This window comes from Anomalospiza imberbis, chromosome 2 (genome assembly GCF_031753505.1).
Source record: "Anomalospiza imberbis isolate Cuckoo-Finch-1a 21T00152 chromosome 2, ASM3175350v1, whole genome shotgun sequence".
Classification (NCBI taxonomy): Eukaryota; Metazoa; Chordata; class Aves; order Passeriformes; family Viduidae; genus Anomalospiza; species Anomalospiza imberbis.
In genome coordinates, this window is record NC_089682.1 from 36,185,842 (window position 1) to 37,339,228 (window position 1,153,387).

At 37.1% G+C, this 1,153,387-nt stretch overlaps 1 protein-coding gene, 5 long non-coding RNA genes and 1 pseudogene across 9 annotated transcripts; 1 reads left to right on the plus strand and 6 right to left on the minus strand.

Annotated features, from left to right (window-relative positions):
- Positions 1-4,686: 4,686 nt before the first annotated feature.
- Positions 4,687-10,041, minus strand: LOC137468695 (uncharacterized). Its single transcript, XR_010996115.1, has 3 exons — positions 9,604-10,041; positions 8,496-8,663; positions 4,687-5,228 (listed from the first exon to the last, which is right to left on the minus strand). It is a non-coding gene; the product is annotated as an uncharacterized lncRNA (long non-coding RNA).
- A 57,668-nt stretch (positions 10,042-67,709) lies between these two features.
- LOC137466127 (uncharacterized) lies at positions 67,710-70,488 on the minus strand. Its single transcript, XR_010995010.1, has 3 exons — positions 70,299-70,488; positions 70,108-70,203; positions 67,710-67,866 (listed from the first exon to the last, which is right to left on the minus strand). It is a non-coding gene; the product is annotated as an uncharacterized lncRNA (long non-coding RNA).
- Positions 70,489-177,667: 107,179 nt separating this feature from the next.
- Positions 177,668-215,617, minus strand: LOC137466153 (uncharacterized). Its single transcript, XR_010995032.1, has 2 exons — positions 215,438-215,617; positions 177,668-177,798 (listed from the first exon to the last, which is right to left on the minus strand). It is a non-coding gene; the product is annotated as an uncharacterized lncRNA (long non-coding RNA).
- A 16,174-nt stretch (positions 215,618-231,791) lies between these two features.
- Positions 231,792-803,518, minus strand: CADM2 (cell adhesion molecule 2). Of its 4 annotated transcripts, XM_068180586.1 has the most exons (11): positions 802,911-803,485; positions 427,275-427,301; positions 393,901-394,050; positions 342,668-342,820; positions 340,010-340,147; positions 334,521-334,691; positions 315,748-315,838; positions 293,685-293,863; positions 275,924-276,043; positions 234,826-234,951; positions 231,792-233,275 (listed from the first exon to the last, which is right to left on the minus strand). In XM_068180586.1, the coding sequence occupies exons 1-11, from the start codon at positions 802,969-802,971 to the stop codon at positions 233,157-233,159; spliced, it is 1,335 nt and encodes a 444-aa protein (XP_068036687.1). In that variant the 5' UTR covers positions 802,972-803,485; the 3' UTR covers positions 231,792-233,156. The 4 variants fall into 4 exon arrangements, with proteins under 4 accessions (XP_068036687.1, XP_068036689.1, XP_068036686.1 ...); XM_068180588.1 differs by lacking the exon at positions 275,924-276,043 and having other exon boundaries at positions 802,911-803,518; XM_068180585.1 differs by lacking the exon at positions 427,275-427,301.
- LOC137468698 (uncharacterized) lies at positions 236,161-243,079 on the plus strand. Its single transcript, XR_010996116.1, has 2 exons — positions 236,161-236,219; positions 242,855-243,079. It is a non-coding gene; the product is annotated as an uncharacterized lncRNA (long non-coding RNA).
- Positions 803,519-1,060,384: 256,866 nt separating the features above from the next.
- On the minus strand, positions 1,060,385-1,061,532 carry LOC137465991 (pre-mRNA-splicing factor 38A pseudogene; annotated as a pseudogene).
- A 22,923-nt stretch (positions 1,061,533-1,084,455) lies between these two features.
- Positions 1,084,456-1,089,393, minus strand: LOC137466161 (uncharacterized). The gene is made up of 3 exons (XR_010995033.1): positions 1,089,192-1,089,393; positions 1,087,245-1,087,466; positions 1,084,456-1,085,490 (listed from the first exon to the last, which is right to left on the minus strand). It is a non-coding gene; the product is annotated as an uncharacterized lncRNA (long non-coding RNA).
- Between the last annotated feature and the right edge of the window lie 63,994 nt (positions 1,089,394-1,153,387).

Here is a 1,153,387-nt window from a genome sequence, read left to right on the forward strand (position 1 = left end):
GAAGAATGCCTGAAATGCTTGCCTGCCTTAACTCTCTTTTTGGGAAAATGTATTTCTGAGAAGACCACATTTCAGAAACTGAGATACAGAGACTTCAATTTTTGGAGGTGAAGGGAAAAAATGTCAACAGAAAGCTTTTCTATTCCAAGGGCATGATTCATCAGGTGTCTTACAGTACACTCAAATTTAAGCATGTAATTGGGAGCTCTGGATTTTTCTCCATGACCACAGAACCTTCACAGGGCTCTGTAGGAACTATTAAGCTCACACTTAATAAATTTGTTTCCCAAGTTCATAAATGTAAATTCTTCTTCCTTTTTTTTTTTTTTTTTTTTTCCATTTTTATCAGACACAATCCAAACAAGTCCCTGGATACGCTGATAGCCTATTGATAAGCTAAATCCAAAAGCCTGCCCAAAGCAGAGCCAGAAGGGCTTAGCCTTGCAGCAGGTGCTTTGCAGAGCTGCAGCCACCTGGTAGCAACATTTCAAAAGGTTGCTCACAATTCCCAGCACTGAGCATGTCAGAGTGCAGCTCTGCTTCATCCATAACAGCCCGCCAGGGTGGGGAAATCAATAACACACACCCAAACGAGTGGAGAGTGAGCTCCAGTCCACAAGGAGGGATTTAGAAGTGGTTCACATTTTAATTCTCTTCCTCCTGCTCCTTATCCACCACCTCCCCAGAAGAACTGCAGTGGCAGTTTATTTTTTAAATGGATTTTTTTTGATTTACTTTTGTCTTTCCACATAACCTGCACTATATTTGCATACAGATATATCTTTTCACAGATAAGAAACACCTGCTTGTCTTTCTGTGACATCTTATACTTTTCTATAGGCCAGGGCTCTGCTTTTCATTTAGAAGAGATGACATTTTTAAGATTCAAAACTGCTTTCTCTTTCATTGTATATGATGTTCAGTTCACTAAATAACTAAATTTAGTAATAAAGAATAATTTAAGTTGGAAAAATCCTCTGAGATCATTGAGTCTCATCTTTGACCAGTTATCAGCTGGACCACAGCACCACCTGCCCCTCCTTCTGCACTGACCTGGGTGTCTGCAGAGCTGCTCCTCTCGCAATTTTCTCATCCTGCTCTTCTCTGGCCACAATTACATCTGTGCAATAACTTTTTTCTTCTTCTTAAATCTGTTCTCACAGAGGCATTCCCACCATTCCTGCTGGGCTCAGCCTTGGCCAGCAGCCCGACCATCTTGGGAGCCACCAGGGACTGGATCTGCTGGACATGGAGGAAGGTTTTGGCAGCTTCTCACAAAAGCCACCCCTGCAGCTCCCCTGCTCCCAAAACCTGCCCCTGCAAAGCCTTCTTGTTCCTCTTGCTCCTGCTGCTGAAATGCTTCTGCAGTCTTTTAATGAAATAAACCTGGCAGAACTAATTGAGCCTTTCAGTTCAGCTACAGGATATGTCCCTCTCACATTACTGAGCTTTACTGGCAATTTCATTCCCTCTCTCTCCCCTTTCCCCTTCTTTCCATCCCAGCCCTGAGCTCTGGTCTGAAAACTGACAGATATCTGTGTTGGAGGCTTGCACAAACGGGACGGGAAAAGTTCCTCGAGCTTTATTGCAGCATCAGCCTCATTCCATGGTTGGGACAATTGGAAGATGGCAGCAGCTCACGTCCTGCCAAAGATTTCTTTGTTACAGAGCATTTTAAACGCTTTCTAGCCAATGGCACATTGCTAAAGCTTACAGACAGTTGTTCTGGCCAAGCACTAAAAGAGCACGTACACCTGCTTCACACAATGCTGTCTTGTCTTCTTTCTATTAACAACACACAATACTTCATTATTAAGCTTAACACCTTCTACGATCTTGCTAAGTATATTTTCTGCAGTCTTAAGGTCTGTCTGAGCCAAGCCTAAAACTCAAGCTATTGTTTCCTGTCCTTGCTTGCTGTACCAGTGTGACTTTCCTGCCTTCAGACGCTGCAGCTCTAAGTTCTCTGCTCTTTCTGCATCTGAGGCCTGCTTTCACAGCTTTCTGAAAGTCTTCTTACCTTTACTATGTTTCCCACAATTCCCCCTCTCGGTACAACTACAGAGAAACTCTATTAACTTTGTCATTTATTAACTACTTTGTGTTACAGAGCTCTACTATAGTACTTTTTTTTTTTTTTTTTTTATTTAGCAAAACAACGTTACAAGTTTTCTACACAAAGGCCCATCGGCAAAATTTAAAGCCTCTTACTGCTCAATGTAGTTCTTTTTGCTTGTTTAAGGCACTTTTCTTGCTTGCTTTAAGCATTGCTATTTTACACTCCAGCAATTTTAATGCTATAAAAGATTTGGTCTATTCAAAGGATGTAAGTCAAATTTGGTAGTAGTTACTTATCGATGCTACAATGCCCGAAGGCTAATTAATTATTTTATTATACTGTTTCATACTAAAACTATATTACACTAGCAAGAAATATATCACTACTAACTAACTAGAAAACCCATGACTCTCTCCTGAGAGTCCCGACACACACGTGGATCCAATTGGTCGATAAATCCAAACACCATCAGCAGACTCCAAGCAAGCAATCACCTTGGGTAAACAGTCTCCATACCACATTCCACGTGGGCACAAACACAGGAATGAGACAAGAATTGTTTTGATTCTCTTTTCTCTGCTTGTCTCACAGCTTCTCTCAGGAGAAATCCTGAGAAAGCTAAGTCTCTCTCTGTTCAGAGGGCACGTGAATTACCACAGTTACTATTTATTGTTCTGAAAAGTCTCGTCTGTTCTAAGGTCTTAATTCAAACCCTTCATTTATGTCTATACTTGCACCTACTTTTTTTGTAAGATTTTGAGAACTCCACGTATATGGAGACATTTCTGCACACCTGGAGATGTGCTGAGCCCTTGGGGGCAGGAATGAAGCAGCACTGAGCCTTGCAGAGCTGGGGCAGCTGTGACCTACAGGGCTGTTGGCTCATGGGTTTCAAATCAGAGCTGCTGCTGAATCCAAATCACTGCCTAGCTGCAAGCTGAGTTATTGCACACAAACTCTGCATGAGCAGTGGGATCCTGCAGAGGAATAATAAAAATGCTAATAAAAGTACTGCTGCCAAGAGCCAGGGCAGCTAGGTACCAACAGCTCCTTTTGAGCTTTACAGCCTGAGAGCATGGAGCTTGGTGTGAGGCACAAAACACAGCTGAAAGGTAAAGGACACCAGCTTAGGGCTTGAACACACGTTTGTGGGCTGGAACCGATTCACTGCTGGAGAACACGGGGTGTGCAGCACTGCTCAGACCTGCTGTCAGTCTGAAAACATCTCATTGCTCTCATCAAGTGTGTGCTACTAAATTAATAGTATTCAGTTCCCAGGAACAGTCCAGAGAAAGGATTGAAAATCCAGTTTGGACACTAACTGCAGATTTTTTAACATCTTTGTTTATCAGATTGCTCTGACCTGGACCACAAATTCCAGGAACCACTCCTGAGGTTGTGCACTTTTTCTCCAGCCATGTTGTCCTCAGAAAGGAAAACTGAGAGAAATCCTTTTCATGGCAATTGTATAGAAAGGACTTTTTTTGTTATCAGTTTTCTTAGTGTGACATTGTTAACTTTGCAGATAGTTTTGAAGTTTAAAATGGTTGGGCATTTGAATTTATTTATTTATTTTGGGGAATCAATATCTCATCTACTTCAAATACTGTTAGACTCATACTTGTCAAAAAAGTTTCCACTCCAAATCTATTTTTTCTCAGCATGCATGCAAAGAATTTCTACTTTCAGCTATTGATGATTCAGAGTAATATTTTTACTGCTACTAAACCTGAAATATGCGTGGTTTTAAGTGTTGTCTCAAATATTGTATCAGTATCCTGATTCTCAATATCTCAGTGTAGATTTGTGAAGGGAAAAAGACTCAGAGTGTTGCAAATTCCAGTTTTCAGAATGGAAATAATTGTCATCTTTCTTTTCATTAGGCACAGTTTGGGAAACAGAAATAGATGAGCTATGAAAGAATTTCCCTAATCTATTTTTTTTTTTTTTATTTTTTTTTGTCAGGAAATTCTGATCCTGTAAGTGAAGCATTGCAGGAGAATTCCCATTCCTGTGCCAGTTCCTGCTAGCATTAAAACCAGATGGTCATCAAGATCTTGGTCACCCCTTTTCTGATTTTAGCAAACCTAACTTTAGCTTCAAATGCTTTGTTAAAAGTTACTTTGCTAAAGCTCAGGAATCCCCTGGCATTGCTGTGCTGGGCTTTGCAGGTATCCAAGCACACAAAAAGCCTCACTGAGAAAAATATTGCCCACCAAAAATGCCATGGGGGCAGCTGATGCAGGGTTTGATTGTTCTGCAGTGCTGCTTTCTTTATCAACATCATCTTGACCCAAACCCACGATTCCAACAGCTCACCTGGAGGAAGGGGCTGCTCTTGAAAGCCTGACTGATCCCTTATTTGGGGGTCACAGAAGGTCAAACGCCTCCTCCCTTTCACTCTCAGTGACTGGGGGGACTCTAGTTCTGTACAGGATGGAGAGTTCTTGGAGAAGTTTGATACCTAAAGCAGGCAAAAGCCACACTTAACCAGCACAAAGGAATATCAAAAAAAAAAAAAGCATTAATATTATTCTTCCTGTGAAAGTCAGAAATATTTTTCTTATTAGTCAGTAAAAGGTATCTCCTAGTGAATATATTTATGTTTTATGGTACATTTTGTATGCCAGTGGTTACCAGAGTGAAATTTTGCCATTTAACTAGCTTTTACAACAATATAGTGACCATTTTCATTTAGCAAAGGTACATGTAAAGCAAGACAGGCCTATAAAGCCTGAAAATGAGTCAGAAGTTACTAATGCTTATTTTATTTTGTACAAAATCTTTAGCCAATGTTTCTTTCTTTCATTTCAATATACTCCATAAGGTCATCATTCAAATACCCAAAAAAAAAAGAAATTGGGATATTTTTGTTTGTTCCTAGTAAAGACCCCTTGCTCTCTTTCAAAATTATACTAGAACTGCAGTTCAGGCAGGCTCAGGCCCTCAGCTTTCTCAATTATTAATATAAATAGTTTGAAAATCTTTAAAAATGTGTGCCACAAGGAAAAGGAGAATTAGAAACTTTTGAGTTGAGCTGTACACAGTCATCCTGGTCCCAGGTGGTCCCAAGGTCTTGAGCATGTGAATTTACTTACTTGATTTACTTGTGTGGGCAAAGCTGCTCACAAAGAAAGAGCATTTGCACTTCTGGAGCCACAGTTCTTCCCTGCAGAGAGAAATAGAAAAAGGTTGGTAACTTTAGCTATGGCTGTACAAAGTGCCAAAAGCAAAAATGTGTTATTTGCACTCTGATCAATGATAATAAATCATAACAAGAAAATCAATTGTTTCTTTGAATCAGGATTACGAGCAGCTAGAATTACTTGCAAAAGTGCCATGAGTAGGCAAGAAATACCAACAGCGTAAGCAGATGAACAAATTAACATGAACTGCTGTAACATCCTTCCCCTTTTCTGATGGGCAGAAAATAAAAGTGCAGGAACAACACAGCAACTAGTTTTTCTGTGTCAAGTCTCTCCAATGTTTAAATTAGGCTCATCAATTAAATTAGACATGTTATTCTATACTAGTTACTGTTAAAATCGAATACTGTTTACTGCTGGTATCAATATATTATTCAATTCCATTTGCAGCTCCACCAGTGGTCATTAGTTTGCCTTTGGCATAGCCTGCAGGGATTTTACACAAAAGCTATTTAAAACATGTACCTTTGCCCATAAAGTCCAGCCATGAAACCAGTGATTTGAAAGCCTAACACGACTGAATTGCTTTTAAGAATAGTGTCCTGAAAAATTACAAGCTGTCAAGGTCAAATTACAAAGTTGCAATAAATGAATATGAGACTCGACTAGACATTGCTTAGTGGAGGGAGAACACTTGCACATCCAACTCCCATCAATATGCAGTGCTCTGGCATTCACTGCAGCTTTCTCCAGGTTCCCACTGTGATCTCCAGGAGAATCTGAAGGCATTTATTGTATCAGTGCAAGGTGATCATGGGAAAAACCCCATGGCAAATGTCTGGCTGCTTTCGCCCTCCATATTTTGGTAATTTTCAGAATGGCTAAAAAAGTTAAATTGTTATAATCAGGATTTTAAAATAAAATAATATATAAAATAAAAAATAAAAAAGAAAATAAATAGTTTTCTTACTTGGCTGTATTTACTTTTTCTCACTTTCCCTTTCCTTGTTCTCTTCTTTTTCCCCTTTTTCTCTTTTCCCCCTTTTCCTCCTCTTGCCCTGCATTTCCCTATATTCTTTTACCCTTTCCCTTTTGTCTTTTTTATCTTTTCCCTTTCTTTTATTTATTTTTTTTTTAAATTTTGACTACATTCCCTTTTTCTTAATTTACTTTTCCATAGCAAAGGACAAATCAAATTTTGAGGGGCGAGGTTGTGGGATCTTTGTCTCTTGTAGCAATGATCATGAAGGAGGAAAAGTTTCCTGCAAGGACTCACACTGTAATTTGATGAAGGTTGTTGAGGTATTGGCAAAGACAATCTTTATCTTTGGCATTCATTATTTAGTGAAGTTAAACATGTTTTAATAATGTTAAGCAAAAGGTTAGAGGTTAGAAAAAGTTTCTGAGGTTACAAAATGTGGGCCAGGCACACAAAAGGCAAGGGAGTCCATCTAGGCAAACCCACACTTAACCATACACAGTTTCTTAGTCCAGATAAAAGACATAGTTAAAGAAGCAGCATTTTATTTCATTTTATACTTTAGTTTAGCTTCCTGCTTTGCTGAGGTTCTTGTAACAACTTCACCAACATTGTTTCTAGACTGCAAGTCCCTGCACATCTATTGGTATGATTTTTTTTCTCTCATAATTTCCTCAGAGGAAAAGAACTCCTCAGTATTTATTCAAGTATATATATATTTTTTTTTTTTTGAAAGATCTGGGGTCCCTTCTGCATTTATTTTAAAATGAATGTGGTTTTGTGTATTTATGTGAGAGAAGGCAAGGACAGAGAAAATTGTGGGTTGCAGAAGTAGCACTAGATGGTGCTGTGAAGAAAAGTATCCAAGCTAAGTCTCAGCGCAGCCTAACAGGGGTGCTGAAATTTGGATAGCCACCTTTGTTAGCTGAACAAAGCAGGGATACATCGCTGGTTAGGATTGCACTCGATTATTCCCCTTAGGACTGGAAAGTGGTGGGAGCAATCATCTGATCAGCACATGGAAGAGGTCGGGTCCTCCAGACAAACACCAGAAAGTGGAGATATCTTGTGTGACCTTTAGCTCAGTCTCAGGTAGCTGCTGAGACCATCTCAGATGAGAACCAAGGGTAGTACAGGATTTTAAAATCGATGGGGCATCAGCGTAGGGAGGGGAGCAAAGCTCCTACAGGTCTGTAGCAAGCCAAAAGATGCAGAGCACCATTCTGAACTAATGAAGGCATCAGTGATTTGTTATAGAAGCTAGGAAAGTGGTGCCTACAATTGTTGCCAGCAGAGAGCTTCACACCAGGAGGGAATTACTCCCCTAGCCATTATTTTTCCTCCTTCCTGACTGACATGATCGCCTGCTCATGTGATCATGATCCAGCCTCTGGGCTTTGTCTCCTTTTGAGATTTTCCCTTTGTTCCATCTATCAGCAGAGGGAAAGGTCTGAAATTGCAGGTGCAGTTGGTGCTCCTGCCTGGGCTGCCATGGCTCTGTGGGCAGTGGTGCTGAGTGCCCTCCCTGCCCACTGGAGCCACGTGCTGCCTCTTGCAGCTTCAAGCCAAAAGCCTTGAAAGTGGCCCAGTGCTGACGGTGAGATGTCTATACTCACCACTCTCAAATCTGCAAGTACTTAATTCCTGAATTTACCCAATTTAATTTTCACCCAGGACAAATGATGCACGAGCTTGAGACGAGGCTCAACCCCTCTGTCACCGTGTTAGACATTTCCAGTGCCACTTGTCTCTTCCTCATCACCATCCCTTCATTCAGAACAAACCCCTTCTACTCTTCCTCTCCCTAACTGCCAGTCTCAATCCATAAAAAGGGATTCATAACATTTTATTTTATGTTGGTGTTATTCCTAATCTTCAAAAGACATAATTTATTTTGCCATCTTTATGGTGCTCCCACTTATTCTTAAATCACTTCAAAACACAGCAGATATACAGAAGGGAACTTGAATGTCTGCTAAGTGGGATTTTTAAGTTAAAATTATAGTATTTTAATACTTCACATGCAATGATCTCTTTGTAAAGTTTTCATAATGTCAGAGAAGTTCATAGAGTAAATTAGTCTGACTTCACTCAGAGTGTTAACATTTATAAATCTACAGCGCTGCCTTTCTGAATATATTTATTGCTGCAGAGAGGAAGGGGGAACAAAGGGCTCTAACACTTATTTCTGCCATCATTTCTCATCTCCAGCACAGTTTGAATTTTGTATACATAGCAGTTTCTTGCTCCAGAGATGTCAGAAATTACCTGGAGACTGTTTACAGGACATTAGAATAGAATATGGACAAACCTGCAAAAGAGTAGACACTGCGTGCATTAAATATTAATGGCCCACGTAAGTCACAAATCCAGATTTGCTTGCAGATTTGTTGTGTGCTGTATTTTGCAGTGTGAGCAGACAACTAAAACTAGAGTCTGTCTTTTCTGAGCGCATTTCTCTCCCACATATTATTTTAGCCTTGACAATAACAAAAGCAGGGAAATAAACAATGCAGTGTTAGTGATCAAAAGCATAAAATCACACAAGGAAAAAGTCTAATTGTAAAAGATCACCAAAGTAACCACAGTAATTTCTGGTTCTGGAAGGACTGAGGCCTTGAGATGTTAAATTCCCAGAACCTGGGAGGAGTATTGAGTTCTTAGCTTACCACACCTATGAAGCACCAAGACACCCAACAACATACCCTTTTTTTCCCTCAGCAAAAAGGCAATGAATTTTTTTTCGTTTTTCAGCAGTATGGCTCACTCTAGGATAATGCTGTTTGAAAAGCTCCACCAGACTGAGTTGTACAACCTCAGGAGAACTTAATGTTTTTTATAAAAAATGTTGATGTGACCCCTAGGAGTTTAACCCCACCACCCCAAGCAAAAGAAGAGACCTCACAATTTCTCAGTCATTGTTTCTTGGCATGGAGTTCATAATTTTTTTTAGTATTTTGGGATGGTAGTACCCTGGAGACTACACCTGAGACGTCTTGTTGTCCCAGTTATTTCCTATGTGATTGAACAAACCACACCAGAGCCGTTTGAAGAATCACAGATGCCTTAATCCTGGGTGAGAGAGGATGGAGTGGAGATGTGCCACACCCACGGTATCTAATTTTGGGCACCATTAAGTATATCTATAGTTGAACAATGAATAAACAATTGCTGTGATATAGTCTGTGAATCTGGAATTATCTGGGATCATTGCAGCCGTGGGGCTTGATCTTTTCTGTAGCACAGACCAAAAATCTCCTCATGAGTCTCTTCTGGAGCCCAGAATATGTGAAATATAACATTCCTTCTGGAAGATAGCTGGCCTTGACTTAAATGCTTCCCATATTTGCAGTAAAAAGGACAAATCTTGTAGTGCAATTATTACTAAATGCTATTAATAATATTAGAAATCTAATGACAGGAGTGAGACCAGGACTTTTGGGTTCCTTTGTTTTACAGCAAGCTTGCCTGCAGATGTCACTCCAGACAGCTCTGTCTGATCTGTTTTTTTAAAGATTTCCAGTGCTGAAGGTTCCATAGCCTCCATAGGAATGTGGCACTTAGGACACAGTTGGGCCCTGGGTACAAACACACCTTCCATTTCTTTTTTTAAAATGTTAGAAGTCAGTTTCACCTGGGAATGAACTGGGGGAAGTTTCAGATTGTAACTTTTTCTACAGGTGTTCTCCATTTCTACATTTTACAGCCTTGACAGAAACACCTAGTTCTCTCCAAATTGTCCAGTTTGCTGTAATTGAGGATTTCTTAGGAAGTGCATTCAGTGGCTGAGGACTTTTGTAGGAATCAGAACTCCTTAGTCATCTACCATGCAGACTTTGCTGTTTCCTCAAAGCCAGAGAAAGTGATCTCAAGATCTATATTCTTTTGTAAAAAACTATGGAATAGAATTGGTGCAATCACTTACCCACACATCAGCTAAACTTTTGCTGCTACCAATAGCTGTAAAACAAGCTGTTATTTGCTTTCTTCTGACCTTCTACAGTTCTGAGCTCTCAGTTTCAAGTCTTCAGTCAAAAGAGGCCACTGAGAAAGCAAATGAACAAAGTGTGGGAACTTGTGAAAATCATGTTTCAGAAAGTCACTCTGCATATATCTGGGGAGCTGGGAATTTAATTTTCAAGCACAGCTCCCTGCACAATCTGGCATTGTCAGGGAGCAAAAGAGATATTAGGGGTCATCTCACACAACTGCTACATTCCTTTAAACACAGAAGTATCCACAAATCAACAAAACCCTGGCATTTACAAGCATCCTACCACCTTCTGTAGTGCTGTCCTCATTAGCAGAGAAGGCAGAAGTGAATTTGCTAATCCTCAAAAAATTGTGAAGTCATGACTTTGTAACTAAAATTTACAAGATGAGGAAATCAGTGGATACACTTCTGAAACTGCAGCACAGGTTTGTTCCTTCCTCTTTTAAATTAGCTTTTTTATTTTGAGGTAATTTTTGACAAGTAATTTAGTAGAGCATTGTGGTACTTTATTCATCACTGAATTATGATCCCATGAACAGTACTACATTTGTTATTATTATGATTATTATTATTATTATTTTCCTTTATCTTCATGACCACACAATGCAGCTTCTGGAAAATAAGTGAATGCTGGCACTGCACCAATAGCAAAATAAATACAGAGAAGTGTGACTAATATTTAAACATATTCACCTCTTTTCCATGCAACACTTTAGTACCATTTGCTTTACTACTTTATGTGGCAATTTTATTTCCACCCAATGATAATTTAGAATTACTTTCTACTTGAATTTTGAAACTCATCCTGAATTATGCAACTTGAATCTGAGATCACCCCTATTCTCACTTTACAGCTTTACTGACTCTCCTTAAAATATCAACATATTTACATATTTCCAAGGAAGGAGTATGAAATATTTACTTGTAACCTCACTTGGAACCTTTTGGAAAGGAAAGAAAGTTTAAAAAAAAAAAAAAAAAAAAAAAAAGTGGATATTATAAAAAATGTTACCAGGAATATTGCTGTGGCTGTGTGGCTGAACAGCTATACAGAGGAGACTGAAACCACAAAAATGTAAAATTTAATATCAGAATTGCAATTTAGTTTTGAAAAAGTGTTTTTCAGTCTCCAGATATCAGGAAATAGTTACCAAGCAACACCATAGATATTGGTAATGCAGGCAGATCTATTCAAATAAAAAATTATTCAAAACATTGTCATTATCAGCAGAGCTATGTTATTGCTAGATTCATAACCCTTGGTATCTGGACCCTTTCATATTCCATTTCTTGAGCAAAAATCTGTTTTTTCTGAAGAAGGTGCCCCTAAAGTTGCCTCTGTCAGATGAAGCATGCCACCATCTGCTGTAGTTGCCCCTGTGTTTTGCTGGGCTGAATGCAGCAAAAGCTGCCAAGCACTGAAGGGCAAGTAGATGGTGAATACATGCACAGTGTGTGTGAGGAGCAGCAAGGGAAAAAGAACACTTGCAGCTTTTGAAATGGGATTTCAGCAAGAACCTTGATATTGAATTCAAATTGTTCAGCTATTCCTCAGGAAAACAGCAAAGAAATGCTTTGGATCCAGAATGAGCTCCCTGTTACCTAGAATCAGCCTACATTTTTTAAGACGTAGACAGCCCAGCTGCTAAATTGTGTCTTGCAAGCTGGCTGCAAGTTACAGAGCCAGGGGTTGCCATTCTCTTGCCTTGTGGCTTTGGGGGCATGCACCACAGATATTGCTGCAGATTGGGTCAAAATGGTGAGAAAGATCATTGTCCTTGGCTGCAAGAATTTCTAGAGCACCTTGAAGCAGGCAGCTGAGTTAATGGTCATCTCCAAAGGCCAGGAAGCAGCCTTATCCCTGTTCAACCCAGAGATGTGAGCAACTGGAACCCCACTGGCCAGAGTGGTGGACTGACATTCAATTCTGTAAGGAGCAGGAGTGTTTAGGTGACACACAGACATCACAGGCAGTCAGTGACTATTGTACCAGCACTGCCCAGGTGTGCAAAGTGAGTCTGGCCCAAGGAAAGGCCTTGGGAGGCCCTTTCAGAAAGGAGATTTGAGTGTATGTTTTTCAGTACCCCTAAAGTGGTAGAAAAGGAGACTTTACCTTTCCTTGAGAAGGTGCACAATTATCTTCAAGTTGATGCCCTCATCAATTTCTTCTCCTGGATGAAACAGACTGAATCTCTTGCTTAACCACTTGGACCGAGCATGGAAATGGTCCTGAGAGCTGTGATAAATGGAAGAAAAAAAAGTGTCAAGAATTCAGGGGAGAGCTGTAAAGAAATGGCAGCTGCTTGGAAGGTCTGATTTACAGCAATAATACCCAAACACTTCAACCTGTGCTCTAAAGACACCTGGAGCACTCTCTGCACCTCAAAGGAGGCTTTTCTGTGCAGTGCTTTTTTCTGCATGAAATTGCACAAGGAGAACATTTACTTGTGCAGTTTGGGACATGCCATTTCCAGCTGGCATCTGGCTCTGCAAAACAAGAAATATCTAGCACAAGATAGAAAGACTTGAGTTTGGGCTAAATCAGCAAGTTGGAACTGTCAGCTTCTGCAAATTGTTTTAGGGCTGACACTCATGAAAGGCTGGGGGAGACGAGAGGGGTGTCTGGTCTGCTGTTAGCAGTCTCCTGATCCAACAAACCAGGACTGCAGGACCTGCCTCGGTAGTGCAAAAAGCAGAAAATGGCAAAAGCCAACAGGGCAGGGATATTTGTTTTCTAGCTCCTTTCTCCTGTGAGGACAAAGGAAGCTGGGGAAGCCAGCAACCTCTTAGTTCCACTTTTAAACTTAGGCTGGAGGAGATGCATCCTTTTTAACATCTTCTCAAATGATAGTGACATCTTTCTTTCTTGGTGTAAACTCTTGTAAGGACCACAGCTTAGATTCTCAAGGATTGCCTGCTGTGGGCAATTAAAAGGTTCTGATAAACATAAAGTTAATCTTTTATCACAGAAATTTCTCTTCATAGGCAGTGGTAAGATTATCCCTCTCACAGGATGATAAACATTCTAAGCTGATGATTCCAATTTTTAAAGGCAAACCCTGTGAGAGAAAGCCACGGTGCTGATCTTATCTTGTAAAGATGTACATGCTGTATGTTTCTGAACTTCTATCTATGCCTATCTTCTTATAATGTAGAGAGAAAATTATTTGTTACAGTGTTTGTACCCAATTTAATTTAGGATGAGAAATCAGTGAGTAGGAGGAGAGGGTGGAAGGAAGGGGCCAGGACCTGCTCCATTTACAGCTCTTAAAAATAGCATGTGAAGCCAGAAACACATATAAAACTGAACTAGCCATACCTACACACAATGCATTTCCAAACAGAGGATATCTACAGTGCTTCCCAATTATGTTCAGTTCACTGCAACAGGTGACCCCAATTTCTTTGAAAAATCTTTATAACAGTCCTTTTTCAGAAAACCTGCATGGGGTGCTGAGAATAAAAGTCAAGGCCATAAGAGTTTCACTTACCTGGGCTTCCTTAGATTACAGTGTGCGTATTACACGACCAGGGAGAAAGCTGGAGGAGGATGAAGATGTTTCTCTTGCACGTGGGCATTTCAAGCCAGTGGCAAGATGAGTTGCAGATCATCAAAATGAAAAGATGAGACACCTGTTGTGCTCACCCCTGCAGGACCTGTGCCCTGCCTCTGCTTCCTTCTCTGACTGCTCCCATGGGCCCTGTGGCTCAGCAGCCAGGTGGGGATGATGCTGCTGGGCCCCCCAGCAGTGGTGTTGTTGTTGGATCTGTAAGGGTTGGATCCCAGGTGGATCTGTGATGGCAAGGGGGGCCCTTGTAGGGATGTCTGGGATATCTGTACTTAGCTAAGCTCTTTTCTTGTTCAGCATCCTTGTTAAAGGAATGGAATCACTTTGGTTTTGTGGCTGTTAATGAAGGAGTACAATGGAGAGCAGGTCTGGCTTTATTTAATACATTTAAAAATATTTATTTTAATATTTATTTCAGGGGCACTGGCATGGCCACGAAGGGCACAAAATGAAACTCGTTGATGGCACCATGAGGAGGCACCAGTGTAATGAGCATCAGGCTGTCACAGAAGGGAGAACTGCACGACCTCAGGGGAAAAAGTAATAGAAGTGAAATTAAATTTTATAGTGCAGAGGGTAAATGGGCTTGGGCTCAGGGACTATTATCACTTTTTTGCTCTATAGTGGGAGATCATTAGCTAGGGATGACTGATGCTGAGAAGGATCTGGGGGTATTGGCCATGGGACAACTGAGAGCCACCAGTGCTGTGAAAAAGCAATGACAATCCAAAAATGCCTCTGACAGGTTACTTTCAGTAAGGAGGAGGGAGAGCTCATGCCATTTTAAAGGGTACTGCTTAGACCTCATCTGCAATACTGTCTCCAGTTTTAATCAGCCATAGCTAAGAAAGATGAATTCAAATATGAGCAGTTTGCAAAGAAAAGTTAGAATGTGTCTGAAAATGGAGGGAAAAAAGTGCTTTAAAATCATAATACTGGAGGAAAATGCCAATCTATGATGTCGCTTAGTTTGTTACCTCAGGTTTGTTTTTTTTTGTATTCCTTTAACACTGGACATTTAAACACTAGATAAACAAAATATAATTTGCTTTACAATGGAGAATAACTCCTCTATCCATTTGCAATAACAAAAGTGTGTAGCTTTGTGCTAAAATGGCCAATTTAAATTGGATTCCAAAGCTATAGTTTGGTCATCAACTTGCAGTTTCTAGTAACATGGGCCTGAAAATCTAAAATAATTTCCAGTGGTGCATAAATGACTTTATGACATTTGGAAGTGTATACAGGAATGGCTCCCAAGTCAGGAGAAGTTAATGACAATAAAATTAAAAAAAAAAAAAAAAAAAGAGCAGAATTTATGTATTTTCATTGCAGCCTTAATTCATTGTTATGCCTACTACAAAATATACTATTATTATGCAACCATGATTGCATTTCATCATCTGTGTTATGCCACCACACACTTCGTGGCGACTTTATCCCCTTTTCACTGCTTTCCATGCAGGTTCCATCTGCATGGCACAGCAGGCTCCAGGAAGCTGGAACAGCACATCTTGGCCATTAACTGAAAACAAGCAGGAGCCAGAACACCACAGCTGCCCCCTCCCTCACCCTCTGCCCTGGGTCTCTCTGAAGGTCTGGGGCCAAGTGCTGGTGTTGGGAGGGGTCTTAGCAGTGCCCAAGTCACTTCCCAGCTGTGCTGTGCTTAGTGCAGGACCTGGGCATTTCACGGCTGTTCCTTTTATCCTCAGCTCCTGCAGAGCCAGCCTGAGCTCTTATCAGTGGGTGATGCTCAGGTTTTCAGCTCTGCTAGATCCAGGGGCCTGGAGGCAGTTGAACTGTTCCTGCTGCCTACTTCCTATTTCCTAGAATTTCCATCCATTTTCCATAGACTGGTTGAGGAGGAAAAGTCTCTGAGGATGGTGTCACTATTTTCCTCTTCATGGGAAGTGTGAATTTCACTTTTGGCACACAGAGCCACATTCTGAAAGCAGATGCTCTCCCTTATTTTTGGGACTGGGCCATCTGTTTAGGATAAGAAAGGTAATGGATGATAAACCCATCTGTGATCTCTTGGTTTCCTCAAATCTTCATCCCCCCCCCTTTTCTCCTCACCAGCCTTGGAGGTGAGTGATGGTTCCTGTGGGACACATCACAGTCACCTGCTCCTTTCACTTATGGACTAAATACTGTTGTTTAAAGGAAATCTGGGTGATTTTGATGTAAAGCTTAAATAAATGAAAGGTCTGAATGTTTGATTAAATAAACAATACATGAGCAAACATTTTCTTATAGGAAGCTCAGGTCAGGGAGCAGGCTGTAGCCCATGAGCCAAGCCTGCGTCCAGCTTTCCTCTGTCCTTTTCCAAAGGAACACTCACAGCCTCTCCCTTCTCACAACTTGATGAACACCAAACTAAAATTTGGGTATTTCACTTGTGTGACAGGTAAGACCATGGCTATTCTTAAGAAGCAACAATATGCTTCAAAGCATGAAGCAGAGAGTTCCTTCCCTGTGTAATCACCTGTTCAGATGCCTAACCCAAAATTACTGGGGTGTCAGCACATCTGCATTTAGACCAGCTAGAAGCTGATATTCTGTCCTGTAAGAGAGGCTTGGAATAGTCAGAAAACCTTCCCATATCTTCTTACAGGATGCAAACCCTGTCTCAGTCAAAATGTTGGGCTCCAGTGGCCAAATGTGACAACCCTGCTGTTTGTTTAAGACAGAAACAAAGTTTCAAGGCTTTAGCTAGGGGATACATGGCAATATTTGCATTGAGCACCACTGTGCAAAGTCTAGAAAGCACCTGCTGCAACATTTTGTAAAATATATTTTGAGACTGAAAGGAAAAATTATGTAGTGATGCTAATCAGCTAAACCCATCAATATCTGTTTTCTAAGCATGGACCAGGGAACAGTATCTTGGATACAGCACAAACTGACAGACAATATTATTGTCAAGCAGAGAAACTATCAGGTCACACTTTAATTCTTCTCAGCTGTCCAGGGAGTTTATTTAATCTCCAGTGCAAAGGGAGGATTCACAGACATATCTAGCCAAGGCAGAATAGGTGTTGTAAAGGCATATTTAATGGCATGTTGTTAAGATTTTATCATGCCCACATGCAAGCTCGGAAATGTGGAAGGTTCAACTATTCTTTTGTCATAGCAAAGAAGATACCCTTTTTAGCATAGATTGTAATCTGCAATACATAATCTTTACTGCAGATAGTATCCTGAAGATTACTGGTTTTATCTATTTCTTGGTCAGTTTGAACTCTATCTTTTATAGTCTGTGAAAATACCTGCACTTTTGTACATGTCATCCTAGAGTGCTTATAAAATGCAGGTCTGCTTTCTTTTTTATTTTTTTTCCTCATTTCTTCAGGGATGTTTCTGTACTATAAAATGAGTTTAAAGTGGTTCTAGTCTAAAGTATCCCCATATAACCAGGCTCAGATAACCTCACAGATGGAGCCCTCAGGAAAATATGCAGATGCCAAAGTCTCAGACTGCAGGGAATGCCAGAACCTGGCAGTGGCATTTGACAGCAGGAGAGATGAAAGCTGTGTAAGATGTGACCAGGTGAATGATCTGTCCAGCCTGGTGGCAGAGCTCAGAGATGGGGGAGAAAGGTTAAGCCAAGGAGATGGACCAGTGGAACCATGCTCTGACCTCCCCCACACAGGAGCAGAGACCAGAAAGAAGCAGCCCATGAGCCTCAGTCATGGAGCTGAGGATATCTGTGATATCTGCAGGCTAACACTGAACAGCTACAACAAAAAGTTTACTTTTGAGTAGTTTGAGCTCTGTAAATTCAATCATGCACACAAGAAGGGACAGAAATTTAAAGTGTGGCCTTTTGGATGTTTCTCTGACTTGGGCTTTTCATTCCACCCCTGTGCAAGCTACATCAGGTGTAGCAAACCCCACAATTCTAAAGGTGCGATGTTAGCACTTTTTATTTAAAAAATTTCAAAGGACAAACATTGCTGGGTATTTGTTTGCTGAGCTTGTCTAGGTTTGCATGTTTGCTTAAGCCTTTAATAAAGTATTAAAGGTAAGGTGGGCAAGCTGCTGTCACAGCTCCTCAAGTCACATTTGTTACACCACTTCTTAAATCAGCAGCTCAGTTACCACTGTTACTCATACTTAGCCTTGGGGGTGACTATCCAAAATTTCAACTCCTAAACCTAGACATATTAAAGAAACAAGTTAGCCCATCTCATACTCAGTTGCTTAATTAGAACAGATTCTTCTTGGCTAAAACTAAAGAAAGAAACCCGAACCCATATTTGCAATAATTTTTCTATATCAAGTCATCATGTAAGGCATAAATTGTTTTACTTACATCTCTAAAAATTCACAAATCTCAAGAATTATCATGCTAACAAAAAATAAATTAAAAATTCAGTACCTGCAGACAGCACCTTTGTGGGGAAACTAAGCCCAAAAATGGCATGTGTATTTGAGGAGAACTCCCAGACCATAATCATGAGCAGCATTAAAGCTGGGTGAGACAGCATTGTCTCTGCTGCTGCATTTATTAAGATATCTGATGTGAAGAGGAAAAATAAGGCCACAGATGACAGTGCTATTGTTCTGGCTTCTTTCTCAAATCCTTGTGCCTGGGGAAGAAGAAAGCACAGAAAACACTGTTGACAGTTCCATTGCATAATACTGAAAATGCTGTCCCTAGCTTTTCTGTAATCACTTTTGCCTTTAAACATGTGATTTAGCTACAAATTATCACCCTGACCACAAGCACTTCCTCCATAATCTCACTGAAAAGCAAATTAACCTTTTCTCTCTAGAATGAACTCTCCTATTAAAATGAAAATCAATTCAATCCTTTTTGCTTTGGTTACCCCAGCCTGTTTGCACTTCCCAAGCTGAATAGTGACTGCCCAGTTAGTCGCTTAAGCAGAATTCATTTTAAGAGCCAATTAAAAAACCCAACCCAATAATACAGTAAGTGATCTTCTGGAAAGCTTTTCATTACTGTGTGGTTTATAATTGAAAAACAGGATGTCTAATTATTGCCCTGATTCTTCCTTCCTGACCTTGGAGCAGCTCCACAGGTGGTGAACACCAGTGCAGTTTAGCACAGCAAGCAAAACTTATTAGCAGCCCGTGGCACCCACACACTTTTCAGCTGGCTGCAGATCCAACACATTCCTGGGCATATCTCTGAGGTCATTTGTCCATTGGATGACTTGATCGGGATCAAACTTTCCTTTTCATGTTGTAAATATTATTTAGCACCTGTTCTGAAGTGGTGTGCATAAAATCTTACTCATAGAAACATGTGGGCTTTTTATTACCCAAGGAAAAAAAATCATTCAAAGAACAGGAGTCCATCAAGATCAAAGAAACAAAGCCTTCACACAGAGAAGACAGAGCTGCAACAGAATCCAAGTGCTGGATAGCTGTGGACACACAGGGCAATGGGAAAGGATACACAGGGTTTTCCTTTGTTCTCATTATCCTCCAGTCACAGCAGATGCTAAGGAGTATTTTCTCCTCTGCTTGCCAGTCTATCATCTCTCTCACCAAAACCCAAATAAGATCAGTAGAAAGATATTTATGCTTTCTGCGCTCTCTCTATTTTTTCCTAGACTCAGTGACACAGCTTTGGTTTTCCTCTCCCCACCACCATCAATGTATTCCTCTTTTTCAGGGAAGAATGTCTGCATTCTGCAAGATGCAGCCATATCCAGTTTCACTCAAGAATGGGCTCTGAAAAGTAAATGTGTTCAGACTTCTGATTGCAGCAAAATAATTAAATCTGCAGTAAAACACTGACTCGTGGTACCTTAGCAAAATGTCAGATTTCATGGTGGCACAGCCTCACTTCTGTCCCCAGGCTCTCAGAAGTGTTGTTTTAAACTCTTTGATGACTCAAAGGAGATTAAAAGCATATGTTTTTAGGACACTTTCAGAAACATATAAAAGGCAAAAAGAAAAAAAGCTGAGATTCTGTGGCAAGGCTGAAGGTTCCTGCAGTGAGAAATGCTGACGAGAGCTCTGTCACAATTCCTGCCTACGTGCAAGCTTAGGGACATGATCCAAACCCACATCCAAGCCTCCTGGAGCAAACCCACTGATTAGCATCCTAATTCTGGCCCTGCCCAAACACCACTGGCAACATTCTCACATCTCTGTAGGTATATAAAGAATTGCTGCATTTCTCAAAGGCTCGAAGAAAAGCTCGTGTCAGCTGGGGCCTAGAAACAAAACCTCCCCCCAAATGAGGACTGATCCATTGGTTTTTGTAGGGCATGTAGAGGATACAGAGGCAACAGGTGGTTTTCTTTTAAAAGATGGCCAAAGGAGGAGGTGGGCCCCCTTTTCACACAGCAGCCTCGTTGTGTGGGCAGTCACCCAACAGACAAGAAAACGGGAGCTGCTCCCAGGACTGTAGCAGTGTTTTCTATGCTTTGGAATAAGCCAACACTGGATAAACAACCTTGGAAATGAGGGACCTTCTCTTTCTTTTCTGGCCCACTGCACCCTGGGTTAATTTAAGAGAAATTCAGCACATTTTCTTCCTGTCTGTGACCCAGCAAATATTTAACTATTTCTCACAAAGGGAAGCATGAGGTCTCTTGCATTTGTCTGGGAATAATTGCCACACTGCAAACCCAACAAAATCTTGAAGACTGCAAAAGAGAAAAAGGAAAAAAAAAAAGGAATTGTGAGACCTCTCCTGGTTCCCGGGGGATAATTGAAGACACCACTACTCACGTGGGCTCACGCTGACTGCCATCACAGGTTCTTGCTGCCAAGGACATGGAACACCTGTAAGAATTGTAAATCATGCATGTAGGTCTGGATCCATTTACATGGTGGTTGGAAAAGTAGAGGGAATCTGGGTACAGAATGGAAAAGTTAACAAAGAGGCAGGGGAGGGGCAAAGTAGGGTTGAATTTTCCTGCCATTACACATCCACATGCTGCAGAATTTTGGGCACAAATGGTACTAAAAATCCTTATTTTAGTTGTCTCCTGGAAAAAAAAAAAAAAAAAAAAAAATCAGCCCATCAATGCATTGCTCAGAAATTAATCTTTACCTTTCTGCCAATGTGTACATTTGAGAAGGGAACACAAAATATTTTCCAGAAGTATAATGTTAGTATCTGTAAATGTATTGCTGACCTCTTTATCTTCTTGTTCTACCGCTTGTCATGTGCCCCGGGCCAGTGTTGCTCTAACAGCTCTATTGAGTAGTACAAGCTGAGCTGGAGCTCTGAGGTATTTTTTTGTCTGTTCACTTGTTAAACACATGCTCTGCTTTTTCTAATGGTGTTAAACTGAACTCCCTGGATTAAGCAGTTAATACAGGTCAAAATTAGTCCTTCAGGGATAGGCCAGCCTTGGCTTGTTACTTCTCTCACCTGCAGAGATAGGCTGTGGTGTTTCTCTCCTCATGTAATTTTATGGTGTTGCTGGGTACTTCCCAGTAATTTCAAATACTGGTGGCTTTGCTAAAATCATCTGTCAATAAAGCTCCTTTTAAATAAGCTACTGCTTCATTTCTAACTTTTTTTTTATATGCTGATTCAGACCTACTTTGTTAAGGAATGCCTACATATTGTCTTTGCCCTCATGAATAGAAAGACTTCCTCAAAGCTTTCAAAGTACTTAGCTGCCCTGCACAGTGTGGTGAAGAGGGTGAAATAGAATATATTATGAAATGTCATAGCCAACTCAAACCAGATGAGCAATTAAGTGAATGAATAATAATTTTGCAGCACTCTTTCTTCAGAAACGTTTAATTTTGACATCAATAGGCGTCATACATATCTCAGTGTGAAATAACAACTTCATAGCTTCGGTCTGTCCTGATGATAGCAGTGCTTAGAAAACAAAATAGAGGCAGCTATGACACTGTTAATGGAATGATTAAAGCTGCAGATGAAAATGCGCAGGAGAAGAAATGTTCCATTAGCTAATTTGCTTTGTACTTTTATAGTGTCTCCTGTGGGAGAATGTGGAATTCTAGGCTTGGCTGCACAAGTCCAGAATGAGTGCTAGCTCCACTCTAGTTGTGCTGGTCTTCCTAGGCTGCCTCTGTAGTCAGAGAAGAGGCAGAAGCCTCGTGTTGCCACTCAGAACTGCCCTGTTTCATTAGGCAGAGTTTTGTGAATTAATCCTACTCGTTCTAGGTTAAAGTTATTACAGCTCATGCTCACTGTTTCAATTCCTGATAGCTGAAATCGAAAAGCCTTGTTTTGCACTTACACCATCTCTTGCATTGAGCTTCCTTGTTTTCTTTTGAAATAAAGAGAAAGGGGACTTTGTCCAAGTTTAAAAGCAGTTTAGCTTTATAGCCCTCAGTACAGGATCCATCATTAAAATTAAGCCTGTACTTAATTGGTTTCCTGAATACAGATGGATTTAAGCACATGCTTAAATGCCTTGCTCACTTGAGGTCCTAATGGACCATGCAAATTTAAAAGTTCACTTCTCATTGAGATAAATGGAGTGGATAATCATAGATTTATCAGAACAGAAGCTGCTGCTCACTGTATATGTTGGCAGCATCTTGCAGTATTGTCCTCTCCCTCTGCCTGGGATATCTAGAACTTGTTGAAGCAGAAAAGTAGCAACAGAATAAGGACTGGTTTTCTTCACTCAGAGCAGATCACCAATACAGTATTTGATGGTAAGATATCTGTGCATGTGCCACAGAGAAAAGAAATGTTTTCCAATATGAAATCTCATAATTAAAAAAAATACTGGAAATTAAGTGGAAGCAAAATCCCCAAGAAAACAGAAGGGATACTTAGACTGAAAATTCCACCAGCTACCTCATGGCTTTGCACTGTCTTTCCTAGTAATTTTTTTTTCCATCTGCATAAGGGTTGTTGAAATGGCTAGCACTGAACACTCTGCCCAGCACTCCATTAACTGTCCAGCAAGCTGTTCCCTGAGAAGCAGCCCAGCAAAGACCAGATAGATGCAGATTTGTGTCTGGGTTTTTCTTTTATTTGATGGGATTTTCCTTTGTTTTATAAGGATTAAACCCATGTTTCCTCAGTAAGAAATCAGTCGTTTCTGGGGTGAGTTGCCCAGAAATAGAAATAGACAAAGTATGGGAAATAGTCCAAAAACTTACTGGAAGCAAGAGGAAACAGATCAAAACAATGTATTCATATAGATACCATGATTTCAAATGCCATTCTTTAGGAAATAAGAGCATGAATTTTCATTAAATCTAATTGTGGTGGACATGTGGTGCATAATCCAGTGATGGACTCTGGGCATTTGCTGCTTTTTAAATTAAAGTGCACAGAATAGTCTCACCAGTTGTTGCCTGTGCTTATACAAGCTCAGCCCCTATCAGCTTTTTTTATTTCGTTGTACGTTACAACTTCTAGGTTTGTTTTGAGCCACGTTGGATCACAGAATTAAAAATGCTGAAAGCTAAAATAGCAAGAAACACTGTCTAGAAAGGTGACAACCGGGAAGTTTAGCACCTTGTCCCTTATGATGCGTTTCACCAAGCTATGCATGCTACATTATATAACTATTTTGTTATCGCTGTCATTTTACTGAAGATCACAAAACAAAGTAAGGTATTTATGAGAACTGTAGAATTACTTGGGGGGTGAAATTAATGTTTTACAATAAAAGCATAAAGAAGATAAACCTGCTTCATGTCTTTAAGAAAAGTGAAAAGATATTATGTAAGAACATGCTGTCATTATATTGATCTGTAATACTGCATTGCTGTGGCCATAAACTTTGCACTGAGTCTGCAGAGTGTCAAAACTTTCTCTGTCTGAACTTTCCTTGACCTGCCTGCAGCCTTTTTTCAGTTGGTTTGGTTGTGACAGCAATTTCTCCAACTCTTTAGGACTTTATGACTGATTTGCTTTACAAAAGTTCATCTTTCTGTGGCGCCACCATGGTTTCAAGAGTTCTGGTAAATGTGGGCCAGGCAGGATAAGAGAGACACAGAGTTCAGTTTGGAGGAGCAGAGACTTGGGATGATGAAATATGGAACACAGACTTGACACCAAAGGCCCCACAGCTAAAGAAATGCAGACCTGGAGCTGGGCTACTCTGATTTTTAGGATAAGTAAGCAAACAAAGAAATAATATCCAGCACATATAAATCCACCTTTAAAAAAGGCTGTGACTCAGAGGTGCAGATCAGTGAAATGAAGCCTGGCTGTAAAAGCATGTTAGCAGACACATAAAAGTGACCCCAAAAGAATCCAACACAGAGAAAGAGGAAAACTTCAAAGTGAACTTTGTATTGCTCCTGGTAAAGGACTTTGGGTGCTGACAAGTCACTGAGAACACAGCCACCATGAGAAAGAAACCCCCAACCCAAGGAGTAAGAGGAACACCAGAAGGGTGACCAGAACATCATGAAAAGAGGTAGAAACTAAGTGCATGTGTATAAATTTAACTGCATTATTATTTTTATTACTGAAAATTTTCTGTACAGATTTATTCTTTCTCTTTCCATAACAATTATATGTGGAATAATAAGGGTTCTTGGATGAGACTCTTAGGATTTCAATTGCACTAATGATAAATTTTGACTTTGTGTATAAGGTATGTTTCCTCTTTGCCTGTAAACAAGATTTTAACTACTTAGGGAAGAAACTTTGAAATCATACAACTCTTTTACACTACCAGAAAGCAGTCTATGGAGATCCAGTGGTCAGAACTTCATAAAATGAAATAATTTTTGTCTGCTGCCAGCAATAATACATACACACTAAAACAAAAAGCAAACTGTGCAAAACAGGAAAATGGTCTTAATAGGGAAATGTTAAACAGAAATGTTAAACAGGAATGTGCACACTGTAGAAGTTTGTTTTGGCTTTGTCCTTTTGCCAATGGCAAGCTTTAGGCAATAGGGAAATAATACTGTAGTTCATGAAAATAGTCTGCCCTCCCTTGTACAGTTGCTGGGGTGTTGTTGCACTGGCTGCCTGCTCTGCCAGGATCCCTGTTTGTGCTCCCACAAGCTCTTCAGAAGAAGCATTGCTTGCTCAGGCTCGTGGAGGGATATCGGCTCCACACTTCTCAACACTCAAGCTCAGGAAAAAAAATAAAATGCTCTGTGCAGTCCTCACTGAAAGACCTTGGCTTTTCAGGGGCTTGGAAAGATGTACATTGAATAAATTTTACTGCCAAAATGGATCTTATTATTTGGAGTGGTTTAGGCTACATTTGTACAACACAGCACGTAACTGTTCTTTGGAGAGCTGTGGCGAGGTTTTATAAGAACATGGAATGGAAGCAAAGAGGTCGCATTAATTTGTGCTTTCATAATGTTAGGACTGTAAGGAAATATATTTTAAATAAGAATTGACATAGGAGACCTTCATGATAACAGCTTATATTGAAGGAAATAATTCTTACACAAAATATTTCTCGAGGCTCATAAAAGATAGCAATAACAAACACCATTATGCAGTATCTGGGAAATTCTATTTACTTAAAATGCTTTCTGCTTTTATTATTATTCAGGCTTGTTCCTTCAGTGGAAGTTCTGATTGAAGCTTGAGCAATGTGTATGATCTCATTACACCAGGGCTGCATTAGAAAATCTGATAGTGATAGCTCCAACAATGGCACCTCTCAGTTATTATCTTTCACTTGGCTACAGCAAGAGCCGTGCAAATTTCCTGCCATCAAATTCTGGCAGGTGGCTGGAAAACAATATAATATTCCACATGTACCCTGTTGCACTCGAGGGGAAAAAAATGCCTGTTCAATATCCTGAGTGTGGCTGGTTTGGAGGACAGGCTGCCCCACAGGCAGTGTTGGGTCACAGGCGGGTTTCTGCATTGCTGGGGAGGCTACAAAAGGCCACCATGTAATATGGATACACATCAACAGGAATCTTTTCACTGTACACCTTCAAGTAAGTCACAGACAGCTTTTAGGGCTGTCATTCATTGATTTCTAGCAACTGATTCCTTGTCTCCTCATTGTCAGTTTTCTACTGCATGCACATGTCCAAGGCCAGCTGGATTTTTGTCTTTGCAAGAGGCTAGGTAGTGTCATGTGCTACATATCTACATATAAGCACATCTCTGCTTGCAGATTTTAGAGAGAGGAAGGGGGGAAGAATTTCCTCTCCTTGTCCCTGTGCAGCCCTCCTAAAGTAATTCAACATTACTCTTCACCTGTCTTGTACTTTTGTGGGGCTTGTCAGTACTGACAGCTACAACTGGTGGTATGGGGTTACCTGCTTACAGGACCTGCATCAGTAGGGCCTTGAAATAAAAAGCAAACCTTTCCCACTAGTCTGAAGTTAATAGTTTTGTAGCCTTTTAAATTAGGATTAATTACATCACACAGAGTAAAGCAAGATAGCAGGCTAAGCAGGAAAAATTCAGAGCCAAAAATGTGAGAAATAAAACTTATTAAAATCTGGACAACAACTATCCCTCCTGAGAAGGATGGGTCCTTTTCTCCAGGCTTTCTTTCAAATTTTTAGCAACTTTCAGTGTTTCTGTGTTTGAGATAAAGTGTCCCCTGCCCTGACTTCTCTTTGGAGTCCTCAAGGCCAATATTTGCCACTTCTGAGGCTTCCTGTACTTCCTGCCCTCCTCTGCAGTAGCTTCTTGCTCCCTTCAGAAATTCTCCAGTACCTACTTCTTCAGACTTTTCCCTGCTTTCCTCTTCTCCCACCACTTGTCCTGCCCTTCCCTCCAGAGGAATTGGGAGTCTGGCTTGTTTGGATGCTCTAATGGAAGGTGTAGTTCCCCTTCCTCTCTTATTTCTAGGGTGTTTCTCTCCAAACCACAGCACAGGCACCAGCGTTTTTCTCTGCTCTCCCTCTTCACAGCATTCTTGTAATGGTATCACATGAAACAAACTCCATGAGCCATTGTGTAAGTGCCTGCTGAGGAACTAAAGCCACGTTAACCAGCCTGGCCTGCTGTAAAATCTGTTTGTGGCAAGGGCAGCACAAATCCCTGCCTGAAATGGGCACATTGTATGCTCCCCTTCTCCTTTCTTACCTTTTTCTGGTTCCATAATGTGGGGTTTTTCTGGCTCATTTGTTGATAAATCTTGGTGGAAGCCTCACGCTGGCCATTTTGGAGACATTTGCTGACAATCTGGTAGACAGGCTTGCTGAAATAGAAAATTTCCATATTGAGGATGTTAACTTTTTTCTTTTTTTTTTTTTCCCTGAAGGACTAGAAGTACCAGAACAAAGTTGCTAAAGAAAAGCTATTGCTTTCCCTTTGTTTATAACTGCACATCTTGATGAAATTCTGTGACTAGTTAGCTGCCAAAAACATTTAACATTATGAATTAATAAACCCATGAATTTTGTATAAGATGTTTTCTGGATTGCCTTTCTTGCTGCTGATTGCCATCTTTCTTAGCAGAATAAAGCCTCCTGCTTGGGGTTGTTGCTGACACCTCAAAGTAGCTCATTTATCCAGGCAGTAAAACAGACTTAATGAACCATGAGATACACATGATTTTTCAGAAATGACCATAATGACAATGGTTGGTGGATAATAACAGGCTATTTACCTGTGCCTGAGTTGCTTCAAATTTATTTTCTTCGGACAATTTCCTAACCCTGGCTACAGCGACAATATGATAGAGCTGTAGGTGTACAAGCAATTTGTTAATCAAAATTAATGCTGCATTATTGAGCTGCTGCATTAAGCAGATAGGTCTTCTGAAGAAAGCATGATCAGCTAACCAAGCAAATCTGTGGGTCTGGCCAGTTTAAGAGATGAAGGATTTCTCTCATAAACTGCCTACAACCTTTCTGGTGGTTGTGAACACTTATAATCAGCATATCCTTAGGATTATTGATTCTCCCCTGTAAAGTGTAAAGCATCAACAGAAACTGTTGATGTCCAGGTCATTGGACTGATGTGTTTACCAAAGGGAATAAGAAACCCCTTTACATTCTTATGTGAGCTAATCAGATTTACGTATAATCGGGTCGAGGATGATGGATTAGATGGGTGGATGATTACTGGAGATGGAATCAGCACTTTAATGCATGACAAATGCTTCCTATCCAGAGTTACTGAACTCTAGGAGGGAAGAGAAATCAGAAGTTTTCTCTCACCTTTATCAAAATTTGATTTGCCACATAACACAGCAGCAGTTACGGGGTTAAAATGCACACATGTGTAAAGAATATATATATATATATATATATATATATATATATATATATATATATATATATAAGTATCAGGAGAAAACAGTAGGAAACAAAATCAATTCAGCAGAGGCAGTTAGACATCCTGGGTAGGTTTTATGTGAGATGTAGACATTGAATTCAAAAACACAATTCACAAAACCCTTTCTTAACCTCACTGGCATCCAAAAGGATAAAGATACTTGGATGTTCACTAGCAAGTTCCCTGGTGTTCCTATCCTGCTTCTGATCCTGCTCAGAAGTAACAAAAAGCAATCTCCCTCCTGATATTCCCTTCTGGATGAGGATTCCCCTTGCTTTGAAGACTGTTTTGTAGTTTCATTTAACTGCCACAAGTTCAAGACATGGAACTTGCTGGGCTGGAGGATTGTGCTCCATTTTCTGTCCCTTCTCTTTGTCACCAAAATCAAATTCCTTTGTAACAAAATAGGAAGAAATTGTCTATCTATAGATGGCAGATGTAGGTACCTACATTGTTGAGACTACTTGGGTGCTGAGATAATTTAATCATCACAGACCTTGGAGGGCTCCAGTGTGACTGGCTTTCATTGGGCAGGTAGGATTTAACCTTGGGGATCACTTAAGTGCTTTGCTAATTCCTTTCTTAGATCTAATTATGGACCTGAGTTTGGATTTACTTTATGTTAATATTTTTATGTAGCATAAACACAAACATAATATCGCTTTCTCAGACAAGCTAGCATTTCACAATAAACTCCAGCATCTACATGACAGAAGATTAATTTTAAGCATTTTTAGGAGACAACTTTGGCACTTACATAAAGAAGAAAAGAGAAAAGAGTTTTCTTTGGCAGAGAAAAGCGTTGCAGTGATAATTTCCAAGGAGCTGAGTAATCTTGATACTTTTTTCACGTGCATCCCACACCTTCAAGAGGATACATTCAGCCTCTTCTGTGAGTGGAGAGTTTTGAGATGTGCAACATTTCCTGTGTAACAACATATCGGTTTCAGGTTGTGATGAGAAAAAAATTGCTTTCAAATATCATGAGTTCAAAAGTGCAGCTGAAATTTGAAAGTATTAGTTTCACATTCTACTTAAGAAAAACTGTGAAAAGAGAAGCAGAGAGGAGACTGGGGATAAAATTCCAATAAAAATAAGATATCTATATCTAGGCAGTTGGTATTATATATATCTATATAATATTGTGTGCATGACCAATATGGTAACAGAGTATTAAAGCTGCATGGTTAGGCAGTCAAAAGTTTGGAAACAGCCTAGTTAAGGTTGCTTGCTGTGTTGCTCTTCTCCCTCACCTTGTGAACACATTATGACTTTTTTTTTTTTTAACTCCAATACTTCTCCGCGTAGTCTTTTTCAGATAGAATAAATATTTCTTTTATATAACCCCAGGAAACTTGAAATGTTGTTTATTCCTCTCAGCATTTGCGAATTTTCATTATCATAGTGGTGCAGAGAGTAACACAGATGCTCAGGCTGTTTTTTAGCCTTTTGTACCATTCAGATGGCACAGAAGGGCCATAAAGCAGACACCACCGACCCACCTCCCCACCCTCCTCCCGTATTTCCTTCTGTTGTGTCTGATATAGATGCTTTTCTTCTGCCTCCCTCCTTCTGCCACTTTTGCATTAAGTAAAATGAAACACAGCAGCACAGTTTTTCAAATGAGGGGGAAAAGGCTGGCAAGAGCCTTCCTCCATCATCACTCCTGTGTATTAAAAGAGGTACAAGGCAGCATCTCCTGCAAGCCCTCATGTGATTTGTCCTCGTCTATCTCTTGGGCTGGGTGGACACCTGGGGGAATCTAGGTCTAACTTGTGTTTCATAGAAGTCATGACCATGTTTTAACTCTCCCATCCTCCCCCAACAGACACATGGTGTCCTCTGTTGGGAGTACTGCTGAGCTCTCAGAGAGCAGTTTTTTCCCACCTGGCTTCTGAGGCGTCCCCAGCTCATTGCTGTCAGTCAATAGAAAAGCTCCCCAACTTCTGTGCAGCTTGGAATCAGCTCACCTACAAATTCATCTCCCTGATAAACACACAAGCTTCAGCTGCTACTCTCTGGATATTTTTCTTGGCACAGAATTGGATCCCTGAATTTGATTCCTCTCATTTTCACACTGGTGGCTTTTATGTCTGCTAACCTCTCAATCCTGAACCAGAGCACAGCACTGTAAATCTTGTACCCACAGGAAAGGGGTACAAAGAAGACAAGCCTATTGTCTCCTAAAAAAACCCCTGATATCAATGGTCTTACAACTGAGTTGTGCTGATGAAAACCTGGACTATGAATTTCAATGACCATCTTATTCTGAGGGTCCAAATATTTGCCAGAGCATCTGACAGAGATAAGAAAATATTTGTGATAAATGTAGAAATAGCCAGTGCATTCATGTTCTCCATGGTCAGACAGGCCAGATGGCAAGATCACAGCTGCCTGTATATCCCTTCCCTTTCCAGGTAGGAGTGAGCAAACACCCAGTGTTGGATGTGGTTAAAAACTTTACCACTTCCAAATGATTACCAACACCCACCTGGTAGAGATCACTCCTGAAACTGAAGAACATGAATGTTCCTTCATTCATTTTTGGATAAAATCTGCAAGGTCACTGTACATCACCCTCATCACCAGTTTAAGCTAAGGTGGAAATATCTGAGAAGAGGAGAACCCAACTGGTACCAGGGCTTCTGTCTGTGGGTAATGACCAGGGAAGAGAAGGGAAAAATGGGGAGAGGGGCACAGGCTTGCAAAGCAAAGGCATTTGTATGCCTTTATGGTATCTGCTGAAGGCTTCTTATTCCTATATTTATTTACTCAAAGCTGAGGCTTCAGCATTGCCCTGACTCTTACATGCTCTCTGTAATGAGTGTGCAGGGATTCAAACCCATTTTACTGCATGGATGACTAAGAGACTAAAGCAAAAGGGGCAAAATATAAATTGTCAGCATAAGGTGGAAGCAACACATAAAAAAAAAATTGTACTGTATCTTTTCAGCTTCTATTTCATTTTGGAAGTTAGCATAAAATTCTTACCTGAAGTGATGTTTTTAAAGCTTAAGGAATACGGTGTGGTTCTGTTATGTGACTCCATGATCTTTTATAAACCTCTGCTTAGTTTAATAGATTTCTATTCTGAAGTTACGACAGGACAAAAAGAAAATATAATGTGTTGAAAACTCAGAGCAAGATCAGCAAGATAGACAAAAGAAAGAAAAATGTTTAACTGGGGAAGTCAGCAACTCTTCAGCAATTTTATTATAAATAACTTAATTATATTGTATAATCCCCATGATTGCCAGAGACCTTATTGATTACTCACAATGATACTGCATTAGGCTGCTCCTAATGAGATGTTTATTTTAATAACTATTTTCTATGTGGATGTACTAGTTTGCAGAAGCACTAGGTTAAGGATACTTCAGTTAAGTGACTCCAGAATGAATTTAACATAATAAGGAGGACAGATGGGCTTTCAACTCCACAGCAATAGTAAAGAAAAGCACAGATCACTGCAGCACAGATCCTTTCACAGTTATTTTTGCAAATAAAATCTACTATTTCTAAGTCTATTTCTGCTTAGGCTGGTTAGATCATATAACCAGCCATGTAAGAAGTTAGAATCTTAATCAATAAAGGCTCAACACTTGTTGAGCTTGTGTTAAGCAGCAGCTTAGCCTGGGAAGAACAATTGTCCATGTTTCTTTGAAATATACTGTAATATATGGAATTGCACTGGGAACAAGGTAATGGGTACCTTCAGCAACAGTTTCAGATCCTGGCCTATAATTAGTGATGAAAATAATGGGGTTTGAGTTTTACTAGAACTTCTATGAGAAATTAGATTCATTTTACCTGCTCTTGTTTCTAATCCCCATTTTGCAGGCAAATCTGGGTTCTCTTGGCTGCTTCCCTAACACCTCTTTGGTGAGCACATTTCAATATGTGAGCTATTACCCTGTGTAGAAAGCTCTCCTGGGAATCCAGCTGCAAGTCCATTTCTGTGCTCAAAGTCATTATCACTCTGGCATGATCCAAAGGCATTCACAATATCTGCAAACAATCAGGGAACAACTAAAGATGCAGTCTCAGCAACTGGAATTTAAAAATCCATTTCAAACGCAGAGGTACTGTAATCTGTACAAAATTATTAGATTTCACACAACTACTGAGCTATTTTGACAATTTAGTCCTCAAAAATCTGTACCAATAACTATATTGCAAAATACAGAGGCATTGGCACAGCATGATGCGAGTCTCTGGATCTCAAGTTAATCTTCAACAATAAAATGACCTAGAAAGAATTTATTTTTGTTTCTTATGTGGCTGAGGGGTTTGAGCTACACTCTGCAGCCAGGAGAGGCCTGGAGAAGATTTCATTTGATACTTCTTTTTGTCATTTCTGTTAAACCTCCACTTACCCTCATTAATCTTACAGCAGACTCTGCCCAGCACCTTCCCGTGTAAGCACGACTTCCCTGTTGGGAAGGCTGAGCAGATGCTTGGTAAAACTTCCAAGATTTGGGCCAGCACATCATATGTTATGGATGAAAATGTCTCTGGGCAGGTTTCAGAGGTGTAGCTGCAGCCACAAGCTCCCACTGAGGGCTTGCCAAAACCTTTTGGAGAGAGTGTCCAGTCTCCTGTAATCCCTGCTGGATCTGCACCGGGGCTTGGGGAAACTCCAGACTTTCCCTGCCCAGCACTTCAAGCTCCAACAGCAGCATGGTGCTCCATGGACCCTCTTCTTTCTGTTTGATGCACTGGTGTACCCAAAGAGAAGCTCTGAAAGGATTGTCCCAAGAATCTCACTATTAATCAGTCTTAACCATCACAACTCCCTCTTAGAAAATACAACTCCATCCCTACTCTGGATAGACCTGTTTATTATCCAAAAGTAATATTAGTTCCCAGAAGCAAAATTAAACAAATTAATTGAAAAATATACAATTAAAATAGGACTGAAGAAAGGCCTTTTGGAGAAAAAATGTGATGTGCATTCCTGCATGTGTATGGCTTTGGTTATATAGAGAAAGAAATTAGAGGAGATGCTGCTTTTATAAACTCTCTTGTCTGACAAACAAAGTATCTGCCACATTTATGCCTCTACTTTTCATGGGAAAGGGGTTATAAAGATTCTCTTCAGATTGTTACAATCTGTTATGATTTCACATAAAAAAATGATACCTAACATATAATGGAAGTGTTTTAGTGGATCTTGGTCACTTTGAACCCACTTATCCATAATGCTTTGCAAACACAAGCTGCAGTAGAGGGAAATGTTATCATCTTTTCTCCAGAAAAGATAAAGGAGCGTTACACCAAAGTTTGCGACAGTTCATCTTCTTACACAAAGACAAAGGAATTAAACCATAAAAGGACCATTTCAGGTTCATGATATCTGTTTTAATAACCATGATCAAGGCTGCAGTTTCAGTCAGGTTTTTACTTTGAATCTTGAACTTTAAGAGGTTCCCTGGAGACTCCATTTTAACATGCATTGCAGAATATAAAACATAGAGATGTATATACAAAATGCTTAGTTTTAATAATTTTAACTAAAACTAATTGTCTGTGTCTAAAAATTTCCCTTCCTTTTGTATTAGATAAAAGCATTAACTTTATTTGCTATATAATTCCTTCTAATCTCATCTGGGTTTTACTTTCTAAGATTAAGAATCCTATGGGGAGACTGGAAATCTCTGTTTTAATCCATATGCAGATTTGTCTTTCACCATACCCAAATCTCTCTCTCATTTGCCAGAAGACATTGTAGCGACAATTTTAAGGCAAAAGCACTACATAAAATATAAGGCTGGTTTTCAGACAAGTTTAAAGGCTAAGACATCACTTGTATTATTTATTAAAAAATAGTAAAAAAAAATGGCTGAGCCCAAATAAAATTAACAAAAGCAGAAGCACCTGAACAAAAGAAAATTCATTACTATTTTACTTATTTCCACATTTAATTTGGTGCCTAACCCTTTTATCATGTTTCTACACAAATTTAAACTGGTTAGATATCTCTCTCATACCTGCCTTCATTTTTTGCAGCTGTAGATCCCTTAACAGTGAAATGAGGACCACAACACTTCTCTGCTTCACCAACCAGTCCAATTAACTACTAAGGGACAGAAAAAGACTTTCTAACTTTATGCCCAGTATAATGTGCAAGCATTTCTTCTGTGAAATTCTTCTTCACCTGAATAAGGTGAATAAGGTTCCTGGAATGTTTTCATCAACACTTCTATTCTTTCCTCTTTCTTTTATGGTCTCCACAGCCAGCATTTTAACAAACACTTGAACACAGAAAATTCATCCTCCATGGCCAGAAATATGTAAAAAAAAAAGATGAATTAAAGCTCAACTTGCCTCCCATCCTGCTTTCTACACCCCAGCAAGTATGTGACACAGATGAGTGTGTACAAGCAAAACAGCAAAATGAAATGGCCCTTGAAAAGTAGGAAAAGAAGCTGCTTGTTGTTCACACAGTATCAGAAAGCTAAAAGCAAATTTGCCCTTGAAGAAAAGAATGGAAAGGAGAAAGATACTGAAAGATATTCAAGCAGCTGAGTTCAAGTTTTAAGTTTCAACTTTGTCTGAAACAGAGTTTGACTCTCAGTGCTGCTGACACTGCATAAAGCGAACCCACCAGTGAGGTTTAGATGAAACCCGTGTAAACAGCAGCAGATTTCATGCTGTTCTAATACAGACCCCTGTGAAAGCACAACTGTTCAGAAAAATATGTAATATACTTCGAGTATGAGGACCTACAAACCTCAAGAGGCATCACTGCAATGGTTCTGGCCGAATGACTTCTAATTTGACACTGAAGAGGCAACCTACCAAGTAATAACTGTGAAAACTGCACAGGGACAATAATTCAGCTACCATAGATGTGTTTTTAGCACAAGAAGTTCCTGCTATATATTAGTGCTAACCTCAACACAAAGCTTACCTTGCCATCAGATTACTCCTCTGTGTTTTAATGTGTCATCCAAACAAAAAAAAAAAAAAACAACCCAAAAATCATAGAACCTGCTGCAGAGCACACACAGTCATGTTTACTTGTCATGTTGCTTATATTGGTAGAGAAAACAGAGGTATTTGCAGTGGAAGAAATAACATGAAAAATAGAATAATTATCCACCCGAGACAACTGGCAAAGTACCCAGGATTTCACTGGACAGGGCTGGTAGTCTCACCTTAGCCAGGAATCATTACTGAAGCCCTCTTCCATTACAACCACAAACCTTTCTTCCCATATAGCATTTCTACACTCAAAGAACTTCCTGGGCAGTACCTGGTCAGCACAACACCTGCAAGGATTAGTGTCCATTAGGATAAGTGCAAGGGTTGTGTCCATTTCCCAGAGGCACAATGGAGTTCAGCAGTACCAATCCAGGCCTGAGCAGGAATTAAAAATCAGGAGTTCTGGCCCGGCAGTAGTTGCCTGTAGTCCCCCTGAATCTAAAAGTAAACATTAAGGAGGAGAATAGTTATTTATTGATGCTGTTCTGCACTACTGTTCATAAGATGCATGCTTAATTCCCAACCCTGTGCTCTGCAGAGACCACGAGCACTTAAACCAGAATGTCTCATCACTTCAGTAATGACACCTCCAGGGATCTCCAGTGTAGGGCAGATGGACTACAAAATCTGAGAAAGCGACTGATGCTGTCTTTCGTGGTGTGAACGCTGACTCCCAAAAATAGGAGCACAAGAAGCTGCTGCAACGTGGCATTATTAAATTCTGAATACGTGTTTTTGAAAGACTATGTGAGATTCATTAATGACCTAAACCACTCTGGTTTTGAGAAATCCTTTTTTTTAAAAAAGTGAGACACGGGTGTGACAAAAATTAAGACGCATAAAATAAAATAAAGTTGTATGCTTTGCCTAGAGGACCAAAAGCACAGAACCACACCACAGAGACACCGCAAAACCCACAGACACTTCTATACATAAGCAGTTTGCTAACCCAGCCATCAGGACTAATGGGCGCTGTCCCTTTTTTGGCACGGTGCTCCGAAATGTGGGTCAGCCGAGCATTGCCGGCGCCCGCCGCTCCGAGGAGCCACAAGGCAGCAAAAGCGCTGCCGGAATGGGGAGAATCCAGCTCGCAGCCACGGCCATTTCGCCCCTAACACCATCTCCGGCAGCGCTACGAAACTTCGGAAAAGCTTAGCAAAGCCTTTTTGGAAGAGCGTGTTTATCTCGCTAGGGAAAAGTCTGAGCTGTCCTGAATGCAGGTAGGAAATCCTTACAGCGTTTGAAAGCCCGCTGGAAGCACCGGGAAGCTGTGTGAGAGCTGCGAGCATCCTTCAGCGAGGCAGCGAAGCCCATGGCCGGTAGCCGGCCGGCCGCAGCCCCAGCATCAGCCCTGGATGCAGGAAGCCCCGTGGAGGTGCTTTGTGCTCCTGCCTCTCACAGCTGGGGCTGAGGAGGCCACAAGGGCCAGCTGAGCAAGCGAACATTTCAAACGGGCTGCGGGGAGGGGGGAGCAGGGAGCAGCTCTGCCAGCTCATGCCCGGCACGGCTGTCGGGCCACCTGCTGCTCGGGGGCACTGGAGCAGATCAAAAATAAAAACGTGTACCTGTGCATTCACCACCTGTGGCCCTAAACCGAGGGCTGGAGGCAGCATTGTCGGCCCTCTCCTCAAAGAAATGATAGGATGGGACCGATCCCTCCAGTGACTCGTGTACCAAAATCCATGTGGTGGCCGTGGATCTCTTGGAAACAGCCCTTTGTCTGAGGAAGTTTTGTGCAGCTTCTATCAAAGACTTTGAAGATTTTCCCAGAACTCTGAGATTTGAAGCTGTGTGGAGGCTCTGCCACAGCCCTGCTCCTCTCAGACGTGTCAGGTCTGTGCTGCCAGGGGCCAGGCGGGCGCTGAGGTGCTCAGGGTTTCTGTGGTTGTGCCATGCAGCTCTGCTCACTGAGGCTGAGGCTTCCAGGCCGTGTTTGCTGGATCTGCTGAGAATGAGCTCAGTGTGTGATCCATCCCTGGAACATTATCTTTTCTGTTTGTGCACAAGGGTTTGGCACATAACTACACGCTTCTGCCTGGGAAATCCCTTGCAGATATAGATGTGTGGAAAACAGAGAAAGCAAGCAGGATAGCAGATGTAGCAGGGAAAACAAAGCTTTGAAGGCAATTTGCCCCAGAAGGATGACTCAAGCGCGATGATTTCCTCATGTTTTCACAGATACTGTGCATAAAGACACAAACTTGGGCATTGGAGTGCAAGCCCCTCTCCCACAGACACCTGCATGTCTTCAACAACACGTAATTTCTATTCTATTCTATTCTAAGTAAAGGCAATGCCTTGCTTTAGAGACAGAATTGCAAATAAAATCTCTTCTAAAATCAGCCAGCACTTGCAGACAGCTTCAGCCCCCTGCAATCAATAGTTTATGGATAAGTTGATGCATAAATTCTGAAGAAAATGAAACAAAATGTACCGTATCAGTTTACATAATCCAAGAGCCAATATCCTTCATTTTCTGAGCCACCAAAATGAAGATCTAAAATAAGGAGATTTGGAGACTGGAGTTTAATCCCTGCATATTTTGCATACTTTCTTTTTTTCCCCAAATGTCTCAAAACATTTTTAAGGGGGGAAGAAACAACTTAAAAGTGTCAGAGTGTTTTAGATACAGGCTGAGAAAATGATGTAAGTTGGGAAAAATGCCGCATAAACACCTTTCTTTCTGTGTCATGTTAGCTGCCTGACATATTAGATAAGTCAGAGAAAGGCAAAAGCTTTCAGGATCCATCATCTGAATCTGCCTCGGGAATTCAGTTTTCAACATTATTTAGGTTCCTGTAGCACACAGGAAGAACAGGAGGGGAATCCTCCTGGGATTGTGGACAACAAGAGCCAAGCCCACCCTGGAAAATCCTGGTCTCACGGTACCCTGCTCTCCTTGCCTCTGTGGCAGTGTGGCTACTGCTTGTACCTGTGTAACCGTAAAACATTTTGATGAGGAGAGCTCTTCAGAAGCCCTTGTTTAAGCACCATGATTCCCACAGGCAGGTGATGGGTTCCATGAATCCTATCAGCTGCAGGCACTCGTTATTCATCTGAACATGCACACAGGCACTCTTTTGTGTAGGGCTGGATGCATAAAAAATTGATGGCTGGGTTGAAAACTATTGTATTTAAGATGAAAATACTCCTTGTTCATGTTTGTCATCTACTGTTTGAAATAAATTTCTCTCAAGGGTCAGTTTCCTCCCATGGAATGATTTCAGTTACTCTGATAATGATTTATCAGATGTGTGTATGCAACAGAGATCACTGGCAGCTACATGGAAAATAATTTAAAAACAGGTATTTCCTATTAATTGTAACAAATATCATGGCAACTGTCAGATGAATAGTTGTTTAAAAAGTACGAGACACAACAATTTCATTATTTTCAAGGAAACAAAAACCACAACAAAACAAACCAGATGAGAACTCCCAGAAAAAAAGAAGAAACATGTTGTCTTTTATGTAGACACTCATTCCTTTGTTGAAATATTTACATATATACCTTTACACTTGCAGATTTTCACATTTACTTTTTGCAATCCTGCACAGCTTTGCCAATTGCCATGCTTTTACAAGACAAAATGAAAAGTGTATAAGATAAGGATTAAGCAAACACTAGAAAATCCCTTGGCTTGAACACTGATACAACTGATTATTGTTTTAATCTAGTGCTTCTTGGGCAGTATTTACTTACTATTTAATATTTTTTATTTAATATTTAATATTTGGTTTCATTTAACCAGGTAAGGCCTCAAGAGAATGGACGCTGACTAGTCTCTTTCTAACCCTGGGCATCAACCAGGTTATCCTAAAGCCCCTACATTTTTTGCAATGTGCTGTTAGAAATCACTCCCTGTTGAGTGCACACTAAAGAGATGGATGTCACTATCTGGGGACCTTGTGGCAAGGGCAGAGGACCAGCCAGGAAAGCAAAGTCAGAGTCTGCATGGAAGGCCCACTTTTCAACTCCGTGGAATGAAGGTCTGAGGAAGAAGGAAGTGTTTCAGTGTAAAAGGAAATATCAACACCAACAAGGAAAAGTCAAAACAGAGCCCTCCAAAGAAATCAATGTAGCACCAATTATTCAAGAACAGAATCTGCTGCTGGGTGCTGGTCAGGGAGATAATACAGGTACAGTCTTTCCTGTTTTCATCTCCGCTGACAGCTTGGCCCCTCTTAAGTTATTTCTGTACTATTCTGTCTCCTTACTTCAATCTTCATTCTTGAATTTTCATCACAGTGTCTCCCTAGAGTCTTTTCCTCATCCTGAGCTACTAATCTGTGGGATGATAAACCCAGGATACACAGCTTTTTGTGCAGTAAGCTACATTTTGGGTTTTTTTGTTCTTGCTCTGTCTGTTCTGCCATTCTTACTGATCTCTGAAACACACAGGGCAGAGGACAGTAAAGAAGCACAGAGAGAGAGAAGTGTAAGTGAAGTTACTGCCCAATGCAGAAGAAGGCTCAAGTTACAACATCTTCAGATGGAAAATCTATCAGAAGTGAGGTTTTAGAAGATGAAATGTCTTCCCTGCTGACAGCACCGTAAGGAATAGCTGCAGGGCAGAATTTTAAAAACAGAGGTTGTCTTGACCTCTCTCCAGCCTTGTATGGTGCTCAGCATGATAGATCAGGGGAAAAAAAAATATTATAGTGGGTCAGACACAAAAACACATCATATTGCAACAACACCCCTGATTTTTCCTTGGCTCTGGATGACAAGAACTAGGATACTGCATTTAATATGACTACAACAAAGGTTTGGAAAGAGAGAGTTCAGAAAAGAGCAGCAAAATAATTAAGGGACTAAAGGGATTTACCTATGAGGAAGATTAAAAGAACTAAATAAATATGTCTAGTTTGGCTTAGTGATAACTAAGGAGAGGCATTCCAACCATCTACAAATATTTGACTGACACAGACACTAGGGAAGGAAAGGAATTACTTAGCAGGAAACAAGCAGGTATATCAGGAATTAATGGGATGAAATTGAGAAATAGAGAATTGAGGAATCTAAGGCAAATCCTCCTGACAATGAGTTCTAATAGTCTGCAGAAAACATATCAGCATATATGCAAGAGGGAACAGTCTTGCACTGGTAAGGAGGGGGACTTAAGTGACTTGCTGGGCCTTTCCAATCTCAAATATTTATGATTCTATAATTAAGCATTATAAAATTTAATGACATATGCCATTTTTTTTCAGCAAGTTCTGACTGTTGCCTTGGGTCATAAGTGTGCAATTATTTCCTAACTAAAGGTCTTACATTTTGACTCATGAATCCTTAAATCCTTATAAAATTAACTAGGTTGGTCTCCTTTTTTTTTTTTTTAACTTAAATTGAATTTATATTAATGCATTTTCTCTTATTTCTAACTAGCAGCTATCTCCCCCTGCTCACAACTCATAATTCCCTCTTTATGCAAGGTGAGCCTGCACACTTAAAGCTTCGTGGCTCCGTGCCTGAACCTGCTCAGCCTCAGGTTGAATTCCTGCTGTGTTCAAGGCAGCTGCTGTTCCCAAGCCCAGATGAGCACAGGGGCTCTTCTTCCTCTGAGGATGAACTGCGTGCAACAAAGGGGAAAAAATGTTACATGGTATATTCAGCTGAGAGCTGTTTAGAGAGCTTTGAAAGCAGATCACTGCCACATGAAAAGCTTCATGTCGCCGCTCACCCCGGTGTCACAGCACCACTCAGCAAATGAAAACAGGTGTTCGTGTGCTACTGCCCAAGCTCCTGGCCAGAATCACAGCTGGTGGGTAGCAAGTTTCCTATCTTTCTCTTTGGCAAACTCCTTGGTTTTGATGTATATGCTTGCTTGTGTGTCCAACACGTCCCTTGTGCGTCAAAACATCGCCTGAAACGGGTACAAACCTAGGGAGCGATCAGAAGGTTGTGGTCCCATGTGAGCAGTGATTTTGGGGGTCCAAGTGGTTTGTTCTGCCCTGTCTCAGACAGCATGTGCTGCCTAAGGTTGTTGCACAGCTTTTGTTGATATTTTACCATTGACTGTGTTACATGTGCAGTCCCTCAAGAGAGTTCATACAGACTACTTCTTTGTGAATTATTATTTAAATATATCTTTTGTCCAGGTAAGAGTGCAGCTCACCTCCCATTGTGAAGGGCAATCTGTGATGCCTGTTGCTTTCGTGATGCGTTCTTTTGGTTTCCCCCTGTAGTGCAGCTGCAGACTGGGCACCCTGCGTCATCAATATCCGACACTGACACTCCCTTCATTCTTGGCTACTTGCTTAAAGCTCCTTCCTATTATGTGTGCTGGACTCCAGCCTCAGCCGAGGCAGTAAGTGACAGCAGAGTTTCATCTGGCATCAGGATGTGGTGACAGCAGTGCCTGCAAACACTCTGGTGTAGCATGGGCAGTGTGGGCTTCCTCCTGACGCAGGAGATGGATCTTCCCCCAGCCCCGGCAGACACAGAATGCCCTCTTTGCTACCTGATCCTGAGCCCAGAGATCCTGTCTGCCAGCACGTGTGAGAGCTGCTCCTCTGAGGAGATCAGAGGATGTGAGAGCCTGGCTATTTCATCCCAGAGTGAGCAAATCCTCAGTGAAAGATGCTGGGCACTGGCATTACAATATTCTGAGCACTAATTACCAGGACTCTAGTTCCCAAATCTTTTCACTTTCAAGATAACACTGCAGCAATCAGGCTGAAATGGGATAATTAAACAAAGCACTGTCTCCTCTCCCCTCCTCCCCCAGTCACTCTGCAGCCCTGTCTGTCATTTCCCAGCACGGAAGGGCTGAGATGCGGGCGCCTGATAGGAAAGCTCAGTTGCTGCGTTCATTTTACAGGAGGTGTGGCTTTAGAACAGCTTCCTCGCTAGGAAAGAGCCACAAGGAGCCCTGGCTGCTCCTGTGGATGGTTCATCACTGAGCTGAGTCCAGCCAGAAGTAGGTGAAAAAGATGTAGGCAAAGAAAGGAAAGAAGGAATGAGAATATTTGCTCCTTTTCCCAAAGCAAGAACAGGCAAAATCTTGCTCTCTCTTTGAAACCCACAGATTGTGAATCCAGTTTTTGCAGCTGTGATTAATGTCTTGAAGCATCCAAATACTTGGGGTATAAGAAGAGGATTACTGCCTGTCAGAACTTGTCTATCTTTTGAATATTCTGCCCAAAGCAGCAAAAAAATAAGTAATAACTTGGTACTGACAGCTCTTCATTAAGGTACAGCAGCTTCAGCCATTGCCTTAGTCCACAGTTCTTCTCTCTGTCTCCACAGCTTACTAAAACAACTTTAAATGTTTCTGTTTTTCTCTTAAACAAATGAGAGGAATTGTTCTTTCACATCTGACCAAATAAAAGTATCCTTCTCCAGATTTGGACTTTTCAGGAACATACATTATACATACATTATATACAGCGTGTATATATATATATATATATATATATATATATATATATATATATATATATATACATATCCCATGTGGGACAGTCTTTTAGAGTATGTGATACAGTGAATGCCAGTTTAACCCATGTATTGCTGGGTAAGTGAAAAAAAATCTTCTGTTTTTAGATGAAAAATCCAAAGCCAAGACTTGTGGCTTCTGAATACACATTCTTCAGCGCTTTGTATGGAATTCTAGTTTGTGTGCATTTTTGCATTCAATAGCTAGGGTTTTTTTTTTACTTCCCTCATAGTTTTCACTATTACAAAATGCTTTCCAGTAGACAGTCTACATTTTCACCCTTATTTTAGGCCATTTTTGCTTCTTGCACATGTCCAGCCCCTGGGAAAACAGAACTCCCAAGTCACATATTTTTGCATCATTCTGCTTATCACTCACAGACAATAAAGAGGAAAAAACCACTCACCATCTTCCTTGTATTTTCTCCAGGCTGTTTGCTAAATGTTTTCATCAGTCAGATTTTTCTGAACTTCCCTGTGGTGGCTATTGTTGCTTGTCTCTTCAGTTTGTTGATTATTTCCATAGCTCTCAGCATAGATGCTGTTCAGAAAAAACAAACAAAAAACCCCAACCCAATCCCCAAATATAAAACAAAGAGCATTTTTTTTCTCAGAATTCTGAACTGTAGGTCAGGCACTCTGCATAGTTACTTTACAGAGGTAGAGGTAGCTCATATATTTGCTTTCATTCAGAGTTTCTGTTGAACAGGAAACAAGAGACACACTTCTGAGGATGCACAAGAGGAAATAGCACCTCTACTTATGCACAGAAAACAAATTACTTTTGGGTAGAATAGGAATATTACAGTCAAGAACTGATGTGGCTTTCATGTCATCTTAAAGAATGATGTGAAATCTTTCCTTGCTGCACTTTTTCTTTAATGAAGATGAGATATAACTGCACCTCTGAGGCACTCAGATTCAGGACATTCGCACATTCTGTGACTCCTAGCAGACTCCTGGCTCACTTCTCTGAAGGTAATTTCACTATGACAGCTGTGAGATAGCATCTATAGATTGTTCTGCAAAATGTAACTTTCCATTAGGAGCCAGGGGGACTATTCTCTAGCAATCAGAACTCTCTGATAAACATTTATTTTTGTCTTTTTCACCTGGACAAGACTCTGCTACGGTGCTTGGAACACCTGCCAGATGAGATCTAGTTGCATTTCTTGTAGCTACTGGAAATCCACACAGTGGCAGTGGCTAGCAGTGGTATCAGTAGTCAGACAAGTACTACCATTCCCTAGTGTCCTGTTTATATGTCCCATTTCAGAGGGAAGGTCTTGTCTTCTGACTGCTCAGGCCTGGCTGGGAAGGGGCTGGCCAAGGACAAGGGGATACCTTTGTTTGGCATTTTGTATGACTTCCTTGTTTATCTCCAGGCTTACCATGACAGCAATATTTTTTATATGTAATTTTTGCGGCGTTTCAGACTCCATAATTTCTATTCTTCCCCTGTCGTTGCCTTTTTGCAGAGCAGCTAATTTTCATTCCAAGGATGCTGTACAGAGCAGCCCACTAGTTAACACAAGAGGCAGCCATCTGACAAAGCACTGGGAAAGGACTTGGGCTTTCTGTTCTAATAATCACAAGTGCCAGTAACAGGACAGGACGAGAGGCTCAAACAAAAATAAATTAATTAGCAAGGACATTATTTATGCACTGGGAATTCCTAGTGTATGTGGTGTCTGCTCTAATAACATGTGGACAAATCACCTCCCTATGCTGTAACACCTTAGGGAGAGGGCCAGCAGAGGAAGACAAATGTAAGATCCAATCTAAAGGGAAAAGGATAAGAAGCAGCTGGAAAATCTGTGGGGAAATGCCTTGCATATGCATAAAGAGCAGAGAGATCCATATGGACACCTGCCCCTCACCACAGCTCCTCTTGCTCCTGGCTAGACTTGTTCCAGAGTGATCTGCACTTAATACCAACAGGACTGTGGGCCATGGGGATGTAAGCATTCCAAACTTGCTTTTCCCAGTGTGGTGAAACAGAGGTGAGCACAGACCTTTTAGGAGAAAAGAAAAAAGGAAATAAATTAAAAAAAAAAAAAGGAAACTTTTCACAACATTTTTTAAAAAACAGATTGAACCATATAATTTGTCTTACATTGCAATTACTTCTCTGTTTGAGATGTTCACTATTTTCTGCCATTGTAATTTCACATACTGGATAATTAGTACCCTCTGCACAGAAACAACAGGAATGGCTGGGCAGCAGGAGAACTCTTTCTGGATGCTGCTAAAATAAAATATTGTCTCATTTCTTCTCAGCGCATAACTCAAATCCAGGTGTGCAGAGGAGTAAAACTGAAAGGCCAGAATATTAAGTTAAAAACGAAAGAAAGATATTTGTTGAACAGTCCAGCAGAGCAAAGAAAAGCCATACTGTATAAAATTGATATGAACGTGAACATTGGTTCAAGAACTGATATGAACGTGAGCATGAAATTGGTGTTTTGAAACAATCCCCTGCAGATGACCCTTAGAATACAGCCATTGACTCCATATGGAGGTAAAAGTCTGTCTCTTTTTCTTTCTAAGGGATCAGACACAGAAATTGAAATAACAAATCTGTGTAGAGTATTGCCTGAAATACCAATTTTTAAACACAGTCTAATGACTCAGTGAAAGAATATCACACCTGTATCCAAATTCCATTTCAGTTCTATGGAAGCAGAGTATGATGTGCTCGGAAACAAATATTCAAGTTTCCCTTCTAAAATAAATCAATTGATTGAGAATTATATCACAGGATTTTGAAACTCTGAAGTGAATACGTTGATATTAAGGTAGTGGTGACTTTTTTAAAGCATTTGTTAGCCTATCCTTTGTATCAGGCTTTAAATGATCTTGCAAAACTCTGGACTAAAAGCTGTTACACATATTCTTTGAAATCATTGTAAGTTTCAGTTTTAAATAAGATAAGGAATTTAGATTTATATGGTGTGCCATTGCTTCCCTGTGTTACAGAATTTGTCTAGCTGTATCCAGTGTGAACATGGGGAATATGGCCAACAGAAGGTGAAAATGCTTGAACAGGACACGAGCTTATTATGACGACAGAAAAATGGATGCCAAGATATTCCTAGGGGGAAAAAAAAAGTTTCCATAACTTTTGAGTGATAAAATTTGCATTTACAGATCTGAATGGATGCCTCAGTTCTCTGACAAAGGTGCCTTTCACTGAGGTTGTAATCATGTTACTCAATATTTTAAACTGAGGCAAACGGCTTTCCTCATGGAGTGTCCTGTCTGCTAAAACAAATGGCAAGGAGAATCATAACCAGGCTATTCCTAACAACATTATTGTTAGGTAAAAAACTACTTTTACAGTCAGTTTTCCAACAGTAATATACAAATCCAGGCACAGGGAGGCAACAGCCTAGAGTAGTAATTACAGCTGATCTCAGCCAAATTTGAGAAATAGTTTCTTGCACAAAGCCAAGTGGAAATAAAAATTCCTCAAATCATACCAGCCAGAAAAGGGTATCATTCAGTCTCCTATGTGGTAGAATACAAGTAGTAATATTTAAATGCAATGTTATTATCCTATTTCTAGGAACAGAATAATTTCTAGAGTTCATTATAACATGACAAATTTCACTATATTGAAAATTGTTTTGAATTTAAACTGCATACTAATTCTCAGTACAAAGATAAAACCTAAAGGGGAAAAATAAATCTTACAGAATCCTCCTAGAATTAATATTGGATTCTCCAACTTCAAATTACAATAATACCATCATCAAGAGGGTCCTCAATTAACCTCATCTGACATTCCAAGCAGAATATTTTAAGAGTCGTGAAGCATGCAAATAGAAACTTCAATTAAAGACAGACTTCATACATTGGACAGCCTGTGAGAATAATGTGAAACATTATGTAACCAACTGGTGCTTTGGTAACACCCACAGATGATGGAGAGGAGACTGAAAAAATTGAGGATCAGCATCCTAAATCCTCTCTCAGGTAGAAAGATTAAGAACTTGTTTACGCAGGGGAGCAGGGACTCCCTTCATATTCATTCCATTTTGGTTTCTGCACGTTCGGATGACCTGCATTCACACAGCACAAAGCTCAGCATGCATTAACTGCTGAGAGAAAATATATTCTGTGCTTCTTTTGGAACCGTGGTAGATTCAGAGTGCATTAAATGAAAGCATGCTAATATTCCTTGGGTGCAGCTGGGCACCGGCAGCTCCTGCCTGTGTCTCCCCACCAGGAGCTGCTCCCTCTGGAATGCTGGAAAGCGGCCAGGACGAGCCCTTGGCTGGGGGAAACACAACCCAGGGGTCACCTTGGTGATGCCCCCTGTTAATATGACTGCTTTGGCACAAGGGCATCACCTGCCTGCAGTGGGACAGCCACCCCAGAGTACAAAAGGTGAAGGTTCAGGCTGCTAGGTGAGGGAACATGGCTCCAAGGCTCTTTCTTCAGGTGGCTGATTTGCTGAAGGGTCAGTGCAAGGTTTTTCTGCTCTTCTGCACTCAAGTGAGAGCCCAGCATGAATCTTTTTACACCACTGGTTTAAAACCTGTCATCACTTTGCATAGGCAGCTTGTTAGTATCAAGAAACTGAGCTGGGCTTGTGGCTATTTTTTTCCTTTACTTTTCTTACTTTCAACTTTCCTTATGCTTCTATTAGTTGTAGCAAATATTAGATATTTTGACACACCTCCAGGACCTGCTTTTCAATGTATCTGCTGGAGACTTGTAGCTGTTTGAAGCTTTAACCTTTCCTCAGTGACTGTGGCAGAGAAAACACTACTTAGACTTGCTGGTTGTTGTGTGCATTTAAAATTTCCTACTCCCACTCTGACTACCAAATGGGTGTTTGTATAGATTTGCACAAGCTCTATTTTATTTCATGCATGATGATAACCCTTTCCCCTAAATGTTCAAAAGGGTAAGTATTTTCCCTGTTCAAACCCAGAAATACTGGTTAAAAAAGACTGTGAGAATGTAGTACTCACTTCATCTCAGCTATCAATCCCTCAACTGGTCTGTTCCCCCCTTCTGCCATCTGACATATCCACTTGTTTGTCTTCTCCCAGCAGGAAATCTCTTACCAGAGGAGTTTTAAAACGTGACTGCTGGCTCCTGCTTTTTCATGCAATTAAAAAAAAAAAAAAAAAAAAAAAAAAAAAGATAAACACTGTCTCCCTACCCCCCAAAAACTATTAATAGAAGTGTACTTACTGTGCACAGTTCAAACTAAGAATAGTGTTAAATACTATATCCTAATTAGCAGAGTACAGTAATGGTCTCATTTTAATCAATGAGTTTTGAAGTTCCAGCTTTCATGGGATGCAATGAAATACATTTCAGAATGCAGCACCATAGAGCTCTATGGCATATTTCATAGGCATTTTTCTTCCCCAATTACAAAGGGCAGAATTGCTGTAGCTGAAACATATTTTTGAGGCTTTTTCCCAGGATAAAACTTAGCAGTGCAGCTGCGAATCAGCTCTGCATAAGAAATGCACAGACTTAGGGAGCAGTGAGGCAGGAGGCTCTGGGCATCATTAACCCCTGGTGTTCTGACAGTTATTTCAAAGCACAGTTGCTGCCTCTGTGTCCTTTGTGCCTGTCCTTGAGAGGTGTGACACGAACTGTGTTGGACAGAAAATCCAAGGTGAGAAGGAGAAGAGTTCATGGCAACAGGAGGCGTAAAGGCTGCACCTTTTTTTTTTCTTTTGTTTGTGAATTGATCATTTTGAAATGTAGCACCATTATAGCCCCCTCTTACCTTCAGTGATCCTTTCTTACCTTCACTGGTTTCCTTTGGAAAGGAGGCTCATACCAGGAGATTTTCTTCCCACCTTCATGCCTGTCTTTCCTCCTTCTCTTTCCACAGTCTTCAAACTGCTACTATGCAAGTAGCCTTGCAGGCAAATTTGACAAAGAACACGAGGTTTCAAAAATGCAGAAACTTTGGAAAAATGCAGAGCTGGTGGAAGACTGAAACATGCTGAAGGACAGGGTGGCTCAACCCGTCCTTCAGCACAGATCAGGGTGGCTCAGCCCACAGACTTTGTGCACAGATCTCTGGGAAACCCATCCTCATTTCTACCTATGGATATGGAACAACATGGTAGTTACAACCTGTGTAATTTTGCACAGTTTCTTGAAGCAGTTATATCTTCTAAATAGTTATGTCCTCCTAATTGTGTTTTGCAAAAATAAATATTTTGTTTAGTCATCTGAGAGATGTTTTTTATGAGGCTCATAATAGTAGCTACATAAAAGAAAAAGTACATTTCTCATACTTTGAATTTTTTTCATGGTCCAATAGGCTAATATTAAAACAAAATGGGATAACAGTGGGAACATATCCACATCATACACAATGAAAGCAGTATTCCCCCACTTTAAAAAGTCTTTTTTTCAATACCCCTGCACATTCACAAAACAGCCTGTGAACTCCTTACGAAATAATGTACTAAAGTTTGATCAAATGCACAAGAAAATGCTACACACAAAAAGAAAATAAAAAAAAAAAAAGGAGGGGAAATCATATAGCTCTGAATTTTTTATCATCTTCCATATAGACCACAAGAGTCTTCTCTGATTAAGTGATTAAGCGTCCAGGGAAAATGTGATTTTGAGGAAGGAGTTTCTCTTCATTTCTCTGCTTTCTTAACTGTTCACTGGATACTTTTTATTCAAAATAGCTTGCAAAGCCACCAAATCGTCAAACAGGCAGATCTAGGAATGGATATGTGCGAATTTTGCCCCAGAATTGCAGTTGCAGAGAGGAGGCTTCACAGCACACCAAAGAAAGAACAAAAAATCACAATGCTTACCGCCTACACACAAAAAAATAGATCAAAGTGGGTGGGGAGGTGGAAGCAAGTGCACCGAGACAGATATAGAGAAGCACTGAATATGCAACTGCTAAAGGGGTCACACTCTTGTGCAAACCAAGCAGGTCATGTAGGCAGGCCTGAGAGAAGCTATTTCTGCTGATATTCAAAGCCAGCTGTCCCCTTTTGAGCATTATTCCCTTGCTCTTCCTTATACCCATTTGCACAGTGACTCTTCTCCCTTATTTTGTACTTGTAACTGTTTATTGTTTGATATCATCTGCTACTCACTAGAAATAGTAATAATAAATTGAATGCATAGATTAAAAAAACCTCCAGACTCTAAAATTTGCCAATTTAAATTAGATTAAGAAGAAGTGTTCAAGATAAAGCAAATTAGATGAAAGCTAAGATGAAATCTCTGCCCAAGAGATTGCCTCTACACACCAGAGAAACAAGAGCCAACTCTCTTCCCCAAATGAGGAATCAGCTCTTATGCAGTGGCCAATATCACAGAACTTTTATTTTTTCTGTCTAGTTCTTAGGAAGATCCCCACTGCATCCCAACAGGCACAGATGTAATCAGACAAGTTTTAATCTTTTCTTGTCACCAGTCCCCTCAGAAATCACCAGCATTGCATTTCTTTGATTTATTTTCCCACTGCTCTGCAACATCAAGGTGAGGGGCTGTCCAGCCCCATACTCTGTTCTAAGGGCCAGCTCCCTTCTGCATCAGAGGGACCCATGAGCATTTAGTAGGAAACATTAAACATCTTGCAGAATCAACCAAGATTTTCCATTTCACCATTCTTGAACAGAACAGAATTATTGTTCCTTCCTGAGTAGGAATATGATGGTTCTTCATAAGCAGACTAAAAAATAAAAATAAAATAAAATGCAAAAATAGCTGTTTTGCTGTGATGCTGCATTGCAGATTCACATCTAATTTCTGCCAATGTTATCCACTCAATCTTTTTCAACACTCCTGTTTTCCAAATTTTTCCTCCCACTGAATCTGTATGTTTGAGTAATGTTCACCCAGATGTCTGAGACTGGGGGGAAAAAAGGCACTTTTGGTCTCATTTTGTTAAGTGTTAGGAATCACTTTGATGATCCATAACTAATTTTACTGTACTTTCCACAAGGCAGATGTATGGCAATAGCTCCCTAAAGCAAGCTGCATTCAATCGTTACAAACTCCAGAGTTCCCCTTTCTATTTCCCTCCTTTTTGTGTTTATTTTTTTCATTAGTAATTAACCTTCACAGTTTATCATGTTCTCTTTCAATGGCTTATTGAACACATTTGACACAGGAGTTATATTTTTGATCCAAACACATTTTATCCTCTCTTTTTGGTTTCATCCCTTTGAAGAATGTCAGATTAGGATGCAGTTTGAGGAACACAGTTCTGCATTTTGGCTATTTTGTCTCTATCATTTAACACATTAACTTTCCCTATTTCTAATTTACCTGGAAAAATTTTGCATTCAAAGGATGGAGAGTCTTTAAACATTAAGAACTATTAACATGAAAGACTGTAAATAATTCCCACTTAAAAAGGTGTACTCTGTTATCTCTAACTCAGCATCCATAATTTGCAATAGCTTCACAGCTAATCTTTATTTCAGCCCTCTCTCTTGGAAAGGTAGAAATCACCTCTGAATTGTCCCTCTTATTTCTGATAAGCTCAGCTATCACAACAACAGAGAGATGACTGATGCTATTGAATCTGACAAGAGGGGGAGTTTATGCAACAATCTAAAAAGAAACTACCCCTTTGTGGCTGCACAGAAAACGCAACTATTTAGATTCACAGAGCAGCTGAGGCTGGAAGGCATCGCTGGAAATTGTCAAGTCCAACCCCCTGCTCAAAGCAGTGTCACCTACAGACGCATTGCTTGGGGTCATGCCCAGTTGGGGTTTGAATATTTCCAATGACAGAGACTGAACAGCCTCTCTGGACAGCCTGTGACAGTGTTCAAGCACTCTCACAGAGGGGAAAAAACCCCAGAAGTGATTTTCTTTTTCTTTTGTTTAAAAAGAATGTTTTATATTTCAATTTGTGCCCATTTACTACTTTTGAAAAGTCACATCTCATTACACTCACAAAACAGATTTCTTGCCAAGGTATATTCTGCAGGAAAAATAAATCAGCTACAAAAAGTACATCTGGTTTTCCTCAGAAGGTGACAAAGTGCACTTGTCACACCAACCTAGATATTTGTACTACTGGACATATCAAAATCCTTATGAAACAAAAATATAAGCGTCTTATTCACTTTAATATATATGACAAATACACCGGCCATACACAGAAATAAAGGAATTATTTGCCAGTGAAGGTTGGAATAAAAGCCATAGAATAATTTATATCATAGTGGATATTAAGAGAGAAATTATAGTATTGTTTCTTGTGCCTTCTTCTAAAACTTTAGGAGAATTTACTTGGTTTTTTCCTACTCTTAGATTCCTTTTTAGTGAGAGGTGCAGATGTATATGTGCATAGTTGTATGCACACTAGGTCTCTGGAAAAAAACATAGGTGAAACTTAGAAGAATTTTCTGACTGATTCTCAAAATTAAACATGGGAGGACCCAGGATGAGTCTTTGGTACAGCATTTGAACAGGAGCATTGTGTCAACTACCAAAAGATGATCACACTCAAATAATGGCAAAACTAAAACTTGGAGAACTTCCATGTTTTCACATCCACTGTTTCTGATCTCTTTCTCAGAAAGTCCTTAGGGCCTAGCTGACCATTTACTTGGTATTCAAGGGGCTTTTCTTCCTTTAACTTGTATTCAGAGGGGTTCTCCTTCCTGTAATGAAGATGAAATACAAAATACTGACCATCTGTCTAATGAAGCAAATTGTACCTGAATTTTTATCAATGGTCATTCTGTTTAACTTCAGCAGGTGGATTGCATTGGGCAGATCTTTTGCAATAAAGGCCCAGAGAACCTGCTTGGTCTGAAGGTAGAGTTGGTTTTAATGTTTAAGGTGCACAAGTTAACAACTCACTGGCCTCCCTGGGATTGAATACTGGTGATATTTGCTTCCATTGTCTCCAAACCTTTCCTTACCATGAGTTGTAAAGCTGTGTCCCACCTGGGGAGCACTGCAGCCTTTCCAGCCTTTGGGGCTGACTACTCCAAGCCCCTCATTTGGGTAATCCAACAGCCCCATCCTCTACACACAGTGATGCTTTGTAGGAAAGGAGCCAAGAAGTACTGGGTTTCCCACCTGGATGACCAGGCAGGAGCTGGATTTGAAATATGCTTACATGTACACCTTCCCCTCAGCCCAGACACAGCAGCTAGCTGGAAATGAGTAATTGGTGTAATGGGTAATTTAATTTTGGCAACTAAAGTTGGTGCTCTGACAGGGACCAAAGTACCACCTTCACTTTGGAGGTCAGTCAGGTGCAGGGTGAAATTGGTGCTCCAAAAAGGAGAGGCAAGCCCACAAAAATGCAAGAGGCTGGCTAATAGATGCTACCTTTTGCCAGAAAGACACTTGAATTTTACCCTCCTGATGTAAAATGTGGTTCTTCATGGTATTTCAGAGACTATGGTCCTCAGTGGTGCTCTGGAGACCTTTTGGACAAAAGAAACCTTGGGAGGACATGTAAAAACAGGAACTGTTAATAATTTTTGCTGGTTTTCTTATTTTTTTTCCTGTGGAGTATATTTTGTTTTGATTTTTTGTCTGTTTTTTCAGTGGATTTGACAGTGGGCGGAAAATGGTGACTGAGACATTGTCACAATGTTGAAACTCCTCTGTCTGGAAGGGTGTAACATGTGCTGTGGGAGAAGGAGATGGCATGAGGGAGGGAAGAGGAGAGAATGAGGTGCCGTTTCTTGGATTAGAGCTTTTATAAGCTTCCAGAAGAGAGGAAATTCAGATGTTTAGCTGGCAGCAGTTGGTGATGAGGGAAGAGCCCTGGCTCAGTTCCTTGCTGGGCTCAGGGAGCAGTTTCCCTCCATCTGTTAGGAGCTTCTGATTAGATGAGGTAGGTTAAATCTTTTTTCCCTCCGCTCTCCCTTCCCAATGGTTGTGAAATCATTTATTTGTGTTGCTGGGAGCAAAGAGAAGTGAAATGAAACCACAAAGCCAGTGCAGGGCTTTTTAAACTCTTTGCAGGTTGCAGAGGCTGGAAAGAGATGATTAGAGTGATTGAACATTGATGGGAATGATAAGACTGGTGAAAGGGCACAGAAGGGAGCAAGGAATTATGTGTTTGCTTAATGGGATAGCCATCTAAAGTTTCTCTGTCAGGCTGCCTTGTTTGCAATCTGTTTAATATTTGCTCTTATCTTCTGAAAATGGTGGCTTACTGTACATTTTCTGAAACTGTTTTCAGAAAGGGCAGTTTTATATCTCCAAATGTGTGTGAATTGGTGCAGAGAAAGAGGAGTTACTACACACATTCCATGGGCCAGTGCGGCTTGTCTCAAGGCCATGCTGAAGTAAAATCAACTGCATCATGTTACAGTGATGTTTTCCACCTACAGGCACTTCTGAGATGACTGCCATAGTGATTAAACTGAGATTGTACAGGATTGGAAATAGAGGCCAGTACAAGCTCTTCGGGCAGCAATGCTCTGACATCAAGTTCTGGCAGGTTTTAGAGCAATAAAGCAGACACACGCTTACAAAAAAAGAAAAAAAAAACCCAAATAAAACAAAAAAAGACACTGGCAAAAGCCCACCAGAAAATCCCAAATATATACAGGCACACAGACCAAATCAAAAAGACAAAAAAAAAAAAAAAAAAAAAAAAAAAAAAGAAAGAAATATTATTTCTGAAGGAAAGGGGGAAACTTTCTTCATTCCGCATCTAGCCTCTTCCCTCTTTTCACCTTCTGTGACAATTCTTGGACCCTTACCTCTCCTGCTATGATATTGATCCATCTCCTGTTAGGACATTAAATCCCATAAAACACAATACAACAGGCTGCTCTATTTGTGAGGCAGCCCCTTGTTAATTCTCCAACCATTGTCTGGCCTGGCACAAAACAGTAAAAGAAAAGACAGCCACAAGCATCCCACAGCCCAGGGCAGCATCCTTTCACCAGGGGTTGCCTCACTGCCTCCCTCTGCTTTGCGAGACCAGCAGTTCGCATTGCTGACTCTGCCTGCTACATCCAGGTGTCATCTCAGGGACAGAAGTGACAGCAGCCTCTTTTCTGTGAGAGGCAAAATGAATTTTGTGATGTGGATTCTACATCAGTAAAACAGCTTTCCTGCTGGGGGCTGACCAGAAATTAGGCTGAGATTATGAAAGACCCAGTTAAAGTTGGTTGCTTTTTTCAATTAAAATTTGTTATTAATTTATTACAGTCACAAGTTTTCTTAAATGGAAATAAAAATGCACTTTTTTTTTTTTTTGGTCTCAATCGGTGGAAAGAGAAAATCCAAACATTTATTTCTTACTATCACAGGATCAAAGAAAGTTTTGGGTTAGAGGGGCCCTTAGAGAGCATTCAGTTCTTAACCCACCCTGCCCACTTTCCACTAGACCAGGTTGCTCAAAGCTCCATCCAACCTGGCCTTGGACACTTCCAGGGATGGAGCAGCCACAACTTCTTTGGTCAATCTGTTCCAGTGCCTCATCACCCTCACAGTAAAAAAATTCTTTAAAATATCTTATCTAAATCTACCTATTTCAATTTAAACCTGCTACCTCTTTTCCTTTCAGCAGACCTCCTGATAAACCATCCTTCCCCATCTTTCCTGTAGGCCCCTGTCAAGTAGTGGAAGGCCACCACAAGGCCTCATAAGATTTCTAAAGTTAAATACTCCTCTATCCACAAGACTGGAAAACCAAGATGGCCAAGAAAGCTCCCATGAAGCATTTTTCTAACATGCTCATTTATAACCCAAACTAGCTGATTTACATCTCAATTTACATATATCCCACAGTGCTTCATTCCATTGATTAGACAGCAGTGCATTTACATTTCCATCACTTCCACATAACAGCACTGGTAGGTCACAGTGACCTTACACATATCTTGTCAAAGCCTTTTGTGTCAAAACAGCACAACCTCAGAAATGCACTATCAAAACATCCCCATCATCCAATGTCAAAACAGCTTCATCACAGAGCCTAAGCACATTCACATCCAACGAATTAACATATCAAGACTTTATGGCTTTAATATCCAAGTAAAAAACAAAAATTAATGTCTTCCCTGTGAAAAGAAAATTGTTCTTACTCCCATTTCCCACTGGTAATTAACAAAGTTCCTGTCTACTGGGGTGTGTCTGGGGTGACTTATTTTTTTTTCCTGACAGTGTCACTAAAATGACTGACATTTTCATTTAGTCAAACTTGCAAAAAGTGGCTGGCAGAGGTTTCTGGGAACTTGGCCTCAGCGACTTTCAAGGCAGTAACATTCCTGCCTAGGTACAAGACTATTCAACTAAGTGAACATCACAACAGAAACATCTTGCAAACAAAGCTAATACACAGTTCTGGACCATCTCCTGTTGCATTTAAATCCTCTCACTGTTCAATTTTCAGGCCAGACCTATCTTAGTGCTTGGTTTCACTGCAAATGACTAAATAAATTGGGAAGGGAGAAGCACACACTACATTTTTTTTTTATTTATTTAAAGGAAACAGATAAACCCTGAAAATTAAATCTGTTTAAAAATCACAGTCTCAGTGCTTCCCTTGCCCTCCTGCCCATCTGCATACAAAGCAGAAAAAGTATGCATAACCACAAAGTTTCACACCAGTGCAGCTGAATCCATGTGAATCCCATAATTTGAATTTTAAAGCTTCTTAGTCTCTGCTTTGTTTATAAGGGACGTTTTTAGGAACTTATCCCATCACTGGACAGCATGCTTAAGTGTAAACATAAGTAGCATTCAAATATATGGGCAGTCAGGACAGCAATGTTTGGCCTATTCTTGAATTAGGACATGCATAGACAGTCCACTGAAAATGCAATATTACACTCAGCTAATCTGGTGTGTCAGCACTGCAAATATTCGTGTTTGGGCAGCACTCACAATTTCAGGCAATGACTTTCTTAATCGGTAAAACATTCAAATACAGAATAAATAAATATAAATCAGCTGGCTACATCCTTTCCATTATTTTTTCTTCAGGACATTATCTAACAACCAAAGCAATTAAATTTACAAGAAAGAGGAAGGTCAGAGGCACTCAACTCTTGACTGACCTTGTAGTGGAGACACCACGTCACAGCCATTAGCACTGGGGTAGGATCTGTTGCATTTTGCTCTGTTTCCACGAGTCATCTTTGTGGCAGCACAGGCTGAGACCATGAATTTAGATTGATTATTTCAAGGCAGAACAAATCAAAAGCAGCAGTTGCAAATTTGTAGAAACAGACCTGACTGGTGCATTACTGCAGTCCCCAAGAAAAGCAACTGGGGGCATGACCACATACCTTCATCTTGTATAAACACCTTTTATTTAATTTTTTGGATTTGGTTAGTTCCAAAAGTCATTATTTTGAAATATGTGATATATATTATTTTTCATTATAGACGTACAGCAGTTCTCATGTAAGCTCTCTCCTTAAAAGTAATGTATATAGGAGATATTCCCTCTATTTTAAATAAGAAGACTTCAGAATTCATGAACTTCGTGAGTGTGACAGATGTGATGAGACAGAAAAAACAATTCACTCTGCTATAATTGTGGCCTTTAGTTTATACTTAACTATGCTTTGATGGATTGCCACATTAATTAATACTTTACTTTCATTTTCTAAAGAGTAAAATAGCGAGTTGTAGTCTGAGGACTAATCTCAGGATTTCTATGACCAGTATCACAGCAGTAAAACCTCTTAATGTTAACGCTTCTTATTTTCATCCGCTTGTCCAAGTCTTCACTGAAAACAAGATGTGCAAAACCAATTTAAAGTCAAGGGGGGAAGTTTTTCAGATCTCTCTGGCAGAAGCTTCTGCTGCCTGAGAATTGGAAAGGGAACAGGAGCTCTCTTCATAGGTTGACATGACCTGAGAGAGTCAGATGAAGTGACACACACGTGTGTAAAAATTTGTGTTGGGGAAGAAGAGCACTGTGGGGTGCCACAATTACAGAAGGGAATAGAAAAAAAAAAGAAGTGAAGTGGTTGGGTGAGGAGTTAGAAGAGAGACATATGTATGAAGGAATAAAAGGACCTCATGAAATATAAAGCAGGGCAAATTTGTTCCTGTAGAGCTTTGATTCCACTGGATTTTTGCTATCCAAAGAGGGATGGCGAGAGACCTAAGCAAGCTTGGCAGGAGGCATGAGAGGAGGCCACAGGGCTGCATTCCCAGGCCTTCCAAAGAAGGAGGCTGCAATGGCTGCTAATGGTGAAATGGTGAAAAGCTGCTGATATCATGGGGGATCCCAGAGAAATACTGAGAGAAAACTGGACAAAACCTCCATTATTAATAGATCTGACTGAGAAAGAATATCAGGGACGGCAGAGGAAGAAACATATTTAAAATGTACCTGATCACCTAAATTCTCTGCAAATATAGACCAGGATCACCAGTACCCCTCTGTGGCTGAATCACTTGGACCCAGTGTTTCAGCACTGTGGGAGTCTGTCATAGCTCTGAGGCTGCTGCAGAAACATCAGCTACTCACTGTTATGTGCCAGAGTGCAGAATGAGTCATTGACATAATAAATCCTCTTGGCAGCAAGGAACCTGGTAAATTGAAGAGATATTTTCAGCATTCTTGCAATTCGTGGCACAAATTACTTCTACCAGAATTCATTCCAAGCAGCTGAAGGGCTCTATACACAGGGCACCTGCATGTTGCCCGGGGTGAACAACAATGCTGCCACTAAACACTTTGGGATTCACTCTCTAATCAGAGGGCAGCTGCCTCTGTGACATAATCACCATGACCAGAAAGTGGGAAGTGACTCTCAGAATAAATGAACTTTCAAGATCCAGTTTAGATATGTTGGTGCAAGCTACAATGGCTCCTGGATTTGATCATTAAACTGGAAACATAACTGAGAAACTTGGTGTCACCTCTCTGACCATGCCACAGGAATTATTCCAGTGGAGTACAAAGTTGAGCAGAATTCCAGATGGCTGGCCTTATGGTAGTGAAACAGAGTCCTCTTGTTTAAAGGTGTGCAATGAGCTGTTTGCTCTGGTCACCACTTGGAAGCAGCAGTGACATGATGACATTTCCACATGGCAGTCCCAAGCATGGGGAGCTGTGCTTGTGCGTGCCACTCTTGGAGAGCAAACCACAGGACCACACTTCACAGAGTCAGAAAGTTCCAAAATACTGGCAATGGTAGTGGGGGACAGAGGTAAACTTTTTGGACTGTGGTAAAAAATAGGGAAAAAAACACAAAAACTGAAATCCTGACCATATTCCACCATTATAGCTGTTGCAGGCAATTTCTCCTCTGGTTTGATATTTTAGCTCAGCCTGCTTAAGTCTTCAGAGGCTGCACTGACAAGCAAAAAGTCTAATTACCATGTTTAGTTTGCTCCTTCTAGCATGCTCTGCAGGCTCTGTCATCATTTCACTGTGACAAGAAGTTGGGTGGTTTTTTCCTTGTAGCAAGTTCTTCACTATTCTTGCTAAAGAAATACTGCACCAGAGATTCCTTTGATGGTTTGGTTATGTTTAACTTGCCATTAATGCTATGTTTTCCTTTGAAACTTCTTCCTCTGTGTTTACTTTCATACATCTGGTGGAGAAATGGATTTGCTTTTTTTTATTTGTTTATTGTCACACATAAGAGAAGCATAGATAAATCAAATGCTTTGCCCCTTGGGCTTTACTAGTCTTGTCTTTATGCTGTATCAAAAATTTTAATAAAAAAAGTTAAGTAATAAAAAAGATGAATCCTCATTTTTGGTAATTTCTTCCTTCTTTATTTCTTTTTCCAACTTGAAGTTTTAATAATTTTGATTTACAGAATCATAATGAGGAATCATAGTGAAGCAAAATCGCTTGAGCCACGGTAAAGACGGATACAACTTGTAAGGAAAGTAGGAGACCCAGTTGTATCTAACATGTCCTCATTTTGAATCTGATTTCAGTTATTTCAGTTATTTCTTCAAAAGATATAGCTTTTAAACATGGATGCTTGCAGTGGCAGTAGACAAAAATCATCATAAGACAGATATCTTACTACCAAAAAAAGGAGTAAAAGGACACCTAATTGTATATTATTGCAGATTGCACATCAGTGGAGCTCAGAACTGCATTATGCAAAGTATTGTTAATGAAGAAAGGTATAAAGAAGGGAAGGAAGCAAAACAATCCTAAACTTGTAAAGATATGAAGTGAGGTGGGAAATGAGAAGCACTGAAATAACTTTGCATTTTCTGCTGTGAAATCAAAAGACCAAAAGCCTAATCACATTGTCAGTCAGTAACCAGTCTAGTGCAACAGGGAAGAAAGGCAGAGATGAGAATGGAAGCATTAACAGTAGCACAATATCTTCTAATTTTTTGGATCCTTTCAATTCATCCAACTGCCACCTCACTCTGCTCCTTCTAGTGTCTCTCTCTTTTGGGGAGTGTTTCTTTGGGTTTGTATGCATTTATGTCATCCCAAGCATTTTTGGCTGAAAGGTGATATGGCTTTTCTACCCCTCTGTTTTCTTCTCCATCCACTGCCTGTATTCCTGTCTGCACAGCTCCAAAGCAAATCCCTTCCCACTTTCATGCAGCACTGTGGCAATGGCTGAATGTGACTGAACATTAACAGCAGCAATAATGACACTAGTGCTGACTTTTGGGATAACAGCAATAAACTTTGCAGAGCTCCTACAGATAAAACCAGCCTCTTTTCTGTGATATTAAAACCAGAGTTGATCACCTAGTTCCTCTTTGTTTTTGTGTTCAGAGATTAAGAACTGATACAAGGATATTAAACCCTATAGTGGATATTATGGGAACAATGGCTTCTTATCACTTCAGCCATGTCTTTGACCGAAACACTTACAATTTGCCTCATTGTAGAGCTTATTATAAACATCACATAGAGCTTATTATAAACATCACATCTAGAAAAAAGACTCAGCTAGCCAACCAAAAAAAGGAAGTTTTGTATGAAAATGTCTTGCACTAAATACATAAACAATCCTAATGCAACAAGAAGCTTCTAAGGAAAGTCACAGCACAGAGTAATCAGCACCCATGGCCAAAAAGTTCTTACAAAATTGCACTCAGATACTTGTAATGAGTTTTCACTGATTTATGTATCCTCCTTTTTTCTTCTCAATAGCAGGTAGGGGAAGTAATTTTGGGGTTTTGTTTGTTTGTTTGTTTGTTTTTAAACTACTAGAGATGTCTGCAGAGAAGAGAACTCCCAAGTCCTCTCTGCACTGTTTGACACAGTTATTTATGGATTTGCTGTTTTGGATGTTTGTGCTGGGAGCGCTTGGTTGGCCATCCAGTTGTCACCAGCACTGCAGTAGGAATAAAGCGTCAAATTCTCAGAAAGATTCATGTGTGTGTGTGTGTGTATTTTTAAATGTCTGAAATCTTATTTTTAAGCTTTCAGCTTCAAAGATCCACTTACCATTCAATGGTTGCATTCACATAAGAACAGTTTTAAGCAGAACGGCTCATTCCTTATTTTGATGTAGCATCAGTCCTGCTGTTTCATCTAAACCTTATCCCCTGTCATGTAGTAGAGCTGACAGGATGACAAAAATAAAGGCTTTAGTGCTAACAAACTTGGTTTGTTCTCCCTCTTGACTTCCCAAGTGCCACTGCTATTTATTTAAAAGGAGAAGAGACCAAGAACATATAGGATATTTAAAAATAACAAGCCACAAAGAAAAATAAAACATACAAATAAACCAACCAAACAAAACTCCAGCAAAAGTGCTATTCACAGCACTGCTAAAGAGCAGGGATTCATTTGGGCTGATCCTGTGCTGCTTGCAAACACCTTTACCCCATGAGCTATGAGGCTTGGCCTCAAAGGACAGCAAGAGATAATGTGCAGTGATGGTGATGGAAGGAATCAATCCCTATTTCACATCAACACTGGAGACTGAGGGGTACCTTTGGGAGCATTTCCTTTATTCTGTCCTAGGTTAGTTCAGGCTGTGCAGGCAGGCAGTTCAAAAGCAGACAGTTTTAACAGAAGGAAAACATCAAATCATTTGTAATGTTACCTGTGATCTTAGGCACAGCTTCCAAATTGGAAGGTTGATGGCAAGAGCTGATGGATATAAGAAACTGCCCTTAAAGGGGAATGGAGACCTGGCCTTTTGTGTCTGGGTGGTGCAGCTATTTCTCAGGCCCCGCTTTTCTGTACTTTACAGTCTTTGAAAAGAGAATACTCTGAAATTAATAGAAGTTTTGCCATTAACTTCAGTGGGACCAAGACTTCATAAATATTTTTGTTTCTTCTGTTGACTAAATTGCTATTACTGCTTTCAACACATCATCTTAAGATTGATGCCTGCACCTCATAAGATTAAATTGGCCTCTGCATTGTAGAGAATACAATTTCTCCTTGCTAGCCACTCTGCTCTCTCACATTGATGATCAGAGGAGCAAGTCCTACTGTAGCAAGTTATTTTGCCCAGAATAACTTGGCAGGATCTTATGAGAGAGGGGATGTGTTTTACTGGGGGAAGTGTTGTAACAAAAAAGTGATCCGATTTTTGAATTGCATAAGCTCTTCTGCTCAGATGAGAGCAGGGACTTCTCATCTCCTTAGACAAAGATCACAAGTATTTACAAAATCACAGCATACAGGACTACACTCAGGATGGAGATGGTCCTATTAAAACGTCCTATAATCAAATCACTGCAGATCTGTTGGAAGAATAAAGGGGGTAAAGTAGGGTTAAGATTGTGGAATAGCCTTGTAGTCAGATAAATCTTAGGCTTAAATCTGTGAGCTGAATTTGGAGATCATCCTAAAGAGTGGCAGAAGATAAGGCAGATTAACCCTTAAATTATTGCTTGCTGTGAGGAGCAGTCTGTAGACCAAAGACTTCAAGTCACTGGAGAAGTTTCTTTTACAAACAGCCAGAGACTGAGACAGAGGTGAGCTGGTACTAGCCCTAGTTAGCTCCAATTCCCCAAGAAAATTGCTCAGTCCTAAGGAGTGAGAGGTACTTGGCAGCAGCAATCAATATGATGCAGTGGTTCTTTGATTGCCAGACAAAAGTTCAACGACTAAACTTTAATGCAGAATCTCAGAGCAAATGTTTTAGAAATTCCAATTGTGTTAGAGAGGATTAACTAGAAACATTGCCTTAAATTTTAAAAGCACAGGTATATAGTGGTAGGCTTGAATGTAGCTAAGACAATGTTATTAAAGCTGCACTTATAGGCCACTCCTTTATTTGAAAATACTTTTGTGGTGGGATAATGTCTTAAGACACAGAATTTAATTACTAAGCCACAATAGAAATGTTCTATTTGATTTTCTCTCCTATTACTCATATTATATATAGAACACAAATTGATCGGGCATTAGTATCAATGCCTGGAAAGGCTCAGATTCCCAATGCAGTCAGATTTCTTTAGCAGACAAGTTATTACTTTACCTATACTAAGCACAAATATTGTATTTGTACCTCTGTGTCTACCAAATGAAGTCCTGTCTTTTGCTCCTTGTACTTACTGGGGTCTCAATTATTTTATTGTACATTCTTAACTTTTAATAAATCAAAGAGAATTGTCTACACCACTAAACCCAGAAAAAAAGTGATCAACTTGGCTGTTTCACCACCCACGCTGCACATTTCAACTCCGTTCACTTCACATTTGTTTCCATGGAACTCTCCCATAAGGAGAATCAAAAATTTCAAGGAAGTAATAAAGTAATGATTTATCAATAGTAAAAATTAAAATTTCCATCTGTGGCACTGTGCATGTCATGAAGTATTATAATGCCCCATAGTGTAATCTGATTATATTTTAAAGTAATTATACTTAAAATTTTTCATCTTTTTTACCATCCTAATGTGCTGCTGCTATCTATTCTCCTCATAGCATGGAATATATAATGTCAGAAATTACTTCAGATTTAACTGATATTGATGCCAGCATCAATATCAAACATGACTTCCTGCAAATCCAGGCTGAAATTCATAGCTGGATCTGTGCAAATGTTTCTGCTGAAAGTTGAGAGGAACTCCTTACAAAATAGTTATCCAAGAGCAGATTTTAGCCCTGGCATCAGTAGTGAAAACAGTGCTGTTTTCACTACCTAGATTCTAATTAAAAGTCCTGCCCTTAGTTTCAGCCAATCTTCAGCACAGCCATTCTCATTTTCGGATATTGTCATCATCCTTTCACTTAACATGAAACTTTCCAAACTGCTTGTGTCTCCTTTGGACTAATTTTTGATGTGGATTTGCATCTTTGGGATAAGGAAGAGGGGATTTTCAGACAAATTGTTTTAGCTATTTTGAGGGGCCGGATAAGGCTTTCCCATCATTGGGTTGAAAAGCTCTAACTTTTATTTGCTCTGCAGAAACTTGGCAAAGTGACAGCAGTAGCAGATGGTACAGAGTGGGACAAGAGAGACAGTCACCTTCATGTAATGGACACGTCAATGTTATTCCATTACAACAATTCACAACCACATAAGTTTTAACTTCTGAAAAATCTCATTTTCATATGCTAGATGAGCAGTTTTTAAGGGGAGACAAGGCAAAGAAGGCAGCGATAGAGACAGAAAGCACAAAAGACCTTCAGAGGAGACAGCAGTCGTTGGGTAACAGCGGAAGACAGTGACAGAGGCTGACAGCTTGATGTCAGCACAGCAAAGGAACACATAAACATTCTGAGGATCATCTAACAGAATTAAAAGAATGAGAAAACCAGGGAGGTTAACCATGAGAGGTTCTGCTGGGTGAACTGTCTGATGGAGGAAGGTGTGGATGAGATCACGTTTTACGGCCACATCCGTTTTGTGATGACTGACTGCACTAAGTGGTGTGGAAGTTCTCAGCATGGGAAAAAGAAATGCTCCTGAAACACCTTATCTATCTAACCCACATTTTCTTGTCTGAGTGGGAGGGAGATGTCCTCTGGAGTGTTTCAGTGCTTGATGACTCTCCTCAGCATGCTTGATGAAGCCACATGCCCACTATACCTCTCCTCGAAGCATGAACCCATTTTTACTCCAGACAGAGGGACTGTTCAAATACCTCATTTTTGGGCTGTGAACTTCTGTCCAGAGAGCTCCATCAGGAGCCCACACATCTTAAAAGGGTTCAACACTCTCAGGCAAGAGGTCTGACCTCTTAGGTCAAAAACATTGGAAAGGCTCCAGAAACGTTTTCCCAGCTTCTACAAACAATGTAAGCTCTTTGTCCTGTGTTAACAAAAGTGACAATGTAGAGACTAACCTTGGCAGCTTGATAACATGCTGTACAGCACTACAGGACCAACGTTTGCCTGGGAGAACCGAGCAGCTCCCACCAACATCTGATCAGTTCCTCCCCTTGGTGTTTGGAGCACTGGAAACCTCTGACAGACACAGGCAGCAGTGCAGGGCTTTTTCTACTTCATTTCCCTCTTACCTTATAAGACATCCTAGGATGTTCTCACATGCACAGGTACCTGTCTCCCCCTCAGAAATCTTGCTGAAGACACAGATGTAGCACCATGAGATCCAAATGGCAGAGATGCCTAAAGTCAGGCCCAAGGTTCTCCTGGAGCTCCTGTTCTTGAAGTCAAAATTGATCATCTGCTGGCAAGAGCACTTGGCGTGCATTCATTTTTGTGCTATCAGGAAGTACACAATAACATTTGGTTATTATTTAGTTTTCTATTAGCTGTTGATGTGAGGGATTTTGATTACAAAAACTACTATCACCGTGCTGAAACTAGATATCTGACTAAATCAAATAAAATGTTCTTTCTGTTGTCTCCTGAAATGCAGGTTTTCCATTGCTAATTTTTGCCATTTATTTTCTCTGCTATTTTAATTTCCCCAAAAGCCAGTTTCTTGTAAATGTAGTTCTTTGAGGTTATTAAAGTGGGACTCACCATTTGCAAATATTACCATTAGAAGCCTTACAATAATATTTTTCATTATGGCTATCACCCAGACTCAAGAGTGTGAAATGGCTCCAAAACAGTCTCATTTACTTCCAAAAGAAGTATAAAGTATGTTTTAAAATAATTGTCTGTGATTCTGTTTGCAGAATATAACAATAAAACCATGAAAAGAAGACACAGACTCACAAAGCAGTCTACATTAAACTAAAACAGTTTTTAAGATCAACACAGTAAATTTCTTTCTGACTTTGAGTCCCAAACATGTCTCAGTGTTATAACTTTGATAACTCCTATCCATAGTTTGACTGTCATTCTTTGATAAAATGTTAGTGTTGTACTGTCATTACACCTCTGTGGCAAGGAATCACACATTGAAAGAGAGAGAAAAATGACATTATCGGGAGCCACTATCTCAGAATCGGTTTCAAATTTGTATACAAAGCCATTATGACACCCTGCTCTGGCTGGTGCAGTAATGTTTTACAGCACAATTCCATCTGCAGATGTTGCCAAAGGACAATATCCTTCTACACTGACTAATGCATTTCCCTGTAAACAACTCGCTGATTTTTGTGGGACCTGATGCTGCCTCAGATGCCATTCAGCATGAATAAAGGTGTCAGAATATGGCCTGGAGTTATTATCTGTATAACCTAAACCTCAGTAAAGCAATGAGATACCCAGATTAATGGCTAATGCCTGGGATGATATTCCTATCTTAACCCTTGCTGTCTGACCAAAGTGAATAATAACATGCTTATGGTATATCATCAGCCTCTGAAATACAGTTGCAACAGTATGAAATTTCAGAATAAATATCTGCATTTGTTCTTTTTTATTCCCCTTGTGGATTTAAGTCAGTTCCCTAAAATATTGTTTAATATGATTTTAGAGATTTAATAGCATCTATTGACCAAGAGAGGACAAAAGTCAGTTCTCTCCTGAGCTTTTTCTCTGTAGGATAAATTTGTTTGAGAGTGCTTTTTCTTTTTAGTTTTATGTTAAGAAACTTCCCAATTATCTTTGAAGCCATCAAACAGCTTTTCCTAGTTAATGGAAGATCTTTAACGATACCTAACAACAACATATTCTATATACTATTTTGGGATGATTTGAATACAAAAAGCATTACAAGAAGCTGGATTCTATTTGTATTCATTCTTGTATAATTTTACATGCCAGCTGAATTACTAATAACAGCAAAGTCTAGCTCACATATACACACCATGAAAAAAATTAATAATAACTGATCATTATGTTATTTTATAATTTTAAATGGTATAGGGACATAAAATAAGCATGTATTTAATGATTCAATAAAGTACTCCAGAATATTTCTGAATATTCTAATAGAAAAGAGAATTAACTTTCATTCCTTTGGCACTTTGAGGTCTTTCACCATTGTCTCTATGGCTATTTTTTCATGCTTGCATAATTATTTAATACAGCACAATCAAGTCTGGCAGAAATTATGGCCATGTCCATAGTTCAGCAATCTGTGTTTCTGATTGCATTTACAGTGAATGTGTGCAAATAAAAGGCCAGAGCAATCTAGTGCCAAATTCTGTGTTCATAAATTCAGCTTAGGGCCAAAATTCTCTCCTAAGTGAACAAAGACAATGAAACTTCCAACTAACAGGGAGATTCACAACACCCCAAACAGCACAAGTGCTCCCAAAAGAAATGTGCATTTGAAATGTTGACCTTGGGCTATAGTCTGTATAATCTATACTGGAAATGCATTCCTGCATGTAGAATTCACACAAAGTGAATTTTGGAAGAGGATGACTGGGTTTTAGGACAATAGGATAACAATCTTACTTACTATTGCTACCCTACAATTATGCCAAGATAGAATTACCTGAGAAGAGAAGTACAATTCTTGATATTCCTTGGTCACGAGTAGTTTAAGCTCGTAGCTTTGCCATTCCTGTGTGATGTTCTATGCAGAGAGATGCTTACTAATCTGAGGAAAAGAAACACTTCATTGCCACCATACTACAAAAATATCCAAGATTCAGAGGGCCAAACAGACAATAAAGGGGAAATGAAGACAACCGTGATCCTAATTATTAATGAGGATGATTATCTTGTAGGAAAGCAATATAAGGTGATATTTAAGAAAGAAAGTCTTTCATTTCCTAGATAGGAGATGGGTTAAGTTGTTAAAAAATTAGAGACTGATATAATTTCCTCTGGTTATGGTTTTGAAGTGCCTATCACTCCTGTAATTACAAAGGCAGTACTCTGAATTTGCCCAGCAGAACAAACTTCTCACAGCATAGAAAATGGTCCTAGGGCATGAAATTGTTGCCATTAGCTCAGGCATGATGGCTGTGCTGCTGGGTATTCACAGAACTCAAACAGCTTAGAAGATAAAAGTTTGGGTGCCAAGGGGGTCTCCAGACTGAAATGGACATTTGGGGATTTATGGCTCAGCTTGCAAGTGTTCTTCTCAATACACCACTTGAGGCTGTCCAGCAAGGTACATGGCCAAAGCCAAAAGTACATAAAAAATTGTGAAGAACTTGAGAGAGATAGGAAAAATGACTCACCTTTGAAGAAATGCACATGTTGACAACTTTTCTTCTGCTACAAGTTTATCACAGGAATGCAGCTCATGCAGATGTACTGGGATGTTTCCTTTACACTGGCTTAAAACCTGGGAGAGCTGCACTCAGGGACTGAGGGGTTCTTCTTTAAATATGACAAAATATGCTGCAATCGAGTAAGCAAAGTGATATATCTAGGAAAGAAACCTGTTGGAAGTAGAATTGCAAACCTTACAGATAAATAAATATACTCCATAATTACAAAACATAAGCAAAGAATGAAGAAATTTTAGGCTCTTTTCTTTGAAGAAAAAGAGCCTAAAATTTGCTGAATGTTTTTGATGCTGACAACAAACACTTAAAATTGCTCTTCATTTGAACACTACAGTAGGAAAAAATGCTCTTACACTGCAGATTTTAGCTACATCTGATAAGATCTGTAAAGCCTGAGGTGTATTGACAACTCAATACCCTTAATTTGGTGGGAAAATAACTCAAGACAGTCTTCATTGACTTTTGCTCTAACACATTAATCACAGAAAGGAATATTTAGGGTACCTGGGATCAATTTTTATGACTACTCCAAGTAGCTGGGATTACTGATTTGTTAGGGAATATTTCAAGTTTTTGGCTCCTTTTTGTTATGGATTTTGAGTTGTTATTTGGTTGTTTGTTTTTTCTTTAATTGACTGTTTGACAAGACAGACTATTTCTTGCAACTGAGATACAGAATGAGCTTTTGACATGCAGAACTCTGAGGTCTTGTTTTAAAGTAATTATTTAGCTTTTCCTTGAATGACACTCTGAGAGGGATTATGGAAGAAAATCATTATAAGGTTGCACATCAGTCAGGATACTTTCTGCCCCTTCTCTTTGATTTAGACATACACTGCCAAACAAATCAAAGATTACACTTGGGAGCTGCATGCTGCTGTGATGGATCTCTGGAGAGGAAGAGAGAAAAATGAAGTTTAAAAAAAATGTGAAAGGAAACGTGAGGAATGAAAAAAAAGTTTCAGCAAGTTTTGGCTCTGCTGTCAGCCAAATGAACGAGAAGGGACAACTTGATCTATTGCAAGATCATAGCCAAGGATAAAGTTGTCCCTGACAGAAACAAACACACACACAGACATTCATTTTGATTCACTCAGTTTTATGGGTTTCATTGTTCTTTGATAGACAAGAGCTTTTCCCCTGTTCTGTTGACATGCCAATGCACCAGTATAGCCTCTTGAAGACATAATGCACACATTCCATGACACCAAATTATATCCTGATATTGGTAAAGCTGAGAAATGAGAAGCAAAAAGGATGTTTTTCATTAATTTCAGAGCTATTAAAGAATATAATCTCTTAATGCCTCAAAAGACTTGACTATTGAACTTTAACTATAAGTACCACTAATTAGAGGTCTGCAATGCCTGATATGTCTTCAGAGAAAAAAAATCACAAACCAGCTCATTAAAACTGTGATGTTGGCTCACTGCAAACAGCTGTCAGGATGGGTAATTTGGGAGTGCATGTGGAATGAGAGAAGAAGAGTAGCTGTAAATGCAATCAAAAGCAGGGGATGCATCAAAGCAAGCCCAGTGATTTACAAGAGGGTGAGTTTGTGAAACTTCCATAGGTGGAAATACAGAAAGTAGGCAAGACTCCTCGTATCAGGAGTCGCCTCTGATAATCCCATGACATTTTCCCCTTGGTACAGTTTTCTACAGTGACAGGACAAGCATTACTCCAAGTTGTGCTGTCACAATTAGCTGACATAATTTCATTAAAACTGTTTTTACTTGTGAATGTACACAGCCTATCTTGCACAAGCCTCACCACTAAATGTTTTATACTGGAATGAAGGGGCTGAGGGACAAATACAATGTCATTTACAGTCATTACAGCAGAGTGTAGACTGAAAGCAAGGTTTTCTTCAAAGTATCTAAAGAACCTTTCCAAGATCAAAAAAACTTTCATTAAATTGCATTCCAAAACCAATGCAAAAAAAACTAAATGTCGCTAAAAAAAAATCTCTAAAAGTTTACTTTGCCCAAGCAGAGTTTGATGTTACAGCATGTTCAGATTTATGGTGGAAGCATCTCAATTTAATTTTTAACAGGCTGCCTTATGTAAATATCTAAGTGAGAGAACTCATTAAAAATTGTAGCAGAGAAAACTGTGGAATTAATGTATGAACTTTTATTCATGACTATCTGGCCCTAGAAAATTATTTGACATTGCATATGGATGTCAAATACTTGCAGACTGAACTCTGCTGGCTACAACTCTTACTCCCAGCTTGCAGCAATGACAGGCTTACACTTGAACTTAACTACTTCATTACATTTATTCTTACATCTTATATCCCTGAAAAGTGATACATTCTCAAAAGTATGCCTCTATTATAAAACTTTACCTGTAAGTGTTCTCCTTACCATGGAGATTTCACTCTTTTAGATGAGATCTGTAGGACCCATGCACATGAATCTGCAGGATTTTGTCCCAACAAAAGCTAGGAAATAGGAAAGGATAAAATCATTGGTGCTTATGAGATATTCTACATTTTCTGAGCTCCTGTTTCTCTTGCTCTCTCAGGAAGCCTCCCACCAGCTGCAGTCTCTGAGGAGTAGCTAGAACTCCTGATGTCATAAATCCTCTGAGATGATGCATGAAGTGAATTCTGTCTTGAAACTGCTTGATGGCCACTTAAATTTAACCAGAATTTACTTTCTTGAACACTGAAAGTATATTTCTCCTTTTAAAATGAAAGTGAAAACTAATTTTAAAAGTTTCCTTTAAAAAAATATCAACTTGCAACTGCTTCCCACTCCTCCCTTTTTTTCTACCTTAAAAAATGAAGATTTCAAGAAGAATTTATGAACTTAGATAATGTGCATTCTAGTCTGAAGAAAACATCAGCCCTCCTTTTCCTTAGATCTAGTCTGCATTCCTTGTCTCCTTAGAGGCATTGCATTGCACAGATTTACTTTCTTTCGAATTTACAGTGACTTTTACAAAACTCAAATCAGGCTGGTAGGAGCCTTCTAGGAACTTGACTGGGATTTTAAAATGAGTTTGTGTTATTAAATGGCTGGTGTTTTGTTTTCATTTTTTGAAAGTAGATGGGAAAATACAATCTTACTATTTCTCCTGCATCTAGCAACATAAAGCTTTCAGATATATGTGCACTTAACATTCTATTTCTTCCAACTAATGTCAGCAATGTGCAGGTCTGAAAAAAATTATTTTACATATTTATATATGTGTAGTCCCGTCTCTTAAAATAAATTTTAGTGTGATTTATGAGTCTTTTCATTTTTAATCTAGTTTGCATGGAACAAAAAAGAACATTAGCCATTGATAAACAGAGATTCAATCACATAAACATTTTCTCGAAAAAAGCAGACAATTTGGAGCATTTTATTTACCCAATAACCCTATATGGCTTCATCCTCAAAAGAAAACACTTTTCTAAAGCTATCTGCATTGATTTTAATTAGATCAGATCAGCATAAACCAGTTCATTTTCAATAGATACTGACATTCCAATATTCCACATCATATTGATTCAAATTTGGTTTTTGAGAGTTATAAAGAGAAAAGAAAATGCAACAGAGGCTTGCAATACAGCCTGCTCTATGGAACCAGGTAAATCACAGTTTGCAAAATCATTTTCCTCTCTAATAGAGTCAAAAAATGGTTATTATTCTTTAGGGTTGCTGCACTTTAATTTATTCTTCAATTCCCAACCGCCTAAGCAGTTTTTTCAGACGTTGCACAGTCCATCATGTGTTGCATCTATTTTCTGTTTGAGAGAAATTGTCTTGATTTCCATAACAAAATAATACTTTGTGCTATTGTGATAACAATACTGCAACAATCTGAGATAGCCACTAACATTTCCATCTCTGCCTTTGTGCCCGATAAACTGAGATTACACCAGCACCATCCCAATCCAGCAAACTTGGATTTGGCTGAAGCACTGGTCAAGCAGCATTTTACACATTAGCAATGATAGTCATAAGGTTGTAATGCTTCTGTACAAAAGGATCTCTTTCCTTTTTGCACCAATAATATTTTAGATCAGAAAGATGTGACAACTGATCTTGTAGAACGTGGCTACTACTCACCAGCCTAGAATAGCCTGGGGAAGTTGTTCAGGCAGAATCTCCAGGTGTTTTTCCCACTACTGCAAAGACCCTGTACCATTAGCTGGCAGCAAAGTATTTTTCTGAGTTTGGTGTTGCCTCAAAGCTTTGAGTTTTTGCTGGGAGCTGTAATTCCTAAAGTGGCCATCTCTATCTCCCTAGTCAGCCCTCTCCTTTGTACTCTGCCAACCAGATTTTTTCCCTCTTCCACTTATTTCTGATAAAACCTCCAGCCTCCAGAACTCCAGTACCTTCTTAGGAACATCAAGTCATTTGGCAGGCTAATTGCTTTTCTGCTCGAAGAAGTTATCAAGTGAGTACACTATTTTCTATAGTAATTACAGAGTGACCCCGGGGCAGACTGTGTACAACAACAAACCTCAGTAAGAAGGCAGATCTTTGCTATTATAAGTGGATAAAACTCCTCTAGTGTCAATGGGGTTGTATCTATTTCTATGGGCAGATAATTTGGCTTGCAATAGTTTGCTGCTGGTGGATACTTCCCTCATCTTTTTAGGAACTATTTCTATATGAACTCCACCTATAATTGCAGGAAAGCAATTACACCTTTTTTACCTCCAAGGTTGTGATGACCAATACTGTCTTAGAAACCAGAGTAGCGAATTTAATTCAAATCATTCTCTCCTTTTCCAATACATGGACCAGGCTGCTCACTTTCATTTTAGAATATTTCAGAGTGCTGTTCGATAAAATCCCCAGATGACAAAGCATTTAGCTTTCCTTCCCCAGTCAATAACAAATGTATGCTTCCTTCATTGTCTCTATTAAAAAGCTCAGGTGCAATTACATCATGGAAAATGTGGTTCTCTTTTCCACATATTCAGTTAAAGATGAAACTTCTCTATGTCCATTGCTATAAGGACAAGGACTACAAGGAATGGATCAGTCTGCTACTTGTTCAGACTTAACTGCTTGCACCAGTGTGAGACTGTTGCTGGTCATGAATACAGAAGGAACAAAAAAATAAAGGAAGAGGCTAGAGGGAAATATTTTAAACAATTAGCCACGAGCTCACAGCAGGACATGCATCTGAAGACAAAGCAGGAAACAAGGTCTCAGTTGTTTCACTGCTATTACCTGCTATGTATCATGCCTTGTTTAAAGATGCTTGTTTAATCATCTTGTTCTTAGCTTCACTGTTTTTTTTTTTTTTTCCTTGCAGTTATTCTGCCTACAGAAAAAACACTGATGGGCTTTATGAAGGCTGCCATTAACTCTGTCAGCCCTGAGAGACAACAGCAACTGTAAACAGTAACTTAAATTCAGAGTTGTTAAGCTGATTATGGCAAGGGATTTAATTCATAAACTCATCCTCACAGCAAGGGATGAAGGCCACAGGGACAAAGGAGATTGCTGGTGGTCGGATGCCTGAGTGAGATACCTTGGAATCAACACTGTGGGAAGTCAAACATACAGTTAACCCTGGACTGGTCCTATTTTTGAAATTCTTAGGAAAAAAACATCACCTGGCAAGATAAATGATGACAGAGTTGGATCTCAAAACCTCAAAGTCATAATAATCAAATTAACCTTGTTGTAACAAATAATCAAATTAGCTTACATATATCTGTCTAGTTTATCTCCAGCAAACTGGGGAGTGTTTGAAAATCCCATGAGTATAAACAGAGGAAGATCTGCTGTGTGAGCTCCTAGGCCAATGAACAATCAAATCAACTCCCTAAAGAAATAATAGCCAAGGTTCTTAAAGGGAATCTGTATTGACTGAGAGATCTGATGTGGCAATATTATCATATCTTTTTGGCAAGCATTTTTACAAATATATAACACTGCCAAGACAGGTCCCTGTGTTCATCATCATAACTGTGACACGTTCACATTTTGATGCTTTTTTTCCCCCCTAGGTAATAACGGTACAAAATAATTGCAAGGAAGAACCATGACCTTATGTGAGGGTTAAACCAAGAGGTAAAAGAATCTTGGCTATTTGTATTAAAAGAAATATTAAACCTGCACTTGTACATGTTCAAATCCATGTTCTTCCAAATTCTAGATTCCACAGTATAACTCTCACTGTTGAATTAAAGGAAAAAATTTCCCATATGTCAAAAAAGGGAAATATTACTCCTGGGTGATTGTCCATATATCTCAATATTGAAAAAAATTGCAGTTGTTTCTAATTATCAAGAGTAATGATTCTAACCATTGCTTCTAAATGCATGTGTTGTAGTCAGCTGTCTGCATTTCTGTTTCTCTAAAAACAGGCCAAAAATAATCCTGTCAGATTCTTTTGTTTATGTTCAAACAAGGTTTCTTTTCTGTTCCACAAGTCAGGTGATGCTTTGTTAGTTTTATCTGCAGCATATGTGATCCCATACTTCAAGTATACTATGTCTGTTTCTGTTTTGTTTTTAATTGGGATTTTTAAGTGACAATGCATTTTAATGCTGTGCTTGGGTTTTTAAAGGTTCTCATGTCATTTTATCTACTCTAATGTGGTTTTGCTCAAAGAAAGCCAGCATTTATTTGGAAAGAAATGAGTCAGTCTCAGCTACCTGGAAAACAAGTAAATCTGCCATCACTCTGACCAGACTCTATTTGTTTTCTTGTTTTCACTTCAAGTTCCATCAGAATTTCTAGATAAGTTTACAGTAAAAACACAGCCATGGTCATCAGGACTGACACTGTTTTAACAAGCACAAGAGAAGACCAACAGCAAACCTGAAACTTGAGAAAAAGAAAAAAAGGTGAGGAGAGAGACCTGGCAGGTTACCCAGAGAGTCAAATCCATACAGGAGGAAAATTCAGACTGGTAGCTCTCGAGCTCTCATTGGCAATGCCTGGTTCACTTCCCTTGGGAAGATAAATACATTTACCTCAGCATTCCAGCTTCTTGTAGTCAGGAGGTTAAAATCTGGGGAATGATTTGGTTGTTCACACCAAAGATTACAGCAGAAAATGAAGCCAAAAACGTGCTTACCAGAAATCCTGATGAGGCATCTTCAGAAGCATATTTCCATCAATTTTACACCTCCTTGACAATGATGTTTATAACATCTTGATCAAGTCCATCTAGCCAGCATGCACATGCATTCATTGTTCATTATCCTGAGATCACCTCCTAATCTCCAGGTCCTTAACTGTTCTGTCTATCCTGCAATGATAAGATGTTCTGAAAGAAATACAGCAGAGTACTTACCAATTTAATTTGGATTTGCTAAGTGAATTTATTCATAAATAATAACCATTTTGTCTAAGGTATAAATATATGGCTAATAAAACCTATGCTGAAGTGAGGAAAGATTTCCAACTTGACAATAATCTTGCAAGTTTTTAAGCATCCTCTGTAGCAGTATCCTCAGAAATTTTACAGCATGGAGCATGTGTCTGTAAGCAGTACCTGAATTCCTAACCAAAGGTTTTTTCCTTCCCCAGGATACTGAAGTTTCACTTCAGAACAGCAGTAAGTCCTTTAATCTTAATAAACAAAATAATAATAAAAAAGAATGGTCTAAATGGTTTCCTGCTATTTACATTAACCTTTGAAAAGGTCTTCTGTTTTCTATATTACTCAATACAATTTTTACCCTTTATCTGAAAAATTCAGATTGATACTAAAAGCTGCATGTTTTCAAAACAGCACAGCTCCTCATAAATTATCCTTTTCCAACCATACAGTTGTTTTAAGGGAAATGAAATTGCAGGAACCTTGCCATTTACACAACCCCCCCCCCAAAAAAACATAAAAAAAAAAGAATGTGAGATGGTGTGGTTACCAATATGTATATATCATGCCATTATAAATTATTCTTGTCTCACCATCTACATTTAGATACAAAAGTTCCTAACAAAAATGCATTTGGACAATAGCTGCTTTTAGACTCTGGGTTTAAAATGTGTCTGAGAGAAGACATTCCAACAGATGGATGTAAAATTCAATTCAGTGTAGTCTACCATTTTGGAACCTGGGAATAAAATACTTTTGAAAATTTTATCCATAATTTTTTGTTTCCATACCAGCCCTTATGCTGGGTCCATACTTTTTTGATAAGTCTTCTTTCATACATTTCTTTCTTGTCATATAAATTCTTTCCTTTTATTATATTTTCCTGTTTTGTGTGGTCAGATTCAGTTTTAGGTAGAGGCTTTAGAAAATGCTCCTTTGAATAACAAAAACAAAAGAATGTGGCCTTAGTCACTTCATATATTTATACATATATACACATATATATGTATATACATATATACACACATATATATGTATATACATATATTTATACATAAGTTTGTAAAAGGATGCTCCAGTACAAGCACATGAATTAATTAACATTGCCTCATTATTGAGTAGCCTAACTGCTTCTGAGATAGTGGACTCCTGACTTGTCAAACCTTGTAAAGAATTTAATCTGTATTCTAGTGCTTTCCCTACATGTCTAGAAGCAATTTCAACTTTTCCCTCTAATATCAAGAAGGAAACTCGAGCCAGGAAGTGAAGAGTGTTCAGAGTAAAAAGCATTACATTCAACACCACTTAAAAAACATTACACATGCAGTGAAAATGAAGCTTGGAGAGAGAATGCATGCTTTGAGCAATTATAGGTGAGAGATTTTTTTTTCAGATTGCACTTTATTTGTGATGTCTCATTAAACTGACAGTTTCTTAGAGAGGGGAGAGTAATTTGAATTAATATACTGTGCATTACATATATATTGCCATATGGATACTGCAATTCTTTAATGAAATAGAATTAAAAACATGTTATTTGTGGGCAGAACCAAAAGTGTATTTCCAGGGAGATGAATATGTAGCAAATCCCTGTAAATTCATGAGGCACCAGTGTAGGTGTCTTCAAGAAAGAAAACACATGTTACCAGTAATAGGAAATATTTTGGCCCACTAGAAATTAATTAAATATTTTCATAGACTTCCAAGTGTCTAATGTGCAAGCTCAAGCATCCAAGTGAGATTTCAGTAATTAACTTGTTTGTTTTAAGAATGAAAGTAGCTTCTGTGGCCAGCACTAAACTGAAGTATTTAGACCTATCTTCCAAAAATGTGATAACTTAATTAATTCCTTCTTGATTTCTTTGTCTGCATATACAAACTTCAGAAAAAGTGTCATACATCATGCTACTATCTTATCTAATGTATGTTTATGCCATCATTTCTTAATTTTTTATTCATTCTAAGCCTTTCCCTTCTGTAATAAATTTTTGTGCAATGTAATAAATTCCTGAGGAAAAAAAGGTTCATTGTTACTTTAATTACAATGTTATATGATTTCAGAGGGCGTGTGTCTCTCAGGGTTCAAATTACACAGTTTTTAATTAGAAAAAGCCAATAGTAGTGTATATTATAGGCTAGAGGAAGAAGTTTATATTTTAAACAGGATGGATTCACTGAATCTGTTGGAATACTAGGATAGAATATGCTTTTTTTACTTATCAATCTGTTTTAAAGTAACTTCGACCTTCAGAAATAAAAGTTTAGGAAAAGGTCCAGAGGCTCACAAAGTGATGAAGGTGCTTTGAAAAAACTGTGTTTAAGTTGTCTTTTAGTCTCAAAAATTCAAGGCTTAAGCTGAGATGAATTAACACTTATAAAGAAGATCAGCAATGTTATCCTTACTTCCCTGCACACTCCTAACATGGAAATATTGTTAATGTCTCTGGAGAAGTCTACTATCTTTTTTAGGGGAGAAAAGTTAATTGGTGTTTTTTCCTTTGTCAATCACACTAGTTTTGCCAATGTTCTTTTTTACAAGAGAGATTCCTCAGCAGAACATTGTGAGTCATTGCTGAGCAGGCCCTGCACAGCCAGAAACTCTATGGGAGGTTTTGGAGATCTTTCCCTTCTTAAAAAACATTATTTTCCCCATCTAGCCACAAGTAAACAAAATATTTCCACTGTTCTCACTTTGCCTCCTCTGCTCTTTTCTCTTCCGTTCTTACATCTCATTTTTCAGTGCTGTGACTCCATTTTCTGTACTTCCCTCTCTGCTCACTTCCTTTATTACTCCCTCTTCCCGTTTATTCCAAACCAAGGCAGGTGCTATGTAACCCCCCCGGAGGTTACATTTCTCACTCTCCCTGAGTACTTTCATAGATATTTCTATCAATTCCTTATTTCTGGGCTAGATTTCTCCCATGTCAACTGTCCCATTGAGTTTAGTGCAGCCACACACCCAAGCAAAGTCAAAACTGTTTTGAAGCATTTGCTGGATGAGAACCTGCAACCAGGCAGAGAATTTTTGTGGAAATTCTCAGCATGTGTTCCAGTCACTGCTTAAATATCTGGAGAACCCATCACAAAATAGGGTTTGCTGGGCTGAAGTGATGCACAGACCTGTCCCAGGCCCTCTCTTCTTACTAAGGAAAATGGCAGGAATTGTTGAACTCTGAACTGTTTTTCATCATACTGGAGTGAAAGCAATAATGACTCAAACATTCTTGGCCAAAATTTGTGAAGATTAATTCAGGACATCAAACACTCATTTATTAAAATGATAAAAAGTATCAAAAATTACAGAAATATCTGGTATTTCTATTTCTGTGCACTTCTGACACATAGCATTATAGCAGAAAAGGGAAAAGGAAAAGGATATGTTTTGCCCTTGAGAGCAATAATATGATTACAAGAAGACAGTTTCAGATCTATTAAATATTTCAAACCATACATTTTAATGTGTGTTTCATTAACTTTGGGGTGGCAATGAAAAGGAGGCTCCTTCATGTTTTTTTTTCATACTGTTCCACTTCATTATTAAGCAATGATGCCAAGCTGCTCACCAGGATTGCTGCTAGCAGGCTTGAACAGCTTCTGCCAAGTGTGATTAATGCAGATCAAACAGAGTTTATTCAGTGGAAGAGATTGGCAGATAACATTTGTCATCTCTTAAGAAAGTTGGGATTTCCAGACTGACGTCAGGCTGGTGATAAACTTAGAGGCTGAAGGATGTTTGACCAACTAGTTTTGCATATCCTTTAGAAGAAAGTTGAATTCCACTTTGATTAGATTTGAAACCTGAAGAGAACCTCATTTACATGCAAAGCCTCTTCCACTGGTTAACTTTGTTGTTAAAAGGACGAGGCAGATCGAGAGGCTTATCAGTGACTGTACTTCTTTTCATAAGTATGAAGACTGTGTGTCACTCACTAATACAGAGTAGCCTGGTACTGGCCACATCAGCATCCTCAGGCTGCGTGTAGGGTGGGGGGATAATGCAGCCTGGATTTAATTACTGGGTGTGCTTTGTTAGCTGGAGCAAGCAGTTCCTTCCATTTTTTTGTTCTTTCAGTATGCTTAACAGTTTAAACTTTTCAGAGGCCCAAGTTCAGAGGAAGTCTGAAATACAAAAAAGTATTTTGCTGTCTTAGGCGAATATCTTTCTAAATAATGAGAAGATTTTAATGAGAAAACCGAAAGTTATTTAGTCTTTACCTTTCTCAAAAGCCATTATCCTTAGGTTGTTTTCCTGGCTGCTGAGCAACACAAAAGCTGTATTGAGAAACTCATTCAGTTTCTAAGATCTATTTCTTGGCCTTGAACCTCTAACACAGACCTCTGCACAAAGATCTTCTTAGAATAACAGTTTTCCTCTTCCTCCACCTTCCTCAACCAAACACAGCCCTAATGGCAGTCAGGGTAATAAAAAGTCTCCAGCACAAGAAAGCAAGTTCCTAACTGTAGTCAGCTAATCTCTGAGACACCCTGTGTTGTCTCAGGTGTTTGGAGGCAGCAGAAAGCTCATTAGCACCAGATAAATCACGTCCCCAGGCTCAGCCAGCTCATCAAGGGGAGGTTATTTCCCATATCAAACTGTCTTGGGCACAAAGACCTTTGCTTCCCTCCCATTTTGCCTTACACTGCCATAACCTCTTCTGCCTGAGCAAGAATTCCTCTGCAATGAAAAAAGTCCCTTTTTGATACCAGTGTGACCTACCTAAGGCCTGTGTTGTCACCACCAATTTCCACAGATGACTTCTTTGAAAAGTGTTGTAGTTCCCAAGGCTCCAAATTAGAAAATTTACTTGGTTTACCTTCTTACAGAAAGAATACTTAATAAAATAAGAATAATTGTTTATAACAAGTAGTTTTTTCTCTATGCAAGAAAAGTAAGCAGAGAGACTATTTTTAAAACCTCACTCTATAGCTACTTTTAGCAATTGCAGGTAGTATTTTTTGGCATGGTGGTTTCCTCAATATGGCTGAAGCTATGGCTCAGATTTTGCATTCCTTAACAAAAACCTTTCAAGGGTGCCCTTTTTTTTTTTGTTTGTTTATTTTCTGAAGCATTCTGATCACCTTTGTACTTAGAAAAATCTGCTACTGCTAACTCACTTTCATATCGATAACACAAGTTTGGAAATATATTCTTTCAGAAACCCTGTGCTAGACATAATTACTTCATCTGGATCTTCACCCTCAGCACTGTCTTTGGCAAAGATTCATGGATTATATGAGACCAAACAGCAATTTTAAAAGAAAATAGCAACAAAACCCAACAGCCCAACACATATAATCTGACGCTGCAGCTTATGCCATGGCTCATCTGGCAGATGTTCTGAAGCGAGTGCCTCTGACTCTCAGAGTTCTGGTTTCTGTTCTGTTTGCAAACGATCATTTCTGCTTTCAGTGGTGGTTCCGTGCCAGATCCCTGAGGGCAGTGGCAATATGTTCCACTTAATTTCAGCTTTCACTAGACCAATATATTTTTAAAGTAATAGTAATTCAGAGTTATGACCAGAGTAATAAGGCTGTGCCCAATCTATCCTTGGGGTTGTTTGCAGACGGCTTAGTCTTGTGCTTACTGCTGGAGAACACTGGCTCTAAGGCCTCCTTAGCATCTTCCTCCATGCCAAGCTGGAGGATTTTCAAGTCTTGTCCTTTGCCTGCCCTGCACAGCAGCAGCTCCAGGTTGCTGGCTCAGGCAGCACCAAAGTTACTCACGCTGCTGTGCAAAGTTCATCGCTCTGCTTTACTTCGGATAAGCTCCAGAGGCAGGAGGTGTGACAGTGGGCTGCCTCAGGAGCTCAGAATACAGCAATGCCAGCCCCCTCCCAGCAAGAAACATCTACTTCTGCCTCACTTTGTGAGGTCCTTTCACATCTTCCAAATTAAATTTGTTTCTCTTTAGCTCTCTACAACGTCACTCTGAGAGTAGCTGCACCTCCTCTCTCCTCTGGCAAGTGCCCAAAGCTCCATAGTCCCCCTGTATTGCTGTCAGCTGCAGTAAAGCAGCTCAAGGATCTTCTGTTTACATCTCAAGATACAACTGGAACCAATCCAGTTGAAGGCTTTCCAGCACTACAGGCAAAGTCACTTTTGTCACCTGAAGGGTAAGGGACACAAGCCACATGAAGCGGCTCCTGCTCTTGGTAAGGGCAACTCATAAGGCTTGGGCAGGAGGGGATGTTTGTGCCCCTGTTATCTCCAGGGGTTAGGGCACGACTGCCCTCCAGTCACCATCCCCACCTGCCCACCACACCTCTGCTGGGGCTGCTGGAGCAACACCCTCCTCAAAGGAGGGACCTGAGACCATGGACAAGTATTTGCCCCTTCCCTACTCACACCCACCCGAGGAAAAAGTCTGGTTCCTGTGACAAAGAACAAGCACCTCGCTCCCATCACTAAACCTGCCCTCAGCCAGGAATGCCTGCAGCCCCTCCTAATGATACACTTGCACTGAAAGGCAATTTGAACATTCATAATCTCCTATATCAGGTTCTCATGCCATTAATGCCACCGGTGCTGTGACCTTTTAGCAAGATATCAGGTACTAGCAGCAGGCTCAGAATTGCAAACTTTAATTAAAAACTGTATTTTAAAATAAAACTTGGTTTAGATGCACTGATGAGTGATTTTCACTATGTGAAATTTCAGAGTGCTTTCCTGAGGAAAAAGAAAAAAATCATTGCAAGCTTCCTATTAATTTCTGGCTAGCTGGGTTTCAAGGACAATTTTATTAAAAATGAGCAGAGCCTTCTGTAATAAAACCTTTGCAGTTGTTATGACCACCTGTGCTACCTCCCACCTTGATCCACCACATGACATAGCACAGCTAATTTTCCCACATCCTCGCAAGGAAATGGAGCTGTTACAATTTCAGACGATGGGGCTCACATACACATATTTTAGACTTCATTATTTTTCTGTATGACACGTCTGAAGCTGGCAGAGGTTGCCTAAACAGCTTTAAGATCTCTTTCTCTATGCAGCATGGTATAAAAGTTCAGATAAAATCATTAAAGTTTCTGAATTGGTGCAAAACAAGAAACAAGAGGAAAATAAAACTGGGTTCCTCATTGAAGTGCAGAGCACTGACGGTACAGGAAAGGTCTCAGAGGAGATGATCTTAATGGATTACTGTTAATAAACATTACACTTTATTAAACAGTTTATAAAACAAACAACAGGGTGGCACTCATCTCATCTGAAACAAACAGGGAAATTATGGCTCTTGAGGCTTACTCACCACAGATATATGGCTTCCTGCTCTCTCCTCAGCCCTAGGTCTAAGTTTTATGAAAACACTAATTGTTCCCCACTCTCACTCTTAACCACCAGTGACTCAGTGAAAAAGAAAAACAAAACAAAAAGAACCCAACAAAAAACCACACACACCAGCCTGATTGGGTCCCCAAAGACCAGCTTTTTTTGGCTGTGCCCATCTCCTTTTAATTTCAGGGGGCAAAACCTCCTAATCTTAGCCTCAAAGGAAGGGCAGGAGAATTAATTTTGGGGAGAGTTGGCAAGCTGAAAAATGGAAAGCAGGGGAGGAGATTATAATTAATGCATATGGGTAGTTTACATGCTGTCTCCTCTCCATGGTGAGAATGTAGCAAGCTGTCTAATTGGAGCCTGGTTTTTGGCTCCACTTAAATTCCTCAGAAAGCATTGCACTCCACAGGCTGCATAGTTAGATTTTGTAGGTTTTGGCCACAGAAGAAGCCTAATAAAAAATACTGGGATGAAGAGGGCAAGCTATTTCAGGCATAACATTCTGGAGCAATGCAAAGGGGTCACAACTGGTGAGAATCTGCATGAAATTGCATTAGGCACAGATGAAGTGTCCGATCATCTTTCTGCCCAAATTCATAAATATATTAGCACACACAACCATCAGAGTCATATCATGTTTTTATATCCAGCAACCATCCTCTTCACTGGTCTCTGACAATTCTGATAAATTGCTACTGCCCTTCAAAAAAACTTTTGATTTCCATTTCAAATCCTGCCCCAGGTGTTGCCAGTATATATGCGTTTAAATCAGTGCAGTGACACTCTGGAAAGAGAGTGGATGAAGATCTTTCTTGCATTTGCTCAGAGCCTTTGCAATCCCTATAAGCAAAAGCTTTAGTACCTAAACATTCTCATTTTCAGTTTTTAAGCTTTTTTGTTTTAAAAAAAGTCCTTAAAAATTTAATTCCCATTATGCAAAAATTAACATTAAACAGCAACGATGCTTGCTAGTTTAGCCAAATAAAGTGGATAGCTATCCAGTAAATTATGCAGCAAATCGCAAGCTGTGTGAGTCAGATCTTAAAGGTGCAAGTCTGGAAGCCCCAAAAGTTTCATAGCTGACATCCAGGAGAGTGAATTTATCGAGAGAGGACAATACAGACACCTGGCAGGGAAATGGAAACACTAGTCTTGAGTGGGGCATCAGCCCCAGCCTCATCAGTCTATGCTGAGATGCTCCTGTGGCCTGTAACTAGTGAATAAGAAGAATTTAAGTAAAATATAGACTAAATGAAAGTTTCATATTTTAGTAAAATGCAGTTAGAGATCCATTTCAACTCCAAATGGATGCTTTAGCTAAGGGATGTGAGATATCACTTTTGAGTGAAGTTAGAAAGTGCAATTACTAATGAGGTTTAAGGAAAGACAATTTAAAATAAAATGGTATACACAGAAGGGCAAAGCTACAGCTTCTAACACTTACCTGGAAGCCTGTGTGCTCAGAAACTGTTTACTGAAGTCACAACAATTATTAACTGCATCCCATTCCTCCTAAAACACAAAATTCAACTATAAATTATTTGGAAAGGCCAGACTCCCTACATTAATTTAGCGAGGCTTTCATCCCTCTGCACAGTTGTGTATTTTTAATACTGCTCAAAAGATATCAAGTACCTTCTTTCCAACCTATTCACCAGCTCTAAATGGGATTTGACATTACGAGGTCAGCTTTGCTTTGCCTCTTAGATGACTTACAAATTTGCAGAGACATAGGTTCACTGTTCTCACATGGATCAATGTTCAACAGACCACTGGTTTTGATGGCAAACATTTAACTTTCAGCCATTAAGTAGAAGAGGAAATTCAGGTTGTAACAAATTACCTGGCATCTAAACAATGTTAAAGTTGTCCATTAGGAGTGCCTGTAGACAGTGCAACAGCACATTAGTTTTAAATTGCAAAGTTCAGTCAATGGAGTGATGGAGTTCAGATCTGAACCCTTTTACTGAGTTAGTTAAAGGCCTGAACGGTGAAATGTATTTAAAGTGAACAAGAATGGAAATAGTTTTCGATGATCAGAAGAAGATTGCAATCCCCCCTCACAAGAGTAAAAAAAAAAAAAACAAAACAAAAAAAAACCTGAAAAACACTGTAAAACATAATGGTAGTTAAGGCGACTTTTCTATAAAATTGCCATATGAAACTGATTTCATTGTGTTTTAAACTGTGTGGATGTCCTGAACAAAAGACATTTTTTAGCATTATATTACATTTTGTTTTTCCTACCTGCTACAGCTCTTTCCTCCTACGTAGTCATGTCACCTAAATGTCTGTTCACATCAGCTTCCCAGTTAGGATTGTTTTCCACCTTGAATAGGACTGGAAACCTAAATAAGGCAGAGGAATAAAAAGAAGGAATATAGGAAAGAGAAAGACAGACAGTGGCACTGTTTGGGACAGTGGTGTAGAAATGAGATATTTTAACCCTTTGTAGTTTAAAAATATTTCATTGGAAACTATTTTGGACTATGTGTTAAGCTCTATTTACGAGTTGCTTTTTACCACATCATGGATGAGGAAGCACAAAAAATATTTTGTTCATGAAATGTTCATGTGAAAAAAGTTAAAGATGCTGGTGAGTGCAAGCTCTCATTGCAGATGGGATGTGTTAGTGAACTATCTGGAAAAGCAGCCACAGGCATGATGCAGGGAACTCTCAAAGTTCTCAATTAGACAATTTATGGGTTTTTGGTTGGCTCTTGGTGTTTGCCTCTTCAGCCTGACTCCCTGCTTTGAATTTCTCTCCTTTCTATACTTTCTTGGTCCTCAACAGAAATGTTTTGAGTTTATCTCCACTTTTAACCTGAATTGCAGTTCCTTGAATAATCACATTCTTCTGCTGTACCAGGGATCCTAAGAGGAAGCAGACCTGATTGAAGATGAATCTGAGGGGTTTAAAAACATAAATGAAAATGTGAAAATGGAACTCATATAGCCTGCAGAGACAGTGACAGTAAATGATGCTTTTCTGTTTCTCAATGTATATGTTGAGAGCGTGTGCCCTGAAAAAATGATGGTAAAACATAGGAAGGCTTTCCTTGGAGGAAACCTCAGAGACACAAAGGAAAAGAGAGACTGGTGGAGAAAGCCATAAATAAATGTAAGGAAAGAAGAAATGAAGGAATGAATCTCAGGGAACTGGAAGGAGAGGGGCAGTAGGAAGGGGAAACAGATTAAAGAAATCTGTGCAATTATTTATTTTATACAACTTATTTGGTCAGCCCATCAAAACTCTCTTTAAATGATTCCACTTTGCTCACAGTGATAGCTGCAAATGAACCAAAATACCTAGGCAATTTTTGGCCTAATAGGGCTGATAAGAGTTTTTTTTTTTGTAATAACCACCAGACATGTTAGTTGTAAATGTATGAGACAACGTCTATGTGTTTTCAATACTTAGGAAAATTGCACAATTTAAAAGATATTTCATTCACCCATGAGTGTATGGATAAATAAATTTCAGGGAGAAAATTCTGTCAGCTTGGAAGACCAGGGGAACTCTGCCTACGTGACCACTGCTGCTTGCTGAGACTTACTTTTCAAGAGTACAGGCAGACATTGTTATTTGGAACTCAGTGGAGAAATTTATTCATCTTCACAAGTCTAAAAGCCAAAGGAAATGAGTACCACTATACAATCTCTCAATTTACAGACCTCATGATCAATTACTCCAATTGTGGCAATCAATGCATTAATACTGAAGACATCTCATCGCTTTAGAAATCCAGTATAAATGTTTATCTTCTTGGCAATCAACTGAAAGAAACTGCATAAGAAAAAGGAAATTCTTAGAAAAAGAGAAGCCAAATGAGCAAACACCAAGCCTGTGATGAAACCCAAAACATTAAAATTGAGCACTCTATAACACCTTTCAAAATGAGTCAAAATAAATCCAAAAATGTCCAAAAAGTGCAGCTATTAGTCACTGTGCTTGCCTGATATATTATCTTGGAGCATGAAAAATTTCACAAAGGATGGTCATAAAAATGTATACCTACAGGTAGAGATCTGGCTCCTCACTGTTTGTGTGGGAATTATTGTGACTGGCGGTTCTGCTCTTTTCTTGTAACTACTGAGGCAGTCAGTGCTGTTGAATTAGAGCTCTTATTTTTATGAAAAAAAAAAAAAAAAGTTGGATTTTTTTCAGGACTGAGAACACAATTTCAAATTTAATGTCTGTTAGTGCTGACCTCCAACTAACAAATTAGAAGAAAAAGAAAATATACATCCTGATATCACAAAACTTCATTGCTATACATGAAGTCATTATTATTTGTACTTATTTTCTGACATTAAAAGATGATTAAGACATTCTTATTAAGATTATCCTGTGCAATTAAAACAAAACCCATCTAACCTGAATGAGGCACTTCAAAGATTTTAGAATTATTAGTACAATAATGCCTAGAGTAAAACATAATCATATTATGGTCCAAATCAATTATCTGTTTTTGTTTTCTATATATCAAGTAATTTAAATAAAGGCATAAAATTTATTTCCTCTCTTGAAGCATGAAGCCAGAGAACCTTCATAGGAATTTATGCTACTCTAAGCAGAAAACAATATGTCATCTAAACGGAGAACTGCCTATATCTTTTTAGACTTGCTTCTACATCAATATCTCTCTGTTTATTCATCCTGTGGCAATGAAAACCAAGGTCAGTTTAGCACTATGATAAAAAAAATCTTGAACATGTATACATTTTTATTATATTTTATCTTGTAATTCTACTATACTTTGTGTGACTTTTGTTTATTCCCCAATGGACTTAGTATTTTCTACAGCTGTTTTTTAATGGGTAGCATGAAAACTACACAGCCTTTGAGGTGAATAGCCAGCATTCACAAAGGGCATAAAACACTTCTTTTTTGTATTACCAGATCTGTTTTCCTTTCCATACTGCCTAAGCCTTCTTATGATTGAGCTGTTGAGCACTGAGGTCTTTTGCTCCGGTGGCTGCAGGGGAAGAAGAAAGCTTAAAAGATTCTGGACCATATTAGGATGTTCAGCAGAGAACAGATGAACTTGGCCAGACCTGTAGGACAACTTTCACAACTGTCAAAGTCAGGTCTTCAGTAACCTAATTTTCAGTGTCTTCTTGTTAACAACTTTATGTTATACTTCTGCTTTAACATACTAGATAATGACACCATTTTCTCAAGAAATAGTCCAGCAAAGAAAGGGAAAACACTCACTGCTTTCAGGACTTTTTTCTCCATGTCTCCCTGCTCCACAAATGGAATTTTAGCATCAGCTCTGTGCAGAAGGTGGAAGCACTGAAGTTCTGGACTATATTTTCACAGCTGATATCAGTGATGAAGAAGAATGATGGCAACAGATGTGTCAGGGTGCTATTTTTCCATCATACCTCACAAAGGTTGCATAAATTAGAGTTGCTTGACAGTGTGTTGTGTTGGGACTGGGTAGCTGACAGCCTGGGCACTGGATCAGCTTTCACCTCCAGTTGTAAAATTTTAAGTTCAGTCTGCTGGAAAATGCTGCCCTAGCACTTGTGAAATCACAGTTGATACAGGATTAAAAAAACTTCAGCAATAGCAACAAAACAAACACATCTAGTGTACAATAAAAAATGAGGGGAACAAAAGGCATCATTAGTCAAAATTAATTAACAGCCAACAGGTGGGTTAAAGAAATAGCATTTTTTCAATAATACCTCAAGAAAATCTTATTTTTTCAAAGGCAGGAATGTCTCAGCTGGACACCCATCCCATTGCAAAAGTGTCACCAACTAGGCTCAAAAGAAATAAGTGTTAAACTTGCCTCTAGTGACCATGGTATTTGTGTTTTAAAAAGAAAAGTTGTCTCGTATAAGAAATACATTTTCTTCCTTCTCTTAAACTTTACTTCCCCAGTGGAAGCATTATCATAACCCACTCTGACAAAATTTTCTACAGATATTTCAGCAAAATATCAAACACCAGGATATTTGGGTGAAAAGTGACAAAGCATCAGTTTGCAAAAGCCAAGGCATCAGCAACTTACTGAATAACAGCGGCAAAACTCAAATCTTTCCATGACCCCCGTAAAAATGCTTGTATTGAATTTCTTTGTGAGATTTCTTATTTGAGCCAGTTGTTAATAGATTTCATGTGAGTTGGAGTGGGTTTTGTACAGTGCTAACTTTTACACATAACATGAGGCCATATATCAACTGCTGTGACAATCCAGTGGGAAACACAACTTTTGAGAAACTTTCTCTATAATACACGCATTTCCCACAAATTTAGAGTCAATCAGCTAAAATAAAGGAATGTAATTTAGTGCAGAGGTCTTTAGAAGTCAAAACTAACATTATTACAAAAGAACTCAAGCACATATGTAGCATAAACACCACCAAACACTAAGGAAGGATGAAGAACGTGCACAGCCAATGTCTATTCATCATGCATCATCCTGAGAGAACAGGTGATACTTCCAGAAAAGCCTGCCAGGCTGTCACCTGTGTTTATAACACTTTTGGTTTCCTCACATATGCACTTTAGCATGGTGCATTATAGTTCTGCTGCTCAGCTTTAGAGACATTCATCTAGCACACAGTGGTGCTGTCTCATCTGAGTTGAAGCCATATGGTGCTTCCTTTCAGATAATACGTTGGGCTGTCAGGAAGACAAGCGTATGTAGAGTGGCGATGCACCTCCGTTCCGTGAAGTCTCTTAAAACCTACTTGGATATCAATTTAAACCCACCGGGTTAAAACAGCTGTGAGAAATTACAACTGTAATCGATTGTCTTGGCTAACGTGCTGCTGTCATGAAATCCCATTGCTCCTTTCCAGTGGAGTAATGCTTTCCAAAGAGAAGCAGAAGGGTGTAATGAATGACGTGACAAAACTATCAATGTTAAAAAACCGAAGCCGGCAAATAATGGGTTTCGGATTCCTCAAGTAGAAATGCAGTAAGTTAAACCTGGATAATGCCAATATACTGGGAGAATTCGTACAAAAGGAACATTTGACACAGATACCTAATATTTAAACAAGCGTGCATTTTTGTCCTTCTGAAAAATGTCTGTGTTCAGAGATACAGAATAGTTGTATTTGTACCCAATATTAATCCAATCAAAAATGTCAGGAGAAAGCATAGTCTCATCTCATTCTTTAAACCAGGACCTATACCTCGGTGTGAAGTCAGCTGCAGTTTTAAATTCAATCCATAAAATAATGCATCTCCAAGCCTGAAATTTTTTCAACTTCTGAATAGGTGTTTGAATAAATAACTCCTTTAACTGATTAGGTAGCTTGTCTAAGAAACACAAATGCAGGCATTTTTATGTCAACTACTATTCATGTTTGTATACTGATATATTTGCAGGACTTGAGATGCAATAGTGTTAAAAAAAATTTCTAGAAAACACTTAGATGAAATGTCCCGTTTTGACCTGTAACAAAATAAATATTTTTTCCATAATCTCTCTCAGGTTACTGATAAAACTAGGCTGGGTATCATATCTTTCCTTTTCCCTGAAGGAGACACCTAAGGAATGTGAAATTACACAGGAAAATGGTCTCAGTAACCCCTTAGATTGTCAAACCTTTGGCTGCACAAGACTAGCAGCTCTTTGTAAAGCATCTGTCTTAGCAACACTCCTGCAGCCCAAAGGCTCAGACCACAAACTTTTTAAGGGAAAAGTGATAAAGGTTCATTAATGTTGATAAGCCGCATTTTGGTCCAGAAGGAAGTCACAGAACTCATTAGCAGGTAGAATTATAAAGATAATGGATGAGGACTCCTGCAGCTTGGTGAAATGTAAGTCTGAAGTATTTAAGTTCTTTTTGCTTTATTACAGGTTTTATGGTAGTTTGCAGTCATGGTCTGCAGTTTTCCTTTCAATGCTGTTTCTCTGCAGAGAAAGTAAAGAGAGGCACAGAGTGACAGAGGATATATTTTAGCTCTCTAAGTTTAAAGGAGGAGTGACCATTCTGTCTCTCACACACCACAAGAGATGCTATACGTGCTCAGCTGTGACAGAGCTCATGTCTCAAGGACAGAATTAGACACCAGTGTGGCACTCCCAGAAAACAAACCTGTAAAACAATAGAATTCAAGTAGAGAAATGAAACTAAAAATTACCCATTTGCAGTCAGGAAGACACTCAGCAATGAAGAGTTCTGCATGTAGTCACAGCAGCAGAAATCCTTAACAGCTGCCTGCAGGCCTGGCACTACAGAGTGCAAGGTTCACCTCATCTGTGACTGATGATGCTGCAGAAAATTATAAAAGGCAAAAAGCCCTTGGAGAATGCAGCCAGGGTCTCACCTTCCTAAGTATATGAAATAAGTCCAAAAGTTACTTCAAATTTTGTTAGAAGTGGCTATATTGTAATCATGAACAGAAAGACCAAAACATCACCAAATTAAAAAAAAAAAAAAGGATGATGTCACAGCAAGGAGTAAAATTAATACAGTATGTGAAAATCATGTCTTATTTACATTGTTTTTCAGCCTGTTTGGTTTGTAAGAATACACTCACAAATAGGTTTAATACAGGGAAGCATTTCATAGAACCCACAAAAAAATATTCCACAGCATCTTGGCAAATGTGTTATGTGATCATCCCTTGCACCAGAAATAACAACAACCACACCATGAAACATTAATTTGAGGTTCATTCCTTCTGTACACACAGACACACACACAGATTTTCTCTTTGTATAGATACTTTTATGCACACATGTGTGTGAATGTAGAAATATAATGCATAGGATACATACACACAAAGAAATACCTGTATGTATAATGTATAAGAAAATAACACGCAATATATTATGAAGATGACATGAATGATGTACATTGCAGTGACCAAGAAGAAGCAGATAACAATTGATGGGACTGTACTTTCACATAATGGTGAAAAGGATTTAATGAAGTGCCAAATGATATATCAACTCAAATTACTTTTCAAGCAACTGTATATAAATAATTTTCCCTCACAAGTGATGAGATTTGTAAATCTATTGTTACCATAGAGCTGAGTGGCTTTGCTTGCTGCACAAATGGAAACTTTACTGCAATTGAACTGGCTTTGCTCGCTTTCTTCTACCAGAACTGCCCAGAGTTTTTTCAAAGAGTTGAAAAAATATCCCAGAAGTATGACAGGTGTTGGAAACGGTAGGCTTGATTTGGCAGCGGATGTTCAAATGGGGCACCTACTTTCACTGTTGTGCTGTCATGCTAGAACATGCAAGGAAGAAAATCTGGGCTGCCAGTGAAAGTATTTCAGATATTATTCACATAAAAACCCCGAGTCAAAGACTTGACACCATTTGTCCATGATAAAAATTCAGCTCTTCACTGCCTCAGCCAGGTTGGTGTTCCTTAAGTCACCAAAGCTCTCATAACTGGTTCAATGAGGAAGTATGAGGCAATATTTTATTAAAGTGCTCATTGGCTGCAACAAAGTAAAGCCTTTCAGAGATTTGGAATGTTTCAGGCTAGTGTTTATATGAGATATGTGAGAACTTGTTCATTAGCACTGCAATTAATTCAAAGACAAGGACTGCCTAATCATTTCTTACAAATTCATCTCAGCAGAGTTACACAGTTATTGCAGCTTGGATATCATCACAAACCCAAAAATCCTGTACTCCATTGATTGCTCTATACTGTAAAATCTTAGGTGAAGAAGCCCTGAATAGTTCTTACTTTCTTACTCTTCTATCTAATTTTTCTTCCATAGCTTTATCATGTCTTTGGAAGATTCATTGCTTTTCTTTCCTTCACTGGATTTTTGGAGTAAATTGTGTTCACATCTTTGTCTTTTTTGACACTATTAAAGAAAAGAAAAACCTAAAATTAGTACATCTTTCCTTCCCTAAAGGGAGGCATGGCTGGACATTGTAAAACAAAAAAAGAGGGAAGATAATTGGAGCATTTTGGAAGGAATTCCAGAACTGTGTCATGGGTTACCGCTCATACATAGAAGTTAGACTGTAGATTCTGACTTGAAACCAGACTGCTGAAAGGTGAAATTGTCCAAACTGCTCTCCAGGCTCAGAGTGATTTTGAATATATTTTACAGAATGTCTTACAATAGCATTTTGGTTCAGGCCAGCAATTAAATCTTGGCAGTCACTAGTCACCGTGCCTTGGTCTGCATACCAAAGCAGAATCAGTGAGCACATTTCTGCATTCTGGATCAAAATAACTAAAGCATTGTGAGCTCTCCCCTTACATGCTTCAGCCACGGTGTTCAGTCCGTAGGATCAGTCTGGAGCCAGACCAAAGGCAAACACAAGAATGCTGAGAGTTGTGTCTGCTCGATCTTCAGCTACGTCTGCTTTTCCACACTGAGCTTCTACATTGTGTAACTTATCCTGATAAGATACACACTACTTTGGGGAGGACTGTAATTTTCTGCTGTGCCTAAATGTATCTGCAGAGAAATAGGACCAGCTCCCAGCTGTAACTTGAATACAATCCAGACTATGACTACAAATCAGTGGGACAGCGCTGACTAGAATGGCTCAGAAGCATCAAGGAAAAAGATTAAATGATAGACTTAATTCCAAAATATTGTTTGATTCTGAAATAATCAGGAGATTAAATAAGGACATCACAATGAAATAAATGGAGTTAAAGTTGACTATGCCATCTGTGAAGCTGGCTCACAGACTCATATTGCTGGTCAATGTTGGAAATAAAACTGCAGTGCACTAATTACCTGCTTCTTAGGATCCCCATAAATACACTGAATTTAGCTACAATATGTTTAAGCACTTATTCCATAGATAATATCAAGAAAAACTATTTTCAGTCAGCTCTGGCCCATTATGGGTGCAAAATAGTTGTCAGCCCTGACAACCACAGAACATTTAAAATTTACGCGAAGCGCATGTGTTTTAACCATACACAAAAATTCTGAATTTAACCTTTTTCAGATTATTAGTATTTTCCATAATCTTTTCAGAAGATATAATAAAACTATTTAGTCAATAAGTCAGTGGTCATGATTTTTTTCCCTGTGTACACTTAATTTGCAAACTTGGCAATTCTAACTCATATTTTAATAATTTAAATTATAAAGCATGGCAGATTAGGTTTTGTTGAAAAGTTCCAAGATTGATAACGGCAGAGTTAAAAACAAATCCTGCCACTTATTTTATTGCAAACAATATGGAGAGTACAGACAAATCATACTATAGTTCTCATTAAATTTGCAATGCCTCTAAAAAATAATTAGTGTTACTATAGAATTCAAGGAATTCCAGACTGTTGAAGTAACAGTGATTGTTTGCATCAAAAATTAAGAGCTTTGTGGCTAACCCTGTGTAACGGAAGGTCTCACATTATCTTGTGGATCCAGCCAGTTCCTTCCTCCCTTCCTAATATGTTTCAATCCAGAATGCTCACAGCCCCCTCCATATTTGGTCTCCAAACCTTTATAGCGCTTGTGATGTTTCAAATACATCGTTTCCATTCCATGGGGCCAAGGTTGCTCTGCCAGACTGAAGGGCCAGGGTAAACACATTTCCAATTTCAAAGCTGTTTGTTTTGGTAATTCGAGATAGAGAGGTTCTGAAATTGGTATACACTCATTTTTGTGTTTACCAGAGGCTGTTTCAGTTCAGAATTACTCCCACAGTCCTCAACTTGCCAGAGCCCACATGTGTAGCATAATGCCTAACAAAGAACCAAAATGAGAGACTCCAAATATTTACTAAAAAAAAAAAAAACAAACCCTGAAAAAATAGCACTTCATACCACTTCATCCCACTTAAGAAATAGCTCTTGCTGTATTATCATTTAATGGGAATGAGGGGTAAAGTGTTATCTCAAAGGTAATTTCAGCAAGAAAATTGAGAGGAAAAGCAGATTTTGAGCTATACAGAATGGTGATGGCTTTGACTATATTTTACATGAGGAGAGCCCTCCAACTGAAGGACGTTTGAGAGTCACAGCGCTTTCATTTTGCTGTGGTAAACAGAGCCAGAATCAAGAAGGTACCTTGGGTTAGATATTTTGGTTACAAATTTGCAGGGCCTTGTCACAAGTTCTCTGAGGTTATTAATGTCATTATTAACTTATCTGTGTAAGAGTGGTGCCTTGAAGACTCCGATGAGATCGAATCAGCCGTAGGCGTTTTACGAGTGCTCTCGTATTCTCTGTCACATAAATACCAATGAAATAGCATGAATGATCAAAAAGGAAGAAAGTGACAAAGAATTGGAGGAGTAGTTGCTGTGAGTCCAAGAGCAACTCTTTTCTGCAGAATAGACTCGGGCAGATTGTACTCCTTTGCCCCCCAAGTGCTGTCAGGACAGAACCTACACCCATGGCAAGGAGTGGCACACTTTGGGCAACTGATAAAGGCTTCCTTCTCGCCAGGCTCTAGGACACCAGCAAGATCTGCAGCTTGAAATGGGCTTCTATCCAAAAAACCTTGGATTTGAATATCTTCTAGGTCAACCATCTACTTCTGGGACAGCAGCCACAAAGAATGAACCCAGATCCCTCTTAGTCCAATGAGCAACCATCCAGAGCACATTTTTCCCCCCAATAAATACATAATCCACAGAAATTATTATCATAGCTCAATAACTTCACATTATAAAGGAGTGAATTAACTCCCCTTCCAACATTTTACATTATCATAAGCTCATGCAAGCAGCTGTATTTTAGAGCTAGCAATATGAAATCTTCAGTGGGACCACTATCTTTATAAAAGTTATAAACAATAGAAGGAAGTTTCATTCTCCAGGTAATTCATGTATGACTTACAGTTTTTATCATCTCTTGGTAATTTTTTCCCTCATCAGAATAAGTTTCACTGGGTATATAATGTGTCATATTTTAAATAACAAATTTTGATGCATGATATCCAACACCATATTCATTATTCTTAGTAAGGCTAGGGAATCTAAAACAATAGAAATTCTTATTTACATCTGACTTGAACACAACCTTTTTTAGACGTGAAAAGACCCATCTGGTATGTGAAAGCACATATAGGATTACTCATATTTGCATGATGTACACAACTACATGCAATAATTGTGTAAAAGTATTCAGCTTTTCTGAGGGTACCCAGTTCAGCCAATACATACATTTGCCATCAGCTGTGATCAACACATAATAAAAAAATTTAAAGATGTTGCCTTCCAGAATCCTAAAACATTGTCTGAAATATTTTATCTAGCTTAGATAATAATCCAGCCAGTTTTGTCTGCAATACTTATCTCCATTACTGGAATAACTGAGTTCCTCATTGTCTTTTAGAGTGGACATCCATTAAGAAAAGTAATTTTTGCTTGCTGTTCAAAGGCTGTGAAGCTCAGAACAGAGCTGTACAAGACATTTTGTTAGCTGCTCTCTAAGTCCTCTTCTACCAAAAGATGAATGGTCAAACATTACTTGCAAAAGCATCTGAGAGGTATAAAAGTTCTGTATAAAGGAGGAAAAAGTGAGCTCACTTCCTTTTGGATGAAAGGCAAATGATCAACTCAGCCACGTTTAAGACCATAAATTCCAACCTTAGGCTGAATTTCCCAAACTTTAGATTCTTTGCTATGAACTGCAATCCCTTGCCCAGGGTGAGGAGTACATGCAGGATGTTGGAAGAAATTGGTGTAAATATGTGGGTTTCAACAACCTCAGTTTGCTGAAGGAGTCACCTAAGCCTCCCAAAACACACACTTATGGTTTTCCAAGACATGCAGGTGCAGTATAATGAGCTTCAGAGAGGTATCTTTCTGGGATTAAGACTCTTTCCCTCATATTGGAATTACAGGTGTCCAGATCTGCTGTTTGTCACAAGGTTGCGGCTGTAGTAATGGCTGCCCTGTATTAAATGATTGCATTTCTCTGCCAAAGTCCACCACATAGGCTGTCAGAGCCTTACACATATTTAATTCCTTGCATATGCAAAGTGAGGTTTTTGGCATGCCCAGAATATTTTTCCTTTTGAGTCAAACTACTCAAGTTTTTTTTTTTTGTTTTGGTTTTTTTTTTGTTTTTTTTTTTTTTTTTTTTTTTCTCCCCAGAGAAATTATCTTTCCATCCAGCGGAACCTGAGGATTTTGAGCATCTGAGCAATAAGTCCAGATGCCCCAAAGTGCCAGACAAATGCCACTGTAGATTCAGGATCAACTCAGAGCAAATGTGCTCCGAGTTCAGCATGTCTTAGACAAGCTGGATACCACACAGATTAAATCTGACACATTCTGGGATTGCTGGGCTCAGCAGATGCACAGCCTGGTAGGTCTGCAGACATTTTCAAGTTTATAAACAGAAACAGGGGGAATGCCATTTAAGATTGTTTGAACCTGTATTCTCTATCTTCAAGGAAGGTGTTCTAGCAGTGAGTGACAGGTATTCAGGAGTGATCAGAGGAGCTCACTTTCAGTGCTAGAAATAGTTCAGTTTGTATTGAATAAATAACTGGTAACTGGGTCTGAAAAAGGGAGGGAGGGAGGAAGCCTGAGAGTATGTTACTTTTTAGCCTGATAGTAAGAGAAAATAAAAAAGCAATAGTATGTCTGCTGTGATCTGCCATCTTTTGTGTAAGAAGGCTTCATGCAGATTTGCTTTGACACACAGTGGATTTGGCCACTAAGGCAAGAGAGTGAAAAAACATTTCTTTGTTGGTTGCAATGCAGCTGATCAGAGCTAAATCCTCATCAGGATTAGGCTCTGTGAGGCAAACTTTTAATAATCTAGGCCTTCAAAGAGCTATTCAATGCTTTCTGAAGGGCTCTCCATGCACCTTGCTCTTACAAAAACAAATATGAATACAGAGATGCACAAATCCTGCTGACTCTATCCACTCACCTGAAAGAACAGAACATTTCTACAGCTGGGACAGAGCACTGAGCTCAAGTGACTTGAATGCCAAAAAAGCCATTAAACAAGAGAACTGAACCATGGATCATCTCTACCTTTGTAGATGGAGAAATAAACTCCAGGAACAAACAAGAACAATTCAGATTATATAGAAAAAATATTTGTAAAATCACATGATTTACATAAAGTGACAGCTATCTTAAAATGTCCTATTCCCTGCAGATATACTTTGAGCAGTTAAAGAAAAAAAATAAATTGGAATGAGGTGCTTATGATGATCTTGATCTCTGATCCATGAGAGTATTTATTTTATCATAGACTTCAGTATTGTATTGAATGAAGATATTTTCCTAGAACAGGATATTGATTTCCCAGGGACATTTTGAAGCTGGCCAAACTTTCCAACTCTCTTTGGTTTTATGCACCTTTTTGATATTTTCAGTTGTATTCTATATTGGGCAAAAAATGCTGTTTTAAGAAATATTAGGGGTAGCAATGTGGAAAAAAAAAAAAAAAAAAAAAGGAAAGTCAAAGAGAATAACCTCTGGCCAGCTATCTTTCCAATTTTCCACAGTCATGTGACAGCTGAAATCCGTGTAGCTGCCCACTATACTCTGCATATTTAGCAAAAGCAGACCCACCCCAAGCCCTAAATCCAAGGGAAGAAATATAACAGGGGTAAAGAGCATTTTTATTCCCTTTCATCTGTCTCATTTCTTCTCTAGTGAGCTCACAATAAATTTCTTCCACAATAAAAAAAAAATAAAATTGAGGAGTAAGTTCTATACCGTATGTCATTGTCTTGATGAGACATCTCTGTAATTAGAATAAGTGAGTAGATTTTAGCAAGGGGATTTAAAACATCATGCCTTATTCTTTTGGCTTTGAGCTATTAGCTGAGATCTCTGAGTTTTATTCCATACCCCACTTAAGACTTCCCTGTGAAACTTATTTCAGATATGAATCACTAAAAGCTGGATTTCGAATCTGACTCTTCCCTCAGCCTCTTTTACAGATGGGAAAGCTCAAGGCTTCTCAGTTACAAATTCAGCTTTGTCCTTCCAAAGATCCTTCAGGCAAATTCAATTCAGCAGCGGAAGCGACAGGCTGGATTTGGAGTCACCTGCTGACAGGTGTGTGTGTGTTGTGGGGAAGGGCAGTGTTTGAAGGGCCAGGAAGGGCAAAAGGAGCTAGAAAATGATATCTGTGTGGTAACAGGAACGCAATAAAATTTGAGTCTCTCCATGTGGCAGAAAGGACTACAAGTGAGGGAGAGAGAGTTGTAGTGTTATTGGATAAAGGAGAGGGATTTGCAGGTGAGGTGGAAAGGGAGAGTTGGGGGTCTGTGTGGAGAAGAGTGAATACAGTAGGAAAGGGACAGATGGTTGTTAGTAGAAGAACCAGATAATTGAGGAGGGAAAAAAGATCAGCTTGGGAATTTCACCTTCAGCTTCTGTTGTTCTTACTCAAAACCCAAACAACTCTCTCACACTACCTTGCTTACTGCTCCTGTTGCCTCTGGGCCAGTCAGGAAGTGCAGAGCAGAGGCTTCAGGGTAGTAAAGCACAAGCTGCCCTCAAACCTTGTAGAAGCTGGTGCCACCAGAGCCTGAGACTGTAGGAGCACATCCTCCAGGACAGTCAGAACAGCCTTTTCCTGCTCCAGCTTGCCTCCCCAAACTGGTGCCTGATTCCTGTGCCTTTGCTGCCTCTGCTCCCAGGTGTAAGCTCCAGCATCCACAAATAGACCCTCTGCAATCAGTGAGACTACTCATGTGAGTAATGGCTCACAGCTGGATGCAAACAGAGTCATGAGCTCCCTACATTTTTAGTTTTTGAATGTTAGTATTTTTCTTGTGTTTTTTTTTTCCCTGAGAAATTGGATAAGAAAATTGCTTTTCCTAAAATCTTCTACATTTAGGATCACAGTGATCAGCACAGCTAGACAAGTAAAAAGGAATCTCAAGTGAAGTTATTTCAAAGCTCCTGCAACTCATAGTTTTTTGTTGTTGTTGTTCTATAAAGCTCTTTTGCTGATATGGTTTTTAAAAGCAGTGAACAACTCTCCTGTGATTTCAAAGCATCCTGAGTTCCAGTAAATCCAGTTGTGGTGGTCAGAGCCTATTAGTTCAGATAACTTTTGCGAGATCATGCTGAATTTACTTTTTACCAGGTATCCATCCCATTCCTGGTAGGATGTGGTTTTGAGTATGTACCAATAGTCTCTAGTGATAGTGTTATCACTTGAAGTCACTGGGAAAAATGGTTAATATTTCCTTAGGTTCTTCTATTTTAATAAATCTGAAGTAAAAAAAAGGACAAAAATCTCAGGAGAAAAGGAGGAGATTTTTTGGTGGGGAGTTGATTTTTAGATGGTGTGACTACTGTAGGACACACTTTGAAAACCTGTTCAGTGTCCAACCATTACACCTGTAAAAAAATATCAATTTGAGAGAATTCCAACAGTGTGCTACTGGCTACTGTATTGATGCCTTAAAACCTTTCAGATTCTCTTGAGACCTTTACTGTAAACAGGCAAACTATCTTCTAAAAATCCTTGTACTTCCTAGCAAATGTCACAACACTCCTTTGCTCAGAAGGATGGTGCAAGGGACTTCCTCATTCATCCTTAAATAAAGCAAATATTTAAAGTAATTCTATCCAATCTGAAATATATCTGGCAATATACTTAAAAATCTTATTCTTTACTGAATTCCTACTTAAATTCTTTATATAGACGTATTGCTTTGTGATTTACCTCTCTGTAATTATCTCTCCATCTTCCTCCCCCTGTGGCTCTCTATGCCTCTGGGTTGTACAGCTGACCATTCATCACTATTCCTACTGCTAAGCCTGCTCTTCATTATGCAATGGCTACAAGTCCTCGTCCCACTTTCCCTGCTCCTCTCCCTGCCTCCAGGACAAGTTCATCTTCCTTTCTTGATGTAGCTATAGCAAGGTCACAGCCTGTTTCCCATGCTCTCCCTCTCACCTGTACACTTTATAAACTCTGACTTCACATCTCTGTAAAGCTCTTCCTCTGTCCAGACTTCACCTCTTCTTTCCTTCTAGTCTTCTACTACACTTGAAGTTCAGTGAAGGACAAAGAAAGCCACAAAGGCTGCATGGGACAGTCCCACACTGATTTTCAACCCTATTTTTGCTGGCATCTCCTATTTCAGTGACTCCCTAATTCTGTCCAAAATCTGTTTGTGTCATGAGAAATTTTATTAGTAACATTTTTATCCCGGAAGCCCACATGAACAATTGTATTTGAAATTTGGTTTACGCCAATAAATCCATAAAATCCGAAAAACATCTCTTGAAAGATTTCTGAGCAAATGGACTTTCTGGCAAAATATTTATAGAATGATTACTTTTAGATTGATCAGGCAGAAAGATGACCATTTGAAAGTCTTGTGTCTGTCTGAAGAGGGAACATGTTCGAGGAGAGGATGTCCATCCAGCTGGAGGTAGCAGTGTACTATAAATCCACATTTATAGCAGCCTTGTCACATTAAAAATAGGTAAGGGTAGGCACATTGGCAGGGTAACAGCTGCCTTCTTTCAGAATTTGCCTGTATTTATACATTATTATACATATTAGGATGTATTTTTGATGAAGTGATAAAAAAGTACAAAGTTCTGCTCACTGCCTCAGCTGAAATAAATTCACCATTCCAATGCTTGGAGAACTTCAAAAAACACCCTAAATGTATTAGCACACACATGCAAAGATCAGTTGTACTTGTAAACTTCAGTCATTTTCTCTAGACTGTTGGGTTTTTTCTTCATTTTTGTTCAGGCACAGCAAATAGATGTGTCAGCTTTTTGTTGGTTCAGTAACAGAAAACTCTCTCAAATCCGATTATCCCTATTCATATATGGTCTTCAGTTATTTAAAAATAAGTAGTTTGGAGATTTAGTTTTGCTTCAGAAGGTAAAGTAATCTTATTGTTCCCTAATAAGTATAGCATGAGTCGCTTCACTGCAATATCCCTCCACATTCCAGCCTTTATTGTCTCCAAATTAAGGAAACTGTTAGATGCATCTTACTGTGAGGAAATGAATATTTCTGATCCCTGCTGCTAAATAACACGGCAGAAAATCCCTCTGAATGTACACCAGACCAGTTTGCTAATATGAAAACTGTCCCTTGAATGCATTATTCAATAATTTTTAATTTCAGCAATTATTTATAATTTGTTAAACCTGTAGACTAATATCACAGACAAAAAGTGAATGTTACTTCTTTATCAAGAGGGGTCCCCATGAGCTTTCAGCCTTTCTTAGTTCTTGACAGAAACTTGATTGTGATAATGAAGCATTAGAGCCACAGGTCTGTTAAAAGCCCTGCTTTTGTTTTTGAAAGGAGTTGTAACAATTGCCTCCCATTTGAATCAATTTTACACAATCCTCAACAATTTTTTACTCCGTGATCATTTATTACACGTTATTACCTGAGCGCTCGGTGACTCCCAGCACTGCGGAGGACTCGCCCTGCTGAGAGCAGCACACAAACTGATGGGCAAACAGCCTCTGCCCCTAGACATTCTCAGTTAAGGCTCTGGAGCGTGTGTGGTGAGGAGAGAGGTGCTCCACCACTCCACACAGCAGCCAAGGGACATCAGGGCCATGGGAGTGGCGCAGCCCTGACAGGGCCAGGTGCTCTGGCACTGACCCAGAGGAGCACAGAGGCAGGAAGGCTTACACTGGGCACCAAAGGAGCCCCTTTACACCTCCCACTAATAATTAGAGAAGGCAGGCGAGCCTAGCAAGGGTAATTCACTGCACTGGGAGCAGGATCTCCACCCCACACCAGCATGAAGTCAGACTCCGGTGCACAAAGACTTTCACTTGTTTCAGTGGTGCAGGAGGGAAGCCTAGATCTTTATGCAAATCCTTCTCCTCATTTCAAAGAACCCTATTTTTTGACAGGTTTTAAAGAAGAGACATGTTTTTCTTACATTAATGCAGTTTCCACCTCAGCAAAGCAATGTACTTTAGGAAATATCTTATTAAAAACAGGTTCTGTCTTTAAATATCTAAGAAACCCTGCCTAGCAAAGCTGTGCTGTATACAGTTTCTTGTTTCCTTAGCTTATTCTGCATTATCTAACCGACCAAATATTTCAGAAAGATTCTTTTTATGTAAAACCTGACAACAAAAATTAACGCATAAATAGTAGAAAAGTAACTTTGACTAGTGTCTGCATTACCTCCAACACATGAAATTTAACCAGCAGAGCTTGAATTAAATGAAAAACATACATATTAAAAATTAAAAATAGCAAGTACAAAAAATTGAATTGAATCAGGATTCTCCTATCACTTGGGAAAATATATGGAAAATGTTTTATTGCACAGGAGAGCCCAGACAATATTGACCAAGCCCCTCTTGACTTTCTCTAAAACATTTTTTTGCATTAAAAACAACCAGTAAGAGCAGTGATTTATTTCTAAATTCCATGTGTGTGCAGAGAGACACAAAGGTCCTAAAACTGCTGACTAAGATAAATTGCAGGTTGGAATGTATTTAACAAATGATAATGAAAAATGCAGAAAAATATACAGAGGAACAGGAGATAGCAGTGGAATGGAGTACATGACCTGCCTGAGAAGTTACTACACACAGCCAAAGAGCAGATTCAACTGCAGATAAATTCTCCCAGCTATCAATACCTTCAGAATTAAACTGCTATTAAGAGAACACAGTGAATCCTCCAGCTGCTTAGCAAAGATGAGGGGGAAACTGGCATTACAGTAGGAGAATCAAACCCTTTTTTGAGGCAAGGTTAGGAGAAAAAAATGTGCTGAAAATAAATTAATGAGTTAGAGAGAAGCAGTAGAAAAAGAGAAGAAGTAGAAAAATATTAAACAAGTGAGTATTGATAGCCACACATCCTGCCAGCATGGCTGTCTGCTGCACTGTGCCTCGTTCCATACTTTGGAGCATCTGGTGTTGGCTGGGATTTGAGGCTGGACACGGGAGGCAACGGACCAACAGTCTAATAGGGCAGGTAAATTCCTGCCATCCTCTTTTGTACACAGGTGCAGTCAGCCCTGGGTTTGCTTGGTTTGTTTGCTTTTTAAAGCTCCTCTCCCTGTTTCTCTCTGCACATGATGGCTGCAGGAGCATCTCATCAAGCTGTCCCTGCAAAGCTCTGGCAGAGCAGGTCCTACCCTGGGCCAGGGCTCAGCAGCAGCTACAGAGACGTGAGAGCAGCTCATGGAGCAGAGCAGGTGAGAGCAAACAGAACCTGCCACCTCCCTGCACTCACCTGCCTTCAGGATTTTCACTTTCCCTGCTTCCAGGCACTCCAGACATGAATGAGATGCACCAAAAAATTCCTCTGTCCACTTAAGAAAGAGCTAATATCAGAAAAGTCCAATCCAATATCAGAAAATTGACATAGAGAATTAAGAGGGGATATTAGAAGGGGAACCTGTCTTTGGTGGATAGGAAATAAATTTAATATAATCTTCATGCTTATAAATTAATAATCTCCTACTGAGACTCCTTCACAGGCTTAACGTTGTATTGTTTGTATGACACTACCACAGTGTGGTGCACAAACACTGGAGATGGAAATAACTCCACAGGGAATTGAAGGAATTGTTCTGGAGTGCAGACCTCGATTCACCACCACAGAATCCATGGTAAAGTAGGACTAACACTATTTAAAAAAAAGATTAAAAAAAGAAACAGGAATATAATTTTATCTCCATGTGGGAACTGGCTTTACCATCTGGGCTGAAAAGAAAGGGAAGACACAACTAGCTCCATGATGAGCAGATCCTTCTGGAGACAGGTTTCAATATCCCTCTGTTACCAGCATCCTCCTAATTCTGCATATGACCTGAACCCCTATTCCCTGTGTCAACAGGGCCTTATTATTTTCCTTCTCTGCAAAGTCAGCCTCAGCACTTCTTCTAAGCCCTGGATTTACTTTGAGAATCAACTATTGACCTGGTGCTGTGAATTTTGCTCCACAGAAGCAACGACTCCAGTTTTTCTCCTGGATGAGTTTTCACAAAATAGGACTCTCATCTTTGAGATCCTCTAATCCATCTAAGTCTTGGCTGAACTGGTTAGCAGTTTCAGAAATAAGTGGAAGCAACACTGAGACAGAAGAGGATCATATATTCTTGCTTGCCTGGAAAATCAGCACTAAATTATGTGACTCTAAGCAAAACATATATTCTGAAATGGAAATATTTAGCCAAATATAACTGTATTGATGTCTTCATTCATTCTTCTATTTTTTCTAACTTTAACAATAAATATATAATCTCTTTTCCCACCCTGGGAAGGTCTGATTTTTTGAAGAAAATCAGATGAGGAAAGGCTTTCCGATCGAGGAAAAAATAACCAAACCAAAACCAATACTCTACACCTAGCTGGATATTGCCACTGACTCATAGGAAACTGTTCCATTAATCCTCCTCTTTTCTCTTTTTTTTTTTTTTTTAATTGTACTAAAAGAACTAATATTTTTAGCTAATTAAAGCCTCCATTTAGATGTGTCTATCATCAGATGGGAACATTCACTCCCACCTCACGATTTATATTTGCCAGGCTCTTCACCCACCCACCCAGCAGACTGCCAGCCCTACAGGCTGCCACAAATACACAGATCACAATTTCTGCCTTGTTCTGTTCTGCAGTGACCCACTACACCCTTGAAACACAGCAACCACAGAAACTCTGCTGATACCCATCCCAAACTAACTCTAATCCTGTGACAGGTGAGCACACAGAAATATTAAATGCCAAGTTTTAGATATGTCTTCTGGTGCACAGCTGTATTTAGAAGAGCACTCAATCATTTCAATCATGTTGATCTTTCTGCACTAAATGACTTGTGGTATACACCCCTCATGTTACCCTGCTTAAGCTGGCTTAACATCAGCAGTTTTATCTTGGTAGCCAGAAGGGCATCCAGTGGTCACATTAAGCTTTGCTTTTTGGGGACAGCACTAACAGGGATTTTTCCAAACTCTTGGCTGCGCACAGTGGTGATGCTGTAGCCCACCAGCAGCCTCCAAAGGGTCTCCTCAGGGTGCCTGGCAAATACAGCAGACACAAGCTGATGTGTGATGGGGAAAGAGAAAAATTTGCAAGGATGCAATGGACTTGGTGATCTCAAAGGTCTTTTCCAACTTAGCTCTGTGATTCTGTCTGCTTTCAGCCCACAGGTTCTTCCAGGGCTTCCACTTGATGAGTCCTTTTGCAAGGGAGAGGATGGGGTGGGGGTGGTGTGTGAAAATGTTGTGTTTCAAACCATGTCTCTGCTTTGGAAGAAGCAGAGACCAGGTTGCTCATTGTTACACAAGACAACTATGAGAGCTCTGCCTTGTCAGATGTAACAGACAGAAAAACAGCTGGCCTGCTAGAGGTGGGATACCTGAAAGTAACAGGATGAAGAAAAACAGCTCTAAAATTCCAGAAAATTCTGAGCTGCACGAGGTCTGATGAGATTGCTTCTGATATTTTCGTGTTTTTCATTTGAACTGCACAGCCAAGAAGTTTTCCCTGCTACCTGTGTCTTGTTTATAGATGAGTCATCTTTGTGCTGCCACTGCTCTCAGCTCCTTCCTTCCCCATCTGTGGCATTTCTTCCATCCATGTTAATTTTTGCTATTATAATGCAATAGCAATAATGTAATATTGCTATTATAATGCAATATTACTATGTCTGAGTGGTCCCAGCAGCTGATCAAATAACAGATTATGAAAAATAATCTATAACCAAAAGAAGATGCTAAAAACTACCTTGGTTTTACTTTTCCCTCCTCATTTCTCCATGCCTGTTTACCTAACACATACACCAAGGCTTCCAGTGCTTTTTGTAAAAGACCAGATCCTGGCTGCCTTTGGCAACATGCTAAAGAAACACTCATTATTTATTGGATATGACATAGCCTCTCCGACATCCCTGACTCATTCTTTGATCTCTCCTGACAATTTATTTTAAAGAATTTTGCTATCTTAAAGGATTATAACTGGTACATGGTTTTCTTTCAAAAGGATTAAAAAAAAAAGGGGAAAAAAAAAAGAGAGGAAAAAAAGCCTGAAACATCATTTATGTTTTTTTCTACTTTTAAAAAGTTCAGCTAAGTTCACATTCACCAGTTAAGAACTATTTTCATTTGTTTCCTTTCCCTTCAGAAGAAAACCACCACTGCCTCATGACACCATTATTACAGCATTTGTGTGTGAATTTCTCCTTTCATTTCTTTGATCATGAGGTAGCAAAGACCCTTGGTGTGTCACCTTGGGGTGCACTGCATGCACTCTAAGCAAGGCCAGTACTTCCATTTTTCTGTACAAAGTCAGAAGGAAATAGCTTCCTGAAGTGTAGTGCAGTCTGAGATAGCACCCATATCCTAATGAGATTTTTTTTTTCCTATGACTACATAAACAGGAATGCTGTTAATTTTATTCAGTTATGTAAGCACCTGTCTCAAGTGGGGACATTTCACTGAATCTCTGTGCTGGCTGGTCAAAAGTGGTGTATAACACCACCTTTACACCCTTAGAAACATAAAACATTTTCAGAAGATGCAACTGACAATCTTTGCTTCTTGCCCAAGCTCTCCACATTTCCGAAGTTGCAATATCAAGGGAAATTTTAGTCTTTGCTTCTCTCATTTTGGGCCCAAAAAGAGATATCTGAGTAATACCACAAAGATTCGAAGATTTGGGAACACGCACAGATCAAATTTAATATATTTTTAGCTTTCTGAAAGGATATTTTTATGTATCTTGAGTCAGACTGATATTAGCCAAGTTAATGTTTCTGATTGCTATGTGCAGTGTACTGAATCATCTCTGCAAGCTGAGGTGACTATTAGCAGCAGAGGTCAAAAGTACATTAAAATTAGAAAATTTGCTTGCTGATTTTCAACATCCAGATGCAAGGGCATTTATGAAAATTTACCAAGAGTCTGTTCAAATCAGAGAGGCCCTAGAAGATCTTAACAGTGTATTTGGTAGTGAATTGCCACTTTTTTACAGTGTGATGGCCAGAATATTGCCATTAATTGCCATATAAACAAATGATATCAAGAGTTTGGGAGAGAAGAGTGCTGTTTGAGCACCTAAACCTGCTAATACGTTTCTTAATACATCTAGATATCTCATTGAAGGCAAGCATTAGAGGAGGAAGTGGTGCAGGCACTCCACAACAAACAGGAAAAAAGCAATATATTCTGGAGATAGTCATTCATGACCTCACTGAGGACAACACAGTTCTTGTACAGCATGATTTAGGGATAGAGGGAAGGTCACAGTTTTCCTGATTTTTCACTGCCATCCATTTGAAACAGAGAAGGATGATGGACATGTACGTCTGTCATAGTAGGGGTAGTACACCCCAAAATGTGGTGAGATAATGGCTTTAGCTGATTTTAGCCCACAATAATCTGCAGTGCTTCTATCCAACACTTAAGAATTCAACATTGTTTTTTGTCCCTCACCATTCTTCCCTCTCAGGCCAGCAAAAGCCTTTTTCCTAAGCAGCCTGTGGGCAGTAGAGGTCCTCTGGCTCTTGGTGAGCCTGCCAGAAACTAGGGGAGTTATTACCTGCCAGCCCAGCTGGGTAGAGAAAACACAAATGTTTACATTTCTGTGGAAAGGAAGTATTTTCTTCTAAAGTATCTTCTGAGAAATTATTTGAAGAGAAAGAGTTTCATGGAATGTACTCCAGGAGCCTGTCATGTCAGAGCAATCCCACAGGAAGGCCAAGTGTGCAGAGAAAAAGAAAACTTCTCAAGGGAGCTCGGGTTATGGTGGGGACAGAAGAGAGGATGTCACCAAATCACTCCAGACGTGCAGACTGGAGCTGACATATTGCTCTGGGGGCTGAAAAGAGCCTGAGGAAGGCACGAGGGCCCCACTTCTACTCAGTTATGGAGGCCCATAGGAGCCAAGGGAAGGATGCAGGTAGATATCTGATCAGGATGAAGAAAAGAAAACGTTTCTTCCCAGAAACCTCAGGAAGGGCTTTTGTGCTGCTCCTGGAAAATGATGATTTTTAACATGAAGCATAAAAATGACATCTCTGTACACAGGAACACAGCTATCTCACAAAGAAAGATGAGTTGTCCTTGGCACATAACACCAGAAGGCAACAAAGCAGAAGGCACGTATCAAGTACACTGATATTACAACTGCTCCTTTACCCCTGTGAAAGTACAGTGCAGGTGGGAGACTGGAAAAATTGAATTTTGAAACTGGCAAAATTGTATTTCTACATGGGACCACACCTTTCTGCATTTTTACATTTTCTGTCTTTGACTGGTTTATGAGAATTATTCTTAAAAGCTGGGATGTCAGACTGAATTGTTACTGCTGTTTGTGAAGCTTGTCTTGATACAGCCTGTTTTATTTTAGTTACCTAGATCTGTCTTTGTTGCCATGACCTTCATTTTCTGATGTTGTGGCTTTATGACAGCTGAAATTCTATCACTGATATTAAGATGTGGTGCATAACTAATGGCTCTAATATTCTCCTCCTTTATTGCTAGGCCTTTAAGCGAAAAAGTTATTTTCAAAATCTATCGCAATACCTTTGTTCATGAAGTGAATATAATCTTTTGAAAAGTGCTTCCAATCTTTTTTTTTGCTTGGAAAAATACTCAAATGTTTTATCTCTACCTTAACTTCTTCCTTTATTGGCCTTTTTTCTGGCTTCCCTATCTCTGATCCTGCTAAATTTCAGAGCGCTGCATGTGCCTAAGAGATCCATTGCATATATCCATTTCCCTGGTCTCTGGTGAAGTTACCTTTTTGCGGTTCATTGCTGTTTTTATAACTATGTCCAAAAGAAAGCATGCTCCTCCTTTTGCAAGTGCAAATAAATGTAGAGTTATATGTAACGTATGGAAACTCCTTATTAATTTCTTTACTTATATTTATACATATATATATATATATATTTGCTAGGCCTGCCAAGCAAATATATAAAAATAAAGTGAAAAATACATAAAAAGAAAGTGAAAAAATTAAAGTGAAAGAGACCTTTCCCTTTAACTTGCTGCTACACCTCATGTCTCTCATGGCCCTTGACTACTGTCTCTGCAATGCCATTGACCTGAATATTCCTGTTTTCATTTCTGCCTTGTGGAAACATCTGCTCAGCCCCTTAAGCCATGCAGGGATTCTGGTTTCATTCAGGTGTCAGAAAGGCAGTAGGATTAAATCACTTCAATGGGTGCATGCAAGCACTGACAACTTTTAGTAAAATAGAATAGGGAATAGGAATTAGCGCTTGGATCATAATGCTTTCTGTGCAGGCAACCACAGACCTCACTACCAAAGGAAAAGTATTTGATATCAGGCACCAACTGTGCATTCAAAATAGAAAAGGCAGCAGGCCTTCTCTTGATGAGTTTAAGTGTTCAGGGACACATTCTGTCTCCTTTTGTGCTCACTCTGATTAGTCTCTCACTCCCTTTATATTCCTGCTGTAACTGGGAGGGCAGAATGTGAGTTATACAGTAGTGACATGGATGGCAGAATGCAGTCTACAATAAGCCACAAAAAGTACAATACCCCAAAAGAAAACAAAATTACTAGTATGGCATGAAGAACACTGACACTGCGTAATTAAATGGCAGGATACTGGTAAAAAAAAGCCAATATTAGTTTACTATATTTATCCTTTATTTGCATTCCATTATTTTGCTTCACCTCCCTGACACATTTTATTTCTTAGGATTTTTGGTTGAAAGTGTAGATAAATAATCTCGAATTTATCACTAGAGACACTATTATCACAATAATAGAGACTTGAATACCCTTTTCTTGTCTTCATTGGGTAGCATAGACTGTTTCCAGAGCTCATCTTTTCCACTGTGTCCAGTGCTTATTCATTACTAAATCTTTTGTTTTAAGTACACAGAGCTGCACTGGCCAACTCCTGCACTGTGCAACTTAATGTGCTTTAGGTCTTATGCAGAAAGAATTCTCCAGACTTAAGTTGAAAAGACGCTTTCCTGAGTCTTCCCCAAATCTGTTAAGACATCATTATATCAAAATGGATTAATGTGACAAGAATGTGAATATTCAGGTCAGGGGGCGAGTTCAAATAATTTTTAAAGCTCACTCCAATTTAAAATTGTGTGAAAGTAGGTTACTCTTACAGTGACTAAAGCTAGGAAATACTGCTGTCTTTTTAAGCATCACAGGGGATGGATGCCAGCATGGCATCCCAAGGAATGGTAAATTCTTAATGTGAGGAATTGGATAATACATCACCTCCAAAGGTTGGGGGGAGCGATATGAAAGATTGAAAAGCCTTAAAGGACACAGCTGAAAGCTGGCTGCTGCATATCCTTGAGATGTTCATGCAAGGACTCTGTGATGTACAATGCCCAAAGAAGAGGCAACTGTGGGGTCTGTGGAGACAAGGTACCTCTGTCAGTGCTAATAAGATGAGAGATTATCTCACCACTATGTTTGGGTCAGAAAAACACTGAAGTTTCTCTGAAGACACGTGGCTAAAAAGATAATGAAAGAGCTGAAGAGCTACCACCATTCACACAGCCTTTTCTCAGTGTGAGAAGATTAATGATAGACTGCTATCACTCTGGAAGCTATGCTAAGGCACATGGAAAATAAGGAAGGGATTGGTAATTGCCAACATGGTTTCGCTAAGGGCCTAAATCATACCTGCCAAATTTAGTGGCCTAAAACAGCATTGGTGGATAAATGAAGAACAAGAGGTGTCATTTACCTGGAGTTGTGCAAAGCATTTGACAGTGTCCTACATGACATGTTTGTCTATAAACTGTAGAGGCTTGGATTTGATGAATAGACCATCCAGTGGAGAAGGAATTGGCTGAATGGTTGCACCCAAAATTGTGGTCAAAAGCTCAGCATCTCTGGAGGGAAGAACTCATTGTGGCCTTCCAGTGCCTTAAGGAAGCCTACAGGAAATATGGGGAGGGACTTTTTCCACCAGCATGCAGGTTTAGATTAGCTGTTTGAAAGAAATTCTTTACTGTCAGGGGGGTGAAGCACTGCAACAGGTTGCCCAAAAAAGCTGTGGATGCCCCATCCCTGGAAGTGCTCAAGGACAGGTTGGGTGGGGCTCTGAGCAACCTGGTCTAGTAGAAGGTGCCCCTGCCCATGGCAGGAGGGTTTGGAAATAGATGTTTATGGTCCCTTCCACCCAAATCATTCTACAATTTTATAGTTTTGTGACAAATGGCAGCTTAATCTCAAGAAAGTGACAAGTTCTCTTTACTGTTTCCCCTTTTCCTTTCTCTTACTTGCTTAGAATTCAGCCATTATTTTAGGAGATTGTAGAACTTTCTTGATCTCAGCAAGAACACAATCTTTATGCAGTGCCCAGGCACTTTAAAGTAACACTTTTTTAAAAAATCTAAGAACAACCCTCCCAAAACCTACATGGCTATAGGGCTGAATTAAAATTTATTCAGGACTGACGTTTCTGTTTGGGTCAGACCCGATCACCATAAAAATAATGTGCTGAAGGCTCCATGTGTTTTAGGTGTTTTATCCTTACTTGGCTTAAGAGTGATTTTTTTGTTTCTCTGAGCCATGGAAACAACAGCATGGGACAAAACAGTGGCACGTTGCCAAACTGATACTTGGATGATCAATAGTTGAATAGTAAAAAAGAGTGCCTTCCCCTTACAAAAGCAAGATGGTAATGAAGAAATCTCACAAGAGAAAGAGCTCCTTGCTGCGGCCACAGTCCAAATTCTCCTACTCACCAACCTGGCCAAAGTCCATAATGGATATAGATATCCCCTGTTTCCTCTTCCATCTCTCCTCCCAATCTTTGTATTTAACCTCTCTTCTCTCCAGTCAACCAAAGAGTCAGAAACGTTTTGTTTCATCAATCAGACACTGTTTTACTTTTTGAGTTTTTTGGGTTTTGTTTATCCCTTGTATTTTTCTATTTTGCTTTAACAGTGTAACCTGAGGTTTTATTTTCACCTCCTTACTTTGGTGTTTGCTCTAATACAAGGCAAGACACAGATCATGATTTTTGAGTGGGATATAAACTAAAGATGACATTTGCCTGGCCCTCTATTCTGCCCACTGGGACTGGCCTTTCTCTCAGGGGACGTGTACAAAGCAGAGCAAAGGTGCAATCGTAGTAAGTGTCAACATACCCTTGTGCAGTGACTACTTTTTTCAATAGGAAGTAAAAGTTGCCAGAGATTGGTCTAGTCCCTCCTAAGTGTCTTCAAGCTCCTAAAACTTCAAAAGCAGCACATAATTCCTTGTCTTTTAAAACAGGGAGATGTTCAAAGCAAGTCTCCACATAAAACTTTCATGTTTGTAATACAGCAATATTCCTTCCTCAGAGGAGTTTCTTCTTCCTCTATAAATAATCTACCCCTTATTTTTCTAGTTTTCCAGATTAATTTAATCTAATGGGTTGTTTCTTGTCACATTTTCCTTTCTGTCACATTCCAAATTGCCAATACTCATATTCTACACATCAGCAGAACTTATCTGGAACTTTTATACACCTGGGAAAGATGGAGATTAACCATCCCACCTTCTTACTTGATTGCCAGTGGCATTATGCTACCTTTTGCCTGATAAACCAAACAATTCCTAATCCTCATTTACACAGTCAATAAACTCCTGAACACTTTGCCTTCTCAGAGTCCTCCTTATATTTCTGCATCTTCCAATAAATTGTGCTTACTCTGCTATGGCTGTAGCCCACTACAGACTGGGAGTTTTAGCCCATAAACAGGGAGAAGAGATCCCTTTTTTCTTCATTCCAGAAATTTGTGTAGTTCTAAAAAATATTATGTGCTCCCTCTGTCTTCCTTTTTTTATTTTGGCTATGCAATTTCAATCTGGTCTCCGATCTCAGACGACAATTTCTAGGAATCTAATCATTCTTGGAACTTCCTGTTAAAATGTCTCCATCTGATCCAGATCTTTCTTTAAGCAAGTGCCCCAAATTCAGTATTACCCTTTAGCCTTGAGGCCCAGGGATCTTTATCAAAGTTGAGCAGAATGGAAACAGTCCCTCAATTGCCCTGCTGCCTCCCAGTATGGCATTTGGATTCACCACAGCAGTGTGACATTTTTAACTCATGACTCAGACGTATTTGCTGGTGGTTCAGCACAACCCCTGACCCTTTTCTGTGTAACAGCTTCCCAGCCAGCTGCTCCTCATACTTTATTTATGCAGTTGACTCAGCTTGCCTACGTGAAAGATCGTGCACTTCCCCCTCTTCCATTTCAGCTCACACTCCCCAGGTTGCAAAGATCATTTTGAATTCTGCTCTGGCTGCCCAGTGCGTGCAGCTTCCTCCCTCCCAGCTTGTCCACACCTTGAGGGTGGAGATCATTAATGAACAACCAGAAGCACAGGGCAGCTCCAACACCACTCTTTTGATAGGAAAGCTGATAGTTGCCTTCTGTGTAGAAGTTTCAAACAATTTTACATGCACACACATGCTGTCACAGATCTCTGCAGACTCTGCTTTCTTCACTTTTGAGGATAACAGGAAAGACAGGGTCAGAAGACTTCCCAAAGTCAAGACACAAGGGATTCAGTGCTTCTTCCCTGACATGCTGTAGAAGCAAAGTAGATTGGTTGGAACTATTGTTTCTCCTCAAAAATTCCATTCTTTAAAAGCAACTTTGGTCTAACATATTTAAAAAAAATCTTTTCATTGTCTCCTTCAGTTCCTAAAATAGGGATCTTGGTATCCTTCATGATAACTACCATCTCTGACAACACCACACTGATCTCATTCCTACAAGTGGATTCAGATCTTGGATACTCTATGTGTATTCACTAAGAGAAAGATTATTTGCAACATCACCTCAAATTATTTAGGGAAACAATATATACAAGTCTCCAAAATTACAATTCTGACCTGTCAGTAGCACTAGGAAATGGTGGGAAAAATCTTGCTTCCATAGTCCTTGATTAATAATATTTTTTAATAAAAATGCCCTCGATTTCAGCTGTACAAATCATCTCCATTTTTTAGTAGGTCCCAAATCCATTATTATTATCCTTGTTGAAAAAAAAGAGTTTTTTATAAAGTCTATCTTTAAGAAAAGAAAAAAAAAATTGCCACTTTTACTCTATCCTGCCTAGTCTCAGCACACATATAACTTAATTCAGCATGGATCCACAGTACATTCCAGACCCATCAAGACAACTTTGCTCATAATGTGATTTTCAGTGTTTGTGAGAATAGGTTATTGGTTAAACAGATGGGGGAAGAAGGGAGAGAGGAGAGCTTTTGAAGTTATGAGATCATAGAAAATTTATTCTGATGGTCGAATCAAGGGACTTGAAAACTGGTGATAAAAAAAAGGATTTTGCAATTTCTCATGTCTAGTTAAATTTGTATCTACTCAGGGCATTGCCCTTATACTGCAGCTGAAAAACCTGTAAGACATCCAAGGTTATACACCAGCAGGGCACCTTCCCTGGCTTCTAATAAATTTAAATTAAGGGAGCCCTGAGTTATTGAGACAAAAGCTGAAATAGTCTTCTGCCTGACAGGCTCAGGAAAAGCAAATGATCCCACCTGAAAGGATGTATTTTGCTGAATGGGCACTCTCTGCTAAAATACACTTAAAGTGATGTCAAGATAAATATCCTTATTTGTGTTTGCAATTATAATTTATGCTGAATATATAGCACCAGATAGAACAGAAGAAAAATGACCTTTATAACATGAGGTATTCAGAAACAGCAGCACCAGAGGATAACTAAAAGGTTCCCATCAGGTAGCAAACAGCTCCAAAGAAAGACATTTCTTGGATTTTGACTCAGCCAGGTGGCAATAAGGATTTACTGGGGCTATCCCAGGTCCTTGCATCTAAAAGCCTTTGCAGGGGTCAGCCCCAGCTCAGTGTCCTGGCAAAGGCCAAGTTCCCAGAGCAAGGGACATGGGACAAAGGACATGGGCATCACACCCTCACCCCAGGATGCTTCTGCTTCAGCTCTCCCCCTGTCTGGCTGCCCAAAACATACAGTTCTCTGACCCTGTAAGATGTCCTTTCTGCCTCAAAAGCTGCAGGGACTGATAAATTGCCTTCCCTCTCATTCCACGGATTTCTCTTCCTCCCCTGGCACACAGAACATAATTTCTATCATTCTGCATCTGCAGGAATTCTCATTAAAACTTCTGGAGCATTGTCCTTGTGATTATCCTGTTTTTCTAAAATTGAGGGCACACTTAGGGGAAAACAAAACTGTTCATGACTTTCTCAGAGCAATTCAATACATATGCAAATAAACAGATAAAACTCCCTCAGTTTCTTAGAGAATTTCCACAGCCCAAATGGGTATAATTCTGCTTGCTTGCCCCCAAGTAGAAGAAAAATGCCCCCCTTTCTTCACAAGTTCAGTCTTCTGTTGTCAGGAATGTTACCTGGAAACCGGGATACTGAAAAAGGAGTTGCAGTTTCAAAACCCATGGTCTGTGCCAGTACATTTGCGTGTCAAATGGAACAAGAAAGGGGCTTTAGAAGAGCTATGGAAGTTTAGTATTCAAATGCTGCTCTAGGTATTTGAATAACTAAATGAGGAGATACATTATCTCCCTATTATCACTTCAACAATTTTGATGCCAGCTATTTCACCCCGCTTCAAAACCCAGACTTGCAAATTTGTTTGACCTGACAAACCACCTATCCCAATGAACAGCATCATGGACATGACTTGCAGGTTGGGCAGGTATCCTAACCCAAACCTACAGATAAAACTCCTGCTTCTATCCAAGGGGGTCATACTTCTCTCAAGCTACTGGGTTGGAGTGTTTTTTAGACAGAGAATCCTCTCTTGCAACCACAGCTTCACTAGGCCACACTAACAGTAAAATAACAATAATAATGATAAAATTCAGCAAAGCATAAAAACTTGTAGAACAGTAATAGTGATGCTTCTGCCATTTTTATGGGGCACTAATCTGGTTGCCTCATATAGAAGCAGATTATTGGCTCGTAAAACAGCACAACAGATCTGTGGTGTAATGACTTTAGTAGGTACAGCAGCAGCTTTACTACAGCTCCCCTCTTGACAAGCTGTATGATGTAGATGAGAAGTATAAATAAAAAATCAATCTAAATTTTATTTGATTGTGATTTCCTCCTTACCAGGACAGAAAGAGATTGAAGGAGAGTATGAAGTAGCAGAGATAAATACAAAAGCCTGACCTATAATAAAAGCTAACGCTCTCAGCTGCCTAACTGTAAAAAATATTTCAGCAGATACATGGAACACTAAAAGTATTTACACAATTCATACAAATTAGCAGCTTTAAAAGCAAGTCATCAGCTATACAATAGGAAAAAGTAAAGAAAAAGGCAGAATTAAGTAAATTGAGGTATCGCTCCAGAAGCTGTCATTTGAGTTACATCAGCTCGTTCCATTTGTATGGAAGAATATCAAAACCATACCTTTGAAATGACAAAATCACGCATTTTAAGGCAGCTTAGAAAAAAAATTTTGCTTGATTGTATATTTTTTCTTTGTTGTTTACAAAGGAGTAATTATACATATTTCATTTTACATATTCATACAAAATGGATACTAACAGAATACGACTCAGAGAGCAGCTGATAAGACGGATAAACAAGATAGAGTGGCTGTATGTATCCAATGCTCAAAAGGTCTACTGAGCATCTTTTTGCATCAGCTACCAATATAATATCATAGTATTGTCTCTATTTCTTTGTGTCATTTTGAATTTAAAGATGAGACAAGGACCTGTTTTTGTTTTAGTTGTTGTTATTTAGTGTGTAGCAGCATGAAATTCAGGTCTGCAATCATAGTACCTAGTTTCTAAACACCACTGCACTTCTAAATAAAACCTGAATCTCTCTGATCATCCATGATAGGGCTGTGAAAATTGAAGCTACGCCCATAATTAAAAAAAAAAATTCTTATAGTTCTGTTTCAGAGCAGTTTGGAGGGATTGTAACAGAAAAGTTGTTACTGTGCCATACTTCAATAACAGTGCAATTTTTGACAGAGCCTTATGATGCACAATCTGAAGGTATTTGGATATAGTTGCAAATTCAGCCCTACCTGGTTCCATTTAAATACTGCTTGAAGTTTTGGACTCTCCTGCTGCTTCCCTCAAGCATGTCCCAAGGCTGTGTGGCAGGCCCTCATATAAGATGTAATCAAGAAGACCTCTCCACTGCTAAATTACTGTTGGTGTTCCAGAATTAAGACCTTCAGGCACCAGGAGAACAAACAACAGTACCTGCTCCGAGGAGTCTGTAAACTAAAACCTAAGTTGTGCAACTGCCCAATGTATTTCTTGTTCACAAGCCTGCTCTCTGAAAATGGTCTCTCAAACCTCTGAAAGTGCTGCAAACTTACTCTCCCACATATTCACTTCCACCTCATCAGCCCAGAAACTCCATGACTCGACTGTTATCTTGTCTTCTTTCACATACACAAGTAAAAAATATTCACCATTTTCTCCTCATACTGCCTGATTCTGTCTTTAGCCACAGGTTTTTTTAAATAGCAGCATGAAATGTATCTAATAAATTAATTGAAACAGCAATCCAACAAGCGCCTTAGATTACAGATGTTTGCAAGCCTTGCCTCCAAGACTGTGACTCAAAAACAGACACAGGAACACAGGAAGGAACTTTTCAGACATTTTGAGGGTTTTATACAGATCAGAGTAATGTCAAAAGCAATGTCTCTGGTGACACTGGGGTAATAAAATACTTCTGGTTGAAAGTGGGCTTGGTAACAGCTGTACATGCAGAAGACCTGGTGGAACATTATAAAATGTACCACGAATGTAAAGGCCAACCATGTAGGATGTTAAAATGCACACATCCACCAGAATCAGAAAAGTCAATAAAGGGATCTGTTAGCAAATAGAAATCCAGTTAAATATATGTCATAAACAAATAAAAGAATACCTAAAGATATTTGAGTTTCAGCTGCTGGATCATCTCTGCCCCTCAACCCTACCTTTCAGTGTCCTTCTCTTTTACATAATCAGAAGTCAGGCTGTGTGGCCTGGGCAGCACAATGTTATTGCTCTGGTTTGCATCAACCAAGGAGCTGTCTAGCAGCAGGATAAACTGCCACAAAAGCAAAGTTATCTTACTTCTATGTAAATTCCATCTTTGACCTGCATGCAGCTGATGGTGCATATTTTATTGTGTTCACTGGGTTTTCATTAGACCCCCTGTCATTTGCTGAGAGGTTTTTTAACTTCATTTAAAACTCCTTGTGCCTCAGAAATGTCAATAAATGTCATTGTTATCATCAGTTTTGTCCTGGGTTGACTTTTCTGAGTTTTCTGTCTCTGGATTTGATTAAAATTGGGAAATAAATAGCGAATAACATATTGATTGCAGGCTGGGAAAGGTTGCAGATAATAAATTATCTGTGAGCATGATATCAAGGTTTTTTCCACCAGAATCTTCAGACTAACAAAATTCATTCTGATGGAATAGTGGGGTTTATAGCTATTCTTTAGTGCAAAGTAGTTTTTCAAGTCTTTGCTTGGTCATCTATAGACCATAAATCAAGCTAAGATCAATGGCAGTTACCTCATACTGTTAGTTTAGCAGACCTTAAAAAGGAAGCTATTAGAGATTATTAAACCTGAAATCACAATGCCTTGCTTACAGGGGAAACAAGAAAAAACAAACAAGGAAAAAAAAAACCGAAATAAACCCCAACAGACATTGCCTGTGAACATTAATCTAAACCATAATTCACTGTATTAGCAGTAATTTCATTATATTGCTTTATCCAGACTTACAGAAGAGTAATTATTTGGAGCTATATGTTCTAAACTGACATTTTTACAATCTCCAATACTGCATCACTAGCCAAGAGAATGAAAACTTAACTCACCAGCATATGCTTCTGCACTTTTCATCATACCAATGAACCCTCAAGAATGTTCCTGCTTTCAAATCTTTCCATGACTGGGAAAATCTGAGCATAACAATGGCAATGATTTAGAGACAGCAAAATGAGACAAAACCAGATAAGACATCAATCAGGCCCTTCAGTCTTTGCTGTTTACCTCTCAAAGAGCACCTGATCTAATGCCCATTTAGTCTAGAGGAGCTCATTTACAATTTCAATTGTAATTACAGTCAGAGCCTTTGCCTCTGACTGCTGTCACAAGAGGAGACTGCTGGTATTACAGCAACCTGAATTAATAATCAGAAAACATATTAATGTGTCTGGTGGGCTGAAGAATCACCGTTATATTTTATTCCCTTGAAATACCAATAGTGCTGCTGTTTATTAAGGACAGCTCAGGTAAGCAACTGTTCTACCACACACCAGGAAAGAATGCCAGAATGTTCAGAATTCCAGAAAACCTATAAGGAGCACCACCAGGAGCAGAGCTCTTGGTGGAAATTGGACCTCAACAACAAACCCTGTCCCCACCTTTGGCCTGTCAGAATCACAATCACTGCTCTGTGGCTCAGGTGGACTTACAGACTGGATGCCAATGAATGCCACTAAAGCTAATTCCCAGTAGCACAGAAAAAAATGTATTACACTTTTCCAGAACCATCTGAGACACCCAATTTCCATCATCCCTTAATCCCTGACAATCTTTAATCTTCTCATTCTCACTCCATCAAAGGTAAGGAATCCACATGTTGCCTCAGATGGGATCACTTGCTAAGCAGGTTAAAACTGGTGTTGTGATTACTGTAGCATCAAATTCAAAAGACCCTGAGTTATTCCAGCAGTTCTCTAGATTGAACAGACCTGGCTCCCTGTATGGCAAGTGCAGAGTAGCAGCAATACATAAGCAACCAACTTATTAGAGGGCACCACCTCAGGCATGTTAGTCCTTAGATAACAGAATACAGGAATACAGACTGGTTATAATAATCATTCAGTGTAAGAGACAAAAATGAACACTGCTCAGTAATACTTATGTACATAGAAAAGTATATATACAATAATTGCTAATCCACAGACCTACCCCTAGGTTCAGATCAGGTTTTCCAGGTATGTCCACAGTCAGGAAAGCTGCCACTCTAAAGTGACACTGTCAGTCAAACAATGTATTAACAGATGATTAGTATGAATACAACATAAACCATTCTAGTAGTATTGAAAAGCCAGACTTTAGTACCTCTGGAGCATTTAGGACAAAACAAACAAAAAAAATCAAGTGGTACAATATGAGAAGATTAAACTTAATATTACCTTCTGGACATTTTTAAAGAATAAACTTGTTTTCTACCACATTCATGAGCAGTTGGAGGACAGTTACCATTTATTACAAGGAAGGACTCTTGTAAAGAAGGAATGAGCCAGAAGAACAGTCTCAACAATAACAGAGATAGAAATGAACTGTCTAGAGACAAGATGCCTCGTGTAAGGTATTGAGCTACACACAGTTTGTTCTGTGTCTTATTCATTTGTAATATCAGGGGTCATGGTGCATTTACTGAGGGCCCAGATGATTGTATTTCTCAAGCTATTGCTTTCTTACTAATGTGAAAACAGAAATATGAAGCATGCAGGAAAAATAGCCCAGGTTTGAAGGTGAGCAAAATGGCAAACAGAGCAGAGTGTCATCCCTGTGCTTCCATTTCAAGCTGAACCCTGGCATTAGCCTGTGACCCTTGCTTTCCAACCACATTCCCTCTATACTCAGGACCCCTCTTCCACTAGTGGACTCCTAATGGTGTTGCTGTTACAGAAGAAACAGGCTCTTACATCATTTACAGTCCTATGGGGACAGAGCCTATGAAAGTAAATGAAAAATAAACATTACTGAAGTTATTCTGCTTCTTGCCCCAAATTATTCAGACAGTGCCAACAACCCAAGCAACAGACAACTACTCATTATCAGTTGCAATAAACATGAAAAGGTAGACTCTGCAGAGTTATTTTGCATAGAAACATATCTAATATTTCATCTTTCAATATTTTTAGTTAAGCTAGAGATGGATTTTCAAGAATTTCTGAGAGACTTCAGCAACACAAATTCCACTGAAATGAATGTGATTTTTTCTCCTAGCTGCTTTCCACTCTCCTCATTAAGTCTAAGATATCATTTTCACAGTTTCTGTACCTAGATTATAAATGTCTGCAGCATTTCCCAATGTACAATTAGACTTGGTAGCTTCCTACACTGCCCAAATATTAATACAATCTAGAAACTTGGGAGGATTAAGTCCAGCTGCAGCAGCTTCATGCCCTGCACAATAAGCTGCCCTCAAGCATTTGTCCATGGGGGAGGAATTGGTCAATGCCGATGAGAATGAAACCTCTCTGGTACAGGCAATACACCTAGCTTATAAAAATACAGAACATAGTCGCTGGAACCTCATTTCCATGAAGTTCACCCATACCTTGAACTGCTGAAAATTAGTGTAGGACATCTAATTGAAAAGATAAGCAAAGAAAAATCTTGGAATAAAGACTTTTTTACATGAGTTTTATTAATCTTTTTCCACTGCAGCTTCTTTTCATCGTCGTGTTTCAGGCAATGACAAACCCTTTCACCTCAGAAACAATCAATGGGATGTTTGAAGTGGTATGGGGGGGCAGAGGGATGTACATATACAATTTTTTTTCTGATTTCCCTAGTCACCCACTTAGCAGTGATTCCATGACACCCCATCTACACACTGGGCAGCAACTGTTTTTAAGCTGCAGCACTGCATCCCTTCAAAGCTGGAACAGAATGCTCCCTACAGTCAGGATTCTGTGCTAATGCCTGCTGCTGACACCGAGGCAATGCCCAATCAACTGCCTGAGCAAAGTGTTGACAGACCCCAGAGATGCTTCTCTGCCCCTGCCGTGATGAGAGGGCAAAAGGAGAAGGAACAGAGTCCATTAACAACTTGAGGGGGATGTCAAGGGATTAAATATTGTTCTGAGTTTAGTATGAGATGTGGAATGACTCACAGCTCCTGCTGATCCACTGGGAAGGGAGGAGCAGGCTGCAGAGACAGATAGTGAGGAAGAGGCTGCAAAGGGAAGGTGAGCAAAGGATGCTGCAGAGAAAGAGCAGAAATTTAGCCCAAACTTTGAGGTACAACCTCTGCTGAGAAGAAATATATAGCTGTGTTGTCTCACATACTCTCTCCTAAGGCCTTTGAAAGGTGCAATTCACACTCTTGCTGTTGTCCCTGAGCCCAGCATCAGAGAAGGGACTGATCAGGGATACCATTTTCTCTTGGATTTCCCTTTGCCTGCTGTCAGTGGAAATACCCAGAGCGTGGAAAGGCAGCACCTGCACTGTAAGCAAAAGCAGAATCTATCTGCAGAAAGACATAATTTAGTTCCTTGTGACCAGCTGAAGCTTGATGCTCATCTCAAAAAAGGGATCTGGAAATCTCCTCAACAGGACGTTCTCAGGTGCAGGTGTGACAGTGAGCACAACAACTCTCCTTGCACATTTTATTACAGTTAAATATCTGATTCATAGCCCTTCACTGCCTCCTAGACCCCTGCATCTTTTCATTGTTCATTTCACTAAAACACCTTCTTTATTTAGACAAGTCACAGTTCAGAAAACCCTTATGCAATTCTGAGCATTGTAAAGTTTGCTGAAATGAATCCAGTGCGTTATGCGAGCAGAGAAAAACACATCATTCCTGTGCTGTTCTAGTGAATGTCATGGAGAGTGTAACAAAAGAAATGTTTAATTATACTGCCACTAAGGCTTACTGAGACCCCCACCATCCTCCTTATCCCAGTACAATAGCAATAATCAAGCTAATCAGGAAGCTGGTGTTTATAAATCAATTAATACATCAATTAATGCACTGCTTAATATGCTGCCTAGAGCAGCTATTACTGGCAGTACATGTGTGTTAATTGCTTCCTTCCTCCTCCACTGGCTCAGTGGGAATCTGTTGGCAAAAGGCACCTCTTGTGTTCATTTTTTCTGATATTGAGATAGATGCTGGACCCCATATTTGTGGGTTGTGGCATGCAATAACCTGGGTGCCTCTCTGTTCCACTGCCTCAAGAAAAAAACCTTCCTCACTGTCATCCTACCAGAGGCAGAGGCTGAAACACACTGCTTTGCAACAGAAGATGTGTAATCAAGGACACTGCATTCCACTGCATCACCCCCAGCCCCTTCTCCCCTTGATCCTGCAGCATCAAGGTCTGCAGAAGGACTGCGTAAATCACAGAACCAGCCTAAAAATTGATCCTGTAGGATGTATGTGACACATCGGCAGGGACCCTACACCTTTCAAAAACTGTTAAATGAGTATTTCGTGGAGTAGCTGTGAATAATTGCAACCTGTTTTGCCTCAGCACAGCAGCACACCACAAATCAGAAATCAGCTTCAGAGGTGTAGTCACAGATGTCACAGAGAATTTGATGTTACAGTGAAGTAAAGGTCCTCATGTCCATCAGGCCCCTGCTTTAGCCTTGCTGCTCTTGACAAGGTTCACTTCCTTTCAAACTCAGTACATGAAACACAGACTTGCCAATAAAGAGCAAGCTTGGTTGCTGCTGAAACTTGACAATATACCTTGGAAAAATCTGTCCCTGGTATTTCCCAGCCTTTTTTCCTCTGGTGCAAAGTACAACAGTAACAAGTAGTTTTAAGCAAAATGGCACCAGGCTTTGCACAATATGTCTTTCACACCACCACACACTTGATTCTTCAGCCTGAGTTAGGGGAACTGTCAGTACCTATTAAGCACAGCCTTGCATTAAAATGACACGTGAGGTGAATTATCCATTCAGATTACAGACGAGGTTTTTGGATTTGGTTGCATCTTGTGCTTCAACCAGACTGTTGGGAAAAAAACCCCAATTTTTAATTTTTGGATTTTGTTTGGAGGGATTTTTTTGTTTGTATTTTTTTGTTTGGATTTTTTGGGGGGGTTTTGAGGGATTATGGTTGGTTTTGGGGAGTGGTTTTGTGGTTTTGTTTGTTTTGGTTTTATCTGTCCATGTTATCAGAGAAAATAAACAGTCTGGTTAAAAATAGATTTCTTGAGTTCAAATCTCCATCTTCCTTTCATTTTTTCCTCTTGTGCTTTCCCTCCCTAAAGTGTGAAAAAACCATCTTAAATTTCATTATTGCTTAAAAAAGGATAAATAAGAGATTTTTCTGTTATGAGAGGTTATTATAGACTAGCAATCAAGTTCTAATTCTACTTAGCTGCATAATTGTTGTAGTTAAATTGTATTACTTTGGGTGTATGACATATCAATTCATTGGCTTTCTGTACAATTAGACTGCAATAAATCAAAGTAATTTGCTGCCATATTATATGCAGACACTTATATGAGATCTCGTTATCCTCAATCTGCCACAAAAGGTTTTATATCTTTATGCATGCAAAAAAAATTATATGGAAATAATTTGTTGAATTTTAAATTCTGAGACACCTGAGGTTTGTGCACTAACCTTAAAAGAGCTTATGTCTTTAGAGATAGCTGTTCAGTAAAACCCAGCAAGTCAGAGACAAACATAAAACAGAGTAGCAATGATATATCAATACTGAATGTTCTCCACAGAAAACCAAAGAAAACACCTCAAAAAAAAAAAAAAGAATCTCCAAGCCAGCAAATGCAAAGCAGATAGGGAAGTTAAAAAAAAAAAATCAGGCCAGAAACTCCTCAGGTGTGGAGAAACTAACTCCAGTCATCATCAGATGAGGTGCTAACTCTGAACATCTTTATTAAATAAGGTAACAAAGAAGATAAAGACACACCACAATGTACTAAAAACAAAAAAAAAAAGGGGAAAGGAGATATTCTGGAGCTGTGAAATGGGTGGTAAATTTGGAATGGATGATGCTTTCAAAGGCGCTCTGTATTGACTGAGCACGGCTTCAAGTGAATGGAAAAGAGCTCTCAGCAGCTGAGGGACCTGAGCTAGTTCAGTGCTCAGTGACTTTGAAAAGTTCTCTGTGTAACATGCAAACCCCAGCAGCTTTCAGACTTGCAACACACTGATTACACAAACTTCCACTATCCACAGGGCTGGGGTTTCAGTACTGGTGCAGTTGGCAGCAACACTCGTGTTTTTAGTGAGATACCTGCCAAAGAATCCTTTTTTGTCTCTGGTTAGCCATGTAAATACAAAACCCTTTGAAAACTCAGCAGCCTATGCAACCTCAGCACTGCAAACAGGGGAAATAGTTCAAAACTGAAGGATCATGCCATTTCTCAGGCTAAAACTAAGGCATATAATCATAGCTTGAGGCATGATAGCTGGCTTCAGATTGCAATATGAGAAAATAGCTATAAAGCCCCAACACTCACTCCCTAATGGGGAGAACTCCCTCTCCAGGATTTTTTTTTCCCCCCGGCCACTAAAACACAAGGTTGTTTTTTAATCTAAAGTAAAACTTTTTCACTGGAATGGTGTGTTTTGTGTCAAGTAGTTTACTTTACAGTTTCCAAGGGATTTGAAAATGGGAAAAAACCCCACACTATTTAGAAATACACAAGACATTTAAACAATATAAAAACATCCCTCTGTAGAAAATAAGTCATAGCTATCCACAGATGCACTGCTTAGATGCAGAGTCTCAGGAATGATACTACCTGCTGTACAGAACTGCTAATTCAGATAAAGTACATGTGAAGAAAAAAAAAATACATAGACACTTGCCTTAGATTTCTTGACCCCCTGACCAAGACTAAAAAGAGTTCACTGCTCTTAAATCTGTGATTCAGCACAGAAACACAATCTTCTGGAGCACAGTAGCATACACAACCAGAAAACTCCTGCTCCTCGGTGAACTCTTCCTTAAATGACTTCATGGAATAGAATTTGCCAAGTCTGGACAGGTCACTGATACTCAAATACACCAAAGATTTATAGGCAGAGATTCTGGCATGATTCACTGTTTGCCTCTGAACTAAGATAGACAAGGCACATTTCTGGACAGGAATGTGAAATAGTGCTAGCAAGGTAGTGCTGAAGGAGAGCACACAGGGGAGAAAAGGAATTTCCATACACAATTTTAGGATGAGAAGCTGGAAAAGGACAGGAAAAAAAATAAGACAAGGAGAAAGAAAACTAGATCCAGCAAATGGTGAAAGAGACAACAATAATCAAGGTTAAGGAAAGAATGAAAAGAAATAAAGAATTGCCACACATAGCATGATTATGGGCACCTCTTAGTACATCTGCCAGGAAGAGAAATGAAGGGAGCAGCAGCCTACATTTTGCCACTCTGGGTTTAAAATTGACACATAATGCAAACAAGGAATTATGAATGCAGACTTTGGTCTTAAAAATACTAGTGAATGCTCATAATTTTATAAATTAAAAAGTAGTAAGAGATAGGGTATGCAGTAAAAAGGCAGACTGATTTCTGTGCTCCACTGAGAAAGCCTCTCAGTGCTGAGGACAAGAGAAGAAATCACCAGACTGAAAATGGATGTGCCAGTTCCATATTTCAGAGTCATGGACCATTACAGTGCCTCCTATGAAGAGAGGCTGAGGTTACACTTTCTTATCAAGAAGAAAAGGTACTACTTTGCTCACTGAACTAATATTTCTGAACAGCTCCAGATCTTGCTTCAAATCTACCACATCCTTCTTACCAAGCAGCTCCAAATCCATCACAAGCTACCTATGAAATGTGAAACCATAAGAGAAGTTTGTTGGTAGAACCCAGAAAACACAAAGGAAGAAAAGAGTGACAAACTGAACTTTCCATTCACAAGAACCAGTCAACATGTTTCTATGAATGACTAATCAGATATGAGTGAAAAAATACTTCTGGTAAAATGGATCAAGATAATCATACAAGGTTATGAGATTGCAATATTGCAAGGAAAAAAAAAAAAAAGCCCACCAAACCAGCAAACAAAATAAAACACAACAACAATAACATGTATTAACACATGTATCCAGAAGGCCCATGGGGAGTTAAAACCACTTTTATTAATACAGATTGTTCAGTATTTAGTGATTTAAGCTTGTAAAGCACTATATAAAAGGTAAGAATAGATGACAGACTGCTCCCCCTAGGACACTACTCCTTTCTCCACCACTGCATAGCTTTGCCTAAACATTGACTATACAGAATGAGGTGTTTTTTTCTCCCACTCTCTCCTCTTGCACAGGTAATTATACAGACATGGTCTTCAAAAGTAACATCACCATGTCCTAATAAATGTCTATTTAGCATGTTTAAATCACTAAACACACACTATTACAATTGCCCCTGGGGAAAATAAATATATTTCTTTTCCAGTCTTTCCTATAACTTTTAATTCTCTAAGTATTTCTTCATGTGGAGAAAGATACAAATGGTAACTCTCTCTGCACTTTTTATTATCTGCTGTTGTAACGAGTGCTGTGAGGATGTAAATTAAAGACTTTGTAATGCCTCCTGTCCCTGACCAGGGTCATTAACCCAGCAGAACACACATTATCTTCTGTGTCTCAGAACTCTATTTTGTGAAGTTTAAGCTAAAACCCTTACAAGATCCTTGAGCAGGGCTGCCTTTGACATCTTAATGCAATCTCTGCTGTTAAGCCTCCCAGCTGATTTCCTATGTAATATGTGCAAGATTTTGTTGCAATTCAAAGCTTGTTTCCTACAATATATAAATGACAGAATATCTCAAGTGCTAAGTCTGCTCCGTGTAAGCCACAAAGTGTTTTTCAAGTAATCATGGAATCTAAAGTGGGTTGCTTTCCATGACTGAGTAATGCATTCCAGAGACAGAAGTGCTTTTGTATATATAACATCATGATTTTCCCTTTGATCTCAGCTATCACATTTAGAAGTATCCTAATCTTGGAGTTTTATAGCTCCTCTTGAAAGTTTATCAAATAAAGCTTTCATGAAACATACACATATTCTTGGGTATACCACATATTCTGATTTCTTCCTTTTGGTAATGGTGAGCCTACTCCTCTCCATGATATTTTTGAGCAAAAGTCACACCTCTTAATTGTGCTTCAGATAGCCGATTTTAAAAACAGCCACTGTCTCCTTACAATGTTGTGAATTTTGGAGTTTATTTAAGGTAATTAGGTAACACAAATCGGAAAAAAGCATCCCCAAAATATTACACATATTGCAATAAACTATGTGCCTCTATAGAAAACCAGATGTTTGCAATAGTTTCAAAATTAAATTGGCTCTAGCAAAAACAGATTAATTGCTTTTAATGAACAAAGCCAATGTCAAAAACATGGTAAATTCAGAGTGGCAGAATCCACACTTCAAACTTTTCTCTCCACTTCTTTTTTTAATGATAATGAGTTGATTGACATCCTCCCCAGAGGGGCAGATTTCTGAACGCTGATAATATCACACGCAGCTGGGCAGATTCTTTCACTAACCATTCGAAATTGCTGGGTATTGTAAGGTATTCCTCTGCTAGTGCTGACAGTAATGAATACCTAGTTTTGCACAGCTTCAACCACATGGGGGAATCACATTTTACTGTCTTCAATTTTCAGCTGGTAATCTCATACACCAGCATATTTAATACCCTTCTGATTTAGAACAGAACACCCACTAATATCTTCTCAAGCACACATTTTCAAATCCTTGCACTTGAGGACTTCACAGGTGGGGGGTAAATTGCAAAGATTTGCCTTCTAAAGGTTTATCAGAAGTGCTGTTACCCCCTACCTGTGTGTCTCTCTGTCTCTGCCATATCACAGACCCAGAATTACAGAATACACAATAAATCTTAATTTTCTGGGCTTCCTCATGGGAACAGATCTTGCATCTGGAATTGAACACACAGCTCCCTGGAAGAAATGAACATCTTTTACTTCCCACCATCACCCTCCGTGTGTCTCCAGAGAAACAAAACAATTAAAGCTCACAATATCTAGGTGCTTAGCCACTCAAGAATTCACTGCTGTTACCAATGAGCTGCCAGTCCAGGGCTGGTGACTTTCAGTGACATAAATATCATTCCATAATGTTCCCAGAACTTTGGGCATTCCTTTGTCACAAAGAACTGTGATGATGGGCTCTAGGATCTAGATGACACTTTCAGCTCCTGTCATATCACCTTCAAAAAAGTCATGGGGTTTTATCCATTCCTTCAGATCTGTTTTGACAGCACTAATGGCTGATTGTTGCTTTAACTATCCACATAACATGTCATAACACTGTTAGAACATCTGTTATTAATTTACATTGCTAAAGAGCCAGCAGGAGCTGCTTTGTTTATTTTCTAGCAGTTCTTGCTGTGTGGATGCTTTGGAGAAATGATGCAAGCACCGTTCACCTGGTGCATATTTAGGCCCTTTTCAGTGACTGAGCTGAGAGTATGTAAAGCATCTAATAGGAGAGGACAGCCCTGCTTCTTTAATTGCAGTCAACACGAGAACCACACTATCTGTGGAAGCAGATGGGTTCTGACAATAATTTTTCAAATCTTGCTGAAATGCCACGCTAGTCAACACGAGTGAGGTTGTGATCATTCAGCTATCAGAACAATCTGACTTGCTCAACTCTCTCTTTTGCAGCACAAAGTCCCGGTCTGATGTTAGCTGTGTTTGAAATAATTTTTATTGTCACTCAAGACATCGTGGCCCTAGAAGTTATGAAAGATACATCAGAAGCATCTGATGTGCTTTTGGCCTTTGATTTCTAGCCAGCTTATAAAAACATTTGCAAATGGTTCCTCTTGGGAATGCAGCACTTGGACTGAATTTTATACAGAAGCATCTAAATGCTTTCTTTCCACAACTGAACAGAAAAGAAAGCACAACCAAGGGTTTGTCTTCTTTGTGATCAGCTTCAGAGTTCAGCCCTAAGATCTGGTACCCTGCTTGTCCAAACTGAGCACAAACCAATTAAATTCTAGGTTTTTGAAGTCAACCAACCAGTTTCCACCAAAACAAAACTGAGTTGTTTCATATATTTTACTCCATGGACAGTTACCTACATTTTATTGTGGATAAGACTGTGCTGCTTTGGTTCTCCTCACTATGTGTAGTCCTCCAACACTATATCACAGTACCCACTGCATCCTAAAATCTGCCCTTCCTGCTGTGTTCCAAAGCATGCAGTGCAGACTTTTGGCTCTCACGCTAGGAAAAAAACAAACAAAGTTCATTTATAGTCTTTAACAATATTTCAAACATTTTGAATTAGGCAAGAAGCCGCTCACATACAAATAACCTTGTTTAAGGTGCAGCTGTGGGACCCAGAGGAGGTCTGGATCAACTTCTAAGCAGTACTGAGACACTTGCCTTCCGGAGCAATTCCACATTTTTCTTTTCAGAGGCATCATTACTGCACTGCTGGCTTTTGAACTCATGTTGCCATAGCAAACACTGTGCATTGTCTCGTTATTATTTATGCTTTGAAGGCTTCTGTAGGCAATTATTTCAAAACAGAGGTATTTGCATTCTTGAGACTGAAACAATGCTGTGGATCTTGGAATTCATATCTCAGCGTGTGTCAGCGAAATCACTACCTGCTTTTGACCACTGCAGGGTTATGCAGCTTGCCTGGGATGCTGTTGTTGGCAAGATACTGGAGGGTCATTTCTAGATGAGAGAGAGATGATGGGGCCTCACAGGCCACTTTTGACAAAGAACAAGGCAGGAGCTTTTGTCACTTCTTAGTGACAGCAGGAAACCTTGGGATACGAAACTTAGTAAAAATGACTAAAACACAAAACAAAGGTACCCAGTTCAGCATGCACACAAGTCAACCCTCCTTAACTCAGCAAGAGTCAATGAATTTAACAAGAGTTTACATATAATCAAGTGCATTATCATCTGCTGAATAAACTGTGAACAGTAAAAAGTTTATCTGAAGCTTGTAAAGCTGCACATATTGTGATGGTAGCAAATAAAAGGGGAAAAAGGGGGCTGTGATTTAGGCTTTCCTAACTGTCTGACTTGTACTGTCTAGAAAATTACCCTATTACCTTGTAGAGAGCCTCAGGATCTGCCAATTCTTTGTAACAGAAGCATGGAGATGTCTAAACATCGAGTATTTTCACCATCAGTGTGTTCATCTCCCTCAAATAGCTCCAATACTATGAATTTTTACAGTTACTCAACATATACTCTATGTACCACAGAACAAGTAAAGTAGTCTCCATATATTAATGAGGGCATAAACTTCACCTGTGTTTTGTTCCTGTAAATTGTGCCATATTGAGCATGAAAAAAACTTGGATCATAACACTTACATGCTATTTTCCAGAGCCAGACAATACCTTAGAGATGGACACAAGGTTGGGAAGCAACATTTTTTTTTCCTAATTCAGTGGTTTTGAAGGTGGTGTGACACTGACATCAGATTTAAATACCACCAGTAAATTCGCCAAGAAGTAAAAATGAAATCCTATCAGCCTGAGTTTACACCATGCACCACAGTAAAATCCTTTAGATGCCCTTCAATATTTTTTGGTTTATTTCCAAATTTTACTGGTGTGATTTTTCTACATAAATTGAAGTACAAACCCTATTTTTCATGACTGGATGTGGTGTAGGAGATATTGTAACGTTAAAGAACATCTTGCATTTTATCTTAAGTTGTTCAGCTGATGTTCCTGGCTATTTCTGGAGGGATATTTGTTACACAGCTTTGCAAGTGACCTATAAACATTTGTGTGTCTATCAGGATGTGACATGGCCAAATAAAATTGCATTGACAGCTATATATAAGCACTTTTTTTTTTTTTTTTTGCCTAAGAATGGATATATAAATGCCTGGGAGAGGTCCTTATTTTCATATTTATTAAAATAATTTAAATTCTTGAAGAATTCTTGTGGGACAAAAAAAAAAAAGCTGCCACTTACAATCACTTATCACATTTCTGCACAACAGAGAGTTAGATTTATTTTGTTATTGTATATAATTTCTTGCTTATATTGTAATTTTAAATAAGGATACCCTTGCAGTAGAAACACAGTTGCTGGGATTTTCAAGTCCTGGAAAGGCTTTGATGGCACTGTGATTACTTGAGTAGCCATAGAAAAATGGACAAATTGAAGACTGGTAGGCAACAGGAATAATCAAAGATGAACTAAATAACTCCTTAGCACTGACAGATTATTTGTTGGCAAAAGAGAAAGCAAGGATATGGGGGGAAAAAATACAATTTTAATAGAAGGTTAGTTGAGTGCACTGCAGCAAGGAATTTGAGTGCAATGCAAAATTGCATATTGTTTCACTTGGCTTCCACATGCTTTCCTGCCATGCTAATGAGGAAAATGTCTTTAAAAGATCAACAAAGAAATATGAGTTTGTACCAGAGAATTAGATTTGGACGCAAGGTCATAAAATTTAGGTCACACAGTCCAGTGCACAGAGCAGTGCTGATAAATTCTGACAGAGGTGGCAATCAGTTAGGATGAAAGGAAAATAAAGAATTAAGGAAAACAACAGTTTTCACACAGCTGTAGTGCACTAAACCATTTCTATACTCAGATGCAATACAAATAGCTTGAAAGAAAAGGCTACCTGTAGTGTGATAGCCATTTAGCCAAATGCTCTGAAAGCTGAAGGGCAATGTTCAAATCATTTCTGTTTTAATAAATAACACTGGTATGAAATGAAACCCAGGACAAAGAAGATAACCAGATGAGACCCATATAGCTTAAAACAAGGAGCTCAGATATAAATCAAGTCACCACGTTGCAGACTGTAGAGTTTTCAGAATTTAGAGTATCATGCCAGAGTCAAACTAAGACTGCCAATTACCAGAAAATACATCTGAATTAAAATCCTGTGTAGAATCAAATACAACCCATGTCCTTCTAATATTTTCCTTCCTTGTATGAGTCTTCCTCTGTCTTCTAGTCTTACAGCCTGGGCCATGCAAACTTAAACACAATGTATAATAGTAATATGATGCAGCATTGCCTAAAGCTGATGAAATTATTTTCTGCAAGTAAGGATTCTGTGAAACAGCAGGGCTTCAACCAAAACAGATATTAAAGCCACATCATTTTCAGAATGAAATAACCACATATTCAAGTAATTCTAGTCTTTTAAGGTAATTCTTGCTAAAAATCCTTAAGAATAATTGTTTCATGTTAACAAAAAAGGTGTCAGTGTGAAACTACTTTTTTTTCCTGTTTTAAGCCACGTAATGTAAGAAACTTTGAGTGTTCACCATTGGCCTGTTGGCAGTGCATAGAAGCAGAGAGGCTGTGCTGAAGGCAGAGGAGCAGCATAATTGTTAAATCCTGAAGTGATGTGATTAGAAAACTCAGCACTTTGATAGGGCTTAGTAAAACAAACAACAAATGCTCTCAGCCAGGAGCTTGCTCATTTTACAGCTGGAATAAAGCATTGCCTCAGTTTTCCTCCTTGCCAAAACAAGTTGAATTGGCAGGTTGTACTAAATGTCTCTTTGAAATGCCTTTTTCCCTAAAAAGATCAATCAATTTTTTTAATAAGCTTGGATGGAATTACTTACTATTTCCAGGATATAATTTGTTTATACAGAATAGTAGCTTATTTCAAAGTCAACACCATTCAGTGTATCCCTATTTTCATCAATATCTAAGTCACTCAAGGGTTGAATAGTTCCTGTAGTCTTTACCAATCCTTCACAATCCTTTGGGAACCCTTTTCAAAAACCTATTACAAATGCTTCACTCAGAGGAAAAACTATGTTGTCTGTTTTTGATTTTATTTCACCCTGACCTTTCCAATTTCCATGTGAGGTTGGTATCTTCCCTGAATGCCCAAGAGTCTCTCATTGTGCCAGTGACTAATAAAGTCAGTTTGTCTTACATGTACCCATAGGCACTCTGCCAGCACCATGAAATTCTCTTCCCCCAGACACCCACATATTCCACATCTCCTCCTCTCACAAAACTATAGCTTGAAACAGCCTGGCTGGTCCTCAGCTTCCAGCATTCCCAGAATGGACAGGTCTTTTTGTAGCAATAATTTGGTGAACATGTCACAGATCAAGCTGACAAAAGAACCCCACAATAAAATAATAATAAAAAAATTATATTACTTTCCCCATGTAAAGACACTCTGAAGTGAGTTAAATATAGGAAATTCCCAGAGCCTGGTAACTGGGAAAGAGAGGCCAAAAGTTTAAAGGTGTGTTGTGACAGGCAGTCAGCACTGGCCATAGATACAGCCAGACTGCTGCCTTATTCTGCCTTGCTTCTTGCTCAGGGGGTAATTTCTGACAGAAGCTGTGACTCACTGCAGAAGGTGCTATTTATCATAACTATGTGTAGGAGACTGAGGGTCCAGTTTGAATAAAATGCCTGATTTGCATCTTTAATGTATGATAGAGTTTATATTTTAAGTTATTAATGAGTATGCTGATCTGAAGAAAAAAATTTGCTAAATATTTAATGTTAAACAAGCTTTGCTTAAACAAACTGGAACACAAGAAATTTCTGAAGTTGCAATCGCAGCATTTTCAAGCCATGAGTTTATCAATATTCAAATACTTATAGGAGATGTTTGGGAATCTAAAGCCACAAAACAGTCTTATATTTTTATAACACCTTTAAATCAAAAGCATGTCAAAGTGTTTACCAAACTGCAGGCAAGGATCATTTCACCTACAATTAAAACACAGACATGGCTGCAATGAGTTTTGGAAGTGGTTTAGCAGCACAGGGGATCACTGCACAACAATACAGGAGAAGAACAAAGCTGCTGCAACTTCAGAGATTCAGCATCAGTAGGGATTTAATCCTCAAGGTTTATGAATTCATATCAGCATGTCTGCAAAGTTAGGTCCCCACACAATTAAAGAAAATAAAATCCATAATAAATTAAGCAGATGGAAAACAACTAATCAAATACACAGAATATTGTGGCTAGCCTATGAGTGTATTTTGAGAAGCAGGATGAGACTGAGCTCAATATTTCTTTATTGAAATACAGCTTTTTCTGCCTGCTGGGAGACAGCATCTTGGTAACAGACATATTCTGTGGTTCTGGTCTTGGTGTAAAGTAAATAATAACCCCCCAAAACAATTATGCTTATCAATCATCAACAGCTCGTCTCTCAACCTTTTCTCCCCGTAAAAAATAATGGTTCTTAAGATCACAAATCCTGATGGAACAATGTCCCTTGCATAACAGTGCAAAAATAGTGCACTGCTCAGTGGCCCTCTGGCTCTGAAGTACTGGAGCACAGTCCTTACGGTCAGCTGGAAAAACAGGGACAGAAAGGGCAAAGCCAGGATGAATATTCACAAACAACTGCTCAGAATGAATTGCTCTTGATTTGGCTCAGTATCTAATTTGGTTTGTCCTTTTGCTGTTTGAGGTATATTTGACCTTCACTGATTGGCACTACGGCTCTGTCTTTAAGGCTAAGTGGATTCCTGTTTAAAACCACAAAAAAAAAAAAAAAAAAAAAAAAAAAAAAAAAAAAAAACCACCAAAAAACCCCAAAAAAACCCAAAAAAACCCCAGCAGTGATGAAGTAAAAGCACACACACTTCTTCAACCCTTGCCTCAAGAAACCCTGAGAGGAATCTAAGCTAAAAGCAGTCCATCATAACACACCCCCAATTCAGCTGTGATTTTGGTCAGCCTATTTTTAACCTCATTTAAAATAGGTTTAAGCAGAGCTATCCCTGCTTCGGACCACTGCAATTGAACAAGTTCCTACATTGCACTCAATGATGCTCAATTTGAGAAATTCTGGAGCAGTCCCCTGGGCACAGAGCACACCCTCAGACGTCTGAGAGAGACCAGTCCTCACCAGGTTGTAATGTCACTGTTTTCTCAATATCTTTGCCTAGAATCCTCAATCTTTCACTCTGGTGCATCCTATGTCCCCTATCACAGGAGAACAAAGTTCATGCTCCTGTCTCAGCCCACCTACCCAAGTGCTGCCTTTGTGGCACTCCTAGGAGAGCTAGATTGGTGAAAAATCAGTCTCTTCAGGCTGAATTTCCCATAGAAGAGCTCAAAACATGACATTTCTGCATAAAAGGCAGCTCTAACATAAACCTGTCCATCTGCACATAGACACTGGCTGGTTCTCAGCTCCAGCCAGAGAAATGCAGGTAACAAGGATGTTCCACAATAAAGTTTTGTGAAATTAACTGTGGTAGAGAATAGGAATTGCTCAGCCACTGTAGCAATGATACAGGAACATATAGAGAGATCTACAGGGTTGTTCTTCCTTCTTAACTGTCCACATTCCTATTCCAACTGGTAATGCTCAGAAAGTATAATCCATGAGAAAAGCAGAGAAAGCGACCACAAAACTGAAAATAGGCAGCCCCTATCCTGCCCTCAGGTTTGTGATTTCATAATGAATTGGCAATTTGGGCAGCCACCTGAAGATGAGTCAGTGCTGTTACTTAAACATGACCTCGTAGGAAGCCAGAGTGAAGCATCCTGATGCAGTTTACAATTCAGACAAGTCAGATAAGAGTGAATCAGCCTTTTACTCTGCCCTGCTGGGAAAGAATAAAACCAAAAAACAACCTACCAAAGAATCAAATGGAAAGTTCCTTTCCAGCTGCACACATGACTTTAGTTTTGGTCTTTATACAAGAAAGAAGGGCCATGTTCAAGTGCATAATTCCATGTGTTGTTTCCAGGTGGCAAAGGCCAGGTCATTCCTTGTGTGGAGATTTTTCAAGTCTGTGTGTGTGTGTGCAGCCACACATGCACAAATGAACATTTCCAGGTGCTGGAGTGGCATTCATTATTAAAACTCTCAAAGGAGTCAAGTAAATTAAAGAGTCCACTTAGCCAGCCACCACTGGAATTTCACTGGAGGGCTTCTTTTTCATGAAATTAAGGCCTCTGATGGTGATAGATATTGGGTAGGCTGTTTGTAAGGTTTTTACAGCTTTTAATTAGCCAGGTTGCTTTATAAGAACTATTTTATATCAGTTGTCTTCAATGATTCTGTAGATTGCATATTAAAATTAAAAAGTAATAAGTAAAGGAATCAGACCTGAAAAGACCAACATAATTCTGATTGTTATCTCAATAGATTTCTGGCTGTAATTTTGAAAATTACTACCTAATGTAACAGGCTGATCACAAACAGGTCCTCCCAGTTGAAAGTGTGTGACTTCATAAAGTGCTTACTGATGTTGGAACTTGATTTTTCAGCAACATTTTTTTCAGCATGTCAGTGATATGGTACAATTAGTTCCTCATCAAAAAGAAATACAACATCTCAGACTTCCAATTTTGCTATCACAAGGGTTTGATTTAACATCCTGAATACCTAAACACTGCCAGGCAGCTGAGAGGGAATGGGATGCATTGAGATCTATCCTTTTTATTAAAAGCATATTATACCTTAAGGGGAGTATGTTTTTCTATAGGGACTGCTCCACAATTTAATTACAGCAGACTATCCTCTCCTTTTATGAGATTCATCGGAGCTCAGGAAGCACACTGTGATTTGTATCAGCACATCCTGCCCTGTCAGACTGGAATGGGTAGTTATGCTCTGTTCAGAAAAATAGTATGGTTGGCAAAATTCTCTGGACAAACTGCAGAAATGACAGTACACTCTTGCCTCCACAAGGGAACATACATCATCCCACTAACAAACTATTACCCACTAGAAACATCTCAGAAACATGTGCTGCCTGAGGGAATACAGCACCTCACTACATATTTTTTTTTCCCCTATACAAGTCAGGCAACAGCTCTAAATTTCCAAAGTGGCGTTTCATTTTTTTTTTTTTGGGTTTTCTGGGGGGATTATATTTTACAGAAACAGAAATGCTGAAGACACCCTCAGGAGAAAAAACCCATGCATTATGTATATTCAATATGTTTCATGTTTTTAAATTTCTTTAAACCCTTTAGTTGCATAAGACAATACTCTCATTTTCACACAGACATGCACAAAGAGGGTCCAAATACTGCTGGATAAACCAACACTTAGGAAATCAAACTACTGCACTCCTCAACTAAGGACAGAAAATAGACAATTTCATCTCAGAAGTACAGTGAAATCTGGATCAAATGTTGTCATTGCAGAAAATGTGCTTCTACTCATCATAGCATGCCCATCTTATGAAAGGGAACTGACTACATACTTATGTAAGTCTCAAGCTCATTAAGTAGAGCAAGGAAAAAGGGACTGGCTGAGAGTAGTAAGAAAGATTTTGTTAGTGACATGCTATTTCAAACACTTGATAACTAAAAAAAAAATGTCATTCTTCTTTTACTGCTGGGCAAAACTTTCACTAAGACAGCAAAAGGTTCCAGAAACATAAACTGAGGGAACTCAGGGAAGACTGACAAGCTTGGAAACTTGGTGGTCTTATGGAATCCTAATATTTCTGTTTCTTTTGGTTGGTTTTGTTTTTATTCCTCCAAGCATAAAAACTCAGTGCCAGCATTATCAGAATGGATGAACATGTCAACTATCTTCTTTTCTCTTTAAAACAAATTTTCAGCCTACACATTTTTGAGAACAAGTTTAAAACACAATTATCATGCAAACTAACAACACAGAAATGAAGAGCAAAGAGAAACAAACCAAACCAACCAACCAAACAAAAACCCTCAAAGTATTATTTTTAAGGTATCACTCACATTTTATGATATCCTCAAGATTTGTTAATGCTTGGGATGTGTAAAATTGCTCATTTATTATCTGCCTTGTCCTGTTGTCAGCTGTTTTTACTGTCAAGTCTTCATCTGGTAGTCATGTGCCAAGGAAGACTCATATGTCCTTGTTCAAGCACATCACAGCTGACAGATGCTGCTGTCTTTCCAGCAATGGTGGGCAAGGAAATGCTCTCCCATCGTTGCTTTCCTCAAATCATGCAGCAGGCTTGCAGGAAGGACTGCCTCTGCATGTCTTCCTTCTCCACACTGAGAACCTCAGACTGCATTTTAAGGAGGAACCCAAAGGAAAAGGGATAAATGTGAGTTCCTCTGAAAGAAGAGAGGATGCTGGAGGTTCCTCTGTGTGTTGGCATGGACAGTAAACAAGTGCAGAACATCCACAGTGGGCTGAGAAAAGACCCTGCCTATCCAGTCCCCTGCTTATCCAGAATGCCTGAAGGGCATGAACAATCCCATTGTCCTTTGGAAATGGGACACGGGGTGGATGGAGGAATTATCAGCTCAGAGGTTGTGACTGCCCTGACTGGGACAACCTATCAGGTTAACATTAGTTTCACATGTTTGCTTCCCTTAAAAGGACATAGTTAATGCCCAAAGGCAATCTGACAAACTTTTAAAGGCATCCTAAAGAAGAAGAGAAATTTCTGCTAAGAAGCTCCCATTATTTCCTTCCATGAAGTAATAGCACCACTTCCCTGTATTTTTCCATGAGGACTATCTGATCTGGAATCAAGTCTCCAAACAATTAAACTGACAGAGGAATAAATAATGGGGAAATTGCACACACAAAGAAAAGGAAACCTTGTATCTGAGCAGCAGTGTTGGCAGCATAGGTGCTGAGCCACAGGCTAGTCTCCGTAAGGTCTGTGACATGGGATTTCTCTGGGCAAAGACCATGAAATGATTTATAATTTAAACTTGCATTATTAAAAAGTGGCTCTAGATATTTGTGTCTGTCAGCTGTTCTCTTGATTTTACAAGGTACTGGCCTAGTTGGAGGCCAAGTTATTAAAAAATAATCTTCTTTGTTGTTGTAGTTATTGAACTGATGCTATCAAAAGGACTCTATGATTTATAGCATGTGTCTCTAGGGAGGCTTTAGTCCATTCTTTTTTTTTTTTTTTTGCTCCTCTTGATATACATTTAAATTTGCCACTCAGTAAGATCCCATTTCTCTCTTTCCCTGTGTGAGTGCAGATTTTTAGGGTACTCTACCATTCACCCTATTCTCAAGCAAAGATGAGCTTAGGCTGTGGTACATCTTTCTTTCCAGTTTGGAATTTTCTAAGATCATTTTCATAATCAGCACTTTGGCCACAACACTTCAACCTGGAAACACTTATATAAAAACTGCATGGCTGGTTGCACAACATTCTGTGCTTTCTGAAGCTCTGGAAGCAATATTTGAATGCTCCTGGAAGTTATTGTGCCCTGTTCCCCTTTGCCACTTCCTGTGGGAAGGTCACACACAGCTGTGCTGGCACTGACTGCTGCAGGGTCTGCAGCTGGAAACAGAATAACAAATCCTATTGGAACTGGAGAAGTTCATCAGTCACAGTGTCTGTTACAGCCCCTTGCGATTTGGGATCCTCATTAAAGCCTTTGCATGGTACCAGCCAACCTGACGGCTTTTTAAATCTTACTCAGGATGTGCATTGCAAGGCTGTTGAGATGTCCAAAGAACCTCAAACACATACTCTGCAAGTCCTCAGCTTAGACACAGCAGGAACTCAACCTTTTGCAACCAAACCTCAGTATGCATTTGAGAGCACAGCAGGACTTTGAAGTCAGATCAGGACCTAAAGCACCTGCAGCTTCAGCTCTTGCAGGCCTCCACTTGGTTCAACACACACCAAGTAGAGAGGCACTAGATACATACTTTAGAAGAAAAAAACCCAAAAAGTATTAACGTTTTCCCAGAGTGTTGCATTTTGAGGAGGAGAGGAGCATGTGCAGAAACTCAGAGAGAGTTGTCTCACACAAACACAGGCAGATAAGAGTTAGGGGCCTCCTGGGCTCCTCTGGGCACAGCAAAGAGGCTGCCCAGAGAACTGGTGATTAACAGCATTTTACTCTGCAAGAGGCAGCCTCTCCTGGTTTCTGATGAGTTCCTGTACCTGGGGAGCTGTTGCCTTTCCTGATGAAAGCTGGCGTGTGCTCCTGAGGTTCTTGTTAAACTGGTAATTATGCCCTCTCCCCTTCTCCCTGACTGGAAGCACAGATATTTGGCAATGGAGTACACCCTGATACAGGTCTACATGGACATGGAATATTCATACTCAGTACAGAGAAGCATTTACTTCCAGGCAGTGGCTCCTCTGATCCAGTTTCTGTCACTTAGAATGAGTCAAATAACTTATACTGACATTTCTCTCCCCTGATGATTAATAGGATCTAGAAAACTAGCACAAATCTAGATACTGTAGAAATCTGCAATTTGATGAAGTGAAACCCTAATCCTCCCAAGCTTCCTACATAAGGCAGTAGAAAAAGTCATGCATCTTAAGAGTTTCTAAGTTAGGCTGATACACTACCAAGCACAGCTAAATATTTCTATGGGAGGAAATAATCCAAGCCAAAGGGGAAAAAAAGGTGAAAATCTTTTTGGAAGGAAAACAGAAAAAAAAAAAGTATTACAGAAAGAAGTATTACAAAAAGAAAATATACTGCAAAACTAACAGATTGCTGTTAGTTCTGAGCCTTAGGAAGTTCCTCAGAAAACATTTCTCAAAGAATTCTCATGCCTTTGCCCCAGCCCCATATCTCTTAAAGTGTTACTGAATTAAAGACAAGCACAAGATATCAGCATGAAAAGAAACCTCAGCAGCTCTTGACAAATCAAAAATTAACCCTGTAAACTCTTGGGTTCAGAATTTCAAGATCAATTATCTTGACTAGAAATAACTGACTCATCCTGAAGATTTGTTTTTAATCTATTTTACGGTACTGGAAATGCAGTGACACTATGTGAAGCAGGGACCAAAACTTTTATCCCTTTTCTATCACGGAATACCTAACAAATAGGCTGCACATGTCATTCTCCTTTTCTCTGTGGTCTAAGAAAGCTTACAGTGTTTTCTGAAAATTGGAACAGCCTCACCATGAAGAGTGTAGTGTGATTTTTTTTTTTCCCCAGAACAGCCTGTAATTGACTCTCCTCAAGGAGATGGGAAATACAGAATTGAGTTTGTTCAGGCTGAAACAGAATTGAAATTCTTCTACAAAGAGGAAAAAGCTCAGAAAGTGTTTCCCCAGCTTTCTTTGCTTGGGTATCACTGGCTGCAGCATGTTATACCATCGCTGGCAGTGCTCTCCCTCAGCTCTGTGTAGATGTGCAAAAGGCAAAGAGGAGACCTTTGTTGCCTCCTTCTCTTTTTCCTACCTCATTTCTTTACACTTCCTGCCAGGATATCCCCTTCTCCCTCCTATTACACCTCAGACTGTGGCCCCAAGCTCACACCACCTCCTGCAGCTCAACTTAATTGCATCCTCCTGAGAGGGATCCCAGGAGCTGGACTTCCATGATCCCCATGGGTCCCTCCCAGCTCAGGATGTTCCACAGTTCTGTGATTGTGAGCAATCATGGGAAAAGCCACACAGTGAGGTGATGCTGCAGGCCACAGCAACAGGCAACCAGAAAACAATAAAAATGCCACACAGATACAGCTGCTCTCAGGGGCAGCCTTCTCTGCATAACACAGAGGAGAGGCTGGACAATATGCCTATGCAACAGGGATATTTCAGGCACAAGGGAAGTTTCTGCATTCAGGCAGGTGTTTCTACAGTCCCCCACCCAGCACAGACAAAAAGAAACTTCTCGATAATGCCTACAACTCTGAAAAGACAGAAAATATTACAGCAAAGGTAGGAGGCTGAGAATGAAAACCCTACAAAAGCCAGGCTTTGGCTTCATCAGTGTGAACCAACCCTCTTATCTGCTCAGTTAAATAAGCCCTGAGAGAGCTTCCATCTGTGGGGGTGGGTAAGGACGTGGAGAGTGGGGGGCTGGTGAGGGTGGGAAGGTGAATGCTGCTGTCCTCCTGCTGTGCTTTCTTCCACCCCATTTAAACCCGAGGGAACGCTTCCATTTCTGTGTGCCCACAGAAGTTACTGCAGGAAGAGAGCCAGACTGCTCCTCAGCAGGAACTGTCTTTAACAAAGGGGCATCTTCTCCTTACAATGCTTTAGCTTCAGGGTTATTTTAATCTGAAGCTTAACAGAATATAGAAGCTGTTTTGGTTAAAAAGCCTCAATGGACTAAAAGCATGACAAAGGACCTGAGAAAGGTTTTTGTCTCTTTACTTCATCTAAAAACTTTTAAGCCTGCTTTTTTTTACTTCAAGATATGTTTTAGATACCAATGTCTGTATCTGAGCTATTAATAGTTGATGGGTTTGGGCTGGGTCCAAAACCTATATTCCTTCTCCTTGCCTAAGGTGAGCAAGAATTCCTCTTCATACTGACTGCTCCACAGCAACAATTTCAACAAGCTGATGTTAAGCTCTAATCAATTTAAATTATTAAAACAGCAATTCAACAAAACCTAACAGAGTCTATTAAATATTCTTAGAAAATTCAGAAGTTGCTCAAAGAGAATGTGGACAAAAGGCTGCTTGCATCATAAAAATGATTTGTTATGCCTAAACACATTGTTTATGTTATCTGACATTGTAGAACTTGCAAAGCAAACCCAAATCTGATCCGAGTTCTTCTTTATGTTAGGGCTTCCCCAGTGACCTCTCTCAAGTAATGGATGTAAATGGGGTAATACCATCTCTCCTTTCCCAAATAATTTTAAAGTTTCATTTATATCTGAATTACAACATTCATTCACTACTGTGTAATTTATTTCCTCACCTTGACATTCATGACAGCAGACAGAAATCACAAGGTCAGCACCCACCCCAAAGCATTATAATTCATTGTTTACAAGGAGCATTCTGATTTCTCTGCCTTCATTCTCTGCCTGAGTATGGCTCAGTGCCAGCTGAACCAGAACAATGCCCAGGACCCAGAGATTACATGGGTAAAGCACGTCCTGCAGCTGTGATGATATTTAGGAAGGGGCTGGATCATGCTGAGAGTCACTTCTGCCACACAGTAAATCAGCAGAATAAATAAGTATCCTTTATCCTAAACTCTGTAAAGCCACTGGTTTCGCAGAGATTAGGGAATGGTTCTTTGGTGGTATGGGGTGGGGAGGGAAATCAGTTCATTTAAAAGGCCTGTCTGCGTCATTTCTGGAAATACTGCTTGCAACAAAGAAGCTGTGCATTATCAGCACAAATCTGCAAAGATGTTTCCTACAATCATTGTATTTTTTTCAAGTTTAAAACTTTCTGATTTTTTCACTAACACCTTCAGCAGTGCACTCACACTCTGAACAGGCAGTTGCTGCTCCTGTGCGTTTGTGAGCAGGCAGGGGTGAGGGTTGCCCCTGAGAACACATCCACTACACCACAGCTAATAAATGAAAGCAGGGGAGCTCTGAATACAGCAGCTACAGCCCACAAAGGGGCTGAAATGTAGCTTATCTGAGTACAGTGCAACCTTTCCAGTGGCTACAGTTGGCTGCTGGCCCTGGTGAGGCAGCAGGCAAGAAGGAAGCTCTCTGCAGAGCAGCTACAGCATCGTTCATCACTACAAGACACACCCACTAGCATCCAGGCTGAAGAAAAGACCATAACTGGAAAAGATTTTTACATTATGACATTTATAAAAAGTGGGACTAAATTCAGAGTTGCCATTCACCATTCATTTGAGGGAAATAAAGATAATCTGATCGAAGCTGAGACATTGTAAGCCTTATGTACTAATGAAATGCCTAGTCTTGAAAAAGTCAGTCTAATTAAACAGAAATTATCACTTATTTTGAAACAAAAATGGTACAAAATAAATAACTGAAAACCCAATTAGACAAATACTTTTGAAATGTATAATACATTAAAAATGCACCCAGAAAGAATCTCAATATTGGATGAATTTGTTAAAAAAAAAAAAAAATATATATATATATATCTCAATATCTATTTTCACTAAGATTTGAGGAATTACTCATATGTCATCTTCATCAGTGAACTGGGCTGAAGGGGCATCTCAGTAGCTACATTCTTGTAGAACACAAACATGGGAATATTTGAATTAATAATAAATAGAAATTCTTTTGGGAAGAGAATTCACCTCACCTTGAAGCTCTCTGTTTCACCCATCTTTGAACACTTTGAAGAAATAACATGGTATACAGGGATACAGGATTCTTGCATTACAATAAGAAATTAAATAGCTGCACTTTTAAAATATTTTAAGCATCCATGCTAATTATTGGACAAGGGCATAAACACTAGAATCTGCAGAGCACAGAAGGATTAATGGGTAACAACGAGATGCAGCAGAGTATTAAAGAGTGAAATGCAGCTCTTGGTTAAACAATATTTATCCATTAGTGTATGTTTAAGTGGGCCAAAAATTCAGAGTAATACCCACATATGTGTATTGCAGGATAAGGCTTAAACATTTGGGGATCACAGCCACGAAAATAATGATTCAGTTGAAGATGAGGTCAGAGATTGCCTGTTCATCAACTGTGAACACAATATTACTGTTAAAAGCTCTAATGAAGTCCTTGGAGACAGGAGAAGATGAGTGGTCCCACCATGGATGAGACAGCTGTTGTAATTCATGCACCCAGATCCAGTGCACAAATCCTGGCAGATACAGGAATGCTAGAGATCTCAGAATGAAGATGTGTGGTTTGTGTGACAACCTTTCAAATTAATTGGCTAATGTATTTCAATAAGATAAATTCTTGAAATTGCTATGAAAACAAGAAAGCAAGGAATGCAGTCCTTCTTATGTTCCTGCTGAGAGGCTGAAGTCTGGGTTCAAGCCACAATGGCTTATAAGAATTCCTATCTCAGGAACCCCTTATTACATAAATTGTTAAAATATTGAAGTCAAAGGATATGTGGGTGGTCAGAACAGCTGATAGAAAGGGGTCTTGACTTCTAGTGCATACCCTGAAGAAAAAAGTTCTGGTGAAGCTGAATAAACCATTTCCTATCAGAATCTTTCCTCTGCTAAATTAATTAACTTTCTGGAAATTTACAATTTTCTACTCACACCTCAAAGATTTGCTACAGAGCTCTGACACGCCTGATATATCTGACAGAGATAAAAGTGTTTTGGAACTATAGGCTATCTTGAACTGCAGTTTAAGATAAAATAAAAGCTTTCCTTATTCTCTGTTCAGCCAGAAAGTACCTGCTGCAGTGTTAGTGCTTCTCCACTGCATTTGTTATTTCACCATGAACAAAAGATTGCTGCCCCAATAACAATAATAATAGTACCAGTAGTGATAATATTTATAGTCCATTAAGTTTCAGTTCTCAGGATGATAGATACTTTTTAATAATTGCAAAGATAAGATTTTACTCCTCGCTATTATCTACAACAACACAACATCGCTTAAAGCTTTTTCCTTACCAATTTGGCTTCTCATATTGGATGCACACAGTGTTTGTTCGTTACAAGAGAGCTGCTCATTAGTGCTGAACTGTTGGCAATGATCACTGGAGCATTTGTGTTTTTACCAAAATAAATAATTAGCAACTCTGTGGAAGATATTGGATGTAGAGGAAAATGGAACAAAGAAGGATCAATATGTTAAATTTTTGAGAAGCGCATAGGCTGATGAATGACCTCAGTGGTACAACACCATTAATTGCCTTATAATACAGTTTACACAGATGGGGACTTATTTATTTGTTCATGAAGAGAAGGAGCTTTTTAGGAGGGAGGAGCCCATCCAAAGTCTTGGGCAAGTCGCCTTTAGCATTAGGCATGCCATTAATCAGACAGTGCTTATTTCTGTCATAAATATGTATGTCCTGTTTTCAGAGATGATAGCAGCAGTTTGAAATACTGTTTTTAAGATTAGCAAAATAAATCTCTTGGATTCATTTTCCAGCCAAATATGTGAGATATGAGCTGAAATCAGTGCTGAGCAAAAGCACTGCTATACCCCAATCTATTTTTTTTTAGCTCTGCATTCGCAGAACCACAAAACAGTTTGGTTTGGAAAGGACAACAAGGATCATCCAGTACCAATACCCCTGCCATGGGCAGGATCACCTGCAACTAGATAAGGTTGCTCAGGGCCCCATCCAACCTGGCCTTGAACATTTCCAGGAATGGAGCAGCCAACAACTTCTCTCTGCAACCTGTGCCAGGGCCTCACCACCTCTTAGCAAAGAATTTCTTCCCAACATCTAATCTAAACCTGCCCTCTGCCAGTTTAAAACCATTACAACAACTATCTGTCTGTATAAAAGGTCCTTCCATTTTATAAGAGCCCAACTTTATAAGATTGAAGATGATTTTCTAGACATGTAGAATGTAAGACATGTAGAAAATGTAGAAAATGTAGTGTATTTTCCTCAGTTCAAGCCTAGACACTCCAGTCTCTTATACTTGTCTTTGCAACTGATAAGGAGCACAGTCTAATAATATTCCAATCACCACAGTGATTCTCATCCACACCTCACTTAGAGGAAGCTTAGAAGATTATTACTCCATGATTGTGTGTGCAATCTCCACATGAAAAGGAATGGCAATATTTTGGGGCTAATCCAACCATGTTCAATGATCGTTTTAGAAGGAGAAAGAGGGCAGCAAGTAAAAAATACGATATACAGAGGCAAAGAGGGCAAATTAAAGCTCTCTTAAGGAAGCAGAGAAAAACAACGAAAATGGAAGGGGAAAGTCTAAGAGCCTACAAAGTAATTTTTCAATCCTTTATTCAATGGAAGCCCAACATTTGGAAGCAAGTGAATACCTTTAGTTTTCTTAAAATAAGATTCTGGTATGTTATGAGGAGCAGTATTCACAGGACCCATGTAGAAGGTACACTAATCCTAGTAAGATTTAAGGCAGGAAAGTTCAAAACAAGACAAGCCACTCTTTTGATCCTGTATGAAAAGGAGCAATTTCTAACTCTAATTTGTCATTGATGATGTAAAAAAAACCGGAGGGAGAGAGAGAATTTAAGGTGAAATATAATTACACAAGGTTTTAATCAACTCATCCTCCAGAAGAGACCAGCAAGGCTTCTTAACTATGATTAGTCTATCAGTCTTTCCTTATCAACAGTCTGTGTGAAGGTGACATGAAAAATTTCTCTTTCCCCCACCCCTTTTCTTCTGCCATATTTCCAAAAATTTGCATTAGCATGAACATGAAATTTGCCCTTTTTTTTGCTGGAGGAGTTGGTAAGCAGCTTCCTCTGAAGCCTATCAAGAGACTGGACAGGAGCCCACTTTTGAGCACTGACCCAGAGCTGCCAGTGAAGCCTCAAAACTTCCTTTTCATTGCTGCAGGTTATCCAAAAAGCATGTGCATCCTGCCAGGCATGGGAGCAGGAGACCCATGCTTTAGCTGTGCCGCCCTTCTCCACCAGAACAGTGCTGCTTGCCAAGCTGCAGTGCCAGCAGAGAGCCCTTTGCAGAGGAGCTGTGGTTTATCCCTGCGAGCTGCCAATTCTCTGAATTCCTCATTATCTACGCATGAAATCCAATGGGTGCCTCATGCCAGCTTAAACCACAAATCAACACAGTACCAGCAACAGGGTAAGTAGGTGTCTTCAAAGTATGCAAACACAGCATTGTAGGCAGGCATCTGTTGGTGCTATTGCACTTCTATTCCTCTTTTGAAGTTACCTCTGTTATTTATAAAGAAAGTTGGAAAATTCAGAGAAAACTCCTTTTCCAAGTAGAAAACTGACAGCCTGCCTGCTGGTGCCCCTGCATAAGTTGCACTATTTGTCTTCCAGACAGAAGCACCTCTCCCTAGTATATTAATTTATCTTATGCTTCATATTCTTCAGGAACTGCTGTAGTGCTCTGTTAACTTGAATAAATGTGGAATGACCTCGTTCTTTAACATAACCTTGCGAGAGGACTTTCCATTGAAATAGGACTTGTTCTTGCTCCTGTACATGAAGTTCCAAGGCACGTTACTCCCCTGGGTCTCTCTCCAAGCTGAATTTCAGCTCTTATCTCTTGAATAGCAGAGGAGTGAGAATTATTCTCTATAAAGTATCTATATTTCTTCTGATTTTACAGTTCAGAGATGTTCCCATAAATTATATGTCTTAAAAATATATATCCACAAGATTAACCTGCAGAAATGTAGTATACACACGTATACATGGCTATCTTTAACCAATCAAATCAAATCAAATCAATGAAATGCTGTATCTTGTTCCCTGTTAGCACTTAACTAGTGTTCACTTCACTGACTGCCTTGAGAATGATTTTGCTTGTCTCTGCTTGTCTTGCTTTCCTCATTTTACCTCATTTGAATTTTCAGGAATCATAGAATCGTTACACTTGTAAAAAACCTTTAAGATCATCAAGTCCAATTATTCAGCTTGCACTGCCAAGTTGCCACTAAACCACGTCCCTAGGTTACATATCCAGTCATTTCTTGAAGACTTTCAGGCTGGTGACTCAACTACCTTGGGCAGCCTGTTCCAATGCCTGACCACCCTTTTGGTGAGGAGTTTTTTTTCCCAATGTCTAATACAAACCTTCTCCAGTGCAACTTGAAGCCATTTCCCCTCATCCTTCCCTGTTACCTGAGAGGAGAGATGACCCCAACCTTATCATAGCCTCCTTTCAGGGAGTTGTAGAGAGTGATAAGATCCTCCCTGAGCCTTCTTTTCTCCAGATTAAAGACCCCAGAACCTTCAGCCTCCCATCAGACTTGTGCTCCAGCTCCGTTCCCTTCTCTGGACTCACTCCAGCCTCTCAATGCCTTTCTCAGAGTGAGGAGCCCAAAACTGAGCACAGGATTTGAGGTGTGGCCTCACCAATGCCAAATACAGAGGGACAATCACTGCTCTGCTCCTGCTGGCCACGCTATTGCTGATCCAGGCCAGGAGGCCATTGGCCTCCTTGGCCACCCGGGCACACCTGGCTCAGTTCAGTCGCTGTCAAGCAGCACCCCCAGGCCTTTTTCCACTGGGCAGCTTTCCAGCCACTCTAACCCAAGCCTGTAACGCGGCATGGGGTTGTTGTTACCCAAGGTATATTCCCAGTTTTCTCTCTTGTGTTTTTGTGGTTTTTTTTTTTTTTACTAGAAAAATTTGCTACTTCTTAGCACTTCTACTGTTTAGGCTTCTAAATAATTATAGTGCAAATGGAAAAACCCAGGAATGATCTTTCCCACAGATACTTGGGAGAGAGAAATTAATAACCTTGTGACCTTAACCAACAAATACCTATGCTTTTTAGGTCTTTTTTCATGCAAATTTCCAAGTTTGATACTAACACTGCTTAGTTTTTCTTCAGAGAAAAGGAAAATATGCCATGATAGGAATTAATTTTGATGTGACTAGGACTAATTAAAGCCTCTATAGTTCCATTTGCAAAACTTGTAGCACTTATGGTATCAACTACACACAAAAATACCCCCACGAAATCAAACCAGAGATAAAAATGAAGCATCATGGCACTCATGTATTCCTCAGCTGGGAGCTGCATTAATGACCTTTAGCCTTCTCCCATGCTGCAGAGGAAACGCAGCAACTATTGTCAATATTCAACATGGGAATCTAACTTACTGCATGCCTAAATTTAAGACATTTATGTCTGTTTTTAAAGGTGACATTTTATTAACAGGGCAGACCTGCTCATCCTCATGCCACAGTCACGATTTTTTCATACTTGGGGGCTCAATAATCAACCTAATCCAAAAATGAGTAATTGATGCCATTGCTCACTCTGAAGAAGTTTAGGCATTCGCTTCTCATTGAGTAATGTCCCTGTTCACAGACTTGTGAAGTATCTTTATTCTGTTTAAGAGAAGAAGTCAAGAAAATGAACAAACTAAGCAAATCTCAGGTTGTAGTTGTGGAAGCATTTGTATCTTGATTGAAAGAAACCCTCTGGATTTCAGATTTATCCATTCAGATTAAGCAAGACTCATTATATTGATTTGAGGGCTAAGAATTCTGAACAACCAGCTCCTCTTTCAAGTGCTTTTCTGAGAGATGGCTGCAGATAACATGGGGTGGGTGCTGTTATCACATCCACTCATCCCTTTTTCCTCATTAGCAGTGCTGCTTTCAGGACTCTTGGCCCAGTTCTCTATCTCTCTTTCCCCAGAGGGGATAGGAAAGTCTTCCTTTCCATTTCATTTTTCTCTTAGTCCATCCCCTACACAAGAGCCTTTCTTAAACCTTTGTTCCCCACAACCTTGGAGTCCAGGGCTCCTTCCCATCCCTCTTCCCTATTCTTTATCCTGGAATCAAAATCAAAAAACAATCCCATTTGCATTCCTGAGAAATGAGAAATAATTTCTGTACTTGACAATGTAATGTGAAATTCCAATTGGAAATAGCCTCCCAAAACAGAGGGAAAGGCTGCCCACACTATGACCACACATCACATACCTCACAAAAAACAATATTATGTGGAGATGCCATAGATGTTCAATAATTTTTCAGTTGTGAAAAGACAGGAATTTAGTCATCACAAAGCTTATCCTCTTTTCATCTTTTTTTTTAAACTTGCAATGAGATAGGTAAGCAACAGAGGAAAAAAAAAATCCTGACTCTACTGAGTTCTTACAGAACCTGCACAATGTTCAGGTTTCCATACATTATCTCCTGTGGGGGATCCCATCTGGAATCCCTCATGTTTACAGCAATCATAGAGGTCTCTGTGGGTCTCCCTCACTGAATAATTTCCATATCCCTTTTCATTTAAAGCTTGTTTATATACTCATTCAAATTAACAAGAAATCACCTGATTAGAATTCTAGATACTTCTCACTAGCTCTACTACAATTGGATTAATTTGAAAAAATACATAAACACCACTTACAGGCTGCTCTATATATATGATGAAAGAATTAACTGCTTGTGCAGATTTTGTCACAGGTTATTCAACAGTCATGGCAACTGCGTTTCAAACATCCCAGCAAACACAAAGTTTTCTGGAACATATATAAACCCTCTTAAAAAAACACATCTAAAAGAGCAGGAAGAAGGCAGTAGGGTTTGAGATAAGACTTCCTTCGAACAGGCTGAGCCCTGCTAATGAAAACACACACACTCACACAAATCAAAGTGACAGACTCAATATAAACATGCAAAAAAAATTAATAATAAATCCTTCCTCCAGCAGAGACATGAAATGAACAAAATGACTGTATGACCAATTAATGATGAGGCAACAAAAAGTACATTCAGTGAAGGTGCAAACATTGCAGAGAAGCCAAATTAATTTTTAACACCACCATTAATCTGGACAACACCCCAGATCACCATGGTCAAGTCCTTTTGACTGTTAGACTTGTCAGAGGGTCCATATGAAATTGAAGTCATTGCAGAAAAATCAAGACACAAATGGACAACATGAACAGTAGGGGCTCACCTGGACTAGATGTTGTCCATCCAGGAGTTTCAAGGGAACCTGAGGATAAAGCAGACAAACAGCAGGTTATAAATTGTTATAAAACTGTGCTAATATGTGAAGATAAAAATAGGGTGCCATTAGAAAATAAAATAAAATTAAGTCAAAGAAAATATGTCAAAGGAATAAGATGGAAGTCTGATGCCTGCACATGGCCAATTAGTAAAAGCCTTAATAAAAGACAGGATGAGAAGAAAATTGAACAAGCATGATCTACCTGGTCAAAGGCAATGTATCTTTTCAAAGAGGCAGTGCCTTAAAGACCTTTTTGGGCTCCAACAAAAATCCTTTTTGTTGGATTTCAGCAGAAATCTAGATAAGGATCATATATAACAAATTCAGCCTTTCAAAAATTTTTTCAACAAAGTCTTTCAAAAAATGTTTTGGGAACTAGATAGACACATGCAAGGGAAGAATTCCTGGCTCGATAATAGGCTTAATGATGGGATAAAGAAGATGTAATATGACTGGGTCTCAAGCAGTGAAAGAAAACCATCAGTGAAATTTCCCTGAGACCCCTGCTGTTCTATATGGCCATAAATATAGCCTCCCAAAGGGGGCCAGTGGTGAGCTGACAAAGTTTGCTGATGATACTGAGTTATTAAAGTAAGGACAAGATTAATGAAAAATTGCAGGAGGATATTATGAGACTGAGCTGAGAAGAGGATGAGCAATAAAATGTCAGATGCTGTTCAATATAGGTAAAAGTACAGTTAGACAGGAGAAAAATAATCTCAACTCCACATTTAAAGTGATGGCTGCTGAGCTGGGCATTGCAGCTTCAGAGTGTGATCTTTCAATTGTGATAGACAGTGCTCTGGAAATGCCTGTTCACTGCTCAATAGTAGTTGAAAAAGACAAATCATAGTTAGAAAGTATTTCAAAGTGGAGAGAGAATGAAATGGAGAACTCCATTATTCCATTGTATAAACCCATGGTATCCCCATATCTTGAATGTTGGCTATTCCTTAACCTCAGAACAAATACAGTACTATGAAATATGTGGAGAAAAAATCAAAGGTGTAGGTCAGCTTTTGTATAGGACACAATTAAGCTAAGAATCTGTGCCATGGAAATTAAGTGACTGAGGGAGGATATGAGAAATTTTCACTATCATTGCTGGTAAGAAATGAGTGCCTAGGAATAAACTGCTGATTTTTTTCTCAACAGAATCAGATCTAGGGACATGAAATTAAGGTAGCAGGAGACTCCTCACACATATTGTAGGATGCAAAATCTGGGTTGAAGAGAAGACAGACCCTAGAAGAGAAATCCACTGACAGCTACTAAGCAGGAGGAGACAGACTTGTCATATAGAGTTTTCTGACTGAAAACAATTGGAGACCTGTAGAAATAGTGAATGGAAACATCCCCCATCTTTACTCTGCTTTTATTCTTCCCAAACCTTTCACTTATAGGCTCCTACAGGGTCAGACTACAAACTTTTGGTCTGATCCACCATGATTGTCTTTATGTGTTCATGGCTTTAGGCTACAAGGCATGGAACCTGAAACATATTAATATTTTCCCCTGTGTATTAAATATATTACAAGTGAGGAATGAAAAGTTATTTGTAACGGCCTACCACCCAATACTGGGGTTTGTCCTATATCTAGTGCTCAGCCAAAAGGAGAACTGATCTCATATATTGGGCTGCTTTATGCTATATAATCTGCTATATTTCTGTCACACATAGGCCAGGAACCTTCATAACACAACTCTCTCCATTTTAACTAGCAGCAGGAGAAATATATGCTTAATTTTTTATTTTTGCATGGAGTAGTCAGAATATTTCCCTTTGATTTTTTAGATAGTATAATGGTTGTTTAGTACACTGCAAGGAAAGAAAATGCTAGAGATTATGGCCTAACTAGTTTTAAGAAACATTTGGACAAATAAAATATTTACGTTGAATAGATTTCACATTGCAGTGCCTGGGATTTGGCAACAAACATTACAAATCATGAGCAATATAGAGAATACAGAATTTAATTAACAAGGCTAAAGATGGAAAAGAAAGCACACTGATATAGGGAATGTGACTCTCAGCTTCAATATTCAGCAATAAAATAACAAGTCATTCCTTCTAAACCAATCTGAAATGAGTGAAAAACAGAAGCAACATAGTTGGAAGGTTATATTTCAAAATGCAATTAGTGTCAGAATATTTCAGAACTACTAAAAGCAAATAAGTCACCAAGTTCAATACAAAAGGAAACACACGTGACAAAGAAGTAATTTAGAGAGGGAAACAACTCATTATTTTTATTATTTAAATCTAATCATCATTAGATTAATTTAGAGGAAATTAAATGAAAGCAAAATACTACATCTTCATATTGCCAAATAATTGGTGTCAAAGAAATTTTCATTTACTGGAAACAATCCCTTCTGTGCAATTAAAGGGAAAAAAAAATCTTATTATGTATGTTAAATAGTAGCTTTCACTGTAAAATATAGCTCTCCAAAGATTAACTATGGTTTAAATGAAGGACTACAGAACAGGATTTCCTATGTTCTATATTAATGAAATTAAAAAAAAAACCCCTCTATGTGCATATATTCAATACGAACACCAAACTTTATTTATTACTGTATTTTAAAGGATCTTCTGGACAAAACTAGTATTTTATTGTGCAAAACACTGAAAGGCACTTTCAGAAAACACATGTTCCAGCACAACTGCCAGGTGGCGGCTCACTTTAAATCAGAATCCAAACATTTGCGTGGTGCTGAGGTCGCCAAGATGTCATTTACATGACTGAGCAAGAGGCTCCACCTCCCCTTGGCGGTGACACACAAAGTGCCTTGTGCATCCTGAGCACGTCGAGAACCCACTGGCAAGGGCCCACATGGAAATTTGCGGTGCTTCAGCCCTGACCAACCTCCTCCACAGAAAATTCACAGGCACTTCAAAGGAAAACTTATCAGTGGTAGGGACTTTTCTCTTAATTGCTACAGGTTGGATACAATAGAAATGGGCAAATGTTCACATTTTTTGATCGGTGCTTGGGTTCAGAGAAACACATTTCTTGTCTAGAAACATGTCTGGGAAACGTGTCCCTGGGACACAGGGAGACCAAGTGACCTCTTTCTTTCCAGTCAGCCATGAAATGTGCCATCCTTCCAGTGTCTTTCAGCTGTTTTGCTGCAGCCAGGATCTACAGACAAATGGCAATGTGTAAGAATGAAAATAATATAAGCTTTGTATTGCTTTGACCCTTCCAAATTCAGGCTAAGCTGGAGGTCTGTGCAGTCAGACCAGTTGCTGTTTTAGCCAAACTAGTTCACCCATATCTAATCAAGATGCTAACCATCAGCTGCATTGATGATATTCAGCACACAGCATTTCTGAGATACCTGTGAAGGCCGACCCAGAACAGAGACTGGGTTAAGAATAAAGCAGGTATTTATTAAAAGGCCTCAGTGGATACCCCTTGGGCAGTACAAAAGCCCAGCCAGGGCTATACCCAAGATAGACCAAAATGGTCACAAGATGGACAACTGGTCCATGACTACCAGTCCCAGGGTCTCACAATTCTATAAGTTCTGGTTCATTTGCATATTGTAGTTAATGGTCCAGTTATAGCTTTAATTTATGAAATCCCATCCTTCTTGTTTTTCTCTCTTCAGTCCACCATTGTTTATGCTCTGAAGGCTGCAACATAGATAATTTATCCTTAATTCCCAACTACAGAAAGAATTGTTTTATCTACCTACTCTGTGAAGAGAGTTTACCATCCCCTAATATAAAGCTCCTAAATACACACTAAAGCAGTACAGACTCTGAAAAATAGAAAAATTAAAACCTGAGGCATCATCTATGCTCTGCAGAAAAAGATCTCACTTTAGACCATGCTCAGCCAAGAGGGTTTTTCCATCAGGAATCCACAGGTGTGAGCTCTTTGGCTCCGGCTGATTGTGTATCCCTTGGAGGACCACTCAGACCTGTGCAGTGCTGAGAATCAGCACGGAGCAGGAGCAAACACACCTAATTAGCCCCTCATGCTTCCTCCCCAAAGCACTGCTCCCTCCTTGAGGCTTGGTCTGCAGTTTTCGTCACAGGGGTAAAGGAGGGACATTTTCCCACACCAAAGGAGTCATTGCACACACCTCTCCTCGGGTCTCTCCCTTCCCGATCCCCCTGGGCAGCTTTCCAGGGTAATTGAGCATTCCTGCTCCAAGGCTCCAGACAAGTTAACTAAAGGAAATGAATGAGAAGCTGGGAAGAAGAGAAGAGTCCAGCACCACAGCATGTTCCAGTGTCCTGAGGATTTGTCATAAGAGCGAGAGCTTGTGCAAAGCACAGTGTGCCTGCCATTTGTTCCAGATACCCTCATTTCTCCACTCTTAATCAGTATTCAGAAGACCACTGCACACAGAGCCACAACAAGGAGAATGTCCTCTCCCCCTCACCCTTGATTTAGGCTGAGCTGAGAAGTCTGGTTTTAATGAACTACCTGGCTACACCTCACAGTGGAAATCCATCATGGATTCCTGGCCCCTTTGGAGAAGGGATCAGGGTTTGCTTTGCCCTTGCATGTGTGCAGTCCTCTGCAGAAAAGCAAAATAAATATTCCTTAAACCAGCTCTAGAAAGATTATTTTAGAGTTGCTGTCAGGAGGTACAGCAGAGTAAAAGGTGACTGTGCCCTCATCACCCTTTCAACTACAAAAACAGTGGAAAAGTTTCATTACAAGGCCTTTGCAGGAAACCATGCCACAGAAATGAAGAACCTGTTTTACATATTTACACTGCTGCAAAATTTGCTAAAAAAGCACATTTCTTAGCACCTATTAAGGAAGTGTGACTATCAAAATAGTAATTGACACAAAGCAAATGGGGACAGTGCCCATGAGCATATCTATGATGTATATTTTGTGATGGGCACATATAATACAGGCAGAATTGCCAAACAACATAAGATTAATTTTTTTCTTAAAGCATTAAAAACCAGAGAAGCTTGTCCAGGAAATTTGCTGATGAAGGAGGATCCCAGAGCTCTCACTGCATGGTGGGATCTTTATGATAGCTTCAGCAAAAAGATACATTACTTCAGTGCAGGGAAGGTGGAAGGAATGAAAAAAACAAGAAACCACAAGGCTACCTTGAGGCTACAGACTCTCTGAAAGCAAAACACTGCTGCATTTTCTTTTCTGCTGCAGAGCCCAGGGTGGCCCTCCAGTTGTGTTTGATTTACCTGAGTTCATTCAGACGTCAAAAGGAGCCACGGCCCTCAAAGAGAGGCCATGTGACACACAGAACTGACAGCTTCCATGGGCTGTCTGAAACACATCTTGGAGCTCAGGCTCCTCCAGCAATTACACTGTGATAAGAAATCGTTTCCTGTAAACTTCAGCCCCAAGTAACTGCTCATGGTCTGTTTGTGGCAGTGTTTGTTTTCCCTGCTGTAATTTTTCAGACACTGTCATACTTTATTTACTCACATTGCTGTGGCTTTTGGAAGATTTAATTTTAATGGATATTTTACTGTTCTAAGGTAATTCTACACCATTATTTAAATTATATATGTGCACACATTTCTTTTATAAATATATTGTCAGATACATGTGTTGTAACGTTGACTCTTCTCAAATTAAGTTTTAGATATTTTTAATGGCAAGGAAACTACTAATATATATTTATGGATAGAAAGGTATAGTGTAACCTCCACCCATCCAAAATAAATCATTATTTGTTCCTTAAAACCACTATTCTCCAAAATTGCTGTTTAATTAATCACTCAGTGCCCATTCTCTGGGAATACATGTATTTCTTTCATGTGATTGAGCAAGCTCTGAGACCTCGGTCAGTTTAGCACAGTACCAGTAGGTGGAGTAATGGTAAAGCAAATATCTGCTTCAGCTATTTATATTTATAAACAGCCATTTTTTTATATCTTTTGCCGAGATTTGCATGAGCTAGTTGTACATATATATATATCTGCCAGAAACATCTATACATAGAAAGATATATTACTTACATGCACATACTTAAAAACATATAGATTAAAAGAAAATACTTAAGCGATGAAGCACTTTGTGCTAAATCTAGCATTCCGTGCAGTTTTCTTCAATTTCTCTGTATTGGGTAATACATTTTGTGAATTGTGCTACAAGGAACTCTGCATTCCCACTCACTCAAAGAGAACTGATCAGCCCCTGAAGGGAGCAAGGACTCGCTGCAAGTTCCACTCTGGTATTGAGGTCAGTTGAGATGTGAAAGACAGCTTTGGTTAATAGTGTCATGTCCTTGCCAACCTGCCGTTGTGCAGCATGCCCAAAGCCTTCAGTACCCTGGATAGGAGCATCATTAGCAAGACCTTTGTCCCGTGTCAGGGTGGGAGGGTGGCTGTCGTGGGTGAATGCCCTTACGTGAAGTAAAAGTTTCTATGGATGCAGCTGCTATTTTTTCCTCCTCTCCGTTGCATAAAATCCTCCCAGCTATTCACCAGGACTTCAGATAAACACTAGCAACTTCCAAGATTTCAGGTAGGCAACAGAGCAGAGCCTTAACAAAGGCTTAAGAGCTCAAAAATCACTGCAGCAGCTTGGTCTCCTAAACCAGTAATTTTCAGCCTCAAATTAAAGCCACTCCCATAGGTGCTATAAAAATATAGAAATTTCAGAAAATGAAACCAATGTGCACTGAAAGAAATAGTCTCATTTGGACTGCAACCTGTAGTTTTTGCTTAGGCAAAATTCCTGCCAGTCAGATGCAGGGTATTTTTTTTCCTTTCTGATAAAACAAGCAGGCACAAGTCCCTCAGTCAGTATAAGAAGAAAACTTCTCAGTTATTATTAATGTCTTTTCTGAGTCACCACATTCAGATAAGAAGTGCAGTATGCTTCTGTACAGCTATCTCAGAATGATGTCTGAACCATAATAAAGAGAATACATTCCCTAATATCAGTATTCATTTTATAAGTAAAATTACTGAAACTGAGCTTTGACTGCACGCAAAAATTAAAAAACTTGGTTGGGTTATCGCTATCATTCTTCAGTTAGGAGATTCACAAAAAAAACCATATGTGCAGGAGTCTAGTTTTGCTCTTAGGAGATTCACAAAAAAAACCATATGTGCAGGAGTCTAGTTTTGCTCTTAGTGATCGTAATAATTTGCAAATACCAACTCAAAAGAAAAAGGACAAGATTGCCCCTGTAAAATTAATATAGGTCTAAAGAACTGTAAATATCAGACTCATTACATGCACTACCGAGTATTGATAAGGTTATTTCCCCTATCACCATTTGTTTTATGGAACTACATGGATTATTAATATTAAAGAATCTCGTTCTCACCACCAAATCCACAAGTTCAAGAAAAAACATTTTGTCACATTAATTTTAAAATACTGAATCCATCTGTGTTACCTTCTCTAGGATTACTCAAGCTCATTATGATTTTACTCTGATTCTGTTTGTAAATTACTTATTATTCATTTGGGGTTTTTTTATCCTTCCTGTATGCAGTATTCAGTAAACTAAGAGTACCTGTATTCTTGCCCCTGCTAATGCAAGCACTGCAGTACAATCATCTACCACCTCTATTTTTCTCAGGGAGAAAAGGGGGATGTTCAGAATTACAGATATTTCAAACTAACCACCCATTTTCTGTCAGACAAAATATAGTCATATCCCTGAAAACAAACATAACCTCAGCTTATACCAAAGAAAGCAAGTGAGCAAAAGATAAGGGTAAAATATACCACAATCATTCAATAAAAAGAGCTGGAATATTAAGGGAGTCATGAATTAGCATGTTCTCAAGAGATCATGCTCGAAATATCTGACATATTTTGACACATATGAAAAGAGTAAATGAGCTTGAAAGTTAAAGTAGAAAGGGAGGTTTTGTAGAGCTGTTGCCTCATTTAGGGCTGTATTCTTCAAGATCCTGTGCCCCTCTGGCAGCTCCTGCAGCCTTGCCAGCGGAAGGAGTCAGCCAGGGCACAGCCTGCACAGGAGGGGAGGTGGCCTCCAGCACTGGCCCCCTTTGGCAGCCAACACAGCAGAAGACAAGCCCCCTCCAACATCCAAGGCAGCACAGGCAGGCGCAAGGCAGCGAGGATGGGGCTAGGGTAGAGGTGGATGTGCTGCACAGGGTTGCTGTGGCCTTTTCTCAAAAGGTAACCCCAGTTCACCCTCTGCACTGCTCCTTGCTTGCTGCTACGTGGGGTCTTCATTCCTTCTTGCTTTGAAGCAGCAAAAGGTATGACTGTCTGGGAAAGAAAACCCCACCTATTTTAGCAGCTGAGTGCACAAAATTCGGTTCACATCTGATAATTTACAAAAAGGGAGTGCAGAGGGAGTAAGCTTGTATCACACACTGACACTCATTCTTCTGCACATCCCATACCCCTGGCAGAAGAGGACCTACTACCTGAATTTCAGGCTTTTTTTTTTCAAAAGAGACAAAAATGTCTTTCTTCTTCTTCACCACGTGTTTCCATCTTAATTGAGACCAAAATTGTTTTCTGCAGAGGCTTTTATTCTCATCTCAGGAGGATTTAGACTGAACAGGAATTCCCCCAGTTTTCAAAATGATCGCCTACTGTTACTCCAAGGTTACAAGTTGAGAGCTCAAAAACCAGAGCTATTTTGAGAAAAATCATACTATCTGCACTAATTTTCTAATAAATCCACGTACTTATCCCTGTTCCATTTTTTTATCCCCCCCCTTTCTTTTTCAGGTAGTGAAAAATTTCTGTGAGAAGGGCATTGACCCTACTGTAGTCTCCCATCTTCTCACAAGGAATCCTGTCCACAGCGAAAAAAAAAAAAAAAATCCTGTAGCATTTATGGCAAGGGCATCCCTTCTCCATTGATGACAGAAAAGATGAATCAAGTCAGTTTCACACTCCTCCTTAATCTGACTACAGAGTTTTCAGATTAGCTTCTACCTTGCCATTCACAGTTCTACACAGCATAAGGTTAGGAGGTCTGACATGAGAGGTTAGGGGATGATTTAGTGCATGTATTTGCCCTTTTGATTTGTTTCTTGATGTCTCCAAGTCCAGAGAGCCCCTTTGCATAAATCTTATCTGCTGCTGCCCAGAAAGGTAAACTCACAATACAGCAATCCCTTCTGCTGGTGCTATTCCATTACGCTGCGTCCCATTTCTGTGCCTGCCGGGGGCTGGATCTCTGTGTCATGGTTTGCAGCATTCCATACATTACTCCCTGGGCTCAGAGCCATGGAGAAAAGAGAGTTTAGAAACCAGAAGGGAAGTGGGTCTTAGTCAGATTTGCTATGAGGCAGAAATCAAGGGCAAGGCTGGAAGCTCTTGGCAGAAAATGAGATGAGAGAAAGTGAAGTGGGGGCAGAGGGGCATGAATAAAAACCAGACCTCTTCTGAGAACTTCAATATACTGCAGGTGAAATCCAATATTTAGCAGAAAGATTTTTCTTTCCTAGAAGAACTGTAAAAAAAACTAACAGAGGCCTGCATGCAAATCTTAGGCTTATAGATTAATTCAGGTTGGAAGTGACCTTGGGAGGTCATCTGCTCCAACCTCCGGCTCAAAGCACAGTCAGAGCTGAACCCATTCCCACTCTGCATTTGTGAACAGGCATGTAATGAATACCATATCCTCAAGCAAGTGTCCTGGTCCAAGGAAAAAATAAATAAAAAAATCACATCCTAAAGCAGCTTGACATCTGCAAGGTAAAGGATGCATCCAGCAGTAGCTAACATAGGTATTTCATTACACTGTCACTTCAAAGCACAGCTTTCACATGTTAGCAGCAGCCTTCTTACAGCTTTGCCTTATCTGCAGTAGCACAAAATCTCAAGTAACATGCAGAAAAATGAGCTACAGCAATGCTTCAGTGGTAGAGGGATCAGAGGAAACCTCAAGAAAGATGTGAGGGAAATGTCCTCAGAGTCCTCCTAAATTTTCTATATAGAATTGCAAAATATGCTATAGCAAGAAACAAGATTCCCCACAGAGTTCATGTAAATGAGAACTCTAAAAATGTGTGCTAGATACCAGAGGATTTGTTCATTATTAAACTTATATTGTGTTTACCTGTGTAGTGAAGATTGAGGAAGACTTAATTGCATGCCATGTCCTTGCCCTCTGACCTTCATGTTAATTACATTTTGCTGTAGTGAGAAATAGATGCACCATTTTCTCTTATTTCCTTAGGACTGAGACAGTTATTAATTCCTAATAAGATAGCTTTTTCCATCTGCAGAAGGCTATATTTTCTTTTCATTGCATGCACAGTACTCCCAGAAGCTTTTCATTTGCATATATTGGAGATCACTTCACCCATTTAACACTTCCAAAGTAAACGTGCTTAGAGCCACCGTGTGCCTGTGATCTGGGGTTTAATCTCTTCCTGGTCTGTAATTATAACACCCACAGAAATCACCAAGATGAGGAGGTGTGTGTATATATATATCCTCACACATATAAGTGTGCATGAGAAGCATGGCTGCCGGGTGTCTTCACTGAGGTTCATATTTTGAAGTGTGAAATGTAAAGACTGATCTTCAACGTGCTTCCCACTCTTCCTGTGGAGCTGGTTTTGCCATGTCGTGTGGCTTAGTTTCCAACAAAGGTGAGGTTCTTTTCTGCATAAGTAAAGATTTCCCTTATTTTTAATAATCTTTAAGAATGTTCTTTTTATTTCAGATGGGATATTAATTGAAATTATATTCTACTCCCATCTTCACCTACTAGCTTAATAGTCATCACATTGCACAAATTATTTTTAATGCCTTGAAAAATTCATTAAGTGAACAAAAGATCCTGACATAAGTCAAAAGATTTTTTTTCCTCAAATGTGAAGTTAATAAAAAAGGACTCTAGAATATTAAGGTCTACTTCTTAAGCCAACTTTCTTCCCATTTTAAAGAAGGGTCTTTCTGCTTATTTCCAGCAAATTTAGACACTAAGCTCTGACCAAAGATGATATTAAATCAGAGGATTTTAACATGTGTGGACCTTACAGCAAAAAAAAGGAGATTTTCAGAATAAGACTTGTTTTCTTTGTTAAGAGACTGGGCACAGAAGGCAGCAGTTAAGCTCCTTCTTAGATTTCAAGCAGGGGAAAAGCTGCCATTTATAAGAGGACTTCAGTCCTCAGAAAAGTCTCTGCCACACAGGCAAATAAAATTGGATGGAGAGGGAAAGAGCAAGCATAGCCTGTATGGTGCCAGTGGAATCATCATGCCCTGCTGAAGCCTGTAGGGGTGCTGAATGGGCTGAAAATCAGTTGTTGTCACCAGCACAGCTCATTTTCTCTGAAGTGTCCAGCATGAAGAACATATCCTTATCATCCTCTAAGTTCAAGACAGCTTTCCAGTGCTGGTGTACTCAGGTGGGGTTACATCCACACGTGCACCCCAATGAACAAGAATTATCATCAGGCTCCCCTATTGATAAAGAAAAAGCAAACCAAAAATAACCTAACAGAACTCCAAACCCAAAAAACTTTCTGCCTTTTTTTTTCCCTATTTCTCTCACCTTACAACTCCAACAAGATTTGTCATTTGAAGGAATTGATCCAGTGAAAGCCTGTGATAACATGGATTTGGGACAAGAGGCAATTTGTGTTTTGTGATAAACACTGAGAGCAAAGCAGCAGGGTAATGGACAGATCCATCTATACTCCCACAAACCTATTTTCTCCAAGTCTTCCCCAGCTCAAAAAGCCATTTTAACATCATTTCCCACTCCCTGGTCAGTGGCAATTCAGCTTGCCTTGCCAGGAGCTGTAGGACAGGACTGGTGAGGGAAGGACACACCCCTGTGCCTGGCATTGTCACACTCCCTGCACTACTCAATGCCAATTAGTTCAAGGCCATTGTGAAGTTACCAACAGGAATTTAGTCCATGTTAACACTTAACTTTTGTTTTGCCATAGCAAAAAGAAAAAGAAAAAAAAAAAGAAAAAAGAAAAAAAAAAAAAGGAATTATCCTTTTTAACAAAAAGCTCTTTCCTTTTACTGTTAAATTTGATTTTGCATACAGTGTAAACATTGAAACCGGTATGTGTTTACTTACAAAGCATTGTTTTTTTCCTACCAATTAGGGATTTTCAAAGATAACTAGATAGTCAGAAATCAATAGAATTCCCCACAGATGGGCATGAGCAACTCATTATGTCATACCTTACATTGCTTTTTCTCAAGTTGCTCTACATTCATCCATTCTATTTGACGTGTGTGTAAAATTATCCTTTCCAGGGAGCAAGGGGGCAACTGCAACAGAAAACTTCTCATCCTTCCCAGGCTTGACTTGGAATCTGGTGGGATTGAGCACATGTCTAAGTGCTGTTTCATGTGAACTGGCACCCTTCATGGCTCTTAAAGTTTCATGAGCATGCATTTGTCTGACTGTGCAGAGCAAAAGTGGTGGGAAGGTTAAATAAACCAAACACATCTGAAACTTCTTTTCCCTTGTTGCACCTCACTGCAACGAAAAAATGCCTCCACTTAGATGCAACAAAGCCTTTCATAAAAAAAAAGGGAAAAAAAAATCACTGGTTGATTCTGATACAGCTGTGAAAATACTTCTACAGCTCACTTTAGTAAAGGGCCCTCCATAGCTGAGGTATTTATCCAGCTTTGTAAACATCCCATCTTAACAGCAGTGGTTGACTAATCAAAACTGTTTGTAGCACAGTAACATCCCAGACATGCACTAGAGCCTAACATATAATGCACTGCAAAATAATTCTACTCATCTCTTTAAAACATATGACATATGTACAGGTCTTTTTAACTCTATTTGACTGCCATATCCATATTGCATATTGTAGAGGAGAATTTAGCAACCTAATGCGGTAGGACCATGAAAATTAATTAAATCTTTGATCTTTCTACTCTGATTTCCAATTACTGTCCAGTGTAATGATCATATTCTCATATATGGCTGAGGTAATTCACAATTTTTTTTCCCACTAAAACAAATTTCTGCATTGCTAATCAAACAAGGTACACTAAAAGCAGTTTGTTTGCTTTAGCCTGAAGTCCATAAGATCTCTGAAAGGTTAGATTCAAAAAAATTCTAGTAATCCACATCATTTCACCAGATCAAATAGGCAAAAGAAAACCACCAAGTTTGATATTTGATACAGCAGAAGAACAAGTAACAAACTTATGACACATTACTACCTTTATCATCTAAGATTTCAACTTTTTTCCTGGCTTAGAGTTGATTTCTTTTTTTAATTCATGGATGGCATCATAAACTTTGCAGTTGTAGTCCTCAACACCAGGTTAAGAATTGCATAATGATGCCAAAACTGTTTCTACTTTTGTCATTTAGCATACATAGTCTTAAATCCAAACAGGGTTGTTAAAGATTAAAAGCAAAATAAATGGTCTTAAAAAGCCAAATAAACTAAATGGTTACAGATTATACACATCTCAGTTCAAAAATCATTAATGGCTCTCAGAGTAAGAGATTAAAAGACAAAAATAACCTAATTAGAAAAGATTTACAGTGGGGAGTTGAATTATTTGTGCTGAGAGCAAGGCAGGATTTGATCTGAAGCACACGACAATGCATTGGCAGTGATGAGGATGACCAGGAATGTTAACTAGCACAGCTCTGCCCTAAACCAATCAGAACTGTGTGAAGAATAGCTGAAAACAGTTCGGACATGACATCTTGCATAGAATGTCTAAGAACTTTGCTCACTTTGCATTGTCTGAACAAAAGGAATGTTTAATTACGAGCTTTCAGAGATTTCTTTCACTATACCTGTAGTATGCAAAGCAGTGAATTTCAACAGCAATTTTCAACAAAAGCATGTATATTTATAAGCAACTCATGCTATATTTGTGAAGGGAATTCTGAATAAAAGGTAGCTATACTACCTTTGTGTTGGATGATTTCTTAGCCATCAGCAGGGAAGCTGCAAAATAATTTTGACTGAACTGAGCACTCAAGGGTAAATTCAGATTTCAGTTACCGGTGTGTAATGCCAGTGATTTGCATTCAATGAGCTGTGGGTAGAATCTGGTCTCAAGGAAATAGCTTGTGTTAGTGCCATAACCTTTGTTTTACAGGGAGTACAGCATTTGGCTCAGAGGAAAAATACACCTCTTGTAAACCAGGTAAGCAAACGGGCACAAACCTGCTCAAGACATCACCAGCATAAATCAGAAATAATCTCATTTCCATTTAAAAAGAAACTAACACTGTATGAAAGAGGAGTCTGCATGGTTGTTCTGATTTTGGTATTAGAGAGGGATTTTGGATTGTACTCCTTGGATGGGTGACTAAGGTCTGCCTTTTTCATTCAAATTCATTTGTAATTTACCCATTAGATGCTGATGGTTGGAATCTAAAGAATTTATTGCTAGATTTCTTTAGCAATTAAATTTTCCTGTAATCAGCTTCACCCATTCATGGCTACAGCAACATTGGTCAATGCTAATATCATCAAGATCTCTGCCTTGGTTAAATATCTCAGAGTGGGGCCAGAACTTTTTGCCTTCCAGCTCTCTTCAAAAAGAAGAAGTTGTGACACTGTCAAATAGAAAACACTCGGGGAGTAGATAATCATATCCTTGAGAATAATGTGTTAAATTAACAAATGCATTTTTGAATTCTTTTTCAGTGCAAAATTGCTTACAGTTCTGGTAATGTTCCTGCTTTCACCATTATCCTATTCTGCATTTTCCTATGTTCAGTGGGTCACTTCCAGCCCAGCTTCTGTCCACTGCATAAGATGATGGTGAGAAAAGCCTGAAGACCAAGGCTGAAGAATTTCAGTGTACTTTTTGCTCCTGCCTGTGGTCAACTTGCTGGTCACAGGACAGCCAAGCTGCATTAAATCTATTATGTATTTTTATTGCTGGTTCTGGCCAGGAGGCACTGCATGAAGATGACACCCACTGCCTTGCCTTAGCCATGCTCCATTAGGAATGAATAACAGAAATACCCCTGTGGGCACACTTCCCCTTGCTAGCACATTGCCTAAAATTCCAACTCAAAATTTAGCTGGTATCACTGTATTTATCACTGTTAACTACAAGTGAAATGCTTATCTAATTATGCTAGCACTTCCTCCTTATTTCCTGTGGTTAAATCACCTGTAAAAAGAAGTTAAAAAATAATTTGCTTATCATTCTCTAGTTTATTTTTAACACTGCTAATCTGTGCAAGCATGTGACTTAACTGCCACAAGGATTTTATGCAGCCCTAAATGCTGCTGTGAATATTTGTCTTCTTTCCCAACTCCTACCTGGATCTACAGGCAAGGCTTCAGGTACTAACATAAGGAATAATTTGGTAACATTTTAAAAACAAAGAGGATTATAAATTATTCAAAGAGGTGTTGTATTCAAACCAGTATGAAAAGAATTAAAATAAATTTACAAACACCATAATTATTTTGTTTTAGAAAAATCTTTGGGCAGCAAACAAATGGATATTCTATATTTATAGAGATGTGCAGCCACACTACAAGGAAAAACAAAACCACAAGAATTTTTGTTTAATTGGTCTCTCTGGACTTGGTACTGCATTAAAAATAAATAAAATAAACCAAAACTAAAAAGTAAACCAGAAACCCAACAAAAAAAAATATTCCCAGCCAATCAAAAAAAAAAACCCCAAAAAAACAAACAAACAAAAAAAAACCCAACAAACCAAAAAAACTCTCAAAAAAAAAAAAACCAACCCAAAAACCCCAAACCAAAAAAAGTTTTAAACAAAACTTCAGTCCTTCTACTACCATGCTAGATAGAAAAACAACAGGGTATTTTCAAGATACATTAAAAAAGACCTCAAACACACTCTCTTTCCATAGCTTTAGTACTTGTATCAATATGATTATGAATGACTGAACTTATGGTAAACAGAAATGAAGTCTGCATCTCAAAAATCACAACCAAAGCACAAAACAAATTTTGCATAAAATTTCAGCCTCAGAGGCTAAGTAAATGCATGTTCTCCTGCTAAGTTTCATTCCTGAGCCAAGGACACATCTTGCTTTCAAACTTAAAGCACAAATAAGAAATGTTTTTAATGAATTCAAATCATAACCATCCAGTCCCTGAGGACTGGGGAAGAATCAATTTTGTCTGGTTTAGTCTATTATAAAGTCATATTATTCCCATATGAAGGAGACACATCATCTGTGAGGACTCCATCTAGTTCATCCTTCCAGAACATGAGCATCTTTCCATTTTCACTAAGTTGCACATTTTCTCACGTATGCCATGTAATACATTTCCATAGGGGAAAAATAATAGAGATCTACCACCAAGAATCCTGTCCTACTGAGATGGTCACCTGTGCTCCACAAACCAGAGATCTTTGTACTTGCAGAGGTACATAATTCAGCAGGTTTTCCTTTTGTGTGCCTACCCAAATCCCACATGCTTCATGAGCAAACAGAGCCTGTGGAAAACACTGTTTCAGCTGACAAGAAGGCTGCAGCTCGCCAGGCTGACTGGTCCCATCAGCACACAGCACTGATCCCTGGGTAACCAAACGCGAGTTTGGCTGCAGAAATTTCCCCACGTGTGAGGAGGCAAAAGCACACACTCGTTTTTCCAGAGTGCCACGAGCTAAATTAAACATTTAGTGCTCAGCTCCTGCCTGGAGAGCCCAGCATGGGGATGGGCAGCTGCTGCCTGTAATGGCACTGAGGGCACACCTCAGCTCACCTCCTTCCTTGCTCTGCTGAGCCCTGGAAAATTGTAGGAACTGGAGCTGGGTAACCTAAAGCTGGCAAGGCACCTGTGCAACCCACTCACTCGGAACTCTGTGGTTTTCATCAAGGCTGTTCTTTCTCCATCCTGGTCATTGTTAGTTAAGTGATAATTAAGCATGAGACAAATCACTTCAAGACCAGAAAAGAAAGCTGTATATCACTTTTATCCAATACAATAAATACAATTAAAAGGAACTATTGCTGTCTCTCTTAGTTTTCCTCCATATATATCAGCTGTCATTCCTTGAGCTTTAAAGTGCTTGAATAATAAACCTGCATGGAATCGAATTACTTCAGTAGCAAGTTGATTAGTTCCCACATCCAATAAAATGTCTGCGGTGTCTCATATATTTGGCATTTAATGTTGTAATTAATAAGACTTGATCATGTGCCTCTTACAGCCACAGGTCAGTGACAACAGTGACATTCCCTTTCTCAGCAGGAAATTGAGCCTCCAAGATATTTTCCTAAGACACTTTCAATTATGATAAATTGTCAGATTTGCTTCAGTCATTTTGAGAACTACCTGAAGTATATCTTTCCAGGTAAAAGCAGTGCAAAGATATAAAGCAGAGTTGGTTGGAGTTTGTGCAAATCACATTTTGGGGAGTATTTCAGCTTTTTAAGGATCATTATAGATTCCCAAGTGAAGGGTGTGCTTTTTCAAGTACGTGTCTTTCCAACTTAATCTAGCATTTCCAATAGAGTGCCAGGTACCAAATTGCTTTAAATCTGTGTAGCTCCATTGATTTCAATGGTACATGTGCAATTTATTCCACAGAGGGATTTGTCCCTTTAATTTAATATGTTTTAAAGGCAATGTTGAAAGTCATTTATACCCCCTTTTTTTTAAATGATGTATGCAAGTGATTATTATTTATTTAACATTATTTTGTTAAATATCAGGATGTTATTTGATCCATTTTTCCAATTATGTTGACAGCATGACCATGAAAATGCTAGTGGACATACAAGGACAGAGATATTTTTATGAGTTATCATCTAAAATATGTGAGATCTAGTCCAGACAGAGGGTTGAGGGAAAAATGGAAAACAAAAAGCAATGCTATGACGCCAGCATTACTACAGCTACTTCTTTGGCACCCACAATAAAGATACACTGTTTTTTTAACTATTTGCAAGGTTAGCAAGCTCACATACATTCCGTTTTAAAATAATGCTCAGCATATCGAAAAATTTAAATACTGACAGCAAAATAAGCCTAGGAATTTCTAATTGCTAGTAAGAATGAAAAGTTGCCTTAAAAAAGGAGAGAAAACATTGCACTTAACACCTCTGATACAATTTGCCAAGGGGATAGAGAGGCAGAGGAAGAGGAGGGGGGAAAAGCATCCTTTATATTGCTTCCCTTTCCTGGATCTTTGTTCAGTTACACTCTCTGATCAAGAAATGTTTCCTCTGAATTGAAGACAAATTGCTGAGAACTCTCTAATTATCAGCCTCGCTGCACATACTTAACATTTACAGTCCCACCTTGCTGTTCATGTTTGCAATGCTGCCAGACTTGACACACAGATACACACACACAGCTTAGACACTCAATGTATTACTAATTTCAAGAAGGAACAGAGTTTGGGTCCTCTTCATTTCTGTCTAGTTTTTCTTTTAGTCTTTGGGGACAGACTTTATCAAGGTTTCTCTTTCCTGACAATGAGAAGAGCTAGAAACTTATTTCAGCTAAAGTTGAAATTTTTATACAGCCATGTGTCTGGGATGTTAAGAGAAAAATATCATGAGACCTGGTGCTACTGCAATAAACAGTAAGAACTTACAAGATGGTATGACACAACATAAAATAGTCATATTTTCCTCAAAAAGAAGAATCCCCCAAGCTCCAAGAAGCATGTTATTAGTCCTCTAAGTTTTGCAGGGTAAAAACCTCAGGATAGTGAGCTCACTGCTTTACTCAAAATCATGGAGTCAATTAAAAAAAAACCCAACAAACAAATAAAATAAACCAAAACCCACATGGAATCAAAGACTTTTAGGTTTATCGCCTGCTGAGTGGGAGTGAAAATGCTGCTCCTTGCTTTAGACCTGCAGTGGATATTCCCTGAGGAAACCCTGTGTTTCTTGCTTTAGCAGACAACTCTGGGTGCTGGAAATGCCAAGCATTGAGAAATCGCAAGGGATTAAATCCTTTCTAGCAGAGACTGAGTTCCTGCCCCTCTGCAGACTTCTGAAGGACCTTCACACCCTTTTCCCCCCAGCAAGGTGTGGTGTGAAGACCTTGGAGGAGTCACCTGCTGGTGGCAGTAACCCCAAGTGGCACAAGCCAGGCTGGACACGTCAGTTCAGGCTCAGAGGCCATAGATTATTGCCCCAGGAACTGTGCCCAGGGGACAGAGCTGCTCTACTCTGGGCACTGGACAGCACACACAGTACTCCCCATCTCTGGAACTTTGGAGTTCACTTGTGCAGAAGCCACTTGTGACAGTGCAGATGTGTGCTCAGGCTCGTGTCTCAGAGAGCACTAACATTTAACTCAGCAGCACCTGTATTACAACCAGGGCTTGAGCACCACTAAAGAGAAAACAAAAACTTAGTTTAGACTGAAGAGTGTCACCACAGTTTCCTCACATGCTAAGTACAAATAAATCATATTTTTTGCTGCTCTAAAATCCTTCTATTTACAACACTACACAGTGAAATTTGTTTTGATGCTGTGCTCTAGCAAACAAATTTATCACTTTTGAGAGTGTTTAAGATGACCTCTTTCCTCCTCCAAATTCCACAATATATTCACCCTTACTTCAGAGAGGTTGTCAAGGCACTTTATAAATGTGAACAGTAATTTATTTTGCAAATTAAAAAAAAGTAAGTAGTTTCGTGAAACACTTTAAAAATAATTATGTTTGTATTACAAATTAGTAAGAAAAATCCAGAAAATTTGTGGGAGACTGAAACTAATTATCTCCTAGGAAACATCCAGTAAAGAACATGGACCAACATTAAACAATTCCAAAGAAATTAAAACAACAAGAATATTTAGAAGGACAATTGTTCAAATAATTAAAAAGGAAATTAGATAAATACCACAGACTGAATACAATACGGAAAGAATAAAGAGATGAAACTTAAATAAGGGAAAAATAATGCAAAACCCATTTGCTATAACAGCAGAAAAAAATTAAGCACCAGTGAAACCCTGATTCTCATAGGTAAACAGCCTGACTGATAAGATCCTGCTTTTCTTAACTGTAGGAATTGCACCCAAAGGTGCAATCAAAGGATTTCCTATCCTCTGGGTTTGTAATGTGCTTCTTTCTAATTTGTAAGATTTTTATTAAATTCATATGATAATTTGAGCTTTTAATACTTTCTCTTTGTAATACACAGAACCTGGGAAACAATTTGTTCATGTAACTAAGAGGGTCTCCATCAACTATCTGTAAACATAATGGCTATCTTTTGTTTAAAATTAAAAAAAAACACCCACAAATTAAATGATTTCTTGAAAACAGGAAAAGCCATTATCTTAAAATTCACAAGGTTTAAAGTAAGTGTGGGAAAGAGCTACTGAAAACGTGAGCAGTCAAAATCATCCCTGGCTGTTCACGAGGACTGTCCTTTCTTACGTAAAAGAAAGGTTCCTGGTATCTCTTGGACAGACATCCCTCTCAGAACAAGCTTTGTCTGCACAAAGTCATTTCAACACCCATTTCACCCACACCAGAGGTACCTTCATCACATCAGTCTTCACCTGCTGCTGTGTCATAAATCCCCTAACTGACCCCTATTCACCTCACTTGTCTGACTCACTGAGTAGCAAGAACTGGGAATTTTATGGTGACAAGCCTATTCAATGGAAATCAAAGTGTCCTGCCTAACCCAGATGGTTTATACGGGAAAATCTTTATTATGTCAATGCTTTATATTTTCTATTTCAGGATGGAAGGAGAAAGGAAGGATTTGGAGACAATTTGATCTGAAACAAAACACTGTTGTATTTTTAAACCAAGACATGACCCTTCATTTTGGATTCATCAATATTCAATTTCCCAGAGCTGCCAGGACACCTCACCAGAGAAATTTGCTCATTCTAGGGCTCACCTTTTCCCTGTCGGTACCTTTATTGAGCTCCAGCTACATTTACACACCACAGCAACCCCTCAAATTAAACTCTTAAAAACACTGTCTGACTAATAAGACTTTAGTGCCTGAGAGAGTTGAGAGTTTGAGACCAAATCTGAACCAAAGTAGACAAGGACCTGAGTTTCAGTTTTCACAAGGCACTGGCCCCACTCAGGCAAGCACAGTGCAACATCCAGCCTAAAACCTTCTGAAAGTTCAGAGGGTTTTTTGTGTTTTCCACTCTAAGAATAATTTTATTTTCCTCTTAATCCAGGAAAAAGCCAAGATGTTGAAACCACAGTTTTCCAGCTTCTTCACATCACTTTGGGTGCCATCCAACTTTTATGGCCCTATGGCCATTTACAATGTCCCTTAACACACCCATCCTTTTCCATCCCTTTTTCCTCCCCAAATGCACTCATTGTCACTTCTCCACATCCCACCAGGAGTTCCTGGGGCTTGAAACAGCCACAGGCAGCAACAACAACAGCACCTTAGCCTGAGTTAGGGCTCTAAGTCAAAACCAGAGGTACAAATCTTGGTCCCAGCCCGCTGGGAGAGAATAGAAAGCTGTTCCCCCCTGCAGATTGGGAGGATGAGTAGAAAGAAGGAGCTAGAGTACAAGGCAAACTCCTAGAGGTAGTCTCTCAGCAGGGAAGCAGATGTGCTTTGGGCCGAACATCAGCTGGGTGCAGCACGAAGAGAAACCGGCACAAAGAAGAGGCAGGAAGGATGAAGTAATGGCTGATCTTTACAAGCCCTATGTAAAATACCATTCATAATGATGATGACAGTCACTTTCTGCAGACAGGCACAATGGGCTTTTTCTTCCATGGCACTCTGACAGTTTAGGCAGGAAGAGAGAGGTGGCTAGTGGAAGCAAATTGTCAGCGATCTGTCACCAAAGAGCAGATTGCATTTCCCCTCCTGAGTTGAGATTAGTCTCTATTGAAACCCAGGGTTCTGTTCATCACTGGCCAGCACCCACAGAGATGAAATTTCTTTATCAGATCTCTCTAAATAACTAGTTGAAGCTGAAATCACTGCGACCTTAGGGAGAAGAGGAATGGTTGTTGCCAGATTCCAAAGAACGAAGCACAACGTAAAATAAAGCTCCATAACAAAAAATCATTAAAGCTATTTTTTGGCATGCAGGCTGCTGTAGCACAAATTCAACCCAATGAAATCACAAGGGGATTAAGGCAAATAAAATTACTGTAAATAAATTACCACTCTTAAAAGTGCTTCAATTATTCTATATTTAGCCACATGTAAAACAACAAATTAATCTGAGAAGAAAAGATTCAGTTACACATGAAATGCTGCTGCAGAGTACCAGGAGTTTCTGAAAGCAAGAGAAATTCTCCTTTGTTTTATTTGACTTTGTTTTGATAATCACTTTGCTGTTTACCCAGGTATAATGTCATCTTCTTTGCAGAATACTAAGATCCATGTGGAAAACAGAAATGTCTCCTAATTATTTCCTTCTAAAAGCAAACAAGAGAATTTCATATCTTGTGTAATTGAATTTGAAAAATGCCAAGAAAGTTTTTTCTCTTTATAGCCAAAGTTAAAACAAATTACTTTGGTGCAGGCTGAAATAGGGGATGGGAGGAGCACAAGTTTCCATTTAATTTCCAGGTGCACACACACTTTGTCTTTAGTTGTCAAAAGGCAGCCTTTCCATGAGAGGCTACAACAAACAGATGAAATAAAAGCAAAGCCTCAGTCACGGGGTGCTCTGCCTTTGTTCTGTATTTGTGCAATGCCCAGAACACTGAAGCTCTGGCTTCGAAGCCAGATATAAATAATCATGGAAGGAAATGAAAGAATCACACGAAAAAAACCAAATACATGGGTAACTTGAAAGAAGGGATAAAACTGTATTTATGCTGTTTAACCCTTACTTATCTAGCTTGTGATGCTGCCTTAGGGAAAGAAGTAATTTCATTACAAGTCAGCAATATTTACAAGAGTCTTCTTTGCAGCGTGTCAAAGGTAGCACTGATGGAACATTAAACTCCTATGTATTTATATAGCAATCACACTCTGGAGCAAAACAGCTCAGTTTTCCCATGGAGCCTGGCCCACTTTCACACAGAGGAATCCACGAGAGCCATGATCAATATATTGAAGTTATCAAAATATTGACAAGGAATCATTTCTGCATGCAGGGACCAGGGGAGCCTTTGATATCTATAGGTATGATCCAGAAACCCGAAATGTCTTCTTGATCTCTAGGACAAGAACAAGAACAAGGTGCCAGCCCCCTGTAGGTTGGGTCCCTGTTGGTGGCTGATGAGCTGCTGCTCACCAAGCCCAGCCCATCAAATGCTGTGCCTCAGTGCCAGGACCCTACAAACCTGGATCAGAACCTTATAGCACAGCATAATAGGGGATATCTTTCTCCCAAAAGTTACAGTTCTTATCCATTTCAACAGAACCACAACAGGCACCAAAGCAAATGTCAACAATTTCCCTGGATTGACAAAGCTTCAACAGCAGGCACAGTGTTCTCTTGGAAGTGATCCACCATCCATGGAAACAAGACAACATTTGAACTTGCCTCTGTGTCTTCTGTGCTGAGGTATTTGAGTGGTGCATAACAACATGTGGTAATTAGATACAGCACTTAAGTACAGATGTGTGCAGCCTGCTCACCACGATATGTGGTGATGAGGGAAGGAAAAAGGTGCTCCAAGTACAGTCACTTCATTCCCATTGCACAGGGAACATCATGAACTGAACCTGTGAGATGGTCAAACATGCAGTAGATTTCATATTTACTAGATTGTCACATCTCAGTTGGAAATAGCAGAAAGAATTAATGGGATACACACAGTTTTCTGCATACATTGTACCACAGTATCTCAAGCACCACTTTCAGATCTTGCTGCTCTTTTGTGGCTTTGCAGGAAAGAGAACATGAAAAGGTAGACAAGATAATGAAAGCTGGTGGCCTTCAGAAGGGTGTGTAGACATTTTCTTGAAAGCATAGCAGGAAAACTTTGCCAGGCAAGTAAGCATACCAATATTGCTCAGAGCAGAGCTACAGAGTAAAAATATATTGGTATTGTGATTTTAAAATGCCATGTTCCTTGACTGAGAAATGCATTCATGACAACATGCAGAAGAGATAGAAAGACACATAGTAATATCTCTGATTTCACTAGATGACTGGAAAACTACAGAAAGCAAAGGTTAAAATGTTACAGTGGCTCTTTTTTTTTTTTCCCTGCAGAGAAACCTGGCAGAGGCACCTTTTGCTGTTGGTACAATTGCTGATCTACAACTGACATGAGGTTCCAATGGAGTTATTCCCAAATCATCCATGTGCAAAGAAAGCATCTGTGTTCTGTTTTCACCAGACCACAGGGCTAGCAAGCGAGACGCCAAAGGAAGGAAATGCTACAGCATCATCACTCTGCATTGAAGACAACAAGGCTATTTCAGAAGATAGCAAGCCTGATATTAGTTCATATTATAATCAAAACAAATCAAGCATGGACAATTTGGATCACCTCACCAGGCTTTAGACACGCAGGAGGAAAATTTGGTGGTAGCCAGTGGTAATATGATTCTGATGTGCTGTGCTGAATGGCTACATTTGTCATTTAGCATTCAGAGTTCCCAGACTCAAATTCTGCAATGTCCTCTGATTGCTGATTGTTTCTGGAGAAGTAGTCAACAACTTAGCTAAATAAATGATAATACAGTGGCTTTTCAATCTACAGTTTGTATTGGATTTCAAGCATTTGAGATGGAAATATCAACCTGCTTGCAGCTGCTGCACTTGTTGAACAGCAGAGATCAACAAAGAATCAACACTGGCACTTGTAATCACACAGAAACAACATAAAAGTAAAGCTGTACATTCAAGTGTTACATTAAAGTCTTGCAGAAATAAAAATAAAAAAGCCTAAAAACCCTGAATCACAAAACAGTGCAACATGAATGGCTACATCAACACAGCCACAAAATCTGTTATATAGGAGAAAAAAAACATGACAAATATAAAATAAATGTCTCTGCATTGATCCCAGATTAAAAAAAAGAGTTTTTTTTTTTTTTTACCTATGGCTAAAGCATAAAGATTATAACTAATCACAATAATATATGCAAGAAAAATAAATAACACCAAGGAGAGAAATGAAGACAGGCACATAATAGATGAAAGAAGAAGTTGATAAATGAAAGAAAGGGTAAATCAAAAATGCTCACAGAGATCTTTTAGCTCAGCAAATTTAATGAACATCTTGGAGTTTTCTAAATTTATCAAAGAAGTGCTGCTGAACATCTGAGTTGGTAAAACTCCTAAGCTGAGCATAAGAAGTATAATATAGGCCTAAAGAGTTTGAAGGAATTAGTGGAGGAAGCCAAGAAAAATTAAACAAAATGCAAATTGATGAGATGGCTGCAGCACAAGGGCCTTAATCCGTATTTCCTGATGCAAGTCTTGAATTCTGAGTGGTGAAGTGTCAGATCGTTTGTCTGGCTCTTTTGAAATTCCCACTGCCAGTCTGTGAGCCTCTGGTCAGGCAGGGAATGGCATTTTTCTTACTGAATCACTGAGCCAAAGACCCATCATCCTGTCAGGGACTGGGAGGGGCTGCTGCTGATGGAAGACATGTGTTTGGATTAAGAAACCCAGCAATTTCCCCTCAAAATAGATACATTGGCCCAAGTACGAGTTCCACTGCGCTCTTCCTACCTTGATTTTCCCTGTGGTTTTAATTGAAAGCTGTATTGCTTACTGTCCATCCTAAAATATTGACTGATTCTGCTGTGCCTTGCTGGACAGCTGCTGTGTTATGGCCCAGAGGTAATTGATGGAGAGATGCCCCCATTCCCCACATTGGCTGTTCCACTGGGGAACAGAATGTCTTGCTTAATGCCTGCAGAGCACTAAGAGATCCTTAAATGAAAGGCATAAGAGCACAAAATACCATCATCATTAGCTATAAGGGCCACTGCAGAGCAATGGAAAAATATTCCTTTTCCCTGCCCATCTGGGGTTTTGCACACTGCCTAAGCAGTGCTCCCATCCCCTGCCAGCTCAGAGAGCAAGAGATCAAATCTGTGCCTCTGGCATAATAGTGCAGAGTGCTAATTACAGAACTACCATAAAGCATCTGCTGCAATGCATAACTGTAATTCCTTGGCATGCACAAATACAGCACCTCTGTGCTCAGAGAACAGTGCTGGAAGCAAATCCTGGAGCCCAGAGGATGAGTGGCCCTCGAGAGAGTGTCCTGGTGCACAGGTGAAGGGATGCAGAGGAGCAGGGAAAGGCACCAACCCCTGCTGCATTTCCAAAAGAGTCACAAGTGCAGGCTCTGCACTCAGAAACTCACAGCAAAGCCCTTGAAGCTCCCACCTATCCCTTCCCAGAGCAAGGTCAGCTACCCAAAAGAGAAGTAGGGCTCTGCTGAAGAATGCACAGAAAATAAACCTTCCTTTCACAGCCCAGGGTCACCCAGAATTGTTTGTGGGACACTGTGGAGCCTCACTCTGCCAGGGGACATCTCAGAGAGGTTTGGTATGAATTCCTCTTCCCCAAGGCACAAACTCTCCAAGAGTTCCCACTGCCAGGCATTCCCTGTTGCCACTACACAGATGTGTCTTTGCAGCAAAAATAATACTGGCATAAGCAAAGTGCACATTAAGAACTAAAATAAATCTACTGTACATATTTGTTTGGAAAGGGATAATCCTCATTCATGCAGTTACTGACTGCAGGGACCAAGAGTACTCATACTTCAAATATGATTCTTTCTTGGTTTTAGGAGTGGAGGGATGTAGATGTCATCCTTTCAATACAGATCTCTGTTTTAAAGGATTTAGAAGATCTGTCTAAAAACTCATCCAATATATCAGGCTTCTAAACTGGAAGATGAACTCCATCAGGATGGAGTCCCCAGGAAAGTAATCAAATGCTCCCTCATTCCCAGTTGCTGTACATGGATTTGAAAAAGTGACACAATGTGCCTGCACTCTGCACCAGGGTCACAGGCAGAAGTTATCTGCTGGAAGCTTTTTGTTAGTATGAAGCTTCTCTAACGCTGCAGCCCTGATGTGACAGAAAATATGTGCTTCAGTGCCTGCAGGAAATACACATCGCAGCCTATTGCACTTCTCTTTTCAAAGAAGAAACACTTACAGCAATCATTGCTATTATTTTTAAATAGTATCACATTTTAAGCATCAACACTAAATAGGAACCAAACCTGGACTCTGCTTTGCAAGAAAGTAAGGGACTAATGAAGCCATTCATTCCACAATACCAATTTACGTGCTGGCATAACTAGCCCTGAAGACAATAAGGCCAACAACAACCACCAAAAAACCAAAGGGAAAAAAAAAAAAAAAAAAAGAGAGGAGTAGCCCCATTACTAAATTCTGTGAAAAATGCAAAAGTTGACCAAGCTGTTCTGCTAGCATCTTTACAGTAAAAACAAATGTAGGCACTTATCTATGCACAATGGCACATGAGGAAATGAATATGAAAACTCTTCAGCCTGAAATGGATAAATGGAGATGAAATACTGCTTTTGATTCAAGGTGAATCAGAGAAATTTGAGACTTTTGTGTGCTGAGTTTCCTGGATTTGTTTTGTCTGCATAGAAACACCTTTAGTAATTCAATATTATAATAAGAAGCTTTCTCACTGCCTAAATTGAGTATCAAACAAGACTGGCACCTAGAGGGTGGTTGGGCACTGGAACAGCTCCTCAGGGCAATGGTCACAGCACCAGGCCTGACAGAGTTCAAGAAGTGTTTGGACACTGGCTTCAGGTACATGGTGTGACCCTTGGGGTATCCTGTGCAGGACCAGGGCTTGAACTCTATGATCCTGATGGGTCCCATCCAACTCAATTTCCTATGATTTTATATGTTCTAATATCTCTGCTGGCTATAACACATTTATCTGAGAAGTGTAACTACAAAAATTCTGCTCATAAAATGTGAGGAGCACACCAGACCTTTATAACTGCATTACACTATCAGTGTATTTAGAAGGGAGAATTGTGGGAAAATTTCAGTAATAGGTTAAAACTGTGAATAAAGTTAAAATTAGCTTTCTCTAGTTGCTACAGAATTGTTTATTATTTTCATTCTTGTCTCAAATTTATTTTCACTTGAGAATCATTACATTTTGCTTCTTTTTGTACAGGGCAAAAAATAGTCTTTAATAGAAGATCCTGATCAATATAGAAATGTGGCTCTACTAAACATTTCTTCCATTCAAATCAAAAGAATAGACACCATCTTCATCAGCAAAAAAAAAAAAAAAAAAAAAAAAAAAAAAGAAAACCCTGTAGCATTAATGAATCAAAGTCAGTAACAAGTATTGGAAGAAAAGAGTAAAATACAAATATGTTTTTCTGCTTTACTCAGAGAGGATTACTGGTGCTTCCTGAACACTTCTCAGTTTATTCTGCTGACACAAAGCAGAATAAACTTCCTTTCCATCTTGTAATATTAGATTTTGGAAAATCCAATTGACCACAGTGCTCCATTGCCTAAATCAGTCAGCAACACAGCATGAAAGAAATCAAGAGAAAAAATGTATTTTAAAAGGTGTTACTTCCATAAAATCCAGAGATAAAGAATTTATTACTTCTGTCTTCATTACTAACCCGATTCAACTGAAGACTGCTTATGATGCTACGTGTGTGTACATGACAAAATCAAGAAATTTAAAAGATCTTGTCTTAAAAAAATATGTGGGAAATGCATCTGGAAATTGTCTTTGGGACTGCATAGATTTAGAGGTGTTACTTACTCTTTTTAAAATTAATCAGTAATATGAAGTTTTTCCAAACAGGCTGGGGGAGAATGGATTGAGAGCAGCCTTGACTGGGATTGATGAGGACCTCACTGTGAGCTGGAAGTGTATGCTCACAGCCCAGAAAGCCAAAACCAGCCTGGGCTGCATCCAAACTAGCGTGGCCAGCACTTGAGGGAGGGGATTCTGCCCTCCTGCTCTTCCATGAGTCCCCATCCGCAGAGCTGCATCCAGCTCTGGGATCCTCACCACAGAAAAGTGGAGCTGCTGTGGTGGACACAAAAGTGATCAGAGGACTGGAGCATCTCTGCTCTGAAAATAGGCTGAGAGAGTTGGGGCTGTTCAGCCTGGAGAAGAGAAGGCTCCATGGAGACCTCACTTCAGCCTTCCAGTGCCTAAAGAGGATTTACAGCAAAGTTGGAGAGGAACTTCTCCCAGGGGCAGGTAGGGATTGGACAAGGGAGGGATGGCCTTAAGCTAAAAGATGGTAGATCATAGTAGGAAAAAAATCCTTTCCCATAAGGGTGGTGAGGCACTGGGACAGTTGGCCCAGAGAAGCTGTGGATGCCCCATCCCTGGAAATATTCCTAGGCCAGGCTGGATGGAGCTTTGAAAACTCTGCTCTAGCAGGAGTTGTTTCTGCCCACAGCAGGAGAGTTGGAAGTAAATAACCTTCAGGGTCCCTTCAAACCATTCTGGGATTCCATGATATGAAAAAAATACTCAGGATAAACAAGAACAGCATTTTTGATGGCTGTGCTAAAATTAAAAAAAAAAAAAAAAAAAAAAAAAGATATAATTGTTTAAAGTATCTCGTAGGATCTCTGCTTGGCAACATGATGTCAAACCCTTAAGGCCACAGACATATTTTGCTTCAGGTCTTTAGTATTCTTCCAGACACAAGGAATTTATCAAAGCCTGCAGAAACTATATAAACAGCTTGACACTGAACCCTGTGAGCTTCTGAGTATTAAGGGAGATCAGTACACTCCTTAAAGTTACTTTTGAGAATTCTTGATTTTCTTTACAGAACATGGAGAAAAATTGAGTGATTTAAATACATGTCTATCCAGCAAGGAAAAAAAACCCAGATAAATAGAGAGTTATTTGGGACTGAAAATTGAAAAATTAACTGTTCTTAGAAACATAGGTTTTGAGAAAGAAAGAAAAAAATAGCAGGGTAAATTTGATAAAGAAGGGTATAATACTCAGAGAACTGGTACATCATGCACTCACAGGGATGGGATAAGCCTCAAGAAATTCTGGACAGCTAAAAATTCTTTAAAGAAATAAAAGCATAAAACAAAATAACCCAGTATAAAGGAGGATTGGAAAATTTAATTAGATTCCTGTTGTGTAAATCAAAAGTTCTTCATTGACTTCATTTTAGAGGAAGCTACACAGGATTACTAAAGATGGTAGTAAGAGTTTTAATACATAGGGGGAACATGAAACAGAGCTTACTAGGCAAAGAATGTAAAAGGTAACAAGAAATCCTCCTAAAATACATTAATGTAAGGTTAAAAGCAATAAAAATATTGCCCTTTTCTTAGTGAGAGAATGCCCACAGAGCTGAAGTACTGCATGCCTTCATGGCAGTCAGTCTTCACTAGAAAAATGATGTACAATTGAAGTAGGCACCAAAAAGCTAGAAAAGGGAATAAACAGCTCAGAGAGACTTATGATTTGTTTTTAGATTTCATAAGTCTGATAAACTTCATTTTGGGGAATTTAAAACAATTGAAAGTTGGAAGAACTTTCCCATTAATGGCTGGTCTTTCAGGATCTCTGGGAAATAGCACAACTCCAGAAATCTAGAAGAGATCAAATATAAAATATATTTCTGAGATGGAAAAGAAAAATGGTAAAAATTATACATCAGTCACTTTAACTTACTACTCAAAAACATATCAGTACAATCAAACAACTTTTAAGATCCAGCAAGGAAACAAGGACAAGAGAAATTGAGAAGAACAATTCTTATCGAATCTATCCAGCATCTTTATCTGGTGATATAACAGATCTTCTGACCTTAAGTTTTCTGTGACAGGAAGACTGGTAAATCATGCACTGACTCTGTGCTGCTTACAGGGAAGTCACAGGAAACACCAAGAAGTTGTTTTAAATTGATATAAAAATATATCTATTTATAAATTTATTATATATATAAAATATATATAAGATCTATTTTATATATATATGGGCTTTTTTGTCTCCCTTGAGAATGGATTTCTACACAAACAGCTACAGTTCAAAGAAATAAAATAAAAAGATTGCATAAGCTCAGCCTGGAGAGCAACCGGCTAAAAGCTGGACAAATACATGGTATTACAGTGGATCACAGAAGGAACATGAATCAACAATGTCGTTCACTAACAAAAAAAAGGTGGACATAGAAGCAGGATTAGAGACAACAGCATAAACTGCACTGCTCTGTCTTCCCCAGCTTTCATCAGTTTTGCTCGAGCAGAGGGCTCAGCTTTGGGTATCACCCAACCATAAAAGTGTGGGCTGCTTGCAGAGATTCCTGAGGATCAGAGGTCTAAGGCACATAACCTACAAGGAAAGGCCAAACAAATCAGAGTTCCTAACCGAAAAATTCTTCAAGTAAATTACAGGCTTTTGCAAAGAAAACAGGAAAAATTTATCCTCCATGTCCACGAAGGAAAAAGCCAGAAACAACAGGTTGAAACTGCAGCCATGGAAATCCACTTTCCATCACCAGATTTTTTTAAGAACAGGCAAGAGGAGCATTTTTCAGGAAACAAGACAAACTTTGTCTTGTCATTTTCTGCACTGTCTTCCCTCAGGGCATTCTGAAATCCCTTTAAAACCTATAATCTATTATTTGAAATCAGTCCCCTGCCCATTCAAAGAATTTACTAAGCCACAATATTTCCTTTTGCTATCCTGAAAAAAACTTGATGGAAATATTTTTTTAAAAGGCTGTATTTTTTTGGTAACTACTCCAATTAGTATAATTGTCAGATATGAGTAAGATCGGATTTGCTGGAGTGATTTGGGTCATGGTCTGTTTATGATGAGGCTTTCCACTTCTACTGTGACATTTACTAGCTGAGAAAAAAAAAACTTCACAAAAATAAAACTAATGAAAAAAAGTAGCATTTTTCAAACATTGACAATATTGGCCTCTGAATGATTTCTGTTTCTTACAAAGACAAAAGGCAAAGTTATCTGTTGCAGGAAATAGCTTATAATCAATTAAATTTCTTTTTTTTTTTCTTATTATTTAGATTATTAAAATCTCCTGTATTCTACCTTGAGGTAATCACCACACAGTCCTGAATATTTCATGCAGTCACAGAGATATTGCCTAAATGGGAGCATATTTTCTCTTTCCTGTCACTTAGGTTAAAGTAATACCAAAGCGTTTGGTTTCAATTTTGTTTGGTTGGTTTCTTAAAGCTATTCATATGCAGAATCCTAATACAGGGCCACCCAGAACATACCACTGTTGGCTATCAGGAGATCTGGAAAAACAAAACTCAATCAAATTCACAAGGAATGTAAAAAAATAACATACACCATTCCAAACAGTCTACTAAATCACTCACCACATTTCCTTGTTTGAAATGCTTCTAAATATTCTAAATTTCCTCCACCCACCCCTGAAGGTTGTCTCATTACGCACTTGGTAAACATCCCAAAAACATATATCCAAAATAATTTTTACCAGAAAGAAAATAACCTAAAGAGTTAGCTTTCTACACAAGGAGGACTAACTCCCATGCAAGAGCAGGTACTGTGTTCATGTTTTTAAAGAATTTGTGAATTTAATGGTTTGGAACTAATTTCTTACATGCAATGTTTTCTTACAATCAGTAACATCAGCATGAAACTCTTCCCAAGTACCTCCTTCCCTAAATGTTATAGAAAGACGACCCTAACCCTAACCCTTCCAGTTTACCTACAAATACACAACATTCCTAAAAAGATATTTTACTAATCTGTGCACAAAATTTACTAGAAACAATATCATTCCAAAAACCTTCAGAAGTACTTGAACAAAACCCCAAAAAATCCCATTTAACTGTAACAATAATTTGTTCAATGGAAATGAAATGTATTCTGTTGATACTGTCAGTGATATGTCAGCCATACAAGATGACTCCACAATGGTGCGATGGAAAATTTTTTACCCTCCCACTACTGAAATACAGGATTTTGGGGAAGAGAACCTGAAAATGGTGCACTCCTAAGAATCTCCACACCTTGTAACTGACTCTTCAGCTAGTCATGCTACCAGAGCAAAAGGACCATCAGGATTCAGAGTCTGTGCCACCTGCCCATCAACTCCCACAGCAATATTGCACTGGGGATGGCTCTACAAAAAAAAAAAAAAACCAAAAAACAACAACAACAACAACAACAACAACAAAAAAAAAACCACCTCAACTCCATTCTTCTGCTATTGCTGTACCTCATTGTATCTTATGGCACAGAATGCAAAGACAAGAAAGATCAGCAAGACTGCAAAAGGTGCTGACAGCTGGACTGGGATGAGATAATGTGAAAATTTGTGAAACCACTGAGTGAGATGTGGTGGAAAAACATTGGAAAATTCTGACAGAAGAATATATTGTCTGACAGGGTGTGCTTGTTGAAACAGTGAGTGACAGGACTGCCAAGGAGAATTAGTGGCTGGGTCACTGACCAAGCCAAGGGAAAGTTTCATGGTGATAAGATTACACATGACTAATGCAGTGATGGGAATGGAATTTGCTCAAGAGGAACAGTGTAAAACTAGCAGGAAATTATGGAAAACAGCAATGGCACACACCTGTTCAAGTTGCAGGCTCAGAAAAACACCAACCAACAATTTACTACTTGTTTATTTAGAAGATGAAGCCAAATAATAACCCAGAGACACAGATTAAAATCAATTTGCAATGAGTGCAAGAAGTCTCAAGAAACTGTAGATGACAAAGAGATGAAGATTAATCTGACTGCTTCAAGAATGTAAAAGTATTAAACAGAAAAGGGAGATCAAGAAATATCAGACTGAAATAGCCTATATCCCTCTGTAGCATAAGCCACTACCAGCTGTGCCAGTGCCAGAACATTTACCGGCCGTGGGGCTCCACTGACTCCTATAACAATTCCATCACCGAGAATCTCCTGTTGGAAGCTTGATGTGAGAAGGAATCAGTGGTCCTGGTTTAGCTGCAAAAATTAGGAATATGAGAAATAGCAAGTACACAAAGAACCTGTGATGCTTTGAGACAGAGGAAATGAGAAAAGCTCTTAGCTGGGGACTGTGCTGGTGCTAAAGGTGGTGTGCTTTGTTAGTCCCCCTGCGATGGGCTGATGGGTGGGAGATAAGCAGGGAAAAAAAAAAGCTGAAACAGCTCAAGAAAAGATGACGAAAAACCAGAATTAAGATGAAATGTGACAGGGGAGATAGCAGAGAAAGGGAAAAAAAAGAGGTGAAAAGATGCAAATAGGAACTGACAACAAAGAGCTGTTTGAGATTGTAAATGAGCTTCTTGGAAAGCCATGTGGCACTCACTGGGCTGGAGCCACTGAATTACAGGATTATACCCCAGAACTCAGCACCACAGAATCCTCTCCAAGCTACCCAAAGCAGCTCTAGATTTATTACCCTCTACAGCTTCCTGCCTTTCTTAGCTTGTCCTTGTAGAAGCATTGAAGTCAATTATGAATGGAAAATTAACCAAGCTCTACCTCATCTTGTCTTTTCATTTCTCATTAAATTAGAGAGAAAATGTAAGCGTTATTTTCTCTCTCACTTCAATTGTTGACAAGTCAGGAGCTAACAGTGAGAAGACTTCATTCAGAGATTTGTGCTCTTGCTTCTGAAGCCAGCAGCCTTCACAGGTGCTACTGAGAACAACTCAAATTGCAGCCCCTTTTCATTCAAGGAGTGCTATGAGCCATGCTCATCAAGCACAAAGGAAAAACTAAAAATGAAAGCCAAGATGGTGCTTTCTGACAGCATTTCTTTACAGAGTTTAGAAGTGTTCTATGCTAAATTCATAGAAGGGCAAACCTTTCTTACAACAGTTCTGAGAACTTCAACATGGTAACTCTGGAAATAGAAAATTGGTAAGGTTGTACATGAAGTTCACTCCACATAATTCAAGAAAAACCTTGGTGAATGCTTCAAGGTGGTGAGAACAGGATTTGGCTTACTCAGCCTTCAGTAGGTTTCTTTATTTTACATTTTTGTTACCGAGTGTGACACAAAAATACTGAAACTGCTCAAATATAGAAGTCAGATGGTTCTAGGTCCAGTTTATTGAACAGAATAGGTACAGAAGAGATGCAATTTGTGGAACACAAAGACCATGCTCATCTTTGCTTCATCTTGTTTCTTTCTGTATTTCATCAGGTCTTTTGTTACAGAAATAAAAGAACTGGACACCACCTGTGCAGTTCTTCTATTTCAGTATATTTTTGAGGCAGGAAAAATAAATGGTATGAGACAGAATACTTCATTCAGCTAGCTACCTCTATTTTCACAGAGGTAGGATCATACATTTAAGCATGTAATTTCAGACCAAGCCTTCTCATATCCATTTATCGTTTTAAGGAGTCCAGGATTTATTCAGTGTCATTACTCTCAGCCTCAGCACTGAGGTTTGCATGATGCCCTTACTCTCCTTCCTCCTTCCCTCAAACAATCACACACTACAGAATGTTTTAAAAGAGGTAAAAAACTCATCCTTCCCAAAGCAAGATTCAACTCTTATAAAAGAGTGCCAGATTTGATTTATTGGTGTGCAGCCTGAGTCAACCACAGGGCAGAGATTTCTGCAGCAGGCTGTATTTTAACAGATACGATGCTTGGCTCTGCTGTTGTCTCTCTTTCACTGTACAGTGCTTGAAGTAGTGCATACAGCTGTGGCAAATTATCCTTTTGTTTTAATGGATTTTCAGTTTAAAACAACCCCACTCAGAATTCAGCAGGAACAGGCGAGATCCATCATCTCTGTCTCACATCAAGGATCTTGCTCTCAAGTGACATTCCTGATCCTCCGCCATCATGACCCAACTCATCACTGTTTCTCCAAAACACCTCTCTTGGCAAAACACTCCCAGGGAATACTTGGTTTTTGGTAGAACTGAGTATGCCTTGCCCAGCATAGGGATGTTACTCTTACATCTATGAGGATGCTGAAAAAAAGTCACCTGGAAGAGACTAAATCCTCCTGATCCTATTGCCCAACAGGGAATTTGCCAAGGTGATGGAGCTGGGAATATCTGGGTGTCATTCTGAGCTGGTCAAGCCCCCTAAGAATGGTTCCTGACCTTGACTAGAAACTAGGTGGTCTTCTTCTCTGTTCTTTTTCTTCCTTCTCTTCCATAAAATCCCTCTTCCTCCTTTTTCTCTCCAGACCTCAGGAAAGCCTGTTCCTGTGAGGAAGCACATGGAGTGACATTCTGCTACCATGAAAGTCAACAGCAAAATTCTCAGTGGTTAATTAGTATTGGCACTTAGTTTAACTTTTTTAGTAGAGTTTAACACTAGTTCTCCAAGGAGAGGGAGAGCAGAGAGCACAAAACTCTACGTTACAGATACTTACACTATCTACATACTGCACAGTTTGACAACGAGAAAGACTTCTATTTTCCTTCATTTTATATTCCATCATTCCCTTAAAATGTATTTAATATTTTGCTGCTTTGGGGGTTGGGCTTGGTTTTTGTTGCCTTTTTTTTTTTTTTCTTTTTTTCAGAGTGCCAAACCTCTTTTAAACACTCATAAAGCTCTTGAAGAGTGAGGTCCTTTATCTTTGCACAGAATTAATATAGCACAGGTTCCTTTCCTGTGCAGCTGGAGGCACCCACTTATAAGTGAAAGAGTGGCTCATTCCCCTCAGCCAGCCAGTTCTCAGCCAAGAATCTAACAAAGGCAAATAATTTTGGTGTTTGTGTGAAGTGTTATTCCCTATGTTGCATCATATATTCATGTTACTGTATAAGACCAATAGAGGACAAACCTGACCCTACGGAAGTAAAAAATAATGTTTTCATTGTTCTTCTCCCCAGGAATTGCACACTGATTATTACAGAAAAATATATTAAGAGCTTAAATATTACACCAGGGAGTCAAGAGGAGGGAAAAAAAAAAAAAAAAAAATCTTTTCTCTGCCCTCACATCCTTTTCTGCTTTGGAGGCATGAATGTCTACTCCTGCTGGCTGGGAAGAGAAAAGGGGTATGGGAAGGAAATAGAAGCTGTGGGATGAATCAAGCAACTCTCTTTCCCACCTCAGCTACTGAAGTGATGCTACACTCAAGAGATGCAAGGGAGCTGCAGAGAGCCCTGCAGGTCCCTGCTCCCCCTCTCCTTTCACCTCTGAGCCCCTCTCACACAGCACCTTGTGAGGGCTGGTGCCTGCAGATCCACACCTCAGGTCATCATCCATGTGGGAACAGGGGCAGCAAATCTGCAATGAGCAAGAGGAAAATCCCAAGGGAAAGAAAAGGTGGAAAAAAAAAAAGATTGGCAGCAGGGGAAGGACACCAAGAGAACACACAGACTTGTGAGATCAGGAGCACAGGATAAACTGAGGCAAGGGGAAAACACAGGTGGGAATAAGGCTTTTGAAGAAAAAAGGGTGAGACTTGGAAGAAGAAAATGAAAAATGCCAACAGATCATGAAAGTGTTTCAGAATGTCAAGGACAGCTCCTTATTCTACCCATTTTTTCTGGTTGTAATAAAATTATTACTGGAGCAAAAAGACAACATTTGGGAGACTGAGTGGGAGCAAACTAAACGTCACAACATATTAAAAAAAAAAAAGAAGGGACAAAATACGCCTTTTTTAAAAGCAGATACTGAAAAATAAACTGGAGGAGTACACCTGTGGTCCAGGACTCTTTTTACCTTCCTTTTCACTAACTATAAGCATTTAGGCTCAAAATTACTCTACTGCTATGAAGTGGTTTGTGTGACAGCAGATGTTATCTGCACACTAAGGTCCAAGAACACAAACACCAGCTCCTCAGCTGCAATCATGCAATGGAGAGGAATTTGCATGGTTGAAGCAGTGACTTGAAAATATTGAAAGTACTATGATGGATATCTTTATACTCCATTTCCTAGAGGCTAAGCAGCAGTGGATAGATGCAGAAGAGAATTTTCTCTTCAAATGAAGAAAAAAAACCCAAAACCAACCCAGAACCCAACAAACAAAACCAGTAGGTGTTGGGGAAGATGAAATAGGAAAACCTTATAAATATGATTGCCTGGCAAAAGATTTGGAAAATACAGACATTGAGATGAGAACTAGATTTGAAATAACAAACCTTGACTACTGAATAACGAGAAAACAATAGTATATCCAGGTTGAAAGCAATCCCCCCTTCTGATTAAACAATGCCCTTTACCTGCAGATAGGTCCAAAGGTCAAATGGAATGCTCTGTTTCACCCCCAATGTATGGTTCATCCCACACCTGTAACCCTCCCCTGAAGTATCAGGTATCTGTGACCCCATTGGCCCAAGTCCTGTTCCAGCCCACCTCGAAGCCCCTGATAAGGTGTGCCCGAGGGACCGGACGCTCTCTTGGATCTTCCCCTGGGACCCTCACCTGGAACCCTCTCTCCCTGGGCCTGCCACGAGTTGCGCCTGGCAACTCCAAGCAGGGCCTTTCCCCCCTTTTAATAAACCACATCTTCTAAGATCTGACTTCAGAGATCTCTCATCCATCCAAACCATCCTGGAGTCCCACGCTCTCTACAAGTAGGAAAAAGATATTCCACCGTGCATTTTCAGCTCTGCTTGTTTTTGGAAAAAGCAGAGTAAATAATTTCTATTCTTGAGAACAGCTTTAGTCAGACTCAATTCTGTCTCAGGTTGTACAGTCACACAAGGGAAATCAACCTCAAGCTACCTGGCTTATCAGCATGTTTTAGAAGAGAAAAGAGTACTTGCTGACTGTCCCCTTTGCATCTCTCCTCCAACTCACTGATGAAAGCAGCTGAGCAAACAAGAGTTGGAAAAGAAGTTTGCAATTTTCTTCACTAAGGTAACAGTAAATTCTTGCCCCCTCCCAACAAGCAGGATGACCAATGACTCAGAGAACTGCCTAGATCACAGGGACTTCTGGACCTTCTTAGTAATACAGTATTTCAGGCTACCCCTAAAATGCTGCAATTTTTTCTCAACATCAAGATCAACTCCATCTCTACTCTCCCAAGCTGAGATGGACAGATATGTTCTTTGATTTCTTGACCCAGGCTATTATTTAGTATAAGGAAACACTATATCCCTCAAGCTGTGAGTCTGAGGTCATTACTGAGATGCCAAAAGGAGTTTAAGAGATTATCAAACATGTATCTTTGCCGTATTTAGAAAGCAGTAAACACTTTTCTTATGCTTATTTGCACAATAAGGGGAAACAAATGTCAAATGTAGAAGCAAGTTTTATCTCTGTTAAAAAAATAATCACTTTTTTCCTCATTTGTTCAATCTGTGAATAAGATTTCTGTCTCAAATTCATGTTATTTTCTCTTGAATAAGTTTTTGATCTGTTGTAATACATAACACACACTGTTATAAGTCACCTCTACAGGTAGATGTCCTTTAAAACAACAAAACAAGAGAAACCAACAATCACCTACAATTAGAAATATTAACTAAACTTAAAGCAATGAGTCTTCACAGCCAGTTAACGTATGCCCTGATGACTTTTTGACAATATTTTCAGTATGAAGTACAATAGCTTGCTAATGCTGAGTGATACTTTTATCTGTCATCTCAATATACATTTTCATATTTAAAAGTATTACATATGTTTGTCCTTGTATTAAAGGCTCCTTATTTGTTTGCAGTGACATGAGAAATGATAATGGCTTCAGAAAAATTGATATTGTTTGTCATGTCACAGGTCCTCTGAGATCTTCCTCTTTTCTGTTACTTTTAATACAAAGGGAGGCCTAACATTGCATTAAGTCAAATCTTAGAGGCTTAGCTTAAACCTTAACATCAAATTAGTTGACATAATTCTTGATATGTCTTTAGATGTGGGCAGAGCGATTCATAATAAGCAACAGGATTGGAGCTTGTATCCAGCTTACAAATGACTTCAAGGTACAGTCCCATGTAGAGCACATTAAAATTTAACCCTCAGGAAAAAAAAAGGCAGGAAGTCTTATTATTCAAAATCAGCTCCAAGATCAAACATGGCAGTTGTCATCTCACCAGGCAAAAAGAGAAAAATTGCTACATTCAGCACACAGAATCTCCCCTTCCTAATCAGTAGAAATAGATGCTTGAGTTTCTATTCACCTTTCCATGCTGGGAAAGAATGCTCCAATTGCATTAACACTGGCAGAAAAGCCTGGCAGTGTCTCACCTGAAAGACCTAAGGCATTTTCTTCTGCAGAGGAATAAGACCCCTTTGCCATTTCCATTCTGCCCCCAAAACAACAAGCTAAACCCAATCAGGCAGCCAGGCTAATGATAGCAAGGGTTTGTCCCTCAACCTCTGGAAACAGAGGTTAGGGTAGAAGCATAAAAACATTCCTGCTTTTTGCACAGCCATGGCACATAATCTTTAAAAACAATCAATAAGTCACAGTTGGCTGGAGTCAATGTAAGACCTCCGTGGCTGGCACTTTGCTCGGAGGTCCCTTCCAAGATAAACCCTTCTATGATTCCATGAAGTCAGAGAGAAAAATAGATGTGCTGAAAGACCAACTACATCACTAACAGTTTATAAAGAAAAAAAAAAAACCAAAGGAAACAGAACAATATTTTTCAAACATCAAAATGAAATTGTATCTCTTTTTGCAGTACAAATATCAATAATCAGATTATCCTGTGAGAGAAAAAAAAAAGAAAAGGCAAACCCATGCAACAACAGCAGGAGGGTTATTTGCATTGTTTTCTGTGAAATTTTTAATGAAATCAGGCACAGAATTCCACAAGTAAAATCCCACTTTCTTTGACCATATTGGAGATAGTCAGACCTTGGTTAAATGCAAGTATGCATGCACTAATCTGAAACATCTCTGCACAATTAGAAAAAACTGTAGAATAAAAGCCAATCTCCAAATGAATTATAGCTAAAGCAATATATATTGCAGGAAAAAAAATAGCATTGTACCTGGAATTAATTGCAGTTGGATGAAAAGCCTAGAAACAGGAGCTCCCTAACACATAATTCCACCAAAAAAATAAACCTGTCAAAATATATTTTTCCATCCTATATATTATGTTACACACTCTAATGAAAAAATACCTAAACCCAACTCCAAATAAAAATTTCTTTGGCAAGGTGGAAAAAAGTCATCTGTAGTTTGAAATTTATTTTTGATTACATAGACATTCTGGAGGTTCACTACTCTTGTAATTATGATTCAGGTTGGTAGCCTCAGTTTGTGGAAAAGAATGTGCAATTAAGTGTATTGTTATGATTCCAAAAGTTACATTTTTGTGTTTAAAAGAGATGAAATCAAGTCCTAGAACTTGGGGGGAATGGGGAAGGAAAAAAAAATGCAAACCAGAAAATCCGGCAAAAAATCTAAAGAAAAGAATCCTCAGAGAAACAAACAATACCCAAAGTTACACTTTTTTTAAATCTAAGGGGTTTTTTATGTTATTACCTGAGAATGAATTACATCGCAGTTGAATTCATTTTAGGTATTTAAGAGATTTTTGTAAAACAGGACTACTAAGGAGAGAACAACAAAACACCAAGAGTGATGAGCACCTCTTTATCAGTCTAATCTGAGATGTTACTTTCATTTGCTCTCCCTTCCTTGTTGAGGGTTGTTGGGAACAGTCCTGGTTTATTCCCAAAATGTCAGTGACCCCAAACAGATTCTTTGATAATCGAGAACAGCAAGAATACACTGACAGTGCAACCCAGTCACCTTCCCTTCTGGGGACGCAGAGGAATGCTGATATAAAAATTCTTTGGTCCCACTTCACCTGAGCAGCACAGAACAACTTACCCCATGCACTGACCTCAAACAAAAACAAAAAGCAAAAACAACAACAAGAAGAGAAGCAAACTAGGAGGGAAGGTACAGAAGGGATGGTGGGGAAAGAAAATTAAGGAATTACTCATTCAGACCCACCAAGTCCAGGAAGGGACTTGAGGAGAAAAAGCTTGTTGAAATTGGGGCTTGATTGGGGTTTTAAGTACAAGACACAACAAGTTTCCTGGCCTAAGCAGTAAAATAGACTCCAGTAATGGGACAGTTCCTTTGCTCAGGTATTACCAGACTGAGCAGCTGTTTTTCTGCAGAAAGGGTCTCCACAGGCTTGCTTTCAGAGCCAGCTGGCAAGGACCCTTCTGCTATCTTTGATCTTTGCTGACTTCTGATGTGACAGTGTTAAATATTCTCACCCATGAGCTGGATAGCAGGGGGACTGGCCAACAGGAAAACTCAGGGTTTACCATAAGGAAATTTCTGCACCTGGAAGAAAATAACTCCAGTCAGCAGCAAAGCCTGGGGACCAACCAGCTGAAAAGTGGCTGACCAGTAGAGGCAACTTACATTATTTACATCATGGCAAGTGCCTCTTCCACCTACAACCAGTTAAAAAGCAGGGCTACTTCACACAGTGGTCTCAACTTTTCATTCAATTTCCCAGGCTAAAAATAAGTTGCAGTAATGTCATAAGTTGTCAGAAAGAAAATGAATATCAGAAAGAAAATCTGTCACAATACAGAATAGAAGCAACTAGAGCCATACATATCCTTGATTTTTTTTTTTTTGTCTCTTTAATTCCAAAGCCTGGTCATCTGAGCTAGTCAGAAAGGGAAAAAAAAAAAAAAAACAGCAACCCAAGAACAAAAACAACAAAAAAAACCCCCAATGATTCATGATGACCAGAGAGATGGTGAACAAAATGTGAATGAAACATTCATCAGATGCCAAGTAGCAGACATACCACGTACTTACTTCAAAACAGGACCTTATCCCACTTTATTCTGTTGAAACCATCACTCTAATAACTTATTATTTCTATTAGACATACCTCTATATTTGCATTTTACTTTTCATCTCAGAATGTTTAATCAACATTGGTATTTAGAGATAAGACCATGCTGACCACTTTGCAGTTCATAAGTTCTACTAGGTTTCAGTAGATACATTATACAAATTTATACACATATCACATTGAATTTTGCATTAGACAGATTGAGCTCATGTTCTGCAAGTTTTCCAAGAAGGAGAACTAACATCAAAGTAAAAAGTGCCCAGCTTCCTGTTCACTTTGTAGTAGGTTTGCATTTTCAAACACAGTGCATAATCATAAGCGAAAAAATGGATGGAGTCAGCCAGAATTACTTTTGTAAAACAGCAATTTATACACAGAATTTCCACTATAAGGAGAGAGGGGAAAAAAGGGAACAGTAAGGGGTGGGGGGGAAGGAGAGGGTCTCCTTATTTTTGAAAAATATAAAAAAAGAAAAAATACAGAAGAATTGTTAAAATGCATCTCTATGAGATTTTAGGGAAACTATGGTTGCATTTATAAAATACATCCTATCAAAAGGAAACAGATTTGGAAGTGCTGGGAAACTACAGACAAAACAAATGGCTCAAATGCAGAGCAGAGGTTCTTGCAATTAAAACTCATTTCAAGTGCTCCCCACTGTAAGTACCTGTGCTTTCCAATTGTTTACAAGCCTAGTTATTTGAAACTTGGACACTCTCTACATCTGAACGAGTTCATCTGCCGGGATGAACCAGCACAGCTCCAACAAAGTAGTAGAGCCAAATGAGTTTAGAGCCACTGGGGACTTTGCCTCATGCTGTGACAATCAGGAAAAAAAAAATGTGTTTTTCCCCAGTTGCCTTCGGAGGCTTGACCATGCCACCCTTAGGAATATATTTTTCCAGAACTGGTTGGTTACCTTTTTGTTCAGGTAGAGGCTGCACCGGGGCCTGGCAAACCCCCAGCCCCAGAGAGGCTTTGGCCAGTGGGGATGGCAGAGGGATCTCTCCCAGCTTCTCTGACAGCAGCCAGCAGGGCAGGGAGCACTGTTTGCCCACAGGCTCTGCAGGTGCCAGTGGAGGAGAGCAGAGAGTCAAGAGCTGACAGCTTCTGTCAGGCATGAGTGGCCATTCCCTTCCTTCCCTCCCTCTCCCTTCTGTGGGCAGGGCTGTCTGGCATTTCATGCCCCACATGCAGCTCCAGGAGGCAGAGGTGGGAAAAGAGGGAAAGAACAAGTTGATTTTGTGTAGCACAGTCGCTCTAATCAGCCAAGCCTGAAGCATGAGAACCTAGCATTCCCTTTTCCAGTTCCCCTCCCATGCAGTTACCTGGGAGCAATCAGCCCCCAGTGAAACCTGCTGCAGATTCAGCTCCCAGGGCTCAAGAGGCAGACATCTGACCATAAGCTGCTCTTGTCTGGAGCATCAGCCACAGAATTCAGAAATTTCCCCTGAGTAAACCCAGCAGGTTTATTCCTTTTATCACAGGGCTTTGCAGCTTCTCAGTCAGGCTCTCATCTTTAACTTAGGTAGAGAAAAACATGTTTTTCCTTTTCTGGCAAAATAGAGACCATCTGAAACTTTTAAATGTAGTCATACACATTTATCACACTAAAGCAGATGCAAGTCTATAGAAACTTTTTGTATGACTCCTAAAACCAGAAGTTATATGCAGGTGAAGACAGGCTTTTGTAGCACAAAGACATCCATCCAGTTGATGGGCAGCACTACTGGCTCTCCTCAGAAGTCCCATCCCTTTCAGCTTACTTCTATTTCCTTTCATACGTGTTGGGCAAAGCCACATTATTTTAAGCTTCAATCACCCGTGTCAATTCTTATTCACACAGCTGAACAGTCATTTTAACAAAAGAAAGCTTTGCAGGCCCAGACACACACTGAATGTTTAGGAATCAGAACCAAGGTGGGCCAACCCCTGCAAGCAGTTGAGGAAGCACTGCAATCTCCTCGCTGTGTGTTCAGAACAGGACTTAATAGAACAGCAGCCAGAAATGCTCCCCAAGCACCACGGCTATGAACAAGCGCTTAAGGCAGAGAAGAACTGATGCCACTGGGCAGGTGATGCTGCGGCAGCTGCACCTGTGCAGCCCTGCTGCGATCACAGGAGGTCAAGTTTCATTAGGCAACCGCTTCTTTGGTCTGTGTACCTCCCAGTCCTCAGAGACCTGCTTCTAAGGCCCAGGTCTACACAGCCCAAGTCATGTTTACTGTATGACATCTTGGCTGCTCTTGCCTCAGGCCTGTTTATCTCTGTTCATTTTCTTGCCCAGGCATTCAGATTCCTTTCTCAGTAATGGGACTTTGGAGAGCTTGCTTTCAAACAGCTAATAAAATTCCAAACAAGGCTTCCTGATTTGTTTCTTTGGTACAGTAGTCCCTGTTCAGCTCCTGCCAAAGATCCCCTCCCAAGGCAGGCAAAAGTTTCTTCCAAACCATCTTCCTCCCACATATTAATTAAGCATTACTCCCAGGCCTTGCAGCAGGCTTGCATTTTGCTGACCACGGGGTAATTGTAGACAGATTTCCAGCCAAGCATCATTGCTGGCTTAGGTGTTTTTTTTCCCCCTCCACTTAGGGAGTTCAAATTCACAGAGGTTGTGCTGTGCCTACTACATTATAATACATGCAGTACACTACAAATATTCTGCTAAAACTTCAGCACCATTAACATATATAATTAGGAAACCCATATTACCATGTTGTAGAATCAGCAAACAGCATGTAATCCAAGGATTTTGGGTTTTGTCTGGTCCTTTTTGCCCGCTAGGTGTTGCAATTAATTATACCAGTGCTTTTTTGTTTTGCAAGTATTATTATAGTTAATGATGATTAGTGTAGATAATTTTGTTAGGTTGCTGTTTTCTAGCTTAGGGGTATCACTTTCATTCTAAAGTGTTGATTGTTTCTTATCTAACTTTGAAAATGAGATTAGATGTTTCTTGTATTGTCAAACTATGCAGATTTATATGGTAATTTAAAATCTGATAAGATATGAGTGGCATAGGATTGTGTAATAAAGCAATCACAGCAGTTGACACTTCAGAAGGAATTGAATTGAGTATTTCTTTAAAAGAGAGACAAAAAAAAAAATACTACTACATGTGGGGGACCAAAGCACTGGGGGATGCATTTAAAGCGACAGAATCATTACTTAACTTACAAGCAGTGCCCTCATTTTCTCTGCATGACTGGACAGGTGCATCCATTATGTGTTATTTCAGGATGAAGAATAAAGGAAATAAATGGCCAAATACCAGGAGCTGCCTAGAATGAGACAGACTCGCTGAAGATTTCCATGATAGGACTAAGATTAAGGCTTCTCCTAATGCAGCTCTCTTTACATTCTTTTGCAGAGACATGGGTGGGAGAATAATAAGGCAGGAGTGACCCCAATCCAGTGGATGCAGTTTCTTCTAGAGGAAATTTAAATTCTCCTTGCAGGTGGGGCAAAAACCCTTTTGCCTTCAATTTTAAAGGCAGCTTCTAAACCAACACTGGAAATTGAATTATGCATAAGAATTCTGCACAGAAATACCCTTTTCAGTATCCATGAAAGTGAAACAAGAAGTCAAACGGATGCTTTTAGGAAAAGATGATTCCTCTGGGGACTGTTACGGAGGCACATGATTTTGCAGGATGGGAGGCTGCCTGCTGATTTTCTTCTTACAAGAAGCCACCCCAGTGTACATTCTTAGGCTTGTGATTCAGGGCTGTTGTGCTGCAGTCGAAATGTGGTAGGACAGAAGAGGCTGAAAGTACACTCCAGAATGTGCCAGGAGAAATGCCTGTTTGAATACAGCTCTTGCACATGGCAAACATTATCTTGGAGCTTCCAAGGGCTATAGGTGCTCTAAACAGGCCAGGGCAGTGCAGTGACACCAGGCCATCTTCCTCTCCCAGTGAAGGACACAGATCCCTCTCCTTCCTAACTCAGAGCATCAGAGGGAGCTGGTGCCAGTAATGAGCCCCCTCACCAGTTTCCCTACGGCACAGCCAAAAGATGTCATTAGGAGGGCAGACTGGTGACTGGAGAAGACACAGTCACATTTCAGGACCACTCCAGAATCCACCTTAGGGAAACTTAAAAGTTGGCATTAAGATGGTGGAGGAAGGGATGGGCTATGCCTTATAAAAGTGATCTCACTTTCAGCACAAAAGAAATGCAGATACTTATGTCAAGCCACTGTGCATTTAAGAGCAGCTGAGTCTCAGTCTGAAAAGCTGAGCTGTGATCTACTTGTTTCAGTTATGCAATCCATATTTTATGACCAAGTTGTGATCAAACACTATTATAGCTATTGTTCTTGCAGATTTTACATCTGAATAGTAGACACCACTGTATCATCAGACAGCTGACACATCCCTTTCCTGGCTGCACAGCATGAGTGGCTATCTGAAGCAAGGAGGATACAAGCCCTGGATCAAAGATGATACTGGAAATCCTTTATTCTGGAATATTATCATTGAGTTAACAAGCCAAGAATGGACACCAAGAGAAAATTCACCTTGGCTTCTAGAAAAAAATTTTATGGCATTTCCCACTCTTTTTCACTCCTAAAGTCTTATGCATGTCTTGAATAATTTGGAAATGACCTGGAAAATATACCTGAACTATGGACTGCACCAAGTGTTCTCTATTTGCTTTAACGCAAACAAAAATTAATATAGTATCAAATGTGTCAAGAGATAAAATAAGAAATAAAATATTGTCTTTTCCTTACCTGAAAGAGCTTAAATGCTGCAGTGCTAGCCTCAGTTTACAGTTTTGAGGTATGAAAGCCTCTCCTTTAACAGCAAGTGCTAACAGAATGTTTTATCAGAGCAAGCACTACCTCTAACAGCTCAGATCTGCCAGCGAGAGACTGGTTTGCAAAAAAAAGTAATTTTTGACTTCTCCTAAACTCTACATCCTCTTGGGCTAGGCTGCTGGCACAACTCTTTCTCTGCTCCCCCAACTAATATCCTTGTCTTTATTCTGCTTTCTTCCTCTGGCCACCTCTTGCTCTGCCCCCCACCATGGTCCATCTGCTACTCACTGCAGTGAAACCAGCCTCCCACCCTCCCTCTGAAATCCACACTGGTGACAACAAGCCCCTTCCCAGAATACAAAATAGAGTGAGCAAAGTAAAAACCATATCCTCAGTCATAGTCCCAAATAAGCCACGAGCATCCAAAAAATAAAAGATTTCTAGCAGAAGCCCCAGAGTAAAGAAGTAAATGCTACTCAGAAAGAGATAAGCCTGAACTCTTAAATCACTTAATGCCTTCCCTAAAGTCAGAGATCTACTGTGGACCAGAGAAGTCAAATCTAGTCTGCTCCAAGGGATGAAGGGGCACTACAGGCAGGACTCAACTTCCTATCCTGCCCTTTCATCTTCAGCAATCCTTGTTTCTCATCTGACACATCTGTACTATAGACTGCAGTGACTTTAATACCAGAGATTCATGGAGGATTTTTCATTGTCAAACCCACAGCAATGAACAATTCTAACCATTTCTGGAAAATCTTTTTCCATCCCCCTCCACGCCCATCAAACTATCATAACAGTATTGGTTAAACAAAGCTGCATAAACCCAGTATAAATCAGCTGGTTGGCTCTAATTCAGGCTTGTAACTCTTTAACATTATTGTGCTTTCATACTGCTCTAACTCAGCCAAGCAGAAAGTAGTATCAGTTAGTAAAAACACTTTATTTGGGAGGTACTCCTGGAACATCTCTGTATAACCAAGTTCAAAAGCAGTTGTATCCCATTTTTTGGCAAACAAACAGCCGGGCAAGATCCTTAGCCTAAACAAGGAGTGTATACTAACACCACACGCTCAAGAATATTCATAATCATGCAAATATCTTTGGCCCATTGACTGAGTCCCTGCAAGTGAACAATTAGTTTCTCCTCTATAAATTTTAATAAGCATAGGGCAAACCATCTATGCTGTAGCTGTTAGCTTTCTCCTCATCTCATTATAACAGAAGAATCCATTTGGCATTTGTCAGCTTTCTCTGTACGTCTTCAGGAGAAAATTGTTCTCGGTATTCAGCAGCTTCCTTTTTTAATACATTGTCATGAACAAAAGCATGCATTCATTGCTGCTCAGATTTCTCTACAGGACTCGAGAAGAGAAAGTTTTGTCAGTTGTCATACTTCAGGATATTTTTCATAAGCAAATCATTCACCATTCATCAGCTTTATGTGGTTCCACTAAAAAAGGAAGTGCTCACTCCACTTTTCAACACACAGATGCAACCTCATTATAGGTCCAAGGATGAGCAACTCTAGATGCATAAACTCATAACCAATTAGCATTACGGGGAGATCTTCTGTACTTTGAAACAAATTTTTGTGCAAGTAGCTAGGGAAAACTTCCCTGTGGTTATTAATTAGAGCAGGTAATTAAGACTAATAATCTTATGGAGCTTTTTCTTTCTAATTCACAGCAATTTAGTTAGGAATAAATAACTCTGATCTTTTGGACAATTCTCCCAGCCTTGAACAAGTTATTCCTTTTCAAAAGGACAGCTAAACATGGAAAGTGCATTCTCTACAACCACTACAAGCCACATGTAGCAGAGGGGAAAAAAGCCCAGTTTGAGAATTTGTATTGAAGACAGCTGAGGTCATTTAAACTGCACCTGCCACAGGTCAGCAGAAGTTCCTTGCTGCCCTCACATGCACACTTCTCTGATCCCAGGCTGGACAAAAATGACAGGTAACAGGGCAAAAAGAGGAATCCCCTAATTTTATTTGGGTATGAAATAATCTGACAGTTAAGTACACTAGACTATCTTTCTATCCTTTAGGTCTGCAACAGCTGCACAGGCACGGGGATCCTGGTGTTTTGGCAATGACTGCCGCAGAGCCCTGCTGCTGGTTTACCAAGAGGCTTACCACTGCTTGGTTTATGTATCTAAAGGAATATTGCAACAACCAAAGGCAAAACTCCATTTGCCATCTTCATTTAGCAAAGCATCTGATTTGTGATTTTTTTTCCGCCCCCAGATAATCCTTGCTCTTCTGTAATGCTTAGCACCTTTCAGAAGAACACTAAGCACTGTCTGTCACAGCCAGCTGTTTCCTTTCTACACCTTCCCAAGACCGCCCTGAATGGGAATTTCATTAGCTGGCTCCAAATGCAATAGGCCAGGTGTGGAGAGCGTGTGACTGCAGACACTCAAAGTGCTTTACTCAGTAATGAAGAGAAACAAAAAATTCCTACAACAATGCAGACTTCTGAATAGAACTTTATTGCTGTTACAGTACAGGCAGGGTAAAGAGACACAGCTGTGGCTGTCATTCCTGAAGAAAGGACCAGGACACAAGTTTGGGCACAGGACCCTGATCATCCAGACTGGTTTGGGTATTTCATTCCTATCTGGTTTGGGTATTTCAACTATACACATCCATCATGCTGCCCAAGTACATCCAGGGATGGAGCTCACTCCATGACAAAGATGGCATTCCACAGGACTTGGATTCTTTTCTCTACAGTTATTTACCAGTGAGAAGGTTCATGACAAAGAAAACCAGTTTTCCAGACTGCTAAAATTGGATGTGATAGGAAATGTTTCAGACTGAGAAAGCCACACAAACTCTTTCATAACAAAGTAGTCCTGGGGACCCAGAGGAACCCCAGGTCCAAGGACCACCTAAGCACAGATTTGGCTAAACTGCTCATGCAGTCTGGACATGAACTAGAGAATACCACACAGCTCTGGGGTGAGGGACCAGACCCTCTTAGAGCTGTAGATGCAGTGTGCATGCTCATACACCAGTGGGGTGGATGATAATTGTTCACTGCAGATGTGCTCAGTGCTTTACAGATACCATTTCTAAGGCTTTACACTCTGAAAAGCATGTAAAGTTTTGAAACAATCCAAATAGGCCCGAGGCAGTCTAATTTTCCTTTCAAGGAGTTATGAATTTATACTTAGGCTCCTTCTTAATAGACCATTTTTGACCCAATGGCCCATGATCTCCTTCAAATCGAGCTACAGCCTATCAGTCAACTTCTGTTTAGTTCACAGATCATCAGTGCAATGGAATTTAACAGCTGTTCAGGAGCTATTATAGTCTTTCATGTCAATCTGATTGTCAAGGGTGTAAAACAAATGTCAAAAATCTTCAAGAAAAATTTTAATTCATATTTACTGACCATACAAAGGTAGCAAGCCTTTATGCCCTAGCCTTTTCTCCAAAGTGTAAAGCCAAAATACCTTATGACCAGGGAATTAGAGCTGCCAGAACAAATTGGTCAACACAGTAAACATCAGATATATTCTTAAGCTGTAGGAGCTTAACAGCACATTTACTCAATAAATCCCTGCTCTTCCTTTCATTACCATAAAATAAAACTAGATAAACTTCAAAAAGAAGTTTGAAAGGGAATATTTTTTATTAAGACTTCACATCGAGCTTACTGTGGGTCTTTTGTGCACTTAAAATGCAATCCTCAAAACATCATGAATATATGAAGGCTCAAGAAGAAAAAAAAAGTTGTTTTATACAGAGGAACAATCTATATAAGGCAGAAAAAAACAGTTTAAGGTCAGATACATGTCTCAAAGCATGAAATATAAACACATACATAAAATAATTACTGGGAAAGAGAAAGCCCTGATGATCCACCTGAACATAAAAAAAAAAACAAACTCAAACTGTAGGCATGAAATTTAGCCTTGAGAAGTCATCTAAAGCATTACTCTTCATTTTCTTTAGTAAAAAAAAAGAGGTGGGGGTAGAGAGACAGAGAGGCATTTGGCCAGTGGCTAAAACATTTAAAGGGTTCCACACCTTTTTGGAAAACACAACCCAAAAAAACCCCCAAAAGTTGGAGTCAAGGGGAAGAAGCTACAAATTACCAGTCTTCTGTAAGTTCAGGAATGAACTCACACGTGTGAGCAAGGGGAAGCCCATCTGTGCTCCTCAGCAGAGGGAGAGGAAGGTGATGAATGATTTGTCTCTTTCAATAATTTCTCACAAGACTTCTATACATCACATAATACACCTCAAAGAGCAAACAGCTGCTGACCACAAGCCACAGTTCTTCCACTTCCACAAAACATTTTCACACAGAGTGACAAGGTTTTTTTCTTTTTCTTTCCCTTTCCCTGTCCCAAAGGATTTTGGAGGTGTGTGAAAACAAATTAAAAAAGGAGAACAGTTACTAAAGCAGCATTCAGGTAAAAGATAAGCATCCATTTTCATTCCCTCAGGCAGAGGATGACAGTACATTCTAAATTAGTCGATAATAGGAAGTGATACCCTCCACCTCCTCAACACCTCTTCCAGTAGATACCTATTAAAGAGCAGCCTTAGTCCAGAGCTGTAAACTAAAGGTTTTATGAAATGGCACTTAGTGGTTTGCATTCAAACCATCACTTTTGCTCCATGTATCACAGAAGAGCTGATCACATTCTCTGACGTTTCCATTTGCTAGCAAAAGGCAGCTGGATGTCCAGCATGACAAGTTTAAGTGGCTATAAAATGCACACCTTGCTCTTTCACACCTTCTTGAAAGAAGGCAACCCATCAAGGAGTTCTAGATTATAAACTCAGACTTGAGGAGAGAATATGTTTAATTCTGAGGTATGTCAATTACGTGTTTGGTTTAGCCCTCATTTTCTTTGTGAGTAAAAAGGAATATTAGCCCTCATTTTCTTTGTGAGTAAAAAGGAATATTAGAAATTAGAATCATTGCTGCAACACAGAATCCCTTGCAGAGAAAGTGAAGTCTACTTAGGTAGCAAGGCAAACTTATTAGGAGGGAATTGCAAATTCAGTCAGCATTCTCCTAGAGGAGAACTTAGTCTCAGAAGAATAAAATAAATTTGAATCAAAAGAAGAGAAACAAAAGGGGAAAAATTACAGATTAAAAAGGTAGGCATTATATTTATACAAATAAATAACCAATACATTGAAATAAAAAATAAACTCTTAAAGCCAATGCTTTTGCTTGTTTTAAGGTCAGAGTAGATTTTCCCTCACATTCAGAGGCAAAACTAGGATGACACATTTAAAGCCATTTAGGACTAGGACAGAACATCAACTCACTTAGAAACCGAATGCCACAAAATATTAACTATAAAAAAAATTCTGTGGGCTTCTATTAAAAGTTTTCAAAGTGTTTGTTCATGTAGTTCAATTGCCACACATGCATGCCACAAAACTGTTGATCTAGATTAATTGTTCTGTTCCTTTTTAAAATGTCAGAAAAAGGGGGGAGTTCTACACACATTTTTTTTCCTTTGCTGTGTCTTTACATTCAATCTAGGCAGCAAGAGAATACTCCTGCCTTAAACCTTTTGACTGCTTCTTCAAGCTTGTTCTTGCATAAAACTTCACCCCTATCTGAAACAACTGTGCTCAGAAATAGAGATCTTCTGAAATGCAGAAATGAATGAAGCAGATTGATCTTTTCAGAGTCAAATCAGGAGGTGAAGTAAATAAGAAATAAACAGCTGAAGACTGATTAAAAGCTCAGCATTTACACACCTGTGCACAGGTGGATTGAAACAGAGCACCAGGCTGCTATTAAATCAGAGTAATCAGCGAGACACATTCACAGAAATCACTGTAAAGAAAGCTGCAATGTTTTTTTTTTTTGCTTTCAACTCTGAAATGTGGGTCTTCAAATTAGCTGAGCTCATGCTTTTTGGCTTGGTAGTATTTTGAGAGAGGAACTTTTGTATCCCTACAGAATTAACAGGATCCTCTCATTGTCTCATGTTTACATCCTATTTTCCCCTAAAGGAGCAACTGCCTGGGTGGAATTGAGGGGTTTTGTGCCAACCATTTGTTCCACACTGGCCACTACAACTTGTCAGGCAGGAAGCAGCCTTGATTAAGTTATTTGTATTCCTAAGAGGCTTCCTACTGCCTGGGCTCACTCTGCAGTCCTCTAACCCTGACCAGGAACAGCTGAACAAGTGACAATAGTCCTTGCTGGTTTAAGCCATTAAGATATAATGCCTGTCTCACCAGCACACATTTAACTGGTGAAGCCAAAGTTTTGCTGCTCTTTTCAATACACCTGTGTACCAGAAAGAGCCAAGCAGGTTTGCAGGGACAGCTCTGGTGCACAATCAGAAATCCTCAACATGATTTTGAATCCAAATCTCCCACAGGTCACACCTGTCTGCTGTTCCCTCTTAACTCGCTCTTGGCTTTCTGAGGTTCCTCCCAGCTGAAAACATTTCATTAGGGTTTTATAGCATGAATTCATACCCAAATGCATAAAACTTGAGCTGGAGGAGACAAAGCATCAAAGAATAGAAGTTACTCTCCGAACAAATGGAGGCATCACATACTACAAAGGCAGAATGAGATAAAGTGTATGCACAGCTGGCTAGGACTGACTGTGGCTTCTAAAGCTGACTCTCCAGAATCCCACCCTTCTCTCACTCTTCAGAGTTCCCTGTCCAACTTAACCAGGTTAAAAATACTTCTAGCTCACCCTGTTTCTCTTTTCTGCATCATTGTGGCTAAAAAGTGCAGCTGAGGAAGGGTCTTTTTAAGTAAAGAGGCAAAGAACTGCTCAGTGTTCCAATACAAAAATATAGTACAAATGTAGTTTTCTCTCTCATTACTCAGTTTAGAGGCTCACCCTGAGAGAATTCAAATTTAATCAGAAAACAAGCAAATGCAGTAATTTGATGAAGTAGATGAGTAAGCACACAGCACTGCTATGCAGTCCTGTGTTTAACTACTTTGAAAATACAAATCTACGATAATTTCCAAAATGCCTTCACTTTTTCCTTACTCCTCCCCTTCTTAAACAGGGAAAATAATAAATATAATTTAAACTCCAAATACATTCGTGGCAATAGCTGATTCTGCAATCCATTAAAGGAAACTCTGAGGCAGAGAGTAGGATTAGCAACTGCTAGCCATTAAAAACATTTTTAAGTTTCCCTGCAATACTTTTCAAAAGAATGTTCAAATATGCCATTAAGCTCATTATTTCTTTAAACATTACAGATATTAGCATCATCATAATATCACCATTCATACAACTTCCTTTTTTATGTCTATTCTTCTTCTAAACTTGCTGTCCTCTTCAAAGCAAAGTTCTTTTACTTAAAAAAACCCCACACTTCTCCCTTGCCAGCAAAGCACTCTCATTTTCTTCCTTCAAATCCCTCCATATAACCTACATTTCACTGAGATTGACAGTAGTGCTCTAAATGCTGTCAGTATCACACCCTATCTTACAACTTTACTCTTATCCTGTGTATCATATTCTTCTAAAATCAGATTCTAAATTGTTTGGGTCTTAAAGTCACCTTTCTACTTTTCTTTATCTTAAATCACCCCAAAGAGCCAAGCTCTTCCCACCCTGACTGGTTAATCTGCAGGAGCTTTGTGGCCGTCAGAAGTAGAGCCAACCTTACCCTGCCCATGAACTAGGAGCCAGCTGAGCACATATGATTGCAGCTCCATGTTTTCCACATCAATGGACTGTATCACCGACATAAAACAGGCTGCATGGCATTTGGAATTTACATGAAGGTCAGCTGGTGCTGCTCATTTCCAGGAATGTCTTGACAGAGCTGTGACTGTTTTAATTGATTTCAATTTTCACAAGTTAAAATGAAAAACAAAAAAAAAATCAGGTGACTTTTAATTATGATTTTTCACATTATTATATCCTTAAAATTATACAAGGAGGTGAAAAGTATAAATGACAATCATGAAATCCCAGCAGCAAATTATCTAGGTGAGGCAAGTGAACTGAGATTGAGGAAAACAAGAAGTTCTCTGATAAATTGAGGGCACACACTAATATTACAGCAGCAGAGTATAGCAAGGACTACACATTCAATAGTCTAAATATAACATGGATGCCATCAGAAAAAAAAATCCACCTTCTTGTTAAAGGTGATAGAAGGTTAATCTTTTTAATAAAGGAGAAAAACCTTTTTTTCATGATAGTTATATGGATTTAATGGAACCTCTCCCTGTCAAAATATTAAACCAAACTCACCCCAGGAGTCCTGACCATCTAAAACATACATCTTTCTTTACTCCTTTTGAAGTAGCAGCATATACCAGTGAGCTTTCTAATTGACTTTTTTAAAATATAGAAAACCTTCATAAACATAAAATGAGCCAATTTAAAACATTGATGATTTTTGTACTGAAGTGCTGATGAGATAAAAAGCACATCTGATTATAGGAAGCACTGGCTTTTAGAAAAGGTACCTCTAAGAAATTATTAAAATAATTTTTGCTCAGTGATTTTCTAAGCCAAAGAGAGAAAAGCCATTTTACACAGGCTTATTTTCTCCATCAGCCAAGGTATCACAAGGGCCTTGCTTAGCTTTTGGAGCTGGGGAACAGGAGCAAGAGCAGCTTTTTGAACACTGCAGTCTTGTCATCATTACAACATGAGACACTCAGGCTCATTGCAAGTGGCAAGAGCAATGTGGCTCCCAAAATATCCTGCTGGGGGAATGGCAGAGGCCTGTGGTGCATGGGTGGAGCTCCTTTTCTTAACCCAGTGCCTCCCACAGGGATGGGAGACCAAAGCCTCCTCCTCAGTGCTGCTGGAAGTTGCTGTCTAACCCAAGCCAGAGAGGTGAGGATTGCAGGACACTGAGGTGGCACAGGTCAAACAGTAATCAAAATCTGGTTTTTAGTTTTCATAAATTGTGACCGACAGGAAAGAACCCATTGTTTGGCATCAAAGGAAAAACACAATCCAAGTACAAATTAAAAAATGCAGGCCATCATTTCTTTCAGTTGAAAGACACAGCAGAGGTGATTAAAAACAGCAATATAATGGGGGCATGCTGTTTGAGAGAGAGAGAGAATAGCTGGAATGCTGTGCAATGCAGTGAGCATGGATGCCTCAAAGCAACTGGGCACTACAGTGTCCCAGCAGCCCATTGCAGGACAAGCAGAGCATGCACAGGCCAGTTTCTGGCTCTGTGTTCAGCTCAGACTCACAGGAGATTTAAAGCCCTGACCCTCATGAACTGCAAGCTCTGAATCCCAAATTTATCTACAGCCACAGTCTGACACAGATTATCAGCCCCGTTGTGGCTGAGTGTGTGCTGGAAAACATCAAGTGTGAGAATACTGGGAGATCTTGGAAGCTGGTCCAAAAACACAACCTGTTACCCTTTTCCTACAGCATCCGACAGCTATAAAGGATGCCTTATAAAGCGTCCAAAGCATGGATTGTCTGAAGCTCAATATGGCTTTGTGATTATCTTGCTTTCTTGTACTCATCAGCTCTTTTTAATCTCGTACTCCAAGCAAAGCTTCACTTCTACAGCACAGAGGCTTCAGCTCCTTGCTGTACTGGGGAGTTATGAAGCTGAAAACACATTTTAATAGGAATATTGTAGCACAGCATAGAGGCAAGGAAAAAAGCTAATAAGACACTACACCTGAGATGAAAAGTTATTGCTTTCTCCTAAAAGAGAAAGTAAGTCAGGAAAGTTACTCTTTAACATTCTCTTTGATCTGTGTATGAATTCTTCATTTAATTTGCTTAAGCTTGAGAAATGTGGACAAGGGAGAGAAGAATTTTTATGAGAACAATGGTTTCACATCAAACCAGCTTCGTTTGAGATTTCTGAAAAGGCATTACCTTATATATTATAAATCTTTATTCTAGACCTTTCCCACAGTTCAACATAAAGTGAAGTAAAAAGAAAAAATTAAATCATTACATTGTACAGGAGATGTATCTCGCTAAAGGTGGAAACCCTTTGAATAAGATAAATTTAGACTTTATTACTGAAAAATTTACACTCAACATTTGCTGTGTATTTTTGAAACAGGCAATGGATGTGAGATTTGGAACAATAATAACATGGACTCCTTGAGAAAAGGACTCCTCCTGAAAAATGCTGTATAATAGATCTGCATAGTCCATAATGCTGCCCAGAGGATTTTCAATGCCACATTGAGACAGCAACTCCACAAACAGCCTGCAGGTCAGAGGATTTGGATGTCTGCCTAGGAAGCCACTGGGGTGACCCCATTTATTGCCTGCACCCTAGCCTGTGCCACACAGCTTTGGGATTGATAAAGGCATTTAAAAGTGACAGGGTCCCTCCAGCTTGTCCAGCTCTCCAATCTCTTACACACCCTGGCAACAGCACATTCCTCACCGTGCCACCACTGGCCCTGGGCACATGTCAGCACCAGAAGGGAGGTTGACTTTCTGCCCTAGAGACTGAAAAGTCACCACAGAGGGTTTGTGCTTTCTCCTGGCCAGTTTCCTTCAACTTGGCTGATTCCTCAGGTGGGAGAAATGAGGTGTGGCGAGGAATGGGCCACCCACAGTGGCGCAGGCCACTGACACCATCCCAACATCGTGCACCAGCTACCCCCAGTGCATTGCAGAAACATTCACTGCCTGCACCTGGGGTGCTCAGCTCTCTTTTACTGCACATCCTTACAGAGGAAATGACCAACCAACCCCATCTCATCAACTGCTTCACCAAATATCCCTTCTATGGCCTAATGCCAGCACAAATGCTGCTATAAACATGAGAGGTATAATTTGATCCTCAAAGCCCCTTGATCCCTTTCCCTCCTTCAGCCTTGCAGATAAAGAGTGCATCATGAGGTGCATTGTGTGCAGTTTTGTCAGAGGAGGCAGTAAAAGCTGGTCCCATGGTCACATTAAATGTCCCTGGGTACCTCTTGTTAGAAAAGAATAAGGACTTTTTTTGTGCTTTCTTCAGCCAGCTCTCCTCCCAGGGTGATGTACTAAGTACCTGCCAGCTGTTTTACATTTGGCAAAGGGAGCTGAATGCTTTTTTTTTTTTTTTTTGCAATGAAGGCCACTTCATACATGTAAGCTATTAATTCAAAGACAAACAGGCACTTCTTTGATGGAGAGATGTGAGTCTGTGAGGCAGAGATTGGTTAATAAATGTGAAAATGAATCCTCTAAGGATAATGTGCCACTGTCAAATAGTAAAACAGCTGAAGCACCATTCTGACATCTCCTCAGGACACATGATATTCTCATAAAACATGGGCAGGGGAGAGACTTTTGATGTCTGGCCCTAGCATTTATATTTTTAGAAGGCTATACAAAAATACTCTGACACCCTGAGGTATCTAATGGTTCAACAGTTCTGTACAGTAGGTTCTGCCTCCTTTCTAAGGCACACAAATCCATAAACCTTCACTGACCTGTAGTGTCAGTATGTTCCTGCCTGCAGCCCTTTTTTCTGCTGTGTTAGAAAGCCTGATGAGACTGCTTATTGAATTTCTTCCTTTCAACATCAAAGATACCAGTCATGCTCTCCAATTATTTAATAGATTCTGCTGCAGTGGAGATATCCAGTCATTGTAAAGAGCAATTATATATAATAACACCCTAGCTGTTCTCAAACATTCTTTTATCAAACACATAGCCCAGTGATTACCAAGATGGGCAATGATGTGATATTGATAATAAAATTTAATAAAATTTAATGTCTTTGGTGTTAGTTTTACCAAACTAGCAATAGCTTTGCTCTGCAGACCCCAGCAGTCAAAATGCAGCAGCAGTGTTTGGACTGCCTTTTGCTTTAACTGTTAAATATTTATTTCATGGTCATGCTCTTTAAGCCTCACAGAAAGGTGCCTCTGAATCAGCTTTTTGCTGCTTGGCAGTGCTGTCTGAGGGAATGACACAGGGAGACAGGAGATGCTGACTTCTAAAGCCAGTTCTGTTGCTGGGCAGCCTGAAGCAAGATGCTTTGTCTCAATCTCCCCGGCTGTAAAATATTCCTACTTAACTGTGCACAGGGGCTGAAGATCAATTTGTTAATGGCTGTGCATTAGCACTGTGCACAGCTCTTTGAACATATAATATGTCCTAAAAATACTAACCCTTTTTGCCCTTATTCACAGATGACTTTCCAGACCAACAGATTAAAGTATTCCTTTGCCAAAACTTCCCCTGAAGTAAAAACCTCAGTGGTAGCTACTTACTGAGCCTCATCTCTTGGTGGCTCTGAGGTGGCAAGTCCTCGACTTGAAGTAAAAACTTTTTCTAACCCTTCCTTTTACAGCTGTGATAAAACCAGAAGCAAAATTAGAGCAGCAAGGTTCACAGCGCTCAGCTGACCTCCAAGCATAAATTGTGAAGAGCAAAATGAGAGCATCCACCTTCTCCAGACTCAGAATGAGTCCAACCAGCTGACAAAGGCTGCAGTGATGAAGATAATCACTGTCTTGAGCAGATGGATGGCAGAGGCAAGTGTAAAGTTCCCTGCCCTAGAAAGCTATTATGTCCCACAGGCAGTTCTCATGCATTAAAAAAAAAAAAAAAAAAAAATCCATATTCTAGCCAGAAAACACGATCCTCTATCTTTCATATCTTATCCTTTCTCACTTGCAGGGCTACGCTAGACACACGTTTCCCTCGGCATGTTCTCTTTTTCTGCCTTACAAATCACCTTCAGGCCAGCTGTGGCCATTTGCCTGTTAGGCAGGACATGAGCACTGCTCCTGCTGGAACAGGGACTGCAGCTACCACAGAGCCTGCCCACAGCAAACCCCGGGGGCCACACAGCATAAGGATGACATGCTTATGCATGAAATAAATTTACATGAGGCACTTCAACTGCCTAAAGCACGTTTCATTCATTCCACCCCCTGGATATGGAAACTGCTGGACATCTCTTTTCAGAATTCACCAGGCTGAAGCCTTAAAGAGATGAGTTGACTGAAAGGCAGCAAATACACACAGGTGCACATTGGCAGAGGGTGAAGGATGAGCACTCTCCTGGGAAGAGAGGATGGGTGCAATTATTCTACCACAGGAGCTCAGATCTTGCACCCAGACCAGAGCCCCACAGTGTCTGTATGCCAAGTTATCCTCTGGCTTCAGGCTGAAGCAGGCCCAATATATCAGGAATCCACAGCATGGGGGGGGGGGGGGGGGGCTGGCTCATCCTATTCTGCCTCTAAAATCAGCAAGAGTATGGGGGCTATTCAAAAACACAGCATGGCTGTGCAATTTTTTTTTTTTTTTTTTTTTTTCCAGAATTGAATGCCATAGGTGTGAGCAGCAGACACCAATCCCTGTTTGGGGACTTTTTGTGGGGTCAGGGACTCCGCAGTGTTCCAGGATAAGCACTCCTCAGCTCCATCACCCCGAGTTTCAGCAAAGTAACCAGCCTAGTTTGCCTCTTACTATCAACTGCTCCAGCTCAGACCTATAATTGGAATTCATACCCTGCAAATGCTACAGCCTGCAGCTAACAGATACAAATTATTCAGCATTAACCAGCATAACCTGAACTGGTTTTCATGTTGCCTGTTTCCCACTCCTCCCCAGTCACAAGCACTCTAAGGGCACAGAGGAGCCATGTGGAACAGCCATAGCAACTGGGAAGGAATTTTTCTTGTGCACATAGCCTCTCTACTTCTTATTCCAATGCCACATCCATTCTTTTTCCACACCAGGCAGCTGTGAGACTTTGTTAATATAGCACCTGAAATCTATTTTCATCTACCATTCAAAACATGACTGTAAATGGTTTATTATTGTCATACTTTTAGATTACTTTAACTTTAGGAGCAGTGCATTTCTGCTCTTCATTTTTCCTGGCAGCACACATTGCTTCTCTTCCCTGTAAGGTGAAAGATCTATAGACTGCTAGTTGTCAGTGCTTGCAAGTAGCCATTTAAAAGCAGATATTTTTTGTCAGCATTTTTATTTGTGAAGCTTCTATGACAGATTTGGAAATTGAAGCCCTTGATTTATCTCCAGGCTGAAAACTAGACAGAGGGAAGGACGCCATGAGCCTTAGGAATGAAATTACAAACATGTCATTACCTCCTTTAATCTGCTCTTGTTTCTGTGAAATTGCTCCTGACAACCCCAAAAAATCCATGTGCTTTTACAATAAAAAAATCCTCATTTCAGGTTATATTCCTCCCATATTATTTCAGGCCTCTCACTGTTAACTTGTGTAAAAACAAAGGCTGGTAAATATGCTTCTTTTTAACTTGCATAGCAGCTAAGCCAACGGACTCAACCAACATACAAAACAGGCATGTCTAAAATCACCATCCCCCTCTCTTTGTATTTTCCTTGAGGTTTTTTTTTTTTTTTGTTGTTTTGTTTGTCTGGTTTTTATTACATATTTATTAAATCTTGTTTGTCCCACAGGAGAAAATGGTTTGATAGTGAGTCAGGGTACACTTGGCATAACATAACATCACATCTGGCACCCTGAAACCATGACTGACAGAGTCTGATCAAGACACATGTGATGGGAGTAGCAGGGGTTATTGCAAAGCAGGAGTGAGAGGCATGGGAGGAACTAGAGTGAGAAAGTGGCAAAAAGCCCAGCTCCCATTTGTCTGCTCAAGCATTTCTATTAGCTCTTGTTTTTCCACTGTACTATAGGCCTACACAGAAATTAAAATAATTAGTTTGTGCTGTTACCCATGTGGCAGCATCCATGGGCGACTGAAAAGCCTCTGCTGTGATGAGAAGGGCCTGAGTGGGGGTGCAAATGGGGTGTACAAAGTAGAGCCCCTTTCCTGATCCAGTCCCCAAGTTGATGCTGGCACTAATGCAACTCCCAAGCAAGCAGTGCCAAGGGGAAAATCACAGCTTGCCTCAGCTGGGTGTGTAAAACTCCCCTCTGGGCTGGCTGGTGTGTTTCCCATGTGAGAAACACTCTGGTCATCCTTCAACTATTCACAACTGAGACAGTCATCTGGTGGCAAGAGAATGATGGCCTCAGCCTTTGTATGTTTTAGTGTGGTGGAGAGCAACTGTCAGGTCTCATTTGGTTTCAGAAATAAGACAGAAAGCAGCAGCAACAGTGCCTTCACACCTTACATAGGTCTCAGTGGGTGAAGAAGTCACCTGCTGTGAAAAAGGTCTCATTTTGCTCCATTAAAAAAAAAAAAAACAAAAAAAAAACAAAAAAAAAAAAAAAAAAAAACCAAGCAAACAAACAAAAAAAAAAAACCCAAAGACAAAAAAACCAAGAGAAGGCCACTCTGCCTGGGGTAATTCCAGCCTGCATCTTCAAGCTCCTGCACCACTACCACAGAGCTGAAACAAAGTTGTGCTGGCAAGGAGGTGAAATGTGTTCTCCCCTGCCTGCCTTAGGTAATGTGACTTTGCAAAAGAATGGCTTAGGTCCCTAGCTGTTAACCTTAAGAGGTATTCTCATCATCATTGACCCAGTAAAGCTGTGACCTTATTCTCCTGAGAGTTAGCAGTGGTGACAAACAAACCCTGAAGCAAACGTGGGCATCTCTGCACCCCTATCACTTCACAGAAGAGCACACCTGCCAGAGCTGAAAACACCAACACCAGGGACCACACACCCCCATTACCCTTCCTGGGAAGTCTGCTTCTGCAAAAAGTTCAAGTAGCAGGTTCCAGTACTGAGCCCAAAAGAATATCTGATTTATGATACACTCAGCTAACTTGTCAAAGGCTCTGAAAAAGGCGAAAGTTCAGAAATATCCCTTTTGTGAGCATCTCATGCCATCCAACTCTCTGCAACTGTTTTAAATGCATCCCTTTTCAGTGGGCTAAGGAGCTACAGCCTAGACACCCAGATCCATGCCCTAGGCATCCACACAGAGCCCGGAGCTCTGGACTCTGCTGTGGCAGAGAGGCACTAAAGGTCAGCTATCAAAACACACAATTTCAATCCTTAAACCCATTTACCAACCCATCTCTTTGTTCTCAAATTCCTCTCTGTGACACAAAATCACCACCCACCCTTTATCACAGGTGTCTTGGGAGAATAAAAGCAGTAATCTCCTAGAAAATATGGATGTTGTAGTGAATAAAGGTTATTGGTACTCACTGCCATGCTGCTGTTGTCTGCCTTCCAAAGATAGAACTGGAAGCAGTGGAGGACGGCATTTGAGCAAGAGAGGGCTGTGGGCAGAGGTAAGAAATAGGCAACCTGATTTCCTCTCTCCTCCCACACCCACTAAATGGCCACATTTAGTGAAATGGCTACAGCTGAGGCCAATGATAGCCAGGTGCCACACATCACCAGGGCAAAACCAAAACTGTGTGTCCTCAGGAGAGAAGAAAATCAGCCCTGTCAGAAAGTGATGAGCAAAACCTGTGTGTAGGGGACAGAGAGTTGGGCCTTACCAGAGAAGAGAAATGGTGTCCCTCTTGTTTGAAAAATAACACTGCTGTTATTAGATCAACCTTCTTTTGGGAATTCAAATCAGTGATGGAATCACCAGAAGAAAATAAAGTCATATTTAATCATCAAGGATTAACAAAAGCCATGTTATCATTAGCCATCTTAATGATGATTCCTATTGTTAGGTGCTCAGGCTACAAATTGCCTTCCCACATAACTTCTGTCATCTCTTTGTCATTAATGTAAAAATTTGCTTCATAACTTGACCGCAATAAAGCATAATTTTGGCTTTACATTACTGTTTACATCTTTCACTTATGGCATAAATACTCTTTAAGCGCAATACAAATAATTTCCCATATTGGTTATGTAATGACATTTTTCTACAAGCACATAATTTTATAATTTATATGGCATTTCACATTATTTGGGGACAGGTTAATTTAAAACACTTTGTTGCATAATCTCCATTTTGGAGGAGATCTTTTGAGATAAACACATCAGACAGTGCTTGGTGCTAAAATTAAATCTTCATCTGCTTAAATGTGTGGGTTATGAGTGCAGCAGAACCATTTACATGTCAGTGAGATGAGAATCAATTCTGCAGAATGAAAAGATTACTTAATCTGAGATATATTTTCTTGTTTTAGAACTTGTGAATGACAGACTACCTTATTACTCTTCCTTTTTTCTTAACTTTAAGAATATCTAATGAAATTAATCACAGCCTGGAGGAGACAGTTTGAAACCTGCTAAGAATTATACATGTCAGAGCAAGCTTTACAACTCACTTGGACTAATTTGCTGCTGGCAAATATATCATTGTCACACACTTCTGTAAACTTTGCATTTGCAATCTTTTGAACTAACCACACAGACTGAAGCACTACTTTTCAAATTTTAAGAGTGTGATAGAAGTGTTGATGCAGGGTTTCTAACTTGGCAATAGCTCAAATAAGGATGTATTGTTATAATCCCATGTTTTCTAATAAGTTGTTTAGTCCATATCAGAGCACAGACAGAGTAGAAAATAATAATTTTATGACTTTTAAATAAAGCACAGAACAATGCTCTAGAGCTAAAGTCAAAAACTGGAGAAATATGTCTGTATAGGAAATTGTACTTTATGCATGAGGTTGTACCTTAGTATCAGATAATATCTTTAAATAATTAATATTACTATTATTAATTAACTCACACAAGAATTTATCTGTCTTGAATGGACAAAGAGGGTTGTATTACACGATACCCAGACTATGCAAACATTTTATAGAAGCAGCAAAAGTCAGAGGGAAGTCTCCAGCAGGTTTTGTCTCTTCAATTCCTGTCACTACTGTCAGTTCCCTGTAAGTTACTGATTTCTGTTTGAAACAAATACCAGGAAAAATATCTATGCTATTAAAACTCCTGCACTAAACCTTAATTGCAACCTCCTATTCTCTTGAGTCGAGTTACTGACACATCTGACTGTCACACAGCCCATCTGTTTCCAAAGTTGTTTTGCTGTGCGCTGCTGAAGACACGGAAGGCGCTGCAGCGGGAGCCGAGCTGTCCTGTGGTGAACACTCTTCTCCCGTGTCAGCATTCAGAGATGCCTGCTCATTTCCAGACTAGGTGCTGCCATTCCAGCTCTGACAGGCATCTGAGTTGGGTTTATTAGCAAATTCAGCGGATGCTGCTGAATTCAGTTTCTTTCTACATCGGTGGCTGTCACAGACATTTGCTCCCCTGAGACCACCTAAGTGCAAATCTAATGGGATTTCTAATACATGTTAAACCAACATATTAGTAAGAAGCAAAGGCTAATTTTTACATTACAATCTTTGAAGGGTTTTAAAAATGTGCCTTAATTATTAACATCACTTCATACATGGAAAACATGGAATGGATATGAGACTTGTTCCAAAGGCAGTACAACCTAGGTAACCTGATATTGATTTTGCTCCTATCAACTAAAGGGATTTGGGGAAGAGAAAACCCCCTAAAGTAACTCCTCCTGACCCAAAAATGTCAGGAGGAGTAACTCCTCCTGACCCAAAAATGTTGACAACATAATAGATTTGTACCAACACAGACAGAGTCAGAGACAAAAGTTGCCTAAGGATTTGATTAAATATATTACGAGATATTAGTATATATATATGTCTCAAATATATTTGAAGATTAGATCAGATGCTGATCTGTACTCTTTAGCCACATTGTTATGGAGTTTTCGTTAACAACAGGCACAGGGACACTGTAAGACAGGCAATCCTTGGCTTCACTAATCACCAAGTACCATATGAAATGTGGGTTTGCAAGACTTGTTTCAACTATCTAATTCATTAGAGTAGGAAGCAGTAAGAAACCCATCTACTTACAGACTGTGTTTATAAACCAAACAAATAAAGCAAAACTTTGAATACTGTTTAAGCTTTTCTTTCTTACCCCTTTTTCTTGGTTTCTTTTAATTTTTTTCCCTTTTGATTATCAGAACTTTGCTAAAAAATGTTACCTGGTACAAATAAATTTAGGAAGGAATAGGCAAGTTCAAGATACTAAGGGATCACCTCAATAATGTTTTGAAAATTATTAGTATTTTTTAATCAATTCATGGGAAAAGGCAAGTCTTCTGGTGAGAAATGATTTGCAAAGTGACTTTTCAGACAGCAGTCTTGCAGAGACACTTCAGCTTTTGGTTTAAAGCCCAGCTCTCCACTGAGGAAATGTTGCTGTAATCCTGTACCAGCCAGATGAAACTGCTGGATCAGCCCCATAAAAAAAATGCAAAAAACAACAAAACAAAATTTTAGCTGGTTCTTGGTGCCAGCTCTGTACCAGAAAAAGGGTTGGTTTTTCACAGCAAGCTGAGCACTAGAGTGAGTGTTTGGCCAGCAAGGAGTAAGGGGATGTGGGTTAGTCACACTCTACCAGGGGCTCTGCTTCTTTAGAAATCAGTCATTTGCATTTCTTGCAGTTTAGCACAGCTACTGAAAGCAGCTGTGCCCAGTGAATTTTATGAGGACATTTAATTCCCATGCCTTTCCCTGCAGGCCCACATTTCACTCACATAACAACTTCCTAGGAATATCTGCTCATGGTTTTCCCATGTCATATTTGACAAATCCTCCTGTAGCCTTTCACCAAAAAAAACCCCATCCTGCATTCCCCTGACTACTAGTAAATATATAGGTCTTCAGAGAAAACAAACAAAAAGTAAATACCGAGTCCCTCCATTATTTTCAGATTTTTTTTCTCTGTCCAGCTGTAATTGCACATTTTCTAACTTGATACATGGGCAATTCACTACCAGTATATGGCTGTGCCAGACACTGATCCTTCCCAATATCCTCCCACTCCAATTTCTGTGCATTAGCTCAGAAACAAGCTGTAGAGTTGTCCCCCGATTCTTGAGAGAGGTCAGTGCATTAACATGCATTTTTACAGAGGCTAGGCAAGGTTTGAGTCAGTACTGTAACACTTCATGCAGTTTTTGTGGACATCTCTGATGCTGCCTAATGAGAACTTTGCCATAAGAAATCATTCAAAGGGAAAAAAAACAAACAATGAGGAAAGAAAAAAAAAAAAAAGGCTGAAACAAGCCTTTCTTCATTCCCTGCCCAAGCATGACACTACATTCAACACTTTGCAAAAACAATAATTGGGTTCTATGCTTAAGTACATCCAAATGAATCAGGAGTAATTTCACAGAGGTCTGGGGGAGTTAGTCTGATTTTAAATTGAACTAGCTTTGGTATAACTCAGCCTTATTCCTATGGTTCTCAGTTTCACCTTGTTTCATACATAGGTGATGTCTGCCAAATCACTGTTGGTCATTAGAAAAACTAAACCCATAAATTAGCTGTCTTGTTAGGGATACAGGGCAGCAAGGGCTTTCCTTTATACTCTTATATAATGATCCCTGCTTCTACAGAGTACTTAATTTCCATTTGCAAGAGAATTTCATGGCTTGTACAATGAACTCTGCAGCTCATGAAACTCTGACAATGGTCTTCACTCCTTTCTTTTGGTTAATTGTAACAAATTTCATTGGCTGGTTACAAAGGAGATTATTTCTGGGAAGGGAATTCCTGCCTGAGGTATATAGGGAGGTGAGAGATTTCCAAGTTTTGTCTCTTGAGCTTATTAATAGTGCATCAAGGTTTAACCTCTTTCAGTATGAATTTAACAGAGGGGTTTTAGAGTTCCTTTTAGCTGTGAAGCAGCGAGAATGCCATTGCCATTGTCAGAGAGTAACTGTCTGTCATTCTTTTTTGCAAGCACCCTAGTAAGTGGGTGGCAGCTGGTGACAAAGGCTGTGACTGCACTTGCCATTTTCTTGTGAGAGCTGGAGCAGAGCTTTGGCCTGAAGCAGTTGCTGCTGACTTTCTTGTGTCTCCAGTAGAGCTTTGAGAGAGGAGTTATGAACATGTAAATATTTATATCAAATATTCCCATTCCAGTTGAAGCTGCTGGTATACTTTTGCCCTGAAAGAGTAGGGAATGCTTTAGACCACATCATCATTTCCCATTAGTTGTGGGGAGAGGGCTTCTGGAGCCTACAGGAACCTCAAGCAATTCCCTTTTACCTTATTGTCTCCTACAGATCTTATGCTCAAGGTGTTGCCTGTAGGCAATCTGCTCTCTCGGGCTCCTGAGTTCAGTGTGAGTTTTTAGCAGTACCCTTTGATCAGCTCCAAGGCTGCCTGTGAGTGACAGTGGAAGTCCTTTCTGTTGGGAATCTGATGTGATGCCTCCTCAGTCCCAGCTCTGGGGACTTTAGGGCATCTCAGCAGTGTCAAAGTGACACTCTCTCAGTCTGCCATCGTCTTCTTCCAGAGGCCTTTTTCTCTCTAGGGCTTTGCTTTGAAATTTCTTTCATTCCCTCTCTGAACCCTTAACAGTTTTTGCAGTTGTATCTGAGTCTTCAGCTATGCCCCTCTCTAATTGTGAATCTCACATTCACAATTTAACTGTGAGACTTTCAGTGCTGGGAGAGGTATTGCAGCATTTCCTCCTGCCAACACCTTTCTTTTTCTCACTTTTGTTGCATTTCTCATTTCTCTCCACCCCACACAGCCTATATAATTCTCTTCTCCCTGTTCCTGTATTTGGCAGCTTTGAGCATTAAAGGGAAATACCATTTTGTCTGGTTCTGCCCCACAAAAGGGCATGATGATCATGATTCATTTTCTGAATAAAAATGCAGATTCAATGCCACAGGGGCATTGAAAAATGCTTTGCTATTTCCCTCCCACTTTGAAGGAAATACAGTGGTGTTGGCAGATAAAAATGTGTGATTTGGAGGTCATATAATGCCCTGATCTGGTGCTTCTGCTGACACACACACTTTGCCAAGCTGCAGCACAGCCAAAACCAGCCACACACCAGATTCCTTCCCATCCTTGGTTCAGCTACCAGCACTTTCAGGAGCTGATGCTGAATCTCCCTCCCACTTCACTAGATACTGCCTAGCTGTACTGAGTGTAGTGGGAAAATCCATAATATTTTCCACTGTTGCCTTTTTCCCAACCTGGAAATGAAACTCAAGACAATTTTAGTAAAGAGGTAATAGAAAAGGGGATCTTTAATGAAGGCCTTCAGGGGCAGTTATGGAAAGATGACCACAAAAGCCCACCCCACCCAGGGGTGAGTACATTTTTATAGGTTTTAGGAAATTAGCATAATTGATAAAAAGCAGCAACTGGGAAGACAAGAGGTGATGCATTTCCCCTCGCCCCAGGTCAAGCCCCTTCTCTGGAGTCCCCCCTTCAGCACTGGCTGTGCTTTGTCCATGAGAATGGATCTCAAAGAGTTGTTCTCAGCCTTGGTTCCCAGGAAGAACCAAGGTTGGATAGGGGCCTTGTACCTCCCAGGGCTTGGGGCTCTGGAATTTGTTTTGTCTTTCTGCCTAGGGAAAGGCCATGAAAAATGACTGAGGGGAAGTCTAGCTACTAATAAGTGACAGAGTTACAAATGTATGTGTGAAGAATTCAGAGAGCATATAAAAGAAAAAAGCCAAAAACCAAACAGCATCACCACCACGTCCTTTTTATATATTATGGCTTCCCTTAGAAAGCCTCAATATGCATCCTGCTGAAAAACTTACAGCCAAACCTGTTGATCAATGAGTAAACTTAGAGTTAGTTTGCCTGTGCCACACAAAGCATCACTAGCAGCCATGCGGGTCAAAAAACAAATAGGAAAAAGGGGAAGCTATGTCCTAAGAGACTATGACTACAAAATCGTGAATTTGGCACAGCAGAGAATGTAGAAATTGTCTACTAGGACAAGAAAAAGGCATAGAAAAATATAAGAAGTGCTGTGCTTGTGCGTATGCACGTTTCTGTGCAGCTGTGCCTGTTGTTTATGAGCTTAACTTGAAAAACAAACCCCCTTAGAGCCCACCACTAGTTCATTCAGAACCAGAAGAAGACCTTGTATTTCATATTTCAGTAATTCAAGCTGTTCAGTCCTATGGGATTAACCCTCTCATGCATCACCTTCAGCTTCCCTGTGCAGACAAGGCTTGGTCAGAGGCACTGCAACCCTGTGCTACCTGCATGAAGAAGGCACCAGCCTCACCCGTATCCAGGTAAATAAAATTTAGGAGTCAGTCTGCTCCCAGGGAATGCCAAAACCAGCCCCATACAGACACAAAGACATGGTTGCACTCCCAACAGGAGGATTGCTACCCTCCTCTCCTAGGCAATAAATTGCCTCTCCTAGGCAATAAATGAATGTGAAGCTGGTGGCAGCAATTCATCTGTGTCACCTCTCAGGTGAGTTAGAACTGTGCAGGATGGCTGGCCATGAGAAATGTCCTCATGCACCCTCAAAGGCATGGAAAACTTGGATGCATCTTCTCCTTAATAAACAAGCTCAGCCTGCTTCCCACAGCCTACATCAGCTTTTCAGAATTCATTCCAAGGTCCCGGACTTTACTTTAAAGGCTGGATTTGAGTAGAGTTAAAAATATTGCTAGAGATCATAAATATTGACCATCATCCAGAAAATTATTCCTCTATCCTGCTGAAGGCTTTACAGGGAGAATTTGCTAAAACTGGAGCGTTGAATCTCATAGGAAGAAGGAACAATCACAAGTTTCATCTTCAAGTACAAAGTGCTTTTAAAAATATAAAGTTCTTGCATAAACATTGGGGAAATATAAAAATGTATAAATAAGTAAAAAACTAAACCACAATGCTTCATTGCACACACATTCCTTCACGGGGTGTGGATGAGGAAATAGGTAAGACAGCTCTTAGTCATGTTGCTTACCTGCTGTTCTGGAGGGTAATCTCATCCCGTGTGAGTGAGTGCAATATAATGATGTACTTTAACTGGATCACATCAAGGTATATGTGCTTTTGTCTCTGAGGTTACCATTAGATGCTCCAGAAAAAAAGAAAATGCACTGGAAAAATTACAGAATTATATAAAATATTTTATTTGTCCTGAGATGGAGCTGGCTAATGCCTTGATACAGGACTAAAAGCCCTTGCAGATGGTATTATTTTCTTTTCTGTTGCTTGCACTTTCTGTCCAACCTTATCTGTCAAGGTTAAAATTTTTATTTTCTTCTCTCTTCTTTTTTTTTTTTTTGTCTTTAGTAAATTCCCACCTGTCTCTAAGTTCAATCAACTCAAAGTCCTTGAAGTGGGAAGCACTGCTTGCTTGCCAGGTGATGGCATCAGCGTTTGAGATGTTTCTTGCTGTTCAGTGGCTTTGCGAATCTCCTGGCTGGATCGGTTTCTTTTTGCACCTCTAGCCACGAATACAGGCTGACTAGAAAAGCCACAGGCTCCCCCTTTGGTCCTACTGCTAGAGAGAGACAAACCTGTCTCCCATGTTCCTGGCATGTGCAGTTTTCCTCCTCTCTCTGCTCCCTCTCCCCTCCACCCAGCTGGCACGGCCCGGCGGATGCCCTCCCCCTCAACACTCCAAGCAGGGATGGTTGCTATCCTCACCAGCTGACATCAGTGCTAATTTCCTGTAAGTTGCCACAGAATAAAGGAGAGGCCTCTTTCTAAAAAATCTTTCCGGCTTGCTTAAAAACACTCTCTTGTCTTCTTTTCTTCCTGTGTGCAGCTTGCAGAATCAATAAGGCCCCAGCTCTTAGCCCTGAGCAGCAGAGAAGCTATTGCTGCAAACTCAGCAGGAGGAAGAGCTAGGGCAAGCAAGGAGCCCAGAGATAATCAAAAGTGCCCTCCCATGGCTCAGGATGTTGCCAAGTGCTTGGATCAGGACCAGAAGGCAACACACTAAGACTCTTTGTCAAGCAAGGAATCATCTTCATTATCCCCACTTAATTATCTCTGAATGTCACTAATTGCACTTACCTTTACCTTACACTTACCAAAGGGGCTGGGCCAAGTGCTCCTCTGTAATATTACTTTTGAAAAACTCTGTATCTCCTTATGCAGGTGCCTGATGACTGTTAAAAGGGAAAGGAGCCCCTCTTACACATCAGTGTTTAATGCCATGACAGGCTGGTACAGAGACTCTGCATTCAGTGAAATTATTCTCAGTATTCAGTGTAATTTCAGGCAGTCTTTACCGTTTAAAAGAAAGCCTGTTTGTTTTTCCTTTTGAAAAGAGACAAACAAACAAAACCACACAAAACTCTAAACTAAGAACCAACCAAACCAAACACAAACCAAATCAAACCAAAAACCCCCAGAAAAAGGGACTCTCATTGTTTATTACAACAAAAAGTGGGAAAGAGGGCTGGTATTTTGTTGGCTGTTAATGAAAAAAAAATCTTTTAGCAGCATTTACAGATTTAGGACTCTTTTTTTAAGGGAACCACGTGAGGGATGTACCAGGTTGGAGTGATTACACACTTACCAGTAGTGTAAGAATCTACTCTCAACCAGGGAAAGGCAGAGAGCAAAATTTACCTCTGGGTAAATTTTTGGCTGGTGACAGAAACCAGGAGAGTACTAAAATTACAGCTTGAATGCGGAAAACTATTAATCCAGGGGTGAGTTGCATCTTTTGCTGGACTGTGTCATTTTTTGAATTGTGTCATTTTGCTTGGGTACACTGTCAACTTCCAGCATGCTTTGCCCTAAAAATCATGGGCATGTGACTGAGGAAAAAGCAAAAATCTGTATTGCTGCCATATTTAAAAGGCTTCTTATTACACTTTAAAAATTGGTGAAGAAGACCTATTTTGGTTTAGTGAAAAGAAGCAATAAAGATAAGAACAAATCCACTGAATCCAACAGGACTCTACATTTGTAAAATGTGTGCTTAGTTCAGGTCATAGGAAAACTGAGATGTGCAAGAGCACTGCAAATCCTCTGCATGGGGGTACCAATCTGGGACTGGTTTCTTTTTCATCAACACAGACACACTCAGAATTTCCTCTTCCCTCTGACATTTGTCCCTCTCCCTTTGAGATTGGTGGCCTTCTTGCCCTTTGCAACATCAGCTGAAACATGGTAAGTGGTGCATGAAAACCTTGCATGAATTCCATAGCTCCTTCGAGAGGGCTAATCCACCATTTAGGTCCCACAGGTTTAAATGCTTTTCATCACTTGACCTCTTCACAAGGATGAATTTCCCCTACAGTGAGGATGGCATCTGACAGTTGTTACTTTGTCAGTCAGAAGAAACTATAAAGCAATACGCAATAAACATCAAATAAAATAATAAAATTTGTAATTCTGCCTCACAGATTATTTCTTTGGATCACTGTTTAAAATATCAGAATTAATATTTCCAGAAGAATACGATTGATTGCAACAATTCTACTGGAAACAGCAAAATCTACTCAGTGAACAGTCTGTGTGTACAGCCACTGGTCTAAATCAACTCCACTGCCAAACTGGCAAGCACCAGGTAATATATAAAATGAATAGACAATTCAGAAATGTCCAACAGATAACTAAAATTGAAATTTTATTTTTTTTTCAATAATATTCATCAGACAATTTTCTGACAAGACTTTTCTGAAAGATGAAGTGCAAATGGGAACCCTGTAAGAATGTTTAGAAGAATTGTACATGACATTTTTAAGCGCCACCAAGTACACATTGAATACTTTGTAAGTATATAGGCATAGCAACATGCAAGTGTCATGTACCCAACATTACAATATGCATTTTGTCTCTTTAAAGTTATTAATGAGGAAATAAAATGAAACTGATGTGTCTCATCATCAGTGCAATATGTTTAATTCCCATGTTTTTTTGTTTTTTTTTTTACAGGTTAGTGGTTGTATTTCTGAACCATTCAAATGTATCCTTCTCAGGGCCACAAATTGTCAGTGTAAGAGCAAAGTACACCAGAGTTCTTAGGAGAATACACTTACACTGACCATGAACAGATGAAGCTGTTATAGTCCTTTCACAAATTATGCCTTATTATTTATTCTAGGAAACTTCCTGGTGAACTGAAGGGGTTTTGTAGTTAAAAAATATCTAGGCTAAAAGTAAAGGATGCACAAGGATTGCTTTATAATTCTTTTGAAAAAGAGCTAAATAGCAACTCAAACATGTGCATTAAGGACTTGAGCCTTGTTCTTTTGAGATCAATAGGCGTACTGTACTCAATTTTGATGGAAGCAGGACATATATGAATCCAGTAATCCATGATTTCCCTCTTTTGGCTCACTGTTTTGGCAGAAGCAGATGACTGTAGGTTATATTTGCATATTTCTATGAAAGCTATATAGGGGTATAAGCAAATCTGCATTCACTGAAAAAGGACAACATGTGCAACTGCATATTTACTAACATTAATCAATATGCATAGAAAGGAGAGAAAGGGGAAATTATAAAGAAATCAACCCAGCAATTAAAGACTATCCTCCTCTTTATAATCAACATAAATAATTGATGATCATGCTTACAATCTTATTTACAAGCTATTACTTTAAACTCCCTCCCTTTACACCTATTATAAAAACCTTTCAATATTTCATTTTAGAACAAGACTGAGAAAATTATTATGTTTAGAAGAAAATAGCATTGGTGATTTTCAGCACTATGCATAAGGGCAGGCTAAGGCTGTCTGCAGTTTGTGATGAAACATGAGACCAGAGCTCACACATGAAACACTGCTGGCTTGACCCTGAACACAGGGAAAGTGCTAAAGTGCTGACCCCAACAGGCTTGGCTTTGCACCTGAAGTCTTAAAAAAGGGAAGAAACAAAACCCCTTGAACTTTTCTTTAATAGTAGCACAGACTGATCCTTTTAGAGGTGATACTTTTCCTTCCTCCTTTCCAATTAGACTGCTGCTTTTAGCCCAGCAGAGAATAAATGACTTAAGACACAGAATATGGAGGGCAGACCTACAGTAAACATAGAAGCCATGAAATTTATTTTTTAAAATTTTTTTCCCGTCTACTGCAAGGCTCTGGAAGCCTCTAGAACTGCAGACTCATTCAAATTGGCTTCACACTTTCTGTCTGGTTGTGAGTACATTAAACATTGCTGAAGAAAATGAACACAGCTTGGCAACAGGATGATTCCTAGATGCTGGAAGAATTCTCTTAAGGGCTGCTGGAAGCGCATGACGCTTGGAGCATCCTGAGGATGTGGAGTGAAACAGAAGTGTGCTGTTCAACCATGTTTGTACCCTTATTTTCTCCTGAGTTAAAAGAAGTGCAGAGTGCTGGGTAAGATTCCTCGATAGCAAGAAGGAACTGTGCTAACTTCTCTTAATGCCAAGGAAACAACTTTCATGTGTTTTAGAGGCCTTAGGTCCACCCTGAAAAACCCTGTAGGAAGTCCTACTCTCAAAAGAGTTTCTACTCTGTTCTGTTGACATCAAAGGCTTCTATATTAATTTAATTTTCTCCTGCTGTTTGCAATAGTCCTTCTGTGCTCCCCATGCATTGAGTATTTTTAATGTAAACATGCCCTGGCAATATTATGTTTAAATAAGTGAGAGACAAGTCAGGATATATCAACAGTATTGATATTGCATATTTAATTCAAAAGCCTGCATGTGCTTTTTAAAGTTTCTCTTCATACGTGAATGTCATACGTGGAAGAATTGTGTTGCAGTTGGATTGTGAATCATTATCTAGAGCTGACTAAATATTGATGTGTTATAGCAGTTTATTTTTAAGCTGTTTGGGATGAATCCCCAGCCAGTGTAAATTGGCCCACATTTAAGGCAACAGAGTGAAGCTGATTTATACCAGCTGAGGCTGTGTCCTTATGCCCTGTTAAAAAGTTAAAACTATACCAAAATTAAAAAGAACAGGGCAAGAATTATGAACCCAGAAAATATTTTTACCTATTTTTAACAGAAAAAAACAATAATACAGTGATTTAATTTCAAGACTAAAGCAAAGATTCCATGGTATTTAAAATGTATACAAATATCTCATAGCTAGTATTTAGACTAAGAGGTAGATGTCATATTCTAGGAATAGTATAGTGTGGAATTATGCTAATGGAAGTTGCTAAATACATTTATTAGCCTGTTACACAGGACACAAAGGAGGGTGATAGCAATGGCAACCACAAGAAGGCTTACAAAAAAAATCTTGTCTTTTGCTACTCTATGTTATCTATCTTTTGGTGCATTTCTTCTGGAAGGGCATGATGGAAAAGTGTCAAGAAGGAAAAAGATTTACAATACAAAACTTCATGTTTACAAAAACATTAGTTTTATCATTTAGGGCATCCTCTGTACTGTAATGGAAGCATTTTTTACATAAAATTTAAGATTACCTGGCGTTACTGAGCAAGCAGTGGAAATTCTAGGTGAGATGATTCAGCAAAATAGGGGTCAGAAGAATGCAGCTCTCTCTCTCTCTCTTTCTCTCTGTTGTTCTTGCTAAAAATACCAGGGCATATGGCAGCATATTTCAGCATCCTAACATACTAGGCTCCCTTGAGGACAGAAAAAAAAGATGAAACTTGTGCTGTTGAGCCAGCAATAAGATTACAGAACAGTGTTGCCAGACATTCAGAGTGCTGGCAGCAAAGCCATTAGAGGAGTCAGTGTCTTACTTTGCTGAAAGGTGTTTCAGTGGTATTTAATGGTTCTCCAAGAAATGGAAAGCAAAGCTGGTGAGAATGAGGAACAGTATTTTTTATAAATTAGTTGTCATTGCAAGTAGAGGAATTACACATATTGCATTAGGATATCCACTGCTTGTAGATGTACCTTCCACTTTTCGCTTGTGACTGTTGGGGGTCACCCCTTGCTTGAAAAAATCAAAATGCATATTATAATTACATGGTTTTCCAATATCCATACACAGCAAGTACAAGATACTTACATGTAAGTACACTGTATTTACCTATATTTTTGCATAGTTTTTAGTGTGTACTTTGTGCCACTTAATAAAAAGCATTACTCATCATTTTTGTTGTTGCTGTTTTTCTTTATTAGACAGCTTGTTCAATTAAAGTTGGAGTAGCTGGGATTTTTGGTATGTTCATCACAGATTACCAGTCCCTAGGAGTGTAGAGATTAGACATTTGGAGGAGTCTGGGTAAGCCATGGGGGAAGCTGCAGTGTGAACATGAAAGTTTTAAATAATCTCCTTAATTAAGAAACGCAATATCAGATTTAATGATGCTAATTTAATAAACTTACCTTTAATTGGAACGGAATTCTAAAGGTAAGAAGTCCGTTTTCCTTTTGGTAACACTTTACAATAAGTGGCACTAAATTACACTAGAACTGCTATGTTACAGGGAATTACATGTAACTACACTGTAACTGTTGAAGGAGCTACTGTACATGTGCGTACATGGTAACTTCAGTGCTGTTACAATCATGAATTACATAATTACAGATGATTCTGTCCTTTCTTTTCATTGAAATAGCTATATATATATATATTTATATATATATTATACTGCAATGAAAACACACAAGATGTTAACTTTCATGTCTCACTTAGAAAAGTTGGTTTTCTTCATGTGTTCCTTTAGAGAGGGAGTCTCAGTGCAAGACGAACCATCCTTAAGTAATGTGGAAACTTTTTGAGATGTTCTAGCTTAAACTCTGAGCCTCAAGTTAAACATCAGGTTCCTTAAACTGTCTCTTGGTTTGTCAGATGACACTAAAAGAGTGGGATGATGCACCCCTTGTCTTCTGATGCACCGCTTTCTTGTTCAAATCATGAGAATGTTCTTGAAGCATTACAAAAAAAAAAAAAAAAACAACAGAAAAGAATAAAGTCTACATCAAAAAAATTAAAAATAATCAGCAATCGACACTGTAAACAGTACACTGGCAGAAACTAGCTACCTGGTCTGGAGAAAACTACTCTGCGAGTGAGTGAGGGAGAGGATGTCACATAGATTTTAGTGAAGGTGGTTCCCATTCAGAGCCTCCATTTTACACACTCGCTAGGTGCCTCACACCATCATAATTTTTTTTTTTTCCAGAATGGGAACTCGAACAAAAGGAATGAAAAACTGGCTTTTAGCCTACTTAATGTCATTAGTGTTGAGCCATGATTCTGCTTACAGAAAAGAGGGATGCCTCTCTACACCCAGTGTAGTAATTTGAACCTGTGAAGACCAGACAGGCCTGCACAGTGCTATCCAGGTAGAACGCTCTGCGTGGGGCTTTTCACACCTGCTGTGCACAGCTGCAAGGGACATCACCAGGTGCAAGACAATGGAAGATAAAATGGGTTAAAAATGAACACTTGTGAGCAGTTTTAACTGAAAGCCAATGGAAAAAAAAAAACCCAAACAAACCTGTCTTAACAGTACAGCTTATATATCTGTTTTTTTGCCAAGTTGAAATGCTGTTTGTATGCCACTGGGGAATATGGTTTGAAATGGTTACCACAAGGCCAATCCTGTTTTTGCAGGCCCTACCTGACCTTGGCTGGGTAATGGTTCAAGTAACAACCCTACTATTCAAGCAAGCTGGAGTTAGGAAGGATGAAGAAAGGCGTAAACACCACTCTGGTGGGGAATTCCACTGGAGCAAATAAGGCCCTCATCCAGGGAAGCACTTCGTTTTTAAGCATATGAACAGTGCCTTATACTCCAAGGGAACTCCTCTGATGCCTGAAGTTGACTATGTGCTAAAATCTTAATTGAACTGGGCCCCAGGTCCTGAAATAAAACTTTGATACTGTACTATAGCTAATGTAACTTACTGCTGTGACAAGAACCCATATTTTTGGTATTAAACTGAATGACTTCCTTTGCCAGCCTTTTACATGTTTATGTTTTGAAAGACATGAATATCTTGTAAACCTATACTAGTTTTCAATGTGTCTAGTAGCACCTACCTGGTTCTCTCAAACTACCATATTATATTAACATATTATTGCATTTTTCCACAGATGGGTATGGAGTGAACTGTAAAAACAAGCATGCAATCACATCAATGCAGACTTATTTCTTTAAAATGTCATACTGTATATGATTTATTATGTTAACACTCAACCACATCATATTATTTATGTCTGTATATTTTGAAAAAAAGTGCTGCTTTGATTGACGTCACCCTTTTTTCTTAGAAATTAACAAGATAAATGCTTCAACAAAAACAATTAAAATACTCTAATATTGTCCTTAAAAGGTTTATATTCTTCTGATAAATAATCTGTCACAGCACCTTTATCTTCCGTTTTACCATACCACATGATGTCGTATTCCAAATTCTCCCTTCCCCACACAAAAATAAAATCCCAGGAGAAAGTCCTTTACAGTAGACCATCATGCTTGTATGCTTCACAAATACATCAACCAGAGAGAAATACTTCTTTTGTCAAAGGTGCAAAACACAGGAGCAAAGCGAGCTCCAACTAGACTTAACTTGCATTCTCCAGTGTAGAATCATTTCCAAGACCTGTTATGGCAACCTTTTCTTTTCATTGGAAGAGGAAATAAGCCAATGGGCTTACAGTGTTTTGTTGTCATATTTAAGAGCATGTGATTTTTCAGCTGTCAATTACACCAAAAAAAAAAAAAATCAGAAATAATCCAAACAGAGACCTTCACTGTGGAGCTAAAAGCATGGCAGGAATTCTCTATCATTCACGGTGACATAAGTTTGTACCTCACAAAATGCATAGACAGGAATTTAATATAAAGAATTAGTCCATTTACTGTATACACAAAACATATATCTTTTGTTTTAACACTTCTATTTTTTCTCTTTTTTTTCTTTTTTTTTTTCTTTTTTTTTTTTTTTTTTTTGGCAAACCAACATAGAGAAGCAGCTCTGGAACTGCCAAATTAAAATTGAGAATTTTAGCAACTCAATAGTATTTTTTAAGGATAGTAATCAAATGTGGTTGTAATTTAAAACCTGAGGCTGTGCACTGGTTGTTAGCTTAAAACTACCTTTCCATATAACATTGTGCTTCCATTGTATAACAAAGAAAAAATTAACAAGAACTAGAAAAGTTTGCTGCTGAACAGTGCTAGGACATACAGACAAAAAAATACTAACACATGTTATCCACTGAGAATATTGATTTTGAGTCATATCTAAAGGGATATAATGGACATTAGAAAATGCTTACTTGTGACTGACTTAGCTACTGCCAAAAAAGTTGAATATGTATCAAATAATGTTTAATTGAATTTATTATATGCACTATATACAGATACTAAAACGCCTTGCAATTGTGCCCCATGAACACATCAAATTTGAGTCGGCAGGTGAGGTCATGTTTAGCAAATAAATTATAAAAACATAAATTACTCAGAAAGTTCTCTAAGCTTTGTGATCCCAAAAGCCAGTAAAAGGGCAGGACAAATTGTTCAAAAGAAGCTCTATTACCTAACTTTGCAGAATCTGTATAGCTATTCAGCATGTTTTCACCACTGAAACATGGCACTGTTGTCAAAGTACCATTTAAATCATAACAAAACAAAGCAAAAAAACCCAAAAAATTCACTGGACTGATCATTTTTTTCCTACCAAATTCAAACATATAGGCAACTATACTAAACAGATTTCAATTTGTGTTTCCCAGGGCGTGTGTTTCAAAAACAAGTTGCTTTTTGAATTATAGATAGACAGGTATAAAAGATTCTTTGTAAACCTCTAATCTTAGACTTAACATTTTCTGTAAGTAAACTAGGACCTTACCTAATAGTACTTGTTATGAATTTTGTTCTATGACATACTAGTAGGGACATGATAAAAGAAAACTGGAAAAGAAAGCTGCATAACACTTAAATATGTAGAAAACTTGGATTAAGATGATGATTAACATTGTTAAGGCTGTATATTCAAGCACTGTATGTTAAGAGAGCAGTGGATATGATTTTTAGGCAATAAGAAATGTCCTGTTTTATGCATGATACTGTAATTATAGAATGATGATGTCAACAGCTGATTGTTGGCATAAACTGGCTACTTATAGCAGGTATGCGAGTTAATAAAGATAGCAGAAGATGGCAGAAATGAATTCTGAGAAATGATAGCCAGTTTTCTCCAGCAGTCAGCCTGATAAGTAAAACTCCAAGATTCTAGCTCTGCATCTAAATGAAATACTCTTTTTTCTCCTCTGCATTGACTTGGCTGCCTTCTGCATTGATAATGGCTGTGTCGGCATCAGGTGCATCTTCAGCTCCTTTTGCTTCATTTGTTAAATATGTTCCTGTAGGAATCAGTACAAGAGAAAAGAAAAGGAGAAAGATTAGGTTTGGATTTTTTTTATCTTTCAAACAATGTACTCCAATTTTTTAATGAATGAAAAATATTTTTACACTGTTTTTACTATGCATCATAAAGGTATGCTCAAGTTTCTAATTTGCTTAAGAAATATTTACACTGATACTTATACTGGTAAAGGAATCTACACAAACTCTAGTATATCCACAACAAATTAAATAAATAATTTAATAAAACTCCACTTTATCTAACTGCAGTAATATGCAATATATTTTTCAACTATAGAATAAGTGATAAAGTCTTGGTTATTTCATGAAATAGTTATCCATCAAAAACAAAGCAATTTTGAAGACTTAGAGATTCATAAAAGTGCTTTTTTCTCTTTAATGGCCACTGATCATTTGTATTTCTGTTTTTTCTTTATCATATATATACTTTATTTTTACTGAATTGTATCATAGTAGGTTCCAAGAATTACAAAATTGAGGCAGTTTTATTAACTGAACCAACTCATTATATATTATCACAGCTATTTTTATGCTCTGGAAAAAATGAAAAGAAGAAATGTGTACAATAGTCAAATTTCCCTTTGTGAAAGCCATTATTTATGCTGACATAAGATGTACAAGAGTTCATTCAGGAAAGTGAAACAAAAGAGACACACTTTCACTGGCTCGTTTAAAAAAAATCTGATTTTCTCTCAAGTAGTAAAATCAAATTGTAAATATGTTTTTTATCAATTTACATTTGCTAGGTATATGTTTATCCTATCTAAAATGAGAGTTACTGAATTAATACCAACACTCATCCCCTCTTTTTATTTTTTTTTTTGTTTTTGTTTGAGGGGTGTGGAAAGGGAATCAGCTGAATTTTAGCAATAGGCCTACAAGCTGTACAGAGGTTAAATCTCAAGGCATGATTTTGGAAATAACTAGGTCAAAATCAAATCATAGAGAAGTCAGAGTCAGTGTTACTCCATTCCTGTTATCTTTAGTGGCAGAGGGGACTGAAAATGAAGGGACCAGAATTATTAAGGTAGAACCACAGAATAAAGTAAAGCTAGCCCCACGAATGAACCCCTTATTCCAGCAGGATCATTGATAAACTGATTTGAAACTCACTACTGGATTCTAATATTATCTTTTAAACATATACTTGAAATATTCTTGTTCACTCAATGCATATATGTTCTGCTGAATTGATATGGTAGTTAAAACTATGAGAACAGGATGAGAACATATAATCAAGTATCAGGAGTTAAGGTCCAAAACCAAGGGGCAGTCTTACTCCTCGGTCTCCCTAAATCACTGACTTATAAGATGACCTTGGGCATGCACTAACTCCATGTCCTTTGCCTTGGCCAGCCCACTGGAAAACTGGTGAAAATTCTCAGGGACTTCACTTGCGACTGGACTGAGAACTATTTTTTGTTCAAATCATTTAGCAGAGGGGGGGAAGGCAAAAGGGAATGGCACTCCCAGGTGAAATCACGCCTTGCTTCCAAGAGTGATTGAACTTCCACTAAATGTGTCCTACCTTTATGTCTTGCCAGGTATCGACCAAGGAGAATTATAGAACATAGTGTTACAAAGACAACTACAGCCACTATTCCTCCTATAAGAGCGTGATCAGGTCCAGTCTGTCCAGCCAAAGCATTTGGATCTAGAGGGAGAGATAAAAAAGCAAAAGTGGTCCCACACAGAGAAAAAAAAATGACAGGAGAATTCACAGTACCAAGTTTTATACTGATCATCCTGAAAATAGGGCATTTCCCTCTTTAATATTCAGCACCGCTATTCCCACTTTTACTCCCAGTATCTTATCAACAGCACAGTGCCGCTTGTATTCCCAGACTGTTAAAACCCTGAGGACATCACAGTTATGAAAAATATTACCCTATTCTTCTTTGGCAGAGGTTATTAAATGAAAAAGGTTTCTAGCTTTGTCCTCATCATTTTACAACTGAAAACCTGGCCATAGCTATTTATAGAAGGAAAAACAAGGAAGTGAGAATTGGAGATCGGATAGCATCAGCAGAATAGTGTCTGCATAATACATAATTTATAGAATTGATTCTCAGTGGGGAACCCTTATATGCTCTCTTCCTCTCATTCCTACCCTCTTGCACCAGAAATAAAAAGGCAGATAAAGTGCAGCCGTGCCAAGTTCCTCTGCACATGGCTGAGTCTGCATGGATTTGGTTAGATAAACATATCAGGCAACCTGAAACTCAGCATTCAGACTCAAGCATTGGTTTGTGAATTTACTACAAATGCTCGATTAACACCCAGTGTGTGTTATCTATTACACCAAGCTGTAATAGATATCACAGAATCACAGAGTCAGCTGGGGTGGAAAAGACCTTTGAGATCATCAGGGCCAACCAATGAAGTAACACCACCTTGTCAAGCAGTCCATGGCACTGAGTGGCACATCCAGGCGCTTCTTAAACTCCTCCAGGGATGGTGACTCCACCACCTCCCTGGCCAGCCCATCCCAATGCCCAATCACTCTTTCTGTGAAGAACTTCTTCCCGATGTCTAACTTAAACTTCCTCTGGCACAGCTTGCACTTTGGTGTTGTTAGACCTCATCCTGTTGTATTCAGCCCATCAATCCAGCCTGTCCAGGTCCCTCTGCAGAACCCTCCTACCCTCCAACAGATCAACACTCCCCCACAACTTGGAGTCATCCTCACATTTGCTAATGGCTGAGTGAATCAGCAGGTTCCATTTTCCAGCTCAGAGCACTGGGAATACAGATTCAAGTGTTCCGTGCTGGTCATTTGCCTGTTCTGTTGCCCGATATGTCACAAATGGTGCAAAGAGACAATCATGGGAAATGACACTACTTTGGGGTGAATAATTCTTCAGAGCTTTTATCAATGAACCAGTAACCTGTGACTGTTGACTCAACAGATAAATGCAGAAGGTAAAATTTTAATCTGAGGATCATGACATGGTTCCTATTATAATGAAAACGCCTCTGCTATGAAGTAATAGTAATTCTCTGAAGATGTTATTAGTATGTACTGTATGCTGCAATCATTCCACTCTCACTGCTTCAAGGGCATTTCCCTTGTAGAAGCTGTTTATATTCTTCAAATAGTTTGCAAACAACTTCTTTGCTTTTCAAAAGGAAAAGGCAGGAAAAATATTTACACATAAAAGAGGGCAAATCTGTGAAGATGACAGAAAGGCCTATGATAATGCTGAAGAGGTGTGATTCTGTAATACCATGATTACTTTCTGCTGTCCAGGCTTGCTATATGGAAGTAAGATGTATGGATAGATCTGGTATGGGAGTCTCATGAGGTGTAACAAGGCTAAGTGCTGGTGCTGCACCTGAGTCAGGGCAAATTGTGCTCTCAGTCCGGGCTGGGGGATGAACAGATCCAGAGCAGTCTGGCTGAGAAGGACTTGGGGGTGCTGGTGGGTGAACTGGCCTTGTGCTCTCGCAGCCCAGAAAGCCAAATGTGTCCTGGGCTGCATCCAAAGCACCATGAGCAGCAGTAAAGGGAGGGAACTGTCTCTGAGCCACTCTTCAGAGACCCTATCTGGAGAACTGCATCCTGTTCTGGGGTTTCCAGCAGAGGAAGGACGTGGACCTGCTGGAGTAAATTCAGAGGAGGCCACCAAGTTGATGTGAGGCATAGAGTACCTCTCCTATAAGAAAAGGCTGAGACCACTGGGATTGTTCAGCCTGGAGAAGACATGGCCTTCGGGTGACCTAGTTATGGCCTTCCAGTACTTGAAGGGAGCCTACAAGAAAGATGGAGAGTCACTATTTACAAGGGTTTGTAATGTTAGGACAAGGGGAAATAGCTTCAAACTAAGAGTAGGTTTAGAGTAGATTTTTGGAAGAAAATTTTCACTGTGGGGACACTGAGGTGCTGGAACAGGTTTCCCAGAGAAAGTGCAGCTGCCCCATCCCTGGAAGTGTTCAAGACCAGGATGGATGGAGCTCTGAGCAACCTGGTCTAATGGAAGGTGTCCCTGCCCATGGAACTAGATGATCTTTAGGGCCCTTCCAACTCAAGCCATTCTATGATTCCAAGATCTACAAATGCACATGTACATAAATATAATGTTCCATAGATGAAAGACAAGAATCCTATTTTCTTTTCCTTTTGCCAACTGTGAAGCATTCTGCAACTACATTTTTAGGCTTACTGGAGCACAGAGTGGTGTGGCTACTGGTACAGGTTCAGTTCTGCTCTTAACAATCACTGGACTCATCAGGCAGGACATTGTCACTTATTGCTGGCTTTCTGAGCTCCCACACCTTTCTCTTCTAGCTACAATGAGGACTTTGGGGAAGCTGGTCATAACACTTCTGTGGATATGATGGGAAATAATAGGTATTTGGTCTCAAAAAAAGCTAGAAACACCTTATCTCCTGCATCCTCTTCCCCCTCCACATCCTCCTGGAATTGTGCTGCTGGCGGTGACACCACAATGAGTACACATCACCAGTCCAGAGGGACATAGGTTCCATTTTGGTCATTAAATTTGACCCCAAATCCTGTGCACCAGCAGACTCACAGGGGAAAGCAAGAGTGCTGAAGCATTGCCTTCCCAAAGCAAGAGCTTGGAGCATTCAGTCTTCCTCTCCCTTGCCTTGCAGGGGCTTTGTTTTCCGGGAAGAGCAAGGAAGAAGTGGCTGCTTGCTTGAGAAGATGGAAGGTGACAGCTTGCTGTAGGAATGTCAGCCTGCTTGAGCCATCTAGAAAATTCCTCCTTTAGCAGTGCCTATGGCAATGTTGAGTAAAGCTCCTCCCTGCAGCAAAAGGGCAGGACCCATTTGGACTCTGAGGACCACCCATGTCCCCAGGCCCTGTGTGTGACCTGCAGGAGATGCTCTTTGGCAGCACTGGGACAGGAGCAGCATGAACGTTTTTTCCCCACATAAAACTGGCTCCTGTTGGTATGCTGCCAGTAACACTGAAGAACAGAAGGAGAACTTTTAAGGGATAATATACTTCCTGATGCAGAGCATAATCTAGAGAAGGGTTAGCACAGCACTTTATCTACAGGCATTTTTGCAAAGCTGATTGAAGTGCACAGCCTTAGCTCAATACCCAGACTTACAACGCATGTCCTCTGTGAGCTGTAATAAACATTACAGATAAAAATCCTCACAATACACTGAGATAAATACATCTCTGTGTTTTTATCCTCTGGTGTTTCTGACTCAGAGTGACTCACTCCTCCTCTGATATACCTGCTGTGAATACAGGAAGTGACCCAAAGCCAGCCTAAACACAAGGTTTCCACCTATTAGTCTGGATGAATGAGATTCTAATACTGCTATAGGCTGAATTTTTTTAACAATAAAATTAATGTAGGTATTTGTTGGAGTGCAAAAGTAGCAGCATTATTTTTTGCTCTAATTTCAACCTCGCTATCAAAGCCAGGTTAAATTTGTTGGTATTGCTAGAGAAGTTTGTCCAGAAAAAAACCCCAAAATTTATATATAACCTATTACTGTTATACTACCAGTGAACAATTCCTTTGTTAAAAAGGAAAAATTCCTTTGTTAAAAATGAAAAAGAAAAAGGGAAAGGAAGGGGAGAAAGCAAAAGATGGAAGCAAAGGAAATAAAGAAAGATTCTTAAAAGTGGCCAATATTTTCTTGGGAAACCAACCTTTTTTCCATCTCAAAATGAAAATCTGCACAACATAAACAATATTCTGAACAGGAAGCATATCTCATGGATAGTCTCATAGAAAAATAATGCTAGCATTAAATATGAACATGCTCTACATTATGCATACAGAGTAATGCACTATACTTCTGCCTTTCATGAAATGACCTAAGCCCCATGAGTGAATTATAGATCTGGGGTTTTCTATCCTGGTATAAATAATTACTGTTTAAAAAATGTGCCCGAGCAGTATCTGAAAGATAGAAATACAGGGATTTGGAAACTATGCTTTTTGTATTTGAGGTATTTATACAGTGAACATGCATAATCATTCAAGTGCTCTGGGCACAAGTCTTAGCAACTGCCAATAAAGTTCCTGAAACCACTGGCTACTCCACAGTTTGCTTTCCAAAAAGCAGATTACTATTCAGATTATTTTTAGATTCACATTTTAAGCTTCATGGACTTCACCAAGTAAATCCTGCCCTGCCATACACACAACTCCAGCAAATGAAATCCTAGGTATGCAACTGTGCAAGAAATACTTTAGCGACTTCCATTAAAAAAAATAGATTATACTGTTACTGTTTTAATACATACTGGTTTTTAGTGCATGAACACAGGCAGCTACAGTAGTCATGGCCTGAAACAGTGGAATTACAATTTTGCAATCAGACTAGATCATCAGAGATCAGTTCTTTTTTCTGCTTATTTTGTCCTTTGATGAAACTAAGAAAATCTTCTAAAAACATAATGACACAAAAACTCTTTTTTTTTTTTTTGTCTTTTATTTGCTTTTTTTTCCCATAAATTTAGAAAGCTTCTTCAAAACACCGATTACCAATGCTGTGAAAATTTACCTATTTTCAGCTTTTGGGGTTTCCCTGTTACTGTTTGTCCACAAACTGTGAATACACTTAAATTAAATAACACACACTTAAACTAAATAACACTCTTAAAATGTCTAAGAGGGGAAAAAAAGCCTCATTTTTTAAGAGATGAAACACATCAGATAAACCTTAGACCTAATAAATAAGTAGATATTCTCTTTTTATGACCTGCTGACCAAGTTTCAGTGTAGAATATTTTAATGTGAATTCACATTTTAGTTAAGCAGAGAAATTTTGGAATAATTTTTCATGCTTTTGCATAAAGTGTATGTTAATTATTCACCTAATTTCAGTTTCTTCATGCATAAGTTTCCTTCTTATTTATGCAGAGCTGACTTGACTGAGCAGGCTGCAGGAAAGGGTCAGATAACCCTTTCCTGAGCAAAGGCAAAACAAGCACATTTGTGCATGCTGAAATGGTGTATTTTGGGGAATATGTGCCCAAGTAGCCCTCTCTTCTGCAGAACTTTATCAATATGCATTTTTGGCCCATATGCTGATGTTTAAAAAAAATCACTCTGATCATGAGATGACCTAGGTTTTGAGGCATCCAAAATAATAATTTGTTTTGACCATTTCTACTATACAAAAAATTGGAAATATCCTAATTTGCTGTGGAGCTTAAATAGCATTCACAAAGTGAAGAGCTATTAAGTATATGTACTATTCATAAATTACTGTTCCTTAAGGCTGGGAAAAGAAAGGGCTGTCCCATTTCTCACAAAAGTATTGAAACCACCAGCCTAGAGTCACTTTTACTGATTTCATGAATAATCAAATTCTGTTGCAAAGTAGAATTGCTCCGATAAAGGATCCCGTGGCATGGCCCTGTGTTACAATTTATATGGCAGAAAAATCTCTTCAAATGAGTCCTGATTCTTTTGTATTCAGGGACTTGTTATAACCCTCAGTACAACTCACCAATATTTCATACTTTTGCAAATGCTATTGTTTTCAGGGCACTGCTCAAATCAGATCAGTAAAGCAATGTGCATTTTAGGGTGGGAAAACCCAACAATTACAAAAATTAAATAAATATCTCTGTCTTATTGGAAAGGCTGTTGAAACAGTGTGGTGAGTGTGAAAATGAATGGTGGGAGACTGTGGAGATTTCTGGAGAAAATCTAGCAAGGACCCTCAAATAATGAGATATCTAAACCTGTACTGCTTTGAAGTGTCCTAACCAGCAGAGACCAAACTGCAACAACTATGGGGGGAGAGTAGTTAGGGGATTTCTGAAGTGTTGCCCTGATTTTTAAAAGTGTTTTCTTTTAAAGTTCTTTTGAAAGTTTTAAAGTTCTCATAAATCTTCTTTAGTCTTCTGATAATGTTTATGTATTTCTACTGGAGTTCTTACACACTGTTCATGTAAATAATGATTGTTTTGCATTCTTTGTGGAAGGAGAGAATTGATGGACTGTTGCTTTGACCAGTGTGGTTGGAGAGGTGGTAATTCCATCCTCCAATCCATGGTCACCTCTGGAATTCTATAAATACCAGATATTCAATTAAAACTTTCTCTTTCTTCTCTTTTGAACTTACCAAGCTTCTGTGTACTCATTTCGTGTTCAATAGCAACACTGAAGTCCATCAGTGAATGTAAATTACATTAGAAATATTCCCCAGTGAATTTTTTCTTCATATCAGCTTAATTTCCCAAGGAGACAAGAGCTTGAGTGATTATTCTCGTTCACTCTGTTCAAATTACTTATGAACTGTGGTTTCATTACAACAAGTTTTAAGAGACAGTAAAGAACTTAAGAGCCTTGTTTTCTTATAACTAACCTGAGAGGACAGGTTGCAGCAAGGGCTCAGAGCTTATTAGATACCAGACAATGTGTAGGAAGGATGCCTTTATAAAAGCCCTAATAGAGACAAAAGCTTCTGTGAAAATCTCTGCCCAAGAATCAATTTTTCATTAGAGGCTTCTCTCCATTGCAAATACTTTGGCGTCCAGTGACACAGATCCTGTTTGAAGTTTTCACATGGCTAGGTGGCATTTATAACCTCTGAGCCCGTGCCTCTCACCTTTTCTCCTTTCTCCAAAGCCCACCCTTCATGCTCCTCTTCCTTCTTGTCTCAGCTCACACTGCAGTATTTTCATAATTCAGTTAAAAAGCCACGAAGCACAATCTCATGGAAACCACAGAAGATTTCTTTGCGCAGCTTATGGCACAAACCTAGGTTCTGAAATGTATTCAGACTAATGTCAATGCCAAGATTTAGCCATATGGTTCATAAAATATTTAATTGTCCCACCAATGCAAGTTCAGGGAAAAAAAAAAACAACAAAACTTTAAAATAAATAAAAACAAGCTAAAAAACCCCAAACCAAAAACCTTGAAACCAAAACCTCAAAACAGAACCTCAAAGATCTGGTTTTACATCAGTAGGAAAAAAGACTAAAGTGGGAATTGTACCACATTATGGATAGAAGGTTAGAATGAAGTGATAGCTGACAAGGTATTTGCCTTAGGAAAAGTAGCAGAAGTGCTGTCTGTGATAAATGCTGGTAAGTTAGAATTTACCCATTTTAGCATCTTAATTTGGGCACCCCAGAGTTCAATTTCTCTTGCATGGCCTGGAAGGCTGAAACAGGTATTTTTAATCTCTTTTAGTAATATACTACTAACCACTAAAGTACATGTACGCCAAACTTGTGAAACTATTGTTAAGAGGGAAAAGAAACTTTCTTCACCTTCATTTAAATTGCAAAGAGTAAGTGCCCAAAGGGGCTGGTTCTGAAATTTGTTGAAAATGCGTTTTGTTATTAACCAATTCCGAACTTAAAATATGTGGCAAGCTTCTTTATCCTTCAGTGCCTGAAGCAAAGAAGAACAAAACAGTGTACTAATATACAGCATATATAAACTGCTATTTTAATAGTAGAACATCATCAACCATAGCAAAGACAGGCAGAAAAAAATACTTCGAAACCTTCAAAAGAATTGATAGCATTTTTTTGCCATTCTACTAAAGTAGCACATTTGGCCCATTTTGCCCCTAAGTAGATTTTTTTTTTTTCATAGTACTGAATTTTATATACATTCCTATTAAGAATAGCCTACATCCCAGAAAGATAAAAATCCCACACTAATATTTCAGCAGCTGAAACCACAGCTCCTTTTGAAGAGTTCCCGTTGTTCTCATGAAGCCAAGACTTCTTCCAGTGGAGAGAAAAATGCAAATGTCTCCTGATATGCATTTATGAGTAGGTAGCCCTTGCCAAAGTGAATAAAAGCATTACCCATACCAATTTATTTTGTAAATGCTTTTTTTTTTAATGCTTAGAAGACAGCTGTGTACCTACAACACTAAGACGAAAAGTTTAACAGTATTTTTCAGGGTCCTTAGAGCCTTGTTCCATATTTTGTGCTTGTGTCATTGACACATTTCTTTTTAAGATTTTTTTTCCTTTCTCTTCTCTTTTTCCTTAATGCTGCTGTAAAAGCGCCAGTTTCCTGAAGGGAACAGTTCCCCTAATTAGAGCACATAAAAGAATTTTTATTTATTGACAACATTATATTTTTGGCTGTCAATAAATTCATTAATTGTTTTAGACTTTGTCTTAGGAAAAAAAGAACTGAAATCTGCAATGTTTTGCCTTCCTCTTATTTTCTGTAGAGGATAATTAAGTCAATTCTGGGTTTGAAGAAATACTTGTCCATCCAGCTATAATTTTTGTAGGTTGTAAGAAAGAGACAACTGGCACAGATGACATGAACATTTCCCTGTTAAGTTGAATGAGTCAACTGTTCTAGCATTTTAATTTTCATTTTTTGTGAAGTTCCAGAATGCTCAATGCCTTCATTACAGTAAAAAAAAAAGGATTGAACTATTGAAACACCCACCTATTAGATACTTACAAAAAAAAAAAAAAAAGAAAAAAGAACAAAGGAGAACCTATCTCTACCTAGAAAAATGAGAATCATGACTTTCTACTTTAGGAGAAAAAAACACACTTCAGAAGTGTCATCTTTCTTTTGATGACTTTCCATCAATTAATATAGGAAGATCCCTGCTCTTGGTTTTCTTTGTCAAAAAAGACCAGAGACCAGATGGAGTTAGTGTGCACACAGCTCCTTTTCCTGTCACCAGAAGTTAGTTATTTATATGAATAATAAACCATTCTCTCATTAATACAGACACTGGAGATGCCAGTTTCTTCTCCCTTTCTTAGAGTATTTTTAATCTGTGGCTTTTGGTCACTTCCCACAGACTTTGATTTGCTGAAGAAAGCATGACCAGGACGTGTGAACGTATCACCTGTGCTCTGTAGAGCTGGCTGAGCGCGGGCATCTGCTGCTGGCTGCCATCACAGGAGCTGGGGCCAGACTCAGATGGTCCCTGGCAGTCTTAGCATTCACATTTCAGGAGAAAGCAACTCATTATCACCATAATACACATTAGGAATTATGGGGAGATTGCTGAGAGAGTGATCATTCAAAGCACTAAAGGGATTGCTCAAAGCTTCCTCTGCTAACTGAAGGAAGCTCCAAAAGCTAAAGCCCACTGGAAAGTGGCATAAATATTTCCACTGTGGCTTTTTTGCCACCTTGTTTTCCATGCTACCTGTTACATGAACTCCCTCACTGATTGCTTCTCAGAGCTAATCAGTATCACTGTAGAACTCAAATAATAAATACCACCACAAGAAAGCAGTGGGAGAATGACACACTTTCAGTCGAGAAATGGCATGAAACAAATGGATGGGGAGGATCAGGGGAGAGGAGGAGAGAGACAGAGGGAGACAAAGCTAGTCCTGTTGGCAGAAGCTGGGGAGGAGAAGTTTTGTCATCAGTAAGGCAGAGCCACACATGTAAATTTAGTTGAAAACAGGTAAGGATGGGTAAAGATCAGAGAGGCAGCAACAGATTCACAGTTGTACAAGGTACACTGTACTGAATATGTTCATGAGAGCTTTAAAACCAAGAAGGGCAGATTTAATTTAATTGAAGAACAGCTTTAATTAAAACTTAGTTCTGTGGTGGAAGAAAACCTATTGTTCAAATGAATTCTTTATGCTTGTCATACTAATTTTTTTCTTACCAAATCAGATTAGACTAATTATAAGCCTATAATGACATCAAAACATCCCAGTAAACCAGCCACTTACAGCCAGAATCTGACACCTTATTCAGGCTGAACAGCAATTTAATCTGTCATGGGACTACTCAGTATGAGTAACTGTAATAGAAGAGCATCTTCGGCAGTTAATAGTATATTTTATCTGTCACTGCATCTCCAGATTAGCCTTGCATACTTGTGGTTAGGGTAGTAACTGATCCAAAAGAGGATGTTGACTGACCCAGCTCATCTCAGAAAGAGAGATGTGAGAGACATTAGCAGAGATAGCCTGTTGTAATGCACAGAGTAACAGGAATGAGGGGTAAATTATTGATAAGGTCAGCACTACTGCTAATATGTGAGGCATCTTCTATAGCTGCTCTAATTAGGGCACAAAATCTTATAAAATTCTTTGTGACAATGGCAACATCCATTGTGAAGTTCCTGCCCAAGAGATAAATCTACCTTCAATTTGTTTGAATTTTTTCCTCGTGGTTTAATTGAATGCTATCCGTTCTTTATATGCCAACCCTGTACTAATGGAAACAACAATATTTTCCCCTTTTAATAATGGCATGCTTGATGGAATTCAATATCTAAACCAAATTCTCCTCTGGGAACATTAAGCCTGTTGTTTTCAGATGCCTTTAAGTTAAATACCATCCAGCTATTAGTAAGAGATTGTTTGTTCTTAAAGCCATCGATTGATAATGGGTTTGCTAAGAGTAATGCTGGTCTTTGTTTTTCTAAAGGCTTTCTGTATTCATAAAAAAATTAAGTTATGCAGTCATTGGTTCATGGGCCTCTTTTTTTTAACTTGGCAACATGCATTAATTTCCAGCAGCATGATCTCCACTGTCAGCACCACTAGCTCTAACACACCCAGATTCTACCGAGGGGGTCACATCCCCACCAATCTGCAGCTGACAGATTCATTTCCTACCTTCTCCTGAGACAGCGACGAGGACCGAGAATCCAGAGGTCCACTGTAATTACTATGTATATTTCAGATTAAATAAATGTGATAAAAGCCTCCATCTGGCTGTTGATCAAATGCACAGAGGCAGGCTGATTTTCAGTGACATATTACAATATGTCTCTTGTAACAGTCCCTAATGCCAGCCTGTAAATTACTCACATTTGGGATTACTTGACTACGGCAGACAGAAATATTACTCACTGTTAAAGTGCTGCCTACTGGGAGCATGGGGGACGTGGTCTAATCTTAAAGCTGTTAAGCAAGGCATTAAGAAATAATGGGGCCATGTTTATTTTACTAAATGCTGATTGTGCTCACACTGTTTGAAGATGGCAGACCCAATTTAATAGCAGCCTGTGCTTGTTCCAGATGCTGGAAAGCTACAGAAAGTCTAACACTGGGGAAATAAGTATCAGGAGTGCTCTAGAGGAGAACTTTAAAAATCAGAAAAATCCTGCAAAATATGTCAATAGTTTCAAATTATATAGTATCGGCAGAAAAGAAAATAAAAAATTCAGTAGTTCAGGGCCTTCCATTTAAGAAAAATCCCAACCAGAAACCTCAAAAATAAAATAACACAAATTTCAATGAAAAAACAGACAATGATGCTGCCATTTCATGATTTACTTTATAGCTTTCCTTCAGTGGTGGCTGCAACATGTAGACAGTCAAATTTAGTACATTACTGAAAGTCTTTTAAAAACTTATGGTAAGAAAGAAAGGTTGGGGAAAAAATATCTGGAGGATGTTAACAGAGCAACTAATTGTGGTTTGAAGGGCTTTTCTTATGATTTACAGCTTCTTGAGCTTTATAGCTCACAGATCAACAACAAAATTATTTCTAAATTGAGAATACAAGGCTTATTAAAAAAAAAAAGCCAAATATAATCTCTTAGTCAAAGGATGGCTATTTCTGGTCTACCCTATTGCATTGTCATTGTTCTTATTGCTCTTATTGGACATTCATTCTGCGCAGAAAGTGTAGCAGGACACTCTATATAAATCAAGGAGAGTTTTGGCCTTTTAAATTCTTGCTCTAAAGCTGAGAAAAACACCCTTACTGTTGTACAGCTCTTAAAAGGACAGCATCTTTGTACTGCAGTGGTTAAAATTTGTTTCCACCTAGACATATGTCTGGAAAAAAGTTCATGGAATCATTATGAACCTAAGAAAAATCTAGAAATATTCTTCTCATCTCCTGTGTGATCATTCCAACAACTTTTCCTTTCTTTCCCTACTCAGTTCTTGTTCTAACTGCATGAGATTTGCTATATAAACCCTTCACCTTAAATTGTCTCATTAGCCTGCATCACTTAGCATCCACTCTTACTTAACTGAAGTGGTTCATTAAATGACATTTCCTTTTAAAAGACCTCTAAAAACTTAGTCCTCCCTTTAGGAAGTCAAGAAGACAAATTGTGAAAGTAGAAAATAATGTTCTAAACAAATCTGGATTAACACACAACTTTTCCAAATGCCACTGCTGAGAAACTTTTCTTCTTTCTTCCCTTCCTTCCTATTAAGTCTGTTGCCTTTACATTATAGCCATGTAAGGGACATGATATTTCTCTCTGAAGTATTCTGAATGCTGAAACTGATTAAAAATAAAGACATCCTTCAAAAACATGATGACACCGTCTTTGATGTAGAAGCTTTTGTTAGTCAGCAAAATTTTGGATATGACTATCTAACCAACATCTCTAACAATATCATTCCTGACATGCAAGTAGTAAGACACTACATTCAGCTGGAAACCAGAAATTGTTTCTGAGAGCTGTGAAGACAACTGTGGATATTTCAAGGTTGTTACAGCCCTTAATTCAGTGAAACATGTAAGCATGTTTTGAGGCTTAAGACATGATTTAGTGCTTTTGTTGATTTGGAATTGGGCTGTGAGATCTCAACTCCAGTTTACAAGACATTGGCTACTAGAGGAGACACAGGCAAGTTAAAGAAACAGCTAGGAATCCTTGAGCTGTGAGAAGCAGTGTTTTCAGCCTTCCTTGCCTTCTGAAAACCTTTAGCAGGCTGCTCCTCCTCCCATGGAGGTGAGATTCATGAACTCAGAGCCCATTGTGACAGCTTCTCTCTGACACCAGCACGTCTGGGTGCGGCACCAGAGGCAGCAGCGAGCATGCAGCGCTGGACAGAGCAAAATCACAGAGTCCCCCTCGCTGGGAGCAGCCTCTCATCAAAGCCCTGCTCCTGTCACCTGGGCCAAGGAGGCAGCACGGGGCCTGTTCCTCCAATATCCATTTTGATACTTAAGGTGGAAAGGGTTTTTTGCACCTCACGGCCGAGCAAAATCCTGAAACCTTGCGCTTGCTGTGCTTGGTCTGCTCACAGCAACCCCTAAGGCCCAGAGGTTGAGGACGTGCTCCTCCAGGACATCATACTGGTGGCACCCTTTAAGAGTAAGGTTTTTCCAGGGAATAAGCATGGAAAATCAGATCTAAATCCTTGCCGTTCAACAATGCCTTGACATGCTCTTTGGCAAAGTGTTCTCTTTTTATCTGAGCCTCAGTTGCTCTGAAATAAAGTGAGGTTCAGGAACAATGTATTACCTTGACTCACAGAGGGAATTATAAAAGAATGTTTTTAGATATCATAGTAGTACTGGTAAGGCAGGAACATCACCTGCCCTTACACAATATTCTATATAATAGTATTTTAAAGCATTTAAAATTAACTTCTGTGGGTTTATTTTTTACTAAGCTTCTTGTTGGAGATATATCTATATCATCTATATCTATATCTATATATCTATATCTATATCTATATCATCTATATCATCTATATTTCTTTGTTGTATAAAAGGAAACTGAGTATCTATTATTATGATTTTGCATAATGAAGAAATTAAAAGCTAAAAGGTTTTGTTTCAGAGAGGTGAGACTGAACAAGACAGCCTTACGCAGTTACACCACTGGAAGTAATTCACACCAAGTAATCAATAAACATAAAAATAAACAGAAATATGGGAATAAGCCAGAAATAGGATGAGTCTACTTCCAGATTATGGAAGCAAATAGAGAAGTATTAGGGATGCTGTTAAACATTGTTAAACAGGTCAACATGAACCCTTGGGTTCATAAACAACCTTGAACTTAATAGGAAAGGATGTTCCATTTTAATAATAGAATAATAGAAGATGTATGTCAGCTGATACAAGAAGGTACCATAGAATTCATATTTAAAACAAGGACCAGTTATACTGTCCTGGCCTCAGTTTTCTTTTTCATCCCAGTAATGTCTACTTTCCCACAAGTGCTAATAATTTATGCATTACAATTAAATTTAGAAAATTATGATTAAAATATCGTTATATTTAGTTACACAAAGTTACCTAAAATCTCAGGGGAGCAATCAAATATTAAATGCTTTATTTGTATTCTAATCAAATGCAACAACACAGTGTGGAACTTTAAAATTACATGAAGCAATCAAACCTGCATCTAATGGTCATGGTTTCAGGGAACAATAAGGTATTCTTACCATTTTTGTCACCACTGAAAAACAAAATCAACCACAGCAGTCACAAAAAAAAGAACCATAAAATGTTAATGTTTTAGAATAATGTGTGTACAGGTAGAGTGACTTCTCTTAATAAGTAACCATTCTGGCATGAAAAGTTAGGTATTTATAGAGACCATTGTGCCTTTCATTGCTACCACATGGTTAAATCTTCATGGATAATGTTCATAAACCACTATTGTTCCAAAACCTTCCTTGACTCTACAGGTATAAGCCATAATACACAATTAATGAGGAGATGCTAGGAGAATTACATGCTGAAGAAGAGAGAGTTGAAGGAGGAAACACTCTTGCTGTCTTCTACTACAGGGGAAAGAGAAGAGATGATGGAGCCAGGCTTTCATTAGAGGTGTGCAAAGAAGAGAGGCAATGGACACAAGCTGGGACACAAGAAGTTCAAACTAGCTATCAAGAAATTCTTATTCACCACAAGGATGGTCAAACACTAGAACAAGTTATCCAGAAATGCTGTGGGTTTTCCATGCATGGACAGATGAAAAAAATTCACCTGAACGAGGTCCTGAGCAATCTGATGCATCATGACCCTGATCTAAGCTGGACTTGGACCAGCTGATCTCCAGATGTCTGTTAAAACTTTTATCATTCTACAGTTCTAGGAAATGGGCCATAAGCACCAAAATGAAGAATACTTGCAAAAAAAAAACCAAACCAAACCAAAACAAACAAACAAAAAAAAACCCCAAAACTTTTGCAGTTTTCCTCATCTTAAAATGAACAGTTAATAATAAACCAGCATCCAGGAGGATGCCAAGATCCTGCAACTGCTTTAGGTCACTCTGTTCTTTCTGTATTGTTTTACATTGCTGCCATCACTGTCATATCCATACTGCAAAAATTCAAAAGGCTCCACAATTACCTTTTTCCTGCATTCTAGTGATGGACACACATGAATCAAGGAGCAGGAGTTCACATATAACCATAGAAATTATATCACAGAAAGCAGGTGTATGTTAGTAGAGGAAGATTCTATGCGATATAAAGGGCCTTATCTTCCTGTCACATTACTTTTTTATCAAAATAATCTGGTTTTAATCTCACAGAGTCTCAGAATTCTAGGAAAAAAAACCCCCAAAAAACCCAAACTGTAAACTCTACAACAGATTATTTCAGAGAATGGTTTACAAAGCATTACACATAATGGGAATGTCAGAGATCAGCAAATTGTTCCAATGGACTTTCCATCAAATTATATTTACAATTACTGAGAGGTTATATTTGCAAAGAAATGAGCTGACATTTCAGCATTCTGTGGCAACTGCAGTATTTTCAGTCAGGATTTCACTTTTATGGCCAGCTTGACAAAACTAGTGTAATTCTGTTTTCCTCACGTATAGGTAGGTTTATTTATAGCGAGGTCAACTCATTTGAAATATCTTGTATCTCTTTACTCAGTAGAGAAATTTTCATGCAAGTAAAACTCTGGATGGTGGTGTCTCCCTGTAATAGTAGGGAGTAAGAACCAGCAACCACCGAAATTGCTTCTCTGCCTGTCAGAGTTGATATTCAATGCACAAAACATTTTGTAGATAAAAATATACTGAATCTTATCTCCATGTAATAACGGTGAGCACGCGTTTTTCAAAGTACACTGCAGACCCCAACCGCAGCGGGGGCTCTGATGGAACTACCACATGGAAGCCCTCATCTAACAATCTGACAACTAAATACATGGTCCAAATCTTCTCCCCAAACCTGAGGAGATAAAAATCCTGCTGCAAAAAATCTGGCCTGAAATTTCTCTCTCCCCTGAGTTTCCTGTTGGAAAAAATTCTGGAGAGCATCAGCCATCTCTCCTTTCCTTCCACTTTCTCATATCCTTTCCTCTCTGGTGACAAAACTTGACTTCAAGGAGAGGAAATTTTCTCAGAACATCTGTTAATGATATTGTGTCCCAACTCTATCTAGGAGTGTGCTTACAAACAGTTTTCTGTATTTTCTGCCTTTCACAGCTCTCTCACCATCCTTTTCCTCTGCTATTTTTCCATGAAAGATGCTCATACAGCTTCAGCAATGCTGTAATTTAAAATTACTTCACCAGTGTCACAAGCATCTCCACAAATCCTGTTATTGCCTTATTATTTTGTTTCTGTCACTTTCTGCTATTGCTTTGGAAGTGAAGAACTTTTCCTGGTCCCACAAAAGTAGGCTCCATGAGACCCCTGACAATTGTTTTTTCTATTCAATGTGAATGCGTACTTGAGATGAGAACCAAATGAACATTTAAGTATCTTTAGTACATCTTCAGGCAATTTGACCAGCAAAATCATGAAGAGTGTTCACAGAAGAGTGGCTTTAGCCATTTAAAGGACAGCAAGACAATTGCATCCCTGAAAATAGATCCTTGGATAACTGATATGCTGAACTGCACATGCCTAGAGGCAACATTCCTTTGTTTTACACCTGTGGACCTGCCTGCTCCAAAAAGTTGTTTCAAATTCACAAAATAGGTGTCTCTAGCCCTAAGTTGCCTGAGGCCCCAAGCAATTTGTTTTACCTTAAGAGTGTTAAATACACACTTGAAAACACTGCATTCAAACCAAAATGTCCTAACCACAGTTATTTCACTCAAGATGCAACATGAAGGGGAACAGAATCATTATGTTTTACTAGGGATGTAGAAGTTAACAAAAATATTAAAATAAATACAATTCCTCCATGCATAAAAGAGGGTGAAACCCATTGAAATACTAAGGGAACCACCAAAATAAAATTCCATGTCAATTGCACTAACATTACATGACCAGCTTCTCACTAAGAGACAGAAATGAAATGAAGTCCCCAGAAATGGACAATGATGTTTTTGGAGAAGTAGGGCTTTGTGACTTTAAAAAAACACCTCTTTTTGAGTGAAACTGTCTTGGAGCATTGGATAAACACAGGAGTTACTGTTGGTGCCTAGAGAGGCTACCTAGAAGAGAGTCTAGACAGAGTTAAAGGAATTAAGTAGGCATTTATTAAAAAGGCCTTCAATGGATACACCTTGGGCAGTACAAGAGCCTGGCCAAGGCTACACTAAAGATGGATGATGGGCCATGAGTTTTCACACTTTTATAAGCTCTGGTCCATTTGCATATTGGAGTTAATTCAGTAAGTTCAAACAGCTTCAGGTTTTAAAGTCCATCCTCCCAGATTGCTCTCCTCAATTTGCTGTTGTTTATTTTTTTTTGTGCCTTTTGGACACCTGCAATGGTGTCCTTGGTTCTTGGGCTGGAATAAGATTGTTTTGTTTAAGTAAACTGTGAAGAGAACTTGCTAACACTTTATATGAAGTTCAGAGTTATACACAAATGCAGTACAGAATCTGAAAATATGAAATCTAAAACTTAAGGCATCACTGTACCCAAAGACCTCTTTGAAATGCCTCATTCAGCACTGACCTCTCCTTCTCTAGCTGGCTACCTAGCATCAGGCACTGAGTATCTCCGTGGCTTTGTCCTCATTTGACTGGTTGCACCTACAGAGGCAAATTCCTCCTGGGAAAATGACTCAGAAGATGGATGCAGTGACACATCCCCTATCTCATCTCCCTTCGGTGCGTGAGCAAGTGCACACTGACCAGCAGTGCTGTGATTTAGTCCTGCCCATGATCAAAATGTTCCAGAACTCTTGACAAGAAATAAACTGCAGCCAGCAGACTGGTTCCTCAACAAACAGCTCACATGTGAATGAAGTGGAACGTGGCACTCTGTATTTGAAGATATCCCATGTGAAGCACATGGCATCATCAATATGTTCCTCTCCTTTCTGTAATGATTAGTTTGATGCCTCACTGTGCATTCAGGAGAATATATTCAGTTAAAAGCCTCCCTCTCTGTCTCCATCCTACATCTCTTCAGAGGTGTGAATTTCTGTCACAGCTGTTGATTTTACATGACATGGTTTTAATAATGTTTAACATGATTTAAACATGATGTTTGAAGCATATGTACATTTAGTTGATAGGGTATATCACTCATTTGCATTCACCACTATTTAGCTTAAAGAATTCCCTTTTAACATCTTATGACAGTAACTTATAGTTAATTGACTAATTTTCTATACTATTAACATCTTAACATTTTTATGAGAATACAGAAGAAAGCAGTGTATGTGAAACCTTGGAAGGTTTTCTTCTAAGCACTGCTTTTTCACAGAATTTATCTTCCACTTATTAATAGGCAATCTGCAGAAGCCAAGATGCATGTTTAAATGTAAAACACATTGTCTAATGTTGCTTAAATTTGGTCTTTGAAACATCTGCTTTTCAAGATGTATTTACCTGTCTGCTGAGAGTCAGACAAATTACAGCAAGACTTTCTTGCCTGAAGAGATGTCTGTCATTTCACAGAACAGACGCAACGAAAAGAAGTTGACTTCCCTTTTTCTGAAATATGCTGGAGAAAAAAAAATCCCAAAAAACCTTGCCCAAACAAAAAAAAACAGTTTAGTTTTCCTTTACATCCACACCAGCCAACCCTTTAAACAAATACTATCATAACTGAGTCCCCCATCAGAGGCTTAGCACTGAACAGTTTAACATTGTGCTTGCTTCATGCTTGCTTTACTTTCAGTATCCAAGGATGCAGTCTTGTCCCACCTGACTCAATATACATTTCAAGCTTTTAAATATTTAAGACATCTTAAAACTACCACTTTGAGCTGTTGGCTGACAGAGATGGTTTTCATCCAATCCAAACTACTTCTGGGACCTTCTTAGTGTGAAGTGCTCAGAGATGTGTTTCTTTGTATGGAGAATACAAACCCCATTCTGCAAAGCACTGAACAGGTATTTTTATCATGCACATCTTGATGTGGTAGCCTGGTATGTACATAAACACAGTGTCACTGAGAAGGCTTCTAGAACCAGATTTGTAATCTTTAAGGGAAGCCTGTCTTGTTAGAACAGAGAACAAACTCTTGAATTGCCTCCAGCCTGGTGGCAAAGAGCCGCACTGTGCGGGTAAGCCCCCAGGTCTAAGCAGTAAAACTTCAGGAAAGATCATATTGATCATTTCAAATAATATATTTTGGTAAAACTCCTTTTTGTGGATAAGTGATTTTTTTTTTAAGAGACAAGCTTTGTAATCACCTACTGCAGAAATCCTTGTTGAAAATGCTGACACATAAGAAAAAAATTAAAAGAAATAATATTTTTTTTGTCCATAGACTAACAAAGAGAAACAAATACTGAGGGAAGTGACAGACAAAAATCTCTCCTCTTAGTTACCAGTTCTCAGAATCTGACTTTAAATTATTCCATCCCTTCATGTGCCAACAGGATGGATAGGGTTACTGGAGGACTAAAAGAACTCCAGAGTATGGTCCTTTAAAGGAGCAACAGTGTGTAGGGGATCCATGACACTACAAAAGTACACGTTCAGTGGGTTGCTTAAAGAGAAAAAAAATGTTGTGAAGCACTCCAATGCTTTGAAATGTCTCATATGTGCCTTCTGAGGAAACACAAAAATGGTGGCTGTGATTGCTTTTTTGTAACTGACAACAGCATTTGATATCAGATCTGGCTTTTTGAGGCAGGACCTGTGTGAAACAAGCAGCTGTGCATCAAAACCAAAATATTCTTCCAAGGAGCTACAAGAAAGACCCAAGACATAAAAGGACTGATAATTATAACAGCACAAACATAATGAGCTCTGAGTGCAATTGATGGTGAGTTGAACTGTTCTTTCAAATTAAAAAAAAAAAAATCAAACCATTTTCAGCATGTTTAGGGAGAGTTATTCTACTGCTAACATTTTGATAGTGTTTTTACACCTATGTTGCACAGGAACTTTTAATTCCAAGAACACCCTGAAAACTGGATGACTAATTTCAATATATTACACCTTGTGAAACATTTTAAACAAATTTGAAAATCAATTATAACAAAAGAAATGTTATACCGGTTGTGGAAATTTTGGAAAAAACAATGTAATGTTTTCTTCCCAGTGTTTTGTGCTTATTAACATTTTTATACAAGAGCATAAACAGAATATTTAAAGACATTTTAAAGAAACAGAAGAGACTGTAAAGACTGTGAAAGGGAGACAAGAATCTGCCCTAAGAATGCAAACCTCTTTCTGTCCATTTTTCTTCATTTTAGTTCACAAACATTATTGAGTCACAGTGATGTAACCATGACTTTTGCTGCTTCCTACAAAACAGAACACGGTAAAATTCAGCAGAAAGACTTACTGTACCTTTGTGGGTGAAACCAACCAGGACCAAGAAAAAGTACTGGGTGTATTTGTTCTCTCTGTTTGGCAGAGGTGGGGAAAGGAAAGGCAGATTTTCAGAGGTTCCTTAGAATAATGAATTAAAATCAGCATGCCCTTCTCTTAGTTATTGCTGTTAGTATTAGTAGCAGGAGTACCAGTTTTATTTAACATATATAGCTCTCTTTGCCATTTGCGAAAATTAGAATTAGTGTTATAAAGTGGCCTTGTGCTTGCTTCCTCCAAATGCTGCCGCTATGCCCAGCATTTAAAATAAACTATGAGAGGTTCTTTAAATAGTGATAGGAAATAAAATATTTATCTTTCCCTGGATTTCACTACTGCCCCTTTCTATCCTTAATGCATTTAAAGAAAGAAGAAAACCAACAAAGAAATAAAATACAAGAACAGGGGCTCTGCTTTGGATTTTCTCTATGTGCCCAAGTATTTAGTATTATCAATGAGGGGGTGCTGAAACATGGAATGACATCCTCTCTGAGAAGAGTGAGAATGGGAACAGCTCCAATGGTCAGCCCCTATTAGGTCAGCAAGAAACTTCAACCAGCAAAAACAGATTTCAAGTCAGAATACCAGTCAATGCTCTAGTCACAGTTGCAAAATTAGCAAAAGCCAGGTGGGCAAACAATGCATATTTCAGGATGCTTTCCCTTTTTTTCTTCTTTTTTTTCCCTCAATTATCTGGTTGCTTTGCTGTTGCTAAATTCCTTTTGTTTTCAAAAAATTTCATTTTCTGTCCACTGAAGCAAAACTGAAGAAAAGAAATGAGAAAATGATGGGGCAACTAGGCAGGTAAAATCCTTGTAAATCCTACTCCAAACTGCTTAATATTCTGAATCCCTACTTCAGGGAGATAGAAAAACCCTGTTGGCATAGTCTGAGTTGCACTGATGTCTGAGTAGGAAGAGTTTACTGTAGATTTGGAAGCTTTGCTTCTGAAAAAAAGTAAAGAAATGCAAGAAATTAAGATTCTTCTGTTATGCTGGGGTTTTCTAAAACACAAGCCTCAGTGATAAAGAGAAATATAAACAAACAGAAATTAGAAGCATTAGAAGTGGTCACAAACCGCTGAAGGTCTCCATTTAATTAGCATTCAAACTGATAGCAAACCATTTAGCTCATTTTGATTCATTATGAAACACTACTGGAGAAACAGAAAAATAACATAATTCCTAATGATTAAGACTGCCATTATGTATATTTGTATAGGCATCAGACTCTTTTCAAGTTGCTGGGATCAAGCCAGGATTCCAATTTTTGCCTGAAGCAGGCAAGAGACTGGTGAAATGAAACAGTAACATCCCTATTGCAAACAAGAGTGTGCCTTTGAGAGTGTGGGCTCAGTGCAATTGCCTGAATACACACACAGGGGCAGAGCCTTCTCTGCATCACCCAGTGGAGGAGAAGTGCTGATAAATGCCTGCTATATATCCTTTCACATACCTCAAGCACCCTGTGTATTAGTACAGCTGTAGCACTGCATTAAGCTGAGGTATCACTTTTGTTCTTCCTTAGTGTCGGGTGATACAATTGGGGCACATTTAATGGATGGGCACAGAATCAGCTCAATACCTTCTTCACCCACCCACCCTAACTCCCCCAAACTATCCAGTCCTGAATATTCCCTTCATATATTCAGTGTAACATGCACAATTTTATACGTGGAATATTTTATACATAGATTTACTGGGTTAGACTCACAGGGCTTGAGCCCTCTAAGCCACTGCACTTTAACAGCCTTCACTGATGTGTAGAAGCTAAGAGCCTGTTCAGGGTATGTAAAACCAAATAACTTGGATGAAAATGTCTCCACAGATCATGAACTTCTACCCATCGACACCTCTCTAGCTGTTTCCTGTCATTTTTCTCTCACTCACAAATGGGTGAGTATTGACAAAAAACAAGAGTAAAATCCACACACTTTTAGATTTTCAGGGCTAAAAGTCAGTGTTTCTGATTCATGACTGGCTGTGCCTTCTCCTGCCTCTGTCCCAGAGGGAGAGGTGTGACTGACTAGGATGTGTGTCCACTTTGCAGCTAGAGTCCCACACCAGGCAATTCAGGAAATGCAAGGTCAGAAATGGCATTTGCTAAGAGGAAAGACCCACAGCAACATCACAGCTGGTCTCCAGCAGAGGTGCCTGCAGAGCAGCATGGCTCTCCTTTCTCTGTCCAAAGAACCACAGCACATCTTCATATGTGCTCCATGACCTTCCTGAACATGAAAAGCTTTTCCCAAAGAAAAACCAAAACCAAAATCAAAAGCCAAGGAAAAGTCACAGTATCAATTGTTTCCTTTAACCCACTATAAAAAAAAATCTTATTTTTAAGGCTCCATTTGTGGATTTTGTAACTTCTGAATATTGACAAATGTAGTGATTTTTGGCAGGAAAAACAATGCATTTGTATAAATTATTCACTTCATGATCATATAAACCTTCCTTCATTGGTACTAGGCTTAAATTTAGATTTGTCTAATAGTTACCAACTTAATCTGATTCTGTAAAAACTGTACCCAATGTTTTACCTGTGTTTGCTGTGGTAAATGAACGATGACTTACACAGCAGCATGTTTACATGGTTTGTATGTCAGGAGGATTTTAGCAGTAAATTATACTGCTAGAAGATTTAGGTTAAAGATGTTGGATTAAGGTAGAAGGTTGTAGCAGTTGTGATTTAATCATGTCGCAATTTTCCGTATTTTTATCTGTGGTTATAAAATCTGAATTTGTATTACCCCTCTCCCTGCTTTATGTTCCTTATTCCTACCATTATTGTAACAGATGCTCTTTGGGTTTCCCCTATCACTTGTGCTAATTGTGGAGCCATTACTGCTATTACAACCTTGAGCCACCCAGACAGTATTTCTTTGCACACACCACCAGTGCAATTGCCAAATAGTTTGATAATCATTTTACCACTCAACTCGCACAGTAGCTGGCCATAGAGAAAAATTATTTTTCCTTTATAGCAATAAGACTCACATTTGATGAACATTCTCATCAGATGGTATCTTTTTTTTTCCCTGATAAAGTGAATTATATTGCAGGATGAGTAAATGCCTTTTTCATATGTAATTTTTATTTGTGTTATTTGGAAGGAGGAAAATTCATAACTGGGTTTTATGAATTTACAATGTCTTTGAAGCTGAGTGACTCGGCAATAAAGAGTCCAAATTAGTAATTAATTTTGTTAAGATGTGTTACATCACTATTATTTATGGCAATAATGGGGGGATTGAACTGCACTCTCAAGCATCTCTGTCTCCTTCACAGCCATTAGACTTTTATTTAGCTTACAAATACAATCTTAAATTTAGGGGAAAAACTTGCAAATTCTGTAATAGCAAAAGAAAACATACTTTATTCAAAAACATCCTTTAGGAAAGCACAAAAGGCTTTTATGACTACATGCATAATCAGTTGCCTGTGTACTTTTATGTTTTCAGGGTTGAGGCCTAATTAAAATATACTATGGTACCTCTGAGAAATTATTCTCTGTGCCAAGAAGTTCCAGCATTTGCTATTTTTCAATCCTAGTCATGTCCTAGTCTTTAAATTTTACACAAGCAAATAAATGTCACTTTGTAAAAATAATATTTCAAAATAATGCAGACTACTTAAACAACCTAGCTTTACTGGTTTATAACAAGACAGCCTCCAATTCAGACTGCAACTTTTCTTTTGTCTTTTCACTAGACAATTAGGAGAGAAATTGTTTTAGAGTTCCAAACAATGTACTGGGAACACATTTTCCAGGTAGTGTTAGAGACAGACTAGGCAGGATGACAAAAATGTTCACACGTTGCATGAAGATGCTTCTCTTGCACCTCTCTCTCACTTTCTTTGTCTCTCCCTGTTAAACCTCACTTTGCTAAAAAAAGGTGGAAGCCTTTTAAAAAAATATCCTAAGCCAATAGAAACTTCTAAAGGGCAAGTTCATAAGAAAAAGGTGCACACAGTGGTGTTTAAAAATGCTGATGATTTGTGTAATGCTCACTGCCTTGGCCTGATTTTTTTAAGACCTGTATCAAAAGATTTTTACCTATGTTTGCTGTGGTATGTGAACTCTGCTATGGATAGCAGTATATTTACACTGTCTGTACACCAAAAATACTTTAACAATTAATAATAGTGTTACAATATTTAAGTAGGCTGGAGAAATGTAGAGGTATATTACAGTTGTGATTTAGTCATGTTGCACTTTTTAGTATTTTTATCTGTGGTCATTAAATTAATATATTTAAATTTTTTTAAAAAACATTGCAATAAAAATAGCCTTATAGTCTAGCTATTTTAGTCAACTTTTGGAAAGGCGAGTTCTGATTTAACAATTTTATTGTTTCAAGCAGTAATTAAAGCTATGATTTCAGGTTGTTATGTTTTTCTTCATTTAAATGATAAAATATAGGACATTTTAATTTTTTTCCTGTTCAGAAAAATCTGAGAAAATAGGAATATCTGTACTAAATGGGAAAACACCACCATCTAGTCAAATTTAACTTACAACCAAATGAAAAATGGAATACTTAAAGTTTCCCTTGCTCACTTACCCATTTTTTGATTCCAGAGTCTAGAAACTTTCTGCATTGGTGACTGTATTCACATCATTCACTTTTTTCATGCCATTTCTAATTTAATTTAACTGCTGCCACCTCTCTTTCCAGCTCTTCTCCAAGGTGAAGAGTGCCAGTGTGTTTAATCTCTCTTAGCACAGACACCATTTTCAAAGATCAACCATCCTTCTCACTTTTTTTTTCCCCTCTCAATGCAATCACATTTTTTTTTGCTGCTGGATGAGCGGAACTCCACGCTGCACTTCCAAGGCAGAAGTGCAGTATTTCCAAAGCATGGAAGGCACACCCTAAGGGGCACTCCTTAAGGTCCACCCACATTTATGAAGTGACAAAGCAATGATTTCTGTTTGGGTTTCTGCCCCTCTCCTTGCTTGAAAATCATTCTTTCTCTCCAGCAAAAGGAAAGAGTGCTGGGGGGTCAGGTGACAGTGACAATGACACCATAGGGCTCTGTCACTTGTTTCCTGGTAGTGAAATAATTAATACCACTTCAGGTGAAAATGAAAGATTTTTGTGCTCTTCACAGTCCTGAAATATCTTGAGCCATTTTACAAGTGGCTTGTGAAAAAATCTCTACTGGGCAGGAGGGATAAGGGAGGATTACCCCTTTTATTATGTGAAGGAAAAATATGCATAATCTCTCATAGATTTTTATATAGACTTTGACACTGAAAATTATGAACCTTTCCTAATTTAATAATAAAAGTGATTTCAAATTTTACTTGAACTGCCAGATGACCATGCCTTTCTGCTAAATACTCTCACTACATAAAAAAAAAATCTGTGGAATAGGAAAGGGGAATGTTCAGCATATGAGTAAATAGTTTTAATTTGTTTTAAATTTCTGTCTTTAAAATATAGCTGTACAACTGCTTTCTAGCAGCAGCAATATTTAGCATTATCTACTATGGTACTGCAGATGTTCAGATATATATTTGGAAAATGAGGAAAAATTTGAAGTGAAATTACTTTTTCTTTCTTTGAAGCAGGTTCTGTGGACACTTCAGACAAATTGAGTCTTATCTTAATATTCACACTATCAAAGTTGTGAAGTGCTACATAAAATGAGCAAATAGAGTAAATGCTTGATAAATACGTAACAATATAAATGCTTTAAGCTTATCATGAAAATTATTTATCTATTACAACACAGACTGGGTGCCAAGAAAAAAGAACAAACTAAAACCCCTAATTTTTGTTCTACTTGTTTCAGTATGCAATAACTAAGTGGAAAAAATAAAAAGCCAACTAATGGAATATTTGGCCATGATTATGCCACATTGCCTTCTAGACAACCTTACAAATAAACTTTCTGAAGCAAAAGCTCAAGGATTGGGTTCACCCCTAATGTCAAACAGGGTCCTGACATCTCACAGACACACATGCATTTGAATTAAAAACCAGATGTAGCTTCCCTGATTTCCATGGGATTGCTGATACATCACAACATGGGTGGGTTTGCAGGATCAGGGCAGTATCTGCAGCCATCTACTGTCCCTTGTCCAGAAGACAAGAAATCAGGTCATGGGAAGGCACCTAGAAAAGTGTTAATGTCAAGAATATTTTGTGTTTTTATGTACTCAAAAATGCATTCAATTAATATGTAATCCTAATGCATGTTGAATGTCATGTAAAGCTGAGAAAAAGTTCTTAAATTTTAGTAAATTTACCATCTGTAAAGTTCAGGCTGAATAACACTCTGCTGGATTGCAGGTCCCATTCTTTGCCATGCTCTTGCCCTGCTATGTATGTAAGGGGTGCTGCCAATGCAGCACAGCTCTGCTGCTGATACATCATTTTCCTTTTGATTGCTGAAAGAAAAGCTGTGGAATGCAGTCAGGATTAGTTCACATTCCTACAACAGTGAGTGGGCATCACGTGTTTTCCTGGGACTTACTACCTTACAGTCTTAAAAACCCACTTTTTTCAGTCTTGTATACTTTTATTTTTAGGTTTTTATCTGTATTTTTCTTTCACTACAATACAGGCAATGCAAAACCAATCATTAATGCTAATGAAATATCAGCAGATAAAAATAAGATCTTAAGATATAACATGTTGATGGAAAGAATAAATTTATCGACATAGGTCAATCAATTGAAAAAATAAATAAGGAACAGGTGCTTTTTTGGCAGAAAAAGTGTACATTCCATTTGGAAAATTCCATTTACTACATTTGCTAATAAATAACTCATCCATGGTAATTTTTGACCTGGAGCTGATGTCTGAAGTTAAGCTTTAGTTGATATTCAGGACTAATGAAGCTGATTCTTGGAACTCTCAACTGACCAAGACTGAGATTATTTGACTGCCATTTTCCTTTTTCCCTTTTCCAGCAGCCATCCTTTTAACATACTTTTAATATTGCAATATGGCTAACATAACTGCCCTTTTCCAACACTGGTCTTTTGAACACAGTACAAAAGACCCTCTTCTAACCCTTACAAAGAGAATTAAAATAGCTTTTTCAAGCATTAAAAAGCCATTTATTGAAGGGATCCAGCAACAGATGGGAAATCTATGACTGTAACTCTTCTAAACGTTTGTGTGCCTTTTAAAAAATTGCATTATTCCATAACTTGAATCCTTTGATTATAATTTATTTGGAAGGGAAGATGACCTAAATTTTCACGTGTGATATTAAATGTAAAGCTTAGATCTTCCCAGGAACCTCTCTCAACTGGAGGTTTGTGAGTTCCAGTGCAACCTTGGGCATCTGCTGTGGCTGCCATGATATAAATGCTAGGGATGAATAGAATATAATGGAACAAAATAGAACAGAACAGAAACGCCACGGTGAAAAGGACCCACAGTGTTCATCCAGCTCAACTTCCTGATTGCTTCAGGCCTGACTCTCAAAAATCTTGGCATTGTCCAAAGCCTCCTAAACACTGACAGGGATGTGACATCTACCACCTCTATCTCCAGGAAGGCTGGTTCAGTGCTTGACCACTCTCCTGGTAAAGAAATGTTTCCTAATGGCCAGTTGGAATCTCTCCTGGTGCAGCTCTGAACCATTCCTGTCACTGGATGCCAAGGAAGAGATCAGTACTTGCCTCTCCACTTTCCCTCCCCAGGATCAGCCTCTTTTTCTCCAGACTAGACAAGCCCAGAGTTCAATTAAACGGATTAATGCCAATTCTCACTCTGAATGAAGAAGGCAATTGAAATATGGCATATCCACAATATTACCCTGAGTACATTCCTTTATAAAATTAGTTAATCCATAGTAAAAGTGAAATAAATAAAAAGTGAATGATAATAAGAAATATGTGATAGAAAAATATGAGGCTGAATTGGGCAACAATAGGGAAATTGAAGAGGTTACAATGCACAGAAGACTTCACTAATTTTCTTTTATCCAGCTTTGTTTTTCCTATTGCCTTCCTCAACCATCAGTTTGGCCAATGACAGACCCATTGAATTTCAGACACTTGTGACTTTAAATACTCTTTAAGAGCTTTTACCCTGGGTTCTTTACTGAAGTTTGTGAAAGCATGAAGTATTAGCAGCATCATTCTGTAGCCAACAAAAGACAGAGAAGGGTTTAAGACATGTCCAATCCTACAAAACCTAAATCAGATGACCCCAAAAAGAATGAAAACTGTTTTATATGATCTCTTTTTAAATTCTAGGTGTTGAGTATGTTTAATTTTGTTTACATTGAGAGACAAAAGTGTAATATAGGATTGTGTTTGAATACTGAACTAAACTCAAATACTGCCATGTATCAACCAACTATAGATTAAAAGAATTCTTCACAAAATGGTTTAATATGGTAGGATTTCGAAACCTGTTCTGTCTAGAAACCAGGACAGTTACTAATAGGTTTAGAAGCCTACAGAAAAAGGCAACACATTGTCAAAAGTAAAAAACAATTTAAAAAAAACCCTCTGAATGTATTTGAGCAGCATTAACTTCCAAAGCCCTTGAATCTGCTCCTTATGTTCTGTCTTCAGAATGCAGCTTAACAGTTCATCACTTTTTTAATAAAACAGACACATTTGAAAATGTGTTTTAGACTGACCCATGTGTTGTTCATATTATGAGCATTATTTTTATTTTATTATATACAAGTGCATGCAGGCACTGCCTATATAAAAAACAAAACACAGCAAAAACCCAGAAGAAAAAGTTGCCTGCCCTTGAACTTTCCTGATGTTCTTAATTTCTCTATAACACTGCAAATATAACAGGAGCAAGATGTTTCAGACTGCATACAAGTAATATATTTTATTATAGGGTTGAAGGCAAGCCCACACTACTCTGAATTTCTGTTGTGTATTAATTATTCCCCTGAATGTTTATTTGGTTGGGTAGAACTACACAGAAATCCTACAGTCCACTCACATTTCTTAACAAACATAAAAAAATCACATTCTGCATGGGAAACGAAGACTGAAATCTCTGAGTGTCATAGTAGTAATTTGAAGTAAATTTTTCAACAGAAATTATTTGGTAAGAATTAATGAGTACTACTCAAGAGCACCAGAAAGTAAAAAGGTGAAAAATTTCATCAGAAAAAACAACTAACAGACTGCCCCACAGTCATGTTATAATACAAGGACCTATGATAAAGACAACAACAACAAAAAATCCCATAGGGATTGGGAATCCATAAAACCACTCACAAATTACTTGGCACAAGGTCTTGTGGTGGAGGAGAGCCAACCTGAATGCAATATAAATCTAATTTCTTCTTAGTGTTACTAATTCCAGAAATACTGGGAACAGATCCTTTTGATATGAACTGGAGGGATAGGGCTCTGGAATTAGGCAACCCTTAAAATCTTAAATGACCCAGGGCTTCTATTGTTTTCAAAACCACACAGTTTACCCCCAAACCCCACAACAACAGTCTGACATATGGATGTCCACACACACAGAGTAGCAACTCAGCATTCACACTAACAAAACTGCATTGTAGGTGATAAATGAGTTCAGGATTGGTGGCAGTACTTGTGCCAAAGAATCTCAAAGTGTGCCCAATATTTGCAATTCAGCCCAGTAACAGAGTGAATTCCTGCACTGGATGAAGAATTGGGTGAAACTCAAAGCTAAACATCAGAAATGTTCCTCTGTACAGAAAACCGCACTAAAAAAAAAAAAAAAAAAAAAAAAAAAAACAAAAAAAAAAAACTTTACATATTCATTTTCTGTGATATTTCCATTGTCTAACAAATTAATATAGTTTTAAAAGCTAGCTTCTGTCAAGTGTGTCCAGGGACCTGGTCCAAAGTCAATGCTAAAGTCCATTACAGCACTTTGAATTCATTAAAGTAAAACTTGTCTCTTCTCTGTTGGGTGCTGAGTGCACTTCATGACCTGATGTGTATACAGTAGAGACTTGTTAGCCACAAGAAAAGAAGCATACAAAAGAAATAAAATGTCTTCCTCAAATTGTCAATCTGGAGGATTTTTCTTTCTTTTCTTTTTTTCCCCTTTTTTTTTGTATATTCCCATAAAGATTTGTATTCTGGCCTTTGTTGTCTGGGATCCTTGTCTCTTACCCTTTATGCCAGAAAAGGAAATTGTACATTAAAGTAAATTGCTACTCCTGATACTTCTTTCCCTTGACTGATGGTTTTCTATTACAGGCTTGCAAGAATTCAGACTGGAAAGAAACCCAAGCATCTTGATTGAAAAGATTTGATACATTCTTTTCAAATTCATGCTATCTAAATCACAGCAGGATGACTTGTAATCAAAGTTTTTCAAAAAGAACATAAATTTGGGGAAAAGGAAAAGGCCATTTAGCCCATTGCAAGTCATCCTGGTTAACACAGTTCTTCCAGAATAGTATGTCCCTTCTTCTTTAATGACCCCAGTGCCTCCAATTCCAAACTTGGCTCAGCAGGCTATTGAAAAATTGTATTTCTTTTTCAGTGAAATGTACTTCCTTGTGTTGGTTCTGAATTTCATTTTTTCAGTCAGTCAGTTCCAGTTCTGCTTCTCTGTTCAGTCTTTTATAGTCAGCCAAACAGTGAGTCAAGTGTTATTGAATAAGGTTTTCCACCCTGTATTTCTCAGAGTAGATGAGTTTGTAATTCTCTCTTTTTCTCAATTTTGCAGCGACAAAAAATGAACTCAGCTGTGATTACGAGACCGTGGACTTCAAACCAGACTTCTCTTCCACTCCTTTCCTTTAAAGGTGTGTTTGAAGCTAATCTTTAAAACACTGGCATTTGATTTTTGTTCACCTGTTTGCCTTTGTTGACTGCTGACACACACTCACCTGCCAGCCCCTCCAAGCACAGTGGCACCCCCTTTTCTCCACAGTGCACTCACTGAATCTGACACAGAAAAGACATCTCAAATGACTAACAGAAAAAAAAAAAAACACCCAGGCATGTGATTCAGCAACTTATTTCAATGCTCTGAAAAATGCTAAAAAAAAATTACCTTAAGAATACCCTTTTTTGTATTCACAGTCTGAATAACTTCACATGCAAAAATTAATAGGTCGGGTTAAATAATCTCCAAAGTCACTCTCTGTAGATTTTGCTTTTTTTTTTTTTTTTTTTTTTTTTCTGGTAATGCTATAGCTTCAAGTTTCACCAAGGTCATCTTTCATCCAAAAAAACTTAATATAATTAGTATCAATTCTGCATTTTGTGAGGCTCACACTGGAAGCTATTAACTGTGTTTCAAGTGGAGTGTCAGAGAAACGAAGGGCAGAGAGAGTAATCTTTTCAGCTTCAAAGGCACAGTTGATGACTTTAGTTCACTGGTTTGTGAGAAAGACGTGCATTTTTTATTAAAGGTATTAGCAATACATTTGAAACTATAAGCATTTTTCTCTCTTTTTTCTTTCCTCATTTCTAGAACTTGGCACCACTTCAGTCTTTTTTTTAACTTCCCACATGGCACTGGAGCAGTTGCTTTAGATGTCCTTGTTAGCTATAACAATATTTAGTTGTATACTTTTTCTTGTAGCAGTGAAGAACTTTATCAATACCCTGACACCACAAAACTTGCCAATATCTGCCTTATCCAGTAATAAATATAAAAAAAATGATATCAGTCTTTGTGGGTAGTGCCTTTAAAATACCCTAAACACCTCTCTAAATAAAACTAAGTTTTGTGCTCCCATATAAATACAGCAACAGGACATTCAACAGCAACCAATTGCTTAATCTTTCTCCCTGCTGTAAGAAATCCAATATATTGCCCTTAAAACTCATCATTAAAGATGTGCTTGACAATGTCCTTAAAACCAACCAAATCACAGTCTTAATAAGATCCTAAAGATCGTAAATTCAGTGCTTTCAAGTGCAATTCAAGAACCAATTTCAAAGCATATTTACAGATTCTTCTTTACAATAGATATTCACTTTTGAGAAGAAAATGTATACGGAATGTGAAGCCTTCAAGAATCAATCTGTGGTTGCTAACCTCAAAGACACACTGAAGTGATAAGCAAGGCTCAAGTTTGCAGTAGTGAGGATAACTAAGTGGTGAAGAGAAACACCAAGGGGAATTGCAGATACTCTGTTTCCTTAGGTCCTAAATTAAGTCTACATATGTTCTGGTGCATGCTCTTTAATAAAATAAAGGTTTCTGTGTCTCATTATAAATCTATGAGACAGGAAACTATACAAGAATTTAGGCTAAGTGACCCAGCAGGTCCCTCTTGACTGAGCAGATCACAGATTTTATCTGTGAATAACACACCAAAACTACATACAGTCACACTGAAAATTCATGAGCTTATCTATATGTAAAGTTTTACTTGGAAGAAAGGAATGTATAGCCTGTTTTTCTCTAGAGGAAATACTTTGGATGTCTGCAGGCCATTGTCAAGCTTATGAGGCAGCACTGACAATACACTAAAAATTGTCTGTCTCTCTTTGGACTGGAAAATCCAGATACATCCACTTCAGAGCTACCTGCAAGTGAGATGGGATAAACTCATTTAACCAAACTGCTTGTAGGAATGTCACCAAAATCTCTTGAAATCAGTAGAATTCTGGCTTTTAAAGCAAGACGTACAAAAATCCACTTTTTAAAAAGTTATTATTTTGAAAATCACATTTTAAGCCTCAAGAGAGCAGGAAGTTAGTATGAATAATATAGTTTTCATACCTTGTTTACAACTGAATGTTGAAAACCACTAACCTGAGGTTAGCACCCAACTAGAGGTCAGATGTAAATGGTCAGTGTGACATCAGTGCACGCTGACTCTGGTGCAGCACTTTACATAGAGCTGGTGACACTGATGACTTCAGTCCTTCTTCCCAGGGACATTTTTGGAAATGCCTGTGCTTCCCTGCTAGCTGCACATGGAGACTGAGCAGAAGGAGAGCTAACAGCTTACAGCCTGTGGCAACTGAGGCGAGGTCTGAGACTCAACTCAGAGCAAAGGATGCTCTTGGCAGGCACTAAAAATGCTTCCAGCAGAAGGGACTCTTAATTTGGAGAACTTCTTGCACTGCCAGTTTACAATAGAGACTGTCAGACTGCATAATTCATATGCAGTAGAAATAAGAAAAAAAAAAAGCCAAAAAAAAAAAAAAAAGCCAAAAAAAAAAAAAACCCCAGTGTGATCAGAGCTTAGGCTGGGAATGTTTGAATTCCTGACGCATTGCTGAAGCCTCTCCAGAGCTCAGCTACATAATGGAATCTTTATCAGACCATCAACCAATTGTGATACTTATCTGCTCAGCCTTGCATTTTGGGTTAAGTGATAATCCATCAAGGCTGGAAATCATTGTGTACTTTTTAAGTTGCCTACTTCATTACTGCAAGCTGACAGCTGGATGGATTTGTTAGCACTAGAAATATTTGTCCCAGACACAAAGAGCAGGTCCTAATATATGATGATATTATATTTTCTTTCATGTATTCAGCATGCCTGTAGCTTAATCTATATCTCATTTATGACATTCATTTACTTGGTAAACTATTCAGATCATGAAATCTATCTTTATTTGTTCCAGAATGCAACAGCCTCATTTCATGAATAATATGACCAAATAATGTGTAATAATGACGACGGTCTTCATCTTATACCATAATAGCTGTTAAGCACAGAAATATGCCATTTTATAAATGGCACAGGTCTCTGCTTTAGTTTGTAAAGGTAAAAATTGCAAAGCACAAGTACTTTTCATGGCAATGGAGGTAACTAGCCTCATGTGGGTCATGTGGACAGAATTTTTTTTGGTGGTTAGACTGCATGAGTGATATACGTGTTGCCTTGAGGATTATTCTTGGATTGAAATTACAACTATAAAACATCTTTTAAAAGTAACTGAGAACTGGAAATTCCACACAGAAGCATTTGGGTTTGATTTTAGTCTGCTCACAACACACATTTTCTGTATTTCTGTTTCCATTTTTCAGCATGTAGTGATAATGCAGTTTTATATTTAGTTGCACACTGCGTGAAAAATTTCCTCCTTCCATAACCACATTCAGCTGCTCTTACTGCCCTGTGGCCTCTGAGACACAGGAAGATATCTCATGTGGATGCACCAATACCCCAAATTCCTAGCCATAAATAAAAAAAAAAAAGTTATTTTCATACTATGATTGCACAACCTGTTGGCTGGAGCTGGCATGGTTTTGGTCTGTGGTCACCATGCATGTGAACACATAATGTTTGCCATTATTCTAATTCTATGGGGACATTGAAATCTGTAGGAATCTAGCCAATAAAGTATGAAACTCCTTGAGAATGTTTGTTTTGGGTTTTTTTTTGGGGGGGGGGGGGGTGTTTGAGGGAGGGGTGTTGAAGGGAGGGGTTTAATTTTTCTATTTTTTTTTTCCCCAGATTATGTTATAAGAAGGTTTTCCTGGCTCTGTATCTATCAGACCTGAAAACCAAAACTCTCTTTGAGTTAGAACAGATGCTACAAGATCCTCTGTTGATCTTAAATCTGTGAGCTTTGAGAATTCACAGCACTAATTGCATCACTAAGCCTGACTAGTGGAATGAAACCCTAATTAAATGGTGCTTCAGAAAAGGAACAAAACTGTGCAACCCCTAAAACGGGCACTGTGGATGACTAAGACTCATGAAAATATTGCTGCAGAACTTAAGAAACTCTCTGTTCACAACAGATTTTTTTGATATAAAAAAAAAAAATCCAACAGTTTGGTCTACCAGCTGGATGCAGATGCTAGGGAAGGTTTTCCAGCCATTACTCAGCTGTAGCTTGTGGATGTTTCACCTGAGTAATAGCTCTGACCACGACAGCCCTGTTCAGAGATTCTGGAAATGAGGCCTGGAAAATAAGTTTGAGATCTCATTATGGTCTAACATAGGTTTATCATGATTTTTTAACACACCACCTATACAGCTGAGGAACAAGTAGATGGAAAAATAATGGTAATGAAAGAAATCAGTATAAAATCAAGAGATGGCAGTTCCTGAAAGATGGATGATGATGACTTGAATGTCTAATGAAAAAAAAAAAAAAAAATCTAAGGCTGTTGTTTGAATCTCAAATTGTTAGTCCTTCTGACAAATCTAGACCTTGGGTAAGCCAGTAGGAGACTAGTGTAAAAGTAGGGAGAAAGAAGAAATAAAACCTAGAAAGTTGTAATTTTCCTACACAGTTTGAACAAACCCAGCCACAAATTAGGTTTTATGTTACTGCTATAGCTACAAAGTAGTATATAAATGAACTGGCTTTTAGCTGGCTGTCATAGGAAAGTGCTTTTAACATTAGACAAGGATCATTTTTATTATCAGAGCTGAATGCAAGTAAGCACGCACAACTATATTTAAAGTGTAAGTCTACCCTTATGTCCTTTGCCCATCACATATTCTATAGCTTTTACTTGCTTTTTTCTCTCTTCGTCAATGTCTCAGCCTGCCAAGTTTTATTAATCAGATTATGAGAAAAAAAAATCATAAGGAAAGAACCGGTGATTTTTAGCATTTTTTGATAGGAAAAAGTATGAGGACTACAAGTACTGTTCAAGTAGCTTCTGCATTTAAGCTGCCTATAATGACACAGTTATTCTATTAGGGTTGGGTTTAGTTTGTTTTATTTTTAATAGAGACTTCAATGTAAAACTAGGGAAAAAAAGAAAATAACCTAATTTTTTAGCTAGGATGGTTGTCAGTTATGCTATTAAATAGAAATATTCACACTTAAAGTCACAATATTTTTCAAAATTATTACATTCTCAAATCCCTCCTTATGCCACTGTAAACTCCTGAGTTTAGCTCCACAGATTTCCTTTAAGAAATCTTTATTTTATACCAGAGTTAAACTCAATAAAAGCAAAGTGGATTAAAATATGGCAGGGATTTCACTGATATATAAATGTGTACATTTTTTGGCTTTGTGGTCACCCTGACAAATAAACTCTTGATCTCCCCAGAGCAGCTGTCTGGGAGCAGCATCACGTCTGTGCCGCACACAACAACTTCTGGAGATGTTTTCAGGCGTTGCTATATAAAGCTTTGAACGTTCTGGTACAGTCATCATCCAAGTGAGTCAGCTGAGCCTGAGTCACTCTGATACGTGCTGTCAAACTGAACGGATCAGTCTTTTGAGATTGGGATTGACAATGTTACATTTCCACCTGTTTGGGTGGTGATGGTGAAGGCGAGATTTCAGTCTTCTGTAATAAGTAAAAAACAAACAAGTTTTATAACCTCTTTTACTTTTTTTTTTCTTGATAGAAAAAAGGATTTAAACAAAACAAAACAAAACGTTCTGTCTGTGTGTGTGTGTGGGTGATTAACATAATGACAGCCCATGGGAAGGTTTTATGTACATTTGTGTGCACAGGCTTTTTCCCCTCTGTGAATACAGAAACACAGAGCTGTTCTGACTTGAGGTGGCTTCTCCTAGATTGTTAATCACACTCCCTCTCCACCTACAGGTCTTGGAAAGATTGGCACAGCACCACCTAAATTAACTTTACACTAATAAAGAATTTCTCTAATGGAAGCTTCCATTGTTTCACTGTTGGGGCAAATCCACAATCCTCTTGTGCCTCATCCCAATCATAAAAGGGAAAAATTGCATGGATCCATGCACAGCTTTCACAAATAACATTACATAAATCTGATAGAAAGACTGATGTAGATACTCATAAATATTCTTTCAGTAGTCCTCCAGATTTGTTTCTTCTCATACATTTTATTCTCATTTTGTCATACATTCCTCATCACAGTTATTAGGCTTTAAGATACCCTTGACAAATATATAAAGGGCAATATTCCTCACTGGCATCAAATTATGTTTAAGTTTTTCTGAGTTAGTAGGTAATGTACCAGTAAAAGAATAATTAATTCCTGAAGGACTGAGTACAAAAACAAGCATATGTTTTATGAGAAAGTGAAAAGTTTGACGAAACAGAAAGTTTATGAATTATCATGCTGTCATCCAACTGGATCAGTAGCCTTTTTCAAGTTGTTTACTAAATGCCAGGCAGATTAGGACAGCAATGAATCACATGGTTCCAGAATTAACTGATGACTTCTGGAGAATTTTCTTTCTCATGAATTAAGGTTTTTGGTAATGAGGAGGTACAATAATCAGAACGCAAAATGCCTTGGATTCACAGATTCCATTGGCTTTTTACACCTCGTATCATATGCCTGCAAAGACATTTCCTGTGACTGGATGTGAAGCAATGCATACTCAAAGTGGACTATGTAAAAGTCATGCAGAACAGAAGAATGTCTTGTAAAACTTACCTGAGGAGATTCTTAAGAATTAAGCACTAATTTCAGAACAAAATTAGTGAAATCTGTCTAGAAGGTTTATTGTGCCAGCTATGGGAAACCCAGTCCAAAGATATTATCAAACAGCATACACTACTACGATCTGTGGGAAACATGTTTCCTTAAGACATGATCCAACAAAGAGGAAGAAAAAATCAAACCAAAAAAGTTTTGATGTTTGAGAATATATGGATAGTTTCTCAGCTTAATGTCCTTATATGTTCTTTCACATCAAAAATCTTATTGTAATATGAAGCAGAAGCGTCAAAGGAAAATATGTTTATGTGGTACTTTTTGCTCAGCTAGCAACAGATAGTACTGAAAAAGCTGATATTCTCTGAAATGGCTCTTATGTCATTTGTACCTCTCTGGGGTGGGTGCTCTGACATTGGAGATGAGGTTCAGTCTTGTATTTCAGGATGGCAGAACTCCACAACAGACACCTAAAGCCTGTGAACATTATTGTTTACAGGTCCAAGACAGATAGGGGATGAGGAGACCCAGGAGATGCACCTTGTCAAAATTCCCTCTGCCATGGGAATAAAGCACTTTGAAAGAAAGTCAGGATGAAGGAAGTCACAGAACTTAAATAGCTGAATATCTTAAGTCACCGTCTCCCATGCATTTACAAAGTGTCTCTGCTAAATGTCTTTGCCACTAATACAGGGAATCATTTTCCCCACTGAACTTGGAAAATACCTCTTCATCAGAGTCCTATTGACTTCCGTTTTGAAAGCAAAACCAAACAAGCTGGTGCCTTCAGCTTCTTTACATAGCATATCTATGTTTCTGTCCTTGCTCTTTGATCTGTCCCCATTTGTGGTAATTTTTCACTGTGACATCCCCTCCTACCCCCCATAAGAAACAGTACTCCAGTTTCCACTGCAGTCTTCCACTGTTGGCTAAAACACCAATTACTTCAGCCTTGTCCTCATTGCTCGTGATTAATTTCCTTATTTTTGTTATTCATCTAGTGTATTTCTACACACTTTTGTTTTAAATTTCTCACAATTTGCTCATTTAATTTTGCATTCGTTTTCATGTTTCTTCCACATTGATATCTTCCATGATTTATGTTTATAGTAACTTTGTTTTTGTGTTTTAGTGAGGTTTGATATCTTAGACTGTTAAAAAAACCAATTTCATTAGTTTATTACAAATGTAGTATTTTCTCTCTCTGCATTGGGATAAACTACCATTTTGCTTTCAATACAAGATTTTGAGGAAACGGACTTCCCACACTCATTTGTCCCTTTGATTATCTCCCCAACAGATTCTATCTACCGCTTCCTTGAGACTGAAGTGGTCTCATCTTTTCAGCCATTTTGCTGTATTCACTTCTTTCTTTCTGGGAAAAGTGAGTGCTCGTGTTTCAGCAATTGATCACTCAATTTCCTTTCTTTTACTTTCTATTAAAGCAGCATCTGTAAGTGTAGCATCAAATTGCACGCATTCTCCCATGGGTTAGAGCTGAAACTTAGAAGAGAATTCCCCCGTTTCAGACCTTTATATTGATGCTAGACACACAAATAGTGAAAATGAACACTCCACAGGAAAGAAAATGAGGCCCTAAACCACACTTAGGAGGTGAGACAATACATTAAAAACATCAGTACAATCATAACAATGACATAGTTATGACCACCTAACAAGCAGAACAATTCATGAAGGGCAGCAAACTTCAGCACAGCACACCAAGAGCATCGTCCTTCCAGGATGTGAGCCCTCAGAAAGTTGGAGGCTTCTGTGCTTTACACAAATCACTCTTTTATAATGACATGGCAATTCCTGTCATTCTGTTCCTTTTCAGGAAATGTTCCTCCTGCAACCTCTTAGACCCATGAACACTGGGCTGTTTTCCATGGTCTAACTTTCTCTTTCTGAAGGAAAAGGACTCCTACAACACTTCCTCTCTTCTTAAAATATCAGCAATTTCACATTAAGAGTAATATTAAAGATTTAAAAATTTAATTTTAGGTCTGATGTCAGTTTATCACATGAAGGCCACATTATTAAAATATCTGTGCCCTGTGGAGGAAGAATTTAGGTGACCTGATACTATCACAGTCTTTATTCTTGCAAGTTAGGCAGGTCACTACAACTGACTACTAACAACACATCCAGAAAGAAAAGATGCCATAGCTCTCTTAACTTTCCTGGCCTAACTGCACCTCATCATGTCAACACTTGCAGTGTGGTAAAAGAATATAATTTCCTCTTTTCTTGTACAACGAAAGCTTTCAAGAGACCACATAGGAACCTTCTGCCATTTCATTTACCACAAGAGATTTGTAGCTACCCAGAAGATGATAATCTGCAAAACCTTCTGCACACATCTTCCCTATTTAACAGTTATCTTATCAGCCACTGAATAAAAGAGTAAAATAACCTCTATATTTTCCTCATAAAGAAATGAAGCATTACTAGAAACATTTGAAAAGCTATAACAGAAAAAACCCCAACAGATGGGGGTCAGGGAGGGGAGAGAGAACTTTTAGCTCATTTACTCTAGCTCTGGTGATATAACAACACCCCTAAATTAGGAACGCCTTAAACTGTAAAAGGCTAACAAGGGTGATGCATCACAGTGCCTCTTTGTCATCAAGCAAAATTTCATCAACAGAAATTCCAGTGCTGACACCTAGCTTGTTTTAAACGGTACCACCCAAAATAACCAGTCTTAAAAAGGTCACGTTTATTTAAAAATAGCTTGCTTGCATTTTACATTAAAGTTAATTTACTAACCTTAAAAAATTAAATGCAAATGTATACAAATAGTTTAAGCATCCTGTCAAAGTTCACATACACACTGCTAGAGCAATGACAACGTTCAAGGTCATACAAAATCTTTCTTTACCCATCTATCACCCTTCGGATTATTCTGTTAAATACATACTGAACTGAATGCTTGCATCCTCTCCTTAGCAATTTCTATCCTTGTTAAAAAAAATAGCAAAATCAAAGCTCTAATTTCCTATTTATCATGTGCTTCCCAGGCCATAACAAAGAAGGATACTGTACCTCTGATGCTGGTGGCTGTTGCCGATGTGGTTGTGCTGGCTGTTAAGGCTACATTGGTTGTGACTGTTGCAGTGGTAAGGGAGGGGATGACAGTAGTGGGAAGCAAAGTGTTGAAAACATCTGGTGAGTGGAAAAAAAAATATAAAATAAAATCATATCATGCAAACAAAGGAGAACCATAATAGTGGTTTAATTTGTAAATACAAGTATGTTGAAAATGACTAAATTAAAACATGATTAACATAAATTATTACAGGTACAACAGGGTACCGTTAAATTCTTGACATTTATCACTCTCAATTTTTATAGTCAATCTTTGAGTACACAGAATTTAAAAATCTGTTAAAATGACCACATTTCCACAGAACGAGAGAGTGACAGTTTAAGTGACAAGAATCCATTTCTTCGCTGAGCCATTTTAAATGTCTCACGTAGTAGAAACCATATACAGATGAAACATGCTGTGTCAGAGTGGGAGATGAAAAAAACAACACCATCATGCTAAAATAAACACACACATGTTAACGAGAAATGGCTGTATGTTAAAACACCTACTTTCAGACAGACTCAATGAAGGGAAAATGGGGAGAAAATTCTACTAACTATAACAGCTGCTTTTTCCGGATTGCTTTTCTTCTTCCCACACATTTGCTTAAGACACAGTTGTCTGCTAAGATCCAGAGCAGAGTATATTTCAAAATCTTTACCCTAATTTGCAGGTACAGTCGTCTTTCAGTCATCCTTAATGCTTACAATTTATTGTTAGTACACATCAGTATTTTTCTAAAACATCTTCAAACTAAAAATCAGAAATGATAATAATATTACTGATAAAAAAGCATGCATGCAAGTCAGAAAAAAAAATCATACAAAAAATGACGATAGCATCCTATAAGACCCTTCAGGTTTTGCTCAAGTAAGTGCAGGAATGCCAGGATTAGGAGCATGACTGCTTCTCTGCAGAGGAACCAACAAAACCTGATGCAGAATGCTCCAGCACAGAGCAGAACTTTACCAGATGTACACATAGAAAATACTTTGATTACACTGCCAAAAGCAATAAAGACCAATAGGACTTTGCTTATAAGGTGAATGCAGGTTTTAAAGAACAAAAAAACCCAAAAGCTCTGAAGCAGAGAAAAGCCCTTCTGAGAAGACATAAGCATCTGACATTTTTCAGATTATTTATATTGTATTTTTGAAAGGGAAGGACTTGTTTCTCAACAGCTGATGGTGAGTAACCCATGCCATACTGATTTCACTGAAAATATTTCTGAAGGATGCTATTCAGTGCAATAAAAGAGCAAAAGTCTGACCCACAATCTGTCTTCCCTTGCTCTGGAAAGAATTGCTATTGGTCCCTGAGTACTATCAATTCAGACTGAAATCAATGGAAGCTGAAGTCGCTCAAAGCTTTTCAGTACTGGGCCCTACAGAACACACTTCAGACACAGAATCCTTGAGTTCAGCATTGCCTAATTACTCTCTTAAGGCTTCAAAGTAGCATGCAAACCTTATTTCCACACTGGATGACAGATTATTTTTGAAATTTAAAGTCTCCTCATTAGTTACTCTATAAGTCACCTACTATTTTCTGTATTCCTCTAGTTTTGATAAAAAAATACCACTATGCTCTCTGGAATCTATACCTGTGTGATGTTCTGCTTCTGAAGCCATAACAATGATCCATCTTTCATCTCTACACTGATTTTTAATCTAATGTACACTGATATTTAATCTAATTCCCAGTATCAAATATTCTCAAGACAGAAAAATTAGAACAGGCTTTTAAAAACCCTCACTGTTGTAGCCGTATTAATCACCAGGAATAATGATAATATTACCTGGAATGTGAGTACCACAATAATGAAATAGAACTGAGTATAACAAGCATTAGAAATAAATTAACATGTTAAAAAGCTACATGTCACATGTGTTGATCTATGCAATTTCTTCTCATAAAGGGAAACTCCTTCCCTGATAAGTATCTGTTAAAAATTAAATCAAAGAGAAAAAAAAACCCACCTACTTCATAAGGAGATCAAAACCTTGCTTATTAGGAAAGCTGTATACATCATTCTTGTACGTAAAACTAATTAGTGTGACTCATGGTTCCATTCATTATCTTTCTTAAATACCAATTACTTAAGACTGCAATGACAAGTTATGGTTTTATGACAGAGCTGTCCAATCTGCAAGCATGCTGTTTACCTATTTTACCAAATAATAGCTTACATGAATCACTGATGAACGTAGAACTTTCTGGTTTCTCTTCAGATTGAAGTATTTCAAACAAGATTTCTCATTTTAAATGAAAGGCTACCTAGGAAGCAGTCTAGCTAACATGAACTAGGACATGTCAGTGTTTTAATACAGATGTGATCTCATCAGATTAAGAGTAATGAAAGCTTGTGCAGATATTAGTTTCCTGATGAAAGTCATAAACTCTGATGCCAAACGTCAAAATGGAAGCCTGGCAGAAGCCTCAAAGAAAATATGTCTTCTCAAAAGGGATGGAAAAGCAAGGAATAGCATTTGGTTTCTTTGCAGAGTGAGGTGAATTTCATCATGCAAATGACTGCAGTGTGTCTGCTTTGCTCACAGCAATATCAGGACTTGCTCCTAAAGACCCCAGCACAAGAGAGAAACCAGGAATCAGCAGCCTGAGGAGCATCACATTGCCCAGGCAATGAAATCTAAGGCTGTTCTGGACTCTAGAAAGGTTTGGTTTGTACCAGCTTACATTCAAGGCTCTGCCCAGTGCATACTCCATTAACAACATGAGAGCCTGCAGCAGGAATGTGCAAAGAAACCAAATAACTCATAGCTCTCCAGACAACACTTTTTTGGAATGCCTGGGTCACATCTCATCCTTAAATCCTACTCTGGACAGCCCAGATCCAAGTATTCTGAAATGATCCCCACCTTGAAAAGACCTGTGTGTACGGTGTCTGCTGAGTCTGACAGAATGACTCCTATCAGTTCTTCCAAGATTTATGGATTCTTATGAAAACTTTGCCTTGAAAAGGTTTTTGCATAAGAGCATACAGAATATGCAGTTCAAGAAATAAACTAAAAGCAATATCTAGTGTTCCTCAGTCTCTCATCATGCATTGCAGGTGTAGGAGGCAAATGGGTTTGGAAGCTCCCAAAAGCACACAGACTACAGATTAAAAAAATGACACTTAACAGCATTAGGCCATAAACATCTGTTTAAGCCATATGGATCACTGTGCTTCATAGAGGGTGTGCTGCTCCATTTCATGCCAGAAAAGAGAATTACAATTTGACCTGTTTCTAGTCCTGCAGGACTTTTGGTCTTTTTTTTTTTTTTTTTTTTTTTTTTTTTTTTTTTTTTTTATGCAAGGCAAACCTATCTTATTTTACTAGCGAGGCACACGTTGTCACCCAGAGCTCCCTGCTGGCAGCTGCTCAGAACATGCTGTCATAGGGACAATGTAGATTTGTCCTGAGCTTTCTGTCAGGGAGGATCTTAACAGAATGGATTTGCAGATTTCTGCCCAAGAAACCTGTGCTGAAACTAAATTCCACTTCCTTGTCTTACAATTTGTGACTCTAGTTGTACACAATGTTCAGCTGAAAATGAATTTTTCTTTATGCCTCTCATGCCACTAAATACCAAGGATCATTATGACCAAGAGACCTTGCAAAGCGCAACTTTTTAATTCAAGCATCCATACCCAAATCACTGCATAGATTGCTATTTCAATAATACTAAGGTATTAATCCTTAGCCTCCTGTGAAGCAGAAAATAGCTATATTTTGCAGATGGGGAACCAAAGAAGATAGAAAAGCCATGCTCAGGAGATCTAGAAGTCAAGCAATAAGTGTCTCCATTAATTTTGAAACCTCACTTCTAAACGGGATATTTGTTGACAGACAGATATTCAGTCAAAAATCCAATAATGTAATTAAGTTGGTATTAACTTCATCATCTTGCTAGCTTTGAAATGCAAACAACTCATGGAGAACTAATTGTTTCTATAAAAGCTGTTGGAAATAGAAAAGGGGTTGACCTTCACACCAAGGGACTCCCATGGCCTCGTTGTCACTTCTGTGCCACAGGTTATACAGGTGAGGCTTGAACTGGCCATTCAGTAAGAGAGATGGGCTCCTGACCTCTCTCTGGTGGCACAGGGAGGTTTGAGCTGAGCAGCGAACGCTCAGCCAAGACCCCACATTTCAGTGAGGACCTGACATAATGTCAGAGCTTGGTGCTGCACAGAGCAGAGGAAAGCTCTGGAAAGGTGTTCCTCGTGGGACTGCTGCCTGCTAACACGCCACAAACAGGAGCCAGGGGAGAGCTGAAGGCTGATTCCCAGTGGACAGTGGAAAAAGGAGGAACAGGCAAACTGGGCTTGGTGTGGAAGCTGCTCTTCAGCAGAAGCACAGATGCAAACTGCTTAGGAGTGGCAGGGCAGTGCTGGGCCAGATCAACTCAAAGCAGTGTTGAGCCCCACCTGCCCAAAATTTCCTGTTTGCTTCTCCTTCTTGCTTGAATTGATGCCGTGTTCTCCTTGCTAAGGCAGAAGACATCCATCCATTTAAGTGCAGGGAGCCTGGATAATTTACTTTCCCTGCCAATTTGGCCCTGAGCATTTTTACTCTCCATTTCCAAAGAAATGAGAAATGGTTCTGTTTGGTTTAGCGGGCTTATCTGAAAGATAGATCTGACCGACTGAAAATATTTGACTTTTTTGGTAAAAACACAACCGATATTTTGACATGACTGAGCACAAATCAGACAACAATAGCTGCAGCTGATAAAAATGTAAAGGCTTTTGTTTCAAGCCTGACAAAAGCTGACAGAAAAATTAAAGGACAGAGTGATAATGATGGATGGTCCTTGCTGTATTTTGACTGAGAATGAAAGAAATTTTAAGTGGTAAACTGAACTGAGTGATGACCTACCTGGGAAACAATCTCACTACCCTGTGAAAAATTTAATCAGTCTGTGATATGTAGCACTAAATAATTTAGCAAGGTTTTAAATTCAAAGGGAGCTGCATTTACCTTGCTCCAAGAAAATGGGATTAAACAAAAGGATCACTCAGCTTGAACATCATGTGCCAATAGCTCCTTAGCACTTAGACTGAATGATCATGAATGCTCATGGACACGAGGTCAAGGGGTTCTTTTTACTAATTGATTCAGATTTATGAAACTCTGAAATGGCAATTATGTGCTTGACATTTTTGCTAGCAAATCAGATGTCATTAAAAATATCCAAACCCTTTTAACAAAAGCTCCATGTAGATCTGTATCTTTAGTTATACCAATAAAATCTTCAAGTGGATAAGTTGCAAGACATACAGCTGGACTAACTGGAAAGAATGAACAGGAATTGGAAAGAACAATATTGTTCTCTTCTTATAGAAAGTTTTGTAGTTTGTTGGTTCATTTGTGGTTTGTTTTTTAGGTGTTTCCCCCATTTCAAAAGCAATAGGTTTCAATAGCAAATAAAGTATTAAAAATTACAGCAAAAAAAGCCTGTTTCCTTCTGTTCTCAAGGAACAGAAAATTTGCAAAAACTTGCAATCTGCACATCCCTGGCCCAAATTCTGCCCTTATAAAGTTAAGAATATAACTCAGAAGAATAAAGCCCATTTCAATATTAGTATTTAGTACTGGCAGTATTTAGTACTGGCAGTATGGTGTCATCCCAAATCACTTAAAGGCCTGATATTACACTGTGGCACCTTTTACAACACATGCTCTGACCAGAATTGCTTATGACAAAATAAAAATGTGGTGAATATGAAAAAACAAGGTGTAGTAGCAAGTTTTTTCTGCCATCTCATTTGACACTGAAATATGAAGAAGTTAGCTGCCCTAAATTGTCTAGAAAGAACTCCTGTAGTGAATATCTCATTTATTTTGTGCACCAGAGCAACAGCAGGACTCACAAAGACCACAGGTGTGTGAAAGGCTGATTTTCCACAAGTAAAGCCAGGTCAGGTTCAGGACAGATGTGAGAGCTGCCAGAAAACAAGCAGCTGTGGATCTCAGGAAGGTGAGAAGGAAGAAGCAGCAGGATGGAAGTACCTCAATGTGGTAGGAAGACATGGCAAGAGAGGACAAGCTTGCAGGGCTGAGAGCAGTGACTGACATTGACTTCTCTCCTCCCTCAAGGTGCATCTGCCCAGGGCCAGGTCAGCTCTCAGCAGAGCTGTGGGTCCTGGGGCCAGGAAGGCAGGAGGAGTATTTAGGTAAAACCTACCTCTGCTAACTTCTGTGGGCACCCTAACAAGCAGAATATGCTGAGCATGCACAATCAGAATCTAGGATTTAGTAGACACTGGGACTGTGTGCTTTAAAATGCTTGTAGGTACTTGCTAAAAATTCTAAGAGTAACAACCAACACTGAAAGGAAAGGTTTTTCTTTTGGTTTTGGTTCTTTTTTTCCCAATGGGTATTAAAACACGACCTTTCTGCACAGGACCAGATGTTGCCACAAACTGGGCTTTGTCACCTGGAGACTGGAGCAGTCTGCTGCACTCACAGTTGGTGGAGCTGCACAGAGGGACCCCAGGAAACCTGAATCAAGCATTTCACAGGAAAGCATCTAACATGGATATTTGAGAGTTGCACTGGTGGCTCATAGCTCTCAAAATGTCAGGTCTGGCCTTTGAAGCCCTCAGTGCTTACTTAAGGGATCGTTTTGCTCCCCACAGCACTCCACTGAATTTGCTATCAGCAAAAGCACTCTGGCTGCAGCTCCCTTGGAACAGAGAGAGAAGTTTGCAATGAAGGCCTGGAGATGCTGGAACACGCTCCCATTTCACTGCCCGTCAGGCTCATTGTTTGTCACCAGCCCAGCCATTTAAAAAGCTCCCTGTCCCTGCTCCCAGTGAAGCAGAAGAATAAAACGTGACATAATGTACTGTCTCACAATACATTTAGCTATTGCTGCTCAGTTTTGGTGGGGAAGATTGGGTTATCTGCAGCATTTGGACTGTAGGAAGCTAATAGGCTGTAATGCCTTATTTCTTAATTTCCAGTTGTGCTAAAACCAGGTGACACACAGTCTTCAAAAAAGGATAAATTTCACAAAATAATAACCAGGTAATTAGATATTGAAAATTATTTTAGTGCAAGAAAAAATGAAATTCTCAAGTAGGAAAATTATTCAATACTGAAGAATCTGTTTTCAAGCACTCTAAGTTTTATTTTATTAATGGTTATTAGAGCAAGATTTACCTCTGAGAACAAATCAAACCAAGTATTCAACAGAAAGATTAAGATTCAATGTTCTGGAGTTATATGAATATAATACATAGAAATTTATTCCAGGAGCACTGCAAGACCTAATTTTTTCCCCAAACTTAGCACAAGTTTTGCTAGCAGTTAAAAAAGTCCCTTCCAATTCAACAGTAGTAATAATATAAAGGCCATTCTTTTAAAGGAGTAAATCTGTGCTATATAAAAGCTCACCTTTCTCATTAAAGTAGCTACAAATATTGCATTGAAGCTTATGCAACTTGCCTGAACTTGGTAATTCAACATTTTAAATAAATAAAAAGGAAAAGTTTTTGAGCATTGTTTAAGACCACAGCCTCAAATGAAGACACCTTACTTATAAAAAGGCATGCATAGACATATATATACACACACACATATATATGTGTGTGTTTTGATTTTGTTCACAGCTCTACATTAACAAATACAGAAACAGTAAAGAATGGACCTCTGCCTTGAAGATGTGCAAGATCATTTTTTGGGCAGTACAGGCCAAAATTTAGGAAAAAGAGACAGCATTATTCCCATTTCACAGCTGGTGAAATGAACATAGGAGAATTAAGTGGAATGTCTTATATTTTATAGACTTCTGAGCCTGACAGGGGAGTTCAGAACAGATCTCCTGAGGCTCATTTTAATACTCTGCTAAAAAACCCCAGAAAATCAAAACCTCAAAAGAAAACAAAACCTCTCAAAACTGCATTTAAAAAATAAGTTGCCCTTATACCTGCTGTGCAAATTTCACTGCATTCAGGACAAAAAATTACCACAAAAGCCACCAAACATCTTGTATGAATAAAGCTAGCACAATTTTCCCCAGAAGCACACTATTCTATCACTATTAATATGGTGTTCTAGGCCCATTGCCACTGCTTAAAAATCACATTTAGGCTGTGATGTTCATTTTTATTCTTTTTAAGTAAGCAGACAAGCCATATTTCCTTGTTTTCCCAAGCCATAAAATAGGAGTATTCAAAATTAAATGAAACAAAGTATTGGCAGCTAGCCCTTGAAAACCTGTAAGGAAAAGCTAATGCACAATACAAATTCAGACATCAAGAAACCTTGAACAAAGATGACAGCTTTCTCAGAATGACACTTGACTCTTTCTGCACACACACACATAATAAAAGAAAATTTCAAAAACCTCAGCCAGAATTGCACTGAGAAGAAAGAATGTAAAGAGAATTTTCCAAAATTTCCTTATTATGGGGACATGTTGAAACTAAATGGAGGTAAACAGATTGCTGATTTCTATTTTATTACAGTTGCTACTTTCATTTCTCCAAGAAATTCAGGCCAAATCACTGAAGTTGCTTAAACAACACCAAACTCATGGCAATAATTTTAAGGTTAGTAAAGAGAGATAACAGGGACTGTAATTTATTTTAAATACGTTTATTTCAAAATAAAATCAAAGGGTCCAACACTAATCTGAAACACTTTTTATCACAGTGGGATTGCTGTATCTTATTGAAAATCACCTTGGGAAAGTTACTGGCACTGTGCAACCTAAAACATAGATTTTTGTCCTTCATTGCACTGTCTCTGCCTAATAGACTTAATTTCTCATTCCTATCACCAAAGTACACTACCTGAGAAAATAAGGCCCTATCTTTCATCTGTCAATCTTTTATGCTCTGTTTTTGGGGGTTTTGGGGATTTTTGTCCTCAAAAGAGTTTTATACATGTAGTATAGAATTCCTACCATGATTCTTTGGCTTTGTATGACACATAATTATGAATGGTGGGGTCCATGCAATATTGTCAAGACTTAATTTTGTTAAAATTACCCAGCTTCCTTTCAGGGTGGCAGATATTTAGTACCTTAACTATTATGCCAACAAGCAGGATAGTTCACCAGTGGAAATCACAGGGTTCTTTTAATAAAGAATGCTTGATCATATCTGATAATATATTTTAAAGAAAATGATACACAAAGCAGTGAAAAGATATTTCAGTTCCTGCTCCAAAATGATGAAACCCATCCAGAACTCTCCTCCATCAGGCACTTCAACATGCCAGCATCCCTCAATCCTCCCTGCTTCCCACCAATCAAGGGCTGGGAAACCTGCAAAAAATGTAAACTACAAAACCACTGGGAGAAAAACAAATCCACTGGTGCAATGACCCACAGTAATATCTGAAGAATAAACACTTTGCCCACTCCTTGAGTTTTTCCCTGCCAAACTTTCATCTGTCCTTCCTCCTCTCCTTTGATTTGTTTGTTTCTACACTTGCCATGAGGATTAATAGGGGCAGTTTCAGGTGGAAGACAAATCTGCCTCAGGCATGAGGTTACCAAGGAAAACAACTTTTTTTTCTTCAAGGGAGTAAACAAGCAGTGTGGATACCAGTGGAGGGAAAGCAAAGGGTCCTGACTGAAAACTCTTGGGGTCTCTGTCACAAATGATACATCAGCTTACACCACACACCTGGACACCTCTTCCCAAGCATCTGCCAGCAAAGTTCCTTCACATGGGGTTAGAACTTTCTCAGTGCTTGTAGGGAACCACAGCCTGGTGAAAGAGGTCAGGGCATTTTGGGACATCCTTGTATGGCAGATTGTCAACTTTATCAGCTTTGGTAGTAATGGTTTTAATGGGTTTTTGCTTTGTTTTTTTTCTCCTTGAACATGAGGATGGTTTTGAGATACATCCTTACTATCCTCCTGGTTATTTTTGCTGTCTGCTCCCCTTTCTGTGGGAATCATAGAGAAAGATTCATGCACAAGCTTTTGTGGAAGCTGCCAAAACACTCTGGAAACTCTGAGACAAAGCAAAGTGATTCATGTTAAGGCATAACAAGTCACAGTTAGATCCAATGCAGAAAGTCTGTGATAGGATTCAGCAATAAAAAGCGTGACTTTAATTAAAAAGCTATGAGAATTTTATTTTATTGCATCAAGAATTCAAGAAGTAAGAGCTAGAAAAAATAGTTTGTGATTGCAGCACAGAGGATTCAATTTTGAAGGAGGGGCTAAAGACATATTAGGTCTCAGCAGATATTTAGATTGAACCTATGCTGTGAAGAGTGATGTTAGAAAGATTTTTGAGTTTGAGGGTTTAGGGATATTTAAAATTCTTGTCAGTTTAAATAATTATATACTGTAAACAAGTGGAGAAATACCTTGCTAGCTCTAAGAAAAATGTTAACTAATGTAAGAAACATTTTATTGAATATTTTTCCTTTCTATAACATAGAAATGCAGCCTAAGATAAACTCCAGAAAACTTCACCAAGCGATTCATAATTAAAAATTAAATAGCAAAAATAAAATAGTAAGTAGTAATAATTATTAATATAAAGTTATGGATGTTAGAAATATTAATGGTTTGAGATAAGCTAGTTACCTGCTTCTATCCGAGCCTCCATGCTTATCTTCATGTGCAATCAAGAGGGCTCAGACACAAAAGTTCTCAAAGCTGTCTAAGAGAGATGCATATTTGCAGAAGCTTTTCCCTACCCCTCTCAGCCTCCAAAGCATTTACATCTATCTCCAAGAGGATTCACAATCCCAGCTGGAGCAAAGCACAGTTCTGATGTATCACCTACTATGACCAGTGGTCATTTCAAGCAATATCACTTAGGTAATGTTCTATTTTCTTTCCTGAATGGAGTGAAACACTGAGGAACATATTCTCAAAAGAAAGGTAGGTTATGGAAGCACCACATGAGAAAGACAGAGACAGAACACCCTTATCTACTTTCCACCACCTCATGGTGCAGGAAAGGCTTCAATTTAGAAAAATCACTGAGTCACTTTGATACTGTCTTTATGGCTTGAGTTTCCTGAGTAATAAATTGTCTAGATGGAAACAGAAGATCATTAGCAACTGTTAGATTATAACTTTATCATCAGTCTCAAATTAAATTATTGAGTTAATATTTTCTTCATGAAGATTGCACATGACGTTCATAGACATAGTAATTTTACAAGCTGGTATCTCAGAATAAAATGGTAAATTGAAGTAAAGTTCAGGAAAGTTGGGGGCATAAGCAATAGCAAAGGGTGAAAAATTAGAGAGCAATCTTTGCTACTACAGCAAATCAGTGATAATAAACTCAACAGTACTGAAGCTCAGTTAAAACAGTCAAAAAAGCAAGAGTGACATATTTGGTATATCCACACAATCTTTTCCTTTTCAGAAATCCCATTAGAATTATCATATCACATATCACATGCACAGAGAAAATAAAATATTTTCAAAAGTTATGTCTTATTAAAGGCATTATCCAAAACCACAAGTTTTAGAACACATACAATATGCATTCAAATAGGAAGGAGCTTCACATATTAGAATATATAGTTAAAGGTTATATTGATATATTGTTATGGTTCCATTGTGAAAGGGCTTGGGGAGAGATTTCCTGCTGATGAAATACTCTGCATTCAAATTCAATGATTACTCCAGATGAAATTAAAAAAAAAAACCAACTTTTATATGTTATATTTAAAAAATCACTTAATTTAAAAAGTTTTCTTTAATAAGAAACAGTATTGTAATGTAAAAATGTAGAAGTGCCAAACATACTCCTCAAAAGTATTAGTGTGGTTTGGGATATTATTTTCTTGACCTTTCCAAAATACTTATAAGCTTATCTGGAAAAGAAATTTGTATCTTATTTTTCTAAAGTCACCATAAATGAAGAAAGATCAGTTCCTACAGCTCAACTGTACACCCCACTATTCGAGTATTTATCAACAAAAAGCAATTTCAAAGTAGCTGCCTTGAGAATGTTCAGGGATAATAGCTGGACAATTCATCCATAAAATTAAGCCAACAACTCCACCACAAGTTTCTTGACAGACTTCTCATACCTGAAAATGTCAACTATTATTATTCTTCTTCTTCAGCCCAATAAAAAAAACTCTATTGTACAATTTTTTAATTCATCTGGCTGCAGGAAATTCATCTGCATGGTGTTTTAAAGTCTGGACCACCTCTTCCAGCCCAACTAAAAGTCTTCTAGAGAAGCCAGCTTTAATGTTGTGGTAATGATTTAATGCCTTAATGTAATTTTATAACATTGATGTAAAATAAGAGTATTTCAACACAATTTGAAGGGCTATGCTTTGAAGAAGATAGCTCTAGGGGAAGGAAGGCTTTTGAGACTGACCAAGCACTCATGAGCTTGCTTTTATTTATTTATTTTCCAACTGAAAGCCCAGGCTCCTTTTTTTTCTGCAAGTTATCTTCTGTACCTTTTAATTTATTTTTACTTCATATAAAATGGGAATAGGAAAAACATTTCACCTTTGTTTTAAGGACTCAATACTGAGACTTCTTTAATTCAAACAAAGATGCAAAAAAGAAAAATCTCAAAACTAATAGGCACACGTAGTCACATACTGTGAATTCCTAATTAAGTCCTAAAATGTCTTCTGAGTCTCATATTCTTGATATGCCTTGATTGCTGTAAGGGCAATGTTGGGGTTATTTGCCAAATCCCCCCACTATTACGGCTATAAATATTATTATTGTTACATCATACCATGGCTCTGCTCAATTCTCTTTTTGCAAAGCCCAAGCTTTGTTCAGATAAAGGCAAAATGTTCCCATAGGCAAAGAAAGCCTGAGGAGTGTGTGTGTAAATGAGACACTTCAGCTGAGAAAACTTTAAAGGAGGAAACTTTTAAAAAAGTCCAGTCACCTCAACTTCTAGGATCTTAACACCAAAACACAGAGCAGCCAAGATTACTGATGAGTGTGCTGCTCCACAAGGATGCTGCTTCCTTTCTTTCCCAAACTTTTTATGTGGTTTTGGTTACATGTTTATAAAGTGTCTGAAAACACTGTGCAAGATTTACCAGAGGTCTGTAGTGAAAATACCTGCAAACTGAAAGATCTATTGCTTATTCATTAAGCTTAGTTTTGAAAGAAAGCAGAATATATCCTCACCTTCTCTGTTTTTTTTCAGTTTTCTGCTCTAATCAGTTTCTGCCTTTACAGAGAGATATGCACAAATGAGTTCAAGAAATAAAGAGAATGCCCTCTGTGAGGACATCAAAACAGAAATTAAATATAATAAAAAAATCTGATTGCAGTCAAATTAACTGACAAAGATAAAATAATCTATAATAGAAAGGGGTAGAAGAGTTTGTTTAATTCCATGTGTTTTGGATTCCACAGAGTTTCCACCAATTTAGAAAAACCCAAACTCATAGAGATGTACAAGTGCATGGTGCTGGAATTATTGTTGGGCACAGAAGGTCAATCTCTATATTTAGAGGTAGGATTTAATAAACTAAGGTGTCTGCTGCAGGTTTGGCATAGTGACGTTCCAGATATGGAGAACAGTCAGTCACAGAGATTTAGGACTAGACCAAAAAGTCTAGTGAAAAAAAAAAAAGGGGAGAAAAAAAAGATCATGAAAGAAGGACAATGGATACATGGGCAAGAATTGCAGGAAATGCAAAGTTTAAGATGACAATTAATGAGAAATAGAGGCCAATGTGGAAATACTTGAGAATGTATTGAAGGGAAGCAGCAAATATAATTTTAAATGCAAACTTCCAGCACAAACAGCAAAAGAGGCCAAATAGCTTGTAAGGTTGGAAAGCGAAGAGATCAAGCACCAGGCTTAAACAAACAAAAGAGAACACTCTTCCCTCAAAGCACATAACTAAATTCAGAATCTTGTTACCACAGGTTACTGTGGAAGCTAAGATGACAAATGTTTTGTAATGGGACTGGACAAGCAGGTGGAATATAAATAATGCTGCAGTTAGGAAAGGTGCAGTGGGACTTCTGATCTTACACATTGTAGGGGATCTAATGAGGTTGTAACTCGGTCTTTCAGTTGCCTTTATTTACAAAAAATCGCTTGCCCAAGAAAAAGAATAACAAAATTGAGAAGCTGAAGACAAAGGAATATGTCATGCCACTTTTTATTCCTCAGAGATCCCAAGTTGCTGGTTCAAATGCTTTCCTAGTTAAAATTTGGGCAATAAGAGCTGCCTTGACCCTCCACAGCTGCTGATTCACATTCATTTCCATACCACTCTCCTAGATAATTGTTGCACAACACATTATAGCTCTGAATATTTCAATTAATTGAATTCCTGGCTGTAGATTGGCATATCAGGATACTTCACCAAAGTGCTCTGTTTCAAATAGGGCTGCAAATTATCAACTGCTGCTGTTTGCACTAAGGAGGTTTCTCAGTGATGTGGACTTCTGTCACTCACTCCAAGGTGGTGCTGAACTGAGTCTTTGGCAGTGACACCAAGAGGTTCTGAACTCCTCCTCCAAACACAGCAGCAGTGTCCTCAGGTTGATTATGATGGAACACCTCCTTCCTCCACTCCAGCTAAATCACTGCAGTTATTACTGGAGCTCTGCAAGCAGAGTCTATGTTTTTGGGTTGAGCAAGACAAGTTTGACAGTTTGCTCTGTTTGCTCATGATTAATGACTAGTATTTGGACAAAGGTAAACAAAAATTCTTAATAAATTGGAAAAGAGTGAAAATTGCCTGGGGCCCATTACCAAAGAAAGGGTGTAATATATCTAGCCAGAATGTGCACTTCTAAAGCACTAAGCTTGCCAATTAGAATACAGAAATGACAACAGCTACAGGCATTAAAGCCTGTGCCTTTGTTACTGTATGAAACAAATGTTTGAGCAAACTACATGTCTTGCCTTTGTGCTTCTGCCTATAAACTCTGACTTTGTACCCACCTTCGCACTTCACAGACTACTTTTTGACATTTATTATTAACAATAAATGTTAAGAAAAAGGAAATTAGCAGTCACATTGATTCAGCAAAGCAGCATGAGCATATTTAATAGCCCAAGCTTTAACCTTATTCAAATAGATTCAATTTCTCTGAAGTCTGGTTTCTTTAATTATACAAAAAAAATCTAAAAATAATTTTTATGTTGTCAGATACTAATTGCATTGGACAGACTTGCATTCATCTGCTTATAGCAATATTTATTTTCCCTGCCATCAGTTGACATCAAAACAGTATTATTTCATCATCACCACTCACAGTGGAAAAATACTACCCTTCTGATGAAGCTCTTACACCATTAACACACAGAAAGAGATAAAAATCTGTTGAAATGAAAAAAAAGGAATAAAATATATGGAAATCACAGTACATATAAGAAAAGGAAAGCTGTTAATCATGTTGCCCTTCCCTGCCTCTGCAGAAGATACCTTCCTCTGATGTCCCATTTCCTCACACAAGCTCGTGTGGGAAATCTGGCATGTACCTTGTCTTAGAAATCTGATATTTAAGGCAAGCAGTCATATGATTAATGAGCTCTAACAAAGGAGTAGGACAAAAAAATTACATCAACACCTTAAGCACAGGGGAAGAGATGAGAAATCAAAGGATGCTTCCATATTTAGGAAGATCAAAAAATACATCCTCTATTAAATAGAAGGATGCATCTCAAAAAATGATAAAAAAGTAGGTTTTCTAGGCCCCAGAGAGAGAGAGGAAAAATATTTTATAATTTTAGGAGGATTATGATTCACTAGAGACATTCATGAATGTAATGAGCTAAAGAAGGGGTAAGGCTGCTTAAATTTATCTATACAAAGGATTATGCTACATTTGATAAAATAATTGTGTCAGTCTCCTTTTTACTTAAAATTAACCTTATAACTCTGAACCCCAGCAAGTTGTTAAGTACTAAACATCATCTCATGCTCTGTCACATAACTGTGATAGTTTCAGAAAGCTGGGATCCTGACATTTACCTTCTCTAGTTCCAGCGCTGGAATTGCAGAAATACAATCAGGAAAACTCGGGTACTCATAACAGAAAAGGTCAGCAATGAGCAAGATAAACCTGATAACATGCCTAATGTGCTGCCAAACATAACAGAATGCCTCCCTGATAATGAATGATTTTACAGGCTGCCAGGAAGTGGATGGAAGATAATCAGATCAACAGGGGACACACCACTGTGAAAGACTGGGAACGGTGAAATATTCTTTGATAGAGTTCTACTGCAGAGTCACCACTGATGAAAAAAGATACCCCATTATGAAAGGCCATATTTTCAGAAATAATGACATAAATAAATTGGGCAGAAAACACAAATGACAGAAGTTTCAACATATGGCACGTGTGGAAGCCGTTACCTCATCAAAGGCAGAGCACTTTGTGCCTGCAGCCAACCACCACCACACCACCGCCTCTGGGATGTAAAAGACATTTTTTATTTTCCTTTTCTTGTAGCAGAAAATGTAAATAGAGGTTAGAGGGTTTAGTTTTTCTGTTTGTCTTTAACACAGAAATACTCACACAGCAGTACAGGTTCTGTGTTCGTCATGCAAAGATCTCCTCCTTATTTGTGTCACTAATCCTACATAAACTAATGGTGAACTTTAAGAAAAATGAAAAGTAGACAAAGTATTTCTTTTGATAAATGATGTTCATCAACAGTGCCAATAAATATCTCATTACTGAAAGTAGCACTTACTAGAAGTTTTATGCCAAATACCTAGAGGCAGGTAAAATTGTAATGAAAAATGTTACTGATACTTTACAACCACCAAGGAAATGTATACTTGCTGTAACTGAGTTGATAGTGAGCAAATAAAATCTACATAATTCTCTTGTCTACTTAAAGACTAAAATTTGCATATTTTTTCATTTTATTTTGTCATAGTTGTAAGAAATTGCACTTAAAAAATAGAAAAAAGTACCATCATGAACTAAAGTGAAGGTTCTGCCTGTATATTCTCTTATATTAAAATTCAAATTATGGAAATTATAACCTTCCAAGAATTACCTGTGATAAGAGAACATCATGTTTTGAGACTCCTAGATCTGAATTGCCAGGCTGTATTAAAGGCAAATGCTAATTTTATATTTTAGTTTCCCCTACAGCTGAGTTATATCAGTCTATTTCATGATCAATGTAGAAGGCAGCTATTTTTTTCACGTGACAAAAAACAATTGTAATTTAATGTGAACTTTCCTATTTTTCCATTTTATTGGAAGTAGCATAATGCATTTAGGACATGACACACTTTTGAGGTCTGACTGTAATGATGGGCCAGGTGATATCAGCTAACTTGTACAAGCTGAATTTTCTCAGTAGCAGGCTGTAACTTGTGTGAAGTATCCAATCCCCTGTCTTTGTTGGCCTATAAAAAGCTAAGCAGAAAACCTCAAGCACACATCTGTCTGTTATTTCTCTTCATATAACCTTTTGTAACCATCTTTATCTGAACAGCTGGGCATGAGGCAAGTATTTATGAAACAGTACCCACACACTGCAAAACATTTTTACAAGTGCATACTTAGCAAAAAGTTCACAGCAGAAGCGAATACATTTTGTTTAAACTGTCAGAAGAGAGGCATGCAAATAAAAGACAGACAACACACTCCCCACAGCTAGATGATAGCATCAATAAAAGTGCAATTACACTTCCAAATTTTCTTACTATTCTTTCCATAATGACCATAAGAACCTGTTTGTATCAACTGGAAATGTTAAGTATGCATAGAATGCACCAAGGAGAGCACACTCACCATGTACTATCAGGACATATTCTGTGCTGTTTCGGCCAATGGGATTTTTTGCTTCACATCGATATGTGCCATTGTCTGTTTTGTTTAGGAAGCTGATGCTTAGAACCCTGCCATTGACAACCATTCTCTCTGGATCTGGTAGTTCTCCACCGTCCTTTGTCCACAGTACTGGTTCTGGCCTGTTGGATCAAAGTGTGGCATTTATTTAGACACATGAAACACGTATATGCAATATGTACATCAGAAACAGCACCATCAGCAGCTTAGAAATAGTCACCTACCACCCCAAGAATATTTCAATTACTGGATTTAATGAACTGTCACTGTTACAACCTTACCATTCTGGATGTGAACTGCTAAAGGAAGTGAAAGAACAAGCAGAGAAATAAGAAAGAAGATAAATAAAAAAGGAAGCAGAATGGTACTGCAACAGGCCAAGATCTTTCCTAAATTAAAAAAATGGTTCTCGTGAGGTTTCAGGGCCCACAGGTGCTTGGCAAGGTAAGTGCAAATAGGATGATGTGGGTTTAAGTGGTCTGTAAATGGATTCTTAAATTACTTAGGCCATTCATATTCACGAGTGAACTTGAATGCACTGAATATTTTTCCTGAACCAGGCATATCAGTCCCAAAGTAGCACATGTTACACACCGCCTAAACTTGTTTCTCTTGCTGCATTGTGGCACAGCCCATCCCTTTTCCCACCTTTTCTTCATCCTTCCCTTAAATAAATAATAACTTGTTTCACATGTTATTACCAGCAATGCAAGATTTAACTTGAAATCCTGGATTTTCTTCCCTTGTGAAACCTTTCCTCTTTTGCCTGATGCACTCACATCTAGCAGGCCAAAGGCAATGGCCTGGCAGTGATGAACCCCTAGGCAAGGTAAGGGCACCACAGAGAAGGGAACTGGCAGTCCTGAAGGTTCACAGACATCTTCCCTCTGGCAAGGCATACATGACTCCTTTCTAGAGACTCTCAAGAAGCTCCACAGTCCATGAGATCTGCCTAGCAGACAGCAGGATGTATTTATTACTGGCACACAGCCTTTACTTGAATGGAACAAGGTATACTTTCAAATTTACATGAGGGAAATCACCAAGAAGACAGGACTGTACCTGGGAATGAAAGGTTGGTTTACTGAATCTTGTCTATGTAATGAGCAGACAGAGCATCTCAGGCCCTTTCACACCAGTCACTTCAGCAGGATATTCACAGCCTGGGGATTCAATGCCACCTTGCTTGTAGCTTTGTGCAGCATAAGCCACATATCAATCTCTATCCAAACATGCCAGCTGTGTGACTCAGTAATAAACTAAAATATAATACACTGTTATAAAATTAGCAATTGCCAGGTTAGTCACTAGTCGCACTGCAGAAACACTTAATTTTACTAACTTGAAGCAGATGTTTAAAGCCTATTAGATATAATAAGTGCTAAGAAAAAGAATTAAACCTAAATAATTAAGGAGAAGCATTTAGCCAAAATGTGGCCTCATAAAAAGAAAAATAGTGCTAATGGCTGTAATGACATGATTTTGAGTTAGGCAACACATGTAAACAGAGAGAATTTTTCTGAAATGAACTTCAATAAAATAAAATATAAAATTCAAATTAGTCTTAAAAGAAAAATACTCATTCTGAAATATAATAAATTTACAAACATTTCACTACTATTTTGGATGACACTCTGTTAAAATGTTGTTGAACTTAGTACTTAGACTGGCTATTCTCCAAAGTTTTGTTTTTTTCTAGAAAATCATATGCTCAGAGAATAAAAGCAATGATTAAGAACTGATGGTGTGACGTGCCTTATTTATGCCTTACCATACATTTGTCTTAATCCTCTTCCTAAGCTCACTTTTATGAACTGGTATCCATGCATGTGGTACACAATATACACACTTTCTGTTTAATGCAAGCAGGGAATCCAGATGTCCATGATGGTGTAAAATCATTGCCCCACAGAGTTCCCAGCATTAAGGTGTGATTTGTTGTGATATGTTAAGGTGGATTTGTTCAATTATCCGGCCAACTCCGCATTGTTTCCCATTTCTCAGTTTACTGTGGATCTGCAATCCCAGGAGTGGGGACTCTGAAACACTTCTGCTACAATGTGCACCATTACCTGCATAAATGGTGTGTTAAAGCAACTTCTATGCAGTGGTAATTTATGGAACTTAGGCTTTAAATTGAAACTAGATGGCATATCCTAGGGGAAAACCTATAGGACAACAAATAAGTATGAAATGGAGCAGTAGATATAAATTATTCAGGGAGCTCTGTCACATTGTAATACAACAACTCTAGTCTTACACAGAACACTTAGCTGTGGTTGCAAAATGATGTGTGGCACAAAAGCCAGGGCTTAGAGAGAGGCAGATCTGCATTCTCTGGGTGTTGGGGAAGCTGCTAATCAAGAGTGAATGTTCAACCATCCAGTGCTGTATTTGTGGCAGCAGCAGAGTAATTCCTGGGCAGCAGGCCCATAGCCAACACATACTGGTGGCCAGGCACAGCTCCCCCCCCAGCTCACCGCTCCCTAAAACAGCAATTCTGGCACAGCAACAGAATTTAATTCTTCCTGCACCGCTGGGAAGCTTTGAGACACTTGGTCTACACAATTCACTGGTTAGGCAGATGTGAGCTAAGAACATGAGACATGCTTGTGCACCCAGGCCATCACGCTGCCATGGTCAGCAGCAGCAGGATGCTGTTTAAGGGAAGCATGGGAGTACCTCATTTTCTGCTGTCCATTCCTCCTCCACTCTGCCAGCAATAGCAATCATCCTGTCAGGGGTGCTGCAGGCCACATCTTTTGTTCTCTTTTGTGTCCACTTATTATTTAGACCTGTGCCTATGAATGTCTCTAATATATTTTGGAATCTGCTTATGATGTCCATCAACTATACCTCCTGTAGCAACTAATTCTGGAAGTTCCCAACCTGCCCTGCAAAATGGTATTTGCTTTAATCTGTTTTTCACTAGTTTCATAGAAGTGGCAATGAATATTGCAGGACATGGTAAGTAACGCCCCTTCCTATTATAACCTTGTTGAAAGTTATGACAGCCTAGTACTTAGCAGGCCTCTCTCTTCCCCTTTTTCTCTGTTTGTTAGAATTTGATACCATCTGAGATTATCAGCAGGAAAAAAATACACAAAAAAGGGCAAAGGAATCTTAACTTTACAGCACATTGGGTATTCTTTCAGAATTGCCTTAGTACCTTCACTGTACAAAGCTGAAACACTCAAACAGCTTTCCTTCTCTGTCACAAAGCACAGACAAGTGTGAACTCCCCACAGTTTATCCTACTGAAACCTGTCCACAGCTGCAGATCCAGACAGAGGTTCTTGCTCTTACCCAACATTTTGAAAGGGATACTTATGTTTGACATGCTAAAACACCTGGAAAATATGTATACTCCTAATATTGAACATTTTTCTCTATTGCATACATCTCTAACATTTCAGAATGTATGTTTTGTTTTTTTTTTAATACTAATGAGTTGCCACAACATTGTCAATTCCTATTCGAACTGGAACAAACAGGGATGTTTGTACAAGCAGTACCTTCCATTTATGCATTCAGTGAAAGCCTTAGAAAAAGGAACTGGTTTTTAGTACAGAAATCTGAGTTTGTTAACTGTCTTCATGTTAGCCTCAAAACTTGACGTAGAATCAACAAAATATGGTATTCTTTTCCAGTTGGAACAAAATGGGATTGAAATGAAGGTATAAAATACTGCTGTGAAGTTCCACAATGATTCATGTTTTATATTGTGATACTTTTCTTACAAGTAACTGAACAAAGAAATGGTAAATACAGAAAAACTATTTTCTGGCCTTGAGAATAGAAAACCTTTTCTTTCAAAACTAGTCAGAGAGAAAGGTAGGGGCAAACTGAAATATGTTATAAAAAAATAAATTAAAAACCACGTTTGATTAGACAAGAAGACCTAGGCACTGCCTTACCTTTCCAACAAGTGTTTACATAACATGAAAGTCAACAATTATATTTGTCTACTTTTTTTTTTTTTTTTGCTGGGGCCTTTGAAATTACACAGGAGTATTTTAAGACAAGATTGGCAATTTTCTGTCCCTTTCTCCACCCTTAACCCAAGGACAGTGATGTTTGAGTGCTTTCTTATAATCCTCTTCTCTAGTGATAGCTTTATATATAATAGCTAACTTACACTTGATTTAAAAATTATACATATATCTATATGTTTTATATCTATACATATATCTCTATGTTTTCTTTTTGAACAAAGTGAATTTAGGCAATGCAATCCATTTCCACTTGAAACGTCTTGACTCTATGCATTTTTGTTGCCCTTTTCTAATTTTTGTGCACAGAAAGGTCATGTACAAAGCATTCTTCATTGAGTCTTTAATAAACAACACTTGGATGACTTACTGACCCATTATAATAGCACAGAATAACCTTTTCCTTTCTGTAAGATCACACTCAAAAAAAACCCAAAAAAACCCTGACCCACCAAAACAATAACAAAAAAACCCCAAAGTCACCTTTTTACACCTTTTACATCTCACTGGGGATATTCTCAAGCAACTGGGTATCTAAGCATCCTATCAAAAATTCATAGCCCATGTGGGTAAAAATAAAGTAGAGGATGAATTTGAGGAACAATAAATGGATGAAAATAAATTCATTATTTTGAGTAGAGCCATCCAACAATACCTTTTAGTTCTCCAAAGAGGGGCACACTTGTATGCACTGAAGTCCATAAAAAACATAATCTAGTGGAAATGATCAAATGAGTAATGGCAAAGGTATCACAAGATTTATCAGAGTGTTTCTTGTTGAAAACCTGGTGCAATGTTAAAAGTCATCTAAGGGAATGATTGCTTCATTAATTTGAAACTTATAGTTCTTTTGTATCAAGAAATTGGATTTTTTAGCTTTGTCAGTTAATCACCCACTTGAAAGTCTAAAGCCTGGGGAAACCTGTTGTTTATATAAAGTCTCAGTCTGAGGAGTCATATTGGGATGAGCTGGTTTGGGAGCATTTCATCTATCAAAAATATCAATATCCACAGTCCCTTTCATAAAAGGCTTGGATAGATGGATTTTATTTTATGAGATAATGCTCTGTGATTTTCTAGTTCTGCAAAACCTGAGTAGCCTTCACAGAGTGTTTTTCTCACCAATAGAATTAGTAAAGAATATCCAAAGTACCTTTCCTTTTTTTCAGAAAGAAGCTTTGAGCATCTGAATTGCCTGTACTTTTCTCTTTTAAGCATTCTCAGCAGACATAATGTAGCCTGAAAATATTTATAATGTCCTATACTAATGCTTTCTAAAAGATCAAGAATTTAATTACCAAAATGTGTTAAAAAATGAGGTGTCCACTAAATATAGATTTCAACTTTTTATATCATAAAAATTTGACAGGAATTTACAGCTATAAAGACAACAGGAACAACAAGAAGTGCTGAAGACAGCTGAAGTGTATGATGTGAAAAAGGTGCTTAAACAATAAACAGAAAGAAGTAAACAAATCTCAAATGGGGCTAATAGTCATCATTTACAGGGAAAAAAGAGAACACTAAAAAATAGTAACAAAGAAAAGGATAGCAGAAGAGGAAAGCAAGCAGGCAAACAAAGAGACCAAATAGTCTTCATTCCTTACCTTTTTTTCCAAGACAGATAAAGCCTTTGCTTTGTTCATCACAGCTTTACTTAGGTGACAGACCTCCCTGCCTGTATCTTGCTTTGGATAAATCAGGCAGCCCTCTCACCCTTGCTGGATTACAGGTGCTAACCATGCTGATATGATACACTAAATTTGCAGCTGAAAGTCCTTATCCCTCAGCAGACTGTGACAGCAACTGATTAAAGTGCATCACGAATCTTTTCAAAGCAAAGATATTTATTCTTCTACCCAAAGATACAAAATATATCATGTTAGAGGGTAAAAGAGTAATTTTTCATATTCATATTTCCTCCTATCTACACTCGAATATTTCCTTGCAATTGGTATTAAGGTTCCTTTCAGGTGTAAAACCTTTGCCTGTGGGAAGTTGACTGTTCTGTTTCTGCATTAATTCTCCTTCTTTTTTGTATTTCCTCTCATCAGGCTGGTAATCCATTTCCTTTTATCCTTTGGTACCCTTAGAGTCTAGGGCACTCTTTGACCTCAGGCTTTCCACCTTTAACACAACTGTGCAATGCTGCTGCTCTCTGTCTGGAGAGATTTTCCCAATTGATCACCAAGCCATTATAACTGTAACTTCTTTGAAACTACTTAACTCTAGATTTTCCCTCTGTGCATATCATGTACCTCTGCCCCCACTTCCCCAAAAAACCTCCATTTCCTTTGTTAGTCATTTTCAAGACAGCAAGGCAATATCAGACTAATATTCTGAAAAGTGCCTAATCCACATATATATGTGTAGGTATGTATGTGAAGCTTCTTACTTAATTCCAGTATTATTCACAATCTTCTCAGAAATGTATAAAAACCCTGCTGTGAATAACATTTTGGGGAATGGCTTTCTCATCGTCATGAAGCAGATCTACAAGAGAACTTATGTGAAATCAGAAGGCAACTTATCAGTGAATTGCACCAGAAATACCCCTTGTATTATACTATTGTAAGCAGCAGGGAGGCTAGAAATGGACAAAAAAGATTGTCTAAAAAGAAGAAAAAAAAAAAAAAAACCAAAAAAAAAAAAAACCCAAAATGTTTGTGAGGGAGATGCCATAGGAAGAAGTTGCCATCCTATAACCTGTCCTTCTGGTATCCCATTTCACACAAATCTTGCCCACATTTGTCATACATTACGCCTGCTGTCAAACTTCTGGTGTCTCACTTCACCCCCCCCTCCATTTCCTTTGCTTTCTCTCAATCTGACCAACTTCCCAAACAACAGATTGGACATTTCTGCTCCTTTATTACTTCTCCAAACATTTCTGTACCAGGCAAGCAATTGTATCCATGCAAGGGAAAATTTGCTGAACTAATTGATTTATGCCTCCCATCACTTATGAATTCAGAAGCAAAAAATGGAGGAAGAAGAGGTTGCCATATTTCCAAATTTTCAAGGCCAGGCTACCACTTAGGAGCAAACAGAACTGAAGAATACTGTTAAACTTATGTATGCCATAAAGAAGATGGGTAATCCTCTTTTAAATACACCATCAGGTCAGGGAATAGGCACTGACTTTTTTCTTTTTTTTTTCTCTACAACAAATCTGAAAAAACCCTGGACATTTCAATGCATTTTTAGTAGTTCCAATGAAAATGTTAAGTATTTTGGAACACTTTCAGTTGCCAGCTAATAACTACACTTTTTTTAACGTGTATTTTAAAGTCTGAGGCTCAAAACATTTTAAGTTCAGAGGAAACACTGTAACCTCTACAGTTTACGAACAGCTTTAATAAGAAATCTGCTTCAAAAACTTGTCTTTAAAAAACAATGGTATGTATGGCTATACTGTTCATTTTATGTCACCAGTTTATAAATAATTTAAAGTCCTTTTAAATTTTAACCAGGAAAAAAGGAAAAGTCCTTCACAGAAGTATAACATGTCTTTCAAAAAGATTCCTGAGGCTAAAAAGGCAGAAGGAGAGGTGCAAGCCAGCACAGCAGCAGGAAAGAGAAAAAAAAAAACAAAACCCAAAAAACCAAAACCAAGCGAACAAAAAAATTGAAACCATATTAAACAATCTTATGCCATAAATCCTCCCTCACTTGCTGGGGAGCAGAGGCCTTGCAGGAGTGATGGCCACTGTGAGCTAACTGGCAATAGCTCAAGGACAAAGCAGTAGGCAACACAGGAAACATCTGCAGGTTGGCCTGCACTCGGCCACAGGTTAGATAAGGTGTTTTCCAATTCCTATAAAGCAGCAAGGATGCTGGTTTTGTATCAGAATTCTTGTACTGAAGGCTGATACAGGCACGCTGCACAATGCTGCCCCTGTTCAGAGGGATGCACAGCGCATTATCTGCCGTGCAGTCCTTCAGCAGCTCTCACAGGCCATGGATAACACACCTAATGACATATCAGTAATTGAAGAAAAGTGACAGCCTTGTTTTCAGGAGACTGTGCAAGAAAGTAAGGGGTGAGAAACATCTAGAAGGTGCATCACTTTTATTTGTGCAGTAGAGGAAGGCAGCAGAAGAAGAACTGTGCAGCTGCCCCCTCATCAGGAGAACGGAAATCCAGCAGAGCCAAGTACCAAACTGATAGCCAGGCAATCTCACACAGGGAAAGAAGTGAGGTCCACTCACAGAAAAACAATGATGCCCTGAAAGCTTCTTTAAAATTCTGGAGCTGAAAGTACTTTGGATCAGCACTGGGGCACATCGATAAAATATGCCCTTCCCTGTTCTGCCTGGGATTGGTGCCATATATTGATGTGCAAATTACAAAGAAAAATCCCTTTCAGTCTCATAAACTAAGACCTACACTCTCAGATAAGAGCAGGGAAGGGAAGAGAGGAGAAACTATATACAGATAAGTGAATATTAAAAAATAATTGTCAAACCTTCCTTAAATATTTTACTGCTGTTCCTAAAGGCTTTTTCTTTCCTGTCAGAGTACAGCTGAAATGATAAATGGCATGTAACAATTTTATTCACATGAAAAAATTGTTGATTAAATATTGAAATCTCAGTGGCCTGGTTTCAGTATAATTCTAGCTCTATATGTTTCTAATTATGTAGTCAGTATTCAAACAGCTAACTCTTTGGGCTTCCTATGCTGCTGTTTATACTATGTTGATTTCTTCTTAACCTTTTAGAGCTATTGAGAAATTAGTAGATTATTCTTTTTCATCAGTTGCAAGTAAAGCATGACTATGAGAACAAAGGATGATGGAAACTGGCATGGATTAAATGGACAATATCTGAAAAAAAATGTATTTCAAAGACATGCAAATGTCAGCAGTATTAAGATAATATGGTGCTCAAGTGGATGCATCAGAATGGTTGCTGAAAATTACTGGGATTAACCAGGAACTATGTTCTTAATGTTAATGAGGTACTGCTGGGGATAAGAATGCTGCAGCAAAGCATAATGATAGGATGTGCACACCTTAGTTACTATGCATGTCATAGAACAGAGGAAAATAACATCTCATCTGGCACATCTTCAGACCTGTTTCTAACACCATGTCTCCTCACAGCAGTTTACAAGCATGCTGCATCCCCAGCCAGCGGAGCAAGCACTGAGGAAAATACTGATTTATCAGAAAGAACAGAGAAAAATAGCAGAAAGAACTTCAGCACCACCGATTTTAAATGCTTTACATTTTCATGTTACAGGATTAAAAAAGGTACATTTTCTTAAGATAGCCAGGTTTACATAGGTTATGCTGAAATGCCACATAGAGATAATGGTTGGGACTGCAAAAAACAAGAAGCAGGCAGTAACTGCTGTCACACCACATTTTCAGGTCCTTTTTCATTATGTCTGTTGTCGTATCCTCAATGCCAGTTGAGGTCTGAAGGCTGTATCATGGAATTAATGAGCAAATATTATTATGAGGGTTTTTTTCCCCTTTGACAAGTCTTGATTTTCAACTGCTCAGATATTTCAGGCTGCCAAACTGATGGATGTTCACATGCCTGATTTGCACTGTTTTGAATTTGCCTTCACTGTGTCCCAACATTCACAAGAAACTTTGTCTCTGTTATTACAATAAGCTGAGAAATCCCATCTAAGAAACGCCAGCTGCGTTTGCTAAGGTCAAATGCTTGCTGGCATGAGAATCAAAGAGGAAAATGAAGAGTAGCTGATTCATTTCTGCTTTTTCCATTAAGTAAACAGTTGAAAATCTCATTCACAGTTATTTGCTTGTCCAAATACTACTTGTTTGAAATCATTTGCTGTTGATGTAAGACACAGTCAAGGAGAAGCCTCATTAAACTAAAATTCCTTCCTGCACTTGAGGTGCAGTGACAACACCCAGAGAGCTGATAAAAGCACAAGTGCTGCATCTTGGATGACAAGCAAGGACTTCAGTACCAACCCTCATTAACCAAGGAATGCACTTCTTGACTTTCAATGCATGTAAGAACATCATGAAGTCTGGGAGATGAAGCAAAATATCTTCCTTTCACCAGATAAGAAACCATTAATAACTAGCCACAGCAATGATATTTCTAAGATCTTCTGTTGAATTGTGTCCTCTCAGCAATTAAATATTTGTTGCAATATACAACAGTTTATAGGAGCACCAAAGGAATGAAAATACACCATAAAGTTTTTGTACCTCAGGTTTTTTTTTTCACCATCATCAAAATACTGATGTTGAAGCACATTGTATTGAATCATAAGGAACAATAAAATGTTTTATGCTTTCAAGATAATATAACAATATTCTAACAATAACACACTGTGAACTTTCAAGTATTTGTATTTCAGAGCTAAGTTCTATACCATGGTTTGTGTCAACTTCGTTTGCATTTAAAAATAACTTCTGAAATGGTAATACAATAAAGGGAAAAAGAGACAAACATTATATACTGTGAGAAGTTTGTTTTCTTTTCCCAAATATGTTATTATCTCCAGACAGAGGGGAGTGCTTTAGTTCACACAAACTTCTCTCACACAGAAAATTATTCATCAGCACCTTCATGGTATTAATTTTAACACTGTAAAGGAGATATCCTCAAGCTCCCCATGGGCTCCAGCTCCATTAGCATCTAGTCCCAGCAAGCCACAACAGCCTATGTTCAGTGCTTAGCAGAGAAGGAGCAGCTGTACTGAGTCAGACAAAAAGTTCAGCTAGCCCAGTCCCTTATCTCCAACATCAGGGATAAGCAGATGTCTAGGGAACAGGCCAACCACAGATCTCAGGCATTTCTGATACCAAGCACAGTTTAAAAATACTTTGTAAACCTTAAGGACTTGCCTTTTCATGAACTTAGGCAGCTTTCCCTTGAATTATTGTGATTTTTCACCATCTGTCATAGCCATCAACAACAAATTCCCAAAGTTTACCAGTCATTTTATGAAAAATTATGTCCTTGCTTGGCAACAAAGCTGGTTCTTATTTAGAGTAAGTTTAACTTACTCTTAAACATTTCTATTCGTAGAGAGAATGAGCTAGCAGTCCTTCACAACTACCTCTGTACCATCTACAATTTTGGAAACATCTGCAATGTTTCCCTTCTATATCAAATAGACCACACAAGGTGCATTTTGGGTGTTCTTTAAGGATTGTTTAAATAATGTTTATAAAACAGACCTTTCTGTCTGCAAAAGGAATTCAAACCCCATGAAACATTTGGAGGTTTGTTTGTTTGTGTTTTTGTGGGTTTGTTTTTTTTTTTTTTATTCAGATGACTGATAATTCTAGTCCTTTCTATAAATTTTAGTATTTAAGAAGATGTCCGTTTTACAAATTCGGGGATCTCTCCTGAAGCTCTGTTGTCCTGACCTAGCCAGGTGGTGCTAAGCATTAAGTTTCCAGTCACAGTTCATAATTCATCAATCTCATCCTTGAATTCCCTTTGAATGATAGGGTAAAACCTTCTGGTCCTGCTGACTTCCTACTGCTCATTTTGCCTGTCTGTTCCACAACCACCTCCACAGCCCATTTAAATCTTGCTGGTGAGCACCTGAGAAAAGAGGGAATCAGTCTTTAATGTACCCAGTTGCCTCTGCCACATAAAACATGGATGTAGCAAATCCATCTGGCTTCCCTGTAAACCTTGATTCTCAGTTGATTGTAAAAATGTATTGACAAACTTTCCATTATTTAATTTTAAAAAATCTTTTATTTTCAAGTTTCTTTTCTAGTTATTCCTACTTTTTTTTTTCTAGGTATTCCTTTAATATTCCTGCTCACTGAATTTTTATATTTAATCTGCCAAGATCTAAGAATCTTCTCTTTCCTTTGGAAAACAACTTCAGCTTTCCAAATTATAGCTCTGCCCTTACTATTACTTTGATTTCTCTTCTGTTTAGCCTCACCAACTACTTCTTCTCAAGGGATTCTGCTAGGTGACATGTATTGACCCTGTGGTTCTAAACTCTTTTTTTATTTGTCTAACATAGTCCTCAGGCTGCCTGGAAAGATTTAATTCTCTTAGTTGCCCCTTATAACTCCTTTTTAACAAGATTCTTCATTATTATGTAGTTCCCCTTTTTGATGTTGATTACCATATAATTACCCAGACTTTATTTTTTTGCCTCTAGGTGCAAACAGCAAATAAATACTTTTTAAAGAATGAGCTGAATGAAAATGGTGCTGAGAGCTCCCTCAGTCTGTGCCACCCTTTGGAAGATTCTAGAAATTGTGTGTACAAGGTAGGAAGGTAGGCTAGGGATATTTGAGAGCAACAGAAAGTAAAAACAAAAAAAAAAAAAAACAAAACCCCCACAAACACACAAACCAACCCAACAAAAAGTCATAGTAAAAAATCAATAGTAAGCAGAAACACTGATCTCTCTCCCACTTACCTCCCTCCTACTGCAGGGTATCACAGTCCCTCCCACCAGCACTTTCTAACCCTTGGTAAATCTTTACAATTCCATCTTAAAAGTGATCAATCCAGTGTTCCTAAGCAGGAATAAACCAACACAGTGGAAGAGGTGATCCATGTGCAGGAGCAGGGGTTGTCCTGCAGCCCCTGAAGGAAAATACTCTGGAGCAGCATTCTCCTGTGCAAGCCTACAAATCTCAGACTCAGTCTTTCCTCAACTCTTAAATAATGTAAGTTTTGGTAACAGTTTACCATGGTGCTTAGAATAGTATGGATGTGGAAATTTTTAACCAGCCAAACTCAGGTCTGAGAAATCTCCAAGACCTTCCCTGCAATGCAAAGACTAGCTCAGCCAAACAATGAATAATTTGTTACACTAATAATAAATTAACACAATCTGTTACTTCTCTTACCTGTTTACTGTCATGCCTGTTAGAACCACAACCCCATTTATCCTGTCATCTCCATTTTTTTTTTCTGAGGTTCTGCTCATCAAAAAGAAGTGTTAAGCTCCTCTAGAAGGATGGTGTTTTAGCCTGCTAGCTTACACCACATACATATTCTCAAGGTACTCTGCTGCTGTAAATGTGGGGTAAAAATGTACATATTCAATGAGCTGGTGCTCCCTGTGACATTGGGTGGTCCACATAACACCTGCTACACAAATTCCTGAATAGTGAAACACAATCAGTATAACCAGCATGACTTACTTACACTGAAAAAGTTATACCAATGTGCCTTTTTGTGTTCTGCTGCTAGTGGTTGATTCAAAAACTCTATAATTTTATGTGTAACTGTAGCTAAACACTTGTCTACAGAATCTAAGTACCTAAAAGGCTGAATGTTGCGTCCTTTCCCAAAACTTCTTTCTCATGTTTCAACTTGCAGTCTAGTACTTACTTAGAATTACCTGCTCTGTATTTCAATTTTATCTATTATTCTATCTCACAGGCCTTTTGTATTTTAGCATGTGTTTTCACCTGAAAGCAAGGAAAAGAATTATTTCAAAAGCCATACACATGCAAAATGGTTTTAATGAGCACTAAAAATGCAGTGTGTAGTTGCTTTTCATACTGTACTTTTCTGCACTTTTATGGGTAAACACTGCAAAAAAGGGATGTTTAAAAAAGACGAAAAGCAATTATTGAATTGAGCCTATTAGGCAATGTGATCATTTTACAGAACACTAAAGGGGAAGTTCTTAAGCACTGCAGGAGGCTTTATTGTAAAGTGTAATTTTCAGACAGCCACTAATGCTCCCACCTGCTCCTTTTTGTGTCACACTTTTTATAACACAAATTTCCCTGCTTTTTGCAAAATACTGGGGAAAAGAAAAATTACAAAAAAGTGTAGAATGTCCCAGCTATGAAAAGAAGATACAAGCTCCCAGAAGGACAGGATGTTTAATACAAAATGAAATTTAATCTATTGAATATACATACTGTATCTCAGCAAAAATGTTACCTGCTTCATAATATGTTATCTACTACATCATGGTATAATTCTACAGTGGATGTGTAATGTCAATGAAATATTGGTGTAGAAAGTCTCAAGCTGAATATTTACACAATCCTTTAAAATAACTGCCTTTACCTGCAAAGACAAACTACCTTTCTGGAAAGTTTCACCAAGCAGATTTTTTTCCTACAATTCATATGATATTTTTCATAAGATTTTAGAACATTTTACTGAAAATGAGCACTCATTAAATATAACATTTAATAGATGTGCACTAAATCAAGGCAGGAGATATCATTAGCATGAACTCCTTCAAAATTACAATAATTAAAAAATTGGTCAACATTTCTCTGTGGTTGACAGTAACCCCAGGAAACAGAGTGATTAACCTCAGCTGACATGGGATATATCACATCAGATAAAATTAGCAAGAGGCTGGGTTTGAGTTAACAATCACATACTCAAAGAGAGTAAGTTCCTTTTGGAGAAATAGAAGCTCACACTCCTCCAAACAGAAAAAAAAGCATACAGACAGCCTAAATGGGATAAAGATACAGAGGTGAAAAAGCAAGGTTAAAAAAAAAAAGAAAAAGTAAGAACATTTCAAGAAGCTATAACAAGGGTGAAGAGACAGGCAGGACAGAGATACCAGCAGTATTTGCAGAAGACAGGCTCTATCTACCTGCTGAACAAGCCAAATTCAAAGAAAGACAACTTGGAATGGACAGAGAGCAAGACAAAAGACAGGGCTAGGAAAGCCTGAGCTATCCTGAGAGCTGCTCCCAGTGACAAGGAACACAGGGCTGAGAACTGTGAGGAGAGTTTCTTACCCTTCTCGAAGTCTATATCCACAGACACAATGCCCTGTTCTATATATGTAGGCATTTATTCAAACATATATTTACAGAACCTTGCCCAAAGCTGTGTGTGAAATGTGTCCCTGGAAACTTCACTGTAAACTCAGAGCGTTTCAGAAGGCATAAATCAGATAAAGATATTTCAGCTAACACTAGTTCTGGGATCAAGGCAGAGAACATCAGGGAGGCTCCTGGTTACACAGCAGTTTTGTTCAAAACCGTCCACATTTCTGCTAAGACAAAGAGCTAAACATAAAGCAGTGAAACTCCAGTACCTAGCACCTAAATTCCCTCCTTCTTTTTTTTTTTTTTTTTCCCACTTGCTTGATTTCCCTTGTAGATGGTCCTTTCCAGAGAAACCAGAGACTTTTACAATTCAGGATTCCTTATGTACCAATGTGTATGAAGCTTAAGGGAGAAATACTTTCATACCACATTCATGGTTTGCAAGAGTAATATTTCATCGTGGGTATGGACAAATCCATCCAATTTTCCAAATCATTAATATTTATTGATACTGCCTGAGCTTCCAGTTTGAGCTGTGGATTCATTCCGCATGGTGATTTATAAACACAGAAACATGGATGCTTTTCCAGATTCATTATGATAATTCATATAGGCAGAATTGATACCAGCATTTGTTTCTAGGCTGCTAGGTACTCACAGCACAAATCCAGATAGCAGTGAATAAAATCCATGTAGAAAATGAGATAATTTCTTACAGAATCTCCATCTCACCAGCCAGAGAAGCCAGGAAGTGCATAATATCAAAGCAGGACAGAAAAAACTGTCCATGGACAAAAGGCTGGCCATTAGACTAGTGACTTAGAGGCTAAACCTGCCATTAGGATGCAGTTTCAAAGCAATATTGGCAAACTGCTCACACCAAAACGTTAATGATTTCACTCTCGAGCACAGGTTTGTAGGCGTGCTAAGAACTCACTGTTACAACTCAAACCAAGGATGAGCTATCTCCTGACTGGGATGCTGTGTCACTCCAAAATACTCTTGGGAAAATAGGGACTGTGATCAATGTTAGATATAAAATATACACCACCTATTTGTCAATTCTGAACTTAGGACTTTTTGCTGCTTCATTTTCCAGCTGTAAATTTGAGGCAAGTGAATAATCTAATCATACAAAGGTGTGGTAAAAATAAACATTTGAATATCTGCTAAGTTCTCAGATACTATGGGAAAAAAAGAAACAAACATATGAACAGTAAGAAGGAACTCTAATTTCCTCCTCTGAGAGTATACATCAAATAAGACATACAGGTCATTCATAGCTACTATTAATAATTACTGTTTCACTGAAGGTGTCAAGAATTCTCTTCAAAGGTTATATCCTGCCACAGTTTTCAGGAAGAAAATCATTATCATGTTTGGTTTTGGTGGTGCTTTTCTCTATAACTTTCATGAGCTCACAAATAATGTTATTCTAATGAAGGGTACTGAAATAATACAAAGAAAATCAGGAAATCCAAATGTGTCCCTCCTAGTACTTCTCAAAATGCTTTCCTTAGGTTCAGATGTCTTTCCACTTGGAATTAGTTTGAACTGAGGCAAGTATTGAGAGGAAGGAAGAGATTTTCTGCTCTTTTCTTTACAATACCTTTCATTCTTCAGCCTGTGACAAAATGATTCATGAGATAAATTTTTCTATAATTTTTCCAACTGCCGAACATGTGAAAACTACAGAAATGGCAGGATCTGTAGATGATAAAGACAGTGCATGTTGTCTGCTCTGACTCTAGCAAGTCTTTGGTGACTGTCTCCAATGACATTCATTGTACCTAGGCTGGGATGTCACTGTCACCTGGATGTTTCTACCACTCCATGGGTGAAAAACTGACTGGACCACTGATGGAGCTGAAGGAACATTCTACCCAGGGAACGGCTAAAAGTAGATTTCTTCCGGAGTCCATCCTGGGTCCTGTTTAACTTTTTAATACCAAAGACCTGGTAGAATGTGCTCATTAAGCTGGCTGCACTGATATTTCTGAGGGGAGGCCACGGTTCAGAGGGGCTTCTGTGGCCTGGAGGAACGGGGCAACAGGTTCCTCATGGGAGGCAGGGAACTTCAGCAAGGATATAGAATCCAACATCTAAGCTGAGAAATTGTGGCTAACAGCAGATTTAACTAGAGCCAGCCCGAGTCCATGCTCTGCTGCTTTCAGGTGACTGAATATGAGTTAACTCCCTTCACTGGCTTTCCTCTGTCTCACCTAGAGCCCTGCCATGTCCTTCTCAAATGAATCAGCCACTCTCTCTCTCTCTGGGTCCCCTGGGTGGTGTGTGTTTCCTGTTATCATTAGCAATTGTTTCCACCAGCCTTTGCAAAATGTTTGTCTCACTCAAGGGAGTCTTCTTTAAACAGATGCTAGAAAAGACAGGACACTGTGTGGAGATACCACACACATCATTTACAATGACTTTATAGCCCAAGCCTGGCTCTTTGGTGTGCACACATTATTAAAAGTGAACACCTTTTCATACATTAAAATGTTTATTTGTCCATACTTTATACAACTCTGTACATATTAGTGTTTGGTTTTGGTTGTGCTTTTCTCTATAACTTTCATGAGCTCACAAATAATGTTATTCTAATGAAGGATAGCTATGTGAGTTTTCTGAAATAAAAATCTTCCCTATTTATCTCAAACAAGGCCAAATATTCACTTTACATTAGTCAACTAACTGTACTATGATTCCCCTGAGCAGCATGGAATGGAAAGACATTTCTCTAAAGCACACAGGAGACAGCTAACTTTTTCTTTGTTTCCTGTGCCCTAATTATTCCAGGATATTTTGACATCCTTTCTCCTGAAATGACACTGACTTTAAAAACTCACATATTTCATGCATGCTTTGATGAGAATAGTGACTTAGAATATTAAATATTGAACCTTTCTTTCACTATGGGTCAGATTTTGAATTTACTTTTGGGGCAGTATTGAGTCACTAGACTATATTGTTAATACTCAGTGTATAGAAGTTACAGCTTGCAATAAGAAAACACTGGCTTTTAAAAAAAATTTTTAAGTATGGATGACTGTAAATGATCATTTTGTTCTTTACTTTCTATATTTTTTTACAGCTACCTCATGTTTATTTTAAAATACTCAAAATACTGTCAGGCAATATGATTTCAGAAAAGCCTAGACATTATATAAAAAGGATGTCTATGATTTCTGAAGTTTAATTACATTTCCTTCTTTGGAAAATAAACAGTCTTGGTAAAACTATATTATGCTAAAAGAAGAAATAAATTAAGATGCAACAACACCTTACATATATATTAGGCAAGCTCATTGATTAAAATATTACAGAATGAATAGGTCCAGGGATCCAGCCAAAAACACTGGAAAAGAAAGCAGTGCTAAGAATTGAAAGGGGAAGAGATTCAATTTGGTTTGAAACTACACAACAGTACCTCCAAAAAAGGAATGCTGTTGAATAGTCATATCAAGTACAGAGTTATGCAGAGAAATACATTTCTACCTGTAATTTGGAGAAAACAAAAAAAGCCCAAAACACAACAACCCTGGACATCAATATTATCAATACTGTCAACAACGTGAAGAAACCAGCGACTGAATTTTGCAAAAAGAAAGACTAAGCAAATATAAATAGACATATTTAAAGTTTTCCAAAATAGAACTCTTAATTTTTTTATGCCAACTGGGAATTTATCAGTTGGACAAAATCCTCACAAATGCTGTATCTCAAGATCCCTTGCAACATTACATATAATAGGATATACTCCTAGAGTGCATCATGTTTATCTGTGGTAAACTGATGAATAGATTTCCTTTTTTCCTTTGCATCAACAGAAAAATTTAGTTGAAAATGTCACAGATTTATCCATAAAATACTCCAAACACTATCCTGCTGCTGCTGTTTCTTAGAGCTGGTGCCTGAAGTGCTACACAACTGGGTCAGAACATCACCAAATCCACGTGGCCTGCCTCTGCAAAACCATCACAGAACAGGCAGGCAGGAAGCCTGGCCTGCGCTTTTTATTGGTATTGTCCCACTTGCACAGGAGCAACACAGTGGTTACCCAAAAGAAGGTCATTTTCAGCTTGTGCCTCAAAGTAACAGAAATTAGCACAGGGCCTGACTGGAGCCAGAGCCACCCTCATCCTCCCAGGGATGAGCAGAGAGGTGAAACAGCACAGTTACAGAATTAATGCAGTCTGTCTTACACCCTCTTATGTTGCCTCACTGAATCACATTTCCATCTTCCTCTCCACCCACTCTCCCACGCCCCCAGCTTCTCCCCCTTAGCCCACTCTCAGCATCCCTGTTCCAACATTGGGACCTCTGTACCAAGACCACAAATGTGGGGTGGCATGAACTCATCCACAGCAACTGGGACCTCCCGAGGCTGGGATAATCCCAGTCATCTCATATGCTGTGACAGCTGATGCTGCTCACATCCAAGGGTCTGAGGACATTTTTTCTCCTGTCCAAAGTCATGGCTAATGACTGGCCAAGAGAAATCTTATATCCTAAATTGTGAAACCTCATCAGGGCCCTAGATCTAACCCTCAGTACAGTTATTCTTTGTAGTTGTTCTCTGTTCCTCTGCTGTATCCCTGGAGGATGCTGTTTCAGCAGGAGATGCAGAGTGCAGTTGACATCTCAGAGGTGTTGGTCCCTCCCATTTCCTGCTACAGGACTGTAAGTTAGGAAGGGCTTTCCCCCAGGACTGTGTTGTACATTGGAAACACAGTATCCAGGGTAATGATGATGCACGTGGTTTGAGGGACAGAATCCCTTCCAGGAAGGTGATTCGCCTTTCACAGTGATAAGCAGTAAGACAAAGTACGTTCCAGTTTTAGCCTCATCCTGCTTTTCCCCTTTGGAAAAGAATTCCTCTGCAGCAGCTATCAGTATCATCAATGTCTCCACAGCCACCACCTGGCTTCACCCTTTCTCAGTTTTCATCTCAAATGCCACTTGGAAGCTTGTGAAAATTGCTCTGGGATGCAAGAGAAATGCACCTGTAAGTAAGTGCTCATTTACTGCTGCCTACAGGAAACAGGAGAGACTGTTGTGACTGTGACATAAAGTATACAGAAATTAACCCATAGTGTGCAAAGGGCTGTGAAGGACCATGGCTGGCCCTGAGCTCTCCATGAAGCCCACAATTCATCACTTACCTTGTGACACTGACATATCTGGGCTCAGTGGACCTCTCCAATTCCTCTCTCTCTCCCAGCCAGCGGTACTCACAATGCAGGCTGGGAGCATGACACTCTTGTTTCTCATGCTAAGCCACTGCAAACTGCTCCCAGGAGGATGCCTATTTATTAATGGCCCTGTGCCATGAAAGACTGACCTAATGAAGCAGTGCAGAACAGCTGAAGTTGGCAGTGCCGGTGGCCTGGACAATTAAGGGTGCATTTATTGGCAAAATATTTGTGCCCCAAAGGCTTTCACATACAGCTTTCCTGTCTTGATAATTCTGTAATGTGAAGATTTTTTTTTTCCCTTCCAAAACCACATGTAAGTTTTGCATTTGAATCCTTTAAGGACAGAACACAGCTTTACTTAGAACAAATAAACAAATCAGTAAACACTTTAATTGGAGGTCTCTTTTAATTACTAAGTTAAAACTAGTGCCTCCTCATGTATAAAGTATGTCCAGAATGTTATGCATACCAAATAGAAAATATTGTGTATGTCAAGGTATCTCACTTTTACTCTTCTGATTCTTTCCCTGATCCTGCTGTGAGAAGCTGAGTGGGGCTAGAATGCCTCAAGTCTATTAGCCAAAAAGAGCACTTAATCTGTTAAGTCATGAGGAAAACACTGAGATAAGGAAAATGCTAAATATCATGCAGCCAATGGTGCACTCAGGGCAATCACTGCTGACCCCTCTCCTAAAATTAAGCACTTGAACATCTTCAGCAGATTTTGAAAATAAGGGGGAAACAGACTCTACCTCTTCATACTCAGGGGAGTGTTCACAGGATATGAGATAAAAGGTAAGTCCTTCTCTTTCAGGAACAGTATAAAAGCAAGAGACAGCTCACAATGGATTTTTGTGTTACTGACAGAAGTATTTTTCTCAGAAACACACACACATCAGAAGTACACAAGTATAGAAAAGACCAATTATATGGAGAATCCAGTCAGACTAATTAGATGGACTTTCAGTGTTTTGGTTTTAAGCAGGGAAGAAGCATGATCTAGGTGCTCACCCAGTCAAGATCTGGATGAAGAAGTTGCTTTGAAATTTGCAGGCACATTATATATATATATATATATATACATATATATATATATATATATATATAGTACCTATGGAGTTTAAATTATGCCAGGCAGAACTCAGAAGAGCTTTTCAAAATAGAAATTTTGGACTTAAATGCCTTACTTGACCTAAATCTGACTTCAGGCACCGACATAAAGCAATTCCATGTAGTCACTAAAGTTACACCAGGGAGAAATTCAGCCATAAATGACACGATTTCTGTCACGTAATTTGCACCTTTTCTAGGTTCAAAATATTATTCCATTGCCATTTTCAAGACCATTCTAAATCTGTGTATCGTCACAACACTATATATTGATCTTTTCAGCAGAAGGTCAATATTTAAGAAACTTGATACATAATAACTTAATATTAAGCAATTGGATTATTTTTATATATATATTGATGAGTAAATATATAACAGCCCCTCTGAGCAGTTAACTGTTTTCAAGTCTATTTAAGTAGTTGATTCTGTGCAAGGGTTAACCTCTGCAGACTTGTCTTTAAAGACATTCATAGCAAAGATGTTAATTCCCAAGGAAAACAATTTACATTCTTCAGGTTACACCTTTCCAAATCCTGGTAGAAACAGGCAGCCAACTTGCACATTTAATTAAACTTCAAATTCCCCTGTATATGGCAGCCAAATTTTAATATATTTTTTTCTGAGGCTGGTTGATGTAGGAAGATTTTCGTGAGATGTTTTCTCCTCTATCATCAATTTAATGATGTAAACAGAGATAGATTAAACCTGCACACCTTTCAGGTTGATATACCTGACGGGGAAAAAAAAATCTCACAGCTGGAATTCTTCCTGAAAACTAAAATAGATGACAAAGTAAAAGAGCAATCTTCTACAAATACTTAATGAAGACAGGCTTCAAGGGGTTTTCTATACCAGAGAGTACTTTACACCCCAGGAGGAGACAAAGCCAGTAGATTTCTGCAGCTGAGGATTGCAGTCACAGCAAAATAAGTAAAATAACAAAAAACATATTACTTGTTAAATCACTTACACTGGTTTTCCTTTGGATTCACAAGTCAAAATTATAGATTGTCCTTCTTCAGGCCATGAATTGGAAGAAATGATTTTAACTAAAGGTGTATCTAGGAAGAAAAAAATAGACAACTTGTTGATATACACAAAAAAGATTTATTATCTAAGAGTACATTCTTCTCTATTTACAACAGACTAAACCACAGATTTAATTTACACTTGGAGACAGTTTCATATGGAACCTTGTGCAATTTCCATTGTCTTCAAGAAGGCAATAAAAATGACCAATGTAACTAAACCAGTAACTTTTTATATCCCTAGGAGACACAGATAGAAAGCATGTGTATACTAAGAAAAACAATTTTTTATTTCTGTATTTGATGTAAATACTCCATATGACTATCCTAAAGTCTGATATCTAATAACAAAATAAAATAAAAAACCCCAAAAACTAGGATGAATGACAAGTACTCCATGCAATTGTTTGCCTATTTTTAGGCTGATAGGATGGAATGCTGCTATTAGACGGATGAATGCAATAGTGTACATTTGAATAAGAACCCTTTTGCTGTTGCAGAATCTTGAAACTCATAATAAGAAAGCTACAACGGGCTTTCAGATAAAATACCTTGTTACAGACATTTTACAGGATATTATTTCTGAAATGCAATAAAGCTGCCCCTAAACTATAATAATCCTAAACAGAATTTGCAAAGGGAATGTTTCAAATATCTGCAAAAAGCACTACAGAATAATCTGCAATCTGTCTAATGTGATTGGATTAGTTTTATAGTTTTAATTGCAAAAAGATACACAATACAGCTACTGTGAATTCATGCCAAATAAAACATTTGAAGTAGACCTTTAACTTTTAAAATATTTGCCACCTGGCTTGCAAGAATATATTTTCATAGTCAACATATGACTGAGAGAGCCACCTTTATAAGGAACAAATAAAAGATGAGAAGGAAAGGAATGTAACATATTTTTTCCTTAGGAAGAAGAGATACAAATTTCATTGTCACAGTGGAAAAAAAATCAGATTGAGTAGAAAAGTTTATATTTTTCCTCATGGTTTTCTTTCTTTATAGCTTCCTAATACAAGCCACTTTATCCTGCAAATCCAGGATAACTAAGTTTTGTCTCATTCAATTTGCAGCTGCTGTTTTCCATAGCAGTGACACCACAGATGTCCTCTCATCAAGCAAATGTGAAAGAGCATGATAAGATGACCCCACAAAATCAACCAAAAAAAATTTAAAAAGATATGCTGTAACAAAATAGCTTCTTATTCTAACTTTTGATTTTTTTTTTATTTTTACACACCACAGAGTAACAGCATGGCACAAGACAAGAAGAGGGAAAGGCTTAGTGCAGGCTGTCTGTAATTCCAAGTATTTTCAGCATCATTCAGCTTTCCAGAACAGCTACTCTAACCTTACACCAGCAGCATATCTGTTCCACAAGTTCATATTTTTAAGGACCCTGCAAACCATTATGCAGGTGACTAATTCTTTGGAGGCCAGGCTGGCATTTGCTTCATTTTTAGCACATGCTTAAGGCACTGACCTCAAGTGCCTTAATAAATCAGGGCATCAAGTACTTCTGTGATTTCAATGGTGCTGCTGAAGATGAAAAAATTACTCTCTTGACTATACATTGAACCAGAGGAGCAAATTAGTATCAGATAGGAAGACATGAAGAATTTAACTGAGGGAGGGAGACAACTAATGCAATGAGATCAAGAGGTTTCCAGAGATATATGGAAAAGAGCAAAACTTTGATGGAAGTAATCCTGACAGCCACAGGTGAAGGAAGAAATTAAATTATTCCTGGCTTAAATATTTTTTAAAATTATCAGCATTTTATACAATACTGTAAGTGATCCAAATAAAATTGAAGAGAGGATTCCAGACAATTAAGCTTTCATTGGCATGGATCAATGCAGTTCTGTTTGCCCCAACTTAAAGTTCCCATTCCTCCTTTAATACACCAGGCAGCTCTCTGTTCTCCATGCACTTCTAAATAGAGCTTACTAATACAGAAAGGTCTTATATTTATGTTTCACTCTCTAAGGCACAACAAAGTGGTGTAGGAAATGCATTCCCCTAGTGCGTTTCCCTGCTAATTGACTTAAAGAGTAACTACTTATTTCTCTAAAGCAGAAAACACAGGGTTTAATTCAATATATAATTTTTAGGGAAGAAAACAATGGAAAATTTTTGCATTTTAGTAATGATTCTTTTTCAAAAACTAGATATTCTATATTAAGTGCTTTATTCTCAGTATTACTGTTTCCATTTTTTCTTTTTAGGCCATGCTTGATTTCTCTCCAGAATTTAAGTGTACACTTAAAAAGAGAAAACTTTTAAAGATAAACCTGCCCTCTATTTTCACAGTCACATCAATAATTTAAATGTGAAGAAATCTTCAGAATAATTGAATTGAAACTAACCTAAATATGTTATTTTTACAAAGATGATAGAACCCTGCTGACTGGTACTTTTCTAGAACACAAAATGCTATTACAAAACACTACCTCCCACTGTGACTGCTCATTTTGGAAGAACTTGAAAAGTATAAATGTACTCTATCAATACTGTGAGTTTTGACCTGTCACACATAAAGGTATTAATCATAACAACTGGAACATCACATGGTCTCCAGCAAACACCAACATTAGAAAACAGCCCTGTGAAAGAAAATCAAGAACTATAATACAGAAAGAGGTTGACTTCTTTTCACATATGTTTATCAGCTTGTTATAAATAATGTAGATATGTAAAAAAAAAAAAAATCTCCTTCTACAACCAGAACAAAGGAATAGAGTCAAGGGTTTTAATGTGGGTCAGATCTTTTCCTCCTCCTCTAAACTCGGTAGGAAAATACCAGTGTGCACCAGCTGAACTTACCTGAACTTTAATAACTTGAATATTTTTTATTATTTAGCCCAGCAATTTCATGACAATAAAATACCATGGGTCAGTATTCAAAACAAAATTCTTCTGAACAAGGGAGTAATGACTGCAGTTTCTTTACAATATCTACAAATATGTCCCTATCCTGAGTTCTAAGAATATTATGGAGGAGATAAGTATTCCAGAAATAATAAGCTTTGTGAAAGTCCAATTCTATAAAAAAACAGTGGTTTATGTGGGTGTAAGCACCACAGCAAGTTTTCTCAGTAAAACACACTGCTTTCAGTACCCAGTGACTTTTTTAGTTACATCCATCTCCAGCAGTGAGAGCTTCTTTGGCTCTCCAGTCTTTAGTTTGAGTAATGAGGTACTTATGAGCTGCAACTGATTGCTACCACCAACCTGAACTGAGGTTCAAACATGTCTTTACATATCTTCTACCCTCCATGAGCACAGAATCTACTCATTTGTTTCTGCACATACCAGCTACAGGTAAGAATTATGGCATGGTGGGGTTTTTTTTGCATAACCTTTCGTGATCAGCAGATCAAAGGCAAAAGTTCCACTGAGTGATTCTACTTCATCCATCTTTCCAGGATTTGGGCTCATCTCATCTCACAAGCCTGGGAAACCCATTCCAAAGCTTTGAGAAGATTTATCTATTTTTGATCAGGCTATGTCATCTTTAGCAACACACAAAATCAGCAAACATATGCAGAAAATTGATACCAGCTTATACCAGTAAAAAATCTGAACTGATACATGAAGAAATTAAACACTTCAACACTTGACTTTTGCTTTACTTTTAGCAGAAACTAATGGCAACATTCATGCCTTATGGAACTACATTACTGACTGATTTAATCTCTTTAAAGCTATTTTCAAAATAAAGGTAGTTCTTATCAGTCACTAGACCTTTGCTCTTAATCAGATTTTCTATGCTTAAAGGTGTGTGTGTTTGCTTTCAGAATGTACTTGTCGTTTTTACACTGCTTGAAGTAAAATAGACTTCAATATATATTTATATTATTTTATCACCAAGACTTTATAAGGTTACATGCAGGATTAAACTCCTTCACATAAATTTACTCATATAAAGTAATCACATGAAAGCTGCTGGAAAAAATCCCGCATGGTAAGTTACATTATACTTCATGTGCAAACCCTTGACAAACACAGTGTAAAAATGGAAAACTGACTTCATAAAAGTTAATAAATTTGCTAAGATTGTGAAACAAGCCAACAACAAAATCAGACAATTAATCTCTACTAGTTTCTTCTGAATGCCAAGGCAGTAAAAGTGGAATTTGGCCTGTTTCTCAAATGTATCTTCAGAAGTTCCCATCAGTTCTTAGCAAAACCTTTCATGGAACTCACAGCTCTGGCTGGATCACTAAATCTAAGTACAACACTTTGCTTCCCAGGACATTAATCAGCAACAGGAGTGTAGGAATAAGCACATGAAAAATCATTTTGTGAGTCAAAGGGGTAGCAATATCATGAAGTTATGACAGGAACATGCTATTTTATTAAATAATCCCTCCTTAATGTAATCATCTTCAGTCAATATAATTACAATCCCAGAAACAGAAAATAAGACCACCTTTCTTCTTGAGCAAATGTTAGGCTGGTTGGAGCACATATATTTCATTTCAAAGTTATTTCTTACTTTTAAGAAATAACAATTGGAAGCAGTAGACTATTCAGGAGCAGGAGTATTCATGATCTCATGGTCATCACAATTCCAAGAGTGCTGAAAATGCACCTATGCAAAGAACTGTGCAGCAGCCTTTCCTCCAGGTAATTTTGATATAAGTATTACTTTAGCTGTTTATAAACTTCTTGCCACTAGATTTCTCTACACATTTTGTTAAAAGCTAAATCTCTGTCTCCATTGGCATTCCAGTAAAAGGAGGATTAACAGAGAAAGTCTGACTGGCTCTCCTCTGCAGAAATTTACATAGAAATATTGTATCAGATGTACAGATCCAAGTCAGAGCTCCTAGTTTGCAAATTTTCTGCTGAATTATAGATTAAAAAAAAAAAAATAGATGCAATAACATACTGTGAAGTTTAAACTTAGCACCCCAAATATCTTCCAATGTGGCTGAATCCTCAGAAAGCAGAACAGAACAAAGACGCCTCCTTCTTTTCCCTTACAAGGATAGAATTGCTAAGCCCAAGGGTCCTGTACTTCAGCAGTCTACATTTTAGAGGCCTGCTCTACCTCCATGACTCAGGAAGCCACTTCTACACTCCCTCACTTACACATAATTTGATTTTTGTTAGAGATTGTAATCAATCCATCAAGATCAGTTATTAGACCCCGCGCAGTGATTTATGAGAAAAAGAGGTTACTTACTCCACTGAGTACTGAAGTATTCACACTATGTTGATCAGATCCAGCAAAATACTTCTTTGGCAATAATTTAGAGATTAGAACATTCAACCTTTGGAGTTCATGGATTAAGGGTTTGGTCTGGTTCAGAGTGCAAGGACCTCCCATGCAATAGCAGAGGTCAGCCAGGAATGCTAAGGTCTCCCTTCCAGTCAGATTTTGAACTAAGATTTCACCTTGAATCTGAAAAGGCTTTTTTTCTTACCTATTTCTTAGTTTGGATAAATCAGGATATTCTGACACACTAAAAAAACCCCAGGTATTAGAAAAATTTTAGCCCAACACACATCATGAGTTAGAATTCCTCAAGCAATTCAGTACTGTGCAAATTGTCTCTATTTATATTCAGTGCCAACATAACCTGCAATATACCCTTCGTCTTTCATTTAGGAGAGTTTTCTAGAACCAGATTAGGATATTCACAAAAAAAAAAAAAAAAAAAAAAAACTCATAAGATTTTAAAAATCCCCACCTGTTTCCTAGGAATGTGTCAATCCTTAGCATGGAATGGTTTTGGTACATCCATTCTTGGGCTTTACATGCAAAAAAATTACTTAATTTTATTTTTTAATACTTTTTGAGCTGGTGGCCTCAGAGTAGCCTTCTTACATTTCAAGGATGTCAGTATTTTTGAATGTTTAAATAATTAATTTTTAAAATAAAATAATTAAATGTAAATAAAATAATTAAATGTAAACACAATGCCATAAGCAGATCTGAGATATTTTAATAGTACCAACACAAACTTAAGAAAACCTTGTCCAAACTGGAAACAAATACACACTTAGCTAGGGCAATTATGCTTCCACACTATTATTTAATATAAATTGCAATGCCCCTTCACATCTTTTTAAACTTGTTTATTGCATGAAGTCTGTGATTACTACTTCCCAAAGTAAAATGGCATCACAGAAGGTATGGGTTCTACCACATTTCAATTAAAATCTCCTGCAGTATTATCCATTTAAGGTCTCACATGCTATACAGTAATTTTGCCATATGTTTGGACCTTCTCTTTGCAGATGTTTAGCATGATTTGCTCATGATCAAAGCAACCCAGTAATTAATATTTAAACCAAAAACGTTCAAGTAATAATCAATTCATAAGGTAGGATTGGTCTCAAACTTTAGTTTTGGGTAGGTTGGTTCACATAATTTTAAGGAAATGGGTAATAGTGTCAAGCAGAAGTCACATTGACTTCCGCTGTTTTCATTGTTTTCATTCCACTGTTTTCATCTTGACTTTCTCTGCTTTTCCTTCACCAAAGAAAGCATTTTTTTCTGTTGTAGAATATTAAAGACCTGGCACAGAAAAAATGTCCCATTTGGTGACAGTAACATATACTGTTCAATATATACAAGGTGCATAGAGAAAGATAAATCTTTTGAATTATTTTAGTTGATGAGTCTTTGGGGTTCAAAAGGAAAAATCCATTGGGCAGGTTCTTTCCTGTATACATGGCACACATCAGTGTGATATATGCTGCCTAAATCTCTTTTTCATAAAACACAAGGGATTCTATACTTCTTTTTTTTTTTTTTTTTTTTTTTTTTCTCAATGCCCTACTTAGTCCTGAAAGTTCTGGTAAAAAGAGGCAAACCTTGTGAAAACTGTAGAAAAAAGGAGGCACGGCTGGTCAAACATTTGCATGAGATGAATAAAAACATAACACCTCTACACAAATACCACTACAATAAACATATTAAACCTCCAAAACAAGGCTCTTCTAACTGATTAATTTCCATGCAGCAAAATTGTCAGGTGTCTGTCTCAAAATCAGGGCAGAAACAATCCTGTCCCTAATTGTGTTATAAATAATTGAAAGCAGCTCATTAACATCATTTGACCCTAGGCCTCCGCTGGAATACTTTGATTCTGATGCATCTTTCCTTTAAAAGTGACTCTCTCTCTGTAGTTTATGTTATGAACATCTCACCAGCTGCAGCAAGAAGCTGAGTTTGTTGTAATGAAACCTGTGATCCTTGCTGGACTTGATGTTTGAGTGCAAATTATGTTAACAGCAAAAGGAAAGTCACGGGAAAGGTCCAGGGAGGGGAAAACACTTTGCTGTCCGTGTTTGTCAGGGGAAGCAAGAGCTCACATCACATCAGGATGTGCTACAAGGGTTACTTACAATCCTCCTGCTAAAAGCATTGATACTGCCTCCTTATTTAATCTTTTAGGATGATGAGTAGATGGCTTTAATTACCTTTTGTCACTAGAAAATTTCTCCTACACTCAATGATTTAAAAAGCCTTAAAAGTACTGCTATAAGAAAAGGCTTTGTATAACAACCTAGCTGAGCACTGGATCCAACAGTGAGGAATATGAAGGATCCATTCAGGAAGTAAGCTGTGCTTGTGTGACAGAGCAGTTCTTCCCACCGTGATCACTGAGCATCCCATGGATGCCAAGTTTTACCTTCCTGGGCCCTAAGCAACACAGGGAACATGTCTTATTTATTACTTGCCAGTTCAGAATACACTCAGCTGAGCTCCAGGCAGCCTAGATAAAAAATACAGACCTTTTCTAAGTTGTAACATCTGTGTCATGGCTGCCAGATCATCTGGCAAGGAAAAGGATAACACCCACCCTCCTCCCATTACCCACTGATTGTTTCCAGAATACTCCAAATTCTGAATTAATAACTTAATCTTGTGCAGCAGCACCTCCTGCCTGGACCTGTAATACTCAGATTTACTCTGCCATTTTTAATAAATATATTTACCTTGTTTTTTTTTTTATTTGAACACAAACCATACCCTCTTTGTACCAGAGTGCAAGTTACTATACCTGGTTCATTACAACACATTTTTCTTCTTACAGTTTTAGCTAAATTATGAGCTACCAACAGCATGTCTTTACTTCATGGTTTTATTTTATGACTGCAAACCTTCTGAATACTGAAAAGCTTTCATAAATTTCTCAGATATTTTAGTGTAGCAGTGAACAACAAGATTTCTGGTGCTATCATTTTAAAAAATGTTATAAAAATCTAACAGTCCGATAATAAAAGATTATTGCTACTTGGTAATAAATGGCTGACGGATGATAAGATTTTAAAAGTTTTTCCTGAGAGACTAATTCATTTATTCTCTATCCATTTTTGTCTGTTTTTTTCAAAATGCATGTTTGTGAAATCTATTTATGTCACAGCCTTCTACATTTTTCATTGCACTTTTTCTCTCTCTTATATCCTTGGAACCTTTCCATCATTTCCAGATGCAAAGATAAAATAAGCAGATACCTCTGAAAATGATGATGTATCTACTTTCTAAATTAACTAGCACTGGAGTAAGCACAGGCAAGTTTCAGGAATTTTTTTTTCCTTCAGAAACCATGAGATTATAAGAATTTTCATACAGGGATAGCAATTATAAAGCTCATTGAAAATTCTATAGTCCTACATAATTTTATTTCTATTTCTAAAAATTGTAAGAAAATAACTTAGGAAAGAAGAGACTTTAAAAGTAAATTCCAAGGACAAACCACTCCAGTATGCAGAAAAATAAGCATCAGATTGGATATCCTAAATGAGACAAGAAAGAGGAGAGAGGAACACTTTAATCAGCTCTGTGCAAGTGCTCACCATTTTTAATAGCTTTTACACTTACCAACTGTGCATCCTACAGCTGTGATTCGGCATTTCCCCCAAATTTGGCTTATTTTGCAAATGGCAAGCAGCATGGCTTCTGTCTGTGCACTGCTGCCTTGAATAAGCACTTAGGTGCAAGTCTGCCTTGGTAATTTCAACAAAGTAACCTGGCAGATACAGTAAGTTTGATGCTCTGCTTCAGAAAAGAATTAATAAGTCATTGCTTAAATGGATAAGAGAAAAAACTCAATATTATGTACCTGAAAAAATATTTAATTCATAATATTTTGTGGGTGAGTCAATCTTGTTCAAGCAATTGTGCCAGGGCAATGGAATTTGATTTCAATAAAAGTATTCAACAACAATGTGAAATTAAGCTTTATGATAATACTTCAATACTTAGGTTTGATAGAAGTGAATACTTGGTACCATATCCACATGGATATTCCAATGTCTTCTTTTTGTACTCCTTTAAAACTGCTTTACAGTTAATCAGGACCAGAAACAGCATATGGTCCCTTTGTTACATGGGATTCTTTGATGAATTCTGTTGTGTCATGCTTAATCTCATCTGGTTTATTTTAAAATGATGTTTGTTGTAGGAAAGAGTAATAACAGTCTGTAACAGGAGAGTGTAAATACACTCTTCTGGATGCAAAACAAGAAAGTGGATGCCAATGTGGGGGAAAAGAAAGATTCATCAGTCAAATATTCCCTCCTGACATTCATATTACATGAGTGCCTGAATTTGAGCACCAACCTGGCAGGAAACCATTTAGGTTACTAATTCTGTGGGCACTGATTATGTGGCACTTTGTTAAAGATATCCATTGGACTTGATTCAGCACCTTCCCTGCTGGTCATGCCAGGCTCCTTCACCACAATTACTAAAACACAATAAAGGAAGTGAAATGTGGTAGTACATAACATGTGGCTTGGGGTTTTGGGAGGGTGAAAGAGAAGCTGGAAGTACAACATCAAAGTTCCACAGTTCCCCCCCTGCTCCATTTCAAATGTTTACAACCTTACCCTGCCTTTGTCAGGTAATGTGTTCTTTGATTATTCTTACCTACTTTGTGCTTGGCCTTAACACAGGCAGAGATAAATGTGAGCACATCAGTAGCCCCTGCTGAATTAAGTGGAAGACAGAGCGGCACTGTCACCCCAGTTCTGAGCGTGTGCCACTCCATGGAGACAGCACCAGCCACACCCCTTTACATGGCTTTGCAGAATGGGTCACTGGTTTCTGAATTAGGCATTAAGTCCCATCCATACATGAATGATATAGTAGAAACAATATTTTCTTTGCAAATCAGTTCTGTTTTCTCCAGTGAATGCAAGCAATGAAGCATAGTTTTACAACTTTCATCTTTAATTATTTTTGTCATGCCACTTTTTCAGAGTAATCAGTCAAATCTGTTCCATTTAGCATCTCCATTGCCATACACTGTGCTCTCTCCAACTTACTTATGTTTTATCTCTCTTTTGCTGTTAAGAGAAGGTAAAAAAAGGGAAAAGACAAAGAAAAGTCTTCTGCCTAAATCACGATATAAAGAAATTCTAAACTTTGAGAAAGCGCATGACCTTTCAGTGTAACTTTATCTTCTGCGTTCTCAGATTCTTTTGTTTAAAGCCTTCATTGTTCTGTTGTGTCTGACTTAAATTATCTTGAATATGGCTTAAGAAGTATTGCACATCCAGAACTGTTGGAGGAGTTAAATGAGAGCTCTGGATGCTCAGCATTTCCAATATCTTTTCAGTCCTTTCTCTGACATTCATATCAGATATTAGGCACTATAAAAGTTTTGTCCATATAAAAATAACTAAGCAGTAGCATCAGGAAATGAAGATTTGATTTGCTTCTTGAAAATATACATCCCACTCTCATGAATGGCAAACTTCTCTTCCTTGGGAGGTTCTGGTAATGATCTTTAAATTTGTTTTTTATCTTTTCCTCCAGACTGTCTCACCTGCTTGCTAGTCTTTCCTACTTTTAATATTATTAAACCCTCCCTCCCAAACTTCCTTTAAAACCTTCTGGAGCCCTCTCTTAGTCACACAACAGGCACATGGAATATCCCGCCCACACCAGATTTCAAAGCTTTTATGCAGAGTAGACAAGCCACCCTGTGGATTTTCTACATAAGATTTTACAGAAAAATAAATTAGATTATATTTCACTTGTAAACCTTATTTGAACATAAACCTCCAGATGGTAAAGGTCAGGATTGTACATTAACCCTTTGAACTGGATATCCCCTTTGAAAGATGAAAGTTTGGCAGTAAATGGACTTACAAGTTTATGAATTATTTTGCATTTAAATAATGGATTTCTTATTTTCATCCGTCATTAACCTAATTGATCTCATTTAAACATGCAAATTGTAGCAGTGAACTTTTCTGTTCACAGATACTATCCTTTAAGTTTCATTTGTTCCAAGCATTCACCAATATGAAAAGTTTAAGAAATCTAACTGTACTAATTAACAAAGTGCCCACATAATTATTGAGCTATATAATTAAGATTTTAATTAATTTTCATTCAATATGAAGACATGTAGAGTACTGAAACTGTAGCTTTTAAATTGCATTCTTATTATTACTGTTTTTATCTACATCTTAGTCTGGTAAGTATAGAAACACCCCTCCTTTAAAGGAGATAGACTGACAGCTGGTCCTCAAAGTATTGTATTGAGATATATTTATTTTCCATATTAACATTCACAGGGTGAATTCAGGAACAAGAAAAAAACAAAACAAAACCCAACCTTTGGGTTGATTTAGTATCACAACATGGGTGAGTCTCGGGTGGGAACCTGAATGTGTAAAAAGGATAAACTTATATAAAAGGGGGTCAACTGGAAGACACTGGAATTGTCTCCTTCTCAAGGTCACAGCAATCCAGCAGAACATCTTCAGTGAAAGAGAAAAGCGGGAACAGAGCTCAGAAGGTTGATCTCTACAGGATGGGAGCATCAGTCAAAGAGATTTTAGCTCCTTTCAGATTCAGGGAGCCATTTCTGAAAACATCCAGCTTTTCCTCATGAGCTTCTACAGGACCTGAGCAGCTCACAGGTTTTCACTGAAAGTGAAGGACATCCCTGCTTGCTTAGGCTTACAGAGATTGTCTGTGATCGGAGGCTTTGTGAAAGACCAAGGTCCTGTCTGCACATCAGACAGGAAATATAGCCCCCTCTTGCTTCTTAAGCTGGAACAAAGGTGGCTTTAATCAGTAAGACCAAGTTTCAAATATTGGCTGCCTTCCACAAGTTCCAGAGGTCTCTGAGGTATCACAGCTCCAAACCACTCAAATAATACCATGATAAAATGGTTGTAGGAAGAGAGTAAATTGTGCTAGTTTGAAATAGAGACTCTATTTTGTCACTCTAGGGAATTATGCCCCTGGAAAATCCAGGTCTTTTCACTGTATCAGAAGTTATAGGAGAATTGTGTGGTTAAACTCATTGATTGAAGTTATCATTACACAGGAATTTTCTCTCTTGGCAACATCAAGATAAGTTTCAATTCTCATAAGAATTGCAACTATTTTCACTCCTGACTCAACACACAGGCTATTTTTATTTGAGCTCACCTAGTATTTTGGGGCCATGTTAAAAAAAAAAAAGTCAAAGAAAAATTGGAAGGCTATGCTATGTCACCTTATTATCCTAGTTAACAAATAATTTTCTGACACTGGGGATGCATCTCTTACCAGATTGTTCATATAAAGATTGTAGCCAAATTTTACTTTTAGCCAGTGTGACTGTTGGGGTGTCACACAGTGTAATGAAAAGATGGTCACAAGCAAACAAGAATGACCAACAACTCTATTGACTGATCAGAAATTAAAGAGATCAGCATCAGTGAAGGAAATTTCTTTTAACTCGCATATTTTCTTCACTTCAGAAAAACTTATTCTCCACCTAGAGAGCAAAAGCTACTTCCAAAAAGAGGGAGATGTGCCCTTGTTCCTAAAGCATAGGTGCTACTTAACACTAAGACAGTTCTGGAAGACATACCACAATTAAAAAAAAAAAAAAAGGTAAATAACTTAAAAGCAGATAAGAGAAGGAGCTATGCCAAAGTGCAAAAGCGAAGATTTTTTTAAGCACAAAATTGGGGGAAGCAAATAAAATAAGTAAAGAGAAAGGAGCACAAGAAGAGGAAATTAGAATCATCTTCAAAAAGACAAATGGTCACACAGCTTAAAGAAAATGAATGTGTGACACATATTTTATTCATTTACAGTACAGAAGGACCATATGTAGGAAGCAGAGAAAAACTTTCCTTTCCTCCCCTATTTTATCATAGCTAAAATGTCCCATTTTGTGTGCTTTTGCTGGGCACACATCTGCTCTTTCTGAGCTACAAAAAGTCAGCAAGTCTGGGTAGAGACAGACACCTTGAAGAGCCACATATTTAACATGTGACATTCATTAGAACTGAACATTAAAACTTAATGAAGAATGCAGGGTTATTTTTCTCTATATACTGTTCTGATGGGCAGCTCTGAGTCTTTTAGACATTCAACACAGACACAGAGTCCAGCACCCAACTATTCACGTCCCTTTTCTTGCCTTTTCTTTAGAATGCCTTATTTCATGTAGTGCTATATGAAGGTGCAGTACATTATATACTACAATTAATATATTTTTATATATTCACACACATTTTTAACTCATACACATTAAGAATGTGTATTTTAGAAACTCTGTTCCAACAAAAACTTGAAAGCAGTCAAGAAGAGAAAGTGCGCTAAACCCTCCTAAGCGAGCATCAGGGAACTTTCTTTGATGAAATTACTCTGCTTGCACCAGCAGAACTTCTGGACCCATGTTGCCACGAGGGGAGGTTCCATTTGTTGTTACATCAGGAGTGAGAGGGGCAGGGTGCTGTCAGACACACGTGCACACACAGACACCCCGTGTTCTACACGGCCGCACCAGCGCGTGGCTGATCCGATCTGCAGCCTGCTGCACTCCCAGTGCTTTCTTTACTTAATGCAAAATCAATACCTTTATTTCCAGGACAACGATTCCAACATCCTCATGGAATGGCTGCCTAATTTTAAAGTCAAGTCCAGATGTTCATCGCAAAACAATCTAATAACAGCCTACAAAAGAAGAAGTGTGCCTATCACACAAACGTGTTGGAATAGCCTGTAGAAGCAAGTTAGCTGATGGCTATAGATTTGTCAGGCTGACAATTCACTGCACATCTGTGTCTGCCAATATGGAATTTACTCAAAATTGCCTCTCTAGACACTTCTTTACATAACACATATTTAGCTTATTAGTGCTGTCATTTGGGAGTGTGGTCAGCTTTTGAGCAAAATCTCACTGAGTCCATTAGCACGGATCACATCACAGCTGCCATTTTAGAAGCGCAATGATTAGGTTTGAAGTTCAAATGATTTGATTTCACTTTAAGGCTTCAAAAGCAGCCTCTGGGGTAGATTTACACAATTAATTTTTACTGAGGTCTGCTGGGTAATTTACTGTAGCCAGAGAATCTTCACTAAGGTAAGGTAATTACCACTGAGTAATTTTATGGCACTCCATTCAGCACAAAGAAACATGTTAGCTGGTTGCTGCTCAGATAAGACCTGGAAGGAAGAGAAGATGCTGCTTTTGGGAATCACAATGTCTGCAACACTGAGGAGGGATGAGAAGAATTCCATCCGACATCCCAGATGTGGACCAGAAGTTGTACATGCCCTCAAATGTCTTTTCAGGAGCGTGCATAAGGACTTAGACAATCTCTTAAACATTGTAATGAGAAGCTTTCAAAATTGAAGCACCATACCCATCATTCTTTAATACAGGAACAAAGAATATATTATTTGTTTAGTCTGAACACAGAAGTAAACAATGAAATTAAATATCCCTTTGAGATTTGTATTTATCACTTACAAGAAGCACTTCCTCATAATCAGTGGCAGCTAGGCTGACAAGCAAACTTCAGAGCAAAGCCAGAGGGGATACAAGTCTATTTTAGGTTTGCTATTGACAGTAAGGGTCACAGGAAAAATAAACTCAGCAAGCAGTGTCATGCTACCACAAACCTCTGCTGGCCAAGCAGAAACTAAATTACAGCCCAACCTTTCAGCACAGCAGAAAGACTTGGGCAATTGGGCTGCCCTGCAGTGCACAGAGCACAACATACAGATGAACAGGATTAAGCACAAGTGAGACATAACATAAATTACAGGCAAATAAATCAAAAAAATGGAGGAGCTAATTATCCTGTAGTCTGGAGTGGGGGGTATGTTATGTTTTCCCCTATTATTTTAGTATTTTGAGTTTGCAAAATTAATCTGTGAAGCCCTGTGAAAACAAGGATTGACCACTCTCTCCTTCAAAATAATAATACAGATAATCTTCACTGCCAGACTAAACTATAAGAAAGAAAAGAAATCAAAGAGCAGCAGAAGGACTTAGACACTATTACTATCACATACACATAAATATGAATAATAGAAAATAAAAATACTTTGAGTGTAAAAGTTTTGTCCTCAGTTTCATTTCATACACTGTAGCGCTACTTATTTGATTTCTCTATCATAATAATAAAACATAAGATTTGTGTATGGGGAAGAAGAGGGAATAAACATATTCTATATCTGATGGCTTTCATTTTGTTGACTTCCTACTAAAGTTGATGATAAAAGCAGCTGTGTGGTCTCATAAGCATTTCTATCTACATCTCTCCATGCACTCTTTACAAATAACTGTTTCATACAGTCCCAGCATCTAAGGCAGATTTGATTTTATTCTATCTTTCACTAGGCATATGCCAAAACCTGTAATTTCATTCCATTATTTTGCTTTCTTTTTTCTCTACCTATCATCCACTGGATGCAAACACAACCCTGTACTTCCTACTGTTCTCTTTTTCTTTCCTTTGCTTTTTGGTTGGTTTGTTTGTTTTGATGGAGCTGCACATTCTGTCCATTGTCAGGGGCCAGTTGCTTGAAACAAAGCAGGCTTCTCAACTTTCAGACACAATTATACAGGGCAGAAATGCTTAGACGAGTTCTTATTGCCCTTTCCTTCTAACTGGTGATGATACACTGATAATTCATGAGGAGAATCTGTATACCACAGATAAAACTTTTCAGATTTTAAAACTCAAGTGCAGTTCTAGTGAGTGATGCTTCATCTTTGTACATTCATTCTCTGCCAAACTGATGCCCGACTGTGCTGTTCTCTTTGACCATTTTAAGAGACTTGCTTATCATTCTCTCACCGTTGTCTGCTAATTGTATAGATCTCCGGGACATTAAGGGCATGTGGCAATGCCACACTAATCTGGTTGTGATTTTGGAGCCTACAGGTTGTCAGATTAACAAATTCTCCTGACTTTGAGGTCCCATAATTCATCAACTTTGCCACCACTATTTCTGCCCTGCTGCAAGGTGGCATTGAGGATATATGTTGGATCAGCTTCCACAGGGCCCTGTGAGCATGATTCTTGTTGATAGAAACAGCATGTCTTTTATATGTTTGATATCTTATGGACTGACAGAAGAAAAAGCAGCTTCTGGTGCCTGCAGTAATAGCCATGGCAATGGTGAGGAACACAAAGAGAATAAAATCAAGGAGCCCAGTTCCAGTGTAATGTACTCCATTAAGAGTATTTGGGATTGCTCCAGTGAATAATTTCACTCCTCTTTTTCCTTTAAGGCTCTCTGATGAACCATCAGTTCGTTGAATCTTCTTCTCCTTTTGTAAAGTTTCCTTTCAAAATTTGACCAGCATTAAGATTTCTGAGTATGCTGACCATGGAAATGTAGGTGGCAAGGACAAGGACAACAAAAGACTGATCTTAGTCTTCTTGTCACCAATAATAGAATACTTCTTTCTCCATAGCTTTAAATGGTACTTCTCTCTGCCCTAAACTTCCGCTTCTTTTGGCACATTTATCACTTCTCTTTCTCTGTATAACAACTCTATACCGGTGCTGGAGAGTATTAAATTGATTGGTGGAAAATTAATGCAGCAAGCAGGAATGATAGAGAACAATTACTTGTGCATTATGGCTTTTGATAAGCTGGCAATCTGAGGGGGCACTAACATAAAGCACACCAGCAACGGAAATGCCCAGTGCGGTCTGACCTTGTAAGAGAACTTCAGTGAGGCCAGAGAAGAGGGAGAAGGGTCTTGTTCAACATTTGGAGAAACAAGCATAGAGGAAGATTCACCTCACTGCTATTTAGAAAGTTAGTGCCTTGCTACAGGGGTGCAAATTGGAAAGAAACAACAAATATTCAGGAAGTTTTATATACAAGAGGCCACAAAAAGGCTTTTTTGCCTTATAAGGCTCAGGCAAACCAGAGCCCTGCCTTTACTTTCAAGCACATTACACTACATTGCAGCCATTTTAAACCCTTTTTAGCTGTCCAATTTCTGCATCTACTGTTCTATTAAATTTGGTTCATCTCCTGTGGTGCCAACATCTTGAGCAAGGCACTGAAGAAAGAGCAAAGAATTAGGAAGTGAAGGCATGGGCAAGTTCAGTGGCTGATGGCTATGCAATTTAGAATTCAAAGAAAGAAAGTTGTTAGGGATTCATGTCTCCAGCACAGATGCATTTGAATATATTAAGAGAGGTGTTTAATAGCCATTTGGTGAAGAAAGGCCCTGATCGCCCTCAGTAAAATGATGGCTAGAATGTTTCAGAAAACATTTTTAGCACATATGCTAATCCACATTCTCTTCATTTTCAGACTTTTTTGCAGATGGCATTTTTAGCAAAGTTGTCAGCTTCTGTGTACAGAGTGCTTTTGCCATTCCTGCATTTTACATGTGCTGCAAGTCTTAGATGCTTATAGAAATATCCCTGTTTAGAAACAAGTTACATATGGCAGCAGTCCTTGACATAGTTCCTTAGGAGCTGGTTACAGTCATTGAACACTTGCCTGCTTCAGGGACAACCTTGTCTGGTTTATAACAGGTTGATTGTACCTGGTCTAAAAAGAGATTCATGAAAGGTCTTTTGCCTTCCCTTAGTCTAACATTTTGCAGGTGCCTGTTGTTGCTAGCTAGGCAATGAGATGCACAGGTGCTCTCCAGAAAAAAACAAACAAACAAACAAACAAACAAACAGCTGGGCCCTTAAAAATGGTGAATACAAGTGAATATGAAAACATCAGCTGATGGTATCTCTCACAGTTTATACGTGCAAAAACCCACTGACTCAAAGGACAACTGACTTCAGAGTATGGCACACAGATACAAAACCATATTCATTCAACTTTGGAACAATGCACTGTGGAAAACATCATGTCCAGAAATGCTGTTGGAAAGAAAAATATAGCCAATATATAAAGATGCAATACAACTGAAGTTTGGATTAGCTAGATTAACAATTTGTGTGGGTCATGCCTAAAAATAAATCTTAAAGAGCTTTTCTTCCTGAGTCTGTGCTATTAACAACACTAGTGAGTTTCTTTAGCAGGATTCAGCATCATCAAGGCAATCTGCTACAAACTTTGCTTATTTATACCCTTGTTTCAAGTTTCTAGAAACTTTCAAGGAAAACTGTGAATCGTGATGCTCTTGATGTTTAATGACACATTTACATCGCTTCAATGATAACCAAAAAAGATAAATGCATTTTATTTCCACGACTTGTCAAAGAAAACCAAGAACTTAGTGCTCCCATAGTGCTCTCAATGGTAAAGCTTTCATTAAACTTTTTTGAGTCAGTCCTGTAAAATTAAAATAAAAAACACACTCAACCAACCAAATACAACCACATGATTTGGCTAAAATAAAGGTGTTATCTCTCTGCACAATACCAGAGAACTTTGCTCCGACAGACACTCTGAAACAAAACAAAACTATAAAAGCAAGCATGTATAATGTGAATTACTTACAGTGTATTTCTAGAACCTGCATTGCTATCTGAGGTGTAGAGTTTAGGGACTCATGATCTACTCTGCAACTTACAACTGCACCATCATCACTGCGATCTGCTAGGAAATCCAGCGTGCTGCTGACTGTGAATGTTTTACGAACTGCATCTTCTTCTTTTATATATTTAACATCTGAAAGAAAAGATAAACAGTTAGTTATCTTTTCAATATTTTTTGGAAAAAAAGTAGTCCAGCATTAGACAGCTAAATTTCCAATCACAGTTTTTGGAAAAAAACACATCTTTCATATATCTGTTGGTCTCTTTAATATAAAAGTAATTAGACTGCAATTATTCCTCAATTTGCTCTCACTATCAGAGTAGGAGATATATATTGAAAGAAAAAAATTTAAAACTGGTTCATTGATACCGCATTCAAACAGAAATTCCATTCTTTATTAGCTCTTGAATGTTTAGGTTCATATTTGATATAAATGTTCTCTGTAGGTCATCTGAAAAAGATTATGATCTTGTCCCATCCTCATTACTTTACGTATTCACAGTGTCACTAAACATTAAATTTCCCAATATTCTTCTTATAGCCTCTCACAGTAATGTAAAACATGGATATTACTGAAGCCATGTGCACATAGTCAGATTAATCCTGGGCTTACTTTATTCATTGATTATTCTGTTGTTTGGTTAGAATTATGCTAATTTACTAATTAAACTAAACCTAGGTATAGTCACCAGTGGTAATAAATGACTGTAAACAGAGCATGGCACAGTATTTACTGGAATATACAAATGAGTGCCAAGAAGACCAGAAATAAGATTACTGCAGAGAACTTCCATTCACTGCTTTACACCATTCTAAACTGACTTGATACTTTTGTGCAGATCCAGTTAAAAATCTGAGGTTTTAGCACAGACTTTGCAGTGGAGGGAGTTTTCAGCTTTGGTAAGGAAATATAATCTCAGTTCAAGGCTAAGATTCACATTCAGAACAGTCTGTTGTAAGAAATACATGCTAGATCAGAAATGAAGATCGAAAAGACTGAGCATTTGAGTTAAAATGTCTGAATGTATTAACTGGAACATGAGATCGTCTTACACACACTTTAGAATTGTTTTACTTGGTTTCCAAGTGCCTGTGATACTTATTGATTTCAGTTTATTTCAGAAAAATGGTAAGCTTGTTATATTGATTTATTGCAGTGAAAGCTTGAAAAGACATCTATAAATACTTAAACATATATATTAAATTACACTGAGATTTCATATGTCCTCTGTGCCCTAAAAAAGTGAGAGGTTTCAGTTTTACAAATTATACTAAATCCCATTAGAGAACAGAATGACCTAAATAAAATTTCCATGAAATATCAATTTTAGAAAGCAAATCTTCAATGGCTTAAGCTACATAGTTTTAGATTAAAAATACCTCTGACATCAGAGAGGTAGTCTTTATCATTGTCTCCAGACAGACAAGGACACCGTGTAGTTATAGAGTTTCCATTTTTCCCTAAAATACAATTATTTCTTGCATATGAGAATTTTTCTGCCTGTTTGCTGCTAAGCTTTAAAAGATTTCAATTTCTGCCATGGACACTATTAATATTTAGGGATTAGTAGGTAAGAGAAATATTGACCAGAGCTAAAACAAAGTTATTATAATCAAAAACAAATGTCTTCACTAATATTTAAAGCAAACACATGTGATTTTGTTCCCAGAGTTAGGTTTCCAAATTTAATAATAAGAACCTATATAGGTAACATTCTGTTTATAAGTAATGTGTACATCCCTTTGCTGACTGACTTCAAGTGGGGGACAGAAGACTCCTGAAAACATCAACAACTTTAATTTTATTGAGATGTTGTGGATTCTTAATCCTTTAGAAAAACAAAAGCAGTTAATTTCCTAAATTGATGTTTACAAGTCTCTCTCTAGGCATCTATTTTGTGAAAGAGTTCAACTCTTAGAATAAACTTCCTCTGCAAAAAGGGCAGTGATGAGATTCTACAAACTGTTGGCATACTCACCAACAGAAATTTTTAGCTTTTCCTCCTTATCAGCTGTATTTTCTTAGGTGTTTCTTCATGGTACATGAAGGTGTGATTTTAGTATGTTTTAATTGAGTGCAAACCCAACTGGATGTAAGAATGGTGGAGATCAGGTACTGGATACACACCATCACTCAGGACATTTTACAGAATTTTTAAATATGTTAGTTGTAGCCTACTGTTTCATTTGTTTTCTTGCTGCTCCTCTTTCTCCTAAATACTCCCTTGAAGAAAAGGTTGAAAAGAAATCCATTACACAAACATTTTGTGTGGGAAGCACTGTAATGGAACAGGCTGAAGGGATACAGCTTTATGGAGGAGGACCTAGGGGTGGTAGGACATGTTGAACATTAGTCAGCTTGCAAGGCTGAAAGCTAAAACCCACTGCCTTGCATCAGTAAAAGCACAGCTAGAGAGTCAGGGGAAGCAGTGCTTCTCTCTTTGGCACATGCATGACTACATTGAGAGTACCAGGCCCAGTTTTGGGCTTTCTGAAGAAAAAATGTACAACGAACCTGTTGAAAAACGCTGCAGTCAGTGGAGCTGTACAACGACATCTTAAGAAAGTTGATATTATCTAACCTGAGGAAGAGAAGACTAAAACCAGATCAAACCGCTTCTTTAAATTACATAAATTATGGCCATAGAGAAAAAAAGCCAGAATGCCCTCAGAGGTGAACAACAAAAGCTGATGGGCAACAAACATAAGTTACACCTAGACAAACTTGGATTATGTCTCATGAAATACCTACAAATAATGAAAACACTCCACAAGAGGGCTTCAGAATGCTGAAAAATCTAGCCCAGACAGAAATGTTTCTATGGAATGTCTGTCCTGTGAGACTTTTCAAACCTGAATTGGAGAAGACCTTTAGCCACTTGATTTAACCTTGAATAGATGTTAGGCCAAAGGAAACCTGGGGATCAGCTTTGGGCCCACTTCCATGACTTTCAGACAGGTGCGCATACACATGAGGCTTTATCAAATAATGCAGGGTTATATCTAATAAGTATAGATGTTTCATAGGGAAAATAATAAATGGAAATGATGGAATGTCCATCATCCATTGATTATTGCAAGCTATTTATAAAAGCATATACCTGTAACACACAGAAATACTCATCTTTTTAAAAGACAATTTTTCTGGTTTTACATAGCAGATACAATTTTTGTTTATATTTAAACTCTAGTTCTGACATGAAATGGCCTTATTATCTAAAAATAAAAAATCATCTTTGTTTTAGAGGTTTCCCAAGACAATGATCAGTGCCTCTCTGAAATCGTTGTGTATATGAAAATTAAAGAAACCTGCTCAAAGTATCTTAACCTGTTGCAACAAAATGAGCTTATTTAATTTTAAAATCCAATCTGCCTAGGAAAAGAGATATAAAAGAAAATCCATTCAAAATATTCCTGAAGCCTAAAAAAATTATTTATATAATTTTGTTGAAAGAGCATGTACAAATTTTGTTGAAAATAGGTATTTTCAAAATCAAAAATTTGCATTTAGCTTCTCGAGTATTTTTGCTCTTAATAATCTTCCAGAAATGTCACCAGAATGCTAAACTGCAGATCCCTTTGTTAAGTTGGTGCATATATGAGTGACAGAACACTAAACTAAAAGGTGTGGCACCCAGTCCTTCACATTCGGTCTCCCTCATTACTAACACTTACTTTATCAAACACTATTCCTTTATGAGATGATGATTTCTCTTTTGAGTCATAGCAATGGAGCTACAATTTTATAGTGGCTTTTTCCCCTTTGGTGCAACTCTGATCTCAGTGCATCATTTATATTCGTTTGCAGCATGTATAATACAGTGGAACACAATTGGATTTACTGGTGCTAGACAGACGAACTTCTAACCTTTAATGTCAGCTGCATTAGCATATCATTTCATATCTATTTTCTCAGATTTATCATTTCACCTTTTACACTGCACAAAGCTAATGTAACTTCTGCTGATGCCACTGCAGGCTGGTTAGGTTATTTTATTTCTAACCTTTGAGAAATGGCAATGTGCTCTTCAGAAGACCTAGAAAACTGAACTGAAATGAATGTGCTCAGTACTTTACTCCTATTTCTGGTTGTCGGGGTTTTTTTCCCCTTTATTGTTCTTTTTCATACTCTTTTTATACACCCTTTTCCCCCATCCTATTTTTTGTTTGTTTGTTTGGTTGGTTGGTTTTTTAAAAATCCCTTTAGGAACTCTTGAGAAAAATAAATTAGTTAGAGTCAAATCAGCAAATTGTTTACTGGCTTCAAGTACTTGTCAGCTGAAGAAAGGCAAAGGTATTACACCAGATTTTAAAACATAATTTTTAAAGTAACATATTTTCAAATATGTGTAGCCTTGCTGTTAGGCCAACTGTATCAGTGTTTTTCTTATAGTATTGACTCTTGGAGTTATTTCCAATTTTAACATGCCTTGAATATGTATATTCATCATGCCATCTTTTCTGGAGGACACAATCTGTGCTGTGCCATGTGTGTTAGCTGTGCTGTTTAATTCTTTTTACTTGCGTTTGATTAGATGCTGCCTTTTGCATCAGGAAGCTCTCTTCACTGACTCATTAACCAATGAGGATTTAAAACTATTCCAGCATTTTTAAGAATATGGAGTAGAAAACTAAGCTCTAAGCAAAGAACATACCAAGTGAAAAAGAAGATGGAAAGGACATAAACAGCTTTTTAAATGCAACTCTTTCCTAGCTCACTGCATCCTTGAAGGCAAATCCTTGTTGTCAGCTTTGGTTTTAATAACTCAATGGCTTTTCAGTTACAGCAGGCTTTGTCCAACTCCCCCCACCCCCTGTGAAGTTTTCCTGATCCTCTTTGAAGTCCACCTTCTCCCTCCTCCTTGCTGCAGACTGCAAGCATCCTTGCCTCAGCTGGAGATTCCGAGTTTCCCAGCTGAGACTCCCTCATTTGCTACATCCTGGCTCTCCCTCACCAGAGCAGTTCCATAGGTCTCCTATAGGAAGTGCATTCTCCTGTCTCCTCCTGGTCACATTCTCCTGTTCTGCCTTACCTGGTCACATTTTTTAGGGGAGTGTAACCTAAAGCTGGGAATTAACTAAATCAGACATACCCCATGCTGGAATGGCACAAGAGAAATGAAAAGGGAAAATATCAGGGATGAGTGGTCTGACTGTGATAATAATCCAGAAAACATTTCTCTATGAAGCCTCACAGTTAAGTTTATTATGCTGCACAGAGTTCTGAGCAATCCAAAACATCAGTTTTTACTATTTGAAAAAAACAATAAAAAGATGGTTATAGGACCACTACAGTAAATTACAATCAATTCTTCATCTGTGTACCGTCCCCTACTCATTTCATGACTTAATAGGAGCAACTTTACAAACACAGATTAAAGAAACCATAATTCTACAGATTGTATAGTTTTGACAGCTGGAGAAAATGAGACCAAAATCCTTTTAAATACCTTTAACTTCTTTGTCGTTCTTGAACCATCTGATATCAGCTGCTGGCTTACTCCCAGATGTCTTGCAAGTGAGCTGCATCCTCTCTCCCTCCATAACTGGTGAGGTAAATCCAGTAATTTGTGGCTTCTCAGGAACACCTAACAAGCAAACAAGCAAAATGTCTGTGATGGTGTCAGCTGCTGCCACGAATGCACGACCAGCTTAAAGTTCACTTCTTCATATGCTCTAAATTCTGGAAACAGGATAATTAATTCCTCATGCCTTGTCAGTTAAACCTTTTTCCTATTGTAAATTATCCATCAATCTGAATTGTAGTTGATTCTAAATAAATAAAGTAAGCAGGAATTACCTAATTTTCCAAGAGAAACATTGCATTTTAATAAATATCTTATCTCTGTATATTCTGCATGCAGGTTTAGTCTGATTTATTACAATATTTAAACTGCTCAGCACAGCAAGCAGGAGACAAAGCACATTAGAAGCACTGCTGTGAAAATTAAGCATTAAACTGGCAACAAAAATATGAACTGACCTAAGCTGAGAACAGATATTTACACCTAAATAATAAGACTTTAATAAAAAAAACAGGGAAGGGTGGGGGTGAGGGGATAAATACAGGAGTCACTTTATCTTTAGAGGAACAAAACCAAAACGCCAAGAGGTATAATCACAGCTCCACCGACTCCAGAGAGTTCTTCAGCTGTATACAAGTTCTTCAGAGCATATCATATGATTTGGACATACCATACACATAAATATCCAATTTGGAAATGGTTGTTTTTCAGTGAACCATGGAAAATTAAAAAAAAAAAAAAAAAAAAAACCCAAGAACGAAAAACAAAACACAAAGAAAATTGGGAAAGTTTTGATCGCTGCGTGCATAAATCCATTTAACTTATGAAGACACTAGAATAACTTATTTTAAAGTAATACTGATGACAGTAATTTAAAAATCTCCAAAAATGTCAGTTATATCTTGCAGCTACAGTGCTTTGGTGCATTCACATTTGTGACAAGATAAAGGGCTTGGTCACAATAATTGATCTAGTGCCCTGTATCTAATAATTCAGTTTTTTCTACATCTCTTTTCCAAAATGACAGATTATGTACAAAAAAGCAAAGCAGCATCACCTCTTGCATAGTATATCCCTTTAAATAAATCTAGTCCTCTCTTTCAGGGCAGAAAATGGTGTCTACTACAATACCTTGATGCTAATTTTCTAATCAAAAGCAGAGCAATCAATAAAGAGATTATTAATCCATAAAAGGACAGTTTATCTGATTAAAAGATGTAATACATTTCACTGGCAAAGATTCCCTTCTCCAGCAGCAAATGTTTTAAGAGTTTAAAATGTTCCTCTGAAATAGGAAATTACAAATACAAAATGAAAAAAGGCAGCAATCCTAAAGTGTGCAGCTTTCCCTCTTGGAAGGTAAGTAAATGATGTTGGGAAAACTTCATGAAACCCTCCCCTAAAACGAAGATAAAGCTTAAAGGACTGTTAAGGATTAAGTTACTTTTGTTAATAAATATTGGCTAGATATTTTGGGGGTTTTCTTGTCTTTGTAACACCTTTCTATGTCTTTCTGCCATTTAAAAGGACAAACTGGTGCACTCCTCAATTGTTTAGATCATGAAATGCCTCTCTACAGAAGGAAGATTAAGCATAGGCAGTTGCTATTCCAGAATTTTTGCTTTGAGTGGGTACTTTTTGTCCTTAATGGCAAACTTGTGAAGATTTTTGTAAAATCATCTCACAGGGACTGAAATGGAGATGCATTTGATATCCTAAGCACAAAACCAATTCCCTGTCTGGATTAATGTGAATATTACTGCAACAGAGAATATCTTACATTAGTTCTATTAAATTCAACTGTCTGTCCATCCACATATAAAAATAAAACAAAAAGAAAGAAAGAGTAATGTTCAGGGACAGAAAAAAGGAAAAAAGAATAAAAATCAATCTCTAAAATCATATAGCCTTTTAGGTTCGCAGGTGTGTTTTAGTGAACTATAGCAATTTTGGCTGATTGGGCTACTGACATTCATAGAATCATATAAAGCTTTGAGCAGAAACTTTATTTCCTGGGCATCTCTTGAAATCTATTGCTTTTCTATGTGTATCTGTAACCTTTGGGGAAAACAGCAGAGCACTTCGAGGATAAAGCATAAAAGAAGCGGCAAACCCAGTGAAAATTTGCACTTTATAGACCAAAAAAAAAAAAAAAAAAAAAAAGCAGAATGAGCCACAAAAATGCACAGCTAAGGAAAAGTGATAAAGCTCTAAAGCCCGTTTTGATTTCATGCTTTCTGATTTTCTCCCCTTTGCCCTATCCAATAGATTGTCAGGAGATGAACACATGCACCTTCCCTGCACTCGTGGTGCTCGGCATCTAGAGGTTATGTCCATTTTATGGAGCACTCGTTCCGTGGTGTTTGTGTGCTCCCTAACTCATTATCCTGCCACGGTGCAAACAGTAAGAGGCATGTTATTTTTCAGCCCAGCAATATGAAACAATAAACATCAGGGGAAACTAGATCAGACGTTTACATTTATCTTCTGCCAAGCCTTAGAAAAGTTCATTCTTATCATAATTTGCCAGAGCCTGAGGAGTTTAACACTTGCTTCTTTCTGCTCAGCTCATTTTGTACTTACCGAGGACGGTGAGGAAAGCCTTGGAAGTTTTGACAGGCATGGTGAACAAAGAGCAGGTGTACTGCCCTTCGTCCGACAGGGACACGTCGCTGACACTGATACTCAGCTCGTGCCACGACGCTCGCACCAGCTCGATTCTGTTGTCCCTCAGAGCTGAAAAACAACAAAAAAATCGACATTACTGTTGGATTCAGCACGTGAACAAAGCGTGGGGTGCTGTACAAGAGGCTTCATGAAGGTTCCTAGACAAACCAGGCCCTAGAACACAAGGGTGTGGACACAGTTGTCTATGCAGAGCAGTTTGTTTTCTCTGCGGAATAAAGTGGAAGAGTTGAGCAAGATTTTGAGGGGTGTATTGAGTGATTTTTAACATATATAAACCTAGAAACTACAGTACTTGAATTACTGGCCTTCCTCTGAAAATCCCAACAATGACTTTGATTTCTTCCCCCTCACAGCTTTGTTCAGTGCCTAAAATAAATCCTTCCCAAAACCAGCTTGTTTTCCATGTATTTAAAGATGTTGAGAATCCTGTATCTAGCCCTGCATAGTTTGCCTACAGATTTTTCCTATGTCCATTATTACTAATATTGAACTGGAATATCAGATTTCTCAAATTTTGTAAATAATTTTTTCTTATTACTAAGAGACTGAAAGTTCCACTTATACATGCATGTATAGTACACTTAGCAATTGAGGTAATTGAGTACAGTGGCTTTCCATTTCTGATTACACATAAAAATATGATCGTTTCTGTTTGCATGGAAGCAATGAGGGAGAAGGCTCATGTAGATTCACTTAAATTCAAAATGTCACTTTAGTTAATGCTTTAAAACTGAAAGTATTTTATAACCTATACTTAGGTTGACCTCCATTTTCTATTGAAAAACTGGCAAAACATTCCCAAACATTCTATTTTTCTGCAGTAAAGTTGCTTCAGGAATCCGCAGGTATCATCCAAGCCATTCCACAGCATAGAAATACTAATATCATAAGTGAGAAAACACTGTAATTCTCCTAAGCAAACAATAAAAAAGCTTCTATAACTCAGGAAGTTTAGCTGTATACCTCTAGATTGAAATGTCCGGCCTGATAGTGTGTGAAACTTCAGTGAGTCTATGTTTACAGCAAACCTCTGAAAGTCAAAAGTAAAATGGGACTAGGATATTTATCAAGACAGTTGAACAAAGATGTTCAAGTCCCTAATGCTGCTCCCTCTCACCTCTTTCCAAAGTCTCCAAAGACTCTTAGATGTGTCTAGTATACATCTTCCAATGACAAAAATAAATAGAGTTTTACTATGGTTCTTTTGCTACTTAACCTAGATGTTTCTGCCCAATTGCCGTCCAAGTCAATCCAGGTAGATTTACACCAAAATAAGAAGAGACAGTGAAGAGTCAGCAAAAGCGTCTCATGAATTTGTCTTCTTCTAAGACTGCCATTTAGGTTTGTTCTCACCAGAAAATTTCAGCTGAATTTGCTGATTATTTCAGGGTAGGCCAGCTAAAGCTCAGCTTCATCTTCTTCAGGTTCTGAGGACTGAAAGGTGGCAACTTAATCATGCCTAACATAAAGGCATGCCTTGAACTTCTTCAAGGCACATCAAAAGGACTGAGGCTGTGTGTAATGGACACACTCCAAACAGAACTGAGATGTTATCTGGCCAGCCACAACAAGAAAAAAAACCCCACAATTATTTAATTTATAATATCAAGTCTAGATAATGATGAAAAGAGAAGTAACCTTAAAGGAAACAAGAAAGTGAACCAGAAGCCACAAAATGCAAAGCTGACAGAACAGCTGAGAAAAACAAGCTCAGGAAAACAAAAAAGCACATAAAGCAAGTATCTACCAACCCCAAACAGCAGCAAAGCTGGTTATTTTGGCTTTGGCAGTCAAAACTCTTCACAACGGTGAAGCTGTTGCTGACCAAGTAGATGGGGACTCAGAATTCCTTTCTCAGATTGTCAATTCTAGTCAGAGGCAAATGAGCACACAAAAGAATTGTAGTTTATTTCATGTTACTGACCTTCCAAAAAAAATTAAAAAATGATTTATGTTTTTCCAAATGGTTTGATCCCCACGACACGTGTTTACATAATTTGGGAACAGCAGAAAAATGGAAAACCAAAACAAAAAAAACAGACCAAACCCAAAAAGCCTCTCAGCACTCCATAATTTGGAAGTGGTGATCTTTTTCTCCCTGTAATCTGAAATTATTTTAAAAATAATGCACTATATCATTTTACATAGTATGTTACTTTGTTATAATTTTCAGTTGTTGCTGCCTTGTGATAAAGATTTAGGTATCTGTTGAAATATTTTCCTACAGATGGGACAAAGTGTAGAATTCCATGCCCTAAGAAGAAAAGTAAAGAATTCCACTACAGCACAACTGGCCTACAGATGATGCCAACAGCACATCGTTTTGATCCTACAACTGAAATACAAACTGTTTCCATCCGCTACATTCCTACTGCTCCCCTCCCTCACCTCCTCCCCTCCACACCTTTTCTAACCTTTGTAAAATATAAAAAACAGCTCAGTCAATTTTGTAGAAAGCTGGTAAAAACAACCACTGGTCAAGAGATGAGATCAGATGTTCCATGTTTCATTACGGAGTGGATTTTTATTGAAAGAACTGCAAGAAAGTTTTCTAATGGAAATATCAACACAGCCTTTACAATAAATGCTGCAAAGAGCATAAACTCCTTTGCAGGAAAGCTGTTTGTCAGAAGCATTTTTGTAAGAGCTGGGTCTAAAAACAATTATCTCTTCCATCATTTTCAAACCTGAATATTTGTAAGTTTCCCATCTACGCAGATGACAAGGAAACCAAATTTTACTGCTACAGTTCAGACAAGGTGAGCACTTACACAGAAACTTTTTAGAATCTTATTTTTAAATTGTATTCTTGTTTCTATATCCTCATCTGTTTAGAAATACACCAGTTTATCTTCATGAAATTGATAGCTGTGATAGATGCCAGAACTGGTTTGTTTCCATTTTGTGTCTTAGGTGCATTTTGCTTTAAAGGGTGATGGAAACAAAAGCAACAGTGGAGAAACCAGGGGTAATTCTAGCAATTCATGATATCCAAGCATTGTGAGTGAGTGGAGCAGGGTCTTGCTCATGGCAGAAAACCTTGCCAAGTTTGGCTGATGAAGCAAAGCAGCCCATGGAGCCTGGACAGAAGGCAGCTACTGAAAGGTACCAAGTGGCAAGCAGCTCCACGACAGTAGGTCAAATAAAGTTCCATAGAGTAAAATACAAAATGTTCTATTATATTTAATTAGCACTTTAACAGTAAAAGTAGAACACTGCTCTTTTGGAACCTTCTTAGAAACTCCTTTGTTTTTAACATTTCACTTTGTTAGAATCCAAACAGACCCTTCTGGCCTCTTCATGGGGATTTCAACCTACGTTGCTGCATCATTACCGTATCCATAGTTTGCATACCTACAGAGATACTAGCAAAAGGATAAATAAACAGAATATTTATTTGACTTCTCGGAAATACACATATGCCAAAAGCAGTATCAGAGAATACTAGCACTGGCATCACTTTTCTGGATTCTCATGTTGCAAGCTGTTTGAAAAATACAAAATGCAACAAGAAATATAATTACATAGTAAATTCCAATATGCCCTAGATACATTACGTCAGTTTTCTGTAATTCCCAGGCACATATGATGTAGTTAATTTGCAAGGCATGAAATAATTATGCATAAAACACTTGTTCCTAAGCAGACACACTTCATTTATTTTACCTGTCATTCTCTTTTCCTGTGGAAAAGATTTCCTTTCAGAATGTTCTCTGACACAGAAACAAGCAACCTTGATAATTTGTATAGTTGAGGAAATTATGAGTAAGAGATAGTCATGTATTTCAGCTGCATTAATTAGTAATTATTGAGACTGATGACCATCACAATAAACTGGCCTCCTTGTTCACAATCAAACAAAGCTCTGCTTTATTTTTGGGGGAAAAAAAAAATCATACATTATCAAAGAGAAAGCCTGCAGCAGGAATTATAACAGAGAGACAAAGGAACCTTAGAAATTTGCCAAAATGGAAAAAAATTTCCACATTTCATACCACGAAGAAAAGGCAGTTGGACCTGTTAGACATAGTAGCCATACAGCAGCATCTCTAATGCCATTTCATCTAAAATGAACACATTTTTGTAGTATTTTGAGTCATGTATTTGAAGAATGGGAAAAAAACAAACAACAAAATCCCCAAATTCTCTAGAGTAATTTTCTGATATTTTGAGAATACTAACTTGACATATGCTGCCATCCTGGGATTCACTCAACAAAATAGTCTTCCTTATGTTGGAATTCTTCCCTCTCTCATAGGAATAACATAACCATTAGTTGGAACCAGAAGGATTTCTGATACTCTCCAGGTCACGCTAAACTCCCAGAATTCTAATATTTATGAAACTGAAACAATCCCTCTGATTTTCAGATTCAAACTTTCTGAATGCTGTACCATAATCTGAAATAGATTTAAAGGGATTTATGTTGTGTTTCTGGATATACTTGAGAAGGCCCTTTTTCTTTGCTTCTAATGAATTCAATACACCAAGGCCTCCAGAGGATGATCTACAGAATTTGCTTATAGTTGTGCATCAACCACCACCACCAGAGCAAGAAAAAAGTGAGACAGAACAGGAATAAATGGAACAAAGCAAACTAGTGTTGTTATTCTGTGTCTTCTAAACATTCATATTTATTTTCAAAACATTCAGAAGAAGAAGGACTGATACACAGTTGTTCTATTCATGCCTAACCTACCTAGTCCGTACTTGCATGGTGTCTGAATTCCTAAGACTTTAAAACTTCTCAGTTGTTTTTCACGTGGAAAGAAAATCCATTTCCCTCTTCTTTCATTTCCACTCATGCAAGATGATTATTTTCATGCAAGTAACAAGGGTGGCAGTGTGAATTTTTAGTAATCCCATGTTTTCTATTTCTACTTTGGCATGTGCTGAGGTTGTTTTTACCTCTCAGTGGAGGGCATTCTTACCTGTCCACAGCACTGCATTTGTGAAGCTATCACATTTTCCCCCTGGGACAGAGGTCCTCAAACTGAGTCTACTTTCACAGGTAATGCTATTGTAGAGGGAAAAGAATTAGGATTTTCTATGCAACCTATCAAATTGGCTGACATATGTACCATTGGTGTCCTTTAAAGGTGGCATCATTTATAGGCAAAATCAGCAGAAATCACATAAACTGAAGGTTGCAATACTGTGGAGGGATCTTTGGCTAATTGGCTGTGGAACAGTCTGACCAATTAGCAGATACATGATGGCTTTTCCCCCATTAGGAAAGTGATTAATAACACAGATGAGTTCAAACAGACATTCCAAACGTGTCTTTCACAGTTTTCAGTTACTTGGATGCCGAGAATACTTCAATATCACTGAATTTTTAAACTCATTCATGTACGTAATAAATTTGGGGCATACTGAGCTTCATAAAAGGTACTAAGAAAAGGTTTAGAAACTGAAGAACTACAGAAGAATCCCCGGAGACAGGTTTTACTTTCATTCCAGTGCATTCTTAAGTATTTGGTGATCAAAAAGAAGAAATAATGGGATCAATAGAAATATACTTCTTCCACCTCTAATCATCTGGCCATCTTCTACTTGATGCTGTGGCTTGCAGCCTAATAAGAAAAGACTAGATTGTTTTCAGCAGAGATACACTGCTGAAATATTTGACTACGTTATTTAGAGAAGAATGTTCAACAGCAAGCTGCTTCCTCCTTTTTAAATTTTTCAGAATTTTTGCATGTTGCATAATGCATCTGCCAAAGATATGCAGCAAACTCCCTTCATCAGGAGAGGTGCTGACAGCCTCACTAAGAGAGGCATCTACTCTGTGCTTGCCTTGAAAAGGCCAAAGCACTGGGGACTCAGAACCTGTCTGCACAACCTTATCTATTATTTATCAGGGCGCACAGCCTTAGATGCTTATGAGGAGAACCCAAACAGAAAGGTAATTTCTTCAGTGAAACAACAACGATTCTCCATTTGCTGCAATCTGGATAAAATGAAAAAGAGTTTAAGGTGACTTACAAGGACTTATGATCTTGAACACAGCTGCTGAGTTGAGGTTTCACCAACTGTTGCCAAGTGACGAAGGCCAGGATGGCTACATGCCCTTCATGCGTGGAATACAGAAAACTTTGCTGCATGGCAGATTTTCTGCACTGAGCTACCTTTTCTCTGACAATCATGTTCTGTATGGGCTTCATTCTTTTTCAGAGCATTCAAGAAACATGGCAACATGCAAAAAGAGAAGAAAAACTTGCCTTCTAGGGTGTGTAATGCCTGTTTCTTTTATTAAAGAAGCAGTGAACTTATTTTCTTCTTGTCTTTTGAGAATCATAAGGATGATATTTATTGTCTGAGGAGGTCTGAGGCCTGACTCTCTTTCCCATAAGAAATTTAAGTTTCAAATCTTTGCAAAGCACACAGGCTTTGAACTATGAAGATGCTTTACTGTTTTACTGTGTTGAAATAATAGTTAACTGTCCCTCCAAATAATAAAAGAAAAATCACATTAGTCAGGATGAAACATTGTCTTACAAGGTCTGTTCATCTGGTTCCTTGTTCAACAGGGAATTACAAGATTTCCTATTATCCTAATGCAACTGGACACGTACCACAGCACAGTAGCCTAGAAAATATTTAAAAATCATACTTCTCAAATATACAGCTGCAAAGCTTAAAACTGAAAAATGATCTGGCAAGGTTAGAGATGGACAGAATTAAAATAAATGAGATTCAATAGATAAAAGTAATTCGTAGTTTTATATACTAAGTTGGAGATGAATGTTTTGAAAACAGTAATGCAGGAAAGGAGCCCTGAGGAATTTAGAGGAAATTATTTAACTATATGTTCAAATGCAGCACCACTCTAAAATGATGAATCCTATTCTGGGTTGTACCTTGCAATTATGGTAAAAGAAAATGCTACAACATTCCAAAATAGCATACATCACACTGTGCCATATATTGTAAATTACAGACAGAAACAGTCTCTCAGTTGGGAAGAGAATTTCTGAAGGTCTACTGATGGACTACTGCTGCAAAAATAATATTAAGAAAATGAAAATAATACAATGGAGAGATGTAATAAGTCCACATGTACCTAAGGAAAGACTAACAGGAATTAGAATTTTTTTTTTTTTCTATAATAATGAGGGTAATACTGAAAAGACAAAAAACTGTTTCAGGTTAAATAGGACTTCACTGTGATTGAGAAATGTTAGATAATAACTTTATTGTAATAGAAGTGAGAAATAAATACTAATCCTCTTGCAAGCCAAAAAAAAACTACATAGATTTCCAAGTTTGCCCTTCTGCATAGATCAGACCAGGTAATTTTTTTCCTCATGCTACTGATGTTGATACTAATCAGTGTGGTAGCAGTACTTAAAGATTCCTGACCAAGGCAGAGTTAAGCTTATGCAGGTATTAAAAACTGTCTGGTCAAACAGCACAGAGCTCTACCAAGGCCATCTATGTATTTTAAAGTACAGCAGTTCTGGAATACTCTTTTTCCTTGCCAGGAGACTGCTCTTCACAGTCACTGCTGGTGACCTTCATGCACTGGCATTAGTCAGCTTTGAATGAAAGGAATCCTAAAGGACAGAGAGCACAGAATAACTCAGTCAGACTTTACACTTTTAGCACTGCTGCACGACCAGGTTCTATTCAGGCCTGCCCAAATGCAATACATTTTTTGTGTGTGTTTCTGCAGCTGACCATGCCTCAAGGAAGCTGAAGAGCTGTATTTCCCTGACCTTGCAGATGGTGACATTACAGTTCTGCCTGTTCACTAGCTAAGCTAAATGATCCCATGACACTGGATGTGTTTTTAGTAGCATGAATGAGTGTTACTCATGGTAGAGTCATGTTTATGGTTCTGCTCCATATTCCTTGGAAAGTCAGAATCTTCTAACTTCTAAAGAATGCAGTCCTGTTCAAACATAATATTTCAGTAGAAGATGGAGAGACTTTCTCTCTTTTTGGTGTTCTAAAAGAGATTTTTTTCTACCTGAGAACAGCTGTAAGATGCCCCTTGTTGCGGTGTGTCTCCTCCCGGAATATTGGGAACCCCAATAGCCCCTGTTCTTCCTACACTTCTTGATCACATAGATACAGAAATGAACATCATCCCTCCTGTAACAGATGGCTATGTTGGCTACAGATGCCAACACAGGAATACTCATTCTTCCTAACTACATTAAGCAGTCAGACTCCCTAAACTTCCGCTGCAGCCAGTAGAGCAAGTCATCTTCCTCCAGTGGCCAGTTAAGAACAGATCACTGCCTTGAAAATATTACAGAACCTGGACAAAACAGCCAAGAAATCACTGACGATTGATGAATGCATCTGCAATCAACCTAGCAATTGATCCCAGTACCAATGAAGAGTCAAAGCCTAATGTATGCATCAATACTGAAGATATTAGTGCTGTTAGGGATGACTCACAAGTCTCACTAGGAGGGAATTGACATAATGGAACAAAGTATCAGGAGATCCGAGATGAGTCTAGTGCAATTCCAGGGAGGATTCCAGAAAGCTCTTTGATGGCTGCAACATCTTTTATGATAGAGCCCTTAAAGTTTTATGATGTCTCTCTCACACAGCTGAGCAGCAAACAATCTGAATCTCCACCACAAGAACACAGATGCTCCCTCTTTTGTAGGATTTGTCTTAGTTTTCCACATGAAGATATGCTGTGAAGGAATCTATTAGTGAGAAATGGTGTCAGAAACACATAATGAAAGGATTGGAGCCTCTCTCATACAAGTTGAGGCTAAGAGACTTGGGATTATTTAGCAAGAAGATCAGAGAATCCTGGAGTTAATCCAAATTCAAAAGAAAAAAAAAACCTGGCAGCAGATCTAGTCCTCTAAGTTTCATAGGAAGCTGCTCTAGCATAGTCAGAGAACCAAGCTGGACTAGATGACCTCCGGAGGCCCTTTCCAATGTGAAACTTTCTGGGATCTTGTCATTCTGGATATTTCTGGGGTAAAGAACCTGAATACTACAAAATACATAAGTGTGACCAATCCTGAAGTGCCAAATAAAAAAACCCTTTAGTAGATATTCACAAAGATGAATCTTTAGCTTTTCCTAAGCGTTTTTCTCCCTCATGGAGGATGTGGATTTGAGTCCTACTTAAGAAGAAGCTGCCAGTCCCTCCCTGCTATAGTCAATGGGAAAAAAAAAAAAAAAACAACAAAAAAAAAACACCCAACAAAAGAGAGGACGATAAAAATTAACTTTTCTAGACTAAATTTAGTTTGTGTAAATGCACTTTTGCAGCTATATTCCAAGAATGTGGTGACACAAGTGCAGCAATAAAATGTTTAGACTCCACAGTGGTGGCCAGACATATTCACCAAGTACTAGAGAATATTATTTAGAAAATAAAAGCAAACACCTGACATATGACAGCATACCAAGTACTGATAGGTGCACAGAATAAAAAAAAAACTCTACTGTGAATAAATGCATATATTTAACTAATAGTAGATACTGACAATAATAGATGTGAAGTCCTGCTAACACTGGTAATATTTATCCCCAAAATCTGACTTTTTTTGGGCCATTCACATACACCAGATATATTTGAGTATACCAGAAGAAACTCGTCCATGATTAACACATATGTCTAGACAAAAGCAACTGAATGTATCCTGAAATTTTCAATTAAACATTTTTTGGAGGAATTTCCTTTTTTTATGAGTTGGGAAGAAAATGGTTGTTGGTTCTTTCTTGTTGTTTCTTGCCTGTTCAAATTGTAGCAAGAGGTAAAGGACAAAAGACATTAATTTGAAAAAAGAAATATGGAGAGTAACAGCTATTTACAGCTAGAGAATGCTACTAATACTTCCCACTTGCAACAATTAATTATTATTATTATTGGTTCTCACACAGCACTTTGCTTAACTGATACCGTTTGAAGACTCACTAAGAAACCACCTAAACTACTCTGTCTTTAGTTTAATTCCTATGAAAAACAGATTTGCACATCATGATTGTCATATGAAAGGAAGCAATTAATAATTAAAAATGTAGGGAGTTCTTCCAACAGTGATCAATTTTTGTGGCTATTTTTTATATATTTTAATATTTTTAATTCTCTAACAAAAACTAAATATTTTTTTTATTTAATTATTTTCCTTTGTCACAGCCTTTAGTATACTCAATAAACATTTTTTTTCAAAGAGAACATATTTTTTCTGCCTCACCGATCCCATCCGTTCCTCATTTTTTCATTCCTCTTACTCTTCATCATTGTTCCTTTTCTTTGAAATCTTTTCTGATCGCACACCTAGGTGGGTCTTGCCAATCTTTGGAATAAACTCTCCTTTACTCCAGTTTTTAATCCATCTAGTCCCTTCTTCTTCTCCTCATCAATCTTTAATTGATAAAAAACTCTGTTATCTCTATTAGTAACATTTTTCCTATTTTCTGTAATAAATAATTTTATTTCCTCTGTGTGCTAGACAGGTTCTCTGTAAGAATGAGGCCACTGGAAAAAAAAAATTTGAAGAAGAATGGGCTAAACCAATTACATATACAATATACATCAGGAACAATGATCAGCAACTCTTTAAAAGGGAAGAGTACATCAAATTAACTTATTACTTTGTATTTCCAAATATAAACTCCCAAGTACATTTTATCTGTTGCAGAAGTTCAAAAACATAACCATTGTAAATTTAAATTGCTTTACCCTTATCAGCATGCTGAGCTGTATTAGGAAGAGCGTTGCTCACAGGCCCAAGTTGATCTCTGCAGTCTCCTCAGCACTGGAGACATCACACCTGAAATGTTGTGCCCATTTCTAGGCTCACCCAGTAGAACAAAGCCAGGGTCATACTAGAGTAGGGCCATAAAGGCAGCATCAATCATTTTGGTGGGACCTGAGTGCCATCCAAACTTCTCTATCACTCACCTCCTCAGCTGGACAGGGGAGAGAAAATATAATGAAAGGCTCATGGGTCAGGACAAGGACAGGGAGACATTGCTCAGCACTGTCATGGGCAAAACAGCCTTGGCTGAGCAAAATTAATTTATTACCAATCAAATCAGAGTAGCATAATAAGAAATAAAGTCAAATATCCAAACACCTATCTTTCCAACCCTCCCTTCTTTCCAATATTCCCTGGAATATTCCAATATTCCAAACTCCCTTCTTTCTCCCAATATTCTCTGAGCTCCTCTTTCCCAGCAGCACAGAGGGACAGAATGGGGGCTGTGGTCAGTTCACGTGGTGGGTTCAGTGCTGGCTAATCACCAGCGCACTCACTAGAATGTACTTACTCATTTCCTGCTGTGACATAGGATTAGGAGAAAGGCAAAGCAGGTTCAAAACTTTAAAAGGATATAAAGAAAAATTTATTAACAGTAACTAAAAGAAAGAATAATAGGGATCAGAACAAAACCTTCAGGACACTACTCTCCCTACAACCTTTTCTTTCCCACTGACAACGTAAAGAAACAAAACGTAAAATTTCAGTCAATTTATCACCTCTAAAATAGTCTTTCTTCAGTTCACTTAGGGAGAGAAATCCCTCTTGTTAATGTTATGGAGTTCATCACTCGGTGTTAGTGCTGCTGCTTCCTCCTCAGTGGGAGGGCTCCTCACACTCTTCTCCAACATTGGAGATAATCCTCCACAAACTTAAAACTTAATCACAGAAAGAACTATGGTACTGTATTTTACTTCACAGGATCCCAAAAAGGTGTAAAATCTTCAGCTTTACCTACTCAAAATCTGACTGGACATGGTCTGGGGCAATCTGCCCTGGCTGATCCATCTTGAGCAGGGCAGTTGGACTGCATGATCTCCAGAGGCTCCTTGGAGGACTCTCTGATTCATACAGCTTTTGCCTGTAACATAATACTACAGAAAAATAAAACAAACAAACAGAAATTTCTCAGGCATTACTCTCCACCTTTTTGGCTTTGAAATTGCTTTCATATAATTAAAAACTGATACCCTGCAGAGTGTTCTGCTGAACTGCAATAAAGAAAACTGTTTGAAGACTATCCATCCATAGAAATAAGTCTTACCTGCTACAGGGAAAATGTTGAAAGATAAATGCGATCACCTCTGGAATTGAGTGCTGTTCTGGGTAGGCCCTCCCACAGACATGTCTTTTTTCCCAAATAAAAAAGAATTTAAAAAACATTTGATTGAATCAGTGGAAATCTTTCCAGATAGAACAACAGAAAGTGATAAAGTGAAGGAAAGGGGCCCTGACATTTGTCTGAGTACACACAGGTGAGCTCTCACATGCTGCAGGATCCTGTTCTATGGCATTGTCATCTGGTATGAGCTGCTTTTGCCACTTGTAGGAGGATAGCACAAGCTTGAGCTTCCCAAGAAAACTTCTGCATCAGCATTGAATTGCAGCATCATGGGCAGAAATAACAACCACCACTGAATTCTGGAAGCTCTGGCAACTTAGATCTTCAAATACTGACTTACTGAATACATTTTTGAACCCTCTATGCTTGAATAGACAATAGTCATAATGTATTACTTTTATTTCCAATAGACCCATTCTGAGATAAGGAAAAGAAAAATTACATCATACAAAACTTAATAAACCCTTGCTTAAAAAGCTGAATTAAAAAACAAAGAAAGAAACAAACAATAATTCTATAGAAAAATACTCAGAGCCAATTTCTCTAGTGTCTCCTACATTTTAAACTTCCTTTGCAGATTAAATTTTGTCTAGTTGGATCCTAGAAAGTATCACCAAACAGTGATAGATTAGAATAAAACAATCCACTACCACTGCCACCAAGAAATAAAATAAAATTAAAAAAAATTTCAAACTGTTCTTGCACAGAAAACTGCAATCCTATAAATTTAAGAATAGCAGCAGATTTAACTTCACACACAGGTGAAGGGTAATCAGAGCCATACGAATTAACACTATCTCAAAGGCACTATGAAGTTGTATAGGAGACCATGGGGAGCTTCCTACTGTAAAATCTTGATCATGAGCTTTACACCAATAATTAGAAGAGTCTGCAACCAGGTTTATCTCCAGGGGATGAAGACAAAATTTTATCCTCAAGTGCAAATCCTAATCCATTTTCCTAATTCTGCCAGCAGACATAAAACAATAAGTGGATTAAAGCCAAAAAAAAAGGAGCAAAAAATGCCTTTGTCTCCACCAATAGCACTTTAGAGGATAAGGTTCCTTGGAGACTGCTTAAATTCAGAGGAATGGGAAAGGAGGGGGAAAGACTGTGGGACTACTTGAGGATCTGGCCCAGGTGTGTCTATCTAGATCCAAGACAGACAGCTACAAATGAGGCAAGATGAAACATTTCTGACTGCAACAAAGTAGGATGGGAATGATGATTACCCTGCTCTGCAATGGGGATTGCCATAGTCAACTTCTCTGAATGTGGGAACCGATCATCCATTTTAAAATTAAAGATATATTGTTCCCTGTGAAAATGAAATCAAGGACTCCACTCTGATCTCCCCCATTACAGAACAAATCAGGTAATGTAAATCAAGTATCATCTTGTAAGGTTATCTCTACTGGAATAAATTTGACAGCAGAGACAGACGTGTCAAAGAGCCACTACAGCAATACCTAGGAGGCTCAATGGCACTCTGAACCATTATTTGGTCTCTGATATTTCTGGCAATTTATTAAGGAATGGCACCTAACTCTAGCTGGGGATGAACTTAGCACAAAAAAAAAAAAAACCTTCAGCAAACATCAGAAACATGAATCTTTGTGTCTAAGGAAAACCTTTGGGCTCTGCTGAAATTCTTCAATTATTCAATGACAAGTATCTAGCTGAGTTGCTGAGCTCGAGTCTCTCAGAAGGTACAAATGCCTCCAGGCAACTGCCTGAATTCTCCTGGGTCATTTAACTGGATTGGGAGTGCAGGACAGATCCTCTTTCTGTATCATGGTAACTCTCAAAGAAAGTGCTGTTCCACTGATTTCACCCAGGAGCTCACCCACCAGACATCCCCAGAATTACCTGCTGGATCTCCTCTGGCAAACTGTGATTGGCCCAAACATGCATTGTTACCCACAAGGGCCTGGTTATACAACCCTGCTCAGAAGGGGCAGATTCCAGAATTTCCACCTCACTTGACCATCTATTTGCATGCCATCACTGCTGGACTTTGGGGCATCTGTCATATGAAGCCTCCTTTGAAACTGTCCTAATTTATGTGAATACAGACATTACACATATAAATAGAAATACATACTAATTGAAGGAAAGATTTAAACGTTTTCTTATGTTTCCTACTTGCTAGCTTATTTTTTTTTCTGCTTCCTACTGTGAATATCTGCAGTGGCATAGCTTCAGTAGGTAAAGGTGTGAGCAAAATCCATTAAGACAGTACAAGGCCCAGATGGTTACAACGTTCTCTGAGAAGATTGGTGGAAAAAAGGTCGTATTACTGGCTTGCATTAGGGACTGTGACAACTAAAAATTTGTCCCTTCCTTTCCATCCCTTAACTGACTGATTCAGCTATCTGGCTACCAGCTAGACTAAGCAGCCTCTTCTCTGTGTCTTTGTTTCAGTGTGAGCAAGATCTGACCTGGCTTACATGTTACTTTTAGAGAAAAGTGGAGAGTCCCAAGAAGCATTGAACAGAATCTTTTAGGTTGAAGTTGGTTTTCCAGGTTTTATTTCCCCTCATTAGGACTTCATAATGTTTAGTTTAGATATTTTCTTCTTCAGCTTGCTGCCTTTAGAGCAATCTGTTCCTATTTTTTCTTGCTCTTTCCAGACATTTCTCAAAGAGCTTAAACATGTAATCTGAGGTAGTTCCTATAGGTACCTCTGCTTTTTTTGTGGAAGCAGCCTATGACTTCCCTCGTTGAGGAAAACCAGTACTTTCCACATGCTACAAAGTAATTAACAAAAACCAAGTGTTGACTCTTCAACCTCCCATCACACCTATTTGACTGTTTTCAAAAGACAAACCTCAGCTAAGATTCTCTTTTATTTCATCCGTAAATGATACAATTAAAGGTATATACTAGGCACCAGTCATCAATGTACAGTGCTCAAACCTACAGAGATTCCACAACCATTATACATAATGAATTTTCCTAAACAAAGTCTTAAAAAAATAAAAATCTAAGAGTCCTTTTGCCAGAATAAAAAATGTTGCTTATAATATTAATACAAATAATGTTTGAATATGTGAGTTATGAAAAAGTTGTGCATAGACCAGAACTGATGGAGTGCAGAAGATGCTTCTTTTTCTAATTTCTATTTTGGTGTACAAGAACAAAAAGGGTGACATTTCTATGGCTGAAGTTCAAAACACCTCTCCTCTGAAAAATGGATTCTGGTAACAGCAACAATATACAATCTATACAGGGTATGTGTACCAACTGAGGGGGCAAAAAAAAAGAGGAAAACAATCGTTAAGACAAACAGCAGACTAAACCAAACCTGACAGGCTTGAGTGATGACATAATACCCTCTTACTCTGTGATGGTGACACAAAAATGCCAAAGGACACAAAGCTGTCAGTCTTGTTGTTTATCTTCTATCTAGGGCTAATAAAAGGAGGTTGGAGACTGACAGAACAGACACAGGGAAAGTCCTAGGCATTCAGTTTGCACTCCAAAAAAATGTATTGATCAATTTAGGGGTGCTTATTTGTTATCGCCTTTTTCTGCATTTAACTTTCTGAGCTCCCAAAAACTTTTGATATAACTTTTTTTTAAGCTATTATTGCTTTTTCAAATTTCTGTTTAGTAGTTATATTTGCTGATATTGTAATGCCATAGTAACTAGGTATCAGCTTCTGCACAATTGTCCAACTTAGTTGAAAACAAAACTAAGTTTTGCAGCGCCCCTTAGGTACCATCATGGTGATAAATGAAATATTATCAAACAATTCTATTTTTAGCTGTCTCAGAAAACAAAGCCTAAACGCATCCTGCCACATCAGCTCCTAACTACTAAAAATGGTAAGTGACACAGGTCTCAGTAGAGCACAACACTGAAGCAGCATCATTTAATTTTAGCACATAAATCTTGTAAGGCAGGTAGAACTACAAAGAGAGGAACAAGGAACAATCTACACAGTGAAGCTTTGATGAAAAAAGTGACTTTTCTGGTTATTGCCCCATTAACTTCATAAGAAACAACTCGTAGAAAATACTCAGAGATGAACGAAGTATTTTTCAGACTTCTGCAGAATAACTCAAGGGGGAAGTAACTCTGTGTTATTAAAAACACAGGAGACAGCATTTGCAAAATTTTCCCACACAAGGATGCAATGCCACTGAAACTCAAAGCACTCTTCTTTATCACTCAAGAACATTATACAATTGAAGAAGGGACCCTATAAAGCCACAATGCCTTACAATTCATTCCTTTCACTGGAGGGTTGCACAGACCTATACTAGCAAGGTACACCTTTAAGACTTGCAAGAGATATTTTCTCTTTTAAAAGCAAATACACAGGACCTTTAATTCCTGATTCATCCACCTCTCATATAGAAACTAACACTGAGAGGCACAATCCTGAGGAGTGAGCAATCTATTCCCCACTGAGGCTGCCATGCTTCTCTCCAAAGCACTGAATGTGTTCCTGAGAAACACTGAACTGCTTCTACTTTGGGTCCTGGTTTGTGGTTTGACCTTGTCTCATATCACTTTTACCTCACTGAGCCCATGATTTCTAACTCCATGCAGTCACAGTGACTTTTCCTTCCATCTGCACATTTGCTGTAAAATGTTATTAGGGAAAAGGCAAGGTAACCAAAAAAGGTGGAGGGAGATTCAGCTCTCATTCCAGAAAATGGAATGGAAACATTCCTGTATTGACACAGAAACACAAATTGGCTGAGTGTTAACAGCTCTGTTCATCTCCTGGCTGCTGAGTGCTGGGGTAGCAGCAGCAAGAACAGGAACAAAGTGTTTGTCTGGAACAGCTGAACTGAACAAGCATTTGAAAACCCTTTTAAGTCCCACTGCTTTATATCCATGTGCTTGCTACTACGGCCTTTGAGATGGATTCAATTCCATTCTCCTCACTGACTACAAACCAGTGCATCCACCTCTTCCTTATTTCAGTGATTTTGACTAATAATGCTCTGATTTTACTACCTCCAACAAATTCTTTTGCTTTAAGGTTGTGCTTTAGCACTATACTTAACACTGGCCAATGTAAGAGGAACAATTCATAAAGTGAAGGACAACCAAAAAACTCCCCTCTCTTCCCTGCACTACACCTGCATCACAATGCAGTTATATATATTTTAATGAGACGTGTGTCAGTGTGCACCACAGTGCTACAGGCACATTATTGCAGCTGTTGAAGTTATTTCTCCCTGGCATCACATCACAGTACCTGAAAACCCCCAAAGCTCAAAAATACACACCCCATCATGACTTACTACTTCAGGAATGAAGGAAACCTGTCTTGCCACTGAAGGTAGCAGCAGGTAACTCCTCCTCCAGATCTTTTTCCTGCATTCCACTCACATGTTTCTGGTGACAACAGAGGTTTTTATTGTGATTTCAGATGCAGGAATCTGAAGAAGTTTCAGCCATCTTGTCTTTCTGGGACAAGGCAAGAGGAAAATATGTGAATAAAACACCTGAGTGCAATAGAGGGGTTTTTAATTTACTGAAGTGTGCATTAGCTGAACAGCTTCTTCCTACTGTAGCATAGTCATTAACCTTCTTAAGAGATCAGCAGCTCTTGCAAGCACATCCCCAGAAATTTAATGGAGAGACTTCTGCCTTTTAATATAAAATCTGCCCTTATTTTGTCTGCATTTTTTTCAGGAAAAAAAAGGTAATTCTTGCTATTTTTATTAGTATAACAAAAAACTTTCTGAAAACACATTTCAGTCTCCTGTATTTAAAAGAGAAATATGATGCACTATCTAAACACACAGCTACAAAACTGTTTACTTCTTTTCTACTTTTCTGTCTGTGCTTCACTCCACAGTGAAACTTAGCAACAATTAAATTAATGCATTTAAACAAACCTGTGGTTTCAAGGGCAGCCTAAAAATATTGCAAGACAGCCTGAAAGCATGATGTTGTTTACACTCTGATGTCAGCCTCCTGTCAAAGCAGCTTTATTCTGACTATGAAAGAATGTGATCTTGACCAAAATAACAATGAAGGGAATCACTCAGTCAGAAATACTCAGATGTAATTCCTGCTCTAACACATTGCTCATCATAAATAGATTCTCAGATGACATTGTACCAGTTAAGTTTCTAGCTCAAAATTTTAAGTGCTTTGCTACGGTAACATTAACAACTTCTACATTATCAAATGAAAATTGCACTCATGGCCATGTGCAACATGTAAACAAACACTGGTAGAGAGAAGAAAATAGCTCTAAACTATTCTCAAAGACTAAAACGCTTTGAGAAAAATGAGACATGAACAAAATGTCTAAGAGGTAGGAATTGCACACTCTTATCTCAACATTTATACCAGTCTCTAAGGTCTTTGATAAACCTGGGTTTTACCTTCTACTCCTATTTCAGAAAAGCAGATGTTTACTAGCAGCCCAAGAGATACTGAGTCCATTAATATAAAAAAGAGGAAAGAGCTAAAATGTGATTTCTTGTTATAAACAAAAAAATAAGTGGCATTCTATTCCTGGGAAGAGAATATATAACATAAGGCTCATGGGTCAGGATAAGGGCAGGGAGAAATGACTCAACAATTGCCATCATGGGCACAACAGGCTTGACATGGGGAAATTAATTTTATTGCCAATCAAATCATCTGAGAATGCATTTAAAATCAAGAAAATTAGCAACACCAGACTCAAAGTAGGAAAAAAAATATATCATAGCACCCCAACTATCTCAGAGCTCTGAAACTTATTATCTCACAGGGTAAAAAACCACAACAATAAAAAATGAAACAAACAAAATCCCCAACAAATAATAATAAAAACCCTCTCATAATTTAGGATATTTTAAAAACTGGTAGACCTGTATTTTTTTAAATAAAAATTGGGAGCCATTTCCACAGCCTGGAGCTCCTTGGGGAAAATCTGGACAACTATATTCCATTTTTCCATGGCCCGTACCTAAATATAAAAATAAACTGCAATTGCCACAGATGTGTATGGTGTTGAACAAGGACAACTCTCTGGACCAGCCATTCTCTGCTCCTTGGCCACAGAAGCAACATCTTGTATATGCACAGTCCCAGGGAAGAGTTTCCTTCTTTGTACAGGCATACCTGGCATTTGAAATGCTCAATATGATGAGAGGAAAGCTCTTGGGAGGCAGTTTTTTTATTGTCTTTGTTGCCTGGCTAAAGCAGGTACCACCTCAGGGTCCCCTGTGGATGCACAGGAACGACACACACTGACAATGTGGAATGTCACTGGACACAGAAGAGTGCCACTGCATGGGGCTGCACTCAAAGAGAAAGCCAGGCTAAGCTGTAGGCAGAAGTGAAGGGGAAACAGGATGTAACACACAATAAAAATGTGTTTCTGCATACAAATATACTTCTTGGTGGTTGTGGCCTTTGGAACAGCCTCAAAGTAAGATGCCACAAAGAATGCATCAGATACAGGAAGGAACAGCAGTACAGTCCCCACCAAAGCTGGTTCTGTAGTGAAAAATGCAGTACCACAGGAGGAATATCAGAGCCAGCATGCTATTAATGGCAGGGTGCAGAGGGATCTGACATCAGTCCAGCTGCACTAGCTGAATTCAGAAACAGCAGTGTAAGCACAGTGATCTGGTTATACCACACCAAGTACCTGTGCTGGTACTTCAGCACAGTCCTGCCCTTGGCTGCTTATCTCAGCTGGTATCTCTGCCTCCTGACTGACATACAGATATTTTTCAAGGCTCTTTGCAAGGCTTTTTTTTTTCACTTACACAGCAATGTTGTAATTCACTGTGGGAAATTTCCAAGTTTTTTCCTATTTACTGAGTTGAATCTGATTTTACTGGCACATTGATTGCTGAAAAAAACCCCACAAGACAGAGAATTGTTTTATTCTTGTAACTAATTATGTGTAACCTTCATGTTAAGGAAACCTTTTATTCTTCAGATACTGTACTATGCCATTACAAAGTGGATTATAATTGTCCAGCAGGACTAGCAAGAGTGCATCAGAATTCACAGTAACGATTTACAGGACCATTAAATGCCTAAATATTTGATCAGTCTCCATCATTCATCTATTGCAATATTTATTCTAGATTTAAGTAGTTTTCTTATGCTCATTATATCAGCAAATCATATTGGAGATAGCTCTTCAAATAAGTTTTTACAGCATAGAATAAAAAGTGAGTCTTATGCCTATAACCAGAAAGATAAAGGAGAAATTATTCTCCATTTTTCACTGCAAGGTGATGTTTTTGCTAATCAGACCACCTGAGCCAATGCACCATAAAAGATCATTTGACACAGGGAATATACATCACAGATAAGCTTAATTACTTCTCAAAGGGGAAAGAAAACTGCTCTGTGAAACAGCAGACAGGTCTCATATTGAGCTGACATGAGCAAACAGAGCTGATTGCTACTATTCTGCAGCTCAGACATGGTTGAATTTTACAAAACTTCTGCCAGGCATAGGCAAGTTACCCACTGTAGCAGTGCTAGAGCCACTGCTGTTTTCACTTTTTTTTTTTTTTTTCCACTACTGGATCTAGGTTCTCTTCAACATCTTCATTACTGTCCTGGATGCAGGACTCACAGGAATACTAATCTTGCCAACAATTCTAAACTGGAAGGAGCTGCCAACTCTCTTGAGGGCAGAGAGAACTTGAGAAATTAGAGATGGGTGATCACCAACAGCATGAAGTTTAACAAGGGCAGGTGCTGGATTGTGCACCTGGGACAGGACAGGACAGCCCTTGCTGTGTGTGTAGCCTGGGGAATGAGAGGCTGGGGAGCAGTGCCATGGATAGGGCCCTGGGGGTCCTGGTTGATGGTAAATTAGATCTGAGACAGCAGTGCCCTGGCAGCCAGGAGGGACATCCCTGTCCTGGAGGGCACCAGGCCCAGCATGGCCAGCCGGGCAAGGGAGGGGATTGTCCCGCTCTGCTCGGGGCTGGGGCAGCCTCACCTCGAGTGCTGGGGGCAGCTTTAGGTGCCACAATATAAAAAAGACATGAAGCTGTTGGAGAGTGTCCAAAGGAGGCCACGAAGATGGTGAAAGGAGTGGAGGGGAAGCCTTCTGACAAATGGCTGAGGTCACTCGATCTGTTCAGCCTGGAGGAGACTGAGAGGAGACCTCATTGTGGTCTTCAGCACCCCCATGAGGGGAAGCAGAGGGGCAGGCACCGCTCTCTTCTCTCTGTGACCAGTGACAGGAAACAGCATGAAGCTGAGCCAGGGGATGTTTAGGCTGGATATCAGGAAAAGGTGTTTGAATCAGGGATGTGGTCACAACATCAGCCTGTCTGACTTCAGAGAGCACTTGGACAACGCTCCTGAGAGCACATGGTGTGACTTTTGGGGTATCCTGTGCAAGGCCACGAGTTGGACTCGATGACCCTGATAGGTCCTTTCAAACTCAACATTTTCTATTATTCTATGACCTGGCAGAAGACTAAAATCACTGAGAGCTCTCTAAAACTGACACTAAACATTTCCAACAAGACACTCTTTCAGTCAAAGACAATCTGTCACTATTATTCACATCAAGAAGCATCTTAATCAGCAGGAAGCCCTGCTGCAATCAATTACCAGGCAATTCCTGCCTGTGGCAGCCTTTGGTCCAAGTATGTCACAGTCTGACTGGGAGGGACACCTTCACTCACCTCCTGCTCCCAAGGGGAGAATTTCAGCATAACACATATCCTCAAGAACTCACAGCTCAAGTAGCAGATCTTTGGGCATATGAGCCCCATGGCAGGTAGCTTTGTGCAGGATTTTCCCTTTTGTATCCTAAGGTAGCCTAACTCACAGAGAAGCAGAGACAGGACATGCTGACTTCGAAATTATATTTATGGGAGCCTACATAGCTCTTCATTTAACTGCTGAGATTGTGCTCTCCTTTTTTTGAGCTGAATGGAAGGGAAAAGCACACTGAGAGGACTGCAGCATTTTTACTGAGGTTAGAATAAGGGCATAGTTTTAATAAATTATCATTAGATTAACTAATGGATCAAGAGAATTTGCAAGATCTACCTAGTTTTTATCTAAGATGGAAATGATGCAAATGTTCTGGGCCACTGAGGAAGACAGTGCTTAGGAGAAAAAACAGCATAAACATGACATTATCTTTCAAACTCCAAGGCATAGTAGACATGCAATCTCTAAGATGGATATATAAATACATAAAACTCAAGTACTTGTAGGTGTGCTCAAAACAACTTTTTTTTTCCTTGAAGTAAAAATCATGACTTCCCTAGTTCACATTAAATATTGGTAGCACTGATTTTGCAAGAAATAGTCTTCCAAACACATCTCAAGGGTATACTAGACTATATTACTTTCATTGAATAGGAAGTTAGTGACATAAAATCCTTCATCAATAATCTTAGTGTAGTCCTGTTCTATTCCAATGCAATTTATGCTGCTCAAAAGCTTTTGAGGTACTTTCTCCTTGAATAATAATGCCTCTTCTTTTACTTTTCTCTCTCTTGCTGGCACGCCATTTTAGATTTGATAAATCAAGCCTTAAAAATTTTATGATTATTCCAGTTGTTTCAAGCCTCCTTTCCATATGCTATTTTCCTGCCTTATGTTTTCATTCTCTTTTCCTTTCTTATGTCACTGTACCTCATAAATGCGCTTTGTTTTACAGGTTTTGCTAGTCTGGTTTTTATTCTGTCTCTTTATTATTATCTTCTGCTTCTTTTATTCCTTTTGTTTTTCCTTTATCTATTTTCATGTCTCTGCACTGTTACAGTGCGCTGAAGTACAGAGTAGGTGCAAAGCCACCACGCATTCTAAGGAGGGTGTCTGAATTTAGAAGAGGAAGAATTCAGCCCTAATCTGGGCTTTTTTATTTTTTTAATTTTTTTTCCTGTAGCTACAAGGTAATTACTCAATTGTGCTTTCAGTTTAATTAGACTATTATTACATTAGCCTTTCCCTTTAAGAGTCATTGCAAGGTTTGTAAAACTGTGGTGGGCAAGACAATGATGGCCATGGCTTTCACACAACTTAAATATATTGCAAACTGCTATTTGATCACACTAAGAGTGACAAGCACATTAGGAAAAAAGATAACACAAATGGAACTAAATAGTAAATAATTGCATGTTTTCTGGGACACTTGCATTAAAGACATTTGAAAAGCACATAACCTGTCATGGCTTAGATTCCCTGTCTCTTTCTCCTCATGTTTTCACACGTTCTTTTCCGCTTTACTTCAATAACTATGTTGAAAATACAAATCCATGGACATACTCTTTAACAACTAAAACACTCTAACAACTAACTATCTGGAATTTAAAGTGGAATATTTCAGATGTCAATCAAATTTCTTGTGGCATGACACGGGAAGGAGATGAAGCAATGAATTCAATCAATTCTGCACGAGACGCAGACACAGTGACTGCACAGCAAGGGGAGACGCCCAGTCTCCTCCTCTATAAAAGAATGTGTGTCTGGTAGGCCTGTGTTAATGCAGAACTTCCCCTTTAGACCTTTAGATACTTTAAAAAATTAGCTTCCTAAACCCACTTCATTTTCAGAATTTTGCAAAAGACTATTTCCTAACTGACAACAAGAATAGGAGCAAATATTTTCATGGCATGTATTTTAAAGAATCTTTATTCACTCCTGTTTTTCTCCCATCTGTTTGGTATTTTTTCCCCAGTCCCTCCTTCCCCCTGCAAACATATTTCTGTTCTAAACTGTCTGTTATTACACATAAAAAAACTTGTGTACATGAAACTGACCCATGAGTAGAATACTGAGTGGCAAATCATTCACTTCTATCTGGCTCTGATTTCATACTTATAAATAAAGTAGCAGGGCTTTGTTCTGATTTTTTTTAAAACACCATCTCAGAGGTGCAATTCTACAATTCATATTTAATACACCAAATAGTGAAAAAAATTAGTTTACTAATCAGTTTATTGAACCATTTCCTTTTATTTTTTTGACTGAAGGCTCTCCACTTTTGCCTCCTTTTCTAATGATAATTATTTTGCTAATGCTATGAATCCATAGTTCCACTAGAGTGCAAAATAACTGTGGGAGGCAAAGTCCCAGTTCTCTCCTACACTTATTAATTTTCTTCAGTCTTTTCAGTTACTCTCAAAATGTTATGAAAATTGACAACTTTCCTATTTCTGATGATACTTATACTAGTAATCTAATTACTTCTTCCTGTTCTGTGACTGTTAGGCAATTATATTATGCCATGAAAACAGCATGTTCTGTCAAATTGCTCTTTTTGTTTCTTCATAAAATTTTAGTACATTAAAAGGAAGAGGAAAAGCATTCTCTGTAACAAAGCCACAGAAAAAGTGCCAGCTTTTTTCCCCCTTTTTTTAATATTTATAAAACTCTTACTAATTAATGAGACCTTCAATTCACTGGAAGATATTGAGTGTATGAACATAAAATTTTGCATCACAACACACAATCTCTGACATGTTCTCTGCCAATCACATTGGATTTTTCTGATTGACTCAATCAGGCACAATTTAACCAGAAATAAATTAAATATCCTCTATCAGAATAAAAATGCAAACTTGATTTTTATTCATTCTCTTATCATATTTCTAATATCCACAACTGTATAAGGATTAAGGAGCTCAGTGATGCATTTTCAGCTGATCCTTTGGTCTCTTCTCCTAAATATCCAACATACAAGACACAATGTGTGATAATGGATGCATTTCTGGCTGATGACACTGGGATTGTAAGAAATGACAAGCTGATAACATTTCTTTCACTCTAGATATAAGCCTGTTTCTTGTTTTAGATAACCATAGCTAAAATGAGGGCTATTTTCTGGGATGAACTACATCTTTAGCCTAAGTAAGAACAGGTTTCTTAAATAAAATAAATTAGTTTGACAAGAGAATATTTCTGTAAAAAAACACCAGATGATGTTGTGTGGGTAAAATCCAAAATTAAACTGAATAAGACACTAGGAAAACTACTTCAAAAAAAAAAAAAAAAAAAAAAAAACCAAAAAAAACAAACAAACAAACAAACAAAAAAACCAAAACAAACAAAAAAAAAACCCCAAAGAAAATCTTGAACCAGAAAGGAGGCAGAATTCAGTGAAGAAATAGATTAATTATATTTTATGAATATCCAGATGTCATATTTTTGTGGGCAAGGTCTTCAACCTCACCAAGGCTGAGTCACCATCCCTGGAGGTGTTCAAGAAATGACTGGACCGGGCACTCAGTGCCATGGTCTGGTTAGCAAAGTGGTGACTGGTCAAAGTTGGACTTGATCCTGGAGGTCTTTTCCAGCCTAAATGATTCTATGAAGATTTTTTTGCCTTTTTCCAGCCTCAGCTAATACCACATTTGGCCTAAGATTATCCAAAAAAACCTACTCAATACATAACACATTTCCTTGTGCCTAAAGCTCTTAAAGTAAGACAACACCAAACAAACAATATAATCAATGGAAATAAGGTGGAACTGAGAATAAGACTGTCATGCTCTCAGAAGAAATGTGCAGCTGCCTCAGGTCACACAAGATATGGTCACAGCAATCTGCATTGGGCTATTACAAGCATCTATCAAAAAAAAAAAAAAAAAGCAGCAAAGAGGGGCATCCTCAGATGTGATTAAAGAAAACACTGGAATCACAGAACACTGAATGAACTGCTGTCCTCTAAAATTGTTTTGTGATGAGCCAGGCTTGATTCATTCCATGTCAGCAGAACCTGTCAGAGGAATGACACACTTGGGCATCGAGCATTCGTGCTTCACGCTGCCAAATGAAAGAAGATGAAAAGGTCCATCTCCATACATTCAGCCCTTTCCCTAATGGTTTACCTAATGATAAGTATTATGCATTAAGCAGATGGGAGAATTGAAACAGAAGTGACATTTGATACATATGTTAGCATCCCCTCATTCTCCTGTATGAAGTGCTCCAAAAGGCAGGGAGAGAAAGAATTAATTCTTTCCATTTTCCCTAAATTAAATTCCTATGTGAGAAATCTTCTTTCGTAGAAGCACTCTAAATGAACAGTTTATTTGCTTGGGAATATCCTGAGGATTGCAATCCAGAAGCTCACAGTAACTTTCATAGCTTCCCTTCACAAGTCATTTGGATGCTTGGTCCTCAACTTAAAAACTTCTCCTAGGTATCATCCAAGACCCAGGAATTCATAACACTCCATTGATGTAAAATCTATGGAAGACTTGCTACTGTCCCATAATCTGTATAACAGCACAGTTTTACTGCAAAGTATGGGCACGTGACTTCTATATATTTATAACAGCCCTGGTTCCCATTTTTGCTATTAAAAAGGAAAAAAAAATTGAGTATTTGGACTCATAATTTTCTCCTTAGCCTTTACAAAAATTGTGATAGGTGCTGCAGATTTGCTTCCAAAATAATGAAAGGCATGTGCTCTTGTATACTGCTTGTTTTCACATAGATGAGAGCTCACCAGCTCACCACTTTAACAATTACCATTGCAGTTGGCTACTATTTAAAGGTTTATCTCTCTGAGGCAATGAGAAGGAAATTTGACATAAATACTTTGTACCTCAGATACTCTCCCATGCAGAGCCCTGCTCTCTTTCAACATACCTATAAATCTATCTATCTGTGCTTCCCTACAGAAGGTGACTAAACCCTTAATATCTTGCTTGGTTTAACACTTGCTTTGAAGTGCCTCACCAGCTCTTCCCAAGAGGGCATAAAGGTATAAATCCTGTATTTATAACTCCAAGCAGGCAGACCTCAGGTGACTGCAGCACTTGGATAATTCCAGAAGGATTGTGCCTGTTCATGGAATGGAGGGGGGCTAGCAGCCTTTTTTTTTTTTTTTTTTTTTTTTGAAAATTACAGCCTAATTGTGGAAAAAACCATAAAAACCAGTGCTTTTAACTTGTCCTTGAGCCAACAAAAAGTTTGTTATAGATGCCAGCTATTCTAAAATTATGACTCAAAGATTTGAGACATACATTTTAGAAGTAGTTTAAAGAGGTATCAGTACCTTGCTGATGTAAAATAATTTTTTTTTCACTCTCCTCTTAGTCACTCACTAGAGATATAGAGATATTCAAGGATTCTCTGGACATCATCCTGTGCAATGTGCTCTGGGATGACCCTGCTTGAATAGGGACATTGGACCAGATGAGCCACTGTGGTCCCTTCCAACCTGACCCATTCGGTGATTCTGGGACTTTAAGAAAAAGATAAAAAGGTCTGTCAATATTGACAGACCTATTTCTGAAAAAGAGGGAGGAGAGTTCTTTTTACATTTGCAATTAATACTAGGCTGTTTCAGTGCTTACTAAGAAGGTAGAATACCTAGATTCATGTATGGTCCAACTGGATTTTTTTTTCTGTAAAACCATAAGTCTATCCAAGTTTTGGATACCCATATGTTAAAAGCATGTTAATTTCTGTAAAAAGGATAAATGAGGGTGCAGAGTAATAAAATAATGGAGGGAACAATATAAAATATTACTGTTCTATCTGTATTTAGAAGCAAAAAAAATCCATTATGACAATGACTGCTATATTTTAAAGTCATAATGAGTCACGCAGGTTTTATTAATGCTTAACATAATTTTTGTGATGAATTAAAAAAAAATTAAAGTCATTGTTCTTGAGTGCTTCAGGGATCCATATTTTTAACTGAAGTTCATTAGGACCATTCAGAGAATGGAAGGAATGAAGCTTTGGAAAAGCCTATGGAAAAGTCTTCCCTTTTAATCTCAGTCAGCTGGGAAGCAGATGTTTTAAAAGCTATGTAATGGCAGAGGATAAGGTCCAAGCCAGCTGTGCCAGTTTTTCTAAGCACATCATGCAAACATTTACTCATATGGATGATATCTTATTATCACTGTAAGAACATTAAAATGGGCACATAAACTTGAAATGTTAAAGTTCTAAAAAAGCCCTACCCCGGGATGATAACTGAGTCACAAAATGCTTCAGACTCCATGACAATTCTTATGTCACTCTTAAATGTTTGCTTTTAGTGTGTGTTCATCTTGAAAATGACAACAGTAACCACATTTATGAAAAAATAATTTAATAAAGGTGGAACAAACTACAAACAACATTCAGTAAAGCTAAGCAATATTATGACAACAAATTCAAATTTGAGTTGTAAACTTCTCAAATATTCTTTGTGATTTGTATTACTTTCTTTTATCAACTTGAGTAAGCATCAGTAAAAAATCTTAAGGAAATGCATACTGTAAGAAAATAAAGTGATTAATATAATTATGAAGTTTTCATTAAAATATTAATGAATATAAAAATATTATCCTGTTTATATGACTTAGTGGAAAAATAGAACAGTGACTCATTCAGTTGACAAGCAAAGGTTATCATCTGTACACTGTTGGTACAAAATTTGAATGAATGTTTTGTCAGGGGAAATGGGTAAGAGGATAATATGAAGTTTCTTTTGATGCTTCTAAAAAAAGAAGTTCAGAGGCAAAAATTGCATACACTTGACTATATTCCAGATTTCAGAATTCAAGGACTGCAATCGAAAATGGGCCAGGATTTTAACAACTACGTTCTCAGGGATAGAGTATTAACATGTAATTCTATTGATTTTGGTGGATATAACTTCCCTTGGAACTACCTGATGCGCTATCCAAAGCATTATTTAATATTAGAATTTAACTACAAAATTTTGAAGTACCTACAGGGTCATTTGGACCTCCTCATTTTCTAAAAAGAAAATTAACTCTTGACTTTTGGAAACTGTATTAAAATTTGTTATTATTTAAAACATTAAAATGAATACACTATAAAAAAATTAAATAGTATATTCTGATGAGGAAGGGTATTTGTCAGCATAAGAAGGAAACACACATGTGTTTGAGTTTGTGGAACTATCCTCTCATACGGATTAACTTTCTAGAATGAATGAATTCATTCATGAATTAATCCCATAAACAGCAGCGGAAAATACCAGGTGTTCATTTGAACCCTGAGATCCTTGCAGTCACTGAAGTTTAGTCAGTTCCTGACAGCTACTTTATGCCATATCATATTGGTCCTCTGGTTTAGAAGATGGATGGAACTTTATCACCAGAGCTTTTTAGAGAGCTCTTAATAAATAAATAATGAAGACTAACACTTTGCTGGAAGTTTCAGAACTACAAGCAACCACTGAATGCAACCATGACAATGGAAACTTCAGGAACTGGCCTGAGGCTGGCAATTGTTGCTACCACAGTTTTGACTGAATGAGCTATCATTTGACCCTAAAGCACCTGTCCAGCCAAAACCTATCACAGAATGGATGACAACAGCTATTTCAGCAGCATTTGTAGAGGCAAGAACACACCAAGAGTCAATAGTGAAAGTAATAAAAAAGGATAAACTTTCCATTACAAATAAAACCCAGGAAAATCTTTCTGATCCTGTTTGTACAAGAAATTGTATATAATACCAAAGCTTAGAAGTGGAGGGGGAAAAATAGACTCCACACATTATGACTGGTCAAAGGAAGAAAGGATGTCACGATAACCCCCAGAAACAGCCTTCAGGAAAATAAGCACATCTTTGTTTGTGTTAATGCTTTTGCTACAGTATTTACAGTTTCTTTGAGCATTTCTTATCGCAAGTTATTACCCATCTCAAAAGCATGAGAGAAAAAAAAAAGCCTGCCTAGGAAACCAACTACTAAGAGCTCTTTCAAAAGTACATTTGAAATTATATAATAAGCCTGGAAACCTCACTGATGGGAAGTGATCACATTTCAAAAAGGCTGTGATAGAGAAACCATCATTAAGCAATTCCTATGTGGCATCAGGAGACATTAGGAACCAGAAGCCTGGAATTAGAATTCCAAGAAGGAACTTTAAACACAGAGTACCTTCCTTTTTTTTTTTTTTTTTTTTTTTTTTTTTTTTTTTTTTTTTTAAATTCTGTTATTTACAGATCTATTGTGAATTTTCTCCTACATCTACTGTTCAGCTAACTCAGGAAGAGCCTGCATTGCTTTCAGGCACTGTGAGGTCAGTCCCACACATCTGATTATTCCCTGACTTGATTCATAGGAATGTTGCAAGATATATACTGAAAGCTCCTGTGAACAACCCATTCATTCCTAATAGAAGCCTGTAACAAAATGCTCTTGGACTCTGGATGCCAGAAATGCCAACTAAGTTTTATGGTAACAGTATGACTTCCAAAATTCCAGTTCTACATCTTAAATATTGGGTCTTGCTGCCATTGTTCAGAGCAAGTCAGCAATTTAAACATTGGAGAAAACTCTATATGTGATGTTGCTAAGGGAAAGACTGAGATGGAAACTCATAAATTCACAAGGAGAAAAGCTTACTTGTAAAGCCTCATATATGAAATAAATAATCTATCCTCTCTGAAACTACAGAAATGCTGAAAGAACCTTCATATGAAGATAACCCATAGAATCACATTTGCTGTGGGTTATCCAATATATTTACACATTTGGCACTTGAATAACACAAAGCAGTCTCAAAGGCAGCTGCTAGGAAAACAACAATTACGACTTGCTCTGGTTGTTACACAGTCCCTAAACCCACATCTTTAATTTAGGTCACTGTGCACTAACAAAGATAAAGATACCCTGCCCTCAAAGGCAGAATATAATAATATATATATATATATGAGGCAAAGCAGAGAAAGAAGGGACATTTCAATCCTCCAAAGCTCAGGCATCAGACAGAGGCTGAAAGAGATTGATGGCCATATTTGCAAAAGTGCTTATTTAACAAAAACCCTCACCTGACCATCTCCTAGACTTCCAGAGAGGCAAGGATTTCTCACTCTCTGTCAAATCCTCCTCCCCAATAAAACCTTTACAAAAAATCCTGAACATTCATTTTCTCTAAACCACAATTTCATAAGGGACAGATGCAAAGAGCACTTGTTACTAAAAACAGACAATATTTTTTATAAAGAAGTTATCAAAGACCTCAAAATCTTTTATGTGATGGTCAAGGATATTTTCTGTGCAATTATAAATGTGAATTTGGAAACTTTCAGATGGAAGATGGCACTGAATTTTAAATCATCAAAGTAGGCTTTGTTTTAATGCTTATTCATGTTTGAGCCAGAGAAATGCTGCAGAAATATGGCTAAACATTACCATTGCCTTCATTAATAAAAAAAAGTGAATCAGGAATACTTCCATCAGCCTAAGATGGATGATAGTCCATCTTATTTACCAAAGGCTACATAAGAAAACTTTGATTGAAAGAGAAATCAACACCACATTTCATGACTCCTAACCCCGTACTTTAGGCATAAAAATAATTTTTCTGTAATTATCAGTTTCCCCTCAGCCAGTTTGTGCCCTCCCAGTGTCTTACTGAGAAGTCATTCTGCTACTGATACCTAAAGTACCACAAAGTGATTTAAGATGAGGTTTCTTTCTTTCTGATAGTGTTCTTTTAGATGTTGTTCTGATCTCCTTTGAAGCTATCTCTATTCCTTCTTCAATCCCCATTTTTCTTCGCAGATATGACTTTTGACTTCCTTTTCTCTGAAATTCCCACCTTCTTCTACAGAAAGAAGCAGCCTAAAGAAGCAGAGTACTGAAATCTCACCTCCTGATGTTCTCTGAGGACCATTTGGACACTCAGTACTTAAAATCGTGAATCCTACAGAAATCTTCAGTGAAACGGTGCAAAAATGAAGAGAGCAACAAGGAGTACGGAAACTTCCAGATGATGTGATCTTTAAAATATGCTAAATTGAGCTTGGTGAGAACTAAACTTTATCCATAAAGTGATGAGTTAGAAAAACTAGAGAAGGCCAAGAATCTAATTCCAAGTCTATCCATTAGAACTTAACTTCCTTAGGACTAAAATATTAGGGTGGGAGTTGATAGTTCTCATGAAATAGCCTATCAGTCTCACCAAACATGGCCTTCCAAAAGCACCTGATTATATTTAAAGGATTACAGCACGAGCCTATCACTGGCACAAGTTGGTGAACATGCAGTTCACTTGCACGTTTCAATTTGATGGCATTGCTTTCCTTCTGAGTTGCTTAGAATAAACAACTTGAAGTTTGCAGCATGAAATTGTTGAGATCAGGAACCCAAGAATTCTGCTTGCTGATATGCTGTGAGAATGTCATGGTAAATGGCAACACTGTGCAAAGCCCTTTGATGACCTTCCTGTGACACACCACAGCCACCAGAACAATCTGGTGAGACAGGAGAGTTCTCATCACTCTGGAGAGAGACAGGTTCAATGATCAGAGGTTCTAAAATCTCCTTTAATCATCAACATCAGAATCAGTGACTCAGATATATTCAGAGAGAGAAGCTGTGGGGGAGTTTCTTTAAAAAGAGCAAGCAAAATAGAATAAGCAAAGCACAAAACTAATTAAACCCGATGCAACAAAAAACTCAAGCATTTTTGATGCAATTTATTAAGGAGAAAAAGCTGTGAAATCAACAGCAATCAAAAACTAATTAAAGTTGATGCAATAGGAGCAGCAAAAGAATGCCTGATAACATTTATTGAACCAAAGAAACATGGCTGTCAAGCTAAAAGAAATCAACCAAACTCTGTTTTTGAATAGTTACACAAAGATAATTATTCTCTGGATGACACTTACAGAATAAGATTCAAGTCATTACCTCAAAAGACAAAAGGACTGACATGCTGTGTTAAACTGCCTGTGAAAAAAAGGGCCTTAATACAGAAACTTTGTAAGTAATTCCTAAATCTTGCATATAAACAAATATGATTCATCAATCAAAAACAATGCACTGCTACTCTTATATCTATTCCTTCTAAAAACTATTATTTGATAAATATTTGGGAGAACACCTTGTGTAACAGGGTACATACAAGGCAGGGACTACTGTTTTTCATCCTATCTTTGAAACTCATTGCCTCAGCGCCTGGGGCTAGTAATTATCATCTAGGAGTCCATTTGTTTTAGGATTAGGATGCAAAATTCAATTCCTGATGTCAGGCACCATTTAAAGTATGGCTAACTGCCAGAAATTCTTTTCCTAAAGAAGGTCCTGGTGGGGAATAGTGAAGTGGATCTGTCTGCAGTGAGAGCCAGGCACTTCAGTTTTCCCAATGTAGTTGAACATCTTTTGTATCACAGTCTCAGATTTATATTAAAAAAAAAAAAAAAAAAACAAAAAAACAACAAAACAGACAAAAATAGGTGTTCACAGATTCTTAAGTATGTTCAAAGCTTTCTGTTTAACTAAAACTGCACCTTGTAAATGCTGTAGGATTGGTCACAGTCAGGGTCGCAGTAATGCCAATCTCATCCAAAATACTCAACTTCCAGCACCTGTATTCTGAAATAATCATTTAAAACCAAACTGGGTTTTAAACTGGTGAGCCCTACAGGCTTTCAAAATTCTTCCTAGTAAATCTCCAACATTATCATCATCATCCTCCTCCTAGAAACTATCACAAGGCTCCCATTCATGCAATTATCAAATAAAAGTCTGTCTTGTAAAACATCACAGCTACATGTAGCACAGATCCAAAGTAAACTATCAGATTTGGTTTATTATTTTAACGTCAAAAAGATAATATCCTCTGGTGAGAAGTTAAGTTTCCTATAATTCATTTAATGGTTTTAGGTTCCCACTTCTTATGCTAATATAATAATAATAATAATAATAACAATAATAATAGCAGCAACAACAACAATTACCTGTTTCTGGTGTAGGGCATATCAAAAAGCGAAGTCTGAAGCCGGGTATTCAATTCCAAAAAACTGCAATGTGGCATGAGTGACATGGCTAAAGTAGATTTTGATTATTTTTAAGTATAAAATAGTGAGTTAGTCTGTTCAGTGGTTCTGATTTTCTATTTTACCCCTAAGGAATTTTTTAGCAGTGGGTGAAATCCTCAATTCTTACACAATCTTTCAACTGTACGTCTTTTTTATAAGAATGCTCTGCCTTACATTGTCAAAATGCCTATTTTACTTTCAGGGACAGTTTTATATCATTAACAAGGATATTTAATGGATCCTTTTTTGCTAGTCTGTTGTGAAATTGCTTAAAATTTCAGAATGAAAGTCAAGATGGTAAACTCTTCTTCATCTTGGATATAAACAGTGTCCTGCAGGGAGCACTTGTTTGTATTCACTTCAACAGCGGATGAATAAGGTTCCAGCAGAGCGCCAGGAAAGAGAACGTTTTCATGTTTGTGTAATACAGATTTCAGCAGCCTGGTGCAGAACTTCTTTACACTTAAAATTGCAGCACCACATTACCTCCTTACATAAGCAAGTTAAAGCCACTGCAGAGGACAAAGTTGCATCTGCTACTCTGTGTCATGATTTGGTCTGTCACAGACAAAACCTGACTATAAGGCAACTGTTGGGAGTGATAAATTTTATTTTAATTTCTTGAACACACAAAGTTTTCAAAGAACTTGCTGTTTCAGTGTTTTTTAGTCAATTCCTCAGCAAAGAGGTTCCAAAACATGAAATCCCAAGCATTCACGTCTGTCCTGTTTGTATTAATTTACCACCTTTATAAAAATTCTCAGCTTTTTTCTCCCTCTTTTCCTGCTGGGTAAGAAAGAATTGAGACTTACCCTCCTGGTCTAGAGCTGCCTCACTCTCTTCTCTCAGCTGCCTGGCCAGTCTCTGCCTCTTCAAGTGTAGAAGAAAAAAAAAAAATTCTACCTGCCTTTCTTGCAGTGGCAGAATATATTTAGATCACTTTTTTTCATGTTCCTAATACCCACAAATTTACAGATATTTGATACTCATACTTTCTTTAAAACAGATTGGAACTGGACAACATAATAATGAGGGAGCATTTTGAAGAAGAAAATGTGAGTTAAATGATGGTGCAATCATATGGTACGATTCACTAGGAATTGTAAACAGCTAAAACGTTTTTTTCTTCCAGCACTTCAGATTAAATGCACATTCACAAAATTCCAGAACAAGTCTGAGAAAAACACACTGACAGTACACACCTTGCAGGAACATGACTTGAAAATATCTGATCATTTCTAGCCACTGAGGAAAGGAAAACCTTTGAAGATTCTCAGATCATATTGTTTTCAGTACCACATAAATTACATCAATTCAATTTCTATTACACTCTATTCCAGGCCTATTAAATCTTTACTAATAGGTCTCCTTCATGCCATGCCTGTACAGTGAGATGCAAGGCCCTTTTTATCATAAGTTAAACCATGGTAATGGGGGGATGGCTGGGTGACATACTGCTCTCAGACAAGGAGAGTAATTTGCACATTTTAAAGTAAGAAATTAATCCTTATCGCCTCTATAACAACTTGAAGGACAACTCTGATCGACTGTGCCTTGATCAGTTTGATGTAAAAAAAAATACCCATTTATTGTTGTAGATAAATTAAGGAAAGGAAATATGACTGCTGGAATATCTTTCTTCAAAATTGTTACAAAGCACATAAAATGAATAAGGACATTTTCATATCACTGCCATTTAATCTTTTCCTTTGCTACTCTCTCCCATGTCTGAAAACATCAACACAGATGTAGGCTGCTTGACTGTCTTAGAAGAAAAGGGAAGGTCCTGTCACAATCTGAAAGAGATAATCTACATTCATGAGGGTGTGGGGTTAAGGTTTGTTTTTTTTTTCAGCAAAGTGAGTTTATTACTGACCAGTGTGAAAACCATCCTCTCAGGAAGTTGCAGTGCACTGATAGATTGTACACAGACCCCTTAACTTACCTCATTGCAAATTGACATCATCATTGCCAGCAGATTTTGTTAAACACGGATGAACTGCACCTCTTAAAGCCTTCAGAAGCAAGGCTGACATTTTTTGGACAGTAAATCCTCTCATTTTTGAAAAAGCAATGATATACACTTTAGGACACATCGATTTGGAGGATGAGTCCAAGCTCATCCAGGCTTAAAAACCTTGGAAATAGCACAAGCTGACCTGAGTTGCATTAACTTTCTTAAATTCCCCTATAGCCTCTCAAAAGAAGTGGTTCAAACATAACATGATAGGAGAGCGTTTGCAGCTGTTGTCAGGAGCCTCTGCATTGTGTGCTGATGTGGCCCTGCATCATCCTGGGATGATGAACTCTGGCTTGAGGAGCAAGGACAGAACAGAGAGGAATATGTTTGGAAGAGACTTTTCTTCCATCACCTTAACTGCAGTACAGTCAGACGGAGAATAATGTGAGTAATAAAGCAAGGATGTAGCTGATAAGAATGGGTAAAGTCCATCGTTCTGCACACCTGCATCTATAAATGGGTAAAAGGATGCACATCCTTGGTAACTTCAACACTCAAACCAAGCTGGATTTTAAAAGTCTAACGCACTACAGAAGTGGATTATTTTACACAAAGCCACAAGCATGTTTCGTATCATAGTTTTCATTTCCTCGGGAGTTGGAGTACAAGAGTTCAGTAAAAGAGCAGGGCATCAAAACAGATACATCTTGGTTTTTTACCCTCCTATTTTAGAAGATGGGTGTACACTATTTTTAATAAGCAAGGGAAAAAAAATAAATGTTTAAAGGACTTGCAAACTGTAGCTTTCTTTTGTCCCCATTGAGGCTGCTTACTTTCTGAAAATAAGCATAAAAAAACCCCAAGATACCCCAGAGAGAAAACAGGAGACACCTTTTCTGTTTCTGCTTCTCCTTGGAACAAATCCCACCAGAAACTGGTACAAAAAGAAACCAAAACATGAACTTGTCCTACTGGTGGAGCTTTCCACAACACAAAGTAATGCTATTTAGCAGCACATTACCTTGTGATGCTGCCCTTTCACTTTCTGCAGCCAGGCACTTACAGGTGCCTCAGCCCTGAGCAGATCTGTGATGGAGCAGGGAATGAGCTCACAGCTCTGACCCAGGGCCCTGATCTCCCCTCTGTCAGAATATGTGCTCTGTAGTGCCAAAGTTTATCCCTTACTCCTATATCCCAAGAGACTGAAATTCAGTTTTATGTCCACTCATACATGTATGGACCTGATTCTTGAAGTAGACCTCTCCATGGTTCCAGTCTAGCTTGCTTGTTATGGGCATGTGAGGCAATAAAACCAAATCCTAAATTACATTCAGTTTTCAACCGGAGGCTTTGAATAGAGCCAATGAAAGGAAAGATGCTTTATCAGTGATCTGTGCAGATAGGCTGATGTGTTTCACACAAAGCTAGCAAAAGGCCCCCATTGACAATACCACCTTATTGAGAAAATCATTAATTAATTGATGTACTAATGCTTCATTTTCTACTTTCTATTTTAAAACTTTCTTTCAAAACTGCTTTCTATTAAAAAAAAAAAGTGATGCTAGAATGGCGTGCTGGTTTTGGCTGGGGTGGAATTAACTTTCTCCATAGTGGCTGGAAAAGGACTGTGTTTTGTTTTTGTGCTGAACACAGTGATGATAATAGATTGAGATATTAATTTCAGAACAAGTTTCCATTCCATACCTATGAAGCTGAACTGAAATAAACACTTTAAAATTATTTTTAAAAGATAATATATTTACATCAGGCAATTTCTCTCCCCTCCTCCAGATCAAGTTTGATACTTAATGCTACATTTTGAAGAGAAGAATATTAAAATGGTGACATTTCCTGAAAAACAGCAAGTCCAGATCTCACTGCAGTTAAGTTTTGAAGGAGAATAGCTTTAAGAGAGACATGAAGTTTCCATTATTAACACTCAAAAGCTTCAGTAAAGAAGCTTGCTAAGCATCAACCACAGCTATGCCTGAAGGACAAACGTGTCTTGATGACTAAGGATGCCTGTTACAGAAAGTGTGGGTGCAGTGGTCTAATACTTTTTTTCAAATATTTTCTGTCCTTCACTGTCAAAAATGTTGTCTTTTCCTAGTCTTCTCCCAGAGTTAATTCAGGGTGAAAGATCAGGCAGGTGTCATTCACATGAAGCCTTGATACTTTATTTATAAGAATTTCTTACTGTGACTGGTGAGCAACCAATTCACCTGGAAAACATGCAGGAAGGATCCTTGTCAGATAGAAGAAACTGGCACCCATGAGGTCTTTTAAACACTTCCCAAAGAACTACAAACAGAGGCTGACACAGGTATTTTAACAAGAGCACCTCGGGTGGTGCTCAGCCTCCTGACTGAGAGGAACAGCATCTCGCATGATTTCAAGGCTCCTACTTGCCTCAGCTCTAAGGTGACCCTCCTAGCTGAGTGGAAAAATAATTCCAGTATGAAACTTTACATGCAAAACACAAAAAAAAGAACAAGCCCTCCCCTTTCTGTGCCCCACCACCCTGCCCACTCCAACAGATTGTCATACATGGGGAAACAGCCATTTAAAATTCAAAACATTGACCAGGCAGCATCAAGGCGCTGAGGAAGAAAATGATAAGAAAATGTTTTTATGCTAATAAGAGGAAACTGAAGCCTTCAACAGGTCAGAAAAAAATACCCATTCACAATCCTGGCTTATCTGCACAGAGAAAAAATTCGTGTGTGTGAGTCAGTTGCTAAGAAAGCTCTGACTAATGCAGATACAAGTCTGACTTTTTAAGTTGACATTTCTACTTTTCCAGTGGATCAGAACTGTCAGGAGAGTTCCCCAGGCAGAGCAGAGGATTGCAGAGCAGAGCTATTCTGTAGCAGTCTGAGTTGTGGCATAAGTGCTTTGATGGAATTAGTAATGGTGGTTAAAGGAACAGCCTTGGATTCTATTCCCAGCACTAGCAATTACCACTCCCATAACAGAATCAGAACAAAGGAACAAAATCAGATAGAAACGAGCTGGCAAAGAGCAAATTCCCTTCTGCTGCTGCTTTCACAACGCCATTAAATAACATCTGGCAGTGGGGCAGGGCAGACAACTGGAGACAGGAGCATTTTAAAGTGCTGCTACTAGACCTGCCAAGAGCTCAGCTGTACAGAGTCCTTCAGGTCTCTTCTGCTTTTCTCAGAAGATGTGACTGTGATAAACATTTACCCTTCAAAAATTAAAAAGGATCAAAAATGTCTTTTATCAACTACATCAGCAGAACATACTGTGCATCTGTAGATGGATTAAATATAATTTTGCTAGGTAGTTGGAGAAAAAGAGTCTTTAAAGATAGCATTTGGCATGGGTTAATCACCTCTTTCATTAAAGAAAGGAATACATACTGAGAACATCTTTCTGCCATCCGATTAAGCAATGAGCCAATACAATTGTAAATCTTCCAGAAATTCCCCATGGTTCAACTCAACAGAGACAATTCTTTACTTCCCAGACCATATCTCTCATTTTCAGATAAGCATTGCATTAATTGTGTACAAAAACTTTCTGTCATGCTGTTAACAGAAATGGAATGTGACTGTTCTGCTTCTTCTTAGCAACCTTTGACAATTAAGAGATTGAATTATTCACGTGTATTTTTAATAATATAATAACATTTTTAAACCTTGCTCACCACTCAATTGCTCAAACAGCACGCAAACCCACAACTGTTTGATTCCAGTATAAACAGTGCCACAGCTTCTCTTCTGCTGTTGTAGTGGCTGACACAACTTACTGTCTCTGTAACTGAGGTAAAAAGGATTTCAGGGCACTATTCTGAGAATCACATGCTATGAATCGATTTGCAAATCATTGGAATTTCTTCTTCCTTTTAATGAGATTTTAAGTCTTGTCTGCACTGATTTTATTATTTACAATTAATATGAGTACTAATCTCTGCACCCATATCATGTAAATCTGATCAAGCTTGACTCATTTCCTGAACACAGTTCAATGCAGACAAGTTTTCTACTCTGTGCTAATATCATCACAACCATGGTATTAAAATAGAAAGAATGAGACTTGCACTGAGACTAAAGACAATTTCACTCAGGATGGGGAAGATACAAATGGCACCTGCTTTATTTTTAGGCAAAAAAAAATCAAAAAACAAACAAAAAAAAAAAAAAACCAAAAAACCCAACCAACCAAAAAAAAAAAAAAAAAAAAACAACCTGGAAAAACCTAAAGAATAACACAAGAGGAAACACGTCCTGCATGAAGAAAGATAGGTAACACACATGTGCTAAGACTGTACATTGCATTGTACATTTTATAAACTAAGCTTTTGTTTACTGGAATAAACTAAACTATGACCAGATAACCCTTATGGGAAGACCCATCTAGTAAAATGGTTTTGTATTTTTTGCTTCTAAATGTTATTTTAAATAATGAGAAATTCTATTTAAGTTGCTTTGCTTCTATCTAACATGCATGTGAGCCATCGGTGTAATTGCATGGCATTATTATTCTCTCAGGCTGCTGCCGGACAATAGAGCTATAGATAGAAATAAAATAGTAACAGCTTCTGACAGGTTACACTTAAAATGTTTGATCAGACTGATTCATGGGCCTTTGCTTCCAAAGCTAAGCAGAGGTTCAAGGAAGGAAAAGATAATGGTTGTTCCAAAACTTGGGATGTATCTCAGTGAATTAGAAGGAACTTGGGATGCTGCTCCAGACTTAATATAGCTGTCACATACAGGAAATGCTTTTTACTATCCCAGACTCCACGATGGAAATTCTCATCTGCATTTTTTCTTTAAAAAAATATTTCTGTTACTGTCTATCTGCTTATATTACATCTTGGTATTATTTTAGATTTCAGAAGCTTAATTTTTTGACCCAGTTTTGTAATTATTTTATATTATCTAAACAGTATACTGAAAACCTATTGCTATTTGACAGTGAATATAAAAATATCAATAATTACCTGTTAGTTACTGTAGATAAACTGTTAAAGCCATTTTAATTTTTTTTATACATCTGTTAATATGAGGTTAAACTCTCTCTGCTACTAGTTGATTGGTTTGTTTTTTCCTCTTCTCCATTTACACAATTGCTTTTTGGTTTTTGTGTTTCCTCAAGCTCCTTTTACCAAGAGAACATGCCTCTGAAAGTAATTCCATTCAGCTTGATTCAGTTCTCGTTTCAGTTAAATTTAAAGTTATTTTCTTTGGCTCACAGCAGAACATTGCAGAGTCTCTCACTGAGGTATTGAGGATTTTCACCCCATATCAGCTGCTCATCAGCAATTACTTTTCTGCACACAGATCCTTAAAGATCCAGGACACGATGATTTGTTACAATTTCTGTGCTGAAACAATCATGTTCCTTAAATAAGGTTCTACCAAAAAGGGAGAGGAAAGATGAGCACTTCTAATAATGGTAGATCCCATGCTTCCACCTCAGAAATTGAAAACAGTATTATTTTTAGGCACATCCAAGGCACTATTAAAGCATACATTTACTGCTTTTATTTAAATCTTTGGATATATTGAAATCTGCAGTTTGCCTGACCTTAATACCGTGATCCTCCTGTAAGCTACTCATCTGGCTTTTGGAGTGGCTTCATAACATCAGATGTTAGATTTGGTAAAAATTGCCTTTAATTTATTTCCCACTGATGACAGACATTTAAATATGGTATTCTATTTTTGCTAATAGAGCAGAATTTCTATCCACGTGATAAGGTGGATAATCTAATGCACCGCAGCCATTCAAAAATTTCACTTAGATTTAGTACACATCTTTTACAAATTTGCTTTAGTGGGTATATTATACATATATTTAACATATCCAGTGAAGAGAGACACAAGCTGTCCTGACCCTTGCTAAGTGTGTGGAGAAAAGCCTGCTACAGAGATGTTCATATTCACTGTATTCCAGCCAGCTCTGACTCAGAGAGGATTTACCTCCCTGAGCCAACAGGCTCCTAAATCCTGCTAATTCAACCTTGTGGGGACAGAACATCTCTGGGACATCTCCACCCTATTTGTCTGAGCAAGATGGAAATGTTCTCACAATCTGGCAAAGCCTCCATCTCACCAGAGAAGCTGTAATTTCAGAGGGCACAGGGCTGGAGCACACAGGTAGAACTCTGTCATCAGACCAGGTTCTGGGGTGGGTTTGGAATCATTCTAGTTGTCTCAGGCCTAGGTAAGGCAGAGTAGGAATTCTGAATCCTGCTGATAGAAGAGGCTTTTCCTATTCCATTAGTATTTTCCTACCTGGCAGTCACTGTCCTTCAGTCATATCCTTTGGAGTTCTTTTCCATCCACTTGGGTAATTCTATAAAAATATGTCGTTGGATTGCTCTTCTGAACTACATTTCTCCTTGACCTGTTGTGTTTTTTTATTCCTCCAGCATTTACTGACTGATAGCTAATCTCCATTTTAACCCTTCTAAAAGCAGCTAGAATAGCAGTGACTGTACCACCTGCTGTTAGTGTAGGGCTGCTGAGATTGTATTACATTTCATTTCAGTTCCTGTTTCAAAGTCAGCTTTTGACTGACTGCTTCCAGTACCACTACCCAGAGTGGTGCAGAATCTTAAATTTTAAATGTGTTAGGTTACATCCGTGTCTAAAAGCCATCCTATATATGTTCTTTTCAGCTGATCTAATTTGCTTGGAGAAACGCTGTGGAATCTGGGCAGACTGGTCTGCAATACCTTAGCTAGCTCAGATGTCTCTTCTTGGCACAGTGCCACAGAGATACTGTCATATTTTCAGGGGTTTCTTCTTTGCCCTTGGAAGATTTTTGTCCTCCAGATGCAAAGTCATGACTACACTTGTGGTGTGAATTTTTTCTTATTTCTGTATCCAACATCACACATTTCTGTCTGAGGAATATCTAAATGTTCCATGATTGTCTTTCCCTTTTATCATAAATATTCTTATGCTTTTATCCTAAAGCTATCCATTTATATACTGATATGCTGTTTCTAAATATTTGCACTTCAACATCTTCCAATGCTGCCGTTTTCCTCTGAGAAGCGTAATTTTCACCAGACCTGAAAATATCAGGTGAAAATTCAGTTTGCAAAGACAATTCTTTTTGCTCTCCATAGTTCAGTTTTCTTGGATTTAACAATCACTTGTATGACAAAACATTCAGGTTCTGGTCTGTCTGGTGACCCTCTTATTCCTAAGACTCTGCTTACAGAGTACAGAATACACTGTGATATAACAATCAGCATTCTTGCCTGTCACATAGTTTCTCCAAAAAAAATAACCTTCACCTTCCCAAAGGAACACTCCTCGCTGTGTTCCTGATTAAAAACAAAATGTCTTTTTTCTGCCTACCTTCACGTTTCTTATGATGTACAATGCTGAGCTCCACTGCTCTGGGATCTACCGCTTATCATTGCAAGTGTATTGTCCCACTTGCCCTTCCCTGCACTCAAATTGTTCCTCGCTATCATTTGCTCTAAGAGTTGTCTGAAAAAACCCCAACAGGTTCAGAATTTAATGTAACAGGTCCATTTTCTTCCAAAATCCAAGGAAGTTTGGCTCATTCACTCTGCAGAGAGTGCAGATATATGAAATTTCTCTTTGCACCTCAACTTTGCCCCCACCCTAAAAAAAAAGGAATTCTCACACATAAAATATTCTTTGCCATTTAAAACAAAAATAGCCAGCAGCCTAAGTATCATGAAACTTCATTACAGAGTAATCTTAGCAGTGTCATCACAACTACAGCTTCAATTCATCATATACCAATGTATCAGCTTCATTCTCCATTTAGCTTGAGTGCTGGTAAACTCAATTTCTGCACATACCCACACTTCAGCACAATATAATGCAAACTCCTACACTTTCTAACCATCTCTACAATAGGGCCATTTACTCCTTTAATTCTGCTAAGAAATGGAAAAATAACTGCTGTAAGTGGGAGTAGTTCTACTAATTTATTGCAATGAAATTATATTCTAATGTATTGTAATACATTTTTAAAATGTAATTTTCATATTCATGCAGACAATAGCTGTCAAGATATTTTAACAGACTCCTGGTCCCTTTTATCACGTTATCTTTTTTAAGATGCATGAACACAAACATTCCAGGTTTCAAAAGTGGCAACCTGTTTTGAAACCATGGGGTTTAAGGATAAAGGGAGACACTTGATCTCAAAAGCTCTAAGACAGCTTCTTTCTTTCCCCAGAGCACTAAGGAACTACCAACCAAAATGATTTAAGCTTGTTTACTATCCATGACCCAGAGGGAAACTGTGCTGGGTTTGGTAGGGATGGAATTAATTTTCTTCATAGCAACCTGTATGGTGCTGTGCTTTGGGTTCATGACCAAACAGTGTGGAAAACAGATCAGTGCACTGAATATCACTGAGCAGTGTCAAGGCCTTCTCTGTTTCTCACTCTGCACCCACAGTGAGAAGGCTGGAAGTGCCTAAGAGGTTGGGAAGGTACACAGCCAGGACTGCTGACCCAATCTGACCATAGAACAGTCCATAAATACAGCAATAAAAAACTTGGGAGTTGTTTTCCCCTAGTAGGGATTGCTTAGAGAGTGACTGGTGCATCACACTGCTGGTGTGACAGCGTGACTGCCTTTCCGTTACTTGGAAATTTTCATTCCTATTTCCTTCTCTTATTAAACTCTCTTAACCTTAATCTGTAAGTTTTTCTTGGGTTTGCCCTTCTGATTCTCTCCTCTACCCCCTCGAAGAGGAGTGAGTGAGAGCAAGAACCCATTGGTAAGAAAGAAAATTGCAGCTGAACAACTTCACCCAGGTTATCTGTCCCCATATATCATACTGTGGGTCTCAAGGAAAGATAAGACCTGGCTACTGATATTTGTCTGGCATAGTTGTGAAATCAACAGATCTGACCAACAGGAAAAGATGTTCTCAACTACATATCTTGGAATGACTACTCTAAAAGATTTTTATGGAAAGCTCATTGTGAAAATTGTATTTCTACCTCATACATTATTTTGTTAAGTGCTAGAAATTTCCTAAATATTATAAAGCATTTACAGACTATTGCTATTCAGGTCAGGAAGAAAAAAAGAAGATAAAATAAAATCCTGTTCCTCTTCACTAACTATTCCCAAACTTATCTGGTTGTAAAATAATCCTTCAATAATTATCTATATAGTTTTCTTGCATTTCCTATTGCTTTAGGTTGACTACAAGGTATTCTCTCCTTGAAAGAGTCTATTAAACTCTAAGTAACAGTGAATCTAATTTATATGTGTACCCTAGGATGGGGTTAAGCTTGGTCATCATCTCCTGTCTGATACCATCTCCACTCAATTATGTAACAGGAAACAGAGCATGTGAAGGTAGAGACTTAAGTCCATTCATCATTGCTACTCAATTTCACATTGCCTAAATGCTAATGCTCTCCATCCTCCCAACAATACAGCCTGCCTCCCTCTCTTGCATAACTAATTTAAACCATCTATGTTCTACTTTCCTTTCTACTGCAAAAAGAAACATTATTTTCTTTGCTTCTCTGACTCATGTTTTGTACAAGCCTATTCCTTTTGTCTACACACTCACCTACATCTTAAATTCAACTGCTTACTAGAATCATTAAATGTCTACAAGAGGTAAGTTCACGATTTCTCCCCAGTCAGAAATATCCTCAAATTATTTTTGTAACTCACAAGTACCTCTGCTTGTTTATGCATATTAGAATCTGAGGCTGAATCACCAGAGAATGGCGTAGATTTGGTTTATACTTAAATTCAATAGCTGGAGCCTGTCTGCCACAAAAAAGTCAAAGAATAAATACAGCTGTCTAGGATGGAGTTCAGTATCTATAACATCAAAAAGACAGGATTTTCATACCTGAAAGGACCAGCCTTTTGGGTGGCAGTTCAATCACCATTTTAGTGTTACAGTAAAAAAGAATTCTCTGCACTAATGAATCCTTCTAAAGTGACATACATGACACTGGAATTAAAATCCCATGCCTTGTACGCAGTGAATTTCCATCTCCCTCTAAATATCTTTCTATTGAGAAAGAAGAATGTCAGGAGTTGTTTTCATGGAGCTGACAGCACATCCCAACAGCCACGATGGTTTGATGAGAGACACGGCCTAAACTTTCTTAACCCACATGAAAGTTCCAACACAGTATTGCCACCCCTGAGAGGGAGCAAATGCTGAACCTCGCAGGTTGCTGCTGTACCCAAACATGTTCCTGAGATCACCTGAAGCACTGTGCCTATCAGGGAAGCTCTCGAGGGCTTTGCAAAATCAGTGGCCTCTCACAACCCTTGCCTAGTGCACCACTATCTCTGAAAGGTATTGAGATGATAGAGAGCTACGTAAATGCCAAGCACTCTTACACGTAAAAAATCAAAGGTCATCTAAAGAAACATATTCTGCTGTGGAGAAATGAATAATTCTGAGGCTGGAATAGCCTTTCTAATTTTTCAGTAATACATGAAAGTGCTACTACTTGATGAAAGCACAGGGGACACGTCCCCACCTATGATTAGCATCAGGCACATGTCTCATCAAAATCTGTGTCAGTTTGTTGCAAACTTATCATGGTCAATGTCAACACACCCTTGTTTTACTATCAAGAGACCTGAAGACTTCCCTGTTAAGGTGGAGAGCAGGTATTTTACACTTGCACTTGCCTGACTGAGCAAAACTGTTAGGTCTGTACACACTAGGTATAGATTCTCTTCCTTTTGGTAGTCCGATTACACATTTTTATATTGAGGAGATTAAACACCTTTGATATCAACAGCCATTGTTCAATTGTACACTCCTCCTTTACAACTCAATATCCTGATACACATTTATCTATATTCCCTACTGAATGGGAATATGAGAAGATGGCTGCTATAGTAAGTTGCATAAAGGTTCTTTTCAGTCTTCTCTTTATCATATATCTCTGTGTTTCCATGCTATGGCCTTTTTCTTATAGCTCTGCATTCATATTTATGTCTCTCTGCATTTATTGCCCTCTCAAAATCCTTAAGAAGTGACACCAGCGAAGATAAACTAAAATAACCTATATTAATTTAAAATAATATCTGCCAGTTCTACACTGTTGCACATTGTGCTTCTTCCAAAGGCAGCTATGCAATTATGGGTACTTGGGTGCATAAAATGATATGGAGGTTTCTATGGCAATTATTCATTTTAATTGAAAATTGTGCAGGGAAAGACTCATTTCAAGTGCAGCACACGATTTGCACTTGTTTCCAGAGAATCTGGACTTCCTTAGGGTGAGTTGTGAATTCCTATTTTTCAGGAAGACACAATCTTTAAAATACTCTTGGGGGAGCAGGGAGTGGGAGACCAAGGTAAGGTTGTTAAGCTAATTAACATTTAGGAGCATGTATCCACTTACTCAGTACAGTATTTTTTTACTATCTGGTAAAGATTTGATGTTTTCAATGAAAGAGAAAGAACTAAAAATATAATTAATACACAATGCTCTTGAATCTCTGAGGTAGAGGAACCAGAAAAAGACAGAAGTACCAAAAAGGACAGCAAGGAGACAGACAGATCACCAGTGAGATCAAGTCCACCCGACCAAGCATTTCTATTTTCATATACTTTAGCTACTCTGTGTTAGAATAATAATGAAGACAAAGTTATTTCAGATCTTAATATATTTTAATGTCAAAGAAAGAGTTGGAGGGAAGCAACAGTTTCACCTTGGTAAGATAATAAAAAAAGCTGTAATTTAATTTCCTGTAGGAAAATAGGATTTCTTTATCCTCCCTATTCCAATCATCACAATGAGTCAAACACATTTTAGGCCTAAATTTACAATGAAAACAAAGTAGATGTACTGCAAGTGATGAAGACCTGGAAACAACTTCTGAACTGTAATTTCACATTCACTAAATTCAGTGTTGCCCTTTCTGTAATGAGGCTTGTCTGATTTTTTGTCTATATCATTTTAAGGCTGTATAGGCCAAGTGCCAGAAATGTCCCAAGTTAAAAACAGTTCTTGTCTCCTTCATAAATAATAAATAAATATTAATGTGATGAGAAGATTGGGGGTGGAAGTGTTCGTTACCAGCCACACAATCCTCCTTAATGAGGAAAAAAAAAAAACAAAACTCTTAGAAAGAGGTGGCCAAAGCAGTATGTGAGGGGAAGCAGAAGAGTAATTTTAATAATGTGGTTTTGGTATTAGTGTGTCTGGCTCATTACACTTCTGTACTTTAAAATATCTAGAACAGAAAAGGAAGAATGACTCCTAACTTCAATGTCAATGATTGCATCACCGTTCAGAAGAATGCAAAATTACATGAGTGTGATTTTCATAATAGATGTGAAATCCATTTTTAATAAACTGGAGACTAATAGTTAACTCCTTGTGGAAAGGCACAGGAAATTGAAGGGCACATTTCTTCCAGGTTACTGACTCTTTTTTCCTTTTTCACCAGAAGTTCTATTTTGGTCAGAAAACGGCTTTGCAAGACAGAGGAACCAACTTGCTTGAGAAAGAAGAATGAGCACGGAAGGGGTCTTGTCAAGGACAATCCAGCAAGGGACAGCTTTTCACTGCATGGACAATTTCCTCTATTTTTGGCACCTGTTCTGCCATATGGTGGTGGTCCTAAGGTCTATGGTTGGACTTGATGAGATCTTAAAGGCCTTTTCTAACCTTAATTATTATATATACTGGCAGCTTTCACCTCCCTCATATTCTGCTGGACTCTCAACCCTCTTTTGACACTTACATGCATTTCTTCATTTTACTATTTGACTCTCTCATAATTATTAAAATATATAGCTATCAAAAAAAGGTTTCTTGAATTTGTTTATACTTCCAGACATGAAAGAAATACACTCTCACTCCTGTGTGTGCCAGTCATATAAGTAGAAAATAACCTATTGAGGGGAAGTATAGTTCAAAGTAAGCAAATTTGATTTATTTCTGAACATGGCAACACTCAGATTTACTCAGCTCTGATGGATATAAAGGCTGCTGGTGATGCTGCTTGTCTAAGCTCCTGTTTTCCACGCAGAATATAATTCGATAGCTATTCAAGCTTCCATTAATTTTCAGGGTTTGAGAAACACAGCTATTAAAAAGCAATGCTCATGGTGTTGAAAGGACAAGTAAGACCTGGAGGTTGGTTTTGGCTAACAGGTTTGAATAGACTCTGGCAGAGGCACTGCTGGCAATAAATTCAATGCAATGACTGGTTCTAGTAGAAAGCTGCTTTTTTTTATAGCCAAATTGTATGCCAGGCTGGGAGAAGTGGGAAATGAGGAAAGAAAAAATGGGGAAGCCTTTACAGTTTCACTTGCCATCATTTCCTGACAAAACCACTAATAAATATCTCTCTCCATTTTGGCTCAATAATGCAACCATCAAAAGCATGTGAAGGAAATATCTTTCTTACTTATAGGAACCCATACATATACAAACAGGAAAAATTGCCAGTGAAAGCTGTAACTTCACTTTCAGGAGTGTCAGAATGTTTTCCATGCAGGAATTGGATGTACTGCTCACCCCTCAGTATAATTGAGACTGTAAATATCACACAGAGTGCAAACCACTGCTGACATATGACTTAATATCTCCAACTAAAGGATCTGAAATTTTTCTTCACCACATGAAGGCATTTCCATGTGCAATAGATGCAGAGTTATTCCCCCATAAAATTAATCATCAAATATTCCTTCAAGTCTTGGGACAAGCTAAAAGTTCAATAAAGACTGTGGTCCCTTAAATTCACACACTTGAGCTCTGCACATTTCCTGTGGGGAACATAAATTGCTTCTAGTACTTACTACTCTGCATGCCATTCAAATTCTGTTGGTTTAATTCAGTATATTCAGAACTAATACAAACTTCAATTATTTGTTGTAAAAGTAGAGATTTTGCTAAAGCACACAGAAAATTCAATCCACACCAAAATGGCTACAATGCTCAAATTAATGTATGTGCAGTCCTCACACGTCTTTCTCAGCATCCTTTAAAATGTCACTTATTTTATAAAAGATATAGATTTTCTGAGTATTGATATGCTCTATCAACAGACAAGGTGTCTCTGCTTTTAGTTTGCAGACATTACTTACCCACCCCAAATCACTAATGATTTCAGATAAAATGAAGGGGTGCATGTGGGCAAAGGTGACAGCACAGGACTTACAGCTGGAAAGTCTGCACCTTATAAACCTCTCATCTTCAATCCTACATTGAAAAGGTACTTATGATTTCAAAGAAATTGCAAATCAAATGATTACACGCTACAGGAAATTAGATAAAAGAGAAAGGAACCACTTCAACACCATCAAGAGATTCTATTCAGCTATTATATTAATAGTAAAAAAAACATATTTTGATTACAGCTTCTGCAGGGATAAAATGAAAGGTTTTAGATTCTCTTTTATTGAAGTGCACAGATCCACAAAGTGTTTTCAGTCCTACAAGGTGTTTTAAACTCTTGTAATCATTCAGCAAAGCATTTGGACAGCAGTTCTTTAATTTTGAGCAGAGTAATAACTGTACTTGTTAAAATATGTTCTAGAGTATGTAGCACCTTTCAAAATAAATTCAAGCACCAGAATTAACTGTTGAACTTTTGTACCACTGAAATCAGCACCAAAGCTTTTACACTTATTAAAGCCAAGTGATGACTTTATTATTCCTAACTTTATTTACAGAATCTACTGCAATCTTTACATGAACTCTCTATTATGTAAAATGCAATGCTTTTCCAGTTCAATTCAATGTCTACAAATATATAGCACTTTAAAATAATGTCCTTATTTTTGTAAGGAATAGATGTTTTCCAGTCCTTTGTTCTTCACTAATTTAACTAAAATGTAAACAAATCTGTGCATGGAAACATCTGGAAACAAAATCCAAGCATTTTTCTTATCTGTTAAGAAGAGCTACCACAGCAACTGTGCATTGCACCAACAACCAGACTGCTGTACACTAGTGGCAAACAGTAGGATTATATAAATAAATGTAAAAATATATAGAATATACATTTATGTGTACACACTAATAAAAATGAGTCACAAGTTTTATGGGCTAGCACTTCTCTTGCCACTCATAAATGCTCTTCCAATGTATTTTTCAACAATGAAAAATTATCTTAAAATAAACTTTTCAGTGCAAATTATCTTAAAATAAGCCTTTCAAATCCTATTCCTTTTCTTTAATAATTTAAATATAATATAATGTGCAAGAGAGAATTTCAGTGAAGGCCAGACAAAAAAATAAAAAATCACATAATAATTATAATGGAAGACATCTATTCCTAGAATACATTCACATCAGAGTTTTAAAGAGAAATGGTTTTTAGCATTTCTTTCTTGTTAAAAACCAGTGCAGAAGCATGAGTTCAGGAAACAATTTACCTTTCTTGTCATCGAAGTACAGTGTCTGTTGAGCTGGATTTGACCACTGGAGGGAGGTGTTATCATTTTGATCGACCCTGCAGGTCAAATTTGCTGTTCCACCTTCAACAACAGTGACGTTCTGTGTGAGTGGGAACTGCCCTTGGCTGCCTGAGGAGGGAGGGAAGGGATGCAGAAAGGAAGAGAACAAGAGAAATAAAAGACAATATTTAAGTTGCAGGATTTAATTTATTGCAGCAGCTTCCCACAGATGATAGACCCGGAATTCAATGTGATCTAGTCTGACCAAAGAAAGGTAGTACAATAAATTTTTTAAAACTGCATTTACAATATATTCTCAGTATAAAAGAAATAGCTGGATGGATTTAGAAATAAGAGTTTCCCCCCTCTTTTCCCCCCTCTGTGAGTCATATTATTTAGTTCCAAAGAAATACTCAGCATTTTTGTCTCCTCAGACATACCAAAGACAACTCAGTGAAGGCAATACAGTTAAATCATTGTTGAAAACACCACTGAGAACATCACATAAAAATCCACAGATTTTTTAACAGAGAGGGATGGGACAACCTTGACTCTCTGTTTCTTTTCTATACATTTTAAAGGCCTCTCAGGATGATGCTTTCTGTATCAGGTTTGCAAAGCTGTTGGAGAGCAAATGTAGTGTGAATCTAACACTTGATGCATGCTCTGTTGGGGGAATATAACCTGGTCTCATATGAAAATGGAAGAGGTGATGTAGTAGGTCTCTTTCACATCTGTGATTCTATCCCAGAGCATTATCAATCACATTAAGTGCTTGCTGAAAAGTCACTGGGAAGTTTTCCAAATGCCTCTACACAATACAGGAGCAGTATCAGTCAGGTTCTTGAATCACAAGCATTTCCAATGGCATAGTTAGACTAAAGTGCTTTTGTAGTGTTATAGCACACCCCTTGTCAAACAGCACAACACATTCTGACAAAAAAGACTTAAAGAAGGGAGCACAAAAAAAACATGGAAGTAGGCTTTAACATGAGTGGGGAAAGAAAAAAATCTTCAATGATAAGCAAGACACTTCATTGAACATATGATTGTTATCTAGGAGATATATTATTTATTTAAGGGTACAACGCAAAAGAAAGACAACCTAATACTCCAAATGAAACGTGCTTCTTTCTTCTCCTGCTTTTATAGAGGTTCTATTAAAAGAAACACTGAAGGGTAGGTAGAGATGCTTGCATAAGAAGTGCAACAACAAGACTGACACTCAAGTGGGATGTGTCAGAAATTAAAAACCTCTCTACAGTCCTACAGGAGGGAATGAGCTCATAGATGTATCACAAGCCCATCAAGGAAATATTATATACAATATCCATTAATGTTACAATACAAAATCATAACCCAGCATAAAACCTTCAGAGAAACATCCTATTTTAGTGGCTCTCATCAGACTTGTTCTCAACTAAGTTAAACTGAGGCATGTCTTCTATACAAAAGCACGATCATATGAAAATCTATAATCTAGGATACAGGTTTGCTGATGACCAGAGTAAAAAAGGACTAAACAAAAGATTAACAACTGAACTTATACTTGACCTACTGATACTGCACAAAACAGAATTCTAGCCAGATTTTGATTTCCCTATGTAAAATGCTCCCGATGGCCTCAGACATGGAACAAAATCACCCACATCAGTGAAATAAATAAAATATTTCCATCAAAATGCAGATCTGAATACCTGGTATAATTTTTGAATAAATATCAACTACAGCTGTCTAAAGATCAAGATTTACCATGTACTGATATTTACTCTAAGAGGGTATTTACTATCAACAGGATAACAGATATTTGTAAAAAAAAAATTAGGAATACTAAAAATACCATAGCTAATTTAAATGCTGCAAATAATAAATGCCAAAATTCTTATGACAGTCTCTGTATCTGACACTTCATTAATCAAACCCTGCTTCTTGAAAACCACACATTGAGAAATATATGATGAGAGAAAAATCATAAACAAGGATGGGAAAAAAAAACCAGAAAAGATCTGTAATTTCCTTCCATTTCTCCTCTTTCAATTTCAATGTGTCAGGCAACTTCAAGATATTGCATAAATTGCTTATCATTTAAATTAGAATTTTTAAATCCAGAAAAATGCACACAGCCTGTTATTACTTCCACTAAATTACAGTCAACTTACCAAAGAAATAACCTTCTAAAGTACAAGTTGTGAATAGGAGGCCATATGGGCTAAAACACTTTTTGCCTACAAGAAGCATTAAACAGAACCTAGTACCAGAGATTAGCACAGTGAAATCTGTCACTTGCATTAAGAATTGGAATGGGAGGTCGTTTAATAAAGAACCTGCTGTAATGATTCAGGACCCTATTAACACAGATTAGGAGATCTCCCCATAATTACCCTGTATTCTCTGTCTGATATTACAGCTCTTATCATGAAGGTGCCAGTGTATGTGCACTCTATCATTTGTTAACCACTGCCAAGTCACAGACTCATCTCTGGTCAAGAAGTAAACTATTCTGATCAACAATATAAATGGAAACTATAGATGCCATAACATGAATAGGTCAGAAGAATTTTCTTTTTTCTGACCAACTTAGTGATTGCTGATGATTTGGAAACAAGAATTAATTTAGAATATAAAAATAAGACCAAAATGTTCGTCTTATCTCTTGCCAGCAGAGAATCTTTATGGTTCTGAAGAAGGTGTACAGAGCTTCATGAGAAGATTGGACTGGAGAAAGAGGTACAGATAAAATGAGAGAAAATCTAATATGGAAAATAGCTTGAGTAGAAAGAAGGGAGCCTTTGCAGGACAGAGAGAACTATATAAAGCAAGTCCAAATGAATGGATACTGCACTCCTGTTAAGGAAGACAAAAATTATTAGCAAGTGATGGGAAAACTAAGACAAAGAAAAATTTATGAGATTTACTTTACTGTTTGCATCTAACTTGGGATACTGAAGTAGGGCTGGAAGGTCAGGAGAAGGTTGTAAAACCCTATATGAAACAGGTGAACACTAAAGAAAGCATCAACATCCTGCCCTTTTACTGCAGTAAAAGTGTCAAAGTGGCTTATGCTACTAGAGACTCCTCCTGGTTCTTGAGGATCTGACAATATTTTGTGGGAGAGGCCTTGTTTTTGTTAATGTCACCTAACAAAAGCATTCCACCTTGACTTAACAAGTCCAGTAATGGAAAATTTAGTGGCCCCTTCAGTAACTTATTTCGGAGAGTAACAGCCATCATTGTTCAAACAAAACCACAAAATCTACTTCTGCTCTGAATTGGTCTCGCTGTAGCACCCAGCTTGCACTGGCTCTTGTATCTTTTCCCCTGCTCTGAAGAGCCCTCTCTTCTCAAATTTCTCTTGTAGGTACTTAGAGACTATGATCATATCACCCATTAACCTTCTTTTTGATAATCTAAATAACTTGAGCTCTTAAGTCTTTCTGCAGAAATCTCATTTTTCTAATCCTTTAATTAGACTGTGCCTCTTCTCTGTGCCCTCTTCCATGTGTCCTCTCCTTTCTGAAGTGTGCAGCCCAGACTTGGAAGCGCCCCTGCTGCAGTCACAGAAGGCAGAAATACAAAGGTGATGCCACTTCTCTGCCAGTTTTTGGTATTATTGTTTGCACACTTAAAAGAATCCCTTGGCCCCGTGGTCACACCCAGGTGTGGCTGAAGGTTCACCATGGGGCTGGTATTTTTCCTCAGACACCCTTCCAGTTCTCTTCACTGCACAGCTGAACACAGCTTTTTAGCTAAGTTCAGTAGAATTTATTTCCTACTTTACTATTAACTGAGGTGATTGACAGGTATAATTGAGCTAATGAATATGACAGGGATGCTGACCATCCTAGAGGCAGGGCTACCCATCCAGCTTTCTTTCTATCCTCCCAGCAAATGGCTGGGAATGAATGACATTTCTAACCTCCACCAGCAGGTCAAGTCAATCAAACACATAAATATACATATATCCAATACAGTCTGTAAAATTATATTCTATTCCAAAATCATATCTAGAGGAAGGACAACAAATTTTAATGCCTGTATGGAACACACTAATAAAGTGTTAAAAAAAAAAATCCTGATGGCCCACATTAATAATTCCCTTGCATCTGAAAAGGAAAATCTACAAGGTTATGTAAAGGTAAATTACAACAAAAGTGATATTACTGCAGAAAAGAGGCTGCATCAAGACATCAGTGTCATCATGTTGTATCCCAGCCCCTCTGCTCATTTTAGAAGCTTTGTTAGCAACACTATTTCAGCTTTCTGGACTGAGGGAGCTATGGTTAAGTGTATTCTACCACAGGTTGCCTTTTGCAATGCTTTGTGGAGGACCAGTACTCATATCTCATTAGCCACAAGCTGTTCCCTGTTTTTTTTTTTTCCTTCTTCCCACCCAGAAATCATGGCTAAATTGCTTTTATATTTAACACTGATTTTTATCTCAGTATGTGACAAGTCTATGTAGAATAATTAGCATTATTTGGTCCAGTTTGTAAACATTCATCATGTGAGTTCACCTCATGGTTTTTTTGTTTATACTTGGGTTAGGTTTTTGCTTGGTTTTGTGGCTTTGCTTTTGGTTTTGGTTTTGTTTCTTTTTTTACTTTTTGTAATTACAATGAGAGCTCTTTAATGAGTTTAACACTCCCATTTGATGCTTAGGTGATACATTCTAATCAATTTACCAGACTAATTATAAATGCAACTAGGTGGCTGTAAGCACTGAGGAAACATAATTCTCTCTTTAGTTTTGTTTCTGCAAAGACCTCTTTTTTTAAAGTAAACAGCTATGTCACAAATTAAGAGCATTTCAAAGTATCAGGTCAGCAAGCTTTACCACTCTGTATCAGAAAGGCACAAAAAGAAATGGTTTTAGTTAGAGAGGATGGCCTGGAAAAGAGGTGAGAGTGACAGCAGTGAATTATGCTTTTCCACATTGGTTCTACTTTTGAGAGCCGGGCTGACCAGTGTCCCCCTAAGGTAAATTAAGTTTATCAGCATGTAAGAGGAAAAAAGTAGAGCCCAAAGTTTTATAGCAGAGATTTATCCTTTTCAGTCTTTTCAGTCTTGCATGGAATCACAAAGCCATGGGCTTTTTATTTGATACCTCTATAGCATGGTGTCAGCCAAAAACAGAAACCATAAAAATGCAAAGCTTAGCAGAGGAAAAAAAAAAAAAACCCTTAACTTGAGCAAATTATTTTTCAAAACAGCCTGATTTTTAATGTTGATTTTAACAGGACCAGGCCCTAAAAACAAAGTAATTATTGGGTGTGAGAGAAAGCAGCTTACTGTTTCAAATAGCAGCTTGCATCTGTAGGGAGACTATATTAATTCTGGCCTTCTTTCTTAGTAAAGAAACTGAAACATTATGGAAAAAAAAAACATTATGATGAAATATCTAATATACTGAATCACTTTCCTGGCTTTCTCACTTAATTTATATATGAAATAATGCAAACATCTCTCCAAGGAGACAAAGTGTTCTTAGCTTGTCTTTACCTAATTTAAAGAGCAATGATAATGTGAACTGCATATCAGCAGGAATAAATAGAAATCTTCATTACTGTGCAACGGTGGGTTTCTTCTGACTTTGCAATGGGAATGAATCTGCTTTTCTATTTTGTCAGCATGGAGACCAGATTGAAGGTTCATGCCCTGGAAATTCTGAAGGAAGAAACCACGCAAGTTGTTGCCTTTACAATTTTTAATTTTTTTTTAGAACAGTCCTTAAGACTGTAGTAAAATTATCGATGACAGATTAAAAAAGACAGTTTAACTCCTGATGCATAACCACCTGCTTTGCTTTATTCTAAAAGAAAATACAGCAATGTGCCTGGATGTTAAACTGCATTCACACAGCATTTTTAAAGAACAAAAGATTGCCTGAGCATTATTTGATACACAGAGTCCTTGACTGGATGAATTCATCTTTCTTAACTTGCTGTTTTAAATAGCAGTAATTTAGTTCTATATCTGGATTGTAAATACTTTTTGAGTTTATGCAGTTATGCTGTTGTGTTTATGTTTAAGTTGTTTGCTCACTGAAGAAACATGGTTTAAAAAAAGAAACAAACCAAACCAAACCAACAAAATTGTGTCCTCTAATAACTGTTACATACTCCAGTAACAAAATCTCTTGCAGAGAACACTGGAATTAATGAGATAACTGTAGAAATTTACTACAGAATGACAAGTTTAGGAGAGAGAAGAAATAATGCAGAGAATAACTGTTAACCTCAGACTGTGTGTTCAAGGTCACTGAGCCTTTTTAAATGCTTCAGCAATACTAAAATAATGCAAAGGCAAAGGACAAAAGTGCAGTCTGATTTCAGACTATGGAATTTATGTCTGACAGCAAAAATAGAAAAGGAAGAAGTCACTTCTTCCTTCCTTCACTCCATGTGTTTCAGGTGTATGTTTCCAAACCAATAGGTAACTCAAAATATAATTAATTTGGACTATATTACAGTGAAAGAAATTGCAGATATAAATTGGAAAAAAAAAATACATATTGAAGTAAAATTATTCCACAATGATAAACAGAAAAAAGTATGACAGAATAGGAAAAAAAAAAAAAAAAAAGAAAGAAAAGGAGGCATAAACAGTGCTGTTTCCTAGGAACCTAGCCTAAGTGACTATTTTTTACTCTTTTCAGGCTATCACCATGGTATTACTTGCCTGTCAATGGAGAACAGTATCCAGTGATTTTATTCAGTTATTATTCATTGAAAGGCATTCTCTTCCACCACTTTGAATTCCTGAGGAAGTTACAAATCCAAACATAATTGAAGTGAACCTCATCTTCCCATAAAAGTTGTAACAAACTGATGAATTTTCTGATTCTCATAATTGTAAATATGGCTCAGAGCTTTGTGCTATTTTTCACTTTAAAGCATTATGCTCAATTCTTTGTGCCTTAACAAATTGAAAAGTCCTTTTTCTCTACAAGCAGGATAGCAGCTAGTCCTGACAAGAAGAGTAAGGAATTGGACACTTCAATTTCTTTCAGGATCTGGGTCTCATTGTCACCTTATTTCTATTCCTAATCTGTAATATATACCAAAGATATTTTTGCTAATCTCCCAGTTATTCAGAAAGCCATCCACACCTTTTCCCACAATTCTCTCCTATTTTAATCCTGCTTTGAAATACTTTGGGCAAATTACCTAGAGTAATTTCAGAATAAATATAAATATAATTTAACATTAATGCTGGGGGAATATATTTTGAAAAATAATACTTTTATTGAAAATAATGTGTAAAGAAGATGGAAATTACTAGAGATTACAAAGTAATTAAGAAAAAATTGGCTAGAAGAAAAGATTGACTGATATAATTAGAAATATTAACTTTTCACACAGTATTAAAAGAAAACAATTTTTCTTCAGTAAAAATGAAAATATTTTGGTTTTTAATTTTTCAAATCAAACATTCCACTGAAAGGTAATTACACAAAGAAAAAATGTATCAGTAGATTTGATTCATCTTTTCCCTCTTCATTTTGCTACAATCGCTTTCATGACTTTCTTTCTCTCACTTGTGAAAAATTGTAAATCTATTGGAAAAAATTGCTCTCATACGCTTTCCAGCTACTGAGTTCTATAAAGGAAAAAAATTTGCATCTCTCTAGGAATACATTTTTCCTTCTTCCTTCATCCTTAAAGACAAATTCTGCTATTTGAAGTCCAACATGCAGGTAACCCACCTGGCAAGGACTTTCTTATTGTATACCTATTTATCTTTGTTCTCTGATAGACCTTTTTTCTATCTGGCAGAACACAACCAAGGTTTAAAATCCTTCCACTTTTAACTTTGTTTCACCAACTTCTGAAATGTCATTCAAAGAGAAGTTAAACAACAGAGAAGAGGCAGCTACACAAATCAGCTCCAAGTAGTGCTGCTGTTTGAATGATTGTGATCCCAAAAAGCATTCAGAAATCCCCCAAAATGCACCATGACTGCACTGCTTATTGTTAATTATAAACAGGCATGGCAAGAGCTCACTCACCAAATGGAGCCTCCTGTGTTTAAATGGAAGCCTGAACTTTTCACTGTATTGAACAGCTGAGCAAAAGTGAAAATTAAAACTGTTCTATGTTTCCCTTAGTATTTGCTTACACAGTAGCTTTATTCCGGTTAAAAAACTAGAACTAAACTAATCTTGTACATATTGACACATATATGCCCACACAGGAGAGGGGAGCAAAGAAGAGTAATAAAATTACTAATAAACTCCAGCTTGTTTCTGTGAATTTAACTTATTTTTACTTCAGTATATTTTAATTAGACTAGAACAGCACATTTAAACACTGATCTTACCACCCCTGGTTTGGAAACAAATCTGAATAAGAATCACCTGTCATTGCACCAGTACACTAAATAAATCTTTGCTACTTGGACTTCCAACACTTTCACTGCTCAGTTTGCTTCACATGACATGTCATCTTCAAAGGTAAATGAAGAAAACAGCAAAGGTGGAGAAAAGAGATTTTGACCATAGATTTATCTATTCTGATTACAATATCACTGGTGTTTTTCAGTGAAATACTCTGTAGTTGTACGTAACACTGACAAAACTATCCTAACAGTAAATGGGGATCAATATACACATCTTTGAATTCTGTCAAAGGAACAAAATATGGACAAGCTAAACACACTTTCTAAAAATTCCCTTTCATAATTATAAAAACTACTATGGAGAGTTGTGTTTTAACACACAAAAGAAACTCTGCCTTAAAGGTGGGAAATATGGTGCATGCAGGTTGATCTGAACAGGCACTTCCCTTAATGACCTTGTGTTGATCAATACCTAAACACATCCCGGCCAGCTGGGAATGTTCCCTGAAGAAAGCAGTTCTGATTCTCACAAAGGAAAAGTCAGGATGATTAATAAAGTGCTTTTCACTTGTGATCATCTGTATATTCACAAAGTTTTCACTCCTGATGATTTCACCCATCCTGTCAATATCTACCTTCTTTGATGTTTGACTATTTTTCTTGTGCAGAGGAGATCACAGCTCTGACCAAGCTCATGAAAGTTCAAGTACAAAAAACAACAGTTTTAAAACTGACTTTGTACTTGATGGGTTGTTTCCCCTTCTCTTGGTTTACACAATAAAATAAGGACAGGACTTTTTTTGGAGAATAACTGCTTTATACAAGTCTAGCAGCCTTTTTGAGCCTAAGTGGCACAAACTATAAACAACAGAATTACTTAGGCCAGACTACACTTTTAGGCAGCAGAAGCCAGGCTTGACCTACAGAAATGAAAGGCAGTTTACACCAAACAAGGATATATATTCCACTCTGCCCTCTCCCCTTGTTGCCTCAACACTTGCTCTTTCCCTCTGCTGTGTGTCCCAACAAAGAATGGCCCTTTCCCTTCTAACAACACTATTTATATTTCAGAATGACAGAGGAGTCTTCTTCCTGTGCAACCTTCTGAATGAGGATAATGTTTTCTCAGGTGATTGCTTTTTGCCAAATTTCATCTGGGAACCAGGTGGATTGTTCCTATTAGCAGATATTAGAAGATTAGGATTTGATACTGCTATTCTTACAAGTACCTGTTTCCCTAATGAGTCTTGCATGCAGATCAGTTCTAGAGGTGGCTCTAATTTTGTGCAATTTAGATATCACTCCATGCAAAACTGCATTAGACTTCAGTGTACTTTGAAATAAAATCATTTACTCTCCTGACTTTCTTTTTTCCTCCCTGTGGTCTATGAAATATCCATTGATATGGCAGTGCTGATCTGCAGCAGCTCTCCCTGCTGACTTAGGCCAGCAAGCTGCTCATGAATCTAGCAGATGTTTCAGTTGTCTAGGCCAATGGAAACCTTATGGACCCTTTTTTCTTCATCTCCTCCCAGGAGCAAATGTTAGTACAGCAGATATCTGGATGTGTGCCATGTAGCAGCAGAGACGGGAAAAAGCTGCTGTGGCTTTGCTGAGTATGGTGCTGTATAATGATTGTATTTTTTTCCAGTCCTCTCTAAGAGTGTTATTTCCAAATCTCATGCTCCTCACGTGTAGCTGAACACAAAACTGGGTTCTTTAAAATGTTCCCTAAACTTCCCCTGTTGTGCTATTGAACCTTAACCCTAGGTTAATACACAGATATAAATGAGAAAGATACACTCATATGTTGGTCTTCTATTTCCCTGCCAATATAAATTCAGAAATGCCTAAATGCAAGTGCCATTCATCATCATGCCCCCAACAGATTGTACAGACTGTACTTTGAGCAACCTGGGATAGTGAAAGGTCTCCCTGCCCAGGGCAGCGGGTTGGAACTGGATGAACTTAAAGGTCCCTTAGAACCCAAACCATTCTGTGTTTCTATGATTCTATGGTAATTTAAAGGAAATTATATTCCTGAATTCTCTAGCTGTCCTCAAAAAGTGCTTTTTGAAACCTTATTTTTTCATCACTTGACCTCACTTTAGCGGTGGGTGGTAGGAACAGTCTCTTATTCAAAATCTCTAAGTTCTTATTCTAGAATGTGTTTCTTTTTTTTATTTTGACCTTTGGATCCCTTTTATTTGTGAGAATTCAACATGAAGTCTGTCATTTCCAGTTGTCTATGAATAAAAAGCTTCAGACCAAATATCATATTTGCTTGAAATTGTTGCCCTTATTGCTCTTAAAGGTAATAATTTGGTTTAACAATAGGGATCAGCAAAAAAAAAAAAAAAACAAAAAAAACCAAAAAAAACAAAAAAAACCCAAAAAAAACCACCAAAAAACCCAAATTTCTTTATGCATTTATGAAAAATATTTTTAGATATAGGCATTTATTATTCCTCTCTCATGAGACAATTAAATTATGACTCCTCAGAAAGTACAAAAAGAGACAGGACAGAAGGATCTATTTAAAGTCAGTAGCAGAACCAGAAACTCAGAAGTGACTTCTGAATTTGCACAAGTAGTATTAGCATTAGCTTCAGCGTCATCTGGGCTGAAGTCTTCATCTTTTTTTAAACAAAAAACCCTAATTTCTGTCCAACAGGCTGACAGAATAACTTTATTCATCAATTACTTTCAATTAGAAATCTGCATCTTTCTTAGGAAATTTTTTTTGTCTTCCTTAAAATAATATTTAGGTATGTCCTCTTGCACAAAGAATCCCTTACAGATCTGGAATGAGAATAACAGTTAAATTAACTGTATTCAAAAGGCAAAGAATCAAATTAATCAGATCCATATAAATACCCTCATATCTGTACAGCTAAGTTCAACATTAAAAAAAAAATTGAAAGGTTAACCTAAGAAGCTAGAATAACACTATAATCGATTTAGTATAAAAATTTTAGTGAATTTTATAAAATGTGATCCACGAGGGCTCTCAACAATAACAGTTTTGCAAAATAATATCTTTTTTAAATCCACTGAAATGTAAGAAATCAGCAAGTAAATTGATATGCACATTAAAGTAATTTTCTAGGTCAGTGAATCAATGTCAGTAATGGTTGACTAGATTCCTTACTTGGCTGTAAGAATATTTTAGTAGAAGCCTTTTATTTTATAATTTACTGAATTATTATAAAGGTTATTTGGTACCTAACACAATGCTGTCTTCTAGAAAAGAGAACCTCCTGCATTTTACAAGAAAAATTACATGGCAGAGGAGGATGTGTGACAAAATTTACAAAACTGATATACTAGCTTTACTATAGAAATTTTAATCCTTTTTTAAACAGTTACAACACCTACCCTAAGCAAGGAAATGTATTTCCCCATTAGGGGAATATAAATGTCAAAGACCATATTTGCATATCAGGGGAGGGCAGGAGAGGGGAGGAGGCGACACAATGACTAACATCTGTTGAACAGATTGAGATAACAAGAGTTTTTCCAGACAGCAGAGTGCATCCCAAGTGAAGAAATGAAAGAGCATTACAGTGGATTAATGTGTTTCAAAGTGGAGTAATGTAAGTTAAATGGGAGTTTCTGAACTTAAGAATTTTCAGGTAAGTTTTTAAAATACATAACATACAACAGCTCTTGAGTTTAGGTCTTCAGAACGAGCATAATAATTTTAGTAACTTTCAAGCACAGCCTGTCCCATATTTGAGTAAAATAAGTTGTGGTTTTTTTGTTTTTTTTTTTTTTCCCCGTAGCTGGTCTTTGTTACTTTTTTAAACCTACAAAGAAGGAAATGCAACATGCATATTTCTATATCTCATTGCCTGCTTACATTCAACTAATTTTTCCTTTCAGTTTGCACAAAGCATCTCATTCTTGGCATTCTTCCACAGAGCTATCAGAATCCCTGCTTGAAACACCATATATGAGAGGAAGGCAAGAGAACTGATCCTGTTCACCAAGTGCCTTTGTTTTGAGTATCAAGATTTCTGTATTCTCACGACCATGCACTTGTTTATGAACACTGACAAAGCAAAAGAGCAAGTGCTTAGAACACAATGTGCTTTATTAACACTGCTACTGCAAATTTTATACTACCACACAGCTATGTGCTTGTAGAGGCAGACTCATTTGCAGCCATTGCAGAGTAACTTTTTTTTACTTTTTATTTTGGCTTTTGTTGTGGATTAGTTAGCCAAGATTATAAAGATTTGAAAAAATGTTCTATTTGGAAAGGGGAGCTGATGATGTAGTGGGGATTTTCTGTGATGAAGCCATACAGTTTAAAAAGATGCACAAAGTTCTACACCTCTGAGCACAGAGCACATCAAACAGCAGAAAGGGTGACTTTGCCCATGATTCAAATCTCTTCTCAGTCAATACTCAGGCTTGAGGCATCTATCACACTTGGACTCTTCAGCACTGTAGTCCAGTGCTTAGTGCTTTCTCTCCAAAACAGGCAGTGCAAAGTGGCCACAGGACATGTCCTACAAGGGTTTATTTAGACTGTTGCTCCATTTCTGACCTAGAGCAAGCACAGCTATCTCCACACTATACCACAGTTCACAGTGTAACCATCACTTTTACTGATCTTCCTGAGTTTCTTTCACAGAACCACAAGAAAAAAAAAATCATATCAACTAAATGACTGAGGCGAGTTAAATTCTATCACTAGTGTATATCTTCCATATCTCTCCTTTGGGCCAGGCAGTTGTGGAATAGACAACTGCACTGTCCTCTGCAAGATCATTATATTGCTTTTTTAATCTTAATTTCAATAGTTTTGTATCCCCCACTTCGAGAAGGTACAGAAAATCCATAACAATTTTTTCCAAACCCTTAGTAAAAACCTAGCTTTCAAGTGCTGTTTTACTCACTTTTAGATGTTGCTCCTTCTGCTTGACTCTGAGAATCAAAGGAACAGAAAGAATGACAGCAGTGAAGACATCTTTTACTATCATGCACTGTATAAAAAGCCTGAGCGAGTTCTCCTGAGCACCATGGAATTACAGGCCATTACATGCACTTATAAACCTTTCTTATATCATTTGTTGGACTTTCCATTCTTCAATCCTCCCAGAATGATGAACATGGATTTATCAGCCCAGTAATGCCAATATCAGTCAAAAGTTAGAAGTGTTGCTTGCTGTAAAATAATCCATGTCTAAAAAAATCAGGAGCATAAAAGAAAAGTTGGTATTCTCAATTAATTTGACATGTAATTAAATCATGTCTAATTTAGACATCCTCCCACTTAGAATTTATACTTTCAGCCATGGAAAGCAGTTGCCTTGAAGCCTTTTGTCAAGCATGCTCCTTCTGTATGAGAGATTTGGATTGGTAAGTCTACCTTCCTCTGTCACTGGCAGCAGAGTCTGTAATATCTCTGCTGCTTCCCTCCAGATGCTTATTTCCCTTGCCAAATGTTGCTTCCCTGAGCCTGTGTGCTGCTGTACCACTTCAGCTGTCAGGCTGGCCAGACCCTGAACTGAATCTGTGAAATGATTGGGTTTCAGCTGTCCCAGGCTGGATGGCAGACAGCTGAATCAGCGCAGTGCAGGTCATGAGGACTGGGAAGAACCTCTCTGATACCAGCTTGTAAGAAAGAAAATCATTACTGAACCACATATCTGTGATTTCTTGTGTGCAGGAATAATTTATGTGCAAACAGATGCATGGGGCTGAATAACAAAGCAGTAGGATTACAAAAGATTAGTCAAAACTCGGCCAGAGTTCTCTTAAATTTTACACTAAGTTTACTCACAGAAACAACTTACAATAACATTTCAAAAAGGGAGTTTACATGTTTAAGAAGCCAAGAATAATTGTTTGGCTTTCAGTTAAACATAATTCTGGTTCTGTGTTTTCACAGAAAAAAAAAAAAAAACAAGGTAACTATAGGATCTCCAAATAAACCAACATTGCAGAGTCTGTTTCACTGAAAGACTCTAACATTATTTACACTGCTTCTGGGCAATTATTTCAAGATAATAAATTCACTGTAGCTATAGCATCTCATTCCCCATGCATAGAAACCTAATTTTCTAGGAGTATATATAGGTTCTTAGAAGATGCCCTCTGTAAAAATAGCTTTTAATGGCTTTGTGTTGGGATAAGAGGGGAATAATAAAAAAAATTAAAAAAAAAAAAAACAAAAAAAAAAAAAAAAAAAAAAAAAAAAAAAAACTAGACCCTCCTTAGATTTTCAGTAAGAACCATTTATATATAGTTCTTTTAGACCTGCATTAGACCATAAAGAGTATTTTCTTTTTATTCACTTTACTTTAAAATAGGTAGAACAGCTCCATCCAAAAATACTACAAAGAAAAAAAATTTAAAGCAAATAAATCTGCTCCAAGAAAGGATGAAAATAAGGTGGCAAAACCAACCACTAAATTATGATTTTTGATTTGCATAAATATTTCTAATTTTTTTGCAGTGCTATTTGGGAACAAAAATACAATCCAGCAATTCTGAGACCTGGAGCTTTAATTAAGAAAACAAATGTAATACCAAACAACATGAAATTTGTCACAGAGTAGCAAGAGATAAGAACTTTCTTTTTCAGATACAAATGAAAATGTGAAAGAAATGACTGCATGTTATAATGCTGCTGCAATCTGATTATTCTGTTCCAAAAGCCACATCAAATGCACTAAGATGCTGGTACAAGGGCAAGGAAAAGTCCAAAGGTTCCATCCCAGTCTATATTTAAGAACTTGTACAATGATACAGAAAACTCACTTGCTTCTGACTGCTTTAACTACTGATGTTACAAATACTCTTGCTTCAGGCTTCATATACAGAAGGCCAGCATCATGGGGAAGAAGGAAAAGAAAAACAAACAAACAAAAAATCAACAAAACCAGCAACCCCTCTCACTCCCCAAAGCAATATCACATTTGTTTGGACATGGGAAGCTCTGTTGCAATAGACTGGAACTAAATGTATGGCAAACCCAGTGATTGCAGAAAGCCCTTGGAGCCCATGCAGCACACTCCGCATGAATAAATGCAAACACAGGTATTTTAGCAAGAGAGAGATTAAATCAAATTTTTGCTCCAAAATTACAGAAACTGTAGACATTTAATGAAATAGATGACAACATCTCACAACATCTGTTCCAACACAGTTATACAATGAGAAGCTGACTCCCCCTCACTGCTACAAGCAACATTTTCCAGCTCTGCCAGACAAGAAAGTTAGACAAGTAAGTAAATTTCTTATTTGTTCTCCCTCATATACTTACAGATGAGTTGGACAAAAGTATTAAAATAGCAAATGGAGTTAAAAGGTAGGAGGTAAAAGGAAGTAAAAAGTAGTCACACTTTTCTAGTGTGACTGTCCTATTAAAGATGAGGTAGAAAAGCTATACTCATTCTCTAAGAAAACACATTCCTATAAAGTCAGAAAAAAACTTTTCTGGTATTTGATGACACACAGATTCCTGACTACAGAATAAAAGTCAAAAGGATGGTAAAAAGCTTGCTTTACCCCATTGCCCATCTTGAATTTATGGTGTATTTGTAGTTTTCATTTAATATCATTAAAAATAGCCAAGAATCCACATTATGTAAAAAAAACACCAATATTTAAAACACTAAAGTGTAACAGTAGAAAATAAGGAGGGACTAAAATGTTATGGCTTGTAGATGACACTACACAACTGGAATCTGATGCAGCAAGGGTCATCATACTGGACTAGTGGGGAGAAAAACAGAAAAACCAAATTGAACTGCAGACAGGGAAACTATTTAAATCATTCCTTTAGGCAGACTACCTGCAAAGGACTGAAACATCAGAAACTGGAGAAAAAAAAAGCTTATGACAAGAAGTCTGAACAGTGACAAGCAACTTTTAGTCAGTCTTTAACATGCCTAACTTGATATGTATAAAAGGGACCAAATTTGCAAAGTGCAGGTCGTATTATTTGCTGAGAAATGATAACCACTTAACAATTCTGAAATATAGCTTGGGTGGAAACAAGGCTTTTAAAAACAAAGAATAATAGGTTTAAGTATAGCAATCACTGGGAAACAACCCAACCAAACAAAACAGAGAATGGGAGAGGGAAAATTGTATCAAGCAGGAGAAAGATGAAAGAACAAACTCCATCAGAAAATGCTTAAATGACAAATTTATTTATGTCACAGAAATGCACCAATTGTAATGATGTTCTGTTTAAAAAAAAATCCCCAAACTTTACAGCTTAAAAATGCAGAGAGGAGCAATGAGAATTTTCATTTGGAAATGCATAGTTGGTTGTTAGTTGGTTGTTACTTTGTTTTAAAATATTGCTAGAAATGGAAACATTTAAACTGCCTTTTTTTTTAATCTTAAGAACTTACTGAATTTGAAGAATGGAATTGTCTCAATGAGTTCCAACACATTCATTTACACATTTATACATAGTCTCTAGCTGTATCACAGCATTAAAAGAGGGATTCACAGAACACAAGGTCTATCTACATTTTCCTCCTACAGGTCACAAGAAATAACAATAAATTCTTTAAGCTGAAGAACAGAATAGACTATACTAAGGTTTCTAAACCAATTTTCATTCTACTTCAAGTTGTGTGTGGAGGGAATTGGCTAATAAAAAGTCTTACACACAAAATCCATTACAGGAAGGCTCATTTCCCCAAAAGTGGGTCAGAAACAATTTCAACCTCGTTAATGGGATGGGGAAATGGCGACTGTTGAAACAAGCAATGCAAGAAAGAGATTTTAAAGTCTTTGTTTTGCACCCAACCCCTAAATTGAGCAAACAAATTTTAAGGGATCAAAGCTGGCCTATTATGAAGCATAAAACTATCTCTGCTGAGAACCATAAATTATGTATGGAGAAGGCATATTTACCAGTGCTGCTAGTAATGCAGAACATCTCTGAATGAGCACTGACTGCTGAATGCCTCATGTTCTTTGTGATGAATTATGCAGGAAGCTCCAACACAACTGTGCTAAGGTGCTGGAGTTCATGTACAGGAGGGCTTGAGAGCCATTGAATAAGTGGGAGACAAAAATATTACCTTTTTTTTCCTTTTTCCTTTTACTCAGGTCCAACATTTTGTGAAGAGTAATTGCCACTAACACAAAAAAGAATATACTGAAGAAGTCAGAAAAAAATTATTGTCTTCTCCACCTCCTTCCATTTTTTTTTTTCTTCTCACCTACCTTTCCCTCACCACATATCCCTTCCTCAAGTGATGCAGCTACATAAAGCTTTGAAGTACTGATTGCAGTGATGCACTAAATTTCATGAACAAAAAAAGGCATTTGAGAATTCAAGATCCAGCATGGTACATCAATTGAATATTTCCTCCATCATGGACAGGTAATTAAAAAAAAAAAAAAAAAAACAAAAACCTTTTGCTTCTTTCAAAATAAGGATGGCTTCAGAACAGGTTCATTTAGAGTAAAGGTTCCAAAGAATCTGAAATAGTAGTGAAGTGTGGGGAATATCTACGTAGCCCAATGAGGCACAATGCAACGGCTCTTCCCAGCTCTGAGGCAGTGAGATCCAGAAGCCATCTGCTCCACTTCTATCCATGTGCCTAGACTGCTTTGATGCACAGCTATGCCTTAGCTGTACTATTTCTGATTCAACACCTAAATTAGCATCTCTCTCTGGTTGCCTCACTGAACTCCACAAACTGGAATGAGAGCAGGGATTTTTACCATGCACAATCAAAACCAAGGACAGGTTTTCCCATCCAAATCGGAAACACATAAGAACACAGCAGTCTGTCATCTGGCTCATTCCAGAAGATGGGAAACCAATCTGAAACCCCCACATGCAGAGTCATTGTGAGCCTGCTTGGTTACCTGATACATGTCTGGACTCGTGGTTGTGAGCACTTTACTGTTTCTTAAGACAGAGGGATGAAAGTCTGTAGGGAAGCCATCAGATTCAGCTAAAAATATGGTGAAATACCCTTGAAACTCAACCTGCCTGATTATGACATGTCAGGAAAATACAAAGTGTAATTTTCCCCCAAATACTCAAAAGCTGTTCTGATTCTAATTCAAATATCATAGAATTATACCACAGAATGTTTTGGGTTGGAAGGAACCTTAAGGATCATCTGGTTCCAACAACCCTGCCACAGGCACACCTTCCATCAGACCAGGTTGCTCAAAGCCCCTTCCAGCCTGGGCTTGAACACTTCCAGGGGTGGAACATGTTCAGCTTCTCTCTGACAGTGAAGAATTTCCTCCTAACATCTAATCTAAAACTACCCTCTTTCAGATTAAAGTCTACTAGATCTTTTCTTCTAAAAATGAGGGTTATATTTCCTTTTTTTACAGCCAGTGGGAACTTCACCACCTTACCACAACTTCTAAAATACAATGACTTATCCACTTCATCTGTCACAACCCTTAGGACCCATGGATATATGAGACTATTTTTCAGTCCGTGTGCTATTTGTGTTATCCAAAGCCTTTTCTATTTATTTAGACCTATAGAGAAGTAAAAGTATATAATTTTCACCTTCTTTTCAAAGTGAATACACTGGTTTAACACAGTGCATTTTTTCTAACTTCTCATTTAAAGCAGGTGGTTGAATTTTCAAATCTTCAGGGACAAATATCCATCTTGGACTGTAACTTTATCTGTCTCAATTCAGGAGAGAGGATTCATTTTTTTTCTCTTTAAGAAAGTTATAAACCTCATCTTGAAGTCTTTGAAGATGAAATGTATTTTCCCTATGCTCCTAACTTCAGCAATGGCCTAGAGACTCAGCAGGAAAGTAGGTCATTAGAGTCCCAGATACTTTCTTTGACACAGCTAAATGACATTTCTTCTGGAATCCAAATGTCATTTTTGCCCTTTATTCTTAGAAAAATAGATGTCAATCCCCACTAGAAAACACTGTGATCATTACTTTTTGATAGAAAATTTAAATCAATGGAAACTAAAGTAAGTTGGAGGTACTGCGTCTCTTCAGCTTCTGTTTCATATCAATTTTCTAGGCTTCCTGGGCTGCCCAAGTATGTCTCAGCTGCCAGTCTCTTCTGTTCAAGAATAAATCTAAAAGTATCTAAGGCAGCATCTGTGCATTTTGGAGACTCTCAGAGTTCAAGATCCAGAAAAATTCTGCTTAGTTTCACACCGATTTAGAAAAAAAAGCAAACCTTTTTTAGTGAACTTTCAGGCTACAGTCTGACTTCACACTGTAATGCATCCAACAGCCTAATCACTGCCATACTGCAGATAAGGGAACAGCAGTGGTTGAAACACAAAGCTCAACACGTTTTAAGTCTAAATGGCTAATTTCAATCACAAGGCAGAAATTGAGAAGCCTTGTCTTGGCATCCTCCTGTCACCAGCCCAGACCTCTCCTCCAGCACAACAGCTCCTCCTCTAAGAATCCCCACTTGTCCCACACACATTTTAAGCATGGCTGCCAAATGTTTCAGACAGACTGGTGTTTTGTGGTTTTCTACTACCCTCCCCCAGAATACACAATTTGTGTCTAATAGAAGCTCACATCGAACACTCAAGGAAACAAAGCAGATAAGAACAGAGAAACAACGTGTTTGTAAAATAATTTGCCATGAACAACCCAGAAAGTTCCATTACAGAGACCTCTTTAGCCACAAGGCCTTAATATTTGAATGACATAAGTGACAGAACACTGAAAATGGAAACAGAAAACCCACAAAAATTCCTTGGCAGTGGGAGACCAGGGGATGGGTTACCAGAAAAAAAACTCTGAAATTCAAATCACTATGCAATCAGACCAGTAGAAATATGGTTTAGTTTAATTGATATGCAAAATTTATGTAAGCATTTAATCAAAAATCCTTTCCCACTTAATTCAGTGCCATCTCCCTCCTTTTAGGAGGTCCTTTCTGCCATCCCCCTTTGCACAGGCCTCAAGTATATCAAACTCTTGTTTTTCCTTCTTTTCTGCAACAGGCTTTGACCAGAATCCAGGGAAAGAGTTTGGACAACTCCATCTTAAGGGAAAAAAAACCAGTGAGATACAGAATCTGTCTTCTTAGGAAGTCTTTTGAGATATTAGAAGAGAAAAATCCAACTAGTGAAATTATAAGACATCAACAGGCCTCTTTTCTGCCCCAAGCATGGACAAAGCATTTTAAAGCCAGTCTAATCAGAAGAAATCCTATGTCAAGATCATAACAGATTCCTTTACTGCCAATGAGGGAGACAGATATACTCTGTTAAATCTATACTGTAACTCAATACTATATTATGCCTTATAGTTTTGCAACTTTGTTCCATAAATTCATAAACATATGTTTTCAAGTCAATATACCCTTTCAGCCATAATCTTGCACTCTGACAAGCCAAGTAAATGACCTGACATAGAAAACGTTAATCTCTGCTGGTCACTGGAACAGGTGTTGAGCTCCACAAGCTGCTGACAGAGTAAAAAGTTGTGCCTCTACAGGCGCAGCAAGTTGGGTACTGAGTGATGCTGCACATATTCAAAAAGAAGAAAAAAAATCATTGCCTGGCTGTCATGGATCACTGCAAAAGCAAGGAGCATGCCTGAATACCAAGAATTCCCAAAGGAAAGCTTTTATAATGTCAAATAATGCCATGAGTGCCTGGGAGGAAAAAAGAAAAGAAAAAAAAATATAATAATTTTAAAGTCCATCAGTGAGGTACTGATAAGTTAGAGTGTGACCAACAAGCAAACACGAACTGTGGAATAGGATTTACAATATCTGTAGCAGATTGGAATGCTCTGGAAGATAGGTATAAGACACTTCAGGAATTAAACACTAAATGTTGCAAAAAACAGAAAATGTCCAATAAAGTCTTTAAAGGATACACAGCAAGTCCAAATACAATTCTGGTGGCACAGAGCACAATTATGTTATGCATTTAGGATACAGATAAAGTAATGATATGGCTACAAAGTTAATGAAAAAATGACCAGCCAAAAATTATGGTAAGAAAAATACAAAAACCCACCTATCAGGAAACTTTTATCCATGTAGTATAGGTATAATTTATGTGAGATTAGAAATTGTTTTTGTTTTTCGTTTTTTTTTTTTTTTTTTTTTTTTTTTTTTTTTTAATCTCGTTGCTTGTCTTTTAACCACCACTAAACAGCATTACACTTGCTAAATATTCATGTCTTGACCAAAAAACCCCAGCGAACAAATCCACCACCAAGTCACCTTGTGTAGACGGGGAAGGATAAGTGAATTTGCTCCCTGCAAATGACCAGAAAGAAGTGCAATCTAAAAGTATCATTCATACAGAAGAGGGCTGATCTATCTCACAGAAAGTGCTGGACAACCTTTAGGACTGCAGTAATAGAAATGAGAAAAAATCCCCCATGCACTTGGGGATTAAAAATTGAAACTTCAGCTATACCCTAGAATCTCATTAGCTGAGAACAACCGAGCAGGAAGAAGACACATTTTCTAATTTATCACTGGATGAGTATGAATGACCAATATGGAGAAGCTTCAAGAGAAGCAGTTATAAGACAGTTGAAGTATTTCTGGTAGATATAGGAAGGCTGGATAGAAAAGATGCAGTGAATCCCAGGTAAAACATTGCAGAATTTTCTGCTCACTTCAGTCAACAATAGCCAATTAACACCATGACACACAGGAAGAATATTATCCTGGAAATAGAAAAGACTGAAAAATATCTGTGTCTACCAAAATGACGACTGGGAGAAAAAAAATATAGTTGTATATTATTCACATTGATAAAAAATTACATGTGAGAAGATGTTTATAATTAAAGATAATCTTGATAAAAGAAAAAATTATGTGAATATGCTGCTTCTGGAAATTAGAAGAGTACACCTTTCATTGTAAAGGAAGGGTTCAGAGTTTCCCTAATGAAATAATCAGGTGAGAAGAAAGACAAACCAAAATCAAACCAACCAACCATCACCAAGCAAAACCCAACAAATCCTCAGCTTTTCAGAAGAATGAAGACAGAGGTGGTAATACGTGATAGCTATAGAGATTGGTCTTGATCATCAAGAATACCTCTCCTAATTGTTTATGTTCAACCTGAATTTTAGAAACAGCCAAGGGACTTGAATACTGTACTTTAAGAACTCAACTAAATTCACATATTTTGGGAGACATGTTAACATTTTTCAGGTAAGACTGACAGCTTTACAGCCAAAATCACTGATATGACATCTTCTTTAGAGTAATTGTGACAGGAAATAACACTTTGCTCTTCACAGAGGCACTAAAGAAAATAGAATTTATTTTTAAAACTGTAAAGTTATTAAAATAGTTGTCACTAACCTACACAAATGACTGGATATATTTTGGAAGATATTTAGATCAGATCAAGATGGTAGCTGAATAAAGGAAAACTATTTACAAGAGCATGTGGAGACAGGACAAGGGGGAATGGCTTAAAATTAAAGAGAGTAGGTTAAGATCAGATTTTAAGAAGAAATACTGGACTTTGCGCACTGCTGGTATCCCAAACCCCAGAAACTTATTTCAACAGAGCTCCAAGGCCCTGTTGAAGAGCTCCTGACCTTTTGAAGAGAGGGAAAGCCAAAGATCAGGGGAATTCTACTATGTCTGCTCTGGAAAAGCATTTTTACTAGTCTGCCTTCTGGGGAATATTTATTGTAGGAGTGGAATGGGTAGTCCATTACAATAATTATTGCAAAAATTGAATTCTGTAAGAGAAGCCCATCCATGGTAGGGAAGCCCATTCATTCTATTCATTTCTATACATAACAATATCTGAAAAGAACACTGAATTATTAGCTCATTAGTGTTGCACACTTGTAAATTCCTAAAATGCAAATGGACATTAATGCAGGGATTGATATTCTCCCTTCATTTCTGAGCTTCTATTTGGAAAGCATTAGCTGACACACTTTATGTTTCCAGAAGCCAATGATGAATAAACAAAATAAATACTACTCCCCAGAACAAATGAAAACAGCTACTTCTGAAGGAAATTAAATAATGAAACAAAGGAATTTCCAATGGCAGGCTTTTTGAATGAAAAGGGAAACTACACAAAAAGCACAAAAAGTTTTTCTACCTTGAAAAGCTTACAGTTATGTAGAATTGTTTCTTCATCAACTAAAACAAATATTTTTTCTCCTGATACAACACACAGAGCACATATAATGTATACATACAGAAATAAGACTAACTATTAGAAAAAACAGATAGGAGGGTGACCCTTCACAAGAGAAAAAGAACTGAGTATTCTCAGTACCAGTTAACAAAAGAAGAGTGAGTCTGTGGGAAACCAGTTGGATGCATTCTATGTGCACAGGTACTGACATAAATCAGAAGTTTATCATCTTATCTTTGCTTGCACCCATTAAACCAGACTTTGGCAAACTGGCAGTGACTTCAGTAGGACACATGAGGACCTGCAAAGCCTAGAAAGAACCTCTACTGCTGGTTGCTGCAAAGGCCAGCTGCACTATTCCTTTCCATGGTCTTTTTTCCAGTGCTTCCATCCCTCCTGACAGCTACACTCAATTTTATTTCTAACTCCTTAATTGTCTTTCTCATCTCCCTTTGAATGATTTTTGTTAAGTTTCAACATTTTAAAGATTTGTATCATATTCTTTAAACTTAGAAGACTAAGTTGGAATGATGACTTTCAGCTAGTAGGTCTCTAGGGAGCCCATGAACAGAATAGAATGCTGAAACAATAAATGAAATGATTCAATATTTACAATGTTTTCTGTGGGTTTCTTTTTAATTACTACATGTTATTAATCCATTAGTTAATCTATTTAGCTTCCAGATCTGATTTCATAGAATCATAGATTCATAGAATCAGGATCCTAAAAAGGAAAACCTGAGGTTTTTTCTTTTCTGGAGTGCTGGTACTGGCATACTTTGAGTTGCAGCAATCTGTGAAGAACAGACTCATTCATCTGTTTGGCTTCCTGGGAGCCAGCAACAGCTTCCAAAACATAAATGGCAGAGGTTCCTTCTGAAATTTGCAATTATTTGCAACACTCCAAACAGAGCTCTGGTTCTTTTCCATGAGCTGAGAAGCCGCATAAAGACAATGTGATGTTGCCAGCTAGTTTTTATAAGAGATGAACTTCACTTTATCAGCTTAAAATAGAAGGAGTTGGGTGTTCTGCAACCAGTGAGTAGTGATTGAGGATGTTAATTCAGAATCAACAATTTAAGATTCATGGTAAACAAACACTGAGTATTTCTCTCTCCTTTATCAGATCTTGTGGTCAACAGCATAAATTGTCCCATGACCATTGTGAAAAATGCATATTGAATGATTGGCTGTTCACAAATATTTAAATGAATACTACATGTGTTATGTTGGAAAGTTATTTTGTAGTACTGTATTAATCCTATTTAAGTAGTGTGGTAGATATAGTTTTAGGTTATAGCATAATGTTATAATAGAAGCTATGCAATGTAAGATATTTTTTTAACTATCTCAAGAAAGGGATGAGATAATCAAGAAATTCTTTACACAGAGATAACAGCAACAAGACACCTAAGAGTTACTGCCTCCTTATCAGAAAAGACAAACATCCTTCCACCTCCTCTCCTTCTTTAAGAGCCACAAGGATTAAGGGGAAGAAATTGACGATAACCAGAGAACACCCTTTGTTTGAAAAGAATTTATGCATCATGTATAAGATGTATGAATATGCAACAGGCTATTACTTTTAAGGGTTAATCCTTTGCTGGAGAGCCACGCTTTCAAGAGGAAAGCATCTGAAAGTTCATAATTCTTTGTTTTTTATGGTTCTTTATTGTCCTAACTCTGATTGTCCAAATTCTTATTGCTCTAATTTTGATTACTATTTTTATAACTATTTTAATACCATTAAACTTTTAAAATTTTAAAACAAGTGATTGGCGTTTTTCACAACCATCTCTAATCACAGCAGATTTTTTTTAAATAGTAGTGTATGAACACCACAGGAACAAAAATCCCTCCAAAGTACACTGCTCAAGTGTTTTCCACTACCTTTCTATTATATGCTGTCCATAATTAAAATGAGGAAGAGGAGGATGATGGTGATGGAAGGCCTTGAAGTTATTAGCCCTTGAAAGAATCCCAGAGGAAGGCTGAGCGTAGTGCTTACTTACAAAGAACTAGAAATCCCTATGAAACTATAACAGCACACATGAAAAAGTCTAAGCTGATTTAGGCCTTCATAATTATCCAAGAAACCACGAAAGAATTAACATAAAACCACAAATGGTAGCAGTGATGGTGAATCCTCAGCCATTTAAACACCGTGTGTTTCACTGACCACTAAAGTAAAAAAAATTCTCTGAAGATCTTATCTCATACAGAGATTTAAGAAACAAATCTTGAGATCTGACCTAATGTGGAGAATCATTATAAGCTCTCTGGTTTTCAAAAGACCATTTGAGGAAAAAAATTCCTTATACTTAAAGCACTTTTTCCACTTCCTTTTGTTATAGAAGCAGACTGGAACAAAACCGAGCCTGAAAGAAAAGCCTGTATTTTTAAAAGTATCTCTATCTTCAGGAAAATAAAAATCAGTAACCATGGGTTTAACTTGCATCTGTTTAACTGTTATCTTTTCTCCTGTATTTCAGTATTATTATCAATTCCCTTTTCTCTATAGGAAATTTTGAAAAAAACCTCCCGAATTTCAATAGTAGTTGAGTAATTTAGATATTTAGGACAAAGAAGTTGACAACTTGCCTCAGAGCAGCAGCTCCAACCAACTGCCAGTTATTAGGTAGGCACTCATGCCCAACAATTCCACAGGACTTAGAAAATATGATGAACGCATCTTGGGAACTCACTATATCCCTTTTGATTGTGCCTAAATCAACAGTCTAGACTCTGAAGCAAAGTGTTTTTTCTGACTGGAATCTGACAAATTACTTAACTGAGCCAGTACACAGCAATATGTGTCTGAAATGCAGTGTGCCGCCTTTGGAAATTCTTTGCAGAGACACATAAGGGCTCAATGTTCAAAACCATGACCAGATTTACAGCAGCACATCCATTCAAATAGCAAATAAAGCAACCACATTTCCAGCAGAGTTCTATTCAAGTATGGCAAGCTCTCTTAATACACTGCTTTTGACAGTCTCACATGCTTAACACCCAAATGAACACAGACAAATTGAAAAAAAAAAAAAAAGGCAATCAGAATTTGTATTAACCATTGTGGAGGGAATAGTAGCCTATCTGAAAGTTGGGGAATAAGAGCTGACAAAATGCTTTAGTCAATGATAACCAGGTCCACCTCAGAATGGAGCACCCTCCCTAGAGTCCCTCTCCCACAGCTGTGTTGCACTTCACAAGCATGAAAACAGACATTGTCCTTATTCCATCCAAAATTCTTCTGCACTGGCTAAAAAAACCCCAATTAGTCAATAAATGACTGACACATTGGCTCAGTGCAGATGCCTCTCAAATAAAAAGGACATGCCGACAGCAATAGCCTGCCCCTACGAATCTCATTTCAGGGGGGCTTTGTACCTTCCTTTGCTATTTCTGTGCTGTTAGAGCAGCTCTATTCCATAATAACCTGCAGCTTTAATGAGTGTGTTATACGATCACAACTGTTAATACAGGGTTTTTTGCATCTGTTCTGGAAAACAGAATAAAATGCATTAAAAGCCATAAAGAGGACACATAGGCTCATCAAACTGCTGCTTCCAGAGCTGCTCCATCTAAAAAATGAAAAGCTGATTCATGTTGTTTTGGTCTCCTTATTATGAAGTAGGACTTGGGAACTTCAATGGCAAAATAATTCTGGCAGGAACTACAATGGTGAGTGTTTTGACTGCATACACACAACATCATGTGGAAATGTCAGCTCTCTCAATATTAGAAAGATCTTACAGATGTTAGGAAAGATCTTACAGATGTTAGGGCCAAGCATTTCCCAAGTACAATTACAAAGAGTAAAGAGCAGTCAGCAACTTTGTTAAGAACTATTATCATCATTACAATTCCAGCTTTTCTCCCTGAGGATCACAGCTGGAGTTTATAAGGAAGAAAAAAAAAAAAAAAAAAAAAAAAGACAGAAATGTATTTTGGGAGTTTTCTAAAAAATGCTCTAGAACTCAGGCAACTGATTTCTCTCCCAGATTTTCTAGGACAAATGGCACTTATGTGACATACCTAAGTAGATTTGCATGATTTTTTGAGACATAATTACAATGTCTTACATTATCTAATGGAAAACTAAACCTTGAGATAATCTAGTGTCTTGATCTAATGTGAATTTTGCATTTAAGAGGATATTAAAAAAAATTCAACAAGACGCAACACAATTATAAATTTAAACCTTCACAGTCCTCCTGCACTCTTAACATGGTATTTTTCAAAACTTTTTCACTTCCAAACTTTTCTGGTTTTTTGTTTCTCTGTGGACTGTCTTCACAGACAAGCATGAAATTTGGTTCTACATCACCACTTTCTTCCTCATCAGAAATGCTGAATATAAGAAAACTCTGACCCTTAACATCCATGAGAAATCATGGAGGAAAACTGAAATCCATATGTTTCAGCCTCACAAATTTAACCAGTGGACAGAATTTAATCCTTGCAGGAAAGCACAGGCTTTATAAACTGGAAGCAGTGACCAAACTACAGGGGAGGAAATACCAAAGAGACAGTAAAGGAATGGTTATTAAGGCCACATTGGCTTTGTTATTCTCTCCCAAAGTAAAATCACTTACAAATACTAAAGGTGCTTTTAATACCTTAAAGTGACATATGAAAATTCTTCCTTTAGAAGCTGAAACTGTACTTTGAATAAAAACATCATAAGATGTTACAAAGCAGAGCTCCTCTACTTCAATAGCCGTAGAAGATCTGAAAAATTTCAATCAGGTTTCAGATCCTACTATGCTACTACAACAGTCTTGGCAAGCTTTTTGTAATGACCTTGTAGTAAAGGTGGAATATGACAGGTTTTTATTTCTACATGTCTCAGGCGTGAAAGCTTATAACCATAAATAAATGCTCTTCCAAACTACTGATTTATGGAGTTTCCCCAGGCTCTATATTGGATTCACACTTTCAACATCTATACACTTCCACTTGTTCGCAACTTTTGCCATCATATGTTACAGAGTGTCATTTTTGCCGATGATGCCCTGAGTTAGCTATTCCTCAACCAGAAAAAAAAAAAAAAGTAAAAAAACAGCAACAGCAAAGCTAATGCCTGACTAATGTCAGTCACTGAATAGCTGACAACTTTGTGAAGAAAACGCAAATAAGACAAATAGTAGTGTTTGGGTCTCCTTTGTGTACATTCATTTCCTACTGCTCCTTATATGGACAGCTGCTGTGTTACTGAGCTAATTCTATGATAATTTTCTGAATGAGAAATATGCTTGGCTAATTACATATACTGAAGAGAGGACTAAAACTCGAAGGTTTAGATCCTGTATATCTTGCAATTGTGTTGACATGTTTGTATGGTTTTCAGTCAAAACTCTGGTATGAATGAAACCTATTCTTCACCTATATATCTACAAATGTATTTATGTAGAATATACACAAAAAACTTGATCATATGCTGTGAGAAAATCAAAGAGATGGCTGGGTAGAAAATGACCAATGATGAAGATCAGGTGAAGTCCTGAGAAAAAAAAAAAAGATTCTTAACTAAAAGATAACATGAGTAATTGCACAACTATCCAGGCAATAACAGACTATGTTGGCACGACACTCTTCACATGATCTGTCCTGACTTAAGCTTAAAATAAACTGATACCAATTTCATTGACATAATGAGAACAAACAAAGTAAATCAAGTGAATAAAGTCCAGAGTGATCTTTGCCTGCTGGATAAGATGCTTTTAGACAGTGCATCAACCGCTATGATGATTTATATTACAGACTGAGATGTAAGCCTTAAGTAGCATTGTTAAAGCTAAATTTAATTTTATGTTTCTGAAGGAGAATCAGTCTCCTCTTTTAAAAGTAAGCCAGAAAAAATATACCTCTGCATTTGTAGAAGAAATGACTGAAGAACAAAAATGTTTTTTCCATGGTTCTCAAAAATAAAGACAATTTCTTTGGGATACAGATGCAATAAAAGTAAAGAAAAAGACACAAGTCAGAAATTCCCTGTATATCTACCAGGCTACAAAGAATAATCCTGTTATACCCAATTTGTGAGGCAAGAGAGATAGAGTTCAAGGCATTTACAGTACTTAAAACTATAATACTAAAATAGAAAAAAAAAGCTTGACAGTATCTCCCATTAACAGGACATCCCCTAGAACCATCAGAAGTATAGCTTTTATGCCAGTTTTGGAGAGAGAATATAGCATTGTGTGGGTACTACAGCAGTACTTTGCTATGAGAAGCAGTGGCACTATGATATGAATGGTATTTCCCCTGAGAAAAAAAAAAATAAAAATATAGCTTCATACACAGCTAAAATGGCAGAAAGAAGCATGTCAGAAATAGCTACCAAGACAACAGGTTTTCATATAGATTGGATAGTATGAATCCTGCAAAGTTAAAGCAGTACATCTTCCCCTCTGCAGGAAGTCTCTTCTTGGGGACTTAGGAATCCTGTTGGAAATGTCACCATTTCTAATCTGTAGGCCATAAGGAGACTTAGGAAGAGGAAGGAATGCTATACTTCTAAACAAGCAGATAAGAGATCATTCTGGAGGACTTGCTTTCCCCTCTTGAAATAGAAGTTGGCCTTTATATTATTTTTCTTCTTATAAGAAGTTGCCATAGTCATCCTCAGTATTCCCAACCAAAAAAAAAAAGTAACAACAACAAAAAGTGTCATCAAACAAGCAAAAAAAACAACAATCCCCACAATCAAAATTATCAGGAACTCTGTTTTCTTCTTTGAAGGGTTAAAAACCAATTGCCTAATTGACAGCTCTGGAAAAAAAAATTTTAATAGCAGATGACCCAGAGTGTATCAAAGAAGTGAAAATGACGAGTACAGAACTCCATTCCTCATTGAATTACATTTGAATGAAGACACTTGGCCCTCTCTTCTACTTGCTGGCTGAAAATTGACACATTAGCAGATCTGGTAAGACCATCCAGGCGGGAAGCCATTGTTAACTGCTGCCAGAAGATATCTACAACAATAGTGACCCAAAACTGTCACAATAACACCACTTAAGAGGTCAAGCAGTCTTCAAACAGGTGCTCTGCTAGAGGAAATGTTCATTTATAGAGATCAAGTTAAACAAATCTTATGTGGTGCATTAAGAAATGGTCCTTAAAATATTCATGCACTGAAAAAACCTCTGATAGTCTGAGATTTTCAGGTGGCATCTTCAGTTTCTGCTTCATCAAATTGTGTGATAAATGACCATTTTCATGTTTCATTTTGCTCTCCCCCCAACCCTTTCAAACCCTTCTGAACTAGACTTCTTGGAAATGTCCAAAGTATTCTGCCCATAAGCATCCTGTGGCAGCATCTGCCCAGGAGTCGAAAGGAAGACCTGTCGTGTCCAAAATCCAAGTATTTATCTACTCTGGAGACCACAAAAAAGCTTCATGTAGCTTCTTCTAGGTCATCAAAAGTCTAAGAAATAAAACCACGGTAAAATCAAGCAATCATAGTGTAAATCTATCCTGGAGCTGTGAAATCCTTGAGATACTTCAGTTTGACTGGATGGCTGTGAGGAAACAGATTTAAGTGGGTTCTACTTACACAGTAGCTCAGTCCAAATGACCTGCGGACCAGATGACCTTTCAACCTAAATTGATTCTAAGTGCCTCAAAGCAAGGCTAAAGTAGAGAGTTCAACAGCTGCTTTACAGCACCTAATACAAGCAGTCTTTGACAAAGACTGAGAAAATACTTCAGGAAATAGCATTGAATGCAATGCTTGAGAGCAAAGGGTCTGTTGTTCAGCTTACAGACAATCCCACAAGGAGGGGGAAGGAAGTGGAGACCAGCAGGAGTTTTCCCATGCTAACAATGCACAAACTAAAGACATGTGATCCCACAGAATATCATTTAATAATGTGCTCTAGAACTCTCAGATCTTAGGGTAGGCATGAGGTCAACCGTGCCTTGCTGAAAATGGCAGCACAAATTCCAGACTTTCAGAAAGGAAAGATGAAGACCCATACATAAGAGCAAGGACATAAAGGACTGCTGGATTTCATATTATAAGTGCCTAAAGAGAAACTCCTCCTGAGAATTCTCTCAGTTGTGAATTGATGTTTCCAGTGCCGTATTAGAGACCTGTTTGCCAGTTAAGTGTTAAGACTTGAAAAGGAGGAACGGACCTTTCTCTACTGCTTAGACAGACTAATGAGAAAAGCAGTAAGGCATCATCTACTTCATGTCTTCCACCACAGGAGATTATAAAATAGGTCCTATGCTTTTGGTAAAAGACAGGACTATTGCAGGACTGAATTTCTTGTGGATATTGGGTGCTTTCACCACAGGGCTGTTCAGCTCCAAAGGAAAAGCTGAGGACTTCTTGAAGGCACTGTGCAGCTGAGCAAGAGATCTCCAAAGATAAGGGCAGATCACAGTGTTAAACTTCTTTCAGTATATAGTTTCAGCTGTGCATTCAATATGCATGTGCACTTCTGAAATAAGGGTGTGCTAAGGCACACAGATGAGTGGTACCCTTGAGTAATTCTGACTCATCCTACAATTCCTGTGCCTCCAGGGCAGTTTCTGTTTGAATGGCAATATATGGGAGTATCAGCTAATCACTGAATACTGATGAGATTGTGTTTATTTGTGTTGAAAAGTCGCTTCTGTGGATGTTGCTTTGGTTTGGGCTTTTTTCGTTAATTTTGAAGGTATCAAAGTCTTGACCGCTGTTACACAGCACCGCAGCTGAATACATAACAGTACAGAAAGGAGTAAAGCAAATTTCAAAGCATGCATAGGCAAATAGATTAATCTGACTCTGTTCACTCCCCTCATTCATGACACCCAATGCATGCAAAGTTTCTGAGAAAAAGATCCTTACAAGAAGCCATGCAAGGTTTAAAAAAAAAAATAAAATCTGAGCTGTATTTTAATTATTGGTTTAATTATTCTAATGCATAAACACTCTCAACTGGCTGTGTTTTCTTTGATTATTATTGTTGTTCTACAACCTCAAGCTAAGGCATGTATGGATTTGAACTTTGCAAACATTGTGAAACTTAACTTTCAAAATATATGTAAACTAGCGGAGATTTTTGTGTTAAAAATCTGATGTTTAATTATCAGAAAACTCAATCTTATCTACCAGAAATGACATAAAAATGATAGTAAAATACATATTTTCATTATTTTCTATGCAAATATATGTTGATACATTTAAATGCACATGCATCTGTATATATAAGCACGTATGCATCGATTTATGTGTATCTCTAAGTCAAAATACACCCCCTCAGGTTACATTTGCTACATCACTGCTTCGTTGAAATTCAGGAAATGGTTTACAGCACTGGTGACCTTACATGATTAGTTCTGAAAGGTTTACTTCTTTGTCACACTGATTTGTGGCAATCACCTCGCTGCTCTGAAGCCATAAATCTCTGCAGATATCATAGTATGCCTTTCTATATATTGGTATGCTATCAGGAACAGTGATGATCACTTATACTAGTGTGAATAGACAGGAAATGCTTAGGAGACACTTAGGAGGTCATTGTTCTCTGTTCAGATATTTATGACTATGACTAGAGATAAAAAATATAAATTACATTTACATATTTATGAGCATTTTTATGCAATATCTTCATTTCGATTAAAGTGCCATCAATATCCCTACATTACTATAATGCAAGTCAGAAATCTAACTACAAAGCACTTAGTTTTGTCTTTTTCCTGAAAACTTCCCAAATTAAAGCAATTAACAAAATACAGCATGAGCAGTGCTGATTGATAAAGAATGCATTTAGGCATAATTAAAAAATTGTAAAGAACTAATCTATCATACCATAGGACCTAAAGATATTTTTCTTTGTTTGGAGAAGCAGAAACAACCTTGGGAGGTAACGCGTGGGCTGCAGAACCATGCAATGCAAATTGAAGGGTGCAGGCAGAAACTCACCTCTAGCTTTGTTCTTTGTAGCAGCCACTGGAAGCAAGGAAAAGATTGCACAAGAAGAAGAGAACAAAGATAGATTAGACAGAAGTTTGAGCAAGCAAGAACACAGAGAAACTTCATCACTATTGATTCAAAGCTAACAAACACCGTTTCTAAGATTATTTGACCTATTTATTAGAGACACTGCTGTGCTGTGAGAGAGTTCAGATCTATAATTCTGTCAGAAACCCTGCATTGAGAAGTTGGAAAATACACCAGAATACACACTCAAAAAAGCAAAGTGAGTATTGCAGAAAAATCACGGATCATTAGTCACATGTAGGTGAGAACACATTCACACACATTAGTGAATTCTAAAACTTAAAGCACAATTTGCCTTGCCAAAAGGACATTCAGAAGAACCTAAATCTTATGTCATCCCCTTGCTTTTATTTCTTGAAACATCATTTTTCTGTGAAGCTGATGCAAATAAGCATCAGTTAATCTGCAGATACCCCAATGATTTATAATCTACTCTACGATCGCTATTTTTCTTCACTGAAACCTGTAACTTCAGATTGTTCTTGCGCCCTTATGGAGCATGCAAACCAAAAGGAACAGATGATAATGTACCCAACAGTGACCAATGTTCAAACTCACAGAAACAGGGACAGATACTACAGCCTTCCTTGAGTATCCTGTATCCACGTAGCTTCATGCTGGTAGTTTTTCATGCCCAACAGGGTAAGGAAAGCAAACACTGTAGTATAAAATGTTTCACTAAAAAACACACTATCACCAAAATAAACAGAACCATTGTTTTCTGTTTTCTGAGGCTCAAGGATAATATAGTTGAAATAAAATATTACTCAGAAGCCAAAGTTAGAATGGAATTGCTCTGTTAATGGAATTAATTAAATTACTCAAAAAGATTCCATCCAAACCTCTCTAAATTCTGAAGCACACAGTGAGAAGGCATTCATTCAAGAGCATCTTCATGAAAAAAATAAAAAAACAAAATATGTAATTCCTCTTCTGCTGGCCCTTCTTGTAGGGCAGAACTACATTAACAATTCAAAAGGAGCTAGGCTTGAGACCAAAAGACATGAAAGAAAAGGAGAAAGACCAAACCCTTTTCTGGTGGCTTTGCTTCTCTCGTTCATATCTAAAAGGTTGGTTTGCTTGATTTGTTTCTTTTCTTTTCTGGTCTGGTGTCTCACCAGGCAGTCTTTACTAAAATAAGCAAGGAGTGCATAGCAGTAAAGACCAAGTTGCCATATATGAAGAAATTGTTGAAAACCTGAAACCTTTAACTTTATGAATGCATCAAAATATCAGTTACCCAGCTGCCTTTTTTTTTTTTTTTAATTTTTTTCACTCTTCCCTCCTTTACTTCCAGTTTCACCATTGTGACTTGTCAACATTCTCCTTGCAGTGAAAACAACACAAAAAATTCTGCTTTGGGGAGCTACAATGAGTGCAGATTCTTCTGCAGAGCTCTTTCCATAGGGCTGTTTAACAAGCGTATTCACCTGCAAACTGCCCGTAAATCTTACATGCGCTAAAAATTGCTTGTGTAGTAAACAAAATTAATGACGCCATTCTAATTTTATAAGAAGTGAACAGTTTCTCCTTCATGCAAATCTAAGTTGATAATGAATACACCGAGTTCATCAACCTGTTCAGTTTATTATGCTTCCCCTGTTTTTTTGTTTTTTTTTTTCAGTCCTGAGAATTACATCTACATTAATATATTATCACTTCTAGCCATAATAATCAAATAAACTTAACAAAGGTCTGGAGAAAACACTATCTCCCTGTCCCCACCAGAAATTTAAAAGCAACAGGAGACTTTGTACTTAATTAAACAGAATTTAAAAAAAGTTTGTGTCTATATATAAATACATATATTAAAAAAATATGCATACTTGAACCCTTCAGAATATACATATACATAGTTATATGCATATGTAAGTGATATAATTTTTTTGTATGGAAACATATATGCATATATATTAAAAGAACCCACACATTCCATGATGAGACAGTTTTATTTTGAAGCATGTGCACTAGACAGAGAATTATTACCTATCAGTAAATAAAGAAAAGTATTAAATGAGATTGTACATTATAATTGGAAGTAGGACAGGTTACTAGGCTTGTTAGGCCAATTATAACTCTCTGCAAACCCACTAATAGAGGACTAGATGACAGTAACCTTCTTAAAAATGTCATGTTCAATACTTGTAAATTTTCCCATTGACAGCATGGTCCAATTACAAGTCAATTCATAAAGTTCAAACTGCACAACAGCCAAATTAGCTTAGAAAATGGTCTTACAAAATATAATTCTGCCTACAGAAGGCAACTAGCTGCAGCTGTTTCCATCTTTCTGATACTTAGCATGAAGGAGAATTCCCTTTCATTGCTATCATTGAGGTAAGTTTTTCTTTTTTTAAAGCTGAAAGAATTTTCCTTTCTTGCCTCTTTACTCACCTTGTCACTCTGTAAAATGAAGACAATTCTCGACCCATATATTATGTTTGAAAAATTTTACCCACCTCTTATTATTACATGTAAAGCCATAGAAGACAAGCATAGACAAACGTTTTGAATGAGCATCATCAAGACTGAAATTTAGCAGAGGGAAGCTGAGATTTTAGTTGAATCATCAGATATGGGAAAACTCAACTTTTTATGCCCCATGTCAGTGATAAAGACTGTAGGTTTCAACAAACAACATTACAGTCAAAGAATCCACTTTTGCTTTAAATCTTCAGCAAGTCAGTTGATTTAGCCACATTTCACATAACACATTGTCTTTTTTACCACCTAGACTTCCTTGCTTGCTGACAAAAGAAAGAAACTCTTCAAGGCAGTGAGTCTATCTCACCTCAAAGTAGTATATGTATATACTACTATATAAGGACACTGATTTGAGACTTCTGTAATACAAATAAAATGGTTTAGGACTGGCCAGTAATAATTTTTGGGCACAACATAACCTAAAAATCTGGAATTTGCTGTTTATAGCTGCCATACTTTCTTTGTCTAAATTAAGAAGCCAAACAATAAATGGATAAAAAGGAATGACTTCTGTTATTTCCCTATGTTCAGGGATATCTGTAAAAAAAAGAACATTTGTAAGGGCATTTTTCTTTAGCAACCCTGTCTTGTCTTAGGAAAATTATTCTGGAAAGGAAGGTATACTACAGAAAAGCGTGAACAGTCACCTTTTTGGAACTTAATGAAAAATTTTAAAGACCAGAGAAGAAAGAAAGACAAAGTAGGCGTGCTGGTTTTGCACTGGAGCCATTCACGGAAGTGACTTTCTAAGAGAAGCTGCTCGCAGTTTCCTCCATGTCTGACAAAATTCAATCAGTAATTAGCTTTGAGAATTGTCAATCTGTTAAACCACTGAGAAAGCTGGACACGCTTCTATGAATACACATGTTGAAGACGAGAAATCTGAGGAAGCCCTCTTTTCCTTTCAGCCTGAGAGCAGGTAACAAGGCTGGCCCAGTCCCCATCTCAGCCAGGTCACTTAACAGTCTGCAGGCACCAGGCAAGATATTAACTCTTTCAGTGCACAGATAAGATTTGCAGATCTTCAATCCTCCCTCTGTTGAGAGAAGAGGACAGAGTGAGAACACGTAGAGGAGCAACATGAAGATACCAAGGTCAGTGAAGAAAGAGTCAAGTCCCAGATAGGAGGGACGAGGAGATGCCTTGATTTTGGGGCTGAAATCCTCTAGAAAAGCTATGGAGAAGAACTGATACATCAGATTCTTTTTCCCTGTAACTCGTTGAAAGTATGGGGAGATGAAGTGTTCCAATTGTAGATATGAGCAAAAGCCTCCATGCTAAAGTAATCAGATGCTGAAGTAGCTGTGATCTCATGAGAAGTTTGAACAGAGAAGGAGAGAAGAATGATGGAGACCCTTTTGCCCCCAGGGAGAGAAGAAGATCATCTCTGTTCCCAGGGATGAAGATGATCTCAGAGATAACTAAAGAGAACCTTTGCTCTTGAACACCTCATCTTTAAAACAGTACCCCATAACTTGACATGGCCCATAAACACAGCTGTGAGAAAACTGGGAAAGATGGCAGGGACTTCACTATTGCAGCTACCCAGGCAGCTGTTATTTGTGGAAATTGAAACGGTGAGAGAACTGATTTCTTGTGGAGAAGTCTCCATAAATTGACAAGAGGGACTCCTCTCCCTAAGTAAACTGAAAGAAGATTATTCTAGAAGTGATAAACTGACTGAATTGTTTCTGTACACTGTTAGTGGGAAAAAAAAAAGGTCAGTGGTGGAAGAAGTATTCTAAAGGTTTTATTCTGATTCTTATTATTCTTTCTTTTAGGTACTGTTAATAAACTTTTCCTTATATCCTTTTAAAATTTTGAGCCTGCTTTGCCTTCTTCTTAATCCCATCTCATGGCAAGAAATTAATAAATATATTCTAGTGGGTGCACTGGCATTTAGCCAGCACTGAACCCACCACATTAATTGGTGCATTGGTTGGGAAATCTCAAACTAGCAAACCAAAACCACTACAGCAGGAAGAAAGACCATATTTTCAGAAGTCAGGTTGAAAGGCATGACAGAGCTACTAGATTTCTAGGTAAGGCTGAGAAATAAATCTCCTCTATTTTCTCTAGCAAGGTTAAACAGTATTGTATTTTTTGAAGGCTCTTGTGATTACAGCATATGTAAAACAAAAGGGTTGGCCACCAGGGAAAGGTTTGTGAGTGAGGGCATCACAGAACAGCAAGAACCCAAGGTCAGTGATCTCAGGGGAATCCCACTATGAGAGATCTGGAAAGGGGAGGAAAACTGCCAGGTACAGCTATATTTCACAGAGGTAATGTTTTTAGGGCATTTTTAAATCAGAAAAGTAATCCTGCCGTAGCTGTGTTGTTGGAACGATCTTTTAATAAATCATTGCCTGAATGTAAAAACCTAGATTCAAATTTCAAAAACCCTAATATACCCTTGCTCTCAAATATCGATAATATATTCTGCTTTATTTTCTGTGATACATCTTTCTGACTTCTTGCTTTTTGTATGCCAACAATTGTTAAATTACATTCTTTGATAAATGGTGGCTACAAGTTGTTCAATATTTTCTCCACACTCAGCCGCTCTACACTGTTCAATTTTGTAGACACTTTTAGACAGATTTGATATAGCTTTTATTTTATTTTTCTCTTATATGTGATTTATTATTCGATTTGGAGTTTTGTCTTTTGTCTTTGGAGAAAACCACATCCGTCCAATTACTTCAATAGCTCAATAAAATAAAAAAAGGGAAAAAGCATTTCCCCCAGATATCCAGCTAACCTAACATTTTATTTCAAAAAATAAGGGGAAAGAAAAAGGAAAGTGAAAGTTTTGAGGTCATTCTTGTTCTCATTTCACCTACTGGATGCACTAAGATCTCAGAGGAACAAACAGTAAAATATTTAAATTTTTTAATGACTAAATACTCTATTCAAGGAAAAAAAAAACAAAACAAACAAGAAAAAGTCACATTCATGAAGTACATTGCATTGATTTTCTCCCATATTCAGTAACCTACAGTTCCAGCAATTCTGGAGGTCCTCTTATAATCAACAAAAAATTAACAAATCACCAGTCTCATGAATGCATTTATTCATCTGTATTTTTACTCTAGCCTTAAAATCTTTTATGATCATGAAAAACAGATAAGCAGCATAAACATCCCCCACCCCACAAGGTAGGAGGAAACAAACTGCAACAACCACACAGCCCTGCTCCCCAACACATCCAACATGTAATTCAAATTACCAGTTAAAAAAAACAAAAACAAAAAAACACCTACTTATTTTTACACAGCCTACATTTAGAATTTTCTGTTTAATTTTAGGATGATGATGATGACAACAACTGCATTTTTTTCCATTTGGATAAATGGACAGATTTTCACTGATCATTTAGGTCACCTAAATGCCAGCTCTCAATCTCTGACTGGAAAAGCTCCTCGGTGTGACAGAAGGCCTTAGCAGGATCATTTCCTCCAGAAAATAATGCAAATTATTAGGCTATCACAGACTAAAGACCCACTCAAAGCTACCCACATGTGCTGCAATGCAGAATCCTTCCCACCCTCCTTTTCAAAACCAGCATTTTCCAAAAGCCACTGAAGGAGAAACAAACCACCACCATCACTTGAAATTCATGGTGGGAATTAAAGTGTCCTGAACTCAGGAAGACATTGCTGCTTAGACTTGAAGAGTGGCCAACAGATGACACAAAAACATGGGATCCAAATTTGTTTGCTTCTGATTTTCTGATCTTTCCCTTGATTCCCTTTATTGCTATGCCTTTGCATTTTATAGTGAATATAATTTGTATGCATAAGTTCTCCACACTCTTCTCATGGAGATTCCTAAAATATCAGATGGCAGCACTTGCAGATTTAACCAGAATGCATATATTCCTAGATAAGCCTTCCTCTCTTTATGTATTTAACCATTAAAAAACTGTGCAGTCATGCATATGTAACTAAATGGAATTTCAACACGTGACCTTCTTTTATTCTATTTATACTGTGTTCTATCTCTGCATCATTGTATCTACAACACAAGTTCCCAAAATGACATCAGGTAGTTTCCCTCAGAAACATAAAATAGTCTTGAAGATACAGCTGAAAAAGGGACAGAAATGCAAATTGGAAGGATTCTGAGGATGTCAGCCACTGCATCCTGTGGGTTTGAAGCCTCATGAGTTATCTTTGGACCTCTCCTAACAGATTGCCTAATGTAGTGTTAAAACCGTTGGTGATGGGGACTTGAAAAGCTCTCCAGATCACTTCTTTTCTGTGCACAGTTGTTCCCCTCAACAGTAAATTGTACTTCCATTATATAAGTTAACCATTATATGTAGGAGACTGGTGCAATTCCTTCACACATCTTATACTTTCCAGGAGTTCAAATTACAGCATGCATACTTCTTTAATGTAACTCTTTGCAAACCCAAAGATTTATTATTCTTGTTGTATGCTTAAAAATAATCTAAACTTTCTCAAGAAAAATTTTCCAAGTTGCACTTTATTGCCTTCCTCGGTTTTAAAACTATAACTAGATTATCACATGCAACAGCATTTATTATGCAATACTAATCACAAAATATTGAAAAACACACAGCTCTATTTTCTTTCTGAAAAGTAGGGTATAAATATAGTAATTTTGTTCTCAATACTCATTATGACTGGCATGATGGAGATCAGCAGAAGCATCTTATAATCTAAATATCACTAGAGTTCAGGATTCCAGCTGTAGCTGATTCACATTAGCAGCTGGAAACACATAACACAGTATATTACAGGATAGTGAAAATAGAAGATGAATATAATTATGCACTAAAGGGTCCTCTTAACAATATTGAGATAAGACTATTTGCCTGTCCCAAAATGCCAACTTTATGCAAGTTTTAATAGAGCTGGACATGTAACTTCTACAAGCAATGCAAGTTGCTACTAAGCAATTTTATCATAAGCTGGGTTTACATAAAACATCAGAGAAATTTCACTTGCAAATCAATAATTTAGCTCATGAAGAAGAGTAAATACAATTTTTATGTTTCATTTTACCAAGGTAACAGCATGTTTTAAGAAGTATGCATAAAGACAACTCTGGAGTAGTAGAATTAAGCACTGCGATAGGGTGTAAGTAGGGTTGTGTCAAGCAGAGGTACAAGTCCTCAGTTCTGCTCTCAGATCTCTTTCACAGTTATTTCAAAACTTAAAACAAATATTTGAAAAGCTTTACTTTTCATTCATCCATCCCCTCAAAAAAGCTCTCAAAATTGCTAGTCATACAGAATGCGCATACACACAAACATGCCCAGCTTCTGTGTTTTCGTCAGGTTTCCAGAATAAAGAGAAAGGAAAAGATTCCTGGAAACACTTAGCAAAGTATTTGTCTGCCATCAGGTAACGGTGACTGGGCACAAGCAGCTGTAAGCAGTGAGCTTTTGTCTCTTTTCACATCTGCAGATCAGTACATACAAAACACCTCAAGTAATGCCTTGTCCATTTCAGCCAATCCAAGAGCAGCTTGTGACATTCATGTCTCACGTAGGTTTAGTTTTTGATGAAGTCTATGCTATCCTACATTATCACAAATAGAAATTTCCTGGGTCTATTATGCTCATATACTTTCCTTTCTGGTCACAGTCCACAGGTCTGATAACCCACAAAAGTTTAAAGTTCTTGTATTTGAAAATAAGCTCCTATGCAACCTGCATGAAACAAACAAACACAAACAAACAAAACACAAACAAACAAAACACAAACAAAACAAAAAAACCCAAAACCAACCAAACAAAACAAAACCCCACAAAAACCCAAACCTATAAAAAAAACAAAAAGCAAACAAACAAAAAACCCACAAAAAACAACAAAAATGCACAAAATAGCCCTGTATCATCCAGAGAGAGTAGCAGTGCAGGCAGACAAACAGCTGGGGTTCTCCTTATATTACCTCTGCTTACAACTGAATCATCTACTGCAAGCTCTTAGATGTTTATCAAAAGGAAGCTGGTGGTTTTTGCACTGTTACTTTCCTTATCTATTTATTGATTTTAAATTATAGACTTTGGTATCTCTGTATAAGAAGTGTTACAACACAACCATATAGATAATCAGTATGAAACACTTCCATAATAAGGTTAATCTATGTACTAAGGACCACTGGGATAATGCTTGAAGCATGTGGGAGCAAGCACACGTCTTAAAGGGCAGACAATTAAAACCTTAAACAGAAAAATTAGATTTCTTTTTTTATTCTCCAAATATTATCCATTTAGACTTGTCAAGACTTGTTAGATAACTGACAAGATTGATGAAAAAAAATACCATAATAAACTTAGTGCAGATCTCAAACAACTGGATTTTCTTAGGTTCTATGACCTAAATCTAAGTATTTCTGTAACTGAAGAACTGGAATCAGATCCATTAGTAAACCAGATACTGTATCTTTTAAGACCTCTAAATACAAAAAAATAACCTGTTACCCCAAAATAGTACTAACCACAGTCAAATAACTCTGTTTCAAATACACACTTTGTAATTTAAATTCATAAACATGGTAGGAAAAGACATGGAATTCTATATGATTTATTTATAGTTTATATCCCAGTTTGGATAATAGGGAACATAAGGTGAATCTTTCAACTCTATCATAATGCTATTAGTGAAGTAACATTAAAAAAAAACAAACAAAAAAAAAAAGAAAGAAAGAAAAACCAAAACTCTTGCATTTTTAATGTGATTTTATGTTGTTTTTTTCTACTTTTTCCTAACAGTTCAAGAAACACAGGTAAACTGCAAAAAAAAAAAAAAAAATCCCAAAAACCTTAACACTGCATGCTATACCCAAAGATAAAATATTTAATTGCAATTTATCATCTGCTACTCATAATCATGCAAAAAATAAGGATAACTACCATTTTTTTCTTTATATGTGGCTTTACAATAAAGGACTCCAATACTGGAAACAGAGGAATCATAACACCACACCATTTTGTTAGCCAATATCAAATTTGATGCCTCCTTGGTAAGACTTACTAAGCAGGATTTTTGTAGACTGGGAGAGACATGTAAATGAGGAATTATTTTCATTGGAATTCACAGTCCAGAGATAAATTTAATCCTTACTATTGATCTTTTTGACCTGACATGATTTTACATTGCAGAGCTGAAATTTCACCTGACTTAGTAATCAACCACTCATAATAAAAAACAAAAAACAAAACCAACACTATTTCATTTCCTGTATATAGTTCTAATCCTATCCTAAAGTTTTAAATGTATATGTGTGCTGAATATACTAACTAATAGAGTTGGTCAGCTATTCTACAATTTTCTCACAGTTATTAAAAATACAGCTGAAAACTCACAAATCAGAGAAATTCACAATTCCAGACTTAAGATTTCATGCCCACCCCCACACTTTTTTATATAAAGGAGCACAAGCCAATAATTACAATGAGATGGAGGAATGAATACCAGAATCTACAAGCATATACCTGGCAGTTCAGAATATGAAAACTCATAAAACAGCCACTATGTATTTCAGAGAGAAAAAAAACCCAAACAAAACAGTATCAATTCATAATTTCAAACATTGTTTACAGAGATTTGAAATGAAAGTTTCCAAAAAAACCTATAATTGTTCCAAATATTTTATTACTTTAATATTTTTTATTTCAATTTATTTTAATATAGAAAAGAGGCCCATTTTGATTTGCTATGAGCATTAAACACATTTCTATTCCTCCTTGCATTATGTTGCCACTGTACTGAAAATTTTTGTACGTAAGAATCATTTAAGGACTGACCTATGTTTAGAGCAGATGCACACATTGGCCACAGCTCAAAACCAGAGCAGATCCATCTCATGGACAGCTCAGTTTTGCCAGAGACTCATGAAAATAAGGACTTACTAGAGAAGACCCTTAGCAGGGTGTGTCTTCACAGTGACAGTGTAGTCAGCACCAGAAGGTGGCAAACAGACACATCAACAATGGTCCATGGACCACTGTAGATGCAGCACCAAACAGGAGCTTCTAAGTGACTGCTAGAAATAAATGAAGGGAGAAAAACAACATTCTGCAAGTTTTGCTGTTTTGGTGGAATGAAAAAGAAAAGACTGAAGGATTTTGGTTTGTATGTAGCAGAGGATCTTTAAAAACTGAGTCTAGGACAGGTGGCGAGTTAATATGCTAAGCTAAGTTGAAATTTATAGATGACCAAAAGAATAAACACAGTTCTTCAAAGCCAACAGAAATAATTAAAACACAGGGAGGTAAAAAAGAAATGTATACAGTCAATTGAAAATGAAAAATGATAATGTGGAAAGATGACAAGATTAAATACTTTTGAGAAACCTTTGAATAATATCAGAAAAAAATATCAGAAAAAAATATCATTTTAGAAAATTAAAGACTAAGCATAGTCAGAGTGATTATTTACAGAAAATTATGTGATTCTTCAGTTAATCCTCTTAATTAAGACTTAGGAACTAAACTATTCCTACTACTCCTACAATGTGTTATGGTAAAAAAAAAAAATTGTGAACTCTGTACATTTCTGAATTGTATAGCAGCTGCATTTGAGTCTTGACAGTCACTTTGACCCCCTATGTTGATTTTATAATGTGCTGAAAGGACGTGTGCCAAGCAAATAATTTTTCAAGGTATTCCTCAGCAATGCAGTCTGAAATCCTATTGAAAAACAAAAAAATCCCAAAAAAGGATACACACACACACCCCCCTCCCATCTCTCTCACTCCCCTAGATGCCAAACTAGTCTGCAAGGCAAATAAACAAGACACTATTGGGTATTTCTAACTCATTCCTTGACATCTCTGCCAACATGCATCTTCTAGACAACATTATTACACAATTACACTGAGCTAAACAAGCACACAGACTCCCTTTAGAGCAGAATAGTGTTTACACCCAGTGTTTACCTTCGATCATCACTGGAAAGGGAGGAAATATTTTGGAATGCCACCCCCGTTTGTAGCACAAGCTTGCGCAATAAAAGACACAGAGCGAAAGAACGCAAAAGGGAGGGCAGTGTTGCTATTTTTGCCTGGCTGTCAGGGCACAGCCCAAAGACATTTGCAGTTCAGTGAATGAGTACAGAACAAACTCTGGCTGTTAACAAGTGCCCTGCAAGAGCCAACCATGTCCTTAACAACTAAGTGCATAGCTCAGCAAATATTACAGGCATGTTCTCTCCTTGTACACCTCTTGGAGCCCACCAAAGCAGACAAGAACAACAGAACATCCCCACTGTTATTCCAGGAAACGAAAGAATCCTTTGAGGACCATTTCTGATCATTTCAGCCACTCAACTCTTTCCCATTCAGCACAATCCTTGCAGTTTAGAATAAGCTTGCACACGCAGTCAGTCACAGCAGAAATAGAAACTGGCAACACAACTATGACTATTCCTCCTTAAAAACCTCATACGCCTTCTCTTCAAAGAGATTTATGAATAATGGGAACTAAATAATTCATGGCACTGCAGATGCCAGTCCAAATAGCCTCTTCCTTTTTAAGGTTTCAGTTTGTAGATGTGTGATCAAAAGCCTTCATCAGTCATGATAGTGGCATTTGTACTCAGTCCAAACAAACCGTATTTGCATCTGAATGTTTTCCATTGAAATGAGAGACTAATATGCAAGCCAAGTTCCAACTAAAAGGCGTTTTATGCTATTTAAATTCAGTCAAATTAAAGGCTGAATGCAATCTAAAAGGTCTACTCTCAGAACAGTAATTTGACACATCATAAATAAGACGCATGTTTTTGTTAAGCAGGCCTTAGCACTTGTCTGAAATTTTTACACAGCATCCTAACAGTGCTGCCTCTTGAGGGATAACGGAGGAAAATCCTATATAAAAAGGAAGGAAGTAAACAGAAAACCCACTGGCAAGTAGTGCAAAGATTTAACCTACTCATACACAGCTATGTGAAATCACAGAACCATTTAGGTTTCAAAAGACTTCTGAGATCATTGAGCCCAATCTTTAAAAAAAATTAGGTAAAAGCAGTTGCTCTGTGAAGGCAACACTAACGTGAAAGATCTTGCCACTACATTTTTAAGCAAATAGGTACACCTTGGAAACCAAATATACACTTTGTTTTATTAATCCTATTAATTAGTAAAGTGAGGATCACTGTTTGCCAGGTCCATTGCTCAGGTTTGCTACTACACTGAAAACTATCACAAGAATCCCTCAAAAGAATAAAAAAAAAGAGAAAAAGGAAAAAAAAAAAAAAAAAAAGGTCCACAAAGATCGCAATTAACAAATGGAGAAGAATTTTACATCAGCAAGGGAAAAAGCTGTAGGATCAGATTAAAATTCTTGCTCTTGCCAAGGGGAAATATATACAACTCTCATAAATTGAGGTCAATACTAATTTTAAAAAGATTATTAAGAGCCTAGAATGACCTGAAATGAACCTTAATGGGGATAAACAATATAAATATTTTAAATTGTCATGGGGGTTTACTGTAATTCCTTTACATTTTTCTTCTTTTTTTCCCCTAAATTTTGTGAGATACTCTTCTTATTCTATTTAACAATTACATGTTTTGATGAAAGAAAGAAGCAAATATTATGTATGACCTCACATTGAAACATTTCACAGGTCAGTTTTTTTATTTGAAGCCCATCTTCTTTGGAGTTTTTTTCTGTTTGGTTGGCTTTACTATTTTTTTTTTAAGGAAAAATATATCATTTTTATTTGCAGATATGAGAAGTACATGAATCAGTTATCCAAAATATGTTGTATTGAGGTCTTAATTTTAAAGTCCTTAAATTTAATTTAGTAATTAGTATATGAACCATTAATGAGACACACTACAAAGAGACCGATGATGCTCATATCAATTAATACACAATCTATTTAAATACTTAAGTAATGCGTGATTTTAGGGTAACACTAATTTTGAAAGGAAGAGTTTAAGTGTAAAAAACGGTAATAGGAAGAAGAGGAATATACTCCAGGAATGAGAGGTTCTCTACAGACTTCTCAGGAAAACAATAGGGAATGGCTTATGGCAGACTAGCACAACATAGCACCAACTCTGTGAATGCTAATGAGTAAAGCCATGAAAAATTGCTGGAGCACCAGATATTGGAAGATGACACTGATGGGGACAGATGTAGAAAAAGGATTATCAACTTCAGACCCCCTAGAGCAGCACGAATGAAATCACATCCTTGTGTTCTGGGAAATAAAGCAGGCAACTTGGATAGAAATAAAGACAGCCTTTAATTATCAAAAAGTAAATTGGGAGCAGCCCATGATAATTCAGAAGTGGCGTTATTATAGAACACAATGCAGAGTTAATTCAGAAATCAGTTTGTTCAAAAGCATCAACAGCTGGGTTTAATAATAGACACAATGAAGAAAAGCTCAAGACAGAAGATTATCTAGCAAATTCAATCACATTATTAGATTTACAACTACACAGTGGCAAAGAACCTGTAAGTTAGAATTATTTAAATAAAGGAAAACAATACTTTGGATTGATGAGCTCCAAGAGCTTCAGGAAATAAACTTTGAGAACATTATTTTGTCCAGTTTTGTTTCAAAGATGTTTTGTTATGCTTTTACCGTGGCAAAAGCTAACTTTCCCATTCCATCATCACTTTTAAAATATAACAAATGCTGACTTGTCACAAGGCAAAATATCCTTTCAATGAAATAGATGCTTTAGCACCAGAGAAGGTGCTGCCTTTTGAGATTTCTATTTATATTCATTTAGATTTCCTTCAGCAAATTCTCTTATTGTTTTTACTATTTTCTTATTTAAGCGTATGATTATAATTGGGAAAGCATGGAAAGAGCACAATCAGATTATTAAATGATTATAGCCAACACCACCAGCAAAGCAAAAACAGTGGCTGACTGCAAGTTTAGTCAGAATGACTGAATAATTTATTAAGTGTTATAAACTGAGATTTGTGAAACACATTATCAAATCTTACCTCAAATATAAAAGTAAAATAGGCAAAGCAAATACTGTAGTGCCATAACTTGTTCTACATACACCAGAAATTAAAAGTTTGACAGTTTTTTTTACTTGTTTTGTTTGCTTTTTAAAGGAGGAGAATAAGACTCTGTTGCCCAGGCAAACCCCAGCCTTACATCTTTCTAGTTAACCAGGAATCTTTACAGCTAAAAATATACTTTTAGAAATATTCTTTTGTCCATTCAGTTTAGTTATTGATGATCACCTTAGTACATCTGGCAAGTGATGTTCTGAAAATAGGCAAATAATAATAAGGTGAACACCAAACACTGGTGTTCTACATATGTGCATCAGGTCTGCCTAAGAACAGACTGAAAAAATCTAAACACCTAAACCAAGTTTGGTGATATTGTTCTGAAGTCAGGGAATGGATCAAGACAGACACAGCAACTTGACACCCTGCCTGTTATCACATGAATGATAAATATTTATAGTTTCTCTCCTCATAACACTATGAAAACCACATAAATATTTGGTTAAATTGTCAGGTGGCACATTAACATTAACAGTAAAATACATTCTCATGTATTTTAGTACTGATTCCCAGTAAGGAAAAAAGTAGCTCTAGGATAAAAAGAATAACATGGAGAAGATGATGCTTCAACAAACAATTTCTGAAAACTACACAAACATTAGCTGAAGACTATTTTATTCCACCTTCCTTTTCTGCTTTAACCCACAATTGAAGTACACATACAAAAAAGAGAGATTACCATGGTATTTTGTTTGCTTAACCAATATTTTGACAAGTTTCAGTTCATAACAATACTTTCAAAAAGAAAAACAAATGAGCTTCTACAGTCAGCACATTGTCTAATAAGCTACACTAAAAACCAAGTACTCTAAACTGAATGTTGTTTCAAACTTCAATTTCAAATTAGATTCCCTTCAAAGAAACAAAAAGAATGCTGACAAAAAAGTGTCACTCAAGGTAAAATGCTGGTATCAATTCTGTGAGAAGCTGTCAACCAGAAAGTAACAAGTATACATATTTGGGCTCTAAAACAACTTATGGCAAACATACAAGTGCTAAATCCATATCAGACTCAGTATTTTTTTTTTTATTATTCTGCATTTCTTATGCTGTAACTAGGAACAGACATATCATTTGCACAGAGGCAATATTGCATGACCTTCCATATCTTATCACATGGCAAACAATTCCAGAGATATTTTCACTACCAAGTATTCCTCTGCGTAAACTGAAATATGCAACACATGGATAAAGTACATATCAATGACAGCTGATCAGAAAATTTATTGGAAGCCATGACAAAATCCCTCTACAATGAATCATATGAATATATACATTTATTTGTTGAAAACTAACATTTTCAGTTAACACAGGTTTTCCTTCTACAATTCCAACATTTTGATTCCTTAAATGATGTAAGTTTTCTATTCCTTTTTGTTTTGTCTTCCAGGCAAAAGAAAGCAACCAGTCTTTGAATTGATTTTATACAGGTTTTAATCAGAACTCTAATTTGCCATTCAAAGAAAAAGGGTAAGAAGGAAAAAAATTTGGCCTGTGCAACATGAACAAATGAAAAAATATTTTAACAAAAAGTATTCATGTAAGAAGCAAATTCAGGATAAAAAAGTCTATTACCCACTGAATATGAATGGGATATTTCTATTGACTTTAGTAAGCTATGAATCAAGCAATAATTATACCATTAGATTACTGAAAGAAAAATAACAGTGATTTAGGAAACATAAATGGAAAAAAGGAAATAGCCCTAGAATAACCCGTATAATCTGATATCAACCTTGGCTAGGTGCAATTGCATTTTTTCAGCATCCTGTAACGCTGCAATTATCAGTAGTCCCATGCACATATTATTATATACTTAGTAGCCAAGATGGATGATTATTGTACATTATAGACTCCTGATAAAATAAATTAACCGAAAAATGTTATCAGAGAGAATATTCACGACAAATAAACCAAATTTCTTCAAAGACTTGCTACCCAGACAAAGTGATGACACACAATAAGATCCAGGAATCAACAGACAACCAGCACTGTCACAGCAAACAACCACCTCATAAAGTTGATAGGAGAAAAACATAATAAAATGGAATCTCTAAGAAACAGAGCAAGCAGGCATGAGATTGTCTGTCTCTTGACAGGTATCACATGTGGCTGAGCTGCTGCTCACATCAGTTATGCTGGAAACCAGTCCAGCTAAAAGGGAACCTCCAGGAAGTTGATCACTGGCTGTCAATACCATGATTTTACTCCCCAAACTGCCAAATGGCATTTCATACTTTCACCATAAAACCCAGGAATCCATCTACTGAGAAGTGGCATGCAGTTTTATCAGGGAATTAAGTTTCTAAAAGCTGTGTAGCTCATTCAAGTGTACAAAACTCCTTGTTATGCTAGATTTTGGGAAGGGTTAAAGCACATGCTTTAGAGGAACACAGGGTCTTTTGTACATATTTAATTATATGTAAGAAAAACAGATGAAGGTCCTCTTCAAGCTTAGTGCCACGCTGAGTGCACAGTCATCAAAATTCCATGAAAATCTATATTAACAATAATCCCAGTAATTTAAAACCTGGGGAAGCACTGGGGAAGACATTAGAAACGTAAAAGTGTAACAGTAATAAGGAGCATTAAATACCAGAAGATAATCATCTTGACATCATACATTTTTTTAATATTAAGCCTTTTCACATTGAGACCATTTTGAATTAAGTAACCACAAATCTGAATGAATGTTCCTTTCCTCTGTCCAACACCCAAGCACTTCTGACTCCCCCTCCCCTTTTATGCCAGTACATTTCAAACTACATGGAGAATTTAATGAAGAAACTAATGTAGCTGAAACCCATTTCTTTACATTTCTGTTGTGGCTTCAGTTTTCTTTCTGAATTTAATCAGCACCTAAATTCCTTCATTGTACTTAACTATAACTGTGATGTACTTCACTCTCACAAAAATGCACACTAACCTCTCCTCACATCTTTAATCTGAAAATATTTTATAAAATGCATTACAGTTAATATCAGGGACCTTGAATAGCTCTCAAATATAATCTACACCTTGTCTCATAAATAGAAATTGATGCTAACATGAGAAAAACAAACGAAAATAGCACACAACTTGAAACTTTCAGCATCCGCAAACAGGAGATGTTTAAGATGATGTTAATTAACTCAGTGAATTTGCTGAACTTGATTGAAGGTTGACTTTCAAGTTTTAGCTTTAGAAGAACATACTTTTGACAGATCATAAATATGGTATCAGTAATACAGCAACTTAAGACAGATCACAAGATTACTGGAATTTAGAGACTTTTTGCATATTTGGACTGAACTAGACCATAAAGAAGGTGAGGGGCTGGGGGGAGGGAGATATGGGAGGATGAAGCCCACTTAATGCATGCAATTGGTCAATTAATTTATCAACTGTAAAAAAAGTATAAAAAAAATGAAGGACAGAGCTAAACTATCCAATTTCTTTTGAACTTTATTCCCTGAGTGTGAAAAATCTGCTACTATGAAATCATGTTAAACTTTCCACTGCAAAAAGGAGCCAATTTCCAAGGCAGTGTTTAATTAATTTATGGAGTTACTGCTGTGAAAGTTCATTGAGACAAATACTAAAGCTGTTTTTTAAGAGGGTTGGATAAATTTCTGATGATAAACAACAGTGGCAGCTTTGTAAGCAAAGGCAATGATTGTAAGAGTAATTAAATCTCATGCTTCAGGGTACAAAATAGAATCCCTTTGCTCCAAGTCCAGCATGAACTATTACTAATAGCATTTTCTTTAACCCATAAATGCTAACTCTTAGGTCAGCTGTGTTATTTGGCCACCTTTTAACCTGTTAGCCACTGTCAGGAGAAATCCATGGATTAACTAAGTGTGGAAGTGGCTGTGTTTCTATTTTTTTAAATATATTTGGGCACTGGAAGTGTAACATGCATGTATTATTTCCTGCTGTAATATTTCTACATTTTCCTCTGTGCAAAACTTCAATAAACTAAAACTTTGGAAAATGTGAAAAGGAGTCTTTTATCCAGCAAAAAACAATAAAAAGGAGGTAAAGTGGAAGGGCGACCACATATGTGGAAAGTCATAAAGTTGTACAAAATTTGACTGTCCTTTTGTTGTCCATGTATTTAGAAAAAAAATAATGAGTTCAGATTAACACATCTCATAATATTTCACAGTAAGGGGCAAGACAAGAAAAGACAAAGAAAAGACACAGAAAAGAAAAACCCACAAAGTTAATAGCATCTTATACTTATCTATAAACAATTGGAGAACTTCAGAGTTTCATCCAAAAAAATAGGACACCAAATCTTGATCACTTTTAGGCACCTATTTTCATGAATATACACACTAAAAATAAATAGCAAAAGCAGTTGAACAATATTGCTTGAAACCACTTAGCCCTAGAAGTATACAGTCCCAAAAATGGCAAACACGACTCCTAAAGGAAATGGTGAGTGAAGCAGCATGAAGCCAATAAAGTAGGTAAAGTCCATGCCATACTTCATGATGAGAATTTTTCATACTTTGCAATGCAATAATTCCAAGGACAGCCTGCAAAGAACTGCAACTCACTGGCAGCTGACCCACACCTGAAATCCAGGTGGCTGCATTATTGATTCTTCCCTCATCACCACTGGTAAGACATTCATCATTAAGGAGTCAAAGCTGAAAATCCCTGACTCCTGAGATGCCACTGGAATGTGTCAGTGAGGCTGCCCAGAACGGGCACATTGCTGCTTTCTTTCCAATTACTGCACAGAGCAGCCAGGAGAGAGCTGCTCACTCTGAGAGCAAGGCCATGTGCTTCCTCAACCTCTGGCACAGTCTGCTCTCACAAACAAGTGACAGCAGCACCACTGACTACTAACAGTTTGCAGAACTCCTATAACAAGAGCCTGAGTAAATGCATTTCAAGTCAGATTCAATATTCTCCCATGCCCCCAAGGCTTTCAGAAGTTGCCATCTGCAGCCACATCAGCACAATGTGCCTGAGTTACTCTGTCTGCAGTTTCTGTACTCTTTAAGTTATATCTATAGTCAGAGTTCATATAGTAAAAAAACCCTACAAACACAAAAAAAAAAAAAAAAAAAACCAAAAAAAAAAACCACCCACCAAACAAAACCAAAACAAAACCAAAACCACAGGAACTCACTTTCTTTCTGAGGAATTTTCAACTCAACTATAGAAACATGACAAAATTAAAAAACTAAACCAAGAGGTTTTCTGAAACAGTTCCTTCTATTCTTTTCCTCGAGAGTTAAAAGCAGTAATCTACAATAACAACAAAAATCTAAAATCCCATCTCCCTCTTATTGCTGAAAGCAATAATGATAGGTTTAGTTCTAACAGATTAATAGTTATCCTATCTATTTGGGCTTAAGAGTGACCTTCAGAATTATTAACAGATCTATATAAAAGACAGTTTTCAGCAGATACCCAGATTCAGAGCTTTGTTCACTCCATTCATCGGACTAAAATTCAGCAGCTTGGTCAAAACATTTTCTGTTATAGCAGCCGATTATTTAATTTTATTCTAGGGATTATAAATTATTTATATTTCAAACGTAGAAGAAAAACATACATACACCTATTTTTAGTGTTTAATTTCATATATCTCTGACAACAGCTGCATAACTGAAAATGTTTTGACCAGGAATTAGACCAGATGACTCCAAAAGTCTGTCCCGATTTAAACTGTTCTATGACTCTGATGAAGTTTGTTACAATGCAAAAGGAACTTCCTCTAATTTGTAGGTAGAGGAAAAATCTTTTTTTAAAATCAGTTTGTAGACATGGAAAAAAAGTAACATGCATTTACCATTAATGAAAAAAAAAGGACCAGGAAATAAAAGTAGATCAGTGAAGTGGGGATAGCTCGGAGTTTTCACCCTTGCTGATCCTAAGGCTGTAAGGGCTTTAAAAATAAAATCAGTGTGCAGTTAGCAGAGTGTGGTAGAACATCCAGGCTATGCTATGGCTCATAAGAAAGCACCATCATCCTTTAATCTTCACCCAAGTTTTATAACTCTTTTTAAACTCTAGGCATTACTTCTCTCTTAGCACTGTATGACTGCAGATGTGTCAGCTTCAAGCCTGGCACAGTAGCACCCAGGATAGGGAAGCTGCTCACTTGCTGAGAGCATTGGCACCATCAGTGCTGGGTGTTTTTCTTTAATACATTCTACACATGTGCTATCATGGAATCCTTGGGTGAGAGATGAGCTGAGTACTCCAAGCAATCCTCACCTCAGAAAATGTTATTATCATGGGCTGTTCTTTCAGAAGATGAAAAAGTTTCTTCGTGAGGGTAGTTGAACACTGGGACAGGGTGCAAGAGGAACTCAAGAACCTCAGTTTCTTGGAGTCATTCCATTTTACATGCAATGAACTCATCTTCAACCCTTCACCTTGGGTAATTTATTAATAAATTACATATCGGGTACATTGAGACACTAATATGACTTTTGATTGCGGTAGAAAAAGAATACTTTATCTGCCTATGAAATTACACTTCTTCTAATATTTACTAATTGTCATGATTTGTGAACACTTTGAAATTTAAAAAAAAAGCCAATATTGAATTATATTCGGATTTATGGATATTATTCTTTATGGAATAAAGATTTAAATACGCACTGAACCTCCAGTGGTGGTGTGTATAAAAGGAATTTTTCCCCTTCTGGTGGCAAATTATGAATTTTTATAAGAAGCAGCCTTTTCTCTTGAATTACAAACAGGTTGTTACACAGATGATGCAGAGTTTCAGTAGATTATAAAGAGATAAGAACAGTATTTGCTCCATTAAATTGTAACTCCATGGTTAGAACTTTTAAATAATTTTTTTCATTTTACACAAAACTGAAAACTAGGTTATGTTACGGGTGATTTACATTACTAAGCAAACACTGAGGCATCTCAAACCCAAGAGTTTGGCAATCTGAAAACCCAAGAGACTGAACAGTCTTGCAGTGCCTTTAGCATCAAACTGTTCCTCAGAGTAGCCAAGTACAAAAGGCTGCTAACAAGCCATTTTGGACATTGGTAATGGAGAATTCTAAAAGATGGTAAGACTTAGGCAGGAGAGCTCTACAGCTACAGCTGAAACAGTTCCATTCCATGGTGTAGTAAATAACAAACAAAACAAACTCCAGCAAAGTTTACCTACTCCCCCTGCTGTAATTGTCATACTGTCACAACAGCATGCACTCTCCACTGCTTCAAAGGCTGACTTGACCCAGCCAGACCACTCAGATATACCCAGAAACCATTTTCATGCCACATCAGGACCTGCAGCAGCCCAGAACACAGCATTGTTTAACACTGCATTTTATTAGGAATTTTATAGGAGCCTATGCTCATCATCAAATGCTTCCATAGTATACATGACATAGACTACTCAAGTGTTTCTGTCAATGCTTTCACTAAAATTCATCAATGTACCTAATTTCCATAGTTACTAAACAATGTCTATGGTATTGAAAATGTCAAGAATTCTCTCCCTGTTTTTCCATTTCTCTCTAAAAATACACCCTCCCGATACGTTCTCTCTCCTTAATAAATAACATTTGAGTTCCTGACCTTCAGGGCTGAAAAATGTGTATTGCATCAAGCCACATGCTAGATTACAGGTAGCAAGACTGTGTTTGTCTTTCTATATATTTGCAACTAAAAAATAAACCCAAAAAGAAAACCAACCAAAAAACCCCAAAAAACTTAGTTTTAAAGGAATTTATAAGAGCAAGAACAAGATCAATATTTTACATTTGAAGTTATTAAATTTCTTCTAAAGATCCTATTCATCAAAAACATCTACACATGTATTCTTCCAATTTTTAATCCACTAAGACACATATGGCATTATGTGAGAAAGAAATGCAAAGAAAAATATCCCTGGAAATGGTTATGCGTGGCAGTTTAACACCAATATTGATTAAGCACCTGTAATATATTGGAACCTGACAGAAAAGTCTCCTGACTGTAGAAATCGATGCAAGATGAATCTGCTCATTTTCTTTGCAGAGTGGGGAATTGCATTGTTGGGTGTAAAGGCAGGCTTCCAGCACTGAGCACACCCCCGTGTGTCATGCTTCATCCTTGTCCAGGGCAACTCTGGCTGCTCTGGAATGAGGGGCCAGGCTTGGTACTTCTTGGGTGAGCAGGATGGAAAGATGTGGAAAGGGGAGTGTTTATTTATGCCACTGAAACTCAGTCACATCCCTGAGATGCCTGAATTTAAAAACACAAAACAAAACACACAAACAAACAAAACCCCCAAAAACCAAAACCAAATATGTCTTAATTAGTAGAAGAACAGAGTCTTAGTTTAGGCTTCCTCTCCAACTTGCCCTTTAGGAGAATCTGTCTCTCAGGCTATTAAAAGATCTCTTAAAACTCACTCCCTCTTGGGGAGGTGACATGGCTATTTCCTCAATTGTGCTTATGGCATGAAATTAAAGGGTTATTTTTATTTATTTACTTTTTAAGACTCTGAGGACTCCACCATTAAATACCAATTTATAGGGAAGAAGAAAGAACTTGCAAAAATGCCTGTCACATGGTCTTCACATCAAACTGCAAGAAATGCATGCATGCAGCTGAAGTAGTTGGTTAAAATAGACTGTCTCTTCTTAATTGTCTTTAAAAGAGCAACAAATGGCTGGACTTAAACTGGAATTTGGGTGCTCACTTCCACGTGCAAAACAGCAGAGGGTAAGAATCTCATTATGGTTACAAATCTTACTACACTGAGCACTATACAAACATCAGGACATAAAATCCCCATCCGTAGAATAGTTAATCCCTGTTAAGAACTGTTAACACTACCCAAGAGCGTCAAGTCATCAAGAAAGTTCTGTAGGCCCTTAGCCCATGTTTCTTTACAAGAAAGGAGAAGAATGTCTGACTGGGGCAGTGAGACGGGTGTTTCTGAGAAAAGGAGGAGCAGAAAACAGCAGAGGATTGCTATAAAACAAAGCAGAAAAGAACACAAGAGGAAAGAGAAAATAAGCAGGAAAAATATGGCTGAGGACATTCCAGTAAATGGACTAGGAAAAAAAAAAAAGAGACTCAATAGCATTCAGATTCAATAGTGACCAAACAAATGAGAGTTAATAAAAACCATTAATGAAATCCTGGACTTGGGTTAGACTGAATAATGTCTGAAGGTTCCTTCACGCTCCAGAAGCTCACTCCCTTAACCATGTTTCTGAGAAGTCTAAGCCTCTCTTGAGTCACTCTCAATGTTTTCTCTTTATTGTTCTTGGAGGGAACAAGAGTGAGCTATGTAGAAAATAGAGGTCTGAACAACATGAAATAATTTTCCACACAGTTTTTACTTAGCTTCCTGCAATATCTTCAACTCTTATCAGAGGAAGCCAGGGCAGTATCAAGCATGAAAACACTGATCCTATGTTCAAATCTGACTTTTTCTGTGTGTTATTGCAGTGATTTGGACATACACAAATTAACTTACTGAAGAGGTGTCATGGCCTTCTTGAAACTTCCGAGAAATTGTGCAAAAAATAATAAATACAAATGTAAGTGATGGTGAGTCCATATTTCTAAGTCAGTTTTCACCCAACCCATGTGTTAAGCCTAAACACCACAGTCAGCATGCCTTTGCCTAGTTAGGCTGCTACTACTAAATTATCAAAAGCAACAGACACAAGTTCATCTTTGATACTCATCTGCCATTTCTTTATTGAAATCCTTCGGCATCTCTTCATGAACTTTTTTCTTTTTTTTTCCTATACCTGGCAAAGGAATGTTGAGTAGAAACTGGGAAAAACTCAGGAAACAAATGTATGTTTTACCTCTGTAAATATTATGTCTTGCATAACAAATTGTTTCCTGTAAGACTGTTTCAACGAGCTATTATTTGGAAAAAAAAGTATTATATTAGCTAAGAAATAAATAAAATTGTACAATAAATAATAAGAAATAATAAAATTGTACAATAATCACCACAAGTACAACACTCTAAGGCCAGATTAGCCTCCTGTCAAGTTAGGAGGCAAAGGAAGCACCTCCTTGCAAACATCTACACAGATGGACCCTTAGACCAGATAAAGGTCACTAGTCCCAGGATTAACAACAACTGAATATAAGCACATCCCCATTTTGTTGCTCATACTTCCTTTACTGCACAGCAAGCCCAGAGGTTGAAAATATATAAATGCAGTAATAAAACTTAAGAATTTTTCCAAATAGCACATAAGAGGGAGAAAAGACAAAAGTACGCTTGTTCTAGAAATACAAAACATTTTATATGGGTTTTTAATTTAAATATTTGTTCTATCAAAAAAAAAAAAAAAAAGAAAGAAAATGTAGGGCAACAAAGGCCAGGATTATCAAAGAACTCCCCTTTACTTTCAGCTCTTTTTTAAGGGCTTGTCAGTTTTTATTGTACAGTCACTCCTCTTTAGACTCCTACTTGTATTATTTAATATTTCTGCTGGCCTGTAGATAAGAAATCTCTTGTCAGCCTGTCTGCATATGTCCATCAGATATGCAGAGGGAATAAAAGGTTTAGAACAGGAGACAAAGGGCTATTCCTTTACTCCGCCCTGACAAAAATCAGATTTACTGGAAGATGAAGCCAACTATACCACTTTCAGTGGCAGCAGGTTGAAGAATGTTTTCTATTTACAAATATTATTTGTAGCATAGAGGAACATATGTTGTGTGATGGATCTTTCTATGTCTAAAGTGGCTAAAATAAGCTGCTGCACTTAGAAAAACATAATTTTCCAAATCCGATATTTAAACTATCCACAAGAAGGAAAATAAAATTTATGTATAGAAAAAAAAGTCAATGAAAGTAAAAATGTATTTAAAAACAACCTTGGATATTCTGCATTTCTTTAAAGAGCCCTTCAATGACTGCTTGGCAAGGTTTACAATATGGAGACATGTGGAAGCTCTGCTTTATAAAGAAGATTAACACTAAAATTCATTGGACCTCCAGTGACTAAAACACCAATGTGTTCAATAAATATCACTATAACTCTACAGGTGGAAGCTCCTCTCACTTCACCTGCAGCACTGAGTGGGCAAGATTCAAACAAAAGCTCTCATAAATATGCTTGCAGTGACATTCAGCTTTGTGCTTTCCTGTTAATTTCCCAGCTTAATCAGCATTTGTAATGCACTTCTGCCACTTGCATGAACAAAACACACTGTAATAACACTGACCATGATTGATATTTCTTCATATGGATTTGCTATTAGTGCAATTATTTATTTATGATATACTTTTATGAAAATCACTATTTCATGTATGAACATCCCTAAATGATCCCCATATGCAACAGTAATTATTTATGATATTTTGAGGAATTATTTAATACCTGCACTCAGCCAACTACTTTTTATGAGACAAAACACAGTGCAAGATTCAATAAAAATGACATCCTGAACTTTTCAACTACACTTAAATGATTTCAAACTACAATAACAAAGATCCTAGCTAACAAAAACAGAATATTCAAAGCTATTCAATCTGAGGAAAATAATGCTTATTCATACACACTCTCACTGACAGACATTTACAAAACAATTAACAGGCATACATAAGTGGCACAAATTACGGGCCACTTGCAAAGACATTAATAGGCTACTCAGGAAAAGAAATCCATCATAGGACTACCAATTTTCAGAATCTGAAGTTTTGAAATTTCAAGTTATTCTTACTTCCTTAAAAACATATGATCTAGAATACATCTTTACCATTCTTAAGGGAGCAAACAAGGATAGCTTTCTGTTTCAATAAATAGGTGGAAAATTTATTATCCTCAGAATAACTACAGTCAGCAATATTTATAAAACCATATTCTGGATTGGAGGGCTTTTCATGACATAACAAATATAAAAGAATTAATTTAGTAGCTATAATCACAGTAAGTACCCAATTCCATCTTTTTTTTAATATATCCCTGTCTGAAAGAGCAGATTTCTAATTTAATCAGAAAAAATGTAGGCACACATTATAAGAGAGGCACATTATGGAGAAGCAATGAGGGAAGAAATAAAACACACTGTAGTGCAAGAACCATCCGCCTCAAAACAGTGGTGTGAACGTGAGCAAAGCACAGAGAAAGGGTTAAATAGTGTTAGAGCTGGAAGCCCAGAGCCAGCTGGGGGCTGAGGAGCAGCTTTCAAAGATACCAGCATGGAAAGTTCCAGAGGGGTGTGAATGGTTGTCCCTGCCCTCCTGACAGACAGAGGAGCTCACAGAGCTTTGAGCAGGAGCTCAACCAGCAGCTCTTTAAACAGTGCTGACAGCACCTGGGCCCATGCACTGAGCAGGGAGAGAAGTGCAGCAAGAACTGCCCTGCAAAATCTGACTGACACATCTGCAGAGCAATCTGTAGCCTGTGCTGACAAAGCAGTGGCAGGAGAAGTTCAGCATCACTGGAGCCCGGCCCAAAGAGGAGAAGCTGCTGAGAGAAGCCTGTGTCCATGCTATTGGACTTACCAGCTGACCCAGGAGAAATGGTCAGCAGCCATTCCTTGAAGAAGGAAAAGCATTTGCTGCTGCCATCTGTAAGCCATGAGACCCAGTTGTCCCACTGTGCTACAAAAGCAAACAAAAGCTCAAAGGATTGGTTAAGAACAAAGAATCATCAAAGAACTTTAGACCAGTAAGGATCCACCAAAGTTAAAACAGTTCAGATGTAATCTAAAACTCTCTCTCTTCATTTATATATTTGGACACTAGAAAGTAGGGCATGAGATACAAAGGACTCAGGGCTCAGTCCTTAGCAGAAGTCCTTGAGAAGAGACAGAAAACATTAAAATCTTATCCTCTGCAGAAAACAACAAATTGATCAGGCAAAATTTTGTTTGCTGAAACTGTCATAACCTATCATGTCATCCAGATGATCTGACAATACATGTTTGTATAAAGAGATGTAAACAGTTTAGCCCCTTTGTTATAAGCATTTCAAAGGCAGGTTTGGAGTTGTTTTATACTCTTCTCTTGCTTGATTATGGTACTCTTGGTCCTACTGACACTAAACTCCAGAGCTGCCTTTAGTGCAGAAAGGCCAGAGAGCTGGATTGAGATGACACATTAGCCTTTATGTCTCTTGTCAGATATGCTCTGTGGAGAATAATATCACAGACAGCAAAATGGGGCATGAACAATTGCATGCCAATTTCACATCCATCACTCTGTGCCCAAATCTCCAGCCCAGCTCAGGTCTGCTGAAATCTGTGCTCAGCTACACTGGGCGCTTCCACCTCCAGGGAGTTTGTGGGTGTTCCATCATGATTCCACTATACAATGAGGGGAAAACCTCTGTTGCCCAGATTTAAGGAGCTCCCTAGATTACTGCACGACCTTTTGGCCTTATTTCAACATCTTCTGAGTAAGAATAAAACCATTTTTTAAAAGTTTGTTCCTTTCCTTTAAGTCCTTTTCCCAAGCTGATTTTTGGTGTTAAACATGAAAAATAGTAGCTCTGCATCACTGAAGATAGGACACTGAGATTTTAGACAGGAAATTTTATGGGTTTTATGAAAGGCAGGACATTAATCAGTATAATGATGACATTTATTCAAACAAATGACCATAATACAAGGCAAATGTATTAGCCACCTTAACAAGTAAGATGAAGGACACCACCAAATAACCAAAGATATGCTTTGATCTTAAACATGATTGCAGGATAAACTGTGCTCCAAGGAAAAGACACATGGATGGATTTTCCAGATTCTGGCACCATAATCATCTTTTATACCTGGTGTCAGAAGAATGGTGAGATGGGTTGACCCCAAACAGCACCTAAGCCTCCACACGCAGCTCACTCTTCCCCAGCAGGATTGGGGAGAGAGAAGGACAGATAAAAGCAAGGAAAAAAAAAGTGAGTCAAGATAAAGAAATTTTAGGGAAGAAAAACAAACAAACTCCAAATTAATTGGAGAAAAGTGAAAAAACTGCAAACCAGGCACTGCTCAGTAGGACCCAACAAACTGTTTCAGTCACAAATCCAAGGCATAGCACCACACAGGCTACTATGAAGAAAATTAACTGCATGCCAGACAGAGCTGGTGCAAGGGTCTATCTACAGCCAAACTATAAATCTTCTGTCAACAAAAAAGATAAATGGAACTAAAAATTACTAAAACTCGTAAAATATCAGAGCCTTAACAGCTAGGCCCTAGTGAAACTTTTCTAATAATAAAAGGACAGCAAGCAAATTAATAGCTTGGAAAGAGATTTCATTGGGTAAAATTTACCCAAGGAACAGGTTATGGTAGGAGGATTTATTTTTTGTAGAACAAATAATAAGTAATCTGTCATAGTTCCATAACAAAAATTCTGACTGAGGAAGCCACAGTGTATATTTTTGGGATGTTTAATATGGTAAAATTAGGACAAGACCCAAAAATATTCATTACTGGAAATGATGCAAAAGATAGTGACACACAAATTGAAGGTAATAAAATTACTTATTGGCTTTGCTCTTACTCGTACAATGTAAAGAGGAAGAAGATGAGAATAGAAATATAAGGTAGCAGTAGTTTACCATTTCAGAAGTTAGTCACTATTGTATAAATCCCATACTCATGAGTAATAGGAGATGGTGATGCCATAATTGTCTAATATCTCTCTTCACATTTAAAGTCTGAGTACGTTTCACGTGAAGCCAGAGACTGACAACAAGAGTCCAAAAATCACTTTTTAATTTTTCAACACTGATGCACTGTGTGAAGTGAAAAGCCAAGTGATCAGTGGGAAGAAATGTGACCCAATCTGCTCCATAAAGACAGGTGAGCTCAGAATACTGATTCTACTCTTTGCTTTGCCTCTCTCTGACGTGAGGAAACCAGGAAGAATGACCTTATTCTAATGGCAATATCTACACTCTGCTTGCACCACATTTTAATACAGAAACTTCTCTCTTCTTTGAGGGAAAAGCCTTCTTCCAGGTGTATGAAATCAATTATAATCATAATAAATTCTCATCTTAATCTCATAGTTAGGCTGCCTATTTCATTATTCAAGATGTCACAGAATTATACTTCTGATTTCAGCTCCTTACTCAGCTCTTCCCAGTATCTCCTGCTTAAGAGATTCCAGTTTTCTGCCTTTTCTTCAGTGCTATCCATTTATGCCTACACCAGTATTCCTGCCCCTTGACACCACCTCGTCCACACATCTTTAATTATTCCATTAAACCAAACCTTTATGAGACCTAGTAATAATCTACATTACAACTTTTTCAGTAACCAGTGCCTGGTCACCAAAAATGTTTGTTGCTCCTGATTCTTGTTCTTGCAGATCTGACAAAAAGAGACATTCTTCTCCACTTATACTTCTGGAACACCACCAGTAGCAACCCAGCAGAATTTCATTGTATACTGTGAATTATTTGATTTTTTTTTTCTCAGTAAATTGAGTGATATTGATATAAGACCTCTAGTCACTTGATAGTTCATTCTGCAAGGTATTCTTGAGAATACTATTACCATAGTGACCTTAATCAGTTTGCAATTAACATTTTAAAAAAAAAATCTGTTAAGTGTTTAAAAAATATTTGTGAGAAATAAACAAAACAGAGTTAACCACTGATATTCTCACAATTGTAGTCAATGAAATTGAAACACTAATTTGCAATGGCACTATCATCTATGACTGACACCAGGAAACCCAATTACATTTCACAAAATAGAATCCATCTCCATTAAAGACCCAATTTGATGGGTCTCTCTTTTCATACTGCATTAGCTCAGGAACTCTGAATCCAAAACTATCAGATGGACTTGTTAAGAGCATCTACAGATAAGTTTGCTTTGTCCTTCTGACATCAAAATCAACAGGCATCCGATTTTTCTGACTAAGCCTGACATTCCTGCTCAGACATTCGAAGTAAACTTTTCAGTAAAAAGATACACTGATTGAGGATACCCTGAGGAAAAAAAAATTATGAGTGACAGGACGCTGAGTGCTGAAAACTTATATCCCACTCTCATCTACATGCAAACACTTCAGAAGCTAGAGGGAAGCTATAAAACCTAGTTTGGGTGTTAATTTTATGTTTTCTCCTGCAAATTAACACCTCATAGCAAGCTTAAAATAACAAGTAGGATTTTTTTTTTTCCTACTTGCTTTATGGCAGCCAGGATATGGGGTCCTGGCCAGGCTTGGGCTGAGGAGTCACACACGATCCCCACCTGTTATTTGCCCAGCAAACTAAAGGATTTTTGCATTCTTCAGTGGCCTGGTTCTGTGCTCTAAATAATTCCCTTCAGGAGCACTATGCTTGTAATAAAAGACTTTGAACTTCATACTCAGTACTAAAGAACGATTTTTCAGGGTAAAAATTTTTATTACTTGAAAGTTTCCAAAGCCAGTATGAACTTCCACTAACTGAACCAGGAATATTTAACCACCACAGTCATATAAAATGCATTTTAACGAACCCCTGGAGGAATGAATCATAGCTCTTTGTTTCCCTCCTCTAAGTTGGGGAAAATAATTTTCTTGGAGCAGATCCATTATTTTCCACTGACAGAGGAAAACTTAACAAGGGGCAAAGGAATTGGGCAAACACTCAGCCTCCCTCTACAAGAACAGTGAGAGAGAAAATCAGGTCTCCATTCCCTACCAAAGGAACAGCACTGGCATTCAGCACTGGTGAGTGAGATTGCTCTCCCTGTGTTAAGTGAAAAAATTGGAAAAGGCATTTAATTTAACGTTGTGCCTTAATCACACCATGCTTATTAATAAAAAATAGAGTTTGTGCTGATGGAAGGAAAAACTGGCATTTCCAGCTCCAGTACTGAACAACTGGACAGCATCAGCAAATGATGACTTGCCTCAAGACAGCATTACATGATGAATAATTTTCATGCCCACACATGAAATTTAATTTGTAAATGGAAGAATAAATTGAGGGGAAAAAAAAAAGAAAAAAAAAACAACTATAAACCCAGAAATCTCGGTGACCTGATAATATTGGTAGTGATGACCCTAAACTGCTGAAATAGCTGGAAAGCAAAACACCAGCTTTGAGAAAGGGAGAGGTAGGGGTAATGCTTTAGACACAGGTTTTGACCACTTTATAGAAATAATGTAAAGCTCACAAACATTTAATATTAGCATATTAAGCCAAACAATGACTTCAAAACCAGCAAATCTGCCCCAGAAACTCTGATGTAAAATTGCTGTCAAAATCTCAGGTAAACAAACCCAGGTGCAGTTTTCTTATGTGAAAAGACATTTTCAGTTCTAAAAGCAGGATTTTGGAAGAACCAGGCTTATGTAATGCCAGCTGTATTAGGGTGGTGGGAAATATTTATTGTAACCAAATTTGATGTAATCATACTTGTTGCCTTGTCTGACAGGCATTTTGGACACATTAACACAATTTATTGAATTAAATGCATATTAAATATTCAATCACTGTCATACTTCAAATTACTTTTTCCTGACAGATGAGAACAACAGACATCTTACATTTATTCACTATTTAATCTTTGTCTTCTAAAATTCTCACTTTTTAATATCTGATGCATTCCAGGTGACAATGCTGAAACATTCACATTTGGAAGGAAAGTATTAGACTGAAAATCTGATATTTTTCTTTGCAGTCTTTGTCTTTTGAATGAGACAAACTTTTTATACATTCAGAATGCTACATATACCCATATATTTATATACACTTACATATATACATAAATGTGTGTTGCTCCAATGTAAAGACTTGTAGTTGTGCAATTTTAAGAGCTTTCACAATAGAGAGTAATGAATTCATAGCTGAGTCCTAAGGAGTACTTTGTAAAAAAAATTCTGGACTTCATTATTATTGATGGGTTTTATGAAGCCCATTAAAAAGTGAGTAGAAAAAAAAAAACAAGAGAAAGCTTTTTTAATGTTTGCTTTATATTTATAACCTATTAGATATCATATGGGCTTACACATAAATTGTCAAAGCCTTGTGCAACTGAATTTTAAAAGGTTATTTAAAAGAGTGTAACAGGAAAACAAGCAAATTTCTTATTAGTCATAGCAAAGTTACTTAGTGAAATCCTTTCATTATATAAGCAAGATTCCCTACAGCAGTTAGAGAGGCTGTGTATAAAATAAGATGCTAATAAAAATAATTATGGAAATTTATTATAGGTATATAAATATTAAATTCAGAATAATCCTTTTTCTTCCTAAATCAAACAAACCCCAAGTATTTATTACTGTAAAAACATGAAACTCACTCCCAATCCCACAGAAAATACTTCCTTGGCAGGGCCTTCATTCCTTACACATTTACTTTGAATTCAGAGGGCCACTCAAGAGCTCCAATTCTTGCCTCTGAAAGAAGTTATTTCCTAGCTGTGGTCTTACTAAAAAAAAATCCTAACTACTCAACTACTACCCCTTCCCATTTGGTTTTAATTCCAGCTGCACCACTTTTCTCCAAGTTTTTGAAGCCTAGGTAATCTAAATTTCAGGTTAAAAAAAAAATTAAAAAAAAAAAAAAATTGTCACCCCTTGTTTTTTCACTGCTTCATTTCTGTGTTGTATATTTTTTTTTGGTAACCTTCATCAAAACCTCCTCGTTTCCCCCAGCTCTCTGCAAGATTCTCCAAGATCACTGTACTTAACAGAGGTCTCCTGTGCATGATCCCACCCACAAACTCATATAACATGAGTGAAAGTAACACCTTTAAGTACCTGTCTCACCAATCTAACTTTTTATTCTCCCTCTGTTCTATCACATCCAAATTAAAATCTCATTAGCCTCTTCCTCTGGCCTTTTGTTATGGATGTCTAGCACGTATTTCAGATACATTACAGCTCAACTGAAGTTTTTAATTCTGCACCATCCCTTCCTCCCCACCCCCCCCCCTTTTAAAATCTATTTCATGAATACTTCCTATAGCAATAACCACCTGCATCTCAGCCTTCTAAACTTGACTTAAATCACTATACTTATACCCTCTGATCAGTCCTTTGACCTTTTGGTCCACAGATGCTTCTTGCAAAGTATCTCTGAAATACAGTCCTTCTAATCTTTTAAGAGAGAGAAAAAGGAAAAGAAAAATTAAAAAAATAAGTAATTACTTGCATTCCTTGTTTTGGCCTAAGCAAGTGCAGTTTTGCTTGGTTCAAATATGTTCCAGATGTGGTTACCAGCAGAGAAAAGATTTATCAGTGTAGATGAATACTGCAGTATCCCATTAGCAGTGGCTGTTCCAGTGTGAATCCTCTGTATCACTTCAGGGAAGCAGCACACTCTTGCATTCTAAACCCCACTACAACTAAGTAGAGCCCCAGGGAATCTCACCTGTGCATCAACACACTGGAAAAGAGATTTACAAAATTTTATTTATTGTGTAAATGCAAGCTTTCTTCATTTTCTCAGCCTTCTTGTCCTATCCCCTTCTCCACCTCAACACTGTTACCAATTTCTACTTCTCAACCAAAGATGAAAGCCTCCAAAGCCCATTTCAATATAAAGGGGAGTTATACAAACCTAAAGCATTGGTCTTCTTGAAACAGCCCCTCAAATCCACCTTCCTCATGCAGCCAGGATCACAACAAAGGCTCTTACAACACTTAACCTGCAGCCCACTGTGCCAAACAGGACTGTAACACCATCTTATTGAGTCTATTTCTCTGTCTCTTTTTTTTTTTCCTTTTTAGCTAGCTTTTCTATTCTTGCAAGACGCAGACCATCTATTACCTTTTTGTGTTTATAGATCAAGTAGTACAGCACTGTCTTATCACACAGTGAATAAACTGAAAATATTAATGCAAATTAACTAAAAACCTTACTGTGACAACATCTTTCTTAATCTCAGTAAAAATACAACCAGTCTGAGAAACAGCTAGAGTGTGACTTATATTTTGCAACCTCTTTTTTAGAAAGAAAAGCTATATCAAAATATTAGGCACATCTATATCAGAAGGGACAGCAGGAAGGAGGAAAAGGGAAGAATTTTATAAAATCAGTGTTCTTTTGTAGCAAAATGATTCTTAAATATTTTTATTTAAAAGCTATGTCTAGCTGACAGTGTAGTCAACAGTTAATATTTATGCTCATATGAGAACTTTCTATCCCAAGGAATTAAAAAAAAAGTTCTTTGTTATGTGTTTTATATTCTGGTCTCTTGATTATTTAGACATTCAGCATCCATAAACAAGCAGTTTATCCATGAGATCAGCTATGTGACACCAAAATTAATGGACCCCTGAGAAATAGTCTTCACAAAAAAAAAAAAATGTTGATTAACATGCTTACACATGGCTTAAAGGAAAGCAGACAAATTGTGCAAGAACACAAATGTCTCAAGACCTCAGTTTCTGCAATGATATGGATGAAAGCAACACTGTATTTTTGGTAACTCTGCTGCTTCACAAAGTACAGCTCGTTAAGATACAAGCCTATGTCTAATAGCAGTGACAAGGGCATTATTTCAAATGCTGTAACTGAAAAAGAAACAAAAATAACTCAGCAATTTAAACCAGTAAAGTTCAAATTGATTCATAAGCCAAAATACTGCCTCATAATATATCAAGACACACTTTCTCACTGGCAATGCTAGCCTTTTATATGTCCAACTAGACAGAGAGATCTAAAACCACGTCTATCTTCAGCCAAACTATTTCTCAAGTAATTTAAAACAGCAAACATGCAAAGACCTTGCAGCACACTTACCCTTTCAGCTTGTCCTAACTCTGCAGCCCAGAGCTTTTCATGCCAAATGGGACATGGCTTTGCTTTCAAGAGGTACCCTTATGGATTCTTTTCACTTTCCTGCAGATTTGCTGCTAGAATTTATAAGTAGCACTTCAAGCCTTTTCTCCCCCTCATCCGCACTGGTTTAACTTCTTTATGATGGCAGATAATTGTTTTGGCCTTAGGCAAGGAATGTGCTCTCTGCTTAGGAAGATGGCTGCACAGCATCTTTATAAGGGAGCCAAATGAGGAAAAATGAGATAGTTGCAGAACATTACATTTTTTATCTTATCAATTATTGAGGAAATACTCTTCTATTTAGTATGGTAAGAATACTAATAAGAGGTCAAAGTATAATATTAGGCTCTTGGTATTGATGGGAATAAGAGTCATGATAAAAAAAAAAATGTTGCCTAATGAATATGGCAGCAAAACCAGGATTAAACCACAGAAAACAAGCATTGCTATTGAAAGAATACACAAAAACTAAAATGAATCCAAGTAAGTGAAAAATTGAGGGATGTCCATTTTCTGTACAATCTATATCTTCCTTCATACTGAACCATAAATGCATCCTATTTTTTACTGCAATTAGTATAATCTGAGCCGATACAACAAGAATTACGTTTATAAAACATGTAATGTACATCTATACAGAAATCATATATTGAAGTTCATTAACAAGGACAATAATTTAATTGATTCTCAAATTCTGTATATCTGAAAATGTAGGCTTAGAGATTTTTTAATCAAGAGAATAGAAAAAAACGATACTTAAGACCTTCTTTCACAAATTAAATTGAAGGTGGATTTTTGAAAGCTGAGAGGCGTGGCCTCAGTAGGTGACCCAAAATTGTGTTTATTACTACTTTATTATGCTTCCTCCTCCTCTTTTTAATATAGTATCAATACTTGTCAGATAAGCTGGATTTTCTATTTTTTTTTCTGTGTTGAACCCAGAATGAGGGAGAAAAATCCTGATCACAAACTAACACAGAGATTCCATAAAGGACTTAAAGCACTAGAAAAGAAGCAAGGGCAAAGATAGTCCTTCTCATCACCTTAAGCAGTTCTATCATAACAGCTATAATTCTTTTTCCTATTTCTCATGTATGCCTGTACCTCCCAAAGACAGCAAATATCATTAAAAGGATACTTGAGGGAAATCTTTCCACTGATACTAATGTTTTCATTCTGTAGTGGAAGCACCAAAATCTAAACTTTGCAATGGTACATTAGAACACAGACAGCCTTTAGCTTTCCTCAATTTCCGTTATTTTGTTGTTCCCTTTTATTTTTTTCTCCATTCACACAGTACTTAGAGACCCTAAAGTTACTACAGAAAAGAAAAAACAGTTTGACTTATGAACATGACATTAACAGAGAATTTCAAATTTATTTCCAAGTTTGTTAAAAGTACTTATGAATAATGATACTCATGAAAAGGTTAGTTAAAAATTCATTGCATTTTAACAATAGTAGAGGCTATTCTTAAATCTCTCAAATACTTATTAAGAGCCTGGCTTTTTTTTTTTTTTTTTTTTTTTTGCTATGCATTTGTATATTTTCTCTGTTTTTAATGCAGAAGCTTTTAAGTATAAAAGCTGGAGGCTTGATTTTCAACAGAAAAGAACCCAAACAGGTTACTGTTAACACCAGCTCTTCTTCTCACATCCTTTCTGAACCTTTTCCTATAGAGACAAACTGGAAAACGCCACAATGGCAGCAGCTGAGGAAGCAAACCTAAGTGATCCTTTGGAGATTTCTGCTGGCAGCTGACTGCTCCATCTATTTCCCAGCAGTGTTAAGAACACAATATGGCAGCAACAAAACAAAAGTCAAAGTTGTGGCTTTGCTGATATCTCATACTTTATATTCAGTTCAGAAATCTATTTTGTTTTGTTTTTTTTCCAGAGAAATTTGATTAACAAGTTTCAGACTGATATTTAAATAAGTATCCCTGGTTTAGCTCTTGAGAAAGAGACAAAGATATACAGAATTCCTACAGTTCAAACTTCAGACACCTTCTGAGTCACATACATCAAAACTATGATATACCTGGAGTATTTACAAGCATTTACACAATTTTCATTAATTCCTGAATGACTACATAGCAGCTCTAGTATTTAATAAAGGTATACAGTAAAATCCAAGTGGCTGACATATAAACCTCCAGAGGAAGTACTAACCTGAGGCTGGCAGGCATCTTCTCTTCTGCTTTGGCTGAGTGACCTTTTACTTGACCTACAAGCATGAGCATCACTCAGGAATATCAATGAGAAGTACAAGAAACCAGCTCTCTCCTACACTGGTTCCCTGGGCAGTGGCTGGTGCAGAAGGTAATGTTAAACCCAAAATTTACGCTTTGTTTTCTGGATATTGCATCTGTCTGCCTAAAAATTGACAGATTTATCCCCTTCTGCCTTATTTCCCCCTCCCTCCAGGCTTTCTTTTTTGAAGTCAGGTTCTTCTAAAACTGCTGCACAGAGAAACAAAATATTGACATGGCTGCCTGATAGCCATGGAATTACTCCATAGAGGAGAATTCTGAATTAATATTCAGCATCATTTTAGCTTTAATATTTTGTGGTTCAGTCACTAGACCTTGCAGTTTATTGCGTCTGTGAACTGCATTTTCTTCTGCCAGAAAATAACCTTCTCTTTAAGGCACTTGAGGTTGGGTAAAAAAAAATATCCTCAAACAGATTTCATTAATTCAGGCAAGAGAAAGTTAATATCCCATGACACAGCCTATTTGTTTGTAGGGGTGTTAAATGCATCATTTCCCTAATAAACTAAACCACCAGAGCAATGTGTAGAAGCTGGTGTTCCTTCCCTAAACCCATAAAATAGCAGCAGTGTCTGCCAGGTAAACTCTGAGGAAAAGTAGTCAATGGATCACACACTGATAAGCCATTTTAAGCAAGGTATATCAAACAGATTGATACATAGATAACAGGAAGAAAATATTCTGTTTGGAACCTTTTGAATGGTCTCTTCTGCAGGACCCAGAAGCACAGTACATTTATTTTGCCCTCAAAAGAAAGAGCCTGTTCTACCAGTGTATTACCTGCATTACAGTTTGAGCATTCAGAACCCCTGCATTTCCATGTTTAGAGGGATTTCTTGAGAAATGATGGTTTTAATTTTGCTGATCTTTATGGAGTTTCAACTTATCTAATCAATGCTATAAAGAAAACAAAACCAACCATCTGAACAGCACAGATATATGGCATGAGAAATTTAGTCTGAAAAAAGAATCTGGCATAGATACAGCTGATAACATTTGCAGAAAAGAATGCTCACTGACTTGTATTATGGAGATGTGCCCTCTCAGCTTCACATACCACAAAATAAAACAGATTATGTTCTTACTCCACGAAACATTCAATTTAAGAGAAACCTTCCCTCCTGCATGGCACAGATCAATTCACTTCTGAGCTATCATCACTGCCCAAGAGGAATTTGAAAGTCTGAAAAAAATTCAAAGGTTTCCCAGCTCCTCCTATTTGTACATTTAATTCTCTGAGGACTCTCTATTAGCAATCAGGCATGGATAGGCAAACATGATTGTTGGAAACAAAAAACCCTATAAACCAAAAGCCTTGCAGACCATACACTTTCCCAATTGTTTCCCAAAACCACTGTCCTTGGTCTTTTTAATTTGGCTAGCACATCCTCCTGATGGGAAGATCACAGTCCCTCAGAAAGCTGAATAAATGTAAGATGAAAGCTAAATATTTTTGACATGTCAAGATATTTGAAACATATAATTAGGCAAGACAATTGCCTAATGGATCACCATTAATGTTAACATTATGGCTAAGAAAGATCTCTGTATGCATCAGAGGTACAGAAAATATCAAGCTTTCTCTTTTCATCCATCTTATCTAGGGAAACAGATATAAAAACCATCAGCCTTCCTATGGTCTTATGCAGTCCCTTGTGTTCTCTGCTGAATAAAGAGCAATCCAGACCCTTAGATTTTACTGAGCAACAGCTGAAATACAAATCTAGCTGCCTAGCCAACTCTCAATTATTTTAAACATGTATGTTTCACTGCAAATATCTATAAAGGGCAAAATCATCTGCCCTTACATGTTCTTACATCACCTTGAGTAAAGGACTGGTCTCAAAGAAGTAAATCATTTTCTATTAGGTAAGATTAGACTCAGAAACTATTGAGATTCAGACAATGGAATGAGCATATTACTCAAACATTAAGGGACTTTTACCCATAAGATTGTTAAATTCCACATGTCCTGACTCCTGGACCAATGTGCACGATAGTAATCTGTAAGTTTTTAGCGAGCTGGACTGGGAGGGTTTACAAATGAAACAACAGAAAACCAGGTTCATTTAAAAAAATCAATTTTTATTTTAAATTAAATAAATAAATAAATAAAATAAATAAAATAAATCATGAACATATAGCTGTGCTTTCCATCAGGATATTAAGCCACTCAATGGTTTGACAAGAATTAATTTGCCCAGCTGCAGTTCACACTCCTTGTTAGAACTCCAGACTATCAGCAGAGAGTCAACTCATGTCCCATGGGATGACAAGGCTCACAACCCACAGACTCTTGTGGAATAAAGCTGACATGACAGGACTGCATTTTACAGCAGCAGCCTCAGAGTTGGCCTGTGGTACAGCCAGGACAGCTACAGCTTCAGCACCATTGCTGACTGACCCCTGGGATGGAGATGTGTATGCAGAGGTCAGTTACAGAAGGGTAAAAATCCCTTCCAGGTGCAGCAGATGAAGGGGAGACAGCTTGTAGGGAAGCTCAGCCCAGGCTTGTGAGGTGTAAGATACAGGATGGAAGAGCACAGTGAAGAATATTGCCATATGAGGAGTTCTTTCTGTTCTCAAACTCATCACTAAAATGCACAAATGGCATCATATTCAAGAGAACCAGGAATTTTTACTTTTTGCTCCCTGCAAGGTACTTAACTGAACTGAGGGATTCTGGTATCTCATAATTGCAGGGACTGGACAGATGCTTGTACACACACATTGAACAAACACTTTGGTTTTAAAATATGTATTTATATACGCTTTATGAACACTAGCTGTGATCTACATCTAATCTTTAGCTGTGTTTGTCCTCCTTTCAACCTACATGACAATCAAAAGAATAAATTTATCAATGGGTTGTAAGCCACTATAGATTCTGAAAGGAGTGAATTATTCAGCTGAATCCTAACATAGTTGCCCATGGAAAGTGTTTGACAGAACTGTATGATCTGCAGGGCAGCAATCCAACTTTTAATACTGCTGTGTTACCCAAGCCATAAATATTTTTCTGACACTGTCAGGTTTAACATTCAGCACCGCTATAATTTCTAACCTGAACCATGAACAGTTTAAAGGATTTGTAGTCTTTTAATATTTCATCTGCTGTAATTACAGTTGTTTTAATGTGCCATATCTGTTTCTGCAATACAGTAGGGTTCTTAGTTCTTGTTCTCTGGAAAAAAAAAAAAAAAAAAACAAAAAACAAAACAAAATCCCCACACAATAAAAAACGTAATGTACTTCAAAGCACAAATCAAAACTGCTACATAAATGAAGTAAATATTAATTATAAAATTGCTGGCTCAAACAGAGGAGGACAATCACAACTTGGGAAAAATAGTTCAGCTTCGTGATTATTTCAATAACCACTATTTACCTGACTAGTACAAACTGTATACTGTGGGGAAAAAAAAAAATAAAAAAAGGCAATTAAACAGGAAGAACTGCATCAGACCAACAAGCTTAATTGAAAGTGAGGAGATGGAAAAATCTAATTAACTTTGCAAACTAGTTTTGCCTTTGTCAATTACCTTAATTGTGCTATTGGAGTACAGGTTATGATCTTCACTAAAATTTGAATCACAAGAACATGTCTGAAATCTCTGAAAGAGAAACGCCTCTGAATGCTTCTTAATTACGGCAACACACAACATGAAGCAGCATCACATCTGTCGAGACACAATGTTTGTAATGTTAAAACCTCTCAGACTTTTATCTACCCACCTAACTGCTGCTCATATTTGAAATTTGGGTTGCCATTAGTCTTTTAATGCAATACTTATAAATGGGAGTCTGGCATTTCCCTAAATGTGGATTGTTTACCAAGGAATCATCTTATTTCACAGAAATTTCCCACGGAAACCATAGACCAGCCAGGGAGAAGGCAGCAGAGAATTGTAGTAGTGCCTGCCTGAGGGCCAGAGCCGATCAGACCTTTCCTGCCACTACAGTTTCATGACTGCAGCTACAGCTGGTGCTCACTATGGTTGATTTTGTGACAGGGAACTCAAGTTTACACTCTGAAGTACATATTGATAACATACTAGATTCAAACATTCCAGAATCACTAGAATCAGTTGGAGACTCAGGAAAGGATCTGGAGCTTCTCAGGGATTTCTCCCTGACGCATGTGAGTACCTCCTTTAAGCCAGCTAAGGAGAGCAACTTCTTTCTCCTCCATCATTTATGCAGGATCCTGACCCTGACCAGTAGCCAAATACCCACCCTGCCTGCCTCTTGCTCACTTCCACTCTTTTCACACAGAAGGAAGGCAAGAAGAATCCTGGAATGAGACAACAGCAGGTTAATAACGAAAAGCAAAAGCTGTGTGTCCAAGTACAGCAAAATCCCCTGCTTCCCATCGGGAGGCAGATGTTCACCACCTCCCAGGCAAGCAGAGACTCAGAGCACATTAATGGCTGTTAGGAAAACAAACACCTTAACCCTGAATGTTTCCTCCTGCCCTGAGCTTTTACATCTGAGCACACCACATGACAGGATGGGATACTCCCTTGGTGTCCTTTGTCTCCTCCCAACCTCTTGCCCATTCCCAGACTTCCAGTCCCTGTGGGGCTGGATAAAACCAAGGTTTTACACTAAAAAACACCAAAACATCGCTGTTTTACCAACACTGGTTTAGCTACAAACGTTTATCACAGCACCATACAGGCTGCTCTGAAGAAAGCTACTTGTCCCAGTAAAAATTTAACGGAAACCCCAGTCATTCCACTCAAAAAAGCCACCTATATACGAAAACAATGCCAAAAATCAGCCTGAAACATTGCAACTTTCTGTGATACAAACATCCTGAACCAAGCCACTCATGAGACAAAAATATTCCTGAGATCTCTTAATGCCTTTCAGACCTCTATTACAGCTATAAACCTACTGCCTGGAAGAAAACTTCAGATTAATTCCAAAGCTCTTCTGACAATCATTTATTTAAAAAATTGAAATTAGCTAAACTATTCTTTTTATTAAAAAAAATATCTATCAGTAAAACAATGACTGCAAACAAAGTAATTCAGAGTAAAAGCTGTAAGCAGTTAGAAATGTAAGCAAATAAAACTGAGAGAAAAGAACAGCAGTTTTGAAAATTAGTTTCAGTTACATACTCCTCATTTTCATTGTCAATACAATATCTTCTATTCTTTGACAAATACATATTTTTATCCAGTGTTGCTGTCTCCCATCACTACACTTCTAAGCAATAAAACAAACTCCACACGCCTTAAAATGAAAACTCAGTTTTCTGTGACTAAAATCAGCCTTGACAGCAACACAGTTGCAAAAGATCCATTGCCTTTACATAAAAAAATGTGTGGTAAATGTGTGGTTTTGTTTTGTTTGGGTTTCTTTCTGCTTATTTCTTTAAGAACTTAATCTGAAAATTATTAAGGAAATGTTCTCCTTCTAAGTGTACAAATTCTCTCAGCTTGAAGTTCCAGCTATCAGGCACCTGAGTTGAGCATTGGATGGGACATCAGAGAGATCAGCTTAATCCCTTCCCTATCTCAGCACACATCATATAAATCCTATTCATAGAGCTATCAATCATCAGCTTTGCTTGTCAAGGATTCCTGCCACTCCTGCTCCTCTTGAGATCTGCCTCCTCCAACAGCACATTCCAGCTGAAGGTAAAGAAATTGAGCTTCACTGTGTGCCAGAGCTGCACTGGAGGTGACATCCTGTGACAATCCCTGCTAGCTGATGGTGGGGCCACTCTTCAGCCCAAGGGGAAAAAGGTTTCCTTATCAGCAGATGCAGGAAAAGACAAAATGTACCTAACAGCAGGCTGAGTTCACAGGAGGAAAGGAGTCAGGGAAAGTAAGTGCAGAGCAGTTCCTGAGAGCTCAAGAAAAAGTAAATAAAGCTTTTGATAAAAAATACACAACAGTGCATTTAATAGTCTGTACAAGCTGGAAAGCCCAAGAGTAATGTTTAAAGCTACTGAAGTCCCCTAGAGTAAGGAAAATTTTATGGAATAAATACTTAATCCAAAAGAGAAATAGATCAGCTGCCATGCCACAACCTTGCAGCCTGAGGCAAAAATACTCAATATATTAAATTGCTATATAAACAACCCATGTCTGAAAATAAAGTGCCCTAAAAACTAAAAGAAAAAAAAAATCCATTGAAAAGAGCATCCATTTTTTTCCTTCAACTTTGGTGGAATGTACTCTGAAACAGACTATATGAGAAATCCATTTGGGTCTCAGATATACAAATACAATGAAGATTCAATTTGTTTTAATCAGTGTTTCATACCTAGCATTTAAGAGCAGAATTGGGCTCTCTATCAGCAGTTCTGCAATACTCTATACTGTAATATCACTAGGCTTATCTCTCTAGTCTTCTCTTTAATTAAACTGTACTTTTTTGTTTTTAAGATATTGGCATGGCAGTTCCAGGAGAAAAAAAAATAGCATTTTATACTCTGTTCTGAATTTGTTTTAAACCTCTTGCTTTTCAATAAAGCGACCTCCAAAAAGTGCAGATTTTAAGTACTTCAATGAGATTACAGCTTGCCTGCTAATTTGGCCATTAAATTAATTCTGAGAAGCTCTCCACTGCAGTTACTTCAGTAACAAATAAGACTCAAGTATAAAAGATGCATTAAAACGTGTCTTGGTCCCAATGCAAATGCAGAGAGTATTACAGCCATGTAATCTCAAGGAGAAAACAGACAACAAGGACTCTAACAAACTGCATACTTGAAAAAAGAGATATCGTTTTGGTCTCATAAAGATAAAAAATCTAATCGTTTTTATTTGATTTATGTAGCTAGAGGGGTGCCTATTAGAGCATTTTCAATTACATTTTGATTATTTATTTTCCATCAGAAACTCAAAGTTCAACAAGGTAAAAGAACAAAATGTATGGTACCTGCTCCATGGAGAGGAAAACCAGAAATTAAGCAAAGGCAAATATTCCACAGCCAGTAAGCAACAGAGATGAAAACTGAATTTTCACACTGCTGTTGTCGTCGCTTTCAACCTTGCCTGTATTGTTACAGCATATGCATCAATTAGATAACTTATTCCATTGCAGAATCACATGCACAGGTTTCACATTTTAATAACTGTGTAAGAACACTGAAGCACTTCATGAAGGAAGAAGAGCACTGGCAATGAAAATTCAGGTTATCTGGGTCACCTGTATCCCAAGCAACTTTCAACAGCTGCTCACAACACGTTTACCCCACAGATGGAAAAGGATCAAGTCTTTGCTTCTCCAGCATCACTTGCACTCAAGTACTGGTGCTGGGGAACTGACAGCCAAGCACCACAAGCAATGATCCCCCTTCTCCTGCTCCCCTGGTACAGAGCAGTGGGATGCATGCAGAGGAGAGACATTTCCCCTCCCCCATCATTTAAACTGCATAAACTGTAATTTTAGTAAATCAAGCAAAGAGCTAATCAAGTTTTGATTTGCTAATTACTTCTCAATTTGATTAGAGCTGGCAGCTAATCATCTCTGGAAACAAAGTCAACCTTTCACTCACATTTGCAAATCGGGACTTTAGTGTAAAGAAACTGATACTGTGCATTACATCCTCATAATTATTTTTTTCATATTTCAGTGCTTTTAACAACAATCCTAATTTTCATTATTGTGGCAGCACTCTGAATAAAAACTCCATAGAATTGTATGTGGTCTGGGAGGGAACAATGAAAGAAGTTCTGGTACTAATAACACTAAAGTTCAAGGAGTATGTAATGTTACAGTAAACAAATACAATGCAATTAAAAAACATAAGTTCTCAAAGAAAAAAAAAAACATATTGGAAAAGGATGAACAAAGCAACACAGAACTTCAACAACCAGAATCTTCAAGGCAAACTTGTAGAAGTAGGACTTCACCCCACAAGAAAAAAAAAAAAAAAAAAAAAAAAAAAAAAAAAAAAAAAAACACCACAAAAATACCCACAGGAATTACATTATGTAGGATAAACAAGTTCAACTGGAATCAAGAAATTCAGACTACGCAGTTTCACTATTTTTCTGAAGTAACAGAGAAATAGCAAAGAGAATGGAGTTATGCTCTATTATATTTTTGTGAAGCTTTTAGCATGCAGTATCTACCTGTATTTTTCCTTATCTGACTTGAGGGTAGCTTTCTATACCCACTAACTGTCTGCTGCTTCCCACTGTCTGGCTTCTGCAGTGCCTTCCTACATGAGTTTCACTAAGGGATAGATGCAAAGTGAATGCCCTGAAAAATATATCATTACAGCAACCACACCAGCAGTTTCTGACCAGAGTAAAAGTCCAAGCATGCTTTGATACACAAAACTCAGTTTGGGCATATCCCTGCAAAACCTCTTCCCTACAAAAGAATCACAGAATGAACTAAATTGGAAAATACTTTTGAGATCATCAAGTCCAAGCTATGACCTAATATCTCCCCATCAACTAAACCACGGCACCAAAGTGCCACGTCCAGTCTGTAAACACATCCAGGGATGGTGACTCTACCACCTCCCTAGGCAGACCATTCCAGTGCCCAGTCACTCTTCCAGTGAAGAATTCTTTCCTGAGGTCTAACCTAAACTTTCCCTGTTGCAGCTTAAGACCCTGTTTCCTTATGTTTCCTCTGGCTTACATTTGATGCAGCCACCAGACAGATATTATTCAAGCCATCCTTTTTCTTCAAGGATTATCACTCCAGATCCCCCTCTCCCACTCAGGCCATGCATTACATGCAGTACCTTGTGCAATGCAGACTCCCTTCAATTCCAACACAACACCTGGGGAGAGCACGAGCAGGGGAGCAGCAGCAGGGAATAAGCAGTAGCTCTGAGGACTGCTTAAAATCACTTGGGAAGCATTAACAGAGAAGGGAACAGAACGTGTTCAGTGAAGTAAAATCCTGAAGCACAGCTTGCCTCCTTCCTTTCCAGCTCCACCCTTCCAGACCTGCAGGTCTGCACCAGGGCAGAGCAGAACCACAGCACTAGGAAAGGACAAAGCGGTACCAGGTGGCTTCAGCTCCCTCGGACAGGGAAAGGGGCACACCAACAGCCATTTACACCCGACTTACTAAAAACAGTGTGGTCTGAACACCCTGCTGAAGATACTGGGACAGAAAAAAGGAGTCAGAAAAAACTGAGGTGCAGTCTTAAATAAAGTGCAGCATAAGTTAATAAAATAAATGGGTTGATTTTAGAGAAAACGCATTTTGAAGAAAAAACACACTCAAAACCTGTCCAAAACATTTTACTTGGAGCTTTTCCTACAAAATACTTGGCTTTTTTCTTTTACTATTATTTTTCATTTTTAAACATCTTGGCTTTCGTATTATTGAGTTTTGAAAGATGTCAATAAGTCAAAAAAATTTACTATGATTCTTTGTGAAGAAATTTTAAATACTTCATTTATAAAGCATTCGATGAAGAAATTGAAATGGTGAGGCTTTGTTACAAACTCATTTTTTTTTTTTTAGATCCCCCCTGAAATAAATTATCTAGCCAGCTGCACCTAGCAAACAAAAATAGCTGATATTAGGATATAAAAAGTATCTCTACTGTCTATAATCTTTCTTTGTCTCTATGATAATTTCCTTAAAGTCGCTGATTTAATTGAATTACTATTAATTATTTGTTTTTTCCTCTATCTATCCATTCTGATTTTTTATTGAATGCTGGAACATTAGAAGTAGAAGGGTTTCGACAGAGGAGGGTAAATACTGAAAGCACTAACAGTGCCACCAAATCTTTGGCATCATGGATTTCCAATTTTGAGTAGCACCCTTGCTCTGGAGACTCTCATTACAAAAACCTCTGTTACCATCAAAAGTCTTACAAATTCATCATCAGTACAATAATTATAGAAAAAAAATGCAATTGTAGTTCAGCAATAGAGCATTTGTTATATCTTAATAAAAATCAAAATCTAAAAGGTTAGGAATTATCTATTATCTTTACCAGCTGCCATGAAATCATAGCAAGCACATTCTGCCTGCCTGTTCTTTAATTTTTCTCTGTAAAATAATTATGCATAAAATGTATTCTTAATTTTCCTGATATTGAATTGGGGACAAACTAATAAAGGTAACTCTGAAGCCTTCCAAAACATGGAAATGTTTTAGACATTGTGACATTTGACATACCCTATATTATATTCCATAGCAAAAACATAAGCTAGCTTTCCCTCTGATAGAATATTATAGGTGTTGTTCATTATAGAGTACTGAATATGACACTTACTTTCAATCAAATGCATGTTTCTTACCTAACAATCAGAACAGAAATACCAGAAGCTTTCCAAAACATCCTTAAAAACACAAGATCAAAGGACTTTGGAACCAGTACCTAATCTTTAATTTTGCTGTCATCACAGGCACAGTCTAAACTTGGCTATTTGTGCTTTTGGCAGTTATTTCAAAAGCCCACTCAGAAAATTATTAAGGCATTTCAATGGAATCCACATGAGAAAGCACTACATAGTTTTGCCAGCAGTGCTCTTCAAGAAATAATGTTCCCATAAACTCTTTTGCTGTGATTCCATTGATGAAACTTTCTGCATTCACCTTAACTCCCAGGTCTATGCCAACTAATGAAAAATTGTGTATTTTCAAATTTAAGTTATATAGTATAAATTAGATGTACACTTAAAGTATAGCTTAAAAACTTAATGCTTACTGAAGTAAAACTTGAGGAAGAAATACATATTCCAGAGAGAGAACAGTTTTCAAAGCACTTGAAACATACAGTTAAGATGATATCTATTAAACCAGCTACTTTTCAAACATCAAGGAAATATAACTAAAGATTGTATCTGTCTGAAATTAGAACACAACCACTCTTGTCCATCAAAGAGGAAAACAACTCTACAATTCAGTTTGAGTATTAAGTGATCAAGCGCCAAACACCACTGGTTTAACTCAATCCATCTATTTGGTCTCTGCAGCTTTAGTCCTTCTTTACAAACAATGAATGTGTTCTGAAAAACAAGGATGTATTCTATGATGAAACTTAAAAAAGACTGAACAAGAAAATCTGGTGTCAAACCAGAAAACAAGCAACAGATAGGGCTTAGCTTTTTTTTCTTGCAGAAAGCCAGAACACAACAGAAAAGCACAGGTGTATTTCTTGGGGAAAGAAATTTTTCCAGCCAATTCAATTTATTTGTTGAGAAAAACAGTTCTCTGAGTCTTCGTTCTAGCCATTGCTCCAATAATTGCCTCTGCCAGTAGACATAACAAATCACTGGAATGATTTGTATCTATAATTCATTAAAAAATCATAAATGAAGTGAGGAATCAGTATGTTGACAAGCTTACTTGTGAAGAACAAAAATTATGCTAAGGCAAGATATGAACTTCAAACCGTTTATCATGAATTATACATTGGATTTCATAGGAAATTTAGAAATAATGAAGCTTGCTATCATTCCCTTACCTTCAAATGAATACTCTACTTATTAGCAACCAAACTGTAGTAACAAAAAATTTTTCAAAAATTTAGTTTTTATGCATCTGTGATCATAAAAATCAAGGTGGAGCTGTTTTTAATGTTACTGCACATTTGTTGATACATTTGTTGGATGAATATTTCTGGTGGTTCTGAGAGTTCATCTTTATTTAAAAAAAATTCAAATTCTTCAGTGCCTCAGGTACTTTCTCACATTACTCTCCATTAAACACTTGCACATCCTTTGAGGCGAAGTGACTTTTCCAATTTTTCAAATTTAAATCCTTGTTTCCCAAACAATTTTGTCAAATCCAAAGTTAGTTAAAAACCAATTTCCTGTTAGCAGCCTAAACTAATCAAATGGGAGCTTTCTAGTTTAAGAGATATACTGGTAACATACAGCCATAGGCATGCAAAAATTCCTACAAAGCCTCTAAACCTAATCTCTAACATTTCCCTTCAGGAATTTGGAGGAAAAAAACAGAGCATGGAATTGAAAAAATATTAGGAAGACACAAAAAGTTATTTTTCCCAATAGCAATCAAATTGGTGATGATGAAGTTATTAGCAAGATTTGAACAGGGGTAAATGAACAATCTTTACACTTTTTACTGGGTGCTTTTGTCCCACATGTGACAATTCTACTCAGAAATCACAGGTTCAGTGTAGCAGGAAATTAGGGAGAAAATTCTAAATACTTTTACTTCTAGTGAAGAAGTTATTTTCCAATAAGATCTCATTCTGTTCTTGTTTACCTGTTCTATAGTGTGGCAGAACATGATGCTGTGATGTTGAAAGCAAGCTCCTCAAACAGATCTTCTCCTCCTTTCCAAATTAATTTTTTACCACACTTGTTAACACAGTAAGTCACCCAGTTCTTAGCAGCTGTATAAATTGCCTGCTCACATCCATGTTAATCTTTCAAGTATCTAGCAAGATGCCTCATGTCAAAACAATCTGATCGTGTAATTAAGTCCTGATCAAAAATATTATCGGAAATCACCACAAATATTTTAACTTGATGAAAATATCACATATTTGCTTTTCATTTAACAGAACATGAAGGTCTGAGTAATCATACTACAGCAAAATAATTGTCCTAATTAACATGTGTGAAGATATTCTGAGTTGAAACCTGCGGTAATTATTCCTCTGTACACAAAATATGTAAACAATTTTTGAGACATAAATCAGGAGAATGGAAAGGTTTCCTCATTCTGCAGTTAGTGGCACCAAATCAGAAGTTGTAACAATTTCTGCTTCGCTGATTTTTATCTGCAAGAATATAGAAGTTTTAAGTGAAGATCACCCAAGCTAAACGTATTTGAAAACACAGTTGACAAGAGACACTTATGAGAGAACATAGATTATGAATTACAAATATAAGTGGACAAAAAAAAAAAAAATAAAAAAAGATGCAAACTGAAATCTCATTTTAACATTGAATATCATTAAAACAATTCTGTCGCAATCTATTCTGTAAATCCACAGATTTCCCACCTATGCTATCAGTGGGAAGGTATTTAAATGCCTTCTTAAAATGTAATAAGAATATCAACTCAATATTACAAATGCTGTCAAAAATACCCTGTATTTTTTCCCTTTACATTTGGGATAAGCAACTGAAAAAACCTGCCATATTCAATTAATGATTTACAGTATCAGTATTTTCTTTCTGAATAGAAATGCAAATACGACATTTAAAAATCTGATTAATGTGACATAAAAGTTTTCATGCAAATAAAAAAACTGTCAATGCAAATATTGCTGAACATATCCTTTATATGCTGTATATTATTTCTCTAAAACTGGGGTATTACCATTATTTCTTCCTAGTTTAGGCATTGGTGGGTTTTTTTTGTTTTTCCTTTTTTTTTTTTTGGGGGGGGGGAGTTTGTTTTGTTTTGTTTGTTTTTTGGGTTTTTTTTGGATAGGTTGGGGGTTTTTTGTTTTCTTGATTGAGCAGCAAGGATCTTTTAGAGCAGTGTATGGAGGATCAGGGCAGCCATCACTCAGATGCTAAACCTGTCATTCCAGGAACACAGCATGTGGTGTGATCTCAGTAAAACTAGCCTTGCTTTATCAAGAATAATTTGAAAGACAGGTGAAATGTAGTTTCTTAGTTCATCATTCAATTATTTATATTTTTCACTAATTTGTCTCTCTCTAGTTGGTACAAATTATGCAATGTAAAATTGCCCTGCTGGTGTAATAGTTTATTAAGAACAAAGAACATATCAGCCAAAAGTCAAAGTTGCTTTTCTTCTTCCAAATGTTTCAAAACAATGCATGTCTGAGGATAAAATGTTCCTTTACATTGATGCAGTCTCACATATGACACTGGTGTTCATATATTTTAAAAAATTTGGAGTTAAATGATGCCAGACTTTTTTTTTTTTAATACTTTTTTCATATGACCTCATTGTCCTTTGCACAGCGCTTCAGACAAAACCTCCCAGCAAGACAGCTGATAAATCACCACATCCAAATAAGGGATTTGCTACTTATACTACTTCTACAGACATTGTTCTTGAGGTTGGATAAATTGTTAAAATCGCAACAGAGGAATGAGGTACCAAAAAAACCTGAAAAGTTGTTTAGAAATTAAAACAAAAAAGAAAATTTTATAAATAACACTGGTCAGTCATTGTAAAAATAAAGTAGTTTTAAAACAAGTTCTGCTATCAATTCTCCTTATTAAACAATTTTAATATGATAGAAACACTGAAATGTTTATTTTAGTGTATATAGAAGTAGCATCTGTTACTTCACAAGTATGAGAAGAAAGAAATCCAGGATGGAACAATAGCTGAGAAAATGAAAGATGATTAGCCTTCATAGGTGACATATTTGATTTATTCCCCTGAGATTAATTTCCTTTGATCATAAATTATACTGTGTAAATCAGTATTTTGAGTATTATAGGAGGGGACACATGGGAAAACATACTAAGAGAGTTGGCAAAGAGATATAACTCCCAGTGAATGACATGAATGACTGTATTTATCATTATTTCATTGGGTGAGTTGTTACTTGGATATAATCTCATCTCTTCTACTGTTTCTGACCTCTTCTTCCCAACAGCAGGCATATAACAAGCATCTCAGAGAATATTTTTGCAAGAATCTTTTTTTGTTGAGTTGTTGAATCTTTTTTTGTCGTTACAGAAGTCTGAGGTCAATATTATCAAAGCAAATATATGAAAATCCAGTTTTAAAAAGACTTATCAGATCCTTCCTCTCTATCCAGAGAAACAAAAACAAACATACTCAGCTTTAAATATGCCTCTCTCATGCAACAAAACTGTATTATAAATTACACATGACAGCTGAACACCCCAAAGAATGTCTCTGGGTGCACGACAGCTGAGTTACATATTAGCCAAATATAATAGAATTAATTGTCACTTTATATTACTTTCAATAAAACTGGTGAATAGATTAAACAAAAATGCAAAATCTCTGAAGTTTTCATTTACATTGACCAAAAGCAGAAGTGCAATGTTTGCTGACAATGTTAGCCTGCTCTTTTTTTTTTTTTTTTCATTTTGCACAGGATGTGTGCATGTTCATTCTGTAAGAACACACACTATACAGTTAAAAGTGAAAATGTTATCTCATTACTGTGTCACACTAACAAAACAACAAATCCCTAAAAGGCAAGGGAAAACACAGCCTGAAGATCAACAGGGATTCTGAAGTAATCAAAGAATTTCTTGGTTATTTCAGGTCTAAGAAAATCTTCAGTGGAGAGGTTTACCTGAAGTTTATAAAAAGCATGTGCTGTAAAAGAAAAAAACAGGTGGCAGATTTTGGCAACTCATTAGAGAAATGTACAGTAAAACCTGTTAGATTTGCAGCTAAAATTACTGAGACTAATTTAGAACTTTACATTTTTTAGAAGAAATATAAAGACATGCTTTTAAAAATAGGAAGCCGCATGGAAAATGTTCTAATTACCCTAACAGTGAAAGGAAAACGCATTATTGAGTGCATTTTGTAATTTTTTTTTTTTTTTGCCATTGCATATTTCTTACCCTTGAAATAATGATTGCCACACAGAAAAATTCTAAGAGTTTTTCAAGCCCTCACAAACTATTTTAGAACTTTGATTAGCAAATATCTGGAGATAACACAAATGACATGAAAAAACAGAATCTGTTGAAGTTCTGAAAGCCCTGTGCTTCCCAAGTTCTTCATGGGTTTTTGTGTACTGGAAACACTTAAGCTGGTACTGACACAAAGTGTTTTAGTGGAAAAATTAATATAATAGTAACAATAAAATATGAAATATCTGGTTTTTGTCAGAAATAAAATAACTTTCACACTGAACAGAGTTTTTGGACTTGAGCAGAGGCACTAAGAAATCTTACAACCTTTCTTAAATGTCTCTCTAATCATGTTTATTTGAGGTACAGAGGTTTCAGTAAGAAATAATGGCTAATTAAGTTGCATATGAATAAATTTCTTAAATTAATAATCTGTACCGTTTAGCATGGCCTCTCCAGTGAAGCAAACAGAAATGTAAGCATCAATGACAGTCTGCAATACTGTCACAAGATAGGAAGTTCTACCAGAGATGCAGACAGAGTCTGAACTTGTTTTGTTATTTCCATACACATGGCAAAATGGCCAGAGAGGAGGTAATTTTAACTGCTTAGGTATACAACAGCTGGATAGGTCACACTACCTTCCTACTAGCAATACATCACTGATTTTGGCGTTGTCTCCATTATACTGAAGGCCTGAATGATCATTCTGATGTGGAAATGAATTCAAAAGAGAAATCTGGCTCAATGGCACATCAGGTACACATACATACGAGGAAAAAAGATTATAAGAAGTTATATTTGTTTAAGGAAGCTCCTAGAATTAGGAATTTTTCTATAATTAATTTTACACAGAAGTGGCATCTGTATATAGAAAAAGAACAGCCCCCAGCACTGCCTCCAAAAAAGTTTGTTCAGACAAAATACTTTACAGACAGAAGAAAGACAAAATAACTACAATAAATGATATGGGTGAAAGAAAAAATAGGCAAGATATTTGTGGATATATATACATGCTACACACACAGTGCACTTTTAATCAGGCAGTTAAAGTTAGGAATTGAGGATACTGAAACTAGCAACTAGCATTTCTTCAAACAAGAAATTTCAAATTCAATAGGCTGGCACTTGTACCAGTCACAACAAAATTACTGAACCTGGTCTAGATTCTCAAGGTAGGAGTCAGCCTTAAATATTCTTTATTCATGGCTTGCTGACTGTCCACTACCACGAGCAGCAAAATATGTACAAAACCCTTTAATTTTGTCATCTTCTGACCAACACAGCAGATATTTATTCTACATGGTATTTCCTGAAGAACACATTATCTAAACTCAAATGTAAACCTACATAGGAAAAAGCTTTCAAATTACACATGCATCAAAATGTTTGATTTTCAAGAAAAGGCAGAGGAAAACTTTGTGTGTGTGTGTCTCTCATAAAATGTTTGCTTTTTGGACTCAACCGGTCCTGACACACAAATAGTTGCTGGGAACAGTTGTTCAATTCTTTGCCCTTTTTCTGTTGGAGGGCACAAAGAGATGGACTTGGTTTGCAATAAAAGTTTCCCTTTTGACTGTTTGGAAGACATGAGAAGGAAAATCCATTTATAAAAGAACTAAAGCAATCAGAGAGATGATCTCAACCCACTGCGCACTCTCTCTTACTGAATGTTCTTGACAACCAATATAAAGGTTCCATGTTTATGTAGGGGGTTAAGAAGTAAACACTTAAGCCACCTCCAACCCTTACTTTTTGTGATTCAGGAAGAGTATCCATGTTTGGAAAAAAATTAAAATAATAACAACACACCCCAAATTTTTGTTAGAAAAATGAATTTCAGTCTTCTACCTATATATCAGGATTAAAAGATGTAGTAAACTAACTTTACCATTGCACTGGAAAATGCAGGTGGAGAATACACAAAACATTCCTTTTGTTTTTACAGACTTATTTTGCACCCTTGGGATTTTTTTTTCCCTGAACTGAGTTATCCATATTGCATTAGGATTCCTTTTGCATTTCAATTGCTCCATAGTGTGCTTATTTCTCACCTTGTTGTTTACAGTACATAAAAAGCTGAGGCAGGTGTTGCACATAAGGCTGACACTCTGTCAGCCATAAGCTGCTCTTTGGTCAGCAGCTGGTTTTATTTATGCATGAGGTGAAGTATTACTGTTAGAAGAGCTTTCCAAAGAGATTCAGAAGTAAATTAAAGAAGCTACCCAGCTGGTGATTTTAATGAATAGGTAAAAATAATAAGAAAAGAAGGAAAAAAAAATCATCAGACACAGAACATGATTTCACTGGAAGTATTTTCTAAAGCACATAAAGTAAGCATTTTTAAGGTTAAAAAACAAACTAGTGTCCAGTATGAGCTTAAAAGTAATTTACTGCTCCTGTGATCTAAAACAGAACACACTGCAATACTCTGTCGTGGTTTACATCCACACTGGGGTGGAAGAATATTTTTCAAAAAATCTCCCACATACCTGCAGGTGATTGTTCTAGAATACATAATATGTTCCACCAACAAATGGATAGAATGAAATTTATCAGAAATTTAATTAAAACAAGACAAATGTGCAAAATTAAAAAGAAGAAATACAAAATCTGTGCAAGCTCCTCTTCACTAAATTTAAAAAAGAGAGAACTAACTTCCATTTTTTATTATTTCCTGTGTAAGAACAGCATGGATTTTTTTTTTTTTTTTTTTTTTTTTTTTTACATCTAGAGAATTCTAAATGCAGCTAAGTGAGCCCACTCCATATGTGAGACCACACCAAAATAGTCATTAAGTCTCCCAGTATAAGAAAGATGCTGGAATGATCATCAGTGCAGGGCCATCAAGTTGACCAGGAGTAACCTGATGAGGTACTGGGAGCAGGCACTTGGACTTCATGGCCACTGGGAGTTCCTTCCAATTTAAATTATGACTCTACCTTTCTCTTAAAAAAAAAATCCAAATCCAATTTTCCAGAGGGTTCCAATTCACTAAGAATTTGAGCAAGTTTTCTTTCGAGAGAGAAACTAACTATTCCTACTGAGTTGTTCTTTTTACTACATCTCCTTCCTCTGACATAGACATTTCTTTATCCATGGAACACTCAGTGGAAGAGAGGTCCAACGCATGCCCTGATTAGACAGGAGCTGATTTTCTACCTGGGATATTTGTACTGACCAGTGAGGCAGCTGCTTTGAAATAGAATACAAATAATGATTCTTTTCACCTCAGCCACAGTCAGATACTACAACTTTTGTGCCTTGGCTGCTTTCCTGGTATTCTGAGCAGTATTTTGAAGACCTTGAACCTTTCTGTCAAACAATTATGAATTTTCTGGCTCATGCATTCCCAGACTGTTTTAAAAACAAGCACCTGTTCAAACCACACCACATTACTGACTTAAATAAAATAACTTTCGCATCATGGAGGCAGTGAAAGTCTCTAGGATTACCATAGGATTGAGCAAACACAAATGAATCATTGTAGATCCAAATGGAGAGGCACGGAGAAAATTCTGTGTTCTTCCGCTAGCATACTATGCTATTTCATACATATATGCCACATACATATATATGTATATATATACATATATATACATATATATACATATATATATATATATAAAGGTTAATTAAAATAAACCCTATATAGTTATATTTTTTCATTTTCCATCTATATGTGGCACTGTTACATGACAGTCCCTGGCTGGACAGTAGATTATTTCTTCAGCATTTTGGAAGTGCATAAAACCCTTTTTCTTTGGAAATTATCTCCCTCAGGAAAGAGGGACAATTTCTGAGAGAAATACAAAATAGCCTTTTTGCTTTTAATGTTTGTCTTGCATTTCTATTGCTCCCTGTATTACTGGCACATTTCTCTGGATTCCCAATTTGAAGATAATAATTTTCAGGAAAAATTAAAATAAACCCCCCCAAACATTGCTAGATGCTCACTTATATCTGATATTGCCATTTCAAGACTGAGAAGTGTTCATTGAACTGGAGATAAAATCTTTTCAGACTCCTCCACCAGTCACAGAAGAGCTTTGCTTTCCCCGGAAGAGGCAAAGGGAGACAGATAATTCATGTGGCAGCTGGTCTCCCTGTGGGCAGTGTGCTGTACAGACACTTTATCATCAGGCTAAATGAATATATTTAATTTTCACATAATGAAAATTGCCATTTCAGAAATAACCACAGTCTATTATTATTTTATTTAATAAAACCCTTAAAAGAAAAACAAAATACGGAAAAAAGGACAAAGTTTGAGCACCATATTTGAAACAAAATACAAGCATAAATTTTTAACAAATCTTCATCTACCTAACATAATATTAGAGGATTCTAAAATTACCCTTTTTAGATACATTTATTCTTATTAGCCTGTATTTGCCTCTGCCCACAAGTTTGTCTAGGCTTGTTTCCTAGTGCCACTGTCATCCCTTGCATCCTGCAGAAATAGAAACTTTCCTAAACAAAGATGACAGAAACTAGATGAAATGGACTAGAACAACAATTTACTTTCCTTTTTCTTCTTTCCATATAATTTTTAAGCTTAAAAAGAAAACACAGATTTCTAATTTTTTCCCTATTTACAAGCTGCTCTTCCATTTTTGGGGGCTGTACTTGAAGAGTAGGCCGGGTTAGTAATTAGTATCTGCTACATTTTTGATATCCTATTAATTTTCCAAAAGTTACTACTTGCTCAATAGTAGTTTTTACTTACAACGATTTTGTTGATTTTTTTAAGCTCATTGTGGAACCAACAATACACTAATTCCGAGCTCTGTGTATGGTAACTGGGTTCAGCATAACTGCATCATGAAAAAAACCACAGGAGAATTAAATATACAAATTTAAAACAGTGTTCTGGATTCAAAATGCATTTGATACACATGACAAGATGAGGGACACTTGCAATTATATGAATATCTGCTGGCTACTATTATTTTAAGCTTTTTTTCATAAGACAGAATAATAAATTTTAAAGTGCTGTGGAAGTGATGATTAGTGCAAAACAGAAAACAACACTTACTGGGAATGAAAAGGCTTTGATGTGTCAAAATGAAAACTTTTAAATTTGCCACATTTTTGTTTTGATGTAAGTCAGTGTATTAATCTTGGTTATTGTAGCTGTTTTATATCCACAGTATGTGCTATTCTAATAATGTCACACTTAATTTCCTTGATCTTGTTGAAAAAATTATATAATAGGTCATTTGCTGAGCAAGCTCAAAATTTCTATACAGGGCCAAATTTCTCTTGCCAGATTGCTTTTTAGTACCAAATATATTTTAATGCTAGTTTTGTGCATTTCAATTTTCTTTAAAGACTGCAGAACTACCAAGATCTTCTATTATGATCTGATTAAAATTTTTTTGAGATACTTTTGTTGTTGAAGTATATTCTGTCATTCTTCCATTAATAGAAATCTATGCACTAAAGATAATCTTAATTTTAATTTCAACAATACAAAATTTGGGTTGTGTCTATTACAGACCACAGATTGAAGCAAACATTTTGTGGTGATATTTGCTCCTTCTCATTTCACTGCCCCCTCAAAATACTCTGTCAGCAAAATGAACAAGTATTGTCAAGATGGGATTGCCTAGTGAAGATGATTCAAGAAAGAAGATTCAAAGTGATAGTTTCTTTTTGAGTGATGAAATCGTGCATCACAAACTGAAACTTCAACTCCTGGAACAGCTGTTTACATCATGTTTATTTTGCAATTAATGGAAAAGCACTATTTACCTTTCATTATTAAGAACTTGCAATTGCAGTGAGACTAGTAAGTTTTAATTTCCAGTTCTAATTGCTTACAATTTTTGTTTTCTCTTTTTTTTTTTTTTAAGGAGAGTTATTGAAATCCTCTTTATTGTTATGTAATCTTCTTTATGTTGTTGTTGTTTTCTTTGCATGCAGAACCCTACATATTATATATGCATAACACACATAATAGCTGGATGTTTTTTAGAGTATAGAAGACTTTCATTTAGCAAAATCTCTCCTTTCCTGGAATTCGGTAGATGGAAAAAACCGTTAAGGCTTTTCCCATGATAATTATATGGAAGAGGCGGGTCAACAATCACAAAATATATTAAGTTTCACAAACTATATTCAGTTATATTAAACAGGACTTTTAAAACATTATTCCTTTTGAACTACTACTGTTAGATAAATCTAACAGTAACTATCATGTTATCTGTTCTTAGTCATTATACATTTACAAATTTAGGACTTGAGTTATCCAAAAGCAATGATCATGTTAGAAGTTGTATTAAAAACAGCATAAAGCATAACTCTCTCAAACTAAAATGAAAACAATTTTTTTATTTTCTAATTCAGCTCATCCTACTCAATTTTGGTAATCTTTGTGCTGTTCTCAAAAGATGCAAATTAATGTTTTAACACCATGTACTAAACAGCGTCCTGTTTGCTTCTGCTGCATTGCAGGAGGATAACTAAGTTCTGCAGTGATGATCTGCACATAAAAAACTAAGCAAAGTATTTTTTCCCTAGAGAAACAAGATAAAAATAAAAAAAAAGAGCTCTGGATTTAGGTTTTATAACTGTCAACAAGTTCTTAATAAAACGAGCACACACAGATGTAACATCTTTTTTATCTGGGAAAAAGGAAATACATTCCTCATTAAAACAATCACCATCTCTAATGTAACATTATTGAAAGTCACAAATAGTCAGTTTTAAGTCTTGGATAATAAAATTGTTATCAAATTCACCAGTAAGTTATTGTATAATCTAAAAATTAAGAATAAACATGGGGGCAGGGCTCACTCCCCCAAGAAATAATTTCTTTCTGTCACTATGATCGTATTAGTCTCATTCTCCTATACTTCTTTTCAAGCTTCTACAGCCACAGTTTCCTGCCTTTTTATGATTTCCATGCTGAAGCTTAAGGAGCAGAGATAAGAGGTTTGAGGCAGAGATAACATGAAAAAGCAGTTTCAGGGGAGGGGAAGGGCAAAGCAACCCTTTGGGGTTAAGATATATTGTTAGCTGGAGCATTCAGAACAAGCCTTTTACTACTGTACCTTTGGTTAACTACGATAATTTTCTTGTCTTTCTGCTGTTCTGCTATGAGGATCATCCTTCACACTTCTGATTTTATGGAAGACTGTAATCCCACTTGGATGAACACAGTGTCCCCCCTCAAACTTGACTCTCAAAGGAGATAAAAAAAAAAAAAAAAAGAGTTTACAGACCCCAATAATTTAATAAACTAAGATCCATTTCCCAGTAGAGATAATGTTGGGATTTGTGCATTTTACTGGAACCAGATTTTTCTTGTTTGCTTATTTTTTTCCCATTTAAGCACTAAAATTTGGACTTTCTAAAACTTGTAAGCATACAAATTTAATATATACACACAATATTTATTAATATACATATACTAAACACTGCTAAGACTGACGAAGACCAAGAAATTGATAATGAAGAAAATGGATGTAATAGCTCTTTACACCTTCAAAGCAGTGGGTTAATAAGAATGCTAAAGACTAATATAATTATACTATATAACTATTTTATCCTTTGTTTAAATGAAGAAAGATTTCCTTTGTTTAAATGCATAAAGTTATTTAAAACAAGGACTTTATAAATGGCTATCCTTCCTTGGAATGTAATTTCCACCATGCACATTTTCCACATCTTGTGCAAGCAAGAGTAACAGCCAGTGAGAAGTAACTAAGCACTGAGCTACCAATAGGCTGCTGCTCACAAGAACTCCAGTGCCTGAAGTTTCTCCATATGTTGCTAAATTATCTTATAATGAGGATATTAATTTTCTGAAATCTAAACTGGCTATTAGTCAGTATGGAGCAAAAATACCAAATTTTAAACTTATATTTCCAGAGGACTTACAGATCATGCGAAGTTGGATCTTCCTCCTTCTCTTTTGCAGTTCTCATTTTCTCCCTCAAGAGCTGTCAAATACCTGGCAGCTCACCCCAGCCCTCGGCCTTGCAGCTCATAAAGCTGCTCTAATTCAGAAGTGTAAAGAAAACCCAGCACAGTGACTCTGGGAAAGAAAAGTCAGTGGCTGTGTGACAGACACAATCATCAGTTTTCTCTATGATTTTTTTCCCCTGACTTCCATCATTCAGATAAAATGTCATCACCAATTTGGTTTGCAGGTCTGAAGGAACATGCAGTAGTCAGAGGTTTGCTGTGTGACCCGGGGAAAGGGTCAGAAAGGGAATACAACACTGAAATACCTTTATTTCACAGAAGATAAAAATAAGTGAAATATATTAAAAATAACTTTTTTTCCATTTGAGTTCTCATCTCCCCTCTCCAACCTTTTCTTACTCTATATGCAGGTTTAATTACAGTGCAACTATTGGCACTTCCTCCACAATCTTAATACAGTTACAGTGGCATAAACAGCCCAAGTGTCAGAGGGCTTGAGGAGATTTTGGGCAGGACCTGCCAAAGAAATTAGAAGCTCTAAATGGAAATTCTGCAAAACCATATTGCCAATTTGAGATCCCACCTAGATAGTTTCCAGTATACGGAGCAACTTCGGTTAAAAAAAAAATCCAGTTAATATTTAAATTATCTGTTCAATAATACAGCACTGACAGGCTCTTGCATGACATCTGGTTATATAGATACTATGCTGGGGTTGCTGAGAAAGATGATGTAAACTTTTAAGCATCAGTGAAACAAATTAACCAATCTTTTCCCCATCAACAATTACTATCTTCACCTTTTGCAACAGGAACACATGCATAAATGAATCTGCACAGAAAATAATTGTCAGTAAGAGACAAGAGTTTCTACCTAAACCAAATTCATTTTTCAGAACACTCAAGTTTCACCCCCTCTAATTACTGAGAGTTCTTTATGCCATTAGAGCTAACATATCAGCTGAAGATAGGAATGTCTTACGTAAAAGTGAAGGCTTTACAGTAGTAGTTACACTGACACCTGAAATGAATGCTGTTTTTAACAAGCCATCCCTGCACTTACATTTCATCTGTTATCCAAACTTTACTTCATCAGACAGGAAACAGAAGCGAGTGTGCTTAGAAGTGAATTTATTTACCACTCAAACTTTGTGCCGATATTTTCATCTAAATTTAAACTGTCTTCAATATGGATAAGCAGGACTCATTAGCATTTTTCAAACTTCCTTCTCTAGATTTGTCATAGGAGACTTCTCAAAACACAGTTGAACCAAACAATTAGAGATTAGAGGAAGCTAGAACAAACTTTGTTAATATTAAAAGATTCCTACTGAAGACATGAGTAGCTTCTCTGAATTTACTTTTAAGATGGTAAACACACCCCCACCAAAGTTAGTAAAGAACCTCTCCAGCTTCTTTGCTCCCTCTTAAGACATTATGCAGACATGAAAATTTTAAATGAATTTGCTGATTTCACAGTGGCAACAGGGAAATTGCAGCAAACAGTTAGACTAAAAAGAGCACATTATTGCTCCCTGGTAGCTAATCTAAAATATTTGCAGCTCTTGGAAGTTATTCCTTCTAAAGATGAACAATGAGAGCCAGTAGCCTTCCCCTGGAAGGCTCAGAGACTATCACAATCTTATCTTGATCGAGATATTTCCAGATGGAGGGAGAGCCAGACCTCAGGCAGTTCCCACAAAGCACATTATCTGGAATAAAATCCTTCCTCTTGCTAGCAGGCACTGTGCTACCCTCCTTGCAGCTCTCTTATCTGTTCTAGATTATAAGAAGCCTTTCATGAGTTAGGCATGGAAGTAATTTGGAAGCTTTCTCAAAAGCCTGAACTTTTAGACCTACTAAATAAGGCTTAATGTTTATAAATGACATGTCAGAGTAACTCAGGAGACTCTGGAAGAAGCTTTCCTGTCTTTTTTATTAGAGAGACAGTGTCTTTTCAGTACCTGGAAACAAAAAAAAAAGTCATCAATTGACTTCACAACCTGGAATGGTTACAAAAAGGCATTGCAGCAAAGGACAAAACTTCAAATATATGCTTTTAGTTTAAACATAAATCCCAAAATTTTTTTTGCCACTCTACTTGAGTTACTACCGCAAAGATATTTTCAAAAAAGTAAACCACAATATCTTAAAATTGTCATTGAGTTCAGTTGTGTCCTCTGAGGACCACAGTAACCTTCCTGTGGAGAAAGTTTTTACTTGGATGGTATTGTCCAAAACAAAAACCCTAATAAAGCAGGATCAGGGCCAAGCCTAGGTCTAAATTTCTGTTACAAATTGTTACAGCTTCTGCCATATTTCCTTAGATAAAAGCTAATTTGCCCTTTTCTAAGCTCAAACCAACCTTTTAATACACAAATACTTGGAGACTGTAATGAATAAAGCAATTTTCATAACATTCTTGAAACATGCTATGAGGCAACCAGGTCTCTTTGTTTAGTGTTCAACATCATGTGACTTCAACTGTTTTGGACAGGAGATGGACAAATACCAACCTCTACAGTGCTCATATAAACTCATGATAGACCACATCAAAATAAAGCAACTTACCACACTTTCCTGTATCTAACCAATTCACTAAAATTCTGGTGCTCTGGCTTAAACAAACAGAGCTAGGAAATAAGCAGTAGAACTGTTCTATTTTGGTTATTATACAATACATTTAGGTATTGTTTTATAATACTTGTGTTAGGAAAAAATACAATGACAACTGATCAAAAATATTAATGAAAACTGTCCCTAGAAAATAAAAATCATTAATATTGCATAATATATTGTAAAGCCTTAGCTTTCATCAACCAACATATTTCAGAAAAGACCCAGAAGAAATCATTCACTCACTTGTTGAATTTTTTTACTGTATGGAAAAGTGTGTTTTCCTGAACTCCAACCTATGAATATTAAATACAGTGTGTTTCCTACCTAATTGTACTATTGCTAAAGGCATTTCACAGTTTATATTTTTTAGTTCTAGATGCTCACTCAACCTGCATATTTTGCCTAAATTGCTCTCACTTTAAATCTCAATCTGCTCTTACAAATCATCTTCTGTTTATTCCCAGTTTTTTGTTATGCACTAAGTACTAAAACATATTTTCATAATTGTTTGCCACCATTTTTCTTATGTTCTACCAGAACCACTGCTACAGTTGCAACATTCTGTAAAACACAAGGTTGGTATGTCACATTTTTACTTCTTTACCCTTTCCCTCTGCTTCCATAAGCTATTTGATCTACATTTAGTATTTGGAAGGACACACAATCAATTTTCACCTCAAAGTTTAGAAAGCAATTACAAAGTACAAACTCCTGTTTTCTACAAAACAAGGATAACACCCTAAGCAGGATAATACTACACAGTGCCTCAGGTTTCCTCTCATGAGATGACATCAGAGGCAGAAGATAGAGTGAAATTGCTGGGGATGGTGATGGTCTAAATGGCTACACCAGGGCTGTACTTCTACAAGAATTTCAAAATATATACTCACAACAACAAAGAGGTTGTATATTTGTTTGTGGGCAGCAATTACCTGTTTTTTACTCACAGCAAGATACTGACAAAGGAGGTGGTCACATCCAGTACATCCCAGGTGTATTTCAAAATAAAAGTGCCTAGTTTGTGGTTTTTTGCCTGCATACTGGATGTTTGTTAGGTTTGAGGTGTTTTCAAAAAAGAAAGGGAGAAAAGCACATCATAAGCTTATAACAGGCCTTCAAAATTCTACTGCTTACCAAAGGGCATTACCCATCCCTCTCTATCTCCTCTGGTTATCTTCAGTAGTCCAGGTGTCACACCAATTGCTTTAGGCTTTCTATATCTCCCAGTATTCTTGGTATAATCTTTTGAAAATAAGGGTCAGGTGCACTTCCTTTTCTTATTTTGGTAACTGTGTCTGTAAGGTAACTCCAGAACTGCTGGATGAAGAGATTGTCAAATAGATAAGAATCTATGCAAATAAATCTACTGATTATTTCACTGAAGAAAAAAGATACAGTTTAAATATATTTTAAGAGTGTAGAATGATCTCTAGCAGATTTTCTGTACCATCTATCAGAAGCTTTATATAAACACTAACTCTGCTTGCTTGTTTGCATCAAGAACTAAAAGGAAAACAGAGGGTTCAGTTCATTAACACAGCCCCATTTTTTGCTGCTTTTTCACATTATTTGGCTTAATGCTTTGTTTTGAACTGCTGCTAAATGTAACGGTTGCAAAAGTTACTACTGATTTAGTCTGATTTTCTCACAGAACAGGCAAAATACTGTCCACAGTAATATGATCTGTTATCCATATAACTATCACTACGTAAAAATACTGAGGTAATTTCTGGACACTGCATTCTCCATTCTTGACTCAGAATGACTCTGTGCTGCAGTGTAATAAGCTATTCTAGCCTAAATTAAAAATGCAAGTGCCAAGAGCAGTCTTCTTTATGGGGCACAGACTTCAGCACTGGATGAATTGATCCCAGCACTTGCCAAAGCAGCCCACAATGAGTTTTTCTGCTTGAGTTAGGTGAATACTTGCACTCAAAAAGCTCAGGTCTATACAATGATAACTCTCATACTTTAAATAGCTTGTGGGCACCTTTTATTTGGTGCCTGTTAACATTCCTGGTCTCAGTTTCTACAAAGCTACTTTCCCTCATTAGGTGATTAATTACTTGCATTTAGATAAATCTCACATCTGAAAAACAATCAAGTGAGTAAACTCCAAAAACCAACCAAAGGACTTGCATGGTTGCTACATGTTCCACAGCTTACCTTCCTTAGTTTCAAAATAGATTGAGACTGAGGTTTGCAGACTAATGCACTCAGTAAGGCTTACTAAATATTTGTATTACTCCACCTGAACAGCAAATCTTCTCCTGCTGCACTCTGTTTATTTGTGCTGAAACTCTCAAAGTGGCTACTAATTATTTCTGCTTTCATATGAATACTTTTGGTCATATTTAATAATAAAAGCCAGTACCACTATTAAACAAATAAAAGCATTATAGAAATCAGTGTGTTAAATAGTAAAAACCAAAGGTCTAGCTATTAGTTTCAGGTTCTCTAAATATACAATAAAGACAACTGGGAAATTATTGTCAATATTGTCAATACTGAAGCTATATTAGACAGATAACTGAATTTAGATTAATGAGTTCTGATGCTTTGGCTTGTTACAGTTTTGGGGCTTTTTATATTAAAGTTTGTTAATGATTTAGCATGCTCTAACAGCTTTTGAAAGGGCCTGGGTAAATAACAAAAAGCCACAGAACAAAAATAAACCAACAGTGCTCTCTCAGACACTCCCAAACCCAGAGTGGGAATGCATTGTTTTTAAAACAAGAAATTATTTTTATGCCAGTATGACTCCAACCTCAGCTTTCTGTGGCATGCTTCACTCACCATACATGCAGAATGCACTTTAATTTCATCCTTGGGTTGTATACACACATTCCTGGTATTTTTAGAAGCACTTAAAAAGTATAAAATCTATTCCCTATGCCCTCATCAATTTGAAATTACCATTTTAAGGCTGATTAAATAAGGATTAGTGCCAATGTTCTACTTATTAGTCTGTGTCTTCAGCTGGAACTGATGATGTAGTATTTGTCAATAACTAGTTCACAGCCTTAAATTCTGCAAAAAGAAACCTCTGCAAGACAGTCCATCTGTCAGAAGATTTTGCAGCAGACTCCCATGTAGATGAAACCCATCTATTATGGGATGATACAAGCTTAAAGTGGCATGTATCACAGCTGTTTGATTACTACTGGGAAGATGACTTGCATCCCCCTTACAGCCCTGTATCAGAATCCAGCATTGATGGATTGAATTTCCCTGGCTTTAGTGTGATGATGGATTACCTCAGCACTATGTGCAGGAAAGGTAAAGTCTGGGCCAAAATTAACATCATGGCTAGAGATTGCTGGTCTAGGTAGTGATTTCCAGTACATCTGAATAGCTGACAATACATTTTGAGGACCTTTCATAAGTCTAAAACCATGAGATTGTAATTTGGGATTTCTCCATTGGAATAAAAGACCCTTATTAAACGAGCCTCTGGAAGGCACAAATCAGACAGGAGTTTAAAAAAACTTAATGAGTTTCTTTACAATGTCTGACCTCAAACATGCTCTGCTGTCCAGACACACCCCATTCCAGTCACTTCTTGCAAACAGCATGTCCTGACTAACAAAACATCATGCTGTGAACTGAGATCTACATTACTCTGTTGGCCTACCAAGCAGAAAAAAATAAGTATCAAGTCTTCAAAATCAGTGTTACTACACCCAAAAAAAGAAGCAAGACAACCCCTAATGATTTAATCTTGCACTGAAACATTTTGTTTCAACAAAACTATTGTCAAGTGCCAGTATTTCACATATAAATACCACTACTCACTTCAGTATGTTCCTTAAACACGGTTTTGATTGCAGTCTATTTTTAAGCATTTTGTGGTTTTTTCTTTGCATTTTGAGGTTTTCGGTGTAATGGACCTACATATGTTATTACAATATAGAAAACATAGACTGGGCTCCATTCACATAGCACTTGCAAGTCACTGAACACAATTAACTAATTTAAAACCTTCTTTAAATTGTATTGCTTTATACTTTGTGTCATAATTTGTCATAGTATTTTACGGCAGTTACCAAGATTTATAGGTAACATTCAAAGAACATTATGCGTGAGAGGTTCAAATCTTGCTTTCATCTTTAAAAGAGGTTTTGAAAGAGAGAAAAACAATAATTTTCTTTAAAATACATTTCCCTTACCTCAAATACTTAAATTTCAAGGCTAGAGGGAAAAAAAAAAAAAAAAACAACACAACTTAAACTTGGCATCTTATTTATGCTTTCCTCACTTCTATTCAAGTATTTCACTTCCATATCTTCTTATCCTCAGAAACTAAACACCTTTAGAATTCATCAATGCTTGAATACTTGAACAAACTTCTCAGTATTTTGTTTCATACATTTATTGCTTTATGGGTAAAAATGTTTCACCCAAGCTTTTTCTCAGCCTTTCTTAATATCTTTTGATTTCCCCCTTTTTGCTTTCTGCAAGAATAAAGAGTTCATTTAACATTAGCCATCTTCCCCTCAAATACATAAATTTCACTAAAATACCCATAAAATAGAATCTTTTTCAGTCAGCCTCTTAATCTTTCTTCATAAATGAAATCTTTCTTCTTTGAAACCTGGTATGATTTTTTGTTTCTTCTCTTTGAACACTGAAGAGAAATTATCTAAGAATTAGTACTGAAAACTTCAGCCTGGGATTTGGTCTAAACATTGCATCAAAAAAGCTAAGCATTCTCTCTTTTGAATGTGGGTAATGCTCAAACATCTCTTTTCTCTCTACTTGCAGTAATATGTTTTTTATACCGACCTCATGCTGTACCAAGTGGGCAGAAAGAAAAAAAAAAAACCACTGCCATTTTGTTGAAAACCTGCAGCCCATTACCTCCCAGTTAACCATCTTGTAGGAAAGAAAGATTTTAAAGTAGATATTCATCCATAATTGTCCCTATGCAACCCTGCCAAAAAAAGTAATTTTGTTCTTATGAGGGACCTTTGTTTTCAACACCCCTTATTTCACCTTCAGGAAGTTCATGTATCCCAAGTCTCTTCCACAGAATGTAAATATTGCTCTCTAAAAAGTCATAATGCAGTTTTGTTAACTTAAAAAACAGCTGTGAGGTGACATATTTTCCCTTGAGCTTTAACATGATGACACTGAATTAGGAGCTCCAGATGTGAATCAGTTAAGAGCAAAGAAATTGTGTCTATATGCATGTTAGTACAACAAGTCTTTGATCATGATCAAGCCCATGGGCACCATCATTACATAAATATTAAATTGCCTCCACAAAATCATTTAAAGTAATGGTTGCTAAGCAAAATATTCAAATGGAGAAAATGCCAGACTCAAGGTGGCCTGAAAAATCCAGTCCTTGTCTACTATAATACCTTTTCTAATTGAAGAGAAAAATATTACCTTTTGTTACCAGGACTCCTGCATAATGCAGTGAAAGAGATCACTACAAATGTACTTTCATCCTTATGCTCACTGTGCAGTCCTGTGCCTAAAAACACAAACCTGTATCTATTATGTGGTATATTAAAAAAAATTATTTTCCTTGTGAACATTTGTCGTGGTTTGACATGGAAGTGAATTCTTTCAGGAAGTTGGGTCAAACAAATCAGTGGTCAAGTTTGGATATTGGCACCTGAATTGACCACTGAAAATAGGGATACGCCTCTGAGAACACAGGGGGTTAAACCAGGAACTCCCAAGAGCTCGCTCTCTTTGGTTCCGGTCAGGGTGCTGTGCAGACCTCCCCTGCCCAGCCATGGGGCTGGGTGGGGGAGGGGAAGCCATGAGGCCTGGTCGAGGTGAGCTGAGGGGTAGAAGGACTGGAACCGAGCCAGCTCCTGTGGACGGAAGGGTGGGGAGAAGCGGAGATGTCTTTGTCGTCCCCCCCCAGAGGGAAGAGACAGACAGTCCAGACGGCACCTGTAACTTTGCCGGCGGCGGAGAAGGAGGAGGGGGAAGGCGCCCAGCCTTGGCCTTGGGAATCGGCTGCTGGGCAGAGATATCAGCCGTCCAGGGAGTCTGAGCTTTTAACCCTGTCCTGAGAAACGAAGGCTTTGTAAAATATTACTCCTCCTTAATTTGAAGTAGAAGAGAGACAGTCTGAGATCCGAGATGATGGAAGAGGAAATTCTTGAATTGGAAGGAGATGATGGAGTGGCTTGTGGCTGGACTTCTCTTGTTAGCCATAGACTGAACCAAATTCTCCTGACAGAAGCTGCACTTAGGGGGGTGCGTTGGTGAACCAAGAGACCTGTTTCAGTGATTACCAACAGAGGAGTGGAGAGAACAGAGGAGAGTTGGAGAAGGTGTGGAGAGGCCCTCTGTCTTTGAGGAAGAAGAGGAGAAGAAGATCTCTGTTCTTGGACCCTCGGCCCCAAGGCAAAATGGGGGGAACTGTAGTCCCGAATTGAGAAACTGAACTGTTGTCTCTTTTGGTCCATGGCAAAGCATCCTTAAAGGAGCCCTATGAGCAGTCTGTCCATGCACGGTGGTGAGAGCACTGTGACATGGAAAGGAGAGTGTCACACTGGCAGATTTTCTCCGGGTGGTTGCCATGTGTGACATGGAAACACAAGGGTGGCAATTGTGTTTCCTGGGGGGTCTGTGGCACAGGAGAGACTCCTGTCTCCCTTGAAAGATTAAGTATTTTGATTATCTGAAGGGTGGCAACTTGATCAGGATCCTGGGTGGTGTCTCACTGTTGAGTTTGTTTGGAAATTAGGTGGGAGGAGGAGGGGTGTTTTGGAAAGTCTTCATCCAGGATTTAGTGTTTGAAGTTTTATAGCAGTAGTAGTTTAATAATATTCTTTTCTTTGTTATTAAGCTTGGGCCTGCTCTACTCTGTTCCTGATCACATCTCACAGCAATTATTTAGAAAAGTGCATTTTCATGGGGGCGCTGGCATTGCGCCAGTGTCAAACCATGACAACATTTCTACCATGTTCTGCTGATGTATTTAAGAACTTCACAAACCTCATAAATTTTCAAAAACTCTCTTTAGGGAATTAAGCATTACTCTTGAATCTGTGTTACAGCTGTGCTCTAAGTCCCAGTTTCTGGCAGCCACATGGAACATATGTAGGGTGTCCTGGTTTCATTTGAGATAGAGTTAATTTTCATCCTAGTAGCTGAACTGCATTTTAAATTTAAAGTAAAAATAATGTTGATAATATGCTGATGTTTTAGTTGTTAGTAAGCAGTGCTTAATCTAAATCAAGGACTTTTCAAGTTCTGTGCTCTACCAGTGAGAAATGGCACAAGGAGCTGGAAGGGAGCATGACCAGGACAGCTCATCTGTCTGGGAGGGAGGAGTAAGTGGCTTTGAGGTATTTGGTTGCTGGCTGTGATTAAAACACTGTGGAGGAAAACTCACCTCAATCCAACGTTCTCAATTCTAGACCTATTCAACACTGCAAACTTTCTTTATGAGCCACAGCCTCCCAAAGTAGAAATCCTCCATGTCAGTGCCTATAAGACACCTGCATGATTAACTGTTTATACATGTTGATTACCTCATTTTGCCTTTATTCTTTCTCTGTCTCATTATTTAATTGCAACGTCATGGATGATTTCATCTTTTTTTAAATCAAATAGCAGAAAACAAAATAATTTCAAAACACTAAAATGTAGTATCACTGAATAATTTCACAACACTGAAAAATTAGTTTTACAGCAGATGTCTCCTGAAGTTTTTTCACTGGATAGTGGAAAAAAAACAACACTGTATTGGTCACAATAAATAACAACACTTTCATATAAATTCAAAGGACCACCTTTCCAAGGGTTTTTAAATATATTTCAAAACTCTTCAAGACACAGCTACAGAGATAGTGTATGACCCTTTGAACCAAAGATAAAAGAAGCATAAACACACACCATACCATTGTAATTGTTATTACCTTCATACTTTGCTTCAATCACTTGCATTTGCAATGCAGCTGTTGCTATACTGACAGAACAAACAAACACCTTCTCCCTATACTTCAGTTTGTCTGTTTTCCTACCATTTTTCAACTCATAAATAACTAATAACTTTAAAGGGGACTAATGTGTGAAGCTGTTTTATTAAAGAATTTCTGGTTTGCTCATATATCAACAAAAAAAATGCACACTTATGGGTACATTATACCAAGTCAGTCACTGTTGGAAACCAGTCAATAGTTCTAACCTAAATTACTGCAAATTCCATAAAGGGGATTGAATAACTGAATTTTGGCTATTGGTAGCACTTTTATACCTGCTAGTAGCATTATGCCTTCACATATGTTTAAAATACATGAAAAGAAATAAACTGAATAGCATTCCTTTTCAAGGCACAATGAACTCACTGAGAGGCATTCTCATCTTCCATTAGCTTACCTCTTCCCTACAGTGCACTCAGGTTTTATACGGATCCTGAGTAATTTCTCTTGTGTGCCTGAAAGTGTTTTTATTCACAACTACCCTACAGAAAGCCTGGAGGAGCACGACTGTCACAAGTGCAGCACAAGGGGATGTGAACCTGATCCTCAAACCCAATCAGCCACCAGGATCCCCTGCAACAGGAAAGAGCCAGCTGCTGCCAGGGCATCTCATCATCGCTGCTAAAGCCAGCACAGTTCCCAGTCTTTACTCATGGTATCAACACCAAAAAAGGACTGTCATGGTACCACAGCACTCAGATGGGTGAGTGACAGCAACCATCACAGGGGCAACAGATGGAGGGGAAGAGGCTCTCAGGGAGAAAAACAGAGTGGACACTCTGGAAAGTGTTCCTGGAGACACACAGAGGGAACAGCTTCAGTGAAAACTTGGGGATATCTAAGATTCCCAGGGTGCACAGAAAGAACAAAAGGGATTCTCAGAGAGAACAAGCAAATGGGCATGGCCCAGGGGACCCTGAAATCAGGCTGAGCATATTCTGGGTAAAATCCTTATGCTGACACACACAGTTTCTCTGCCAGACCACCTTTCCTCCTGCAAGGCATGGAAATCCTTTAACCTGTATAAGTCAGCACACACAATCAAAGTGTTTGGCACCAGTTTCCATTTAAGTCTCTCCATTACCAACAATGTGTCCTAAACCACATCAGCAGCACACACCTCAGAATACATGGAAGGCCAGCTTTTAGTTGGCGAGTCTGATTCTACAGGGCATCCATTTCCACTGCCATCCTCCCTACAAAATGAGAAAATGCAACTTTACCCCTCTTGAATTAGCTACTCTTTCTTGAAACACCTCTACCTGTATGGTAAAAGCATATTTCATGTACTGCAAAGGCCTTTGCTCTGACACAATAATCATTCTCATGTCTTAGGGGTGTCTTTCAGATACAAACATCTGGCAAGTTTCAGTTCTCATGACAGAGATTCAGCTGGGACTGTCATGCAGCTAACATGGGTGTATTCCCTGTGGATTTCAAGTTGTCTCTGGAGATCACTGTGCTTGTAGGCTCCACTGTTTAATATTACCACCAAATGAGACTGACTTTCTGCAGGCTCCTTCAATCTGTAGAACCAAAATGTGAATATAAGGCCTCCCTGAAGCATGCTTAGGCTGACAACTGCCTGCCTTCTGTATTCAGAGATACAAATTTTACACTTCCTTGACAGAAAATTCTTGTATTTGAAGATGTAATTGGAAGGAAACACATTCTTCCTAAATACTTTGGGTAATGCACTAAAGAAGATTGATTTTAATTTTTCCCAATGTCTCCCCTCAGAAAGAAGCCTGATCCAATGATACTGTCATGTCACACATTAGTGACTTAGTCCTATAATCAGAAGAAACAATTTCCCACCAAACTGAGGCCCTGAAAAATATCCCTCACATCATCTGATCCCTGGGTCAAGCTTGACTTGGAACAATCCTGCCTGAGCTCAGTTCCTGCCCCTGGGACAGGGAATCTGGGAGCAGATTCTTCTCCATTATCACACATTCAACGCTTCCACAAGTCCTGATGGAGCCAAAATTGGATGCAAAATATAGGAAGTGGTAAAGAAGCCAAAGGTCTCTTCTTCCCTCTAATAATCTATGCCTGCACTGTGTAAACTGACACAGAATACAGGGGCAGCACTGTGGCTTTATCTAGTTACACTGCCTTTGATATATGATACTTATTCTAGGGGTAAAAAAAAAAAAACAAAAGACAAAAACAACACAGAATAAACCACAAAAAAAAACCCACAAAAAAGCCCAAAGAAACAAGCCCCAAACCACAGCATATTACCCTTAGCAAAAAAAAATTCATTAATAATAAACAGAGAGGTAGAAAAAGAGTAGAGAGAAAAAAGAAAGCCACGACTGAAAATGAAAAATGGTGGAAACAACAGCATGTAAATTCAAATTATTTAAAGTTTAGAAATGCAAGGGGAATGATAAATCTTAGATTTTAGCAGACAGGAGGAATGGTTCCCTAATTCCATCAGGAGTGTGAAAGTAAAGCCCCCAGAACATCTGAAATAAGGCCAGTCAGCCACCAGGACAGTTTCCTGGCAGTTGAAACCACAGCAGATGGGGAAAGGGCAGAACTCATCTCTCAGAACAAGCCTCTCAAGTCAACAGTAGTTCATAGCTGACTTGGGCAAAGTCGGGCTTACATCCTTTGTTCTGAGATTCCTCTTCTAACTGCTCACTGAAACACTAAATAGATTAGTACAATTCTTCTAGAAGTGGTCTTTATCTAGATGGGCTGAGAAAATGTTCTGGCTAGCAACTTGCTTCCTTCAGGCAGAAATTCAAACTCAGACATTCACCTGCTTGCAAGAAGTTGCTTATAATTTGAATACAGAATTGGATTAGAATCAAATTTCATATGTGCCTGTCTCTGGTTGAGTCCTATGCAACTGTGTTAGTTTATACAAGCAGCACTTTCTCAGGACAAATCTGATCATTCCCACTTACAACACTTTAGTTCACATCTATCAGCAGTCCTGAGAGGCACAAATAGATTTCTTGAAGATGAAGTTAAACTGGATATACTCCATGAACACCTGCAGTGCTCTCCAAGCTCTGACAGATGCTCCAGCCCACCCAACAAAAGGTTTCAAAAAGGCACGAAGCAGGTCCTCAATACCAGCCCTTGCAATGAACTGCCCCCTTTCTCTAATGCCACTTGACAAGGCAGAGATGGCCTTGGAGGTCCCAGCAGTAATGTGCACATATTTTCAGTTTGGCCTTTCCTACACAGTGCTGGAGAAAAGCTTTCCAGTTTCCACTTTCTCACTTAAAACACACGTCCTGTACATTGGAGTTCTTCAAGTACATGGCACTGTAAAAATGGAAACCAAGTCTTGGTGATCACCAAAGGAAGAGCCATTTCCCCAAATTAAACTAGGACATTGGCCAAAATGAACTTGTTAATACAACAAATTCACCTTTGCTTATATTAACATGATTTTTTTGTTATTTCTGTCCAGGCATTTTTCTCATGATGCATTCAGAACAATTTAATTGCTAAATAGAAGAAGCTATGAAAAGGAATTCCAACCAATATGCATCAAAACAAATGAATTCAAACAAATTATTTAAGTACATTTGGAAATTTAGGACACTGTCAAATATCTTTTGATCTAATATTTTGATCAAATAAAATTCTCACAGCCCCCTCAACTTCACCTAAATGACTGCTTTTACCTATTTATGCCAGTTACAATGGAAGAAAATTCTTCCCTTTTCCTGCAGGAAGGTCCATTATAACTGTTGCCCAGAGACAAGCTCCTGAAATGATTCATTGTAAAAAACAGAACAAAACAAACAAACACAACAAAAATCCCAAAACACCCCAGCAACAACAAAACAAAATCAAACTTTAAAAACAAAACAAAAAAACCCACTTTCATTGTCTGCAGTTCATAACTGATTTTTTTGTACTTGAGGTGGCCATGACACCAAAATAACTATGCAAAAATTGGTGCACTGCTAACATTCATTCCACTAGTAAGTTACTAAGAAGGTCAAGCTACCTGACCTAGGTAGTAGTGCAAGTGATCAAATATTAATTTTTCAAAATCTCTTGGAGAGAGAAAGAGTGAACAATCATCAAGGAAAAACACACACACACACAAAATCCTACCTCTACATTATAAGAATGAATGCATCAGAAATATTTAAGAGAATAAGAAAGCAAATCTGAACCATTCCTCCCCCCATGCTCTGCTACTGGTATTTGTTACATTCTCATGTATATTTGCATGAGCAATGCTAACTGATTTTTCATTGATCGTATGGATGTTTTCATTTGTATTTTTTTTTATAATCATCCCACTGACATTCCTTTATAATTTGTCTTGCATATGAAGATGGAAGAGGAATTAAGTAAAACTTAGTAAAAAATTTCCCTATGGGCAGGTTCTCTAGAGGGTATTCTCTTTTCTTACCATGTATAAGCCTCAGACCAAAGATGTGTTTTGCAACAGTCTAAAGAAAAAACAAATTTGCAATTAGATGGACAAACACAGAAGAGACATGTCAGAGTTGACAACCATGCCTTCATTAAAAACAAAGCTGCATTTTGCTTTTTCATATGATACACGAAGAGATGGTTACTGCCAGCTCTAATTTAACCTTTGTTGCTATCATGTCAAGTAAAGGAAGGAAACATTTCAGCCAGCAAAGAATCATTTAAAATTCCACAGGTTTCAAGCAACATCTTGACAGAAATCACAAGCACTGCCTCTTCCAGTGATTGAGCTCATCTGTCCTCCTTGGAAAACATGGAGATAATGAATTCTTTATTTAGCCATTTTCACACTTACTATGGAAAGAAAGAAAGAAAATCTAGAGGCTGGGCAGGTTTAAATATCTGTCTCAGAGAGCCTATGATTTTTCCATATACAAAAAAATAACTTCACTCTGCACTGTTGATTTTTCTTAGATTTGCCTTCCTGATACAAACATCCAACCCCTCACATCTAGAAACATTATCCATTGACTGCTTCAATTTAACAAGGGCTTAAATACTACTCTCTCCAAAAGCCTGTAACAACCAGTCAAAAGGATAAAACAAGCTAATAGCCTTATGGTGTATGCCTCATTTGGCCACTGTATTGGAGAGGAAAGGTAGCAAACAATTGAACAACTTTACAGGAGATTCTAGTAGTAATAGTACGTATTCCTGCTGTAAGGTCACATTTGCTGATTCACAACTGTCAGGGGAAAAAATAGTGCTCCTCCTCCAGATTGCCTGGTAAAGCAAGACTGAAAAACAAAAAAAACCAAAAAAAAACAACAACAAAAAAAAAAAAACCAAAAAAAAAAAACCAAAAAAACCAAAAAATCTCTAGATTAACTCTCAAATCCAAAGAACCTTTCAAATAATGACCAAACAGACTGTTCAAAATGCAAACAGCTCCACAAGATGTCAAAAATTTGTTTATGTAGACTCCGCAGTAAAGACCCTTTTTCTAAGCAATATTTCACTCCCTTGTACTTCATATTCCCATTAGACTGTCATCACAGATTAACCCTGGGAGAGAAACAGGCAAGGGTATTCATAGAATTGTGTTCTTTGCCTCAGACTCCCCCCTTCTGCAGGAGTTATTGACTGAAACATGTTTAACTACAGCAGGATGCAGGGGTTTCACTGATAACCAAACGATAGGTGACAGAGTACCAAGACAAAGATGCCTCCTTCAACCAGCTGTGCTTCAAGGTATTTTGTGTGTCTCAAACTAAAGTTTCAGAGATAACAGAAGGTAGGCATGCAGCTGCTTGTTCTTTCTCCCAGTAACTTCAGTCCACACACTCTGGAAATATTTGAATCCATCTACATTTCAGAAGTAAAAAGTTAGGATTTGGTTCTAGCAGGCTACTGCAGTGGTTTTTTTGTTTTGTGGTTTTTTTTTTTTTTATTTGAAGAGCTCTGTGGTTGTTAAAGGTGCATCTTTACTCAACTCCTCTGAACACATTTATCATTTATAACAGGAAGACACTGTAAGAATCACAGGACTGTAACAAGTCACCCAGAAGGTATTTTGTGCTTCTGTTTTCAGGCTTTCAAAGGAAAATTTTCCAAGATACTGAAACATACTGGCACTACACAAACAAGGGAGACAGAACCCCAAAAACCCCACTTGTTCTGTATATACAACATTACTCTTCATATTTTCAGTCTCTCCCAAACTATGACGCTATTATTTCAATTTCTGGGCTGTAGATAAAGTGTGGCAGACAGAAGGCCTTTCTTAGAAGGAGTTCTTTTTATTTTTATAGCTGCCATTCAATTGTTAAGGACAGAAATAACCATTTTTGTTTGGCAATAATGAAAACTACATCAAGTGTTACAGCTTAAAGCACACCCAGAACACTGCAGCATTCTCTCAGGTCACCACCACAGACCTCATGCCCAAGATATTAAAACATCTACACTCACTTGAGTCATTTTATGAAGCCTTGGAAAAAACATCAGAATTTTTCCTCTGCTGTACTCACATTTTCTAAGTGATTACAAATTGATAAGAGCCTCTGTCTTTGCAAAGAACACGGTAAGCCAATTAAGGATGGAGAAAAGCAGAAGATGAACAGGAACGATGAAAAAAGGATTCAACTTAGAATATCCTATGGACCAATAATGAAGAGACACACCTGATGGGTGGCACAGACAACATGAAATCTGTTTATTTCTCAGTAGATCCTGAATTTGCTACTTTCTTTTGGGAGAAAGTTGGGGAAAATATAATGAGAAACAGGACTCTGGTGGGAGTCTTTGCATTTTACCAGAGACCAAAAATAATTCTTCAGACCAGTGAATAGGATCCTTCCAGGGAATGGGCACTTGATCTCCAGCTGCATTGCCTCTGCATTTTGTCAGTTAAAACAGGAAAGGTGCAGATCAACCACATTTCATCTTTCCCTCCACCCTCCTTCCATCCAGGAGTGCTGCTTCTTCCTTCCTTAAGCAAGTCAGAGCTAGTTTGAGTGCAAAATCTGTGCAGTTTACAGTTCTCAGAAGGGATTTTTTTTTTATAAACTAATTGTTACTTCAAGGCTGTCAAGAAACAGAAGCAGCAGCAGGTCCTAATTCCTTTTTTGTATTAGGGTGTGCCATGTACTGATCCCAGAACTGCTGTGCAGGAAGACTGCAGGGGGATAACAAGAGAAGAGAAGCACCATTGGCCTTTGCTGCAATGTACAGAAAACTCACTTCTGCTGCCTAACATCCTGAGTGTCAAAATAATATTTTGGCATCTGTATGTTTAAAAAAACCAAATAAACTGAAATACCAATGCTGAAAACCCAAACATTATAAATATACAAATGCCTACTGTACTGACAAGTTCTGCAGCCACAGGACCTGAAACTCTAGCCCTTTTTTGACGTGTCTTCCTGTTTGACTTTTTTCCTCCAAACCAATTTTTCAATACAATATGCCAAATGCAAAACTACCCACACATTACATATATGGTACAAACACTAAATGTGCAAAGCTTTATATTGTAAAAGGCTTCCTGGTGCAAATTTTGACTAAGAAAAGAACTAAGCCATATCCTAAAATTTGATAATGCAGTTAAACAAAAAACAAACCCAAAACAAAATAAAACCCCAACAAACACAAAACCAAACCAAACCAACACTAACAACAAAAAAGCACCACAGCCCTATAATATGATCTCATTATGTGAAACACAGAACAGTAACAAAGGCAAGCATATATGCCAAGGCTGTGGATTAGTTCAGAGCAGCATTAAGGAAAGAAATAAATGCAGACAAGAACTCTACTAAAGCCCATCCCAGATTCACTGTACTTCCTGGCATGGGCAATTTATTTTTACTGTATTAATTCTGTAGAGAAAAAAAAATTACCAAGCCCACTGTAGGTCTCCCACTTATCCCAGCCATGAAGGACATCAACCCCAAGAGCTCCAGAGCAGCCCACAGCTTTTGATGCTCAGTTTCCTTTCAATCTGAAGCCCATTCTGTTTAAGAACTGAGAGCAGAACAGTTCCAAAAGAAGAAAAGCTGAATAGATTTATTAGTGCTGTTTGTCTGGTTGGGCTGGGGGGTTTGTGTTTTTACATCTCAATAACTATATTCCTGTAACATACATAAAATCATAGTGGGAGAAATCTGTTCTCCAGCAAAGCAATTTTTCAATATTTTTGCAGTGCTATGGTTATGCACAAACATAAGCATTCATGTAGAGTTTGTGGATTTATTATTTAATCTCCTGGCACCCTAATTTCTTTCAGCAAAAAGAGGCTAATTTTCTTCAAATAGGACTTTATTGTCATTCACATAAAAAGCTGAGTTGATTTAACAAACTCTACTTAATGAAAAATTAAATTATTCAGAAGGGCGAAAGAATATATAGTGTACAGGGTCTATTCCTACATCAGCATCCACTGCACCTCCAACAAGGTCACAGAATACTGTTCCAGAAAACAGAAGCTACATGCTAAACCCTTTTCTAAGAGTACACTGATTATTACAGATGTACTCAGTATGAAGAAAAAGTGTCTGAGGGCAGCTTCATTTTCTTCACCAGTGACATTTTCAGAAATGGAAACACAGTTCAGTGAATAAAACTGAATTGCTGAGGAGAGTTAGTGGCAGAAACTGAAAAAAAAAAACCTTATAAAAAATAATATTTTCACCACTTATGTGACCCTACTTCCTTATGTTGATGGCTTGGATAATTCCACCCTTAGTATATCCTTCCACATATTTTGGTCTTTTTACTGGGGCAAGCAGGCATGTGATGCATTTGGTAGGTATAAGACTTCCCCCCAAACTTCAGCATTGTAGGTCTGCTGATCCTTCCTTGACAAACATTTCTCTTGTTTGGCATTTTATCACTGGTTGATACAAACTCTCACAGTCCCAGAAGTCTGTGACACTCGTAGCCTTTTTGCCATCGTGTCTTTGCACCTTGTGCAGACACGAACTCAAAATATTACAGGTAAGATTTAATGCCTTTTAGAAATTCATCAACTTTTGCTCTTCTCCTTCACTTCAACCAGCGGCAGACCATAATACAGTTCAAAACTTATTTCTTCTATGGATGAAAGAGCTTTAGCAACTAAATATTTGTCTATTAAATAGAGAGGTTACCTGCTTCTCCTGTTGTATCCTATTTCCTCACCTAACTGAAGTCAAATTTACAGACCTGCATCCTGCTACAAACAGTTGAGAGTAACCTCAGGATATTAGAGTCTCAAACCATTAAAATCTATTACCACATCATCACAGGATAATAAAAGAGAAAGAAAAAAACCCAACTTTGCCAAGCCACATATGCAAAAAAGAAAACCCAAAAAACAATCCATGACACAGAAATGAACTGTGAGTAACTTGACCACACTTTCCTCCAGGCTCATTTTCTACTGTAGGGAAATAGCTGTCCATCTATTTGGAATGAATGGGAAGATTAGGGCCAAAACACTCCACAGCCAAGGCAGGAATGGCAATTGTATCCAACTCTTATATATCATGCACAGTTAGCAATTGTTTACTTGGCCTTTACAAACAGGCTTGGCTACAAAATTTAAGAAAAAAAAGTCGAAAATGAATAAAATTAGTTTTTTGCAAACATTTTGTACTCAAGAGATCCAGTTTATTTTGATTAAAATTAAATTTTAAAGACCACCTCTTTCCAAAAATGAATTGGTTTCTATGAAGGCAATGTACCTAGAGGGATATCCTTGAAAGGACAAGGATACAGATTGGGGTAAAGATGCCATCTGTACACCACACGAGGCACTGTAAACATCTTTCAGTTTAATTGTATATTTTACTGCAAATACTAAAAATGAAGGCCTTATACAGAATACTAACTCTACTGAAACAGAAGAACAATTCTTCTTTATCTAGTCATAAATTTTATAGGTTTTGCTTTGCTTTCTCCAGAAATGCTCATACAAACCATGGTCCCCTAAAATGTAAAAAAGAAACAACAAACAAAAAAACCCCAAACAAAAAAAATAAACCCACACAAAACAAGACAACACACAAAAGCTATAACTGAGACTATATATCCTTCATTTTAAAACTCTTATATTTAATTCTAGGACAATGTGTTAGTAAAACTCTATTGTGAAGCAAAACCAAAGCATGGGGCAGATTACCAACTTCTCTTCAATGATTTGTTTGTTTCTACACACTCATGTTGCTTAACAGTCTGGAAAGGTAAAAAAAAATGTATTCAACAAGTTATCTATATTGCAGAACATGGATAGAGAAAATTTAAAAAATACTTTGATGAAGAAAAGCAACCCAAACAACCCACACTTATTTACCAGAATTTTTTTTCTCCCTGCCCCTTGAGGTTCACATGATTTGTGCAGTCAGCAGCACATTACAGAACTACATGAGGATAAAAAAGCTGAAATATCAACCAAATAGCCCATATTTCAGTAGGCATATTTCCTGTATTAGGCATATTTCTTGAGCAGTGATGAAGTGTATTCATGAATAAAACCTTGCTTCATTGGACTAAGTTTGTTCTTGGAAAGTAGGTCAAAATTTATTCACACGGACATAGAGCAGCAATTTTCTAAGGCTGGAAATGTCAATGCCTATCTTGATTTGTAAATCTCCAGGCAGACCTGTGTGCATGAACAGGTATCAAGGCCTCTCTGTGAACTGCAGAGCTCCCAGGAATTGAGCAGAAGCAGTGATACATTCCAGCAGAAGAATGAAAAAAACTACTGCATTTCTGCTGTGTGTGTTTGCCATTTTACCTTTTGCATAAGGGACCATGTGAGGCATGTATTGTCAACAGAGTATAAATAGTAATAAAAAGAAATCTTTTCATTAAGTTTGGATTCACTGGTGGGAAACATTTATTATTTCCTGTTTATAATTATTAATATATATTCTTTTAAGCATGAACATAAACCCAGGAAATTAAAGTGGACAAGGCATCATTGTACTCCTGCTTACAGCCTGATGAGCTTGTTTCATTTCCCACCTTCTTCCCTCCTATTTCTCATATCCCCTACCCTGTTTTCAATATTTTTTCTTTGCTGAAGCTTTGCCTTTCAACTATCTGACCTTATTATTCACACAACAGAATCTCACATTCCAAGAGCAGTCACTTCATGTTACATCTTAAGTTTGCATGCTTCCTAACACAACTGTTTTTTCTAGAAAATATTTCAAAGTGAGGTAAGCAAAGAATCAGTTTGAACACCTTCCCCCTCCAAAAAAAACAACCACAAACCAGAGTAGGTATCATTCTCATCTACTTCCTAGCTTCACATACAAACATGATTGGTACAAAAGGGTGCCTAATTTCACTTTGCCCCCAATTTACCTGGAAAAAGAGGTGTCGAGTAGAGAAAGGAGAAACAACTGCAAAAGATTTAAGTAATTTACTGGCTGACATACTTGGATAAATACACTTCTACTGCATTATTTCAGGAAAAAGTTAGGAAGACTGAGAAGAGTGCAAGTGGGAAAAATTGTCAAAATCTATTACCTCAGGCAATATATAATAATTAAGGATATTTAATCAAGCAAAGGAAGTGGTAGCTACAGATCATGCGGGTTTTTTTTGGTTTTGTGTAGTTTTTTTGGGTTCTTTTTTTTTTTTTTTTTTTGAAAAAAAACTTACTTTGGTAGAACTCTTAAATCCAGTTAAGGCTGTTTATGCATTCATAAACTGAGAATTTCATACAAAGTGAAATCTTAATTGCCTTAGTGTTTCCTGTGTTTAAGTGCCTTCTAGTACATTTAAAGAGAAATTCCATAAAGCATAAATTATATCCATTAACTGACTTTATTGGGCATACTTGAAAGATAATATGATTGCTATAATTGATTTTCTTTTTTTTGCACCATTTTGATGAAAGCCAATTTAGTACTGAGTCCCCTCTAGCAGAACTTCCTTGTTTTAATAGTGCACACTTTGATAATTTTAAAAGAAGTACTCATTAAGTCCATTTGTCTAAGATTTTAATAAAATATGAGGGACTATATCAGCCTGACCTATGTTCATTGCATTAAGTGTCATTTGCATTCTGGACATATCTACAATGCAATATTTGTATTTACGTTTAATAGCAAGTGTATTCTGTAAAGCTGTGTAGATCTACCTATTAATTACAGACAAAGCCTTAGCACAGAATACACAAGAAAAATAAGCTTCAGGTGGTCTGTCTCTGTCCTGATATCCCAGGTGGAAAAAGTTATAGAAAGTGAAAAACTAAATATTAAAAAAAAAAACAACCCAACCAATGGAAAAAAAACCCAAACAACAAAAAAAAACCGAACCAAACAACCCCCCGCAAAAACCCCAAGCACAAAACCAACTAACCAACCAAAAAAACCAACCAACACCCAAACCATTTAAGTAGATATGAGCCTTGCTAGAACTTCATCGGTCTGCTGCCTTTCCACATTTTAGCTGGTAACTTGGCAATCTAACAGGGACTTGTTTTATGCTGTGATTCTGCTGAACTACAGTTGGAGAAATATATTCCACTTTCATTATACTCAAAGCTATAAGCAAAGCCAGTTGGGGAAAAAAATAAGGTAACTAACTTTCTGCAGGATTTCATTGTTCAGCAGCTGAATGGGCTATATCTGAAATTATAGCTGTCAATTTATGTTCCTCTGTTGTCAGACAAAACACCAGTGTCCTTAAATTGATGAAGTTCATTGAAACCAATTTTTAGCTCCTATCAGTCATATCTGGAACTGCACTATTCTAATGCCGGGCACGGAAGTGTAGAAAATAACTTGTGATAGTGAGAGAGTAAAAAATATTTACTGAGCTGATAAGAACAATTGGTCAAGCCATTAGTAACATCTCAATGAGACTAGGCCTTGGGTTTTTATTTAAAAAAATTAAAGTTATAGAAAATTTACATTTTTTAACATTAAACACTATATACGATGCAGTTCTAGTTGTTGCCTAATAAAAGTAAATGCTAAGTTCTGTTTTCATATGCCTTGAAATTCTTCAATATAACAAGCAGGTTAAATGTTTGTGTGGTTTTTTGCTGTTTTCTGTTTTTTTGGGTTTTTTTTTTTCCACCTACCATGAAATCCAGCTGAGACTGGATTTATTAAAACACTCTTCTGTGTACAGTACTATCAAAATCTCAGAGTGCAAGACACATTCAATATCAGCATGCCTTTATCCCCTCCATTTTTCCTTTATACACTTAAAGACTTGAAAAGCTGAAAAATACATCGAAGGAAACAAAAATAATTGACTTACTTATTCACTCAATATCTTGCTGAGGAAAATGGCCTAAAAAAACCTGCCTAGCAGATTACATTCTGCCAGTGCACACGGTTCTGATCAAGTCTATATCCTGATTATGCCAACAGATGTACAAACACAGGCTGATCCCTTGAAGGGCCTAGGATGTGTTGTAACAGCAGCACAGAGCACATGGTCATAAATAAGCCTAGGGAATTCAGAACTAAGGGAGAAAGAACAGGAAGGACAAGCAGTAACTACATATTTGCACAAATGATGACACAAAAAGTAATTTTTCTTATACTCAGCTATGATTAGAAGATAGTGGAAATGAATACATATTAGAAATCCTTTTCATGGAATTTATCATCTTTTGTTCAAAATTTCTGCAGTCATAAGTAGTTCAGAGAGAGAAGAGAAAAGGAAGGGATGTAGAGAAGTTGAGATGACGTCTTCATGTGTAAAATTAGACCAAAATGTGTAAGCTGGCAATCAGGCCAGAAAACCTGGAGGCAGGGGCTGCAGAAATGAGGGAAAACTGACCCAGTCAGAAGCTCAGCTGCTGAGCAGAGAAGCAATGAGAGAGCTCTGGGGGATCAGACATATCCAAATAGAAGCAGTGGCTCAAGCACCAAGAAAAGCATCTTCCTATTTTGTTAGGTTGAGAAGAAGCTCCTACTTCAGCCAAATTCCAGTTCCATTGGTAAACAATGCTGCTCCTCAAGACATTTTTAGGCCTCACACTGGATCTCCACAGAGTTCTGGGGATAGCATAAGCCAGTAGGTAGCAGATACCTTGATTCCAAATAACATTTGTGCCCCCCATAAAAAGGACAGCGTAGCCATTACTCAATGCTATCTTTGTCAATAGACATGACTTATTTAAAAAAAAAAAAGTCATTTAACTCTAAGTGTGAGCTACAAGAAAAAGGCATGACAATATACTAACCCCATCATTAAAGATTATGTTTAACTGTCACAGCCAACAAAGACACATTTAGAACCCCCAGTGACCTTGCCTGGTACATCATGAGGTGTTCTTAGAGCTCTATCTTTGCGAAAAAGGAGCCCAAAATAAAAAACAAATCAGTAATAATGATAAAAGCTATGCAAAGAAATTGCATTTATTGGCCTGACAGCCTGCCTCACTCAGCATGAGACAACAGACCCCACAAGCTCCAAGATGTCAGAAATATCACAGGGTAACACAAGCAATTTCTACTCAGCTTCAGGTTAAAACCTGTAAGAGTGGTAATCAAGTATACACTACAAGATTAGTTCCTAATCTTGATTTGGAAAAGGTGCTTTCCTCTATTTACATATACCTTAAAACAGCACTTTTAATTAAACCCTCGATTTAGAAACAAAAGACCCGGTTACTTAACAAGCTAGATACAAACTTTTCAACAGCTTCGACATTTCAACATTTATAAACCTTGGTTTATTACGAGCTTTGCATGAAGTCCAAACACTGAAGAATCACTTTGCAAACCCATACAGGCAGTAGAGCCCTTCCTCTCACTTGTTCCACACAGCCTCTGCAAGCAGCTATGCCTATCTGTGAATTCTGTGAATGACAGCCAGCAAGGGGAGATAAAAAAAAGTTTATTGTTTAGAAAATTAGGCCTTTTATTTGATGGATTAGTATTTTCACTTAGAGCCAATCATTTGATAGTCCACACATATCATCTGTAGAAGTGGGTTAAGCAGACTAGCTCTGTGCCTAAGCTGAGCACGCAAAATCTCTGCATATATCTCCAAATATAAATCAATTTATATTTGCAAAAACATTCCTAACTTGACATTTACTGCTCCTTCTGTCTTTATTTTTGGTATAAGTAATAAGCAAAAGTAATGTGCTGTACATGCAATTGACAAGTTAACTCCTACAGTATATAATGTACTCCTCTAATAATAATTGTCTAAACAATAACTGTCAGCACCCAAATACACAGTAATGATGCCTTGTTACTTTATCACTGTATTGGAGGATTTTTCTGCTCTCCTGATGTCAGGAAAACCCCAATTTTAGACAGTTAAAATGCTGTCTATTAATAAAGGCTAGTTCATGCTTTTAGTTTTCCTGTATTTAATATAGCAGAGACATGGATTCTGTGGCACCTATAACAAACACACAATTAACTCAAAGTACATTAACACAGATGTGGATAATTATTCTTTAACAAGTTCATTGATTGTAGCAGATAGATTCAGCTCATTACCAAAAGAAGGAGGACTATGGCAGAAAAATAAAAAAAAAATAGTGTGCCTCAAAATTCTTCCACTTTCAGTGCTGTTGCATAAAAGTTTAATAATATAAATTGCTTCACCCACACAAATTGATGTGTCCCAGCTTAGTTCAGAAAAAAAAAAGTTTCTACCCAAGCCTTACCTTTGGCAGTCATTTCTAAAATGAAATGGAAACCTATTTCATAAATCTTGCAACAGGTGCCAAAGATTGAAAACCTGCTTGTACGGATTTCAGCCCCTGTGAAAATACTCTTCAAGTCTTGATGAAAGACTTGGTTTTGGGAGAAAATGCTGGCCCTACTTCAGAAATGTTTTACAGATTTTTTTTTTCCCCTCTTAAAGTAAAGGGTCCACACAGTTTGTTTCAAAGAAACCATAGCTAATTTTCATTAGGTTATTTGCAATGCTACAGCTCTCATTTATCCAGTTATGAATTAGGACTTGGACACAGGCAGGCAAAAAAGGAAGGGTACTCAGAAAGCTGAAAAGAGACACAGGACTATAGGTGAACATGGCTTCTATGGAGAGGGACTAGGGACCAAGGAATAAAGAATAAATCTTGGAAGAGAGAATAAATAAAAGATAAAAAATAAAGAGTGGGGAGTATTAAGGTCTACGTTTCTCTCTCCTTGGTGGACAGATATCCAGGCCCCATTCAGAATAGCTAGCTGCATCTCAGTTTTTCCCCATATGAACAAGGAGCTGTCACTCTTTGACACCTGCAAGTAACAAGCAGGGGAGGACTGGAAGAATAGCATAGTTTTTAGTAGCTTACACAGAGTCTGCGATCTAAGGATTCCCCAGAAAAAAAAGGACAGTTTTCTCTGTCAAGAAACACCTGGTGAATTGTTTGGGTTTCCTTTTCATTATCTATCTGGTTTTTATTTTTTTTTCCCAATACAGCCAGATTTTGCCCATCCACAATACTCTATAGCAGCAAGTTGTAATAGTTTCATTTTAATCTGAAAAAAGTACTCTTGTTTTTTCCTAATTTGCCTATTTCCTAAACAACCAAAAAATCATCATTCAGCACCCAAAGTAAACCATGAAGTTTAGGTCTAACATTACTACTTCTTCTAAGGACTCATTATTTTAATATTCCCCTCTGTTACAGCTCCTTTCTCAGTCATCTTTCATTTCCAGCCCACTTCACAGAAAGTATATTTTCCAAGTATTTTTTTTTTCCATTCTACATCTTCTTTGCCCATAAGCACATAATACATGTAAATCTATAATTTCACTTACCAAGCATTAAACCTCCAGAATGCACAGATTACTTGCTGGAAAGCTCTTAAAACGACAACAGCCTCAGCCCCTGACCCAACACACACAAAGCAGCTCTAAAAAAGAGCTAATGAATTTCTCTGAGGGGCACACACCTTTTTGTAGTGACCATACAAAGCACCATCCGCTCATGTGTTTCCTATCACATCCTGATTTGCCAAGCTACTGTAATTCCCCCCTGGAATTGAAGTGAAATCCCTCACAGACACAAGGCTGATTGCTCACAGGTACATCCTATTAATGTCAAGAGGCACAAGATTAAAGTTGGGAGGGTTTTTTTTTTTTTTGTTATTTTTTTTCCTGTTTGTTTGTTTGGTTGGTTTGGTTTTTTTGTATATTTTTTTGCCTTTGCCCTTTTATTTCTTCCAGATGTTGAGTTTTACTGAACTATGTCCTGAGATGTGATGCAATGAGGCAACTTAAAATCTATGTTAGTTAAGGCTAAGGATAGGATTTTGTCTGGGTATTTTTTTACAAACACATTAAGAAAATTTCTACAGGGGGAGTTTTTGGCCTGTTTGGAGGGAAAGAGAGAAGGGCTGTAGCTCAATTGACAGTCAGCTGGAAGCAACTGAGAAAAAATCTGAGAAAGCAACCTCCAGTTATTATTTCTTTGAAATTCTGTGGCAGGACCAACCTTTCAAGGTATTACTACCTTGAATTAGCTTGTAATATACCAATTTGAAGTAAGACAAAACCTAACAAACACAAAAATATTTAAGGCAGAGCAGACATATTCCTAGATTGACTTGCTATATCTAGTGTTTTCAGAATAGGATGGGAACTAACCTAATACAATCTGAAATTCCAAATGCAGAAAAGCAACACCAAAACTTAGAGAGAGGAGGAAAGAATCACATAATTATGTGATTTCATGATGAAATAATGCGAATAGCAGTACTGAATGGCAACATTGGCTTCAAGTCATGAAGCTGCTGCGCAGCTCTCTAACCCAGTAAAGTTGTCACCACTGCTGGGTGATTTTGCAAGGACATAACAGCTTTTGTCTAGGCTTGTTTTAGGCTCATCTAAAAGCATTATTTTATTATAATAAACAGTGACAGCAACCCTCTCATTATCAGGTAGCTCCCACTTGATTTGATTTGGTTTAGCTTTGTACAGTGGTGGGGTGTAAACCCCACTGTTGCTGACACCCTGAAATATTTTTAGCAATAATGCAAAACAGTAGCTAGTTGTTAGTCCTCATCTAGCAAGCAATTTATGAATCTAGCATAAAAATGCAGAAAGAGCAGAAAAGTCATGAAATGGGAGCAATGGCTCTCAAAGTACAGACAGAACACCCACGACTGTAGAAAAAATATTTGGTAACCAATTACTGGTCACTAACAGATGCAACCTTGAGATCTGGATCATGAGGAAAAAAAAAAAAAAACAAAACCAAAAATACAGTATTTGTAAAACATATCAGGTAGGATGTAATGGGGATGTGAACCATTGCAAAAAGGGATAAGTTGTTGCAGCAAGAAGTTGTATCAGCCTCAAATGAACTCCAGCGAGAGGGGGAAATAAAGCATTTATAATATATTTGTCCTAGAAAAGGGCACAGAATGCTGGTGACTCACTGCAACCCACTCTTCCCTCCATTCCTGACTGAACCTGTCAGGGCCCCAGAGAGAAAGGGGATGGCAAATGTCCCTTCAGAGCACAGCAGAAGGTGTAGGAAGTGTCACCATTTAACACATATGACTATTGAGACTGCAATGCAAAACTCTTACAACAAATTGCCAGAGATACTCTTGATTTAGAAACAACTGCTAGACACTACCTGTGTCTCACATGCTCCCAACAGCAGGGGAAGTATTTTTCCTCCTTCCTCTTCCTAACTTTTAGACAGTTCTAAACTCTCTTCATGCATTTGCCTGTAAGCTAAGCCATAGGATAAACCATTTTCATTCTAGCTAAACATCTCAGATTGAACCAAGTGTCCGTAAGGTCAGAAAACTCAATGCTTCAATCCCAAAGCAAAGCAATGAAATATAAAGACGCTTCATTACACCTGAGGGATAAATTCAAGTGTCAGGATAGCTAATGGCTACCATGAATCCAGACCATGACTAAGCCAGGCAATACTCTTATTTTAGAAGCACTGCACAGATGTCCTGAGAAGCACTGTCCACATCTTTACAATCATTTAACAATCCACAATTAGAAATAATAGGTCTGAGGGTTGTCCTTTGGTTGACTTTTTTTTTGTTTTTTTTTTTGTTTATACACTTCTTGTTGCTGCTGTTCTGAGCCCACTCACATCTTGAATAAATGCAGTGAAACAGATTTATGAAAACAAGGCAAAATATAACTCACTTGTGCTCAAGGGGCAGCCACTGCAGGGGTAAACTAAAGCCATCTGTTTGTTACTATTCCTTCTGCTGTGAGACTACGTACACTTCATTGTTTCCCATGTACAAAGCACAGAATTATCAGACATGCTGCAGCACCTATTTTTTCTTCGGTAGGAAGAAGAAATCCTCTGTTGGAACAGAACATGTCTGAGATCAGCAGTGGAACACCGTGAGCATGCTTGTGCAGTCTGTGCCCTACCTGGCATGTGCAATGAAAAGGTCCTTCATTTTTCATCAGTGTCTTAATCTGCACAAGTATAATTACAGCCCTCCTCAGTAATGGTAAATACAAATTATTCTGTTCTGCAAGAAGAAGATAAGCTCATTTTTATGTTTCAACAAAAAATGAATGTATGATTGGAATAAAAAGATAATTATCCCAGCTTAAATGTTAGGATTATAAAACAACTTTTGAAATGCCTGCACAGAAATTGAATGTTTTCCAGTTCAGCATCCTAAGAGTCATCTTAAAAGGCTTCAATGGAGACAAAAGAAAGGCTTTCCTAATTTGTTACAATACTCTTTAAAGGCTACAAAAGATCAGCTATAGGTCATTTATACTGTTTTATTTCCATTATAGCATATCCTTTGGACACAGAAAATTATTTAAGTGTCTTATAATTTACCATTACACAACCAACACCTTGAAAGTCTTCACCATGATTTGAAAGTGTGTGTTGAAGATAATAAATGACAATATATTTACTAGCTTAATTAGTAAATAATTCATCTCATAGGCTCTTGCTTAATTACAGTCTTCTAAACCACTTTTAATTTGAAAAGATATAGAAAAAAATATATGAAGTGTCTGAAATTACCATGTTAAGAGCTTGGAAGCCTTTAGTATTCAATGCAGAGCAGCCTGTTGCTTAATATTTTTATTTCTTTGGAAACAGCATGAATTCACTACTGCTAACCCAGCTAGCAAGTAAGAAACTTTTGAATTTGAAATTCTTGAGTGTCATGCTTTCTTCAAGAATTATTAAAATGGAGATTTGCTACAGTTTACAGTTTGTAAACTAAATCCTAAAGAGTCCTACACCTAATCCTCATTTTTTTTTCTTCTATAGTTAGCAAACAAGTTTCAGTCAAGGTAATGTGGTTACAATCTATTTGTATATATTGTTTATCACAACAAATAGCATTTATAACAATGCACAGAGCAAGAAAAATACATTTTGCACTAGTTTTAGATGTTTATTCTTCCTGACACGGGAAGTCATTTACTCTGCCTTGCAGAACATTAAATCCCTTTTACCATTCAGATCCAACAGGATTTAAGGACGTCCAACATCTCATGGGGCAGGGCCTGAGAGTCTTCCAAGACAAACCCCATCTTAACCAGCTTTACAGCCCCAGCAGGGCTCCACTCTGGGGATGATTTTATCTGCTATTTTTAAAACTGATAATTATTCTGCCATACGAATTTCTAAAAACTGGCAAAGAAAACTGACAAGTATATGAAATATTCTATTAAAAATTAGGAGAGGGATATGATGGCTTCCTCTTATTTTCTAATGGTGTATCAGAATACGACTGTTTTCTACAGGGGACAGTATTTCTTCACCTTTACCAGTTCAAACTGTCAGAACTATATATATGTATGTATATGTATATGTATATGTGTGTATATATATTTTTTAATATATGTATATGTATATAATTTGTCCTTGGTGTACTTATTACTTCTTCCTTGGCTCATTAAATACCTTGAAAGTTGTTAGGAGTTTCTCTAATGCAAAAAACCCCAAAAAAAACCTAAGCAAACCAACAAAAAAACCCCCCAAAAAAACCCCAAAAAAACCCCAAAAAAACCAACAAAAACCTCCCAACCCAGAAAAAAAACCCCATGCACTGAAAAAAAAAAAAAAAAAAAAAAATCATCCCAATCCATCTGTGGGTTGCGTTTTATATGAACCACCCACTGTGCACCTCCTGTTTCAAAACTTTGGTACAGGCGTTGGTTAATTCTCTCTCTTGTGTACAGTTTTAGACAATATTCTATTTGAATTGGATACATAGTTCTGTATTCAGTTTTCTAAACCGCAGCACTGAGTACATTTAATTCATCCTTATTTTAATTTTTCTAAGGAACAGATGTTTAGTAGGCACAGGCTGCCTCACAAGAAGGGGAAAGGAGGAGAGTCAAAGTCGTTTTAGCTCCCTTGCTGAACCGAGCAACAGAAAAAAAGAACTGAGCTAAAATATGGAGAAAAATCAAAGTAAAAATCCTGGTGTAACCTCAGAGAACCAGCAGGTGCTTAATTGCTTAAAAAGAATTAGGAGGTGACAGACAACAGGTTTATACTAGACTTTCCCAGCGTGGTACTGAATTTTGAAGAACACCTTGATCAAATCTCTTGTGTTGGAAAGGCCAGCATTAAAAGAGGGAGTGTTAAAATCTGAGCAGATGCAACAGGAATTCACAATCCCTACTCTTTTAAATGTGCTTTGCTGTAGCAGATGCAGATGGAGCTGCTGCATCTCCATCCCATAAAGAGCATCCCATCACTGCCTGACCAGCCTGAGCTCTGGACCTCACATAGTTGCTGCTGGGGAGTCATTTGTGAGAGGGGAGCATGAGGAAGGAGGGCAGGAAAAGGGATCTGTCTGCTCACACACAACAGGTTTGTACTCCCTTGTTTGTCTTGGAAAACCACACTGTACCTGTACTAATCTATAAAAGTACTGGGAATCTGGAAGTGACACATTTCAACTGATTATTGAGCAATAGTTCATATGAAAGGGATTCAAAACACTGCTCACATTACACTGTACTTAAATTATTTCAGATTTCAAACTATAAATAAATCTGCCTCTTTTGACACAAAATCTCTTTGGCTGAGACTTTTCATTCCCACCTTCATGCTTTGTTTGCTCATCACATTAAAATTTCTAGTTTTTTACATAGAAAGGCAAAAACAAAGCATAAAAGATATTTACATAATACTTTACATAACAAGCTCCTTTTGAGAAATGAGAATATTAAAATTTCAAAAGTACAGTCACAGCAAGTGGTAGGCGAGCAACGAAGATAAATCAAATCCTATTTCTTGCCATGCTGTGAATAGACGGCTGGCTTTTAATCATCATGATGTGCCATATGTAAATTCCATCAGAGAAGAAGTTTGGTAAATGTTATATTTCACAACCACAGGGAAGGAAGCTATTTATAAACACCAATTAAATGATATAATATAGTCCAAAGCCATTAATAATAAAACTATTAATGTAGGTAGACATTACTTTCACATGGAGTAGTTTTTGAAGTAAACTTTTTCAAATGCATATTTAACTAAGGAAACATTGCATATCTTCTACTCAAGGTCGTGCTAACTTCTCATATTTTCAGTGATATAAGTAAGTTGTTCAAGAAAGAAAATAATGCATAGAACACTCAAACCTAGAATCACTTTCTCAAAAACTCTGAGATAGTTTCAGTCAGCAGCTGTGTTTTATATGTGGTTAGAAATCTGTATATGCATGTATGAAACTTAAATGCAAGTTCATGTTGGGTTTTGCCAGTCTCAGGAAACATTTGGTGATGCAAATGTCTTGAACAGAAGATTGCAGTGAGGTTTAGCACCACAAGCCTCCAGTGGAGTAAAGAGCCTATCACAATAATACTATTACCACACTAGAATTGTGCATCACTTGCATTAGAAGAAAATGAACTAATTTGAAAGCATTAAAAGTCATTATGTTTCACAAAATTCCTAGAAAGGCTGTAGTAATTTATGCCATAGTCATAAAGCTTTGGAGTAGTTACTCTGCCCTGTCTCAAACCAGTATGGTAAATCTAGACATTAAAGCTCTAAATACTGGACTAACACATAAATATGTGGTTTTCTTACAGAGAAGATGCTGAATTCAAGAGGTTTTATAGAGAATTCTATAGCAAAGCATGAGGGATAGCTAATGACTGCTGGGCTAAGCCTTCTTGCAGTAATGGAACTGACAGGCTACCCACTGTATACCCCAGGAAAGACACAAGGATAGAGTATTTTACTGTGTAATCAAGGCACAGAGGAATTTATTTCTTCTTAGTAGACATCAAACTTCAGACACGAAATTTCTAAAAGGCGACAATAAAGCATCGACTAAAAAAACTCCAAGCCAAACAATCCCCTCTCCAACTTTCCAGATATTCAATAGTTCATTTATATTTTGCTTTACCTAAAAACTCTCAAATCTAGTTCAAAGTCTCACCAGAAAATGTGTAGAAGCCTGTGTTTGTGTTCCACAAGACAGAAAAAAACATTTTCAGTAACAGATTAAAAAAACCAAAGATTTTATTCTAATAAGTTTTGTAAAAGGAGCTAAATAACTCCATATTTTCAGCACACTCAGCAATGTCTGTGTGCATAAACTGAGACCTGTCATGTCTGTCTTGTGATTAGGAGAAATTTAATGCTTCAGTTCTTTGTCAGATTGTTGTTTTGTCATAAGTGGCGTGTAGATTGAATGGCAGGTGACATTTCCAAAGATTTTAATAAGGTAAGAAATTAATATATTCATTTTCTAAAGTATAATGAGTCATTTGCATATAAAATGTAAGAGTCTGTAAATATAAAATGAATTCCAAATACTTGAGGACATCATGAACTCCATTTCTTATATTTCACTGTGTATGTATGTATATGTGTAGGTATATATATATATATTTATATACACACTGCAGAGAAAGATTTTAAACCCCTGAATTTCTTGATGTTTTATGCAGCAGTTTAGATTGAATAAGAGATAATGATTTCCCCCTCCATGGATCACAGCACATAAGATACCAGACTGAAGCATTCTGTAGGAGACCTACAGAGCTCCTTATGTATCAGCTGCAAAGGCAGCCTCTGATCTGTCCTCCAGAATAGGGAAATGCTCTTACAATGCCCAAAGTATTTTCCAAGGGTGAGCTCCAGGTCTGATTATGTAAAAGGAGTGAGACATATCCTTATCATACGTGGAATTCCATGGAGATCACTGAAAATCTGGTGGAGAGGACAGGATCTTACCCTTTGGCCAATTTGCAGAACTGCAGTCATAGTGAAAGGTAAGGCAAACATGGCATGGGTCTCCATATAAGAAAGAGACAGCAAATTAACTCATCTACCAAGAAAAAAGAATAAAAACCACTGTCCAGGCTGTGTTAAAATATACCACAGGAAAGTCCCATTTTCAAATTAAGCAGTAGAAGTTTCAAGGCTACCAGCTAATTCCAATTTAATGATGCTGCCAGTGTGTGAAACAATACAGTGAAGCAAAATAAGCTGATTTGGTCAGTCAATAATTGAAAATCTATTTGTCTAATGTTGATTTACAGTGCAACAGGATTCAGCCACTGAAATTTGTAACTGCTGCTCCTGCCAACAGAAGAAAGGGCAGCCTTTAATTTATGAATTGAAGAGAGCTAGGACTAATTAAAGATGCAACATAAAGCTGGGAAATAGGAACTCTAACGTGCAGTATGAATTCACATAAATGCAGACATTTTAGCCAGCTGGAGCTGAGCTATCGTGCTAACTTCATGGGCTTGGCTTTGCACAGGGGGTTCAAGAGTTTTTGATGTTTTTGTTCACATGCACATGGCCATTCCCATGATACACATAGGACTTCTTTACAAGTCAAAATACTATTGTCAAAAAGAAGAAAAATGAGTAAAGAGGTAAGAAATACTACAGTGAGGTACAAAAAGAAAGAAGAAAAAAAAAGGCACGTATTAGGCTGAAGAATAGAAGGCAGTGCCTACAAGCACAGGCCACCTGCAGAAAACCTGGTGTTTTAATATCACTTGTAGATCATTAAAAAAATCCCATATTTTTGTCACAACTGCATGCTCAGTTCCTTCTGCAGACACTCAAGTCTTCTAAAAAGTAAGACCCAGGTCTATATAACAATTTGCCCCACTATTCCTCTGCTTCAAAATGAGCAACCCTCATTTCCCTCCTGGTGGCAGAAGAGGACTTTGGCCTCTAATTCCTATTTCTCAGCATGCCAGTGACACTACTGGTTTAGTAGAATGAATACTCACCAAATTTATATCATAAACATATTCTCCTTAAGGATATATATTTGACAACCTGTGTGAAACAAGGTTTGTCAGAAAACTGACAAACTCCGTTCTATAATCTACCTGATCACACTGAAACATTAAGACACACAAAGCAAATGACTTTAAATGCCCCATGTCAGCCTGTTATGCCTTATAATTGTTCAAAATTTGGCTAGATACACTATAGAAGGCACTTGGAAGTTGAATTCCACGCTTGCTTCAGAATGGTTACAGGAACAAGACCAAATTTAGTCTCTGACACACAACTTCTTTTAAGGGTATTTTATGGATGGATGTATAAGCAAAATGTTTGTGGATGAGATTATCCAACAGCTAAAATAAACTTTGAAAACAGTTCCTAAGTACAGAAAAGTGCTTAGGAATTTGCTGATAGAACTGAGTTAGAGCATCAGTGAAGGTTTGGGATCTTCCAGACAGTTAATTCTTGGAGGGCAAACTGAGGATCCAGTCATTATTTATTTGATACAGAAGTCTTGATATGTCCAGGGAGCCTTTGAAAAACCCTTTTATCTGAACACAACAACCTCTTTTATCTGAACACAATGGGAATCTTAGATTTGGTCTTGAGAAAACATAAACATACCAGGAAATACTAAACTGCAGAATTGTTTTAATCTGCTTACAGTAATGGTACAAGTGTTTCTGTGACACTTTGATAGGCTTCTTTACTAGGTTCTTTCTACTTCTTTCCTATAATTTATATTTCTCTGCCAGTATTTTCCCCTACATTTCCAAACTATCTCTCTGTTACCTCCAAGTCATGTTTTCTGCAGTACCTACCTATAATTTCAGCTATCTACAGCACAGCAAAGACCAATTTAATTTCAGGCTTTTCAATGAGAGATAACTGACTCTATCTTCAAGGAGGTATGAGGTATGTTTACTCTTTACCTTTGTCTTTACTATTTTTATTCTATTCCTTTTAGTATACACGATTTTGCATACTGCTTGCCTTCACAGAGTTGTCCTTGAAGCCTACAAATTTCTCTTTAATTTTTAAGCATCACTCTTCCACATGCCTGTTTCTGAAAGCAAAAATATTTCCTACTATGATTTTAATTCTTACGAGACATATACAGCAGCTCAAGTATATCTCTATTAATCCAAGGAAAAAGATATTTTTTGAGAAGAAGTGAGTGTAAATAGTGTCTCTGAGAAGAGACGGGGAGAAAAATAGTTATGTGTCAGCACAGTGGGGATAGAAGCTACAACTCTATTAAACTCTTAATAGAAGTATTTAAATTAAAACACCCCTTTGAGTGAGATTCTGCACTAATGTATGTTACCTGAGACTTCCTCTGCCTCCTCTCTCTCATCCCACCACTGAACCCTGGGAAACATTTTAACCTCCTGCAGTGCAGTCAGCAATCCATCCATAACCGATTGACCCATATCACGATGGAAGCAGACCCTGTGGGTCAGAAGGATGCACCAAAGGGAATGATGAGGCACTGAATCTGTGCTTGATGGACAGAGGAGACAGAAGAGTGGGAGAGGAGATAAGGTGGATAATAGGCTCAGCTTGCGACACCTCTTCTTGTGAAGGTTCTCAAACTAAAATATTGTTAAGAGTTCTTTTCTGGTAATTAAATGGAAGCTGAGGGGATATATAACCTGTCAAGGTCTGAATAGCTCAACCTCCAACACTTTCTTCCACAGAAAAGTCTGACTGAGGAAATGAAGTAAACATTCCTATTAAGCAGACTCCTGTTTCTTTTTCCCTCTCCTTCCCCTGGAGCAGGCATGCACTCACAAGGTGCTCAGCCATCCTGGCTACTTCAACAAGCAGTTTAGCCCCATACTGAAAACCAAAGAACCCACAAGAGCAAACACCATTCATTATCATTAGAGGACTTATCACTGCAGGAGTCACTTTGTTTTACTGAACAGACATGCTAAATCTGCTATTACAGAGTCACATCATTTTTTCAGAGAACAAAGTTGCTGCTTTAGCTACACACACCTATGTTTCTTTGATTGCTCACCTTCAGTTTGCTTTTATCACTAATGCCTGGTGCCAGCCTTGACACAGAAACAAATGACCTAATGAATGAGAGCTGAATGCTATTAAAAAAGGCAAATTATTCAGTTGTGATGAAAATGTGTTCTTGAATGTACATGCACGCTTCAGGGCAGGACAGAGAATCCAACTTCTCACACAGTCCCATTTTTCAGTCCCCCTTTTTACTTTTCAGTTAAAAGGGTCAAAGGAGCAGAGTCTGGGCAATAAAACACAGAAGAGGGAATATGTGTGTCCTGCATGTGCACGTGGGCACTTTATAACCCAAAAAAATGACAGTAAAATTTACAAAATATAACACTCATTTTCTTTATAAATGACAAAAGTTCTGCTGTCAAAGCTGGGACTGACAAAGTGATCCATTAAATGCTCTGCATGTGAGGAATTGATTTCTCCAGTATTTCCAGAAATGGAAGGGTGTGTCTTAGGTAACACATGGAAAGAAGCATCAATAACAAACAAGTCTGGAAACCAGAATAACAAGACAGCTGACTTCTGTTAAAGCCAAACAAGGTATTTACTAAAGAAAAATTTACTAAAAAAAACCACAATCCTTGAAGTCTTCACTAACTTGAATAATGAAAAAAATTACTGGAGTGAAACCTCTGATTGAACCTAAACTTGTTTCTGTAAATGTATGATCTAATTTGTATTCAGGACACATCAATTTTCTCTTGTTTTCAAGAGAAACAATTCATTACAGAAGTTTAATGAACTCTACTCCATTTTTTATCAGGCTTTACCTTTAGGGGAGGAGAAAATGCACTAAAGACCCAAAATACTCAATGAAAAAAAAAAAAAGTGAAGTAGGATCTCTGAGTTCATTTCTTCAGAATTACAAGAATTACAAACAAGAATGACCTAAACCTTTTAAAATTTCTTAGAAATTATAGCTTAGTTTTCATGTTAATATATGACTATCTTGTAGTTGACAACTATTGTAAAAATCACAAATTAGAGGTAATAATCTCAACTGAGAAACACTTCAAGATACAGATATCCTCCCAGTGAATACTGCAGTTTTATAGACTGCAACCATTTCTCTCACTGTTCACTGAGTAAAATACAGTAACAATGAAGTCAGGAAAAAAAAAAGAAAAGAAAAGGAGCATCAGAAGAATCCTTTTCATGCTTCATTTTGAAGGCAAAAATTTAAGGCGCTTTATTTTTGTCTGCTTTTTAGACTACTGTCTATTTTTATCAGTGGCTGAAGTACATTATACCCAACTTTAAAACTGTGCAGTAAGAGAAGTGATCCATTTATTTTTATATAACAAGTTACTTTGTTCCGATGGTTGGGCCACACCCCATGCTGCCACTCGTTCTCTAGCTTCACTTCAGCTGTGCCAATCAATAAAAAATGAGATTTTGTCCTTCTGCACTCTTTATGATACATATTTTTGGCAGATGCAACAGCATTCAAAAAATCTACCAGGATTTTTTAAGGAATTACACACATGTATAAACTGGAAAAAAAGTGGTGTTTATGATTAAGAGGCCTCACAAAGCTAAGAAAATTATCATTGAATATAGTACTTAAACTATGAGGTTTTATCACAAAATTTTTAAATTAAAAATATTGTCAGCATTTTAAAGAGCACCTTGAGAGACAAGAGTGTTCTGTGCAATTTAAGGTGTATTACAAATATGACAGCCAATAAACACAAATGTTCATGACAGAGGAAGTTATAACATTGTCATGTGCACAGAGCTCTTTAAAAAGAACATTATTCTTTTGACAGATTTTTATTTTCAGGTTTTCTACTGCTCCCAAAGACTCACTCCCTCTTTTAAGTGGCTGATTTGGTAAATCCTCCAGGTTTTAGCAGAGGCTTATCTTCTACCCCAAAGAAGCCAAGGCAGTAAAAAACAGAAAGAATGGGAATCTGGGAGTCTCTGAGGAAAGGCAGAGAGTTGTCCATGCCATGGGGTGTTGAAGACCCTTGGGAGAATGTGGTCACAGGCATCAGTTTATGACCAGGCACAAGGGCAATGCTGCTGCAGAGTTGCTCTCCCATGGCAGCTGTGGGACTGGCACCATCCTTAATTTCTAGTAGGAAATTATGGGATTGTTGAGGGCAGAAGTGCAAGGTCCAGTGTGATGCACAACCAGAAGACTGGGTGGGATAGTCCCAAATAGACTTCCCTGCATCTACACGTACAAACTGACCACCACTAACTCAAATACAGAGGACAGAAGGCATCACATGAAGAGCTTGAATGAGTATTGCTGATGGTTAGCAAAATGTGATGGTTTGCATGATTCTGCATTTCCAGTAAAATTTACAATAGTGAACATTTTTTTTTTAATTCAGCATGCACAAAAAGACAACCTGGATTTCTTCATCTTGTCTTTGTCTTGATTATTTTTCATTGCTGATTCTTCCTACAGATAAGTCTGAATGTCATGGCACTTTGCCAAAGTGCGTATTACTTCTGAATAAATTTAGATGCATATTCTATCTAAATAGAGCACCTGAGGTATCTTGGTGTACTTTCTTTACACATATTATTGTTATTTGAATTGTTTACATGCCTGTGAAAACATGCTGAGAAGAGAATCAAAATAAATGGGTCAAAGCAAAGACTTCACAGATGGGGACAAATGTGGATCTAATACATCACCCAGGAGAAAACAAGTAATTTGGTTTCTGGCATAGGCTTTTTTAGTCATCTAGAAAATCAAATTTCAAAAATAAGTGTTAAAAATAACTATACAGATAAAGCTAGGTAATGATAAAGAGAAGGATCTCTGATTACAGGCTTGTTTACTACTCTTCTAACTTTTGACTGAATATCACAAATTATACAATTGTGTTTACTGTGACCAGTTTTCATCCTCTCATGGTTTGCACTGTTAACAAAAAATTTACTTCCTTTCTATCTCTTATCACTAAACTGAACTACAGCAGAATTAAAATGACAGGAGATGACAGATTTAAGGGAACAATACACAAACGTCTGCCAGAATCGTGAAAGAACAATGAGGGCCACAGAAGTAAAAAAAGGACAAAATAAAATTTTATGAGCTGCCTCTGAACCAGGAGACACTAATTAAGGTTGTAGAGTTATATAGAAAAATGATAAAGCACACATAATACATCTAAAGACTTATTAACCAATGGCTGCCATGTAAGGCTTCACTGTAAGCGTCCACAAAAACGAAATGTGGCCAAACCTGGAACAGACAGCATGGACTCTGAAAACCCTCCCTCATCACCTCTGGGCAAGTCTAATGTAAAAATGTGGACTTAAATTACTGGTGGTTGAATTTCAAATGTGCCAGGTCAGTGCCAGACTGCCTCACTGTCCAAAGGCCCACCCTCTGTGAGGATAAGGGGACATGAAGACAAGATGACACCAGTGAGAAACAGGGACTTGCACTGAATAATCCTTATAAGCTCCTTCCAACTCAAAATGTTCTATGATTCTTTAATCTTGTACTGGCCTACTGAAGCTCATGACTTGTAAAGTAGAAGGTTTTAATTCCATCCTCATTACTAGACTGCAGTTGAGGGAAGCTTTTCAGTACCCAGCTCCATCCATTCAGAGGACATCAAAACAGGCTGGTATCTCCTGTGACCTTGAGGAGTTATTTTAATGGGATGAAGTAAATGCTAAAATGAATTGTTGCAACAGAGCCTGCCTGAAGAAAACACAACATATTTCTGGATATTTCTTGAAGAGTTTTCCTTCACAAGCTTGATGTTGCCACTGCAAGGGAGTGAAAGGTAATTAGACTGATTAACTGAAAATCATTGAGGAGCTGTCATTCGCTCCTTTGTCAGTGCTGAAGCTGCACGGGGCCAGGATCACTCTGTTCTGCAAATACCAACAAAGAATACTTAATGAAGAAAGGTGACTGGAAGGTGGAAATATTTGAGGAGTTTTGTACCATAATGTGAAACATTTGCTATTAGTTCTCAAGGCATATTTTTCATGTTAAAGAGTAGTAGCCACCTTCCAGGGTTCAGTTCCTTTATATTTCATATTATGCCAGAACTCAACTCTTTTTGGATTAATTCCTTCCAAAGAGAAATGAAGAAATGAACAGCATTTCACAGAAGATTTTTCAGCAGAGAGTCTTCCTGGGATTATTAGAGCAGAACATAAACAAAGAAATAGAAAGAAAAAATAAAGCAAAGAAAAGAAAAAACAATCCCTTTTACTTCTTCAAATGGTAATACTGATTAATTCGTCAGATTTTCTGCTAACAATACAAGAATTATTGCTAGGTTTCCCTGCAGCCTGACATATTTCTGGTCAATAACTGAAATATTTGACAAATTTTAAAATAAAAATAGCAAAAATATTCTGGAACAAAAGCTTTGAGTATGCAGATTTAGCTACTGAAATATAACATTAAAAAGTTATGGGTTTGGTCTCTTAGAGCATTTTATTCACCTATTTGTAAGTCATTTTATTTTCCAAATCATCTTCCGCATAAGTAACAATAATTGTACAGGAAGACATCCTTAGACAAGACTGCTAAAATATTTTCTGCATTCATCCACAAATAATTTTGTATTGATCTAAACCCAAAAATCCCCTCTGACATTACATGTTTGGCTTGAGCAGTTTCATCAGAGAACTGTGCCTTCAATCCTAGTGTCACCTGTGTGGGAACATCCAGCAGGCATGACTAAATACACCACGGTATTGCTCTTTACTACACTGAAATTCTTCAAACAAATTTTTAAAAAAGAGGAAAAAGAATACAAAAATTATGACTGGGAGACAGCAATGGAATTTTTGAATAGTCAAATCAAGGGGAACAAAAAGAGCATTGATGAAAAGTTGAATTACTCAGATGAGGAAAAATTAGTTGACTGCATTCCATTAGAATTTGCTTTTTGGTTTGAAACCCTATCATCTGGAAAGCAACATATTTGCATTTACTTTTTAATGCATTAATAGCAGCTTAATTGTGAAGGTTTCTTCTTAAATAATCTCGTTGAAAATTAACTGGTGTTTGATTGATATGAAAACAGTTTTGATTTAGCTTTCTAGCTTTATTTCTACTAAAATTGTACAATTTGTAAAGTAACATGCTTTTCTTTATTATCACAAGAGTAGAGTAATTTTGCCAGCTTTTTTACTGAATGATTTGATCACTATAGAAATGAGATTTGCTTCAGCTTGCTTTTGATTTGTGTGAACACGCATTAGGATTTTGTGGTCTTTCACTAAAAGCTAAAATGTGATACAATAACGTCTCCCATGTCAAGGACAATGCAATGGGGCACTGCCTTTGGAGGAATTCTGGCCGAGGATTTGGGGTTACCCTGCCAGCAATCTAAGGAGCAGGCAAACCATGCCAGATCACTGCCCATCAGGAGAGTGCCAAACTCTTTTTGTGGTGCCCAGCAAGAGGGCGAGGAACAATGGCCATGAAATAAAACATCAGAAGTTCCATTCAATATGAGGAAGAACTTTTTTACATTGAGAGCTGCAGAGCAATGGAACATCTGCCCAGGGAGGGTGTGGATTCTCCCTCTCTGGAGACATTAAAACCTCACCTGGACATATTCCTGTGTCACCTGCTTGAGGTGACCCTTCCTTGGCAGGAAGTTTTGGCTAGGTGATCTCCACAGGTCCCTTCCAACCCCAAGTATTCTGTGATTCTGTGAAATACACTTTTGAAGGATATAATTGTTTTTCCCACTGTAAGTGATATCATAGGCAATTTAGAACTTTGTTCTTTTCTTTTTTAATTGTTCGTCCTCTGTAAGAGAAACTTATTTTGGAGATTGATTTAAGAAATGTGCACAGAAACCATTATGCAAAATGTTAAATTTTGAAAAATAAAATACCAAAAGAAGCCCTAAATTTCCACATAATCTTTCCTGTGATACCACATGCATATTTAATACACGTGTGTGCTTTAACAATTTAATTTTATATTAGTGTTTCTGCACAACTTCCTCTTCATTCATGGCAAAGACAGTTTACAAGAAGGGGAAATTCCATGTGCTTTTAACCTCATAACTCTACTTATAGTCCTAAATTTCATTTAAGCCCTGCACTGACAAGAAATCTTATAGACTGAAGGTAATTTATTTTACTTGTGAATTCAAGACTTATATTTAATGACTTTTTCCTAAACTAGAGATGCAGCTTAAAAGGAGGGATTATCCATTATCCCTACCCATTTTTATCACAAAGAGACCATACCTCCATTCACAATAGGTAGCGAGACAAAAATCCAAGTTGCCCTAACATAACCTCACCTTATAAAAACACTGTTTATAGCAGAGTTGTATATGAAAAAGATATAAAAAACCTAAGAATCTCTGCAATTCATGTAACAATTTACAGCACAAACTGTTGTCACAACTTAAAAGTGACTGAAAATTGCCTTGGATAATATGGCTAATGGATTATAATAGTCTTTGTCACAAATTATCCTGAGTAGTTTTGGTTAAGCATCATGTAGCTTTATATAACATTATACTGCATTAATATGCTATTTCATCAAACTGCTCAAAACCTCTATTAATCTTAATGGACCAAAAGCAATAGATCTACTACGAACTTTGATAGCATCTCTTTTGGTATAGGTGTGCTGGTTTTGGCTGGAATAAAGTTCATTTCCTTCACAGTAGCTCGCATGGGGCAGTGTTTTGGATTTGTGCTGGAAGCACTGCTGATAATGCAGGGATGTTTTCCTTCCTGCTGGGCAGAGCTTGCACACAGCCAAGGCCTTTTCTGCTTCCCACCCCAGGAACTGGGCTGGGTGGGGTGCACAAAAAGATGGGAGAGGATACAACAGTCAGGTAGTGGTGAACAACTACTCTTTGCATCACTTGCCTTCTTTGGGGTTTTTTTCTCTTTGTTATTTCCCTTTTATTTACAAATGATCTGATGATTATTATTATATAATTTCAATTATAAAACTCTTTTTATCTCAACTCCCACGAGTTTTCTCACTGTTACCCTTTTGATTTTCTCCCTCCCTGCTGGGAGGGAGGGAATGAGTGAATAAATGACTGCTTAGTTGCTTTGTTACTGGCTGGGGTTAGACCACAACATGGTAGATGACTATTTAGCCCAAGAAGATAGATCTTGTAACATGAATATTTACTTGACAGAGAAGTAAAGTTAATCGTTGTCAAAAAAAGGACCAAAACAAACAAACAAAAAACCCCCAAAACAACCAACCAAACAAAAACAACAACCACCAAACCAAAACAAACAAACAAACACCAAACCAAAACCAAACCCCATATAAAGCCTGGACTGAGCTACCTACAGTCAAAGAAATTCTAGAATTTTCTGCTTCGCCACAGAGCTCTTAAATAGATCGAATTTTCAAAACAGGGATTGCAAATGTACTAAGCAAAGACTTCAGGGTGGAGAAAGACACAGGAAAATGAACTGCTAAATTGCCTTATACAACTTCTTGCATTCTCTTTGGGTACAACACAATCATGCAGAGTTATTATGGCTAAAAAATTTTCAGTCACTAAAAAAGTTTAAACAGGAAAGTAACTTCAGGTTGTTCAATGGTGAAACAGTCAGCAACATGCAAAGAAACATCTACAGCAATCCAATTATTTTTTTTTCTGTGCTTGAATGAAGAATTTTAACTACATTCAGCAGATGCCATCATTATGTGAGAATATCTTGATTGCTGAAAGTCTGCAACAGAAAACAGGATTTGCATACAAGTAATAGCAAGTCACTACTTGGAAATGGTACTTCCAAGTGGACTTGTTAACACCAAGAAATAGGGGAAGCCTGCCGTGCAAACTTATTTAAGAGCATTGCATTGTAAAATATTCTAGTTGAAGTGTTCCCACTGGAAAAGGGTCATTTTTTTACCAAAATCTTTGCTTTTGCTACAGAAATGTCTGGTATCATCCCCATTTTATCTTAAATAAATATGCACTATCATGCATTTACATAAAGAAGGAAACACTGATTATTTTAAAATTATTTTAGTCTAGACCACTTGCCAGTATGCTATACATGCAAAGTCAATTAGGTCACAGATTTGAGCACTTAACATTTCTCTCTGCACAACTCTTCCTACAGTGTGAGAGGTTAGAACAGTGACAAATTTGTGGCTATGCAGTTTCATGAATTCACCAGGAACAAAAAAAAGTATGTCTACTAGGGGCAGGGAGAGATAAAAGGGAGAGAAGGAAATAAAAAGAAAATATGAAAGCACAAATTCCCCTACAGTCAGAAGGATTCTGTATGCCAATTTGAGGAATAAATCAGAAACTGTTCCAACTGCCACCCTTATCAAACTTAATGATGCTCTGCACAATTCCCAGGTATCAATGTGATCAGAGATACACAATCCACAGTTTCAAACCTGCACCTTAGCTTTAGTACCATTCATCTGCTGCAGGTAACATGCTCCAAGATTAAAACAAATAGCATATTACATTTAAAGCAAGAGCATCTGCTGGAAGTACATTGCAGAACAACAGATGTTACTACACCATATAATTATCAATCTTATGCTGATCCAGTGGCACTGACAAGGCATTCAGAATGCAGCTGGACAAAGAAAGACCCTGCTATCCCAAAGTTATTCACAGAACTCTGGGTGATTTAGCAAAATAATCTTGAAACCTCTGGACATCTAAGCAAACCTTACCTTTAAAAAGCCATTTAGATTCATCACACCATTCTGTCTAGCAGTAAAGAATTTATGTTGTTTAAATGTCTTTGTGTAGCTGCAGGATTTTATGTATCCCAGTATCCAACAGTGCAGATACTGGCAGCAAAAAAAAAAAAAAAAAAAAAAAAAAAAAAAAAAAATCAGTGCTCAAATGTGAATACAACATTTTTAAGGATACCCCAGCACTATCATTCATTTTAAAGTTGCATTTTTAAAGGCAAGATGCAATCAAGGAAACAAAAACCTTTAAAATATTCCAGTAGTTTTTAAGAGGTTATACTCTACTCTTGCTGGAAAACAGCTACATCAAGGACCACAAAAGCACAGGTTACTGGGGAGGGGAAAAATGTGAAACAATTTTAACTGCATTTTCCAGGAGAATCTTAGAAAGCTGTAGATGACAAACCTTCTAGTACTGGATCTTGGCTGAAGCTTCTGTAATTCATTGAATTTTGTGTCACAGGTTAATAAATAAAAGAGGTTCAGTTGTCTATTCAAAATACAAGAGTCTTATAGAAGTCATATCCATAAATCTTGATTAACACCAAGGATGTAAAAGGAAGCCAATGTTGTTTAGTTTGTTTTTAGAGTTGTCCATATCCAGTATTAACTTACAATCAAATAAAAAATATTTTGGATGCTTGAACATATCAGTCTATGCAGCACTGTCAAGCTGAGCCAATCCCACCTCTTAGCAAAATGTCAGCCTATAAATACTGTCTACAAGCAGAACTGAGTGTGAAGTATCCTTATGGCACAATGGTATTTCAGGATCTTTTGACATTAATCTTGATATTGTGAACTACATGTGCAACTCCATACTTTGTTACTATTTGCATCAAACATTTTTTTCCTTCCTTTTTTCCTTTTGATTTTCAAAATCACTTCACGAAGTGACAGTATTGTTGTTGTATCCTTGCTTTGTAAATATATAGACATACAAAATACATCCAGTATGGTAACAACATGAATTAAATAGTTTTCATAGAAGAAAAGCAGGACAGTAGCTCAGAATATATATATATATATATATATATATATATATATATATATTTATAACTATATATATATAAACAAAGTAACTCAGAATATATTTTCAAGGTTTGTTAAATATCTGCTAAGGTTGCCTACTTCCCATTTGGAAATCAAATATTTTACTGAATCAGACACTTTTCATATGGAAGGGAATCTGATGTTCACACACACACACAATTATAGTCCCATCATAGGCTTCAGATACCTGAAATATGTTACCTTGCTGTAGTCGGATTATAGTGTGAGAAATCTGATATTCTCTTACCTAGAAAACAAAAGAAAAATTGCTTTAGATTAATTCATAGCATTATTCAAATCATACATTTTGCAAATTAAAGAAGAATGAACTACATACAACCAACAAATTCAGTTTTGACTACTTAGTGGTAAATGGTCTTTAGTATTAAAGAAATCTAAGATATTTGCTATAATCTTCTTCAAAGATTTGCCATTTCTCTCTTTAGATTATTAAAAACTCTCTCTTTTCCATCAAGGAAGGTTAAAAGCCGTAAAAAAATCTAAGTTCCATGTTTGCATTTATCTTAGTATGATTCAGGTTCTTAACTTTCAAACTTTGTCCAGTGTGCACCACTTGTAAAAACTACATGCATATACACAGGGTTTTTTTTGAAAGTAGAAATTCAAAGGCTTCTATAAACCTCACTTTACAGTAGTTTGGTGTTTTGGTTTGGTTTTTTGTTTGTTTGGGTTTTTGTTGTTCTTTGGGTTTTTTGTTTTGTTTGGTTGGTTTTTGTTTTGTTTTCTTTTTGGTGCAACGATACTATAAAAAATAATTTGGCTTCATTTTGTCTTCCACTTCAACTTTTTCAACAATGACAAAGGTCCCATAAGTTTTTGTCAGCAGTACCTCAAAGCTAAAGTGGTTGTGGCATCTTCTGTTTATAAAGTTTTTATAAACTAGTAAATATGTATGTTTTCGAACAATCTAACCTTTTAATTGTATACATTCTTTTAAGCAAAGTAATATCACCTTAATGATGCCAACAACAAAGAAATTACAAGTTCCTACAAGCTGTTTATTAACACTTGTGTGGATTATTGGAGTCTCAACCAAAACTACAGAACTGTTTACATTTCACCAAAGTTTTCCTTATGACCAAAAGGAAACAAAATATCTCTTAGTTAAGACCTGCAGCCATAAACCATCAGCTATCATATTTATAATTTTAAATTTTAGGTTTGAAACTTAGTTTAACTTCTTATGAGCAAAAGAGCAAAAATGAACAAAAATCCAGCCAATTTAGTATGTCTTCAACACACAGAGGTTTTCAGATGATTTAAAATCCAGCAGTACAATATCTCTCACTGGTCCTGGCCCAGTATCACTGACACATCCAGCAAGCAGAGGTTGGGTACATTTTTTTCCAGCACCAACAACTGTGGATCTCTTTCTTCCTTTCTCCCCCCAACATGCTGCAGTTTCTTCATGCTCTGTTTGTGCAGCCATGCACTGACCCAAAACTTCTCAGTGACATTCCCCACTCTAAACTTCAAACCATTTAAACTTGAAAAACAGTTTTCTGTTTACTTTTTAAACTAGATCATTTAGACAGGTCTGGGTTAGCTTCTGGTAATAGCAATGCCTGAAATGGCACAACAGAGAGTGAAATAACTCTCAGTGGAGAAAGCTTTGCTGGCAGATGATCTCAGCCTTTCCTTTAACCTAATTCTGTTTATTCATTAGACGACCTAAGTGATTTTCACGGTGAACAGCTATGGGACAGCAAAACTAACTTTTTTTTCTCCTTTGTTATTGAAACCTATGGAACAGAGCTTTCTTTAAAAAAAACTCTTTTCCTGTTCCCTCTGTTGAGCTCATTATCTTTTAAATAACTAACTTAGCTATTTTTGTAGATTTTCTTTGATAGTTGTGACTCAGTTGAGCTGAGTGATAGTCTTGGGATAGAGAGGAGGGGGGTAAAAGAAAAGTAACACTCCCAATGGTAAATTGTTTCTAGTGTCTATCAGATTTTATTCTAGAGGAAAAAACTGCTTGGCTTCATCCTCACAACTTCCAGTAAAGGTTTTACTACACTTGAAGAATTATAGAATATTCTGACAAGAATATCAACTCTAAGGTTTTTTTAAAACAACAAAGTATTTAGATCTTCAAATGTTAATGTATTTTATTTAGAGGTTGTGAAAAACTTTGAAGAAGGATGCAAAAGTGCTGTCATCTGAAAATATTTCAAGATTAAAAAGAAACCTGGGCTTCCATCAGGGCAAGCCAAGCATGTTTTGATAAAGGAAGACTTTGCCACAGAGGATTCCTACTACTACTGTAGTCACAGTTCTAAAAATCCTCCCTATTCAGTGGTCATGCCATTTGTCTAAGACAGAAAAAGAGGAGCTCCGGAGTTAAACGCTTTCTGTTGCATCCTTCTACTTGTTCCTTTCTACTCCTCTTATCAATCTGCAGAATCCAAAATGTGTTTAGCTTAGGATTTATGTGTATTATTCTGTTTCTATTCTGTTTCACAGCTGCAGCCACCAGCACAGTCTCTTGCATGTCATGTGAGAGAAAACTTAAAATAGTCTTTGGAAAAGAGAAACAGATTCTAAGGGTATATACAGGGATTTATTGCTGTCATCTGAAATACCAAAACATCGGCAGGTTTTAGTAGCTGGGACACATGTAAGAGAAAAGGAAAAAAAAATAAAATAAGGAAATAGGGTATACTATTATACCCTGTATTTTCAACTGTGAAACTAAGCAGCAGATGTTCATGAGCAACAAGTGATTTCAATGTAATAATTAGTAAAGAAAGTAGCTTTAGTGTGGGATAGCAAAATGGCACTGACATGCTCTGGTTTGACACAAAGGGAACAGAGAAAAGTAGACCAAGGAAGAATTCTGTGTCATGTACACTGAAGAAACAGGGAATGATTTAAGGAAAAAGCATCACTGGAGATTTTTATAAAGGTTTAGAGTTCATTTCCATATGATTTAGAGAGACCAGAGCTTTATAAGTGAGGTGTAAATTGAAAGTTATAGGTTTTATGATCGTTGAACCAGGAACAAGCAGAGTTCAACAAATACCTGACCAGTTAGAAATCAACAGCAGTCCTACACCAATAGCAGAGTTAAAGAGTAGCCTTGAGTAAACAGATACATTGTTCTAAAAACCCAGCTGGGAAAATCCATTATAAAATAATCCACAGTAATGGAAAAAACTCATGATTTTAAATTGTGATCACTACTAATGAGTCAAAATACTAAATTACTTTCCCTTAAAAGAGATGACATTTAAAATCTTAAAAGTAGTGATTTTATATATTTAATCTTAGCGACCTCCTTCATTCCTTACTATAAATTAATCCTTTGAGCTCAAATATAAAATACAAAAAATAAATATTTACATCTTCACCACAGTTATGCAAACTGCACAGTTCCAAGCCTTGCTCACAGCTCTCAGGCATCTCTGAATTCTCCTTGAGCTTGACTTTGAGTTGACTTTGAAGTTTATGAGCTGAAAAGCAGCTAAATTAAGCAGAACAAAACAAGCAAATGACAACTAAAGAAGCATTAGACCCAAGTATATCCATTAAATTAATTTGCAGTTTTACCCACTCTTCTGTTTAACTGCTTTGTCAAAATTTCGATACAAGTACCATATGACTGAATTTATGCTACACACATCAGTAAGATAAATATCTGAAATAAAGAACAAAATAAATAATTCTGCACAACAAGACCTAGTAAAAACAAACGAACTCATTCCATTTTTTTCTGGTTTGCTTTTAAATCTATGCATTTGCTCTTTACTGGCAATTTTAAATGTTATTTTATAACTATACTAAAAAAAGAGACAGGAAAATATTCAAGAACTAAAAGGAGCAAATGTATAAATTATAAGAGTCTTCCTGGGAAAAAGGCATAGGAGACCTTGCAGGAAACTAACTTTTTTTTTTTTTTTTTTTTTTTTCTTTTTTTTTTTTTTTTTTTTTTTTTTTTTACTCTATAGAATAACATGTGAGCCCAATTAAGATACTAATTCAGTCCTAACAAGGGTAAAGTGCTTCAGCTCTGTCCTCAGCTACTTCAAGGAACCTCCACCTACCTTACCAACCTATCAATCCAGTTTTCCACCTTAAATGTTGCTTGAGATACAGATGGATCAAAAAGTAACACCAATCAAATGTTGGTACAGAAGCTACAGAACATTTTAATTTTCAGAGAGATTTTTAAATTACTACAGATATGTACTAAGTTCTCAGTAGAGATGATAGCTACTGCAACTGTGCTTTTCTTACCAAAGAACACAAGAACTCACTTCACAAAGCAACCCAAAGTAAGAAGAAAAGCAGTAAGACAAAACATGAGTGAGTCTAAAGAAGATCAATAAGCCTTTAGGAGCATGTTTATATAGAAGGGGGATGATCAGTCTAGAGTCCTGTGGAGAAAAATGTACTTTGCTCTTTGTTTTTTTTTTTCCCTCCCTATAAGGAAAATTACCCAGTGTTCTTTCGTAAACACTTTCTACTTATGTTCCCACAGAATTCCTTATTGCTGTGGAGACATTTTTCCAGTAATAAAGCTAACTTGGTAAAACCTATAGCTTGTCCCTTCCTGAAAAAGGGTGACAGTTGCTAATTGTCTCAGAGGCATCATATTCATAGAAAATCTGGAAAGATACTCATGGAGATAAATAAATATGTCTTCTGATCCAAATGCTGTCCCACTCCTGTCCTCTAAATCACAGAAACACTAGAACAAATCAAAGAAAACAATGAGAAAAAATGTGTCATAGCATCAATGTTGCTCTCAAAATAGCTGACTACATCTCCCATTAACTATATTATTTTAATGTAATCAAGGACATTAAAGTTTGCTGAGCACTTTATATATGCAGTATTGCAAAGCACATGCAATACAAACTACTATTTTCCACAATTGCCATGTAAGCATTAACAGAAGTAATTCTTCTTTATTAAATGATTTTCTGACGAGTTTTGAAAGCTTGGATGCAGATGTACTTATCTGTCCTCTAAAGCCAAGATAAACTACAGTGCAAGATTTTTTTTTTTCCTCCCACACATGGTTGATTTTCAAATCATGCTTTGGAACAAACTAATAATTATATATAACTAGAAACATAGGAAAATGGCTCCAATTCACACTGCTGGCTAGAAAAGCGTTGCCCATGACTAATTCAGAGGACTAGTAAAAATGTACCTTTGGTATATTAATCAACTTACTATGGCACAATCTTTTAAGAAATGTTAGGAGATATCAGAACCAGATATTCTTTGCTTAAGGATTAACAAAAAAAAAAAAAAAAAAAAAAAAAAAAAAAAAAAAAAAAAAAAAAAAGTTGAGAGTGTTTTAAATGCATATGCCAAGTTAAAAAAAAAAAAAACCAAAAACAAAAAACTAGAGTCAACCCAAAATATCTAATTGGTCAAAAATACTGGGATTTTTCTCCATCTGAATTTCACACTTCTATTACATAGATTCTGTGTCCTGACAGACTGGATGGTAGCCTTGTTTCCCAAAGCCAGATGGGCCAGATGTAGGCTCTCAACTGAAATTCAGGGTAATAGCCTAATTTAAACCTTTAGAGAAATCAATGTTTAAATTTTGATTGCAAACTCTAAATTCTGGAGTAGGATCTCCACTACTTTCATACTTCAATTGTGAGGTAGGCAAAATGTAAAACTACAGGTTAGGATAGCTCTAATGATCACATATTAGGTCCTATGCCATGAGTTTCTTCTGAAATGATGTAGAAATTAAAACAGTAACAACTATTGTGTCTCATTTATACTGATATATAAACTTTAGTTACTTTAAGAAGTGGTAGCTACAAAGTCTGAATATGATTCTAGATTACACACTATGCCTTATGCTAATGTAGAAACACATGGAAAATAATAAGAGGAAACAAATGTGTGCTAGATATAGGCCTGGATTGAGATGCAATATCAAGACACATAAAAACACAGAGAAGCTGTGGTAAGGTGACCTTGGCTGGCTGCCAGATGCCCACCCAGCTGATGATGTCCAAAACAGGACAGGGACGAAAGAATAAGATGAAAATGCTCTTTTTTTTTTCTTTTTTTTTATTTTTTTTTCCCCATAAACAAAAACTCGGGGAAAACTAATTTAATTTATTGGCAGTTAAAACAGAGTTGGATGGTAAGAAACAAAGACAAAAACCACAAAACACACTTCTTTCAATCCCAAATCCTCTGCCTCCTCCACTGGAGCAAGACTAGGGAATGGGAGCTGTGATCAGTCCACAACAATTCCTCTCTTTCACTCTTTTCACCTCACTCTTTCACTCTTTTCCCCTAGCTCCACAGCATTGGGTTTTCCATGGGGTCTGCAGGGAAACCTGGACCACCTCCTTCTGCTCTCGCCTTGGGGCTCTCAGGACTTTTTCTCACACTTTTCCTCCACAATCCTGGCTGTGGGCTCAGCTGTGCCTTGCTCTGGGTCAGCTGGATCCTGCTGTGTACAGCAAGGGGCAGCTCTGGCTGCCAGAGCCTGGGCACCTGCACCCCTGCAGACCCCCAGACTGGCTTCATAACCAGGGCTCACAAGGTTGAAAATTCTCTGGGGAAGCTGGGCAACACAGTCAGCTCTAATTTGTCATCAGGCAGATGTGCTCCATCTGCCATTTCTTTGTCAGTCTCTGTGCACAAGATAGGTACTCTGAGTTAGTGCTGTGACTGCTCCTGCAGCCAAGAAAAAGGCTAAATCTTGCTATTTATCCAGCATTTTGCTTTAAGTAGACCTCTGAGTCAATTATAGAAGTATGTGTATGTGAAATTTCTATCAATAACACTAAACAGATGAAGGAAGAAGTAACACTATGGGGGACACAAAGATTGTTTTGTTATTGACATACATAATAATTGATTAGGTTTCTCAGCTTCTGTTGCTAGGAATTCTGATGTATTACACTTAGGATTACTAGTTAGCTTCCAGTTCCTTTCAACTTTTGCCTCTGGATAAGCTCAACTATTCCCAAGAAGAAACACTGATCAAGTACATTTGTCATGCGAACAACTATAATAAGGTAATTCATCATAGTCTGCCAGACTCTTATTCCAGGAAGACTGCTGCATTTTTATCCTTACTTAAAAATCTGCTGTCACTCCTGCTGGAAATTTTGGTAGACACTTGGACACGTTTAAAAGCCCTTCAAAACTGATAGTGGCAGATAATTAAGTTATCAGCCATCAAAGTCCTTTTTCACTTTCTGCAATGTTTATGATACCATGACCCTTTCTGTCTGGTTTAATCTGACCTGTTCTGAATGTGTGATCCCTTGTTCCTTCCCTTTTCCTTTCCTACTGGTAGCCAGTGACCAATGTAATTCACTACAACAAATGAACCTGTTCTGGAGGGTCTAATTGAGCAATTTTGTTTTCTTTTCAAGGTCTGAACTCAACCACATCCCACAATCTGTTCTTCAGCACTGCAGTGGCAAAAGAATTACTTAAGGCAAAGAGAGCTAAGATTTTAGGTTTTCAAATGGAGGAAGAATAAACCAATGCTGGCTCATAGTTGTGTGTGGGTGAAAGTGGGAGTTGCTACTTAGGCTGTCAGTAATGCTTAATGTTTTTTGTATATTCTTTAGTCAAAGCTTAATTTATTTATTTTTTTTAATTTTTTGCAAGCTTGGCTCATCTTCCAGAACAGCATAAACAATAGCAAGGAGAAAATACACTCAATCTTGCAGATCTATTGCCTCACACACAAACACAAATAGGGCACAGTTTTAATCCTTGCACCTTGTCCATCAGCCCCTTTTATCTGGGGCTTTTCAATATAGCAACGCAAACCTAATGACAAGGTCATCTTAAAAGCTAGAATCAATTTCCACTGCAGTCACAGACATCAGAAAGGTAGGGAGAGAAGTTAGATCTGATAAGAAAAATTAAAAGTAGCATCAGTTAAACCCACAGGTAGATACATAGGGTAGATTGCTAGCAATGCTATGCAACTTGTGTGCACTTTGTTTATTACAGCATTTCATTTATGAAAGACGAAGTAGCATGACACAAGATTTATCCTGAAGCAAGGCTTCATCAAGTGTGAAAGATGGGGATTCAGCATCACAAGATAAATGAGCGCTACTCCTAACACTGGAAAAGGGAAGGAGCCCTGATAGCTATAGGTGAAGCAAGGAACATTCTTAACACTCACTTCACTTGTATTAATAAGTCTTCAATAAAAATGACAAATATTACAAATAAGGAGTCTAAGTATGCAAAGAACCAAGTCAGTAATATTTCAGCCTTCAAAACAGCCCACCTTCCAAGCTTTGTTTGTATGTGCCTCATATGAAATAGGTGAAATTAATTTTAAAAAGACAGAAATAGACTTAGGCACTCAGAGATTCTCATGTATTCGGAATTAAGAACATTTGTAACCATTTCACTTGGATTTATAGTTTCTCAATTTTAGTCCCTGAGAAGGGAGATTCAGAAGCTAAAGTAAACATTATTTTCAAAACCAATATTTAAGTAGTATCATGCTTAGTTCTTTCTCCTAGACTTTTCACATTAGCTAAAAAATTACAGAAACAAGATTTCCAGTAGAGATCCTGAAACAATTATGCTTTGAAAGATGCAGCTCATATTGCTAATATTAATTCCAAATCAATCTAACTACAGCATCCAACACTTACAATTTGAGGGACACAATTTACCTCAGAGCATCAACAGAACTTGATATTTTTGTTCTCCTATCCCTAGTTCCACAGCTGGATCACTTCTTTCCCACACTGTGGTTCCAGGCTTGAAGAAAACCAATGTGCCAGACAAGCAGATGTCCTGAAAATCTTGGCTGTAAATTGCAGCTCTTCCCTATCCCATGACCAAATAAAGTGGCAAATGTCCCTCATAGGTGAGGAAAAAGTTCAGAAGTGCAAATGAAAGGAGCCCCTGACTGTTTGTGAATGGCCTTTGCCCAGCATATCCACCCAAAAATAGAAGAGCCTGTCATTTTCAATTCATAGGGGTTTTTTGGTTGGTTTTATTAATCTAGTTGTCCTTACCAATCACAGCTCGCCTGAGCTACAAGCAGTGCTAAGAAACAGAATCAGCAATTTCAGGGAAAGGCTTCAAAAGCCTAAGAGCTGAGTGTTCATATTCCACTTGAAGACAATATCTTATTATAATTCCTTCATATTCTGAATAGAAAATCTGGGAGTCAAGATTTTGTGTATGTGGAGTGCTGTGATGTAACTATTTAGTATTATAGAAAACCTTGTTCCTTATATAGCTGTTATGAAAATCTGCCCAGACTCTAATGAAGGTAAAACTGGAGTACATACAATGAGTCAGAATTGCAAATAATCCCAATTTATGTTTTCAAATAACATTAATTTTTGTTATAAAAGCCATTTCAAAGTTAGAGCACAGAGAAATACAGTTCTTATTGCCAAAGGGACCTGGGGACCATGACAACAAATTTCAGGATGCTGGATTTTAAACTGGAGGCACTCTTGTCACAAAACAATCATTCTATCCAGGGAGTTATTAAAACAGCCTAAACAATGCAAGGCCATAAAGCGTTTGACCTCTTTCCCACAAGCCAATAAATCACGGTGCCAAAGAAGTACCACACTATCAAACTGATGAAACCATGTGGCTGATGAGAAAACCTTCAAATTCAACTGGGAAGAACTTCATTTCAAATTTCCAGGGGGAATTCTTGATGCCAGATAGACTGAATTCTTACTCAACATTTCTCTGTCTGTGGCGATCATCAGTTTTAATTATTTCTGACATTTTGTCTATCATACTGGATCCCCAGAGAAAAGTAATAAGTCTCCTCGTGTGAAAGGTGAAAAGAATGAAGATCACATTAACATGCTTGAAATAAATTAACCACATGATCTTGTAACTATAAAACCCCAGAAAGGATCCCATTAAACCACTTGCAACTACCAGTGTGACCACAAAAATCTCCTCATTGGCTATAAAAGCTAACTAGCAACATCTTATTTCTGGTATTTCATTAGCTGATTGTGTGTTCTTGTTCCAGATTTAATAACAACAATTGTCGGATAAGAATGATCATGCCAATGAGGGCTGCTTACCTGAGGAGCTGAGCACAGACATTTCTCATCTGTTTCTTTAGGAGTGCTTGGGAGAGAAGTTTGGTAAAGTTATCTTTAATTTTTCCCTGAAGGTCGTGTTTGTACTGTAATAAGACTTACTCAGCTTTTTTTTTGCAAAGAATATACCAATCAGCTCAAATCAAAAGCAATGGAAAGTACATATTACATTCTCTCTCCTTCTGGCTTACTGGGAGAAGCACTGTGTGATAGTCTCAAGGAAAATCAAGCAAAGAAGTCCAACAGTCTGTATTGTCTTATCTTAATAGAATTTTAGAACAGCAATGAATGCCTCTGAAATACAACTAAGGAGAAAAGCTAATTGACAGAAGATATAAATTATATTTTCATACTCAACAAAATAAGTACAAGATAATTTATTATTATATTCAAAACTACAATTCGGTTGGTAAAGGCAGGAGACTGCAAAAAATAATTTAAAACACTTTCCTCTGAGAAATGCTGTTTTATGAACTACTAATGTATCAATACATTTTATAAAAAAACACTGATACATTAAAATAGTCTCTTTTCTCCCTATTTCTACACACAATGCATTTACTAAGAAATGCTGTGGATATATGCACACATCTATATAAATATAAAGAAGCATAAAATAAGCAAATACATACTCAATTTTCTATTTTATGAGGTAAATTTTCTACCTTCTCTTGGTAATATTCATACAATACCTCTTTTCTATGGTGCATAAACACATATCTTGAGGTAACATTTCGAGCAGTTCTACTGACCGGGAAATCAAGTTCAGTCCCAGAAATGTAAAAGCTGGTCAAGAAATAAAATGTTTCAGTAAATATCATCAAATTTCTAGCTGACAAAAGCTTCAGGATCCCAAGAGCGCCGGGTTCATTTTCTGTGATCTTTTAGCACCTTTTGCCATTCTTAAGTTTCTTTAGCAGAACTCCTGTGGATCTTTTTGTCAGAAAAATACATTAAGCAAATTAACTGGTTGCATTTCTCCTGGGGCCAGGAGCTACACCATATATTATAACGAGGTGATTATGTTGCCACTTTGTCACTGCCGGACTTTGCATTAAGTGTTATTTGACATATGCGTTCATGAAATGAATTAAAATAACAGGCAGTTAAATACAAGCAGCAGAGCAGTGGTGACTTCACGTGCTAATTGTGACTGCAGCTCTCCCATTGGTATCTAGCACTGCAGTACACACAATTCTGAGATAAGCATTATTTCTGCTGTCGGACAGAAAAGATAACTTGTCAACAATTTTAAATGAGTAATTAATACCATGTAGACAAACATGAAATAAAATTCTAAGCTGTTTTATATTTTCCTTTTTTATTCCCCTATGTTGTCAATGGGCATTTGAACTAAATATTTAGAAGTAATTATCCTGCCATTGGTGGAAGTGATTTATAGAAATCTATGGAGTCCATAAGCACTTAAATAAGATAACTTAAAAAAATAAATTTGGAGGAGTTATTCTGAAAATTCTCAGGTATAGGGGCAGCAGAGTATTGTAGAGTAATTTTACTAAAAATTAGACATTCACAAAGGGCTTGGGTCTGTATAAATAGTTCTGACCATGAAAAAAAACCGAAACCCATAATTTTGTCAGCCACATTCAGCAGAAGAACCAAACTCAGTAATAAGGTTTGGGCACATAAGCACAAAAATCAGATGCCTATTCTAAAACGCATCTGTTGCCTTGCAGCAGTCTTGAATTATAAACAAAAAAGAAACATATATAAAAAATAAAAGATCTGCAAACAGGAAGGAAATAAACCATTGCAAATATATTTCAATGTAATATCATGTTTAGCAGTTGCTGCAGTGCTCATCAGATATGTTACACCAGTCAGAACTGGTAAAGTTATAAACCATGATTTTGCAAAATTTCCCTTTCAAGATCTTTACTGAAACTAAATACAAAATTCTTCTGACTTTACACTGACACAAACACATCTGGGTTAGCAAGCACAGTGCTTTGTTGCACTAACTCATATTTACACTGTTCTTAAATCTCACCTTGAATGAAGAAGGAGTAGCTATTTCAAGAATAACAAGTACTGTTGTTATTGAATGTGCTGGGATATTTATTACAATGTCCCTCATCACATATAACTATGCAAAGCAGTTATTATTTTTATCATCTGCAGTTACTGAACTTCACATTCACCATCACAGAAGCTCATGCTTAACTCTAAGCTTGTTTTAAATAATTCTTTTTAAAAACAAAGACCTTTTCCTGATTTTTCTTTATAAGTTTCAGACACTTGGGAACTGCATGTTACTTAATAAGCTCTCTTTGGTGTGACTTCTAAAATATGCAATCTGCCAAAAAAAAATTAATTAAATAGACATGTTAGGCTTTCATATATCATTATATGTAAAAACCACAAAGAGCATTAGGCCTTTTCATTTTTGAGAGTTATCATTAAGAGGGGCACTCTTCAGAAGAAAGCAAGAATAAAAAAGACCATTTCCTAGTGATTGCAAAGTATATCACCTCAGGATGTGGAATAGCAGTTAATAAAAGCAGAAAGTAACCCTGTAACATAGGAGTTTTTTGTATGAATAAACATCTAAGTGATTTGATTGAAAAAAAAAAAAAGATCAAGTATCTTCATTCTCTAGACTTTCCTCTTACAGAACACTTTCAGAAATAGCATTCTTATTGAGCAAGATTTCATTATCAGAGGGATCTTTATTCTCCTAGTTGCAATTTAAGATAAAGAAAATATCAGAAATAACCCACTCATCTGTAAAGATACTGTACACCACAAGGTGCTTTACCCAGTGGTAAACTGTTATTTTATGCTTTGTGCTCCCAGCATAGGAAATGCAAGAGTCATAAATCATCATGGAATTGACCGTGTTGGAAGAAACATTAAAGATCATCAAGTTCCAACTCCCTTCCATGGGCAGGGACACCTTCCACTGTCCCAGGTTGCTCAGAGCTCCATCCATCCTGGCTTTGAACACTTCCAGGGATGGGGCAGCCACAACTTCTCTTGGAAACCTGTGCCAGGGCCTCACCATCCTCACAGTAAAGAATTTGTTCCTGATAGCCAATCTGCCCTCTTTCAGTTTAAACTGAATGGTTTTAGTGGTGGTTTCTGAATACATATATTATCTATTTTTTTTTCTTCTGAAAATGGATTAGTGCTCAGTGGGAACAGTGTGGCTTTACTGACTCTTGCTTTGTGTCAACTGGAAAGATGCAACTCTGCCATTTTGTAGAAATAACATATAGCTGGTGCTGTAGTGATTAATGGAAAAGGGACTATCTCTGTTCTGATGCTTGATTTATCTTTCTAAATGCAACTTCTAAATGCACAAGGATCTCTGCTCACTAAACTGAGAACTGCTGTCCTTTCACAGCACAGAAAATAAGACCACCATCTGTTTCTTTGTAAATACTTTATCTAAAGAGATTGTTGTAGAAGCAAAGTAAATTCTGAGGATAAAATAGGAAAAATGTAATTTGAAGTTGTCACAATACAAATAAATAGGAGATGAAGATGGATGAGGGTGGATGGTCTGGAAGCCTGTCTAAAACCATATGGCCTGATCTAAGACCTAAGATATAAATCAAAAGGTTATGGTTTCCCAAAGATATTTCAGTTACAAAGACTGCATCATTAAATCATTAAGACTGCAGAAACAGAGTCCTATTGTCCCCACTGCTTATAGTTCTTTCAGTTATTTATGGGTATGTAAGTTTGTTATTTAAATATTGCGACATTTGCAAATGCATTGTATGTTACCATAAACTCCGATTTATAGCAAAACAAACTGCTTCAAGCTGGGCTGGATGGAGCAAATGGAAGCTGCAGGTGTCTAAGGAGTAAATGGATGCCAGCTTGCTAGCTGAGGTGAGAGGCTGAGGCAACGAGCAGGCTGAACTTGCATAATGAAAAGCAGGTTTCAGGAAAGGCTGAAATTCTGCAGGCAAATGAGAAAAAGAAACAGGAGCAAAGATAATTTTTTGTTTCTTGAGAGGGTCTGGACATATTAAGGTAGAGCAGGAGCTTATGGTAAGAAGCTGGATTTCTGGAGACGCTGGAAGAGGATCACTAGAACTGGTGAGTAATCAGGCAGAAGCCAAACACCTCAAAAAAACGTGCAGGTGGTTTTGGCAGCAGACAATGAGGATTCATGGATAACCACCAGTACCAGATTGCCAGACCACAGAACAAGAACAGTTTCAGCGCCCTTTTAAGAAGACAGAAGAAAAGGAAACGCTAACAATAGCCTAATTAATATCCTAACAAGCCTTTTAGTGTGATGGCTGAAACTGCTCTTTCCCCAATTAACTCTTCAAAAGGAGTTGCTGCTCCTGTTTCTTCTGGGCCCCATAACACCACTTTGTATCAAAACCAGCACTTGGGTGGCTGCAGACTGAATACCAGGGAATAACTAATTCAGCTGAAAAGCAACCTCGCATTCTGTTCACAACCTTACCTCAAAAACACTCCTTGCAACTCAAGGCAAGTCGTTATGCAAGGCTAGAGTGCCTGAGGCAGCAACCACTTTCCATGGGGCAGGAATATAGTGAACTAGAGGGTGTGCAATGGTTTGAAAAAAAAGGCAAAACCTCTGGAGGAGTCAAACTTCCTCTGCTATCCAGCAAAGCTGGCATAGACTGTGCCTTGTTCAGGACTGAAGCAGAAGTGACCACAGACATTCAGCAATGGCCACTTCTACCAAACATTATTCACAACACAAGCTTGCTGAAAATTATCTATTAACAAGAAAATTGCCATAATGAGATTCAAGGATTTATCCACAATCACCTTTACAGGAAGCTCTCCAATTTTTTTTTTTTTTGTCTTATACCTGTCTGTGTGTAAATCATGGAACAAAAGTAAATGAGAACTTCCACACAGGAAGATGTACTGGGTTTAGTAGGGAAAAAAACATTTCCCCCTCAAAACACTGTCCTTTTAAAAACAGCACAATCATAACTCTTTGTATCAAACTTGTGTGATCTTATACGTCTGGCAATCTCCACTATAAAAAGTGTGAGCAATTTTCAGATACAAGAGCCTGTTTTACCACCCTACCATTAACATTTTAGCATTTACACAGTTCTCTTCACAGGATCTGTGAAGCTGGCATTATGAACAGTAGGAAGAAATAAATGCAAAACAAGCTCTTTCTTTGGCTCTTGCCCAGCTAAGTCACAGAAACCCAGAAGCTCACAGCTCAATCTCATCAGATTTTCACCACAGGTGAAATGCTTCAATTTTTTGTTGTGAACTCTATCATATGTGTAGTGCAAAAATGTATAAATAACAGGAGACAAAATGATCTTGGCACCATCCTTTAGAATTCTACTCTTCCATCTATGTGATTTTTTTTTAATGAGAGATTTCATTGGTGGCAAGATATTACAAGAATTCTAAAGCAGTCAGAAAAAAAGAGAGAAAAACTCAATTTTCTTACAAAAGAAATTAGACCTTATTTCAGATACATGTACTCTCCCTCACTTGAACTAAAAACATACTTAAAGCCTAAGATGATGATTTCTTTGAGATAAATTAATGTTATCTTTACCATGAGGTCATTAACCCCTCAGTCAGTGGTGACTGGAACTCTCTTCAACTTTACTTGTACATAGTGTCAGCTAAAATACAAGTTCATGTAATGGAAGTGCCCTCTTGTTCTACAAAAGCATACAGTGCTCAGAAGTTATATCTATTTACTTTGGCACTTCACTGTCCTTGCTGCTTGTCGCTGTCACTGGAAAGCATCTCTGAATTTGGCATTAACACTCTAGTGAACTATGTCATCGTGTTCTCATTTATAATTGACAAAAAAAAGTGATGCAGAGAAATATAAAATACAGGCCCTAAAGCTAAATTCCTCGATCCTTATATTGTCACCTGTGTATCAACAGACTGACCAACTGCAGTTCTAGGCTGCTGAAATGCAACCTGACCAGCTCCTCACATTCTCCTTCCCAGTCCCAACCTGAACAAACCCCAGACTATTAAAAATGATCAGGTTTCTAGTTACAGTGACTAATTTCAGTTACTTAAATTTTGAAGTATTGAGTGAAGCACCTTAAACATTATAAGGAGGCAGTATGTATCATTAAATTAGTGGCATGACAAAGCCCTTCTTGGAATGAAGGATGAATTAGTGGCTATGTAATTAGAGCACGAAAGGAAGAGCAAGAGAGAGGTCCCAGAATAGCAAGTCCACACAGCACTGCTGGAAATGATCTGTCCTGTTCTGGAAGCAGCCTAGACACATTAGCATGCTGCTCTGCTATGCCAATAAACCTTTTGAAGTTAGAATGCCCTGAGTGTAACTGGATAAAATAAGTGACTCAACTCGGGTTGGGAATCGACAAGTCTTAAATCTTGCGTTTCGGAATGTTCTGTTCCAGAGCGGGAACACGCAGCTTCATTCCGCCTCTGCCTGACATTGGTTTTAGTAAAGCTTTCCTGTGATTGAATCTGGCTGTGCTGCTATGCCCATGTCCCAGACAGGATCCAGTTACTGCTAATCTTCCTCAGTGTGAAAAGAGATCAGATGCAGCCTCTGACTTCAGGATTTCTAGAAAAGTTTTTATGAAATTCTCTTTGAGAAAAATGCACCAAAAAAAAAAAAAAAAAGTTTTCAATTTCTTACAGTATCAAAAAAAAAAAAAAAAAACAAAACCAAAAAAAAGAACAGTAATAACTTTTCTGGACTCTCATGCATTCACTTACAAACCCCAGCAAACTAAGCACCACAAATCAGAGCTCTGGGTTTGTAGCTGAATTTTCTAAGCCTCTACTGAACCTAAAGAGAGTAATTTTCAGATTTTCTCATTTCAGTTGTACTTAACGCAGCCCTACCGCTCAGATGTGGTCAAACCATATCACATCTACAAGTGCTTCCTTGGTGTCACTCATTACCCTCAGCTGCAGTGCAATATGTGGTCAAAATCAGTAAATGTGCTCACTCCCCTCATTTTGGTGCAGATCCTGGCTTCTCTTCTAAGACAGGAGGCTCTCTTAGCACCTCTGTTTGTGTCCAGCATTCTCCCCTCCCCAAACTGTGGGGGTCCAGTCCCTGTCAAATAACCTGGCAGTCAGTTTTGTTAGAATGCCTCTTGTCAAAGCACGCTTAGATGAACCCTCAGCTGGTCCCTGGCCTACTTGGCAAAGCTGTTGTTCTGCTTGGCCACCTTCTTCCCTATATCCACTATAGTGCCCAAGTGGACCTATTCAAATGGCAATGAGCTTTTTTAACCTCTTCACTGTCCCTAGCCAGGTATTGCCTGTCATAAACAATGCCCATGCAAATAGTGAACATCACAGGAAGAGCTTAGAAGCAACGCACATGTGCACAAAACAACCAGGTAAACCAAGTCATGGTGTTTCATAAAACTAATCCAAAAAATCTCCTTTGTTTTTGAGGCTTTGGCTCTACACAAGGATAAAAAAAGGATGAAAATCTGATGCTGCTATTCTGTAACAGAAAACTCAGGTGGCTTTATGTACCCTGAAAAAAAGGAAGACATAAAACTTTTACATAAACTCCTGGGATTCTATAAAACAACGAGTTTTCAATTTCTGACCCTGAACACTGTCAGTAAGTATGCCCTGCTTGTTCAGCCTATAAATGTCAAGGTTATTTTGAAAGTGAAAAACAAAAAAAAAATATCCACAAAAAACTTCTTCTCATGAGAAAAAAACCCTCATATCAACAAAGAAGGGATTTTTTTTTAACTCATCCAGATATTATTACTGATACAACTTAAAAAGTTAAATAGGCTAAGGCATGATAGATATTGTATTTTTAATATATTTGAAATTCAGTTTGATTGAAGTCCAGCGGGCCGCATTGTAGGATATAGTCATAACTTCTGTGGTAGTTTTGAAAGATGTTGCTAGATATGAGCTATGGAACCAATTAGAGCTCCAGTTCAGTCTAAGGAAAAATGAGTCTCCAAAAATAGAACACTTGTATCACATTAAAGAAAAAGCAGATATACCCATAAACCCAAACTAGAACACCAACACAAAATGAAACCAGATTTTCAAGGAAATGTGATAAAGGAAAATGAAATACCTGCAAATACATTGTACAGAGAATTCTACGCTGAGCATTTCAATTATCCAACATAGGCACACCAATGACTGCTTTACAGACACAGCTGAACTGCCTGGTACCAGTATAAAGATGAAATGAAATATCTCTCTCCTCTCATTTCCCCTCCTTTAGACACACAAACCCTTTAAATAATTTGCATATACAGGCTCTTTGCTTCTATACAGCCCCTTTGAGTGAAGAAAGGACAGTAGAAAAGAGACCAAAAAGACTGAATCAAAATGTGGCTTTTTGTTGTTTCTGAAATATAATAAAAATTAAAATGGTAACATGAATGCCTCTGGATGGAATGATTATTCTCAGTTCAGCTACCTGTTCGATCACTTCCCTCAGAGTTATGAAATGTTATGCTGCACCTTTACTTTCATCAATTGTAGCACTCCAGCATTCTACAAAGAAAGAAGAATCATTGATGTTCTAATCTCTGCTTATTTTTCTTTTAGCATTTTTAATCCTTTTCAGCTTCTTTTGAGGTACATCTTCCTTCCAGCTCACAAAGAGGGCTAATGACATCAATAGACTGCTCATGAGGGCACTTGTAACAAAACATTTGCAAAAGAATTCCAGTGCTTTTGAAATAATTCAAAAATTTTCAGGAGACAAAACTGAACTAGCTTCATCCTCCACCCCCCTTCCAATGTAATTAAAAAAAAAAAAAAACACACACACACATCTTTTTTGTTGTGGCTGTCTGAAACATTATGATGAAAAATTTCTTGCTTGTCTTTGTGTTGATCGGTGAGAATAAAAAAGACTTGCACCAAGTTGGAAACAAGTCAAAATGCCCTTTCTGCCTTGTTAATGAAATCCTTCTTATGTACAAAAGGCATTTACTCACCACCTTAATAGTCACACTGCAAGTAGATTTTATCTTGCTAGAGATTCATTTATTTCAATGAGAAACTAATCTCTTTTGTGGGATTCATATAAAGGATTTGAATTTAAAAATAAATAGAAGGAATTGTTTACCTGCAGTAGGTAATAATACCTTTGGAAATGCCATCTCTGGATATTGACTACTGATTCATGAAGCATTAACCTGGCACACTTAAGTGAGTTCATGCTGCAAAAATATAATGAGTCTATGCTTTAGACCAGCACAGAACAAAATGAAGACAAAATTAAAATTAGATTCCTACCTCACTCAGAAAAATTAAGGGAAAATTGTAAAAAACATTTTTAGAGAACAGGTTTGGAAATGTATGTAAAAAGCTTCTGCTTGAAGCCCTGCAAATTGCATTTGAAGGGACTGACCTGACGTAAGGTTGGCAATGGATGTAACTGGAGCTTTAATTGACTGAGCTTGGACATCTGTCTCAACCATCAACCCTCCTAACGATAAGATTGATAGATGCAAGCTGATCGCCAATTAGAGGCAGCTCCTGCAGAAGCGGGCTGGGGCTGGAGAAGCTGGAAGAACTCACACAGAGGTGGATAAAATGAACGTGCAGGGGGGAGAGAGAGAGAGAGATTTCTGTCTGTTTCTTTCCACAGACCAGGAGATCTTAGGCTGAATTCATAGAGCAAAGTAGCACAGTAATGAAGGAAAGGGAGAAATGCTGGCTCCACAACTGTGTGACCAACCTCCATCTCCTCTTGAGGCACTTTGGAGCAATACCCAGCATGGTTTTACTTGCACAGCCATTAGCATCCCTTTCCTTCTAGAATACAAAGTATTTCAGCAGTATGTAGTGTGACTGCATTAGCTGTCTGCTTTTCTTCCTCCCCAAATACAAATGCATTATCTAGTCCTTGTATCTCTTCCACATCCTTCTTAACAGTTTCCTATTTATAACAAAAATCATTAGGATTCCTTTTGCTCCTAATATGTTTAAATTCCTTCTGGACTGTAATTGTTGGCTGCTGGTTAAAGATTATGTTCTCATTTTCTCTATACATTTTCTACCATTGCTAGCTTTGGATATACTGCTTTTATGAAAAAACTCCTTTTTCTTACTAGTTTAGCAATTGATTTTATTTCTTTTCACTGGCCCAGACTTTTAAAAACATAGAATCATAGTGAATTTGAAGGATCCATCATAGTGAATCATAATAGAATCATAGTGAATTTGAAGGATCCATCAGGATCATGAAGTCCAACTCCTGGCCTCATGCAGGACACCCCAAGAATCTCACCATGATGATGAACCTTGTCTCTTTTCTCCCCTTTCCCTCCTCCAGATTGTGGAATTGTGTCTTTGTGAACACAGACTGTGGGTTTTATAGTTTAGACTTATTCATATTTGGGATTCACATGTAATGCCAACATGATACACCATGAGAGCACTTTAAGTAATTATAATTATATTCAGGACACAAAAATAGTGCAGTGAATTTATTCTTCTTTCTTCTCTCTCCACTGTTAAAAGTTGGTTTTTCTCAGGACACATGCTAGTTTCTTGAAATACTCCTTTTGTAAGTATATCTGCATAAGTACTTTGATTTGGATTTATGTGCTTGAAGAGCAAAATTTTTAAGAAATGTGGTGGCTTTTGGGAGCAAATACTTGTTTCTATTGTTTTTTTATCTGTCCATTCTAGCCCTCACGTCGACAGAAAACTGCTCGTGGAAGCAGAAGTTGAGGTTATAACAGAAGTTGCCAGGTTGAAAAATAATAACTGGCAGCACAAAACCTCCAGCATGGCATAGACACATCTACCACCTAATAGAGCAGTGCTTTTTCCCCTAGAAACCCCCAAATGGTTTCTGGGGTTATTTAGTAGACGCTAAGAGGCACACCACATTAAATGACCCCTAATATGCTTTCAAGATAATCTACTTCTAATTTGCCTATGACTTGGACACATCTATCAACCACACCCAGAATAAAAGGAGAGTTTTTAGGGTGCCTCATGAGATGCTTTGCCATTAACCATTGGAGCTAAGCTTTCTCCAGGAGCAAATGCTTAATAGGTATCTCTGTAGAGCCAAGGATCTCTGTTTATTAAAAATGAGCATCATTCCAAATATCTGAATTCATTCTGCAGTGCTTAATAGCGAACTAGTACCTTTGGGGAGGGGGAAGGGAGGAAGTAAGAGAACTTAGGCTTGCCTTTTTATATCCCAGTGGTCAGAGAAGTCTCCACCTACCTAAAAAGCCAAGGAAGTGACTTCCTGATATTTATGTCTGCACCGAACAAATCCTATCTCTGGCACACAAATATTTTGCAGTGGCAGCTGACTGTCCTGCTGTTGGCTGGTAATGGAAATGCCAGAAATACCTGACGTCCCAAGGGTTAAATAATTTCTGTAACAATAATGATCAAGCCATTAAATGTACATGAATATTTAATTTTAGCTGCACTTAGTTCCAGTCTTAATTGTCAAAACCACTTTGCTAAAAATATGCAAATAAATTATCTATTCCTCCTCATTTATGCAACATCTTTGCCTCCAGATTTAGGACAAGGAGTTAAATCCACCAGAAAGCCATTTTAGTGACTTGTTCTGTCAATTTTTTCCACTATGCACTAGGACTATGAACTAGGACTAAGAATAGTTGTGGTATCATCCATTCTCCTTCACCACCCTTTCTTTTTATCATAATTTTCACATCTTTCTCATGATCTATTGAAAATAATTCCTCCGCAATGACTTGGCTTTATCTCCAATGCTTTTCACTTGATCCAAGAAAAAAACTCCACTGTCCAGCTTCAGGCTTTCAAAACAGGCTTAAAGTGTGGGAGTAACTCAGGGTTAAAATCTGGTATGTGGAATGAAATTCACTTTAAACATAAAATTATTTTAATGGCAGTATTGAAATTGCCCCTAAGCATTCTCCAGAAGCTATTAAGCCATTCAATGCATCCTGCAATGCTAGAAACTCCATGTACTCCGCCCCCATGACTACTCCACGAGGATCTTTTATCTAGAAGAGCTATATAGAAATGAGAATCAGCAGTGACTGGCATATTGCAATAAAAAAAAAGAATATATATATGGCTTATTTATAATTAGTTCAACTGAGTTTTTAAAGAAAAATGTCTTTTTTTCCTGTTACGTTTACTTTGTCAAGACATGCAGAGATGAAAGACTTATAATGATATTACTTAAAAAAATGAAAGAATAAAACCAGGCAAATAAAGCTGGACAATCAACAACTATTGGAAACAAAACTTTAAAAAGTAAACTTGAAGTTGCGCACTACAGTCATTAGTAAAGAAAGGAGCAGAGGATTAAGTGACAGGGCACCTAACCTTAAAGGCAGGCAAACTGCACAACTAATACTTGTGCCTTGAGGCAAAAAGTCTCAGTCATTGAGTGACAAACCCATTTTCCATTGTTGCCTGCTAGAGGCCAAAGAGCATTTTCAGGTTGTTTTTTATGACTCAGCAGAGCAGCTGACTGCTACAATTTAGTACTTTTTTTTAGAGTGCAAATGTAGTTATTTTTCTGTCACTGGGAAAATCTGAACTTTGCAAAGCCTAATTAAGAGACATTATGTTTCATACAGCATGTTCAAAAAGATGCGTAAATTTTAAAATAAAATACTGCTGCAGATGAGTGTGACAACATAACTGAATTTTTTGCATGGAAGATCTACTGTAGACAATGTGGCTTTATTATATTTGAAAGACTGAATTTTATCAAGCTGAATGAGTAGCAAAAAATGTTTTTATTAGGCTAGCTTAGAAATGTGATCAAATTTGGACTAATATCATCGAGGCCTAGTGTGCATCCTAAAAGGAAAATGAGAAGATCAGGCTCTTTCACCCTCACCCCACACGAGTACCTACTAAAGAAAACAGCAGGTGGGATAAGCTCCAAAATGAATATTGATGGGAAAGAGGGAAAAAACCACAGCCCTAGAACATACTTGTAAGTATGTGAGTGTGAATGTCATGTTTAAGAAAATCTGTTTGTGCATTAATTCAATGACAGACAGTACAGGGAAGGTTCTTTCAGAAATACTGGACTTCTCACAGTTTCTTTTCTGTTAATATATATGTCTAACTGTTACAAGGCTACACTACCACTATCTTTTTCTTTTCAATCTCAGAGAGAATGTGAAATGAATTCAACAAAAAAACATACATTGCCATGAACTATTCCTTCATTTGTTTTCTAATATTTTTCTAAAGTAAAGCAGCAACACAAAAAGTTACTTCCAGGTTATCCAGCTAATGCATTATTCCAAAGGAAAAACTTATGAGTGTTGTCATGAAGTATATGCAGAATTACCCTGCTCTATTTGTCCTGTACTTCCTGCAGTAGACTCCATTCAGGCAATCGAGCTTTCAGGTAGTCTGGCACTGACTGTCCTCTTTTCAAAAAGAAACTGCCACCCTAAAATGTAAGTGTGAAAAATCAGTTCCTGGCCAAGCCATCACATCTCAACATCCTATGTTTTCAAGCTGTAAAACAACAGAACATTATTTAAGCCCTTAAGCCCACACTAAGATATTTCAGGTGTTTAACATTCCTGGTGAAGAGGTTAACAAAAACAAAAGGTAGAATTGCCACAAGTTATTGTGTATCTTTGGAGAAAAAGTCAAAGCAGTTCTGTGAGCTCTGGCCTCAAAAACCAGATTTATTTTTCCTTTTGTTAAGAGATTTTTTTAAGTTTTCCAACATACTCTGTATTAAGTAAATGCAAATAATAGCAGAAATCAACATTTTCTGGAGGATGAAGTTTGTTATGGTATAGTCATTATTATTCAGAAGCCTAAATATAAAGTCTTGATTCATAGCGCTTGGTATGTATATTGTTATGTATTTTATTAACAGCATTTTCAAAAAAGGAAATAGCATGTTTTCTGGAAAATTACAGAAATTAGCACTTGCTATGAAATGCAACTTACCTACTGTAGCTCTAATAATGCAGGGAATGGGAAGAAAAGGAAGAAAAGGAAGAAAAAAAAAGGAAAAAAAGGAAAAAAAAGGAAAAAAAAATGAAAAAAAGGAAAAAAAGGAAAAAAAGGAAAAAAAGGAAAAAAAGGAAAAAAAGGAAAAAAAGGAAAAAAAGGAAAAAAAAAAGAAAAAAAGGAAAAAAAGGAAAAAAAGGAAAAAAAGGAAAAAAAGGAAAAAAAGGAAAAAAAGGAAAAAAGAAAAAAAGGGAAAAAAAAAGAAAAAAGGAAAAAAAAAGGGAAAAAAAGGGGGAAAAAAGGGGGAAAAAGAGAAAAAGGAAAAAAAAAAGGGAAAAGGAAAGGGGAAAAAAGAAAAAGGAAAAAGAGTCCTCAAGTTGGTACTTATACCAGGAATGGAGAAAAATGTCAGAACCTTCTCCATTTCATTTTTTCCTATTCCACTCAACTCTTTTTCATATTTTCATCTTCAACACAGAAATATTTGTCCTATGCACTAACTCTGAGCTATACTTTATTGCTCAGCATGTTGCTTCCTTGTATTTGACTATGTATTGTCCAACTTTTCCATCTAATGTGACAGAATTCAGAACATCGTTATGTGGCAAAGTATATGTTTAATCCCAGATGAGATTAATACAGAGAATCTCAGAATTCTCTATTGCTAAATATGCATTTTTGCATTCTATTTTCTGATTTAAGATATACTGGATAGAATAGGAGTAAGGGCAAAGGAAGACATTTATATGTTCCTAATCACAGGGAACATGCTGAAATAAGAACACGACACAAAGCAAGGCAGGAAACACCTTGTAAAATGGTGGCTTCCTCTTTTTCTCCACATATACTTATAGCAAGAACATCAATCTTTCCCTCAACAGATGATCTCGAACATCTTCTGCCTCCACACAGGTATGTTAGAAAGCCTTTTTTTCTCAAAACATGAGCATGAAGCTCAGCAGGAAAGACTTTTTTCAGGGTTTTTTTTTTTTTTTTTTTTTTTTTTTTTTTTTTTTAACAACACTTTCTTTATATCCCACTCCTCTGCTTCTCCATATATGTGTAAATTTTGATATGCAGCAGGCAAAGATTTAAGTTGGGGAATTAGAAAGCTAACACAAACCAACTGCCAGGAGCTGAAGTATGAATGTTCCCAAAAGCAAAAAAATAAACCCAACCAATAACAGTGGGTTGCATTACCAAAAGCAGTGCTATGAAGAACAAATCTAGATTTTACTTAAGTGCCAACAGCTGAAGCTCTGAATAAATTTGGATAGAATGCCAGATAATTTCTCTTGAAGTCAAAAAATCTTCATCAGCATGAAGCTGTTAAACACATCTTTAATTCCCATATGCATCTTTAATTTCTGAGTGAGCAACTGCTAGCTCCTCACATGAAGATAATTTTTATTAAGCATGATATCCTTACACTAAGGGCCAACAATTCTCTGCAGGAAGTAAGCAAAGGTTAGCTTTCACACCCTTCTGGATCCTACATGCATTTCCTTCCCACAGTGGATGGAGGAATTTCCAAAGCTGAAAGCTATTTTGAGCAGCTTCCAGAGCCTCCCTTTGTAACACCTTCTTAACTGTGATTTCCTAATCACTATGCAGAAGATTTCACTGCCTAATTAAAGGACTGGTGCAGTGATGAAGATAAAGAATACAGAGCAGGGCTGCAAGCTAATCTACAAGCAAAACACAGGAGCTACTTGTCAAGAGTAAGGGCATATTTTATCGACAGCTGTGTCCAATAAGGATGAGTTATGCAGTGAAGGTTTAATATTAATGCATTTCAGTCTCTCCCATTACTTACTCGTTATACGTACCTAGGGCATTTCCAATTCTCTCACTCTCCCTTCTTATTGTAATGCAATTAACATTTTAACCCCTTTGAAAATCCTTGTTTTTACATCATCTCAGACTTTTCCAGACAGTGCTCGACAGAGCTGCAGGTCTCAGCAGTTATGTTTTTGGCCTGTAAAATGCAGGTGGGGCTGTGTAAGTCTTGGTGATGTCTGAATCTTCTATTTGCACCTTTAAAACTTTCTTTTCCTTTATATGCCTCTGTGTCTCTCTCTTTATATATGTTGAAATATATAAGTTTCTTTACACAATTTTCCCCCAAAAGGATATCAATAATGAAACAGGAACAGATTGCTGTTATACACAGAAGACATTACCTACTGTTATGTAAAACAACTATTTTTAAACAATATGTGGTTATTGACCTAAACATCAGCATTATGCTCTTTCGTACAGTCATGGTTCAGCTCCTTGGAGAGCTGGGCTGCCTTTGTTCAAGTCATCCATTCCCTGCACGGAATTCTGCCCATTTACAGCAGAACTATCACCTGGGAAAGACTGAAATTCTACCATCCACATAACATCCATAAGGGAGCTCACAGCTGTCCAGTGAGGAGGAAAGAAGCAATAACCATAGAAGAATAATCTTATGGCTGAAAGCAGCAGTCTATTCTACCTCTACACTGTAATCAAAAAATATTAAATCAAAGTCCTCCTCATGGCTGCTAATTGTCCATTCTGTATTTGGGGGCAATTAATTTGGGACACCTGGGACATAATCTGCAGACACAAGCACTCGCAACAACACCAAAAACAAAGAGAATGCTGCTATCAGCACATAAACCTCTACACATATGCTGGCAATGTCCAAATGAAGACCCAACCAATGCTTTTAAATTGCTGGACATACATTGTCCATGCCTGCCTTTGCCTTGCACAATTTAAGAATAATATTAATATGGCTTCAAATCACAGAGGCGTTTTAAAAGTGGATTTGTCATATGGACATGCATTTTACAATAAAATCCTCTTGCAGCAGGAAAGCTCAGGTTTGCTTCCTTGCAAGCAATGAGGTGCTCATGATCTCTCCTCTCCTTTCTGACACTTCGAAGATTTTCAGAGGGAACAAAGCTTTCAGGACCCCAAGTGCATTTCACCTCCTGGGGCTTTGTCTAGCTAGACTCAAAGCCTATGCAAAGCACAGCTGGTGATACTGGAGACAGCCACTGTGATGAAAGAGTGAAGAAACCTCAGCTGGGACTGCCCCCCATTCCTTTGGGAGCTGCTTTTATGCCGAGCCTCTCATCCTAGATCCCTATCTGAGCTGTGCTGCCACAACCCTGCCAGTTCCTGGCCATGACTCCTGCTGAGCTGGACCCCAACCTGACCCAGCCTTGGCCCTCCTGGTTCCTACAGCCACAGCACATGATCAAGGGTCCTTGTCTGGATATTCTCACTATCCCCAGGCCTGCCTGTCTTATCCAGATGACTGCTGTGGGACGGGGTTGCTGTTGCTGAGAGCACTGCTCTGCCTGCTGTGCTGCTCCCAGTCCTGGGACTGTGTCCCTCAACCCCAGAACCATCAGGCTTGACCCCAAGCATCCCCCAGGCCCTACACCCCAGCCCACCTCCAGCTCTGATGCTGTGCCTCAAGTATCACACCTACCCCGTCCCAGGCTGCAAGTGATACCTAGCCCTGTTCAGGTTTAGCAGTGGTCTCTGGTGGCACCTGGCAGGAGGTGTTGGCAGGGTTCCCACTCCAACATCATCTAGTTATTCCAAAATAGATTATTCCAAAAAGGCTATATCTGCAGATAGGAAAGCTCATCCAAAAAAGGTGAGAAGTAAACCTTGGTGTCCCGCAGTTTGAACGTCCAACTAGGAGCCATCATGTAGGGGGTGAGTGAGAGGACAGAGGTTTTAACATCCCCACAGGAAAAGAGTCAGAATCACCCTCCTTTCCTGAAGAAATGGAATCAGAATGTTAAGGATAATCTTAAAGATCATCTAGGCCCAACCCTTGCTGCCATGGCTGGGGACACCTTTCACCAGACCAGTTTGCTCAAGGCTTTAAACAATTTGGCCTTGAACACTGCCAAGGCTGGGGCATCCACAACCTCCCTGGGCAATCTGTTATACAAATAAAGACTTCAGGCAACCAGCCCTGGATGTGTTATCACTCAATGAGCCAGGAGTAGCTAAAGACACCTGGGTTCAGACCCAACACATATAAGCATCCCTTATATGTACAAACACCAATGGTCAACCTATGCAGCAATGGATTGCCTCCCAACCCCTCGCTGGGAACCAGGAGCTAAATCTAAGGATGGCAGAGGAAGTTGGATGTGTGCTCATGAGCCTGCACCAGTGCAAGTACTCCTGTCACCTAAACCAAGCCAAGGATTCCCTGATCTGTGGAAAAGCCTGTAGCAGCAATGCCCCGAGGTGCCCGTGTGCTGAAAAGGGAATTTAAGTCGGGGTTGTACAAGCTAAGCAGAGAGCCAGACACCTACAAATTAGGCAAAATAGCTCCATCCCTTTGAGGATCTAGTCATAAGATATAAAAGCTGAAATACGTGGAAAAAAAAGCGCATGAGGAAATCAATAATTCTGTCTGTGTTCAGTGTGAAGGCTGGACTGAGTGCTGTAAATATTACATGCAGCAAGGCAATGGGGAAGCTGGAAGGAAATTCTGAATAGCAGCTCATGTAGTCCTCAGCAGAAGTTAAATGCTGTGAGGTGACACCAGTCTGTGAGCAGGTAATTAAAGGCTGTATTAGTGTCCCTGCCTGCAGGGGACAAATCAGGGTTGCATAGGCAATCCTCATCAGTGTTTCCTAGGCTGCCAGAGCTTGCCTTGCCACCTTCAAGTAGCCTTGGTGTATGTTAATTTTCATTCCTTTTAATGGCATATTATATAAACAATCCCTGTATAAAGACTGACTTCAGATATTTGTATTCAAAAAAAGAGGAATTATCCTCTTTGTTTTATTTGAAGGATATATTATAACACCTTCACTGCTCAAAGGACACACTGTAATTAAAGATTGAATTTTCTCAGGATTTTAACTAAATCTGTCACTTAGCTTATGAATTAAACATAATTAAACACAGGGTCTCATAAGAATTGTGCTTTTGCGCCTGCTCACTTCTGTATTATTTCTTTCACTAACAAATTGCTAGTTTTCCAATGTTCTGCATAATTTGAAATAACTAATGCACTTAGTAAAAATATAATTAAAAATATATTTTCCTTATTATAGCCAGAATTTTTACTTTCTTGAAATTGTAGTTATTCCATTCCTGTCTGTGATCAAGGAAGGCAAGGAAGGCTTACCCACAGGCAACTTTGGCAGGAACTAACTGGTCCCTACCAGAGGATGATATCCTTTTTATTTCTCCTAATCCCTCAGAAGACACAGGGAGCCTTTGGGAAAGAGAGCTGCCATCTCACTGAAGCTTGGCATGGTGTGAATGCTACCTGTGAGCAGCAATGGTTGATATGCCCAGTTCTGGGAGAGGGGCTGCTTGGGGAGGGGGCTGCCCCATCATTAAGAATTTTCACAGAAGAACTCAATTATTGACCATCTTTTTCATTTCACAAAATAAATGAAACAGAACTTTGGCGTTTTATTATGTACAGTAAATAAGATAAAATAGATCAATGCAATATCTACCCCTACCTACTTTCTTACCACGTGAGTGAAACTCATTGTTTCTGCATTCATTCTACAGCTATTGCAGCATATTTAACCCATATTTACTTGCCATCCAAGATACCTGCTATCAGCAGGATTAGCAAATGACCTTACACGATCCACATCACAAGCCCCAGCTCCTCTTGGCTGCTACTATTTCCCTTTCAAATCTCAAATATTCCAAGCATTTTATGGTTGATTCTTTCATTGACTAATAGCAAAAATGAAACTGTGACACAAGAACGAAAAAATACATAAGTTTTACAGAATCATAGGATTTCTTTGAACTTTGGAGGTCATCTGGACCAACCCCTTCCCTCAAAAAGCACCACGTAAGGGCTGATTGCTCAGAAACATGTTTGGATGGCTTTTGACTGTTCCCAAGGTTTGAGACTCCACAAATTCCCAAGGAATCTCAGCTTTGCTTACTAAGAAAAAAAAAGGAAACTGAAAAAAAAAAAAAGACTATGCAGGCCACACAATAATTATACCACTCTTAACCCACCATGCAAGGTCAATTCTGATGATTTATCAGTGTCTATAAGGTTGAAATTCAGCTGCGTGTGGCTGTGCAAAAGAGGAAGTGCTAATGCCAGGAATATATGCAGAAGTACAACATAAATGCAGGTTTCACTTCTTCCCAGATATTAATCTCGAAATTGCTTATTTATAAAAAGTACTTAAAGATTCATAACCACTTGTGGCTCCTTTTCTCCGCAGCTGACAGCAAAAATTAAATACGAAACATAATTCTTGCTCAATTTTAAAGATTAATACATATGTCTGCCATCATACAAACTATGCAATTAGAAAAAATATGGAATTCTGAGTGTTTGAAAAAAGATAACACTCTTCAAAAGCGGAATTTATTTTTCTGTCAAGTACTGCCTTAGTTTAGAAATGCAGTTCATAAAAAAGTCATCCTCTCTATATCTCAGTTCTTATCTCTCTCATAAGATGAGTTAATGATGTTTTATGGCAGCTGCACTAACTTTTCCCTTCCCTCTGCTAAAATAAGGCAATGCAGCAGAATGAGGAAAAAAAAAGCCCTGCTTTCCTAACACTTTACGGCTTTTGTTTGGTTTTCATTTTCACTTCATCGCGTAAAGATTTTTCATCAATTTTGCATATGCTTATACATTTCACTCTTTTTCCCAATATAATTACTTCCTATTTTCTTAAAATTGCTCTCCCTAAACAAGAACAAAAGTTCTTGAGGCAAATTTATTATAGTTCAAAGCTCATTCTTTTTTCTGACTGTCTTTATGAAATTGAAATAAACGTAATTACCTAGGGGACCTGCAGCCTTCTGTCAAATTTGACTGAAATAAGCCAAAAGCTTTGGATATTTTCAGAGGAAAACAGAACCATGCAATGTCACAAACTCTGAAAAGTTGTATAACTCTTCCTTTAAGCCAAAACCCCACTAAGAAAACCCCAAACCAACCAAGCAAATAAAACCTTAACAAATAAAATGGAAACTGTCTTGCCTCTGAGCTATGCTTCAGAAGTATGAAATTCAAAAATTCTCCTTACTCCAGGAGAAATATGCATTTAAATTCAGTCAATTTTAATGAGCACTATGAAGTCTGTGTAGAAGATTCATTTTCATAAACCAGTCTGAACTTCCAACTTTTGCTCATGATGTTCTATTACTTTTTAATGTTATTTTAATATATTCCTAAAAAAAAAAAAAAAAAAAAAAAAAAAAAGAGAGAAAATATAAAAAATGCCACCATTTTGGTGGCTTTTAAAACCAGACTAGAGGTAGTAATTTTCAAAAAACCTTTTTTTTTTTTTTTTTTTTTTAGTAAATTCAAAGTTCCTTATTTCAAAGTAAAAATAATTTGGCTGAAACTCCTCCTAAGATTAGCTTTTGTTAGAATCCTAGAGCACATAAATGACAGAAACGTCCCAAAATCTGCAAAGATAAATCTCATCTTTTAAATTACTGAAAGCCTTCATTAAGCCTTAATATATGCTGTCACTTTCAAACCAAATAATAGATGAGATTTTAACATAATCAGAAGAAAACTGCTGGTACCTGCCTCTGTTACTGTCACAGTTAAATTGACAAAGTAATTTTCAAAATAATGCCTTCTGTAAGTCAGTTAAAGAATGACAAGCACTCGCCATTTAGAAAACTTTTCTCCACATAGAAGGAAGCCCTTTACTATGAATTCAGTGGTATGAATAAGCAAACATCTCTTTTGTCCACTGTGGGAGTAAAAAATCAGTGGCTGGGTTAACCAAATAAATCTGAAGAAGTCATACTAACACTTCTCTCTTGGAAAAAATATTCTCTTGTTGCTTGGCAAGTATTTTATTATTCGTTATTTTGTCATTCATGGCTGCAAGGTAAAATCTATCATAATTCTTATTAAATATGGATTTGGGGATTAGATTATAGACTGTGCTAAAAACCTACACTTAGCATTACATGTGCTGTGAGGATAAGGACTGCACAATGCAGACAGCTAAAACCTTGGGTCCCCTCCATGTTACCTGGTATTCAAAAGGCCATGTGCCATCAATAAATTTTGGTTTAGGAAGCGTTGCATTTCTCTTCTGGAAGGTCACCCCTGGTGGTTTCAAAGCCTCTTTTAAGACATTCATGTTTGGTGCCCATCAGCTGTCACTATTAGAGACATTTCCAATCCTATTCCATTTCACTATTTTAGCTGTAAAAAGGATTAAAATGGGATGTAATCATTTCAAGTACTTCACAAGTAGCTCAGAGTTCTAGTTCCTAGATCACTTGATAAAACCAGAGAAAATATTTGAACACTCAAGGAAGCCAACAGCACTATGGATAACAAAATGCTATGACTCAGAGCCCTTTTTCATTAGGTTAGGATTTATTTTCTGGTTTTCTAAAACAAAACAAGAAATTTACAACTGAAAACACCTGGAAAGATTGCAACACCTCTGGGCTGAGTTGAGCTCCCCTGGGCTTTGTCTATGGAATCTGACCAGACCTTGACATCTGGAAATTCTTTCAGGTCATCCAAATGTGCCTGGCATCTAGGCAGGAAGCTATATAAAAACAATTTAAATAAAAAACAAACTCCACCATCTACCTATGAAATGAAATTTATCACTCCATCCTCCCAAGGATTTATGGGTGATGACAAAACATAGCACAGGCTCATTTCTCTTTTCAGCTTCCAAGCAAAATAAACAGGACAGACTAAGTGAATAGGAAAAAGAGAGTTGTAATTCAAATAGTGGGCTTAAGGTGGATGTTCTTTTACATCCAATTGCTCCATGAGCTTAAGAAGCTAAACTCACCATTAATAACCAAGATTGCTCCATGATTAGAGAGCCACATCATCCCCTTTTATTAAGGGAAAAAAATGTTTACTAGACACTGGGCTCTTCACTGATGTGACTGACAGAGATGAAAGCACCCTGGTGTGCACAGGCACCTCTGTGCACCTGTATATGTGTGTCCATGTGTGCACACACAGGTGTAAGAAGGGAAGCCTTCCACACTTCATGTCCAACCCATTTTCTTCCTTATGCAAAGGTGAAATTGAAGCTGTTCTGCTTCTGCTTTGGCCTCCTTCTAGCAAAGCCTTGATTATTGTTGCTGCTTCATGTCACATCCATCCATGTGGCACGTACTGCATATATCCAGCATGAATATTTCATGAATATTGGGGAAGCAATTGCAATGTGAGACACAATGCATATTTCAGATGACACATGACTGATGTGTTTAGAGATCTGGGTTTATTATGTACTTGCAACATTCATCTACTACCAGAAAGCTGGTCTTTTCCCCTATTGCACTGAATAAAGTCAAAGAAGGAAAACAAATGTGCATTTTGAATGTATCTGATCTTTTACTGAAACAATGAATTAAGGTACTGTCATGTTTGTTTTCCACTTTCTTTCCCCAAAGACAGAGCACAGAGATAAAAACAACATCAAAACTGCTTTGTATTTGCTTTAAAACACAAAAAAGTTTCGTTTTAAAGAACTTTTCACGCTCCACACCATTATTAAGTTTGGATTAATGCCACACTTTTTTAAAGTAGGACTTCTACTATGGAAACAATTATATTATTTTATTTAATACCTCCAATTTTCTAAATATTAATCTGTTACTTACTATCTCCAAACAATTAACAAGTTCAAATTTAAAAGGGGAGACCCACATCTAGTCAGCAAGCAAGCAGTTTTTAAGACAGGAACTTAGGTGAAAATTTGTTATCATTTCTGCTATATGAATTTAAAGTTCTAGGACTTCCTTCATTTTCTTGCTTCTTATCAAAGCAAAACAAAAATGGAAATTACATCCCCACCCATAAACTCACACACATGATTTTGAAGAGGCTTCATTTGTCCCAGTGAGGGGAAAAAATTTTTTTTGGAAGCTCAATAAGTTTCAGAGTGAGGAGTTTCCCTCAGTTTTATTCAATGGCTCCTTGCAGCTCCTCACCCATGAGGAGCTCTAGGAGCTGCAAGGTCCCACTGAGTTCAGCCCAGGTACAGAGCCTGCCAGCCCTCACTCAGGAATGCACAAGAAATCGCACAGGAACTCTGAGGTAGTTCTGAGTTAATTTAAGAAGCTGATGAAGAAATATGAGATCAGACTTCATCTCAGATTAGCTGTTGCTTTCAGGTACCAATTCAAGCAGGTTATGCAGCTGCTTTACAGGGCCTCCAAGTTTTCCCTGCACTAAAAGAGAATCTTACCACCTGGAGAGATGCTTGCTTGCTAGAAAATTCTTTGGATCTTAACAAATCACTAAACGCCAAATGGAAAAATGCCAGCAGCAACTCAAAACCAAACAAACATATTGCTAAGTCAACTGGTCTAATTGTGAAGCTCCTTCATTACAGTTTCTCAAACCCACCTGTTTCCCCTTCAGTGCCAGAATTGTCGACATTTCGGCTACTGTATCTTCTTTTTTGGCCTTTATTTAAAAGGAAAGAAAATGCTGCTTTTCTCTTCCCTTGTTTCTTCCTTTTGTAGATATTTCAGTGAGAAAACCAGAAAGCCTATAAGCCTGCTTATAGTTCAATGTATGTACTTACTATATTTTAAACATGTCAATTCTCTGAAATGAAACAATTCTATCACAAGTGCTAATGCTTCATGGCCTAAGAAAAGAAAGGATTCAAACATGCTAACAACAAAAAACACATCTCAATTCATGCTATGCCACTGAAAAATCAAACCCAAGTTCAACATCCAGAGAAAAAAGTTTCTTAGTCCCTCAAAAGCAGACCTAGTAAATTATTAGCATGCGTTGATAAACAAGACAAATTTCAGAAAATTACATGATATAACCACATGTCAGCAATTGTAGGAAAAAAAAAAAGGAAGTAGATATCCTTTGGAATTGGGAAGCACTTCCCAACAATGCAGCTAATTGTAATTTTAAATGGGGCCACAGGTGTTAGTTACCTAAAAGTCTTCCTGTGTGGCAGCTGCTTGTTCACTGGTGTTGCTGGACAGTTCATCCCATCAAGGAGCTCATCAAAATTATCGCCTTTGTTGGCAGTCCTGGCACAAGCCGAGAGCTGCAGGGCCACCCCTGCTCCCCCTGATGAGCAGCATGTTGATGAGCTCTGCTTCTGGCTTCTCTAGTGCTTCTGGAGCTCGTTTTCATTCCCATGCTTTGCTATCCAACAAACCTACATTCATTTGAAAATATATATTCCTGTCCACCCTCGTCTGCCTCAGTTAATCACCATGGCTCTAGACAGCATCCCAGTCCTGGAACTGAGGATAGGGGGGATCAACAAATTGCTGGTTTTACCTCAGAAGTCAGAATTTGTTAGGAAAGACAATGTGGGATGGCCAGCACTGCTAAAAAAGGGATATGGAGATATTCTTCAAGAAAAGGCACCAATTAATCATCTTGGAACAAGTGTCATGACCATACAGACCAGATAGGATTTTCCTAAACAATGATGCTGTACATCAATGCAAAAAATGTTAAATGAAGGAGGAGAGGAAATTAAAAAAGCTGAAACCTTCCCCCTGCCTTCATTCAGGAATAGAATGGAAAGAATAGCTCAGCCTAGAGACACAAATCTTTATAAAGGCTGACTGATCCCTGAAAGTCATTATGTTGACTTTTAATGTCACTATAAAAACAACGCTCTTGCTTTTTTAAGTGCTGGCATTTATTGTATTTCTGATACACATTAATAAAATAGTGCACACAAATGTTTCATGCACACATACTCACATATATGCTTCAGGGTAGCATATGAAAAATTGTGTTCTTCCTCGATCTTGACCAAGAGGTATTAATTTTCTTGCCTTCAACTGACATAGATTCTTATCTTTCACATCATTCTATTTACACTGCAGTCTTCAAGAAAAATCTAATTTGTGTGCAAACATAAGAATGCTAGGCCACTGTGTTCTGTTTCATATGGAATTCCCAGCCATCACTTAAAGCATTTCTGATGTTCCCATCATCAGAACATCTCCAATACACTATAGGCCTTTGAATTAAATAAAGTAAATATAAGGAAACAAGTTCTTCTGTTGTGTTTTCCACACTTCTCTTTCAGAATCAAAGAAGAATTATCAGAATATTAAAAAAAAACAACAACAAAACCAAACAACAACAAGGAAAAAACCCAAGAAAAATGCATCTAAAAAAGTAGGAAATACACATATATATGTATTAAAGACCAATATAATGGATCTCAAGCCTTCACACCTGGAAAAGGCAGCTATAAAGATGTTGATTCTCTCTCAACCTCATGCTTCTCAGAGAAGGATAAAGCATCTATACACTCAGAAACAGTGTGGTAAAAACAATTTAGTTGTCATATCTGAATGTGTGAAATATATGAGGAGTAACCAAAGTAGTTAGTGTTGCTCTGGTGAGCCTTGGTTTTCCATACAGACAGCCCTGGGGTACACTTTCTTTTTAATGCTACATTTTAATTTACTATGGTGCTTTCGGCTGTTCTCTTCTGAGTCATTTTATTATGTTTAAAGACCTCCTGTGATAAGAATACTTCAATGTATTTACAAAAGTGTGATTTTCTATATGTTAATTTGGTCAGTCACCATGTCTGGTTATTGATCATCTGAGATGGTCCCAATTCTAAGCAAGATCCCTCAACAAAATTTCATTGCAATAAAAAAACCAATGACACTAACTAGGAAAAAAAGTGACACTGTTATTCCAGTTTCTTAATCTCAAACGTCCAATCACCACCAACAACAAAAGGATTTAATATTTAAAAAAATCAGCCATTTTCAAATACAAATAAATTCAACTTAAAATACTGTCTTGGGAAACCAAAGTAGTCTGTTAATCACTTAAAGCATTGACAAAATGGAAAATTACTAGAAAGATTAGTTTCTGTATTCAGTGTGTGGCACCCCATCGTAGTGCTGTAGTACTTTGGAAAAAAACAAGGCTAACAACTTTTAAAGGACAAAGAAGTATTTTATTAGGCAAATACAAAGGACAAGAGGGTCGGACTCAGATTACCTCCTTAACTGCAGCTTGGCTCTCCTTTTTGCTCACAGAATCCTTCCTCTTCCAATTCTTTCCTGCTCCTCTCTTTTCATCCATTCACCAAGCAAATTCTGCCTCTCTTTGCCTTTAGCTTAGACTACTTTTAACAGATTTCTCCAAGCACAATCCCTGACTAAAAAATGAACTTGCTTGCCTGGTGAAATTTCATTGTACCCTCCCTGCCTACCAGTAACTCAGTGAATTTTAGTGAGATCTTAACTTTCTTGACTGGCTCTACAGCACTACTGTACCCAGAGAGAGAGACAGGAGAGGCTTTGCAGATTTACCACAAGTGGGGAACCCTCCGCACCTATTTATCTCTCTGCTGGAGCTGGTCATGAATTTTCCAGCAGACAGTTTCCCCACCAGACCCCACAGGTCCGCCACAACTGAGCCAAGGTACTCAGCTGTCAAAATGAAATACAGTGCTGGGCCATTCCTGACAGTTATCCTCTCTGGTCCTTTGACAGTCTGTCTATCTAGCCTCTGAGGAATTTGACCTCCTGGTCTTCTAAAAATCCCCCAGCTCTGCTGACAGCCAGAGTGGAAGATCTCAGCTCCCAAACTCTGAGCCTCATATGGCAGTGGAGAGCTGAGGTCCCCAGGTGTACCAGCAGCCTCACCAGGGGAGTCAGGACCAGGAATCACTTCATTATTACAGAAAGGTTTCCTCTTCTCCTTCATGCTTTCCCTTTTCTTTCCCTACTCTAAGAATTACTGGTTGTTCTTTTTTTTTTTTTTCCTTTTTTTTCTTTAAGATAAAACTTGAGAAACAAAACCATGGTGAGTGGCCCTGTGGCAATCCAACTATGACAGAACAGAGAAGTGAGATGGAGGAGAGGAAAACTTTCTGCATTGCACAACTTTGTATGACACCTATTTTTAGCTAGAAAGAAAGTGGTATCTCTTTCCCTAATCCTTCTCACACCCCTGCCTTGTTTCAATAGTCAAGCCTTAAGTGCATGAAGTTGCTCTACTTCCACACATCTGTTAGCAAATCTGGAAGGCTGTCACATAATTACTGGAGGTCAAAATAGCAGGGCTAGCAACAGAGATAACAAACTAAATCTTGTTTGAGAAATCTCTGTATTCCTTCTGTCATGCAGAGTCAACTTTATCAGTCATTAGCTTTGTAACCTAAGCTGCTTACTACACCTGTGGGCTTTCAAATGAAACCAAAGGAGTTAGTTTTGACCTTTAAATGACTAGGAAAAGAGTACTTGAGGGACATTTTCTCTGTTGTGTGATTGTCCAGCAGAGAAATTTGTGCTAGAGTTCTGTCCATTTAGTGAAGTGAGACCTCCTAGAAGGGCATCCACTGTCAAAGCCCCTTGACTCAGAAACTGAATGTCCCTTTAGCTCCCCAGCCTGGATTTACTGACTCTTCTGTAATGATATTATGCCTTCTATACTAGAATACTGAAGGAAGCTTTTGAATGTTAAAATTGGGGCTGATATTTTGAGCAGCTTAATTAAGACTATTCCTTTGTAATTCTTATAGGCAGCTGAGTCCATTAAAAAAAAAAACAAAACCTGTGATACCAAAATAAAGCACAGTAACATTTACTGCTATTCTTTCAGACTCCACAAGCAGAAAATATTAATATGCAATAAGTATAAAATTGTTTAGGTTGAAAAAAGCATTTCTTTGATTGTGTACATTGTATGATAGAGATGCAAGTGCAAAGCTACATATTTTAAAGGAACTGAAACAAGTCCTGCTGCAAGTTTGGATTTTGGGTCTAAGAGGCGATGTTTCTCATTAGAGAAACAGCAGCAGAAGTTCCTGTTGATGAGGTAGTCTATCAAATGGTGTGTGAACTAGCAAGCACTTTCTAGATGCTGTGACATGTATTAGTATCCCTCCCCCAGGTCCCTAAAAAGTAAATGCCAGAACAAAATTGCTTTAAGAGCCTATTTCACGTTGCTCATTGCTTGCAAGTAAATTCTGCATCTTTCCAGGAGAATGAGATGAAGGCAGAAGTTTTAGGTGTAAGTAGAAAGCAGTAACTCAAGCCAGATGAACACAACAGTGCCTGTCATTCGAGACAAGCTACTGGGAGCAAAGCCAAATCAGCCCCCCTAAAAACTTAGTGTTAGGTTCTTCCTTCCTGCCTCCCAAAACAAGCAGCCCTTAATCTGTCCACCAACTTGACAATAACTCATCAGGCGAGGAGAAAGCATTTGATTCTTACAGGTTAGTTTCAAATTAACTACCTGAAAACACAACATCAAATTTAAGTTACTTTTATGTCTTATATTTGTAATTTTAAACTTTGCTACATTTTTCATGACAGCCTGTCTTTGTACCTCCACACTGATGTTTCTCAAGTGATGGTTTTAGGGATGAGGTTTAGCAGCAGAATTGACAGTGTTAGATTTACTTGGACTTGGTGATCTTAGAGGTCTTTTTCAACCTAAATTACTCTAAACCTGGCCTAAGAGATTTTAGGTTTCAATTGTAGGTTGTAGATTGAAACCTACAATTGTAGATTGTAGATTTCAATTTGACAGCTGAATAAACTTCTGCTTCTCAGCTCATTGTTCCCGTCTTCCTGGAAATCCAAACAATGGAACCTTCTTAAAGGACACAAGAATTAGGCAGATTGATTGAACTGATTCTTACTTTATGACAATATCCAAATTAGATTTTGTCACCTTATCATATTAAATTGAAGAATAATTAAAATAATAGGCAAAACAAGGAGAGATTCCAAGATTCTCCTCTAAAATAAAAAAAAAAAAAAAAAAAAATTGAACTAATTTACACTCTCCATATATCTGCCAATACCAGCAACTTCTGTTAGCTAGCTACTGTTTTCAGAAATAAATTTTTTTAAAAACCTGACATAAGCCAACGGCTTCAGTTAGTTTTAAAACTATTTGTCTTACTCAATTTGATGTAATAAAATGCATACAGAAATGTTTATGTCCTAAACTTGGAAACATTTCAAAGACATTTTGACACCTCAATATCCAAGTTTACTCTCAGAAATGTCTGCTAAGAAATCTATTGAGCCCTTACGGATTATGATCTGGAAATGATCAAGAGAGAATTATAGAGAATTATGGTCATTTCCATACAAATTGATAAATGAGGTCTTTTTTTCATTCACAGTGTTTTAATTATGTAAGTCGGTATATAAAACAGACATTCGAGTCTTCATTCCACTACTTTTGCTTCATTCTGGCTGGAATGCAGGTAAAACACAGTTTAAAAAAGTCATTGCTTTTTTACCCACAGTCACCAAAACTTCACCTAAAACAGAAATGAAAATGCTTACATTCCTTACAGCTGGAGAGTGTCAAAACACAATCAGTGCTTAGCTGAAACTCAAGAGTTTCCTATTGTACATAGATATTACTGTTACAAAAACTTAGCGCTCTTAAAAAGCATTTTGCAACTGAAAACACAGCTTACTGTACCATTCCACAGTGTTTCCTTGATGACTCCAACTTTGCTCCATAAAATAAACAGAAAGATAAAATTCAAAAGGAGCACTTAAATCTTGACCCAAAAGAAACCTGGAAGGTATTTTGAAACTATATCTGCAAGAAGGTCTCTGTTAAATTCTGTTTCATCTGCAAACAAATCAAAAACTTCAATTATAATTTTTGATCAGATCAAACTTAGGTTTAAAAGTTCTAATTTCTTTTTTCTCATCGTAACCTTTCCAAAGTAAAGGCTTATCCCTTCCTAATATGTTCCAGTTGATATGAAATTAAATGCGAAAAATGGAAGCAAAGGCAGTAAGGGTCTGGATTCACAAAACTAGAGAAAGATGATTTGAAGTATCTCCAGGGCTAGGAAAATTAAAATCAGACACAGTTCTTGAACTTGGCAGTTAAAATATAATCTGCAAATATCACCTCCTGCTATTTCTTTTCTTCTCACCACTCAAGAAGAAATATAACTTTTGCTCACCTTAACATACATCTCGTATCTCTTTCCCTCTCAGAATGAGAAATCTCTGGTTTTCCTACTTGTTCTGCACCATGTTCCTTATTCCAAAAGTGGACAATGTGAGAACAACTCAGTGAGAATGCTGGGGGATTTCCTGTTTATAAAGGTCAAGGTTTGTGAAATAACATGTATATTATGAGATAGATGCTTAGTGCAAAACCATCTCTAGTTTCGCCTAAAACAAGAAGAAATAAAATACAACCACAGCTTCCAGACTCTCCCTAGTTTATGCTTGCTTTATCAATAGTTTGCAGCATTCTCTGAGTTCCTCCACATTAAAATTGTTTGCAGACTTCCCTGAAGGGACATATGCACTGAACATAAAACATGTCTAGAAGTGATGCTGAGCACTGAATCATCCCTGGTCGCTCACACTGCTTGTTAATTTTATCCCAGACCCTCTTCTGCAATGAACAACCTAGCTATTCACAAAGCAAAACCTCTGTCCATTTTTTTCAGACAACCTATTCCCAGCTCTGCTCTCAGGACACAGCACAGGCAACATCACAGGCAATACCTCCCATCACCCAGGAGAATCTCTTAAAACCAACTTGGCAAATTTTGCGTCCTCTGACTCCAGCCACAGCACAGAGCATCACATATGATATTCATATTACAAAATAAAAAGTTGATCAGTGCAAAAGAGCCCTGATATTTTATGCAGTGGGACCTTAGGCAGAAAAAAAACAACTCTGTCTATGGATTCAGACACTAATTGTGGAGGAGGCCCAGAGCAAAGTGACTTGCAGTGTGCAAGGCTTTTGCTGTTTTTTTAAGGAACTATAATATAATCTATTTTATATGAAACCAGACATTTGTGACAGATGACTAGTCCTTACATTGGGTAACTAAATCTAATATCAAAAATCCATTGATAGCAAGCACCTTTAAACTCAACAATGACATGTTACCATAGCATTATCTTTCAGCACAGACATAAGGGAAGGATAAACTTAAAGAGTTTTCATTTCAAAGAGTTCTTCTTGAGATTGCAGTAATAGTTTAATGACAGAGAGATTTTATAAGCTAAAAGGTGTAGAAAATGAAATAAAGCTGTCCTAAAAGACTGAAAGCTCACAGAATTTAAGAAGAGATCAGCAGTTGTCAATGCCAATAGAATTTAATGGAGTAGATACAAAGCAAAAGACAAAATCAATACCAAGGTGTTTGTGCTTCATTTCTTTGTAGTTGTCAAACCTTTGAAGTTGTTAAATAATGACTTATAGACTAGGAATGGATGTCTACTTTGACATTTCCTTAATGCCATGTCAAGAACCCATCTACTCACACTGAAAAAAAAAAGTTTCTATGATACAGAAGAGAAATTCAACCTCAGAACCATGTGATATGAAATTTGCAGCACCTGAGTCTTTATATTGTCTTTGTACAATACAAATAAAATAATTTAGAAAAAACCCCAAACATTCAATTTCTAAACAAATCTTTCTTTCAGACACACTCAGCATGCATCTACAGAATAAGAAAACCACTTTGTTGGCTTAAGTCATTCTACAATAGATAGAAGATCATTCTTTAAGGATTCTCCATTGAACTGCTCCTCTGAAACAGGCCTCACTCAACCCTGTCAGGTAGTCAATAACCTAGTCAGAGTTGAAAATGGCCTGGTCATTGAGGAAATGGCCTCAAGTTGCACTAGGGGATGTTCAGGGCAGGTACTGGGAAAAATGTCTTCACTGGAAGGTGATCAGGCATTGAGACAGGCTGCCCTGGGAAGTGCTGGAGTCACCAGCCCTGGAGGTATTTAACAGAGGTGCAGATGTGGTGCCTGGGGATGTGACTTAGAGGTGAACATGGCAGTGCTGGGTTCTGGTTGGACTCAATGATTTTACAGGTCTTTTTCAATGTAAATTATTGTATGAATGATCTCCCACAAAGCTCAGGCAAAGCCACAGGCCTCTCCAGGAGAAGCCAGAGCATTCAAAACCATAGCATACAGAGACTGTCCCCTTCCCACTGTGTGCCTGCTCCTGGCCCACTGAAGCTGGTACAAGCTGCATCCCTCTCTCCTGCAGGACTGGAATCTGGCATGGATGACAGGCTAGCAAGTTTTGCTTCATGAGGGAGCTACTGCTCCCTGAGCCAGCAACTTGGTACGGTGGATCAGGGGCAAGTCCACCCAAGGGTGTCAAACAGAAAGGCTGGGTGAATAAAACAGAATGCAAATGAACCCCACTTCCCAAATTCCCAGGTGAGCAGCTCTGTGGCTCTGATTCATGACTTGTGCCTGATTAAACTGCAGCAGCTGAAGAGGTTACTGTCCCATCCCAATCAGGTGGTTAAAACAAATGAAGAGGATGCAGAACTTAATTTCTAACCTTGTTGTAGGTAAATCTTGCAGGGACTGAGAGTCAGCCCTCTCAGGCACCATGGCTCATTGTCTCACATATAAACTGAAATGTCCCTTGGTTTACCTAAATATTACCATGGCTCTGGAGCAGAAATGTCACTATTCCTTCAACCCCACTCCTGGGAAAAAACTGCCAGCTGTGGGACAGGAAGGATAGACACCAGCCACATCGTCTTCATCTGCTCAGCAGGAATCAACAGAGCTCATGGCTCACAGCTCTTACTCTGACCCAGAAGCACCTTGTCTAGTTTGGGTTAATCTACCTTGTAAATGCAGCATAGATGTTGAACTTTAAATTCACCTCCTCACTCATTCTGTATTCATGCCATTATGCAGAGATCCAGTTAAAGTAGCATTAATCATTTAAAATCTACATCAGAGTAAAAACAATATTTAAATCTTACAAATACTATTCCTTTAGTCATTAAAAAAATATAATTTAAGTAGGTATTGTGGAAAGCTATCAAACAAAAGGAATTGAAACATCACTAAGATCCAAGTCTGAACCATCCTGCAGAACAGAGCAAGGTTAAAACTAGTCCCCTCACTCCCTCAGAAAGCCAAGGAGGCAGCAAAAACACAGCTTCAAAACCTCCTTCCTGGATTTCTATGTGCATTTAATACTGCTGGTAGAATCTCATATCTCTGACAGCCATTTTATTCCTTCACATATTTATGGAAGACTGAGGAGAACAGATTAGGCAGATTTATTTCTTTTCAAGGTCACTCCTTTAGTGATCGGAAGCTATAACAAAAGCTCAGACTTCCAGAGTATTCTCATATTCTAATATTTCGATATTAAATGGATTTTAATTCAGACAAAATAGGCAGAAGTTTAGAGGACCATTATCTTGTTGGGAAATCAATCTGCTAATACTGGAATTGTGTGTATACTGGAACCATGTGTAACTTTGGTTTGTGCCCTCACTATCAGATCTCCACACATGGTAGGCCAGGGTGGGACTTCCTTACAGGCACTCTGCAAAGGGTTCCTCAGACATGGTCACAAAAAGGTTGTCAAAACTATGCCTGTGCTTTCTGCTGCCTGCTTGACCTGGGATTTCCAAAAACTCAGGGTTCAGACAGAGGTACTGAAAACAGAATTGGCATAATTGAGATGAAATGTAGGGCTGATTTTGCATTTTGGATGCCTGAATATCATTAGGACTGTTCATTTCTCCATGACAATACATAATTAAAACAAAAAATCCCAGACATTGCATCAAAGTTGGGTTGGTTTTTCTTCTGCAATGGAAGTCTCATTTTCTTTTTAGGAAATTTTGTAGAAATACAAACCAATGGGAAGGAGACTCCAGAGATTATTTTGTCCTCCAGTAACATGTATGGATGAGATGACTTGCTGAGCAATTCCTTGTTAACAACTTTCAGGTTTTAGGGAAAGTGGATGGGGTTAGTTTGCATGCTGCTTGCTTTAAGAAGTTACTGTATAATCAAGGTCTCCCACAGGAGGGATTCTTTAGCAGCAAAGGAAGGCAGGCAGGCTCTACCCCAGACATTTGATATAGAAGGTATGACAAGAGGAAGAACAAAGGGACAACTCAACACTTCTTGTTCTTGCTGCAGCTATAGAAAGAGCTAGAAGGAATAGCAGGCAGCTCAGACAACTCTGCTGCTGAAGATCGACTTAAGCAAAGGGACAGAGGCGCCTGGCACAGAAGATGACAGTGAGTTGCAAGGCACACATGTCCTAACCCCATGTCACCCACTGCAGGTGAAGCCTGGGAATATTCCTGTTTCTCAGCTGGTAAGGACAGGTCTCTATTCTGTCCCATGGTAAACAAATCTAATTTCTGCTGCTATCAACTCTTTAAAACACTTCAATTTCACCCCCACAACTTCCAGAAAACACCCCAATACAAATCATAACACAAATGCAGTCATGTCCTGCTTCAGAGACAAGAACACACAGTTCGGGGTCATGAACAGATAATTACAATTCCATACCGTTTTATTTCATCCTTTATCTCTAGAATTTTGTTTGCCAGTGCCAATTTTTGGTGCCAATCAAGAGATTGGCATACTAAGAGTATGTGATGATACACTCGCCCATTTAACTAATCCAGATCCAATATTTCCCATCAGAGTCTTGAAAGGGATTACACATTCAGGGAGTAAAGGAATGCAATTACACCAAAACAGCTACATATCAGACTTTGGAAGAACACAGAAAGCAGGGCCAAGAAGAGCTGTTATTTTTTTAAAGAAAGGAAGCAACCTTATGAATCTCCTGTTAGGCTGTGAAGCACCAAAAAGTAAGGAAAATATTTTGAGTCCTAACTGTATGAAATGCTCATTTGTCAAAGTAATTAAGTGAAATAAAGCAAAATTTTAACACTGTAAGCTATCTGATTTCTTGCTTTCATCACTGGCTAGTGGCCAGTTAATTACAGCAAATTAATAATGTAATAAATTCTGTTTGCTGAAGCTATCAACAGTTTTCACTGGGTGAAAATATTCAAGTTTTGTAGAAACTGGAGCAGATATGCTTTATCCTTACCTTGTACCATTTGCAAACTGAGAAACTGCTTAATGTAGTGTGGCTATACTGTATGGAAAAACAGAACAAAAGCAACTCTGGCATAATGTCAGTGACAAACTTTAATCTGTGCCAATATCACACTTGAAGTTGCACATTATAACCAATACTTTTGTAATGCCACAAATAAAAGTATTCCCACAACAATTTTAAAAGAGAGGCATCTATAATGATAGGTAATTTGCCATTGCAGACAAACATCTGGAGTTGTCCAGAGGCTGAACATTATTTCACATAACTGTGCCCAGCTGTGACTGAGAACAATGAATAGGAAACATTCTCCCATAACTATCCTCTAAAAAAGGTTTTATATATCCTCCAAAGGGCAGAAAATTTACAAATATGAGAGTTACTGAAAAACCCAGGGGACTCTTAAGGAGAAAGTAAGTTAGGTTTCACAAGGATTTTTTCCAGAGGAGGATATAATCTACTTTGCAGCCAGGACAATATATATTTTCTATGCACTTAACTCTTGTTCAAAAACATATGCAAACCAAAACACAATTACATGGCATAATTCAGTTCCACAAACAAGCACAGTAATTTGATTCTGGAATGCTAATAGTTTCATTTGTTACTAGAAATATCTAAAGAAATTGCATCACATGGTTTTTTTTTTAACTTCCAGAGACAGCAACCAACTATTTACCCACTCTTTTTGCACCACCTCTTGATGGGGTATGAATTTTATCATCCCGTTTGCATCTTCTTTTTGTTAAGTTGCTAAGCAACCCTCCCCTCTCCTCCTTCCTGCTCACCAGGCTTTTGGTCCTGTCCCCCAGTTCCCTCTTTTCTCCAGCCACAAACTCCCCTTGGCTGTGAAGCCGGCTGCTACATCCAGACAAATCACTCCCAAGTGCACCTCACCAACTCTACACAGTCTGATATCTCCAGCTGCCAAGCAGAAAATGTGTATTTGATGATGGCTTAAAGTGTACCATTATCCTGTCTCTGAAGTAAACCAGGGAATGCTAACAGCGTTTCTATTTTATTTTAATGCTGTGTCTGTATATTCAAAAGTCTCATTAAGCAGCGCTGCACTTTTGTTTCTAGAAGGATGCCTGTGCAATGCATTTTCCTAAGGGTGTAACAAAAATATACATGAATCACCTTTATTCATGAGATTATATCCAGGATGTTCTTTGTACACTGCAGATTTAGAAAATAATTTATATTTAATTTTTGCAGATCTGTACTCCACCTGACAAAACAAAACAAACAAAAAAAAGAGTAACATAAAAATGCACTGTTTATCTACATTATTTTTGTTGGTTTGGTTGTTTTTTGTTTTGTTTTCTTGTTTTGGTTTTTTTTTTTTTTTGGTCTCTTCTATATAGCATTACAGATCTGTGATACATTTGGGGCAAACATTTTGTTGATGTATGAAGTGAAGACATCTCTAAATATTAAGTGAGTCCTTGACATGATGACAAATCTGAAGAGGGAAACAGAAGCTCTCTGCTAAGATGAGATGAAGAGCTGACACCTCTAAGGAGACAGATCTTTACTCTGTGCAAGTTTAGAGCCACTGTAGCAGCAAAATAAAGCCACTTGGAGAAGTAGCTGGAAAAAAATTAATTTACCTTATTCTTCTTCTATACGTATTATTTATAGGTGGGTGAACCTCATGCTCAAGCATATTTGAGAAAATTTAGAGACAAATTTATTGTCAGAATTTCGAACTAACTGCAATCCACTCGTTTTTCACTTCTATGTTAACTCAGCTCCTACACCCCCAAACACAGTTCCAAAAGCTCATTTTATGTTACTGCTAAGTGTTAATTACCTGTTGAACTCTGTCTTTAGGACCAGCACATGATAGAGTGCAATCACATTCCTCCAGAAGCCTTAAACTTTTCCCTTTATTTCTCAGCACACCAGATAAAAGTACAGGGGATTTTTACTTTAATTTGAGGGTAACTTTAATATTTTGTGTTTCAGCTTCTTTATCACCTTAGTGATCCAGATCTGGTTTTGCAAGAAAATCTCCACCTCTAACCACAGATTCCACCTCTCTGATAACTTTCCTGACACTGCAGTTTCTGCACAATAGCAGCATAGAGTGTTCATATCCAAATCATTGAACTGATTTTAAAAAGAGATTAAAATGGATCAACAAAAGAGTATCTCAAAATGTGATTATTTAAAACTCATACAATTTCCCAAATTCTCTAAAATAACATTATGCATTATCTTGCTGCAGTAGATATAATGGAAAAGCCTTTTCCAAAATCTATTAGGTTTTTCTTCAAAATAATTATTTATATCTTTTTAGCTAAGTTTCTCTAAAAGTCTGCATACGTTTGAAATCATACATGACATCTGTCCCTGTGACCTCGCAAGTCACAAAAGAATGATACCTTATTGGCTAAGAATTTTTTTCATGTCCCTCAGTCTTATGCAGAAGATGGTGAAGTCATGCAGAACACAGAACACACTGGAAAAGAGGCAGCTAAAACTTTGCTTCCAAATTTAGGTCTGTATATTCCAGTAACAATATTTTAAAATTACAAATATGAATTCGAAATTCAGGTTTACTGCAGAAATTCAACAAGCTCATTACAAAGCCCACTTCTCTGTATCTTACACACTATCTGATAATACTTACAATTTACATGAAAAAAACAGTACATATAAGGAAGGCACTATTGTATTGTTCTTTTCATTAAAAACAAATACAGGTTGAGAATACAGGCATTATGCTTCAGGTAAACTCACAAGTATTACAACTTCTGGAAAACAAGAATGCCAAAGAAAGTGTTTGTACTGACTAATAGAGAAAGAAATACTTAATTTGATTACTTTTGTCTACACTTGCACCTCATGAATGAAAACTTGCATCACAGAGTTAGATTGCCAAAGCAAACATGTAAACTCTCTTAGTATATTCACATCCTTAGATTAAGTATTCTGAAAAAAAAATATTTTCATAATGGGAAAATGTGTGAATTTTACTGTGGAGAGATTTGTATGTGGCAGTTTTGAATGAAACTGTTTGATAGACATGGTCACCAGAAAAACACAGCTTGAATATCATAATAGCTATAATTTGAATTTACCTGACATAAAGAGGGGAGGAGAGGAGGGGGGAAAGAAGGAAGGGAGGAATGAAATAGATTCAAAGACCAAAAGACTACAAAGAGGAGTAAAAAACAGCTTATATGTCCACAACAATCTCATGGCTGCATTAGAACTAATGGATGCTTGCCAAGACTGGCACAAGATTAGTAATGTTATCCTTCTTCTCAGTAGTGGTAGCCACCACAAGTAAGAGGTGATGAGAACTGGAAGCCTTCCCAGAATTTAATTTTCTTGGGAAAGAACCCAGTAGATAATTCTATTAAATTCTACAACGTTAGATAAGAAAAAAAAAAAGGATTCCCAAGTTTAAATGACTTGCCTGTATAGGCTGTGCAATGTGATTTATTTCTTTAAACAGAGCAAAACAGTGAAAGAAAAATGGTTTAAGTGTCTGAGAGCAGTCACCAAGGGTCTCAAGAGACAGAGGAGGGAATGAAGCAAATTTGGGTTCAGCATTCTCTTCTGAAACTTGTAGTGCTTTTCCCATTTAGAGGTAGTTTGTTTAAGCACAATGAGAATAACTTATGGCTGAAGGATGCAAATTCTTATTAGAAATGTATCAATTGGCTTATTAATAAATGCAATATAATAGAAAAGTCCTTAATATGTGCTAGTAAAAGGAAATCAATTGTATTTGCTAGTCTTAACAAATCTCACAGTTTAATTGCAAGATGTAATACTCCAGAAGGACTCTGCTGAATTTATTTTACCACTTGGTTGGTGGAAACGATTTAAATGGAACTCAGCATTAACTAACTCCCCCCTCTCTAGTTACCTTTATATATTTGAGCCTGTGAGGTGTTTAGGAACCCCTTAGTAAGCAACACAATGTGGAAGCACAGTATATATAGCAAGGAAAAAGTCCCATTTCCACTGGCAGCAATAACGTCTGCTGTGAGCTTGGGCATCCATGAGGTGACGTGGGCTGCTCGGAAAGCTTTCTTTATACAGAATCCATTGTAGGTTATATTTGGTGATTAAACAGAAGTTAGGAGGACATGAAGTTCCTAAGCTTTGAATTTTTAATAACAATGTATTTATACACAAACCAGCAAAAACTTTTTCCATTTTCCAATCTGTGACAAAGAGAATTAAAAGAGAACCTAGTAAAATCTTATTTTCCATAGAATGCACCCATGTTTTTGTTTTACAGAGTCATTGCAGCACACAGTCTGTAAAAATGTTTATTTGACCAGGTTTTGATAAAATCATCTCTTCAAATTTCAAGTTCTGGTCAATTATACAGAAAAATTGATAAGGAAACAGCATCTTCAGTAATCTATAGATGACAGTTCTGAAAGTACATAGATGTTTTTACAGCAATGTGCTTCTATAGAAAGCAGCCTTATAATCCAAAGAAAGTAGAAAGGCCATTTTTGTCAAAACAAGTATTCATCATGAATTGATAACTTTTTACTTTCCCCAATCATAGTATAAAAAATCCTCCCTAAATTCCTGTTAAAAATTTTGATTTTAGATTTCATAAATGAAAATTTTAATTTGAAAAATCACTAGAGAAGCAAATGTTCTGAGCACTCTTCTGAACAAAAAAAAAATAAAAAAGAAAAAAAAAGCAATGTTTTTTTTTTTTTTTTTTTTCTAAAAGAACAACAAATCTACATTATTATTTATCTATTCTTTGCCCATAGTGGACACCCCCAAATGCATTAAGGGGAATACGGCACAGTTCTAGTTCCCATGGTTACTGAAAAAGACTATTTGATAGCACAAATGTTCTTTATAATTTTATGTTCTTGAAAGTGTTAAGACTGACTGAAGGATTAACTACTTTTTCCTTCATTGTATGCTTTAATTTTGTAAAATGTGCATTTGGGGCATGTATGTGGGTGGTGGGTGCCAATAAAATAATTTTAAAATGTAGAGGGATTAGTCAGTTAAACAAAACCAAACAGATGAGTTGTTTCAATACTGAATTTTAGAAGAGCTGATCTGATTATTACTTGTCTATCTCAGCATATACTAAATCCTAATAGAAGGAAAAGGCAAAAAATACCCTTCCTTCCTCCATGACCCAGAAAATGTAAACATGGAACTTAAATGAGAAAAGGTAATTCCATTAACAATATTTTCCTAGAAAACAGAGAAATCAAAATATTCTAATTTATAACGGTGAAAACTGCACCCCAATAGAACCTGCCATATAAAGAATTCTAAAGGTTTCATTGGCATTAATTTAATATTTCTTAATAACCTCCCCATTCATTATTCAAGAACAGAAAAGTTTGGAAAAGCCAGTGTAAATCACCTATGCATTTTACACCTTAAAGAGAAGAAGAAAATACTGACATTTACTGAAGAAATAAATGATGGAACTTCCTGTTTGTTTTTCTTTTTTTTTTTGTTTTGTTTTGTTTTTCCTAAGAAGACCATTATTAAAGAGGATCTGGGACAATGGAAACTTGAAAATGTGTGATATCGAGTACTGTCAGGATGACAGCACAAAATTTTGTGCCAGTCTTGGAAAGCAGAGGAGAAAAGAAACAGTATAATATTAAGAGAGCAAATGCTGCTACTCTTCTTTATCTGCTGCCAAATTGACTTCCCCAAATACTCTTCAGAATGCAGAGCTGTTGGACAATACAGAGGTCAGAAAAAATATATTTCATCATTCATTGTATATCTAAAAAAATATATTACATATTAAAAATTAAAAAGGCTAGAGTAAGGTTTACTGCACATATGAACAATCAAAATATGCTCTAAGAAACATTTTCCTATCTAAATAAAAAAGCAACAGCTTTGAGGATCAAATTACATCCTTTGTGCATGTGGCACTTGTGTTTTATCATTGTGGGGTTGGGGGAGAGGAAGAAATGATAAATCACTCTTAAGCAAAGTAAGAAAGTTTTCATACTGACTTCTGCTGGGCAGAGAAGTTTTCAAGTTAATTCTTTCTAATCACTTGCCTTAGTTAATGCTGTTTCCTGACCCTTCACCAGCAAAAATTGGAAAAAACAAGTCCTCTTGCTGCCAGTGAGTAAAAAGCACCGTGCACAGCAGAATACCAATTCAGCCTGCAAAGCTGGTACCATTCCTGCTTGTTGTAGCTTTCTTTTTCTGGTGAAGTACATCATTAATGAAGACTACAGAAAAGCACAGAAATTTGTTTTTCATGTTAACCTCTTAAGCTCACAGCCACACACAGCAAGACAGGCTGCAGCACTACCGGAATGTTGGCATCAAAATTACCCCCTTTCCTTCATGTCTGCTCATTTTGACAAAATAATGACCTGCAGACAACCAATAAAGGGTGTGGTTTTTTTCAAATAATTGAAGATTGAATCTACTCTCATTACAGTTTACTGGAAGATCATATAGTATTACAATTCAAAGAAAATATATTCGACAAAAGCTTCCTGCAGCTGGACCCTCTGTGTAGCATTGTAACAATCTGAATTCTAGGGTTAGTCTACAAAGACTGATTCATTTGCTTTGTTCAACACCCAATTTTAAATTCACTGTATTCACTGCCTTAAACTCACTTTTCCATAATGGCTAAAAAAGAATGATTATTAATTACCCAGGAAAATCTTACACATATTTCCTCAGTTTTGAACGAGTTGATAAAGACTTCCCCCTGTTAAACACATGTTAAACTTTATGTTTACTTTTCCATTTACCTAATAAATCCATCCTCCAAATTGCAGCATAATTTTGAATTGCCTTTGAAAAGCAGAAGCTAAATTAGTGTTATCATTCCTTCATATTTCTGTAATAATCAAGTGTATTCCAGAGAGTGCTCTCAATATTTACTCTTTCCCCCCCCCCCCCCATTTTAAATTTAAAAGTTGTTCTGGTTGATTTCTTTTAGATCTGAATTCTTTCAGGCTCCTCCATCAAGCAGTGTTGGTGTCTGAAGAACTTTGAAGCCTGAGCTGGGAACTGACCTGCATCAAATCTATCAGCTCCTGCAAGACCTGGCACATCAGCAACAAGCCCACCCTTGTCACAGCTGACAGAGCTGTGGGACAATATTTCCTTCCTATCACTTTCATGGCCTTTCTGCAGCCTGAGGAAGGAGGGAGATGGACTTTACTGGCCTTGTAGGCTGAGATGCTCTTTTTTTGGAAATTGAACTTCAGCAACAAAAGGATTTTCTGATGTCAGCCCCAGGGGTTGTGGGGTATGCACATGTGTAAGGATAAACTCTGAAAAGGCTAGTGGTATGAAGGGGAGACAAACTCTAAAAATCAGTTCATGGAACTTTTATCAGGCTAACAATCACCTTGGTCCAGAGGAAAAAAAAAAAAAGACCAATAGAAACTTCATCTCTCCACCCTTTCCCACATAGGTGGAACAGATAGGAGATAAGCCTTTGCCCCTCACACCTAAATTATATTTCTTCTTGTGACGATTCTCTCTGAACACAGTCTTCTTTGTAAACAACAGTAATGCTCAGGAAGACCTCTTTCACACATAATCCCTATGAAATCATTGCTATGGGGTGCTCCAAATAATTTTTCAGAGCACAGTTGTGACAACACGTTATGGGGACCTGAGGTGCTGAAGCCAGAAGAAAGTCACTCAGTTTGTGACTATAGATCCTGGCACTGGTGTCTCCAAGGCCAAAGTGGCAGAGAAATTATTGATACTTGCTGTTGATAGTAACAATACATTAGTTTAAAATAACTTAATAATCAAGACAAAAGTAGCAGTTTACAAAAATAAAGTACAAGGCTAAGAAATGGCCCTGTTTCTTAACCCAAAAGCCAGAAAGAGCCGAAGAGAGACACAGAGAAGAAAGGCTTGCATAGGTTTGTCTATCATTTTTCCAGAAAGACGGATTGCTAGCTTTTGTTAGTTCAACAACATTAAAATGGAAGGCATATTAAAGATACATAAAGAACCTTTTTCTCTATTCTGTTAAAGGCATAAACTATATTATTAAGAAAAAAAAATAAGAGAAGCAGGGAACATTTTCCTAAGGCTTTATGTAGATATATACAGTCTTGCATACTCATGTTCATGGGCTATTTGCACTGAATTGACTAAAGACGCCAAGCAGAGATAGAATATTCATAATATTCATTTCTGAAATATAAATCATCAAGGGATGAACAGTCTCTGGCACTCCCTTGGGTTTATACTCTTTGCTAGCTGTCTGTCTCAGCGGCTTCTTAAGATTGATGCTCAAACAACCTACTGCTCCCTACATACTTCTCCAGGCTTGCATGTGAATCTTCAGAATCATATCTAAAGGTGTTAGAAATTCAGTTTATTCTCCTCATTATTTTTTTCATTCTGCATGAGAAATCTATTGTGCTTGTTACTCAGATACTTTCCAAAAGCAAAACTGATCATTTGTCAGAAAATCAGGATGACAGGATATCACGCTCAGCCGTGGCAGGGAAAGTTTAGGTTGGCCACTAGGAAGAATTTTTTCACTGAGAAGGTGATCAGATATAGGAATGGGCTGCCCAGGCAGGTGCTGGAGTTACTGTCCCAGGGGGTGCTTAAGGAAAGACTGGACATGGCACTCAGTGCCTTGGTTTTGTTGACATGGGGTATTTAGTCATGGGTGGGACTCTGTGATAATCTCAGAGTTTTATTCCAGTCTAATTGATTCTGTGATTCAGTCTGATGTAATCTATAAAATATTCCAGCACAGGAAATAAAGTAAGACCAAGCCAACCCAAAGTAAAAAAGGTGTCTCCAAGAGATACTTGAAAATTAAAGCTCCTGGGCCTGGTTACAATTAAGAGTGAAAGCTTTTGTGGGAAAAACTTTAGAGTCAAACATGTTTCTGGAATCTCCCTGCAGAGGCAGGAAAGAGACAGGTGGATAATAACCACTACACATAAGGCAATCCAAAAACATTTTCTACAGAAACATTACACTTGAAGATGAAACAGAAAATAAAAATGTTTAGTAGAGGAATGGTAAGCAATGCAAAGCAGTAATTAAAGAATAAAAAATATACCTTTCTATTTCTTTTTCCTGTTCACTGTTATAATTACTCTCTACAGATAGTTAGGTAATTAACTTCCCTTGTTATTTGACTGCACATAATAAATGAAGAATCAACAAAACAGAGGATACCAGGATACAGAGTGTAGGCCCAATTCCTCTTGCTCATGCACATACATGCTGGCTCTCACATTCACACCTAGACACAAATACATGCATTTCTTTATTTCTTAAGGAAGCAAAAGTATTACCTGGTTTATCTTAAAATAAATTAGAAAATTTCTAATTAATTTACAGAAAAGTATTGCTTTAAACCAGACTTAAGTCTTACTTCTTTCTTCTGAAAATAATAAAATATTAGGGGAGGACACAGTAAGTTCAGACTAAACATGAAAACCTAAAACTATTGTAAGAAGAAATTTCAGCCTTCCAGTGAACGCTATTTCATCAACATTTCAATATAATATAAAGGGAAAAGAATATTTTAATTTTACATGAGAAACAACAGTTATTAGACATAGAACAATACCTTTAGAAGAAAATGTTTTGGGGGAAAAAAGTGCCAGGTTTCATAAGAATTATGCTTTGTGGAACTGAAAAACAGATTTAGAATATATTACCTGTAGAGGGGGGCTAACACATTACCAAATTCTGAGAAAGGAACAGCTGGATTGTAGTAGGACCTCTCTTCTAGGAGACAGATAGCACTCAATATTTAAAATATTACTTCTCCCAAAATGTTTGTCCAGACCCAATTACATGTCATCAGGCAGCTATAATTCATGTACCTCCCTGATTTATATGTGGTGAGAGACTGCTCTGACAGTCATCTGTCTGACATTAAATTTTTTTTCATTTTATTTTTTTTCCTCTTGCTCCACTACAGATAATGCAGATGACGTATCACTTCCCATGTAAATGAGACAGTTCTCACATGTCTAAACTGCCAGGAAACTTTATGATACTTTCTAAGACACCAAAAGTATTAGTGATAGGAAAATATCTCTAATTTGAAAGTGCAATAGTTTGGTTTTCACACTGAGGAACTGCTGCCTCATAGCAGAATGCATCTTAGGGCATCTTAGGGCTTTTTTTTTGCAAATTTGCAAATGAGCTATCCCCATCACAGAGAGCACTATAATCAGCTAATTCAGGTTTGAAACAATGCTTGTTGTGCCTTTCTGTGCTGATAGTATTGTTTTCAACTGTGTGTTTTCTTTTATCATAACAGCTTCCTCTACAGCCCTGGCTTCTGAGAAATCCAAAGACTTCCAAAGCTTTTTTAAGCTAACTCTGAGAGTACAAGAAAGAGAATGCTAAAATACATGTTAAAAGCTGAATTAATTTAAATCCACACAAATTACTATTTAATATTCTGGAAATTAAAATGCAGAGATTACACAAAGGGTTATCCAGTGGTTGAGTTATTCTAGGAGTGGTCCTGCTGCTCAAACACAAGTGTCTTGTGCCATGAAACAGAGCCAGGGGTATATTGACCAGACAGTCTCAAGCCTCACAAAAATGTTGTATCATGTTGATCTATTCCAGGCACATCTCTTGGCTGCATTAAAGCATCTTACATGGCATTAGATACCTTCTTTTAAGCAACTGAAAAATGTTTAAATGAATGTCGCCGAAAGAAAATTCCACAATCATTTTTTCTTTTTTCTTTTTTTTTTTTTTTTTGAGAGACTATATAAACATATACCATATACTCCTCCTAAAAAGCAGATTATTTGGTATTTAGGCATTTTGTTTATAATTTTCATCCCTGAATGTAAAGATTAGTTTTTGACTTTGACCAACCACATCATTTTAATTGTGAATACATTCTGCAGTGTGGAAAATTTTTTTATAAGACTCTTACAGTTAGGGATAATTTGTTGTCAAAGCAGGCTTTGTGCTTGATGCAATTCTTTATACGCTATTTCCTCTTTCCTAAATTTTACGCAAGGATTTCTCTGTTTTAAAACACTGGTTAAACAGAACACACTGGCAGAAAAATATTAATCTCAGGTTAAATCTGATCTAGCAATAAGTGAACAGATTCTTTATAACAAAAAAACCTACAGGAACAGAGGTGAAATTATGCCTTTTTTGCCATACATAAAAAGAGAACCAAAGGACATTATAAATCTAATAAATTCTTCACAGTGTCAGATCTTATCCAAATCAAGAGAGGAGTAAAAGGGAATTGTTTGCCTCTTCAGCAAGGATTTATTCCTCACTTGACTTGGTCGAAATATAGACAGGGAAGAGAATAAGATCCTGAACCGACAGATATCCTTAGAGCTCCACTAAAGCCAAAAGAATAAACAGATTTCACAGCATCTGAAGATTAGCCCCCAAGAGATCAAAACATAACAGGTTTTTGTCTTTTTTTTCCATCCCTGAACACCCCACCACTCAGTACCTTTACAATCTGCTCTACTGGAGTTCCTGCTCATAAAACAGATGGTGTGATATAGTGTCACGTTAAGCACTGGTTCAAAAGAACAACGCCTTCCTTGCAGCAGGATGATTCCTCCCCCATTCCTGAAACAGTTCACTGAGATAAACCAATTAATCAGAAAAAAATTTGCTTTGGGGGTGGTTCATCTCCAGTCAGGAACTTTGCAGCTTTTTGAGAAGACAAAAATTGAAAATTCTCCCAAAAGATTTCACTATAAACATTTTTTAATCTTTTATACAGTGCTGCACAAACAAAATCACTGAATAAAGGTTTACTTGTATTGGGAATAACTTCCACCACAAAAACTAATCCTTTATTCAGGGAAATTTGTGAGGAGTCTGAGGCTTAACAGCTGTATCATAAATTCCCATTGAAGATAGGAGTGTGCTGATAAAGCACATAAACCTATCCTGATTCACTACATCATGTACAATGGGGAAGATCCACGAGCCACAAAATTACTCTTATTGTAGTGTGGCTGCTGCATAAAATTATCACAGAAGAAATTCTGAAAATATGTACAAAGGTTTTTGTTATTTGTTTTGTTTTCCTTTTTCCAAATAAAATCATTTTTCGTAAATATTTTCTTTTACTGTAGCTTTCTTTTTCTTACTTTAATTAATAAAATCTCAGGGAAGCACACTTTCACCTGAATGTCCTAAATTGAGGCCAACCTCACCAACCAGATGTTGTAGACAGAGGCATGGGCTGCCAAAGATAAACTAATGAGCTCAGGAAGAAAAGGATTTCCTTAAACAAATTTTTTGTCCATTTCCCACATGATCATGTCTAGTGTACATTTTTTGTTGATTTGTTTGTTTTTAATTCATTGACAAATACTGATTTGAAATCAAATTTTTATCTTTCTCATTTTCACATTGTTTCCGATAACAACGACTGAATAGGAACAGAGTTGCCAACAGTTGGTCATGCACAAGCTAAAAAAATATATAATTAATTCACCTAGATAGAAAGCATTCAAATGTTTGAAAAGAAAATTTATAAAGAAATAAGATTCTACCTCAGATTTTACAGAATTTACTTTCCTAATATGTAATTAAAAACAAACTAAACGAACAAAAAAATTCTTAATGTGAAAATGACTATTATCTGGTCTTGTTAAGAGATTATTACAGCTCCTGATTCAAACTCTACAATTTAAATAGAGGGTGTATTTATAATTTATAATCCCTTTGTCATTAGAAACTAAAAGAATTCAAAAAGATATTTTGCTTTTTGGTGTTTATACTGCTTATGGTGTAATAGTAATACCTTAAAAGCTACAAGAAAATTACATTTTGTCCTGAAGTTCCCAAATAGGACAACTTCTATCAGGTTGTGGGAGAGCAAGATATGATTTCCTTGTCATCAGTTTATCTTCTGTCTCTAAAAAACAAACAAAAAATTTCTCAAGGCTGAGGATTTACTCTCAGATGTCAAAAAAACCCTCAAAAAAACAGCCCACACAAGTTTGTCAAAAGCCAAATTATCTCTTGAATGGACAAAATCCACAAAATGCTGTGCACTTCTCTGCTGCTTGAACTCATGCTCTTCCCATGGCCCTACAAACACTTCAACTCAGCTCACCAAGGTATAAAGCACTCAGTGCAATGCCTTAGAAGAAAAATGTGAAAACATGCCCTGTCTATGATAATGGGAACTACCCATGCCTTTTTTGTTGTTTTGAGTTTCCACACCCATTTTGATTACTTTCTTTGCATAAGTAGTTCATGTGAATAACAGAACTCGAGACAGAACCACTTTGTTATCTGTGGTACCTTTTGTACGTATTTCAGAGCTTCTGCATGAAGGATTTCCATAGGCCAAAGTGGATACTCTGTTCTATTTTGTTCCCCTGTGGACAGCACAACCCTGTGCACAGCATTGTCTCAATCTCAACGTGATGCTGCTGGATTCAATAATTCACAATAAACATGCCCAGGACTCACAAAATGACTCCTCTATAGAAACAACTGTGCTGTTGTGTTCGGGAAAAAAATTAATGGCTGTGCTTCCCTATCCTCGTCGCAGACACGAGGTCAGAGGATGACAAACCAGGCTGCTGGGATAGCAGCATCACCTGGAGCTCCTCAGAGCGCCCAGTTATTCACTTTGGGGTAGAAAACGCTCCTGGAAGGACTGAGGTGATTTAACCTGGCAGGCAGCCGAACACCTCATGCTCAAATCAGGGCACAGTGGTTTATTTAAACTGCTAACCCAAAATACAGAGGGATTTCCAGCTGAAAATGGGAAAATGAAGAGAAAACTGTAATCTTCTGCTGGCTGGATATAATAGCATCCAAGTAATCAAACCTTTGTTACTAGGATAAAATGCAAAACCCAAATATAGTTATTAAAAGAAAAAAACAACATGAAACAAACAAAAAAGTACCCTTAAACTTAGAAGACTGCTTGATATTTTAAATCAATTTCTACCATGTCCCAAAAGCATTTTTAATAATCCTCATTCACAATTATATAAAAGGAAGCTAAATGTTGGCTAGAACCTATAAACTGATAAACTGCATTGAAAGTCTTTAACTAATATAAGAGAACAAATAAAAATACTTTGCATCTACTGTCTAGATTTATTAGAAAGGAAAATCACCAAAAATATTAAACAATCCAAAAGGTTCTATTTTTCAAAGCTAAGACTGCCAGCAAGATTGTTTATACAGCTACACTGAATTTCTATTTCAGATAATGTTCTTCTTAACTAAACCTAGATGCTTAAGTGGAATTAGATGGTTATTCCTGATTCACATAGATTATGACAGAACTGATCAAAAATAATAGGCATTTACATTTACTACATTATTCTTTAGAGACCTCTTGCACCTTTAAAAAGTTGCTAAAATATAAAATACATCCTTTTATCAAATCAAGAAGAAAATGGAACTTTATAATTTATATCAACATCCCTCTAAACTTTTAGTATCTCCATATTAAACAGAGAGACATTCTCCACAAATCTCTAGTTCAAGTAAGATGATTTCCTATCATCCTCAGCTGATCCAGAAGCAATGCAAAATGAACACAGTTCACATATTTTTTTTGATGAAAGTATATAGGTAACAAAAAAGTTAAAAATGCAAGGCTTTGATTTAGTAAGGTTCATAATGAATTAGAGAATTACTTTAGAGGGACCGAGTTTTTCCCAATGCTTCCTCTTAAAGCCAATCATACATAAAAGCAATACTGATAAACAACATAAGGATGCAGCCTAAAGAGGGCAACAATAAATGGCCAAATCAAGATGAAGTATCAAGAAAGTTTAGTAAGAACAAGGATAATATACTCAAATATGCAGTACCACTTATACCAGTAGTCACTACCTTAAAATATATAGTCTTTATCTGAAATTATAACAATGCTGAAACTATGCCTCCTAACACATCTTTCTCTCCTGCAGTACATTTTTCAGCATGAATACTTTTTACAGGGTGAATTCTTCTCTTTGCCCTAGAACAACATCCATTTGAAACCCATTTACAACTCCCTTTACTACTGTTTCTGCCCAAAGATCGCCCCTCAAGGGATCCAGATTGATTGTTTCACCAAATATATAGTGACAAAGAGATTCTTGATCAGAGCTACTGGTACAGGCAAGGACATCAAGTGATGTTACTTCAAAGCCAGTGTGCATTTTGAGGTGAACTGGACCCTAACAACAACCTCTGGTGAGATACCAGCTCAAAGTGTAAAGTCACAATTTGCTCTGCCATTGTTTCCCTGCCACAGTCCAGCCCTTCATTTCATGTGTTTAATAAAATTATCATTTTATGCCAGAGCTCAGCATTTCATTGAGTAAAATATGCTCCCCTGACCAAATAAGCAGGAAATGTGGCGCACAACCTTGCACAGCGCAACCATAAAGACTAAATCCAAAGTTTTAATCCAAAGGTTTTAAATATTTTCCCCTCCCAAATATGGGCAAAAAAGAAGCAGCAGTCAAAGTATTATCCTTTGTTCCAAAAGACTACATGAACTTTATAAAAAGTTAATTTTATACGAGAAAATATGTAAAAATGAGTTTGATTGCTCTGGTATTAACTCAGAATTTTGTAATTTTATTTAAGTGTCAAACTCTTTCTTTCTTTGGGCAGAATTGTCAAAGGAACAGATGCAGGATGCTTCTTTTGGGGAGCACAGCTGGAAATCAACAAAAATCAAACCGATCTACACTTTTCCTTTTATTTATTTATTGATGTAGAATTAGCGTCTCTTTTTTCTGATCCTCATCCATAATGGCTAAAGAAATAATTATCTCTTTCAATCATTCCTCATCAGAGCCAACATTTAATAATTCATTTATACTTCAGGAGACATGTTGAGACTGCTAATTAGTTAGGAGATGGATTTTATGCATAATAATTTGCAGATGTGTTATAAAATTCCCACTCTTAAAACCATCATATTCTCTAGCAGCTTCCGTGTAAATAGAATTAAATTAAATACAGACTAAAATAAGGTATTTTATTTTTTGACAAGATTTCAAGTCAATTTAGTTGACATCGCTTAGAAAGACTTTGCAAGACAAATGGACATATTTAAAAGCACATTTTGACTGTAAAAAGGAGGATTTGTTCCAAATATATTAATTATAAATGACATTTCTATTTAACATAAAGCACTATAATGAAGCTATGTCAGTTATAGTAAAAATATTTCCCTTAAATTACTTTGTTTTAAAAAAAGTGCTGATGATGGAACTTAGGGAAGTTATTTAAAATAATAGACGAGAAGAGGTTACCATTTTTCTTTGGGCTGGTGTAGTTTCCCTCTGTAAATATTTTATTCCCAGGTGGGCCTCATCACACTGCAGTGAATACTGGAATCACTTTCAGGGTGCACTTTTCAAATGTTCATAGCCTGCCTCTTTCCATAACCAAACTCTCTGGGGACTGAAAGCTGCAAGTACATTTTGTTCTCATGCATGCCTGTTTAGAAAGAACCACCTTCTTCTCACTTTTAATTCATTTTATACTCCCATAGTCTTGTATTCTGTGTTTTAACATTAAGCCTTTTCTCCTGTCAAATATCCACGCACCGTTTCAAACTGTATTTTCATGGATAGCAGCTGTCTTAACAACTGCCAGAAAGATGGATCTGAAGCAGGGTGACTGTCTTTCCTTTTAAAAATATTTGAGCGTTACTCTACGTATTTGCACCATGATTATAATGCATTTGGAATGAACAAGCTTTCCAAATATTTTTCCCCTTACTTTTGTTTTCTGCGTTGATAGGCATAATCAATAATTCATCAATTTGTGAATTCCTAATTATGCCTTTTGCAATGTATTCTTTTCAAAGTTTTATTTTTCTGACATAATGAAATTAATTCCTATCACACTAAACAGTGTATCTGAAAGATCTCCGGCTCTCAGTTTCAAAGCACCATCTGTGTCTCAGGGTGTCTTCAAATGAACTGCTAGGACTAGATTTCCAAGAAAGACCAGATCAGATTACTACTCATAAACAGAATTTTAAAGCTATTTTCTTGAAACTGGCACGTCAGAAGGAATTTTGGTCAGCTAAGTGCAAGTTGTGACCAGCAGCATGGGAAATGCTTTGCAGAAATAATCAAGTTCCATAAATGAGGCATTACCTTCCTTTGACTTCAATGGATCCTGGGCTGATACAACACCCACTCCTGGTAAGGTTTAAGTGCTGTTGGAACTTTAGGCATAAACTGTTGGCCAAGTGTAGGCTCAGTTTAGCCCAGGGGTCTACTCTGAACTTTGTGACTCAACAAGAGAATTCTCCATATTCCTTTTTAATCCTTACTCTTTACTATCCTCCCTCTCCCTGCTTCCCCACTCAGAGTCCAAATTGATTGTTTTGGATTGATTTTGTTTTGGTTGTAGATTGTTTGATTTAGAATTTTTTGTTTTCCTGCACACAGATGAGTAAGCTGAAGGTGATGAGCTCCTTGGGATTGGAGAAAAGGAGAAATGGAAAAAGGAGTTGTGGTGACAGGGGAGGATGGCTCACTTAGCACAGCAGTAATAAGAAGGTTAATAATCCTATCTCACTTTAAAAATTCCCTCTTGTAATGGAATAAGGCTTCATCCCCACCAGCTGAGGGGGTCAAATTAAATTGTGACATAAATCATGCTAATTTATCATATCTCCTTTGGTATAAAGGAAGACATTATATCTTGTGTTCTGAACGGGGTATATGCTACTGTCACGTGGAACCACAGAGGGAGCAGCAGGATTCCAGATAGGGAGAGTTGTATGCCTCTAAGGAATCTTGCAGGATCTAGCTTTACATACTGACAGAAACTTTGATTCTAAACTTCATTTAAGCTTTTCTAGGTTATAAAATATCACTGATGGGGATCTAAAGAAGAGAACTTTGAAATAATGCAACCAAATGTCTATGATCATCTTAATTGAATGTTGTTAATTCACAGCATTGCAGTCAGTTGAGGACACTGGGGTGTGAACTTATGCTTTAATGCTACTTTTCTAAATCCTCTCCCCTTCAGAAATCCTTTGGGAACAATTTTTGCCTCACATCTTCTATTCAGCTCAATGGCCCCCCTCACTAATGAAGTAAAGTTCAGTGATTTGGTCTCATGCCTTTGGAAAAAGTTTAAGGAATAGAATATGAAAGCAGTCAGTATTGCCAACAAAACCTTCTCTTAAACACACTCTTTGGAGACCAGTGGAGACTGTGCAGTTCAGAGGACCCTGCTCAACAGCACTGCTCTGATTCCAGAAGAATGCTGCTAACTTCTGCACGCAGTCACCAATGAAGTGGTGATGGTCCAGTGATGAAGCAGGAAGGAAAGCAAGCACAGCCTGATTCAGAACTTTGATTCAATTCTGATGTTCCAAGTTTCAAATAACCTCTGCATTACTGTTGGAAGGTTCTGGGTGAGTTAAAGAGAAAGCACTCTGCAGTGGTTTCACAAACATCTGAACTCATAAATCTGCAGGGTCTTTCTGAACATCAATAGTTCCCATGAACTAGACTTAAGGAGAAAAAGGAGGATGGATAGCAATTCAATTCACTTTAGACTTGTGCACTGCTTTGCTTTTCAAAGAGGCACAGAAACAAGAAATCCTGGAATAGACTGCCTGCTTTTCAGGTTCAACATTGTTGTGATCCACTTCTGGATGCATATCTAGCAATAACTATCCTTATTTTTACAGGGCCTAAAAATGTACTCAACAATCATGCTTTACATGATGAGACATGCCTTAAGAAATCATCTTGTATGCTAAGCAGCTGACATGAAACAAAGCCTCCTCTTGGTTCTTTAGATTTCCACGGCAAATCTTGACACTTTCAAAGTTTTTTCTCTGGCCCAGCACAAGAGCACTGCAATTCGTTCTACATGTTGAATCCCTGCTCCTGACTCCTTTAAATCACCCAATCAGTCAGAAGTGACCCCTGTCTTAAAAAAAAATTCCAAATATTGTAGCTTAGAATTTTGACTATATCAAAGTCCCTGTACTTTTCACAAGACTTAGAATTACAAAAGCCTTTCCTGCTTTTTCTTTTAAATCCTAATGGTTGATAGGTTTTTAACACAGAAATCACTGGATAAATACACAGGTAATTAATGTAGAACAGAATTATTGCATTATTCTATAAAGAAGAAATGAGATATTTAAAATTGATACACATTTCTAAAATTGAACCCATGCATCTACAGGTCATTTACAAGATACTATGATTGTATAAACATGACAACCTCTTTTTGTTCTGTGAAAATTCACACAACATCTGCTGTGTACATTTGTTGCAACTGAGTAACTTGCTGAAATATTCTGTTTTCCTGCAGTGAATTAGGATGGGAGGAACTGTGTTGTGTTGTAACCATCAACATGAAAAAATAATTTTAAAAAATGTTTACAGGTAATGTTCTTGAGATGAATTGCTGACAAACAGCCTGAACCAATACTAGAGCCTAAACTGCAGGCATCAAGCACCCTTTGCCTTGCCCACACCAGCCTGGGATTTGCCCTTTGTTGCCCATGATAAAAGGACTGTAGGGAACTCTCACCCTTCCAACCTTTCCAGACAAGGAGCCACAGGCCAGGTGATACTGCAATGAAAGCTTCAGTAGTCTTAGTTCAAACCAGAAACACCTCTCTAAGAAATATAATTGAAACCAGTTTATAAAAACAAATATAGCTTAATGTTTTTACTGTCTCCCTCTCTATAATGTCAATTGTAAATGTCTAAAAAATTTCCCTCTCATTGAAAAGAAAAATAATCTATATTCCTCTTAGTTCTGTTGAGTTCTTTTGACTCTCTTGCATAGTTCCATGAAGATAAATCTCTAGACTTTCATTTTACCTTTATACTTTTATCAGAAATGTTAAAAGCCTCTCCACTGATATTGAAAACAGGATTCTTGTAAACTGCATTATATAGAAAGACAATGGCTATGGAAATTGTAGAAGCATTATGAATACTGAAATATAACAATTTTATGAATGTAGTCTGTGAGATAGCTATGTGACTATAATGAGGCACCAACACTTTTGGTTTAAATATGTTATGCTAAAAACAGTTGGGATTCTCACCATATGCCTATAATTCTTAAAATGAATGCAATCTGCTCAGGAAGACACTGCCACCTCTTTCAAGAAAACAACTGACAAGCACAGATTTGAAAGACAACATCATTTTCCCTAGCCATATATTAAATAATAAGCTTTGTTAAATTGAAAGCATAAGGATGGAGAAACATTCAAGTACACAAATCCTTGTGAGGAAGGAGAATTACCTTTCAAGGGCATTTTTGTCAATTTTGAGAAAGAAAAGCTGACCTGGGAGAACACTGAAGAGAAGCTTGTAAAAAGTTAAGACATCATGAAATGAGAAGTGTCTCTTAATTCTAGTTATATTAGATATCCAGCTACCCCTATAGCCCTGTATTTCAATTTCTCTAGTTTCTTTATGCAGAAGAGGTCATTGTTTAGGTGTTGGTGTTTGTACAGACTGATTTAGGATTCCTTGGTTTTCCTTGCTTTTTCCAAGATGTTTTCTCCAAAATTATTTGTTCTCCTAAGACATGGTTTAGTCTTCGAAGAGTTTCTGAGTTAACACAATCCTTCAGAAGGAAGCAGTCCTGACCCAAAATTAGACTTTCTGAATATGTTTTGCACAGTACAGTCCAGGCACAGCTGGCCAGGGAAAGGTAGACTGTGATTTTACTGTGAGAAATGGGTGATTTATAGACATCTGAAATTGGGAGGACTCTAACAAGGACTGCAGCAGTCAGGGAAGCAAAGGTTAGGGATCAAAGGCACACAACTCCCTATTGCTTCACAAATTATCACCTGTCACCTGGAGCTCTGCACCTGATAGGGTACAAGATCTCATCCTGTTCCAAATGTAAACTCATTTAATTCAACAGAGCAAGCAGAAACAAAAGCACAACCACTACAGTGGGCATTTGGTACTTTGCAAAATTGTGGAAATTCTCATTTGCTGAGTCTTGCTGAAGCAGCACTTATCCCACGAACAATGAGAGATGATGCCACTCTTGAATACAAGTAGATTTTCATATAAATAATGGCTGTCAGCTTCAAGTTAATCACACTTTTTGCTGAGATCACCATTGTCTAAAAACAATGCATAACAATATTAAACTAGATAAATTGGTTTTTCAAAAATAATCAAGCATACTTCCTTTACTTAGTCTTCACATGATGATTTTCATTTCAAAGCCTGATATGTTTAACATAGCTTCTTTAATTTTTTTCAACGTTTTTAATGCTGAATATGGCAGAGTATATAATCTTTATTACTGAATGAGTAAATAAACAACTCACTATTGCTCACAATGCAAAACTGGAAACCATTATAAGAAATCAACAAGTAATGGAGGGTGGGAGTGAGTCCTTTTTCTACACAATGTGTAGCCAAACTCTGCCAGTCATTGTCATTCACACAGCTCTGGATGGCAAACAACAGCCACAGATTCCATAGGAAGATTGACTTAAGGTCACGGCATAAAAATCTCTCCAAGATTACAGTGCAGGCAAATGTTCTCTACCCCAGGAAGATCCTAAACTGCAGCATCCCAGGAATCTGAGCTTGTAAACAGATGTCACTTGGACTGTTTTCCCCTGGTATTTCCTAAGCATCCTCTACATTTGGCTAGAGTTTTTTACCATAACAGGTGTATGTAGGATCCTACACATTTGGGAGGTGAGGGGGAATGTTCAACAGCCTTTTTGGTTGGCAATATATAAACCTGCATTTACTTAGATGTGACATTTTTCTCTCCTGAAGAGAACACTTTTAAACATGAGGCTCCCTTCAACAGCTATATTCCAATTCAGAGGGACTGCTAGTACTTATTTTTCTTGTGGTTTTAATTGATTTGGTTAGTTTTTAGACATGCATTCCAGAAAACAGACAGCAATAGGTACCATAGGTCCATAAATATTATTCAAGATCAAATGATCTGAATCTAATTGAGAAAAAATACACACTGAAATAAAATTCTGTATAGACAGCTAATAGATCATCATGAAAAACTAGGACAGTGTTTAGGCTTCAAATGAATGAACTAATGTCAGAGAATTATAGCTGTTAGCTTCACCCAAGATATATCATGACCCTATTATTAGGAGAGGAAAAAAAAGCAAGTCTGTCTTTGTTTCAACCTCCTCACACCCCACATTAAAAACCCAAATTCTAATTACAGGAGAGATGCCTTCAGCTTCAAATACTAACTAACAATCAAAGAAGTGTTCAAAAACAATAAAATATAGGAAAACAAATTAAAATTGCCACAAAGACTTGAAAAAAAAAACGACAACAAAACACTGTGTCTAATATGATCAAGATAAACTCTTCCCCCACTATTTAACAAATAAACAGCAGTTTCATTCAAAAGTCTAAGTTTCTTTTTTGACTGTTTCATCTCATTTAATTCTTTTTATCATTTGATTTCCACTAGGAATCCTAAAATGTACTGCGATCTCCGAAATGTTTACTGTCCTTAAAATAATAATTTCTGCCACATACACCAAAGCTTTCTAACACAGAAGGACCAGCCTATGAACTCTAATGAACTCTTGGGTGTACCAACATAAAATAAAATATATTGAAAGACATTCCTAAATGGCTTTAGAGGGTGTTTTTTGGGTCATCAAGAAACTTGAGGAAGCAGATCCAAAATGTCATTCCGTTAAGCAAACAGAAATCTACATCCATAGATTTGTACTCTATACAGTCTTACCAAACATTAGAAGAGCATAATACAATACTGCCTTTCCATATAAACACACAACTAGCAAAACAAACAAAAAACAACAAAAAAATCCCAAAACCACAAGCAAACAAACCAACCAAAAACACCTCAAGTAGCAAAAATAAAAAACCCAAAAAAACCCCAACTATTCTTAGAACTGATTCCTGCATTCTTCACGTCTACATTAAATAGAAACGCTTTCAATATGAAATTTTTAAATAATGCCTGAGCTTTGTTTTTTTGTTTTGTCTCTCCCCCCCTGCCCCCCCCTCCCACCATAGGCATTAATTTGATTGAGGAATTCCATCTAGAAGTGAGAAAAAAAAATCAGCTTTGAGGAGAGTCAGACAGTGAAGCAGGTTACCCAAAGAGGTTGTACAACTTTCAGCTGGAAATTTTCAAGTCCAGACTGAAGAAACCCCTAAGCAGCCTGGTTTGACCCCATAACCAACTCTGCTTGAACAGGATGTTTAACTGGAAACTTCCTGAGGTCTACCCCATCCAACTGATATTATTCTATAGTCTTGCAATAAAATCATTAGTTGGATAAAACATCAAATAATATATTGGTATCAGCTTCTGAAGAATTGTGTGTTACTAAAAATTTATTTAGCTTCCAAAATACAAACCAATGAGTCAGCTTCGGTTATATATATATATATATATATATATTCCCAAAATAGTCTTATATGCCTAAAAGGAGTTATACTCCATGTAGACCAGAGGATTACAGTAATTTATAAATCTTCATCTCACACCCGATTCTGCAGTCCCTTTTCCTCAAGTGGTTCATATGGTCCTGAAAAATTTTTGCTTCTTAACATGACAATGTCAAATACATTATATAACCAAATCAAATGTAACTGTATCTTGAATTACTTAATTTTATGTGTGCTAATACAAAGCCTCCTCAAAATGGCAACTTTTAGAAAATTATGAAGTATTTGATTTTGAAGTACCTTTCCCAAAAAAAAAAAATCAGCGTCCACAACTGATTTGAGCTACTCATATGTGCCATTCAAAGAGATGTCAGGAATATAACCCAGAGCTCAGGTTTATTCTTTGATCACAATGTTGCTGACTGGCAATTTTATATAATCATTTTAAACAAAAGGTGTTTACATCAAAAAGCAGCTGCGTTTGGGCAATGACAGGTTCAAAAAGATGCAGAGGGGAAAAAGAAAAGATTCCCTCTGAAGAACTCTTTCTAATTGGCATTCTGCTAATCCTGTGCACAAAGGAAATTGTTTAAAGTACTTAACAGAAAAATAAAGTTCATCATTGTTCCAAGAATATCCTGGGGAGAATTAGCAGAAAAAATATAAGACGCTGGTTCAACATGGAAGAAAGCTTCCTCTTAAAGGGAACACATCCTATCATAAACAGCAACAATTTGGCAGCTTTGTATGTTCACATATGCAATGCATTTTGTCACTGAGACATCATCTTCCTCTCCCATTTATGTCTAGAAACTTAAAAAAAAAAACCCTACTAATATCTGATGATTGACAGTTCTTTTACTTCTTCCTCTCCAATTCCTTAAATAAATGCTACAGTCAGCTCCCATGAAAACATGAGTAAAAAACAAATCCTGATAAAACTGAATTGATTAATAAGAAACTTCCTTAGACTCCAGCCTACAAATGCTCCTCTATTTACCAGAACCTTTTTGCATTTTAGGTAGGAAATAATTTATATCAATGGCAGCTTCTTGGGACAGAAGAGCTTTGCTATCTCCTCCACAGCAGGTCAGTGACCAGAGCAAACACACCAGGGAAGTGAGCACAGGCTCTTCCAGGTTAGATGGTGAAGTTCCACAGAGCCTTCCTTAAAATAGCTAAGGAGCAGCAGGCTGTTATTTATAACATCTCATACAAAGCAGAGATGTAGAAAGTACACTAAAAGCATCATATATCTATATTAAAAAAAAAAAAAAAAAGACAGTATGGACTTCATCATGGCTTTGGAGCTCGTCATAAAAAGGAAAAGTGACAGAGGTGTTCACAAAACAAAGAGAAGTGAATAAGATGCAATTCATCCTACAATGTACTGCCAAAGTGATTGGCAGATGAAGACATGAGATCATTTCAAACAAAGAACATAAGCAACATCTTGGTTTCACTGTGGAGAAGAGTAGGCTGGTACTTAAATAAAAATGTAAGTATCACTTTCAGAGCACTGACTCTTCTCATATGATGTAGAAATTTGGTTTTGAACCATTATTTATAATCCTGATTGTATTAAAAATAGTTAAATAAATGTAGAAGCTGAGAAGCTTAAGCATCAACTCCCTCCCTTCTTGCTGAATTAAAATTTGCTTATATTTAGTTTAGGGTTTAAGATGTTCTCAAGTCATAAACAAAGCATGCTGAAATACTAATTGATGTTAAATTATTTTAGCTCAGACTTCTCTGCTGTTCACTGTTACTTGCACTGAGCACCAACAAAAATCAATTTATTACTGGTGGTAACTGACATTAAAATTTCCTTTAACTCAGTTTTCCCCTTATGTATCAATTTGAGGCATAACTAATGTAGCATTAGCACTGACCTTAAAGAATTCCATTCCTCTTACTATTAAATTTGGTGCTACCTAGACTAATTGTAATCTACCAATCCCCCACCAACCACATAAAGTCTACTAAATTAGATTAGAGCAGAGGTAATTTATTCAAAATAATCTTATATAATTAAAGATCTTAAATCCATGTTATAACAATGGAATATAAAATGATTAAAGAGTTCTACATGAAAACAAATTACTAACATTTTTCCATAAGCCCTTCAGTCATATGACTGAGCAAAGTTTAGCAGTCCTTTTCTGTGCTCCACCAGTACCAACTTAGCTAATTTCCTATGTTGGAACAAGGAAGAAACAACGATTTCTTTGTGTAGAATAGGGAGGTGAAATACACAGATTATGGAAATATTTTATGAAATAATTACCCTTATTAATCCAGTTCATTGGCAGAGACAGAATCAAATGCTTCCATGTTACAATAATGAAAAGAAATTGAGACCAGAGAATGATTCCCTACTTCATTTGCCTTTGCTCTGGATGGTAGAATACCTGGAAACTTTGGCAGCTAAATGTATTGTGGCATATGGGTGCAGAATTTTATCTTCTGCTTAATGAAAAATATTTGTAAGAAAATGTAATCAGACTTGCTATGTTTTCTTCCAGATGGGTATTTTATGTTAGTTATTAGATATATTGGCTATTATTTGAGTTATGCAGCAAATTTATTACATTTATTTATCCTCAGTCAACTCAACCATCTTCTAAACTTGTAAATGCCAGTAATTCACGTTCCAGTCAAAGCTCAACAAATTATCATAATGGTCTTTTAATTCTTAGCCATTAGGAATCCTCAGTCCTCTTTATATCAAACAAAGAACATATCCTCCATCAATACTGGCCCTTTCATGCAAGCTGAAGGAAGTGGCTGGGGTGATCAAAGGTCTTCTACCACTTGGAAAGAAATTACTTTTGCTGTAGGTACTCATGACACTATGAGTCCACAAGTGGAGGTACTCAAACAAGATAACTGTGACAGATTTTTCCTCTCACTTTCCGTTTAGAAAAAGATTCAGCGTGAAAAACCAAACTGCAGAGCAGCATAGAACTTTCTTAACCTCAATCTTTCATCCCTGGCTTATTAGACAGCATGAAATAACACTGGAAAGAAATTAAAAGGAATAAAGATGATGGTTTAGCAAAAAGAGGAACATTTAAAAAAAACTCAGAAATCAAAAGAACCAAAATGAAAATCAAACTGGAATTTTCTACAGGAAAGCTGACTGAGCCAAGATGCTCACTGTAAAAGCTTCCCTTAGTAACATTGGGTTGCCTTGTATATAAAATTTAGACAATTTCATATTAGTGACATGATCATTAAAATAGGCTTTCCCTTGATATTCTGCTCCTCCTACATCAAAGACAGATTAAAGCAAAGGTTTCTATCTGCAAATACTTTAAGATCTTCTCTGCAATTTCATCTATCAATTTAGGTGAGGTTGATATCACTTCTTTCCTTAACAGAACGGTCATCTGGCAGTAATCCTCCAAGTAAATTTCAAAGCTTAGAATATAAAGTTTTTAATCTCTCTGACTGCCTTTGTAGTGATAGATTACTATTAATGTAATAACAGTAGCACTCTATTGTACATGTATTTTATCAGCCTTTACATGCTTTATCAACATATTTAAGACATGTAAGCATCATTCTCTCCTTAGCTATGAGTTTTGAATAAAGGGACAGGTTAACTGACCTGTCTTCCCCACAGAGAAGAAAAAACAAACAAACAAACAAAACAAAAGGACAAAAAACAAAAATCCAAATAATACCCAGGTGATAGCACAACTCAAATATTTTAAGTAATTCAGTGGAGAAGCTTCCACTTCACCACTGACTACAACAGGAGTGCAGGAAGCGGCATTCTTGGTAGAAATGAGCTTCTGCAAATATACTTTTGCTTCTTGCCTGAGCTACCCATACAAAGAATATAAAACTTGGAAAACTGAGTAGAATCAAGGAATGTCTAACAGCAAAAGGAGGAAAGTAGAAAACTTTCTGCCCCCCCGCTCCCCGCCAAACATAAGAATTATATCGCCTAATCAAAGATCAGACTGTAGTTTATGGGTGTCAAGCTGGAAAGCTTGCCTTGCTTCTGCTGTTGGCATGGGATGTAATAGAAGATCACTCAGCCCAATTTCTACCTTGTGAAAGACATCATAAAATAGGCAATTGAAACATTATCGCTTAAAATATTAACACTTTGAAGCAAGAAGAAATGAATATAAAGTATCTGTAATAATACAGTACATAAGCAATTATACTTAGATGCATATTTCACCCCATACCTCTCTTTTGCAATACTGTTTTGTTATACTTTGCCTAGTGAAACTGAGCTGCTACAAAAAGATGTAATATTTGGTCCTTAAACTTTGTCCTTCGCACAAATTCAGAAATATTGTAATAATGTAAACTGGCAAGAAGCATTACTATTAATTTTAATTTTTAAGTAGCTGCTGCTTCATATATCACTAAATCTTCCACCCCATGCATCACTTTAATTCCTTTTCACCTTGACTATCAAAGAAGCTACAGCTAGCTAGACACAAAAATTTTATAGGCAACTATACATTATTTATGTGGCTAAATAATTCATCTGTAATCTGTTTAAAATAATTAGGAAAAAGAGCACAAGACATACTCTGGATTATTATAATCACCAAACTATAAATACTTGTAAATCATCAATGCTTGAAGCAGTTGCATCCAGAAAAAGGATAACTATCACCAAAATAAGGTACTTTGTATAAAAGGGGTCTCATACCCTGGCACTTTATTCTCTGAGCTGATAGGAAAGGCCCATGTACTTCATACAGGTTTATGCTTAGCTTTTGGTAAGGAGCTCAGCTCAGAACATTTCCTGTGGATAGTGTCACCTTTTATCACCTATATATCACCTTTTATCTTTTTGCATTACTATGGAACCAATAAAATCTCCTACTCTTCCCAACATACAAATAAGGATCACAGCAAAGTTAGCAGTCTGTACGTCCCTTGGGCAGTAGTCCTGAAAGACTACCTCCTGAATTTTCCTCTCCAAATAAGCATTTTTGAAATAGCTAGGGAATTGTTTTAAAGTCTACATTAACATGTATACAAACAATGAAACTATTTTTGTTATCCAAGGTGTTTTTGTTTTTTTCTGGTTTTTTGTTTGTTTTGGCTTTGGTGGTTTTTTTATTACAAGTTTTCCTTTGAAAATGAGAGCCTACAAAATGTAGACAGCCAACTTACTTTACTTTGAAATGGAATTTCAGGAGTAAAATATAAGGCTCAGAAAATGTCAGCTTTTTCTGTAAGTAGAATTGTATGATGAGACTTTGGCACATTAGCAGAGTTTATCATCTATTTCCCAGATATGTACAGTTAAATATTGGACAAGCTGAATGTTGAAACATTCTGCATGGAGTTGGAAATGGAGGAAATACAAGGTAGCCAAACATGTACATGCAAAAGGAGCTCTGAATATAAAGGTCCATAAAGCACATAATTTTACATGACGTTTTGTCTATTTTCCAAAGTAAAGTCCATTGCAACAACTTGCTAAAATTCTTTTGTTCTAAATTGTGGATGTGAGATGTAGAGTTCAAGATTCTAAACTCAAAACCAGTGGAAAAACAGGTATAAAATTCTAACCTGTATATCTTTTTTACAAATTCTGAAAACATTAGCTTAATTAAAAAGAAAAGTAAATGAAGTGCTGATGGCTATTTTTTCCCAAGTATATCAATTTGTAGCCTGTCCAGTTGTACAGTAACATGGTTTTAATTAATCTCCATCAACAAGATCAGTTTACCTGTGCTCCTGTCTATGTGAAATGAATATAAATATTACAATATCACCTATGCATTTAAATCACAGAGCTCATCAACTTCTGTTGGCAAGGTGAAAGATAAAAGCTACAGAAGGTCCTTCCCAGCCTCTGTCACTAATGATAAACAGCATTAACTGCTTCTGCAGACACTAATGCTGCTATCTTGGGAACACAGGCAGCCACCATGAGAACTTTACAGCTTCACTAATCATACTCTTGTTTGTCACAGAACACCAAATAAAATCTCAATGAGAAAAAGCAATAAATATTAACAGCCATGAACAAAGGAAGGTCACATTAATATGTAGATCTTTAAATACAAGATGCTTTCTTCATTAACTAAATAACTTGTTCATTATTATAGTGTCAAGGGAGCATAAGGGAGAAAATATATTAAAAAATTCCCTGATCGAGAGGTCTAATATATTATATACTCAATATCTAATATTTACAGAATAGGGATTTTTGTTTGCTCTGTTTTTAATTCAAGGTTGAAAGATGTTTACATCACCTATTTTATAACCTACATATGTCATCCAGCTTTTTGCTTTACCCAGAAACTGATGGGTAAAATTTGGTTTTGGTCTGCATTTACCCCTATTACTTTTTATTTTTCTTCTTTTTTTCCTCCTCTAAGTATTTTATTTTTCCTCTAGATTGAGGGCATATCAGGATACAGCTCCTGTTTCTTTCTGATTCCAAAGCCACAGTAATGGCCTTCTCTTTTTTTTTTTTTTCCCCCCCTCAAGAACTAGATCAGCTTATCCCTCCCATAAACTGTCAAATATTCCTTTAAAACCACAGTATTAGATAGACTTGACCTGTCACCAGTGTTTCAGTGGAGATGTGCTTAGGTTTTACACTTCATCTATACCAACACTTTTGTTACACAAAGGCTTGGCAAAGGATTAGAAAGAACAAAAATAATTGACTACACAAAAACTCCACTCTCTTGAAAAATGCTATAACTAATCTAAATGTAGTTTTCCACCCAAGTAGACTGCATTTTTTACCTTCAGCTGCCTTAAGTCCTTGCGTATACTTTGACAAGCTGTTCTCACCTTCCCTTCACTCAACGGCCCCCTCTGTACCAAAGTTAAGGGTTTAAGATGTTCTCAAGCAATAAACAAATACAGCATGCTAAAATATTAATTGACATTAGATTATTTTAGCTCAGACTTCTCTGCTGTTCACTGTTACTTGCACTGAGCATCAACAACAATCAATCTATTACTGGTGGTAACTGACATAAAAAATTCATTTAAGAAAGGAGAAAAATACTGTCAGACCAATGTGACCAGACACTCCAGCATTATTACTGCAGGAAAGGTGCACAGGCTGACTCCAAAGAGGCTGTGAAGTTCATTAGAAAGACCATGTATGTGAAGCCTTTTGGGAGTGCAGGGAGACATCCTGAGTGAAACAATCAACTCCAAAAACGCAATTGGAGAGCCTCCCATCTCAGCCCTCCTTACACAGGAGCATTCCCCACCTTTCTGCTGGAGCACCAGCCTGGGCCCAAACACCTCGTTCACAGCTCTTGGGGTCTGTACGTCGGGATGACCCCAAAATTGCAAAAGTCCTTGTTCTCCCAGCCCGAGCAGCCAAAGAAGGAGTCTGGATGCGTAGGATCGGCTTCTCAAGGTTGTTTATTTTTCCTTATCTATAACATTCTTTCTCTGACCTGCTGAGCTCTGTCTAGCAAGTCGGCCATGGCATTCTGTCTGCCCTCAGGGCGGTGTTTACATTTTATACCAAAAACTACATGTGCTATGTTTACAATAATGTGCCAATATCTATCATCTATGTAAGACAGTGTGTCTCTACCTTAAACCAATAGAAAAGTGTCACCAGCACACCAAGACATGGAGGGCAAGAAGAAGAAGAAGAAGAAGGAGGCTAGGACATGCCCAACTCCCTCCATCTTGTCCTCTGAACCCCATTCTAAAAAAGCCCCAAAATTCCACTTTTTCACCCTGTGTTAATTCACCTATCACACTACTCAAACCCTTGTGGCTTGTAATTCCTCATACAAAGTTGGCAGCTTTTTCCACAGGTTAAAATTGAAGCCACAGGTGTTCTTGACACCGTGCCGGGGTCTTGAGACAGCCAGGGCAGCCAGAGGGATGTCCTGGACTCTGACACACAGCAATCATGGCATCACTCAACAGCACCACAGTTATGTGATCCTTCTTGTACACAAGCACTGAAGATAAAATGAGATTATCAGGAGCTAGTGGCCTGTGAAGGGCACAATAGTCCTGTCACAGCTCAGCAGTAGATTTATAAACCCTGACTGGAGTGCAGGAGAGAAACCTGAACATTAACAGTATTCAAGATATGAGGTTAAAAAGAAAAACTGTATTTTAATAATCACTTTAATATCATATTAGAAAGTCAGAATTAAGATGTAAATATATTTTAGGGATACATTCAAATTGATCTTCAGTTAGGTGATTCTTTCATACATATCAATTCACTCAGAATAAATTGAATTAAATCCATGTTTGCATACTGTACTGTAAATAATTAAATTTTTTAATTATTTGTTACTGAATTATTATTGGAAAGTGGGGGACAAAAGCCAGACTTCATGAATTGGTATGAATTGGTCCTATGTTTTAAGCTTATCATTGAAAATTAAGCATGACCACTCCCACCATCACTGCAGATTTCTAGAGGTACACACAGAGACACATCTAAGAATGAAAACAATGCCTGTTGTTTGAATAAGAATTGAAATTTTTAAGCTTTTTTTCCTTTTAAGAATTTTCAGGTATCATGCAGAAAGGTGTCACTCCAGGATATGCTGTGCTGGTGTTTGTATCTTTTAATCTAATGGCTCTGAGACACTGTTCTCATCTCCAACTCAATTGCCGCCTTTTTAGCTTACACAAACGTTTCGGCATCTACAAATTCCTGCAGCAAGGAGTTCCTCACACCAGTGGTGTGCTGTTTTAAAGACAGATTTCTGCTGTAGAGTTGCAATTCAGCTTCACATTTTTAGCCCATGCTGAGGAGACAACCCTCTGGAAAGAGGGAGATTCCTGAGGAGGAGCCCAAGTTAGATAAGTCCATTACCTTATGGCCATTTCCCCTTTCATTTTCCTGGTTATACAGCCTAACAGGCTCATGCTTTCTGTCATAAAGGCATACTTTCTAAACATGTAAATCCTAGACTGCATGCATACTTTATAAGCATATCACACAGAGCTTTTTTTTACCCCCCTGAAGTGAGGAATTTTAACAGTGAAAGGTTCAGAAAAAGCAGGTAAAAAGTCAGTCAGCCATTCACATAGATATTCAATCCTTTCCTGAGTTCATTTAAAGCCAAATTCAAAGAGAACAGCAGGATCCCAAAATGGTATTTCAGACAAGACACTTTCAAACAAGACTGTTGTTTGACTTTCAAGCAAAAGACTTTTAGAACTCATTCATCAAAAGATAAACAAACATAAGAGACCTTATCACACAGGTGCAGCAGATGTAACAGAAAAAAAGGAAAAAAATCACACCTCTGACAAAATGGGAGATAAAAGTAGATAACAAGAAGCAAACAGGGAACCAGATTAAAGTCACTATCTTGAGACCTTGTTACAACTCAGATCCATTCAGCAGAGATCTACTTCACAGCAAAATCTTCTCTGGCTTTCAGGAGAAATCACAAAGAACCTGCCATACCAGAACAGATGTTCAGGTAATAAGTGAATGCTCTACCCCATTATTCTGTAACAAGAGATGATTTTCAGCAAAACAACAGCAATGTAATTTACTTTCACTAGTCTGATCATGAATGAAGTAAGGGTAGGTCTTACCCTAGTAGGAAAACTGAGAAGAAGAAATGATTGTGAATATGAAGGCTTCCTAAAATCAAAACTTTGCCTGTTCAGAACAAATTCAGACACTTTTGGTCACAAATTACAGGCTTAGAAAGCACTTATTTCTCAAGGAAGGAAACTATTAAAAGTCACAATGATGGGTGACACTAAAAGGGGCAACTGGATAAAAGCCATGTGCCTCAGACAGAGTCAGATCACAGCAGTGGCTTCCTCAAGGAGAATTTTTTGGGCCATTCCTTAGTGAAGAGAGACTGCTTCACTAGAGAAACTCAGCACTGTTCCAATTATTCTTGTGGGAGAAGAAAGTTCTGAAGTTAACAACATTGAAAAACCAAGAAAAGTTTGGGAAACAAGCCCAGGAACATTAGGCTCTCATGAGGGGACTTTTTTGTTCAAGAATGGAATGTGACAAATACCTTGTCAATCTCTTGCATTAAAAGCCAGAGCTCTTAGACAACAACCCAAATGGATTATTCTAATACAGAGATACATTTGAAAAAATTGTAGATCACAAATGCAGTTAAGTGAGGCCAACTGTTCAATCTACATTGTTTTTTTGACCTAAAATTCTGAATTTAGACTTGGCAAGAGTGCTCACAGTACAAACTCTTACCCATATTTTCATTAAGTACCAGTGATTTCAGGTGAGTTCGAGCAAGAAACTTAGTTAGGTATTATAAATAGTATTACGGCTCCATGTGAAGAACTTGCCTGAGGTTTTGAAGAGTGATAGATTCTACTACATGACTAACACAGATCCACTGGGAAGTACGATAGATATGGAAAATTATTTCACCACTCTTCCAAGGGACATATCCTTCCTAGCCAACTCAGGATGCAATAAATGATTTATAGCCATTACAAAGCTGTGTTTGGGATATAGTCTGTGGAAGTGACCAGCACGAAAAGTAACAATTCTAACAATTAAAAAAATCTTTTTATTTGCCATGCAGAGAAACAGATCAGTTCATTTACGACTGATTGGGAAAACCCTCTCAGGCAAAAACAAAACAAAAGAAAAAAGAAGGGAAAAAAAACATCAACAAAACAGGAAAATCATCCAACTTGATAATATATTTCTGGGGTAGTTTTTGGGTGATTTTTCTTCTTCTGATTCCCTCACAGGGAGATCATGTGTAATCTTCCTCAAGACATGTTTACCCTATTCTTATTGTGTTAGGATTCCCTATTGAAAATTACTTAAACATGTAATTGATCACTTATTTGAGAGCAGGGGCTACAAACAAGTACCTCTGAAATTATGTCATACCCTAGTGTTTAAACCACCAATGACCTGATTCAGGGGCAACAATGATGCCAAGAGTCATCAGAGGGATTTCAGCAGGAGCATAATACAGCTACATGAAGGAAGAAGCTGTCACAGGAGGAGGAACAACAGAGACACAGTCAGAGGCAATTCTACTGTGGCCATCAATTCCACTAGGACTATGCCAGAAGCAGTGAAAATTTCCTGAAGGAACCACGGAAGAACCTTTAACAGCTGCCTACAAGGTATCTTTGAAATGTGTAGTCAACAGACAATAGCAAAGGCATGGGAAAAGGTATGTTAGAAATTTAATCTGGCAAAGTTTTACCTAATCAGATATAGTTCCAGTGAAGTAAACCTGCTTACTCTTGTGCTTTAAGTTAAACATCTGCATAAACTTGTGCATGTTAAAGATCAGAATCTAAATCTAAATTGTTAGAATCAGGCATAATGCATCTGTAGTCTCAATTAAATCTGTTTTAGAATAATCTGTCTCCAGTGGATAGCTTACCCCTGAGTAAACCCTGGGTAAACCCCTGGGTAACTGAGGAATTCACCAGGCCAGAGAATAAGAACTGTATTTTATGTATGGCAGTGTAATAGAAAACAATCCTGTTCTGTGCTAGAAGAACACTGTCACTCCCTGTCAAGGCAGCTGAAATGAAGCAATTTATTTTCCAGACAATCTTCTGAAAATTATTTTATAAATTTGCTCAGAAAGTACATTGAGAAGTAACTTTTGATTAAAAAATTCACTTAACAGAGCAGTATGGATACTGCAAGTACAAAAGATGGCAGATTCTGTTTGTGCAGCAGAGCACCATTCCTCTCTTCAGCTATTAGTAGTGTCATTTTTGTAATATAAAATCCAATATTCTCATATGGTAAAGCTGCTGATTGTTTAAAAGGATAACAGGATATAAGCCCCTTTCTATAAACAAGATGCAACTTATCTATCTTATCTCAAATAGAACCCATGTGTTAAGTAGATATTAACAGGTAACTGTAGTGCATTTTAATTTTATGTATGTAAATTACATGTGTTACATATCTCATAGCTGCACTTCCTTTTTCCTTCCTTCATCTTTAAAGCAGCATACAGATACAGAACAATTCTTCCAAGTGAAAGGATCACTTGAAAGTTCCAGATATTTTCCCCTTCCAGTACTATCATAGGTGATAAATTACAACAAATTGCAAGCCTAACAAAACAACACTTTAAACTGTATTGTCATATTTATTATGAAGTTCCTGGTTCATTGCATTTTGGCATTTTTTACAACTGGTTCTGACAGTGATTAACATGGTTTGGGCTTCTGCTGTTTCACCCAAGAGAAATAAAACACCAAAATCTCTGCAGGTGTGTAATGGGCCAGGGATTCACAATCTGTTCTGCAAAGTCAGACTTCAAAGACTTCAAAAACAAAAATACTAAAGTTGGCATTGCCTCTGTAATAATTTAAAGCTTTTTTGCATATTTCAAGGAATTTTAATTTCAGTTTTTTAATCAGCACTGTTATTCAACAGTTTTCTGCAACAATTTAACCAATTGCATGACAAATTCTCCATTAGCCCTGAGTTTCACAAACCAAAAAACATACCAAGGAGTAGATCTGAGACTTAATAACAGAGCAACCTAAATTATTAAGTACTTACTTGAGCTTGAAAAGGGGGCTTTCACTTATTTGAAGTACACTGTACAATTTATCTGATGCATATGCGTGGTTAAAATTATACAGTAATTACAAAACAGCAATCACACAGTTGCACCTGCAGTACAGGAGCCTCAGGACAACATCCTAATTGTTTCTGTGATTACCTGTCTAAAAGTAGCACAGAACATACTGAAGGAGAGGTAAACTTCAGGTTACAGTTTCAAGTTCTTTACAACTAAAAAAACAGAACCAGAGGGAAACCTCAAAACAATACTTATTTCTATAAGTGTTAAAAGAAAATTCTATCTTACACGTTATAGAAAATGTAAAAGCATTTCATTAATAAATATCTCTGTTATGTGGTAAATACAATCTCTTAATATGTTTCTTTGTGGTTTCCTTGAAAGTGTATTATCTTATATACAAGACACTGTATTTTATAAGCGCTTTGAGAATGTTTTGCTCCCTATCAAGTGGCATTTTTCCTTGACCTTTGGCATTTTAGTTTGAAATTAAACTTCAAAAGCATAGCTTCTTCAGTATGGGACAAAATATTTTGATCTTAAAAGAAGACTGAAGTAATACCCTAAACATTTCCATTTTCCCTTGGAAATTATAAATCTAATTTCAAAGTTCACTTATATACCTGATATTCAAAGGCTCAAAATGCTCATCAGAACAAAATGAGTAATTGCAATACAACATAAACCCATGGAAAACACTTATACCATTTTGCTGAAGGTTCAGTCAAAACCACTGTTCTAGAGCAAAATAAAATCATCTTCCTGATCATAATAAAATAACATTACCACAAAGATAAAAGCATCATCACAAAGATGAGCAAAGGCCTGGGAATCCTGGCATGTGAGAGAGTGAGAGAAGTGGGTTTGAGCAACCTTGAGACACGAAGGCTTAGAGGAGACCTTGGCTCCATGCTCAAAGAGTGCCTAAAAAGAAGGAAACTCCCTCTTTACAGGGAGTCCCAAGGAAAAGATGAAGGGTAATGGGTGCAAGTGACTTCTGGGGAGATTCCAGCTGGGCACAAGAGGCCAATTATTCAAAAAGAGTCCAATCAGCTACTGCAAAAATCTCCCCAGGGAAATGCTGGCTTCCCCAAAACCAAAGCCTTAAAATCCAGCTGGACAGGGGACTGGGCCAACATTTCTAGCCTGTGCTTTTACCAAGAAACACTGGAGAAGGTGAGAGAGGTGGTGGAGTCAGCATCCCTGGATGTGTTTAAAGAAAGACTGGATGTGGCACTCAGTGCCAGGGTTTAGTTGAGGTATTGGGACATGGGTTGGACTCGATGATATTGAAGGTCTCTTCCAAACCAGCAATTCTGCGAATTCTGTGAAGATGATGCTCCAAGTCCCTTCCAAACTGCTGTTCTATGATTCAGAGACCATCAGAAGGAATAAGCCAAACAAATCGACCAGAAGAGGAAGGTCAGAAGGACTATACAGTCTTTAGCATTGCTCTTTACTAGAAGAGGATTAACTAAGCAAAGGGTCAATTAGAAGTAATTTTAATTGCAAAGGTGTTGATGATTTAATAATTAGGTGTGAGTGAGTCATGCAGAGTAGCATCACCCTGTGTGCTGTCCTGGGTCCTGACTCGGCTGAACAAGATATTGCTGCCTTCTGAATGCCTCTACATCTCTATTTCCATCAGCTTCAGCACCAGACCTCTAAACAAAAAAGACACACATGATTCTTTATTAAGAATCCATATTTTTAAATTTTTTTCTTTAAATTTGTAGGACTTTGGTGCTCTATGTAAATTCTAATATTGTCAGTCAGAGGGAATTTAAGAGATAGCCAAGTAACAAAAGCTATTTTATTTGCTACTCTTGGAAATCCACAAATTTCACATAAAATTGCTGCAATTACACTCCATGCAATGATTTAATTAATACTAAGGAAATAGTGCAGTTAAAATACAGCACTAAACATGGCTGAAACAAAAGTAATTCATCTATAGAGACAAACTAAAATTTACGAATAGCACGGTAAAATCACAGCATAACAGGTGAAAAGGTAAAATTCATGCTCTACAGAAGAAATGGCACTTGAAAAAGAAAATCTACCTAATAAGGGTAGATTTCTCAGGTTTTTCACAAAGTAAAAGATAGCATAGATGCCTCGCTATGGGAATTTCTTAGAAATTCAATATAAAAACTTTGAAGTCCATTCTTACAAAGAAAGCTCACCCATCCATTAGATAACAGCTGGAAAAGTAATATGCACATGACTTTTGAAAAGTAAATTTTCAATTTATCACCATATACTGACTCAGTCCTGTCCACAGATAGTTCATAACACTCCTAGGACTGCTCTGGCAGCCATTACTTGCCATTATTTTTGATGCTGACAAAACACAACTTTAATACATGCTCTCAGCTCTATTGTGTGGTCTTATTAGAGAGCCCAGAGGCAGAGTAGGCAAAATCAGAATGGGAAAAGTTGTGTGCCATCAAAGGAGAGCAAAATAATTATTTAATATAACAAAACATAGAGTAAAAGCCCAGGTGACATCTGCCTTCAATATGTCCTGTTTCTGCATAGTGTCTACTTGGAGAAGTAATAATTAAATGGGCAAAGTACTTCAAAAGTGAGTTATTCAAATCTGGAAAGCAGAAATTAACAACCAGAACTCATTAGAATATTCAAGTGTCCCAGATTCAAACATCAGAGAATGCAAAACACAACAAAAATATGCTAATCTCTCCCCCACCCTCCATTAAATAACAGATATTATTAACATAATTATCAGCTAAGCCTGTGTGGCAAAATACTAACTTTCTTCTCCAATACTCACAAAATTATGAGACATGTAGGAGCTCAAAAAGGTATAAATACAGGCCATTCATAGCAGGTTTGGGTTTGGTTTTTCGTTTGGTTTTGGCATTTTTTTTTTTTTTAAATCATCAGGCATCCAACCAAAGAACATAATGTTAGGCTTCCTTCCACTACACATATTCCACAACTGCAAAGTGAAAGGCAACCTTTAAATTTGTGTGTTTTCCAGAGTTGCAGTCTCCTGATTCCAAGTCTGTAACGCTATCAGTTTCTCTCTAAATTATAATAAACCAAGCATACAATAAGGATGTTAATTTTTCACATTAATTCAAACATTGTAATAAAGTATTACCATGTCTCCTTGATATGAATGTTCCATGATATTATTCCTATGATTATTAATTCCTTTGGCATACACCCAGAACTATTTATACTGTATATAAATTAATAAATTATGCATCTAGCAGTTAGTTCAAGTCGCTCATTCCAATTTCTGTTAATTAATAATGTGGCTGTCATGTTAAATCAGAGGATTTGTGCTAAAAAAAAAAGGTTAAACTATTATCTATCAAACACTAAAAAGGCTAATCGATACTGTTAGCCTGAAGACACTTTTGGCCTTACCTGGCATCACTTCTTCCAGATAGTTACTTTGTTTTATCTCAAAGACTTTCCCTGCAATGCTCTGTTTTCAGAGAAAATGAGAAGCTGGGGAGAGCAAAGAATGTAGAAAGCTGGTATATGTTAAATAATATATGTATGATATTGAGTAAAGCAGGACTAAGACTGCAGATCCAAATGACTGCAAACTATCCAAAGGCTATAAAGATTCTTGGCTGATAATGACTCATGTCCCTGAAAGTTCATTTTGACAGATACCTATGGGATTTTCCATTGATGCTAGCCTACTGAGAAAAGACAAGATCTGAATGTGCAGCTTCCATAAACGTTTTGATGCTTAACTATTAGAAATGCTCTCCATGTAAAATTTTGGAATGAAAAATAAACATAACACTACAATATGTCCTGTATTTCATTTTGAGATGCAGACAGTAAAATTCCTTTACTGCAAGTAACACAATTATTTCATGGCAAAGAGAAATGTTACTCCTCAACAGGAATGTCAGCCAGACAGCTGATTTAATTCTGTTAAGACTTGCAGGTTACTGTGTACCCCAGATTTCTTACAGTTAAAATTTACTTCTTATGGAAAAGTGATTTAAGACATATTTTGTAATCTTAAATTCTTGCCCCACAGAAGACACAAACATGCCCACTCAAAAAAAAAAAAAAAAAAAAAAAAAAACACTAACCAGCAAACCCCCACAGAAAATTATTTATCAGGCTATGGGGCATAGGTTGAGTGAGTGTAGTTTGAAACTAGAATGGTTCAAGTACTGAATTTTATTTTATGAAGACAGCTACTAAAAGGAAACTTCACTTTTCTCCTTTGATGCAAAAATTCTCTCTGTATACCCTGCTAATTGTATAAAGTGGCTATGCCTGATTTATAAAATTATGAGATTTCATCTTAGAAATAACCTTTACACTAAAAAATGTACAAAAAAGACAAGATTTCTCATTAGTTCTCTTACAGATAACACTACTGGTATAATCAGATATATTATCATATACCCTTCCGTTAGAATTCTCTCTTACTGCAGTTCATGTGGTGCTGACTTTAGTACCCCACTTGAAAAGGCTTTCACAAATCCTGGAAACCACACACTACTGGATGATGATGACAACTGATGTGGCACTCACAGCAGTGACCGCACCACTTTCTGCTGCTATTTTGTCCCTCTGCTAGCTCTCAAATTTTAAAATAGCTAAACTCCAAGTGGGAGTCTTGAAACTCTGAAGCACGCACCCAATTAATTACTCTGATTATCCAAACACAGAGAAAGTTGTCAGCTAAAACAAGATAAAGCTGCTCCATCCAGGAGCCAGAGCAAGCAAACCCTTGCCAAATCAACCCAATGGCCACAGCCTGTGCAGTGCTGTGTCAATGCTGCCCAGACACCTCACGAGTGTAGGAGAGAAGCCCAGGGCCATCTGAATTGTGAGTTTCAGACAAAAAACAGCTGTGGTGGCTCTCGCACACCCACATTTCGATTCTGTCCATGACACCGTGTCAGCACAGCAGGTCTAATGAGAGGATGCAGCGAGCTCAGGAGAATCATCCTAAAAATCTCATCAGGAGGAGCTGACCCGAGGCTACTGCAGCCCCACGGAAACAGTCTTTAATCTGACTCAACAAGCATTCAGGATTTTCTTTTGATATTTCCTAGCAGACACTCTAATGTAGCTTGACCTGTAGGATATGTAGGAGGAAAAGAACAAATACACAAAAAAAAGAAAACAGGAGGTAGAGAAGACAGTGAAAAAAAGTGTCTAACAGATTTTACAAGTTCATAGTTTGAAACTGCTGTGTACTCTTTTTTATAAGCAAACTTGAGGTACAGAAAAAATGGAGCCTGAACATGCTATTTCTAAATTATCTACAACCAGAAGAAAATGCCCAAACTATTTCTTTGTTGAACAAAATAGCACCAATAGTTTAATTTTAGCAAGAGCCACAAGTGTTCATGATTCATCTTTAGGAGACTGGAGGGCAGCCACAAGACTAAAACATTATTTTGAAATGCTTCTCAGTACTTCTACCATAGACAGGAAACACTGGAATGAAATCTGATTAGGATTTATATTTCTTTTCCAACTTTAATCTTCCTGGACTTTAGAGAGGCTGAAATTCCACATATTTTTCTAACACCGTTCATTTTTCCTATCTCAGTTAAATCTCAAAAAAAGAATGACCAATGCATGCACTGGTCACAGAGAGAATGAGAATTCATACAAAACAAGGTGCTGTTATGAAGCAAAAAATTCAGCCTCTGAATGATTCAATGCTGTTCCAACTATTCAGGTTCATAGACATCTTACAGAAAGACTTTGTTTATACATATATAATGTTAGAGCACATGAAATGTTTATTTTTCCTATGGTCTAATGCTTTCTCTGTGTGTCAGCTTAAGCCTCACCTCTTTTTTTTTCCTCAGGCAAATTTTACATAGCCCTTATGTTTATAAAACAATATATAAATAAATAGTAACACCTGAGAAGTAATGACATACCAGACATGGGAAGCTGACCAAATAAAATTGAGAATGTGGCAAAAATCCTGAGTTTCTTCACTTAATCTAAGATTTCCTCCCCCCTCCCACACCCCAATCAATTGGCTTTCTAATGTTGTTGTACTATCATTTATTTACCTAACTCTAATGCTGTAATACAGACTCTTAATTGCTTAAGATCACCCAAATTATCAAACAGGGAAAGTCCAGGAGAGAAGAAACTATTGGATCATTCTTCCCAGAACAAGTTCCACTTCTTTGTAAAGAAGATCCTTCTCCCCAGAGCTGAAGGTTTCCCAAAGCCTGTAGTTTGCCATTTTTGTCAAAATAATGTTGTCTGGTCTTTTATAATTCCTGACACCAAAAATTTAGTGTATTACATATTTGATAAGAGTTAAAAAAAAAAACCCACACAACAAAAACTCCACATTGTGCATGTCTAGTATAAAAACTTTAACTATAAATATTTCACAGCCCATTCTCATTAAAAAGTAAAAATATTTCTCATCCATTTCTTATGTGCATTTGGGCATGTAACAGGTATTTTTGAAAGAAACGTCTGAAAAATAAAAATTAAAAAACCCCAAGCATTTAAAAATGGCTTGAAATATACTGCATCAAACAGAACAGCACCAAAAATTACAAATCTTAAAAAAACTATGTTTATTTACTTATTCAAAAATTAAATTTCAGGTTTAAATACAGTTGAAAGAAATAAATGACTGTAATGGAAGAGGGAAATTACTGATTAATTTAATGCCTCTTCACAGTCATAATATATTTATAATGCTTTCTCTTTTAGATGATAAAAGTGAAGACCTGAGAGAAATAAAGAAATTTTTGTCTTAATCCCTCAAGTTACAAAATACTTTATCCTTAAAAGTGAAAAGCACCTGAATATACTGGGGCTTTGTTCCCAGTTTTTTTTTTTTTTTTAAACACAGTATCTCACCAACGTCCCTGAAATCAATAGAAAGCAGAATTTCAAAACCATTGGATTTGATAATTGATTTAATTAGTGGTAAAATTACTTGCAATTTTGTGTAACACATCTCAGCCTGTCTTTAAACTCATATTCTGCCAACACTTTTGCAGGAGAATAACTCAATTGATCCAAGGGAGGGTGAGGACACCTCAACCAAGTCCCCATCATCCCAAAAAACACAAAGGCATTGCAGCATCTTATCCTCACCTTAAGTCTCCCACTCAGTGATCACCACTGCACCAAATAAAAGATTCATCACTCCTATCCTCCAGAACACACCCACATCATCATACTTATACATCAAAAGGGTGTATTTATAATTTGTACTTTATACCATATACTTTATAATGCATATAATTTTATAATTTGACATTTTATGCAGCCTACATAGTGAAAAGAACATGCTATGGCACTTATGAGCCTTTGTTCTTGAAATTATGTGGTTCTGTACCAAGATTTTAGTATTGGAAAGTGACTTCTAAATAGCTATAAAATGGCATCTTGTTGGCATAACTATCAAGTCAAACCATGTCATGTAAGTTAATATTAAAAAAGAAAACAATGGAGCCTACATTCTGCATCTTGTACTTTAGACAGTAAATTAACTTCCCTCCTCTTCATACCAAAACTTAATTCAGATCTAAGAATAAATCCCACCCTTCCATAAGAAATTAACTCAAAAATATTTTTCAACAGAAGAACCAGTAGGAAAAATCTGTCTTTGCAACAGTGATTTCAGAAAAATGACTGAAGACATTCTCAAGCTTCATTTGAGACCATATTTGAAAGGAAACTTAATTAATACTTTATACAATCATAGCACCAACATTTTTGACTTTGCTTGTTTTTTGTTTGTTTTTTTTTTTTGTTTCATTGGTTGTTTTTTGGGTTTTTTTTTTAGCTGAGAAGGAAAATTATTTACTTAGCTGGAATTTTGAATACTTCCACACCTGCCAACTTAATTTCAGATGTTCTTCCCAATAACACAATGGTTGCAGCACAAAAATGCCCTCTTAGTGTAAGGAAATATATACATATATATACACACAAAGTTTCATATTTCAATTGAAACACTGACAATATAGATACAAACATATTTGTGCTGATCAACCTTTGATTGATTCTTTTGTTCGATACACTATTGATATCACAGTTTAATTGTTCTGTTACCACTGTTCACAGCTGTGGAAAATTAAAAGAATTAGTTATTTCTATTTTCAGGTTTTTTCTACATTGCAACGTATTTGTGTATGGTGTCACCATACATACATTGATCCTACCTGAACGAAATTCCATGAAGAACTAGAAAGGACTATGAGTAAACTGAAGAACATCAAGACTCCTCAAGAACTGTACAGACAGGAATTAAGTGATAACTATATTTGCCTCATGAGACTAAGACAGTTCTGATGAGAATTACATTATCCTTAATGACCAGAAAGTTGCCCTTTGCTTTTAACCTTTCATATCAACATAAGAAAAAATACAAATATCTTATTAAAATAAAACTTCTTTTTGAAATTTTCTTAAATTTATATTTTAAAAGAAAAGGATTCAAAGCATAATATTAAAATTTTGATTTATGATCAAATTATTTTTATTTACACTAGTTTTTATGTTTTGTTGTTAAGAAAAACATGAAGGTTTCGGCTCAGTCAAAATATGAATCTCCCAGTTATTTCAATTTTTTTTCCCATTCCTGCTACAAAGTACTATATTGGAAAGAGGCTCTTCGTTTTAGACCACAATTTCTCAAACAAGTAAAAAAGCCACCTAAAAACCCTACAGTAACAAATCGCCTTTTTTTTTCCTTTGGCATTCTATATTAGACTCTGATATATTGATTTCACTTAAAAGATGCATTTCATTTCAAAATGCTCATGTACTAATTAGCAGAAAATAGGTTAAAATACCATCATCTAATGATTCATGCATCTGGCATGGATGAGGCTTCTGACATCCCATACATAAATACAAAGCCATAGGCACGTTTTAAAGCCAGTTTGCCACTGATGCAGAGTCACCCTGGCTTTCCCTGAAGTCAGAGGAATTTATAAGGCACTTCTTAATGAATTTAAAATTTTGATACTACCGCAAGTAACACTGTAAAGCAGTATCTGAGTAATGCTGACAATTTAATATACTGAAAGGTGTAGAAATTATCCAACAACCCCCTTCCTTTTTAGCAAAGGCTAAAGGGAAATCTGCCATTAAAACCGAAAACCAGCCCATAAGCTTAGTTATTTAACAGGTGAATGCCTGTTAGTTAAGAAGGTAGAATACCTTCACATGATGAAGCAACACTGTTGGAACAATAGTCCCCCCAAAAAACTCCTACTCAAAAGTGTGTTTTTAACCAAATAAAAACATTTTTTAAATTACAGAAAATGCAGCCAGCTCTATTTTAAAGCAAACAAAAACTTTTCACTGTGGAAATCCAGTAGCACTGAATTAAATTCATGAAGATATGAGTCGAGTTTGCATCTAACTTCAAGCAAGAATAAATGCCTGTAGAGAAATGCAGTTAATCCTGTTCATTCAGTTGTGCCTAAGTAGCTTGTTATAGAAGGACAGTGACCCTGTGGTGTGTATCTATGTGCATGCACATGTGAACTTCCAGGGAAGAGGCATTTTGGGCAGATGGTTAAGAATAACCTCATCACTGACTTTTTCACAACTCTCCCAATTAGTAATGAACTAATGATGGGGATGGGGGTTGGAGATAAGTTCATAAAACAAAGCTCAAGACCAAAGTCTGGATATTTCTTCCAAGTAAAGTGAAAATAGAGTAATTTTCAAGACTTGTTAAGTAAAAACAGAGTGTATTTGGAAATGCCATCGGTGGAGAATACTGGCATTACTGGTGCCTGTATACTGTGTTACTTCTATGGCTTGAATTTATATACTGAACATTTTCACTTATTTATATTCTTCAAAATACCACCCTTTACTTTTTGGCAAAAAAAAATTGACAACAACATGGCAAATCTAACTACATTCTGCTGAATGCTGATTTCGGGACTTGAGGGGTACAGCACATATTGCAATGTATTGGTAGAGGAGTAGAGTGACATAAATGCAATAATATAATAATATATTTTACTAGCACACTCTTAGTTATCATGCCTTATTTCTGACCCATAAGCAAAATGACAGGTTCTCTTTCCTCTGCACATGGACTAATTTTCAGCAAGGTCAAATGATTTTATGTATTGCAACAGCAAATTAAATTTTTATTTATGGATTTTTTTTTTTGCTGAAGTTTCAATTATATGGACTGAAAAAGGATTCAAACTGCTCAACCTCAAGTTCATTTTGTGACACAAGTTTTTCAGAACTTTTTCAAAGATACTTGACATTTATTGTATTAGCTAAGACCATTACAGAGGATTTAAAGGAAAGTTTTAAAATCTCTTGAACACATATGCAGAAGGGGGAAAGGGGAGGAAGTAGTGAAATTCTAAATGAAAGAAAAACCAGGATTTTCAATGCTATAATTCTTGACCTTTCTGAGAAATTTCAAAAGCAAAATATTTAATATATTGACATATAATAATCTCTTCTGCATTTACTACCTAAATAACTAAGGAGAAAGCTACCATGAGTCCACACAGTCCTTGTCCAGAAGATATAAAATTATTATTTAATTGTAGAGCTGGGATTTTTTAAATTTTTTTAAGAGTTTAGATATGGTAGGGTAGACTAAGAATATTCTGTTTGGTTTTTTGGGTTTTTTTTTTTGCATTACATTCTGGCTTATTTTTCTCCGAGAGTTGAATCAAACAAATTGCTTAGTTTGAGCAAAAAGTTTCTTACTCCTGTTTTCAGCTGCACTGGGTGGCATTGCTCCTTCACTCTATTCCTTTTTTACTCTGTGCATTACATCCTCCACCCTTAAGTTTATGAAAATTCCTCATTTCCTTGATGCCTCATCCATCCAGACCTGGGGAGCAGAGCCTGTGGTAGCTGCTCAGGAGTGCAAATCAAGCATTTCATGCCCGAAGCTATTACACAGAAATGACTGTCTGGGGTTGCATCATCAGCATTACTACTGTAGCATGAAGGAGAAAAACAAAACAAATATTAATGGGAGAGATGGAAGGACAGCAATGAACACAAAGACTTGTTAAATCACTGCTGCTGATTTTCCATGGCCTCCCTGTTTGGAGGAGTTATGCAAATCGACCTAACTATTGACATGCAGGTGTTTCATCTCACATGGACCATCACAGCACCTCAGAGACTTCAGGGGTTTGTTATACATGGCTGAGTCAGGTAATTAAACTATTTGTTGCAATTAAATAGCATGAATACTGTAGAATCTACTCCTTCAGTCCTTCTAAATTTCCCACAGAAATTTTAAAGTGTATTAAAAGCAAAGAATTTGACCACCTTGCCCAACAGATGGCGAAAAGTTTCAGGTTTTCATTTGAAAAAGGTCAAGTAGAAGTCTCAACAAGGATACAGCAAAATATATCTGACACATACAGCATAAAACCTTCTACTAGGTTTTCTGTCAATGATTTCTCAAAAATATATTTAATAGATTTATAGCTTTACTGCACATCTTAGCCATGGAAGACTCTCATGGCTGTACAGCTTTCCCTTTTTATGTCAGATTTGATTAGTAAATATTCCACAAAACCTAGATCTTCTGGGAAAAAGTACTCAAAGAAGTGGTTTCAGTGAGCATTTATGATTCCTTCCTTTTTTTTTTTTATTAAGTTTGACTTTTTTGACACTATACTGTATTACAGGCTATTAGCCTAAAGCAATGATTGGGTAGATTAGATTTTTAGTGAAATACAGAATAAAAAATGTGTGAAAAATTGAAATTACAAGCTTGCATTAGTAGGTTCTTTTCAGAGGGCAGCTCCACCTTTGTTGTACAGTGAAGCAATAAAAATTTAGACCCTGCAGCTTACATCAGTGTAAACTGAAAACCATAGCCAACATGCCATGACACTGAAGACATCCTCCTCTAAGAAAGAGCTCTGTTTAAGTAAATTTCAACAAAAATATTTTTCTTTGGGTTTTTTCTCCACTAATACTGGATACTGTTTCTTACCCTCCTTTTTCCTTGCCATGTCTGGTCAACCAGCAGCCCTGGATTCCCAGGAGGAGCTGAAATAATTTCCCTGCCCATGTGGGACTTGGGGCAGTACCTGCAACCCTCCCACATCATTCAGCCAGAGCCCTTTGATGGCAGGACAGTTGAGCACCTTCCCTTCCCTTCCCTTCATGCCCTTGAAAAATTTCCCCTTCAAAAGCTCAAAGCATTAAGTTTACACATTGCCTTACAGCTCAGAATGGCTTCTCAAACAGCTCATTCTCTGCAAAAACTCTGGCAACTAAATCTTGCTGCATTTCATATTTCTCATACTAAGAAAACATGCTGAAAAATTCAGGAATACTATATAATATATACTGCAATAAACTAGGATAACACAAAACCTACACTTTCTGATAGAAAAAAAAAAGCACTCTCATAGCAGTTTGTTTTTTTTTTTAAATGTATAAGTGTCTTTTTTACATTGTGTGTCATTTTAATAAGAGAAAATGAATCAGCAGCTGATGGATGGATAGCACTTTCAGAAAGTTGATAACATGGCAGTGATACAGTCACTGAACCATGTCCCTGCCATCTCATATCTCATAATAATTTTCATTATAAAACAGACTTGCTTTAACTTCATAAGAGACATAACTCTTTTGGTCAGAGTAAAAAGAAGCTCCAGTATTTTTTTTAAGTTCCAAGTTACAAACAGCAGACTTTAATTGACTGCATTTACTCTTTTAAATTTTCAATTTAACAAAGTTAACCTGCTTTCCACTGCAGAACAAAAACCTTTATTACTTGCAGAAGATGGCTACAAAACCCCCATGTTCTCCTTTAATCTGAATTGCAAAGGACAATTGGTCAGCCAAGCAGAGACCAATATTCTGTGCAGCAGAGTCAGTGTGAGGATGCTGCCCTGGTGGATAGGAGACAGCAGATGGAAGCTATAGAAGTACAAGGTAGCACATCTATTTTCCCAAGCAGTGCAATTCTTAATTAATCTGCAATTTATGAAACTCTCCATGCTCCCAGGAGTCCTCCTAGGAAGCCTTTGCTTTGCTGGTCTCTGAGGAGGTGAAAAAATGCCTCCCTTGGTGCACCATGCCTATGGCATGACACTGAGGACTCTCTACGGCACAGAGGAAAATAAGCACATGAGGAAGAAATTAATACCTAAAGCAAAATATCCAAATAGCACTGGGCTAAAAACTAAATAATAAGTTCTAAAGGAACTTCAGAATAGGGAGCCTGAACAAACGTTGCATGGAAGGGGAGCAGATACACAACACTATAATGAGGCATTTAGCAAGAAAAGCTCTCCTCTAAAATCAAAGGCAGAAGCTAGGATTTGCTTTTAACTAAAAAGCCCGCTTTCCTTGACACAATATTTAGCTCTAACCTTTGCCTGAGCTAGTTATAAGGTATTTCCTAGAATTGGTGGTGTCACTTTAAACAACATCAAAAAGGAATGGGAAAGACTTTAAACACTAAATATTTTTTTTTTTTAATTTCTTTCAATTAATTTTTGAACTACATGCAGTTAGTCAAATGTAAACATTTTGCTTTGCAGAGAAGTTCCCTTGAAGAAAATATCCTCCGACACAAGGAAGAGTCACCATCATGCCAGATTAGATCCCTGGTTTACTAAATTACCCATGAGAGTAACTAAAGCCTCACACAATGTAGTCTTTTGTTTTTTAGTCCATAAAATGATCTTTGTATCTCTATTATCACCTCAGGATTGACCTTCACTATAAATTCATCTTCCCTCTTTTCTCCCATTTTTGCAAAACTTTATTCTCCTACTCTGGAATTTCAGCTATGACTGTCCTGCTGACTCACTGCTCCGCTCCACTCCCCTCCCGCTTGACTGAAATACTATTTTCAGTATCTTTCCCTGGGATCTGATTACAGCATGTAGAGAATACTGCTACTCCTTTCCCTGCAACAACAGATTGAGCCTGGACTATTCTCACTTGGATTCTCTTCACTAGTCTCATACTCACTGCTTATTTCTCTTTTCATATATTTCCACCGTTGTCAATACACAAATGTGTCCCTCTGGATGAATGCCATCTGGAACAGCCTTTTTGCATTGCTTTGCCTCATCAGCTCCAGCTTCTAGTAAAATCTCCTTAAAATTGGAATTTTAAAATATAAATATATTTAATATGAACATTACACTGCAATTAAGGCAATAAACTCCCTTTGCTTCCTTTTCAAAAGTTATGCACCGTTAAACCATGGTCAACCTCAAAGTGTTCAAATGTAACAATGTAACAATTCTGAGTTAGTAAAACCACCAACAAGAAAATCTCGATTTGTAAACATTAACTTTGACCTGGTCTGCACATACATGGAAGCACATATATGTAGGAGTCAAAGAGAAAAGCATCTTCTCCCTCTCAGGAGAAATGGGAGCCAACAACCCAACACGCTCCACTCCTTTTAAATATTTCATTTGTCTTAGGCTTGTGAAGAATGCCATGCTAAAAATGCTGATAGCCTGTTTTGCAGAAGCAATGTCCTGGTTCCAAGTGAGCGGCTGGAACAATGTTTTATCTCCAAACAGGAGGCAGGAGACATCACTTGGACTGCTGGAGTCAGTGCCGACGTTACCAACATCTCCACCAGGATGTAGAAAACAGAGCCTGGTCAAAGTAACAGTGAAAAATTTTGAAACAATCCAAGGGGCTTGGATTGTCCTCCAAAAAGGACAGGATATTCTGTATTTTACTTGTTACTAATGGAAGGCAGCCTAGAAGAAGCTGGGTTTATCTTTATATCTTTTTATATCTATGTATCTGTTATCTTCAATATGAACTGAATTTACACCTCACAGAGTGAACTATGATGGTAACACTCTGGAATAAAATAATTTTCTTCCTCATCTGCATACTTCCCCATCAACCTATTTTCCACCAAACTGCAGTCCGAGTTTCATTCGTTTTTTTCCTAAATGCATTCCTATCTAGCCATGTGCAAAGCATTCTGCTCTCATACACATCTAAATAAATGCACCAAAAGTAGTGTACAGATGTTTGCCTGCTTTGCTGAAGCAGAAACAGAGATGGTAGAGCTTTATCACAAATATTTGTCATTGTTGTGGCACATCCTCACTAATTTCTGACAGATATTGTACTTCACAGTGTGCTGCTATTTCAGCTGCTGTAAATTTCCACAGAGAAAGAGGTTTGAAAAGAAATGGCTACCAGAAAAAATCATTAATAATTTTAGTTGCTATGCATTAACCAGAATTAGATTTTAATACATGTGGTATTTTCTTTATAAATTAATGACATGTAAGAAGCCTAATGAGATCTGACTAAGGTTTTAATTAGAAAATTGAACAACACAGTGATGATGTACTCATGTTATACCCAAATTCACTTCACAATATAACTGGGGGGGGGGAGGGATGTGTGAAAGTAGCCTGATACATAAAGAATACTTTTAAAATGTAAATACCTACAGTAAATGGAGACATGTTATTGCTATCACACATTGAGAAAAAGTGTTTGGTCATCTCTTAATGCACTCAACAAAACATGGCGAAGGAAAAGTGCTGGGGTGGTTCAGCATCCTAGGACAATTTAAGAGTGCCCTTTAATCATCAGTGCGGCAGATTCCTCTGTAATAAGGCAAAAGTTTCAGCTTCTTCAGGGCTAAAATCAGCCGAGGCTCCCAAAATGACAGAAAAAGTCCTGGAAACATTGTAATGAAATCTTAACAAGCCTCCCTAAAACTTATGAACAACCTCACTTCTCAGTTATCCAGTGTTTGGTACCTTTTAGTTCCGAGTGTTTCTACAGTTCAGCCAAATTGCATCAATTTATCTAGGCAATAAAGTAACAGAAATTTAAAAAAAAATCTTCCAAACCAGAAGCCACAAACTGCTTCAGTATGGCTTACTGGTGGATCCACTGCATTGCATTTATGCAACCCAACTTCCCATAGTAAATTGGACAGCTTAGAGAGAAAAAAAAAATGTTTATAGATTGGCATAAACACAAAGTACAGCTCATCCTCACTAAAAATCAGATATATTGATACTGTACTGCATTATTAGACACAAAATATGACTACACAGATGGATCATTCTGTAAGTTCTCTTTTTAGAAAATCACCCCTTTAAATCAAAGGCGACACGTTGATCCAGCCTACAGGATTTCTGTCTTGTAAAGAAAAATCCAGGTATTCTGTATACCATGCAAATAATCCAGTATTATATGGCCCATAGAGTTCAAAATAATGTTCCTGAAACAGATTTATTACAAAACAGAACAAGGGGAATTCTGTATTTGCCCTTATTCGTGTATTCCTAATCAGACATATGCAAAAAAAAAAAAAAAAAACAAAAAAAAAAAAAAACAACAAAAAAAACCACACCAAAAACCCCACAAACAAACAACAAAAAAACCACAGAGGAATTAGTAACAATTAGAAATCACAGAATTGTTTCTGCTAGTCAGAAACAATTCAAACTTTATTATTAGACCACTAAGGATTAACAGCCCCAGCAGTTTGGGTGAATCTACCCTGAATCAAGGCCATCTTCACTATTCACTCTTGCTCCTGCCAGTGCAAGCAGAGAATGAACCACAGGGAAATTGAAGCTTAGCTTCATGGATGGATTACACAGCTGACTTTGTCTTCACTAAAGCAAAATCCAAGATAACAACGGAAAATACAGCAGCCCACTGAAGCCAAGAGATGTACTATAAGTGTCTGCCTGTGTTTCTCTTCTCTTTATTGTCCCCAAAGCTCTAAACACTGATTAAAAAGAAAAAAAAAATACAAAGGCTCCAGTCTGGCCTAAGACTTCTCCTTATCCTGACCATATAATTATCCATTTCCTGTTCCCGTATGTTCCGCTCATAAATGGTATGAGATATGTGAGCAGTCACATAGAAGAGGGACTGGTCATGTCTGGGTTTTCACTTGCAACTGAAAACAAAAAAATAAATTACTTTTAATGCATTAGTTCCAGATGTATCCATTCACTGTCACTTGATTTTCTTTTTTGTCCTTTGCTTTTTAAAATTCTAGTTTTTAATTTTTACTTTATTTATTCCACTACATGAATGCACATAAGTTCATTTTTACTTCCAGTTATAGCCACAACAATGAACGCTAAGGAAATAACCTTTGCACTAAAGCATTTCATGCCATCATATCGTCTCATTTCTATGGGATTGATAATGATTGTTGACATGCTTATGTCCAAATTCTATATGGCCAGTGATTTTAATCTAAATAGAAAAAATTTTGTCAGGGCATAGAAAAAATTTAGAATTTTGCACTTTCAGTGACTTTTCTGACCGGTGTGTCTTTAATATTGCCAATATTTCTCTTACCTTTTTTTTTTATTTTAGAGATATAAAATCATTTTAATGTATTCGGCTGTGGAAATAGAATCTTTAAACTGATGCGTGGTATGAAAAAATTGTATCTTCACAGGGCAGATTCAAAACTCTACTTGCACATTTTCTCTGTGAATAGCAGACAAAAATAAGCCACTGTGGGATTCTGAGCAATTCACTACCTGGTTTCACTCACTTATGGCCCCTGGCTTGAAATTGCCTTCCCTGGACTGCCTGCCTTGTGCTACTTGGTAAGTAATTAATTGGAAAGAGGCAATTACCACATCTTGATTATTCTGCAGCCCTTGCTCTGGTCTACAGGAGATGGGAACAAATGGCATTTCCCAGCGACACATGGGCAGTCCAGTATCCAACCAGGTGTAAAGTACGAACTTTGATTCCATATAATTTTCTCAGATCAGTTCATAATGACTTAAATTACTTTTTTTTTTTTTTTTTTTTTTTTTAAAAAAGATCTTCCCCGCCTGCAAAATCAAACAAAAAAGTGCAAGAGGCCTTAGTGGAGAAAGGTGCAAATGATGCAATTCAATTTATCAGCCTAATCCACACCACGTGAAATCTGATGGATTATATGTGGTGGTTCAACATCTCTTGCAATTATTTGCTCACAATCTTCCCACCAGCCAATAACTATCTGTCTTAATTGACAGTGTGTAATTCTCAAACAGCTGAACCTTCCTCTTTCAATGAATGAATTCTGTTGATAAACCCTTTGTTAATGTCTTAAGAGTAAATCCAGAAATTACACATTAGTGAGATATGGAGACAAGCAGCATCCTATCCCAAAACAAAAATCCGAACTGTCAAGAGCACACAACAGCAAGTTGCATGTATTCTCTATTCAAAAGCTATGGATTTTAACATTAATTACCTCTTTTTTCAAGCTTTAATTTGGGGACCATTTCATTAGATTACCTTCCCTTAGGATCTTCATGGCAGATATAGAGCTACAGAAATAAGAGCAGATTGTAAATGGAGATGATAGAGGCAATGAATACTTGTAATGAGGTCTGCATTAAAAAGAAAACCACTCAGCCTTCCAGCCAAAAATGCAAACAGAAGAAAAGTGCACAACTCACAAGTTTGCTCTGAACAGTGCCAGACTCTGGCCACCCAGGAGAGTACAGGAATTGCCATGAACCCCACAGCTAAAGCTCTCAGAATCAAGAGAATACAATGATTTCCAAAGGGTCTAATGCAGAAAATACTTCGGTTTTTTCCCCCCACCACTGTCTCTGGAGCATCCTTCAAATCCCATCACCCTTTCAAGGAACAAGAGCTTTCAAGCTCTTCTTTCCTTCTCAGGAGACAACTACAGTAACAAACTGCTCAGCTATCATAAGAAAAGCTATTCAGAAAGACAAACTGAGTTAAAACCTGAGTGCAGATAAAATTTTATTAAAGTCTCAGTTACAGAGCAGTCTTTATGTGTTTAAATACAAATTTTTAAGAACTAACAGAAGTTACACACAGATTAATGACTGGCAAGATCTTCTATAGTATGTCCATGTCTCAGAAAAATTAGTACTAGTGCATTAATATAAATATTTATAGAATGGGAACTTTAAAATGCTAGTATAATGACTTTTTTGTTTGAACTGTTTTTCTTAAAAAAATATATTAAAAGCCAACTTTTTGTATCTTTTTGGTGAGGATCTTTAAAGTAAAGATCACTATAAATGTTTGAGTAGATGTACAAAAAATCTGTGAGAAACATCCCCTCTGACCAATACCTTATCAGGAAAGATTTTGTGTGTTTATGCTCTCTCATCTCTGAATTATATTTAAGTTTTAAAATCAGAAAATGGGCCACTTTCTTGACCTCAATTGTTACACATTTTTAGCTATGAAATCTTTCTGATATTTTCATTATCGCCTGTCTGATATGATCTCACCTATCAAGCTTTGCAATGCAGGATTGTCTATAGCCTCTGTGCCTTGGGGAAGGATTTTTCATTTCATATTGTTTGTTCAGACTTTAATGAGATTCTTAAAAGTGCAATCCCTTGGATTCTAATAGAATCCCACCATAGCTCAGTGGCTAGTAGGAAGTGTTTTGACATGACTGCTTTTGCAGAAAGGGAAATTTATGTTCACAAAAGTAGACTAGATAATGAAAGGTGGAAGGAAAAGAAAAGGCAATGATGCAGCAACAGGTACTCAGATTATATTAAGTGTATAACATCAGAAGATATCAAAAAAAGGAGGAAAAAACTCACAGAAATGTTACTAGGAGTCACACTCTACAATAAAATTGCTTTTTCCTCCCTCCTTTTCAAAGTATTTTTTCCCCAAGATTACTGGTAATGACAACTAGAACATACAGGACTCCACAAAACAAAAATGGGAAAATTGGCTTGAAAATCTCCTAAGGAGAGTTGTACTGGTGTCTAGGATAAAAATATTTAATTTTAAAAACAAGGGACAGTTTTTTACCATCTTCTCTGAAATAGATGATTCCCCTCGTAAGAATCCTACTACTATGACCAGAAACCAAAAACACTTAGTACAGAGCAAATCTCAATATCAAAAGAAAATAATTACTTGGCTCCCCTCAATATATTTTTTTTGGGCATATCTATATTTAGACATGCTTTGGAAAATGTAAGTATCTTTTGAGGAAATAGACATAATTAGCAGGATGCTAATAATAATTCACAAAATATATCTACATTATTTTACGCATTCATTAGTATGAAATATTGAATTTGAGAAAAAATGAAAACTGTCCAAACTTTCAGGCCACCTGTGGATTCAGCAAGACTTGGCAGGACAACAGAAACCACCAGTATAAACATTAACTGCTGTGATCAGCCCTGTGTTTAATGTCTCATGGTACTCTCAAAAGCACAGAAAGTAGACAAAAATGAGCAAATCACTCTTAAAGTTAATGTTCCCTAAAGGCAAGAGGAATATGGTATCTGGAAGAGAAGCTGGGGAGAGTAAAAATGGTTGTTCATACTTCTTAACTAGTAAGTTCCAGCTGATTTCCATGGTACTTAAAAAGAAAAATAAAACTACTTTTTAACATAATTATAACCTTTTATTATTCTTTTCTTGCTTATCTTGGTTTTAGTAATTATTAATAGGCACCTATAATAATATACAATATTATTATTTTATGTCAATAATAATACATAATGTTAGGACAGGAAGACTGCAATTCATTGAAGGAGCAAAAGACATCCAGGAGCAGGAGACATCTTCTCATTAGTGAAGTAATGTAACACTGCTATTTGCTCTTCTCTCTATTAACATCCAAAGTTGAGAGCTGAACAGTTTACCAAAGTAGCAAGAGAGATTATTAATTTAACTGAGATAAGCCTTATTTCTGAATCACAGATTTACTGAAGTAATAAACTATTACAATATCAGAAGGGTATGTGGGTACATTAATCCACACACTGTGCGTGGTTTAGCAGACTGGAGGTGAATACACCTTTACTTTATTAATTTTAAAATGGTTTGGAGCAGACAGCTCATGGCAATATCCAGATCAGACATGAATTTTAGCCTCCAAAATGCCTCCAACATGACTAAGCAACATCAAGTGCTCCCAGCTAGAGACAGCTCTGGAGTATTTATGAGCTAGCTGGTAATTAGATGCTGACCAGAGCTTGTTTGATCCCAAGCTCAACCTTCACTGCCCTCCCAGCCAAGCTACAAACTGCCAACAGGAGAAAGGGGAAGGCACCAAAGAGTCAGAGATGGTTTAGTGGTGTTTGAAGGTGTTTAAAAACACCTTCATCCCAGAAATACCGGCGGACAGCTCCTTCGGGCCGCGGACGAAGCGCACCGCAGATGCTGAACTATCAGAGCTGGCAGAGTGCAGAGGCAGCCCTGGAGCAGGAGGAGGCTTTAGCAGAGCCCTGAGCAGATGCCTGGGCCAGGTCAGCAGTGCAGCTGCTCCTGGCAAGGCTTCAGCTGACTCCGGGGAGCTCTGGGTTCCTATTAGCCTCCACTTAATCCCAGGCAAAACCTGGCCCTGCAAGGCGATGCACCTGAACTAATAAGCTCCTCCTGGATCCAAAACACAGAGGGAACGGGGTGGGGATGAGCCAGCAGGAGCCAGCCTGGGTCCTGCTGGCATGGAACAGAGCCAGCACTAATAAGCTGGGCACATATGACAGCTATCATGCTGGGCTGTGCTGCACATCCCAACAGTGTGGGTATTTTCAAGGTTTTTTCCATTATCCACTGTTTTCTTGCTGGCTGCCTGGCATGCCACCACGTTAGTCTGGCCCTAAAACAGCAAACTGTGAGGGAAAATATGGAAAGGTCTCCTACCAATATAATTTGGCTGCTCCTGGCATTGAGGAAGAAAGATTTGGACCTTAAAAAAAAAAAAAAAAAAAAAGTGTTTTTTTCCTATGATTGCATATTTCAGCATTTTAGAAGTTGCTTTTGCCTGTAGCACGCGTTTAATAACATTTTAAAAGTAAAATTTGTAATACACCAGTGTTTGAAAAACTTGAATGGCATTTCCATTTTATGTTGAGCTTGAAGTAATCCCTATGTTAAAGGAGTTTATGTAAAATATGCTCTGGTGAATTAAAAATTTTCTTGAGAGGAAATACAGATTTTGTAAAAAATGTATCACAATCCTCTTATTTCTAAGATTATAAAACACTGCTAAAAAACCCGCCACAACTTCTGCTTTATTTTTACTTTGGGAGAAGAAACAGTGGGTTTCCTCCACTGGAGTACAAATCTTGAGGTAAGTGCACAAGATATGCCAACTCATCTTTTAAATCTCATAAACCTGTATCTGCGCTAGAAACGGGTTTGTTTTTTAATTTTTTTGTTCTACGGTGTATTTAACTAATTAATGCCCAGAAATCCAATTATTCTTATAATATGTTTCAAAACAGATATATTGCTTTTGTAATTCATATGCAGCTGAGTTCAAATTTCTACTTTTTTACCAATATAAAATTATTGTACTGCTTCACTGCTCAACACACCTATTTTCATCATGGAGTGGGGCTTCGGTAACAAACAAGACTACATTGTCTCAAGTTGTGCCAGAGGAAACTTAGATCAGGCATTAGGAAAAATTTCTTTACCAGAAAGGTTGTCAAGAATTGGAAGAGGTTTTCAAGAATTGGAAGAGGTTGCCAAGGTGAGTCCTGAGGTCCTAAATACCAGTCCTGAAGGTATTTAAAAGATGCACAAACGTGTCACTCATGGACGTGGTTTATTGGTGGACATGGCAATGCAGGGTTAATGGTTAGACTCAATGATCTTAAAGGTCTTTGTCACCCCACATGATTCTATGGTTCTGTGAAAGGCCTCCCTTACACAAATCACAAACTTGAATCTAAAATTCAATAAAGCTGAACCCTTAAGGGTTAAAAAAAACCAGTTGTATTTTCTTTGCCTTGAGGGCTGCATGAAAAAGAATCTTATATGCAAAGTCAACAAATTAAAAAAGTAATATCAACTTATAAACTGCTGAAGAAAAATGTGACCATTTTTGTGCAAAAACTGAAATGTTGCTATTAAGGGTAAACAACAAAGTTCTGCAGAAGACCAGGGAAGCAGATGAGGAATGACAGAGCAAACCTTGCAGCTTCCAGCCCTCTGTCAGCATGTTTCTTATTCCAAAGTTATTTCATTAATACACTTATAAGCACCTCCCCTCAGCCTTCAACACACAATTTCTACACACAAGGAAAAGCCCACCTAAAAAGTCAAGAAATAATCCAGGACAGTTTTATACAAGCTCTCCTTTCTGCCACAAGGTCTTTTTGAGTTAAATAAAATTCAAAACATCTTAAAGGCAGGGGAGACAACTGCAGTCTACACAGACAACACCACAGAATACACAGAACAATTGTTATAAAAGGAACGTTTTCTCCCCTCCCTTGATAAACTGCGAGTATGGAGTTTTCTCAGACTGCAGTTGAATGAATTCCATTCCTAAAACGTCCTGCAATTCTGTTCTGTCATCTTTCCAATTTCTTAAGACTTTTAAGAGGAGATAGTGAAAAACAGGTATATTATGACAGTGACTGCTTTAGCAGTTACCTGCAAAATCAACATCACCTTCCTAATTTCCATCTACCAGCCTTCAGCTTGTAGATCATACAATTAAAGCTGTGTCAGAGGCTCACAGTGGGTTATCCATCAGAACAGCAACAATCTGCCTCATTGGATGAGACTCTTGATGGAACTCCAAGGTGCTGAGTAACCCAGAAAGGAAGGGGTAAACTACTCAGCCATCTGAGAAGTTTGTTTCCTTTATTGTCATCTATACCCTTTATTGACAAGCCAGGAGAAAATCCAAGACATGGCCTTTTTTTTCTTAGCAATTCTTATAGTAAAATGCCAAGATCAAAACTTTAAATTTCTGCTCAGGTCTTCTTTGTCTCTCTTCTCCCAAACCTCTTTCAGCTGCCCTTAGGTGGTTCATTCTAAAATGCCATCATCAACACGTCAACATCACCTCTCCTAACTCTGCTGTTGTGAAAGCAAATTTCAAAGCCACATCTGGCACCAGAGGGCTTACCCAGAGCTGTGGGGCACCTTCCCATCTCGTGTTCCTGCAGCACAGGTCTAACACGTGTCCCTCAAACCTGCACGCTTGCAGACCACCACAGCTTGCTGGGGACGACTTCCCAGTGCTTGGCTCTCAATCTTTTGTCCTCAGAGGTGTGTGGATAGATTGCTCTGTGGAGATTTGCTTCCCCCTTGGAGGCTGAGCAAATTTCACATTATCCTGGGGTTTCAGCACCAGGAAAAACCTGGTGCTGAAACAGAAATTACTGATGACAAACCACAAGGGCCACGTGGCCCATCAGTGATTCAATTTTCAGGACAAGTTATTAAATTCGCAAGATTATTTTGCCTTGACAGACCAACCCAAGACTTCAATCTTCGTGATCACCACAAATATGTCAGGGTTTCCAACCTCTACAGTAATTTCTTACCATTTTAATTCTCATTTTGGTTTACCCAGTTTTCTAGACACCTTTATCATCTGTGAGTATATGTAATTTAGGCTATTTAAGAAATACAATTATTCCATCAGTAGCTCTGAAATATCCATTTCTGCCAGAAATAAATACATGGTAAAAGACTTTGACTCACACTTCAGTAAAAATTAGCTGTGTGATAGTCCATTCTTTTCAGTCCAGCCAGCGTGGGTTTCAGTGCAATACCTGCTTCTGACTAAGCTAGAATGCCACTAGGCTATGGGAAACAACCTCGTGGCATGAAACACGGTGCTTAAGAAGTAACAAACTATACTTAGCATTAAAAAAAAGAAATATGGAAAAAATTACCACCACTTTCTGATTTGCTGAAAGTAGATATACACAACGCATGAAAACACATACTTCCACAAGACAGGCAACACAATATTATTGTATAATTAGGAGGAAAAAACCTGACTTTCAATTACAGCATATTATATGTGGGAGACTACTGACAATGTAAACCCCTGCAGGGAGGGATTTGCAAAATTCCCATTACAGCCCATGGTGTACTACTGTTCACACAGAGAGGGATTTCCTAGAGCTGACATAAAACTACACTTACCTTTGGTTGCCACTGGGGTAAGTGTTAATTCAACATAAGTGATGGTTTTATTTGTTTGTTCTGTTTGTCAGAAAGGTAAAGACACAGCAGTTACACTGTGAAATACAGGAATTACGCTTCACTTTTACCACACAACTCAAGGGGACATTAAAGATCATCTAGTTCCAATGGAAGATAAAGACATAAATAACAGTTTTAGTGCTCACTGTGAAAAGCTTCAGAACCAGTTCAGATGAAAATGAAGACCTAGCCACTGGTTTATGTTCTAAAAGATCTTATTAATATGGTAATTTGCAGTACACAAAATTATTTGTGATACATCAGACAAGGATGAAATCACAAGTTAAATTCACTATGGCCTGGTCACTTATTTTCCTGTTGCCAGTCACAGGACATTTGAATTTGACCCAAGCACAAAAAGCCAAGCAAATATTTTATTATTTTGCATTTGCATTAGTTCAGTGCCTCAAAAACAGGCTTCTCTGGCAATGTGGCTGGTGACATTCAGGTGACAGAGGTGAGGGTAATATTAGGATCTCTGCAGACTGTAACGACAGCAATGGCACGTAAAATGGACTGAGCAAAACAGAAAAATGGATCCATCAAGGCAACAGAGCCTCTTCCACAAATCAGCCTGCTAATAAAGTAGCACAGAAAGCTCAGAGTAAGTTTATGCTCTGTCTGTGCTGGAAATTAGCAGGCTGACCTTCTAAGCCTGGACTGTCAGTGCAAAACTAAAGTGTCACCAAGGTCAACAATTACACATACGCACAGCAGCTGCACTATCATTCTTAGCATTTGTTTCCTGACATAGGAATAAGTTAAACTATCCTGTAATATGAGAGCTGCAGAACTGTAGGAAGCAAAATTACAAAAAAAAAAAAAAAAACCACACACAGTTGTTTTCAAAGCCTCAAACATGCAAACAATTGTTGCATTATAATTGTAAAATAATAAACTGGTGATTTAATTTATTGCATATATATGTTTTAAAAGTTTGATATTAAAAATAATGAATAATTAACACAAATGAAGCAGCAATTACTCTTTTCTGCCTTTCACGTTTACCATAATAATCTATTATGAGAGCCACCAGTGAAAAGCAATAAATCTAATCTCACTTCATTTTGCTGATCAACAGCAATCAGTTAATGGGGTATCATATGAGATACAATCGATAGAACAGGAAATTTAAAGAGAGATGTTTATTGCTACTTAGTGAGTACTTCTATCGATATTTTAAATTTATAATTAGAATAACAACTCATTTGCCTTTCATCATAAAAGCAGAAAGCTTCAGTCCTTGCTTTTAGACTTCCAGATGCAAAAAACCCATAATTTTGTTGTGACAGAATTTGAAGGAAGACGAATTTCCCCACCCACTTTAACACAACAAAATGCTATAAGATATTACCATTTAAAAAGTGTTCCAATTAAAAAATAGAGATATTTCAACAGTGTCAAGCAAAGAAATAAAATGCCAAGCTCTAAATAAAAGAGTGTTCTCATACTGTCCATGCAGGAAGGACTTCAATAGGATTTTTACATTATTCTACATACCATGGACTTTATTCAGGAAGATATTTATGCATATTTCTAATCTTATTAATGGCTTACTCACTGATGAGCTCATTGTATTTCAAGATGTGCTTTTTTTTTTCTCCTGCCATGATTCCTTTAGAGTTGCATTTCATAGATAAAATAGAAAAATTACACTATAAGTAGCCTAATACGATGCTCCATCTGTGACACTGACATAATAAGGTGTTTCAGAAGATATAAGAAAGTCTCAAGGGGAAATTTCTTCCCAACTCCAGGCACCTAGCAGATGTCATTCTTTGTCTTAAAAAAAAATTAAAGTCAAATTATGTCATTTTTGAAATTTAACATGTTCATGTCTGTTTCATTTTCCTTTCAAAACCTTTCTTTTTGAATATTGTTATAGAGTTGATAAAGTTTAAATTCAATTCATTAGAAGTACTATGTTTAAACTGTAAAAAAACCCCAAATAAAACCACAATCTCCAAAATAATTCACAAGATCAGGATTTAAGAACAGCAGAAGGGAAAAAAACCCTACATTTTTGTGTTCCTTCTGAGAGGGACAGGTCTTGGCCTTTCTGAGGAGTATAAAGAGTTATCATAAATAAAAGTGGAAGAACTCTAGAAATTGTGTAATTTATTGAAATGCCATTACATAGGTAGCAATTAACAGAAAACAACCTTAGTACTACTGAAAATAAAGCTCAGAAACTGAAATCTAAACTAAAGCTTAAAAACATACTCCAATTTCTTCCTACTTTTTAGACATCTTGAAAGCTTCAGTTTACAGAGCTCTGACACCTTCTGCACTCCTTCACTCCATAAATACAGATGAATGAAATTCAAAGTTTTTTGTACAACTAGAACACCTGTAAACATCAAAATGTTTTAAATACCCTAAATTCTATAGTAACCTCAGTATTACACACTTCAAATTTTCCTGTTGAATATCATTCACTGGATGCATCAAGAAGATTTTCCTAAAACTGTATAGCCCACAAACCATAGAAATGTATTCCTTGTTTCATTTACTACCGCATAAGTTTAGATGTTATTTTCTACCATCTCTAAATTTGTTTTCCCATATGAGCTCTAGTCTGCCTCAACTTTTAGGAGGCACTTAGGAATGACCTGAGGAATTACCAGTACCACACGAAAAGGAAGCGTGAATTAAGGGACCCCGGGAGGAATTATCAATCTCACAGAAGTTAGACAAGCCCTAGTGACAGGAAGCACATGGTGTAGAAGAGCTGGAGTGAAATGAGCCAGGGCACATAAAACATCTGCCTGTGGAAGCTGTGATACCTCCCAAGCCTTGCCTGTGAGCCTTCTCAAAGAACTTGAGCAAAGACGAGCACAAGAAGTTATTCATTCTCGTTTGACCTACTTTATCTTCTAATTAGCATTTGGTAATTGGCTGGAAAAAGTCCAATTTCTTGCCCAGTAGATGCTTCTTCAGGTATGCTGACTGCTTTGGGTTAACGCCTGGGAATATGGCAATCTGTACTATGTGATTTAGGAATACAAATCTCACCGTAATTAAGTGTAATCCAAGTACCTAACAGTTAGGGATTTTTGATCACTCCAAATGTCACACTATATTGCAAAGGATGACATGAAAAAGCTGCCAGTGTAACTCCAAAGAGGGATAAGTAAATGAAGGAGAGAGATCTTGCTCTCCTTTTCTGCATTTTAGAAGTAACAGATCATCAAACCTGAAAGATTCAGTAAATATTTTATAGAGAGGGGAAAGAAGAGAACGTAAGTGCACTTAAAACTGACTGCAAACTAAGTACTTTTAAGAATAAGTTTTAACTTCAGATAAAATAGCAAGAATATTCTGAACAAAATCCAAACCAAAACCAACAAGGATAATCGAGAGGGAAAATGTAGATAATACTATAAAATTACTTGACTGGCAACTCAAGTCAAGCTACCCTTCTGCTTTTTTTGTAAACAAAGTAATCATTTACCAAACTTGTCAAATGAACTCCAACCTTCTACTCTGAAAATCTCAATCTGAATGAACATCTCCAGGCATTCCATCCAATCTGAAAACGCTCCAGTTGAATAAAGCCCCATCTGACCCTGGAGAATCAGTTCAGCTGAGGAAATAGCAATACAAAATACATGCAAATATCTATTCTGACACATTTTTTAAAGGTGGGTGATAGTTTTGATTCCCCCCCCCCCCCCAAAGCATCCCAATGCTTAGTCATGATGAATATTGTAGGGCACCACAAGAACCTTTATAGCAATGTTTCAGTCTCAACAAGAAACTGGTGACTAAGAGCAGTGTGGATGCTGCATCCCTTTAACTGGACTGAGGTAGGCAGCATTAACTGCTAAACAAGTAATTGCATTTTCACGCTGAGAAGTAGTAAGAAGTCTGAAAAGTCAAATAACACGTGGACTGCAATTTCATGAAGTTTTAATTTCAGTGAAGGTTGATATGATAATGGAAGGGTAACTGCATCCTTCCAGTTCCATTATAAAATGTAAAGAAAAGCCTTTCTGGAGATAGAGGAGTGTTTTCTACTGAATCTTATCTACTGCAAAGTTCTTATTAAGGATGAGGATTTGAGGTCAATCCTCTAGTTTCAGGAAGTTAATCGAGTGATTAAGCTTTAACTAAAAAATTCAGGGATAAAGTTCTTCCAACTGAGCTTAACCTCAGCAAGTGTGATGGAATTAAAACTTACTAAATCCTCACTTGCCAGGAAGACGTGTGTTTGAAACAAAACTGATGAGTTGTTGCTGCTATCCCAACCTTGCACCTTGTATATAATTAACACAATGACAGGTTAATCATATTCAATTGCTTCTCCTGTTCTTAGTGGCTGTTATACAATATTTGAGAAAATAAAAGCAAATTTGGAACCTGCTCCTGCAAGTACAAATGTAAATACTCAGCTCAGTTCTGTTTTGCTCTACAGAGTTTAATACATGTGTATTATCCTACCCACATGCATCCATTTGAAACCAAGGCCACTAATTAGATGCTAAATGTGCCAGGAAATTTGAGTTTCAGTCATGGGTTCTGCCACAAATGTGTGATGCACTTAAAAACCTTTGCCTGAAAGATACTGAGTGATACAAAAAATAATACTGAGTCCCATTTAACATCAGCTAATCAAAATTTCTGAAAAAGAAAAAAGAAAAGAAAAAAAAAAAAAGAAAAAAAAAAGAAAAAAAAGAAAAAAAAAAAAAAGAAGAATGTGGAAGAATTTACCAAAGCATAAAAACAAAATGTTCCTTACATATCCTTCAGACATTTTTTTGTCATTTTCTCAGAAAATTATTCAAGTGCACTCCCGATATTACTTGTGACTCAGTTATAATCACTCTATGCAAGGACAGTTTTAACGTTAGGTCTTCACAATGTGACCCATAATGACTGGTGTTGCTGTGGTTCAAAGCAACAAGTGGGAAGAAGAGGTTCTGTCCCACAGGGACAGCCACAAGCCAGGCTGTTCAAGGTGAGTCACTTCACACACACAATTTCAAATGCTGATGTAGGTAGGAGCAGATTTTAGAAAAAGCTTTCAGATTACATTGACATTGAAAAATGCTAAAAATCCTTTTGCTTTTGAGAATAAAAAAAAAAAAAGGCAAACTAAAAAACCAAACAAAACTGTAAAGGAAACTTTCCAGTGTGACCATTCACAAGACTCCCTGACAGTCACACTCCCATTGTCACAGATTTTCACTGCTGGGATCAAAGCCACAGCGGTGGCCCCAGTGACCTGGTGGGTTCCCACTGCTCTCCCCACTCACACAGGCAGGCCAGGTTTCCTCACCAGCTTTCCCAAAAGCAGAGTCTCAGACATCTCATTCCATAAAGCTGCAGTAAGACAGACAGCCTGAGCTGTTCCTCTGAGGAGAGATCCCAAAGGAACCCCTGTGCTTTTACCCCCTTACAGTCCAAGCACGCCATGGTCTTACTCTTCTTCTTCCCGAGTTCCCCCCTCCTGCTCTATCTCCCAGTGTCCATCCCCCTGGCTGGGGCACCCATCTTCATGCCCTCTGTCTGGGGCTCCCACACCCAGAGCTCAAGCTGCACCTCAATCTGCAGTTTACAAATCAAGTTACCAGCACCAAATATATTCCTCAGCAAAACCAAATACCCCAAACGTGTTCAAAGGCTTCTTGATCACAAATAAAGCTTATACAGAGCTAACTGAAGACACAGTTCAGCTGCACTGTTGCAGCCATGTTTGCCTGAACCTGTACAAGCTGGAAGTACTGAGCCACACAAGACCCTTGTTTGTTCCCTTTTCTCCTTATAACTTCTAACACAAAGAGCAGATGGATGAGCTGTTCCTGTGCAATGTCTCATGCACACAGTTGCTGAAGTTTCTGTGGATTGCAGGCACTGAGTGGGTGCCTTCCTGCCAATTCAAGTTCAAATCCCACACAAGTTCTGCAGGAACGGTCAGGCCAGAGCACGATTCCATCTCCCAGTGCTCTGAGAAGCCAGCAAGCCCTGCTGCCAGCAAGGCTACTTAGTTCAGGTTGTACACCCATAATTTTGTCTGAAGATAAAACGTCTGAAGCTACAATGCCTCCAAGTCCAAAGCTGTCTCAGTGTGCAAGATTACTATATTAAGCTGCCCCCCTGTTCAATCCTGAGCCTCTTGGCGTATTTCCTGGCTGTGACATCTGACTATTAATATTCAACAGGAAAGCAGTCCAAAAGTAAAACTGTTTTAGGCATCCAAGACCATTGTTCACCTTATTTCTAATAATACATAAAAAAAATTCTGTTCCCCATTGACTTCAGAGTCAGTGTGAAAGAAAACACAATACCTATAAAACACTGTACATGTTTATCTAGTAGCATAAAGGAATACCTGGGCCTAGAAAAAGGAACAAAACACAAACACACATAAAATTATCCCCTTGTTACTGAAAAAAAAGAAATTATTTTTGCATGGCATTTTTCACTGTTCTAGTTCACTTCTCACTGTTCATAGTTTTCCTTATAAATCAATGCATCTTGAAGTCATCTCAGAGCTTCAAACTTTTCTTAGCACAAAATCTTACAGCCCTTCTTTCCTCTTGCTGACAGCTCCCTGTGACTGTCAGGAGTCTTTCCCATATTCCCGTGCTCTCTGTCTTTGCACTTTATTTCTCTGTCATGCTAAACACCAGAGAAGACATTTGCGAGACCACATTAAAGGTGTGGTTCAAGTGCATTCCCTTTAACAACAGCATGGCTTGAGCAACACTGGCAAAAATATTTTCAAGGTTTTATGTTACTTTGTGGATGAGCATCTTCTAATAGATCATCATTGTTGTCAAGTGAATTGTTACTGGTTTGTCCTGTTTTGCTATAAAAGTGGGAGCTGGGAAGGATTCTTTTTGATCAGATTTTTCAGACGAAAATAAAGTGCAAATGTGCTAATATTGTACCTAAGAACCATATATTGAAAGAAAAAAAGAAAAACAGGGTAAATGTTCCTACTAAAGGGGGATAGGAAAAGGAGAAAAGGAGCAGAGAGGAAAAAGAGAAAGGGGGAAAGAAACAAGACAGGGACAGCATTACAACAAGAACCCCAAACTCTTTGTTGGCTTTTACCTCATGTATAATGTATGTTGAGGCATAAATAGATTGGTCTCTCTCCTGGTGTTAGAACAAAAGATGTGCATGTGACGAGTTTGTGACAATGACACCTTATTCAGGCTATCAGAAAACTACAACTTGAAGAAAACTAGGAGATTTAAGAACAGGTTTACCACAAGTACAAACATCAGATGACAGCAAAGGCCATGAAAGAGAGAGCACAGGATGATGGTAAAGCTGCCAGGGCTACAAACACAAATCAGAAACGGTCAATTATAGTCACTAAGGGAGCATGGGTTTGTGAGCTGAAGCAAAAAAAAGAATGGTTTTACAAGTCAATAAAGATCAAGTTAATAAACTGTGTTTGCCAAACAATATAAATGAACCAAAGCACCCTCCAACTGTGGACGAAGAAACACTCTTAAGTCAACATCCTTCCCTTCCCAAACAAGAGATGAAAGAATGATCAAAATCAGTGATTTCTGGTGTAGAGAGTGAGATGCTGGCTACTCCCCAGAACACCACACTGCTTTTCTACTGGATTATCACCATTAATCTTAATGCCAAGACATTTTATGAAAAGTAAGGTTAAAACTAGAGAAAGGACTACATATAGAATGTCTGTTTCTACCAGTTCTGATTGTCCCATTACTGGGAATGACTTGTAACAGTTGCATAACTTGGTCTCTAAGAATTAATATCATTATACCAAGACAAATAGTTCTCTGAGTAGACTTAAGACTTTAATGAGATTAAGAATAAATGCTGGTTTTGCATTTACAGTGTGTTTCTTTAGGCCACATTAACACAGGGTGCTTGACATGTACCCTGCCCTTAAAGATTATAGTTAAGATGCAAAGTTGTGACTTGAAATGAGATAAACTTGCCCAGAAGCCTAATTTGCATCTTTATCCTTTTGACCCTACAAATTAATGAATTTGAAGAAAAAGGTGACGGGCTGCTCTCCAGAACACCTTCCGTAAGAGACACACATTAGTAACAGCAACCAAGAACTACATCTCTTCCCTGATGGAATCAGTAATGAAAAACTAAATAGTTTCAACCAGATCCAACTGGTTCTGACCAGTGTCAACAAGTTCAAAACTATTCAGATTGTTTTTAAACAGGATTGAACCAGTTCAGCCTAGAACAAACTGGTTCTCACCGGTTGAAATTGCATCTAACCATTTCTGACTGCTTCAGAAAGGTTTCAATTGGTTCAAAACAGTTCTAACTGGTTCAAAATGGTTTTGATCTGATCAAACCAGTTCTACAGGTTTTGACCAGATCCAAATCCAAACAGTTTGGACCACATCCAACCAGTTTTGAATGGTTCAATCCAGTTTTGACCAGATCCAATCAGTTTGAACTGGTTCCGCCAGATCTAACCATTCAAATAAGTTTAAATTGGTTTGATTTGGTTTGTACTGATTTGATCAAGATCAAAATAATGAATAAATGCAGTATTTTTAGTTTTAAGGAAAATCTGTAGAGGTTTCTGTCTCCTCATCACCTGCCCCACACTTTTCTGTCACCACAGTATCAAACTCCACAGAGGAGCAGCAGCAAGAGAGGTCCTGGGCAGAAAGGTCATGTAGCCCTGTCACTGTCACCATCTTTGTAACCACATGTGGTTCTTCTCTATACACAGAAAAGCTCACAGAGTATAATGACTGTAATAATGTTCAAATAAAATAAAATGGCTGTGATAGCAGTTTCAGAGAACATAATAAATGGCAGTTACACCTAAAGATGGTAAGCTAATTTGTACTCATTTTGTAGCATTATTGACAACTACACAGGAAAATTAATCAATACCTAAGCTATTTTATTTTCCTTTAAGTGATGAAGCCCTGTCTCAAATGGGTTTGTATTTTATTAAGGTGGGATTATTAGATTAAGCAAGCAAAGCTTCTTTGCCAATGAAAACCTTTTAACATCTCTGTCATTAGAAAAATATTAAACTTAATATGAGTTACAATATTATGGACTATGTTTTCATGGGAGGCTGAAACATTAAAATCTCCAATATGAAATGAGAAATGGCTTCTATGTACTGCCACTGATAATGCAGCACAAGAAAATATTACACATATTTACTGATCTTTTAAAGGAACACATGCATAATGGGCAATAATTTATCTAAATGGTGCACAGAATAAAACTAAGACACAAAGTTACAAACAATTATCCCCAGTTTTGAGCCAGAACACCTGCAGCAGTTTCTACTTACTAGTTTGAAAGTTTTGTACTAAGAATGAAATATTTCTAATAAAGCATTTAATGAATGAACATACTTAGAATGCTGGTAAAAAAAATTACAAACTACATCTAAAATGCATTAGGTGTAAAACTGAAAAAACAAGATACAATAAGACCACATCGGAGAAACAAGGCAGCAAAGAGTGGATCAGAATATTTCCAGCAACATCAGTAGCCAAAGAAACAGGGGAGGATTTGTCTTGAGGGATTTCAGTGACACCTCATTTTGTGTAAGCCTATACAGACACTGAAAGCATGTATCCAGCTAACCATGACTGGGAAAATAAAATAAAATTAAATAAAAACAAAACAGGTGTTTCCATATGTGAAGGGAGAGTGGGGAGCTGTTGTAGAATAGTTGTTCTATCCTTGTCACTGTCATGGAATAATTTACATCAAAGTTTAAAAATCTTAGCATTTGTCACCAAAATTTAGATGCATGCAATATAGCTAATACATTGAGAAATTATAAAACTGAAATATAAAGACCATCAAACAGGAGGAATAAAAACAACAGCAGAGGAATATCAAGAAAATGTAAAGAATGCAAAGGTGATGGATTCAAAGAGTGGTTCCCCAATACCCAACAAAGGCTGAAAATCATAATTTTCAAGAATATAAAAAAAATATTGCTAAACTGTCATTTACTTTTTGGTCATCACATCTTCAAGACACATGTCTGTTCCAATTTGCTGGAGCAGCAAGCCATAGGAAATAAATAAATTAAAAAAGAAAGTAAAAGACAAATAATACTGCATAAATAATCAACTCTTTTTCCTTTTAGGCCTTTAGGCCGCCAAGAAGGATATACTAGTAGAACTACAAAGTGTTTTCTTTATAAAGAGCAAAAATACAAAGGTAAAAGAATATTGTAATAATTTAAAAAAATGTTAGGAGAGAGGAAGTAGATTAAAAAGAAAAATCTATATTCTAAGACTGTAGCACTTAAATTTCCATCTTGTATTTAAAGCCGTAGCTATGCATACATGACATGATGGAAAACAAATCTCTTGATTTATTATATAAGATTTCTTTCAATATATGAAATTATGCCTGTCCTTGGAAGGTTGCGAAGTTTAACTAGTTCATATTTTATTTAGTACTTATGATCCTAACAGCAGGCTGCCTTAGGCCTCATTTCCACTTAATTCAGAAAAACAACATTCCTTATTCATGTACTGTCTGATCAAAGGTTTACATTTAGCACAACACACAAAAAAAAAAAAAAATATTTTGAGTAGATGTCTTACAGCTAAGTAAGAAAGTGAGCCCAGCTCATGGAAAATTTATTAGTTCAGGTCATACTAGTTTTGCAATTTGTGCACAAACTTGTCTTGCCAAATTTAAAGCATTCAGATTCAAAAAGAATAAAGGAATGGTATGATATGGATACATAATGACATAAACACAGGTATAACAATAAATGAATAGGAAAAAATGTGAGGTGAGTCTTCTTTTCTTGGGTGGTTCACATTTGCATTTGTTTACATTATAAGCATGCTGATTAAAACCACTTTGGGCAGAAAGGATTCCAGGCATTCACATAATTGTGCTCCTGCTGATGGATCTTTGGGCCCAGCAGTCACAAAACTGAGCAGACAGAGGGAAGTGCCAATTACTTTGCCTTGGGTATTTTGGGAAGATTGCTTGTACTTAGACAAGCCTGCATGTCCCATCAGTCACCACCTGGCAAGGTACAGAACTGAACTTCTACTTTAACCACTGGGGTAGATTAAGGTCAAGTCAATCACATTCAATTTCTAGGATGGTTTAAATACCTAGTATACCTCATACAGCCACCGACAAAACAAATAAATGGTCTGTGCAGTTATGAAAATTATTACTCTTAAATTCTAATTGCCTTGAGTTTGATGTGATAGTCTACCTGACCTCTGACAACTTCTCAGGAGTTTTGCAATCAAGATGCCTCAGCTCCCATCAGTGCTCATGGTGGAGGGAAGGCAGAATACAGTTGAAGCGTTTCACAGCAAAGCACCAAAATAAATTCTGGCTGAGCTTTTGTTCGCTTTGCTGCGCTGAAACTAATAAGCATATGCAGTTTTATCTAGTCAAAGACCAAAGCAAATAGGTTCTTTTAAGGACCTGTGAACTGAAAATGCTTCTGGACTAGAATTAATGCCATGGAGCTCAAGAAAAGCACCATTCTGGCTTACAGTGTTCTGGTGCCAGTTTTATTTTACATGAAATACAAGTTATGCTTGACAAACTGAGTGGGACCAGAAACACTTCATTTGTTTTACTTCAGATGCTGCAGAGGAGACAGGCACAAAAGGGCTCAATCCAGTATTGAATGAGTTTGGTTTGCTTAATTTCTTACTTTGGTTAAATATCTGCCTGCCTACAAGGAAAGGAAAATGGCAACTTTTGTAAAGTTTCAGGTTCTCATGTGACAAATGGGAAGAAAAAGAAATTCTTGCAATTATTTATATTTTATATTTAATTGATGATAAAAGCAGTTATTTTCTCCATTTTAGAATGTTTCCAACTTTCTGCTTATTAAATAACTATGTCTCTAACAGCCTGCTGTCCACTTATCAAAAGCAACTATTTCCTTAGATACAAGTGTAAAACTGCACTTAAAGCTATAAATTTTGACTAGAGTTTCTTTACTCTTGGAATTTCTCTTCTTTAATCATTGTGAAAGAGATCCTAGCACAACTTAAATTAACTATTTTCCCAAGCCTTTTTTAATCCAAAGGAGAAACAATTTGGATATAAATTATTTGTTCTTAGAGCTGGGCCTTACAGGCCTCCCAAAATATTTGTCTGCAGATCCCCAAGAGCAGGAGCTGGAGCACTCTGTCCTGTTTTTTAGTCAAAAGAATGGATCTCTCTATCCAGATCCATTTAGTCCTTGAAGTACTTTGCACATGCATTGATTCTTTGTCCAACTTTCAGGCATTTTGACTGAGATTCCCTTCTTCCCATGTTCAGTGTATGTTACAGTATCAATTCTGTTGGTTCAGAAAGTCCATTTCACTCTGGCACATTGTTAACTACCCCTTTCTTTCACTCTGTCCAAGAAAGTAAGTGAGACAACAAAAATCCTAGGACCAACAAAGCTGGCCTTTTTCTTGTATGAAAGAGATGAGTCTTTAAAAACCCCTATAAGGTCTTATTAAGGAGAAAAAGAGGATTTCTGAGCAACAACAATGGAGTTCATATCTGATTTTTGAAGTAACATTTACCTACACCAGTCTCCAAATCAGCATTTCTGGCATTTCCTCTGGACAAGACAATTCTTTCTTAGGCTTCAGTCCTTGATTTGTGTTAATCACAACCCAGGACTCCCAAGTGTTGCTTCAGCACCCCTTGGCCACCACACCCGTGTCCCTGTAGCCACACAGATGGGCTGGGCTGCTGTCACTGCTCCATGTGCCCCAATACTGCCACCCCAACACCACGGGCATCAAGTGCCTTGTCCAAGATCCCCTCACTGCTTATTTTCCCCCATTATATGCCACACATTTTATCAGATAAATACTTTCTCTAGCTGTGTGACCCTGAAGTTGGGCTCCCTAAGGTATTTTCTCTAGTTTTGAATCAAGTTTTTTAGATTTGTTTTTCCTTCCTATGTTTTATTATTCCACTGATTTCACATGCTAACTGGAAACAGAATTAACTTTCTGGTTTGCTTTCTCAGTGAGGCAAATTGAATTTGTTGCCTTCACCACAAATTAATACAATACAGCTTGGAAAAATGTATTTTATATATACTTGGAAAACTTGTAACACACTTCATGTCACTAGTTGGTATATGAATAATTCAGATTCAATTACTCAGTGACAGAGCCACTATACAAACTGCAAAAAAAAATTAATTGTTTATTTCTTAGTGTGAAGGAAGATATTTGCCTATATTCAGCATCTGAAACAGCATAGTGAGTAGATATAGGAACAGAAAGTTTTGAGAACAACAGAAGCATAAAAAGAATGTTGCTTCCTTTCACAATTCTGGGTTCCTGGCATTACAGGTAGGCAAAGTTTAAGCCGTAGATGAACTGATGATTTTACCTGCAGAGTAACAATTTGATTTGACCCTCATCCACAGAAAAGGCAGTTCTTAAAAAGATAAGGCTTTTTCTAAAATAATTGTGACAAAATAAAAATATTGACAATCCATTTCATAAATGGATGTTTCTTTGGCAAGAGGGAGATTTGCCAGCTTTTGGGAAAATCTGGAGACCACAGCAGGGCAGGACACCTCAAACAGCTATTAATTTCATTAAAACTGCTGGGGAAAAAAGAAAACCAAAAAAACACAACAACAAAACAACAAACAAAACAGTTTGAATCTAAGCACCTACACTTCAGTCTTTGCCAAGGGAGGAAGGAAAGTTTATGTTTGCCCTTTGAGTGGGAAAGAAAGCTGATACAGAAGTCACCGGAAAATGGGCAGTCAGTTTGAAGCAGACATTAAGTACTTAAAGAATGGACACAAAATCTCATGTTTTCATATTAAATTTGCTTTTTACTTGCCTAGTGAAAACATGAAAGCTGAAAACATTTAAACATTGGATACTAAGGAGACAAGAAAAAAGGTCAGAGCTTTTTTGAAATCCAAAAAAGTAACTTGGGTTATTGTCTAATTTAATTTTTAAGAGAGAGATAAGACTCAGCACAGCCACAGGAGAAAGATAAGATAGTGACATATTTACATCTACACAGTGATAAGCCTACTCATGCTATGAAACTACAGAAATGACCATTATTTGTTAATACACAATGCTGTGTATTTAGGCAAACTAATTCGCATTTTTCCCCAAGGCAATCATTTATCAATTTGGAAAGGCTTGCATTTCAGTTTGGGGGTTTTTATTTCATTTTTTTAACCAAGCACATATATAGTCTTTGCTTTGCTCCAATATAGGTTTGAGGTTCCCTTGCTATGGGAAAAGCTCATTCTAACCCAACAACAGAAAAATTTTAACTAGGTACTTGAAATTAGTAATGGGACATAAAAGAGTGATGACATGTACATGAAAACAACAACAACAACAACAACCCATATCACAAAAAAACCCCAACACAGTCCTATTTTTGCCCCTCTTAGCAGAAACACTTCCTGCATGCTTGAACAGAAGTCCCTGCTGGTTCTTCTGCTATAGTTTGCCACATGAAATGCACAGACATTAGTTCTGATGATTAAATGCCACAAGACAATATTTAGAGATAGCTTTGGCTTTAAATTACAGATGATAATTCAGCATATTTTACTTTTCCAGTGTTTAGTTCTTCAGTGAAAACTGAACAGTCATGTATTAAGAAATTTTATTTCATATTTAAATTCAGTTCTTTCAGAACTTTATTAACTTTGAGACTAAAGCAAAAGCTTTGAATCAAATGTTCAGTAGTAAGAAAAAACATTTATTAAATAGTTAAAACTCTATTAAAATAAAAGGAACAATTTCACTTTTAGAAAAGAAAAATATCACAGAAGTGATATAAGTGATAGTAAGGCTATCCTAAAATATGTATTAAAATAATTCAAATTACAGTGACTTTTTACAGCTAAAACTATGCTGACAGTGGTGGCATGGAACTGTATGGGTTTTTTTTTTTTAACATTCCATTAGTGAACTGCTCCCAAATATCCTAAAAACAACAGGTGTAAAAAAACAGGGTTTATTGTGAACTGGTGATTGATTCTATAAGCTGCAGAAATAAATAAAATATTGAATAAATATTTTGTTAAAAAATTGAGAAGTTAGACGTGGCAACAAAACCAAACGTAAATACAAGCATTGCTTGCACCATTGCCAAGATTAGTCAGAATTAGTCAGACTTTGCCTTCTAAGAGGTGATTTTGGTAGCAGTGATAAATTCAACTAAAATGTGATGCATGCAAACTAGAATTAAATGAGTTGGATTACCTGCAAATTGGAATACATCTTATTTGTTATTTTCTCGCATGCAAAAGCAAAGATAACGTTTTAAAAGGCATGGACAACATTACAATTTATTACTGCAGCACAGCCATGACCTGCTGTACAAAGCAATTACACAGCTGCAGAAAAGCCCTGCTTAATTATCCTTTCTAGTTTAGGTTCCTTCATAACTCCACTGCACAGTCTTAGCTGCACCAATCCCAAATTCTCCAGTCTGTATGCCAGAGACAGCAACAATCACAGGGTTTGGTTTGCAGTGGTACCTGCAGAGGGCTGCAGACAGGTTGACACAGGTGTGAGGTGTGAACTGATCTTGTTTGTCAAAGCAGGTGCTAATGAAAATGCAAAACGATAACGATTTAAAAGTCAGCATTAATTGCTCCGCTGCTGAAAATGACAGAAGGAAAAAGTCACTGGTGAATCTCTTGTTATTGAATGCAGCAGCAAGGAGCTGTACAGTGGATGGAGAAGGCAACAAGATACTTCTACCAAAGGCTGCTGGAGGTGTCAAGAAGCAATGAATAATTTCCCATCTAGGGTTCAGAGTATTCTTTATTTTATACCAAGACACGCATGAGAGGAACAGACGTAAATTTATGGAATTGCCTGCTGTGGCATGATAGGACCAATGGAATCAATGAAACAAAGACCTAAAGGGAAAAAAAAATTATCTCCTCTTCTTATTTACAGTGCACTGGTTATAAAATTATGCTGGTACTGACCACAAAGGGCTAGAGACCAGCCATCTTCCAAACAGGACACGAATCATAGAATCATAGAACGGTTTGGGCTGGAAGGGACCTTAAAGATCATCTAGGTCCAAACTCCTCTGTCAAGGGCAGGGACACCTTCCACTAGACCAGGCTGCTCAAAGCCCCATCCCAACCTGACCTGAACACCTTCAGGGATGGGGCATCCACAACTTCTCTGGGAAACCTATTCCAATGCCTCACCACCCTCACAGTGAAGAATTTATTCTTAATATCTAATATAAACACACCCTCTTTAAGTTTGAAGACCTCACCTTTTGTTTTATAACTACCTACCCTCATAAAAAGAATACAACAACCCTGTAAAATGAATGAAGCACAAAAGGCTGGACTTGCCCTGCTTCTCCACCAACTTAAATCCTGTTATATTTTATTATTACAAGCCTAGGAGTATTTAAGATGTTTTGTTCTGCTGTTTGCTCACCCCTGGGAGCAGCCACCTCTGGCACAACACAGCTGTCTCCTCCAGAGGGAGCCTTGACAGACAGTGGGACAGGCCTGGTGACCCTTGGTCTAGCAGGATCCAGCAGGTAGCAAAAACAGGCTGGAGACTAAAAAAAGAATATTTCTAGTCCTTCCCACATAAACGATAGCCTGAGCAACCTATGGATAACAGGGCTGTCCACAAGTTATCCATGTGGGTAACTTCAATTGTTTTTCAAATGCAGCCATCATTTTTTGACAATATCTTAATTGTTATTTTGAAATACCACTTACTCTCCAAGTTCTCAACTACTCTGTAATAAAATTCCCCATGAGGTGCTATCACATTGAAATATCCCACTCATTTAAATAAGGTACTATTATAACACAGTAAGCACCACATAATTTCACAAAATTTGTTGTAGATATTTAAAACTGATTACAATTTTGAGAAAACAATTCGTGCAGGAGCTTCATCCTATAAGCAATATTCTTAGCTGAGATTACATAGACCCTTTCAAACAATGTGTGGTAAATTGCTGAATACAGTCAATTAAAGGATACAATATGAAGTAGTTTTATGCTACACAGGTTTTCAACAATATGAAATTACTACCAAATGCTATCAAAAATGCTATGAAAACTTCTTAAAAGCAACAACACACCATGCACACAATGGATACGTCGTAAAGATTCCCTAAATCCAAAACCATGCTGGCATCTGTGTGCCTACAGTACAAGTCTTCACATTATAGAAATTATCAAAGCAGTGTTCTATTACCAATTTCAGCTAAAGAAATTATAATTTTTTCCCCTCTTCCCTTTCTGAGGCTTGATGTTACCTCATGTTAAAAAAAAAAAAAAGAGGGAAAAAAAAAGCTTTTCACATATACAAAATTATAAAAATCCAACCCACAAGTACAATGTTCCCACCTCTTTGCAGGGAAAAGAGAAAACAGATGGTGTCTTTTCCACTGATAAACTAGGTAATCTGTATTCCCTTCTAGAGATGCCAGTCTTGGTCTTCCTATGTTTTATTTTATCTGGCACATCAGTTGCAATATCATCCTGTTTTTATCACCAGTTCTCCAGACAACCACCAATGCCTGGCACACTCCTTTGTGAATTAAATGCAAAATCAGATGGTTTAACCTGCCTTGTTCAACTCTGTACTACAGCACTGCAGAGAGTTTGCTGAAGCGATCTTGCACAGTACATCTTCCTAGTTTTATTAGATTTATGTGTCAAAGTGAAAGGTTTAAACAGACTCCTCAGAAGATTTTACCACTGTAAATGGAAACGAAGAACAGGCTAATCAACCACATTCAGCAGATAACTGATGAAACAACAAAGAGCAACAATAATAAATCAAACAAACATCTGTGTTAATTAATTCTGCCAAGTGCCTTTTCATAAATACCAGGTCATACTTCTAGAGTATGTCAATAAGTATAAGCAATACACAGTCTTCAAGAAAGAGCAATCACTGCTGTTAACAAGCAGAATGTTCTAATGATGGCTTCCTTGCTTAACACTTGGATAAAAAACCCTTCCACTGGAAAAAAAAATAATGACACTTCATTCCACTGGCTGTCTCTGATCTGCTGTGGGTAACATTAAGTCAGGACGAGGCTCCAAGGCAAGAAGAGCTTGTGGTGCTCTGGAGGATGCTCCATGGTCTTTGCTGTCTGTGGGGAGTGCTGGTTCTCTTCAAAACCAAAGCGAGCCTAGACCAACTCAGAGTCAGGGCTTAAATCCAGAGTAAGGCAAGTTCTTGGGTGCTGTGGTGGAACCTCACTCTGTCTGGAGCTCAACGGTGTGACTGTTCTCACTGCTTTCCTCACTGAGCTTTTGAAAGGATTAGATAGCTAATATCTGAAAATCTTTAAAAGATTAAAAACTTCTAAAAGACTTGCAAAGTGACCTTACAAGTTTGAGTTGTTTACAAACTTCACTTCATGAAGTCAGTTTGTTTCTGTTTGCAGGTGTGACAAAGATATACTTCTTTGGAAATTAGCATGCATATTATATTTGTCCCCTCAAATATTGTAAATCTATAATACTACTGTGCACATAAAAAATACATAACCAGAACTCCATTTTCTGATCAAAATCTAATTTCATGCCCAGCTTTTTACTTGCTTATACCAGTACTACAGTGGAATAAATATGCCCATAGACCAAGTAGCCTCACAGTTTGAAGTTAAAAATATGGGGGAAAAGTATATATGCAGATTTACATCTATTTAATCACAAATAAAACCATTTTCTTGCAGTCTGGAACTGTACCATGTTACCTTAATCATCAACAGAAGGCAAAAATCTATTTCACAAATGTTTCAGAAAAAGCCCTCAAAATGTAGATTTCAATGTGCTGACTAAAGCTGGCGCAAACTGCTAAGCAAATAAAACAACTGAGCCTTTGTTATTGATAGAGGGCACTCAGACAGCCCCAGGGTTCAGCAGAATACTAAACAGATTACTGGAACCACAACCAACACCACTCGCATGGGTTCCGACTTAATTCTCAGGGTTTTATGCAAGATAGAAACTTCTGTTATTTTACAAAGATTTGATAAATGAGTTAGCACTAATTGTTTTTTCCTTGCATTTTCTTCTCTAGGTTCTGTTCACTATTTCACAGTAATGCACGTGTAACAAGATCCTTAGAATTACATCCCTGTACCCCAAAAAGCCTCAATGGAGGCTACATATATAGATCCCATCCGAGGTGACAGAGACACTTCCAGTTCCTTCTCAATTAAGCAGCAGGGCTGTAAGAGACAATCTCTCTTTGAAGCCATATCGCATACATAACCATGCTACATAAACTGCTTTAAAATTAAAAATAAAATGGTTACTGTTCAGACAGGTCAATTTTCCAATGTATTTCACCTTTAGTTCCACAAACAATTAAGGTGGTAAAGGTTTCCCAGCCTATCACTGCTGCTTCAAACATTCTTCCTGAATGAACAGCTTCAAAATCAATGCAAATGTTTTTCCAACAATGTGGGCTAATTGGCGATGTCCAGAACAAGAAGTGTGAGCCAACTGGAAGCAAATATGTAAGAAACAGCTGGCAAAGAAGATCTGCTATCTGTGTCTCACACATTTCCACAACAAATCTTGCCTCCCATCAGCTGTTGGAAGATGGAAAAGCACACTGAACACTGCTAGAGAATTATACAGATTCTTGTTACTGAAACTCAACAACTTGTTAGAAAGAGTCTTTAAAACAGAAATAAGAATATTAGTATTTTTAAAATGTTTATGTGATTGATTCCTAACATAGATGGGTGGATTCTCTGATTTTGAAAGGTTACAAATAAGGAAAATCCAGAATGCTCAAACTTTTGTGGAGTTCTGTGAGAGAAAACAACCAGTCTGGAAAACATTCCTTAAACATAACTAAGAAAACAACCAGCAAAAAGCACCTGCTTCCATCAAGCAAAACACATTGTCAGTGTGTGTGTAAGCTATTCCAGCTGGAAAAAAAGTAGAATTTCATTTAAATAAAAATTAAGGTCTCAAATGAAGACATTATTAGTCAAATGATCAATGCAGATATAATAATTTATATGGTATGTTTTTATATGAGTTAAGCCTCCAAAACACTAAGTTATTTTTCCCAATTCTAAATACCAATCTTAGAAATATGTAGTAAAATAGAACAAAAGCTGCCTGCTCACACTAACACAGTTGAAGTGGGAGGAGATATTTTTACAATACAATTTTAAAGACTTGTAAATTGGTAAACTGCAAATGAAGATTTCTAAAAGTGGTTCATTAGTTATTGAGGTGATCTGAATAACATATAGAAAACCAATCTATGTCTTCAAGAATTTAGTACTGAGTATGTCATGTAACCATGACTCAGTCATCATTTATTCTGATAAAAGAAGTGTTTATATTCCACTTATAGAAATATCAAATTCTTGAGATCTGAAGACTGTTTAGTTGCTGCTTTATGTGCACAAAATTGCTTTCACTCCCAGGGGTATTCAATACTATTGTATTTTCCATTATTTATTTGTGATTGGATTTATTATGTGAAGATTCTGCCAAATACTTACCATTGGTTCTTTAGGAGTAATAATTTAGCTCCATTACAGTATTAGCTCAAATGCTCATATTTCACAGCTGCAATATTTAAGCAATGTGCACTTTAGAACATCATAGCAGATCCAAAGAAATTAGGAAGAAAACACATAAACAACTAATCTGTCATTTTATGGCTATTCCCTACTGCAGCATTTACCAGTTGCCTGCTCTAACAAACTTAAAAATTTCAACGTAGCTGCTGAGAGTCCAACCCACAGCCCCAGGGGGGCTCCTCGGCTGCTCCAGCTGCCATCACCCTCCTTTGCCACCCTCTTACATTTGATTATCACTCTTCCTTTCAGCCTTTTGTTTTTCCCCCTACCTAACAGCTTCCAAGTTTCTTTAAGTATGTTATCCATCTTCCAAATTCTCCTCGTGAGATCTAATTGGGCTGCATTTCCTTGCAGCTGAAGCTCACTGTGGTACTTCTGCAGTGTTTCTAGTCTCTCTGTGAACCTGGCTTTTTTTTTTTTTTTTTAACTTTTAAGTATTTCCATCTCCTCGTAGTTTGGTATTACACGTTAATTTTATTAGCATGTTGTTAAACACTCTCCCTGATCATTAACAAAGACATTAGAAATGACTGGTTCTAGCAGTGATCCCTGTGGTACCCTCAAGACACCCTTTGTTTGTAGTGTTTCAGCCAGCTTTTAATCCACATGACAGTGCTCTTATCCAAGCCAATTTGAATTAATTTTGCAAGTCAGGCTTAGCAAAGCAACAGCCAAGCTTTTGCAAAGATCCAAAATTACTACACTGATTTCTTCTGCATTCGTCTCCCCCAGGTTTTGTAGGTTTTTGAATCAACTAAAAGAGTAGGCTTTATTTACCAACTTAATTGACATATGCTATGTATTTGTTCTACCATATCCTTTGGAATGTGTATACAATTTTTAGTAATACATCTGCTTTTTTCCAAGTATTTTACATTTTCTTCATAGCTTCTCCTATTTTAGAAGTGATAAGGCAGTGCTGTACTGCTTTGCCAAGTACTGATCTGATGACTAAAAAGCGGACAGGACTATAGCCTTAGGCTCTACAGAGAAAGCAAAAGCAGGTTTAGCTAGGAAATTACTCTGTATGACCATTGAAAGAATTTCAGAATAAGTTGAAGGATACTGTAGGTCTATAGAAAAGGAGTTAGGACCAAACTAATCCATATTCAATATAAATGAGATCCAGCCTTCACGGCAGAAAGTGTAAAGGTAAATACCCTAAGTCATAATACATGTCAATTGCTGAGTAAATAGTAAATAAGGAATATATGCACCTTCCTGTATGGCTGTACACGTAGTTAAAAGGTATTTTTAATTTATTCAATTTCTTGCTCTTTATCTGTAAATTATGAATTATTTTACAGGATTTTACCTTACTAATTTTCTAATCATAAATAATTTTTCTCAATTTGCCTTGTCAAAGAGTCCTACTTAAAACTGATTTCACTATCCCAGGCAAGTGATCTACTATATTTGGTAATTTGTCTAGGATTTTCCATGCACATGCCTTAACCCATAGTTGTAAAAAGGATCTGTGAAGATTTTTTGTCAACTTCACCTTATTGTCATGTTTATAAAATACTACCTCTAAAAAGCAGAGATACAGTCATAATTTACCAATTTCTTCTAGAATATAAGCTTTACTACTCTCACATGCCCTAAACTACTTATTTCTAAAACTCTTCCAAAATAAATTTCTAAACTTTGATGCCCTCGTATTACTACATTATGTAAAATCAGCCTGAATTTTGATGACTGCAAATAGCATTCAGTAGCTCCAAACACACTTTAATTTTATACAGGGTTTTAAGAAGAACCACAAGAATCAAATATAAAACTCCAGTCTCACCATGATGGGCTATGTAGTTTTAATAATATTCACTTTAATAAAGCAAAGGTCTGATATCATCTTGATACATATAAGACTCTCTCTATAAGAGTTAACAAAATAATGGACATGAAATACAACTAGCTTTAATAAAAGCAACATGTTTTCCTTTTCAAGAAAGAAACAGTCAGTAGGTTTTTCAGTACTGTGGAAGTTAGAGATATGTGAGGAGGCGTAATACAGAAATGTTTAGTTCTGTGCTATTGGAGTCAACACACTTCATGAAGAAATATCTAAACCCTTCTTTATGAAGTGCTTCCTTCTCATCACCAGCACACTCAGTAGCCCATTATGAAGAAATTATATTTAATCTTGAAGGCTGAAGATTTCAAGCTTACTCATTTAATTTTATGAAGTGCCTACAAATATCCCTTTTTTTCATCAATACTAAGGTTGTTCTCAATTACTGCCTGCTTAAGACTTCCCTTCAAAGAAGTTTTCTGTTAAAAAGATGGGAAAAAATGAGTTTATAACTTCTGCTTATCTGTGAGCTTCTGCTGGCCAACAAGCACCACTGTGTTGCTGGCAAACCTCCAATCTGCAGATCACTTCCTATATTTCTGGGTAAAGTGGATGAAGAGAGACCATTTCACTTACTGCAAAGAATGTCAGGTACAAACACATTGCAATTATAATTTTTTTGCTCTTATAATTAACAATTTCACTTTGTGCTTTTATACTGCCAGCTACATCCACAGGCATATCTGTATACATTTTCCATCACTGACCTCTACCCAGAATATTTCTATTTTGGTGCTCTCTGTGGGAATCTGATCCTATCCCTTCCTCCCTGCTCTCTCTACTTCCTCCTGTAGTGCTTTCTCATATCCTGTTCCAAGCCTACATTGCATGATCGTGCCAACTGCTACTGAGTCATGATCTTGCACAAACAATTAATATAAAATCAAGAAGAAATAGATTAAATCAACAACATAGGGCCAGTAATGTGCTCTCAAGGGAACAGCTCTTCTCCTGGTCTTGTTTTTCACCGATCTCCTGGGCCTGATGGCTGTGCTACACCTGAAAGAAGGAAGTTGTGTGGGCCGAGAAGTGAGAAAAACAAGATATTCTAGATCTTGGAGATTCTCCTTCTCCATGACTACAGCCACAGGCATCTTTCCTACTCACTGAAATGGAGGAAATGAGAACCTGCCCCTTTTTCATTCTCCAGAGCTTGAGTCTGATGAATCAGAGTCTCATATGCAGATCTATCTTTCCCTCCAACAAAATTAAGTAGTTCAAAGTCCTTGCTGTCAAAAGTTCCTTTTGTTCTCTTTCTTTCTCAGGTTATTCTGTATCAAAAGTATATTCCTGCACACACTTAAAAGCAGATATTGCATGAGGGAATGCATTACCCACTGCTCATACTTAATAAGCATTGTTACATAGGTTTCATGTTCAAATTTCAGGGATTTTTGTCAAGCAATTTATGCAGGTACAAACTCCTTAAAGTGTCCGCTGGGGACATCTGTCTTCCCAATTTCATCATTTTAAGTGAACATAATACCCACGTCCCCAGGTAAAAGTCATGATGCAATTCCATCAGACAGTTGCTGTACTTTGCACAGTGTGGGTGTGAGAGCTAATTTTGTCCTTAGATTCAGAGGCTTCATTAACAGTCTTTACACATTCACTGCAGCTTTCTAAATCCTTTCAGGCTTTAACACTTAAGCTACTGCAAAAAAAAATTAAAAATGAAAGTTCATATACAGAAAATGTTATTTCTCTAACCCAAATAAAGCAGATTTTTTTAGATGATGCTAAATGCCACACTACAGCACATCATTCCACTGAAATGAAATTTGTGGGAAATAAATCATAGCTAGTAAAGGCTGTAAATCACTACTTTGGGCAATTTATCCTGATATAAAAGATGTGAAACTCTGAATTGAGATGAATGCAGAAATAGAATGAAAATTATGTGTCTATTATACAAAGGCACATCAACATCAACATAATGCATATTCCACCATTTTGCTGTTATGCCTTTATATTATAAGGATTTCATCATGTTACAGAATATTGACTACAAAATTCAATAATTAAAGCATGTTGAAAAAAAAACAACCTTTTTTCTTCCCTTACACAGGTATTATTTCTAGCTTTAATGTTTCATACAGTAGGGTAAATGGAAAAAAGAAAAAAAAAAATTAGAGAAAAACCCACCCTAAAGCTCTCCGCAATATTTTTTTCCGTATATGTCACTTACAGGATGAGGAAAAAAAGGATAAATGAGTCCTTTTTGTGGGTCACACAAAACTTCCATGCACAAAAAATATTTTTATCAATTGATACATGTTGCATGAGAGAACCTGCATCAATTATATTTTTTCCTTAAAAACTGTCCATGATATCAAATAGATACAGATAACTAAAGTTATACATGTTGCTGTTTTTGAGATAGGAGAATTAAAATTCTACATCATTGCACACACAGAATCCAGCTATATTTCAAATTAATGTGAAAAGATGCAGCTATATTTACTACTTCAGTAAAAAAAAGGAACCTTTACTGTTATCCCAGTATTACTTGCTGATTCATTTCTGTTCCTTCTCATGCTCACTAATCCTAACACAAAGGCTGCTTCTTTTTTGATTTTGACTTTATGACTGGAGTAATACAAGAAATTTTAAATTATGGATGAACTTCACTTCAGTTAGCCTTGCTCCACACAAAATGACTTCCAACAGCTGCAAAACACAACTTTATTTCTAGCAGCAATGAGGGATGATTGGTGTAGGAGTCATTTGCGAGAATTTTGCTTTCCACAAGCAGGGATTTATCTGGATGGGTGTCTCCCAACAGCAGCTCCTGCTGTTTTCAGGCTGAGGCCTTTTATAGACAAATGGACCCAACCTGGCTGAAGAACCAAGACTGTTAACTGGACTACACTATACAAACATTTTCTAGGTGCTCCCACATTACTAGCTGGGAGCAGCAGCAAAATTCAAAAGCAATTCAACATGAAAACTAATTTCTGTCAGAATCCAAAGGATTCTTAAAGAAATCATGTCCTTTCTTAAAATGAATCCTGTCCTCTCATAGGCTTCATTTTGAGAAAAGAAAAACTTGTCCCTCGTGCAAGCTAGAGATATTTTGGGAATGAACAAAATACTTAGTGAATCCAAAGCTGAAGCAAAAAAAAAAAAAAAGGTAAAAAGACTGGCAAGTTCAGATTCTTTTTTTGATAAATGAGCAAAACTATGAGACAGAAGAGAAAAAGGAGACATGAGAGACATTCATTTTTCTAAACCACAGGAACAAAACCTGTCTGGAGTGAAACTTGCACAGGTGGAGGAAAAATGCTTAATTTCCGTTCTAGTTCTAAGGATTTCTGAATCAGTAAGTTTTCATTTTTTATTGCCCCTAATATTAAAGATTATCTATGCTGACTTTTGTCCTGCAAAGTTGGAATTAATACTTCCCCCTACTCCCTGAGAACCAGGCAGCTGGAAGTACCTGTCATATGTGAACTGACAGTTTTGGGGAGGCACCTCTAGTTCATGTGCAGGGGTTTTATTTCACTGATGGTAGATTTCTGCTCAGGAAACATGTTCTCACATTCTTTTAATCAGCTAAAATAGCCTAAATGCTATTTTTGTCTGCATCTCGGGTGTTCTTTTGTCTCATTTTCTTGTCCCCCTCTCTAGACAAGTGATAATTTGCTTTGGATGAAAGCTATTATATCCATATAACATAAATTTTATTTAAGAAACTAATCTTTGTTTAGAGAGATTACTATTTTAGTGTATGTAATATTAAAAAAAAATCCTTGAATGGGTCTTGCACATCTTTTTCCACAAGCACTGAAATTACGTATATTGCCAAAATGAAATTTTGATTAACATTAAAATTAGATTTAAAACTGCATTCTATATTTTGAATTTTAGTATTTTTTAGCTTTTTCAGTCTCTAAAAATACAGTATCAATTACTGAGTAGACATTCTATATGAAAGAACTTCTCTTTCTGGGATGAATTACTGTGCTCTAGGTAAGGTACACATGAATATGAATGTTTGAGTCACCTTTTGTGACTCTTTTCTCACTCATATTAAGGAAAAGGAAGAATTTAAGACAAGTTGATAGTTCTTACATTAACAAAACAGAGAACATGAACAACACATACACTACCACTTCTGGAAAAGCTGTCTGTACTAAAAGTGACTCTCTGCTTTATATTATTGAATGACAGTATTTTAAGGTTCTTTTGAAGTTCTGAGAAACATTTTTAACACTACTTTTTGTGGCAGTCTACAAACGTTTTTAAACCTTTCCCTGTCTCTGCTGGTCCTGCAAAAGGGAAGAATAAGCTCCAATAAGAAAAGCAAACTGTCAGTAATCTATTTCAGAAGGAGTTTTTTCGCTCTAAAACACTTTGTGGGCAAAAGAATTAATCTCAAGGCTGGGAGCTACATTGTGTTTTGGTAACTTTTCCTTTTACCACAAGCTTAGTAAAACACAAGTGAACGGCCAAGTGACTGGTTTGCAGTGGGAGCTTTTGGTCCTCCACAAGGAAGGATGGTGGCCTATCAGTAAATGTAGCACAGCAAATTCGCCTGGTTCCCTCCAGCTTGCAGAGAAAGACAAGGGAAAAAGCCAAGCCACAGCAGAGGCTTAAGCTTTGTTGTACAATAGCAACAGATTTCAGCTACTGAAAAGGCATTTATTCCTAGTCCCAAAGAGTTTGGAGAAAAGAAACACGGTTTAAGTAAGAGTATTTAGAGGTATTTTTCCCCATAACGGACAGCTTTAGTCTGATGTGGTAGACTGAGGAGTCAGAGTAGAGAAATGCAGAAGTCCACAGGTGTTGATATGAAACTGACTGACAGAGGTCACAAAGGCTGTTATTCAGAAACCTTGAGTCTGACTCAGCAAAGGCTGCTATCCCTTAAGAACTGCAGAACAAACACAGGATTAACTCCACAAAACTCACACTGACTTGGCATTGGTAAAGGTGGACCCATGTGGTCATGTGGATGGCTTGGCATGGACTTTGACCACCTGCTAGCTGGCAGGAGACTCCCCAGTCTTATTGATGTGTACATCATTTCTAAGAAGCTTCAATCAACCTGGACAACTTTCTACCCTTACCCTTCCTCTTCTGGCAGAAGATAAAGCACGTTTAGCAGCTCTTCTCAGAAGTGTTGATTCTTTGCCAAAGGTCCAGCAATATTGAGGGCAAAAGCAATATTGCTTTCTGTTAGTTGTTGTGAAAAGCCATCTTCACTTGAAAGCCTTTCTAGTGAGAAGGCAATGAGCATGGCTGTATTCCCACTGAACTCTCCGGATAAAAAGTGCAAAACTCTCTGGGAAGTGCTGTGTAATCATAGAATATTAGAGGATGAAATTCCACTCCAGTGGATCAATACATATGAAGACATATGCTATATTGGGTCAACTCTTAAAAGACAGGCTCAGCTCCCTCAGTGTTCACAGTAACTGGTGTCAAGCACTGCCATGAATAACAATAAAGAAAATAATATATAATCAGTAGAGTAGAGTAACTAAATAGAACAATCTCTAGAGACTTATCTTCTAGCACTTTTAGCTTATCAGAAAAACAAGAGTAGGAAATGTCTTAAAAAGGATTCATGATATTTGGGATAATCAAATAAGATTAAACATTGAAGTTAAAACAAATATGAAGATTCAACTTACAAGATCAAGATGTTTAAAGAAATACATCTATAATCACTGTAAAGAAAAATGACAGAATAACAATTCAGAGTAAGAGTTTCCAAGAGTAAGTAAAGGTTTTGTAGAAAAATGAAAGCAGGAAATAATAATGGCCCAAGGACAGGGGTGTCCTTCCTGGCTGCCAGGGTACTGCTGACTCCCCAGGACCCCTTGATCCCTTTCCACTGCTTTCTAGCCGCTCATTCCCCAGGGTTGTCCCATCTCAGATGCAGAATCCAGCACTTGCCCTTGTTAAACTTCATAAGGCTGGTGACTGCCCAGCCATGTGATTTGTCTGTCTGCAGGGTATTCCTGTCCTCTAGCCAGTCAGCAGCTCCTCCCAGTTTAGTATTATCAGCAAGGCTTCTTACAATACCTTTGAGTCCTGTGTATATGAAGATGTTGAAGACTACAGGGCTGAGGATGGAGCCCTGTGGAACCCTAGTGGTGGCACGTCACCAGTCTGATGTCACCCCAGCCACTCTAACTCTTTTTGCCCAACCCATGAACCAACTGCTATCCAGCTGGGGGATGCACATTTTGTCCAGAAAGATCACGTGACAGACAGTACCAAAAGCTTTACCAAAATCCAAAAAGTGACCTAATATTGGAAAACAGACCAGAAATTCTAGCATTAAATGACAAGTGTGGCCTGGCCAGCAAAGCAATACACAGCTAGCACTGGGATCAGCTTTGCAGGCAGCCGTTCTGACAAAGAAATTGAAGGCCACAATCTCCTATATCCTTCAAAGGGGAACCATACAGGACTGGCTATAAGGTCAGCTGACCAAAACCAACTCACCTGTTTACTAAATACAAACCTGACAGAAATGCATCTCACCCTACCATGGTAAATGGCAATTAGACTCCCCACCATTAGGTTAAAAAGTAATGCCCAAATCAACCCTGAGACAACAGAGCAGACCATCCCTACCTTTAACTTCAAAACTGAACCCTCAACTCAAACTGAAAAAGACCAAAAATCAACTAAGTGAAAGTAAAGATGAACATATATTCAAAAAGTTAGATAAAGTTAATCATTTTGGTGAAGCTTCACTAATGATTATTTAGAGGAGGATGAACAGCCAGAAAAGCAAAACTGAACCTAACAAGAGAAAATAAATAAATGTCAAGTAATATCAAGAGGGTTTTTTTATAATGAACTACAAGAAAATTCTGTCTTCTATTGTAATTAAAATTTGAGAAACAAGAGAATTCAATTTGAGTAGCTCTCTAACCATGCAAGAAAGATATATGAGGGAAAACAGCATTTAAAAAGTAAATTAAAGATGACAAGAAACAAAAAACAGCAATTTATCCCTCAAATACTACACAGCTCCAGTCAGTGAAATGACTTCTAAACTCCAGTCGTTCATTGCAAACTCAAGTTATCATCTAACATCTGATTATTTATAACCAATGTAGCCCTGGTTGCAGCTATCAGCACATGGCAGTGACCCTTTGACATTCCCATACAGATGGAGATTAGTGTCTGAATTGGTATTCACTCCCGTTATACTTATTAAAAAAAAAAACAAAAAAACAAAAAAAAAAACTCCTATGATAACACAGCTTTTATTTCTTTGCACCTACCCTTCACAGTTCCAAAAACTCAGATAAAATGAAAACTTGTTCAGAGCAGTGAGAAACTTAAAGTGACTGAAATGACTGGCGTTTAAAATGCCACAGTGAAGACGGCAGCACACTATTAGTGGTTACCTCAAAATACTATCAACTAGTGAACAGTTCTTGTGAAGAATAAAAACAATACTTGTCATATTCTCTTAGGCATAAAACCAGCCTAGAATGCAAACAGAGCCTAAATTAATCAGAGGGCTGGAGCTGCTCTCCTCTGAAGACAAGATGAGGGAGTTGGAACTGCTCAGTCTGGAGAAAAGATGTTCCAGGGAGGCTTCCAAGCACCTTCCATTATCTCAAGGGACCTACAAGAGAGTTTAGGGAGGGAAATTTTGCAATACATGTATTGACAGGACAAGGAGAAAGGGCTTGCAACTTAAAGAGAGTAGCTTTGGATTAAATATTAGGAGGGAATTCTTTACTGTGAGGGTGGTAAGGCTCTGGAAAAGTTGCACATAGAAGTTGCAGCTGCACCATTCCTGGAAGTGTTCAAGGCCAGGTTGGATGGGGCTTGGAGCAATCTGGTCTAGTGGAAGATGTCCTTGCTCTTGGCAGGTGAGTCAAAACAAGATAACCTTTAAAGTCCCTTCCAAGCCAGACCATTCTGTGATTCTTTGGTCTGTCCTTAATCACACCAGAGTCTTTTCATCCTTCTGTTCTTCAGTTTTTAATATTGGTTGTATAATCCCCCTCCACCACAGAATTTGAATTGTTCAAATAAGCATCTGTCAAACCTCTAGAAATTGTTTGATGTGAGTAGATGTGCCACAGTATTTCAGTAAGTAGTATGTTTTTAAAATATTACTAGAAATCCAATGAACCAAATACTCACAGCCTTTACTGCTGATCACAGTTTTCAAGATTTTGCTAATCAAAATATTTTACTTATAAAATTTATAATTTTACACCACAGCCTACAAGGTAGAAGATTAGGAGGAATGAAGGCTTATACAATGGGAATGGATAGTAACACAAACAGAAAAATGAGTGGTTTCAGACCCTGCTAACAGTAACTGCTGTAATCCTGAGGTCAGTGTGACCACCCACTCACCATTGCTACCTGGCTGTGCATCACAAACATTACTTCCATCAGAAATGATCTCACAGGCCTCAAGCCTGAGACTACTTTTTGCCATGTAAACCCACTATTTTTGTCAAATCTCTCATAACAGAAATTCAACCTGAATGCTGGTAATGATTTTTTTTAAGATGGTCCCAGCACTGCTTACAAAAAGAGGTAACTCTTTAAATTGCCTTTTTTAAACAAAACTAAGTAATTTATACCAGAGAAAGAGCTCAGACATGTGGGATTTACACCTTCACTTCACAGTCTGGTCATTTTTCATGGCATCTTGGCTCGATCTGTTTATTCACTTTTTTTTTTTTCACAGTAAGACAAAGCTTCCCAATGCCATAAATGACAAAAAAAAAAATCCCATTCCCAAAGAGCCCTGCTACCTTAAGTTTTCATGTGAGCACAACAAGCAATGAAGCATTTGGAGCATCAAGTTAAAGAAGTTCTACTCAGCCCTTGTGTCATCTTCTCCACACCCACCAAGACAGCAACTAAATCAGCATGGCCTCCACAGGACTGGCCAAGAGATAGCCTACAACATCCCAACTGAATAAGTGAAGAAATATCAGAAAACTTAATATATTGTCTTATATGAGGACTAGAGAGTGATTTCTGTTAGGAAAGATTCTGCAGATTACATACTGATAAAAAGCTGGTTTCAGATCTTTAAAGGTAAAAATACATGCTCTGAAACAAATTCAGAACTCAGTTTTGAAATTTACTCAATGAAAATGATTAATTGCTGGGTACAAGATCAACCCATAGGAGTCCTAAGGGCATAAATAAGGGTCCTAAAAAATATGTATAAATACTTGATCTCAAAACTGCTGAAGCACCTCGTGCAGAAAGTCTGGAATGAAAGCATAAGTTTCTGGATGCTAATGTATTTTTACATTAAGCAGGATCCCACTAGAGATGCTCATTGCAGTAGCAGTATTAGTTACCAGAATGATATTCCTTCCAATCTAAATTAATCTCCCATTGTAAGTATATGGAATGTAGACAAATTGTCTCCTGAACAGAGAAACAAACAAATTGGATCACCTGTCCTCTGGTTTCCTGTGACACATGCTTTTCCACACCGAGTTTGTCCTGTTATAACATTTTCTTTTTATCAGTGCATTCTAATCACACAACTAAAATCAATCATTGTGCTCTCTCTGTTGCCACAGACAGAGAGATGAATCTGCCACAGCTTGAATTGCTATTAAAATATACTTAGGGTAAATTATCTACTCAGGAATGACAGAAATCCTGCCAATTAAACAAAGTTATTCTGACCTCTTAAGTGTCATCAGACTATTGTTAGACTCAATGACATACTGGATTTAAATATTTGAGATTTAGGAAGCTTAGGCAGTGTTCTGCTCCTGGAACACCTTGGTATACAGCTTAAGCACTTCATTAATCCAAGTTGTTTCAAAAGGCAAAGATCATACTGCAAACTGCCCGGACTTGCTATAGGATACTTAAATTCCAGTCATTAGCATTTTTATCACCCATAGTTTCCCACTAAACCATTCCCACTGTCAGGATGGGTTTTGCTTCTGGGTAGCATTTCTCTCTAAACATTGCTTTTTCAAATTCTGAACATACCCTTTGTGCTACTATTGAACCAATTTGCAATAGCAATATTTCTGAACAAAGCACTCTTATCGTTGAGTAACCCACATTGCTGAGGGTTAAATGACCTTGGTGGTGCTGCAACATTTGTAATTCTCCAGGACAATCAATTATTTTATGATAATGTCTTTTGTCAGAGAATACTGTAAGGCAATGAGGACTGGATTATTTTTTTTCCAGTGAAAGAAAAGATCTGCTTTGACTGGTATACAGAAATGTTCATACATGGGTCACTGGCTGACAAGGGAATTGTAAATTACTCAGTAATAAAAAACAATAGTAGAAATTTATATAGCATTGTACCTCATACACAGTGACCTCCAGGCTCATTATTATAAGTACTATTTGTCAAAAATAAATTGCAGTGGCCATCACATCTTCAAACAGTTTTTATTTTAAAATGGGCCATGAAGGAAATCTTAGATTTCAAATTTTCTCAATCAGTTAGCCTAGCATATTACAACAGCTATACTAACCACTTCGTAAATAAAATACAGACAACAAGTTAAAAAAACCTATAAAATATTAACTGCCATAAAATATTGGCAGGAAATTTTTGTTTCAAACTTTAAAAATTATTAGAAGGGAGGAAAAATGTTGCATGCTAAAAGGCATTACCTCATTTTTTTAAACTTTTCCTCAGAGTCCCATGCACAATCACAGCAATGAAATGACAAACAACAAGCAATGAAACAAATGACAGCGGTGAAACAACAATCCCCCATAAAATCTGGGTCATCCTGACAAATATACAGAAGAATGAAAGAAAAAAAATGGCTGAACTTCTCGAGTGTAAACATTTCCTGCATTAAACAATATTATTAGATAGAATTTGGAAAATATCTAGAAGCGAGAGCAATTGACCACTGACCTGGACTAGACGAAGCATTCCTGGGCCAGCTTTTGCTCTTACTCTTACTGATAGGAGTGTCTACAAGCTTAAATTCCCTAAAGATTTTGGCAACTCTCTGGCCATGGAGAAGATGACAGACTAAACTGAAGACACATTCAGAAGTTATCTGGTCCAAAGCCACACTCATAGCAGGAGTGACTGCAGTCACGTCAGGAAGTTAGAGAGCTGTGTCTTGAAATAAACCCAAGTGCGATGTCCTTTACAGCCAACAGCTGTTTCTAGCCTTCAGAGTATCAAGCACTCACATTAAAAATTGAAATTTAAAGAAGAAATATTTCAACAGAAGCCAATATTTTATAACATCCAATCTAAAAGTCTTTAGTGCAATAAAATTATCATCTCACAAGTAGGGCATGATGGCAATCAAAACTAAGACACCCCAGTAAACATGTCACAATAAACTGCAATGAAAGAAGATGATACATAAAAAGTGATGGATGACTGTACTGGGGAAACCACAATTTTTCAAAGCATTGCTATAGTTAAAAGACAGTAACATCTAAGAATAATAATGACTAATTAGCAATATCCGCAGTACATTTCATGTTTGACTGGCACTGCTTGAGGAGAGTTAAGTCCTAAAATTTTAATATATCTTATATCACTGAAGATGATCGAGGGCCTTACACATAAAATGTTACAGTCAAGAGCATAAATAAAATATATAAGGAATCACCTTCATATGTTCTAAAAACATATTTTACTTGAGGTTGCAAAAAATACTTATATAGCCTTACAGCTATTTAGGTAGTAGGACACAGTATGTATATTTATATATATATTGCACATGTGTACAATCAGATGCACAAACAGCACAAGGAGCTGGTAAACTTTCCTTCAAAAACTGCATGAAGAAACCTAATAAACCCCTCTAGCTCAGATTTTCTTGCTGTAAATAATTTTGAAATTTATCACACCGTAATAAAAAAAGATGAGGAACCGTCATAAGTTTCTCACATATTTCATCCAAAATAAAAATCAAGCATATAGGTTAATAAAATTAAAAGGAAAACCTCAGACACAAAGTCAATGGATTTCAGAAGTCTGGCTTTTCCTCTAAGGATGCTGCCTAAAAGAAAAGGCAGTATTGACTCTTCTCTCCAGCCCCATATACTTAGACCCATGTAAATCAAACCACTTGTGTAAAACAAAAAAATAAACATACAATTTCTAAAGCACAGCACAGGAAAAAAAATCCAGCTACTAAAACCCTAAAATGCTTCAAAAATCTACTAGGCTGTTCAGCAGCTCTTGCTCTGTTCTGCTCTAGCAGCAGCTGAACAAGGCTTACCTCCCTCCAGAGACCACAAAAGAGAGGGCAACTCAAACAAAGGCTGGACTGCTTCAATTGAACCTGATCTCTTCATCTACAGATATAACTCTGAATGCTTAATTTCTGCCATAATAGGAGAGACAAATTTAAAAACACATCCAAGTTATAGAGTTTAGTCTCAAACTCATATTCTACTTTTTCCACAACAACAACAACATGTTTCCATATGAATAGAAGGGGAAAAACATCCTCCATAATCAAGTATTCAATGTCATCAAGTGTGTCTCGATTGTGATGAAGTCAGCTTTCCCTCATTATAAAATGAAAACCAAAAAGACTTTTTCATTTAATAATTGATTTTGTGGTACATTCAGAGAAGGTGGAATCCAGTCCACATGGGAACAAAATTGATAATGATCAAAGATTTCTCAGGTCATCTATATTATAGCAAAAAAGTAGCATCAAATTCAAACAGAAAAAACAATTCAAGGAATATAACAGGAATCAAAATACCTTTGCATGCAAAGAGTAAAATGAGTTTCACCTGGGTTTCCTCCAATGCAAGCGAAACATGTAGAAATACAAGCTACGTATCAAATCAACTGGTCAGAAACAGAAAAGAAATTGGCAAAGAAAAAAACCTGCAAATACTCAAAAGTGAGCTAACACAGAAACATAGAAAGCTTAAAAAAAACCCCCACTTAGTTATTAGAGCAAAGAGGTTACTCAACATTAAAATAATGTTAACTTTCAAGACAAAAATAAAGAAGAAGGCAAAGATTAGGCCAAGAGATGGTCTCTTTTAACACTTCATGTGATGACAGAGCACATATTTACAAATGATACTGTGTATCACTTTTTACTGATCCATGATATGTTTATAATATGACACTTCATATTATGTGTGTTGTTTCTTTTGAGACTGAAATTTCTGCAGACATGGTTCAATTAGAAAAGGGCTGCAATAAATTTTTGTTACCTTTAAACTTACTTTTTGTATCAGTAATATGCAGTTAATGCATCTCACCACAAAGTCACTCATGCATCAGCCTTGCTCTGCATGAAAAACTATTCCGTTTTAATCCACACATGAATAAGAGCCTGGCTATTTGAACTGTAGAAATCAAAGGATGATCATACCACTTTCTTCTCCAACAGCCCCTATAAAATATTAGCATGCCTTAGATTTTCTTGTTGGGTGAGCTATTCAGGCTTAGAACAGACTTCTGAATACATCATTTTAAGCAAAACCATTTAACAAAGTCTTACTCCCTTCTCAAAATGCTATTTTTGAATGAATTGCCATTGAATGGAATTCTATTCCACCATCCAAACCCTGCAGTCCATCCTAGCTTCCCTAACCTCCTCTAGAGGCCTGAAATGGAGTTTCTTTATCACCTTGGTTCTGCACACAAACTGGACTGGACATGCATCCAAAGTAGTTTTCTTTCAATTATTTTTTATGCATTTCCCAAATATTTCATTTTCCTTACCTATTCTGCCTTGAGAGCACTGCTTTATATTTCTAGAAATATCTCTGTCCTCATTCATCAATACATTTCTCCTTTCCTACATGTCCCCCAGGGTCAATCTTAAATATCTTAAAATAGATCTCTTACAGGTAGTAACACCAAGAGAAAATACTTCTGTTTCATGTACCTTCTCTGTTTGGTTTATAAGCCGTTCATAACAGGATGGAGCAAATTCTTAAAATATCTTTCAAATCTACAGCATTAACATACTTCTAAAAGGCATTTATTGGTTCTATGCAAATGCATAGTAACAAAAATAAGATGTTGCTCAGCACTGAAACACAAAAGGAAAGATAACATTGATGTGAATCACCTGAATTAGATGCATCAACAGTTTAATAACACTGACAGCCTACAGCTATTTATATTTCTTCAGTGAATACTTTAATAGTGAGAAGTACCTGGATGCACTGTGTTTTCATCCTAAGTTGTCTGAACTAACAACAAATAGAATTCATGCCAGGTCTGGGAAGTTGAGTAAGCATCCAGACTGCGCTAAAATTGCTTTACTGCTTCAATTGCCATCTAGCACAAATATCTGTTTCCTATGCCATGGGACTAGAAAGTAACAAAATCCCTTTTAATGACATTATTTCATGACAAAAGCCCACCAACGTTTCTGTGTTCCAGTTAAAAAGTGCAAAGGGAAAAGAAGAAAGACAAAGACAGAAAAGATCTGGGAGAAGGAAGAAAGACAATTGAAGTTACTTCTTCCAAATTAATACATGGCTACATTAATATTTATGTAAGGCACCCAAAGGACTCAAAAACCAAACTCCCTTCAGAGTTAAATGCTGGTTTAGAAAAGCTTAACTTTTTAGCACTATGCATTAATACTTTTATTTATAAAAACATAATTATATGCTAAATGTTCAAGTTAAAATCTTTAACTTATGTAATGAAAAAATGCACCAAATATAACTCATGACAGTAGAAAGACACATGGATTTTATTCTTAAACACAGAAGGATTAAAAAAAGCCCTGCCAATTTAGCAGTAACCTCTGGGATTCTAAAATTGTGCAGGAAAGGTAAACCAAAAAAGATAATCATTATGACAGATATAACTTCTATTTCCAATGGTGTTTTTTTTTTTTTTTCTGAAAGTATGTTTTGATTTCTAAGAGTTGGCACAAGTTTTGATTTAAAGAGTACTTACAGCTAGCTGATTAAATATTTGTGGTACTCAGCACTAAAAAGAAGAAATATAAATGCATAATGAATGAATTAATTAATATATCTGTTTTGCTGATGCTATTAAAATGTCACATGAATTTTATCAGGTAAAATTCTTGGAGCAAGGAATGCACCCATAACTGTCTTGCACAAAGCAGGAGGGCTGTAACCATTAGGATCAATCCTAATCCAAACACCTGGAAAAGAGGGGGATTTTCTCAGCTGAAAAGATCCCAGGCTTTGTCATCTTGCAAGAGGTTGGGCTAGCAGCACCCTGATAGAACCATTCATTCAAACTCTTTGGTTTATGCTGAAGAAGAGCAAATTCCTCACTTTTCTTTCCATGGTCTGTCTTTCTCTCCAAAGAATAAAAATATTTGAAGGCAGAATGATAAATTAGACACCAGATGAATCTCTTCCAGCTGTCCTTGCCACAAGTTCAGCATACCTACATTTAAATACAAAAATGGCAAACTTCTGCTATCACTTCTTCAACTATCACTGAACAAGACAACAAGCGTGAGGCTAAAAATCCCTAATCTATTCTCTAATCAAAAAAAACAAGAAATCATCTTTCAGAACTGAAACTCAAAGCAAGGGCCCTCCAACCCAAGAGAAAGAAAATCCCCAAAATCACTTTATAACCACAAAATACACAGGTCCATGAGGAATTTTAGAAGTTTTCTTGATAGCTGAATCATCAGTAATTACAAAAGGAAGCTACTGAGCAATTATATAGAGCATAAGGTGCAATTAAGCATTTATTGGCATTTAATTGTTATTAATTGTGCCACTTTCTGTAGTAAATCACCAATTACACACAATATGCTGAGCTTAATTGTTGTACATAAAACCCACGTGTGTTTGCATATATACACATGCATACATACACACATGTCCACAAAAACAGCTATTATATCTCATTGTTCTTAATTAAGATGGAAATCAAAACCACTATTAGAAGCTAATTTCCAATTTCATTTAATGGAAAGTGAAAGATACACTTCCAATCGGGTATTTCTAGAAATTATTAATTATTTTGCCCTCCTCCCTTCCACTGTTTATGTTTTCAAAAGGAAATACAGTCTTTCTGAAGACTGTGGAACTGACATTCATCATTCCTGGAAACCAAAACTCGCTTGATTCTCAGCCCAGCTAGAGTTTAGGAAAACCACAGAAATTCTCTCAGACAACAGCTCCAAACTGCCCCAGCAATGTCCTGGAATGCTGGATTGTCCTTGAACCCTTGCAGAGCCTGCTGAAACCAACGCCAATTACTGTCAGTTCTGTTGGTTTATTCTGCAGTGTAGGCACCTGTAGATTCTGAAATCAAACACGACTGCAATTGCTTTCACCCAGGTCACCACACAGCCATCAGCTGGTAACAACCGTCACTCATTACTGAAAACGTGATCAGATTGACAGCACAGATATGAAAACCAATCCCCCCCCCCCCTCAAATCCAGACTTTCAGTTCCTCACATTAAAAGGAGTCAGCTCTCTCCTTTACTCAGAAGTTTGTGTTGCTACCCAAACCCATTAAAAACTGCAATTAAATACATGTCTGTACTGTATTAAACAAGTAGAAACACAAAGCAATTTGCCTACAACAAAGAATATTTTCAAGCCACTTGTTCCTCAACAACACATGAAAAGAGTATTTACGTGTGCTGGGTGGGAGAGAATGAGAAGAGAAAGGAAAGAGTGACCTTACCATGTTCTGGCAGGTTAACAAATTCAGATGCTGGTGAAATTGAGACAAAAAAACCTCAAGTCAGATGTCTCTCACAACTGGACGCTGCTACCAGCACCTTCCCAGTTATTTTATGAGGGCCCTATCTCAGTCACCTCTGCCAATACAAGGCCCAAAAATACAGACCAGCAACAACAAATTTTAGGTAATCAGTCTTTATGTAAGCTAATAAAGGAACAGTCCAAGTCTTATGAAGTATTCTGCTAGTCTAACTTTCAAATAACAATTAGGTGTAACATGCTGACACGTTGCCCTAGACAGGGAAGTTCAACTCACACCAAGATTGGTGGCAAAGAGCATTTGTGACTCATACAAGTCACAAGAAGCTCAGGACTTGACTATGTGCTCTGCCTAACATCAGAGAGCTAACTTTCAATTATTTGTCAGGAAATTACTAAGTTCACATAAACAGCTTCCTTTTGATCTATTGGCCTAGGAGAGCCCAACACATAAGGACAGAGACACAGCTCTTCATCCTGCTAAAATCGTTGTTCCCCATGCCATCTCCCCAGCTTCCTTAGCAAGAGCAAAATATACAGGCTAAAAATAATATAATCCAGTAAAGATCATGGCAGACTAGTAAAAGTCCAATAAAAGAAGATAGGGTAAGCAGAAGATGAGAGTCCAATAAAATACAATTGGTAGTTTATAAAACCCATCAAAATAAGAAAAACAATCAAAAAGAAAAAGCAAAATAACATCTTAGTTAGTGGAGGTCAGCAAATACATTTTTCACCCAATTTCTTAGAAACAGATAAAGCTGAGAGATCTCAGAGAACAAAGTGATTGTCAGAGCAGCCTTCCCTCAAATCAAGGGAGGGGAGATGTTTTAGCAGTGAGAAACACTGTCAGTATGAAGTTAAAACTCTTACAGAATCTATTGTTAACAACTCAGTACTCCCCTCCTCTGGGCAAAACTAAACAAAACAGAATTCAGTAAGTCTCTCTTCTTTTCCCATGTTCCAATCTTTTTAACACCTCTGTAACTTTCCTTTATACCTATGCAAAGGATATTTCATTTACCAATTCAGATTTAAGATTGCAACAGGTGTAATGGTCATTACAAGCAACAGACACACCGTATTCAGACTATCACAGTACATTATGCCTGTCAATAAAAGTCATTAAATTGATGAAAAAGCTAATATTACTACAGGAATAAGATTGTATTATTTCTTCCTCCCCCATTTCTCCCTCTGTTTTTCTGTTTCTGGCTGTTTTTCTTACTGTTAGCAACTGAATAAATTATTGAATGGCTATTAAAAATAACAAGTCCTCCCTTCTTGAACAAGGAAAAATTCCAGGAAGTTTATTCTTTGTATCTCAAGGACATCAAAATTAGGCCAAGTACCTCATAAAACATAATTTTTTTTCTGTTATACTTCACTCGTCAATATATATTAGTACTCCAACAGTACTAACTGCCATCACTGATGGAAACATTGTGAAACATTACAAGGAAAGTTATTCAATGAAAACACCTGAAATATGAAGCGTTATTCCTTAAGATATTTTGGTTATTTTAGTGGGAGGTTGGTACCTTTTCCATAAATTAGGCTTATTTAAAGGTGAACCTTATGAATCCCCTGCAGTGTAGAAGGGACATGCCACTGAAGCAACAGATAAACAAAAAAAACAGGGCTGAAATGCAAGAAAAAAGTAATTTTATAAAGAAAAAATAGTGGATATTCCTGGCTAATATGCTGGATCCCATTACTATATTGCCACTTGTTTAGGATTTGTATCACATCTTCAACAAATATTTTGTCCCATTGCCATGATTCATAATAATGCTCAAAAGGCTTCTGATTCTCAGTGCTTTTTTTGCACTTAAAATAATTTCTTCTCAAGTAGATTTTAGATGCAGGAACTAATTAGATTTAGGCTACTAATTTCTTTCATTCCACAAACATACATATAGAGATACCCTAGCATAGGATAAAATGCTAATTAATGGGAATACATAGCAAAACAGTGAAAAGCATGCTAGGAAACAAGGTTTTTACCCTAATACAATAATTTCTGTTAAAATTAGAGATTTAAAAATTCCTTCCTTCTGATATTTGCATTTACAATCTATATTGTAAATACTGCTTGTTTGCAGTAGCCTGACTCTTATTGGAAACATTATATTTTTCAGTTAAAATTTAGGGAAGAAACCCTAAAAGTCAAAACATCAAAGCATGAAAATTGTTGCAAAGTTGAAGAGCAAATATTGGAAATAATGCAGAAAAAAAAAAACCAGCATACAAATGAGACAGGGCCCAATTCGAACTTGAAAAAAGAAATAAAAATAGCTGGTCCTAAAAAGAGGGAATTAGACACTTTAAATTGCAACTTTTGATGGGTAACAACCATTTGAAGTGTGCTGTCAAAATCAGATTGACCCAAACAATGTGTTTTCTCATTAAATAGTAGGCTAAAGAAGAGAAGACATTCATGAAACTCCTCTGACGATTCCCCTCTCTACCTTACTTCCTCCAATGTCAGACTGAAATAAACAACATAAAAATAGATCCATTGGTGCACATAGTAACAAATTGGATTATGGATAATTTTGCTATCTCCTACAATTTTTTAAAAATTATTTCATGTGTAAGAGGAGGACAAGGACAGAAAAGGAAAAGAAAGATCACAAAAAACAGCTGAGCTGTTTCCACTAAGAACCCCAATATTTCAGAAGAATTACAAAACTGGAATAATTCAACTTTTATTTCACCCTTAGATCACGTGCTGATGAAAATGTCCTATTTTCCTTTTTTTTTTTTTTTTTTTTTTTTTGTTGTTGTTTTATAGTTTTCAACCTGCTCCATTTAGTAGCAAGTTTTGGTGGAAAAAACCTTCCAACTACTTCTTCCAACTACCTGCAATTTTGTCTTCTAATCTTGCTTCAAGCCCCCCCCCCTTTAGTGAAAAAACATTTTTTATAATAGTACAGTGGTTTTCTGTTCTGTTTACACACCAACTCACACAATTTTTTTTTTTCTGTAGAAGAATGCATCCCAAACTGATGAAATCTGCACTGTATGACTCAGAAATTCTGTTATTCTCAGCTACAGCAATCACCACTTCTATTGCAATGAACATTCCTGACCTCAGGCTAATAAAACCAGTGTCAATTAATAGTAGCTTAATATTTTGCAAATAATCTAAGTGTGAATGAAACAGCAAATTCTTGTACATGTTACAGCAACAGATGTTCTGATTACTTTTCTTTCTGTCAGATGCTTTTAGATATTCTGACTCCAAGTCTTTGTGCTCCTATATTCTTGTACAAAGCCTAGCAAAATCCAGTCTCCTGGACAAACCTAAACTACAAATAATGAATACCAAGGCATCATAAAAACCGAACATGAAATGCCCCAGAAGGTAACCATAATGACACTGCTTGAAGATTATAGTACACTAAAGCTTCAGAAGGTTGCATAATAAAATCGCTAAGTGATTAATTTTATATACCAATCACTGCCACAGTGATTGCAGAGGCAAGGTACAAGCAGCTGTAGAATATGCAAGTGTCTGACTGATACACCCAGGTGTGAAGAAAATGGAAGTGAATCCTGACATACCCAAATACAGAACCACTATGAACTGCTACAGCTGAACTGTAGGTTTATTTTGTGGCTTTGTTGCCTTGCAATGAGGTCCAAGCAGAAATATGGAACCATATGTTTTGCAATGGACCATTTCTTCCACTACACACTAAATGTTTTACATTTTATCAGTGCTACTGCCTGCAGCTTATTCCTTTGTATTATCACCTGCATTAAAGATCCATGTTAAATATTTTCCTGATGTCTCTACACCAAAAGATCAGCTTCATCTAACTACATTTTCCAAACTAAATCTCTATATTTGTTCAACTTTATTATGTGCAAGTTCTGATCTAAGCCTAAAGCACAAAGGCAATCAATGCTGAAGAGTGACTAGAAACAGTTTCTTTATTCCACTCCTCACTGAATAGAAACTTTCCATTATCTCCCTCAACATCTTTACTCTATCAATTTGACAGGGGCACATGGTTCTACACTCCACTGCCCTCAGTCCAGAACTGTACACAGCTCTTCTATCTTTTTCTAATAAAAGCATGATAAATGATATTTTCTAGTGAAAACTACTTGTCTTCCCTCATAAGTGTCATCTTCCTTCTAATTGCTCTATACTTTATCAAAATGCATATTAGAGTAAATATCCAGTGTCAGTCAAAACTTAGATGCATGAAATACAAAAGCTTATTTGAGCAAGCAGAAAATGGAAATCATTACAGCACAATAAATGCTAAACTAGTTAAGCCAGGATGTAAGACACCTGTGATAAAATTTACACAATGATATCCTAACATTTTTTGACAGATCGCTGTACCTGAAAAATATTTGTCTTACAGAGAACATTATTTAAGATGCACTGTTCAAAGGTAATTGGAACAAAATGGCAAATAGAATAACATTCACTCAAGGAAAGATTTTATCAAGCCTGGGATGGCAAGACAGCACACTGCTAACTGTGAAAGCAAAGCATAGCAAACGTCCAGGGAAGCCCTTGAAATTCCAACTGTACAAAAACAGGGGTCTCTTGCCTACATCCGCTTGTGGTTCTGGCAGAACTGACTCACCTCTGCAGATTTGTTTGGTCCTTGCTAAAATGAGCTCTGCTTTGCCTAATGGGGTCCTGCTTCTGCAGGGACCCAAGATACCAGTGATGGTCTTTTGTAATTTTTCTCCTTGCTGTCCCATTATAGTCTGGGTTTTCAGGCTCTAATAAAGTTGATTGTAGAGAGTTGATGAGCTGTGGTATTGCCTGGTGACATGCTCTTTTAAACCTCACCTTCTAATTGTTTGCTTGTTATGAGATCCTTGAGGACTTAAGTGCCCCAAATCAAAGTAGCTGCAAACTGAAAAATTATACTTCTTTACATTCTTGTATTCATTGTAGCTCACAAACTTGAATGGTATACCTCAATATTAAGAAAAATTCTGAAGAATTTCAGGAGCATGACTAATTTCACTGGGCAGCATACAAAAGATGAAAGTGGGGTCTTGACCGAACATTGTACTGAAAAGTAAAACTGCTCACCCCTCCAACAAAACATTCCTCCATTCATCACATCCCACCCTCCTCTCCTTTCTTCCTTCCCACTTCAGAAGTTCAGTCCCAAACACACAACAGCTGGAGGGACACAGCTATGAGGAAAAACCAGGCAGGCAGCGATGCCAGAGCAGTGGATCTGTCTCCAGCCCCTCACTGCAAATGGGAAGCTGCTGCATTAATTACTCCAGGCTGGACTGTGGGGGGGAAAAAAGGAACCAGGCATAAAAGACCAGATATTGCCTGGCAATTTAGGCCCAGGACTAGCACTACAGTTATCTCAAAACTGCAGTGACAATCAAAATTATTAATGATAACAAAGCATACTTTCAGAATTCTGACGCTACAGTGCTATTGCTGTGTTGCCCAGTGCTTTTTTATATGCACAATAAAACAGGCCTCTTTATGTTAAATTATCTCCTTAAATGTGAACTAAATCTAGATCAACTTCTGTTATTTCATCTTAAAAGCTAAAAAAAAAAAAAACAAACAAAAAAAAAAAAGCACAAGCCTCTTCCTCTATGTTCTATCAAGCCATTCTACAAGTACTCTTTTTCAGACAGAAAACAGTTTAAAACTCCATTTTTCTAGCATTTTTCAGACATATTCTACTAAAATCCAACTGAGAGCTTGCCTGGTCATGCTGCAGAACTCAAAGAGTCTGTGCTCTTGGTATCACATCTGCTTTTTTGCTCTACTAAGCATAGAATTATTTTGGCATTTTAGTTATATAAATTGAAGTATTTACCTACTAATATTTTCTTCTCGAAATACTTAATCAGCAACAGATTCTGCAAAGCAACCACTTTCATAGCTTCAGTCTGCTACTTGGTTTACCTATAAAACAGCCTCAGATAAGAAGAAGTAAAGGCACTATTTAACAATGTAACTTTAAAAAACACTGTCCTGTGGCCTTATTTATCTGTGCTGTATACTCACTTTATCTGCTTGCCACTACTACTCAATACTGTTCAAGCCATATGGTTACTTAAAGCACTCCCACAATAAATGGACTGAAAAACTCAGAGACAAAAAAAACACACAGGAAAATAAGACACAAAGTCCATGTCTGACTTATGGAACAAGGTATTCCTCATAAGTTTTATAACAAGAAGTAAATTAAATTAATTTTGCTATTATAATTTTCAAAGTGTTCAATACATCCATGTATGTCCTATATTTGCCACATCAAACAGAACTTAGATGATAGAGTCCCTTCCTCAAAAACTAACAAGATCTAAATTGCTTTAATTAAAAATTATAGTAACTGAGCTTGAAAATACAGTTTGGATGCAGGAAAAAAAAAGTAAAATTGTTTTTATAATAAAACAAAAAAGTTTCACCATTAAACTCTTTCTCCATGGGAAATTATTTGTTTAACAGAGCTGGTGCTTAATCATTCCATCCTGTTTTCACCTCTGGGCTTTACTTCTGAAGCACCATAATCAAATACAAGGTTACAATGAAAAGCTGCTTCAGTGCCCCAGTGCACAGATCACATTCTCTTATTGAGCTCCCTGCCCTTTCCTACCTGTCCTTCCTCCCTCCCATCTTCAAACAAGAAGTTCAGCTTGATCTTTTCCTTGATCTTTCTGTAAAAAGCAATCTATAATATTGACCTCTAAGAAGCTGCTAGCAATTAGATTTCCCAGGGGATTACCAGAGCGAGGCCAATGTTCGATGACTCAGGAATTGCAAGTATTCCAGGGACTTTGCTGAATAAAACTTCTTCACCTGGAATAGCTGCAGAAACATCTTAGCTGAGCAAGAGAGTGAGTGATCTTCAAGCTACCTCCCTCTACAACTCCAGTTATTGCTCCCTGTCAACCCACTCTGGAACAGCCCTTAAATCCCACAGGCAAATACCCCTCCACCACATTTTCTACTGCTTGTAAAAGCATTCTGTGCCTCAAGTACTGACCATGGGCAAAGTGTGATTGGAAGTTTTCATTTGCTATCCTCAATGGAAATGTGGATGGCTTAAAAAAAAAATAAAAGAGACCACCAAGAACAGCTAGGTCTCCAAGAAGGATAAAAAGAGCTGATAAAGTCCTGCCTACTCTCTGCATACAGAAACAATTTTCATTACTCAATAAAAATATTATTCTTTAGAAAGAGAGCTCTCAGCCACTTTAGTACTGAAAATTCTTAGTCATACTCTTATATGCTCTTCCTTATGAACAATTATTTATGAGTTTAAAACTATATTCAGTAGCTATCAGAGGTAAATATTTCTTGAGAAATTTCTCACTTGAGAATTATTTTCCCCACATACTCACTCTCTCCTGTTCTTCAATAAGTTACTCTGCAAGAACAATGTAATTTGGCTTTTCTCCTACCTTAGGAGGACAAACAAGTCTTGGGGACAGATGAATTTTCAGATAAATCCTTTCATTCCATCTCAGACATTATTTGAGGCACTTTTCCAGACAATTTTATCTCCCAAATACTGCCACAAAGCCTATTCAGGAGAGAGAGTCAGCAGTCCTCAGGCTGTCCTAACATCCCCCTTATTTTCACAAACTGAACCGTAGGCCACTAAGTATATTGACCATAACACTTAAGGACTCCCCAGATATTTAGAATCTGTAAATTGCCTGCCTTTGAAGTAAGCTTCTTTTCGATGATTAGTAAAAAAACTGGTTCAGTGTGTAGCCATCAACGTACAAGTCCTCTCACAGACACAAGAAATAATGCAACTTTTAGACTATAACACACAAACTCATCCAAAACAAAATGATCATGAAGTCACTAACAGGTCTCAGACTTATATATTTGTATTTAAGAAGTTTAATTCCAGATGGATGTGTCAAACTGCTTGATGTCTTCTGTTGTTTTTTTTTTTTTTTTTGGGTTTTTTTTTTTTTTGGGTTTGTGCTGGATGTTAAATGAAGACACCTGCAAGGAACTGCAGCATTCACTGTGTGATGAACAATCTCCCTGGGTGCAGTGCATGGAAATGCTTACAGGAGGAAGACACTTGGTAATTGTTTTCTCAGCTTTTTAAGTAACTGAGAAGTCCATCCATGCACTGGACAGCAATTCTTTCATGCAATGGAGTGGAAGTACAACTGTGATTTTTTTGCAATATTTCAGCCACAAAAAGTTAGAATTTTTTTTTTTACATTTTCAACACAGCACTGACAAAACCATCCAACCCCCTTCTCTTTCATTTACTAAAAAAAAAAAAAACCCAAAAAACACAGAAACAAAACAAAACCAAAAACAACCTCAAAGAACATAGTGTAAATGTAGAATGCCAGATTAGGAGAGAAAGAGACTAAAATGCTCCCTTCAAAAAAAACCCAAAAACTTTGTATTCATAAGTAAAAAAAAAAAAAAAAAAAAAGTAAAAAATCCACATGTCAAGATTTTTCTATCAGTGATAGGCTAAATTTGGTAATTGCCTGATTTAAGAATATTAGTTTCCCTCACATTTCCATGTCTAGTGGAATTCCCAAGTAAGAATGTCACAGAAAATTGAGATTTTTCCAATGAGAGCAGACAGTGCAATCAGAACAGGATACAGGAGCATAGGAACATGCTTACAGTAGGCATTTATACAAAATTTACAAATGAATCAGGTCTTGATTATGTAAAGCATGTTCATGGTCTTACAAACAATCAATTATTATTAGAAAAACACACTAATTAAAAAAAAAAAAAACCACCAAAAAAAACCATGAAAAAATCCAACAACAACAACAGAAAACCCTACCTGCTTGACATTACCAACTGTATGATGCATTAGAGACTATATAGTGAATATATAATCCAAAAAAAATTAGCAGAGCATAAGAGAATAATCTGCTTACAGAGTTCACTATGGCATGGAAAGCATCAGCCTCCTTTGACTTTATTAGTGGAGTAAATCTTCATTTAAAAGAAAAGGAAGGAAAGAGAAAGGTATCATTTATCTCTGGGATGCCATGTGAGGTGAATGCACAGCACGATCCTGTCAAAGCGGGTAGGGAAAATCAGTTGACAGGGAACTAGCATGGCTGCTTTTAACCTGTGCTAGTCACTTTTGCACTTCTCAAAATTCTCCATTTTCCAGAATAATATAATGATAGATAGAATTTTTCCTATAGAAACCATTGAGTTTGAGTTAACAGAAAAGTGGTTGCGACAAAAACAGCATACCAGCAAAAAACCATGATCCGAGTGTGCAAAAAGTGTGACCTAAGTAGTGAGTCAAGAGAAGAAAGAGTAGGACAGGTTTTCCATATTCTGAATCTGGCATTTTGTCCCAGATGTAAACAGAAAAAAATTACTCCAGTCTGGAACCGATGAAAACATATCTAAAATGAGGAATAAAGAGGACCCTTCTTGCCACTCAGTCATCTTTTGGGATTTGAGGAACAGTTGCTCTGTCTTTGGCACTTTTGTGCTAGTCCAGATCAAAGAAACCAGAGGAGGATGAAGAGGTTTTCAAAGTACTTGAAGCTCCTATTGATTTTTTCTCCTTTCTGAAGCTGATCCAGAGTTTAACACCAGCATTTTTGCCCTCTCTCAGATTCCCCTTCATTTATCTTTTTTTTTTCCCCTTCATCTTTTCATTCCATGACTACCTTTCTGAAAAGGGTTTTGATTTAGCCAGTCAGGACTTTCTATTGCAACACTGCCGTGAGTCAATGAGCAAAAAAGCCCAGCAAAATCGATGACTAAGAGCATAGAAAGATGAATTTTGGCACAGTGAGCTGGGATGATTGAAAACTTACTGCACCAGATGCTCATTACAGAGTCTGGCCACTTCAGCACAAAGTTATTTGGACTTGCTAGGAGCTGTACTCTGATTTGAGGAACAAAAATTCAGACAGCCTGTTAATTCAGCTGCAAAGGTGCTAATCACCAGGAAGGTGGCAGACATTTTAAAGAACTACATTTCACTTCTGGAGAAATAATCAGTCTGCACCCTAAAATGGATTGAGCTTGGCAACTGTGTGCCTTGGCTTCTAGTGAGTAGTAAAAACCATGTGTTAAGCTTTGGATACCTAGGCAAATCTCCCAAGAGATGACTGCATAAATAAAAACAACATCTTTCAGTTCTAGTTTTTATGAATTTGCCTTATTGTACTTTCAAGGAAACGATCATTGATCAGAAAAAAGTTTTAAGCTCATTGTGACTAATATTTTCTACCCAGAAGACTTTCAAAAGCAAGATTTGTCTTATGTTATAGAACAATCAAAACCAGAAAATTATCACCTCTGCCACAAAAATGTGATGAGAAACATTTCAAGCTAGACATAGCTTGCAAGTACCAATATTGTTGCAGCTCAAATAATTTTTGAAAATAAAGGTATGATAGCAGCTGACATTGGACCAAGCAAGTTAATAATTAAGAAATTTAAAGTGATCTTTAGTGTTACTACAGTTAGCATTTCAGCACTACTTAATCCATGAAATAAATGTAATATTATGCAGCTTTATTCTGTACTGAGTCACTTTTCCCCTCAAAAAATGAGGGAATTGCTTAATGCAGGATCAAAGTCTCAATTACTTTTTCTCATTGTCTGCTGAAAATACAAAACAGTCTAGAAAAATAAAGCCAGCATGTATAGAAGAGGAGAAAGGAAAATGAATATTTGCTAAGAAGCAATGATGAATAAATAGCAGAAAGAGCGTTGTCACAAAGCATAAAAGGAGGAACTCAAAGCTAGGGAAGTACCTGTCGGAATTTGTACAGAGAAAATAGAATATAGCCACTGGATTAAGAAGCTACAACATGTCACAAGAAAATATAATTGCAATATATAAATTTATAACACTGCATCAAGTGCAGTAATTTCAAAGAAAAAAATGAAATAGTGAATGTCTAAAAGAAGAGCCAAGAAATGTCTAGAACAATTTACCTTACAAGGAGGAGTAATAATAATTCACTTCTAAAAGAACCTCCTACAACCAGTAAGAACTATATGAAGTATAATAATAAAATTAATTACAAACTGGATCTACATGGAGTCGCTCGGGTTTTTTGCCTGTCCCACAAAACCTCAGGAGTTCATGAGACTGAATCCAGTTCAGTAAATGCATCTGAAGCTATGTCAGTGCTTTTATTCAACCAGATTGAGCTCAAGACAATTTTCCTGAATATATCCACAATAAGGGGGTGACATTTTATTAATAAACCATACATAATATTATCAAAAAGGGCCCTGGTTTTCATTCTGTTTAATGGACTATATTCAAAAGACCACAATCATATCTGAAACCTGTTATTACTTCCCTAAAATAGCAGTAAGTGAAACAATGCCATTCATCCAGGTTATTTAGCAGAGACAAAAAGAGTCAGTAAAGTCACCTGACACACAGCAGTACAAAAAAACCACCAACAAGCCCATGCAGACCTGTATCAGAGAAAAAAAAAAACTTGACCTTAAACAAGTCTGTTGCACATGAGTAAAAAGCGTCGGTCTCTTTCTTTTAAATCCTGGATAGTGATTTTCACGATTCTCTTTTCCTGGAAGTTCTATAAATCTAAGCAGTAACTTACATAATATAAATACGCCATTGATTTGCCAATAGATTAAAGCTCATCTCACTGACTATGGTTTAACATTCATGCTTACTAGATACATTTTAAGCATTTAGAACAAGACAATATCTAGCTGCCTTTTAGAAAAAATTATGTATAAGAAATCAGGGATGTGGATGACAAAATTAAGTTGCTTATAGTTTTCTGCTTTTAGCTCATGGTTGCAAGCCTGTAAAAAATAAATCCAATGTAAGCAACTTAAAATGGTATGGAAAAGTCTAAAATATTTTTAGAGTAAAAATATTTAAGAAGTGTTCTAATGTTAAGAAGTCAAGAGACATGGAATACTCCACATACTGTATCTATAGTATAGTAGGATAGGAAGATCATCTCCACGCAAAATTTTACTGCTGTTGTTGGAATATGAGAATTGACTCAACCTTGAATTTTTCATTAAAAGTTACTATTTATTGAACTCCAATAATTTTTACTGCTGTTATTATTTGGAAAATGTAGCAGTTAGAAAAATACTTCTCTAATTAAAACTAGATTTGGTCAGTTTCTGTCCAAAAGCACAGACAAAACTACTTCACACCAGCATTAACAGCAAGTTGCTCATGATCTTGATCTTAGGAATACCATGTTTTGGCTCCTCTTCTGAGGGATATAGAAGGGCATTAAAATCTCAGGTCTCCACATATACACAGCTTGCCTGGAACTGCTGACAATTCTCTGAAAAAGCCTCTTTCATTCCTGTTGAAGCACCTGGCACTTCCTAAAAAATTATATTTGTCTCAAAGTTTCCACACACAATGCAAATAAGGAAACTACTAAACTGCTTATCTGATCCATCTTCCTATATGGCCTCACATGGTTTTAGCTATACAAAAAGGAAGGAGACTGAAATTTCTGGGCAGAAATAAACTGTCTTTTCTCATTCCTTGCAGAAGAGATTAATTTATGATTTCTTCCTTTAAAAAAATTCCTCAAAAACAAGCAAGCAAACAAAGACAACTAAATAATGCATATAAACTTAGGCATGGGAGGCAGTTGAGAAGGCATAAAATGGGTTTTACTAGGTGAAAGCTAAAACAGAATAGAAAGGACCTGGAGTGAGGAATGTGAGCAAATAGCTCACTCACCATCACTGAACAGACACCTAACTAGCACAGTCCTATCAATCAGACGGTCTGGCTTTGTATCTGTAGAGAGACCCTCTGGCAACTTCATTAATCAGTAGTTTTCATTCTATCCTGATAAATAGCACAAACTGTGTTCTGGAATTCTGGACTAGAGTTACCTGCAAGAACTTCAAGCAGAAACTACAATTCAAGATATTCTGTGGCAGCTTAATTGCTCTGCTGCCTTTCCTGAGCTAACACAGGGACCAGGTTAACATCTGTTGGAAGATCTGTAACTTCTGAAATCAAAAAAACCTCAAGGACTTTCACTTATTTATTTCTTTAACATCAAATCCAGACTTCTTCTATCAAATACACATTTTCAGCTCCCAATGAATACCACCTCACTTATACTCCCTTCCCTGGCTTCTTACTCCTGCCCTACACTGCATCTTGCAAAATGAAGGAAGGATAATATATTTTATTTCTATTAGAAGTCATATAGCATCTTTTCTGCACTGCAAGTAATCGAACAAAAACATAACAAGATGTTCAATTAAGCTGCAGTTCATAGACAAAGTACATCATGCCCCGTTGCAACACCTCCCATTCAGTGCACAGAAAAATGCTGCACTCATGACAAATCTTGGTGAAGTTTCTCTCAGTAATTACCCTACTTAATTCACGTTGTCATTACATGGTAGCTTTGATATGGAAAAATATTTAGTGTCATATATACCTATGCACAAAGCTGCATCAACAAACATGAGCTCTCTCAGCAGAGTTGTTATAAACACTGAGGTGTATTTTCCTCTCTGAACTTCAACTCTGCATGCAACTCTGCATGCTCTTTGGCCCTGCTTGGCCCACCTGGAAACAAGCTAGAGGTCATCCCATGCTGCTGGTCAGAATCAGCCTTGGAGGCATTCCCAGCCCCTTGGGCATGTGAAGCTGCCTCATTCCCCATTCTGCAGAGGACAGCTCATCCCTGGGCTTAAGTTTCTCCTTCTGCAGCTTGATCCTCAGCTCTGCCACATCCACCCCAGTGCCCAGCCCTGTTCCTAACACAGCTGCTGATGCTCTAGCCTTGCTTGTTTCCATTCCTCATGCTGCCATTCTGGATGTCCCAGCTTTCCAGACTCACATCTTGTCCATCAGCTGATGCATTTTCATTTGTGACTTCCAAAACTTCGGTCCTTCAGTTTGCCTGAATGGTCCTTCAGTCTGTTGTTCAGATCAGTCTGCTGCACTCAGCTGCTCTATTCCATGTTTCCCAGGCCAGCATGACTGCCCCCAGTCATTTACATCAAGCACACGAAACCCCAGACAGAGTCAACTTGACATAACTAAGGAATACTACACAAACAGCTTATCTCCATGCAGCTTAAACTTGCCATGGCTTAAGGCTGAATTGTCACCCTTCAATTGAAAGCCACAAAACCACCTGCAAGCTGAGGTGTGTTAGTCCACAGCATGAAGTACCAGTGCTACCATATTCTATCTAGTGTATACTCAAAACTCAAGAAAATAAACAAAATGAGTCAAAGAAAACCACGCTAAATGCACAAAACAGCAATTGAACGGAATAAAATCGGATTTTAAGCACTCTACAAAACCCCTCTTCTGTATATGCATGTACTAGAAAAAAGCATTTAAAGAATACAAGCAAACAAAACTCATGTCAAATTGTCTCTCACATATAAGAGACAATTACAAAGTATATCTATAAAAGTATATATATATATATTGAAGTATATAAAACAGAGAAGCTTCAAAATTATTTTTGTTTCAAAGGACTTGCCAATACTATGGAATAAATAATTTGGTTTGTAAGATCTCAGAATTGTTCCACAACTAGCACTTGCATATATAACAAAACCCTATCAAGTCTGAAGTGTTGGACTTCCTATTCTATTATTTCACTTTGAAGTACAATGCAGGCATTATAAAGAAGTTGTTTGCCCTAGGAACCAAACGGGGGTGGGGGGGAGGGGAGTCTTTGTTTTAAATGCACAATGCCCATTTGTTTGGAAGGGTGGAGGAAAAAAAAAAACTCCAACCAACCCACAAAAAACCACTCCCAAAAAAAAGAAAAAAATCAACAAAAAGCTAGCTCCAAGAGGAAAAGAACAAGTAATAGGTTATCAAAACATTATTTCTCCAGTTTCATTTCCCTTCAGTCAGAATAAAACAAGGTGTAGTATTCAAAAGCCTATGAAATTGAAATTTCATCTCAAACTGGGGCAAATAATGAACTATTAAAGTTATCTGCAGATGAGAAAATCCCTTATCAAGGTATATTTGAAACACACCTTTTTTATTAGACACAGTCCTGACTTCTCAAATGGTTGAGGTACTTCAGGAATTGTGCAGTTTGTCTGCACCTTGATTTTGCAGCTGCAGGGGGAGTCAGCATGAATGCAATGCCCCTGGGTTTTGATAGGAAATGCTATGCCTGCTTCTCTATCAGCTGAATTTTAAATCTACTCATCAAAAGATTTAGGAAGATGCTGCTGTTGTCATCAGTTATTTTCATATTCAGGCATTTTATGGCTCAATTAATACCACAAGCCAAGCCTAAATGCTCAGGGGAGGAGGGAGAATAGGAACAGTAGGGTGGAAGGATGGATATGCTCAGGTTTATAGAACCAAAGATCTAAACAGTGTTAACTACAAGCCAATGAAGGGTTCACATCAAGCTTTACATAGAGTAGAAAGAAATAGCAACCTGACTACAAAAATGGGAGTTAGAACTGTCTTTTCTTTTCTAAATAGTACAATGAAGTATCTCCAATACTTCCAAAAGCAATTACTACTCTAATTAGTAACAGAAGTCTACTCATACAAAGATATAAAGACCAATTTTAGTCTGTAAGTAAAGCTGATGTAATTAATTAAGGTGTCAGAAGATATTCCTGCAGAAACTTTTAAAGGCAGCTATTATTTTAAAATGCAACTCAGAATTATAAAATTCTGTATTTGGATTACACACGGTATTCATCCACATTTAGTACTTACTTAAAATGAAAGTGGCATTGGTATTTTGCAACTGATTTGTTCCTAATATTGTTTATTAACATATCTATGTTAAAGTTTCACTGTATTTTGCTTAGCTTGTCAACTTCATTAAATGCAATTCACATTATTTCTATACAGCATATAAGATCAATGCAGTCTATTCTACATTCAAGAGATGTAAGTCACCAATATTTGGATCTATTCTTATACTATCAGAGGCTTCTCCTGTTGCTAATTAATGCTGACAAAAAATTCCAGGCTTTTTGAAGTCCTGCTTTTATGTTAGCAATTACGTATAGAATAAGGAGTTGTTTTGTTCTTTATTAATTTTCTTTTTCCAGGACTACTATATTCAAAGCTATGCTTCTAAACAGAATCCAGCCTAGAACATAAATCAGTTGCCTTCATACTTCCTTTCATTAACTTGCCTTAAGTTTGTTTATAAGATCCATGCAATTGTGACAAGCTCCCAACAACAAAACTGATTAAGAGAGGAGACAATAAATCACACTTGAGTTACTTCATTTGGTAGCTTTAGATACCCAGGCAGATGGAAATTATTCAAAAATACCTTTAAAGTCTATAAACCACTGTCACCTTTGAAACAGTTGTGGTTCCATCTGTATGCTATTCATTGTAGCTATTAATTAAGGAAACCAATGAACAAAAAATAAAGAAAATAATAATGAAAACCACTGAGTACTTTCCTATGGGATGAATTACTGACCCTCAAAATCAAGATTTCTATTCAATTTTATGAGCTTATCACTGGCTTTTCTGTATTTCAATTGAAGTAATCAGTTTAAGATTTGATAGCATAAGTTTTATGAAAACAAAGTCTTCAAAATAGAGGAAAACACTGCTTATTGTTTCTGGAAGAGAAATAAGAGTTCATCTGAACTTCGAGGCTGTTTTAATAGCTCTTGAAAAGTTAACCTGCTACCTAAGAATATAAAACCAGACAAAATATCTCTACAACATTTCTTCCACCTTTTGTAAAAGTTGGTTTTAAACATTTAAAGAAAAAGTTTACCAGTCAAGTAAGTCTGTGATAAAAAATGATATGGCCCAAATAAGCAAGACATAACAAAATGGCTATCTGGCATCCTGAATTTACTCCATTCACTACATTTTTAAGATAAATCCTCCACCTTGAGGCTTTGAATTCATGATTGAGTGCTTCTGTGCTCTTTGCTCTACTCACGTATCCTTCTATACACGTGACATGCATCACATGGGACTACTCAGCCTTTTTTAAATGAACTTTTAAGTTTCCCAGGTTTAAAAAAAACCCTCAAAAGTCTCATTTCCTAGAAGCAGGCTCTTTGCATGTTTCCTGAATATCACGGTGCAGCTGTAACTGAATAAACCCTTTTCAGTTTAGAACACATATCAGGCTTCCTAGAGAACCTGGAACCATGTCTGAGGCTTATTTTAAATACTTCCTTCCTTCTTCCATTATTTAAACCAACTGGGCATTTGACAATTTAAGCATCCACATTGATAACACTCTTTCAGAAAATGACAAACCATTAAATTAGCACGACAAATTTCACAGCTCACAAACAAAGTATTTTAACATTTAAATAAACACAAATTTATGTGAAGTCAGAACTATTTTTTATGAGTTTGAAGTATTTTAGTGTATTTTTTTGTACAGCTATGTTTCTATTAATTGCAATTTCTGACTCATATAACAGACATTTCCAACGAAAACAACTCTTGCCCCTGGAGTTGCTGGTAATGTTGTACAATGCAATCCAGTAGGGCTGGGATTACAGCAAAAGTCTTTACTGCCAGTTTTTCCCATCATACACTCAGTTGTTGATAAGAAGCAAATCCAGCATAGGCAAGCCATGTTGTTTAAAAGTCTTCCAGGAAAAAAAAATCCATTTATAACAAATATAAGTTATGCAAATCCCAATGAAGAAATATATATGTTGAGTATTAACCTACAAACAATTTTTTTTCCTAACAACTTTTGCAGAGGAAATATAACTCCAAAGCATAATGCTGAATATTAATTAAATTCAAAATACAACACATTTATTCATAATTTTTGCAGCCAGAAGCCCAAAAGAGTTATCTAAATCTGGGAAATAATTTTCTGAAGTAGTTTTTATGACTGTGAATGTTAGTCTTTCATGGAACACGTGTTCCTACACAAAACATTTTCACATCTACAATTCTAAGTTTGCAAGCCTGCCCTATACACATATTTTAAACAAGAGGACACCACAGTCAGACAACTCCATGAAACTGAGTATCCAATCCATGCCAAGCTTCTCCATAGAAAATATATTTTAAAATATTTTGCACGTTTTTATGACATGTTAATACTGCAGCCAATGGTGCCACATGCCAATAAGGATTAAAACACCATTGCAGGAGTTATAAATTATTCATTTTTGCTTGTGTGCTCATAAAAAAAATAACCAACAAAATTATAAACTGTAGCTTTCTTACTTACCCACCACATACTACACAAAGCAATAAGCATAGCTGGCAAGCAGGAATTCCATTAACCTTCAGTTACTCACCTAAGAAAAAGAAGAGAACAGGATGAGCACACTTGATGGGAGGAAAAACATGACAGAGTTAATTTGGAAAGTACATTAGCTTCCATGTTTATAAGATTTTTGAATTAAAATATCTTTGAATTCAAGTTTAAAGGATGGAGATGGAAATGTTTCACAGCAAAGTGGATCACAAAACAACAATTCTGTAGAAGACTCATTTTGTAAAATCCAAGCAGCTCATTTGGCTGGAGCATTGACACAATTCTGTTCTGCTACAACAAAAGGAGTGCCAAAATCTTTGAAGACCGAAATAGATAATACAGATCTTGAGTTCAGAATACGCTGCCTAAAGCAACATTTTAACAGAAAACAGTTACAAAGGTAATAAACTTTTGTGACTACCATAACCACTTTCAAGGTTTTCAGTGAAGCAGATAGAAGGTCTGAAGTTTTGCCTGATAAAATTAACACAACTTTTCTGAACTGGTACATTTATGTATTTTACTGTATTCTCTCTTTAACAGAATAGTGAACACACTGTGCTTTAGGTAATACCAAATTAGTATTAACGATGATATACACTTCCAGAGATTTAATGAATTAATCATTTATTAATGAGTAGCATGAATGGAAAGATTGATTATCAGAATAAAAGTTTTCTTCATCAGCATATACACGTAAGCTACACGTGTTAAAAAAGGTCTGGAATCTCAAATTTTTACACTAGATAGAAAAAATAAAAATGAACAGCAAAACTTTTACCAAGAACACGAATATCTTCCTATAGTATGTTACACAAAATTGCATTAGCTTCAGGAAAGGCTGTGCCTTCAAATATGGGAGATTTGCCAATGAATTAAACTTCAAAGGATGTAATAAAATGGAAGCTGCTAGAAACTGAGCATATCTGAAAAACCTAACTACTCTACATTAGTGCAATGTGTAGTCATAACCATAGGCAATCTAAAATGTCGTTATTCAGAAATGTCACTCACAAAGCCCCAAAGCATCCCAGCTGCCCACTCAGGTGACACTAGTGACACACTTTCACATTTCAGTGCATGAAGAGCCACTCACACATCTCACAAATCTCACTTTTGCACTCAGACTGCTGAAGGGAAAGTGAGATGCAAAGCCATCCAGGCCAAGTAGGATTACTTGGTGCTTTGCATAATCCACAAGAATTTCTAGTGGTGTGCAGAGGACTGTTAAAACTGGTCCTGTATACCCCTGCCATCCTTCATTGTACAAAAACAGTTCTCTTGCACAAATTCTTCAAAAAAAAAAAAAAAAACCAACAAAAAAAAAAAAAAAAAAAAAAAAAAACTTGCAAGTATTATGAATAGAAAGTTAGACTGTCTTACTGTGGATAACCTAACAAAATTTTATATCACAGCAGCTCTTAGATGCCACTGTAGGTTCTTACACATCCAAGCTTTAGGAAAAGCAGTTTTATTTTATGTTTACTTAGAGCGTAACTACTGAGTGGAATAGTGTAAACATATGAAAAAGTACATAGCATGTTTCATGACAAATTTTAAATTCTCCTGCAGGGCAATAGATAATCTTTAATGAGGTTCATAATGATGCATCTCAGGATCTGAGACCTAACATAAGTTAGGTCTAGAGTGAGATCAGGTCCACACCATTCCACCATCTAAAAAGAGACTGCAGAAAAACACATGGCTAAAGGTCCAAGAGAGAATCATGGAAACATTATGGTTGGGAAAAAAGCTTTAAGATCATCAAGTCCAGCCTTCAACTGAATACCACCATGGCCACTAAACCATACATCATGGATTGCTGCATCCACTCATTTTTTGAACACTTCATGGGATGGTGACTCCACCACCTCCCTCGGCAGTCTGTTCCAATGCTTAACCACTCTTGCAGAGAAGTGATTTTGCCAAATATCCAACACAAAACTCACCTGGCACAACTTCATGCAATTATTAAGCAAATATTAAAAATGCAGGGAACAAAGTCCTGAGTATCTCACTTTAACAGGTAATAATCCAGTTCAGCACAAAACTTGGCCCTGTTCATACAGAGAGGATTAATTTCTGCCGATGGCTGTGGAACTTCCAAATGTATCAGGTACCTAAACTGGCACCCATAAACTATCTATTTACTCCTTATAACTTGTTTAATAATATGTGTAAAAAGTCCTTCAAATACTGTCAGTTCCTGCATAATTGTGGACTCCTCCCATTTATATTCCAAAGTAGCAATATTTGTAATCTAAGTTTGCAAGGATAATGTTTAATTAACTTCAGAACATTAAAAACTCATGGCAGCTGTATAAAGCACTAGTGAGACAAAGCTTTTTCCTAAACAAGCAATTTAAAAACAATGAAAATAGCATTTAAAATATTTATTCAACAATACCACACGGTTTAATGTTATACATCAAATTTCTATTATGAAACCAAACCATGAAGTGTGCTCTACCTCCAGTTTCCATAAGGGCAAAGAAAAAGTCACTCATCAGCAAAGGGTTTGTGAGGTTCTAATATATGCTACATTGCTTTTGTTGATGTAATATTATTAAGAGGAGATACATTTTATTGTTTTAAATAAAAATCACTCTTAAAATCAACTGCTATACAGTAACGTAATTTGGAGACAAAAACCCCTCTAACTTCTTTCATAAAGCCCTTCAAATTACATCAGCGCTGCAGTGAAAAATCTTCTAAGCAACTGCATTTTCCAACGTTATGCTTTTGTGATTTCCCAGTGTCAGACTATTAATGTGACAGCAAATTGTAGTCATTAGTCAAAAATAGTGAATAAAATGCTTTACATGATAAAAGTGACCTTGAGACTGTCTTGTACAATATTGATAGCCAAAACAATTGCTGTTTCACGATTGGGCCTGACTAAATCAAACCACACTTCAATTTAATAACTGAACTACACCCCAAATTTAACTTTTTTTTTAATTCTGCACTCACTAGTTACTTTCCAATGTATGTGCGATTATATATGAAATCTGAACTTATGTGTAGTCAGAAATAATCAGAAAATTTAAAGATCATCAAGAAAATTTACCATGCTACTGGTATGCAGGCATAGCAATTGCATTGCTCTAGTATGGGGTAATTAAGCATTAAAATTTTAACCGTCCACACAACTTTTAATTTGAATACTGTATAAAAGCTTTGTAATTCCAAAAGCACTTATGAGAAAGGAAAAATTCCAGAGAGCTGGGCTGAACTTCAGTCTTCTTAATCAAAATTTTAATTCATTGTGTGGCTTAGTGTGATGGAGGAGGAAAAGGGACACAATATGACAAATCACTAATTTTATTTATTTCCTTCTTTGGCAAGTAGGAAAACAGACAAATGATTAAAAGTAGTTTTGATAGGAAAAAATTGTGCCTGTGTTACTTTTCAGAGAGGAGAGGTGCATTTCTTGACTTCTCTGAAAACTTTTTTTTGGACCATCTAGCATTTCTCATTGTTTTCCTATGTGTAAGTAAATACTACTTGTCTAGTTTCACTGAAGGAAGATTAACTGTAGATATCTTATTAACTGTGTATCTTATTGTTATAATGAAAAATTCCAGTCCTAGAGATCTACAGTTAGCTTTCAAATGAAAGGATAATTGAAAAAAGTTATTATTTAAAGGTCACTATTAGTAATTGTTGAGCATTTGAAAGAAACAGCAAAGAAATGCATATTTAATTCTAATGACACATTTCCTTTAAGTTTTACATTACTACTTTTATCTAAAAGTAAATGTATGCACCATTAATGAGCAACACTTCAAGTTTTGATCTTAAAAAAAATAAAAAAACACATCATCTTAAAGTATAGGGTTTTAGGTTTTTTTTTGCTTCTAAACATCTTCTAGCTACACTGTCTTGTTCAAAATCCAGGTCATATAAGACAAAGAATCACACTATGAGTAAAACCAGAGCATGTCAGAGCAAGGCAGACAGCACTCCCTCTCTGCTGCAACTGACGTCAAAACAAGACAGTTTTGTTTGTGGGTTTTTTTTGTTTTTTTTTTTTTGTTTTTTTTTTTTTACAGGTACCAATCTGTAAACTTAAACTTCACATAAAGTATAGAGGCGGTTAAAGAAGTCATTAAAGCACTAGGGTACCTTCTGTAAGCATCTGCTCAATGCAAAACACAGAAAAGTTACCTACTCAACAGATGATGCAATTTATGTGGAAATTTAAACAAAATACTCCATGGTACGTGGCCTTCAATTGTAGAAAAATCTAGAATTTAGGTTGAGATGCACACCTAGAGCCAGAATTCAGCTGTCTATATATGAAAAATGATGTGACAGTCGCATATTAATGGTAGAGGTTAATTCCCAAAAACTTTCTAGTCAATTAGATATTTAAGAAATCATTTAACTAATTGAAGTAAGTTCTTTATAAGACTGGGAAAAATTGTTAAGAGGTACATTTCTTTTCTAATTATCTTTGTACAGACTCTTTAAACGTCCAGTGCAATTAAGCTTAATGAAAACTTTAATGATTTAAAGACAAATGAACATCATTTTAGTTGTCCTAGATAACATATATCCTTCACAAAAAGCTGAGCAGTGACATTCTTCACACAACTTCCACACACCAATGCTCTTCCAAAATGGATAATATCTCTTGGCATGTCATCTTGGGTCAAGGATAATTTAACTATTGATTTCATCTGCTTGTAATACTGATTTTTTGGGCAACAGGCAGCAAGGATGGGTTTTTTTCATTAACTACTAAGTATTTTCTATCAAACACTAAACACGGAATTTTGAGTAAACAAAAAGGTATTCGCCGTTACAGAGGTAGTGCCTCTTTCACTCGTGCAAGAAACCTGGCAAAGATTCCCAACAGAACTGCTGTCATGTTTTATGGGATATTCAGAATCCATGGAATACAGCAGCAGTAGGAATGACAGACCACTGCCCTGAGAAGCAGGAAACCCTGAAGCAGGGCTGAGGTGCATGACCAGGAACTTCAAGCCAGAGTCTGCTGTGGGCCATGACAAACGAGCTTCATTTTGGTGATCTGCTTACGACAAGAAGCTAGTGGTTAATGACAGAATCAAAAAAAAATGGAAACTCATCACTTAGCTAATTCATTCTGTGGAAAGCTCATCTGATTTTTACAAGGTGGTAGGACAAATCAACACAAATCTAAAATAAAAAGCTCTAACTTGACTCTAGTTGAAACCCATTGCAAGTTGAAAGTTTTGCCTTGGAGCTACATTAGCTCACTTTCTAAACATTAAAACTCCTTCCAAGAATTGCTTAAAAGCAATCTGAACTATTTAGAAATACAGTTTCGTGGATCATTATTTCTTTATATTTTGCATAACAATCTTCAGAGACACAAGGCTATTTTTGTGCCATCTTTCCCAAACACAATGTGCTTCTTTCATCTATTACACAATATGGATACGAGTACACTAGAAAGCAATTGCAATTATCAAAAGATCAAATATATGAGGAAATTAAAGTATTGATCAAAGCTTTCACATTTTTGTCAAAATCTATTTGGAAACACACTCTAAAATAGAAAAATATAAAAGAGCTCATGTATATTCAGACACAGCCAGATGAACACACACACCCTGTGCTACAGAGGAATTCTTTAAAACACAGCAGATCTGATACTTGAAAGATCTCTGTATCACTGAATAAAACCTTTAGTCTAGTGACAACCACAGCGAGATCAGCATCACACCAAAACACACACAGAGATTCAGTAAGTTTTGCTCTCTGAAGGTTGACAGCATTTAAAGTCAAAGATTAAAAGGGAGCCCAGGTTTCCTTCCTAAGTTTAGTATTTATCACATAACATTTCAAATCAAGACACAAAAATAAAACACATTAAAGTTTATGGGTGGTGGCTCTTGAAGTATCATCTTCACAGGTTTATTTTTTGACACATCTCTAAGTAAAACAACAAACTTCCTGAAGTAATCCTCAGCTAACTGGACGCCTGACACATATGATAACTAAACAAGCTCATCTGAGCAGAGATTTTTCTGGTCATTACTAAAACTTACAACAGATAAATAGCTTGCAAATTAAACCTTTATAATTGCTGCCAATCAAAACTGAGAGCAGTAACTTAAGATAATGAGATGCTGAAATACTGCATCATAGCGTGATAACAAATTCACCCATCATTACCTAAAATCTATGTATTACAAGTTTTAAGTATTTAAGTACTTATAAGCTATTTTTTATTTCAATATAGACCTAACAAGCCTCTTATCTTTTCAATACCAAGATTAAAAATAAAAAGAAAAAATTAAAAATAAATTTGGAAGAGGATTATTACCATCATCTTCTGCAACAAAAGGTGGTATGAATCTTCCAGACAGCAATAAAATCATCCTCCTTTTTGGTCAGACACACATTGGGCTCAGCAAGGTTGGGCACCCCATGCATTATGAAGTAATAGCATGAGGAGCAGATTCACCTGCAAACACCACCACTGCTCCAGTACCAGTCTTTTTCTGGCTTCATGACAGTACAGACATTGGAACTGCACAACTGCATCTCCTGTCAGATTCCTGAGGCTTTGACTTAACTTTCAAATAATGATAATTTATCCCGCTGCTACAGGCCAACAAGGGAATAACAAAGGGGGGTTTACATATTTAGAGTCTTCTGTACATACTTAAGATTTTTTTTTTTAGAAGTGAGGTGTCAATTTTAAGTATAGGTTTCTATTTTTGCCTATTGATTTTCACAGTACTTTAAGCTTCAGTGAGATGGCTGAGGTAAAACAATGGGAAAAAAAGTCATATTTACAAATTTATGTGAGATTCCCAGGCTCCCCAGGGAATTGGGCACAGCACCAAGCCTGACAGAGTTCCAGAAGCACTTGGACAATACTCTTGGACACATGGCATGATTCCTGGGGACGGTGCTGTGCAGGGCCAGGAGTTGGACTCGATGATCCTTGTGAGTCCCTTCCAACTCTGGATATTCTGCAATGCTGTGATATTTAAAAGCATTGTTTGTAAGCTAAAAAGGGTATTTCTTCAGTCATCTCTAGATAGCCACGAAAAAAAAAATAGCCATAGCACATACAAGTTACCCAATTGATCAATATATTAATTTGAAAAAGACAACATTTTAAATCTTTGCTATTGCTTCTGAATCACACAGTTCCAAAAATTATCTTAAATTACATGAGGAAAAAAGGGAAAATTGCTTTTCACCACACTAAACAGCATTTCTTTAGTAGAAAGATATCCCCTGATGCCTAGGACTGTCACTTTTAGGTAATAAGTTATGTGCTTAGTGTTACAACTTCTAGCACCTGACAAAATTTGCAGCTGAGAAGGCCTAACAATTTAAAAATAACTGAATCAAAGGCTTGTTTTTAATTTCAAATAAAATAATCACCTGTGTTTAACATTACACATATTTAGACAAGCTGCATGTCTCTATTTCCAACCACCTCTTTCCCTCTGTCATCTCCAACTTGTCATTTTTCAACACCAAATATGCAGATTTTTTTTTTCCCCCTTGGTTGACTTGTCATTGAAACTGTCAAAAACTAATTATTTATGTATAGCTATTTATTACTAATCCAACAAAATCTTCACAGGCATCACACTGCTCCTGTTTGCTCATGTCATCCTGCTGCCAGCCCTGGGTTTCACTGCTGTTGGTTTGATGCCTTTTTTACATACATCAGTCCCTATTTCCTTGTTGACCATTTCCACAGCACAGCAGGCCCAGATATGCTGGCTGCTTTTCTGCTTGTGTTTGGTTCTCATTTTATGAAGGTCACACCCTTTCAAACATTTCTATGCGAGACCACAACAGTTATTAAAAAAAAAAAGCAAATTATATAAATGTTTTATACAGAGAAATAGCTTTGACAGATAAACATTTTGATTTTTTTCCCCAATAATGGGAAGAACTTAAATTTTGAGTCCCTTTTTTCAAATGGTTTCACATATAAACATTTCAGTAACGTATAAATTCTTGAAAAGACATGACTAAATGGGTCCAACCTAATTTTAAAACAAGATGAAGCAACAAAAAAAACCCTGCCTTTCTGCTGAATTCATTTTCTACTTTGTGTACACATTTAGGTGAGCCACCTAGTAAAGAAGGTAGTTTTGTCTTTATGCCTATCACTTAATCTTTTACTCCTTATTCTCCAATTTAAAACATTTCTGCACCTTTCCATTGTCCAAATTCTTGACATAACTGCAACAACCCCTCCTCCTCTCCCCTCCAATTGTTAAAACTGGGTTCCAAACACTGGCCAGGTTACTTTTAACATCCTTTTGAGTTGAAGATCTTAATGGCTGAAGTATAAACAAATAAAAACAGATCTTCCACAGAAGAAGAACCATCACAGATTGTATATGATGACTTGGCCTATCCTGTGAATTTTCCAAAATAAATTTGTTGCAGTGTACGAGTTGTGCTAACAGATTTAATTGGCAGATTTTTTTGCTCTTCTTGATACGTTTACAAGTCTCTATGTTCAATCTAAAGGAATTAACAGTCCACAAGAAGAGCACAGGCTGAAAAAAAAAATCTCCATCCAATAAAACCAAGCAAGAAATTTCCCAGAAAGATAAACCAAAGCTACTAGAGAAAGAGAATTGCAAAAGCTTCTTCTCAGGAAAGAGGTTGTGTCTCCCTACTGTCTGTCACAGCTCAAACTCCCTACATATAAGCAGCACATCATCCTTTTTTCCTTTACTTCTCTTCACTTACGTGCAAATTTAATAGGAATCTAAAATTCAGTATTTTCTTCTTCAATTTTAATTATTTCAACCTTGTTTGACACTACCAGCATACTTACTTGCACTCTCATATAATTACTGTAAGAACTCTACCTTTTCTTCCACTGCATTTGCAATGACTATTTGGACCAAACATCTGGGTTATTCCCTGTCCCACATCTGCCTCTCACAAATAGCAGCCCAGCTGATTGCTTTATTTCATTTCTGCCATAGTACATCACCTTCAAAAATGGAACAACTCAATTGATCTGGATCCATATAACAGTGTGTGTGTAACATACAATCTCCAGATTTTTAAATAATCTCATAAAAGCCATTATTGTAGGGAAAAAATAGTTTAATAATAACAGCAAAGTTTCAAGAGTCACGCAAGAGACTTAGAAACCTTAGATTAAATGTAAGAACCTTCTACACTGCTTCTGGCTTCTCTCCCAGCTGCCTTTACTTGTGGTTTATTTCTCGAGAACTTCCTTTGGGCAGGAGAAATTTTTGTGGTGTAGGGGATGGTAGGCTTTAGGCTAGAGACTTTCAGATCAATTTTTTTTTTCTTTTTCCAGTAGCACTCACACAGGGGAAGAGCTCAAAGCTTTATCTTCATGACAAGTCCCAACAAGTGCTGTCCAAAAACCACACTGAATGATCCACGTGTCCAGTTGGAAAGGCCTCCATACCAAATCTGAACAGAAAACTTCTAAGAGCTTATTTATCACAGATAAAATGTAACTTGACATAACCTTCAAGTTTCTGCCATCCCAAACCAAGCAAAAAAGGGCTGAAGTCAGTTCTGCAGGCTTCATTTTGGAATAGAAAAAAACTCATTGTGAAAGGTATCAAAAAAATAACAAAAGAGTAAGCACATTTTCTAAGCTTAAGATCCTGGGCATTTTCACATCAAAGTGCTGAAAGGGGTCACTAAAATATCCACGTGGAAAGGCTGCTTAGCAGGATGGTTGCCTCACTAAATGGCAAAATACAGTCAAAAAAATGTAAGATGAATTTAAAACAATTGCTCTGGACATATTACCCAGGCTTTAAGTATAATCAAGTGGCTGAACTCACAGCAGGCAAGCTACACCACCCTGCACACGTAAGAACAGCACAGCTGACCTCATATTCTGAAGCCACTGTTGAGCATGCAGATGTTTAAATTATATGTCTATTATTCAACAAAAAGGTTAGTGAACTACTGCTTCATTAGTGAAGAAAATGTTCATTAGCTTTTCCTTCTATTTATTGTTGCTGAATAAAGTATTATGAGATGATAAATTGCCTTCAGAATTTAATCACATTTAATATTTATTAACAATATTTCAAGTGTTCTAGGTGGTCAGAAAAAATGTATTCAAATGGGTTTGAGTCTTGGGGATTTTCTTGAGGGTTTGGTTTTTTTTCTGTTGGTTTGGTTTTTTGTGGGGTTTTTTTGGTTTTTTTTTTTTTATTTTTTTTTTTCCCTTTTGGGTAAAACACAATAGGACAAAAAACTATAGGGTCAGTTCAGGCTGGAAACTCAGTCCAACCTGAAACATGATCATGACTTCATATTTTATTAAATATTTTCCTACATGGGAAAATAATTTAAAAGAAACCACACACATAAAAGGGGAAAACTGAATCTAGGTCTTTGGGGTGAGTTTCTAAAACAACGAGAATTCTAAATACATTGGAGCAGATCTCATTCCCTCGATCACTATCAGTAGAAAGTTTCTAAAATTCCTGGACTTATAAATCCTTTTTGTGAAGAGTTAGTCAACAAGGAGAAAAACATTTACTGATAAAAGGAGGCTTCATTTTTTCAACCTATTGACTAAGTAAGGGATAAGACAAGGATATTTAAGCCCATGCCTGAGAGATCACACTAGGGACCAAGCAAAGCACAAACCTGGAGTCAAAGAAAGCACTCTGGAAAAGGAACAAAAAAGGAACCAAATGCCCACAGCTGGCCAGCACATCATCTCTGAGGTGCTCTGACAAGAAGCAAGTCAATATAGGAAAAACCTAGGCATTCACAGCTCCTGTAACTGAAAACTCCAAGGGAAGAGCTCCAGCATTTTTATTAGTTCTGGTAAATAGTATCTTACAGGTTTCTTTCATCTACATCACCATACTTTCATGTGACAGATCATTCAAATAACATCTTGGTAAAGACAGAAGAAAAACTTCAGCATCAGCAGTTAAACCAGGACATTAGAACCACCATTTCAGAAATTGGTTCAGGGTTCCACCTAAGCATGAAACAACAGCATGATCCCACATTTAGGCAGGGAAGACCTCATAATTTAAGACCCTCAAGGGACCTGAGAGCCAGTAATAAAGTATATTTTGTTCCTGTGGCAGTTAGAGGACAATACTCAGAACACAATTAGGGCAGCAATTTAAAAACAATTGACTCTCCAATGGGTACCTGCATTTCATCCCAAGTTATTTATAACATTGTGCCTCCCACAAAAAAAAAAAAAAAAACACCTCTGTCAGAACTGAAAATCAGTAATTTTAATAAATACTGAATAAGAACTAAAGGAATCTTCAGACTGTAAATATATATGCATGTTTGGATATATCAAAAGATGATTTAAAAAATAAAGCAAGAATAACAAGCTTCCATTCTAAAACATCTACATAGATTCCAAAGACAGAGATAAAATATAGCTAAAAATCAGAGAGGACAGTAATTTTGTTCAAAAAAGTCTCTAAATCAAGGGTGGAATTGTGTAAGTGGTACATCACAAAATACTGTTAGCTCTATGCCAATTTCACTGAAAAATTCAGACAAACTTGAAAATCTGAATCAAAAATTCCCTGGCAATATATATGCATACACAAAAAATGTAAAGAATTAACTAAATTAGTAACCATCCACAGTTCCAGGAAAACAAGCATTGATGCCAACTTTGTACAATCCCCAACAGCTCAACCATGAAGTAAAGCAATAAATTAATCACTGCCTTTCCAGCTCTCATTTCCTTCCACTATTTGAAAGGAGAAGTCTTAGAAGTAAAGGCCATAGGGGAAGAGCCAGTTTAAGACTGAATGGGTCTGAATCACTGAATTCCAACAAATTAATTCAAGTGGACCAACAGAAATTCATTGTTCTTTAATGGTCAAGCTACTTCAAGTTAACTAAAAAAAAGATGGATTTTAAAAATATATTTTTGTCTCAATTTTGATATTTTGTTTAATATTTCTATATGAAATGTATCTATGAAATGTATTCCATGAATCAAAGGTAAAAAAAAAAATATTTTAATTCTATGAATAATAAAATCTCTGCCAGAAGAAGTCAACATTTTATGCACAAAAGAAGTGCAGCAATTAAAGCACATACACTTTCTCTTAATTCAATGGTATTTGAGGAAAATTCAAAGCATGGAATCAAAAAACTGCAGAAATACTTTTACATGTATTAGATCAAATCTACATTTCTGCTTCTGTTTTCTTAACTGTATTTTCCTACGTTCCTTTAAATCTGACTTTCAGTGGAAGAGGTTCTAGTCCTTCACAGGCTTTTTTGTGTCTACAGTTACACTTTTACATATCTGAATTTAGATGCTTTTCTTAATCCTTTACAGGAACTGTAGAAATACCAAGTCCCAAAAAACTTCCCTCTACAGTTCCAAGTTTTGAAAGTAATTTTTCTCGTCCCAAAAAGGTGAGCTGAGCTTTTTTTTCCCTTCATAATATTCCAGATATAGATTTCTAGCCCTGTCAACAGCTCCACAGATTACGCTTGCTTTTTTTTTTTCCTACTGTGTTAAAGACAGTACACAGCAACTGCAACAGAGCAAAGCTGATGTTGCACACACCTTCACTGCACCTGTGCCTTTCATGCAAAGCACTCACCATAGTCAAGAGTTAAACTCCATGAATATCATTATGACAGAGTCTTTATGCCATTTAGCATGCAGGCATTTCATGTATTTCTGGTTTAGTAACTACAACAGGTGAGAACAAGCTTCAGTAAACACATCTGTTTGCCTTCAAATTAGAAGTTTAACTGCATTAACATATTGATATGACACAGATAATTCAAAGGCTTAGCATGCCTAAAACTAAATTCACATTCCTTTAGAGTCCTGAGATATAAAAAAAAAAATTAAAACTGTTCCATGATGACTTATTCTAACTACTATGTATTTATCGTGTACACAGAGAGGGAAAAACGTGCTACCAAAATGGTAAATCTTCAATTCCTGCAGAGGACTTGTGAGCCATAAGTACACAGCAGTGCTTCCAAGAGCACAGAAGTAAAACTATCTACAGTAAGCAATTTTAACAGGCAAAGTACCATCTGAAACTTTCTAAAGGAAGACAGACAATACATATCACTTCAAATTACAACATGCTATAAACTGATTTCTTAGGACAGCTAAGGAAAAAAAGCTGAACTTGAGTTTTATAAATTATCAGTTGTTTTTCTGCTAAATTATATAAACACTTATCTTAAAATAAAGACATTAATAATACTTTAGTGAGTCTGAAAAGATAATAAAAATACTATCTTTTGTGTTTGAACTACTAATTAATTGCTTAAAATTTCTATTTGTAACTGTTTTAAATAGTGGGTTTTACTTGTATGGGATTATTTTTTTGTTGTTTTGTGGTTTGCTTAGTTTTTTTGGTTTTTTATTTGTTTGGTTAGGCTTTTTTCCATTGGTTATTTTTTGTTGTTGTTGGGTTATGGGGTTTTCTAGAAATTTAAAATCATCTCATTTAACTTTCTTCTTGCTACTGCTTCCATATTTGGGGCACTGAAAAAGAATCACACTTCCTTTTATATCAGGCTACTGGTTTAGTTGATAGGGCTCAAAATGTTAGAGAAGCAAAATCCATTAACAGGTTGGGCAGAATAATAAGATGTAATTGGGTACACAAGGTCATCCATGGTTTTACTGTTATAAAATCCATTAACATATTAAGGAGAAGTTATTTTTTCCCATGTGCAAATTTCTCATATGTATATGTTGATAACACAACTGATTGTTCATTGCCACCAAAATCGGGCACATTGTGATACTGAATTATTTCTATTGATTAATATTTTAACAAATTATTATTCTTCGTTTGTAGTTTTACTTGAACTACTAAAGAGGTACCAAGCTGTTGACTTGGATGACTATTGTTTCACCAGGTCTTGTATGTAAAGGAAAATTCATCCTTAATTTCTTTTGTCATGAGACTTGGTAACCTCTTATCTTCTCCACAGACAATTAGTGACACCATCCGTTCATCCTTTAAATCTCCCAAGCATTTTTTCAATAGATTCTTTATTACATGCATGTGATGTTCTAGAAGATTAAAACACCCAACTCCAGGGAATCAAACAGGAAGTGAACAGATCTCTACAGTGGTGCCAGACAGTTGAGCAGCACAGAATTACAATGGACACTTTTCAACTTGCTGTCGTAGTTCAATTAAACAGAATGTTATCAAGAGGGGTAAAGCAAATCCATATAGATTATATTTAATATTTGCCTTTAAGAGCCAGTTTTCGTTTAAATTGTTAAGTTAAAAGCTATCTCATTTCTGAGATGGGGTAAAACCCAGCAGCTTTTAAGAAAAATAATTATTGAAGTTATTTTAATATCAGCTTCATGGTTCCTGTCAGCAATGTTGACATTAGTAATGATGAATGAATGTCACAATTTCCACAGTGCTTACTTTTCAAAAATGTGCTATTTTGGCACCTTCTATGAGAAAAAAAAAAAAAAAAAAAAGAAAAAAACCAATACAAATACAGTTTTACATTATGAAAAACTTTTTTCCTCATAACTTCTGGATAAGTCTTGATTTGAATCAAGATCATAGTTTGGCACCTGAAATTCCAAGACAGTGAAGCAATGACTAAAAGTAAATGAGAATAATTGAAGCCCCCCTGGCTCCAAAAATACCGGAAACATGCTCCTGATGGATGCACAGAGCAAAGGATTTATCAGAAAAATGGCAGTACACCCCTAGACACACACAAGTCTGGTGAACACACAAGAAAGGCAGGCCCTGAAGAATAACCTCCCACCCAGGCATCTATCACTCAAAGTGCTTTCCTCACCTCCCTCCCCTACAGCCTCACACTCTTCTAACCCATTCCCAGACATCTCTCCAACTTCCACACAACTCTTTGTAAAGGAAAAGAGAGAAGCACCCAGAACTCCCAAATTGAAGGGCTCTTCAGTTTGTCCAACAAAGTAAAAGGCATTTTAAATCAATATCCAAAAGTGACCTGGGACTCTCTGCACAATGACAGCTGAACTTCAGAGATGACACCAGAAACACCCATGAGACAAGGGGTGGAGTGCTTAGGTAACAAAAGCAGCTACTTGTAGCCCAAAGTCTCCATTTCTCTCCCAAAGTTACAAAACAAGCTTCTTAATGAAAATGAGTTATGAACAAGTGTTTCCAGAATGCCCTAGAATGATCAGTGATAGCAAAGTCTGAGAAGACAATTAAAAAAAAAAAAGCACACCACTAAAAAAACCCCAACCCGGCCAACAACAAGAAGAATCAGTACAATTTCTTTTTCATTCATTTTCATAATACATTAAATGAGTAGTTTTACCAAAGCAGTTTGTTGAGGCCCACTTGTTTAACACTCAAAGAGATACTGAGCAGCAGAAGATAAGGGATTTTCTGGAGGTTGGTTTCTAGTTTTTGCAACTCTTTGGGTTTTGTTGCCCTTCCCTCCTCTTTTTTGTTTTTCCTTTGCTTTGGTTTGCTTCTTTGGTGGTTTATTTTCTTTGGCACCTCTTTTTTAAGGAGTTGGTATTATCTGGATTGTCTTAATTACCCCTGGCAAATTAGGGGATTTGATCTTTAATTATTAGCTTGCTTACTGCCAAATTAAATATATTCTGTTCCACTGGCATTTCCATATACCTATTAATCTTGGGCATAAAAACAAGTTGATATGTTTCAAAAGATTGAAAATGTTGTATTAATTTACTATACTGCCTAGCATTTTCCATTCTATTTTCTTGAAAATTATATGTAAATATGTGTGTATGCATATATAATAAAAGATAACTCATTTTCCAGCCTTTTTGCAAACAAGTGGGAACCTTCATTGGATACAAGATATTTTGGAGCAGTGTTTCTTTTGGAATGATATTGTAGCATGATATTTGACTTAATGCTACAATTATGAACAAAACACTACATACTGAACAAAAATTTTACAGTTTTCTGTGTGACATGGCTATTTAAGTACAATGTTAATTTTAATGAATGATTCTGTCATGGAAAATAAACATGTTTTCATGGTTCAATAATTGAGTCTGTTGATTAAACAAATCTGACAGATTTTAACCTCTAATGTTCTTATCCTCTGCCACTACCCATGATACAATTTCTGCTAAGCTAAATATCTAAATATAAAATAATTTGTGTTTGCATCATCTGGAAAAAATGTTTATGGATAACCTTAAGCAAATTACAACACATGAAAAATTTATAAAACAAACTTGAAAACATATATTCCAACTGCTAGTTTATATAATCCAACTGAATTAATTTTGTATTTTTTTAAACAGGAACACATTATACATTCCAATTATCAATTGTGAAAAAAACCACAAAACACTATCTCCAGAAATGCAGGAATATTAAAAATACCTACAAAGTCTTATCAGTGATAAATGAGAATTTGTATGCATACCAAAATGCAGTCACGTAATTTCTTCATTCTGATAAGCCTATTAAATTTTCTCCCTTTTTCTAGTTTTCAACTTAAGAGGCCAAAAAGAACAACAAATTTGTCTATAGCATAGCATATCACATCTGCTACCAGTAGTAAGTATGCAATCATTGAGATTTTCATTATATTGAAAATGCCAAATAAACTTAATCAATGTAAGTACAGGTTTGATTTGTTAGAACATAGCCACTATTATATCATAAGGGCTGAAGATGAAATCTTAAGCCCAACTGAAACTGGGAAGATAATTTACCACTTTGAAGACTTCTAAAATCAGTTAAATATTCTAATAGTTTAATTTATTCCTCTCTCCATTTTAAGAACTTGGCTGCAAGTTTTATTTTACTTTTGTGAATCCTACTGAGCTGCATAAGTTCCCTTCTACAACAAGGCAAATACATTTTAAACTATCTGCAGTGAAAAAAGTTTTGGTGTTTCCTTTACATGGAGAGTTTCTCTCAGAGCTGCAGTAATTCAGGAAGTCATACTTCTCTTTCTATTTTCTTACTATTATCATAGTAACCCAAGCAAACAAGACAGATGCTAAAACATTTCAAAAAGCACTCCACCTACTTATTCTTATTACCTTACTCCTAACCTTAAAATGTTCATATATTCTATTAGGCTTTCCATGCTCACCTAGTAAGGGAAATGTTATTCAGATTTTCATATTCTAGGTTTTATAAACATGCTCATATCACCAAAATTAACAATAAAAGGATCAAAGAAAATATTTTCTTTTATATTCAGGAGAAGGCTTCTCAGGATCTCTAGAAGTTATATAAAAATCAATAAATAATTCTCTTTACGATATTTAAAATTGAAAAAATGGGTGATTATAGACACCCATGCTCTACCAATACTTCAAGTTCCCATTCAGGAAGGGAACTTGTTGCTGCTGATAGCTGTGTTCTGTACCAGCACAGAACAGCAAGGTTGTGTTTACAATAAAGGGCTGTTTTTTTTATTAGCACTTGAGGAAGTGAAGTTGTTGAATAGATAACATGGTGACCTTTCAATTGAGAAAATACTTTGTAGAGCTGAATTCATGAAGAGAAAGATGCAGAAACAAATATAAAAACCAAGACTGATAGAGCAGTTAATCTTACACTATATTATACAAACCTTCAACTGTATATCAGTCAACTAAACAAGTAGAAACCCACCACTTTTTTTCACTCAGCAGACTATTTTTTGGGGCAAACTTAGTGCCAATGATTGTTTTATCTGCTTACTAAACTAAATTTTCCATTTTTCTTTTTATTACAGCATTGTTTAGAACTATAAAACCAAGTGAAGATTTATCTAGTACAAGAAAAACAACTTATTTTAAGGCTCATTAAGCAATACTTCGAAGACTGACAGTCTTGCTCACCAGCTTGCAACTGAATGATGCTGTTCATATACTATTTTGCCTTGGGAGTTTAATAACTTTTCTTAAGCTTTCTTGGCTTTCCTGCACAGAAAATTCAAGCATCACAGTCCTACAAAAACCGTGAATGTATAATAATGGGCAGATTTTACTTTTGAATAGCTACCAATCTATATTAAGTGGTCAAAGTATGGGGGAAGTGGGAATTCAGAGCAACAGTTATTCTTCTTAAGTAGCATAATTTCCTCTACAAGGAACAGACTGAAAACCAATCTCCACATTCTCAATCATGCCTTGACAGGTGCCCAAAGAAGAAATAAGCTGAAACACAGGGTTCTTTTGTGACAGAGGGCTCTGCATTATCCCCACTTAACTTGCTGTTCAGTTACACACATGTAATTGGTATGAATACTCATTAAGTAGATGTGTGTGTTAATTTCTGTAATAGCTTTCTAAGTTTGTGTTTGGGCAACTGAAATATTCTGAATCTGTGAGGTTCACAGTTACTTCATTTGTGAATAGACACTTGTAAATTTAAGCCAGTTGCCTGCGATTTTATTTCTATTATAGCTAAGATATTATTTTGTGAATACCATTTCTTTGTTCCTCTTTTCCATGTACTTCATAGTTGCACACTACTGTTACACCCTTCTCAGTTGCCTCTCTTCCAGGTCATAGTGCACACCAGTATGCTTAATCCCACCTGAAATGGAAACCTTTCCAAAATTAACATCTTCGCTGTCCTGCTGTGCAACTTCCCTATTTTTAATTTATGACTTTCCAAGATAGGGTTTCTCATGAATTTCCAATGACATACTGATCTTTCTTCTCTTGTTCTTGATTCCATTTCCCTTCTGAAATTCATTAAGGGGAGCTAAACACTCTGCTGATGTTTTTGGACAACTATCTATAATGTCTGCATGAGGGTGTTTTTTGTTTCCCTCAAGTAATAACAGTAGTTAATTTAGAGGCTGTGATTACTGCAGTATTTCATTATCAAGCTTACTTTTAACATGATTTTTTTACCACTCCTTTCTTAAATATTTTATCCTAGAGATGCTGCCACTCTTGCTGATGGACTCAACCGTGGCCAGCAGTGGGTCCAGCTTGGAGTCACCTCTAAAATCAGGCTTAAGGGTTGAGTTGAAAAACTAAAAAAAATATCCCATTAAGCAAATGGGAGTTCTTTCTGCATTAGTAATATAATATTTTAAGATTGCCATAGTCTGATAATTTTGCAGTTTTCCCAGTAGTTTAACTTAATTATTAGATTAAAAGCTATAAAATACCAGTAAATTTTCTTTAGAGTTCTCAGAGTCATTCCATTCTCAGTCCATTCTTTTCATGATCCAGACTTAAGGCTTTACTACATACCCAAGGACTCAACACAAATAGAATTTAATTTATCACACAATTAAACAGTTTTCCCCTTCACCTTCAGAACTGTGGCATTCAGAGAAAAAACCTCCAGTTAAAAAGATCAAAGCAGTTCTGCCTGTAAAGTGACCACTCCCTTGAAGTTTACAATTCACAGTTTGAAAGTTTATGCTTCTGGAAGAGACAGAAAATCCCCTTCCAAGGCCACAGCCAGAGTCCCATTTTGGGATCTCTGGCACATACAGGTTACCTCCCACCCAAACTGCCTAAATTATCCCCTGCTCAGTGAAACAAACACATCTTGGTCTTTTATTTGAATTAAGTATTGGAGGATATTTAATGGAGGATAGGATATAAGCAATCTTACTTTTCTATTTTGCATGAAACCAAGCCTTAAAATCCAGGCTGAAATAAACAGCTTTGTATTTGTGAGTTCCCTTCACAACTAAGGGTTCCTCTGGTAAAACTCAAGAAAGCAAATTCGAAACATTTTTGAATGTCTCTGTTATGAAACCAGCTCATAGAAAATTAAGAATCTCAAAACAAGGAAAAATATAATCTGAAACATAAAAGAAACATTAATTAAGAAGTAGCAAGGAAAAATCATCCAAAATCAATTCAAGGAAAATTAAACAAAGAGAAGTGGAAATTCAATGTTCACATTACTGTGCAGTGGTAGTGCCCTAGAATGATTAAAAAATAATCTAGACCCCAAAGCAAGCTGTTTTTAAGTGAGCAAAGTGTTACACTAATGTACAATCGATTTTGACAGTGCCTGACACAGAACATTGAAAAACCACATTTGACTTAAAATAAATAATAAATCCATGTAATACAAGATAAACTGAAGACTGATTAAACATTATGGCTCCATTTCTGCAGTGACCTCCATGCAAGCAGCCACCTACCACAGTTCTGCTCTCAATTCTGCTCCCCAATGGCTCATGGCTCTAATAGAAGAATAGAGGCTACATCTGGCATTATTAAACCCTCTTCCAAAAATAATCTTTTTCCTTTATCACTTACATTAGGGCACTTGGAATATGAAAAAGCCATTAAATCAAATAGGGACAACACTAATACATCACACCTACATCCATAATTTTAATGACTTGTTCACACAAGAGGGCTTTGTTTAAAAAAAAAAGGAACACTAGAAAACCTACCACACAGCATGCATTTTCAAATTCTTGAAATTATAGGGAACCAAGTATTAGACTTCTGAAAAGAATAGTACAGCAAACCAGAAGTTATGAAAACCACAACATTAAAAGTTATTATTAAAGAGGCTGATTTAAAAAAATAAATCACTGTATACAACAGTATATTGTTATGTTCCCATTATATTTGATGTACTGCACACAACAACAAGTGCACTCAACTACTGTTCCTATCTGGCATGGATTTGGCTGTGTTCCTACTGAACACCTGAAAAGGTTTTCAAAAGACACTGAAAAGAAATTAAGTCAAATAGGATGTACTGTTCTACAAACAAAACAGTTATACAGTTTCTCAAACAAAGCCTATTTGAGTCAGGAATCCTTTTGTATTCAAGTAAAATACTGCTAATAAATTCAAACCACATATCTGCAAGTGGTTCAATTTAGTCATTGCCTTGAACACCACACTGGCAGACAAATAGTATGGATGCAGTTTAACTTAAATAGGGTACCACATGGAAACATCAATCAATAAATACCCTACTGCTAATCCATCCCAGCAAGAACTCTTTCTATCCTGTTCTGCAGCTCCTTGGTTCCACTTTGATGGAGGAACTAACAGGTCTGCTTTAATAGAGCTAAAATTAATCTGACAGGGAAGGGAACACAAAAAGGGGCTGTTGCCCTCATAAAACCCATAAAAAAGGCATGGCCTCATGTGCTGGTTTTGGCTGGGGTAGAGTTAGACTTCTTCCCAGTGGCTGGTATGGAGCTGTGTTTTGATTTTGTGCTGACCAAGGGTAGATAATATAGAGATGGATTTTGTTGTTGCTGTGCAGGGCTTGCACAAGGCCAAGACCTTTTCTGATTTTCATAGTGCCATGCTGGCAGGGGGCTGGGGGTGCTTGGGAGGAGACACAGCCAGAACAGGTGACCCAAAGGGATATTCCAGACCATGTGACATCATGGTCAGTATATAAGCTGGGGAAAGGAGGAAGTGGGGGACATTTGGAGTGATGGCATTTGTCTGCCCAAGTCTCCCGTATGTGTGATGGGGCCTTGCTCTCCTGGAGGAGGCTGAACACCTGCCTAACCATGGGAAGTGGGGAATCAATTCTTTCTTTTGTTCTGCTGGTGTGTGAAGCTGTGGCTCTCCCCATTAAACTGCCTATATCTCAACCCATGAGTTTTTCCAGCTTTTACCCTTCAGATTCTCTCCCTGATACTGCTGGTGGAGGAGTGAGCAAGTGGCTGCCTGGGGTGAAACCACAGCATCTCTATGAAAACAAACCACCCAAAAGGAGGAAATGTCATGTACTGTAAGGAGACTGCAGTTTGGGGTTATGAAGAGCAGACTTCTCCCACTGGCTAGTTTACTGCACTGATAAACACAAGCTCACAGGGTTACAAGGTTTTTCCAAGATTTCCACAAATCAAAGCCTCAAAATAGGAGAAGGAAAGAGGGAGAACTTATTTCACCTCCCAACACTTGAACTTCAACAATGCCTATTGTAAAATCCCAAACTGGTTTCCCCCAGTCTTACCAAGCAGGATTGCTAGGAAAGAGGTTTAGAAAGTCTCCTACTGAATCAAGAGCAGGTTTGGTTTGTTTCAGAGACTTCTGTCCCAAACATTAGCAATTTTCCTTTAAGGCCTGAGATGTCTTAATATTCAAAATGACAGGAAATGCAGCCTCATAATGAAAAGCTTTCTTATACCATTATAGACAGAAGAATTGAGGCTCATTCTCAAAGTTCTGATATTAATTTCATTGTTATCTGTGAAATCCTCTCTTGGATCAAGCCAATAGCTTAGCTAACACATTCTGTCAGCAGAGGGGGACACCAGTGAGAGCACACCAACTTAACATCTACCCAGGGTTCGTGTCCTTTATACTCAACTCCTCACCTGGAAGTGTTCAAAAACCAAGTAACCACAGCACTTCACAGCATGGCTTAATGTGCATGGTGCTGTCACAAGCTGGACAAGATCTCTGAGGTCTTCCCCAAACTTAATGAATCTGTGGTGTACTAGAAGGTATATCCCCCCTGCCTAGGCCTTGTGGTATCCCTCTGTGCCCATTGCCCACAAACTCATCTGATGTTTTTAACTCACTGGTACCACTTCCCACAAACATCCTGTGGCAGCAACTTCCAGAAGGTCACAAACCAGTATAAACAAATACTTTTTTTCCCATCTATTTTACACATCTCTGCTCATTTCATCAGCTGTTCCTAGTATTGACATTATTTCCCAATCAGTTCTACATTTGCCTTACCACTTAAATGATTTTGGTTTTTAAAAAAAATTTAGTCTTATTCCTCACTCACTTCAGACTAAAATGCTGAGGTTCCTCTCTTCATTGGCAGCTTGATAATATTACCAGCTTCTCCTGTTTTCTCTAATTTCACCAACTCTTTATTGAAATTAAGAGGACACAACTGCACATTGTGTTCAAGAGGATTTTGCATGATATTTTTTAATATTCCTTAAAAAAATATGGCCTACATTTTCTTTTAGGAAAAGAAAAAAACTCAATGAAAACCAACAAAAACCCCCACCACTTTGCTAAAGGTAATCTAACTTGACTCCTGTTGTCATTGATTGTCACTGATAATTGGGACAAAAGAATCAGAATTCATATGAACCATATGAGAGAAGAGAAGGTTACTTTGGCTAGACTGCTTTCTTCCTTCCTTCCAAGTCCTACTAGGCTTTACAGTTTGGGAGAAAGGAGACTACCATTCTTTAAAAAAAAAAAAAAAAAAAAAACAACAAAAAAAAAAAAAAAAAAACCCACCAAACCTAGTAAAGTTAATTTTTTCATTAATAGAGATGTTCATTAAAAGAGATATTTAACATAATTCCTCTAAAAGCATGTAAACTTGATAAGATCCTAACACTGCCAGTTATTTCAGTACTACCAAGAAGGCTCAAACCAAGATATTGCATACAAACTATTTTAAAATTTCACAACACATCCTGCACAATAAAATCCTAAAATTTGGTCTTTTTAGAACTTGTCACTTTCTGATGTATGATAAAGATGCAGCTTTGCAATCACTTACATTTTCTACTTACAATGAGATTTAAAAGAATAAATCTTGTGCTTTATGCAGTAAACAGTATTTGAAGTGGTATTATATACCACTACCACAAGTGCTCCCTTATAAAGTTATATAGAAAATGGCTTTCTGTGTTTATTGTATGTCCTAAAAAGACAATCAAGTAGATTGCATGGGGACAGAATCAACATTACTGAGCCAAAACAGGTAATAAAGTAGAAAGTCATTACACTGGTTGTCTGCCAATACAATTGCTTTTTATCAGGCAAGAATATACAGTAACATATCAGCAGTCTTTATTTTATCTCATGAAGGGAAAGGGCTTTCCAATCAAAACTGTACACACAAAAATTGTTAAGGCCTATAGAACTTCACAGTTGCATTGAAGCAACTCAGCAAAGGCAATAGAAACAGTGATCAAAAAATCCTGATTAACCTATCAAAAAAAAAAAAAATCTAAAATTAGCTCATCAAAGCTTCTCTTACCCTGGAAAACATAGTGAGATGTGGCTATGCTTTTTACTAATATGAACAAACTCATGAAAGGGCAAGATGAAATAACTGCCTTTAATATTGGTATTTCATGTAGCTGCACAAAATTTTGTCTACGGAAGTGGTGGATAATACACAGTTAATGCCAAGTGAGTATTGTAATCCATTTAAAAAACTGAAACTACTCATTGCTCTAAATTAATCATATGCCACAGACATTATAAATATATTTACTTCTCATTCTTATAACTACTATAACTAAGTTTCATTTTCATGGTGCTTGAAATCACAAAAGTCCACAAAATACTTTACAAGCAGATGTTTTATGTTTTAGGGCATATTTTAAGTATTACTGTCCTGCAGGTGATAAAAGGCAGTAATCACCCCTTAACAGATGGTAAACCAAAAAAGATCAAGTGGCTTTTTCCTAGTCATAGAGACCAAACTGTCCTCATTTACAACATATCAAATCAGAGTGACTTTACCAGATCAAAGCAAATCATCCTAACATATCTGGGCCAACTATATTTTTTTTTTACCTCTTGCTATTAAGTTCACAAAAAATAGAACAGAACTGACCATAAAAAAGATTCAGTAAAAACTTAATATAGACAAAATAACCATTAGAAAATTAAAAAAAAAAAAAAAAAAAAAAAAAAAAAAAAAAAAAAAAGATAACTTGGGTCTTTTGCTTTGGCCAATTTGGAAGAATTTTGGGGTTTTTTGGGGGAAGAAATGCTATACCAGTAGTTTATGCATGCATAACTTCTGGGGCCTTCAAACAGAGAACTTGCACCCACTCGAGTTTGTGGTAATGAGATTTAATAAAAATAAATGAAATAAATTCTTGGCTGTCACAACTACAATATTAGAGCAAAATAGATTCATTCAACAGCACAAAAATGTAATAATATTACTGCTCTGTGTGTGGGGTTTTTTTAATTGCATGAGTTTACCATGATCTATGAGGTAACTTTGAAGTTTACAGATCACAGTTTGACGAAATCAAAAAGAGAAACAGGTCAAGACCTAAACACTTGACTGTAAACTTCACCGATGCTTGAGATTTTTGTTCTTTCTCTTCTCCCCAGATAAAAAAACAAAAAACAAAAGAACAGAAAATAATATTCTATATCATAGCTGACTATGAATACACTTTAGCATAAAACTGAGAACACATCCTTGAAGACTGCCATGAAGTTCACATTTCTTCAATAAAGTTGACTCATTTATATTAATATAAGCATGATGCAATTAAAGAGCAAATTGAATAGACTGTTCTCTTTAAAGCTCGCAATGCTATTCATGCTTATGCTGTGCCTCTCACTGCCACATATTTATAAAAAATGAGACTCTCTGAAGAGTACCCAAACTGTAAGATGTCCACTGTCACACAGACTTCGTAACTTCTCCAGAGGTACTCCACTGTTCCACCCAAGTGTAAAGCACAAAACATCAAGCTGAGCAATCAAACTGAAGTAATTCAGTGTCCTCTGGATTTGAACCCTGTATTTTCACTCAAGAAACCAACAACTTCTCCTATGAACTCTTTCATCTCAACACACTTCATTCCCACGAGCTTCCACGTCATCCTTGTCTGTTCCACCACTTGTAGTCACACCTTGGACTGCCGTAGCAGCTGCCTGCCAGAGTTAACTCAAAATACAGATGTCCTGAATCATGTAGAATCATGGATGCAATTAGCCAGCAATAAACACAGCCAACAACTATGATCTCTGCTAAAACTAAGGGGAGTATTAATTTTCTCTCAAATGTATGCCAGTTCACAAGGTGACCAAAAAAAACAAGCAAGACATGAAAGGGAAAGGACTCAAATGGCTGAGTTGCATAAACTTCACTTCCAGAGTCACTGGCAGATGAGACTAAAGAAAGGACAAAAACCAACAGAACTAATTAATCTTTTTAGATTTGTTTTACAAGTTACAAAGTAATTCATCCAGAAAACTAGTCTCTGGCAAATTAATTTTAATAAAGCCTAAGCATAATCAAGAACAAGAACTCCCCCTCCCCATAACTAAAAATGTCTGGTTTATGGACATTCAAGTATTATTCTTTCATTTAGTATTTCTGCTTGCTTACGAATTTGTCTTTATGAGCTTCAACCTGACCATAAGCACGTAATGAAAAGATCCTCAGAAAAAATCTCACACACATATATTTAAAAAAAAAAAAAATCATTCTGCTGTATCCATGCAATCAAAATCCATACAACCAAAACCAAAATACAACTAAAATGCTACAAACTGCAACTAAGCACAGTCAGAAAATCCTACCTCCTCCATCTTTTGACAAAATATAATTTATAGTTACTTCTCATTAAGGCAGATGCTATTAAAAGAAAAAAAAGGGAAAAAAGACTGTCATTGTAAGAAAACTCCTGTTTCAGGAAGGTAGGACTCAATTCCCGGCACAAACTCACATATAATTCAACACTAGATCAGCTTCTCAAATGTAGTTTATAGCATTATGACTAAGGGGTAGTTAAATTGATTTTCAATTCAAGTCAGAAATCAAGTTAACCTCAACCTCCCAGCAGACAAGTACATTCTAGTAATATAGGAGAAAAATATCTGAAAGTTTCTGTCCTTAACAGAAAGCTAATGTAACAAAAGAAAAAAAAAAAATCACTGTAAAAGTACAATCTTCCTTCCAAAGATTCTGCAAAAAATACATTTTCCAGGATGAGAGTGTGCTTTACCCTATTATGAGGATCCAGCTACAATACATTTGCCGCTTTCAGGCATAACAATAAATACATATAATACTGCAATTTTGGTAAAGCAGAAACAATATGTTTACTCCTGTCCTCTCCCAGTCCAACCACCTCCATCCTTGATGGGTCACCTGAACAGAATCTCAACACATTAGTCTGACCTCTCAGGCAGTGCAACCTCAGCAGCATCACCAACAAGGCCACAAATGTGTCACACCCTAACTAAAATTCAATGGCCCTGCTCAATTTTGCACTGGGATTCAGTAAACAAATAATTAAAAGGGAGAACACCACACAAAATATGAGCGCTTTCTACACATTCAATATGATTGTGATAATACAGATGTGTCTGCGGAACAAGCGGAATAAGTAAAAGCTAATAAATCAAAAGCATTTACTTGCAAAATACAGCAAAGAAATCCTTTTGATACAGCGTATTCTAGGGAGTAAAAGATCTAGAACAAATGTTTTTCTCCTCTACCTCCACATCTCTTAGGAAGAACAGCATTGGGAGTGAATAGGGATTTCAATTAAAGGTCCAATTTACTTAAGTGTGACAATCACACTGAAAAATTGTATGCATTTCTATGTAAAATTATATACACAGAATAAACACTCTTGAATTTCATAATGACTAGACAGAGTATGAAAACCATTTGAAGGCCAGGCTATTCAAAATATTAGGGTTCAGAAAAATCCAAAAGTATTACTGGTGCTTCCAATATATTATTGCTATTCCTGTTATTTACCTATGGGTTTTACTTCTCTTGAGAAAATAAGTCAGACTGTGGCTGGATCACTTAACATCTCCCATGTTGGAAGGTCAAACCTCTGCTCAGAATCAAGGTTTTTCACATTGAAAAAAAAAAAAAGTCCACTAGGAAAAGGACTTGGATTATCAGTAAAACATATCTGCAGAATTAGCTGATTTTCAGCTAATTCTGAAAAACATGCTCTCAAAAATTGAATTTCTGAACAGAAATATAAAGCACTCAAAGAGACTGAGATTAATGGACCCTCTTCTTCTGGGAATCTACAACCACAGACCCTAACTTGAAAATAATTGCTGTCTATTGAAAAGCTTCCTAAGTTGCCTAATTCAATCTAAATAAACTCAGGAATAAATGTTATCTTTACCTATAAATCATCAGCTGGTCAAAAATGGTTTTTATTATTTGATAGTAATTATATCTTAAGAGATTGTCCATGAATGAAAAAAAGCTAAATAAATGAACTGAGCGTAAATGTTTTAAAGTAGTGTTCTAGGAAGGACTGAGTAGCATTCTGCTTCAGAGTGGGAAAATTGGTTAATTACTCGAGGAAATACAGTAAAGCACCATTTCTTTTATATGCACTTATATAAATGTTTTTTTCTATTGTTTATTTTCTTCCTGAAATGAGTATAATCTCTACTGAAATCAAAGCTTATTGAAAGAACAGAACTGTAATGTTACCTATGTCATAATAAATGAAGATATCTCCCAGTGCAAAACAATATTTTTGACCTTTACCTATCTTTTGAGATTGATTAAAAAAACTACAAATACAAAACTGCATCACTGTGTTATTGGTAAGAATTGGCAGCTTGCCTTTTTTTTTTTTTTTTTGGTAAACATATTAGTTTATTATAGTTAGGAGAAATTAGAGAAGAATATAAACAAACATCAATCATCACCTTAATACTACTCTCCTCACCCATAATACAATCTCTAGAAATCCAGTCACAGAACACACCAATACACCATGAACCCCCACAGAAACCAACACATCAAAAAGCTGATACAGAATTGAATTGAATTAAAGACTCTGTGCTAATTTATGGTACATTTCAATGTTTGAAATATATTTCAACTTTTGGGATTTGATGCTTTTTTTGATAGGGCTTACTACTTCATAAGGGCTTGGTAATGACTCAGAACAATTGACATGTGCTCTCAAATTAGGGAAATAAACCTCTACCAGCCTATTTTTTTTCCTTAGGTAAGACAAAGACAATCAGCACTCATTTATCAACATTATCTGAAGTTATTTGTTTACTTCTACAATACCTACAGCAAAGTTACAAGGAAGTCATTACTTGTGGGCACTTGAACGTCTTTGCATTTGTATCTGATTGCTGTTACATAGGCTGAAATCACATACACTGATTATATATGAGTAGATGACATTATCTTTAAGCTACAAGTTGTAATTACAGTTACCAAAAACTGTATCCTAAAATTTAAGCACAGAAACATTAACAAAACATCACTGGAATGGGCAGATAACAGAGCATTCAGAGTGTTACCTGATGGTTTATTTCCCATCCATGTACTCCGTTAGGAACCTTGGGAAACAATATCAACACAGAAGAAAAGAAACATGTACAAAAAAAACCCAAGATATATTCCAAAGCTCTACTCCATAAATTAAAGTTTGAACTGCTTGGAAAAGTTCTGTAACATTTTCCTTCACTGCTGCCTAAAGATACCTTCTACTACAAACAACCTTGTTTTGAAACAAGAGGCAGGAATAGGAATTCTTGGTCTTGCCCGGTTTGTTTTTTTTTTTGTTGTTTTTTTTTTTTTTTTTTTTTTTTCTCTTTCTACAGCAAGGATACAAAACTTACTCCTCCAATTTGCATATACACCTATATCATTAAGTGTATCACCAGCACTGTACAATTTTTGCACATTCCTCTGGGGTTATACAAATTTGGAAAGTCTGTTTTACTGCTTTTGTTGACAGTACAACTCAGTGCAAAAGTACACAAACATAGAACCGATTGTTTCTGTGTCAATTCTCCAGTCAGCTTTGCAGGAGATCTCCTTACATTAATCCCTTAAAAGCTGCTTAGGCAGAAAAAGCACTCCCTCACCTCGAGTTGCTTTAGACAAACATAAATACAAACTCAAACTCTGTGGACTTCTCTACAAGCAGCCTGATTGTCATCCATTGAATCTCTTGCTGCTACAAGAAAATTTGACTTAAACATTGCAAGTCAGGTCCTTTAAAACATGGACCTGATGTCTATTGTGAGCCATACAAGAATGGTTGTACGTTTTTAAATGAGTACTCTGATCCTCAGCAGCAACATGGAAATGTGGCAGTAGCAGGATGCCATCTCAGCCTCCCACTTTTCTAGCTACAAGTGTCTGATAACAGTTTCAACTACCTCATTTTCATCTCTGTGTGATACATCCTCCAGGGCTTAAAAACAGTAAGACAAAGTTATAGAGTTTTTCATCAACAAAAGTATTTTTATCAAAATTGATTTTGTTCAAGTACAGCTTGAAAACGTTTTTTATCTAAGTTTCAAAACACTTGACTAGGATTTTTTTCATTTTGCTAAAACTTTACTTTTCTGGTTTTCTGTTTGAGTTTTCATGTATTTCAATCTATAATGATTTGATTTTTTTCAAAATCAAATAGGAATGATTCAACATCCGTTAAGCAAAAAGACTTCACTACATACAAAACTAAATTATTGGTGTATTATTTCCATGGTAAACACAACTTTTTTGCCCCGAATTTGAGTAACAATTAAAAAACAGGATTTCCTATGGAACAGATATTATTTTCCAACTTATTTTGCCAGAAACAACCAAGGGGAAAATAGTGAGTTCCTTCTCTGCCCTCTTATATCTGCTTCCCAGTCATTCATTCCTATCATCTAAATGCCATTTTTTACTGTGTTCTCTAGATTCTCTGAGCCTCCCAAGAGCATCCACATTTTACAAACTGCTTTTCTATCTGTGGCAACATTCTTCTGAGATCCCTGCAGCTGAAGTGCCCCATCATAACCTTTTGTCTCCCCATCCTTAGTTAAGTATGGAAGACAACAATTTTGCCATCTTATGAAAGTTAGGCAAAATCATTTTGACTGTAGCTGGAAGACTTCATGGCAAAGTACCCAAGAGTGAAACATCAGAAACATCATCTGTACTTGAACTAAAAAAAAAAAAAAAAAAAGAAAAAAAAAAGAAAACAACAAACAACCCCCCCCAAAAGAAACAACCTAAATAAAACAAACAAAACCCAACCCAAAAACACTAATAAATAAAATACCACAAGACAAAACAGAGTATATTAAAGCTATAGCATGAAAGTTGACACTTCCCACTTGTCCTGCTCTTCCTTTGGAGAGCACGAAAAACACCGATTTACATTAAAGGGTGCCAAACAAATGTACACACAACTAAACCCTAAATAATATACTCCAGGATTTCCCTCAGTTCTTGGAAAGAACCATGGTTCAGTAGTCACAGCTACATAAAACAGCAGCTCTGCTCAAGGTAGGTGAAGGAGTGGACGTCGGCTCAAGGAGTAAACAAATCCCTTTGCACGGGAACAGCAGCTCTGTCACACGTTGATAGGCAGCGCAGCCGCGGAGGGGTAATGCAGAGCCACACTCTGCCAGCGTGCAGCATGGCCTGGCTTCCTTCCCAGCTCTACCTGAAATGACCTTGTGCAAGCTGTCAGTCAACCCTGCTCAACCAGACATCCCCAGGCAGGGAACCCTCAGGTACAGCCAGGATTGTTCACAGCCTAGGGAAGAGCAGCGGCTGCATCGCACAACCTTGAGAAGCAACGTTCACTGGATTTCCCAGCAGCACACAAGGAAAGGGCTTGAGTCTCCCCAAACATACATTAACAGTACAGTGTTTTTAGGTCTTTGTGACCTACAATTATTTTGAGATGCTATGATTATTTTGAGAATGCTGGTGTGACTCTTCTGAGTTCAGAACCATGAAGATGGCAGCACTAAACCCACAACCGATCTCATTTCAGGAGGCTTCCTTGCCAAAACATCCACATTTATTACTTACTATAATCAGCAGTGCACTCTTCAATCTCACTGAGGGTCCTCAATTTTTTTATGTACATTTACATTTGACATAAGGTATTTTTATAATTAGAAGGCCAGAAAGGACCACCAGATCTGTCCACTCTACTCCTGCAGATGACAGGAAATAGTTTCACATAGAGAACATCAATCCAGGTCAAAATGATGGAAGGAACAAAAAAAAACAAAAAAAAAAAAAAAACCACACCCACAAAAAAAAATTGGTACTTGGCTAATTATACCTTTATCACAGCCCAATCACAGAGCAGAGCAAGGCTCCCTCATGCCCCTCTCCCCTCAGTCTGAGAGCCCAGTGACCACATGGCAGCCCATCCATTTTTCTCTTGCCCATTCTGGTTCCTTCTCTTTTCCCACCCGACTTTTGACCTACCTAAAGGTCAAAATTTCTTTTAACTTGCTTTTGTTGATGCTATGTAACCTGCTACCAGCCACTGTCATTTTCTGCCTGTGCAGTGGACAGAAAACCTGATACTTCATATTTAACTAGTGAACAGCTAGATTCACTCTGGGGTTCCAGGCAAGAAAAGGCCTTCCCAAGCCTGAGCAGCTCAGAGTGGTGGCACTCAACAGCCCTGGTTCTACAAGTCACTGTGTCTTGCCTGTTTGAACTCCAAAAAGCAAGCCTACCACTCGCACTCAGAAAAAAAAACCTTTACACCTTTTCACCTGTGCTTAAAAACACCATCTGCTGTCTGATCTCAGCATGCATTGCCTCTTTTCATCCCTCCTTTTAAAGCACTGACAGCACAAAAATGTACACATCTTCCATTTTCTGTATGAGGGGTGGTTTCTTTCCCTGTATTCTGAGCTCATCTCTAGTGATAAATTGGTATTTATATGCATTAAATGAAAAAAGGGCATATTGTGTCCAAGAGAGGAGTTTACTGTTCCTTAGCCTGACACTGTGGCCAAGTCACTTCATCTCCCCCTTGTCTCAAAACTGGGGACTATTTTGATAATTGTTTATAAACAGTTTAAGACTCTCAGCAAATCTGAAAAACATGAAACATGATTTTATTATTGAAAAAGGGATGTTGATAAATGACCACCACATTCAAAATTAAAACAGATCTGATAATGAAAGCATAGTATTGCTTAACTAATCTAATTTTCTCTGGTCTGAAATAACTACATCAATGAGTAAGAAGAAACAGCTGCAACACAACATTCCTTTTACATGTGCTTGCGCTATTTACTTAATATTGAGGTTATGGGGGGAAGGAAGGAAGAGATATATTTGAGAACACTGCTTTACAGACAAAAAGAAAATGTAATGAAGATGGTGAGAAAGGAAGGGGATTGACCTAGCCTCAGTTTAAAAACACCCTCAACAAACCCTCGCTTTGTGGCCCCAAATCCAAGAACTACCACTGCTAATTCCTGCAAAGCAGGAATGTACAAGAGCTGACTTGGAAAAGGTTGGTTTAGGTTATCAGACTGGAGCCAGACACTCAGTAGAGGTCAAGGCAAGCTTAGGTCTGCTTCTTCTGACCTGAACACTTCAGGGTGGCTCAGGGCAAGGTAGGAAGGCAAATTAAACCACCATCTGTACTAACACACACACGTTAATGGATATCAAATTAAAGGAAAAATGTGCTAAGCTTTAAATGAAGGGATAAGCAACCTGTTTCTTCTTTTCCCTAGAACTCTACCCCACTTGTAAAAAATCATGGGATGTGGGGAAAAAAAAAGAAAATTAGGAGGTACATTCCTTTCCCTCCAGCAGCCTATGAATGATTTAAAACTATGAGCTAAGAAACAGTTTCCTCCTATTTTATTATAAACTTATACCCACAATTACTTCATCTGATGGCCACGAATTTGGTACAAATGTTCTATAAAGTGTGTGCTGAATGAGGAAACTGCTGCTCATGTTTCTCAGCATATCAGAACTAACCTCTGTCTTCAACTTCTTACTTGTAAAAAAAGGAAAGTTTTCCAATGATTAGGTCACTATCAAAACAATGTATAGCATAGAAAATATACAGGTCTAGCAGTAAACACACAGAACCGGGACTTGACACCAGGTCTGCTAAACTACTGCTGCAGTCTTAGGTTTCCTCCACCTATTTCTACTTTAACATCTGACCCTATAAAAAGAAAGGAATAATTTGCCAATATGACTGTCTTGCAAATGAACTAATTAACACTGATAAATACTCTCCATGAATATAAAGTCACAGAATTTAATTAAGCATGTATTCAAACTTCTTCACGTTTATTCACACATTTACTACAGTGCTTCTGGGGTCTTTTGCAGGTCTCAAAACTTAAATACTGAAGGACTAAGTCTTTCTAAGTGAAAACTTGTGAGATTGATAATACTTGAAAAACACAAGCATTATACTAGTATTTGCTAATTTTAACAGTATAATAGTTCTCAAAAATCACTAATTTTAGTCCACATGTACAATAATCATGTTAAAGAATTCACTTGATTACTTCATTATAGAAACAGAAAAAGAAAATCTCAGAATGTACTAAATTTTGATACCTGAAAACATAAAAATAAAGGCTGGGAAGGGGTAGGAGCAAAGACAGTTTAACTTTGCTGGGAAATGACTTAAAAACTGCCAGGCCCACTTTTCAGCAGGATAAAGAGACAAGAGAGTGTCTCAATTTCTTTATTTCTCCTTGCTTATTGTAATGTCTAGTTTGGCCAGAAGAGACCATCTAGGGCTTACAGACTACACAGAATTGGAAAAATGTAGTACAATGCAAACAAAAATTAAAAAAAAAAAAAAAATCAAACAAGAAACCAACAGAAAACAAGACGCAAAAATGTCAACCCCCCTCCCCCCAAAAAGGCAACAACAACAGAAAATCCACAACACATCATCAAAAAAGAAGCAAACTACAAAAATATTCTAATTGGAGATTTCCTTAGACTTGCTTTCTTTAGAATGAGCTTCAGATTTTCTTACTCAAAAATGTTTAAGACATTTTGCTACTTCTTCAATCAAAGTTGTCCACACAAAACATAGGAATCCTCTCAATACCTAAAGTGGTGTTTGAGTTCATTGTAGAAAGATAATTTACCTTGCAGATCTTGCTAAAAAAAAAATCAATTAAAAAATTAAAAACCTATTAAAGTCAATACATTAGACTTCTGCCTACTTTCAGGAAATAGAGAAAAAGTTAGACTGTTTTCAGTGTTCTAGTACCCTAATTTATGGAGTAAGGACCTCAGAATGTCTTGAGCACAGAAAATTTTAGTGTAATTGACCAATTCAGGATTCATCCTGAGCACTGGATATATCTTAGCAGCCACTATCACACATTTCACACAGTAATAAAAAAAATTTCTTCATTAGTCACCAGAGTGAGGGAAGAATATCCTTACACATGCTTACATTTGTGGGCATTTTCTAATACTAAGTAGTCCCTGAATGAAGCAATTTGCAGACATTTACTCAGGTAGATATTATGGCCAACCATTACCAACAGAAGCAACTCATGATGTCTTCTCCCAATTTTTACTACAAATTCTCATGGGATTATAAAATCCAATATTAACAAAAGCTTCTGAACTGGAGACAGAATTTTCCCGTGGCAGCCCTAATCTCTGTTTAGAGCTGGTCTTCACTACAGTCTTGTGCACTTTCCTCCTCATCTACCTAGGAGTGATCTTCAGACTTAATTAGATTACCACAAATCACATTGTGCTGGTGTTGTAGTCATACACTGAGTCAATGAAAACCCTCCCCAGCCTCTGCTACTTTCTTCCCTCTCCTCCCTTTTTTAAAGATAGCAGCCTTGAAGCACTCCCTACATCTCACAGCAGACCACATCTGATGCTTCTCAGGTAAATTCTGATGCTCCTCAGGTATGTTTAAGCAGGGTGCTATAACAAACCTTCAGAGTATATTCAACAAGTAAAAGGGATTTTTTGGACTTAGAGTGGGTCTTCCCCCATCTCTTAAATGTTGGGGTGTTACCCTTGCACTAATTTCCTTCTCATGAACTACAGCTCATTAGAGAAGCAAGAACTAAACTTGAAGTGTGCCTTTCAAAGGAAAAAAAAAAAAAAAACAAACACAGAAAAAAAGCACCACCAAATAAAAATCCCTTACACTTCAAAAAAAAAAAAAAAAAAAGCAATAGCAAAATGGCACTCCCAAGCCAAGACAAAATTAAAACTCAGAAAAAAACTAACCAAAAACCAAAGTAATTTACCCTGGTTTGGTTTTCTGTTTTGGTTTTTTTGTTTATTTTCTTTTTTGTAGTTTTTGTTGAAGCAAAATCTTTGTGATAACTATTACCTTGGATTTCAGTGTAACGTGTGAAACATTTTTTGTACAAGTTTTTTTTAAGTCATCTAGGTACATTCCCCACACTGTCATCTCACTGGCAATTCTAACTCACGCATCATGGACAAGGAAAGTCCAGCTAAGAATTAGGAACCTGAAATGCTCTGGTAGTACTCATACCCAGCATATGTGTTAGGCAGAAAAACTGAGACATATTCAGTTTGGATGTAGAAATTCCTTGAATATAATTTCCATCTGTGTTGTATATTGTCTTGCATAAGTTCATTGCAGAAAAGAGCAACCAAAAGTTACCACATACAGAAGCACGGGACGACAGAAGAATTCAGATTCATTCTTTATGAAACAGATAGTTATAGTTGCAAGAATCTGGAACTTGTTTGTATTAAGAAATTTAAAATCTGTTCACCTGGACATACAATGAAAAGCCATTCAACAACATGGTTTTTGTGAGGCATATTACACATGGCTAACAACAGAATTTTTTTAATCCACAAAACTAAAGCAATGTTTATAATGAACAGCTTGATAAATGTTCCTGAAGTGCTGTAAATTCTTTGTCTAGTTATATTTATATGTAACTAAATAATATCAGCTTGAGGTCTGCACAAAGTCACCTAGAAAATCATGTTTCTCTGAAGAAGCCACTGTTCTGCACAAGGCAGGGAACATTTGTGGGAGGCTGAGAACCAAGGAAGCCACGATATACTTGACACAATTAGAACTTCAGCTGAGTCATGACAGAAGATACAATTTAACAGAGCTTCTTTCGTAGGAAGAATGTAGTGAGGTTCTGGACCATTTTTCTGGTCATTTCTAGCACACCAGCTTTTAAGATATTTCTCCAAGACAAAAAGCAGATAGGCATTTAATTTTTATGCCTGGCTTCCTCCCAGTGCTCTCAGGCAATCTCATCATAACTGCACTGAGCTTAGTGTTTTTTCTTTTTTTTTTTTCTTCACTCCAAGCACTTCATTTTACTTCCATTTTTAAAGGCATTTCTTTCACAAGAGCTACCTGCTGAAGCAACATCTGTTTTGAAGCACAACAGCAGCTGACAACCTAACCAAAATATGGCCTACAGGGTTTGTACTTGCTTTGCCTTTCTTACAACAAGCCTCACAATTGCTCTTAAAGACAGGTCAATGGCAATATGGACATAAGAAATAGGTCTCTGAATAAGCGACATGAGTGTATTTAAGATAACATGGTAGAGATGCTTTGGAGCAAAAACCAGCAATTTAGGAGGAGGAAGACTATGCACCAAACTAACACAGCCTTATTTTCAGCATGTTTTCCCTGTAATACTTTAATTCCCATGTAAAACCAACCAGAAATTCAGGACTTCAGAGGAGAGAAGTTATAGTAAGTATTTGGATTAAAGGAAACAAGAGGTCTGAGCTCAAGGTCTCCTGGAATACATATACCAGATAAAAATACATGAGAAGCCCTCACAAAACAACCAAAATATGTCAGTTGCTTTAGAACCAGAATTTTCTTTCCAATGTGCTTCTTGGCAGGACTCATTCTGCATCTCGTTATGATGTGATCACATCCAGGCTCACACAAGACAATTCTGACCTGAAAATCCCATGACAAAGGCAAGGCCCCAGATAAACACCTGCCCCCACGGGGCAGTAAATAGAGACCAATGTTGTTGCTGACATGGTGAGAGAGCAGCTCCCACACAGGATTTGTGCTGTATGGGAATGGTTTGCAGGCTACAAACAATGGTCCAGATCCATCCAAACTGATCTAAAAGCAAGCTAGTACAAAATGCAGCTAAACAGCACAAAAAATCAACTTACAAAGCGAGTTTCACAAAGGCATTGCTACCCAGCAGTTTTGTATTCTAACCTCCTCTTTTAAGGCATAGTGGAGAGACAGGTCAAAGGAAAAAATAAAACAGCTGACTGTGCAAAAGTGTCAGGACTTTGCAGACAAACATGCTTTGTTGGCTAATAATACACACTTCATACTCCAGAGAGAATTGCTACCTATGCGGAATCCTTGAGATTCAAGATCAGCCTAGGAGAAACCCAAACAGTTGTCAGCAACAGCACATGCAGGAATCCTAAGGTCACATCACACCGTTAGCTGTGAAAAACACACATGGAAAGGGGACCTGAAAAATCAAGCAGCATTGAATTTGGGTATGGCAGAGACCTCTCAAGGAATCCAAACCAAAGAAAAGTAATACAGTCACAGCATGTGAGTCACCAGCCCAAAAACCCTGCCAAAAAATATTAAAAAATCCACTAAACATTTCAAATTCTCGCTAATCATATTAGCATAGCCATTAGATGCTGTCAATGGGTAATTAAATATATTTGCAGGTTTTGCAGCCTTTAAGTACAAAGAACGGGCATTTATCCAGGTAACCAAATGTTCACAGGAGGAGGCATCAGCTTTTTCATAGAAATATCTCTCAGTATAACTGTTTCATGCAGCCAGTTAGCAGCAGCCATTCTTTCTCATCACTTGTGTACTTTGCCATGGGTCCTTGAATCTTTTGCCATCTTCTAAAGAAATAAATACTACTTGGGTAGGTGACTCTCTTAAAAAAGAAAAAAAATCTGTTTAGATGAGGAGAAAAGAACCCAAACAGTAAATACAGTATTTTCCATGTTCACAGAATGATACCTCAGTTCTTAAAATTAAACAAGACTAACATACAAGAAGAAAAAGCACAGTCATCCTGTTCCTTTTTCACAGCTTTTTTTTAAAGTAGTGTAAATCAACTGTGAAAAGCACTAAAACGTTAGTGTTTCTGTTTATTGCAAAACACCCTATCTACTGTTCTCGAGGAAAAAGATTAGATTTCCTTTCTATATGCACATCATCTCTCCTGGGACCCTGGCTTTGTTTAAATGTACAGCTCTCTTTTCTCTAAAAATATTTTGTGGTTGACTAACAGAAGCTGTTTTTATTGTGGCAATCAGAATATAGTCTTACTACAAGGTTATGATCAGCATTTTGGTGTAATCTAGAGTTTAATGTCTTTCATAATTGCCTTAAACTCCCACTGAAGTATCCATTTGAGGTGCATCAGTGTTTCTGCTTCATAGCACATCTGACCAAAGCAAGTTAGTTTGAAGCTCTTAACACCGTATTTTACATAAAGAGAAAGATTTATCCACACACCAAAGTTTATTGGAAATATTTATCCAGTCAATGGCACACACCTAGAAGGGTAAGAATGGTGCCAGGAACTTGAAATACAGAAGCCCTGCCAACTTCAGCAAATTACTGCAAAAAACAAGACTCAACAGAATCATTGCTGAAAAGATTTTCCTTTTTGCCTTTGACTGCAAAATACCCTAATTCATTACTGAATCACTCAAAAAGAATAATACTTACTTCAACATGAGACAAGAAATAATCCGTTGCTGATAGGCTGCATAGAGTTCTCAGTAACAGCAAAAAACAGCAAGGGAATATTTAAAATAGAAATTCTTGGGCTAAATAAAATTACTTCATCATCAAAATAATAACTTAAATTTAATGCTACTTTACCTCTAAAAATATGAAGGAAAAAGAAACAAGAGTACAAGAAGTCTATGAAAATGTAATTGGGTCCATGGTATCAGAAAGGATTTGCTGAAAAACCATGTATAAAAAGTAAAACAGCTTACAGTCAAACAGGAGAGCCTAATGAAGGAAAAAATGTGCCACTTGTAGTAGTGGGACTTAATAGAGATTCTGATTGTATGTATTGGTCTAGTGTGGGCATAAAGTTCCACACTTCTGCCATAAAACAAATTTTGTCTATATGTATCTTAGACTTGTTCACTTTCTATTTAAACTAAAAGCACAGAAAACAAAATATGTATTTGTTATCTGCTCTCAATGAGAGTCCTCCATTTTCAAGTATGTCTTTTGTTACTGCAATTAAGGATTCTTAGACTCCAGAAAAAAAGGAAGCTTGAGGAAAAAGTGACTATAAGCTGTATTAACACTCTGCAAGAAGTTCTGATTAAAAAAAAACAGTTCAGTAATGACATTGTTTGCCATTTTAAGTCAAATACAATCACATTATCACTGATAAATACACTGTGAATAAGGTAAGAAAGAAAACTAAGCAAGCCTGAGGCATTTTGAGGCATGTCAGCATGTTTGTGCATCCCCTTCTGTTTTTAAAGGTAATTCATGCCTCATAACAATGTTGTTCTCAGCCTATAAATTAGATAGCAACAGAGTTAATTGGAATAGAAAAGAGTTTCCAGCTGGACCTCCTAGTCCAACTGCCTGACTATTTCAGGGTGACCAAACACTATTATTTAGGGCATTTTTAAAATGCCTCAAACACTGACAGGGATGGCATTGACCACCAGTGTTTGGTCCATGGACTTTGAATTTAGACATCCACATTCTTAGTTCTAGCTTGGAATATTATCTTAGCTTCTTCGCCACAGAGAAAAAGGGCAACTTAATGGTTATCTAGCTATTTATGTATATAGATAGAAGGAAATTAATATAATAATAATAAAAGAGTGGGGAAATAATTACACTATGTAGGATACTTCACCCCGTCTCTCAAAAATAGGAAATAAAGAACTCCGAATTAATTTAGCAATTAAATCAACTAAAACACAAAAACAGACATATAACATTGATACCATGTGGGCATGTATATTCTTGTTCTTTGCAAAAACTCTAAATCATTTCCATTAAAAAACCCTAAGCCCTCAGTAATAATTTTAATTCTTCCTATTCAATTAATTCTTATATTATTATTTCTTATATCTTCTTCTTCCTTAATTGTCTTTCAATTATGCAGCATTTTCATCATAACACAAGCTTGCATAATTCTAACCAGCAAAATCTAAGAGTCTGAGTTGGCAAGGGCCCTTCCTTTCCTTTAAAAGCCTAATTTTCTCTTTACATCTACTATTACCTATTTAATATATTGATATATTTTCCTTATAGCCCACGGTCCCAACAGCAGCAGAATTCTTGTCATTTAATCTAGTCATCATCTTAAAAACCCATTTTTAGCAGTAGATTCCTCCTGCCTTCCTTTAAAGGATAGAAAAAGAAACAAAGCATATACTCTCCTATGGCTTACACTGCATTTGAGGACTAAATTTTTTGCAGAAACTTCAGTAAATTATTTACCAATGAAACTCAAGACCCATTTTTCAACTAAGCTTAGCATTTAGTATTTGTTTTCTTTGTGAAGGAAAACTAATTCTCAAAAATCATAAGCTGTGTCAATAACCAGAAATGCTTCTTTAAGGTATTCTAATCAGTGAATTAAATACTTGAAGAATGTTTCGAAACTCCCAAGAGCAAAAAGGAAAAGAAAAACCCCTTGTTCCTTCATTATAAGCTAAATTATGAATTTTATGTATAAGATACAGAATATTACATAACAATAATTGCAGGAATGACTAAATGATGACTAAGGTAGTGCTTCATCATCATTGCAGAAAAAAGTAAGAGTTGTCTAAATGTTACAGCCAAATTAATTTCAAAGGTAATCAGCAAACCACTACAAATATCCAATTGTCAGCAAGAAAGACTTTAACCACAGATAAGTTTGGTGTTTCATATTTATTTGGAAATTGAATTTATAAATCTTGAAATTTTGTCCATTTCATTTTCTCTTTCAAAAACAAAATTTCTTATGAAAGTGGTCTGTAACAGTTTTTTACCATGCTTTTATGAAAAATATTTAAATATTAACACCAGCTAAACTTTAATTTCCCTGATTTTTTCCCACAAACATCATTAACAGGAAATGATGCTAATAAAAAATCCAATGTGATCAAAAAAAAAAAAGCAGACTGATATAAAAAGCTTTACCACAATGTGACACTGATATAGGTTACTTTGCCACACAAAACCAACAGGAAGAGAAAAGTTATTAATCACAAATCAGAGCACATCAAATATATATTCATTTACACACATAGCTGTTCAAGAGACCTAGTACTGAAGAGCAACAGAACATAAAAAGCCAACAAAAAAAAAAAAAAGACAAAGCAACAAAAACAAACAAACAAACAAAAAAAAAAACAACAAAGGAGACAAAGAGACATGAGAACTTTGAGCAAAACTGAACTGCAAGTACACCTGTACCAGAGGAATCACTCTGCCTGACTGAGGTCAGGTGAGACAGTACGAAAGAGAGTCCAGCTGATAAATACAACCATTTCACTATAGACCACAAGCCTTGCATCTCTTAAAATTTACTTTTCCTAAGAAATGTTTTTCTTTCCCTCATCTTGGCAAACTGACAGTGTTCTCAGTGAGTTTTTATCAACAATACACAGAATGATTACGTTGGAAAAGGCCTTTAAGATACAGCCTCAACCATTAATCTCACAGTGCACCACACCGCGTTCCCAAGCTGGATGTCTCAGTGCCACAATTAATAATAACCAGGCTTTGCATTTCCTCTGTACTCGCTCTTAGACAGAAGTGAGGTGATGCTGAGACAGCTTAGTTTCAAGCACTGTTTGGATATTATTACATACATAGTATTTTGGTGCTTTCAAGTATTTTATTTTTTCCAATAATTTGGAAGAAAAAAGGTATTTTGATTACTTGAATCTTCATGTCTCCCTCTACCCTTACATTAGTTTCTTGCTGTCTCATAAATTGAATTAAAAAATTATTAATGGCTCCAAATTCTATCATCTTGTCTGATGTCCCCTTGGATTAAGTTCAGCAGAAGTAACAGCCTTCAGGAACCTATTTCCTTGGCAGTCTGAGGCTTAGATTCTCCTGGCACTTACTGATATTAATCATGATGACTGATCTTTTTGGACCCTTCTGTTACATATCCTTTACCAAAAAAGCCTCTTCCATCTCACTGAGATTTTATAGATTAGGCTGGTTGATAATATCAATTGATTACCCTATTATAACATTTCTCAAAACTGCCTCTAGCTATAGACAACTGATGTTCTTCCCCTCCTAGACTCACAATTAAACACAAGGCTCAAGCCTAAATTTCAAATTAAATCAGATATATTGATCAAAGAGGCATCAGGTTTCTCTGAAATGCATCTCAAGGCATCACAGATTTAAGAAAGACTTGAGTTTTACAGAAAGTAACAGACCAGTAAAGAAGTCCATAACGCAAAAAGCAACATGGAAAAAAACATTGGCATTACTCAGAACCCAAATTATTTGTCTTTTAGCTTTTTGTACAGAAACCAAATCAGTGTTAGAGAATGTATATCCAGATTTGCACACATTACTACTGTTGCTGCATAAAAAACAATGCATCATTCACACCTGACATCAATATATGCATTTACAAATTTATCCACAAACACAACGATAGTTTAACTTGCCACATGTTAGGGGAATAAGCCCCTACTATCTCCGTGAGGACTGCTTTGTTGTTGACAGTTCACAGATATACCCTGCAAAGTTACTAAACAAAAACATCCTCTCCTTTCTGGTGAGCAACACCATTTTAAATGGTGAGATGAGTCTTTAATACAAATACTCATTTTAGCAACAGTAAAACTGGATTGTATTTTTTTCCCCTGGGTATTATTATCCAGGCTGTCAGAAAACTATAAAGTGTTAACAAGTGCTCCATTGAAATAAAAATTAACTAGGTCAGTTCTGTTAGTCATGAAACATTATTCCAATCTAATAGATCTTTGTTAGCATAGTATGAGGTAGAACTGTACTATAGCAATATAGTAGGCTTTCTTTCAAGTTTTTTTTTTGGTTTAACAGCCATCCTTGAGTTAGAAGGAAAAATAGCCAAGTATGTATTCATTTTCAATGAAAGCAAACTTATCTGATAATAAATGACCCATTAGTCTGCTCATAATTCTGTCAGAGTTATTACAGTTTTTAGGTTCTGAATGGCTGTAATTTACCATAATTGGTTTGCAGGACAAGAGATAAATTTGACTTGCTCAATTGCAGATTCACTAAAATAATTTTGAACGCTGAAATTATTTCAGAGCATAACAGTCATGACAACAATGTAACAAAACCAAAGAATTTTAATAGAAGAAATGTTCATTTGATTTTTAAATGCAGATTGATTACTGAAAATTACCAGCCTGCCTCAAAGTTGATCCTTGATGTTATATGAATTTGGTTTTGCACATAAAGCTTCCCAGAAGCAATCTTTACACTGATGTTTAGAAGGAAGAGGTGGCTGACAAGAGGTACAACCTCATAGTTCAACATCTGCTACATGGGTACGAGGCTCTGCTGAACACTTAACCTCTCTCAGATACCTGGATAGGAAAATGTCAATACAATACAGGAGAGCCAGAAAGCTGAAGTTTGCATGGAAACTTAAAACCTCTTTTTTTGTCCTGTTAGACTTCAACATTTATCTGTTTTTCTAATACTTCAGAGGCCTTGTAAATGTTGAAATTGGAAATAGTTTACTTTTATGGATTGTTGGTCCTAATGCAAACTATGAACTGGAAAGCAACATGACAACAGTGGTGGAGCAGAGATTAAGAATAATTTCAGAAATCTTTTCTTAAATTTCATCTTAGAATTCTAGGAAAAAAACAAAACAAAACAAAAAAAAAAAAAAAAACCCACAACAAACCACTAGAAGTTACATTGATATTTAAAGAGCAAATTGTGGTAACATCTTTACTGCCTTGACCTCCCTTTCTGTACAGCTCCTTGCTTAAAATAAGCTTCATTTCACAAAACACCACAGCCCCTTCCTTTTCTCCATTCATTTTCCTCAAACTTTTAACAAAGAGCAGGTTAACATCAACAGCTGAAATCAGTTTGTCAATAGAAAATGGTATTATTACTTTGAAAGAAGGCCAGCGATTCAGAAGGTAATTTGAGAAAAGCAAAAATCGTTAATGATAAAAAATAAACCTAAAACAAGATGAAAGTTTAGCTTTGATTTTTATCACACTTTGAAATATCAGGTTGTAAGTACTCTTCATTTACTTAGAAGAAAACTGCATAGAACTGGTTAACAATTCAACTAAAGGTCATCCTCAAGAATTCTAAGCCCCCTAATAATTGAGCAGTTGGAGTCAGTGTAAATATTTTAAAATTCACATTCTGCTTTATTGCTTACATTCTTAATTTGCTATTGTCTATCTTGCAATAACGTCGGACTCATAATTCTAAAAGCAGAAGTTCCGACTTTGTTAAAAATAGTTCAGAATTTTATATACAGAAAAAACCCCAAGAAAACTTGCAAGCAAAATTTCCCCAGTTTTTCACCTACGGGGGGGGGGGGGGGGGTATTTACTTGTTCTTTAAATGGTATCAAAAAGAAAAGTGTACTATATCATAAAAAAGTGTACATTCTGTTAATGTTCCTTTTACAATAATGGCATATCATCAAGCCTAGCTACCCATCAAAATTTTACTTTTTAAGCTCAAATTTAGAGAAAAAATTCTTTAAAAGCTATGTTTGTTATATATAACACATTACAAGAAGAGTATTAAAAAAAAAGACCATTACATAAGCAAACCTTGAAAGTTCAGACCATAAAGTAGATTAACCTTAGAATTCTCCTCATCCTTAAATGCATTCCTTCAAATAATTTATTGAAAAATAACTGTGTTTCTCTGAATTAAGCACTTGTGTTTATCCATCATCAATGTATCTCAGCACTCTAGAAACATCTCATTTATTTATGATTTATTTTTACTAAAAAATTCCCATTAGGTAAAGGTATATATTGCTATAACTTTCTTCATAGATTGAGAAAATAAAACAACAGAGTTAATATTGGAGAAGATGTTTACAGTGGCCCATTAAATTTTCTGGAACCTCACAACCACCAACTATCCCCCACATACAAACACTGCATAGAACCTATTTTCTGTGTCCATAGCAAACTTCTTCCTGGACTGAACTTTTTTAAAGTTATGAGCACGCAACACGCATTGGTACAAATGCGCTACCATTTCTAACAGGGTTTGGTCATTAAAAATTTGCCAGAGTAAAGGCTTTTGTGAAGGTCATTTTGGGGAGATTTAACTACTGCTTGGTTAGTTACAAAATACTTTTCCACACACTGTTAAAAAATATAATTTACAAAAAGTGAGAAAAAAATATCACTGACTAGTTTAAACACAACGTCATTTCACAACACGTGGCGTTTACAGTCCACCCTTATTTTACATTCCTTCTCATGCTGGGATATCAGCCAAGTCACAACTGGGTTCATTTCAGCCAGTATCAGACATGGATGGTGAAGAAGGGTATTGTGTTTCCATTTCGCATGGGATGGCTTCATGCCAGGGTAACAAGTGTCCTACAGCCAGAAAACCCCACAGTTGGGATCCATGCTGAAGAACCCAGGCTCCAGACCATCAGTGTTTTGGTTATAGAACTAGAGCCAAGGAATGGTGCTGTGCACTTCTAAATCTAATATTTTGGCACAAAAGCATAACTGCTACAAAATGCCAAAGGGTTATCAAGAAATTTATTTTCAGTACATAAATACAACTGTTTTTATCATGCAAATGCAGCTCATACCTAAGTCTGTCACTGACAAGAGTCATTCTATCCACCATTTAGCTTTCATGCCACTCTCTTGTAAATATACTTATTTCACAAGGAGTATAAAGGCATCAAATACCCTCTATTATTGAATTAAATTGGGTAATGAACAGGTGTGTTTTCTCATTTCCTGCCATTGGATTTATATGAAAAAAACAGCTCAAGGACAAACCAGCCTAGAATGGGATGGGGTACACTCTCAAGTTTCCCTCAAAACTGACAGGAGGAAAAATAAAAGCAGCCACACAGTTCTGATTTAGAAATCTCTTAAGCCTCCTTCCCTCTTGAAGTAGGATATGGCTTCATCAGTATCAGACAAGTTTAAGATTTTGATCCCTGGCATAACACAGCACCATCGGTAGCTGTGAATTCAAAGAATTTTCTTCCTTCAGATAACCAATGAGGTAACTGAAGTCCTTCTTCCTGTGCTGGTGTGTCTGGAAAGCCACTCCAGGACACCTTCCATGGAAGTGACAAGATATTATAGTCACTTTTATGAGCAATGCTTTGGAGACATATGAAAAACTGCTTTAAACAGAACAGGAAGCTAAATAAGCTTCAGAATAGGAAGACATGAGAAAAGTGATCTTCTGGAATGATTTACATTGGAAGACCATTATTTTTCTTCTCCCTAATTCATCTGTTTCATTTACTACATGACTTTATTTCTGCACCAAGCTACAGCAGAAACCCTAGAGACAATAGCTTCATTAACTGTACAGCTCTCATTCTCCAAATACCACCCATTAAACTGAGTAAGAATCCAATGAAAGACAGTGTGTGAACATGTAATTAAAGACAATTATAATACATACTCACAGGGAGAATGGGGGGCAAATTAAAATTGAAGTAGTCACATGAAAGCTGACAGTCCTATCTGACAAGAGATTATAACCTGCAGCAGCTGTGTGAACCAGTGAGCGAGAAATGGAGCACGTGTTTGCTATTAGTGGATGTCCTGGCTACTTGCCAAAACCTGACCAAGTCTGAGACTCAGGAATTCTGGATTCTCTTCCAGATTCCTCAAGCAGTTCAAGACCTTTTGCATCTGCCTTTCCTAATGAAGATTAATACTCCCAAATAATCTTCTTGGTTCAGTTCCTCGTGGCTTACTCCCCTTCTATATTATGTTCCCTACTTCCCACTTCAGCTGAGCACATCAGGGCCCATTTCCTTACCCAAACGCAGAGCACCCCATCACCTAATCTGACTTCAAGCATCAATGCAGCCTCACTCCATTCCCAACTGCTTCCTCTCTTCAACATACAGCTCATAGATGGCTGAATTTCTTTACAAATGAATGTGGCATCTTTCAGGAACCCTAATAACATTCAAGCATTCAGCTCAAATAAAAAGCTAACGCCCAAAAACAAGAGAGTGCAGGAAAATAAAACCCAGCTCCTACCATGCTTACCGTTCATGATTCACATCAAAATCTCTTAGGAAACAAATCAGAAACAGAAAAGATAAATACTTAGTTTTTTGGGTTTTTTTTTTTACCTGAAAGTCTAATGGTACAACAGAGATAAAATTAGAATCTCAGTTCCCATAACTACAGTAAGCATCCTTATTAATGCACATTATTACAGAAGGTCTTCCCCTACATTCAGTGGCAGCTGCTGCTTTCTGTATAACTTCATTTACTTGTGGCAGTAGAGTTCATAAAACACAGACCAGGCTACTACTATGATGCCTAGTGATTTAACACATCTCCCAAGAAGCAAAAAAAACCAAAAAACCAAAAAAAAAAAAAAAAAAAAACCCAAAAAAAAAAATAAAACAGAAGAGAGACTGTGCCTGAGGAGAAAGGAACAGAATATCAGGCAGAGGTTTCACTGCAATTTCACAGAAGCTGAATAAAGATGTAATGACTTGAAACTAGTCAAAGACTGTTTTTCCAGGAGTCACTGGAAAAGGACTTTACGTATCTGCAAGTGATAGTAGTGCTGTGAGGCAGCTGGCTTTGCTAACACACCTAAAGAGCAGTGAGGGAAAAAGTTTATTAGTGCAAACAATCAGGAAATGGAGCTGGCTTAGTATAAAATTACCATCCTGACAATTCCAGGACCAAACCAGGGTTTTTTCAGTTCAACCAAAAGCAAAGTTTATAGATAGCAGTAAACCATAATACACACAAATTATCTAGAAAAAGATGCGCAAACAAATGCTGCTATTACTTTGAACAGTAAGTACAACAGGTAAATGAAGACTTGCAAATTCTCTTAATGGGACCTTGTGACTTCCAGTGAAACAGTACATGAATTTCAGTACCAGTCGTGATACACGTGGCAAAAAACCTAAACTTCCTGCTCGCACTTTTGGAGGCTAAATTGACTATTTCCATTCAGGAATGAGGCTCTTTTAAAAGGCTAGATAATGCTGTAAAAATCAAGCCAATACTTTTTTTGGTTCTGTTTTTTTTTCCTCCCAATAATTTAAATGTTAGTGATTATTAGAAAAACCAAACAGAGGTCATCATTGGACCATAGTCTAACCCAATTTTTCAGCATCTTGAATGCTGTGTTAAGTTCTGATCTCTTCATCTACAAGGATACAGGGGGAAAAAAAGATATGGGGAAAAACTCTATGAGCAACAGAAATGACAAAATCATGCAGCAGCAGCTAATTCATTTAAAAGCCATGACTGCAACTCTCCATAGTCACCCGTGGCACAGAGAGCAGTTAAAGTATCAGTGCACACTGTAATATGTTAGCCAGCAGTTATCAAAATGAATTTGTAATTTAAAACAAAAGGAAGCAGTTTGCTTGCGATGGGAGATAATCCCACTGTAGTCCTTGCCAAAAGATAAGTCAAAGCTCAATATTACATTAGGGGCTAGGCAAGTTCATGGAATAACAATCAAATGAGGGTAGCCAATTATGTAAACCCCCACATTTGGCTCTAGAAATTTATTAAATTAAGATAGGGATATTATGGGCAGTGTCATAAATAGTTGGGCTACTGCTAGAAACAGGAGAACAATATATGGTCCTTAAGCCTGATTTAGTCCAGACATGTTGTGTTGTGTCCGGGTTACAAAGTTTTCTGTACTTTGGTAGTTAGGAACTCAAAGCAGGATGAAAAGTTGAAGCTGTAAATCAGCATCAGCTCCTGTCTCAAGTGAAATGCAGACTGATGTGCCACTTGAATCACAAACTGGCCTACATGAAGTAAAAATCAAAAAAGTAAACAATTTTCAGCTTCTGTAGTTTGCTAGTATTTACAAATCACCAAGAAAAAGCAGCCTCTTGCACTGAATAGCTGCTTTGTTAGTCTTTGTCAACAAACTGAACAAATTGTCCTGATCCAAAAAAAACCCACACAATTTTCAGACCAAAGAGCTTTGCCTGATCTATCTGAAAAACCTTATAACTCTTTTTGAGCCATATGAAAACAGTTCGTCAGTTTGCTTGCCTTCAGTTCTAGAGGCTCTTTTTTTGAAGCGAGAACAGAATTACTCTGAAACACGTTGTTGGTTGAAAGGAAAGCCCAGCAACCTTTCTTCCTCAAACACTTAAGTATGGCCTTGAAGACTTATGTCATCCTGACTACTTCAGACCTATTGCATATGTTCTCTGGAAAAAAACAGAATGTAGAAGACTCCTAGGACAATATATCTCTTTAGGTCAAAACTGTATTTAACAAGCCCTACTTTCCCATCTTCCAAATAAAGGTAGGTCATCTGAATTCTTCTTCTCTAGGCAGATGTGAAAGGACTGTGCTGGCTTGATAAAGCTCTTGATAAAACTCTGGGATGAGCTGCTGAAGGAAAATTGCAGGTTAAATTGAATCTTTGCATTTCTGCTTCCTTTTTTCCTCTATTTTTGTGTAACTTGGCAACACAGCTGGAACTAAAGACACCCTCTGTTAAAGTTTCCTACAATTAGCTCAATATAAGAGAAGAAAAAAAACTTATGGACACCCCAAAAAGAAGTGGGCGAAATTAATAATAGTGGTTTTTGACAACTCTGTAGCACATTCCTAATTTAGATGGTATTGTAGCCATATCAATTCAGAAAAAAAGGGATACCAAAGAACTACATATTCTTCAAATTTAGAGACTACTTCCAGTACTTAACGCTTCGCTATATCCATACAAATGCTACTTCTCCTAGTGGATAAGCAAAACCCAGTATTTTTATATCACACCTTAAAATTTGAAAACAGAGAAACCAGAAATAGACTGCACTGGTTCATTTCACCCAGCAAACCTTACTACACGCTTCTCACATTTTAACCCTGTTATTTGCCTCAATTGCTACCCGCTGGGAAGTTTCCTTTGTTTCAGTCAGCTGAGACAGTCTCTCATTAGGCTCATTTCTTTCACAGCAAAACATCTGCAATCTTGGCAATTGTTCCAGACATTTTCTGTAGGTGTAGCACAACAGTAACTTTTCCAGTGAGCATTCCCTAGTAGTCACTAATTACGTCAAATGAGATTTCCTTTCTTCATGCTAAGAATTTCTTGATATAATTCAAGATCTAATATCGAGCAGCACGGTTAATTTGTGAAGAGTCCCCACCCAGTATCTCAGCTGTGACCTTTTTATTATGACATAATCACACAGACAAAAAGGGAAGAGTATGACCTCTTGCACACCTTTTCCAACTGAGACAAAGAAGTTCATTACTCCAACTTTGGCTTTAAGCCTTAAGCACACCATCACTTTTGCTGTGCCACAACCATCAGACAATGGTGCATATTGTTTGTTATATTTAAAGGATTCAGTCAACATTTACATTTTTAGTCACTAAAACAAATAAACCATCAGGGAGGCATTTGAAGCATTAGTCACTGAATTATCCAGACAGAAATTCACCATCTCGAATTATTAGTAACAAGTCTGATCAGACAGAACACAGCCAGTCTTCAGCTTTGATGTCAGCATCCTCTGCCAACTAAGTCTATAACCATTACTTACATAGTAAGTGGTCTAAAATCTTCTATATAGATTTTAAGAAACCAACATTTGCTGTGAAAGCTAACTTTATGTAATTGGACTGCTTCATGTTTTTTTGTCATTTTTAGTTCAGTAAAACAATGCTGAACCTGCTATTGTGAAGCTGCTCTCCAGCATGGTGCAGCCCATCATCAGAGGCTGTTGTTCAGAACCACATGCTCAACACTTTCCTTGGTGTGACTCACTTAAATTTCAGATGAAGCAGCAAGTCACCAGCTGCCTCCAAGTACCAGCTCTGTCAGTGCTCTCTGTGCTTGCCTGACAGACTGTGCCAGCAGCACTGATCTGATTTTCAGTGCAACAGTTGTACAGATTACACAGAGCATGTTATCTGATGAGTAAACAAAATTTCTCTGCATTTCTCAACTATCCTGAGTGCTTCCTGGCACCTTAACTAAGGCTGCAGGCTAACAGCCAACAAAACCAGTGTGTCCCCTGAGCTTCAAGAAGTGTAGCTAACAATTATATATTAATCCTCTTTGCCAGCTCTCCTTTACAAACTCAGTACTCACACTCACGGATCCTGTTAAGTTTTAAGGTTCAGAGTGTGATGCCACTGTCTGGGTAGATATTGGTCATTATACATTCTTTCACAAGTCTAGATCTCAGCAAGTGTTTCTCACTGCTTCATAAAAATAAATTCCAAATCAGCATAATACCACCCTTAACAACATTTCCCTCACAGCAAAGTTCATGCACAAGCCTTATTTTGAGAACTCTTTATAGCTCAAAAATCCTAGCATTTTCTCTGTTGATCCCTGTTATTTCAGTTTGCATAATTTACCTTTACTCCAGAAATTGAAGCCGCAACCTGTGCACCTGAACATCTGAAACACACCTAATTCAACACGCTTTAACTCTTTATTTTCTTCCCCAACCACTGCTCCTGCCATTTGATCCCTGTTTCAGACCATTTGTTCCTCTTGAAAATTATTTCTAATAACTGCAGAAATTAATTTCTGAATTTTCTTTTCTTACTAATACTTCTTTGTCCAGTGCTAGAATTGAACTTTTTCTCTTTTTTAACCATTGACTGAAAACACAACTATTGTACATAAACACACATGAGTATTAATGGTTTTGGGGAGTGGTCATACTATAAAATGCAGGTTTGGAAAGTCAAAAAACCATCATAGGACAAAAAAATCCCAAAGACTCAAAAGAAAAAAAAAAAAAAAAAAGGCCCGAAGTGAAAATAAACAAATATTCCTCTTACTTCTTTTATATTAGTGCAAAACCAAGATCTATTATTTTCAAAAGTTCCTTTATATCCTGGTGAGCTACAGAGAAATTCAGATCCACTGGGGTCACAACTGACAGGAAGCATGAAGCTTTTGAAAGGCTTGCCACAAGTTTAGTAAATCATTCTCCTAAATAATGGAGGTACAACAAGATTCAGATCCCACTCATATATTAATTCTTTCTTGAAAGAAGTACCTTCCACAGCTGTCAAGGGATTCATTAGACAAAGTTTGATTAATTTCACATAAATAACAAGCTTAGGGCACAACACCCCAAAAAATTTAAACCTATTGTGCTAAAATTCTTTCAAGGAAGAAACAGAAATATATATTGGCACAGGTTTCAATTATATTTTGGTTGGTTTAAAGAAAACAGAAATATTTAGTAATTTTTTATATTGATATGTCTCTACAGTTGAGAGAACAGGATTTCATCATCATACCACAAATCTTGTTAAGTTTAAGAGTTTTATAACAAAAAAAATTTACAGTTTTTATCATTTTTTTACCTAAGTCTAAACTGAAACACTCTACTTTAAACTGACCCAAAAAGCATCCAAACAAGGTGTGCTCCCATGAAATAACATCTGCTTAATAGGTCACACACTGAAATTCAGTCAAATAATGTTTTGTGGGTGCAGACTGACTGAACCTGAGCAGCTACCCAATTTGTGTCTGAATGTCTTTTATTTCCATCATTCTCTCCTTTTCCCTCAAATATGGATGTCTGCTGCATTAAGCTGCAGTTCCCAGGCCGCAGAGATTCTGGCTTCTATTGAAAGAATGATTCTGGCTTGTATTGAAAATTTATGAACATAACATTTGTTATGTTCATAAATTTTCAATACAAGCCAGAATCACTCAATCCTCTCTACCCTAGCTCATAAGTACAGCATACAAATTGCAAACTAAACCTCATTAAAAGAGCTGCAAGATGAAGATTCATTTGCCACACCAAAACCAAGTCCACTGATGCTTTTCTGGTATGTGTAGGCTACTGGTTACATGGATACAGATGAAGACAGCCTTTATTTTTGAGATTTTTCCTGTATTAATTAGGTCATTTGGATTATTAGACTGTTAAAAATATTATCAGGACTAACAGTAAATTCTTAGCCCTGTCTACACATGGTGAATTCCTTTTTGTCCATAACAAGAGGCAGCACAACAGAAGAAGGGAAAGAAATCCTTTCCAATTTCAACATGATTTAGCTCCTTTTGAAATTCATTTGGGATTGATCTTTCAGGGGAAAACACTGTAGGTAAACATGCCAGCCATACAAAGATGATAGTTAAGGATGTCTGCTGTTCATTACAAGCCTTGAAACAGGATAGTCATGGAAAGGTTTTCACCACAGAGGACTGGAGTTAGAAATGCTGCAGTTATGTAGAACCAGCCCAGAGACACAGGTGTACCTTCTGTCACAATGTCATCTCATGACATGACATTTAGACAAATGTGAATAGATTATTTTATTATATAAATAATAGATTATATTATAGATATTGATTATATCTAAATAAATAGTATATATATAATTTATATTTAAAATAGATTATATTATTACATATGAATATTTAAATGTATTCTTTTATATTGATATGTCATAATTATATTTATATAGATTTATTAAATATATCAGATCACCATTCATGAGTTCTCTAAACTAGAAAGCTGCAATGATAAAATTTCTTATTTTTTTCCCCCTTGAGGCCTAAAGCTTTTTTGGGATTCAAAAAATATTAGAAAAAAATATCTATTTAACTAAGTACTATGAGAGCAACTAAAGAAATCAAATCAGGTTACCATACAGCATTAAGCATCTGAGTTATACCTGCAATCCATGAACACAACTAAGTTTCTCAACTAATTTAGAAGAAAGCAGCATCACAAACGACAAAAATTAAAAAGAAAAAACACCTCAGGTCAATGAAGTAAGAAATCTCATCATTCATGCTGTTGTGTAGAGAAATCTTTTAGACTTTTGCTTAAAAATAACCCAAAATTAGAGGCCATTCTGCATAAAAAGAATGTAGCCACAAAAGGCACAAAAAAAAGTGCCTTTTATCACATGAATTTTACCACATTTTCAAAGATAGTCACAGCTAAATTTAACATTCTGCTTCATCTGAAGCCAAAAGATGATTCAAAAACTGTAAGAATATAAATGGGGCCAACCCCACCATGGTAAGCCAATTTGTTTAACAACCTGTTATATACATGAGGTAACACCTTAACACATATTTGGTAGGAGAGAACTTAATGTTCTTCCCTATCTCAGTGCTTCACTTACTGATCATTCCAACAGAACCTCAAGAAACTCTCTGAAAAGGAAAAAATCACTTTAGAATGTGATAAATAGTTTTGCTCACTATAAATAGTTTGGGAATGTTGTAAATACTGTGATCAAGAGTGCAGATTAACATCAAACATCTCTTAGCAGAGGGTTACATATCACAGCTCTAACAAGAATCAAAGTCATCAAGAGGAAAGAAAATGACGTTATTTAATTTTGCTTTAAAATAAAATTCTTTAAGGAACTACCTGGGGACCATAAACAGCATCATGAATTGTGGAAGCCTGTAGCCTGAACACATTCTTACAGATGATGCTCCACACTACTCAAAATAAAACATTAGACACATTTGGGAGTACTTCCCAAACAGCACACCTCCTTCTCAAATAGCAGCCTTCCTGCTTCCATGAAATTCAAAATTAACAAAGATCCCATTAATTCAGTAAGGCTGCAGAAAACCCAGCAGAGCCTCAGCTCCCAAATTATTTATCAATCTATTTGATCTCAAATTTCAAAGAGCTTGGAAAATCCCAAAAAGTACATCACCTCAGCAAAGCAGATAGTACAAATACACTTTAGCAGGAAGGTCTGGCAAGCTTAATCACCAAGACAGATGCCTAGTCATTACCCAGGATCAACCCAAAATATACAAAATGCCCTCCAAAGCTTCTGTGAAAGTGTGGTAATAAACCATGACAAACTTCTGCCACAGAACTACTCTTTCAGGACAAAATTAATCAGTCAGAGGAATGTTACAAGGACTCCCATGTAGAAGGGTAGATTGAGTTCTAATGACTGCCAGTACCATATCAGCTTCCTTTCCAAATAAAATATATTAACAACCTTTTCTTCAGGAAGTAAAGTCCACATCTTGCTGCATATTTAAGCAAAAAACATCCTAAAACCTGAAAATCCTATCTGGTAGGCATTTCTGTCCCAGACAAAGGCTGACAGAGGAGCAACACACATTCTTATTAGCTACAGTTCTTATTCTTGACCCAGAAAAAAATCAAATATCTGTTTTAAGCCAATACAGTAATAAATTTTTAAAGGATTTTGAAGAATTTTAAATGAAAAATTATCTTTGCCTGAAGTCCTCCAACATGGACAAAGTTAGTTTTATGTTTACAGAAGTACAAGGCTGGTTCTGTTTCTCAGTAAATCTGTTGCTAGCATGAGGGAAACAAGTTTAACATCAGGGAAACCACTGAACAAAGTAAAACACATGGAAAAAATGTCCACACGCCTCTAGTTCAGCTCAAGACTGGAAATGAGGCTGAATACATGGAAACCTTTTACATGTGCTTTTTAGACCAAGACTAAGTATTTTTGCTTTGCATCAGGTTCTTTTCTCCCCATTAGTAGTTTCTAATAAGCTAACCTGTATTTTTTGCATTACCTAGTTAGTCATTTTTACATAAACTGATAATTCTGTAGACACAGCTCACATAGAATTGTAAAATATTAACTTGTATTACTTCTAATTAAGTAGGTTTTAGACTCAGCCAAAACCCAAATGTATTTTTCAACTACCTGTGAAGCTTATATTGTTCCTACTTTATATCAATATTATCAGCATACTTTTATAAGTCATCCCAAAAAAATAGCAACACATCAAGTATCTTCAAAGATATTAGCTCTATTATTTCAAATGCTGTAGCAAAATTCATTTTTAAACACCCTCAGAATTACCAAAAAAGCAGTACATTTAACACTGCCTAATGACTGAAGAAGCCTTAGAAAGTCAGCGTGCATGTCAGAGCTGTTCACAAATCAGAGAGACCTTTCACACCACGGAGCTTGTTTCCAATCCCAGCACTGACAGTCTGCCTGAACCGAACACAGCAGGACAAATAATAACTGGGTATCTGCTTGCATATTAATGGCCAATATTCTATCTGCAAAAATGAAACCGTGTTATTTCAATCCCAGCAGCAGATGAAAGTTGCAGTGTGTTTAAAGCCTGACACTTTCAGCAGCTGCAGAGCAGCACCAACACGGCAGATAGCACGGAGCACGCCAGAACAGCGCTGGCTGGCACTGCTGAACGCTGCTTCAGAAGCCTCATAAAACATTCCCTGATAATGACACATATTTTCTTCCTGCAAACTCAAACAGCTGGTTCTCACCAACACACAGCTTTGTCAGTGCCAAGTTAAAGAAATCCTGCACATGATCACAGGGAAACTCTGCTTTCACCGTTCTAGTCAGGAGGAGTAAACAAAGAAAAGCAAACATATACACACTTGGAGGGTTTCCCTCCCCAGATCACAGAATACTGAGCTGGAAAAGACCCACAAGAATCAAGTCCAACCGTTAAGTGAATGGCCTATACAGGGATCAAACCCACAACTATGGCATTATTAGCACCATGCTCAAACCAAATAAATCCTTTAAGATTTGCCTTCCCTCAGAGTGTTCCACTTCCACATAACATGCCAAAATTTCACTAAGTCCCTAACAGAGCCTGTAGCTTCATCAATAACCACTAAAAACAAACATTTGAAAATAATCTAGACTTGATCTGCAAACAGATCATTAAAACAAAATGTACTAACAATATTAGATCCAGGCAGGTAACACAGGGTTTATTTTGTTATGGACAAGGGGAGAAGTGTCCTGTTGTGACAATTTCACTGATGCTTCTGGAGTTGAGAGGATGATGTCCCCCAATCAATGTCCCTCTCATGTTAATTCCAGAGTAAAACTTGAAGTACATTAACCACTAGGAAAGTATCTCCAACATCATCTCTGACCATGAGTATCATGAAAGAGAAACAAGACACACCACAGGCTTTTATTCGGTATAAAAATCAACTATTTCCTTTGTTTCCCTTTCATGGTGCTGCAGCTACCAAGTCTACTACTTAAGAACAAATAAATAGTATTTTGCCTCTCCATGATCTTGAATACTCAGAATGGTTTCAGAGGGAGCAGTGGATGGATGTAACTAACAGCATTTTAGCAGGGTTTCTTTACAACTTCAGCAAACTCCTCTTTCACTGATTTTGGTGGTTTTTTGACTGACTTATGACCAAAAGAAGAAATAGAGAAAAGGGATTTCAGACTGAAAAAGCTATCACTCTCCCTAGGATGTAATCAGTGTTCTGCCCCACTTGAAGTAATGGTAACTTTGAAATAGGCATTTCGACTTCTGAGGAGGAAACACTCAATTATCCCTTGCTTCACCATACCTCGTCCAGCAACAATTTTAGTTTTGATGATATAAGCAAGCTCATCCCCAGCTCTCTCCCTATTCTTCATAATGCAGAGTGGCTACAGAACATATAATATTATCTGAAGCATTATCTGAAGTAATATTATTTGAAGCAATTATTATTCAGCACACCAGAAAAGCCTCCCTTTCACTGGATATGGCACAAGTTAATCTCTAAATAAGGGAAGACACTGAGGGTGTAGAAAACCTAGTTATTTCAGAATTCCTTCCATCTATGCATAGCCAGTGCATGCATCAACTCATCGAGTCAAAATCAGTATGCTACACATATTTTACAAAATAATCTTAATGAGAGTGAAAAAAGCACAAGTTAGTTAGGATCAAACTGTAAAAGAACAAATTAGGTTAGGATCAAACTGTAAAAGAACAAATTACTTGAGATTTTATGTATTGAATTCAGTTGTGTTTTTCATTCATTAATGTAACAGAAGTAAAACAAGACCCCACAAATATTTTCAGTGAAATAAAAGCATCTGGCTATGATAAAGTGGATTTATATTAATCTTCCTATCCCCTTATAAATTCTCTTTCATTCACTGTGTGGTAACCTACTAAGAAGCAGGTTACTAAAAGAACAGGAAAAACATATAAGGACTGATGCACATGAGTAGTGAAGTCCATTGATTCCTTTCACATGCTTATTAGCATTCCAGACAGAACATAGGAATGAATCCTCAGCATGACCTGTTGTATTTTTATAATCCTCTAAAAGAAAGCAGTCAGCATTTCAAGCCTTTCCAAAAGCTATTTATAATAAAAAATGTCAAATATGTTAATAAATTTTCCAGCTCTGTATAAAAATTCTTCTCAACAGTGCATACAGTAAGCACATCAAAGACAACAGTTAGGGGTGCAAAGGTTTGTTTTTTCTTTGTTTCTTTTCTTCTCAAGGCTGTACTTTTTCCCTATTTATGATTTTTTCCTGTCTGGAAATTAAGTCTATGATCTAAAAGCTCAGATTTTTGTATCAGGCTTTCTTACAAACAACAGCTTAGAAAAAAAGGTTTTATTTGTTTGACATCAATCAAGTCTTCAAAAGAAAAACAGCAACATTTGCTTTGCAAGATGAACTAAGTATTGTGCTTGCTAATATCATTCTGAGTTTTAGAGAGCCAGAAAGTTAAGCTGTAAATTATTAAAATTGGCCCTAAATTCTTTGGAACATTCCATCTGTGTGGAGACAGAGGACAGCAAAGGTACTGCAGTGGCATAACTGTGGGATCAGAGTCAGATTAAGACTATGGGCAGCTGCCAACAGAAATAAAATGCCCCTTTCAACGTAATAAACCAGCACATCAATATATTTCCTTAAAATCAGGATATTTTAAATTAATGTGTTCAGTTACATATCTGTGGAAAAACAAAGCAAATTTAAATTAAGGCAAAATAAATTTGCAAACCATTGGGGATTTGGCTATTTTTGAAAGCTATTTCCTTTTCAAAAGGCAAACTGATCAAAGACAAACATGGATATTTTTTGTGATATCTGCGTGATGATGAAGGTGATGCTCTTTAGCAACTGGATTTACACAACTAACTCATTTCATGTAGGCCATTAGACAGATGGCCACAACTTTCATTCGCATCCAGCCTCGTGGCAGTTCAAACTCAGGACCAAGAGGTAAAAAGCTTTGTATGCCATTAATAATCTGCAGGCCATCTGTTCTCTGTAAATGGAGACACTCTAGGACAATTCTCAACATATTTTTTATTACAATATTTATTTCAAGCCTCTCCAGAAGCTTACTATTTACCACATCAAGTTCTCTCCATTTGCCAAATATTAATTTATCTCGTTGGAATCAGCCATGAAAACACACGAGTTGCTTCTATTGAACAAACTTTAATTGGCATGGCACCCTAGAACTGAATGGCCTTTTCCATGCCTTAGTTGCAGAAGTATGCATTGTTCAAGAGCTTCTTCAAAATTTTAAATAAAACATCACTTACATTTTGCTGATCTCACAGATACACTACATTTAAAAACACCAATTATGAAAATTATTTAATAGGAAAGCAATTTGAATTTAAACCCTTGTCTAAATACCCTGAAGAGCACATATGGATTTTAACTTCCTGATGAGGTGACCTAGGCCAGCTGCCAGGCACCCACCCAGCTGCTCTCATTCCCCCTTCTCACCAGTGGAGAAGACAAAAAGCCCATAGGTTGAGAAAAAGAGGTCACTTACAAATTAGTATCACGAAAAAAAAATACTGTGCCTGGGGAAAATTAATTTATTACCAAATAAACTAGAGTTACACAGTGAGAACAAAGACCAAAATGAAACACCTTCCCCTCCTCATTGCTCTTCTCCCTAATTCCTGACTCCTCTATCTCCACCCTCCCTGAGGAGTTTGGACTGCATTTTAAGGTCAGTCCCCAGCTCCACTTTGCTACTTCTTCCTCCTCACACTTTTCCCTTTATCCAGCATGGGACCCTCCCACTGGCTGCAGGAATAAAAATATTCCTGTGGGGACCCCCCATAGATGCAGTGGTGGGATTTGCTCTGCTATGGTCCTGTCCACAGGCTGCCAGGGAATATTTGTCCCCCCACAGACAATGTCACTGGGAGCTTCAGCTGCATCTCCTGCTCTGTCCCTGTGTTTGGGGTTCTCAAAGTTGTTCCTCACTTCTTTCCCTTCACCACCAGGCAGTGCTGCCCTCCCTTGATTCAGTTGTCCCCGAGGCATGACCATGGTGGCTATGAGCTCAGCTGTGCTCAGCTGGGTTGGGGGGTCAGCTGGGATCAGCTGTGGCCAGCACAGGGCAATCCTGGCCACCCAGCAGGCCCTTGACACCCACACTCTGTGGCTGTGGCTCAGGCCCCTATATCTGATGTCACCAGCTCAACCTCAACTTAATTTTTTCAGCGTTTCTATAAAATTTAAAACTCGTCCCAATAATAATGAAGTGCTATTGAAAGTGTTGTGCTGATTTTTTCCCCTTTTCCTGCTCTTCATTTCTCCCCAGAAGTTCCCCATTTTTCCGCAGAAGTTCACCACTGGCAGCTTGTTCCATGGATAGGAACAAATGTTCTGTGGCAATGCTGCCACTAAGTCTGAGGTGCGAACTGCTGTGCCGTTCCCAGGTGGTAGACAGGCCAGGCTGTCCCTAGCCCTGTTGAGAGGTAGGGACTGGGCACCCAGCCTGGCACTGGCAGCTCCCCAAAGCACTCACATACAGGTAAAAGGCTCCCAGGGCAGCTCTGACACACACAGGCTCATCTGAACTAAATACTCCACACTTCCAGAGGGTTTAACTCCTCACAGCCTTTCTGCTGGCAGGGACCTGAAGTCCTGATAAAGAGGGCTGACAGATCCAAGTGCTATAAACCCACAGATGCTGGCAGCAAAAGCAGAGGTAGGGCTTTTAGGAAAACACAGCCACTCCCATATCTGGACGAGTGCCGCAATGGGGTAGGACATTCCTTCCCTAGTTGTCTTTTGCCCTTCTTACCTTCTGTTAGTCCTTAAAAAGCTATTTCTCAGCAATTTTAGCATGTTGAAAAAATAAGACAGCACTTTAAAAACTGTCAGAAGCAAATTTAAAAAATTAAAATCAAGGCCCAGAACCATACATCCAGTACAAAAAGGTCAAAAAAATGTCCAAGGGGAAGTAGCTGAGAAAAGTGCCAGAGAGGTTTTCTTGGATTTATGTGAAAGAAAGCAAATTACATCTCTATGACCAAAAGCAACTGTCCAATATCAAACAACTTCAACAAAACATATCTCTGAGACTGAAATACTTTGTTCCCACAGCGTCCAATAATACTGAAAGATAATCATCCAATGATACATCAAATTCCACTGAAAAGGCAGGGAAACTAAAAGAAGACCCTAAACTTGAATGAACACACTTGTTTTCCCAACTAACCTTGTTGATTTCAAGTTAAAGTTCATGTCATTTTTTGCCTCACTATCTCCTCAGAGATCACTTTCATTGAGAAAACCTGTGTGGAACAATTAAGGCAATGCAATTTTGCATATATGGAAGAGTGGGGAAAAAAGTGATTGTAAAAAAAGTGTAAAGTGGCAGAACACTATGAAGCAAAAAAAAAAAAAAAAAAAATCCACACACACTAAATTTGACTTCTTATACAGAGAACCTGGTATAAAATTTTTCATTGAGTTTGAAAATGAAGCAGTGTGAAATAGAACCATCATCTATTTGACTGCTTTTAGTTTAGGTTAAAGTTTTGCTTTTCTGAAGAGGTAATGCACAAGATAAATAAATCTCAACAATTTTGTGCGAAATCCAGACAGTCATTTGTCATGATTTCTTCTTTTTTTTGGAATGGGCAGTATAGCTTCTTGAAAAAGCTTATTTAAATCACTTTTCATACCATTTTAGAAATAGCAGATATTTTCCAAAATGCTGACAACCACAGAGAGCCATGGCCATGATGGAGACATGGGGCCACAGTGCTGCTACACAGTCAGATGTCCTATTATGAATCTGTCTTACTAGGCAAAAGGAATGGAGAACCAGAGCAACACTAACATCCTCAATCCATCTTCATAACACCACCTGATCTTCCAAGCAGCAGCTGTGGAAACAGTAAGCCTACTTGTGATCATCCTCTATGGTACATCTTCAAGTATTCCTGTCTAGAATTCCAAGACAAAAACTGTTTTCTAATAAGCAGTGTGCACCAGATACTCCCACAGGAGACACAGCTCCTGTCCAGAGGCTGTGACAATCTTTTACACAAAACTGGTTTTCAATGGTTCTTTTGTGTAATTGCCAGCCCCCATTTTGTTTTTGTATTTCAAGACTTTACCCCATCATTACAGTCACAGCAGTTTTTTTTCTTGTTCTTATCATCACAGAACTCTGGTAGAGACTCCCAGAAACCACTAAATATCCTTAGAAAAGCAACACACCATCTTTCCTTATGCATACTGAGACCTAGCAACACTAGCCACACAAATGACTTCAGCAGCTTTATCAAGCTAGCCCTTTTTTAGAAAACAACTGGCCATAGCTAGGCAGATACCTGCCTGTGTTTATCCAAACCACGGCAAAGTTTTGGTTGCCAGGGGTGCAATAGGTGTGGCTGCTGTGAGAAGCTGCCAGAATCTTCTTCCCCAACATGTGACAGAGCCAATGCCAGGCTCCGGTGAGTCCAAGGTGGACCCACTGGGGTCAAGGCTGAGCCAGTCAGGAACAGCAGCAACTCAGAGGCAACAGATTTGAGAAGGAAGGGGAAAACCTGCACAAGAGAATCAGCAGTGGGAGAGAGGAGTGAGAATGAGGAACAAACTCTGCAGACGCCAAGGGAAGGAGGGGCAGGAGGTGCTCCAAGGTGCCAGAGCTGAGATTTCCCCTGCAGCCCCTGGTGAGACCGAGGTGAGGCAGCTGTGCCCCTGCAGCCCAGGGAGGATCACGGGGAGGCAGAGATCCACCTGCAGCCCAGGGAGGATCCCACTCCAGAGCAGGTAGATGCCCAAAGCAGGCAGTGCTGCCTGCTGGGAACACAAGAGACAATGGGAATAAGCTGAAATAAAGGAGGGCTAAACTGGCTACAGTGAGAATCTCCCTCCTGATGATGGCAGGCAGGCAGGCAGCCCAGAAAGCCTGTGCAATCTCAGTACTTGGAGGCTTTCAAGCTCCTACCGGATCAAGAGCTGAGCAACCTGATCTGACCTTACAGCTGATGCTGCTTTGAAGGCAAGAGGATGAGTTAGAAATCTCCAAAGGAACCTCCCAAGTGGAAGTATCCTATCCTGTGCTAGCATATTAGAAGTTGTAGGTATAAAATATTTTCTCAATTGAATGTCATCTATCCATTAATTTGCAATACCTGAGGAGCAGGACATTTTTAGTATGACTAAACACAGTAATTTCTTATTTACAAGAATTAAGTAAACTGAAATTGCTGACTAACTGAAGGAAGTGACATACTCTCTTTGCTAGTTTCATTAAAGTAGTGAAAATGAACAAGAAATATTCAATTGTCTCTTTTTTCATATTTCCCAGTTTTAGTAAACAATTTTAGTAGTTTTTTTTTTTTTTTTTAAGTATTTGCAAATAACTATGACCAGGCCAATTTAAGCTTCAGAATTCCCAAATTTAAAAATCAATTAAACTATTTTTTTTTGGTAATTAAAAAGATTACAGTAGAAACATCTGCTTCAACTGGATGTCTTCCAGAGTATTTACAATTCAAATGCAGCTGCATTGTTTAAATAAAGAAGTAGAAATAATAAAACAAACTAATAAAAAAAGCCAACCAGTAATCAGAGGAAAAAATGTCCAAGTCTTGACTTATGCCTGATGAAATGAAAACCTAATTTAACTGCAAGTATTAGGTGTTGAAATACACCTTCAGCTGATATTTGAAATTTAAAGCTGCCAGCCACCCTTACCAAAGGAAAATTTAAGTATTTCTTCATAAATCTTCCAAGGCAGAATGAAATAAAATTGTAAGGTGAAATGTAAGGCATTCTCATATTTCAAAAGTGTTGACTTGGCAGGTCAGATGAGCTCATCTGTCTCCATTACTTTGTAACTCCACATCAACTTAGCCACCGTAAGGAACTGAAGGAAAGAATGCCATCTCTCCCTGTAATTCCATTTTGTTCATTCCTGCTGCTGTGCCACCTACACTCCAACTGCTGGCTTTTGGACTGTGGACAGGATCCAGACACAAAATAACCTAGCAAAATAATTAGCTTTAATCTGCAAGTTCTCAGAACCTGTGCCATCACAGAAACACTTTTTCTGGCCTTGCGGTTGGACCACCAACCAAAAACGTTTCTTAAAAAAAAAAAAAATAAAAATCACTGTACTTGTAAAATATCTTTTGTCTATGAATGTAATGAAAGAAAAAAAAAGGCAGCTTTTTAGATAATATTTTGGAAGTTTTAATGCTCTATTTTAACTCTTGGCACTTGCTCTACTAATTAATGCAAGACAAGAAGAAGCATATTTTTCCACATCTAAAACTTGAAGCATATATATAAAGTAGTAAGTTTTCTCATCCAGAATTTGATGCTCTGAAAATTCAGTCATCCTGCTTGTACACACAGATCTAAACCAAGCATCTTTAAATCAGAGAAACCACTGAAACAACCAGCAATGATAGGTTTAAAGACCTCCAAACAACTATTCAAGAGAAGGGGAAGAACTGTTCTATTAAAATAAATAATCTTCAGAGACAGTATTTTATACCACAACAGTGACAGCCAAGAAACAATGGCTAATAAACATGAAATCACTTAATAAGATAATTAAGTCATTGAAGCAAAGGCTGACAGATTCTAACCTTTTATATTTAAAGCCCTGAGCCATGCACTAAATCCAAATATGCATCTAAATGAGCCTCCAAGAAACATACATGTCAAAATTACATAGCTACAGTATTAGTACATTTGACAGTCTGAGATAAGTATGAGCTGTGGCTCTTACTACTGCAACAAAGCATGAGTTGTACAAGGTTTTACTGCACATGTACTGAAATGCCCACCCATTAAAGAGGGAAGTTAAATAAACTCAGAAAAAAAGAAAAAAATCATATTAAATAGTTCATGCATTAAAGTTATGTAAAAAAAATACAGCATCACTGAGTACTGACTGTAAATACTTCATTCATTAGCTGAAATAAGAATTAACACCTAAAGATCTTGTAGAGAGAAAGTATTTTGCAAAATAATGCAGTATTTTCAAAATCCCTACCTCTACTGAATAAAGAAAATAAGCTTGCTTGAGAAAGGATTTCTCTACAGCTGTAAGGAGGTAGAGAAGAATGTAGGTGATAGTAAAAAGGAGGTGATACCAGAATAAATTAAAGTTCTTCACATCTTAGTGCAGGAAGTCACATTTTCTACTGAATTTTCTTCCACTGACCTTTTACCAGAATGTCAAACCCTAGTCTGGTGAATGACTGGGAGCAACACCAGTTTAACTTGAGTTCCTGCTGGCAACTGAATCCTTAATAATTGGCACAGATTAATTCTGAGCAGCAGAGGTTGCAATGCAAAGAGAAGCTCTGACAACTACATGTGGAAGGAAAACAGATGAAAAAGTACCCTGCTATTCTAAGTAATCCATTTTAAGTAATCCCACTTGAAGTTTGACAGAGCCATAGTTAGAAAGCAATGTGAATTGCAATAGGTGTCTAAGAACTCAAAAGCAGAACTGTTCATGTGACATAGTAGCTCCTACAAGTAGAAACAGACCTCACTTAAAGATGCAGGTTTTTTAATTGTGTTTCTTTAATTGCATATTTGCTTTAATACATTTATTTTCACTTCATATTTATTCTCAGATTGATTTAGTCCTTGATTTCAGACAAATCTATGACAGAAGTTTTTGAATAGAGTGAACTTTTTGGTAATCCGTTCTTGTGGTAGTTGTGTGACACTCATACAAAATTTGCTCTTTTCAAAACTATCAACAACCAGCCTAAACCACAAAACTTACCTCAAAAATAGCACCACTATAGGGTTACAGTAACCAGTACTTATCCATTACTTTTGAGAACACCATAAGGAGATTGTTCTGTTCACAATAAAAGATTAAGCTATTTTAGCCTGCAACTGCACCAATGTCAGCCTGCACATTCAGTTAGGACTATTCTGCATGATTCACAGCAAAAATTTCTCAGAGAGAAACTTCTTTGCCGCTGCCTGTGGAACCTCCCTCTGCAGGGAGCTGCTGCAAACACAACAGGCACTGCTCACATTCAGCTGGAACAGCTGTGAAACCCTGTTTGCACAGACACAGCTCTCACTCAGCACAGAGAGCAGCAGCACAGGCAGCCAGGGGAGAAGCTTGCTACCAAGATGAAGCAGCAGATTGTTCCCGAATTGAAGCAGACCTAATTAAGTCTCAGAGAACTCAGGCAAAACTTTTGCCAAGCTAAAAACTAAGAAATAGAGGGAAAAGTTAAAAAGGAACATCATCTTTCAATTATTTTCTACTGCCTCTAATTCTGCATTAATTCAATTACAGAGATGTTTGTGCATCCAAGCTGCTCACATGCGTGTTTTAAACAGAAGCAACTTTGGTTTTTGCAGCTGTACACTTTCCAGCATTTTTTGAGCATGCACCAATCATGACAGAACCCAAGCTTTTTTAATTACTATAAAATATAGAAAGTTATTCTTGAGCTCACTATGCACTGTCAACTTTTACAACACAATTCTAACAGCCCAGCCTAGAATGGATATTTGTAGGAAGCTATGAGCCTATTTCCTCTGACAGCAATGGCTCTGCCCACTGAGCACATGGACAATGTCAGACCAAAAAGCAGTAATTCATGCTGAAACACAGGACACATCAGTTCAAACATCCATTGCTTACAGCTGGCTTTAAGAGCAGGGAAAGTCTATCTCATCTCTGCCCATAATATTCACCATGCAATTAACTATACAGCCCAGTATCACACAGAACACAGGAACTTAATTTATGCAGTGCTGCCTGAGAAAAAATATGTTAAGAGATACTAATCAGAAATACTAGTGCTAAGTTTTAAGTAACTAAAAGTTTTTCTAAGGAGTGCTTATGAAGAGGAAAACAGCCTTTGCACTGCACTATCAGAAGAGTCCTGGAGGTATCCTGCAGTCTGGATCAGCATCTCTGCTCCCCTGTTCTCAGTAAGGGACAGTGTTGAAGCTCTTGCTCTCACTGTTAGCACATTCCTGCTTTTCCCACATCAGGTGGGACTCTCAGTGATTCCTATAGCCTTTTGTGTAACCACTAACCCTTCAGAGATGCAATGCAAAGATATAAAAAAAAAGTTATATCAAAAATTTAAAAAAAAAAAAAGATAATAATATAAACATTTAGGTTGGAAAAGAGCTCCAGGATCATCCAGTCTGGCCATTAACCTAACACTGCCAAGTACATCGCTGAACCCTATCCCTAAGCATAGCATCAACAATTTTCTGTGCAATTCCACGGACAAGGATCCCCCCACTTCCCTGGGCAGTCTGTTCCCATGTCTGACCAACGTTTCAGTGAAAAGCTTTCCTAATATTGAACCTAAACCCCCACTAGTGCAACTTGAGGCTGTCTCCTCTTGTCCAATGGCTTGTTACCTGAACAACCTAGAGTATAATTGCCTCTGTGTGTGAGAATAGCACAAGAAGATTTTCATTTATCTACAGAAGCTGTAAATACAGACAACAAAAAAAAGAAAAATGAGAGCCCAAAACCAAAAGCTCTTGACAGTGGTCCTTGAAAATGATACAGGTATAATACACTTTCAGTTAAATTTCTGAAAAAAAATATTTGCAACAATTCTAAGGCAAATCCAAAACGGACATATAAGACTTTCACAAGAAAAATTTGAAGTATGCTAAGGTTGAGTATGCACAACTTGCAGGTAGGAAACTGGGGAAAAGGGACTAATCAAGTCACAGGACACAGAACACTCTGCCACTGCTGCTTTTTTGCAACAATCACTACATCATTGCTTTTTAAGTTTATCGTCCTTGACAATTAAAAAAAAAGATCTTTAATGGCAGTTCAATTACTTAAATCTATAAAACTCAAAGTCACTAGCAGAAAGCAGCAAGAGCTGGGCTGCTCCCCAGGCAAGGAGCTGTGGCTGACCCCAGCACAAAAGGCAAACAGAAAAGTCCTGAAGTGCCTGAACAGAGCAAGCAGGGACACAAAGCATTGCTTACAGGCGCCACCAACACACTCCAGGGAGCAGCAGGGAAAGGAACGAGCCACGAACAAGCAGGGAAATCCCACTGATGTTCAGGTGCAAAGCTAGAGACAGACCCAGGGCAGGATCAAGTTGCCTGGGCTGAGCTTAAATGGAGCTCCATTGCTCAGGGGCAGAGGGTGAGGCTCCAGTGCCAGGTGATGCTGCTCAGGGCAATCAAGGGCCATCAGTGTCCTTGGGGCCCCGACAGATTTTTTTTTTTTAGCTTATTCTACTCACCATTAATTAAAGTGAGTTTTGACAAAATTTGTTTAAACGGGGACCTTTCTGTCCAGCAGGGTTTAATTAATAGTGAAATAAAATGCCATTTAAACTCCACAATAAGCATTAAGTAAATGAACGACAAAGACTAGCACCGAAAGTGTTTTACGTATTTTTCTGTCTTCTATCAAGAATATCCCTGTTGGGCTAATTGTCAAGGAGCAAGAACACTTATTAATAATAATAATAAAAAAAAAAAAAAAAAAAAGGCAGTTTAAAGGAAGCTCAAAAGAGTGCATCTTTGCAGACAGTATACAGTATAGAGGCAAACAAACCCTTATATCTCCATTAATTTGATGTATTTTTGAGTAGATTAATAGAAACTGTTATTAAAATTGAGGTAGAAGGTTTAATTTGATCTAAAGGCAGACATTCTTGGCTTTTGTAAAGGGGACTGATACTTCAGAAACCTATTGGGGTCTTGCCAAGGTGTTAAAAAGCCGTGGACAGGGGTGTATTTATACAAAAGCTTTCCAAAATGCCCCTTCCCCAGGTGCCTAAAGGAAAAAAAGCTGCCACCAGCTGTAAAATCCAGCAGGAGGAAACACCTGGCTAAGGAACAGTGCAGTAGCACACGGTCACTTTTCACAGCAAGGAGAAGTCACTGGTGGAGCTCTGCAAGGATTGATACTGAAGCTGGAGATATTCAATTAAGTGCTCTAAGATAGCAACTGGATGGTCCATTATTAAATTATCTCAAAGAAGAGATGAATAGGAAAGCAATCAAGTTTGCTGATTAAAGTCAGCTATTGAAGATAAAATGACTGTGAACATGAACCAAACACCTAATTAAAGAGGAAATATCACCTGTAACACAGGTACTATCTTAATCATAATTTATTGGAGATTAGGATAATATTCCAGAGAAGTTTCACCAAAGATGTTCACTTTTCTTTTGCTTCCTTTTGCCATCTTTTTTTTACTCCTGTTGTGGGCACAACCAGTCATACATTCTATATGGAAAAACCACCAACAGATTCTGATTAGGAATCACGTCAGCTGGAGCAGCACAAATTCCCAAGTGACTAACCATTAAACTCAGCTAGAAATATGCACCTTGTTTTAAGGAAAAAAAAAAGTATTTAAAAAGGGGAAAAAAAGTCTTTGGTCAAGGCAGGCACCTAATTGCAGTGAGACTGCTTTTGCAACACTTAGAGAATTTCAAATTGCTTGCATCATTTGGCTACTTATCCAATTCATTAGACTCAGTTTAAACTGTATATATTAGTAGAGAGGTCACATTAGAGTAATGGAGACAGCTATTTTAGCTAGTATATTTACAAAACTGCTTCTGCTGTATTATGTTGTGACAAGTCTTGTACTGTGAAGATTTCTGTTTCTGTAGTGCTTGAGCTGTCTGATGTGTTGACAATCTCTTCTGGTCTGTGAAAAGTCAGCACATCATAAACTTTCCCATACAAAGCACTTTTTGTCCTCCATTGGTCACTAATATTGGATAACTGCATCAAATATTTCACCTTAAGCTTGCTGGAACAGCCTAAAGTTGATAAATTAGGATGGAAACTTTTTTTAAGAATCATATATAGGCAGGATCAAATGAATGTCTTGATCAGTGCCAGGAACTGATAATGGATCCTCAAGGCAGTCCAAACTATGTAAAATTTTTTAAAAACCCAGCAAAGGTACTCCCACAAATGCCGAAGTTGGTAGGGAACCACCCATCTAGTACAGTGTATTGCTTGCTGTGCAATGCATCACAGTTTGCACAATAAAATCACATGTAAAATTACCTTCCTATCTATAAAGTGGAAATGACAGTTGTTAAAAAAAAATATTAAAAAAATCTTTAAATGGTTCCATGGTTTATTAAGGGAACTGTAGGTCCAGGCTCCTGATCGCTACATTAGGTAAAATAGCAAGGAACACAAAGAGAGCAGGGTTAGTAAAATGTGTGGATAAATGTGATTTATATTGGAAGAGTCAACATGGGTTTTTGAAGAAAAGCCTGGAAAAATAATGCAGTTTTGTGAAGAACAACAGCACAAGGTTAATGATGTTCCATCTAAGGAATTTACCAAGCTTTTCAAAGTTTTTTAAACAAAGCCAAAATCATTCATTATGGGGTTTGGGTTTGTTGTGTTTTAAAAGGAAATCAAGCAACCACCTGAGATAACAAGAAAGGCATAAGCCACAGATTGTAAATCCTCACAATTCATTTCAAAACATGTTTAAAAAGGTCAATCAGGAGCAGTCAACATGGATTTACAAAAAGCAAATCATGCTCGACCAACCTAATTTCCCCCTGTGACAAAGTGACTGTCTATGCAGATAAGAGAAGCACAGTGAATGCAAAGTACTTTGACTTTTGGAAAGCTTTTGAACGTCTGACACAGCATTCAGATTTAAAAGCTGAGGAAGCCTTCCAGTTGACAAGCAAAAACTCTGAGTTAAGTGACTCAAGAGATTCATCTGGCATCACAAATAACATACACAGGCGTGGAATATTCTGTCCTATTTGAACAATGCATTTATTACATTAGTTATAACATAAAGAACATTCTGAACTTTACCTTTTTATTTCAAAGAAGCAAAGTGTCTCAATGGCAAAAAGTACACACATGGCAGAAAGAAAAGCAAATAACTAGGTATTAACCTGAGTATTAGAAGGCAACACCAGAAAAGCAATCTAATTCAGGAATCAGATTAATAGTCATTATTATCTCTCTCTCTCTCCTGTCTAAAATCCTTCTTTTCACTTATTAGCTGGATCTAGTTCAGAAAGCTGCATGAAATGGAGGTGATTCGGTGGACCCAGACTGGTGTGTTTGTTTGTTTGTTTGTTGTGTTTCCCAATTCTCTGGAGTTCAAGAAGAACATGGTTGGTTGGCTCCATCTGACACTTCACAAGAACCAAGGAAGCGTCAGGAAGAACAATGGCTAGCGAGACTACATCAAATAGCAGGCAACCTGATTACCAATCTTTAATAAAGGTTAAAAACAATACAACAGGAGACCACACTTATCAAAACAGTTTTGACAGACCCGAAGTGTGTTTTCTTTTGAGAATTTGTCTCCGGGGTATTTTCCATTTTCATCTGGAATGGACAAAACAAAAACAACACTTTCCCATAGGACAAAATAAAACATAAGCTTGGCTATGTCGCTAATCATATTTTTCAGCAATGAAGAAAAAAAACCCTGATGTCCTCCATCTCCTACTTCTCCACTATCAAAACAAAGTTAGACAGGGATACAGTAATATTCCCAGAAGAGAAAATATCTGCATCACTTGCCCATCAGTCCTGCTGAAGCTCCATTTCAGGCACTTTCATTGATCCCAGTTGTCTGGACAAACTGGTGTACCAGTGTCTGATAGCCAATTCCCCGTGTCATCCTTGTCACAGCAGTTTTGCTCTACTTTCATGTAAGTTAATTGTTTACACACAATATTGGCCTTTTCTGGTACTAAGCACAGTTCCTACTTTCATGGCTAAATAGAGTTATTCTAGGCTGTGCCAAGAAGTTACAGCATGCTATTCAGTAAAATTAGAATAAACAGGAAAATTTGTCATCACATAAAATGCAGCACTAATTCATTTTTCCTGACTGAAAAAATGTAATTATAGAGCATTTCTAATAGAAAAGACTTTATTGCATAAACTTAACACACAATTTGCAAGTTCCAACTTATTAAAAAATATTTAGGAAGTCAATGGTTTTAGAATGTTCCATGAATTAAGGACATGAGAAGAGTGAGAGAATTTTCATTCATAGTTATTTTTAATCAGCCAACTGAGATACCAGGATATTGTTTATGAGGGTTCTGAATACATCTAGATCGAATGGAGTTACAAAATATAGATGCTTCTAAAGCCACATCAGTAAGTTAGTGCAAGTCACCAATACGAATACCTAAAAAGGACTCGAGTTAAATTATTTCAGTTAATATTCAGTTAATATTCAGTCAGTTAAATTATTTCAATTGAAACATACTGACAAATATTCATTGCTGAAAACATAAGAAAGAGAAAAATAATGAAAATGAAGAAAAATGAAATAAGCCCTCTGAGTTTAGTTCAGAAGTCCACTGATTTCTTCCTTTAAATGCCTTGGCTAGAGAAAAGGTTTTTTTGTAATCAGGAGCCTCATAAGGAAAAGAAGAATAATTCCAAAGGATAGGAATTTCTTCCTCTCAAAGAAAAATCATAGGAGCTCTTTCTCCCTCAATTAAACGATTTCAGCTCAACGTCCTTTCATTGTGCACAAACCATGGTGGACAGCTAATCTGTAGAGAATGAAGGTATTGAACCACGAAAAATTTCACAGAAATCTCACTAAAACTGGTTTGTAATTTTTAGGCTGTGAGCACCTATTAAATATACCTCTACAAGCAAATTTATATTCCAGTGAGTTAATCATGCTGCAACATAAGCCTGGAACATTCACTTTGGTGGTCAGAAGAGAAGATCTATACCCTTACAGCAGGCTCTATGGAAAATTTGTTTTTCCCAATATGTCACAGGTTTAGACTGAATTTTCAAACACCATTTAGAACTGCCATTATCATAACTCCTGACTGCTCTTGTTGCTTCTCTCTTTGTACAAATATTACCTGGGGTTTGCACTAAACTGAGACAAATATTTTCCCTAGCAGTGATGAGTAATCATGACACTTCATTTGGCAGGCATTAGCTTTTTCAGGAAAAAAAAATCTGAAAAATGTATGATTTTGAGAAGACTATAAAGACATTATGAAGAACTTCTCAAGTTCAAACAAAAGAAAATGGTTATAAACTTAAATCTTGCAAAAGCCATCTTAAGTAGAACCAGGAAACTATGGTACTTCAGGGTAATGTTACTCAGCACTTATATTGCAATTATTTAATTGTGGTATCCAAGTCAACAGGAAGGGCCCAATTTGCATAGAGAATTCAGAGAAAATAGCAATTTAAGACCAGAGGATGCAATTTAGAGGAAAATACACAAGTTGGATGACAGTAAACACTTCATTTCATTCCACAGGTCTCAGAGGTTTAAGCATCTATCTTGAGAATCTAACATTGTCAAATAAGCAGGTCTAGAATTTGCCATCACTAGAAATGGAATTGAAAAAATGAGGAACCTTTTTGTATTTCAAATAACCACCACAAAAAGTCAAAGGGAACAGGGTATTGCTGATCCACTACCATTTAAGTGGGATGTATGGAATCCCAAAAGTGCAGTGGTTTAAATAATCAAAAAATGGCAAAGAAGAGAGTCACTACTCAGACAGAAGAGCTTGAATCCATCCTGTCTCACCAAGGGAATATTAAGCTTTTTTAGGAAGTGAAGTAAGTTATTTTACTTCACACTCTTATCAGAATTGTAACATTGAGTAGCTAACACTTTATAACCTGCTGTTCTAGAGAGGGAACTCATGGAGCAGCATTCTCCAAGCCTTCTGGTTTAAAGCACTTATCTGAGACAGGTGACACCTGCCAGGAACCCCTGATGACTGAGGGGGGAGTCTGCTCTCTGATTTGGCATGAAAGAGATGATGAGATATGAAAGTGGTGGTCCTTTCTCTTATGCAATAGGAGATGTCTCAGAAGCTCATTTAGTGCACTTTGATTTTCTTTCACATCTAGACTCTTGGACAAGTAACTACAGATCATCCCTCAGATATTTCCTTCCTACACCAGTGTTGTTCTGCCAGTCTGGGCTTGAGTTTCTTGCCCAGAAAGAGATGGCAGCAGACTAAACTAAAAGTATACTTATAATTTCCTGATGACTTTCATCTGGCAGGAAAGACACTTAGGGAACCCAGACAGCCAATTTCTATAATATTATGTAGTGAAACATCAAAAGATGATGGCTGTAATCCTCCTTTACATTAACTTTTTGGAAGAGTAGCAGTAAATAGGGTTTGAAATAGTGACTTAGCACTCAGACACATTACAAAAAAAAAGGGCTGATTACAACAGCAAACTCTCTGTCTCCAAAGCCAAAATGCAAGTTGTACCACAGAAGATATAGCAAAAAAAAAAAAAAAAAAAAAAAAAAAAAAAAAAAAAAGCAAATTCCTTGCAAATTTCCATGTAAATCCTCAGTGGTTTACTTTTACAACTCAGTTGCCCTCTATCAAACTAGGTACTGTTACTGTACTCATAGTTCTTTTCTCCCTCATTAAAATAAAAATGAACTCAGCAATATCAGAGGAGGGAAACAAACAAGGAGACATTAAGAACAAGCTTATAATCTATCAAGCTATCTATCTAAAAGGGAGCTGTCAGCTGGGATTTTCCCCCTCCTAACCTGTTCTCTTGGAAAGATTAGCTCTTTCACATTCTAAAATATGGGTCATTAGAAAAACTGAATGGCCACTGAAGTTACTAAAAAGTAAAACTTAACACTCAATGAAGCAAAGCTATTTTTTGGGGGGTAGATATTAGGAATACAGACTGTATGGACAGTAATACACAAAGCTTCAATTTGTGCTTCCCTGTAAGAACAGGAATAATTTTGTAGCCTGTTACAGAATAGAACACACGCTTTCTGTAGCTAAATAATATATTAGTTTCTTTCAGAAAATAACTTATAAAATGTAATATATAAATTGTATTCCACATTGGAGAGACAGGCTAGTACCTCATTTTGCACAGCTGTAACATGCTGCATTTCAATACCAATTCTAAATAGAGCTGTTTATTTTCTAATGGATTTCTGGAAACCACTAAATACTATCAAAATGTCTTAAAGCCAATTAACCTTTATGAAATCAGAAACTTCAGGGCACTCGAGCTGGGGAGGTTGCCTTCTCTTGCTGGCAATTCCTGGACATGGTGCCATCACATCAGCAATTATTTATCAGCCCGTGTGAACTGGCAGGGAACAGCCTTTCTGTGCCCAAGTTCCTGTGTCCCTTTTCCCTGGAACAGGGAGCTAAATGCACTTTGGAGCACACAAATCTGAGAGTGCCTCTGCTCAAGAGCACATGAAAGCTCAGAGCTGGAGCTTGGTATATGAAGACTACCAGCTCCTGGCTGAAGAACTGGGAGATTTCTAGTTTATAGATAACTCTGAGCAAACTGCCTTGAAAAGCCTCAAACTACTCAGCACATCACGTTCTTCCCATCTGCTACACATTAAAATTTGCTATTCATTAAAACACCAACTGCTATCTCCTCCAGGTTTGGGGGCTTGTGTGGGGTTTGGTTTTCTGTCTTTTTAAAGGTATTTCCCATAATATTTTTTCCTTCAATTATTGTTGGAGTTTTTAATCCTAAAAGCAAACCTAAGAAAAATAATCTCAAACTGGAACCCAAAATTTAAACAAGAAAACCTTTTAAAATCAGCTATTTACAGTTTTACAAGTATTTCTCATGAATTAGAAATAAAGATGCCTGCAACTAGCACTGAAGGCCCCTGATAAGACACAGTTATGTGGTTTAATATCAATAACTCCTTTCATGGAAGAAAAATCCTGAGACCCTGGCCTTTTCCCCCCACCTCCCAAGCTGAAGACAGGAAACTTTGTTCACCTCTTCCCTGACTGCACTCTCTGTACTCACAGCTGGGCACCTTTTTGCACCAGGACACAGAAGCCTTTCTGGTCTGGGTGGAAACACAGACAGCATGTTATCCATAAAACCTGTCTGCATCCTAAATGACTCTCCACCATGCTCTGTCCAAAAGAGATTAATGAGACAGATTTCCCCTCTGTCTGCTCCTCTGCATGTTTGTGTTCCATGCTGAAATCATGAAAAGCTTCAGGGCAGAATTAATAAAAATTGATTAAAACAAACTGGATCTCTATTTTTCTTCATTTGTGCCTGGAAAAATATGTTGATACATTACATTAAATTTCATTAGTAAAAGCCGCAATTTAAGAAGAGTTAAATATTCTGATTACTATTTTTTTTAGTATTTTCTATCCTTAATCTAACATGCAGATCAACTTTTCTTTCTCTTCCTGGGAATTCTAATAACAACTACATATCTTCTTAATACTCTCAGTACTGAAAGCATGAGGAGAAGGGACCACTGAAGAGACTTCCACTGAGGAGATTAAAAGAAATTTTACTTTGCTCATTAACTGGCACAAGCATTCAATCCAACAATTGAAAAGATGAATTACTGAGTAAATATTATACACAAAGCTAAAAATCTAGAACCTCAGGAAAGTGGGGATATAGGGAAGGCGAACTATAGTCATGTCTACGTTTGCAGAGCACAGAATTGCAGAGTTCAAGCTGAAGCAGTGCCCTATCCCTTCCACAGCAGATTTGTGAGGTAATATTCACTATGTTTTGCTGCTTTCCCCAAGGACTCCCAATGCCCAGCAGCAGCGAGAAGGTGCAGTTGGGATCCTCTGTACATCTACTTCTAACCACAGGAATTCTCCACAGTTTCAATCTTCTCGGGTATCTGACTTTACAGCCTCTAGGACAAGCATGCCAAGGTAACAGGTATTCACAGCAGTGCTTTTTCTAACAAGGCACTCTTTTCCCCAAAGACATTTTGAATTTTATTTATCAAAAATTATCAAGTGACATAGGCATTCTCCCAGAAATAGCTTTGTCCCCTTTGTCATTTACAAATTCCTTACAGCCAAAGAGTGAAATTCAATAAATCAAGCTACAGTGGTGAAGATGATCCCCATGTTAATGAGCATTTCAGTAATGAAGTATTATGCATAGGTTTAATAAATTTTATTTACTATGGTCTTTAATTTTTTTAATGTCAGAAAAGGTTCAAAATTATTTTCAGTATAAAGATGCATATATAGTGTACTTTTTATTTTTATAAACATGTCAACACTACTCTCATATTTAATACATCCATATTAGTTTACATGGAAGAACATCTGTCCTTTAATTCCTCAGTCCAGTACACTTTCAAATAATTCCAGCTGCACAGCACTCCAATCCTATTTTCTCCAGGCTTGATGTTAATCTTACATCCAGGATGATGTTTGCTTTCTATTGCAAAATGTAAACAAATTTCTTCTCAAAATGAACTCTGATAAAGGGACTACCCAAAAGAAAAGTGATGTTAAATAAATTACATGTCACTTCAACAATATACATATCCAGTCACTACAAACATGCAAAATATAAGACAGAAAAAAAAAAAAAAAGCAAAAGAGAGTCTAACAGAACTTTACAGATACCCAATAAGCAGAACCTATTTGCTACCACATCAGGCATATGCAGAAGTAAGAGTTCTTTCCATTTAGCTTCCCAAACTAACAGCCTTGGAGATATAAACACACACTTGTCAGGACAACCTCCCCGGTGTGAATGCCAATTCTGCAGAACATAACTCTGTATGCACCAAACATTAAAAAAACAGTTTTTCAGGGTCAAGAGAGATTTCAGGGCAAAAAGCTGCATTTACCTAATCTGAATAAACAATAAAGAATAGAATCCATTAACACAGCAAGAAGATCCACACTGCATCAGTTTTCAGTAGACTTGACTAATCTAGACTCCATTTCTTATAACTGGATATTCTCCATTTGATTGAAAAAAAATGGCAGATTAGACAGAACCATATTTAGAGTCACATTGCAAAAGAATGAAAAGAAAAGGCTGGTCAAACTGCAGAAATAATAACAACAAAATAAGAAAAATTACCACGGAATTAAGTTGCTAGGATACTGCACACTAATGTGAAATCAGATATAACAATTAAAGTAAAACTATACTTTCTGGATGTAAGAAGAAAACCATGTATTAGGCCAAGCCAAGTAATTAAATGGAATATTGAAAACAGAAGTAAATGGTAGAAAGCAACTCAAAATGCTACACAGACAATTTCATATCAAAAGCTGGAAAGGTGAATTAATACACAATTACAGACACCAATTTGACAGTAACAAGTATAGATTAAAGGCTACTTTTACACTTACACCATCAACATGATCTTCTGTTTTGGCAATTTGTAGTTTTAAAATTTTCTCAGTGCTAAAAACAAACAAACAAAAAAAGCAAAACAAAAAAAAACAGAAACAAAAAAAAAACAAACAAAAAACACAATGAAAATAAGAGAAGTTCTGAAATACAGAATTTGCCTCAAACTTGTAGATAAAATGAGCACATCATCCTGAAGCAATTATTTTTCTAGACTGTACTAACATCAGCTTGCCTTTGTATGAATAGGCAAATAGTTCTTGCCCACTTTTCATCAAATCAAGATTTACAAATTCAGCCACGATGATGAGAAATCAGTGCATATTTAGTATGCAAGAGTAAGTCTTTGACACATTTCTTTAGGCACTTGTGACTTCTTAGGTAATTTACATACTGACCTTTCTGTCCCAGGCATGCAAGTTCCAGATCTGCAGTAACTTAAATTTCCTTATCTGTATTTTGTATTTTATTTGACCAACTGATAGCATAGCAGGTTGAAGCACTTTTTAAGGTGACTCAGAAAACCTTGAAAGCTTAATAAAACCCCAAAACACAAAAGCTTAATGTCCAAAAAGATAGTCTACAACCACTGGGGCCCTGCAACAAAGCTGAAAGTATTTATTATCAAAGCTAATAGTGTTCATTGTCAATACACTAAATACATTTATCCTTACAAATATGGAGTATATTCTTGCATAAAATTACTCTGCTGTAGCAGTTTTACTATGCAAAAAATCACCGTTCTCAAAAGATGATTTGGGAGTTTTTGAACCAAGTAAGCACCGATATTAAAAGCAGGCTATTTCATAAATAAAACTCTCCAGGCCTTGCATTACAGCCCAATAATGTGCTGGCACATGGACCTGACAACAGATGCAGCAGAAGGAGCACTGATACTTTCAGCACCAAAACACCTGTCTGTGAGATCAGCATGGGCCTTGGAGCTGCAGCTGAATTCCAGATAATCCATACTATTCCTTACATCAGGAAGTGATGGCAAAAAACTTCTGACTTCATAAAACTTATGAACCTGCTGAATGCCCTGAACCTGAGTATTTCAATTATTTCTATGCAGGACCTTCAAGATAGTAATCATTTGCAAGAATGCCTGCATATGGCTGATTTAGAGATTCTGACAACTGACCATGGCAAGACAGAGCAAGCTCTCAGCAGAATCTGTCACTCCTTTTTTTCTAGCCCCAAGTCACTCTAATTTGCTACTCCTCAATACCTGTTGAATTACAAAAGCCTCTGCAATGCTGCACACATCTAATCCTTGCACACAACATCCTCCCTGTCCAACAGTGGGCTCTGCTTCAAATTGCCATTGAATCAGGCAGTTCTTGCAACCCAAGACAACTTGTTGGCTTGTTTATGTCCAACAGATGGGCCATAAACTTGGAGGCAGATAAAAGAAGAAATAAAATCGGCAAAATAGTTCTCATAAGCCAGGGGGAAGCTGCATTCACAGAAGGATACATTAAGCTTCCCTCTGTCCCCTCCCAAGTATCACAACGATGAGGGAGAAATCAGTGATGGGAGTAAGCTCTGTCTTCTACTGTTGTATTTTCACTTTCACCTAAATGATATAAGACATGCAAAAAAGGAAGGAAGGAGAGGGAAGTGTTAGCTTTGGGCTTTGGATAGTTTGGGGCTTTTTAACCTAAAATTGACAATTTCAGACAGGCTCCAAGGATGGATAACTAAAGAGTATTCTTAGCTCGAGCAAAAGCCAGACATGCAGATGCGAAAAGAGCCAGACAGAAATTCTTCCTGATTTTTGCAGGATGACTGTGTTTACTGCAGAGTTTAGAACATAAGGTCTCAAAATTTTATATAAATACATGTTTGTACAATTAATCTATTTATATACATACATTAATGAAATAATTATATTGGTTTATTTTATATATTATATTCTTTCAAATGAATACAATACCTATATTTAAAACATGTTTGATACTTTTTTTAACTCAATCATATTTGGCACACTGTCAAAGTCTCAATTCAACTATAGTTCTCATTTACATAGATTTTTTTGCAATGTGTGGAACCGTCTAAGCAATACAATTCAAAATAAAGAAAAAGGAAAGACATAGAGACATGTTAACTTTTAGCATTTCTAGTTAGGATACACTTTAGAAGTTAATGCACATGTGAAACAAACTCTTAGATGCTGTCAAGCTTGCAAATGTTGGCAGCTGTAAAACTGTTCTACCTAGGAAAAGAGACAATTGAAGATGTCCTAAATTTGAAGCAAAACCATCAGTGTCCCAGAACCCTCTCCAAGTGGGACACACTCACAGGACAATAGCAGGCTGGCTGTGTCCTGAACTCCCAAGTCAGGGATCAAACTTTCAGCAATACTGGGGTTATCTGGTGATGTTGCAACATCATCAGAAGAGACAAAGGAGATATAATCATTTTCGTGCGTGCTCTTGCTTGAATGACTTTAATGCTGATGACAACAGTGTAGGAACACACAAATGGAGCAGGGTTCTAACACAGCTCTAAGCACTATCTGAGTGATTTGTTCTGCTTTTCTCTAAAGAGGCCCATGGCCACTGCTCCCTCCTCCTCCTTATATTCCACAGAACCTTGTCTACTCACCACACCCTGCTGCAGCTTCTCTTCCCTCTTGCTCTCATCCTGTCCCACTGCCTCTTCCATTTTCCTCTACTGCAGCCACCATTATGTTTCCTCTTCCCTACACCTCCTCTCCTACCCTTCCCACCCCTCAAAAAGCGGCTGTGCCACTCTCCTTCCCCCTACTCCAGCTGCGTATGGGCAAGTGGAGGATCCAAGGGACAGAGATGGAGGATCCAAGGGACAGAGACGGAGGATCCAAGGGACAGAGACGGAGCAACCTGCTCCCTCTGGATAGCTTTGTGCTTCTCAGAGCGGCCAGGCACACAAAGGATGCCAGCAGGAAAACCCCCACCAAGGCACAGGGCCCAACCCAAGAGCTGAGCATGGCTGTGTGCTCCACCCATCACCCTAAAACAGCTACTGGGAGACACGGCCGCTGAAGATGCTGACTAACAGTGCCATCCAAGCGATCCATAATTTTCAGAGTATTTAGAGCATATCTAACAGCTTTAAGTCACAGAACAAATGCATCCTGGCAAAGTCAGAAATGATGAAAAATTTGGTCACTCTCCCAAGCAAAAAGGTTTAGAAACAATGTAGGAGGATGGCAATTTTTCTGGCAACTGACACTGGGAAAATAAACAACGAAACAGTCTTTTCATTTGTCATCCCCAGTTTAATAATTTAAATAAGTTACTTCTTAAAGGTGCACCTGGATTTAGTAAGATTTTAGCATGTGCCCTTTGTGGTAAACACAGCAAATAATGACAACTTTGAGGCTTTTTTAGCTTTGCTTCCTCATCTGCTGCTATTGCTTCCTCATCTGCTCCAACAGTAAAGTGAATCTTTCAGAACAGTGTAGGGAAAATAGATCAGGTAGCTGATCTTATTAGTTTTTCTTTCTTCACTAACTATGATGGAAATAAATCTTTAACTATTGCCTTGGTGCTTACTGCAAGAGATGAATTTTAAATTGATTTGTAAACAAACACGAATCTGTGTGAATACCACATGATGAGCAGGTCTCATAAGGCAGCTATTCGGGTGTCTCACTTGTCTTAGGCACCTGCAGCTTCTGATGAAACACTTCAAAAGATTTGCTGTAATAGGCTCTGCAGAGGAAGCATACTTTAGGACTATGACTAAGCAAAGCAGAAACAGAAGACTGTTCCTGAATACTTATTAAATTAAATGTTCAATAACATGCCTGCAAAATATTCTAACAGAGTTTGCATATGTATGCATACTTCATATCTGTATGCTACAGAAGATACACAAGCGCTTTAGAGTCATGGAAGTTATTTAAGTCTACTACCTGCTTTCTAAAAGTTAATTTTAACTGTTGTGAACTTTTAGGGGAAGTTGTGTCAGCCAAAAAACTTTAGCCTTGATCACATAACATGAAACTGCCATGAGCAATGAGATTCAAAGACATATTTTTCTTTTTAAGAAGAGTGAAAATGAAAAAAAGTATAATGCAATATACAACGTATTCCCAACCACACACACATATAAGCACCAGATTAATGCAATTTCTGTCATAAGGAGCTTTTATACATTTACAACTCTTTTTTTTTTTTTTTACACAAAACAACTATAGATGGTCAAGAATCAATTTCAAAACTGTATGTATTAAGAATCAATGAAGTCTTGTTAAATGAATGACATGCCAGAATAATGTTTCAGGTCAAGAGCTTTGCTTTAGTAAAAATATTAACATTATATTAAGCAGTGATTTCTTTATTCTACTGTGAAATAACTTCACATGCTATTCCAAAGTCATCATTTTGCAAGTCTGCAAAAGCCATTTTTAAAAATAGTATTCAAAGGCAGAAGTTTATATATGTTTATACATGTTTATACAGGTTTAAACCTAATTGAAGAGTAAAAATAAAAAGCAAACTATTTTCTTTCCTTTGTGACTTAAACCCACAGAAGAACTTTGTAAGTCCTGTACAAAAGCTTCCTTTTCAAGTTCCATCCCTTTTAACTGTTTAGTGGGTTTGGTCTGTCAGCAGATACCACTAGAAATTAATACATTTTCAACTCTCCAGATATACTTTCAAAAACATTGAGTACCAGTATTGGAAATACAAAAATCTGATTGAGATGGGATTTGTTTGTTGGTTTTTTGGTGTTGTTTTGCCATAAAACATCAACTAGACTTTATATTATCTCCCACATTGCTTTGTCAAGTAGCTAAATCAGAGGCTAGAATATATAACCTTGGACTGCACAACTAGAAAATAATTTCTGATGAATGAGAACAAAAACAAAATCAAACTTTTCATTTCAGAAAGACAAAATGAAGACTTGAAGCATCTACAATGAAATACAGCAGATACTCAGAGTCAGCATTTTCACAAGGGTTTGTCTGGGAAGACAATCTTATTCTGTGGGCAGAAACCCAAAACCTATTGAGAAGCTACTGACTTTAATAAATAGACAGCTACATCAAGAGACCTCTTTGATCAATTTTCACCTAAACCTGTTGAAAACATTACCAAAAATGTAATCATAAAAATGAAACAAGGCAAGAATAAATTAATGCTTACAGGGAAGATGAAAAGCACAGGTAACAAGTAAGGTCTTGCAACAAATATATAAAAACTATTGAAGAAGGAAAAATATTTCCATCTGCATAATTTTTTTAATGCAACATGAGTTAAAATTTGATTTAAAAGTAAAGTAAATTTCAAGTTGTGTATCAGAAGACAAATATATGAAAATTACCATGTTGGATACATAAAAAAAACCCAAAACTATCATTTTTTAACACAAATAGAAGGTAGGAATCAAATATTCTCAGATCTTCCTAAGACAACAAATATTTCATATATGAAATGGAAATCAAACTCTACTAGCTTCTGCTTATTTCTGGAGAACCTGAGCTTGATCTTTGGACAAAATTCTTTTAATGCTCCCATAAGCAACAATTACCACCTAGGTAAGACTGTGCTTATTAAGTATACTGATGATAGACTTGGGAAAAACTATCAGTGTAGCAAAAAAGCACAATTTAACAGTTAAAAAAACCTTCATGACTTAAAACCTTCATGACTTAAAACACTGGACCAATACATCAGCCTGAAATGAGAAATCGTAGCTATTTGTTCCTTTTGCATGATATAGAGAGTTCCCTGTTTTAAGTTTCTGGTTTAAGACTTGGAAGCAAAAAAAAAAAACAAACAAAAAAAAAGTAAACAAACAAAAAATGAAAAATGTGCACTCCAAATATTACAGTTCCTCTAAATGTCAAGCAGAGTAATCCAGCAGCAGTGGACATTAAAAATAAGGAAGGATTAGCAACAATAAATTCCTAATCTTATTTATAAATGAATTCTTGGTTCATAAAAGGGACTATAGCATGTGGCAGCTTAGAATAGCAGAACAGTGTGATATATATTCTGAAAACTATTAGAATAGGCTGTGTTCATAGAGGGATATTCACCCTCTGGATTCAGGCTAGTCAAGCACACAGTATTTGGATTAGAAGCATGAGATACTTGTCACTATATAAAAACTGAATTGAGGAAGTCACTCAAGCTGTTCTTCTGAAATCAAGCTCAGGAAGAACCAACCACAGGAACAAAAATATCATTATTAAAGAGATTCCACAGAGAAAAAAAAAGAAGGTGGAGAAATGAGATAATATAAATTTGCACAATATTTTTTTAAAGAGAAATCAATTTATAACCATTGGTATTTAATACCATTACATTGCTATTTAATGTTTCACCCTGAAAAGTATTTTATTCTTTTATAACAGAAAGTATATGAAGCTGAAGCATGTTCAAGACATGTAATTTCTTAATTCTAATGAAGAACTTAGAACACATTTTAAGTTGCAGTTTGATTAGGACTAAACTGTGTAGTGAGGCTGAACCAGCTACACGTGGCAGGGATCTTTGTACACATCTGAAATGCTGTTATTTTCCTATACTTTACAGCAGGCAGTCCACCCTTCACGCCTCAAATCACACGTCCTGTTTCTCTGCCTTCTGCCATATTTTTGTACATTAGTGCTATCCCTCTCCTTTCCATCCAGCATTTCAGAACTCTCTGCATTTCCCCATTTCCTTGCTCACCATAACATCCTACCTGCTGTGTAAATCCAGTTTTGTGCTGCCCAGGAGAGAGAAAACCAACCCAAGTCCAGATTCCATCTGAAGCCTCTTCCACATGACTACACTGGTGTGTCCCAGCCTTGCAAATCCTGCCTGGATGCTTCCCCCACCTAAATGTGCACACTCAGACCCGTAGGTGATTGAGATTAGCTTTGAAACTCTAGGATCAGCAAGGTGGTGCCCACAGAAAATCTGGTTTGGCAGCTCCCCTCACTACAGCCTATGGAAGCCAACAATAAAAGCAACACATCTGCCAATGAAAATTTATTTAAATTTTGTGCACTTCACATGCACAATGAAATTCATGCTATCATGTTTTTCAGATGTATCATCTTTTAGTCTTGCTAGTAAATAGCTTAATCTTCTACAGGAGAATTACTGCTTAGCAAAAAACCCTCAAAGAAAGAAAGAAAATGTTCATTAAACCACATTCAGTGCAAAACTAGAGGTCTTTTGAGTGACCTGGTGTTGCAAATTTCTGTTTCTTTTTGTGAAAGAGGAGGTTGTATTAACACTTAAATTTGTTACCGTTTCAGATTACTTTTTTCAGGGTTAATAAGCTCAACTGCTTGCAAAATAAGCAAAAAGCTTATAAGCATTGAAAGTATTTACATTAGTGGTTTGTATTTCTATTTGTTCAGCTTGTCTTGGAGCCTAAGAAATTCACAACCTCTAAATATGAACTCCTGCAGCTACAAACAGCAAAGAATTTAACCAAAACTAACTGAAATGGCTGCATTTAAGGAATGGCAAGCGGACACCCACCCATTTCATAGAAATTAATTGTGTCTCCTCAGTGAAGAGCATCTGTTTCAGGAAAGTAGGACAAAGGCTGGAATGTAGCACAGCCTTTCACATCCAGCATTAACCAGATGACCCACGATGACCTGGAACAGCATAATTCTGACTCTGTTGAACAAGCCAGTACCAGGTCTTCCATAACTCAGCTGCATTGACATCAATACTTAAAAAAAAAAAAAGTACACATTTTTGGAGTAGCTTCTATTTACACAGAGTAAAAACACACATTTTCAGGAGAAGTTTTCACATTTCACTTCCAGAACACTTCAGATATTGCACTTGTCTTTAGTTTTGGGCAACTTTCTCACCAGAATCCAACTCATGCATTGATATTTAATTTATTAGCTTTGAATGCAGTGCAAATCAAGTAATGAAATATATATATATATATATATATACATATATATATATATATGTATGTTTATATAGAGTTAAACTTAGTCTAAATGTTTCTATACAAATATTGTCAAAAAAATAGTTAAAACATAATGAATAAATGCAACCTCTATACCACGTATTTTTTTATTAAATAATAGAAAATGCAACCTGACTTTTTTCCAAACTTCTGCACGTGAATTTCTATTGACCACAGCGGATGTTGCATTTTTAAGTGGACTACATTTCACACTAAACTCTGAATTTCAAGATGCATTTTTAGCAGTCTACACCAAGACTAATGACTAGATCTGGTTTAGTACAGATGAGATGAAAATAAAATTCTCACTGAGAAGAATGAGACCTATATTAACAAAAAGTTAAATGGTTGTGTTTGCAAAGGGAAGAGTAAGGAAAACCAGTGTACTGAAGATAAATTGCACAAGGCTAATTAGCCCAGCCACAGCCCCATGATGTTTCCAGCTCAAGGACTTCTTTGGAGAACTGCACTTTCAGCCCCTTAACCTTGCTATAAGCTGCTGAACTGTAACTGCTAAGAAGGTGCACTTCATATGGAATAAGACAGGCTCAACTCAAAGGGTCAGTGCAGAAGGAAGAGCTCAGCTTTACTTGATACTTTGTCTGTCTAAGCATTTTGTGATGAGAAAGTCCCAAAAATGAAAACGTTGATATACTTGCCAGCAGAGCCAGCAACAAGACAAAAGCTTTAATGAACCAATAGTCAAAAATCTAGCCAACATTTTAGCTGGCTGAAAGACTTACTTATTTTTATATCACTTTTCTGAACAAATGTTAGTACTTCCACAGTCTCAGAAGACTATTTGGTTGGATGGGGGAAGAGTTTTTCATTTGCTGAGATCATCCGGCAACTTAAAAGCACATACAGGTGCAGACTGCAGAACAGTGGTACTTATTTAACAAATCCATTCTGGGATGCAGCTGCTGACAAATAGGCATAGATAAAATAGTCCTGTTATATGCATGAGGTTTCTACATGGCAATTACTTAAAATTTACAGCTTATGCACTCAGCAAGTTGAGAAAAATAACAACACACTTGTGATACTGAATGACTTTTCACATGCTGTGACTGCACCTTTGAATTTTCACAAGCAGGTACAGAGCAGACACATGGGCATGCCTACAATTCCAACTGCAAAAAATCATAGAGAACACACAAGTTTAAAATATACAGTAACAAAATCACCTTGATATTATCTGAGCATTTATACTGATTACATATGTGTTTCACAATGAAAATGAACAGAATTCCAAATAATACCGTCCTGCAGAGATTAAAAAACACAATCATCTTTATTTCAGCTTAAATAACTTGTTTCATGGTAAAAGAGCTGGACTTCAGAATTGAATTCATATTTTTAAGTGATGCTGCAAAAGTTTCATGCACACTTCAAATTCTTTGGGGAAGTGGGGAGACAGAAGGGTAGCTGGCAAAAAAAAAATAAAAAAAAATCTTTCCTATCTTTCCTAGGTATTTGGAATATTTGCATAGAGTCTGATAACTAACTGAATTAGGTTCATCAAATATCATGCAATAATTGCCCTATCTTCTTGATCACTTATTTTCAGTATTGATATAAACAGATGTACACGAACAATTCTCTGCCTATCTCATAATTTCCATTTAATTCTGCACAGATAGAGGTTTTCAAGATTAATTAATCATGACAAACATTATGAAACAACTCCCAGAAAAAACTGTATCACTATTATGAGCCTGAGTAGCCTTAGAACTCAATTTAGTTAATGTTAACTTTCAAAAGTTAAATTCAAAGGTTCTGAGATCCCACTAGCAGGGAAAAAAGAGGAGTAAGCACTGTTTACTCTAAATACTAATTATTTCCTTCAAATTCCATACTTGGAAAAAAGACTTCATTTTAAATTCTCTCTATTTACACATGTTTAGTTTTCATCTGAGCTCTGAAGTGTGAGCTGTGTAAAGGTGTGCTGAAGAAACAAACCAGAGTCACACCCTACATTGAAATTGTACTAGAGAGTCTTGTTTTGACTGTATTTGAAATAAAACAGTTACTGTAACTGTGGCAACTGAAACATGATGAAAACAAAGGGAAAGTGCTTGTAAATATCATCAGAAACTATATAAGAACTTAGAAGTGGTGCAGATGCAGAAGAAGCTGAGATACTGTTATGAAAAATGAGGTAGTTCTCTATTGCGCCCTTCTTACAACCCTCCCATAGATATCATGGAAGTTAAGTTGGGTGTAGTTGTCTTTTTTACTAAATCAGGCATTTTTTAGTGTTACCCCATGATCTTCACTCAAATCCAAACAAAAGGGGGAAAAATACAAACAAAAAACACACACTGGTGACAGGTTAAAATGGGCTTCTCATGCATTTGGCCCAAAACAGACAGCAATTTCATGTTTATTCAGAATTATTCTTCAGCTGATTTAATAAATTTAAAATATCAGGACTTAGGACAACACACTGACATAAGAACAAAACAGAACAAAAACTTAAAAGCAATGGAGAAGAAAAAGTTGAAGTTGCAGATTAAAAAAAAAAATAAAACTTGAAAGTGGAATACAAAGCCTAAATCAAAGAATGTTGGAAAAATTCTCACAAATAGAAATGTAAAGTATTTTATGGCTCCTTTACATTGTGGCATTTTCCTGGATTAGAAAAGTAACCTTATATACGGTGTCATCTTGCATTTCATGTATAAATTATTCACTGCAATGTAAACCAAGGGAAAAAACCTACTGCGCCAATCCAAATGATTTCAAACAGAAATTACCTAAAACTCAGTACCTTATACAGATCTCTCCCCATACTGGTAATACTCAGTAGCGGGGGAAAAAACTAAGAAAGATCTTACTATTATTTTAATGTACTGAGGAAGCAAATCTGAGCTTTAGTGATCACAGAATCACAGAAACAGATAATGGCCTGGATTGGAAGGGACTTGAAAGATCATCTGTTTTCCAACCTCCCTGCCATGGGCAAGGACACCTTTCATGCTTTTGGAATCACTGTGTTTCCCAGAACCTAAGCAGAACAAAAGAAATAAAGATCATTTTTATCATATTTCCTCTGTTTTGAAATAATAATATCCCTCTCTCTTCCTCAGATCTAAGGATCAAGCAGCATCCATTTTCAAAAATTTCAGAATGTTGTAGAAATCACAGGACATTTTCACTGCACCTGGCTTAAATTAGATTCTTACATAGCATCTGTAACTTAGAAAAATTAACAGCAGCTTAGAAACAACAGCAGCTCTGGTTCTAACACCTCACTCCTTCACATGCTCATGCTTAGCTGCTATGAAAGGAGTGGGCTGGTGCAGAAAGACTTATAAGTGGTCCTTCACTTATTTATTGACAGCCCACCTCCAACACAGTACATAAATATCAATTTTAGTGGATTTGAATCACAACACTTGAAAAGAAGTAACTACTTATAATAAATTCTCTTTCTTTCCAGTCAAATATTTCTTTAAGAGAACACTTGCACATAGAAGGACTTGATTCAGGGGTCCAACACTTCCTGAGAAAGAGAGGGAAATACTCTAAAAGTACTGTAAAAATTAAGTACTTGCAATAATTGTGAGTATTTACTAATCTGCAGGCCTAACTATGGGCTGTGGGAGAAAGTAGAAACTTCTGAAGGTCTCTGGTTTGATAATTTTCAATTTATAATATGCATTCAGAAATCTGCACACCTGTACCCAATTACAGTTAGGAACACTTAATCTTTTAACACACACCTTTTAAAAGTAAATAGTCTGCTAACCCATGCAAACTGAACCACTATCTCTGAGATGCAATTCTGAAATAAGGAAGTGCTAAGCACTGAAGCAACTCTGGCATTGAGTTTTTATTAGTAGTTTTTAATGGTAAAAACTAAAACAAAAAGCACTGTACAAAGTCCATTACCACACAGAGCATAATAAAATGTGACTCCTGCTTCAGAGCTAAGAATATTTGCTTGTCAGGAATAAAAAGGGATTAAAAAAAATTCTTTGTGGATTGGAGTTGTTTTAGGTTTCTTTCCTATTTCCATAAATAAATTAAAACATCTTTTGTTCCTTTTCAAACATTGGAATAGCTGCTTCAGTGACACTAAAATCCTACAAAAAATCAACATAAAATGAATTCTTGCATTTAACATTGGTATAAATTTGCAATTGTATGGGTATTATTTAGATATTCGACTAAATCTCTAATTTAGTGTCAAGTAAAAGCATTTTTTGATTATTCAAAAGAAGAATAAAGTAAAAACTCAACTTTCTGTTTCAGATCCCTCTCTGTATTGCAGCACTTCAGAAGGAATATGGTAAACAAATTCCATGAAAAAGTGTTTTCACACTCCTCCATTAACAGCTGCCGCTTATTTTTTGAGTAAGTAATTACATACTTAGAGCAAACACATTTATAACTCTGACCTGGCCAGAGCACATTTTCATTTATTTTTCAGTGAAGAAGTACATTTTCCCCTTATTTCTTTATCTTCCATCTGTTCTTTCAACATTTTAGTTTAAGCAGTGGTCAATGAGAGGCACTCTCTACCGAAGTGCTGCATACTGGAGTTGGAGACTAATTAGACATTAATTATTCTGCTGCAACACTGAACACTAATAAAACAAATCTATCTCGATCCTAGGCAGTTCATTATAATCTAGCTTCACCATTTCCTATTGCAGCATTAATGGCATTGAGACAAGAGAGTGATTAAAAATTTATATTTTTTGTAAATGGAATAAAACTTAATAAATTGGTTTTCTTGTTTAATTAATTGTGGTTTATATACTGCTACTACAGAATTACAAAAAATTTCTTCCAGCAATTATTGATGATCTCATTGTGCTGTTAGCAAATTAGTCCCAAAGTGTTTAAAAAACCAACAGTGGAAAAGGATTAAAAAGGTTCACACATCTAAACAAGTTAAATTGATTAAAACAAATAATCCTAAATATAACACCAAGCATAGAGTCTAAACAGTTATTTGAATTAACTCCAAAGTCATTCAAACTGAACAGAAAACAAAGTATATCACCATGCTGAATAAAACTACACCATTCACCATTCAATGCAAAAGTTCTTTTCCATAAATGATAAATTGTTGTATTGAGCAATTATTAGCTGCTAAAGTAGCATTCTCAATGAAATCTGAAACAACAACTTCTTCTAACATTTAAGACAGCTAAATTCATTTTTTTAAAAGGAGTAGCCTGGTGTTCTCACTCCACACTTAAGAATTCAGCTAAGCAACAAAGATGAAAGAACAGCACCACCTAGTTCTCTATTTAAAAGTTTTCAAATATCATCATCTATTGATTTATTTCGTAATCTAAATTCACATATGCGTGTGTATTCTGCAATAAAATCTGTCACACTGCCACAGGAAACAATACTAACAAGTTTGTCAGGAGTTATTAAAGCATCTGATGTAGATGCTTTACAAGGGTATACTGTGAAAAAAAAAAAAAAACAAACAACTTGCACATGCAAGAATGAGAGACTTGCAATAATACAAATCTTTTTATGAAGCACCAGAAACACTGGATAGCTTGCTCATCTTTTCTTAATTCTACTCTTTGGACTTTTCCCCTAATTTAGCCAAAACACTGCATTTGCATTGATTCCCCTGTACAATAGCTTGACACTTGATAGTGTGTACACATGCTCCAGATACAAAAAATATATTCACAATACAGACAGCCCCAGAGCCTCAGTAATGTGTTTAAAAACTTGTTGCCAGTTGTTTTACAGTTACTTTTCTATTCTGCAAGCAGCAGAAGCCTTTCAGAAATGGGGTAGATATTTCAGGTGTTAACTGAACTGAAAGTTTTCATGTGAAGAATTCCCCTTTTAGAGAATGAGTGGTGCGTATTGAGACGATCCAGAAGTTTAACAAGAGGCAAGAGCAGCACCTCCTGCCTACTCCTACCATGCAAACATCTTACCCAAGCTGTAGTAGTGTGGCCACCAATGTCTAAATTTGATAAGCACATTGCTACACATGCAGATCAGTAATTCAATTTTTCTAGACATGCTAGATTTCCTAAATTCTTACTCAGATCAAGAGGACATAATAGCAGTGGAACTGTATTTCTGCAGACATCTTCTGTTTTGACACTGATATTCATAAGTCAACTCCAATTTCTCATACTAATACACATTTCACTGGATCTTTTCTGTAAGCCTCTTAATTCAAACAGACCACAAGTGACATTGATACTTTGAGTATTCTGGGTCATACTGCATTCTACAGTGAAATGGCTTGTCTTGTAACATTAGAGAGAAAATGGGAGTTAACTGCACCTACAAAGTGCTTTAGCTGCATTTGAATGAGATGCTCAAATCAAGCAATTGATTTCTCTCAACTCAGAATGAGGAAAATTAAACAGGGCTACGCTGAAATGCTCTCATGCAGTACATTTGTAGCAATCTGTGGAAATTCATCTCACTTCCTGGTTTTCTTATGGTGACTTCTGGAGTATTTTCAGCTCTCATATTTGCCCTGTCCTGCTTACGCCTGTAGGAAGTCTTCCATGCTTTACTGACTCAAAAAAATCAGGTGAATGGACAAAAGAGACTGGATCTTTATGACCACCCCTGTAAAAAGCATTTGAAACTAGTGTCCCTGGCAGGAGGCAGGCTCCAGTGCCAGGGACTGACTCCAACTGGCTCTCCTCCTCACCTCTGTCAGTACACATTTGAGGAAGGCAGAGAAGTAGTGGTTAGAAAACACCAATAGTTAAAAATAAAACAAAACCAAACCAAACTCTCAAAAAAAAAAAAAAAAGGGAAATTTAATTCTAATCCTGCTATCACATCCATCTCAGGTAGTTTCTCCTCAAAGTAGGAAAAAGGATGTCCTCTCACAGCTTCTACAGAATGCACTTCCTCTAAAATCTTGACTTGTTTCCTTCCATTTCCTGGAGAGTGAAAGAGGTGGAAAGTCACAGCAGGAGAGAGGTGAAGGGTCCCAGTGCATCCTGCAAACCCACAGTCATAGAGGGCTTTGCTCCAGCCTGATCTTCACAGATGTCTTTGTCCTTCACAGCAAAGGCTTCTGCGTCAACTCCAGAAGGGATGTTTTATTCCTAGAGAAAATGAGCAGCCTGTCCTCCATCCATCCACGTATCATCCATGAAGAACACTTAGGCACTGCTCTGGCAGAGTTCACTCCTTGCAGAATTGACACATCAATGTAAACACATTAGACAGGATCCAAACTCGAGGCCTTTATCCTCACAATCTTAAGAAAGCAAATCCCTCATGCATACAGAGCAGGGCTACTGCTGTTTCCCCACTATAAGCCTTGAAGCAGCAAGCAGAAGGGGACAAAAAAAAAGTTGGTTTTTTTCTTGGCCAGTATCCTAGGCAGACAGGGCCTAGAGGGAGACTAATCTGCATTTATCAGTGACCAGCCAGTCACATATTTTGAAATTTATTTCTGAAGATATTTACTTTCTAAAAAAGTTCAAATGATAGGTTTTTAACAACCAATTAAAAGGGAAAAAAACCACAAAAACCTATAATATTAATTCTAAACAAAAACTTTTCATTTGTTTACTTAAAATGATGAAGACTACTAGATTCTGTTTGCCTGTTGGGATTTATGGTGTATTTCAGCTTGCAACAGAGATAGTCTAATGAACATTAAGTGCATCTGCACTTCCAAATCCTGTGGTACAGATATCGCAGTAAATGAAGAATATCCTTCATAGCACATGTTCATCTGCTTCTTTATCCAAATTTCCTGTCATTCCATTCTGCATCAGATCAGGAAGAAATTGTCCTTTTTAGAACAGAAGTATCACTTCTAATAGACAAAAGCAGATCTGTACAAAATCTGGCGTAACTCTTTTTCTCAAAATCCAAAGACAGCTTGGGAAATTCTACAATCCTATTGTTTTCAAAAACTCTTCTCCTCCCCATGCCCCCAGACATTGCTTCCACAAAATATATAAACGCCTAGTCACTCAAACCAATGTTATATTCCAAGCTATTTTGAAATTACATTAATCTTACATACTAAGCATATGTGAAAGTCCCATAAATAAGTCCACAAGCCAGTGAGGTTTTTTATCTATCATAAATAAAAACAAATGGCCCATAAATTTCTATTGATTATATGCTTTCCCAGTGGCTCCCAGATTCACCATTCAGAATGCAGCAAAGCAGTAATGATTGACAATTTGCAAAAAAAAAAAGATGGCTTAGGAAGCTGAAAACATTTTAATTTTATTCTGGTCCAATTCTAAAACTCAGGCTTATTTTATGGGGAAAGTACTGAAATTAAGTGAGCTTTGGACAAATATTTAAGGAGTTAATAAGATTTATTCACTCTAAGAACGAATTTTGCATTTTACACACCAAAAAGAAGCATTAACCAGAAGATTGTAAACCACAAACTTTACATTTACTGATGAGAGATATGCCACATACTTGACAAAAAAATCCATAGAATAAGAAGAGTGACAAATAGCAGAAGATGGACAAATAGTCAAGGTTCTAACCCATACTTACATTACTTACACCCTGCCTGTGTTCAAAACCACACTATCTTGACTGTGTTTATATAAGCAGCAGTCAAGATTTGCCCTAAGACATCTTAGGCTGAGGACTCCAGCTTTTAGAGAAAGCACAGTCTTTAAAGCTAATTCACTGCTAATTTGGTTTTATACCAAAAGATGAGACTTTTTTTTAATATACAATGTCCTGTCAGTTGTGTGACTTGATATTTAAGTTCTGAAAAGCTCCTCAGTGTTAGGTGTTGTCATTTTTGCTACTATCGGTTTTAAGTTAAAATTGAAGGGATTCCCTTTTGACTGCACACATGTAATTTGTTATTAACCACAATCATAACTGATCAAGATGGCACTTCTATCTTCCTCCATATCGTCCAAATCTCACCTAATTTTCATAGTGTTACAAAGCTACATGACAGAAGCCTGAAGACATCTGGAACTTTATTAGAAACCTGCAATGGAAAAGTTAAATTTCTGTAAAGTTAAGAGAAAACTGCAATGCCAAGAAGATGCTTCACATGTCATTTAAGAACTGGCATGTTAGTTTAAGGTTTCCTCCAATGACAAGAAGTTCTTTCATCCTCACTACTATTATCTTAGTTGTTAACAAAAGAATCCATATAAATGGAATACTTCAATATATTATACCATTTGATGACCGTCACAGATTTGGGATACTTTCTTAATCCTTGATTGGTAATCAGTTTATTGAGTAATATTTCTAGTCACTGCATTTATTCTCCTATTTGCAAATGGCTGCAGTTCAATATTTTTGTGTATTTGAAGACATAAAAAATCTCATTCAGTTGAAAGAAATTCAAGAGTGAAAATAAGTGTTTTCATTTATTAGACTAAGTCTTACTTTCTCTGTATAAACTGTGCAAATCAATGGAGAATTCTTCACTGTTCTCCAGTGTACCACAATAAAGCACCAACTACAATGTCAAGATTTTAACTCCACATATTAAAACATTTTAACACTCAGGGAAGAAAAAAAAAAAACCCACTTTGAAAGGGATAAATATGAAATGAACTTGATGCTAGAACATACTTTTTACAATCTTTTAATTAAAATAAATTTGATTGCTAATGCTTCAACTAGTACAGCTTTTCCCCTGGTTAGGGACTAACCAGAACAGCCTTCCTGCCTTACAGCATAGCAGGAATAAAAGCAGGTCAAGCTACACTGTTAATCCAGGAGATGTAGGTCAGTTTGGGATAAATATCGGAACAGACAGAAAATACCACAGTGCCCATGCCTACTACAACTGCTGCTGTGAAGTAATTTGGTCTTACTCTCTTCAGAGCTGTCAGTCGGTGGCAGTTCTTGAATCTCCAGTGCTGAACTTCAGAAAAAAACAAGAGTTTTACGACTCCAATGGGTCTGTACAGCTCTGCTGCCTATTCAGCTTCTGCCAGAAGCAGCAGCAGCAGTAATGCAGTGCATCATATATTGATGATAAAAGTATAACTGCATCTTCATAAGTGGTCACAGATTGTTGTTGCATGTAGCAGCAGACTCTGGTTCCTTCACCTAAGGCTTAGTAATTGAATTACCAAGATTAGAACCATTGTTTGATTAATACTGTGGCATATAAGAGGTTTAAATTATCACCAGGATATTTTTATCTCTAACGTAAGAAAACAATCTCTCCTGCACTATTCTTCCCAACAAACTGTTTACACAAAGAGGATGATAGAATATCAAAGCTATTTAAACAACATCCATACTGGATATGTGACCACACACTCTGTTTTACAAAAAACCTAAACCTTGCCAACTCCATTCATGAAATAACAGAAAAGCTGTAGAGTGATACAGGAATGTATCTCCACATAAACAAAATTTATACAGCAAAATTTTCAGCTCTGAAAGAACTTTAGGGGTTTGAATTGAGGAGCACACACTATAATTATTTTTTTCTGAAACTGAGGAGCAGCTGCCTATGGACAGTTAATAATCTTTATCAGCTATTTAAGGAAAAAAGGATAAATCTAAATAGAGTATTATAAAAGAGAAAAAAAGATTAAAGCATGAATTTACAGTAGTATAAAAGTACATTAAAATTGATTTGCTCCTACTTTAAATGCAAAAGTTATAAAAGCACTCACACTCTCCAAGAGCCATTTTATTAAACTGGAAATCAGTAAACACAACTCAACTCACTGTTGGGAGGAAATTGTCATTCCCTCAAAAATCCTAAACTTGTCAAGACAGCAAAAGCATTCCTAAATAAGACTTACCAAGGTTCCAAGGTCTCTATTTTGCAAATAAAAGGATAGCAAAGGATGCAAGTATGATTTTTTTTCCTCATATTTAGAGATTAAAGGGAAAGGAGAAGGGAAAACAGGTAGACAAACCACCCACATTGTTCACTAACCCCTCTGTAGCTGTTCCGAATTCCACATGCTAAGAAGTCCTACGCACCAAACTCCAGCATTAAAGGAGAGCACTAGAAGAGCAGCTACACAGCCCCCAGTGTTTTGTCCCTGAAATAAATGTTCTCTCCTTCTTTCAACCCCCTTAGGATGCTATTACAGTAGTTTCTTATGCATTGATATTTAAAGCACCCATCCTGAGCTCAGTATCCATTAACAGAAAATAAACCACAAACATTTGGGCTTTGTCTTTAATTTTCATTTATAAAATTAAGGGAAAAGATCCTGAAATAGATTCAGAAGGAAAAAAAAATGAAAAAAAAATAATACCAAAAAACCCCACAACATAAGGACCCTTGCAAAGACACCCACATTCATTTTTGAAAACACTCTGTTTTTTCCAAAATGTTTTCATTATGTAGAAGGATAATTGCTCAAGGGCAAATTCCTGAGAGAAATCATGATTTTACAATTTATTCCTTGCCACTGGAACGTGATATTTGCCTTTCTTCCTTTCAAACACACCTCAAAAACTCCTTGGGAAGAAAGGATATGCTCATTAAGATCATACTTAATATCGATGCAATCCCAGAGGATACACACATTAACTGTGTCTAATAGTTTTACCATTCTGCATTTGTTTTAGGATGAGTATTTTAAAAAGCAGGTCAGTGGCAATCTCTCTACAGAAGAGCCTGCATTGTTTTGAGAGGGCCTAACTTTTGAGAGTTTCTTCCCGCTGTTCAACACAATTAAAACAAAATTGAAGTAATCCTTCTTTCTCCAGGAGAAGCCATTAAGAGGACAATGACAACATCTCCTACTTCTACATTTTTAAATGTTAGATGGAGAGGAAGTCACTGTTCTAGCTCAGTCAACCACACTCTGGTTGGTTATACTGCTGTTCTTTCGGCAAGCACCTGATGTCCATGTCCATACCATGCATAACTGCTGTTACCAGTTACTTCATCAACATTTGTAATGCACAAGAGAGAAAAAGGGAAAAAAAATAAACCAAAACCACCTCAAAATCCAAGCTTCAATTTACATAGCAATATTAAAAGGATAACTCTTATTAGGAGAATAATTCTTTGGTGGAAAGAGTAAGGGTAATCTCATTCAACACATTTTGTCAGTAGTAGGATCAGGCCAGAGGGATAAGAAAGCTAATTATGAGAACTAAGGCTTCCAAAATAATAAACTGTAACTTAGAGACATTTGCAGTACATTATCATGGAATTGCAACTGACAAGTAAATTTAAACGCAGAGGTAGATTGACTGTTCTACATTTCTGAAATAAAATTAAAAAAAATAAAAAAGAACAACAACAAAATTAACAGGAAAGTAGACAAAAAAATGTATTTGCTTCAACAGAGGTGCTTCTGTTGATCAGCATTTCTATGGAGTTACTTCTTTGGCGACAAACTTCAAAACTGTATACTGTTGATTTGATGGTAGAAGCTTGATAAATACTTTGAGTGCAAGAGTGAGATCACCTCTTGAGTGAGTAATCCCTATTCATGTTCTCCACAGGGAAATTGTGGGACATCATGAATGGGAATCTGGATTGTTTAGGTACTTCATGTTCTAAACCTGAACTGCTATAGGATGACTATCAATAAAAAATCATGAAGAAATCAAGCAAAATAATTCATAAAATATGAACTAGCCTGAGATCTAAGCAGCTAATAAGCCCACCAAGCCCTGGTTAGATTGATGGAAGTCATATAAAGATAGACACCATCAAGTAGAGTGAAAAATTTTATGTTTCAAATTGTGTCTAAAATATTGCACATAGAGACTGTACTAAAACGACTGTCTTTTATTATGTAATTGTGTATGCCCTCACAGTACCTACAGAATTAAACCTCCATGCATTTGACTTGCTGTACACTGTATTAGCATATGAACACTGAGCTGTCAAGACAACCCCTGTGCAGGCAGCCTTGGGTTGCCAAGGTTTTGCTAACAGAAATCCAACTGAAAATTCAAAACAAAGTCTAAATACACAAGATATTGAGTAATGTGTAATGACTTCATCTTAAATCAGCTCAGACGATCTCATAAGAGGTCATATCCATGTTTGTCCAGGTTTGTTTGCAGGCTTTTTTTATTCTGCTTGTAATAGAGCCGAGCTAATGAAAAGAGTCTCACCCACAAGCAATTACCTGTCTTGGTTGATTTGTTGCATCAGTGGCCACAGTTTCTGACAAATTAAAGAGTCCCTACATTATTTTCATTAGTCGACAGGTTGCAAGCATTTGAAGTGTCTGAAGCAACTGCACTGAGATTTGCCCAGTGTTGCCAAAATCTTGGAAGTGGATCGTTTGGTCCCACACATGGCACTACCCAGTGCCTTCTCCGAGCCGAGCACATTAAGGCATTAGATGCCATTTGCATTATCACACAGCAGGGGGCTACAGTAGCTACAATTCCAGGATAATCCTAACCTGTATCTGTATCCTATGAATCCAGCAGAACTATTTTTATTGTAACAGTTTCTCACGTGGCAACTCTTGACAATAACGAGCTTACTTGTCAGGTTGCATAAAAACAGCTCAGATGAAGCACTTGAGTTATTCTAAAAACATGCCACCCCTATAACTGTTAAATTTTGTTTAGGACTGCGTTCAAAAGACAATCAGAATGGAAAAAAAAAAAAAAAAAAAAAAAAAGTAAGGCCGTCTGTAAACATAAATAACAGGTTAACCCCCTGGGACATCATTTAAGTACTCCAGGCTCATTACAGCACTCAAGAACAACAGCAGCCAGAGATCCCACTATTTTCACAGCAAACGCTGGAGAGGGCAGAGCAGACGAACACCATCCCCGAACTCAGCTGACAAACCGCTTCCCAGCTCCACATGTTATTACTCCCTCTCCCACCTCCAGCGCTCCCCTTTCACAGCAAGCAGTTGACACTGGGCTTTTTTACTTCTTGTTTGCCTCCCCTCTGAAGGGACTGCTTGCTGCTAATGCTATTCCATGCACAAGCTGAGAAGCATTATTCTATGTCCTCTTCCCTCAGCTGATGCTTCATCAATACTCAGGACAGATTCCTTAAGCAAGTCTCTCCACAGATCTTGCCAGAAAGGCAAACTTCTATACAGGACACATGTCAGCTTGACTCTTGTCACCTTGTCTTTAACTAGCTTCAGTTTCACCAACAGAAACCATCGGTAATTACAGTTCAGAAGTGCTTCGGATCCTCAGGACAAAGATGTTATTCCCATTAGAGATGGCAGAAAAACCTGCATGTCCCATGGCCCACAAACAGAAAATTGGAGGAATCTAATAAATCCATTGAGCCACTTCACAATATAGTTTGAGGAAGTAAATCAAGCCAACAGGAAAAACTACTTTTAAATGCAGCTATTAAGCTATCAACAAGATATGTGTCTAATGATAACGGTGTCTGCTACTTCTGTCAAAATAAATGGCAGATACTAAGAAAACAACATTTACGAAGTTGCACTTTAAGGTGGACTGAAGGAATTTGATATTCTGTTAGATACAGTTGCCACTGAGGACAATCTTATGGAATATATTTATTCATCTCCTCCATTCTCCTTTACCTCAGGAAACAAGGGTTGGAGAAATTACTTCCTCTCACTTCTGCCTGAGCTTTACAAGTTCTTTATATCCCCTTGAAAGAGCACTCTACTGAAGTGTGGTACACAGAGAGCCTAAGTATTTCTGATTGAAGTTTTAATCAGGAACTGAAAAAATAGTCGTGTGAGAAACTGAAAACAGGGGAGATGTTTTACACACACAGAGGGCAAGCTGGGTAATGTGTTAAGCATCACTTTTCCCCATCTGCAAGGACAGGCCCAATCTGGTTGTTTTCACACAGTCACAGTCAGATTTTGCACTACACCCCATTTCTTGCAACACGTTTTTTACCTGATGCAGTTCACAGAGTTACATTCTGCCTGGCACACTCTCTAAACTGCAGTGAAAGACATCACTGTTTTTAATCACTGGTTTACTCTTAAAGCTGCGCCGCGCTGAATGTGGCTGATTGCATCTTAGGAAAGATCAAATCCTCCTCCTCCAGCAGCAACCCCGATTTTATTGGTGACAGAAAGTCAGTCCAGAGGCTTCCCACCCCCAGCTCCGTTGCAGGGCAATGAATTGACAATTCACAGGGAAATGTAAAAGGCAGAGAGGAGCCAGCCCCCAGGTGCAGCGCGCCGCACATGCCCCCATAAATAATCCTGTATAGCACCAACACAGCAGCTCCTTGTGCGGTGACGTACCGGGCAGCCCATAAACATCGGGAAAGAATACAAATAATCCGCCCGACGGACCCGTCCTTCGCGGCTGCCCAGCGCACTGCCTTCCCCTCCTATTCCTTCTCGCGTCCTCGGGAACTTCCCCGCGAGGTGGAGCGGGGGCACTCGGGGGGGGGTCTGGACGATGGGGGTGGCAGGGGGTGAGGCTCCCGTGTTTCGGGAACCCGGGCGGCTGTCTGTGCCCGCGCTCCGGGCTGCCTGCCGCCGCTGCCTCCGGAGAGATCGCCCGACACATGACGCAGCCATGTGAAACGCGAAATATATTAAACTTGACGTGAAATGGCATGACGGAGGCGAGCGAGGGAAAAAAAAATAGAAGGAAAATAAAAAACCTACAAGGCCACTTAGTTTAATCGACTCTTCGCTTCTCCTTCCCACACCGAAACATCCCGCACGCCGAGCGAGGGAAGGGCTGGGAGATGCCCCGCATCCTCTCTGAGGAGCGGGGTCCGCCAGCGAGTTGCCGCGGGTTGGCTCCTCGGCCCCTCCGCATCCGCCGGGCCGCGGGGCCGGGGCCGCCGCCCGCTCCCTCGCACCGTGGGGTCCCCGCCGAACGGGGCGGCCGGAGGGCCGCGCCGCCATCCCGCCGCCGCTCTGGGAGCGAGGGGGCAAACTCCCGGCGGCAGCGCAGCAGGCTTGGCTGCCGGCTCAGCTCCCGCTGGAGCGGGAGAGGTCTGGGGGAAGCTCCCCCGCAGGCAGCCGCGGCGGGCGGTCACCTCGCAGCGCGTCGCGGGGCTTCCCTGCGCGGCGGCCGCTCCACCCCACTGGCCGGATAACGGGAACGAGGGGGAGCGGCGGCGGGGAGGAGGGAGAGGGGAATACATCCAGTCTGGAAACTAGCTGCAGGATGAGCCGCCAGGAGCAGGATGGCGAAAGGATCCGCCGGCTCATCCGATTACCCTACGTGCACATCTGATGCCTCACACACAGACACGCACTCCCGGCGGCGGCGCAGCGAGGCGCGGGCACCCCCCATCCCGCTGCCCCCCGCCGGAGGGGCACGGCTGGAGCCCGCACGTTTCCCCGGGATGTTGTTGCAGCGCACACGCCGCTGCTGCGGCTGCACTCGCACTTTCGGGGGCACGTTCGCGGCGGGCGAGCGAGGAGGTGACGGCCAGTCGGGGGGCGGCTGCGGGGGTCGGCGAGCGGCTGGCGGCGGCGGCGGGGTGAGGGGTAGGTGGAGGAAGGAGCACGGAGGGTGAAGGAGGGCGGGAAGAGGCTGAGGAGGGAAGGGCAGGAAGGGTTAACAGCCGTGCGGCGCTTCAGCGCTGGATAGCGCTACCCGAGCGGGAGGCTGGGGGCGCACGGCGAGGGGGGGAAGTCGGGAGAGGGGCGAGAGAGGGAGCGGGTCAGGAGTGGGGTGGGGGGGGGAAATCTGGGATGCCCCGGGCCGCAGCGGTGCCCCCCCGGCATCCCTCCCTCCCCGCGCGTGGGGCAGGGGTGGGGAGGAGGCGGTACCTTGTACGAGGATCCCGCAGAGGCTGTAGAAGCGCAGGAGCGCGCCGGGCTTCAGCCGCATCCTGGGGGCTCCCCTCGGGCTGGGTGGGCGCCAGGCACGCAGATCCGCAGCCTCCCGCCGCTCCGCTCTCCGGGCGCTTCCTTCCCCCCGCAGGAGCCGCCGCCGCCGCCGCCTCCGCCGCAGTATCTCCCTCGCTGTATCCAGTGGGGTGAGGAGGAGGAGGAGGAGGAGGAGGAGGAGGACCAGGGTCGCGGGGGTGGATTGGGGAGGGAGGAGGAGGAGGAGAAGGAGGAGGAAAGAGCGGCTCTCTCCGCTGGCTCCGGCGCTGCTGGGCAGGTTCAGGTTCCCACCGCGGAGCGGTGCCAGGTGCCCCCGCTGGCTCCCCTTGCCCCTGCCGGCGTGTCCGTCCGTCTGTCCGCCTCTCCGCTCGCCTATGCCAGGCTGTCCCGTGCCGTGCCGCCGCGGGGCGGCGGAGGCGGGGGGGGGATGCGCAGGGACTCCGATCCCGCTCCGCTCCAGCCGCTTCCCGGCGCGAGACACAAGGGCAACCTCCGCTCGCCCCGCCCCTTTCTGCGCCTGGCCCCGCCCCCGGGCCCGCCCTCCCGCCACACCCCGGCCCGCCCTGCCCTGCGGCCACGCCCCCGCGGTCTCTTTGGCTCCGCCTCCGCCGGCCAGGCCCCGCCCCTCACCCCCGGCCCGGCCCCTCGGGCGGGCGCGTGACTGGCGCGTGGCGCTGCCCAATAGCCGCAGCCCGGGGTAGGCCGGACAGCCAATGAGGAGCCGCGTTACAAAGCAAGGGGGCACGCCCCGCGGCCGGGCCCGCCTCGCGCGCCGCTGAGTGATAGCCGGCCGGGCCAATCGCGACGAGCGGCAGCCGCGCGGCGGCGCCGCAGCCAATGGGCGACGAGAGCGGCGGGGCGGGGCGGGAGCGGGCGCTGTCCAGGGCCGGTGCTGAAGCGGCGGCAGCGCCGGGCGGGAGCGCCGTGGGACGCGGGCCCGGCCCGGGGCTCTGCCAGGGACGCGGCCCCTTCGGCCGGCCCTTGCCGAAAGCCCCTTCTCCTGCCTCTGCTCTCCCTCCCCGAAAACAGCGGATAAAAGAAGCGCTGGCTGCGTCTCCGTGCTCGTGGGAACGAACCCCGTGCGGGTGCCTTCACCGCAGCGGCGATGAGGTCGGCCCCCGAACAATGGCCATAAAGAGCTTCTGGACTTTGGGCGGTGTTGGCCGGACTCTGCGTGGCGTGGAGAAAGTTTTCTCTTTTGAGGGTTTCTTGGGAGGGTTGGTAGCATTCAGCTCGTGGTCCGGAATTGCTTATGTTCCGACAGATAAAGCGCTGAACGCCCTGAGAGATGCAAGAAGGCAGGCAGCCACCTCACCTTTGTGTAGCTGGTGTTTAGCACAGCATGGGCCACCTTTTGCACAAGTCTCTCAGTGAAATCAGAATGCCAGGGTTGGAAGTTGCTGGATCTGTCTGTAAACACCCTGTTGAGGAGTTGTGTTGCCTTATCCCATAGAAAGCAGGAATCCCCTGAGCCAAAATAGTGATCAGGTATTTCTCCAGCACTGGTTCCATCCTTTTCCTGTTGAGGTTTTCTCTCCAACACCATGCAGCCTATTTCCCACAGTAACTCTCTAAATTTCCACCTTGATGTCCCAGGCTTTGACAGCAAAGAGCTTTGCAGAGATGAGTGGTGAAATAGTCTTCTCTACAGGAGAGGGAAGCTCTTTAAAAGCTCATTTCTCTGAAGGGGGCACGGTCTCAGATCATCAAGGAAGTGCAATCAGTTGTCAACTTCACCTTGAAGAGCTTGCACACGAGTGGGATCAGGGAAGTTATGCATTCTGTAGTCATATCCTCCACTTTGTTCATTAGCAAGTGATGATTATGCCTGGCAGCAGTTGAGACTGCATCAGGATTTATACTGAGTTGCCCCAATCTCCAAAAGATGCTCACATAAAATACAGAATCAAATTAAAGAATTACTTTTTAAAGTTCTAGCATTTGTATAGTTTGGTAGCAAAGGGCCATCACATCCATGTCCATGCCTTTGGAGGGCTATGTTAACACTATAGAGGATATTGCACTGGAATGTCCCCTAAGACAGGGAAGCATTTGTAGTCTGCCTCTAATGCATGAGCAGATATTTGCTTCACTTGTTTTTTTTTATTTTTATTCTTAGTGAAAAAAGACACAACAGGCAAACTGTTCTCTTAGGGTTCGGTGCAGGTGCAGCCGTAATGAATGGAGAATGATTATCAAAATATTTTAGAAGACTTACAGAAAGGATCAAGTCATCATTTTTAAGGCATCCCTATAAATGTCAGCAAATGTTGATGATTTTTTTTTTTTTGGTTGGTGGTGGAGGAAAGTAAAAAAAACAATTCCCACAATTCCTTCACTAAGGCAGGATTGTAATCCATCCTGAAATGCTTTTGCATTAATTATGATAGCTGATAGTTCTGTACTTTTGACAATACATACTTTTGGTTGTAGTCTTGTTCCAGGAAACATTATAGAAAAGCTACAAGAGTCTTCCTAGCTTAGTGATTAAAAGCTGTAGAAAGGGATCCTCTGTCAAGTTAGGAATTAAATGCCTGTCTGTACATCATGGGGTTTTCATGTCTTTGCCATATTAGTACCCTTGGAAAAGCTGATCTGAGTGTTTAGAAACACCAACTGACCTTTTCTTCCCAGGATTCAGTGACATGGACATCATGTCATGCCCCATGTCAGGAGCATAACCAAAAATACCAGTTCTTGCCATTCTTTTCTGGCTCAAGCGGGTCTGAAATGAGCTAGCAATGCGTTGACAGAGAAAAAAAAATCCCAGCTGAAGTCCCTGGGTTTTTTTACTAACTATATATCTGAGAAAATGTGTGATTTTAATCATTACAGCTGCCAGATATGATGCCATACTTCTCCTGATTAATTCAGATGTGTTAATTTGATGGTTTCTGTAGGCATAGTAGCGCATCTTGTGACATCCAGTGGCAGCTGATATCTAAAGCAACTTTGCAGTTGATCGGTGGAGCTGGAGCTCATGAGCAGCATGGCCAGAATCTCCATTACTTCCAGACCAAAAGGGCAAGAGGGATTCTTCAGGAAACACACTTCAGAACAGAGTAAAGAGTAATACCCTAAAATACCAACAAGAGACAACACTGAAAATCAGATGTAGAAGGCAAACTTTTTATCAGAACCAGAAGAATGTTCTTCTACATTATCCTGTTATTCACCAAGATGACATCTACAAATATTCATATGTAAAAATATTCCTGATGCTAAACAAAGCAAAATAGTTTAATCCCCAAACATTATTCGGAAAGAGTCCTCAGATATTTCCTCTCACTGAATTGATAAATAACAAGTTCCCTAACTTAACATAAAATCACCCCAAGACAGCAGCTAAACTCCACCTCTTCTAAACCGAGCCATCTGTGTTGTCTTGGGTTAGAGTACCTCTAGAGTTTGCCCTGAAGGAAAAGCAAAATATAAAGGGATAATCATGTTTTTTAATGATGCTCCTTGAGAGCATCAGTGGTTAGTGGTTAGGGAGGGGAAACACAAGGAAAACATATTTGGCAAAATAATCTTGTATTATTGAATTCATCAAATGGTGTAAGATGTATAGATGATTTATGGAGAGAGAAACTTCCAGTATTACAAGCTGGGAAACATAGCTCTAGAAACAATTGTTCTGTGCTGTGGCCTATAATATATATTTTAAATTAAATTTTGTATAATCTAGAGGGTAACAAAGAAGTAGTCACAGTATGGTTGCAGAGTACCAAAACCAACTAAAAAAGCCCCACAGGAAATAAGGAGAAGGCAAGCTGCTATTGACAGAAGTTAGAGACAGATTCTATCCTGAGTTGCAAAACTGCTAATCACTCATGATCACATTTAAAACAGCAGTTTGGAAAGTAAGATTTATTTACATGGCTCAGTAAAAAAAAAAAAAAAAAAATCTTGTGAGAAAATTCCACTGCAGCTACCCCCCAGCCTTGAATAAATCTCTGGCTTTAAAGCAGCCTCTTGCAGTTGTCCCTAATAAGTGCTTCATGCTTCTGTTTGCCTCACCACACCTGACAGGAGTACCATGGCTTCCTTCACGTGGAGGGTCCCTAGATCCAGGAGGGATCACGGGAAGTGCATTCCCCAGCCCAGTGCACCATTCCCAGCCTATGTGGAAATCAGAGCACCTGAGTTCATCCTTGGAGTCTGTGCATTTCCCTTTTGCACTGCCTTTTACTGTGTTGCAGCTGCTGCAGCGGAAGAGTTGAGGTTTTATTTGGTTTTGTTGCTCTTTGGGGTGAGAAATTTTGAGTGGTTGAGGTAAGTCACTATTGTTTTTAATGGTTTGGGTTTGTCAGAAGCTGATTACTAGGAAAAAAAAAACCCAGATAACATTTACTTACCAGACGCCAACAAAAATGCAATGGTTTGAACAAATACCATAACTACTAATTTAGTTAAATCTATCCAACTGTGAAAATATATTGGCGTGAATAAAAATATATAGACATGAAACGCATTGCACTTTTTTTTTTGTTTGAAAAAAAATTGGCTTCAGTAAAGAGCAATTGAAGTTTGAAAATATGCTCCAGAGAAGAAATGTGTTCATTTCCATAAAACATATTGGTGTGTAAATATACAGAATGTATCAGTTCCAGAGCAATATTATGAATTCAGTGAAATTTTGTTCTGTGTTAGTTAGTAAGATGAAGCAAGTAAAAGGAATTGCATGCTGTGAATACTACATATAAAATATGTGTGGGATGAAGTCCCATTTATAAAGCAATTATAAATGTGAGATATTTCACAGACTTTTGGAGTAGAAAAAAGTCTATAAAACAACCCTGTCAATGCAATGCCAATGCAAAGTAAACCAAGGTCAAACCTCACTGGTATCATTCTCATTGAAAAATACCTAATCTACATTTTGAGTTGGTGAATATAATTGCAGAAGAGAATTACCAGTGATGAGTGGAAGCAGAATTATCTTATTCATTACCTGACCTCTCATCCATATAATTTGTGGAATGAAGACACAGAAAAAATGGTGCTGTTAACATGATTCTCCATATATTCTAGTTAGGTCTCCCACTTCCTAAAGTGTTTGATAATTAGCAGAAGTGTGTGCTTTCCTATGCCTTCTCACCCTCAGCCAAGAAGCAACTACTTGAATAAATGTTACTTCCCTGCCCAAAATGACAGAATTAGGGAGTTATACAACTTTAACAGCTTTTGTAACATTATTTCCTTATGATTTTTAAAATATTCCAGCCATATTGTGGAATGCAGAGGGTGGTTGGACACTGGAACCCCAGGGCAGTGGTTACAGCATCAAACCTGGCAGAGCTCAAGAAGTATTTGGACAAGTTTCTCAGGCACATGGTGTGACTCTTGGGGTGTCCTGTGCAGGGTCAGGAGTTGGACTCAATGACCCTGATGGCACCCTTCCAACTCAAGATATTCTCTGATTTTCTGATTCTATGATCCTTGTGGGGCCCTTCAAATGCAGGATATCCTATGATTCTCTGTAATGTATGTTACAACTGGCCATTAAAAAACATACCAATGCATGGAATGAAGCAGACACTAATTGTGTTTTAAATGTGTTTGAACAGATTTGCATATAGTTTAGAATACATCCCAGCTAACATCTTTGGAATACGTATTTATCCAATTATCTAATTTTTTTAATTTCTAATATTTTGTAATTTTTTATTGCTTTGCCTTTTATTACTTATGCAGAGATTATGTGATGTGTTGCACAAAACCTCTCTTGTACTCAGCTGAAGTGACAAAAAAGTATTCAAAAACTCAGAAAAAAGGGAGTTGTTCCTTCTGTAGAACATCATGTCACCTGTTTTACTTTCTGAAGAACAGCTTCGATTACTGACACCAGTACAAAGATTTTCTCACATGTTCTGATAGTATAAAGGAGGCTCTAGACATTTAGATCCAACATTTGGGTTTTTTCAGACTAAAATTTTCATATTAGTGCATCCTATGTTGAAAAGGTTTTTAAATACAAGTCGAAGTATTTTAACTGATCCAGGGTAAGACTCATAGAATTGAACAAATACATCAGTTTGCCCATACTAAAGACTCCTAAAATATTTGTTCAAGAACATCCCTGTTTTTTAAGACAAGGCTCTAAGAATTCAGGGGACCTTTCTGAAAAGAGTATTTCTTTTGCTGTCTCTATGAAAATTGGCCCACAGCATTAGCCTCAGGGAAATAAAAAAATGCACACAACTGACTTTAAAGATTATAGCCTTTATTATTTCTATGTATTCTGTCTCTGCTCACAGTCTCCTAAGAATTAGATGATCTAGCAATGAAATACAGCTGTACTGGATTGCCAGTGCTCTTTCCAGCCATGGGAATGAGACTGTAGTTCAGTCAGATGGGTGGAATTGTGGGTCTCTTCACAATTAGGAGCAGAAAGAGCACTGCTTCACCTGTGTCTAACCAGTTCTGATGCCACAATCACCATTACTGAAGACCTGCTTTACTGTGTCCTGGCATGCACACCTAAGAAACCAGGGGACATGAGAAATTGTGTGCTCCAGTTTTTGATCTTCTGTTCTGTCAGGATGCCGAGGACTTTAATAACCCCTAATGATCCTGTTCACCTGGGGTCTCCACCCACACCCGTGGGCTCAGGAGCTCTGTTTAAACTGAGCTGTGTTAGGAGAGTTCATGTCTCTAGCTTAGTCCCACTCCTATTTGGTTATGGAAGACTTTGAGCCAGATTTCAATCGATTGCTTGATGCTGTGAGCACTGATCCTAACTTTGGCCTTTGGAGTGTGGTTTCTGACCTGCTCCAGTACTCCGAAGTTGCCTTGCAGCCTGGACTCCTGGCTGAGCTTTGCTGTAACCTCTGGGTCTGTCCTTGCTTCAGCGCTGTGAGACTGGGCTGTGGGTGCTGAGGCCTCTGTCCTCGTGGGCCGGGCATCCCTGTGTTCCTGACTCACCTTTCCTTAGGAAGCAGCCCTGCTCTTGTTAATACCCAGCAGATGTAGTCTGAGACACCACAGTTCCCAAGGAGTTGGAAATAGATCCAGGTCTTTGGTTTCAGAGATTTGTGTCATCTTTTGATCTGCTGACACTAGGCAGAATCAAAAGAATGTCATGTGGTTAAAAAAAAAAAAAAAAAAAAAAAAAAAAAAAAAAAAAAAAAAAAAAAAAAAAGAACAGAGGAAAAATCCACAAGGGAGGAAGGTAAAGTATATTCAGACATTATTTTGGGAGACTAGCTCTAGAAAAAGTACAAGTGTGATGGAAGGTCAGGGTAAAATTAGGACTTGAAATTACAGGTTGAATGTATGAAAAAGGCTGGCATAATACTGAAGTTGAAATCTGAGGGAAGATAAATTGTTGGTACGGACAACCAAAGTGATAAGAACATGTTGAGACCCCAGAATGGAAGGAGTTTGTGGTCATCCAGGTGAGGAATTTAGGACCAGCAGATTATCTGGGAAATAAGAAGGATAAGATAAATCTGAAGGCAGAGTAAAGCTTTGAATAGGAACTTAGAATCACTGAGTCCAGAAAATGGACTGAGGATCAATGGGGCGGGGAGCATGAGTCAAGACCAAAAAACAGGTAACAAAGGGAACTGTGTGGTGATGAAAAACCAAAAAATAAAGTCCAACAGTAAAAAAGGTGAGAGCAGAAAAAAGAAGACACAAAGCATAGAAAGAAAAAAAAAATCAAGATTTAAGTAGTACAGCTTAGAAAGCATGAGATGAGAAGCCAGAGGAATGGAAAAGGGAATGATAAAAGTAGCTACTAATAGAATGAGACAAACAAGGAGAATAACAAAACTTCAGGTTTTAAATAAAATGAAGAAATGTCGGTATCCAGATTGTTTTGCAGGGCCTGAAACTCATTGTATCTCCCTTTCATAATGCATCTGCTTTTAGTAAATATCTGAGATTCGTGATCAAGTATTTATGAAGTTGCTGTCTCCTCTAGGAAACAGTAAGTTTCTATACCACTCCCTAACTGATGAGCTGAAATGAAAAGATGTAACGTGGATTTAAAGGCTCTATGCCTTCTGGTGATCTACATGGATATCAATGTGATAACATTTTTTCTCCTTCATTCATTTCCATAAATTTTAGGGAAATACATACATTTAATGTACATAAGGATTTTGCAGCTAGGAGATGGTCATAATGAAAGAAATGAACTTGTTAGTTATACAAACTTTATGTTGCTTTTGCATTTTTATACAATGAAATAAAACTGCCTGGCAGCTCTTCCTTCTGTTTTATTCCATGCCTTGTCCATCTGTTGTCCTGTTCTACCCCTCCTTCACATAACACAAAGCCTTGGGCTCAGTCAGCCCAAGAAGAGGCTCTGGGCATGATTCATGGATTTGGAGAGAAGGAAGACACTGATAGATAAAATCTCTCATTCATTAACTGAAGAAAAACCAGAAAATATATATTCAATATGGCAGAGGTCTGAAAAAAGAGGAAAAGACAGTCTCTGAGTAACTAAATGAGGCCTTTGAGAATTGGATTATGTTTCACTACGCCTCAGAGTTCCTCTCTGATGTTAGGTAAGTCACTCAGACCAAATGTTTTTACAGTACTAATAAATTGATATTAATGCTCATTTTCTCAGTTCCTAACTTCATACCAAAGAGTCTTATCTGCAGAAATGTGAAGTACTGCAGACATCCTAAAGCCGGTGTGAACTGGACTAAGAACACGCAGAGCTGTGTAATGAAAATTGGCCACTTGGAATTAGTGGTTACCTTTGACATTAATCTTAATTAAATACTTCATTATAATGTATCTGCAGAACGAGGACAAATTAACATTGCATAGGCAATTCTGAATCCTGGCATTTCTTAAGCCTTTGATTTTTCAATTTTAGTGATATTACTATGGTTTTCTATACCTATTGGTCAGTTATTAGGATTCAGTTATTTACTTCTTTTTTTTTTTATTAGCTTACTAGCTTTGATGTAGTTGCTCTTCTGAAATATTTGCCAACACTTTAAATCTGTTATATCTCAGAAGCATAAGCTTCATGAATGAAGTTAGTGAAAGTTCCAGGATTTTTTTTTTACCCTTAAGAGTGTGAATCTCTTGTATTAAGCCAATAAATCACAAATGGACACAGACATTATGACTACTAAGATAAATAATGACTTACATTGCAGCTTGTTAGTGGCTCAAACTATGAAACTGACTTCACCCATCTTTGGAAGAAAAAGAGTGGAAATATATTGGAAAAGAAGTAAACCAGAAAGAATTATGCAAAATGCAACAACTTGTTAGTGTGTTGAGCTGTTGTTTCAGAGTAGGTGAGAGGTGTTTATTACTGTAATTGCTACATTATTTTGCATGTAAATAAACATATTTTTTTAAGCAGAATATTATTATTTGGGATCACATTGGAATGCCTGTGAATCACAGAAATATATGGATTACAAATGTTTATAAGTTTTCTAGATTTATTTTTTATGAAATGTGGTTCTAGACCTGCTAATGTGTTGTTTAATGAACATGGCATATTAAGAAGTTAACACTGCATAGTTTTAATGCTTTTAAAACATAACAATGCAGTAAAATGTTTTATTATATCACTTGCTATTGTGATATAAGACAATCGAATCAGAATTTGCTCCTAGGTGAAAAACAGAATTAAGAATTTTTAAAAAGTGTTTGTTACACTACTTGCAGCCATAAAAAACTATAATACAGAAGGTTTAATGGATTAGAATCCAAAATTCAATTTTATAAAGCAGTGAGATACAAGCATTAGAAAGGAACTTATTTATGACAGAGGAGCAGAAGAAACTATAAAAATATTTTCAAGGTGCTTGTGCTTGTTAAAGCTAATCGAAATTCTCTAATAATCACAAAATTGTTTTTTGGCAAGTGCATTCAGTTACCATTAATACTACAGTTGTTAGAAGATGGTACTACTTTAAAATAATGACATGTAAAGTAAGATTTTTGGTTCTTATGGCTCTAAATTATGGGTCCTGAGGTGTTTTTTTTTTTATTATTATTAATATCAGGACTGTGTTGTAGCCTATTGTCAGTGATTTTTCCAGTGACAGATGATAAGATTAGAATGAGCTGAAAATTATCCCTTGCTAGAGGCTGTGTATGGAAATAGTGGTAAGTAGGCACAAATACAAAATGTCATTTAAAAAATTCTTCTTCTGGATTTTCAGTTTTCTGAAACTTTTCACTTACAACAGAGATTTAACTCTGCCTGAATTAATTGGATTAAGCTATGTCTCCTTTTTTAAGATCAGAATAATTTTTATAGCACCAAACTATAGAAAATCACTAAACACAACTCTACTGCATGTACTTCCCTCAGTTTTTCCTGTGGAAGTATAAAGACTGAAATTAGCAAATGCTATCTGAGCAGCAGGCAATCCACTGGAGGCTGGTTTCTTGCCTACAGCAGAACTCAATTTGATTTGCTCCATATTTATAGCTTTTGCATTTTACAGAGGTCAAAAAAGGTTAATTAAATAATTTCAATATTTCACTTTAACAGTATACAATAACTATTTACTATATAAAAGGTAAGTTGAAGAAGAAAAATAAGAAACTTCATGTTCAGTTCTTGCACTCTGTTAAGGATTCTTTTATATGTGGAAAATAGAAGGTAAGACTGGATACTTTTCCAATATTCATAGTCCAAGTATAGCTTGATATATGAAAATGCTTCATCACATCAAAACTAATTATCACTCTAACATTATGAATCACACACTTAATCTTTTTAAAAAACAATTATTTTTATTTCAGATATTTAATGAAGATTAAGCTGACGGAGTAGGGATTCTCTCTGTTTTTCATACTGGTTTCACACACATTTCCACAAGTGATGTTGGATTGTGAATGGGAATGAAGTTTACTAAATGACTCATCAGAATCTGGGCTGATGTGAGACATTCCTTTTGTGACTCCTTTTTGCAAGGACAAAATACAGGAACAGACCAAGACCGAAATCTCTGTTTCAAGATGACCCTTAACACTGTGTAACGATCTGGGACAGCTGCTAAGCAGCTATATTTTCCTGTAGCTGCTAGGTCCAGTTTTCTCTCCAAGCTTAAGCATGTTCATGAATTTCCTGGCCTTCACAGCCAAATATTTACAAAAGCATGACTTTGGATCTATGTTTTTGTGTAGGTTATCACATCCAGCAGTTTTTGATAGTGTAAGTACATCATTCACTATTCTTTTACACTGTCAACAGTAACAAAATTACAAAGGCAAAGGAGTTTCTAGGGCTTTGACCTTTTGAGAGCTATGCTCACTACTATATTTTGGCCTGGTTTTCTCCAGGGATTATAGGGAAACATTTGCTGCATCAGGTTTTGTAGTTCATACTGTTTAAGGAATCTCTTTAACCTCTCTAGCCTCTGACTGTTGGACTTCACCACCTCTTTGAGAGGTTAGACAGTCTAATTTGATAAAAATATGTAAGGTGTTCTGACCATCCTTTTGACAGTATTCTGAAAAGACCCAGATAAAACTTTGCAACTTCCAGTGAGCATTAGGTCTTTGCCTAGTTCCATTAAACAATTGATTTACATTTAGCCACACATTTATCTATACTACATAAATTATCATATAAAGTCAGCTGAGTTGAAACTGTGGTGTTAATGTGTTATCATTAGTCACTCACTGTTGGTTACAGTCATGAGTAAGGCTGAAGATTTACAATTTTTATTGTGTCATTGCTTATGGAAATCAAGTGTCTGACACTTTGAATTGTGCCAATAAAAGTGTTTTGTTTGTCTTCAAAGACTATAATTTGCACTTCCAAATGTGACCATGAAATGGCTCACTCTCAGTCTTTATTTTCATTTTGTAGTGTTTCCACAGTCTCATTGTCTGGCTATATGGATCAGTAGTATAAAGTAACACTTTTTTTTTTTGGTGTAGCAAAGCTGGAGACTTGAATGCTGTACCTACAGACATTCACCAGCAGAATGTTACCATTTTGAAACTAATTGTAAAGGATGAATTACCTGACTCTACTCCCTGATGGCTGTTCTAGTACAAGTGAGTCTATAGATGATGAAAAAATGAGAAGTAAAAGAAACTTATCTCATTCCCTGAGTGTCTTGAAATTGAAATATTTTGATGTTTTGTGCCTTTAACAATTTTGAGGGATGATTAGGAGGATGTTGCCATACTTGTTTTTATTAAGACCTCTGTCCTGAAAATACTTCTGAACTGTAAGGGAAATAAAATAGCTGGGTAAATGAATGTTCTACATAAATATTAAGGGCAGGATGTTTCTGAATTTCAAAATATATAATTTAGGTTAAAATTCTACATGGGCTTACAATGTAAAAGCTATTTTAGCCAACTGAAGCTGTATTTTAACAAAACATATAGATATAAACTTAGCCAAAATCTTCTAAGACTATTGAGACCATTCAGGTACTTAAAATTATGCAGACCCTTTTCTGAATTTTGACTGACTGGAACCATTAGGGTGTGTTCACCTTGGTTCATTTTATTTTTGATCCTGTGTGAACTTCCAGATCATCCACAGTTACTGTGCTCTGTGCAGCTTCAGAGAGTGGTCTTGGAATTATAAAAGCTGGATTTCTTCTTTATGAAACTAAATCACAATGCAAGCTTGAGAATACAGTTTACACACTTCACCACCTCATGGGTTTTTAATACACAAAACCAGACTACAGTTAGTCTAAGGAACCCCCCTGCACCCATGTGCTTATTTTCAAAATGAATGGTTTTGTTCTGCGGAGCCATTCTTATTGTGTTTTCTTGCTTGGTGGCATAACCCTATCCTTACTTACAAGGATTTCTTCAAATGAATTGAATTGTATAGATTTCATTATTGAAAGCATAATGGGGTTTTGGTGCTTTTTAGAAATTCAGGGGGGAACAAAAAAAGCATTAGATTTGCAAAGATTTTTGTGGGACCTACTAGGAAATTTTCTTTCTTCATTGTGATTTGAACTTTTCCTTCAGAAGGTTACTTGTATTAAATTAATTTCTTTTCAAAACATGTTTTTCCTTGGTTTCTTATTTTTCACAGACCATGGGACTTTGTAAATGAGTTAAACGCCTCCTTATTTTCAACACAGGAAAATCAAGAACTATCAGATCCTGGATTTTTTCATGTAGCAGCTCAAATTCATGTCAGACTCAATAGGAAAACAGTTTGCTCCTTCACCTAGTAATATTAGCCTAAGCTTTTCCCCTCTTCTCACTGTGCTTCTTAGGTCATCATGAGCTGGAAAGTTGGGTTTTTTTCCATGACCAAGCTGTGACTAAGATCTGCTTGGGACCCTCTTTGAAGAAAACTATCATTTGATCAGAAGCAGAGCGTCTTGGAAAGCTGATTAAAATCCTGCAAACTGGCAAGGAGTATTAAGACTAATATACAGGATTTTAACTAATATCACTTAGAGCAAACAAATAATAGATGTATGGCCATAATAGCTCAATAGAGAAAGAATTTAAGGCTAAAGTGAAAGTACTGAATGTTTATAAGAAAAACATTACTTGATGCTGGTTTTTACCTTGGCTTCTTCCTACAGGGAATGGGATGACCCTGGCTGATTGTTGTGGGATGGAAGCTTTGATACTGTGGCACGGAGCAGCTTAAGCAAAATACTTTAGTTTACCAAGGAATGGAAAAAAGCCCCCTTTCAGTTATACTGGGAGGTTTGTGATCCTGTGGCTTGGAATCTCATTTATTTCCTGAAAACAGTATCCAACAGGATCTGTAGCTCAGGTGGAGATTGTCTCTCCTTCTGTGTCTCTCCTCTCTCTTTCTCTCATTGCAGGAGAAATTGTGACAGTCCTCACAGCAGGGTTTGACTGCCACTCCACTGAGGAATTTACAAAATACTTGTTAGGGTACACATTCTCTCTCTGCTTCTAAATTAATTTCTCTTTCTCAGATACTCAAGGTATTGCCACATGCTTGTGTCCACTTAGTGGACCAGCTGATAGGCCCATAAGTCTTTTCTATCAATTGCAAACAAACCTCATTAAATCAGCAATAGAAAAACATCTTGGATTGCATTTTTAAGAATAATTTTAATATGTCAAGATGTGGAATGCTTTTCACTTTTGTTGTGGAATGTGGAAAATAAAGATTTTTCATGAAGAAAATCTGGCCTTGCAATGTACATATAACTCTTTTTCTTTCAACTTTTCAGATTTCTGGAAGCATGAACTTTGACATGAAAGTGCTCATACAGTAATACAAAGAAAACTCATTGTCTTGAAATATATTGACCTCAGTGTGGTATGTGATTTCTACTGAGAGGTTAAGACTGATAAACTTTCCTTACATTAAAGTACTAAAATTATGTTTGATATATTTGAATTCAGTAAGAAATAATACTGAGAAACATTTACTGGATAAGGTACAATAAATAGTCCACAACTGAGCAATTGAGTTGTTCTGTACTTCCCTGGTGATACTCCCAGTCTATATAAGTGAGTGCTGGGATCTTTTTTTTCTTTTGTGAAGGAAATAATTGCTATGGAAATGTACTTCTGGTTTTAAATGTTTAACATTTGCATTCTTTGGTGCATAAGGCACCATTATTTCACACTGGACTGTGCAACTCAATTATTTGTCTATTGTATTGACAGAGTAGATTTTTCTCTACAATGTTTTAAGAAGGACCTCCCTTTTGAAGTGATGTCTGTGTGACCTTTTGTTATGGAAGAGTGTTGTTAAAGCATGTCCTGAATGCAGCTTTTGTATAATACAGTTGACATTTACTATCTGTCCCACTTGAAAAAGGCTTAGCAATACATAGTCAGTGACGCACAGATGTATCATCCACCTTCCACACGATTTCATTGAGGTTCACGCTTAAACAACCAGAAATTTCTGTGAAATTGCTAAGCCCTCTTCTTTTGGTATACATTTGTCCATGATCAAGCTGTCATTTCGATTTACCAGCTTCTCTCCCATCTGGTTTTGAGTATTTAATTACTTTTTTCCTATGAAGTTGCTCTTTTATGTTTCTCTGCTCCCCATCTGAGGATCTCAGCATGTGGAAGGACTGTGTTGTGTTAAAATTTCAGCCCTACAAATGATGCACAATGGTGTTGTAGTCTAAAAATTCCATGTCAGGAAACTTATCTTGTTAGTGTTCAGTGATAAAGGTTCCTGTTGCTTTTGGTACTGATATTACTTTCCAAAGCTAAGTATATTAATCTGGGGCAAATGATGCATTTCTAAACCAGGTATGCAGTGTTTCTAACTTAGGCTTTGCAAGTATGAAGGGACTCCTCATTAGTAAGCATTGCCTAAAAATTAGAGCCACTGTCATGCTGTGGTACATAGCAGAAAGGGGATTATTATAAGAAAATTCATCTGGTTTGCTACTACACTAGCTGATACTTTATTTTCTTGATTTTTAGGTTTTTTTCCTAAGTAAAATGTAAATTTTCTTACCTATTTGAGTGAAAAATACTTTTAATTCCTTGCATCCCAATGGTTTCCTTCACAATTTCTTAGTTCTAGTGAAAGGGACAAGAACTATAAAAATATTCAACTACAGTTTTGAAATTATACTATTGCAGAGAAATTTCTTCTGCATTATCTGTGATGCATCCATGGATGTAGTACATAATTCAGTACATTTTTTTCACTCACAGAATAATGTTCAGAAAAGGGTTTAATAACCGTGTGGATGTGGCACTTGGGGACATGGGTTAGTGCTGGGACCTGCTCTGAGAGGTGTCCCTCGGCTCAGGGTGGGGCTGGGGCTGATGCTGAGACAAAGATTTTGCAGAAGAGCAGAACTTCCAGGGCCCTAAGTGTCAGGAAAAAGAAGGAATGCTGATTTCTGTAGCTGTGGGTGCTTGTTAGGAGTCTTCATCCTCATCCCACTTAGGTGGAGTTCAAGTCCTTTGTACCAACCAGGCTGATACTGAAACTTAATGGGGGAATGGGAAACTAGAGCCAGGAAAAGGTGGGTGCTGCAATTGCTGCTACTTTTCCATCTTGCAACTCTGAGGAGTGTTTTCCTTTGCTCCAGTTAAAGACCAAGCAGTGGTCAGGACTGGGGTGTGGATTTAAAAACATTTAAGTCCTAATGCTGATGGGGATGTACATGGGAAATTCAGTCAGAAAAGGAAAATGCTACAGGTGTGGGCTGGCTGTGGACTGCGTTGAATATTTATGTGTTAAACTTTTTTGCAGCCAGAAATCCAGTATGTAGCCTGTGTTAATCTGAATGGAGGCTCTAGATAACCACTGGGACTGGCTGTGCAGAGAATCTGGCATAGGTTTTTACAGTGTCTCTCAGTCAACTAAAACTTCTAGTTCCAAAAAATAAATTAATGTAACCAAAAGACCATACTTCAAACAAGGTTCTGACAAAGGGTAGTAGAGAGAAAAATTAGATAAAATAATAAAATCTAAGTATTTTTTTCCTACTTTCCCAACTAGTTATATGGAACACTCAAGAGAAATAGGGAAAAATGTTTACCTTTTCCATATCAAACCAGATTACTTCATCATTCAACAACCATGATTACTTTTCGGGATAGAAATTTAAATGGAAAGCTCAGATTCTTCAACTTTTTGCAAATTAAATTTTGCATGAGTGTTACAGCTGCTTTTTAATTTCATCCTGCTTAGTACTTTCATAGAAGTTGTCACAAACAGAATTTTAATTCTGTTAAAAAAAACAAAGAGCTGATGAAAAGTGACTATATGGGTTTAATCAAAATAAACAATGTGAATAATTTTGTCCTCTGTGGAAGATGGTTTGTAGTGCTGAGTTCCAAACTAGAGGAATTTTTGACCAAACTTTCTCATTTGCATTGCATAACCAGAGGTCACTTAAAAAGGGAAAGCAAATAATTCCATTGTTTGGATGTCCAGAGAGAAAGAAAACAGAGCCAGCCTAGGATTTGTTTGGATTTTTAAAGATTGCATAGTTTATACAGCATAACATAACATCCATAGACCATCCAGAAACTTGGCTTATCACAAGACATGGTTACTGATTTGTTCTGTTTTAAAACAGATCGATGACTTCTATACATTTTACTGCATTCTACTTGATTTTGTTAGACAAAGCCCTAATGAGAGCTTTAAGTTATTTTCCTTTTCCCTTTTCCTCCCTCATTTTGCTAAAACATCTGGTTTTAGCCTGGTCTTATCAGAGCTGGAAACTTCATAGGAGAGTGTTAAGATGACACTGAGGTTCCTTAATTAGCATCTAACAGAATCACATTTAGCAGCTTTAAGGATCGCCCCCTGGGCAGTGATGCTCAAATGTCTGGCAGTAGCTTGGTAATCAGGTAGGCAGTAGGTTTGCAGTAATTGTTAGGAATCTGTTCTAGCTTTGCCTCTTCTGACTACTTTGAATTAACAAGGGCTTTGCCACATCATTCCCCATCCCATTCTCCATAAGCAAATTATAACCATGGTTTGCTTCCAGTTAGTCCTGGAGTATCCAACTTTGTGAGTCTTTGTTTATGCTACAATATTATTTTTTGGGTTTTTTTTTCCTGCCCTCTACTGTCATGTATCTGATTTTTTCATGGTGTATTTGTGTATATTTCTTATTGCAAACAATATTTTATTAATTTCCAAAAAAACCCCCTCTTTTCCCAGGCCATATGTTTGATGTTCTGCTTAATATTGTGATAGATGTTCTGAGATATTGCAGTTTCTGTCAGTTAGATGACACATTCTTTTACCTCGTGGCACTTACCTCACATTTATTTTACTGCAGACTCCACAGGGAAGCCATCACAGTACTAAGCTGTCAGAGTTCAAGAACCATCTGGATGACATTTTTCATTTGTGATTTACTTTTAGGGGATCCTATAAGGAATAGAGTTGGACTTCATGATCCTTACATGTCTCTTCCAACATGAGATATTCTTTTTTTTTTTTTTTTTTTTTTTTTCTGAAGAGCCATATGTAAGGCAGTGAGAAGGTTTGGTTTGGACTTCAGCAATGATGTTGAGAAACTGAACATTTAAATCACTTACCAGTATTTTGAAGGGGAACCTGCCCAATCCAAGAGTTAATATTTTTAAAATAGTGGTCTCCTTCACGCTGAAATTTAATAAACTACTGAGGGTCTACACCTTTCTTTGTCTAGAAAGCCTCTGTCATGTTTCAATAACATTTTAAAAGATTGTAATTTTTTTTTTTGCTTCTATAATAGTAATTTTAAGTACATTTTATGCATTCTATAACCTCCTATAATTACCAAGGGAGAAACAAAGAAAATATACTCTGTCTTGTGCAGGTATAAGAAGATACAACCTTAAAGAATGCTTTTATTTACATTAAGATATTGGAAATCATCTCATTGTGTTGAGAATAAATTGTTGCTAGAACCTCTTTCCACTTTTGCTTATTTTTCTCTCCCACTGTTTTGCATATTTATTAGCTTCTTATCAGAGATACTTTGAATATAATTTTAAAATAGGAAAATAAATATTTTCCTACTTTTTGTATCAGGATAGTTGTAAAGAAGTACATTTTCTGCATGGTATACAGGGAGTTAGGCATGCAATTTCCATTAATAATGAGCCACGCAGAAAATTTGCCTTTGAGAGGTACATGTATAGACATCACATACATTAATCATTAAAGTTGTCCAGGATTCCTGAACTACTTTCTTATCCAAAAATTATAGGATATATAAGAATTTAATTTCACATTGAAACAGTCGGAATTCATCTGACTCATCTTTCATAAAGAAATATCTTTGTGTAAAGTCAGGAAATCAGTGTCCTCTGCTGTGTGTTCCACAGAGTTTAGTGGACAGACAGATCCTGCCAATCCCTCTACGTATGTAATTTGTTGAATTCTAGAGCTTACTTTCTGATTCCATACATGTCCTTTTCAGGCAAATATTAAGCCTATTATTTGTGTTGTCAGAAAACAGGTCTGGTGTTTTTTTAGGGATTCTATAAAACTTGGATGTGTCACTATATCTTTCTCAGGAATTTACTAGAATATGTCACTCCTTTTTTGTGCTTAGATGTGACTAAAAGGGTGCTTGTTTCCTTCTCTCCTTATCTAACAAGTTGTCCTCTGCAGAGTTAGTCAACAATCCTGTAAATATTTATGCATCTACTTCCCACTTTAAAAAGCATTACTCGCTTCAATGGAATGCACAAGAGTGAAATTGAGACTATGTATTAAAATTTGAGGGATTAGGGCCTTGGGTTTGTAGCAACTGGCAAGGTCTGTGTGAAAATACTGTGACCTTGATGGAAAATGCTCTTTTGTTTTAGTGACTCACATTTGTAGGTGTCTCCTTACTACAGGACTCAAATAGAATGTAGATATAACTTCTTTTTTTTTGTTTGCTTCTAGTTGAAATGTCTTCAAACAGTTTGAAGACCTAATTGTAAAAAGTAGTCTGCAGACTACATTTGAAACAAAGCTGGTGTTTGCAGTGCCTGAAAAGGTAGCTAGAGCAATCTGAAATTAGGTTAAGAAACCACGCTTTTATTTCACATTATTCTTGTTTTCTTTCTGCAGTTAAAAGGAAGATGGATGCAAGCAACTTTTTTTTTAATCTGTCTTTAAAATTAAGCTTTCAATGCATTTTGAGCAGACTTGCATTAACGTTCAGCTCTGGATGTCATGAATACTGAGTTTTTTGAAAAAAAACTTGCCAGTAGTGTTAAAAGTGCTTACTTAATTATGACACTCAATATGTGGGTCTTTATATTTTACAACCTGCCCTGGTGATGTAACATTTGATATCTTACCTACAAACTATGGATTCTGTGTTAGGTCTCATAGTTTGGTTGGCAGATATCTTGAAAGGGAACCGGGTTTCAGTTTTTTTAGAATGTTTCACATACCTTATAGAGGAATTCAAACAGAAGCATGGATATTTAAGAGTAATGACTTCTTGCAAGTGTAATTTATTTAGGGAACAAATAAAACTTCCTCAAGTTTCTTAGGTGAGAAGGGTGTAACAATTTCCATAAGTATCCTTGGTTTTTAGAGATACCACTTAGTTTAATCTTAAAGATACCACTTCTCTGCATAACTTTTATTCTCTAGTTTTTAGAGTTTTCCTTTGAAATACAGAGATGAAAACTCACAATGTGCTGGTTTTGAATTGCACTGCCTTCCTCTTGAAGTGCCACTTTCCAACTTGATTTGGTTTTGTTGTGCTACCTTGATTAATTAGCAGATGGTCACCCAGTTCCTTGAAGGAGATAACATCAGTCTTTCTGGAGAGCTCCCATATGAATAAAATATTGATGAGTTGAGCAGAATTGATATCAAACAGTTCAGATTTGTCTTTAACCAGTGCTTCTTTACTGACTAAACCCTTTCTTCATACCTCAAGAGCAAGCATACATTTGGAATGAGTGATGCCACGTAAACTCTCAAATTCTGAGCTGGCCATTGCTGGAGGGACAAGAAATCTGCAGGTAGCACCATTCTCATTTTTTTCTGAAACTCAAGGAAAATTCTTAGGAGAAATGACACAGTGATAGTGTTCCCCTGATAGAAGACTAATTTGGTTGCAGTACCTCCTATATCAGGGAGTTACAGCACCTGCACATGCTCCAATGAGTCTCAGTGAACAGAAGGGGACTAAAAAAGACGGACGAATAACATTTAGCAGTTTAACTGCCTATAATCTTGCCACAGTTTCAACAGATGGCTTTCACAATGATACTGTGCATTGCTAAAAAACTGGCATATAACCTCAGTTAAATTCCAGGACTGCATCACACGCATGGTGTGCTCACTATGTGTATGTAAACACATTACCTGCCTGTGAGATATATCATATGAAAAGTCAAGATTGACAATTCTTGTGGTAGCATCATCACTCTTTTTGGTGCTCAATACCAATGTATCTTGTTAAGATGTTATAGAAGCCCAGAAGATAAGGGACTTGTGTGTATGTCTCAAACAGCAATAGCTGGATGGCTGTGAAGCCAAACAAGAATTGTTGGCACCAACAGGCAAGGATTGTTGGTAATAGCACACTGTGAGAAAGAACAGGATGTGGCTGGAAAAAGGAGCCACTGGGAGGTAGGGCATCACATTTCTGGGACAAACACCCTGTTCTAGTTCCTACAGATAAGCACAACACAGTACAGTACATGCACAGGAATGAAATCTGATGCCTTGCAAAGGCTGACCTAGAACAGAGGCTAGATGGAGTTAAAGAATATATTAGATATTTATTAAAAGGCCTCAATGGATACACCTTGGGCAGTACAAGAGCCTGGCCGGGGCTGCACCCAAAATTATAAAAAAAAAAAGGATGACTGTTCAAGAGGTCTCTCACTTTTCTGGTCCATTAGCATATTGGAGTTAATGGTCCAATTACAGCTTTAAGTTATGAAGTCCCATCCTTCTTGTTTTTCTCTCTTCAGTCCATGTTGTTTGTGCTCTTGGGCCTGAAATTTGGATCAGTTGTCCTTGTCCAAATGTAGGAAATGTATAGGGGACTTCCAGCCCTTCTGTGCTGGTTTTAAAAGAGGGGTTCAAAATTTCTATACTCTAGCAGAAGAATAAAGGAAAAGCCTAAAGGATTCCCTTTCAAGAAATTTTAGTGGAAATTTCTTGTAAACTTTTGACATCTATGTGATTCTTTCCTCCAGCTTTATTGCAAGCCAGCCCTGGCAACCTCTCCCACAAAGCTGGCAGCCACATCAAGAGGCAGAGCCACAGGATGTTACCTCTCCTGTAAGCAGCTTTCAGAAGAACCAAAGCCACCCTGGCATTATGCAGACAAATCCCAACTCTGCTTTCTTTTAAAGGGGTAACTGAGATTGTCTTAGGAGGGCAGGAATAATTTCCCTTTGTTTCCTTAAAAATTGAAGATACATCTCCAGTATTATATTCTGTTTAAAAAACTGGAGACTGAACTGATAAAATAAGAGATGTCATGGTCTGGGAGGGTTGGCAGAAAAGCTGAAGTCAAAGAGGGATTATGTGGGAGTTTGGACACACTGTAGAAACACTGAGAGAAAAACTGAAGGAGGAGATCATGAATACTGCTGCTGCTCACACTGCATTCTATTCATTTGTTTTCCCTTCTCAGAATTTCTCACTTGGTTTCTGAAGCACAGAAAACCATACCAACTTCCCAAAATGCTATCTTGATTTCAGTCCAGTGAATTTAATTGGCAGTAGTGCACAATGATTTGAAGAACAAGTATAGCCCCAAAGCCAGTGCTAATACTGCTGGGGTTTGGTATATGCTGAGAATTCATTGCATGAAGCTCAGCAAAAGATAAAGACTAAAATCATTAGTTAGGCTGGCTTGAAGAATTTGGAAACTGATTTTGCACTGACCTAATTTGCATGAAGCCTGCCCTGTGAAATCACACATAGGCAGGACGTAAAATTATTTGTTAGACTAGACAATTTTCAAATTACTGGGTCACTTGAGTAAAAAATGTCATCTTTGTGAGAGAATTTATAATCCAGAGAAATCACCAGAGAAGCCAGACCAAAAGACCAAACATCGCCCTTTTCTTTCATGTTAGAATTTTTAATACATAAACTTCACAGCAGATTAAACCCTAGGTCTAAAACAGCTGTTTTAAGTATTTCTGTAACTAGAAATGCCCCTAAATAAAAAAAAATATTGTAACTTATTCTATTGTATTTTGCTCATGCAAAGAAGGTGCTGTCATTGTGGGAGAAGGCCTGGCAGGGATTCACAGGAGGAGAAAAAGGTAGGAATAAAGAAGAATAATACATTCATCTATCATTAAAATCATGTTTGATTTTTTTTTTGATAATTCAATTGTGCTAAACATGAATTCTCACCTTTTGTCAAGAGAGAAAATTAGAAGCATAACTTCAAGCAGACAATAATGAAAAGAAAGCATTCATCATTGCACACTGACTAGAAAACAGCAAGAATAAATCAGACAAATCAAGCATTGTGGTAACTGTTATACAGTCTTATGCTTCTTTATACCTATTATTAATTGAATGAAAATTCCTATTTATGGTGGGATATCTGGGTCATTTGGCTTCAAAATGAAAGGTGCTTGAGGTAAGGGACTTTGGAATATTCTGCTGAGATGTGTCTACTTGTTTAAGGAATTTTGCTTAATATATTGCTGGATGCAGAAAGCTAGTTGCTCTTTCTGTCAGTCTGTCTTTTCTTCCTTTCTTTCTGAGTTAATAAAAACTGGTAAATGATTCTTCACCTCCACCCAGGATTTTAGCTCCAATCCCAAAACCCACTGGCATCCTGAATGCAGCAGAAGTGCCACAACAGGGGACCTTTGCTCAAAGGTTTGAAATTGCTAACACGCATTCTGGTGAACAAATATCCCTGTGGTGACATTTATGAGTAGAATCTATTCAAAATGAAAAATATCCAACGAAGTTAATAGTATGGCTGACTGAATGTGAATAGTGGTTTTAAGCCCATGTACCTTTGATTTCATTAGGCTTAAATCTTGAAGGATTTGCCATTCTGTAATGCATTGTTTGAAGTTATCATAATTTTAGGTATTACATGAAATGTTTCTTTTTATGTCCCCCTTCTTCTCCAGGCTAATTGCAACAGCGTTTGAAAATTTGTAAAATTTTAATATCCTTGGACTGTTGAAACCAGCATGGCCCTATTTCTGGGAACCAGCATGTTTTTGAATGTGGTTCAGGTGTCGTTTAGGGTTTGGCAAATATTTGTGGCTACTCCAGCCCCTGTGACAAACACAGAAGCTGTTCATGCCCCAGTACTGGTTGTACCTGCCCTAAGCACAGTATATGCTATTGGTAGGAATCTTATACATTCATAGAACATTAAATTCATCTTTCAACATAATATAAGGATAACACAATCCTTCATTCTATTCCTTGATCACCATATTCCAGAGAATCTTCTATATAGGGAAGAATAAAGCATTAAGTATGATTTGTACTAAACCTACTATTAATCCATTTCTTTTCTTTCAGTCTTGAAAAATAGCCTTGGCTCTGAAAACACTTTTGTTTCTTTTAACATTTTGTTTCCTTTGGATTTAGACTGTGTGTTGACTGTGCTGTTCACTCTGGATAACAGCTGTTCTTGCTGAATTGGTTGTTTTGGTGTCATCCTTCTCTGCACAAGGATGTGTTTGCTCTCTGTTTTCCTCTGGAGGCAAGGTCTTACTTAGAGTACTCCAAAAAAGTTTTTATTTTGTGGTTATATCTTCCTATCCAGAAATATATTGCAAGTGAGATTGCTCTGTCTCTACTAGTTTTACATATGAAAAGAAAATAAAGAAGACAAAATTGCCTAGGTAAGTTTCTCTTCAGTGCCAGTTCTCTGCAAAGTACTGTGGCATATCAACAACAAAGATCAGCTGTAGCAAGGCTCTATGACCCGATATACATTTGTATCACCAACATAAATTCATTAAAATAAATGTGCACTCTGAGTGAATTACTGGAATACTGAAATTGAGAAGCACTCAAAGATGAGTAGATATAATCTCTAATAGATTATTACACGGTTTAACAAAGGTGCAGCAGTAGATTAAGATTCGGCTGACAATTAAATAATTTTAATTTAATTAGAACCTAGAAGTAGAATTACTCATTAATGATTTGATGGTAAAAAAGCATGAAAAGTCACAAAATATGTATTTTTAACTCTAATATAATCTCCGTTTCAATATATAGCTAAAAAGGGGTAACATGAATCAGTAGCAGAGGAAAATCCCCAAATATATAAAAAGAAATGCCTTATTAAAAGATTAATTATTAAATGAAAGGAAATGTAGCAAACCCCGAATTTCTTCTGGGAATTGCAGTAACATAGAATTCAAAATTGCTTCAAGAGATTATCTTAGTTTATTCAATCACAAAAAAATATCATACACATCTCTATGGGGTTTTTTTCCAAGCTATGGACTTTTTTCTGTATTTCAACATTTCTTGTTAGAAAATATTTTTCCTGATGTCCTATAAATGTCTTTGCTGTAAATGAAAATTATTCCTTTCTAAATTCCCCATCTTCCCAGAAAATGCTGATTATGAATCCATGACTTTTCTTTAGAAGAAACCAAATTCTCCTCAAAATCCTTTTTTTCCTTTTGTTGACTGAAAACCCACAATTTTTCCAGTTTTTATACACAACCAGATGTTGTGAGTGATGATGGAATGATGGAATTGCTTAGAAAGATTATGCTAATCTCTGTGGCCTCTGAAATTATTTTAAATCTATTGCATAGCAACTAATATTTCTCTTTGTAGTTACTAATACTGTGATATACATTAGAAAAGATTGTTTAATTTAATGGGATTTTACAAGCTCAAAAATCTTCTTTAGGGCTGACATATTAATCTATTTTCTTTAATCTAGGAAGCATAAGGGTTAAAGTTAAAATACAGTAGAGATAAAGATTCTGAAAAGTAATTATGCAATAGCAGAATCCCAATGCTGTAAATTTCCTGACTTTTGAAATGTTTTAAGCTTCTATACATTTGAAAAACAGAGTTGTAATAGTCTTTTCTGCAGGAGGAGCCCAACAAAGCTAATTTATTCTGGCTTTTCCTTTTACCCCAAAGTATACCAGGTATTTTGAAGTCACTGGTATAGCAGTGCACAGTGAAAGTGTTATTTCTGCCTTCAGCCCTTGCTTTTTTTGCAATGTGTAGAAAGCAGTAATAAAAAGAGCACAGGCCTGGAGAGAAAATGATGTTCATTGGACCACAGGATACACAAACTGCTCAAGTTCTAGGCATTTTCATTAATTGAGCATTGATGCTGTGGCAAATGAAAAGTTTTACATGACAAATTCATGTCACTGGGCAATTTTAGTCTCTCCCAAAATATTTGAAAAATTATAGTTGTTTTGGGAAATGTGCTGATTATTTTTCCCCTTCATCTTGCTTTGTGTCTGATCTCTCTTTCCTAAAACGTTTTTGAAGTGTGTGATTCCCTCTTGCTTTTTCATGAGTGCAGATTCAGCTGTATATAGCAAATACAATACTTTAAGGCAGTACTATGAATTTTTTTGTTGTATTGCTGACTTGGGAATTTATACTTCGGAATTTTGTCAGTTATGACTTCCACTCTGTGCAGTCCTTTAAGCACCTCATGTTCTTCCTTCTGGAAAAGCAAGAAGAAAATCCCCTTTTTCTGCAGATGAGATGCAAAGGGCATTTAGAAGAACCAGCAGCTGCCAAACGATGTGCTACAGGTTAGCAGGCTGCATCTCTAATCCAGCTTCATTTGCCATTGCATCACCTGCTCACCTTATACACTGAATAGAAACTTGAATATCATATCATGGCAGCCCTTATTGGTGGCTGTTGTATTCCTACAATAGTTTATTAATAAGACACTTGGATGTGTAAAAATATTATTTCTTTTCTGTATTTTGCTTGCTATGGCCATCACTGAGATAATTAATTTTGACCCACTCAGGTTTCTCCTCCTGATTTGTGTCTTACATAGGGAACATTTTTTGTTTGTTTCTTTTGGTCAGAAGGAGGGGGTGCAGTGTAAGCTGGCTGCTGTTGATTTGGCACTGACTCCTAGGGTCCTCTGTGCCTTCATCACAGCTGCAAATTTCTCTGATGCAGCCCCCTAAGGACTGTGTGCTTCCCTCAGAGCAATTTCAATTTTGGTCAGCTTCTGGCCCTTTCCAACACCCAGTGCTTTCCCTGCCTGCTGGTCTTTGCATTATGCACGTGTTCCCTGCACCCTGGGGCTGCTGTGTGCTCACAGCTGGCTTTGCCTGACCCCTGGCCTACCATGCCAGAGTTTTTGCCAAGCACCATCTGTATCACCTCAAAGGAAAGCTGTTGAATTGTGCACCTGCACCTATTTTGAATATCTGAAGCCATTTTGCTGCTTCAGCAGATATTATAGCATAACCTGAATACTTTTCTTTTTTAATAGAAGTTTGTCTGGAAATTGAACACTCTGTGCCTTTTTTGAGAAATGAGTCACAGTCACCACTGAGCACACTTGACATCCATTTGGGTGATGTAGTTTGAGTTTCACATTTAAATGCACTTAGCTTTGGTTGGCATAAGGGTCTCCACTGCCCTGCTCTCAGAATTATTGATATAATTCTGTGCAATCTCAGCCCTGCCTGGTGCTCTGGCAGGGCCTCTGCCATGCTGTCTCCACTCCACAGGTCTCTGGAAGGATGTCAGTCTTCACACTTGCCTGTGGATTGTGGCTCAATTATATTTCTTGTGAAACACCATCTTTGTGCATTCAGTTGTTTCTGGGAATCTTGCTTGTCTACATTCTTGTTTCCAGGTAGGAACTTGTTTTCTTTCAATTCTATAGAGATCCATTGATTAATCACTTGTTAATTATCATTGATTAATCTATGATAATTAAGCAGGTAATAACATGTTTTTAAATATTAATCATTTGCATACATGAATATTTAGTCTTTTATTAATATCCAGAGTAAATTAATTATTTGTGGTCTTTTCCGTTAACTCATATAACTTGTACAATGCTTGCTTTTGACACAATACAGTGTTAATATTTAGGCTGTAAACGTTTTCAAAACAAACCCACCATCCATCTATTTGCTGCCTTGTAGAGTACATTGGCCACAGAGAATTTGCCACAGAGAATTTATCTTCACAAGATAAATTTTCTGTTTCTTTGCTGTCATTTTCATACTGAAAATTCATAACAATCAATGTAGTGCTGTTCCTTTCTCTCTGCACTCCCTGTGTTTCCTTTTCAGACCTCTTACCTGCAGTAGTGTATGCTCTTTTTTTTTTTTCTTTTTTTAATCTTTTGACCTTCAGATTATAATATTGGGCCTCAGTGATTGAAAATCCCTTCTTATATTTAAAATGGTAGACTGTATACTGTCATGCACTTTCTTGGAACTGCTGAAGCTCTTGGCACACAGCTAGGTCTAGTGAGGATACACTGACATTTCTGCTTTAGGGAAAAACACTTATTCCAACACTTTGTTAAACTCTCTAGCTATCATGCTGTACATAGAGCTGTTCCATTTCTTTGTATAGCTTTTTTTTTGTTTTTTGCTACTCCTTGAAGCTTGTTCCTCCATTGATGGAACTTCTGCAGCACCTTGTTTCTTGCCTTGTAACTCTCTCTCTTGCCCTTTCCATTAATATCAGAACCAGTTCCAAGATCCTGGCTTTCATCCTTTACTCACTGGGAGAGAAGTCAGTGCACAGGATTTACAACAAATCCCTCAATAATTTGTTTTTCTCTGCTAGTCTTGTGTGATTTATGTACAGTGCTATTCCCTTCATGCTCCTGCTGTCATCATCTGCCTTGATAGCTTGGTTAGGACAATGGATGTTATTACTGGGCTCATAGTGCTTGCATAGTATCGAAAATTATCTTCTCCCTGGATGAGAGGCAACTGAATGAATCAAACATATGGGTTTTGGAGGAAGAGGTCTATGAGCCACAGGACATTATTATTCTGTCTTTAAGTTCTTAGCCCCTTCCCTCCCCCCAGTGTAAACCATCTTGCAAAATTTCTGTGCTGCTTTCCTTCTTGACTTCTGTGATAGGGAATTTTTTTTTAATAGTTGGAACAGTTTCTTCCGAGATTGTTTTTTTGTTAAAAATCAAACTGCAAATCTTAATCCATGTAAGTTACTGTTATCTAAACAGTAACTGTAAGTTATTGTTATCTAAAGACAACAGCTCAAAACAGTGTAAAAGTTATGCTGTGGCTGGCTTCTTGTGTGGCTTTTTGTTTTGATTGATAAATTCCTTTAGAGTGAATTTCCTCAGATGGTGGACACATTTGAATTCTGAAACTATAGAAATTTAAAATATATTTTATCTAAACATATATTATAAATAGAATATATGGAAGGAGAATAGTGCTCTAAAGTGCTCTTCCAGTGCTTTCCAGGGGCTTTAAAATAAGAATATGTCATTTTATTTATAATACTGTAATTACCATCACATAGGAAGTTTTTATCTTGTTCCCATTTAAGTCTGCTTTTGTAAGATCCTATAGCAAAATAATGTAAGTAACAAAATCCATGAAAGGATATATTATCAACAGGTCTTTTATAACTCCTGGATTTTCTCGGGTCCAGTGCTAAAAAACAATTTGTCTCAGCTGTCAGTGTTAAACTAGACACCTAAAAAAGTCAATGAATCAAAACCCAAAAACCCCAAACCTTTTGGAAGGCATTTGAAAAAAAAGGCAACATGTCTAAGAGATTGCATACAGAATCAGAGATTCATTCTGAGATATTTCATCATATTTGCATTGGAAAGAGCATACAGTCAATTTTAGTTAGTTTGAAGGTGCAAATAACTTGTTTGATGCAACTTCTTAGGAAGATGGTTGTGGGTGCAAGGGAGGTTCTGGGCTGAGAAGACACACTTCACCTGCAAGCATGTTGTGTAACACTGTGGAGTGATGGTCAGTGATCTGGGATACTGAGCCCGGACAAGCATCTGGGACAGCACCAATGGTCACAGCAACAGCACAGGAAGAGGAGAGAAGCTCAGGTGTGGGCATGGGAGTGGCGGAGAACACAGCAGTGAGAGTAAACTTTGGATTTAAAAGGTGGAGAATTACTGCTAGAAGAGTTAAACTGTTTCTTTGGGGAATAGTCTAGTGAAGAGAACCGGGGTGTAACATTATCCAAAGTCCACATTTCTTGCCTTGTAGAATGGGAGTAGTTGTTCTTTCTTTAGATTTAGAGATTTTATATTTCTTTTCCATATTTCTGTCATTCCCTTGATTAGATTGGTTATTTACATAAAACAAAGGTAATTACAATCCATTCTGTTAGAACTAATTTCCAGATCAAATGACAACTCATAATGCCTACTATTTACATTACCAGTTTGAGCGGACTATTCCTGCACTTGGTTGTCTTTAAAGACCTGCCAATTTTTTAGCTCCTCCGCCCTTCAGAGCTGTCTTTCAATGGATTCCACCTCTATTTTTCTGAATAAGGTGGTAGCAGCTACAGCTAACTGCATGGTTTCCTTGTTCTGCACTTTGCTTTGTACATACTTTCTCACCTGTTTTTCGTTTATCATTTTTTTGTGTGACTTTTTGCTGTTCTGAGTGAAAATGCATGAGTTTTTTTTACCACAAAATGACAAATGACTGATTTGCTGAGTGGGATGCACCATTACAGAAGTCAAGATCTTTCACCAGCAAGGCACAACTGTTTAAGGAACCCACGTTTTGCTAGCTTACTTTTAAACCCCCTGAATTTGCAAACATGAAGTTCCATGGTGTTATATATTTGCCTAGTTTCCCTCTCAACACTTTCATTCTGCAGTGGAAGCAAGACCCTACTTTTCCCAAGGAACAGCAGGCACTCCTCCATCCTACTTGTCCATGTATATTTTCTGACACTAGAAATCTGAGGCTTAGGAACTTGACTTTGGTAATGATAAAACACTGTAACAGAACAAGAGAGTAAACATAATTTTCAGTCCAACAACACTGCCTTTCCCTGAAATCGTCTTTGCCAATGTAACTAATGACTTGGCAAAAAAGGGAATTCCATGAGCCTGCACTTCATTATTATGTATTGAACAGATGTAAAAAGTTCATGGTGACTTAGTTTGCTATGGTTTATTTCTAAGTAGGTAGGGTTTGGGTTTTTTTATAAAGAAACCTGTGTAGCTGAACTTGAGAAACAACAGATTGTTCTTGGCCCTGATGAATACCCACAGGAATGAAGAAGGCAAAAAGGGATCTGTTGCCACCTGTATGTGTGACACCACTTCAGGCTGTTCTTTGTTCTCGTTTGCCTTTGATGTTATGGTTGGTTTGATATATAGGGAAGAGCTGACTAAAATACTAGGGCGTGATGGTATAAGCACACCATCTAAAAAGAAGTGGGAATTCCCATGGAAATCTGGAAGGCTCAGAGTGTTTTCCCGCAAGAAAATACCATTTCATACCCCCTCCAGTGCAGGCCAATGTTACAATCTGCCTTTCTACTTCTAATTCTGAAGAAGTTATTTTCTGTCCCTCCTGAGATTGATGCCTTGCATATGTGTATTCTGTGCACTGCTAGACTCAGATTTAGGCTCTGTGGGTGATCTTATGCCACCACAGGCCATTGTACATTCTGTAAAACACAATGAAACTGATAAAAGGGAAAAAGGGCATCCAGGTGAATTGCCAGAAGCAGCCTTCAGGTTTCTTGAACCTCCTGAAAATAAGACAGGGAAAAGAATATACTTTCATCCCTCGATGCTAGTATATCATAATGTTCCTATGCCTGAAACTCCTAAGGTTCCATATTTTCAATATTAGTACCTTTTGTCTCAAGCTAGCTCTTAATTAGGTGACTATTGTGGGAATTCTATTTAAAAAGAAACATCATTCTTGCCTAAATTCACAATTAAATTCCTCCTTACTTCATTGTTTGAACACAAATGGTTTTCATGTACCATTGGAGACTTCAGTAGGTGAACAGCTATATGCTTAGATAAACTTGAAAAGGTATATAAATGTTTATTCCAGCTATGTTCCGAAGTAGATTTTTCAAGGCAAGAAAACTGGATAGAATCATATCCTAGACAGAATTCGCAATGGAGAAAAGTTTGTTTCAAACTTGGGTCTTTAATTAAATTGTCCAAACAAACAAACAGCAACTCAAAAATCAGACGTTACAATAACTACAGCAGGAAGAAAGTGCTCTGTTGCCTAGAGATTATTTCAAATGTTGATTCCTCAGGAGGATTGCTCTGTGATACATTTAATATACTGTCAAATATAAAATTTGGTTAAAATTTTGCTTATCTCATTGAAAGATTATTCATCTGTTTTCCCTTTGCTCAGAAGTAATACTTTACTGGGCTGACTTAGATTCCATTTTTGCAAGTTGGTTTGTAGGTGGGAAATACTTGCTCAGGTAAGCAATGCTTTTTGATTTAAATGGAAATAGCTCACTTGGGCAAATGACAGCATGGTTAGACCAATTGCTTCTCCATTTCCTTAGTCTTTTATTCTTTCTGCAAATTGTCAGCATGCATCTGTTAACTCTGAGACGGCTATAGAAAGAAAAAAGTTTAATTCTTCAAAGTTGCTGACACAGATTTTTTCTGATAGGCCATTCTCTGCTTCAATGGGATTTCCAAATTTATGAAAATTCAGTATCAAATGCTGAGGGTCCAAGTCTTTACTGAAAGGCAAAGAAAAATTTGTAAGTTTCTAATAATGGCTTAACCAATGTGAGAAGGACTTTCTTTTACTTAATCTGTGCACCTTGAATTTGAAATACTTTCAGTTTTCCCTCCTGTCCTCTTAGTCTTTCTGGATTGCCTTAGGTGATCAGACCATGCTAGGGCTACATAAGTAGTGATGACAGCAGAAAATGCTTGAAAGATAACCCTTAAGCCCTCTAGAACATGTTGATGTGAGCAGGAATAACGTGGCCTGGTTAAATAGGTAAAATTATTGGGGAAAAGATCTCCTGAAAAACAGTGACAGAGGGAGGCCTCTCAGCTTGGAAGCTGGGGGCTGGAAGTAGCTCTGTGAATCAGAAACTTCCTTGAAAAGAATATCTGGAAACTGTGTGTATGACAACTGTGGCAATCTGGATGCCAGAGGAACCCAGAGATAACACCAAGAGGTGCATAAACAAGGAACTGCAACAACAATTTATCTCCTGAGCAAGTGGTAAATAGTCTGGAAAAATCAAATTGCTCTGAAATAATGGAAAACATAATCATCTCTTGGCTCTTACAGGTGAAAAATCAAAATTAGCAGCATCTATTGACTGCTCAAAGTGGTGCATCCTACACCCTCTTGTGTTATAAAAAAGACTTCATTGTTATCTCAAATGGAGCCTCTTTCTTAGAAAACATCCCATGCTGCACATAACTTTTCCTAAACAGGTTGAATGCTCCTCAGGGGCTTTCAGTGAGAGTTAGGACTCTGTCCAGGCTTTGTGACATGGACCACCTTAGAAGGGAGATGGTGATCTCTATACACCCCCAGACTGGGTTACATTTTAAGTCCTGAAAGCTGTGCCTGTCAGATGCAAATTAATGATTTTTTTTTCTTTTTAAAACCAAGTATATTTAAAGGAATAGGAGGTTTTTTTCTGTGTGTGTGAAGAAAAAATCTTAAAAATGTGATGAATTTATTTTCTCCATTAGCAAGTTGTTTCCTTCTGTTGCTTTTTAAAGTATATAAAAGAAAGTACAGCAAGTTTGTTAATAGCATTATGTGACTTCAACTTATAAAGATATATGATATATTCTAGATTTAATTTTGTAGTATTGGGAATGAAAATTAGTGGTGAAACATTTAAGAAACTCTGCTTTTCAGAACTTGTGTTCCAGAATTCTTGGGAGATTAATTTTCTTTTCCATTACACTTGAACTGTGTTCTTTTCACCATAATATTTTCACAGCTAATGATTTCTTTAACCTATGAGAGGAAACCAGTAGTAACTGTAAACCTACTTTTGTGACTATTTTCCTTTTCCCTTATTTGATTTGTTCTAATCTCCATTTTTATGCAAGGAAAAAATGAAATTGCCTGTAAGTCTCCATCAATATCCATGTTAGTATTAATACTTATTTTTCAGTCTAAAAATGAAAGACTCACTGTGACTGCAACCTGCTTACTCTACTTAATTTTGATTTGCTTCACTTTCTGCTTTTTCATTTTTTCAGGCTTCTGTGGACACGTCTTCAGCTAGAACCTTCCTATAATCATTTCCAAATTTTTATTTTAGGCAAATAACTGGGGAACCAAAGAAATGTCAACTATGACTCTGATTTGATGAGGACAGGGTATTTTGCTAGAAACTTCTGAGTGATGCTTTCAGATTCTAATGAAATTCAGAACAAGGATGGCTCTTTCCCTGTATGTAATGAGGTAAGAAAAACCTCCTACAAAGCAGGTTTTCTGGAAATGTAATGCAAGTTTTCTGCAGGGTCAAAAAATTACTCAGTTTTTAGTCCTCAATTCTCTTTTGTGTCCTAGAAAATATTCTTTTTTTAAGAGCCTTTGTGAGAAAAAAGAAAAGACTAGAAATTCAGCCAGAAAAGCTCTCAAGATGTATGTTTTTCGAACATGGGTCCTTTAAAAAATATTCCTGCTGGGTTGAAGAAAAATAGTTAATATTCTAAGATCTCTTATCCTGCTGTTGTTTAGTGCCTTGAGAGTGTTATTATGCTTCCACATATTCTTTATCCCTGAATCTTTGACTTGGCTTTACAACACTGAAATAGAAAGCATTTACAAACATGATCTCGTGTCCCTGAAAAGTTTGAAGAGAAGATGTGATCACATCACAATGAGATTGTCTAGCAAATAAGAAGGACAATGACTATGCAAAAACCCCCTCATTTTCCAGTGGCAATCATTCTTTTATTTTGAAACACTTTAAACCTACTAATATTAGTGAGCTAGGTGAAAGGCAGAATTTTAAATGCCACCTCACAGCTAAGAAATCAGATTTCAAATTAAAGGATGGGAAAATTGGAAATTTTATCTGATTACTATTAAAAAAATAATTCAAAGCTAGACTCAAGCTTCTGCCAATAATCTTGGTTTATTGTCATTGAAGGGCTGTGGTAATAATCGTACAAATGGACAGTTAATTTTTTCTACGTATTTGAATCACTTTTTTTCTGAAATTAAGTACCATATTTTGTGAAGGTAGCTATTTCTCTCTACAAGACCTGAGCTGAATGTTCTATTGAAAGGCACTGGACTAACAGCTGTGGAAAGCATAATTCTCTATTTAATTAGTACACTGAACTCAAGTAATGACATTTTAGGGTTTTTGGTTTTTTTTGGGTTTTTTTGGTGTTTTTTTTTTTTTTTTTTTTTTTTTGTACACTGTTCTACTGGTGAGTTTCAGGTCTGCTCTGGAGTAATTACCTATATCTCAATAATTAAGGGGAGTTTTTTATAGGTTTTAATCAACCTGTACTTTGCTTTTGAAGGCAAAGTACTGTGTGACTAATGATAAACTGCCTGACAGTCTTTGGCTTCATCAGTGGATATGGAAGTTGGTCACAATTTTGTCTTTTAGATATATTTTTAGATCAACAAATATTTAATATGGGCCACAAAAGAGGCATTAAAAGATTATCCTGGTTGATGTTTTTATTATTGTTTAATTTTGAGTTAGTTTACCTGAAATGCCATTAGAGTGAGGATCAACAGGATCTGGTACTAAAATATGATGGATGGGTTGACTGTTCTGTTTGGTTCAGATGTTTTGGGTGCATGTGCTATATTGAGTAATTATCAATGTACATTTATGTCTTACATGCATAAGCTTTGATTGTTTTTTTTTTTCACCATTTAGATAAACAAATACTCTCTCATAATATGCATAGCAGTGTTTCCACTTCCATGAATATGGATTCTATCTTTATTTTACAAATAAATCATAACTTCTACATTAAGAAAGGAGTAGTACAACATTGCTTGTATATATGCAGGCAGAAATACCTTATCTGTGGGGTTTTTTTGTTTGTTTGTTTTTGTTTCTGTTTTTATTATAATATTGTTTGTAAAGCTAAGGAGATTCTAAAGCTAATTTCATTATTGTTAAACTCCTGGATAATCTGTTCTGTGACTTTGTGCATTGTTGACATACAACATTCAAAATATTTTTTTTGTTGTTGAAGGCTGTTGTTTAGTCTTGTTTTCACTAAAGCTTGTTATCATTTATCCTGCTCATCCAGCTGCAAGGTTCAATCCCTGTCCACTGAATTTTCTTAATGCCCCATGATTTCACTGGCCTGAAACTGTTATAGTACAACTTTCTATTCTTATTTAATGGCATCACCTGTTTTTAGCTTAGAAATACAACAGCTGATCATGTGTGTATGAACATTTGTAGTTCCTTTTAGGGTGTGGTGTTTAGGATTTAGGAAACTGAAAAGCAGCAGAAGTGCAAGGATAAAGGAAAATGGGAAAAATGTGGAAAATAATAGACAAAAGTATGGTACTTCTGGCCAAGCTTTATAATAAACTTATTTTCTATAAAGCTAAATAAAATGGATTTGTCTTGACCATCTGCACAAAGGGATGTAGGAGATACGAGAATAAGAAACTTCTTTACCTGACTATGCAGGCACTACCTTATCACCAGCCCTGTCATTCAGATGTAAGTCATGGAATCATTCTTTCTTCCATCTATGAGGGAATGGACAAGCCACCTCTCTATCCACAGAATCATATAAATCTGAACAGCTGAGCTGACAAGGAAGAGGTCAAGAAGCACCAGGATACATAATGGTGTGAACTGTTTTTTGTATACTGGCATAAAATTATAACTTGTGGGTAGTCTTTTCAGAGTCTTTCAAATCCTCTGGGCTCTGGGTTGCTGACAGCTGTTCCAGAAACAATATTCCATTCCACACATTCTCAGAACAAGGTGTTAGTTCACAGCACCAGTGATTGTAGTGGGCAACCTAGAAATTGCATCCATGGAATTATTCCTAAAAAAGAAATGTATCTGAGCAAAGAGGCACTTATGTCACCACTACACCTGTTTGGGGAACAATGGCCTAGGAAAAAACACTTCTGAAATGAAACTCTGCATGGCAGAAAGAGGAAAGGTTCAATCAGGTCCTCAAATTCCAGTGCTGAATTTTTGAAAACTGAAGACTGATCTGAGCTTGCAGACGTGCACACGGCTGCATCTGTGCACACAAATCTGGTATTTATATAAGACATCATTCAATATGTGCATGTCTTTAGGAGGCAGAAGTCAGTCTACAAGAATATATTCCTTAAAACCATTTTACAATATATGTATTCAGTATATTCAATATATTCCATTTCAACCATTTACAATATATGTATTCAATATATATGTATACAATATATTCCATCTTCTTGGAAAGAATGATGATTTCTAATATTTTTTCAAGCTAAACATTTGCTTAAGATCCTTTGCTAAAATGGTCTTTAAAACATTTTGTGGTGAGATTGTCACTGTGACTAGATTCTGATTTAACTCCAAAACCAGACTGCAAAGTAATAGTTTGAGAAGAGGAACTTTATAATCTGACAGTGCAGAAAAGAAAAAAAAAAGAAATTATACTGTCACTTCTAAAATGGAAAATTGTAATTGTTTCACTGTGTTTATCACAAATATATGTTTAATGGCATGCCAGGATTTACAACAATTTTCAGATATCTTTGCTGTCAGGCTGTCTCATAATGGCCAGAAGATTTCTTGCCATATTTTACCTTTAATTTGAATGGCAATCACTGCTGACTGTGCTTCCTTTTCTTTCCAGAAAATTATGTCTGCATAGTACTGTGAGTTTTACATTTGATTAATAAGGCAGGGGCTTTCAGTACTATCATCATAAAAAGCCAGATGACCATAAATGGCACCGAGTAGGGGTTGAAGAGTTGTCCCAGTTCAATCCTTGGAGCTTTTTGGTTGAATTTAAGCTATAAGCTATACAAATATAAGCTATAAAATATTTTTTAGGTAGGAACTCTTACTGGTGTATCTTAACATGTCTTTAAGAGATTAGGCTGTGGCTTTTGAGCTCACAATTGGCCTGTGTAGATACTTCTGGGCCCCTTTTGGGTCTCAATCATGCATCCTGTCTGGAAAAGCCAGTGCTGGAAACCAGAGGAAGATTATATTTCTGTCTGAATATTTTATATTAGGATAAAGCTTTTCTGTCTTTTATCAGTTCATACTATTTTCATGTAATACTCAATTTATGAGAAATAAGTTATAATATTTTTGAAGAACAGATGTACAAATTGCAATTGCTGTGCATTCTACCTATTCAAATTCCTGTTTCCATTGTATCCAAGCTGATCTAGCTAAATAAAAAATCAGTAAGATCCAATATTCTGAACTTCTTTGTTGCCTGTGTATGCTAACAGCAGAAATGACTGCCTTTTGTATCATAATGGCTCTTGTTGCTCAGTTGGTAAAGAACATGTGTGAGAATGGCCATGTAAACGTGACTTGTTATTGAACTCTTGAACTAAAATTCTATCAACAACTACAGAGGTTGCACCAGGTGAGACAGCAAAGCAGAGCACCAGGAAGGACATGATCCATGGGATGTGTCTTACATGGCAACAGGGATTTACGTCCAGGAAGCTTTTTGAGAAAGCAAATTGCTGGTGGAATGTGCTGTCTTGTGCTATTGCCAACCCTTCTCTTTCCCCAATATAGTAATGAATGCTTGGGGTTTTTTTCAGGCAGTGCTGTGCTGGCTGTGCTCCTGTTAATGCTGCTTAGGGTGCTGGAGGCCTTTTTGGCTGCCAGGGCATGCTGCTGGCTCATGCTGAGCTTGCTGCCTACCAATACCCTGAAGCCCCTTTTTCTATCCTTTTTTAGCTTTATAGGTGCCATGATTTAGAGTAAATTCTGTCCAAAACATTTAAAGGATCGTAAGGCTGTGCTGTTAAAAGGAATCAGTAAAAAGAAAATGAACATCAAGATCAGTATTCATGAATATCCCATGAGATTCCTTCCTGACACTGATTTTTTGGAGTCATTTCATTATGTGACATGGAAGACAAAAGACAGCTTTTTATTACCCTGGAGAATGATGATTTTCCTACCTGTTGGACTGAATGAATTGTTGGGCCATATTCACATAATTTTCCATTTATTAGGAAATCTTGTTTGTGCTGTCTCCTAGAGAAAGACAGGCAGAAGTCATTTAAGAACAAAATGCCTAAAAGAGCATGTACTGGAGAAAGAAGGGGAGTTAAAAGCAAAAAGGGAAAGCACCCACCACCCTTATGCATATAGCTGCTGATAGTTTCAACATTTTAACACCAATGAACAGTGCCCTGAGAAAAACTTCTTAAAAAGCTCAAACCAAACAACCGCCTTAGCACAAAAATAAGCAAAACAGTATCTGCCCCAAATAGCTATTAAATTAAAAAAGTTAGGATTTCATAAAACACCAACTAAGTGGGTCAAAACCACAAAATTATTGTGATGAATGTGTTGAATTTTCAGCATTTTTGAAGGACAGTCATATCTTGTAATTTCCCATTTTTTTCCCTGTGACTTTCATGTTGATGGGTAATAAATGCAGAAGTCTGGTTTAAAAATCAGTTGCTTCCTTTCCTCAAATCTCTCAGAAGCATGACAGCACATATCTATTTCACATCACAGTACTGAGAAAAAAATGACACTCAACATCCTTCCCACAAGAGACAAATTGGAAATAGAATTGAAGCTTGCTCTGAACTGCTTGGAAGAGCAAAACTGGTGGTGAAGTGAGTATGAATTTGCACTACTTTGACCTTGAGGCATCATTCCTGAGAGGCATAAACAGTGAAAAGTAGGTGGCAAGAAAAAAAGTCAGTACAAATCTGGTGGGGTAATAAAGGAAGTTTAACATATTTTTTATTAACTGTTTTAAACACTTGCTTTAATTACACATGAACATACAGTCTAGAAATATCATCATAGGCTTTCAATAGAATGCCTACTCAAAATAATTATTTTATTTTATTTTTAATTTCCAGTTTCTTTCTTCTATTTCTCTATTATTACTATTATGATACAAATTATATGTTGCCCTCAGTAAGTATTAATTGATTCTTTTAAAAACACTTCATGGGTTCCACACAAAGAACCAATGTCTGTAATAAATGTTTTTTCCACATCCAGACAGGTAATTCAACATGAAAGAAGCAAGCTGGCATATCCTTTCTTGTGTTTCACAATTTTGGAGCATTAAGATGCACAGAGCAACACAAGATCTTTCTCATGCAAAATTACTTATCTTAAGCTGACCACTATCCTCAGTGAATAAAAATTCATAATTCTGCTCTGTGTGTCCTCATTTGTTTGCTCTCCCTTAAAACAAAAACCAGAAGCTGGTGAACTATGTACTGGATAGAAAGACTGAAGACTGAAATCCCATTTGGTCTGAAAGTATGTACTTGACATAGAAGGATACACATGAAGGACCAAAAGGAAAGATGTGTATCTGTTCATCCAACCATCCATTTTTATGCTACTCCCCTTTCTGCACTCTTTTTGATATGCTCCAAGAGTTCAGTCTTGGGTTTTAAGTTCAATACTTCTGTCTGAAGGACATAATGAGATTTTTTTTTTTGAAAACATGCTGCAAATGGGATAGTAGTTTCTCAGTTGTAACCCATGAAAACTATTATTGCAGATTGATTGTTAACTTTTTTCCTAGCAAACAGTTCTATCTCACAGTGTGATCTTCTCCCCCCTTCACAGACTTGGAGTTAAAAATAAACTGAAGTTTGCACAGTTGTTATTATATTTTCTCTTAACACATGACTGACATTTGGACAAAAATCACTTTTCACTCTCGCTTTCATTCTTTTCCCAAAATTTTTGTTTTGCTACTGAATGTTTCTGAAGAGTATACATTGTTTCTTCTTCCTTCTCTTCAATCCTGTTTTACTGGGTCTTTTGAAGATATCAAGAACACAATGTTGCATACCTGACCACTGATTTTTATTTTGCTATACTTAATTATTTGAAAATAAAAGTCACCTAGTTGTGCTGACAGGTTTTGCTGGTCATTTGTTTAACGCAGCCTTGGGGTATTCAGCCATTTACTATTCTAGCTGAAGGCAGCTCAAGGCATTTTCATCTGCCAGACCATAATCAGTGTTGCCTTATTTTGTGTTCCTTGTTATCCAGGTCAAATGTTTTGAATTTGTTAATATGGAAAACCTCAAATGTTATTTGGCCTTTCAAACTGCAACAAAAATAAATACAAATAAAACAGTACTCCAACTATCACACACATTTTTTTTTAAATTATTTTCAAAGGCTTTCACATTTTGGTGAAATAGGTATGAACTAGAACAATAAAATCTCTAGACCCATGATGCCTAGAGAGGTTTCTGCCAGCTAGAAGCACAAAACCTGCAATGATTAGTCCTCAATCCCAAACCAGTAATGAAGGAAACTGATTCTCAGAACTTGGCAAGAGTGCCTTAAATACAGCAAAGACAGAAATACATATTCAATCTTTGGTACCTATAAACAATATTTCATTCCTTCCTTTATGTTATATTGATCTTTGTGTGAGGAGACGGTTTGTTTTGAAGCAAATGTCTCCGAGACACTTTGATTTTCTATGAGCTTTCAGAGGAAATGTCTGGGAACAAAAAGGATAACTTCAGTTACAATGAACTACTGAATACTGCAGCTGGGCTGCTGATGGTTTTGGAACAGCCCATTTGTATCTTCGGGTACCTTTTCACTTTGCCATAACCTGTTGTGTAGACATATGCCATTTTCACATGCTTGAGACCAAATGTCCCTGGTTTTAGGCGAATGTGGGCAGCTGAGTGTGATGCAGAAGGTTGCACCACTCCTTGTGCAAGCATGGTACATCTGACATGTGCTGTTATGGTTATTTACATGCATCAGGTCTGTGGAACAGCACAGAACATGCCATGGCTTTAGCTGTCCTGGAAGTGCCAGATCCTACTTCAGAAAGGAAAGGAATTTCCTTTCTGGTTGCTAATTTATTCCTTTCTATAATAGTTGAAATTCCTTTCTGGTTAATCTTTATGCCATTATTGGGTAAACTATATTTTATCATTATTTTCATAGGTTGCGCTGTCCCCAAATTCAATACTGAGGAGAGATACATTCAATAAAAACTTGATCCAGCAACCAGACATTTTTAAGAAGCAGCGAATTTGGCTCTGAAGCACTCTTCTCTTAATACATTTCTGTGTGTGTCTGCTGCTGCAGACATTTGCTGGTATTAAGAACAGTATGTATACTTCAAATCAGACTCTGATACTGAAAATGAAACAAAGAAACTTATAAACAAAATAGGCAAGATTATTTTGTACCCATGTTGGGATCTGGCTGGGTAGGTAAGATATATTTATGTAACTGAGTAGAAAATGTTTTGCATTCTGCAGTGAGAGCATGTAATAAGTGATTTCACTGGCCATCCTGCAAGGCTACATTTGTTTTAAAACTTGTAGATACATAATATCAGCATAGTAACAAACATGCACACAGCTTAATCTTGAGAAACAAAAGCCATTGTTATGTTCTTACTCCCTATGATAATGTCATTGTTTAGTAACAACAAAATTAGAAGTTTTTCCACAGCCACTTGTTTACTTCCACATGGACATTGTTTTCATCCCATATTTAGTACAATTTTGGTCAGTAAGGCACAGAACAGTGAAAGTTGTTTTAGTGAGGAGACTGACATATTGCAGTTGTACAAAAGGTAGTGAACTGTGACAAGAGTCAAGGCAGCGTAATTGCCATTATCATTGATTTACCAACAGTGTTTCTGGTGCTATTATGTGCCCAAATTAATCTGTCTGAAAATAGCTTGCCTTGATAGAGCACTACGAAATTAGTTTGAAGTATTTGTTCCTGTATTTGAATTAATACAGTCTAAGAAAGAAAATTCAAGTTTCCTGAATCTCTTATAGACCCAACCTCTTTGGAAGTTGCCAGCCCCAGGGCTTCTGAATCCTAACTTCATTTGGAGCCACTTGCATGGCTCCTTCAAATTCCCCTGGAAATCTTTGTCCATTGAATTCCTTCCATGTAGCTGCCTTTTCATTGTTCCCTTCACGATGCAAATTAAAATATCAAAATTTAATTTTTTTTCCACAGAAGAAACAAAATCATACACTTTAAAATATGATGATATTTTTATCTCATTTTGATGTATCAAGATGGAAACAATTTTGAACTGTCATTTTGGAACACAGGAGAAAAAAAGAGGTCTAAAATTGCTTTCTCCCAGTAAGGTTTGAGTTTTGATAAAAATAGGCTCTTCTGTGAGAATTCAACTTTGAAAAAAATACATCAGTTTCCCTAATATCATAAGCTTTGCAATTAATTAACAGAAATTAATAAACTCATCCTTGTCTGGAGTATCTCTTTTAATGAGGAGAGACTGTGGAAGTTGGGCTTCTGGAGAAGCCTGGGAGGGGATCTCACCAATGCACATAAATATCTCCAAGGTGGGTGCCAAGAAATTGATGCCAGACTCTTTTTGGGGGGTGCTTAGTGACAGAAGGAGCAGCAATGACCATAAAATAAAACACAAGAAGTATCATCTCGGCAAGCAGAAGAATTTTCCATGATGGTGGCAGAGCACTGGAACATCTGCCCAGGAAGGTCCTGGATTCTCCCTCTCTGGAAATATTCCAAATGCACATGGACACATTCCTGTGTCACCTGCTTGAGGTGACCCTTCCTTGGCAGGGAGGTTGGACTGGATGATCTTCACAGGTCCCTTCTAAACCAAAGTATTTTGTAATTTTGTTCTCTTTAAAATTCTTATTTATTTTCTTCTGAATTGTAAGCACATGCCATACAGAGAAAAAGTAACACATCATGGAAATGCTCAAGTTTGTGTGGAGACAAAACAGAAGTCATCAGCCAGGCAAAAAAAAAAAGTTGCACTTTTCATCCTATGAGCAGAAACCATGTTCTTATTTATTGTCTGGAAATCTCAGTGTCGTGGTTTGACATGGAAGTGAATTCTTTCAGGAAGTTGGGTCAAACCAATCAGTGGTCAGGTTTGGATATTGGCACTTAAAGTGACCACTGAAGGTATGGATACGCCTCTGAGAACACAGGGGGTTAAAAGCAAGAACTCTCAAGAGCTCGTTCTCTTAAGTTCCAGTTAAGCTGCTGTGCAGATCTCCCCTACCCAGCCATGAAGCTGGGTGGGAGAGGGGAAGCCATGTGGCCTAGTTGAGGTGAGCTGAGGAGTAGAAAGTCTGAAACCGGACCAGCTCCTGTAGACAGAAGGGTAGAGAGAAGCAGAGATGCCTTTGTCGTCCCCCCCCAAGAAAGAAGAGACAGACAGTCCAGACAGCACCTGTAACTTTGCCAGAGCGGAAGAGAAAGGGGAGGGGGGGAAGGCACCCAGCCTTAGCCTTAAGAATCGACTGCTAAGCAGAGATGTCAACTGTCCAGAGAGTCTAAACTTTTAACCCTTTCCTAAGAAATGAAGGCTTTATAAAATATTTCTCCTCCTTGATTTGAAGTAGAAGAGAGACAGTCTGAAATCCGAAATGATGGAAGAGGAAATTTTTGAGTTAAAAAGAGATGATAGAGTAGCTTGTGGCTGGACTTTTCTTGTTAACCATAGACTGAACCAAATTCTCCAGACAGAAGCTGTAATTAAAGGAGTGTGTTAGTGAGCTAAGAGACTTGTTTCAGTAATTACCAACAAAAAAGTAGAGAGAAAAAAAGAGAGTTGAAGAAGGTGTGGAGAAGCCCTCTGTCTTTGAGGAAGAAGAAGAGGAGAAGAAGATCTCTGTTCTTAGACCCTCGGCCCCAGGGGGAAATGGGGGGGACTGTAGTCCCGAAATAAGAAACTGAACTGTTGTCTCTTTTAGTCCATAGCAAAGCATCCTTAAAGGAGCCCTATGAGCAGTCTGTCCATGCACAGTGGTGAGAGCACTGTAACATAGAAAAGAGAGTGTCACCATGGCAAATTTTCTCCGGGCAGTTGGCATGTGTGACATGGAAACACAAGGGTGGCAATTGTGTTTCCCGGGGTGTCTGTGGCACAGGAGAGACTCCTGTCTCCCTTAATAGACTGAGTATTGATTATCTGAAAGGTAACAACTTGATCAGAGATCCTAAGTAGTGTCTCACTGTTGAGTTTGTTTGGAAATTAAGTAGGAAGAGGAAGAGTGTTTTGGAAAGTCTTCATCCAGAATTTAGTGTCTAGTTTTTATAGTAGTAGTAGTTTAATAAAGTTTTCCTCTTTGTTATCAAGCTTAAGCCTGCTCTACTCTGTTCCTGATCACATCTCACAACAATTATTTAGAAAAATGTATTTTCATGAGGGCGCTAGCATGGTGCCAGTGTCAAACCATAACAGGTATGGCCAGGGTTGTTGAAACCAAACACCACTTTTGTATAAGCTAATGCTGCCTGTCCTGGTAGTAAAATGTAGAAATTATGTATGAGAGTAATATCCTTTGTATGTAACCTGGTCTTTCATTATCATCAAAATAAACATCCAATTATTGCTAATTCAAAGATCTATCCATCTTTCTATAAATCGATCTATCTATTCTTCCAGCCCCATCAGACTTTCAGGATGACCAGAAACAGTGCAGCAAAACATGATATTTGGTTTTCATCTGTAAATGTTTGAAAAGCATCTTAGTTTCTTTGTCATGAATGACTGAATTAACACCTGTAACAAAATGTAGTGGCTTGCTTTACCTTCAGGTTTGTTTTTAATCGTGTGTTCTGCCTGTAGATTCTTATCTGTGTCCTTTGACTCACTTATGAAGACATAACTTTGATCTTAGATATCCTTTCTCCCAGAAACATCCTCTGTGGATCTTTCAAAGTGTGCTTCTTCTTGAAGAACTATGTTTTGAGATATAATTGAAGATCTGCAGGAACCAGCTTCTTCCTGTTGGGAAGGATGCACAGTGCTCTTTCATTGTTTCCTAGATTTTTATTACATTCTCTTACAGCATCTTTTGTCAGTTTTATTTTAAGGAGGATTTCTCTCTGTGATCCTCTGTGACTCGTACATGGGGCATAAGATGTCAGTTTTCTTAATTACTGTGGTCAGTTTACTTTACATCATGAAGAATCTGTCTTCACTTTTGATTTTCTAATTAAAATTAATACAGAAATTTCAGAACTGCTGCAAGTAAATATTTTATATTAATTTCACTGGATGAATTAGACTTGGGGATGGACCAGAGTTGTTTTGGTTTGACAGTAGGTTAACACAAAGAAAGTTCTGAACTGTTTGTATTGCTGCTGTTGGCAAAACTACTCAGTGCCAAATGAGGAAATACTCTCATCTGTTTAGTGTGAAACTAAAGGTTAAAAAAAAGTGAATTATTATAATATGTAGGATTTTATTTACAGAACATATGCATCTCCAATCTAACATCTATCTTCTTTGTTAGATATTTTTTGTAAAAGCAGCTGAAAATAATTCTAAGTATAACTAATACATCTGTTTCTAATCAGTAAAATTAAGCACTCCATTCCTCTTCTCTAGTGCCCAAAATTCAACCCAGGAAGTAATTCTTTCTTTATAAGATAAGATAGAGATATCAAGTCCTCCCCGACTATTTTCCATTGAGAAAGAGCTGTAGGTAGCCTCTTGCATCCCATAGATTGTACAAGATCTCAAATTCTAACTTCTGAGAGCGTTTAGAAGAGATGCTTTATCTGTATTATTCTGCATCTACCCTGGATTGTTCTCTCCTCTCTCATTCCCTTTCCTGCACAATTTATCTCCCAACAATTTGGGCGTATTATCTATCATCTAATTAGGAAAATTTCCTCAAACATTTTCTCTCTTTCTTCTGGGAAATGTCATTACCACATCTGGAAAGTGGGTTCTAGATTCTCAAATGGCAATATTTCTGCTGCTAAAAGGCTTTCTCACATAGCATGTTCTGGAAATACTTTAGAAGCAATTTAGAACAACAAAGCTTTTTATGTCCTTCTGATCTCATTAATTTTTAATAGAAGTAGAAGAAAACATAACTGCTGTTTAATGTCAGGCAGGCAAACAGCCCTGACACTCTGCAGCCTGGGAAGAATCAGCACTGCTTTTCAAAAGGCCTGGATTTGGACTAGTCACTCCAGTGCTCAGAAATCAGAGCAGGGATTCTTGGCACAAATATTTAATATTAAGGTTAAGTTTATGGTCAGATCCTTTATTCGCCTCTGACAAGGAGGAGAAAGATGACACATCAAAAAGGTTCGATGTGATGCATACAAAGCAGAAGTCAGTGAAACTGTGGAGAAAAACATATTCTGTGCTTGCTATGAAAAAAGAAAATGTGAGCCAATTAACCATCATTCCTGAAAAATTAAGGTATAATTATTTCTTGCATTTGTTAAAAACAGCTCTTTTTGAATCACTGCATCAGTTCCCAAGATTATGTGGATAATTTTTAGCTTCAAAAGAAATACATGTGTTTAGATAAAAGTAAAATCAATAAATCCACAGGTCAGAATAAAGAAAAAAGTTTTTTATCTGTCTTTCCCCCTGCCTGTTTCTGCTCATATAGTACTTGGAAATTCAATATTATTAAAAAAAAAAAAAAAGTAAAATGAAGTAGCATTATTGTTTTCTAAGTAGCTGCCAAACACAAAAATCCTGTCCTTTTTTTTTCCTAGCTAAGAATCATTACAGTGGCAGCAAATCAAATGTCTCAGGGAATTTAAGTTTTCCTTACTTCTGCCATGCATAGAAAAAATTTGAATATTATGCTGACTTTCTTATAATTATTCTGATAATGTAACAGCTCACTGAGCTACTTTCATGAATTTCAAGACTCTTCATTTTTCAGAGACAGGTAAAGAAAGCTTGTGGTAGATACCTGCTAGGTGCTGAATGCTTTTTGGAAAATTAGAGAAATGAACAGGGAGATTGCATTAGAACTAGACAAGAACATGCAGCTGTGGGAGTGTCAGTACTAATTTAGGAAAAAGAAAAAAAAAAGAATAAAATAATATTTTTAATGAGATTAAACATTACACTAGGGCACTTTGAAAATCAGAATGTTCCAAATAAAATGGGTTTTTCTGGCCATCGGTGATTTCTGGAAAGGGATTTCAATCCTCAGTTCCTTTTCTACTGATGATGGGTAAAGAACACCCTTTTGTAGCTGATTTCAACTGTCAGTTCAATCTTCTTCTCCTCCTTTGAAGTCAGAATTATCTAATCCCTCAGTTAAATCAAATGTCAGTTTCTGTTTTTATATTAAAAGAATTGTATAAAACACACTGAACATTCAGTGCTTCGCTGAAGTGTTTATCTTTTCGTCTCATTGATTTTGTAGACAGTTTTCTCTTCCCTTCAATGTCCCTTTTCTCTTTGAGATGCCTACTGTGCTGCAGTGTTAGGGTTTTTTTCACAATGCCAAATAGCATCTCAGCAAGCTTTAAGATGTGCACTTTATTATAAGAGGAAAATGTCTCACTGTCATGTACGTGATTTTGGATTGGTTTGTTTTCAGAAGGATAATGCTGCTTGGGGAATGGAGGTCGGATCAAATATATCGCATCAAAACTTGCAGGTTCCAAAGACAATGCCTCAGCTTTGTCTGGCTTTCAGGGTAAAATGGCCTGTTAATTGAATGCAAAACTGAAATGCCAAATAAAAAAATGCTTCATCAAGGAGCTATAGATTATGGAGCTGGGTTTTGGCACTGAAGAGGCAGTATCAACAGAAAGATCACTACACAACCACCCAAACTGCACTTTACTCTGCTTTTTATTACACAATGAATACTCCCTCATCCTCTGGAACTGTCGTTTCTTATGTGCTTATCAGTGGTATTCTGTGATTCAGAAATCACTGGATGAATCATTAACTTCACAAAGGCCTTTTTCATGTCACACTAAGTACAGGAGTACTTAATCCATAAACAAAGTTATAATCCTTGGTTTCACAGTTTCCTGATCTAACAACTGAACCTACCCCTCTGAGTCAGGGTGCTAATGAGAAAATTGCATTGAAGCTTCAGTGTTACTGAATCGAGTTGAAAATATGATTTCAGACACTTAAAGAAAACTGCATTTCTTCCTCTTTTTGGATAACAAGTGGCACAGTAATCTAAGAATAACTTTTCTCAGACTTGTGGTTCACAGTAGGATGGGCTCAAGGATGTGTTTGGGACCCAGAGGAGTTTGAATAGACTGTCCCAATCAGCCTTCCAGTTTTAAAGGAATGTGGTGGGTTGACCTTACCTGTACACCAGGTGCCTGCCAGAGTAATTTTATCACCTTCCCTCTTCATCTGGGGAGAGATACTGGAGTGCTTTAATTTTTAAATCATAAGAAACAAAACCAGGTCACCCACCTGGTACTGGATAAAAAACTTCCCGAGGCTTAAGCATCAAAGACAGGGATTATGTTATAGTTAAATCCAGTTACAAATGTTTTTATATGAACATCACTGTCAGCCTCTTGACTCTTACATCTTCATTTTAAGGTAGTGACTTTACTAAAGTCTTGTGTTTAAGTCCACTATCAAGTTAGTGATAGTCAGCAGATTATGTGAGTCTGTGGTTGGATATTAGCATGGCATAAAGGTAGACAGAAGAACTTGGCAGGTTGAAAGAGTTGGGGTTGCCTAGAGAAGTTCTGGTTAGTCCATGTCTGGAAGTTTTGAAGGCTAGGTTGGATGGGGCTCTGAATAACCTGGTCTGGTGGAAGGTGTCCCTGCCCAGGGCAGGGGGTTTGGAAATGGGTGATTTTTAAGGTCCCTTCTAACTCAAACCTATTATAAATGCTGCTTTAGAAATCCATGTACTAGACATGCTAAGAGATGACTGATACATAGAGATAAGTTCCCTTTCTCTTTCTTAAAGTCTAAAAATATTCTTGATGAAAGATGCAATTGATGAAAGTGAAGTGATATTTTTTAACAGATGTAACAAGCCCCCAATTTATAGCTTCAAGTTAGAGTCCTTCAGACAAGATGTCTTGATCTGAATTAATTTTTAAATTAATAGTGGAATATACTGAAGTGGCTTCTCCACTGAGAAGCAAAATGGTACTTTACCATTAAAACCCTATAACGTGTTCACTACACTTCTAGTACTGTGACTCTTGCTGCTAAATTTTTTGTACATTTAGGTCAAGGAAATGTTAGAAAATGGCATTGCAAAAAGCAGAGGATATATCTCAAGAGAATGCAGCTACTTGGGTGCAAGTCCTTACAACTGTGACCTGTAATATAAGAATTGCATTGTTACTTTAATGGATAATCATGTAGATATCTTTTTACATGGAGAATGTCTTTGTTTTCAATAGGTTTGTGGAAAGTACTTTTCCCAGAAAAGCTTATCTAACACCCATTGAACTAAGTTGAAAAATTACTATTGATCTGGATGAAAATGAGATCAGCCCCATACTGGGAAAAATGACACACACATATGTAGAATAGTTAATGAAGAAAAGTAATTACACACATATATAGAATAGTTAATGTAGAAAAGTAATTACTTCTTGCTTTATAATTTGGTATAAATTTAGCAATTAATCACCAAAAATTAACAATAGTTTCTAGAATTCTATTCTATTTTACATTTCAAAGTGATTTTATCATTTTCCTATATCTATCACACAGTATCATTCTTTTTTTTTTCATTAAATGAAATAATTTTACAAAACGTTATTGCTCCTTTAGGTACTTTAAGGATTTAATGTATAACATTAAGAGTTAAAAGGAATTGTAAGCTTAATTTAAAAAAAAGAAAAATATATTATACCGTACTTGGAGTAAGAGGATAGTGCACTATGTACATAAAGATGTGATTTAACCAAATGTAAGATGCTGCAGAGGTGACCAAAGGAAGTAACTGCATGAGTTAGAATGCCTAAGGAGTATTGGTTAGTCCAAAGCCAGCTGTCTTTTTACCTCCCTGACAAACAAGCTTCAAGTGCAATAAACTTTACTGTACTGATGGAAAATTAACTTGTTGAATAAGCGTGCAATTGTTGTGGAGGTAATCACTTCTAAAGAACATAATCTTACTGTGTCTGGCTTTCTGAAATGGAATGAAATTAATTAATGGAAGCAAAACTTCACCATAAAAAATATGATGAGGTATAAATAATCATTGAATGTGTATGATCTTCATTTTTTGCAGGGTGCCTCTTAAATTTGAGTGCATTTTATGCAGTTTGTCAGTCCTGGAAGAGAAAAGAGAAAGTCTGTACAACAAGAGCTGCACATCTTCATATCTGAGGGGTTTCTTATTCTGGTAGTCTTCAGTGGGCATATGGGGAACGGGGCCTTCTGCCTTCTGTGCAGATAAGGAGCAGATTGTGCTGATGGCAGCATTATCTGCCTCATCATCTCCCATATAAGCTGTGACCCAGCACCATGTTCCAGCAGCCAGCCAAAACAAAGAGGGATTAGGAAGGTCTGTGTTGTGCCTGCTTATCACCCATGGGAGTCACTTTTAAATCTCTGCTGTGATTCAGCTGACTGCTACACAGGTCACTCGATTGTGTGCTCAAAACCATTCCAAGCTTTGTCTAAAACTGAAACTTTGCTTTGGAAACTGACAAGTTTTATGTGATTATTAATGCACATTATTGACTCCTATGCAGAGGAGAAGAAAAATGATTTGATGTCAATGATGACACACTGGAACTCCAGCTGAAAGAGAAGCAGAACACTGCAGGAATGAAGTCTTCCTTGGCTGGACTCTATTAGCAGCAAGCTGACTTACAGGAAGCTTTGACACACAGACTAATCAGATTAACCTGGAGAAGAGATGAGTCCTGAAATGCTAACACTGACAAATTGCAGATATGTGCTGATGAAAGCCATGCACCACTTGCTCTTTGCTGATTTCTTGCTCAATATGGTACATGACAATGAAGATCAAAACTGGAGACAAAAACAGACAAACCGCAGATTGTGGAGGTATGAAAAGGTATTGTACCTTTCAGCATCTTCTCTTTGTCAACACATCCATCTCTTGAGGTGTGTGAGATATCTTGAGGTATCTATTTTCACCTTAGGTAAGCTGCCAAGTGTATGTGAAACAAACAGTGCAGTCATGTCCATCTGGATAGCAAGGCAAACAGTTTGGAAAGCATTTATTTAAAAAAAAATCCCACAAATAACAAACTACAAGAAACCCATGGAATGATTACCTCATCTTTTTGCAGGTTTTTCTCCTGACTGTGTGCTAGAATTAAATCTGCTCAATGGATCAGATAGGTGCTCTGCATACTGAAATTGCAGCAAGTACCTGGACCTTGTCTTAATTGGCAGATTGTACATTTTGTGATATAGGATAAGCACGAGCTCTGCTGTACAGGTCTTTCGGCAAACAACTACTGGAGGCTCTGTCTGTGCCAGTAAGCACCATGTGACCAATTGCTGCACCAGAGGGCAAGTGACATGACACAGCTTGCATCCCCACAGCCTTTTTCCCCTCTAAAATAGGCTTGTCATGTCTATACTGCCTACGGAGACCAGGGATACACCCCAAAGGCTCTGCTGCCCGAGTCAAGGTCATGTCTGCCCCACTGCTGACCATTCAAGGTCAATGCTGGCACATGGCTCCTCAGCCTTGGCTCAGTGTTGTGTGAAAAAGATGTGCCCTCCCTTCCCCGTGCCCCTGTCCTGCTCAGCTGCCTTGCCCTCTGCTCTTCCTCATCCCCATTGTCTGACCCACGCTGAGCTCTTGGCTGGCCATGGGTGCTCTCACTCCTGTCCTGGTTGTCCCCTGGCTGCCCTTCCGCTGTGGAGCAGCTGGTGTGGCACATGTGGTGAAATTATAGCCCTTACTTACACATTCAAAGCCTGTGGTTTTCTTGGTTTTGCTTTGCAATTTGCACAAAAAAACCCCAACCAACCAAGCAAACAAGCAAAAAAAAAAAAAAAAAAAAAAACTCCAAAAAAAACTAACTAGAATTTATTTTCCATAATATCTCATAAAAATAATGCCAGCAGGTAATTTTCTTAGCAACACACTATTAAAATAAATATCAGATTTCAACATAGATTTTATGTTTTTTCCTGTTTGAAAGTAATCTGAAGAATGTCCTCAATTTATTCTGCATATGGAAATTAGGTTGAATACAAGATTGAACTTTCTCCTTTACTAACTGTGTAAAATATAACACACAATTTTCTTGTGAGCTTCCTAGCTGATATCAATGCTATTGCTTCAAGATGTAGAAACTGAAAATGGAGAGGCTTTACATATAGTTTTTATATGTAAACATTTTTTACATATATTTTAATACATATAACTTTTCTATCTTCAACAAATAGTTTCTGTCACAAAGAAATAAACAGTTGTATCCAAGGTCATGTTGTTTCCAGAAAAGTTAAGTTATATCCCTGGGTTTTTAATATTTTTAAATTTTTTTTCCAGGCCTATTTCTACTGAAGACCCAAAAGGGTGTGTTTGTTTCTTTACACAATCTAAAATTTGAACAACTAATGAGAAGAAAATATCATTTTTGATAACATTCTGGATGGGACTAGGGTCAGAGGACTAGCATGCAGTAAAAATGACAAATGTGTCATTGCTAATAAAATGGCTGCAAAGGAACAATAAAATTTTTGTATGCCAAAATATAAAACTGTATCTTTAAGAATAAAAAAATGTAACTTTATCTGGAGGATGGAAACTCTGCAAAAATTTTGCATTTTTGATGAATAATTAGTTGGACTCAAGTTTCAATTGCAATGTCATTACTTAGAAAAAGTCTGAAAGAGATATCAAGTTGAATGAAAACATCTTGGTTTCCTTTGCTTTTTTCTGTTTGCTTGTTTGTTTGGGATTTTGTTTGCTTGTTTGTCTTTGGCACTGAAGTAATTCTTCAGGAATAATTCTTTGTTTCTCATTGAATCCAGTTAAAAAAAAAATCAGTAGCCTGAGAAAATTTCATAAAGAAGCTATGACAATGATTATAGAAGTAGAAAATATATCTTCAAATGAAAGAACCAAGGAATATAATTTACATATTTTATGAAAGAGACGTTAAATGGCAATTTTATTAAACAATTGATTCAGACATGGTCATATAAAATGTACCTTCTTTGTTCTCTTCGAGGCTTTATGTAAAGCTGTTGGCATAAGTTAATATGATTATATGAGCAATTGAAAAAATGCCAGGGAACTTTCGTGACCATGGGAATCTCAGCTGCCAATGCTATTTGTAACCTGTCCCTAATGAGATTTTGGTCTTGTCCATGTAGCACCCTCCTTAGTAATCCCCAGGCACAGCCCAGGCATTAGCCTGGACCAGTAAATGTTCTCAAATGACACTTTGGAAGCATCCAGGCTGCTGTGGAGGCTGAGAGTCTTTAAAATGTGCTGCAGTGTCTGCTCCATTCCAGCTGGCCTTGATGCCAAAGAGCAGTTTCAAAGATTCATAAATTACTAATGTACAAGTTTGCATTGTCAAGGCCTTAGACACGAAATGTGTCCAGATGAGCTCTCCATGTTTGACACTTTCCTGTTTTTACCGTATCTTTATACAGGCAGACATATCTAGAGACCAATTAAAAACTGACATCAGACAGTAAAGTGTTTAAGTACTGCAGTTAGTAACCAGAATCAGTCTTCATTCTACATCCTAAATATTTCACATACTATCTCCAAAACTGAAGGTGAAACATTTCATGCTCAAGGCATTTTAGAGAAACAGACAATTTACTATCTCAGAATATGTTTGATTTATATTGAATATTACTTTTTATTATTACAATACCTCTTATAGCAGTCCAAAGGTTCATCACATTATTCTCTGGATCAGAGTGAAGAGCCAACAGTCACAAAATAGAAATGTGGCCTTTCTTTTCTGGTCCTTGCAATGGTACAAAGACAAGCATATTTTACAAGTTTTTCAGACATTGAACACAATATGGAAAAATGAGGCTGACCAAGTCTGCTCTAATTTTTTACTGAGCACAGGAAATACTGCTGCTCCCCTACTATGAATCTGATATTGTTAGGATACCATTGTTAATATGGGTAAATGTAGATATGTTAGAATTTTGCCTAAATAGTCAAATAAGATGAATACTGCATTCATAGCATGTCTGTGAGGCACAGCATTGCAAACTGCAACATTGTACCTCATGTCCTGATTTAATTAAACAGTCACCTAACCTTAGTAACACTGACTCCATTTAACTCCAGCATATTTTGCATGATAGAGTGACAGAATGGCATCCCCCTGGAAAATGCTTAAAAAATTTACTTTCAGTACTGTCCGCTAAAAGTACTACATTTTTTTAAAAATAAAAGATAACTTTTGATTTATGGAAACAATGTTTTAAAATTATTGAGCTGGGACCAACAGTTTTTAGATAGGAGCTCTTCTTTTCCTAAATAATGTGCTGGAATAGTTGTCTCTTGATTTGTGACTGCTTAAAAGAAGAGTGGTAAGATAACAGTTATGAATTAGTTATTAATCAGTTTTAAATTAGTATGAAACCAAATTTTTCATTTACAGTGCTTAAACAGACCATGTTTAATTTGCAATATTGAAATTGTTGTGTAAAAGCTGTGGAATGTGGTAAAAGCACAGAAGCTCCCTGATTCCTGAGCTACTCTCTGCATGCCAGGCAGATTGTGGTGACACCACAGGGCATTGCTATGGAAAAGAAAAAGTTTCAAAGAATGATTATGACAGGCAATTTCAGAGGAAACAACATTTCTCTAGCATTAGACTGACGTGATATCATTCTTTATTCTGTTTGAACAGAAAAAGTGATGGTATCTGTTCGTTACTTTGCCAGACTTGATTTATCTGGGCTTTTATCTTTTAAGGGATTATAATGATGGCTAGTACTAATATATAATAAATTATGTATATTTACACTGCACAAGTAGATTTGATAATCAAAATACATGTTGATATTTCACCAAAACTTACAAGTATAATGCTTTTGAAATTTGTGAGATTTGAAAAAAAAAAGTTTCACTACTTGCAGAAGTGTCAAAATTTGCTGTTTTCCTATAGGTTTGTGGTTGGCTTTAATAAACATTTAATAATAAATTTTATTTGGAATGGAAAGCTTTGCATGAAATAAAATCTTTAATTACTTAGTTAAAATACCTGCATTTTTCTATTTACAGCTGGATAGTCACTCAGCCATCCTTTGATATTGTTATAGTGCACTTTTTACCAAAGATATTGTCTGTCTTTGAAATGTTTAAACAAGAAGCAAACACAAAGGATGAATGTTGGCAAAATGAGTATTGTAACACACATACTCAGTGTTACTCTTAGTAGTGCAAAGAAATCAATTTCTCTCAATGGAAGTAATAATAGAATAGGTTCTGAGGAAGGTAACAGTGATTTATCCCTCAGGGGATAAATCACAGCCCACCATCAGGAGAGCACAGAGGCCCTGCACTTCCTCCCCATCCCACCACCCCTGGGAAGACAAACCCTGGGTTCTGCACCAAAATATTTGCACTTCCTCATCGCCAGCTTAGCTCTTGGGACCTGTGGCAGGGGTGGAGGTGCCTGGGCTGGAATCACAGCCGTGTTTAAGAGGTGAAGATCTCATCACACTCCTCATCTCATCACACTCTTCATCCATCCTCTTCAGAAGCTGCCTGAGCATGAGGGCATCTGAGGCACTGCCCAAGGAGCCAAAGGAAAGTATAAGGAGGTGCCCATGAAACCAGCCCTGTGCAAAATGGAGACATTTCAATCTGCTTGCTTTGTTCCCATCTCACCCATCAGCGTGTGAGTTACATCAACGCAGGCTCCCGAGGCCTCATTCTCATTTGTGAGAAGGGCACTTCACATCACTCTAGTAATACAAAGAGGCATTAAAACAGGAGTAATTTATATTTACATCATTTTCATGGCTCTGTTGCTATTAGAAGGGTGTAAAGTGGCATTAGGAGAAATCACTATCAGGCTACTTAAGGTCTTTACTTCCAAGGACTACAATGCAGAGCTTAAATGAGTAAGGGCATGTAAGTGAGGACATCTAAGAAAGGCATCTGTGTGATAAGGTACATATTGGAAAGGCCAGGAAAAAGTACTAGTTTAAATCTACTAAACTCACTCATAAACCCCTGGGATGCCAGATCTGCTGGAGTAATGCCACTGAGTTATCTGGAAGCTGTTAACCTTTTTCACAAGGCTATATTAAATAAAATGTTGCCATCATCAGAAAGCTGTTTGCCAGTCTCTATGCTGTAAATAAATTTGAGATAAATGTATTGCATACTGGAAGTATTTTCATTTTATCACAGCACCACAGAAATCATAGAAAATTTGTCAAGGATGTAAAATAGGCACAAAATTGATGAACTTGGCGGCTGAACACTCTTCCTGCTGACCTGGTATGTACAGATGGAATAATGTTGAAAATGCCTAACCTCCTTTTATGTGTAACTTCTGAATACTTGTACAAATGCAGTATATTTCTGAAAGCTATTTATATCTAAAAAAATAACACATTGATAAAAGTGGCCTAACTGTGCACTTTGGTTTTCTACAAATAATATTGCAGGATTAAGAATGAATTTCTAGATCTCAACCAGTACTAAAATCTGTGAAGTCTTCTGTTATTTCTGTATTTTGTTCTCACAGAAAATAAAGAACAAAACTTTTTATGGACACCAACCACTTTTACCTGTGATTTGCAGTGTTTGGTGACATGAAAAAACATTACTAAAACACAATTAAGCAAAGAAAGTAAGCAAAAATCCACTTGTTCATGCAGCTTGTTCATATCCTTTCATTCAATATCTCTGCTATTTATTTTCTCTCAGTATGTTTTACACTTACTAAAGCCAAATTTTTCCTTGCTTGCAGATGGTCTTTCTCCACTCTGTCTTGGTCACTTTGCAATTTATTGTGTCTTTATGTTTGTCTTCTGTCCTTCCAGTTTCAACATCACCCATATAATTAAGAAACAAAGAAATAGGGGGAAAATAAACAAACAAATGAAAAATAGCAAAAGTAGCAAGAGCCACACATGAGCTCAGTGTTCATAGATTGGTTGAATAAAAATCTCCAAACCAACGGACAAAAAATCCTCCTCTGAAATCCTAAAAATAACTGGACTTTGATATAGCTACATGAGCAGTCATCAAGTAATAATTAATCTGCTCTTTCATCAAAAAGGCATTGTCATCTTTTGACTATATTGGTCCATGGCTCATACATATAATTTGTGAACAATAATTAAACCATGTAAAAAAATAACCCCCACAAGTCTGTTCAATATCTAAAACTTAACACAGTCCAAGACAGACATTCTATAGGGGCAAATAGTAAAACCAAATAATTTATTTATCACTTGCTCACTCACATCTGATAGACACCAGAAACACACCCGTGCACCTACAAAACAGTAACTGAGAAAGAACTGACAATTTCAAAAATGTTTCTAATGATGTATGTACAGTTTTCCGTCACGTGGAGGTTAATATATTTCTGCATTCAAATTGCTTTCATGAACCATTCTTATAACAAGTGAAGACTCTAAAAGGGAGACTGTAAAAGGGAAAAGCCAGGCTCTGCTGGTGCTAGAACTGGGAAAACTTGGCTCCTCACAGCTCCCTTCCTGGAGGCACAGCCTGAATGGTTTCTGTGCCTTTTGCAGTGTGGATTTTGTGCTGCAGCCTGGTGACTGCTGTCTGTGGGACTATTGTTGGTGTGACTGTATTGTCTGTGGGACTCACCTGTGGGAGCCTGAGACAGCTATTCTTTCCTCAGAAAGAAGATAACGATGTTGTGGTCCTAAATGCAATTAGGCTTTGGACTTTCTCAGATTCTCTAATGCTGCTGAAAGGAGCAAACTCCCTTAAGACTTTGACAGGGGACTAATCCCCTGAATCTTGAACCTCCAGCTGCCAGGATTATGAGCCATAACTAAAGACACAGAGAATGCTGCTGTACTTCAGGTGGGAACAACTTCATGATGAATTCTTTAATTTTAAATATTGCAAGAGGAATTGTTCAGCTCATGTAAACATCTGTCACGTTTCTACTCATTGGAAACTCTGGATGTAAGAAAACAGTTACAACCAAAACTATCCCAGCTCAGCTGAGCAATTAATAAACTTGCTGTACTTTTTTCACTTTCTATCATTATCCTCCAGGGGATTCTTGGACTATACCACTATTCTCAGATTAAAAATTTAGGACAATAAAGAACTGCAAGTAAAGTTTATTTGCCTCTTGGGAGCAAGTAGCCAGAGATTGTTGTGTCCATCAACTCTCTGCTCACATCAGCAGACAGCTGAATGCTCCTAAAGCAGCAGAAATTGCATTAGCTTTGTTCATATCAGTGTTTCTTGCAGCTTCACAGTCCAAGGCCAACAGCAAGTACTCACTTGAGCATTCATCATCCCTAGTGGTTCTTACAGTGTATAATCCCAACTTCAGCACAGAGATCTTTCATTTGAGACTGCAGAAACTGGTAAATTCACAACACAGTGCCTGCCACTACTGGTTCAGGCTGATGAACATAAGATTGTTTGCATCCATTGCCAGATATTCATGTCAAATTCAAATCCTTCAGACTCATCACTGCAAATAAATTGTCTGAAATTAAGACCTAGTGAATTAGAAAGGCTTGCCACACTTCAGTTTGGGAAAATTTGTAATGGGAATGTGAGAAATATAAAAAGTTCTTAGGAGCTGTCATTTAGCACAATATGCAACTTGAAAGTTTTAACTAGATATGAAAGCATTTTCTGGCAAAGTGTAGAAATAAGTACTTCATGTTTTTCTGGGAAACATTTTTTGGAAAACATAACCCTGTGTTTACCTGGAATCTCATTTTTTTTTGTTAATAAAGATACTTATGTACAAGTGAATGTATTTAACTTAACTTATAAGTTAATTAGTTCAGAAAAAATTCAAAATACCTAAACTTACATGCTCAGCAGTTGTGATGGTTTCTTTTATATACTAAATTATTAGGAAACCACTTTTTTTTACCACCTCTCTTCACCCCCAACGTGTTTGTATTATGTCATTTTAGTGGAGTGGAGTAGTGCAGCAGTCTGGCAAAGACCGGAGCCAGCATAAGGTAAACAATGTGTTGAAGAACAGGGAAAGGATCTCAGCTTTTTGGCAGTTTTGAGAGAAGGTATTTTGCAGTGCCTGGTGAAATGATATACCAAGGCACTAGTACAGGTGTCAAGAAAGTAGATTGTGAGCTTCCTTGATAACCTGAATAAATAAAGAAAGAAACAGGAGAGGATGAATTGAAGCTTTTTTTCTTTTTAAAAATAAAAAAAAATTGGTAGGGTTTTTTATGAATTGATTTTTAATACAACTAATAATCAGCTGTTTAGTTTCATGTTGGTATTATTTAATGTTCTTCCACCTCCTTGTAAAGTTTGATGTTAAATAGAGACCATATTTTAAACATTCCCAAAGTGAAAATGGAAAGCTATCAATCAAAAAAGAAAAGGAATTACTAAAAGATTACTGGAGTTTAATTTTTCCCCCGCCCTTTTTTTTTTTTTTTGAGAAGGTGAGCATAAAATTGCAGATAGTTTCACACCTTAAAACTTTCCATTTTCAGTAAATCTTTAACTGATGTAAAAATGTATGCCCACCTTGTGTCATTATAGTTTACAATTGTGCTTTGCCCATTAGCTTAAGCCAAGTAGACCCTTCTGCCAGTATCAGATTTTTGTAAAATCATTTCTTTGAGGTGTTGTTCTTTGGCTTTGCAGTAAGTACCAAAAATTAGGCAGGAGAATAGTCATTGGGTAAAAGAGACTTTTTCTATCTCTAAGAAGATTCCTTTTGATTTGACTGGGGTATAAACCTCTGAAAATCAGAATTAACATGTGCTCAGTAGAGCATCATCAGGGGCTGTTAAGATCTTTTTGAGCATTGTATCCTCACTAAAGCTGCTGCTGTACCAAAGGCTTTGGTACAGGACAGATTCAGAGAAAATGTTGCCAAACTGCACTAGGTTTCCTATGTAGTCTGTACGCAACTAAATATTCAGTCAGGGCATTCTGTCCCTCTAGCTGTTGTTCAAACATCCTCTTGGTTAAGAAAATGACTTTGTGCTAGTCTTATAATTGCAATTAAGGAATTGGGAAGATCCAGCCTACTGCTGCTCGATTTCACTGATAAAGTTAAAATGTGATCAAGTAATCCATGACAAAGGCAGAAAAAGGAGCAGGATTCTGATATGTCAGGACTTCTGTAAGCAATTCCACTGCCTTTCTGCATAAAAATTTTGGGTCTCTGCCCTTGCCTGCATTGACTCTAACTGTGAATATAACTCACTTCCCAACACTGCCATGGCTTTGCAAAGCAGGGCAAGTGAAGGCTGCATCACTGTACTTAATTCTAATATTTGTTACACCATCTATATTAGACTCTTATGCTTCTTTATTTAAATAATATGTAAAATAGGATTTCTTTATCTGCAATTTCTGTGAAGGTGGTAAGGTAACATGTATCTACTTATAACAACAATGCAAATTTCAGCCTGGCAGTGATAATCAGCTACAATATGTTCAATTCAAGGAGGAATATAAATTTTATATCCTTCTCTGTTAAGAACAATGGAGTTTAGTGACTTATTATTTTGTTTGCTATTCCTTAAAAATATAATAATTGTATAAAAATGAGCAAATCAAAACAGACCAAAAAACACATTAGACTTTCTAACATTTAATTTCCTATAAACAGCATTTCTCTCCCCCCTCAACTATATAGTTCTGTTTAAAATGGCATCCAGTTCTCCAGACACATTTTTCTGGATATATTTCAGCTACAGAGCTTCTGAAGAGTTCCTCAGCCACAGACTTTCCAGGTTTATGAACGCTGACATTTAAGACAAGCTCCTTGCTCTGGATAATTAGGCCTCCATTGCAGGAATTCAAACACCTGGCTCATTTCTCTCTCCGGACCACAATTTGCCCTTCTGTCCTTTGCAAATTTATTCTCCTTGTTGTAACATTTAAAGTACTGAAATTTGTATTTGTGGGGATGGATCTTCATGTGGTGAAATGAAGCCTCATTTGATGGATTGCTGGGAGCTACTTCAGTATCCAGCTGAATTAATTTGGTTGAAAATGTTCTTTTTCCATTCTCTTGCTTAACTCATATTTGCAGAGAAATTCAGAGTGTGTTTAGTACACTGGCTGCTCATCTGAAGACAAATCCATCTTTTGAAATTTCTACTAATTCACTTACAATGTGTTCCTCTTTTAAAGCCTGCTAATGTATGAGAGCATTGATGGTGGCAGTAGTGTTGCAGAGAGATACTGTGGATCTAAGCAAGTTATGTTGTCACTGTCTGGGACCGAGTTCAAAAGTACCAAATATCTGTTTATGAGGAGGAAAAATTCAGTCAGAAGGTGAAAAGACAGGGGTGCTTTGGAAGACAGGAGGAGGCTCTGCTGGCAGTGCTTAAGATGAATATTATAATGTGCTCTAATGAATGTCAAAAAGCAAAGTTACACTTGATTCATGCTCAGCTTAAAATAGTCCAGTAAAATAATTATTTTAACGAAAGATGTGTCAAGAACCGTGTTATTTCTCTGACAGTGATTGCAAAAGAAAATCTCAGAGAAAAAGGCCAAAAATAGGGGAATGCTTGTTCTTTTAGACCATTTACTCTGGGGATTTGTGAATTAGGCATTGTATCTGGAGTGAAGCAATATTTCCTACATTTCCTATTGTAAACTTCATAGCACAGCATTATTTCCAGCATTATTTGTGCCTTTTCAACACTTATTTGTCTATTGTAACACTTCTTTTGCAAGGAAATACTACTGAAATGCTCCTGGGATTTCTCCTTTTTAAAACTTTTTCTATTGGAGTTTGAAACTACATTTAGCTTAGGGCATGATCTTGTTTTTATTTTTATTTCTTTTATTTGACCCCTATAAACAACAGTCAAGCTCTCAGTAGATTATTTTCTGTTTCTTCAAATAATTAACTGAGACATAGCTTTTATATGACTATGAACTAGTTTCAAGTTAGTATGGCAACATGTCCGTGTTAAAAATATTTAAAGTTGCTGTTTAAGAAAAAACCTTGAAAAATTAAAGTTTCTGCTCTCTGTACAGGTGTCCTTGTACCTTCTGTAAATATAAAAAAACCCCTGCCTACTAGGTTTACAATGAGCATATGGTAAATATCCGTTTCTTTTTTTTTCTCTTTTCTTTATTTGAAGCTGGTGTTTGAATCAAAATCCACTTAAGGCAGCAAATACCATTATCACACTGTGCGACAATACACCTCAGTACTATAATTGAGATTAACTTTCAATCACTACAATTTGTGAATCAGCAACTTCGAGAGGCTTCACTAGTTTTTCCGTGTGGAAGCAATCTACCCCCTGCTCACAAAATGATGTTTTTCTTTGGGAACATGGAAGACAGTGGAGAGGTTCTTTAAAAAACTGTTGAGACAGAGCATATGAAGCCAAATACAAATGAATGAATTTATATCTGAAATAAATGAGATCCTTATTCTTGAGGCTTCATAACCAGTCTTTCTTCTGGTTTCATATTACAAGGGAAAATATGTATCTAAAACCTCTTCATACTTAGACAAAAGAACATTTTTAGTAAAGTAGGAATTCTTGATAATGTAGGATCAGAAAAAAACAGGTGTAAATTGCTATGTCTTCTATTGGCCTAGTTGAATTTTAGCAGGTTAATAGTACAGTCTAAGGATTTCAGTACTGATTTCAAAGCAAGTAAAGCTACAGCCTAATGTGAAGGCACAGATTAAAAATGGGGAGATAAGATAGATACATAATCTACTTTTTTTCATAAAATGGGATTTAGGCAGAGTTTCATTTCAGACTTAAATCTGATTCAGTCCTTCTAGTGCTGAGCTAGATAGTAGTTAAATCTGCTCCTGAAAAGAGATGTTTGCCCCTCTGAATCCTGCAAGAGGTTTCACCTAGTCAGAATAGATATCACATGTGTGTAAAAGTTTAGTCTCTTCAGAAAATATATTAAAAAAACTCAATTTTTTTTCTTTCTATACAGTGATCTAATAACCAGTTTATATTTTGTTTCATATCTGCACGGGAGAGAGGAAGCGTGCACTTTCTATTCTCACCTGCTAAGTCATTTTGGTTAGCAGAAGAACAGGAAAGATTTATTATACCAAAAGACAGGGAATAAAAAGTTATAAAGCTCTTTTATGGTGGTGAGGGGTGAAGATCTGGACTTAAATATATTCTGTTATTTTACAGTGTCTTCCATATCTTGAATGTATTCTAAATATTGGCACTATGAAAGGAGCTGGGAATGCTACCACTTCCTCTTCCCATGTAATGCTGGGAAAAGGAGTAAATGCATAATTTTTATACAAAATTCTTATAAACTTATATTGCAACAATTGAATTATGGACCTAAATTGGAGACTAGCTTCTCCTTTCATCTTGAAATTATATACTTGTATCTCAGATGTGGTTGATGAGGAGTAGAGAGGGTAGCATAAATCTTCATTTTTATTTTGTTTTTTGTTTGCTTCTAGAGTCAATTAAAACGTTTTCCTTAAATCTGTTTAAATATCAAGACAAAAAAAGTTAAAATTCCAAAGAAATTGGCTTACATAAATCTCACTTAAAGAATCACCTGTGAAGTAATCTGAATCAATACTATCTCAAACTACTTTTTAAAAATTGGAAAATTATTAATTCTTGTAGTAGTACTTAAAGAGAAAGTAGACAGTCAAGAAAGATTATTCTGACACATAAAATCATGAGCATATAATTTTGAGGTCTATAAACAAAACAAAGAGTGGCTAAATTATAATTAATATTAGATAGAATGACTTGAAGTTTTCCACCAAGATGAGGTCTGATTCATAAAAGAAAATGTTTTAATCCAGTATTTGATTTTCCTGACATTCAACACTTACTACGTGACGTGAAAGTCCATAAGTTTACACATATATACATAGGGAATTAATTAGATGGATTAAATACTTGACAGATATCATGATGTAGCTGTTGAGGAGGATGTACAGAATCCCATCAACTAGGGCTCACAGACATCAGAGCTTGCTTGCTGTGTGATATTTTTTGTCAGTGATTATGTCAGATGGTTTGTCAGATGATGCTACACAGTCCTGCTGGTGATGGTCAGAGATAATAAAGAACCATGGGATAAGATGTAGTAGAAAGCCAGGGAAATCTGAGTCACTTGGATAGAAGACCAAATATAAGGAGACATCCATAGTTTAGCCAAATGCACCTGGCACAGCTAATCTAAGAGGATGGAAGAATCTGTTTTAGGAGTTCTAATAGTTCACTGATGGATATGTGGGTAATCTTGGGTAATTGCCTCAGTGTGAGCTCCCAACAATTCTTAATAGTGCACAGCTGACCACATGAAAGGCATTGCTGTATGAGACAATGGCTTCACAACTGTTTAATATCTAGAGAGTGATAACATGCATTTTTCTAAGAGCTATTATCTGATTCACCTTTGAGAAGAAACTGTTTTCCATATGTTTACAGTTGTTGACACGCCCACATGTGTGTTCTGAACCCTTTTACCTTTAAGTGGGCAATATGAGGTATTTTTAATATGGAGTTTGACTATAATTAGCTTCTCAGAATGTGTAAATAAAGGATAGTCAGTAAAACTTGGTCTCCTGCAGCTCTCCAAATGGTTACAATTATATTGATGCTGTTTTAAATAGACAATCATAATAGACATAGTAAAAGCATGAATTCTAGAGTATTTTACCAAGGACTTTATGGCAGAGGGGAATCTTTTGTATTTTCAAATTCAGGGTCCTGGATAATACAGGCAGCCATGATACAAAAATTATTTCAGACACCTTACTTATAAAAACACTATGAAATTTCTGTATTCAAAAGAAAGACCAAATATCACAAATTAAAAAATACACCTACATTGTAAGATTTGTTTAGCGGTGATCCAGGTTTTATCTGCATAACTACAAACTTTTACACTAGCTCATCTACTTCATAAATCCTTGGTTTATGCAAGCTTAATAATATGCAGTTTTGCCAAAGATTGCATTTATTATCTGTTTTGAAAAATTGGTCATGGCAAATGCTAGTTTTTTTCAGAGACACCCAGTGTCCCTTCCTTCATTCTCTATTCTCCTGATTGCAGAAATGGTAGTTTTCAATACAGAATAAAGCTTTAGTAATTCAATGCTGATTAAGTAGGGGCTGGTTTTTGACATATTCCTACTGAGAGAGGTCTTGTACCAGAGAGGTCTTGTGAATTCAGTGTGTTACTTTGAGAATATAAAGAGAATAAAGGGTATCAGACACAAATAATTAACCCTGTTAAGGAGGGAAAATAACTGTATGGTGTCCTTGGTACTTTTCTGTCTTTAAACAGTGGTAGAGATGCAGAACACACAGGGCATTCAAATCTTGAGTGACATTTTAAAATCCACTTTAGCTTTTCTGGTCATCATCTACCGAAATTTAGTGTACTTAATATATTGAAAATGCTGGTTACTTTTTATTTCTACCTTTTTTTTTTTTTTAGTCTGGTTTTCTTCATAATTTCTTTCATATGATATTAAAAGCCTTCCTGTGCATGTAAGAGTTTCAGCATCAGGCTATTAGCCTCTGTTTGGCCTGGCAAAAGCACCTGTGCTTACACAGAGTCAGCTGGTGTCAACAAGCTCCACAGTTAGTTGGAAATTAGGGATTAATTTGACTGGTGTTCAAAAGAGTGTCAACACATGAAAGTAATTTCTGTATTTGTCATCCTCTATTTTTTGTGCCCATATAATTACATTCTGTGGGTTATCCTGTTAACATCCTTCTTTCCCTGGCTTTAGTGTTTGTTCTGAGTGACTTTTTTCATCTCGACTCTCTTTAAACATCCCTCTGTAATGAGTCTGTACATCCAGCTGCAATCAATCTTCTGTTAGATATTCACAGACTGAGGAACCTTGATGCTATAGGCTGACAAATAAATCCCCTTTTCCACTGAATGTAGAACACTTGAAGGAAAAAAACTGAAACTGTAATGGTACGAACACTAATTCCTACTGATTTCTAAGATGTCTAATTCCCTTTAATTTGTTTGGCTCAAATGATTACTTCCCCATGTGTCTTAAAAGGACTGTTCTGTCAGGTAGTATTGACTGGAGTAGCTGTGCGTCTGACTGGGTTATTTACAGAAAGTGCTCTTTAACATGATTATTGTTAAGAGGCAAATTTGGATTAGGATTTGTGTGTGTTGTCAGTATCAGGTATCTGTTTTGGAAGTTGAGCATTGTCCATGAGGTTTCACAGATCAACTTGCAAAGATATCCCTCAAGAATGGAAGAGGTCTCCTTATTACTTTCAGCATTGAGGAGGCTTAGTATAATCAACACACTTTTAACAGTAGTTTGTAGATGCTGCATTTTATTCTAGATGTAGACTAAATCCTGGTCTATCTATCTGTCATACTGTTCATACTTAGGGTGAGAAGTGGGGGGAGAAGAAACATGACTTTTCTGTGGATAATAAGTATGATTGGAAAAAGTTCCCATCAAATTAAGAGATAAGCACATGTGAGTACTCACATTCTGAAAGGAAAAGCCTTGACAGACAGGACAGAGCAAGATTTTAGCTGATTGTATTTAAAATGTATCCTTGATATGGTCCATGACTTGATCACATGATTCTATGATTTATGTAAGTACTCTCTTGCAATGAAGAGGAGTTGAAAAACATGGAAAGATGCCAATGTAGGATTTTTTCAAAACCAGACCTGTTCTTGTTCAAACAATAGTTCAGCTTCTGCGTTGTGGAGATCAGAGCAGTTAGATAGCAGAGAGATAAGTAAGATTGATAGGAGTAATATTCAAATTGTAATACATATCCAATTATTGAACAGCTGTTTTAATGAAGGATGAGCAATCTGAGAAAGAGTTAGTTACATTCACATATTATCTGCAATAGGTCACTGCAGGAATTGTTGTATGCTGTCCATCAGCTCTCTTTCAATGCACATTGATGTTGTTGTACTGTGTATTTTTCTTTTTGATAAGTCTTTTGGTTGTGAGGAAAACGTAATTTTATGACTCCAGAGCAGGATCTTCCTTACCCTCTCACTAAATGTTCCCTTCCTAGCCCTAGGTGGCAGATTCTTTAGGTGGAAGCCAGCCTGGTACAGGTGGCAGCTTGGACTTTTATCAAAAAGAGAAGAGGAACCATTGATCTGCTCATATCTGATTCATTAGGTGAGTTTTTTTAATGAAGCTGGTAAATTCATGCCCATTTGTGTGGACCTTTGCCAAAACAAGCTTACACTTTTGGGAAGTTGGCAAATTCCCTCTTCTCTAAATGTGTTTGACATTCTTCAAACAGTCATACCACTAACTGGTGGTAAGAGAGAATGCAGTTGTGCTGAAATACTAAATATGCACATACAAAACCATTTTCACCAAAAAACTTTGCCTCATCCTACATTCAGAAGGTATTTTTATTGATAGACGACATATATTTAATATAAAAATTTTCTATGATAATTTTTAACATGAACTTGGTTTAAAAATATTTTTTTTAAACTGTTGATAGAATTTCGTGCATCTCCATGTGGAAATTTTGGTGCAGAATTCCATGGTATTCAGAAAACTATATTCCAGACCATAAAGCAGACTAATTTTTCTATATGCACCCTAAAAATAAAGATGAGATTAATCTCCACCTGGTCCTCAAGTCCATCTTCTACTCTTTCCAAAACAGAGCTATGTGAGATAAGCTAGGTATTATTTTCAAGGCCTGTCTCATGTTGAGTGTGACAAACCAGTAGTTGCTTTCTCAAAAATGAAGACGTTTTGGGACTTTTAATTCCTGAGTAATCAGTAGATTCAAAGAAAGACTGTCTGGAAAAAGAAGCACATTGTTGACAAAGTTGCCAAATGGATTCTTTTGTAAAAGTCGGCCTCAGGATTTTTGAGAGGTAACTTAGCAAGGACCCTGGAAAGAACAGAGTTGAAAACACTGAGAAAATTTAAGGAAAGAAAAAAGAAGATTGATGATAAGACCATCCAATATAATAGTGTTGGGATCTTTGTGGACATGAATGAAGGATATAGAAGTTATCTGAGAAGACAGGCATATCTTCCATCTATGAACTTTCCCAGAGTTCAGAGCTCCACTGCTATAAGAACACAGGCCACAAAACTAAACCATAGCTTAGAAACAGTATAATATGAAGAAATGCTGAAAACTTCAGAAAAAAGAACAAGACACCAGCTGTATTGAAATAAATTTTTACTGTCTGAGGAAGTATCCCACACAAAAGAGTGGGACACTTCCAGAACCTGACAGTCAAGATTTTCCTTACACCAAAGTATGAACCTGGAACTCAAAAACCAGCAGCAAGCCTTCCAGAAAGGGATAGGTTATCCTTTTGGTTTGTGAACTACTCTAAGCAATAGGAAGGAGAAATTGAAACATATGAGGTACTGATAGTGGAAGGAAAAGCACTGATCAGCAAGAAAATGAAGGAGTCAATTTGTTTCATGCTGGATGATTAAAACCCCTCACAGTCTCTTAAGGCAGCTGATTATGATAATAATGCAAGACCACAAGCTTATGTTTTAAATTATTTTTCATCTGCTTTTTACTGGACACACAAGAATAAGGTTCACTTTGAAGCCATCTCTGAAGGTGAAGTTTTTATTCCTTTTATATTTCAAAATGTGTATTGTTATAGAAACATCATATTAATAATCAAATGGGTGATTTTACTTCCTCTCCTCCCTTCTGATCAAGGACCCATAAACCCATGCCTATGTGAAGTTGCTATAGTTTTTAATATTTATCATATCCTTATTTCACTGACTCAGGCAAGTGTGTATATTTTTCATCTGTCAGTTTGTTACCATAAGTCAGTGCTATAGTGACATCGAGATGCTAAAAAATCATTTGGCTTTCATGTTCTACAATTTAAAGCTGTAGTTGAATAGATTAAATAATGCATATCTCCTTTAAAACACACTAATCTGTTCTTAAAATCCAAACCAAACTCTTATGCTAACAGAGATGTGCATGAGCACCTAATATTTTGCCTGCGTCAGCAAATTTAGACATGCATTTTGTAACTTCTATCCTCTAAATGTATATTCTTCTCACTTTGCAATGTGTGTTTCTCTCTGCCTAAAATAGGGAAAAAAAGGAGGAAAAAAAATCATGCTTTAATTAGAGTTCAGTGACCAGCATGCATCCTTAATTTATGTTCCTGCATCTTTTTCCTCCTTTTGACAATAGTGTTGAGCCTTTACAAAAAAACATTAGTTTATCGTTGCCCACTATTTTCCAGTTATGGCAGAACCTTCATTTGCTTCATATAAGTACTTTATTCTTGCCTTTTAATTTACAAACAGTGTCTTCTGTTGTTTGGGCATGCTGCATTTTTTCCCCATTATTTTCAAACATCCCTCTGGCCTATACATTTGGAGGAACCTATTTCATGCTTTGAAAAAGCATCTGTGATGTATAGTTTGCTCACTAAATATGGCAAGTGCGTTACTTACCAGATTCTAGAAGAAAATCCACCTGAGAAACATTTCTGTATTGGGGGATTTTCTGTATTTTGGATTGGAACAATCCATTATTGTTGATATTCTTTCCCAGACGTGGTAAAAATTTGTAAAAAAATCGAGGGGGGTGTGTGTAGTGTACCAAATGCATGGTAATCATGACAATGATTTGGTTCACAACAGAAATCACAAATACTGAAATTAGCTAAACAGTTATTAAATTGCCAATTAAATAGCTAATGAGCGAGTGTAAATGAGTCAGGTAGTCAGTCTTTGCTCCTAAGCTTTCTTTATCTTTTGTGTGCTGCATTTGCACACTGGAGCAATCTGATGCTTCTGGAAAGGGGAGTAGGATGGGACAAAGGAAAAAATTGGAAGTGGAGCAAAAGAGGGCAATCTATGTTTTGTGAGTCATCTTCCTTAAAAATGAAAGCATCAGAGTCAAGAATGATACAGTACAACAACTCATTGTGCATGTGAAGTCAATGACAGGTGCTGGACAGGGTAATTTATAGGTTTCACAGGTTCCATGTGAATTCCACGTGTTAATAATTTAATAGCAGGATTTTTGGCAAAAACTTTTAATTGCCTAGTCCATTCCATTGGGACATCATTAAAATAGGCATTTTGCAGTGCTGAAGACTAAAACCAAGTTCTAAAAAGCTCGTCCTCTGTCACAGTAGAAATGGACAGCATCTAGCCCCTTCAAATCAACAAGGACTGAAAGTCAAGGCTACTTATGACCAGAAGGTGTCAGAACAGTGGATAAAAGTACCCGCTTCCTAAGTGCTACTGAATTATTTCTATTTGGTGTCACAAAGATACTGGATTTCAGCTTGCATTCCAGAGGATGAAAGGCCCCTGAGTTCTTTTTGTGTCCTTTAACAGCATATCCTGGGGAGCTGATGAAATTCACTGTGCAGCAGCATGTAATGCAACTCCCCTGTACCTTAAAGGGACTCCTACATTTCTCAGTTTGTTCGGCTTCACTCAAGTCAAAGTTCCCTTTAAAACGTGCTATAACCTGGCAGCAATCCAGTGAGCTGAAATATAAAAGGGCCTTTAGTAGCACATGACAAAGGAGTAATGAAAGATGGGTTGTTAATCAGAATTATTGAGACCCATAATTTTCTTAGAAGTTTAACTTGCTCTGCACCCCCCCTTCAATCTTACGATGTTTTCTTTTAGGGACCTTCAGTTTCTTGGAGATGTGAGAAGTCACATTTGTAATGTCATTTTTGTGTGTTTATATGAAACTGCTTGTAGCAGAGTCCATATTCTGTTCCTTCACCAAGACTCTAGAACATGAACAGTTCAATTTCTGACAGGCAAGCCAATACTCTCCATTTCTTGAAACTGTAGTCTTTCCTTCCTGCCTTCCTTATTTATCCTCACACTCCTTCTGTTCTATAGTGCTTTTTCTGTCTTTCCATGTTTCATCTTTCTTTTTTTTTTTTTTAACTTTCCCCAAATGGCTTGTTATAAAACATATGCAGTCAGTGATTTATGGTCTAATGTGAGGAATTATCTTACTGAACTCTTCCACCCTCGCCTTTGACTCCTTGAAGGTGTCCTCACCAAGTATTCTCTTACTCTCAAGAAATGACAGTTTTGTTGAATCTTTGAGAACAAACAAATAGTTCCTCTTCATGTGGCATGCATTTCAATCAGTAAGATTGTTACTCAGTTGCTTTAGGTTATGACCAATGAATTGCAAACAAAACAAGCCCCAAGGAATCTGCATAATATAAAATCAAGGATCACCCAGATTTTCCAAGGGTGAAAATGCAATTCCACAAAATTCCGCTGGTGTTGATGAATGTGAAGATTTGGCAACACAGCACATGTAGACAAACTTTATATATTTTAAGCTGTTTTTGAAGCTTACTACTGCTCCATGTGCAGCAAAGTGCACCCTCAAGTACGGGCACTGAGCCTATATTTAATTCTTTTTTTTTTTTTTTTTTAAGAACTCTTGTGGTGTTTTTCGGTGGGTTTCTTTTTTCATGTGGATCTTCAAGCTGCTCCTCAGTTACAGTGGAAATGTTAATGACACATGGATTTCACTTAGAAGTATTAAAGGGAAAAATGTGCAAACATTACTGAATAACTGAATATTTTGAGATAGACCACATGGTCTACCCCTTGTGTGTTATATGGAAAGGTAGCTAAAGTGAAGGGATAAACATGGGTTCTATTATACTGTCTTAGAAATTAAAAAAATGAAGAAGAGGTCTTTCTTTTTCTTCTTTTTATTTTTTTTTTCAAGACATTGCTATTGATCTTTTGAAATATGTGGTATTTGAAGATCAAATGCCACATCTGCTTTTGGATGCAAGATTACTTGAAAAATCTACAAAGCACATTCTGGTCATCATTACATTTATCCTTGACTTTTGCACTGTTAAGACGTTAAAAAGAAATTAATTCCTATATTTCATGCAGTCTTCAAAGAAACATATTTTCAATAAATATCAATATAAAAATTTGTATGTTGTCTGTTAAGTGGGTTCAGATTAATTCTTTCCTTTCACTGCTTTGTGAAAAGCCTAGTCACCATGAAAGGAGACATGGAATTTCTGGAAATAAGGAGCAGAGTCTGTATCTCTCCTTTGCCAGGTGGTAGAGCAGCTTGCTGCAGCAGTTAAAAGTCAGAGCCATATGGCTCTGATCCACTGCAACTGCTACAATGGAATGAAAAGTCTGGAAAACAGAAAAAGATGAATGAAAGAGTGAAGAAGTAGTCAGTTACTTTGACGAATGTGACAAGGGCTGCCCTGAAAAACAAAATAGTCTCAATCTGTGGAGTTTGGTAAGTATCGACTTTGAAAAGAATAAACATACAATCTCTTCCAGCTGCAGAAAGAAATTTGGGCACAAGGACCCCTATGTCTGTGTGACTTCTCATCAAAACTGATGGATATGTAATCTTAGAGGCTTGCATGGCCAGTCTTGGAGAATAGGGAACTACCCAGCGTGGAGTACATGGGGGCTGTGGTTGGAGTATGTCTTTGGCAGATGTAATCATGGAAAAGAAAACTAATGAACAAGCTAATCAACTTGTACATGCTGGATGGATTGGAGGGAAGTCAGAAGAATTATGCTGACCACATCAAATAAACGGTTAGCTTAAATTCAGCATTTAAATTTCATACATGGATACAGTTGAATATTAGTATCTTCCTTCCCACCTCCCCAAAGAATTTACAGTTAATAATTAACAGAAGAATATCTCTGTGCCATCTTGCACCATTAGAACAGTTTTCTGAAAGTTTTGGCAAACATCTTAAGAGCATTTTGCTTCCTGTATTTATGTTATGAAGGAGATATTCTCCTTGACAAAATAGAAAGTAAGGCTAAAATATTATAGAAATAAAACTCCAAAAATTGTCAAACATGCAACCTGGTGAGATGGAAAATTTGTCCCTGTTTTGAGATGAGCAGAACTAGATGTCCTGGATCCCCAAGGAAGACAAAAGAGCTTTTAAAATCAGGATGTTAGCTGTTCCTATAAAAATAAGAAAGATTTCAAATGTAAAATTGACCAGATCAAAGTAAAATGGGCTCATGCACTTCTCTCCTTCTACCCACAGAGATTTCTTGTGAGTCCTGGACCTCATTTATTCCTTCAGTGCTGTTGTTTTCTGCATTGTAGCAAACTCCCCAGTGTCCATGAGTCCTCTTGAAGTCCTTCCTGGGTACTACTGCTGGTGTTGGGCTCCTCCCCATGGTCTTGTCCTCAGGTGCTGTCTTTGTCCTCTGACTCTCAAGTTCTCCACACCACAACCTCCTCAAAACCCCCTAAAATTCCTATAGGTGACTTAGCATGCTTGCTATCAACATTTTTTTCTTCAGAACTCACACACATGGAAATAAGTTATGCAGCACTGACTGCGGAAGGTTTTGGTATTGCAGAGGCACTGAAAACAAAAGGCTCATGTCTATGTTTGAAGCAACTGGCAAACCTCTTAAGTGAAAATATTCAGTGCCATTGCCTTAAAAATTTACTGGAAGAGAGATTTTTTTATCTTAGAGAAATATATTTTTCAAAGACCTGGCAATGATATAAAACATTTGAAGTTCCTAGCTAACAAAAGTGCTGGTCTCTACTGGATTTTATCATAGTTCCACAGTCATACCAAATTTGTAATTTTATATCAATGAAATTCCCCAGCTCCTGAAGAATTCTCCCTCTTCACAAGAAAAAAAAAAAAAAAAAAAAAAAAAAAAAAAAAAAAAAAAAAAAAATTAAGGAGTATATAGAATTAAATAGTTAACAGGTAAAAAAAGACCAAAGACCAGCACTCCCATATGTTGTATTCCTATGTGGTAGATTTTAAAAGTTTTAATCTAGAATTTTGAATAAATAATTCAAAATTACAGCAATTGTGATTTTTAAAAGGTTGTCATCTTGCTAGTATTCTTTCATTAATGTATCATTCATTTGACAATTTTAACTATAATTGTGGTTTATACTTTTGTTCAAAGCATGTACTGGATTATGTAGGCTAAGATTACAGTAATTTTCAGGAAAGAAAATTTGAATAAAACCTCTTCTATCCAATTGTAAAAATTCTGATTCAACAGGTTCCTCACTTTTGGTTTTCTATTTGCATGATGTGACTGCAAGAAAAAAGTGGGGTTTTCTGTCACAAAAACACCACAATCAATTTTTTCAACTATGCATCATGTAGCTCGTGGGCCAACATGAGAATAATTGGATTTTTTAGGAAAAAGTGTTGGAAAGGAAATGCAATAACATGACAATAATATAACTATTTTATTGACCCTACTAAAAATCTCAGATGCAGAAGAAGTTTTTTCTCAAATAAGAACTTAATTAAAATTCAAAGGCCTGCTATTTTGAGAAAAAATAGCCACTGGAAAATGTTTTGTGAAACATGTTATCAAAGATCCAAAAGTTGTGGAATATCTAAGCCTCTGACTTTGCTAGTGCTTATCTCTAGGGGCTGATCACGGACCAAAAATTTGCAATAAATACTCCAGTTCTATCAAATAAGGTACTATATTCAAATTATACATGGTGCCCAAATAGATAAAATAATTTTTTACTAATGCTTCTTTTTTTTTTTTTCCTCAAAAATCATTTTTAGGTTGCTTGCATGTCCAGAATGAACCTGTAATATGCAAATTTTACATTTATATTTTTTATTATGTGTACCAAAAACTTTCCCAGTTTTGTCTGTGTTACAAGAGCTGAGTTTCTGAACAAAGATTAAATGAGAAAGTGTGCCTTGAAATGGCCTTAATGTGCTTTGACTTAGCCACATTTATCTTGATTTTGCAATTATTATGCAATGCTTAATCCTTTTAGTGCAGAGCAACAATTCAGTAGCCAAATGAAAGGGAAGCGGGATGTGTTATCCTGTTGCTATTGTTAGAGAAGTAACATTCTCTTCAACTGTTACACAGATGATTATTGTTGAAATAAATGACCTGTGCCTAATGTTTTACTATTCAACATAGCATAAACTGATGGAATGTGAAGGGCACCACAATGAAATTAGTATGTTATCCAAAATATAATTTGAGAGTAAGTTCATCCACATAATATGTCATTGAAAACATTTTATGAAATATAAGAGAAGGAATATTTGCCTCACATTTGGATTTATACAAGTCTTTTCTCCTTCTCCTGAGGTCAGCTGCTTGACTAAATAAATGTACTTTTATAAAGCAAGGTGGCAGCAAGAAACTTCTGACAGAAAAAAATGGTCTAGTATGCTCATTTTTCATGAGAGCAGCAAAAAGCTGAGATGCAAACTGTGACCACACTCTGTCTCGGTTCCTTCCTTCTGCACGTTGTTTGTACCCATTCTTAACCACAGAACTTGTGAGTCTCAGTTAGTATTAAAATTACCAGATTTCTGAAAATCATCAGTGCTTTGTAGTGAAGTATTTTAGCTCAGGTGCTGAAGAAAACCTCATGGTTAATGTAACTTTCAATAACTCTTTCATCCTCTGTAAGATTTAAATTAAGTGTGTCTGGGGATGCATTTGTAGAGGGGAGATTGAGTAATCTTCTATGTCCATCTAATGTGAGTAGTCTCTTTTTAAATAAAGTTATTTTTATCTCCCCTGGTCTTGCCAGAAACAGAAGTCTCTGATGGTGTCATTTACTTTAGCAAGAATGCAGATTTTCTTTTAACTGTGGATGTCAGCCTATAGGAATTGCTTTCCTTGATATATTTGCCTTTTTAAAAAATAGTGTAGAAGCAAAAAGCATCTAGGAAACATCCTGAGAATAAGATCTCTCTACCTGTGTCTGCTATAGGGTAACTAATCAGTTTCTAAAATAAAAATCAATACAAAAGCTGTCAGGCACTGGCAACTTACTTATAGGAAAAAATTGTCTTTCATAATTTCTTTAGTCTTGACTTGATTTATACAGGTGGATTTTGCTTTAATCTCTTTTAGGAAACTAAATCTCCTATGAGAATTTTGAGGGTTCTTGTTTTTAAATATCTTCAATACAGGTATGAGTTTTTACACATATCAAGGATTTTCTAAAAATCCAAATTCCTAAAGATACTTAAATCTTTCAGGTTTTGACTTGGGCTTGGGTGTATTTTTTGTGTTTTTGAATTTAGCACATGAAGGTAAAAGTATCTTATCAACTTTATCTCTTCTGTAACTGACCTCTTTAAACTGTTTTGTCATGTTTTACTCTTACCTGAAACTGGTGCATCTGGGATCCCCATCTTGATACTTAGAGGACTAATAGCTCTTAGATGATTCTGAAAATTTTCTTTTATATTATAAGACCTTGTCTAGACTAGGATTATTGTTATAAATGTGTTTGTTGGCTAATTCTGATGAGTCCTTTCATATCAGTCTAGATAAGGTGGCTGTGTCCTTGGTAATATTTTCCTGCATTTTTTGTAAGCATTGTCTTTTTGATCCTCCTTTTTTGTTTATGTGTGTGTGTATGTGTGTGCATCTATTTGTATGAAAATCAGTGTATGGCAATTCTACTCATTCATATGTATCACTTATTTTGCACAAATATGTGAACTAGGTGCAAGGGAGTGAGTAATTAAATCCCTTGTGTGTGTGTGTATGTGCAGAACATAACTATTTGATCTCTGAATAAAAGACCAATAGAGTAGGCATTTTGAGGGAAATTTGGCTCTTAAATCCTGTTTTAATAGAAAAGAAGCCATGATTAGAAGAGAAAAGATTTCAGAATGTTTGGAAATTGTATATAAATAGAAATGGTAATATTGCATAAATATAAATGAAATTATTACATTGGTAAAATTTGTAATATTTCTAGAACTGTTTTGATGGAGTACAATATGGAATTAACTAAGAGTCCTACTATTAGTAAATCTGGAAAAGTATTTCAAGGACACAAAAATAACAATTTTGGTGTTATGATAGGAATAAGCCCCATTTCCAAAATCCTGACTGGGGACTTGGATTCCTAAATAATTATCAAATTCCAGTTCAGCTTGACAAAGAAAGAAAGGAAGACAGGAAGAAGAGAGAACTGATGAATGTCTGGGCAGAAGTCTCTATACCTTAACACATACACAAAAGATTAGACAGTGCTGCAAGAGCATTTTATGCTACACTTTTACAAATAAGCATAAAAATGTTTGAATGCTGTAAACTGTGTCATGAGATAATTTCTTGTCTAGGAAGAGCTGGTGAGCATGCAAGAAGCTGGTTGTCCCACTCTCTTTTCCACTGCATTTTCATACAGAATGTAGCTGTTATCATTATTAATATTATTATTATTACTATTATTGACACTCTCAGACCACTGAGACCCCCAGTGGATATGTTTCGCACCCCACCAAGGCTGCCTTGGCAGAGCAGAGTTTTGTGCTGTCCTGGTTTCTATGCCCCAAAATGCACAGTCCAGGGCAGGGAGCCATCCAGCCCTGCCAGCTTTGTGCCACTGGAGGAAATATCAAACTGCCACAGCAAAAGGTCTGGCACAAGGCAAGGAATTTGTCTCTAGGGGACATCAGAGTCCATCCATTATTACCTGTAGTTTTAACCAAAAAAATTTTCTCCAGAGCTTCTGAAATGCCTGAGTACACTATTTTGTTTATCCTGACTAAGTAGTACACCTAGTGCTGACATATGCAGAAGTAGAAAGCAGACTGATACAACAATATAAATTTATTTTAAAACTGATTTGAAATTTAAAAGTAAAATGGCTTTCACTGGACTTTCTTTTCTTTATTTATTTTGTAGTGAAAGGGAAGTTGCCAGGGAACACACTCTGCCAGGACCCTACATGAATCTACTCTGACTTGTTTTGGGAGCAAACACAAAACCTTCTATAAGGCCTTGCTACTGCTAGCACTGTCACTCGCTTCAGTCTGTAAGTTTCAAGCAATTTCCCCCCTCTTTCTCCACCAAATAAGTTAACTAAATTAAAAAAAAGAAAAAAGAAGTCTCTAACAAAAGCTTTCTTGAAGAAAAGCTCTTATATTTAAATTGTGAAAAGCCAGTATGTGTTTCAGCTGTTGCTTTTATATGGAAGGTGTCTGGCTGCTGCTGGGATAGTGACACTGGGAATTTTTGTTTGATGTTTGTGTTCTTTTTGAGCCATTCTTTTCTACTGACTAAATTTGTTTATGTAGGAACTCTTAAAATATGAGGTCTGATATTGTCCACAATGGTTAAATGCAAAAACCCAAATTTTCTAAAGTCTGATATAGGAGTTGGATATCTGTGTTTTTTCTGATAAATCACAATTAATTAGTGTTAGTGGTGGATGATAACATAATGAGGATATTGACATTGGGTATAATACTCCATTGACCAACTTTCAGAATTTTGTGTTGTATAAACTGCTTGAATTCCAGTCCTTGGAGTAAGGATGTTCTTACAAAGAAAACCACATATTTTTGTATGTGTCTAACAATACTAACACCACCACAGTGTCAGAACAGCTTTTCAGTGCTCTACAAATAGGCAGAGTTGACAAAAGAAAAAATAAAGTTAGGTCATCCAGGAAATGGACTAATTCAGTATTGATTTTATCAGTTTAATTTTGACAGAGATCCTTTAAAAAGTACTTGAATTCCTCTCTGTTGGATATCTGTCAGAAAAGAAAGGAAGTTATTATAAAACAAATCCCTCAAGCTGAGATGAATTTTTGAATCAGCTGTAATCCTATATTTCTGCCCAAACTGGTATTATGGTAGTAGTAATGCAAAATACTTACAGTACTTATCACAGTTTATTTTTTAGAATTTGATAAAGAATGATTACTTCAGACGAATGATTCTATCACCAGGAAAATCTCAGCCTGTTGCAAGATTTGCCCAGGAAACAGTGAACAAGTCCTACCCAGCTGGCATTGGCTCCCCTGTCACGGAATGTGCTCGTCACTCTTTGCATGAACCCAAAGGCAAGGAGCAGAGCCCCTTGCAGAGGCCATTGATGGTCTTCATGGGGGGTTATTCATCAAACAAGTTCAGTAGGTTTAGGGTCATTCCTGCCGTACAGAGCATGGTATGTGACCCTTTTGTGTCCCAAGATTCAATTTGACCAGTGCTTCACTGGCGTTTATTTAATAATAATAATACTCTCTTCTTTGAATGGCTGTAGAGCCTCCTCCAGAAAAGCTTGCAGCTACAAACTAACCCAAAATATTTTAATCAAGGAATCTCCCTACCCTGCCTATGGCTGAACTCTTTAGTAAGGAAGAGAAAGCTGAGAGAAGACTTCATAGTGGATGAGATTAATCTGATGGGATCCAGAAGGATTTCATTACCAAGCCCTTTAGTAAGTCTTTGTTGCAGTGATAGCTGAACACAGAGCAAAGATCTGTGAAGTTTTGAGTATTGCCAAGAGGATTGTCATGCCACCACATCTAATTGTCTGAGTACCCAGTGCTGAGAGGTTTTGGAGCAGAGTGGGAGCAGCTATTGCCCTGCAGATACAACCTGAAATTGTAAGCTGTGACCTCTGTGACAAGAGTTGGGTGTGCAGCATTTCCTCCATTTCCCCACTCTGTTCCTACCCTCTCCTGGACAAGTGTCAACTGCAAAGGAACCCTGGGGTGCAAGAAGAGGTCATCCAGATCAAGGTGCCAAGATGGGAACCTTCAGCCCACACCTCACCAAGTCTGTATTTTATGACCAGATGATGAACTTTGTGAAGATACCATAGCTAATCAAGCCTGTGTTCTGATGGAGCACAGATAAAGGGTATTTGTTAGTCAGGCTTGGTTTTTCTTATTTGAATGCTACATGTACCTAAAAAAGGCATAAACAAGGAAACATCATGATGAAAAAGAGCAAGTTCTGTAGGCAATGACCATAAACAGATGTTTACTTTCTCGCTTTGTTTGTTTAAATACGCTATATCTTCCCACTTCTGGCACAACCTATTTTCATTTATTTCTTTAAATATTCCTTTTCGTATAAATTTATTTGTCATTCAGTGTTCGCACTTTCTTAGTACCTGCATAGTCTGAAATGCCTGCCTTTGTGCAAGAATATAGCTGAAAATGTGAACACTGCTGCATTTTTATATCTAATTGAAAATAAATACATAAAGCTGCCAGTTTTGCTGTGTCTTTTGCCTGATGAAAGGTCATTCTTAATCTTTTTTATAGTTAATGGAATGCACTATTGTGATTATACTGAAATCTGAATGCCTTTGGAAAGTTTGAAAACTAAACAATTTTGTGCGAGATAACAGAGAAAAATAATTTCCTTTGAAGAATGACCTTTCAAAAGTGACTAGTCCCTATCTTTTCAGTGATGCCAACATGTCAGCTTCACATTGTGTACAAACCTCCCTGTCTCTGCCATATGCAAATAACCTCACTAAAGCGGTAAAACAATGCTACATATCGTAATATTTTTTTTCCACAAATGTTCATCAGATAATAGCTTTTAAGCATCTTTGAATACAGAGCACTGTAAGGGCTGTCAGATTAGCTAGTTGATTTTGTTTACAAAATGTCAGCATTTCCTTTTTTCTGAAAAGGACAGGTGATAGTGTCTCCTCAAGAAGGGGACCTCAGGCCAGCTCTCAACTTACACCACCAGAAGTGACCTCTATTGTCTTACTCACAGCAACAGCAATAACAAAAGGTAATTGTTACATACACGGGAACAGAAAAAAGGTACAAGAATGTCAAGATTAATGAGATAAGATTATGCCATATCCATTACCATTTTCTAGTAAAAGTTTGTGCTATATTTGTCCATGCAGTTTCCTCAGAAATCTTCAAATTCAAATTTGATAAAATTTTAAGTCAAAGTGGGGATATGCAACCTTAAGGCTTTTCCTTTAGATGAATGGTTTATAGTCACTAAAGCCTACAGTTAGCAATTAGAAAGAAAAAAACTTAAGAAAATATTCATAAATCTTAAGATTAATCAGACTCTTCCTTTGCATTTTATTGAGAGTTTTTACAAGGCACTAAATAAATTTTATTTTCAGAACACAATAGTTTCTCAGAGCTATTTGCATATGAGAAACAATAATTGGAAAAAATTCATAGTTTCCTATTCAGAAATGCATTTATGTGCCTATTGAGTAAAACAGTTAAAAGCAGATGCTGCTACTAGACCATTTATGCCATTGGAATGTATGTTCAAATTGTTGACAGGAATTACATAGCAAGGTACAATAAATTTATGCCACATTGTGACTGTATTTCCATCTTTCTAGCTTTCATTTTCTATTTTACCTTAGAGATAATATATTTTTGGTTGTCCATCACAGAGCTGTGCATAAAAACTTTTACCTTTTGGACTTGTGTACCCATGAAGTGTCACCTAAATAGAAGCAATGCAGCCACAAAGGAAGAAAAATTCATATTGAGCCACTGAAACACAAGCATTGGCAATGCCTATGTACTAAAATCATTTAATTAGATAAAAAAAAAATGTATGAATGCACACTGCATCAAAACAGCACTGTACTGTGAGTAATGTTTTGTATATTGCTTGACATTAGGTGGTCATGGTATTACAGACTGAACATGGTTTCTGGAACCACACTGGTTTGTCATCCTACACACTTAAGATTATATGTAGAGAAATCAGTTTATATTAGTGATATTTTATCCAATTACAAGGTGTCAGGTGAGCTGTGGGATTAGTTTTGACTTTAATTATGACATGTAATAGCCTATAACTTTTTTATTTGGTGCATTATGACAATACAGAACACCGGCTTCTTTCATCTCAGCAACATCTCTTCAGTATTTTAAATCCTTCCTAAGATTTTGAAGTATAAACCAAAGAATTCTGTATGGCATTCCTCATCCCTATTATGCTGCTTAGTCATAAAGTGATAGAAGAATCCAGCTGCATGCTTTCTTATTTGAGAAGATTATCTGTTTATTTGGGTTGCTTTTGTATACCAACTCTTTTTGCCAACTGCTCCTTCCAGCAGCAGCAGTTCTTTTCTTTTGTTGGTAGCTCGGAAGTGTGAGTCATAGTTTGGGAACTTTTGCATTATTTGAATACATTTAATTATATTATATGCATGTCTAACCATTGATATTTCATTTCAATAACTTCCAAGCTCCTATCCAACCCAAAAAAGGATAGTTGTCATAATATTTGACTTCCTGTGATTCTAGTCTCAACACCTTCAGGGAAGAAGGTTCATCCTAATAATCTATTTTAATTGGTCCCTTTGCACAATTAATAAGTCAGGTCTTATCAATCAATGACTTTCTGTTTGTGTAACAAGTGCTGCAGATACTATGCAGAGAAAAGCCTTCACTGTCAGAGAAACTCTAAAGCCAAGAGACATTTTTCCTGGTGACTTTTGAAGTAAGATCCCATTCACAGAGCTGTGTTTGACAGGGAATTGATTAGGTGAGCCATCAGCTGCTGTACATAAATAAAACAATTGTTAGAGCTTATGGAAAGCCTCCCAGTACCACAGATCCAGGATGAATACTTCCACGGTGAGAGTGCAGCAGTGACTGCAGTGTTTTTTGCTAAAATCCATACTGAGGGAGACTACAGCAATATGTGTAACACACAGCCTTGCTGAGGTACTTTCAGGTGGTCTAGGCTTAAGCTCACTATCCAATATGTGGAGAAGTGGGCAGCTTTATTATTCCCCTTGCCATCTGCAATGCAGCACTGGCAGCACTGAGATGCTCCTCAGCTGGGCAAAGGAGGTGGGGGAACAACTGAACCTTGCACGAGGGACAGAGTTTTCCTCTGTCCTTTTCCACCACTCAGGATGGATGGGCAGAAGTGGCTTATGCACACCAATTACAGCCATTTTTCTCCCCTTCTAGTTTACTTCCAGGATAACTCATTCAAGAGGCAGCTAAGCCCATCTCATTTGTTCTCTGTTGCTGAACAGCTGGTTGTCAGATGCAGGAACTGACCTTTCTTAGGCAGCCCCTGAGAAAAACCCCACAAAGATAATAAGTCAAGGGAGATTTGGAATGACTATAATTTAGGTGAGCAGAATCTTCCACGATGATTGAAGGAATGGTAGAACTGCAACTGTCCCTCCCTTCTGCCCTTGAGGTTTCATCTGAAGACGATATATTTCTGATGGTTGTCACTGCTGAAGGTTTTCCAGTTCCAAAGAGACTTTTTTATGGCACTGTAAGAAGTGTGACCAACAGTTCCTTGTCCCTCTACTCTGCTCTCGTGAGTAGCCTGGCTGGAATACTGCATCCAACTCTGAGATCCTTGGCACGGGAAGGATGTGGACTTGTTGGAGTGAGTCCAGAGGAAGCCACAGAGATGATCAGACAGCTCGAGAATCTCTCCTGGGAGGAAAGGCTCAGACACTTAGGGCTGTTCATCCTGAGAAGAGAAGGCTCAGAGGAGACCTTATGGCAGCATTCCACTATCTGAAGTGGGCTTAAAAGGGGCTGGAGATGGACTTTTTATAGGGTCCTGCAGTGGTAGGGGAAGGAGGGAATGGTTTTAAACAGAAAGATGGTTGGTTTAGATTAGATATTAGGAAAAAAGGTATTTGCAGTGAGGAAAGCGAGGCACTGGAACAGGTTGTCCAGGGAAGCTGTGGCTGTTCCATCCCTGGAAGTGTTCAAGGACAGGTTGGATGGGGCTCTGAGCAACCTGGTCTAGTGGAAGGTATCCCTGCCCATGGCAGTGGGGTTGGGAGTGGATGACCTCTAATGTTCTTTCCAACGCAAACCATTCTGTGTTCCTATGACTCTGCAGGCTGTATGGAACTGGACTGTGGCACTTGTAAGTGTTAATAGTTGAGGATAGCTTTAGGAAAGGATGTGGAATGCAAGTAAAACCAAAAGCATTGCAAAAAACCCCAACAAATCCCATATCAACATTTTCTGGTTTGTAATGTTTCCTTTTTATTGCCAAGGACATTAAGCAGGACAGACACTTAGGAGTTCTTACCCTGCTGTTTTGTTCTAGAATTCATGCTCTTTCCTTGGAGCATCCTGGCAATTATCACAGTATCTATTTGTTCATATATCAGTAAATGAAAGAAACATCACATTGAGAGCCTGAAGTTAGTGAAAGAAAGAAGCAGGTCTGCCAAGTGGTGGTAAATAAAATGAAGTTAAAGTAAAGGTAATGGGCAAATGCTTCACTTAAAAGAAAATACTGTTTTATATATCTCTTTAATTATTGATTGCATGTTCGTTTATGGAAGAAAGGTAAATATGGCAATGTAAAATAAAATGTGATATCTGAACAGATATCACATATTGATTTAGATTTGAAGGATCTTTTTTTGGAATGTTTGGGTGGGGTTTTTTTGTTTTTGTTTTTGTTTTTATTTTGTTTTTTTTTTTTAATATCTGAGATGCTTGTGTAACATCTGGATATGGAGCCCATTTTGGAATAAACAATAATAAATCACATTAGGGTTCCTTCCAGATGAGCTATGAGCTAGCATGACTCATCATATATGTTTAGAGGACACGTCAGGCAAGCAACATAAAAAATCAGGAAAGCATCTGAAGTGACATAGAAACAAGCAGAACTTGAATCTCTCGACTCCCAGTCTAGTACATCAGAAATTTTCCATCTGAATATTTAATACTCCATGCTCTAGATTTAGAGCAGCTTTGTGGGCTAAACATCTGGAACAATTTATGTTTCAGATTTAGGTTACTGACATAGCAAAGCACTTGCATATTGGCAGTGAATTCTTACCTCGTTTTTAAGGGACAAAATAACATGATTATAATTCCATATCATACAGTATATCATTAAGCAGGACCAATCATTCAATTGAGGAGGAAACATTTTTCCAGAGCATTAGAATTATTTCAATCACACAAATACATAAGCTACATATGGGCCCTAATAATGTGTTTGCTATAATATTTATAGAGTTAAATTATTCCATTAATTGTAGTTGACTGAGATAGTTTCATTTTAATATTAATATGGACAAGCTATGTCAGAGATGCCAAAAATGTTCAAACACATTTCTTGATCATTCTGATTTATATAAATGCCTTTTGGTTTAGGGCATGTTCAGTGAAAGATAAAAGGAAAAAATTCTTGATATACCTTAAGGTGATAGGTGAACAAAGTGAAGACCTATATAGAAATAGGTCATAAAATATCAGTTGCATATAATAAATATTTTAGTTTAGGTTATTGTAAAATGCTGTTTGCAGTAACTTTGCATAGAAGTAGTTCAGAGGAAAATAACTTTAGAACATGGTAATCTAAATGATATTTCTGTCAAAGTTTTCTTTGAAAGAAATGTTTATGACTTTAAATCAAAATGAATTCATTCCTTAAAAACCATATAGTGGATGTAAAACCATTCCTCTAACATGTGATCAACCCACACATACTTTAGTTTGTCATTCTTCTCTTTCATTTTGCAGGTGTTGTTAAAAAACCGCAAAAGCCTCCACTTGCCAAGATGGATGTGTACTTAGTTATTTACAGCTTTAAATGAGAAAAAAAGCCTTTGTAGAATTCTGAAAACATTGAAATTGTTTTTTCCCAGCCAGGAAGTGGGGTTTACTTCATTTTTACAAATATGTCTGTGTCACAGTGTTCTGGAGTTTTAAGCCAGGATACTGTGCTGCATGTTATGAAGTCCCATGGAGGGAAAGAAGGCTGACTCTGCCTTTGGTGACTGCCACATCCACCTGGTGACTGAAATAGACATGGTGATTTTCAGATATGATTGTTCCTGTGAAGTAAAATGGTTGATTAAGCAGTAAGCATGGATTTTGAGATTTCTTTGTGTCTTTTTTTATGTATACCTCCAAGAGTTGCATATGAAAGGTGACCTTCCCTCTGAAATATTTCTGCACTATACTCCGGGGGACATTATTTGGATTTATATGGGACCAAGACCATTACGCATGGAGAAAATTAGATTTTTTTCTATAAATCAAATATTTGGGCTGTTGTTTTTTCTTTTTAGAATGTTGTGTAAGTATCCCGATAAAAATGAGATTCAGGAAAGGAGGACATATTAAAGAATCTGGCTATATTTCAGTGTCTTGATTTCCATTACTTTCTTTTCAGTATGCAAATATCTTAATAGGGAGCCACTGAGAAAGTGAAAAAATGCATCGTTACAATTACTTTTTTCATCATCAGTTCTTTATCCCATTCTATGCTCAGACATATTCACATTATTTTGTATTTTTGAAAAGATCAGTCCTCTGGTCTATGAGAGAGGCTTTGCTCTTGAGATATGCATGATCTGACATAATCTAAAGAGGTATACCCTCAGCTGTGCTGATATGAGGTAAATAAATTAATATGGGAACCTGTGATTTAACCTCTTCAGTGAAATCCATTTCAGTATAATCTTCTATCTTTGCTTGTTGCAGCTTTTCTATACTATAAGAACAGTTTAAAATTCTGAAGCTAAACTCCTCTGAAATCCATCATGTATCTTTTAAGAGCTTTTAAATAATGTCATCCGAATTTAGTGAGTTCACCTTCCTTGTACTAATAGAACTTTAATAAAACTGTGGTTTCACCTATAATAAATACAGCATTTGCATAATATCTTATAAATTATTTTTGTTTTCACTTACAAAAAAATCTAGATAATCTTAAAAAATAATCTTGGCAATTTAGCAATTAAAGACATATCTAAACATAAATATATACATATAGACACTCCTTTCTTCAGTATTTTTTTCTTTCTACTAGCGCATTTTTAAATTTAATTCCTCCCATGATTTCTCCACTGCTGAATCTCTGTATAGAACTGTAGGAAGATAGCAGAGGTTGTATATTGTGGCATTGCAAGAGTGCAGTTCAACCTACTGTTTGTGCACCTGAGACAGTCTGATGGTTACAAAACAGAGGAGGCTCTTGCCATTTGAAAGCTGCCAATGGAAGAGGCAGCACAATTTCTACGGTCTCATAATAATTAAAGTTTTACACTTCTGAAATCAGCAGTGCCATATTACTCCTAACCAAGAGCAGTCTTCAGGAGTTCTTGAAATTTTGGCAATGAAACCTGGCATCTGATGGTCTTTCTGTACACTAGGATCAACCAGTGAAATGATAAATCCTACATAATTTAGTCATCAGAATGAACAATATATCCATTATATCTATATAATTGCATTACTACTGATATCAACACCATTATATCTATTTAGGTGTCTCTCAAGCTTGTAAATCCTAAGCACTAAAGTTGCCAAAACCATTATAACCTGATTCCTCTCCAGTTGGAATCATGCGAGACCCCGTGTCAATCCCACAACTGACCACTGCCAGATGGGGAGGTTTCCTCTTCTGTGGCTGCAGGAGCTGCTCTTCCTCCCTCCCTCACATGGCGTCATTCTGCCCCTTTTTAGGCTCTACCCAAGATCATTGCTCAAAAGACTGATTGCACTATCCCAGCAGAAAACCATCTGAAATTGCCTCATGGAGAGGCCTGATATATGTTGCAGCTAAAGCAAGGTAAACAGAGACAGCATGCAGTAGGGAGCAGTGACAAGGTGTTAGATTGGCTCAAGCTGTCTTGTGTAATTTTGTTTTTGAAAGTGAAGTAACACAGCTTTTGTAGCTTGGATATGAAAAGTAGTGTTAGCTGTGTTTGGTCTTTTTTTTTTTGTTTGAGTTTTGGTGGATTTTTTTTTTAACTGCATGTTAGTTCTAGTACTTATCATCTGTTTTTGCTGGGATAGAATTCATTTTCTTCACAGTGGCTAGTATGGGATTGGTCTTTGGATTTTTAATGGAAACAGCGTGGATAATGCAGGGAAATTTTTGTTTCTGCTGAGGAACACTTACACAGGGCCAAGGCCCTTTCTGCCTCTTACTCTACCACACCAGTGAGTGAGCTGTGGGGGCACAAGGAGGTGGGAGGGGACACAGAAGGGACAGGTGACCCCAACTGACCCAAGGGATGTCCCAGACCATAATGGCCTTGTGCTCAGGGTATACAGCTGGGGAAACAAGAGGAAAGCAGGGGGGAGGCTCAGAGTGATGACATTTGTCTTCCCAGTGATGGGGATGGCTGAACACCTGCCTGCCCATGGGAAATGGTGAATGAATTCCTTGCTTTCCTTTACTTGCATGCATGGATTTTGCTCTCCCAGTTAAGCTATCTAACATTTTCATTAAAAGGAGCATATAGATTTAGACTCAGACTAAATATTGGCCTATTTAATTTGGAATATCAGCCCATGTACATTCACAAAGCAGTTAAGTCCAGATACACACAGGGGGAATAAAACGAAGCACTTATTTACTTCAGAATCAAAAGTTGCTCTAAAACATGTCTAATTAAAAATTATAGCAAAACAGTAATTAAAAAAAACCTACAGCAAAATAAAAAATTATAAAGTATTGACAAAAAAGGTGAGTGCATATATTAAAAAAAAATTGACCAGAGATTTATTTTTATTTTTATGATTTATTTTGTCATCAGAAAATAAACAAACGAAAATACCCTGTAAACCTACAATAAAACAAACAAAAAGAAATGGTTTTCTTCCTTTCTCATTTTATTGTTGATGACAGATGTTACTTGGTCTTTTAGGAGTGAAGACTTCTTCAAGAATTATTGCTAAGAAGTTAGGGCTTAGTTACCCTAAATTATTTGAGGTAATTGACTTTAATCAATTTAGTTTCAGGAAAGAGTGTGTAATTTCTCTGCTACCTTCTGCTCTGCTGCGCCCTCATAAATGATGTTTTTTTAATGTCAAAAATCAGCTGGAATCCCTTTCTGTGGCCATACTACTTGATGCTAGGAAGGATTTTAAGAAAATAGGATAATTTTATTCACATAGAGCCTTTGAACTATTTTTTGTAGGGATCAGACTATTGATTGTGTCAGCATCTCACACACTTTGTGCAAAGACTCAGCATGGAAAAACAACTCATTCTACAATGAAACATAAGACATGATTGCCTGGAATCAATCTTATTAGCTCCAAAAGCAATACAATACTTTCCTCAACTGATTTGACATAGGATTCACCCAAACTGATCTCTAAATATACAAATATACATTGCTGCCATTTTATTTTATCCTGTTCTAGACACAAAACTCTTCTAACATATTGAGCTTTGCAACCAAATACCTACATAAAAGGTTAATTGGAAGAAAAACAAAATGCCTGTGCTCTGTTTCAAAACCCAGTCTTACTGAAGCTTATAGAGCATGTGTTTTAAATGGCATATTAGAACCAAAAGGCTGTTTGTATGGATTTGCCTTTAACTAGTATGTCAAATCTGCCTACAGTTTCTTCCCATGAATTAAATCGTAAGTCTATTTAAAAGTATTTAAGCTTTGATATATGGGCTTTTGGATATATTTTTTATTTGATGTTCTATAATGAATTGTTTCATCAAATTAATGGGAACAAATGCTGCGATATAATAGGTACTGGTGATGCTTTTCTTATTATCTGTGGAAGTTACAGATCAAATTCTTCTTTCAGATAGCTTGTTGTGTGAGCAGCATCACTCAGTTTCTCAGGAGTTAGAAGCAATGTCTTTCAACAATTGCATGTCATCTTTCTTTAAATAATTTTCTAAATCTGACAGAGAAATTCAACCCTAATGCAAGCTGAATGCCCTCTAGTTTACACCATAATGAAATGAACCATTGCAGCCCATTTTTGAACACTGTCCTTGGGAACTCTTTCTGGCTACAGTGACTGCATTTGTTGACATTTCTATTCAATCCTACAGCCCAGATATGCCTTTCTCCACTGTGGTTCTGCTGAAGTCAATGGAGGTACATGAGTTTAAATAGCTGTACAAGGAGAAATGCATCATGTGAGTTGGAGTAGGCAAGAATGAATTCACTGTCCTCATTTAACTTGCAGTTCAAGCTTGTGGCATTCCCTCAAGTTTCTGGAGGTAGGAGAATGGTGCACTAACTCACTATCATCCTGTCACGTACATCTGTGTGGCTTTTATTAGGTCTGCAATACTGGTTCAGTATAAAATAAAACAAAAGAATTCCTGGTTTATCAGTTCTATGACAGCGACACTCTTTCTGTGCTGAAGAAAGTGGAAAAATGGTTTCCTGTCAGTCCAGCTGCTGAATGAGGAAGATACATATCCACAGGGATTTAAGGAGCAATACTTTTGGGACATTAGACCTTTCCTCATTGTAAGAGATAAATCTGAAATCTTTGCCAGATTCTCATTTTTTATTTTTGTGCTGTTATTTGGATGGAGTTTCAGACCTTTACAGAAGATGATTTGGGGATGAACAGTGCTCAGATTTTGACCTATTGTGCCAGGGTCCACATCATGGCCTGTTGTGACAAGCCTGGGGACAGCGCAGTGCCCACCCTCCCCAAACAGCAGCCAGTGAAGGGAGGGGACCTGGGCTGGGCTGGGCTGGGCTGGGCTGGGCCAGGCCAGGGCTGCTGATAGCCCTGAGCTCAGCCCTAAAAGCAGCCCCTGGTCTGGGACAGCATCAGGGGAGGGAATAGTCAGACACATTTCCAGGGTGCGGGGCAAGGTTAGAGTGACAAGACAGATCCAAGGACAATCCACTCTGAGGGTCAGGGGCAGAGTGGATGGATGGATGGATGGATGGATGGATGGATGGATGGATGGATGGATGGAGGGATGGATGGGGAATTGCTGGAGTGTGGTAAGTCTGCAACACAGATGTACTGTATTATCTACAGTTGAAGCCAATCTTGAGAGCCTCAGTTTAAAAACAGACCCCAGGGAAGGGATGTGGACTTTGCTAATGTTCAGCTGCTTTCTCTTATGCCTTTTCTCATTTAGACCTGAGCTGGGGCAGCTAAAACCTTTGGGAAGGGGAGGATGCAGTAAAAGCCTTTAGGCTGTGCATTTATGTTATATCTGTGTACAATAAGATGGAAAAGGTCATGGTTAGAGCAAATTAGCTGCTGTTTTGAGCTACTGTAGCTGGACTTTTAGAACCCCTTGTGGTTAAATGTTTACAAGGATACCTTGGAGAATCTTTCTGGATGAAAGCTGCTGTGGGCCCTTCATTTGGGAGTAAGTCAAATCCTTTAAATTAAAACTGAAAACTCCTATAAAGTACGTGTTCCTATTCACAGGAAATATTTCAATCCTAATGTCTTGTTGTTGTTACTGTAGTTTGTTTGGGGTTTTTTAGTAAATTGTTAAAGTCTTGGAATTCTGGAATGCATAAGATCAGGATTATTGGTTTAATATCTGTCCCCCTTTAGAAGCAATGTATCTTTTTAGAGGAGGTCAACCTGTGCATCTTGCTCACTACAATTTTCAAGGGGTAATATTTTACTCTTTCTCAATTTTTCCTTCCTACTTACCCATGCACTGCATGACATTTAAAATGAGTTTGGTATTTCTACTGGTGGTTCCTTTAGAACTGACTGTGAGTTTTTTTTCTGAGGTTTTTAGAATGACCCTAGGAGCTCTAACAGTAAAACTACTGTTTTACTCCTTGCAAATACTACTGCTTTACCTCCTTGCAAATAAGACTCATTTCACAGCATTAATCTATGAATATCTCTTTGGGGAGACCTTACTTTCCTTGGTACTAGGTAAGGGGTAGAAAAAAACTCTTCTCCTTTGCAGGAATTCACAGTTTTTGATGACTTCCAGCTGACTCTATTACCTCAGAATTGAAATTTCTTCCAAATGTGAATTTAACAATAAGGTTGTTAATTTATAGTACTGTTGCTCTGCCTAGTGATGGTGACTTTACTAAATAAGTTTCTCGTAGTAGTTTAGTGCTGTTAAGTGATAAACAGTTTTCTGTCATATTGATATTACCTTCTTTGGGTGGTTTGGAGTCTTAAAAGTTTACCAAGCATCTACCTTAAATTTTCCCTCTTGATTCTAATAAAAAGAAAAAAAAAAAGAAAAAAAAAAAAACAACCAAAAAAAACCCCAAACAAACAAACAAACAAACAAAAAAAACACAAAACCCAAACAAATGGCCTCCAGCTGTTGACTTGGCACTGCAGAAATGTTTTGGGATTGGATCATCATGGAGCCTTCATGATATGCATTATGAAGTCTAATATTGCATTTTATCTCCATTTTTCTGTGTAGGTTTGTTTCTCCTTTTTATCACCCTGCTCAGCCTCCTTTATCCCAATGCACCTGTAATCGTTCATGGCAAAAAAACCTCAGCTTGTTATTGGACACCTCCTTTTAAATTCTCAATATGCAGACTTTTCCATACTGTGATAAGCAGCCATTTGCACATGAAGATTATACCAGTAGAAGTAGAACTGCGCTGTCCTTTCTATTTGAGACACTGACAAAGCAGGTTCTGGGAACTCACACTAAACCTAAATGCTGTAGCTTGTAAAGCACTAGTTTTCAATGCCAGCATCTATTCTTACTTGTAACAGCCTTGGAAATTTTCTGTGGACCCACAGCTCCTCTGTTCTTGATCCTGTGAAAGAGAATAATAGGTGTATAAAGTTTCTCTAACCACTTGCACAGGTATGCATAACATAGGACATCCTTATCTGTGAGCACAGCTTGCTTTCACTTTCAAATGAAGACTTCAGGTTTTTCATTTCTTAAAAAAAGACAGAGGTAAATATTTAAATCTCTATGACTGTTACCTTTTGACAAATGATACAGGCAGACAGGTAATTTGCTATGGTTTCTTTATTAGTTATCCAATGCTGAACTCCAGATTTTAATCTGCAGTGAAGTACAAGGATGGGAGGTGCTTGAAGATCCCAACAGTACATTGATATCAAGTAAGAACTGGCAGGTGAAGGGATCTCTCTGACCTGCAGAGCAGAAACTATCCTTTTTCAGATGGGTCAAAAAATATAGTAAGGAAAAAACCCCATAGGTGTAGTCAGGCTGTCTGGGGCATTTCTAATTTTATCTGCCTGGATGGTGATCAAGTGAGCCGTCATAGTGCAGCAAGTCTGAGTGAGAGTGTTCATAGTAAAAGCAGTGTTCTTGGTTAGGAGTGTCGATGTTCTTTGTACTACTCCTGAAGATTTGTGCTTTAATCCAGCAGAAAAGCTCACAGCCTCTCCTCACAGTTTATTTTCTGCCTGATCCTTTGGTTAAGTCATAATCCTATGTGTGGCATTGCAGTCATGAAAATTGTGTCACAAATCCAGCATAATGTTTTTCTGTAGGAAGAAGCAGTAAAAGGAAAGGAACTGAGGGCAAAATGTGGTTTATAGAAACCTTTGAGAAATAGAATGGTATTTCTTCCTTTCTTTGAATTTAAGAACTCTTCAGCATGCAGCATACAGACCCTAGGACTGCTAGAGCAAAAGAGGCTTTAGTCTGTGTTTTCCTCTTCTCTGTGTTCCCATATTAATCACATTTCCTTTTGTTTTGGAAGGGAACATAATTGTGACTATTTTTTGTGACTGTATTTGTAACAACTTTATAATTAAAACAGTCAGTCTAAGGGGAAAAAAAGGCAAACACTTTGGCTGGAGGATTGAACTGGGACTTGAGAATCAGTGGATAATAAGTTTTCAGCCTTGGCTTTTAATATATAAGGTTATTTTGGAGTGGGTGCAGTCTTTTCACATGAATTCACAACACATAATCTCTTTTGTCAAAAGCAGAAGTGCTACTATAACATAATAAAATACCACTTCATAGTATTTATGACACTGCAAATAAGAGGAAGGGCTGAACACATCTGTGTGTATTTCATGAGAATAGTGATGATACTGTTCCATGTTTAAAATGTTCTTTTATTTACTGCTTTCTTTATAGAAACCTCTAAGATGTTTATCACCAGGTTGTCTTTAATATATTAGTACTACTGGTTTTGATAAATGTCAATGCAGCTACAGAGAGAGACAGGGATTAATTTATAAACTTCTGCAATTTTTAGCACAAAAGTTTAGTTAGTTACATGAAAGTACTTTAAAATTGCATTAACTTGAAATCAAAGCAGAGTCTGGCCTACACTTCTCCTGCACTAAGTAGCCTTTTAAAATGTAAGAAAGTATGTCAGATGACAACAGTGGAATGATCCCTAGAAGGTTTTGTAGTTTTCCAGTCTTCAATTAAAAAAAGTGAACCAACTTGAATTCATTTTTTAACTTTCCAAGAAAGTATTCTTATTATCTCAAGCTTCAGCTGCAATGTGGAACTGAGAGAAAGAAATTTTTCAATAGAAAGCATATTTTCTCCTTTGGCAACTGGATTATCACTAGCTGTAATAAATAAAGTGATTTCCATATTGGACTGTGTCTATGTACTGTGTTTTGATGTACTGTGGACTTTATCTTTTATGATACTAATTTTTTACTTCAACTGCATAATATCATAATTTGAGATGGGCACGTGTAGCTCTGTTATAAACAAATGAAGATCCAATGTCTCTTATTAAGCAAATTTTGTTTCTAACATTTAAATATTTCTCCTTCAAAATGCTGCCCTCAGACCTTGTATGTTTGGGGATTTATTCAGTGGCAGAAGCAATTTATTTTTTATTTTTAATAAATGGCCCTTTAGGCACTGTGGACAGTTATAGCAGAATTAGCAGTTTGGTCACATTTCAAGTGTTCCCTCTGAGCAGCTATAACACAACCTTGTTATTTCATTATGAAATGGGATCTAAGCTTCGTGTATGTCCTGTTAGGCTCCAGTTAAAAAAAAAGATAATAACCTCATGGGGCTTATCTTTGTTAATGTGGTGCGACCTCTGCTATTTTCAAATTTTCTCTGAAGTGTTCCCTTAGTGCAGCTGTAGTAAAATAATCCAAAAGAACTTTTTGTAATGAGAACAGAATCTGTGGCACCGATAGATATTTGTGTGACATATCCTGCAGTGTAAATGTAGGGGTAATTGTGAGTGTATTACATTGGGTGAGCTCAGACTTCCATCAGGGTTTAGTATGTGTGGAACTACTTATTCTTCTCAAAGTCTGAGTGTAGGATGGCCTACAATGCTCTTCACATGCTAATAACAAATATCATATAGCCATGTTATAAAATTTATAAAATCACCTGTTTTTTCTCTTTTTTTTTTTTTCTGGGCTTAAAGTGATTGTAAACAAAGGATTTCATGGCTCTGGCCATTGTACCAGCTGTATAAACCAAATTAGGTGTTACAAGTTTTGCTTTTTCCGCTGCAATCTAAAGAGTGCATGACTTAAATGCTTCGGTCCAGAGCATTGTATGTCGAATTTTCTAATATTTCCATCTGTGTACTGCATATCAAGTAGCTTCCAAAGCACAGAGGGTCCAGTTGAACTTGAATATTGCTCAAAAAATACAGGTTAATATCAATAGGGAACTTGAAAAAAACATTAGAAATGCTTCAAATGTCACTTGATTATCGTTCCTAGAAAGCTCAGACTAGAAGGAAATTGTTCATTGTTTTCTTATCAAGTTATAGAAGAAAACAACTCATGAAATTTTATAGCATTATAAATAAATGCTCATGAAAGTTCAAACAACACTTGCTTGTAGCAGTTGAGATAGCCACAACAGAATTAAGTTTATCTTACCGGTGGATAAACTGTGCAAGAATAAAAACAACATAGAAATGCAATACTGGATGTTCAAGAATTAAAAAATTAGTAAATAATAGGTTAAGTCTAGCCCTTAATAAATAAGCTTCAAAGCAAGGTATAAAGATAGAAATCATTAGATTTAGGAAGGTTAAGTCTATAATCAGCAAAAATATACAGACTTGATTAAAACTTGAGAAAGAATAAATGGTTAAATGACAAGTTTCAAAAGATAATTTCCTTCAGAAGTATTGTATAAATAAAATCTAGCAAAGGGTTCGACAGGAATTGTATTTCCATTACAGGAAAACTTAAGTAGGAAATATTCAGAAATAACAAAATTTTAGCATGCTATGGTACACTGGATGAAGGGAAAGTCAAGAAAATTGAGACTGGATGGAAAAAAGTAAAAAAAAAAAAAAAAAAAAAAAAAAAAAAAAAAAAAAACGAAAAAACAAACCTGTCTCACAAGGTGATATAATAACTACCTTCAGAAGTTCAGTACCCACCAAAGCATTCAATTATCATCAATAATTCGTGTTTCAGCCCATTATATGGCTATAATAATTAAATCTGCCTTGTTTATTGTTGGACAGGCATATTTGAGTCCATATAGATATGGATAAGTAAAATATTACATTAAATTGGCGATGGTCAGGCGTTCCAAATGGGTAGTATGATTTTGGTTCATCTTAAATAATTTGGGAGAGGATTAGAGTTGCATGCATCATCTTGGAAGCACTGTGTGATCTTGATCTGAAGTATACAAAGCTGAATTTTTGTGTGCGTGTTCATGTGTATACTCGTACATGAATGGTGAGCAGCTTCCAAGGAAAGAGAGGTAAAGCTGTCATTTTAAAAACATAACAAATATGCCTTGTATTTGTGCTTAGATACAGACATACTCTTTAAAACTCTTTCAGAATGACCATGTATTTGTCTTTTAAAAAAATCAAAAATTTAACTGTTTCAGAGCTAAATCTTTCCATGGGTTAATTTTGGGAAGGCTGTCAAATAGTGAAAGTAAATAAATGATAATGGTTAAAAATGAGAAATGGAAAGCAGACACCTGAAAATGTGAGTGTAAATCACATCTTTAGTTTGTCTAAAGACTAACAGTTATTACAATATTTCCCATGTCAAACTTTTTCTAGATAATTATATGACATGTGAAAATTGAAGAAGGGACTTCAGATAAGAAAAAATTTAGAGTTGACACTAAATTTTTGAGAGTAGTCAAGTATAATGAAGCCTGAAAACATCCTGAAGTAATAACAAGGTTAGATGAATAGGCAGTTGGACAGGTAATGTAATTCACTCCTAACAGATGTAAGAAAATCCTAACTGGAAGGAGTGACTAGACTTTTTCATACCTCTGGCATGAAAAAGTTATTATAACCACTGAGGAAATAAATCTCATTGGCACTGAAGTTTAAACAACTGAATGAAAACAAAACCACACAAAAAAATTGTCTTCTTATCAGGTATCTGGATCCTGTGGTATCTGCCACAGTAAGAGATAGGAAAGTAACTCCCAATTCTTCAGTTGCCTAATTTAAATAAAACTTTTGTCACTGATTTTTACAGTCAAAAATTTTATTTTTAACAGGACATGAAAATCTGACAGTCTTTGCTTCAAAAGAGAAAGATTTTTTTTCTGCAACTCAAATGTGTGAATCTCTAGCATGCCCCTATTTGCAATGGTCACTTCTGCTAACTCAGAATGTTAGAATAGACATGCAACTACCTTGAATTAACATAGAAAAGTTGGAACCTTGCATTGGTGCTGATTTACTGGGAATCTAGGCAGAATATGACTCCTCAGTTGCTGAGATCATACCTGATTGTCAAGCTAAATAAACTTAAAATCTAGTTTCAATTTTAAGAGTTAGTGAAATTGTCCTGCAATGGATTTACTCTACAGCTTTAACAGAAAATGTTCATTCTCACTTGTGAATTCTCAGATGCAAATTCATGACCTCAAAACTCTAAAGAAATTCAATAAGAAAATAAAATTGAGTGTTTCACTTCACATTGGAATTCCTGGTCCAAAATAGATGAGGTTTATAGAAAATCAGGTAACTAAGATGATGATGATGTGTGTTTATCTTGGGATGCTTCAAACAGATTTTAATTTCTGGACAGGTAATTCTTGGCAGTAACTTGAAACCACATCCTCCATTCTTCTGCATATGTGCAGGCTGCCCTCTTTCTCAGTCCTTGCTGAAAATGCAATTTTCTTTTCCTATTAGAGCAGCCATATTGATTTTCTCATGGACTACAATATGCTCCATTTTTTACATGGTCAGGCTGAATGTTCAATACTCAACTTGGAAACACAGAAGACTGAAAACTGCTTTACATGCTGTAAAGAGGGGAGAAAAATTGAGTATCCCAAGTAGTGTTGGTTACTCAGAGTTTATTAACATGGGGCAGAAAATATTCCATAGAGTTAATATTTACTATATGAGTAATGTATTTCTGATAGTAATAAGATTTGGACATGTTATTCTTTTAGAGGAAAGCTCTGTATCCCAAAAGATATTTTATGTTAAAAAAGTACAGGCTGTTTATAGATCCAATTTTTAGGTCTTCAAGCTCATGCTAACGAGAAGTTTAAATCAAGAAAATTTTACGAACTAATAATCCCCCCAAAATATTTCATAATTTATTTCAGGGAAGCAGATGATTGTTTTTTTGACTTCATCTTTGTTAAAAGTGTTGAGTGTAGATTTTTGATAAATTCAAGGTACGAATTGCACAGATACAGCAGTGACCAAGAACTTCAAAATACAAAGTTGTGTGGTTTATTTTTTAATTTCTTGCCTTATTCTACTTCCTCATGTATTTCACAGCATGAGTAGGAATAGAGCAGAGTGAGAACTTTGCCAAAAGGGATTTTTTTTCCACATGGATTTGAATAGTTCATCTTATATCTAGTGACAGATATAAAATTACTGTAGCTCTATTGCAGATTATCCTTCTTCTCAAAGAAAGTGCTATACCATTTCAGAATATAATTTAAAACTACATAAAATAATTTCACAAAACCCCATTTTTAATTGTAAAACTTTTTAAATTTTGGCAGTCTAGAAGTATTTTTTTGAACATCCAACAATTTTTATCTTATTTTAAAGAGATAAGTAGGACATCATGTATTTATATATTGATATACGTATAATAGTATGAAATAGTAGAATTATAGGTATTTTTACTCCTGATATTGCATATGCTACTCTTTGCCTGGAAACATGCAGCAGTACTGTATCTTTGGGTTTTATTGGTCCAGTTGTGTTTTACAGCTTTTTCACTTCAGAGTAGGAAACAGGATTAGAAAATGATTACTTGTCATTGAAGGAGAACATTATCTATTCTAAATCCTAAATGTACAGAAACTGCAACTGTTAATGGTACATATGTTTTTAATCTGACTTAATAAAACAAAGAATTGTATGTGAACTGGTTATACCATGAGTACGATGTTATTGTGAATTCCTGAGATGAGAATGCCTATGCATGGACAGATAAATTTAGGTGAAACACACACCAAGTTTCATTGACTCTGTTAATTGTGAAATAACTTATTGTATTTGAAACCACTTACTGTAATCAAACTGCAAATCTGATTTATTACACTAAGATTTGAGACATCAGAACTCCTTGCATAATTGAGTGGAAAATGTAACAGGAGGGGTGGAAAACGAAATCCAGCTCTTGCAACTTATGTTGGACCAAATCTACAGATAAATGGATGTAAATTTACCTTGTTCCTTTCCTGGTAGTCCACTTCATTGCAGAAAACATCTGCTTAGTAACAAAGGATTTATTCAAACATTTAAGCTGAAATGTGCTGATATTCATTTGGTTCCAATTAGATTAATGGTGTGCTTAAAATTAAGTGCTTGGGTGAGGTGCTGCCGTTGAAATTGTGTCATTCCACAAAGAGCTAAATAACCATGCTTATCCATGAGGGAAAATTGTAAAGCAGCATAGTTTGTGCACTCTGTACAGAAAATAAAGAATAAAAGTATGCCTGGTTTTTCTTTGGCTTGAGATACCAAATTTGGCCTGATGTTCTACCAAGCTGTGCTGGGTCAAAGCTCACAATCAGGTCTGAAGCGTGCCCATGTGAAAAACTTTGGTATGTGTGCCATCAAGCATAAATTGGTTTTCATCTAATATATTAATTTTTCCTTAATAGGATTATTTTCCCCTAATAGTGTCTTCTTTTCTATGGAAAACATTTAACAGTGAGTGTAAATACAGGTCAAATCTATGTAATTGAATATAATTTTCTGTGCTTTATTTTGTAATCAATACAATGGCCCACTTACCATATTAGCAGTTTGTCATCTGTCCTGAAAATGATTATTAAGCAAAATATAAACATTTAAAGTTGTTTGTGCTAAATTTTACTTGCTGTATTTCTAGCAGACAACTGAACCCTGATATAGGATACTAAATTTGATCCTAATGACTCTGGGGAATTTGTGATGATTAATTTATTCAATTTTTTGTCAATGTTTTCCAATCGCAAATGAGAACGTATTTTAAGTAGTGTTAAATTGTATTGTTAGAGTGGCTGAGGAAAGCAATTTGCAAAGAACAATAAATGCCAAAGATAGAAAATAAATACTCTGGCTACCAACAAAACAATAACCTGACAGACTTCATTTACCACCTTTCCAGATGGCAAGAATTTTCCACAAAAACACATTGTTTGCCATCACTTCTGCAAACATATGCATTTTTTTTCCTCTAATAAATATATGTATCAAATTATTCCTGTACCAATATGCACATCTAAACCTTGATCCTACATATTTCTAGCAAAAATATTTCTCCATGCGTGTAAGTAAATTGAAATCAAAATGTGATATAAAAGGAATTGTATATCATGATTTGTCACCAAATTGAAAATGAATTGTTGAATGGAATTTGATCCTCTAGTGCTTTGTGCAATTACTCTGCAAAGTAGCTAATTTGTTAATATGCTAATTTTCTAATTTCTATCTTTGTATTGGATCCTCTGCATGAAAGTGAAACCCAAATTTTTGTACAATAGGGATTCTGTTCCAATGCTTCTAAAAGAAAATGAAAAAGTTATTGAAGTGATCATAACATTTTATGTAGCATGATGTAACTCAATTATAGTAGCAAGTGAATTTGAATTTCTTTTTGTGTGGAAGAGCACAGGTATATATAAATTTTTAGGTACTGGATTTCAGAGATATTAGAGGGGGATTTAATTTTTATTTCAATATATTTTTAAGAAAGATAAAAAAAATCCATAAGTTAGAGAAAACCACCCAAAGAAAGTCATTATCCAGTGAACTGCTTTGACAGTTTTCCCACACAATTATGATCATCATTCCATGACATGTGACGCTGTGTTGTGTTTTACGTTGTCTGTAACTTAATAATTTGAGGGGTTTTGTTTTTTTTTGTTTTGGTGTTTTTTGTTTTGGTTTTTATTTTTTTTTTGTCCTCATAGAGTTACCTTTTTGGTATTCAATGGTAAAAATAGCCCCTGGGAGATTTCTGGTTCATGTGCAAGAGAAAAGTGTCAAGGAAAGCATGTGCTAAGAGCATTGCATTCTGTGATTTGCGGTTTCAAAACGTGCACTGACTTGAACATATCTGTGCATCACATGGGGAGCTGCCATAACCCTGGAGGGAAGAAATGGAAGCTTAATGTCAAGTGAAAAAGTATGTTAAAGCTTTTAATAGCAAAGTTACAAACAAAGATGAAGTAAGGAATATGTTCAGAATAAATTAGTTAATTTTTAATTGTAGCACTTTGCTTTATATCAGCTGGGATTATAAGGTGGAGCAATGACAGAAAGAAAGAATGCCTTGATACTCTCCAATGGATGCCTTTAATGCAAAGAATTCTGCTCCTAGATCTGTTATACTTTCAGACATTTTGCTCTTTGTGCCAATTTCCTTCAATCTGATCGGCCAAATACGGACATCTGTCCCTCAGCACCTCTAGCCAGGGAGTTGATCTTAACTGCACTGTCTGTTTACATTGGGTTTAGCATGTTTTGATTTTTCTCCTCTGTTTTCATGCTATCGTTCTCCCTGTTTCTTTATGTTTTGATAACAAACCAGTTTAAGGCAGCCTCTGTCAGCTTTAGCCAATTGTGATAACCAGGAAAATTCAGTTATTTTCTAGTCTAGGCAATGAAGATGCAGTTCAGCTCTCTGCATCCTTGTTAAATTAACCTTTGCCATGAGGATTCCAGCTAATCAATAACAGCAAAGTTATAGGAAGTGCAAGGGAGTCAGAAAACTATTTTCTGAATTTTGGTGATAGCTAGGAGGGAAATTTCCATGCCCCTGAAGTAATCTGGCGATTCAGAAGATCATCCATATTTTAGGACAGAAAAAAATTTCTTATAATGAGGGGACAGACATTAAAAATATGGGGAGAAAAAAAACATTAATATAATGAGAAGAGAAACAGCTGGGAGATTTTAGGTCCCCACAAATTATAAACACATTGCAGTCACTGTGGCAGTGCAGAAGTTTCTAATAGTGAAGAAGTTAGAGCTAGAAGAGATTGCATCTTGTTAGAGAGATTTCAAAAGTAAACAAGTTCCAGGTGTCATTTGCCCTTACTGTCAAATCCATTTTAGCCTTCAAAATCAAGAGCTTAGTCATAGTTTGAATTTTCTTTGATCCAGATATTTTCAAAAAATGGGAAAATACAATTATGTTTTTAGTACTTAGTGTTTTCCAGTAAATGTTTTCTATGTAAACATGTATATTTATTACCTGAATGTATTTTAGTATGATTTATTATTTATAAATCAGTTCACATATTATTGGCCTGTAGAAATTGTACTAGATCTGTATCAAGATATCAGCAGAGGTGAGTTAGTAGCAAATTGTTCTGGATGACGCATCCATATCTTTGAATGGAGGAGAATCAAAAGGAGACATTTTAATCCCCCATCCAGTACTTTCTGCTTTCAGTTGTAACTAGTACAAGACAAGAGTCTGCAGTCCAGCAGATGCACTGATCAGATTCATCTGAGAATTAGTGTCCTAGGAACTCTTTATCACAAACTGTGAGCCAGTGAAGTTCAGTTTTCCAGTCTGTACCAGTCTATTTTATTATAGAATTTGGAAAAGAGAATGAAGTTTTTGAAAGAATGTGTTTCTGGGAGTGGAAGAAGGAGCCTGTAGAAATATATATAATATTCTAGTTTTTGTACTTGCACCTTTTTCTATTTGTTTCTGACAATTAACCAGAACAGAACTAACCTGGAACATGAATGTGAAGTTAATTTCTTAGATCTTAGATGAGGTTGAACATGTACTAAGAGGTCCTGTGATCTAGGCAAATGATTCTGAATAAGGAAACGAATAGAGGGAAAGCCTATCATTTTCATATATGTGCAAGAAAGTTTGGGATACTTAATTTATTTAATCATTAAAGTAATCCAGAAGTAGATTTATTACATCAAGTCTCTGAGGCATGAAATTCCAATAGAATTATGCATCTTTTTACAACTTGGTTTTTTCTCTGAATTTTAAGGTTTATTGCTTTCTTCCACTCCTGAATATATTTGATGAATGTTTGGCAAATTCCAAGTCATTAAACTGAACTTTATTGACATCAAAAAGAGTCAGTCTCTCCCCAGCCCAATAGGAAAATATTGTGTACCTAACACTGCAATTGTGTTCTAAAATTTACACTTTGAATTTGAAAGAAGCACTTAGTAAGAGTGTACAAATAGTGGCTCTGCAAGCAAGGTGTTTCTTTGCAAATAAAAATAATAATATGCTGCTGGTTTGTAATCCATGGACTATGGAGTAGTCTGGAAACTTTTACATGTTATTTTGCTGAAAGTATTTAAATTTAATCTACATAGCAAATTATGTTGCGACCGAATACTTGAATTTCAAGGGACAATTAAAAGAAACTTTCACCTGAGTATGATAATGAAAACGCACCTCAGCATGATTAAAGTTTTTGGAAAGGTCTCCTAATATCAGATGTAATTCTGTCTGAAGGATGCAGCTTAACACCATTGAGGTATTTCAATTTGCCTCTTTCTTTTCCATTCTCTAAAATGGGAAGACCTCCAGTGTATGTCTCAGCTGGATAGGTTGAAACACTGAGAAGCACTGAGCTCTGTTGCATCATGATGCAAATTTATGTTGTCATTGAGCAGAAATATTTCCTTCCTTTTTTGACTAATTTTCCTATTCCAAACCACAGTGATTGTGCTTTTAGAGTGCTCTTCCAATGTAAAGAGCATCCCCTCTGATGTCAGCATTCTTGCATGAGGAGATTTCTGTAGAAAAAAATACTTTAGGATGAATACAGTCGGTGTCATATGTTGATTGCTGTTTTTCTGGAGCAATTTAGAGTGTTACCTCCTTTTCTTGCTTAGGATCTGCAAGTAAGAAAATATCTAAATTTTTTTGAGATTCTGTGAAAAAAAAATCCTGTTTAATGTTTTGTGTGGACTTCTGCATTGCTGTAAGCTATATGTATATTTATCACAGAAGAAATCAGGAGGAAATAAAAGCTCTTAAAATCAGTCTTCATACTCTCCATGAAAAAACTTCCACCAAGTATTGTTGACAAAGAGCTAAATGACATGAGAAAATGTAGCCGAATGGAGTCACTTTGTAATTAGCATTTCTTGTCAGAAAGATGCTCTTTAGGAGTGCAAATTGTTTGAAATGAGCAGTTTTAACTTCATTTTTGAGACAGCTAAATGGAATTTGTTAGTGAGATGTTGCAATGAGCAACAGAGGAGGTTTTGGGTTTTGTTTTAGTACTTTTCAAGTGATAGAGGTAGAAATCAGAGATCTGAATATGTCCTTCTGGAGCAACTGGCCTAATTCTGGAAATAAACCCCCTTTGCTGATGTTTACATTAAATGCTCCTTCTGAATGTCTCCCTTAAAAGTTTTTCTATGTCATCTCTGGACTCTTTAACCTTTATAATGCTCTTTACTTCCTTCCTAAGTATCTTTAGAATGGGTAACTGCTGGTGTGGTACTGTGCTTCTCTCAATTCAGAGCTTTATTTTCATTTAACACTCCTAGAAAGCAAGCTGACAGTCTGTTCACTATCCCATTGCTTATTTACATGCCCAGTCAGGCAAATAATGTATTTATGCCACTTTGCAATGACTTACCCATCTTTGGATGAGTACATGCATAGAAATGAAAATATAACAGCCAAAATTAGAATGTTTTCAGGACCCTTATAAAACAGAACAGTCTTTTGTGTCCCACCCCAAGTATTGTGTAAGATCAGATGTGTATCACATTTTACAGAAATACAGATTCTGACCCACCTACTCTTTGAGTAAACCTCTTGAAACTGTTGGGCTGCTGTGCCAAAAATAGGAGTGTTTGTAGCAGCTGTTGGATTGAACGAGTTGGAGTGTCTGCTGGGGAAAGCATGCAACAGTTAGACAAAAATCACAGCAGCTGAGACAGACAACTAGAACAGTCTAAGAGTCCTGGGGTGTATGAAGAGGCAAAATTATTGGATTCATCACAAAGGATAGATTATGAGACATCAGTGAATAGAAATTTATCCTATTAAAATTAGTAGGACCAGTTGCAGAGTAAAGTGCTTTTTAACGTGCACCAGCTGCTACTGCTTCTCTTATCACACTGCAGGACACATCCTGGGACTGTCAAATTTCCTCCCAGTCATGTATTCTCATCAATATCTCCATTCTGCTGGACTGCTTTGGGATTTAGCTTTTCTTTTCATAACCTTTCTGGGACCTCTCCTTTGATTTCTCTGGTTATGTCTTTTGCTGTAGCTTCTTCTTTTCTTCCATTCTTTGTAGAAGTCAACTCCATAGTCATTATTCACCTTATCTGCTACCAAGGGTGATTTAGGGTGTGTAATTAATTTTAAGCAGTGAGCTAGCTCTTAGAAGAAGCCTAAACATATTTATTTTGTAATATGTTTTAATCAATCAGCTACAATTTAGAGGCCTCACATGCAGAAAAATTTATGTGGTAGATACAGCATTAGAAAACCAGATGGCAAAGAAGAAATTGGAAATACAGCAGATGGGCAATGAATGAAATGCAAATTAAATAAGGTTTGAAGGATCTTGGGGTCTAACTGTAAATTTTAAAAGGGAAATACCTATTAAGTTAATTTTATCCTTTTCATGCTATGCTATCTCATTTATTTTTTAAAATTTATTTCAGTGTTGCTCTTTCAAATAGTATTTTTTTGACTTGTAGTTTGGAATATTAAAAAGTTTTTTTACGGAAACTGCATCACAAAATTTACATCTTTTGTTATGATGCAGTTTCATGAAGGACAGGCTAGAAGTTTAGGGTATTCTGTACAAGGACTTAGTCATGTTCTGTTTAAGTACCAATATCAGGTATTATTCCTTTTTGATGTTTATCAATGAACAGAAGGCAATAGAAAAAAGTCCTCTCTTAGAAATTTGTTAATTTTAACATCTGTACCTGATTTTTTTCCAGACAATAATAGTTAATACTTTTCCCACATAGCTTACATTTACTGTACATTGACTTGTATATACATTATATCTGCTACATTATAGCAGATGATAGATATGTCATGGAGCTTTGTTTACATTACAATTGAAGCCATTCAATTGTAAAATCAGTTTAAGAAATAGTGAAGCTGATTTCTTTACATGATTTACTTTTCTTTTCCTTTTCTAACAATGAGGTCCATATTGCAACAAATGTTACCTTCTACTTCTGGAGAGAGAAATGGATTAGATACCAAATTAAAATGGACAGTTTTGAATTCTTGAAAAAAAACCCAGACTCAGAAAACCCTACACCCAAACCCAAAAAACCTAACAATAACTCGGTGACTTGAATCAGCAATGTAAGAAATGGAGTCCTAGAAAGGGAAATATATTTAGGAATGCATTTAGAGTAAAAAAAAAAACCATGGTAGCAGTAGTAAATCAACCCCATGCCTATGCTCATATTGGTGCTCATTTTGAAACTGTCAAAAAGTTGTGGCAAAAAAAGCCTCTCCTAGAACAATGTCTCTATGGCCTATTCTTGGAAATGACCAAAACTTGATGTTTTTATTTTTTTTTTGTGTTTGGTGTGCAACAGTACATGTCAAGTATGCCAAAAATTGATATCAGCACTAGAATATTTCTTTTCAGATGGCCTGGATTAACTCACCAACAGAACCCAAAATCTAAATCAACTCCCAAGGATGTCAGCTGTTGTTATAGTCACAATTTTTAGCACCCTTCCAAGGCAGAGAGCTGTGTATGCAAATATAGCTGTAGTTGGGATTTGTGGTCCCCTGTAGCAAATAAAATTAGGGGCAAAGCCAAGAGTTCCAGTGATTCTTTCAACAGAGGCTTCTAAATTCTTCATGAGCAGCATGTTTTTAGTCACTTGAACATAACTGGGTCATGTAACCATAAAAGTGGCAAGCTTTGAAAAATCTGAATTTCTTCAAAGTATGGTGAGATTAAATACGAAGCCTTGGATCTGAAGGATGTTCATAGACGTGACAACGTGAGTGTCTGTGAACCTTACAAGAGCAGGAACAGCTAATACTTCAGGAGCATCACCTCTGATGAGTTCATTGTTTAGAGTGTGGATTGGCTTTATTGCCTTGGAGGATTTCAGACTACGATTTCTAGATTAGTATAGACATCTGGAATAATCAAATTGAAGCAATGGTGCTTTAATTTCAAATAAAAAGGTCTGTTTTCTCTCAGAATTCCATATGAAAAAATGCATAATATATTTATTCTTTTTTTTTTAAAGTTTCAGATCATGAGATTAGTACCTAAAAAGGCAAAATAAATATTTCTACAAAGTCCAAGTCAGAAATTAAACTAGACAGTCATGCAACAGTAAAACATGGGCTTAAAAGCATATGTTTAAGTAGAAAGGTCTTAATAATATCATGTTTTCCTACCTGTACTTCCAGAATTTTGTTATAAGCAGTCTTTCTTGCATCTGTGAGGGCACACAAAGGAAGTCAGGTAAAAATCAAACTCTAATAAAAGTACTCTAGGATAGACTGAAGTTTACAATAAGGAAAGGTATCAATAAATCTCTTAAATATTACATGGGTATTATCAAGCTATAAGATACTTGCCAAGCATTGATATAAATAGCTAAAGTAGATGAAAGTGTCTTGCTTCTCTTTATGGTTCTCTTCAGATGTGTGGTGGAGCAATTCCTCAGAGATGTTGTTTCACTCTTCTCTTTTCCTTCTGGTGAAAGCAGGAATATCTGCAGCAGCAAGAGTCGGGGGTTTTGGTTTTCACAGATTTGGACCCAGGAGGAAAAGCAGCTGCAGAACTCAACAAGAAAATGCTTTGGGATGAGGGTTGTCACTTGCCCTGGCTGGCAGGACTCTGGTATGGGACATGTAGGAGGAAGAGTTCAGAGCATCAGGGTGCACAGTGACTTTCCTGCCTTTGTTCACCAACATGTGTGACATCCCATCCCCTTAAAACCTCATTTCATGGTGAAGAGCCTTGCTGTTTTACTTTGCAGAACTGGTCTGGGGTGAATATGAAAAATTGCTACAAGCAACTTACGACAGTCTTGTACTTTTTTTTTTTTTAATTATGGCAAAGTTCTACAGAAAGTACAAGTATTCAGGCTTTGTCTTGTCAGAAAATACTTCAAATAAAGAGGACAGTTACACATGTAATGGATTTGGAAAATTTTTTTTTTTTCAAAACCTCTTAATTGTCAACCTGATATTGTTGTTTTAATGTATTATCAACTTTCAGCCTGGTTATAAAATGTATTATGATATTACACATCCCATTAATGTTTATCTATATAATTTACTAAATTAATACACAGTTATTGTAACCTCAGAGTCAAAATAGCTGTTTGCAAAATCAGATAAATTGTTTGGATAAGTACATTAAAATAAAAGGAAATCTTAAAAATTCTTTATTGTTTTAAGGCCAAAACCCTGCAGTTTTATGTTTCCAAAATGTTTGTCACAGTAAAGGATTTACATAAGTGTAGACTGCTCTATGAGAATCACAACCCAAGGAGACACTAGAAGTAGTTTGTTGGTATGTGTTTGTGACTGAAAGGTCCAGACAAGTTCTGGTAGTTAATTTTGAACTATTCCAGTATATGTTACGCTCTCTGCTTTGACATTCATACCTGAATCCTAGTCTTGAGAAAAGACAATTTGCAGTTTCTATAATTTTATTAAAACAGAATTGAGATAATTTATTTTTGCATAATGTAAGAATTAATCCCAGAACATTTGCCCCAGAATGTAATATATGTCAGAGTGCACTTTAAAAATGATGAAATTAATGGAATAAAATACTTTTTGAAAATTCAAACACGTGGTGAAGATATTCTTCTAGCTCAGAAAAAATCCTTGCCTCAGGTAGTTGGGGTGAGAGGTTGCCAATATAGGAGCTATCACTCCATCCTGTTTTTATTCTCTATTTAAATAATCTTCATTGGTTAAATCATCACTGTTAGTCATTTCCAGATGATAATATATCATAGACAATATCATAAAATAGATAATATCACAGACAATATCATAGACTAAATGGACCTTTAATCTGACTAAGTTCAGCCACAGATGTCCTTGTTTGGTAACTCTGTCTAGGTGTGGAATATGGAAAATATTCACTTATCATCACATAAGGACCAGACATTTCAGATTCCCTGGTTATTCTGTTAAAGAAGGTGTATTTCTTTGTTTCAACTATGCAGACGCTAAAGGACATTTCCCATTTTTAATTAGAAAATAGGAGTTAGACTGACTTGTGCTGCTTTTTGTGCCCCAAAGTGTCCAAGTGAAAGCTCATACCTGGAGCCCAGTGTGCTTTACATTGTGTTGTTGCAGGCAGACCTAAGACCCTGAATGACTTTATGGGATGATAATGATGTGTTTCTATGTTCTCTCTCAGTTTATTCCAGCAGTGAATTTTGAATCTGTGTATCTCAGGCCTAAATATTTGGTCACTGTTTGACTTATAAATTTTACTTCCTTACATGTAAGTTTTCATAATTCTATCTCAGTCTTTAGACAGGACCAAAAAAATGAAGACTTTATCAGGCAGGAGGCAACCCCACAGTGAGAGCCTGAAACACTGATATTTTGATGATCACAGTTCCTAAGGGAATGAGACGGTGTGGGAAGCCTGCTAGTAAGGATTAGCCTTAGCTGGCAAGGATTAGCCTTAGCTGGCAAGGACTAGCCTGCTGGTAAACCTGACTAGCTACTTGTTTGGAAGAATAACCTAAAGAAGCTTGATTGATATTTGATTTACCTTAATTTTGAATATTAGTTAAACTGTAATGGGGCTTATAAGGTGAGATTTGGGGATTTAACATCTAATGAAAGCCAATAGGTACATTTAAAAAGATGATAATTTGGAGAACTTCCTAGATGCATCTGTTCTCATTGAACAGGGGAGAAAATGACAGGTAGGCTTTAACAATGATTCCTTTTAGGTACAGTGGGTACTTAACATTTTGATTGATGGATCTGTGGTAGATCCTCCCACAATAAATATATATATATATATTCTGCATATATACATTGCTGTTCAATAACTAGCCCAGTAAAAAATAAAGACTTCTGAAAAAAGAGGTATTTTTGATTCATTTTTAGAAAAAGAATAGAATTTTTTTTCTGAAACTCCCTAATTTGTAATTGCTAGAAAATTTTATGTATGAGTCATGAAGTTATGATATGCTAGCCAGTTGGAAGTGTTTGATTATTTGATAACTGTATCCAATAACATTACAATCTGAGTGAACAGAGGCATTAGATAAGGAGAAAAACAGTGATATTTAAGGGGATTTGGGCCATAGGGATGGAATTTATACAAGAGAGATTTCCCGTGCTGTAGTGGTAGATATAAAACAGCTTGTGTTCACACTGTTCAAGACAAATCCTCTGACAGGCAGGCCTTGCCTCTTTTCCCTAATCCTGGCTGGCTCAGCAGCTGCTCCACAGCCCTTTGCAGCTCACTAGGGGTGCCCCTGTCTGGGGTGACAGACACACAGTGTTGGACATGTTCTTCCTCCTCCCACTCTGTCTTGTCAGGCTCTATAAGAGAAATCAGTACCCTTCCCAAACCCGTTTCATTCAGAGTCGAGAGTGCTACTTTGTGCTGCCTCTCTACTGTTTTACTTGCTGCTTTGTTGCTCAAGTGGTCAGGGCATCATCTTGAGCACATCACTGGGTGTGCTGCTTCCTTCTCTGTTCTGGAGACCTCCCAAAATGGGAGGGAGTCCTGCTTACAGACACTGGGACATCACCTTAGGGAGAAATAAGTTGTGTGTGCATCTTTTATGTTCAGAAGATCACATTTGAGACTCTGTCAGGATCAGCATCACATTCAAGGTGGAGTGCATCCTTCTCTTAGGCCCTAATGACAGCTGGACAAAAGCTCACTGCTGAACCTCTGATGCTTGTCAACCACAGTTTTACAGGCTACTGTGAAATCATTTCTCCACAGATGTGACCAGACTAGAGGTCTGGAAAGCTCCACTACACTGCCTCATCCATGAGTAGAATTCATCAGCAATTTCTCCAGTGCCTTTCAGGCCTTTGAAGAACTCTGGCTATCTATGGGATTTACATTCCCACATGGCATCCCTATAAAGAGCTCAAATACCTCACCCTCCCTTTATATCAAGCAGGAATTCAGAGACTGCCATGGAAGGTCATGAGTGGAATAACTGGCTGCCCTGGTATTTGATGCTTGGGTGCCTCAACATGTAATTTCCCCCACCTTTTGGCAAATCAGAGATCCTGCTGTGATTTTGTGCCAACCATTCTAAGCTCTGAGAGGAAAAACTCACTGAGTGGGATAGCCACAGAGGTGTATCTGCACCTCAATGTTTATGAGGCAGGGGGACAGAGAAGATATATCAGAAAATGATATCTTAGCCTGGAGTGGAGGATGTATCACCAGGGGAAAACAGGGAGAGAGAGGAAGGTTGTGTGAGGCAGATGTTAGGGTTCTGAATGTTTTTCTAACAGGATGGTGCTCTGTAAAACCAGAGAGCACAGTCTCGGGCAGTGTAGTCCTTTACTTCAAAACTCAGTTAATGCCTTTTTTTTTTTTTTTTTTTTCATCTGAATAGCTGACGGTCACTGTGAAAGTTGCACTTGTTCTCTGACTTATGCAGAGGGGATGCCTGGCAGCTTACGTTTTTGCACTGTTTGTAGATGGCTGCTTGTTCTTGATGTTCATGAATGTGTATGTCTGTGGTTTATCTGGACAGAGCTGTGATGCAGCTTTCTGCCATGCAGACCTGTTGTCTGGAGGCAGAGTCAGGTAAGCTGGTGATGGGAGGCTGCCAGGTACAGAAGCTGTTGCTCCCTTGTGTCCCCTGTGCCCTGCTTGTTTCACCCTGCTCCCTGTCATACCTTGTCTGCCCCCAAACACAATCAGTGCCCCCTGCCCCTTCCCTCCTTTCTCTCTGCCCTCAGTCACATATAAGGAAGGCTGAGCATTTGCCACAAAACCTTTTTTGTGATGGTCCCCAAGGTCCTGCTCTGGCCATGTATGCCAGGCTGCTCCAGACCTCTGGCTGGCAGTTGTCATTAATGATCTTATCTTCAGGGACTTCAGAGGTTGGAGTTGATGCGGCTGGCAAGCTGTTTTCTCAAGATTTGCTTCAAACACCAGCCCAGGAGCAAACTCTCATGAATGAGTGTCAGAGAAGTAGGACCAAAGACTAAAATGAGACATTAACCAAATTGACAGTGTAGACATGGCTGTAATTTAGAGAATTTTGAAACCAATATTTTGTATCTTCTATGAAAAGCACTTGTTGTAATCTTGTGCCTTCTCACACAGTGCATTTTGCATAACAATAATGGAGATAATTATGGTAATTACAATAAAAATTAATAATACTTGCCCTTTTTTTGGTAGATTTTAAAGTGCTTTTCAACACTGACTAATTAAGCCTAACAATATCTTGCGAGGTGGGTAGCAGGTGTCTGCTCATCTCCCTGAATCCTGTCACCCACCCTAGCAGTACAGCTGCTTCTACTTAAGTCTCATTGACTTCTAAATTATCATCATGGTTTTCAGCAGATAATTCTCCCACATCCTCTCCACAGTGTGGAGAGGAGAAGTGGAAGCCCTTTCTTACATGACTTTGGTTTTGAGAACACTGGAAATAGGCATGGAGAGGACTTATGGCTATATCCAATATAGTAGGAATGGGAGGCTGTGCAGCCATGCCAACTCAGGCATGTTTGACATGTGAAAAGGTAGACAGCATTTTGGAAGGGAAGTCTGATAATCCTCTAGATTATGCAAGAAAATAATTTCAGATCACTCATCTGAGTAATGTTTAGTCATATGATCAAGCATATCTAGGCTTGCCCACCAGGGAGAAAAAATTAGCGCAGGCTCTGATGATGCTCGTTGCACACACAGGGAAAAAAGCATAAGTAGCCATAGCAAAAAGGTTTATAAGTTTTTTAATCTCTCCTTTTCACCTGCCCCCTTAAACATATACACACGTGGTGCATTTATTGTATTTTCAGATGTTAGATGAGAAATTATTCATGTTGAGGCAAACGAAATGGAGATACAACCAGTTCCTCCTAATAATAATGGAATGATCTGGACTCCTTGCAGCAACATAGAGGATTTTGAGAAGGATATGAAATGACAGATGCTTGATTAAATTTTTAAAGGGTAAAATGGAGGATGTAGGGTAAATTTTCTGAACAGTGTACAGAAGACAACACAAATCCTGTTATTAGTTTACAAGAAATGTGGGTGTTGAATAATAACAGGATTCCTACGCAGACATTTCTGATACAACTGCTGCACAAATTTACACCCATGCATTCAATGAGTTCACACACTGAAAACTGGAATGGGTCTTTCAGTTCTAATATGTTATCAAAATTATTATTCTTCATTTTCTCAAGTAAGGTTACAAGATTTTTAAGACTAGCACCACATATAAAGCCTGATTCTAACTCTGGCCCTCATGAAATTAATGATGACAGACAATCCATCATGAACTTTGGATATGGACACTATATCAACCCCATATTATGCCAGATCAGGCAAATATCTTTGACCATGAGGGCACTTGTGCCTCTATCAAGTCAGAAAGCACTGAAATCAGATATTTTGTAAAAGAACACAGCCCTGAACAGGGGAATTAGAGCATTCATGTCTAATTTCTTCTGAATTGAGTGTTTATATAGTCATACAAGAGATTTTTTTTCCCTCAGTAGAACTGCAGGGTGTAGGAAAAGCAAAGCCCAAATCTTCCCATGAGGCCATTCAAAAGAGCAGAGGTGCTACTAAAAATCTGAATCATTTTGTATCACTGCTTCTGGAGATTAGAGAAGACCAGACCTGGCATTTAAAATGGAGAGCAAATATTGTATGATAACCAGGATAAAGATGTAAGGGAATATCAATTAATTAATAAGTGAAAAACAAGTGTCTCTGGCTAATATTAACAAAATTGTACAGATTAGGAAAGAATAAATGCAATGTAGATGATCTCCGGACTTTTATATAACTCTCTGAAAAATCCTTATAGCTTGTATATCTTTCCCAAAAATTCAGAAAAGGCTCAGAGTCCCAATGAATCTAATCTTGATAAATATTGAAGAATACAGTTTTCAAGTACCTTTATTGGATCGTATACACACAATAAATTATTTAGCCTACTTAAGAGGTATTATTCAGTTAAAAAAAAGTTGGACAGACATAAGTCTAAAATTGTATATCTTCTTGCTCTATCAATTGTACTTTTAAAATCCAGTGCTTAATAGCATAACATAGTAAAATTGAAATTCAACCTGTTTTAGTAATTATTTAATATTTATCAGAAAAAAAGTGACAGGCGTTTATTCTGCTGATTGCAGAATAAAGTACTGATTCTACACTTACATAACTGTAGTGATATTGTGAATTACTTTGTAAAATTTCTGCATCTGAAAACCAACTCCTTTCCTTCATTGTCACCCTAGTGTAGGGTATCCTAAAAGTCTGCTCCCAGGAACTGTGAGCACAGAGAAGTAATATTTTTTTATTTGAAAAACAAAAAAATCTGCTGAGTAGTAACTTATGCCCTGGGAATCAGGGAAGTGTCTGAATGTAGTCTTAATTAACCTTATTGAAATTCACTTTGACTTTGGGAAGAAGAGCCAGCCTAAGGGAGAAGGGCTGTAATAATGTATTTTGCTAGTCCTTTAACTAGAAGAGTTCAATTTGAACTCTAGCTATATAATTCAACTAAAAAAAAATCCTACTTATTCACATTCAAATTAATTATTTGGTAGCATAGGACCTTTCTGGTAGAATCAGTAAAAACATCTAATTTGATATTCTTTACTTTTTATGAGTTACCTGCCTTTAGGTTGTTGCCTGCAGAGTACTGGGAGGCTTCTTTCTAGACATACTGTATTTTTGACTTAATGTGACATGTCTTAAGATTTTTCCCTGTAAAATAAATGGCCTGGGCACTGACACATGAAAACATTCCCAGCTGGATCAACTCTTAAAGCATTTGCTTAATGTTCTGCATAGGAGTGGATTCAAGCATTGGCTTATGAGCTTTCAGAATCCAGGCTTGGTACCTGGCCAAGTACCCGAGAGAATAAAACTCCATGTGTCATTAACCTTCCTATCCTGCTCCCATAACAAAAAAAAACAAAAAACAAACCAAACCATCACCTAGCTGATCAATTTAAATTGTGGTGACTGGCAGAAGATATAGGATTAGAAATGAGGCCAACAACAATTTTAATGATAGAAACTCCATGTAAATCATGTGGGGGTTTAGCAGACTTATGATACATAATGTAAGAGGAGATTGTAGCAATCATGTTTTTAATAGAGGACTGAAATATTATTTTTTAATTAGTTGTTATATCCAGTTTATTAAAAGGAGCAATAGTTGCCATCTCTAATTCTTTAAAAAGTGTTAGAATGCAGAATGAGAAGTATTGATTTAGAAGGTGACAATTTTAACAACATCAGTTATTTTGGCCTGTGAGAAGTGTATAGTCTGCCTGAAACAACTACATAGATCTGGATTAGACCTGTTTGAGCAAGCTGCTATAAAATATGATTTCAGATATCATACAGAGCTAGAGAGACAGTAGTTCTAGAGTTTTAATGATTTTTACCTGCAATAGTTTGTCCAAATCAAAGGAAGATATATTTAAAGTGGAAATGTAACTTAGCAGTTGCACTTACTGTGTTTTAATGTATCCTTTATAGAGAAAGCAATTAGCCAAAGAAAGAATTTTAATTATATTAATTAACCAGATAGCACTGCTTTCTCAGTGTCAATGAAAATATTCCCTCATACAGCATTCTTTGATCATTTTGTTCTTTCTATTTTGAACTCATAAAAAATGAGGGATATATAGATTTACTGGAGGATTAGTGTGACTGTAGAAAAAAACTATATGCTTTCATGTAATTAACACAATATTATGTTCAATAATTTGTACACAGTAAACCCAGGTTTTCTAGAATGACTTCTAAACTTGATGAGAAGTCATCACAACAGGAAAAATCCATAATATTGCAGAGCAGCTTGTTCTGATGGATAACTATTTCAACATCAGTTATATGTATTTAACCCTAATATCCACAGCTTCTTTGCATGACCATTTGCTGGAGTAAAAAACTTATGGCTAGACATCATTTTTCCTCAGTAAATATTTATTATCTGCCACAAGTCTTTCAAAGTTTTCATCACATTGTTTCACAAAAATATAAAGCTTTGTAGTGTATGCAAGGCATTTTTTTTTCACTAGTCATTAGGGTGATACACACTGCATTTTTTAAATGTCCATTTTAAAACCTAGGCAGATGAAGCTGGATGTCATCTTCCAGCTGGATTGTCACCTTCACCACCATTATTAATGAAGATAAAATTGTTGGATGAACTCTACTCATCGTTGAACTGTTTATGCATTTCAAGAGAGTGTCAGATTATCATTTTTGCTAATCATTTTTTGCTTGAAATTTAAGTTTTAAAACTGTTTTTATTGGTTTGCAAACTATAGCTTCCCAGGCTGTAAACTGTATTCTTTCCTGAATTAAAATTCATACACTTTCTTGACTAGGTTCACCACACAAACTAATTCACAGTCCATAATAAGTTCTGTTAGGTACAATATATCTCCCATAAAATATTATAGTCCACGAGACTTTAGAAATGTATAATGTTCTTTCACACATATCTCATATGGATGTTCCAGAAAATGATTTCTCCTAACAGTTATTATAAAAAGATAACTGAGGATTAGCTCCATCTCTTTTCCTGTTCTTTTTGGAGTTTACTTCTAGTCTCAGATGTGTCTGTGTCTTTAGACAATGTTACAGAAGTAGAAATGCATTTTACATTTCAGTGGTTGTACTAAGATTAGGTCTAATCCCTGTTGCTATTTCCATTTACTCTGTGTAATGAACTTCCATGCAATTACATGTGGAAAAAAGTATAGTACTATATCCAAGAAGAATCAGGGCATCTGCGCTGGAATCAGTCACAGATGGGTATGTATGAACCTTGAGTGTGTTTTGTACAATGCTGGAGAAGAAAAGTGTTGTATCCAGGCTTGTATTTCAGCCTTGTTGTGACAGATAACAGCTCCACTACCAGAGAGGAAAGTCTCTTTTGAGAAGCATCCTTTATGCTACATGGAACATGAAAATCAACAAACTTTGTATCAGTGTTTGACAATATACTGAAAATAATGCTGTGTTGCTTGGGGAGTCTCTGAAAACAAGAGCTAAATGTGTCCTTGGAGGAAATTTCTTGCATGTTATGTCTCTGCCTGGTAGATCTGAAAGTCTGCATGGAAGTGGTGGCTGTGGCTGTGCGCAGGGGAGCACCACAGCAAGAGCAGCTTCTCTCTTGTGATGTGCTGGCAGAGCAGGGCTGTTACAGGATTTACTAATAGTTCTCACAGAGCAGATTCAAACTTCTCTCACAGCTCAACCTTTGGGCTTGTATGAAGCAGTTTCCTCTCATTCCTTATACTCAGTTCATGTATTTAATTCCTGGAATTTCCGTGCTTTCTGTTTTTAGGTCCACCGGTCCCCCTTCCTCATTCTATCCATCATCTTTACAATGGTAACTGCATCCTATAGCCCAGAATATTTGTATGGACCTGACAAACAAGATTTACATTGCAGAACAGGCTCTGAAGTGAACACAGTATGGAATTACCACTTTTTATTATGCACCAATCCAATTTTAATCTATTCTGGATGCTCAATTAAAATCAGAGCTAAGATAACAATGTATAAAAATTTGTATTTCACAACCTCCAAATCATATTTAATTTTTCAAATTACAGATAATCAAAATTGTGGGTTTTTTTTCAAGTATATTTGCTAATAACAGTGTTGCACTGAACAATGTCTGTAGGGTCTTGTTTGTTTTGCTGGGGATTCGTTTTTTGATTGGTTTGTTTGTTTGTTTTCTCTTAAAATATTATTTTTATTTCAGCAATTTCAGTCAGCCACAGTATCTGTACAATAATGGTTTGTAATGGAAGATAACATGTAGATATGGCGTTTATGGTATAAATTAGAATGGAATATTTGTTAATATATATTTTCCTTTTAACATATTATTTTCAATATGTTATATGTTTTATATATATAAATATCAATATATATTTTCCTATTTCCTTTTCTTGTTGTAATGCAGGACATATTTGTGCTGTGTGAGTTTACAAATATACCTAAATCAAGTAAAGAAAATAAACCAAACAGAAACATAGACAACCTATTCAAAGAAATTATTTGGGAAAATTTATTAGAGAGTCAGAGGCTCAACAGTGTGTCCTAACTGAATTCTGGTGTAATCAAAGTAAGAACCTGAAGTTCTTTGGCTATAAATGTAGGACTTACTCACTTACTCACTTATATAAGCTGCAGCAGTCAGTTGTCAGCTCAGTGAATGGAGAAAAATTCAGTTGGAGGAAAATGACCATTCTACCAGAAAATATTAAGAGAAAACAATTTTTTGAGCCTTAACTATTTTTAACACAAACATTGAGCTATTCTGTGCTAACATTTAATTCCTCAACTCTTTTTTTTTTTTTTTGCTCATATTTATTTTATTTCTCTGATAAGGAATATAACTGTTGGAAGAAATATGAGGCAAAACCAATTCTGCAACAAATGAGGTCACATGCTATGAGGTCAATGCTAATGAAAATGTTAGTGCAATAGTTTTTAATTTCAGCAAGAAAGCAATGTATGTCCCTTTTTCTTCCAAGGCAGCAAATCAAAGCAATGGACATGTCCAGTGCAATGGCTTTAGTCTAAACAATCCTTGCACGATTGTCATCCACAATAATTGCAGCAAGGCTGGACTGAAGTCACTATCAAAAGCCAGATAACTGAGAGAGCCCAGAGTCAGATAAACTGATTGCGCCTGAGCCCAGAAAAACCCTGGGCTACTAAATATGAGAGTATATTGCAGTAAATATTTGAGATCTGCTCACACTTCTAAAGGAGAGCTTTATTTTTAAAAGTGTTTCACATCAGTGAAAAAAAATAAACAAGAAACTTCGGCACACTTGAAAGAGTCTGGTGGCATTTTGTAAAGATGAGCTGCAGACATGGATGCAGGATACATTCTGTTCACAAACATTTAATTTAAATGAATTTAGATCTCCTCTTCCTTGCACCCTGTATAGGTGCTTACTCCTTTTCATAAGGAGTGTAACAGTACAAGTACAATTACATTTGGTAGTGTTTAACACCTGTTTTGCATAAAATACAAGGTTTTTCCAGATGGAAGCAATAGAAAATCAATCTAAGAAGCAAAATGATTCCTTATTGGAATTAATTTATGATGCTGTTTGATTTCACCAGCTAAAATGGTGGATAATAGCTGCTGGAAGGACGGATTCTGCTCACTCCTCACCCCTGACCATGCAAATGTGCCCCTTCCAGTGCTGTGAGAACAGAACCTGCTGTCAAGACAGTAAACCAGGAGGAAATATTTCGTATGTTTGATTTTTGAATTTTTTTATTTTCCTAAATATCTTTCTGTAGATTTTTGGGTGACACATTCTTGCAGTAGCAGCTGTTTAAGAAATTGGCAAGCCAAATGTCTTTGGTCTGGGCCAGGAATTACTTTTCTGACTGTATCCAAGGGAGTAAGGTGTTTTTGGAACAGTTAGACCAAACCTTAAGAGGAGTCAAAATGCTTGCCTCATGTAAACACAAACAGAGACTGTAAAGCTCTTATTCCATACCATGAAAACTCCTGGTTCCCCTCAGGTGTGTGTATGTTACACATGGCACAAAGCTCACACAGGTAAGTCTTGGCTATGCAAGACACGATGTTTTGACCAACTTTTTCATAAGACTTCTCAAAATTTTATATCAGAAAAAAAGACTTCCCTTGGATCTAAAGCAATTTGCTATATAATCAATATTTCTAATTAATTGCCATGCTTGACGCTTGGGTAATTTCAGTCTATTTAGCCCTCAAAGTATAGAATTACTTAGTAGAAAAAGGAAAGTTGGTTTAATTTGATCCAGGGAAATTATATAGGAATGAATCAGTGTTTCTATATAGAAGCGAAGAGGTACCATCAACATACCAAAATATTGTGATTATATCAACAAAAAAGTTAATTGGTACATTCAAAGGTATTAATAGTAATCTGCATGGATGAAAGACTCTGGCAAAATCCTCCACAAAAATCCATTATGGAAACTTAACTTCTTATCCTTCACAGGCTCTTTTTAATGTTCTGTAGTGTGAATATATCACTGTGGCATTAATAGGTGATAAATTATGTAGGTGTGAAATTGGGCCTATATTTTTAAAATAAGACTTAACTGATGTTTCAAGGCCAAAGAAACTAAATGTGTAAAGTACTTTAAAAATTGAAGTAACAAAAAAATTGATTTTTTGGGGGGGAAGGGTTTGTGTGTATAGTTTTGTTTGTTTTTAATATGGCAGGAAGATGGAAAATTGCCCAATATTTAAAATTCTATGTAATTTAATATATTTTACACGATCTATAATATAAGAACTAGAAAATGTGATAAAATTTTCAATAAGCGAAATTAGAAGAAATTTTGTGTACTGTTGGAAGAAACCCAAACATAACAGAAATGTTTAATAGAAATAATTGTCAATTGGATTTTGATACAAGCATGAAAATACCGAACCACAGGAATAATTTAATCTATTCATACAAGATTTTTTATTAGAAAAATAGCTTAGGGACACTGAGAAGGAAAAACCACAAACAGCAAACAGATAAGCAAATTATTGCATTTACTTCAGTAAAAACGTCCCCTTGGTATATATGGTGATGCTACCACATAAAACTAGTATGTAAAACCATCAGAATATTTTTAAAAAGAGCATAGGAAATAACAGTGTTATAATTCTATCATGCACTCTGCGTGTAGACATGATGTTGTGTCATTTCCATTTTCTCTACTTCAAAAATAAAGATGGCTTTGGGATAGATTATTAGAAATCTGGGAACACTTCTTTGCAAGCAGAGGGTGAAAGATTTCTTCACAGGGATGATTAAGACAAGAACTGGCATAAAAGCATGAATGACTACAAAAAGATGTTTTTTTCTCTGGATTGTGTTATCAATTCAATGTACATTTTATTAAAAAAAAGCAGCTCAACATGTGTTACTTTAAAAGTAATGCTGATTTGTTTCCTATTGTTTCCTTATTTTCTAACAGCTTTTTTTCTCAAAAATGTTTCCTAAAGATGACTTATTTTCCTCTTTACCTTTTTCCAGTGTAATCTATTTACTGTTGGTTTTATTTTTGGGTCTTTACTGCAAAACCAATATGATTCTATTTATTTACCTTACGGTTTTTTTTTTTTTTTTATTTACCTTATGTGCATTTATTCTTAGCCATTTTCAGTACCAATTTTGTTTTGGTTTTGAACTTTCAAATCTTTAAACAGGGTTTTGTGATAATATTTTGCCATTTCCTACTTGCTTGCAATTTTTACTTGCTTCTTTTTAATGTGTCAGAGCTTTAAAGTGACATAGAGTGCATTCTTCAATGATAAATTCATTTTAATATTAAAAGCATGAAATGTGTTTTGAAAGTCATTCTGGTTTTTGCATGTAGTAAATTTCTCACGTTTGTGCTGAGTTACAATGCAGTAATATAGAGTTTTAAGGTATGATCATCACCACTAGCTGTCACATATTTTTAACTTGTCCCACAGTAGTTATAATAAACATCTGTGTTCCCTCTTTTGCTTTTTTTCCTAATTCAGGAAAAAAAATTTGGGATGCGGCATTTCAAGCATGGAGACAACTTTAAAAATGTGAAAAATGAATTCTGCTACTTTTTAAGGACTAGCTCACCACACCAAATTCATGTAAGTACTAAGGAAACAACTGTGATGAAATTTCTTGATTTGAAAACCTTTTTAATTTTAGATTTTTTCTCTTGCATATGAATCCTAGAGAATAGCTATGCACAATTCCGTGTGGTAAACACAAGCATCATTTAATACCAGGGGTTTTGAATTTTGGAGTTCAATTGTTTTTCTTCGGGAGATTTTGCATGGAATAAATACTAAATATAGTGACCTTTGAAAGACAGGTAATTAAACTTATTTTTCAATAAATTTGTAGTATCCCTATCAGTAATTCCTGGTGTTTTTCTACAGAGTGACAAGCAAGCATTGGGAACTGAGTTGTACATATGTGGGGTGTTTTTTTATTTGGTTGGTTTTTTGTTTGGTGGGGTGGGTATTTTTGGGGTTTTTTTGGGGGGGGGTTTGAGTGTTTCTTCTGTAGGTTTTGGGGATTTTTTTTTTTTTTTTTTGGTAATATATACTTTGCAAATAATGAGTAGAGTCTGACCCCTGGAAATTTAAGGTGAAGAAAAGTTGGATATTGAAAGAGATAGGAGAAATATTCTGGATAAGAGCAGCAGGAAGAGGGTGACCCAGACCCAGTGCAAATGACATTTACAAAGTTAATTTTACCATTTTGGAAACAGCAACCCTTGCTCTTGTACACTAATGAAGGAGCTGAAGACCTTATTCTTTTCAAAAGACCAAGTCATTGAGCCTTGCTCAGCATGAGCTATACTGGGACGTGATATAATAAGTAAAGTAAAATTCCAGCTGTGCATTTTACTGAGGTATTGAAAATAAGCTGTACTCAGAAATACTAATCCAGTTCACCACCACAACACCCAGTTTGTTGAGGAGAAGAGATTCTACATATTCTCATCAGGAAAAAGTTAGTGAAGGTATGGTGAAAAGATTTTGCTACCAAACAATAACATCCCTATGAAAATATGCCTCCTATGGGACCCTCCTGGGTGAACTATGGCAGAAGGGCACAAAATGATCCTGTTTCTAAGGGTGTAGATCTGACTTTTCTTCAATTTAGAAAGAGCTTGTTGAACTCTTTCTTGAATGATGTCTAGAGTTGCTCTTTTCCAACACTAGTTCTGCCTCCTGCAAGCAATAATAAATTCCCTGAACCTTTTTGAAGGATTCTTCTTTGAGAACTGAACAAAATATTGGTGTGTTTATGTTTTGTGCTGCAGCAGGAAAAAAAATAAGAGCACGGAACAGTTGTTGCAAAGAGGCTATGGATACATGGTCAAATCCATTACAGACAAGCTTTTTTCCAAAGGATTTGCTCTGACATTACTAATATGCATGGTCCTAAAATATCAGGAAATACACAAAGCTCAACAATAGTGTCCTTGAGTCACACAGAGGATGGGTCTCAGTATTTTATTCACATTAGATTAGTGTTTGCTGTCTTAGAGAACAATCTAATTGAAGACAAGCAAAATAGCTTGTAATGACTTCCAATAAAAGAAGAAAAAAGGAGAGCAACAGGGAACACAAGGAATAATGCTATTTTCTTCACCAAAGTGTGTGTTGCTCTATCAACATAGATATATCATCTTTAGAGGCAAGAATACATTGAGTCGAGTATATCCTTGGTAAGTAAATGAAATTTAAAGAAAATTTTTCTCTGAAATTAATATATCCTGTCTTCTCATGCCTCAGACAATTTAGTGCAAGTTCTTCACGGGCTAAAGAGCTTTGTTTAATGGTTGGAGAAGTCTCTTCAATTTATAAAGAATAGAATATTATAAAGAATTATTATTAAGAATTATTATTAATAATTATAAAGAATATATATAGAAAATGTATAGTGGACTAGTGAGCCATCTTATCAAGTCCATGTAACCAAATAAAGTATTAGACCAGTTAATTAAAAGAAGTCATTAAAGGTGTATTCTTGCAACAAACAATTTCGGAGTAGAAAATAGCCTTGAAATGCAATTAAGTTCAAATGCTTCTCTCTGTTTACCAAAATTAATTAATGCCTTCTTGCCAGCATAACCTAACTTGAAGATTTGTAATTTGATACTGTTATGTAAGACACAATTATCGTCCTAAATTTCTAATCATAACAGAATTTAGATTTTCTATTGAATTCATTATGTTATAAGAACAGAAGACATTATTTTTCTTTAGCAATGCTTTAGTCATTTTTTTTTCATTAGGTGGGTGCTCTAGTCCAGGTGATTTTGTTACTGGTGAGAAGTGAAATCTGAAACTTATTTCTTCAGAGCTAATGCTGAACATAAGAGGCATTTTAATTTTGTGAATATTGACCTCATGTGAAGACTTATGTATGTGGTGCTTTTCTGCAGTATTTGTAATTTGAGGTTGTGTAACTTTGGTATTATTCTTAATAAAGGTTTGGATCAGATTTGGGGGTTATTGCCAAAGAGTCTTTGAGACTCTTACTGTGTACAATGCTCCTGTTATTAGGTGGGAGGGATATTGATTTTTACATAAAATGGCAGTGCTTTAGTCTAGAAAACCAGCAATGCACCTCCTCCCTCGCCAAACTCAACAAAAATGACCATTTCAGACCAACCAACACGAAATAAATAAAAGCAGAATAATTTATTTAATGCATATTTTCAAAGGTCAATGAGAAATTGCTTCAGATTTGGTTTGGAAGGAGAAAGCTATTAGGAAAAAAAAGGAAATGGAAAATGCTATAAAGTGACAGTGTGGGGTGTGGTATTAGAAGGGTCAGCTCATGAATAGGCAAACTATCAGTATTCATTTTCTTTTTGGGGATGAAACTGCAGGAACACCTCTAATATTTACAGTTTGTTTCATAACCTTGGTAAGCACATTTAATGAGGAAACCCTTCAGTATTTTTCAGAACTCAAGAAAATTTTATTAATTTGAAAAGTTTACCTGGTCTGAAAATAGACCTTTTGAACTTAACTTATGAAACAAGTTATAAACTGCACAGAGTCATTCAGGAAGCCCTTCTTTTCCTTAATAATTTTTAGATCATTGTCTTCTGTTCTTTTTGCTTTTGCACTAAGCTACTTACACATTTCTAAATACCTAATTAACTTCTTAATTAAGATAAATGCTTTATACTCAAATGACTTCTTTAAACTCATAACCAGTTTTAATGCAGCCACTGTCCTACATACTGGAATATAAAATATTTTATTGTTTGCATAGGACCAATATTAAGATGTTATTACCAGTTATCTGAATTTACATACAAAATGTTTCTAAGTGTAACACTTGAGAGGTTTATGCTTTGAATATTTAAGTATTTGCATTTTTTTCACCATTAAGAAAGAACACATGATTGCAATAACCTAAATATCTTCCAAAGATAAAAGAATCATTAAAGTTAAATAAGTGGATGCTTTCAATGCCTTCATATAAGACATTCTCTGAAGTACAATGATTCATATAATTGTTTTAAGATTATTTTAGTCTAAATGTAGAGTGAAAACACTCTGCTTTTACAGTAATTTTTATAGCTTTTGTTTGCATATTCCCCGAATTTTATATTTCTGAATTATCTGTGCTAAAATCTGCTTGAATTTGAACAACTACTTTCACTTAAAATAGAACTACTGAATAAATATGATAAGAAAAAAATTATTAGTTTTGCAAAAAATAATCTAAGTGGTGCTTCTCTTTTTATAAAAGGCTTTTAGAATTGCATGCTATTATTTATACCATTTATCATTTTCATTTAAAGATTCAATGTAAAAATATTCATCAAAATTAGCATGACCTTTACATGTATTTCAAAACACAGCAAACAAAATATTGTTATAGCACCATACAGGCTATAAAATGTCTTTTATTTCCTTTATGAGCACACTTCCATCAAAGTAAATAGAGTTTAATGCCCAAATGGGAGTTTATTTCTCCTTAAAATAATGAAATCATCCAGGATAAAAGAAAGAATGCCCCCAAAATTACTGTGATTCAATGACTCCTGTTAATCAAATAGCCCCCTCAAAAGACAAGACTATTTTATCCTGAGTAGCCATCTCAGGTAGAAAATTGACTGCAATCACTTCTTAACACCTGGCAAAATCACAAACAAATTGGTAATAACTTTATGTTAAAATTATATTAGGGTTCTTTGTGTTACCTATTAAAGTAATTTCTGGTAATCTTCGGAGGGTACCTGTAAGAAAAAAATAATATTTAGGTAATTTTAGCTAATATATTGATCATAAATCTAAGGATATTTTGATTAAAATTAATTTAAAATGTTTTGCCTGCTTGGTCATGTATATAAGTTTTTCCTCATGGGTAAGGTCTGTTTGTTGAGCATACAGACAAAACTTAGGTCATCAATAGAGTAATTTCTTGAATCTTGAAAATATGAAAAAAACCCTTTTGTTTTTATAGAAATAATGAAGACTGAAGTATATATATCTGCCTATATAATTTATAATTAATGTGTAATATATCATATAGGTATGTAATTAATGTATAATATATGCCCGTAATTGTCATGTGTAATAATAATACACCTAAATTTTGCTTGGATATTTCAGCAAAATTCCTCAACCTGGAATCTAGGCAGTAAATCTACTATAAAATTGTTTTTAACACACAGGTGGTGATGCATTATTTTATTGTTGCATTTATTGATTTTATTGTGGCACAGTACAAATCTGCCAGCAATGAAATGGAATATGATGATGCTAAAATGTATGGAGAAACATTTCACTTCATGCATAGTGAAGAAAGTGGTTGAACTGATATGTTAGCAATGGAAGACATACAAAAAGAGAATGAATTGTTATTTCATCCTTTCTTGGCCTGTGTGGCTTCAGTTTATGAAAAACCTCAAGTATTTTAAGTACCATCATTCAGGCCAGCTTTAGCAGCAGCTACAGCAGGCATTCTTGTATGAAATAATTTTTGTGGTTAGTGCATAGAGAGCTTCAGGGTTTTATTCCCTATGCTGTAAATGTTCCTACTCAAATGTTAAACCAAGAATGTACAGTCACTGAAACACCTCAAACTATGATGACCTTACATGCTTCTAATGCCTGCTCCTCAAAAAACCCATCCAGACAGTACAAAATGTGGGACAGGTTCCTGGTGTAGGAGCTGCAAAACCACCAACCTGCTTCTGCAGCTGGCCAAAGGTGTTGAAGATGGAACAGGTGGAGAATGGTTTCTATTTCTCATTTCAAAAGAGAGAAGCAGTGTGTGGATGTCTGTGACAATGACCAATGCAGGGGAAATGTTACCACTAAGAAAACTGTGATAAAGGGTCTGCTGTCAATGGCATAGATTCTTAATTTTTTTTTTTTTATACTTGACCACAGAATAGGATTTCTCAAGTTTCCTAGTGTGTCCTAATTATAAATTCATGATCTAGCTAGCCCTCAAGAAAAAACTAAAATTTTGCCTATGAAAGGTCCCCTCTTTCAGTCACACAGTTTGTAGTCTGGCAGTCAAATCTCGGTTCCTGACTTTTCATGTGGATTGTTAAACACTGACAAATGGCTGAGTATCTGATATAAAAGTTGATTTTTCCTGGAAGATTTATATTTTAAAAAACAAGTTGAAAAAAAGTAATGAGTCCATCGGAAGAACTCCGCTTTTTGCTCCAAATTCATGAAATCCACAAACAGTCTGGGATTTCTGTTTGCAGGACAGGTATGTGTTGGGTGAAAATACTGAAAATAGTTTGCTGTGTATTTTATCATTGAATCACAGACTACTGAACTCCCTGGAATTTCAAAAAAGACCATCTCCTTCAGGAAATATTGTTGCGTGATGACAGCCACGATACAAATGTGGCACTGCACAGCTATACTTCCATGAAACAGGAAGCAAAAGAGAAGAAATAGAAACAAGAAAAATATAAGTTTTTATAAGTTTTTATACTCTTCCCCATTCCTCATTATTCTTCCAGAGGGTGTAATCCTGGAGACTACAGTCCCCTGACTTGCTTTATGCTATCCTCAACCTCTTCCATATTGCCCTGAAGGAATCAGCACAGTGCAGTTCTTTAATCAAACATCCCCTACACAGCTCTGCATCTCTTTTTGCCTTCCAAGCAAGCTGTCATTTACCCTCTGTGACACAGGTATCACTTTCATTGAATGCATGTTCTTTGCTGCTGCAGTTGACTTATCAAGGCCCCCATCTGGTTTGATGTACTCCGAAGTGGAAGCTCAGTGCTTTGGGCTTTAATCTGCATGGCAGAGCAAGCTCATAGTCTCTTCTCTTTGCCTGAGATGTAAAGATAGCATCTCAGAAATATCTGAGCCTAGGGAATCAAATGCCCAGCTGAGACAGACTGCTGTCTCACACTCAATCACAAGACTCAACAGTGTTGCATTTCCTGCATGAGCTTCCCCTGAGGGGTGGAATCCTGGCGGTGCAGTCAGAGCATGTAGAACATACCACAACAAGGGCACAGCTCTCACAAAACAGCATGGCAGCTGTCATGTTTGCTGCAAAACATGGCCAGAACAACAGTATGTGATACTTTTTTCCAAACCTTTCCCTTCATCCTTAATACCAGTGGGATCTCTGGATGTTTTTCCACTCTTTTCTTGAATGCTTGCTCACTTATTTCTCTTATTATAGACTGTGTTAATGGCCAGGTTAAGACAAGTCTTGCATATGGGAAAACAGTTTCAGAGCCTTTCCTTGAAATGACTTCATTTCCAAAAAATGATTTAAAGATTCAGAAATAAATGACAGAGAAGAGGAGAGAAAGAAATGGGTAAGCAGCACTGGGATGGCAAGATCAAGTGTTGTTCTGGGACCAGGGAGTGGTTTTTAGGGCAGGATCTGAGAACAATTGCTGGCTTACCCATTGTGGGTGAGGACAGCAGGAAAGCACATCCTGCTGGAGCTCTGCTCTGTGCTCCAGAGCACAACAGAGCCAAAAGCACCTTTTTTTGGGTGTTTTTGTTTTTTTTAGTTCTTGGGCAAATATAAAATTGAAGCCATAAGGATCATTGGACATGATGCCTCTTTGGGTATAGGCAGGAGTTAATGATCTTGGTAACAGAGATAGTAGCTGCAAATTAGCTGCCCCTTACAGCTTTAGTGATTCCTCTAGCATATGAAACGCATCATTTGGTTCCATGCATCAAAAGTATTGTGGATTTTATGCAAAGCAAATAGAACAAACATAACCTTTGTTTCAAAAGTTAGATCAACCATACTTCATATTTGTTTAGCCCTTTTATAAATGTTCTACTGTGTTCTATGATTTTTTTTCTTCACAACATATTTTTTTTTTTATGGGAAGTGCTATTTAATGAATGCCAAGCTTCTTTTTGGAAAAGTATTCATACAGATCAAATGGGAGTAGTGGCAATTTCTCACATTCAAGGTGGAATTTCTGCAAATACAGAGGTATTGCAGAACTGAGCAAGTTTGGGATGATGACTTTACACTGCCCAGGCTAAGAGGTTTCTAGAGCAGAGCTACCTGAATTATTTTTCTGTGGCCTGTACACCTTAGTAGGTAAATATCATTGATCTGAACTAATTCCAAAGAGTAATTAGTATGCACTGTTACAAGATTTGGCAAAAAAGAGACAATTTCTTCGTTCTAATTCAAAACTGCAACTGACACATCAGGTGGTTTTCATAAGTTGTGTAACACGGTTGAGAAAACTTTCCTCTCTTCTAATTCACCATTTTGGGTTGGCATCTTTAAGGCAATACTTTTTTTTTTGGTAAATTTAGTGCTAGCATTTTTATGAAGGTTAAGCATTGATTTTGCTCCCAGTGAGTCAGGAAATGGACTGAAGAAAGATTTTCCACCTGACCAATAAATATTTTATAGTTCTTATTTATTGCAGAGTGGGAAATACACCTCTCCATCACCTCAAGATTTAAGAAAAAGTGTTAGAAGTTTTCAACATTTGTGTCACAGGAAAAAAAAAAGAAATTTTGAGCAAGTTAATGGAACAGCAGAGCAATTGCCCTCCTGCATCCATTTATTGTCCTTTTTTATACATCCATATTTATTTCAGATGTATTCTGTTTTCAGATATTCCAATCCTAGCAATACTTGCTAAGCTTCAATTAGGGAGTGACAAGCACCGAGTTAACTTTTTTAGCTCAGCATATGTGGCTATGTACAAACTCATGCATAAACATAAACCAAACTACCCAGTGGGGAAAAAAAAACTAATACCTTTTTTAGAGCAGAAGTGAAAAATAGCAGCCAATGAAAACCACGGCTGTGCGATGCTAACTGCTGAGAGAGCGACGCGTTTGTCCATGCCACCCAAGGAGGCAGAAATCTGAGGAGTGGGAAGAGATCTGAGTAACAAAAGAGAACTTTGCAGAGCATGAGCTCTGAGAGTTGGATGAGCTGGTATGAAAGTACAAGCGCATGGAGGCGTGTGCAGTGACAGGCATGAGCTGTGGCTGTTCTGAAAGAGGAGCAGAGCCAAGCACAGAAATTTTTTTTTTACACCATTGGTTTCAAACCCTCAGTTTACCTGCACTCACAGAAGTGAATTTTCAATGCATCTAACAATTACTGTTTACAAAGTAACAGAAGCATCCTCTAAAGCAACATAAATGACCTTAGAAATTGCATTATTTTTGACCTTGTAATGGGCGCTTTTGCCTCACTCACATGCATCCTGACTTCCACAGCAAGGATCTCTTTCCTACTTTCTAATTTTGATTAGTTCAGTTGTGAGAACTTTTACATCTCTTCCACTCTGTCTCCCTTTTTAACATGACAGATACTGTGTTTTGATTCTTCTTTCAAGACTCCTTAAGAATCTTTCTTCTCTTCCTATAAACTTTTTTTTTCCAGTTCTGAGAAATCACTTTTGGTCCCCAGCTGGTGAGTAATACTATTTGCCGTCTCTTCCCTGCTGAGACTCTGGTCAGACACTTTCCTAGCATTTCTCGTGTGCCCCACAGCTGTGGCAGGCTCTCTGATAAGCTCCCCAGTAGTCTCCTTTGCCTCACCAGCTATGAAAACTCTCTATGTGTTTGCTGCCACCACCGTGAGTGCCATTTAAATGTGTTCATTCAGCTTCATTTTACTGATGAAAAGGTTTGTTAGAGATCTGTGTTGTGGTTGGATTTGGCTTTAATTAGATGTCACCTACCTTCTCAATTCTGTTCCACTGTAGCTTTGATATATTGTTGCTTTTTGACTCTTTAGGCTGAGTGAAAAGACTGTCTTCCCCCTTTTTGTGGCTTATTAGGAAAATAGGATTAAATCAAGCAACCAAACATCAGTTTGTTATACCCATCTTTCAACATGCAGAAGTCTTTTTTTTTGTCAGAAGAGATGAAAAGTATTCAGTACTTCAGGGCCAAATGTTGCAAAAGAAATGTCAAAGTCTTTTGAAAAGATTTGAAAGAGCTGCAATTCATTGAGTTTCTCAAAGAAAAGATTACAGAGGGGAGAATAAGCCTGCCTAACTACTAAATGAAAATAGAATTAGGCCAACTGGAACTAGGTGCAATAGGAACATAGCAAAAATGACAATATCTAGTATCTTAGACAATACTTTATTGTTAAATAGATCAAAACCCAGGGTGAAAACAGCTGTTCAGAGAATGATGTTTTGGGAAATATACTGCTACTGAAGCAGCAATGAAGGAGCAATTAGTCATGCTGTAATGCCTACAGGAACATCTATTTCTCATTTCCTTTCCTCTGCAACCCAATAGTGTCAGCAGCAGGAATAACACCTTCAGGAACTTAACATCTCCCAGTGAAGAAATTATTTCCCTTATGCCCTTTGTGTTTGGGATTTAATTGGTATCATTGATCAAAGAATGAATAATATTGATATTTTCTTCAGAGGTGGTTCAAAACAGGCATTTTAGGTTATTATGGAAGTCTTTCAATCATAAGACAAGTTGAGATCATAGCACTAGTTTTACAAGTACAGTACAAGCAATGCAAGAAATTAAAGATAAAAGGAAAATCAACATCTTTGATAGGAGCATTCTTAAAAGGGGAAAGTAGGAGCAGAAGAAAAGAAGGAGTAAGTTTTCACATGAAGTTTGTTTTCAATTTTCTTGCAGTGTGCGTAACTATAACTGTAGACCTGTTTCAGTCCTGAAAAAAAATAACAACTCCAAACAGAGTAACCAAAGCAATGATATATTTTACAGTTCCTTAGTTCCTAAGGTTGCTAATTTTCTGTTTTTCCCAATGTGATAAAAATTGTTTGAGTAACATAACAAAGGTAAATTTAGAAAAAATATTTGACATTTGTTCATATTTTGAATTTTTTACTTTTTATGTTAAACTGGGAAAAGAGTAAAATTTTGCAACTACAAGCTTTGAGGGTTCTTTTTAGTAAATATATTAATTAATCTTTTAAGAAGCACAATGTGACCATATAAACCTTCCCTCATGGGTAATATTGGAACAAAAGAGCTACAAAAACTTTGTTGTGAGATAACCTCTTGAATGTTTAATGTGTTGCAAAGGCCTATGTGCCTGTTTTTTTTTCCCACAAACCAATGGGTTTCTCTTTATTATATACTTGATATATTTATGCATAATATACATATTTTGAATTTTATGTTAATATATAATGTATATAAAATATATAAGTGCATATAAATGTGTGCTTTAACTTCATATAAAAAACTTTGGTCTCAAATGTATCAAGTATTAAAAAAAAAGTCCATGACAGTGTTTCATAAAAGTAACAAGAGGAATAAAAAGGCAGTGGGATAGGAAGGAAGCTGACACGTGACATTTTTGTCTTTGGAGTGTGAGGTTCCCTTTGTCCTGACATTAATTTTTCACACCTGTGTGCAACTGATTCAGTGAAGGAAATGCTGCCATTTAGGAAAAGCTCAGAGGTGACAGCTTGAAGCTGTTCTTTTGGGTAGGCAGTGATATAAAAAGTGGATGCCTTGGAAATGTGAAGAACTTGAATGCTTCATGATGTTAAACTGGTTGGGGTTTACAACTCTTACAATTAATTTAGATGATAATGCCTTAGAACATGTTCTTGATAAAATAGAAGATATTTTCCTTCTAACCAGAGGCTGTTTTTATCTGTAGTACTTCAATAGGTTTGTTTTGATGATGATTTCTGTAATTTTTTGTGGAAAGGGTTACAAATTACATTCTGCTTTTCATTTTACCTTTTACTTTCCAGTTTAAGTAATAACTTTTCACTTTTTTTCTAGATGTGACGTTTTCTCACTGTTTAGGTTTTTATCTCTTCTTAGTTGTCAAAGCCTGTCAGAAAACAGCTTATATGGGGTTTTTCCCCCCTTCTTTTCTTATTTTTGAGTGATAAAACTGTTTTCTTTTCATAATGAACAAATGTGTTAAAAGTCCTGTCAACTTTTCTGACAGATGTGAAAATCCAAATGATTCCTGGCATGGATGTATTTTACCCTACTGAAGGGTTTTAATCTACTCATCTATTCCCCCTTCCCCAGGGAGCAAGATGATAAGAGAGACAGGAGGAGTAGAAAACTTATCACAAATTAAGAAATGTGTAAATATGCACTATCCTTCACTCAAGTGTTAAAAGAAAAAAAATTGAAGACGAAAACAGACTACTTGCTGACATTGCAAATCTCAGCTGAGCATTCATAGAAATCACTGATTTTTAGTGTGGTACAAAAGTAGAGAAAAAGACTTTAATAAAGGTAAGTGGGGGATAACAGGTTCAGCTCATCTCAGCAGAGGCTCTGTACTCAGAAATGTTAACTATTATAAAGATCTGTACCAGAGCAAGTTAAAAAGCATTATTATGAAATATCTGGCAATATTTTAAACACACTTTAAAAGAAGGTGTAACAAAATCTCTATCAAATAAAGGTATTCTTTATCAGTTCATGAAGTAAAGGAAAAGCAATCATGCAGAGTGAAGTGTTCGAGGGGTTTTCCATGGTCAGGACAGATCCATTAAAAAAAGTGTCGTTTTGAAATTCTTGTGAAATATTGTCAGCCAAAACCGAGATTGCCTACATAATTAAAATTTGCTTTTCTGGTTAATTCGAATTTTGGATACAGTTTTTCAGTGGTAATCTCTGTCTTCCAGGATCCCCTTCCCTCTGCAAAATTCTCAGTTCACTTACAGAGCTGGCTGGACAATCTTGGCTAAATTTTATTTTTTGTTTATTCTCTGTTTTAGTCCATGGTGCCTATGCAGCTGTCATTATGCATAAAGGATTTTGCTTAAAACAGTCTGTTCAAATAAAAATGAAACAAAGCAAACAAAGCTTTACAATTTGGGCTATAGTAACTGTTTCCTTGCCTCATGACTGGTTGCATTCTTCCATTTTCAGAAATGAGTAGCTTTTTGGAGAGACAGCAAACTTCCAACTTCCTGCAGGATGCAAAGAGTGGTTTCCCTCTTTTTTTTTTTTTTTTTTTTTTTTTTTTTTTTTTTTTTTCTGTGGTGGGGCCTAACTAAAGTTAGAATGTTTCTTTCTTACCTTTTGAGCATCCTTGTCACATCATGGGGAACAGGAAAAGATACCTCGCTCCTTTCTTTGGGAAGTTATGTATTTTAGCTTGCTGAAGCTCTAAGGGGAAGAAGACCCATTATGATATCTATTTTCTTCTCTGCAAGTCTCTTACTAGTTCCTGTTAACTTCAGGTTGTGTTTTTAGCCAGCTCATGATGAAAAAAGTAAGCTCATGACTTAGAAAAAGGTCTGTGAATGCTAAAAGCAAATACTTGATTCCGAGTCACTCAGAGCAGGATGGCAGATTTTCTGGGGAGCTGCACTCAATGACAATTCCATACATATTTCAGGAGTTTTACTTCAAACTAGCTATAGTCAGGATTGTAGACCAAGGGACTATTAGCATTTGGAGCATATCTGATGTATTACTGGAACACATCTTCAAATTTATTTTTGTCTGTAAGGAATCCAGTTTGTTTACTCCTAGGCCTCTCCACAGAGTGACACGAGGCACAGTACGTGGGTGATAGGGAGAGGTGCTTCAGAAACTCGCTCTTGTTCTGGTAAAATATTTTAGTGGATGGATGAAGTGCAAACCACAGTCTTCCGTTCTAGTGCTTTAAACTGTAAAGTCTATTTCTCCAGCATGGAAACACTTCTCACTGAATTTAAGGGGAAAATGAGCAGACGGTGAATTATTTAACACATGCAGCAGGACTTGGTTTCTTCTTTTGAGGAACTGCCAAACTGGTTTGAGTTATATTTCCTAAAATCCTCAGTCTGAACCTGTCACTGGCAAAATCGGTTTCAGTCCCTAGGGTTGAGTTTGGTAAAATTAATGGCAGATGAACTGGTGAAATACTGGAATGCCAAGTGTCTTACAGACACTTTTCAGTTTATCTGCTGGCCAAAATTCCAAGGAAAAGTTGTTTTTTGGAGCTGCATGTTCTTTAACTGGTATGCATATGCAAAGTCTGTATAAGGTAGTCAATGCTGCGGTTGTTTCAGGCATGATTGATCACAAAATGGTAAGTAACAACTACTAGAAATAAAAAGTTTATTAGAATCACACAATCATTAAAGTTGGAAAAGCCCACTCAGATCATCAAGTCCAACCCATGTATCCAAGTGCCGTGTTCAGATTTTGAAAAGTTATTGTTCATACTTGAAAATAAAGTAGGCTTAGTTCTAGGCAATGTCAGTACATTTTCAACAGCACAAGGGGCTCTGTACAGCACCAGAGATGGCAACATCAGGCAAAACAACTGAACAGATTTTGGAGATAAAACTAATTCCTCAGGCCACCTGGACTGATGTGTAATAACAGATTAGGAGAGAGAGTACTGCCATGATTGAAACTTTATGTTTCCATAAATAAAATGGATCTCGTCCATCAGACCAACACCATTCACGGATACTACATACATAAAACATTTTGGAAAAAAGGTTCTAAAAAGGAAAAAATGTAGTGACTGCAGTGATTTGCCTCCCAGCAGTGTGAATTTCTTTATGCTTCAGTACAATAGAAAAGGGACTGGCTGGCTATCAAGCATATGAAGCGTTTAGAACTTCCCCTGGAATACCCAGAGGATACCTCTGTGTGGGAAAAAAACTTGAAAGTAAAGATATTTTTCCGTTTAGCCTATGCCCATTTTGTAACATTGATTTGTACAATTAATCTATCTTTGTGTTTGGAGGCTAGGGGAATTGTCTCAATGGCCAAAGGACTGATAACAACCACAAAAAAAAGCACCAAAAGCCTTGTAGAACACATATTTGGGGGAAGTGAAAATGTTTGAATTAACAGTGAAGTGTATTGTCTTTGGAATATATACATCTATTCATTATTTATATAAATATATAAATGCAGATGCACTTACTCATTTGCATTTTTTGAGTACCTTTTGTGTGGGTATTTCAGTTCTTCACTAGAGTTTAACAGTAAATAACACTCATGTGAGTACCAGCATATTTTTTATGTGTTTATTTTCACAATGCCTAAAGATATCTTGCTATCAACTGAGACACACCCTTGTTCCTTCAAAGGAGGCAAACCAGTTCAGCTCTCTGTAAACCCATAACACCATTTGCTTAAGTTATGTCAAATGCTTGATCAAACTTGGCACCTGTGTAGTAGCACTTGAGGTGCTTCACAAAAAATCTCTTGGGGAGAAAGCAGAACTCTTGTTGCAGAGAAAGAATGTTTTCTTCACCTTCCTCTTCGGAAACTCAAATATTCACAAAATATTTCTTCCAGTAAATAAAATGGACCTTGAAGCATGGAAACTGAACAACAAACTGCTAATATCTATGGTATTTAATATTTTTCAAAAAGGAATTCTCACTTCACATGGATGTTATGGCACCGTTTTTTCTTCAAGGTATCATTTTCAGGTAACCCTGTCAACAGTGCTCTAGAAAGCCTAAAGTTAGGCCAGTATAAAGATGCAAAGGGAGAATCCTCCCTAAACAAAGTGTCTAATCTCTTCAGTTTGACTTCTTTCAGCAGGGTATCCAATTGATTTTTTCTGCACTTAATTTTTCCCTGAGTGTACATTTACTCTTCAGAAGCATAGCAAGACAAAGAAATGTAAATGTGTTATGTCTTTGTTTGTAATGTCAGGAAAGGATAACAGGCACATGAAGGCCATCTCTAATGCTCACATTTTGTGTTCAAAGTTATTGTTTCTTTAGTGAAAATCTGAAACTAAGCAGGGGAACAGACTGTGCTTTTTGAACAAAATTAATTTACATTTAAGCATTCCATTTATCAAAATATTTTTGATTGTAAAAATTCACATTTTGTACCAAGTGTTGTAAATCTGGTTAACTGTAGATCTCAGACAATAGGTGATTATTTATTATAGAAGATACTTTTCTACAGTTTGAGATTTGAAAATCTATTGCAGTTACTCCTTTTTGCAAGAAGAAAACTCCTTCTGTGTTAATGTTACTGCACGTCCTGCATATGGCCATAAAATTGACAGAAAAGTGAGGACCTTTGGCAACAAATAAACACTTTGCAATTTCTCACAGTTGTATATGTTAGTCACATAAAATGTTATCAAATCAGAACCTCAATACTATATAGCTGTAGGCCTTTATTGGAAGTCTGACTGTCCTGCTTAATGTATTTCAGCAAAATTTTAATTTCTAATTTTCAGTCTTTATTTTTCATTCATAACTCCACAAAGAACTTGAAAAAATGGCAGTTTTGAAAAGGTGGGGTTTGGCACAGACTCCTCGTGACTTTTTGTTGACTTTTAAGCTCCCCTCAAAGCTCCCTTTGAGGGGGTGGGTGCCTAACCTGAGGTGCAGCATTGTTGGTCTCTAATCACTCACATATACTTGGGGCCCACAGTAAACCAGTGCCATGGAAGAGGTGAGACTTTTCAAGTAGAGTGATTTCTGGAATTAGATCTTTAAAAATACTTAAAAATAAAAAAAAACCCTCTGTGTATTGGAAGACATGCAACTCCTCAGACTTTGCTGCTTTGCTCTTATCTTCATTGGCTTTGGCTTAAGACAAACTGAGGAAATATCAATGCTGGAAATAGAAGACATGGCCTATGCTCACATAATTTAAGAGTTTTGTTTGATTAGTTCATGCAAGTTTGTTCAGCATATTAATACTGTGGAAAAAGTCAAAGGAATTAGTGACCTAAAGCCCATTTCGCCTTACAATTGGTGTTAGGCACCTTCTCTGATTTCTGTTAGTACATGGAAGAACAGTAGGTGGATTTCCAGTAGGATTTAAACATGACAAACCTAATGACTTCAAGGAAACTAAGAATTTTTACAGCCTAAGACTCTGCACTGGTGGGGTGAAACACTGAGCTGTTATCTAACTCTTAAATCAGTCCAGCAGATATGGAGGGGCACACGATGGGTTCTGCACAGAATCAATGGAACTCCAACTGATTTACGGCTTTTAAACATTAGAGCTTCCTTAGAATTTATTCTGCTTCTTTCTTTTCTCTCTCTTTTCTTCTCACTTGCTTTTATTTTGTCAACTGTATAACACATCAGTATCATTCATACAGTGTGAAGAAAGAAGATGAATTGCCTCCCCAACTCCTTGAATTTTTTTTCTTTTATGTGAAAGCTAGACTTCTAATTTTCTATTTTTTTCATCTAAGTTTATCTACTAAATGTTCAGAAATGGGTGAACTTGTGTAAAGATCTGGAGAAATTTCACTTCAGTAAAAACTGCCTAGTGCCATTTATCCTTACCTGGGATTTTTATTTTTTAAATACATCTTCAGATTCAGTGTGAAACTACTGGTATGCAGAGAGCAAAACAATGTGAAGGCTTATGTTTTCAATATTTTTCCTTAAATTATGTGTCCCCCTTGACCCAACCCTTTTTGGTTTTTGTTATTCCCTCTCCCCACCCCAAACTATGTTTTGTTGGCTTACAGGGACAAAAGGTTCAGAAATGTCATTAAAAAAAAAAAAAAAAAAAAAAAAAAAAAAAAAAGTTAAAGTAACAGTTTCAAGACTTATTCTGGTGGCAATATCAAATGAATTTATAACTGTGGTGATTTCTCTTTCACAGTTCCTGTATTTATTGGAATCCTAGAATATATGTCACAGGTATGTGATAAGTTGCAAGCATGATTTCTTTTCTTCATTAAGGGAAAGTTTTAGACTGCTTTGCCTTAAAAATCTGTTTCTAATAAAAGAGATTACTTCTCTTTTACCTCTTCAGTAAGGAGTAGAATCTGAAATGTGTGAAAGTTGAGACAAGTGAACAAATGTGTGCATCATGAACTGAGTTATTTTCTAGTTAGCACTTCTACACAGGGTTTCAACACACCAAAGTTATGCATTTTATTTTAGCACATTTGATGGATTTGTCCCAACATTTTTAAATACAGAAAAATCCCCTGATTACAAATGTCCCAGAATAGCTGATTAGTAGTCATTAAAATGTCTTGGAAATTTGTTAGAATCAACTCTGGGCAAGGAACTCCTAGATGTAAATATTGTCCCAAAGCAATAAGGAAAGTTTTATCCAGGTCTGTGCCAAACACACTCAAGGTTATCTTGGACTGATAATTGTTAAATAATATTGTTTTAGGGTTTATTTCTGAGTTCATGATTTAATAGAGCATTTTATGTATGGTTTGTACTATAGATGTCTTCTTAATAATTTCTGTTTCTGTTTGTCTTCTTAATACTTACTATTCAATTTCTTTTGAGGCAGAAGTGTTTACATATTTATAAATGAGAAGGAGAAAAAAAAAACCACCATTATTTATGCATGGTACTCATGCCCCCAGTGTCCAGTTTTGGAGATTATATACAATGGTAAGAATAAAGCATGTGTTCTGTAAAGGAAATTCACTGTCTGCCATGTCCCAATCCTAATTTTCATAAACCTTCATGTGTCACTGAGCTCTGAAAGTCCTTTACTTATTGAAAACCAAGTTAATAGTGAATGCCCTTTTTTCTGATCGGAACTCTTTTTCTAGGTCTCAACTTTGATCTGGCACATTAAATAAAGGCTAGCTGAGGATTGGTTGTTTCCTTGCAGCAGATGATGCTGGTTCTCCTGATTACTCCTTTTTGACATCCATTTGTGTAGCCACCCCACCTTGTAGATGGGCTATATCTGTTTATAGGCTCTTCCTGTTCTTCCTGGACATTAAAAAGTCCATTGTCACCAGCTCAACCTCTGTAAGAAGTATACTTTGCTAATGCAGATCAGATTTCTTCAAAGTGAAAGAAAAGAGTAAGAATCAATATTATTAAAAAGTAATCAAGTTGTCATACCCTAAGAGTTATCAGACAGCTTGTGCAAGGTAGCATATCCTATGCATTATTTAAAATAGTTTGGCATGTCATCAGTCTTCTGTGCCATTTGTAGGATTTTGTTGTCATATTTAAGAGCGTTTGTTATGTAATATTCTAGTCCTGGCTGCAAATACAGATTTTTGGAATCCAGTGTGTAGATGCGGATTTTCTCCTAAAGTACAATATTCCAAATACTTAATGTGGCCATTTTTTTTCAAATTACTTATTTTACGGTTGCCTTATTGTACTTATTTTCCTTTCCCTTACTTTGTGATCCTGCAAATAATATATATTTTTTCAGGTATCAGATAAAGACCAGATTGTGTAAGACTATTCTAGCAGATGTCGAAGGTTCTAAAGACTCAAGTAAAGTAATGGATTGGAGATGGTATTATAATATCATTATTTAAATATTTGTTAGTTATATGTTATAAAAAGAAACGAAGATGGAAATTTTGTCCATAAGGTACAGGCCAAATGTAGCTCCCTTCATTTCTTCATATCTTCTAAGATTTCTCTCCTTTCTATAATTTTTGTAGACATCCTTGTAAATCTAGAATTGCCAAACCCATCAGAGGGTTTTTAAGTGTCTACATAATTTAAGAATTCAAACTTCATTCTGAACTTCCTGAAGTATGTACAAGCATACACAAAATATGCAGCATATATAAATAAATATGCAAGAGTTTTCTTGGATTCTGAAAGAATTTAATAAATATGTGCCTACAAGATTTGCTGAATTAGGGCTGTTTGTTCTTTTTATCATCTCTCAACCAAAATATCACCCATGCCTATTGTACTTATCCTCTCTTCACCTTGATTATGAATAATTTAAATGTTGAAATATCATTCTTCTTTAATTCAAGCCTTTGTATTTGAAGGAAAAATAGGCAACCGAAGATGTAAAGTGATAGTACAAAATGTCCTCAAGAAGTGAGAGGAGAAGAGACTATGCTGTTTTTTTCTTTTCACTTCTTTTTTTTCTTTCTCATCAAGGACTACCATACCCTCTTTATCACCTCTTCCTGCATGTTGCTTACTTATTGTGAATAAAACCTCTTCAGCTTGCTTTCAACAAAATAATTATGTCTATTCACTTTTGTCTTTTCTATAAACCAATTCTGTACTATTTCCATTTGTCCTTGCCCATAAATAAATAAACTTCCTTTATTTTTTTTTCTCCTCTCAGTGTAGCATCTATTTTTATATATATAAAATTCAAAGCTCACTCTCTAGATTTCCTGTGTTAGTTTAGATTCTGTTTTGTAACCAATTTTTTTTTTGACCAGTAGGATACTGCACATTTTTCCAATAGGAGTCAGCCACAACAAAATTACAGTTGGAGTTTTCTGAAAACACTGAAAATAATTATGTAGAAAACTCTAGACACTCCTCTTATTTTATATGAGGAAGGGATAAGTAGTTTCCAGAGCACCTTAACAGCTGAACATTGGGTCCTTTATTTTTTAAAAGAGTTTGTGAATTAATGGCTCCTGTGGTAAATATTATTGCTTCAGTAAACACTGGATGTGTTGGAGGTGGAGAGTCTTGAGGTAACAGTGAAAGTGATCTGTTTCTTTTAAATCAGTATTCAGCAAACTTTTGCTTTCATGCCTTTGTTTCCCACTTTTATTTGCATCCCCACAAAACCTTTTGTCTCTCATAGCACCAATCCAGCTGCCAGTTTTTCATTATTACAGAAAGGCTCAGCCCTCAGAAGACAGGTTTTGCTGTACTCTCTGTTCATGACTATGACCTTCTCTAAGATTTTTTTCATCTATTTCATGTCCTTACTACAGATATGGATGAAAATCTAGTCTGTTTCTATTAGCAGGATGAATGGAATTGTTCTTCTGTTGTACCCAAGAACTTCTATATCAGATCAAATTGCTTCATGTTTAGATAGAATGTTTTTCAATTTTTTTTCCCCTTTATCTCTAGGGTAGCAGAAATCTTAAATACTGACAGAAGTTCTACTGAGGCTCCTACATTTTTTTCTAAATTATTGCTTGTTTTTTTAGGTGAATTTGTGGCATTCAATTTTAAATATGTCTGCATGGATTTAGATGGGAATTTATCATAGGAGCTATCCTTCAGCAGTTTGATAGCGTTCTGACTTAAAAACAGGTCTTCATGTTTTAGGATTTTTGCATGCTAGTTTTCCTAGGAAGGGGTATGTTTTGAGTGCTTCCTAATGGAACTACAATGCTGATATAAAATCTGCATTAAGTATATTATTTCACTAATAATATTAAGTTTTATAATTGTTTACAAGAGTTTGAGCATTAACAGGACTGGTAATCTGAAGTCAGGCAACTTTGTCAGCTCCAATATTATATCAAGACTACAGTAAAATGAATAACCCATGTAGGAAGCTCATTTTTTAATAAGTATTTTATTAATTTAATTTCCAAAGTCAGAGTATGGCTATAATAACAGCTTTTAATAAAGGAAATTTGCTAATTTGGCCTACATGACAAGAGATAGCAAGGAGCTTCACTACTCTAGCATTTTAAAAGATTTAGTGCAGAGAGCCCAACAAAAAATATTTTTTCACTGTGTTTGCTGTCGTTTGCCTTTCCACTCGGTAGAAAGAAGAGGGAGAAGAGAGGCATGAAACTCCTTCCAGCTTTGAGGTGTGGAGTTAATGGAGAGTTTATGCCTAGTCTGTTCCTGTGAAGTCAGTTCTTTACAGCAGCTAAAGTGAGTACATAAGAACAGGGTAGCAGTTGATGTGAATGGATCACGGTCCTTGTTGAGACTGAAAGTTCTTTCAAACATGTTTTAAGAGTAGGGCATCTAAACCCAAGACTTCTGCATTCATATTAACTAAAAAGCCCATATGTGTTATTTATATGAAGTGGGTTTTTTTCATTGTGTGTTAAATTAATTCTGTCTCTGCTTCGTTTTTTTTTTTTTCCCTCTGTGGAGATCCCCTCAGGTTTCACTTTGTTAGAACTTGTTATTATTTATATGTTTATCTATATGATTATAGAGTTCAGGAGCTCATGGAAATTCCTACAGGCTTGTTGCTTCTAAGATATTTGTTCCACTTTCTGCTCCATGGCAAGCATTCAAAAAAAATAAATATTTCAAAGTTTTCCAATGTTTAATACTAATAGAAAAATTCTTGCAATAATTTTAAATATCATGAAGCTTCTCTTATTTTGGTCTTTGTGGCAAAAAAAAAAAATGGGGAGGAAGACTGTGTCTTTTGAGCCTCAGTATTGTATTATTTTAATCATATAATGAAATTTATACTTTCAGTTATGGGGAATTCTGAATATACTGGGAATTTTACCCTTTTTTTTTTTTTTTTTACTAGTTGACTGATGCACTTCAGCTTTCTGTTTCTTAAAATTCTAATTGAATTTACCTCCTCTAACCTTAATACAAAGGCTAAAATGAGCCATAGATCGTTTGAACCATGATTTACTCACAGAAAGTTCTTGTTGCTTTATACACCTGAAGTATCTTGGGCATTTACTGCCTGCATTAGCCAGGGAATATCACTCAATGTATTACTCCAGAACTAGCAATAAGTGACTCCCTCACTTATGATGAAACTATAAAGCCATAATGACTTGGATAATGAATGGGAAAGTAGCCTTAGCAAGGTGTACATCTCTGTATCAAATTTATCTAGGTTACATAATATGTGATTAGCTATGCTATCAGGCTTTCTTCCCTTTATTTAATGGAATATTAAATAAATAATAATAATAAATAATACATTCTTTACTTTCAAGAAGGTGAATATCCTGAATTCCAGCTGCTTCTTTAACATCCAATTCTCCTTTCCCCAGAGTAGTGCAAGAATATTTAAGTATGGATCTCATTGGAAAGAGTTTCAATCATAAAAAATAGATGTTGTCATGCTGTTGTAGATTTTTTGGGGTGAAGTACAGCAAAAAAATATTTCTGTATTTAGTGCCCACTCTTTTGAGTAATCCTGAATTCAGAGAATTAGGACCTCTTGTCTACACCAACCTTGCCTTCTTTGAAAATGAGCTCAAATCTTCAAAGAGAAATGTTTTGCTTAAAATAAAAACCAAACCAAAATCTGCTTGAAATCAGAATGTATTTTGATGATTTTTACAGTAAAAAGTGGACAATTTTGAGATTTACATATTTTTTTGAGAAATTGGTAGTTGTGGAAGACTTTGCTATTGCTGTTTAGTTTTCTCGTAACTATTTACCTCTTTTTATCTCGACAAGATATCTTGGAAACAAGTTATAAAATCCAGCTAGAGAATGATAGGATTATGAATTCTTTAATAAAGAAATAATAACATGAGATTAACATCAGATTAACATAAATAGCTGTTTGTTGGTGTTTGTTTTTTTTTTTAATAGTAACTCAGTAGAGGAAACATAAATTTATCTTTTTAATTAAGAAAACCTGACAAGCAGTGTTACTTATGGGAAATCACATCTGCCCTAGCATGGGATAGTAAAATATATGTCAATTTATATTTCTTGTGGAAAAATATGCAGGTTTAACATTAGACAGCTTAAGATTTCTGTTGCCCTTTCATTTCTTTGCTATCATAATTGATTAGGGGACGTAAATGTTGTTGCATAGAACTGCATTGTTTTGGCATAGCATTTTTAGTGAATTTTTCAAATTACTTTCGTGGGGCTTTGCAGAAAGGTGTGTAGATATGTGACAGGTATTTGGGGTGGACATTTGTCTTTTAAGATTAAGGAAATGAAATCCTCAAAATTAGCAGTAGTTTTGTTACTGTCTTTGTAGTATTTGCCTTTCATGGCATGTGTGAAAACACCCCTTAGGCTAATCACATAGAAGTGCTAGAAAAAAAAATTATACTTGGAATAAAATTATACTATCATGATTTCTTTCCTATTATACCTTTTGGGGAAGGACAGAGAGGGGAAGATAGGAAAATTGGCCCACAGAGGAAAAAAGATCACTGTTATGAAAAAGGCTGACGTGTTCCTTGTTTTTGTTTGCCTTTTTTATTTTAATGTACTACAGGCCAGTAATAAGGTTATTCAATAATACCAAGGACACATTATCATCCATCTTCTACTTTTTATTTAACTAAACACATGTTCAAAGGCAAATAATATGTGCTAGCTAAAAGTCTTGTTCACAGAAGTGCTATCCTTTCACATTTGTTCCAGGCCAAGTAAATCTGCCCTACAATTTTTTTGATGGCCACCTTTTTAAAAACAAATAATAACTTCCCCCCCAAAAAATTGTCACCATCACTCCTTCCCCTTTCCAAACCTTATTGATAGTCAATCAACCATGCAGAGAAAACTTCAAATTTCAGTGTCTCCTGATATGTTCTGTATTAGAAGCCTTAGGTGCTGAGCCTCAAAGCTGCTTTAAGGGAGTCTGGGCAAGAGAAAATATTTCTTTAGAGAGAAAATGGTCAAACACTGGAACAGGCTCCCAGGAGAGAGAGAGGTGACCAGTGCCTCAGACTTGTCTGTTTTTTAATAACCTGTGGTTATTTTTTCCAGTTATGACAATTATACCAGTGAATCTGTTAAGCTGAAAAGCTGAATATTTTAAAATGAAAAACAAGCTGCGTCTAAATCTTCTCTTACTCAGTATTTCTTGTATATGAGATATTTTCTGGTCACACTAAAAAGTTGTCTCTACTGACACAGAGGAAGAAATGGTCAACTAAGAACAAATAATAAGCCTCAGTTAAAAGGGTTATAGCTATAATAAAAAACTATAAAGGCTGTACCAGTTTAGTGCTAATGCTTACTTGGAAGAAAAGTGGTTTATTGATTGGAAATTTGTTGTAGGATTATTATTGTAGCATTACTTTTATTGTTTTCTTGAAACATGGCTTTGCACATCCATGGTCATTTCATTGTCAATTAATTTAGGAAAAAGAAAAATGTTTGAAACAGTGCTAAAGAATTTCTATAGTGGTTCATGCATCCAGAAAATGTAATAAATATGAGATAAGCTGGATAGATACCTGGAAACCAAAACTAAACTGGTATGCAGGGATGGTCTCAAGAAATGGGCAGATATAATTCCCCAGACCTGTATATAATATCAGTCTATGGTTATAATTTCAAAGATTTCAAAGCAATGCATGAAAACTCCATTTTCTGGCTAACATGACAAGTCTTGGCTCATTAATGGAAACATGGAGAGTGAGAATTGAAGATGTGTATAAAATGAGGATCCAGTAGCACAGTCCATACTTACAGGGAGAATTATTGATTCCTCTGGCTTATCTGAGAGGTCCAGAAACAATTTTTTCAGATATATTATTTTTTATGACATATAAAGCCAGGTTTACAGTAATTAAATTTTGAGGGATGTCCCTGAAATTCATGATGAGGAAAAATGTGAATAAGGAATCTTAAGAAGTAAAACTTATGGAGTAACTAAAATGGGTTAATTTGATTTTCTTTTTTAATCAGAGGAGAAAGGTATTTCTTCAGTTGTGAAGGGTGGGGAGAATTGTGCAAACACAGTCTTTCTTCTGAAAACCTGAATTCTGGCCAAATAGCTTAAACTGTATGTTTTATATTGATTGTTAGAGTTAGGAAAAATGAACATCACTGTTTCAGTACATGCGGTTTTGGTGATATGCTAAATTTGAAGTTAATTTAGAATGGGATTTTCTGCAAATTTTCTCTGTGAAAATGTCTTGACTTTATCCTGGTAAGGAATAAGATTAGTTTTTTTAAACTGTGAAAATATATTAAGAACAAGTAAAACATAATTAAACCAATTCATAACAAATTTGAACATTATACATTTACACACATTTTGTGTATATAGCTAGATTACATGCCATTTACATGTAAAATTATATTTTATCAGTCATATTCTTTGTTTTGCAATAGCAGATTGCCAGTCACATTCATTTTCTGTTTATTCTCTTCATTTAGTGTAATTTTGTTGTTTCCCATTTAGAATAATTCATTAGACAAATTGCTTTTAAGTTGGAAAGTCAAAGGCACTCTCTCCTTGTTCACGGCAGCGTAGCTGGTTGTCCTTCCTGTAAGTGGCCCTTCTGGAAACCACAGTGCTTGAACAGTTGCTGATAGCACTGCAAAAGCACCTCATGTAAAATGAAACTCACTGTGTTCTTATTGATTTTACTACAAATGCCACTTATCCGCAGGAGAGTCAAGCTCCACTTTGTTATGATGATGGTCTGTTCAGAGTAATTCACGCGTCAGTACTCCAAAAGTTCAATTGTGATCTAGTGGTACCTGAGGCCTCACAGCTTCATTCACACCTGGCAGTAAAACTCTGCTGTTTTTGCAAATTCTGGTTCATGCTTTCCCAATAGCGTCCATATTTGTTTCACTTCAGCACTTAGAAGCTGAATCACAGAATAGCTGGGGTTGGAAGGGACCCCTGGAGATCATACAGCCCAACCCTCTTGCCAAGACAGGGTCACCTCAAGCAGGAATGTGTCCAGGTGGGTTTGAATGTCTCCAGAGTGGGAGAACCCATGACTTCCCTGGGCAGCTGTTCCAGTGCTCTGTAACTCTCATTATAAAGAAGTTCTTCCTCATGTTGACGTGAAACATCTTGAGTTCTGTTTTATGGCTGCTGCCCCCTGTCCTTTCACTGGGCACCACTGAGAAGTCTTGCTCCATCCTCTTGGCCCTGCCATTGAGATATTTATGTGCATGGATGAGATCTTCTCTAAGGCTTCTCTTCTCAGGACTGAACAGGCCCAGCTTCCAGTGTCTCTCCTCATAAGAGAGGTGCTCCAGTCCTTTAATAATTTTGTGGCCTCTGCTGGACCCACTCCAGTAGCTTCTTGTCTTTCTTGAACTGTGGAGACCAGAATTGGACACAATATTTGAGGCGTGACCTCACTAGGACTGAGTAGAGGGGGAAAATCAGCTCCCTTAATCTCCCTTCAGTAACACAATAAACATTTCTGCTTGTTTTGTGCATATCATTAATAGTTTAAATTGAAAAATAATCCAGCTATTCAGGAATCTCTAATTATATTAAAGTAGAGACTACATAACCTCTATACCATAAAATAAATAAAATTGTATAGAAGAAGATGGTGTTTGTACAAATATACATATGCATGAAAGTGCAAATGAGTGTGATATTTTCATCTAGTTGCATTTTCTTGTTTGGACTATTGCATATGTATAAATTAGATATTGATAGATTTGTTAAAATGTTTTTAATGCAATTTAAGGGACTTCAGACATACATCTCAATGGAAGGGAAATAAATGTGACTAAATCTCCTCAGCAGCTATGAAAATCTTAATCGTGACTGATAAATTGTGCAATATCTAATTCCTGAATCAGCAAAAGTATATGAGAAGCTAAAATGCAGGGTGTCAATATATTTCAATAGAAGTAAATACTATTCTGTATGAATCTAATTGCCCAACCAAATTTTTTTGTACTTCTATGAAATTATGTACCTCTAGTAGGTTTATTTGTAAGGATAAAGAAAAAAACTTAGTTTGAAAAGGTAATCTGTCATTACAGCACTACCTAGTGTGTCTGACACACTTGAGGCTTTACATTTTCATCCTGTGACTCCTTATGAACTTCAACAAGAGAATTTTCAAGTGAGACTATAAACACAGAAAGAACAGTTGAAGTCTTCAGAGGTGCATCCAGGTTCCCGCTTTGTTAATTTCCCGCTACTGAATGACTGAAACTCTTTGCAAATAAATTTAAACTTTGCTTTGAAAGAAAATATTCCCATTCGTGGCTACTTTAACAGACAATGAACTGTTGCTTAATTAATTTTAGTTTTCTTCCTTTCTTTTTACCTTGGCATTGTCTCATTTCATCTGTCTCCTGTAGTATATTGAACGAGTGAAAATGTTTAACTAGAAAGGAAAGTAATGCAAGGACTAGCATGTGCACCTAAAATTCAGGTTCCAAGTTTTATATCAACTATTTCTAAAGCCATAACCAACAAAAGAAATAAAGTTTATATATACTTTCAATAAAATGCCTCTACTGCATAGATAAAATACAATGTACTACTAAAATACATTTATATTTTGTCACTCAAGATACAGGGAATAAACATTGCACTAACAAAACAATATAAAACAAGCTATATTTTTGTGTAGTGATGCATAGAAATAATAAATAATATTAATGTTTTAATGAAGGGCTATAATGGCTGTTTATTATGCTTACAGTTATAGGAAAGAAAAGTCTAGTTGCTTCAAACAATTCAGTTTCTACTTTTCACCTTCTTGTTCATAGAAATAGAGTACACCAAACTCTGCTTTGCAGGTCATTAAGTAAAGAATTTAAAATTAAATTTATTGTGACTGATGCCTAAATACAGGGATAGGAACCACATCCATAACTTTTCTCATTAAGTTTTACTTATTACTAGCAGGCTTTCTCCAAGATCTACCCTTTATTAACTGCTAGTGATATCATTCACTCACAAGAGATTTAAATGTCATTGGTTACAAACTTATTCATCATAAATTCTAGCTTGCAAAGTTTTTCCTTTGCTGTTACTGAAGGAAAAACTATCTTATTCATTAAAGCACATTTGTTTCTAATGATTTTTTAGACCTTTAAACACCCAACCAGCAACTGCAAAAAAAACCCTTAAAACTGAAAATTGCATTTTTAGCTCCTTTCAGTAAAACATGATCTCTTTTAACTCTTTGATTTGAACCAGAGTCCCAGTTCAGTAAGATATGATGCAGATCCCATACTACAAATCTTCAGTTGAATAGGAAATAGTACTCCACTGGAAGAGGCAATGAGCTCTGAAGTACAAAATTCCGAACTAGAATGGTTATATTTGGTTGTTTCTCCTCCCAAGCTATGGGAGGTGTTTTGTATATCCTTCCTATGCCATCCCACACTTTTCTCACTTCTAGAAAGGCAATGATGTTTTGAACTCCATAAGTGAAACCCAGGGCATATTAATTAGGTATTTCAGAATAATTTTTAAAACATCCAAATGTTGAACTGCTTTACAAATTTGAATTCAAGAAATGCAAACATATGCTATTTGATGTTTCCTCAAAATTATTGCATCTGCTTTAGAACTTGTAATTGGGTCATTTGCAAGCAATTATTTCACTGTGATAGTCTTGCAAATGTGTGGAAAAGAAGCAAACCACAATATTATCAATATTTGATACTTTGCTTATTAATGATAATTATTAAAATAGTTGTTTATTAATCAGATACTAATTTAACAGCAATTAATGATTAATACAGGAATTATAATGTTAATATTTCTAAACTACACTTTAGAAATGCAGGAGCTCTCAATGTTGTAGAGATTGATTTTTTCCCAAGTTCTTTTCCCAGATGTTTCTCATATGTATATGTATATGTTTCTCATATACAAATATTTATACATTTGTATAACAGTTAAAAAAAAGAAAAAGAAAAAAATGTGTAGCTGTTTCATAATTATACAGCCCCTCTAAAATTAACATTTCTGCATCCTGGTTACATAAGCAGTGGCATGAGCCTGTGTTGGGGTAGGTTTAGGTTGGATACTGGGAAAAGGTTCTTCATCGAGAGGGTGGTTGGGCACTGGAACAGCTTCCCAGGGCAGTGGTCACAGCATCAGGCCTGACAGAGTTCAAGAAGTGTTTGGACAAGTCTCTCAGGCACATGGTGTGACTCCTGGGGTGTCCTGTCCAGGGCCAGCACCTGGACTCAATGATCCTGATCGGTTCCTCCCAACTCAGGATAATCTAGAAGTCAAATGTGTTGGTCAATCAAAGGCCACTGAAAAGGCAGCTTATATGTAACAGGCTGTTAATTGTACTGTTTGATTCTACTGGTTTAAGTATAAGGACCCTCTGTAGAAAATTTGACTTATGCAAAATTGCTAAATGTAGTTTATTGCCTAAATTTTATTTAAAAGAAACAGCTTTCCTGGTTTTTTTCCCAGACAGCCTTGCACATGATCTGTTCCTGTTCTTCAGTCTCCTCAAAAGCATCTTATGAGAGGATGACTTCTCTTAGCTTTAATTCTCCTAACCTAAGTATTGCTTACAGAAATGGCATAAATTAATATCTTATGGCCCCAAATGACATGGTGGAGAAAGTGTGTTGTAGTCAGAATATGTTTGAACCCTTTAATGAGAGTAAGCAATGGTTTAACCATGTTTCAGCAAGGATAGTTATAAAAAACTTAAGTTATTAAATTTCTTGTAATTATAGAGCAGAATCTGTAATGAGGTGATGTGACTATATATTTTTATTATTGCATAGTCCTTTTAATGAGATCAAATTATTTAATTTCATGTCTATGTTCTCATGAGAAATTAATCTGTGTTTAATATATCTGTCTTACAGAAAATATCTGTTGAGTTGTGATGGACTCTAAGTTAGGTACATACTATTTGTTCCCTCTAGTACTTTAATTTTTGCTAGTCAAGGTCTGTTGGTATGAAATTTGAAATTTTAAAGCATGATTATATTTTGTAAAATTTTTGCTAAATATAAACCCATGTTGATGATTCAGAAGATAATTATGATCAAAGGATATTTTTATGGGCAGATAACTTGTGATACCATTTCTTCACTGACTTCTTCAGTTTTGTAACCCTGTAGTGACTTTTGTATTATTTTTAACATTTGTGCTGCTTTTCAAGGGGGCCAGAAATGTTTTGTTTTGACAAAATTTATAAATACAGATTACCAGAGAGTGGTTAGCAGGTGTCTTTGGGATATTCTCACTACAGAAGAGTTAAGTCACCCAGATTTCCTCCTCATCTTGGATTATTTGACCTGTGTCTTCTTTCCCTACAGCCCAGTATATTTCTTCCTAGGCAATCTCTTTTTCTGGAGACCTGGCACGTGGCCCCTAAAGGGCTGAAGAGCTTTTAGATGTAGAACTGTTTGCCCCCAGTTCTGTGGAACAAGCTGTGCTGCAAGCACACAGCACAAGCTGTACTGCTCTGAAATACTATTGTCTGTCTTTTCCCATCTGCTGCTAAAAGCATCATCACTTCCCTTCAGTCAGATTAGAAAGACCTACTATTTCAAATTAAAAAGGAACAATGTCCACCAGTATTCTTATAACGACTTCATTTTTTCATAGCTCCTTCCATTTGAAAATTTCAGAGTGTCATAAACATGAGTTAATTCTAGTTTTCCCATTTATGAGTAATTTTATTTTTTTCCCACTGATAAGAAGTACAAAGGTTTGGTCTCTAAAACCTAGACAGCTACCAGTGACAAAATGAAGGATTCTTACTCAGAAAATCTTACTTTGTTGTGAGCATAAGCATCTTTTATAGTCTAATTACAGGTTACACATGAATTAACTTTTGGACACTCTTAATGAAAGGAGATGTCTATTTCAATAACTGCCTTCCAGTCAAATCAAGCTGATGGAATGAAGTGTAAAAGTTTAACAGATCTTTTTTGGTTTATTAGTTATGTCATTGTTTAAAATCAAAAAAATAATACCCTTCAAATGGCCAAAAATTTTACTTTTTACATTTCTTTAGTGTATTATGTGTACATATAATGCTGGTACTGACATAAGATAATTCACAGTGTAGGTTAAATAAAGTAAGAAAATAAATTAATGGAATAGAAAATATCTCACTTTGAGAGTCATAAAATTGAAGAATATTTCTCTTTCTGAATGCTACAAATGAATTAAATAATAATAATTAAGTCTTTTTACAACATATGCAGATCATTTAAACTTATTAGATTTGAGAGTCAAATAGTAGCAAACTGAGAAGAAGAGAAAATCTGCAAGGAGAACCGTACTCAAAGAGGTTTAGCATTTAAAGGAAAAATATAAGTAACTCAAGTGGAAGTTCAAAGGTGTAACTGTCTTACTACAGAATAATTTCCAGTCAAACTAGAAATCAAGTATCTGGACTAGAATTCTACCAGGAGAAAAATGTATTTTCCGTGTGATGCTAAGTAGATAATATGAGAATAAAAAGAGTAAAACACCCACTTTTTATTTTTTAAAATTATCTTTTAAAATTCTGAACATTCTGATTTGGTAACTGCTATTTTAATTTAAATAACATAACTCTTAGGTCAATGCCATAATATTTCTCGTACATAGTAATTTTGTGCTTTGCAAATATATTTTGTGCAAAACGTAAAGTTTCTGCATTTGAAATCATAACACTTTTGGTTACAGACTTGTATTTAAAAAAAATCCCAACAAAACAAACCCCCATAAGTCCAATTTTGAGTATTGCTTTGTCTTATTGTTGGATAGTGCTGTGACTGATGTTATTTATTCCAGAATTATGTCTGAATATGTGTGTGTTTTCAGAACATGTTTTTGAGAATTATGAAAGATATTCTAGAAGATTTGTGTCTATATAGTCATCTAACACAGTCACTGAATACTTCAATGAAAAGTAAAGAATGCAGAGAACAGTAAAACTGAAAGCAGGATCCTAAAACTAAAAGGAATTGTGAGAACAAGCAGGACAAAGAGTGTTTTCAGTTTCCTCCACGTGAACGAAAAAAGCCTACTTTGTTAAGTACAGTGAGTACAACATAGAAATATTTAGCTTATTTTTTTCTGACTTGAATAGGAAGGTTGACTGACTGTGCAATCTGAAGCTCTAGAAGAAAACCTTAAAGAAGGAAACCTCTTCTACTTTAGCTTAGTGTCACCCTTCTCTGACTGCTGCTTGTTTGGCACAAGACACATTCTGGGATAAAACACATCATGGAGATGAGCTGCAACCACTCCATCAGTCTTTAATTCCAAACTGTTAAAATTCTCTGCAAGCCTTAGGCAATATTTAGAAATTAATCCCTTGTCAGCCTCATGGTTTAACAGCTTGGGTTTTTATAATGATATTCTCTATCCCCATGATTCGTAGTCGGCAGATTGTTTACTAAACAGATTAAAAACCAAGACAGAAAAAATTGAGCCAAACCTCTAGTCTTTGTGATTACACATAATTTTCTAAAAGGTAATGCTAAATGTTTTCACGTATTCAAAAAGAACTTGGACAAATCTAGGTGAAGAAAAACCAAATTAAGCATGCTAAGTACAAAGAGACCACCTTTGCATTGGAAATCCTTTGTGGTGTAGGAGATTGTAAGAATACCCTGGAAAATTATCACTCTGGTTTTGGCCTTTTATTCTGGAGGAATACACTGCTGTGGAGAGAAATCTGGGCAGGATTGTCTATTTTCTTTTTATTCCTGCAATTTCTCTTATATATGTTCTCACACAAATTCTAACATGATTCAAAGTAATCTCTCCAATTCCACACCACTGTCGGGTCAGAAACTTTAAGTCAATACATAGATTTTTAGTTGCTTTAATGTTGTGTGAATTTTGAACATTCGGATTTCCAGTACCAGTATTGCTCTTAAAAGAAAATTACATTAATGCTGAATTGACAGATCCTGTTCTTAAAATAATCCCAATGTTTAAACTCATTAGTAGGCTTAGATTTTCAAATAATTTGAACCACAGTAAAATATGTATATATATATATATTTATATATATATATATATATATATACACTGTAAGTTGTTGTGAAGTGACAGACATCTCCTGTATTAATAACATTAAAAGTGTTTGATTAGTCCATGTTGATGATAACAGATAATGTTAATGTGAGAGAAAAAATGAAGAATATACTAATTTGTTAAGATGTTCCTGGTTTTAGCATATTTTAGAGAGAAGTTTAGACATAGGGGAAGAGTTATTGCCCATTTAAAAGTGAATTCTATTTGGTGGCTGAAGACAGAATGGATCTTTAAATACATTCTCAAAAATCACTGTGATGAACTTTCAAATCCAGTGTTGAGTATTTATATTTTTAAAGATGACTTCACAAAAGAATGTGATACTAAGAATATCTTTGGTAAAGAATAGCTTTGAGATTTGGAAACTCTACAATTTTTATTACTCTAAAAGTCACCTGAACAATCTGGAAGGTAAACAAAATCTTTAAAAAGACACTTTGCACACAGTACTGTGCAGGGTGGCACACATATATTGAGTCAAAAAAAAAATCTTTTTTAAGTTTTTTTTTATGTAATCTGGAGAGAACACCTATAAATGACATTATGTCTAGTTCTAGTTTTGCCCTTACATTGAAATTAAGCAGTTTTATGTTACAAAGCGTGTTGTAAAACTGTATCAAAGTCAATAATGTGAACAGGTATATCTGGGCACTTTTCTTTAACTGTCTTGGATCTAGAATTCCCATTTGTACTTCACTGCATCCTGCGCTCAGCCATTAGACCACCAAATTGCAGATGAGGAGTGTTGAGCATTTGTGTACAGCTGAAAAAAAAACTGGGTAACTCAGTACAAGGTTGCTCAGCACAGGTGTTTGTGTAATTATGATGTATTAGAAAACCCCTTTGTTCAATAGCCTTCCAGCTGCCTCGAGAGTAATTTCCAGAAGTTTTTAGCAGAGTTGAATGCCTCTGAACAAGACTGCAGCAATCATGTTTTAGAGGGAACATGGACATCTTACTTTCACAGGTCAAGGCACCACTCCCTTGAAAATGGTGCTTGCATGCCAAGTAATAGACACATGCCAAGTAATAGCTTCTTTCTCCACCTCCTTCATTAGCAGGCAAGTTAGAAAATAATTCACCAGGCAGATATTTGAGCATTTGCTGCAAAAAGAGGCTGTGGAAAATGCTGCAGCTGGGAGAGTGTCTTTAGGATCCACCACCTCTGTGCTAAGGACAGGGGAAACTGGAGTCTGAAAAAAGCTTGAGTTAAAGTGTCCTGGGAATAGCAGAATGCTTGCCATTTATTTATACCAAAATGCAATCTAATTGTGATTTTATAGATTTCTGCATATGTAGGCAGAGGCTGGCCCAAAGAGAGCATTAACAGCCCTCACCTCAATAAACACAAATGATGGAGTGTAGAATGAGCATGCCAATACAAGTTCTACTCAAAGTCATTTCTCCTTAGAAGTCACTATAACTAGATGAAGCTGTCTCCAAGCTATTTGGAAGACGTTTAAAATCATTTAATCACAAGCAAATGTCAGAGCATTTTGGCAATCAAACAAAATCTACCACTTCTGTACCTTATGCACCTTTAAGGACATCACAGAAAATCTCATATCTTAACATGTTTCCAAAGTTAGAGGAGTAAGTATTTTTAGCCCCGTTTCACAGACGGGAAGCAGACATGCTGAAATTAGAAAGAAACCACCCAAGATAATAAAACCACTTTGACTGAAATTTTCATCTGGCCAATCTTCTTGCTTCTGATGCATGAGGAAGGACAGAGTGGGACCTCTCCAGAGATTTCTTATGCCTTTCCTCACCCTGCATTTGAGCTGGAGGCTGTAACTGTATGAGTAGCCTGCCAGGGCCCCTTTCCATGATGCAGATTTTAAGCCCACTGCAGATCCAAAGTATTGCAAAAAATGGCTACAAACTCCACAATTACACAAATACAAAAAGTATTTTGGTATTAATGTTTCTGTCTACTAACTTCGGGTTTCTTAATTTTGACATGAATAAATATAAATAAATAAATAAACAAATAAATAAATAAATATTTAATAAATATAAATATTTATTCATGATTTTAAATATCGAAGAGTTCATTTTGCCAAACAGGAATGCCAGGGTTTATTTAGTACTGAGAGCAATCCATACTTTTGGGGTTTTTTTAGCCCTGCCTTTTTATATATATATATATGTACACACACACACACACACACACATATATATATATACATATATATATACATATACATACATATATATATATATATATATATATACAGGCAAATATTCAGTTTATCTTATTCAATCTACATATTTTTGCAGGAAAGTGCATAGAAAAATAAGACAATTGAAATCTTTCACTTCTACTTCATTGACAGTCCTGGCTTTTAGCTGAGGAGACTGAAATGAATCTGTAATTCAAGATATGACTGTGCCATGACTGTACATGATGCCATAATGGTGGTCTCTTTTACTCTTTCCCTTAGCTGATTTTTTTTCATATTCTTCTTAGCCTTTGCCTGTCACTGAGTGTCAAGCTATTAATGTTTTCCTAGGATTATGGGCAATGACAATTAAATATCTCTTCAGAATGATAACAGCTTGGCTAGTGACCATCACTCTTATTTATAATAAAGAGATTTGCCCTCTTTCATGTACATTATCTTACTCCTATTCACAGTGATGTTCATTTGCTCTTTGTCCCATAGTTGATTGTTACCTTGAAATCCACTGCAACTCCTGGCAGTCAGTTTTCATCACTATTATCTTAAAGAATTTTAAATCACCAGAACACTTAGTCACCTCATTATTCCCTTTTTTTCTAGATCATTTATGCTGAGGAGTAGATATCCCAGCAGAGCTCCCTGAGGGACTCTGCTGTTAAACCTCTACTTCTGTTGAAGCTGATCACTTAATCCTCCTATTTAAGCTATTTATTAATTCATGCGAAGACCTCCTCTCTTGTCCCATGACAGCTGAATTTCCCATGAGTTGAGATATTATCCTAGGCCATAGTGTTTTTAAATTCTTTACAGCAACTCTAACAAAACAATTTAGTATTTAATATCAAAATTCTCAGTCTATATATTACAATTTTAATGTAAAAATAAAAGGCAACCACCTCCCTCCCCAAAACTCCAGCTGACAACACCAGAAAAACATTTAAAATGTAAACCTTGAAAAAGTTAGCATTTTAAATTATGTGGCAAAGGTTCAAAATTGAATTTAAGTGAGTTACCTATATCATGTAGGGTGTTCCTGCGTGTACTCCTTGGTTATTTTTGGTTTACCAATGGGATATTTTTCTGTAAATTAGAGATGAATTAAAGTAAGACAGGAAGTTACAAGGTTGCAATATTAATGGTTGGTTCTGTGGAACTGAATTCATTTTGGAAAACACAATTTACAGTTCCTAAAGCTAGTAATAAGATAATTGATGCAAAGCTATAATATCATTTGGTCCCACTGGAGAGAGAGAAGTTAATATTAAAATATTTTTGACTGACAACATTGCCATTTATCTTCCTAGCAGGAGTCAAGTGAGAACAATAAAGTGAGAAAAGCTCTCTGTGGTCCATCTGTATCAGCTGTCATCATACTTAAAACAAATTATATGAACAACCCCAATAAGATTCTGTTTCTCAGATTTTTTGGATTTCAATACCTGTAGCAGAATTTCAATACGCTGATAGGATTTGAGAAGTTCTCTGGATTTGAGAAGTTCTCTGGGTATGACACTTTGTGGACTTTTAGAAAGAAAAAACCCAAAAGCTTAGCAATCTCAGGTGTCATCAATTCAATCACCAAAATTAGATGGCTGTTATGTAAATTATGCAAATATGAGACTCAATCTCTTCTTTCATATTTGAGAAACGAAATATTTAATGATGTTGACATTTTTAATTATCATCAGGCCTCTGAGTTAACTCCTAAGTGGGATCAATTGTTATTACAGGATCTCTGCAGACTCTGGTGGACATTTCTGCATCACATGAGACTTTATTGAACATGTATGTGCTAGCTGTGTTTGAAAGTCTGAAACAATGGACAATAAAGAAATAGATTTTCAGAGTCACCAAGCAGATAAATTAATAGGGAACTTTTAAAAAGGTCTGTTCTTTGGTAGTAGTCAGAATCTGACCATATTATGATTAATGTTTTTCCTATATCCTTTCCCATACCCCAACATTACATTTGATATAAGTTTCAAAAAAATATCATAAAGGTGCATTACTGGGATGGAATTTTTTTGAGAAAAGAAATATCATAACTATAAACATTTTAATTTAAATTTATTTGTCTCACATCACTAAACTATATTGTTCCTTACATTTACTTAGCAGGCAGAAAATAAGAGTCAACTGATAGGCCATTCCAAAAATTTAATTTGAGCTCTCTCATTGGCATGCCTCACAGAAATTTCCTGATAGCTAAACCTCAGCTTTTCCATCAGCAAAAGAGGGATAACAGTGCTTAACTGAATCACAAAGCCAGTGATATTATTGCTGTTGTTTGTCCTATTTTGTAAGTAGATGTAATCATCTATGTTACACAGAACTTTCTGAGAGGAATCTACCTATCTAAATAGAGATCTTAAAATCCTGAGGATTAATTAATTTATGTTTGCATAGTTCTTTGAAGCTGTGTAACACTATATAAATGTTAAAATATTGTCTATTCCTAGCCATTGACTATGACTTTCGATAGGTGCTGCGTATCTCAGGGCATACTATCGCTGCAGCCCAAGTCCTCTAAAACTCATAAAATTAATAGTTTTCCTGTTAATATTCTTTCTGTCCTCTTCTCTAACCTTCATACTCTTTGCCTAGCCTGCTAAAAGAAAAAACTGTCATGTAACTACTCATAAAACTATTTCAGCCATTTTAGTCTGTTACTTTTACTGCATAGAAGCTCTTCATCTTACTTCAAAGTTCAAAAAACCCCAAACCAGTACAGAACGACCTGCATGCTGACTTGGTGGGGAAGGCACACAGTGTTTGGCAGTGAGCTCCTGTGGAGAACAAGTAGCGATTAATATGGGACAGTAATGTGCTCCTGCATATTTTAGGGAGAATCAACAGGGTGACATTGGATTCTTGGAACTGAGAAGGCTAACATTGTGATTTTTATATATACACTCTGGCTAGGTGTCAACTCTCTGTCCTACATTTCCTCATCAACAAAAAGAAGAAATAGCTTCCTTTGATACATATTTGTATATATATATGTATATATATATATATATATATATATATATACAAATATTCAGTTTCTCTTCTTCAAACCACATATTTTTGCAGGAAAGTGCATAGCAAAATAAGACAATTGAAATATTTAGTTTATATTTCGTTAGTAGCAATAATTGATTTCTCAAACTCTCCAATATATTTTTTTTAAAATTGCAATTTCCAGTTGTACTGAGCATGGAGAATTGACAGAAAGGGCATTTATGATCCATTAATATATAACTATGAAAAGATCGCATTTTTATCCTATTCTTAAAGATTAAGTGATTTACAATGCTCAGGTCACTATCCTACAGACTGTGGTACTATATCTTAGCTGTCCACCTCCATGTTTCTGAGCCTTCAGGTCCAAACTCATGCCCTAACTACATCCTGACTCCTTCTTGAAGTGGATCGGGAAATGCTTCAACCCTTTCCTCTCCTGATCAGCAGCTCCTTTTCTGGAAGGAATTTTGGGCACAGTTGGAACATGAGGGCACATTTCCAACAGTTCAGTCTGGCTGATTAGGAACGAGGGGCTTTCTGTGACACACACCTATCACTGGGGATGGATTTGGCCTTCCATGGTGTTACCTTCCAAGAAACAAGGAGTAAGAATGATTGTCAACTACATGGCAGTGACAGAAGAAGCCAAGTCATCACCTAGTGGCCTTGAAACAGGGACTGTCTGGAAATAATTCTGTTACACGCAGAAAGCTCAGGCTGGGGTTGAAAAATTTGTTTGCAAGATTTCCAAGGAAATTAGAATCCCAGAGTCCTTTTTATTTGCAGTGGAAAGAAGGTGCACCTAAGTGTGGTTCCCTTTGCTGCAGCTTGAGCAATTCACAGAAACTCTGCTGTTAACTGTGACATGAGTTTTTGACTCAGGTTTCTTCACAGGAGTATGAAATTGTCCTCTAGCAATGCTACTTGTATATATCTATGAAACTAAGGCAGAGCTCCTTTTTCTACAAATACTTTTCCCCCTTGGGATCACCCTCTGACACATTGCAAAGACAGATTTCTTGGTTCATCATTTTCTTCCTCTGACAGGGAGAAAATGTCTGTTTAAAGCTTTACTCTATATAAGTCTAAAATACCAGTGCCTCATACCCTGGCTGTACAGTGTGTTTCTATCACATCCTTTCAGAAATATCCTAAAGTGTGGTTTAATCTCATGAAAACAGGTAATTTGGCCATTGGTGATACAGTGTGAAGGGTATCCTGAAAATTTTGATTGCTCCCCTTTTTATTTATCTTGGTGGGGCAGATTAGAGGTTTCACAGATGGCAATCATTCCTCACATTAGTTGTCTAGCAAGGAAGGAATGAAATCTGCTCTATAAATTTGAAGGCCTCCTTATCTGTTGCTGTAACTCAACTTTCTTTTCCTTCTACAAAGTTAAGGGGATCCTAGCGAAATTCCTGAAAGTGAAAGCCAAGTAAAAGAGGAAGGACCTTGTTGTGTTCTGTAATAATTCTCAAGGAAATACTTATCACATGTATTACACAACTCCACTAATGTTTTCAGCACTAGGGTTGAGTTTAACAACATAAAACTCTTGTTTTATGTTGTTAAGTAGTTTAAGTGTTAAGTCTTGTTTTATGTAGTTTAAGTAACTACTGATAAACACAGACTCAGACAGAAAAAAAGTAACCATTTTCTAAAATATATTGCCCTTATTTAAAAGCAGGATTTTTCTTTTAATTAGGGATTTGCATTACTTGGTAAATTTAGTAATTTAGTTAATGAATTCATAAAGGAATGTTAATGAACAATAACTAGGAAAAAATATTAATGTCTTTTTCTAGTAAACTGGAAGGAGAGTAAAAGGCAAGTAGATGTCTATTCCTTCATTGATATTTATCCTCATATAGCAATAACTAGATAAAATATCTAATTATTTATTGAAATTAATGACAGATTTTATAGAATTAGGATTTTTATCTGGGTTGTTTGTGGCTTTTTCCCCCTAGATATCCTATTAGTATACCTTTTTCAAAATAATCTACTCCTGCATTAAGCAAATCTACTGTCACTTTACATAAATCTAGCTTCTAAATCCTAGTATAGTGGTAATGCCAATAAACACCAATGTAATAAAAAATGTGGTCCATAGATTTCTTCTCTGTTTAAATCCCTTTGACACTTTCTTAGTTATCTGGTTTTGCAAGCAAACACCTTATCTACCTTTCTTGTTTTCTTAATATCAATTGTTGTGAAAGCAAACACTTGTAAATTCCAGTTTTTAACAGCAATTTTAACAGCTTTTATCTGTCTTTCTGAAATTTTTCTTTTCTTTTTGAATCTGTATTGCACTGTTAAAAAAAAATCATCTTTTTCAGAAAGAACAGTACTGAGTTATATATCTGCATTCTTATAACATTCATAGCTTATAAAATACTGGCCTTGAGATTACTAACTCCTTGAATAACCACATTCAAGTCCAAGGCATTCGAAAGAAACACGAATCATATATATCTGACTATAGAATTTCAGTGAAAGGCTGACTGGTTTATGCCCTGAAGCCCATGGATTCAATAGATGTCTTTCATTTAAATGAGTTTTAGGTCAGATCTACTATGGCTGCACAAACACTGAAAAATCAACAACATTCTTTTACTGGAGTGAGTAGCCTGCTTAACATGATAAATATCATATACTACATAACTAAACCTGTAAGAAATGCCTGAGTTCTGTTGCCCGTTTAAACAAAATCAAAGGTGCTTTGAAAGAGCTCAAGTGGACAGAAAGCTGCCTCAAACTGAGTATGTTAACAGGAAAACTGAAAACATCAGTGTCGCTTTTATCACTGAAGCAGAAATTACAGGGTTTGGGAAGAAATTTTTAACACTTTATCTGTATATCAAGAACATAAACATTATTGAAATACTTTTCTGCTTGGTCACATATATTCCTTATGAAAGATTCATGTGTATTTTGTTACCACATTCTATTTTGTAGCATTAAAGAAAAGCATGGGTGGGAAGTGCAGGGATAAAATCTTTCCAAAAATATCCCTTCTTTTACTTCACCCCCTCCTTTATAGGCAGGCCTTGACTGTTTTGGACATATTTTTTTCACAGCAATTCCTTTCCTTGTTCCTTAGCAATGCTTCTGTCCTTGACTGCATTTCTGTCTTGGGATCTGTATTTTTTATTTTTTGTGGACTAAATGTCTGCTTTGTTCATATTACTTGCAGGTTTAGAATTTTTCTGGGTCAGCAAACCTAGAAGAAGTGATAAAACTTTGTCTTTGGGGAAAGCTCTGAGTTCTTAGATCTGACCCTACAATGAGAATATCAAAGTCAGTGACAGACCAAAGGAGTAAAGAAGATATTGTGAAATTGACTTGCTTTGATGGTATAATATAAAAATGAAAATAGACATTGAACCAAGCACAAAACTCGCCAAAAACTTAGAAAAATCCAGAACTCAATTCTCTGGAACATTACTGAACTCATCTTCCATATAACTTTATACTTTTGTAAACTTTCCAATTTTTGCTGCTAATTTTCAAGAATGAGGTGGTCTGGAATATTCCTCTGTGCTACGTAATGGGATTAGGTATGGCCCCATGGGAAATCATTTGAATTTTGACTGTTGATGTTATTTTCTACACTTAAAATTTCTAAGTCTGTGGACAACACTGAACAAAATCTGGAGTTTAAAGGGACTCTAAAACCTTTTGAGGGTTCTAGAAAGATCATGTCAGAGACAACAGAACAACCCAAAGAGCAATACCTCACAATTCTTTGCAAAAATTCCCATGAAAAGCCCATCTCTGCAAGGTGAGAAAGATGGGATAAATGCACCCAAGATAAAAAGGAGGACAAATCTGTCGGGAAGAGAAACCTGTTTTCCTAACAGAGTGGCCATCCTTACCCCAGTTCCTTCCAGAAGCAGCAGGGCTCTCTGTCTCTCCTCAGGCAGCAACAGTGAGGCTCCAGGTCAGCTTGCAGAGGCAGTAATGAAGGAGAACAATGATCAGATCTTTAAAGAAATTAATTAAATGCCAGAAAGCTGGCAGCATGGAAGTGAGACAATGGGGCTGCCTTTTCTGCAGGAGTGGATTCCAGCTCCCCAGACTGAATTACAACCTCAGATCCCAACAAGACCCATGGAAACCGCAGCTGGAAAAAGCTCACTGAAGAAGCAAAGCACTTACAGCAAAAGGGAAGGATCAAGAGAAAAGATGTTCAGATCAAATCCACACTTTTGCTGGAGCAAAGGCAACCAGGATTGATGTGATTTCCCCATCAGTGATGGGAAAAAAAAAAAAAAAACTGGCTGGGAAAAGAAGCACCTCCAAGCCCTGCTGTGAGAGAAAAGGAGATTGTAAAGTCCTGCAGCCAGAACTGCCAGCCAGATCAGGTGTGTTGCTCATAAATTGTTGAGTTATATTTTTGAAGGAATTGTTGAGGGAATAACAGATTGAGGAATTGTCTAAACATTGTAATTGCTAATGGGAAAACAGCGCAGCTCAGTGTTTCAACTCATGGGCACAGCTCAGTGTTTCAACTCATGGAGTGAGAAGTGGGAAAATTTCTCCAGGTTGATTTCAGCCTCTCCCACAAATTTCTTATATGCCCTATTTTAATCCTCCTTGCTGTCTAGGAAATGGGGACAGGTAATAGCTTGCCACATGTCCTTTAGGTATAATAAACTCTATAAACTCTATAAATAAACTTTAGGTATAATAAACTCTATAAACAAACAAACAATAAATGTCCTTTCGGTATAATAAACTCTTCAGAAAATAGGGCAGTGATAAAAGTCATGAACTGTATTTCATGAGATTTTTTTGTGATATGGCATAAGAAACATTTATATCCAAATACTAAAGAGTGAACCTCATGGTTTTTTCCTGAAAAAAAGCAGATTTTCTTGACATCAGAATTTAAAATTTTCCATCTAGTGTATCTGGTATCACACAGTGAAACTTTTAGGGAATGAACATCCAATAATGGGTATAAAAAGACCCAAAAACATTATTATGAGTCATCTGTCTATTTTTTTCTTCTCTTAAAGCTGTGAAAGGGAGATATACTTAGGACTGTGTGCCTTTTACATCCCATCTATATTTTTCCAATTAAAGGAAAGCAAATCTGCTTTTAAGCTATCACAGGGAAAATAATTTCCCTCCACAAGATGGCTCCCACAGTGAGAAACTCCAGGCTCTGAAGATTTCTTTTTTTAGTTCTTCAGAAACTAATCCTAAATCATATGGTTTAATCTGTCTACTTCTAGCTCCTGAGGATTAATGTTTATTAAATATTTAAAAAAAAAAGAATAAAAAAAAGTTTTGTTTTCTTTTATGCTGCAATTATTCCATGGTGCAGGATAGATAACTTTGTTATTGTGAGCGATTGCTCACAATATGGGGCAAATTTCTTAATGCCTGTTTTGATTATTTTTGCCAACTGTGTATTTTTTTTTTTCTAAAAAATCTAATACAAGTGACCATTTCATGCCAGGGATACCTAATAAGAGTTCCCCACTGAAATCAGTGAGAAACTGTGACTAAAAATCAATGGTTACATATGATCCAGGTTGTTTTATTCTAGAATATTCTATGACAGTCTTTGGGGATACAGTAGCAAAAAACAATTCTGGGTATTATCTTCACAGACACACCATTTTTATGATTTTTCAGTGACAGAATTTCATGGAGCTTAGCAGATTAAAGGGAAAAGAGACATCTAAGAAAATATATAAAACCAAATCTGTAGAATGAAAGAGTTTTATGACTGTAAGAGTGTTTACAAGCACCCTACCTGGAAAGTTAATACCCCTTGCTCTTGATGCTCCAAAATAGTTGTGTACATATTCACATCAAAACATATCTACAAGCTTGAAACTGTGAGAGAAGATTGAGCCATGTGGTTTTGTCTTGTTTTGCTGTTGGTAAAGAGCACACACAAAGGAAACAGAAATGTACCATGATGTAAGTGAGCCTTGACATTCTGGTTTTGAGCCTTGAGCAGCACAAACAGATACAACCAAGTTTTGTGTATTTGTAGCTAATTAGTTTTTTTTTGCATACCAGCAGTACCTGAGGCTTTCCATCACTGTACACAGAAATTGCGCTTGCAATTGTGTCAACATCTGTCTCCAAAGGAGCTGAGAGACTGAGGATGAAATGCTTGCTTTGTTTACCTGCATCTCACCTAGGCTAAAAGTACATTGAAGTGCCCAATGTTGGTGCATTTGCACATCAGCCAATGAACGACGTGGTGAGCAGGTATTTTGTTTTTAATCTCAGGAGAGTGTTTTATTTTTCCTTCTCATACTTCATGAATGGTAACTGTGAAAAATAGTTTCTTCCTTTGCGCTTATTGACAGTCGTTACACAGGATTCTGGAAAAGTCCCATGTAAAACAAAAATAAAAAGATTTTTTTTTTGCTTTGGTTTTGTAAAAACATGAATATGCAGGTATTTGTACCTTTCAAGAGGCAGATATTGAAAGTGGTTGAAGGTCATTTATAAGTTCAGAAGGATTTAAGATAAAATGTGTGCTGATGTTTCCTCTGACTCAAGTTACCTTCTATTTAAGTGGCATATAAATGAGCTTTAATTAGACTGTTTGAAAATGATAGAGAAATAGAGAAAGACCCAATGCCAAGTTAATAACTAATGTTCTTATTATTCATGCCTTCAGGAAAGGCAGTGGGAGAAAGAAAACATCACTGGGCATTTTGTAATGTTCACCTTGCAAAGCTGTGTTCCCCCTAGCTTTATGTATTCTAAAATCTGTCATGCAAAAATGATGCAAATCTGTAGTTTACATAGGATGTATAACCATAGTGTTTGGTAAAGCTTGGGGAACTTCCAGCAAAACACAGTTTAATTGGAAAATACCATTTCATTGAACCTACAATCTTTTGCTCCAGATTTCTACAGCTGAGCAAATATCCAGTGCTCTAAACAATGAATCTGACAAGGACATCAGTTTTACTGAAAACTGGAAGGCTTGGGAAGGTTTGTGAAAAATCGTCAACTTTTTATGTTATTTTATTTTGTATTTTTATTTTTCTGTGAGTAGGAATTGTGCATTTTCTCAGTTTGGACATTGGCAGAGGAATCATCTATCACTTGCCTAGCATGGGCCCACATTTGTAAGTACCCTGTTTCCTACACAGTAGGGGAAAGTCACAAAAACCCAAATAACTGGAGTGATATATAATTAATGGGGGGCTGGATGGAGTGGAGGAAAAGACATATTCTATTCTTTCACTTTTGTATGTGTCAGAGACATATCAGCTTTTTTAGTATCCCAAAAGCTGAGGATGTACAGGGCAACAAAGAAATGGGCCCAATGTCCTGAGTCAGACTCTGATTATCAGAAATATTGATTAGATGGAGCAAATAAGGAAATAAACTTTTAGTAAGATTTTTTTTCAAGGAGTGTCACTGAAGAAATCCTTTCATAATTTTTCCCCTAGTATCTAATGATGCTGTCAATTAGAAGCCTTTACAAAGCTTAATCTGAAAGGTGTGGAAATTTGCTTTCTGTACTATTGGATCTGTCCAGCCATTGGATTCAAATCCAGAGGGAAATTATATGAGGGTTACACTCTGAGGTGAAAGTGCTATGGGGGAATGAGAGGAAAAAGCTATGGCAAGGGAAAAGAAAAGAAGAGGCAGTTGCAAGAGTTGAAGTATATGCCTATTATGTCATAAGGCACTGGCTTATGTTAAGCAGTTTATATTTTTTCCCTGAATCTGTGATGCTATTTCAAACTATAAAAAACCTCAGAAAATTCACTCCTGTAAAAAAAAAAATCTTTTTTCTTTTTAGTTATAAAGCAGTTTAAAATTAAAAAAAAAAAAAAACTATTGGAAATAGTAATTCATACAAAATGAAGAAAAACAGGACATGACAGTTGAGAGAGCTACACTTAAAAAAATTAATTGTAGTTTATGTTCTTTACAAACAACTCCTTGGACACCTCAGGCTTCATTACACTCAGACTCCAGGGAAAAGAAGTTCCTGGGTATTCTAGAAAGCACTTAATGAAAAATAGAGGTCTATTCCAAGTGTAAAGGCAGGGTTTGTTTTTGTTTTTTATATCAGTATCTCAGTGATCTTTGTTTTGCTAAGGAATATGTATCTGAGGTCTTCCAGCTCCTTTTGAATCACTGTCATCTCAAATACCTAACCCTTCCAAAAAGGAAATCTACTAATATATAGGAAGAGTTTACTGAACTGTGGTTGCATATATTTCTAAATAAAACAGTAGATCTCCTAAAGCCATTCAGCTACTCTAACCTTATGCATGTTAATGATAGTTTTGTTCACTCAGCTGGGATTACAGTTCTTCTACTAATATTTTTAGAGATGGATTAAACACTTACATGAGATATTGTGCTGGTTTTGAGTGGGGTAGAGCTAATTTTTTTCACAGTAGCTGATAACTGGCTGTATTTTGGATTTCTGCTGGAAACAATTCAGGGGTGTTTTCATTGCTGCTGAGCAGCAATTGCACATTGCCAAGGCCTTTGCTGCTTCCTACCTCATCAGCAAGTGGGCTCAGAGAGGGGCACAGGGAGATGGGAGAGAACACAGCCAGGACAGGTGACCTCAGGGGATATCACAGACTGTGTAGCACCAAGCTCAGCACACAAAGCTAGGGGAAGAAGAAGGAACAGGGTGGCCTTCAGAGTGATTTGTGACTCTGTCACCACTAAATGTGAAGAAACTATGCCCACCTTGGGATAGCTGAACACTTGCTTGCCTGTGGGAAGTGGGGAGTGAATTCCTTGCCTTGCTTTGCTTGTATGAAGAACTTTTGCTTTCCCTATTAAATTGTCTTTATTCCAACCCATGAGTTTTCCAGCTCTTTCGCTTCTGATTCTCTCCCCACCCTGCTGATGGGGTGAGGCTGAGCTGCTGACTGGGATTAAACCATGAGAGCACTTTTAAGCACCCAGTGTGGGACAAAGGGCTCAAGGCAATGACAGATCCAACTGGGATGTGCTGGACAGAATCCACAGCTGTTTTTGCTGTAGAGCTGTTAATGGACAGCTCCTGTGCTTGCCATGGGGCTCCTTTGCCTGACTGAGAGTCTGGTGCTCCTTAGGGGCTGATTTTTCCTTTCACTGCTTGCTGCAGTGCTGTGCTGGGACCGGGAATGTTTTGGTGACAGCAATGGGGGCACATAGCCAGTGTTTTCTTTACTGGGCAGGCGGGAACTCCAATGTGAGCTCCAAATGTGTGTCCTTTAATAGGAATTTTATGGAGTAGTGTTGAGTTAGAGACCTACACAGAGTACAGGAGATGCCAACAGTATCTGTTGCAGGTTGAGTTCATCAGTTAATTGAGATGTCTACATCTGTACAAACAGGTTCTGATGATGCCCTAAGAAGAGTGAGCTGTTGGAGAGATTCAAAGGTCCTTTATCTGTGGTGGTGGCCCTTTGAGACAAGTAACTGAGTGTGAGAGAGGAAAAGTGTTTTCTCTCAATTTGTGCTCAATTAGAATAAGTTGAAATATATGGGAAGTATAAAACAATTTACTCTGTATTCTCCTGAGATCAATTAACTAGAATTCTTGAAAACTTTTATTAAAAAGAAGTATAATAAAGATATCCTCTCACACCACTCTTTCCTTTTCTTGTGAATCCTCTGTACCAAAGACTTAACATGTCCATAATTCCTTCATGAATTTTATGATCTTTTTCATCACACAGAATGTTACCGCATCATACTTTGTTGTTATTGGCCCACTGTGAGCAGCTTTATTTATATAGCTGTACACAGATATGCATGTCTATTACATTTATATATTTATATATTACACACAAATGTCCTCTTTCCTCAGAATACCTCCCACAGTGCATTTTTTATAGCTGGATTTATGTGGAGGGAAAAAGAATCACCACCAAATTAAAATACCTTCATTTTGACATTTAAGTCTCAGCTAGATCTATAGAAAGACTTCTATTTACCTGAAAATATTCTGCTTACCATGTGTTTAATGTTGTCATTGTTCTTATGGAGTGCATGAAAGAATTTGAGAGATATTAAGGTTAAAATTTTACAAAACTCTTATTATAGTTGGTTGCTTCCATTTAAGAATAATTATTCAAAATATATCAAGCTTTGCAGACAAATAATGCAACACCCAAAATTAGAAAATAAGTTAGAAGATTCATCAATGGATCTGTGCAAAAATATCCAATTATTTTGCTGTTTGTTGTGAGCTAGCACCCTTTTAGTCCAATGTAATAAACCTTCATAGTTAACAGCTGACTAAGATAATACTAACAATATACTGTTCCAATTTATCAATTTTTCTATTTCTTTATCTTTTATTCCATATTTTTTCAGGAATAAAGTTTGAAAAATGGAAAACATTTCGAAAATCATTTCAGAAAAAAACTGCAATTTCCCCTTAGCCAACTTCTTTATTTCCAATTTTGATGTATGCAGAAAAGCTAATAGAAGACAATTGCTGGCAAAGCAAGGTCTAGTTAAATAGAGTTCAGAGTTGTAATAATTTGCCAAAGCCATCCCATATTGTATTGTCAACAAAGAAAAAAATATTGTATCTGAAGACAACTGGGGAAAAATTTTAAAAACTTTTGAAATGGCTTTTGCTCCATTTATTTGTTTATTTACATATTAATTTACAGCAACCTAAGACATACACACATTCATTCATAGAATAAAAGGACCTCAGGAAGTTTCTTGTCCCATCTTGTGTTTATGCCTGAGCAGCTTTGTGGTCAGTTTATGCTGCTCAGGGTTTGATTCAGACATTTTCAGATTTTGAAAACCTCCAGAGAAGCTGCCTGCAGCATCTCAGGGCAGTTGCTCCAACATTTTATTGTCCTTAGAGGAAGGAAGAAAATAATTCTCCTTATATCTGTTTGGAAAAAAAATCTTTTTAAATTTTATATAGTTTTCCATGTTTCAGAACACATTGCTATTTTCACTGACTGACCACAAAGGCAATGAACATGCAAGACGACTCTGTATCAGAACACTTATTTTGCCTAGATAAATTTTTAATTGTTTGTGATTGTACCTGTGTATCCAGCATTCTATGCTTCATATCTTAATTTTTGAGAAAGCACATCTAGAGATGGCCATAAAATTGTATTTTTCTTACTCCACATCAATAAAAACTGAAGTACAGAAGGAAGTAGATAAGTTCTGAGGACACGTTTTCTTGGAGTGCAGCTTAAGACCATACAGTATCAGGAGTACAATGATATTGTTATTTATTTATTTATCATGAGAAAATGGATTGCAGCAATTAAAAGCTACTCCAGTGTTGGAACTCCTAATTAAGGACAGCAACCTGGGCAAGTTCAAGCAGTTTTTCTCTCAAAGAATTTGCTGTTAATAGGATAAAAAATATTCAGAAGGCTGTTATTTATTACACTGTCTGTTTTTGAAGAATTTGAATTTTTCATGAATTTGAAGAATTTTTCAGGGAAGCCAGGCAGAGATGATTGCTGATGAAACAGTTGCAAAGGAGCACTGGCATGCTGAGTTGTGCTAGATTCCACATAAAGATGGAACATACGAGCAATTTGACATTAATGGTAAATGTTACATGTGGAAACTGAAAAACTTTCAATCCATCTCAGGAAGCAAAGCCAGAGTTTAACATTTGTTGTGGAGAAGGGGACATGAGCAGCACCTCTGTTGGGTTCTTGCAGACCAAGAGTTCATATGACTTTGTCCAAGACCAAATGCCAAGGGAAGTCTGTAAGAACAGGACACCCCTATAGCATTAAACCTAAGAAATTTTTCTCAGCCTCCAAAAATTTTTGACCCTGGGACTTTCTCAGCCAGTATCCTGATTGGAGTTTTCGTCTTTTCATTTGTTCTAACACCGTATGTTGAGTTCTCAGCATTCCAAACATCAAATTCCAAGGGACATTTATTGACATACCATGTGAAAACCTGACATCTAGTTTGACTTCTAGTGGTCTATGGAAGGATCACTATGGTTTTCCAAAGGCAACCTTTAGAACTGGGCCTTGGGTTTGAGAAAATCTCCTTCCAAAAGCCAAATGGGATTGCTGTATTTAAAGCAAACAACACTGCATTTTTTTGTTACATTTTAATGATGCTTTTTTAGGTTGGGGTGTAGAATGTATATTTATCTTGCTCAAAAGTGCCATGTAACTGATTACTATGCTGTCATGTTTTTGGCTTTAAAGATCAATTTGCTCTACCATCATTTTAGAAATTAGCCAAAAGACTTTCAATAGGATTTGTATGTGTCTTATTTCTATCTGTATCTGATCTTAACAAATTACAAATAAATCCTCTACTTGGAATATATTGTTGTAAAGAGGAGCTGAGATTACCCTGACGTGTTTTCTGTTCAGAAGTGTAAATCAAATCAGCTACTCAGCACTAGGAATTTCAGAAATTGACACACTGTCATCTCCAGGGAAATACATTTTGTGGCAGGTTCTCTGACACATGTAAACGTTCTGGCTTAATGCCATTATCTAAATAAAGGCATCTTCTGCTGTATTAGATCTCCTGTGATATCCAGGAAATCTACAGGCAGCTGGCAAATATCCACATTGGAACTGTGGAGACCTTTTAGGAGAGGAAAATCTTGAGTCCAGAGGCCACACCAAAGGGCATCCCAAAGACACTAAGTCGTTATGCTTTGGCAAGAAGGGATATTCAGTAGGAGATCACAATAAACCACAGTTTTGAGTAACTGTCCTTTAAGCAATGACATTGGGATTCCTGTCCTAGGGGCCTGTGGAGGCGGACAGCATCATCAAGTCAAAAAATTAATGTTGCATCCCAGGTTTGGGTTCACATTATGGGTTTTTTCTTTGTTAGTTTTCCAGTTCTCTGTACCCTCGTGCATCCCCCGAGTTTTCCCCTACTCCTGTGGTTTCCGTGCCCGTCTCCCCGTTCTCGCGGTCCCACTCACCCCAAAGTCTCGTGTCCGCCCCTGCCGTGTTCCCATTGGTCGCTGTAGTGCACGTCATCACCACGATGTCTGTACCCATTGGGCAGGAGGGCTCCCCGTCCGCCCTGTCCCTTCCCTATTTGATCCCACTCCTCGGCATGCTCGAGGCCATTTGTGTCTGTGCGAAGCTGGGATCGGCTGCAGCTTTTCCATCGCAGCTCTCGCAGCCAATAAAGCATCCAGCCGCCACACGGACGGATTTGGACGAATTCCCTGCCTCTTTGTTTCTTCCCTCCCGCCGACAGCAAAGCGCGGCCAACAGTCCACCCCAGAGCGCGACAGCAAAAGCGCCCGGAGACTACGGTGAGCCCCGGCCCCGACGAAAAGCTGAGACGCCCAAGCCGGGCATTCGGGAGCTGACCGGGGCAGACAAAAGTAAAGAGCAGCCGTGAATTAATAATAGAAATTTGAAGGATTACACTGAACATTATTTTACCTCTAGAAACTTTGATTTACACATTTTTTAAGAGCCAGATTTCCCCTTCTGTTTTTTTTCCCCCGTGCCACAGCTTTTCATCTGTGGGCTCTCTGAGCTGTTCCATACAATCCTTCATTTTAAAACAGATTACCTGCAGTCTTACAGCAAAAAAAAAAAAATTGTTCTGTTACTAAAGCTCCTCCCTATTCAGTTAGCTCACATGGGATGTGGACATATTATTGGCATGTAAGTGAAAAATCTGTTTAATAAAAGTATATTCATTCCATGATGCTCAATGGCTAAGTTAGCCAAATGATTCAAATTAATTTGACCCTTAATTTGCAATGAAATTCTATAAATAAAGAGCTATGCACATAGACAGAAGAAATATTTCCCACTTTCATTCAATATGAAGAAGAAAAGTATTAAAAATATATGACCAAATTGATGTTAACTTAAGCATGGTTAAACAATTTGTGCTGGCCAAACCACAGCTTTAAAAGAAAGAAATTGCTGAGAACCACTAAGCAGTGGCATAATTGACTTTTGGTGCCTTTAAAAGACCATGAACACCCCTAATAGTTTTTGGCAGTTCCAAAGGCATTTATCATGATCAATGTGCAATATTAAATAAGTATCCTTCAAAATGAATATAAATTCAAATTCTATTTCCATCTCAGCCTTCTGGTGACATGAGGAAACCACTTGAGTTTCACTCTCATGGTTTATGATATCCCTGGTAGGCTTTGATGGAATTATAGCCTTATTAAGTACAGTTGGGGTACATTATTCCTTAAATTATTGCAACTAAAAGTCATTATTCCCCCTAGAAATTAGAACTTGCTGTACTTTCATCAACCATGTAATCTTGAAGTAAGTTGGGGGGAATTTCAACGTGGGAGGACATCTGCTTTTTAATTTCTGTCATTACTACACGTTCACAGCTTGGAAGAGTTGTTAGCATCTAATATTAACAGCCCTCAAACTTCTTTGTTTTGCTTTAAGGAACACTATTCACAACAATTTATTTGAGTAATCACTGATGTTTATACAGATTTTAATGGAGATTGAAAATCAATTTTTTAACCTTTTTTTTTTAAATTTTATTTATATCAGTTTCAGGACTAGTGCATGCAGTACAAGTTGAATATTTCTGTCATGAGCAAGTCTGACTAGGAGGAAGAGCAAGGAGCAAGTTATGTACTATTTTCTGGTTAAAAGAAATGAACCCATCTGGAAAAAAATGCATGGTGTTTATAAAGCATGCTACTTTTCTTCTCTATTGATACTTTCAGTCATCACAGCCTTATCAGCTTAGATAGCTTTGTGTATTTTCTTCTTTCAACAGTTTTCACACTGCTTAGGCTTTTAAATAGTGGAAAGTATTATTCAGTGCTGCATACTGAAAAGAAAACATGCTAAAGAAAACATAGTAAAGAAAAGTCCTTAGTGTAGCACATATATAATTAAGCCTGACAGAGTTGCAGTCTTTTATTCTCTCTCTCTTATTGGTCTTTTTTTTTTCTTATTTTATTTGCAACTTTGAGAACTATATCAGGTAGGAAAATTTCTGCACCCCGTTCTCCCATCACTTTTCATACTGTAAAAAATATCTAGTTATAACAAAGGAAAAATAAAATTTGTCACCACATTGAATGACTAATATAAAATTTTGTGGGATTATGGAAAAGATGGAGTCCCTCTTTTAAGTGAGTCTTAGAGAGAGAAGAATCCTTGGTTACTCAGAGAAGTTAAAAAACATTTATTTGTATCTCCAGCAATGGGTTAGAGAGGGTACTAAAGAAACAATTTGAAAGACATATTTAAATTCTAAGGTGTTATAAGTATTTTGGGAGAGGTTATATTTTTATGAGTATAGCAATCTTGTTACATCCATGTGAATGGTTCTGTCTTAAAAGCATATTTGCTATCTTTTCTTAATCAATGCTATTATTTCCAATGATTTTGGTAATATATTTTAAATTTAAAATTTTAAGAGATGGGCACAAATCTCTGAAGGATTACAGTAAAAATGATAATATTTATCAAAGATGAGATCTTAAAAATGTAGCATATTGGTTTAGCTTAGCTAGATTAAATATTATTTAAAATTCAAGTGCTTACAAATAATGCAAACTATCAGTAGAGAGGGGGGTTGAGTTTGAATTATTTTTAAAATAAAATACTATTTTAATTCACCTTGAGGGCTTGTTCTTAAATAAATGGTGGCATGAAATTATATGAAGCAATACACACAAATGGGCTGCTGTTTAAAATCCATGAATGGTTTGCAGATGTTTCCACACTGGAGATGGTTGACTTAATAGAAATGATGTGTTGTGCCTGATATTAGAATAATATTAAAAGACAAATAAGTACAGTACAGAAATTAATGCATTGCTATGGTGATGTAATACTTTGTCTTATTCTATTAAGGTAGACAAATGTGATGAAAAGAATATATTTTACATCAAGAAGTATTTTCAAAAAGAAAACATTTTACATCAAGAAGTACGGGGGTACTGCCATAACCATAGCTAATGTATAAAATCCAGAGAAAGTAATGATCCATATTAAATTCTATGTGCCAGATATAAATATCAACAACACAGAAATTAGATGTGTTTTATCAGTTGCATTCTTTAAATCTAATTATTCACTGCTTAGTATTATGAATGCACATAAATTTGCCTTTCAGTACTTAACATGTTTTAGATCTAAAGCCCACTACAAAAGCATGCTGAGAGTCATGGGAAAAGATGAGATAACAGGAAGTATTTAAAAGGAAATTTTCTGGTTACGGTAGACTTTTTATTTTTTAGTGCAATTAATATGTCAGAAAAATTAGATATATAAATACCACCAGATGCTCATAATATATCTTCAATAACAACACGTAAATGAATTATATGTGGCCAGGCAGAAAACATCCTGAAGGCAATACTCACAGGACTGTCATGGTGAGAGCTGTAATGAATAACATTTTCAGGATAGATTACTATGATTTTATGTTTTCCACAGCTCTATTTGTCAGTTTAAGTTTAGCCTCTCTGAAATTCCATTGAACTAACTGGTAAGGTTGTGTAACATACATTTGTAATTAAAAAAAAACCCAAAAAAAACAAAAAACACAACTAATAGAGATTTCACTTTCTGAAGGTAATTGTGGTAAGTCAGCAAAAGAGGGAAACAAAGGTCAGAATGACATGAATATTACCAGAGGTGTCAAGGACACAAGTCCAAGACCTTTTTTCCATAACTCAACACAAGAAATGAAACTTGGTCTTGGTCTTAAATACGTGACCAAGCTATGATGTTATTTGCTTTTCAAACTCTTTCTCTTACTCTCTCATGGTACTATTAGAGCATTTAATTAAAGGAATCTTCATTAATAAGTTTTCTGCGCATGCCAGCCTCTAAACATGGAATTTTTTGTAAGGTACAGTCTCAGAAGTATTTCCTTTGCTTGTTGGGGAGCTGTAGTAAGACATCAATTTACTTTTACTGTAGTCTGGCAGAATTTATGAGATTATTGCTAAGTAACTTGCTTAGGGAGGGGATTTAAAGGATGGATGGATGGATGGGTGGATGGATGGATGGATAGGTTTGAGTAACAGCAATCCTCCAGGGCTGCCTTGCCAACTTCCGCTGTTATCTAAGTGTTCAGCTTTCACTAAAACCTATCTCACTTTGTGATTCTGAAATACAGGTAACTTCTATCATTGGCAATCTCCTTCTGCCAGGCACCAACGTGAAAGCTCTTGCAGGCTTTTTAGTTCCTGCCCAGGCTCTTGCAGGCTTTTTACTTCCTTTTGTGCCATTAACAATAAAGAGATTTGCTGGTTTTTAATTACTGAGAATTGCATATTTTGGCAATGCAGAGAAAGAGGTCCCTTGGTTTTATGTTCCTGGAGCGTTATAGGGTTCCTAAAGAGCTGCAACTTTCCAGGAGTACTTATAGTAGGATTCATACATTTACAGGGAGAAATTACAGCTTTTCAATTTCTAAGTGTCCCTTTCATCATTAAATTTTCATCACAGTCCTGTATTCTCCAACTGAACTCATTTTGCAAAGCAAACACACAAAAAAACTCCCACTTTTGATTCTAAGCTGTGGTTTGCTTGCATATGTGGGTAATGCATTGCAGAATTTCTCCTATTGCTTTGTGCTAAGGTATAAATATGAAAAAAATGTATTTTAACACTTCAATACTGATGTACAGGGTATGAGTTTAACATCCTGCATATTAAAAAAGTGAATTTTAAACATTTGGTGAATCTGAGACACAGTGATGCAATTATATATTTTATTTTTTTTTTTAGTTTAGCATATGGTTCCATTATGAACACTGTTAGTAGTTTTCAGCTTTCTTCACTAAATTAAAATAAAATAAAACCCCTAGAAACTACATACATAGAGTCAAAATTGCCTCTTGATCAAGGAAAAAGCTATATTTTACAATAGTAAAAGCTTCTCTGGTGGTCTCCCGTTTCTGCCTCTGGCTGTGTGACGGGTACTCAGCAGAGAAGCTGAACAGAAACCGAGCTCTTGTCCACTGTGACCAGGGATGTGCTCAGCCACACATGAGTTACCCTGTTTGAAGCAGAACTGAAAGAATCTGATTTCTCTGGAAATTGATTTCAAGTATTTTCAGTCTAAGTACATATTGATATTCTTAAAAATGTGTACTAATGGTTAGTTTAGGCTACTGTATCATTAACATATATATAGCTTCAGTGGGGCTGCTGTAAGATTTAATATATGTAATACACGTATATGTGGGTAAAAACAGAAGTATTGCTTCACTATTTAGAATTTAGTCTTCAGCTGCCAATTTTGAGCCAATTCTGTACCTATTCAGCAGGTTGTGACAATGCCAAAGAAAACTGTAGACTAGAAATTAAAAATATTTGTAGAAACTTTCAACCTTTTAGAGTTTAGGGATTTTTCAAGGTGATGAACTAATGCCAATATTGATATGATGTAAACATTTTCATTTAATTATATTATTTTTTATATTTATAATATTATTATTTATTGTATTATTATTTATTTAATTTTGTAACTCAGTTCTGTTTAGCATTTTCCTATATTAGACACATCATTGAAATAGTGTTCCCAAAAATAACTCTCAACATTGGTGCATCACCATTTGCTTTAAGATGCATTTAGGCACTTAGACTATGTACATTTAAGCCATAAAATCCTCTGGATTTGTAAGCCAAAGTGTAATTATGAGCATATAGTGAATACAGGTTCACTTTATATGGGCTTTTTTGTTTTGTGAATATCTACCTCTTAGCAACTTTACAGAAAACTGAGGGTAAAAACCAGGCATAGAAGACTGGTGGGTTGAATGCAAGCAAAATTAAATACTTAAACAGTGGCTATCTACAAAACTCCTGACAGTTTTTATTTTTAAATTGCCTGTTATGTTTGTAAAACTTTATGATTTTGAAAAGAAAGAACAAAACTGCTAAATCCAAGTTCTAGGGAAAATATAAAAGATGCTACTGATACCATAGCTAAAGAGGGAATAGAACCTGTGTAAAAATATCCATATTAATGAACTAATGTGAAGAACTAGCAGAAAAGGAGAAATCTTTATGTGGTTATACACCACAAAAAGATGTGGTTCCTTCCAAATCTGTAGGTCTTGGCAAATTTTCATTGAGGTGAAACTACTGTAGATGGGCTGATGCATCTCCCAAAAATCTCTCCACAGTATCTTTTTGATTTAAAGAACATTACAAGGACTGTTCTACTTATGGCATCACTTTGGTAGCTGTCATAATTAAATTAGGTTTGCAGAGAGGGGCGTTTGCTCGTTGGTGGGTTGTTTTCTTTTTGCTTTTTTTTCATGTGAGTTCTAATTCTGAACTACTTCCCACAGGTGCTTGGAATCTGTTGTCAAGTTTTGTGCTGAATTAGCACTCTTAACTTCAGTGAAATTGTAGCTCCTAAAAGATCTAGAAATCACAGCTGTGCAGTGCTTTGGAAGGGCATCACGGGCCTCCTTGTACATGAATAATGAAAAGTCTAGTCCTGGAAGTAGGATTGTTTTCCAAATGTCATAATAATACATTAATTTCTTCCTCTATTTATGTAAAATAGGGGAGGGGGAGGAATAGAGTTAAAAAAAAAATAGAACAATTGGTAATGGGTTAGAAGACTGCACTTTTCAGTAGTCTGTTTATTCCCCCAGTTGCAAATTTTCCTGTGCCAAATTAATGCTGAACTCTTTCTTCTCTTATTAGGCTGAAATTCCTACATTACAAAGAGAGAAATTAAGCTGAGAATTCCACTCAGTATATTTGAGAAAAGAGTTGAGATATGTGTGATTTTTTTTTGAGATGAAAATAGAAAAATTGTGAATTTTACATAATGGGAATTATTTAGGGTAGTTCCAAAGGAGCATGGCTATTGCCTGGCATAACATCATTTTTACATATCTCATGTTTTGAACATCTAAAGTTCTATTTTATGGATCCTGTCAGGAGGGAATATAATGTTAAGCAATATGTTTTAATGGAGTTGCTGTTGTGTTCTCTAATGGGGAGATTATGAAATTATAATTAGTGTAATCCTGCTTGTGTTACATAAAATGACAAAACTGCCATTTACTTCAGGAGGAACTATATTAATTATGCTGTTGTAATTAACCTTCTCCATCCCTCTTTTAAACTTGCTATTCTCAAATAACGGTGGAACACTTTGCAGCTGGCAACAGAGACTGGGGACAGATTAAACCAAGTACAAGAAGCAGACAAAGTTGATATCAGTTAAGAGAGCAACTCTGGTAGAGGATCCTTAGAAAGGGAAGTTAGAAAATAGGCTAAAATGAAGAGAACATGAAAGGGGCGTCTCCCCTTTCTCACAGCCTTTGCAACATCTCCTATGGATTGTACTGATGAATTGTGCACAAATGTGTGTCTTGCTAGAGTCAGCAAACAATTTTTGTGAAAAATGTAATGGATGGGGAGTGACGCTGCTGAATGATAATAAAAAAAAGGAATAAAAAGAAGTGAGACACCATTATTGATCAATATGGTGATGTTACTGACCCTGCTGCTAAAGTTAACTTGCTATTCAGAAATCTCTATTCTGAAGAGAGTAAAAGCAAAGTTGTAACTTGCTTTCTCAGTACTTGTATAGGGGAAAATGGTTTATGAATTTAACAAAAAGTTAGGAATTTTTACTTCAATTTTGCTTCAAGTAAAGCCAGATTTTTTTTCTTGCAATTTGCAAAATGAACTATGTACTATGGAAAATAGATGAAATGGAACATATACATGGTGACTGTGAACAATCTGATTTGGTCTTCGTCTCACTCACAGGAGTATATTTTCTCTGATGTGCCTTCTTTTTCTTTATTTGGATCTCTCTTAAAATTTGATCCATACCTTTAAATGCCCAGTGTACTGTAGGATCAATAGGGTATTGGAAATACAATATTCCTCTAAGATGGAATAGCTAAAGATATATTAAGGAAGAGGGTATATGTAAATCTGTGTGCATTTTCTCTTTTGACAAAGTCCAATTTAAATGAGCAGTGAACTGAAGAGTTGCCAAAGCACTGACCTCTCCCACCTCATCACCAGAGAAACCATGAGGTCAAATCACACACTGACAAGAAAATCAAGCATGGCTTTCACCTGAGCATGAGAACACTCATCTGCAAGGAGAGAGAGTCTCAACCTTATGAATATTTATGCATTTTGTACAATTATTGTTGAATATAGAACACTAACATTCATTAGTGCAGGAACTGAAACCCCACTTTTCCTCATCCTGGGTAACTGCACAAGTCATTAGACTCCAAGGTTACATCCTGCCCTCAGTGAAATATTTGTTTCACTATACCATCCTCATTTTGGATGGTATAGTGAAATTAATATTTTACTATACCATCTAAACTGTAACAACATCTGCAACAGCAAAAAGGAGCCTGCACTATTTTGAATCTAAAATCCTTGAAATACATGTATTTATTGAGTTTTTTTCAGGTTATTTTTTTGCCAAAAACATTTGACCATATTGATTTTATGCTCCTAAACTGATTATTGTAAAATGTATGTGCTTCAATTACCCGTAGCTTTTATATTTTCTTTAATTATGAGTGTCATTATTTAAATCGGAAAATGTATCATCTATCCATATCAAACATTTATCTATAATGCCTGATTATATATATATATATATATATATATATATATATATATATATATTTAAAAGTAAATTATTTGCCTCAGAAGCTGCATTCTTTCTGAATAAAAAGTGCAGGGCCAAACAGACTTGATTATGGGACCATTGTAGTTGTACACTGAATCTTGTCTTTATTCACAAAAATTAGCTGTGACCTTATGCATATCACCACTACTTTTCATTAACCTTGGCTTCCTTTGAAAGATTTTATTACTGTATTTCAAGATGTGAACTTGAGGTTACTTCAGGTACCATATTCCATACTTTGGGGGATTTGATTAACATTTCAGCTTTAGTATATTTAAAAGAAGCAATAATCATGCAATACATCCCTTCCATTTTATAACCATGTATTCACAATGGAATAAATATGGAAATATAGACTAAGTTTCTCTTATAACTTTGTCTCTTCCTTTTACAAACAGTTTAGGAATCCCTGTTTTTTATTGCTTCATTTGAAAATCAATTGTCCACATTACTTTTAGACATTGTAATTATCCTTGAGAAAAAGTTATCACCAAAAGTACATTTAAGAAAATATATACACATGGCTTCATTCATGTATGTTTGTATCAATGCTTCTATTTAGAAATTAATTTAATGTAGAATAAAATTACTGAATAGATTTCAGTTTCCCATCTGCACTCATAAAACTTCATATTAATACTTCTTCTGAGTCACAGTTTGATAAAGGTTACATAGGGATGAAACCTTTTTGATACAAGAATAATTTGAGAAACTTCTAACCATGGTTCCTTCTCTCATTTGAAAGTAGCTTACATAATTTAAAATGCCAAGTGTACATGCACCTTCTCTTTTACCACTATCTGAAATACAGTGAAAAGTTTTTGTTTCATTATTTCTAACTTAGGAGAACTGGAAATTTTTGTCTTTCATTAAATTAATCTCCCTTTTCTATTATAACCCAAAGGTTTGCTTTTCAGATCTGGCACCTAATATCATTTATGCCAAAACTGATGACTGTTGTCCAATTACCTATTCTTCCACTTGAACAGTAATTGAGTTCTGCTTAAGAACTCTTATGCATTGTTTGAATAAGCCTGATGGAGCTCTAAAACATTCCTCAAGGACAGTAATGAGGTCCTGTGTTTGTAAGACTGACTCACAAGTAAAAAGAGAATTATGAGCTACATTTTATCCAAGTGCAAGGGACGGCTGGAAAGTAAGGAATTGATTCTCCTTAAACCTATTTTGAATCACTGGAGTTACTTGCAACTTCTGTATCTAAAGAGAATCAGGACCTTTGTGTTTGGGAGAGCAAAGTCCTCAGAAATTTACAGGTGAAATCAAATCCCTTCAACCCAAACCCATAGAAAGTGAAGTAAAGCAGGACAGGGTATGGTTGATTACGATACTATGTGTTGCTCACATTTATTCCTTTCCCTTCCAGATGGCCAATGTAAACTGCTCTGACAGCCACAGATTTTCTTCTTGCCTATCAATAGCTACACTGAAAGCTGCAGGACTAAACTGTGTACAGAAAGCAAGCCTGTCCATTTTCTCTGAAAGAGTTATTGGCACAGTTAATTACAAGGGGCTTATAAATAGGGGTTATAAATATGTGATGAAATGTTTCAGGTACCATTTTTCATGAAAGTTGGCCATGAATTGACTTTGCTCTTGGCTCTAAAATCTAAAATAAAGCTAAAACCGCTTTACTGCCCACTGGTCTTCTGACACCAGACATGATGTCCAACAGCATGTGTGCTGTCACTCAGTCTTACACAGAAATTGTCATCTTTCTTCCACAGTGGATCACTGACCTTTCACTGCACGAAGGGGACTGACATGACAACACACCTTCTATAATTTCTCACAATATATACTTTCTTGCTGCTACAGACATATTGACCTTCTAATCACACAGGCTTGACACTGCTGGCAGTGTAACATGGTCACTACTTTTGTTTCCTATTGCTCCTTTTAAAAACATATTCCTTTCAGGCTGCACATATATATATTTAATCATCCAATTGTTTGATAGGTGGCTGTACATGTATTTCTTAAAATAACATATATAATTGTGTAAACATGATTAATAATAATATTAATATTTATTAATTAATAAAATTGTGATTGTTCCCACACTCCCCAGACTAGGAAGGGGTCTCTGCAGCTGCCCACTGTTTTATGCTGAAAACTGTTGCTGGTGTTAAGATGATCTGTTTTCAGGAAGGGTTCTTCAGCCTGGCAAAAGGGCAACCTTAAAGGCAAGGTGCATGGAAGAAAAAGCAGTGCTCTTTGCACAAAGCTCTCTCCTGCAAATTTTTAATCTGTATCTCACAAAATATAACAGAGGACGAAATGTATCTTCTGTAACATACAACAGGATGATTAAAAAGGAAAACTACAGAAAAGCTTTCTATCACCTTGAAATTGTATGGATTTTCAGAGTTCCTATTTTGTTCCTTTTTAAAATCTGCAGATTCTTACTAGAAGACTTTCTGAGAAAGGGAATGAGATTGAGCTATCTGGAAAAGACATATTATTAAATTATTATGCTCTAACTATTTACAATATCTCATCTAATGTTTGTTGATTTCCTTCTAGTCCTATTTATTATCCTTAGTGAGACCCTGATTCAGGAGTTTTCATAAATGAATATCAAACTGCCAGCTGGGCAGCTCATGACCATGACAACCACCGAGGTGCCCCAAAACTTTAACTGAAAAATCCTGATACCTGTTTTTCACTTGCCTGAGGAATTTTTTTGTCATCTGAAGCCTTTGAAGCCATTCATATTTATGCCAAGTTTTGCTAGAACCAGCAAAGTTTCCAGATGCTATTGTTTCCATTCAAGCTGCCGCATTTCGAGATAAACAGGAAATGCACATATGTGTTCTCAAGGATCTGTCATACGTGAGATGTAAGCTATATCCTCTTTTCTGGTGTGTAAACATCCCTTATGAAATATAACACTTTATCAGGTTTTATTTTGTTTCAATGGGTTTTCAGAGAAGTTGGATGGGCAAGAATCTTCCCTGCATTTTCTCAGTCATCAGCTTTTTCTTAAAAAGCTTTATTCTTATTAGAACTAAAGCTTCTTTATTCCTTCACAGCTCTACAGAGGTTTCTTACCATAAGAGACAGTCCTATTTTCAATTTATTATTTTCCTTTACTATCTGGGATTGATTTTTCTTTTTTTTAAGTTTTTTTTTTCCCCATGCAAAGTAATTTTTCAGCATCAGGGGAGCAGTATAGCCAAATATTTTCATGGTGGGTAATTCCAAGCATAGCATAAGGCCTTTTTGCTGAACTTGTTCATACCATATTTTTAAAATTTGCCTTTATTTCTTCCACAATCTTCTTACTGTATTATTTCAGTACACCTTGTACTTCCTTTTAAGAATACTTAGTTGGCTAATCATGATTTCTTTCTAGTCCTATTTATTATCCTTAATGAGACCCTGATTCAGGAGTTTTCATAAATGAATACCAAACTTAAACTAAACTATACTGCTAAATTATTTTGATTTCACAGACTAGATATTTATGAATCAAGTCTGCAGTTTTATAATTTCTCATTTAGAAGCTACCTTTGATCATTTCATTTTTCGCAATCTTATATCCAGCTTCTAATGTGGATATCAAATTTTGTTGTCTTTCCTTTCCTCTGTTTATCTTTTTTTTTGTGCTTTCTTTTACTCCCTCTTCCAACTTAAAAAAAAGAATTCTTGGATAAATTTAAAAAATATTTTGGATTATTTTATTAGCACCATACCTAGAATTATGAAGGTTCTAGTGCTATTGAATAATAATTCCATTTGCTATTGAGTAATAGCAAATACTTGCCTTTGTTCAATTTCTTTCAGCTGTGGATATTTGCACAATAAGATTATTCCGTATCTAACATACTCTGATCTTACTGTATTCTTTTTTTTCCCCCTCTCCTTGTTTTAAAAGATGGAGTCTTTGAGGCATATATGATCTATCCACTTCTAGTTGTCTTTAATAGCATAATTATAGACCTATGATTCATCTAGTTTTGGCACATTAATGAAGTGAACTGCCACATTAAGAAGAGTAGGTATTGTTGGGTTATGTTCATTGTAGGTATCCTCCTACTAGAAATAATCTCTATGAGTTTTGATTAGTAATTAAAAGATGGTTCAATTCATAATTATTCATTTTTTTTGTAACTGTAGAAAAGCTATAGCATTACTTCCAATAAATGTATGGAAATTCATAAATATTGATAGTATCTCATAATCTGTAAAATATATATGCATGTGTGTGCATGCAACACCTGAAATAAAAAATAGTGAGTTTTGAATTGCCTGGTTGTTTAGCTCCAACATATTTCTTTATAGATGCAATATAAAACTTTCTAAATTAAAAAGTAAGCCTCACAAAGTTCCTCCTTCACAAGTAAAATGCTCTATCATTTGGCTTAAAACCAGTAAAATGTTTTTTTCAGTGCTGGAGTTTTAGCACTACTTTCATTACAGACTTCTGAGAGACAATCCTACATAATTGTCTATGAAGAGACTAAGTAGAAGCAATTAATTCACTAATAATGTCAGCAGTCAGGGTCTTTTAAAATAGATCCCAAACCACTAGAGGAATAAATGCCGATATCTAATACCCCTTCATCCTACACTCATAAATTTTCTGTAACAAAAAGTGGAGGACTATCGAATTACCCTGTGGGTCAAATCCAGACCAGCAAGCTAATGCAAATCTGTCATTAAGCATGTGACTACCAGCTCTCAGGGCTGGGTCATTGTAATAAATTCATTTGGGGTGGTAGGTGTGAATTACTTTTTTCAGTTATAAGATTTTTGTCCTCCAATTCTGTAAATAATCTACTTTCTCCTATAATAGGTGTTTGGTGATTTTCCTACTAAATGTGTGTAAAAACCCAAAAGTAAAAAATATTCATTTTTTTAATACTTCTTCTAAGCTCCACAGTGAAAGTAACACTATTTATAAGTTTAAATTGTTATCCAATGACTAAAAAACAGGGCTTTACTATGACCTGTATATAGCTTGGAAAGGTTAAAACCTCTTAGATAATAAACTCAGGCAGAGTTGTGCTACAGTGTAAAAATCTTTGTTACTACAAAAATTATATACACTGCTTGTACATGAGTTTACAATAGAAATTAATTTCACAGAACAGAATTTTTTTAAAAGAGAAATGAGCAGAGAAATCTTTTTTTATAGGACTTAAAAGATGAATAAATTATTTTATTGGTATATTCAGAATCCTTAGATTGGTTTAAAATTCTGTTAATTTATGGGCCAATAACTATTTCTAAAGGGAAGGGAAGGGAAGGGAAGGGAAGGGAAGGGAAGGGAAGGGAAGGGAAGGGAAGGGAAGGGAAGGGAAGGGAAGGGAAGGGAAGGGAAGGGAAGGGAAGGGAAGGGAAGGGAAGGGAAGGGAAGGGAAGGGAAGGGAAGGGAAGGGAAGGGAAGGGAAGGGAAGGGAAGGGAAGGGAAGGGAAGGGAAGGGAAGGGGAGGGGAGGGGAGGGGAGGGGAGGGGAGGGGAGGGGAGGGGAGGGGAGGGGAGGGGAGGGGAGGGGAGGGGAGGGGAGGGGAGGGGAGGGGAGGGGAGGGGAGGGGAGGGGAGGGGAGGGGAGGGGAGGGGAGAGGAGAGGAGAGGAGAGGAGAGGAGAGGAGAGGAGAGGAGAGGAGAGGAGAGGAGAGGAGAGGAGAGGAGAGGAGAGGAGAGAAGAGAAGAGAAGAGAAGAGAAGAGAAGAGAAGAGAAGAGAAGAGAAGAGAAGAGAAGAGAAGAGAAGAGAAGAGAAGAGAAGAGAAGAGAAGAGAAGAGAAGAGAAGAGAAGAGAAGAGAAGAGAAGAGGAAAAGTCCCATGAGATAAAGACCAAAGTGAGAAATAGAGAAGAGAAGAGAAGAGAAGAGAAGAGAAGAGAAGAGAAGAGAAGAGAAGAGAAGAGAAGAGAAGAGGAAAAGTCCCATGAGATAAAGACCAAAGTGAGAAATGAAAACATGGGGCTTTAGGGGTAAATATTATTATCTCAAAGACAAAGGGAGAGCTAATGATTATTCAGGTAAAGAAGATTTCAAAATTAACAAAATCCTCTGGATGGGATAATAAGGAACCATATGATGGATTATTTAGTATCTAGGGAGACAGTTAACCACTCTACCCTCCCTAAATGCACATATGAGGGATTGAGGCATAAAGGGTAAAAGGGTCTATTACCCTTCCTCATACATCAGCTGTCATTTTGGGCTGCCATTGCATCCATTTACCATGTTTCACTTTGATGAGTGCACAAAGATGACTGACACTAACATCTGAACTGAAGCTACAGTGTTCTTGGTAAACAACAAGTGTACTGGAACTTTCTGTTTCTAAGTAAATATATAGTAGTAGCTCTGAGTGTGCTGTTTTTGGTCTGTTTTTTTTTTTTTTTTTTCTTCCCTTTTCAGCTCAGTCACCATTTCCGCTGCAAAACAGGTGAAGAATCTCTACTTAATAGGAGGGGAAAGTGATTGACACTGGTAAGTGACTAAACCAGTGCAATATAAGGCAAGAGGTGCTGTAGCAAGAGACAACCTCAAATGTAACGCATCAGAAAGTTGCTTTGTTGGGTTTAGATGCTAAAAGGAATTTAAAAACTACTAGGAAAAAGCAGCCTAGGGGCTTCTATGAATTTTGCTGCTTCTTTTCCTGTTCATGTCTTTGAAGAGAATTTCACCAGCACACACCTGGAGCCATTTTCAGTCTGCTTCTCTGCTCCCAGAGCTGCGTGTCAAGCAGCTGGGCAGACAGAGAAAGGGAGGAGTACTTCTCCCACCAGCAGCTCCTGTTAGCTGGGGGCTTGCTTACACAACCTTTTTGTGCATCTCAGGGGCTGGATTATGGAAAGGTAAGAGTGATAAAGGGTTGCTTGCTTTTGCAAAATATTGACCATGAGCGTTTATATATAAAGACTCATTTCTACATTCCAAGGTATTTCAGTTCTGAAATGACTGTATTTTTAGTGTGTCCCTCTATTGCTTCAGACCCAGAGCAGATTTATTATTCGAGGTTAAAGTAGCTTAGAAGCAGATAGGATTTGCAAAATGCCATTGGAACAGATTCCTTGGACATTCAGTATTGAGAGATGAAGCACTGATGCTCCTACCTGTTTTCTGAGCTATGATCTCTTCTTTCTATCCAATGTCTGTTAGAGCTTTTGTACCACCTCCTGCTGTAGTTTGGAATACAATAGTTTCAGCTGAAACAAAATTACTCTGAAAATAAAAAAGGAAGAACCAGAGTTGAAATAAAACAGGACGGAAGAATTTTATTCTGCTGTAGGTGGCATCAAAGGTTTAAGCTTGTACCATGTACTTAAAGAAGGGTTCATAGAGACTCATTACTTTCCTTGATATTCTAAAATAAATACATCTTAGAAATACTCAGATACTGAAAAGGACAACCACCAGCTACCTTGAAAGGATTGCAAATACCGGCCTAAATAATTCTTCAGATCCCGCTAATATAAAATCACCCATTTGTTAGCAGGAGAAAATGCTTACACCTCCTTATACGACGTCTACAAGTGTTTGAGAATTTAATTTCTAGTTCTTGCTGTCCGGCTGCAAGTTAAAAACAGCCCAACAAACAAGGACGTGACAAAATAGGAGCATTCAGACTGTGTGGTGTAGAATAATGAAAGCAATTTAGATATATCTGAGATAAGACCACATTAACTGCATTAGTGAAGCATTTTCTCCCATAACATAATCTGCTAATGGTGCTCTGTAACTCACAGAATAAAACTTCTTGTCAATTTTGTTTTTGCATATACATATTTTCTCTAACAATATGTTCTTTACTTCTCTGTGAATTTATGTATTACATCACAGCTTGCACTCTTAATGCTCCCTGATGAAAATTCAGACCATTTACTTGCATTTAATCTGTGCTCTTTCACCATGCATATTCAGAGAGCTCTTCCATACACAGTTCTACAACCTGCTTTGAGACAATCAGTGTTCTTCTGGCAGGAGAAAACCTGATATTTGTAGATGTAAATATATGAGGATATCTGACTACTGGAAGGAGATAATACCATGCCATAGCTTTGCCTGCCTTGTACCCATGCTGGCTGAAAGGCCAGGAACATATATCCTATGTCCCATGTCTTAAACCTCTGGCTACACTCTAAAGCAATGGCTGAAAAGAGTTAACGTAAATCTGCTTGGAATCTGGGAATCAGGATCTCCTGACTTGAAGCAAGGAACTGTCTTTGCAGTAAAGAAAGACTGGGGGAAGAGTCAATCTGGGAACAGGCTGAGGGGTGCTACCTCCTTACAATCACTGAAGATCTGCCCTCAAGCTCCTCAAATACTATGAATTATTTGACAGAAATCACTGAAGACCAGCTCCTCGCTTTCCCCCCTCTGCTTCATCTTAGAGCTTTGGAAAAGACTGGCAGATGACTATAAAAATGGCAGGCTGGAAAATTCTTAGAAGTTCTTCTGCCCCTATCAATGATGCTTCACTGTAAAGGCAGCATTGGCAATTCCAGTAAATCACTTAGACAGGAATTATCTGTAATACCCTTCCCATACCTCTTCTTGACCCTTAGGACATGTATGCCCATAGTAATAAATAAAAAAGAGTGATGCAACTGGCAAAGTATTATAGAAATATTAGCCAAAATTGGGATGTGCCAATTAGTTCTTCCTATAACATGTTTGCAACACAACTGGTGTGAGGCATGCCCTGAAAAAGAGCCTAAGATGCTGTGCATCAAGGAAATGCCATTGGGAGAGATCTGCAGCTGTGAGCAGTAATTGGCAAAGTGCTATCATCAAAGCCCACATGGTCACATATGCAGAAGGAGATTCATAGCACATCAAGTGTAAAATGAAAGTTATGATATAGCAAACATGAAGCCAAAGAAATATTGGTCAATATGCTGAGGCTGCTGGCTGAAGCAGTCCCCAAACTGTATGTAACTTTGAAAATAACAGGAGAAAACTGGAAACACAACCCCTAAACAGTTGTTCTAGTTAGTGGGAAAAGCTGATGTAGAGAAATATTCCACAGAAATGAGGTGCAGATGCTGGATCATTATCAATGAGTAATATCACAGCGTCAGTGCTCTCACAAGCATGAAAGTGATATACATCATCACTAATCCCTATGGATTTATTATGTCACATGGTCAGTCTACATTCCTCCATCTCCATCAGGCAAAGGCTGTGGATGCTAAAAAATAAAACTTATGTCCTTCAGTCACAGTGAATGCATGAATGAGGAACACAGATCAGTTGCATCACGGAGTATAATAGTGGATTAGTAGGCTAAGACACATGAAATATGTCCTAGTATAAAATATTAAACTAATTATGAAGAGTGGTTCTGCACAGCCAACACCAGATGCTTTGATTTTGGCTACTAATCTGTTTGAAACACAAGGCTATGTCACATATAAGTGTGGTCCTGCTCACTGGCAAGGTGCCCAGAGACTGTGAACCTGTTATAGAGTGGCGAGAGTGAGAATTTCTCACTCTTTTTTTTATCTTGCTTTAAATAGTTGCCAGATAGTTCCCTCCCTCTTAATTTATTCTGCTACATGTTGAACAAAATTAAGGGTGTGTCCCTAAAAGAAAAGAGTTCTTCAGATTTTTGGAAAGAAAGAAAAATATAATCTATATCAACCTGTCCACTTGTATTTCAAGCACCTTTCTCTCCACCAGCAGAGAGGGAGCTAAGATTTGGAACATGTGTGGAAATCCCTAAGTGGCTACAGGTAGGACCCCTTTCTCCTTTGTAGTTCCTTTGCTAAGTTAAGGAATGAGGAATAACTGTCCTGAAAATTTCTGCTTCAGTGATACTGAGTGGAATTTTCCTGCCTGTGTATTCTCTTGGTCAGGGAATTAATACTTGGTAAATTTTGTATTTAGGAATAAATCAGCATGATGTGACTTTTGGAGACAACACAGAGAGAACAAAAGAATCCAGTTACTTCAAAGTTCAGAAGCTTTGATTCATAATGGTTACTCCTTGGTGATATATCATACCATGTATATTTAAGGTTACCTGGTCAAACTCAGCGAAATTTGCACGGTTTTGTAGGCAAAAGCTGGAATATCATTATTAATATCACCTAAATGATTTTAGATGCTCAGCTGTAGTGATAAGAGGTGAAGACTTCTCAAGTGATTTATTCTTTTCACCTCTTGTTCCAAGACTACACTCTGCAGGAAATCATCCACCACTGCCCAGATAAAGCAATAGTTTTATCTTCATAGACTCAAGTGAAAGCACAGTGAGAGCAATACTGGATCATATTCCAGGAAGGCTCATGCTTTGATAAGATCTAGCTTCCAGGATGATTAAAAAAATATTGCATTGGTATTGGAATGCATCATCTATCTTTCTTTCTTTCTTTCTTTCTTTCTTTCTTTCTTTCTTTCTTTCTTTCTTTCTTTCTTTCTTTCTTTCTTTCTTTCTTCTTTCTTTCTTTCTTTTTCTTTCTTTCTTTCTTTTTCTTTCTTTCTTTTCTTTCTTTTCTTTTTCTTTCTTTCTTTTCTTTTTCTTTCTTTCTTTCTTCCTTTCTTTCTTTCTTCCTTTCTTTCTTCCTTTCTTTCCTTTCTTTCCTTTCTTTCCTTTCTTTCTTTCTTTCTCTTTCTTTCTCTCTTTCTTTCTCTCTTTCTTTCTCTCTTTCTCTCTTTCTTTCTTTCTTCTTTATCCCCTTTCTTCGGCTACTTCTCCAATTTTTATATCTTAGTTTTCTTGCCTCCTGGATTATATACAGGTAGAACTAAGACAGAAGACTGAATTTCTGCCTGTGATATTTTATCAGATGAAGTGGTGCATTTTAGTGCATTTAATGTCTTGGAATGCCTGGGGTTCACCCTTTTGCAGGTGACAGAACGTGGATTATACGCTATGTTTTGATGATTTACTTGAAAAGCAGCTTGGCTTTGTATTTGGGTGAATGTCAACCTTTCTATCTCACCTTGATAGTTCTTTATGCTTGTGTGGCATGCAACCAGAGGAACAAAAAAATTGGAGAGATTTGACCTATATCTCTGAAAAGTGTCTGAGCCTACAAAGAAGAATCTTCTGCCTCTAGTCCTAGAGGATTTCTTCCACTAACTCACTTCAATCCAATTAAAAAAAAAAAAAATTGAGGACTCTACAATTTGTTTGAATTAAGCTCATTGTCTGATTAGAAGCTCTGACTAAGCAGTTGTAAGAATACAGTGTGTATTTAAGTGAAAAAGCTTTCTCTGGTTGATTAATCAAGGGAAAGTTTCATGGTTCAACTACCCAGCACTGGTTTTACTGTGATTTGCAAAGAGAGGAGATCACAGAAGAGTTGGTTTTTTCAGAAGGGTTGTTTTTTTTTTTGTTGTTTGTTTTTGTTGTTTTTTTTTTTTTTCCTCTAAAGAACATGCCCACTACATTGTATTGCAATTTTATTTAATTTCTATTTGACCATCATTCATCACCATTTACTCTCAGGTCACACCATGACAAGAGTTGTAATTCAAACAGCACATTTCCTGTTAAGTTTGCTATGATGCATTGATGAGGTCTATCCTTCTTTTGGAGAAGTACAACTGTATGGGATCTTTTTTATGTTATCTATCAGCATTTTGGTTTCCTTTTAAGGTGAGAGGGTTATTAATGTTTTCAGAGTAAATTTTGATATAGACTTCTAGTCTCCATTTTTCATTCCCTCATTTTAATTTCATTACCCTCCAAATTTTTCTCCAGTGCTCTTAATATAACTGTGTGATAGCCTCAACCATTTCTCTTGATATTCCCCAAACTACAAGGAAGGCTTCCCTACATTTGTTTCACTTCCATGCATTTTATTTTTCTTCTCTTTGAATGCTGTTACTTATTGCCAGCCATAACATTTAAAATGTGTAATCCCTTTAAAACTACTATATTTTACACAAGATCTCTGGTGATTTAAGTGGCCTGGTACTTGCCAGATTTTTCAGGTTTAGGTTGCACCTTGTACTGCAGGAGGGGAGGGACTTCAGGGTTTGTTGGAAGGGCAGGAAGTCTGTGTATTTCTGAGGTGAAAGGGCAAGGCAGGTGAGTTGTTTTAGAGAAGCAGATTCTTGATTTATTTCTCATGCCTAGGTATGATGACCCTGGCAAAAGTCAATGATCACATCCAGCTTTTTTCCTCAGGATCTCATCCCAGCCAGTGCTCAGGGTAGAACTGTTCTATGGGTTAATCAGGGTGAGAAGGCCATTATGCATTCTGGGACCTGTGTTGAGTTGTTACCGGGGAATTTTGAATGAAGCAAGCGATTGCAGTGAAGTGAAAGAAGATCTGACAATGAAAGCAGCTGTATCTTTTTGAGAAACTGGAGTTTATTCCTATCTATGACATGGAATGTTATTTTGTGTTATCAAATAACTTTGACCTGACTTTTCTCACTTGTAAACTAGATTCTTTATTTCCCTGGCATCTTATGTGCAAAAGTGTTGTCACATTTTAGGAACTGTATTCTCCATTTAAGTATTCCCACTAAAACCATGAGCCACTCACCGCTACTGGACTGAGATGAGAACAGTTTGCTGGAAACAGCAGTGAGATAACAAAACGAACATGAACAACAAGCAACCTCAGTAACAAAAGTGTACATGGAGCCCATTACCTGACTGCAGCCTCTCTGACAGCAAGAGAGACCTTCCTCTGGAAAGACTCCCTTCCCCACACCCCTGGCAATGGTGTGAGCTGGTATAGAACAACCTCCAGGTCCTGCCTGGCCTGGGACAAGTGTTTATAAATCAGAACTAAAACTGTAGTCAATAAATCCATAAACATAAAAAGTGCTGTCTAACTTTCAGCATTAGGAATGCTGAAAAATCAGTTTCTAACAACCTCTCAGACTTCACATGCAAAATCACTCGATGCTTTTGACCTTAAACTCCCTGTGATGCAGAAACCCTCTTTAAAATGTATATAATAATGAATACATCCCCATCATTTTAGAGGGGTGAGAGGTTGGGGAAATAAATTGGTATTTGGGAAGCTGTCATGTAGTAGAAATGTGTGAATTAAGTTTCTGTTTTTAGAACAGTGTTTTAAGAGTGTTCCACTAATAATAGCTGCAACTGCACATATAAAATGAAGAGGAATAAAAAATAGAGAAGCTTTTAATAAATGAGTTCCATCCAAGCTGTGCATTGCACGAGGAGTTAGGGGATTCATCAGCTTTTCATGCTTGTGGTCTTGTGTCTAAAGAGTACCATAAGCAGGAGGACTAAATTTCAATGGCTCACATGTGGTTGTCAGATAATTTGCAGTGTAAGCCAATAATACTTTTAACATTGTTTTATGGGTATGTATATTTGAATTCATGCCTATGCATATATATTGACAGATGCAGTTACAAATCATATTCACTGATCAGTTAATACTTTTTTTGGACTCTAAGACACTGTTGCATGTTTCAGAGATATCTTGATGTTTTCAAGCTTTGGCTTTTACTGCATTTGGATCTTTCTTCCTATTAATTTTTGGCTTTGATCACATAGTTGATAGTAGAGTTTCATCTGTAATGTAATTTACATCAATTGTGCAAAATTGTTGTCAAATGACCTTGCTAATATGGCAAATCGCATATAAGAGAGGGTATTTAAATGAGATCTAAATGTTTAAATAGCTTAAAATCTTAGGATTAATAATATTCAAAATGTTGACTGTGCTACTTGAGTCTTATAACCTTTCTCAAATGTATCCTTAGTTAATTATCTCTAAACCCAGCCTTTTAAAACATTATTCTGTGTCTAGAGATTGATATTTAACTTTTTCCTATTAATCATATTTAGTTTTAAGATTTGGAAAGGTAGTCCTCTAAGGTTCAGCTGACATTTAGACTATTATGTTGAGACTTAGCATTGATATATTTTGGTTGCTTAACCCCTCTTGTCAGCAGTTTTGTATTTTAGGCAGACCTTGCTGGTGTGACACTGGCATTTATAGAAGAGTGAATTAATTTTAATAAAACAATTCCTGTCCGTATAGTTATAGCAGTTATGACTATTATCCAAAAACAAAGCAGTATGAAGCTGTAATCAATCTATAGGAAACAGTTTCACATGAAGATATATTCATATCCCTGGTGAAAACTGATGCTGATACTTTTTAAACTGTAGGCCTTTTATTGCAGGCCTTTTATTTTAACCATAATATGTGCTTCCCAGTATATAAAAAAAAAGGGGGAAAAAATCCAACACCACCAAAAGAAAACAAAAAAAAAACCAACCCAACCCTAAAGTCAAAACCTCATTTTTCAGTGGTTAAAGCTTGATAGGTTCATGAAAACTGTATAGGTTACTCCATGACTCTGTCTGTTGAAGGCTACAGGGAAAAAAACCTTCATGCTATGGATTAAGGAATCTAAGGGTGTTTAAGCTATAGCAAGGTCTCTGTCATTCTGTTGTTTATTACTTCTTCCAGAATTGAAAAGCTCTTATTCTGGCTGCATCCTAACTCACTGTTTCTTAAAGGAATACTTTTTAGGGGTCACGGGAAGATAATGTCAAATGATATGACTAGAAATATGGTACCTGGATTTCAGTATCTCTAATCAAGCTGGTATTTGATTGTAAGGCTGGAGTGCTGAGTGCTGTCAATGCGTCACTGCCACTTAGACAGCAATCCATGTCCCTCCTCTATTTCTAGGCAGGAGAAGAAATATTTCATGGATGTGTCATGCACTGGAACTAAACTGGCATAATATAAAGTAGAAATAGTAAAATCAAAGTTGTCAATAAATTGGTGATGGGCAGAGGGAGAGTGAATTACTTGCTCGGTGTAAACACTAATTTCAATTCATCAATTCTACTCTTTTTTTTTTTTTTAAGAGGTCAGAAATTGACTGAAAAATGCTTATTTACATTTAAAACTATCCTGAGATTAATGAACATTTTAATGCCCCTGAAGTTTTGAAAATAGTGATCAGTAGATAACATACAGAACATGTTAATTATCTTCCTAAGATTACTTATTTTTCCATAGTCCTCTGAATTTTTGAATTATGGCATCTGAAGGTCATTTATGAACAATTTGTATGACAATTCAGAGCTAATAAACAGCCTAGTGTACTATGAATTACCACCTGCTCCCTTTTTGCAAGAAAGCATCTCTCAATATCCATCTCACACTACTGTTTATCACATTTCAGACTGATGTCTACTTTCTGCAGGAGAACCTTAAAAACAGGGTTTGAGAATTAGTATCTAGTTTGTGTTCTGCTCTCAGAATTTTTTTCTCAGTGCTCCTGATGTCTAATCTGTTTTTTTCATAAACATTTCTGTAAATACCATCACCAGGTACCATCCTTGTCTAGGGCAGAGGGCAGAACAATCTGTTTCAGTTGTAGTATCCTGGTTTTGGTGGGATGGAATTAATTTTCTCCAGGGTAGCTGGTGCAGTGCTGAGTTTTGGATTTAATATCAGAACAGTGTCAGAAACACACGGATCTTTTGGTGCTGAACAGTGTTTGCCTTCAGTCAAGGACTGTTCAGTGTCTCATGCTCTGCCTGTGAGACGGGACACAAGAACCTGGGAGGGAGCATGGCCAGGACAGCTGACCTGAACTGGCCAAAAGAATATTCCATAAAATATCATGTCCAGTATGCAAACTGGATGGAGTTGGCTGGAAGAGGTGATTGCCCAGGCATGTAGCATCAGTCATTGGGTCACCACCCAAGAGGTTGAGCATCACTTCTCTCTCGAGTCTTATCTCTCATTCTCTTTCATTACTATTATTTTTATACCTTATTTTGTTTCATTTTTTTAAACAGTTCTTATCTCAATGCAAAAGGTTTGCTTTTTTCCTTCAGTTCTCCTCCCAGCTGGTGGGGTGAGGGGGTTGTTTGAACAAGTGGCCATGTGGTGTTTAACTGATGGCTGGGGTTAGACCATGACAGGTAGGAAGGACCAAATGAAATCCTGTCCTCCTCCTAGAGGACTTGTGTGAGAGCACAGGTTGATATAAAGCACAGTAGGCCCAGAGGGAAACCCTACCTTGCATCCAACAGAGTGAAATGTGTGTATAAAGAGTGGCTGCACAGGCACAGGTGGGGTTTGTTTTCTGCGGCTGCCACTGCTGGTGGGAGGCCTGAGCTGGGCTGAGCAGTACACTCTCAGCTCAGTGATAGCCTTGTCTTCCACTCAGCCTAGAATCTTCCACTCCAAACAGAAGAACATTCTTTATACTGCCAATTCTTTTCCCTGATGGTGTCCAGTACAGCAGTCAGACTGACCTTTGCCTGTCCTCTCCTGCTTCACCTCTTCTCCAGGAGGGCAGCACTCGAGAGAGAGGATAAAGGGAGAGGGTGGGTGGGTGCGTGAAGGGAGCCTGCTCCACGGGTGGGACTGCTGCCCACATGGAGAGAACACATGTGTGTGTGCAGGCTGCAGTCTCCCACAGGCACTGCTCCCAGGCTGCCTTTTTTAGAGAAAATATTTAAAATAGCTGATGCTTCTGTGACTCGAAGTCTGATGTAAGGTGGGATTCACAGTGGTGAGAGCGCGCCAGGTTGTGTTCAGGGGCACCAGAGAAGAACCTGGCCTTTTGTTTATGTTGCTCACACAATTTAGGAGTTAGTATGTACTGCGCTATATATATATTGTGTTGATATATACGTTTGAAAATAGTAAATTCCTGAATTTATGCAACAGCTAGTCAAACAATAAAGGATGTAGAGAGCTGAAATATAGAATAGGTGCCACGATTACTCATCCTCCTCCCACTCTCTGTTGGTAATACTTTCCCTTAAAAGTAGAAGGCAATGGTAAATTTTAATGACTTTTTCTTTCCAAGTTTCTATTTTTAGATTTATAGGTAGAAGAGGCTAGCAAATATTTTTAAGTTTTAGTGCTCACAGAAAGTTCCAAATGAGCAGTCCTTGAGAATAAAACCTCTAGCTCTGGCAGGACACAGGAAAGGTAGAATGTGCATAAGCTTCAGGCCTCTGTGATGTGCTTGGGCGCTGGAAGTGTTCCCATTGTGTGACCTTTCAGCTGAGACTACCTGTAAAAGTATCAATTAATGTTAACAGTTTTATGGTGTGGGTTCTTGCACTTTGAGAACTTTGCTAAGACCATTTATTAACCTTATCTGATGTTCAGAATAGTCAAATGAACTGTTTTTTGTTGCTTTTAGTGCTCACTAATCCCCTCAATCACTCAGTCCTTCAGCATCAAAAAAGACCTTTATTCCTAGAGACTGAGAACTAATTCTTGTGATATATTAATGCATTTTTATTCACCATATTCAAATAATATGTACAAGATTGATAGATGGTCATGTTTGTGAGATTCTACATTTCCAAATTTCCAGATTGTTCGATTCTCCCTTTCTGTACAACTCTGAACTGCATGAGGTACATACTTTATTTGTACATGGTGAAATGCAAAGAAGGTTGGCTGCAGATACTCAAACAATTCCATCTGAGCTTTTTTTTAAGTTAGTGATTGCTATTTTAATGGAAATTTGGTGAGGAAAAAAAATCTTCTGTTTTCATCTGAGTTGAGTGAATATTTTTGTGAGAAAAGGTTTCTATCAAAATCTGATTCTATTTTTTTTAAGTTTTACTTTGAATTTTTTGTATGAGTTTTCAGATGACCTTTACTGAGAATGGTTGTTGCTTCTATTTTCATTTCCTTCAACCTTTTGTGCTATGCAAATCAAATCTATAGGTAGTGACCCACCTGCCCAGTCAGCATTAGAAATTCCTCATGGGACATGCTGTACAATCATGTAGGGAAAACCTATTACTACTAGCAAGGACTGGTACTCAAAGATAAAACAAGTCTACAAGTGTGACAAACTATGAGAGGGAAAGCATGGATAGCCATAGTAAAAACGTAGTGTTACAAGCTCAGATTAATAGCTTTGAATAATTTAAATGTATAGGGTTTGTTCATGTGTCTGACCTTGTTGTGATTAATGCTCAGGTCTAGAGCTACAAATAATATTCCCCTCTGCTCCACAGGAGGCTTCTTCAGCTTCAGTTTTGGAGGGCATGTGCTAACCACTGCATAATTCCTAAGGGGGTGTTGCTTGATCGAGCGACTTGGCCACACTTGTGGCGCTGAAGTCCACCTGCTATTCAGGAAGCATAGGAAACGAGGCAGGAGGCCAGATGTCACAGATGTCACGTACTAAAGACCTTGTCTCACTGTGGATGGCAGCTCTGGAACGCAGCACTCAGCACACTCCTTGCATCACTAAAAGGGTAAGAGGAGAACAGTGTGATCTTCCTATAGTTCATATTGCATCCTGACTTTTGGGAGGATGCTGAACAGGTCAAGGTGCAAGGTGTTAACAGCTTTCCTTTTTTTTTTTTTTTTTTTTTTCCAAGTGGTTTATTTCAAAATCATAAGGGAAACAGTGAACATTACCAATTATGCTTATTGTTTAACAAGTACCTGAATCAGTTTCTAAGTCCTTGGAGATGATGTATACCTTTGTAAGCACATAATTTGAATACAGATTAGAATTTCTTCTAGATTTGCTAGAAATAAAACTAATTTCCTCTAGATTTCAGGTTCTGAGTTTCATATAATTTGTAATAATTAACCTTACAACCATAACACGTTAAGTAAGGGTACATTCATAACTGAGTAACCTTTCTTCACAGTGCCCAAGTTCTTTGCACAATCTAGGCTAAACTTGTGACATGCTCAGGTAAACATATGAAAAAACCCACTACCCCCAAACAGAAACAACCCTCTCTTATCCTGGAACAAAAGCTCACAAGAACAGACGTCTTTTCATTTAAATTTTTCATACTGTTTTGCCATAGCCAGAAAGAGTGTCTCTGCTTTCTTTAGAGGTTTATTTTTCTTCTGAGTCTGAGTTACTCCATCAGAAAGGTGATTATCCATTTTCCAAGTCCTGTGAGCCAAAACATGCTGTGCACCTTTATGCTTTGTGCTCTAGCCATAAGAATTTCCCAAAGGCAAGTCAAATGGCGGGATAAATTAGAGAAGAGAATGGACAGCAGTTTTCTTCCCTAAGCTACAGCCTGTTGGATGTCTCACAGCCAGAAGCTTGGCACTACTGTGATGTATTGCAAACAGCTGGATTTTAAATTTTTATTTTGGAAATTACCTTCATAATTAATTTTCCATCCTGAACACATTTTGTTTAATCATTATGGGGCAGGTTCATCCTTCAATTATCCAGATTGCTACAGCAAAAAGATGAGGCAACTATCCAAAGCTATAGGTAATATAGTATTTTTAAATAATGTAAATCTTTGGAAATACTGTTCATGGTAGACAAAATTATTAAAGTCTTAAAGACAACTCCTCCTATAAATAGTTAAAATTTAAACAAAATTCTACACCCAAAAATCCAGCAGTCATATGTGATTAATTTTACAGCACTTTTTCAAATTAGGTCTCCTAGCTATTCAAGCATTTTAGTGTAAGAGCTGAGGCTTTAATAAAAGAATATAATTTATCTGACTTGCACTTCCCAATTTTCAAACTCTATGTCAAAGTACAACTAACTGTGCCTGTCCTTTGGTAACTGCCCATATATTGTTGGTACCATGACACATATAAAGGTTTTTGAATAACTGACATTGCTTCTCCATTCCTTGAATATTTTTGGTCAAATAATTATTCTAGTTACATTAGGAATGAGGGAAGGAGTAGAGAAAAGAGGTTCAAGTTGCCAACTCTTTAGCTACTTTTGCTGCCACTCATATATTTTATATATATTTAATATATTGTAATACTTTTTTGGTTGGTTGGTTGTTGGTTTTTTTTGTTTAATACTGCTGAGATATACTGAGTTTTTTACTGTTTTATGCCAGCATGGTCCTTTCTTAAAATGATAGCAGGTTGATAAGAGATTTTGATAATTTTGCCTATTTATAAATAGCTATTTCCCCCTCTTTTAGAATTGCAAATACTTTATTTGGAGTCCATGCTTTTGGGAAAGTTTCAAATTAGAAATAAATGGCAAAAATGCTCTCTGTGTAATTGCCCAACCTTATTATAATTGCAAAACACAAAATAAGTGCAAGTTATTTAAAACCCTTGCTAGTTATAGACTATAAAATGTGAAGTTAGTCTGAAATTAAATGGAAAACTATGTAAGCTCTAGTAAAATGCTGTTCTGTGTATTTTATGTGATATGCATTTCTATTAGGAAAACCAGACTGCCCTTTACTCCTCTAGTGTTTACAGGACATGTGATTCCACTCTGTGGTGGGGTTATCTCTCCCTCTTCTTTGCTTGTTCTCATAGCAGTGATATCACACAGTATCAGCATTAGAACAAAATTCCTTATTACAAAAAAAAAAAATACTTAAGTTCTACATGCCTGAACTCTGTTGAAATTGGTGGAAATACCAAGGTATAATTTTAGCTTGGGTGATATGTAGAAGAAACATTAATTATCAGGAAACTATGAGAAAAATGTCTTTATCACTGTAATTTTTTTTTCCAACATATTTAACAAATTAACACAGGCTGGCTTTTGCAACCAGTATTGCAAAGTACCAGATTTATGTCTATTATGGATGAGTCAACAATGGAAATAAATTGGTAATGGATAATGCTTCAATTCTGTTTGTCATAATCTTTTAACCTTACTCAAGAATACTTGCACTCAGAATGGCTGTTCTTCATTTTAACGTGATTTAATCAAAAAAGTAATTGTAGTGAAATGCTGAGCATGAGATAGTCATATTTGGGTGATCACACATAGCTCATTTGCATTTTGTAGTTATGCTACTTCAGTGCTACTCTTAGAATTTTTTTCTGTGTGGTTATGGAAATTATAAAAAAACCAGTCATTTATTCTTTGAACATTTCCATTGCTGCTAACAGTAATTAATCCTTTAGTGTCTTTAGATGTAACTAAACATCTGTATTTGGCAAGTCTTCTGTTTAACTAGAACCACTCTATAAAACACATAATTCATCCACTGTTGACTTCTTAATCAAGCCACTCAATTTAATTATTTTCACTTGTCTCTTTCTCTAAAATTCTGCTGTTTGACTTGGTCAAAACAAAGGTTTAGCCTTGAAAATAGAAAAGGCTACACTGCTTTATATAGTTTTTTCTTGAATCCATCCCCTAGGAACACTCACCTTCAGATAAAGGTAGATGTTCATATTTCTTAATATCACACCAGATGTGTTTCATCCAATTTTGTTCATTAAAATTTTCCCCAAAACAGTCCTTATGGAAAATGATGATTTGGCAAAAGTAAAAAAAAAAAAATCAAAGAAATATACACATTTTGGAAGAGTTTTTATTAATATATTTTTTAACATCCCTAAGACCAAAATACTCAATTTGAACTTTTTCAGAATGGATTTTTTTTTCCTGGACGAACAACTTGTTTGTAATTATTTTCATTCTACAATAGTTTTTAAATGCTCTACTAATATCTGTGAAGTCTGTGTCACAAAAAAAAATTGCTTTTATTTGTTTTCTGAGAAGTATAATATCAGAATTAAGCACTGAACTAATCTTATTCTTACTTTTTAAATAAGATGGTTTTAATTTTATTTTTCTTCTAGTGGGTAGTAAACATCCCAAAGTCCAACATTTGTCAAACAGATAATTGGATTCCAAGACAGCATGGTAAAATTTACTTTTATGAAGATAGCTGACTTAGAGCAATACCAAATTGGAGGATTCTGCCTGCAAAATTGATGGTATCTGTGAAGGGCAAGCATTTTGCCATTTGTGGAAAGCAGCTGGCCAGATCACTTCATGGTTCAACAGGGCAAAGCAAAAGTGCAAGCTAGCGGGAGTAAAAGGATATTGAAGATCAGGAAACATACTGTCCCAAGCATATTGAGTAATTTTCTAACAAGAATCTCCCCACAGGTAAACATTTCAGTAAGGGACATGGCTTGTTTTATGTAGAGCTAAGCACTTGTTTGCTAAATGCCACTTGATTGCTAAATGCTGTGGACAAATTAGTAGCATGCTTGAGAGAAGAAAATAATTAGGATTCCCATTGCTGTGTTCATGGAGGTCTTAAAGTGAAGCATCCGAGTCCTTATAATCATAGCACACTTTTCTGCACTCATTTTCTGCTTTGGCATTTTCTTGTATCCCAGTGTTCTATGCAATCATCTACACTTTCAGCTCATTCTTTTGAGGGATACAGCTTCCTCTTTTACATCTCTAATTTCTTTATAAGTTAAGAGAACTTAGCCTCTGTCAGGATGAAGACATGATAGTTTTCCTGCTTTTTATGCAGACGACAAATGCTGATATCCAGTGGGGTAATTCTGTGTGGTTCTTTTACTGGATGCTGGGATGGAGCCCTGTGGGATCCCCTTAATTTGGAGGTGAGATACTGACTAAGAGAGATTACATCTTCTGGAAGATTTTGGTTGCTAAGTTATTTTAAGCATAAAAGTTCCTTCTCCTTTTCCAGTAGGAAAAGCACATAATGGCTAATTAGGCCCTCAGGGATCAATTTTCAAAACAGTGTGCAGGAAGTGTGAGCACAAATCTTATTTGTTAATGGGCTTTGTGAACATACCTCCTGTGATTTTTCAAAATTTAGAACGACAAAACAGCAACCTCATTGGAGAAGCAGGTTTAAATATATAGCATATGATGTCTTTTTCTTGGAGGCATTAGGCAGATGACACATTAAGGCCACAGAGTGTTTTTGTGGTCATTATGCTTTATTTCCTCAAACCTTCAAACAGAACAAAATAATAAAACAATCTCTGCAGGTCCATTGATGTAATCAATCCCATGGTTCTTACCTACCTCCTCTTTACTTAAAGGATGAAAAGCAACAAAAGACTAATTTTGGTGAGGAAAAACAATAATAAAAATAAACATTATTAAACACTTAATTGCATAGATTATTCAAGAATGAAATAACAAGACAGCATATGGAAAGACTCCATAGTAATATTGCATCTAATTCTCTCTTTAAACTGTTGGGAAAAGGTTCATTTCTGTTGCACAGGAAAACGCATAAATGCATATTTTTTAAAAATAATGTCAAACAGAAGGGGGAAAACGTGATTCATGAAGTATGTGAATATTATAGTGTGCTAATGGAATTGATTGTTATCATTTATAGTAATACTGAATGTTATGACTACAAGAAAGAATTTAGAAGTAGGTGGATGTGTTTGGAGACAGGGTGAAGCTGACTCAGGGGACATGCAGCTGTAAACTGAACACATTTGTCCAGTTTGGGTAATTTGTTCGGGTGTGCTAAGGCAGTTTTCTTGTGTGGTACCTGATTTCTGGCCTGGTCTGTGCGCAGATCACCTCACATTTTAGTAGGTTTTAAAAGTTAAAGTGAGGATCTGGATCCATGTGACTGGATACTGATAACACACCTGTGCATCGATGAGTAGACACACCAAAACATGCAAATGTTGCATATGCAGCCTATATCTTTATTAACTAGACACGATATACATATATCTGTTCTGACAAGTGTACAAATCAAAAAGGTAAAAGGACTAAAGTAAAAAAAATTACATTTAAAATCCTTAAGATTGTATTGTGTCCAAAAGACAGCCCATGCACTAAGGTTCTTACAATTTAAATAGGGAATAGAAAGGGTGTGACATCCTCCTCCGATTTTGATAACAAAAATCAAACAGCAAATTTAAATGGAGCTTGGACGTCAGTAGGTCAATGAGGGTTTGCCATTGATTTCAGTGGAGTCAGGATTCTGCCCTAAATTATTTTTTCATGAATGCAAAAGAAAATTGTAACAGAAAATACAAGTTAAGTTTGCCAAACACCAAGCTGGTATCTTATCAGCATAAGTTATTCATTCAGTTTTAAGCAGTTTTTGCTGATTATAAGACAATCTAAAGAAATCCGTTCCTTCTGTGTTTTTCCAACTCCAAATGTATAATTGTAAAATTCACAAATAATGAACAAGCACAAAATTCCAACTCACACTTGTTAATAAGAGCATTTGATTTCAAATACTTGAAGCTTCTCTAAATGACAACAATTTCTGTCCTGAGCAGAAAAGGATTTTTGTCTTAAATATTTCATTGCTCAAGTGGCATATTATCTAGAAAACATTAGATTTCCCAGAGAAAATAAAAGATATCTTAAAATATGTGAGCACAGATAATCACTATAAATTCATGATTTTATTTCTTAATGGTACTGGACAGTAGCCTAAAGTGGCAAGTTTTATTGCACTAGATATTTTTTGACCTAAGTGTATTTTTTTCTTTCAGTGCACATTTCATGGAATAGTACAATAGTGTGAGAATATTTATGTTGTGGTACATGATTTAAAAGCTCAGAATGTGTATTTGTTGCAGTTCCATTGTTTTACTACTGAATATCTAAATTCTGCCTTTCAGAATGAATTTGTTAATGTTTTGTTATATATGTTTACATCTGGTATAACAGATAACAAAAGTGAAAGGATCATTAGAATGCTAACTAGAAATTATGTGGTTAAGTGTTTAGTTTTGAATAATTTGCTTTCAAAGACAAATTTGCACCTCAAAGATCTCCTATATTTCCAACAAAGGCTAGCTAGGATGTTAGTTATGATACTGACACGCTCAAATCATCCTGTAAGTCAGTACTCCAGATTGAGAGAGATTCTAATAGAAGGAATGATTACTGAAACTTTAAAATCATCTGGCATCTGAGTGAATACATTTAATTTTTAGCTATATCTTTTTATACTTCAATAAATTTAATATATAATTTTAAAATTAATATTTTTTTAGCTCTTTTCTCCTTTGACATCTTGACTGCCAGGACTAAAAAACAATCCCCTCTCTTAGGTACTGTATGATTATGGAAACAGTCTACTTAGAATAATTATTCAATAATATGTCTTTCATGTGGATATTCCTGTTCCAGGATGGGAGTATTTTTTTTTCCTAATATAACTACCAGATTTGTAAGTATATTAAGTCTAGCTAGTCTCCTTTGTAAAAATTCTTATGGGGTCATTGTTGCAGCAAAGATATTGCAATTTATGGGTTTTTCATATATTTTTTGGGAAGAGTTGCAGCACAGATAAACTCTGAAAGAAGGAGAGTCCTTTCCCCTCCTATCTGGGCTTCTGTTAGATAGAGGTGCACACCAAAGTTTCTGCTTTTTTCACACTGTAGCTTCCAAATTCATACTTAAATTTAATAGAAACAAAAATATTTCATGGTTTGAAGCACTTTGCCAGTAGATTATATGGTTTTAGTTTCCATCACTGCAAAATTGAGGTGATTGTTTTCTTCTGCATGTCACCCATACTTTATGCACATTTTTTGCTCTCTCTCTTACCAGCTGTTTACAGGGCTCAAAAACATCACCCCTTCATGCTCCTGGTGACTTGCAATAATCCTTTTCTGTAGTCTATAGATTTTTAAAATTTAATTTAGCCAAGAGTTGAATGGATAAAATATCTCAAATTTCTAAAATATCCCAACTTGTTCCTTTATGAGTTCTTAAGACATTTTAAGCATCCTGTCATAGATACACAGAATTGGTGAGGTTGGAAAAGGCCTCTAAGATCCTGAAGTCCAACCATTAACCCAGTACTGCCAAGTCCACCACCCTAAGCGCCACATCTACGTGTATTTTGAATACCTCTAGGGTTGGTGATTCAACCATTTGCTTAGGCACCCTGTTCCACGGCTTGACCACTCTTTCCATGGAGAATTTTTTCCCAATATTGAATCTGAACCTTCCCTGGCACAACTTGAGGCCATCCTCTCATCCTATCACTTGCTACCTGGGAGAAAAGGCTGACCTCCAGCTTGTTACAACCTACTTTCAGAGAGTTATTGAGAAGGATAAGGTCTCTCCTGAGTCTCATTTTCTCCAAACTCCAGCTCCCTCAGCAATTTGTCCCCAGACCCTTCCCCAGCTCCATTGCCCTCCTCTGGACATGCTCCAGCATCTCAATGTCTGTGTTGGAGTGTTGTACCAGTGCTGAGTACAGGGGGACAATCCCTGCCCTGCTTCTGCTGGCCACACAATTGCTGATCCAGGCCAGGTGCCACTGACCTTCTTGGCCACCTGGACGCACTCTGGCTCTTGTTCAGCTGCTGTCCACCAGCACCCCCAGGCTTTTTTCCACTGAGCAACTTTCCAGCCAGTCTGGAGCACTGCATGGGGTTGTTGTCACTCAGGTGCAGGACCTGGCACTTCACCTTGTTGAACCTCATATAGCTGACCTTGACCCATCAATCCAGCCTGTCCACATCCCTCTGAAGAGCCTTCCTACCCTCCAGCAGATCAGCAATCCCACCCAACTTGGTGTTATCTCCAAAGTGACTGAGGGCATGCTTGCTCCCCTAGTTCAGACCATTGGTAAAGCTATTGAACATGACTGACCCCTGAACTGAGTCCTGGGAGCATCACTTATATCCAGCAGCCATCTGGATGTAAGTTCATTTTCCGCAACTCTGCCCTGGCCATCCAGGCAGTGTTTTAGACAGAGAGCAGTGCCCTTATCCAAGTCAAAAAAAGTCAATATCTCCAGAGAATGTTGTGGAAAATGGTGTCAAAGGCTTTACTAAAGTCCAGAGAGGTGACATCCACAGCCATTCTGCCATCTACTAAGTGGGTCATTGTCGTTCTACAAGATTAAATAACTCATGTATTCACTCAAGATGTAAAAGAAGGAAAAGAGGAAGTTTTATTTCTGACCTCGCAATATATAGAATTCTAAAAGTGACAGTGGATTGGAGGGTGAAATTGCCACCTCTCCAACCACACTGGTCAAACCACCAGTCCATCAATTCTCTCCTCCTACAAAGAAGAATACAAAACAATCATTGTTTACATGAACAGTGCGTGAGAAACTCCAGTAGAAATATGCAAACATCAGAAGGTATAGAAAAATTTTAAAAGAACTTTAAAACTTTTAAAATAACAGGCCGACAGGTCACCTTGTTGGTCTTACTCTGCACAGGAGACACTGTCTGTGTTTTTTGGTCTTTATCTGACCACCCCTCAAACTATATTTCCAAGATAAAGATTATTTTCTTTTCTAACAATTAAAAACACAATTTGTGTTCTTCTCCCTTGAGTCAGTACTACTTTACTTCTAAACTTCTGAAAGTTAGCTGCCAAATCTACTACTTTACTGAGACCTTCCACCACTGAGAGTTTTTTGCCCTCCTGCTGTTCCCCTGAGCACATTCTAGTTTTCTAACACTTATCTCTGACAGTTTATCTGCTTTCTATCTTGCCTAAGGTGCCCAAATCTCCTCTACTACCTTTCCCAAAAGTTTTTTCTACCTCACCCTGTATGCCAGAAGGGCCCTCCAGCAAAAGTCTTTTCCTACCACTTTGCCATCTGCCAGAGCTGAGCTGGGTTTTGTACTGTGCTTGTTAAGAACTAACTGATTAGTATTAATGCAGTATAACCAGGTTTTTAAAGTCTTTTGCTAGCCTTGAAGAATTTCTTACTGTGTATTCTAAAGATATCATAATTTCCTAAAGTGACAATCGAGCTTCCTGTACCTCTTTGAAGCACCCTTTACAGTGATTCTTCAAGTTTCTACTTTGTCTTAAAAACATAAGTGCCTTAAGAAATGCTGATAAGTGCACTCAGGTACTTACCTAAAGGCACCAACGTGTAAATGCTGTTGCCCTGTGTGACAAGAACAGCTGCAGGGAGTGGCTTCCTGGGCTGCTGCTATCACTGGAACCTCACTGTCTGTCAAGGGAATAAATGCAATAAAATGAGCATTAGGACATAACAAATGCTAGTTGGGATCATGAATTTTGACAGGACGAACAGCTGAAAGTCAGGTTTGAATTTATCCTCCTAAATAAGGCACATTGTAAGTTTGGCCTAATATTTATGCATTGCTGAAGTTCGGGACAAATGGGACCTAGAAGCATTAATTTGTAATGTATTGTAGTGAATGCAACACCTTGGTGCTGAAGTGGATTGATTATTTTGCCTTTCTAGGAAAACATCTTTGATCAATTAATTACCTTGCTTAGATATTACTCCATAAATTACAATTAAATTTGAATGAAACCTGGTAGTTATCAGAGATGAAAACTGATCTTTTTCTCATGAACTTAGATATCCAATTTCTAGGAATAGTACTAGTGCATTTCTCCCATTAGAGGCTTCTACAATATATAAAAAAACCAATAAATTCAAGAAAATATGAATAAAAAGAAGTGAAAATTAGATTAAAAACTTTTCTATGTCAATCCCTCAGGTTAATCAGACAACAGATTGTGGATTCTGAATCTCAATCTTCTTTCTCCAATTACATCTACCGGAAATAAAATTATTACTGAGTTGATAAACTGGAGAGTGTACTTGGAAACAAATGTTAGGTTTTATATCTTTGGAAGTAGGGGCAGTTTTGGGGCTTGAATGTAAAAGTTTCTGGATCTTTCAGATTTTTTTAAACTATTTGTATGCAACCAGTGTATTTTTCTTTCAGTATATCTGTTAATAGCTATATTTGACACTGAAATACTGTGTAGTTCTTAAAGAACCACTTACTTTTAGAGATCAGTATATATAAAGAAAAAGAAGAGTGGAGTAGAGATTACTATCTGATCTTTCAGGGAAATAAACTTCTAAAAATATTCCCCTCTAATTTTCTTTTAAAGAAGCCTCAAGGAAGAAAATGTATATTGCATTTGTCATATCACAAGATGTCTAAGGCATAGTTTGCACCCAAACTGTGCAAAATATGAGGTGGATCACCTGAGTCACTGCTCTTCCAAAGTTTAAGCTCTATCTCTTAAGACAACATCAGGATATTTTAAATTAGAAAACATAATCAATGCACAAACTTTTTTAGCACTTCTCTGTGTAAAATCTTGTAAATATGTCATTATGTACATGGTAAGATAGTTTTTACTGGCTATTTCTAATGCAGTGGTTAAAACCTTACCATACTGAAGAATTTTTTTTTTAATTTATTTTAAATAAGTAGTGAGTGCAACTGAAATTTGGGCCATTCGGGTTTATTGATTCAGCCCTTTCATATGTCAGCTTCTGTTAGCATATCCCAAGGCAGAGAGCTCTGGTATCATCAACATCAGAGGAAAGACTTGAAGAAAGTTGTCTTCACAAAATATGCTGTCTCATTCTCCACTTATTTGATTTTGAGCAGGAATGTCTGCTCCTTGGATTATTTTTGCCTCCTGGAGGCTGCCTTGAGGGAAATACAGCAAAAGCACAAAGGTGTTTTTCAAAGGAAGAAGTTCTATCTTCATTTGTGTAGTCTTTAAGTAAAGGTGAAAGTGATATGGGGCTGCATGACTTGGGCCAAATGTGCACAGATCAATACTTAGGTCATTCTGGCTCGTGTCTAAAGCAAGTCATGGTATAAAAGGTTTAGTCCATTTTCTAAAAGTTCATCTCCAAGAGGGCATATTTTTCTTGATGCAGTAGAGCAGCTGCCATATTGGTTGCCAGAGGGATGGGAAGTTTAATAGACATTTAAAATTTTAGATTGCTCTGGCTCCACGTAGAAGTTTGAGCTGTAAAATAGTGAAATGACAAAAATGGCATAAAGTCCTGATGTCGCCACCTGGAAGGATGCAGATAATTGAGTTGGACTGAGTTGCTGGAAGCTTATCATCTCAGTGCACTTTACAGCAAAATTAATATGCAGCCAGAAATCCTTGCATCCTAACAAAACTGTGCACTTTTATAACACAACGAATCTCAGCATTTCCAAGGAAGCTTTCAAGCAGGATGTAACTTTTATGTAAGAAAGATGTTCTGTGGGCTGGAACATCATACAACACTTTCCAGGTGCACACACAAACACACATACACACACACACACACACATATATATATACATATATATATATATATATATATATATATATATATACATACATCTGTTCAAAGATAAAAAGTGTGCAAATTATTATAAATTTTAAGCTGGTGTAAAATATTTCAGAAAGTCTGTGACTGAATAAAAGCTCTTGTGTGGGATCAGGAGTTTGCCAATTGTGCTACGGAGGTTCTCACCCCACAGTCAGATCCTCAAACACCACAGCATTACAGGTACAAATGGATGCTTCACAATGTGGTTTAAACTGGCCACTGATCCCAAAAGATAAAGAGAGGGAGAAAACATAAAGTTATGGAGTTCTAATCTTTCTTAACCTGATAGGCAAGAATTAATTTATAACATAGGAAAGACAAAGTTATTAGGTAGTCTTGGATTTATTTTTGGAAAATTCATTTAAAACTAACATTCTGACTACTTTGGGGTAAAATGAGTATGAGACCAGACTTGGATCTTGATACTAACTGCCTTTTGTAGAAACTACTCCTTTGATTAATATGAGTAGTTGAACTTTTTTTTTTTTTTTTTTTTGCTTTGTTGTAGGATAAATCAAAACATACTTGTGAGAATTTTGTAGTTGTTTCTGTACTGGGATGATTAATTTGTGGCTAGAGACTTGGAGGACACAGAGAAGTCTCTCTTTTCTCACATTTGGAAGAGGAAGGCATTGTCAAACGCCTTCAGACTGCGTAGGGGATAAAAGGCACTGATGGTTTGAAGCTATGTCATGTTCAGTAAACACCCACAGGATGGTATGCATGAGAGATATCCTACACAAAGCTCTGGGAATCTTGGGAAGATTTTAGTAGCTCCTGCAGCTCTGTATGTGACAAAATCAAAACCTGGGAACCTGTCACAAGTTGTACCTACACAGCAATGACTGAATACAGTGAGGAGTCACCTTTAAACCCTGTTCACCCTCAGAGGAAACACTTCAGGACAGAGCAGCAAAAGGATATTTTGCATTAAGCACTTTATCATGATTTTTAAGGAAGAGACACATCCTTGCTACTCCACAGACAACAGTAATATTTTTAATAATTATATCAAATTATATAATCTAATTCAGATGTCTTTCATCACCCCAGGCATAACCAAGTGACATGCATTTTTTAAAAAACAAACCCTCACCAGAAATAAGGACATTCCCATCAGCACCTAAGGAAGGGTTTGAAAGAAACAGATTGACTTCCAGACACATGATGAAAAGCTCAATTGATTTTAGTGGAGTTGCTCTAAAAAATTCTATCTTAAACCAGGTCAGAATCCAGCCCTTTTTTCAGCTATATGTTCAACAGAAAAATAGAGGCAAAAATTTCACAGCAGTGATTGAAAGTAGGATGTTGGTTACTGAGGAAAAAACATATCTGGGAAAGCTACAACAAAGGAAACTATTTTCAGACTGCCCATATTTGAAAAATCATTCCTAAAAATTTAATATCCTGCAGTATTTTTACTAAGATTTGTCATGTAGGAAAAATCCTCTCTGAGGAATTCCTTATGACTTTGCAATCCACATGAGCATATCATTTCCTTTTTAATCTATTTAGTGATGCATTCATCAAAGATTTAGGTGTGGAGATTTTGTGCAGCCTGGAGAACTCTGTGAAAAAACTGTTGAGAGATACATATATAGCATAATGCATGTGGAGGAAAAGGTATGGGGAAAAAGTATGAACCCCTGTGTTTCAGCAACAACAAAATTCTACTTAAGTAGGTATGAAAATCTTGTGGTTCGAAAAAATATAGTAGAGAGAAAGCAATGTCACACGATGGATTTGCATTTGATATGCAGATTACAATGCCAGATCATCCTTTGATTTTTGCATAAAAGAAAAATGTAGACACAATTAAGTATATGCATGGTACCAGCATTAATATAAGAACAAGTTAAGTGGTTCTGGATCAGGAAATTAGATTATAATGAACTCAATGTGATTTCATTGAGGTAATAGAAATTTAAACTTGATAACTATTTGAAAGAAGAATAGGCAATAAGTTAGCATTCTGTTTCCCTGGAGGGAAAAGAGCCTTGACAGGACTGTTTCTCTCATTAAAAGCTGACATGTCTTTGTCCTAGATTATTTGCTGGCTTCGCTAGAGAGTTTGCAGTTATCTGACACACATGTTCTTCATATTCCTATATGGATGAAAAGTCTAATTAAGTATATACGTATACAATTCAGTCTCTCCGTAGCTCTGTTGGAGTGGAAGTTTACTAAACTGTTTTTAAACCAGATTTAATTCAGAACTGTTGGACATAAGACCTTATAATTCAAGCTACCTATTTGTAAAGGAAAGTGTCAAAATACCCCATCAGTTTGGAAAAGGGAGCAACTATACAATACAATCACATGTATTGGGCCAGATCTGAATGCAATATAATCCTACCAAATTCCTTTTTTTTTATTTCAAGTTCTAAATTTATTGATGAAGTTGTTGCAAATTGGATGCTAGACTTGAAAGTTAAATACATTTCTAATTATTTAATTCATTTTTACTCATCTTTTCAATGAAACAGGACCTATATTGACCTTAAAAACTGAGGTAGTAAAATATGGATTGGATTTGCACTTAGACCTATGGACAACTGTATCTACAATTAATTAATTTGGAGTGCTGATCAGTAAAATGAATGTTGGAATTTAAAATTAACTATCAGAACCTTTGATTTTAGTTCGTCTCTATGCACAAAATTCTTTCAACCCTTAAGTTTATGTTAAAAGTCAATATTAGAGTTAATATAAAGTCCAGTAATTTCCTTACTAACTTATATTTCTGTACTCCCATAGACAACCCTTCCATGACTCAAAGCAATTTCTTGAGAGGATGTTGTTTGGAATTGACAACATAAAAATGCTTTCTAGATGATTACCTATTCTGAACAAACAAGCATGGAAAAAAAGTTGCAAGCATTTTGACAGAAGATTTGAGGAACATTTGGAGACAAGATATAATTAGAAGGATCTGACCTTCCACAAATTGTGAACACTTTCCAAGTATGTAACTGTTAAGAAGTCTTATATAGTCAGATTTATTTAGAATTTTCCACTATTATTAATCATTTATCAAAGCCCCAAGGGCATGATAGAAGAGTTGCTGAGTTTTGGGCTTGAAGGTTTTTCCAGGGCTTCTTCTTTACACCCTTTTCCCTGTGTTCCCACACTCCTTGCTGTTGCTGTCTTTCTGGCATGGGATTCCCAAGGAAATGCACCAAGCTGGCAGCAGGGGAAAGAGATACAGGCATTTGTAAGGCACTGCCAAATCTGACTGGTTCCATGAGCTGTCTTAAAATATAGATACAGCACAGGGTGAATTTTGTCTCTAGAGACTTACACTGAAAGCCTGAACTGAACATAGACTTATATTTTGATTCAAATACAAATACACAGTACAAGGAGCACTGCATATTTGCAGTTTATAAAATTATATAACCAAGTATCTGAGAGAGAGCTATAATCTTCCTAAACATTAATACTTATACAGAGCTCTAAGTTACCATAGAATTTGGATGAGGCAAGCAATCCCAGAGGCTATAGGGAAGAAAAATACCTTTTTTCTAAGTGTTGTTTAAAAATTGAATCTATTTTTGATTTCTCCTCTCCAATTGTCTGCCTCTTCTCTTCTTAATGGTAACGTTATTTAGCACTTCTGTGGAAAACTGACTTCAAAGCACTAACTCCTGACCTTCTCACAGTTTTCTTTTCTTCATCTCTTCTGTTTTATTGTTTTTCTTCAATTCTGCCTTAATTAGAAAGACATTTTACTATCTGGGTATACTTGCGTTAGCAGTGCTCATGACAATGTGTTCTTTTGGACATTGTTAAGGAATAGCTCAAATGCTTTTCTCTAGTGATGGCCAAAGGTTCAGTCCAGTTCATAGAAGTAATTGGTTCTTTTTCTCATTAGTATCAGTCCACTTAAGTCATTTGACTCCCAGCAGTTGATGCAGAACATCAATTCAGGGAGAAAAGAACAGAGGAAGGAAAATGGATTTGCTGTTTATCATTTTTGAATTCTTTTCAGTGCTTCCCTGAATGTGGCAGAAAGTTGAATCAGGTCTTGTGTTTCCTCTGAGGAATCTTGAGGAACTACAAGATCACATTGCATTTTATAACATGAAAATTCTCCTGTTAGAGGAGATGCACTCCATCCTTTAAGGAAGGCAGAAGACAAATACATTATTCAGAAATGTACATTTTAGGTCATGCTTAGACCTAATCCATAACAGAACTGATAATTTTATGTACTTTGCTTAGAATTAATTGATTATGTGGGTGTCGTTTGTTGGTTGACTTTTGCTTTTGTTTGTCTGGGGTTTTTTTTATTTTGTTTTTTGTTTTTTGTTGGTTTTTTTTTAGTGCAAGGGGCACTGGTATATAAATTCCCTCTAAGTCATTTATTAATTAACACCTAGGTACTGTGTGAACATTGCTCTAAACTTATGTAAGACATAAAGCCTATTTTATTGTAGGTTGAAAGAAACTAACTTTTCTGTTTAAGATTAATATTTTCAGAAATATCATTTTGGGTATGCTTTCCAAACTGTCTTGACAAACACACAAAACATTCTAACAAAAGATAAGTTTGCAATTAATGCTGAATATAATATTTGCAAGATCATTGTACTTTGAAAGTTAATTTGTAATCTTTTGCCATTGTTGAGCATGTTTCCTCCTAAGGGCAGCAAGAAAACCAACTACACTCGACCACATTTCTCTGGGCGAATCCTTCCTGCCAAGAGAAACATCAGTCTATATACACTCATGAACTTCAAATTATACTCTAAATTCTTCATTAATTAATTAGCTTTTTTCATGGCACCCAATACATTTACTTATTTCCTTTATTATCAGAATTTTAGGCCTTACACATGTATTTCAAGATAAGTGAAAATTTTGTGCAGTAGCACATAGGTCAAACTGGTGCTTAATCCATGACTATGTTTCCACTGGGGCTCTAATGCCAAACTTCAAACAAGTCTGAAGAAGAGAATCAATTAAAGGAAGGTAGAACACAATAATTTAGAAGCTAACCTCTCATTTTTTAATATTTCTTAAAGTAAAACTTACCCTTTTGATGTCTTTCCAAACTAGATCTCAGAGGCCTCTAATAAAAGAAGAAACATGTTCTCCTCATTAACATTCATTAAGCATGAGTTATTAAATAAAAAAAAAAAAAAAACAAGAATTAGTAGTTAAAAAAAATTAGCTTGCTAATAATTCCTGGCAATTGACAGTAGTGGTGCAAAATCTTTCATTTATGGAGTTTCACTATAGCAGACTCAGATTCTGTGGCCAGTATATTCTCTCAGTATCCTTACAGAGATTGCTAGAGGAATAGCATAAATTATTTCCTTCATTTTATATCTCATTTTTTTCAGTAAGAAATGACAGAGCTATATCCTAAAGGATGCTTAAGTCCCTACTGGTTTCATTAGATACTCAGGGAGCTACAGTGCTTGCAAGACAGAATATGTATGTACCCTACCTTCAAACCATTGGGTTCATATCTTCCAGGATGATGGATATAACCCATAAAGTAAAAAAAAAAACCGAACAAAAAAAGCAAAAACAAAAAAAAAAATCACAAAGTAGAATTTGCAGCAGATTCCTTGGCAGTGGCATGGAAAAAATGAGGAGTTATCAAGGAGTTTCTACTAAATATGTGACCTCTCAGATGGCTAAGGACAAGGAACATGGTGAACTGTAACAGTATCAATGTCACTGTACCCTGGCACAGCACAAGGACTAGAGAACTCCTGCCTTTTTTTCTTTTTTTTTTTTCTTTTGTTTTTTGTGGTATATATGTCGTGGGTAGAATGGTCAATCCAGCTTCACACTGTGTCTGACAGCCTTGATGCTGCTGCATCTTTTGTGTGCCAGCTCTGATCTCCAAGCTTCTGCCTCGTAATGTCTCATGATAGGCCCGAGCCCTTGCATAAGGAAAGGGATTTTCTAGAGAAAAATGTGCTTAAAGCTGTCCCTCCTTATAAAACTGTGCATGTCTTTACAGCCTGGAGGCAACTGCAGACCTGATTCAGCTCTCAAAGCCAGGAAAGTCCTTGTTGTGACTTTAGCAGGAGTTCAGGAAGTATCTACAGATGATGATAAATGTATTATTGCATATTAACAGTGTCAGCTACTCTACTGTGGCTTCCCCTGTACACAAACTGGTGGTGCACAGGTTGTGCCCTTCACAGCAGGAAAATGGGCAGTGGGATGCATCCAGGAGCTGGTCTTTGGGAGCATAGCAAAAAAAGATATTGGGAACAAGCTGTTAGAGTACTTGCCACTAATAGGGTTCTCTGGCTGTGAAGTGGCAATTTTAATCATTTTGAAATTTGCACATAAATACACTTGTCTGTTAGAGGCAACATTTGAAATGTGGAAAAGAAATATCATTTCTAAAAATGCAGAAATGTAGGGGGAAAAAAAAAAGATCGATTTCCAGAAATGTTTTCAGCATAATGGGCCTGTTGGAATCTTTCAACCATAACGTGTTATCCATTTAATAATCATGTCTGGTTATACCAACTTTCTGTATAATAGTGACTATGATTTTCAAACTATTAAAATTATGCATTTTATAGGTTTTTAGCTCACTGATTTTAAATTAAGTATATTCATATTGAGGAATTTTTGAATATCTGTCACTAAGGAAGTCATCAAAATAGATTGTCAGGTAAATTAAAGCAGCAGTAAAGCATCTCACCAAGGAGATATTTCTCTTTTATGAGTGGCTGCTTTTGAAGTATGTTGAGGAGGGGAGAGTTCTGAGAGTGTCTTGTCTTATGTGTTCTTTAAATTAGAATATATCTGGAGTCAACTGTCCTGGTGTTCTACTAAGGCAGAGATGATGACCATGTACTAAGAGAACTTCACCTCCTTCACTTTGTTCAGTCAATAAAAAACACTGCATATCACATTTTACATGTATTGTTTGCTCTCATACACAAAGAAGGGATGCATACTTGCAAAAGATATATATATATGTATATATCCACACACATATGTGCATTCATATATAAACAAAGTGTGTGGGTGCCAAAAGAAAGTGAGACCCCATGTGTGTACATATGGTTTCTGTACATTTTGAGTACTATTTCTTTTAAGTGCAGGTCATGCATAGTTAAACATATGACAAGTCTGAACATAAGAAACACCCTACATATAATATTTGCAATTTGTGATATGAAAAATGCTGTTTTTCTGTATTGCTGAGAGACAAACATTTTTGACATTAACAACTGGACACAGAAAAAAAAATTCTAAGTTTAGATTCTGCATACCTGTACGATTTTTTTAGGGGATGAGGGAACAGAAGATCTTTATGGAACTCAGTGTTTTTTCTGAAGAGTGGAAATATTTTAAATTAGAACCAGTCTTCCAATAATGATAAGTTGTTTGATTGTTATGCTGTGCTTCTTAACATGGAACTTTTCTGCAGCAAAAGGTTAATTAGTTGGGAAATGAAATACAGAAAACTATCATGAATGAGACAGTGTTAAGTCTTCCTTTTTCTGCCTGTCTCCCAGTCCTTTTTCTAGAATACACACTCACAGAGGGTAAAGGTTCCTGTGTAATTGGACATTCCTTAGTGAACTGTACTGTCTTGATTAAAACTCACAGAGGGAAATAAATGAATTTCATTTTCCTATAGAGTATTACTGGCTTCAATAGTCTTTAGATTGGGTTTTGTTGTTGTTTTTTTTTTGTTTTTTTTTTTTTTTTTTAAGAGAAAAGTCCAATTTCTCTCTTGGTAAACTTTCCTAAAGTTGTTTGGTAGGAAGGTGTGCCAGCAAATCATAGACTTTTCTATCAGGTATATATATTTTTTTTTTTACAAGAGGTATTTATATATATTTTCAGGAGGTATTTATATATATTCTCAAGTGGTATTACTGAGCAGGTACTTTCTCACTGCACAAGCTCCTTCACAGGAACTGGTGAGAGAGAAGCAGCTAATCCATGTGCCACTAACCTGGGACATATCTGTGTCAAACAAAATTAAAATGATGAAAATATGAAAGTGTTTAGGGCCTCAAAGCACTTATAAAAGAGTAAAAAAAAATAGCTTAAAGACTACAGAGCTAATACCTGACCAAATTTATGTCTGCAGCTATGTGTTTTATGCAAAGATTTGTAGAAAACACAAATATGCAAAGCAGACAAACTTGCACACACACACCACTCCATGTATTTGATTTTTGGTCTTTAAATTTCTCACCTCCACCTGCACTCCTTATGCAACTCTTTTCAGTTCTTTCCAAATTTCTAAAGTTTTTGCCCTCTTCCAGCAGTATTTCTTAGCTGTAAAAAGATGTTAAACAAGAAGAAACTGAACTTCAGGTAAATATTAGGCATTTTCACACTTTTTAAGTGTTAGACGTGTATTTTTATTTCTCTGAAATCACTCATTCCAAGTGTTATTTTCATCCAGCAGAGAAGCAGAAATAGGACTACATTTAATCACAATTCAGCTTGAATTTTGAATACTAAATGTTCATAATTAAAGCTTCTAAACAATTTACAGAGCTAGTAATAATTACAGGAATTAATTTGTAAATTAATTAAAAATAATTTTGGCAAATTATAACTTGCTCCTGAGAAGTTTAAGAATAGAATTTGAAGCAAGGTTTTGTACAACTTTGTTCAATGCCTCAAACCCTCCAGTTTCTTTGGGATATACATGACAGCTAAATTTTAATTGTAGTAAGATAATTTTTAGTTCAACACCTGTCTATTCTGTACCATCATATATATTTAAATTTAGGGGGAGATGGGCAGGACTACTAAGACATGTCTTATCATCATCTCTTTGTGATGTGTTTGAAGCAAAGCAGTGTAATAGCAGCTTTGGAAAAGGGTTTTTTATTTTGCATGTTTGCTGGGCAGAAATATATACTGAAGGAAATGTTCAAACCACGGCATTCATGTGGTACATCTTGAACTAGCCAAGGCACATGGCATTTCTGTTAGGAAGGAAATATAACCCCTAATTTGACATTATTTCCTCCTATTTTGCAAGAATAGACCTTTAAGTCTGGAACATAATGAATTTGAAAAATTAGCCCAATCCCATCCAAACTCTCTGCAGTGTAATTCTGTTATGTATGTGTACAGGAAAGCAGGAAATGTTCTTGAGCTTGTTATCAAGTGAGACAAGGTTAATTAGTGACTAGAATAGCTTTAGCATTTATTTTGCTCCATTATATTTTACCACCTGTCCTTCTTACTTCCAGTACAAAATTTCCCAGTTTTAATATGAGAAAGGAGTCACTGTTGCTTTTCGCATTTGAAGTAACTAATGAATGTATATTTAGTATGCAGGGTGGTTGTTTTCCTGTGGGTTTTGGTGTTTGTTTTGGGGTTTTTTTGTTGGTTGTTTTTTAATAAGTGTATATATTATTTGCATCTATATTTTTGGAAAGGAACATTGATTGATTTTTCAGAAGTTCAGTACCCAAATTCACAGCTGGATTTTCAAGGGTGCTGTGTTTGTGCTGAGCAGCCTTCAGTGTAGCAAGGATTTTCAAAGGTCTCAAAATACAGTGTGTCAATACTTTGAAAATAAACTTGTTTCTTTGATGAGAAGTATACAGTGCTGCTTGAACAAGTACTTGCTTGAAGGTGAAGTGTATAGAAACACTGCTGTTCATACAGGACAAAGGAAAAAACAGATTTGTTAATTAATATCCATCTGAGAGTTAAATTTGAACATATTTATAACTCTTCAGGTATACACAAGACTATGTGAGTTTCATGTTCTTCATTATTGCTTTGTAGTCCAGAATAATGTGATGTCATTTTTTTTTTTTTTTAACCTAACTGTATATGTAGGGAACTGAGCTCCACCTGCCACTGGGGTTCCCACACAAATTCAGATTCTCTCTTTGGCTTCTGTCACTATTATGTATTCAGGAAATACTCTATTTATAGACTGCAAATGACTATTTATCACTAAATCTTAACGACTAAAGTCTTTAAAATTCAAGCTAAATTGAAGATTTCAGCTAAAAGCAGGAGTGCAAAATGCTTAAAGTGACTTAATATTTCAATATTCCTTTCTATGTTTTCTACTTGGTATTTATATATAATACTATGTTACTTCATGCTCTTCAAAATTATAAATGAATTTTTTTTCAAAATTAAAATACAGTATAACTTAAATTACTTGACAATGGTCAATATTTGAAAACATTAGGATAAATACGCACAGATCAAAATGTTATCATATGACAAAATATAGTGTAAGAGACAAGCTTGTGAAATATAGTGTGTGTTTTCCTTTTGCTTTTCTTCACTCTCCTTCTGCTCTGAAGAAAAGGGATTTCATATTGCTTTTGCAAGAAAGTTGGTTTCTTTTGGTTTTGGACACTGAACCCTATGGATTGGTGTACACTGTAAACCATTAGAGCAGACTGTTGCGTCCAGACTGAACGGAAAACCCCCAGTTAGAGAGGGAAGGGGAGCTCAGCAGCAGAACAGAGAGAATGTTTGGTAGTCCAGTGAACATTGTTGTGTTTTCAATTACCATGTCAACACAAAGAAACAACCTTAGCTCTCTAATGAACTGCATTACATCTTTGTTCATGTTCTATTGCTCTAAGGAACATCTATTCATCTAAACTTCTGCAGTCACCTGCTGTCAATTAGCAAAATCCAACCTTTAAGGAGAAGTTTAGGGTGTTTCATTTTTTGGTGACTCATTGGATTAGATAATCATGGACATCCTGTCTATTGGAGCAGAGCCAGGCTGATGTTCCCAGCTGTGTGGTTGCACACACTCTTTGCTCCTTCAAGGTTCTTGGCTAATGAACACTTCTAACAAGGGAACACTCTTGCTCAGTTGGTCAGTTAAGAGACTTGTAATAATTAAGAGGTGGCTCCGTACCATCTTCTTTAGTTCAGTGAAAAATCAGTGAGATTTTGTGACTTCAACTCTCATTATACTTTGATTTGGTTTAAGGGAAGAAGGAAGACTCTCAATCTCATATGAGGAATGTATGGGATAAGTAAATGTAAACTGTTTTCTTGAAGTCTTTTATCTTTGTCACAGTGGTCTGATATGAAATTACAGAGCTGTCTGTCTTTATTTTGCATAGGAAAGGAAAAATTAATCCCTCACATAAAATAATTGAGTAAATCCAGTTCTCTATACAAAATTTAGTGCAAATTTGGACTCCCAAATGCAGAATTTATTTTGAAATTAAAATCAACCTCTGTATTGTAATTTGAATTTCCAGTATTTCAAAATGTAAAGCAAGTAACCATATAATATTGTGTCTACATCTATGAGTACACTTTCCCAGACTAGCTAGTGTTAAAAGTCTTATTTAATCCTGCAGTATGTCTTATTTAATAATAATAATAATAATTTAGGTTGGAAGGGGTCTCAAGGTCATGTAATTGTCCAACTTCTAGCTTTACAGGAATCCAGCTTCTTGTTTTGACTCAGTAGAATTCTTTGATTACTGCTTGAGTTTATGATTTGCCGCAGCAATTGAACAGTTGTCCTCCATCCATGCTGGAACAGATTTTCTAACCAAAATCCAGACAAGGAGTGCTTTATATCAATTTGGAACTTGTCCTTTTCTACAATCTGTTTTAAAAAAATCAAATCTAAACCAAGATGCGTATGTAGAAACCTCATTTAGATATTTTCAAATAAAAGCGATTTACATGAGACTCCTGAGGTCATTGACTAACTTACATTGGATTTTGCAGCTCGGCTTCTCTGTTTTTTTTCCAGTCTGATTTCCTTCTTCTGGTACATTCTTAGTAAATATTGCATGTATTATTCAACAATTCAGATAAGTGGCTTTCCTTGTAAAGAAAATAAATAAATAAAAATAAAACTGCAGTATTCAGTCTTTCATAGGATGTCCTTTGCAAGCTGGGAGCAGCAACAATTGTGTCTACACTTTCCTCACAGCCTGATCCACTAAGAACTGTTACCACAACATTCCTCAAAATTCAATCCAAAGTAGAAAATTGCAGTCAAACTCCATTATGAAGATTTCCACACATTAAATTACCACAGAAAGGTCAGAGTATGCAACAGTTTATGTCACTCATTTCCTGTCTGTTGACAGTCATGAAGTGTAACCAATAGAGAGATGCTGAACTGAGCCTGCAGAGTTGAGGCAGTAGATACCGAGGTAGTGTTGATGCTTTGTTTATGCCTGGCATTTAAGCAGCTCTTTTACTCCTCATCAGTGAAAGGAGAGATCAGCTGCATCCCTAGCACTGTCAGCTCATCTCATTGCTATGGCTGACAACTGCAAATTACTAATACTTTTTTTCCCTTTCATCTCCTACACAGTTCTGTCTTCCAACTAGTCTTTTCTTCTTCAGTCAATCAAAAGATAAACCCAAAGATCTTTTTGCAGCTTGGGGTCCCCTATGAGGTCTCACATGAGTTCTCTCAAGGACAAGAAATACCCTGAGAGCATTCCCATTCATGTTTTGGATGCTGCAGCGTGTGTGACAGTAACTAGAAGCCGTCTGAAGCAGTTCATGCAGTCACAGCTTCACATAATGATATTACCTATTCCCATAATTGTTTTAACCTCCTCCCCAGAATTCAGTACCTGGTCAGGAGTATCTGTGGCAGATGATTAGTTCATTAAGTTAAAAACACTGCCAGTTATAGGAAAATGCTCAAAAGAACTGTAGGTAAGGTTTAGAATATTTGCCTCATACTGAAAGACTCTAGTAGTTTCTGCTTGTGCAGAGAAGGTTAACGCAGGATTTGATCATGGATTGTAGATATCCACCATGGAATAAGATATTGAGCAGTGGAAGTTACATAAATTGACAGAGTAAAAACACAGACACATAGTTGAAAAACCTAAGTTTGAAAACAATCAAATTTGAGATAATATTCAGGTATATAAAATGAGGGTTATAATTCACTGAAGTGACTTATTAAGGGAGGAATAAATCTGTTGCTTTACAATTAAAATCACATATGCATATGAAAAGACACACTTTAGTTTACCTGCAAGTTACTGAACTTTGTGTCATCATTACATGGAGAGAAGAACCATTAATTCTCAGAAAGATCTTTTGGAAAAGTCTGTGGCCTGCTTTATGGTCACTCCTGACTTTAAAATCATTGTGGTGCCAAGTAGCCAAGAGTAACTAAATATATATTAAAAACATTAGAAAATGCATAAGTCACGTTGATTTTGCCTGGACAATGCTTTCATTTGTCATAGTTTCATAGAAGAGTTTGGGTCAGATGAGTCCAACTCAGAATATTCTGTGCATCTGAGTTCTTAAATATCAGCTAATTCCAACCTCTCTGCCATGGGCAAGGGTCACCTTTCCACCTTCCACTAAACCAAGGTGCTCAGAGCCCCATTCAGTTTGGCCTTGAACACCTCCATATGTCATATGGCAGTGTCAGAATAATCTTTGTTCAAAAGAATTTTGACCCACAGGCTTAGAGAGGGAGATGAAACTTACCATGAGAATAAAATGTATGCACCAGCTCACTGCTTTGTTATTTGGTAATATCTTTATACATGGCATTTTTTAATTTGCTTTCCTAAAATATATAGATTACAATGAAATATTTGAATGCTACCCACAACTTTAAAATGAGGTTCCAATTCTTACCTTTTGTATTGATTCTGTATTTCACTATTACAGGGTACTCATTTCATTACATTGAATTATCTTTGTACTATAATGAAAACCGTTAATTTTTTAAAATCAGTATGAGTATAAACAAAAAGGAAAAAAAACATATCATGCCACTCAAATTTGATTGCTTCTTGGATAGACTTACAAAATTAGTGGATGAAGGATATGAAGCAGACATATTTGCATTTTAGTAAAATATGATCATGCCTTTGAAAATCTTACCAAAAAAATCCACGTTCACTTGAATATGATTGCTATTGCATGGAGGAAAATCTAGATGAAAGACAATGAACAAAGTGAACTTTAATGTGGGGTGAAGAGTAGATGGATAGGCATTAAAATTCAATTTATTCAATGCATTCTGGCCTGATCTGGAAGATGGAGTAAATAGCATTAAAAAAATTTGCAAATCATGGTGTGCTAGAAAGCCAGCTTTAATAAGCATGGGGTGGATCAGCAGGGAAGTCTGCCTCTTGCCCCAGTGTGTCTTCCCTTTACTGTGACATCCTAAACAAAATCCAGTAAATATACTTTGGCTGAACAAGTATTAGAAAATTTGCCTACTCAATTTTTCTTTTTTAAAGTTTAAATGATTCCATGTTTTCTCTCTTGAAATAAGTAGGTCGATTGTGTATTTCCCTTCCCTTTTGGAGAAACTGCCAGCATGGACATGGTATTCCTTCTAGTAAGGACCTCTGGAGGCTGCTGATACACCTTGTATCTGTACGCTGTTCTGTGTCCCTGCCTTTCCCAGTGTCATTGAGCAAGACTGAAGCTTTTTCAAAGAAAAACATGTTTAGCACAAAAAAAAAAAAAAAAGGTAAATATGAGGAAGTTTCACATGCCAGTTTTATTACCAAAGAGGGTCTTTTAAAATATTAGTTAATTATTTGAACCGTTAGACTGTTAAAATGTTAACTGGAATAACAATAAATCATTATTGCCACATATGTGGTATCTTTTGTCCAAAAAAGATTTTGAGTAGAACTCTTTTTGCAATGTTTGGCAGTTATGAAAAGGAGTTTATTCATGCATAAAAAAGAAAAAAGTCATGTAATATGTTTTAGTTAACGTTAGATTTGTATGATATCACTTATGAAAGAATGTTTAAAGCATTATATAACTGAATCTTAGGCAAACTCATAAATTTAGAAACCAAATAACAGATACAGAACTATTTCTTTTATGTCTAAGTCCTTTCACAAACACTTTTCTTTGTCAATTTTAGCCTGGCATGATTTTTAAAGTATTACCTCAATTTCTTGGAAAAGTCTGATCACAAAAAAAAAAAAAAAAAAAAAAAAAAAAAAAAAAAAGAAAAAAGCCAACCAAAAGCCCCAAAACAAATAAAACAAATAATTTAGCAATAAGAAATTGTTGTAGGGTTTTTTTTTCCCTCCAGTTTTTGGGGATTTATGCTTATAATCCTTTGAACTGTGAAGTTCTACATGTGACAATGTCTTAAGAAATATAAAGATACTGAAAATAGGTTATACAGATGTAGGTGTGCAGCTTGATAGTGGGATCTTACCCCATCCCTTCAATATATCAGTGAAAAAATAAATCCACATAAACCATATTTGTTATTATTTTCATCATCACTATCATGAATAAACCATTGAAAATTATAGAACTTTTCTCAAAGTAAGATACTTCTCTGATTAGAAACGTTTGATAAACATATCTGATATTTTGATTTTCCTTCTGATAGATTTAAGAGATGTATTCAGTGTCAGGATTGTCTTAAGTTCAGGCTCACTGTTCTGATTCCCACTGAGTGGCTTATTCCCTAGGTTATTCACAGATTTTCTCAGTATGATTACATGATATGGTGTCTACCTTCCTTTACTTTTTCTTTATCCAGAAATTCCTGAGGAAAGGCTGTGCTGGTGTTTCTTCAGGGCTGAAGCGTGTGTGGAAATGAATCGCTCAGTCTGAATGAGACAGCTTGAAATGCTATCTCTTTCTCAAACTCCAGTTTTGCCTCTTGCTTGCTATTGCCTACATGCTCCAAGTGCTCCAAGGCATTCAGTTTTGTTTGTATGGTGCTTACCAGATGGTTTTCTCCAGCTAGGAACTTCCAGCCTAGACTCACTAATGGCTGTCAGGCAGCAGACTCACTCAGCTATCTCAAAGTTAAGTGGAACCCATTAATTTTGCCATCTTGCAGTGACTTGCATTTTCCATCTAAAGATAGTTAAAAATTTACTTCCCATCTTTCTTTTTCCCTGCTACCCCCTAATGCGTATTGCTATTTTTATTGCAACATGCAGTTGTTTTAGAAACACGCATTTCCTAAGTGATTTACATTGTCAGGAAAAGTCACAAAGTACTGAACTTTATGGCAAAATAAAAATGAAAACCTACTGACAAGTACTCCTTTAATTTCCACCTTATTTCTAAATTGTAGGGCTAATGGACCAAAAACATTTTTCATGTTTTTTCTGCCCACAAGCTTTATCTGCATAGGAAAAGGGAATTATATGCAAACTTTGTGTGACTTATAGAATCTTTCTGACTGCAGTGACCTGGTGGGGCCACCTCCTACTACTCTGCTAACGAGACTTACTGATTCCAAACATCTCAAAGTCTCCACAAATAATTTCTGCCTGTGAAATGTAAGACAAAAGTTCACCAGCCATATTAGTGCAACCCTGACAGAGCTTTCACTCAGTTAATGCTATGGCAAAATTAAAAAGCCAGGAGGGGGAGGGAGGAAGACCTGCCATACACAGAGAGAAAATAATTGCAGCACTGTTCACTAAGGAATAATATATCACCTTTTTACACTACTAATTTGCCTTGCTGCCTCTACTAACAGCCTCTGGATCCCACCTGATTGTACCCCTCTGTTCCTCTGCCTGAGCACATTGTCACGTCTGCTGCTTTGGCTGTCTTTTGCTCTCTCCTCATTGTGTTCACTGACAAATGATGAGACACTGAAGTATGAAGAAATGCAAACTGCATTATAGGAACTCTTCAGATCACTTGAATTAGGCAATTGGCTATGGAAACCTTTCATTCTAAGTGTTTTTTCATCACTGAGAAAAAAAGGGCTAGTACAGAGCAGGTCAAAATTCATAGTTATGATTAACTGTTTTTGCATCCATTAGTTTTTACACAAGGAAACACTGATTTTTTTTTTTTTTTTTTCCTAATTCTGTTTTTTCAAAATCTCTTTTTCAGGTAAGAAAAAATGAATTATAGGTATGAAATTTTTCGGGTACAAAATTTTTGATACATAATTCCCTTTCCAGATTTTAATTTACCAAGCACTTGGTACTTTCATTGCTTGGACCCTCAGATATGAACTTTGGGGAGGTACAACTCTGTCTCTAGATAAAGTGCTCAGTTCTCAAGATCCAGTCAATTATATTATTTTGTACATTATCTTGTCCTCTGCAGCCTGGATATCTGGGAATGAGCAAAATCTAGGGGTAGCATTTACTCTGGTGTTTTCAGCAGATCATTAATGGAGTTATTTCCCATTGTCTTTCTTACACTGTGAAAAAAATTCCAAAGAACAGAAAAGTTTAATACAGACAGAACAGGAAAACTATTTTCCTTCCACCTCTACCTTTTGGGAGCTTTATGCATGTCCTATGCATGATGCTTTTTAGTATGAATAACTGATCTGCTCATCATGCTATCAGCATGTTCAACAAACAATACTTTATTTGCTTATTGTCTTCCAACACGGTCTGTATTTCAGCACATTAGCAGATCCAAGCCACAAGAGATAACAAACATTCACATAGGATTTTCTCAGATCTATATTTTGCACTAACTACTTATCAGGTATCTGAATCAAGGTTATCACACATTTTTATACAGCTTGATCCACATAGTAGGAATAAAATAAATATTATCTGCACAAATTATTCTGTACTCTGAAACAAGAATCTGCATATAATTCAGTAAGTCTACAATGTAGCTTATTTTCTGTTGGTATGTACATAAATATTTATGTTGATTCTCTGCCCAAAAGTTTTCAGTTTGCCTGTTGTGAATTGCCTATCATTTATTTGTCATCAATATAATGTTTTAGGAATTGATTTCCAATTCCTTAGCTGAAGCTGGATGATAATTTGGAGTCAAAGTGTAGCACAAATAAAATACTTTTATGCTGAAATGAGCATGGACAAAAACCAATATGATAAAAATAGAGTGGCAAAATTATTTTATAATTTTTCATGCAGGAAAGTGCCTAATTTGATAACATTCAACTACTCTATTAAAAGCCTGAAAGTTAAGGCTCAGAGAGCTGTGTATTCAAGGACTGCAGACAGAAATGCTTTCTGTGCCCCAAACACACAGGGCGCCAGAGTCACCCCAGGGCACAGCTGAGTCCTGCAGCCACAACCGTGGGGCAAAGTCACACAGACAGAGCAAATGGTGAGGAAGGACAAAGTGCTGCCCATCAGTGACAACTGAGGGGAAAGTGTGAGAAACAGCTCTCTGAGCTCTGTGGTGAGAGAATGAGCAGGGCCAGGAGGTGCTGCAGGTGTCCATGCAGCCTTTGAGAACCTCATGACAGAGCAGTTATTCCCTGTAAACAGTGGACAGTAGATGAGAGCCCACAGAGGACCAGCAAGCTCCGGGCAGAAGAGAAGACCCCACAGGACCTGGTTTTCTGGCAGAAACTGCAGCCTGTAGAGGAACCATGCTGAAGATGTCTCTGCCTGATGGCCTTTACCACTTGGAGAGGATCCAGGCTGAAGCAGCTCTTGAAGAGCTGCAGCCTGTGGGAAGGACTCACCTCGGAGCAATTTGTGAAGGTCTGGTTCCAGTGGGAAGGACCCCATGCTAGAACATAGGAACTGTATGAGGAAAAAGGAGCACTAGAGTCAAATTGTTATGAACTAACCACAGCTCCCCTTGTCCCATCTCCCTGCACCACTCAGGGAGAGGAGGAGGAGATTCCATAAAGGAATGATGCTGAGCCAAGGAAGAAGGAAGGGAGAACGGTAAGGTGATGTGGTTTTGAGTTTATTTCTGCTACTTCATTTGTAATTCTGTAAGTGATACATTAAATTAATTTCCTCCAAATGAAGCTTGTTTTGCTCATGGTGATATCTCATAAGCAGTCTCCCTGTTTTCATCTTCACCTATGAACTTTTCTGTATTTTCTCCTCCTGTGCTGTTAAGGAATGGGAGTGAGAGAGTGGCTGGATGGGCATCTGCCAGCCAGACAAGGTCAGCTCACCACACTCTCAAAGTTAAAATTTACTGTTACTGAGAATCTGCTCCCTCCTTCTGAGGCTATAAACTCAATGCTGTTGTCATGAAATTAATATGAAGTACACCTTCACTTTCCAAAACTGTGGCAATATTACTGAAGTTGGATTCGAGTCTTCTCTGTGCATACTCCAGCTAAATGTTTATATGCATGACAACATTGGATTTTGAGGAGTGTTTACAATACTTGGATATCAGAACATTCATGACTGATTTATGTAGAAGCTTTTTTTCAAGTGTAAGAATAGTATTACAATATTTTACCAAATTTTTCTAACAATGAAGCTAGAAGAGTACTAAAATTAATTTTGTTAAAAGTTGATTTTTAAATTTATTTCTTCCTTAAGAGAAGGTGTTCGTGAACTAGCCTGCTCATTTTAATTCAGTGGTCTTTTAATATATTTTTTGTGTTTAGGAAAAACTTTCTAATATACGAGTTCCTAAGTTTTCAGATATATTATTAAGTTGGTAAGGTAGAAATAAGTTTTAAAGAAGTTATATTTTTTTATAAAAGATATTAGTTTAAAAATTTAAAAGTAACTGCAGGTTATGCTCAAGTTAGTAGTGCTATAAACTTCAAGGATTTTCACATAATTATTAAAAGAACTGACAACAATGATTCAGTATTTTTGTATTTCATTTATTACACACTACAACACTTTGTGATTAAACTTAAAATGAAGAAAATGTTTTTGATTGATTTGCAGTAAATTTAATATTTGATTAATATTTCAGAAGGGGGAAAAACAAATGTACATACTATAAAACATGCTAATGATGATCATGATAATTGAGAATGTTCTTAGAATAGATAATGCCTTAATGAAGACATCAAGATTTCATGTAAATATTTCCCTCTGCAGGTTTTATAAGAGGCAGAAGAATCTTCGAAACAATCAACAATTTTTGAAAAACTCTATTGGATTTAAACCCTTCCTGCCATTAAAAAAAAAAGAAAAAAAGAAAAAAAAGAAAGTATTTCCTTGCCATGTTTTAATTATGCTCATCTCTTTCTATATGTATTCTTCCATTTCCTGTCCACTAGGTTTTGCATTTACTAATATTAAATCTCCCCTGTTAGCTGAAAATGTTGCAGACCAAACCACTCTTTTTCATTTCACTTTGGCCTCTGATATTTTATTTCTTACTGCTTTGTAAGTTGTGGTCAAAGTTGAATAATCACTCTAAAGTTACCAGCAACAGATGTGGAGCTGCTATTCCAAGCACAGGAAAAAAGAAACTGTACAGGGATTTCAGATTAATTGGTCATGAAATCACCTAAAAACTTCTAAAAGTCATTATGAAGTATGACTCCTAAAAAACCTCACTATGTACAGAACAATGATTTCCTTAAAAAAACAAAGAACTACTCTCTGTGCCTCCAATGATCTGCAAATGAAAGCTTGCGAACTACGTCCTAAAGGAAATGGACAGGATGTAGATAAACCTTTCTTTTCTAGATCATTGATAGGAATATGAGAATATAAAATGGTGAATAATGGTTCATTATGAGATGAATATCAGACATAATAAAGTAATTCCAATTCAGATTGTTCATCTGGGCCCAATCACAATTTGGCCAGAAGATCTGTTCTGAGGTAGGAAAGGAAAAAAAGGACATAAGGGAGTAAGGCACTTAACATCAGGATTTTAAGAGTATCTAGCTTCTGTCAGTCATGAGAGTTTGTATGACTGAGCCATCCAGCAGCCCATGAAAAAACCCAGCTTCCACTGTATTTCACAGAGCCACCACTCCTTTCTCCGAAAGCTGAAACCTACTCTCATTTTTTTTTCTCTTGGATCACCTGCCACCTACCAAAATCTATTCACTATCAGCTATTCACTATCAGCAGCCACTGTTCCTGTTCTGAAACTTCAAATGTAACAACCCCCACTAAATTCATCCTTGAGCACCTACTATTTTGTTAAATGTTCAGGTCTATGTATCCCAAAGGTCTTACCAGGTTTCCACATGTAAAGCCTTTTTTTTTTTTTAACTTATAATGTCCTCTCTTTTCTTAACATCCCTGCATGAGCCTTCTCCACTTGCAGTTTGAGTTTTTATGTTCAATTAATTTTAACTCATTTAACCTTGAAAGGGCAGCTGCTCCCCACTAGACCATGTGGTCCTCAGCTTCTGGTACAGCTGTATTAATCAGAGAGTGTGAATTAAAACTCAGGGGAAGGGTGGAGTACTTTCACAGGCAGCCTTCTCCAGAAAAGTCTCTGACTCCATCTCGCTGGGATTGGTTAATGGGCAAGTGATATAGAGCAAAGGCTGGAGGTTGAGCTTTATCTCTCTTTACTTCTTGTTCTTGCTGGGATTAAAGCATGTGGAGTTCTGCTACTAGTGGCTTGCAGCACTGCTTCATCTTGATGTGTTTATGTCCTTTCTAACTGCATAGAATCTCTAGCTTGCTGACAGAATACAATTCTCTTTTTGCTTTCAAAATAGTTTTTAAAGGAGTGTTGCTGTGGGTTCTTTTTTATCTGCAGGTTTCTTATGTGAAACACTTCATCCAGGAGATGGAATAACTAGCGTAAAGCTTGGAGTGTGAATTTGGGTTTATGGCTCTCACTGTGGAGGTGTCTACGTTAAGCACAAAACTGTACACTCACTTGAGGGAAAAGAGGACCTTTCATATGTTTTCTTTCTCTTATCCTTTTCCAATGCCTTAAGAAGTACTATGAGGTTTGGATCTGCAGGTGAGTGAGCATGGAATGTTGTGTCCTTTGAAGAGAGGAAAGTAATGAGTTTTAACCTTTCATTTTGAGAGTATTGGGGCTTTTGACTAATGACTGAGGTCTGGCCTTTAGGGGGGGTCACAATGGTTTTTAAGGTGAGGCAGTGACTTCACTCCTAGTAAGTGTTTAATATTTACCACATCCCTGTCCTAGCTGAATTGCACTTTCTGTCCTTGCAGTTTTTGTCCATCTCTGTGTGTATCTGTACTTCTTATACTTGATATAAAGTGACAATGGATACCAAATGATATTGACAGGCCTTTATTGACATTAATTACTCTTCAGAGACTGGCATGAATCAATCCTCATAAAAGTAATCTGTCACTTTGTGATGTGCCAGCTTTAACATGGAGGAGATGAAGGGAAAACTCTCTGAGAAAGGAGCCCATTTTAACAGCAAGTTATTTCTTCTTTTATAATTGATGGACTCTGTTCAAATGAAAATTGCCATAAGCATTTATCAGTTAACATAGTAAAAATAAAGACGAGTTTGGTTGTGTTCTGCAGTGTAGTAAATACCATGAACTTCCATTAAAATTAGTAAATTCCTTGAAAATGCACTCACCACTATGGCAGACAATTTTTTTTTACCAGTATGAAGTTCAGCACTTAGTGATATATCAAATATCTTATACTATTTTGTGTGGCTTTTCTTGTTGCTTTGTATGTTTTATGTTGTTGTGGTTGTTTGTTTATTACAAAGCTATGGAATTATACTTTTATAACAGAAATATCATGGTTGAATCTGAAAATGATAAGTTATGACCTTCACTGGAAAAAAAGTTAACATGTTCTATGCTAATGAAGAGGTGTCTGGTTTGTAGTGTTTCTTATGAATGCAACCAAAAATTTTCCAGTAGCTTAGGGAAAATAGTATGAATATAAGCCATTGATAACTTCAACCATAATTAGACTCTATTCAGATTGCTTAGTGTAAACCAGTGTTTCTCAAGCTGAGGGTGTTAATTGGAGGCAGATTCTGATTTTTCTTCTTAGTTTAATGTAGTGAGTGATACACTATTTGGAGTGGTGATATTTGTCAAAACTTTCTTTTCTCATCTTTATCACCACATCTTTCTGTGATGGAGGCGTTAAACCACTGGTTCTCAATGTGAAGGGAGGTAGGAGTAAGACTGGAATTAAAAGTAATTTGTTTATTTTTCTGTCAGTAAAATAATGGAAGTTTTTTATAGGCTGAGCACTTAGGGAGTGTGGCCACTCCAATTTCAATTACCCTGCAGGGCTTTCAGCCTATGTTTTGTATGAAGCAGGTGGAGGGTAGCTCAAAACTGCATCTAAGAATTCAAAGAATAGTCAAGAAAAAAGAAGCATTTTTGGGAATCATTACTGCTTGGCCTAGCCAAGTAAAGCTGTCATGTAGTCAGCATTAACACTACTAATTTGGAGTAGTCTTCTAAAATGGCTAATATTTTTGTCTGCTTCCCTCCATTCTTACTGAAAGGCTGTTCTAATTCTCATTCCAGTCTTCTAAATACAGTTAAACCTGTGACTTTTTCACAGGCAATATGCTCCCAGTTTTTTCTTTTGTCTGTTCTCTTCTTTTGCCCTCTCTAGGTTGGTCATGTTGGGTGCTTTTTTGGGGTTTTTTGTAATTAGTCCTCCTACAACTTCCATGCTAAAGAGAAGTATCCTCTCTTGTTTTCTGTTGCTAGGCTACATGACTCATGTTCATTTAAGACACACTTCTATGGCATAAAATTGTACCATGTAGAAATGCCCAGGTTTGATTGCTGTGAGGTATTTTGGGGTATTGGAAGCACTGTTTGCCACAGCACTGTAATATTCTATCCATGCTGAATTACCCCACTGAATAACAACTTCTTTTAGCTAATGTAACTACCTTTATGAGTCATAACAGTTCATATCTTAAGATATCCTTGTTGGTCTGTATCTGTAGATAGTCTGCACATCTTTGAGTAGACCTTCTTATAACTTGTTCTTATTTGATAACTTTTTTGTCTTGAACTCAATTAACAGTTCATAAGTGAGCTACTCCTTATCTATTATCCTGCTAGAGATCAAAGCTCCAGACAGACATTCTCTCAACCAGAGGTTAAAGCACTTAAACTTTTCATGTATTTTGCTTCCTTGAGGTGAGTTCCTTTTCAGAGTTAGTCCTTTTTATGAAAATACAAGGACAATTTCCTCCAATGTGGCAACAGCTCTCTGGCCACAGAGAGCAATACACAACTTTCCCAGGCATTATCCTGGGGAAGGCTGTGAGAAGATCAGAGAAAAGAATGAGAAACAATTCTTATCTTTACTTGCTGCACCTGTTGCTGTGAACATGTGGAATGTGTTATGGAGATTTGTTTACCAAAGGGTGGTTTCTTGATTGGCCAATGGTGATGGTGTTTAGATTGAAGGACCAATTGGGTCCAGCTGTATCATGACTGCCAGTAAGGGCGATGGGTTTCTTAGTAAGTATAACATAGTAAAGTGTTTGGTCAGCCTTCTGAAAATCATGGAGTCAGTGCTAATTATTACCCAGCTGGGGCCTGTGGTGACAGTCCAAGGTTTTTTATATTTCAGGAATTTCAAGTATACATGGCTGGATTAATCCGTTTTGAGTCTTTTCAATAATGCATCCAACAGAGTTCAAAATCATGGCCAGGATTTTAAAAAATTGTTTATGTTCCCCAGCCTGATTAGCTACTATCTATTACTGCTTTTTCAAGCAATGCATTAAGCAGCACAAGTATTTGGAATTGTGTAATTTGGCCATTCTCTTCACAGCTGGAAAAGATGAAAAGTGTCTCTTCAGTAATATTTTAGGTTATTACTTTTTAAAATGTATTAATACTGATTTATGTACTTAATTACAAAGTGAGGAGATGAAGTTTGCACTTGAAGAACAGTGGGATTTGTGATGTTCTGTTTTCTTAAGGAAGGTTTATATTGCTTTTTCAAATTTGCTCCTGAGAAAACTGTCTACTAGTTCAGGCAATGAAGAACTATGAAAATAAAAATAGGTATTGAAATTATTCTAAATTTTCTGTGCAGAATACTTTTGAGAAGATAATAAAAGTAGTAAGGAATGTTATGCAAGCCCTAATTGAGTTCTGTTTGTGATCCAGTGTGGCACAATGTTACTTTCATATGTGATGCAATTACTTCTATCTATATGATTACAAACAAACTCAACAAAATCCCATCCATCTGCGTACATGGAACATATATTACTAATATAAAATTGATTTGAATTAAATTGCTGTATAAATGAGGATTAGTAGCCTGAAATGGGCCTTATGTGCTTTGACAAAAAGCATGTCCAAGTGCTGTAAATACAGCAAGTCCACATCTACAATTGGACAATGCTGTCCATAAATTCAAGCTTTTAAATCTTGTACCACTGCAGAACTCTCAAAGGATTTTTTTCACTAATAGTGCTGACTTGCCAGCAAACTTCTGGAATCTCAGCATGGCAGGACCTGAGTCAATTGCTAGTTTCTCATCTGGATAACAGCAAAAACCTGTCGTGCATTCAAGCAGGGAACTTGCTGGGGTCTGAGAAGGCCAGATAGCAAAGAATATTAGCAGAAATCCTGTAAAATAAGCTTGGAAGAAATTTTGAAGAGGTCATTTTTCACTTTCAGCCCCAAGGTAGAATTGGATCTTCCTATGTTATTCCTGATGCATATTTATCTAGTTTGTTCTAAATATAATAATGGAAATTTGGCTGCCTCCCTAGGCACTTTCTTCCAGTACTTAGCCATCTGTAGTGCTGTGCACTTCACCTGAAAGTCTCTTGCTGCTGTTAAACCCACTACTGCTTTCCTTATATTCATCAGGTGTGAATAAATGTTTATTCTCCACTAATTAATAATTTATAGTGAAAAATATAAAAAAGTTGTTACACACATTTTCCTTCAATCGTTGTTAGACCAAATGATATAATTTCTTTTCAACCTTGATCATGCTTGTAACTCCTCTAAAAATTCTTTCCCCCTCTGATCCCAATTGTTTTGTATTTTCCTTGAAAAATGGTGCCCAAAAACAGTACAGTGATTGCTTTGGAGCTTTACCAGCAAGTAATGCCACTAAAAAATTTCTTCATGTATCTTACAGACTATAACTGTACTTTATATTTTGCAGCATAGCAATTGAGAAAAGGAGAGAGACTTGATTACCTTGGACTACTAAGTAGTAAAGTTTCCTCTCTGTTTTCTGGGACATCATTCAGACAATATTAAAGGGAAGATTTTACTTCCAATTAACTTGAGGCAATGCTTTCTGAAAAATAGGTTATTCCAGATTGTTGCTGAATTTAGACAAAAGTTGGACACTTGTGATGGACAGAATGTATCTGTTTAATTTATGACGCTGCTGATAAGCTGCTTGATTCACCTTGAGCAAAAGTACTTTAGAAGAGATCCCAGACCACAATCTTAATTTTTTTTTTTTCCTTAAGGGGTTTTCAGGTTAGTCTAAATTGCCATATCTCTGAAAGGCGTGTATGATGTTTGGAAAATAGGTTCCCCTATACCTACATAGGGAGCACAGATGCCCTATAAATATTCCCAAAGCAGTGTCATGTGGCATGATTATCTTCACCACACGATAAGCTATACTGTGCATTATCATCACGAAATAGCTAAATTCCACAGAACCTGCAGTATTCCAGGTTGAAAAACTGGGGCACTTCACAAATTGACATCTTGACTGTGCCCTTCATGTGCCTTCTTCCTTGTTGCATTGGTCTTTTGAGTTGGTCATTAACAAGATGTAGGGAGTAAAAAACCCAAAAGGATGGAGGTAGCAAAAACTCCATGGTAATTCATCTGCAAGATGTTTTGTGCTGGAAACAAAGTTCTGCTTCTGTAAACAGTATCTCAAAATAAAAGCCTACATTACTCTCATCTTCCCTTTAGCCCTCCTCACCCCTTCTAGTGGAATGACAGAAATAATGACTTGATGTTTGGCTTTGGTGAATCATGGCCTTGGTAGCAGGAGTGCTATAATTATCTCATTGCTACTATCACAGCATTGTAAATATTAAATGCAAAAAACAATGTTTCAATAGCTTTGAGGTTTTGACACTTATTGAGAAAAGCCATGGAGTTCACAGCTAATATTGCCTCTCTTTCAGTTAATCTCTTGAGTATTTTTAGTACAGTCCTGCTTTACAAGCCACAGATTGTCATTATTAGTAGAACAAGTTTCTGGAAGCCCATCTCTATGCTGCTGATTTCACTCTATTGTCAACCATAAGCCAGGATTCACTTAGCAGAAAGGATCCTCTGATTAGCTTTCCCTGCATGCCACCTATGTAATCAGGCTTCCAAGAAGTGGAATAAGCCTCCCCATCTGCTCAGATAATGAGATAAGGTACACATACCCCTCAGCTTCAGCAGCAATGGGAGGAGAGATGGCATTTTGGTTGAGCACCTATTATCTGTTTCTTGGAAAGGTGGATCTCCATGGCTGTATTAATACAAGGAAAATAGAAAATGAAATGAGAAGTCAAGAAAAGAGGAAATTTTCAGATGTATCTAAATTTATTCTATGGATTTTTGGAAAGAAAGGTTATATTCATAATCATCTTAGAAGAGCTTTGTGGTACCACTATTTGATGCTTGGCTTTTGTTAAGTGCTTACTTAAGAAACCTTGTTTCTGGCTTACTCTGAAAAAAAAAAACCTACCTAATCTGTGCCACTTTAGTCACTTTTTCCTCCCAATTTAAGTGGCTTCAGAATATGTTCTCTCTAAACATGATTATTTCCATTCAGAAATATTCATTGTGATTACTCAAGTCAGTCATGGAGACGTCTGTGGTGGTATATTAGGAACAACTTTTGGCACCTAGGGTTTTTAGGGCACACATCTCTGCTTCCTCTGTTTTTAAGCTGAAGAATGGGGGCTACTCCCTGGTATGTTTTTAGAAGAAGAGCTTGGAATAGTATGTGTCTTGGAGTCTAAACTATATTTTAAAAACCTGCTAAATAATACCCTAAGGCAAGGAAAATGAGCTGAGAAAGAGCTACTCCTTTTTTACTGAGTACTTGTATTTGATCTGAAGGTTAATTCTGGAAGATTACATTGTCTTTGTATGTTTATTTAGAATAAGATTAGGACAAATGTTTAGTTTCTTATTAAAATGCTCTACACAGAATTTTCCAAAGAACACTTCATACTTGACCTCCTAAATATTTGTAAACCAAGTGCTGCTTCTGACTGAGGCAAAATTGCTAAAATTAACCACAGCATAAGGTCCTAAATGTGTTTATTGGTCTATCAAAATGTTTTCATCTGTGGTGTTCTGACATTTGCAGTTAGTCTTAGTCCTAAACTACATTTTTCTATTCAAGACTAACCAGATGATTAATATTTTGCAGTTCAGCATAGTGGAAGTATGCTTAGGTTTTCTTATGGATGTTCCTCCTTCCTTTTATGTTGTGCATATTTATTTACTTTTTGCTATTACTCTGGTCTTTAAGATCCAGCAGGAACATACTCAGACATTCCCCCTTTACAACATGCAACAGAATGGGAGTTTGAAGAATCTAGCTGACAAAATGACAGTGATGTATCATGTTGCCTCCATGTGTCTGCAGGACACCTTTTAAAACATTAAATTAATTAAAAATATGTATATTTGTGAATGCTCTTTACAAACATCCCCCCCAAAATTATTTAGTAATGACTTTATAGAATCCAGAAAATTCACAGGTCTCAGAAAAAAAACATCTTTATTCCTCTTTTCAGGGCCTGTTCTGAAATCTGTATGAGAGACTTCCCCCCCCCCCCCCCCTATATTTTCTTAGTTGCAGCTTAATAGATTTGCTTTCACTCTGCAGCCTAAGAAAAGGACAAATATCAGAGCATGGGCAGAGGGAGTGGAGGGAAACACCAAACCAAACTCATCAAACACTTATTTAGCACTTAATGACAGAGCTGTGGTTTCAGAGGTGCTCAGGCTATTAAACAGCTGAAAGCAGCGATCAGGTAAGAATATCAAAGTTCTAAAAATATTTGAAATGTATGAAACTTCTGTTTAGAGCTAAATTAAAGATGGTTGTTCATGAAAAAGCTATGAATAAATCTGTTAGGCTTGTAGAATGAAAAGGTAGCATAGTTTGAAAATAAATGTTCATAACATACTGATTAATTTCTTAGTTCTTTCAGAATTATTCTGCAGAATAACAGAGGAATAAACCATTAAATATAAAGAAGAGGACAAATGTGGAAGCCATTTCAGGTTGCTGGATTTGGGAATGTCTAATTTGAAGTGGGGCTTCCATACATCTTGAAGCATAAAAGAGTACCATACTATTCCTGTTTGGTGTGAATCTGTATGGCTATATAATTTATTGAAAAAAAATAGAACTGACATTCAAAATTAATGCATAATATTTAATAGAAAAAAAAAAAAAAACCTCTAACCGAGTCTGCTAAAGAATATCAGAACTAGCCAGGTCACTGTGGGATTTAAGGGAATCTGCCTTCTACTGCCTTTAGTGTAGCAGGAGCAGGTACTGGAGGAAAAGTCCTTGCCAGGCTGAAAACTGCATGGATGAAGCATGCAGCTCTAGCAGCTGCCAGGGTTGGATCTCCTTGGTGACAGTCACATAAGAACTTCAGAGAATTGTAAATGCTGTGCTCAGAGACATGGTTTAGTGGTGGGCATGGCACTGTTAGGTTAATGGCTGGTCTCAATGACCTTATAGGTCTTTTCCAGCATTAATGATTCTTTGATTCCTGACCTGGAGGTGTGAATGTGGGTGTGTTACTTCCCTGCAGTTAATAGGTAAATCAAGTGAGAGCTCAGAATTTGGAGAATGGGCCTGCAAGACTTATGCACCTCAATGATCAAAAAGGTCCTGCCTAAATTTCCCTGCCCTACTGCTCCCTGCTCCCCCATTCTCCACCAGCTGCTTCTTCAAAGTACTTGGCTAGAATTGCTAATGTGGAAACTTCATTTTTTCTGGCCTTGGATACAACCTATTTCAGTAACGACTGGGGACTTGCTCAAAGTTATGTAACATGATGTTCGACGGGGAAACAGCAGAAAAATTATGGGAGATGCCAGAGAAGGAATGCTTGTTCCTTTTTATTCTCCACAGATTTAGTGTAAGAGAAATCTTCATCTAACCTGCATTTTCAGTTTAGTTACTCTAAAAATGGAATCTTGTTTCATATTTGTTCTGTATTTTTTCTTTGGCAAATCAATATGCTTAAGTCCATTTGTGTTTTCCTCCCACTTACTTCCTTTGCATACACACTACAAAAATAGCAGAAATCATCCTTCTGTTGCTTCACTAGCCCATGAAGATTGTAATTCTGCTTTAGAAGACCCTCCATGGCCAGAACTGCTACACTACTGACTTAGGCTTGTGAGAGCTTCTCTTGTACATGCAATTTATAAAAATCATGCCTAGTTTGATATTCATTTTCTACTTAGGTTAGATATGACACTACAAAGGTACATGATAGATTTAATGGGATTTTGTAAGGAAAAGATCATTTGGATAGAGCGCTCCTAGCTCCTCTTAGGCATACACAGTTGTAATTCCTAGTTACTGCTATTTAAATTTATACAAATTATCCTTTGCTTTGTAGCATAGGATATTCTAGTCTCAGATTCTTTACTGCAATAAAGACTCTACCTCTAGAATCTAATCCTCTAGAATTTTATTTGAGTGCTTATTCAGTGAGTCCAGAAGATCAGAATACACAAAAAATTCTATTTAAGCTAAAGTCCTCTAGAACTGAATGAGAGAATATTTTTTTTGCAATACCCTTACAGTTTACTTTGTAGAGTCCTTAGCTTAATTTTAGTATTCTAAAATAAGTATTAACAACCCATCTGATTAAAAATAATTCTTATTTATTCTTTCTTATTTTTATCTGCTCTGATGAAGCTCAGTACTTTACCTCATTTCCAAGAGAAAAATTGAATCATTTTAGGGCTAGGTTTTTTTAACTCTATTGCTATAAAAGAGATAATTCTCTACAAGACGATAGCAGTCTGTCCTGCATTCCCTATGTCTCACTCAGTTTTACTGCAGGTAGTAAAGGGGGAAATTTAGGGATACACCAAGAGTCTGGACAGGTGGTGTGGGTTTAACCCCAGCCAGCAGCCAAGCCCCAGGCAGCAGCTCACTTGCTCCCACACTAATAGGAACAGGGAGAAAATTGAAAGGCTAAAAACTGCAAAACTGGTGATTTGAGATGGCTTAATAGGGAAAGCAAAAGTTATGCATACAAGCACAGCAGGGAATGAATTCTCTTTTTCCCATGTGCATCTCCATCCCCAGGAGTGCAGGGCCCTATCACATGTAATGGTTACTTGGGAAGGCAAATGCCATGGCTCAAACCTTCCCCTATTGCCCCTGACTTTATATACTGAGCATGATACCACGTGGTCTGGAATATCCATTTGGGCAGTTTGGGTCACCTGTCCTGTCTTTGTCTTCTCCCAAGCATCCCAAGGCCCCTCCCAAGGTGGCAGTGTGAAAAACAGAAAAGGACTTGGCTCTGTGCAAGCCCTGCTCAGAAATAGCACGAACATCTCTATATTATCAAGCCTGTGTTCAGCACTAATCCAAAACACAGGCCCATGGTAGACACCCTGAAGAAAACTAACTCAACCTCAGCCCAAACCAGCAAAACAGGTGTCAACTCAATAACAGAGCAAGTCAGAGTACTATGTGGGATGCTGAAAAAGCTTCCAAAATCAAAGCAAATAGGTATTACTTATGCCACAGTGATTTCCTAATTTTCACATTGATATCCTTGGCCTAATTCTATCAGTAAATGGCCTATTTATAACTAGTTTTATTTTTCCATTTGTGAAGTTTGACTTTGGCAGCCCTACCATGGTTTCGAGGGCCTTTCTTTGCTCAGTGGTTTTATTCTCTGTCCCTAAGATGGTGGAGCCACTGGGAGCAGAGAGAGTGAGCCATGAGCTACAACAAGCTATAGGCTCTAAATGAGGCACTTATCAACTCAGCCAGAGTTAATCAAACCATCATTTTCTGCAGTAAAAGGTCAATTTTAGGTGAATTGGATGCTTCTCTCTGCTTGCAGGAAAATGTGAGATGACTGTAGTAAATTGTGGCTTGTGGTTAAATGTGCAAAACTTTTGGCTTTGGTGTTTTACTCTGTAGCTACTTTTTTTTTTTTTTTTTTTTTTTTTTTTTTTCCCTGATTTTACTGTTTTATGGAAACTTGTCCCTGAGTCATGTTTTCTCTGTTACTCAGTATTGGCTTATTTATGCCTCTTATCCTTTCTATTGCAGAAGATTTCTTGCAAGTTATAAAAAAAAAGGGCAGGGAAAAGTCTCTGAAGAAATGTAACATATTACTTTCCATTCTCTCTCTAGTTCCTTTGCAGTAGTGCACAATAAAACTCATACCTGAAGTATGTTTTTGTAAGCTGAGGGTGATTCAATCTTCATGTTCAAAAAATAAAAAAAAACTAATAAATCTCCTTGGTAGGAGAGCAAGAAAATGAACAGAGAAGCAAGAATTATCTGCTCGAAGAACATGGGACAACTGATGGTTTTCAAGCAAAGGCAGATGACAAAGACCCTATAGGACTAAAATAAGGCTCCGATCACTCACCCATCTAATATTTAAAAAATTGTAGGTACTCATCTGAAGAGTTTAGATTGGACATATAACAACGCTAAAAATACTCCATTTACTGACTAACAAGCAGAGAGCCTTGACATTTAGATTAATTTGAAAATTACAGCTCAGGATTTATCTTGTGTGTGCTTAAAACATTAGCAAACCAAATTTATCCAGACCTGGTAAAGAAATTGGGAAACAGGGGAAAGAGTTTTCACATTTTATATTTGATTAACTGTGCATCTGACAATGTAAGGCAAATCCATCTTCAAGAACAAAATTAAATACGTACCAGAAGTCACTTTCTGACAATCAGAAAATCAGATTTTATGTCATCACAACTAATATTAGCAAAATGTCCTTTAATATGATAGTATTCAGATAATAAGTTTCACCTCTTACATTTCATACAATCTATAATCATCCCCTCACCCATTGCACCTTTTAATCTTTTTTCCTTTATTTTACCTACAAAAGCATCTTTATTAATAGTGCTATAGAAGTTGAGCCAGCAGGATTTCTTAGATCTTTTAATAACCCTCTGAATTTAAGCTTTCCTTACCTTCCTTTTATGATGTACCAAGTCTAAAAACTTTAAGGTAGGTCTAACTTTACTAAAGGCCTTCCTTTTTTTACTTTGACCACCATATAGGAATGAATATTTCATAAAAAGAAAAGGTGTTTCTTTCCTGCCTGATAAAGCTGTGCTCAAAATCTGTATTTGTCACTAGCAACAGTGTCCAAATGAGACAGTGTTGCTGACCAGCAGGCTTGTTCCTCTTTTGCTCTCAGAAGTTTGCTGGAAAACAAAATGAGGAGCCTATTTTTAGCTGACAAATCTAGCACCTGCTCCAATGTGATCTTTCTCTAGAAGTAGACTGAACAGTCAAAGAAAAGTAAAAATCATCAACAAATATTGGAAGGAAAATATATTTTCAAATAAAAAGTATGTCTTAATTTCAGAAAGCACAAAGAAACATTGAAGTCAAATATCTTGTAGTCATGTTTAATTTGGTTTAACAACTGAAAATGAATTGTACACCTTGTCTATAACGTTCCCTATAAATAACTTGTCTAATCAAATGGATGCAGGGGCAATAATAGCCTTGGAGGAGAAAAATTAATCAGTGAATGGGATTGAATTCATGCCACTTTATGAATCGATAAAAGATATAAGCCTATTCTGCTCTAGGTTGCCTGCCTCACTTACTGCATACAATAACCCCTGCTGCCTTACCCATGGCATCAGTGTCTCAGGGGCATTTTGGGCTTGTTGGTTCTGGCCTGTGAGTTTCAGCTAGATCAAGAGGCTGAAGGGAAAGCCTTGACCCTGATTTTATTACTTATCTGCCCTCTCATATAGTCAAAGGATTTCTTTGATTTCTGGAGATGCAGCAGTGCCCCTGGATGCCCTGGTGAGTGTGGGGCTCTCCCCTGCCTTGGTACAGCTCATCTGTTTTTCCCAAAGCCCTACCACTCAGCAACTCTGCCTCTCTGCTGGCAGCACACCCCGTTTGCTGTCTTGCAGCTCCTCACCTGCACCAGGTTCAGGAGGTAGTGCCAGGACAGTGCTTCACCTGTCACATTCACAGGTAGCTCCACAGTCTGCCGTGTCTTTTGCTGTGAAAGCTCCAGAGTGACTCTGGGTCAGGCAGAAATTTGTTCCATTATGCTGTAGTGTCACTTTTGGGGTCCTAGGGCTATGTCTGACCTTTTCCTCATTCTAAAGGCAGCATGTTTTCACCTGGGGCTGTGATTGCCCTCACTGGTCTCTATTGTTCAGTCAGACTTCTACATATGAAGCACCAGCGTGGGAAGTGAAGGTTTAAGGTGAGGTCAAAATTGTCTACAGCTATATTGGAAAATGCTGGAGATGGAAGAGATGAGGCTGCAGCTGAACTGAGAATAGTATTTATCAAGTTGTTCTATTATCTTGAATGAGTCTTGAAGTCTGTAAAGTGGCCATTAAGGACCCATGGCAGGAACAGTGGGATAATAATCCTCTTTACAGATTGCAATTTAACTTAAATAATGATGTGCTAAGTAGTGTTGCAGGTCTTAACAACAGCAGATCAGAAATTCTGTTTCTCAAACTCCATACTGAGTATGTTACTCTGATTTTTACTTTTCTTGTTATTGAGAAATATGATTTGGACTCTTTGAGTGCTTGGAGTTATCCAAAGAGATGAAGGTTTCTTGGAATTGATAAATTTAATACCTTGACTTGATAATGTTATTTGTGATAACATTAGCTTATTTCTTATATGTCATTTCTCTTAAGAACAAGTAACATTAATATTTATTTTTAACTTTTTACTTCTACCTTGATAGCTAAATTTTCACCAAACTAATATAAATCCATAGGAATATGTGCATATTTTTATATATCCTATTATCTCATAAAAAAATATATAGCTTTTCCTTTAAATACTGAAATCACTAGAACTGTTTCAAGTATGCCAGAAAAAGAGATCATCTACTGGTATGTCTACAGTGAAATGGCTATGGATAATGGCTTCTAAAAATTGTCTCAATATGTGCAGAGATATTTTGCAGGCTTCCTGGTACACAGCAATTTACAAAAGGAAATACTATCATATACACTGGTTTTGCTGGGTATGACATAACAACAATAAGAAAATAAGCAAGGTTTGGATCCCAACTAGCAAGATTTGAAATATTTCAACTGCTAGGAGCTATGGGATGACTAACAAAATACCAAGCAGGCTTTTCCTTTCAGTTATAAAATATTTATACTGTGGCTGCAGTCAAAAAGCTGCTGTGCATAGTCTCTCCCAACACTTCATTCAGATCACAGAAGTTAAAACTACTTTTCTTTGTTAGACAGTGAAAGATACTTTTTTTTTTTTCTCCTCAGACTTAAGTAAGGTAAATGACCAAGTTTTGCTTGGGGTGTTTGTGCCAAGCATCGTGGGTGGAGAGGCCTCAGGGAGATGGGATGGGCAAATTAAATAACGTAAAAATTCCCAAGCTGAGACAACTTTGCCCACAATACATACTAAAGGTTAAACATTTTGATTTCTTGGACTTTCTCTTTGATTCCTTTATGCATTCAACAGAATTGGAAACTTGGTTAGTAGATTAAATGTTTTGTCTTGCAGTTTGACTCTTACCTCAGGTCACTTAAGAAACAAAGATGTGTTATAGTTACAGAAGTATTCAGAAGAGTGGATGTTAAATTGAAGAACTGCAATTAATAGGTTCTTGTTTCATTTTGAAAATGGATGGGCTACTTCTACCTATTATTTATTGTAACTGAAAAATTATATCAGTACTGATGGAGGAAGTTCATTTTCCATGAACAGATAAAATCTTCATGAGTTCTGTCATATTTTTGTCTGCTTTTGTGATTTTTATGTTAAGCTACATAGAAAAGTTAAGAGAAAATGTTTCCTTTTTAAAATGCTTAAGACAGGCTCGCTTCTTTGCACATTTTGGTGTAAAATTCTTTGTGAAGATCAAAACTAAACTGTCAAAACTTTTAATAAAGGAGGGAAAAAAAGGGAGGGGATTATACCACCATACATCATAAGCTTAAAAGCAAATTTGTGGTATCTTTAAGCTTATGACATGGACCTGCTGCTTCTCAACAGACATAAGCAAGTTTAGTCTACCACTTCTATTTTTGTTTCTTGCCTCCCCTTAGGTGCACTCAATACTACACACACACACACCTTTAATGTCCAGCAGACCTTTAAAGCTGGGAATGAAGGACGAGAAGTGCATTCGATAGTCATTGGGCAATGCTGAGCTGCTTTCAGCTTAGACAGGAAGTGATGTGAAATTAAACTATCCTGTGACTGACTGGAGAATCCACTCTGAAGTCCTAATACATGGCTTCAAAACTACAGAAAGTTGATTGTAGGGATGGGGAATCCTAAATGCTATCTACCAATGCTGTTTACTATGAAATGCCATTTTTCCTGAAATATCACCTAGAGATTATGGTCCAGTTTTCAAACCTCCACAGTCAAATGCCCCAGAAGAAAACTCTTCTCAAGTTTATCAGTCTTTCCCTGTTTTAATGTGACTGTGTTGCTCTTCATGGAATATCATAAATAGTAATAGACTACAGAAATAACATTTTTTCACTTGTATCATTAAGAAAGAAAAGTAGTCAAATGAGACAGTAACCTAGGGTTGCATTACATGGGACACAAATTTTGCACAATTTCTATACCAATTTTAGACAGAGACCTTGTTTGCCTGCATATTTGTGATGATTTCAGCTGTATAAAGTGCTCTTACCTGAAACTTCATTTCTATTAGGGAATGGGTGTTTTAGAAAACTTAACCTTGCTCCTTAAGTAAACTTCAGTTTAATAATGAACCTAAAGAAGCAATTATTTTTTGTCTTGTGTGCTTTGCCTCCTGATTTTGTATTTTAAAAGGCTGGGGGCTATATTAAAGTGGAAAATATTTCTGTGATGTATTTACAGTAAAAGGTAAATAACTTCAATTTCTGAAATATTTAAGTCAAGTGAGATACTTTTTAGTTTCTCATCTTTCTTCTGCCTTTAGATGAGTGCATGTCTGTTTTATTTGCATAAATTATGCAAGCTTATGGCTGTTTTGGGTTGACTCTGTGCATCTTTACTTTCTTTTGGAACTCAGGGAGGAGTAAGTTAATCAAGCTACATGCTAGGATAAATGGGAATATCAGAAAAGTGTGATATGGCAGCAGTGACTAAGTAGCCTGCATTGTTTTGCTAATGGGACAGTCATAGAGGTAATTCAAAGGAAAAAAATAGCTAGACCTAAAAAATTTTATGTTTTTGTGTAAAGCTCTCTAACTGAAAATTTTTGACCCAAAAAATAACTTTTTGATATGCTCTTCAAAGCTCCAAAGTCAGTACAAAGCTCTTGCTGGAAAGTTACCATGAGTAAAAAAATAAATCATGTTTAAAACAGGCCTTAGAAACTGAAGTATCTGTCTTGAAAAAGGCAAAGCAATAATCCAAAAGGCTTTGCCTGGTAGTAGAAAGTTCAAAGGCTATCATGACATGAAAACATTAGTGGTGGTTTTTGAGAAGTAATTGTTTAGTACAGTGGGTGATCCTAAAAACTAACAGTAAGAAGCAGCAGTAGTGGTATAGAAAATGTAATATGTGTTTCTGAGTAGAATTCTGAGACATCTGAGATTACTGCAAGGGTGGTGGGTTTTTTTTTTTCCCTTCTTCACTTGACAGTTCCCTTATAATTACCATATTTTAAAGAGGATTGTCAAAATTCCTCTCATCCTCTATTCTAATGAAATACCTATATGAGCTCAGGTACCAAATAAACCATTAAAGAAAACTTGCACATTCACTTGGGTGAAAGAAGATATAAATCAAGCTTTATCATAGCCTCAGTAAAAGATCACAAAATAAATATGCATAATAAGCATCCTTCATATTAATAACACTAACTAGGAGAATTAGTAAAATGTAATGGAGCAAGACAGATTTTTTTTTTTTGCCACTAATTTCCAGGAATTGGGAGAAATTTTTGAAGTGGAAGAAATTTTATGTAATTGTTGGGATCTGTTTTTAGGGCCTGTGAGAATACAGGGTGTAGTAGGGAAAGGTGAGAGACAGAGCAGATAAATTAAGAGTAGTAGGTAGTAATTTGTATGTTCCCTTGATTTAAGGTCTTACTAAATATACTACAAACACATTCATCATCTAAACTTTTTTGCATTCATAGTAATAAAACAAATAATATGTATTTAAATTTTCTTACTAAAAGAGAGAACAAATTTAGTCTAGCATTTGGTTTTGATGCTTTAATTAATGGAGATGGAGTGTCTGGTAGTACAACTGAGATGGTCTAAAACCCTAAAATGTTTTTTTGCTTAAGTTTTGAGAAAGTTATTGTGCACACATGCTGCTACCCACACACAGACAGAGTGAAAATGCTTTGCCAGTAATGGCAGCATATTTTTGAATTTGAGGAGGCACTTGCAAAGATGGGCTTCTTTGTCTCCTCTTGCCAACCAAACTGCAAGTCTTTAATAACTCTTTTGAGGGGGGTCATCTTTTACGTATAAAGTAGCAAGGAATGTATTGTTCTAAAGGCATTGCATAAACTCCTGTTGCACCACCATCCCTCCCCATCCCCCATGTACTGAATTGTTCCTTTTTGATGATAAAAATCGTTCTCCATTGAGCAGTTTATTAAGTTTGATCCTTTATAACACTAGCAGGTGAAATAGAACTCTGCTTCCAAGCCAGCAGGTGGAGGTCAGTGTGGTTCTTGGGGGTTTTGTGCTGAATGCTGAAGTGGAGGCAGGGTGCTTTGTTATGTATTGATGGCTCAATTAGGCTAAAATGTGCTTCTCACTGCAGGAAATTTTGTGGTTTGAGGAGAGGATCATCTGTTTCAATTATGAATAGTTTTTTAATACCTTACTTAGGTATAATTACTTTCATAACTTAGTGTTTGCCTTTTGCATCTTTTATAAAAAGATGGAAAGCACTTAGCAGCAGAATTCCTTGTGGGATGTTGTCCAGTGTATTACACAGTGATGACCTGGTCCATAATTAAAGCTTTCAGTAGTTGCTACAGTATAAATAATACTGTGGTGATGAGGAAAACCCCCATGTATTGGATAAGTCTGGCTTGTCAGATAAAGTGGGTTCTGTATGTAACTTCAAACTTTTCCCCATTTTCCTTGAACTGTTTAAGATACAACTCTTCCCTAATCTTCTTTAGTAACTGAAGTAGTAAAAAACAAAAAGGAATTTCCTCAAAAGCTGGAATGTGTTTTAATTAAATCAAGTCCCTGTAAAAGGCAGGGCCAGCCTCTATGGCTAAAATACTCTCTATGTGTCAGGCAAGAAGTCTTTTGAATTGTGTGTTCTGGCTTGATGAAATGAACTGGTCTGTGTGCCTTCCATCCCACCCTTTTCTATGAACAGTGTATCCCTGTTGCCTGAAATACAATTAGATGCTCAAAGGAGCTCTTAATCTACAAAAGAAGGACTTGTATTTGTCCCTGTATTCTGTTTGTACTTCAGTAATCTGCCATTTAGCATCTTCAAGCATTTGTGATGCTGGTGGAAACTACTAATTTTCCCACTCTGGCTAGAAGAATGCACTCCCTTATCCAATGTTCATTACTGGGTTACAGCATCCTTGTGACTCGTCCTTCTCCCTCCTGCTTCCCTACTCAGGATAGTAGTTAATGTTCATTAATCAGAAAAGAAAGAGTCTGCATTTTCAGGGCAATGTACAGTTGTCTGAAGACCAAAGAAGAAAAATAAGCCTCTTTTCAACAGCCAAAAATATAATGGGAAGCAAGAAATGAATCCATACAAAACTGCTCTGCAATGTAGCAATATAGTATCTGAATTTAAGAATATTTGAATTGTTTCAAACAAGCAATAACATAACAGACCTATCTTATCCTATTACCTAATCAAGTTTACTCCATGCTATTTTATTGTTTGCCCCTGTGGTTTTCCAGTGGTTTTGTTGGCTTTAAACTCAGAAAGCTGCTGGAAAGAGCCAAAAGAGTATACTTCTTTCTGTACTTGTTTGTATCTACAATCAGTAAGACATCTGGAGACTATTAGATGTGTTGAAATCAAAATGGGAACAAAAATTGTTTATAAACCACTAAAAAGGCTTTGTACCAACTGAGGTCCAAATGTCACAATGATTAAGTGGTAAATAAAGTTTGTCAGAGATGTGAGGAAGAGGAGGGAAGGTTTTCTTGTGTCATTATTCATATTGGATCAGTCAATTAATGCAGCTCAAAGGAGAAAAAGGATGCATTTTGGCTATGGTGACTGACAAAGTATTAAGTGGAGGATAGAGAGGCTACATTTATTTGGGTCTGCAGCTCTTCCTGCCAGAATTGTATTCCAGTGTGTATGTTAATTGAATTTTGCATTCCCTTAAGACCTCTATTATCCTATTAAACTGAAAAATGTTATCAAAATTTCCAGACCATTATTCTAATATGTAACCTTCAAAAAATTTTATTTTCACTTCTGCTGCGCCTCAGCTGAAAGTGACAGGATTTTCTTATGCAGACCACTGTCTTCTTGGTGTGTTACTCTCAGGAAAATAGAGTATTAATGTCAGTACTTACCTGTATTTGCAAGGGTGCTTCTCTCTTGAATAACAGCAACCACAAAATCTAATTCTTTTTATGTTGTGTGAATTTGCACATTTAGTTTATGAAATGCACATTAAAAAAAAATCTAGGAGAAAGCCTAACACCAAAATATTTAATATAAACAGATATTATTTTGGTTTTTTTTCCTGACAGTTTAAATACCACTGTTAGTGTAACATAATTTTCACTTGAAACCTATTAAGTGTTGTTTTTTGGTTTTTTTTTTTAATCTTACTGCCTGTGAATACCGGAATATTACTGTTTGGTTCAATTTGAAGGAATGGTTATGCACTGTTTTCAGGTACATAGTGGAATTCATGTGATGGTTACACTGGGATGCCAATATGGAGCCTTTTCAGGATTGGAATGTCAGGTTTTCCACGGACATGCAGTTGGGCTGCTGTTCCCTTACACATAAATAAACCCAGGTGAACCCTTCCATACAAGTTCCTTGCCACAGCGAGGTGTGACTAGGCCTTAGGGTAAAAAAAAATAATGAGAAAACTTCCTCAAGTATTTGATCCTGTCTTTAGTTTAGGTATAAATATGTAGGAAGCACATCTAAGCATGTAAAGCTGATTCTGGCTGTAAGAATGTCATTCAGGTATCTTTAATGGGGGATGTTTATATGCAAAAGTTGTTGACTTCAAGAACAAAAAAATTGTACTTCAAGAACAACCCGCTTTGAGGATAAATATGTGGAATTGCACAGGAATACTTAGCTGAAATGATTGTATTAATCCATCTTTTTTGTAAGTGTTTTCATGCTTCTTTGGCTTCAAAATATATGCTTGTTGCCTGATTTATAATCTGAAATGGGAGGTAAAAATAAAAGGGCAGCACAACAAATGGATGGTGAAAGTCGGAAAAGCTTGACTATGATCTTTCCACCTTTCTAACAGAAATTGAAAGGATTGATGTAATGAACTTTTAATTGTTCTATCTGATCTTTCACTGATAGTTTCAAACTCTTATCTGCTTTGTTCTGAAGAATGGCTCCTCCTCCCTGAACAGTTTTCCTACTGTTCAGTCAGCAGAAAACTGAAAACCAAACCATGTTTAACTGAGAAGATCTAGGTACATCAGGCAAGCATCCTGAAAATACTGCAGAGCTTCTTTTTGGGCCTGCTCTTAGGAATATTCATTTAGAGAAACTCTGGAGCATCTGACAGATGCTACACATTCTCATCACACACACATTCTGTGAAGGTTGCCTACTATCATGGGCACAAATGTGGGTGTAGAGATGCAGAGACATATGCATCATATTTAGATTTCTACATGTGCAAATCTAATTATAATCAGAGAGGCACAGTACATTTTAAACTGTTTTTTTCCTCTTTGCTATTGCATTCCCATCAGATACATCTGTTAGAAGGAAACGTCTGTGGGCAGTGACATAACCGCAGCACAGAGAGCAAGAGAATTGGAAGTCAAGCAAAACTTCTGACTCTATAAATATGGCAAGTTCCTAAATGTTGGTCTACTACATGGTGCCTCAGCAGGCTGTTTCTCATGAGATGGCTAAACAGACCAGAGGATTAGATGGCTAAAGAGGTACTTTAAAGGCCTTTAAAATTTGAGGCAAGTGGGGAAAAAAAATATTTTGTTATGTAAAAAATAAAAATGATTCACTGGTAGCTTAGCACTACAACAGTTAGAAAGAAGGAAGAGGAGACAGGTTTCAATGTTTATTTAAAAGAATAACAACAATGAGCAAAAGGTGATTATTTAAGAAACAATATCCTATCTGACATATTTTGCTTTAATATGATGATACCTTATTTTCCTGCTTTTACTTTTTTTGCTTGCTCTGTGCAATGTATTTCTATTTTATTCATGCTCATTTCTGTATTATTTATTGCCAAAATTAAAATATTTTTCTTCCTTCTCCTCCTCCCACCACCAGTGTGGCTGAATGGTCTCAATTTCTTGTTTCTACTTTGATTTTTTTTCCTTATTTCTTCAAACAGTGGTTTGCTGTAGATGTCAGGACTACATTCATTTTTGTGATGAGGTTATATCATGTAACTTAAATACTTTGTCCACTTTTTATACTAACTTTGAAACTTCAAATTTGACTCCTTATTCTGTTAATAGTGTTAAAAAAAAAAAAAAAACAACAAAAAAACAGCAAAAAAAAAAAAAACCTAGAAAGCATCAATCCAGAAACCCCCCATGATTGGTTAGCCTCCTACTTGATATTTGGTAAACATATTCAGATTAAAGTTTCATATATTTCTGTTTGTATTCCTGATATTCATTTGAATTCTCACATTTTATTCCAGTTTCCTAAGCAGAGTCTATTCCGTAAATAGCTATATATTTTAATCAATCTCTCAGAATCTTTTAAAACTCTTCAGTTCAAAGTTTCATATGACTTTATCCCCTTTGGGATTTACCTCATCTCTTTGAAAAGGCATTTCTGTATTTAAACCATGACAAATTTGCTATGCTTGCATTCCTAGATCACCTGAAGTCACGGAAATATCTTTCTTAGTTAGTTTTTTTTTTCTTCACCCTCTATTTTAAAAGGAAAAGACAGAAGGGGAATGACCTTGTAGTGTAACAAGTGGCTGTCCTAAAGTAGCACTGTGTCCTTAGCCTGGCTTTGCTGTGTGCTTTGCAGTATTTGTTCTGAAGCCTGCAGACAAAAAAGTAGCAGCTGCCTGGTGCTCTGCTCTGCTCCCAGTGAATGGGCTCCCTTGATAGCCTGCAGTACATCACGTACCCCTGGGCTTCTTCAGGCCCACTGTTCTCCAGGACACTGTAAAAAATCCATAGTGCCTCTGTGCTGGAGGTGACAGCATCTGGGTGTGGGAAAATCCTTCAGCAAAGCTGAGTGTGTTCCTGCCCCTGCAGGAAAGTTCTGGAATGATGAAAGCTTAATAAATTCAGTTTTGTATTGCACAACACTGTGAAACAAAATTGGAATTTGATCAGACATATTCTGAGTGTAGTAAGATAGTAAATGGCTTGAAACTTATCCACCAAAGCTGTTAATGTAATTAATCAAGTAATTGAACAGTTTAAGACTAAAGAATTTTTTTTTTTGTGCTGCCTATTATTATCACACTGGAAAAAGTGTTACTCTTCACCTTCCTCAACAAAAGAATGCTCTGTGATGGGTAGACTGAATTTGTTTTCATGAAGCAATGACAAAATATTGTAAGTCTGGTTAAACAGAGAGAAAAGCCTTCCATCAATGTTTGTTCCTGTTTGTTCAGTACTCCTAGTAACACTTTCAGATGTAGTATAAAAGGGAAGCGTGGCATCTCTTATTACCAACTCATTGCTGAAGAAGACAATACGAGAAGTAGATTTCAAAGAGGGTGTTCAGCATACTTGCGTTGATAGGAGGCAGTGCAGACAAAATTCAAAATCCTCTTCAGAAACGTACAACAGACATTGTGCCCTCCCCAGAAGCTAAACTTCGATCTGAGTACCCCAGCTGAAAAAAAAATAACAAGTATATTCATATGTAAAATGAAAAAAAAAATATTGCTTGTTGCTTACAAATTTCATTTTAATATACCGTTGAATGTTTAGTGGTCAACTCTTAGCTAAACTAATAAGAACAGGGTTGGCATACTGGGTTCTTATGTGTACCACTTGCAAATTGCTAAAGTTGTCACCAAACTGGTTAAGAGATCTGACCTGTATCACAGCATGAATGAGAAATGCCTGCCCTGCCTTAGGAAATTGTAGTCATTTCTCTGCAAACCTGTTTTAGCTGCTACATCTCATTAGATAAACTGAATATTAATGAACATTGTGACAAACCAGCTAGGCTTCCATTTTTTTTGTGTGTTGGGGTTTGGTTTTCATTCGGTTTAAGTCTTGACTCATGCAGTGTTGAGCCTTTTAACCTCATTACTCAGATCAGGACAAGATTTTGGCCTGTTTCTCTGCTAGTACCTCTGAGTCAACACCCACAACTCCATAGCAAGAACACAAACAGTAAATTTATTTCTGTTACCTTGCTAGCAGGGGCATCCCTGAGGCAACACCTGTGCAGTGGCACATCAGCAGAGACACAGGCACTGTTGCACTCAGGCCATACTAGAAGCCACTGTCCTGCTGTTCCCACAGGTTTATCAATGGTTATTCCCAGCTGCAAGGTCACTTAAGCCATTTACAATCCTCCTCACCAGACTTCTGCTTTTTAAGCCTTCCCTCCCAACAATGTCTAACAGCACAGCCAGTGGTGTTGCATGAAGAACGGATGAATACAGAATGAAGGGGGAAACTTTTTCCACCACAGCTTTAAAGATGACTGCAGAGATGGAGTAGCCCATAAAAAGTACCAGCAGAACTGGAGAAGCTTGATCAATTTTATCATGAGATAAAATGTAATGTTGATATGTTTGGTGTGTTTAGAACACTGTAGAACCGAGATAAAGTAGCAGCATGTTTTTGAGGCTCCACTTACAAGCTTCCATTAGTGCTTTAGCATTTAGGCCAGCAGCTGCTTCTAGTCTGAGCTTCATGTCTATTATTACTTGAATAAGACAGCTCCCTTGGAGAATGAACAGGCACCCTGGGCTTCCTTTTCACAGCACAGTGCTGGCTTTTGGAAAGGGCAGAAAGGAGTTTTCTTCTGTCATCCCAAGCAGGGCTGCCTGATCACACCCTTGCACTACTGTGAAACTTATTTTTTCAGTGATAATATATCTTACAAACTAACGTGATGCTTTGTCTGAGTTGACTTAGTGATGTATTTTTGTATTTTTGGATGCATACACCTGGTTTTTACTTTTTTTTCCCTTTTTCAGCCTTTTTTAGACTGAGTTCTGCCCATCCCCTGCTGTAGCATTCTGAAAGCGTTTGCTTAGCAATTAATAAAGGCAGGATAATGATCAAGCTAGAAAACTTTGATTATTCTTCACTGCTCAGAGTATGATCTGAAGATTTTCCATGATACTGTATGGGAATTTAGGAATTTCCATTCCAGATTTGGAAATTGGACTATTAAATACTTTCTTCCCACTTTTCCATGCCTGTAGGGGTGTTGTATTGCACTAAACAGCTCATTTAGCTGTTGTTATTTTGCACTGGGTGTTTGGTATTTTGCACTGAATATTATGTCTGCATATCACGTGGTCTGTTCCAGGCTCCCCTGCTGCAGTGTCCACCAAGAGTCTTCTTGGTACTTCCCTGCTAGCTCCGACACAGCGGCTGCGGGGGCCACCCTTTCATGCTCAGGAGTGCGGAAGGGCAGCTAAGGGTTATGAGCCCTTTCCTTGGAAGGCACTGTTGGTGATGGTGAGGGAACTGAGAGGAAACAATCCAGGTTGTATAAATCCAAGGTTTATTGGTGGCTCCAGGGAGCTCCTGGCCTCAGGGGATACAACACTGGAAACGCCCCGAGGAGACCGGAGCAGCCCCTTTTCTTAGGAGGTGGAAACAAGGGAGGGGTTTGGCTATCCACCAAGGGGGGGGATAGAGGGGAGTGGGACCTGAAGTAATTGACAAGCAGAACAACATCGGGGAGCTCAGGAGGAGGGAAACCTGGCCCTTTGCCAATCACTCAGTGTCCTTCATGGAAACTTCTAGAGAGAGGGGCTGGAGAGTCAAGTGACAAGCAAGGTGCCAGGGAGGGGATATGGGGATTGACAAGGAAATTTCTAGGGATTTGGGAGGATTGGAGATGGGATTGACATTTAGGGAAGGGGAGACAACTTGGGATGTAAACCATAAATGAGGGAAAAACAGGGACAAACCAAGTAACACAATACAACACCCCCCTCCCTCCCCAAGCCTTGTGGTGGTGTCTCTTCCTAGTTCACTCCTCCCCTTACTTTTTGCGACTTTTCGTAGATCTTTCAGGTGATTTGGAATGATCTCTGTGACTATGGTGATTTCCTGGAGATTTAGATCTTGATCTGTGGCGCCTCTCCCGGGATCTGCTCCAGTGCCATCTCCGGCTCTTGCTGCAATGCTGCTTCCGGCATGGTGATGAGCTTCTTCTCTTCAGAGAGTGGCTGCACCTCCTTGGGGACCTGCTCCGGCTCTGCCCGTACTGCACCACCGGAGATATGTGGGGCTTGTCCAGGTCCCTGTAGCCCCTTCTGCGGTGGTCAGGAGATGGGATCCGTTCCAGCTTTTCATCTTCTTCGTCCTCTTCACTAAATTCTACATCATCCATGTCTTCTCCCAGAGCACTAACACGAGGCTCAAGTTGCTCAGCTCCTTCTAGAACATACTGTTTCTGCAATCAAGGCAGGATGATATCAAAAACATGTTCCTCATGGAGTAGCTCATCAATAAGTTCATCCATGTGCATCAGCTCAAATCCCCCATTTCTGTTCTAACTTTTAATTTTCTGATAGTCGTTGTACAGCGGTTCCAGGTACTTGTAGCAGTCAATGGCAGTGCCTGTCAGTCACATGTACAGTGCTCCATGCATTCGGACATGAAGTTTTCATTTTTTATGAACTCCACTGTGATGTCCTTCTTGGGCTGGATCTGCAGCATCTTCAGCATCAGGTACAAGTACTGCGTGGGTTTAATGTTCCCTTTATAGACACCCCCCCATGTACTTCAGCTCCATGGCCTTGTCCATGACCAGCTGGGTCGTGAGGCTGAAACACTCCTCCTTCCAGTACTTGGACTCGCAGACACGCATGCAGATGATCTTCTCCACCAGTACTGCGGGTTGGTGCTGTGGATGCTGTGCGCATCCTTCACCATGCGGTTGGCCACGGCGGCCGCTGCAAAGCCCTGCTCCCTTGAGGGCTGCGCCGCCTTCCACCTCGGCGGTGGAGCCGCTGCCAGCCGCGGGCATCCGCACGCAGCAAAAGCACGAGCCACGGTTTCCCCGGTGCCACCCGCGGTCCCGCCGTGCTGCCGAGACTGCTGCCTGCCGATGCTCGGAGCCGCTCTCGCAGCCTGGGAGTCGCTCCGCCGGCGCTGCCCCGCTCGAAGCGCACGAAGCCGCACCATGTGGACCCACAAAAACCACCTGCATGCATGAACCCCTCCACCCGGGGCTAGCACTCTTCCCCCACGCTGAATGAAGCCCCACCACTCGGGAGTCACTGTGGGGGTCCCACTACCACCCACGGGGTATACTCACCTCTGCTGGGGACCTTGTTGTCTGGAACACTCCAAGGAAGTCCCTTGTCAGGGACCGACCTGTTTGGGCTGGAAGGTCTGCCACTCCAATCCTCGCGACTCTGTGCTGTCCGAAGAAGTCCGGGGTAGCCGACTTTCCCAAAAGCTTGTGAAATCCACACCTGGATGGATTTCCAGTGCTATCCACGGCGTCTCAGACCTCGCGGGTGACAAAAACCACGTGGGCACCAGCTGTAGGATTGACTGAGGCCACTGTTCAGGTCCAACCCGGCTAGCTATGGACCTTAGCCCTCACAATCTTATATGAACAAAGGCAAAAACCGAAAGGCACTCCTTCCCTTTGAGACTAGGGACCCAGTTTATTGATAGGATCCAGGAAAGGAGAGAGACTCCTGAGTTGAAATGGCATCCAGGAAGCGAAAGTGACCGAGGCCTCTTCCAGCGTGCTCTTAACCTCAGGGCAGGGGAGCAGAGCTGAGGGACATGGGACAGACCATGTGATATGCTGACATACTGTTCAGTGCAAAATACCAAACACCCAGTGCAAAGCAGCAACAGATACATAAACTCTTTAGTGCAATGCAACATAGTGGGGGTTCTGCCACAATAATAAAAGCTAATTTAGGACTCAAGTTGAAACACATTCTCTGTATTGAGTCAGGATCTAGATGTAGGTATTTTTAATAGGTGTCTTATAATTCACATTTGAATTTTACATTTCTAATTTCATTATCTCGCACTTAAACAGTCATAAGTATAATGTTTGCACCTCAGAGTACTGCTAAATCATCCTCAGTGTGCTCTAAAATCTTACTTCATTTCAAAGTCCCATTTTTGAAATGTTACACTATTATCTAGGACACAATATAAATATTCCCTGTATGAAGATGGCAGTCTTTCAAAAAAGAACTGTTTCTCTCTGAGATTGATAGTTATTCATTCTTATGCCAAAGCTTTGAATCTTGAGGCTAACACTGGGTTTACTATTAGCCTAAATTTCCAAAGATCTCCGCTGTTTTTGCTTCTATAGGTGTGGAGGAGGAAGAGAAAGAAAAGAGGGGAATGTGTTATTATAATCAGGAATTGCAAGTAAATTTTAAATGCTAATCTTGATCTGTTATCTGGATTTATTGATGCTTTTTCTTTCTTGCTGCAAGGGACAGCAATGTATTTTCTTTTGCACACCTTCTACTATATGTTATTTTCATTCTGTGTGATGGTGGAAGTGGCCATACTCTGTATATAAGCTAATAACTTTCAGGCTACAAGATTCATTCTGCCTGAGAATCTGAATCTATGCCATTGCCTGACTAGGTAGTAAGTCCCAAGTCACAAAACACATGTTTATACCTGCTAGAGGCTGGCAGCACAATTGTCAAAAAGACATAATGTTACTAGCAAATTTATAAAACTACATATCTGTGTATTAATGCATAGCATGATTTCTTAGCTTAAATAAAAATTGGCTAGGAATCAGGAAAATTATGAACAGCTAAAATGGGTTAATTATATTTCACATTCATTATGTATAAATGAAAAGCCCAGCATTATTCAAAAGCTTCACTCAATTAAATCTTCATGAACTTAAAATTCTTATTGGTCCCTAATTAAATTAGGGGAATTACTGGCAAACTGAATTAAAGTTGATCTGTATTTAGGGACCTCTTGAACAAGGTCCCTCATCAATATAGTATCTTGCATATCGCTGCCTTAAATCTACCCCTGTGATGCTTCCATCTCAGTTGATCTAATTCATGGTTTTAATTTTGTTTTCTTCTCATGAATTCTGTATCTGTGGGTCCCAAAGAAGGAATGATTGTTAGTTGCTAAAGTAAATCTTTAATTTATGTGGCACTGTTAGGGTCTTAATGTAGGACTCTCTGGGCTTCTTGGTTGTTGAGTGAAAATGTAGTGTTTTCTAAACTAGGCAAACCCTTAGAAGGCATAAATAAATAAGCCAAGAGAAAAACTCTCTATTCAAAGGTGATTCAATAGGAATTTGGCAGCTATATCTAACAGTGGAATGCCAGGTTTTTCTAAAGTAATTGTCGCCTAAGTTCTGAATACACATTCACTGATAAAAGTATATACTCCCATAACAAGACATAAACACTTATTTTTGCCTTTAGGCCAATCTGTAGAATAAAAATTTAGAGTTCTGCTAAATAAGGTAATTCATACTCCTCCCTGGATTTAATAGCAGCCCTTGAGTATTTCCTATATGGATTTATTCTTTCTTTTATAAGAGAGAAATTAACATGGAGTTATATTCCACAATCAGAAAATATATAACTTAATACTAAATAGCTATAACTTAAATTATAAGGGAATTGAGTTTAAATGTTGATGAGATCCCTAAGCAGTCATAATCGTCACCATTGGGTGTCTGTTAGAAAGAGGAGACAAAGACTCCAGAAATATCCTTTCATTCCAACACCCAAGTTGTTCTTTTTATGTACCTGCTGCTGTAATATCAGAGGTGCAAGCCTGGATTTGAAAAGCTGACACATGGCTCCCTTCCAACATTTCCTGCCCATATAAATTAATGCTTACCATAAGACATACTTGGATAGTACAAAGCGATGGTCCTGTGAGAGATGCTTGAGGAACAACTAAGTAGTTCTGGCTCTTATACATCAAATCTAAGGGTATATACTAATTAATTACAAAACAATCCATTATTGCTTCTTGCCAGACCTAGTGTTTTCTATGTCCACAGTGACAGCATCATATTTGTTTCGGAGGGAATATCTGTCTCACAGGACCTGATATCTAGAGGAAAATTAATCACTCTGCTAGTTAATTAAAATAATGACACTTAATACTGTATAGTTTATTTCATTTGTAAAGTTAATGGATATTATTGCTCTCATTTTATCCCCTACCATTTTAAAACCACAAGAGACATACTATCATTGATTTAGTTATTTAATATTTCTTTTCGTTGACTAGGAAGATATTAGGGTTTACCAATGTAAAAGTATGGGATTTACAGAGTTTAACTGGATATTACTCCATCTCTTGAGTGCCTGGATCTTAAACATCAGCTACTTCATGTCAAACAGAAACTGAATAAAGAGCTGATGCCAAAACCTGTTCTTCACCAAGTTTCTCTTGGTAAATGAGATGATTGTGCTAAGAAGAGGACTGTCTGTAAGTAGAAAGTAGGTGTCAGAATCAGGTACCTAATAATTACAGCTCTCCTGTTTATAATTTGCTTGGTGTTGTCAGCTGAGGGAAGTAAAAAAAATCCTTTCATAAGAGGAGGTGCAGAAACTGTTGCTGAAACAATGAAGCAGAGAAGACTGGGTAGATTGGTGAGATGAAAAATGGGGAGTTATACTGCAGTCAGCAGTCAGGTACTCAGCAATAAAAAGGCCCTAGATTTTAATTTCACTAAAATTAGAAAATAATTTCAATGATAAATTTAGAAAACATTTATACTGGACTTCTTGCACATGTAAGACTGAGCTGTATTCCTACAATCAGTAGTATAACGTTTGAGTAAAGCAGATTCAAGAATACTTTTGGACATAAAGACCTTTTAAATGTACATAATATTTGCTTAATTCTTAATAGTGATAAACATTTCTGAAAGGAAAACAGTAAACATTTGTTTAATTCGCCTGTCAGTTGTTGTGGAGACCTCAGTCTATGATAGATGTCTCTCTACAGGAAACAAGAAAAAGCTGTACTGCAGGATATTTTAGGTCTCATGGCTATGAATTTATTTTGTTAATATTCTAGGGATTACTATTATTTTGATGCTGAATATTTTTCCTCTTTCCTTGGGATATGGTTGTTTCAATTTTTTTTTACATTTGGTAACACATTACACCTTTTTCACCCATGAAAGGTTATATTCACAGTAAAAATATTATCAGTGTCAGTAATTTGCAGGAAGTATGACTTTGTGCTCTTCCTATGAGCAGAGACATCCAGTTATTGAACAGAACTGATACTCTAAGGATCAGTCATATGTGTGAATGAAAACACTTAAAGGAAATTGTAGAGTTGAAATCCATCCATGTTCAGAAGGCAAATGTGTAATTTTTTCCTCCATTTCAAGTTCAACTTCTGTCATTTTAAGCCTTCCCTATGATATAATGCTTTATTCTCAGGAAAGAAGGGAAGATTGTGAGACACTTTAAGAGTACTATTTTTTTTCCATAGCATTCTTCTAGACTTGAATTAGTATCACAATATGCTAATAAAAAAAGCCCAACCAAATCCAAAAAAAAGCTACTTCTACCTACAGATGAGTGTGAGAGAAGATATTTGGCCAGTTTTAACTTCTGAATTTGTGTTCCAGATTGAAAAGCAAGATGTGTTCTATTTGCCATCTGTATAGCAGTTGTCTTCTGTTAAGCAGGCAGTTTTTCCTTATCTCTCCCACAATCAATCCTCCCTCCAGGGAGACATCTGCTGATAATGGCCGACTGAATGTCACTGCATGACTGATAAGAACCATAACATCAGATTGTGAGATGCTCTGCCCCGAAGAAAGAGCCAAGCATTCCTACCTGCATATAATCTCGAGATTCTGGAACACCAGCACAGCTTTTTCTCCACTAGATTTACCAGGACAGCTGCCCCTTCCACTAGATCTTCAGAAGAAGAGTACACCCTTCCTACAGAATCACTGCCCCAACAAAACCACAACTGCCACTCCAAGAGGACTGCAGCCACAATTCCCAATTAGACTGCCACCAACACCCTGTCCAACAGAGTGTCAGATTGTATTCTTTGTCAGTGTTGGTTTTGGTTTACTGCATTGTTTATTTTATTTTTTAAATTTTCTTCCCCAATAAAGAACTGTTATTCCTGGTCTTCCCCAATAAAGAACTGTTATTCCCGCCTGACAGTCCCCCATAATTTCAAATTTATGACAATTCAGAGAGGGGGGGGGTTTTACATTTTTTTCATTTAAGTGGAGGCTCCTGCCTTCCTTAACAAACACCTGTCTTTCCAAACCAAGACAATCAGCAAAAAGTTAAAACCTTTGTCTTTCTCCCCAAGTCCACAAAGTGTTTGGGCCCTTGTCAGAAATGTGTGTTGCTGTAAAATCTTGATTTGCATATCTGGCTCTGTTGGCATGACTTCTTTCTGCAAGCTGTGTAGCTTATCTGCTGTATTAGTTCTGAAAACAAATGTCAGGAGCTGGGATATTGAACATGGAATGAACTTGTCCACTTGGAAAATATTGCTAGTCTCTGTCAGTGCTTCCTGTCATACCCTATTCTGCAACAGCCTGTATGTTTTTTGGATGCTGAGACTGAGATTTGGAACACAAAACAGTCAAGTTTGTATTAAAATGAGAAGGATTCGGACCTTTTGGCTTTAAATGTGCTTTCTAAAAAATCAAATATATACATAAATATATATATATATAAACAAATTATTACAGTGATACTAAATAATCATTGTAGAAATGGTAGAGGAATAGGCTTGAACATGATTCCAAAATTTCAATACACAATTATTCAAATGGCTGCTGACAGCCTTGGGACTTACTTGCTGTCTTGGGTTGGAAAGATAGGTGTCTGCTAAGGAAGGCAGGAGCCTCTCCTAAAATGGAAAAATGTAGACCCCTTCCTTCTAATTGTTATAAATTTGAAATTAAGGGGGGTTCTCAGGCAAAATTATGGGAGCAGGAATAACAGTTCTTTATTAGGGAAGAACATAAAAAAAAGATAAAATAAACAATGCAGTGAACTAAAACAACACTGACAGAGTCAGATTACAACCTGACACCCTGTTAGTCAGGGGGTTGGCCGCAGTCTAATTGGGAATTGTGGCTGCAGTCCTATTGGAGTGGCAGGTGTGGTTTTGTTGGAGCACTGATCTTGTAAAAAAGGGGTGTAGTCTTCCTGCAGTGGAAGAGGCAGCTGTTCTTCTGGGAAATCCAGTGCAGAAAAAGCTGTGCTGGTGTTCTAGCAACTCAAGATTATATCCAGGTAGAAATCCCCATCTCACAAGGGGACAGTTCTTATGAGTCATGCAGTGACATTCAATAGCCCATTATCAGCAGATGTCTCCCCTGAGAGAGGACTGGTTATGGAAGAGATAAGGAAAGCTCCTCACTTAACAGAAGACAGCTGCCATACAGATGGCAAATAAATACATCTTGCTTCTCAATCTGGGACACTTGCCCTTGTTGAGCAAAGGTGGCAGTGGCCCTCCAGATGTCATCACCACATGATCAAAAGATGGAATGAAATTGATCCCTGGATGCCTTTGTTATCAGTCTTGTCTGATCTTTCTGGGTAACTTGGTCAGGCCACTGCACTGGTGAATTGACAAGCCAAACATGGCTCTTTTGCTGGTTATGTGGTGGGAGACCAGCTTAAAAATTATTCAAATTACTAAATTACATCTGTCTCTTGAGCAAGAGGTTGGCAGATACAGACCACCTAATTAGAACTGTAAAATGCTTTTAACAAATTTGGAAATTTTTGAATATGGAAAACAACCCTGGGCATGCTTTGATGTGACCAGAAGGTATGTGTTAAGTCAGTGGCCATGATTTTGCAAACAAATTTTATATGGAAAAATTAATGAGAAAGGGTTATTTTTTAGGTGTCGGTGACAATGCTCTGTGCTATGTGTTGGTATGTGGTAAATGACGGGTAATGGATGACAATATTTCCACTATGAAGAACTCCAGAAGGAATTGGTTCATCTATTAGTACTTGTCTTGTAGTTAAGACTTGTCAAAACTGCTGTAGAAAAGGCACTGATTTCTGCAGTATTGTTGCTTGTTACTGGGATTACTGCCTCACTGAGCAGGGCCATCACTCTCCTCAGGCTTCCTTTTGCTGGCAGTGTACATGCAGAAACTCTTCTTCCTGCCATTCTTCTCTTTTGCTTGTTTGAACTCCAGCTATGCATTGCTGATTCTTCTCCCATCTACACAGCCAGTGTCTGTATTTCTCTCAAGCAACTGTCCTGCTTTTGGATTCTGTGTCCTTTTGTTTTGTGCCTGAACTCAGCCAGGAACGCTCCTTTTTATCTGTGCTGGCCTTGCTGGGTTTCTGCAAAGTGGGATGAACTGTTTTTGTGCTCTGATAAGACTTACTTTGAACTTTAGCCAGCTGGGTCCCTTTGCCCTGGCAGGCAGTTTCCCATGGGATCCTTCCAAGCAGGTCCCTGCAGAGGCTGAAATCTTCGCTTTGCATTCCAGGACTGCAATACTGTTGATTCTACTCATTCCTTTCGGTATCTTGAGCATCTGGATTTCCTCTGACCCATTGTATTGACCAGCAGATACCAGAGGCTCATGAGACACAGCTCCTGTGACAGTGAGACTTTTCCCAGCTGCCTCAGGAAGGTTTTATCTGCCCCTCCTTCTTGATGATCAGTCTGGTATTTACCTGGAATACCGAATGGCTGCTTTGCTCAACAACAGGGTTGAGAAATGGACCACCTCGGCCCCATCTTTCACCCTTGCCAACAGGGTGTCCTGCTTTTTAGTACAGTGCACATGGGCCTTGTCTACTTATTTGATTCTGGGGTAAGGAATATGGATGGGAGTGAATTTAAAATTTCATTGTACATTTCTGTGGGGCAGGCTTGATATTGGTACTCAGTGTGGTGGTGTTTTTCTGTCTTTTGTTCTCTGCCTTGAGATTGCTTCTTCTGTGCACTGTATGGCAGGAGTTAGTGTACCTGTATGTCTCAGAGTATTCTTAGATAAGTGCTTGGGGGCGAGGGAGAGAAGCAGCAGGTAATCTTGGAGTCTTTCATCACAGAAGCCCTAGAGGATCCTTTTAACATAAAACTACTTGTACTTAACATAAAGCATACAGTAAATGAAATGTTCCTTCAGGTAAAAGTGTGACCGTTTGGGAAACTTACCTCATTCTATTACTTAGCCAGTTGCTCTACTGAAGAGGAAGGAATTGAAAGGGGAGTTGGTGTGATTAGCACATTAGCTTGAAATCTTGAACAGTAAAATCCTCATTTTCTCAGTCTTCTTTTTCTTGTCTTACTTGAAAAGTCTATATGAGATTGTCTTTATAACATTTTAAATAGTAGTAATCTTCCTTGGTTCTGAATATTTGCTTCAGCTGCAGAATGTACAAATAAGCTCTGCCTTAATGTGCTTGAATAGACTTCTTTAGCTTAATGTTCCCTTCAGGGATTCAGATTCACAACTTTCAATCTTTTCTTCTTCCTACTTCTGTCTCTGAAAACATCAGCATCTCTTTAAGTATCTCCACTTCCTTGTCAGGAAGTTTGTCCTGAGATATTTCTTCTGGTCTGTGAATTCCCTTTAAGCTGACTTTTTTATTTCTTTGCCTCTTCTAGTTTTTTTTTTTGTTTGTTTTTTTTTTTTTTTTTGTGGGGGATGGGGAGAGGTGGGGTTTTCTTTTACTATATTTTATTCTTGGTTCCACATCAGCTCCCTTGCTACAGCATTGACCCTATTGTGATGCTGCTGTTTTGGGGAAAAAAAAAAAAAAAAAACACAAAAACAAACAACAAACAACAAAACCATAATGAACTTTGTTCACTGGTCCTAACAATTGTCTTTTCTCTTCTGTCAGCTGGGAAATTGAGCCTGTATGAAGGAAGAAACGTTTTAGAGACTGAGGTTCTGCTTTGCAGATATCTCTTTCCAGTCTGCAATTTAAACCATGATAGTGGTATCACTGACATGCTGATGTTGATGTTGGGCATATGTACAGTGCTTGTAGGCTCAGGAGCCTTCAAGTTTTCTGGAAACTACTTGTCAGACCTTTTCTAATTACTCAATCACAAAAAACAGTGTCCCAGATTGAGAAGCAAGATGTATTTATTTGCCATCTGTATGGCAGCTGTCTTCTGTTAAGTGAGGAGCTTTCCTTATCTCTTCCATAACCAGTCCTCTCTCAGGGGAGACATCTGCTGATAATGGGCTATTGAATGTCACTGCATGACTCATAAGAACTGTCCCCTTGTGAGATGGGGATTTCTACCTGGATATAATCTTGAGTTGCTAGAACACCAGCACAGCTTTTTCTGCACTGGATTTCCCAGAAGAACAGCTGCCTCTTCCACTGCAGGAAGACTACACCCCTTTTTTACAAGATCAGTGCTCCAACAAAACCACACCTGCCACTCCAATAGGACTGCAGCCACAATTCCCAATTAGACTGCGGCCAACTCCCTGACTAACAGGGTGTCAGGTTGTAATCTGACTCTGTCAGTGTTGTTTGAGTTCACTGCATTGTTTATTTTATCTTTTTTTATGTTCTTCCCTAATAAAGAACTGTTATTCCTGCTCCCATAATTTTGCCTGAGAACCCCCCTTAATTTCAAATTTATAACAATTAGAAGGAAGGGGTCTACATTTTTCCATTTTAGGAGAGGCTCCTGCCTTCCTTAGCAGACACCTATCTTTCCAACCCAAGACAACAGGTACAGAAGAAAGAGCATAAACTGAAGGGTTTTCCTAGGAAATTGTTAGGTTCAGTCGAGTTGTGCTGGTGTCATTTAAGACGTCCTTGAGGTTTTAAAGACATTTTCTTTGGGTTGGGAAAGACTTCTCTGTCTGTACATTGGTCCATCGTACAACTGGAAAGAAAGCTTATTATTCTAGTGTTCCATGAGCATTAGTCTATGTGCTCATTTGTTTCAGTAATAGAGTATAAAACTACCTTCTTCATATGACTGATCTAAATGATAAAATAATAATTGGTAATAATTAGTTTTTTTGGAACACTTGCTTTTCTTTATTTTTCCAGATCACCTTTGTCTATCACTCCTTAGATTCTTTGTTCCACTCCCTCTGTCTTATACCAGCATCAGAAAATATTGCCAGCAGTTTGGGACTCTTTTTCTTTTTTTCTAGTTTCAGGAGCATTTCAGCACAGTTCTTTTCCATCACTAAACATGATAAAATGCTGTAGTAATACCAAAATTACTGGTTTGTGTTTGCATTGTCTTATTTACACTTTTGTCATGCATATTAGGCTACTGTTTTGGTTTGAAAAGACAGGTGTCTGCTAAAGAAGGCCGGAGCATCTCTTGAAATGGAAAATTAAACCCCCTCCATCTGAATTATAATTTTGAAATTCAGGGAACTCACAGGCAAAGAGATGGGAGAAGGAATAACAGTTCTTTATTAGGAAAAAAAAAAAGCAGTAGTACAAAACAATACTGACAGCGTCAGAATATGAACTGACACCCTGTGGGTCAGGGTGGTGGCAGCAGTCCCATTAAATGGTGGCTGCAGCCCTCCTGCAGTGCCAGCTGTGGTTCTTTTAAAGCAGTGATCCTGTAGAAGGGTGGACTTTTCCTCTGAAGGTCCAGTGGTGGTGTAGATGGCTTGGTCTTCCTCTAGGAATGCAGTGGAGAATAAAGCTTCTTTTCTGGGAATCCAGTGGGAAAAGTCTGCTGTGGTGTTCCTAATGTCAGATTCTCTCTGGGTAGGAATGCATGGCTCCTCCCCCTGGGTGGAGCATCTCCCAGTGGGATGATGTAATTTTATCAGTCGTGTAGGGATACTCAATGGCCCCATTAACAGAAGATATCTCCTGGAGGGAGGATTGGTTGTGGACGAGATAAGAAAACTGCCCCACCTGGTTTTAACAGCTGGCCCAATTAATAAGAGATAACTGCCCCACCTCTAACAGACGGCAATAGAATGCACACCTCCAGCCACATCTTGCAACTGCAACCTAAGACAGAGCCTCTTCCTGGAAATTAAGTCGGCAAGTGTTATCTAAAACAGTTGTTGAGTAAGTATTTTGGAAGATTTTTTTAAGTATCAAATACCAAACTGACTTATTTTAGGGAATGTTGAGGAGCAGAAAACTGGTGGTGTTCTTTACTTAAGAGCTGGTTGTTTGCTTTTACTCCAAAACCACTTGCTTGCTGACTTTTTCTATCCAGTGTTAAAAGGAATTGAGTTCATTATGATCAGCTCAAAGCGATTCTGACTGTCACAAGTAGCATATTAGAAGGAGTTGGGTATCATAATACTGGTTTAACATTATAATAACAGTACTGAGTTTTTTTTTCAGTGGTGGTAGTAAAGAATCATATGCTTCTGACTTGGCTGATCAATTTTTCTGTGATAAGAAGTCCTGTTTGCCATTTGTTGGTTTTCTGCTTGGTCAAAGAAAACTGTCAGCTTAGGTGGCTAAGCTCTTCTCTTCATCTTCTTTTCCTTGAACTAGTTTCTAGTTTCTCAGAGTTGTGCTTTTGCCAATGCAGAACACCCTCTTTGTAAAACACAAACTACATCACTGTTGTGAAGTAAACATTCAATATCTGCAAATTTGCCTCTAGCCAAAAGATGTAGCCATGGAAATTTAGAAAATTGAGGGGACTGGATACAGGACCAGAATGTTACATGAACCAGGTACACGGTATGCTCAGCCAAACGAGAGGAAGCAGTTCTTCAGGGAAAGGGTTTGGTAGCAAGGAGCACAGAGAATGCTCTGAATGCTAAAGTTAGCAATGAGCCAAGCAGAAGAAACAGGGAACTTCTGGGATGAGAGGATCCATGAAAGGCTCTGAATACAGAGATGCCACCTTCAGCTGAGGAAGTCTCTCTGTTGCAAGCTCAGGGAATACTTGAGAAAACTATTTTCTCATGGCTGTTTCTTTTTTTGCTTCTCCAGCTAGTCTCTACAGTTTGCCATGAGAAGCAGCATAATCTGCTTGTTAGATTTTTGAACTGACCCTTATGGCTATTCTTGTGTGTATTTATTTTCTTATTTGAATTTTAGTGACCTCTCTCTGAGACAGTTAGTTTCCACCAGGTTCTCCTGTTGCAAATGAAAGGAGATGCTACAGCTCTGGTGAAGTTTGGTGTTATTTCCAGAGTGGGAAGGAAATTGAAGCCATTTCTACCTTTTCACTGACTGCAGGGGAAACATAGAGGGTTTAGTTTCCTCATGTTAATGTACTCTGTGAATATACACTGTGGTACTTCCCCAAATTGCTTACAATTTAATTTAAAGCAATGCATAACAATCGACTGTAACCAACAAATAAGAGGAATGATGAGAAATGCAAGAACAGAAGTGCCTGTAATAAAATCATTACATAGTTCTAAGTAACTTCTGTCATTGGACTTGGGAGCAGAATGAGGCATTAAAAACTAAGCAGTATGAAATGTTACATTCTAGCAAATTTGAGAGCACTGTGGGAATACTGACGTGTTCAGATGTGGACTTTATGAAGGGTGATTATTTCTGTGTTTAAACTTGTAAAACAAAATGTTTTAAAATATTTATCTGTTTTAGTCTTTTTATATTGCAAGGTCAATGTCTAAAATGTTAACAAAATAGCCATTTAGCTCTGAAAGCTCCTTTTTACTAGAACAATTCACAACTCTATTGTGTGGTGCTGCTCTCTGTGCTGCAGCCCTCCAAGGACAAAAAAAATAGCAGAAAAAGAGAAACTCCTTGAATAAAGGAAACCTCTCATGCATTGCCAAACTGAGTCACTCAGAACATTAGAAAAAAATAGTCCACTAAATTGATGGAGCAGACCTGCCAACCTGTGTATTTTTTTTTATTTCTGTTTGTGCATATCTACATACTTAAAGATCCTTCAAATTGTTTGGGCTACTCTTTCCAATATGGAAATGAGAATATTCTTTCTTTATAGCCTCAGTGTGAAAGTAATTACTTCCAAATACTCAAATTGCACCTAATTCACCCAAAGGAACTACACCAAGATGTCCCCTTAGGTTCTTTTTAAGTTGTTCGAATGTCGTGCAATCGTGCAATCTGGGAGTGGTTCTTAACTGTCCATTTGAGTTGAACTTTAGAGGAACTTTAGGAAATGAAAGGTTGAAATGTATTCCTTCTCCTTCACTGTGGAGGAAAAAAGCCCAAAATATTTAAATGAAATGGAGTTTTAATACTCAATCATAAACAAAATATTGTATATGCAGATCTCTAAGTATGCAATGTATGTACAAGAAATCTGGAGTGAATTTCATAGATCTTGGGAACAAGGGGAAACAGCTGAGGCTTTATTGCTGCAGTTCAGCTTTGCTGAACATTGCAAATATAGAATGTGTAAAGAAAGGCTAATAAGAGGATAGCTGTTGGCAGAAGAGGCTCACATTTATCAGCAGTTTCAATTAGAATTAGGTACTGCACTAACAAAAGCCATAGCAAATGTGAGGATCAAAGAAGTGACTTGATTTACAATTACCTTTGTGCCACTGATGTGTTTATTAAACAATTCAGATACAGTAATGAGTAAAAATACTAATGTGAAAGGAGAAGCCTGACCAAATCTATCTCCCAAGTGTAGTGTACAAATGTTGAATGAGAGAGGAAAGAAATAATAAGGGGGAAGAAAGGAAAACTTGTGGAAGCTGAAACCACATGGCGTAATTTAACATCAGAGTTAAGATTCACAATGCAGGAGATGATGGAAAGAGTGTCATAGTTAAATGACATTAGGTCTTCACTTCTAGAAGTTAATCATAACTAGATCTCTGTTCTTAAACAGTAATTTAAGCAGAGAAAAAATTGCTGGTACCAATAAGAAATATTGGAACAGTACACAGTGTAATTCCAACCCCTGATTCTATGAAGATCAGAGAAAGCTTGACAGGGAATAACTTAGAGAATTTGTGCCCATTTTGTTCAGAATATGAAAGATCATTCATCCATCTCTGTTGAAAATGTCATTAGAGTGTATGGCAGGTGGCAGAGAAATCTGAATGTCAGTGAAATAAAGCATAAGACATTTTCTTGGTGAGGCATGAAGGTTGTCATTTGTAAGTCCTGTTTCTTCAAGCTTCTACCCTTATCTTTGGAAGAGAGGGGAGGATAAAAAAGAAAGTCTAATGTAATAGAAGATACTGGGTTATTTCCAAAGATCTTATGTGAATGTTACACTACTGATACTTGAAAAAAATAATTGCTTCTGTGGATCTTTTTGTGACCTCTGAAAGAGTCAAGGAGGTCTGTCAGGAGAGACTGATCTACAAGTCTCAGGTTTCAACAGGCTTCCTGGCAACTCCCTTTTGCTACAGAATGTGTGTTGTTATCTGTTTATTACCTTGTTTGGATGGTACTCTCAACTGGCTTCCCCTCAGCATGTCTTTAATGCCAGAACATTTCTGAAAGAGACTTTCAGACTGTGACAGGCTTGCCTGGGTTTCTTGGCCGTGCCTATGATATGATGGTTTCCAGCACAGCTAAAAATGAATGCAGTAACTACCTGCTGTTTGAGATGTTCACAGTAAGTTGGACTGGCTGCAAGAGAGGAAATGTGAATTTGAATTGAGCCAGAGAAACCTTTAAGGTTGCATAATTCACAAATGGCACTCATCCGAAATTGAACAAGTCTTAAGAGATGGTTTGAGGGCAAAAAATAACATTAACAGATTATGTGGGGTAGAAATTTTGTAACTGAAAGCAAATCAAATAGCTCAACTTTGTTGGGCAGTATCAGTCTGGAAACTCTGGGGTAACTGGCTAAGTCCAAGCTCCTTGCCTCAAAAAGGAGTAGTTGTGCTATAACTCCTTTGCCACCTGCAACTGTTCTGTGAGGCTTGCCCTAAATACAAGCATACCTAAAATGTCATTATTAGTCCCAGCCCAGACAAAAGAATGTAAGAGTGAACACAGAATCAGGAACGCAAGAGAACTTAATACAAAATTATGGTTCAGTGGTGTGGGGTTTTCTGCGTGTTTTTTTTTTTTTTTTAAAGTGAAGGACTTTCACAAATCTGTTTTAGAAATTTGACATAAATGCTGATTTTGGAGGCTGCTTTATAAGTTTTTTTTTTTTTTTATTTTCCATCAGAATGTTAGCACACAAACCCGCTTTTATATATTTTCTGAGATTTTGCCTCTGCCTAAGCAAGTTATTTGTGATTATACTGCATTCAGGGAAGATTCTGATGAAATTGTTAAATATTGTTTCTCTTGTCTGTAAAAGGAAAGAATCAGTTTAAACAGGCCAATAGTTCATTGGAGTTTGTGTACCTTAGTCACTTAGATGCTCTTGTAATCTTTTAACAACTGAAAAAGAAAAAAGTATCAACTGTCATAAGAAAATATTAAGGAAAGATAATTTTTTTTTTCATGTGAAAATATTTGAAGTTTGCAAGTGGAAAAAAAATTCTAGATTTTTAAAATTCCTTCCAACCTGATCCCAATTTAAGGCACCTTCAGTATTCTGTGATGCTACAGGTGCTTTTCTTATTTTGATTCATCAATGCGTTAATAAGCTCTTCTTTCTTCTCTCCTTGATGAAGTTTTAGTCTGCTCATTTAAAACAGACTATTTTATTAATTTGTTTTCAGAGTTCTCAGCAGTGAATGGTGAAAAACTTATTTAATTCCTGCCCATGGCTGGGACATTAGAACTAGATGACTTTTAGTGTCCCTTTGAACATAAACCAATCTAGGATTCTATGGTTCATGCCAGCTGAAGTGTTAGATGCTGTTGGCTGTTTCCCATCAAAGACTGGGGTACTCACTACAAGAATGAGGACTTTTTTTTCAGGAATATTTGATCTGTGCTCTATAGAATGAGTTTTATAACAGCACTTCTCATGAAGATTGTTTACCTTTGTTCCTGAGATGAAAGAGAATTTGGGGAGGTAAACTAAGCAAAATATTTTAGTGAAACAGATTAAATCCACTACTGTTCCCTTTTGTGGGCCTAGAATATTTTTCTGTTTTGTTCCATTCTCTGATATATGCTACCATTTATCTGTTTTATTTTCTTCTGAGATATCCTTTACAGAGATGGAGTACTAACCTATACTTCCTATTTTTATAGCTCTTTGAATTCTAGAAGTGTTCTGTAGTATCATTTTTTCAGAATTCTTCTGTTTAACTGATAGAATCTTTCCCTGATGATTATTAGAAAAGTATTCTAGTTTCCCAATTAGAGTTGTTATAGTAATATTTTGGCATGGTCAAAAACTTAAAATACACTGGTGTTTGGCTTCAAAATATCTACTGGAATTACATCCTGATACCTCAATTTTGCAATGCAGCTTATAATAGAATTCAAAAATAATATAATGCTTGGGTGGGTTTTTGGTTTGTTTATTATTTGTTTGGTTGGTTTTTTCTTTGTTTTGTTTTGGGGTTTTTTTGGGGGGCGTTTGTTTTGATTTTTGGGGTTTTTTTTAAGTTTGAAGAGCCAGATGCAAAGAGCAGTGGAGGGAGTACTTTGAAGAATAAGAGCAGGATCTCTTATGGCAGCTTTCTTGTATGGTACTATTTGTTGCTGCAGAAATGAGGTAAGAAGACAGCTGTTTATGCAAATAAAATGTCTCACAAATCCACATGAGAAGGTGCGCACAACACTTATAAGAAAGGAATGTTCCCTCATGCTCATATGGCGTATGTTTCCTGAATAAATCCCACACCAGCCTAAATTTCTGTCTGCCAGCTTGTGTTAATGAATATGGAACTTGCTGAAGAGCCAAAGCATAATAAAAATAAAGAGCATAAACATTGCTTTTATTTTGGAATAGATGCATGACTAATCCAAATTAGACATACAGCACTGTCCATTTCAAAGGGCAGGCTCTCTGGCTGGCTGTGCTTGTTCACTTAAAAATAACAAATACGCTGAAAAGAGAAAAGGATAGAATTAGATTATAAATATTGAGGGGAAAAAACCCTACTACAGAAGTGCAGTGTATGTTGTTTTGATGTCCAACTGAATTTTTTTTTCCTCCTGGCAGAAAAATTATGGCATATGGCATCAGGAATTTGGTGAGTTTTTTTTTTTTGTGTGTGTTTTTTTTTTTTTTTTTTTTTTTTTTTTTTTTTTTTTTTTTCCCACAAGAACTGGTCATAATGTCTAACCATTTCATTTCTGAGGGGTACAGCACAGCTGTTTCTGTCTACTTAACTTCAAGTACTGTTACATATAAATGATTAAATCGCAAGTTGAATTTCTTCCAACTGGCTTCCATATAAACATCTCTGTGAGAAAAAGGCCAAAATGATTGCACACCTTATGATGTTAGAGCATATGTAATTTTTCAGCATTTCCATGTTTGCACTACTTGTTGTGCCTATGAAGTTCCCTGATTTATGAAAGTCAGACTAATTTGTTGGACTTGGGCATGTCTTCTGTATCTTTATAGTTTTGTTTGAACTACTACATTTTACCATGCTGGCTTCCAGATGTGAAGGAAATAGAAGAGGAGCTGTTGCTCCTCTGACTTTGAGTGAATCCTGATTTTCATTTGCTTGTGGAAATCACAGGGCTGATTATCACCTCTTGGTTGCTGAAATCTGTTTGTAGCATGGATAGTTATTTTATGGTGCTTTGGTAGTGTCTGTCTTCTTTATTTTACAGAACAGCTAAGGAATCTGATGATATTTTATCATTTTATGTTAACCTGTTGGCAAGCCGAACTGTATGGCAAATAGGACTGCAATCTAGAAGTAAAAATTTATTTGTAAAATTTCATCATGATTTTATATTATTGAATATATGGAGTTGGCCAGTAGTATCTCTTGTAGCAGAATTTCTTACAGGTAGGAATATAGAAAAGGATGTTACTAATCTTACATAGTATTGAAACTTTCTATAACTTGCCTTTAGTTTTTCCCAGTTTTGTAACAGTGGCTAAAAAAAAAGCAAAACATATCCATCTTGACAGACAAGTACACATATAGGAGAAAAAATAGCTTTGAGCTCCAAGTGCAAGTCTTTCTTTGTACACTCAAATATGTGTTATTTCATTGCTTAGGAAAGCAAACTAATCCCTGCTAGAAATTCTATTATGTGGAACTGCATTGCTACCGATACAAGTCAACAGCAATTTTGTAACTGTGGAAACCAATCATATTTATTTCTGTCACCTACAGTATGTTCCAATTGACTGATGATAGTAGTGCTCGGTCCTTTGCGAGGACTAGCTGCTGTAATAAAGGTGAAAGATAAACCTCTGAAACCTATTGGCAAAATATTTGTAACAAGAAGATGATAAAACTCAAGAATTTGGGTTTCATTCCAACTTGCTTTGGGATTGTGCTCTTGTGACCCACACTCTACACCCTCCTTCCAGGTGACTGTCTCAAAAGATGTGGTGGTGATTATTCCTTTTTCACTGCAGTGAAATGAGGGGAAAAGCACTTGTGAAGAATAGCAGAGTTGGCTTTCTTGTTAAGTTCCAGTGCAGGTGTTGCAGAAGTGACAGCATCAGTCTCTTTTAATTTGAGAAGTAGTCCTACTGGGATCCTACAGATCTGGGATAGAATAGATACAAAATTTGACAGGATTTAAAGTGACTTGCATTTTTTTCTGCTAAGTTCAGTAAATGTCATCTCCTTAGCATGTGAAAATGGAATTTTTTTTCAGTCTTCATTTCATCAACTGTGATGAACAAATCTATGCTGAATTTAGAAAGTGATCCAATCTCAATATTAAAGAAAATTATGCTAAAACACTTCCAAGCTTATTACAACTTGAAAATGAATTTTAAAAATCCAGAATTTTAATGTCATTACTTTTGGAAGGTATAATAACTTTAACCCACAAAGATAATGGCTAAATAAAAAAAATAAACAACAAAACAACAAAAAACTCCCACAAAAACAACCCCAATAACCCTGCGGCTTTCATTTCTGTTGCTAACTTATTGGTGAAATGGCACCCTCATGAAATAAATCAATCCCCTCTGACAGCTGCCAAACTTCTATCCATGATTTGCTGTTAAAGATACTACTTTTAGGAGACTTTCTGGTCCCCTGCTCCTAGAAGGCCTTTTAAATACAGCTTCAGGAAATCTTTCATTGTACAGAATACATAAGACAGTGACTAAGAAGGATGTATGTGGTAGGACTTGCAACCTGGAGGAGAGGAAGATTTATTAGATTACAGTTGCTGCTAATTTCTGTTTCAGAAGAAAGTCTAATTAAAAAAAAAAAACAAACAAAAAAACCCATCAAAACAACAAAACCAACCAAAAAGCCTGACTTTCTTATATAAAAGAAGCTTATGAAAAGTCTACACCAGTTATTAGCTAAGGATAATCAAAGATTAGTGTTGCCAGGGGTTTGTATTTCTTCCTTTCTCCCACTTTGAGATCAAAACTTGTTACTCCTTTACTTGGGAAAATGATTATCGGCTGCTGCTTCTCTATAAGGACAACAAAGTTTAGCACTGTCAGGAAAATCACAAAGTGTTTGTTAACTGATGAAAAGGTTCCCCTCCCCCCACCTCAAAGGACACTCCTTTGACATCCAAGCAGTAGCAAAATATTCATTCAGAAACCAAATTCATTTGGCACCAGAGGTTTACCCTGGCATAAGAACCTTGACAAAGAATCCCAAAGAACTAGAGTTTATGAACACCTCACATCAGATGGTGACTTATACAGCTTGAACCAGGGTCTAGGGAGGGGTGTTTTGTTGGGCTTTCTTCAGTTATGAATAACTTCACGGCAATATTGACCAACAGGCATTTTTTCCCCTTTTTTCTCTAAACCCATCTGGTAGCAGTGCATATATTTCAGTTCCCTCAGTAATGCTGCTAAGGACTTGTGTACACTGTCCTCAGAATCATGGATTAGTAGTGAGATTCAATCAAGTCCTCATATTAATGATTTTCTTCTCTGGAACAGCTGCTGCCACCCATGGAAACCCTATGGATATTTTTCCCCGAATTTTTTGTGTAAAGCATCCTGCCTTCTCTTGGAAAAGGAAAAAAAAAAAAAAAAAGACACAGATGGCACGGTGACCACTGATATATTAAGACCTGCCTTGTACTTGTGACTCTCTAAATCCCTAAGTGTGGACTGTAACTCACTAAATAAACACCTACAATGGGAGAAGGCTCAGTGGAGAGAGACAGGGTGATGTGCCCACTAAACTCAGGGAATAAGGTTAAGAAGCTGAGTATCCCAACAGCAAGAAGATCAGAGGGTGGCCTTTGTTTTAGATAAACAGCTATCAACATCTGAATGGATCACCTAGTGATGCAAATGTCTGGCTGAATCAGCCAGACCGGCAAGGGGGCTGTAAACACTTCCTTGTCTAACACGGAATATGAAAACTGGATAACTATTAGAGCAGAAGGTTTGAACTGGCTTCACCCATATATTCCTTCCTGGAGACTGGGGATAGTAAAAGTTACATCTTTCACACATGGAGTATCTGAAAGGTGTTGATGGGCTCTTGCAGTAGTAAAGGTGGATAATTGTTGGAGACTGAAGTGTTTCAGTAGACAAGGTCCTTGAATTAACAGAGGCATTGTCAATTGAATCCCTCTTATGCCAAGTGTTTTGTCACCTGGAATTATAAAGTGCCTCAGCAACTTCTCAGCATTATGGAGAGAGGTTTTTGCTGGCTTGGAAGTGACTGTAAACACCTGGTTTGTCACCTGGTTCTGCACAGTGGCAGCTCTTCAGTGTGTTGTGATGGAAGGCAGGAAGCATTCCAGTCACTCAGTGAGACGTTAACTTTAGCATTGGAGAGTGCAATGTAGAGGTTAGTTATTTAGATGACACAATATATAAACTTTGTTGGGGGACTCAATTTATGCTGCTGCCTGGCAATGTAGCAAACCTCTCTCCTAAGAGTCACCATGAGGTGTCTTGGCCATGCTGACATTCTGTGTGTAATCATCTTCTTGACACCTCTACTGAATAACAAAATTCTTCTGAAAATAATAAAATAAATAGATGAGAGGAACTGTGGTGGGTTTTTTTTTTCTTTTTTTTTTTTCTTTTTTTTTTTTTTGAAAGAAGGATCTTTCCAAAGAAACAGCTCTCTCTAGCTTCAACCTATCAAATGGCTCAATTCAGACATAGATAACAAAGATGCTGAGCTATGTGTATGCTGTTCTTGAAGAGGTATATAAGGAAAAAGTGCGGCAAGCTTTGTCTTTTTAATATAGAGGTCCTGAGAAATAGAATACTTTGAACCATTAAGAAGAGAATTTAGCAGTTAAACACCTGAGTATAGGTTACTAGATATTAGAACACTTACTTATGGTTATCCAGGTGTATTCAATAATGAATCCATATCCAAAAGGAGGATATTTGAACCTGTGTTGGATACTGTGCTCTCAGATTATTTGATTGACTGGTCAGACCTAATTTCTAACACACCAGAGCTGATCTATTGATTTCTATTCCAATACCTATTTTCTTGAATAGCTTGCAACACTGTCCAGGAGTGGCACATATGTAGTGATTTAGGCATTGTATTGCAACTCTTTGCAGACTTTTGTAAGGACATTCATGTAATAGACTGAACTAGACAGGTGCTGCTTTGACCAATTAGAATCTCTGATTTTCTACAACAGCTGTGGCAGATATTTCATTCACCTCTCTCCCCCTTATTATATTTACTTGGTAGTTAGGGAAGGATTTGTCCTTGGAATACTGGCTAGTGATGCATTTTTATCTCAGAAGAAGTCCTTTAATGAGAATAAGCTTTTAACAGAAAATCATTACTTAAACAATTTTGGAGCCTTTTGCTATCTTTAGGAACTGAAATCGATATGTCAGGACATAGATACTGAAATTAAGTGCAAACTTGAGTATCATATTCGTTTCCAGACTAACACTTCAGAGCCATTTAGCTAACAAACTATTTTAACTAAGTGTTTTTCATTGATATTTTCATAATATGTTTTCCATGTATTTTCATTACATTTCTATATTGCCTTCACTCATTCACTCATGTATTTTGAAAACATATAGCAAGATTAAATTGAAATGCTGCTTGCCAGAAAAAAAAAAAGACCTTAAACAAGGTCTTTTTCTTAAATCTTTTATGGGCAAGAATAGAAGAAGCATAAAATAAGCACATCATAAGAACTAAGCATGTCATATGGGCTACTGTGATGACTCAAAAGTCTAATTCACTTGTATATTCTATGTTAGGCAGATATTTTACAAAGAACTTAGTTCTTAGCTTTTATATGACATCTTAAAGGTGACTTTGTCCTCTGTTTGTCACATCTTTGCACAATGTAGCTGTGAAGAGAAATTTTTCAGTTCTCTCTTAAATAGGTACAGATTTCCTTGTTCTGTGTTTTTAGCATGTAGTGCTCTCACATTATTAAAAAGTGATATATTAATGATTATAAACCACAACGAACAAATTCCAAGACTCCATCCTGCTCAATGAAATCATGTCCTGATTTTTTCCTTCTCATCACTTAAGGCAACTTGAAATGGTTCCAATGTGGACGACCTCCAACAAAGTGGTTCTCAAAAGTCAGGAAGGTGAGGCTGAGGCAGACAAAGCTAATGGATGGACATACCCAGCAAATTTAGACTCAGGAGGTCAAATAACTTAATAGATACATGGTTTTGTTTTATTTTTCCAGAAAAAAAAGATAAAACAATCTTAGACTTTAGTGTACTATTTCAGAGATAGCATTGCTCTATATTTTATTACTTTATTTTTTCCCCAAAATGCTATTCATGTTGTAACTTCTTAAACTGCAACTCTAAAGGAGATTATTTGTTGTGCCTAGATTGTTTTTGGCGTCAATTTTAGTAAGTTGGTCATAGATTAGGTGAAAATTGCATTTTTAGTATGTGATTTTTTTGATAACTGAACAAAAAGTAGTTCTGTATTTCCTGAAAGTAATAATGAAAATTTTGACCAATAATATTTTACTCAGACACAAAATGAGAACCCCCTGTTTTAATTATTTTTTACTATTATTTATAAAATGGAATTTTAATTTTAGTGGGACAAAGTAGATGTCGAATAACTTATTTAAATTTAATATTTGCAAATTCATAGACTATATGCCTGCCACAATGCTGGCTTTTGGTTGGGTTTTTTGGGGTTTTTTTCAGGCAAAAATCCTGGAAGAATGTTTAGGTTCTTTACAGAGAATTAGTTTTAGTAGGAGCTAAAAAATAAAATCTTCAAAATAATGATGAGGCATTTTTTATTTTATTTTAATATATCCATCTTACACTTGTGTTTGTTAATTCTGTGTTGGGACTTTTAAAAAATTGTATTTAACCCAGCTGATACTTCAATGTTAGCCTATATCTCATATGGCTGGTGTTTGCATTTCATAAATGCTTATTCCAGGACACAGTTTAGTGCCTTGGCTGTTATTTTTATTGTAAATAACTTCAGTCAATTATCCACGGAACAACTCAAGTAAATGCAGGAACGAGCATTTAAGTTCATGAATAATCTTGTTCTTCAAGTGAGTACATGTTTAATATTTCAGAACACTGTTATAACATTTGTTACAAGCAATTCAAGCCAGGTTATGAAATCTGCTCCTTATAAGCACTTCATGCTAGAGAACTAATTTTAGAGGATGTCCTCTCTTGCAAAACGCTCTGAGCATCTTTCCCAGTGTTTACTTTGCACCCAGCTGCTAATGGCAGCATTCCGGTGGATGTTTGAGCTGCCCTTTCTCTGCTCCATTGCCACTGTGAATGGACCGGACTGGCTTCTAAATTCTCAGAGATAATGAGGTTATAATTGCACTACAATTGTGCTTTCAAGGACGACTCAGAGCTCCTTGCAGTTACCCATCTAACCTGCCCAGAGGCTGATGGAAGTGCCCCTGGGGCACTGCAGTGTGGTGTGCCTGCCCAAGCATGCCTGGAAAGCTCCCCAAGAGACTGTGGCACTAGGCTCTCCCGAGCTCACTGATGCATGCCTGCTCTTGCCTTTCCAGCCATCTCTCTTCAGATGGAGGAAATGTCACCTGGTGCTAGCAGAAGTAGGAACTTTCACCTCTAATGTTTATGGTTTTTTTTGCATGTGGGTTGCACTTCTGTCACTTCCAGAGTTGAAAATCTGCCTTTCCCTTGTGCTTGCTAGCAGAACATCACATGTGATGCTTCTCACCACAAGACTGGTGCTCCTGGTTTGTTTCTTCAGGTTTATTTCTGTTAGGTTATAGATATGTTCTGCTTGGTCTGGTTAAGCTATGTCATAGCCTCCACCTACCTCCCTGCCCCAGAGCTTGTCTGATCAGCTGTGCATCACAGCTGGAGGTATTTAAAATGCCTACCTGAAAGGACTTGGAAACCTTATGTAACTCTGTGATTATGTGCAAGCATACATGGCTGTCATTTAAACCTCTTGGGCAAACAAAAGGGAGATGGAGAAGTCTAAAATGCAGTTCTATGTTTAGTTGATTAATTGTATCTTAATTATAACAGCACCTTAGGAAAAAAAACATCCAGAATTTAATCTGTATATTTTGAAAGCTGAATTTTTTTTTTTTTCTTAAGTTGATGATCAGGAAACTAAAACACGTAATGTAGAAATCAGTTATTCACAGTTCACACTGAGCAAAATTTAGCTAGGTATTATAACTCTAGCTGACTGAATGTTAAGGAGCCTGGTAATAGCACCAAGACAAGCCTCAAGCTGATGGGAAAATGATTTTTTTTTCCCCTTAGGAAAAGTTAATCTTGGTACATTTATGACATTAGAACTTTTGGTTTAGTCCTATCTGCCTGCATGGATTTGATGTTCCATGGGCTTAGTACAGCACATTGGAATATACTAGTTGATGGGATTTCTAAAGCCTTCAGAAACTTAGCTGATTTAATGGTAAGGATCCTCCAGTTTGTCTTTGCACTGTCATATCACACACAAGCCACTGGAAGAGCCCTTCACTTTGTTTAGATAGTGATGTTTTCAGTGAGCATGAGATTTTCATAAGGTATGACGGTGCAAAAAATTTTTTATTACAAATCTTATTTGCCACAAGCACAACTTCTTTTCTAGTAATGTATTTACAGCAAATATCTTTAATTAAATAATTAATTTGTAATTAATCTTATTGCAAAACAAAATAGAGACAAAATTTGAGAAAGCATCTGCATTTTAAATTCAAGACAGTTACCCTTAATTGTGAAAGGCACTAGCCTAGATTTAGGTCTATTGTGTACAGATTGAATGCCTTTTTGTCTTTATAGCTTGCAGTAAATTCTAATAGAGTTACTAACATATATTTCCCCAGAAGGATACTCAGTGTAAGTAATAATGTCTCATTTTCTTCTGGACATGTTGTATACTTAAATGCGTGATTCATAAATAGCCTATAAAAATGAGATACATTTATTAATGTCTAAGTAATCATAGAAAGAATTGCTATATTGCATCAAATTAAAAATATAGCATCAATGTTTCCACTGAGTTGCCAATTTTCTTTTCCTTCCCAGAAAGAACAAATCATTCCTTCAAATATAACTCTCCTGCCAGTTATTAATGCAAGCAATATTAGCTATTTTCAAATCTAAAACTCTGACTTGAGCCTCTTCCAGAGCTCTGCTGCCTTTTCCAGATTTTTTAGAACTTTTTCTCTTTTTTCTTGTTTTACCTTTTATTTTTTACACAAAACTAAGTTAAGCCTGTTATTCCACTTTAGTAAGTACCTTTTATCCTAACAGAAATACACTGCACCCTTTCCTCTTGTGAATCAGAATTCATTATTATTACTACTGTTCCTTTTTTTTTACTTTAGGTAAAGCATAACGTGTTCAGAATTGCCATGCAAGCACACCAGGTTGGGTGGGTACAGATAGGGAAGTGTACAATTTGCAGACAAACTAATGAGTCAAATGATTATGGTCATGAAATTGCAAGTGGGGAAGGGGGCATCATGCCCTGTCTGTATGCAGATAAATACCTTTATGTATTGCTCTGATGTTGAGATGCTTGATCCAGTGATCTATTTTCTCTTTTATTGCTTCTGGGCTGGTGGAATGAGGGATTTGAAGCCTGTGTGATGCTGCCCATCCAGCAGACTCTCTTGTGATGATGTTCATGCAGCCAAATTTCTCTGTCAGGTGTCTGTCCGGCTTTTGGCCCACTACACTGTAGGTCTCAAGCTGGGTGTTGATGGATATTGCTTTCATTGAAATTAAAAGATTGTAGGAAAAGAAAAAGGCCCATTATATTGATTTTTCCTTTTCAAACATTTTTATATTATCAAAGTAACTTTCAGATTTAAATTTCAAAGTTTTGGTGTATTAAAATAACATAAAATATGAATTGAAATAAAATGTTTTCCTTTATTAAGTCAAAAACATTTTATTGATCAAAAACATATTTTTGTTTTGGAGAATATTGATTTAATATTATGCTGAAATTCAGTGTTTGATAAGGATTGGAAATCTCTCTGTACTTTTGATAGAATTAACCAGGAAAAAGACATGGCAGCTCTCACTGACTCCTAAAACAACAGCAATCAATCTGAACAGTCAGGTTTATAACCCTTCCTCTATTCCATACATGTACCTTGCTCCAACTTCCATTTCTAAAACCCTTTTTTTCTGTGTGCTCTTGCTCCTTTTCCTAGAAAATTAGGACTGTTCTCACCAAGAAAGGGTGAAGAGTTTGCTTATAAGGGGACAAGGGTATCAGTGTACAGTACACATAAGTATATCTGTAAATTTACAACATACTGATAATTCCATGCTAATTTTCCATGTGGAAACTCTTTTTACTTAATGTAATTTTGACTGGCCACAGCTTTCAGTTGCCTAGTGCTATGCTGAAATTCAAACTCTACACTGTCCTTTGATATTTTTCCCCAGGCCCACAAGACCTTAAATCATTCACCAGAGGAGAGAAGTCACTAGAAAGTAAGAGGTTGCTATCCTGCAGTCCCCAAGAGGTCAAAAACATAAACACCTTGGTAGATATAATCTATGGGATTTAACTCTCTGAAGGTATATTAATATGCATTTAAAAGGCATATAGATTTGCAGGAAAACACCACTTTGGCTGTGTTTAGCTCCAGGAATCTTTAGTGAGGTTATTTACTCAATGGCTAAATGTCTTTTTCATGTATCTAATGAATATAATGAGCATTTTGTGATATGCAATTAACTCTGCAGTTGCCTGAACATCTGGGGACAAATCTTTTTTCAGCTCTGTGTATATGTGCATGTTTCTGTGTGTACAAACAATGAGGGATGTTGTGCTTGTTAAACACTATTTTTAGGTAGTTTCTATTTATTGGTGCAGTACTTGTGCTTACCAAAGTTTTGACTGCAGTCAGGAGTTTTATAATGTTTAAGGAAAAGTATATGGGCACTTGTCAGTAGACATGGTCTTTGAGAAGAGAGCTTTGAGGCAGGCCAGCTAGACTTATCCCCATTGCCACAAAAGATGGACACACTGTAAATCTTCATTTTTCTTTTTTGTGAAAAACTAATTCTTAAGATATAGCTTTTAATCATCGTATGTGGGCATTGATTTCATATATTTATTTTTGTGTGCATATCTTGGAAATAGTTACTTGATGTACAGAGAAATTTTGGATACCACACGCTTAAGAATGCAAGGTTTTCTCTCACTGTCATGCAGTCAAATTATTTTTATATAACATCAGGAATCCTGCGTTAAGCATCATTGCTTCACTTTGAGGATGCTTGGAAAACAGATCCTTTTTAGTTTTTCTTTCTGGCTTTCTCATCCTAAGGAAATGTGAGGCCCACACTCGTGGTAATCGGTAGGAGCATTTGTTGTCCTTGCTGACCTTGGATCTCCAACAACCCCTTAAGAAGCCTCCTATGCAAGCCTATGAACACAAAATCAATAGGATGAACATTTCAAACAAACAGCTTACCTTTATTTTTGATCCAACCATCCATTGCTGGGGTGCATTATGCTGCAGCTCGTGGCGAGACGGGCGCTGTGGGAGCTGTGGGCAGAGCAGGTCTGACTGCTGCCCTGATTAGATCACCGACAGAGCAGCAGTGATTTAAACAAAATTGGCTGGGCAATGGCTGCTGAGGCAATCATTTTTTTAAAGGCCATAGAAGCATGGTCAAGTGGTCAGAGCATGAGCGTGAAAACCAAGTGTTTTGGATTCTGTTCCTGCTTATAGATACGTCTAATTGGTCACCTCCATCAACTAAATTTTCCTCATCTGAAAAATGGAGATAAATCACTTATTTCTGACGACCCTAAGGTGGCAAAGTGCTATTTAGAGCAAACTTTGGTTGGATTTTTTTGTTTGCCAGAATGGGTAATTTCTCTGGTATCTCCCAGATGATTTCAGTTCTGTATTGTTCTTTCCTCTTCTATTGTTACCTCAGTTTGAAACCTGCAGGTGGAAAAGTGGAGAAAAGGCCTTGGAAATAAATGGACTTATGTATTACAACTAATAGGTAAACCTCCTGTTGCTTTTATGTATCAAGATGCACTAGTTAATGGTAAAAGTGTACTACTCAACCTGCCATAACCTACCTGTTTTATCAATTTAATTTCTTGTTCTGGAAATAATTTAGCAATGGAGATTACTCATTTTCTTAAAGATGCCTAGATGGTAGGATTAAACCTTAACTAGATGGTTGCAAAATTATTGGCAGTGTGCTTATGGAATACTATTGTTTCAAGTTTAGTTTTTTTTTAATGAGATGCCTATGAAAAAGCATTCCTCTCTAACAGCATCCAGGGTCTTATAACAGGCTGTTGTGTTAATTGTATTAATCTTTAAAGTATGGAATTTCCTTCTGAAATTTATAATTGATAATTTACACAAAGGTAGCATGTTTTACATTTGAAACTGTGTTAGAAAGCAAGAATACGATTGATGTTATCTACTTTCTTTCTTGAAGTGTAAAATCTACTTTTTTATGAATGTGGTACAGCCAGAAATACTTTTTGGAAAGGTACATTTGCTCTCTGATTTTAAAAAAATTCATATTTGGGCAAGGTTTGATTTTTAGGGCCCTGTTCTGTATCTATATGCCATATTTGATCCTCCTAAATTTGTGCTTACAATCTCAGCAAATTCTCAATTAGATTGAGAGAGCTGCATTAAAAAAAAAATCCTTAATTCACACTCTAAGCCTAAAAAATAAATTTCTACCAATAGCTTCTATCAAGTTATATTCCATGTTGGTTCAGATCACTATTTACACATATAGTCATTTTTATATAAATTATGACATTCTAGAAATTACTTTTTGTTGAACCACTAGGCATTCAGTATTTTTTAGTCCTTTTCTTTTTCTTGTTAGGTTGAGGTAATAGAAAATATAACTGAATTGCGAAATTCTCTTTGGAGCTTCAGATGAATATTTTCTTGCCTAAGGGAGCAATGAGTATTTCTGCCTCAAAACTGAAACATCTCCTTCTTCCAATCTTGAAGCAAAACATTAGGTGCCATCTCCTTTGCTCCTTCTATAAAGTTTTTCTGTACTATTGCTGTCCAAGATTGGATGCAACTTCTTTGCCTTAAAGGTTTGTCATATGTTTGATAAGCCTTAGACTTTGTACTTAACCCTGGTATACCTGACCCCTCCATCAGCATGCTTTCAGCTCAGGAGCTTAAAAATTTAAGGGGGCCTTAGGAGTCATTATGTCATCCTAACTAAGACATTTTATGCTTAGGAAATAAACGAGTTGCTGACATGAACTAAGACCTCAGGTGCCACACAGCACATGATTTTTGTTGCAAGGCTTAAAAGAATCCTGCCAAAAACAGACGGGGGAAAATAAAATCTCTCTTCAATAGCTGTTGACTTAAATCCTCTGACTCTTCTGTAGTGTGTTGTGTTGTGTTGTAGCACCTTCCTTGCTTTAATAACTATCTGTCACATCTGAAATAGAGCATGTGTTTTGGGGCTGGGATGATGTCAATGTAGGCAGAGTAAGGGAAGAGGATTGAGAGGTGTTTCTGCAAGCCCACTAGTATTATAATCCTATACTGAAGAACAAAGAAAATAGAGGAAAAAGGATATATTTTTTCCTATAATAGGTGCACAAAATAAAGCAGCCAGGAGCAGGAGTAGTTTTTGCCATCATATATGATTTTAAGCATAGCTTCACCTCTCTAAATCTGCAAGCATAAACCTTTCCAAACAAACACTTGTGTATACAAACACACTCTCTCAAAATAGGTGAATTATATTTACAATTACCACAAAACTTCCTTGTTGATGTTTCATGATGGTATAACACACAGATTTTCCAACCATCTTGTAAAGCAGAGTATTTCGTTAGAGCCAAACTCCTCTAAAAGTGAAAATAACTTGTACACTGCCCTGAGATTGTTCACAAGACATGATTTTAATGGGTGCATTATTTTAAACATGGCCTTCGCCATCTGCTCCACCTTCTTCACAATCAGTAAAGAACATAATGCATGACTGGATCATGAAGTGAACAATAAAAGTGATAAATGATCATTATTGAATAAAGTTTTAATCTCTTATAATATTTTTTTTCTTACAAATTGTAGGAGGACTGGAGGATTGCTGAACCTGGAATGCTTTCTTTTTAGTCTTAAGGCAAATTTGAATTGAATCATATTTTCTGGGTAAATTCAGATCTGTTGGCAAAATAGAAAGGATTTTATATATAAAACCAAAAAAGTAGTAAAACAAAAGGACTGTGCTACAGTAATGACTGAATAATTCAAGTTCTGTGAATACAACAAGAGAGATGAGGAAGATAACTGTGGTCTGTGAGAACCAAATTCTGTTCAAGCATTTTAACAGTGCTCAGTGTCTTTCTGCTGGCTGTGGTACAGACTACCTGTGGGACTTGTTTTGGGAAGTGTAGTTACTGATAAATGTCAGCTCTGCCTTGGTCTGGTGGGCTTTTAGTTTGTTTTTTTTTTCCACTTCCTGGGAAACATGGCTGTAGAAGGGATTTATTGAACATAAGAAATGTTCTCCTTTCCTCTTCCTTTTCTTTGTTTTTATACCTGAGCTACTATCATATGGTAGGGAATATCCCTTAGCTTTTCTCTTGGTGAAAAGGATCTATATAGTCCCTTCAGTCCCCTGGATCATATGGAGCTTGTTAAAAGTACTGCCTTAATCATTTCACTGGAGATTATGCTACAAATCCTGAAGAGATCCTGAATAGAGATGTAAATCAGGCATTCCTTGGCACCCATGGAATACTCTAAGGATTGTGTCCAGAGTGGCATTAACATGTTTGGCATTGAAGTTTGAGAGTTTGTGTCTAAGCTTTTGGGGTAAATGTGTGCAGGGAATGTAAATATAAAAAGGTGAAGAAACTCGCTTTTGAAGTAAAAAAAAAAAAAAAAAAAAGAATGCATTTGTTTGGGAACCGGACTCTTTGTAAACATCCACACAATCTGTCTTTGTGCACATGGGCTCAGGGACTTAAAATATTTCTCCAACAAGCTGAGTTTCTCACTTGCAAAAGCACTGCAGAATTGAGTTGTAGAAACACATGCACAAAGGTTCAAGACTACAAAGAGATTAGGTTCAAGTCCAGGACAGGGTGATTGCTTACTTTGAAAAGTAAAAAGAAGTATGGAAATAGGAGATGAAACCTGTATAATTCCAACAGCTCACCTCTGCTTTAATAGAAACTTGAATTTTGGATAGAAGCATGAGAATCAAATATATGCTTAAAAAAATCTTGCTTGAAAGAAACTATTAACTGCATTTGTTGAGGGTTGTTTGTTTGTTTGTTTGGGTTTTCTTAACTCTCCTGTGTTTGGTTAATGTATTGACATAAAATAACTCCCTTTAAATACTTTTTTTATGAATTATGAGTGGCCAGAGGAGGATAACAGTGCTGGGGAAGGGTCTGGAGCACAAGTCTAGCAAGGAGAAGCTGAGGGAGCTGGGAGTGTTGAGCCTGGAGAAAAGGGGAGTCAGTAGAAAGGTTATTGTTCTCTATGATGACCTGAAAGGAGGTTGTAGCTGGGCAGGTGCCAGCCTCTCCTCCCATGCAGCCAGTGATAGGATGAGAGGAAATGGCCTCAAGTTGTGCCTGGGGAGGTTTAGGTTGGACCTTGGAAGGAATGTCTCCATGAAAAGGGCTGTTAAATGTCGGAATGGGTGACCAGTTACTCAAAGAAAGGAAAACTGCCTGGAGATGAGGCTGGCAATCTCTGTAGAGGACAATATCAAAATATATGTTTCTAATAGACAGAAATGATCTTGTTTCTCTGAATTTGGCCCACACGTTGCTTTAAATTTGTTCCCATCTAATTAAGTGGCTTAACAGAGCCACCATGAACAGGCAATTTCCAAAAACTAATTTATGATTCATTCGGACTTGAGACTTTTGTGGGGAAGAGAGTTAAAAGTGTCATAAAAACACTGTGGTGTTTTTTTTTTTTTTTTAAAGATCACTGTGAAAAGGGAGGAAGAAAGAAGCGCATGGAAGGGACAGGGAAATGATAGATTCATACTGAGGAATTTTTAAGGGTTTCATTGTGCAGGCTTACAGTTCTTATTTATGCATGACTTTTGACTCATTAAATATATTGATGTATGTCCTCAAATATATCTTTAGCCAGTTTTATTAAATATGCCCTCAGTAAAATCACAAGATTATTTCATCTGACTTGATAAGGCCATGTATGATGTAAAGATAATGCATATGTTGACTTAATGGAAGTGGTTTATCTGTATTTGAATTAATTTAGTTAAGTTATCTTTAATTATCTCTAGATTTTAAAGTTCTGAGTAATTTTTTCCTCTTATATAAAAATATGCAAATAAGTAGTTAAAAACTGAGCATCAATAGAATCTCCTGTGAACTACCTGAACAAAAACTTGTCGCAAATCTAACTCCACACTTGAAGGGGTGGAAATAGCACCATGGATGGATTTACAGGATACTAATAAAAGCCTTTTATATAAGAGCATCCCCAGAGACAAATCTTTTATATACTCTCAGAGGTACATAAATCACTGACAAATCTGTCTGGCAAGCTTGTTTAGTAATTTCATTTATTAACCAAACCAATTTAACAGTTTATAGACTTGTTCATTGGAACTTGTTAGAGACATTCTCTATATGTTTAAAACACCACTATGTGTGTGTGCCACTAAATTATAACTAAGGATATCATCAGTTTCCCTCTCATTCCCTCACTCTTTATGTAGTATGCTGAAAATGGTAATTGTGTGCTATAACATCTTCCCTGAGCATTTTATTTTGGATATGATTCTTAAAAAACATCTTAGGGATTAGCACAGCCTTAGTAACATGTCTTTATTTCCAAGCAAGAGGAGCTTATTCTTTAAGGGTTATATTAATGTTGTTTCCTTCTTTCTCTGAAATTGCTCCCTATGCCTTCTGATATATAGAACAAACAGGTTAGAATTACAATTTACAGATGGACATATGTGGTCCTCTTTATCATGTAGCCTTTTCCCATTTTAATAAATCACCCCAATTTAATGAGAATTGCCTCTCTGCACTTAGGTTGACAAATAAAGAAGCCTTGCCATCCCTTTTCTGAAAGGAGGCATCCTGCCCTTTTAAATGTGGCATTAGTAGTCATGTTCACCAACAGAACATTTCTGTCTAAATGAGATTCTGTTAAAGAGGGAGGGGAAAGTGCTCTCAGTTATGACAGACTGAGACTTCAGCAGTTGGATGTTATTGAAGGGGGAAGGGAAAAGATGAAGAAAACTGAGCTCTAGAAGTAGTCTGGGCATTAACAGGCTCTGTCAGCTGCACTTTTTTGTAGGATAGGTGACTGTAGGCATTGTAACAGAATGAATGCACATTAACGTTCTTATTACCCATGTTTGCAGTTGCCATAGTTGGGAAGGCAGGTGGAGAAGGGGGCACATGTCTATCAGCACATACTTACACTTAAATCTTGAAGTTTATCTGCGTAAACTAAGCACGCAAATAGGAATTCTTGCTCTCAAATTACAGGTCTCTAAGCATGCTCTCCTATGGTTGTTACTCAGAATGCTCTTTGAAAATATGAGATAATGTGCAGGGCTGGGTTTTTTTATGCTATTAAAATGTATAGCTCTTAATTACTGTTTGCCTTTTAAACAATAATCAATGTATTAGTACTCCAGGTAGAAATGGTTATTAACATCTCTCTTACTGGAGAATTGTTACCCTGCCAGGCTGAGGCCTTCCCTAGACAAAAATATCTTGATGATGTAGAGAATTCAGTAAAATAGATTATAAAGTTAAAACTGACACAAGAGCAAAAAAAAATTAGAAATATGAAAGTAAAAAAAATTCTGCAGCGTGTTTTATGGCTTGGGCAAAGAGATATGCACAACAATTGATGTGGTTTGCAGTTTTAGTCTCTTTGTTACTGTTTTCCACGGTGTAAGTTATTATGTGACCATGAAGGTAAAGTTGACTTTAGTGGGCTTTGTTTCACAGCTTGCTACTTGCTCTTAATAAAGGAGTTAGTGCAGAACTAAGATAAAATGTGTAACATTTTGTGTCCTCATAAGAACTGAGTGGCAAGCTGTAAGAAAGAGGGTAAATTAACACCACATCTGCATTTAATAAATCTTCTCTAAATTAATCATAGGCATGAATTAATAGGTGGCAAATTATATCTTTTCTTGTTAATGAATAAGAAAAATGTCTTATAATATCATGCACTTAGGATAATAAGGATAAAGACAGCGATGTTAACAGAAGGCTTTTTCCTCTGCCATGAATTTGGGAAATCCTCTCCTTATTTTGCCACCCACTCCCTAGAAGTACTGTGACTGTGGCTGGCAGAAGGAAAAGCAAACACTGCCGAGCCAGCTATTCGCAGCTGTATCCGTGTCTCAGCTGTGCCCATCCATCTGCAGTCGTTGCCATCTGCCAATTGCTGTAGTTGGGGAGCATCTGGAAGGCGAGCGATTTTAAAGATAATCTGCTGCCTAGCAAAGAAATTATTTCTTCCTTTTTCTTTTTAATCTTACTTGCTTCTCTTTTCTCATGACTTGTGTGCGTGGCAGGAGATGTACACCACTAAAGTTCTGAGAAGCAGAGTATTCCCTCCAATATCCCACAGAAAAAGCAGACTACTCAGAGTATCCATGATGAGGACAGCACAATGAATGAGATGCTCATCTTCCACATTTTAATCTAGGAGTAGATTCCTTGTAGAAATTCTGTGTTATATGAAGTTCTACAGGAGAGGATAGGTCCATGTGTGTGCACTTCCTTATATTTCTGAAGAATTAAATTGATTTAGATAGAGGAATTATTTAGGAGAATTAGGTAGATTAGATAGAATTAGATAATTCAGATAATGAATCATCTTTATAAATTTGTCTTCTGGGGCCTTAGTTTTAGCAATCTGGCTCTTCTGTTTTATTTGCAGTTACAAAGATATAGACACAGAGAGACATCTTGTGCTCTGGTCATCTCTTATAGTTGTGCATAAGATAATGCAGAAGGACTTAGTATAAAGAATGCTCATTGCTTCATAAGTTTGTGTGAAGAACCCCAAAGAGTCATACATAAAGGATAAACTGAAGTAGAGCTGGAAACCTGAGAACTCTTTGCAAGTAATCATAATCCAGCTGCCTTTTCTTGCTTATGTTGATATTGTTTGTATCCATGCTGGAATGTTGAAGCTAAATTTTTCGGGATATTTTTTAATGCTGTTGCTTTGGATCTTTTTAATTTTTTGATAAATTGAGAAGAAATTGAAACTGGGGCTCCTGGCTTAGGGTAGATTTTACCTTGTGCAAGACATTTTTTACTCTTTTAATATGAAAACTTCAGATAACAAAATTATCTATGCCCATGGAAAATCTGACTTTTTTTTTTTTTTTAACCCATATACCCCCCCCTTTAAAACTACTGTCCTGAAAAAACAAATTGATAAGCAAGAATCTATTCTTCCCTCTCCCAATGATAATCTCTTATTGGAATCAAAGTTTAACAGTGAAACAGGCGAGAGAGCTGTTTAGGTTTGTGCAAGCAACAGGAAGCAAAGGCACTAAAATGGCTGTTTACTTCTTTGCATCCAGATCTTACCCAGGCTCTGTTTGAGGCAATGCTAGAGTGTCACTTTCACAAGACATCTACATCAGCAGCTTTAAGCTGGAGAAAGTGTTTTGTCAGAATAAAAGAAAAATATTGGGAACCTCTATCAACTTTATTTTCTGCCTCTGTGGGTTTCACTCAGTTGGAATCCACACTATTTTCTTTTTTAAAAAAAAGCCCTGTAAAAGTCTTCTTGCTTGTGCATTAGTGTCATATTTACTATTGCTTCTGAGCAGCAGGTTGTCATTCTTACTTTTTCTTTTTTTCTTTCTTAGTTTGGTTGTTATTTTGTTGTTTTGTTTTTTTGTTTTTTTTTTTTTTTCAGTCCTCCAGTTATATGCTTTGAAAACGAACTACTTCTTTTCTATTCCCTTTGTGTTGGTACAATAAGAATTTATTTCTGGCAACTGGTTCTGTAGGACTCTAGTCCTTGGCTGTGAATCTTGGATTCTTACCAATTGTTCCTGTTCTGGGCCTGGTAGCTTTAGCTCATTAATCTAATGTTCTATAACTTCCTGCTGCTAATCCTGGTTGTTGGGCCTCGTGTTCATTAAGCTTGCTCGTGACTCCCATGTATGACATGGGGTGTGAAATAATCTGTAACGACAAGATACATGGAAGGACAGCCTTGCTCCCCAGGCAGCCCTCCTGGCTTCTGCAGCATCACTTGTGCTCCAAGGACTGATCAGCCAGGGTAAAACCTGTCCTATGCAAATGCTAACACTGGTTAGTGTGCACGGAACAAGTGCTCCAAACTTCTTAGTTTTTTTTTTATTTTCCCTCTTGCTGAATAAAAGCACTGGGCGAACAGTATCTGATGGGCTGCCAGCATGAGGCTTGGCCCACTATTAAGTGGAAAAGAGCAAGTCAAGTTGCAGACAGCTTCCTTTTCTCTACCTAAGATCAAGGCTTTTTTGTTGTGCTTGTGATTTGAATGCAGAGTGCCTCATGACTAACGACTCTGAGGCTAACACCTTAAAATGGGAAAGAATTCCCAAGTATTTTTCTATCTTTCATAAGCTAAAATATCAGTCATCTTTCTGCAACACACAAATGCTTCAGGATGCAATTAAGGGTATTATTTTTGCTACTTAAAGCCCTGGGAGGGGGGTGGGAGTTTAATTCCTCCTTGTCTAAGTTCAAAACTCACCCCATCGTTGTAACTTCAAGATTAAATTTAAGGAGCTCTAGAGTAGTTTTTCATGTTGTCTTAGCCCTTTGGTAAATATGGGACTCTTTCATGGGTGCCTGGCTGTGTGACAAGGGGAACAGCAACCCTAATATTTTAGATCTGGGAAGAATTGGGGTGGTTGGCTGTGTAATGCTCCTTTTCATGGAGCACCCAGATCTCCAGCAATTATGCAAAACTAGGAAGCAGCCAGGAGCAGCAAGTTTTCTGTACACTTCCCTTTATATTTCACACCAAATTTGTCTGCTTGTCAAGTTGTTCTTTTGTGTTTTCTTAATAAAATATATTTTCCCCATAAAAGCCAGTAAGTTAGTTCCTGGGATAGTGCCCTTCTAAATTTTGAGATTGGTAATTTTCTTTAACTTAGCGTAACCTCAGTTTGTGTGGTGGTCCACTACTCTCTAGAGGGAAAACTTCTGACTGATGGCTCTGCAAAAGATTGCAGCAACTCATTATGGCAACTCTGTTAGAAAGACCATTTGCTGACATTAATTCCAGCAGTGATTAAAGAGCTTGGCTGTATCACCAAAAGTGTAGGAAAACCAAAAAACTCTCCAGCAACATTTTTAGTGTTTGAGAATCAAGGCATTATTTTGGCCAGTATTTGCAACAGAAATAATTTCATCCACACATTGCCTGGGTTGTGCAGTGAAAATCATTTAATCACACATAAATTTTACTTGATTTTTTCACATTTTATACAGTCAAAACCCATAGAAATTCATTGGTTCAATGTTCATTGGTCCCAAGTTGCACAGTTCTTAGTATTAGGGTTCCTACTGGTTGGGGATTTCTTGGCCTCCAATGGTATTTAGGTCCTTATTCTTATCTCTCTTTTCCCAGACCAGGTGTCTCTGAACATGCTAGGAGTGATGCTTGGACTTGTTGTTCCTTCATGGTCATTAATGGTCATTTGTGTATCTTCTGTGCTACTCCCAGTCTTTTGGCATGTTAATCTCACTAGACCTTGCCTGGTGGAACAGTTCCTCTGAGAAGAAACTTCAATCCCCTTCCCCTGGGGCAAAAGCAAACAAAACTAACTAAAATTAGATTTTAAAAAAGTTAAATTTTGTGTATTTTCCAACAGCTGCAGACTTGCCTTCAGAAAGAAGGTGGCAACATATGTAGGTGTGATAGGACCTCTGGTAATTCTAAGGGAAAGCTTCTGAACTGTGCCAGTTTACTGCACAGAGAGCCAAAACTGGAATATTGTGCACCAAGATGAATAGCAAGATTACTTCATAACTCTTGCTGTAAAAAGGTTATTTTCTGTGTTTTTTTTTTTTTTTTTTTTTTTTTTTTTTTTTTTTTTTTCTGTGTGAATGTTAGGGGGGCAAAGAAGTCTAGGTTTAAATTACAATAAAGATTCAGCATTGAATACTATGGGGAAAATAAATAAGTCACGGAAAAGGGACTGGAACTCTGCACAAGTTTCCTGGCAAATTGCAATGCCTTTGATATGAGATGTTTTTAAGTGAGGTTGACATAAAACCAGGTTGGATAGGACAAAGCTAGCTGAAATTGCCTTACTACAGAGGAAGGGGCTGAAGGATTTTTCTAGGTCCCATCTAGTCTTATAACTCTCATCCAGAAAATACTTAGGAAATTAAATCACACTCCTTCACCTGTGCCCTGGGTTTGTGCTATTTTCCTTCTCCTGTAAAGGTGAGCTGCAATCTGAGCCATGTAACAAATCATCTCAAATGCATCTCTGGCCACTGCTATTAAAGAATGCCTCGTAAGAAAACCCTTCTTACCCCTCAGTGAGATGCTAATATCCTTGTCTTAAAATACATTGAAAATAATGAATCCAGTGAGTTTTGTCCAGTTTTCCTCATCCTGGATACAAAATGCTTGAGGCAAGTTTGTGCTGCAAGCTCAAATCATTAAGGACTTTGCTGGAATAAATATAATGGTGATAATAACAAAGCAATACCCTAATATAGGGAATGTTTGCCATTCTGAGCAGTGTGTTGGCAATCAGGGTGTTTTGTAACTGCAGTTCATAGTAAGTTTCATATTTTTATATGTCATTCTTGGCATGAATCCTTGGAATGGTTATAGAGGATAATGTGATGTGCATATTGACATGAATAGGTATAACACTTCATCTTAGTGACACCTCATACCGACAAAATTCAGAAGGATTGCTGTAATAGAAACAGCTGAAAGCAGTCTTTAAAACAACAAATATAATGCTTTAGTTTGCAGAATTCCTCGAGTCTTGTAAGCATGAGTGAAATATTGATGTTTATGAGAAGTGAGTTTAAATATCTTCATCTCTATATATGAGTTACTGTGCAAGACAGCTCCTTCCCGAAGCTAGAAGTAAAAATTAATTAAAAATTCAGCAAATGCCAAAAATCTTATTTCATATGATAGAGAGGCTCAATAATTTTCATTGAAAAACAATCTACAAACAGATCTGCAGGCATTTTTGTCCATGTATGCATAGATCAGGAAAAAACAGAACAAAGTAAGTGAAGATACAAGCCTATACTGTTGCAAGATTTAATTAGTTGTTTTTTATATTTAATTATTTGCTGTTTTGTTTTATTATTCTCAATGCATTCCCTAGCTTTTTTAAACACTTCTTTACCAAGAGGGTGGTCAGACTTTGGAACAGACTTCCTGGAGAGGTGGTAGATGGTGGCCCCATCCCTGTAAGTATTAGGAGAATTTGGACTATGCCCTTAATGATGTGCTTTAACTTCTAGTCCCCTGACTTGTACCATTGAAAGTGATCATTGTAGGTCCCTTACATCTGAAATAGTTTATTTTGTTCTAATTTGTCAGAGACTGAATGAGTATCTCTTTTAGGTGGCATTCAACTGAAAAAGTAATCCAACTTGCTTTAACAGGAAAGGTGACTGTTACTTCAAATAGGACCAGATTTTGAGCTCATATTTGTGCAAGTTTGTGGGAAATTCTGCTTGGAGATTATAAACTAATCTCACGAGGTAAAAATTGAGCTGAGAAAGCTCATCTTATTAAAACAAACCAAAATGAGCTATTTCTGTGCTCCCTGCTTGTTCATGTGGAATAGACCTGACATGCACATCTTACAGGAGCCTGAAGAGACTGTTTCCCACCTCCCCAGCTACTTTTTCAAAGTTATTAGCATATCACATATTTTCCCAATAAACTATGCATTTTCTTTTCTGCTGCTGATTTTGCACTTTAGTATGTGCTTTGAGAGTAGAACTGATTCAGTATAAAACCATATTTATTTACCCTGGCCTTTTATCTTTCCTGAAGTGTCTCTGCAAGACCAGAGGCAGGAATGCAAGTGTCCTGTTCCCCACAGATGTGCCCTGTCTGCTCTGACCACTTGAGCCTACTCATCTGCTGACTGCTGTTCAATATGGCCCTGAGCACGTAGACCCTCTTCTTGAGATCTGAAATAAAATGGCCACAACTTAAAAAATAAACCCAACCAAATAAATAATGCACCTGTCCCTTCTTTTCTGCTTTTTCTCAGGTAAGATTTGTTCAGGATCAAACAGGGTTGCTCAGAAGCAGAGGGGTTATTCCAGTTTCAGCAATTTTTAAACCAAGATAATTAGTGGTTCATAACCCTATTTTGGTTTTGTTCAAGAAAATATGGAAAAATTAGGAAGGCTTTTAGCTGACCAGGCTTAACAACGAGGTGTAAAGTGACAGTCCGGTGCCCTACAGTAGAGGAGGGCAGTATATTGTGCTAATTTCCCACTTGGTTGAAAATTTAATGCACTTGGATTGGTTTAGAGAGTCTGTGACAATTTTACCAGGCATCTTGTCCAATTAATGTGAGTCCTTACCTTTTCCCCCTTCTGAAAAACAAACACACACTGCTTCACCACATCTATGTGCCTTTTCCACCTGTGGAAACCCAGGGCACTGGGAATATTTCTCTCTCTGCTCTGGGGTGTCCTGACCCCCAGGGGAGCACTGACTTTGACCCTTATTCATGGAGAAAACTTCCAAAGCCTCAAGGTAAACTAGAAACCACAAAAGTGTGAAATAGATTGTAGAGATTGTAGTTAGTAATGTAGTATGTCACATGGGTGAGAAATTTAGGTTTTAGGATTTTTAGTATGTTCTAGATAGATTCAAGATGGAGGATATAGGCTGTTGTCTTGAGTTCCTGTCTTCCTTCTTCTTCTTCCTCTTTCTTCTTGGGTTTAGGTGGTATCTTGTAATTGGGTAGAAAAATCTGCATTGCGGGTCTTTAGGGGTGAGTTATTGGGTTAGAAAGGAAAATAATTTAGGTGTCACTTCTTAATTGGGTAGCTTAGTTTTTGATTAGACTTAAAAGGCTTTGTAACAAGAGATTGTTGGCCATTTTTGTGCTGTTTTTCCTGCATGCAGAGTCTGGTGGAGACACTGTGCTGAAATTTTGATAAGATAACAATAAACAGAAGCCGAAGACCAAAAAAGTCCATTCGTTCCTGACACAGAACTGCTCCAGGAGGGTTTCCCCTGCCAGGGGAGCCCCCAGGGAGTTGCCCAACTTGGGGCCTGCAAACTCACACTATTAATGTGAGGCCTTACCTCTTCCCCTTTCTGAAAAGCAAACACACACTGCTTCACCACACCTATGTGCCTTTTCCACCTGAGCCTTCTCCACTTCTATGTGCCCTTCCACATGGTGGGGGTGGGATGGGATGGGGAGGAGAAGCAGAAGTAGCAACTTAATTTGTGCAGAAGAGATCTGTGTGGAGGGTCATTGCAGAGGGATGCAGAGATTGTAACAAAGGATGACAGAGGTAAATCTACCCTCTGTGAACCAAAATATAAGTGCTAAGTTTAGAGTCATTCAGTCTGAGCTCAGATAATTTATATAGGCAAAAAATAGGTTTGTCCTTAACAGATTTTGAAGAGTAAGATAGAATACAAGATTATAAAAATAAACCCAAACCTGACTGGTAAAATTTTGAATGGGGATTTGGCTTTTATCTTAACTTGGATCAATATTTAATACTCTTTTCATTTGGATTTCTGCCATAGGATGGGTTTTAGAAATGGGGCCCAAAGTGATGTATTGAATAGTTTATATAAGAAATCATTCTTAGACATCAGGTTATCTTTTATTTCAATATGGTTCTTTAATACTAAAATTCAAACTCTGGAGTGCAGTTCTTTTTAAAATTAAAGTTTCATAACTTTAAAATATTTTTTTGTGTTTTGTGCTAAAGCTTTTCTAAATTTCCATAGTGTGGCTCATGAAAGGGAAGCTGGTTAACAGTAAAGAAAACACTGTTCTGGAAACAGCTGTAGTGCTTCATGTAGGTGTTATTATTGGTAGGGGATTGGTAAAATTAAAAAAAAAAAGCTGACAAAAAAAAGTATTAAACTCTGAGTGTCTTTTAATTCCCATTTTATAACTTTTAAACTGCATTAGCTGGGCTTTTAGGATAAGGAGTTGCAATTTTCTTTATATCATTCTTATTGCTGTCTCTCTTAATATACAGCATTTGTAGAAACAACAAGTATTTCTGTGTCTGCATTTATATAGTGGGATAGCTTTAGGAGAGCCATCACATTCAGTAAGACTAAATTTAGTAAGTTCTAAAGACTAAACTAATAATTTTAAATTTATGGAGAGGAAAAAGAAAATAAAATACTTTCTACTCTGGATGCTAATTTATAAGTTTGTACTCACAAATAGTATAATCAGTTGCTAAAAGAGATGCAGGTCTAAATTGGGTCAATATCTGTTTGGGAGATCTCATCATCTTAAAGTTATATAGCATAACATGGCTGAATAAGCTGTATGTTCATAGTAGAGATTTATGTCTACGTACAACTCTATTAAGGACAACTTAATGATATCTGCAGATGTGTGGATGGTAGACTAATTTCTGTTTCCTCTCTCTTTGGGGCACTGTCAATCTGTCTACATAAATTGGCTCTGCCATTTTTGTGGTGGAACTTTCTTCTCATTAATTTTTAAGCTGTTTTGCCAGTGGCTTTGCAGCATAAATACCACTGCCATATTTAATCACAGATGTGCCTCTCACAGTACCTGAGTCATTCTTTCCTTCAGCAGCAGAGCAGAGCACTCAGAGATGCCACATATTAATGTGAAGCATTAGGCTGAAATTGCATTTGAAAGCTTCAATACAATAGAGCTCAGTGGCCTCTTTTTGCCTTAGAGGCAACAGTAGGGAAACTAGCACATAATAAGAATTTTAACTACCGTTCCACTTTGTATTATCTACTGCCTTGAAGCATGATGCCGAGAGAGATAGACATACCTCTGGGAATCAAACCCCTGGACTGACTAGTAGATAAAATATAGGTGATGATAAACATAAGTTCTTCCAGTCAAAGCTAATAATCTTCTCATCCTTCATCTGTTCTCTATTTTTTTTTTTAATTTTATTCTTCATGAATGTTTATATTTGTTTCTCTCTTGCAGTATATTTTCTGATGCTTTTATTTTTTTAACATCTACTAAGCATCCACAGGAAAGTTCTAAGTCTACAGCTGTAAATAAATTGTTATCAATTACCTTGTTAACAGAAAACCAAGGTTTTTTTCAATCTTCTGAATTAATTAGCTTTTCACAGTAGAATAACATTGGCAAAATGATACAGATCAGTATTTTACATATTATATAGGGGATTAGAAGTGAGACAGGTTTGAAGTTGTACTGAAATATGTGATATACATGATGGGGTTTGTATCATTTTTTCTTACACTTGAAACCTACAGTGTTTAAAAAAAAATTGTTCACAGTTTAAAAAAGGTGAAATATTTCTGGTTTTAGCCACTAACTGTATTTTTATTGAACTAATGGGAAAATTGTGCATTCCTTAACTTGCAGAAGGGAAGACATCTATGTGTATTTGAAACTTTTTATTGATATATGCATATAATTGATTTTATTTCACTTTCATAGCCCAAGAAATGCACCGGGAGCAAAGCCAAATACTGTTTAAACAAAACCCCAAAAACCCCCAAATAACCAAACATTCTCCTCCCTGCCCCCCCAACAACAAAACCTTTAAGGAAGAAATGTTTTGGGGTAGAATATGTTTATATTTGTGTTTAAGTAATGTGGCAAATTTAAATTCTCTTTGTAAGTGCAATAATACCTTTTTATTTTTTTTTGTGAGAAGGGTGAAAAGTTAATAGAAAAAGTACCCTTAGTTTTTCCTTTTAAGTTTCATTTTACTGATCCTATGGCTTCTTTTGAGTTATCCCTTGAACCCAAGAAAATCTTTTAAAAATTATTCTGGACGTATGAATTTTAGGTGTTTGGCACTCATTTTGTTCTGTAAGGACAGCTACATACTGCAGTGTATTCTTATGATAATTTGGCAACTCTTGATAGCAAAGGAATAGAGGTTTTTATGCATCACTATTGCAAGGAAGAACAGTAAATGGAGCACAGTAAGTCTTCTAGGATTCAAAGAAAATTAAAACATGGGGGTTTAGTTATTTCTTTTTTCCTGTGCATCCAAAAAGACTTGGAAATCCAATATGTATTTATGTGCTGTTCTCCCATGCACACGTTCACACCTCTTTCAAGAAAGATAAAGTGCCACCTTTTTCATTGTGCTTGCAAGAACAGTGGGCTCTGTTGCTGAGTGAGATGCCCATCTTCAAATGTCTAAGAGCAGATGCTGTTCATGGGCAGTGCCTCTGTGTCAGTGTGCTACCAATTCACATGATTGCCAGCTAGAAAACTATATATAGAGAGAGCCAAGTAAGGGCATGTTCACCTGTGCTCATCGGAAGTACAGCCCCAGCAAGTTGCATCCTGAATTATTCTGATGCTCAGTGATATTAACTACCACTTGGAGGAGTCAGGTTTTGGCTCAGACATTAAGCCTATTATGTATGAGGATTATTTTGACCACTGTCAATGGTTGTGGAAAATAGTATCTCAGCAGAACAACTGTGAGGAAATCCATGAAAGATCTGGCAGAACTGGGTCCTGGAGAAACAGAAAATCAGGCTTTTTTTTTTTTTTTTTTTTTTTTTTTTTTAATTTTTTTTTTTTTTTTTAATTTCTCTCCTCTCTTTTGTCTGTGCCTATCTGCCAAAAAGTACATGCTGAATTTCAGTTCATGAATGAATGAGGGTCTGTTTGGTTTCTTTGAAAGGACATTTGAATCTAGTCAAATTATCTATGGAAAGGCTAAGCATAATTTACTAGAGCCTTAAAGGGAGGCCACTTGCATGGGCTAAGGTCTCTTTTAGATAAAAAATGTATGACTAGTAGCTGTGAAGAATAACTCATGAAATGAATTTCTGTGACTGCAAAAGTGGTGGTTCTGAAGTACCATTGTAAAGAACCATCACTGATAGAGCTGAGAGAGCTCCGAGTTTTAGAGAAGGATTAGTTCCTTATCAAATTTTTACTATGATTAAGACAGTCAGCTAACCAGCTAGACACTTCCAGAGAGACAAAAAGCACTCCACAGAAATGTTGGTTTTGATGTGGGTTTGTGTTTATGTGTAGGCCTTTTTGGTTTGTTTTAAAAACAAACCAAAAATTAACTAGTTATTTGAGTTTAAGCAGAAGGGTGTTTTGTTTGGGTTTTTTTTCCCTATAAGGACAATGCAGTGGTAACAAGTATTTTCCACTTTGGTAGGATTCAATATGAAGGTGTACACGTGGAACCTGGGGTTTTTGTAAGCTGAAATGTAAGTCAGACATATGTCCAAAAGGAATTGGTTTGCAAAACAAGGATATAGAGTTATATTTGTATGAAAGAAGAAGTGGATCATCAAGAAGGTTTTGTGTTTAGCTGTTCAGGAGCTTGCTCTGATGGGAATGTTTGACCTGCTTGGCACAGGATGTTCATAAAGCTGAAAACAAAGGAATTGGAAAGGTAGATATGTATGTCAAGGGGGATGGACACCAAAAAAAACCCCAAAAAATTAAACGTGAGCATTTAAGTGTGAGAATAATGTAAATTGTTATAAAATAGTAATGGTTTGATAATTTAATGAATATTTTATCCCCAAATGAAACACAAATGATGAGAACACTTTATATTAAAAAGCTAAAACTCAGGGAACAAAGGAAGGCTGGTCTGGCCTTTTATATAATAATTCCTCTCAGGAATTATTACAAATCTAAGAATAATAAACAGGAGTGCATCAAGGACAACTGAGTCCCTGTTTTCTTCAGTGCAAAACCTTCCTAACACTTAATAAGATAGGTAGCTAATATAACTAGCTAATAATAGTTTTCAAGTTAATCAAGGGGGAATAAATCACTAAGTAGACTTGATAAGAATGTAGAAGACACGGAATTAATAATCACAAATACACACAGTATTTTTAAATCCTTGTCTTTGACAGAGGAATGCAGCAATAATCAGAATCAAGGTCATCAGATGTACTGAGAAAAAAGTACATGGGGAGACCCAAATTCAACACATGCTTTACAGTAGCATAGTTTGCAGTTATTAGCCATATGAAAGTGAAAGATATTGGGGAAAATTACTGTAGTTTGAAAGACCTCTGTGGATTAGTTGTTACAGTCCATATTAATTCTGCAAGTAAGTGGAGTTGAATTAAGTTTTGCATGCAAATGAGCATAATGGTGCCTAATTTTTATTTGATACAGGAACTGAGAGTAGGAGGTTTGTGTTTGTGGTGATGTTTTTTTAACCACAGAAGCTCTTCAATTGCATGTGACTTCACTCTTTGTCCAAATCTGTAAGTTTCCATTTTCATCATTCCACCTCTATCTGTAGCATGGCTTCTTTATAGAGTGATGCCCAGAGGATTAAGCCTTCAAATTGGCTAAAGGGACTAAATATTAATCAGAAAATAGTGTAACTGAAATGGCCAGGGTGAAAACCCTATGTGTAGTTGGTCTCATGAGGAGAAATGTTGGAATGAAAGAGTAAAGATAGACTCCTGGGACAGAGAATAAAGATCTGGAATATAATTCTTTCAGGAATGAATGGTGGTGCTGAAGCTGCTTAGTCAAGGGGAGGAAACTGTGTATGACCAGGGGCAGAGAAGAGTCATGGGAGACAGTGCCATGCTGGCAGCTGCACTGAGGCTGATAGAATTGTTATGTATGGCAAAGTTGCAATCGTGAGCTGATCCAAACTGAGCAGAAACAAGTTGACTACATCCAGCTGAAGGATAAATATACAGCAAAGGAGAGGTTTAATCTGCTTGACATAGACAAAAGAGGAGAAAATTTACATGTTGATTGAAATTTAATTAATTGAGAGATATGTTTTTTTGAGTTAAGGATAGGTACAGGTTGTATGTAACATGCCATATGGGAGATGCAGTTCTATAAAATACAGTTTATTTTGCTATATTTGCATTTATCTCCCTGTCCTAGCCTTCGCCCTTCCCCTGGGTCACTGAGAGGTAAACTAGCTGAATGGTCACAGTTCTGGCACTGTTTTTTAGCCTGAAACTATAAAAACATATTGGAATTGTGAAAGCAAACTATGAAGAACACTGGCAAGTTCTGTGAAGAAATTTTCAGCCCTAAACAGCAGGGTGAAACAGAAGAGTCCTCACCCAACTGAATTACCTTAGTTTTTCTCAACTGCTTACCAAATAGTAGTAGTTTTTTCTGATTGATTCTACTCTCTGTCAGAAATTGCTACCTTTCACCTTTACCCTTCTGTTTTTTTCTAATTAGCTCAGTTTCTTAAATTTTATTTAACTCTGCCCTCCAAGCTTGTCTGCTTGGAATGGTTTCTTGCTAGCCTTACCACAATAAATAGACAAGAGGAAGAATCAAGGCTGTGCCATTGTACTGAATCATCATCTAGAGATTTGAATTCCAGAATTTTTATGTCTGCTTTGCAGCTGCTGCTATTTGTGTTTGGTGTCAACCTGCAGAATGGAGGGAAGATTCTCTGAGCAAGTTGGCAGAGACATTAACAGCATTGGTGAGACTGATAACAGAGGTGCTCATCTGCTCGCCTATTCTTTTGTCTTCACTCGTGTTCACCTTGAGCCCATTGCACAAATTTTGCCCATTTTTACCCTTTTGATTTGTCCCTCTTCTACCCTGTTTGGCATTAACTTTTCCATAGAAAGCAGATGATTGTGGCACATGAGAGATTCAGTAGCAGCTTCAGCAGATGTTGCCCAGCATGCAGGAACTGCAAAAGCATTCTCTGTAACAAGAAAATAGCAAAGTTGATACCTGGTACTTTGTCAGTACTGAGGGGGGTCAGGGATTCTCTGGGACTGCCTGCCTATACCAAGAAATGTAAAACTTGGCACTTCTCTCAAATGGGACTTGGAAAAAGTTGGTCTGGGTGATCTCAGGGAAATAGTGCTTCTCTCATACCTTGGTTGAAGCTCAATTAAGACTAAATGAAAGCTTCATGATGCAGCTCTTCCAGATCCAGAAGATTTAGAAAGGGAGAGGGGCAGTTGTACAGAGAACCAGTTTACACTGAGTGCTGCTTTGTACATCAGATGAAGTGTAGAGTAGCTCTTAAATGTGTGGTTGGGAGCACCCAAACAAAATAGTTGGGAGATTAATGAGTCTTGTGTTGCAAGGCATTCTTCCAAGAGAAGGTACTTTCCTGTTTTTTCTTTTAGCCACAGGTGTATATTTGGTGCTAATAGTGCTCTTGAGATCATCAAGAGGAAAATGCCAGAGGCACGGCAGGATTTGGAATGGCTAGTCATTTATTATCCTTGTATACAGTCACTGTGAGAGAAACATGTTAAATTGTCTAGCATACAGTGAGGGTGGGGAAGAGCATCTAAAGCTTGCTGAGAACTGCCTGCTGTGACAGAAACCACTCGATTTCTTTACAAAGGAATGGGCATGTGTCCAGCTCCAGGAGGAGTACAGTTAATAAAGAATTCCGGAAGACTGCTACTCTCAGAACGATTCAGTGACTATCATATAAACTTCTTAAAAGTAGTATGGCTTTTGAACAGTCTCAGAAAGTGAGAAAGCCTGTTCCTGGAACCAGTACAAACAGCTTATAACAGAGGGAAAACACTTGTTTTTTTAAATCATCATGGCTATCTGAAATGATAGCTGCTAATAGGTGCTGTTATTAGAAGGTGAGGATTATGGGATGCCCTACTGGAACAACATGTCTGGCAGCTGAAGCCATGTGTGGATGATTCAGGATCAGTTTACTCCATCCAGAGAGTGCCTTTTTGCAGTAAAGGTGAAAATTGGATATGAGAATTATCATTGAGGTCTTCTCTTTACTACAAACCCTGCATCATCAAAAAAAGGCTTTGAGAAACACAGGCAGTAGGGCAAGGGAGAAATTAATCAGTTCAGCTTTATGGCACAGTGTTGAGGCATGTGTTTTCCAGACTTCTTGTTGTTCAGGGTCTCTGAACACCGTGTATGGTGTTCAGAACATACAAGTATGTTCTTGTTCAGGTTCAGAACATACAAGTATGTTCTTGTTGTTCAGGGTCTCTGAACACCTTGTGCATGTAGATATGAATTTCTGTGACACAGATCAGATCTTGATCTTAGCTCTGTGATTGTTGTGTAGGAAACAGGATCAATGCAGGCAGCATTGCTCATAGTTGACGAAGTAGAGTCTAATAAAAGAGCTCTGCATGACTTGAAACTAATACCATGGCAGATCCAAGGGGAGTGACAGATATGTGGTTGTCTTATACTCACCTGGGAGGATTAAGACCTTGTTCTGTAATTACTGTTGTTAAAAACAAGGTAAAAACTCTAAATAACCAAACAAAACCCCTGTAAGTTAATAACTGGGACACTGGTGGGAAGAGAGAGTTTAGCATGTATGGTGTAGAGGAGACCAGGTTTCACCACTGGGCCTTTTGGGGAAAAAGGAGGGCAACAAGGCTGGGAAAGGCTTGGAACACAAGCCCTGTGAGGAACGGCTGAGGGAGCTGGGGTTGTTAACCCTGGAGAAAGGGAGACTCAGGAGTGACCTTATCACTTTCTAGAGCTTCCTGAAGGGTGGTTGAAATCAGGTGGAGTTGGTCTCTTTCTCCGGGCAACAACTGACAGAATGAGAGAACAACAGTCTTAAGCTGCACCAAAGGAAATATAGGTTGGATGTTAAAGAAAAATTTATACTAAAAGAGTGGTAAAGTACTGGAAGTCTGCCTGGGGAGGTGGTGGAGTCACCATCCCTGGATGTGTTTAAACAAAGACTGGATGTGGCACTCGGTGCCATGGTTTAGTTGAGGTGTTAGGACATGGGTTGGACTCAATGATCTTAAAGATCTCTTTCAACCTAGTGATTCTGTGAAAAGTGAGCAGCACTGTCATTGTCTCCTCAAGGAATATTTAACAGGGAGTGCCATCATGCTGGCTGCCCCTCAGGAGGGCCCTGCAAAGTGACTCAGAGGCTCATCAGGGAGAATCAAAGCCATGTCCCAGGAATCCTCTTCGGTGCTGGTTCATTCAGAACCATTAAACCCTACCTGCCTCTAGCTGTGCCAGCAAGGAGACCTTCCCAAGAAATCTCCCTGTAAAATCTTCCCTGTGTTAAGTGTGGCTAGGAAATTAAGATGAGAACACAGGTGTTTCTGTGGCATAGGCTTGTAAGTGGTTCTGTGGAGCTTTCTGTAGCCTGTCACAGCTTTGAATATTTCATTAATCATACAGAAGCTGATAAAGCCTGCTGACTCGATGTATGTGAAATAAAAGGGAATATTTAGCTACAGTTGTCAACAGCTCCAGGTACTTAAGAGATAGATTTGCCACATTTCAGCAGTCTGAAGGCCCAAAACTATAAAAACCAGGAAAGATCTTGGGACAAATATATCAGAGAGTGATATCTACTATGCTCATCTACTTTTTGTCACAAAAGAATATGATTTTTCCATGGATTTTTTTCTGTGTTGTGATTTCTTCTATGTGTAGGTCTGCACTCAAAATAATCCAGTTCTAATTCTATTAAACTATTCAATAATGAATATACTTGAGAATAACTGGTAGACCATTGGCAAATAATATAGATTAGAGCAATTGAAATTAACTCAATCTATTTTCAATTTTATTTATTAATAAATACATTAGATAACTGAATACACAAATATATGAATAGGCTTTAACATTTTGTTTGATAAAATATAAGCATCTCATTGAAAAGCAACAAGATAGAAAATATGTTGCAGAAATTCTTGCAGCATTTAATAAAGCAGTAAGCTTTTCAACATCACTGCGTGTTTTATAATAGAGTGCACTGTGTATAGCAGGTTCTCTCTCTTAATTCTGTTGACACAATTCAGAGATATACAGAAATCACCAATGCTGCTGGAATGACAGTAAAAAAGACCAATATCTAATCTCTCATTTAGAAGCACTAAAAGCTATTATGTAGGACTTGCTAAATATTAAAAGCTACATTATATAAAACTGTTATATAATCTACAGAGCCAGGCAAGAATAACTTTTTTTATTTTTTTTTTTTAGCTATCAGAGCAAAGTAAAAACAAAAAAAAAGACTGCTTTTTAAAAAGCCTTCTGCTGTTCTCAAATGACAAAAAGTGGATTATAGAAGTTGTCCCCATAGCAGAAACAGAAGTTCTGGAGGTATTGAAGTTTTTTTTTTTTTCCCGTAAAGTAACAGAACAAAGTAGTTTTCCCCTATTGTGTCTTGTAAAATTGTTAAGGCTCAATTGAATCCAATTCTTGGGAGAATTAGAGGCTGTGAAATGTTTAACTTTTTTTTTTTTTTATGTTTCCTTAGATATGGTATTGAAAAAATGCTTTTAAATTGAAAGATCTTTCAGAATATGTCAAAGTCAGAATATAAAATGTCAGAATTTCTTTAGAGCTTACAATCTCCAAACACTAACCAAACTACTTTCCACAGCAGGATTGCTGTTATGAAGGGTGTTTTCAAATGCTAAATTTATGACGGGAAACATCATGGAGGTGGGATAGGTTCAGTTGGCTGGCATTTTGTTCAGCAGGACTTTGTGTCCAGCCTAATACAGCGTTTTATTTTTGTGGGTAGTACTACCAACGCATTTCTAGTGATGAAGGCCAAAGTGTCTGCATTGGGAAGAAGGCAGTAGATGGTGTAGAGTGGACCTTTTTTGTTAAATTCCTAAAAGTTGTGAACAAAAATTCAAGCAATTTATGCCATTATAGTAACTTGGTTGCCTCGGAAATATTCCTTTAGTTTATGAAACTCATTCACTCTAGGTACCCTTCTTCCATTTCTTCTCTTCTCCGTTTGAGAAGGAAGGCTGGAGTGATTAGTTGAAAAACACAGATTGAGTGCTAGCTTATTTGTATTATTGAAAATCTAGCAACAAGAAGGAAGTTTCATTGGCCTTCATCAAAGAAGTTAAAAAATTATAATTTATTCATCTTGTTGAGAGGGATTTATTACATTGAGACAAGAACATTCAAAGGGATATTTTCTGCCATATCAAGGAAATGTATTTCTCTCCTTGGTTTAGATGATGAGATTCAGCACTGATGAGATGTAAGGTCCAATGTTCTTGTCTCAAAATGAGATGGGAGAGAAGGAACTGGGTCACGCAGATGATGTGAGATGAGCAGACATAGCAGATGTTGTACATCTATCACATTTACACTCATGCAGTACATGTTCCATGACCCTAAGGCTTTTTTTTACTTGCTCTCTTCAAAGAACTGCATCGGATTTCTAAAACAAGAGAATAAAGTGATTCTATTGTGCAATGCGAGGCAATATGTCTTCAAGATAAAATCTTGAAAAAATAGGCAAATTCATGTGTCATTTTCAGAGAATGGGAAAGGAATAATTTCAAGAGATTTTTTAAAAAATGTTATTCTGCCTGTAGAATTATGATTTCTTTTAACAGTAACGTTCTCTGTAGACATTTTATACAAAATCTATACCCTCTACAGTGAGCCAAACTTTAGGCCTATTTTGCAGTAATCTAGATAGATTGAACATAGCAGACACAATTTGAAAAGGAAGTTTCTTAGCCTTCCCGTGGAAGTTCACTGAAGACTTAAAATTGCATTGATTTCCCATGAAACTTCAGTTTCTAGTTGTTCAGTTACTTACAAGAAAAATCTGTTTCTCCCCTCATAATTTTCTAGTGTGCCATCTTGATAGAAATTAAAATACTCTCCATAAGCTGGATAAATCCAATTGTCAGGACTTCCATTAAGTAAACACCTGAAATGAAAAGGATATGACACACATTGTTCAGATGTCTTGCTGTGGTTTGACTCTGCCTCCTCAACTGCAGTGTTATCTCACTTAGACAGTGAGTGTCTGAAATGAGGGAAGCGAGTCAAGGGCTTCTGAGCATAGTGGCAATTTTTGGTTTTGCTAGAAAATATCACTGGAAGTGTTTCAAAGTATTGTGGTTGTGATTATTTTCTTTTTCTCATTGCCTTTCTGTTGTCTTCAGCTGAAATGCCTGATATTCACAGGTAGAGAATTCCTCATATTTATAATTTATAAAATTATCCTTAAATTTTTCTGTTTATTTTAAAATAAAATTGGTAGGCTGTGTCTGTGCTATAGCAGTAAGGTTAACCAGTACATGGATTCTGACTTTTTTATATTATACAATCTCTGCAAACATGATTTTCTGTGATTCTGTGGGTTGCTCACAGTTTTTTGTAGAGTTTTGGTTGATGTCACAGGTACAGGACTGAGTGAAACATTCAGGAATGGTCTCTTTTTTATTTTTTTTTTTTTTTTGTTTACTGATATTTGTTTGGAATGGATCACATTGATTTTTTTATTCTTGAATTCTTACTCAGGATGTTTTGGTTAGGGTGGTTCTTCCTATTTAGTTAGAAAGAAAGAATTATGAAAGTCTTAAACGGTGAACAAAAATAAATTACAGTGCAGTTTTTTGGCAGTGCAGAATATGCTTGTGTTTCTAATACTGGCAGAAACGTAAGTTCAAAGATTCCAAAACCACCCTAAAAGTTAATATAGAAAAAGGAAAACAAAGTGACTTATGAGTTTCAGCAGTGAAAGATCCTCATGTAATGTTCATTTGAACTGAAAAATGTGCCTGTTGTGCCTCTAGAATTTGATGGGACAGCCATGGAAACACTAATAACTTTGTGACTGTTGGCTAATAATATGGAAGTTCTACCAAAAAAGGTTACACATAGTCTAAAGAATTAAAAACTTAATGAAACTGTCATCACTGTAGTGATAAATATCTGTTCCAGAATGTCTTCTCAGACAGTAGTCTAAACATAACAGAATAAATAGTTGACCATAATTCTGTAATGCCATCATATTTTTAAAGACATTATAGGCCTTCAAATAGGCTATATGTGAAAACTAGGAATTTGTAGCAAAAGAACTTGGAAGCAGGTGGAATAAGTAATAATGATGTCATTGAATCCTGGAGTTCAAGGGACTGATAATTTTGTCCAGTTGCCTCATGGAGTACGTGGAAATTCCCTTGAAAGCCTCCAGGTCAAATTCAGCCACTATGTAAATGATGGCTTAAGCTGATCATAAAAGTGGGCATATATAGAAATACAGCTTATATTTGTTCAGCATTCAGAAGGTCTGAAAAATAGAGTAGCAAAGGCAGACATCAGGAGAGAGTAATAATAAATCAGAAACTTCCCTGTTTAGTACCTATTTCTGCCATTCCTAACAGCCTGACAGGATCTCAGATCAGTGGCAGTTGCTATATACTCAATTTGAAGTGTCTACTGTATGCTGAATTGGTGTAATTTCATGTGCACTTGTTATATGACTTTGGTTTTCCCTTAAATACGTTGCATATTTAGCATGCAAAGAATAAGAACTAATTTCAGTGATGTATGTTGATTAGGCTCTTGTTAGGCATAAATAAGGGTTGACTTGTGCTATACAGTACATTACATCTGAAAGCACATAGCTTTCTCTGTCTTCTTCCACTTCCACCCACAGACATTTAGACAAAGAGCAGAAGCTGAAGCGTGAATCTCTTAGCTCTGAGCAAAGCCTGATACAAGAAACAGCAATGTTTATTGATTACTTTCAACTTTTTGACACTGAGAAACCAGGAGAAAACAAGGGTATAAAAATGTCAAAACTAGAGCTAAAACTACCTCTTCAGAGCAAACACATGAATTTTGCACTAAAATATGGACAATATACTTGAAGATATATAGTTGGTAACTTAAAAGTATGAAAGAAGGTAACTCATCTGGATTTATCAAAGTTTTGTAAGAAGAAAAGAACATGTTGATTTATTGTATTAGACTTGTTGCTGTTGGTAAATATAGCAACTAAGGGAAAAAAGAAAAGCATGATTCGAAGGCAGATTACCAATGAAAGAGCATTTGTGTGCAGGACTTCTGATGTTGACACAGTTTTCAAAGTGAAGGAGATCATACGTTGAAAAAAAAGAGGATGAGAGCACTTAGAGGGAAGGAGAAGAAATTTAATCATCTTAAAGAACACCCAGGAAGGTGTTCAAGAAAGATAAAATGTTGGAGAATGAAATTTTCCACTCTGTCAAATGGGCTAGATAAAATGAGAGGGTAGGAACAGAGGAGTAAAATTGGAAGTTTGGGAATTAATGTGCGCATAGGTACTCGTGCAAATAAAAAAGCTGCTCAAGTACAGAGAAAAGAGAAATTGGAAGGCATCTGGAGAAGGAGCAGTGGCTAGAAAAATACTTTTTTCTGGGATCAGTGAAAATTGGATATTTCAAAGAAATAGACTGAATGCAGTCATACTTTCAATCCAAGTAAACGAAATCCTTTCATCAAGACCTTGAACCTAGGGAACAATTAATAACTTACCACTTAGTTTCTACTGAAGAATTAAAATTCCCCTGGTTCACTCAATAAACCTTTATCTATGATATTTAATATTATCTTCATGTCTTGAAGACAATGTAAACATATCTGGTAATGACACACTCCCACAGTTTCTATACAGCAGAATATGATGAAACCAGCCACCAAAAAATATTACATTTTCCACTTGCATTCATATCAGCTAACAGAATAATATCCATGTGATTTAGAACTAGACATTTCAAAAGTATCTAAAGGATCTGAAAATCAAGTTATAAATGATGGTGCTTCCTAAAGTTCTCTAATAACTATATTATTTCCATGTGAAGTGCAAAGGAGAGGAAAGAGATGTGGTAGCATAGAATATTTTGTTCTTTTATTTTTCACTGTTGTTCATGCATATTTTGTACATTGTTTTTGAGAATGACATAAGTTAAGAAATAGTATTTCTTGTCAAAAATGTGAATGCTGAGAGTCAATGAAGAGATTGTTGAGGTGTGATTATTTTTTCTTAAGCAAACTCTAGGTTTCTAACTCAGTTCTGTGAATTGAATATTATCATTTTGAGACAGGGTCTATGGTATCAACAGTGTTTATTTTCGTGTTTAATTTACTCTTATTATAGTAGCACTTAAAATATTAGTTGTGCCTTTCACAAATCTCTTCATGGTGTTGACTGCCATGTGATTATCAGTTTGGTAATTTTTTTGTGAGGCTGGGTTCAGGTAGCTAATACCCTAAATGCTGTTGAATTCCACTGAAAGCAAATAAGCAAATGAATACAAACAAGATGATATAACTAAATTTTTAGGATGACTTATTTAGGTTTTTTCAAAACCACACCACAAAATGATGAATCATAATTTGGGTATGTTATTCTGATGGACCTGAGAGGTGGAAAAAAATTTAATTCCTGTAGACCCACACCTTTATGATTTTATACTGCTTGAACTTGGTTACAAAGGTGTTACAGAAAAGCACCTGATAATTTCTGACATCTAATATGAATTATTGCACATACATTAACAGTATGCATATAAAAAATTCTAAAGTGCAATTTTTGGTGTGCTTGGAGGTACCTGGCAACTCTGACACTACGAAAAAAGCTGACATCTCAAAATCTCTCTGGAATCAGGAAAACAAATTCCATCAAGTTTAGTTAACAATAAACACCTTGCCCAAGACTGAAAGAGAATTTTAAGGTGGAAGATTAAAGAATCTTGATAAATAAAACTAATATTTAAGAGGGATGATATGAAACCTAAGCAAAGCATAGGATGCATTATGCAAGAAACAAGCAGGGACATCCTGAGGAAGGATAGACTAAGCTTATATATTATATATTTAGTACTGTACATTCAGTGTCAGTGTAAAGCAAGAAATAACCAACTGCTTTGAATACAGGCCTTGGGAGGACTGGACTGAAAAAAAAAAAAAGCCAAAAGATTTCTTCATCTTGTTTCAGTTAGAACAGAAAGAAATACTCTTAGCAAACCTCTAAACGACTCAAAATGTAGTTTAGTGATTCACTGCAATCAAACTGAATTAAAACAGTTTCCTTTGATATAGCAGTGAGCACAAATATCTGAAACACGTGGTGACATAATGAGAAAACTAAGGATGTATTAATGAGAAACCTCTGATATGGACTTGAGCTACAGGAGTGTATGCAATGTCTTTGAGAAAGAAGTTAGGAGTAGTGAATTCCTGTACTCTAGACTACTTCATATATGTAAAAAGAAATAAATATTTATAATAAGTATAGATAGAAGTAATTATTTAAGTAGAAATAACACTAGGGGATTTTTGTCCAAGAAATCAAGGTGTGCTGAGAATACAGATTCTATTGATTTTTCTCTCTTAATCATGGGCCTTTGAAATTGCTTCTAATATGATTAACAAAAACTGTGTTTTTCTCAAGTCCGAGACAGATCTGAATGATCATTTTACCAGTTAAAGAATGCCTGGTAGGTTATGTGCAGTAAATATTGTTGTGTTTGCACACCAGGATTCTGGGCTGAGGAAGTGCCATTCAATGACATGCATAAATGAGATAAAACTGAGCCATAAAATCAGGAACATAGAGTGAGGAGGAGGTGTTAGGCAGACAATGAGGTAAATTAACTCAGTTCCAATTACTTGGGTTAAGTTTGTATTACAGCTGCAACTTAAACTTATGTTTGCAAAGAGAAACAAGAAAGATAAGTGTGATGATGCTTGACATCTAAGGCCAAGTGATACTTTGAGGTTTTAGCATAAACCTTACATTAAATCATTCAGTTTTAGCAGTGGTTTATAATAGTCCAAGGTGAGGAAAAACTGGTAAATGGTTCATCTGCACAGGGAGTTTGTTTAGCTGCTACATAATACTGTATTTTCCTAAAAAGAATAATTTCTATTTCCAGAGCTACCTGTTTCATTAAGCTTCACATGAGCATTACTGAACCCCAAGCACTGGAAAATCATGTGGCTTTTCAAACCCTCATGTTTTGCTCTGATGGTTTTGTCTTTGGCACATTAGGGAAAGTGGGAAATCACATAAATCTCTGACCCTCATCGTGGAGGAAAACCACCATTTAGTCTTGGAGCTTTTATAAAACCATGGAAGTTGGCAGCAGTGTGTATATAGTTTTGTTTTCTAGCTAGTTAGACTGGAGACAGGATTTGATTTCGCTTTTGCCTCAGACAAACTTTTAAATGATAACGACACTGAAAGCAGAACAGCCATTTCCTTGAGAAAATAAAAGTACACAAGCATAACCATGCAGACTTGCTGTACTTTTAGGCTTTAATCTGTGCAATTAATATGAAGACCAAATGTAATTCACATTTTTCTTTAGGTGAGAATTCTTTTATTTGCAAAGCTGCATTCAAATCTGAGAAAGCTGTGAAGGACAGCTTAATAGTTTATTAAAAATAAAAAGCCAGCATTGTTTTTAACTAAACTGCACTTTCTCAAAAGTGATTTGCACAAGGTCTCATGGATTTTTCAATTCCCACCACTTTAAGTGATTTTTTTACTTTTTTACTTAGATTATTAAAAAGTTAATTTTTTGCAAAGTTGTTGTCACAACAGAAGGACTGTGTTTTATCAGAAGTTAAGACTTTGCTTACTAAATTATAAAGCTTGGGGGAGCAAACAAATAGAGGTATGAATATAGAGCTTCCATGACCATTTCAGTTTATGATTTTTTTTATAAAAGCAGAGAGATATTGCACAGTGGCCTTTCATATTTGTTGACAATTTTTTGAAATTTTGCTTATTTCAACAACATGCCGTTGAGGAGCAACATGCCGTGTATAGAAAAATCAACTTATGCTGAGAATTAGTCAAAGAAAAACTTTCTTGTACATGCAAAGTGTGGGCCTTTTAAATCCAATTTCAGGACTTTTTTTGTGTTTCTTAATGCATTTCAGGAAAGGAAATAAGTTCAGCTCTTCTGTAGGTGAAAATAATGTGAATTCAAAATGATAACTGAGACTACAGTGGGAAAAGTGGGGTGGGATTTTTGTTTGTTTGTTTGTTTTTTTATTAATATTTAGGGCTTGATTTAACTTTAATGGAGGGTTCACCTCCAAAGATTTAGATTTCTCATAACAGAAAGTAGCACATAGTCAGAAGTTATAAGTTTGTAGAAATAAAGACATCTATTTTATTTGCCATTTTCAGGCATTAACATTCAAAAAGTTACTCTTCAGCTGAATTAATTTTTAGTAGTTTGCCAAAACAGATATTTGAAAGGTTCTTGTTTTACTTATTTGCTTATTCAATATGTCCATTACTGAAATTTGATCAGGTGTTTTTTAGGGTTTAGAGTAGCTTTATTTTTATTTTCATGTCTAATGACAGCTCAGAGTTGCTTTGAACTGAACCACAGAGAAGTGACAATATGTTAGGATTTAATTCTGTATTTCAGTTACTTTACATTTTGGTTTCACAATTATCATGAACACTTGTCGTGCCTTGACAGGTAGTAGAACTGTATAATCTGTTTTATTAAGTGTTCTTGAACAGTCTTTTTATTGGAGTGAGGGCCATATTGGTTTGATCTTTTAAATTCTGTCTTTAAAAAAAAAAGCTTGTTTATATATTTATATATTTCCAGTTTGTTTTCATAATGCCTTTTCATATTTCCTTTGAGTTTAGAGTTTTTCATCAGAAAATTTTATTTTGGGTAGGAACAATATTGAAGTACTCTGAGGCATGGAAATAAGTCTACAAACTACTTTGAATTTATTTTGTTACATTCCACTCATTTCAACGAATGTGTTCTCCTCTGTTAGCTTTATTAAACTAGTGTATCTGAAGTTTTTTGGAAGATATTTATCTACTTACTTTTGAGGTATGGAAAGTTCTTGACAGATGTGAATACAAATCTAAGAAGAGGATTTCTGCCTTAGTGTTTATAAGTTGTCTTCTAGATCCTCTCATATATTGAAGTAAACTTTCTGCTAATAAAAGTGCAATTATACTACATTGATTGTTAACATCACAATATATTAAAAATTCTCAATTTTGTTTTAAAATGTAACAATAGCATAATTTTGATATTTTTTTTTAAATTTTGTCTGTAATCGCTAAAGTTAAAAGAAACCTTGAATATAATGCATAATAATGTGTTTCAGGACAGCAATTCACTACTGAAGCACTATATTGCTTTGTCTCAGTAAGGTAATTAGTGTCTGTGGAATAATCCAATTTGGCCCCCAGCTTGTGCTACCTTGACATATGCAGTTATGTAAAATAACTTCAAGTTTCACATGGTGAAGATGAAGTGAAAACCTTATCTGCTTGCCAGTGAAATTATAGCTGTGAGTTTTATTTCAGAAAAACTGAACATTTGTGTCCGTTGTAAAATGCAAACTTGATTTACTACCAACTAGCATTAGGCCTTTAATGAAAGTGTACAGTGTACATTTTCACTGTAGTGAAAGTGTACAGCTCATGTTACTGTTGATAAGCCAATTTAAGCATATAAGGAAGAAATTTGTTTTGCAAGCCTTAAAGGATGATGACTGAATTATTTTCAAGAACATGAGTTAATTTAGAAGATCATAATTTTATTTTTCTTCCCAGAAGAAAAAAGCCTTATTATGGTAAAGATTGGAAATGCAACATTGTCTATTCAAACAAGAGATAGATAAACAGATGCCTAACATGGGTTTTGTTTTTTTTTTTTTCCTGCCTAAGCAATGCATCAAATATCCTTGCTTTTCTAGAACTGTCAGTACTTGAAAGTCAATCCTAACTAAACAGTCATCTTCTGGTGAAAATGAAAGGCAAAGTTAGTAAGAAGGTGGTGTAGGAAGTATGATACTTAAAATGAACAGAATGGGATTGCAAGAAATAAGTTGCAAAGGAAGTAATCTCTAAGATAAACATCTTTTCATGTTAGCTCCAAATAATATCAGTGAAAGTGGCTGATAGACCTCATGTGATCAACTCACTCAGCTGATGTTTGACATGTCTTGAATCAGGCAACTACAGCATGTACAGGTGGTCTAGCTAGAAGAAGTTAGTGCACAATGCACTTGACTAATGTGCATGACTAATTTATTTATTCATCCCAGTGAAGGTGATCAGTTTCCAATTTAAAATCTATAAGTTGATTTTTATTCTGATTCCACATTCAACATATGTTGTAAAAATAAAATAGGTACATGTTTGTGGTACTGAGTCACCTCTTGCTGACTATTTTCTATTGTCAGTTGCTGTTTTCTAAACTCAATTACCAACTGGCCATTTTTGGAAGATACTTTTCAGCTATTATAGATGTACATGGCAACTCTGATGTATTTGGGGTGTGTGCATTACTTTGGCATCTGGTAGCTCAGATAGGACCAGAGCTTCTTAGAGATACTGGATATTAGTGGCACGAACTTTCCTTAGTGATGGATCTGTCCAAAAGTAAAATCAATATTGCCATTAATATTAATGTAATAAATGAACCTGCAGCTGAGTGGAGCACATAATAGATGGGTTTAGGTACAAGTGGAATTTAGTGCTTCAGTTCAGGGAATGTGCTGTTAAGGGAAATATCTGTAGTTGTCCTAATGTCTTATATTAGTACGTACAATATTTTTCTCTTTCTGAACACTTGAACAGTTTTTTATGTGAGCTACTGAAGTTTTGAATACTTTCCCAACTGAGGAATTGGAAATGTATTTGTAATAGCAGACCAAGCTTAATATAGTGATAATTCTGGTAACAATGTTGAAACAAGGTCTTCTGACGGGGAAGAGCGAGAAAAAGCATTTTAGAAGAGGCCTTAGGAAATATATGTATAAGCTCTTTGCAGCAGCAACCCCAATGAGATCAATGTGTTGTGCTGTATTTATATTACTTCCAGTACAACATTGATATTCTGGTAAAAGGTGGTAGGGAAAAACAGAGCAAATAGCTTTTTAGTGATTATTCTGTATCCTGAGTATGCTGGGTCATATGTTGTATCCAAAAGCAATTTGTCTGCATTAGAAACATATAATTTTTTACCTCCCTGAAAGCAAATAGTACCAGTAGCAGGATTACATTTATTATGCTGCAGTTAATGAGATTTGGAAGTACTTAATGTAAAAGTGTGGTATCATATATATTTCACTTAATTTGAAAAATATGTAAGAAAAAGGGGTGAGATATTTACTGATGAAAACCAAAACCATCCCCTTTACCACTGGAATGAGGACACCAACCAAGAGAAAAACAATTTAGTCACCTACTTTGTGAAACATCACTGAAAATTATCATGGCAAAACTTAAGCCAGAGAAATCTGGAGACTTTTGAATTCAGATATTGGAAAAAAGGAGACACTAAACCCTGTAAAGTCTGTTGGGTTTATCTCACTGTCTAGAAGAAGGTTTATGCCTTTGCACTTCCCTTCATCTTGTGCAGCATGAGCAGAATTTTGTTTCATTGTCTGATAGTGCTTAAGGCATTTGGACAACGCCCTCAAAAGCATGATTTAACTTCTGGTCACCCCGAAGTTGTCAGGCACTTGGACTAGCTGATTAGGGGTGTCTTCCAACTAAAAGTATTCTCTTCCATTCTAAATACACTGCCAAGTACTATACATTAAAATGATCTTTAGAAACAGTTTTGTCAGTTATACTGGGGACTCAACATCCACACCAACCACTCTTACATTTATATATTTGCTTGCTTGTTTGGTTTTAATTTTGTTGGTGTTTTGTTTGTTTATTTGTGAACCCTATTAAGGCTTCATGGACTGAATGAAGTGTATTAGGGATGCCTCCAGAGTGCATCTTACACAATTTTTTTTAATATGGAGGGTTCCCAAATCATGTGCTTTGAAAACATTTCAGAGAGAAGATCAAAATACAGAAAACTGAGATGATCAGGTTGTTGTTTTCAAAAGCACCCTTCAACCAACCTAGAGAAGCTATAGGTGCAACCCATCTAATTTGGCTTATTTTTAGAACTAATGCAGTGTTTCTTGTTTTTACTGTCTGTTTTCCCCTTTATGAATAGATTTGAGACTTTTAATCAAAAGTTAATCCCTTGCTAACCCCCAAAATTGTGACAAAAACATTTGTTTGTTTCCTTGAGATAGGGAAAAGGAATATATGGCTTTAATACATGCTCATTTTCTATTCTGCTAATCTTTTTATTTAGAATGAGGTCAGAGTGAAGCTAAAATGACTGCACTTTTCAGTAGGTATGCAGCTTTCCCCAGTTTTATCTGTTGTCAATTTTTTTTCTTCTTTTCTTCCTTTCTTTCTGGTCCCCTTATAGAAAACTAGTATAATTTTACTATAATACCCCTTTCCTAAGAGATGTGTCTTTTTGTATGCATACAAACCCCTAAATCTTCCTTTTTTAATCCCCCTAATCTGTTGCAAGTCTACCTCGTTTAGTGAAACTCAGAAGTGTTTCCAAGGGAGGCGTGCATGCTGGAATATTGCCTTTATATGTTAATTAATTGAATATGATAATGAGGACATGATGACAAAGTCAAAACAGAAGAAGAAAACAAGTAATCTATTTCTTAACAAGCAAACTAGCTTAGTAGAGCCTAGCCAGAGTGCCTGCAAATTTAGTTTGCTTCATGTAAGTTGAGTTTTAGAGTGCAAGTCCCATGGGAAAACCCTAGGAGATAACACTGTGTGTAGCTGCTTTTCTGTAATAAAACTGGTACTCCTGCCTGTAGGAAGGATATTTCTTATGGAGGAGTTGTCAGGACAGGTTCTGCTGTGTAGGACTTTATTCTGTGAGCTCTAGACTGAGATTCCACCTTGCCAAGAGTTAGAGGACTTGTACCACCCAAGCTGAAGTTCTCAGAAAGCTCCCAGTGCTGCCAGGGTTATGGGCCTCAGTCACCTCTGTTTTCCTCCTCCTAAATACAGCAATGTGGATTATTGTTGAACCAAAGGACACATTTGAACCTTTGTGCCCAAAGGACAATATAGGTAGCTATCATATGGCCCAGCCCAGGGAAGGAAGCAGTAATGAAATGCTCACAAGATATTTGCAAGGTTTGTAAGGGCTGTAGATTGGAAAATACTCATATAACAGCGATAACTCATGTAATTTTGTGAAAGTAAATCAAATTTTTTCACCATTGAGACACTGTTGCTCTCCTGAACTATTTTGTTTTGGGAAGTTTGGAACTGGAAAGTCTTCCCAGACAGGGAAGTTCTAGAAAAAGAAGAGCACAAAGATTAATTTTATTCCCCCTTCTAATTTCTGTTTGTTTACATCTTACTCTGTGTTAATCCTGTTCTCCCAGCTACTTACCAGCATGTTTAGGTTGATAAGAAAATGTCCTGCTTTCTGATCCAATTTTCTCCTCCACTTGTTGTTGTGTACCACTTTACTTTTATTCTCTTTTTTTCTTGTAGATCCAGTCCAGAATATTTCCTTTACACTGATAACTTGTAGGTATTGAAACACTTTGGGATGAAAGGTGTCAGCATCACATATTTGCAAAGGACATTCTTATGCCTGTAGACTGCATGTACTGCCTGGAACAGGCACATGGAGCTGTCATTGCCTTGATTTAATTTCTTCTTATCCTTTAATTTTTCAGTAGAAATACTAACTTTATATTTTATGTTGTCTCAGTTGTACAATTTAATAAACAAAAGGCTTATTGTTGAAGATTTAAACCTCAAAGCTCTTAATCAGGCTACATATCTGTAATTTTATTCCCTTTCCATATATGCTAAATTTTAAAAAGTAGTTCCTAATTTAGTCTATACCTCACACTATTCTTTGGTACATGTGAGCTTTATAGACTCCTATTTATGCATATAAATACTCTTTATATCTCAGGCTACTTACTGTGAGGAAAATGGATGTTGTCTCACCTCTGTGCAATTTGTATGAGATAAAAGAAGTAACATTTTTAGGATGTTGGCTTTTTCTTAGCAAATAACCTCAACAGGGTTTTGTGGTACCAATGACCCTTAAAATTTAACATTTCTGAAATGAGAAAATTACCACTTAGTAATAATGTGACATGACTCAGGCAGCTTGATGTTGTCTGTCAAAATCTGCCATCAGCAAAAAGATTTGAAAGAACTGGAGAGGATAGGAAGAAAAAAATCACTTGCCTTATTTTCTTCCACTCATAATTCTATGTGGGTAAGCAATTAAAAAATGAAAGGAATTGTATACTGACACAGTTTTAAAATGTAGGCATTTTTTATACTCTCATGTGAACACTTCTAATTTCATTGAAGATAGCCAAATTACAGTCATGTAAGTTGAGAATACTCTTGCTTTGTGCTATAAACATTAATTTGGTAAATAAAGCATGAGATTATGTGCAGTCAGAAATAGAGCATGTAAAAATTTTGCAGTTAGAAATTTATTTTCAGCAAATGAAATTTGGCAGGAGTTCTCCTAAACTGTTTTCAGTGAAGATTTCTTGATGTTATTCCTGGATTTTATACACTTCCCCTAAAATATACGCAAGCTGTTCCTTCTTTTTTTATTTTTTTTGTGATCATGGATACTGAGTTGTATTCATTAATGCCTCATCTTTGGACTTCTAGAAGGGACATCCCAAGAGTTTTTTGCAGAATGGACAGAAACAGAAAGGGGAGAGTATGTGTACATGTGTATGACTGATAGAGAGGTTAGAGTAGCATCTAGATTAATTATTGTGACAAGCAGACCAGTAAATAAAGGAGAAAAATTGAGGGTAACAATTGAGAGGGGTGGAGCTGAAGAATGGAAGGGAAAATGAACAAGCAGAAAGGAGATACAATGAGCATTGCTGTATGGAAACCACTCTTTTTGTCTGGAGTTGGATACTTCCCTTTGAAGCTGGTGCAGAGCACTTTAGATTCCAATAACTGTAAATATCATTACAAGTAATGTTCTTATTTAAATATTACACTTGTAGCACTTCTCAGAGCTAAGCAGTATCAGTGAAGTGAAGTCTTTAGAATTCTGGTATTAAGCATTTCCAAATATCTATCTGGTATCAAGCCTAAATAAATAAATATATGAACACCCCCTCCAAGCTTAGGAAGAATTTAATTAAATTTTTTCCAGAACTTTCCTTATAGCTGGAAAAGACTCTAGTGTATTCTCCTAGGGCTACATTAATTCCCTTTCTTCATGTTTGAGGAGCCAGCCATCACAAACCAAAAAATATACACCCACCCTACAAAATCAATCTTGTTTGTAACACATCGGATCAGAGGAAGCATGTTTCACAGGGAGCAGAATCTCACGTTAAATACAATAATTTTTTCCAACTCTGTCTTCTTCACTGGCTTCTGTGTACAACTAGAAATCTAACCCAATTTGCTTGCCAGAAAGTACTGACTTCTCTGATGCCTTGAGAAGGCTGACCTAGAACAGAGACTTGACAGAACTAAAGAATAAAGTAGGCATTTATTAGAAGGTCTCAGTGGATACACCTTGGGCAGCACAAGTTCTGATCCATTTGCATATTGGAGTTCATTGTCCAGTTATAGCTTTAGGTTATGAAGTCCCATCCTTCTTGTTTTTCTGTCTTCAGTCCACGTTGTTTATGCTCTTGGGCCTGAAATTCGGATAATTTGTCCGTAGTCCCTAGCTAGAGAAGGAATTGTTTTGTCTCCCTACTCTGTGAAGAGAGCTTACCAACACTTAATATGAAGCTCAGAACTACACACTAAGGCAGCACAGAATCTGAAAAACATAAAAGCTAAAACTTAAGGTATCATTTCCCTGTCCTTTTTCTTCTTGCCATCTTCATGCCAAGCAGCTGGCAGTCCCTTGATGGGACACATGCTCAGTTTGGGCTCCTCAGTTCACTCCAGTATGTGACTGTCCACATGTATTTAGCTCTAAAAGGTTTTCTCTATTGCTTGCTCATTTAAAAAAGCTACTGAAGCAAGTTGGCTATGGCCAGCTGCCAGACACCCACCTGACTGCTGTTAGTCCTCTTCCTCAAGGACATAGGGACAGAAAATAAGATGTCAAAGGCTCAAGGGTCGCTTCTCAAACTGTTCCCTTCAACACCAGACAGGTTCTGCCCCTCCTTACCTTGACAAGGTTTTGGTACTGGCATGCACTTTATGGCCTCAAGAGAAAGATTTCAGTAAGACAATTATAATTCTTAAATATGCTCTGTTTTATGGAGTAGCAGCATTGTATGAATTGCTTTAAAAGGATTACTAGGACTTTGTAGAGGTAAGATTATAAACTGTTCTTTCCCCTTCAAGAGTCAGGGAGTGATTTGCAAATATGAAGCACATTGAGAGTAAATAGACATGGAAGTAAAAAAAGAATTTCTAACTACAAGAAAAAACACACAGTCCCAGCCATTTTATAACTGATGGTTTGCAAAGAGTGCCACAGTCCTGTGCCTTTCATTAAAGGGCCTATTTAATCTGCCTGGACATATGTGATATCTGTAATAACCTGCACAAGAAGCTCAAATCCATTCATTCTAGGAAGTTGTGCATTTTCTGAGGTCAAAATACAGCATATATAGGTGAACAGAAATGATAGCTATACTACTTTGGGGAAACAGTAAAAATATTTTCTTTTATTCAATCTCCTTAGTTTACTAGGGAGACAGGACTTCTCTATACCTGCTCACCTATAAAGTGTGTATGTGTATGTGTGAGTATATATGTTTGTGTTACAATTTCTTGGATTTTGAATGCCTGAAAAAGGCTGAGTAGTATGCAGATTTGGTGCCTACTTCCTTTAAGCCACACTGCAGAAATCTCTCTGTATTAATTGATAATGGGGTTTCACCAGCATGCAGGGATTTATTAATAATTTGTTAATAACCACATATCGATTACACATCTCTCCTCCTTTTTCCCTTTAAGTGGCAACTTTCTCCAGGACTCTGCCTGTATCTGAACTCGTTAATATCATAGCCTCTGTGTCTGAACCGTGATCTCATTTTATCACTGTCCCCAAGTCCAAAGCTCAGGTATGATTTAGTTCTGAAAAGAATGGTAGTTCTTTGAGAGAAGGAAATATGACTGAGCCCTTACTATCTCATCTAATCTTGTTATGTATACACCACTGGTATCTGAGATACTTTCTCAGGAGGCTGGAGGGAAGACAGATAATGGCCCAGATACTTAGGACAGGGGGACAGACAGAGGTAAGAACATCATAGAGGCAATCACAATCTGATGTGCTGTACTTTACACATGTAGGTGGATAGGAGTTTTTGAGGTCAACATCAGCATCAAAATTCCCTGTTGTACAGATAGCTCACATTTGACTCTTCTCTACTTCCATGCTTAAAGTTGAGCTGTAAGTGGGGCACAGCCTTGAGACTCTAATAAGCTGCCTATCATTTGAAGTGCTTTGAACTTTGAATTTCAAGATGCTTGGGAGTCTGAAACTGCAACTGCAAGAAACTCTGGCACCATATTTTAGCACATTTTGTATTTCACAGTATTTTTCTCTCTTCTCATAAGCAGTCTTCTTAAAATAAGAGGATTTTTTTATTTAATAGAAAAAAAGGAAAGAATGTATTTATAAATAAGAAGTAAACAAATAATCTGTAAAACATTTGACAAAACATATAGGCATGTGTTTCATTTTAGTTGATTTAAAAAAATTTAGGGTAAGCTAAGCTTCAACAAGTTATGTGGGGCATGTATTTTAAGAACAAAATCAACTGTAAGGTGAAGCTGAATAATCTTGCAACCACAGTTTGGCTGTCAACACAAGTCTGATCCTCAAATGTTTCTGTGCAAAGAACTTCTTGCAAAAACAGCTTTAGGTTGGCCCCAAAACTACTGAGCTCTATAGGCAAATGAGAAAAAAAAAAAAAAAGTAAAGCATATGTAAGCTGTATAAGTCTGTCTGTTTTGGCATGTAATGCTGTCCCTGGATTGTGGTAGCTTCCTTATCATTCAAAGTGTGTGTTTAGTTTCCTGACCAAAATTTTAGTCTCTGTCATTTCACAACTGAATTCTATCCATCCTTACCAACCTCTATTAACAAAATTAATTTTGGCTGTTCTTGCTATGATGTCTTTTGTTTTTTCTACACTTTGTCAGCTGCATCTTACCTTTCAACATACTCTAATATTTTTCAGAAGTTGTGTGATTCAAGAATTAAACAAAAAACTACCCCTGCTAATATATAGGAAAGGGGGAGGAAAGCACTGCAATTGCAGTAACATTTTTTTTTCCACACTACTAAAGTGAAGGAAAAAAACAGCTTCTCTGGGAAGGCAATTCCACTTGCTCACTCACATAATCAGTACAAAACTACACAGATCAGCATTGGCTCCAGGGGTATCTTGCTGAAATTTCAAGTTTTATAGCATAAACTAAAGATAGTGGTCTGGTTTATACGTAGTAGAATGGATGCTGGGTTCGTAGTTGTTTGGAGGCAATAGAAATGCTGTGAAAACTAGCATGTGGCAGAAGTAGCCTGGGAGGAGAGATGACAACTTTATGTGCAACAGCTTTTGTCTCTCTCTTCATTTCCAAGTGCCAGGCACAGCTGCCATCCAGAGCTGCATGTGCCAGGTGTCAAGGAATGTGTTCCCCTCTCCCATGAGAGCTTTGCCCCCTTTCATCCCCTTGTGTTATCTGACCTGTTGCAGGTGTGTTCCCGTTGTGTGGCATTGCTGAAGGGAATGGTTTTATAGCAGTCGGACAATCCTATTGCTTTTGAGTGATACCATCCCTGCTGCAACAGGTGTTGTAGAGTTTGTGGGAGGAAAAACCACACAAAACCCCCAAATACAAAAGGACAATTAAAATAAATGACCAAGTTCATATTTTTTGTACTATAGGAGGTATATTTGTTGGCGCTCAGTCTGCTTACAGAAAGGTTGGGATTTTTAGCATTAGTAGTGGTGCTAATTGAAGTTGTGATGTTTGGGTGATCTAGCTACCTAATTTCAAAATGGTATTTCTACAGCCTTATTGTATTGGTGCATGAAGGGTGTGAAAATGGGAATAAAACTATTATGCCCTGAAGTTAAAAAGCTAAAATAAAACCAAATCAAGACCAAAGCGGTATTTTTAATATAGCTCTGAATGAAGACAATGTCATTGAAAATTAACCTGCCCCCACTAATAGGATACAGAAGCTTTTTTGCAGGCAAGTCACTTCACAAATTATAATGGTGCTCAAAATTGCATATCTAGTGTCGATGCCCAAGGATATCCCACACCTCCACTGGCTGCTGCAGAAGAGCAGGAAATCAGGCTCTGTGTTGTACTGTCTTGTATCCACTTGGGCATTTAAAATGGCACCTGCTGCTTGTGTTTAGTACATGAATCACTCCCTTGGTATAAGGCTCAGTGTTGTGTTTCTAGTTCCAGATCAATAATACAAGAGTTTATTTACCGTGTTTTGCCCTCAGCTCTTTTTTTCAGCTGGGGAATCTTTTGTGTTTTATTATTGTCTTTACAAATTGTATGTAAGAATTGTAAAAAGGAGAAGGTGGTATAGTTCCCCCTTATATTTTTACTTTTATTGGGAAAAAAAAGGTAAATTAAATGATATCTGATGGAAAGAACAGGTAGTTGGACAATGCTACTCATTAAACAGACCTGACTCTGTTAAATTTCTGAGGCAGATGTTCAATGAATCTCTTTCATTTGGTTTATGCATCTGATGGTGAACATTTACATATAAATGAATCTCCAACATAATTAAAATGAAATTTATTGTTGGTAGCAGCATGGCATAGTAGATTTTGGTAGATGATTTAAAATAAGAAGGCTAAGTTAAACAGCAAATCTCAAAGCTGAATGAATTTTACAACCTTTTTCCCAGTGACTCCTGCCCTTTCTAACTTTTTTGGGGGCTTTTTAAAATGAACCTATTGTTCCCCGCTCTGCATTTTTCCTTTTGCTTCTTCCCCATATGTGTACTTTCACTGGTATTTCTGGGCTGAAATATTTCTGAGTTTCTGTGACACTTTGTTTAGGAGTTCTAATGATGATAATAGGATCATGAACTTTATTTCCTGTGGCCAGTTTTATCTAGTTGTGCTCCTTACAAATACTTTGTTAAGTGTAACTTAACTATATCTTTCATAGAGTCCTTTATAATATACCTTGCTGAGATTTTATAGTGGAACCATTCATTGCCATAGACAATTAGATATATTGTTTGAACAAAAATGTTATTTCTTTAGCCTTAAAAACAGCACGGTGCATTCTAGAACTTGGTGACTGTTTCTGGCAATTTTTTTTGCCCCTTTACCTATTTCGCTCATTCTTGCAGTGGGATTAACACTTCTTTAAACACATCTTGCAGGAAATTTATCACTGGCTTTGAAAACCCTGATAAATTTCTGGTTTGAAATTAGTATTTGGATTTCTTTGAGTCTGAAGTACACTAAGCCTCTACAGGCTGAGATCTGCCCACAAGATTTGTAAAGAATAAGACTTGAGTTCCTCACAGGTCCTACATCCAGAATATTTAATGTGGCACAATGCTTTAAATATATATATGGATATTTAAAAAAGAAAACATAGAATCTGCATATGGCAGGGTTTCTTTCCTCAAAATGAAAAGGAGGTGGAGACAGTGGGAACATCTTGTGATCCTGCAAATGCATGTACAACTAGACACTAATTTTACTGGAGAACACTCATTTTCCTGTGGAAGCATAGATACAAGAAGGGTACTTTAATGTAGTGCTGTTCAGGAAATATGAAATCTTAGTAAGCAGACTACAACCCTGTCACAATTATATTCATTATGTTCTTGAACATTCTTTAATATATTTAAATATATGTTATACTTAATGTGTTTGTTTAATTTTTGTCTGTAATGGAAAAAGTATTTTAATAATTGGTTTTCTAAGGAATAAGTAATATCTTTGCTAATCCTGGCTATTCCCTGTTATAAATTCTTATTATTTTAATATCTGTACTTCATGTTTTTCTGGTTTACTTGCAAGTATCTTGGACCAAGGCGCAGTGAGTTCCCATGTGCACCTTCTGTTGGGCTTCACAGTCTTTACTTTTGGAAAAAATCTACTTACCTTGTCCTGGCAAATATTTGCTAATAAGGTAACTGTGACCATACAGCTTACAATTTGTTTCTGTCATCTGGCAGGGGAACTGTTTGAGGAGAAGTAATTAAAACATCCCTGCCCACTAACTGCTTATAAATGTGAACAGTGTCACAGTGGAATGTTTCTACCTCTATTAAGAGGCAACTTTAAATTATTACTAATATGGACAGAATTACAAAACATCACTAGATATTTACTGGTACATACAAAGCTGGGCTGCACCTCTGTTACATTGTACAAGACACAACTAGACTTAAAATTACCTGGAGAGACCTATAAAAGACTTTGAGTCTTGTTTCAGTTTTACACTGAAAGATGAAAAAAGAGTATCTATGGACTGAGTAACTGATTTCCAGGAAGTGTGACTGGGAGGTGCAGTCAGTGCAGTTTTATTGATCCCCTTGTCTGACCCCCTCTCCTGATTCCATTTTGTAGGCTTGTAATTCATACACAAGTAAAGAGGATAGTTTTCAATTAAAACTCCTGTCTTGAACACCAAGAAAAACGTGTTTTAAAATCTTTATGCAAAAGAGATTGATAAGAGATGAAAGAAAAGGAGGAGAAGAAATTGACTTAGAGTTTCTGCATTAGAGAGTCTTTTTGCAGAATCCAATTAATGATTGTTAGTAGTCCTAGTATTTATTACTGATATAGGGGTCTTTGCTTTGGGATATATATTCTATAAATACCAAAAGCAGAAAATGTGTTTTAAGTACAGAAGACAAGAAGAAAGTGGGAGCAAAAAGAGGGAGAGGGACCTAAGGTAACCTAACAGTAAACAAACAGTTAAAATGTAAAGTCAGAACTCAAGTCAGGTCAGAGAATGGGTCAGGCTGGAAGGGACTGCAGTGGGTCCTCTGATCCAAACTCCCTGCTCAGGCAGGGCCATCCCAGAGCACAGAGTACAGGATTGTGTCCAGGTGGTTCTGGAAGATCTGCAGTGAGGGAGGCTGCACACCCTCTCTGGGCAACCTGGTCAGCACTTGGTCAATGCACAGGAAGGAAGTTCTTCCTCATGTTCATTGTGAACTTTCTAAGCCTTCTCTTGCCCTATTGCTTGGCACCACTAAGCAGAGCCTGGCTGCATCCTCTTGACAACCTCCATTCAGATACTGACAGACATTGATGAGGTTCCCTCTCATGTGTCTCTTCTTCAGGCTGAACAGCTCAGCTCCCTCAGCCTTTCATCATCTGAGAGATACTCCAGCCCCTTAATCAGCTTTGTTACCCTCCACTGGATCTGCTCCAGGGGCTCCATGTCTCTCTTTGACTGAGAAACCCAGAACTGGACACAGCACTTCAGATGTGGCCACACCAGGGCTGAGCAGAGAGGCAGGACCATCTCCCTTGTCCTGTTGGCAATGCATCCCAGGATACCTTTGGTCCTTCTTTTGTCCCCAGGGCTCTGCTGGCTATGGACAGCTTGGTGTCCACTAGGACTCTGCATTGTCTTTTGAGTTTCAGAAAGTTCCTCTCTGCCTATGACTCCAACCTGTCAAGGCCCTTCTGAAGGACTGCACAGCCCTCTGGGGTATCAGCTGCTCCTCCCAGCTTTGTGTCTCCCAACTCCCTGAACCCTCTATCAGAGCTGCTGAAAACCTTGTTTTGACTCCTTATGAGTTATCACTATTTGGAAGAAAAAAAAAATAGAGGCAAGGAAGCTCATTAATAAAAAATAAGGAGATGAAATCAGCTGTTTTTACAAAATTGCTGAATTACTAAATCTGTTCTGAACTTGATCATCTAACTAGATATGTGAAGGGAAAAAAAAAGTTGTGACAGAAGCATAAGTAATTAACTTGAGAGTATCTCTGATGGAAAACTACAATAAATTAGCAGTCTGATTTTTTAACATACAATATATAGATCAAGCACTTTTTTCACAAGTAGGCAGAAGAGATATAGGTAATGCATTTAATGAAACAATAGGGAGTAACTGTTAAAAATAAGAAAAAATTAATATGAAACTGTGAGGACTTCCCCTTCCCAAGAGAAATATGCTGAAAAATTAAGGAAATTCTCATTTACTACTTCCCACATTTAATCTCTGTGGAAATGGAGACACAATAATCCTGCAATAACTGAAAGAAGCATAAAAAATATTTAAAGTAACATAATAAGTTAACAGTTATGAAAAAAAAAATGCAGTCTGTATCAACATAGAAGAACCTAATTAAAAATGCCTGTAAAACTCACAGGCAAACTTACTAATGATTAAATCCAGCAAAACTTTTCCAGGCCAGTGTGGCAGTGGGTCTGGGTTCCTGCAAAGCAAGTTACTGACAACTGACAAAGGTATTTTATCTGTAATGCTTTTCCCCTGAGGCTTCAAAGTGTGGAAGATGCAGCTTATTGTCCCCTTACAATATCAGGAATATCAAAACAAAAATAGTAAGAGGTTTTCATTGCTGTGTTTGATGAAATAGGCTTTGGCATAGCATGCTACTTCAGCATTTATTATTTATGTGATTTTTATCATGTCAGGCTTAATCTGCAGTATGGCTAATCTTTAATGGATTTAATGCTGCCTGTGAGATGTTGAGAATGCTCTGCAAAAAGAAGAAAATACATTGCTGTTGTTACTTCCCTCAAGAATGATGTATCCATAGGATAGCATTTAAGTATTCCAATGAAGGAAGGAGTACACAAGGAGTATGTTAAAATCAGGTTGAGAATGGTTGCTCCTATTGTCACTTGGATACCCTGGACATCCAATAAGACCAGATTATGGATGAATTAAAATAAATTTTAATTGCCTTTTCCATCAGACCACACTAGAACTCATCTTACAGAGAAAAGTCACTGTTGCAGTCCACTGCAGGTTGTGTGCAAGGATTTGTCCCATTGTTCTGTAGATGATCTCAGAGGAGGAAGAGAGAAGCAAGTCTGTCTGTAGGTTGTCCACCGGTCTATTGAAGGTTTTGGGAAGGGGAGGCTGGGCTGGAAATGGTTTGTCTTTCAGCAGTAGGCACCCTTTAGGTCCTGGAGGATTTCTCTGGTGTCTTCTCCAGGCTGAGCAGCCCCAGCCTGTGTCTGTGGAAGACATGCTCCAAAACCCTGATTTTCTCCGTGATTCTCCTCTGTACTCACTCCAAAAAGGTCCACAGCCCTATACTGGATGCCCCAGAGCTGAATGCAGGTCTCTAAAACTCCTAATTTGCTTGTGGTTTGGAATATATTCTGGCAGTATATATTTTGCTTACAGGCAAGAGTTAAAACTAGCTATTGAAAGTTTATTATATAAGCGTACTTAGAAGAAAGGAAAGTGAGTGTTTTATTGCTCTGTTTGGAAAATATCAGTACTTGTGCTAAGTAACAATTGTTAACCTAACTTCTGCAGATAACTATGTAGGATTTCCTTTTGCTAAATCCCCATTTTTACATGGCCATTAACTACAATGACTGTAATGGGGGTTTTGCCAGAAACACTTGATTTTGCTAAAGCCAGATTTTGACATATTTGCCTCAGCTGCATGATTTTAACCATCAAGCTAACAATGCCAGCCTTTACTAAGCCTCTATGCAAATAACCAGCAAATTTGCTTGAATAATTTTGTTTGCCTTATTTTTCCTTTTTTTTAACTGAATACCTACTGCTGAAATCCAGGCTACTGGGTATCCTGAGGCTGTGCACAGCAGTCTTTGTCTACAATTGGAATCATAGGCTCACAATTCAGGTTGATTTTGTCGGTGTTTTTGTTTGTTTTTTTGTAGGTTTTTTTCTGTTTGCTTTTTTTTCATGTTCTACTTTGCATTATACTTTAAGCTCTAGGGAGAATGATTGACTGTAACTTGTTCTCAATAGCTTTATATCCATTGTGAGACTGAACTCCGTGAGGAAGAACTCAACACCGCAACAAACAAGCAAAATATTTTTCATGCATTAAATTGGTATTTTTAAATAAGAAATAAGCAAAATCTCTGATTTTGATTGAAGTAATAACAGATTTGCTTTATTTTAGAAGTGAGAGAGAATATATATAAAAAGAAGAGAACAGCTACCTGCCCGATGCTTTTTCTTCCTTAAGGGCAAAGGGATACTGGGTTTAATGTCCATAAGAGCACAAGTGTAACTTAGAGAGTTTGTGTACCATTTTTGTTCTGCATTTTTCATAAAGATAAATACCTTTATACTTTAGACTTGAAGCAAGGGAGAAGGACAGAAGAATGATTGAAGATGATTATGAACAGCAAACTATCATTTAGAGAGCTATTATTCTAAGCCTTAGCTCTCAAGTGCCTCACTGGAAAGTGCTACTTATATAAAAATTGTCTGAATGACTTGTTTATTCCTATGACCCATTCTAGGACCACCAAGTAAACATCCATATATCTATAATATTGCTTTCTCGTTGTCATTTTGTTTTAAATCTGCTGCGTGTTAGATCGAGTATGGTACTGCTACTAAAAATTTATTTTTTAGGTGAAAAAATATGTACAAACTAGACAGTCAAAGCCATATTTGCTTCTGTGTATTTAACAAATCTCAGTGGACTTTTCTTCCAACATGTTACTCATCCCTTGAACCCATAAAAATTTGAATAGCCACAATATCCATTGGGGGAAGAAAAAATGTTTTGCCACTCTGTAACATTTCAAACAGTGGAAAAAACCCAGCAACATCTTAATCCAATATTTACTTGCTGCTCTTTGGATTTTAATGTGGCTTTTATTAGCTTCTTTTGACTTTTAGCTCTTCCTTTTCTGACTCTTCTCACTGGAGACACAGTGAACATTTAGTCCTCATCCAGCCTATGCTCTAGACCAGCTCTTAGAAGTGTTATGGAGCAACCACGTTTAATATCTCCAACATCTGTTTCTGGATGATGAATTGATATATTATTCAAAAATCAACTTGTGCTTAAAGTAACTTTTGCTTAAGTGTTTGGTGGATTTTATCCAGAAATGCAAACTTCAGAAATTTTGGAGCCACTGAAATCAGAGCAGAAATATCCATCTCATTAGAACCAGGATTCTTTAGAGAACTACATCTGTTTTGAAAAAGTGTAGAGAAAAGAATGAAGGTATAACAGGCCTTCTTTCAACACTTTTCAGAGCTAGGGCAAGGAGAACCTAAACACAATATTTTCTACCTCTTTTTGCATTTAGAAAGTAGGAAAAACAACCTCTGCCTTCTACTTTGATGGCCATATTAACATAATGTAGGTGATTTAGCCAAAGTGATTGGCTTAAATAAGTGCTATACAACACATCCAGGAACTCTACTCTGCCTAATAAAGTGTCAATATGTCTCAAATGGTCCCTCAAATGATTTAAAGGAATCTTCAGATTTAGTCAAAGAAGCCTCCAGTGATTTATGGTATTGTATGAAGCTCCTAATCATTTAACTATAGGAGTGCTTCAAATCATTCATCATTTTTTCAGCTACTTATCCTGATGCATATACTAATGCCTAATTTGCTAATTAGAGGAAGAAGATTACAATGCTTTGACAGACAAGGCCAAAAATGGATTCTGCCCATAAAAGAAGTCACGAAGGTAACAAAGACAATTTGCAAAGGAGGAAATAAGGCGTAAATAAAGCAATCAGTTGCAAGGCTGGAAATCTACAGTTAGATAATTTACTATAAAAGATTAAAATTAATGCAGAATCATGGTAAATGCATACAAAGCCAGAGGAAAATTAAAATAGGTTTCAAAAAATCTTCATATGAGTTCCTTTCCACAGCAGTTTTAATAGGTTCTCTTGTTAAACAATCTTCAAAAAATTGTTCTCATTATATAATCTGTTTTAAGAGGAAATGCTAGGAATTCCTTACTCATTACTTCAGAGTGATGTTAAAACAAAGGACAAGACATCATGAAAGACTGCCAGAAGGACTGTTATTAAAGCAGGAATATAAAGAAAGAGAGAAAAGTGATGAAACATTTGAACAGCCTCATTTTTGTAAGGAATCTGACAAATCGGAGATACAATCCATTTAATGGAGATCATGTGACTATGTTAATTTTGCAAGAGTCCACAGGCTCTGACAGACATGCTTCTATAATTGCAGAATCAACCATAGCTTTGCATTTCTAATTTTCTTTTTGTCACATGTCATACAATCAAACCTAAACTTTGTGGTGTTAACAGCACAGTAGAGATCATTGCAGAGGAATTATGTGAAAATCAGAATGTAAAATTTGGGATAGTAACATTAGTATTTAACCTATGAGATTAGCTTCGAAATAAATCCAAATACCATAGTGTAACAAAATTTAAATTACAATGAATTACAATATAGATAATATATCATATCAATTTTAATATGTTGAAATTGTAATCAGAAATAATTGTACTTTCAGTAGAAAAGTAAATGAAGTTGCTGAAGCAAAAGGAAATTAACAATGATTGCAAGTGGAATAAACTGTGCAGATTTTGAAAGTTCTGATTTATTGAGGTGGGAACTACTTCTAAGGCTATTAACATAAAGATTTAATTAATGTGTCATTATTTTTTGTCAGATAGTGCAAGGAGTTAGAAGCCATTAAAAAATATAATTTCATTTTGCTAGGGAAAATCAATATGAAAATTGCAGGAGAAACAATCTCAGATTACCAGACTGGACATTAATAAACTTAGCTATTGAAAACAATTAAGAAACACCAGAAGTTCCTAACAAGCATCACAATTTCAAGCATGAAAATATATTCTCTTTCACATTCTAATGAAATCTTTGTCTCTTGGTGAAAATAACATGTCTAGGAAAATATGTTCCTTACCTATTTGTCTGTTCCTGTGCTTCCCAGCCCCTGCTCTCAAATACCTGCCCTTTGAGCAGTATTCAAAATGCTCTAACACTGCTACTTACATGTTTCATCCTCTTTCTGTGCTCTGCCTAGTTTCTAACATGATTCAGAGAGCATTAAATGAACTTAAAACATCTCTGCATAAAATGATACTGCCTTAAAAGCAACCCACTGCTTTTGTAAAAGTGACCATAGGTGGATGATGTATTGGGATAATTCTGTGCTACTTTACTGCACCAGTAGAGATTAATATTCTGTGAACTAGACAAGGATGAAGAAAGTCTTACTGGATAAGGACTCTCAAATATAGGTTAATTCCTGACTTGAAAAACTATTCTGTTTATGACTCAGTGAAAGGGGAATACTTCCTGTGCTGATTGAAGACCTCAAGTATAAAATCCATTCATGATTTTGTAGCTCTCAAACTGTTTCTGAGGACCTTGTAAGCAGCTGGATAAATAGGAAGAGAGATTGATTTTTCTCTGTTTATATTCTGTAGACACAAACATAAAAAAATTCTTACCCACTCTGTTTTTCCATTAACTGGAAAATACCAGAGATTTTGTAAACTACCCTCTTGCTTGCCTTGAGTGGAGAATTCTGTGTTACAAGGCTCCCATCCCTCAGTGAATTCTGAATGATCCTTTTATCACGTATGAATCCTTTAGAAGATAAACCAGTCGTTCTCTTTCTATTATCTAACCCTTTGTACAGTAAGTAGCGTCTTTTAATTCACTCAGTACTGGAAGAGAATGTGCAATATATGGTACTGAAGCATTTTGAGACTCAGTTTGTAAATGAGATGTGAAGGGCCTCCTACTCACTCCTGATGTCTGTGTTCTGAGCACAGTAGAACAGTGCAGCCTCTTTTCTTTCACCACGAGAAAGGGAGCAGCCCTTTCCTGTGGGGCTTCCTGGGTAAGACTTCAGAAACTGAAGCAATCATGTTGTCCACTGGATTCCCCAGATACCTAAGCAAGACATATTTGAAAACAAATTTCTTTGTCAGATGAAAAGAAATCCTGTCTTGAAGTGCTGCTTCTCCTGAAGGGAACTCAAAACTTTAGAAGCTGTCATTTTGCAATGTTCATTATCAGCCTCATAGCCATTCAACAGACAGTTTGGGACAGCAAAAGGAAAGCTGAGGCTCTGTAGGAGTAGGCAAATCACTGCATTGTGCATAGATCCTCTTTTCTGTGTATAACATTATCAGTACTGTAAGAAAAGCTGCTGAATATAACCATGTCACTGCAAATGCTGAGGCCTTTCAAGTGTGTTTTATCAGATGGTCTGTGTCTCAGGGCACAAAGAGCATATGTTAGGATTACTGAAGATATTTCTTTTCATCCAAACAGTAAAAAAAACCCCAAAAAGAGCAAAAAAAAAAAAAAAAAACCCCAAAAAACCCAAAACCCCCCAAAAAACTAAAGCCACTAAATAAATAAAATATATTCCTAACTTGCCAGCCAGAAAAAAAGCATTTTAGTTCTTTCTTCTCCATTCAGTTTTTGTGTCTGTTTATCACAATGCTTGTTACCTAAACCTAGATATATCCTGTTTTCTTTACTTTATTATTGTAGCTAAAAGCAATATATATAGAAACAAGTAGCTCAAATATAAACCCCGTAACTGAAACTCACCTAAATAGTATCAAAAATCTTCTAAGATGCAGTTTTTATTTATTTTGAAGTTACATCCTTTCTTTCTGCATTGTAAAGCTGTGATTTCCCTATTTCCCTCCTTTAGCATCATAAAATCAGCAGTGAAATGGAAGGGTAGTGGATTAAAACATAATAAACCACTTGATATTTATAGAATATATATTTTAATAATTCATAATTTAACCTTAATTGTTGGATTATTACACTAGTTCCATTGAGTCTTATGGAAAAAAAACATTTTAGATTCTCCTATTAGGTTCTAGATGGTAACAATCCATTATTGAGGCTCTTCTTCAAGAGTTTCATCAACATATGCAGCTTAGAAGTTGCGATTGGCTTCTACGTCACAGTCAGAGCCAAGAAAAAAAGGATTCTCAGATGGCCAGGGAACTGTTAGAATAATTTGACCTGGCTTTTGTACCAGTGAAGTTCAGGATGTGTCCAGTGTAACAGAATGGCAACTGTCTGAGGTGGCCCTTTACTGACTGCTTTTACAGTGGAGCCAAATGGGTTATGGGAATATTTCAGGTGGAATTCATGCCCTTACCCCAGAGTACAGCTGAGGTGGAGACACCAATATCTGAAGGTAATTGCTCAGCTACAGCAGCCAAATGCCACCGACATACAAAATTGTTGATTTATGTCACACAAAGGCAGCATGGAAAGCAAGCACCTGGGTCAAGTGTGCTTTTTCAGTTTTTTACCTTTACTTTCTTCCTGTGTTCAGTCACAAGAAATGATACAGAGCCAGCCTGAAGAGTGGAACTGAATGTTTGTGGGAATATTGTCAATTTTAAAGCAGACTCAGGTGTAGCTGTAATAGCCATATCAGAAAAGAAGTTACACTCTCCTTACAGCTGAACCAACTGTGGCTTCTCCAAACAGTCCTAGAGGCAGCATAAGCACAAAGAGGAAAGACTGTGTCTTTAATACTTGGGTTCAAGAGACTTTAGACTTATATTTTCCTTCATCACAACACTTACTACTCTCTTGATGAAAAGAATGAAAGAAAAAATTTAAAAGGATATATTGGACTCATCTGTTATGTACACTGTCAGTGTTTATAACATTGAAATGATAAACTTCACAAAATTTCCTTTTTCACACTTTTCAAATAGCTTCCAGTGTAACATGGTGTAGGACCAGCTACACTCAACATCTTGTATAATCAGACCCTGATGTGTCAGGAAACATGAAATGTGTAACAGAGTTGTTCTGCGTTAGAAGCACAGTATCATCTGCTGTCACACTGTGAGGAAGAATGTAAAAACCCAGACATGTAAGAACTTCAAAAAACCATTGAGAAGGTAGAAAAAAACATTTTATAACTTTTTAACTGGGGAATAAAAGATATTCTCTTGAAGCAGAGGTAAGGATAGTCTTGCTACCCTCCTAAAAAATCAGCACCGTTGTCATCCTCTAGTAAGGCTGAGACACGGCCATTGAGATACTCCTCAGTTTGTCCCAAGGATTTCATTGATTACCAAAGAGGTAGTATAGTGACTTGGTGTTAGGCTGTTCTGCTCATCCAACCTGTCAGGACAGGTTTTGAAAGGTAAGGGTAGATAAAATTCTCAGTTGTTATCAGTTGTGACTAATGCATTCATTTAACAAAATCAATATTTTAAAGTTTATCTAAGTTTCTTCATTTTTTTAAAAAATGTAACTGTCTACAAGTTAAAAAAGTAAAAGCTATGAAGCCACAGTAGGTTCTTGGTATTTGTCTTATGCATAAGTTACACCTTCATGTTCTCCATGTGGCAAAAAGTTTGTTTTAACTCTCAAGCATTTTCATATCCAAAGGATAGAGTGAACATCTGATTAATGCCTTAACATCACATAACATGAATGTATGTTCCAGGACTTCAGAGAGTGTTGTTCATTTCTTTCCTTTCCTATATGGAATATTAAGCACTCAACTTCTTCTTAATGTTCCTTCAGGTATAAACAATGCTACTTTTAATTAAAACAGGATATTAAGGATAAAAGTGAGGGTGTAGAGATCAGATATGATTTCCCTTCTATAGTTATCTTCCAGACATTATTACTAGGATTTTGTGAGGAAAGAATTAAATAGAAAGTAGGGTTTAGTTTTATTATAAATGCAAATCACATGATTAGGAGACAATACTATATTATTTTTCTGAATTGACAATGAACATGATCACCTTAACAGGCTCCTTTTGATGCAGTATTTAAAACAGCAAGCGAAGGATGTGTTAGGAATAGAATAGAGCCACAGGTGGTGTTTTGGTTTCCCTGTCCCGCACTTCAAATACTGAGAATAAATTAATGGATAAAATATTCTACCTGAAGTTTGGAAAGACTTTATTAATTGCCAAAATATTTGATTTCCTGGTTTGAGTCTGAATTAGAAACTTCAAGTCATAACTCAAATAATTCAAAACAGCAAGGTTTTAAGTTAAATATTAACCATTGTTTAATCATGTATTTGCTTCAAAGTAGCAATAATACTGAGACAGGCCCGAAGTCTTTCAAATTCCAGCATAAATTAATAGACTTAATGAACCTTTTTCTCTGGTTTATTGAGGACATGTTCTCATTCTCAGGCTCAGGGTTCACTTTATTGTTGACACGTACACTGCTGCATCACTTGGAGAGCACAAGTGGGTGGGTGTCGCTCGCGCAGCCGCGGCCTCGCCGCGGTGGGGAAGGTCTCAGCCCCAGCAGAGTTCTGCTTGTTTGACAAAGCCACATTTGTGGGCTCCTCTGTGAAAGGCTGGAGCTGATTTTTAAAGTCAGACGAATGACAGGCAGGGGAGAGCACTGTCCTCCCCGCTGTGCAAGCATGGCATTGATTCATGAGGAGAGCAGCTGACTTCTCTGAGGCTGGAAAGAAAATATGTGAGCTGATCCCTGGCATGAGAGAGGTGCAATGCATCAGCTGCAAAAGCATCAGTGCTGTGTTTCTGTGGCCTTTGCCTTTGACTGCAAACTATCTGCCTGTCTCCTGTTAGGGCTGAAAGATGGGAATCCTTGCCTTCTGCAGGAATTAGTGTCAGCTGAGCTCAGAGCAGTGGCTGGCATTGCCTTCCACATGAACTGTCAGTGCAGACAGTGGAGATCTAACTGATCACCTCCTTAAAAAAAACATGGTGATCAAAAAGCCTGTACAACCAAAGTCCTGATTCAGAATTCCTTGTTTAGGAACTAAAGAGTTGACACTATGCCAGTAGTTTGACAATACTAGGTTTCATTAAAGTGATTATTGTCATGTAATGGTTAGGGTCGATTATATTTGCAAGCACTCTGAGATGTCTAGCTGCTGCTTGGATATGGAAAAACTTGTATAAAACTGACTTGCTTAATGAAAAAGTAGAGTTCAAAGCAGCATATAGAGGCATAAAAAGGGCATTTATGTAAGAGGCAATAAATTAAAAGAGCTGAAAAGATGTGAAAATAGATGAAAATAAGTATGTGAATTGCTTCGGAAAAAACATTAAGTTATGGTAGCATCTATATCAATTGTAACAATATAATTTATGTTTTCAAAACTCCATTCATATTTATTTTCATCTAGTTGTATTTCTTTTTCTAGTATGAAATACTGAATGTTTTTTTACCAACTATTCCCTGTAATAAAACATTTGCCATGGTATTACAAGATAATAATAGCTTTCTCTGACAATGCATCTCTCTCACTCTCCATGTTTTCTGGGTGTTTTATTTGCCCTTTAATATTTTTGGCAGGTGGGTTGAGATCAGAATAGCAAGTATGCATAATTCAAATGAGAAGGTCATGAACTGCTTTCTCAGAGGGGAATCCCCAGAGGGATTGTCCAGCTTGAACTGTATAGAGATTTGAAAACCAGTCCCACTGGGTTGGTGGAAGGACTAAAGGACTTGAACAATGCATAGTCACTTCTTTTTCACCTGTCCTGTAAGGAAAACTTTAAAATATACAGTAACCTAATGGTGTGTTACACTTATGTATTTGTGTATAGGTGGCGAATTAGTGGGGAGGGAGAAAGTCAAGGCTTTGATTCTGAAGAAATGGGAAGAATGTTGAAAGAAAATGTTCCTGACTATTTAAATATATTTAAATATGTGTTATTACCAGGGTAAAAAGTAAAAAAAAAAAAAAAAAAAGAAAAAAAAAAAACCCAACGGTTTCCTTAATTTTGTGAAGAAGAAGGAGATGATGACAGGTGGAGGAGTCAGCATGGCTGGCTAGGCCAGATACAACAGTGGCTTCCGGCAGATACATGTACACTGAACACAACTTCACTGCTGAGCTTCTTTATAATTCACCCTTAGTAACCAACATCTGGCTTAAAACAGCTGCTCCAAGGCTCTTGATGTTCACCATAGGTGCTGCTGGAAGGCAAAAGCAAACATATAATGTGGGTGGATTGAAAAAAACAGGTTCTACCTTTTCCTTAAATGAAGCAGTATCATCTGTATGAATGCTTCATTATTTGTGCTCCAAGTCAAGCAGGGATTTCCACAATTATTCAAGTTATCTGAGGTAATTCCAAGGTATTTCTGATCAGTGTTTGAAAGCACTGGTGGATGTGTTGATTGCATTTTCCATTATTTTAAGGAGTCAATTCATATCCTACTTGGTTACTTATAGAAAGTTGTGTTGTGCCAGTGAGGTAAGATGTTGATGATTTCTCCATTCAGTCAAAAATATGTTTTGATGCTTGGTTTTGTTAAAGTCTATTCTTCATTATATCTGGGGCTATACATGCTTTTGTCTTTATTGTTTCTTTGAATATAAGAATAAATAATAAATTATCATTAATAAATTAGCAGGAGTTGACAAAAGAGTAAGTGCAAATGATGGATTTCTATGTAACCTATAGAGTATAATTCTGGATGCATTGAAATAAATACCAGAAGTCTGAATCTTTAAATGAAAACAGTTTTATAAAAATATTTCATTATCTTAACTAGACATTAAACTAACATTGACTTAAGCCTTCTGTCACTGAGCTGAATTGAAATTAATGTGAGTGAGAATAGAAAAATCTACTATTGAGGAAAAAGATTCCTTCAGTTGAAATTATTGATGTGGTCTCATGCATTTTATGGGTTATGCTTATGTAACACATTACCATTAGAAATAGAGGTGATAGAATGGCCTTCAAAGTTATTAGGGTGCTGTTTGTTTTGTTGCTCTGAGTAGATTGGCTGATTTCAGAATAACCCAAGTTAATGGAGCTGCTAGTGTAAGTACAGTGAGCATGATTTAGTCCTTGACACATACATATTTATGTATTGTTATGTTGTGGGACACTTCCTCAAGCCATGATTATTCTATTAAGGCGTTGTATTCACTTGAATGTTTCACAAGCTGCTTCTTATTTACAAAATGCTATCCAGGCCTTGCAAGGCCTAATGAATTTTTAATTGTGAGCCAATGATAAAGGTTTCTGCAAACACTCTGAAGTCATCCATCATTAAATAAATTTTATAAAACAATTTTCTTTTGCTTACTAGAATCTTACCACCCTAATTCCATCTTATTGTTTGACTTTGTTGAAGTCAAAGACATAAGACATAAGCTAGCTTTTGATTGCCCTCTGTATTATCAAAATTCTGACTGAATTCTCATTTACCTACAGTCAAGTCTCAAGTTGATTGCCATCTCTTAATGTGTTTGGAAAAACCTTAACACATATGAATTTTACTGTTTTGACTCATTTATCTTCATGTTATTTCCTTGAAAAATGCATATGTTATGTGAATAAAAAATGTACTTCTTTCTTTACATTGTTTAATTTATAGTGATAATGCAACCTTCCATACTGGCTTCACCATTCTATTATTTTTTTTTTTCCACTATCAAAAATATCTTTATATGAAAAAATATTTTTGGTGAGCAGTGGTGTTAGAGAAACTACACCTGCACTTTTTTATATTAATCTTCTTCTTTTGCTATTACTCAAGTAAGGTGTATTTGTATTGCATTTTATACCTCAGATGCTGGGCAGCATGTGTGAACATCAAAAAATTTGTCTTTTATTTTGAAAGAACTATTAAACCTGCCAAATTTGGACTTCAAGATCAGCATGTGCATTCATGAATTATAAAAGCAGTTTATGAGAAATGAGACTTTGGCAAAATGTAAATTAAAGAAAAATAAGTGATTTTTTTAGCCATGATACATAGTGCAGTGAAAAGTGATAGTGTTAAGATGTAAGAAAGATTTACCCATGGAAAATTATAGCTTTTCCATAAAATTAATTAATTTTAAAATTTTTATATAGAACCCCTGCTCCAATGTCTGGTACATTTCTGAAGCCTTTTAAATATACAAGTGTGAGAATAAAATTTCACTTTGTTAATCAGCTTTCCCAAAAGAAAATATTAGCCTGTGATTTCTTGGAATTGTCAGAAAACTTAATAATTTTGTTCTTTTAAGATGTTCAGGAAATTTCATATCTAAAGCAGAGATTGAATTAGAAATTGTTTAGTGTTTGAGAAAAAAATTGGTACCACCCATTATTTATTGAAGGTTATAATTCATAGTTGCTCAAGAGTAGAGAAATGCAGTCAGTTTTTTCTGTGAGTTATGTTGTTTCTGATTTGTTGGAATGATGGAACAAAATCCTTTTTGCAGCTCAAAGTACATGATGCTCATACTTGTAATATTGACTAACATAGAATAGATTAAGGTACCTGTAAAACACATCAGTAGTTTGGCTTTCCTAAATTCTTATAAAAATAGTGTGAAATAAATGATCCATTGATATTTTGGGGCTAGCTTGTAGAGTAACGTGATGGGGTATAGAAACTTTTGGGTGAAGGCTTTTTTTGTAGCCCATATTCCCCTTTCAGGGCTTTCTGATGCCTGAGTGCAGCAAGCAGGTGCAATTCTATGATATAATAATGAGGATATGGAATGAAAAGGTCCTGCTTTGGAAGACATTTGAGAAGGCAATTAAGAACTTCCTTCTCAGCAGAGGACCTCAATGCCTGAAGGGACATTTCCTGTGGGTACCCAGCCAGAAGGATGGCTGTACTCTAAGACTTTGTCAAGATTTCAAGGGAGAATCTGTCGCTATTGGACACAAAATGTGTGCACAGAAGCTTGGTAAGTTCAAAAGAGAAAAAAACCCTGTTTTCTTCAAACATCTGGTATTTATAGAATTCCAAAGGTGACCGTGGATTGGAGGATGGAATTACCACCTCTCCAACCACACTGGTCCAAAGAACAATCAGTCATTTCTCTCCACCCACAGAGAAATATTTAAACTATTCTATTTATACATTAAATTGTGTGGGAACTCTGACTCTCAAATAAGTAAACATTATCAGAAGGCTAAAGAAGTTTTATGATAACTTTAAAACTTTCAAAAAACTATAAAATAAAACTTAACACTTAAAAATCAGAGCAACAAGAATCCTCATAAGTTCTCAGCTGGGTAGAATCTTTGACAGAAAACAAGGGGATAATATGGATTTATACATAAACATATATATTTGTTTATGCAAGACAGGGGAATAATTTCAGATATTAATTATAACTGTTTATTTAAACATTCTCCTTCTTTACTTAGACTAACTGCAAGGTCTTCCAAATTTCAGCCTGAACCCAAGATTCAGTTGGGTTTCAAGCTCCAGAGGTTCACTGAGGTCTGTCTCCTCTTTGTGGGCAGCTGTTATATCCTTGGCACTCTGCAAATCTTTCCATGTATCACAAGACAGGTTCAAAATGTTTTTTTTTAGTTCCATGTTCATGAGCCCATGCAGAAAAAGGTTTTTTAATGTGCTATTCAAAATAATTTAAAAGGAAGACCTCTCCAATTTACAATGCTGTCTGAATCTTCTTTTGAAGATATCAGCCTTTGAAAAACAAAATTCTCTCTTTTCACAAAATTGGTAACTCACAAAACCCAACTAACCAATGAAAATCCTAAATGACTTAAAAATCCTTTGTGAGCAAAGGGGCTTGCCCATAGAATAGTGGTATTGATTTCATCCCCTTTGTTTCTCACTAGAGATTACCTTTTATTAGCATGTGCTAATAGATATTTTGGTGGAAATCCACTGAATTAAGTGGGTTTTTGACCTTTAAATTAGTGTTGGAAATATCCACTGTGTACCTAGAAATTTCACTATGGAAATGGCCAGTGAGTTCTTATTTAGTTATGTCAACAAGAAGCAGAAACAAGGTTAATTTATAAAACCTCTTAACTATTAACTTTCTCTTGAGAAAATACCTTAGACCATGCCCTTGTGAAGCTACAATAGTGAGTGCTACAGTACTACATTGAGAAAACCCTCTATTATTTTATATAACATTTAAAGCCAGTTCTTAGATATAAAGGTGTAGCTGAAATTCAGTTAAGGTTGAAATATATTGTCCTTTGAAATGTGTCTTCAGCATTTTTGACTAGCTGTAACATTTAATTTTTTTTAAATATGAAAGGATGGTATTTTTCAAATGCCTGAAGTATAGGGGAAAAAATTTAAATGGTTGCCTTTTCAGAAAGCTTTCTTCAGCCTTTTCATTTAGCCTTTTAGAAAGGGCAGAGTAATGCAAACTCAAGATACAAATAGCAAAGAACAGTAGAAATGATCTTCCATAAGGTGAGGAGAGGGATATACTCAGTTCCACATTCTTTACTTAATGAGGTGATTATTTGTTTTTCCCCAAATAGGAAAATATATTCCTCTGAAAAAGCTACATTTTAATATATTAGGTAAAAATTTGACTGACACTCTGTAAAATTTAAGGAACAGTAACTAAAAACTATAAATTACACATTTTTGCCCTGGACCGATTTACTACTAGATTACTACAAAATTCGATGCTTATAATGGAGCCTTAAAAATATTTATATAAGTTTTTTGGGTGAGGGGTCTGAAATAAAGGGGAACAAAAAAAATAAAAAGCTTGCAATAGAACAATTGATTGCATAATATCCTGAGCAAATATCTCAGTATTATGCAAATAAGGTTTGCTGCAGGTGACTACAGAATAATTATTCTAGTGCTAAAATTGGTGATGACAACTGTATTTTTCAGAAATCTGACTGCAAACCTTGGCTTTTGGGGATGACCTTGTGTAAGTGGTGACTAGTGACACAAAAAACTTCACCATTAGGTAAATGTTCTGCTATGGAGGGACTCTGAAGCAATAAATTGTGCCAACACATATCCATTTCAGGACTTCTGTAAATTAATAGACTGCTTGAGTAATTAAACAACATGGATAAATGTCCATCTGTGGAAAGTTCTTGAAAAATGATAGCAATATGAATAAAATCTAAAGAAAAATAAGTGTAACACAAATAACTTGTGATAGGATCCAGTGTGAATCTCAAAGAAGGAGAATCGTTTTATTGCAGAAAAGTCCGTGATGCAGATTCTAATAGCAAGAGAAATGAAGCTATAGTAGTAGACACAAGAAGATTTAGAGGGTGGAAACCATAATATGCCAAGGGACATTTTTTTGTTTTCAGAACACCCACGCTCCTAGTAACTGATATTAATGTTACATTTCTGTGTGCAGAAAAATTGTCTTCGAAAGGATTTCACTGAAAATTTATGTTCCCTTTCTGCTGTCTTTTCTGATATTACTTACATGCTATATTTTGAAAATAAATAATCTCTGCGACAGAATCTGTATTTTTCAATGTACTACTAATATGAAGCAATGTCACAATGAAAGTAATGGTTTGATGTTTCCATGTTATTAAACTTCAATTTAGTTCTTCAAAGTTATAAAATACTAAAATTCTCCACATATTTAAAGCTTGAACACTTAAAAAATACCTTATTGATGAGCAGCATTGGTGTATTAGATCTTTTAATCAAAATGTGGAGAACTTTGAGTAATTAATTTTCTTGCATTTTAAATTATTCATAACATTTTTATTATTAATATTTTGTGGTTTCAGAAATTATCTTTTATAACATAGTAATATGAAGAGATTTCTTAGCCTAGACTAAATGAATGTTTATGCTTGATAGTCCATACCATTTAACAAAACTCTAAAATCTCAGAATTTTTTCAGAACTTTTTTTATTTTTTGGATAGTCTGAAATGTTTTTGTAATATATTCTAGCTTGGATTCATATCGTTTAGTGAACACCCATTTTCTCAACAGGTTTGCAACTTTTTAAGGTTGTACTCCTGCCATGCAGCTCCCCTTGAACTTCAATTTGTGACATTTGGAGAGAACTACAGAGATACTCTTTAGGGATGGATTTCCAGATGCATCTTTTCCTTTGTTATTTCTCTAGGTATGTGTAACAAGTCCTGTGAAATGCTGTGTGTTTCTTAATTTCCATGGGAATTGAGAGAGTGCAATGCAGAGTGCAAGCAGAAGTACCACCTAAAACAATGGATGGAGAAGAAAACATCAGATTAATCCAGAGCTCCTATGACTTGTGAGTATGACTCAAGTGTTCTAAAAGTAAAAAAAAAAAATGCACAGCTTTACAGGTAAAACCAGGTTTTCCCCATTTGCCTAAATTATCAAGGCTCCTTTTATCCAAGTTTAGTGTTTTTACTTACCTCACTATGTTGGTACAAATAAACTATGCTTTTCCTTATTTATAGCAATACTCACTATTTTGCCAGTGTTCGTTTAAAATGTCTCAAGTGGACTACACCTTATAAAAAAATCTTTTTGGATGCTTAATTTTATCTTAATCCATATTAAATTAAAACAAAGCAAACATCTGGAAATAAAAGTAACAACAATAACTTAAAATACTAAAAGATTTACTTTAGTGACAATTGGAGAGTCACAAGGACCTTCATTAATCTTCTTAGCTTTCTCAGGGAGATTTACCTTGTTGTTTTCCTATATGTTTTATTTAAAAGGTGCAAGCTGTGTGTCAGGAGTGGAGAATGACCATATTTCTTCCAGTTAATTTTAAAACCCTGTGAAGGTTTTTGTTGTTTTATTTTCCAGATGCCCGAAAAACTTTCTATTAATCAGTCTGGGTACAAGACTAGGTACAGTCATGGGACTGAAAATCAGTTTTGATTATGTACTCAAAGTAATGTCATGACACGGGGCTGGTGGTTGTTTAGTTTTTGTTATGGTATAAAAAAGGATCACCCTCATCAGTGAACTGATGAACAGGATAATTCAAGGAAGAAATGACATTGCTTGAGGCCAAAATGGTGAAATGTTCTTCAATGGAATTATAACCACATGAGAGAATTTTGGAGAATGAATAAAGGTCATTTGGTCCATCAAGACATATTCTTTTAGTAGTGTGTTTCCCCAAGGATCATATCTAATTGTTTCTTGAATGACACTGGTGCTTTTTGCCTCTACAAGTTTGCCTGCAGGCTGTTCTAAGTATTTATTATTCTCTGC

Bases quoted from the DNA above. Each gene is read 5' to 3' on its own strand.
- CADM2 (XM_068180586.1), bottom strand. From the start codon at position 802,971: ATGCGGCTGAAGCCCGGCGCGCTCCTGCGCTTCTACAGCCTCTGCGGG. The intron at 427,302-802,910 runs GTACCGCCTCCT...CCTTGCTTCCAG, and splicing joins CTGCGGGATCCTCGTACAAG to TGGCTGCTACAAAGAACAAA. The intron at 334,692-340,009 runs GTATTTAAAAGG...CTTTTCTTTCAG, and splicing joins GAACGACAAAGAAGTTAAAG to ATGTTAAATATATAAAAGAA.